At 37.0% G+C, this 1,117,470-nt stretch overlaps 32 protein-coding genes and 5 long non-coding RNA genes across 44 annotated transcripts in view; 22 read left to right on the forward strand and 15 right to left on the reverse strand.

Annotated features, from left to right (window-relative positions):
* Positions 1–36,176: 36,176 nt before the first annotated feature.
* On the reverse strand, positions 36,177–38,656 carry LOC135079715 (venom carboxylesterase-6-like). The gene is made up of 3 exons (XM_063974323.1): positions 38,298–38,656; positions 36,719–37,998; positions 36,177–36,519 (listed from the first exon to the last, which is right to left on the reverse strand). The coding sequence occupies exons 1-3, from the start codon at positions 38,514–38,516 to the stop codon at positions 36,321–36,323; spliced, it is 1,698 nt and encodes a 565-aa protein (XP_063830393.1). The 5' UTR covers positions 38,517–38,656; the 3' UTR covers positions 36,177–36,320.
* A 1,430-nt stretch (positions 38,657–40,086) lies between these two features.
* On the forward strand, positions 40,087–42,287 carry LOC135080019 (acetylcholinesterase-like). The gene is made up of 3 exons (XM_063974686.1): positions 40,087–40,354; positions 40,596–41,935; positions 42,053–42,287. Exons 1-3 carry the CDS (start codon positions 40,169–40,171, stop codon positions 42,261–42,263), a joined length of 1,737 nt encoding a protein of 578 aa, XP_063830756.1. The 5' UTR covers positions 40,087–40,168; the 3' UTR covers positions 42,264–42,287.
* Positions 42,288–42,867: 580 nt separating this feature from the next.
* Positions 42,868–45,093, forward strand: LOC135080018 (juvenile hormone esterase-like). The gene is made up of 3 exons (XM_063974684.1): positions 42,868–43,140; positions 43,289–44,649; positions 44,872–45,093. The coding sequence occupies exons 1-3, from the start codon at positions 42,937–42,939 to the stop codon at positions 45,071–45,073; spliced, it is 1,767 nt and encodes a 588-aa protein (XP_063830754.1). The 5' UTR covers positions 42,868–42,936; the 3' UTR covers positions 45,074–45,093.
* Positions 45,094–45,689: 596 nt separating this feature from the next.
* Positions 45,690–48,294, forward strand: LOC135080017 (esterase FE4-like). The gene is made up of 3 exons (XM_063974683.1): positions 45,690–46,075; positions 46,305–47,659; positions 48,028–48,294. Exons 1-3 carry the CDS (start codon positions 45,875–45,877, stop codon positions 48,254–48,256), a joined length of 1,785 nt encoding a protein of 594 aa, XP_063830753.1. The 5' UTR covers positions 45,690–45,874; the 3' UTR covers positions 48,257–48,294.
* Positions 48,295–59,761: 11,467 nt separating this feature from the next.
* LOC135079716 (uncharacterized) lies at positions 59,762–60,395 on the forward strand. Its single transcript, XR_010258878.1, has 2 exons — positions 59,762–59,976; positions 60,219–60,395. It is a non-coding gene; the product is annotated as an uncharacterized LOC135079716 (long non-coding RNA).
* A 19,092-nt stretch (positions 60,396–79,487) lies between these two features.
* On the forward strand, positions 79,488–102,381 carry LOC135080029 (aldehyde dehydrogenase, dimeric NADP-preferring). The gene is made up of 11 exons (XM_063974700.1): positions 79,488–79,635; positions 84,139–84,182; positions 85,389–85,628; positions 85,933–86,154; positions 88,658–88,821; positions 89,347–89,577; positions 92,161–92,364; positions 96,239–96,354; positions 97,873–98,008; positions 99,378–99,528; positions 101,497–102,381. Exons 1-11 carry the CDS (start codon positions 79,503–79,505, stop codon positions 101,515–101,517), a joined length of 1,662 nt encoding a protein of 553 aa, XP_063830770.1. The 5' UTR covers positions 79,488–79,502; the 3' UTR covers positions 101,518–102,381.
* Positions 102,382–103,498: 1,117 nt separating this feature from the next.
* Positions 103,499–104,859, forward strand: LOC135080021 (ras-like GTP-binding protein Rho1). Of its 2 annotated transcripts, none has more exons than XM_063974689.1 (2): positions 103,499–103,609; positions 103,820–104,859. In XM_063974689.1, exon 2 carries the CDS (start codon positions 103,825–103,827, stop codon positions 104,401–104,403), a length of 579 nt encoding a protein of 192 aa, XP_063830759.1. In that variant the 5' UTR covers positions 103,499–103,609; positions 103,820–103,824; the 3' UTR covers positions 104,404–104,859. The 2 variants fall into 2 exon arrangements, with proteins under 2 accessions (XP_063830759.1, XP_063830758.1); XM_063974688.1 differs by having other exon boundaries at positions 103,513–103,689.
* Positions 104,860–105,167: 308 nt separating this feature from the next.
* Positions 105,168–110,900, reverse strand: LOC135080020 (polynucleotide 5'-hydroxyl-kinase NOL9). The gene is made up of 6 exons (XM_063974687.1): positions 110,851–110,900; positions 109,038–110,733; positions 108,494–108,710; positions 106,980–107,462; positions 106,306–106,472; positions 105,168–105,579 (listed from the first exon to the last, which is right to left on the reverse strand). Exons 2-6 carry the CDS (start codon positions 110,695–110,697, stop codon positions 105,323–105,325), a joined length of 2,784 nt encoding a protein of 927 aa, XP_063830757.1. The 5' UTR covers positions 110,698–110,733; positions 110,851–110,900; the 3' UTR covers positions 105,168–105,322.
* Positions 110,901–111,900: 1,000 nt separating this feature from the next.
* Positions 111,901–119,438, reverse strand: LOC135080022 (ATP synthase subunit alpha, mitochondrial). The gene is made up of 10 exons (XM_063974690.1): positions 119,285–119,438; positions 118,760–118,882; positions 118,242–118,355; positions 117,537–117,801; positions 116,842–117,066; positions 115,303–115,472; positions 114,699–114,793; positions 113,792–114,011; positions 113,096–113,263; positions 111,901–112,377 (listed from the first exon to the last, which is right to left on the reverse strand). The coding sequence occupies exons 1-10, from the start codon at positions 119,348–119,350 to the stop codon at positions 112,165–112,167; spliced, it is 1,659 nt and encodes a 552-aa protein (XP_063830760.1). The 5' UTR covers positions 119,351–119,438; the 3' UTR covers positions 111,901–112,164.
* Positions 119,439–119,752: 314 nt separating this feature from the next.
* On the forward strand, positions 119,753–164,040 carry LOC135080027 (midasin-like). The gene is made up of 42 exons (XM_063974698.1): positions 119,753–119,914; positions 120,590–120,834; positions 120,917–121,165; positions 121,330–121,625; positions 122,139–122,341; positions 122,556–122,719; positions 122,798–124,308; positions 124,382–124,547; positions 124,625–126,917; positions 126,996–128,721; positions 128,877–130,521; positions 130,767–130,969; positions 131,347–131,479; positions 131,698–132,319; positions 132,399–132,919; positions 133,091–133,267; positions 133,618–134,033; positions 135,200–135,339; positions 135,669–135,895; positions 136,391–136,611; positions 137,261–137,478; positions 137,787–137,960; positions 139,504–139,704; positions 140,230–140,447; positions 144,832–144,994; positions 145,518–146,653; positions 147,020–147,146; positions 147,522–147,651; positions 147,914–147,995; positions 148,312–148,525; positions 148,952–149,050; positions 149,356–149,541; positions 149,858–150,094; positions 150,531–150,665; positions 151,231–151,408; positions 152,376–152,524; positions 152,993–153,115; positions 153,745–153,935; positions 154,624–154,829; positions 161,665–161,870; positions 162,121–162,474; positions 162,789–164,040. Exons 1-42 carry the CDS (start codon positions 119,828–119,830, stop codon positions 162,972–162,974), a joined length of 16,158 nt encoding a protein of 5,385 aa, XP_063830768.1. The 5' UTR covers positions 119,753–119,827; the 3' UTR covers positions 162,975–164,040.
* Positions 164,041–164,360: 320 nt separating this feature from the next.
* On the reverse strand, positions 164,361–179,100 carry LOC135080031 (pleckstrin homology domain-containing family F member 2). The gene is made up of 8 exons (XM_063974702.1): positions 179,007–179,100; positions 178,762–178,826; positions 178,114–178,315; positions 175,655–175,780; positions 175,020–175,126; positions 173,562–173,746; positions 168,117–168,207; positions 164,361–166,513 (listed from the first exon to the last, which is right to left on the reverse strand). Exons 1-8 carry the CDS (start codon positions 179,020–179,022, stop codon positions 166,442–166,444), a joined length of 864 nt encoding a protein of 287 aa, XP_063830772.1. The 5' UTR covers positions 179,023–179,100; the 3' UTR covers positions 164,361–166,441.
* Positions 179,101–181,633: 2,533 nt separating this feature from the next.
* On the forward strand, positions 181,634–182,980 carry LOC135079717 (ribonuclease kappa). The gene is made up of 3 exons (XM_063974325.1): positions 181,634–181,793; positions 181,876–181,995; positions 182,238–182,980. The coding sequence occupies exons 1-3, from the start codon at positions 181,719–181,721 to the stop codon at positions 182,337–182,339; spliced, it is 297 nt and encodes a 98-aa protein (XP_063830395.1). The 5' UTR covers positions 181,634–181,718; the 3' UTR covers positions 182,340–182,980.
* A 345-nt stretch (positions 182,981–183,325) lies between these two features.
* On the forward strand, positions 183,326–184,886 carry LOC135079718 (uncharacterized). The gene is made up of 3 exons (XR_010258879.1): positions 183,326–183,478; positions 183,874–183,990; positions 184,619–184,886. It is a non-coding gene; the product is annotated as an uncharacterized LOC135079718 (long non-coding RNA).
* Positions 184,887–186,940: 2,054 nt separating this feature from the next.
* On the reverse strand, positions 186,941–197,697 carry LOC135079719 (testis-specific serine/threonine-protein kinase 3-like). The gene is made up of 7 exons (XM_063974326.1): positions 197,372–197,697; positions 190,692–190,861; positions 190,065–190,214; positions 189,470–189,650; positions 188,500–188,592; positions 187,813–187,989; positions 186,941–187,096 (listed from the first exon to the last, which is right to left on the reverse strand). Exons 1-7 carry the CDS (start codon positions 197,546–197,548, stop codon positions 187,007–187,009), a joined length of 1,038 nt encoding a protein of 345 aa, XP_063830396.1. The 5' UTR covers positions 197,549–197,697; the 3' UTR covers positions 186,941–187,006.
* A 50,409-nt stretch (positions 197,698–248,106) lies between these two features.
* Positions 248,107–699,407, forward strand: LOC135080028 (semaphorin-1A). Its single transcript, XM_063974699.1, has 17 exons — positions 248,107–248,266; positions 641,486–641,582; positions 663,649–663,757; positions 672,758–672,953; positions 684,659–684,763; positions 686,814–686,902; positions 692,204–692,345; positions 693,736–693,938; positions 694,826–694,971; positions 695,610–695,692; positions 695,854–696,082; positions 696,512–696,660; positions 697,034–697,162; positions 697,301–697,511; positions 697,892–698,099; positions 698,805–698,949; positions 699,352–699,407. Exons 1-16 carry the CDS (start codon positions 248,170–248,172, stop codon positions 698,874–698,876), a joined length of 2,265 nt encoding a protein of 754 aa, XP_063830769.1. The 5' UTR covers positions 248,107–248,169; the 3' UTR covers positions 698,877–698,949; positions 699,352–699,407.
* Positions 303,150–561,317, reverse strand: LOC135080026 (uncharacterized). Of its 2 annotated transcripts, none has more exons than XM_063974696.1 (3): positions 561,313–561,317; positions 307,245–307,316; positions 303,150–303,918 (listed from the first exon to the last, which is right to left on the reverse strand). In XM_063974696.1, exons 2-3 carry the CDS (start codon positions 307,298–307,300, stop codon positions 303,678–303,680), a joined length of 297 nt encoding a protein of 98 aa, XP_063830766.1. In that variant the 5' UTR covers positions 307,301–307,316; positions 561,313–561,317; the 3' UTR covers positions 303,150–303,677. The 2 variants fall into 2 exon arrangements, with proteins under 2 accessions (XP_063830766.1, XP_063830765.1); XM_063974695.1 differs by lacking the exon at positions 561,313–561,317 and adding an exon at positions 309,014–309,112 and having other exon boundaries at positions 307,245–307,318.
* On the forward strand, positions 358,190–365,047 carry LOC135080160 (uncharacterized). Its single transcript, XM_063974843.1, has 4 exons — positions 358,190–358,706; positions 359,011–359,196; positions 359,752–360,049; positions 364,646–365,047. Coding segments are annotated over exons 1-4 (888 nt in total). The 5' UTR covers positions 358,190–358,704.
* LOC135079720 (cilia- and flagella-associated protein 20-like) lies at positions 518,021–519,181 on the reverse strand. The gene has a single exon (XM_063974327.1). The coding sequence runs from the start codon at positions 519,099–519,101 to the stop codon at positions 518,172–518,174; it is 930 nt and encodes a 309-aa protein (XP_063830397.1). The 5' UTR covers positions 519,102–519,181; the 3' UTR covers positions 518,021–518,171.
* Positions 519,602–520,711, reverse strand: LOC135079721 (cilia- and flagella-associated protein 20-like). Its single transcript, XM_063974328.1, has one exon. It carries the CDS (start codon positions 520,643–520,645, stop codon positions 519,605–519,607), a length of 1,041 nt encoding a protein of 346 aa, XP_063830398.1. The 5' UTR covers positions 520,646–520,711; the 3' UTR covers positions 519,602–519,604.
* A 9,120-nt stretch (positions 699,408–708,527) lies between the features above and the next one.
* On the forward strand, positions 708,528–714,233 carry LOC135080023 (uncharacterized). Its single transcript, XM_063974691.1, has 7 exons — positions 708,528–708,854; positions 709,154–709,426; positions 709,532–709,873; positions 710,210–710,550; positions 710,628–713,258; positions 713,340–713,454; positions 713,544–714,233. Exons 1-7 carry the CDS (start codon positions 708,573–708,575, stop codon positions 714,060–714,062), a joined length of 4,503 nt encoding a protein of 1,500 aa, XP_063830761.1. The 5' UTR covers positions 708,528–708,572; the 3' UTR covers positions 714,063–714,233.
* Positions 714,234–714,597: 364 nt separating this feature from the next.
* On the forward strand, positions 714,598–746,312 carry LOC135080030 (cAMP-dependent protein kinase type II regulatory subunit). The gene is made up of 8 exons (XM_063974701.1): positions 714,598–715,192; positions 720,905–721,095; positions 721,993–722,130; positions 725,370–725,582; positions 735,547–735,718; positions 736,494–736,583; positions 739,263–739,419; positions 746,110–746,312. Exons 1-7 carry the CDS (start codon positions 714,979–714,981, stop codon positions 739,391–739,393), a joined length of 1,149 nt encoding a protein of 382 aa, XP_063830771.1. The 5' UTR covers positions 714,598–714,978; the 3' UTR covers positions 739,394–739,419; positions 746,110–746,312.
* Positions 746,313–747,501: 1,189 nt separating this feature from the next.
* LOC135079722 (cyclin-Q) lies at positions 747,502–748,496 on the reverse strand. The gene is made up of 2 exons (XM_063974329.1): positions 747,765–748,496; positions 747,502–747,656 (listed from the first exon to the last, which is right to left on the reverse strand). The coding sequence occupies exons 1-2, from the start codon at positions 748,428–748,430 to the stop codon at positions 747,567–747,569; spliced, it is 756 nt and encodes a 251-aa protein (XP_063830399.1). The 5' UTR covers positions 748,431–748,496; the 3' UTR covers positions 747,502–747,566.
* A 2,616-nt stretch (positions 748,497–751,112) lies between these two features.
* On the forward strand, positions 751,113–751,344 carry LOC135079723 (uncharacterized). The gene is made up of 2 exons (XR_010258880.1): positions 751,113–751,194; positions 751,312–751,344. It is a non-coding gene; the product is annotated as an uncharacterized LOC135079723 (long non-coding RNA).
* Positions 751,345–754,247: 2,903 nt separating this feature from the next.
* LOC135080033 (TM2 domain-containing protein almondex) lies at positions 754,248–755,425 on the forward strand. Its single transcript, XM_063974704.1, has 4 exons — positions 754,248–754,413; positions 754,497–754,735; positions 754,823–754,944; positions 755,079–755,425. The coding sequence occupies exons 1-4, from the start codon at positions 754,320–754,322 to the stop codon at positions 755,356–755,358; spliced, it is 735 nt and encodes a 244-aa protein (XP_063830774.1). The 5' UTR covers positions 754,248–754,319; the 3' UTR covers positions 755,359–755,425.
* On the reverse strand, positions 755,419–757,508 carry LOC135080032 (X-ray repair cross-complementing protein 6). The gene is made up of 2 exons (XM_063974703.1): positions 757,425–757,508; positions 755,419–757,277 (listed from the first exon to the last, which is right to left on the reverse strand). The coding sequence occupies exon 2, from the start codon at positions 757,262–757,264 to the stop codon at positions 755,483–755,485; it is 1,782 nt and encodes a 593-aa protein (XP_063830773.1). The 5' UTR covers positions 757,265–757,277; positions 757,425–757,508; the 3' UTR covers positions 755,419–755,482.
* A 2,713-nt stretch (positions 757,509–760,221) lies between these two features.
* LOC135080052 (guanine nucleotide-binding protein G(o) subunit alpha) lies at positions 760,222–822,786 on the forward strand. 2 transcript variants are annotated; one of them, XM_063974730.1, is made up of 8 exons: positions 760,222–760,354; positions 783,626–783,668; positions 793,063–793,204; positions 801,184–801,344; positions 817,722–817,850; positions 819,443–819,572; positions 820,136–820,289; positions 821,401–822,786. In XM_063974730.1, exons 1-8 carry the CDS (start codon positions 760,237–760,239, stop codon positions 821,586–821,588), a joined length of 1,065 nt encoding a protein of 354 aa, XP_063830800.1. In that variant the 5' UTR covers positions 760,222–760,236; the 3' UTR covers positions 821,589–822,786. The 2 variants fall into 2 exon arrangements, with proteins under 2 accessions (XP_063830800.1, XP_063830799.1); XM_063974729.1 differs by lacking the exon at positions 760,222–760,354 and adding an exon at positions 775,231–775,737.
* On the forward strand, positions 771,055–773,725 carry LOC135080035 (uncharacterized). Its single transcript, XR_010258937.1, has 3 exons — positions 771,055–771,322; positions 771,408–771,720; positions 772,897–773,725. It is a non-coding gene; the product is annotated as an uncharacterized LOC135080035 (long non-coding RNA).
* On the reverse strand, positions 771,740–774,561 carry LOC135080034 (uncharacterized). The gene is made up of 3 exons (XM_063974706.1): positions 774,270–774,561; positions 773,765–773,865; positions 771,740–772,576 (listed from the first exon to the last, which is right to left on the reverse strand). Exons 1-3 carry the CDS (start codon positions 774,508–774,510, stop codon positions 771,830–771,832), a joined length of 1,089 nt encoding a protein of 362 aa, XP_063830776.1. The 5' UTR covers positions 774,511–774,561; the 3' UTR covers positions 771,740–771,829.
* Positions 802,505–809,297, reverse strand: LOC135080051 (probable cytochrome P450 49a1). Its single transcript, XM_063974727.1, has 7 exons — positions 808,932–809,297; positions 808,739–808,855; positions 805,336–805,412; positions 804,747–805,221; positions 804,152–804,230; positions 803,713–804,066; positions 802,505–803,451 (listed from the first exon to the last, which is right to left on the reverse strand). The coding sequence occupies exons 1-7, from the start codon at positions 809,270–809,272 to the stop codon at positions 803,332–803,334; spliced, it is 1,563 nt and encodes a 520-aa protein (XP_063830797.1). The 5' UTR covers positions 809,273–809,297; the 3' UTR covers positions 802,505–803,331.
* LOC135080048 (muscle M-line assembly protein unc-89-like) lies at positions 822,107–838,900 on the reverse strand. Of its 5 annotated transcripts, none has more exons than XM_063974721.1 (18): positions 838,683–838,900; positions 838,352–838,463; positions 837,404–837,519; positions 836,801–836,871; positions 834,764–836,602; positions 834,560–834,614; positions 834,348–834,455; positions 833,830–833,960; positions 832,809–832,884; positions 832,661–832,723; positions 832,518–832,576; positions 832,202–832,296; positions 831,711–831,945; positions 830,968–831,085; positions 830,365–830,633; positions 828,855–829,032; positions 826,024–827,582; positions 822,107–825,673 (listed from the first exon to the last, which is right to left on the reverse strand). In XM_063974721.1, the coding sequence occupies exons 1-18, from the start codon at positions 838,688–838,690 to the stop codon at positions 825,312–825,314; spliced, it is 5,454 nt and encodes a 1,817-aa protein (XP_063830791.1). In that variant the 5' UTR covers positions 838,691–838,900; the 3' UTR covers positions 822,107–825,311. The 5 variants fall into 5 exon arrangements, with proteins under 5 accessions (XP_063830791.1, XP_063830790.1, XP_063830789.1 ...); XM_063974720.1 differs by having other exon boundaries at positions 831,624–831,945; XM_063974719.1 differs by having other exon boundaries at positions 831,609–831,945.
* A 567-nt stretch (positions 838,901–839,467) lies between these two features.
* On the forward strand, positions 839,468–840,382 carry LOC135079724 (uncharacterized). Its single transcript, XR_010258881.1, has 3 exons — positions 839,468–839,656; positions 839,750–840,018; positions 840,104–840,382. It is a non-coding gene; the product is annotated as an uncharacterized LOC135079724 (long non-coding RNA).
* Positions 840,383–841,618: 1,236 nt separating this feature from the next.
* LOC135080036 (protein lethal(2)essential for life-like) lies at positions 841,619–842,843 on the forward strand. Its single transcript, XM_063974707.1, has one exon. It carries the CDS (start codon positions 841,665–841,667, stop codon positions 842,616–842,618), a length of 954 nt encoding a protein of 317 aa, XP_063830777.1. The 5' UTR covers positions 841,619–841,664; the 3' UTR covers positions 842,619–842,843.
* LOC135080037 (cyclin-dependent-like kinase 5) lies at positions 842,628–844,252 on the reverse strand. The gene is made up of 2 exons (XM_063974708.1): positions 843,507–844,252; positions 842,628–843,225 (listed from the first exon to the last, which is right to left on the reverse strand). Exons 1-2 carry the CDS (start codon positions 844,162–844,164, stop codon positions 842,987–842,989), a joined length of 897 nt encoding a protein of 298 aa, XP_063830778.1. The 5' UTR covers positions 844,165–844,252; the 3' UTR covers positions 842,628–842,986.
* Positions 844,253–845,515: 1,263 nt separating this feature from the next.
* On the forward strand, positions 845,516–864,697 carry LOC135080039 (peptidyl-prolyl cis-trans isomerase FKBP8). The gene is made up of 8 exons (XM_063974710.1): positions 845,516–845,607; positions 845,739–845,930; positions 846,120–846,260; positions 853,421–853,683; positions 854,071–854,317; positions 858,792–859,070; positions 859,571–859,675; positions 862,178–864,697. The coding sequence occupies exons 2-7, from the start codon at positions 845,739–845,741 to the stop codon at positions 859,652–859,654; spliced, it is 1,206 nt and encodes a 401-aa protein (XP_063830780.1). The 5' UTR covers positions 845,516–845,607; the 3' UTR covers positions 859,655–859,675; positions 862,178–864,697.
* Positions 863,528–890,388, reverse strand: LOC135080038 (GPI ethanolamine phosphate transferase 2). The gene is made up of 12 exons (XM_063974709.1): positions 889,845–890,388; positions 888,983–889,169; positions 885,818–886,027; positions 884,984–885,187; positions 880,621–880,754; positions 874,976–875,172; positions 874,112–874,302; positions 873,132–873,712; positions 872,622–872,734; positions 871,738–872,348; positions 866,886–867,058; positions 863,528–866,529 (listed from the first exon to the last, which is right to left on the reverse strand). The coding sequence occupies exons 1-12, from the start codon at positions 890,000–890,002 to the stop codon at positions 866,274–866,276; spliced, it is 3,015 nt and encodes a 1,004-aa protein (XP_063830779.1). The 5' UTR covers positions 890,003–890,388; the 3' UTR covers positions 863,528–866,273.
* Positions 890,389–898,596: 8,208 nt separating this feature from the next.
* Positions 898,597–901,846, forward strand: LOC135080040 (protein lethal(2)essential for life). The gene is made up of 3 exons (XM_063974711.1): positions 898,597–898,702; positions 900,326–900,553; positions 901,209–901,846. Exons 2-3 carry the CDS (start codon positions 900,326–900,328, stop codon positions 901,548–901,550), a joined length of 570 nt encoding a protein of 189 aa, XP_063830781.1. The 5' UTR covers positions 898,597–898,702; the 3' UTR covers positions 901,551–901,846.
* Positions 901,847–1,084,754: 182,908 nt separating this feature from the next.
* Positions 1,084,755–1,117,470, forward strand: part of LOC135080246 (uncharacterized) — a 241,271-nt gene continuing 208,555 nt past the window's right edge. Inside the window, exon 1 of the mRNA XM_063974930.1 lies at positions 1,084,755–1,084,988. The gene's annotated coding sequence lies outside the window, so the exon portion shown is untranslated. The remainder of the gene's footprint in view (positions 1,084,989–1,117,470) is intronic.

A 1,117,470-nucleotide genomic window follows, 5' to 3' on the forward strand; every position in this document is an offset into this window, starting at 1 on the left:
TTGTCAAATACATATCTAAACAGTTTTTCACCAATTCAAAGCAGTGAAGGGGGCTATTCTCTCCGAAAAGGGATCACGGCATTCCTACGATGTAACTAAAACTGAAGCAGCTTTCAGCATATTAACGGCTTGTGTATTGTTACGGTAGGCTTATTCTCTTTAGTTGTTCAATATAACTTTTACGGGATAAATATTCAGTAAATAAGAAACAATTATTTTGTATACAGATAGTCTGTTAAAATTACAACTCCGAAGCAATCTAAAAAATTACTTACCTACGCAAATTGTTTTTCTTTGGAAGTTGCTGAATTTGTTACGCGCCAAAAAGTTTCGGAATAAACACGCTACAGATCGGCACGGCAAATAATATGTTTAGCAAAAATGTATTCATGTATGCCGCCATCAATCTTCCTGAAAGATTTATTTTCACGGTACACGGAACTCCGTGTCTGCCGAGTTATTCGTCTTAGCCAATGGAACTGGGGTAAATCAAAAGTATTAACAAATTCCTGAGAGTGCTATAGGTATATTTGCTTTAGGTATTTGTTTGTAGGAAAAATAATGTAAGATTAATTAGTTTAGCCTATGTCTGTGAATTAACTATGTCAACATAGTTATAAGAGCCAAAACACACAATACGTTGCAAAGATTTCGCCGTATCGAGCGACACGCGCCGCCACAACGCATCGCGTGCTTTGGCTCTAAGTATATTATTAAGTTTCATTTCATGAGCCATTTTTGTAGGTACATACATATAATATTTACTAATGTTGTATGTAAGTTTTTTGGGGTGGTCATTATGTAGGTAGGTAGGTAGCTAAATACTTACACAAAATCTCATAATTTAATCAAAATGTTTTCTTTGGATACAGATTCCACTATTGCCTGTATCTGCAAAAGTAAGCATTTATTTGCTGCACACAATGTGACTTTGTGTGCAGCAAATAAATGCTTACTTACTTACTTACTTACTTACAAATAACTTAAACCTAGCATCTCGCAAATCTTCGCTTACCCTACACGTTTTGCTTCTGCCTAGCTTGCAGAACGTAGTGGACAAACAATTTATACGATTAGTCGCCGCGCGAGCACCAAACGTGTTCAAATAGGATTGTCAGGCCTGAGCAATGCATAGTAGACGAATCCAGAAATTCCAGACCCCTTCGAACCGAAGCAACTTCACCCTTTCGTTCACAAACTCAACAACAACAACGGGAAACGTGGATCTTGTAGCAATGGTCAATTTAACCAGCTTTGCTCTCTCGTGCATAACGCAGATCTAAACGCAAAAGAAAACTTTTTTTGATGTAAAGGCGGCGATAAACATGCCAGTTGTACAGAGTGAGATTCGGTTTCTTTACTCATGTGCCAGTAGATCGGAAAAGTAGCTTGCATGCTTGTTAACGGCATGTGCAAATAACTGGACTGGCGCAATGTGGATACACTTTACTTTTTAATTTGCGTCGTTAATCCATCTGTTTTCCAAAAAAAGATAATCTGAATGTAGGTATGTATTAATACCTATATGAAATTAATACCTTCTATTGACATTGCAATGCCCAAGCAGGGTTCATGTTTAGCTCTAAGATAGCTACAATATAACATCCAATGTAGGTACTACATGATGCAATGAACAAATAAATTATGAAATTAACTCGCTTGCGAGATTAGCGTAAATAAAATGGCAGTTAGGGGCACGTGCAAGAAACTGATAGGTAGCTATACAGGTGTACCAATTACTGGCATGTGTACTGCCGCCTTAATTTCACTTGCGATTCTTTCCAGGCCACTTTATTGTGGGAGAAGACGGGAGTGGACATTGATTGCGTTGGCTATTGTAGTCTCGCTAACCGCCTCAAATGCAATACCTTTCAGCGGCCGCTCTCCCAAGCAAGTGCACTGACAACAGCAAGTAAAGCAATTAAGCGACATTGTGTGTTCTCACGAAGAGACGTACGAGCTGAAAAACATAAAATACAACGAAATTTCCTTGCTTTTTTTAGGATTCCGTACCCAAATGGTAAAAACGGGACCCTATTACCACAGATAATATAATACTAGTACTATTACTCACGCTCGTATTCACAAACGATGCTTGCTTAAGTGAAGCAGCAAATCAAACGCACAGTGTTGAATAGAGCTCTGTGATTGGTTCGTGTATCACCCTGTGCGTCCACGCGCACTGTGAACCCTCATAGTAATGTTTGTGAATAAGGGCGTAAGACTCCACTGTCTGTCACAAGGCTCTATCTCATGAACCATGATAGTTAGACAATTGTATTTTTGTTGCGACTATAACAAGAAGTAAGTACTAAAAACAGAATAAAATAAATATTTAAATAAATGGGGCTCCTTTACTGCAAATGTGATTTTTTCGCTGGAAATCTTTAATTGCAAAAACAAACTATTTACATACCTACAAGTTTGTACAGAACCCTCGGTGCGCGAGTCCGATTCGTACCTACTTGGAAGGTTTTCTTTGAATTATGTATGTAACGGAATTATTATTTCCCCTGACAAAGCATCGTTTAAGCCAGTTTACAGTTTTAAATTGAATTTGCGAGTTGGAAACTTCCCGTAAGTTTGTTCAAGGTTTTACCAAAATCTAAACTCGCAAGCTCTCGTTCGAGATAACGGAACCCCGACAGTGAGTTCGGTGATTGAAATGTATTTAAAAATCAAATTGTAATACGGCAAGAAAATTGAGGCTATGAGAACTCGTGCAATTTAGGTAGGTACCTTGTTAACACATGGAAAAATCTTTGCACATTAGTGATTCTTGCATCAAATAATGTCAATAAAATAATCGCAATATGTCAATTGATTGATGACCAAAATGCTTACTTTTTTCTATCCAATGATCTTTAGTTTTTCATATTTATGTACCTAGTTAATGTACGAGTAATGTCCAATTACTCAATATATTTTGTAGTGTAGGTACCTATGTATTACGTTCACGCTATCAGTTAGGTTATATGATACGAGTATAACAATAGAGTAGGTATGTAAACAAGCAATTAGTAGGTATTAGTGGTAATAATTAACCATTATGTACCAATTTATGCAAACTACTACTCGTAGACGACTCAGGTCATATTACTGAAAATTAATTTCTCAGCAGTTTCTCCGTACAAACGGCAATTTGATTTCAAGCTTTATAATAGCTACAAAGAAGCATTAAACTGCTTAAAGCAGCATTATAGCCGCCAAAATAGCTGAAGTAGCTCGCGGCTAATTCCTTAAGCTGTAATTCCGTCAGAGCGGCCACTCAATCCTGGCTGCAATCCACTTGACAAATGGACTCAGAAGACTGACGATCGAGAGATTTTCACCTTTTTAAAGACGGAGAAACGAGCTCGTTGCAGTTGAGATTCTTAACTTTAAAGATTAATGCGATAGTTTGTTAGAATGTAGAATGGGTTTGCTACTTCTTCAGGCAAAACCACAAATAATAATAGATACTCGTAGATATTTACGTTTGTTAAAGTCCTTTTTCTTTATTTAGTCTGTTATATAGAGTTGAATTCCCTTAACCCGAAGGTCTTGAGATACGAATATTACCAAAATAAAACACTCAGTGAGAAAACACTGTATAATCTTTCCATATTTTGCTAAGGATTTGAATCTTTGAGCAACGATATACGATTATGTTGTATGTAGTTCTTTAGATAATTCATAAGATATCAAGAAATATAATAAATCCTCTGTTTTATGAAAAAGTTCCCCGTTCTAATAAGAGTAATTTAAGAAAACTTATGACATGAATCGTCGAAAATAACAAATTAATAAAATTTGACACCAAGCTGTACTTTTTCTACCTGTTTTCAGTACGTTGCGTTCTCGTTTTTATTTTCAGCACTCGCAGCGCAGAATACAGAGTAGTTACTGAGTTACGACCCGATATTTTTTATACGACTTAATCCCTGGAAATCTTAAGTTCTCACGTACATACAATGCACACAAGCTGAACAGTGGTCTTATTTTGGTAGTAATAAGTGCTATTTTAGTCTGCTGTCGACTGTACATTCGACTGGGGACTGTTCACGTAGGCGAACTGTGCCCTGCTGACACTTCACACAACTCACAGTGACATCAGAGACGTGTGTTACACATTAACAATACCGTATTAGCGCTCACTAAGTAGGTAGGTACGCCATTGGTGCGTGAGAGAATCTTACTTGACAAGAGCTTTAATTTGGTAAAAAAAAGTGATAATCCTCCTACCACTTTAGCTGTTACCAGCAGGCGCCGCTGTCTTTGCCCCTAGTGAGGGCCTTACTTGACAGTGGCTAATAATGATTAGTATCTTTTCTTTAAAAAAAATTCATAGCCTGCCTGAAAATTTAACTAACGCTATATGGGTATTATTTTGAAGAGCCAACATTAAATTACTGTTTTAAAGTCGAATCATATTTGCTCGCTCCCACAAGTATAGCTGACAATTAAAATGCGCCCACTATATCAAAATAGGTAGAGGCAGAATCAAAATTGACGGCAATGAGGCGATGCAACTCAATTCCGTGCTCTAATGGATTCTAGGTAGAGATGAAACGGATAGTCGTTTGGCCGGATACCGGATACCGGATATCCGGCCAGCTGCTAGGCCGGATAGCCGGATATCCGGCGGCCGGATAGTTGGCCCATTGTCTCGTTGCATGTCGTGACGAGTTTAGCGCCGCACAGGTGCTTTGAACGCAATCAGTGGGTCTATTAGTAGACTAGACTAGTCACACTTTTCGAAAATCGAATCAGTCCGAATAGAATGTCAGATTTTGCCACTTGTCTAGGGGGCAGATCAATTCGGGCGATATCGGTTGCCATCGTGAGTGTGTGATTGAATAGCGAAAATTAAATTAGTTTACTTGCTGCATAATCTGACTGAACTGCATCATGGCATCAGACCATCAGTGAAATAAAAACCGGCCAAAAGCGTGTCGGACTCACGCACAAAGGGTTCCGTACCATTGATTTATGAAATTATTTTTTTTTTAATTTAAGTTATTTGTATGAAAGATTACGCGGTAATAAGCGGTTTACGATTTACGAGGTATTAAAAAAAACTAATTACTAGATCTCGTGCAAAATAATTTTCGTTGGTAGTTTTTATAGTAATGTAGGTACATCATATGTTTTTTTATAGATTTTTCATTTTCTTATTTTAGAAGTTAGAGACCAACTTTTTTCCACTTTGGAAGCGTCTGTCACGCAAACTATTCGGTTTAGAAAAAAAATTTTAGAAACCTCGATATCATTTTTGAAGACCTATCCATAGATACCCCACACGTATAGTGTTTGATGAAAAACGGACAGACAGACATGACGAATCTATAAGGGTTCCGTTTTTTGCCATTTGGCTACGGAACCCTAAAAAAGATCGCCTATTTTATTTGGCAATATTTCGATCGACATTAACAGATATTTACTACTAGCTGACCCGGCGAACTTTGTTCCGCCTTAATGGCAATAAATAAGCAGACTTTTTTTTTATTTCGAACGGGATAAAAAGTATCCTATGTCCTTCTCCTGGCTCTAAACTACCTCCCTGACAATTTTCAGCTAAATCGGTTCAGCCGTTCTTGAGTTATAAGTGGTGTAACTAACACGACTTTCTTTTATATATATAGATTAAATTATGTATTCGTCATTAGAGTGAATAGCCCAGAAAAAGAAATTAATTAAATTTTAAAAGGCCTTAATATGGCTTTTTTGTAATTTTTGGACTTTAAATAAAAGCCGTCATTATTATAAGCCATTTTATTGATGTTTACCTCAAAGATTAATGTATTTCATTTTATTAATAGGAAATTGTCGTAGTTTTTTAATATCCGGTATCCGGCCGGATAGTGAGTTACTATCCGGTATCCGGCCGGATAGTAAATTTAGGCCGGATATCCGGCCTACCGGATAGTTACCGGATATCCGTTTCATCTCTAATTCTAGGTTTAAAATCTATCTTTCTGTCTGGTAAATAGAGTAGGTAAGTAGATTTCCTTAAATTAACATGCAATAAGTAAAAAAACTCCAAAAAAAATCAGCGTGAGTTATTCCACCATACGATGAAACGAGTATCACACAACCAACTTAAAATCACTGCAATTCGTATTCTTGAACCCCTGCAGGTTGTAATAAAACTGTACATTTAACTATTGACAGACCAAGTACCCTCTTCTCTAGTCTAGACTCAATTTGTTTTAGTACTTCTACATCCATCTTGTTTAACTATGGAAAAGGCGAATTGTTTATTTTTCACGAGTCTTCGTTTATTGTTTATTACGTAGTACCTAGTTACTGAAGCTAAACATAGTTTACGAGTATTTCGGCAGAATATCACTAAGAGACCGTTTACAGTCAATAAACAAGATTATCCTACTTATTTTAAAGTAAAAACTGTCTGTCTGTTACGTTTTCACACTTAACCCACATTACTAAATAATACGTTTAAACCATCATCGATCCAATTTTGGTTTTAGGTGACACACTTTTCGAGACAATCGCATGTAAGCATTTAGGCGGTTATCACACTGCGCCGCGCTCCGCCGCGGTACGCGGGACGACAGATTTAATCATTGTATGCAAGTACCTCAGTTTGTATAGAAAACACGCGCGGCACTTCACACTGACAGTTCCGTCTGCTAGTGTCTCCAAGGATTTTGTGCGGTGTATCATACTTTAAATACTCACTCTTGTTTTTTTCCCCAGTCGATGAAGCACCTGATGTCATGCCCATGAGTGTCCAAGCAACTGCACTCAGGAGGATTTGATGAGTGCTACTGACAACGCCACTCTTGTGGCGGAGTTTTGGGCTGACACTGTATAGGTTTGTTGTCGACACGAAAAGAAGAAGAATACTCACTCTGAAACAGTATGTTATTAGGTACCGAAGCATTACCTTAATACCGACAATACGTAAAACAGACAATGAGCGTCCAAGTAGGTACACGATTCACAAAAATGAATTCGTATTTTACAGCGATTTTCCATTTGCCAACAAAATCCATTTAAATACTTTCAAAAGCCGCAACTCGAAAATTCCTTTCCGTCCCTTATTATGCCGTTTATTACAACAGAGTAAAAATCCCTTCCCGTCCCCACAATATCCTCTCTCACAATCGATCACTGGGGTCCTATTTCCGACCGAAGAGTGATCGCGAAAGAAAATTCAGATTTTTCGTGTACCTACGCTAATGCCCAGTTTTCGTACTATGGCAAGTATTAATGTTTTTAGGTCCTATCTTCTTTCTTTGTTCTTGTGTCCTACTTAATAGGCATTTGAACGGCTTAATCGGACCGACTTCTGAACGTGCTTTCTGAAGCACTAAATTTTCTTTAACTGGTAGCGGCTAAATATGTAATCCTTTCACCGATAGAATAATTTACATAGTTTCTACTCTGTTCAATCACCTCTAGCCACTTTTTTTCTCGGAAGAGTTTCTTGAGATCTTCAGTGACTTACCAAGTTACAGTGGAATAAAGTCACGTATCAAAGAACGTTAATGCCTCGAGGGTATTCATTTATGATTAGGGGTATTATACATATAAGGAAAAAATTGTATGTATATTATTAGTTCCGTCTCAAAGAACTACCAATAGTTTTTATTACAAGCCGACCGACTTATTCCGTGTTTCCCCAACATACACTGAAATCAAATCCAATTCTATTGCATTTCAGCTTATTCAATTACTTATCGATGCACCGTGCCATATATTTGTGGCAATTTCTCCCAGTCAACCGTATATTATGTACATTTTAATAGGTAAGAGCCATTTAATAATTAAATAAAAAACTGCCATAAAAGCTAGGGTTTGTTTAAAAAAAACCCTCCGAGCCTTATTCTCTCACTTATTTATTTTAATCTAAAGTTAGAGAGAAAATCAACACATCCCAACATCCCTTACAAAAGTAAACTTCCCACAATACCCTTCACAAATCGATCACTAGGGTCCGATTTCCGAAGAGTGATCGAACGAAGGATTTCAGGTGATTTTTCTCAGCAAAAGTTACGTGGGATGCTGCGGGGCGATTACGATGGACAATGACGTAATAGCGTTGATTCGTCACGGAATGAGATAGAAATATTGCGGGTAAAATTGGACAGTTGAAGGTCTTCCGATAGTCCGATAACAACGATGTTCTGTCCACCTCCACCTATCTGTAACTTGGATGTGTTTGAAACTCGAGTCAAAAGATTTAGGGAACAAAGACAGATAAGATGTTTATTTGGATCCTAATGACACATTAAATAAAACTTTAGAACATTTGAAGAATACTTGTCATTCTTTCTTCATACTATCTTTCAATATCTCAAACTTATTCTGTAGATATTATGTCCTCCACGTCTATTTGATTAAGATATTCGCCATTTTAATATTGTATTAAGATACGTCAAGAATCCGTCCTCGGATGCAGTAAGTGTATTACGCGCTCGTACATACTATCAACAGCACATTTTTGTTGAAAAATCGCTTCTATCACAACTAAATAAGATGCCCCAGTTTTGAACTTCAGTCGTCTGTAAATGCATGTACATAGCAATTTCCCTAGTGCAATAAACTCCAGAAAACCCTTACTGTTGGATGTACAGATGGGAACGCGTCAAGCTAAGCACTGTAGGTTCTTATCTAATTGTAATAGATGTTATTTTGCTACAATAATGTATAGTCTGATGTGCTCTCGCCGTGTAGTCCCCGATAAAAGCAGTTTAACGTTTACGTCCATGTTGTGATGGGTAAAATACTCGCACCGTTTGCTATAAGGTAATGAATGGCTAAACAACGTTTGATGCACAAAGCGTTTTTTTATTATATTCCATTAGCTTTATCGTTGATGGAACCAGCGAAGCACGAATGAATTAAATTTTCTCATGACGTCACAGAAAGTGGAAAATGGAATGCATAAACGATAAAATCGATCTTATAACCTCCTCTTTAACAAGAACAAGAGCCGCCAAAACGTTAAACTTGTTTAGTGTCTTTTCCATTAAAGAGAGAATGAAATTTTTTATAAGTTATCAAATTACATTAGCAAAACTTAAATCTAAAAAAAATCGTAGTTCGGAGTGGGGTGGAGGGGTGGAGTTTCATAAAATTCGTTTTTAGTGAGCAACTGAGCACATACTTTCTAAAGGAACCCCCATGCAAAATTTTTAGTTTCTGAAATTTCGTGATGAGTGAGTGAGTCAGTCAGTCAATCAGTGTCCTTTCGCTTTTATAAATAAAGATTCATACACCCTCAATTTCATTTAACGTCAAAGTGAAACTGTGGTCTTGGCACTAACCAGCATCGATCTTGCGACTCTCCTGAGGTGTTGTATGTGGAATAGTTCATAACTAAGCCGCTGGTCTCGTCGGTGTTCCTAAGAAACTTGTCTTTGTAAATTAGTCTAGATTTTGCTATGGGACTCATGTTGAAGATAGATGTGTACTGCAAGAACTGTGTACATTACTATCACTACTTAGTTAATATAAAGTCGCTTAATTCGCTGTCTGTCTGTCCCTATGTATGCTTAAATCTTTAAAACTACGCAACGGATTTTGATGCGATGTTTTTTTAATAGATACTTAGAGAGATTCAAGAGGAAGTTTTTTGAGTATAATTGTACCTGCGCGAAGGAGGGGCGGGTTGCTAGTTACTTATTTTAGTTCAATAAGGGTTTATTTAGATTAAATGGTAAAGTTTCATTTAACTCGATATAATTTTTGTACTTATTATTATTTTATTTGACTGTAGGTAGGCTGTCAGAAACAGACAACGGTCATAATTTTCTTTCGCAAAATTTCATCTTTAATTATAGCTAAATTATTGTGTAATTAATTGTTCACAAAAGATTTAAAGGTCCTGCTCGTGTTAATATATTGCGTAATGAATTAATTACAGCATGTGTTACAATGTCACGGTCCCGCGCCTGACATTGCCCTTTAAATTAATTAATGTTTAAGCTGCGAGGGTGTAAAACAGCTTTCAAGGAGCTTTTGACCACAGGAAAAAGGTTTAATTAAAATCTAGCACTAAAATTGCACGTACAAATGTTATATTTATGTTAAAGGATCTATATTTATTTAGGTATTCTGGTTTTTATTGTCATAAAAATCTTTGGTTCATTAAGAATTAGGTATTCTAAAACGAATACTAAAATTTTTTTGATTAGTATAATCTTGTTTCAAAAATAAATTTCAATCACCGCCTTTCTCTTATATTCTCAACAACTAGGTAACTGTTCTTTCCCTGGGTTTTCTGCGAGAAATCGATTCCTAGCGATAAGAGCGCCGTACCGTTTTAATTTTGTATTTCTTTTGTTTTGTCAGTTTCGTGTGCCGTTTCAATTTTTCATTTTTTTAATTTAACGTAAATGCGCCTATTACCGCCAGTTTAAGCTGACTTCGGATAAACGTTAGAAAATTAGATATAAGACGTGGTGATAGAAAAGACACTTTAATTTATTTATAACAATGATGAAGTAATCTTTGAATTCAAGGAGTAACAATGAGTATTCAATGACACAATAATTAATAAAGAGCAATTTAATCTGAAAAAGCAGTTGTTTCTATTACCGACCTATCGACGAGGTGTGTTTCTATTAACGTTTTTTCTGTTTCTATTACCGACCGCTAAGAATATTGCTTTTCAATTGGGTATATTCCAAGAGGAACGGGTTCGATTCCCGCTCAGAGGCTCGGGAACCACTTGATTTTTTCAAGTTAAATTTGTTTTGCTTTTTAGTTTTAGTTAAATTTGTTATTTTTTTTTCTAGTTATTTTTTTTTATTATTAAAAGAGAAAAGGCACGCTTCTCGAAAATAAATAAATAATCAAGCAGAAATAGTAGAATAATAAATTCCTCAATTATACTTGATTACGCGATACCCGGTCTTCTACTGAGTAGTGGGGGTCATTATTTAAACTATATTTGAGTTTTAATAAAAAATAATTTCCATTTAATATTTTATTTTTATTTTTAATTTGACTATAATTTTTAATTCGTTTTTGACTGTTGATTTTAATTGTGTGTAATTGTGTATTTTAATTTAAACTATGGACAATTGGACACTGTCTGTATAATTATTTTTTTATTAATCCAAAAGATCTTATAAAGTTACATAGTAGTTGTGATAACGCATGAATGGTTTGGTGTCATGTCATAAATGTTAGTTATATACAAAATACAGGCTTATAAGTCTTCGCAGGTGGCGTTATAGTTATGAGGCGGTAATAGAATTAAGTATGAATATTACTTTATTCTATTACCGACCGTAAAAAAAAACAGTAACCCGCTAAAATACCTACTTTAATGAAGACGTGATCAGTGAAGTATCATTTCTATTAGGTTTTATTTTATATCAAACAGGTACTAATTAGAATTTAACAGGTTTTTATAAAATTTATTGTCATACATTATTAGAGATATTCTTTAATGTTCATTGCAGTTTTATGCCAAACCTATGACAATTAACGTATGGCGTTAATTGATTTAATCATGTGAAATATTCTTATGAATCGATCAAGACAACAAAGTAGAGGTTAAATGCGTAATTAAAGATATAAATACTAAAATAAAAAACTTAATCAAAATTCTAACAACGCCATGGGTCGTTATTAGGAACCAAATTATGAAAAGTGTTTCTATTACCGCCCTTATTTAAAATTGTATTTAAGTCACAAAAATACAGCGAGAGGGCTATATTGGGGGTTTATTAAGGAAACTAAAGTACGAATTAATATTGTCATGCAAAAACATGTTAGTATACTCATTTTAAATGTGTTAAAATCGCTAATTAATAACAAGGTGCACCTTAAGTAGCTGGGAGCGCGTCAGTATGAAAAGTGCGTCCGTTGCGGGCGCGTCCCATTTAATGTCAAATAACTCCGTTTACTGGTTATTTACGAACACAAACTTTAATCGTTTTGATAGTTAATAAACATATCTAGATATTTTTTAGGTAACGTGTTTTCTGGAACCTGTTATTATGTCTTTTATGAAAGAAAGAAAAATAGGGCGGTAATAGGATACAAATTTTGGGGGGTCGTTAATAGGCGCACTTACGTTAATTGACCCTTTTATGTAAAGAGCATATAGATAAAGAGTATATTCAATCCTATCATCAAATGCTGTACATACTCATATTTACCCCGGTTGAAGTTGCAAATATGTGCTTGAAAATATTCTCTCTTCATACATCAATGATGTGAGTGTCGTTCGCCAGATATTTTTCCCCGTCGGTCCGCGGAAAATTTCATTTCTTGTTGAGCCAGCGGGTTATGCTAGGGCATAACCTCGAAATTCAATAAAACGCGATAAGTTTAAGATGTTTGCTTGGATGATCGACTTTTATCGAATATATGTTCCTAATATGATCATAAAAGGTTAAGATTTTATTTTTGTTCATTATTTTGGTAATAACTTTTATATGCACCTTAATTATTAAGGCGAGAATCAATATTTTGCGCTAACTTAGTTTTATAGTCAATACCGATCGTAAAAAATCCATTGAATCAAACATTATATTTTAAAGTCAATCCAATTAGAAAGAAGTCATAGGCATCATCGATGGTAAAATTAGCTCACCACACCAAGCTTTCCCACAGTATCTTAGGTTACCATTCAAACACATTTTTAATCCCTAATAGCTAGAGATAGCACAAAAATTAACCTGAAACAAGTGACATCTAGATTCTAAAATTCCTTCAATTTTAAACCTTTTAAAAGTTTAAGTTGGAGCGTCCATATCTTGATAGTTACTCGCAGACAATAACTAACGATGGGGTATCAGCGCGGGTCACGTCGGCGTCGTGACGGATGGACATTTATACCTTGAAGATTATGAGAATTCAAGGGTTTTACAGTTTGTTCTTGAATAGAAAATATCTCATTAAAAGTACTTGGCACAATACACCGGAATCTAAATTATTACTTGTTCTTTGCGCGATTCAATTTCCTTTGCCTTTTAACGTTCAGTCAGAATTTAATTACATACTTTATAGGCACAAAAGGCCCGGATACAATTTTTTCTAAAGTTTTTACCTACCCAGTTTGAACATTTCATAATTAATTAACATCAGCATAATTAAAAAGGTCGTTCAATTCGCTGCAAGGCAAATTCACTTTTATATCCTGCGGTTGACTACGCTGCGAGCCATTTTATAAACTATTTTCCAATACTTCATTTTGCGTAAAACTAGTATATTTTCATTTGAATCATAAACTTTATGTGAAATAATAGCAATATTACACATAATCGTATATTAAGTTGAATGTGATCAAACGGCTATGGTGGGTTATTTCATTGCTACTATAGATAAGCCAGAAAAGTACATGAAACAGGTAGATTAGATACACTGAGATTTTTTACTGTAACATTTTACACTCACTCTCTCATGTCATGTCCTAAATGTAGGTAAGAAAGATGGCTACACAGATTTTAAATGTAGAATATTCTGACTGAAATTGACATATAAATAATATAAACTTTCAGACCTCCGCTTTTACTTACCCTACTTGTGGGCTAGCAGACAAGGCGAATTTCAGTTGGCCGATAGTTGGGCCCGATTCTAATTTGTATGAAGAATCGGCCGATTATATTATTGGCCAGCTAAAATTCGGTGGTTTGCGCCTAAGGCTAAGTCAAATTGGGCTTGGCCTTGATAACAATCTCATCCGAGGGATACCTACAGATGCGAAATATTCTCCCATTACAACCCTTTTTTCTAAACCATAACTTGGAAATGACTGGTTATGAAGATTTGATGATGAAAGGATATTTTTAAGTTAGTTGCGTAGGTATAAAGTTGAGAACTGTAGGTAGGTACAATTATTATTTCTAGAATACATATTTTAACTGGCTGTTCTCGTCGAGTTGTAACTTTATAGAACCACACGGCTGATTGATCACACTAACGACCCTCTGACCGGTATTATACCTCCAGTGTATGATGGAGGGCCTTGGGACAAATCCCATAGTCATCGTAGATCTGAAGAGTATAGATTTTAGATTGTCATTTCTTTGAGATGAAGTAAATTGCGACATATTTTTCCAGATGAAATGTTATTATAAATTTATTGACTTCTCAGAAGAAAAAACTTCCTAAGATATAATAAAAGCAATCTATCCACATGACGCTGCAACGTTGCCCATCCATATCGCCCAACATTTTGATAGATGGATCTCTGAAAGCGAGCGCATTTCATACCTTAACCTATATCTCTATGTAACTTTATATCGGACATAATTGTTGAACTTCATATTTAAATCAATTATTCGTTTCATTTGCCCCATGAGCAACATTTTCAGTAATTTACGCCCGTATTCACAAACATTACTATGTGGTCTCACAGTGCTCGTGGACGCACAGGTTTACACACGAGCCAATAACAAAGCTCTATTCAACACTGTGAGTTCGAATTGCAGCGTCACTTAGCAAGCATCGTTTGTGAATATGGGCCGTAAAAGTCGTCTCATGAACACAATTATTGTTGAGGTACCTATAATAATCTGATTTTTAATCCAAAATAATATTTATTTATGTAAGGTACTTATACTTAGATACTGAGTAGGATGTCCCGCCCTTTATACGTGGGGACACAGCTCAGATGTGGCTCTTTGTATTGCGGATTGGATTAACCCAGGACAAAGAGCAACGTGAACAATGTAAACAGGGACAGTAGACCGGTTTCCTATTTACTAAATATACCTACCTACCTCGGGGAAAAGACCCCCTGTAACAAACATACTTTTTCCAGATTAAATCAACCATCGCGTCTCTAATTGATTTGTATCAAATTTCATATACGAGACTATTCCCACATCTCGTTCCCACCGCTGCAACTGCAACAAGTTTGTCCCGGGGGAAAGTTAAACTGTCATTTCATTGGACTCGCAACGAAATTAATCAGAACAACATAGAAGGAGTTCGAAGTTAAATAAAATTCATCAAGTCTGACACCACGGTTGTGACACCAGTTTTGATAGGAAAGAACCATAATGATAATGGCTTATCATTATTATTGGCATACAAACAAACGAGCCTTCTATGTCCTCTAGTATGTATTCAGCCACTAAATTAATAACTCATATACAATGTTGCCATACGTAATTACTTTATGTCGGGAAAGTGTGTATAGGCACTTAGTGTAATAATAATGTAGGTACGCGTAATCTAATAACCTGGGATTATACATACACTTGCATCTAGTAAATCAGTTTGCTACCTAGATTCTCTTCTGTAGTAGCTTTACCAACAGTTAGACAAAGTTTTTAGTCTATTCATCGCGTAACGCACTAATTACGTCAAAAACATCATATTTTGCAGTAGAAAATAGCCTTTATTGTAGAGTAGCAGTGTGAAATTTTGTCTGTCACAAAAAAGCTATTTTTTTTTCTTTTATTAAAACCTTCTCCTGGCAATAACAAACAACAAAAAAACAATTAACGAAATCGGTCCAGCCGTTCACGCGAGATGCGATTACCAAGGGAAAATAATAGACATTCATATTATACCTAAGAATAGGTAAACTGAAAGTAATTTCTTGTGATCAATTTAACTATTATAATTTGAACAGCTAAAAACATCTTGCCAAAACCATTTAAATGAATTCTCATTTTACACCTTCAATTGGTGGAGATCCATTACCTTGCTTTCCTGGAAGTGAACACGCCTTTACCGTTTATTTTTTTGTCTTCCGAGAATGTTGAAACCGAAGATAGCACTTTACAATGCCAACAAAGGCGGCCATTTTGTCACTCCTGCAAAATTCGCGTCCAAGGAGCTCGAATTTCGCCGAATTCGTTGTTTACATAAACCTGACTTATCGGTCTTTACGTTATTTAACTATCTATGAAATCTGAATAATTTACTGGTTGTGTTTCATTTGAGGCCAAACTTAGATCCTGGAGTCCTGGTTAAAGAGGAGTTACAGTGGTGGGAACGAGAGTTTTAACATCTTCTACTATATAAAAATAAGTCGGGTTTTCCTCCCTGACGCTATAACTCCAGAACGCACGAACCGATTTCCACGGTTTTGCATTCGTTGGAAAGGTCTCGGGCTCCGTGAGGTTTATAGTAAAGAAAATTCAGGAAAAATTTAAAGGGGATAAAACGGGATCCACGCGTACGAAGTCGCGGGCGGCCGCTAGTTAGGTATATAAATGTACTAGCGGCCGCCCGCGACTTCGTACGCGTGGATCCCGTTTTACCTCCTCAGGGGTGGTTTCGTAAAATCTTTCTTAGCGGATGCCTACGTCATAACATCTACCTGCATGCTAAATTTCAGCCTGATCCGACCAGTGGTTTGGGCTGTGAGTTGATAGAATCACTATGTCAGTCAGTCAGTCAGTCAGTCACCTTTGAGTATAGATTTAGATACCTAATACTGAGAAACTTTTGATATGACCAAACAGTATTTAAAACCAGTCTCAAAGCTTTAGCAGCGAACTTTCATGTCGACATATTTAAAACCTTTTTGCAATACTGAAAATCTGTTTGTGTCGTTTAATGTAATGTTTTAAAGGATCAAAAACTAGGTTTTCTATTTTTATTGTTCCTGCTGCTGGTAACTATTAAATATCATGCAGTTAACTAGTAAAAAATACATTATGATACATTTATCAAAACACACAACAAGAAATTATAAAGAAAGGGTAATTTCATCACCTCTAAGCGACAAGCTTTCATCCTTCTCCATTCCAAAATTCATCAGCATTGTCACAGTTACCTTAACCCAAAACACTATAGAGACACTACCACCACAATAAACAGTATAGTTATTAAATACCGTTATCGGTAACTGCGCCAGGCTAGTTACCATTATTATATGCATCCCCTATTCAGGCTCCCTTTGTCATTTACGTGTACGTAGCCGAAGCGTAAAACAATTAACGGTCTATACACGTCTGGTATTAACTGGTTTGTAGGGTAGATACCCCGTTTGTGGTGCGCCTTTTTTGGCTAAGGTTGAAATGGGTGACAAAAATACTGTAAAATGAAAATTGATTCCATAAATAAATGAAAATGTGATTTTTATTGTAATAATAATGTAATTTTTTAATGTTTGGTATAATTTATTCAATGAAACCAAAAATGATGAAGATAGTTATTATCATTTCAGCCACAGGACGTGCACTGTTAAACATAGATATCTTCCAATTATTTCCAAATTGGCCGGTTGATAGTGGCCTGCATCCAGTGCATTCCTGCAACATTTATGAGGTACCTTATGGGTGTGCACAAAAACGGTGTAAAGATAGCCAAAAATTGTACTTTTACTCTACACACAGCTCGATGCGAGGTGAATAATTGTCGTGGTTTGCCGGGCAGTACGCGGAATATTCGGCTAAACACATTATCCTAAATGGCTAGTAGAGTATGAAACCTACTAGCTGCGATTAAATTATTGGGACATTAAAACGTAATTAGCTCTCAAATATTGGTGTTATTTGTCGGCATGATTAATAATGCAGTCTAAATATTGTGTGTTTATTGGTACTGCGTCTTCTACATATAATCACAATGTACGTGCACAATCAAACTGTAGGGTAAAATAGCACTTTATGACAACAGACTACAAACGATGCCACTGTGTTTAGTCAAATGTATCGAGAAGAAGTAGTATACCTAATACTTAGAAAGGTAATTACTGACCCAAATACCGAGTCATCATAAGTTTTCTCTTTCTCACCACGGACAATTTTTATTCGCACTTTTGCAGAATTAGAAATGACACTGACTAACGAGCTAAAAAAAACGTCGTAAAAAAATCAAAATATACAAAACGTTAAAAATATGCGGTGATGCGAAGCTAATGTACAAAAAAAACTGCGATTATAAGCCACTAATCACCACAAAATATGACGTCCGCTTCACAAATAAAAACTGTCTACGACGTAGCGCCGTAGTCTCTCGTAGCGTTACACACTACGCACGGAGCTTTTCGTAGCAAGTAGCAGCTTATTATCGTAGCCAGCTGACGGCGGTCCGAAACATGCAAAAGAAGGCCTACACCCTTGGGAGTTGGGATGTGCGGCGCCTTTTCATGAAAATAGTCCACGTTTTATAATGAAAGTAGAGCTTAGTCGATTGCGACAAACCGTAGCATCATGCAGGTAAGACTATTAATAAAATAATTATGACCTGCTTTTGTTTAGTGTGCCCACACTGCTGTTTTTTGTTTAGTGTGTCCACGCAATAATAGAGACTTTGTACTGATGTACTTATTTTTTTAATTTGAACCAGCTTTTGACCGCGGTTCGCCCTATAAAATGAGCATTTAAATAAATAAATATTTGAAAGTCAAGTCGAAAGCCTTAGAGGGTTTTCGAATTTTTCGTTGACTAACACTAATGGTCAAGTCAATATTCCACCCATTATCAAAATTCCATCCACTAAAAGTTAGCTTTGAATAAATGTGTATAATTCAAATGAATAAAGGCATTCAAATATTTAATCACAAAATGTTTCCATAAGTTTCGGCATTCAAATATTGATGGATCACAAATCGAAACTGATACTCCTATTAAAATAAAACGAATTCGTTTCATAACTGTAAATTAATTTTGTAGAATTACCGGGATCTTACTATCGTTTTGTGAGCAACTATACTTATAATAAATCTGTAGAGAGGTCAATTCTGTACATGAAATATATTTTCAAAATAACTATCAGGGGGTGATCAGTGATCGATACTGATGCCAAAAATGCAATCAGTAAAATTTTTGTCTGTCTGTCTGTATGTTTTTAACGAAACATGGTACAATTATTCTTTATACTCCTGGGCAGGTTATAGTATACTTAGGAGCAGAGTAGTGAAGGTAAATTTTGGGAAAACGGGAGAAGTTACTTCATTTTTTAAAATGACTGACTGACATATCAACGCACAGGCTAAACGGCTAAACGCAGGCACTTTAAATTTGGAAGGGACGTAGCTTAGGTACCGTAGAGGTGCACTAAGAAAGGAATTCCCGAAATTCCCACGGGAACGGGAATTAGCGGGAAAATACTTATGTATGAAAAATCTAAACCGCTTAAGTTAGACGCTTGAAATTTGGCATGCAGGTACCTTAGTAAACTTAAAGCTTAGTTACAACAGGATATTGCAAAATTCCCACGGGAACGGGAGTTAGCGGGAAAAAAACATTTGTATGAAAAAATCTAAACCGCGTAAATAGATGAAGGGGGTAAACGGGATCCACGCGTACGAAGACGCGGGCGGCCGCTAGTATTAAAATAAGTTTCTTGACGAGTTCATTATCTTAGTTTGATGATAAGATTGGTTACCTTATCCAATATACTATTTTGTTTTATTTATATAATTAATACGCACTGCACCCACTTAGATATACTCGTTATTTACCCTACAGTTGGAATGAGGTCTGTGCATCGTTTTTCATTATTTTCAAGAAGTGGGCATGACTAAAAAATCATCGAACACAAATGGCATCTTACTTTTAATATAAAAAATATTAATCTTCCAAGTGTAAGTTGTGACGTGTCAAAGCTTTGACCAATTTAGTCTATTTTTAGTCTTGCAACTCACGAAGGCGAGTGAGCTATACTTGTGTGTGTACGTGTATATGCACACAATGATAGTGTAATGCCACGGTAATGCCACAGGTAGGTAATGCCTATCAAAACTTTTGAAAAACGAACTTTTGAGCGAGCCACCACACATGTAAAGCTCACTCGAATAAAACAAAATTAATTTTAGCATTCGTAGTAAGGGCAACACCTTGCCTTATTAATATTCCTGGCCCTCACAAATCCCTGGGTCTGTTCCTCGGTTTAGCCCAGAGGATTCGCGTAAGCCGTCAGCCAATTAATTACAGCATTTCAATATACCATAGGAAGGTATGCTATTTAGACTAAATATTTACAAATAAAAAATATGTCCAAACAACGCGACATGGTGCCCAGAATGCTGGCTGCATTTCCGCGCTGAATGGCCAAACTGATTCGTTGGCCAAGAAATGCGCCAGCTCTCCCATCACTTGTACAGCCGCTTGGCTAATTCCATAGGAAGGTAGTTATTAATTTAAACCATAATATTGTAGCCCGCTTTGTGTGCCCCCACTTCAGTGTGGACAATGCAGGCTTGAATCCTGATTGTTTGCGATAAGGAAAGTAATTATGTGCTTCCGTGGGCACATTGTATGACATATTGGCCTTATCATGCCTTGCAGTTAGGATTAGCTTAGTTAGTTTAACTTTGGATGAGGAAAATGTTATATCATTGTCGTTAGTATTAGCACAGAAAAAATACACTAGTGGAAGAAATCGGGTGGTATTGACCACTTTTGAAAAACTAGAAAATCAATGTTTTTAATCAGCTATAACTGGTGTTCATGCTATGACTATAAAACCAGCCATAGTGCGGCCATGACAACCTGTCCCGCAGCTGACAAAAACATTCCAGCAATGTCCCGCTTGTCAGCTAGCGAATTGTGTGTTGTTTCAACGAACACGAATTTATAGTCTGTAAATGTATAGGTGTGAGATACATAAAGTTACAGAGATGTACCTAAATCTACTTGTTTTAAATATTAATATAATGTACACTGTACAATTATTACGCTCTACCAGTAACGGTAATCATAATATTAATACGAGCAAGTAATTTATCTTATAACATTATTGCTATTCTTAATCCTAAGAAAACTAAAGGGGTTTATTATAATTATGCTTTTATAATGTATCCATAATTATACAACATAGAGCTATTACAAAATATTACAAATTACCTACAAATATTAATTTAATGATGATTAAAACTCATGTATAGTGTAGGTAGGTACCGGTAGGTTACCACCAATTAGAGTTAAATGATGAACCTTATCTAAGGTTATTACTAATATCTATTAGGCGAGCTTACATTAGTACCTAGATTATTTGTTTAAAAGCCTACCTACATTCTCTTTACCCACAAAAAAATACTAAAACCTCACCGTTTTGGAAGCACATAAATAACAAAAAAAAAAACAAGCTAACCATCCGCTAGCAAATTTCATCAAAATGGGTTCAGTGGTTTAGGTGTGAAAGCAAGACAGACAGACAGACAGAGTTACTTTCGCATTTATAATATTAGTATAGAGTATAGATAGACTAGTATAGATAGATGCTTGTAGATAGTAACAACCTATTTTTATGTAAAAAAAAACAAGATTTACGAAGTTGGTGTATACAGGCGTGGACTTTATTTTCATGCCTAAGATTTTTTATCATGAAGCACTTCATTAAACACACGTGCTTTTTAAATAATTACTAACTCACTAAAATTGCCGTAATAATTACTTTACTGATAACTAAAAGGTTTCATGTACCTATGAAACAAAACGTTTTTTTTCACTAAATTATGTCATATCTTTTATTTGTTGCATGTTTCTTACCAACTTCAGTACCTAATACCTAAAATAGAATTTGTGTGTGAATAGATAGAGCCTTATTCATTGGCCCAAAAAGCTTTCAAAAAGCTGTACCTGCAAAATACCTAATTCATGATACCCATAGCACAGAAATCGATTAATTACAATACCTTTACTACAATTGTGTACTATACGGATGAAGTATGACATGAGATATTTACGAGGTCTGCCCATGATCCCATTGCATATTGCAGTATCATCTGTCCTGTGTTGTATGCTAACTAGATACCTCGTGTATGGTTAGCGAAATGGACCGTACATTTGGATAACTGTGTGTAGGTTGGTGAAATATGGGTTTTCTCGTAATTGGACAGATACCTAAATCTTGCAGTTTACTAGATCCAGTGCAAAATATTATGTCACAATGAAAAATCGCGAATATTTTCCAAAGGTTTTGAAGCATTAGAGTAGGCGCACACCGTTGATTTTTAGTTGGCCGATAGTTGTGCCCGATTTCAAATTGTATGAAGAATCGGCCAAATCGAATCGGCGTAGTGTGCGCACTCCCATACATGCCCATACTGATCAACAGCCCGACTAAACTATCGGCCGACGAAAAATCAACGGTGTGCGCCTACTCTTTAAGTTATTGAATATAGAATTCATGTTATAGCGATATTATGTAATGTAATGCGACATCGTACTCGTATTATAACAAATCGATATTACACTTCTTTCATATTTTTGATTCTAGAGGTCTCACTATGTGATTTTTAAATGATTATAAAATGAATTTAAGTTTCTAAAATAATTTCCAAATAATTTTACCTAAATCATTTGGAAAATTTTCATTGGAAAAGAGCTCCACCATGTAGGAAATAACATTGAAATACATAAGCAGGATATGTTAACACTGATTGATAATGTAAATAAATGCTGCGCGGAGTAACTTCGTCATGGGGTGTGGCGTGTTACCATCCAGCTGAGTCTGGCGCCAGAACAGGGTTATCAAAGAAAATTATTATTTATTATTTTTATTTTATTTTATTTATTTAGGACAACCAACAAGACAGACACAAGTACAATCAAAGGGGTTTACATACATATTTTGTCTTAGGACTAGGTGCTATCTTAATTACAGGCTGCATGCAAAAGTGAACTTTTGATAGAATTTTATTAACAGAATTTAATTTTTGAACTTCTTTCACTCGTATTTTTTCAACAACAATGTAGTTACTTTTATAATAAGGGAAACTTATTATTGGCTATACTATCAGTCTAATTCTTGCAACTAATATTTTATAGGTTTCTATAAATAAATGTAAAGACATTGATATAAATGACCTATTGATCTGATCATCATTATCATCATCATCTCAACTTATGGCAGTTCACTGGACGTAAGGCTCTCCTGAGAAAATGCCTTCTACTTCTTCAAACCTCGCGATGACTGATTTATATTGTTAAGTTAAAGTAGATATTATTATTTACTCATAAATATCTAAAGAATCACAGTCCCAACAAACTCATGTATAAACAGTTAAAGTATCTTGGTTAAATAATGTTTCGTTTGCGTGTAAGAATCCAATTACTCTTGAGAGTAATTACCAAAAGAACTGGAATGGAAGCCATTGGCCCCATGGGTCTTAGACGAGTTTACTCTTATAAATTGACGTTACTGTTTTCTTTTGGAAAGCCCAATGAAATTATTCACATTGTAAAAGAAGAAAATAAAAAAAAACATTTAGAATGGTGTTTTAAAAGCAAACTGAAACCTTTGTGTAACACGTGTAGTGTGAAATAAAACATTGCGTCAAACCTGGAAAATACAGGCTTTGAAAATGTTGCCAACCCTGAATGTTTGACAGAGTTGTCCCCTTTGATCAATGTACGGAAAACGAGGCGCTCGCGACCACTCGCAAAACGTTCTCACGCTAAGCGAGTTACCAGAATATACCCCTACATAATACAGAATTAGGTACGAGCAATATTAAGCGAGATTTACCGGCCTAAATAACGTTAATAACGTACCTAGAATGAAGCTAAAAATAACGTTAATACTGATAACGTAATGAATAATATGGCCAGTAAACTACGGTTTAGACTTTCATATGTATATGTAATTAAAGTTAAATTATAATGTAAAGATCTACGATAACTAAAAAAGTGATCAACTTGAGACAGAAGAAACTAATAACGATTCAAATCCTTGTTAGTCAGAGCATGAGTTTGATCGATACTACCTTGTTGCATGCAAATTAGAACTATAGTCAATTAATATCGGTATAGAAATAAGTAATCTTTACTAATATCCTGACGACTGTCCTTACACATTGACAGCAAAACAAACAATTTCGTCAAAACTCTTTCAATTAAAAAGTAATAAAATAAAATGTAATGCTTAACTAAAATTCAAATAAATTATCTTTTCCAGTAATATAAATGTTTTCGTAGAATCCTGAAACAAGGGGTCTTCTCGGAATATCACGCTTCGCAAACAAAGTTGTCCGGTAACGAAATTTACTCTTATAAAAGCATGAGTAGGTAATTAAAATTTGTACTGTAAATAACAAACTAATTACACCTACCCTGTTTGAGCTTATTTCTTTAAAATGATTATAGTAATTTTGTCGTCTATAAGAATATAATCTATCCCAACTAATATTATAAATGCGAAAGTAATTCTGTCTGTCTGTCTGTCTGTTACGCTTTCCCGCTTAAACCTCGCAACCGATTTTGATGAAATTTGGCATAGAGATAGTTTGAGTCCCGGGAAAGAACATAGGATAGTTTTTATCCCGGTTTTTGAAACAGGGACGCGCGCGATAAAGTTTTTCTGTGACAGACAATATTCCACGCGGGCGAAGCCGCGGGCGGAAAGCTAGTTAATCTATATAAATAAAAATGAATTGATGTTCGTTAGTCTGATTAAAACTCGAGAACGGCTGGGCCGATTGAGCTGATTTTAGTGTTAAAATGTTTGTCGTAGTCCAGGGTAGGTCTAAACGGTGAGCAAATAAGGAAAGATTTGCTTATTTATTGCCTTTAAGGCGGAACAGAGTTCGCCGGGTCAGCTAGTTTATGAATAAACTAGCGGCCGCCCGCGACTTCGTACGCGTGGATCCCGTTTTACCCCCTTCATCTATCTTACGCGGTTTAGATTTTTTTATACAAATGTTTTTTCCCGCTAACTCCCGTTCCCGTAGGAATTTTGCAATATCCTGTTGTAACTAAGCTTTAAGTTTACTAAGGTACCTGCATGCCAAATTTCAAGCGTCTAACTTAAGCGGTTTAGATTTTTCATACAAAAGGATTTTCCCGCTAATTCCTGTTCCCGTGGGAATTCCTAAGTATACTATAACCTGCCCAGGAGTATCAAGAATAATTGTACCAAGTTTCGTTAAAATCCGTCGAGTAGTTTTTGTTTCTATAAGGAACATACAGACGGACAGACAGACAGACAGACAAAAATTTTACTGATTGCATTTTTGGCATCAGTATCGATCACTAATCACCCCCTGATAGTTATTTTGAAAATATATTTCATGTACAGAATTGACCCTTCACCCTACAGATTTATTATAAGTAGGTATAGATATTTTACACATCTCAATAACTTTATGAAAGGGGTTTGGACTGCATTTAGTTTATGCATTCGAAATATAGAGCTTAATGAAGTTACTTTCACTTCATATGTACCTATCTCTTAATTGAGGCCCGGTTGATTTTAATTTCCATTATTAAATACTTACTTAGGTACAGTTTGAAAAATGTTGAAAATGCCTCATTTTCTGGGAATTCATTTACAATAAGCTTTATAAGCTTTATTCTAATAGACTTCCCGTATTCTGGTTGTCATCGATACTTGTGATTTTCTAGCACTGATAACAGATTTCTCAATCAGTGAAGCAATTTAAATGCTTATGTATCAAATTAAATCTGTCACTCATCATCATCATCATTACAGCCACAGGACGTTCACTGCTGAACATAGGCCTCCCCCAATCCGTCTCAAATATTTTAAAAATAACAAAAAGTCGCAATGAAAAGTCAACTTTATTAAAACTACACCTTTCCCAACACTCATCGCAAAATTACCCATGACGCCCCAAGTCATGGGTGAAGGTAAAATTATCAAGTCATTAGGGGGACGAGGTGAGATACGAATTAAGAGGACTTAAGTAGCGAACAATGGGCCGAGCTCTGGCAGCTGTACCGGAGGCTTTTGTCGTGTTTTCTTTGTGTCCGTGCAGAGATGTTTGCGGTAAGGTTGCGGGAATGGACGCTGTTTGATGAAAAGTTGGTTATAACTAATTTTGTGTCCAAATGTACAGAGATTACGTAAGATTTTGGTTACAAAATCAACCATATTACAACTACAATATGCCTGTGTTTAACTTGACTAATTGGCCTGTAAAAGTTGATGTAAAGCAGAAGAATTAAACAATTGCATCAAGATTATTATAAGAACTATAGCAATTTGTAATAAACAGCAATGAACAAATTACTAATATTCCCGCGTTTATCCCTCTGTACGCCAAATATATTATGTTACAAATTGTTACATGCCATCATCACCGCTTTCTAATAATTCAATTAACGCTGTAATTATGATTAACTTCCTCTAATCCGCAACAATGTGTTAAACCAACATCAATTAAAATCAATATCTACAGGCTTTGAAATTGGAATTTGTAGTGATGTAATAGGATAGGCTGAAAAGCATAGACATCAATCACAGCACCTATTATGTATACCCTCATTTAATGCCAAAAACAGTCTTGATTAGACTCAACAAACACATCCTGACTTGCTACTCAGACCCATCCAAACTTTGACTTATCCCTAGACAAAATACCTCACTATGTTAGTAATCAAACGGTAAACGGATAATCGCGCTTAAGCCTTATATGGCTGTAGGAAGATACCAGGAGAATCCCCACTAGCGAGCGTCTCTCAAAGTTTTGAAGTTACCCCGCATTATAATAAGGTTAATTTCAACGGCCCAATCTTGTAGTAACAAGGGTTAACTAAAGGGTCGCTTACCTGACCTGAGTTAACGCAATATATTCCGCAGGTAATCAATTTATTCAGGATTAAAAATCTTTAGAGGCGAGGACTTTAAACTCTATCTTTTTATTAACTTTGGCGCGAATTCATTTTATTTTATCCATGATGTAGGTACCTATCTACCACTAAATTAAGTATTTACTAAAATAAGGTAGGTATAATACGTATGTATAAAGAAAGTTCAGTTTAAAAGTGCTTATTATTCTTTATGAAGAAACAAATTAACGTTTTAAATTATGTCCACTGCTTAACATAGGCCTAAGTAGGTATCCCAATGATTTCCTTATGACCGGTTGGTAGCGACCTGCATCCAGCGCCTTCCTGTGAGGTCTTCAGTCAACCTTGTGGGCATATGATGATTAAGATGGTATCTATTTCAGTGACCTTAACTCGAGCGTGTGGGAGAATACACCCGGGAGGAAAACAAAGGACCACTTGAGCGTCTTTTAATCTACCGATATTTTGGGAAAACATCTCCCAACAGCCACCGGCTACACGATCCACGATGAGAAAAAGCGGGTATCTACCTATTTTCCCAGTTTGGTTAGGCTTTGTTATTGTTAGTAATATAGAATTTACAAGAATAGCAAGATGAACTATTTTTCTTAATTCAAGAATAGCTCGAGAGCCAAAGCACACGATGCGTTGCGGAGGCGATGCGTCGCCGGAGCGGATCGCTATCTTTTGATGGGCACACGAGCGGTGCGCGGCGCCACGTTTTGCGGTGCACACCGCAACGCATCGTGTGCTTGGACTGAAGAAAATTAAAAAGTATTTTCTTTATTTTCTTCCAAACACGGCTAGTCATATTCGGACAAACACTTAAAACCTAAAAAAATGCGTTTGTGTGGTTTTGTTTAGATTCCCTTATAGATCATTTTGTGAAAGCAGTTTTATTAATATACACATTAGTCTTAATATCTCCTTTTTAAGTCGGTTAAACATCGTCCGGAAACTATATTTTTTCCCGGAAAAACTATTTATTTAACACAGATAATAAACAAAACAGATAAGATAACCTTTTGTCCCCCAGTTCGTTACAAATAAAACTGTTTTGCGATTTATTGTTCGTATTTCCCGAAGATAAGAAGACGCGTTAAAATAGAGACGCCGCGGTAAATAATGTCTCAATCCCTTTTGAACGGGCCCCAGAGCTCTGAACCTATTTATCGCGTATAAGTGGGTATACTGTGACACAAATCTTTACAAAGACAATCGTCCTTAGGCTGAGTTGCTCCACCCAACTTTAAGAGTAGGCGCACACCGTTGATTTTTCGTCGGCCGATATAGTTTAGTCGGGCTGTTGATCAGTATGGGCATGTATGGGAGTGCGCACACTACTCCGATTCGATTTGGCCGATTCTTCATACAATTTGAAATCGGGCAAAACTATCGGCCAACTAAAAATCAACGGTGTGCGCCTACTCTTATGGTAACTATAACGAAAACCGGTGCTTTTTGTATTTATTTATTTTTATTTAAAGACTTTATTGCACACACAACAATGTTCAGTACAAAAAGGCGAGCTTAATGCCATAAGTCATTCTCTACCAGCTGACCTTGAGCAAAACAGAGATATTGAGTAGGCGGTGTTAAAAAGCTACGGATATGGAGTTTGACAGATTTTGGACGTTTGTTAAAGCTAAAGTAAGATGGTGCAACCTAATCATTTTGTTATTATCTCTCCTTTAGAGTGGCCCATGGCTCGTGTTACTAATATCTTTCCTGGAAAGGATGGCAAAGTGCGTGCTGTCGAAGTGCGTACCGCAAACTCTCATACTCACTCTAGGTCTATAACCAAAATATGTGTCCTACCATTGGAAGTGTAACATTTTACACTAATTTAGCTATGAACATCTCATTGTTTGTTTTTTCTTTTCTATGCTTGATATAATATGGAAGTGTAACATTTTACACTAATTTACATATAAACATCTTATTGCTTGTTTTTTCTTTTCTATACATGACATACATTGTATACAATATTGTTTAAGTTTTTGTTGTACTGAACCAATGTGTACTAAGTTTATGTACCTAATTAGTTTGTTTCTTTAGAATTACATATTGTTTCTGTGGCCGCCACCATGTTGGCAACATCGAATAAAAATGTTTATTTTTTACTCTAGCAACTAAGAACTTCTTGCTTCCTTGCTTGTGTGTCTGCAACAAACGTGTAATGTGCTATTACTTGAAAGTCGTCAATAAAAATTGTGAAATTCACCAATTTCATTAATTTGGATAGTTGTACCACAAAACTTCGTGTAGTATTTGATGGTTCCATGCTAACTGAAAAGAAGGTGTCACTCAATAACATGTTGCTCAACGGTCCTGTAGTTCAGAGTGATTTGTTTGAAATTTTACTAGCTTTCAGATTAGAAAAGTTGTATTTTATATGCGATATTACAAAAATGTTTAGATGCATTGAAATAGATCCCAAGCAACGATCTTTGCAAAACATACTTTGGCGTGAGTCACGAGACGACCACATTAAATGTATACAGTTAAACACCGTTACCTATGGTCTCAAGTCATCCTCGTACCTGGCTACGCGTTGTCTCATAGATCTTGCTGATAAATATAAGGATTTATATCCACGTGCATCATCAATACTTAAGAACAATACCTTCGTAGATGATATGCTCCCAACCACTAACACTGAAACTGAATTGTTGAAAATGCAGGAGGAAATTATAGATCTTCTCGCCCTGGGAGGATTCCAGGTTCACAAGTGGGCCTCCAACTGTAGCTCAATACTAGAAAAGGTACCTAAAGACAAGCATCAGCCTGTAAAGCCTGATCTGCAAGGAGATTACATCAAAGTTTTAGGTATTAATTTCGATACTGGAGAGGATGTGTTTGCAAGCTCATGTCCGGAGCCTTACCAAAGCTTACATGATACAAAACGCGAAATATTAAGTTATATCAGCAAATTTTACGACCCTTTGGGACTGATAGGACCGATGATTGTTCATGCAAAGGTAATTATGCAACTGCTATGGGCTTCTGATTCGGACTGGGACGCCACTCCTCCAGACAATATTCGTCAAATGTGGCTTGAATTTGTTAAAAATCTTTCACAGATGAATACCATTAACATCCCGCGATGTGTCAAACCAATAAATGCAGTAAGCATTCAGCTTATAGGATTTGCAGATGCATCTTCTGTAGCTTACGGGTGTTGCCTATATTTGCGTTCCATTGACGAGCAAGGTAACGTTCATATGCATTTGCTTTGTTCGAAGTCACGTATAAATCCGTGTAAAAAAAAGCTTACCATGCCTAAACTTGAGCTGAATGCTGCGATATTATTGGCTACGCTAGCTAAAAAAGTAAAAGGTACGTTACTTAAAAAATTCTTAGTCAACGATACTCATTTCTTCTCAGATTCGCAAATTGTATTAGCCTGGTTGAGAACTGATGTCACTCAGTTGCAAACATACGTCGCAAATAGAGTCAGGTCGATAGGGGAACTCACACACAGCTATGAGTGGCATTATGTTAACACCAGTGATAATCCTTCAGATTGTCTTAGCAGAGGTATTCAACCACACGAACTACAAAACCATGTTTCGTGGTGGCACGGCCCTTCGTTCTTGCATGATCGAAATTATGCATTCTTGCCAGTTCCTCAAACTGAGATACAGCTACCTGAATTAAAAAAGAACAATAGTTTAATTGTTTGTACAACAACTGTTGATACTCATTGCAGTATTTTTGATGGGCTAAAAAAGTATTCGAGTATAAACAAAATGACTAGAATTCTTGCATACGTCATTAGATTTTGTAATAATATAGGGGCCAACTCTGTTAAAAGGAAAGGATTTGTCACCGCAGATGAACTTGACAATGCATTGCTGTTGATAGTGAAGCATGAACAATATCAATTTTATCCAGATGAAATTAAGTCTCTGCAATCTGGCAAACAAGTCACAGGTAGCTTGATGCAACTTTCACCTTTTATAGACGGTGTCGGTGTTATTAGGGTCGGTGGTCGGCTACAAAATGCATTACTTCCCTATGCAAATCAGCACCCCGCAATATTGCCCAAAAAATCGATTATCACCGAATTGATTATTAGGAATAAACACATTATGCTCCTGCATGCAAGTCAAAGGCTGGTTTTATCATCTATCAAACAAAGATTTTGGATTCCTGATGGATTGCGCACTGTAAAAAAGGTTATTCATAAATGTGTAACCTGTCACAGATTGAAAGCCGCTGCAGCAACTCAACTGATGGGTTCCTTGCCTTCAGCGCGAGTCAACGCATGCCGCCCGTTTGAGAAGGTCGGGGTAGACTTCGCTGGACCGGTTGCCGTAAAAAACAGTCGCATCAGGAAACCCGTCATTGGAAAAGGTTACATTGCACTATTCGTATGTTTCGTCACGAAGGCTATCCACCTTGAACTTTGCTCAGATTTGACAACCGAGTGCTTTCTCGCGTGCTTCAAGCGCTTTATTGCAAGAAGGAATTTGCCCAGCGATGTCTACTGTGACAACGGCACGACGTTTAAGGGGGCAAGGAACAAATTGGATGAGTTCTATACCTTGCATTCTTCTCAGAGCCATCAGCATAATGTACAAGCATTCGCTTCGAAAAAAGGTATAAATTTTCACTTCATTCCCAGCTATAGTCCTACGTTTGGAGGTTTATGGGAAAGTGGCGTAAAGAGTACAAAGTATCATTTGAAGCGTGTTGTCGGCAAAGCGCTGCTCACGTACGAACAGCTAAATACCGTCCTGGTCGAGATTGAGGCTGTGCTGAATTCGCGTCCACTCACGGCAGTAACTGCTGATGCGAGTGACTTCTCATACATTTCTCCTGGTCACTTTCTTACAGGGGCGCCGCTCAGTGCTTATCCTGAGCGCGATGTTAGTGGTACTCCCACTAACCTTCTTAGATTTTGGTCAATCACAGTGAGTATGAAGCAATCCTTTTGGAGTTACTGGAGTAAGAATTACCTTAATTTATTGCAAAACAGACCTAAGTGGCGTTCAGTAATGCCTAATGTGAAGGTTGGTAGTTTGGTAATCCTACGGAACGACAACACCTCTCCTTTAGAGTGGCCCATGGCTCGTGTTACTAATATCTTTCCTGGAAAGGATGGCAAAGTGCGTGCTGTCGAAGTGCGTACCGCAAACTCTCATACTCACTCTAGGTCTATAACCAAAATATGTGTCCTACCATTGGAAGTGTAACATTTTACACTAATTTAGCTATGAACATCTCATTGTTTGTTTTTTCTTTTCTATGCTTGATATAATATGGAAGTGTAACATTTTACACTAATTTACATATAAACATCTTATTGCTTGTTTTTTCTTTTCTATACATGACATACATTGTATACAATATTGTTTAAGTTTTTGTTGTACTGAACCAATGTGTACTAAGTTTATGTACCTAATTAGTTTGTTTCTTTAGAATTACATATTGTTTCTGTGGCCGCCACCATGTTGGCAACATCGAATAAAAATGTTTATTTTTTACTCTAGCAACTAAGAACTTCTTGCTTCCTTGCTTGTGTGTCTGCAACAAACGTGTAATGTGCTATTACTTGAAAGTCGTCAATAAAAATTGTGAAATTCACCAATTTCATTAATTTGGATAGTTGTACCACAAAACTTCGTGTAGTATTTGATGGTTCCATGCTAACTGAAAAGAAGGTGTCACTCAATAACATGTTGCTCAACGGTCCTGTAGTTCAGAGTGATTTGTTTGAAATTTTACTAGCTTTCAGATTAGAAAAGTTGTATTTTATATGCGATATTACAAAAATGTTTAGATGCATTGAAATAGATCCCAAGCAACGATCTTTGCAAAACATACTTTGGCGTGAGTCACGAGACGACCACATTAAATGTATACAGTTAAACACCGTTACCTATGGTCTCAAGTCATCCTCGTACCTGGCTACGCGTTGTCTCATAGATCTTGCTGATAAATATAAGGATTTATATCCACGTGCATCATCAATACTTAAGAACAATACCTTCGTAGATGATATGCTCCCAACCACTAACACTGAAACTGAATTGATGAAGCCCAGACTGTAAACTGTTTGTATACCTATTACAAATAAATAAATAAATAAATAAATAAATATATATATAAAAGAAAGTCGTGTTAGTTACTCCACTTATAACTCAAGAACGGCTGAACCGATTTAGCTGAAAATTGTCAGGGAGGTAGTTTAGAGCCAGGAGAAGGACATAGGATACTTTTTATCCCGTTCGAAATTTAAAAAAAATGTCTGCTTATTTATTGCCATTAAGGCGGAACAAAGTTCGCCGGGTCAGCTAGTTGTTAATTAAAAGCTGTTTATAAGGCTTACGCCCTTTGTGACAATAGAAAGGTAGGTAAGATTTGTGTTTGAATCTCGAAGAGAATGAACAGATAATTTAAGTACATAAAGTATTATACATATAAATCTATATAAATAAAAATGAATTGATGTTCGTTAGTCTGATTATAACTCGAGAACGGCTGGGCCGATTGAGCTGATTTTGGTTTTAAAATGTTTGTCGTAGTCCAGGGTAGGTCTAAAAGGTGAGCAAATACGCGGGCGATATTGTTTTTCTGTGACAGACAAAATTCCACGCGGGCGAAGCCGCGGGCGTAGCTTTCCGCCCGCGGCTTCTTCGGGGAATTCGGCGGAATATTGAATGGCTGAAGTCTATTGATATTCAGCAAAATATTTTGCTGAACATCGCTGGAATACATGTAATAATTCCATTCTCATAAACATCTGTATAATGCCGACAATGTGAAATCGAACAAAGTAATTTCTGGCAAATTATTCCCGGATTGTAGAGAGAAATTACAAATGTAGGCGTCACAGATCAATACACTCAATGGATGCTATTTAAAAAAAAATCTCATTTAAAAACCAAGCAGAGACAGTATGGCTGAGTTTCACGGTTGCACCACCGTAACTTTAACCGTAACTATAACCATAACCGGTGTTTTTTATAGACACTTGATGTTGGTGCAACCCAACCTGTTTCGTGTAATTTTTTCGAGCAGCGCAAATACTGCACTTTGAATGGCATATTCCTACAACTGGCGTTGACAAGATAATCTAGGTTACTTTTTAGGGTTCCGTAGTCCTGACAAGGAACCCTTATAGTTTCGATATGTCTGTCTGTCTGTCTGTCCGAGGTTTTGCTTGGAAACTACTGGCACTAGAGAGCTGTAATTACATTAATATATCTGGGACTAAGAAATACTAAGGATGAAGATTGAGACATCTTTTTGAACTACTAGATCCTTGCAGCCAGCCTGACCCTATTTTTAAGGCACTTTGGTTAGACTCAAACTATTGCCACAGATAACTTGCGATTGAAGAGATCAATCCTCGCAGTCTAGGCTACACAGTAGTCTGTAATACGAATAGATTGGGCACTGTCGCTCCATCACGCCTCCCCTTACACCTTCATATTCTTTTGTCGACTCATTGTTGTGAAAATCCCATTTCACTGATGCGATGATGTGATACTTTTATGTTCCACGCTTTCTGGAGTATTACGAGAAATGGCGGTAATCATTATTAGATACTAGCTTTTTCCCGCGGCTTCGCCCACGTGAAATTTCGTTTGTCACCGATCGTCACGAATTATAGCCTATATGTTATTCTGGGTTATAAACAATAATACTGTAAAGTTTCATCAAAATCCGTTCAGTAGTTTTTGCGTGAAACAGTAACAAACATGTTAACATCCAGACATCCATACAAACTTTCGCATTTATAATATTAGTAGGATAGCTGCTTGATTAATGTAACAATATTTGCTAAGAGTCCAGTCATTTGAGCATAAAAGACACGATACTTTTGAGACAAGTTTTAGAACGCCAAAATGAACCTTTCCTCGGAAGGAAATATATATATTTATAGCCACGATAGCCGAACGGTGAAGGGGTCGGAGTGGCCGACTCGAGATCCGAGGAACGCGGGTTCGAATCCCACCGCCGCGCCGCTCGACTATTGTGGTGAGCCCACTCGTAACACAAGCTTATTTAGCTTACCACGAGAGGCTAACGGGACTATTAGTAATTTGGGCAATACAAATTGCTAATAATCTTTTAAAAAAAAATGATAATTTTTGTTGCTATTTTGACTTGACTACCTCTCACTCGCTCGCAGTGGGCTTATTATTATTTATTTAATGTGACTGACTAATCACTTGTTGATACCTAAGTGTCACAAACTCAGAAACTAAATGAGCAAAATCTCAGTACGTGACGGCCTGTACAGCAGATTTAAAAAATCTTGCAATATAGCTGTTATTCAGATATGATATTTAAGTGTTTATCTTGATGCGATTTCGACTATCTTAGAAAGATTTCTTTTTTCTTATAGGTACATTCAAATACAGTTTTACTATCATCATAGGATCAAGGTAACCATCAATATAAATAAATAAATCATTTAGGTATCTAGTTGCTTTAGACTGAAATATCAGCTGGAATCCAATTCAGAACTAATCAATGAATGCTTTGCTTTGAACTCTGTTCAAGCCCATTCAGGATTCGGAGCTCCAACGCCAGAAGTGACTGACGGCCAATTAATAGTTTCATAATTAGTAGTTCTGCAATACGAAGGCTAAGTTCTAGAATATAGATGCCATAATCCCAATTTAATGGGATAAACAATAATTTATACCGTTTCGTTTTTATTGTCGAGATGTACTCGCAAATTCGCAATCTTTATTTAGTCTGAAAAATGTGTAGTGGTATTTTCTAAAGTGAGACTTTCTCAACTTGGGGATTCGATTCACAAATGTTTCTCAGTGTTGTCAGGACATTGCAGACGAATCAATCAAGTAGGTAAAAAAAATTCGTGCTTTAGTTGACATGTTAGTCGGCTTCAGTGTGATTGAGCGAATAAAAATTTTCGGCAAAAAAATCCTTTAATTTCTTTTCTTCTCCGAAATTCATATCAGCACCTGATTGAAAATTTTCAAGGAAATTACCAATTTATCTCAGTAGAGAGGATAGCCTAAAGGCTAGGGCTAACACTCTCCACGCTGACCAGAAGGGTTGGGGAGGTCTGAGGATCTCGTATCTGTCCCTTTTACGACAATTAAAACTTATGACGTAATGTCCCATAAGTCATTACCATAAAATCAATACTTCGTGCGTAAACCCATATTGCACATTCGTCATTAACTGCTCGTGGCGACACTAATCCTCTAATGGCTGCTTTATGGGCCCCAGTTAGAGCATTTTACGGACCCATTGACTGTTTTCATGGCGTGTAATGAAATTGAAGTCAAATCAGTTTAGTCGTTTCAAAATAGGGACTATACTTAGCACGATTCTGATACCCATGTGGCCCAATTGTTCGCGAATTTGACGTGTGCTGCGGTTGCTAGTTCAAATCCCGCAGGGAGCAAATGTTAGTGTGAGAGTAAAGGAATTACACAGCTGATCCTACCCAGAATGAAGTTTAATACCCAGAATCACCCACGTTTATGTAAAGTAAATGTAAATGTGTCTGTCTATTTATTTATGCTTTGCTTAATCATGGTCTTAATCTATGTAGTACTAGCTCTACTTAGTTTTAAATAATATATCGATGTAATTGTTTGAAAATATAATTATTAATGATCTACAAAACTCAATAAAAGTGTTCAAAACCAATAATTTGAATTCAATAAAAGGAACATTGTTTTCCAATAGTATTTTAGTGCGTATTTAACGCGTAGTAAGTAGGTATTTTAAATGAAAACAATAAACTCATTTGAAACAAGTTACAGTTACTGAAAACGTTAGCTGAAATCTGTTTATCTTCGTTTCGTACGATATATGTATCGGTGGCAAAAGTTTCTCCCCGAACATTTTGCGTTATTAATCCTGAAAGTTGGTCGTGAAGAATCCCGAAACTACATCACCCGAAAACAATTTCACTTAAAGTTCCACGTTGGGAAGTTTTTCCGAAAATAATTCACTTTTTAACTGATCCCAAAAGTTCACTCGTGTCTGTTCCGGCACGTCGGCCATTTTAAGTCTGCGACCCATATTCAGTGCTCTAATTGACGCGCGTCTTCGCAAAGGCTCCCATTTCAAATTTCCCAAAACCTCATCTTCTTTCACGGGCGTCGGATCTCTAAAACAAAAATGTAACTTAGTTACTAAACCATAACTCGGCTAATTCTCAACCTAACTTAATAATAGCTTTCGTTAAATTCATCCCGAATTCTGCCACAAATTGCAAAGTATCTTGTAATTAGACTATTAAAATTCATAGCTTTGAAACGCAAGGCCACTTGGGCGTACCGCAAAAATTGAAGCATCATTATTCTTACCCGCATTTAGCGAAATTCGCCAATAACCGCGCGATTTTCTTAATGAAGAGCCTTTCATTCGACGCTTCGGCGCTATTGTACACGTCGCCGACTGATTTACATCTGAATAGGTAGCAGATTTCGTCCCCAGACGTCGCTCCAGACCAATTTAAATGGCGCGCCGAAGAGTCCCAAGCAACATTCAAGGCGCCTCTGAACGCAAACCTAAACAAGTAGACGTTTCTACACGACGCGTCGCCCTGGAATCGCGCCTGGCGGAGCAACGGATAAATCACTTGATCCGAAACATATTTTGCATATCGTCTCAGGCTCCTTTCTCCAATGGTGCCATTAACGAAATAGAACTCCATTATTTTCTCCCTTATCTTCCTATAGCGCTTTGATCCGTACTCGTCCTTTGTTCCTTCGAACGGCAATAAATATTGGAAGTTATAATTTAAATACTTCAAAAGCTTTTTATTTTGGATAAAACCTTTCAATTTCACCAGCGCCTCTAAACTCGTATATCCTATCATAACTTCTACGTTATTGTTTGTTAGACGAGCTTTGTACACTTCTATCGGTGCTTTACTCATAAATGTGTTTTTAGTCACTTCGATACTTGGACCGAAGGCATTGATTAGTCTTTGGCTGTCTCTTACTTCAGTACTGTCAAAGAGATCTTCTGAGGCTACCATCAGTTCACTAGTAGAATAGTTTGCTAGAATTTGGTAAAGATTCGTGCGATTCAACTTTTCAAACGGTCCATTCAGATTCCAATACAGTTTGTTCATAACATCGAAATTATAGTTTCTGTAATCTGCAGGTGAGAGGGCACTACCGCCTAGGATTATAATTCTGGAAAATAAACCTTCTGCGCCTGGAGTAAGTATCAATGATGACACTATCGTGGCCGCTGATTGGAATCCAGCCACTGTTATTCTATTTGGATCACCATTAAAAGATCTAATGTATCTTTTAATCCATTTCAGTGCCATCAAGATATCTTTTGCACCCATATTACCTTCCGCAAATTCGTCTCCGGTATTTAGAAAACCAAAAATAAATCGCCTGTAAGTAACAACGACGACTACCACTTCTTCTTCTATGAAAAAGTCTGGGTATTGCAAAACTTCATTGTGATCTGCCCAAACAACAACGGGGAGGTTCCTCGATTGATTATAAGAAATGGGCATATAAATAGTTAAATACAAGCAGTCTTCATCATAGCAGCATGCGCATTTTTTCCGTGGTTGGCTACAATCGAGGGTTCCGTTTTTCAAATATTTTTCTCTTGGTTGCTGAAAAGGAAAACGTTTATGAAGTACTTTTCTACTGCTTTATAAATAGGGATGGAAACTATTCCAAGTGGAAGTTACAAAGAGGACTACTTTGTACACGTCTAAGCGAAACTTAAAATAAACTAAATGAAGTTTAACAAATGCGCGAGTTTGAAACTTTAAGTATTTTAGAAAGCGCTAGATACTTTTTGCATTCTACGCTCAGTTTTAAAAATAAAAAGAAAATTCTAAAATGGGTACACTTTAAACTTCTTTTTTATCCCGAAATGCTGTAAAAAAATAATTTTATGTAGAATTACCTTGAATCTTAACTCACGCAATGGAGCTTCGGCATATGGTATGTCCCAAAATACAGCGAAAAGTTTTCTCTCTAAAATTGTGTTTAATTTCCTTCCCAAAACTTTACTACCTTTTACATTAACACACAAAGTATCACTCTCACTATCTCCTTCTTCCACACATAGAGAACTACTACACTTTACTGTCAAAAGCAGAATAATTAGGTGAAAATATAACATTATTACTTCTAAGATCTAGACCTCTAGTCATGGTGTAGGAAAAAACACTGTCACAGTTAACATTGAAGGTGAAGTGAAGTTAAATAACACACGTCAGTAAGGAAAAGTGCTAAGAACCGTGAAGATATTTTAAAAACAAACGCTGGACGTTACATTTGTGTTAAAATTTGTTTTATTTCGATTTAACATCGACTCTAGTAGATCCAGTAGTTGTACAACATAAAATACAACAAAGAACTGTATATATTTATTTACAACTTTTTAAAGCCACAAGTTCCATTTTTTTTTTTAAATTTTAGACAAATTGAACGTTGGAAATGGATATTAATACAACAGGGCGTCATGTTTGGTCACAGAATATAATATTAGGTGAGAGTTCGGTATAATGTACCGCCGGGTAAATTGGTGTACCCTCATATTTCGTAAAGTATTTATTGAATGTCTGTAATTGCAACACTTAGCGATACACAACTAAATTCAATTAATATCGGCCATGTGGTTTTTGCCGTGACAACGAACACGTGTGTTTTATTTTGAAAAGTATTTTTTCATTGTTTTCAAGTAACTTTTGACAATGCATGTTTAGTTTGTAATTTTGTTTTCAATCACAGGGTGTTTCTAATATATTATTTAGAAGCGTAAATTAGTGTGAATTACAATTATTTGAAACATTTTTCGATATTTGTAAGCTATATTTTTTACCGATTTTTTAAAAGAACTATCACCTAGTCGGCTAAATTGTACCACATCATGTTGTATGGAACTTTACCAAAGGATTTTGAATTTTTTTAGTAAATCATATTTTGAAGTTATAATAGCGTAGTTATGTTTGACTAACAATAAATGAAAGCAAAAGACTGCCAAAGTAGATTAGGTACAAGTGTGCGTTACGATAATTGGAATTACAAAACTTTTACTCAAAATCGTGATAACGTGTAAAACAATATCGATTGTCTATGTGATTAACTACTGTTCCTTTTCGTTACCTAATTTGTTAAGAATGTATCGTATAATATTTTGCCATAGTTTTTTTAAAGGCTTGAAATTTATTGAAATCCAATTTAGTAACCCTGTGGTACAAATTATCGAACCGGTTGGCTAAATTCTGAACTCGTATTTTGTTGATTTGTGCTAAATATACAACAATTATGTTGATTGATACCTACGAAATAGTAAGTTGAATAATTTCTCTTTAATTATATACCATGAACATTAGCAAAAACAAAAGAAAACTATGTGTAAAATGGGATTGAAAAAAACTGGTCCAAATTACCGGACTCTCCCTTACTATGATTTTTGTACGAAACAGAGCGTTTCAAAATAGTTAACATTTTTAAGGACCATATTGCAAAACTTTTTATGACAGACTGAAATGCACGCAGCCGAAGCCGTGTGCAGAAACAGTACCTATTGGTATTAGTTTGAACATCAACCAAATATGTAGATAGGTATTCGTAGATGGATAGATATTCGTAAGTTTATTTCATTACCGTTTATTGTAAATGTAAATCCAAATCGTAACGTGGTTAATGATATGTTTTATTACAGCTTAGATTAATTTGATAGTTGCTATCTGTCCCTTAACGGCACAGTAGATATTTGTCACTCGTGAATTTAATATGTCCTAAATATTTTATAGTTTGCTGTAAACAATGTATATTCAATTACTGGTTATATGTTTAACGTTTACTTTGATAAATGCAGAGAAGCCGATTGTAGAGACAACGCATGGAAAAGTTCAAGGAAAAGTGTTGAAGTCATTACTAAATAATGTGGAATATTATGGATTTATTGGAATTCCATACGCAGTGCCTCCACTCAAAGAGCTGAGATTTTTGGTAAGACACATTTTTTCTTAAGAAATTACGTAGGTACTTCTTCTGTATGTAAACAAACACAATTTATTTCTTAGAGGCAGTTTTTAACAAGATTTTTAATGAAAAAGATGTATCTTTAAATGTAGATTACTGAATTTGATACTCAGCTTCGATGTGCCTTAGATTTTCATTTGGAATATTTCATTAAATGGTTATTTCGGTCAAATCCCAATGGTCGCTAATTCCGCAATTTATTTTCCAGCCCCCAAAACCCGCCGAGCCGTGGGACGACGTTCTCGTTGCCACGAAAGAGAAAAAGGCATGTGTCCAGTTCAACACGAATATCCGCAAGGGGCAGCCGATAGGCTGGTACGGGGACGAAAACTGTCTCTACCTGGACATATTCACCCCTAAACTTGATGACGAAATGCGCCCCGTCATTGTTTTCCTATACAACACACATTTCACGGGCTCCTACAATAAAACTAAAGACTACCTCCCCGATTTCTTCATAGAAGAAAACGTTGTCACAGTAACTTTGAGTCACAGACTATCAGTTCTAGGATTCCTGTCTTTGGAAGACGAATTAGTACCAGGTAACGCAGGCTTAAAAGACATAGTTGCAGCTCTGGAATGGACCAAAGATAATATTGTCAAGTTTGGTGGTAACCCTGATAAAATAACTCTAATGGGGTCTCAAGGTGGTGCTGTAGCTGTAGATCTACTTCTACACTCTAACGCCAAACACCTCTTCCATTCAGCAATTTTACAAGGTGGATCTTCTTTGGCGACTTCTTATTTGCAGGAGGATCTAAAAGAACGAGCGTTCTCCTTGGCCGAACTCCTGGACAGACCTTCCAGCAGTAATATTAAACTGTTGAACGATTTAACTGAACTCCCTGCCTCAGATTTAGTGGGGAAAGAACTACATGCGAATCCTGCAGACTACTTTAAAGAGCATCAGCGAGGGGTGCTAACTTTCGGGCCTATAGTCGAGAAGACACCGAACGGACTTTTAACTCAATATCCGGAGGATTCGCATGAAAGAATAAACATTCCCATTATGATTGGATTTAACTCTCGGGAGGGTTTAGAGGCCTCTTTGCAATATCTAAGCGAGCCGCGTTACCTCAGTTTCGTACAAAAAGACTTCCCCTTTCTAATCCCATTGCGAATCAAATTTAAATTCGATCCGCTTAACGAATTGTATTACAAGGCTGTTGATGACATAAAAGAGTTCTATTTTAAAAATGGGAGAGTGACGATTAAAAGTGTAGCTGAGTACATAACGTACATAGGCGACGTTATAACTGGATACGTCGTGGATCAAACTGTGAAAATGTATGCGAAGAGAACAGAAAGTCCTTTGTATTACTATCACTTTGATTATATCAGTGATTTAAATGAGATCAAAAACGATTTAATGAATTACGTTACTACTGAATATGGTACTTGGGGAGCGGCGGGGGGCGACGAGCTATGTTACCTATTTCACTGCCCAGCCCTCAAGCAGTTGTACCTCAAACACAATAAATCGATGTCGGAAGAAATAATAATCCAAAGGAAGTTGGTTAAAATGTGGACGAACTTCGCGAAATACGGGTCGGTACTCATGGCGAACATTTTAATTCATCATTCAATAAATTACTTGGGGCATTGTTGAGCTGGTTCTAATTATTCAGATTTATGGGTGAGAAATTAATTATTTTGACGTTTCAGGGACCCGACACCTGAGCATGACGCGGACTTGGGACTGAGGTGGCCTACGTATGACCTGGAGAACAGGAAATACCTGAACATAGACAAAGAAATTACAGTGAAGTCTGACTTAAACAAAGAACGATTCAGGTTTTGGGACAATTTCATTGAGAAATGGGAACAAAGAGCTATCAATGGAATCATTAGTTCAAAGAACAAAGATGAGTTATGATGAAATAAACTTTTAATTAATTAACTTTATTTTATTTTATCGTATTTATTTTTCTTCCTTTTTCTTAATTTATGATACATAATTTAAGGAAATATACTTTTAAAACAGATTCAGTATCTATAGAATTTCCGTGTGAGGCAGGTTAAAATGAAAATTTTGAGTTCAATGTCTGCGAGATTAGAACACAACGTGGGCGTACCAAGCGTAAATTCTTATCTTGAAAATTAAAATACAAGTGAAAGCACTTAAATTATTAAAAAACTACCATTTTTATTTGAACTAACCAGCATACGGCAGCTATTCTTATAGGAGAGATTTAAAAAAACATCAAAGTTTTGCTTAATTTTATTATTTTAGGTTCTCTATATTTCTTCTCTCAGCCTACATGCTTTCGTTGTAAAAAAGTTTAGACAGTTTATATTTCATTACACACAATAGATCAACCCTGCCTTGAATATTTTACTAGGTTTTGATTTATGAGTATGCTTAACAACAGTAAAATTATCTCGAACAGGTAGCCAAAGACGAGCGATTAATACCATAATGCTCAGGCAGAATTCTCCGATATCTCACTGATAACGACGAATACAAACCCACATAGATTACCTGCGATTATTAAGGTACACGTCAGTTGTAAACTGGTAAATTATGTGATTAGTAAACAATATATTTTATGGGCAGATTATTTACAAAAATGTATGGACTTCCACATGTAATCGGCGTTTTGTTTTGTGCTATTTATTTTGTGAATGGAGATGTGATCGTTGAAACAAAGTCCGGCAAAGTTGCCGGAGTAGAAGTTCAGTCTATATTGCCAAACGAGAAGTTTTTCTCGTTTTTTAGCATACCTTATGCGGAACCTCCCAAGCGCTTTATGGTAAGCTCTTTTTATTTCCTTAATAGTTACATACTTAGTTCTTTTATAAACAGACACTATTATTTTTGTATTCGTCGTGGCCAAAGTAACTTATTGGTTCAATACCTATATTGCAATGTATCATAATAATTTCTTCTTTTTATTTCAGCCACCAAAACCTCATCCAGGCTGGTCAGATATTCTTTCTGCCAAAAAGGAAAAAAAGCCGTGTGCCCATTATTATTTGCCTATGAAACATGTAAAAAACTATGGATTTTCTGGAAGCGAAGATTGTCTACATTTAAGTGTACATACTCCAAAACTTCCAAATACCGACAATCCTAACCTACCAGTAATAGTTTTCTTATACAACGAAAACTTTAATACTGCCTATAACGCCTCCAAGCAATATGGTCCAGACTTCTTTATGAAAGAAGGTGTTATAATAGTAACTCTCCAGCATAGACTCGGGTCTTTAGGCTTTCTCTCGTTTGAAGATGACCTTCTACCAGGAAATAACGGTTTGAGAGACGTCATCATGGCCCTGAAATGGGTACAAGCAAATATCCGCAGTTTTGGTGGCGACCCCAACAGAGTAACTCTAATGGGCCATAACGGTGGTTCGGTGATAGTTGATATATTTCTACAGTCCCCTAAAACAAAAGGTCTGTTCAGCCGAGCTATATTACACAGTGGAACTTCTTGGGATCCCACGTTCATAAGGGATAAGGGAGCTCGAGAACGGGCGATTAAATTCTCAAAAGAGCTAGACGAACATGCTACCACCAGTTCATATTTGCTTAAACGTCTCACAGACTTCGACGTAATGGTTTTAACAGAGCTGGAAGGAAGAGCTGTGCATGCAGATGAAGCTCGAATAATTCAACAAGGAGTGATTCCTTTTCACCCCGTTGTTGAGCACGATCATCCGGACGCTGTTATAACCAAGCTACCAGAAAGCAAACCAATCGAAATCGATGTTCCTATCATGATAGGATACAATTCCAGAGAAGGCATTGCTCATTCCGAACGTTACCTTCAAATGCCACAATTTTTAACGATGGCTGATAGAGATTTTGTATTCTTGTTCCCTTACAGAACTAACTACAGCTTTGATTTACTCTCGCAAGTTTACAATGAGGCAATTCAAAGTATTAAAGACTTTTACTTTAAAGAGGGCTATATCCAAATCAGTTATCCCGGAGAGTACATAAGTTATAGTGGTGATCTGTTTCAATTTTATGGCATAGATTACACAGTGAGACAGTACACTAATAACACGAACACTCCTGTTTATTACTTCATGTTTGATTATAGTGGTGAATTTAATTTGAAGAAGAAAATGTTCATGGAAGGCGCTACCTCAATTGATGGGACATGGGGGGCGAACCTTGGTGATGATCTCTGCTATTTGTTTGTGTGTAAACCAATAAGGAAAGCATACAAGAAAGCGTTAAAAGAAGAAGATTCGGAAGAAATGACGGTACTAAATAACATGGTTAAAATGTGGTCCAACTTCGCAAAAGAAGGGTAAGCATGTAGTTTTTTGTTTAGTTTATAGTTTGCAGTACTCAAGCTCATTACCTTAAAGACTTTCCCTCATTTATTTAAGGCCAATTAAACTTTTTAAGCCTTTAACTAGTGTAGATAATTTTGCAGAACCTCTTATGGTCTTACTAAAGTTGATTAAGGACTGATTACTTTTACAAAAGGAACAGTATTTCTCATAATCCAAAAATTACATATTTCCAGCAACCCAACACCACCCGGATCAGATGTGGAATGGAAGCCAGCGACGACAGACAAGAAAGAGTGCATGGTGATCAGTGATGAACTGACCCTGAAGACAAACCTGCACGACAACGTGGTGACCTTCTGGGACAACTTCATAGAGAAATACAAGAACATGGCTGTGAACGGCATAGTCAAAGATAATAAGAAAGACGAACTGTAAATAAATAGTGTAAAATTCAACTGTGCATTATTTAGAATTGCCTTGATTTATTGTTGAAATCTGAGATGCTAAAGCAATGCATCATTTTAGTCACTGGATGTCCACTGCTGAATATAGGCCTCCCTCAATGACTTCCCGCAAGCAATGCATGTAATCAACAAACAATATGATTTCTAATATTCTCAGTAGTAATTGAATATTGCTATTCTCTCAATTTTAAGGCATTGTGTCCTACTAAATAACCTGTTCAGTTATTGTAATGTAAAGCAGTTGTTAAGAAATATAATAGTTAATAAACAGATACCAATAATCACGGATTCAGGGTCAAGTTATTACATTACTGTGTTTTGAGATCGGATAAAAGGCTGCTTAAAAAAACAAATAGGAATCGAACCTAGGACCCTCTACATTCTAGGCGATTAACTACGCTATTATGTTATCAGCTGTCAAATGAAATGGCATGATTTCATTGGTCGTCATAATATTATACAAACGTTTCGTTTTTTAACTGGTGGACTTTTATCTGACATTTTTATTAAATTTTATAAGGCGGGAAACCCGAGTTAGTCATTCTTATCCTAAGCACTAAAAATATGCCATTTTTCCGTATGTGGCATAACCACACGTCTTAAATTATTATCTGACGTGTGAAATACGGCGATTACATTCAAGAATTAATAAATTAACACGTAACCTTATCGAACGCTGATAAGGCTAAGTACACCTTCCATTATTATCAATAAAGTTAGTTACAAATGATTTAGTTCGGAGTATAGTATATTCATGTAAATATTAAGGAAAATGACGAAAACAATACCAATTTTTGTATTGCTGGGAGTAATTTTAGTAAATGTATGTGCTGGTAAAGAAACTGTAGAGGTCAAATTGAAACAAGGTTTGGTGTCAGGGAAAGAACAGAAAACATTCCTCTCTGGTAAACCTTATTATGCCTTCAAAGGAATCCCATACGCTGCACCACCAATTGGAGAGCTGAGATTCAAGGTAAGGAAAACAAATATATTTGATTTTAGTTGAAGTTATTATTAATTAATGATATTCAAAATATTTAGTACTTAGGTACTTCAATTTTTTCAAGTTATTTATAATATTCAAATTACTTAGTACTAAGTATTAAGTTAATTCAAGCTAAGTACTGGTCTTGTAGGGTCAGATATCATAATTTCTCCAAAAATAATATAAATGTATCTTTTTAAAATGTATAACATTTCAGCCACCAAAAGCACCTCAAGATTGGGGCAATGAACTGCTGGAAGCATACACCGACAAACCTACATGTGTCCAGTTCTGTTCAAGAAGCCGTAATAGTGAACCATACGGAATATCAGGCTCAGAGGACTGCCTCTACGTCAACATCTTCACCCCAAACCTAGAGGGTTCAGCTGCAGTTCTCGTATTCGACTTCCACGATAACTTCCGCACTGGATTCAATGGCACTAAAACATATGCTCCAGAATTTCTCCCGGAAGAAAACGTCGTTATAGTCACGGTGAGCCATCGACTAGGTCTACTTGGATATCTTACCACTGAAGACGATGTCATACCACCTAACAATGGAATTAAAGACTTCATTTTTGCATTGAAGTGGGTAAAAGATAACATAAAAAGTTTCGGTGGCGACCCCAATCGAGTGACTTTAATGGGAAGCAAAGGAGGTGCTGTAATGGCTAATATATTACTGTATTCCGAACAAGCAAAAGGTCTTTTCAATTCTGTTATAATTCAAGGCAGCTCTGCACATGAGGCTATATTTTTCCCAAGAAACCCAAGAAAATCAGCTTTTCAAATTGCTGAACTTTTAAACATTGAAACTGACGATAGCACCACTTTACTGAAAGAACTACAGAATTTGGACCATGTGAAAATTCTTGAGAATGAAGTTGAAGTTGTTGACGATGAATTTTATGAGAAATATCTAATGAGCATACATCCATTTGGCCCAGTGATAGAAAAAGAAGGCCCTGAAGCCGTGTTAACGACTCTTCCTGAAAATGGCAAGATTGTCAATGATGTTCCAGTTTTAATTGGATTTAACTCTAGGGAAGGTTTAGATCTTATTTCACGTTATTTATTCAATCCTCGGTCTTTGACTGATAATAGTCAAGACTTTTTCATCCACTTTCCTATCAGAGCTGATTATCGTTTTGACCGCAATAATTCTGCTTTCGAGCAGTACAAAGAAGAGGTGGTGGAGTTTTACTTTAAAGATGGAGTAATTACCTATTCTACTCTATTAGAATATGCCGATTATGTAGGCGATGTGTTACAAAACTATGCAATGAACGCCGCTGCTAGGAAAATATCATCGGACATAAAATCGCCAACTTTTTACTACATGTTTGACTTTAACGGACTTATCAATGAAAACTGGTTGTATGTAGCTAAATATTCAAGGTCAATACCTTTGGGAAATTATGGAGCAAGTGTTGCAGACGAACTGTGCTATTTGCATTTATGCTCTCGCATCAAAAGAAAGTATGTGGAACTGAAAAAGCTAGTGAGCGAGCAGAATGAAATGAAAGTTTTGAAGAAGATGATACGTATGTGGGCCAACTTCGCTAAAACTGGGTAAGTTCCTAAATCCCTTTGTGCTATAAGTCTTCCTTTGTATGAATGCAGCATATGTATGGCGCATTCTTGACGGCTTACCGTACGGAACCTGTAGTATCGCTTCTTGCAATGCACTGTACTTAAGAGAAGGAAAGCCCTCTCTATTCAGGCTCCCAGCAAAATGACGCGAATGGTGCATTCGCAATAAAAACAGGATTTAAGCCCACAATTTCTAAAATAACTTAAAACCACTACAAGATTATTTATTTTCCCTTTTAAGAACCTAGGGCTTTTCCGAGCATCTCAGAAAAATATTTAAAAAAGTCCCAATAAATCGTAGTCAACTGCAAAAACAGTTTTTAATGTGAATATTTTCAATTTTTCAGGAACCCAACGCCCGATGAAAAAGATAGTATTCTGAAGAACTTTAAATGGCAGCCAATCGACAAAGACAGCACTGACCTTGCGTACGCGCACATAAAGAAGACTTTAAATATGGCCGTCAATCCTCTGGGAAAACGAGAAACATTCTGGGACACAACTTTGAACAAATATTTGCAAATGGCCGTCGATGGTGTGGCGCAAAAAGTTGATGTTGAAAAAGATGAGCTTTGATACTCAGTAATAAAATCTCACAACACCTTTTAAAACTCCGTTTTACTGGTTTTACTAATGATTGAAACATGTCCAAGTATTATTTAGTTCGTCCGAGCAAATAGAAACTGGAAATATTTCTAGCATCTAACTAAATTCGAATAGCATTACCAAAGTGTTTACCTATACGAGTATCATTCTAGTGTTTGACTGGATATTTAAAAATTGCCAGTTATATTTTACGTGTAATGTGTTTCATGCAACAGTAATTTAGTTAAACTTAGGTGTTCATAGGTCTGTTTAAAATACTGCCACCCTGTCCCTCACCCCTACCTCCTTATTTTCAAAACTAACCCCTTTGTGGCATAGGACCTAGTTTTAGAGCTCTTTATAGGTGCCATAGACACAACGTGTTTCAGAAGTATTTTCTACTTAACTATTGTTTGTTTTTCTTCTTTGTTAATTCCAGCTCCATGGAGTAGAACAATTTCTGTGAGAAATAAAATTTCTTATCGCTGTAGGAAAAAGTACGAGTAACTAAGTAAATTACTAGTAGTGTCCGACCGAATGTTCGGTTTCGGTTTCGTTTTCGGTTGAGTTTCGGTAAAAACACGAGTTTCGGTTTAGTTTCGTTTTCGGTGGCAAACTTGCCGAAACTACGACCGAAACCGAATGTGCATTCGGGAGTTTCCGCGCTGTTATCGGTCATGTTCGGCGCGTTGAATGAGGAATGAATCCGATCCCGATCAGAGCCAATGTCGTGATTCGCTCGCTTGTTTGTTTGCTGTTAGTTTTGTTATGTTGTGGTGGCGAATTTTCGAGTGATTTATTTTGAATTTGGTAAGTTTTATCTCGTTTTATGTCGTTACAACAAGAGCGGGTAGTAAACATAAAAAAATATTCAATATGACTGATAAAAGTATAATCAAGTTTAATCTGACCCGTAAATTTTTTTTTGGTTCGCAAATGCTATACGTAAATAAACATTAGATAGGTAGTTACTTATGACTATAGTGCATTTCATGGTGATAATATTATGGATTCAGAGTTTCAAAGTTCATTTTAGTATTTATCACCAAGGTATCCAAGTGGCAAGTACAGTAGATACTAACTTACGTACTACCACATAGTAAAGATTCTTTTTGTGTAACAAGTTTTAAAGGTTACCGCGACACAAGCTATGCTTAGTGCGGCATCCGCTAGATATAATGACTTTATGTAAGTATTTGGTTTTACTGGCATTAAACGTTTTATTTATTATTATTTATTTATTACCAATTTTGTATTGAGAAATTATTAAGGTAAAAGACCCGACCATGGGACGGGTTATGTAGAATTGTAGATGTCCTGAATATTGCGAGTAATTAAAAAAAATCTAGACTATTTATAAATCCTTCTTTTTCTTTTGTAATAGGTACATAATTTGATACCTTTTAGAGTAAAAAGGCGCTTTCGTTTCTTTTCGCGAAACTTTCGTCGTTTTCGCGTCGGCACTGCTGGACAAAGGCCTCTCCCAAGGATTTCCACGAGGACCGATCCTGCGCCGCTCGCATCCAGGCACCTCCCGTGACCTTCACCAGATCGTCGGTCCACCTAGTGGAAGAACTTTCCTGCCCCAGCGGCCATCAGCTCTACGAGCTATGTGCCCCGCCCACTGTCACTTTATTTTAGCGATTCGAAAAGGCGCTTTATAAGTTCAATTTTAATGCAATTGAAAGAGAAAACAATAAAGACTGACTGATTATAATAACGTTTTCTTTATTTTTCCCACAAAATATGAGCCTTGTAAGGAAGTTTCGGTTTCGGTTTCGGTTTCGGCCGAAACAGACACGGTTGCCGAAATTCGTTTTCGGTTTCGGTTTCGGTCGTAAAACTAGTTTCGGTCGGACACTAATTACTAGCGACAACCGACTTTGCGTGAAATAGTAAAACTTTATGGTACTTTTTAGTAGAAATTGTAGCCAATAAGTCATCATCATCATCATCATTTCAGCCATAGGACGTCCACTGCTGAACATAGGCCTCCCCCAATGCTTTCCATGTTGATCGATTGGCAGCGGTCTGCGTCCAGCGCTTCCCTGCTACCTTTACGATGTCGTCGGTCCACCTTGTAGGTGGACGTCCCACGCTGCGTCTTCCGGTACGCGGCCTCCATTCCAGAACCTTTCTGCCCCATCGGCCGTCAGTTCTGCGTACTATGTGCCCTGCCCATTGCCACTTCAGCTTGCTAATCCGTCGGGCTATGTCAGCGACTTTGGTTCGTTTACGGATCTCCTCATTTCTGATTCGATCTCGCAAAGAAACACCAAGCATAGCCCTCTCCATAGCACGCTGTGCAACTTTGAGCTTCTGTATAAGGCCTATAGTGAGAGGCCACGTTTCCGAGCCATAAGTTATCACTGGTAACACACATTGGTTATACACTCTAGTCTTCAGGCATTGAGGTATTTTGGACGAAAAGATGTTGCATAGTTTCCCGAACGCTGCCCAGCCGAGTTGGATTCGACGATTGACCTCCTTCTCGAAATTGGACCTACCTAGCTGGATCGTTTGTCCGAGGTAGACATACTTGTCGACAATCTCGAGAATTGAGCTCCCAACTGAAACTGGGTAGGGCGTAACAAGTAGCCAATAAGTAAGTTTAGATTAAAATTCCATTTTGCTCAAGAGTTCTATTAAAATCCTTTTAGGCATTTAGTACTTCAATCTATAGGTACCCAGAAACTTTCGTGTTAATAATTTTAGTACCTACGACTAAATTGTAACGTGTGACTTCATTTCTAAAACAACATTTACCTACCTCCAACTACCTAAGTAAGCTGAAAATCTTCATCCATTTTACTTAGCATATGCATAGGTACGTAGGTACATTTGCTTTGAGACCAATGCACCGCTCACTGTCCATGCATACTTTACTAGTGCTGGTTGGAAGCTGCAAACTCAACAGGTATTAGCATAGACTGTGACCCGCATGAATAAGTACTTGCATTTAATTGAACCCAGTTTGTAGCACTCTTAGCTTAAATACTTGTTAAACCGGTAGAAAAGACCATAAAATACCTAATTATAAATAGTTTAATTGATTGAGCAATGTTGCAATTGGTTAAAAAAATGTAGAAATTCAGGGCTACTTTTTTATTATGTCTAATGTATGAAAAGTTAAATCCTATGTAAAAAATATTTAAGTAGCGCCATCTGCCGTAAACACATAGAACTTTTACAACCTGAATAAAAAATGTAGAGCCTTAAAAAAACAGATGAAACAACTTTTTTAGCTACCAATTAATATTTCGGGGAAATTAATTAGTTAAAAGAGAAACTTTAACTGACGTTTTGGCTATTCTTTATTGGTCGATGGAGGTGTTTTTCAGACAACCTGTCGTTTTAAAAAGCATGCTTTAGCAATGATATTAATACATTGCTAATACTACAGAGGGCGTAAGTGAAGCAGGAAAATAGTTTTCCTAGAGTTTTCTTTTTCATACTGTTTTTTGTATTCTGTGTTGTGTATACGATAATACTCGTAGTATCATTAAAAAATATATTATAGTATTCTTCCAATTTAATTTACTCTACTATTACCAAGGACTACTCTCTTACCAACCGAGTAACATGGAAAGCATTGGGGGAGGCCTATGTTCAGCAGTGGACGTCCTATGGCTGAGATGATGATGATGAGTCATCATTGATGACTCTCTTACTGATTATATTTTGTTAAACATAGTTCAAATGCATATAAAACTTCCAGAACAAAGAGATTGAATAATTTAAAAGATAAATTAAAAGTAGAGCTCTGACAAAAATGTGATAGGTGGATTCTCTGTCTTCTGATTTAAATTTGACTCTATATTTAAAGGAATATCCGGCATATTATACATCCAAAGTATATTTAACAAATATTTGACAATAATTCGATCCATTTAACTGACTGAAGATTTACACGCCAAACTTTAGTTTTTTACTCCCTATGTCAATAGATTTAGAGTTCAAGTTCAGTTCCAAGATCGTATAATGTTAGACCGCTAGTTGTTAACCTTAACCTGCGTTATATAACAGCTCTGCACTTGTAAATGACTTGCCTGACCAGTTTTATTTGCGCTGCTTATTACATAAAGCTACGAGAACATGTGAAGTATTATTACCTCCACTGGGAACAATGTCAACGAGGTATTTTAAACCTCGAGATGTTTTTGGAAGCTAAGATGAAAGGAAAATTTAGCTAAAAAAAGTTCTTTATTATATTTTCATGTTCGATATTATTTAAAAAATAACCAATCCATACAAAATGCGAGAATCTTTGTCTTTTCAGCCATCAATCTACTATTTACTTCAAAAAAAATATTGCCCCTTTTCTAGGCTGCCTGAAAGTTAACACATCCTAGCGATAAATTGTGGTGCTACAACTTTTTGCGTTTCTGGTCTGTTTAATAAAAGTGCGGTGGAGATTGACTTTAGTTAGAGAGTATTATAACGGTTTGTCTGTAGTTTAAAATACTGTTTTCACTTTTAAACTGCTGAAATTGATAGCTAATAGAAAAAAGAACCCTACAAAGGTGAATAGGTTAAGGCTATTTTATTGAAAAAATACTTGAATATTGTAAAATACGAGGTAAAAATATGATGCACTATTCAATAAGTCATATTCAATGGCATGATGAATGGATTATTTTAGACATGAAAAACTTTTTGGACATATTACTGTTCTGAATGCTTTTGTAAGAAGCAAAAGTTTCTAGTTCCCTGTTTTTTGCGACAGGTTTTTATCTACACAGACGAAGCTGCGGGCAGAAGCTGATAGGGGAGACCAAGCTGAGTTGTAACAGAGGATAGCTGTGCCATTGTCGATTTTTGGAACTTTGTTACCTACTAGCGAGCTCGTAACTATGTGCGCTTTTTAGTTCCTGCCAGTCTCAACCTAATAAATACACGATTTTGCGAGCTAGATGATAGCAGGTTTCCACAAAAAGGCAATGTTGAGAGTTACTCCTCTGTTACAACTCACCTTGGTCTCCCCAATCTTTCCCAAAAATTCCCCAATTCGTTAAAACTCAGCAGCTTTGATAGCTAATTCCAGAATTACTCAAGGATTTTGACGCATGTTTGACTAATTGATGACTGATTCGAGAGGAAGCTTAATTTACAAATCCCAGCAGATCGTTAATAATAGTCTAAAGTTAGTGTCGGAACTTCTTTTCTAGTGTCCTTTTTTTCTTGAATCTTGTCTCGCCGCCCTAGAGACCCGCAGCCCATAAAATAATGTACTTACCTACATGTAAACACCTAATGAAGCTTTTTCTTTTATCTTCCAGATTTCGGCAAACATAGTGTACCTAAGTACTTATTATTATTCTGTGCTAGTACGCTTACGCTTGATATCTAACAACCTCAAGAAATGATAATACTAGCGTAATGATAATAATTTGCTACAACAATTTTATTATTTTTGCCATTTATGTTTATTTGCACCATTCTATTTTTAGTACCAAGTAAATATGTTTTCTTTCGAAAGAAAGAAAGAAAGAAATTTCTTAATAAGATCGAAAAAAAGGCCCTTTTTCATAAATTTTATAAAACCCTATAACAGCGCAAAATATTGAATGGAAAATTTTAATTGACAGGGCTGAATAATGTTTAGTTATACCTACACATAAACACCGTAATTGAGGCAATTTTCTAATCACCAATTATAATAATGAAAATAATAGATGGAAAGACGCACGTCATTTTATTGTGGTCTCAATAACAACACCTACTCCTACGTAATTATGAATAAAAAATATGCATCATCAGGTACCTAGTAATTTAACTGTTTAAAACTTTACTAGTACTTATTATTATTCTGTGCTACTACGACAATTGGTAAATGTAAGTGACACCTACCAATCTCGAAGCTTAAAAGTAAGCTATACTAGTTCGTTTTTAAAATGACGTCCACTGCTGGACAAAGGCCTCGCTTAAGGATTTCCACACGATAGGTCCTGCGCTGCCCGCTTTCAGGCACTTCCCGCGACCTTCAACTGATCGTCGGACCACCTAGTAACTCCTACATATTACCAATTAAGTACCATATTTTCGGTTTAAAAGTAAAAATAACAGTATGAATGGGACCTTCGATCATTCAATTAACTGAAAACATGTCGTATTCTTTAATTAAGTAAGGTGTCATTAATTATTGGTGTAAATTATTACATTGTTATCAAATATTCGGTTGTTACTAAAATTACGTGACATACATTTGTATTATTTTGTAAACAAACAATTAGAATTACCTAATTTTAATAAAAAATATTTAGTTAGTACTTATTCTTATAATTAAACAACTGAATTGAATTTATACAGTAACTAACACAATATTTTTATTGTAGGCATTTCAAGCATTCTTAAATGTAACATTATTTTTGTCAGTTATGTTTTACCTGTACTTTAGTCTTAATACTTTCTTAAATAGTCGGCCAAGATTTATTACCAAATAATATCTATAAAAATATCATGTAAACTCGGGTATTTTTTAATAATAAACCATTCTGAATTTAATAATAAACTATGTAAGTACGCAGTAACAAGATAAGTTGATATTATTGTCAATAACATCGCCAGAAATTCATGGAAAGGGCAACTAAATCACCGGAAATTACGAAACTTCGTCGGTCACTATTTGACCGCTACCAAATGTAACGATTGAAGGTTTCATCGATTTTGGGAAAAAATAAAATAAAACATGGTCTAATATTTAGCCGTCTAATACAAGTTCTCAAAAAAAACATGATTCTTCTGTATCGTGTGCTTCAGATCTAACGAGCTATGTTACCTGGGAATCGAACCCAGAACCCATAGAAACTAACTGGGCAACAAAAGCGTTACAATGGTTTCCTAGAAAACGGGATAAATTGATATTTTATCGCATTTATTTTCTGTTCTCAACCACTACTTCGTGACAATAATGTATTAACGACACTAATACGGGCCAGTGCTGAGATAAAGCAGCGCAGAAACTCATTCACATTGTCCGCCTATTTTCCAACCAAACTACTTAAGGCCGGGTAGCAGAGAAAATGGCGAAAATGAGGTTTTCATTTTTCATTTTTGAGGTACTAAACAGTAAAATTAAAGGCTAAGATTTTTTTTGGGCATAGTTGAGGATATTTTCTAGGGCTATTAACGGATGGAAACACGATTTGATGAAATTGACTCGATAGAATAAATTCCCAAAGTTACCTCTATTCGTTTTCTATTTATGGTTTTATTTTTAAAATAAGCGATTTGAGATTCTAAATCTTTTACTAAACTAAAGTTCAGAAATAACTTGAGGGCTTTTAACGGATGAAATTTTTATATTGCGTCTTATTTAGTTACTATGTTAAAAAATGTGGAAAAAATCGTCCATGACGGCTTGGACAATCTCAATCAGTCGCGCTGTGGCGCTTACGGAGGACGGACGCGTGTCAGTTTTTTGGCCGTGACAGTTCGCGATTTGTCAATATTTTTGACAATGATGACTTTGATGAGTCACAGTATAATAATATCAGTGTTACTGGAGAAAGCTTAAATTTTTGATAATTAAGAATTATCAATTTTGTCTACCTATTGAAATTTAAATCGTTCGCATCCTTTTAAACGAAGACTCTACTCATGATACATAGTACATTCCTCAAATATGAGACAAAACCAATGAGTTAAAATTACATTTTAATAGTACCTACATACAATCGTCTTACACTCTTTAGAAGAGCACACTGACACAAATAAATAATAAAAAATACTGTCTAAGGTCTGTAGCTAAAGGTCTAAGCTGTAAGATAGAAGAATCTTCTAGCCAAAAAGATGGCAGATGCAGCAGATGTTAACGGATTTAAAACTGGAGTTCATATGACTCCCTGTAGACTTGAGTGTCTAGAGCGTCCCTTCCTCCACCATGCGTAAGAATTTTCAAAAAAATACTGTCTAAGGTCTGTAGCTAAAGGTCTACGCTGCAAGATGGAAGAATCTTCTACCCAAAAAGATGGCAGATGCAGCAGATGTCAACGGATTTAAAACTGGAGTTGATGTGACTCCTTGTAGACTTGAGTGTCTAGAGCGTCCCTTCCTCCACCATGCGTAAGAATTTTCACAAAAATACTGTCTAAGGTCTGTAGCTAAAGGTCTAAGCCGTAAGATAGAAGAATCTTATAGCCAAAAACATGGCAGATGCAGCAGATATCAACGGATTTAAAACTGGAGTTCATGTGTATCCTTGTAGTTTTGAGTCTCTAGAGCAGTGGTTCTTAACCTTTAAGTCATGAGGGACCATTTTACCAAATTTCTGTCTTGTCAGGGACCACCTCATAATCGGTCAAAACCAGTTTGACTGCAAAAATCAGTTAAAAGTGGTTTTGATCAAGGTGTGCAAGTGCACATCGTGGACCACTTGGAATGCCTCCAGGGACCACCAGTGGTCCGCGGACCACCGGTTAAGAACCACTGCTCTAGAGCGTCCCTTCCTCCACCATGCGTAAGAATGTTTCAAAAATACTGTCTAAGGTCTGTAGCTAAAGGTCTAAGCTGCAAGATAAAAGAATCTTCTAGCCAATAACTTTAAAACTATAATTTGAACGAATTTTGCTATTAGTGGACAAATTTCTGCTCACGATGGACTAATTATCTGCTATACTCTCCACTCTCTAAAGCACAACATTTATAAAAATTTTGCTGCGGTAATGCACTCCAGATAACAGTGTGTGATGCTCATTGCTCATAGTGATTTTCGATACAGAGCCCCGTACATACGTTATACATAAATTATGGAAAGAAAACACCCAGACCAATACAAACAAATATGTATGCAATTTTAGTATGATATTTTTATTTATTAATAAACAAAAAGACTGAACAAAATTGATGCGTGTACTGATTAATGTAATTAACCACATGCAAAGCTTTGTGAATTGCAACAACTATAATTTATTATCCAAGCTCTAAATAATCGCTACTACGAGTAACTGATCATAAAATGTTTTTCCAATCGCTCAAGCTTCCGAGGATCTACCGATAGGTCGGGTGACGTAATCTTGAAATTCTTTTAGCCGGCGCGGAACTTCCGGAAGGTCGGGTGACGCCACGCCTCTTTGAACCGTGTTTACTTTGGCAGTTATATTCTATATTTATTCGATTCTAAAATATATTCCCAAAAATTTTGAAAGTTGTTTTAATTTGTATCACTTGGATATGATTTGTATTAGAAAGTGCTGTGGGTGTGACGCTTGAACGGAAGGAAGTCAACCTAACCTAACCAACTGCGTATTTCTAAACTGCGTATTTCTATACTGTGTAGCCGCGAGAGCTCTTTGGCGCGCTGTCTTCGGCGAAGTATTGCGCGCGCAGATTTTGACAGCGCGAAATACCTACTTTAGCAGAAATACCAAGCCTTAAATGATTACTGCTAATAACTTGATTAAAACTTATTTTTAAAGTGCCACTAAAAATTTCACAGCCTTGTACAGTAGAAAAATCAACAGCTGTTCTTTTGTCGAGCGTTTAATGATGCCCCTAAGAACACCGCCAGTGTTTCAGTAGAAAACCAACCGCGCGGCCGCGGACTGCCTGAAATTACGGGAAATTACCGAGTGTAAAGCATTGCAGTTTCTAATTTTAAAAATAGGGACAAAGGAGGTAGAGTTATTAAGGTTAACAGTTGAAGTAGGTACTTAGTATTGTTTAATTATCAGACAATTAGAATGAGATTAAGGGCCTGTTGTTTTCAAATTGTAGAATTCCAGAATAAGTTTAGGCTTGAAATAAAAAACAGTTGATACCTAAGGTAAACGGCTACTAGTTCGTGATAGTACGTAAGTTCGTAAGTTTTTTTTCTAGCTCAAATAATAAGCAAATGGAATATTATTTATAAAAATTCTTCATTACTACAAAAACTCTATTATATAAGCTATCTAAAAAACCAAGTACCAACATTGTGGCGCCAAAAATGAGAGCAATACGAAGCTTCAAACTCTCAGAGAGCCAAAAACAGCCGTGCGGCGTGCAAAGGTTGCTCTCACCGTAAGGTTAGCGCTCCAACTTCTTAAGCTTATAAAAAGGCGACGGAACGTCCATTTAAATAAAACTTGTAATAGTGATTTCATGTGTTCCTTGACAATTGATTTGGCTTAGAAAAAAGTTATTTGAAAACGTAGAATTCCTTTAAAATTGCGATTAATTGACTCACGAAATAGCGTACATATTATTTTTCGGGTGTCCCCTATTTCGTGACACTACCGATTCAAGGATATTATGGATAACATTTTGATGCTTGGTTTTTAAATAATTATTTATGATAATTTAAATGTAAGTTTTGAAACAAATAATGCATTTATTTAAGTTTCTCATGACCTAAATTCGGTATATGTTTCGTTCACTAGAATTTATATGACACGAGTTTGAAGTTCACATATATGACCAATTTTAAGATAAATTAGCATAAGTAGTACCAGCATAATTTTGGTTTTATTTCGATTTGTTTTATTTACCTTTGTTTATTTGTATTGTATATGGGTTAGATAATAGTTAATTGACACATTTTGACAATAATCCATGAATTTTACTTGGGGAATTTGGAATAATCAGTATCACGAAACAAGGAACCGTATTATTGTTACTTTTTTCCAAGTTCGTGATACATAAATGTATGGTGTTAGGTACTTTTATGACACATACCATCAAAGAAATCGACATATTTTTAGTTTTTAATACTTACCTACCTAAGAAATTAATTAATTACTTACTTTTTATTATGAGTCATTGGCGTATCTGGGGTTATTTACAGGGGGGGGGCTACCCTCACTTGAAATTTGGGGGGGGGGGGTTACAAATCTAAATTTTATATGGGTACGAAAGGGGGGGGGGTTAAGTTACCCCCCCCCCTACATTTCTAATGGTTATATAAATATTTACACATATTGTTACAAATAACAAATCAAAATATTATACTAGACTTACATTATTTCTTATGAATATTTCAGGTAAGTAATATCGTCAATTTCACATAATTATTTTATTCTAAATTTTTATTATCGTTTTTAAATTTATTAAACCCTTAATCATTATTAAAATATCCTAACTGGATGCATAAAACCTTATCCCGAAATAGGGGACATGAGTTCACGAACTTAGAAACAGAGCAAAATGTTGTCACGAAACAGGATCCAAACAAGAGGTCCGCAGAACAATTAATATAAAAAAAAGTTCAAACTATACAACTATAAATTATGTATTAACTTACTGTCAAAAGACCAAAGTTTAGCATACAAAAGCTTTCATACTGATATCATGCTTGGTTATTTTTAAATAAAATGTTAAAGTCGTAAGAGCCTTAATATACCGAAGTAGGGGGCACTTACCTTACAGGGTGTCCCAGAATGGGTGAATCAAACTGATAGGGGGGGGAGGTAGCTCTACTAATGTACTATCCCAAAAAAATATGAAAAAAATTTTTGTGTTCGGATTTTTTTTTTAAATAAAGTGCTCTAAACTCGAAATCTAGTCATTATTTTCAAAAAATTGTTTAGGGTCAAGGAGGCAACAGTGACTCGGTCGGCTACAGTGGCTCAGTCATGTTTCGACCTGAAGGCATAGGAATATATATTTGTCTCTTTTACCGATTCAAAGGTCTTGGTACCCGAACACGTTTAAACCAGTTTGCTCGCCGGTCAAGTGCCGTGCGGAAGGGTGAGGGAATGTTTTTTGTTTTCGCGCCCACTAAATTACATTCTAAGGTGAGTTTCGATTGTTTTCATATCTTTGTTTGTTGCTATAGGTAATAGCCGTTATATTTATCGGATAGTAGGTCTTGTATCAATTGTCTTTAATCCGAATTTTGACTAATTTGTTTTACATCTTGGTTTTTTTGATCAAATATTTACAAAATGGCGTAGAAGTACACAGTGACTCAATTTTAATACTTTATACGAATTCAATATTTTTATAACTTTAAATCGAATTTTGTTTTTATTTACAGAATGCCACGGAAAAAAACCGACAGAAAAATAGGGAAGAAATAAATAACGAAGAGATTGAGATGACTTAAGATCTTATAGGTAGCAATAAAAGTACTAAGAGTCGTGTTGAATTGTTGATTATAATAAGAATAGCTTGTGCAGTTTTGTTATTATTTCTAATAAAAAACTACGCGGAATGGGCATTTTCTTTTCATATAAATACTGCCGTACCACGTTAATACTGTGTACCACGGTAGTGAGTCAGTGTGTACACCTAGTAGTCCACAGTGGCTCAATTATCATTTTTTTGTTTTAGGTTCCTACTTTGACATAAGTAGTAAATAATGTAGAATCATGAGTGCTCAGTTACAGTTCAATAGTGTATCTAAAATGTGAGCAAATTTTAGGCCAATATTAAAGCGATATCTATTTTTATTAAGCTTCGAAAAAAAAGTGAGTCACTGTTGCCTCCCTGACCCTACAGATAAACGAAGCGATCATGTACAATTAATATTAGTAAGAAAAACACAAATAAACTCCAAACGCAGCATTTATAGCCAGATACTTAGGCAAAACTGATTTATTTTCACTTTTTCAAAAACATTTTTTTCTTGTTTCTTTATGCGCTTTATTTTTTTTTTTCATATTTTTTTAGGGATAGTACCTACATTAGTAGAGCTACCTCCCCTATCAGTTTGATTCACCCATTCTGGGACACCCTGTATATGCTATTAAAAACTAAAAGGAGTGGACATGAGTACATACGTAATTATGATAGGTACTCTAATTTGAATAAGTAAAATGGTAATTTTTAGATCATCAACCGTTATTACTTGTGTAATTGAGCTCGACTAAATTAAACCGATATTTTTGTTGTGAAGAAAATTACAATGGTTCACAAAGGTTGTAATCGAAGATGATTAAAAAGAATTTAGTTAATTGGAAAAACATATTTAGTTAGTTCTAAAAAAAATTATATTTTTTTTTTGCTTCAAAAGGCTGATTGTTACATAGATAGGTAGATACTGAATAGAACTGAATAGAAACATCAGTTCAAAATTAAATAAGTAGGTACCTATGCATTCATGAAAATATTATCAAGTCATGGCATTGCCTTATCGCTCATCACTTCCTCTGCAATTTCCTAAACCATAGACCACGTAAGTGGTTAATGGCAAATAATTAATCTGTGGTCTGTCAGTTTTGGCGCGTAACGTAACCGATACGACCGGCTGAACAGCACATAACCGCTGGTTTTCCTGGTTCCTGTCGTCTACGCTCAGTAGTTACGTGTAACCAGTGCTTGTATAGAATTACGACTATTATCTAGTGTTACGTATTTCAATCGGATTATGAGATGCCTCAACTAATTTAAAGTGAAGAGAATGTAGCGAAGAAGCATCTACAAACTCTTCAATGCAGCCCAAATGAAAATATAAGTATTTAACATAAAGCTCAAAACTTTTAAGTAAAGCCAAAAACTACTCTTTGATAGAAACGCCTTTAATACGTACCTACTCATGACTCATGAGTTCATGAATTCGAAATCAAATTAAATTGTTATCTAATTGGACCCAAAAATTCTATTCTATTCTACTTACTTCACTAAATTGGGACATTGAAATACTTTAGAATTTCCAAATACACTAATCGTCCGGGTGCCCTAATTAGTAGAGATGAAACGGATAGTTGTTTGGCCGGATACCGGATACCGGATATCCGGCCAGCTGCTAGGCCGGATAGCCGGATATCCGGCGGCCGGATAGTTGGCCCATTGTCTCGTTGCATGTCGTGACGAGTTTAGCGCCGCACAGGTGCTCCGAACGCGATCAGTGGGTCTATTAGTAGACTAGACTAGTCACACTTTTCGAAAATCGAATCCATCCGAATAGAATGTCAGATTTTGCCACTTGTCTAGGGGGCAGATCAATTCGGGCGATTTCGGTTGCTATCGTGAGTGTGTGATTGAATAGCGAAAATTAAATTAGTTTACTTGCTGCGTAATCTGACTAAACTGCATGCATCATGTCATCAGACCATCAGTGAAAAAAAGATCGCCTTTTTATTTGGCAATATCTCGACATTTACAGATTTACTATTTATGTATTCGTCATTAGAGTTAATAGCCCAGAAAAATAAATAAGGTTTTTGAAAGGCCTTAATTAATATGGCTTTTTTGTAACTTTTTGGACTTTAAATAAAAGCCGTCATTATTATAAGCCATTTTATTGATATTTATTTTTTTCATATTTTTTTAGGGATAGTACCTACATTAGTAGAGCTACCTCCCCTATCAGTTTGATTCACCCATTCTGGGACACCCTGTATATGCTATTAAAAACTAAAAGGAGTGGACATGAGTACATACGTAATTATGATAGGTACTCTAATTTGAATAAGTAAAATGGTAATTTTTAGATCATCAACCGTTATTACTTGTGTAATTGAGCTCGACTAAATTAAACCGATATTTTTGTTGTGAAGAAAATTACAATGGTTCACAAAGGTTGTAATCGAAGATGATTAAAAAGAATTTAGTTAATTGGAAAAACATATTTAGTTAGTTCTAAAAAAAATTATATTTTTTTTTTGCTTCAAAAGGCTGATTGTTACATAGATAGGTAGATACTGAATAGAACTGAATAGAAACATCAGTTCAAAATTAAATAAGTAGGTACCTATGCATTCATGAAAATATTATCAAGTCATGGCATTGCCTTATCGCTCATCACTTCCTCTGCAATTTCCTAAACCATAGACCACGTAAGTGGTTAATGGCAAATAATTAATCTGTGGTCTGTCAGTTTTGGCGCGTAACGTAACCGATACGACCGGCTGAACAGCACATAACCGCTGGTTTTCCTGGTTCCTGTCGTCTACGCTCAGTAGTTACGTGTAACCAGTGCTTGTATAGAATTACGACTATTATCTAGTGTTACGTATTTCAATCGGATTATGAGATGCCTCAACTAATTTAAAGTGAAGAGAATGTAGCGAAGAAGCATCTACAAACTCTTCAATGCAGCCCAAATGAAAATATAAGTATTTAACATAAAGCTCAAAACTTTTAAGTAAAGCCAAAAACTACTCTTTGATAGAAACGCCTTTAATACGTACCTACTCATGACTCATGAGTTCATGAATTCGAAATCAAATTAAATTGTTATCTAATTGGACCCAAAAATTCTATTCTATTCTACTTACTTCACTAAATTGGGACATTGAAATACTTTAGAATTTCCAAATACACTAATCGTCCGGGTGCCCTAATTAGTAGAGATGAAACGGATAGTTGTTTGGCCGGATACCGGATACCGGATATCCGGCCAGCTGCTAGGCCGGATAGCCGGATATCCGGCGGCCGGATAGTTGGCCCATTGTCTCGTTGCATGTCGTGACGAGTTTAGCGCCGCACAGGTGCTCCGAACGCGATCAGTGGGTCTATTAGTAGACTAGACTAGTCACACTTTTCGAAAATCGAATCCATCCGAATAGAATGTCAGATTTTGCCACTTGTCTAGGGGGCAGATCAATTCGGGCGATTTCGGTTGCTATCGTGAGTGTGTGATTGAATAGCGAAAATTAAATTAGTTTACTTGCTGCGTAATCTGACTAAACTGCATGCATCATGTCATCAGACCATCAGTGAAAAAAAGATCGCCTTTTTATTTGGCAATATCTCGACATTTACAGATTTACTATTTATGTATTCGTCATTAGAGTTAATAGCCCAGAAAAATAAATAAGGTTTTTGAAAGGCCTTAATTAATATGGCTTTTTTGTAACTTTTTGGACTTTAAATAAAAGCCGTCATTATTATAAGCCATTTTATTGATATTTACCTCAAAGATTAATGTATTTAATTTTATTAATAGGAAATTGTCGTAGTTTTTTAATATCCGGTATCCGGCCGGATAGTGACTTACTATCCGGTATCCGGCCGGATAGTAAATTTAGGCCGGATATCCGGCCTACCGGATGGTTACCGGATATCCGTTTCATCTCTACTAATTAGTCCATCTACTGTTCCCAATAGGTTACAATCATTTTCGATCACGAACTTTACCTAATGGTATTGATGTTAAATAAATAATTTTATAGGTTCCAAAATATTTATTTCACATCAAATAACCGTGATTCCAAGGTTAGAAGAGTATCTGAAATGTCTCTGACACCACCTGCGCGTGAGAATGAAATGCATGTCATCGATATTGACGAAGAAATGGACGACATTATGAAGGACACCGAAGGCAAGCGAGATGCAGAAAAATCGAATGTACCGAAGAAGTTAATAGTCGAAGTTGAAAATGCGAAGAATGCAGCAGTTTTGAACGCAAATGGTAAGTAAGCTACTAACGTAGATCCAAAACCGATAAAGTAAAAGTAAGGGTCATCTGTTTGGGAGCTAGGTTAAAACATTCAGACAAATACCTACCTACAGTACTACACAGAACATAGATAGGTACATGCGTCTTTCTGTTCCCCCTATTTTTCCGTCAGATACTGTAACGTTTACTGACAAAAAAAATAAAAAAATGAATACATTTTCACGTTTGAAAGTCCAAAGGCATTGACCACATTTAACAGGCTAGCCCAATAAAGAGTTAAGGTAGGTACAGATCAGGTCTCTATTTTCAGATAGAGCCATAACTTTTTAGAAACATCGCTTTTTTCAGAGATTCCCAGTTTATTCGGGATAGTGCTGTAACACGATTCTCAGTTAATAGAAATAGAAAAAGATTTAATCAGTATCATACAAAATAGGTAACAAAAATTAGAACTAGATAAGTTTAAACCTTCCGTGCTCGGGCACGTTAAGCCAGATCAGATAGACGCGCTCGCTCATAAAGTCTGGCACTGGTTGTTAAGCATTGGCGATAAAGTAAGCTAGTAAAAATATTACCTAAGCTAAAAATATCTTATCACTGAGTATTCATGCTCTCTAATGCTGGGGTTGTTTTTGTTATTTTCATTTTAAATTTTGATATCGGCTCTACCTTTTGCGGCATACTAAAAATTACGCGAAACTGCCACCACCGCATACAACTAAGCATATTTTTTCCGATCCGTCACGTCGTTAGACAAGCAGTTAGGTGAGACATTTTCTTCTTTACTTTGGTGATAGATCATAAATACATAAAAGAAAATAAAAAAAAATAAAAGTAACCAAGTCTAGGTGCGATTCCATATACCTAACTGTCATCCTTTCATGATTCCAATCTAATCAGGGGAAAATGTAGGCTCTACCAGGCCTGTTCATCTCCGCGAGTTTACATCGAAAACAAAACACGCACGATTGCCCCCTACAAGAGTACTATTCGACAAGGCCTCACATACGAGCGAACATTGACTCACGCACGCGTATTCTTGTGTATGATGGAAAAAAATAAAGAAAATGGTGTACTAAATACTGTGCAGTATTTAACTGCCTAAATAATAATAAAAACACAGAATGTACTTTTTTAAGTTGCCTGAAGACACTGAGAGGTAAATAAGTAGTTAATATTATTCATGATATAATTCATGCTATAGCCTGACCAGGAACATAAAAACCCTCGCCATGTTGCGGAAAACTAATGGTACTAATTTCTTTTAATGGCAACAGTAACTGAAAACTTCATTGACATGTCACCTTGCATGTCAGTCTATTGCTGTCCAAATGTAAACAAACTTTATTTTAAATGTGCGCAATTGGTTTTATGAATTAAATTGCTAAAATATTTTTATAGTCGTGAAAGACAAGTGGTTCACAATGTGTTAAAGTATTTGTCGAAGAGAAATACTAAGGGTTCGGACAATATTTTCATTGATTAATGTTTCCGACAAAGGTTGTCAAATTGACTGACATGTTTATCGTATAGTACAGTCCACTATGAAAATTAGCTGTGGTTTGTTTCAACTACCTATTTTAAAATTTTTTGTCACTTTCTAAGTGTTGAATTTTATGGGATTGGGAAAGAAGTACTGAGTTTGAAGCGTTCATGAGCAGACATTGCAGTTGAATATTCAAGTTCTGAATTTGATTATTGATGAATAATAAAATAAATTCTTCTAGTTCGATTGATGGTTTCGATGGGTGCCTGGAATAAAGCCGCAATCGACAAAACACAATTTTACAGGAGAAGAGATTTAGTGAAATTTTTGAATAATAACTAAACTACGAGGCGTATCCAAATGGTTTGTATATCAAACGATGCGTTATTTTTTCTGGAGTAACATATAATGTGCATAAGGTTATAGTGCTTAGAATATACCTTAAAAAAGGTAGAAATACATATTGCCGCTTCATACTTTGAAAGTCGGTTCCGTAAGAGTCCATTGTGGTTTTATTCCGGTAAAAAGTGCAAAAGTAATCATACAGCAATAGTGCATTGCAGCGTTGTGCGCTGATCTGAAGGATGTATGGCGAATACAGTAATAGCGGTTTGCTTGAATTTAATGATCGACTTGGAAAATGTACTGGTGAATGCTGTGTACATTATATGTTCATATAGTCCGTATCGAAATGAGTACAAAGTTGAATATCTAGAGTGTTTCGTTAATATCTTTATATAAAGTAGTGGAATTCATTAGTACATAATGATAATATTATAATATTACACGCTTTTGCCCGCGGCTTTTTCGTAGTTTAGAAGTTATCAATAATTTTGTAACTTTTTTTCAATTTCATGACCTAGTAGGCTTTAAAAAAACTTATCTTTATTTCGGGTTGACTTATCTCAGATTTCTTTATTTTGACAATATCGCTATTAATTGCAAATGTTTGAAAAAAATATTCACCTTCCTATCTTTGATGCAAGATTCAAAATTTTTGCTAGAAACATAAAAAAAATGCTTTTAGCAGAACATTCTCAAAATTTCAACTTAAATGTTTAAATAATAAAAAATGAGAACTTTCATAGGTCTAAAATAATTTTAAAAACTGCGCAATTTTCTGGACATTCATAATAATACAAAAAAACATGTTCTTAATAGGCCACTATTTTTGTAATCGCTCCACTAAAGTGGTAAGTCGCTAAATGTTTTTGACTTTCTTAAAGTGAATTAATATGGGCAATCTTCTAAGTTTACATTACGTAGAACAGATTTAGAGACAATAACTGAACAGAACATGTTTTTATTCTCAGCAAGGAAGCTTTTGCCCTTTATCACACCTGGTGGAAACTGTGATCAGGCTCAAGGTAGAAGGAAACTTCAACTACAGAGAAACTATGGCTTCCTACCTCCAATGCCGAAACATATTGTTATTATAAATAAGCTTTAATGAACATAAACCAAATATCCCTCCTTCTTCTCTTCCTAAGTCCCCTTTATCTTCCTAAGTCTGTCGCCATAACAATAATGTTGACAGCATTACTGTGTTCCAGCAGTTGTCAGGTAGGTACACAGCATTGCTTAATGTAAATCCAATCAACATATTTTTATTGCATAGAAGAACACCATGAAGTATTATTACTTAAGAAAGTTTAAAGAAATTGTACAAGTAGGTAATGTTTATTGTGACTTGGTACACATAGTTTGTTTCGGGGAACAAAGCCGCAATGGCCGTTACTTGTAGAAGTTTGAAATAAAACTTTTAACATTGAACATGCCACGATTATTCTGGTAAACAAATTTCCGGGAATAACGATTCAATATCCATAGTGCTTTTGGTAAATCAGCCAGTTTCAAAGATAAAATTCTGAAAAAAAATCACAAGGTGTATAGGGACCCCCAGATTACGAAAATCGCTTAATCGGAAAACTGCTGCTATGGCTATTGCGGCTTTATTCCAGGCACCCATCGGTTTCATTTAATTTATTTAAATCAGGTTACCTATAATAATATTTTTTCGTTAATTTATGAAAATATCAAATTAGCCCGTAAGTAATCCTGAATCCTGATACATAAAGTTAGCCTAATAATTTAACACAGGTACGACTGTACTCAGTGTTGCACTATCAAATGCAATTGACGCGCCTCTATGCCAGGGTTTTTATGTTCCTGCCCCCCTAGACAAAACGCACTTTTTGATCGAATCGAAAATCGAATCCGTCAAAACTCCATACAAAAAAGGGGCTTTTCGACCACTTTTCGACTGGTTTGCGATTATAATTTGCACTTTGTCTAGACCCACTGGTCAGGCTATAAATCATGTATTTCCTCCGCCATTTTCTGCAGATTGGCACCTCACGTCACATCATTTTACCGAAGTCAGCCCTATAGCTTCGGCGCAGTACCGATCACTGACGTTTGTCAACAAAACTTCTGACAAACTTGCTTGACTCTTGAGACAAGCTAAATTACACCATATTGTTAATGACATTGAGCATACATTTTTTTAAATACCTTCGCGAAGTAAAACTTCTGTACGTAGTACTTATTATTATTCTGTGGCTCTACGACAGAATTTCAAACCCTACCATGATTAATGGTTAACTCATTAAACTTTACCTACTTTAAAATTAAACATTGGTAAAGAGAGCTTACACCATCTCTCGTACGGCTTGCGTGCGGATAATGAAAGTGTCACCATGACTTATCCAGGGTGAAACATGGAGACCAGAGATTTTCTTTTTAAATAATTTGTTTCTTTGATTTGTAATGATCATTTTGGTTCGAAACAAAAGTCGGAATTTTGGAAAAGGACCAGATTTCAGAAGGTGATCAATTTTTATGGAATAAACAAGATATATTCTGAATAGATACTGAAATAGCTTTTGTTTTTTAAATATTTGTAACTTGCCAAGTAGGTATTTTTTTTTTCATAGACCCATATTTATAGGTAGAAGACATAATGATACAATAATTGATAGATAGAGATTTATTTGCATTGCTTTATTGAACTCTGATCACTGTCTTATAGTCACGTGCAGTATGATGAATCATAGATCCGAGCTAGTTAGGCACACCCTGTATGTAGAGTAAGAAATTAGTTCTATCAACGCGGTATTCGCAATATAGGTAGGGTAGACCGGGGACAATAGTACCATTTTTTGGAAATTGTTCAATATTAAGAAATCTAATGAAATATAACTTATTCTGTTAGGATGCTGTAAAAACTAGACTCTTAAGCTACAAATTTAAGCATGCAGAGTTGAACTATTCTTTCGAATACTTAATGAAAAACCAATTTGAACTGAACGATGTCTCATGTTACAATTGACCCCTACAACGGGTCAATTGTACCAATAATATATGAGGCAATAAAAGTAGTTATGTTTATCTAATCATCACCTTTATTGGTATTCTGTACTCTTAATCTCCTACAATCATCAGTATTTATTAATTGAGATCGAAAATATTTAGGAACAAGTATGAAAAATCAACACTTAAGTTTAAAAACAATTAAAAACAAGAAATATCAAAACTGAAAAATCTATTTTTGTATGAGGGTACAATTGACCCCTGGTACAATTGACCCTGATTATTTATATCTACTACTGCTTCGACCTTTCAAGATTTTTTCATAAGCCTGTTCATGAAGGAATAGATCCGTTGATCCGCGATCCGTACTTTTGACTCTACGCCGAGGCATCTAAAACAAAACGTTCAAATACTTAGTTACTTCAAAGTCAAAGTCAAAGTCAAAATTTCTTTATTTGTTTGGACTAATAAATAGTTCTTACAAATCGTCATTTTGCTCTTAAGGAGCCTCTACATGTCTCATAATCTTTTTACCCTACCAGCGCTTCGAGACCAACATTTGGCAAGTGCTGAGAAGAAGCGCCGCAACAAACTCAGTCACCACTGTCTGCCGGTTAATATAAATAAATAGAAATAGTAGTAGTAGGTACATTCGATTCAGGAGCAGTTCACTGAATTTACCATGCATTCTTGTATGGTGTATCTTATAAGAATGGGTATACAAGATTGCGTGGTATATTAAACAAGGTAGTGACGTGCTAATATCTAGACTTACATATTAAGATACTAGTAGAAATGACTCGCATACATAAATTTGAATAGCTTGGATTGACCAGTCCCCGAAAGCAGCGCCTGTTCACAGACATGACGAGTGAACCAGCCATCGCTTCACTCGACCATATTAGAGGGAATGTAACGACCCGCCTCACTACGCCACCACCCCAGAGACATTTTAGTGAGAATGACAATTCCAAGTTATCTCTTTAAAATAAAAAACTAATAATAAAGCTAAGTAACAGTCCAGATTTAAAAAGAAGCATGACACTATAACATTTGAGAAATTATTATGAGTTTATACATTACTTTTCATTTTAATTCTTTTTAGTGCGAGCATGAGAGGACCATAATCCTACTCCCAGGATGACTTATCATTAAGAAAATCTCGAGTTGTATAATAGGCTTTTTTAAGCATGTGATCTTTAACTATATCTTTAAATTTATTATACGGTAGCTCTTTATATTTATCAGGGACTTTGTTATAAAAATGGATACCTTGTCCCATAAAAGAGGCAAACACTTTATTAAGTCTAAAAGCGGGTATAGCCAATTTATTTTTATTTCTAGTGTTAATTTGGTAAATATCACTTTTCTTTTTGAATTCAGTAATATTTTTTTGAATAAATAGAATACAGTTTAAGATGTATTGTGAAGCGGCCGTGAGAATGCCAATTTCTTTAAACAATTCTCTAAGGGATGCTCTTGCTTTCATTTTATACAAGTATCTTATCGCACGTTTTTGCAAAATAAATATTGTTTCAAAATCTGCAGCTTTGCCCCATAGCATGATTCCATATGACATTAGGCTATGAAAGTAGCTAAAGTAGACTAAGCGAGCTGTTGAAACATCGGTTAATGAGCGTATCCTTTTTATTGCAAAAGCCGCTGAGCTGAGCTTTCCCGCCAGAGTTTCTATATGGGGGCCCCACTGGAGTTTTGAATCCAGGGTAATTCCCAGAAATACAGTAGAGTCTACCAGATCGATTGCATTATTATTAAGTTCTATTTGAGTACTAACTGTTTTTACGTTAGGCAAAGAGAGTTTTATACATTTTGTTTTCTTTGCATTGAGTTGTAAATTATTTGTAGTGAACCAACTTAAAACTCTTGTTAGTGCATTATTTACATCGTCAAAGTTATTTTTACTTCTGTCGATATTAAAAATCAAAGATGTGTCATCAGCAAATAACACGATTTCGCAAGAGTCCTTAACAAAATATGGTAGATCATTAATGTATATAAGAAACAAGAATGGACCCAGAATGGACCCCTGCGGAACTCCCATTTTCACAGGTGACCCAGAAGACAAAACACCATTTATGTCAACTTTTTGAACTCTAAAGTTTAAATAGGATTGTATTAAATCCAAAGCCGAGTCCTTTACCCCATAATAGTGCAGTTTGCGAATTAGCGTTTGATGTTCTACGCAGTCAAAAGCTTTTGAGAGATCACAGAAGACCCCTAGTGCATTTTGAGAATTCTCCCAAGCCTCGAAGATATGTTTAAGTAGTGCAACCCCAGCATCGGTAGTGGAACGACCCTTGGTGAAACCATATTGTTCACTATGAAATAGTTTATTAGAGCCAAAGTGAATCATAAGTTGCTCCTGTATGATTTTTTCAAAAATCTTGCTCAGAGCGGGCAAGATAGAAATGGGTCTATAATTGCCAGGGTCGGTTTTGCTACCAGACTTAAATAATGGCATTAGTCTACTATGTTTCATGAGGTCGGGGAACAGGGCCGCCGCAAGCGGGCGTGCAAGGCGTGCACCGCACGCGGGCGGCACGCCCAGGGGGGCGGCAAATCGGGCGGTCAGAGCTTCCGATAAGAGAAGCTCAGGGCGCTCAGAACAGCTGGGAAAACGCAGCTTTTCCCGTCTGACGAAGGAGATGGTGTGTGCAATGCAGGCGGGGCCACCCCCACACTATCAGCCGCTGACCATCGTCGAGGAGGGGAATCAGGAAGCGATCATATTGTCCCCTCCTCTGACCCCTCGGCCGCCGACGGAGTGAGGGCGCGTTTGGTTCGTCCTCGTGCTCTCGCTCCGAGGACTCATTTTGCAACATGACGTTTTCGCAGAAGGAGGCTATGGCCGCCCCGGCCTCATTACTGTCCAGCATTGCTTTGACTATGCTAGCCAGCACGAGGTCCCGGCCCAGCGCCTCGAGCCCACGCCGCACACACTGCGAGGGTATCGTGCGCCTCGTCCTCCGAGCCACGCGGCGGACCACCTCTCTTCTCGAGCGGGCCTCTCAACTTCTGTCGAGGATGTCAACCCATATGAGAGCCCCGTAAAGCGCAATGCTTTTCAAAATGCTGGCGTAAAGGAGCCGCCATTTGGCTCTCGAACCCCCCCACGATAAAGCATCAAAATCAAAAAAATCAAAATCAAAAGTATTTATTCAGTTTAGACCACAAGTGGCACTTATGAACGTCAAAATTATTATAGAAAATAATAAAAAAGAAAAGATAGCCCTTATGGGGCACTTTACATGTCTCCTTATCTTTGGGGCTCTACCAGCGCTTCGAGACAAACATATGGCAAGTGCTGAGAAGAAACGCCGGAACAAACTCAGTCACCACTAATTGCCGGGAAATATCTAACGCTAAGAATAACCAAATTCGAGTACATCAAATATGTGCAGACTGAACTGACCACGCATCCTTGTCATCAATATAGTCTCGAACCTTGTAGTACCCTTTGGACATAAGGGTATTTTTTATATGTATCTTAAATTTGTTTATTGGTAATTCGACAAGGTTGTGTGGTATTTGTTAAATATGGTAATACATTTCCCCAAGTATGAATTACCTATTTTATGCAACCTAAAAGATGGAACAGCAAGTTTATTCTTATGTCTCGTGTTAAATGAGTGGACGTCGCTTTTCTTAGTAAATAAATGTAGATGTTTATGGACATACATAATGTTATTATCAAATACAGGGTGGAAACGATAAGTGATCTCACTCGATTATTTCTAAACTATACAAGATATCCAAAAACTGATTACTGATCCTGAAAGTGCTTCACGAGCTCTATCCAACGGCACCAATAATAGGTTACAAAATAAACTGAATCTGTCTGAAAATTCAATGTTTCTAGCCTCCATACATTTAGTAAAACCACATTATATTAAAAGCTATACAAGATATCTGAAAACTGGTTACTGATCCTCAAAGTGCTTTACGAGCTCTATCCAACAGTACCAATAATAAGTTATAAAATAAAGTGGATCTATCCGAAAATTCAATGTTTCCAACTTCCATACATTTAGTACTGCCACAGTCATGGCACTCATGTCTTGATAATATTATAGCAAGTAAAGCCTTCAACCAATGTTTTCCATTAATAATTTTAAATAAGAGTGCAATTTACGAGTTAATTTAAAGTGTTTATTATTTAAAATAAAAAAAATTAACAATCTAATATTGTGTGGCTGGCATAGTGGCATACATTTAGTATGGAGGCTGAAAACATTGAATTTTCGGATAGATCAAGTTAATTCTGTAACCCATTACTGATATTGTTTGAAAGAGCTCGTGAAGCACTTTCAGGATCAGTAATCAGTTTTTCGATATCTTGTATAGTTTAGAAATAATCGAGTGAGATCACTTATCGTTTCCACCCGTATATATTGCGAAGCCACAGTCAATATATTGATTTCTTTAAAAACTTCTCTAAGCGAGTCACGTGGTTTAAGACCGTATATTGCCCGAACAGCTCTTTTCTGTAAAATGAAAATTGATTCTATGTCTGCTGCTGAGCCCCACAGTAAAAGACCATAAGACATAATACTATGAAAATAACTAAAATATACAAGCCTTGCTGTTTCAACATCAGTCAAGTTTCTGATCTTTCTCACCGCCAAGGCAGCAATATGGGGGCCCCATTGTAATTTACAGTCTAGAGTAATACCTAGAAAAACAGTAGAGTTTATCAGTTCAATACGTTCATTATTTACTGTAATATTTGTGTTAACTTGTTTGACATTAGGCATAGTGAATTTTAAACATTTAGTTTTTTTTGCGTTTAATAGCAAATTATTAGTTGTAAACCAGTCTAATACTTTGGAAAGAGCATTATTCACGTCGACAAATATTTCCTGACGCCTGTTAGTTTTAAAGATCAAAGAAGTGTCATCAGCAAATAATACTATCTCACAAAGGTCCTTTGAATAAAAAGGTAGATCATTTATATAAATCAGAAAGAGCAATGGTCCCAGTATTGAGCCTTGGGGCACTCCCATTTTTAGAGGGACGCCTGAAGAGTTAGTTCCGTGAATATTTACTTTTTGTAATCTGTCTGAGAGGTAAGAGTGTAATATGCTTAAGGCCTTGCCTGATATGCCATAATGCTCTAGCTTAAATAACAGAGTTTGATGATCAACACAGTCAAACGCCTTCGATAAGTCACAAAATACACCAATAGCATCTTTTTTCTCCTGCCAAGCATCGAAACATCGTCAAACTGACACTGGCTATCCACTATCAGGCCCAGACAATTGCTCTGAACCTTAACTTCTATCCTGACTCCATCCACGGTAAAATAATATGGGCGTTAGGAGAAACACTCCAGTCTCCAGATGCGCTTGGCAATTTAAGTGCTGGCAGTGGTCGCCAAATTGGCCGCGTCCATACAATCCCTCCCTCAGGCTGTGACGAGTGTCACCTGCATAGCTGATAACATCTACGCCCGGGAGGAGGGCGCCGCTTTGTACCCAGTCATATCCGATGTTGAGTTAGCTGGACGGCCTTCCTTGCGCAGCAGGCATAGTTATCCGGCCTAGGCAGGCAAAGTTGACACTGCGGGAATCTATCATGGATGGTAGAGCGAAAAAGGCAAACTGGTTCGGGAAGAGAGCTCGCAAAACCTTGTCTAGCAAAGCCTGCTCTTTAGTCAGTGGAGGACCAATAGGCTGTAGTTGGTTTCTAGCATAAAATCTCCCACAGTTAGTATCGTCGTCCAAACTTGCGAGCATTTCTGCCCTCGCTCGGTCTTTGACGGCTCCGATTTCATAAAGGCAAGCCATATGACGGGTCTCGTGAACGTCTACGCCAGCTACGAGTGAACGCAGCTCAGCTAGTTCAGCCGACACCAGTAGACAGCACGACAAGGTGTGCGGTAGCGTGATCCAGGCATGTTAACATCACACACCTCAATTAAAGATTTTCTTTATTGGATGTCACCGTCCGTGAATATCGCATACGAATGCAGCCTCCTTGGCCATCACCCGATCAAAGCGGGAAAGCGCCCATCTGGGTAAGAGAGAGGAAATTGAGCGGGTCGATCCCGCATTCTTCATTGCTCCAGTGCGGTTAGAGCGGGAGTAGCACACGAAACTTCCATCACTAACCCTCCCTGCTATCGCACACTCGTGTGCACCATCCCTCTACCTAAGAGGGATGGGGAGGCTACTACAATGATTTTTGTGCAAATGAAAATTTTCTCCCTTGTATAACTTTTTATCTATGCGACGTACAGAATAAATAAAAATACTTAAACAATTGAAATTTTATCGTCATTATACTTCTCAAAGACATTTTTCTCATATAGTCAACTATTGAAGCTTTAAATGTAAAAAATAATTAATGTTCGGCCCTTTAACTCCAGATGGTGACTAACGCTCTGACCTCTCGAGTTTGAAAACATACTTTTTTCATAACTAGCCCATACATAAAAATATACTTAATACAAATTAAAACCATTTTACTTTCCACCTTTTGTAGGAAAAATATACCTATTGATTGGACTATTAAGTTTAAGAAAATATGTAATAGCATGAAAAATGAGAAAACATCAATTAAATTAGCCTTTTTTTTTACAAAACTCAGTAAGTAGGTAGTCGTAGGGCGGCATAATCGGTTTTGCACGCGGGCGACGAAACAGCTAGCGGCGGGCCTGTCGGGGAAGATTCCCTTCTCTATGCAATTATTGAATATTATCGCTAACTGTGGGGAAATTATATCAATAATGTGTTTGACTATCTTGACAGAGATGCCCCAGATATCAGTTGTACTCTTTACGTTTAAAAGATTAAAAGTTTTAGTGATATCTAATGGAGTAATATGTTTAAAAGAGAAGTGCGAGTCACAGGGTGTCACGTGGGTTTTCAATATTTCTTCGGCCTCGGAGGGAGATGACTTTAAGTTGGCAGTTGTTGCTGAAGCTATATTACCAAAAAATTTGTCAAAAGCTTCCGCTACATCTTTATCTGCAGAAATCAAATTATCGTGAACTTTGAGAGAAAAGTCATTATCTTTTGGTTTTAGTTTACCAGTCACTCGGTTGATAACATTCCAAGTTTCTTTTATTTTATTACTGGCGTTCCCTATCTTGTCCCGAATATAAAAAGACTAAGCCATGAAGCAAACTTTCTTAAAAATTTTTGAATACTTTTTTACATGCTCAAGAAAAGATATACTATTATTATACTTTTTCATGCCATAAAGTTCATATAACGTATTTCGACTTTTGTATATTCCCTTGGTAGCCCAGTCACTAAACTTTGATTTGGTATTTGGTTTTAATGGCTTTACCGTAAAAACTTTGTCATGTTCGGTTTTAATACATTCGAAAAGGTTATTGTAAAGAGCATCTGGGTCTCCCTGCACATACGGGACTAAATGCAATTTATTTTCAAGATTATTTTTAAAACGTTCTAGACGACTAATGGTTACAGGTCTTACTTACTGAATTAAGCTAAAATGTACATATTCAGAAGGGTTTAATGCCTGGTAGGTATGCCTAAAATTGTAAAAATAATAACCACGTGAATGTTTTATAATAACTTATTTTATTATAACCAATCAAATATTATGTAGTAAGTATAAAATAAGGTTCCGGGGGTTAATTGTACCACGGGGTTGATTGTACCGCTACAATTGACCCCATGGAGACTGGTACAATTGTTCCAAGTAGGTAGTCAAGAGAACTTCACCTAAAATTCAGTCATTTTCACAGTGAATGCCAATTATTCGCTGTCGATATAAAGTTTAGAGCCTGGATAAACTATTGACAACAATACCTTGTAACAAATATCATATTAGGCAACTTATGGGCTCATATATTTGACGTAAAAACTTACTGCGGCTGGGCAAAAAACAAAAATCCTTCCTGTACATCTTCGTTTCTCAGCGCAAGCGCCGCCGACTGGTGAGCGGATGGAAACACAAAAAGCGCATATTCTGACGCTATGCACACAACCTAACGTCGCTTGTATGAAGAAATATCGCCGATGGTACTATTGACCCGTGGTACTATTGTACCCGGTCTACCCTACAAATAAACTAGGTATCATTAAAATTATCTCTTTAAATATTATAGATGAGGCCACTTGTAACATTCATACTCTAATTCACCGTTCTTTTAAAATATTATGTCTTGACTGACCCTACGGTAGTTTAGGTACCTAAATTAACATAGATAGCTAATATTCTTATACAAACAAGTGTTTTAACAATTTGTTTACCTTCCATTAAAATGCTATTCTGGTACTTAAATTAATGCCAGTAAAAAAGTCGTCATCACGTGATTAAAACTAGGTATTTACATGACAATAGATGCAATTAATAATTAATTACGAGTACCTACATATACGTTGTTAGTACCTAGGTACTTAATACTATGTATTCAAATTAAACACATCCTTGATAAATCGATGATGAACGACGAGGATCTCGATTTGTTTTAAAAAGATGAATGATGATGGTTGAAGATGTTAAGACTTGAACTTCCCTTAGATTCTATAAATAATAAATAAAAAAATAAAATTAATGTCTAAAATTTTAACCCCGTGTTAATGATTCGTTATTAGTGTTTGTAACACTGGGTAAAATCAAAATCAAAAATCTTTATTCAATTTTGACCAGTATTTTGGCACTTATGATTATATTATTTATTTTAAGTAACAGGCATTTAACATTGAAAAAGTTAACATTGCCGTTAAAAGGCCAATAAAACGGTCCTAGGTCGATCTTTTCAATAACACAAGAAGTAGTCGAACTTGTTTGCCTAAAAATATGCATTTATTTAATGGTTGTTGCAACTTCCTTGTGTTAAAAACACTTACAAATCTTGTTTTTCGAAATGATTAACGTAAAGCTGCAAAAACGACAACGTGTCTTCTACTGATATATCCAAATACACATAGCAAATTATAATTACTTGTCAATTTGTTGATAATAAAATAATGGTAAATTGACTCATGAGTAATTTACTGAAAATAACAGCTCGCGGAACATCAGAATTTTAGAATAATGTAAGTTATGTAAGTATGTAAGCTTGGGATGCTATGTCAAAACGAAAAGGTCGTTAAAAAAAATAGGGAAAAAAATAATGAATTTAAAAAGGAACGAAAAGAACGTAGCAAATGTACCTAGTATGAAAAGGTCGTAAAAAATAAAGAAAAAATGAATTAATTAAAAATGACGTATAGGTACCAGCAATCGTAACTTAGTATAGTTAGGAAGTTACTTCCTATGGTACACCATGCCTTATAATGTGTATGCGACATTAGTATGCTGCATTCGTAGGAGTCACACAAGGACGTAAGTTTAAAATTTTAAATGTCCTTGACTTTAGTATTATTTTTATCTGAATACCCATTACTCCTTACCTTTATTTTTCTGGTTCTAAACCTGATGGGTTATTGCTCGAATAACCTTTATAGGTCACAAAACAAACTAAAATTCTTTATTTTAAAAAGGCCAAGTTGGCGAACGTTTTAAGCCTTGTTAATACCTATTACCTACCTTACTAGAAACTAATTGAAATTGAAGATCAAGAGCAAGAGCATTCGTAATAGCTATCGAAGTGTAGGTACTAAAAAGTAGGATAATTTAATAAGTTTGTAGGTACAATGTTTTCATAGTATTTTTATTATTGATCAATTTACACAAATAATCACGTCATTGTTTAACTTTTTACCTATCATCATAGCTCATAATTTCGTAACTATCAACTATCATCTTTAAATCAATAGCTCAGACATGTCAGTCAGCCAAATCTCATTCAAGGATCAAGAAATACAAAAAGTCGCCAAAAAGCATTTGTGATTTTGGTTATGCTTCTAATTTGGGCTAATAAAATCTATCTCTGTAATTGCTATTTTTTAAAACGTTAATAATTATAATAATTGCAATTAAAAAGTCTTTTAGTCCGTGCCTATAGATACTGTCAATAACAAATAAAGCCAAAAATCTACCTAATTATTTGCGTAAACTTATCTTTGATTGCAAAATAAATTAAAGAGATTTGTTTGATTGTTTGATTTTTATCATAATTTATTCAATACATTGCTCTAGCTTCTGGACAACTTGTGTCTTAGTCTAAGTTTTTCAAAATAATTCTTTGCTTCACAAAACACCTCGTGAACACACAGCATAGTATTCGTTCAGTAAACATGAGCCCGCCGGCTCTGCAAGACGCAGACCACACTTGCGCGAGCGCGCCGAAGGATCACGTACTAACAATCGAGCCGGTGATCGATTGTGTCAAAGATACCGTGCTAGATATCGACACCGATATGGATAAAGGTAATTAATTGTGCAAGTGTTTATAGTTATTGTAGTGACGTGGTATTTAATGATATTGTGTCAGTAAGTGGTAAGTTATAAAACACTGCGCTCGGTTGCCGGCGTTTGGATCAAAACAACGTTGCTTCCATTGTTGACAGTGCAAATATGTCACACTTACATAATCGGTTGTTTAATTAACAATGGAACATTGCCTTTAAACTTAATTTATAAAAGCGGTAGGTACAGGTAGTTTTTTTCATAGGGCCTAAATAAAATTTTTATGGTAGTAGAAGTTTGAACTGTAAAATCATACTAAAAATTGTTGACAAATAATGGTCATCACCATTTAAAATTCTTAATAATAAAAAAGACAAGATTTCAGTATGTTTGACTCTTTATGTGGTTTCATGAAATATGTATACTTAGGTCCTATCGTACCTAACCTACCTTCTGGATGTGATTTTTTATGACTTAATAGGTAAATCATTAATTAAGTAGGATAGCTTTCCTGTTTAGCCCAAAGGCTAACTGGCAGAGAATGCCCAATGGCATTAAATTTCACCTTACGTACCAACTATTAATTGTACAATAAAATAATGTATTTTATATTAATATTAAGGAAAATTATTACCATTAAGCATTATTTTGTAGTTAATTGTTAACTTTGCTACACCCTCACAGGGTTAATGTATGAATGCATGTATATCTGTATGTGCTGAATATGTTAATGCCAATGAATAAATAAATAAATAAAAGAATAAATAAATAGATAGCTGCTATGGTAAATTGAGTTCGTCTTTTTTCGATATTTAATATTTACAGGCTTGGCCCATAAACTAATTGTAAGTTAATCGTCGAAGTAATTATTGTTTGTGACACATTTTTATGCCCTTATGGTACTAGTAACTCTTGCACGCTTTGCTTGGCTATATCCATAGATTACTCGTTTTACACTAATAATTAAGCACAATCATTAGGAACGAAGATACGTAACTGAACAAGTAATTAACATGAAGGTCAAAAAACAACATAAGCGAGCTTAAGTATTGACAGGTAATAAAAAAACTTATAAAAAACATTATAAATAATAAATAAAAATGTTCTAGAACATGTCGGTAGCAATTGATTGATAAAATAGGAGGAGCTTAAAAGTTCAAAGTGATATGAAAGCTGGCTGACAGCTTAATAACAGCGTGGCTCTATCAATCGATATGCAATTGCAGTTCTACGTCAAAGGAAAATTATATGTTGCTTTTTATTTCTATTTTCTAAGTGTTAGAGCAAAAACCAACAAGCTTTATCCTGAAATGCAGTTGTACTAAAACGAAAAAAATATTAATTGTATGCTAGCTAGGTTCAAAGAGTTTCGAAAGCTTGTATCGCGCATGGAATTTATTCCTCTTTTTTTCTGTTTACGCTACAAGCTTTCGAAATTCTTTGAACCTAGCTAGCATACAATTATTTTTTTCGTTTTAGTACAACTGCATTTCAGGATAAAGCTTGTTTTTAAAAAAGATTTTTTTTATTATAATTTTATTTTACACTTTTTAGTTGTAACTATCTCAATATCAGGGCTTGGTCATCATTTAGCATAAAAGTGCTCGGGAAGTCGAATCCAACGAACCCAAACTCGATAAGTTTCCGCCGTTTCGTTTAGGAGTGACTCCATCATCAGACCAGCTCAATGGTACCATAATATTGCATTGTCATCGTACTTACATATGTATACCAAATTTCAGCTCAATCGGTTGAGGAGAACTGGTCTTAAATTCAGTTGCAAGATTTGTCCCACACATAGTTACTAATAAGTGAAGTCAAATAAAAAAAATAAAAAAAAATAAGCTTGTAATAAAAAGCTTGTAATAAAAAGCTTGTAAAAATACACTAGAATGAAAAAAGTTATATTGAAATGTAAAAAAACAAGGAAAGGAAAAGCACAATTGGAGCGGTCTTATCGCTAAAAAGCGATCTCTACCTCAATCTGGGAAGAACTATCATAGCGGTAATGTCTGCATACCATTATTTTTATTAATTTAAACATACAGTTTAAACTTATGATGGAACAGTTAAATCATTAATATGAAACACATACACTTAACAAGAAACAGTGCCTATATTCAAAGCTTTTTGAATAAATATGTCTGTAGTTAAGTATGTAAATACAAAGAACACTAACGTGTTTCACGGTCCTCACATCGATATTTGAACACGGCTGCATAAGGACAAATAAATCATCGCATCATCAGATTACAGGGACATTAATGTTTATTTAACCTTAACTTTTGCAAATATTACGTCTTTTAGGTGCCAGTCAACTTATAGAATATTATGTAGGATGTCATACAAGTCATACAACTACATCGTATTTTTTTATTTTATTTTGACCGAACCAGGAACCGAACCTTGAGCTTGGACCCACTTTAAAGCCTACCTAAAATAAAATTACATGACCAAGAAGATTATTTGTCATTGGCAAATGCACAAGCCGTGCGTGCCAGAAAAAAAAAAAAAAAAAGAAAAAAGAAGATTATTGAATTCAGTGGGTCTAGACAAAGTGCCATTTTAATCGCAAACCAGTCGAAAAGTGGTCGAAAAGCCCCTTTTTTGTATGGAATTTGACGGATTCGATTTTCGATTCGATCAAAAAGTGCGTTTTGTCTAGGGGGGGCAGAGCCCCGATTACGGTAACTTTTAACGTTTACAATCCAGACACGCTTCTCGATTCTGCGATACGATTGGTCGAAACAGCTGACGTACGCTGTTGAACGACCAATCGTATCGCAGAATCGAGAAGCGTGTCTGGATTGTAAACGTTAAAAGTTACCGTAATCGGGGCTCTGAACCACTATAGTTGTTGGATTGTAATACTTCAAGATTCCAGTAGATGTCACTATTTCTAGCAGCGAGTTTTTAGCTTCTGTTTTTCTCAAAAATTGATTTTGGAGAAAATGACCTATATTCTGCTAAGTTTTCCTCTTACCTACCTACAACCTATTTCAATGCTCACTAATATCAGAGTAAATACAAATGAGTAGGTCATCTTCATAGAAACGCACGGGCGCGGTTTGTATGTGAGCGCACCAATACGTATGCGGCGCGCACTCACACACTGACAAAAATTAGCGTGGATTAGCGGGGAGCCAGTCTTGGTTGCGCCGAAGATGACCTACTCATTTGTATTTACTCTGCTAGTATTCTTTAGAAATTGATTGAAGTGGTGATCTATTTATTAGACGAGCAAGATAATCATTCTCACCGCATTGTATTTTTTCCGATTCGTACGATATTATTAAATAAAGATATAGAAAGAGCTTCGTAAGTTTCAGAAATCCCCTTTTTTTAGAGCAAGGGAATGTGTTATTTAATTATTTTTGGTCTCTATGCAATGATATTAACTAGTATTTCGAGCACAACTCTAGTAGATTTGTAATCTGTATTAAAAAATTATTTGACAGAAATGACAGAAGGTAAACAGCTGGCTGTCAACATGACTGATGACAACAGACAAGCAAAGCAAAAACGCCAGAAACTTGCTTTGCTTTCTGTTTCTTCTATTCTATTGTATTGAATCGGCAATGCTTGTTGTGTGCAGTCATATTTTTTAATTATTACGCCTGTGCGATAATTAATCGTAAATTGCTTATTAGCGGCACTTAGCGGTTTGTTATTTTACGTCATTCCAGTGCGGTGTTGTTGTAATTTAATACATATATTTGGCTGATTCCGTAATAAAACTCAGACACGGCTCTTTACTCCGTAATCTAAAAGTTGTTCGCAATGGTTTTGGGTAAGTTTCTATAAGGATAAATACAACAAAACATCAACAACTCACAGTCAACTCAAGACTGATTCTTAGGACTAAACTTATATCAAAGAATTGTAGACTTTTAGCTTATATTTTAAGGTTTTTGTACAATATTTGCCTGGTTAAATTATCTAATGTTATCAAGGATTTGAGCAGGTAGGTAAAGGAACCGGTTTTGTAAATTACATAATTGTTTATGGATTAAATTCGAAAGTGGTGAACTGGTGGATTATATAACTCCTATGCTATCAATAATTCCTGGTTTTCGTCCTGTAATCAATCCTGTATAGTGCTTGCAACTCACGAAGGCGAGTGAGCTTTACTTGTGTGTGTACGAGTTCATGCACTTAAGTGTAAGTCTGTCAAAACTTTTGAAAAACAAACAATAGCGAGCCACACATGTAAAGCTCTCTTGCCTTCATGAATTGCAACTACTATAATCATGAAGTAAGTTCTGAAACTACAGTATTTTGAGCAGAATCATTGATTGCTAGCAAAATGTTCCTTAGCTTCAAATTAGTGCAATTAAATACATATTTAACAAAACAATAAACATAAGAATTACTAGACAATTTGGAATCAGGTCAATGAATACTTCCAATTTCATAGAGGTCGGTCATTCACCACAGTAAAGACTTGATAAGGAACATATTAATTATTATCTCTTGAATATTAATGGGTGTTATTTGTGTAGAGTAAATGTTTGTTTGTTGCAGGAAATATTTCTGAATTGAAGGGCAAATCAGCAAATGTTGCTGAGGTAAGTGAAATTAGTAGCTTAAGTAACTAGGTAAGTATAGTAGTATGTCATTTACCAAGTGCAGGGATCTCCAAACTTTGAAGCCTTGGGGCCATAATAATTTTTTCGGTATGTTGAAAGGGCCCTAACAATAATTTTTCTGCTCACCGGGCCAGATTGATGGCAGTGGAGGGCCGTAGTTTGGAGACCCCTGACCTAGTGCATTACTTTGCATTAACCCTTGAAACGTCACAATTTTGGATTAAATTTAATAATGGCAGGGTGTGTATTTTTTTCTAGCTTAAGAGTTGAATTCCTTGCTAGGACAATGCGTTTAAAAAAAATCGAATCATATAATTTATCTTATTGTATTTTTTTCCTTTTTGCTATAATCCAATATTCCTTTATATTAGGCCAGCATGCAGTACCTAAGTGAGCTGTTTTTTTTTTCTTGTTGAACTTTTTTCGCTGAATATGTAACATGGTTCTATTCACGTCATTGAATGCTTTATCACCTAAAAATGCACCAAATTCAAGAACACTCAAATAGTGTGAATGTTTTTTTCAACACACGTGTTAGTGATGAGCGAGTTAGATGAACCGGCGCTCCGGCTCTCGGGCGAGACCTTGACCGGCAGCGAACATGCATTTAGCCATTTCTGTTCTTTGTGTTACTAGGAGCTAACATCCATTTTAGTCTAGGTAAATGGTTGTTGCTGTCTGTACTTTGTATAAAATACATACGTCTTCCTTCATACATCCACAACACATAGGTAATGATCACGGACTTAACAGCAACGCCGCCCCTATAACTAAGTATTTTAGTTTATCTTTCTTGCTATGTCCTCTCTAGTAAAGTCTACATAAAATAGGTTTATTTACCTACGCTCGTTCGTTTCAGCTAAATGACGTCCACTTCTGGACAAAGGCCGTATCCAAGGATTTCCACAACGACCGGTCTCACGCATTCAGGTGCTTCCCGCGACCCTCACCAGATCGTCATTTCATCTAGCTAGTGGGAGGCCTGTCCACACTATGTATCTTCCGGACCGTGACTGCCACTCGAGAACTTTTCTACCCCAACTTTTCTGACCATCTGCTTTACGAGCATTGCCACTTAAGCTGGCCAAAAGGGCTTTGGTGTTCCATCTCCTCATTTCTGATTCATTATTTACGTAGGGTAATAATACTATAATCGTCTCAAGTAACCCAGATATTCCTCTTCAGTCCGTGCAGCGAGCCCGCGACGCTTTCAACAGAGGCGTCACAAAACCTGTAGAATGGAGGCGACAGCAACTGGAGAGCCTGATGCGAATGTACAAGGAGAACCAGCAGGCCATGATCGATGCCCTCAGGGAGGACCTGCGGAGGAGCAAGATGGAAGCCGTGCTGTTGGAGGTCGATTATCTCATTAATGACTTGACGAACACGCTGCACAACTTGGATGAATGGGTCAAACCTGAGAAAGTGAGTAGTCGTTATTATCGAATTGCCTAAGGCGGGAATCGAACCCATGACCTTTCGCTTGCCGGGCAACTACTCTTGAACTATGCTATGAGTAAACCAAAGGAACTTAAATCGCCATAGGAAATCCTCGAACCATTTGCTCAAAACGCACTCACCTAATAATCCCTTCAGATCGTCTTTATTATTACGTGGTCATTTCTTAGATAGATACTCTTCATTTTTTGTTTTCATTTTTCTCGGACGCCATTTACTTACACTTTTTACATCCCATTTCAATATTATAAAACCCAATTTTCTATTTTAGCCGTCAAAAGGGTTAGTGAATATCCTGGATGAAGTAGTGATCTACAACGACCCATATGGCGTGGCCCTGATTATTGGTGCGTGGAACTACCCTCTGCAGCTGTTGTTGCTGCCAATGGCTGGCGCCATAGCCGCCGGCAACGCAGTGGTGATCAAACCCAGTGAAGTGGCCGAATCTTGCGCCCGATTTGTTGCTGAGATGGTGCCTAAATACTTGGACAATGTAAGTTTATTATTTTTCTGAAGATCAGTGTTTGGCATTTACCCTCTACAGCTGTTATTGCTGCTAATGGCTGGCGCCATAGCCGCCGGCAACGCAGTGGTCATCAAGCCCAGTGAAGTGGCCGAGTCTTGCGCCCGATTTGTTGCTGAGATGGTGCCTAAATACTTGGACAATGTAAGTTTATTATCTTTGTAACTATCAGTGTATGGCACTACGCTCTACAACTGTTGTTGCTGCCAATGGCTGGCGCCATAGCCGCCGGCAACGCAGTGGTAATCAAGCCCAGTGAAGTGCCCGAATCTTGCGCCCGATTTGATGCTGAGATGGTGCCTAAATACTTGGACAATGTAAGTCTAAGATTCTTCTGGTGATTGGTGTGTAGAACTACAATCTGCAGCTATTGTTGATGCCAATGAATAGCGACATAGCCGCTGGTAACCCAGTGGTGATCAAGCCTATTGAGGTGGCCAAATCTTGCGCCCAATTCGTCGCTGAGATATTGCCTAATACTTGGACAATTTGTTTGTTTGTGACTTCTTTCTAAGTCACTGATAGACAAACTGAAAAATGATACTTTGCCCTGAGATTGTTTATCTCTCAAACTTTAATCCAATAAATTATTTGTTGTATCACCATCGCGAGCGAAGTTATCTAAATGAATTACTTATGATAAACGATTACAAGTAAAATTAAACGTGTAAAGAATAGAAGTTTTGTTCAGACAATCATGCCTAGGTAGGTACTATTAATTACATAGGAAAATCATCATAATGTCTACAAAAAGGCTCGATCGTTTAGCCATTAGCTTAAGTCAATTTGAGTGAAGGACACAGGCCTCTACTAACTACAAAGTTATCATGTCACATTAATGATACAGAACATTATCAGGCATTTTAATATTGATTTACTTGTTAATTTCATTTGTAGTTAATAGGTAAACTATCTCTACATTTACCTACAGTAGGTATGTAGGTACAAATATTTTGTTATTACGTAGTTTTGTTTTTATGATTTTTATGGCATGCTCATAGGGTACAAAGTACAAGTGGAAACTAAACAAAACTGGTTTTATAGCAACACACCAAATCAGTATGACGCGTTACGATGCGTTTCGTAATCATTATCTAGTTCTAGATTTTTACGTGATATAATCAATTTATAACAGTCAATTTAATTAGAATCTTCTTTGGGCTAAATGTTACTCATATTCTAAAATTTTAAGCAAAATTTAGATTACATATAAAGTAGGTACAATTGCTCGTTTCTCTTGACTATGTTTACCGTTTTGGTTGTTTAATGTACAAGAACATCAATAATCAATTATGTCTGCATAATTAACCTGATCTTAAAACCGAAATTGATAATTAAATACATGTAAACAAATTCTATATTTAAGCAACAATGCTCAACCGCCAGAAAAGGATTCTAATAATTTTACCTTAAATATCTACGTTAGTATACACGTGTATAGTTTGATGATTAAGTACTAGATAACATTGAAACACCGTCAATGCCATGAGTCAGGGTGATGAACATAATTTTTCCCTACAATTACATTGGGCGATTTGCGTTTAAACAAAGCCAATGAAGTTAGAATCAAAATCATATCATAATAGGATCATTAGCAATTAACTTTTAACTAACTTAATTTACGAGTTTAAGTTGCAATAAGTAAGTAATTTTTATTTTTGTTTTATTATTTTAAAATCGTCACCCAATGACACAAGCTCAATTCTCTGCATAAGTAATTGTTTAGTTTATTATTTATCTTTAGTTCAGCGGTTCCCGAATGGTGGTCCGCGGAACCCTGGGGAAAGGCCGCAAGGGTTCCGTAAAAATATTATCCCACGTTTCGTGACCGACGTTGTTCGCTCGCACCGACTTGTTTACGCACAAGGGAGGGGCAGGGCGTGCGGGCGGAGTAGTACGGGGTTCCGCTAGGAAAAGTATAATCAATATTAGGGTTCCTTGGCAAAAAAAAATTGGAAAACCCTGCTTTAGTTGACGTAGAAATTGTATGTGTTTACAAGATATACCTACGAAATTTAGTCACCAACATATCAGACATTTTTGTAGAAAACTAACACCTATTACAACTCCTCAACAGGAATGTTTACCTTGATGTTCAGTCGTTATTGTTACTGTTACATAAACATGAAACCGCCTCTGTGGTCTAGTGGTAAGACCACCTGCTTCAGACGCAGAGGTCCCGGGTTCGATTTCCAGTGGGGGCAGATTTTTCTGTTCGGTTTGGTTGGTAGTAGGGCTTGTTCTCAGTCCGCTTGGCTAGCTACCACCATCTTACCTAAGTCTGTCGCCATAACAACAATGTTAACAGCATTATTGTGTTCCGGCAGTTAGAGGTAAGATAGCCAGTTCCTCCGTGGTTGAAGATTCCGGGTGAAGCTCGCTTCCACCTTCGGCCTGATCATCACTTACCATCAGGTGAGATACAGGTCAAGAGCTTCCTCGTTCTGGATTTAGAAAAAACTAATTATTTCAGGATGCCGTGGTGGTGGTGCAAGGTGGTGCTGAAGAGACGACTGTGTTACTAAAAGAGAAGTTCGACTACATCTTTTACACTGGAAGCACTGGTGTGGGAAAGATCGTATATGAAGCGGCCACTAAGCATCTCACACCAGTGACATTGGAGCTGGGAGGGAAAAGGTAAATGCGCTTGGTATATTATGTTTGTTTTTCTTTATCAGGGTATGTAAGTGAGTCAGACAGTCAGCGTAAAATAAATCGTTACTTACACCAAAGTAGCCTAAAAGTTAGCTACACTTCTTTTATACATTGGAATAAGATTGTGTTATCAACTTTATGGCCACTTTGGGTGACACGAACTATTTGACGGTGACTGTACAAATTCTTGTTGCTTACATAGAAACAGTCCCTTTGGACATTACTTTATTTTGACCCCCGACGCAAAAAGAGGGGCCTTTTGTTAAAATTTTGTTTTTAATTTAGATGCTATATTATGTCTGTGTACGGGCTTAGCTCTTAAACGGATGAACCGATTTGCATGTGATTTTTTTTCAAGTTTTTCTAGCGATGGTTCTTAGTTACGTTTTATCAAATTCAGTTCAACTGTTTCAAGGTCCCTAGCTCTTAAAATAGTGAACCTATTTGGATGTGGCTTTTATATTGGCCAGTACATAGCAGCCTCTTAATTTTTCTTTTCTTCCACAGCCCTGTATACATAGATAGCTCAGCCGACTTGGAAGTGACTGCCAAGCGTATACTATGGGGCAAGTTCATCAACATGGGCCAGACATGCATCGCGCCAGACTACATCCTCTGCAGCAAAGAGATCCAGGACAAGTTTGTGGAAGCCTCCAAGAAGGTCCTGAAGTCCTGGTACGGTGAGGACCCTCAGAAGTCGCCGGACCTTTGCCGCATAATCAACAACAGGCATTTTAGGTGAGAATTACGCTGCATAACTTAAATTATTTGACATTTTATGTATTTGGTATAGAACTTATTTTTAATCAATCAAAAAATAACTTTAAAAACGCCAGAGCGAAGCGAAGGCACTCCGAAACGTTTTGCCACTTGTCTAGGCGGGCACTGAAATGTAAATCAAAATATATCCTTTTATGTTGTTGCTATACAAATGTCTGTGGCAAAATTATGTTGACATTAAAATTAATCACAGTGGCACGGATTACGCTATCTGTAAGATAAGCCTCCTAGATAAGTATATGAACTTATGAAGCAAGATGAACGGGCCAGTAGGCTTATACTTATACGCTGTTTTTGGGTCTGGCCTTTGCTTATACGAGCATCATGGAAGCATTATTAAGACATTAGTAGCTCTGCTATCGTAAAATTAATAGCATTACAAATAAAAAATCTGTAGGTGTCCAAGAAAACAGGCTATTAAGATCGATACAATGTTTCTCATTTCAAAGACAGGGAGACTGGGGCTGGTTTTAACAGGGGTAAATACTAACAGCGTAATTACATAGAACCTATTCGACTTACCACGCTAATTCCAACGCACTTTGTGCCTACGAATAAGCGCGAACCTGTCTCGACCTGTCAGTTACCGGCCAAGCGTCACGGGAGCAGGTTGCGTCAGACGCCTCCAATTTCACAGGCAAATGAACTTTTCTACGTGTTTAATTTTTTGCATTACTCTTTAAATATGTATCGTAGAAAATTGGCTTTGGTATTGCATAAATCCGAATTTATTGTATTTTTCATTAATTTTAAAGTTTTAATCGAAAATATAATCGGTAAATGAAAAACAATAATTTTGTGCAAAATGAGGTCGTGGGGTTGGTTTTAACAAAATGCACGGGGTAGGTTCTAACGCGTTAATATTTGCCGCGAACATTGAGTAAGACTGACTTTTATAACCAAAGTTGTATGTTGATTTATTAGAGGAGTATTTTTTTGTTATTTTATTTGATAAAGATAGTTTTAGTAAGTTTTAAGTTTATTATACATGTTTAAACGGCAATGAGCCGAATTTCAATGATCATTTGATGATCAAAAAATATTTTTTGTTCTTTGATTTGAGTAATGCTGATTGAGTGAGTCAGTTTATCTTATAATATATAAAGCTCGTTTAACTAATAAAATTTAAGTTTTCTGTTTATTTTATGAACGGTAAGGAACCGCATTTAATTTTATTAGTGTTTCTAATAAACGTTGATTATTATTTTGTTTTTTATCTTAGCCAAAATCCCATTCCCAACTATAAATTATTTTTTACCCCCGCTGTTAAAACTTTCCCCAGCGATGTTAAAACCAACCCCAAACCTGGGGTAAGATCTAACAAGTGACTTGTTTGGCAAAACTCGATTTTTCTCAGATATGGTAATTATTATATACATTTTGTTGTACTTTACGTAAAGCTCATTAAATTTGACATCACGTACCAAAAAACCATGTTTCTTGCTAAAGCAGTTTAGAAAATATTACGCTCAAATCAAAATTTGTTAGGACCAGCCCCAGTCTCCCCTACTTTTCTAGAACCTTCGTGTAAGGATTATAATAAAACACAAAAATAACATACAAATGCAACGATTTCGAAATCCCATAACCTGTTTATGCAGCGTTGGTGTGATTAAATTCTATTTCTGTACGGGCAAACAAATTCGAGGCGATGACGTACTGTGCACTCTGCCCCGACGATCAGAAATCAGAAATATTTATTTGCTTTTACAAGATATTATTATTACAATTGGCATGTCCACATGTTGACTCAATGAGGGTTTTCGCGAATGAAAAATCCGCCAGATGGCAATACGTAGACGCGAGGTCCAAACGCTGCATGATTGGTTATTTTTGACATGACATTGACAGACATGTCAAAATCCACCAATCACGCAGCAGTCAGACCCCACATCCACGTCCCGCCATCTAGCGGATCTTTCATTCGCGAAAACCCTCATTGAGTGAAATGACTAATTAGTCATGCAAATATTGAGAAAAATTTAGTAAGTACAAAAGAACAATAATAAATTACAGCGTTTGAATGTCTGGAATCAGGATTTATTATTACAATGGATTATATTATCATGCTTTACAATAAAATAGATATTAATTAGGTATTTAGGTTCGATTCGATATCAAATACTGCAAGTCACATTATGTACGAGTACTACACTTGAATCATGATAACAGCGGATCAAAGGTTACTAGATTGGTCTTAGAATCGGTGCATTCAGCCAGGAATGGCAAAAAGGCGACTATTTTTCTATTTTTAGTTTAACATGATGACGTAAACAGCACTTTTTGAAGTGCATAAACAACATAGATAGCGTGAAAAATATGCATAGTGTTGTATGAATGTCCTTAACGCAACCTTCTTGTAAAAGAACTAAACAGAACACGTCACTAAAAACATTGTCTGTAAACATTGCTAAATAATTACTTGCGAAATTTTAATTAAGTAAATTTTAAAGTTAAGATAATTTATAATTATTTTGTATCTCATAGTAAATAGTGTCATAATAAGAAAAAAATATCAAAATGAACCTTATTCCCTTCCAGTCGAATCCAAGCAGTCCTCGACGCGAACAAAAGCAAAGTAGTCGTCGGTGGCAACTACGACGCCAAAGACAAGTTCATTGAACCGACCATCCTGGCCAATGTGTCACCCTCTGACAAGATCATGGAGGACGAAATATTTGGGCCACTTCTGCCCATTGTCCCGGTGGCTGACGCGTATGAGGCCATCAAATTCATCAACGAAAGGTAAGATTTGAAAGTGTGCTGAGTTTTGCAAACATTTTTCGCGGTTAGATGAGCCTTTTGAAGTTATTATAAGGTGGGATAAGATGGCAAATTCAACAGTGAACCCAATAATATTAACATTTTTCTCGAAGAAGAAAACATAACGTTTATTTTCTCAAAGTACGGAGCACGGCATATCAAGCAAAAACTAAGGCACTCTGTATTTTTAATGATGAAAGTTACTAAAAGGAAATTTAGATATTAATGTTAAGGTCATGACTTTTCCGTAAAAATTCACTAGTTTACAATAGACGTCTGCATTTTGCTGTTGAATTTCTGTCATCTTTTCTCTTACACCTTGTTTTTATGTTCTCAAGATGACATGTCAGTTTTTTAAATAAAAAATCTTTGGTTTCACTCTAAATAGTGGCTCATCTAACTTTTTACATATTAATATCTGATCGGCAATGAAGAGACTTTTTGTCGACTATACATTGTTTGAAAAGGGCATCCATGAAATGGGGTATAAGTAATGAGACATTTGATACGCAAAAGATACATAAATTTATTATTTTTTTAATCATCATCAACATACACATAAAACGTAATGTTGCAACGCAAATGTTACGTACAAAAAAGTGTTTGTCAAACTTTTGCTATTGTTTTTTGCGTTCATGTTGCGTCCAACCATTGGGTGATTTTTTGTTTATTGTGTTTTAAAGTCATTGGGTTGTTTTTTGCTTACTTCATCTTGGTTGTGTGTAAATCAGAAATAAATATTAATTTATTATTATTGGCAATTAGCATACGTGAAGGACTTTGTTTTTTCTTTTTTTTTTATCCACCACTAACAATTTTTACAAAACTGGCAACTTTTTGTTTTCTTTTTGTTATGGAATAGGCAAAGGCATTTGTCGAATTAAATGTAGTCTCGGTCAATAAGGCTGACACTGCATTGGTACATCACAATACCAGCCGATCTATTGCCTTGATATAGGGCAAGATATTATTTGAAACATGGCCAATACTTTTTTACACTACAGTTTTCCAATTGGCCAAAACAATGAAGTTGCTTCTACAGAAATTGTAAATTCTTTTCATACATACACATAAGAGCGCATTTTAAACAAATACCTTGAATGTGAATGAGTATTTAAATTAGTGACTGAAGTTAACATCAGAGGTGACCTTCATTTGCATACATAGTACTGTAAATCTAACAAACGTGTACAGGCCGTTTTCACCTCTATAACTACTACTGTTAAGGTATTTTTCTACAAAAAAATCAGTTAAAAACTTTTTTCTTGTCGGTAACAACATGTAATTTTATTTCAAATAGTTTTTACAGATGAACATCTCTTTTAAGGGAACTATTATGGAATCAATTTAGTGTGACTTTTAGTAATGTATCGTTTGAGAAATTTGTCACAAGGTTTTTTGAGTAAATCCTTGAGATTCTTTCAACATTCCGTCACCATTATCATGTACAGACGACGGTACATCAAGCTAAATACTATGTCGTCTTCTGTAGTTATGATAAGGACGATTTTGCAAGAAAAATGTGTAGTCTGTGCGCTGTTGAATGTACGGACGACAATATATGAGAATTAAACACAGTGGGGTCTTCGTCCGTTTCGTCCAAATGACGTCCACTGCTAGACAAAGGCATCCCCAAGGATTTCCACAACGACCAGTCATTAGATCGTCGGTCCACCTAGTGGCGTCTTCACCATCAGCATCATTATCATTTCAGCCACAGGACGTCCACTGCTGAACATAGGCCTCACTCAGTGATTTTCACATCACCCGGTTGGTAGCGACCTGCATCGAGCTCCTATGTTCTTCTGATTAATTTCGTTGCGGATCCAATGACAGTTTAACTTTCCTCCGGGACAAACTTGACCTTCATTGGTTGGGTTTTTATCAGGGTTCGAAAGGATAATTACCAATGATAATTATCATGATATTTATCTTGATAATAACAGATGGATAATTATCGGTTGAGAATAACAAAAAAATGCGCTTGTGAAAATGAACTGTATTTGAAGTTTTCGAACGTGTATTTCCGCACTTGCGTCTAGCGGTGGGCGTTATTCAACATAGATAGTTATAAAACCTATCTATTTAGCTCCACGACGATCACTCTTTATCTAGCGTCAAAATATGTATTTATATAATTTCCACAACGCTTTATGCGACTAGCGATGGTAACTTGTCAACAATCAGCAACCAAAACATAAAGCAACATTCGAAATGAATAACTCGACTTGAAACTTGTAACATCAGAATTTGTTATGAATCAATATGACAAATGTATCCTATACTGTTGATAATTATCCGATAATTATCATGAAGCGTAATTATCTTGATAATTTCGAACCCTGGTTTTTATGACGGTCAAGCTGTGATCCTGGCTACACAGGAGTTGCAGCGGTGGGAACAAGAGGTGGGAATAGTCCCGATAACTGTATTGTATAAATAAATAAATAATTTTTATTTATTTCAGACCAGAGTAATCCACATTTGTGTTAGTAACAGTTACAGTTGATACATACATTACTTATAAACTACTTAGGGTTAGTAAACAATAAAGTTTGGAAAATTTTAATAATAATCGGAGAGTTGTATCTCTCCGCTACTGTTTTTAGAATGCTGTTGTGACTATCTCTCACTCTTCTTAGCAGAGAATCTGTTTTCTTGCATATTATAGCGCGAAAACCGTCCGTACGGGCTTGCGCAAACATTTCCGACGCACTGCAATACCGAGGCAGTCCCAACAGCGTCCTAAAAGCATAAAGTATAGGCTATCAGATTTTATGTGAACGTGACATTTCAGGCCACTGCCATTAGTGCTATACCTGTTCAGCAAACAGCGCAGCATACAAAAGCTGTTTACCGAACAGACCCGCTCAGGCAGTGTCGGTATAAACGACACTATTATGTTTTACGGCGGTAAGGTTTCCAACATCATCATTCGACTCCTTTGCAATCGCATTACAGTCTTGATAAACATTACAAGAAAGTAAACAAAGTTAAGTCAATGTAATTACATATTTTTAATAAAGATTTAACCATAGAGTTCTAGCCATTTTAGCACTTGTAGTATACGAACTATGTATACTTTATGATCTGTTTATAAGGTCAGCGATTCTCAAACGGTGGGTGGGGTCCTAACCCCACGACTTCAAATATAATTTGATAAAAGAATTGTTGTTAAAGTTAATACAATTCTGGCAATAAAATTTGAAACCATCTGAGCTAAATCTTTACTTACATTTGTCAACTTGAAAAACAAACAATAAAGTATGAAATAAGTCGTCCACAAAACAATGTTTATTTCGACTGCATGTTTTTGCAAAAAAGAGTCCATGGTGCAGGGTCATTATAAGGTTAGGTTAATTCACATTTTATTTCCTTCAATAAGCTTCGAATTTCTACTTAATGGTTACGGTGTTGGTTATGGTATGGTTGGGTATGGTGGTCAGTGGTATTGGTGATGGTTTCTACTTGACATATGGTTTCAACTAGAACTAACTAGTTTAATATTAATTTTTAATCTTAGTTCACTAATTAAATAAACTTTGTCTGTTAGACTCAGAGCAGAAATGTTTATAACAGTCATTGTCAGAAACTACCGACATATCATCGACATTCATAATGATGTATAAATTACTTAAAAATGTCGATAAAGGGCAAGGCCTAAATACATATTGAATAATAGAATTGATACATTAATCACTGAATTATATCTTCAAGAATCTACATAATTTTCAAGACATTTCTGTAAACATGTAAATAATAAGCTTTGTTTATCTCCAATTCTTCCAAACACTTTCTGCAACTGCATCTCAATTATGTTATAACTAATCGGTGGTGGGGGTGTCCGGCTTTGTAGAGAGAAGCCGCTAGTGCTGTATGTCTTCGCGAAGAACATGGGCGTGGTCTCCAGCCTCACAAGCAACACCAGCAGCGGCGGCGTCTGCGTCAACGACACCATGATGCACATGGGAGGTTGGCTCGCACACACTTTACGTTTGCTATCCACGATCATTTCATCCACGTAGACGCACCCCACTAATTTTTGGTCGAGGTAAGCGCGGGGTGCGGAGTTTGATCCGAGCAATCCGAGCGTCATTATTGTAGTGTGCGTGTGCACTCATGGATAATTTGCGTGTACCGATAACACTCAAACATTAGCGAAAGAATGGTGGGGCGTCTTCGTGGAAGAAACGATCTATAGCTTGGACACAAAATTTTTCTCCCTTCTAGTCAACGTAGACTAATGAAAGACGAGTAACCGGCCGGTCTCGCCACTGGACACCAAGGACTGGTGACTTGGCCGCAACAGGAGTCAACGACGACGTAATGGACATGGACGGTTGGCTCACACTCGCTTTACATTTGTCAAAATCCTTCACCTCTCAAAACTGACCAATGAGCGACGGGGGATTTGACTGCAACTGTCAATGACACTATGATGCACATGGAAGGTTGCTCGCACACTCTTTACATATTTGTTAGGACATTCTCTCGTAGCGTGGCCTCCAGCCTGACAAGCAACACCAGCAGCGGCGTCTGCGTCAACGACACCATGATGCACATGGGAGGTTGGCTCGCACACACTTTACGTTTGCTATCCTCGATCATTTCATCCACGTAAGCGCGCCCCACCAATTTTTAGTCGAGGGCAGCGCGGGGTGCGGAGTGTGACCCGAGCAATCCGAGCGTCATTATTGTAGTGTGCATGTGCACTCATGGATAATTTGCGTGTACCGCCAACACTCAAACATTAGCGGAAGAATGGTGGGGCGCGTCTTCGTGGAAGAAACGATCTATAGCTTGGACACAAAATTATTCTCCCTTCTAGTCAACGTAGACTAATGAAATACGAGTAACCGGCCGGTCTCGCCACTGGTTACCAAGGACTGGTAACTTGGCCGCAACAGGTGTCAACGACGACGTAATGGACATGGGAGGTAGGCTCGCACACACTATTGCTTGAAACTTTGTCTAAGTTCCCCTTTAGTCAGCGCAGACCTACGAAACGTGAAACTTGGCCGCAATAGCTGTTAACGGACGCAAAAGACAGGTTGGCTTGGCTCGCACACTTTACGTTTTTCAAAGTCCCACTCTAGTGAGCACAGATGAACGAGATTCAAGCGACTTAATTGCTTAACATCCCTAGTGGTAGTGAATGGTAAGATTGAGTATATTAAGTAATCGTGTCTTCAAAACTTTGTCGAAAAACTCTCCCTATTTTGCACATTCGCAATTTTTCGCCTCTCTGTTTTTAAAATTAGCTGCTTAACAATGTTTAACAACTGCAGCGCAGCCTCCTTTAATTATGCAATCTATCATGCACAAGCTGCCTGCCATGTATGCCTAATTTTCTTCTATACATTTACATAAGGTGCATGTAGCATGACATTTTGTCTATTTTTTTAAGTATAATATTACTTATTATTCGTAAAAAAAACATGTTTCTCTAAATATCTAGCATGTTTTATTAAATAAATTGTATTATTTCAGTGGAGACGCTGCCATTTGGTGGCGTGGGCAACAGTGGTATTGGCGCGTACCACGGCAAAAAAACGTTTGACACGTTCACGCACAAAAAGAGCTGTTTGATCAAGAACTTCGCTGCCATTGGAGAGAAACTTGCTTCGTAAGTAATCTTAAAAAGATTCTATACTTACGTATCAAAATTCTTGATGATCTTCCAGAGATATGAGAATTGCAACAATAAAATACTGTACTTTAGTAATATACTCGTAGTACTATTAGTACTATTCTGGGCTACAGCAACGTAAGATTGAGTTCCACAGGACCCATAAGCATTTTCATTTTACACAACAGAGGAAGTAGGGAGTCAAACACATAAGTTTGAGAAACGCTGACTCTATTCTATAAACGATTTATTGATGTTTTAAATCATTATAAAAAAAAATAAAACCGATAGTATAAAATATTATAGTAAAAAATGCAACATAATAGTTTAAAATATTAAATAAAACCGACTCCAAAAAACCTACACTAAAACGTAGAAAAATAATTACTAATTACCTACTTATTTATTAGGACGAATTATTAATATTTATGTAGGTATACCATGATTGATACTTCTGGAGTCGGTGCCAAGATTATGAAACATGTAAAGTTTGCCTGCACCGACTCCAAAAGTATCAATCATGGTATACCTACATAAATATTAATAATTCGTCCTAATAAATAAGTAGGTAATTAGTAATTATTTTTCTACGTTTTAGTGTAGGTTTTTTGGAGTCGGTTTTTTTTTTTTTATAAAATTTTACTTATTTCTTGCTTTTTAGTTAACTAATTATTACCTTGATGTTACCACTGAAGGTAGGCAGTACACTGAGACCAAAAAAAATTGGTTCATAATCGGCGGAGATATTGCGTATAAAAAAGTTCATCCCCAATTTTCCACCCTTGGGGGTGAAATATTTTCTTCAAATTCGCATGAAACCACCCTTTTGATAATACCTATTCAACAAAAAAATAATCGTTCAAATTGGTTTATAATCGGCGGAGATATTGCGTATAAAAAAGTTCATCCCCAATTTTCCACCCTTGGGGGTTGTTTTTTTTATTATTAAATTTAAATGGGACCACCCTTGAGGTATTACCTATACGCCGAAAAAATATTTGTTCAAATCGGTTCATAATTGGCGGAGTTATCGCGTAACAAACATAGAAAAAAAAAAAAAAAAAAAACATACGGGTCGAATTGAGAACCTCCTCCTTTTTTGAAGTCGGTTGAAAATCCTTCTAAAAGTGTGATGACCGCAAGTCACATCGGTAGAATCCTTCCTCTGACACACCGGAGTGAGGATAGGTTCTTTTACCACACAATTTAATTAGATATTGTCGCGAAATTTTGGTGTTTTTAAGAAGTTTTGTCTTGAAATTATTGATTAATGATGTCAACTGTCTACTACCCAATTACAGCTCACACCTGTTATACAATACACCGATTTGATATAATAAATTAAGAGTTATTTTCCCAATTCCAGGGGCCGGTACCCTCCATACACGGAAGGCAACCTCAAGTTCATCACCAGTATGATGAAGCCCATGCACGGGCCCTCGCTTAAGTGTCTACCGTACCTGCTGACTTTCGCACTCGGCGCCGGACTGGGCTACGGAATATTCTATTGGACTAAGGTAAAGAAGTAAAACCTCGTACTCTTTGGTTGCATTTGTATCTGGCCACAAAAAAATAGCGACGATAGGCCTTTATTTATTTTCATATTGTCTATGGTGCATTTGTTACTGGCCATAAAATGTAAGTTAGCGACTATAGGTATTTATTTATTTATTTTCATGTTCTCAACGAAGCATTTGTGTCTGGCCATAAATGTAAAAAAAAGTTCCGAAAATAGGTATATTTATTTATTTATTTGATCTGATAACCAACAATATTACAGAGTAGCACGACCAAAAACACTTACGTGTTACTTACTTAAATGCAAACAATAATAAAACATTACACACTGACATTTACATTACCTGTGAATAGGATTTTTTCCACTGGTAACCTTTTAGCTGCTAGTAGCTCAAATGTTGCTATATTAATGATACGGTAATTTTAAAGTAGATAGATTATGTCACCTTGTAAATGTAAGCTTATTTTCCAAAATAACTACATTACCTAACTCCCTAAAATTTTCCAATCACAAACATTTAAAAGCATTACATTATTGGAATTTGTAGTACCTAAGATTTAGTTTATTATTTAAGTAAATGTAACAAAGCTTAACATTAATATCTTAAAAATTATACATTTGTTAAAATTAATCCTGTTGTTTTATTAATTAAACCAAATTCTTTCCATCGTTAAAGCCATTTTTCATGAAATAAAAAAGTCACAGAACATTACCAGATTCTATTTGAATTTGCTTTAAAATACATAAAACTATTAATATTTTAAAAGCTGTGGTAGATGGCCAAATAACTATCAACTGCATATTAAAATTGCAGCATTTTAGACATACAAAAGACAGACATTAGCAGAAAAGTTCATAGCAAATATTGTTACTAGGATATTATACATATTTTGAGATTTCGCTGCCTACAGCTGCTATGGTCAAGAAATTTTTTAACCATAAATGTAAAAAAGAACTCACTTTTAACCATGCTTATTGGAAATAATTTTCTCTCTTTAACGAGTTTTTGTCTATGACCTGGAGTCATAGACAAAAAACATTCAAATTTATAATGTTATTCTACTATCACACTCACAAGATAAACTGAGTTACAGTATAAAATCATGCCTAATAATCTATTGACCAATATGTTGCAAAAATGGAGGATTAGTGTTGAGTATTCGCCGCGTGACTGCGATCACCGGCATATTTATTATGTTCTTATACCAATAAACCTCAGTGCGCTCTAACCGGCCTTTCACTAAACACGTCCCTATTCGCGTATATAACAATTAGAAAAATTTTAAGTCACATAGTACCTCAGAATACTAGGTACCTGTAGGGATGTTGAAGCGAAAGGTTGACTGACTCACTCACTCACGAAATCTCAGAAACTACACGTGCTAGGAGTCTCAAATTTTGCATGGGGGTTCCTTTTAGAACGTAGGTGCTCACTAAGAACGGATTTTAACTCCACCCCTAATCTCAGATAATACATAATACTCCGCTAGTCTCAGGTAATAGCAAAGAAAATGGTTTTGAAAGATCGGAAAAATATGACGTCATCTACCTATTGATTAGTGGATAGTTATCAACATGATGTGTAGGTAGTACCTAAAGCCCGGTCTGTGAGCACGTAGAATTTTGTCCAATGACCCCAAGCTACCCATCCTTATCGCTCGCGCGTAATTATATTGCTGTCGCGACAGTGCGACGGGCGCCCGCAGTGAGTGTGCGAGCGCGACAGCAACATAATTACACGCGAGCGATAAGGATGGGTAGCTTGGGGTCATTGGACATAATTCTACGTGCTCACAGACCAGATTATAGTCGATGTAGCAAGATTATAGTCATAATACGGTGCTAAACACAGCCTCTAAGAAGTTAATACTACTGACCGATTTAATTTCGTAATCGTTTGGTTACGACTGTAAACTCATTTAGAAATTCGTGTTATTTAACATTTAACAATTTGCTTTTTTTACAGGCTACATCAGAAGAATTGTGAAGAATCGGCCGAATCAAAATGATAAAATATTGTTAAGTATTTATAGGTGCCTTAATGTTTTGGAAAAAGTTCTCTATGTTGTTATCATATTAGCAAAATCGTGAAAAATTGTTTATTGTTCTCTAAAAAGTGCTATATTTTCATATTTACCTGAGTTTTTATACATTTCTTTATGCATTTATTTTTTTATGGTTTTAAGTTTAATATAATTGTATGTAGACCAGCTAGAAACTTAAGCTCATTCTATATTTTTGAGCACTGATTTTATAATTATAATAATAATTTTATAATTAATTTAACTTTGTGATATACAGGGCTGTCTTTGGAAATCGGTGGTCCTAATTATTAAAATAAACGAACAAAATATAAATCGCATTATTTTCATATTACATGGTTTCACACAATTCTTGCACAATATTATATTTTACACACTGCAACTTATTATTACTTTTTATAACATATTTTATAATATTTTTTATTCTTATATTTTTCTCCTTGTAAAATCAACAAAGTACCATCTAGTTAAAATTAAAAAATAAATCTGCTCATCAGAAAGAATTGAATACTTAAGTCACGAAAAACAATGGAGGATAATAAAGTTATTCCTATTTATTTATTATCTTAATGTTTGTATTTAACAAAAAAGAAACGATAATGCATTGTAATTAATATTTTATTTGTGATTAAATTTAATATTATGAAAACCATTTGAAAACAAATCATAGTTGTATAGCTTGTTTATAGAATTGTTTGATATATTTAAAATGTAAATAGGTTGAACTCCTATTTTACTTTTAAGGGTTGAATTGTATTAAGGGGGACAATTTAGTGTTTTTATAAAATAAAGTTATACATTTTAGAAAACTTCTTTTATTTATTTACGCCTAATGCCTATATTGTGGATGTAAGAATGACTAAAGATTATACACGAGTTGTGCAATGTAAGCATAGTTTACTTCATGTTATTAGATTATTTACTCTTACGTGGAAGTTATGCAAGCAAGAGGTCCCGGGTTCGATTCTCGGTCTAGTTCAAGGCTCGAGCTACAAGTGAGGTACAAGGAAACACCCGGCAAAATCCATTGTCATTCTCGTTCTAGAGGAATCAGTTCGAGGCATGACGATTGATGTGTTGCCAGCCAGAGGGTGCTCTAACTGAGCCTACTGGACAGCATCTTAGTTATATGACCAATGTACAATAAAAATCACAGGTCACCAAGACCTCAAGCTATTCAACGGGGAGGTTACTCCCCAATACCTCGAATCCGCATTAAATAATCTATGAAATAGACTCCTTACTACAAATTTTGTAAGATGCTGATTGTGCTTAATAAGACCATTTTGTATCTAAGTTTAATACAGAATCTGCATATAGGATTATAGGACAATATGCCGGTCAGGCAATACAATAACACCGAAGCTTGCTCTGTATTCGAAGCCGCCTAGCCGAGGCCCGAGACCCACCCACCCACCTGCGGAATGTATAGTGGAGCGCCTGACGATTCTCTAATAGCATCGATCATCGAATAGGCGTATTTATAATGGAGCCGTCATGCATACCAAATTATTTTTACTGCAAATTTTGGTTGACTGGAAATAATAAATTGTTGTAAAATTAGTTTAATATTATTTTTTATATATATTTTGTTACACTGTAACCATTGTTGCAAAATTAGTTTAATATTATTTTTTACCTGATTTCGCTAAAAACTTGGAGGGACTTGAAAATATCATAAAAATTCCTTCCAACTTATTTTTGAAGTGTATCCGAACGGGTGGAGAGAAATGTCAAAATATTTTTTTAAAATGGTATCCTTTTTAGTTGTCTAGAATTGATTTTTGACGGTATTTTCCCATAAATATTAAGGTAAGAAGTACTTTTAAAGTTACAAAACATTAAATTCTATATTATAAACTTAAAATTTATTTACTGGATCACACTAAAATAATCTTTGATTCGTCACCACTTGGACAACTTTTTAAACCCTGCAACACTGTCTGATTTTATGAACGAAAGTGCTTGTGATGAGCAAAGACGATTAAAAAAGTGTCGATAAGCCAATATTCCGCAGAAATTAGCCAGAATCTTCAGGTATCTACAAAATATAATAAATAACACCCTCGCATGTGAGGGTACTATGTGGTGGTGCTGTTCTTCTTCCGCTAGTTCAGGTGCTTATTCACATTGAGGGCTTGTCTGACTACTCCCTACCCATATTCCTATACGGCGGCCATATTTATAAGTCATGAAAGGCGTTGACGCTCGACACCATCGTAATTATTTGCGTTGTATTGTTCACAGGACCGATGGCTGCGATACGCAAAAAATTAGTAATCGTCGGTGACGGTGCGTGTGGTAAAACATGTCTCCTAATCGTGTTCAGTAAGGATCAGTTTCCGGAAGTGTACGTGCCGACAGTGTTTGAGAATTACGTCGCCGACATAGAAGTGGATGGCAAACAAGTGGAGCTGGCACTGTGGGACACGGCCGGGCAGGAGGACTACGACCGGCTGCGGCCGCTGTCGTACCCGGACACCGACGTGATCCTCATGTGCTTCTCGGTGGACTCGCCCGACTCGCTCGAGAACATCCCGGAGAAGTGGACGCCCGAGGTGAAACACTTCTGCCCGAACGTGCCCATCATCCTAGTGGGGAACAAAAAGGATTTGCGCAACGACCCGGCCACAATCAACGAGCTCCGCAAGATGAAGCAGGAGCCCGTGAAGCCCCAGGAGGGCCGCGCCATGGCGGAGAAGATCAACGCCTTCGCCTACCTCGAGTGCTCCGCCAAGAGCAAGGAAGGCGTGCGCGAGGTGTTCGAGACGGCGACCCGCGCCGCGCTACAGGTCAAGAAGAAGAAGAAGACCAGGTGTTCTCTGCTGTAATTGTGCCGTTGTTGGGAGAACTCTGATTTATGAATCGTTCGCATACTGCCTGAAAACTTAAGTTTGTAACGACTCGGACTGCAGCAGTCGCGACGTCGGCCAGTGCTTCCTCCCGATACTGACAGCTGCAGCGACGTCGCGGCGCGCGTTGCACGCACACCCACTATATTGCAGTATTCGTGTGGTTACACTTTCACAATTGGTACTTGTATATTTTATAGATTATATCTATAAAGGGTAAGCGTAAATGCCTTAACTAATATGGTCGGGGGCGAGCGTGGGCCCCTCACCTGCGGGCCCACCTGAATTTTCGTGCTATACTATCATGTTATATAACCGATTAGCATTTCTTCAATATAAAGATTATTCCTCGACCAGTGTCGTCTCCCTGAGACTTGTTTAGTTTCGTATTTTGTATTTTAATTTTTTCAATAAAATAGTTATGTATAAATTGTGTAGGTGATGTTTATTTGACATGGAGCGCGAGCCCCAATTCTCAGCTAAGTGCCTGTCAGCTAGACGCGTCTCTGAGACGTCCATCTGATACTGATCACGATTCTGTAGGGCAGTTTTATTGTAATCTATTGTTTGTGTGAAATTTAACTTCCCATATTGCATGATATAATATAATTTATTAGTAATAAAGGAACCCCATGTTTTAACAATTCTTTTCTAGACTCTTTTTGACTTTTATAAAATTTTAATACAGCATTTATAAATCAAAGGTGTTTAGGATGGGGAAATATTTAAGTTAAAATCAATCATCTATGTTATGTTTTATTAGTATTGTAAGTACAAAATTATCTTTCAAATATACATGGATTAACATAAAATAATTATTAGACTTCCTTTTATAATTTAAGATATTTTGGATCTATTCCAATTACAAATTTATTAACTAATCATTGACAGTTTCAATTTAGGAATTCCTTGACATCTTCAGCAGTTGTAATGGATTGAACCTCCGTTTGGGTGCAAACATAAGTTGCCTCTGTTTGAATGTGGTGTCTGTTCGGTAGGGGACAGTAGTTCCGTCAGGCAGGTGCTTTTCCTGACCTCTTAGCTCTGGCACCCAATCTGCATACACCAAAGTATCCACTACAGCCAGTTTTTCCATAGGAGTTGGTGTCAGTACATACAGCATTTCTTTTTCCAAGTCGATGCCTCTTATAAGACCTAAAAAGTAAAAAATTCCACAGTGAAACCATAACGATTATCAAAATTTAATCAGGTATTTATTGCAGCAATTTTATTGATAACACATTGCGACACTACCCAACAGTTTCTTTTAGCATTCAACATAAATTCTGGGAAGATCACATGAAACGACTAACGGTAAAATGCCTGTCATCCAGTTGTTTGCATGTATTAACACTTTGTTTTTGTTTGACCCTGAGACATTGATAACATTAATATCCTTTTTATATCAAACAATGAATATAATTTTGATAATATCAATAGGTTGAATGTAAAACTTATATCAATGAAATATTTTATGGGTCACTTGTTGCATTTTAATAGATGACATCATTAGAGGAAGCCTGTTACGTTGGTTATCTGTAGGCAAAACGAGTATGATTCATCTGTGACATCACAAATAGTAATATTTCAATGTCATTCAAAAGGGGACTTGTATTTTACAAAGGACTAATTAACGATAGTCTTCTTTTTTGCTATAGACAGGTGCTAAATACGTCCTATCAAAGGTCACGCTAAAAACCATAAGGGCTACTTTTGCTTAACTTTTCACAAACAGCAGAGATAATGTTGATGTTGTACTTTCATGTTTATACATAGAAGTTATCAAGGGTAGGGCGGATGTTCTTTAATGTTCATCGACGACTCATGATTTAATTCTTTAAATTATGAATAATACATAACGCAAAGATAAAGCGAACATACCATGTCCGTGGCAGACGAGCGGTTTATCTCGGAGGGTAAACACCTTGCCACTGTTATCGTGTGTCGTCAGTTGACACAGCGCTATTATTTTGCCATTTATAACTTTCGTCACGGCTTCATTTGTGATTTTTATATTCAATCCGATATTTAGGTCGCTCAATTTCACCCTGAAACAAAAAGCATGGCGTTGTTTATAAATAGAAATAGATTTCGTGCAACATAAACAAGACTTCTTGCCTTTAGATCTGCGTAAAGTTATTTTTTAGGTTGGTTAATGACGTCATATATTTTCGACTAGACTGACCACAACCAAAACATGACACTAATTATTCGCGCTGAGCCGATTAGTGTGAATCACATTCGATTCCGGGAGGGACCATTATCTTGTTAGTCACCAGTCTGCAGATCTATGTAACGAACGGTGCTGATACTGATAAGTAAAAGTCGTTTTATATTATTTTATAATTAAGGCAGTTAAGTACTAAGAAAGTATGAATCGAAGAAGAATCTTAACAGAATACTTCCAAAGATCTTATTAGATTTAAAACCTATTACATTTGATCTGAAGTAAAATAAACAGTGCTCGAAAAATACGCGATATGACGTCACCAGCCTCCATGCATACTAAAATACTATAATGATATTTATGAATAGCTGATGCTGCAAGTACTTACTCGAAGGGGGTAATCCCCAATAACGTGGCGTCTGGAGTTTTTAACATGTCACCAAAATACGCTAAAAAGTTAAGATATCTTTCATCTCTGGGCGCCACCGAGGTTTTATTCTTTCCAGAATTCGTTGCGTGATTCGCTAAAATGAATTTATAATTGAGCCCCATGTTTGGGACATTTCTGAAAATGAATTCGTGTCTATATCGGTCATCGTAAAGCTTCATAACATTGTGTGGATTTAGATGTGTTTCGAATCTCTTTTTACTGTTTTGGTGGTCAATCTGCAATAGGTATGTAGGTTGTACTTGTAAGATGACTAGTGCGATTAATTTCAGGCCCATAGCGTTGCACATTCCCATTGTGTTGACGATCCAGGGCATTGATTTCAATTGCTTGTCGTTGTTGCAGTGTCTAATTAGGTCGTGAACTGCCGCAGCGTAACGTCTCGGGTTGTCCATTGTGCTGATCATGCCTAAGTTCAACATCCTGGAAAAAGAAAGTTATGTAAAACGTTTATCGCTAAAAGTTTATATGGTTTGTAAATATCGTAAACCGCGACTCGACAGACGCGTCAAAGCTCGGATGGCAGTATAGACTAAAGATGTGTTTACACTGTTACTTAGTTGACTTGCGAGATAATCGAATTCTTCGCTCGCTCGGCGATATCATAAAAATGTCTCAAGCTTCGCGCTCACCACGAACAATGTCAATATAACTTAAAACTGCGGCCTGTGGTTTGCGACACTACGGATTTGCGGTGGCCGCCATGCCCGAGTGATTTAGTAGGTAGCTGGAGAATGTTACAATTCAGAAAATTTGTTTATTAGGTCAGTCTGGTTTACTAGGTCTATACCCTGGAGATAAGAGAAGAAACACGGTTTACCTACGCACAGGCCATAGGTGAATATCATGATCTGTTTGAACTTGATTGCTACTTGTGTAAGAATCTAGCAGCTGACTTGTTAACAGGTGTACCGCGTTTTTGTAATGCTTACGTTATGCAGCGAGCTGCGCAGCTGAGAGCAGATGTTTTCGCGAGTTCCTTACAAGTCGGAAGTTGTCTACGATTATGAATAAATATCCCAACCAAAAGTTTCGTTGTCCTCCACTATAGTTTAGTCTCTGGCATTCCAGAAACGTTTTTCTCCACCAACAGAAAGAGGAAGGAGAACAAAATGGTGGGGGACAACAGGAATAGTTGTTTAGGGCCTATGCTAAAACGTACCGCGCCGCGTATAGATAGTTTCATCCACGAAGACGCGCCCTACCATTCTTCCGCTAATGTTTGAGTGTTATCGGTACACGCTTTATCCATGAGTGCACACTCACACTACAATAATGATGCTAGGATCAAACTCCTTGCACTCCGCGCTTCTCGACCAAAAATTGGTGGGTCTACGTCATGTCGTGTGGAATCCCGTTTCACGCGCCACGCGCTGCACAAACTTTTTCTCTGAATAGACGCATGCGCAAGCTTTGGCGTAGGCCCTTAAGAATATTTATTATACGAGTCTTACTTGACTGGAGTCTTCAGATGTGTGAAGTTAGGTCCCAACAGTGGCTCATTGACGACTGTAGCCGATATATTCCCGGCGACCGTGAACTCCGCCTGTCCAGGATCCAGATCTACCACCAGCACGGGACCCCGCTCCAGTAGGCGGTTGACGCAGAACCGCAGAAAGGTGGACTTGCCGAGCCCTTTGCCGCCGCACATTATACCCCGACTTTGAGGCTCTGAAAATAATGTTTTACAATATGTTAGTGAAATCTCATGAAAGTTAGTGAATAGTGAATTTCTACTTCTTATCAAGGTCAATTATTGTAAGTGGGGATATTGAGTGCAGATTCATACTTTAGTGTAACTTTATAATAAAAAGAAGTAGAATAGAGTTAACATCAAACAAATATTTTCATAGTGAAGCAGGTGCTCAATATTTCATTACCATCATAATATTATTATGCATTTACATAATGTGCAAATGGCATCTAACAAGGAAATTATATGATAATTTTAACATCCTTTACTTATTTTTCTTTTTTTTAAGAAAATAATTATATTACCTGAACCACAATGAACTGCTTGCTTCCAACATGGTATCTCTTCAAATACTGTCCATGGTTTTGTCAAATATAAGGAACAGCCTAGAATTTGAGATGGTTTCCTCAACATATTGTCCACATGCTTGCCCATTTTATTGAACAAATCTGCTGCACTAAAGTTGTTTTCTACAAAATCTATTTTAGGGCTAGAAAGCTTTTTTAAACACACAACACCATCATTTGTTCCTAGATCTGTGACTATCTCTTCAGAGTCAGCAATAGAAACTCCTTCGGAAGACAATTTTCTGAACAAACCGCTGGAGATATTCTCACTTTCAACTGTCTTCAGACAATACGCATAGTTATAATTTGGTGCATATACATTACATGGCTTCTCTGTCAATGTGTGCCCCAGTATTTCCATAGTGCCTACCAAAGCTTTCACTTTTACTTTGCCATGGATGTACAGTTCTGCTGGATGTTTCAATACTAAAATGCAACAGGAATGTCCATAGTAAACTTTTATTGAGCTTAAACGACTAACGTCTACTGTTCTCAGTGACGTATCTTTATCTGATGTATCTTCAGACAGCAAGGTGGTGTCACAAATGCTAGTAGTTTCAGAATGTGGTTGTGTACTTGTATCATTATCGGAAATATTTACAAGTTTGTCTATCGGTTCTTCATTATCAGAACTGAAATATGATTGGGAGTTCATGTTTTCTTCGTTTATCTGTATGTCCTCAACGGTCATATCTTCTACAGAAAAAATGCCAGAATTATTAGTTGAACACTGATTTTGGCATTCCGATGGAAGGTTCTTTGTGGTGGGATGTTTGTATTCACCAAGAACATCATAAAGGCTTTGTGTAGCCATGTCAGTTGCAGATATTGATTCAAAATCTGCAGAGGTAGCATCACTATTGCTACTGTCATGTGACAAGACTTTTTTCTTTGCTTCTTTCAAAATATTCGCCCCATTATCATTGTCACTTGAACAGTAACTGTCTTCTAATTCTTCAATAATCATCTCTTCTCTAATTTCTTCAAAGTCATGATCAATATTCTTATCAATTTTTCTTTTCTTACCCCTCTTTTTAATGAGTCCTTCCTTCTCTAATTTTTCTTTAATCTTATTTGCTAATGAACCATCTACATCAAATGGCTCAGATTCGTCAAAATCATTTTCTGTTATGCTATCTGCTACACTTGTGTCTAACGATATCATATCACTGGTCATGGAGCATGAATCTAATGTCACCTCCAAGGAAACATTGTCAGAAAGTGTTTGTATATCATCCTTTAAGTCAGAAATTGAATCTAGACTAGCAATTGAATTCTCACTGATATTTTTATCAGAAGTTGATGGTTTATTTGTCTGAAGCTTTTTGGTATGCTGACTACTCTTTTCCTCTTTGTCTGAACCTACCGTCACATTGTTATCATCCATTTCAATACTTGAATCAGTGAGATTTAGGTCCGAAAAACCACTTACTGAACTAGAATCCTCTTCAAACCTTTTGGAGTCAAAGGTATCTTCACAGCTCTTTATGAGATTACTGTCATTCTTCTTGTAGCCATGTAACATCTGTTTTAACTGTTTCTTCACCGCCACTTCTGATTTATGGTCTTTTCTTGATGAATCTCTCTTTACAATGTGAGCTTTTTCGAAGAAGTCCATTTTCAAGATTTCTCAATTAATTTGTACTTAGATACCCTGAAAGTTGATAAAATATAATTAGACAATAAGTTTTCGATTTAAAATATAGTCTTTATGTCCATGTTTATGTATTAATAAAGATGTTTTTCTAAATTAAATAAAAGCGGCAGATACCTCCACAAACCAAAATCGATATTTTCCACGTTGACTTTGACATGTGTCAATTTGACATATTCAACTTTTAATTTTTGTCTCAGGAAACGAAGAACCTAGTATTTACATGCGTGTTTTAAAAATATCGAGTGAAATTCATTAAAGGCTGTGTGTGTCACTTCCAGTCCAAACAGAGCACTAAAATTTTAAGCTGATGCAGCTTTTCTGCAGCAGCCAGCAGTATCACCTCCTCAACATGTTGGGCACAGAACAGCTCTGCTATTTCTCATTCATGGTGTAACATCGTTTCTCTACTGCATGCTGCAACCATTCCTTCGCTAGTAGACTAAGAGCTAGTGAACGCCAGACTTACGTCATTTTATAAAAGCTGAAAGTTTGTCAGCGTATGCTGCCAATATAGGATATAATGTTGGTGAATTATGAAGTTTGGGTCGTGGTGGCTTTGGGAGCTACCCTAAAAAAACTGTCTGGCAAGGAGTTGGAACTGTCAAAACTGTCTGGCTGTTGGGGAAAATACTTAGATTAATAATCTAAGGGAAAATACTTGTAATTATTGTCCAAATATTATACATAAAAATCAGATTTAATGGTATAACGTTAGTAGAATTACAGTCTATTAAATATACAGAAAAAGCCACCGTAAAAGTTAGACTTACGTTATACTGTAAAATCTGATTTCTATGTATAATATTTGGGCAATATTTAGAAGCATTTTCCCCAACAGCCAGACAGTTTTGACAGTTCCAACTCCTTGCCAGACACTTTTTTTAAGGTAGCTCCCAAAGCCACCACGACCCAAACTTCATAATTCACCAACATTATATCCTATATTGGGAGCATACGCTGACAAACTTTCAGCTTTTATAAAATGACGTAGGTCTGGCGTTCACCAGCTCTTAGTCTATAGCTTTAGTTTTGTTGTGAAGCAAGGTGGTTGTACTAATATTTGTACAAATCGACCGTAAAGTTGCACTGTTAGACTATTGAATACTGTCGCCATTCACCTAACTAAGATCGGATGGATGAGGATAAGTAATAAAAAAAACCAAAAACGTTTTTAAGAAGTTTAATTATGTATAACCACTCCTGCCTCGAGATAAATACATTCCATGATTGTATCAACATTCAATACAGTCCATACGAATGATAACTACACTTACACCATTAGCGGAGACTGTGCTCGCCAGGAGCAGAATTTCCGCTAATAAGCTACTTATTATTTTATTGCTGGGTTGACATGGGATTGTACTGAGTAATCAAATGCCGGGTACAATGTCATGTCGACGCCGATTCGCGAAGTCTACGCTAGGGGCTTCACTGGGAAGAGAAGGTCGCGATGAAGTCGGTGACGATCTTCTTGAGGGCGGCATCAGACTCGGGCGTGATCTGTCCGTCCTTGGCGATGGTGGCGAGGAGGCTCTGGTGGCTGGTCTTGATGTGCTGGGTGAACTCCTTCTCGAAAGCGGTGATCTTGGTGGGGTCCAGTTTGTCGAGGTGTCCACGGACACCGCAGTAGATGATGGCGACCTGAGAAACAAAAAAACATCATATTCTTGCTCATAAGGCATCTATTTTAAAACTCGTGGAACTAACAGAAAATGGGTCAAAATCAACTAACAATCGCGAGTTACTATGTGTATGATGGGATATTTCCATTTCAGTTTAGTGAATGAAGGGCAAGTCATGCTTAGAATATCTGTGACGTCATATCTTTGGCAAACGAGCGCATCCGTTGCCGTGGCAGCGTCGTCGAGCTAAATACTGTACGATTTGCTGGCGACTATACAAATAGTATACAATACTATAGTAAGAGGAACGATGAATGAATGACCTAATGTAGCACTTAGCTGGTAGACGACATAGCGTCAAATAGTTCGTAACACTCAAAGTAGCCAAAAAGTACGAGACTAATGTAGATTTGGCCACTTTAGGTGGGCTACCTAAATAATCTCTGACACTACTGAATATCGCCATGACTTTACTTCGACACCCTTTGTCCGGGTAGTGTAGTGTGTCGTAATGTCAAAGTAACGTTTGTCGGAGTATAAATTTCCAGCCAGGTTGTCACGAATTATTTGATGCCGACTGTAACAATCCCAATATTTTTTGTAGCATTTCAGTACCGCGCGGCTTGTTCACTACAAATGTCTACAGGCTGCGTACTTGCATGTATTTCGCTACAAACGCGCTTCAAACATGGAAAAATGGTGTCCTAATAGAAAAAAATAATAAAAAGTTCCCTTACCTGCTCCTCAATAGCCATGGGCACGTACTGTCCCTGCTTGAGCAGTTCAGTGAGACGCATACCACGGTTCAACAGCTGCTGGGTGGCGGCGTCCAAGTCGGAACCGAACTGGGCGAAAGCGGCCACTTCACGGTACTGGGCCAACTCCAGCTTCATGGAACCGGCCACCTGGTGAGGGGATTGGATTTAGTTTTGTATATTGTGATTATTGGGGTCTGCGTAAGGATGAAATGAAAATAAATCTCGTTCCCATAGCAACTCCTGTGTAGCCAGGATCTTGACAGAAGGAAGAAAGGGATATTATGTACTTAGATTTTTTTGTGATCTACTGGAAAGACGTGTGCGGAAATATCTATTTGGATAATTTATTATGTTTCGCCAAAACTACAAAACAGAAACGGCTAAAAGCGTGTACTATACGCGGTCGAAGTCGCGGGCGTATACTTTTGTACCCATATGTAGTCTGAATCTGATAGTTGATTCAGTAGCATCAGCATATTGAAGTGATAAACTTCAAATTTTGTGGAAGAAAAATTATGTTTCCGGGACCGCGTTGAATTTCCTAGTTGGTAGGGCAGTTCACTTATTGACGACGGAACACTTATCTACTTATCTGTTATGTAAGCCGTGAAATTATTTGAGTAGAGCAGTTATCTAAGATGTTCCTGAAATGTCATGCACTAAAAAACAACCAACCTGCTTCATGGCCTTGGTCTGGGCAGCGGACCCTACACGGGACACAGAGAGACCGACGTTGATGGCCGGTCGGATACCCTTGTAGAACAGCTCAGTCTCCAAGAAGATCTGTCCATCAGTAATGGAGATCACGTTGGTGGGAATGTAAGCGGACACGTCACCGGCTTGGGTCTCGATGACGGGAAGAGCGGTCAGGGAGCCACCGCCCATCTTGTCGGACCTGGGGAGAGATTTGTTGAATATTTGCACATTGTGGGTGATGGGTGGTGCTCAAATGCCACAATGTTCCTACAGGAACAATATCCACATTCATCCAGTCATCAGTATCGGCTGATTGGTATGGGGACGTATTTTTTTCAGTCATTTTGATCTTGTCTTCTTACTGTATGTAAGAGGAGAGTTTGGGTGTTAAAACAGATATTCGATCTCTAAAAGTCCATTTGGTTATGCTTGTAGTAACTACTACTTGTGTGTAGAGTAACATTAGAGAAGAGTAACAAAATATTGTATTTAATTATCTCACGTAAGTGAATTATAATTCTTGTGAGAAATAAAGATCTTAAACCATAACATTAATCTCTTTTTCTATCTTTAAACGTCTGAAAACTTGGAAGCATATGCAACTACGAGATAGAATGTTTTAAATTTTCTTGCAGACTTGTCACGGGACAAGGTATTTTTTATGCAGAACAAGGCAGATATTTCGCCTAGGATGGTAAATATCCGCCCTATAAGTGCCTATTCACTCTCGGCTTGAAAAGGCCCAGATTATAAGCGTTCGGGAAAGACAGCAGTAGGCAGCGAATTCCATCTATCTATTATCTTCTTCTGTTACTTGTTTTGTAATTATATACTACAATGAAGCTTATGTGTTGTAGATTTACTGATTATATTGTGATTAGCTTACATCTTAGCGGCACGCTCGAGCAGACGGGAGTGGAGGTAGAACACGTCACCGGGGTAGGCCTCACGACCCGGGGGACGACGCAACAGCAGGGACATCTGTTTACAACATTTTTTATTATTATTTACTATCACTTATAAATAAATAAATACTCCATAAAGGTTCGTTTCTATAAGTTGGCTTGGTTGATATGAAATTAAACATCTACCATTTAGAAAGAGAACCCAGTAAAATTATTCTTTAATATCAATGAGTGAATTGAGATCACTGAAATCAGAGAGTTATGATCGTTTTCACCATCAATAATTAAACATAATTTTTATAAGTGACCCCTATGTAAACTAAATTCCTGTTATTTTTTACCATAGGGGTCACTTAAAAATTAGGGATTGATGGTGAAAACGGGCATTAGACAAGTTAGCCCAAAGAGAAGAGATAATTCAGATGGTAATGATGTAACTCTCACACTTTGATGTGGGAGGATGGCTCTGAATTGACTGTATAAGTAGCATAATTAATTTGAACTTCTTCAGGAAGTGATATGGAGCATTTATTCCCACTTGATTCTGTCTTCTCATGCTGATTATAATGCAAAGTTCTCACAAACCTGACGGTAGGCCACGGCCTGCTTGGACAAGTCGTCGTAGATGATCAGGGCGTGCTTGCCGCTGTCACGGAAGAACTCTCCCATGGCGCAGCCCGAGTACGGAGCCAGGTATTGCAGAGGCGCCGCGTCGGACGCGGTGGCGGACACAATGATGGTGTAGTTGATGGCACCTGGAAATTGGGTTCTATGATGAACGTCGTAAGATACAAAATAGTGTGAGGAGAGGACATGCCTCTTGAAGACACAGTGGTGGTGTAGTTGATGGCACCTGGAAAATGGGTTCTGTGATAAACGTCGTAAGATACAAAATAGAGCGTGAGGAGAGGACATGCCTCTTGAAGACACAGTGCCATCACTGTCGTGTAGTTGGTGGCACCTGGGGAATGGTGCAGTGTTAAATTGTGTTCTATGAACTTCTATGATAGAGCTTATAAGATACAAAGAATGAGTTGTAGGTGGAAAGCCTCCTACATGACATAAATTGGTCCCTATTGTAAAGCCAATAATGCACAAATGGCAGACACTAAAATTGTTGTGTGTGTAGTTGATGGCACGTGGGAAATGGCGCAGTGTTAAATTGTTTTCTATGATAAACCACATAAGACCCAAATTAGAGTGCATTAGGATAAGATGGTGAAGTTAAGACCTGGATAAGTTTGTCATAAATTGGTCCCCTTATCCCTATTGTGAAGACGATAATGCACTAACTTTTGGATTCTGAAGTTTGTTTAGTATGAATCAACTAATTTATCTGATAAGACAGATAATGAATTACTTGCTACGTCTAGTCAGTACCTATAGTAGCATATCAAACCTAAAAATGCATTCAGTTCAAGCCCATTGTGACTGCATTGCAATGCTGCAAGTCTGTGCAACATTCAAAAGTCGATGACCTATTTTAAATCCAGTTAGTGTGACCTAGTTCATGGAAAATCTATAATAGGCATTATGTAACAACTGGCAAGCATTTTGTGTCGGGAAAATGGAGGAACTACAAAGACTTGAGTTCAATAATTCATTTACAATGCATTCTTTCACAAAAACTACAGTGCCTGTCTTGATTTTATTTATTCTGGTATAGTATGCTTTTATTTCAGAGACCGATTCCAAAGGAGCATTGATATGAGTGTTCCTTGCTGTATTCGCCGGCCGCCAAGTCAAAAATCGATTCCTCTGTTATTTTGGGAGAATGCCTGCACTATTCATTAAGTTTAGGTATTCTCAAAAACCCTCTTAAACAGACTCTTGCATGACATCCTGTGTAGCATTTTTAGATGGTTAAATACATAAATTCACTTAGGAGAGACCTACTGACAGGTACTCTTTTAGGCACTTTGACCCAGTGGCGGATTTACAGTTTTGCCGCTAGGGTGGGGTTGGATCTTTATTTAACTTTTATCTTCTGAAATCAAGTAAGCGTCATCTGAAATCTGCCGCCCCTAGGCCGCGGCCTATACGGCCTATTGACAGATCCAGGACTGCTTTGGACCTACTCAGAAAAATACACATAGAAATTCTTAGACAATTTTAACCACTTACCAGCGTCAGTCAGCCTCTTCACGATCTGAGCGACGGTGGACCTCTTCTGTCCGATGGCGACGTAGATGCAGTACAGCTTCTTCTTCTCATCCTCGCCCTTGTTGAAGCGCTGCTGGTTGATGATGGTGTCGATGGCCAACGCAGTCTTGCCGGTCTGACGGTCGCCGATGATCAACTCACGCTGACCACGACCGATGGGCACGAGCGAGTCGACGGCCTTGATACCTGGGTAGATGGTGTCAGTAGAATCAATGGGTTCCAAGAGATTTTTGACGTAACTAGCTCGCGCCGTCTCGCAACGTTTGCGATGTGGCGAATGATGCAGCCCTGGCCATTTCAAAGTTTATTTGCGGGCTCTAAAGAAATGGCGCATGGATGCATGTAAATTCTTTACACTTTTTTTCCATAAGAAATGGCGGAAATAAGCAAATTAACATTTTAACAAGCAATCCTTGATAGGTCCTTTGGATGTAGTTAATCACAAATACTCATGTGATATGCACTTAGTAGAAAACTATGCAATTTTGTGAGAAAAAAATATAAGGTCTGACTGGTCCTATTTATTTTCAATAGAGCAGCTTTTACTTTGTGAATGTGATGATGTGAGTCAAAAGACTTAAGGTGTTTTTTGCAAGACATAATCACATCTTTCTCTATTTCAACAAATTATACTGCAAATAAAATGTAATACATACCAGTCTGCATAGGCTCGCGCACAGACACACGCGGGATGATACCGGGGGCCTTGATACCGACTCGCATACGCGACTTGGTGTCGAGCGGTCCCTTGCCGTCAATGGCGTTACCCAGAGCGTCTACGACACGGCCGAGCAGTTGCTCGCCTACGGGCACGTCGACGATGGCGCCGGTACGCTTGACGATGTCGCCTTCCTTGATCAGCTTGTCGTTACCGAACACTACCACACCCACGTTGTCGGGCTCCAAGTTGAGGGCCATACCCTAGGGATACAACAGATTGTGAAGTGGATTTGGCTGGCTATAGTAGTATCTTACAACCCTGGCAGTAACTTAGTCACAGAGGCATACAGCTCATCATATGAACCAATTTTTTGTCTACCTTAAAATAAAAGTAATTCCTGTAATTTGCTACAACTAATATTATTATTTTTATTGGTAGGTGCTGAGATTTAGAAAATTTTATTATGAGAAAAATTACAAAACTTGAAGTCAAACATGACACTATCAGCCTTGGAAGCTATGGTGTAGTTGAGGAATAGTATTCATCATCAACAGCCTGACGACATCAGGTCATTTAGTCTCCACTCAAATATAGGCTTTATTTATTGACTACTTATTAACTAATACCTAAATTTGACTTGATAAGTGAGTCAATTTAGTCATGTTAATTTTTTCTGAACATATAATAAATTTTTTCTTACCTTGAGACCAGAGGAGAATTCCACCATCTCCTCGGCCTGGATGTTCTTAAGACCATAGACACGGGCAATACCATCACCAATGCTCAACACACGGCCAGTTTCTTCCAAGTCAGCCTAGAAATCAAATAAAAACTATGAATGGCACAATTTAGACCTCCTGATCTATAGAAAAAGAATAGAAATAAAATTCATGCATTGATTGAGATTTTGTCCCCTAAGTCCAATTTTCTATTGAATATTTTATTCAAAGTCAAACAAACCAATTTTTTTCCTTAAATAGGAAGAGATCAAAAACCTATTGAGGTTGTGTGTCAGAAAAGATATAAACATCATACATTTGTATCAAGATCAATAAATAAATAGGTCCAAGATTTTTTTTTCTAAACCCACATTGGTTGTGATAACCACGGAAAAGCATGTAACAACATCCTGTAACTTACTATTAGTTACTATCAATGGATTAGGTACGTCCCTATAACCTCTCTGACAGGGATGTGTTTATGTAATAGATCACTGACCTTGGGCGCGGCTCCGAGAATTCGCTCCTCGAGGATCGTGGAGATCTCGGCGGCTCTCTGGCTGCAGGAGACATGGATCTTGCGGGAGGCTACCGCCACGGCGGGTACCGCGACCTTCGACACCTGCGCCACCGAACATAACCAAAGTCATCATTACCACATCACTTAACGACACTATATTATCACTACTGCTCGTCGTCCGAGGGTATTGGACGATTACTTAACGTTCATCACCACTTAGCAACCCAATAATCTGATAGAAGACCGAACACCCACTTATTACATAACACGTATCATTGAAAAAATACATCAAAATATACATTTGTTCACTGAAGTTTCAATAAGATATCGAGGTATAAGCGGTTTAGAACAATAAGGTGGCAGGAACTTATGAAAATATGGATAATTGAGTAATGGTTGCAGTTCGATCATGTTGGTGTTCAGCAAGACCCGATCGCCGGGCGCAAAAAATACCTTTTACAAACGTTGAAAGCACTTCTAAATATACGAATCGTGAAACAGTACCTGTGAGGCAGCATTTGGAATACGCCTGGCCACGGAAGAGGCCAAACGAGCGGAGATTAGAGACATTTTTCACAAATTCTTATTTCTATGGCAGACAGAAGGCCCGTGTAGTTCTCCGCTCGCGACTCGTTGCGGTAGAACCGGAAGTGACACAATCGATCTTTGTCTATGGTTTGACCGCATTGATGATTTCGTTCGGAATTTTCAGAAACTAGTGAAGTTCCATGAATTTGGAGCTATGAAATTCATAGCTCGTTATTGAATTCAAGTCAAAAACTTTGAAAATAAAATTCAAACGATAAACCTAAATGTTTTTTTTTTTCATTTTTTATTGAGAACACTGGGAACTAGAACAACGATAATGAGGAGCAAAATAACGGTCAAGATAGTATTCGTGAAACGAAACGCATTAACTGTCAATGTCAAATATCTGTCACCTCTGTCAGTGTCAATCGCGCATGTGCAATGCACATGCGGTTTACTTGTTGCAGTGCCCGGCTACAATTTCTATTTGATAAAAAAGTCTAAGTAATGGTGTGAAAAATGTCTTTTGTTGATATTTTTGTTGCTTTGAAAGATGTCTGTACGAAGAGTACTCTGGAGTCAACAGCAGAAGTTGAGGAAGTTTTGGTTAGTTGTGTTTTACATAGTTTGGTAAACTTGCACAGACTTGCACCCTGTTTGGGGCTTTAAAATCAATAAAAGCTATTTTATATTTAACGCACAAACGTTAGTGAGGTTACATGACATCTAGGTGCAGTGAGATGATCTTGATTGGTCCAGCAAATGACTTCCAATCGATTTTTTATGTTGATGCCATATGGGCATAATAATAAATTTTAAATGGCACTCTCTTTAGTTTTTTACATCGTTATTAAAAATTAGAAGCTGCAAAAGCTTAAACTTTAAGAGAATATTACTGGTTGTGAATAAAAACATATACTTTTGTAGAAAAAGTACTAAAAAAACAAATTATAAGTTTTGACTCGGAATACATAATTATTTTCTTTATACATATTTAACGCTCTTGTTGCTCTTTATACTCAATGCTGAAGTTATTTGCAATAAAATGAAGAAACCAGCCAATAAATAATACTTACATAATAAATTAAATTGTCTATAGGTAGTTCTTAAGTTACTAAAATAATAAATTGGTCAGGCTGCTATTATTCAAGGTTATGTCACGCAGTTAGTATCTACGTTATATCATGCTTTTTAACACATTGGTCCCAATGAAAGTTAAACAATCATGGCCAAGGGCATAATAAAGCCTTCAATTAATAATGACTGTACATTTTGTTTCAGAAATCATTGTGTGGCAGCAAAATAGAGCTTCAAGATGCTATAGATAGATTATCAGATCATCTAGTGAATACTACTAATGCAGAAATATTAAAAGAGCATGTATCCAATTTGCTATTGGCACTGGTATCATCTAAAATCCCATTGAAACCCATAAAGAAAAGCACTGACCATTATTTGGATTGGCTTGTGCATCTTGACAACTCATATGTTTTAGCAATATTGAGCGATCATCCAGATATATTGCAGTAAGTTATTATAACTTTTTAAATTACAGCACCAATTTAAAGATACATTTTAATTTGTTTCTTTTTTTCAATATTTTTACAGATATGCTCTTAAATATTTTGAGCTCAATCCGACACCACCATTTTCCGTTTACGGATCAGAGATTGAAAATTGCCCTCGGGCTCCTAAGAAAAGGAGATACATCAGTAATCATCGAGACTTGACAGACAGTCAGATTGTCACTTGTTCTTATAAATTGCTCACAAAACTACCAAATGAATTTTCCATCAAATGGGATTGGTCTGTTTTTATTCACCGGTTTAGTGACCACTATGATGTTGGAGTTCGAAGGTATGGTAGTTTCTTGTAATATTTTTGTATATTCCTCTTTGTGACATTGCCATAATTATCTTGTTTAAGCAGAATATCTAAAAGTTGAGACGGATCAAAAGCGAATTTTTTAATGTAAATTACAAAAGAGCGTGCATTTTATATCTTTTATCCAAAACTTTTAGGATGGTCAAGGAATGCATGGTTATTGTTACCAACATGACAGAAGCACAGTCTGCGGCATTAAGCAAAAAGCTTAGTATACCTAACGAAGCTGAGCTAAAATACCTCTCAAGTATTGACAAAAGCCGGGTGATACCAATAGACGAACCTGTCAAAGCGGAGAATTTAAACAGCGTTGTGAACATTGATGGGATTATGTTACCCATTCATGATAAAGGGCAAGTCCAGAAAAGTAGTCTTGTTCCTGTCAAATCTACAGTCAGCAATTTGAGGAGCTTGGCTTTGGCTGTGGCATCAGGTAATTTACACTAAAAACATTAAATTATAGAAAAGGTTAATAAGCCTGTGCGTGGTACAAGTATGCGTGGGCCTATAGCCCACGCATACATCGCGTTTGGCGCGGTCAACATGGCTTAATGCAATCAGATTCAGAACGCGTTGTTAAAACTTGCTTCAATGAGGGCTATGGTTTTTATATTTAACAGTTGGCACCCCTGGCGATTGACAGGACCTTACTCTACAGTGGCGCCATCTTGATGAGTGCAAAATGCTCACAAGTTGGTGCCACTGTCAAGTGACAGGACCTTACTCTACAGTGGCGCTAACTGGTGAGCGCTAAAACGATAGCCCTCATTGTGTCTAGAAAAACGCAATGTGCATGGACCCTAAATCGTTTAAATAGAGTTAGGTATTTGCTTGTTAATTGGTAAAAACAGAACTTTGTTTAATCTACTTTTGAAGCCAAACTGAACAATTATTGTAAAATGTTAGGACACTTTTACCTTAATAATATTGTATTGTTATGTTATAGGTAAAGCAGTATGCCTTCTGGGCCCTGTGGGTTCAGGAAAGACGTCTTTAGTAGAGCATTTAGCCGCGATAACTGGCCGCAAGCAATTTGCGTTCAAAAAAGTGCAGTTAGGAGATCAAACGGACTCTAGAATGTTGTTGGGTTCCCATCAGTGTACGGACGTGCCAGGAGAATTTATTTGGAGGCCCGGAGTGTTGACTGAGGTAGGTTTTTATTTACGACTGTAAAAATACATTTTAAGTTTTATGATTTTTCTAAATACGTGTAAATAATGCCGTTTCCACATTTTCGGAATCTGTCGCATTCGCACGATGCCAAACGGAATTAGAGGAGCCTGCGCCGATTCGCAATTGCAAATTGCACCTTAAGAGTGACGATGACCTTAATAGAGTTTAAAAAACACATTGTACGTTTTAGGCAGTTCAAAATGGCCATTGGTTGTTACTTGAGGATATCGACTCTGCAGCGCTGGACGTTGCATCTACCTTGAGTTCACTTCTCGAACGCTACTCCCTTTGCGTGCCCGGATACAGGGATACGTTGCCCGTCACTCCCGGATTCCAATTATTTGTTACCCAAAGGTAAGTGCAGCTTTTTCCAACTGTCTTAGCAAAACTTCACTTTTCTCTGTAAGTATTTTATGAAAACCTTATTTTTAGGACACTCGCAACACACGCAGGGTTCCAAAAGAAAATGTCCAGCTCGAGCACATTGCTCCAAAAACATTTGACGCAAATAAACGTTGAACCATTATCAAGGTCCGAACTAGGAGAGATTATCCAAACTCTTTACCCCAGTCTCTCCACAATCAGCGCCAAGATTATCGAAGTGTTCATGATGTTCTCTGTGGGCAGTCATGACACATCCTTACATTCCACTAAACAAGACAGCCAGGACAATGAAACTAGTATCACAGTCATGAGAGGTTCTCGACTTATCTCCACGAGAGACTTGATCAAATGGTGCTCAAGATCTGTACAAGATTTTGATGTGTCAAGTCCTGAATCCGCTTTGAAAGTTCTGCAGGATGCCTTGGACATATTCACCTGCTCAGTCTCCTCACCAGAGCACAGGCTTGAACTGGCCAAAAAGATCGGCACATGCTTAGGAATCGTCGAGACTAAATCAGAGTTTTATTGCAAACACCACAAGCCGAATGTGTCTCTCACTACAAGGGCACTCGAAGTCGGAAGAGCTAAAGTACAAAGAGTTGAAAAGAGTTTAGAATCAATAGACTTAGATAGCAAACAAGTAGTGTTTTCATTTACAAGGCAGTCGGCTTGTTTACTAGAGAAAATTGCTTGTTGCGTCACGTCTAACGAGCCAGTGCTACTTGTTGGTGAAACAGGAACAGGAAAAACATCATCTGTCCAGTACCTTGCGAGACAAACGGGTCACAAGCTCGTCGTCATCAATATGAATCAGCAATCGGACTCTGCTGACTTACTCGGTGGTTACAAACCGGTCGATATGAAATACGTCATCAGACCGATCATCAACGAATTCGATGGATTATTCCGCAGCTTCTATAATGTAGAAAAAAATCAAAAGTTTCTTGGTCATATCGAAACTTGTTACGAAACAGAAAATTGGACGGCTCTATTGGCGTTGATCAAGCAAAGTTACAGATCAGCTGTCACCAGGTTAACCAATGAAAGGAAAGAAGAAAGGCTTAAAGTGTGGCAAGCTTTTGGCCATAAACTTAGCAAGCTAGAGCTCCAAGTGAAAGCCGCCTCGAAATTGACGTTTGCTTTCATAGAAGGTTCCTTAGTTAAGGCTATGCAAGAAGGCTACTGGGTACTCCTGGATGAGATAAACTTGGCGTCAGCCGAGATATTGGAGTGCCTGGCTGGATTGTTGGAGGATAAAAACGAAAGCGTACACTTGATAGAAAAAGGGGATAAAGTTCCCATAAAGCGTCATCCTGATTTCACCCTATTTGCTTGCATGAACCCGGCCACAGATGTTGGGAAAAAAGACTTGCCAGTTGGGTTAAGGAATCGTTTCACAGAGTTCTTCATTGACGAGTTGACTGAGAGGAACGATTTGATGCTCCTCATTGGCGACTACTTGTATCACATGAATTTGAGCGGAGCAACATTGGAATCTATCTTCAATTTCTATGCCAGTATTCGAAAAGAGGCTAAACTGAATTTGGTGGATGGATCAGGTAAATATTTATAGAAGTCATATTTTTAATCTGAAAAGGTTTTCATGGTCTATAACTTGCACTATGTTTTCAGGCAATGCTCCCCACTATTCTCTGAGAACCCTATGCAGGGCCTTGACAGCCGCAGCTAAGGCAAAATGTGGCACTGTATCAAGGTCTCTGTATGAAGCCTTTTGCTTGTCGTTTCTGACGCAGCTGGACAGTTCCTCACATCCTAAAGTCGAAGCTATGATAGCGAAGTAAGTCATTTTAATAAGGTTCAAGTTCCTAATATTTCTCTTAAAAAATAATTTCATTTTTGCCTTAATTTTTGCAGAGCCGTTCTGGGGAAAAAATCAGTCAAATCCATTCTGAACCAGTTGATCCCCGAACCGCAAGTTCGTGGACAAAACTACTTGCTCTTCGAAGGTCATTGGATCCCTCAGGGCAAATTGGATATCGACATACCTGAAGGTTACATCTTGACCTCAACAGTGAGGAAAAATCTCCGAGATATTGCACGTATCATATCTCTAGGACGACTACCGGTGTTGCTGCAAGGAGATACCTCTGTGGGAAAAACGTCCCTTATCACATACATCGCTAAAGCTTCAGGGAATTACTGCGTCAGAATAAATAACCACGAACACACAGATTTACAAGAGTATATTGGATCGTATGCCGCAGATGCCAACGGGCGTCTGGTCTTCAAAGAAGGAGTTCTCGTCGAAGCGATGAGGAAGGGATACTGGATTATTCTCGATGAGCTGAACTTGGCACCCAGCGATGTCTTGGAAGCTCTAAATCGTGTTTTAGATGACAACCGCGAGTTGTTCATACCAGAGACGCAGCAAGTCGTCAAAGCTGATCCCAGTTTCATGCTGTTTGCGACCCAGAATCCACCTGGGTTATATGGCGGCCGCAAGATGCTGTCCAGGGCTTTCAGGAACAGATTCGTTGAGCTGCACTTTGACGAGATACCACGAAATGAACTTGAGATAATTTTACACCAAAGATGTCACGTGCCTCCTGCTTATTCCAAAAAGATGATTGAAGTGATGGCTGAGCTGCAAATCAGAAGGCGTGGTTCCGCTGCAGTGCAAGGGAAAGACAGCTTTATTACACTGAGAGACTTGTTCCGTTGGGGACAGCGTTACAAACAAGCTTCGAAAGAAGTATTAACGGAAGAGAAGTTTTACGATTGGGATCAGCACATAGCAGATGAAGGCTATCTGGTACTGGCAGGGAAAGTGAGGCAATCTGACGAGCGGAAAATTATTGAGGATGTTATAGAGAAGCATATAAAGAGGAAGGTGTGTCCAGATAATTTGTTCAGCCTTCACCAAACCACGTCTCCAGTGACCAAAGCCATTCTGCAAACGATTCTCAATAACCAGCTCGTAGAGTTTGCGCATGTCGTTTGGACATACAACATGAGGAGGTTAGGCGTCCTGATAGCCAAAGCGTTTACGTTCAATGAGCCTGTGCTACTAGTTGGAGAGACTGGCTGTGGAAAGACCACGATATGTCAAGTTCTAGCAGCGTTAACTAAACGACAACTGCTGTCTGTGAATTGCCACATGCACACGGAAAGCTCAGATTTCCTTGGAGGACTTCGGCCTGTGAGACAGTACAAAAACGATGGAAGACTATTTGAGTGGGTTGACGGACCACTCATAAAAGCCATGGAGAACGGAGATTTGTTTTTAGCTGACGAAATCTCACTCGCTGATGACAGCGTTTTAGAAAGAATGAACTCTTTGCTCGAACCTGAAAGGCAGTTGGTTTTATCTGAACGAGGCATGGAAGAGAATTCAGATATCGTGATTATAGTAGCGCAAGAGAATTTCCACTTTATTGGAACAATGAATCCTGGGGGAGATTTTGGAAAGAAAGAACTTTCACCCGCTCTTAGGAATAGATTCACCGAGATATGGTGCGATAGCGCTTCGTCCAAAGAAGACTTGTTGCGAGTGCTTGAAAACAGTGTCAATAAAGGGATTTCTTTGGGAAACCAAGAGGATGGTACATCCGGGATAGGGTTTGCAATATTAGAATTTACGGATTGGTTAAAGGGGTCGGAAGTTACCAACAAATTCCCATTTAGTATCCGCGATCTTTTGTCCTGGGTGCAATTTATTAACGTGACCGTGGTGAAAAATCTTCTTGATGCACCTGAGGCTTACGTTCACGGTGCATGCATGACGTTCCTTGATTGTTTTGGAACAGCTCTTACAGGGCATATTGATTCAGAGACTTTGATCTTGCTGCGAGAAAATGCTATAAACTTTTTACTCAAACAGGTTGGAAATGATTATACGCAAACGTTAAAAGACACACTTAGTAGCAAACATGTACAACTAAAAGCGGAATATGACGGACAAAGGTTTGGTATCAATCCTTTCTACATTGAAATTGGGCCCCAAATGGAGGTATCAGAGGAAACCGAGAAGTTCACCTTTACTGCACCAACGACTGGTTCGAACACGTTGCGGTTACTGCGGGGTCTTCAGCTAAATAAAGCCATCCTTCTTGAAGGAAATCCTGGAGTTGGCAAAACTAGTTTGGTCTCAGCATTAGCCAAATCGTCAGGGCACAAAGTGGTCCGGTTAAACTTGAGCGACCAAACGGTAAGTAAATAATTAATATTAAAATGTTGTCTATTTTATTAAGGTTTTCGTAAGTTCTAATGTCATTGTGTGTTTCAGGACATCACCGATCTGTTTGGAACTGATCTACCAAACGAAAATGGATCTTTCACATTCAAAGAAGGCGCATTCCTTAGCGCTCTTCAAAATGGTGACTGGATCTTATTAGATGAGTTGAATCTGGCACCCCAGCCGGTCTTGGAAGGCCTGAACGCCTGTTTGGATCACAGAGGTGAGGTGTATATACCAGAGTTAGGGAAGACTTTTAAAGTGAAGGAACAAACCCGATTGTTCGCCTGCCAAAATCCTTTAAAGCAAGGAGGCGCCCGTAGAGGTCTACCTGTCTCATTCTTGAACAGATTTACCCAAGTGTACATCGATACTTTGACGAAAGACGACCTTATTTACATAGTCGAAGCGCAGTACTCGACATTGGATAAAGACATATTACATAGAATAGTAAACTTCAATTGTGAAGTCGCGCACGAAATTACCGAGCTGCAGTGTTGGGGTCACCGTGGCAGTCCTTGGGAGATGAACTTAAGAGATATCCAGAGATGGTGCGAGGCCATGATTGAAGACCTGAAGAAGGGAAAAAAGGTTTCTCCCGGAAAGTTCTTAGATATGCTCTACGTCAACCGTATGAGAACAGCAGAAGACAAAGAGAAGATGAAAAGCAAGTACGACCAATACTTCTGCCCCAAATATCCACGCAGCGACTCTAATCCGCAATTCAGCATAGATATGGATGAAATCAGTATTGGAGATGTTTCATTGGAGAGGAATGTTGAGAAATGCTTTAAAAATCGTAGAGCTATGCAGACCAGTTCAGTATTACTCCGAAGTCAGATGTCGTCTTTAAAAGCATTGGCTCAGAGCGTGAATATGAATTGGCTCTCGATCCTCGTCGGGCCCACTGCTACAGGAAAAAGTACAATAGTTCAAGTACTCGCAGACTTGACGGCAAACGACCTCCATGTAGTTCCAGTGACGTCAGCGATGGACGTTTCCGACCTTTTAGGAGGATTCGAGCAAGTCGACCTCAACAGAAATCTTGAAAATCTCTTCGACAAAATAGAAACTCTCACTGTCCACGTTTTAAGAAATATATGGCTGAACCAAACCGCGAATTGGAAGTCGAACAATTTGCTTTCACACTTGTACGAGTATAATAAGTTGCTGAACAATGATAATAATGAGATGGATGAGATGACAAGGTTCAATGAAAAGATTAAGTTCCTGTTGAGACACTGTAAACATTTAGTTCGTCACACCGAACATTCTCAAGCGTTGACTGACAAATTGAAAGAATTGGAAGATAATTTGAACCGTTTGCTTTCGAAAGCGGCTAAAGCGTCATCTGTAAATGCCGGTGGGAAATTCGAGTGGGTAGATTCACTGTTAGTGAAAACATTGATCGAAGGCTCGTGGTTGTTGTTGGACAACGTCAATTTGACGTCATCAGCCGTGTTGGATAGGTTGAATGGCTTATTGGAGCCAAACGGCGTTTTAAGTATACCGGAGCGTGGAGAAATGTGCGAGATCAAGCCCCATCCTAACTTCAGAATTTTCTTCACAATGGACCCTAAGTATGGAGAGATTTCGAGGGCTATGAGGAACCGAGGTGTGGAGATATATTTGCTTCGACCAGATGATTGGAATGTCACTTTGACGGATACCATGCCCTACATGGATCTAAGCGCTCTGCTGCTGTCATGCGGCCTCCCAGTGAAGTACCATAAGCTGTACCTTAGGTGTCATGAATTGATGGAGTCGTATATTCAAGGTAAGACCAATTTGATTATTTTCATTTATTCACAGATGTTAAAGCTCGTCCAGTGAATGTAAATTGACGTAACTTACTTGAGGATTTTTTGTTTTCTCTTAAGTCTTTCTAAACATATTTATTTGTAATATATTCCCTTATTCTTTATGTTGTAGGTTTAGAACGGCCAACGATATACCACTTGATGCAAGCGGCTCACCTCAGCCGTCAGCAAATGATCCGAGCGGTGCCCCACGATATAGCTCTACTAAACAGTTTCTCTGACGTCTACATCAAACCTCGGAGTATGGCAGACTTCGCTTCCAACTGCCAGGCACCTCTAGCAAAGCTGAAGAACGATATGTTAAAAACAATTGAACTGGAACTACAAAATACAAAAGTCGTGGATAATATCGAAGCCAGCAGTACTCTACGAGTCAAAGAGCTGTGTATACACTCTGCCCATGAACTGGCAAATCGATTAGCTTACAGCGTCATTCAAATCGATGCAGCATCGAGTTTCGAGAAAACACTAAAAAACACACTTTACAATTTGTTCGTAGCCTACCAAAGATGTCCCAAAGAAATTCTGCCCGCTTTGCGCATGGTTATAGACCGAACATTCAACGACAGAGAAGAATATGACTACAAGTACAAAGTATACAGTCTAAATTTCAATGAATCGATCTTCAATAGCTCTGAGGCTCATACGTTATTGAAAACCCATCTAAGGTTTTTGCCAGAACAATGCACGTTGAATGAAGAAGCAATCAAAAGATTGAACGAAAGCACTCTTATTCTGTACATGCAACTGGTGGCGTCATTTTACATAAATGTCAAGCCTTCATCCGAGGGGATTAAATTCGTAGATTACTCGAGAGCAGTTCGCATGGATCAGTTGACAGATGACTTCTCTGAATACCCACTTTTGAGAAACTGTCTGAATTACATTGAATACATTGACGATTGTACCTCGAAAGTCATCAAAAGCCTACAAGATAAACTGGACGATGAAACGACTATCAACATCCTGCGAATTCTAAACTGGAAATACAGATTCCTAGACGTAGCGTATTCATGCATGTTCCTAAAACAGGACGTGACCAGGAAAAAGAGAATTCTCGACTTGAAACTGGTGAAATCGATTTATCTGCATTGCAAGTGGGTGGAGAAGCATCTCTTCCAAGAAATGTTTAAGATGTTGCCTTCAGACAATGAAGTGAAGAAACAGTTTCATTCTAAAGTGCTGAGTTTCACTGGAGTTAACGACCAAGTCAGCGCTAAGTCTGCTGTATTCGGGAAGAAGCTTAGGAAATTGGTTGGCCAGCCAATATTATACGCGAATCAGAGTCAGTACGAACTGTGTCAGACGAGGCGCACTATATTCAAAAGTGCCTCTATAAATCTGAAACAGCCGCTAGAAAGACAGAATCAAATTCTACGCTTAAACTACAATGTGGCGAGCGACTTGAAATTGGCGTTAGACGTTCCAGACGAAGAAACATTGAATACTATTATACAAAACAGCTCTATAAGCTCTAATTCTGATCAGTACAAGACAGATGCTTCCGTTCTACCCTTCAATGCTTGTGTCATACAAAGGGTGCTAATAATTTTGAAGGAACAAATATTCAAAGTTGTAAATGACTTGACTGCGGATGAAAAGAAGATTATTTTGAGGAAAGATTTCAGTGAAGTGTTGGCCAATCTGGTGCATTTTGCAAGGATTTCCAAAGGGCTTGCGCCAGAGTTGTTGAGCCTTCTTGACTACTTGTCCAAATTGACGGACGGCACCTTTGACATAAATGAAGTGAAAACAAGGTAAATACTACTCCAACTTCTATTGTTTCCAAAAATTGCTTACTTTGTGTTGTGTTAATCAATCTACAAACTTTTTAAAGTTGCCAAATGATAACAGAAATGAAATGACTGTTCTGACTTCACCATAAAATCATATTTTTATCCAATGATTGACAAATTTGAACTTCAAGCTTCCAGGTATAAGGTTCAATACCAATCGACGATCTAATATGTAATTCATGTAACGATATCCTGTCTTCTTTCAGCATATCAAGTCTTCCAGTAAGATTGTACGACGAACTTTACAAAGCGCTGACTCACTCGCCTGCCGTATACCCTCACCCATTCCTGAATGTGAATAATGACACAGCCCCTGAGAAAGTACCCATTGATAGCAAGAGGATGTCTATAAACTTGCCATTGATGCCGTATTATGTACAGAACATGACCTTGTCGAAGGATCTTGAAGGTATTTATTCTATAAATATATTTTTGTTGTTGTATAGTCCCGATTTAATTTAAGATAGGATAGTTGAAACCGTTGACATAGTTTTTGCGAACTGTCAAAACGCGTCCACAGATTTAGAGTGGTGAAGACAAACTATGACGTCAATTTTTTTTCCAACTTGAATGGCTCACTATTTATTGAAAATCTCAATTAACAGTTAATTGAAAATTATTTTTCAGGGATTTTTTTGTTTTTGAGAAGTTGTGTCTTGAAGTATTTTTCAATTGATAGCATCAACTGCTCAATTTCTAGTACAAATAATTATTAATACAACAAGTACCTACTTGTATTGTATATGCAGCTTTTCCCTTAGTTTCAATATTCCTTTTCGTTTCTAGGATCCCATCACGTGCTTGCTTACGAGACTGTGCCGTTACAAGAACACGCCAAGTATTCAAGTCAGCTGGAGATCATACAGAATATGATTTGGAAGAATATGACAACGCTTAGCATGGCTGTGAAATACTCCGTGTAAGTATAAGTTATTTGTATATGTTATGACAAGTAACTCCTTATTTCTAACAAATTAAGGAACTAAATAGCACATCAAATGAATAAGCTTACCTGCAAATATAGCTTTTACTTCGTATGGATTAAGGCCCATATCCGGATTATAGACTCCAAATTGTACAATTTATCGATGAAAGTACCTATATTTTTCTAAGGGTTAAATGCTTTATTCTTTTCAGAGATACAAACTTAAATTTCGAACTGAATAAATTCGATCAACTGATGGCTCACGTGCGTAAAGTGTTGCCAGATTATGACCAAATGTGTGAAAAATTGAATTTGTTAGATAATGCAGTCCATTTAGGATTCGAAGTCGAAGATCGACCAATATTTGTAGACATGATTCACGACACTCTCGAAGTCTGCAAAAGGCTGAAATGTATTTCGTCTGAGGTGTTTTATGATCAGTCTGTTGAAACGAAAGTATTGACTGCCAAAGTCGCTTTGTATACCAGCATCATTTTAGTCACTGTGATGTCCAAAATGAAACCAACTGACCACGTGGAGAAATATCGCCTGAAACTCCGTTATATAGACGAGGATTTAAATACTTTAGATGGATTACTGACAGCTTATTATATGCAAGGATTGGTGTTCGGAAATTTAATGGACACAAGGCAAATATCATTTTCTGATGTGACCACTGAAATGTTGATGGGTAACAAAGACAGTTTGAAGAAAATGCACCCACATTGTGGGGTGATTTTTGAAACTAGGGAGAAGACGTTAGCAAAAATATCCAAGTACGCTAAAGGAAACACATTCAGGCCCGAAGATCCGACGTATGACGTGTTCCTCACGGTATGTATTTATTTTCAACGTCGAAATTTCCTCTATTTACAGTAATTGTTGTTAATTTATCCTTATTTTTTCTTTTTAGGACTGCACGCACGTATCCAAGTCTGTTTTAAAACCAAAAACATCTTCCCACCTGGCCTTGAGCTTGAAGGCAAGCTCCGATCATTTGCTTCAGATTCTCCAAGGAATGCCTCAGGGACAGGGCGAATTCAGCCTGTCTAAAGCGCTAAAAGACGCATCTCACGCTGTCCAAGAATCCAAACTATGGCTGTATTCACTGAACGCTTTCTACAAGAAACTTGAAACGGAATATTCCGATGCCTTCCCTGATATAGCAAAACCGTACTTAATGTCGATATCTCAAGTGGAGAACAGTATAATGTCGCTTAACGACTTGGTGAAGGAAATGTCCGCGAAGATTGAGGCAGGGCCAAACTTTGTGGAAACGATAATAAAGTTAATGAAGTTCCCGAACAGTATACCAAGCGATACGAAAGAGAAATATTTGGTGCAGTATTTGTCGCCAACTTTGATGCAATATCTGCTTAAAAATAAGGTGGTAAATGAAGGAGAATCGCAAAACGGGCGCATGGAAATGATTGAGTAAGTTACTTTTTCTAAAATATTCTAATATAAATCTAAAGTTTGGTAAATACACAGTATTGTTACTGTTGTGCATTCGATAATATGATAATGTCGTCAAAATATACTAATTATTATAATATTCTCGTTTTTTTTACTGTTTAATGTATTTTATGCTCTATATTTTTTCAGGTTATTAAAAATGAACTTATCAGAGCTGAAAATGCACGCCACGGCGCTGGAGTCTGTAGACAAGGCTACAATAAACGCTGTCCAAATGACTCTAAAGGAACTTGTTGATATTTGGTACAAAGAGCAAATGGATATCGAAAAGAAGAAGCAGGATGATGAAGCGCTTTATGTGACCAAGTAAGTAACATTCGCACGTATAAATGTTTGGTATATTTTGTTTGTTTGATCCATACTTAAAGATACAATTTGTATAAATGTAGTAATGTTTTCGATTCGAGCAGTAATAAATGCTGCATATACATACAACTCGAGTTAAGATAACGACTGAAAATCTCTGGCTTACAGGAGAATGCTATGTATGATTTGACATAAGATTTAAAATAGGGAATGTGTGTTTATCACAGATTCAAAATAAATATGCTCATAACTTAAGTACGTGCGATGTCACATCAAAAGTAAGCACTGTAGGATCTTATGCAGTTGTAAGATCTTATGCAATTTTTCATCGTTCTGGTATATTGTTTTAGGTCTAAATGTGAAGACGAAGATGACGAAGTCACAGCCCAAAAGGAAATAAAGGAATTATTCCCTTCATTTTCCGACGTCGATTTCGGGGAATTCAAACCTCCAACCTTAGAACAAAAGCCTGTCCATCCCACAGAGCATACGCCCAAACAAAAACCTCTGTTTTCATCCGAAGTTATATCTTTAGTTTACAAGTGGCATTCGAACTTTGTAAGAAATATGACGAGAGCAGAATGGTTACCCATTCCGAAAAAGTTGGTATGCAATGATGTGGTGAGCCCTCTGTTACAGAGGTATCCTATATTCGGCCAGGTAGTCGAGAATTGCTGGGAAGCTATTGGGGCGGAGGTTGAATGCATCCTGACACCTAGCCTGATGGTAATATTGTCGCAAATGAAGGAGCAAGTTGATGGAAGTGGTAAGTGCTTTCGAATTCAAATTCAAATTCTTTATTTGATATAGCAAGCGTAATTTGTGTAAATAAATGAAGAAATAGGTTGTTTCACTCATTGGCTAAATATGTAGTTTGCATTTTTATTCTTATAGAATTTATTTATTTATTATGCCCCGTATAAGTATACCGGTCGTTATGGAAATCCTTGGGGGATGCCTTTGTTCAGTAGTGGACGTAATTAAGCTGAATGGAACGAAGTTATACGCAACGATCATGAAATACCGTCAGTTTTTGTCATACTTAAGTACTGAGCTACTGACCGAACATTTCATAATTTTAGGATTACTAATGTTTGGCCAAAAAACGTTTCCCAAATTATCACATCGCAAACAACGTTTCCCAAATTTTCATTTGGCAAATTTTCATTTGGCAAAACAACTTATTGCAAATTTTTAATTCGCAAATGTCGTTTTTGGCATATTATTTTTTACCAAATTATTGTTTGGCAAAGTATGTTTTGCCAAATGTTTCATAATGGCAAAAATATTTCACGATAAACAATTTACAAAATAATTTGATTGGTGCATAGAATGGATTACAAATAAGCTTGTGGTTATTATTTTGTTTAGTGGGTAGTTAATATAAATTTTTTTCTTAATTGATTTTCATATTTCATTCTTTTTATCGAAATTTCCAAATGATTCATTAACAATAAAGGTGATTGTAGCGCTCGGCGGCCGCTGCCGCGGCACGCTTCGCTCGCCTTCGCGCGTTAAGGGTCACTGTTCTAACCTAACCTAACCTACTATTTTCTGCAATACCTACTTTCTGCAACCATACTATTTTCTGCAATCTCTTTGTTTTACATAAAATTCTTGTAAAAACCATGATCATATGCCTATGCTTTGATTTGTGGGTAACGGTGGGTAAGTAGGTACGTGAAGTGAATTTGACCAAACAAATTGTTTGGGATATAATATTTGGCAAAATAAAACATTTGCTATATAAACATTTTCCAAGTAAAATTTGGCCAAATGATAATTTGACCAAATGAATTAGTTGCGAAAAGTACAGTTGCTAAAAGTTCATTTGGGAAATGAAACTTTGGCGATAAGTTGTTTGCGAAGTGAAATTTGGCGAAAAGTAATTTGGCCAAACGGAAGGATACCATAATTTTACCAATTTTTCAGCGTCACAGAACACCAAAATTGACTTCTACCGATCTCCATGGGTGGCGGAGACTCGCCAGTGTTACCCGCTGCTGACTATGGTCAAAGACGCCACGAACACCTTGCTTGACCAATGGCCGGACTTCCCTACACTGAAAGACGTGAGCATTCCTTCCTTTTGATATAAAATTATTTATTGAGATAAATAGTGTCTATGTAGTCACGACATTTAATAATAGTTTTGGCCTTCTGGCAATACAAAATGCTTCTTATTATTCTGTTCCTAATAGTGATGATAATATCTTTGAAATCTCAATGTATTTTTTGAAAGAAAACCAAGAGCCCGGCTAACCCCTTCTGATAAGCTAAATATGCTTGTTACGTGTGAGTTCACCACTTTAGACCAGTGGGGTTAGAACTCGCTTTCGGATTTCGATTCGATTGACATCATTCGAATATTGTCGCTTAAATATTCGTAATTAACTTCCAGATAATCGTAATAATAGACCGCATCCTCGGCTTCCCGGTGACAAGTCCCGTGTCCCGGTTTCTTACCGGCTTAGAACTCCTCCGGGACAAGATTGAGGAGTGGAACAAGAATGCCCACAAAGGCAACAATATGGTCGAACAGTCGCTATCGGTCGGACAACAGATCGTGAACTGGAGGAAACTGGAGATGGGGCATTGGAAGGAGTGCCTCAACAATTTGTATCAGAGGTACCCAATACTATTGTCGATTATCAAGTTAAAAACCGTGATATCTTATGTAGTTTGTAATAAGTGCTACTTTGCAAAAAAAAAGTCTGATTACTGATCGTATGTTTTTTATGCATAACAAGCAAGAACATGCCAATATTTGTGGTCTGACTCGGAAAATGTTAAATTAAGGCTGTTTGTTAAATTAAAGTTGCAATTGATACCTAATTTTGTTTCAAGGCTCTTGGGCATCAATTTAAGATGGATCTCGAGACACTGACTCAGTCGTTTGCTTTCTAAACTTTTTTATTTTGCAGTGTATGCGTTTATAAGGACAGTTGTATGCATTACTGTTATTACGATTTACTATTATTTCTCTAGTTTTTTTGTAGGCAAATATTTTTTCTACGTCCCTGACTACTTAGTCCCAACATTTTTTGTAAAGCTGAAATGAAGTCAACGAAAATGTTAATTGAGAACGTAAAGTGTGTGTAAAGTTGTATATTTCATTTTCAGAAAGCAAGCCGAAGCACACAAATACTGGTTCTACCTATTTAACGTCATCCAGTCCCACTTGGAGCAGACAGAAGATACGCATGATGTTTCCTGCGCGCGCATCGTTAACGTGCTTCGGGAGTTTATGGAGCGATCGAGCTTGGCCGAGTTTGATGTCCGTTTGGATATTATTTACTCTTTCCATTGTCAGCTGGTGCATTTGGAGTCACATGACAGGCGAGGTAAGTTTAAGAAGCGGGTGAGAAAGAAAGAAGCGATTTCTCCCGTCAATTTTTCTCCCTTGGAGCAGTCAGAAGCTACGCATGACGTATCGTGCGCGCGCATCGTTAACGTGCTACGGGAGTTCATGGAGCGGTCGAGCTTGGCCGAGTTTGGCCAAGTTTGACGTTTGTTTGGACATCATCTACTTGTTTCATTGATAGCTGGTGGACATTTGGAGTCACATGATAGGCGAGGTAAGTTATAAAAAGCTTTAGGGTGGATTCGACCAAACGAGTAAATATTATTCTCAGAATAAATCGTCAGTTTTGACATATTTCCCATACTGAAACTGTCAATGTGCCAGTACCATGAGTTATTCTCAGATAAAAGACTGGTCGAATCGGGCCTTAGTGAAATACAAATCATCTATTCTATCCATCCTTGAAAAAGAGAGACAGAGTGACAGAGAGAGAAAGATATAGATGAGAGAGTGGGGGAGGGAGATAGATATGAGACAGATATAGTTGCTCAAAAATAATACTAGTTATTTTAGTGATGAATCTTTCCAACAGTTCTTTCATCATTTGATGACTAAGTCACCTAAGTCTACTAAGTCACAGTTGAGTATTATTTCTTTGTTTCAATAATTGCACTATTTCTTAATTCCAGACGAACTCCTAGCTATTCTCTGGAACACCTATAACTACTACGCACAGTTTAGAGCGCAGGTCGCCGCGCATATAAAAGAAAAGCGAGCGCCAATAGAGAAGAAACTGCGGGACTTCGTCAAGATATGCTCCTGGGACCGAGACCTGAGCTACTGGAGCGTGAAGGATACAGTTGACAAAGCGCACAAAGCTTTGCACAAACACACCAAGGAGTTTGAGGTGAATGCTTTTTATTTCCAGCCTTGCATTGTAGTTGTGGTTCTACAAAATATGCTTCTATTTCAGCAGAGAAAACACGTAACGTGTTTTTTACAAAGTAGTCAGTTATTACAACTCACACGATAGAAGAAAAATCCCCATGTTTACGAGTTTGAAGTAATGGAAATATCAAATGTTTTCTCACTAAACTTATTAATTCATTAATTTTTGTATTATGTAGTACATAATATTGGGTTCAACAATGTCTAACATTTTCTTTGACCCTTCTATTCACGCTAAAATTATACTTATATTTCTTTCCCCACCAGAACATCCTCAAAGAGAGCGTGTCCAGTTGCCTAGTGGACAACAGTACGGACAGCGGGGCTGATCACGTGGGAATATGGGACCGCCCCAAACGGATCACCGGGGCCGCCGCGCCCGCAGGCGGGGCTTACATGATCGACCCACAGAACTTTGTGCTGTTGACAAGAAATGTGAAGGTAGGTTTACATCCTAATAAGATATTATTATTAAAATAGTAAGACACGGTTCTTAACGCGACTTTTATTAATGAGTTACATTATGTACTCAAGGCTTTACGTTTCGGCTGCTATGCTGCAGCCGTGGTCACAAGCAGACCCGTGTCTTACTATTTTGGTTGAAATGGAACGCGAAAGTTTAAAATTTTAGATATTATTATTGTGCTTAAAAGAGTATACAGGTTGCCCCAAAAAGTAGTAGTCCCATCCATAACACGAATGTAAACTAAAAAAGTTGAAAATCCTGTATGTAGTAAAAAAAAAATCATAACTCGAAAACTATCAAAAGTCGCGGTGATTCGGCGCCGTAGTGGTACTTTACCTCTGGGTTTCGGCTTGACACTACTTTTTGGGACACCCTGTATATACAGATATCGGTGTTACATGTTGGAATGCGCATGTTTTTCTTTATAAGTTCTTACTTGGTGTTTTTTTTTCTTTAATTTGTTTGGATTGAATTTTTTGATCCACTTTATTTGAGTTACATAATATTTGAACACTGAACACTAAAAGGGCATTGATTGTTGAATATGCTAACAGTAATTAGTATAATATTCAGTCTGCATAAAACTTATAAATTAACAAAATTGCAGACACTTCAATAACAATTAAAAATTAAAGTTCTTTTCTCTAACACTCAACTCCTGATTTAATCTTTCTTCTCTTTTCTTCCATAGCCGTCGGAGAAGGTAAAATTCTTGATTAGATATTAGTGTTCTAACAATCACTTGTCTTACTAAGCTTTGTTGTACTCGTAATGTAGTGTAGTGTTTAAATTGACGACTGTGTTACTCAATTTTAGACGACAGAACATAATATCTAGCTGTACGTTATGAAATTTCATGTATTTGTAATGGGTCGTATTTTGCAACAAAAAAAAAACAAACATAGTCTTATGTGCCAAGACTATTGGGAATGTTATATCGTAATTTTTATCCTAGTGAGTACGAAACAAAGATTATGAATAAGATAGAATAATAATTTAGTAACGTAGTCATCAATTTGTAAGGTGTTGAAGTATTTGTTTGTGTAGTATCTAGTGTATAACAACCCAGGGTTCAGGTCGCATGTATTAAAAATATCATAGGTTCTGGTAGAATGTGATAGTACACTTAACGGCAAATCAAACACTTGCATATGCATTCAAAACTCACTTTTATTTCGTGGGGAATATCAGTGGGTTTACAATAGGCATGTTTGATTTGTTGCTGTGTACACAGATTCGTTCTTTGTTATTTTGTTTTTGTATGTCCTAGACTTAAGTTAAAGTATCAGATGATTCAATTAAAGACATTTTTTAAAGTTAAATTTTTACTGATTACCACACGATACTGTTGTTACATCATCATTTAGGTTTTTGAGATAGTTCAAATATAGTTTAAATAATACTAAAAGATTTTATAGAATCGTAGTCTTTGCATAGTTAGAAAACTTACTTCATTAAATATCATTTTGCTTATCATTCAATTTGATTATAATTTTAATCCTATATTTTATCCCTCAGAAATACCTCGACCAAGCAGAACAGTTAACGGCCTGGATCGCCGAAGGATCGCTGCTGTCCAAAATACCAAGCCTAGTCAACAAAGCGAAGACGCTGTGTAAAGACACCATCACGAACTCGCGGTACCCAGCGTTGGTTCAAGGATTGGACGACTTCGTGACCGCTGTGATCGAAACGAGCACTCATCTTGGCTCTTTGGAGGTAAGTAGCTATACTATAGTATAGGTCGCGCAGTGACTTATGACATTTGACTCCGAAACGTGGCCTCTCACTATAGGCCTCATAAAGAAGTTTAAAGTTGCACAGCGTGCTAATGCTATGGAAAGGTGCTCGGTGTTTCTTTACGAATCAGAAATGAGGAGATCCGTAAACGAACTATTCTCTGACGGATTAGGAAGCTGAAGTGACAATAATGGGCAGGGCGCATAGTACGCAGAACTGACGGCCGATGAGGTAGTAAGACTTTGGAACGGAGGCCACCCACAAAGTGGACCGACGACCTCATAAAAGTAGCAGGTAGGCGTTGCAGGCCGATACCAACCAGGCGATGTGGAAATCGTTGGGGGAGGCCTATGTTCAGCAGTGGCTGAAATGATGATCATGTGTAATGGTATATACCTTAGCCACGCGCCAATTAGAATTGAAAATTTTAGCCCCATAATATAAATAATTTGAAAAAAAATCTTAAATATCTTAAAACTTTAACCCTTGTGTGTTCAATTTAAGGCTGACGCTTCCCTACCAAAAGACAAACAAATGTCCCAAGCCAAGAACATCGTTCAGCAAAAGCGCAAAGCCCTAGCTGATCTCTTCAAGTACCTCATGAAGATGGGCCTGAACTACCGCTCGGGACTGCTCCTGTTGTCTATGACTGAGAACGAGATCTATGACTTCACTATACCGCCGGTGGATGTCGACGCGTTAATGGGCTATTTGAAGAACAGGTGAGTTTGTTAGATGCAAGTTAATATCAGTATTAAGAGGTTAAGAGCGTTTACGTCTAGCGTGGCATGTCAAGTTTAGGTAATTTCGATGCTAGTTTTATTCACACTAAAATAATTATGACTGTGTGCGTGTTCTCACGCTCTATAGTCAAACCAAAATACTTTGATCCACCATCGTAAAAGTGTGCCAGGCTGTCAAGTGACAGCTCAAGGAAACTATAAAATCTTCAAATCTTCCAACACCGACTCCATAATTATAAATAATGGTATACATTAGTCCTAATCAATAATAAATACGTAAATTCTTTATCAAATAGTAAATTATTATCAAAGGTTTTTTACTATTTTGAGAATATTTTATACAGCCTATGTTCAGCAGAAAAAATTTTGAATTTTAATGGTGAGAGATTTTTTCAAATCGGTTCTATTCAAAACAAACTTTTCCTGTTTACTATTCTTTTTTTATCTGGAAAATGCATAACATTTCATACCCACCAGCTGCGGGGGCAGCTAGTGGGTTATGTGGGGTTCTTCCTACCAGAAGGTGGGTAGCCCCTACACCCACTAAAAACCTGACTGTTTCTGCCATGATCCATATGAGTGATATGAGGGAACGCGGGACATCGCCATTGGCTGTTGCCTGTAGCATTCGTCCTTAGCCGCCACCAGACACCTCCATGTCTAGCGACCGAGGCCTGTTAGGAAGGGACAGTTGGAGACCATAAGCTGTACCAGGGTGTCGGCGGCGGATAACCGGAGTGTCGGCTGAGGCCTCTCGCTCCCCCTTTCCACTGCTTTTTTCTGTGAAAGAACACTTTCACAGAAAGTAAGCACACTATACCATAAAATTATTTGTCTCATGATATATTTTATACTAATGTAGATATTGTTTCCGAAAGCGAGCGGGTTCATTCCGTACCTGTACGCTTCATGCGTTCTCTAGCAAAAGCTGAAAATCAGTGTTCTGCCCTTTTGAGGGTAGTGTTTATACTGAGCTCTTTGCTTTTTGCATCGCTGCGGCACACATCACTCTGACGCAGGGAACTATTTGAAACGCTAGTCATCTTTATCTTATGTTGTTTTGTCACTTTTGTTATGTTGCAACTGTTGAAATTATTACTAACCTGTGTAACAAAATACCAGTGGTGTCACCTAGTGTGTTTCTTGACTAACTAACTTTATTTCGATATTGAATTGAATTTCAATAGCAACTATACATAATGTGTGTGTTAAAAGCATTAAAAAAAGTGTGTTACAACAAATAAACAATTTATCTATCTATCTCACGCCTCCTCCCGATTGGTAGGGAGAGGTCATTTCCAACCGCCGCTCGTTCGCTTAGGCTGGGCACTGTTGGAGCGTGTCAGTCTGCTGCGGTGACTCACGTGCCAAGACTGCAGTGTTAACTGACAACCATCTACAGGCTCTCGGTGGAGGAATGGCCCGAAGCACCCATGGCCCGGTAGAACCTGGGTCGCCCTTTGTGTGAGGCGATCATGCCGTCGCACCCACTCCTCTAATACAGGCAGAACTGCCTCTATGGTGCGACGTAAAATTTGGCTGACGGCCAGGCGTACCCTTCAGCACTCTAGGGCCTAGATCCTCAAGCCTCTACCTTTTGGTTTCCACCTCTCATGGTGCACGTACACGTACATTTCCCCTTGGGACCTATGGTCACCTTGCAACTGGCGTCTATTCTCGGTTGTCGACACTAGCTTTGTCGCCACTGAGGATAAATGGCATAAATAATATCGATTGTCGCCAGTGGTGACACATACTTTCCCAGTTGTAGCTACAGGCTTTCTCACAACTCATGACAAATTAGAAAAATACATCCCTATTATGCCTAGTGGGGACGTACACAAATATTGACGCAAATGTCATCGTGCATGACATACGTAAAGTAAAAGTCAAGTAAGACCAGATGAATACAAATATTATTAATTTTATTAATAATTCGTACGCGTGGACCTCGTTTTACTCCTTAGTTCGTAAAATCTGTTGTTTGATATCATGTTGATAGATGGCTTTTTTTTCACGGCTTCCCCCGCATGAATATTTACGTTCAAAAACAGTAGTTTGTCCAGCGCTGTAGATTTTAACCAATGACGATAGATTGCGCTTTTTAGACACGTCTTATTTATTTATTGAAAAGACAATGCCGGAAATTGGCGTCTTTTTTTTTTCGCGCGGCCATCGACCAAACCATGTTTCATGGATACAAAATAGTGTAATAAACCAAACTTATTATGACATGTATACCTCTAAACTCAGTCTGAACTGAGTTACGAGCATTAGAAGTTTGATGATTTACATACTAGATTTGTTTTTTGCGCGCAAGTTTTGTAGGAAATTGCAACAAAATCTCGAGTTTAGAGGTATACATGTCATAGTAAGTTTGGTTTATAACACTATTTTGTAATCAAAAAACAAAGTTTGGTCGATGGCCACGCGAAAAAAAAAAAGACGCCACCTTCCATACAAAATCTGGCATTGCCATTTATTTGTCACATATCGTCATAAATTATAGCCTATAATTATGTTAATCTGGTTTATAAACAATAATACTGTAAAGTTTCAACAAAATCCGTTCAGTAGTTTTTGAGTGAAAGAGTAACAAACATCCAGACATCCAAACTTTCGTATTTATAATATTAGTAGGATTGTTATACGTCGCCACTAATGACAATAATTTTTTTCCCATTTATCCTCAGTAGGGACATAGTCAGTGTCCACAACCGGGAATAGACGGACTGCGGATACTATGCGGTATCTACGAATTACCTCAGCCTGTGCCTCAGTGATATCATGCGTTGCGCTTTTTTGAACAGTAGGATGCTCCACGACTACACAGCACTGTGCCATACTCGAGCCCCATATAGGACCAACGCGCGACGCAAAAGTATAGTCAGCGACTCAGTGCAGCCGGGCCTCCGAGATTAGGCATCAACCGGCTTAGTGCGCCGGCGGTAGTTAAAAGCTTAGGGGTGAGACGATTCAAGTGGCCGTCAAATGACCACTGTCCAACTAACTACAATCCGAGGTACCTACCGCAAAGATTTTCCGACTGTAATATGTTGTGTATGTTCCCCCTACAACTAGGTGGGACCCTGCTGGCAGAGCATTCCTATTAACTATTCTGTAACCACCTATTTATGGCAAATAAATTATTAGTATTATTCCTCTTTATAATATTAGTATAGTAGGTATACATACATAACTTGCTGTTTCAAATTTTCGTCATTCGTTTTCGTTTCAACTTAATTTTATTTTTCATTACGTCTGAAATAGAATTTGTAGTAAAAATAGACTGTAATGAAAAATAACAATAAAATATTTTAATTACCACGTGATCGCAAAATCTACCACCAAGATTTTGCGGATACACTATAAAAGTCCAGCTACCTGTCAAAGATCAACGTACGCGTGACACATGTCAGCAGAGCACCGAGCGACGTGACCTCACTCTGGAACGCCTCGAGGCGGACTGAATTTGAACGATTCGTGCGGGGCGTTTTATAGTACTTTTCAAATACTCATAGAAAAAAAATTACAATGAATTATTTTAAATTTCAAAGTAAATATTTTAGATAAGATATTCTTCTATTATATTAAGCTATTTTTGTGTTGAATAAAGGAAGAATATTGGTGAAAAAATCACTTTGATTTTTGGGTATTTCACGTTCTTTTAATTTGTGATTTCTTATTGTAAAATGCTTAAATCTAAAAATTTTCTCAGATAACTATTTGCCCAAGGATCTATGCTATAGGATATAAATGTTTGTTAAATCATTTTCACAGTATTTTTATAAAAATTTCAGCTTGTAAACTGACGCTAAAGTGGAAATTTACAAAACCTGTGTGGACTTATCTTGATAGAATTCTTAAATGCTAAACTAATCGCAATATTTTCTCAATTAACTATTTAGACGACGAAATTGCCTAACTATTTATGCCTATAACATATTTGTAGTATTACTGGTTAATGATTGTAACGAGTTGAAAAAGTACTGTTTTTGCGCCAAACGGCGTAAACGCTCTTAAGCATTGATTTATGGTGAAGATGAAAATTCTTTGCACAAAATGCATGATAGAATTTAATTTTATTCAATGAATGGTCTTACTCAAGTACAAAGTTATTTTTTCGCTGTATTACTAGAGGTCTAGCCTTAATTCTAGCTTTACTCAGTCAGTGCCTGAGGTATGAGAGCGGCACGGGAAGGGTGGCATTGATATGTATGACGTGACAGAGCAAACAAATCTGAAGTCTCTCTGACGTTTGATGTCTACAAAACACTCCCTTGCCGCTTCCATACCTCAGGCCACAGACTGACATAAGCACTACTTATAATTGTAATAATAATTTAATATACTTTTATTGTAGGCGCTGCGACGCGGCTCTAAGTTTACTTTGGTCTGGCTGCGAGACGTACTTCCAAAAGAACATAGCGCGTCACCGGCTGCTATCCTCAGCACTACAAACGCCACATCAAGACCTGGGACTGCCCAATATTGAGAGGTGTAAAGGATTCACCGCTCAGCTAATGGTGAGTAACGCTTACAAACCTCACAAACTATAGATCTAGAGTCAGTACCTAAGGTATGGGAGCGGCACGGGAGGGTATTTTTGCTGACGTCAAATGTCAGCGAAACTTCAGATTTATATGCTCTATCCCGTCATAACATTATGTCAATGTCACCGCTCCCGTGCCGTCCCTACCTCAGGCTCACTCACATAAGCGCTAGGTCTATAATCCCGTATCCCAACTAGTCCCAACTAATATTATAAATGCGAAAGTAACTCTGTCTGTCTGTCTGTCTGTCTGTCTGTCTGTCTGTCTGTTACGCTTTCCCGCTTAAACCTCGCAACCGATTTTGATGAAATTTGGCATAGAGATAGTTTGAGTCCCGGGAAAGAACATAGGATAGTTTTTATCCCGGTTTTTGAAACAGGGACGCGCGCGATAAAGTTTTTCTGTGACAGACAAAATTCCACGCGGGCGAAGCCGCGGGCGGAAAGCTAGTGATTTATAAAAAATAAAGCACTAAATCCAATATTCACTATTGCAGCATCTAACAATTACACAAAAGAAATCAATATCAAAATACTCGCAATATCTTTACGATTTGCGCACTGTCACGACAAATATAGAGAACATTCTAGAAATTGACGCCACTGATGTCAACATTACAACAATGGAAGAGAAAATAACCATTCTCACTGAATGCTACGCGAACTGTAGCATATTACTTGACCAGTTCAGCGTTCTACTAAAGTCTTGTCCAGAAAAAACATACACGGAAACTGAATTTGATTTGGTACTGTCAGATTCGCCAATCGTACGTTGCTTCAAAAACAGTGACGAATGGAACGAACTGTACAAACAAGTGAAAGCTATCATCGCTACGGTGACAAAAGAAAAAGCCAACCTCCTCAAATTACAACCTGTTCCTAAGAAGTTCGCAAACAATAAAGAAAAATCCATTCCTACTATATCTCAGGCGCACATTGATACTACAAAAGAGGCTAGAAATGCACTGGAACGTATAATAAGCCAGATAGATGATATACTGAAGAAATATAACTTCACATTGAAATATAAATCCGCGTTCAATTTGGCCGAATCGCCTCAGCATCCAATCCTTACGAGCTTGATTGAATTGACTGACTATTTGACAGGAACCATCAATAAGATTGACGATTTAAACCAGCCCAATAAAGTTTCAAACACAGAGGACTTGACTGACAAATTGATTAGTAACACTAAAGATGTAGTCGCGAACTTGCTGTTAATCATCCAATCGGTCTACAAGAAGCATTTGCCTAAAGGCAAGGAAAGCAACGAGCTTCTGAACGAAATAGATGACAGTGAAAAAGAAGTTGAAAGGGAAGATTCTAAGGAATTGCTGGAAGACAACCATTTAAGAGAGCTTCTTCATGAACAAATAATGAATGACGGGAAGCTGTTACAGTTGAGGGTTTTGATTGAGAAATGCAAAGGTTTATTATGTGATTACGTGGAATATGTAGGATCAACGAAAGACGTGGAGAAGGGAAGAGATACGGTCATGAGAATGGTGCCAATATTGGAGCAGGCGGTTCTGTTCGTGCAGTATTTCGTGACTCAGAAAGTGGCAGTACACAGAGTGTCGTGCAAGATGCTGTCTGTCTTGCTGAAAATTTTCTCGGACTTAGCTACCAAAGGGTATGTATTAAAACTTTTTAAACGTAGACCAGTGTAATTATAAATTTTATTTCTCGTACATTTATATCTTAATTATTTGTCATGCGTGTATGTCGCATGCATTTGTATTATTATTCTTTTAAAGACACATTATGTGTGGGAACTGTAAAATAAATAAATCATGAATTCACGTGAAAACCAGCGTCAGCTTCTCCGTGCCAGCCAACTTGTTATAGTAAAATTATCTTATTTGTACATATCTACATAATAGTCATTGTAGCATTCGTTTTTTCCAAAGTAAACTCTGTAATATGTCGCTTACCAACCAAGTAACTATTGCTTAGTAACCGTCCACCACACATTTCTGTATGTATACATGTTTTGTAGATTCTGCAAGCCCTCCGACATGGAGGAGGAAGGCGACGGTGAGGGCGGACCAGGAAAGTTATCAGGAGGCACTGGCCTCGGGGACGGCGAGGGACAGAAGGACGTCTCGGACCGGATTGAGAACCAGGTGAGACTTAACTGCAGTACAAAGCGGTTACATCAAGCGATTATAAAACTTGACTGCTGGATACATGGTCTATATTTCATTGAAGTGAATAGTAATTTAATTGGTGGCTCGATTCGAGTCGATACATTTGTGCCTTATCCTAGAGTCCATATCTTATTTACTGTCAACGCCATTAAGGTTGATTCTACTGGACAATTCTATTATGCGTTACATCTCATTCTCAACTTAAGGTCTAAAAATAATGCATAATATAATTTAACTTTGTATGTTTCATAAACTTCATCTAAATATTGGTTAACATTGATTTGTTTCCTATATTAAACTTCTGTGTATTAATGTTTGTTTATGACTGTATTTTTAATATATCCTTTATAGGACCAATTAGAAGATGCTCATCGCCCTGGCGAAGAAAAGAAAGACGAAGAAAAAGATTGCAAAGAAGAAGAGAAAGGTGTCAACATGACTGACGATTTCGATTCGCATCTTCAAGACGTTGAAAAGAAAGGTATAGTTCCAAAATATGAACTGTCCTATACATGACATTGACAGTGGGGTGCCACCATCAATACCGGATCTCTGGTTCCGATTTTTGCCATGTTGGAAACCATATAGTTGAACGATGGTAGCGCCCCCCTGTCATCGAGTTTGGTTGGACAGTTCAGCGTGGGTCATCTATAAAGACCAATGAATTTTAGCGTAGATGTCACAAATTATGCTTTCCTTAGTTTAATTAGGGAGATGCTCAAAATTTTTTTTTCTTTTTGTAGAAGGTGAAGACTCGAATGATGAAGATGATGACGAAGACGACCCTGACAAGCAAATGGGTGAAACTGACAATGCAGCTGAAAAGTAAGTGCAAAATACTTGTTTTAACATAATATTAACTTTAAAGTATAGTTCTTGCAACTCACGAAGGCGAGTGAGCTTTACTGGTGTAATAATTGCACATAACGACAGTATAATCAAAATTTTATATCAAAACTTTTTAAAAACGAACAGTAGCGATTGGTTATTTTTGACATGACATTGACAGATATGTCAAAATCCACCAATCATGCAGCATTTGGACCTCCCGTCTTTGTATTGCCATCTGGCGGATTTTTCAATCGCGAAAATCATTGCAACAACTTTAATGTAAGTAATAAAAAAAAAATCTAAAATTCAGGTTAGACCAGCAAATATGGGGCGACGAGGAAGACCTTGAGGACGACCAAAGCAAGAAAGAGTCAGAGGAGAAAGGCACCGGCGAGAGCACGGGTGAGAAAGAGATGGGTGCTAAGGACGAGGAGCAAGGCACCGACGATGGGAAGGAAGGAAAGGATAAAAAGAAAAAGAAGGACATCAATGAAATGGACGAACCGGAGGTCGATGATGACCATGTAAGTAGTTATTTAAAATTGTTTTATTTTCTGTGTTGCATAAAGTCTTTAATGGAGTGTTTTACACACACGTTCTATGTATTTGTTACATAGATTTTGTCGTAATAATTAAATTAAAATCATAATTAAATTACTATATTTTACGCAATCTAAGTAATGTTTCTCTGTTCCAAATCGAAATGAGTTTTTGTTCACTTTAAACTGCACAGTTTCTCAGATTCTATTCTTCTACGTTTTTATGTGAGTTAGGTCATTTTGTTATAGGGCTTCTTTTTCAATCATCGAATAACTTTTATCTGAAGAATAAAATTAGCACATAGACAGTTTCAGTATGGGAAATATTTCAAAATGACAAGTTTATTCCTCAGTTAAAAGATATCTGACTATTGAATCAGCGCTAGTAATCAATTGTAATTTGTTTATCAGGTGGATCCATACCACGGCAATCAACAGCAGATGCCTGAACCGGAGGACTTTGAAATGCCCGACAACTTGAATTTGGACGGCGAGGAAGGGGAAGATAAGGTATGGTTTATAATTGGTTTAGATGCGGTTGTACAGTCATATCATAATACTGTGGCATCTTATGTACTTGTGATAGGGGCGAGTTTGCAACAAAAATGTATAGTCTGATGTGTTGTGAGCCCTTTGAGAGCGAGTGTCAAAAGAAGCAGATTAGCTGTGAGGCTCACGATGGTCGTAATCGACAAACTGACACGTCACATTGTTTTATGTTATCGGTTTAATGTTCTCATTATTTATTTGCGCGTTTTCTTGACGTGACTTAAGAATTAACTATTCCAATATTGATCAATATTTTTGTTTTACAGGAAGGTGAAACAGAAACAGAAAATCCGTTCGAAGTGGACGTAACTAAAGACGACATCCCGAAGGATCAGGAGGAATCTACTCAAGATGACAAATCTCAAGACGAGGGCAAAGGGGAGGAGCACGGAACCGAGGTGTCCAGCGACAGCGAGGGTGAAGAAAACGGTGATGGTGATAGCCAAGATAAGGTAAAGGACTTAGCATGAAATATTTGAGATTTTTCCATTAAAATAGATTCTTGATACCACAAGTAAATTATTTCCACTATCAACAGATTCCATGGTGTGGGAGTTATGCGATTTAATAAAAATGTTATGCATAATTGTAATTTTTTACATTACTTGTCGACTTTTATGACCAAATTATTTTTACTTCAATACGACTTCAATTGAAAATAATAAAGTATTAGGTATATGATTGTATTCTTCGATTGCTGGTTCATATCCGGCTCGAAGGACCATGTCCAAGTATCGTAACAACAAATAACAATACAACACTCCACAGTCGCAAGAAAACGAAGATGACACGACGCAAACAGAGGCCGACACAGAAACAACGCAAGATGACGGTCAAGATGGCGGCGATGAAGACACCTCGCAGCCCGAAGACTCCGATATGACGCAGCCCGAGGACTCCGATATGACGGAGCCCGATAGTGCTGAGCAGGACCTGCCCAGGAATCCTGACAAGATGGACGAGGATGAACAGGAAGAGTCGGAACAGAAAAGTCGGGAGGATAATGTAAGTGTATTTAGCTATTTTATTTAACTTGGTTTTATTTAAAGAATATTCATAATAATAGAAATCCCTCGAGCTGAGCTTATTAAATGCTTGCGCGTTCACTACAATAGTCTAGCAGCGATTGGGTTGAAACTACTAACCAGAAAGTCCAGAATTGGCAGTCTAACATCGACACCATTGGGCTATTATCGACTCAAAAATTGACAAAATTTTCTTAGATGTATCATGGCAATTAATGGTCATTGGCTTTGTTCCAGAGTTTCTTTACAGCACTTTCCATTATTTGTCTGAGTCCTTAACAGTCAGTGAAGAACCCATTAGTTTAGGTTCCACGGGGCCATTTCCCGAACTTAGCCTTCCGGTTGAGCCATTATCGTGCACGATAACAGAGCATTTTTTATCTTGGTTAAGATTGAATATCGATGTATCATTACAGAATCCTCAAGCAAACCCGTCCAATGACGACCAGTCGGCAGAAGATAAGGCAGAAAACGCTCAAATGGATCGAGGCACGGATGATAATGTGGAAACTAACGCGGATCAGAAGAAGGATGAAGAGTCTGCGCCTTTTGTAAGTTTTTTTTTTCTTATTGGGAATTAGTAACTTGCTGCGTCTTTATAAGTATTATGTAGAATAGCTGTGTATGTCCGTATCTTCAGAAACGTGGCATTAGGTTTCTGCTGTTTAAACTGTGATCTGTCATTTATATGGGAACGCAGGAAGCCGTAGTGGAGAGTTTAACAACTAGGGGTAGAGTTAAGATAGTAACTCAAACTGTAGTCTAGCTTGCTGGCTACTTCGTTCGCGTAGATTTTAACTTGACAGTGTGCTATCAAATAGTGTTTTTAGAATTATACAACATCTTAGGCTGGGTTGCACCATCTTACTTGAACTTTGACAAAAGTCAAAAATCTGTCAAAACGACGATTTCAAAACGTCAAAAAAAAATCGTTAAAGTTAGGTGGTGCAACTCAGCCTTAGTAGTTTTCGAATCCATATCTAACATTTGGACTCCCCTGGTCTTAAATAATATTCTGAACCCAACTAAACATTATTCAATAGATTCCAGTATAAATCAACAAACATCAGTTATCGTCATCCGTCATTAACTTAATATTTCCTTCTACTTCTAAAGGAACAAGCCCAAGAGCAAGTGGGTGAAGACAAACAGTCCATGGGCCGCTCGGAGCTCGACCAAAGCGACAGGGGACACCGCGGCGAGAAGCAAGCGGCGAGCCGCGCCGACCGCGCGCAGCAGAAGCGGGACAAACACGACAACAAGCCGGGGAAGACTGACCAGGAACGCACGCTGGGTAAATATAACTTGCAGATAACATTAGGCAGATGATATCATAAGGGAACAACTTCAAAAGGAAGTGGGTAAGGATAAATAGTCCATGGGCCGCTCGGAGCTCGACCAAAGCGACAGGGGACACCGCGGCGAGAAGCAAGCGGCGAGCCGCGCCGACCGCGCGCAGCAGAAGCGGGACAAACAAGACAACAAGCCGGGGAAGACTGACCAGGAACGCACGCTGGGTAAATATAACTTGTAGATAACATTAGGCAGATGATATCGTATAGGAACCAGCTCAAAAGGAAGTGGGTGAGAACAAATAGTCCATGGGCCACTCGGAGCTCGACCAAAGCGACAGGGGGACACCGCGGCGAAAAGCAGGCGAGAAATATGAAAATAAGCCGGGGAAGACTGCCAAGGAACGCACGTTGGGTAAATATTATTATAACTAGAAATAATATTGGGCAGATAATATCAGCGCAGCAGAAGCGGGAGAAATACGACAACAAGCCGGGGAAGACTGACCAGGAACGCACGCTGGGTAAATATAACTTTAGATCTTTTCATCCACGAAGATGCGCCCCACCATTCTTCCGCTAATGTTTGAGTGTTATCGGTACACACTAAATCATCAATGAGTGCACACGCACATTACAATAATGACGCTCGGATTGCTCGGATCAAACTCCCCGCACCCTGCGCTTTTTTGACCAAAAATTGGTGGGGCGAGTCTTCGTGGTTGAAACGATCTATACACCGTGTATTCACAAACATTACTATAAGGTCTTACAGTGCGCGTGGACGCTCAGTGTCCCCAAAACCTATTCATAGACGATACTTGAGTGGCGGAGTGACCTTTTCTTTATAGAATACTCTTTTATGAGCTGTTATACGTATTTTTAACATCTTCAAGAAAGGACGCTATTCTCAATTCGTCTGTTTGTTTTTTCTTGACCACTTATTAATCATAAATCTTTATTTGTCAGGTGACGTAAACGAAAAGAAACACAAACAGAAGACGCTCAACGTAGAGCGAGATGAAGAAATGGAGGATGGCGGTGAGGGCCAAGAAGACGACGATAAGGACGCGGACGCGTACCAACACGTCAAACAGGCGAAGAAGGACGATTTACAGGTGAGTGTAGTAGTAAAAGATCTTAGGGAATCGAACAATACTGTATAAAAACAATTTAGATGCGGGTTACTCAAGAGGGCAACTTTAGCCCAAAACAACATTTTTTCAAACAGCCGAAGAAGGACGATTTACAGGTGACGGACGATTGTTAGATAAAGGGCTTTTACAGTTGATTTGATCTTCGTTATCTTTAAAGTGAGCTTCGATTGTTGACCTCTTTAACGAACAAAATAGCCCCCAAACACAACTGACGCGTGCGACGAATACATAGGATTATGCGTACATAGAGAAAATACATACAAATAACGATGTTTTGGTAAGTTTAATAAGTAACTCAATACATATGTCAAAATAATCAATAGGCACTCTGTAACTCCATTTTAGCCGTCGGTGCTTACAAAAGTTAACGTTACCTACTTTTCTTGAACATTATCACTAGAGTCAACTCACATGCTCTATGGTTCACAGGTCATAGATGCGGCGACCAAAGAGCAAGCAGATCAACAACCAACTCTACAGGAAGACGAGGAAACGGAAGAAACGACCGCGGACGATGAAATTCCTATGGATGTAGATGAAGAAGATTTACAGGTATATTTCAGTTTTAGTCGACCGTAAAATAAAAGTAAAACATAAAATTTTACCTGTCATGATCAACATTTCAGCCACAGGACGTCCACTGCTTTACATAGGCCTCCCCTAATGATTTCCACATAGGAACGATTGGTAGGAAGTAGACCTCATAAAGGTAGCAGGAAGGCGCTGGATGCAGACAGGGTGAAGTGGAAATTCTACCTGTAAAATATTCCAAATTTTAATTGTAACTTCACTTTTCAACTTAAACTTTTCTTTTCCCATTTTAATTTAATTACTTCGCATTTTACCACTTTTCGATAGGGTAAGTCCTTTACGCGGTATAACCGGAAAACCGAAAAAACGCCCCTTTCGGGGGCCCCCACCACTTAAGCACAACTTCGTCGAAGTCGAAAACTTAGGAGAGTCTTCATGGGCAACCAATGAAGCCATTAAAGCAAAAAAATCTTTTGTAGGAATTATTTCCGATTTAATCAATTTTTGTGTTTAATTCTACTGGCCTATTTCGATTATTGGAATTTTGGTTCAAAGTCAAGGTTCTGTCAGTCATAAAAGTAAAAGCGGGCAAAAGATAAAATAATAGATCTTTTGAAACTGTTATACTATTTGAAAATCTTTCCCCACAGGTTGAGAAGGGTGAAGAATTGAAGCCCGAGAAAGTGAAAGAAGGTTCGGACAAACAGAAAGAGAAAGAAAAATCGGGGAACAAGAAAGACGGAGCGGAAGAGAATACCGGCGAGACTGGCATCGAGGTAGAGGGCGACACTGTGCTCACTACGCACGTGCCGAGGGCGGCTGACACTAGCTTCCACACTAGGTATGAAATTGTATTTTTTTACCATTGGTATTCGCTTTTGAGGTGACAAAAATAACGACTTGATATAGAATTTTTTACATTTTATGAGATTCAACCATGTTGCACTATACAAATTCACATTTTAAAGATAAAAAAACTTAGCCCAAATCAGTTTACGTCTAAGATGAAAAATTATCACTTCACGGGATTTATTGCAACAATATCTATTTTAACGGTAAATAATATTTACCCTCCCGACGTTTCGGCTCGGTTCGGTCTCGGAAAACTCATCGCGCCGGAGCAGACGACGCCGCATCTCTTCAGTCTGCCCGCGACCATGACTCGTGCAACCGAGCCGAAACGGAGGGTAAATATTATTTACCGTTAAAATAGATATTGTTGCAATAAATCCCGTGAAGTGATAATTTTAAGATGAAAAATCCATACATACATAGTTAACATAGCTTGGGGCTATGAAATCTCAGTCACTCTTAGGCTGAGTTACACCATCTTGCTTTGACTTTAACAAACGTCAAAAATCTTTCAAACTCCATACAAAAAAAGACCGCTTGCCATCAAAGTTACGGTCAAACTTAGGTGGAGCAACTCAGCCTTAGTTTTTTTTGACGCACCGCACATCTTTATTTATCTACTAATACCAAAATATTGCAGCCCAATGTTTGATGAATTGCGGTTTTCAATTTCACAGGCTAGAAGAGTCCTACGAGCGTTCAGAAGATATGACAGTGGAACAGTACATGAGCATTCGGGAATGGCTGACGTCAGGCGCAAGACCTGGGCCTGGCCCAGCGGCGGCCTGGCGCTCGTTGTGGCAAGAGGCGGCGCCGGCAGCGAGAGCTCTTTGTGAGAGGCTGCGGCTGGTGCTGGAACCTACGGGGCGCTCCAGGCGAGCTGGTAAGTGTTCTACCCAAGTACACTGCATCCACGAGAAGAGTCGATCTTTCGGCGGCGGCGAGGGCAGTTTGTGAGAGGCTGCGGTTGGTGCTACCTACGGGACGCTCAAGGAGAGCTGGTAAGTGTCTTACCCTTGTACGTGAACTTTCCTCTAGTCACAGTCCGCTGACTATGGGACGCTTTAGAAGAGTTGGTAAGTGTCCAACCCAAGTACATGAGCATCGCGAGTGGCTGACTATACTGGGCCCGGCCCGGCGGCGGCCTGGCGCTCGCTGTGGCAGGAGGCTGCGCCGGCAGCTAGGGCACTTTGTGAGAGGCTGCGGCTGGTGCTGGAACCCACGGGACGCTCTAGGAGAGCTGGTTAGTATCTTACTAAGTATAATATAAGACAAGCTTTTCAGTACTGTATTAAGGGATTCAGGGCGCGGACGTTAAGGCAGCGCTGTGTAAGGAGTTCTTTAGCAGCAAGGGCACTCTGTGAAAGGTTGCGGCTTGTTCTGGAACCCACGGGACGCTCTACGAGAGCTGGTAAGTGTTCTTAGAACATGAGCATTCGCGAGTAACTTTCCTCTAATCATAGGCCGCTGACTATGACTAGAGGTGATTCCATCTTTCGGCTACGAGAGCGATTTGTGAGAGGTTGCGGCTGGTGCTGGAACCCACGGAACGCTCTAAGAGAGCTGGTAAGTGTTCTTGGTACATGAGCATCGCGAGTGGCTGACTATACTGGGCCCGGCCCGGCGGCGGCCTGGCGCTCGCTGTGGCAGGAGGCTGCGCCGGCGGCTAGGACACTCTGTGAACGGTTGCGGCTGGTGCTAGAACCTACGGGACGCTCAAGGAGAGCTGGTTAGTGTTCTTCCCAACTACATTGCATTCGCGAGAAACTTTCCTCTAGTTATAGTCCGACTATGTCTAGGGGAGAGTCCATCTTTCGGCTGCGCTGACTGTGAGAGCGCTTTGTGAAAGTCTGCGACTGGTGTTGGAATGCACGGGGCGCTCCAGGAGAGCTTGTAAGTGTTCTTAGTACAGAACATCCGCCAGTGGCTTCATAGTCCGCTGACTATGACTATAGGAAAGTCGATCATTCGGCTGCGCCGGCGGCGAGGGCGCTTTGTGAGAGGCTGCGGCTGGTGTTGGAACCTACGGGGCGCTCTAGGAGAGCTGGCAAGTGTCTTACTAAGTATAATATTAGACAACATTTTCAGTACTCTACTAAGGGATTCAGGGCGCGGACGTTAAGGCAGCGCTGCGTAAGGAGTTCTTTAGCAGCGAGGGCACTCTGTGAAAGGTTGCGGCTTGTTCTGGAACCCACGGGACGCTTTACGAGAGCTGGTAAGTGTTCTTAGAACATGAGCATTCGCGAGTAACTTTCCTATAATCATAGGACGCTGACTATGTCTAGAGGAAAGTCGATCTTTCGGCTACGTCGGCAGCTTTTAGAGAGATTGCGGCTGGTGCTGGAAGCTACTGGACGCTTTAGGAGAGCTGATAAGTGTTCTTAGTACATGAGCATCGCGAGTGGCTGACTATACTGGGCCCGGCCCGGCGGCGGCCTGGCGCTCGCTGTGGCAGGAGGCTGCGCCGGCAGCTAGGGCGCTCTGTGAACGGTTGCGGCTGGTGCTAGAACCTACGGGACGCTCTAGGCGAGCTGGTAAGTGTTCTACCCAAGTACATGACTTTCCTTTAGTCGTATTCCGCTGTATATGGGACGCTCTAGAAGAGCTGGTAAGTTTCCAACCCAAGTACATGAGCATCGCGAGTGGCTGACTATACTGGGCCCGGCCCGGCGGCGGCCTGGCGCTCGCTGTGGCAGGAGGCTGCGCCGGCAGCTAGGGCGCTCTGTGAACGGTTGCGGCTGGTGCTAGAACCTACGGGACGCTCTAGGCGAGCTGGTAAGTGTTCTACCCAAGTACATGACTTTCCTTTAGTCGTATTCCGCTGTATATGGGACGCTCTAGAAGAGCTGGTAAGTTTCCAACCCAAGTACATGAGCATCGCGAGTGGCTGACTATACTGGGCCCGGCCCGGCGGCGGCCTGGCGCTCGCTGTGGCAGGAGGCTGCGCCAGCGGCGAGAGCTCTTTGTGAGATGTTGAAATATGAACGCAGCCCTAAATTTGTTTCTTAAGTTGACACTAGGTGTCGCCACCTTTTTCTCTCTCCGAAATACACGCCGCCATTGCTCGTAACGCTCCGTCTTTTATTCATAAATTCCCTATAATTAGTATCAGTTTAGCTCCTAATTAATACTTAAATAACTAGTTTTCATCAGGTTATGGGCCCAGACGCCCGGCTAGCTAGGCTCGGTTAGGGAAAGTTGTAGTTTATCCGCGAAAAGTAATTTGAGGTTATAACCACCACAAATCCGTCTCGGTCGCATATTTTAGGAGTTTTCAGGGATATTTTTTCAGCAAATGCTAATTATACATTAGCCATAAATAATGGCATCGAATGGAAATTTGATTAACATTGAAAAACTCAAAGGCCGTGACAATTATGGCACGTGGAGTTTTGCCGTGAAGACTTACCTAGAACATGATCGAGGATCTCTGGAAATGCGTAGAGCACGATGACGAAACCGCCTTCACTAAGAGCGATGACACAAAAGCCAGGACGAAAATTATACTATTGGTGGATCCTATCAATTACATTCACATCCAAGAGGCAAAAAGTTCCAAAGAGGTATGGAATAACCTTCGCAAGGCTTTTGATGACTCAGGCTTGACACGGAAGGTAGGCTTACTACGAGAGCTAATTACTACAGATCTAGAAGGCTGTGGAAGTGTAGAAAATTATGTGAATAAAATTATTACTTGTGCACACAAGCTTAGAAACATTGGGTTTCATGTTGATGACGAGTGGCTGGGTACGCTCCTCCTCGCAGGGCTGCCAGAATCCTACAAGCCGATGATAATGGCAATGGAAAGCTCAGGTGTGACTATAAGTACAGATTTGGTGAAAACAAAAATTCTTCAGGATGTCAAAAATGAAAATGACTCGGCAGCTTTTTATTCAAATTACCACAGAAATTATGCAAAGGAAACAAGCCTTCAGGCAGAGGCCCTAGGTGTTTTAAATGCAATAAATATGGGCATATTGGTAAATTTTGCCGCACAAATCGAAGCTCGAGTCAAAGTTCTAATTCTAATGAACAGAGTGACAGGTCTGATGGGACCTCAGGATTTGTGGCTGCATTCCCTGCTTCTCCAGCACTGGAAAAGAACTGCTGGTACCTCGACTCAGGTGCTGGAATGCATATGACTAACAATAAAAACTTGATGTATGATTTTGAACCTGCTTCAATCAAGAACATTACTGTTGCTGATAGTAAAACATTACCTGTCAGGGGCTGTGGCAAAGTAAATATACAAAGCTATGATGGAGAGAACAAGAGATTTATTGGCACTGTACAGGTAAAAAATGTTCTGTATGTTCCAGATTTGGCAGTGAACTTGCTATCAATACATCAAATCACCAAGAATAATTGTGAAGTAAAATTTGATGAAAATTGCTGTAGAATATATCAAAACTCAAAGTTAGTCATGACAGGTTATGTGCAAAACAGTTTATATTTGATACACGGTGAGACATTTGCACTATTATCCACAGCTCATCTTTGGCATCAAAGAATGGGTCATCTAAACTTCCAGAATCTACAGAAACTTAATGAGTCTGCTGAAGGAATAGACATGAAAATCAATCAAGAGAACAATATGTCATGCAATACTTGTCTACAAGGAAAACAAACTAGGCAACCGTTCAATAATGTTGGCACAAGGGCTTCTGTGGGTCTAGACAAAGTGCAAATTATGATCGCAAACCAGTCGAAAAGTGGTCGAAAAGCCCCTTTTTTGTATGGAGTTTTGACAGATTCGATTTTCGATTCGATCAAAAAGTGCGTTTTGTCTAGGGGGGCTGGTCTTCTAGAGATAATACATTCAGATGTATGTGGCCCAATGGAAGAAAAGTCAATCGGCGGTGCCAGATATTATGTATCATTTATCGATGACTATTCAAGAAAGGTATTTGTTTACTTTATGTCTTCCAAGTCACAAGTTATTGACTGCTTTAAAGAGTTTAAGAAACTCGTTGAAAATCAATTACAGGCCAAAATAAAGATATTACGAAGTGACAACGGCAAAGAATATGTCAATAAATCATTTGATAGGTTCTGTAAAGAGTCTGGGATCAAACGACAGTTCACTGTACCCTATTCACCAGAGCAAAATGGTATGAGTGAGCGGATGAATCGCACTCTGGTTGAACGTGCTAAATGTATGCTTATTGATGCCAAGTTGCCGAAGAAATTTTGGGCAGAAGCTGTTTCCACAGCAGCTTATGTGATAAATCGCTCACCTACAAAATCCATACATTATAAAACACCTGAGGAAATGTGGGAAGGCTCGAAGCCTAATCTGCACCATTTGAGAATTTTCGGCTGTCCGGCTATGATGCATGTACCTAAAGAGAAGAGACTGAAATGGGATTGCAAATCTAAAGAACTCATATTTGTTGGATATTGTCCAGAATCTAAAGGATACAGACTGTTTGATAAGGAAGAGGGAAAAATAATTCGCAGTAGAGATGTTGTATTCTTGGAGGAAGTTGTAAGAAAGGATTTTGCTCTGATGCCGTTTAAAAATTCTTCAAATGAAGAAGAAAACAATGAAACTATAAATGAGACCATTGATAGTGAAGCAAGTTCATATGAAAGTATCAGCACAGTCAAGGGGGATGATAGTCTACCAATATTTGAAGATGACATTAATGATGAAGACTACATTCCTGAACGCAACGTCCACCTGAGCCCACCAACTTCTACAACTCATAATCTGAGACCCAGAAAGAATGGCACAATACCTACCTACCTGTGTAGTAGTAACTTGCTACGTGATCCTCAGACTGTAAAGGAAGCCTTGCATGGTGAAAATGCACAAGAGTGGAAAAACGCAATGGACTGTGAATATAACTCACTAATGGAGAATGAAACTTGGACCCTCTCTGAGCTCCCTCCTGGTAAGAAGCCAATTCCATGTAAATGGGTTTTTAAAACCAAACTAGATGCCAACGGAAACATTGCTAAACATAAAGCAAGATTAGTCATAAAAGGATATGAACAAGTTTATGGCATTGATTACACTGACGTTTATGCACCTGTAGTACGTCTTACTTCTATCAGATACCTACTTGGAATGGCAGCTAAACTTCAACTGCAGATTGAGCAACTGGACGCTATCACAGCCTTCCTGCAAGGTGATATAGATGTAGAGTTGTACATGACACAACCACCATACTATGAAAATGGAGAAAACCATGTCTGCAAACTGAATAAAAGTATATATGGCCTGAAACAAGCAAGCAGAACATGGAATCTAAAATTAGATAGCTTTCTGTATCAAGTTGGTTTTCAGAAATCACAACTGGATCCATGTGTGTATTACATGCATAGTGAAGGAAACACATTGTACTTAACTCTCTATGTCGATGACCTGCTCATGTTCTATAACAATGTAGAGTTTGCAAACAATATCAAGAGGAAAATAATACAAGAGTTTAAAATGAAGGAGTTGGGAAAAGCTAATCATTACATTGGAATACGGATTACATATGACAACAATGGAGTTTATATAGATCAAACAAAATACATAGAGAGTACATTGGAACGATTTGGTATGGAAAATTGCAAGTCAGTGGGAACACCAATGGAAACAGATATTAAGTTTTCTCAATCCTCGGACAAGAACAATGTATTGAGTGAAATTCCTTATCAAGAAGCAATAGGTTGCTTACTGTATATCTCACAAGGCACACGTCCAGATATCTGCTATGCAGTGAATACACTCAGTCGTTATAATAAAACTCCAACTTTAGAACATTGGACTGCTGTCAAAAGGATTTTTAGATATCTACAGGGGACTAAAAATCTTCAGATATTATACAAGAGCAATGTAGATCATGAAATTACAGGATTCTGCGACTCTGATTGGGCATCGTGTACTGAAGAAAGAAAGTCCTGTACGGGATATGTTTTTATGTTCCAAGGTGGTGCCATATCATGGAACTCTAAAAGGCAACAAACCATCGCACTATCGACAACTGAAGCCGAATATATGGCAATCTCAGCAGCTACTCAAGAAGCTCTATGGCTGAGACAGTTACATTGTGAATTGTGGCCCTCACCCAAGGCCACTATTATAACTTTGTTTTGTGATAATCAAAGTGCTATTAAACTTACAGGTAACTCTGCTTATCACGCTAGAAGCAAGCACATTGACGTTCGTCACCACTACATTCGTGACAAGGTCAAGACTGGTGACATCCACATCGAGTACATCCCTACCGGCTCGATGCTCGCCGACTGCCTGACCAAAGCCCTGGCGAAACCAAAGCATCACCAGTTCCTGATTGGCATGGGTCTACGTTCAAAGGGGGATGTTGAAATATGAACGCAGCCCTAAATTTGTTTCTTAAGTTGACACTAGGTGTCGCCACCTTTTTCTCTCTCCGAAATACACGCCGCCATTGCTCGTAACGCTCCGTCTTTTATTCATAAATTCCCTATAATTAGTATCAGTTTAGCTCCTAATTAATACTTAAATAACTAGTTTTCATCATGAGAGGCTGCGGCTGGTGCTGGAAGCAACGATTTAGTCCAAGGACGTCCAATGCTGGAAAAAGACTTTCCTTCAAGGATTTCGACAATGACCAGTCATTTAGGTGCTTCCCTTTTGTTATTTTGACTGCACACTTTGCACAGGACACTTAGAAGCACTTACTAATTTGACCTCCACGTTCTCCTCTTTCTAAGCATCATTGCTGACGTAAAACTATTTTCAGGCGACTTCCGCACCGGGCGCGCTATAAACATGCGCCGTGTTATCCCTTACATCGCCTCGCACTTCCGCAAGGATCGCATCTGGCTCCGCCGGACGAAGCCGGCCAAGCGGGAATACAAGATCGCCATAGCTGTCGACGACTCCAGTTCAATGAGCGACAACAGGAGCAAAGAGCTGGCGTTTGAAAGTCTGGCGCTGGTGTCGCAAGTAAGTTTGAAATTAATTTTGTTTAAAGTCAGATTGGAGTTTGAAGTTTCTTAAACAAGCTATTGCCAAGACTCCGCAATAGTTATGATTGAAGTACTCTTTTTGTGATTTATTGGAAATTTGGAACATTCGAGATTCATCCATAGTTACTTTCCTCTCCCCGAGTGGTATAGAAGAGTTAGTTTTCTAGCGATAAGATAAAACCACCTAAACTACGCTATTGACCAGTAAATCATGACGCACATTTCAGGCTCTGAATCTCCTGGAATCCGGCGACCTCGCCGTCCTAAGTTTCGGCGAGAAACCAAACCTTCTCCACCCATTCACGGAGCAGTTTTCCGAACATTCCGGCTCCAGGATCCTAGAACAACTTCGCTTCGAGCAAACCAAGACTAAAGTGGCTCAGTTGTTAGACTTCTGTACTGTGCTATTTGAAGAACAAACGATACGAAGCGACGCAATGAACGCTAAGTTGTTGGTGATTGTCAGCGATGGACGGGGCATATTCTCGGAAGGGGAGACGAAGGTGATACAGGCGGTCAGGAGAGCAAGACAAATGGGCATATTCCTTGTCTATGTTATAATTGACAATCCGGATAATAAGGTGAGTTTGTTCGTTCATTTTAATTGTAAAATAACAAATTAAAAAAATATTTTCCAATTTCAAGATTAATATCAGAAAATTGTTTATCTTTTTATTTATTTTGTTTTATCATCAATATAAACAGTGTATTTCTAATAAGTTAATGTGTATTTGCTCTAATAATTCGATTACGTTCATTTTCAATCTTTGCATATTTTTAGAAAACCAATATAGTATTTTTGGTAGTATTGTGAAGTCTTTTTTGGCCACGCTATGTCTTGCTAGCTTTATTTTTTACTTTTCCAGAACTACAAAAACCATGTTTTATATTTCAGGACTCCATAATGGACATCAAACGGCCTATCTGGGACCCAGTGACGAACGAGCTAAGTTTCATACAGTACCTCGATACGTTCCCCTTCCCCTTCTACATTATACTCCGAGACATGTCCGCGTTACCCACGGTTTTGGGAGACGCGCTGCGACAGTGGTTCGAGTTGGCGGCCAATGTTGCCAGCTAAATTAATTGTAGATTAAGTATACAAAATATTTGAGAAAATTTTGTCATAAATCAAATAAATAACTGGTGACGTGCATACTAGGTTCAGAATCGTGGCAAGCGGTGTAATAAAAAGACAGTGCATATCACATTTTCCCTCGCACTCACACTGGTTATGGGTGACGTCACACAGAAGCATAATATTGGCGAGTGTGCCTCTTTGTTACAAAACATACTTATGGGGCCTGCCACGAGTCTGTGTCGATATAATATTGTAGCAAGTTAGAATAATAGTATTACAATTGAATCAGTTAAATATGCAACCCTTAAACGGATTGTGTGACGGCATTCCTAGTCAAATATTGATACAACTAACCTACGAATGCTGCCATTTGTGAAATAGCTGGCCTGTTTTAGTAAGGGTTAACGTATGACGTCGGCTAAGATTATGTAAGGAGTCTTGACTGTGACATGGTGCGAACTGTTGAAAGGGACTGAGTGTAGCCTTGATAACAATAATATAGGCTGTTTGAGAATGTAAGGAAGGTATTCTAGTCGTCTAATGTAACAGTCAATTAATATAAATCTCGTAGTGATTACGCTCAAAGGTGGACGCATTTAGTACTTAGTGCGTAACGTTTTCGCTACAAGATTTCGAATTAAAAGGGTCCAGTATCAGATTGATTATAATGGCTTATTTTAGCTACCAATGAATTCCTATTCATTAAAAAAAATATATGTTTATTGTCTCAATATCACTACTGTAAAGCGTTGCATGCACTGTAACCAAAAAAACAGTGTGTACTACGTGGTTCGCTAACCTCCGAACAACCTACAAACCACGTACACACTATGTTTTTTGGTTACAGTGCATGCAACGGTTACGGTTACAGCTCGCTAATGAGTACCCGGCTTAACTCATGATTGGTTTGTAATAAAAAAATCTACTGTTTCACATTATGACTACGATAGGGATTTCATGGTTTATAGTGACAGTGGGGTCGAAGATTATTATTGTGAACTAGAAATCGACATTGTTATGTGTAAGTTGGTTACTATTGTTAATAAGATTATTACCAAAAATGGTAACTACTTACTATTATTTTAATTTTAAAGGCCTGTTCAGATTTCTATTAGGTAAAAAAGTATATTTATGTATGTTTCATTTTGTACATTCTAAATGGAAAAACTTATTTTTACTGTATATTTACTGAATTACTTTAATATGTTAAGCAGATTATCATTGACTTTCTAAACGAGAAAATGTTATTAGATAAGTATCATGTTTTCCAAATGGAACTTAATAAATGGAAATCAATATATGCCTTGTTTCAATTTTATTAATACCCTATATTAATCCTTCGTTTACAAACAGTCGATTAGGGGATTGAAATTAAATTTCAAAAAATACGTTTTAAAAAATATTATTGTATATTTGTCAACTGAACATTAAACAATATCTTAACATATTTAGCTTAGCAATATTTTGGAAATTAACAGAAACAGTACATATCGTAACGTGTTATATTTTAGGCCTAAGTTATCATTTTATAAATAAAACGAGACATACAGAGCCGACTGTAAACAATATAGATGATCCGCGAACAAGCTACCTATAATAAAATTACTTATAAATTAAAATTTTGTTTCAAACGAAACAAATCGCCGTTATGCACCACTTATAACTAAATTTCTAATATACATATACAATGCTTACTCAGCGTTTGTTTACAAAATTTGTTACAAATGATAATTAGAGCCACTTGGAAATGTAATATCACAACCCGTTCGTATACTGCCCGCAACCAAATAAACCAAAATTTCAATCTAGCACTAAATTAATTAGGATCAAAACCCATTGGAGTAATTCGTCATTTTGTAATAGGGTTATCCTGCCCCCTGCGAATGTACTTACTGAAGATACTTTTTTAAAGAAAGATATTTCGATTTCCAAAATTAAAGACTGGTTTGAATAATTTCGACTCTTTTGAACTCCTATGGATGGCTAACAATATTGTCTTAAATGCGTTGTTTCTTAACAGGTGATTCATTCTTAAAACTGTTTTTGCTGCTATGTTTTCTTAAATTTTTATACTGACACGGACGATTGATAGATGTTTTTATCAGATATGATAATCATAATATGATTAAGAAACTTCAAATAAATATTCTGCATTTACCTCAATGATATTGCATTCCCAAGATAGTTTATCCTTAATGTAAATCAATCCGCAATATTCAACAATTGAAATAGCAAAATAGAAACTACGATAAAGTTTATAATAAAAATATGCTAACTCATGTAAATATTAAATATGTATTGACATAACATTAAAACTAAGCTTATATAATATTGTTAAAACATCGATTAGAACCATGATGGTGTTCAAGTAATAAATACCTTTTAGGACGACCGCTGTGTTGAGCAGAAACCTCAGCGATGGGAAGCAATGATAATAGAACTGTAGACTGTGATTATAAGGCTAAGAGCTCACAAGGTCTCAGTATAATATAGATTTGTGTGCTCAATTAAATAATAGCACGCAATATTACTACGACACAAGCTATTTCCACTGCACGCATCACATATCTGATACTTATTTAGGGAAAAAACCGGCGGTGTTTTAAATAACAGCTGTGGATGAAAACCACTCTATGAGTTCTTAGCTTTATAACAAAGTGTGGCCATCGCAAGATATCGCTCAGCACAGAGGACGGCCCAAAACAAAATACGAAAAGAAAAATCAAAGCCCTCGGTTTACGTTTGAGCGTATTTAAAGCTGTCTGCAAACCATACCCAAAGGATACTCGCGATTACCGCAAAGTCTGCCCAAAATTAGGTTTTATTTTACTAAAATCGTGGATTTAAAAACCTAGTACGTTTCTAAATAGAGTAAAAAAAGTTTTAGAAGGCATTCGTGGTGAGTGTTGGTTAGAAATAATATAAACAATAACAGAGTGCCATCGAGGAAGTGCACAAAAAACAGGAACCACTTATGCCAAGTTAAAATAAAATCATTAATAAGTTAGATAATTTGACCTGATCATAAATATTTAGATGACTTCTTATATTCATCTATACAGGGTTTCTTAGTCTAGCAATATTATTTCAAGGCCTTTATAAATTCGAGATATTTTTTTAGTTTCCCTGCAAAGTTAAAAGACACAAAAGATATCTTTATATTCGTAAATCTCAGAACTAAAGTGTTCAGAATTTTGGTTGTATACAACAGAACACCATGGTACAATTTATGCTACTTTTAGTTTAGGACGTAGATTGGACAAAAAAGTACCTAATAATATTGTACCATTGAAGTTTCGGTAATTATAAGCACTGATTAAGAAACCCTGTATAGTTCTTTATTCGTGATCTCTATGCACTTCGTGGACTTATACACGCTGTATAACGCCTAAAACATTATCGAAAAAGTTGTATAAAGTTATACAATCCCTATATTAGACCTGTATTGGACAGCGGGTGTTCGCGCCTCACTTGGCCGACTCCTTGGACGAATGGTTGTTGGTCTCTTCAGTCTTATCACCGTCACCGTAGAACTTTGGCTGTGGAAATAAATTGGTAGTTTAATAACTAATAACAATTCCCCAAATTGCCCCCCAAATGGCGGGAAAGTTGGATATTTCCTAGCTATAGTAACTAGGCATCTAACGTAATCGCTTTCAGTAGTAGTTATATTTTATTACTTAGGGTGGATTCGACCAAACAAGAGTAAATAATAATCTCAGAATAAATCGTCAGTTTTGACATATTTTCGAGTTATTCTCGGATAAAATTTTGGTCGAATCGGGCCTTAGCAATACAAAACTGTGACTTTATGCATCAGTAAATGTCAGATGCTAGCACATTACGTTAAACACTGTAGGATCTTATGTATGCTGTTTTGCACCAAAATGTGTAAAAATGCTTTACAAAGTTTTCATATTGAATGCGATTCTGTTAGATAACGATGAGATTATGGTCACCTGTTGGAAAAATAATGTCATTCGGCATTTCTCCTCTCGCTTTTACTGTATAATGAGTGAGCAAGAGATCAATTCATAAATCTAAGCGAGTTGCAGATGAGTTGAAAAACAAACCCAAAAATCAAACGATTAGTGTATGGTTATTTCTAAAAGTACCAACTAAAACTAAAGTAAACGATGGTGATCAAAACGTTGCGCATACGATCCATATGGCCTTATTTTAGGTGAGTGAGGAGGAGAAACATACAAAACTAGCAATATAGACCAGTGGGACGTCACAACTGGATTTTGAAATTGGAATCCAAAATGGCCGCAAATTCAAACCACAGCTAATAAAACATGGCGATGAATGAAACAACACAACAAAATCAAACAAAATATCAGGTGGTGTTTCAAGCATGATCAAACGCTGCTAGCTTAAACTTACACATTCTCAAGTTTGTACTATACAGTCGTGACTTTATTTCCGTATCCATTTTTGACACCGTTATAACTTGTAAAACCCTAGAAATAAAAAGTTTTCGGTGTAACATTCATAAATAAATCGCTTCTGGATCCAGTGTATGTTTGGCAAAAACTTAAATATTGAGGTATGTGCTCATAAAATGGTTTTGCTTTTTTTCTACTGCCAACATTTATTATTTGTATTTTTTTCTACTGGCAACATTTAACATAAGTTAAACACGATGGAATTCGCACATGTAATGTTAAATTGTACACCATTTTTTTCTTAAGCCTCATTTGACACACAGGGCGTGACGTGAGCGCAAGATATTTCCACACAAATTCATAGAAAAACAACAAATCCAAAAACCTTTTAAGGTTCAAACTTTGTATCGAAACTTTATCATCGCGGTCATGTCACGCTGGTGCGCCAGAGGTTTTTTTTCACCCGTCATTTTTTGCGCCAGAAAGAGGGTACGCAGACTACAAACATTTAGCCGGCCGAAAGTTGAGTCAGGCTGTTAACTCTTTAACTGGTATAGAAAAAACTATTTTTTAATATTTTTGAACTTTATGTTGAATATCAATAAAGTTCAAAATAAATGTTGGCAACAATTCAGCCATTACCAGGTAAAGGTTTAATAAGTCTAGACATGTATTGAAGTTAGCGCATTACACCGATTTGGTACCGGCCATAGTCTGCGGGGCGTCTTTTTAAATATTTTATTTTACTACTCACCTCGTCGTGTTTCTCCTCCGCGCTGGGCCTGTCGTCGTCGTCGTCGCTGTCGTCGTCGGCGGACGAGTCACCGCCCGAGCCGGCGTTGTCGCTCATCGGTTTCACTGCAACAATACGGATAGATGTAGCAGCTGATAGATATAGCGTAGTAGTTAGTACTACGCTAGATACGGCAAATCTAGCTAGCAAGGCACCTATCGTAGCCGCTAACAGTCGTAGCGAAGCTACTGCGCCAGTTTCTCGTGCTCGTAACAGTCAGTAGTGTGCATTGGCGGGCTGTTGGAATTTGAAAGATGTCAAGAGTCGTGGCGCAGATAATACTACACGTAGTAGGAAAGACACCTGTCGTGTTGCAAAGCACCTATCGTAACAGCGATCAAAGTCGTAGCGCAGATAGATTTCGTAACAGCTATCAGTCACAGCTCAGATAAATGTCGTAGAAACTGACAAAGTCGTATCCGTGGGTCGTAGTGCAACACAGTGTGTTGAACACACATCTGGCTAGGCAATGAACCTATCGTAGAAGCAGATAAGAGTTATAGCAGCTACTATGTTTGGTTTATCTGCTATTTCGTAGCAGCTGTTTGTGTCGTAGAACTATTACTACGACGATCTAAACTCTGATTTTTAATACGACAGAATTTTGACATTTCAGAAGTGTTGTCAACGTTGAAACATTCCCATTATGAATGGAGAGCATTTTCACAAATTAAAAAATCATCCTTTCTTGAATTTAAGGTTTCACTTGAAAAACTAAGGCTTAAAAATGTACTGATCATTTCAAAATGGCTATTTGAATTTTTATTATCATATTTTTGAAGTTACAAAAAAAATTGGGAAATTATTTTTCTATTACTGGACTCCCTGGCCAATAATCCATGGGTTACAAACCTTTTTTATGAAAATCCATTTGTTAATAAAAGGACATTGTCAGAAACCGCCTCAGATTCCTGGGCACAGCAGTAAAGTATCAAAATTAATCTCTTACTTTTTGAATACTTAAATATTAATTAGATTGTAACGGACACTTGAGGATTAGAAATGAAATAATAAAAGTCTTTTATATGTATTCCATAATACTATGACGACATCCGGTCATTTTAGGGCGTGGCCTGCTCCATATCCTATGAAGTTCCATAATTTGTGTCGATAAAATCTATGTAAAATCGGCACAAGGCAATGCCGTACTTCATTGTTAGGAATCCATGTAATAGTGATGTTGACTGCGGTCATCATAGACAATAAGATACCGATCTTGTAAATAAAATAAATCGTCCATATTGCTACAGTATGACTAGATTTTAATTAAAAGTTAAAAATATATTGCACGATACTACAAGAAGCTATCTAATGTGTCCAACTGGTCGAAGGTTATGAATAAAATAAAAAGAATTGTGATCATAACACTGATATAGACAATGACAACAATATGGGATCATCTTTAATATATCTGTAACAGTTTCAAAATCCGATGAAAAATCCAATGCCGCTTAAAGTGAGAGAAATGTCTAAAGTTCTAATAGAATTGAAAGTTTTATTCGCTCAAAATGCTTATACATAACAATAATTGGTAATACATTTCAAATATTAAGTACCTTTATAATATATCGATAGAACCAAAAAGATGTCCTCTCAGCTTGGAAAGGGAAAACCCAGGATTGGGGGAGCGCTCCAGGCAATGTTCAGAACGTTTCATAGGTAGTAGTAAATAATATTTATTTTATTATTAAAATTGAATATTTTGATATTGATAAAATGGAATATATCTTTCGATTCAAATACCGAATATTTTTCAATCGATAATAATTATCGAGAATTGTTAATAATATTCAATTAAAAGTTGTTCAATCCCTAGTCATGCATAGACTAAGACGGTAACCATGGAGATAGTTAGTTTGGTAAGTCACGTGTTAAATGTCAAGAGTGGAAAGTAAACATAGGATTCATGTTATTTATTTACGTGCAAAATGTAAGTAAGTAAATCATAAAAGTGGAACGCCGAGCTATTTCCAAAACCCGTCCAATATTATAATACAATTTGGCTGCGACAACTACAATACAGAACATCTCCCAAATCGATGTGCATAAAATAATATAATACAATACTAGTAAGTAAGAGGTTATGATAACAATATTGCTATCAATAAGTTTATAGAATTGGTCCGCCAGGAATAATTGTTCTTACATAAAGATTTGTGTCATTTAGAACCTAGAAAGTATTTTTTCGGCACTGTTGATCTAACGGCGAACAATGTATGGAGAACGAACATTGTCCTTTTAGCTTCATAAAATAACCAATTTAACAAGATGCCAATTTTATAATCCAAGTTGCTTATGACGACGATAATGATTATTGATGATCAATACATATTTTCGTTTATGATAATATGTTGTTTTACTGTGTTAAAACACGTTTTTTTCTATTTAATCTCTAAAATGTACATAATAATTAGTGTACATTGAATTGACAAAACAAACAATAGTTCATTCTTGTAAGTTGTACTTGATGAAATTTCATTTTATATTATTTATTAATAATTCAAAGCAAAAAAGGCTTATTACATCTGAATTGTCAAAAAATGACAGCTGTCAGAATTCCGTCGAATTAAAAATCGGACTATACGTACATGGCAGCGCGGCGGGCGCGCGCGCTCGCGGTTGAGCTCGTCGTAGCACTGCAGGCACACGCGCAGCGGCTTCCTCTGTAGTGTGTCGTAGCAGCAGACCGAGTCGTATCACTATCACTACGATGGTGTATCTACCTAACAGCGCAGCGGGCGGGGCGCTTGTAGTCGCTTAGTCGTAGCGCTTATAGATGTCGTAGCAGTTGTAAGAGTCGTAGCGCAGATACTACGCTTTGCTGTAGTGCTAGGAGTTTTCGTAGCGTGTAGTTACCTGGCATGGCGGCGGGCGGCGCGGGCGCGTTGGGCGGGCGCGCGCGCTCGCGATTGAGCTCGTCGTAGCACTGCAGGCACACGCGCAGCGACTTCTCGCTGTAGTGTGTCGCAGCAGCAACGAGTCGTAGCACTATCACTACGATGGTGTATCTACCTAACGTACGTAGCCCTATTACTACGTAGGTCTATCTACTTGGCAGCGCGACTGCGCGAGCTGTAGTCGAGCGAGACGTAGCGCCAATACATGTCGTAGCAATTGTAGGAGTCGTAGCGCAGATACTACGGTAAAGTGTTATGTTTGATGTTCGTAGCTGTATTACTACAATTAAAGTGTTCTGGCCGCGTAGGTAATATACATAGATGGGTGTCGTAGCAGCAGTCAGCTATTGTAGCACTGTCAAGAGTCGTAGCACGAAGACTACGCCTAGTTCATGTACCTGGCATGGCGGCGGGCGGCGCGGGCGCGTTGGGCGGGCGCGCGCGCTCGCGGTTGAGCTCGTCGTAGCACTGCAGGCACACGCGCAGCGGCTTCTATCTAATCTCCGTGTCGTAGCACTGATACTACGGCTAGTCACACACACACATAACGTAGCTGCTTCCGAGCCGTAGCGCTGATAGTTGTCGTAGCAGCTGACAGAGCCGTAGCGTAGACACACGTGGTAGAGAGAGATTCGTAGCAGTTTATATTATTATCTACCTGGCATGGCGGCGGGCGGCGCGGGCGCGTTGGGTGGACGCGCGCGCTCGCGGTTGAGCTCGTCGTAGCACTGCAGGCACACGCGCAGCGGCATCAGAGGTAGTGTGTCGTAGCAGCAGACTGAGTCGTAGCACTATCACTACGATGGTGTATCTACCTAACAGCGCAGCGGCACGGAACATGTAGCAGCTGTCGATGTCGTAGCCCTATTACTACGTCGGTCTATCTACTTGGCAGCGCGACTGCGCGAGCTGTAGTCGAGCGATACGTAGCGCCAATGTCGTAGCAGTTGTCAGAGTCGTAGCGCAGATACTACGCTAAAGTGTTATGTTTGATGTTCGTAGCTGTATTACTACAATTAAAGTGTTCTGGCCGCGCAGGTAATATACATAGATGGGTGTCGTAGCAGCAGTCACCTATTGTAGCACTGTCAAGAGTCGTAGCACGAAGACTACGCCTAGTTCATGTACCTGGCATGGCGGCGGGCGGCGCGGGCGCGTTGGGCGGGCGCGCGCGTTCGCGGTTGAGCTCGTCGTAGCACTGCAGGCACACGCGCAGCGGCTTCTATCTAATCTCCGTGTCGTAGCACTGATACTACGGCTAGTCTAGCCAGCAAGGTAAAGCACAAATAACGTAGCTGCTTCCGAGCCGTAGCGCTGATAGATGTCGTAGCAGCTGACAGAGTCGTAGCGTAGACACACGTGGTAGAGATTCGTAGCAGTAGTTTATATTATTATCTACCTGGCATCGTTGGGGCAGAAAAGTTCTCGAGTGGCGACCACGGGCTGGAAGACGTAGCGTGGGCAGGCCTCCTCCTAGGTGGACCGACGATCTGGTAAAGGTCGCGGGAAGAGCCTGGATGCGGGCAGCGCAGGACCGTGCATTGTGGAAAACCTTGGAGGAGGCCTTTGTCCAGCAGTGGACGTCATTTGGCTGAAACGAACGAACGAACCTGGCATGGCGGCGGGCGGCGCGGGCGCGTTGGGCGGGCGCGCGCGCTCGCGGTTGAGCTCGTCGTAGCACTGCAGGCACACGCGCAGCGGCTTCTCTCTACTCTCCGTGTCGTAGCACTATTGCTACAGCAATGTATGTACCTGGCGGCGCGGGCTGTAGTCGTACGAGTCGTAGCGCCGATAGATGTCGTAGCACTGATACTACGGCTAGTCTAACCAGGGAGGTAAAGCACATAACGTAGCAGCTTTAGGACTGTAGCGCTGATAGAGTTGTAGCCGCTTCAGAGCCGTAGCGCTGATAGATGTCGTAGCAGTTGTAAGAGCCGTAGCCCACAGACTACCTACGCTAGACTATCATGTTTGTAGTTCGTAGCTATTGTGGTACTACACGTGGGTGAGGCAGTCACATTCGTAGCAGCTGTCGGAGTCGTAGCACAAATAATATCTACCTGGCATCGCGGCAGGCGGAGCGGGCGCGTTGGGCGGGCGCGCGCGCTCGCGGTTGAGCTCGTCGTAGCACTGCAGGCACACGCGCAGCGGCTTCTCTCTACTCTCCGTGTCGTAGCACTATTGCTACAGCAGTGTATGTACCTGGCGGCGCGGGCTGTAGTCGTACGAGTCGTAGCGCCGATAGATGTCGTAGCACTGATACTACGGCTAGTCTAGCCATGGAGGTAAAGCACATAACGTAGCAGCTTTAGGACTGTAGCGCTGATAGAGTTGTAGCCGCTTCAGAGCCGTAGCGCTGATAGATGTCGTAGCAGTTGTAAGAGCCGTAGCCCACAGACTACCTACGCTAGACTATCATGTTTGTAGTTCGTAACTACATTGTATTGTATTGTGGTACTACACGTGGGTGAGGCAGTCACATTCGTAGCAGCTGTCGGAGTCGTAGCACAAATAATATCTACCTGGCATGGCGGCGGGCGGCGCGGGCGCGTTGGGCGGGCGCGCGCGCTCGCGGTTGAGTTCGTCGTAGCACTGCAGGCACACGCGCAGCGGCTTCTCGCTCTGGCCGCGCAGCACGAAGCGCTTCGACGAGCACGGCCCGCACACTACTGAGCCGCACTTGCGGCAGTGGTGCTGGAAAGGTTAACGTTTTTAATGTGAAATGTTGTAATAACCCTGGTATTCCTAATATCTAAATACATAAATAAAAGGAGAAACTGACTGACTGACTGACATATCAACGCACAGCCTAAACGGTTAAACGTAGGCACTTGAAATTTGGAAGGGACGTAGCTTAGGTACCGTAAAGGTGCACTAAGAAAGGAATTCCCGAAATGATCACGGTAACGGGAATTAGCGGGAAAACCTTTTTGTATGCAAAATCTAAACCTCTTAAGTTAGACGCTTGAAATTTGGCATGCAGGTTGCAGGTACTTAGTAAACTTAAAGCTTAGTTACAACAGGATATTGCAAAATTCCCACGGGAAGGGGAGTTAGCGGGAAAAAACATTTGTATGAAAAAATCTAAACCGCGTAAGATAGATGAAGGGGGTAAAAAAACGGAATCCACGCGTACGAAGTCGCGGGCGGCCGCTAGTAAATAAATAAATAAATATGAATGAAATTAAGAATGATCTCAAGATTGGTAGAATTGGAACATTTTGACTTATTACAGTACGACTCAAAACTCGTTTCAATATCAAGCATACCTGAAAGTGTGATAGAATCCAAAATACTGTGATGTTTTACCCAAAGGGTGCTAAAAGACGGGTTAAACTTCTTTAAGGGTTAGGCAAGATTAAACTCATTAAGGGTTAGGCACATAGCACGTATAATGTTGGGGCTGAAACATTTTAGAGTAGCACCATGCACCGAAAGACATAATACCAGACTGATGACCTGGAAACGGGAAGCGCCTGGAAGAGGTCAAGGCGAGATCGTTGTGGAAATTCTTGGGGGAGGCCTTTGTTTAGCAATAGACTTCTAGATTTAAAAAGAAGGTTTAAGGCTTCCACAGACCAAACGCGGGTCAGTTGCAGCGCGGCAGTAGGCACACTGAAGGCAGCGCAGTTTCAAAGCAGTTGCAACGCGGGCGGTTTTCAAAAACTTCAATATTCGAAAACCGCTTTCAACGCGCTGCTGCCGCCCTGCGTCCGGTGTGTCATGCTAATATGGCCGCCATAGTAATACAACAGCGCGGGCCCGCGTTCGCGCCGCTTCTGTCCCGCCCCCGCGCCGCCTCGTTTATCGTTCGGCAGTTGCAGTGCGGCGCGGTTGGAGCGCGCGCCCGCGTTCAAATTTGGTGTGACACACTTCAAAGAGTTTCTTGTATTACAACTTGCGCGGGCCCGCATTCAAACTGCGCTGCTACTGCCCCGCGTTTGGTCTGCCGAAGCCTTTAACTTACCCTCCTGTTGAGGACGGTGAACTGTGTCTTCTTGCAGTGCATGCAGATGGACGCCTCGTTGTCAGGCACCCATACGGCTGCGTGCTCCGACGGCGGTTGTTTGCCACCTGGACAAATTATTGCCTTAAATATCTATCAACGTATCCATAAAAACTTTCGCGTTAATCATAATATTAAGGAGAAAGTAAGACTTATCAAACGTTTTAGGCACTGGCATGCATTGACGTATCTTATCATAAATGTATAGGAGGCGATTAGAAAGGAAAGACGAATATATGCAAATTCAAAAGAATAATGATGTCAACAATTTTCACATTCAATATTAACAAGAAAAATATTAACAAAACAAAAAAGGTTATTAACTATATCCTTGGATATGGGTCCCATACCAATGACAAAAACTAAATGCATATTAGGCATGGCATAGTCATGAGTTACGGAGAACTGACGGCTGATGGGGACGTCCACCCACAAGGTGGACCGACAACATCATAAAAGTACCAGGAAAGCGCTGGACGCAGGCCGCTACCAACCGGGCAACATGGAAAGCATTGGGGGAGGCCTATGTTCAGCAGTGGACATCCTATGGCTCAGATGATGATGATGTCATAAGTTAAACATATAAGTGAACTCACTCTTCCTCAGAAGATCCTCTATACATTTCTCTATGTGCGCCATCCATTCCTCCTTCTCTGTGGCCGTCGCGGCGTACACTGCGAACGACTTGGACGCCGTGCAGATCAGCCAGCCGTTTCTGTATTCTAGAAAAATAATATAAAATTGCAATATACTATAGGTACTAGCATTCCGACCGCGGCTTTGCCCGCGTGGAATTTTGTCTGTCACAGAAAAACTTTATCGCGCGCGTCCCTGTTTCAAAAACCGGGATAAAAATCCTGTGTTCTTTACCGGGACTCAAACTGTCTCTATGCCAAATTTCATCAAAATCGGTTCAGTGGTTTAGGCGTGAAAGCAAGACAGACTGACAGACAGAGTTACTTTCGCATTTATAATATTAGTATAGAAGTATATATTTAGTGTCAAGGATAAGCAAATCAGAAGTTGCCCTTGGCTCTTTAAGGCTAGTTAACTAATGGCAAGTTAAACAGTCAGCGTCAAATGGTTTGTGGCATCCAAACTACACTTGCAACACTTTTTTCTTTGGCTTTTTTTGTTTGGCTTATGTTCAAGTTGTATCTTCCTGCACATTTATGAAATGCTGTTGAAACATTGTTAAACAAATAAAATGAAATAAAATAAACACATCTTTGTTACAATTGGAATATGTTTTCACCATCAATCCTTAATTTTTAAGTGACCCCTGTGAAAACAAAATGCCTGTTATGTGTCACTATAGGGGTCACTTAAAAATTAGGGATCACGCAATCTTGTATACCCATTCTTATAAGATACACCATACAAGAATGCATGGTAAATTCAGTGAACTGCTCCTGAATCGAATGTACCTACTACTACTATTTCTATTTATTTATATTAACCGGCAGACAGTGGTGACTGAGTTTGTTGCGGCGCTTCTTCTCAGCACTTGCCAAATGTTGGTCTCGAAGCGCTGGTAGGGTAAAAAGATTATGAGACATGTAGAGGCTCCTTAAGAGCAAAATGACGATTTGTAAGAACTATTTATTAGTCCAAACAAATAAAGAAATTTTGACTTTGACTTTGAGTTGCTTGTACTCGTCATTTTTGTAGATTTCTTCAAAGTTTTAAAAAAGTAGTATCAATTTTGGCAATGACTAAAACCTTCACACAAACAATATAATTATACTAAATTATTCAGTAAACAAAACTATGTACAGAACTATACTTACTTCAAAATAAAAACTTATCTTGGGTTTATCCGGTACATTATTTAATATCCTAAAGAACGTTACATAACGATAATAGTTTTGCTGATTCATGACCGCTAAGTAACTAATCTTGTTAGAGAAGCCTAATTAAAGGTTGCTAATGACATTGTTAGGCAACAGATATTAACAAATCAATGTCATTGCATGTTATATTTTTAGAAAGAAAACTTGATAAAGCTGTTAATAATAATATCATTTTAACATGGTAAGTGTAATACTAGATAAAAAAATAAACGCCTTATTTTAAAAAATATTACATTAAACTGCTTAAGTTTTGCAGTTGCCAAATTTGTATTAATTTAGGTAATATAAAAGACAATCTCGTATCAAATTGCAACTGTATTTGCATAATAAGCGGTAGTAAAGCCTTTAATTGCAACAGAACCGCAAATGATAAGTGATAATGGCTAGGAGTCAGTGACTCAATGATGATGACTCATCTCATTTTCATTCACGTCTTGATGGTAATGAGACAGTTCATGTGTCATGCTAGGATTATATTATTTAATGAAAAGGTGAAAATATTTGTAAATACTACTAACTTCTTTGTATGTAACCCTCTAGTACATAGTACAAATATTTCTATCATAACCCATTGATTATATTATTTTTATATTCCTATTAATATTATAAATGCGAAAGTTTGGATGTCTGGATGTTTGTTACTCTTTCACGCAAAAACTACTGAACGGATTTTGATGAAACTTTGCAGTATTATTGTTTATAACCCAGAATAACATATAGGCTTTAATTTATGACAATCTGTGACAAACGAAATTTCACACGGGTGAAGCCGCAGGCAAAAGCTAGTCATCAATAAAAATGAGACTGTGTTCTTAAATATCTTAGTCAGGGAAATGTTATTGGTTACTGAATGATTGTTTAAAGCAATGATTGATTTACCAAACAAAATTATTTTAAGTAACTAGTAAGTGTAAACTAACTTGTAGTCAGCAGGTAGTAATAATCTAAAAACCTATTATCTAATCAATTCATTAATACAGAAACTAGTTTGATAATGTAATCTGTGCATGAGATTATCACTAGGTTCAAACATTAGTAAGTACATGATTTTGATTTATCTGAAATGTGTTTACAGGTGCCAAAGTTAAATAATGTGGAGTTAGCTAGAGTGTTAGATAGTGCATAGTTTTGTTTATACAACTTTAGTAAACTGTTTTGTTTTCCCTAAAAGTGTAAAATAAGATAAAATAAAATGAACTTACGTCCTTCATCTTTTAGTGACTCCAGCTTAACTTCTTCCAACGGTATGACATGTTGCTTATTGTATTTCTTTTTGTTTATGACAATATTTCCGTAAACGAGTATATCGTTGAAAAGGAAGAACTGTCGAGCTTTTGGCTTTTTACGACACATCTTTGTCAGGACACCCTCGCCCACAAGGACGCGACCTTGCTCTGCAAGTGGCTGCGAGAAATAAAGTTTCAAATTTAAATAATGTCATATTTTGACAGCCACACAAGCAAACAATGAACAGGAAAAAGTGATATTTTAGCATTCTCTTGCTATTGATATGACTTTACTGATGAACTTCAAAACAACAACTCACTGTTTATAGTGGGTGTCAAACTGTAAATATAATCATAAAAAGAACGTTTGACCAGTGTCTGAATTACCTTTGAGTACCTACTAGAGAAAAAAATATTCATGGTCAACATTTGCAGCGGTATTTGTGGCTGACATAAACACAATATCAATAAAAACTACATGCTGATAACTTCACCATATCAGTAGAGTGATTCCACCCATCGTGCAGAACACTATAACGCTATCTTCGAAAGCTTTTCGGTTGATAAGCCACAATTATTTGTTCAATGGAGTCATAGTTATAGTATTACTGGAAAATCTCTTACCTGCCCTGAACCGCCGAAGCAGTTTTCCACCATAGCAATTCGTCTTGCATTTGCCTCACTATTCACTGCAACAATTTAAATAAATTTAATAAAATTGCGGCACTTATCGTACTTTGACGTCAAAAGAAAGTGAACGAACACACAATGACAGTGGCCACAGTTATAGCTGTAAAAGTCCAGTATTACACTTCTCAGATTTTGTTAACTATGGACTATCACTTTAAAATAAGTAAAGTAAATCCCACCTAAGCGATCCACCATTATTTAAAAAAATATAACAATTTATTTCAGAGATTGTAGGAGATACGATTAGCAAAATGTGTCATTCACTAAATATGTTGCCAGCTTGTAAAACTCTTTTACCACTCAATTTTGAATATCTTACCCATAAGCCATCATGCATTAGTTGGTTCTTTATGTGCCCAAGAGTATTTTAATTTTCGTTATTGGAACCGTGTTTAAGATTGCTATTAAAGATAATCAAAGTTCATGGCTGTCAATACTAAAGTTTAATAATTTAAAAACTTAAATATTATTAAAGTACAGAGCTCATTGAATTAACAGAATTAATGAATATTGTCTGTATCGCTAAAATTAAATTTAGTACCATACAAAATGAGTACATTTTTTTTAAAACTCGTGCCAGGTAATAAGAGATTGAAATCTTACCTTATTAGTTGGGTATTTTTAATACTTATGGCAACACAAATACTGCGTTTCGTTTCATGACATACAATAATGAAATGCAGAATTATATAAATAACTACAGGTCTTAATTAAATACCTTTTAACTAATTATGCTTTTTATTGCTTTAGACATACAATAAAAATTAACGTGAATTAATTAATTACAAAAAAAAGTACTTTCTCACATCTTTAAATTTAGCCATAGACAAATGCAGATCATGTGAGGTTCCATTTTGACCACAGATTAGAGAGTATGTCTAAAGACAGATAGGAAACGGCCCTAGTATTGGTTAAACGATAAACAAACTGGTACCGAGCTAGATTGTCCAGTAGGTGGCGCTGAATACAATATGGCGTCTGCCGCCCACAGATTAAATATACCTGTCATACTTTTTTATGATCCGTTCCTTTTCATGTATTGCGGTTAAAAATAAAACTATTGAAGTATCAAATAAAACTTTATTGATGAAATATAACATGAAATATTTTGTTTACGAAAATCAATAAGCATTAAAACTATTGGATTTTAAAAGATTACAGTTACTGTTGTGATTACAGTAGGTACATTGTTTTAGTTTTTACATAATGTACTCACGGCTTGACATTTGTATGTAACTCATACAAAATAAGTTGCGTTATGACTTATAGTAAAATAGTTTTTAATGTTCTCCATAAATTCACACGTTCACTCTCACTTTGGTTCTGTCCAATCCAATAGCCACTGTAAGCAGGCCAGATCTACACGTTTCTCACCACCTGTAAAATATATGAAATATTTGTAAATTAAGAGCAAAAAGATGCACATGTCACCGTAAGACTGTAATCTCCTACATCATCTACATTCTACACTAATATTATAAAGAGTACAGCAGATGAACAAGTGATCTGTCTTATCTACCATACCTACTTACTCTCTGTTTTGTTTCTAGATTTGCACTACTTTGTTAAATAAAATTAATTTACCTTGTCAAATGTGTACTTGTCAATCAATTACATGTACATTCACAGAATCTGGATTTCACCAATCTGTAATTAAATAATTAACTTTTATTTGATCCTAGTTGAAAAGCGTCAGAGGATAGTGTTAGAATCATTTTGAGGGTGTTTTAAATTTTAAAGGTACTTACCAAATGTTCTTATCAACAGAAGTTAATATTCATCTAATACAAATCTTCCTAATTTAATGCATTTATGTCATGGCATAACTTGCAAATGAAATGAGTTCATCGTTTGTAATCAAGCATTCTTGGTCTAGTTTTATTGCTTATATAGGTTTCTTCTAAACTTATTTGAATATGAAGTAAAGGTTGGTTCATCTGGATTTTAAGTAACAGTTGACAATAATGATCAGCACCGGTGATTCCATAGCAAGCACTTTTATTGTAATTGCAGCTTAACACCTTATAAGTTCGATATTAACCTGAAACAAATAGGTACTTAGATTCACTGTATAAAACACGTATCATCATTCACTGTGTCCTGCAATCTATGCCTGCAATGTACCTACGTGTATTGTATTTTGGGTCCAAACTACAAAGTATGTTGTTACTCCATGAAACGATCCATATTTAGTTTCCATTGATTTAAATGGAGTTATGAATGATATTGTAATGAAGATTTAATCCTTTGTGTGGTTCAATACTTGATAAAACATGATGTTGCTGCAAGCTGCAAATTGCAATAACCTTTCTCGAGTGGATATCTTAGTTGACAGAAATTTCTTCTTAAAACAAACATCAATCCAACTGGCAATCCATGCACATGTAGTTCTTATTAATATTGATTGAGAAATTATTGATTTTAATTAGATAAAATTTGTTTAAAGAAAAACACGTTTTTTCGATGAAAATTTTTGACTTTTTTTTTTTTAATAATGTCACAGTTGTAGACTTGAGTGAGACGGAACTAAATTGATTAAAGTGAAAATTACGACTTTGAATTAATATACTTTTAAATAATCATTTCATTTATAGAATGCAAATAGATTCAATAAAATAATTTATAAATAAAAGTTGAAGTTGTAATTCGAAAATGTTTACTAACTTGATTCCAGCCAGACACGCAAAAGACCATTGTCGCATAAAGAACAACTATAAAAAAAGTCACTTCCTCTCGGAACTGTCAAAAAAATTCACTCTCTATGGAGCTGTCAAACTCTATGGCGTTTCCACCCCGTGATTTTGACACCAGCTGACAGCTACAGACAGAGTTAGTGGTCGATATTCCTAAAATATCTTCAATCGGGATATTCCAGCAAATAAACCATAAAAATGGCATGTACATTTTGTGGCCCTAAACTGTCGCTATGCGGGCTCGTATTGAGTGTATGGGGAATCATCCAATTGGTAAGAATAACTAGATTTTTACTGTTTCATACATCGAACATTTGTGTGCCCATGAAAGATGCTTGAATCTCGTGATTTTCAGACGCTGATGGGCCTCTTCTATTACGTTGGTGCCGTCGCCTTACTTGAAGATCTTCCCCTGGGAGAGAACCACCACGATGTCGATCATTTCCTTAACGAAGTGAAATATAGTTACAATCAGGTGAGTCACAGAAAATTAATCCCATTTATTTCTATGTCAATAAATCTGATCGAATGCTTAGTTTTCACGGTTAGGGTGTATCAAAGGGGGTCCGACACATAGCCGAATTTTCGAGCGTAATTTGTATGGAGCAAACAGAGAAATTTTGACGGATTTAGTATGGAGTTTAGACTTAAAAAAAAAAAAAAAATTCAACTTTGGGAACTGCGATGTCATTTAATAAGCCTATTGCCTTATTACAGAATGCAACCAACTGCTGGATCGCCGCCCTCCTATACGTGGCCACGCTGGTCATCTCCGGCCACCAGTTTTGGATGAACAACCGCTCTTCTGTTAGCATGTAAATGGAGTGTTAACGTGTGGTTGCACTGTTGTTACGTTGAGTAATTCCATTCCATTTTTAATTTATTTTAATTCTTGAGATGTGAACAATAAGTGAAGTATTATTGTCAACGATAAGTACACAACACAATTTGGACACAAATTTTAAATAGTTTGCATCTGTGGTGATAACCACTGTAACAAAGTAAAGAGAGCTTTTATCTTTTGGTTCTCATGAAACATATCTAATTCTATTTTGGTTATTGTTGCTTGATATAATGTGGAATGTTCTTACTTGTGCTTAGGTCTCAAAATGAGTGCCACTCAATACCTATCTAGGACAGCATGAGTTATACAACTAAAGCATTACTTATATTTTCATCTGTTGAATAGAAGGTAAAGTTTATTGAAGTAATTGAAGGATGTAGACCTGCTATTACATTAATATATTTAAAACCGTTTGATCCTTATAGTAATAATCAACGATTATACATTTAACTATGTATGAATATATAAATTAGGTTCTTATGAATTTAATTTGTATGGTTAAAATGGAAATTATTAAACAAAACTATCTATACCTAATTGTAAATAAAGTAAATATTAATGTAGGGAACCTATAAATGCTTAGATTTTCTTGAAATAAATGTATTAATGTTGGAAATTGGGTTTTCTTTTAGAGACTTGTAATTTTTAATACTACTTTTCAAGGGTTTTGTGAGACTGATGATTTGATGACCTTGACCATGACATCCATGACATAAATAGTTGTGGAGGTGATTGCTTAAAATTGCTGGCATTGCATTAATCTGAATAAATTAATAAATAAAATACCCTATATCATAACAGCCAGGAATGGTAACATAATGTTTTAATTTATTTGTTTTTCATGCTTTGTAATTTATTCAAAAAGAGATATTATAGTTAAAAAAATATTTTATCTTTCTGATTGATAATCATAGACATTTTTAAAACTAATAATTGTCAGTTTGATGTGTATCATCTTGACAATTTGTAAGATTGTAAACAAACAAGAGTGTAAAATTAAATAATTTCTAAGCATAGTATTCAGCAGGGTTTTAGCTAAATGTGTACTGGAGGTTGTGTGTATAAATGCGGCATTTGTTGTTTGATGCTCAGTATTTGGGCAATTGTACAATTGGTAAGTTACATTGTTTCTATCCACTAAAGTACTAAACGACCTCCGCTGAAATTCACGCGAATACCCGCGGCCGTTGCTTAAGTTGCTATACAGCAGGGTACCTATTCATCTAGCCGTGTAGCATGCAATGTATCAGATACTGTATCAAGTGAGAACATAGGCACGAGCTCGCGCGTGGTTCGCAGGGAGATCGTAGCGACCCGCCGAGTGGCGGTATCACTGCGAGCACAAAGGCGGCTACAGGAGCTCGCAGCCAGATACGCGATGACCGATCACGAGCCGTACTCACTTGAAGGTTGCTTACGTCACATGCTACGTTACGTGCTACTTGGCAGGTGAGTACCCTGCCTAACGGGCTATTTTCAAATTGCCTAATATGCCGACTTTCATTACAGAGTTTAATGGGAATATTTTACAAAATCGAAGCGACCCCCATGATAAAGGACGTCGCAGTGAAAGACTATACAGACTACGACGATTTTATAAAGAAGACGAAGGAAAATTATAAAAATGTCGGTTACCTAGTTTTTCCTATTTTCTTTTCATCAACTCTAATCGTTACCAGTTCCATTCAGTAGCTATTAGACAACATCAATGACATCATACTGGTTTCAATATTTAGGTCTACTTCAGAATCGGGCACAAAGCTAATTCTGAAGAAGGCCTACTGCCTATTGAAGCGACTAAGTATAGCCGAACGGTGACGGTGTGTCGGCGGAGTAGCCGACTCGTGATTCGAGCACCATCTAAACTGCGTAAGATTACCTATAATAAGTTTTTTTGTATTGTACAAATGACTAATAGTCCCGTTAGCCCCTCGTGTTAAGAATAAGCTTGTGTTACGAGTGGGCTCGTTCACCCGTAGCCGAGGAACCCGCGTTCCTCGGATCTCGAGTCGGCCAGTCCGACCCATTCACCGTTCGGCTATCGTGCGTGGCTATTACTTTAGTCCGGTCGCCGAGCACGTAGAATTTCGTTCAATGACCCCAAGCTATCCATCCTTATCGCTCGCGCTTAATTATATGTATTGCTGTCGCGACTGTGCGACGGGAAGCCGCAGTGAGTGTGCGAGCACGACAGCAATTATATCGCTTTTATAATAAGTAAGTAGTATCGATCTATTGATTTATTGATCAACAGAGCGCACTAAACTGCTGGGTCGGCGCGGGAGTTTACGCTGTCATGGCCGCTATATCTGTCGTCTGCATCATAGGCGGCGGGAAGAAGGTGAAGCAAGCAATGGCGGCGTTCGACGACGACGAAATATTCTGCGCACCGCCCGAGGTCGAGCCGGGCCAGCAGAAGAAAGGGAAGAAATAGATTGTTTAGTATTTATTTATTGTTAGTCAATAAAGATATTGTTCTTACGATGATGTTGTGCTTGCTGAAACGATTGATCCGAGCTGGAGGACCCACCAAGTACCTAAAGTTAGTAAGCATCAAACGAAAGTCGAAGGTTAACTGACAGGAAATGCCATATATTGCGTTAAGGTCGCCCTATGTGTCAAATACTTGGTGAAGCCCAAGGATATGTAGCCAAAAACGTTACCAACATGGTTGTGTTGTGCTTGTGTGCATTACTTACTCCAGCAAAATTTTCATAAATGTTGTGCTTTGTTAGCAGATAATTAGTCAACATTTTGGTCTCTGGGTGTCACGAACTATACTGGTCATCACAAAAATCGGCCCACCTACGTTTTACAGGAAAACTCGTTTCTACTGACACAATCATGGTGCCCCAACAATATTGATGTTATTTGAAAGCCCAATAAATATCCTTAAAGAAAAACACATTTAATTTCATAATAAACGCGATATAGGTACAATAAATGTGACTTGAAAAATAGACCTCACTTTGGGCTCACCTCTGGGATCAATTAGACCAATTTTAATGGTTATAAAACCGAATAATGATCTCACGTGTCCTCTTTAACAGATGGATAGCGATTAATCCCAACTTAACAGTTTTATCCTCGTAAGTCCTGTGTTTTTTCAATAGCAGTATTCATATCTGCCGGATGTACTATACCAAGTACAAACTAAGAAATGTGCTTCAGACCGAGATAAAATATTGACGGTTTTACATAGTTATTTAAGTGTTACATTATGTTTTGTATTTTTTACTGTAAGTTTAGCATCTTTAGCACCTGTTTTAAAAGAAAAATATTGAAAATAGTTTGTACTCCTGTAAGTACGTTAGGCATTTTATACAGTGTAAAAAATAATATAATTGAGATAAAGTTTTTATTTAAGTATTAAAAATAAATCATATTTTTCTTCTAAACGTCACTTAAGTAAGCAATAATTATAAAATTCAGTGTTTAAGATAAAATTATTTGGCCTTAGCGTTTTATATGGAGAATTTCACCAAAATTAATTTTTCCATACTAATATTTTTGTGATTTTTTAAAAAGCCATGAATTCAAATTTTATGAAATTTTGTAGGTAGATTGTAACAACATTAAGCTATAAAAAAATTAAGACATTTTTTTGAAAATTGGTATCCGTATAAAAATATATTTATTTTTGTTTAATGGAAACGGACGACAATTAGGACGAGCTGTCTTTGAAGATTAAATTCTAATTTAAAAAATAAAATTAAGCATAACATTTCATACGTAAAAGTAAGCCCTTGAAGTATATTTTCAAATAAAAAGAGAATGATGGACATAGCTATACTATGAAAGAAATTACATAGTAATGAACTTCAAAGAAAAAAAAACGCTAATTTTATACCTAATACAACTTTCATACAATTATTTGTGTAACAAACGCCTAACGTACTATATCAAGTACAAATTATTTTGACCGATCATAAACCTCCTAAAATACAAAGTTTCTTTTTAAATTTTGTTTAATTTACAAAAACTATAATTTATATTTACAGATACATTTAAAAAACAAGACAAAAAACAAAAGATTACTTTGATATAAACAGATAAACTACCCTCGTGCCGGCCGGCAATCCGACCGCGTGACCATTTTGAGAAAAATTGACACTGACAATGACAGTTGACGTTACCTGTCTAACATGGCGGAATTGACCATAGAGTATTGAATGAGTATGGTCGTATCATTTTTGCCATTGTAAAAAAACAACCCGGTAAATGGGGAAAGAAAAATTTGTACTTGGGTAAGTACATTAGGCAGTTACGCTTGCTATGAAATTTAAATGTCAGGTCTGAACTACTATGCTTAGTATGTACTTGTACAAGTACGCGGGGACTTACGAGGTTATAGCCATAAAAGTTGGCTCAAGCGTAACTACCTATTTTTTGAAGAAGTGACTGGATTCTTCTACAGACACATTTTTGGGGTAAAAACCAGTCCTTTAATGAAATAAAGTTTAGGATGCATACGTTTGAAAGTGCTTGTCGCGGGAGAGTCGATTTTTGTGATGACCAGTGTATTTGACGCTGAATGTCCTACTAAAATGTAAAAAATAAATAAATGATACGCTTATTGGTTTGGATTATTTTATTGATTTTGTGCTATGTTATGTTTTTTATAATGATAATATTAAATTGGTTACTTCACTTCTTCCAGTTGTTTTCTGTCGAATGTCACCGTTCCAATGTTCACACTTTTAATTTCATCTTTACTGATTTGTCCGCTTTCCTGAAATGAGGAGAATTCAGGTTTAGTTACCAAATAGGTACTTGCTGAACTCTACTATTGATATTGAAGTAAACCCTATTTTACAGTGGCTCGTAATGATAAACACTATTTGGCATAGTCAATGATATATAAGTAAGTAGGCGTTATTTTTCAACAAAACTGTAGTCAGATGTTGTGACGCAAAATCAGAAATACCTACCTACTTAATACCGGAAGTGTAGGTAGCCTTTATTTTGAAATCGCAAGGCTTACGAAGCCAGATTGCTTGAAGTTAGAGGAAGCAATGACCTCTCCAATTGATTTTCGAAAGTCTATGCTCTAAGTAGCTTAAGTGTGGTTTGAACTGCATAGGTACAGGATGTCCTAAAAAGTAGTGTCAAGACCGAATCACCTCCATTTATGTTCCGCGATTTTTGATAGTTTTCGAGTTATGATTGTTTTAAATTTCTGTGCTTAAGCACTTTTTTGGTCACTGTGGCGCGAATAGATAAGGTACAACATGCCTGATTTTTTTATTATTATTATTAGATGAATACAACGCCTAGTTATTCAGAAGTATTTACATCCATAAGCGAGATCTTGACTGTCAAAATACGTTAATTAGGCAACTGGGCTTCGGCTTGAAACTACTTTTTGGGACACCCTGTATAATGGGAGTGAGGCCTATGCCCTGAAAAGCAATACCTAAGCAAAGACTTGCTTTACTTTTTCAATACCTGGGCTGTGTCCACCTCTTCGTCTTTCGGGGGCTGGTTTGGGTTGAGCCAGGGGTCGGCGAGGATCTGCGGGATCTTCACGCGCACCTTGAGTGGCGACAGGATCTTTGTGATCAGCTTGCGGCATTCCGCCGTGACCTTCGGCTCGCGCGGGAACGACACTTTGTTTTGCACTTGCTGTGAATACAAGTGTCTCGTAAATATAGGGTGAATTGGAGAGTCAGGAGTTGAGAAGTGAAGTAATTTTTGGTTGATGACGTCATAAGCATCCCCACACAGCCTCGGTGGATACACCCTAGCTGCAAGTAAACATCTCGTTTTGTCTCTGCTTGATCTGCTTCGGACATCTCTTCACATCTACACTTTGATGAAGTTCGGATCTTAACCAACCCAAATATAGTCTTATCGTCACTTCGAGATATAACTGGTGCTGAGAAAAAGTGGCGGCCAGGATCTCAGTTTCTCTGTCTTATTTAGAGTAGGTATGCGCACACCGTTGATTTTTAGTTGGCCGATACTGTTGTGCCCGATTTGAATTTGTATTCGGCCAAATTGAATCGGCGTAGTGTGCGCACTCCCATACATGCCCATACTGATCAACTGCCCGACTAAACTATCAGCCGACGAAAAATCAACGGTGTGCGCCTACTCTTAATATACCCAATACCATTTACAAGATGTCTTTACCTTCAACAGCTGTGTATAGTTGGTATCGTCGAACGGTAGCCGCCCGTACACGATCGCGTAGAGCACCACACCCATGCTCCAGATGTCAGAGTCCTAAATTCAGAAAAGTCATGATTTTTTTGCCAATTAACCAAAGGGACAATAAATGGGCGAGTACTAAGGAGAATGTTTCCGTGGTCTGAGTAATGGTAAGACTCGGTTAGTTGGTGGTAGGGTTTATATTCAAGTCATGCGGACTTCTTACCTGAGGACGGCTACAAACATCCACCACAACAACAATGTTAACAGTATTGTAGTGTTCCGGCAGTGGTAAGACCACCTGCTTCAGACGCAGAGGTCCCGGGCTCGATTCCCAGTGGGGGTAGATTTTTCTGTTCGGTTTGGTTGGTGGTAGGGCTTGTTCTAAGTCCGCCTGGCTAGCTACCACCATCTTACCTAAGTCTGTCGCCATAACAACAATGTTAACAGCATAAAGCATTTTGCCTTCTATTAGTAGTACACTTATTTGCATGCCGTGGCAGCCTTTAAGTAAGGCAACACCACATAATGTTTGATGTATTGAGGTTATATTAGATAAGGTGTATGCTTTGTTGGCTGTCCTTAAAATAAATAAATAAATTGTGTTCCGGCAGTTAGAGGTAAGATAGCCAGTTCCTCCGTGGTTGAGGAATTCGGGTGAAGCTCGCTTCCACTTCGGCCTGATCGTCACTTACCATGAGTGACGTACAGGCCAATAGCTTCCTCGTTGTGGATAAAAAAAAAGTTGGACGTAACATAGACAGCAGTTCGTTTGTAGTAAGGATTTCAATGAAGCTCGCTTCCACTTTTGGCCTGATTATCACTTTAATTAGCTGAGATGCAGGCCTATATAGAGCTTCCTCGTTGTGAATAAAAAAAAGAAGCAGCGGAATAGACTTTCAGTAGACAGGACCTTTGTCAGCCTCTTTTTCAAGGGTTTTCAATAAATTACCTGCGGCCGGTACGGGACTCCTTTCAGGATCTCGGGGGACGCGTACGCGTAGCTCCCGCAGAACGTTTCGCTCAGAGCAAACACCCCGTTCTTGGGCTTCATGTGGCCCCTTGCGAAGCCGAAGTCCGACAGTTTAATGTTTAAGCCGTGGTCCATGAGCAGGTTTTCGCATTTTATGTCTCTGGGTAACAGTAATGGTTAAGTTATCAATGACTGTTTCTGGTCCTTGCTACTGGTATCTTACTACAGTGTCCAGCAAGGAGGATCTTGGAAATTAAGCGTATGAAGCGATAAATTTGATTCATGAAATGACCTCAATTTTCATTATACCTAAAGGAAGATGATTTAGAAAATAAAGACAGAATCATGTTATTATTCTGTAAGCAACTAAAAGCACGAGTAAGCTCTAAGTCATAGTGAGACGGTAAGGCAGCTGCGATATGTGACGTAACAGAGTTTATAGGTTCACATCTGTGAAGTCTCGCTGACGTTTGACGGAACAAAAACGCTAAATAGGAACCAACTTAGATGCTATATGCCTGTAATTGCGGCCGACCACGTAATTAGGGTCATTATTTGAAAGAATCATTATTACCGATGGACAACGCCTCTCTCGTGGCAGTAGTCGACGGCCTCGACGAGTTGCTTGAACCAGCGGCGCCCGCGCATCTCATCGATGTGTTGATCCTTGCGGATTATGTCCAGGAGGCTGCCGTTCTCGGCGTATTCCATTACGATGTACACTCTGTTAATATGGGGGGAAGGATTATAATTTTAGTTTGTCATATCAGTTGCTTATTTTCCATATTCTGGTCCTCCTACTTTAAGTGTTTGATATCGCAAAACAGAATTTGGAGGCATGAGAAATCTATCTACTAACTATACAAGAAAAGCGCAAACATGCGTAATATAAGTGGTGGTGGTGATTGGAAGCCTTTTTGTTTTTAGAATATCTTCCTGTCCTTGGGTTTTCTGGAAGAGATCGCTTCCTAGGGATAAGACCTACTAAATTATGCCGTTTCAATTTTATATTTAATTCATAATAATAATAATATCACTTTTGTATCATCATCATCATCATCATTTCAGCCATAGGACGTCCACTGCTGAACATAGGCCTCACTTTTGTATGGTTTGCAAAAAGAGTATCTATTTTTCTATCTGTGGCCAGCCAGCTCAAAATGTAAAAGAAGTCAGATTAATGCAAAAAATGTCACAGCACCTATGCGTGGTTTCGATGGCTTGAAGAAATCTTATTAAATTTTCATGTTTCAGTCCTTTCACAACTTCGATTTCTCTTGGCAAGAACTTCTTCAGGTAGTCGCCGGGCGCTTGGAACTTGCTTATGATTTTGATCGCCACTTGGCAGTTGTGGCGGTCACTGGTGGCCACCTGAATTTTTAAATAAAAACAGTTAAATGTTGTTTATGATAACGAAGACTGATTTTTTTCCGTAAAGAGACGTAATCGCATTAATAGCGGCTTAAAGGAACATTTCGACGCTCCCATGGGTAGTGGGTAGGTGGGTAATGTAGCTTTAGGCAGTTGGTTACCATTCAGCGAGGAGTTCCATAAAAATCTTCTGAACTCGCCTCTTCTGTGAATAGCGTAAAATATTCTCCTCCTTTTTTAAAAAGAGGTGTGTAATAAAAAGTTTTACATGTGAGATAGGGTCATTTCGCCTGTTCGCGTCCATCGCCCAATTCGCGTCCATTTTGCCGATCTCCTTTTAAAAATCCTCGAAAACAAGTCAACTAACACACCAATCAAACGAAAAGTCATTACCGCTAATACATCAATGTATAAGAGGCACGCACACATATACAAAAGTCCTGTGCGTCCAACCATTCCTGTTTAGAAAAATAGTTAGTCTCGGCTGTTCAACAAGGAAGCTCACACGCGCTGCATATTTAGATAAAAATTAGTGTGCAGCGGCGTGTTTGATGGTAAGTTTTATATTGTTATTTGTGAATTTTAGGATAGATAGCTATTTCTACAGTTTAATGATGAAAAAATGTATAATGTTTATTATGAATTTGGTAATGTTTTTTATATTTAACGAATAAAATAAGGTGGACGCGAATTACTACATCGATTTTACAAAACTTCCACTTTGCGTCCACAATGGACGCAAACTATACCTATCCTCTATAATAATAAACCAAATTGCGTCCACTGTTTTCGTTAAATACTTGCTTATAAAAAAAATTTAAAACATACTGTTTAATATTAATGTGTATAGGTAAGGTCATTTTAAGAATACAAGTTCGCCCATCTGACCCTAAGTGAGCTACTTTTATTTTATTTGATATTTTTGTGCTTGTTTAATTTTTTCCAAAATTTGACCTAAAAACTGCCTAAATTTTTTTTCTCGCGTGTTTTTAACCGCTTCTGTTATTTGATATTAATATCGAATATGTCTTTAGTCAAATAAATTTAATTTCAGATCCAGATAATGATTGGATAGCTAGTTACGAGCCGCGAAAGTTTAACAAAGGTACAAACCACGAGAAAAATTTCAACTTGGAATTCGATTAAAAAAAAAATAAAGGTGATAGTGGATTGCCAATGATCTTAAAAACATCTCTAGCTTGTCTTCTTTCCAATGATATGTCACGTCATGTAGTAATTAGATATTGAAATTCGTCAAAAATTCAAAGTTTAGGGAAGAAAACTGAACAATAATACAAAAGTAGTTGAATGGCTTCTTAACATTTCTAAATGTGGATTTCCAGTAAAAAGCAAGAATTGTTGGATACTGTTCAAAAAATAATTCGAGACGGAGAGTTTAAAAATAATTTCAAAGATGATCGTCCAGGTCAAAAATGGATTGAAAAATGTTTGGCCAGAAATAAAGAATTTTTTACTTAAACCAATGTTGAGAAGAATTATTTTTATTTTTTAAAGTGAGTTTTAAATGATGATAATGTTGATTTTTAATAATTAAGTTTATTGATAAATAAAGAAATGTTCAAATACAATGTTTCTTTATTAATTCTTAAAAATATCACCCCTATATTCCTTTTCTAAGCTGCTGGACGCTAAATGGTCCACGGGTGGACGCAATTTGGATTTTGTGGACGCAAACTGGGTATAACCAGGCCTGTTCATCTCCGCGAGTTCACATCGAAAACAAAACACGCACGATAGCCCACCTACAGGAGGCGATTCGACAAGGCGTCACATACGAGATACGAGCGAGCATTGACACACGCACGCGTACTCTTGTATTATGGAAAAAAATAAAAAAATACTGTGTAAAAAATACTGTGCAGTATTTTACTGCCTAAATAATAATAAAAACACACAATGTACTTTTTTTAAGTTGCCTGAAGACACTGAGAGGTAAATAAGTGGTTATTGTTATTCATGATAATTCATGCAAATTCATGTATTTCTTCCGACATTTTCCGCGATTTGGCACTTCACGTCACACATTAGTTTGCCGAAGTTCGCCGAGCCAGCTATTGTCAATTATTATAGGTGTCAAACAGGATAGGGTCTTTGCGCTGGTTTTCGTCCAACTATCGGAGTTGCCAACTTTGTGATCTTAAAATACCCTTACATAAATGTATCATATTATTTTATGTCGTTCGAGTGCTCATAAAGGCAGTCAACTAAAGTCCATACTGCAACGCACACACAATCCGCACCGTAACGTAAACGCCTCGCCTCGCCGATGACAGTGCGCGAAGGGCAATGACAGCTCGCAAAACACTGACGTATATCAATGTCTCATGGACTTGGCGTAACTTTAAAATAAACGTACTCGGTACATTACGCACACATTTACACGCATTATAAATACATACACGATTTAAGAAAACAACATGGCCGCAATATAGGCAATCAGCTGACAGGTATTTGTGTGTGTGTGTGTGCGTGTAGTTGTCAGCTGATTGCCTTTAAATATGTTGTTTCTTTAAATCTTGTATGTAGGTACCTACTCGGCACAAGTCAGGTAGTTAGTGACGTCACATGAAAATGTTGCCAGAATGAGTACTGACCAAACATTATCTATTTCTTTTTTTTATACATCACCAGGGGTAAGTTAGAAAGAGATAAACAGCTGTTTGTCATTAATTTGTCGAATTTTTGTATAGATCTATATTTCCTCTCCACTATTACCTCCATGCCACAAAAGGCGATACGTTGTTCTTCATCTAAGATTTAATTTTGTATGAAGAAGTTTAATAAACACTTAAAATTGTGTTTATAATGCTATCAATTAGACATACGTGCCAAAAACTTTTCCTGTCAGCACGTTTTTTTTCTAGCGCGATGATTTCTGCAATGTACCGGTGACCGGTGTATGGCCGCGCATTTACGTAATTTTTTGGAACTCACTACTTTTTAAATTACATTTTCATTTAGGTAGAACTGTTGCTTAGGCATTATAGATTGCAACAAAACTAGCGCGGGATGGCTACTGCCTTCTGTGAATACAATACTTTGTATTCAAAAAACAATGCCGGAAATTGGCGTCTTTTTTTTTTCGCGCGGCCATCGACCAAACCTTGTTTTTTGATTACAAAATAGTATAATAAACCAAACTTACTATGACATGTATACCTCTAAACTCAGTCTGAACTGAGTTACGAGCATTAGAAGTTTGATGATTTTCATACTAGATTTGCTTTTTGCGCGCAAGTTTTGTAAGAAATTGCAACAAAATAGTGACATTGTATGTGTAAACAAACAATATCATCCATTAAAGGCTCCAGACATCAGTATGCAGCAGAATCAGCGCAATAAAAAAATAGCGCAATATTTTGTTGCAATTTCTTACAAAACTTGCGCGCAAAAAGCAATCTAGTATGAAAATCATCAAACTTCTAATGCTCGTAACTCAGTTCAGACTGAGTTTAGAGGTATACATGTCATAGTAAGTTTGATTTATTACACTATTTTGCAATCAAAAAACAAAGTTTGGTCGATGGCCGCGCGAAAAAAAAAAGACGCCACCTTCCATACAAAGTCTGGCATTGCCATTTTACGCATGTGTTTATGGCAGCTCAGTGAAATGGACGAAAACCGAAGTTAGATAGAAAACCAGCACAATGACCCTACTTTCAAAAATTAATATTGCGATTTTATAAATCACTTAAACAACTTTATATTAATTTGCGGTACGAAGTACGCCGGGACAGCTCGTAAAACAAATTCATTATTTACATATTACTAATTTATCAACTTTGTTCATTGTTAGTTCATTAGTTGTTCGTGTTTCGTTTGGGTTAGACCAAGAGCCGAATGCAAAAAATAAATGTTACTTAATTATATTAATCCTACAAAAAACGGACGGACGTGTGCAAGTCTAATAGCCATATACTTGGTTAACTCATTTTAAAAAGTGCACAAAAACGTTCTATGTTCAGACAGACTATATGACGAATCTATAAGGGTTCCGTTTTTGCCATTTGGCTACGGAACCCTAAATACCGTATCAAAATCTGTTGCATAGTTTTAAAGATCTAAGCATACATAGGGACAGACAGACAGGAAAGCGACTTTTTTTTATAATTATTACGTAGTGATGATGGGCATATAGATTATAGACCAAATAAAGACATTTTGATTTAAGGGGGGGACATCGTAAGAGCCATTCACATTTTTATCAGAAAGTTAATAAATTAATATACAGTGTGAGTCACGTTAAAGTGTACATATGAAAATAGATGAAACTAGACCTATTTTTATCGACAAAAAAGAGGTCAAAAATTTTTTGAGTTTTTTTTTTATTTTTTATACAATTTTTTTTCTTCCAATTACTTATTGTAAAGAAAACGTAATAACTTTTAAACTAAGCGGTATATCCTGATAAAATAAAAACGGTAATGATGCTAAATAACAGGCGATACTAAAAAAATACATAAAATCCACAAAAAAGGCCAACAAATAATAAAAAATAATACTTTTTGAAAAAAAATTGCTTTTAAATTCGTGTTTTTTTGGTTATTTGATAAATTTCTCCAAAAAATGCCCCTATAACAGGTGGTTTTTATTACTTTCTATTATTTTCTATCGTATTATCTTTGTAAAACCAAAAATCGCATGTCTCTATCCCTATCACAACATTTGCTATGAGCGTTTGAACAAAGGCCTGCACAACATTATTCTCCGCTGCAGGTAGAGAAAATTTTAATTTTAACTAAAATGCTTATTTTACTTCGAAATCTTTTGTTTTTATTTGAACTTAACTTGTCTTTATCTAAATTACAAATCTAGAGCCATTTTCAGTTTCGTTGTTAACGAAGCGTTGAATAGCGCGCCCGGAGAGGCTTAGTTCAAACGATCATTGCAAATGTTGTGATAGGGATAGAGACATGCGATTTTTAATTTTACGAAGGTAATACGATAGAGAATAATACAAAGTAGTAAAAACCACCGGTTATAGGGGCATTTTTTGAAGAAATTTAAAAAATAACCAAAAACACACGAATTTAAAAGCAGATTTTTTTCAAAAAGAATCATTTTTTTTTATTTGTTGGCCTTTTTTGTGTATTTTATGTATTTTTTTAGTATCGCCTGTTATTTAACATTATTACTGTTTTTATTTTATCAGGATATACCGCTTAGTTTAAAAGTTATAACGTTTTCTTTACAATAAGTAATTGGAAGAAAAAAAATTCTATAAAAAATTTAAAAAAAATCTCAAAAATTTTTTGACCTCTTTTTTGTCGATAAAAATAGGTCTAGTTTCATCTATTTTCATATGTACACTTTAACGTGACTCACACTGTATTTAGGTTTTTGAAATTTAAAACAGCCAGGAAATCAAAGAGGCAAACATAATACCTTTGTGATTTTATAGGAATTTTATTGTAAAACACGGTCATATTAAACTTTTATAAAAAAATCCAGAGGTAAATGTTTTTTTTCGAGAAAAATTTTTTCTAATCGTGTTTTCGAAAATATCATCCCATCACACATACGTTCTGTAATACATAATATTGAAAACAGTGCGAAATATCGTCAATTGCAGTTTTCACATACTAAGGGCCCATAATGAAATTATTATAATGTTTGATTATGTAATAAAATTTGGTTTGAAATACCTACTGAATTGAATTTTTATTTCTTACTAGCTTTTTGGCTTCGCCCACGTGAAATAAATTGTCACAGTTATGTGTGTTATAAAATATTTAGGTGCTAGCTCTTACACTATATAACTGGCGGCCGCATGTAGCTGCGCGTTGCCGCGAAGAGCAGTGAATGCAAGTGTGGTGCGCTAGATGGCGACACAGTAGCTTCTTGTAGCAGTCAGCCCTATGGCATCAAGACAGTACCGATCACTGACGTATGTCAACAAAACGGTGCTCGACTCTTAAGACAAGCTAAATTACACCATATTGTTGATGACATTGAGCATACATTTTTTTGAATACCTTCGCGAAGAAAAACTTCTGTACGTAGTACTTATTATTATTCTGTGGTATAACGCCTAATTCTGAAGTTTATCTATTTAAAAAGAAAACGCAAGATGTTTCTAATACAACTGAAAGTTAATCTTAAAATAGAATATATAATGAATACATTACACAAATTTGTCATAGAAATGAGTGCTGGGGCATTTTTATTATCGCCGTCAAACTTGCCAACTGCACTAAATGGACGCGAACAGGCGAAATGACCCTATAATGCAAAACTTAATGTAGTTAATTGTTCAAAAATTTTAGACATTTTCCAATACTGTGCTATTGGTGTCATTTACGAGCGAGAAGAGCAGTTTTTCCGCAAGGCCCATGTACATTGTAAGTAGGTACGACAAACTAACACTGCACGGATTCATTTTATTTTGATTTGAAATTATTTGAAGTAACCGCGCACGTCCACGTTGTGACACACTATTCTGAAAGTCTAGCAGTACTTTGAAGTCTTTGTTGACAGCACACCCCATACCTTGACGGTGGCATAGGAGCCAGATCCGATGGTCCTACCGAGAACATAGCCATGGGTCTCTAACACCGTGAGCTTCCTCTCAGCCTTGGCCTCAACGCCGCTGTGCACGGCTGCCGTGGGCTCCGTCGACATCTCGCCGAGAACATTGTCATTGGCCCTCACATCCGGCCCCGGCATATCACAGAAATATTTATATTATTTAAAAATTGCTGCAGTAAATGTCACATTATAATATTAACTTATATTGCGACATAGCTGTATTTTTTTCATTAATTTTGTATGATTTTATTCATGCTGTCATTTTGTCAAATTGATTATTTTCGTGATTGACGCGAACGTCATTTGAAAAAGGCGCTGGATTTTCATTTTTTTATTGCCAGTCTTTTTTGACCATAGAGTATTAATGGTTTTAAACTATTGAACCTACTTTAAGTTTTTGTATGTGTACGAATGAGGTTTAAATAAAAGAGAACCTATTAGTTAATTTCTTTGCTCTTAAGAATGAAATTATCAGCTACTTTCCTGGGTTAATTCTGTAGAGCTGTAAAAATTGCTAGACATAGTATTCCTAACTAGCAAGAGCATCGATTCAATAACACAGCCTGAATATCGAATAAGGTGAAGTGCATTTTTGAGAGCCGAGTGTTACTGACGGAATTTTGCGTTAAAACCCGGCGCTCGTCCGTCGTTCCATCACAAAGAAAACAATTGCCGCGATTGCACCAGTGGCTGGTCGTGCGAATCGTGTCGCGAGCGCTGCTGCGACCATTCAGAGCATCACCAGAAATCCTGGAACTCTCTGGAACACCACATCCCAATGTTCGCAAAAATGTAGAGCAATTTACGGAAAATAGTGATTTAACATAACTTAAATACGAGGCTGGCTGTTGCTTAAGATTGGTAATTCATTTATGGGAAAATGCATTGATAAACTATTGCAGAGTAATTACTCATCACAAATTCAAGGCACAACCTGATGAGTACCAATCAATGAAAAAGGGCTGGTATAAAATTTACGAAAAATAATAATGTTTGGAATGGCGTTTGATAGAAACCTTTTAAAATGAGACTGCCAGTGGTGAATGAGTTTCTTGCGCTGCTTCTTCTCAGCACAGGCCCATTTATTGTTCCGAAGCAGTGGTAGGGTTAGGGACGTTTATAGCGATTTTTACCCGACTGCGCCAGGAGGGTTATTAAAAGTTTATTTTCAGAAATATGACTTGTACGACTTTATACAAAACATACTGATCTCCAACCATCCCGGATCAACGTACACTGGCCGAGCAATACTTCATTCGATGACCTATTTTCGTACATTTGCCGCGTTTTTTGTTTGCTTTATTCTGAAAGCGTTTTTTCTAGAAGGTATTCCTTGCGGTCTTTTGTTGCTGTAATTACGTATTTTGTCTACGAGCTTTCATTACGTTTAGATTACGCGTGAGTGATTATATGGGTTGTTTTGGTCGCTGAATCCTATATTTAAATCAGAAAATATTCAAGTGTTTGAATAGGTTATGAAGAATACGAGCTTTCATTGAAGATTAATATTTAGGTAAAGGCCCATTGATTACTTTTTACGTAATACTCGTACTTTTTATAGATACCCTTATTCGTAAGTACAACTTACTTAATTGGTTTATATTCATGTATTTATGTTAAGTGACTATAAATTAATTATGCGTTTATAAAATAGCTACTTTGAGTCTCTAATTCGTTTTAGCAGTAACGTTTCAATTACGTAGGTATTGTATTTAATTACTATTTCAAGAAATGTTTGAGTCTTTAACACGAGCAATTGTGTTTGTCCTTTATTATTCTGAATTACCTATTTGTAACGTACTTTTGAGTTCTGGTGCTTTGTTGGTTTTTTTTAACATGTCCAATCTCTTTGATATAACTGCATAACTGCACTGTATGACATTGGTCGGTGGCCAAATGACCTAAGTTCTAAATATATTGCTTTAATTTTCATTCAATCTTTATAACATATCTGGCAATTGTGTAACTAACTTTATCGTTCTTTCTGATAATACTTGTTTTATAAATTTGTTTCATTCATTTGCATTCAAAAAACTGTTTCAAATGATATTCCATTTCAGACTAATTTATCAAATTAAAATTCTCGCGAGCTACAAAATAAAGTCAATCCTACTCTACTTAAGTATTTCAAACATATCTACTTAGAAAAGATTGCTTCCTTGCGATAAGACCGTCTAATGTTGTTTCTTGATATTAGGTACCTAGGGTCATTTCGCCTGTTCGCGTCCATTTAGTGCAGTTGGCAAGTTTGACGGCGATAATAAAAATGCCCCAGCACTCATTTCTATGACAAATTTGTGTAATGTATTCATTATATATTCTATTTTAAGATTAACTTTCAGTTGTATTAGAAACATCTTGCGTTTTCTTTTTAAATAGATAAACTTCAGAATTAGGCGTTATACCCAGTTTGCGTCCACAAAATCCAAATTGCGTCCACCCGTGGACCATTTCGCGTCCAGCAGCTTAGAAAAGGAATATAGGGGTGATATTTTTAAGAATTAATAAAGAAAGATTGTATTTGAACAATTATCATCATTTAAAACTCACTTTAAAAAATAAAAATAATTCTTCTCAACATTGGTTTAAGTAAAAAATTCTTTATTTCTGGTCAAACATTTTTCAAACAATTTTTGACCTGGACGATCATCTTTGAAATTATTTTTAAACTCTCCATCTCGAAATGTTAAGAAGCCATTCAACTACTTTTGTATTATTGTTCCATTTTCTTCCCTAAACTTTGAATTTTTGACGAATTTCAATATTTACTACATGACGTGACATATCATTGGAAAGAAGAGAAGCTAGAGATGTTTTTAAGATCATTGGCAATCCACTATCACCTTTAATTTTTTTTAAATCGAATTCCAAGTTGAAATTTTTATCGTGGTTTGTACCTTTGTTAAACTTTCGCGGCTCGTAACTAGCTATCCAATCATTATCTGGATCTGAAATTGAATTTATTTGACTAAAGACATATTCGATATTAATATCAAATAACAAAAGCGGTTAAAAACACGCGAGAAAAAAAATTTAGGCAGTTTTTAGTTCAAATTTTGGAAAAAATTAAACAAAAACAAAAATATCAATTAAAATAAAAGTAGCTCACTTAGGGTCAGATGGGCGAACTTGTATTCTTAAAATGACCTTACCTATACACATTAATATTAAACAGTATGTTTTAAATTTTTTTTATAAGCAAGTATTTAACGAAAACAGTGGACGCAATTTGGTTTATTATTATAGAGGATAGGTATAGTTTGCGTCCATTGTGGACGCAAAGTGGAAGTTTTGTAAAATCGATGTAGTAATACGCGTCCACCTTATTTTATTCGTTAAATATAAAAAACATTACCAAATTCATAATAAACATTATACCTTTTTTCATCATTAAACTGTAGAAATAGCTATCTATCCTAAAATACACATAAAACAATATAAAACTTACCATCAAACACGCCGCTGCACACTAATTTTTATCTAAACATGCAGCGCGTGTGAGCTTCCTTGTTGAACAGCCGAGACTAACTATTTTTCTAAACAGGAATGGTTGGACGCACAGGACTTTTGTCTATGTGTGCGTGCCTCTTATACATTGACGTATTAGCGGTAATGACTTTTCGTTTGATTGGTGTGTTAGTTGACTTGTTTTCGAGGATTTTTAAAAGGAGATCGGCAAAATGGACGCGAATTGGGCGATGGACGCGAACAGGCGAAATGACCCTATGTATCACGAATCACGTGTGAATGCGCGGTGTTTACGCGTATAGTAACTAGTTAAATAAGCATGGATTAAGAAAGTTTTCGAATGTTACATTTGAATAAATCTGCTGTTTAATATCTACGCATTCAACATCACATTCTTTTTCATTCCGCCAATAATTAAATTTGAATTTGTCCACCAAATCTTCCAGCTTAATTTCGATTAGTTTACCAATATGTATCGGCTGCTCACCCGCATCGCATTTCCAGCAAATGTTGCATGCATAATTAATGGACAAATTTATTATGGCAATTGCATAACCCTGTATTTAGAATTGCATTTATGCCGTGTGTCGTCCTGTTTTCACATTAGTACCGTCAATTAGCATGATTTAAGCACACGTATCGTTACATTGGACGTGAATAAGCCTCTACGACATCTCTAATTTGTATTTTAACCATATAAAAGTGCTGACGTGTCATGATAGTCACATGTTTTTTTGCAATTAGGGATGGTTATGCAAGTGTCACGATAGTCACATGTTTTTTGCCAAGGATTTATAGAGCTCTTTTATTTCCTATTTAATTTTAACTCTACCACAGCTACGGGACAATATGTGAGGAGTAGGTATGGGACAGCAAGCAGCGCCAGACAAAGGATTGTCACAATTTTTAGGGATCTGTCTTCATAGTAGTTACCACTTAAGATTACTGAACTTTAAATTATAGTCTCTGATGAGACGTCGCCATTTTAAAACTCTAACTTTTTGAAATAAACTAAATATCTTCTGATTTTCTTCTTTACTGGTGTCTACTTACCTATATTCTTTCCATTCATCAGACGTTCTTGATTCTTGCACAAAAGTTCTCGAACACAACATACCTAGTTCCACAAACTTGATAATTGCATCTGAACTTAAAACATCCTGAGATAAGGATATAACGGTCTCACGTATCTCGGAGCGTCACATCAAACAATTAAGAGCTATCTCATTCTCAAGTTGGTGCGATATATCGAGTCGCGGGTTGATTACTTTTTCTGCTCGGCGAACTAATAAAAGTTGACCAGCAGACCGGCAACTTCCAGTCTCATTTTTAATTGAAACAGTCGATTTTAGATCTAACGGGTTTATAACTTATAACCTCCATTCCCATGCTGTTTACCTTTGGAGAAGATTCATCTTCATTACGGATTTAGATTCATTAATTCTTACTTTACATTCATTTAAGTGAGTAAAGTTATTTAGTGAAATACTGACTTTCGAAACTGGAAATTTAGCTGTCACCATAGAGGTTCATCCAGTTTCTTTTTTGGCCAGATTGCGTTCTAAAGCTTATGGTTTTTCCAATTTTGATCAGATGTTAAGCCACCTATAGAAGATACTCAGGTCTTCATCAACCATTGGACCGTCGACCTTTGGGTCAATATGGGCTTTACATTGAACGTTATCGAAGGTAAGAGAAAAGTCCCAGGGCAACTTATGTTAGATTTTTCTTGCCGAATTCTTTAGGCTCTATCCCGAAGGTACTAAGTAGGTATTTGTGTAAACACAGTTATCCTCCTAAGTATATTACAATAAACTTAGATCTCTGTTGAACTTCAGAAGCTATTAGATAGTTCTGAAAGCAAAAAGACGTACCATAAAACCGAGGTTAAAGATATCCCAGTCTGGCTCTCACTCGGACGTCAATAATGGACTGTAGCAAAAAGTTCCTTCGGGCAAGTTATCAATTGTATCTACGAAGTTGGAGAAGTGAGTTTTTCATTCATTTATAGCACGCAGACCGAGAGGAAATGCTTAATGGTTATTCTCTTGGTCGCATTTGATATAAAAGCGGAACTTTGTCGCAATGACATCTACACTTTGTGCCTTTTTATTTGCTATGGATGGAGTGCAATTTTCGCCATGTTGGAAAGTCTGGTAAATGGATTCCGAATCGTGGAATAATTTTAATAGGATCCCCCTTTGTTGGGACCGCGACAAATGGATTTTCATTGTGTTATACTTAATTTGTTCAATTCATTTTGAAAGTTTTGAACAGTAAGTTAACGTTTTTAGAATCATAACTGGTTTTTCAGATAGACAATTATTATTCTGTTCTTTGTAGTTCGCATTCGTTGCAAAGAACACCTAGCCTTTATTTTACCTGATAAGATATTTAAAATCGGGATAAACGAATGGAAATAGTAAAATTAATCGGTATACATTTATTGTAAACCTTTTGAAAGGAGTCAAGTATCTTGAAACTTGAATTTTCTTGTCTCTAAATTCTAAAATGAAGTAAGGCGACGAAAGTGAATAATGAAAATAACTGGGTTTGTATTACATTCCTTTTTAAACGCGGGCCAACAGGTAAAGGACAGGGGTAGTCACACCGGTGCCACAGTAGAGTCGGGTAAATAGCATCAGTAGGTACTTATACTATACTAATAACAGTAGCATTTCTCCTAGTAGGTGATACAATATTATACCTTAGAATAATATTTCTTTTCTTTCAAATATAGACATATTGCTGAATACATTAGAGGTAGGTATAAATACGTGAGAAAATTCTCGTTTGGAAAAAAAACAATAAACTGGCTCATTTACCTTACCACAGCCTAACCAATTACCAATTAACTATACGTATATTACCTAACCCCTAGGTACTTCAAAAAGCTTCCATTCAAAATATTCGAAGAAGACAATTGCCAGTTACAGTTCTTTGCTGATTGCATTACCTAGAGAAGATCAGAAAGACTCAATACAGAAAGAAAGGACAACAGTTGGCTAGGCTGCAAATAAGGTTCGCTCTTTATACGAGTAAAGTGACATTGTGGACATAAGTTTTTTCTTTGCAAGTACTTTTAGTTAAGGTATTTGGGGAGCGAGCCTACTGAATCACTCCTTATTGTCACACGCGCTGACCCTTCGTTATTTGTAGAATTTTAATAGAAAGCTCCCGTCACGTGGCCTTCTATTTGCTTAGTTGTTTTGCTGAAATTTCAGCTAAAGCGACATTATTATGATGACGACGCTGTTCATACACGAACAATGGGTGAGATAGTTGGAGGTTCATAATAAAGTCTCTACAGTTTCGTGCAGCCGTTAGCATATCAAACTATGTGTATATTAATGTTTCAAAATAACTCCTATGGATGAAAATGAAAAAAGTTGGCCGATAGTTGGATCGGGCTGTAAATCAGTATGGAGATGTATGAAAGTGCGCGCATTACACCGAATTGCTATCGGCAGATTTTTTATAAAAGATCATTTATTCACCGAGACAAGGTAATACAACAAGGTAGATGTTACAATAGTTTAATACAGTTCAGCTTATCTCACCAGCAAGCTAGTGTGTGATTATTACATTTTTTTTATTGACCCATGCATAGTAAAAAAAAAATCAGAACATTCCAACTACAAACAAAGAGCAGATAAATTATTTGAATTACAATATGTCAATAAAGATAATGTCAGTAAATATACGTCAGTTATTCGAATACAGTCAAGATTGATTTTAATTAATGTCAGATTCATATTAGTACCACAGAATACATACGACAAACAATAGGTATTAACCACTAGAATTTATATGTCAGATAATCTTTTACCGAGTAAAAACATTTGTCAACTAATAAATTAAATAATTTTCTATTAAATAATGATCCATACATAATGATTATACAAATTAAAATAGTAAATAAATAAATATGCTTGGACATTTTACACTGCGCTTCTAGTCCCAAACTAAGCAAAGGTTGTACTATGGGTACTAGACAACGGGTATAAACATACTTAAATACTTTTTTTTGTAAATACATACTTATTATCTCAGATCATAGAAGGGAATAGATGTGAAACGGGGGCGTGGCGCGTGTCTCCGCGATATGGCCAGAAACGAACATCGCCCGCGACGCCAGGTTAGTCGCGATTCAGTCGTACTGAGGAAATGTTCTCCGATATTGTTGGATAATGCGTCGTAACGTGCAATAACATAAGTGAAACGAAGAACTACAGGAACAATGAAGTCATTTACCACATGTAAGTATTGCAAATCCATTGGTATTTTGCTTATAAATAAAAAAAACTAAACATTTTTACGAACGAATTCAGTGCCGTGACATTTACTGCGATATCGAAATTAGTGGTGATAAAAATTCAAACACGTTGTACATTGACGATTTAGTTAGCAACCACTTTATGTCATGCGTAACTACTGCGCAATGTATTTTATTTCTTCCGATATCCACTGACGCGTGAAAATACACAGTACGGCCGCATGTGCCGGTCGTAACATAGTGCAGGGCTCGTGTTCTAATACGGTTTCCTATTATCGATAAATATAAGTAAATTATTATTTTCTATTTTCTAATTTTGAATGAAAAAATCATGAGTTGCTTGCGATTTTTAAGTTTTTACAAAAACAATAACAATAGTAGAAGAGATTAGTAACTGTCAACTATGTAATTACTATAAGAGCTAGTTGAAAGCCATAGGCATTATCTATACAGTGTGTCCGGGCATGTAGTGATCAAACTTTAAAGGCGTAATCTATGGACAATTTTATCGATGAAAATACTTCAAATTTGGGGCCTGACCCATTTCTCGAAAAATTACATCGATTTAAGTTTTTAATTTTTAGTTTTCACCTCTTCCCTTAAAAACAAGTGAAAGCGTGAATAGCTTAACATTAATAAGCAAATATTTTATATCATGCGATAGCCAATAAAATTATCTATTAGTAGAAGAAGAAAACAGATACAAGTTTCATACATTTTAGGGCGTAAGAATGGATTTAATTAGAAAAATACTTTACTTTTTTCACTTCTTTTTCAGTTATTTTCCAACACAAGAAAAACCAGGTCGTTAAGGTATGTTTTATTTGCATTGTATTATTAGTATTTGAGCTATTCTACAAAACGAATGTAAATTTATTAGTCTACGTCTATTAGTTTCGGCGTAATTGTTGAACAAAGATAGCCCTTCCCAGCGGTTTCCATAGTGCACGCGACATGCGAAAATGCACTGCCTGAAAGAATCACTCAACCTATTCCGATTACTATGGAAACCGCTGGGAAGGGGTATCTTTGTTCAACAATTATGTCGAAACTAATAGACGTAGACTAATAAATTTACATTCGTTTTGTAGAATAGCTCAAATACTAAAAATACAATGCAAATAAAACATACCTTAACGACCTGGTTTTTCTTGTGTTGGAAAATAACTGAAAAAGAAGTGAAAAAAGTAATGTATTTTTCTAATTAAATCCATTCTTACTCCCATAAAATGTATGAAACTTGTGTCTGCTTTGTTCTTCTACTAATAGATAATTTTATTGGCTATCGCATGATATAAAATTTTTGCCTATTAATGTTAAGCTACCCACGCTTTCACTTGTTTTTTAAAGAAGAGGTGTAAACTAAAAATTAAAAACTTAAATCGATGTAATTTTTCGAGAAATGGGTCAGGCCCCAAATTTGAAGTATTTTCATCGATAAAATTGTCCATAGATTACGCCCTTAAAGTTTGATCACTACATGCCCGGACACACTGTATATATAAAAGAAAGTCGTGTTAGTTACACCACTTATAACTCAAGAACGACTGAACCGATTTAGGTGAAAATTGTCAGGGAGGTAGTTTAGAGCCAGGAGAAGGACATAGGATAATTTTTATCCCGTTCGAAATTAAAAAAAAAAGTCTGCTTATTTATTGCCATTAAGGCGGAACAAAGTTCGCCGGGTCAGCTAGTTTTCGATAAACATAGGCGGTACGAATTTCGCCATAATTAAAAAGTTAATGCGCGATAGTAGTTAATAATAATTACAGTGATCCTGTTATTATTATTAAAGTAAATAATAATATATTACCAATATTGTAAATACTGGTAAAAATCGCAAGTACCTACTTAACCCATGACTTTTCATACAAACTTTGTCAGTCTATAACTTCTATACTCCATCGATAACGACATTGAGCTTTGGTTGGGGTAAATTAATATAAGGTAACTTCATTTAGTCCCAATAATATTGATTCTGAGTTTTTCGTCCATACAAAATGGAACTGACTCCTTTATGCAAAAATCGTTAAAGAACATAATAATAACGTATAATAATAAAAAGGTTTTCATACAAGCATTTTTTAAACCAATTTCGAGCCTTGCCCCCAGGATTTAAAGTATCGATATCTTATCGACTCCATTTTATCTTTCTTCTCTCTAATTGCTTTTTTCAAAGTGTGCGTCACGTCACGCGGCCATTGATTGGCCATAAGGCACGCCTTCTGGCCAATCACAGCACTTTTAAGCCGGTTGCACATGTTGTCGTAGACTCTCAGTCGCTTTGTTTTTACACAGTTGAATGTGTGTGTGGGAGCTGTGGTGGGGGAAATGTGGGGACACTGGTTCTCGTTGTAGTTACGCGCGACTTCATATCTATTCTCTTTCTATGATCTGAGCTTATTATAGATAGCAAACACCCAGTCCAATACAAACAAATATGTTCATGCACACAAATGTTTGTACTGTGCGGGAATCGAACCCGCTACCTCCGGCCCAACTATCGGTCAGCTAAAAGTCGGTGGTCTGCGCCTAGGCTTAATGTGCTCTCGTCCACATAGAGGACACAAAACAAAATATTCTGTTGTAAACGCACCTAAACTTAACATCCTATATCGGAATTAATCACCAAAATGCGCCTATTGCGCTGTTTAAAAAATTAAAACGTCATCAACAACTATGAAAGTACACTTAACGCGGACACACCTGCAAAAAATAATTTTTGGGGAGCATTAGCGCCGCGTGCCACTGGCCATTAGCAACAAGTTCCTAAATAGCTTTTACAATGTTTATTTTCCGTAGGGAGTTACGTTATTTTACTCCAGTTTTTTTGGTTAATAGTGTTACTTTGATATGTTGGGGATGTTGGGGATATTGACCCTATGACGCTGACACTTAAGCATTAACTGTCAGGAAAAAATAGGACTTAAAATTATTACGGTGGGAGCACGCAACCTTTTATGATGTTTGAAGAATTATGCTAAGTTATTCGTAAAACAGGGACAATTAGTACATAAAGATAGTTGTAATTTTTTTTTACACTTTCAGAGCCGGATATAAAAATGTTATACTTAAACAAATACAAAATATAAATTCCAAATTAGTTAATGAATGTGTAGAATTTAGTCTGTTTCATTACATTTCTTTGATAACTAAAAATCCGATATAGCAATTCACACATGTTTCAGCTTTTCCGAGAATTATTTTAAATTTTCACAACATTTTAATTATGAACATTGCAAAATCAGTTGAATAGACCATTTATAATCAAACCATTTCATAGTATGCACTGGCCACTGTGTGTAATCAATTTCAATGATGTTCCACATCAACGGCTGGGTTGCACCATCTTACTTTGACTTTAGCAAACGTCAAAAATCTGTCAAACTCCATACAAAAAGTACCGGTTATCGCTATAGTTACTGTTAAAGAATGGTGGTGCAAATAGGGTTGCCAGGTGTCCGGCCTTAGCCGGACATGTTTGGCTTTTTAGGGACTTGTCCGGACAAATATTGTCTGGTCCGGCCTGTCCGGCTTTTGTTAGGCTTTTTATGTGGCTACCGCGGCAGTCGAAACTCGAGCCACAGAATAATGTTCATCCCAATCCCATCCAATGTTCAGCTAGTACCCACTCATGAGCTATGGCGCTAATTTCCGGTGAAAAAAGGTGTGTCCGACTTTTAGGGTAAAATGTCCGGCCAAATGAAGCACAGAGTCCGGCTTTTCTGTTTTTAGACCTGGCAACCCTAGGTGCAAAGCAACTTAAAAATCACGGCGCACTTCACACCGCACCGAAACCAATTCTAAAATCAGCTCACTGCCCCTCCGCGAAAAAACTCATTTTATGGTGCATGCACAAAGATACATTTTTAATTAAATCGCTTATGACAGGGTAAGTGTGCACCATTTTGAGTACTTAAGTATTAAAAAAACTTCAGTACTGTTTTAAGCGGGGTTCTGTTTGTAGGTTGATCGAAATGTCTTCTGGCTATAGATATTTTTGGTATAGTAGAGTGGCCGCAAAAATCTTCAACTTACTAGATTGAGCTGGTCTTTGGAGCTTGGAACTAAAAATGGAACTAAGTTATAAGTATACTTCTCAGTGATTACACTCTCAGAGTCGTGGTCGTCATGAGTGATATGTTGTTGACAGATGTCCAACTCCACACTAACAACAATATCTCGCCATATTACGTCACATTGGCGAATGACCACGCGGCCTGGTGCCCACCACATTGTCCTGCACCACAAGAGGCTCTGAGGAGTTAAATTAGTAAATATAATTATATAATAAACGGTCAATAATATCAGCGACCAGAACATATTTTATTTTTAAGCCAGGCTTAAACAATTTTTTATTGAAATATTTCGCTTGAAATGCCTTAAGCTCTAAACAAGGAGTATCATAGTGTCGCCCAAGCCTAACTCTCGACGTGTGAGGACTGAGGTGCTGTTAATTTTTAAAGGCGTTATGGCCGCCGCTAGGTTATGATGATTGTAGTGGTTTTTTACGATTCCTACTTTATTAGCAGAAGTGGGGGCGACAGCGTGATGCGAGCTGTATCTTTTATAAGAGCACGGACACAGGTTTATAGCTGGTCCTTTGTAAAACAACTGTATTACCCTCGATGTGATGATACGAGTTGGAGATTTGTATGAAAATATAGAGACTGTTTGTACTGTGAGTGCTGTAAGAATTTAGGGCAAGTATCTATACTATAGCAGGTAATATAAAGTGTAGCTGTATCTTTTGTAAGCGTACGGATACAACAGGTTTATTATCGCTGGTCCTTTGTAAAACAACGGTATTACCCTCGGCGAATGTCGATAGTGATGACACGAGTATGGAGATTTCTATAAAATAGAGACATCTTGTACTGCGACAAACTGTGAGTGCTGTGAGGATTTAGGTTAGTATTTATACTATAAGTAGGTAATATAAATTGTAGATTTGAAAAATAAAATAGTCATGCTATCGATATTGAAACCAGCACATCACTACCAAAGAAGTTTGCACCAAAATATAGACGTTTTTCTGTACTAAGACAATGCGGTTACAGACAGACTTTGTCGCGTTTCTCGAGTTAATCTAGCTTGTGTACATTTCATCCTTTGTTAGGTGAACAGCATTAAAAAGTGCTGCTTCACTATCTTTATTTGTAAAATAAATAAATGGGAGCTTTTTCACAAAAGAGTTAAGGTTGTCAATTTTTAGTTAAGTATTTTCAAGAGTGCTAAAACTCCAAGGGACCTAAGTAAGCCACATAAATATGATGAATTTCTCTACAAGTAAACACAAAATGGTGCTAACAACTACCTATCGATTTGGGTATAACGCAATACGAATAGATAACTTCGATTAACAATTTAGTAATTTTTCGGACGTCCCCGTTTCAATATTCAAAGGTTATAAAGCCATATTGTTTACAACTCTCCTAAAGCCAATACTTAGTTGTACAATGGGTTTATATTCAGTTGCTTTAAATCTTTTTCTTTAAAGTGCCTTCTAATTATTATGCATAAAAAAAAAAAAAAAAAATTTCCACTACAATTTTAAACCCGCTTTGTTCAACAAGGTAGAATTTTCTTCTGCTGCTTCTTCTAAGACATTTCTTAGAAGATAAATTCTAGACTTCCATGGACTTTTTCGGCAGGTTGTGATGATAATAATAATTCATACATAATTCTAATTCATTTATTCATTGCATCATGTAGTACTTTGGATGTTAATTGTTTGTTGTTGGATGATAATTGTAGTGATACAGGTCCTCATTGAAGAACGCTCTATCTACGTATATTCTATGTTATGTTCTAAGTTCTAATCCCTCTGTGTATATTTCCACTATAATGATTGGGTCTGAGACTCAGGCAATAACTACGTCCCATTAGGTTGGTTGTCAAACATATACGCCAATCCACAGATCGTTGTAGAAGGATTGTTTGAACAGTATAATATGCCGAGTTCAAGGGCGCACGATTTCAATAGAAATATTATTGCATTGAGGCGTTGAACGTGCCGAGGACGATTTACATGATACGAGCTAATTCGAGCCGAAGAACAAGGTAGGTGGGTTAAAAATCAGTAATTAGTTCGTCCTTTCGACCTCTTATGAATAGAAAGCTGCTTGCTCCAGCAAGTTTCATGAAACTGCTGAAAGTTATCAATTTGACGGTTCTAAAGAATGTGGAAAACTGAGCGTTAAAATAAACGTGACTCATCTATCAATAAAAATAAATCATACAAAGTTAGTGACTGTTGGTTAGAACTAGTATTACTTATCGTTTTAAAATAGTGTCCATTGGTAAAAAAATCGTCAAGCGAGAATGCTACTTGTTCTTGCCATGGGATAAAAGTTTTCGCAAAGATAACATTTTATGTCAATATTTATATTTTATATTTTATATCAATCATCTAATGTTTTATGTCAATCATCTAATGTCTCAGAATATGTTTATCGTATTGCATTTACCTAACATCAATGGGCTTAAGCTTATGGAACTTCAGCCGTTAATCCGACGATCGATAACTGTAAACTCGCTCACATATCGTGTGAAGCCAGCAAATCCATGAACAGTCGAAGTGTGTAAAGTCACCCCGATTTGCATATTTATAAGAGCAGCCCTCAGCCAACACGAGGGAATTGGCTACGAGGCGGTTTGTTTTTGACATAATGGCCCTCACTCGATGGCTCCTCGCCATTACTCAGCGCTATGGCTGTCGGAGCTGATGTTCTACACCAGGATATTATGTTAATGTGCCCTTTTAATTGATCAAACAGTTTGTGCTATCAGCTATTTCTTACGAAACCATGGAATAGTCACTTGATGTGAGCCAATGGTAAGAGAGATACAGTCTTAGAGTCACTTTTGGGTTCGATTTTCAGATATAGACATAAAAAAACCGGCCAAGTGCGAGTCGGACTTAGAGATGTGCCGCTGAGAAAGTTCTCGTTCCCGGCAATATTCCCAGTGAGAATATTCTCGAGAACCGAGAACGCTCCCGGGAATATTCTCAGTGTTCTCGATAGCATACATTTAGTTTTAATTTTAATATTGTTGTTTATATGTGATATTATTTGTAATGTTTCGAAACTGGCCGTTAAGACTAGTCATTATAAACAATGCATGACACGTGTGAGTGAGATATTGCTGTCTTGCTCACTCTTTTCGTGGCGAACGCGTACCGCGGCTTTAGGACTCGGCTACGGTATTTGAACATCAGTGTGCCTCTGAGTTTTAAGGCCCTTGCCACCCCAGCGGATTGCAAGCGGACTCAAAGCGGATTTAAAGCGGATTCAAAGCGGATTTAAAGCGGATTCAAAGCGGATTTAAAGCAGAGCGGCAACCCAACGGAGACGCCGCGTAAAAATATCGTGAAGCTTCCCGAAGGCTGCCCAGCCGAGCTGGATTCGATGATTGATCTTTTTTCGAAGTTGAACCTACCTAACTGGACTGTTTGTCCCAGGTATACATTATTGTCAACAACTTCGAGTGTAGAGTCTCCAGCTTTTAGAGGAGTGGGTGCAACACGGTCTTTAGACATGATTTTTAAATCTTGTCCATGTTCATTTTGAGACCCACTCGTTTAGAGACTCTATTGAGGCCATCGAGCATTGTGCCTAAATCGTCCACGATCTCGGCCATGACTACGATATCGTCTGTTATCTGGGTGATGTGCTTGCCGTTGATATTTATGCTGAATCCGCTCTAGCCCAGAAGCTTAAAAACATCTTCAAGGGCGATGGTGATGACGTCTCCCTGTCTCACTGCAACGCGCTGCAACTGGATAGGTTTCGGGTCCTGATCTTGAAACGGACTGTCACTGTGGCGTATTTGTACAAGACTTTCAACACTTTAATGTATCGATAGTCAATTTGGCACAGTTGGAGAGACTGCAGCACTGCCCATGTTTCGCACTCGAAGGCTTTCTCATAGTTCACAAATGCAAAGCGGCTGATTATACTCCTTGATCTTCCGTATAATCTGCCGTAGCGTATATTATTATGGTCTATGGTACTAAAGCCTTTTCGGAAACCGGCTTGTTCGGGGGGCTGAAAGTCGTCGAGCCTGCTAGCGTGACAATTCGTAATGACTATCGAAAACAGCTTGTAGATATGGCTCCGAAGCGAAATGGGTCTATAATTCTTCAACAAGGTCTTGTCGCCTTTTTTGAAGATGAGTATCACCAATTCACCATACTTCTTTGCCATGCCGTAGGTGTTATTCCCTTGAGGATGACGGAATCGAGCAGCTTCTGAAAAGCCTTTAGTACCGGCGTTCCGCCTGCTTTCAGAAGCTGATCACGGTGCCTTGTTGTTTTTCAGCTGTTTGAGAACCATTCTAATCTCGTACAGAAGATCAATCTAGCTAGCACGTATTTTATATAAAAATGTGTCAAATGATCCGTCAGACAGGCTATCCACAACTTATCCAGAAGTGGCGAAACAGGCCCTTACTAAGCGATTGTGAAATATGCCCTTAATGTCAAATAAGAATAATTTAAAAAACTAAAAACACGCTTTTAATTACTAACAGCACCAAAAGGCCAAAAATCATCAGGACCCTGGACATCATCTAGCATTAGAGTGCTCAAAAAGACAAATTCAACGAACCCAACTCGATGAGTTTCCGCAGTTTCGTTTAGGAGTTCCTATGGCCACCTCCTGACTCCATCATTAGGACCCTGGACATTATCTAGCACTTAAAGATCTCGAAAAGACAAATCCAATGAACCCAAACTCGATGGATTCCGCCGTTTCGTTTAGGAATTCCTTTGGCCACCTTCCAGTCCCTTCATCAGACCAGCTGGTACCACAATATTGTATTGTCATCTTATCTACATAATATAATTGCCAAGTTTCATGATGATACAAGACTTAGAAGTGCGTGTAATTCAGATTCTAAGATTCCATTACATAGTTAGTTACATACACGACGACCTAATAAAAGCGTGTTAAAAACGAAAAAATGGACAGTTACAATATTTAATTACGTGTTAAAAGAAATTTCTGTCATCGTACATATTATTAAAACGCCATTTCACGACGAAAAAAATAAAATATAATAAACGTGCAGTTGCCGAGAATATTGCCGAGAAAGTTCCCGAGAATATTCTCGGGAACACTGGGAATATAGCCTTTCACTGCAAATAGAGTGTATTGTTTAATATACACTTATCTGTCGACTTAATTTAATGCTATTTTACTTATGAAAGTTTGTTTATTTCCATTTGAAAAACATGATTCTCAACCTTTCTCACTTAGGAGAACGCTCCCGGGAGCGCTCCCGAGAATATTCTCAGTAGGGAGAGCGTTCTCGGGAACGGCACATCAATAGTCGGACTCGCGCATCGAGGGTTCCGTACAAACCTGCAAGGTTTACAAAGTTCGTTCATTACGACAATCGAGTCATAACTATGGTATTTTTATTGCAAAATGAAATTCATAACATTACAATGGGGAAAGTAACTACTTAACATGGACCTATAAAAAAAGGCGGACGGAACTCGCGCTACAACAAAACTGTGACGCAAAATTTTGGCGTTTGTCTATTGTGTGAGTGAATTTAGGGATGCCATGTTAGTAAAACATTTTACCCTTTTATCTTAAGAAAAACATAGATGGGCAGATATGTTACTTGGAAATGTAGACGGAAATATATCGTGCCATTTGAAAAGGATGAAAGATGAATACGTTTGAGGTAGACGCGAAATTTTCAAATTTTCTTACTTTGTTTGCAAGTCAGTGTCAGGTACGATTCACGCAGTTACAAATTATCAATCTTGTGTACCTACGTAATCATAATCTTATGTAGGTATCATCAATATTATTATCTCTGATAGATTTTAACATACAACCTGAAAAATATAAGAAAATTTGAATTTCGCAGTTCCACGCCCTTGGGAAGGATCAAATCTGCCTACGAAAATATATCCCATTAAAACACAGTTATTATGATAAATTATTTTATTTCAATAGTATGCGTAATAAACACCTAAAAAGTCTTAAAATTATAGATTTCCCACTTTTCGGGTAATTTTCCCACGTAAATAACTGAGAACACTGGCCTTTGACGTATTATTTTGTCGAGTGATTGACGTTTGATTTTAATATTTTAATGTTTATAAAATCGGGGAAATAAGTGATTAGATTATTAGTTTACCTGTGAAATGTGATTCCTTGATTTTTGTTCGTTCGATCAGAACGGTTTTTACACAATTTCACCACGCAAGAGATGTCGTATTTGTGTTTTTTTTTTCGCCGCGTAAATGTGTCAACTGTGTGAAGTTTGCACTCGAAGTGGTGTATCAGGGTATGAATGTGTGCGTGCCGGCCTGTACGTACAGGCGAGCTGGTATATCCTAATGTCACAGTATTTTGTTGATGAGAATCCGTCCGACTTCTACTTAAAAGGAGAATGCCCAAAAGTGGTATTGCTCGAAATCTAATTGTACATTGAGGGTACCACACCGTAAATTCCTTTCTTCATTTGTAATGATTTGCGAAAGTAGTAAGAAATTGTAAAACCTCCGGAATAAAATCCGATTTTAATAAAAAGTATTGTAACAATGAGCTGCAATCAGCAACACCTATCACCGAGCAACGACACTACGTAGTTCGCACGGTTGTCAATAGATGGCGCTGTTCGTAGTTAGCTCGCGGTATCATTTGATTTTTTCCTGTCCTTAAGTAGTCAGGGCTAACCACAAATCCCTTTCCCCTTGCAAAATGGTATAAATAACATTGGTATGCACGCAAGATTATTTTGTGTTTATATCTGATCCTTATCAAATAACGCTAGCTTTGGCGTAGCTAGGGTTTTTTTTAGGCAGGGTAACTATCTACAAATATAAAACAAGTATTCTAAGGTAAAACCTGTAGCTATGCCAATGGACACCATTCATTTCACTTAAACCAAAATTACGTCAAAGTCCGGAGTTTTATAAAAAAAAAATATGCGGTATGATTATTTTTTATTTATTTATTTTTCCTATATTTGCATTATAGGTAGGTACCTACCTCAGCGTTTTGAATTTTTGCGTTGATTTAGAATTTCTCACAGTTTAGAGGCAATTAGATTTAAGAAGTGTTTGATATGAATTTCAACTTTAATATCTCTACGCGTTCATGTGAAAAAGGGTAGGTAGTAAGTTTATAATTATTAAAAAAATATTTTATGTCATGTAAGCAAAAATAATATTTTAAATTTTATATAACTTCAAATTTATCATTTTCGCAATTTTTCCTTTATCTGTACTATATAACGTTGCTTCGTGCCGAATTTCAAGATTCTGAGTTCACAGGAAGTAAGTACCTTGTAGGTTTTGATTCCCTAGCGTGTGACGGAAATTCGTCTAAGGTGTCGGTATAAACTGCTGTATCTTTTGATCGCGTTAACTTAGAAGTTTGATTTTTTTACTTCTTAAAGGGACAATAGATCTAGGTATTTGGTATAAATTTCAATTTGATACCTTTATTCGTTCGTGAGAAATAAGGTAGTAAGTTTCATTTTATTAAAATATTTTTATTATATTATATAACTAAAAAAATGTTATTTTCGCAATTTTTCCTATATTTGCATTATATGACAATGCTTTATGCCAAATTTCAAGATTCTGAGTTTACGGGAAGTATCCTGTAGTGTGTATTCCTTTGCGAGTGTCGAAAATTTGTTGAAAATATCGACATAATCGGCTGTATCTTTTGATTGGCTTGGCTTAGAAGTTTGATATTTTCACAGCTTAAAGGGACAAATGACCTGAGTATTTCATGTGAATTTCAGCTTGATACGTTCACGCGTTCTTGAGATAAAGGGTCTTGACAGAAGGACGGACGGACAACAAAGTGATCCTATAAGGGTTCCGTTTTTTCCTTTTGAGGTACGGAACCCTAAAAATAGTTTGTGTATTACTTACGCCCGTATTCACAAACGATGCTTATGTGAAGCAGCAAATTGAACGCACATCGTTGAATAGAGCTCTGTGATTGGTTCGTGTGTCACCCTGTGCGTCCACGCGCACTGTGAGTCCTCATAGTAATGTTTGTGAATACGGGCGATAGAGTATTCGAGTCGCTTTTGAATTCGATTTTCAGATAGGACATAAAAGCATTGTCCTAAACCTAGTTCCCCGTTTGGTTGGCACTGAAATGTGCTTAAATCAACCTGAAAGTTCATAATATTTAATACCTATAGTCCTATATGTTCTTCAGGCACGTTAGATTGTCGGTCCGATTGGGTCATGTCAAGCACCTATAGCGGATCATTAAGTTTGACACTAGGTTTGTTCCCTAAGTTGAGACAGGGCATAAAATGTACTTTCATATTTCGTGTAAATCTACGTGTATGTAGAGCTTTCAGCCTCATTAATAACGGTTACATTTAATCGCTTTTGAACGTAATATTATATTTGAGTTATGTATTTTGTATTCATACATATTACGTCGTAACATGGCGTCATTTATCATGGCAAAGCAAAAATTGCTGTCGACGTGACACGCTCGGTGTACCAGTGGTTAGGCTTTGTTTACACTGTCTTAAAAAATAAGTTACATAAGTACTCGTACCTACATAAAGTAGGTTCTTTTTTAATAACACGTTAAATATTGTGTATTTTCCTACACCTGTATTTACAAAATTTACTATGAGGTCCTAGGACCTACTTTTAAGTAGCATTAATAAATGATACAATTTAGTTTGAAAGGGCTGCTAGCATTTTTCCTCTTTTTGTTCAATAACATATTTCTGAAAGACTAAAACCAAACCATAAATTGATAAACAAGTCTACCGTAACAACTTTCCATTACGGCTAAGAGTAATAAGCACCACAATTTAAATGCTCCAACAATTTGTAACTTTCTAAAATTACAAATTAATACCTCGAGTTAATGAGAGCTACCTCCGCAGTGTTTACGAACAATAGAAGCACAAATGAAACGTTGCGTCCAATTTAAAACAAAATGAAGTCGGAACACTTCGTTGTAAAATTCATAATGTTTTGCATTCTAGAAATAAATTCTCCTTTCCCACCAAATGGGGGCGAAGTGGTGTCACAAGTGGAAATTATTCGTGAAATTCTACACTACGTTTACACCTGCCTTTGCCAATATAAATTGATCTCCCCCACCGCTCTCTTTGTAGGTCTTATGGTGGAATATAGGGTGGTATACTCACGTCTTGAGGGTCTAAGTATTGTGGTCTTGTTGTTCCACCGTTAGCTACGTTAAGGACATGGCATTCGACGCCAGCGGTCCTTGGTGCGGAACTCGGCATTCCTAAGGGTCACATGATTCTTTTGTTAACCCTATATTGTAAGTGGATGTGACCGGTAGTATGTAATGGGTTTACGCCTTGGTTTTTGAGGCCTTAAATCTAATCAAGGTAAATATTTTTTATTATCAGTGTGAGCATTGAAGTTGTTACACCCTGCCACTCTAAGGGAAACGCCTACGAAGTACCAACCTAGATTTTGGCTAAACAAGTAATTGCGTCAATCGGCGACACGAGGAGCTGCGTCGGCAGAACGTGATGCACCGAGCCGCCGCGTCCCATCGCGCCACCGCCACATCGATCACTTTGGTTCCAACATCGAACTTGGTCAATCGCTCTAGTTATAATTAATTTGTAATTGTAATTTCTATATCTTTAATTAAATTAGTTTAAAGTAAATTGGTTTTTTTTGAGACTATCGCTGCCGCCGTACGTATTTGGCGCAGTCGGTAGGATACTCACGGTCGGGCTCGCGCTTCATCGAGAAGACTCTAGAAGAAGACGACCGCGTGGCTATCAAGTCGCATCCTGAGTATCCTGAACCTACGACGTGCAGCAGCGCAGGCATCCAGACATCGATACCAATAGCCAGAGAAAACCAAGATTATGAAACTGTGAGTACATTTGAATCTTTCATGTGTTGCTCTCCTTTTACTGTGTAATCCTTTTTACCTTTCCTAGTGTAATTATCCCTTTCCAAAATTTTTCATCCTAGACGATCGGGGTCCGATTCCCCTAGGTTAGATAGGATTAATAGGCTAGACGCACATAGGAATATAGAGGAAGTAATAGAGGAAGAAGTCGAAATAATGTCTGATCCGGTAGACAACATCTTTAAATCCCTTAGATTACTCCCGGAATTTGACGGGAACCCCAACGTGTTAACTCGTTTCATACATTTGTGCGATCAACTCGTTCTCAGGCACGTTAACACAGGGCCGGGACACGAATTGGAAAACCAGGCCTTATTAAACGGCATTTTAAATAAAGTCACAGGGCCCGCCGCCCGTCTTATAAATTCACATGGCATTCCTAGCGATTGGCAGGGCATAAGAAATGCGTTAATTAATAACTTTGCCGATCAACGCGATGAAACCGCGTTGTACAATGATTTAGCATTACAGTCTCAGGGCCATAGCACACCGCAAGAATTTTACGAGCGCTGTCAGACCCTTTTCAGCACTATAATGACATACGTAACTTTGCATGATAGTGTTCCCACTACAGTAGAGGCCAAACGTCAGTTATACAAAAAATTAACCTTGCAATCATATTTACGCGGCCTCAAGGAACCGCTGGGTTCGCGTATTCGATGCATGCGGCCCGCATCTATAGAGCAAGCGCTAGAATTTGTACAGGAGGAAATTAATACCTTATATTTACAGCAGAGAAATGAGCAATTGCCCGATAGAAAATCGCAATCTTTCATTTTACCTCCACCTACTAAACCAATTTATAGCCCTCCTAATTATTTTCCCATGCCACCAATGCCATCTTCAAAGCCTCTAGGTTTTAGCATGCCAGGGCCATCTCGTCCTCAACCTCAACCATTCCGTATACCCCAGCCGTCCCAGCAATGGCGACCAAACCCAGTTCAACCACAACCGAACCGTGGACCGACACGTACCCAGCAGATGTTCAGTGCTCCACCTCCAAATTATAATCCACAAAGTCATGTGTTCAGAATGCCCAATAGGAATCCACCCGTTGCTAATTATCAGGCACCCAGACCCATGAGCGGCGTAAGCCACTTTGTTAGCAAACCTTTACCACCTAGTGGTCATGATTGGCGTAGGTTTGGTAATCCACCACCAAGTAATTACTTTAAAACGCGAGAAATGAATTTTAATGATTGCTTGGATTATGAATACGGACCTTATTTCGATGGCTACTCAGATTACTATCACGGCGATAACAGCATGCCCTATTGCGAATACATTGACTATTCTAATGATATTTTTTATGCACCCAATTATAATTATCCAGAACTATTTAATACCGAACCCGTTTGTGAAATTACGGAAGAAAGTCCTTCACCTAGCAAGGCCGAGGATTTTCAGGAGCCAGCCCGCTCAGACAAACCAAAATAGAATTAAACTTGCAAACCCAGAGACAACTCCCGTATGTTCAGATATTGAACCCACCTTTAAAATTACTTATAGACACCGGAGCTAATCAGTCGTTTATAAGTCCGGAGGCTGTCGAAAAATATTTCTCGAATTATGAATTAAATTACGATCCGTTTGAAGTCGTCAATGTACACGCAATAAGCCGGTGCGATTATTCTATTACGCTACCGTGTTTCTCGGAATTCAATGACACGACCGATGTTACACTTTTTGTCTATAAATTCCATAATTATTTCGACGGTTTAATTGGGTCAGATTTATTGAACAAATGGGAATCGTCAATTGATTTTAAAAATAAGTTACTTATTACACGGCACGCTTCTAACCCGATTCATGTCTATGATTCCCGGAACGTTAACCTGTATGAAGACATCATTCCAGGGCGTTCCTCTAAATTAATTAAACTCCCTATCAATGTCAGAGACGGAGATGCGTTTATCCCAGAACAGGTAATATCTAATTGCATTGTAGGAGAATGTTTAACCAGCGTTAAAGATAATCGTGGATATTTAGAGATATCAAACCCAAGTCATAATGACGTCATTTTTTCCGTCGACCGCCAGGTTAGCGCAGAGATCTATAATGTAGAGTCCACGCGTACCGAGCGCGAACTAAATGCTACGGAACTTACCTATGCTACGAGCGAATTACGTCACCCTCATACTACGAGTAGTGAACCGCGTGACCCGCGTCATCAAAGCGTTACGAAGCTATCTAAACGTGCTACGGACGTTCTCTCGCGTCTACGGACTAGCCATTTGAACGCTGAAGAGCGCGCGAACTTACAAAATTTATGCGCTCAATATGCAGACGTATTTTATATCGAAGGCGAGGCTTTAACTTTTACAAATCAGATCAAACACTCGATCAAGACTACTGACGAGCTACCAGTTTATACCAAGAGTTACCGTTACCCGTACATCCATAGGGAAGAGGTTAGGAGCCAGATTAGTAAAATGCTAGAACAAGGTATCATCAGGCCATCCAGTTCAGCATGGAGCTCACCTATCTGGGTAGTTCCCAAGAAAGCTGACGCTTCTGGCAAAACTAAGTGGCGTCTTGTCGTTGATTTTAGGAAACTAAATGATAAAACCATCGACGACAAGTATCCTATCCCTAACATCGCGGATATCTTGGACAAACTAGGCAACTGTCAATATTTTACCACCCTGGATCTTGCCAGTGGTTTCCATCAGGTGGAAATGGAACCCTCGGATATACCTAAAACAGCTTTTAACGTAGAACACGGCCATTTCGAATTTCTCAGAATGCCGATGGGTTTAAAGAACGCACCAAGCACCTTCCAACGCGTTATGGACAATGTCCTCCGTGGTCTACAGAACGTTATCTGTCTTGTGTATCTTGATGACGTCATCATTTTCAGTACGTCCTTACAGGAACACATAAATAATCTTGAAAAGGTGTTCCAAAGACTCCGTGAGTCTAATTTCAAGATACAGATGGACAAGTCCGAGTTCCTCAAACTTGAGACAGCATTCCTAGGTCACATCATCAGCAAAGATGGTGTAAAGCCTAACCCGGATAAGATCGAAGCCATCAAGAAATATCCCATACCAAAAACTCCCACTGAAATTAAGAGGTTCCTAGGACTCTTAGGGTACTACAGGAAGTTCATCCCAGATTTCGCACGGATTACTAAGCCGTTAACTCAGTGTTTAAAAAAAGGTTCCAAAATCACTTTAGATCCAAATTATGTCAACTGTTTCGAGAAATGTAAATTATTACTCACCAATGATCCCATATTGCAGTATCCGGATTTCTCTAAAGATTTCATTTTAACTACAGACGCCTCCAATCTAGCAATAGGCGCTGTACTATCTCAAGGACCTATCGGTAGCGACAAGCCAATAGCGTACGCATCTAGAACTCTTAACACCAGCGAGATAAATTACAGTACTATTGAGAAGGAGTTGTTAGCGATTGTTTGGGCCACCAAGTACTTCCGTCCATATCTATTTGGACGTAAATTTAAGATCATTACAGATCATAAGCCCCTGCAATGGGTTATGAATCTCAAAGAACCCAACTCTCGTCTCACTCGTTGGAGATTAAAGCTGAGTGAATATGATTTCACCGTTATCTATAAGCAAGGCAAATGTAACACCAACGCCGATGCGCTATCTCGCATTGAAATCCACAATGAGGAGATCAGTTCTATAGTAGCTAACCCAACCGAGAAGGCCCCTTCTTTAGATAATTCAGACACATTGACAGTACATACAGATGCTGAGAATCCCATCTTAGAAGTCCCCATTTCAGATGAGCCTCTTAATAAATTCCATAGACAGATCTGTTTCACAGTAGTCGGTGATATCAAAGGCAAAACCACTGTATCTAAACCTTTCGAAAGCCACACACGCACCGCTATTCAATTATCTAAGTCTAATCTCGAACAAGATGTAGTTAACGCAATAAAAGAATACGTTAACCCGAAAGTGAAGACAGGCATCATCATCCACCCTCCTTTAGAGATGTTTAACATTGTTCCTATTATTCAAACCCACTTTAAAAGTTCCGCTATGAACATTGTACTAACTAAAACTGAACTTGAAAACATTAAAGAGTATCTAAGACAGCAAGAGTTAATACAGAAATACCACGAAGGAAAAACTAACCATCGCGGTATTACTGAATGTTACTTAGCTTTGTCAAATAAATATTTTTGGCCTAAGATGAAAGATAGCATCTCGAAATATATCAATGAGTGTAATATTTGTGGTCAAGCTAAATACGACCGTAGTCCAATCAAGCAACAGTTTCACATAGTTCCTCCGCCCACCAAGCCTTTTGAAATCTTGCACATTGACTTATTCACAGTTGATACAGAAAAATACCTAACACTAGTTGATGCTTTTTCTAAGTATGCCCAGGCGTACCATCTTCGCGATGGCACTGCTATTAGTGTAGTACAGGCTGTATTAAAGTTTTGTACCCATCATGGAATCCCTTCAATTATAGTATCAGATCGTGGCACTGAATTTACAAACCAGCTTTTCTTAGAGTTCACTCGCGTTCATAAGATCCAGCATCACAAGATCTTAGCTCATGCTCCAAACGAAAACGGAATAGTAGAACGCTTCCACTCGACGTTGTTAGAGCACTTGCGATTATTAAAACTACAGCATCGCAGCGAATCGGTAGTAAATCTTATATCTTATGCGATCTTAGCGTACAATAGTTCGATACACAGTTTAACTAAATGTAGACCCTTAGAGGTTATTACTGGTCACTTCGATCCCCGCGACCCAATAGATATCGAGTTAACAGAGCATTTATTGCAACAATATATCATAGATCATCGCGCTAAGATGAGCAAGGCTTATGAGATGATACAAGATTCATCTCTACGCCTCCGTACTGAGATCATGGAGAATCTTAATAAAACTAGAGAGGCCGAAGAAACGTATAATCCCGAGCAAAACGTTTTTGTTAAAAACCCTATGGCCAGTCGTCAGAAACTAGCACCGCGATACACTCACGATACTGTTTTAGCCGATCTCCCTATACATATTTACACTAAGAAAAAGCGTGGTCCCGTGGCTAAGTCTAGGTTAAAGAGAGTCCCTAATAGTGCACGCTTGTTGCAGGATAATAATGATGATCCTGCTCCGGGCAGCAGTCGCACAAGAGATCCTACTTGACAGCTTAGAAGACGGTCCAGGCATTCTCCCTTTCAAACTAGGTCCTACCAAAATAATATCCCACTATCATTCCTTTCTCCAATTTATTGATATCGATTACATACAGTCTAAGGTAAATTTAGTTAGATCACAGTTAAATGATGTTCGGCCTCAGTTAAATAATAAGACTTTAAACTTGTACGAACCACATATTGATTATCTGAGTAAGAAGCTAGAAAAGGTTGCTGACCAGTTGCAAACGTTTGAAATGAATCGCGTTAAACGAGGATTGATAGACGGATTAGGATCAGTCATAAAAAGCATCTCAGGAAACCTAGATTATACAGATGCTGTGCGTTACGATAATGCTCTTAAGTCTTTACAAAGCAACGAAGAAAAAATAGTTTCAGAATTTAACAGTCACATAAGTTTAAGTAAAGAATGGATGACTGAACACACTAACATACTAGAGACTATTTCTAAAAATCAAATAAAGATTGAGAACGTACTTAATCTAATTATTAATAGCGAAGCAAGTAGAGATACAGATTTAGTAAAATACGCCCATCTGGCTCAGTTACTTTTAATCTTAGGAGATAATATAGAAGATCTTGCAGAGGAGTTAGTTAAGTTAGAAAACCTTTTAGCATTTATCCGTGCATCGAGCACGCACCATTCTATGCTAAGTTTAGAAGTTTTAAGATCAATGTTAGATAAGTTAAAGACTTTATATAACAAAGACGAAGTTATTGAAGTCAATCTTAGAGAATATTACGATATTATAAAACTAGGTTCTTACTACACTAAAAATAAAATAGTTATAGTGTTCAAGATTCCGATCGCTATCCCACATTCCTATGATCTGTATAAATTAGCCATTGTTCCCAATAAACACCATAATGTTCTCATCCCATCCTCTCCTTATATAGCAATACATAGAAATGATTTCATCTACATAGAGACAGAATGTCCGAAGTCCAATACTTGGTATCTCTGCGAGATAAGAATAAACTACAAGCCACAAGATCAAGTTGACTGCATCCAGACTCTCATCGCTACCCAGAAACTGGACATCACATGCAAGCTCACCACGGTTCTACTCGATCGAGAAGCCCTTGAGCAACTGGACGACAAACACTATGTAGTCAGCTTCCCAAAACCAACGAAGATCCAGACATCCTGTGGAAAGAATACTTACTCTACTCTTCAAGGCAGTTATCTGGCTACCGTCCCTTCGGGATGTTATCTCCAAACGTCCGAGTTCACTATACTCAACAGCAACGACCGCACAAGAGGAACAGCTATCAAAATCATGAACCTGCCACCTCCAGAGAACTTCCCATCAACTCCGAGATCACTCATAAAATTGAACTCAATCAACTTAGAAAATCTACACGCAAGTAACACGAAGATATCTCTGCAGCATCCAGTAGAGATAAGCAAATCTGTGGAAGCTAGCCTTTACCATACTATGATACCCTTATACGTAGTACTGTTAAGTGCAGGCGCACTCGTTATTGGCTTATTAATTCGACGTCACTACATCAAACGTCAAGTGAATACGTCAAGCCCTCAAGAAACCTATGCAGAAATCTCAGATAAGCAACGAGATGTATCCAGTCTCACTACAGCAACATTCTCGAAGAAAATTCTCCAATAGTTGCTGATCTTCGGGGGGAGGTGTTACACCCTGCCACTCTAAGGGAAACGCCTACGAAGTACCAACCTAGATTTTGGCTAAACAAGTAATTGCGTCAATCGGCGACACGAGGAGCTGCGTCGGCAGAACGTGATGCACCGAGCCGCCGCGTCCCATCGCGCCACCGCCACATCGATCACTTTAGTAGGGAATTTAGTGCAATGATTTGTATGGAGACCCCTCCACTTTGGTATAGAAGGCTCATTTTTGCACCAGTTGTTCTTTGGGTGCTCCTGAGTAGATTTCCGTCGGTAGACATCGGGAGCCCCCCCTGTGGTAGCAGGGGGAGGGGGGGTAAGTTTCCTTCTGCCGCGCTTCACTTTAAGGCCCATATCTTCAAAACTATGGGTATTAGGGCAAGTGTGGTGTCATTTTCGGATAATTAAAGGATGGCGAATTCATTTCTAGAACAAACTTTTTACCTTTTCATACAAAAAAATAGAAATATGCAGTAAAATTCACAAAAACCAAAAAGTATTTTTTTAAATAAACGTCGTTTACTTTTAAACAACTGGAGATAATCTAATAAAAAAAATATGTCCTGAAAGCTACATTTATCAGGATTATAAATATATACCATTGTATGGTACTTTTTTTGAAAAAAGTAGGTGAAAAAAAATTTTTCTTCAGGACACAGCGGGCGAATTTTAATGCGCGTCGGAAAAAAATATTTATTTTATCCATGAATTCATACTATTTGGTTCATAAGCAAGTAAAGATTATTATTTTAGAATTTATTTAGAGTTCCTGGCACATCATGCTACCATGATTTGTATTTTTTCTTCAATTAATTTTGAACTCTATGTGTAAGACATAAGGTTGAAAATAGTTTAATTACATTGTGTTAATGAAAATATCATAAGAAGAAAGCACTAAATAAAGAACTTGAATTTGTCTAAACGTCTTATGAATATTATTATTATTATTTTAATTAACATTTTTATTTCTACATACTATTGTACCAGTGATAACGGAAAGGTAAGTGTGAGGAAAGTAAGGATTGATATTATCATAGAACGGGAGATTATTTTTAACACAAAGGCTACAGCTGTGGCCATTATAGTTGTTTTTTCAGACAGCACCAGCTTCTGCACTACTTCTTGCACTTACATCTCACCATTTCCAGGCAAGCTTCGGCAGCTACGGGCAAATCGGTCCATGTAGGCTCCATGTTGCTATCGACTCTGGTCCACATCCGGATAAAGGGAAGACTGAGTCGGTTGCTTGCAACTGATCCTATACGCGAACCCCTTGATATACTGCCAGTAGCCAATGCTGATACAAAGCTGTCTGGGTTATTTTATGTAGGGTCACACCTAAGCGTAGTCCACAGCGACCCATTAGGATCTTTATTCTCCCTTTTTTATTCCCTATCATCCAAAAAAATCCTATCCATTAGTTAAGTGAATTAAGCGTCTGAGTGAAAGCCACCTAATAGTCTTCTGATGCCGGATACGCTGACCCAAGCAGACCCATCCTTACAGTATTAAGTGTTTCATGGACTCCACATTGTATTCCACATGCTCGAGAGCTTCTGTTGTTAGGCCCATTTTGTGGGACATGTGATTCGTTCCATAATGCCCAGTTGGCATACCTTTGAAAAGTTTTCTTCATGACCCTCTATTTCCCTTTAGGAATGATTTGGAGGCTTATATCGTTGGAGCTTTCCCATTCAGCCCTGTTATTCTTGGATATGGCCATATTATGGCCATGATATATGATATCATGATAAAGGTACTATCAGTTCTGACCCTTGTCTCGCTAGACTGTCGGCTCTCTCATTGCGTTCGATCCGTGTATGTCCAGGTATCCCACATTAGGGACACTTTGTCATGCCTTCAGTTTGTTCATCTTTAAGATTGCATCTAGAATACCTAATTCTAGACTCAACCTTTACTGAGGCGATGGCTTTGTTTGAGTGCTGCCTGGCTGTGGCTAAGGATGTAAATATTGCGTTTCTTACACCCCTGTTTTTAGTACACACATAGCAAACCTCCTTAAACGTTCACTGTGTTTATTACTACATGCTTGACTATGAACGAGTGCTGTAAGTGCCCACCAACCTAGGCAGTTTTGTATCAGTATATCAAGGGCAGTAATTATGTCCTTATGATTTTTTCAAGTTATTTAAAATTTAGTTGGTTCAAGGGGTTCGCGTATAGGGTCAGTTGCAAGCAACCGATTCAGTCTTCCCTTTACCCGACTGGTTGGGGGTGGACCAGAATCGATAGCAACATGGAGCCTACATTGACCAATTGCCCGTAGCTGCCGAAGCTTTCCTGGAAAGAAGTAGTGCAGAAGCTGGTGCTGTCTGAAAAAACAACTATAATGGTCACAGCCGTAGCCTTTGTGTTATAAATAATCTCCCGTACTATGATAATATCAATCCTTACTTTCCTCACACTTACCTTTCCGTTATCACTGGTACAATAGTATGTAGAAATAAAAATGTTAATTAAAATAATAATAATAATATTCATAAGACGTTTAGACAAATTCAAGTTCTTTATTTAGTGCTTTCTTCTTATGATATTTTCATTAATACAATGTAATTAAACTATTTTCAACCTTATGTCTTACACATAGAGTTCAAAATTAATTGAAGAAAAAATACAAATCATGGTAGCATGATGTGCCAGGAACTCTAAATAAATTCTAAAATAATAATCTTTACTTGCTTATGAACCAAATAGTATGAATTCATGGATAAAATAAATATTTTTTTCCGACGCGCATTAAAATTCGCCCGCTGTGTCCTGAAGAAAAATTTTTTTTCACCTACTTTTTTCAAAAAAAGTACCATACAATGGTATATATTTATAATCCTGATAAATGTAGCTTTCAGGACATATTTTTTTTATTAGATTATCTCCAGTGGTTTAAAAGTAAACGACGTTTATTTAAAAAAATACTTTTTGGTTTTTGTGAATTTTACTGCATATTTCTATTTTTTTGTATGAAAAGGCAAAAAGTTTGTTCTAGAAATGAATTCGCCATCCTTTAATTATCCGAAAATGACACCACACTTGCCCTAATACCCATAGTTTTGAAGATATGGGCCTTAAAGTGAAGCGCGGCAGAAGGAAACTTGCCCCCCCTCCCCCTGCTACCACAGGGGGGGCTCCCGATGTCTACCGACGGAAATCTACTCAGGAGCACCCAAAGAACAACTGGTGCAAAAATGAGCCTTCTATACCAAAGTGGAGGGGTTCTTGCACTAAATTCCCTACTACTTTGGTTCCAACATCGAACTTGGTCAATCGCTCTAGTTATAATTAATTTGTAATTGTAATTTCTATATCTTTAATTAAATTAGTTTAAAGTAAATTGGTTTTTTTTGAGACTATCGCTGCCGCCGTACGTATTTAAGTCTTAAATAAAAGTTTAGCTTTTGCATTAAAATAAGAAAACCTGTAAAAGCTTTCATGATGGTTGTTTAATTCAAAATATTATTGCTACACATACGAGTACAATATTCAAAACGACAACATTTTTTCAATATTTTTAAATGACTGCATTGAAAAACTCTATAATAAAATTATTTCTTATCAAGTCGTTTCGCTTACTAAGAGCTTTTTCCTTACCCCCAGGGAAAGTTAAGCGTATGCACCAACTTTCAAATGTTTTACTTCAATTATTAGATACCCTACACCACCGTTAATAAAAAGGAACGACTTGCCGGAACAAATCGCCCCCCATTCGGGGTGTGTAAAATTTAACATTGTAATTTATTTTTATAGCCAAGGGCTAACGTCTCATGAGCATCCATGGGGATTAAATAATACGAGTGTAATCAAATCCGGGTGTCAAGCGGTTATCTGCAGTAAACAGACGCGTGTGTTGCTTAAACTTTAGATAAATGTGTGTTTGGGAGCTTTATTTTGAAGGTTACGATCAATTAAAAATGGGTTGACAGAAAGCCCTTCGAAAAATTCGATCTTAGTGCGTCGTAACTAAAACACTGTTCAGTTTTTCTTCATAAATCAACATTTGACGAAAAACAGCATTTACCTATGTGGTTGAAAAAGGTGCTACAGAATTGTTTTAACGTTTTACGGATAATGGGGGTTAAATGTTATATAAGTCTACATAAGACGAAATACATAGGAAGGAAAAGCGAGATTGGTCATCAATTGTCATTATTAATTAAATACTAACTTCTATCTAACTTACAATCTGTCCTATGCCTGTGTAAGAGTTATTAAGATATATTTATTTATTTATGAATAGCATCACCATAATTATTTGAGGTTACTATATGCTTTTGTAAGATTTTGTAGGCCATGATTTACTTGACTTAAGATCCTATGTCCCCTAGATGGGGCAGAGGGCGTCCGCAACAATCCTCCATTGCGTTCGGTCTTGAGCTTCGCGTTTGATCTCGCTCCAAGTCTTGCCGATTTTCTTTGTAGGCCATAATGTTCGAATATTGTCTGAAAAAATATAGAAGATAATTACAACAGAATATATTTAGATAACTTCGATATTTATTCGTCCAATCAAGGCTTAAACATGCTGTACATACTCGTAGCATAGTATGTTCATATAGGTACACCCTGTATACTAAAGTCACATTCTATACAACCGTCGCGTTTTCAAATTAAAATTCCGCAGTACCGATATAAAATGTTTACACAGCGATCATTGCTTCCATTTCATATTTATTCCCCGCCACTTGGCATTGTGTTGACTCTTTATTTTCCATCCGCTACGTGTTTAATTGTTTAGGTATTAACTTTTTGTATTTGGTGAGCATAAATTAAATCAATAAAACCGCGTGTCGGCTCTATACATTCAGTTTAAGCCGGATCAATTGGTCGGTTCCGAATGAATGGGTTTGCGACATAGTATACAATACATACGGACTGTGTGTTACAGACTAAACATTTTTTTCAAACACTGTTGGAACATCAAACCTATACATATAGCAATAGTGACTAAGCTCCACATTGTAAAGCGATTCTCAAAAGTTAAAAAATTTCAGCTCAAACTTAAAAAAATTATCCAAGTCTCCTATTTTTAAATCCCCAAGAAAATCAACATTCACTCAAAACTTTTCGAAAGATCGTTCACGGCTACTTATGTGACACAACAAAAACTTTACCACCGCGAGTTAACAGCGTACAACGCCATCTAGCGGTGAACCGTTTCCATATGGGGTGGCGTAAATACAATTCTATGTTTTCGGTTGAATTAAGATTGAAACTTTATAATAAAAGCAAGTCTAACCACCGATGCCGCGATGCTGAACTTAGTACTTACGTCTGCTCCAGCTCTTAAGATTCCCGCCACGATCTCTTTCACACGCTCTCAAGCAGTTGTAATTCAACAGAATCAAATTAACGTGTCAGTTCGCTCGTTTTTCTTCGGAAACTTGTGTTTTAGCTCCCAGATAACTTTGTTAATTAAATTTTGCATTTTTTCCTCTCTCCGGCGCGTCTGTCTTTGGGCCACCTTGGAGAATAACAGAGAAATAATTAACGTAATGTATCGATCAAAATTGTGTGGGTCTGTATCATCGCAATTTTTTATTGCTGTAATTTTTCTCGTTCAGATCTCGAAGTAATCAAACTTTATGTATAACGAGGTATGTACCTACTTAAAAAGAATCTGGAAGAATTCATCGCCTCAATATTTACAGGCTTTAACTAAATTAAATCTACCTTCAACAACATCTCAAGATCCTTATTAAGGACTTAAATTAATATGCTAATTAACCGATCGCCAAGACTGAACCGTTTAAATCTGCGAGAACGGCCCGGTGATTCGGCTGTAAAATCAAGGGAATTACTATAGCCGGCCTGTAATACCGTTATACGGAGGTAGTTCCCAAAATAGAGCTGAGGAAGGGTTAATAAGAGGGGATGTCGTTAATTTCAGTCGGTAAAGAGTAAGGTGGCCAAGTAACTGACGTCTACGGGATAGACTTGCAATCTTAGATTAATAAAGCCTAGATAGATAGTCAGTGCACGAAAGGTGAGGCAGTTTTTAGGGAGCCGGCACGGCTTACCCGTAAACGTCACATGAACTGTCAAAGTGAAAAAATGGTAAACACGTCCGACGAATTTTAATTAATTAAAACGGTTTGTGCTGTGAAAGGGTGTCTAAAATACATCAGAAAAACGAAAGAAAGTGACCAGTGTTACATTTCATAAGTAAGTACTACAATTCGACGCGTATTTTGCTTGAATTTGGCTTTCAAAAATTAAATACGGGAATGATACCAGTAACAAGAAAATTTATTTCCCAATTGTTCGCCGTACAAATACACTTCCTTTTTTATGAAATCGAGACTTTTAAGTCGATTTATCTTATTGTTATTAGGTAGGTACTTTGAATTCAATAAATAAGTAAGTACATGATGCGTTTTGTTTTTGTTAATTATAAAATAATTAAAAACGTATTAAAAATTTCCCTACTTTCGGGAAAATCGCCTTCACTGTCTACACTCCCCAACAAAATTGACACTAATGACATAAGATTTTTGCCTCACTCTTGACGAAGCGTTTGTATGAAGACTATCCATCTAGGTTTTATTAATCTAAGCTTGCAATTTACTATTTTCTGAGTTCTACAACTCGCTTCAAAACTAAATATTTATACGTGAATGTACGTCGTAAGAGAATCAGTGTCTTCAGCACTAGATAGGGCGATCCAAAATACTTAGATTGGTTCAAAAACTCGATTTTGACCACCTTGTCACAAACCTTGTCTATTTGAACGTTGTTGTAGCATAACTACGAACCTACAATTAGACTGCATTTATATCTAAATACTACTAGATGCTACTAATATCCTTTTCGCGTCTGTTTTTCAATTTATCGAGCATTAATAAAACATCTGATTAAAATTCTAGTGCTTACCATTTATAAATCTCATCTCTTCACATTTTTACAGACAATAAAATGCTGTATGACTGTTGATTTGTTGTGTTTCTAATCCGTGTCCTATAAAAGTCTTCAAAAGATAGCCACCCTACACCAGCCTCTCGATACGGCGTCGAGTTTCAGAGTCGCCTGCCGCGTTACCTACCGAATTACTTGTGGCCAATGGAAGAGCAAACTACTTAACCTAATTAAGGAAAAAATCTTACTGACTACCGGGAATCCGTCCTTTTTCGACTCGGTAATAAAGGCTCCAATTATAGCTGATTTTACTTGAAATTGTACTTACAGGGTTTGTCAAATCGAGAGCTCTCTGAAATTTCTTAACTTTGAGTGTTTGTGTTGAGAGGTGTGTCAGACAAACTTTCTTGTAGGCACTGCATTTTTGGACAGTAAATTTTATATTAGTCGTTAAAAATTTTGCATGCATAGAAGTAAATTGCACCTGAAAAACATTAACTATCTATGATGATAAAGCTTGCTGCCTTCGTTGGTCGTTCGTTGATTTATACAACCTGTTCAATTATAGTACAGGCACAGATAATATAATATACAGGTAATGTAACTTATTTTATCTAAACCATTTTATCTACATTGATTTTTATATAAAAGCACATGACATAGCTAGTTATTTTATTTCTAACTAAGCGGCCCGCCCGGTTTCGCACGGGTGCAATGGAATTTCTTGCCTTTTCTCTTCTGTAATATTCATGTTTTATGCATATAAACCTTCCTCTTGAATCACTCTATAAAAAACCGCATCCAAATCCGATGCGTAATTTTAAAGATCGAAGCATACATAGGGACAGACAGACAGACAGGAAAGCGATTTTGTTTTATACTATGTAATGATAATTATGTCGCCTCTCCCCACGCACTGAGGTAGGTACCCAACTTACCTACCTAGTTAGGTACTAGTATTCTTAGTCGCACACTCGCCTTATAATTCTCCGTAATAATAAAATTAGAAGTTAAGTGCTCGTTAGGCTGTAAGTAAAGTAGACAGAAACAGTGAGATCCAGACTTTTAAGATAGGTTTAGTAGTCTTCAGAGGCTGCTTAGGGCGTAATTAGCCTAAAGTTTAATCCGGTAAAAGTGCTGTGCCAAATACCTGAACATTTGGACTGAGTTGCACCACCTTACTTTGACCGTAATTTTGACGATAATCGGTGTTTTTTGTATGGAGTCTAACAGATTTTTGACGTGTGTCAAAGTTAAAGTAAGATGGTACAACCCAGCCTGAATTCGTTCAAGTTACAAAGCAACATTTTCCAATGCCCTACCACCGTTATTGCATTCATTTATGCTTTATTGATTGCCACAAACCGTGCAATCATAGAAAGTCCTTTGTCAATTGAATGCTTTGTGGCCGCTAAAGTGATAAGTGTTGCCATTATTACCATATCTGTTATTCTGTCTATTCATTTCTTTCGTCGCATTTGAGTCAATTATTTAGTTGTTGGTCGCGGCTCAGGGCTTTTGCATATTCCGTATCATTGACGTTGATTGTTCGCTCCATTAACTACATTACTGGCAATTTGTATTGTTATTTCTTTAGAAATTAAACTTGGCTAATTTAATAGAATCAAACGTAAATAAATTGAGGTGCAATCAACCTAAGTTTTGCGAATGCTCTGTATGTTTTTTAATTAGTTGACGCTTACTGAACTTCAGGCATCTGATCTTGGAAATCCTGCGTAATCAAGAGACGATTTTGTAGGTACTTTGTTCCTCAGTCGATATGAGATCGTCAAGTTATGTTATTAAGTGAACAGTTTCTGATCTTTTGATCAGGTATTCGCCATTCTGATTAAGTGATAGCCATTACGAGGCTCTAGAGTATTCTAGAAGAAATTGATTAGTCACACATTACATTAATATTGTGTAACCAGACTCTAAATGTACTTTTTAATTTCGTAAACATGTCAAGCAAATTGAATTGCTTACGGTGAAACCTATACACATTAGTATTAGTTACGTTAAAGGTCTTGGTCTGAGTGGCACTTTATGGAGTAATTGATTTATTATATTATTATAACAAGATGAAATGTGCACAAATACATTTATCGATGATAGGGCAGACGGCATAGAATTCGTGCAGTGTCCCTTATTGGAGTTACCCGGCGTATATCAAATGAAGTCTTTCTAAACTATTCGACGGAGCAACGATTCGATTGACGATCTCTAACACTACGGCTTAGCTGTCTTGATACTTTTAAATGACAATATCCGATTCAAATCTCTGACTTTAAATTGTTGACAGACCAGAAAGCATTAAATATTTTCTCTATTTTAGGACAATGTAACATTTATTTATACATATTATATTATTTAACGTAACAATTTAAAAATCACATGAAACTCTACCCAAAACAGTAGCAATCTAAACAAAGTTAAAGCTAATAATTGAAATAATAAACAAAAAGCCACGGTTATTCAGTTATTTTTCAGTGAGCGTCTCTACAATGTGTTTTTAAGGTTTGCAGACAATATCCAGAGAGTTTTGTTACGGCATTGATTTGTAAAATGTATCAAAAATTTTCAAAGCAAATACACACGAGAATTTATTGGCCCTTAGATGTTCCTACGTTAATGTTGTCCATTAATAGTAGGTATCTTAAAAGTCTAAATATTTTATTTTGCTTTTAATAAAAGGTAAAGTCAATCCGAAAAATTATCACAGTTGCAGATACAGATGAATATGCAGTATCTAGTAATTTATTGATTACTAGCTTTTGCCCGCGGCTTCACCCGCGTGGAATTTAGTTTGTCACAGATCGTCATAAATTGTAGCCTATATGCTAATCTGGGTTATAAACAATAATACTGTAAAGTTTCAACTAAATCCGTTCAGTAGTTTTTACGTGAAAGAGTAACAAACATCCAGACATCCATACATCCAAACTTTCGCATTTATAAATTTAAAAGGATTTTTAAGGGGGAGGAATCTAAGAAAGCAATTAGGCTTATTCGATTCTATTCGTCAAGTACCAAGCAGCATCGGTCGGCGTATACGACTGGGTCGATACTCACATGATTGTAAATGTAGATTGATTGGGTCCCGTCGTGTTTCTTTTTCACCGAGTCGCTAGCTCGCTCCATTACGACACTATTCTCGACTGCACTGCCAGATAGTTCATAATATGTCGCGATTTGTAAATATTGCCCCTCGTTTTGCTGGAGTCTGAAACGTATTTCCAGACTGACGTTTAGCTGAAACAGTCGGAAATTCATTTAGGTATATGATTGAAAACGTTCTACCTAGCTTTAGTTCCACGGCATTGCCATGGTAAAAGGGCTGTTTAGAACTTTTCACCAATATAGTAATCGACGACAGAAAAATACATCATTGCTAAACATCTTTTCTAAAATACATCTTTATCTAAAAATAAATGACACTACAAGAATGAATTATGTAACTTGGAGAGAAACCTAAAAAAAAGAGGTTTTGTACTGTATCTTTGTTCAGTCTGCACATATTTGATGTACTCGAATTTGGTTATTCTTAGCGTTAGATATTTCCCGGCAATTAGTGGTGACTGAGTTTGTTCCGGCGTTTCTTCTCAGCACTTGCCATATGTTTGTCTCGAAGCGCTGGTAGGGCCCAAAAGATAAGGAGACATGTAAAGTGCCCCATAAGGGCTAACTTTTCTTTTTTATTATTTTCTATAATAATTTTGACGTTCATAAGTGCCACTTGTGGTCTAAACTGAATAAATACTTTTGATTTTGATTTTGATTTTTTTAAATGAAACGACAACTTAGGTGCCAATAACTATTGTGTTCGAAAAAATTTATCATCAGGCTTTAAAAACAATGCAAATATTTACTATTCCCTGTAATAAAAATGTTTAATGTATCCTACCTATGCAGAAGACAGGTATTTCTTCGTCAAAATTTCTCTTGCAAGTTTGGCAAAAACTGTGTATGCTGACGTACAAAATCCTTTCTTCGAGAATAATACAAAGAGTTAGCGTTGCAACTCAAAGCGGCGGGGTACAGTCGGCTTCGACAATAAATATTAAGCGGTGTAATGTAAAATAAATGGATATTTAAAAAATAAAATTTTCAGATAAAGACAGACCTATAAAAATAACTAGTAATTAATGATCCCACTTCTAACAATTAGCACGGCCCAGAAAAATAATTAAATAAGGAATTTACATCAGGTGCGATTGTGGTCAAATACCTGCCTTGTTATGCATAAAAAAAATTTTCAGTTTGTTCCGTTGTGATCGAAAGCTGAGATGCTTTACTAAGAGGGTAAGTATTTAATGTTAAGCAGTTTTTTCAAACACATCTAACATAAATTAATATTGAGACAATTGGAAAAATGTAGGCTTTATTGAAGAAAATTTATACTAAACCTATATCATCACACCCTACATATAACATAAGTTCCATATTCATTTATTGCATCTTATTACAAAACAATACATGAGTATTTCTCAAAAAAAATGTACGTAACGAAACGGTAGTAACGAAATAGTAAGGCCATAAGGCTTGTTATACATTGGCGAAATATTGTGAATGCTCTTCATTTATTCAATTCGAAATATTTGTAAGTATGCACCCAAATACGGGGTAATATTAAGGGGTTAGAAATAAAATAAGGGAGTAATCATTCATACTATTTTAATAAAATTATTTTTGTTCCATCATGTTTATCCATTTTGAGTCGTTCTCTGTAAGCTTTTTGCCTTTCGGCATTGGTTTTTGGCGGCATTCCTAAAAAAACAAAAGAAGTAATCACATAAAAACGTAATCTAAATAATTTGATAATTTTTTGCTGGTGGCACTTCTGTAAAGCAGATAGTATCCAATCCTTTTGTTATTAACGCTCTATATTTTTTGAAATAAATTAAGTAGTGAATATTACTATGCTTAGTCAGGTAATAACAATATACACTCAGCATTATGTTGTACTTTTTCGTAACGTAACGAAATTCGTAAAAAACGTAACGAAATATTAGACAAAATGAGATCAGAAACAAGTATTTTTTTGATAAAATTTGTTACAGCAAATATAAAAGCTTACTAAATGTTCGTACCACACGTATTACAAAAAATGGTTAAATGAAGACTTACCGTTCTATATAAAATCGCTGATTTTACTGCCTGTTACGAAAAAGTAATCCCACAAAACACACACGTTTTCACTAATTTTCGCGATAGATGTTATGGCGGAGACGTCAGGCCAACAGCCATTCAGAGTGCAGCTATTGTTGTCCGTGTAAAATAAATACGGAATTGTTCAGAAACCATGGGAAAGTAGAAATAAATCGTAACTAAAGAGTAAATAACGAAATAGTAAATGAGAGCGACTCATTTTGTTTTTTTGCTTTAAATTGCCAATTCATTATGACACCCCCTAGAAAATCAATTTGATACAGAAACTGCGATTACTGTAGAACGATAATACAAAGAAATTTACAATAATTTAGTTACGTGTCGCATTTTATGAAACAAAAATACATGAAAAAGCTAGGGTGGCAAACAGGTTTTTGTATGAAAGGTAAAAAAGGACTATTTTTAAAATATCTAGATATTTAGTAATAAGTAGGATTATAGCTATAATTCTTCGTTATCTTAAAGATTAATATTCATCCTTCAAAATTGTGTGTGTTTTTTTTGTGTGATGATTTATAAATATAAAACTTTTGAACTGTTTCAAAGCACACTTTTTTTTTTCAAAATGTACATTTTTTTGAGAAATACTCACATACCAAGTCACGAAAAATCAACAATGAAAATAACTCACTTTATGTTTATTTATTTATTTGATCACCAACAAGGTTACATTGTAGCGTTCAGCAAACGATTTCCTCACCGACAGTGTAAAAAATACGCAGCCGACTGTACGTTCCCCGACGTAACCTCGTTGCTCTTGATTTGTGGAAGCAAACAGGGCTTATTCCCGCGAACAATAATGTGAGGACGCTTGACACATTTTTGCTGGCCAGACGTTCTGCTGAAGTTCTGTTTCAGTGACGCTTGGTGCACTTTGTTGTTCATACTCATGAGAGTTCAGTGAAACGATGTAAGATTTAGTGACTGATTTAGGGACGGGATTGTGATTACGGTTAGATTAGGTACTACCGAATTACACAGTACCTGGGTGAATATCCCAAACACGTTTTTTACGCGGCGGAGCTGAGAATCGATGAGAGAAATGTAACTAGACCGATGATTTTTTTTCTGTATATAGTTTATACAGCGTTTTACACGATAGCAAAGTCTTCAGGACAATAGGTAGTTATTTTATGTACTAAAAAAATTTTCAAAGACCCAAAATCTAATAGCGGTGGCGCGTCCTAACTCGATTTCTACTCATAAATTGTGTTATTCCTTCTTTCTCGGGGATTCTAGTAATTTAAAAATAGTATAGCCATAAAATACATTAAATAAGACTTCCAAATGATATGAAAGAAATGTGATATTTCATATTTTAAGTGTTTTAAATAGCCTCTCAAAACTGTCCCACGAAAAAAAGCAATTACAGTGGCTCAATTTCGACACTCTCTTACTTCTCCAAAGAAGCTTTGAGAGACGTAGAGTTCTTCTTCCCTGCATCACTCAACTGTGTCCTCCTGATCGGGCTATAAAGACTTGCGACTTGTGGTATTGTTTTTCCAGCAGACCCGTAAATATTAGTATCAGCGGCACAGGAATACAAAATTTTTCAATTTCGCTGGCAAGTGTATGAGTGAAAGCTACTTACTTAGATGCTAAACGATTCTTTAACATGATTAAAGTTTGGTGTTTTGTTGTATCTGCATACAAAAATTATTGATCAGAATTATAGTTTTGTTTATAATTTGAATTTTGTAACAGTTTTTCAATTCCGGTGGCGCAATTTCGGTGGCTCCGGTGGCGAATCTATTGCCGGAATTGGTCTTATTGGCTCTGGAGCATTGTACCTAGGTCTACTAAGGTCTCAGTCATAACTACAATATCGTCAGTGAATCGAAGTTGTGTGATGTACTCGCCGTATCTTGATACTGAGCTCGGTCTAGCTCAGAAGCTTGAAAACCTCTAAGTGGGAGGTAGTGAAGACTTTAAGAGATTATGGTGTCTCCAACTCTGAACCCTCGCAGCAATCAGATAAGTTTCGAGTTCTGATCTTGGGGGAGGGCTGATATGATGAAGTTTTCATACAAATACTTCAGAAGTTGCATGTATTGACAGTCAATTTGACGCCATTAAAGAGACTGTAGCACAGCCCAGGTCTTGACCGAATCGAAGAAGGTACAAAAAGGCCAATAATAATGAATGATTATAGTCCTCAGTCTTCTGCATAATTTGACGCAGCATTAAATATGTACGTAGTATTACAAACGTCTTTTTGAAAATGAGGTTGTCTGGGAGACTGGATGTTTCAGGAAAAAGCTGCCTCACCTGACTCTGGACCATCGCCAACGTCCATTCCATTCCAGTCTCTAGCACCACCACCATGTCTTATTTTTTGGTTTATCGACCAATAAACATGGTGGTATTTAAGAGAACTTTAGTACTAGCATTCCATCTGATTTCATAAGCTCAGTTGTGATTTCATTATCTCCTGGTACACACCTTGTTGTTTTTAATAGGGCATTCTAATCTCACTCAAGCTAAAGTCTAGGATATCTTCGCTAAAGTGTCGGAATAATCTCGATCTTCAGCCTAATTACTAGTAGTGCTTCTTAATCTCTCCTAGCAGCTTAGGCATTTACCAAAATGGTTCTGCTATCCTCGTTATTCATGTTGGTATATTCAATTTGGTCCTCGCAAATACATACTTTCGATTTATTACAAAAAAATCGTCTCTATAATACACTTTGTATCAGCGTGAGGACTTGGATAGCTATTTATACATCGATACTAAGCAGAATCTTAAAAACAGATGAGAATAGTCCTGAAACAGCTAAAATTTCCCTAGTCTCGTAGGTTGCAATCTATTCTGCCACTCGAGATGAAAATTCGTGCGGCTTTGGAGCTGGTCGTGGCTTAGGCTTCATCAGTCGACAGCTTTTGAGCATCTTTTATTCGGCATTCTTCTATTTCGGTGATGACTTCTTCTTCTTCCTCGGTCCCTCACTGATGATAGATCTAGAAATATCTTCATACTTAATCTCCAGTTCGCATGGTCTTTAGCCAATAATTAGTTGCGTAATTCTGAGTATAGGATAGGTATGATACCATCATGAAAACTTGGCTAGCCTGGACCAATATTTTTACTTATGGAAGATAAACCTAACACCAACCTGGGGCAGTTGGTCGCCCTCCCGGGACTAGAGTTGGTTTCTGGGTTTGAGGGTCATGTATGATGTCTTTGTGATGACTCTAGAATAACGGGGCTGTTGGCGGCTAGAGCCAGAAAGTTTTGGATTTGTTCTCTATGGAGGGATTTTGCCGTTATCACCATGCTTAGCAGGCTGGTTGGTAGTTCCAGTATGGTAGTATAATACCCAGAAAGATGCTGCAGTCCACCCTCCAGTATTTTGATTCCTTAGTCGGCTATTACGACTCACGTGGGAAGATTTGATGCTTTTTTAGGGTCACAACACAGGCCTGAATATTGTTTTTAATTATAAACATCTTTACTTTAATTGATTACAAATAAATAAGTAATTTGAGACAATCATCCGTAACATTCCGAAGTCCGCTGTATAAATAAATTTCGGTGGATTGGTTCTTAATTCCGGTGGCTCAAATACAATTTCGGTGGCTCTTGATAATTTCAAATTGACATATCTCGAGAAGTATTAATAATATTTTGATCTCTACCATATCATTGAATAATACAAGTTATTTACTATTATTTCTGCCACAAAAAAGTTTTGGAAAGTGGAAATTAAAATTCGCCACCGGAATTAGGCAAAAAACGAGTTTGTTGATATTCACCCACCTAATCACTCCGTCGCTTCATGTAGTTTTGGTTACAAACAGAAATGCGTCGACGTGCTCCATGTACCACGAGTTACAAAGTACTACCAGATTTCCGCACCAAAAACACGCATCTGACTGTACGTTCCCCGACGTAACCTCGTTGCTCTTGATTTGTGGAAGCAAACAGGGCTTATTCCCCGCGAACAATAATGTGAGGACGCTTGACACATTTTTGCTGGCCAGACGTTCCGCTGAAGTTCTGTTTCAGTGACGCTTGATGCACTTTGTTGTTCATACTTAGGAGAATTTTGTGAAATATGGCCGATGTATTCTGAAATGCGTCTTGATTTTGGGATTGGATTGTGATAACAGTTGTATTAAGCCATGTATTCATTAGGCAACATTTGTTGATAAACACTGTTTATAAACTGTTCATAAACAATGTTTCATAATGTTTCATCATCTCTGTAAACAGTTTGTAAACAGTCCATAATCATAGGTAATGAAACATTGTTTATGATACATGTTGCTGTGCTCCCCGCTATGAGTGGAGAGAGCAAGTGTGGACGGCCAAGTTTCAGAAACCTGTGTTTATGGTAAACTTGTGTCACACTAGTCAAACAGTTTATCAACAAATGTTGCCAAATGAATACATGGCTTTAACTTCCAGAGTAATCTTTTGAGATTTTTTCTTTGGACATTATAAATAATGCATTTTTTTATACATACTTATGAGTATACGAGATCGTCGTTAGTTTCTCGCTATGTAGGTATGTGTATACGAGAAAAATAGGAAAGTGAACATCTTGAGTATTGATTGATTGAGTAGGTAATTTGACTGCGGTATGCTTGATTCGCTTAAGTATACCTACCTAAAGCAAAGTTTGCAGGCATAGATAACTTTTTCGCATACATATTTTTAGTGTAGTGGTGACCTACCAAAACCAAAGCGAGCGATGCTTTGAACAAAAGCTTGCGGCATTATAGGTTTTCTTTTCAGATTTATCGTTATATTTTAAAATTTCTGCTTCATCTCGTATGGCAAAGAAAACCATCTCCCAAATACACAAATTGTGACGTCATAAAAGTGAACGTTTCTATTCAGCCTTTTTACTGGGGTCGCATGTACAGACGACCGCACCACATCGACCACATTTTTGTTGCAAAATGAGTCCTATCACAGGGACTTACGAATGTGTGTACACATTTTACTTGATAAACACCGCTCAACTTAGCCCGATCGGGATGAAAGGGGCAGTATTATACAGACATTTTGTGCATAGTGTTGCCACTTCTGTACTCGGGACAAATATAAAAAATATGAAATATAAAAAACTTAGTTCTTCTTCTTGTCGTGTCGACAACAAACCTACACAGCGACAGCCCAAAACAACTCCGCCACAAGAGTGGCGTTGTCAGTAAACCTTAATTAAATCTTCATTTTGGGCACGCAGGGCACGACATCATGTGCTTCGAACTTAATTGAAAAATACTTTGGACTACTATTTTTATTTTATTTTATTTATTGAGGTATACCAACAACATTACATACAAAGTAATTGCATGAAAATCTTACATATAGAATATTTACTATTTGAATTATGTGGATTTTAGAAAGAAATATTTGAGTATCTTTATCCAAGACTTACAGGATCAGATATTCGTCAAGATCCATCCAGTAGATTTTGCATGGAGTAACAAACATCCGTCTATCCATACACCAAGCTTTTTTATCACTACATAGTATAAACAAACTCGCTTTCCGCTGTCTGTCTCTATGTATGTTTAGATCTTTAAACTACGCAATGGATTTTGATGCGCTTTTTTTAATAGATAGAGTGATTTATGAGGAGGCTTTATATCTATACTTAGCATCCATGCGAAGCCGTGGCGGGTCGCTAGTATGTAATAAATTATGCAGAGCCTATAACATAATTAAGTCGCTCGTCCTACACAAGCCAACTAGCAACACTGAAAAAGGACGTACCGAAATAGGCAACCCGAATGGAAACTTTTGATCTAGGATTAAATTCGCTTTATGGTAGCAAAGAGAAAATTAGGCGTTTTAAAATGTGGCGTTGGGACGAAAATGTCGAGCAGTGAAAGGGGCTAATGCGAGATTGAGCTCCCAATTACGATGTATTGACATGAGACCATGTGGCGCAACACAATCCTGTAATTACCTTTCAGATGCAAGGGTCATATTCCTTTGTAATCAAACCAAAAGTTATGAATAGGCCTTCCTTTTAATTTAGGTTTCCAAAGCCCAGGTAAGTCTAAGTTTTTGATTGCGTAATTCAGATTTGTGGTTAGGTTTTGAAATGTGATTATTTTATTTGCTTTGTCACGAACACCAGGCTTAATTAGTCTAGGTCTAGTGCCTATTTTAAGGTGGTATACTGTCGATAAAAGTATAATTTTTAGATGCTAAATAGCATAATGAGTGTGTCGTGTCATACTCGTAGAGTTTATTGTTTGATGTGAGACATCGTCCGTCAGTACTTACTTAGGTTACAGTTTCAAAACTAATTTTGAAATGGCTGTTTGGCATTTTAAACAATAAAAATATCACAAATTTTCCCACGGCGTTTATTTCAATCAAACTCCGCGAATTGGAGTGTTCTTATTCCTTAACGAAAAAAAGACATCAGCGGAGTTAATTACTGGGGAATAAATTAAAAACGGTGAGTTATATGGAAGTAATAAGTTTTGGGTTGTTTGAATGGGACCCTCTGGCCAGGCTCTGGTCCGGCATTCGGATCGCGAGCCGCGGGGGCGATGCTTGAGGTTATACGGTACGCACTGGGAGCGTATGACGCGGCGTTTTTTACGCGGGGATTTAATGTTATTTGATTAGCGGTATAAACAACATAATAAAATTTCTTCTTCTCAGTCGTTTCGCTTTTGGCAGAACGGTTGTGGTCACGTTGAAGCGTCCGCATCGATTGTAGAGGCGGATAGATACAGCACCTACAATACAATTGCCTATCTGTAAATACAGTTCTTGTTCTTATAATTGATATTGCAACCAATCCGTTGTGCTCCTACAGTGGAAACTAAATGGTCTGATTAAGTAAATTAAGTAATCTAATATGGCATATCAACAGCGTCTTACTAACAATAAATGTTTCGGTGTTTAAGCCTAGGCGCAGACCAACGACTTTTAGACGGCCGATAGTCGGGCCCGATTTAATTTATGAAATTCAAATCGGTGTAATGTGCGCACTTCAATACACGTCCAGCCCATACTAATTAACTGCCCGACAAATCAGTGGTCTGCGCCTAGGCTAAGTGTGAGGGAAACGGGCTTGTGGGCGGACCTCTAGTTGCCTGTCTTTAAAATACTTATAAGAAAGTCACGCGCGTTTTAAAGACCACAATGTCTTGTCTAGGCTTCGTTTATAGCAGATTAAAAAGCACGTTAAAAATACCCAGTGCGTACACCCCTGTCACATCTTAGGGTGCGCCCAAGAAGGGATCGGCAGGCGCGCTTATAATTTATTCCCTCAATTAATACATAGCGGGGAATTGTTAGCGCCTTTGTCCTAACTCGTGAGGTTTCACTACAATCTGATTCAGACAATTATTGCTATTTGATTGATGAAATTTCACATGGTTCGAGAGATAGAACATCTTTGTCGGGTTTGCCTTTGTGATGTTCGGTTTTAAGTTTGTCTTAGTTAATTGAGTTTGATAATGAGGAAGGAGAATACCTACCTACTGAAGTTCTAAATTTCAGATTCCTGTTGTTTGAGATTACTAGTTTCTATTTGTGTTAATAAAATTGATAATTTTTTATCCAAGTAACCATGATACCATCATTTAGAAACACAACGGCCGAAATCGCATGAATAAAGAAACAATTCAAAAGCGCACATAAGTTAATTAAATGAATCGTAAAGATACTAAAGTCTTACTATATTATTTTGTAGTATGTCTGCATTTATTAATTTTTCCGTCTCTATATTTCAGTAAAGAATCCTTGTAGATACAACTAAAACGCCATTCCAATTGTTAAAACCCCTGATAGCGCTTAAAACTAGCACGCTATCGGAAACACCGACTGAATAAAGTTGTGAAATCTTTAACTTTTGTTCTCATTTCGTTCCAACTTACCTTCGCTTTACATTTCTTGCTAATTGTATTATTATACGGGAACTGCAGCTGAATGTGTATATTTCTGTAGCGAATAGCCCGTGGAAACCGAGGAACGCGAACTTTTTAAAATTAAAACAGCCTGATCTTAGAACGGCAAGGGGATAAAGTTTCGTCTGCCGCATGCGGGCATCGGTAGAAGTACAAATGGTTCATTTATTTTAAGTAACGTTTGAGAATATGTAGAGTTAAACGGATTTACTCGAAGTAGCCGAAAAGCATGTTAAAATATGCAACAAAAACACTGAAAACGTTTCGGACCATAGTCGATTTTTTCATTTTAATCGTACTGCAAACTGGCCAGAAATATTTTTCTGTTGATTTGTCACAGAAGCTTAAAAAAGCAAACTGGCACAAAGGTGAGCTGTCAGCTCGTTTTTAAAAATAAAAGCGTTCTTTTTTCAAAACGGTGGGCACGGAAGCGTTGCAGTGTGTAAATATTAGTGTATTTGATGCACGCATTACCTTCCACCTCCGTACACACGGGCTTCCGCAAAGGAACCGCGGGCGTCGAGGCTTAGCGTTTAGTGCCGAGTGAACGCGTATCTGTGACTATGTAGTTTGTCGTCCGTTATTTTTTAAAACCAAACATTTCATAAATGGAACGTTGAAAGGGCGCAAAATAAATAATAAATAATAGAGAATGAATAGGCACTTACAGGGCAGATATGTACCATCCTAGACTGCATCCCACTTAACATCAGGTGCGATTGTGGTCAAATACCTGCCTTGTTATGCATAAAAAAAAGAAGTAGGTCTAGAGTTCGTGAACGCTTCGTTATGCTCAAAAGCTACTACAGCTAAAGCTGTTATCGAATATTACAGAACTTTAACGAATCTTTCATTCCTTCAAATCGGTACAATATCAAAGTTTAAGTATTTATTTTATGATTAATTGCTAAAACCAGTATTTCTTGAAATTAAAGGATCCATCAAAAGACTACTAAGACTACTAAGCCCTGGTAGAGTTCGAAGAATCAGAAAATGGCTTAACGAAAAGTGACCTCTAGTATCTAGGCGAAAGAGTTACTAGGAATTGGGTATATTCCTGAGAACCTAAACGCGTCAACTGGAAAAATTGGTCCGATAACAATTGTCTTTTATTTGAGGGCATTAAAGACATCAGTATCCTTTTAAGGGATTATTCGGTAAAACCATGAGTCCATGAGTGATTGCTTCAACATTTTAAAATCTGATTAGATTGATGATCTTATTAGATTATGTATTAAACCTAAAATCTTTCAAATAAGGATCTCCAAAATGTGAACGCGTTAATGTTTTTGTCCGAAACATGACCGTGATTTAGCTTTTGGTTGTCATGTGATATCACGTTACAAGCGTTCCTAATGCCCTATAAATGTTTATTTTATTGATTTTCACACGGCCCGACTACAATGCATCTTGCTAGTCCAGCCCGGACTAGTCCGACATAGTTCCATGTCCCCAAAATAAAGTTATTGGGGTGCAACTTTACTCAATTAATAATAATAAATGCTTCGATGGAACCCCCATTCAGTAAAAAGTTTTTATTGCGATAAAGTTGCATTGCGCTTTGAAAAGCTCACGAGTTGGGACCATGTCAAAACATTTCCAGTTTTATGTTTGTGTTAGCTTTTGTTGAACGGTATGCAGTTTCGTTCCGCTTGATTAGTTTTATGATGTGTGTAATTAAAAATATGTATGTGAGCTTGTTTATTTTTTTCATGCGTAATATATTTGCGTAGGTCCATATTTATCTTTCATTTATTAAAAAGGAATAACAAAACGTTAATTAAATTTGTTAAGCTAAAAGCAACGTTTGGCTTTATCATATTATGCCTCCCTACAATTATGAGAGCATTTTTATTCGAAGTGAGCGCGTTGTCGCGCCCGCAAAGCGCTTCTGTGTGACAATTTAACGAACAAACAATAACATCAAAGTTCAACAAGACAAATAACGAATTTAATTGCAAGCACTCGACTCGGTCATTACGAGGCGTACACCTACGTCAATTAGTGGCGAAGGCTCGAGTTCAGATTTTTCCGGAAGGGGAAAGTAATAGGATCCTCTGGCGTCTTGTTGGGGGTCGAGTTTGGCTGAACCGTCACGCGCTGTTGAAGCGCCGAAAATTTTAAGTTTAATTTAGGATATGCAGGCGTTTTTTTAACGCGATTATGACGTAGCAGGGTCGGGGGGTGCTGGGGCGAGGAGGGTTGCGTCACGTGCAAGGTCCGCACTCCGCAGCCCCACGCATGCGAGACCGCGGGGCGCCGGCGGCGCATGCGCGCTCCCCCGGGCCCGCCGCCAGTCGCCCGCCGCCGCGCGCCCCAACCGCCCGCCGCGCCGCCAGCCGCGAGTGTGCATGCAAGTGATGACGACTTGTGACTAGTGCCATGACCGTGCTCCGCTGTGCCCTCTTCGCGGCACTCGTCGCCGTCGCCGCCGCCGCCTGGCAGGAGAACGTCAGGCCCAAGGTCTTCGCACAACTAGGTGAGTCGGTGACAGTGCCAGTGAACTCCGTGATCCCCCAACGACACGCCGAATCGAAACACACCGCTGACAGGCGCACCGACAATGTTTACAACGCGTGTTTGGCGACAACGCGCGAGCAAACACCCCACTTACGAAAGTTGCCATGTGTCAAAAGTGACACGAAACGTCAAAGAAATGTAAAGTACACCGTAAATGTATACCTGAGACTTCGATGGGATCGTTAAAAGAGGTCGATCCGGTTCTAATTGGAAGTTTCGGAAGGGTCTCTTCGGACCGAGAAAGGTTATGTTACGAAACAACCAAAGTTCCGTTGTTGTTGTTGTTGTTATCAGAAACTCAGTACTAATGGACGAACTCTTGAAATCTTATGGACACGAAGTGAAAACCTTGGAATAACTATCGTTTGGAAGTTCGCTAAATGATACAAAGTTTATTGAAATGACTGACGCAACTCGCGTTGCTAAGGATACCCCTGGCAGGCGAGGATGTGCGATACAGACCTACTGAAAACAACGTCACGCAATTCTTAAAGAACTTTCGACGCGGTGTTTTACGAACTCTTATTCGAATTTAAGTAAAGTAATTCCAAACGGAAACAAATCAGAAAGAAGCAAAAAGGAAATTGCAATGGAAAATTTATGTCTCTGAACATGAATTTCGATAACATTCAGTGCCATATGTTTTCTAAATAGAATGAACAGAAATGGGCCGAGGAAAGCGCCTTGCGGTACACCCATAACGATTCGAAGTCACGCGACAGTTAGTCCTGCAGGAATAAAGCCGGAGTGCACAACTGTGGAGCTATTGTTTTATTGTGCAGCCTGCATTGCGGGGGACAGCCACGTGGCTCTCATTAGTGGGATACAAAGCGAAGCAGTTTGCTCTGCGTTTTGCAATGTTACGCTCGGATTAGCGGACCACGCGATGTTTAACGTAGCGGATGGAACTTTGTCGATACTGTGGCGGGACGCTTTGTGGGATGCGATTGTTATTGTACGTGTAGGTGGATCGCATAACAATGAGCCGCCTTATCTTGAGTTACGACTTGTGGGCCAGGATGTCTCAAACGATCACGGTTCCGTGAGATCTTTTTTAATACGCTTTCCGAGATATTGGTGTGAACAAAAGTTTTTGAATAAAGTTATCGACATTAAAACGAATCTTTGGAAAGCTACGCTGTTAAATGTTTAAATCACATTAAACGGCTGGGTTTGATTTATCGTGACAATGCTCATTCGGTTAAAGTTACAAATTGAATAGGAATGCACTTAAAACATACCTTTATGCACATGTATCTAAATGTCATAATTGAGTAAATCAACTGAAAGAAGGAGAAAGAAATCCATTTAATATTTATCATATTATACTTAGATCATTGCAACACAGCTTTTTTCTTTCATGGTTTGATTACCAAACTTTGATAATGATGCAAATTCGAAACAAAACAAGAAGGTATTCCCCGAATTCAAATGATTTGCATGATACACTTTTCAAATAATTTGGAGCTATTTTGCAGATTGCAAGATTCGTAGAAATTTACTGTAAATCAAAAGCATTCTCTCTAATTCTCTAATGCATTTTCAGAACGCTTTAGGTATAGGTATATTATGTGGTCTCAGGTAGAGAAAAGTAATCCATAATATGCTAAATATCTATGTAGACCATAATAGGTGGGCAGACGACTATGTTGGTGGTCGAACCACAGCCTTCATGACACATATAGATAGGTACGTCGTAAAAAAAAGATCAAGGAAGAGATTCCAAAAATTGATAAAAAGGATGAAAATTAGGTTGACTATGGCTAATGAAACCGCACATATGGCACACTAATGAATGGTTAAAAGTGTGACGTATCTCGAGGCATTAAATGCTACTGGTGCATATCCTGCGGATGTATCCGGCCATTGTTTTTTGCTTGAATGAAACTTTAATGGGTGCTATTAACATAAACAAAGTTACCATAGCACGTTGCTATTGGGGAAACTATAAAAAGGGTTATACTTAATCAATATTTTGTTGACATTGGTAATGTTACAAGATAATGAATCTAATTGGAAATATGTACGACGTAATTTAAAAAGTGGTATCAGTAGGTAAACAAATGAATGCAACGGAATAATCCATTGAAAACAATCATAAAAGTTGTTTTGACTATTTGAAGTCTGACCTTTAGTCGTGTTAGTATAATATTGCATACGAAATAGATTAAAACAAATAACAATTCGATATCATGGATGCACAAAGTACCTACATATCAATATTATTTCCATTTGAATATGTAATAATACACTCTACCAATTTTACCTATTGATACCAGCCTATTTATATTCTTGTAATTTTCTATTGAATGGATTGCTTCATTCATAAACAGTGCGTCCAATCAAATGATACAAACACATAGAAGCTCGAAATAGTCATCAAGCTGTGAACAATGGAGTAAATAACGCCTCCGAAACTGGATCAGTGAAGCAAGTTAATTCGGATATGATGGTTATTGGACTTGACGCGATGGACATTCGCTTTGACGATATCAACACCTCGGTAATGCGATCCTCCAATCCGAACCAATGGCTGGGTTGACCGCAGTATGTGGTTAAACACGGGGCTAATGTCTTTCTAGGTACGAAGTTTAATCACTTGAGAAGCATTCCTCAACTATATGAAATTATTTTTATCGATGACATTCTTATTCTATCAACTATCAAGACTATAGCACAAGTGCGAAATTATCCTAAAGTCATGTACGTTACGTAACATTAAAAATGTGAATAAATCAAAACTAGTCACACATGAGACAAAAATTCGAACATAGAGTTCAAAGTGACAGAGTACCAACAGATTATTAATATAGACCTTCATTGAATGAAACACGAATTGGAAACAAAAGCAATGAAAACTTTAAGCTGCTCTCAGCGCGAACATAATTTTGTTTTGGACAACATGTTTGCTCATTGCTACTAATAGGTGTTCTATAAAGTCTAGATTTGTTTGACCACAGCGTCCGATAAGTGAGATGCTCATAAGCATAATAGTGTCAGAGTGCGCCTTACAAGATAATTGGTTGCAATCTAGCTAACCTAATTTGTGGGTAATGTAACTGCACACGTCCGTTAGGAACTGATATTACACGACGAATGTATGCCAGTAGAGAAGTAGCCCAGCTGATAGTAAGTTTGATAATAAAGATCATTAAAGAGGAAAAAAGTTATATTCATTTTTACCCCAAAAACATTGACAAAGGAAGGATAGAAAGAGGATCGAAAAGACATAAAAAAATCTGTTGGTTGTATCGAATGCAACTTTCACACTGAAGAGAAATTAAAGACGGTCGAGAAATCCATTTTAATATTATAACATAATCCTGCTGAAAGTATCATTAAGCCAGAAATTGATTTATTGTTAAATATCATATTTTCTATATCTTAGAGCTGAAAATGGTGAAGATCAGGAAGATATAAACGATATCTAATAAGCAAGATTTATGCTAATGATACCTAAGACGCTTTAATTATAATTTGCTATGCACCTGGCGATATACTCAGCAGTAAAACCTATACTGCTAATGCGTCGCTTGATAAATTTAATGTGCAATAAAGAAAAGCAGTTTTACGGTACGGTGGTAGGTAAGTAGAGTAACCTGTACTTGTTGTTTCGACCGGTTCCCTTGGTGTGTGGGTTGTCAGAACTGGATGCAGAAATCTCTGAGTCAGAGGACGATGACTCACAGTGAAAAGGGATTATCATAGGTCAGTTCGAGACTGTTTCTGAGGCTATAAAACTCTTTGATGTTATTTGATTGGCTGTCGATGACTGAGCTGCGTCTGTGTCTGTTTAAGTGCCTACTGATATTACTCACAGTCTGTTATGTGTTTATAACTGGGTGTTTTGTGTTTTTGATAAAAAAGGGTTACTTTTGCACTCAAAGTTACATGCATGTGTTATAGACGGCAGTTTGTATTTTGGTGATAATGTGTTTAGTTTCGTAGAATTCATTATGCTTCCTGGTTTTGGAGTAAATGAGAAGAGGTATAACCAACTGTAAAGAAATCTATCGGTACCTATTATGCTCTACAATTTATTGGAAAAGCATTTTATTCAAAGTCTTTGGAGCATTTATCTAATAAATTACAAAAATAATTTTGTTGTTAAATCCTTTCGAATCCATACTATGGACTAAAAAATATAAAGCCTCTAAAACAAGATTTATGGAGTGCTCAGTTTTAAACAGGTGCCAGCCTGAGGTTCAATTCTTTCGTTTATGTGGCATTATGGTTACCGACACCCTCTTTATGCTATAACAGCTAGGATTATAGAACGTTTAAGTGGCACCATAAAATATCCGTCGCTTACTACCTGAAGAAGAAATAAATTACTTAACAGGATAATGCTTTTATATCCGGGAATGTTTTGTACGTGTCGCAGTATAACCTTATGGGTATTTATTGGACCGTTCGTCAGGACCAATGCGCGGGGGAACAGTTATGCGGTTAGGGTGCATAATATGCTATGCCACTGTTGTTTATGATTGCAGACTGCTGTACAATTTATTAAGTTTTTGGGGTCCTCTAGGAATTATGGCTACACTCCAGCTTATTACAGCCGGGAAATTGAATTAGACCAAGAGCTTTACTCCATTGTAAGCTCTACGCGTTAGCATTTCTAGACAATTTATAACATTACTCTCATTTTAACGTTTGAAAAAGCTCTTGAATTGACCTCAGCCGAAACTTGGACTCATTCATCACAAAGTAGGTTCGGGAATATCGATTGAACGATTTGTAGAGTTCAAACTTTGAACTTTCCCAGTTTGTGATTCGAATTGCTAAAGCTTCTGTTAATAAAAACCGTACCCGCAACGGTAACCGCTAATCAAAAAAGGACAAAAGTTCAAACATTCATCGACAACACGATCACTATTAGACGCGGGAGGAATGCGGCCGGGAGCAAAACAAAATGTGTTTAATGGTAACGCGATATGGTGAGTAATAGGTTGCGCTGGATTTCCAGGGTTGTGGTAAGATGAAAGGAGTTCTTATTGCGGGGGGGTAAGGTGTTTTTTGTTAGTGGCGTGGTGACAAGTAGCACGCACGTGCGTAATGTCTCGCCGAAGGAGCGCGGGGGGTGCTGGCGCCGCCTGGCGGGAGAGGGACGGCTTTATGACGACACGATATATTGTCTTCGCTCAGTGTGGGATTTACCGTATCTTTTGTTTTATTTTTTCGGACACGCCGATTAATTTCTTTTAGTGGGCTGTTCGGGGTCGCCGGTTCAGCTTGCGCCCAAAATCAAATTTCTTTCTTTTGTTTTCCCTGCCTTATTGAAGTGCTCTCGCATTAGCGAGCTCACTCAAAACAACAAAAAATACTGCGGTAAAAAGCCGAGGTCCATTAATAATGGCACTGCATATGTTTTATTGTGTTTGTGTATTTCACATTTCTTCTCCTTTTCGCATTTCGCGAGAATCCATATAACTTTCTTGAATGTGTTTTGAAGATTGCTCACAACTTAAATGTGCGAGAAGAATATTCTTTTATCGATAAGCTGTCGGGAATTCCGTTTTCACTATTTCCATTCCATTTCAACACTTTGGAACCTTTTCCGAGTGTAATAACTCTTTCCTCGAAGAGTAGGTGTTCTTTTTTTAAAATTATTTTACTGCCAATCACAACTCCACGACACAATAAAAATAACAGATTTAAGAAGCTGGATTTGTTTGTTTACAAAGTGTCCCGAATTTCCCTTTTATGATATTAGATTTTCAAAACAAATAAAAGACGCAGGGTATCGAACGGGCCAGCTGGCCTATTCAAATTCGCGCAAACGTGGAAGAATTGAAATCAGAGAAAGATGGCGGATGAATGGTGATTCACCCAACCCCTTGCTGACGATGGTTACGCAAACATTGGTTTAGTAATAAAAATATTTGTTCAAATCCTCAACTTGTAAACGAAAGGGAAGCTTTTTTGTGAAATAGGCCCGACGACTGTACCTAGTCTATTGTAGTGAAGTTTTTAAACTGAGATTAAGAGGAGCTAATCATGGCCTGACGAGGGGAGGTTTTAATCGGTCCTTGCGTTGTTGCAGTTTCTTTATTGAAGGGTTTTTGTTACAATTACTAACATAATGAAGCACAAACGCGCGCTTACTATGCATAGGGTTTGTTGCATTGTAATGGCCTACTCTAACAAAAAAGTTACCCACATGTTTAGAAGTTTTAAAGATCTGTCGATGTCGGAATAAATTTAACGGCGCAGTAAGATTAATGCCCCACTTCCCCATCTGTATGTTTAAGAACAAATCTAAATTACCGTTAGAGCCGCCGTAAAAGTAAACAACATACGCCTTCAGCACAATAAGTTGCGGTGATAAATCCTCGCATTCGTTCTCATTTGCACTCGGGCGCATTAAACCCCTTCTCATTTGAAGGTCCGATGAATGGCTGCGAGTCAATGGGTCGTAAGAAATGGGCCAGTGACGTGAGGCTCCAAGCTCCAAGTGGAACGCACTCGCGGCCATTTTGTCTGGATCCCTCGAGGATTGTGCTCCTCAGTCAGCTGTAAATCTGACGGATAATACCTCTTGCATAGCGCCAAGACGTGCTGTTGCATGAATGAAGTTTTTCACCTTTTGTTTTAATGAAAAATTGGAGCATACAGCCATTCTTCACGCTGCAAAGTTTCAACCCCTGAATAATTCATAAACTTTTTATTTTTCAAGTGGTACTGGTAATTTCTGGCGGCTATTATTAGATGTCAGTAATTGATGAAATGATCATGAGAGCAACAAATTGCAAGCACATTCTAAGGATTCTGGTTTTGAGTGATGCCACAGATGTTGTTATTATTTTCAATTCAACAGCTGATCGTGATTGATCGACGCTGGCTGATCGCTCAAGTAACTAAAAGAATGCTGTCATCGGAATTTGTGTTTGCAAATAAACAATTTATATTCAATCTTCAACTCTTTGTTACGTTATGATGGCAATAACAAGATATTACTTGTCATAAGAAGAATTTTATGGTATCATCTCTTAGATTCTGTAGTCTTATGTAGTTACGCCAGATTTGCGATTTAGTGAACGAACATAACATAATTTCATCTGCCACTTCCAACGATTTTAGTTATTGACTGGAATTTATTAGTTGATGTGTCACATTTACACAAAATATTATTAAATTTTCAGAAACTTCATCCTGTAAATTGTGAATACAAAATGCCAATTTGAAGTTGGATTTGATTTTTCCAACTTCTAATGCATCTACATGTAAACAGACTTCTACTTCGAGCCTGATATCGATTTTAAACTCACTTATTTTTCCATACCTCGTTTAATGGCGTGTACTTTCACCTAAAGCCGAGGGTTCACTGTAGACCGGAGGCCGGTAACGAGCCAGGTGGTGCCACAATGTTCGCCAACAATGGTCCGGGGGTCGTGTGCACCCTTGCGTGCGCCGATATGAATTAAAAAGTCGATTTTTATTGCTCCTAGATGCAAACGCTTAATGAAGTCGGAAAGAAAGCAAGAGTAGCATTGTTATGGGGAAATGTAAGCCATTGGCGGTTTAAGTGGCATTTATTTTGCTTGATTAACTTTACGCGATGTGAATAACGGCTTTATGTCTCGTTAAATTATCGTTAATATTGCTTTTATAGAGCAACGGGATCGTGATTTCGTTTTGTCAATGGAAGACATTCGATTTCGATTCGGGATTGTGATTGTTTTGCTATGTTCGAAAGTATGTGTAAAGATGTGTAAAGTGCACCTATTCGGTTTTATAGAAATCTATATAGGTACCAAATGTCACATTATTGATGACTGTGTTACTTTTCTTGTACATAGATAAATAGATATTTATTCTATTTATTCTTTTTATTCTTTTTAGAAATTCATTAGGTACGTTCCTAAAACAGAAGGGTATTTACCTCTCAACAATACTGAGGGGCATTGTACAAAACGAACTTCCCTGGCCGAACTGGAAACAATTCGACTTGTAAGTCGTGTACTTTGTACGGCATCTGTTTATGCCCTTTCCAAGATCCTGGCGACATTTTGCGATTATCCAGCCAATCACGAGTCCGCAGGAAACATTATAGTGAAGGAGTTCAGTATATTTAGTACCCTAAAAATAAACACGAAGCGTGCGCAAACGCCGCTCCTCCACACTTGAACTTGACTTCGGTTCAACGACCGAGGGTTTAGAACTCCAACCCCACTCTTTTTGCTCCAATCGAAATTCAACTTTACCCCAAGCTTTTTTGGACACAATAAAGAACACAATCTCTTATCAGCGGGGTAGACTGCTTGACAATTAAAATGCATCTTAATGAAACTTTAAAGTAATACCATAAATAAATAAATAATTTACGCGCTTTCCAAAGAGCTATTGTCTCCTTAATGTTAAAACTTTTTTGATAATTTAAATAGAGATGTCCCTGTTTAAAGCATTAAAGGGTTATTTAGAAGCTTTGCAGCTTTTAAAATTATATGATGTAGATTTCAGTGAGTCCCATTCCCATATTTAGGGAGGTCAACACACTCATTGATATGAACGACCTTTGATAGTTAAGAGAGCATGAAATAGCAAAACTTTTTTCTCTTTCCATTCTAATTAGCGAGCAACATCATCGAGTCTATGATAAATTAATGAAGAAGAACATGTGTTTTATTTAGCTATCATCACGATTTTGATGTTTCCTAACTCTACAACTAAAACTGTCCGTAATTATTCATCTTTTTATTAGAGAAGGTGTATGTAGGTAGGTAGGTTAGTTCTTTCAACTCACGAAGGCGAGTGAGCTTTACTTGTGTGTGCACGTGTACGGTGTACGTGTAATGTCTGTCAAAACTTTTGAAAAAACGAACAGCCCCCCTTGACAAAACGCACTTTTTGATCGAATCGAAAATCGAATCCGTCAAAACTCCATACAAAAAAGGGGCTTTTCGACCACTTATCGACTGGTTTGCGATTATAATTTGCACTTTGTCTAGACCCACAGTAGCGAGCCATCACACATGTAAAGCTCACTCGCCTTCGCCACAATCAATTTTGTATCACCGCTTATTACCCAAAAAACATGTAGGTATCCACTCGTACCTAAATAATTCTTCTGGCACGATTCTCAACGAGGCCATTTAAGTTATTAGCTATAGCTCTAAGTAATACTTATTTTTACTACCATTTTACTGCCTCCTTGAATTATTATTATGGATATCTTGATGCTTGTTCCAGCTATTTCTGTTTTGTTAGATTATAATCTACCACACAAAAATGGACCGTAAAAACCGAAAATAGAGTAGTCGAAGCTCTACAATGGGGTATTGTGATGGTGGCAGCGTAGGAGGTTACTTCATTCACGAAACAACGATGGCATATCAAACTAAACACTGTGGTATCTTATTTAATGGTAATAAGTGCGATTTTGTAATAAAAATATAGAGTCCGATGAGCTGTGTCTAATTATACTTGCTTGAAATAAATTTACGCCAAAGGTACTCTTCCACCATATGAATATGTTCTCTAGGTCTTTTCTAGCGATTTTGGAACCTAAGCTCTACATAATTGTATATGGATTTGATACCAAATTTTTAGGGCGTTCAAAATGCGATACCTTCATAGATTTTGTCTAACAAGCATCTATGACATACCTAGTTCGTTATTCGCCAACGTAATTCACTGTGTATTGTTTTAAAATAACATCAAATTTTAATGTAATGTAGGTAATTGAAGCATCAACTGAAATCCAATAACATCGCATTTTAAATTTTTGGAAATATTTTGTTAGAATTTCGGTAAGCTCCTTCCGGCTCTATGCAAAACCATACCATGAAATGTATTGTCTGTGTAGTTTACAATGAAAGTAAAATACAAAGGTCAGTGACCCCGAGACATGTTTAGTAGGTATACTACACAATCCTATGCCCTAGATGTAATGAAACATTACTCCCTAAACCTTATCTCGATTACAGCATCCAACGCAGTTACTTAAACTAATTTATTATGCTGAGTGCTGCCAATTTGTGTAAGTAATCGTTTTACGCAACAGAATGAGTCTGTAAAAACACAATTTTTCTCATCCAATCTCACCATGGGGAATGTGTTAATAAAACATTCGTGGATGCCGGCACGGCTTGCTGCGATCGATACGGCTCCTTTTCTGAACGAATAATTAAGGAGCACGGCAGAGGAGGTGGCCAAGTTGGCGCAGGTTAGTTAATTGATGATGGTAGCAATTTTACATTCCTTCAATATGATATACCTACAAAAGTAAAGTTCAGTAGGCTTGATGAAGAGATAACAGGAATTAGCTTGCATGTGACTACGGCTGTAGTAACCTCGGCTGTAAAAAAAGTAGCGATCGCCTAAAAGTCAAGCTGTAAGTGTACTCATGTAGGTAGCTAGCTAGGTAAGTACTTCATATAAAATATCGCGTTTAGATCAGTGATTCTCTATTTTAACAGTAATCAATATTAAGACTCAGTCAATAAGTTACTTCTACTTTTGTTGGTTGCAATAACTGACTACAAAATCCTGGTGACAGAATGCAAGCGGACATAGGCGTCACATAAACCAATTGGGCGTCGAGTCGGCTTAGCGTTAATTAGTAGAGTCAGGAAATTGACAAGTGACTAACAACAACCGATCGGTCTTTACTTTGTGATGTCCCATTGAAAATGGTTAAATATCTGTAACATCAAGTTTTAACATAATTACAATTACCTATGTACAGTCGCGGAATGAAAAGGTTCGTCACCTTAGTGTCGGTTTTCGCTTGCACTAGGTACTGTAAGAGTCAAACCTGCCAACATAACCGTGCAAGAAACATTGCTGCTAACATTTAAATAAATATGACGTTTGCTAACGAATAAGGTTTATTTTTCTATCCCATCAGTGCAATGTTACAAAATGTAGTTTTTTTAAATTTAATAGATAATGGCAGGTTGAACCAACAAGAAGGTTTTAGTTTATCAATCATATTAATCTTCTTGACAAGTTAAATCGTCAAACAACTTTGATCTGAATAATTTTGAACTTTACTGACGAACAGTTAAAGATTATTTTCTCTAACTCGAGATTATTCTGTAACATAGTTTCAAAAGGCAATATGTGCTCGCGATTCGTTGAAGGAATCAATTTGAAAACTGACGAACCTTTTCATTCCGTGACTGTACATAATTTAATTAATGTTTTGAGAATATAGTTAATAGTCCAGTCAAATTAGACATGAACCCTGCATTAATTCGCATACAGCTGAAAATTGGTACGCATGTTCGGAGCACCATTATGAATTAACTGAGAAAAGTCCCCATCGATCCGACTTGTGCTAAAAAAAAAATTCAAGGTCAAAGTTAAAAAATACGGGTTTTTGAGATTTTCAGCTAAACGGTAAGTTTTATCACAAAAATATGTATGGCAAGGTTTAAGACCATACAATTATCTATCAAAATTGTCTATACCATTTCTCCTAAGAGTCAGCGTTTCTGAGATTCGATGATCCGAAGAGTCAAAAAAGTGTTTTCTTCATAACGGTCTTACACATAAATCTAATGTGATATCGCCTCGTGCCTCGACTCAGCATTGTATCATGATGTGTTGTCGACGTCGAATATAAAATGATCAACCTCAATGTCGACTGTCATCTTTAATTATCGAAAAATGGGTGCAACTTTGACGAAGGACTGCATCGTGAGTTTCTAAGATACGAAGTTTTCGTGTTTATTACGTTTAAGAGCTTTTATATGCACACGTCACTACTCTACTTGTAACTCTATGGTCACTCTTTTAGCCCGACCAAGTTAGACAGTCCAGGTTATAATAATTCGCATAGAGCTGAAAATTGGTGTGAATGTTGAGAACACCATCTTAAATGAAATGTCAAAAGTCCCCGACAATCCGTCATTTAAAAAAAAAGTTTTCGAAGTCCCAAGTTTTTTGAATTGTTTGGCCTAGCAGTAAACTTATCATAATAATAGATAAAAAATAATAGTAGATCATAAAATTATCTATTAAAATTACCTTTATCCCTTTTTCCTAAGAGTCACCAATTATGAGGTAGAACGAATCAAAAAGTTAGTTAAGATGTTCTCGTTATAATTATGCACATGTTTCCACAACACCTATGATGGTTATTTGGCGCATTTTTTTTACCAGGTTTCCCCAGTAGGCCTTTTTTAAGATGTATTTGTTATCCTGTTCGATTTAAAACTATTTTAATAGAGTTGAAGTTGTGGACTTGTGGAGTAGTTAACAGAATGCGAATTCTTCAACTTTTTGCATCGTTACCACATAAACGGTGACTCTTAGGAAAAAGGGGCAAAGACACTTTTAATAGATAATTTTATGATTTACTACTATTTCTTATCATTTCTTATGATAAGTTTACTGTTTGGCGGAAAAATGCAAGAAACTTGGACTTCGTAATTTTTTTTTCAAATGACGGATCGTTTGGGACTTTTGACATTTCATTAAGGATGGTGTTCTCAACATTCACACAAATTTTCAGCTCTATGCGAATTATTATAACCTGGATTTTCTGACTTGACCGGGCTAAAAGAGTGACCATAGAGTTACAAGTAGAGTAGTGTCGTGTGCATATAAGAGCTCTTAAACATAATAAACACGAAAACTTCGTATCTTAGAAACTCACGATGCAGTCCTTCGTCAAAGTTGCACCCATTTTTTGATAATTAAAGATGACAGTCGACATTGAGGTTGATCATTTTATATTCGACGTCGACAACACATCATGATACAATGCTGAGTCGAGGTACGAGGCGATATCACATTAGATTTATGTGTAAGACCGTTATGAAGAAAACACTTTTTTGACTCTTCGGATCATCGAATCTCAGAAACGCTGACTCTTAGGAGAAATGGTATAGACAATTTTGATAGATAAATTGTATGGTCTTAAACCTTGTCATACATATTTTTGTGATAAAACTTACCGTTTGGCTGAAAATCTCAAAAATCCGTATTTTTTAACTTTGACATAGAAATTTTTTTTTAGCACATGTCGGATCGATGGGGACTTTTCACAGTTAATTCATAATGGTGCTCCGAACATTCGTACCAATTTTCAGCTGTATGCGAATTATTGCAGGGTTCATGTCTAATTTGACTGGACTATAAGTAATCCAATGTGACTGGCTGTTCAAATACAAACCATGAAAAGTTATGTAGAGTTCATTTGTTTTTCTGCTTTTTTCTTCTCACGAAAGTATCACCAAAGAACTCTCAGGCACCATTGCACCATCTTAATTTAACTTTGACAAACGTCAAAAATCTGTCAAACTCCATCCAAACCACCGTTATAGTTACGGTCAAAGTAAGGTGGTGCAACTCAGCCTTAGAAATAAGAAATATGAAGAACCTGAAAAACTTGGCCCCTTTTACCCTCACTCTAAACTATTGGCTAACTGACTACGATTCGCTTCCCAAAATAAACTTGTTTTAAGAAAACTTGCAGAAGTGCATTCCGTTTTAAGTGATAGATTTGGTGCAATCCTTTCGAAAATAAACTGTTTTAACTTTGGTGTCTATGGCGCAATGTTTGCTTGAAAATGTTGAGTAGTTAACCTGAAAATGAAGTGCGTTGCTAACGCCCGTATTCACAAACATTACTATGAGATCTCACAGTGCGCGTGGACGCACAGGGTCACACACGAACTAACCACAGAGCTCTATTCTACGCTGAACGATTTAATGCTTCACTTAAGCAAGCATCGTTTATGAAACGGGTGTATGTTGGTAACGTGTGGCTAGATATAATCAATATTGTAAATTTTGGGAGTCCTCTAGATAGCTTATTGTAATAATATTATTTAATATTCTATTATACTATAAGTATATAGGGCTCTATGCTACGCCATGTAAAATTTAAGTGGAGTCGAGATTGGGACTCGGGTGACCAAAATTCGAAATTGAAATAATGTATTTTTACATCTTCTTTAATTTTAACTTATTAGTAAGAATACTATCATATGTCACATACCTACCTACCTATTAATATTTCTTTTCAAAGAGGATGCTTATTCCAGAATGCAACTGCAAAAGACAGCAATACACAACAAATACCTAATCCCTAAAAATTATGACATTGCAAATGTACGAGCCCACAAGCTTAGATAAGAAACTTAGAAATCTCACTCTACTTAGATGTACTTTGCCATCTAAGTCCTACTTAGTAAGTGCAGCGTGGCCATCGTAGGGTGTCTCAAGACGGCTACTATGACGCTAATCCAAGTGAATCTCGATCTTGTGGCATTGACAGAAGAAATGAAATCCTCTGACGTTTGTCCGACGTACTTCTCCTGTTACCAACTTGACTTACGGTTGCTTACTTCCTCACTGACATTGGATTAGTTCTTCGCGAGTTCTGATAAGTTTCCGATGGTATTATGATTCTTTAACTTATACGCAGTGGTTTGCCGTTTGGCTGTAAATGTTGTTTGGAAATTTTTTCGTATCATTCCAGATTCCAAATATCCTGTAAAAATGTCTACAGTAAACGTGATTAATAGTCGATAAAGGCCATTAACATAATAATATACTCTTGCCTTGCTCTACCGCCCCTTTGGGACAAGATATTGGTTGATATGCTGATAAGCTGGTTGAGGATTCTGGGTGAAGCTCGCTTCCACCTTCGGCCTGATCGTCACTTACCATCAGGTGAGATACAGGCCAAGAGCTTCCTCGTTGTGGATGAAAAAAAAGTAAAGTAGTACTATTTGTTATGTGTAGGTAAATATGTATGTTAATTATGTAGTTTTTATTGTCTTCACTACACACAGTGACAGTGAAATGTTGATATAAATAAATAACTAAGTGGCGAAAGTTACCCAGTCACCTTTGTCAGCCTCTAATTTATTCCAAGAAATACCATTTATGAGCAAGGCAATTAAAGTTCGTGCACTTTTATAATTACATTATAGTCATTTTATGTCAATAAAGAATTTATTTATTTTATTTATTTATAGTATCCTTTATTTACTAGGTCTGTAGAGTCGCTCGTAAGTTGATAACTTGCATGCACTCAGTACATTTCCCAGTCATATAGGTAGCTCTAGTATCTATTACTTACTAACAGCATTCTTTAGATAGCAACACAGACATAATGTTGCCAACTTCAGGATATAAAACGAAACAAGGTCAGGAGTTTCTAAAGTGATTGTGGCGCATGTTAGCTTTTTATGACACATGTCAACCATAATTGGTGGGAGCGGCCGTTCCCAAGGGATGCAGGGACTCCACGTGCCGCGCCAGTGTGACCTTTATGGCCTTAGCAATTAGGTTACACTGGCCATTAAAAGTTATTTGTTATGATGGAGTGTGGTCTCTTCCTCTTTGAGGAATGGTAGTGGATTGTTCGAACGCCACTTTTCGGGTTAGTCCCAACGGCCCCGGTGGAACTGCCCCGTCAACGGGGCGGATGGGAAAAAGTGTTTCAACGACCCCGGTAGTCATAGTCTTAGCGTTCAACGGGGTGGATGGAACACATCAAGTGTCAACCACCCCGGTATATCGTTTAACGGGGCGGATGGATCAAATCAAGTTTCAACCACCCCGGTATTTCACTAAACGTGAAAGATGACACAGATCTAAAAGGTTCCACCTCGGTATTGCATACCGAAAATAAAACCTGTTAATAAAATAAATAAAAAATATGTAAATAATAATCAGTTTTATTTAACAGTCACTGTTTAAAACATCTTCAGCATAAAAGTAAGTTTAATTGTCACAAAATATTATGGTCATAAACCTATAGATTACGTTTAGAATCACAGATGCGCAATTGTATTAATCAGTCAATATTATAAAAATCTAATAGTCTAATGTGATAAAAAGTCACTCTAAAATTGTTACAAAATATTATTATTTTAGAATCACAGATACGTAGTTACATTAGTCAGTTGTTGATTAACAATAAAAGTAAGTTTAACTGTCGCAAAATATTATGGTCATAAACTTAAAGATTACTTTTAGAATCACAGATAATCAGTCAATATTAATAGCACTCTAATAGTCTAATGTGATAAAAAGTAACTCTAAAACTCCTCACTAACAAATAATAACAAGGAAATCTAAAATTTTTACAAAATATAATTATTATTTAAGAATCACAGATACGTAGTTACATTAATCAGGTGTTGATTAACAATAGTACTTAAACTACTACTTAAATAAATCATTAATAAGACTCCTGTACACGATTACACTGCTAAGATGCTGACAGATTTTCTACTTGTTTTGAAATCACTTCATAATAGGAGGCGTCGCTGAGCAGTGTGTTTAACAACTCTATGATATTCGGTTGCTTTTTTTAATTGTTTTATTAAGCTTTTTGTGTCACGCCTCAAGCATGTAAGTATTCCGGTGTCTCTCTCCGATTACGCACCAGATTGGAATAAACTTGTCTCGTAACCACTGACTGAGCATAAATATTTGCGGAAAAGCTACAGCAACCGAATATCATAGAGTTGTTAAACACACTGCTCAGCTACGCCTCCTATTATGAAGTGATTTCAAAACATGTAGAAAATCTGTCAGCATCTCAGCAGTGTAATGGTTTACAGGAGTCTTTACTTTGGCACGACTTTATTATAGAAAAAACAAAGGAATTTTTGAATGGCCAAATGACAGTAGGACATTTTCTAAAAAGTTTACGATAGTTATTAATTGATTAACCAATGAATACCGATTAAAGTACGAATATTAGATTATAGAAGTAATAATCGTATTTTTTTACAATTATATTTTAATAATTATATTTTATTTTGAAACAATTTTAGATTTTTTGTTATTATTTGTTAGTGAGGAGTTTTGGAGTTACTTTTTATCACATTAGACTATTAGAGTGCTATTAATATTGACTGATTAATGCAATTACGCATCTGTGATTCTAAAAGTAATCTTTAAGTTTATGACCATAATATTTTGTGAAAGTTAAACTTACTTTTATTGTTAATCAACAACTGATTAATGTAACTACGTATCTATAAATTCTTAAATAATGATATTTTGTAATAATTTTAGAGTTAGGTACTTTTTATTACATTAGACTAATAGAGTGTTATTAATATTGACTGATTAATGCAATTGCGCATCTGTGATTCTAAAAGTAATCTATATTTTATGACCATAATATTTTGTGACAATTAAACTTACTTTTATGCTGAAGATTTTTTAAACAGTGACTGTTAAATAAAACTTATTATTATTTACATTTTTTTTATTTTATTAACAGGTTTTATTTTCGGTATGCAATACCGAGGTGGAACCTTTTAGATCTGTGTCATCTTTCACGTTTAGTGAAATACCGGGGTGGTTGAAACTTGATTTGATCCATCCTCCCCGTTAAACGATATACCGGGGTGGTTGACACTTGATGTGTTCCATCCACCCCGTTAATCGCTCAGACTATGACTACCGGGGTCGTTGAAACACTTTTTCCCATCCACCCCGTTGACGGGGCAGATCCACCGGGGCCGTTGGGACTAACCCAGATTTTGCGAGATATACAAGAACACCATTAATATAAATTGTAGAGTCGGCATTACAGACTACAATTGTACAATGTTGGTGCAAAATAGCACATATTATAATACTACAGAGCAGAGTTTTGCTTGATAGACCGTAGCCTGTACGTTTTATGGGAACCAGATAACGGGATTAAGCATGTGTAATAAGCAATATGTTTTTTATAGATGTGCATTCTTAACTTTATGAATCTCTAATAATTGATTTATTTTCCAACAAAAAGCGGAATAATGTTACCTGAACATTTTTCTTTCATTTATGTTATTTACTAAATAAAATTATAGACAATTAATTAGTTTTGCCAGCATTCAGGAAACCACTAAGGTTTGTGTTAATGCTGTTGCAATTTATGACATTAGTTATGGCATTCTCTTCTAGTCAATTTTGGGCCAAAAACATTAGACTATTGATAAAATGAACTTGCTGCTAAAACTAAAATAAAACGTAAAGTTAGGTACATTATTTTCTGTATCAGTTTTTTCCATCACCATAACGCCAGTAATACACCAATTAATATTAAAACAAGAGCAACACCCACTTACTGTGTAAACTCAAACAAATGGGGGTCGTATTATAAAGTAGCTAAGTTCTAAATTGGATTGGAAGTTTCGGTAAAAACCGATTCCCACATGAGTGATCGTACCGTAGTGGGGTTAAAGTTGAAGTTGGTAAAAAATCGGCTTCGCAGCTGGTCGGCACATGGCGGTTTAATAAAACGGGCCCTGCTTCTTTCGGCGTGGATTTTTTGAGCTCTTTCAGGTCAAATTGCTGATCGAGAATCGCTTTGTTTTAAGGCGATTGCATTGGGATAGGACATAGAATGATGGGCTCTAATGCAGTTTATAAACCCGCCGACATGAGTTGAGTACTTTTGAGTTATCAACAATATTTAGTTGAAATTAAAAACTATAACTAATATTTAGAAACAATAGTTGATTAAAATTAACAACGGATCAAAAACTGGCTCTGAGTTATTCCCCTTATTACTTGAGCAATAAAGTCAACATTTGCGTAACTACATGCACTCAAAGTAAATTATCTTGAGGCAATCGGTCAAGGTGGTTGTAAAAGTTTTGAGACAGAACAGATGTAAATAAGATCATAATTTAGTATATTTACGTCCATATTATAGTCATAATATAGATAAGCAAGCGCCTTACTGATATCTTTAAACAAACATCGGCTAAGAGCGAATAGGAGTTAAGTGCGAAGGGTTCCGTAGCACCAAATACCTAATAACATTTTCTTCTACTTCTCTCGTATAGCGATATGGTTGTTTCCATGTTTGCCAATATCACATCAGCAGTTCAGCACAGCCATTCATGTTTTATCTACCTATACATATTTTATATTATAAAAGCGAAAGGTTACTGACTGACTCACTCATCACGTAATCTCAGAAACTACAAGTGCTAGAGTCTCAAATTTTGACGGGAAGACGGGATTTTGCAAAATTCTCCTCTAAGGGGGTAAAACGGTGTCTACGCGTTCAAAGTCGCGGGCGGCCGCTAGTACTTCATATTTTTATAATTACTGTCCTAACTAAAGTAGCAATTTATACACCCCCCTGGCTTAATGTGTTGCTTACCGAAGTCCGAACTATGACGCCATCTGCTTTTGCGGACTCGAATCTCGCAAAGGGCAATTCTTAATTAGTGTGGTGCTGAGCACACTTTGTTATAATACTAGTAGTTTGTGTCCATTTAAGATTTAAATATTTTGTTTTACTCTATCTCAATGATTTACTGCTTACTCTGTTCAAAATAGATCCCTGAAATCTTTCACAGCTTGAAAAACGACCAAATTAACCTCTAAACAAACGTATTAAAACAGTCACCTAATGTCCTAATAAAATAAAACAACAAACCAAGAATTCAAAGTAATAATTAGTTTAGGAAGTCGACAATTTGTGTTTGAGAGCAATAATTATTCTGAAAGGTATCCTAAAACTTGTTATCTTATCCAAACTTTGTTATTGTTCTAAGGAAATGTTAATGAGTTTCCGTATTCTTTACCTTCCCAGTAATTTAAATAGAATACACTTACTAATAAAAGATTAGGTATACTTATTCTGCGCACACTTATTATCGGTATCATAAATAAATCTCTAGTAATTTTACAAATGGCTCTAAATGTTTCGCTTTTTAGGTAAATCACTTTTAATTTTGAGATCGGCTGTGTTTTTTCGTATATTTTTATTATTTAAAATACGAAGAAAGGTCATATGAAAAGAACATTTCCATGCGAGAAAAACTAGGCACTGAATCACTTGAAGTAACCGTACTATTAATAAATATTCTTTTAGTAATTTTACTAGAAATATTACATTGTAATTGTACAATTACTTTCTTTTGATTACAAATGTTGTTTACACAACCCCCAAGTTTTTGATTAGCATAAAATTGTCTGCTTGATAAATAGAGTTTGGACGGAAGACGCGGAAAAAGTTTGGGATTGTTTTAAAACCCCCTTTATAATTTGGATATCGTGTTTCCCGGTCGGCGACGTTTGTGACCAACTCTAAAAATATGGCCTAGATAAATTCCGAGAAAAAAAGTTTTCGCTTAACTTCAGTTCGCGGAAGGTTTTTCGAACGATTCGGTAATTAGGTACAAGTTGGGAAAACTTTTGTTTGCGTTCGACAACGTTTCAAGTTCCATTCAGCAGTTCAACGTGTTTACACGTCTAGGTATTTGTTTATTTGACTTCTGATTTAGTGCAGCGGTTGTAATTAGATTTTCACGCTTCGACTTGATGTTTACTACATTTAGGGTCAGTTTCGCCGGTTCATCGTAAAAGTTACCTAATATACATTCGGCATCAAATAAATCGCACCTCCCGCAATAAGCACTTCTCAAACGTATGCATCCCCACTTCCCAACAATATTGGCACCATTTAAAAGCCTAGTTGTAAACTTCATTTCATTAAAGGAAAGGTTTTTACCCCAAAAATGTGTCTGTAGAAGGATCCAGAGTCACTTCTTCAAAAAATAGGTAGTTACGCTTGAGCCAACTTTTATGGCTATAAAACTGTTAAGTTGGGATTAATCGTTATCCATCTGTAAAAGAGGACACGTGAGATCATTATTTGGTTTTATAACCATAAAAATTGGTCTAATTCATCCCAGAGGTGAGCCCAAAGTGAGGTCTGTTTTCAAGTCACATTTATGGTATATGTTAATCATTTATTTAAAATTTAAATGTGTTTTTCTGTAAGGATATTTATTGGGCTTTCAAATAACACCAATATGGTTGGGGCATCATGATTGTGTCAGAAGAAAATCTTTAAAGTTCGCGTCGCGGAAGTTGCGGTTTATTTGATGTTGAGTGTAGTATCTAAATATAAGTGGTAGTTCATCAGATACATAAGCTTTCGAAGTTTTATTATCTAGTTCAATGCTATATGAATTTTAAGATCTTATGAATTTAATCAGTATCTAAAAGAGGCAGATATCCCATAAAAATAGATTTCCCTGAATATTGAATCCAGTCAGACTGTGTAGTCTAATTGGAACATATTTTGACTGTCTATCGAGCAGACTGCAATTTCACAGTTTTCACCGCAATTCCGACCCTCTGCGAAATATCATGTGACACCGCCCGGCGCGCCGTTGTTCTAGCCATCGCTTCCCTCAAATTACTTGATGCAGATCTTAATTACGGTCATCCGGGCCAGTCGATTGATGCCTTGCATTGTTTGTGCTCGCCAACAGGACAATTGCAACGTCACCCGGACCCAGTAGCGCCAGTCACGGTCGGGTCGTTGACCTTTATCGCCTGTTTGATGCAATTGTTTAGTGGCGTCGAGCTGCATTTGTTTTTTAAATATTGTCGGCTGTTAATTGGGCGGCGACTGTCATTTGTTTTGAACTGAATACTTTTTTTGCTTTTCAACGTTTATTTATTTTGCTTGACACTGGCTAGAGACATAGCAAAGCTATGAAAAAAGTTTAGTTAACGTTTTGATCACATCTTAATACAAATATGAATACGTTTTTCCAAAAAGCCCGAAATAAGTACTTACCGAAGAAGATTTAACCATATGTATAGGGTAATCGATTTACTTTCAGAAGTGAAAGAGCAAAATTTTCGTAAAGCTCGTACTAAAAACCTGTGAGGTCTTAACGCGAGACAGGTATTAATATTTTACGATCGTCGTATCTTAGAAAACGTCTATTAGAAATTTTATACCCAACTCCGGCAACTGTAAGTATCTTACAGTGAAAGTACGGTGAATATCAGCTTTCTATAATACGATCGAGCGATATACCGGGCATTATGGAATCTAAACTGAGCGAGCCAACCCACTCGTTGGGGTTACCAACTTTAAATATCCTGTTACAGGACTATAAAGGAATGCTAAGTGCTTTTAGGTTCACCAAACTTTTTAGTAATAAAGAGATTGAATGATTTGCAGTTTTATCGTAGCTTGAAGCTCAAATTCAAGAATAATCTAAGAAAATGATCATACTTATTATGTTGTTAGGATCAAATTCTTAAACAAAAAATAAGTAAATATACTTAACTAATAATGAAATTTTTTTTTCATCTCAAGTTTTACAATAAGAAATTACAAAAAATCTAGGAGCGGTTCCAAGGTCTCTCACCTATAGGCACCATACCGTTTCTGACATCGGATACCAAATTGGCCGCTATAGGCATAATTATGTAAATAAATATTGATAAATTGTCCAGAATCTGAACCTGCTCCGCTGATATGAAGAATTTTCTCGATCGCCAAATAGAAAAGTGTGGTGATCCTGACGCTAACCCACTCGTTCCCTATAATACGGTCATTATAAGCTACATTTCGCCACACCACTCCGTCATTTTCAGCTGATTTGTGGCGATAACTAGTGATTTTTGGATTTTAAATGTAGGTAGGTAGGTACTGTGCAAACCCCTCGCGAGGTTACTCTACTTTTTATGATTTTTATCCCATTTTTAAAATGATCGTAGCTTTAGGTAGAAAAAATCGATTGAAATCAAATACATTTGAGTTCTTCTTTAGAATTTAGAATTAACTTATTTCAAGAATAATGGGTTTCGATACAGTACGTTGCTTTTGTTTGAAAACCCAAAAGTTTAGGCTTATTCTTATGTACTTCTACAATGTCTGAAAAGGACAAAGAACCGTCTAGACTCCAGGCGCAATATTGTTGTAGCTTCACAAACATCTTACATTCTCATTTTCCAAAGATTAACAATAATTATTAACGAGACGCTGAGCAAAAGGTTCGGCTATGTATGAAGATTATACATTTCATAGCAGCCGATATCCCTTAGGATGCCACACAAAAGACTTGGGAGTGTTTTCGGGAAGCTGAGTCGGCAGAAAAAAACACAATGGGAGGAGGGCCGATAATACATCCCTGCGTTGCGAACTGATCACTGCGGTCCTCCGAAATAACGAATGAATCGGGGAAAATTCAACCCCATGTATTGCATCACCAATTTAGTGTGGGCCCCTTCCATTTCTAATAAACTGGCGATGACAAAGTGCTGTGACGTTTCCAAAGTTCGTTCAGAGTGATTGGTCTCGAATGTGTTTGCTCACATGTGTACGTTATTGTTGGTCGCAACTTATCTGTAACAGATAATACAAAAGTTTCGTTGTTCATGTTTATCTGTCTAGTTTTCATTCATCGGTAGAATGGGAGTCATGTTTTATCTAATAGGAAATGGTTACTGCTTCTTTGTGCTTTGTCTGATTAAAAATATTTTTTATGCAGATCTTGAAATTGAGTAGGTAATAATTAGGTGATTTAGTTTCAAATGCAATGGAGACTTGAGGTGTGATTTAGTACCTACATATTTATAGATATGAAATACTTTGTTATCTAAGATTCTAACAGCATTGTGTCTCTACAAATATAAATAAATAAATACAAATTTATAAATCCCTGTCACTTAAATCCTTTATACTTTTCCTAAAATCCCTCTCAAAGTTTAATAAGTAAATAAACAAACAGATTTATACAGAAGGAATTTTAGTCGCCATCAAAAATAGCTCTAGATTCAGTGGCGAGATTGCTCTGCTCAAATTGGCCGACAACCACCAGAGATCTAATTTCAGTGGACGCTTTACACTTGCTTTCGCTTTCCAACGAAAGGGTATTCAGAAAATTTAATTTCCGTTGACAGATCGAACCATTTCGTCCAATGTGGTGAACGCTCTCTGTAATTGGGTCAACGGACAATAGACGTCGACAATGTTATTATTAGCGAATCTCTCCATTTAACAGATCACTATATTTATTAATCATCTAGTTTCAAACGGGCTTGGAAGAATTCGCAAGCAATTCCAGCAAATAAAAAAGCTGTAATATTTGATAAGGAAGCAGCAATTAATATTAGAATACATATTATAACGAACATCTATTTTATTTGTCTGAATGCTAGAACGAATCACTTAATGGTTTATTGCTCGGTAAAAATATTATGGTTTTTGGTGTAAAAGTTAAAATATTGAAGCAGACAGTTAATTAACTTAAGGCACTTACCCATTACTAACTTTGCTGACTACCCCATGTGGGAATTTATTATCTCTCATTTTCTTATAGCTTCTTGAAATTGTTATTGGTCTGCTAGTTTCTTGTGATGTCTATCTCACACAAATCTGTATCTTTCTTTTTCATTTCTGTTATTAAAGTCTTCTGCATCTACAAAGAAGAAAACATTGCCATCTCTTCCTTTTCCATCTTTTATTTCATTTCTTTCAAATTCTTCAGCATCTCCAAAGAAGAAGACATTGTTAATCACGGTCACGCCTAACTTTGGCAAGTAATGAATCGCGAAGATTAAGTCGGTCGGCTGGAATAATGGAATCTAATCAACAGTTCAATTTACAAAATCGTTCGGCGACCGTGTGGAGGAGAGTGTCTCAGTTAATCTGCCCATAGATTATGGTGGCAAGCTAATACGGAGGGGAGCGATGATCATATTTTTACTTGCTTGCCTAAATTAGTTGGGCGACGTCACAAAAATGCACTAGTTTGTGTAGTCGGATGATAATAATGATGATGAGGATATTTTTTGTGTTGCTAAAAGACTTGCTGTAGATATCAAATAGAAGTTTAACGTCCTTGAAGTGTGTAGACCGTAATATTCATTTCTGAATGATCGACAAAAGGTGGCATTTATTTCGACCTCTTTTCCGGTTCAACAAAAGGGTATGACGTCAGAGATATGCCTTCGCCATAAAAACTTTTTTCTTTGCAAAATAGTAACATATTGAACGTATGTGATTCAGTTACTGCCCAATATTTATATGCGTAACCATCTAACACATGATTAACAGAAAAAGAATCTCCAAGCAACATTATTCTTTGTGTTTAGAATACAAATAAAGTAACTGGCAGGCCATAAGACTTAATTTATCAGTCGGGATTTAATCAGTGCAAGAGGCTATTTAGGAGTCAATAATGTTTATTAGAGGTCAAAATACTCGGTCTTTAACTCGGGGTCAGTGACCGATTGCAGGGCAGACATAGGGCAAACAGGCTGTATCCACATGTAGTACAGCAATGTCAACATTATCTATTCCGGTGTTTGCCTTATTTAGAATATCTAATGGATTATGGTGATTATCGTGATTGTTGTTTGCGATGGCAGAGCTTCGAGATTCAGTTTTTCCGAGAGGATGAAGCAATAAAACAAATAATCGGAGTTTCTCAGTTTTCTAGCAATAACGCCTTACAATGTGGAAAGTTAGTCATACAATGGAGTTATTGTGGAGCGGCGAACAGAAGGTCGGTGGACGGGCTCGACATGGCTGGGTGCGTTTTAGTGATGTGACCACTACTTTTTTCCCAAATGAGAGTACTACTCGTAAAGTAATAAATACTTCTCTTTCTTTCTTTCTTTCTTTCTAAAGTACTTTTTTCTTTTTTAAGGTCATCCTTGTTGATTACGCTGTTCTCATTAAAATTAAGTGAGCATATTATATCAGTAATGTACCAATGTAGGACACTCTTGTCCTACAATACTTATCTTGTAAGTACTTACCTACAAGCTGCTCATTAAGATAAATCTATAAATTTATTGTTATTTATCGTATTAGTCAGTAAAGTTTAATATCGAGCAATTGAATGTGTAGAGATATCGTTTGATATAGTTTGACGTATGGTCAAACTAACATAAAAGCATGTTGTTATGCAGTATTTACCTTCACGTCTGGATAAGCTTAAAACTGTAATTTCGACATGCTTATTAGTATATACTCCAGTAACTACATTAACTCTAGCAATAAGAGCTTAATCTCTTCTTTTTTACTGCTTCTAATACATGCCAGAGTTTACTCCTTTTAACGCTTTCTCATTAATTTCTTTATTAACAATAAACTTAATGACGTAATCTTCATATAAGTACTTCTCTAATCTTCATATAAAACAAACAATTTTTTTTCTCTTCTCAGAATACATCATATGAATCAAAATACTTCCAAGTCAGAATACTTGCGCTAAAATACACACATCCCTACCGACCCCCGCCTGGCCGGCGACACACGGCTTGCGACCGGGGCGCGGCCGCGCGTTTTATTTGTTTTTACACAAGATCAACCTAATAGCTCTCCGCATTCTGACTTATGGCACCAGACATCTTAATACGAGTATGTGTAATGTGTAAAGTTTTTTGGCTGAATGTTTTGGCTGGCTTGCGATACAAGTTTTTATTGTTTTCTTGCTAAATATATTCAATAGGCCAGGTTTTTATATAAAGTTGCGCAAATATGTATGTTCAACAGAATCTGATCGTGTGTTATCACAATAAAAGATTCACTTAGTAACTAATTGTTTCAATTTACAACTCAAAAAGCTTAATAAATCTGCTACATTTTCCGCCCTCCAAGGCTAGGATTTATACACACGTGCCAATCTCGTTTTACCTGGAATACCAGGATTATCTTACTGTTGTCTAGAACAAACTATAATAATATGTCTCTTGGGTGAAAACCGAAGAGTGTTTGATTGTCTAATAAATTGACTTTGGTGTATGTCGCAATTTCAAAATATTTTCATTGCTCAAATTAAAAATACCTATGTGTAAGCTCTAACGGATTAGCAAGCTGAAGTGGCAATGGGCAGGGCACATAGTACGCAGAACTGACGGCCGATGGGGCAGCAAGGTTCTTTCTTTCTTTCTTTACCGGAAAACGCAGCACAACAATTTTGATTGTGAACCTTAATTTAGGAATCTTTAAAAGTATTTCTTGTAAGAATGTTTTTTTTCAAAAAGGAACTTTCAGCTGCTCATTTACCGAATTTCATATACATCTTCATATACTAAACAGGATTAAAGTCGCACTCTCCGAACAAGCCGTCTGCGGGGCAGTGAGCCGTGAACCCAGTACGACCTCCGGGCGGCGTATGTACCTCCTACCCTCTTTGTCAAAGAAACAAGAGTACAGTTTAAAGTTGTCACCTGCTCGGCAGCGGGGAAACATCAGAAACTTACCCCACACATGTAGATATAAAATACGCGACCGAGGGTTCGAAAATTGAAGAACATTGGGATTTTAAAATGGCGGCGTTCCTGAATTTATGCAATCTCAAGGCCTTGAATGCGAGGGAATAGGTATCTGCTGGAAAATTCACTCCATCAAAGATAGAAAAGATCGAATTTGCGTCCTTCGGGTAAGACTGTGTCCAAAAGCAAGCCATTCAAAAGACTTAAGAGCCATTTCACAAAAATATTCCGCGCGAATTTAGGTAAAAGCTGTCAACGCAACGTCAAAAGAGTAAAAAGAACGCTGAAATGGACAAAAAAATCTTGAGCCGTGACCGTATTAAGACTTGATTTAAGTTATTAATTTTAAGGTAGAATTAGGTATTCAAACTTGATAAATTAATTTAAATTTTTAATAGAGTTTATTAAGTCTTTTATATTTCGATTCATAATGAAACACGAATAGGTATAATATGTAAAATATATATTAAGTACAAAATAAAGACAGTCACATAGTGAAAAAAAAATCTGCCCCCTTACAGCTCCATCATCGGACCCTGGATACGAATAATGAAACACGAATAGGTATAATATGTAAAATATATATTAAGTACAAAATAAAGACAGTCACATAGTGAAAAAAAAATCTGCCCCTTACAGCTCCATCATCGGACCCGGGATACGAACTATTCGTCAAGGCGAATCACACAAGCCCAAACTCCATAGGGTTCTATTGTTTTGTTACGGAGGTGGCCATTGCATCTCCTCCAGATCCATTATCAGACAGAGCTAAGAAATAAATAAATAAATATTATTATAAGTAAACAAATAACTAAAATAATTCATCTTACTATCTTACTTCTTACTAGTCTTACTAATATTATAAATACGAAAGTTTGTGTGGATGTCTGGGTGTTTGTTACACTTTCACGCAAAAACTACTGAACAGATTTTGATGAAACTTTACAGTACAGTACAGCAGTACTAGGCAGTCTGTGTTCAACTATCACTCGGGTCGGACGTTCCTATCGCAAGACCTTTGGTTCACTCAGTTCCGATACGACTCTAGTGCTGTGTGTAATCATTTTCGTGAATACACTGAGTTTATTAATTTCTACGAGTGGATTTCATTTTGACTGAGACCTACGCCATGAACCCTGAACCAGAAGACCCTGTCGCCAGCGACAGCGACGCTCATCCATCCCTGGCGTCGACCAGAATAACAATGTATAGGCTATTATTTATGACGATCTGTGACAAACTAAATTTCAAGCGGGTGAAGCCGCGGGCAATACTACATATTTCATACTAGCTTTTTGCCCGCGACTTCTTCTGCGATGAAGTGGAAAATGGTTCTAATAGAATTAAAATATTCTAAGAAAATTAATTTTGTTAAATGATTATATTTTTTGATATAAAATCTACAAATTATTATGTTTAAATATTTTAATACTTACAAAATTATGAGATCTTTCTAAAACAAAATTAAAACACTACACCTGCCGCAGATTTCTTTGTAAACAATGTTTTTTTGTTTTTCCTTCAGGTGCTAAAATCACCAGGCTATTGTGTGCGCATACTCTGGAGTATTCCACATACAACTGGTCGTCGGAGAAGCATAGATTTCCATTAAGTCTACTCCCGCTACCATATAGAACTCCGCTAAAACTCGTGAGGGCGCCAACACTTACTTTTGTATCGAAAATTAGTATGAGCAGCTGCGCACGCGGTTGCCCGTTGCAGGCTCTATGCAACCACACTATTTTAAACCGTGGTCCATAAGCATGAGATGGGAAACTGCACTCTCTTGAATTCTCTTGAATTTGATGGTGTTAGGGGTTTCCTAGGAATGAATACAGACTTTCCAATGGAATCTCCTCGTCAATATTGCGAAATTGCGAGTTGCAATGCAATGTTACGTTTTCACTTGTTATTTTATTGTTATCAGTCTGACCTTAATTTTTCAAACACGTGTCAAAATAAAAAAAATAATTTAAATCAAAAGTACTAAGGAATATTTCATTGATAATATCAACTTAGAAACAAGCACAGATCACAGAAACTAAAGGGAAATGTGACAAGGGACAAATTGGAACATATTGCTTGTGAAAGCAATGATGACAGTAGCGACGTCATTATGTAAACAGTTTATATTGCTTGCTTAGTACTAAAGATTATTCGAACGTTGAATACTGATACCGCAGTGGATAATGAGCACATAATTTGATTTCTTTGTGTGTGTGAATTTCTAATACGACACTGAGTTTCGAACTCAGCGCATTACTTAGCATCTCTCTATATTTCTATGGAACCAAGTTATCTCCAAAATAACATTCCACACCTTTTTAACCTAGTCAGGTAATAATTTTAATAAAATACGAAGCACGTCATCTATCAATAGGATATATGTATATTTTAGAAGTTAATAAATTATGCATAAAATATAAACACTTAAGAAGTTTAGTTAAATCGTAGAATTTCTGAAAAACAAGTACTAAAATCGTACTGAAAAAAAAAGTATTAATAATATGTTATCTAATTTATTTATTAAACGTCGAATTTTATCAAAGATTTTGGACTAAAGTTTTTGAAAATATTTTATAGCCTACATAGAAAAAAATTTGGATTCTAAATCGTGAAAGAATTTTTTTTCGGAGCCTATTGCCTCCAAACAAACAATTAAATCTTTCCTCTTTTATTAGTATAGATTTAACAACAAAGCTTCCCTCTCGAAACAAAACGCTTCTTTTTCTTCTTCACGAAACAAAATTCAAAGCGGATAAATAAATAAACAAATCTTTGGACAATTTCACAGCGCCATCTAGTCCAAAAGTAGGCAACCAATATGCTTGTGTTAAGGGTGCTAGCATAATGGATATACTTTTTTATAATTTATTTATTAAATTAAATACATGGTACCTGTTACAAATGAAAAGATACGGCCTTCAGAAACTAGGCTTTATTCAACTTAATAAATGAGCTACATTTCTGTTATTTAAGATCAAGATATTTCCACAAAGATGTCACTTGTATCATTCTTAAAGTACCATAGACAATTTGCAACAGAGGAGGTTCATATCAGTACCTACATATTATACATAGTTACACCCAGATCCGTCAAAGAAATTAAAATTCATCATTTCAATTTCTGCTCGGCCGGCCGACTCGAAACAGCCTCTCGGCATAGTATCAAATGCATTTGGTCGCCGTACAAATCACCGCTTCACGACACGAACGCACGTAAACGTCACGGCGGGAAAAATGACACAGGTCCTGCCTTGACGGGCGCTCGCGCCATACTAATCGATGTCGGCTTGCGTATTGTAATTTATACTGATATTCACATCAATATTTTGACAAAGTGGTTACTAATATTTAAACAATAACTGTAGAAATCAATTCTACAATGAATATTCTTTATTTTGGGATACTTTTATTGCAGTTATTGCTGTGTTTTTAAACCAAAAATCACGATCAAAATGTGACGTGAATCTTCAAATTTGCCAAATTATTTTTAGATTTTACTCAATAATGGTAATGAAATTCAAGAATCTATTTCATTAATGGACTACAAGAATATATGTCCAATGATAACTATATATTTTTAAGCTTATTATATGAGCATAAATAATAGATACAGGACTTTGAAAATGAGTCTGCGGCAATTTTTCCGTAAAATGGTTGTGGGAGATGGGGCACTGTGAATTAAGCAAAAGAGTTTTAGTAAATCCGTTTCATTAATGGTCAACACCAAGAATTGACCTATCTTTCGCAGTTATTAAATAATCTCTGGGTGTTGCTTAAGATAGTAATTCATGCTTCCAAAATCTTAGAAATTCGCACGAAAATGTAAAATGGCTCTTAAAGTTATGTGTTCTTTTTACATGTTTGGTAATGATGATGATGAATCAGATCAACATTAAACACCTACATAAGAGAAAAAAATTGCGTAATGGCTACCATTATACATTATTATCGAGAAATGGAATCAAGGAACCGCCCAGATAGCTTTGAAACTGAGAATAAATCAGACACAGATTCAATCGAAGATACCACAAAACCGTCTTTAAACGGCACTGATAAGTCTTCATTTCTTGAGACTCAATTAAAAGTTCCCCTTTGTGTTAAAAGAAAAATATTTCGGGTGGATTCGTGCAGTCGGCGCGGAAATGAAACTTTGCCTAAACTCTTTTATTTCTTTGCGGTATCGACGCCATTTGTTACTGAGCCTGGACAATTGAAAGGCTACAGGCTGTAGGCAGCTGCATTGTGCCAAGGGCTGACAGCCGGACGATGGGAAAAGGTTTCGTGGAGGAACTCTTTTGTATTTGCGATCAATTTGCCAAAATATCGCCCGCCCAAAACGGCGGTCGCTGTCCGAACAATTGTTAGCCGCTTTGAGCTCTTGCCTTGATGAAACTTCACTTTTATTAAGCGTTCCTTAAGATCTTAGTATGTGTGTAGACACGTAAAGGGTATTGTGTTTTACAGAGAAAACCTTTAGGAAAGTGATATTTTAAACGACGGCACTTCTTGTAATTTTAATAAAGAGATTTTGCAACGAAAATGTAAAACAAAATCAGTCTAGAAAGATCTCTTTAGACTATAAAATAACAATGCGATTTGATTCTGCTTAGTTTGGATTGTATTATTAAAGTTGTGTTTATTACTTTGCTATGCCTATTAGACTATCTTCAAAGCTAAATTAAATGCTTAAGTGATATAATTTTCGTACTGTCAAAATGGAAATTTTCTTGGAATTAAATGGGACAGCGAGGGAAATTAAGAAAATGAGACTGGTTTGTTCGCTATTAGATAGTCGTTAGGTCGCGTCTTGGCTACTGTATTAGGACTTCAGACGAAATAATTTCCAGCTAGCCATTAAATAGCTGTTAGAAGCTATTTTGTTTTGTTAATACTTAGTTAATTGGCCTTTAAAAGGCACCGAAATAGAGGCGTTACCAAGATAATAATAATAATAATAATAAAATCTTTATTTAAGCAAGACAGATTTACAAAAAACGGAATGACAGTCTTAAGCTAATTACATGCTATGGTGGATTGTGAAGAAGTGTTGGTAGCGGTTCTCGCACTAGGTATGCACCTGTATCGCGAGAAACCAGGTAACATTTTGCCAAGCAATTTTTATGCGGGTGGACTGAATTGACGACTGCCTTTAGGTAATTTACTTACATAATACAAATTTACAACAACAAGCAAATTATACAAGAGTGGAGATATATTGTATGAGTGTGTGTGAGCGTGTGTGAGTACCTGCACTGTATGTAGTCAATTATTGTGGTATTTTGAGTAGGTTTTCCGTTTCCAGGTACGAGAGGGAAAGTAGCCATTTAGTGACGTCTCTGGCAGCCTGCCGAACTGAGGAGAATCTGATGTCACAAAAGCGTGTTATTTTGTTGTAGATAAAAGGGAGCCTGAAGTTAAGGTGGTTCCTAGCAAATGTGGTCTTAACTGGGTAGGTACTAAGAAATACAAGAGGTATTTCTTATACTCTTTTGTTTTAAGAATCAACTTTTAAAGCTGCGTAAGAAAAGATAAACAATAAACATACTTAATTTTGTCGAACAATGTATGTGACTTTGTGTGCAGCAAATAAATGTTTACTTTACTTGACTTTACTTTATTGTTATGCCACAAGAAATAATTATGTTTACAATTGAATCTAAGTTTGATTGGCTGAGTTTTGATAACAATGTCTAAATCTTAGACTGATATGACGCGTCCTTTAAAGTCCTTTGGTGCCTCATCTAAAATTGAAAATTGATTCTGACATTTCCATTAGTTAAAATAAATGTACTGTTAAGAAAACAAAACCATTGTAATCGATTAGAACACTCAGTTTCGAGTGAAGTTCAAATTGATTCAAAGTTTTTCAAATCTTACCACTTTACAAAAGAAAAGTTTAAGTGGAGTTGCTTTTACTTCAAATTGATTTATCTACGACGAAATTACCTACCATTTTTATATTGCCTTATTTTCTTGAATAAAACTATTATACTCCAAATAATATAAATTACAGACCTGTATCCCACCTGTGTTATATTTTTACGAGTGTTCAATACGAAATTATTTTATTAACGGTTTACATCAGAATCGTAAAACATTTTATAACTTAATGCGCAGACGAAAAAGGGAAATAGAAATAACGATAACAGCTTTACTATAAATGTTTAATTTCCAGATAATTATACTAAACACTTAACTGTCACATTTAACGTAACGTTTGATAAAGATAATTATCTTAATAACTTTTATATCGATCGAACTAACAGTTGGATTAAAATAAATGGTATAGAGGTAGGCTACTCAATGGAATTACCATATAAGAAAGATGTATTTTCGGATTAGGCCCACATGGAGATGAAACGGGCAAGGATAACCGTTTTTATCCATTCACTATTATCAGTGAGATAGGATCCGGATATTCCGGATGTCGGATGAGTCTTTGTTTGAATACAGATTGAGAGATAGCTGGCCAACTCATAGAAATGACGTAATGTAATTTCTGTGTAACATTTGAAATGCAAATTTTCATTTGGAATTACAGTAGAACGCCGATTATCCGAATTAATTGGGACCGGGGTCGATTCGGATAATCGAAAATTCGGATAATCGGACATAGACTGGTAATAAAGAAAAAACGTGTTAAAAACGAACTGACACAAATAGAATAAACTTTATTAACTGTGTTTAGAGTTCTACAATAACGCTTAGTTGAAAAATATCTAGACTCCTGTGAGTTCCAACTTGTTACAATACAACAAAACAAAAATTCCTAGGTTTTAATTTTTTATATTACCCTTAGAACCGATTCGGATAATTGGCGATTCGGTTAATCGGCGTTCGGATAATCGGCGTTCTACTGTAGTTTTTTTTAGTGATCATGTTCGTTATCGACTTTGTCATTATCGGTTTTGTTAAATTAAAATTGATAGTTCTTTTAACTTATGCTTTGGAAGTGTCAATTAAGGAAAAGTTTTCTGACTTTATAAAATGTTTTCGTGCTTCGGAAGATGCCGTTGATCCGAGTGTCTGTTGTCCGAACCTTTGGCCTAAAATTAACACCAGTAGGCCTAGGATGCTTGCCGTGATAAGCGTTTATCGCGCCATTTTATCGGTTTAACGCGATAATCCCATACATTTTGACGTCTAAAATCATCGATAAGATTTTACCACGGCGCGCATCCTATCCCGGCAGGGTTGCGATTGTAGATAAAGCCCGAAGGATCTACCTTAGAAGTTTTGTCGTATTTGCCAAAATCTGTTGTAAGAGAATAGGGTAACAACAGTATTAATCTGCTAAAATCTATCCTATTTAATCTCAGACAAGTCTAGTCACTATTAAGATTGCCACGTGGATTTTTTTCGCAAAGTGGGCGCTAGCAAAAAGTATCCCGTGGCAAAAAGTCCGGAAGAGCCCGCATCTGCTCCTGTGGGAACCGCGCCGGTTAGTCAGGCACTCTGGTGCCATCCTGCTGGATTAATTTTATCCTGTTGATTTTGTTTTAATACTATCCTTGAGGTCTTTTTTGCGACTGGTTAGGCATTAAAAATAAAAAGTACCTAGTGTTTCCAATTTAACGCTTTTTGTTTAAAGTTAAGTACCTATGTGAATGTATTTTAATAGTATCCGAGCACTAAAAATCGGACCTATTCAAGGCGAGAGCAAATATGCCCGCCCTTACAGGGCACATTATGTAGGCATCTTAGACTGCATCTCACTTAACATAAGGTGTGATTACAGCTACACATACCTGCCTTGTTTTACATAAAAAATATTACCTATATAATTGCAAACGCGTACTTTTGTGAGGATGTACCTATGCATGTTTGTTAGAATTTCAAGCAAGAATTTGGAGAAACGAATTTTGAAGAAATTATACCTCAGACTGTAAGGTTTAGGTAGGCTATTTTTATCAATATCTTCGCGGACGAAAAAGAAGCTTATAAAAATATTTTTGAACACTTGATGTCAACTATAGTTACTCGTAGGTACACCTACTTTACATCCCGACCCAGACTTGAAACGACCCGCCTTAGGTCCTCCCTTTGCCTGATGTCGAGTGTAAAGTTACTGAAAGGTCGGCGACGCATCAGCTATTCTCTTTACCTTTCAAACTCTATGGACGGTACTTTCTGGTCTATTTTTAACCTTGGGTTTTTACTAAGTTTGTTCTCATTTTTTTTTTTTTTTTTTTTTTGGATGGCAACCAAACCTCTCTGGGAGGTTTATTTCTGCCAATGTCGAGTGAAAAATAATTGATAAAGTTATCAATAGAACGTGGGTGTTTCAGTTCTATTGATTTTTCATGGATTCCGTGGAGTTAAGTATGCCCGTAAGCAGGTTTCGAGACGCCACCGGGTCCAAAGCGGGTTGTTCATACGACAACCCACTCGACACTCGATGCGCGCTCAAATTCGAAGTATTTCAATGTTTTTTATAATTTATCACTTCACTGCACTTTAGAACACAAAATAACACCAAATTTGTACACTAAAGTCCATTAAATAATAAATTGAAACCATTAAAACAGATCGACCATGCTTCCCGTTCAACTACCCTCCACGGAATCCTGTTCTCATTTTAGTTAAGAATTGCTAGATTGAGTCACCATGATTAATAAGAACTACCAATGGAATATATCTTGTAATATGTATCAAAGCTTAAACAGACAGAAAGACTTTGGTCCTATAAGCTACTTAGATATTCCAATAAGTCTATAGCGGTTCTTTATAGCTGATACATTGGTGTTGGAACCACACATTAGAACTAAGAACAAGAAGATATAAGAACAATTTTCACCTTAATAAGACGCTGGAGTACGGACGACAATAAATCAGACTATCTATTTTTGTTGCAACATCGCCCGAATTACAAGTGCATAAAGATCACACAATTATAACTTGACGTGCCATCGTCTATAAAAAGCTTTTAGTCCATTAATTATACTATCAAAAAATATTGGACACGTATTATAACCACGCCTTGACGTCACGGGCCTCTTCTTTTGAACTCTGGCGCGCTTTATCTCTTTCAATTTTCATAGTTTTTAAAAGAGAAAAATATGTGTCGAGTATTTTCCTTTTAGGGTAAATAAATGATGAAGCAATAAATATGTCGAGTACTGAGTATAATGCATATCGTCACAATTTCCATTCCCCGTTAATATCGATACCGTTCTGTTCCGTTACGCGAAAACGTAATTTTCCAGCTGCTCGGTTCTCGTCAATCGTATTTTTCGATGTCCAAGACCTTATCTTGCCGACAGCTCGAATTACGTGACTCTTTGTGTAGTATCTTATAAATCTCTCTTGGGGCAATTGAAAAAAATCAACGGAGTAATAAATCTGGACCAGTGGACCAATCGATGCAACGACAGTCGCTGAATGGCCGAGATGTAAAATTTATGAGATATTGTAAAGCTCATTTCGCCTCGTGCCAAAGAAAGTTTAAAATTGCTCAGTTGAAAGCTTTTTACTTTGTATGTAGCGTTTTATTTGTATTAGTTTTCAAATAAAATCAAATATCTGTCTGAAATAAGATGCAAATTATATTTCTCCTTATTTTCTATTCCGTTTACTAACTTTATATGTATTTCAACCACTTACGAGACTGGTCTGGTGAATAAATTATGACATGACAGGAGTAGGAATTCAGTTATGAAGACTTTGATTGGTTCAGCTTGATTGCAAAGACAGTTCTGGCGTGGTCAGGTCAATAAAAAATAATATTATCATGATCTGATCGTGTTCAATCTTTACACAAAAAGCTATAAACAAACACACTCTTAAATCGATCTTTCTAAGTTCAATTTCAAGCAAAAGAACATTAACAATGAATGTATTTTATTTGTAAGTACACTTTATCATCAGACATCTTGCAATGGGGAGCCTATCGCAAAGAAAAGCTTCGATTAAAAATAAGAATTGATATCTGGAGGATAAAATTGTGTGATGCGAACGTCTCATGCTATCGGGAACCTGACAGTGACTGATCGCCGGCTGGGCCAGACATCCCCCTACCCCCCACTTTAGGGATGGCGACTTTCTAACTAAATGTTATTTTTAGTGAGAGCGGGATGATAGGGAGGAGTATACCCTGAAGATTATCGGTAACGGTAATAGATTTTTGAGGTATCTGAACTATGAATCTGGTGCAACGCCATGTAGCTCTATTTTACCGAACTATGATATATGTATGTATTTTGTTCAGACAGTAAAGTTAAGGAACAATAATGTTGGCACTCTTTGTTTTAAAGTCTGGCTAGTTAAGATATTACAGAAATAAACGTATGTACGTATACCTACCAATAACAATAACGAGTAGGTACTTAATTGTTTCTCCTCTAAGAGGGACAGTTTCTGTTTAATTAGGTACCTATTTAGTTTGACCCTAGAAAGAAACTTTTCTGAAATCCTTATTCAGAAATAACCCTCGACTCAATCACAATGGAGTTTCAATATTAACCCTAACTAATATAGGGTTACCTGACTTGTAGACTCGTGTTTTGCTTTAAAATACAAAACTCAGTATCACAAAAAGTAAGCGAAACCTTGTTTGATTTTTACCTAATTAGTATTTGCCAACCCTGCTCCTTACTGACGTCAGCACAAGAATTCACTTTGTCGTAAGAATATTCGCATTCTCGTAAGAATTTCGCGCCCGATTGAATGTTGTGACTGCCGGGAACCAAACGCGGGACAATTGATGGCCGAAGCATAGAGACAAGCATGACAAGCTCGTTGGTTTGCAATAATAAATCGTAATAACAACAAAAGGTGGTGGAATTGGGCTGAGTCACTAACTGTATCAGATTTCTTAGGACGCTATAATGTTTTTCGTCTGGTAACAATAAGTAGTTCAGTAACTGCTCCTGATAACTAAAGAAACGTTGAACACAAATAGATATTGAGATGTATTCAAAGTACAAATATACCTACTGATGATAGTTCGAAAGATGTGAGAAAAGAGAAAAAAATAATTTTAATTATCTAACAAATATTTTTACGCTGCGCTTGCCTTGCGAAAGTCCTTGTTTGAAATCTTAATGTAGCGTTTAATATGATAAGACACCTATATTTTCGGCTACAACTTGACTTTATGGACAGTTTGAATGTTAATAATAACTGCAACTTTCTAGCTGTTATTGCACTATAAAATCCGTCTGGACTTATAATAACAGCTGAATTATAAAATCTGCCAACACATCTTAGATGGAAATCCCCGTTATCTGCGAAATACGCTTTTGTCGCGGATTGTTGCAAATATCTTGCTGTTTATTTAATAAATGCTAACAATGCACTACAAAATTACTAAAACAATTGTTTACAATTTCGTCGCAAAAATTTTTAGCTGAAATAACAGTGCTATAATGAAAAGAAAATTCTAAGCGCTTTTGGTTTTTATTTGTTCTGCTTGAAAATCTCAGCAATTCGCTGGAAAATTAAAGCTTTGCAGACTGCGGCCGGATCATTGACTCGTGCCATTTATTTTTAGTTAACTTTAACTGTATTTAGACATTTAAAAGTGATGCTATAGCAGTACAATAGGTTGTTTTATTATCACTGAAATAAAGAAGTGAATCAATTTAAAAAAAAAACCTTCATAGATGAGATTGGGAGATTAGTGGTGCATTAGGTCCCTTTAGCAAATTACAAACCAATTAGGCTGAATAGCATAATAATATTTATTTTGATGGTATTTGACGACTGCCTGGCTTAGTAGCCGTCTGAACTATGCCAGAGATCATGGCTTCAAACTTCGCACAATAGTACAAATTATAGTAATTAGTTATGTGAGTTTCGTCTGTTTTCTATAGTCAAAGTCAAAATTTCTTTATTTGTTTAGACTAATAAATAGTACTTACAAATCGTTAAATATTTTGCTCTTAAGGAGCCTCTACATGTATAGGTTTCCTTAGTGAGGGAAAAATATAAATTAGTTAAGCAGTAGTACAATCACTGATGTTGTGTATTTGTGTCCAATAAACTAAGTTAGCATTACTTAGTTTGTTGACTGTTAACTTAACTGGTGGCATGTACAGTCAGCATATCAAACTACGCATTACTGTTGGAAAACCACCCCTGTTGCCTACTAAATAAGACACCACAGTCTTTAGTTTGACGAGCGGTTGTCTGTTCTTAACACCCATGTTAGCTTGTCGGCTAAGTATGTAGAAACTTGCCTCACTGATCGAGTATGCAAGTTTCTTGGGTTTAATATGATCATGTAACGATATTAAGTCTTAGGGCATTGTTGTAAGTACTATTAAAATACAGTGTTATTGGACAGATTTGTCATCAACAAATTAACGGTTGCCTATCTATAAAAACGTCTTTTGTTTTAACTCTAGATCCTATTTTGTGTCTAGACTCAGAATTTAGGTGTGTAGTGTTTAGTCAGAACAAATAACAATTTTATAATGTGTAGTTTTAGAATCTAGGTGTATTTTCGTTTTAAAAGAATACTATATACTTTTATTACGTATAGAAAGAAAGCACTAACAACATTTAAATGATAAACGAGACAAATTGTGTAGAAAACTAAATACAACTACAACTCAATAAGCACTCAACTTTAATACGTTTTAAACCTCTTTCGTAACCAACTTTAATGGTAAGTCTGGAAACTCATGCTAAACTTTGAAGTTTAGTTGCTAGTAAATAGTTTACTTACTGGGAGAAGAATTTCAATTTCTTTTTAAGTATCGCAGATCACTTCACAAATAAGTAACGCCCGTATTCACAAACATTACTATGAATTCTCACAGTGCACGTGGACGCACATAGTGACACACGAAACAATCACAGAGCTCTATTCATTGCTGTGCGTTCGATTTGCTGCTTCAACGTTTAAGTAAACTTATATTAAAGGACTCTTCAAACTACCTACTCTTAGTTTATTTCAAAAGAATCATGTCGACGACATAATTATACTTTCTATAGCTGAGTTGCACCATCTTACTTTAACTTTGACAAACGTAATAAATCTGTCAAACTCCATGCATAAAGGACTTATGCAAGCATCGTTTGTAAGTACGGGCGTAAGTGCCTGTGTTAATTATTTTAATGCAGTCTACACACCAACCCGCCGACATGAGTGTCGTCGACTTTTGACATGTTGGCAAAAGGAAAGTACAAGTCGTTGACATGATTCTTTTGAAATAAAGTAGAGTTTTGTAGAGTCCTTTAGTTTAAGATTACTTAAACATTCACAAGAATTGGGTTACTAATTAGGACTAAAAATAAGAGGATAGGACTGTAAAAGAATTGAAGTAAATGCGATACTCATTAGAGATCGTCTCTTGTTTTTATCTGTAAAAGGCTTACCTAATTACGTTCTACTTACCTTTTAAACTCTATTCTTAGTAGATAAATTAGAGTTTTAGAAGATTTCCAATTTCTCCTTAATAGTATCGAAGATCACTTCACAAATAAGTAGCTAAGTGCCTGTGCAATTTTAGTAATAGATACTTAAACATTATCTAGAATTGTGATACTAATTGGAACTAAAAATAGGACATGTAAATAGATAGAAGTAATTGTGATACTCATCTGAGATCGTCTCATGTTTTTATTTGTAAAAGGATTAATTAAGTTCGTGTTACCTCCTTAAGTCTATTCTTAGTGGATAAATCAGAGTTTTAATTCGTGTTCTTTTTTGTTTCAGGTATATTATTATAATCAGCGACTAAATCTTACGGATACGGTATTTGATAGAGCATTTAGAATACAAAATTAAGTATTAAAATACTGTTTTACATTTAGCTTTATATGCATGTTATTGTTTGATTGAAATGCTTCTGCGAATTTTTCAAATTTTTTTTTGCAATAAACAATGGTTTTAAATTAATTTTTGTTTTATTATTTCATTTTTATTTTAATAACTAAAGTTATTTGCATATAAGGATATTCATCTCTATTTAAAATATTTATCATTTTCGTAGTATTTATGTACATTTTATTATATTGTAGGTTAATTAATATTCATTTTGTAATAATAGCTTTACATCTTAATTAAAACTACTATACAGGGTGTTAGGTAAATGGGTATATGAGCCGACACAAGCCCATGTTAACATGGTCATATAAATGGTATGGTGAAGTCAGAAAATTGATATCTTCATTTAAATTATTTTAATTTTCATACAAATCGGATTTTATAAAATTTATTTTGTATGAAAATTAAAAAACATAAAATGATGATATCAAATTTCTGACTTCACCATACCATTTATATGCCCATGTTAACATGGGCTAGTGTCGGCTCATATACCCATTTACCTAACACCCTGTATAACAAGACAATTTTAATAATTAAAGGCGTGCTGTGTTAATTTTAAACTCTACGTAAATTCTAAGTACATTATGTACAATCAATATCATATCAGCCTATACATAGTAGGTACCTACAGTAATTTTGTTGAAAAACATAATCTATTATCTATTATCTGTCGGCCGTTTGGTGTAGTGGTTCAGAACGGACTACTATGCCGAGAGGTCCCGGGTTCGATTCCCGGCCGAGCAGAAATTGAAATGATGAATTTTAATTTCTGTGACGGGTCTGGGTGTGACTATGTATAATATGTATGTATTTAAAAAAAAAGTATATAAGTAGTATATCCGTTAAGCTAGCACCCATAACACAAGCATTAAGTTGCTTACTTTGGGGCTAGCTGGCGCTGTGTGAAATTGTCCAAAGATGTATTTATTATTTATTATTATTTATTTATTTATTATTTATTTAATCTACAATTCCACGGGGCTTTTCTTGATATACCGTCATTCGTACATGGCACAAATCTAGACTGGTTTCTTAATTCAATCTTCACGGCCTACGTTGCTCCATAGCATTAGCATACTACGGCACAGTTCGACTCAGCCTTGTTATTAACAATGGCGTCTCTAGCGGTGCTCGTGCTTGCCTTAGGACTAGTGTTGTCAGGTGTTCCCTGGTCCCGGTTTGTGCGGGACGTCCCGAGATTCAGAGGTCTGGTAATACGTACCGATTTAACCTCGATTGGCACCTGAGGCCTTCGAGTCACGAGTTATCTGGCACTTTCAGGGAATGCTTGATCCACCATAGATTGCATCTGCACCATTGTAGATAATTATTATCAAGAACAAGCCCATGCTCAAAAAAGTTTTTATCACAATAGCTTACCTAATGGTAGAAATGATTGAGCACCCAAAAGGTGGAAGCGACTTAACTTGAATAAGATTGAGGTAGCTAGCCAGGCGAAATTTCAACAAGAGGACCAAATCGAACATAACACATATCCCGCTGGAAATCCAATCCGAGACCTCTGGGTCTGATACAGTTTGTCTTACCAAAACACCACAGAGCCGGTTAAAGCTGTCCCTCTTTAACCATTGTAGCCGTCCCGATAATTTTTTATTCCGTCCCGAAATTTTAAGGAAACCAACACTAAACAGGCCGTCTGCAAGCAGTCTCTCCCGGGGCGCAGTCAAGGCGAAGCCGGAGCCGTCAGGCCTGCCAAACACTTGCAAATGTAGCCTAATGTGACGTGTAATGCCGATTGCTAACCTACTTAGCCCTGAATTATGTACTAGACGTCTAGAATCTAGACCCATTTGTGAGACTATTACATGAATAATGAGAAATATTCACAGTATTCGTGTCGATATCGCGTTTTATCGATAAGCCCTTCGAACTTATTGTTACGTCATTAGTTTTGTAAGTACATATAACGTACTTTAACGAGTATCTATTTTATTCTTATCTCATAGACAGAGGTCATTGACATGTAAAGCTTAGATACAATTAGTTTATAAAATAAATAGGTGTCTATTTCTTGAGAACTTTAATTTGTATTTATAGTAAAAATACAGTTCAATCATTTTAAGAATTTAACTATTCACTAAATTCTTAATAAGTTTATGTAAATGGCATAATTCTGATTTTCTTTGTAAAAGGTTCGATCTTTTGAGGTCGACATGAGGTGAGTCTGATTTAATTTAATTCTGCGAAAGAATCACAATATAATATTTTGAATTCAAAATTCAACAAAAAAAACAAACACCAAAACAAAATCCTAACGGTTTTATTACAACAACTGTTGTTTCACATGTAACCAATTAAGATGTGAACTTACTCGAGCGGGATCGATTCAACTAATTAACATATCTCAAAGTCAATAGCGCTAAGTGTGAAACAATGTCAACAGCCACAAATCTGCTGTTTGTAATTCGTAACCACCCAAAATCCAGCGCGAGTAATTAATATTATTTGCAAACTAACACTTACTTACCGCCCAATAACGTTAAGTCACGCGAGCGTAACTTTTATTTTAACGAAAACCGTAGTAACACGAAATCGTGTTTTGCTGCTGAATATTCGCTTTATCTACCAGTTCAGCAAAGTTGCAACCACAAATTGGTGACTGCGAAAGAAAACAACGAAATTGAGGTAATTAACAGTAACGTTGTTCCGTAACTGTTATTAACGGTAGCGTTACTTGAATAAAAATGGCGGGCAACTGCAATAAAAGTACAATAGGGGGATAAACGCGTCTTATCGCTTAAAACGCTTCGTTAGATTCCACGTGGCAGTCCTAGTTGCTTTTATTTAGCCCAAATCGATTTTGATTTCAGTAATCGAATGATGTATACGACGATTTCACAAATAAACGGTCCATTAGCAAGACAAATACTGACTATTAATCAACACGACAGTTTTATTCGGATATTGAACATTTAGGCTACCTACGAGTATATCATGTGTTCCGTGTAATTTTTGGTATTGAAAATATTAATATTTGACAGGGTTGACACCGTGGCTGATAATAAAGTAAAGGCATCATTTCTCAGCTAAGTATGGATAATTAATCAGCTAAAGCTGTCAACTAAAACCTCAGACTACTAAGTTAATAGACTCTAGAAATATTGGGAATTTTCGTATGAGCGGAAAATGCGAAACCAAAGAAAACGTAATCTTCTTGTGACAACTGTGAAGTCTGTGGCGCAAAGATATAATGCATCTTTCATATTTTGTAACTCCTGCTAAATATAAAGTATGTTTGATTGATTGCATAAAATGACTTTGTATGGCCAGAATATCAGCTAGGTGCAACTTTTAAAGAGTCATGTTTGCAGGTTCACCAAAAATAAAAAGTGTTTTTTTTTTACATTACATCTTTTTAAGTGGTGATATAAAGCTTTCAGTGAATTTTGAACTTTAAACTTTCACTTTTAAATACTTTACCCGTACAAATTGCATGCGGAGTCTACAAGAGTAGCTTATCTGTTATGAACACATAGTTCACGATTAATTCCGTATATTATTAATGATCCTTCCGAATGCCATTCTGTGCTAAGTTGCAGCCAAACCCTTAATGGAGGAAAAAACTAGTCTAGACTGAACCCTATTAATCATGGATCGGTTGGAGATGAAGGATCCTCGGGGTATATAGACTTAAAACTAGCGTTGTAGTTAAGATCATTCCTAATATGTTTTGAGCCAGAATTTTTTAAAAATCTAATAGGAATAACTTACTTTACGCGTTTGCATTTATGGACGATGCAGTTAGCTATGAATTTATCATAAAATGAGTAAGAAATAACTGCTGTCTATCAAGTTTCATGAAAAAAAACTGAAAGAAATAGTTTTACGTGTTAATATAATTTATGAAGAGCTCAATACAGTTAATTGAGCCTATTATTGTATTTTCCTGCTTCTGTATAATCAACAAAGAGATATTTTTCTATTCAACAATTTCAAGCCGTTTCAGTAACATTTTAAAAGTTGGGAATCTTAACGTATTTAAAGACAACAGCACATCAGCCTCCACATTTTTGTTGAAAAATCGTCCCTATCACAACTTCACAAGAGACCACAGTGTAAAGCTTGACGTGGCTTGCAAAGAACTTTTGGATATTGTATTCAGTGTTTCGGTCGGCGGATCGTGTCATTGACCCTCGCACGCCCAACTGGCGCCACGCCTACTAATAATTTTAAGTTGAACCGACGACTGCATTGTTAATTGTAAACTTTGGTATCTATGTAGTTGTAATGACTAATTTTGCCATGAAATTCTACGAGTATGTCTAACGTGCTGCGGACTGTTCAGCAAATCAGCTGGTGACATTATAAAATATGTACCTACAGGGTCACAAAATAATATGAATTGTACAAAGAAGGAGGTGTAGCGATGACGTCATAAAGGTAGCTGGAAGGCGTTAGAATTAGCCGTTGCCAACCGGTCAATATAGAAATCATTGAGGGAGGCTTATGTTCAGCAGTGGACGTCCTGTGGCTGAAATGGTGATGAAAAAAGCTCGAAAAAGCCAGCATCAAAGAATGTAAAGCCTTGTATTGTCAGTTTAAAAACCTTAATGAATAGATGCATAAATTCCAAAAAATCTTATACAAGTACATACCTACCTACTACAAGTAAATATGTAGATTGTAGAGCTTTTTTCCAAGACTTACAAAACAGACTCAACAGCAAGTCTAGAACTAAAAGCTAGGCGGTAAACTTCAAAGTTAGCCTAAGTCTAGATTCCAGGACGTCTCCTGCCTGTAATCTAGCCAAGTGTTTGTGGAGCAATGGACGGCCATTATTGGTTTTGAATAGATTTGAAGTGTTTATCTTTATCTTACAATAGATGGTGTACCAATATTGTTGAAGGATGTTTGTTTGCACGAGGGTAGAAGGTATATGGATCGATTCCAAATTGATATTCACGGCAAAGTTACAATATGCAAGAACTAGAAACAATTATAAGAGTCCAAAACATTTTTTTTTAGAAAATTATACCTACTTCCCTAATAATGGGTATAAAGATTCGTTAGTTTCAACTTAGTGCCGTCAACTGCTGGACAAAAGTATGAAAGTTCACTTAGGCTGGGTTGCACCATCTTACTTTAACTTTGAAAAAGTCAGAAATATGTCAAAATCCATACAAAAAACAGTTGTAGTTACTGTCAAAGTTAGGTGGTGCAACTCAGCCTTAGTATAAGAACGAAACAAATGACGTGCCTAATTATTCAATGCACATTTGCATGCTCAATGCTCATCTTAAAAGGGATAAAGGACATTGTCAGAAACCGCCTAAAAAACCGCCCAAAAACATTAAGCCATCATAAATATTTTCTATTTTTTTTAATACATTAAGCACCCTTTCATTCTAATGGACACTTAAGCATTGAAAAATTAAATAAATAAGTCTTTTAACGTTTATTCTATAATACTATTACAACTTCCGGACGTTTTGGTGCGTGGCATGATCTAAAACCTATCAAGTTCCATAATTTTTGCCGATAAAATCTGTACGAGGCATTACCGTACTTTATTGCTGGGAGTCCATGTATAGTGATGTTCCTGCGGCCATCATAGACAATAAAATATCGATTTTGAAAATAAAATAAATCGATTAAACTGCTTTGAAGACTAGATTTGCGTTAAAAGCTAAAAAGATATTGACAGTTTGACACTATTACAAGAAGATATCTAAAGTGTCCAACTGGTCGAAGGTCGTAAATAAAATAAAAATAATTAGGACCATAAACTGATATTCATGGTATCATAACTGTAAAAGTGTCAGAATCCGATGTTGAATCCAATGCCAGTTGAAGTGTGAGAAACATATATTTTTTTTTTTATGTGACAGGAGGCAAATGAGCAGACGGATCACCTGATATCAACCTAGTATAGTTGCCAGTCTCTCATAATCTATGCCAATGAGGGTTTTCGCGATTGAAAAATCCGCCAGATGGCAATACGTAGACGTGAGGTCCAAATGCTGCATGATTGGTTATTTTTGACATGACATTGACAGATATCCACCAATCATGCAGCATTTGGACCTCGCGTCTACGTATTGCCATCTCGTGGATTTTTCAATCGCGAAAACCCTCATTCATAGCACATGTATAATAATAGACCAAATGAACTTTTATAGATTGTGAAAGAGAAGATAAAGATTTTATTATTTTATTAAAATCTTGCCACGAGGTAGTTTTTCAGTAGAAACCAGGATTGGATAATCGCTACAGGCAAGTATCAGAACATTTTATAAATATTTTTAATCGATTATATCCATGTGAATCGTTTTAATAAATTGTCATTTTACTTTTTCAATTAAAACTTTTTCAATCCCTAGTCTTGTCAAACTGTCATAATGTCAACAAATTATAAATGTCACGTCAGTTGACTCAATTTCAGTCTTCTGTGCGTTTATTGTATTTTTATTTCAATGAAATAGTGCTAAAGGGTTAGTACTAAAACTGAAAGCCTTTTTTCAGAAAGAAAACCAATGTGGTGCCCTTATTATTCATGCTGTTTGAAAGTTACAAGTCAGTGATACAGAGTTGCCGACATTATAACTCCGTAGTGATACCATACCAAAGAAGAAGTTTTCCTAAACACTTGTGTTGTTTTTATATGTGATCGAATAAAAAGGATTAATTCTACTGCTCAAATGGAATAACTTATCCCAAGAGACCGAATATAAAAAAAACCTCTCCATAGAAATTATCACCATCACGAGGATGTGAATTTTTTTGAGAATTTGATATTGGTCCTGTAAGAAAAGTAGTTGTATTTCAGTAGTAGAATCAACCCTTCTTGTTTCATCAGCAAGAGTAACTATAAAAACGCCCTGTAGGTAGGTATTATTAAGCTGAAGAGTTTGTTTAGTGTCAAAGACTGTCACACAGTGTAACTTAAATTGGCATATTATGATAATGAACATAAAAACTTAAATAAATATTTATGTTAATATTTTTTCTATTTATTTATTTTCCCAAAGCTTCACAGTGACAGCTGAAACAGCAATACTGTTAACAAAACAGTAAAACTAAACTTGGAACAAACTGTTACAAATATGAGGGGTTTAATATTTTACAAATTAAAATAAAACCGCATGTTGCTTTACTTTCTCGTATAGGTAATAAATGTAATTAATGGCTAGATTATTAATGTTACTTTGTTACCCTCAATAGTGAGGAAATCTTATAAAATGGTAACCCTGATTTTTATTGTCATTCAAGTGCTCTTTCTTCGCATAGGCTTCTGTGATTTGGCCAAGGGCCACACACATTGCGATAACATTATGCGACATTGATTTGACAGCAGCGGAGTGAAGTCTTGCGACTATGCAAAATGATACCCTGTAATCGTAGCGCATACAGACATAGACTGGGCGGGGCACATAGCTCGTAGAGCTGATGGCCGCTGGGGCAGGAAAGTTCTTGAGTGGCGACCACGAGCCGAAAGACGTAGCGTGGGCAGGCCTCCCACTAGGTGGACCGACGATCTGGTGAAGGTCGCGGGAGGTGCCTGTATGCGAGCGGTGCAGGATCGGTCTTCGTGGAAATCCTTGGGGGAGGCCTTTGTCCAGCAGTGGACGTCTTTTCGGCTGAAACGAACGAACGAACGATACGTATTACCACTATTTACCAGACATTACTATTTATTGCATACTCGCCGGATTACACGTAGGAGCACGCGCGTAACAGCTTCGGCCTTGCATTATTATAAGATCTTGTTCCGCCCTTTTACCATAGCTGGGCACCGTTGATCAAATAGTTAACTTCGTTAATCGTTAAACCGTTAATAAAAAAATTAACTTCGTTAAACGTTAAAACGTTACATTTCGCAAGATTTAACGCAAGTTAACGTTAATCGTTAATCCGTTAACACATGATAATAAAACGAAAAAAATAATTGTATGCAAGGTTCAAATAATTTCGACAGCTTGTATCGCGCATGGAATTTATTCCTCTTTTATGTTTGCACTACAAGCTTTCGAAATTATTTGAACCTTGCTTAACACAATTATTTTTTTCGTTTTAGTACAACTGAATTTCAGAATAAAAGTTTGTTTTTAAAAAAGTTTTTTAATTACTATAATTTTATTTTACACTTTTAGTAGTATCTCAATCTCAGAGCCTTGGTTCAATTACAATACAATTTAGCACCAAAGTGCTCGAAAAGACAAATCTAGCAGACCCAAACTCGATAAGTTTCCACCGTTTCGTTTTGGAATTCCTATGGCCACCTCCTGACTCCATCATCAGGACCTTGGACATCATCTAGTACTAAAGTGCTCGAAAAGACAAATCTAACGAACCCAAATTCGGTGCGATGCCACCGTTTCATTTAGGAGCTCCTATGGCCACCTCATGACTCCATCATCAGACCAGCTCAATGATACCATAACATTGCAATGTCATCGTAGGTACTTACATAAGTATACCAAATTTCAGCTCAATCGGTTGAGGAAAACTGGTCTTAAACTCGGTTGCAAGAGTTGTCCCACACATACTAACAAGTGTCGTTAGTGATCTGGTTACAAAAACTGTTGTTTTGGGTTCTGGAAGTTCTGGAAGCCCGAACGTACTTGTCAGAACGCGTTTTTCTAGCGTTTTTCAGCGTCCCTGCTGTATCTTTTTGGTAAATAGTAGGTACTGGATTAACGATTAACGGACTTCGGATAATTTAACGGAAGTTAACGAGTCCGTTAACATTTTTTAAAGTTAACTTAAAAGTTAATCCGTTAATAGAAATGTTAACTTCGTTAATTAACGATTAACGGATTAACGAGTTAATGCCCAGCTATGCCTTTTACGAACTTCCTCCGTGAGGATATCCCCGCCGAATTCTATGATGAACCTATCAAAAGTCATATTCTGCAATGTCAACCCACCACAAGGTGGACCGACGACCTGATAAAGGTAGCGGGAAGGCGCTGGATGCAGGCCGCTACCAACCGTGCGATGTGGAAGTCATTGGGGGAGGCCTATGTTCAGTAGTGGACGTCCTGTGGCTGAAATGATGATGATGATGAAGAAATGAATGAAAATGACAAATCTTCGCACGTGTATAATACCGTGCCAAAGTAATCATATAATTTTGGCACCTTAATAACTATTGCCGTTTTTGTTGTAAAGATCATGCAGCGCTACTTGCGGATATTATTGGAAAGAAAACTATGTGGGCTCTAGATCTGAAGCCGCTTTAACGAACACGAAGTGCTCATACAATGCGGCGTATTTTCTTCCAGTCTTTAGTCAGGACTTTAGTCGAATTAAAACCCCGGTTGAACGTGATATAGCCGCACTAGAATACGATGCTTTTTTGCATAATCGCAAGACTTCGTTCCGGTGTCGACCGAATGTTATCATGATGTATGTGGCCCAGGGGTTACCGTAGCCGCTAAGGTTTGAAACTTCTTGCTTAAAATATTGTAGTCTTTGGCATAGACTACGATGGTAGTCATGGAGATAGGAGTTTGTTATCTCGTGTCAGATGTAAATGGTGAAAAGAAAACTCATGATTCGTGGTATTTTTATGTAATATGTAGGTATTTTATAAAAGTGGAACCCCGAGTGATCTCCAAAACCCATTCTATTATTATATACGATTCGGCTTCGATATCTATAATACAATAGGAGTTTATTTCATGTGTCAGATGACAAGGGTGGAAACAACCTACGATTCATGTTGTTTATTTACGTGCAATATGTGGGCATATTGTAAAAGTGGAATGCCGAGTTGTATTTCTAAAACTTGTTCTATTATTTTATACTATTTGGCTGCGACTCGGCGTGACGACAATACAAAACATTTTTCGCGAATCGGTGTTCATACATTCACACAATACATTAGACGCCATGTTGTCATAAACGACATATTATAAAATCGCTGTGATTTAATATTCTTAATCATTAATTTTATGGCAAGTGTCCATCAGGAATCATTGTTCTTACACACAGAATCGTATTATTTCGCTTTCGGGTAGTAATATGTCAAAATTGTTGGTTCTTTAGGCGAACAATGTATGGAGAACGAACATTGTCCTTTCACATTGTCAATGATCACTCCACATTCTCCCCTATACCGCACACATTTAATCACGATTACAACAAACCGTCACAAATTCTAACAAGAGGTTCGCTTAATCCGCGTCCCGCCACCGGTCCTCAAGAAAACAAAACACTGCCATTAAATACAACAGCCGAAAATACTCCTAAAACCCTAAGTATTAATGCCTATCATCGCATAACTGTGCTTCTCTCTCATTTGTTTAACTCATCAAGGAAAAAGATCAATTAGGAAGATTAGTTATCTTCTTTAAAGATTACGTCATTGCAGCAAGCGCGAGGGAGGGGTGTCGAAAACCCCCGATCATACGATTCTCGCTAGGGGCCGATAGGGGAATGTCGCTATATTTTGGTATATGTCCCCAGGATTGCTGATAAGACAGAAACGGGGACTTTGATACTGTATTTCAGGACTTTGATGACATATTTTTGCTGCTTTCTCAAAAGCAATACGCAGGGCTCGTAAAATCTGTATGAGTTGGGTAAATTACGATAATAGCACACGCCCTTATAAAAAAATGACAGGGTCTTATCATATAAAATGAATCGTATTTTTTTATATCAAACTCTTAGTTATTATTCCTTTCTGACGATATCTTGTTAATTATAATAGCTTCTTTGTCTGTTCAAATTAAGACAACAAAGAAGCACTTTAAGGGCTTTTATATAGGGTGTTTAGAATAGTCGAGGGTACTCTGCAAAAATGAAAATTATCGTAACTGAAAGTTTAGTATACTTCCCAAAAACAAAAGGAATAATGAATCGATGTTATCAGAGAAAAAGGAGTGGCAAATCTAGAAGATATAAGGTGCTATAAAACTGGGCTCCGTCCGAAGGGATGGACAATTTGGCTTATTTAACTGCCATCTAGCGACAAGATAGGGCCTCTTGCGGAGTTATTAGTCCTTTACTAAATTGGTGGCGATTTTTCTTCCGGGTTATTTGTCGTTATATAGAGTTACAGTTGGTAAGAGCCTTAGATGAAGATTGAGCATGGCTCTCATGGTAAATATTAATGAAGAAAACGTGGCAGTTGCATTCTGGTATTTTTATTTCTGTACTAAAAAATATTGTCAATGAACCAATAATTACCTCTGCAAGATAGAAGCGCAGTCATGGTGTGTAGGTGCCACTCTCGTCTCGATCAAATAAAGACTATAAAAAGTGTCACTTCAGCGATTCAAATGATACATGTAGTTGTTTAAGTGGTATTTTTCAATAAAAACGATGTGCTGTTGACAAAAATTCACAACACGAATTGGCAGCGGCAGTTCTAATGGGGACGTCATGTATTATGTTGTTCTCATTCGGGGATTTTTTAATGGACAATCCATTTGCTATTGCATATCCCATTAAAGCTAATTCAAATACCTCGTATGGTATAAAAACGCGGCTCTGTCCGTCGCCAAACAACAAAAACGGCGAATATTGTTCTTTTTAATTAAGTACCCCGCAAAACGGCCCGTGCAATCATTATCCAGCTGACGTATGTTTATTTGTCTGCGAAAACAAATTTTCCGCTCTGATGTTTCGGATAGAGAAATTACTGGCCTGTATAATTGGTTATTGTGTTGTATAATTTAAAAATTTCGTCGAGGCTATAATTTTCAGGAAATCACGTGGAGTTCGCATGATTAAGCCTCATTAATAATGTAACTTTGCCCTCGCCCCGTTGTTTTGTTACAAAAATATCTGGCTGTATACTTTTTTGGGGTAAATTTAGCCTGGTTCCCATCAAAGTTGATGAAAGTTTTTGATTAATCATAACATAGTATTAAAAAAACTTCGAATTTTTCTTTTATATTTTTTTTATCCACAACGAGGAAGCCCTTGGCCTGCTAGAAAGTGGTGATCAGACCGAAGGAGTTAGCGGGAAAAAACATTTGTATGAAAAAATCTAAACCGCGTAAGATAGATGAAGGGGGTAAAACGGGATCCACGCGTACGAAGTCGCGGGCGGCCGCTAGTGTATAATATCGACTGCAGTAGATATGCTGAAAATTCTAAATAGGTTAATGAATTTAGTACTTATGCAAATCCTAAATATTGATACGTTTCCGATACCAAGTTTATTATCGCTAATTCCATTACATGGGCGGGATAACCGCTAATCTAACCGAATGCAACCACCAGGATTTAGTGGTTTAGAATCATCCTAAATAAGGCCAGCTTATCACAAACATATTCATAAATAAGCGGACAATAATTTTGAACTCGATTACCTAAAACTAATAAATAAAAAACGTTTTTACAAAATCTGCCTATACCTACAGTTATTGAAAGAAGATAAACAATCAAGATGCGAGAGATTCCAAATAATGCAATAGCTACTTTTATTGACAAGATAACGAAATAGTGGTCACAGTAAGTAAGTCTCATAAGAGAAGGTACGTGGAGCATACACTAACCCATGGTTTCTTCTAGTATTTTTCAGCTATAACTTGTCATTATTGATTTTACAGTGACAGCGGAAAACTAATTACCACATTTATAGCGTATTTAGCTGACGATGCACATTCGATACGGCAATAAATTAAACGACAGGTTCATCCCATTGTTTTATGCAAATTATGTAATTGGCTTTTAAATTCTCAGTTTTGTTCACTTATCTGGGTTGTCAAGGGTTGTGTGCGAAATTATCAGTACCGTCGACAGTACAAACTGCACGAAACTGTACATAATTTATTGCAAAATGATCCCTGTTACAAGTATGTAAGATACCGCTGTGTTTTTACCTCGAAAGTGTAGTACAAAAGAATTAATTGGTCCGATATCAGGATGTCGAGTAGTGAGCGGAAAAATTATCACGACTTTAACGAGCGATGTGGTGATTGGGCCCATATTGTGTTCATGAATGGGAAATGGCGTTAAGGTGGTTAATATGGTGTTTAATTGATTGAGAATTTTTATCACTTCATAAAATTTGCAAAGTTCAATTGAGATTTACGAATTATCTTCTTCAAAAAATTTCTAAGTTTTTAATTTATCTGAGTTTCTTGCGCTTCTTTTTTCTCAGCACTAACCCATTCATTCTACCGAAGCAGTTAAAGTCATACTGCGATGTGTAAAAGCTGCTTTTATGACTGCTATTTAGGGTTTGGAAAAACATCTAAGTAAGCAGTTAGTGAACTAAAAATTCTTAACTTTGTTATTGATATGATATCAGCTTATTGATTACGAACGCCTGCTATAAAGTTCTCTAGACAGACTAAAGTGAACGAAGGTAGTTTTACATATTTTATGCGAAGCCTACGACTACGACGTGACAATCAGACGTCGCAGTAAGTAAACAAATAGAGTAGCAGTTTGACAAGTCAACAAACGCGTGCGCCGAGTGATAACGCGTTCAAACAACGCTAAACTTTGACGTTTCGCTGTTCCACAGATAAAAATATGATACTCGATAAAAACTGTAGCTCAAGCATCATAAACAATGTGACATTTATGAGATTCGATTTAGTTATCGCTCTTCGCTTCGCTTTGTCCTTTATTTAATTCACAAAAAACCCTAGACAATGTTAATCTTAGCGGCATTAAAATATGATATTAAAATGAAATAATGTTCAGATCACTGAAAAAGTTCAATGTCTGATTCAGTCGATATTTATACCAAGAGTCTTAAGTATCATTTCATGTTTTATTAAAAAATACATATAATTTGTTGAGTTCTGTTTAAAAGTAGATTTTTCTCAAAACTGTTGAAGGCTGTTGAAGCGGACTGTACGTGTACGTAGATGTAGGTCAGATTATGAAAAAGTAAATAAAGTCGTAAATATTTCATCTCAGTTTTAAAAAATACTCGCGTATCCACTTCAGAGTGCTCTGATTATTTAATTTGTTCACATTCATAGAGATAAAAGGGAAACGAAGTTACTACAAATGTGAAATACATTATTCATCGTCTAATAATTTCAATTTTGATTATCGGGGAGTGACACTTTTACTCAATTTCTTTTACACAAGTCAAAGGTACAAAAAGATAAAACGAGGGTAAGTACGTTGTACTTATTTCGAAATAAAACACAGATTCGGTTTCAATTGTGTACTTTTCGTTTGTGTATGACTTCAATTTATATAATTTTCGACTCGATTCTCTCTCAGTGTCATTTTCGACAGTGTAGAGTGGCTACAATAGTATGTACATTTAGAAATATGCGTAAGCAGGTACCAATAAATTTGGTGATAATCTCCCATCGAAATAACAATTAACTTTTCGACGGACTTCATATAAGTAATAGATAATAACAATGTTAAAAAGTATAAAGATAACGTAATATTATTTACATCTTAGAAACTATGTGGTTTCAAAAACTAAAGATGACAAGGCAGAACTTAAAAATCAGAAGAATATTGCTGACTTGTATCTACATGGCTTCACGTTCAATTTCAGTCTTATTTGTACATAATAAATATGTGTAAGACATCTTTTTCTAATGTACAAGATCCAAAAAAATATCGCCAAAACAAATTTGTTGATTTGCGCTAACCTAACATGCTACGAACGTGTCAAGGTATTTGTGACCCTATTATGTACTAACTAAGAAGGTGTTTTCAATCAATGCCAGGAATGGGATACTGAGACGTGTTCCTTGTAGGGTATGAAGACAGGCTTCTCAACGGCCACGGTCTGATAGACTGGGACGCCCACGGTCTTGATGACTGGGACAGGTTTGACCACGTGAACCTCTTTGTAAACTGGCACGGTCTTGATGACGGGAACTGTCTTGATCACCGGAACGGTCTCGACGTGGTGGTGGTGGAGGGTGTGGATCTCGTGGGGGACGTGGATCTTGATACTGGAAAATAAACATGCCATTATTCAAACTTTTGTCAAAAAAGTTCAATGACAATTTATTGTTAGGTCACGTCACCAACGTGGAATATTATCTACCAGCAGCAGGGTAGCAGATTTGAATCCCCAGCGTCTCATAATAATACAGGGTGAAATTTTATCTTTTTAATATAAAACTCATCATGATAAATGTATGTAGCTATAGTAGGTATAAGTATTCCCCAAATATAAGACAAATTCAATGAGGTTTTTGTTTTTATTTCCACTATTTATTTGTACTAGTGTGCTCTTGCAAAGAGTTAAAGACGATTGTACAATCAAACTATAATTTTTTGTTGCAAAATAACTTTTATTACATCGAAAAGGGGTTAGTCCCAACGGCCCCGGTGGATCTGCCCCGTCAACGGGGTGGATGGGAAAAAGTGTTTCAACGACCCCGGTAGTCATAGTCTTAGCGTTCAACGGGGTGGATGGAACACATCAAGTGTCAACCACCCCGGTATATCGTTTAACGGGGCGGATGGATCAAATCAAGTTTCAACCACCCCGGTATTTCACTAAACGTGACGGATGACACAGATCTACAAGGTTCCACCTCGGTATTGCATACCGAAAATAAAACCTGTTAATAAAATAAAAAATAATAATATGTAAATAATAATCAGTTTTAATTAGTTTTATTTAACAGTCACTGTTTAAAAAATCTTCAGCATAAAAGTTAGTTTAATTGTCACAAAATATTATGGTCATAAACCTAAAGATTACTTTTAGAATCACAGATGCGCAATTGCATTAATCAGTCAATATTAATAACACTCTAATAGTCTAACGTGATAAAAAGTAACTCTAAAACTCCTCACTAACAAATAATAACAAGGAAATCTAAAATTTTACAAAATATAATTATTATTTAAGAATCACAGATACATAGTTACATTAATCAGGTGTGGATTAACAATAGTACTTAAACTTCTAATTAAATAAATCATTAATTACGAAAAAAAGTATTCTAAAATTGACATAAAAATATCACGGTAACAAATTATGATTATTAGTTTTAGAATCACAGATGCGCAATTACATTTATCAGTCAATAAACACTTTAATGTTATTAAAAAAGTAACTCTTAAACTACTACTAACAAATAATAACAACAAAAAAAAAACTAAAATTATTCCAGAATATAATAATAATTATTACTTTAGAATCACAGAAGTCAAAGTCAAAGTCAAAATTTCTTTATTTGTTTAGACTAATAAATAGTTGTTACAAATCGTCATTTTGCTCTTAAGGAGCCTCTACATGACGTCTCATAATCTTTTTACCCTACCAGCGCTTCGAGACCAACATTTGGCAAGTGCTGAGAAGAAGCGCCGCAACAAACTCAGTCACCACTGTCTGCATATACAGGGTGGAATTTTGAAATGCCACCTGGAGGGAAAGTACTCTTAATACTGTAGATAGAAATTTTTACTGAAAGAAAACATTCCTTTATTTTTGAAAAGAAAGAGAACTGCATTCAAAGATTGAACTGAACTTATTACAATAATTTAAGATTTCATGGTTTTCCTTTCATTTGATTTATCAAGTATGTTAGAGAGATTTCATCCTTATACTTAACCCAAAAGATCGATGTAATATAAATACAGGGTGTAATTTTTAACAGATTTTAGTTGGTTCGATTCCCTGGTGTGGCAAGCAAATTTTTGGAAATCTTTGAATGCAGTTCTATTTCTTTTAAAAAATAAAGGAATGTTTTCTTTGAGAATTTTTTCTATCTACAATATTAAGAGTACTTTCCCTCCAGGTGGCATTACAAAATTCCACCCTGTATAAATAGAAATAGCAGTAGTAGGTTCATTCGATTCAGGAGCAGTTCACTGAATTTACCATGCATTCTTGTATGGTGTATCTTATAAGAATGGGTATACAAAATTGCGTGGTATATTAAACAAGGTAGTGACGTGCTAATATCTAGACTTACATAATATTAAAATACTAGTAGAAATGACTCGCATACATAAATTTGAATAACTTGGATTGACCAGTCCCCGAAAGCAGCGCCTGTTCACAGACATGACGAGTGAACCAGCCATCGCTTCACTCGACCATATTAGAGGGAACGTAACGACGACGAAGAGACGTAGTTACCTACATTAATCAGTTGTTGATTAACACTAGCGCTTAAACTATTATCTAATTAAATAAATCATTAACAACAAAAGAATAATTTGTAAAATTGACACAAAATATAATTGTAAAAAAATATGATTATTATTTCTACATGGTGTTAGGTAAATGGGTATATGAGCCGACACTAGCCCATGATAACATGGGCATATAAATGGTATGGTGAAATCAGAAAATTGATATCTTCATTTTAATTATTTTAATTTTCATACAAATCGCATTTTATAAAATTTATTTTGTATGAAAATTAACGTCTCTGTGATTCTAAAGTAATAATTATTATGTTCTGTAATAATTTTAGATTTTTTTTTTGTTGTTATTATTTGTTAGTAGTAGTTTAAGAGTTACTTTTTTAATAACATTAAAGTGTTTATTGACTGATAAATATAATTGCGCATCTGTGATTCTAAAACTAATAATCATAATTTGTTACCGTGATATTTTTATGTCAATTTTAGAATACTTTTTTTCGTTATTAATGATTTATTTAATTAGAAGTTTAAGTACTATTGTTAATCAACACCTGATTAATGTAACTATGTATCTGTGATTCTTAAATAATAATTATATTTTGTAAAATTTTAGATTTCCTTGTTATTATTTGTTAGTGAGGAGTTTTAGAGTTACTTTTTATCACATTAGACTATTAGAGTGTTATTAATATTGACTGATTAATGCAATTGCGCATCTGTGATTCTAAAAGTAATCTATAGGTTTATGACCATAATATTTTGTGACAATTAAACTTACTTTTATGCTGAAGATTTTTTAAACAGTGACTGTTAAATAAAACTAATTAAAACTGATTATTATTTACATATTATTATTTTTTATTTTATTAACAGGTTTTATTTTCGGTATGCAATACCGAGGTGGAACCTTGTAGATCTGTGTCATCCGTCACGTTTAGTGAAATACCGGGGTGGTTGAAACTTGATTTGATCCATCCGCCCCGTTAAACGATATACCGGGGTGGTTGACACTTGATGTGTTCCATCCACCCCGTTGAACGCTAAGACTATGACTACCGGGGTCGTTGAAACACTTTTTCCCATCCACCCCGTTGACGGGGCAGATCCACCGGGGCCGTTGGGACTAACCCGAAATAAGGGAAATAAGATGGCAAAGCTGAAGGCTTACCGTGTGTGGTGAGGGTCAGGCTCCGGCACCGGCGAAGCCACGCACGCAGCTGCCATCAGCAGAGCAAAAGTCGACTGGAAAGACAAAAAAATATAGTTATGTTACAAAATGCTATGTTACAAAAGAAAAAAAACATACATTTCTTTTTGTAGAAAAATAAAACGATTGAAAATTAATTCAAAATGTCAATTATGTTATAAAATGTGTTATAATTTGTAAACTAATTAACACAACATCTAATTCGATCAATATATGTACTTATTACTGCAGTTATTAAGTATTTAGCAATTTAATTTTTAAACGGATGAAAAATAATTAAGCGTTTTAACTTGTTGAAACTGAAATAGCTTTACTTACTACATTAATTATGTTAATCAGTTTAAAAAGTTTAATTGCAAATTATTCCAATAATAACGATCGAATTTGACACAGTCATAGTAGTACAGTCAAGAGCACACCAGCCACCATTTTTGTTGCAAAATAGCATCTATTACAACTGCATAGGATCTACTGTTAAGCTTGATGTGACGTCTGTACTAGGATACACGGCCGGCTAGCCAAATATGTCTTGCGCACACGCATGACCTAAATAAAGACGTAACGGCGCAGTTCTGCATAGTAATGCATTTAAAAAGATGCCAGTTTATAAAAAAACGAACCATAATACCAATCGATGGCTCAGACCTTTCGTCACTCGTTACTGAATCTACCTGCATTTTTCCAAGAGATAGTTTTAAGGATTTACTATGTTTTTATTAAAGGATCTGCCACATTGGTTGCGGTCAGGTCAAAGTAGGATCAAGATACATTATGCGAGCTGCATTTACTTTGAACTGACCGCAGATCACATTCAGTGCGACAAATCCTTTAATATCAGGCCTAAAGTAGGTATTTATCCTACTAATAAGTGTGATTTTTTGAGAATGGGTGGAACGAAACAAAACCGCACTCAAAGGTCCACTCCACGAGTGCTCAAAAGCTGCAGTGAGGGAGGAATGGCGACGGATTGTGAGGCTTTTCACCGGACCTGGTGTGACGACCACGACCACTCTGGCAAGAGTGTAGCGACGAACAAAAAGAGGGCAAAAATAGGGATGTAGTTCATATCCTGGATTTTGGAAGGAGGACAAAGAAGGACACGCGACTAAAACTCTAGATTGAAATTCACTGATCTATTTTTATTTATTTCTTACATAATTTATGCAATGGACTTGTAGTTTAAAAAACAGTTACGTAAAAGATGATTAACAGGATGGAATAGTCCGCTTAATTATTAAAACAGTAACAATAAACTGGCCGATTAAGTACTATGATAAAGCCGGTTTATAGCTGATTATGAGTGCCTATAATTTTGCAAAGGGTAGGGTTTCTTAATTTTTAGAGCATCCCTGCAGAAAATACTATTAGTAAATTCTTAAGACAGAATTGACTTATAATATTAATAGTTAAGGGTTCACATGACCGTCTTTACTTTATTGCCCTCAGTCTTGGTCTTGTTTATTATGAATCGAAAAGAAATGCAAAAAAATAATAAGTAATATCAAAATATCAAACTAGAGTTTGAACTTGAGTATGGTTAATAGTTTGTCAATTATTAATAACAACAGCAAATAGCTTATCAATATAATTAATATTGTAAAATAATTTTGTTTTTCTTATTATTTATTACAATGATAATATTATAATGAATCAATCAAAAATGGATGTTTTCCCGATTTAGTGGTACAATTTAATTAATTTATATTTAAATATATAAATAAAGGACTCACAGCGATGTTGTAGATCATGTCGGCAGCCGGTGTGTCACTGTGGTGTGCGCCGGCGCATCGCGTTAATATGTACTACGGTTGTGTAAGCTCTGCGTTACGCTGCCTGGGCTTGCCCGGCGCGCTTAGCACGTTATGTTGCGCGTTACGCGAGGACTTGCGCTCCTGGGAAATTTAATTTATTAAATAAAATAAAAAACAAAAGTTAAGATAAATGTTAACAACAGACGTGAAAAGATACATGAAAAGAAGATCACAGAAATAATACGAACAAAACCTGAAAATCTATAAATACAACAATATGGCTAAAGACTGCTGCTAAGCCCTGGGACAAGATCTGTCTCCAACAATAACCCTTCTATTAAGTTTCTTAAGTTATAGACTATCTGAAATATCCTCGTGTATGTAGGTAGGCCTTTTTGTTTTGTGGCACTTTTAAGAAGGTGAATTTTCCGATACATTTTCTTTTGAAATCCAAGACTTTTCTTGATTTTCATACGGTAGAAAAAAAACTAACAGAAGAAGTTTATATCTAATAGGTAAAAGACGCTACTAGACGTGAAACTACTCGTACCTTATAAATTATGCATTAGCGATAAATCGAACATCGAGGTAGATACTTTATTACGTAACGTAGCTAGCACTAGAACACCTAGACTGATAAGTTACCGATAGAGCCAGTCGGGAGAATATAATGCCTCCTGATAATATTAATACTTTCATCGCTCCTGTATCTTAAATGTTCTTATAAACATAAACATACTCGAATGATTGGTGAAAATACACAGTTAATTGATCAAGTAATTAGGGGAGAGTTCGGTATATTGTACCGCCGGGTAAATTGTACCACCCTCATATTTCGTAAAGTATTTATTGAATGTCTGTAATTGCAACACTCAGCGATACACAACTAAATTCAATTAATATCGGCCATGTGGTTTTTGCCGTGACAACGAACACGTGTGTTTTATTTTGAAAAGTATTTTTTCATTGTTTTCAAGTAACTTTTGACAATACATGTTTAGTTTGTAATTTTGTTAAATTTAATCACAGGGTGTTTCTAATATATTATCTAGAAGCGTAAATTAGTGTGGATTACAATTATTTGAAACATTTTTCGGTATTTATAAGCTATATTTTTTACCGATTTTTTAAAAGCACTACCACCTAGTCGGCTAAATTGTACCACATCAAGTTGTATGGAACTTTACCAAAGGATTTTGTATTTTTTTTTAGTAAATCATATTTTGTAATTATAATAGCGTAGTTATGTTTGACTAACAATAAATGAAAGCAAAAGACTGGCAAAGTAGATTAGGTACAAGTGTGCGTTACGATAGTTGGAATTACAAAACTTATACTCAAAATCGTGATAACGTGTAAAACAATATCGATTGTCTATGTTATTAACTACTGTTCCTTTTCGTTTCCTAATTTGTTAAAAATGTATCGTATAATATTTTGCCATAGTTTTTTTATAGGCTTGAAATTTATTGAAATCCAATTTAGTAACCCTGTGGTACAAATTATCGAACCGGTTGGCTAAATTGGACCGAAGCTCTGAACTCGTACTTTGTTGATTTGTGCTAAATATACAACAATCATGTTAATTAATACTTATGAAATAGTAAGTTGAATAATGTATCTTTTATTATATACCATGGACATTAGCAAAAACAAAAGAAAACTATGTGTAAAATGGGATTGAAAAAAACTGGTCCAAATTAGCGGACTCTCCCTTATAAGTTACACACCTAATATAACGCGGTCAACATAGCAGCCGAAAATTACTCTCTGAAATATTAAATAAGATATAAATGTCATCTCTACCTGGCTTCCAACTATTCAACCGCTCCCTTGTCAAAATAAAAACATAAATCCCGAAGCGAGTTCAATATTTATTAACACACACGTACCATTTGCGTTACGCGCACGTTACGTTCTACATCTACTCGTTTGCTAGAAAATGCGTTTATTGAAGTGGACCGGGCTAACTCGTATTTTGTATTAGCACAGTTTAGACGTCTATTGAGGGAATTCCAGATTGATAAACTTGCAATTCACAAACTAACATGAATCAAAACTCGTCTGATCAAAATTAACTAGGTAACAGTTTTTCGTCTAGTTTTTTCGGTTGTAGTTTACCAGTGAGTGTTTTTACGCGCAATTTGTCCGTGAGAAAAACGTTGTTTTGGTTAGACAGGCTTAAGAATAGTTTCTTTTAACACGATTAAAATATTACTCACATAAACACAGCAAATAATGATCACTTTTGATTTCTAACCAACGTCTGAAGTGAAGAATTAGACAACTCCAATTTTTCCACAAAGTTTTCACGAGTACATAATGAAGAAATAACGTGAATACACTTTAATAATTTCGGTACATTTAGTTCGCTTATTGTACCGTGAATATTGTCCAATATCGTTTTAAATAAATCATCAAAAGTACATGTGACGCGATATTGCAAGAATGTTGATTAACTAATTTTCAGGTTAATCCTATACAAAGTACTTTGATTAGTTGGCCAGCTAAAATGTTATTTTCAAAATCTATATTTCAGTCCACCAATTAGATGCTTAATAACGTGTGTAGTGTGCCTCGTACGTAGCACGAGTTATTAGTTTTAAATGAGTCAGTTGTTTTATATAACAATAATAATTTTAATGTTACATAATGTGACCTACTTCATTAGCGGTGTTTTCAGTTATTGAATAATATTGTAGAAGTTCACGGCAATTATATTATGTTATTGTAGATATCGATTTATTTATTCTCACGCTTTAATAGGCATGTTTTTGTTTATGTTTTTCATTTATTTGTTACAAAACAAGACGAGTTCGCGTGTTCGTCTGTTAATTGGTTACTTACGGCTATATGAATTTCGATGTGGTTTCGCTACAACAATAATTGAATTTACAGGGTTATAATTTAGAATTGCATGCAATTCGACCCTGTAAATAAAAAAAATGCCATGCGTGTTCGAAGACGCAGTTCACGTTTTAGTTTTTTATTTAGAATCTAAATTAGACCTACAAATTATACAAGTTTTCACACGCTAACTTTTCACCCATAATAATGTACTAATACAAGTAAATTGAGTATAGTTATTACGGAAACCCCTGGCGATTAATTCCACTACTGTCCACGGTTCACTGCACTCCAAGTGAGACGGTTACCTAGTTATTTATTAATCAGTTTCACTCTAGTATTACATTGTACTAACTCATGGTGTCAAGGACCACACACACAGCGTAGTTTTGGTAAATCAGTAGTTCGTCAATACTATCAAATAGTGGCTGAGTTTCTTGCGCTGCTTCTTTTCAGCACTGGCTGGTAAAATTTTCAAAAGAGTGGTTGCAAGAAAATAAATTACTGCTATAAAGTCATTAGGTATTAACAAAAATAATGTTTTTTTAACCATCTTTACTTCAATCAAGACTATGAAGCAGTGGAAGGGATAAATGGAAGGTATCATAGCTTCTGAAAAGCTTAATTGCAAAAAATATATGAGTTTTTAACATCATTAATTAATAGAAAAAGATTGCTTTGTTTCAATCATCTACACGAAAAACTCTACATTATTATTTTTTCTCACAGTTGTTAGATGAAGATGTTGGGAAAACCTATGTCTAGAAAAGTAGTGTACATACACAATTAATTATATTTTACTGGAGTTAAATCAATTGTTAGGTACGTATTATTAAACAATAGTAATTATAACGATAAATATTATGAAAGAATTTTATTTACAAGCATTAAAGTGACTTCATACGAATAAATAAATTAAGTTGGTGCAATTAGTCATCTATATTTCATGTGGCCGATTTACACTGCGCGGAAATTAGTCGAGTCAAGTCAAAAAACAGTGGGGTGGATATGAAAAATGAATGATTTTCATCCCCACCCCCCGGTTTTTTTTGACTTGACTTGGCTTCGAAAAATAAATGTGCCTATAAAATAGTGCTAAATGAGTGCATGTATTACCTACTATACTTAATTTTTACTGTGTCAATCATAAGTAAGGTGTGTAATACCACTATTTAACGCTTGGGATGAGTTGCTGCAATTAAACATACATTGTTGTTGAAAAATCAACCCTATTACCTCTACACAAGACCCCTTAGCTTGACGTGCAGTCTGTATACCAATAACATATCCGTATGAAATTCCTGGAAAGGATATCATTAAGACCTCCTCATTGTAATGATATAAATGTTTTGGTGCCGGAGATTGCAATGAAAATTAGATATTATTTTGGCTACTATTTACACATTGCACAGGCTTAGACAGCATAGGATGTCCGGCTCAAGACCGACAGATGACCTCATAAAGTTAGGAAGGCACTGGATGCAGGCCGCTACCAACCGGTCAATCACGAAATCATTGGGGGAGGCCTATGTTCAGCAGTGGACGTCCTGTGACTGAAATGATGATGATGATGATTTACACATTAATATGCAAATTATCCTGTTTTCGCCTCCGAGATTTATTTTACCGTGTAGTACCCCTGTACGACAAGCCAATCCGCACACAATATTCAGCGTAGTAGTAGTAAAAAACAAAAGAGCGGGCAACCCCACCCCTACCACGCTGTGGGCTCGGTGTCCGAGCGGTCTCATTCCTTTGTGCGCACGCGCAACGACCGCACGCAGTATAAGAAAAATGCTTAAGTGACGTCACCAGGACGTTTTTACCGACAAAAAACGTAATTATTTTAAGTTGTGCAGTGTAGTGACGAGAATTAGACCCAACACAAGGTTGGTTGTAACAACTATTTTGTGCAAGTGCTCGTACATTTTTATTATAAGCGTTGTGACACGACGCGTAACTTTGACCCATTTTTAGCTCCAAGTTAACGCGCGATGTTAACCAGTAGCCATTTTTTGCTCCGAGGTAATGCGAGATGTTACCCAGTAGCCATTCTTTTGCTCCGAGGTAATGCGAGATGTTACCCAGTAGCCATTTTTTTCTCCGAGGTAATGCGAGATGTTACCCAGTAGCCATTTTCTGCTCTAGCGAGTTAATACGAGATATTAACCAGCAACCACTTTATATTCGGTCATTTTTGCGGGTCATTTTTTAACCAGTAGCGTTAATACGAGATATTAACCAGCAGCCACTTTATGTTCGGTTATTTTTTAACCAGTAGCCGTTTTTTGCTCTAGCGAGTAAAAACGAGATATTAACTACCGAGATAGCCAGGTATTGTAATATTATTCACTTTTACGAGTTAAGTATCTTCTTTTCGGCCATTTTTAAAAGCCGTAAAAACAGAACATAATGAGCTCATACAGAAAAATGTTGCGTTTCTACGAAACTACCCACATTAAGAGCTTGCCTTCTTGGCCTTACACCTTATGAACCATCAACCGTCTTGGAGCATGATGACCCGGCGCCGCGGACGCACTCGCCCCAGTCGAGCCTCCGCCTGCTTTTATAACGACCGATGACCCTGTGGCCATACACATTGTTCAATGCTACAAAGGGTAACTGAATAATTTTGTTGTTTCGTATTTTTATACATTACACCAATCGATATTGGTCTAAATACAAAGGCTAGTAAGAAAGAAATAAGTATCAGATCAAAATTCAAAGTGCATTTATGTAGATTCATTACTTGCTATTATAAGGTCAGAATAAAAGATCCTAAATAAACCTTAGGCCGGTTTGTTGACCGAACCGAGTCGAAGTGGAAATAAATGCCTACTTTATATATGAAGTATGACAATATGTCGTGTTTTCTATGCAACGACTCATATTAACTGACATTGTGATTGTGAGTACTTATCAGTCTCACATTTTTTTGTTGGAAACTTACAAAGATCTTTCTACATTTCCGGTCGGTCGACCAATTACATCGACGGTCGACAACTATAACTCATTATAATCCTCTAAAACGGGAAAAGAGGTATTTATTTGATATGACATCTAATCCAGGCTGCTGCACTGAATATATAATTTAAGCTTTAGCCGTTCGCATAACTGTGTGAATCGAGGCTTTATACAGAGGCCGTACCGACAAGCTACGCCCTGCTGTATGGTATGATGGGCTAAGACCTATCACCCGCCCGCGGCGCAACCACGCCGCCTTCCACAAGCGCAGGCGCCGTTATTTACGCCGCAGCGCCGCGCCGCCGCCGCCGCATGCCCAGCGCTGCCAGCGCAACGCGGGAAGCGCCATTAAAGACCGACCAGAACACCAAGGTAACCCGCGTCCCTAGACGACGCGCCATCTATGTACAGGTATGTGCTGGCCGCTTAAAATATTTTTATTTTAAATGCAATGTACCTACATATTATCCGGTTACAGAATTTATTGTACCGAGATACCTATTCGATTCCCGATTCGAACCCAGATGAATTTTTTCATAATCATCATAACCATGCGAGTAAACATAATTAATTATACAAACAAATAATTATACACGTCGGCGCAGAGACGTTGATATTAAGAATATTCTTAATCGCATCCGTCGACACGAGTTCATTCTGAGATTACCCACTTGTTAAAAAAAAAAAAATGTTCCTTGATGGTGGACTTAGATAGCGTTTATACAGTGTGTCCGGGCATGTAGTGATCAAACTTTATGGGTCAAATCTAGGGACAATTTTATCGATAAAAATACTTCAAATTTGGGGCTTGACCCATTTATCGCAAAATTACAAGGATTTAAGTTTTTAATTTTTAGTTCTCACCTCTTCCTTCAAAAACAAGTGAAAGCGTGGGTAGCTTAACATTAATAAGCAAATATTTTATATCATGCGATAGCCAATAAAATTATCTATTAGCAAAAGTAGAAAACAGATACAAGTTTCATACATTTTAAGGGAGTAATAATGGATTTAATTAGAAAAAAACATGACTTTTTTCACTTCTTTTTCAGTTATTTTCCAACACAAGAAAAACCAGGTCGTTAAGGTATGTTTTATTTGCATTGTATTATTAGTATTTGAGCTATTCTACAAAACGAATGTAAATTTATTAGTCTACGTCTATTAGTTTCGACGTATTTGTTGAACAAAGATACCCCTTCCCAGCGGTTTCCATAGTAATCGGAATAGGTTGTGTGATTCTTTCAGGCAGTGCATTTTCGCATGTCGCGTGCGCTATGGAAACCGCTGGGAAGGGGTATCTTTGTTCAACAATTACGTCGAAACTAATAAACGTAAACTAATAAATTTACATTGGTTTTGTAGAATAGCTCAAATACTAATAATACAATGCAAATCAAACATACCTTAACGACCTGGTTTTCCTTGTGTTGGAAAATAACTGAAAAAGAAATGAAAAAAGTCATGTTTTTTTCTAATTAAATCCATTCTTACTCCCTTAAAATGTATGAAACTTGTATCTGTTTTCTACTTTTGCTAATAGATAATTTTATTGGCTATCGCATGATATAACATTTTTTCTTATTAGTGTTAAGCTACTCACGCTTTTACTTGTTTTTGAAGGAAGAGGAGAAAACTAAAAATTAAAAACTTAAATCCTCGTAATTTTGCGAGAAATGGGTCAAGTCCCAAATTTGAAGTATTTTCATCGATAAAATTGTCCATAGATTACGCCCTTAAAGTTTGATCACTACAAGCCCGGACACACTGTATAAGATGCTAAACAAAGTTTATGTGGTTTAAGCACTTCAAAAGGGATGATATTTTAACCGCAATTAAACTTTTAACAAAAGATTCATTTATGGTTTAAAGAAACTTATTAATATAATATGTTTATTACATAAACACGATAGCCATTGAAAAGCAAATAGAATTATGGTCTTATTTTAACGGATGTTTGTTTTGTATCTGAACAAACAGGCAACATTTTTGTTTGTCTCTTTGCGGCCTTGCTTTAGCCCTGATATTTTTACAAAGTTTATTTTTTTATTCATGACGTCTCACCAGCTTGTATCTATAAATAATAGATAAAATCTAAGAGCTTCCTTAAACTGTATCGGTATCGGTACATAAGATGATGTCATTTTTTCTTGTATTGGAAAAACATTATTATGTAGGTTTGTACCTACTAATCAATGTATGATTAATGCTAATAATACTATTGATAGTCTTACAAAGTAAGGCTTCATCATCATTATTATTATTTATTTACTAAAAAAAAAAAAAAAGGTCAGTTTTAACTCCATGTACTGTTTTACAATTGGTTCGTATAAATTATTTATGTATAACGTTAGAATTCTCATAAGAAGAGATGCGACATCATGAAATACATTGAATCATTTCTTATCTTGCTAAATCTTTTAGACAAGCAAAGTATCTAATTATGCGTTAAAGCGATAATAACTATGCCTTTATAAATATAACACAATAATAATTACATTGTAATCAATGTAATAGAAAATTATTGACGCATCAAAAAAGAAATCGGGCCGCTTGTAATAACAACCGGACTAGTGGACTTTGGTCAGTCAAAGAACGAATCAACCACATAAAATAAACTATGTATTATGTAGGTACCTACCAGTACTACCACTACTTGTAACCTTCAATTTAGATTAAGGACATTTTTTAATAATACCAAAAAATAATGCGATATTATTTTACGAATCGATAACGCTGCCACAAACTCATAATAATGAATGAGTCTTTCTTCCCTTTCTATGAAGTATAAATTGAGAATTAGTATTTTGTTATTTTTTCTTAGCATGATTATAAAAATTCAATCATCACAGTCATAATACTGAAGCTGACTGAATCAAGGTGTCTGAATAAAGAAACGGAGTAGGAGCTTGGTTTAATATTGTCTCAGAAAATGTTAGACGCTTTGGTTTCAGTACATGACATAAAACTATTTTTTGTTTCTTGAACTTTGTTTGATATTTAGTCATAATTCATATTTCATCGTCTGGCGTAGAGATTTCTACACGATTAACATGAATTAATTCCAATTAATTCGCCTTAGAATGGCGACCATTTTTTTTTAGACGTTAATACGTTTTTTCACTAAAAATATATAAATAAAAAAAATAAAAATAAAATAGAATGCCGGGGCAACAGGTACATCAGTAGTACCATATTGCCCATTTAAGCTTACCTTTCCTTGGCAGTGAGTTTTGTATTTGGCAGTCGTTGATCAAACAAAACGTACCAGACTCCGCTATACACTCCGCAAATAATAAATAAATTTTAATATCCTTCTTTCGACATTTTACACTACGCTCCTAGTCCCAAACTGAGCAAAGCTATGGGTCCTAGACAACGGATATAAACATACTTAAATACCGTTTTTATATACATAAGTACATATTATACATAGTAACACCTAGACCTATCACAGAAATTAAAATGTATCAATTCAATTTCTGCCCGGCCGGGGATCGAACCCGAGACCTCTCGGCATAGTAGTCCGTTTCGAAACCACTACACCAAATGACTGACAAATAAATATTTTTACAATGCTCAATTACATCATTGTACCTACCTTACTCTATTTTCTTAGCATATTCTAAAGTCGGGTGCATCCTATAATAACATTAAATAACCACCGCTTAGCAATATCGTTAGTGAAATCATATAATTTATTGAAATATATAATTATTTAAATAAATATAATAATTTATAGGTCAGGTTTCAAGAATCAAAAGATTGCTATTAAAAGGTGCTATTAAATAGAAACCAAACTTTTTCCTCGCAACAGTGTTACTTGGAATCCAAATTAATACTGTTTTGGAATACTGGTCAAACTGTATCCAAATAAATTAATAAGTTTTAATTAACCACATTATTTATTTATTTAATTAAAATGCAAGTGAGCTTATGTTTTACAACAATCAGTGTTAGCCTTGCAGTCACTGTGATCGATTCGGTGTTAACCACTACCGTCGTCAAGCTCAGTTCTGAGATGAATCTGGATAAATATAGGAAAGGAGTGTCGACACGAGGGCGTTCGGCCCACACAGCACGCGACACGCGGCAGTATGGCCTGCGGTTTGCGCCGCTGTCAACGTTGACACAATTAGCCAGTGTGCTGGATAGACAGGATGCTCTGTCAACTGTCTTGGCAACTTTTTACAATCAGTAGTCGTACTTAACAGTTAATAGAAGTACAAATAAATGTATATAATAATACTCTATAATGAACAAAATCTTGTTGAGACCGTGATACTTGTTATTGTTATGAATAAGTGATGCAATACGATTATAATACAAAAATATTGCTTTATTATGTATTTAGTACATTGACATTTACTCTCTTAACCATTTAACATGGACATTGATCCATGCTCTAAACATCTACACGGTAAAATAAATCTCGGAGGCGAAAACAGGATAATTATATGATCAAACGAACTTACCAAGTGAAGTTCGATCTGAATTATCCTGTTTTCGCCGAAGAGATTTAAGGTCCCTCCCAACCCGAAGATTTCTATATCTTCTTCCCTGGAGGTAAACGTCAATGTCATCTCTTCTCTAAATATAATGAGACCGCTCGGACACCGAGCCCACAGCGTGGTAGGGGTGGGGTTGCCCGCTCTTTTGTTTTTTACTACTACTACGCTGAATATTGTGTGCGGATTGGCTTGTCGTACAGGGGTACTACACGGTAAAATAAATCTCTTCGGCGAAAACAGGATAATTCAGATCGAACTTCACTTGGTAAGTTCGTTTGATCATATAAATATAAATTACTTACTATATTTTGTCAACCTTTACTATGGAAGAGTTCTGTTCTGTATTCGACAATGAAGTACCAATGAATACCAATGACATGCAAGCACATGATGGTTTAGAAAGCAAGAATTTTAATGCAAGTGAACAAAACAAATTCCTATGCTACCTATCGGTTAGTATCGAATCTTAATCATTCCGAATCGATAATCGATTACCAAATACATCAAATAAAGAAGTCTGCTATGGGCTATTGTGTAAAATGACGTAATTTGCAAATTCACTTGTTTTAAATTCTATGCGTTCTGCCATTTTGTCATTCCGTGTGTATGTGGTCCCGTTTCGCTCACCTAGTTTACATGGCTTGTGTTATTTCCTTACTTCGTAAATACCATTTGCATTCCATTTAACGGTCATTCTCCGGATCTGGATTATTTTGTTGATTACCCCGACCTTTTTTATTTTTGAATTTAGAGTAAGTTTAGGTAAAACGTTTCAAAATAGACATTATTAGGAGCATATTTTTTATATTGGCCCATCTGTAGCAAGCAGGAATAAAAAGTTATGCGACATCAAAATTTTCATGGTCGGGGTAATCAAAGTTGGGAGTCAGAGTAATCAAAAATAAAACAAAATATTTTATTTTCTAAGGTTTTTTTTTAAGTTATGGTAAAATAAATGTTATTATAACTAGCCATTTGTTATTTGGATGTATAAACGACAATATTGTAAAGTTTCAACAAAATCTGTTAAGTAGTTGTTGCGTAAAAGAGTAAAAAACATACATATACATTATACATATAATATTAGTAGTGACTCAATGTCCTATGTCTCCTATATGGGACAGAAGGCGTCCACAACAGTCCTCCATCGCATTCGGTCTTGAGCTTCGCGTTCTCCAAGTCTTAACAGTGCGCCGCTATGTTTTTTGGCGCGACCACGTTTGCATTTTCCCTGGGGGTTCCAATCTAGAGCCTGCTTGGGGATGTGATCGGGGTCCCTTCGGAGAGTGTGGCCGATCCAGTTCCACTTGCAGCGTTTATTCTGCTGAACGATCGGTATTTCGTGGCAGCGTTCCAAAAGTTCGTCGTTTGAAGATTTTGGAGAATTCGGCGAAGACAGCGGCTGAAGAAGATCTGCAGCTGGTGCGATATAACCTTAGTGACCTTCCACGTTTCACGCCCGCCCATAGAGCAGAACTGGTTTGACGTTGGACCCGAATATTTTGATCTTGCTTGGGTCAATTTCCGTGACTGCCATACGGCTCGAAGTTGTGCGAAGGTAGCTCTGGCCTTGGCAATGCGCGAAGTGATGTCCTCTTCGGCACCTCCAGGCTCTGAAACGATGCTCCCGAGGTAAGTGAAATTGTGGACTCGTTGGACATCCTCTGCACCAACGGTGTGCAATTCCTCACTCCAGATCGCATCTCTTGGGTCTTCCGGTACTGATACCCTTGCTTTACCCTTTTTTCGGCACAATAATTAGAAGCCCCTTATGCCAGTCATCTGGGACTTCCTCTTCCATCCAGATGTTTTCGAAGACAGGTATCAGGACGTAAACGACGGAGTTTACATCGGCTTACAGCATTTCAGCGGTGATAAGGTCGAGTCCAGGGGTCTTGCCAATTTTGAGGGTTAATATTATGTATTAATAGGAGATAGGATTTCATTTTAGTAAAGGGTAATTTTGCTTATTAAACGTTATTTAGTTAATCATTCATTAGTAAAATTACAGTATTATTGATTACTCGGTGACAAAAGTCGGGGTAATCAAGGTCGGGGTAGTCAAAAAATTAAGGTTTATCCTGAGCCCGGCCCAATCTGTAAGTTGAATCCCATATGTTTTAATACACAAAAATGCGGTTACATGGACCATTATTCCTGTACATTCTCAAGAACTTTCCATGTAAAGAAACCTAAAAAAACAGGATAGAGTAAATCAATCGTGCACTGAACCAAGGTCGGGGTAATCATATTCTTATGTCGATAACTCCGAAATCCTGCGACGAGTTGCATTACCGATCACCTCGGCACGCAGGCCACCACTAAAGGTTCACGGGGGAGGATAGAGCTCGTTTCTAAATTGCGTAGCTAGGGACGTAGGCGCACATTAGCGACGTGTCGGGGTAATCACGGTTAACGCCCGGACACAACTTCAAATAGTTATTTTACAAAACCTTTTAGTGATATAGTTATATCGTATTTAATTTATCAATGTTTATTTAATCAGTAATCGATTACATAAGCATTGAAAGCGGTAATAATATCGGATTAATTTATACGAGCAAATTTGTTCTGAAATCGGGAGCGCGGACACGTCGTGGTAATCAATTTTTGACGACTTACGATTTTTTTTAAATTACTTAATTAACTATTATTAACTATCTCTGTGGTTTAACAACAAGAACCAAAGTTATACTATTAGATAAAAATATTTGTTACTAAAATATTATGATATTCGGGTACTTTTTGGCCCCGGACACGTGATTTTCTTGGCCGGTGGAATGACCCTTAAGTAGAGGGTTTCGTTTAAAAATAAGTCAGTACTGCCTTTTAGATGGTACTCGCAGGTAGGTGCAATTGATAGTAGAGTTGATAGTAGAGCGGCCAACAAAAACAGCTCTGTGAGGCAACTCTTGATTTAGAAGTCTCTTATATTATTCTCAGATAGGACACACAAAATACCCAAAATTAGTAATTTATCTCACCAAAAAACTTTATTTAATCCAAAATACCTACTTAATCAGACCAATGTAAGTATAATTTCTTTGTTTCGCATTACAATTTAATCATTTTCTATCGATTATCATTTGTTTTTATTCGTTGCAAAATATTTGGAAAAAGGAAACAAAAATAAATCACTATCCGTTTTTAAAAATAGAACGCACAAGCCGTGTAAATTCGAATAATAAAAAAAACAATACACTATCTGTATAACAGAAAAGAGATCTTTATCCAGCTAATGATAAAAATTGTCGCACAAACACTAATGGAATAAGTTCAAAAGATGCAAAATGCAGCAAAAAAGCAAGTTCTGCCAATTTCCAAATGCGCTGCCGCTCACAGCGCGCGCAATCAGGTGTATTTCCCAGGCGGCGTCCGCGTCTTCCTAGCAATTGTTGAATATATGCAATAGTGCTGTTCGCTCTGGCCCGAACGGGACGCTTTGGGACCGATATAGACCGTTTTCGGGAGCATAGATCAATAAAAGATTTTACGGTTGCATTGATGATTCGACTTCAAGATGGAAGAAGCATCGATAGCAAAAAATATGGTCGTCGGTATCACCACGATAAATATTTTTTTAATTTTCAGTTCCAAAGGGTTTATAATTTAAGTATCAAATGACGTCGATAAAAATATGAATATAACTTTATAGAGACCGGTATACCTTTGCGTGTTACCCGTATTAGAGCTATCCGTGAGGCAATTACATAATTAATTACTATTTTGAATAATGTATTAGGCACATAGGTACGCATTTTCATTAATACTTAATAAACATTACACTCTAGAGAAGGCTCAATAAGGTTTTGGCGGTAGTTAGAAACAAGAAATATTTTGAAACGTAAGATCTTTTGCGTGTTTGTTAATTCTCAGTACATAAATCAAGAGATATCAAACTATCTTTTGTGAATACTTCGGATCTGTATAATGTGTACGTCAAATTTTAAAATAAATTCGTAAAGAAACACAGTTTGATTTACTTGTATACTATACAAACAAATACAAAAGCCCATAATAAAACCTCTACAATGCAGAAATGTCAGGCCGTTTGATATTGAATACTAAAAAGCCTGTTCAAAATCGGGACAGCGGATAAATTTTTAACAACTGACCGCTCTAGCCCGCCACGCGGTGCTTTTTGTTCGAAAGTTGCCTTGCACCGCATGAAATGACTTTTGTAGTACTGAAAAGTTAGTATTTTGTATAATGTGTCTGAAATAAAGGCTACCAAAGTGCGGTCTCTAAAGGAATTGTTTTTACACCCCGCTGTATTTTAAGGAACCATAATTTTCCATTTTCCTGAGTACTTTTGTAAACAGTGAGATGTCTGTGTATGCTAATAAGTGCATTACAGCAGAATAATAGCGGTAGTATAAAATAACTAAAGTAGTTTCGTTTTAATACTATAAGTTACGTTAAAAAGTCGTTATTAAGTTACCTTTGAGTTTATAGGAAAGATGTTAATCCCGCTTTTCTTATTACGTATTTTATAATACCCCATTAATTATTTAGCGTAAAATATAAGCCGCCTGAGTTGTCATTAGGCGGGCCTATCATCACATTAACATCTTTATACGCCGTAATAATAATATGTACAGGCGACAGCACGTCAGAATACACATTTTTGTAGCAAAATAACTCTTATTACAGCTAGATAAGTTATGTTTAGGTTGAAGTGCCGTTCGTACGTAAGTGCTGCCATTAAACTGTACGGACGTGAAACACGAAACTCTATTAATAATTACCTGAAATTATTATTAGGAGTAATGCAACGATTATGGAGGCTATTTTAGTGTGGGCTAAATAAATTAATTTTTGTTTGTGTAATTTATATGGTAAGTTTTGGTTTCACCATGATACATAGAAAAACATTGATATGAAACTATTTTGTGCTTCAAGACTCTGTTTAAGATTTTTATTAGTTATCGAATTGGGGGTTTTCACCCTATTTCGTCTATCGAACAGTAGGGGTAGGCAAAATAATTTTAAAAGTAAATTCAATACCAAAATTAATCCCTTAAATCGTAATAGCCACGTTCACAAAATATACAATTGAAGTCAAAGGCAACTTGTATACTTTTATTCAGTAACATTTTATTCGGAAAATAATAATACAGCCAATAAAAACCACTAAGAGTTACCAGCCAGGTCCCACAGAGGGAATCCTCCAGAGGCCTACGTCCGTAATCCCCTTACAGGTCACTCAAGTGACGTCACCTATGTAACGGATTTGTTTTTTTATGCATTCGCCCGTTCAAAGGAACATTCTACGGGCGAATTTTGCGGCGACTTTTTGACGTTTTGAACTCTATGGTCTAGGAAATTATGTGAACACGTTTTCCTAACAATTTTATTTTTCCCATTTGAAAAGCTTTGGGAAAGATTTATAATGGAGTTTTGGAAAGCTATTGCCAGAAAACGAATTTCGATTCTAGAAAATATTTGATAAGGCTTATGGAATACTAAAAGTAGGTACTTTTAATATTTTACCGGCCATTTTATACACATTTTGGACGAATAAATAACCAGCGTGATCCATTAACCACTTTTTGAATTTTATTTGCACTACTGTGTTGAATTTTATACATGCAAGAGGTGAGCACTGAGCATGGTAAAATTTCCCGCGCTTTTTGACAGCGCAATGGATTTTCATATTTCAAATCTTTTTCGAATTCCGATAAAAGGAGGTTTTTTTTTATTGTATGACTATTCATGCCTTTGTACAAAAAACTAATAGTGCGGTTTATCTGGTATAAGGCACAGTAAATATAAAAAAAAAACAATATGGGTAATAAGAAAAGGCAGAAAGATTGAAAGTATGGTGGGAATATTTTGTTAAGGCACACAGCTTTTAAAAAATACTTATATTTATTTATTTAGAAATGTACACCAACAGTACCTACATGTATACTTACACTATTTATTACTACAACTTTTAATTCATTTAATTTGAAAACCGAGCTGACAGAAACTTCGTAGGTATTGAAATCAATGATTTGTCGTGGATACTATACATATATCTTACAATTTTCTTAAAAACCCTGTTAGATAATTAAAAGGTAGAAAATTAATTACTTATCAAGGTTACTATAAAATACCAGTACCACCCGGCACTTAGTTCAAAGGGTTTGCAAAATGAGACGCCATCGAAGCACTGAAGCACTCCGGCTCCACATAAAAGATTCGGTTACCACGTGTAGTGCTCTCGAGTATTGTGTGCCGCGCGAAAATGGCACGTATGCTCTCATAAGGTGGGGTAGACTAATCGATTGTATGTTAATCGATATTCAAACTGAATAAAAAAAATCGAAAGCATTGTCATGGCCTGCAAAACTAATACACCCACACTTTTAATATTTCATTTTTTCTAAACTATAAAAGGAAGAGATTTAAAATAAAATAAAAAAAAACGTTTTATAGCAAATCTTATCAGTTTTCTTTAGCAAACTATTAGACTATTTTTCAAGTCCTTTTTATTTCGGTAGTATATCTTTTGTACCTTCAAAGTTATTACAATTTTAAAAGTGTGATATTTTCTTTTGCATGTCAGTGTAGGTACATATTATCTATGTGTAATATCTAAAGACTAAATAAAATAGGTACGTTTTAAAGACACAATAATAGTCAAATATTATGTTAAAAAAAAAATGTTTCTCTTAAAGAGGCACTCGAGTGCAAATTAATAAAATTACAATCGATCATATTACCAACAAGGCATACCTAGCAGATAAAGTAAATTAGATGCCCCATTGGCAATATCGATAAATATATTTATAGCCACGATAGCCGAACGGTGAAGGGGTCGGAGTGGCCGACTCGAGATCCGAGGAACGCGGTTTCGAATCCCACCGCCGCGGCGCCGCTCGACTATTGTGGTGAGCCCACTCGTAACACAAGCTTATTTTAGCTTACCACTAGGGGCTAACGGGACAATTAGTAATTTGTGCAATACAAATTGCTAATAATCTTTAAAAAAAATATATATATATTATATATATCGATACGCCATCGGTTATCCGGCAACGCAACCAGGCCGGTTTGTGGTGTGGCCTGTATTATTATGTCATTAGGAAAATGTGGACCTAGTTGCATCATGATACCATCTATGTCATCTAAGTCGACTACTTAGATGGAAAAGTATGCTAAAACTCATTAATTTTTTTGCGATCTGGCTTATATAGAGCTCATTTACACTTTTACTTAAATGTAGAGTCTAAATATTTTGCGTGGCAATTTTGATTATGTTAGATAGTTCTTGGCATAATAACATTAGGGACAATGAAGCGTCTACTTTTTATAGTTGAAAGTCCTAAGGTTGTAGTTAAATACAGTACTCAATCTTACTCAAGATTAAGAATCTAGTTATCATTAACTGAATCTTTTTTTTACAAAAGAAAAATATCATATTAAAAAATGAAAATAAAAGATAGTGCGATCTTTCATCTCTACTTAACTGTATAGAACCACGCTCTACCTCATCTTGAGCATACAATTCATGCTATTAGTTACCCCAATTTACGTCCATAACGTAGGCATATTAGAGTGATGCAGCTAAACCGGCTGCATACGGCACCTCCGTCATTATCATATTATAATTTGGCAAGCGCGCAGGCATGGCACGTAATTTGATATTAAACACGCCCTGACAAGTGACGTGCCTGCATTGCGCGTTCATTACCGGTATTAAAGCTGAAGAACTTTGTGACGTCACTACGTCAGCGCTCTTCATGTCTCGGTGATACTGCAGTGACGTCAGCTATTGGCGATGTGTTTTCTTTAACGCGTTAAGTGACTGCATCGAGGTTTTACTTTGTTAAAGCAGTGAGTGAACTGAGGGATGGGCTGCAGGGAGTGTACTTAATTTAAACTTTGAATAACTCCATAGTTTCAATATTTACTCGCTAGTATATTGTCAATAATCATATTGATATACCTAGATGTTGTTGTTACATGCTATAGCAGTTTCAATTAAGAAAGGAAATTAAATGTTCTTAATGAATAGGAATATTGAGAAACTCTACGGAAATACAACTCTCTCTTTCTTACCTACGCAGCTACGTGGATATATTCGCAGGCAAATATGGTATAAACTAAAATCAAATTACTAACCTTTATCATCCATCAATAAAACAATACATTACCAAATAGTATGACGTAGCTGCGTTCTCGCAGTAATTCCATATTAACTCGCGTTTGACAGCTGACGTGATCACGTGATGCGTGAGTCACGCAAAGGCGCGCTTGTGTGTGCTGCCTTTATTTGCCTGCATTCTTTATTGACTTGGCTGGCTCGTTTCCGTCTTGACTGTCTGAAAACATCAATTATATAGATTCCAATAATGAAGAGTTTAGGGCGGTTGTATTTTGTTTTCTGTTCTTTTTTGGCTTCGAGCGGTTTGTACATTTGATTTTAGCCAGTCAGCCAGTCTAATATGTATAATTATATTTCGAGGAATTAGAAACAATTCAATTAATGATTGATGAATATTAAATGATATCTCCTTTTGAAGTGATGTTTCACTGTTTTGTGTCATTTGCTTACACTTATGCTAAAAAAAAACGCTAAATAATACGCTTCCTTTCCCGCCTTAAACTCCCAAACACAGATTAAAAATATTTGACAGTTAAGGTTGATTGTGTTTTATTTGAATATCATTCCAAATTCGAATGCAAAAAATAACTATAAAGTCTCTTTGATATGCCAAATGTGTCTTCACGTATGCCGTGAAATGCTTCCATATTTTATAAGCAGCATTCACTTGGCTTGATTTATTTTTATCTGTGGTTGGAATAGACAATCGTAGGCTGCAATCACAAGCCTCTGTCTGCAATGCGTTAAAATAGCTTTAGCTGTTCGAATAATACTCTAGTTAGTGCTGTGGTGGTGGTTTAATCGATTTTTGATTCACTTAATCACTTGCGAGGGTGTTTTAGATTAGTTATTTTGGCTTTCGATTAAACATTAAAGCTGAGTTGCACCATCTTATTTTAACCGTGAATATAACCATAACTGGTGATTTTTGCATGGACTTTGACAGACTTTTGACGTTTGTTAAAGTTTTAAAGTAAGATGGTGCAACCCAGCCTTAAAGTAACCGAATTATACTTTAAAACATGATTCCGTTATACTCTTGCTTAGCCGGACGGCTAGAAGCGGCACATCAAACTTTGTATTGGAAGAGCAGTCGCCCGGCAAGCGGAAGGTCGTGGGTTCAATTCCCGCCTTAGGCAGTTCGATTTTTTCAAGTTATTTATAATTTTCAAATTAGTTTGAGAAGCGACTCTTAACGCTAAAAATTAAATAACTAATTAATATTAGTTGGGTTGCAACAAAAACGTAAAGCCTGATGTCATTCACCTTTTAAATAATGTGATAAACCAATCATAAGTGACATTTAGTGAGGTAATAAAATACTACTACTGTGAAACCTGACACTCGGCTGTCAGATGGCGTGTCTGCGCTATCACGCGAGTGGTCGGGCTTCCGTGTGCACTCGGCCTTATGTGGAATACATCCATTGGATCAATGCCTTCGGCTGGAGTGGGAAGGCAATATTTTTGTCTGCGATTTGACAGTTCGGAAGCGTGTTAGTAAATACGCGGTCTGAGTTAAAAATCGTTTTAAATGTTTTGATGGACAGAGGTTGCAACTACAGAATGATTTTAGATAACATATTATTATTTTTTATACAAATGTAAATAACATGTTTATTTAGCGCCTGGAAAGTGACTCTACCATACGCATCTTTTCATTCCTTTATTTCAGTAATTTTGTAAATCGACTCAAACAAACATTAACTGACTCATTATCCTCAACATTATTTCACTTTGCAATAGTTAAATGATTTAACTCGTATTATTTGTTTATAATCGAGATTGTATTGATAAATTTTCCAAAACTGACTCATTTTCTAATAAGCTGAAAAATCTTCTGTTATTACGGTCCGAAATTAACCAAATGGCTCACAAAACTGGCAGCGAACTTCTCAAACTGAAACTATTTTTGCTCTATTAAAAAAGTCATCATCGCCTTAATTCGATCCGAATGGATTCCTCCATTCGAATGCTCCGGCGGAATTTTTCTTCTCGGTCTTAATTTGTACGTGACTCTGGAGTTAATTAGTGCAATTACGAGTTTTTGCCGGTTATACTCCGCATTCAAGAGTGGTCATTGTGGAAAATTGAATTAGCCGTACAATTGTAGACTTAGAAAATATTCCGCCCTTGTAGTTGAGTTCGGACATAAATTTTGTTTACACTTTTTGCAAATGTCGTTCCGGGAATTGAATAAAGTTTTTGATGAATTAATGTAAATGTATACATACATACCTAAATTTTGATGAGTTTGGATAAATAAACGACCGGAAATAAATAACCGTTTAGATAAGCAATCATTAGTCATGTTGCCGATATTAAAGCTTGGTAAAAACCAAAAGTTTTAAATGAGCTTTTTCTATATCTAAGTCCAGTTTTCATAAAAAAAGTGTTTCAACGACAGACACTCACGCCTTGAAAACTTTCAGAAGCAAGTCATCTAACAATTGAGGGAACCGTCATTAACATCATCGGAAAATCAACTCTATCTATTCATCACCAATTTTCTAGAATAAAAGACCAAATTAAAATGCAAAGGCCCTTTCATGATGAGCAAGAAATTAACCCAAATTCCGAAGGTGCATCATAATTACACTCGCATAAGCTCGCCTGAAAAGTTGGGTAATTGAAACGGAACTGAAAATATGTTTCCATTTACGTAATATTCGTTTTAGTGCCGGTTGCTTTGTGGGAAATTGTGTTGAATACTTCGCTCACCTAGCAGTATAATGACACATCTACTTTTTTCTTGTTTTACAGAAATGAGGGTCAAAGGTTTTTCAAATGTTTGAAACGAAGTTATGAGTTCATTTTACATTTAATCATGGATTTTATGGTTTTAGCAACTAGTATAGACCTTAATAGATACTTAGGGATAAAAAAATCCACTTCAGGTTTCCAGGAGTTACTTCATAGCAGTCAAAGAAGAAGAAGAACCATGCAATTGTGCCGTTATACTTTTTGACAACTTCCAAAAATGTCATATATGCCCCAAAGCCATAATTAAACAGGATGTGAAAACTAGAAATAAAGACAATTGGTTGATAGAAAACAAAAGTTTTTATTTGAAATCAACATACAATAAAAAGTTTAACTAAAATATTATAATAACCTATATATATAACCATCAGGAATGGCTCTTTCCATACCAGGTGACCGACCACGCTGGGAGAGAGGCACGTAAACTCGCTCTGACGCTGGATCTCTCCCAATTGATAGACTGTGCAACCAGGGTCCCGGACGTCGACACTCACACAGCCAACTGCCTTGACCTTCTGCTGACATCTGATCCAGACAGATATTCCATCCTGGTTACTGCTCCTCTTGGAACTTCTGACCACTGCCTGGTGAAAACTGTATCGACATACTCCCCATCTGATCGTGGCCCTTGTGGAGTAAGACGAGTATGGCGATACAAGTCGGCAGATTGGGACGAGATGCGTCAGTTTTTCGCATCTTTCCCTTGGAGGCCGGCATGCTTTTCTTCTCGAGACCCAACGAGTTGGGCCGATGCCATAACAGAAGTTATACGCCTGGGTATGGAATTCTTCATTCCTTACTCAGACGTCGCCTCAGGTAGCAAAGCTCGCCCTTGGTTCGATGCTGATTGCCGTCATGCTGAAGCGTGTAAGCAGTCAGCGTTTCTGGCATGGGCTGATGCTCGAACGCGCGACTCACCGGACACTCGCAATCTGAAGAAAGCCTACAACCAAGCCTCCAAGTCTTGCAAAAAGGCGTTACGCAGGGCTCGCTATGATCATATTGGACGCATTGGCACCAAACTTGCTTCATACCCAGCCGGGTCCAAAGCGTTTTGGTCCCTTGCCAAGGCCATCCAATCAAACTTCTGTCGCCCCAGCCTGCCGCCACTGCTGGAACCCGATGGCTCACTGGCTCACTCTTGAGGAAAAGGCGAACCTTTTTGCCACCCTGTTCGCTGATAACTCACGTCTTGACGTCGCAGGCAAAACGCCACCCTCATTACCCCCTGCCTCCTCCACCATGCGTGAGGTCCGCATACGGCAGAGAGAGGTTTAAGTTACAGTGACAGCCAATTATATATCCAACGCAAAAGCCAACAGGCGTGAGGTCGAGTCTTGTCGTGAGTCCTTAATTGAACGTTTAATTTGGCCCTTCAGGATGTCTCTGATTGGGGCGATGCCAACCTGGTCCAATTTAACGCGTCAAAAACACAGGCGTGTCTGTTCTCCGCAAAACGAAGTCCATTTCTTATGGCTCCAACATTCCGAGGTGTGCCTGTCAAAATCACCGAGCGACTGCAACTCTTGGGCATTGAAATGTCCAGCAAGCTGAACTTTGGCGAGTACATCGAATCCATAGCGAAAACTGCTGCCAAAAAACTTGGTATCCTCTCGAGGGCAAGGCAGTACTTCTCCAAGAAGCAAAGGCTGCAGCTTTATAAAGCACAGATCCGACCTTGCATGGAATACTGCTGCCACCTCTGGGACGGCTCTGCCAAGAAACATTTGGCTGCTTTGGATTCGGTGGAAAGGCGTGCCAGAAGACTTATCGACAGCCCTACCCTTGTTGAAGCGGCGCTCCAGGAACTTGACCATCGCCGTAAGGAAGCATCCCTATCGGTTTTCTACAGGCTACACTTCGGAGAATGTGCGAAAGAATTACACGAATTAATTCCACCAACCCTCTTCCAGGGAACCAGACGCAGGTTAGCGTACCATCCCTATATTGTTGACATTCCACCAGCGCGCACTAAGCGTTTCGATGACTCTTTTATAATGCGAACAGCTAGGGACTGGAATTCGTTGCCTGCTGCTGTCTTTCCCGAAAACTATAATCCGGGCCTCTTCAAGGCGAGAGTGAATAAGCACTTACAGGGCAGATATGTACCATCCTAGACTGCATCCCACTTAACACCAGGTGCGATTGTGGTCAAAATAACAATCAAACTATAGCAAATAAAATAAAGTTTAATCATGACGTATCTTCTCTTGTCAAATGTACCGTTTTTCTACTAACTTACTAAGTTAATAAAATGTCACATTTGCCACTTACGCCAACACAGATTTAGAAGCGATTGCAACTCGCGGAGCGCCCCGCACAACTGACAAATAAGCCGTTGTTATGCGCGGAAGCGGGGGGAACGATGCAAGTGCTACAATGACACTGAACGCCCTCTCTCGACAAATAGTAAAATTAACACCGTGCCGTTTTACCACTTTATAAATTATACACTCTTAAACACTTAGGCCGTAAAAACTCAATTTCGCTTTTTTTGTAAATGTGCCATTATACTGCTAGGTGAGCGACTTATGAGATAATTATAATAACATTTTGTAGGGCAAATGGATTTTAGTTTCAAACATTGTGTATACGAATACGTTTTCATAATATTAATATTGTTTCTCATAAAAATGCTAAATTGTAAAGCACCAATTTAAGTAATTGATAATAAAATGTATTTTTTTGTAAAATTTTAATCACGCTGTGATGTCAGATACAAACACTATTTTTATGCACGAAAAAAAGACTATTTTTATGCACGACAGAGTAACAGTTTCTTTCACATTTGTTAAATTGTGAGTGTATAATTAATAAATATTATTTAAATAACTAACGTAACTGACTAACGAATTGCTTCATTTGTTACAGGTAACTTATTTAACTGTAGCAGTATCTGGAAGAAAAAGGATTGTGGTTTGTGACATTTCTTATGGACGAAGTACACTAAAGGTTCAGCCAAACCAACGCGATCAGCCGGCGTGCAGCGATAGCGATCAACGCATTTCAGTCTGATCGCCATCGCTGCACGCCGGCTGATCGCGTTAGTTTGGCTGAACCTTTAGCAACCCGGAAACGGATCGTAGCCGTATCAACTCGAGGCGGTAAGTATTCTTTGTATGAAACTCCGTACTGCAACGTACACTGGTCTTATCCGCACCGTAACGTAAACGCATCGCCTCGCGGCGAAAGGCGATACGGTGTTGATCCCTTTCCGAGTCGGTAAGTGTGTTATGACCTTTAGACGTTCAGAGATCGTGGGTTCTTTTTTTATTAACGAAACAAACAGACAACAAGAAGTTTTGGCATTCTTAAGGGTGCCCAGCAGTGGACTGCGAATGTTGAAATGATGGGACCGATCCCACTTGATGCTGGTTCCCGTCTACGCCATATCCGGGACTCCTCAATTGCTTTTATTAGCCGTCAAGATACCACTTGTGAGAACAATTCCATCTAATAGTTGTGAGACTAAGCTTATGGACTGTTAAAGAAGCTATGTTTGAAACAGTTTGCTAAACAGTTGGGTTGCACCTCGGTTAACTTTGACAAACGTCAAAAATCTGTCAAAAAACGCCGATTAAGGTCAACGGTGCAACTCAGCCTTAGATGCCTTTAGTTTTATCCGTGCCCTTAGTTTTATTTCAACGTTTTTTGAACTTGTACCTACATATTTAAGATTTCAGAAACAGATTTTTGTTATTCAAAAATTGGTTGTTCATAGGCCTCTTTTGTAAAACCTGATGGCCTTGGGCAACATTAAGTTTTTTCAGAACGTCATTATACTCGTATGTATAGTCGTTGATTTATCTCTTCTGCTATTGAGTACACTCGAATAAAAAAATAGTATGATCTTAAGCGCATATTCAATTTGTCATATTCATACGCTTCTCAAACGCGTGATTCCAAGACCTCTACAATCGGCACACACGTACAAATCACTTTGTTTAATTTACATAAATTTTCACCAATCAGACTACATTAATGCCTTCAAAGCGCGCCTGAGAAGCAAATTGAAAACGTGATTAAGTACGACTCACACTCTGTTTTGTTTTATCGTAATTAACAAAGACGTGTCTGAGTTGGAATTAGATTATTCGAATTTTAAATCTGCTGAGTTGTGAGTCAAACTCAAGCCTGGGACATTTGAGATAAAAGGCATAAACCTTATTGGCTTTATTACTCTTACGCCTTGCGCCGAGTAGCGAAAACCGACGTTTACCCCTTCGGAAGCTGGCAACTTTGTCGGCGTAAAAAACTTACGACATGACGGCGTTAAACGAATATACAACGTGCTGGTATCATCTTAAAGGTTCAGTTTGAGTGACGGGTAATGGAGACTTAGTGCTTGAGATGAGGAGCTGCAGCATAAATGCGAAGGCATCTTTGATGTGCACCCTCTCGCCTCGGGCGTGAAAGCCTCTAGATAAAGTGCATTTCGATATTAGAAGTTTGAAACACAGTTTTAGAGTGAAATTTACGGTATAAAATTGTTTTCTCCCTTTACGCGTGGGTGCTTGAGATGGTTCAAGATGCAATAAAACTATTTGTTTCACGCTCGATTGAAAAGGTAGGTAGATGTAGGATCTTATTTCGGTGTTTTTTCGTTAGTGTAAAATCGTATGAATGTCTTTTGCCACTTGCATGTAAACTGTTATGAATTTTCACACGGGTTTGTTTTTTGGGCTGGGCGAAAATTAACACTTCGTCACGTTATTTTTCACATTGTGATTTATTAAAGAATCTCGTGCCTAAAATTATCATGTATCACACTTTATAATAGTTATTCACATTGATTCACAATGAATGAAACAATTACACGCAATTTTTTAATTTTATACAGACGATTGATGGCACATCTTATGTTGATTGTAGCACGTATTCATGGGCCTAGTGGATAGTTAACCGTTATGTTATAAAACACAATGTTGCTGTGCCCAAACCGGGCCTGTGTTTGAGACTATAGATTGTTTAAGACCATGTAAAACATAGAATGCAATAAAGATATTGAATTGAATTGAATTGAATTGAATGTTTATAGCCAGATTAAGGAGCCAGTACACTATCTGGCAAACTTAACATTACACCAAACTTTCTACGGCATAGTAATTTAATTTACTTATCCATCTAAATGTAAAGTGGAATAATATTGGCATCACTAAGACAGTTTAGTCTTTGTTTCAGCCGAGTTTTATCAACATCTTATGTAAAATTGCCATAGTCAATTTCGTGGAATAACTTGTGTAATATCAGTATTACCCACGGGACCACGGCTTAATGCTAAAATTGACTTGGCAACAACTGCTTTGTATCGATTCGAAGAGCGACTCTAGTTTTCGATGTCTGTAAAGTTTGGCTCTAAGGGCATTGTCACACTACCGCAGGCGTCGACACAATTTTTAGGCTGGATTGCACCATCTTACTTTATAAGTAACTATAACAATAGCCGGTGTTTTTTGTATGGAATTAGACAGATTTTGACGTTTGTTAAAGTCAAAGTAAGATGGTGCAATTCAGCCTTAATGCGTTTAAACTTACGCTATCTTTTTGAGATAATTTAAATAGAAAAACATAACCTTCCTTCTGGCGCAGTCGGATAATAAATTAAAGTTTCTTTAACCTGAATGAATAGCCGATATTTATGGAGATATTTCTTGGTAAGGAATTTGTCGGTCATTGAAGGTGAAATAGAAATTCACAGAATCCTCAACCTCATAAAAATTAGGTACTTCCAGCTGCCAAAACACAATAACGTTAATATTATTACATTCACAGACTTAGGTACTGACCCATGATGGTTACTAGGTAAGAAAGACTTGTATTTTGTTTTTAAAGTTTTCAGTGTGCAAAATCACACTCCAAGTTGTTTTGAATACAGAAAAAAAAGAGACCACAGCAACAAGAGAGGGTCAAAATTGGGAATTAAAAAAAAATCGTATCTGAAATGATCAAACATAAGTATTTTTTTTTGTATAGATGGTCATCCAATCATTACTCTATCATCTCCTTAAGTTAGGCACGCTCTTTTTGGAGCACCCTGTAATGTAACATAATGCGGTTCTTCGTGATAATTACATTCCCACTCTGAACAAATACAGATGTGCAAAGCTGTATTATTATTCTTACGAGTATATCCGTAAGCAGCTGTGGTAAATCTAGCGGATACATTGAAATCTCGATGTTTCGGATACAGGATTATCCGATTATTTTGTAAACTCCGCGGCTGTACCACTTGTTATCGTGTCGTACTATATTTCAAATAAACCCCAGTGGCGCTAGCGTCGTGCAACACTCTAAAAGCAACCTTAAAACACCGTAATATGAACCACGGTTTTGTTCAGATAATGGCCGCATATACTTACGGTAGTATCGTTACGACTACATCCTTTGTGCGCTCTCTTTGAATGGATTAATAAGTAAATACGTTAGGTACACGTTTGTTTTCCAGAGATAAATATACCTAATGTTTAGAAGTAAATAAAAAGGAAGTCGGAGGATTTATTTGTACAGCAAAGGTTTAAGCTGTTTCTTTACATCTTGTGTTTGTTTAAAACTGACTTTTAGAAGTTGTTTAAAAAATAATCCCTAAGAATGTTTTATAATTTGTGACTGAGTTTCTTGCGCTGCTTCTTCTCAGCACTGGTCCATTTATTGTACCGAAGCAGTGGTAGGGTTACTGGGACGTGTAAAGTGCTTTTTAAAAGCCTATTTGCAAAAAAAAAGAGTTTTATGACTTTGTAACTTAATTTTATCTAAAACTTAATAAAAAACATACTGTAACTTATCATAATTAGTTCCTTTCAGATCTAATTCGTTTTCTGAAAGTTGATTCAAATCAGACGAAGTTTTGATTTGAATCAAAGTCTTCGAAAAAAGTGTAATTTTTATTCGGAACCTCTTTCAAGGATAATGTGAGTTGTAACGAGTTCGCGGGTTATTCTTAGATCGAAAAGACTTATTTATTGATAAGGCAAATATTCTACCATTTACAATTCATTTCCATAATGGCCTAAATAAAAAAGTACATTTATTATGTTTGTCAATTTCAAATATTGCGTGAACAGACTAAGTATTTTCTGTCTGTCTGGACTGTCATAAAGTAAATATACATTTTGAATATTTCAATACCTATGTAAGTAAACTTACTTTCAGAATTTCTTTGATAGTTCTATTTTACCTCTTTATTTTCGCTTATTTGCTACTCGAAGTAATCATGTAGGGACCCAGTGTGGCGTATCTTTGTAAATTGGAAAAAATAATTACATGGTTCTCTAGTAGTTCCATCGAACCATGTCAGACCATAATATAGACTGATTGTTTGCTTAAGTAATATGCATGCAATCATTTTACTTATTAAATCTGATTGATCCTAGTCAGATTGGCAAATTGGAAATCAATAAAAGAAATCGTTTTACTCTCCGTCTGAGAATTGAAGACAAAACAACACATCTGTCTTTATCAACCTGTAGACCCGTTTCAGTTATAATTCGTTATATGCATAAGTCAAATCGAATATTCGATCCGAAACTTCGGCCATCGGAGGAATGAATTGAAAAGGGTGTATTTTTATTTGCAACCTCCTCCAAGGCTAATGTAAGGAGTTGTAACGAGTTGGCGGGTTATCCTCGGAATTGCCCTGCGTCGGGTTCAATCGAATTTGCAAAGTACATATTGTTGTTTTATGTTTTATCCAGTTTTACTCCGACTGTTATTACTTGCATTACTCGGTAAGTAGAGTTAGTGAAGTATTTAGCATATCGGTTTTGTTATAGGAACTTATTTGAGACATTACTGTGAAGTATCCCATTTGGGCGCGTAATAAAAAAGACAGTAACTGCCTTTTTCTCGTGATGCGCATTTCGGCACGCGTGCGGATCAGTGTGCTTACCATGAGTTTAGATTAGGTGTGCTCGCTAGCGACTGCGTAAAAAAAATACATTAAATGTAGTATGACATATTGTACAGTACTTTTAAGAACTAAAATCTTCATAGATTTTGTACGCACTCGCTAGGGAGTACTTCTACTAAAGTAAACTTGTGGTAAGACCATAGAGATATAGAGAGATGCCAACTGAAGCGCTGAGTTCGAAACTCACTGTCGCATTAGAAATTGACACACAAAGTAATCAAAATATGTGCTCATTGTCCACTGCGGTATCAGTACTCAGCGTTCGAATAATCTTTAGTACTACGCAAGAAATGCTATTCGTTTCAGCCAAATGACGTCCACTGCTGGACAAAGGCCTCCTCCAAGGTTTTCCACAATGCACGGTCTTGCGCTGCCCGCATCCAGGCTCTTCCCGCGACCTTTACCAGATCGTCGGTCCACCTAGTAGGAGGCCTGCCCACGCTACGTCTTCCAGCCCGTGGTCGCCATAGCTCTACCGTCTACCGACATAGCTCGCAGAATTGCTAAAATCAAGTGGCAGTGGGCGGGGCACATAGCTCGTAGAGACGATGGCCGTTGGGGCAGAAAAGAAATGCTAACTTTGACAAAAATACAAAATCTGTCATATTCCATACAAAAAGCACCGGTTATCGTCAAAGTTACGGTCAAAGTTAGGTGGTGCTCAGCCTTAGTCTTAGTTTGTTAAAGTTTTGACCAGTAATTTGCAGTAATTTGTTAATTTCCTGTAATAAAATTACAAGTTTGACAAACATGAAAGGCCTACATTAAACTCAACGTCGTATATCTGCGAGCCTAATGGCCATTCATGAAAACGTATATTTACGGAGCCGTCAACATTAATGGACGGCCATCTCTCCTACACGGATTGACGGAGCGGATAAATTATACAAATTCACAAATCATACATAAGAATAACGACGATCTGTTTTATGCAAACGGTTAAAGAGATTACGGTTCCTTCCCTCTAGGGATGTGTATCATGTAAAGTTGAAGAAAATATCGATATTACCTCAAAATACTCTCTATCCGTTCCAAAACGTTATCATAATTACTTACATACGAGTAAAATGATGACGAGATGACCAGAGGAGCAGAAGTTTAGATTATTTCGAAAAACAATTTGACTCGCTGACATCTTGGTTTGGAAGAATTGATCCGGAAATAGTGAAACGGGTTTAGATTACACAGATTATTATTACTTGCTTGGTCAGATAAATAGATAAGTAGCTTAGGTAATTTAAAATCAGTTTTCCAGCTGACACATGAAACTGAATACAACTTTATTTTTTATTGTACATAAGGCTGATAATTTTATAATAATTTCTTTAGAACTTTTAATTAAATGCATCAGTCCCTGTCCATCGATATCTAAAGCATTAGCCACGCGCCGGACATCCCTACTTCCCTCTGATGGGCTTACTTTAATGGATTTCCCTGTTTGCCCGAGAACTTTCCTACGAATCACTTAATCTGCCAGTTTCGGGTATATTTTTGTGATTTATGATTCCGTGACGCCGGCAAGGCGAGGCTCCGACATTTATTTCGGATTTTCACATGTATTTTTTCGGGTGTGGGAGTAATGGTCATAATGAGCGCCTGCGATACGTCGAGGGTGTCCGTGGTAGATACTTTTTGGTGGCGTAAAGGTGCGTCTTACGTTGAGTTGCGAATCCCCGATTAAGGCCCAAATCTCTGTTATATCTACGTCCATATTATAGAGCTCCTTTGATTAGCGCTTTAGCAGAGTTCGATATGGTTAGTCGACAGTCCATCATACTCAGCGCATTAAGGGACTTCTTGCAGTCTTCATAAGAAGATGTCATATGTACGGCATTCGAGGTGCAGACAACGCGCGAGACGGTCAATACTATGAAAAGGACTTGCAGACTTTTTTATTGACTCTGTTGCGTAACTCATAAAATAAATAAAGTAACAGTTTGCAACAATTAGGAGCATACTGCTTAGGAACAGTCATAATCACACGGTTTTTCTTGAAGTGGTATGATAACTTTTAGTGAGGTCGACTGCTAGACTGTTTTGAACCTTATGGTTCAGGTTTTAGGACACATTTACAAGACTCAAGTTTCAGTCAGTTAGGCCCCATAGAAATAGACTTTAGTGCGAACGAGTCTTAATTTTGCTGACCTTTCTGATACCGACATAAGCTACAAATAGCAAGCAAGTCGCTCTGGTCATAGTGAAGGTAATAAGGGTTATACAGGGTGTCCCGTAATGTAACGTCAAGCCGGAACTGGGTGTTGAGGCAAGTTGTGCTGGTTATCAGAAAAATATAAAAAAAAATCTATGTGGCATATTTTAAAAATAATAGGCATTTAAAAAAAATCAAAAAATTCTACTCCAGGTGACGGTCCTTTTGCTCGTGTTGCCACAAATCTTCACTTTTTCCAAATTTTTTTTTGTTATGTAACCCTGAATAATGCTTCTGTAAATTGTTATCAAAATTACGAAACCAGCTGCTCCAGCTTGGATGAAAAAAATACATTATTCCCAAAAAAATTTTCAAAATAAAAATTTTGCCTAGTTTAAACTGACTGTACTGAAAAAAAAATGTACTACGCGAGTGTGGCAAGTGATGTCATAATTTGGCGCATTTAGTAAGGATTCCAAAATGGTATAACACTTGGTAAATTTTTGCTGTAATTGTCGACAATTTTTGGTTTTTTGGAAATAGTCCCGTTTTTAACTTTATCTACCCTGGTTAAAAATATTATTCTAATGTGCCCAAAATTCAAGTTTCTGGCTTAAGTGAGGTGGAGAAGCCATTTTAAAAGGTATGAGCGGGACGGAGAGGGCCATCTTACCAAGCAGGGATGTTATGGATATCCGTAACCGTAACCGAAACTATCAGATATCCGAAATAAAAAAATGACCATAACCGTAACCGAAACTGATTCAAAAGTTACGGATAGTTTCGGATAAAGGCCAAACTGCAAAACTATGAAATCTGCAGTATACACGCCGCAGCTGCAATGCCGCGCTGCCGATTTCATAGTTTTGCAGTTTGCGGTCTGCGGCCCGTCTTGGAATTGTACCTTAAATCTTAATATTTGTTACCAATTTGTCTGGCATTCGCTGGCACCATCTAATATGCCAGCCTGTTTTACCTGTATCATACATAGGTGTCGTCTTAGTTGGTACATAAAGTAGCTATGTGGGTCACGCTCAATTATAGCCTAAGGCACCCCAGAATGGCACCCCCCCTGTCATGACATCACGACCGTCCTTGCCATGCAGATGCGTCAGTGAGTACTAATCTGCGCGACTTTGTCACCCCCTGATGCTCGGCACCCGGGGCGGACCGCCCCCACCGCCCCCGCCCCCCCCCCCCTTACGCCGCTACTGATCTTGCTATTTGTATTATTACTACATTTTTGAAATTCCAATAATTCCGTAACCGAAATTATCCGAGACTTTCGGATAATCTGAAATGATTTCATATCCGTAAACGTAACCGAAACCGGTATAATATTATTCTAATATCCGTAACCGTATCCATAACCGAAACTTCATATCCTTATTATCCCTGTTACCAAGTACAAGTGCAGGCAGAGCAGGTAGTAAAGGCGCGCGCGCACGGGTGACTTTTGTCACAGTATGTCAAGTACTAATTACTGTCATGGTGACAAAAGTTTCTGTGAATGACTGTACGGTAGTCAGTCACAGAAACTTGAATTTTGGGCACATTAGAATAATAATTTTTAACCAAGGTAGATAAAGTTAAAAACGGGACTATTTCCAAAAAACCAAAAATTGTCGACAATTACAGCAAAAATTTACCAAGTGTTATACCATTTTGGAATCCTTACTAAATGCGCCAAATTATGACATCACTTGCCACACTCGCGTAGTACATTTTTTTTTCAGTACAGTCAGTTTAAACTAGGCAAAATTTTTATTTTGAAATTTTTTTTGGGAATAATGTATTATTTTCATCCAAGCTGGAGCAGCTGGTTTCGTAATTTTGATAACAATTTAGAGAAGCATTATTCAGGGTTACATAACAAAAAAAAAAATTGGAAAAAGTGAAGATTTGTGGCAACACGAGCAAAAGGACCGTCACCTGGAGTAGAATTTTTTGATTTTTTTTAAATGCCTATTATTCTTAAAATATGCCACATAGATTTTTTTTTATATTTTTCTGATAACCAGCACAACTTGCCTCAACACCCAGTTCCGGCTTGACGTTACATTACGGGACACCCTGTATATGTCACCGTAATATTGTGAATTCCGTCAGATTATAATCTGACGTAGTTAAATTACAATCTAACCTAACCTAACCCACTGTTAGTTTACAATCTAACGCGTTATATTAAAAACTGACAGAGTTCACAATTTCACGTTGACATATAGATATTATAGTGACCGAAATATTGTGAAAATACAGAACACTTTTTCTTAAGTACATCTATACCAACCGTTACCGTGAATTTTATTGCAAAGTTAGGTACACTGTATCTAAACTAAATGTAATATCCCTGTTCGTTAATTAATACACATGATAAAAATATGATGTGTAATTCCTACGTTATAATATTCGGTTTAATCAATATTAACACTTTTCTGGACAGTGAACTGCTAGGTATAGCCGTCATAACAACGTCATAGTGTGACGGGTAAAAATAAGTATTATAAGTAGTATATCCGTTAAGCTAGCACCCATAACACAAGCATATTAATTGCTTACTTTGGGGCTAGATAGCGATACGATTGTCCAAAGATATTTATTTGTTATTTTATTTATTTAAACTTCTATTGCGTCTGGGTTACTGTCCAGGAAAGTGTTAAATATTTCTACTTTATTCAAAGTATGGTCTAAGCTACTCTATTCACAACAATATGACCTAAAATTCCGCCTCACCTCAACTCAGCAGGTGAATGTATAATAATACATAATGGCTCATTATTATCCCTAAGGGAACACTGATCCGTGTTTAGGCGTGACAAGACGTCAAAGTTGCTTAACATGTTACAGCGGGCAGGAGACACCTTACCTGTCTCGGGGATTCGGCTGTCACTTGAAGGTTCGAGGAAAAGCATTGAAGAAATCCACGAGGTAATAGTGATATTTCGGTGAACTTCCTTGGGTGGATGTTTACCTATATTTCTATAGGGTTTATTTGGAAATTAAAAATATTCCGATCGTTAAAATCACAAAAATTTATAGAGAAAGAAAGAATGAAAAACGTTTACATTTTGTTGGCATGAGACAATCAATTCGACTATTTTTTTTCATAAAATGTTCCATAAGCCTAAGGGCTCGCACGCACGGGTGACTTTTGTTGCCGTGACTTTTTTGTGACCTCCAAGATGGAGGTTATAGACATGGAAAATGTAAAAAAGTTTCTGTTACTGTCACATGGCTACGTGCGTGCATCTTCATACATGTCCAAGGACTTCAAAAAAGTCACGGCGACAAAAGTCACCCGTGCGAGCAAGACCTAAATTCCACGGAAGGTTTTTAAAGAGAGAAAAAACATTAAAATTGCGAGGCAAAATTTACGAGGGCGAAGCCGCGGGCAAAAGCTAGAAAAAAAACTTAATGTTAGCTTCTTTATTAAATTAGAACGGCACCAAATTGGTAGGCCCAGTATGAGCTCGTGACGCATGTAGTAAATAAATACAAGAAACATACAAAAAGTGGAGGACATCTATTCCGCTACATTTCACGGACTGCTGCGAAGGTTCAAGGATACATTGAACAAAATGGGAAAATGGTTGACATGACATTGTAATATTTTGTTAGCCTCATATTGAACACTTGGACGAAGGTTGCCCCATTTTTTCGCTCAGATATATTGTTCAGTTTAACAGTAGATTTCGATAAATATTATATCTTTTGCTGTCTGAAAATTTTCTACATCGATATTTAGTAGGTACTATGTATGTACCTGTTTCAATTGTATTAACGAATAAAAGCTGCTCCCTAGCCTAAAACTTAAGACTAAGAAAACTCGATTAAGTTCTTTTTGACTAGTGTACTTAAGTGATCCTAAAGGCGCGCACGGACGTGTGTTTTTTGTCACCGTGACAGTATGTCTGTTGTATGTATTTATGTTACACCTTTATAAAGAGAAAAAGTGAGACATACTGTCACGGTGGCAAAAGTCACGCGTGCGCGCGCGCTGTAAACCTTAAAGAACTAAGAAAACTGTTCAATTCGACTAGTGTAATAATGTGGCCCTGGACTTAAAACTAAGAAAACTCGATTAAGTTCTTTTTGACTAGTGTATTTAAGTGATCCTAAAGGCGCGCGCGCACGGGTGACTTTTGTCACCGTGACAGTATGTCTCTGTAAGAGAAAGTTATTTTCTTTCTCTTTTATACCTTTATAAAGAAAAAGAGAGAGATACTGCCACGGTGACAAAAGTCACGCGTGCGCGCGCGCTGTAAACCTTAAAGAACTAAGAAAACTCGTTATTCAATTTGACTAGTGTAATAATGTGGCCCTAGACTTAGGACTAAGAAAACTCGATTAAGTTCTTTTTGACTAGTGTACTTAAGTGATCCTATAGGCGCGCGCGCACGGGTGACTTTTGTCACCGTGACAGTATGTCTCTATAAGAGAAAAATATTTTCTTTCTCTTTTACACCTTTATAAAGAGAAAAAGAGAGACATACATGTCACGGTGACAAAAGTCACGCGTGCGCGCGCGCTGTAAACCTTAAAGAACTAAGAAAACTCGTTATTCAATTTGACAAGTGTAGTAATGTGGCCCTAGACTTAAAACTAAGAAAACTCCATTAAATTTTTTTTGACTAGTGTACTTAAGTGATCCTAAAGGCACGCGCGCACGTTTGACTTTTGTCACCGTGACAGTATGTCTCTTTAAGAGAAAGATATTTTCTTTCTCTTTTATACCTTTATAAAGAAAAAGAGAGAGATACTGCCACGGTGACAAAAGTCACGCGTGCGCGCGCGCTGTAAACCTTAAAGAACTAAGAAAACTCGTTATTCAATTTGACAAGTGTAGTAATGTGACCCTAGACTTAAAACTAAGAAAACTCGATTAAGTTCTTTTTGACTAGTGTACTTAAGTGATCCTATAGGCGCGCGCGCACGGGTGACTTTTGTCACCGTGACAGTATGTCTCTGTAAGAGAAAGATATTTTCTTTCTCTTTTACATCTTTATAAAGAAAAAACGTGAGACATACTGTCACGGTGACAAAAGTCACCCGTGCTCACGCGCCGTTAAACTTCGAATATTAAGAAAACTCGATATGCTAAGTTTATTAAACTTGACTAGTGTAGTAGTGTGGCAGTTACTATGTCTCTCTAAGAGAAATATATTTTCTTTCTCTTTTACACTTTTATAAAGAGAAAAAGTGAGACATACTGTCACGGTGACAAAAGTCACCCGTGCGGGTGCGTTTACGTTTATATCAATAAATGAACACAATTTGTTGTGTAGCACTTAAAATTTATTCATTGATTTATTTGATTTAAGCATTTAATACAACCCAAGAAACCGTGGTTTCCCTCCAGCTGTCAGATCACACAGCGCGTTAAGCCTTCAGTTCTACTAGCTATGACAGGTGCATTATAGGATTCTCTCACCGAAACGGTACTATCCGGATAGGATCCGGAGATCCGAATTAGGTACGGGGTATCCGGACCTGTTTCTCTTTTGGAGATCCGTCAACGTCACTTTGGGCCATGTTGAGTATTTTTAGATTTTATCATCTTAAAAAAACAGAAAATCCTAAGCAAAGAGGGAGTGGAGTGAAAACTATTAAATGTATTATGAGTAAGATTGAACATTTGCTAAGGGTATATTGCACCATCTTACTTTAACTATAACAGACGTCAAAAGTCTGTCAAACTACATACAAAAAAACTTAACTACAGTTTTAGTTACTGTTAAAGTAAGATAAGAGGTTAAGTACTTTAACCGTAAATAACTATAACGATAACCGGTGCTTTTTGTATGGAGTTTGATAGATTTTTGACGTTTGTTAAAGTTAAAGTAAGATGGTGCAACTCTGCCCAAGTATACAAAATTTCACAAATAGAGAATTCGACTAAAAGGAGAATTATGAAGTATTATGGATGACACTATAAAATGTTTGTACATAATTCAAAAGAAAAATTGTGTAAGTGACATTGAAGGATACAATAATCGTTCCTCTATGAATATTTATTATTTGCTAAAGGGTTTTGATATTGCAAAAATCTTTTCATAAAGTAGGCAATTACAGAGTCCTAGACTTTGGAAAAGGCTAGGTTTTGAAATAGGAAAGAAGGTTTATCCATAACCATACTCAATTTGGTTCCTAATCCTTATGGGTCTAGAAATACCTACGCAAACTTACCCCAGACCCCACGCAGGTCGCAAATTCATTGGTCAAGATTATCGTCAGACTGAATACAGATTTGTGATTGACGTAAGCATTATAGACAGACATATTGGTTTGCTCTAAAAATAGCTAGGATAGAAGCTTTATTTGAAGTAGAAGATTTATGAATAGCCTTTCCTTCAATGACCCAATTTTATGTGAAAAGGTTTTGATATAAGTAGATTTTAGGATAGTATTGACAATGTTTTGTATTTCTGTGTGCCTAACTTGTTTTTGGTCTTTCTTTTTATTCAATTTTGTAGGTATATTTAGTAGTAGTGCAGGGAAAAGTTAGATCACTAATGGGATGGACAGACCCAACTCCTCGGTTAACGAAAGTACAGACCTGGAAAGCTGCAGTCCGCGAGGAATGGCGCCTTATTGCAATGATTATCACTTATCGTGATTCACAATGATGACCACGACCCCGATGTACCGACTGGGAAGAAGAAGGTGTGCACACTTAAATTGTGTTCCATGAATAGGTTTTTACCTCGCTAAAGATCACTCATTCTCGAGATAAACTGTTTGTAAAACATTTTCTCAGCCATATCTCTACCAAATTGGATTATATCCGCGATACAGCTAAAGATCAGCCTAATGAGGGCCCACTTCATTTCCTTATTAATTTACTGGAAGCAGACTTAATCCAGCAATTACTTCAGATACGGCCTCGAAGTGCCCTGTGACGCTAATTTGCCCTAATGCTTCTTACCCTTGTCTGCATTAACCATTAACTCGTGCCATGTCTAATTCACTAAGTGCGGTGGTCAGTTGCCTTGAGACGCGGCCGGGTATAAGCTGAGCGGGTATAAGTAATGCAATGTGACGGAAACGTTTAGATGAGGAAAAATGGGATGTTTGCTAATGTCGCGTTTGTATTGACGGTGGGGTTTGGTAAGGATAGCGTATTACTGCGAGTATATCATTCATTTGCAGTTAGTTGACTTTGAACTTTATTCTGAAGATGATAAAGATTGAAATCTATCCGGAAATTCGATAACAACAAGACAAAAAACAAATTATGATGTAGGTTTAGTTGTGGTGGTAAAACATGGTGGTTTGAAGATTTAATACTTTACCGCGAATTTTGTTTAAGTTCGTTCGTTCGTTCGTTTCAGCCGAAAGACGTCCACTGCTGGATAAAGGCCTCCCCCAAGGACTTGTTTAAGTATTCGATTCTTACTGCATAAAGAAAGTACCTGCACGTACAGTTAGCAAACTTCATGTCACAAGGAAAATCTTAGGTCAATACAAAACAGAACTGAAAACTAGATTCAATATTTAGTTCAATCACAGGACAGAATCTATGGCTCAATATGAACCAAGTTTTGGGTTTGGTTTTGTGATATGGAACTTAAAACCTCAGCCTTGAGGTTTAATGCTTTTTTTATTACCTATTTAAAACTTAGCCTGTCATAAAATACTAGGTACATAATAAATCGCGTGCCGCTGCTATCGGCGCCACGCCCGAATGGATCGCAGAAATGACCAAAATGTATTACCCTGTTAACTTGACCACCTTTGTTTAAGTAAATCTGGGGTCGTCCCACTTGAAATTATTCATTCGAGTGTAAAGGTCATTTTGTTCTTGACCTTATAGGGTGAAGTCAAAGAAGTCATCCAGTATCTAAACAGAAGTCAATTGAAGTCATCCGGTATAAAATGAGCCGTGATGTGATTATCAATAATTATTTTTAAATGAAAGGCGTTTCTGATGCTTACAGTTACAGTTTTCTTGGAATAATGACGGTTGAAGTAATACAAGTCATTAAAGGATCGCTTCTAATGATTCACAATCATAACTCAAAAGAAATTTCCAATTACCCAGTTACACAATAATATAGAGATTTCTTCCATGAATTATTTTGATAAGACTTCAATATTTCAGCGCAGTTAAATAATAATCTTCTTGAGAAAAAAGGAGATCATTCAGGCTTCATACATTTTTGGGCCTTTTCTGAAAGTGCCGGCCAACAAAAAAAATTGGTGCGTATTATTAGAACTAGCTATTTGGAGCAATAGTTAATATGGCATAAAAGTTGTAGGACCGCTCTGAACCAAGTTATACAAGTTCGATGATTCATCATTTTCATGCATTTATTGATTTTTGAAAGTGCAGAGAATCATATAATGATTATTGATATTGCTAGAACTAGTTATTTGAAGCATCTGTCATTATAGTGCGAAAGTGTGGGTTCATTGTCTGTTCAGTTATTTAAGTGACAAAAAAGTAGTTTTCATGTTACTTCATTTTCCACCAGTTCATCCATTATAATCTGAGCAATATTTATAAAACCTTCCTCTCACGAAGCCCAGGTGTATCTACGCCGTGTACCAATATCTCCACGACAGCTTATACACAAATGATTAGCCACTTCACACAACAAACGGAATCTGAGTCGAATATTCACATATAGTCCGGTCGCCGAGCACGTAGAAGTTTGGCCAATGACCCCATGCTACCCATCCTTATCGCTCGCACGTAATTATACCTATTGCTGTCGCGATTGTGCGACGGGCGGCCGCAGTGAGTGTGCGAGCGCGACAGCAACATAGATTCGTGCGAGCGAAAAAGATGGATAGCTTGGGGTCATTGGACGAAATTCTACGTACTCGGCGACCGGGCTTTAACAATGATGTTTAACGATAACGCAAGCAGGTAGCCGTTTGATGTAACGCGAGTCGCATGGATAACTGGATGACCTTCACTTCAGTTTTCAATGTCCCCGTCTCATTCACTGACGGGTATGCTCCGAGCCATCCTATTGGCTGGCATGTTTGCTCGTTTCTTCTCGGCCACAGCGACACTGCTAGCGCGGGCCACGGATGTATCTTTTTCGTTTCGTCATCGCGTCATTTGATCGCTAACTTAGAGCGGTCGGTTGATAATTGTTTTGGATCATGAGTTTCTAACAAAACATATATGTAATTATTTTCAAGTTTGCCAACACTTTAAAAGTCAATAAATGTATGAAAATGATGAATCATCGAACTTGTATGACTTTGTTCTGAGTGGTCCTACAACTTTTGTGCCATATTAACTATTGCTCCAAATAGCTAGTTCTAACAATACGTACCATAATTTTTTGTTGGCCGGCACTTTTAGAAAAGGCCCAAAAAGAATGATGTCCTTTACTGTGTTATCATAAGTATTATTAACATGAAAGTTTAGTCTATCATCATGAAAGTTTAAGAATGAGAGACGCTTAAAAAACTTGATTAATGAAGTTTTCAGAATATGAGTAAGTTTACAAACCATACCATTTACCTACCCTGTATTTAAAAGCTTTTTTTAACCTATTTGTTTTTCTTTTGTTTTTGTAAACTTAGTGGCCAGCTCGATTTAGTTACAAGGCGCATCATCATCATTCTTAAAAAACCGTGTCAAAAGTACAAGGAAACAGTGTACGATCTCTTATATTATTCAACGCTGCTAGGAAGTGTTGAAACTAGCAAACTAGATAAGTTTTAAAAGGACCAAGTTAGATGAATTCTGACTGCATAATGACACGGATTAAAAGTTGTTGATTGTGAGATTCAAAGAGTTTTGGATCTCGGCCGGAGGTGGGCGGAATTATTAATTTGATCTTTGCTTACTGTGTTCATGTAAGTAGGTATACTGTATGGCAGTGTGTCAGTTTTATTTTGAAGTAGGCGTTTATTCCCGATGTCCCCCACTATTTGTCCACCACTGGTGGACATTAAGAAAAAAAGTTGCAATGTCCACCAGTGGGGGACAGCGCTACTGAAATCTTCCCGTTGGGCCCTACTGGTGGACACTGAGAAGAAATGAGTTGCTCTGTCCCTCAGTGGTGGACATCGAAACCAAAAAAGTTCCGTTGTCCCCCACTATTTGTTTTGTTTTCGTGATTATTATTTTCAGTAATAAAACACAGTTTCCTAAATATACACTGCCTGCCTATATGCAGAATTAGCATAGAAGAACATAAATGCTATGTAGCGAATGTCTCTGAGTTGAAGTAATTAACAAAAACATATTAATTTTGCTTGTTACATAGAGTATGATTTATAATATGTATTATCTACATTCTACACAAACAATATCATAAAGAGGAAAGATTTGATTGTTATAGGCTCCGAAACACTGGACTGATTGGAAAAATTCTTTTACCATTGGAAATCTACAATATCTCAGATGAACATAGACGAAGCAGCGGGCACTAGCTATAATAGTTAGGTAATAACACTCGTATTCACAAACATTACTATGAGGTCTTACTTACAGTGCGCGTGGACAACTGGACATACCGGGTCACACACGAATCAATCATTGAGCTCTATTCAACGCTGTGCATTCGATTTGCTACTTCATTTAAGCAAGCATCGTTTCTGCATTCGGGTGTTAGTTAGGAATATCATCGAATAAACTGCTAAGGGTATAAAACTTCTAAATACTCATGTTCCACTATCACATGTTATCAAGCCGCAGAAACGCCAATCTGGTGGACAATCAGTACAACAATAACCCTAATTCATACGGCCACAATTTATAGGCCAATTACTGGCACCAGCCATTAGCCTATTAGCTTTTACATGCTAATCTGCTATTGATAGAGGGCAGCTTGTGTTAATTACACCCTCCAGGGGTGAGTTATACACAACAGCGAGATTGGGGGTTTATGAATGACGTGTGGTGTCGATAAGTGGTAACTTGGTGTCTTTGTTAATTAAGATTGTTGAGATATGGTAAACTTTGGGAATTTTACACGACATGTAGTCCCTAACTATCCTTATAAACTTATTAGTCCTTAGACTTAGAATACACCCAACAGTCAAGCCGGGCTAGGATACCCGCCATGATAAAATCTTATCGACGATTTTAAACGACAAACGTATGGGCTTATCGCGTAAATATTGCGGGCATCCTAGGCCTACTAAGTACGACATACATTACTAACAGATGATATGCGAGAATCAAAATAGCTTTTGGCGAAATGTTAACAGAGTTCTCAACCTTTGCGTCACATAATTAAGGTCTAATGCATCATTGATGAAATAAGATCTAACCATAATACTGATAGGTGAAACGAATTTAAGCTGTCTTTTGTTTCACAAGAAGATGGATCGATGAAGGAAACGCGTCTACTAAATACTTTAGTTTTAAAATCGGCGGTGAAGCTATATGGGACGTGTAGAAGTGCCATATACATATAACATCTATACCTACTAATATCATAAATGCAAAAGTAACTCTGTCTGTCTCGCTTTCACGCCTTAACCACTGAACATAGAGATAGTTCGAGTCCCGGGAAAGGACATAGCATAGTTTTTATCCCGGTTTTTGAAACAGGGACGGACGCGATAGTTTTTATGTGACAGACAAAGCTAGTTAAAATATATATAGGAATTTGACATCTAATAATTAATAGACATGTAGCTAAAATTCTCTCATAATAGAATGTCCACTCCAAACCCATTTCGCATTCTCTAATACCCTTCAGAATACAAAATATCGTATTGCCAACAACAAAGATCCTCTGAATAAGTTGGCAGTCTCCAGGTGGCATCAAAGGCGGCCATTTTGAAACTTAGCCTCAATGGCCCAGATTGGGCTGAAGTCGAGTCACGTCGAAGCGAGTCATTAGCTAGACAAAGTAATCGCGGAGGTGGCAAACTGGTCATAGAAGAGTTGTTGACTGTATTTGAAGTTTCTATTTTGGACTTCTACTGAAGTATTATTCACCTATATCGGTGTCCTGTAGGCCTAAGATGCGCGCCGCGATAAGCGATTATCACGCCACTTTATCGATTTTGCCCATACATTTTGACGTCGCGTAAAAATTATCACGGCGTGCATCTTAGGCCTACAGGACACCGATATAGGTGAATAAATCGAAGGTACCGTTGAGAGTACATCAGATTGTTGGTTTTCGTTGCAAAATTGCATCTAACGCCCGTATTCACAAACATTAGGTACTATGAGGTCTAAAGGTGCGCGTGGACGCACAGGGTGACATTATGACATACGAAGCAATCACAGAGCTCTATTCAACGCTGTGCGTTCGATTTTATGCTTCACTTAAGCAAGTATCGTTTGTGAATCGGGTGTATATCTACGGTACCCTCGAGAGTACTTCAAAATTGTATCTAAGTATACCTTGATGAGGCATCCTCCGGTCTGATCTATATGATTTTTCATCGCTTATGTAGTGAAATGGGTTGCGATTTTCATTCTCTGTGTAAGTTAGTATATCAGTAGGAAAAATGTACGCATTACTCGTACACAGCTGAAAAAACAATTGAACTAGGTAAGGATAATATCGTTTTAGTAGTATAGTGGGTTGAGAGTTACTCAGAAGGACTTACAAGGAATATTATAATACAATTATAGTAAGGTAGCTTAAATAACCTTCTAGGTCTCCAGCTACATCTTTTACCAAATTCAAGTTAATCTATCACGTAGTTTCTGAGTAAATAACACGTGACAGACATCCAGACAGCCATAATATGAGTAATGGTATTAAGATTTTTTTTTTAAAAGCTCTTATAAAGACACAAATAGGATACAGTCGGAGCTTCAGAGGTTCTAGAATATATGACTTACGCCCGTATTCACAAACGATGCTTGCTAAAGTGAAGCAGCAAATCGAACGCACAGCGTTCGTGTGTCACTCTGTGCGTCCACACGCACTGTGAGACCTCATAGTGATGTTAGTGAATACGGGCGTTATTTCAACAGATAAAAGAAACACAAGTCAGCATCATTTATTTAGCCATTACTCGCGTCCGAAGAAGTTTGTTCCAAAATTTAATTCTACATTTACTCGAAGTCAACAATTATCTATAGCTGTGTAGCAAACCGCTATCGTCCCAAGAATAATCTCGTAAGTAAGTTAAAGGACAATATTTCAGTGAACTCAAGATTCCAGTAATATAGGCCCGTCCCTTCCACCGCAAGCTTTGTAATTTAGCTTATTTAGTTCTGAATTACTATCTACGTAATCCGTGTAGTCAGCAATTTGTCTTGGATTCAAGGTCTGGTTTGGGTTTGACCGTTGTACCCTTGGACCATAAGGGCCAATTTATGAAAAACTTGTAACTTATGCGCGAGGACTTCAGGTTCTGGAAACCACCTTTGTCGTCTAATACGTGGTGAGGCTGCTTGTCTCGGATCAGATACAGGGGTTCCAGGTCTGATTCCTGGTGAGGGCATAAGTTTCTCGGTTATACTACCAGAGTATGACTTGATCTAAGTCCACCTGGTTAGTAACCACCATCCATTTACAAGTCTGTCGCTATAACAAAAAAGTTTCTATTATGTGTTTCGGCAGTTGGAGGTGAGATAACCAGTTCCTCTGTGGTTGAGAATTCTAGGTAAAGCTAGTTTCCACCTTTGCTCTGAACGCTTTTCATCAGGTGAGATGGAAACCAAAATCTTCGCTGTTGTGGTTAAAAGGGTTTTAAGGAACATTTTTACAAAACCACTAACTTCTGCTTGCAATATTAAAGGCTCCAGAATAACAAAGAATAAATTGGCAATAAACATTTCAGTATTAAGTGCGAGAAATGCATAGTATTTATGAGTTTATGCGAATTCACTGCATGCAATTCAAAAAGTTGAGAAACTTGAACACGGTTTGTAGAGTCAATGTGTTTGTACCACGCAAGGAGTCGATTTGGTCCTGAATAATATCCCCATTCGTTTAGCCAATGAAAACTCGCCTTTGTAACAAAGTATAATTAAATTATTGTACGAAACATTTGGATTTATATGCACAAATAGTTATGGGGTCACTATTGACCCCCAATACCAGTCGCGATACCAGCTAGCTAAGGGTTAAAATAGGATTTGATGTATTTAACTTTTGACTTTGATTTTTGAGTATAAAATAAAATATCTACGTACAAAAAAATAAGCTTAAGTTAGCAATTTTAACCATAAAATGTTCTAAATATAATGTAATTCAATTTTATTCTATTCCAAAACGTGTTTTTAAATTGTAGAGTTTACGTATTTTGTAAAAGCAAAAAGAATAAAATACCAAGAACTATAATTATAATTACCGCTTGATTTACAGTCAGTCAAACACCTAAGTTGCCAACTCACGAATTCACTTATAACGGTCGTATATCACTTGCTGTATCCATTATAACGCCAAGTAATAAAAAATGATAACTGCAGAGCTCTTAAACGCCCGTTTAATTCTAAAGCAGACGTATTCTAATAAGCTGGAAGCATTACCCGTTTTATTGGGAGTTTTCACCTGACTTCTACTTCTACGAGTGTTTAGTGATGCTGCAAAGATATATCGATAGGACCTCCGCACGTGTCAAATAATTTAATCGATAAATGGCAAAATACCTTAGCGGTTAGGCTGCATTGCAAAAATCATAGGTACTCGTACCTACATTAGAAAAGACTCTTTTCTTGATTAAATTGCAATGTGTTTTATAATAAAGGTCGCTGTCTGTGATCCTAAAACACAGTCGAGGAGCTGATGACTTAGCGATGTGTTTCTAAAATATTAAAGTTCTAGACCATCCATAATTTATGTAACTAAGTAATAAGTAGTAAGTAATGACAACTCAAAGTTTTGGTATCACGGTTTAAAATAATTTATTATTAAACACTTCATTAACTATTAATGTCAGTAAATAACTCGTATCATTCTCAATCGATATCGATGGTTATTGCGTCACACCTCTACTCGGTATTTCTTCGAAACAGTTTTACGGTATCGTCAGGCCACTGTGAATTATTTAGAACCAACAGGAGTGCTGCCTGAAAATTTCATCGGTTCTTGCTACTGGTCTAGTTTGTTTAGTGTTTATGTAGTAGTATTGTTTGCTCTTTGATGAATTAGGTAAGTATTTGTGTTTACTATTATTGGTAGTGTTTGTCTCGTGGAGTTAAGTGGAAATTAGCAGTTTATATGAAAATACATGTTTCTGTTTTTTTTAAGGATTCTACGTTTTCTAAAGTTAGAGTCGACTGAACACACACACACACCACAAATTATGTAAATAAGGACAATTTTGAGAACAAAAATGTAAAGTTTGAAAATTGCTCTAATTCTACATACAAAACGCCTTAAGCCCGTATTCACAAACGATGCTTGCTTAAGTGAAGCAGCAAATGGAACGCACAGCGTTGAAAAGAGCTCTGTGATCACCGGTTCGTGTGTCACCCTGTGCGTCCACGCGCACTGTGAGACCTCATAGTGATGTTTATGAATAAGGGCGTTAGGGTATAAATGGTCGTGAAATCCCGAGGTAGAACGCGATATCTCGTGAAAACACTTTACAAAATCTGCCATACAAAAAGTAAGAGTAGTGTATTATTGGGCATTCTGTCCCCCAGTCGTCCGCTTCGCTTCCGACCGTTCGCTGCGCTCACTCTGGTTTGACAGAATGCCCAATAATACACTACGAACGGAGTGTTGAATACATTTAAATAAGTATCTTGATCAAAACATTCGGTTGAAGCCCCGTGGTAAGTAACTTCAGAGAGACCCGTGGTAAGATTCTCTCACCGAACGTTCTGCCTAATATGATACAGACAACTCAGGACCCATGGTAAGATTCCTTTGCTGAATGTATCGCCTAACACATTCAGCTTAATACCCATGGTAAGATTATCTTACTGAATGTCCTTCCTAACACAAACGGCTGAAGACCCGAGGTAAGTATCTTCAGAGAGACCCGTGGTAAGATTCTCTCACCGAACGTCCTGCCTAATATGACACAGACAACTCAGGACCCATGGTAAGATTCCTTTGTTGAATGTATCGCCTAACACATTCAGCTTAATACCCATGGTAAGATTATCTTACTGAATGTCCTTCCTAACACAAACGGCTGAAGACCCGAGGTAAGTATCTTCAGAGAGACCCGTGGTAAGATTCTCTCACCGATCGTTCTGCCTAATATGACACAGACAACTCAGGACCCATGGTAAGATTCCTTTGTTGAATGTATCGCCTAACACATTCAGCTTAATACCCATGGTAAGATTATCTTACTGAATGTCCTTCCTAACACAAACGGTTGAAGACCCGAGGTAAGTATCTTCAGAGACCCATGGTAAGATTCTCTTACCGTTTGTTCTGCCTAACACATTCAGCTCAAGACCCATGGTAAGATTCTCTCACTGAATGTCCTCCTACCTAACATACACAGCTGAAGAGCTATGTCAAGATTCTATCTCTGAATGTTCTTTCTTAGGTACCTGATTACTATTACCTTTTATTACCGTTTACCATTACTTACCCTTTTACCTTTACCGTTTTTAGCACAACCATACCATCACCTTTATGTAACACCATACCTTGAGATTTTTTATTCAAATAAAACAACCACAACCATAATTTATTATAAATTGAAATAAATTAAGACCTTTTTACTACGATTATTGATGATATTATTGATGATATAAATCAATTCTTCTTCTCGTCGAAGTTTCTTATCCACGATTTAATTAGTTTATTAATTAAATCATGTCACTGGGGATCTGAAAAAATAAATAAAGCTTTAAATAAATTGTGAACAGTTTAAATACAGAACCGAAACTTCTAACAATATTGCAAAGTTATTAATAAATAAAAAGGTTACCTGTTTTAACCAAGATCTATAACGACGTTTTCTGCTTATTATTGTAGATATTTAATTGTCTTGCTGAGCAGTAGGTACTCCTGAAATAAAGAGAACTTTTTTTAATCGTCAATAAAATCTGTAATAAATATTAGCAAACAATTATCTATTGATTTTAGTATTTAAAGATTTTTATTTGTGATATATATTAAATATTTTGAGTAACACTATAATCAAAGCGAAGAAAGTTTTCTTTATAAATCAATGAAAAAATGGTTTATTATTCATAATTTAACCACGTATAGAAAAGAAAAAATACTGCACTGACCCCAGATAGCTTGGGAACAGCAAGCGAGTGATGATCTTAGAGGTATCAAAAAAATGGTAATCTCTCTCGCAAGTTAAACGAAAATCATGATCCGAAAGTTATCCTATAAACTTAAAAGTATATGAAATATATAATTACACTTACATTTTAGGAAATACTGCACTGGTTTCACAGAGTTTTTAAAATGTGCACTTATACTTTTTAATTATTACGTACATGACGAACTTGCACTCGATGAAATCTAATGTCACACTGTACGTTGCATCGCGTGGATCGTGGGAATGTACGAGCTGCAATTTATAGTCCAAGAGTAAGAGTTTTATATATTTATCTGTAAACCTGTTCATTTTAAAATGGTTTTAAAGTTTTGTTTCGAATTTTTGACATTTTGCATTATTGTACATTTATGACTAACTACTATACTACTATAAGTACTTACCTCTTTCTAATATTGCAAAAATAAAATAATCTTTTAAATCATTTATTTCATATTTAATGAAAATGTATATCAATATTTAACCAATCTGAAAATAAAATACATTTTATTCAAATGTTCAATAAAACATCGATTTAAACATCTCAGCTCCTGGTCTCACACAGCTTACTTGCAGATTCAGCATTAAATGCTTTGAATGTGTGTGCACGACATGTAACTTTAGATTTTTATTGTTTACTTCGTGTTGCATTGCAAGTTGAAACTAATAATTCTTTTTATCTTTCTATGTGACTCAATGGTGACTGATACATAATGCTTCTACCGTTAAATCTACCTTTATAAAGTAAGTCAATTTTTTTTCTAAATGCCAATGCATTGTAAAAAAGATGTTAACATTGTGAGGAAAAATAAAATCGAATAAAATCGTGAGTAAAATTAGTTGGTTTATTAGTTTTCTGTTGGAAGCAGACTCAAATCAATGTAGCTTATTACAATTTAACTCTTTACAAATAGAATGATGGAAATTCGGTACTTGGAATACTACATAATTAGTATTTGACTAGCCATTTAAGAAATTAACCTACATACTTTAGATTCTGATTTCACTTTTACTGCAACATAGTGTAACACAATCATATTTCCTTTAAACGTAACATCAAAGTATGGGTAATATTTTAATTCAAAAGGTAATACCTACTTGCTAGTGATTTTTTTTCTGTGCTTATCGAACATAAAAATACGGTCCAAATTTGTATATCATTTTATTGTTACTTTAGTTTTAACTAATTAGCTTAATTTTTGCTGACAATTTATTATTGATCACATAAATACAGAATTTCACCGCAAAAAATTAATTACTTTGTGAGATTCTTTGTGAATAGCAAGAAACAAGCTCCCGATTGTGCAAAATGTGAGTAAGTACTGTTATACATTTATTTTATACTTAGTTTGTTCTGACAAATAATTTTCAAGTAATGTTTTCTTTACTGAGTATTTCTTTACATGTTTTCTTTACTTTAGTATTTGTGTAGAGAACCGCGATGTGTTTTGTTAAGCTAATTGGTCGCGGGTTCGAATCCCGCAACCATCAATATATCTAGCTAGCATAGTATGTATCTTTGTATTTGGTAGTGTACTTAAATGTGTCATTACCGTAATTAGACAGTGGTCATGATTATTAGGAAGATAGACTAATGATGATTAATATTTTATAGGTCGGATTCTGAGTACGCATCCAGCATTGAAGACGTGGCCCCATTAGAGGTGGTGCCACCACCGCGCTCGAGCAAGAGCAAGTCCAAAACCAGCGCGTCGACCTCAACCGCTTCTACGCCTGCGCCTAAGCCGAGGAAGCGAAAGCCTGCCGCCCATTCCGTTGCGAACGTTGAAGCCCTAACTAGGTAAATTTCCACCTTTATAATCTAACTAGCTTTTGGCTGCGGCTTCACCCGCGTAAAATTTAGTATATCACAGATCGTCATAAATTATAGCCTATATGTTATTCTGGGTTATACACAATAATACTGTAAAGTTTCATCAAAATCTGTTCAGTGGTTTTTGCGTGAAAGAGTAACAAACATCCTCACAGCCAGACATCCACACAAACTTTGCATTAATAATATTAGTAATAGTAAGATTTTAGTAATAATATTACCAAACTCCCTCATAATTATTCTACAAGCACTTAATTTTAATATTCCCTAAAAGGTAAATTTTTATAATAAATTTACAATGAGTTTTTACGAGTACTTACATAAAAATCTAAGCGAATTAAAGTAAAATAGTACCTAATTGTTTAAAGTACAACAGCTGATCTTTTGACAACTTTTTTGTACAGAGCATTCTTATGTGTGTTTGTGTGTGTGCAATAAAACCTTTAAATAAATAAAACTAACAAAAAATATATTCTATTGATAAAAATAATCATTACTTAAATAAATGTCTATTGTTCACAGACCAAAGAAAACGAAGAGTTTGTTTTCAATCATTAATAAGGACGAGCGGGCAAGTGCGAAGGAGACAACTCGTAGCATCGCATCGAGCTTTACATCGCGGGTGTCTTCGGGCCAGTGTCGTCGGACTGCAGTCACCAGCGGCGAGTTCTACATAGATTTGAAAGTCTACAACACCGACGATGTTAAGAACGTTCCACCCGAGGAGCGTTACAAGAAAGCGCTTGCAGCGGTAAAACTCCAATGCGGTGAACAATCCCAGGAGTGGGAGGCTCTACAAAGGTTTATAAGTAGCGCTTACGTTATTTTTGAAGAGTGCGAACCGACTTATTACAGTAATAAAATAAACATTAAATAATTTAAACTTGTAAATAAACATACTTATTACACAGTTTTAATATTATTTTTTACATTCGAATTATTCAACATTATTTCTAGTAGGTAGGTATAGAGACTTTATTGTTTATTAACTAATTCTTGGTTCTAAAATGCCTTTCTGTACTATTTGTAACGTGTCCATAGGTTCAACCTCTTGGGTAGGACACTTGCGGAGTCGCTTGCACAAACAAAAGAACTCCACCCAACCACACAGTGATGGTGTGGAAATCGTAGGTTCTGCATTTCGCTCTCGAATCATTTCTTACCGATTAGTTGCAAGTGAACTTGACCAAACTTCTATAGATATTTTCTTTAATTCTATTCATAACAAAATAAAATCACTTTTAGATGATGCTTTAAGAGTACATACTTGCATCAAAGTGAATTTTGAATTATTTAGCATTTTCCTGTTATTCAAAAATAATATGCAGGAAATGAAATCTTTTGTTACAAAGAATTTTATACTTTACCACAACTATGATTTTGATAGTTTATTTTCTAAACTAGTGAGTATATTGAAAAAGAAAATGGAAGAGTTTGAGGAAAGCGATAGTGGTTGGGCTTTTTTAAGTAATTCACATTTAGAAATAAATGTCAATAAGTACCAACCATTAGGTGGGTCATCTTATTTAAAATTACCTAAATTTATTCAAAATAAGAAAGCATGTATAAATATTCAAAATAAAGACCAGTGTTGCTTTTTATGGAGCGTAACAGCAGCTCTTTACCCTGCTCGAAATCATCCTGAACGAGTCTCGTCTTATCCCAATTTTAAAGATGTTCTAAATATCAATGGGATATCTTATCCCGTCACATTCTCAGATATTAGGATTTTTGAGAAAAACAATCCTAAGTTAAGTTTTATCATTTATGGTCTAAAAAATTCTAAAACCATTATTGGCCCCGTATATAAATCTGAAAATACCAAAAACAAAAAAACTATTCATTTGCTAATGTTAGAAAATGACGCGACGTCACATTATTGTCTTATCAAGGACTTGTCGCGGCTTGTCAGAAATCAAATAACAGCTCATCATGGTAAAATTTATTTCTGTGATACATGCTTAATGTTTTTTACTACTTTTGATGAACTAGAAAATCATTTATGTAGCGGGATCGTCACTGTATTACCTGAAAAGGGGACCGTCATAAAATTTAATAATTATGACCGTAAACAAAATGTTCCATTCGTCATTTATGCAGATTTTGAGACAATTTTAGAAGTGCACAAAGACAAATCTGATACGCAAAATACAAAAACGCTGCAGCACCATATACCCTCAGCGTTTGCGTACAATATAGTCTGTACTGTAAACACTAGCTATAATCGGTATGTATCATATCTCGGTTCTGACTGTGTTTCAAAATTTATAGAATCTCTTTACCGTGATGTTCGTGAAATTCATGCAATCTTATCTAAAAATTTGCCTATGATTTTTACCGAAAAAGATGCATCCGAATTTTTGCAAGCCACTCGCTGTCATATATGTGATAACTTTTTATTTTCAGACAAAGTGCGCGATCACTGCCACATAACAGGATTATATCGTGGTGCAGCCCACAGATATTGTAATTTACAATACAAAATACCTAAGTTTATTCCTGTATTTTTCCACAACTTGGCAGGTTATGACTGTCATTTGTTCATAAAACAATTAGGTGAAATGCCTGGAAATATTAAGATTATACCTAAAACTAAAGAAAATTATGTGTCATTTACGAAATTTGTTCCGATTTCTGATCAAGAATTTATACAATTGCGCTTCGTAGATTCATTTAAATTTCTTGGCACTAGCTTAGATAAATTAGCAAAAACTATTAAAAAAGAAGAGTTTGATCATTTACGCACGCATTTTCCAATACCTACCCAATTTAATTTACTTACTCGCAAAGGTATATATCCCTACGAATACATGGATAACTGGGATCGGTTTAAAGAGCGATGTTTACCAGAAAAAAAAGAGTTTTACAGCTCCCTTACAAATGAGCATATTACTGATGAAGATTATGAACATGCTCAATCAGTTTGGTCACAATTTAACATCAAAAATCTGGGTCAATACACTAAATTGTATTTGAAAACAGACGTTCTCTTGTTAACTGATATTTTTGAAAAGTTTAGAAAAACTTGCAAATTTCATTATCAATTAGATCCTGCTTTCTATGTAACCGCTCCTAGTTTATCATTCGATGCAATGCTTTACAAAACTGGAGTCGAGTTGGAGCTCATAGATGACCTTGCCATAGTGCGTATGATTCAATCAGGCATCAGAGGAGGAGTATGCATGTGTTCGCACAGGCATGCCAACGCCAATAACAAATACATGAACGAATACGATCCCTTAAAACCAGATACCTTTGTAGTTTACATAGATTGCAATAACTTATACGGATTCAGTATGTGTCAATCTCTACCGCTGTCGAATTTTAGATTTTTAAACCAGACAGAAATTGAATGTCTTGATATTGTTAATGTTCCTGCTGATGCAGAGTATGGTTTCATTCTTGAGGTTGACTTAAGCTATCCGAAAGAGTTACATGACAGGCACAATGATTTACCATTTTGCCCTGAGAAATGCATTCCACCGGGGGGTAAGACTTTTAAGCTCGTGCCTAATCTTTACGACAAGTACTTCTACGTCATCCACTATGTTCACTTGAAAACATGTTTGAAACATGGGCTGATATTAAAAAAAATACATCGAGTCATAACGTTTCAACAAAGTCCTTACTTAAAACAATATATCGATCTAAATACGAGTTTAAGACAACAGGCTCAATCTACATTTGAACAAGACTTTTTTAAGTTGCTCAATAACAGCATTTTTGGTAAAACCTTAGAAAACAGCGAAAAAAGAGTTAATGTACATTTAGTTAACGAATGGAGTGACCACAATAATGTAACAAAAAAGAAAATAACTGCCAATAAATTAATTGCAAGCTCTAGTTTTCACAGTGCTTCAATTTTCACTGAAAATTTAGTCGCAATACAAACAAAACCTGAACGGGTGATTTTGGATAAGCCAATATACATAGGGTTTACGGTGTTAGAGTTATCTAAAAGCCACATGTATGACTTTCATTATTCAGTTTTTGAACCATCGTATAAAAACAAATTACAAATGTGTTACACGGATACGGATAGTTTCGTTTACCAAATTGAAACCGAAAACTTTTACAAAGATTTAAAAGAAACCTTCTTACATTATTTCGACACAAGCAATTTTTTCAAAGAAAATGTATATGGCTTACCGCTTCTAAATAAAAAGATTCCTGGACTTTTCAAAGACGAAATGGGAGGAAACATTATAACAGAGTTTGTTGGATTACGTTCAAAGTTGTATTGTGTAAAGACCATTAATACTACAATTAAAAAAGCAAAGGGAGTAAAGAAGAGTGTTGTTCGCGATATACAAATATCAGACTATAAAAAAACTTTGTATCACGGCAATATAGTGCGGAAAACAAATATTTTATTTAAGTCAATCAAACACAACATTTTTACTCGCAGTCTCAACAAAGTAGCGCTATCCAGTAATGATGATAAACGTTTTGTTTCGGCTGACAAGGTGTCAACAAGAGCTTGGGGGCATACATCCATTCTAAACATTTAACTAAGCATAACATTGAACCAAGAATTAGGTAATTAAAATTAAATTATAATACTTTCCTTAGTTGTACGATTTTCTTTATTATAATAGATAACCTAAGCTAATTAAGATAATATTAAGTTTCAAATAAATGTAATTAATTAATAAGGTACCTACCTATAAATAAATGATGACAAATTATTTACTTGGGTTTTATTTCTTATACGTAAAGACATTGGTTCACATTAACTCAATAAGATCATGTTTAGACATGTTTTAAAGTGTGATATTAATCATCGCATAGAAACGGTGAGATCGTAATATGACATCGATCACACGTTAGGAATCAATTTACTACATTTATTTTGCAACGCTGAGGAAACTTTTACAGGTTTGGACATGAAGTTAATTAATAGCACGTGGCATAGCCGGTGCGTCTCATGTTACCTATTTGATATAAGCAACCAATAGATTTTATTTAGTTATCAATTCGACTTTGTTGCGTTCAAACTTGTTTGGGTTAAAAGTTAAAATGGCTCAACGTAGTCACAGTCATCTTACCTCACCACAAGCCAGCTACGTTCTTTCAATCGATAGTAGAGTCCCCAAGCACGTAATTAAAATTGAAATTATGGAAGCAGTGGAAGTGTCAAACGATGAAGTGGACATTCAAAGTCGTGCAAAAACTCAATACATTGTGTACGAAAATTGTGATGATGTATATTTTAGCGCGCTGCAACTGATGTCACACATCAGTTCCAAACTGCGAGACCGCAACGAAAGACCTACCTTGTGAGTGGGAAATAATTAATTATCAATAAGGTATGTAGTATTTTAGTATTTTTAAGTGTTTTATTGTGTGGTTAACTATTTACCTAATTATTAGTTAAAGCAACTTTATTACAATTTATTCTCTTTATTCTTTACAGAAAATGACTGACGTATATGATGATTTTCCTCAATACGCTCAAGACCCGTTACAACAGTTCACTCAGCAATACAAAGATTTATTTGGGGTGGAATCGACGCAAATTGATCAAAAACGTAAAAAACGAGTTTCTCCAAAAAATAATAAGCGGATAACTCCAAAATCTTTTGTGGTGTGTAACGAACAGAAAGGCTTCAAAATGATCCAGATAAAGGTGGTGGACCTGGTCTGCGAGCGTGACCGAGCAAATTCGAACTCATCATCATCTACGTCAGATGCTGACAGCGAGTGCGTGTTACTTAGTGCCCAATACGTAGTCCATGACGCAGTGGACGAAATAATGGATATGACAGAATGTGTAATTAAGAAGATATCAAAAAAGTTAACTGGTTCTAACTTTTAATTGATTATGTTTTTTAATATAGTTGTAAATGTAATGAAATAAATTATTATGCAAAAACGATGTTTTTACTCAGTTCCCTAGGAATACATATTTAGGTATAAAAATAAACACAAAGTTTAATTCCATATTTCAATTATTTATTACAGTAAAGTGAATATTTATTAATTAAACACATTGTTATCTACACACCATTTCTTTAAACTTAAAACATTTCGTAACGCACAATACTTGTCATGATAAAAACAATTAAATAAAATTTTATCTTTACAATATAGTTCATTAAGACTATTCAAATTAGGAGTACCCTTACGAGTTATATCAATAACACTATTATTATTATTACACAACTCTTGCATCCATTTTACTTTTTCTTCCCCTTTGACTATAATTTTTTTATTTTTCAAAAAACCAGTCATCATTCTATGAAATTCTCTGTAGTCTATGTAGCCCTCACTCCATAAATAGCCTCTATTTCTTTCGATCCAACGAACACATTTCTTTTCTTCATCACTCAGTGCAGAAAACGGATACGGGGGCTTTATTAAAAACACATAGGTATACTCTACATTAGCTACTGCCATTTCTTTAACCAAGAATTTATTATTGCTGTCCTTAAACCCTTGCAAATCAACGATTACTGTATTATAATTATTCATGATAGTTTCTTTACAATGTTACTCAAAGGCTTATATTCGTATAAACAATCGTTTAAAATCAGGCAGTATGCAGCTGTCTTATCTGGAATTTCTTGGTCTGTCTCAATTTCGACTCTCACATCAATAGATCCTTTCAGTGTTTCGTGTTGTCGTGAACAGTCAATAACGAATAAAGGGGCAACGTCTCTAAATTCTTTTAAACTCAGCAACGGCTCTGAACGACGTCCGTGATACGACTGCTGAAATCTTGTATATTGTTCGTATAATAAAGTGAACTTGTCATCTGAGAAACTGATGTTCAACCCTTCATAGGGATAATACGACGAATTTAAAAAGACTCTTACATCACGTACATGACAATGATCAAACTCTGCCATTGACAATTGACTGTTGTGTTTGCGGTTGGTTTGTAAGGCTATTACAACAAATCGCGGTTTCTCTGTTTGGGATGCAGTTTTGATAGACCAAGTATGCTTACGTGTTTGAGGAAGTAATGGGTATTCATACAGATCCCAATTACGAAATGCTAGAGGAATAGCACGATCTTTCTCTAAATGCTTTAATAAATTTATTCTTTCTCGATCTGACACTTTGATATGTGGCACTCTCCAAATAATTTTACTAATTATAATGTCATCTACAACTTCTCCTGTATTCAATTTGATAGAATTAAGATTCGTATTGCTTCTAAGTAACACTAACTCGTGTTTACAGTTCATGATTATTTTTTCATAGTCTTCTGCGAATCCTAATATCTTGTTTAGCGGAATGGATAAGGAAAACGCCCCACCTCCAGTATTATTGGTTCCCATAGTTGACCAACCCCAAACTCGTGCATATTTTGATTCATTTTCATTTAGCGATAGATAAGATTTTATTGTTGTAGTTATACCTGCATTTTTTATTTTATCTATTTCTACTCCATTCAATTCATACCGAATATCTTGAAATAGGAACAATGCCGGATTATTAATGAAATGTACCTCAGATATTTTTGCTTTAGTTGTGGTGTTATAAACATTCACTTTCCCCTCGATATACAAACTACTAAGTGAAGGCAATACGTATAGATCTTGTTGATTAATAGGAATTCTTATTTCATCATTCTTGTTGAAACTTGTCACGTACGGTTTGTATGAATGATATTCGAAACTTTCAATGCTGTTGTCGTATGATGTTTGTTGAGATATATTTAGAATATTCATTTTATCAACCCGATTAGCCTTAGAAATTCTTTATTGGTCTTGGTAAGCTTCTTTTTTAGTTGAAACGGTGTGCTTTTGCGAGATGATCTTCGAGGAATGGCTTGGGTATACGACTGAGGGGGGTTTTTATTGAAATTTATCATTTTTTTCTGAAATGTAAATACAGCTGGACTTCTTCACCTCGTAAATTTATCTCTTTATTGTCAGCGTCCAACAACCGTATATTGATAGCACTTATAGAATTTTGATTAACAGGAAAATAAATTAAGTTTTTAGGTATCTCAATTATTCGATAACCAGGTGGAACATTAGGCACAAATTCATAAATAATGTGACTGGCTTTCCCGTTTACAAAGGAACCACTAACTACGTCGCATTCGATTCTCACAATGGTTGTTGATAGAATGCTAACAGGGTACTGTGAATCAGTACTTATATTAGCTTGTATTGTCTCCATTCCAAAACCTAGTATTTTACCAATTGATTCACTTTTATTAAAATGAACATCTTTGGAGCAAAAAAGGTTTGTCTTCAATGTATTGTTATTGCAAGTTAGTTTTAATACAGTGTTCTTCATATTGTCTTTTAAATAATCACAAATATCCTGAAGCTCATAAGATCCTTCAGGAATTTCGATGATTTCATTTTCACCATAATGAAACTTATTGTTTCGTTTATCGATATTAGGAATAGAGTTAAAAGTTGAGAAATACAAAAGACCGCATTCATATTCTCCTCGAAGTTCCAAACTTGGTGAATAATTTGTTGTTAAAGAGGCTCCACTTCCAGTTAAAGATACAGTGAAAGACATTTTTATACTAACACATTTATTTATTTCGTTTGCTATTTAAATGCTTTTTCCAATAATTTCTTAAAAATTTTAGACACAAATGACCACAATTAGTAGTGCCGTAAGCTTGATGTCTTACATAATTGTAGTTTATAGGCAAGGCATACATATATTTCATTAATTCTAACGGTGGTTTTAAATTACCAAAACTATCATAATATTCTACGTAATTGTTTTGCTTTACAAAGGCTACCCAATGCGTACCTGGATTTATGTTGCTATCCAAATTTAATATTCCACATTCTATTTTTCTAGGTTTCAAAGGTAACGTATCTCTCATGTAAACACCGCGAAAGTAAGGAATGTCGTTAGCATGTTCCAAAATATCGAGGTTAGTGAGCGCACGTCTAGGTAGCCGCTTAATCAGTTTTTTGATGGGTTAAGATATAACCCTGCTCCTTTTTTATGAGGTTTAATATATAATCCTTTTCCAAGAGCCACCGCTTCCATCATTCTGTTATGTCTTTCAGATTCCTGAAGACTCTTCTGTGCAGCTTTAGAATCATTCACAGCTTTTGCTATACCTGCTGCTCCTCCAGCTAGTGAACCTAAAGCTGACAATCCCGCAAATATGGGAATAAGTGGTAAAAGTCCTCCACACTTTGGAAGAGGAATGATACGTGGCAAACGTATTCCTTTCTTTTTACTAAACAGTTTCTTTGCAACTGCATAAGCATATTTTATAACAGAGTTTTGATCCTTGGATTTCATTTTTTTCAATAGGGACTGTATTTTTTTCACACCTTTCTTAAATGATTTCATGCCACTGCCTGTTCTGATTTTTGCCTTCATAGCATTTTTTACTATCCATGATGCAATTTTTTCTCCTTTTCCAGCATCTTTCGATTTCAATCTCCTTTGAGCCATGTTCAAAAGTTCCAAGTCGGCTTTGCGTCGAGCTCCAGGATCTTTATTATTGTAAGAAATATCGTGGTGCATGCAAGCGTTATCTAATTTGTTAACCCCTCGATCGCCTTTTAGAATCCGTTTTTGAAGTTTCGTACCGGGACCACAAAATTGATACCCAGGTATATGTAACTCGAACGGCAAATGATCTATCTACCAAGCTATTGATTACACCACTGCCTTCCTTCATCGATAATCATCTAGTGTCCCAAAGAGAGATCCTGTGTTATTTATATACTTATCTAAATCACTAATTCACGTTTGTCTACCCAACTGTTCTCTTTATCACTTAGTCCTAACCATTTTACAAAAAGTTTGTTTTCTTTTTTCTTTATAACTTTTTCGATAAGGTAGATGTCTGGAAATTTAGTTTTTTGTAACTCGTATCCATAAAAAGAGCCTAGAATATTTTGGTTGTATTTGTCTTTTATTTGATACGTTTGAGGATAGGTATCATTAATTTTTACGATTTGAAATATTTCCGTAGACCAATTAGGGGTATAACCTTTATAGAAATCTCCTTTGTATTTACTTATACGAACAAAATCGTTAACTTTAAAAGTGGATTCTTGACGTACTGTCTTTGGCTTTCGGGTTTTAATGATATTAGATTTAACTAAAGCCTGATTCGCATGATTAACATCAATCGGTTTGAACTTTGTAATGCGGTGCAAAGTGTTGTTATAGCGATGCACCACGGAATCTAAATTACATTGAAACCATTGATATCGTCCGCATAGACTGAATGTTTTGTAAAGATGTGATTTTATAGTTCTTATAACTCGTTCTACTATAGAGGCTTTTTTAACAGAATATGTGGAATAATGGTTTATGTTGTAATTTTTCATTAACTTTTCAAAAGAATTATTATAAAACTCTGTACCCAGATCTGTTTGTAAATTGTTTGGCTTCCGTGTTGATTCAGATAATATACTTTGCATTGCATTTGTAACATATTGTTTAGATTTTGCTTTCAACGGTCTTACCCATACAAATTTTGATAAAGTATCAATTACTACTAGTACATATTTATATCCTTTATTATACGATGAATATTTTTGAAAATCCATAAGATCCGCTTGCCATAAATCATCTATTCCTTTAATGTTAGTATGACGGCGACAGAAATTTCTTCTTGCTGGCTTGTGGAGCTCGTTAACTATGTATTGTTTACTCATTCTTATCAAGTTTTGAAGGTAACATAAGATCGATTTCTTTTTTTGTGTAATACAATTTACTGAAATTGACACTAGTTAATTTTTCTAAATTATTTAAATATTTTTTAATGTTGGTTTGAATTGATTTCATTTCATTTTTTAGATCTTGAACATATTTATCGACATACTCTTTATTTACAGCCTCGTCATCCTTTTCAGGAGTTGGTAGTCCTTTTAATCTCGATGATTTTAAATCAAAGTCGCCTGCATCTGACTTTACTAATGTGTTGGTAGGAATGTTATTAGAAAATTCAGATAGTCGTAAACGCTTATGAACGTGATGACCAAATTTATCTATATTCATTGCCGTCTGCTCGGCTTCTGTAGTTTAATGGTACTGTTGAATCCTCCAGATGGTAGCTTTATATATTTTATGTCTTTTATAATACCAGCTTCATGCAGTTCTTCTATTATTGCATAAATTTCATTATTAACTCCAGTGTTACCAGCTGCCCATGACCCGAGTAGTAATTTTAGCCTTTCTACTAATTCATTCGGATCATCCCAATAAACTAAATCAGTATCCTTCTTAACTTCTTTCAATATATCGATGCCTTCACCTCGCGGGAGACTTTCTACACTACTTGCGTGACTTCTAGAGAACTTAAATAAAGGTTTAATCACGTTCATATATTTAAATCCTTTATTACTGTTTATTGGTTTAAATGGATCGAAGTTACGTTTGTGTGCATTGGTATCTATAAGTACTAATTTATAATTTTGTAAATCCTCGTTTGTAATTATTTTTAAATTTGGTGCCTTTTGGTATAATAATTCTTTCAAGCCTGGAGTTTTTTTTAGGCTACGGCTTCCAATTTTCAAAATGCGTCCATCGTCATAAACACGTGTATTACCGAGCATCAATTTTCCATTAACATTTCTAACACCAAAAGGAATATTTTGCATTACTTCAGATGACACAGACCATGATAAAGAATCATTAGCAATACTTGGTGATGACTGAATAGATTTAAATGAGTTGTCATGGACATCGTGTTCATGAGTGGGTGATGTGGTGAGGGTTTTGTTAGGTGTTTTACAATCATCATTTTCTAAAATATCTTCATAATCATTTAAATTTTCCTCGTTGTCAACATCCGTTTTGTAGTAATCAAAGTCTTCATCTGAATTATTGGATGACTGGCTTTCGATATGTTTAGTTCTTTTAACTGACTGGATTGGTTCTGTTTCTTCTTCGTTGTAGCGTTTGCCATCAGGTCTACTACTTAATAGTTTAAGAGGGTTCACAATAGGTTTAAATATTGTTTCCAGTGTCATATCATTTTTCATTTTTGAATCTTTTAACATTTCTACTTTTCTTTTCACAGCTGACGCTGACTTTAAAATTTGTTCCTTAAGGTTCCGCTCCATTGTTACGAGTTCCACTCTGTTTGACTTCTCAATTCAAACTAGTTTGTTGGAACGTAAGTAACAGTTACTTATATAAGAAATAAATAGTTTAATCTACTTTAATGAATGTATCAAACTTCATTCTATAACAACCTTTGTTTCGTTCACAATCCTTATTTATGACCACATAACTGTATGGCTTACCCCACACAGTTGAACACATTTCACGGAACTGAGTCCAGGTCATGTCAGACCCTACATGCTCATCGTAAATATGCCTTAGATTAATGTTGTCTTGTTTAAATAATATTATAAGGTTAGCATTATCTCTTACTAATTGCTTAGGTATTCTTGAGTAGGTTTGATTAATATAAAAACAGTCAATGTTTTTATGTCGTCCCATAGCAAAATAATCACGTATATTGTTTTGATTTTCACATGCAACATCATCAAATACGAAAATGGATTCAGACAAAGCGTCATGTGGACTTAAAATGTCTTTATTATCACTATATTTGAAGTAAGATATGTCTGCAACTTTTTCCAATACTTTTTCCAAAAACTGGTACTTAGGTTGATACAAGGACTTTGAATAAACATATAAGTTGCGAAAACGTGGTCCATCACGGTGTAGCAACAGACTAATTACAAAATTGGTCTTTCCACAATTTGATGGGCCACAAACAATGCTGCGAATAGTATTAGGTAATAAATTACCATGACGTTTAAACTCTTTCGAGGATACTGGACAAATACATTGTAATTTAAGAGATTCTTTTTGTTTCAGAAATCTCATTACAGTTTTTGGTTTAAACTCAACCGTTCTGATTGATAGGTTTTAATGGAATGATAAAAACTTTGTTGAGTTTATAATTTTTATAGGAATTTTGGAAGATAAAACTACTTTCAACACTCCGTTCGTAGTGTATTATTGGGCATTCTGTCAAACCAGAGTGAGCGCAGCGAACGGTCGGAAGCGAAGCGGACGACTGGGGGACAGAATGCCCAATAATACACTACTAGTAAGACAGTTTATCTAGTACGAGCGCCATAATGTCTCTCACTTACACTTAGGTCTCCACATACTATTCTGAGAATAAAAACGATACGGCCACTAAACTGTCGGGGATGTTTCATATCTGACATTGTGCGATATTACACTAAAAATCATCACGTTTTACGATCATTCAACACATTAAGGGGCGACTAGAACCTATTACCTCTGTGCTTAGGCCCCCATAAAGCCTTTACATCGTAAACTAGGATAGCTATAACTAAAGTTTATCTAGCTAGGGACTGGCGATGTGTCTAACGCTTTTATCGCTGAAGTGAATCATGTGAATACAGTGTTTTAAGGACAATTTTGATTGAATCTTGCAAAGAATCTTGTAAATAAATACACAGAATAATTTAACAGTAGGAATTCCCATCTAGGAATAGAATCTGGGACTCATCAAGAGAGTTCAACCAAAATCTGTTCTACAAAATATGTTGGCTCACAGGCACGATTATTGCATAATAACGACTGTCAGAAATATTGTTAATAAATATTAAGATACTTAAACATACTTAAGTATATCTAAATTTTGGAATTCAGTCCATTTGAGCCATGTCAGATGCTTATGGTGGATAACTAAGTTTGTCACATTAGAAAAACCATTCTTATTTTACAATAGTATTTTTCCCTCGGCAAAAGGTTACCGTTTTAACCTCAATGAGTGTCATTATGTCGTTGTAACCTAAGTAATTGACGAAGGACAAGACACTTGCTAAACTAGTAGCATCAAGTTTATAGGACAAAGCTAGAGAAAACAATCTCTGCGAAACTGCTAAGCAGCCTTCACAACTTGCGCAGTAGATGTCCTAACTCAAAGAAAAAGTTGCTGAATGTTTTTTGAGACTATAAAATAGTGTTGTATTTTCTAATCGAGCAAATTATATTTTTTTATGACATGCAAGTAAATTGTTTTGTAAAATGTACCATTAATAAAGACCATTGTATAAACGTAACTGTGCAACCTCTTCTCATTAGATCCACAGTGGATCTAGTTGGAAAATAAATTCTCAGTAGATCCATAATGGATCTATGCCCTTACAGGGTGCATGTGATGTACTAACCTCCTACTATACCAACTGTCAAACCACACATGTAATGCAAATAAATGATTTGATTTGATCTAGTGAATGTATCTTATGAGATAGATGGCATTTGTAACACTTCACAAATAATGTTGGCTTTGTGGTACTTACTTGGGCGATAGAAGTTTATTTTTTTAGTTCGTGAGTAAATGTTTTGAGTTAGGTACTTTAGTTTTGTAATTCCTTTGTCAGTATTAAATAAATCAGATATTGTCAAGATCGATTATAAACATATATAAATAAGTGATTCGATAAGTACTTCTTAGTTTCGATATCGAGAGACTAATTAACACAGCACATCACTAGACGAAAATGAACTGAGTGTCTAGTCAACTTTATACCTACTGTAGATTAGCTTCCTAAGTCATTACCGTGGGATAATATCAAGCGGGCTCCATTACAATGGACCTTTGTAATTAAATTAATTACCTAAACCTAACATTAAGTACAATTGGATTAATAAAATTATTTCCATCTAATCGAAATTACCCGAGTGCTGGAATGTTATATTTGACGATTAATATCGAGTGAAGTTGAACACTCATTGGTTATTTCGGGAAAAGATAATATTTTCATGTCTGAAACTAAGTTAGCTTTTTGGAGTACATTAATGCGAAGATCATTTCAGAGATGGATAACATTAATTTAGGTTCAAGAGCAAAGCCAAATCGATTTACCTATACCTACGCTTGTTTTATTTGGAAAAAATATATTGTCTGGATATGAAATTGTAAACGATATCCTAGAAGAGGAGAATACTCGTATATTACAATGAATGAAGCCGTAGAAATGGATCGCGCTAATTATAACCTTAAATATTGATGCAATAAGTTTATTATTTGTTTATTGTTTTTGTTTGTTTATGCAGCCAGCATCCTCGCCTCTTTGCCTCGCGGACACGCTTTTATTTTTGAGTAAACAAGTTTTTTTGACAATAAGTTGAAAAAATAATCTCTTTATTTTAATAATTTGTACTTAAATAAAGAAATATTTGATTATTATTTGTTATTCATCTTAACAACAACATGCAAATGACTTATCCACCTAACTTAGGCACTCAATTCGGCTACAAGTAAACACAATTTAGCGTTATCATTTTGCCCTAATCGGTTAACTTTGATCGGCAAGTAATAAACTAAGTTTGAATGTTTATATTGCTTATCGGCGAGTTAGGGGCTGGTTGACTTGACCTGCTTCAAGGGGCAGTTGACAGGTGACACAATGGCCGCCGATAGGTTTCGCGCTAAATCGGGCGAATTTTGAAGGGAGAATCTTTAATTAAGTCTTCAATCTGACGCCTGGCATGGCGCGACGTGGCCGCAACGTGGCTGCAACGTAACTTGATGTTTTCTTTATTTACAGTTGTAAGCGTGTACCTTTGTGATAGCGTTCTCATTACATTATAATGTAGATCAGTCTTTCCCAAAGTGGGCGATAACGCCCCCTTGTGGGCGCTGCAGGCTTAAAGGGGGGCGGTAAGAGACCCAGAAAAAAAATCGGGACGTTGTGTAGAGGCTTGGGAGGCGTCATCTACTAGGAGGACTCTTAGACACCGACTGAGCACTCGACACTCGACTATAAATGGGGGCGCTAAAAAGAATTTATTCTCAAAGTGGGCAGTAGACAAAATAAGTTTGGGAACCGCTGATGTAGATGAATGTTATTTACTCTTAAATGAAAAATACTGAGCGGATTTTGATGAATATTTTGAAATATGTCTCATTTCAGGTCACTTTTCAAATGTGGCTTACGGGTCTACGCGTTTGCAAAATCCATTTTGTGAATGTTGTATAGATATACCTAGTATTAATTAACATATTTTATGCACAGTTACTTATTTCCCATTGCGATTGCAACAAGTCACCTTCCCATAACTGTGTCACAGCACACAATGTGCGTCGATACGTCTTACGTTAACGCAAGTTCGCGCGACTTATTGAGTTTGTATCGCGATAATGAGAATATTGCCTGGAGATTTTTCGCGAAATTGATTTTAGCTGGAATTCAATACTTCACGTTGATGAATAATGTTACGCCCGTGGGAATTCTTTGGGTTCACAATAATGTTTCACCCTTTTAAGTGTTTCTGTCTGTACTCATAAAGGTAATATTATAAGATAATATCGGAGGTATGTAGAGAAGTATAAAATTTGAATATTACTATGTTATGTGATTTAAAAAAAAACGTATGCACAGAAAAATAATGTACCTAATGCAAGATGGGTTCAGGTTCGTGACGTTACGAAATAAAACAGTTTAAACGTTAAGGACGTACCAACTCTAGAGTATCATGCATAACCGTAATAAAATTTCAAATAATAAAAAAAAGAGAATTTTCCTACCAATGCCAAGGCATCAACTCCAGCCCGGCTTCCATCCGGGTCCAGATTGTCCATTTCCCCCCGATAACCGGGAATTTTCCCGAGATTAAATATGGCCACCCGTGGCTTGTGAATAATGTACTAGTTCTTACATGCATGCACGTAAAAAGGCCCACTCATAGAGGGAATAGAACAGCCAGATCTACCCTGGTGATAGCTAAATGGTAAAATGAGTACGCAAAAATAAAAAAATAAAAGCTGCTGCGTAATATGGCAGTTGGTCTATAGAGAGTGATGTACAGTCGCGGAATGAAAAGGTTCGTCACCTTAGTGTCGGTTTTCGCTTGCACTAGGTACTGTAAGAGTCAAACCTGCCAACATAACCGTGCAAGAAACAGTGCTGCTAACATTTAAATAAATATGACGTTTGCTAACGAATAAGGTTTTGCTTGTTTATTTTTCTATCCCATCAGTGCAATGTTACAAAATGTAGTTTTTTTATTTAATAGATAATGGCAGGTTGAACCAACAATAAGGTTTTAGTTTAAATAATAATAAATCTTAAATGAATAAATCTTTGGACACTTTTCACACAGCGCCAGCTAGCCCCAAAGTAAGCAACTTAATGCTTGTGTTATGGGTGCTAGCTTAACGGATATAGTACTTATATACTTTTTTTTTTTTTTAAATACATACATATTATACATAGTAACACCCAGACCCGTCACAGAAATTAAAATTCACCATTTCAATTTCTGCCCGGCCGGGAATCGAACCCGGGACCTCTCGGCATAGTAGTCCGTTCTGAACCACTACACCAAACGGCCGACTCATATTAATCTTCTTGACAAGTCTATCGTCAAACAACTTTGATCTGAATAATTTTGAACTTTACTGACGAACAGTTAAAGATTATTTTCTCTAACTTGAGATGATTCTGTAACATAGTTTCAAAAGGTAATATGTGCTCGCGATTCGTTGAAGGAATCAATTTGAAAACTGACGAACCTTTTCATTCCGTGACTGTACATAATTAATACAAAAAGGTAAAAAAATGTAAATGTGGGGACTGTCATTTGAAATCGTTCAAAATAAGTGTTGCTGGTTTTCATATGCATTGGTGTTTAAGTTAAGAATTAATATTTTCGCACTACTTTAAATACTTGCCTACGTATGGAGTAAAACAGATGGCACTGGGCCTACCAATTTCGCCCTGGTCAGAATCACCTAACTGTTGGAGTGAGTTCTGTTTTGTTCTGTCCCACCTGTGGAACGGATGAAGCTTACTAAACATGGATGGGTATGCTGAGTATATTTATTTTCAATGACGCGATAATTTTAAATGTCACAACCCATATTTATTACTATTGTGTTACACTAAATACTTAGTGTTTTCTTTCTTTCTACTATATTATTAATATTAGAATTGAGCTGGCGTAAGTTCTTGGGCTGTGGCCGGGTTCCTGCATGTAAGTGCGGTAGTTTCGCCCTTTTCAATGAAGGGTGGCGTATCTCGGGCAGCAACAAAACTGAGATTAGACGCCTTCGACGTCGGAAGGAGGCAGATACTTGCAAAACGGTTTTATGGAGAAAACGCGATATTCACGTGCATTTTTGTGACATTAAATGTACTTTATGGTGATAAGCATGATGTAGCACCTACTTCTGTAAGAGTTAGTTTAGAAAACAGTGTTTGAAACTCCCCACCACCGTTAAAAGAACTGAAAATTGTAAAGCCCACTTTCCTTCTTTAGTAACTTATAGATCTGTGATTGATGACATGACTTTTATTCTATGTAAAATTTTAACAATCCACTTTCTAGCTTTGAATCTCAATTTTAAGCCAGTAAAAGTATTATTTTCAGGAAAGTAAAATCATTGCATACTAAACTTATTAAAATTTCTAAAACCTCGCTAACGTGAAAACCTATCCATAAAAACACTCAAAAATATAACACAAAAGTGTTATTTCCATAAATCTCGCGAATAGAGAACCCCATGTAATTCTATTGTCGCTGCAAAATAAATTTAACACGCCTGAATAGTTTTAGCAGTCCCCTAATAGGTTTTTGAGAAATGCGTTTGCATGACGTCTTGGGGGATATATCATAAGTCCCCCGCTGAGCTGAAGTATAATTCCGATCAGTTTCTTTCGAATGCGTCGATTTCCTAACGATTTGTTGCCTGAATATTCGATTAAGTTCGATTCCTGATTCGATTGGTTTGTGTGTCGCTATTCTCATTTTTAAGAAGATTTAATCTGATCACCATTGGAATATGAATTTTAAGCCGCATCAGTTAGAGCTTCTTTTCCATCTGATATGTTTACGTGTTCGCGATTTCCACAGGTAGAGGTTCCAAGGCATTTCATTCGATTTCATCACAGAATTGCATCGGAAAGTGTGTCGTAACCACCTGCACATGGAAATCAAATTTGATTGAAAGCTAGACAATACCCCAGTGACACCGTATACGAAGACTGAGGCTTTTCAGTGCTATCCGACCAGTTCCAGGGACAATGCTGATTTATCCAATACAAGATAAGCGAATGCTTGGAAGCTTTTCTGTGGATAATGCATGTAGGGCGAGTTATTAGGTCACGGCAAGAACAATACAATACAATGCAATGGAAAATATGCGCTATAAAAGCGAAGCTATTGACTGACTATACTCAAGCTGTTTATTAAATCGTTTGTCCTGACAAATTTCAGGGGAAAGCTTAAATTACTTAGTTTAGAAAGTTAAAATTTGGAATAAAGGATTTTTTGATTTGAAATATTTAGATTAGCGTTTTATGCGTTGTATTGTAATATTTAGATTAGCGTTTTATATGTTTTTAGCGTGTACATTTTCAGTGTTTCAGTTAACACATATTTTAAAGTATAACAAAGTCGATGTCGCGTTGCTATCACGTCACATTTATGCCAGACACTAATGCTCATTATGGACATGTTTGGTAATTCAAGAACACTTACTAATTTTGTAGCTTGTATATTTCAGTTGACCTCACTGTTTTGTAGTTATATTTATGTACAAAACACCGGTTGGTAACGTGCAGCAAGTGCGGTCATTATTTAAGACCACGCCCCCAACCCGGAGCGTTATAGCGTCACCAAAGTTCTGAGGAGTGAAATATAGAAAGGCATCGTTTACTGGATGTTTAGGGTCGCCACATTTTTATGGGTAAATTGAACCCTGAAAAATTGTTATAGTTCAATAAAACTAGAGAGGAATATTCAAAGTCCAAAGCGGTATTGATATGCAGTTTTTGATTGATTTGATTAATCCATTATTCCACTATTTCAGGCTGATTTAAGAATATCGACATTTGATCTTTAATCCAGTTCAGGTTGCAGAGAAAGTAATTTACGACTTACGCCTTTTTCCTAGGACTTTGACTTTCCCACAAATCTATGATAGGTTGGCCCCAAGTGAATTGACAAAATATTTATACTTTACACGTACGTGCTTTGTTCAAACATTTGTCCAACTTTTCCGTCCAATCCAGTCCTAGATGCTTGCATCTGGCAACCTTGGCGCGTAATAAATTCATTTAGAGAGCGCTGGTGCATAGTTGGACAAAATTAAGCGGGCGCTATAAAGATTCGCTCGTAGAACTATCCGGACCGAGCCAACTATTTGGATTAAGGCTGAACTGGATGCAGCGAAGAATTGCAGAAACAATAGCCGCTTTTTGTGGACATGCGTCCTTTGTGTGACGCGTTTACATGGTACGAGTTTGCGACGATATTACAGGGATGAGATGGTGTAACACGAGCATTTCTGCTGCGGTAATTAATGAATAATGCGAACCGGAAAACGCAGAGTGGGACGTCCACCCACAAGGTGGACCAACGACATCATAAAGGTAGCAGGCCGCTACCAACCACGCAACATGGAAAACATTGGGGGTGGCCTATAATATGTTCAGCGGTGGACGTCCTATGGCTGAGATGATGATGATGATGAATTAATGAAGTTTTTTATGTGATAGGTGGCAGGCGAGCAGACGGATCACCTGAAGTTATAGAATAACGATTGTAGTTATGGGCTTGCTCTTAGTAAAAAATCACTGGAGGGGTTTGGATGCGATCTATGAAGGAGAGAGTTTGCCCAGAATAGGCATTACTAAAGAAATGTAAAAGGAATTGCTTCTTGGAATATCTTAAAAAGGTTATTCAGTAGGTATGTTTAATGATTAGGTACTCATCCAAAGTTCAAAAGTTGTGTCACAAACAAGCAATTTAATATACTGTTAGGTACCTTTATTAAAATAAAGTCCAAAGTCGTGTTGTGTAAAAGCCCCAACAAAAAGAATATAAGTAGTAACGTGTGTTGCGGTAATGCGCACTTTGCACGTAGCTTTAGAGAGATTAAAAAGTTGCTTCTGGATCAAATAATAATGCGCTTTTAAATAAAAAAGGCTTTTGTAACGCTTTGTGGGCATTACTAGTAATAAAGTACTGAATGTTTGTGTTTTTGTTATCGAATCATTGTCTTCAGGCTTAGCTCTTTAATAGGAAAACGGAAGGTAGGATCGGAAACAAAAAGATCGTATCAAGTCTGGTTAAATAGGTATCAATGATTAAGGCTTAGTTGCACCACTTAACTTTGACAGTATAACGATAACCGGTGCTTTTTGTATGGAGTTTGACAGATTTTTGACGTTTGTCAAAGTTAAAGTAAGATGGTGCAACCCACCCTAAGTTTGATTACAGTTTTTAGCGTCGTTTTGTAGTACGGAACTAAATCTCAATAATATCACCTTCCTGGTAACTTTCATTTGCTAATGTTGAAATATTGTTGATATCTGTATAGAAAATGGTAATAATGGTTTGTTCTTTGAATAAATGTATGGAAATCTATCCGTTCAATCTTACCATTGAAAATAAATCTTGTTTACTTATTTTAAAAAACAACTTTTAACTTGCTTATCGCACCCAACCCTAATATTTACCACTGTAATTCTTTCCAAACCAGACAGAGGGGTATTATTTTGCGCACGTTCCCGTCTATTTTGCGCCACAATTAATCTAAGTCCAAAGTTCTCTATACTAAAGCATGGCGGTACAGCTACGTGGCATGGTGCCAACCCTCCCTGGATGAATACAGTGCCTACATAGTGCCTACAATGCCACATTTCAGCCCAGCATTTTGTAGGCCAGAAACCGTGTATTACTCGCAAAATCGTCTGCCAAGAATAGAGAAAAATGCGCAATTTATCAAAATATTAAATCGAGTATGGCATGCCAACAAGATTATTATATGTGAGGCAGGTACAAATGACTTGGCTGAGATTTTTGGTGCGTATGGAACATGACAGGGATACGAAAATACTGAAGTTGCTGGAAAAAATATTGAAAATAAAGTTTGTGCAAAAACAAAGCACAGCGCGGCAGCGCCATCTTGTCTGAAGCTAAGAAAATGTTGTACTATTTGATTGTTATAATTTACAAACTACGTTTATATTGCAAAATAGCATCTATTACTTCTACATAAGATGCCACAGTGTTTAGCTTGATGTGTTCTATCTGTACTTCACTTTTTATGTGTCTTTATTGGGAAATAATTGAGTTTGCGCTGCATTGTCACCACTCATCGCCACATTTATAGGAGCAAAATTACAATTTTCTTACGTAAAATATATACTACTTTTGATCATGCGAGTAATTTAATTGAAACTAATATTGTTGATATCTAATGGAAGAGAACACTCTTTTCCATACTACAAGCTAATTGCCCATTTTGGAACACAGATGAATCACTCACTATAAATTGTGCTATTTTTTTTTCTCAATAAGGTTTGATTATTAAAGCCAAAACTTTCAAAATTTCCATCATATTTTCATATTTGGCTCTCACATTTTTACAAAGATAACTTCAGGTAACTTATAGGGTTTCAGCTAGATATTTTATTCCTCTTTTATCAAGTCTCCCCAAGTGGTTATCATTGTATTGTAAAGTAACTCGCATTATTATCATTGTAAAGACAAAGACAATTTCCTAAATTCCTTCATATTTGGCCTTCACATTTTTACTACGATGAAATCTTCAAGTAACTTATAGAGTTTCAGTTAGATATTTCATTCCTTTTATCAAGTTTCCCCGAGTGGTTATCATTGTATTGTAAAGTATATTATCATTGTAAAGGCAAAGACACTCTCCTAAATACCTTCATTTAATATTTGGCCCTCACATTTTCACAATGAAAACTTCTTGTAACTTATAGGGTTTCAGCTAGATATTTTACTCCTCTTTTATAGGTAACTTATAGGTCTTTAGATATTTTATTCCTTTTATCAAGTCTCCTTGAGTGGTTATCGTAGCCGTGTCTTCCGGCCCTTGATCACCGCTCGGATCCTTCCATTTTATAAAAATACTGGAATATCTATTGGAAGAACGTTTTGGGTGTAGATGTACGTACAGGTTGTGTAGGAGTTTATTGAGCGTGATTTAATATGTTTATGAAATACATTTCACAGCCTCATAGACAGCTGACTGAATGCTATGAATGTAATCGTCAGTTTACCTACTTATTAAATGTTATTATAGTGTTTTCTATTATTTTTCGCTTTTTATATTTCATTAACCAGTTAAGCAGTCCTTTTTTCGGTAGAATCACATCCTAACTTCATTTTATTCTCAATTTTCGGTAAAACTGTAAAATATCTTTATTTTAGAGTTTGAAGACATTTTCTTCCATAATTGAATAATCAGTTTTAACTAACACACAGAAAAGTCATTAAAATATGATTCATTGTATCCCTTTTTTATTGAGAGTCATGAAAATCCGATTGACCGATTTGCCTTGAATTTAAGAAAAGGCAATGCACCAATAATATTGCTACTGGTACAATTTCGTACATTTCCAAAAGAGCGTTGCTCCGCTGTATCGGTAATATTGTATGAAATATTCAGACGTTATTCGCACACGCTCACCCCATAAATATACGTTTATACTATACTATACTATACTATATAATCCAGCAGCCACCCAGCCTTCAATGCATACATAAGTGACAAATAAATCGATACAGAAACAGTAAATTGTATAACTTCTTCATAAAAATGTATATTAAAACGCTCGCCTCAGGCAGTACAAGTTTTTTAATATAATTTATATTAAAACGGCTAGGTATATGATTTGACTTCAATACACACAGCTCGCATTCGTAGCTTTTTATTTAAAAATTCATATTAAATTTAGATTTTTTCTTTTTCTGGCTTCAAAATACTGTTGCCAATGTCAAATGTTTACTTAGGCTGGGTTGCACCATCTTACTTTAACTTTGACAAACGTCAAAAATCTGTCAAACACCATACAAAAAGAACCGATTACTGTTAGCCTTAGAGATCAAGATATTGTTTTTTCTTTTGGTCAGAAAAAGAAAGGAATATTCGTTCAGAAATAACTCCTAACAACTATAACAGTGTGTTTTATTTAGTAATAGAACAAAGGCTTGTATAGGTGAGAAAACAGAAAGCCAAGCGAATACTAACTCGTGCAATATGGCCGAATGCCAACAAAATGTTCAGCTTAACTAGTACTTATCTAATTTGTTCTAATAAGTGACTTAACGCTCCAAATCCTACTTATGTAGAGTCATGTACAATAAACTGGTGTCGAAGATTTCGAACTATTGGACAAAATGATTGTTAGGCCTAGTGGCTTACACGTTTTGGTTAGGGGGTCGATCCCCGCCAGGGGCAAAAATGGCGTGTGTTTAGGCAATAAAATCATCTTATTCAGAATTTTTATTTCTTTTTCTGTAGCTTTGCTTAGTTAGAAATCTTTTATTGTTATTATTTGTATTAATCCATTGTGTTTACCATATTATCCACGTACATTTTTGGAATATAATATAAGTAACCATATAATATGGAAAACTAGCACATTAAGGGTGCTAAATTCCAAATGTGTCGCACATTCGGTCGCCATATTGATAATATTATTGCGGAAATGCAAAGTCGTTAAGGCTCTAATGCGGAAATTGCCGTTAGTTCGCCGGAAGACTTGACTCGACTGACTCGATACGACTCGACTCGGTCCCACTCGCGAGTAATTGAAATTCACATTACAACATTTAACGCCGACCTCGTTGTGAAGACTTAGGCTGAGTTGCACCACCTAACTTTGACCGTAACTATAACGTTAACCGGTGTTTTTTGTTGAATGATGAAGAAGACAGATTTTTGACGTTTGTCAAAGTTAAAGTAAGGTGGTGCAACCCACCCTTACTCGTAGTTGCTACTATGAAATTCAGAGTTGGAATGAAGTAAATAGAGTAAGAAAGTAGTAGATACTCTATTTACGTATAATAATGTGGTCGTACATGTATTTATTTTTAAGTGAAATACCTTGGTTCTCATTTTAAGTGAAATGTACAATTAATTAATAAACATTATTTAATAAACTTTAATAGTTGCTATTGACTATAGTGAAAATATTAACAAAATAACCCTCCTTTTGACGCAGCCTTGTAAAAACCTTACAGTTTTATAATACGAATATGAAATTACTTACTTTATAAAACATTTATTTGCTTAATTAATTTTTTTTTTCGATAACTTAGGATAAAATGGTTACTTGTTCTCGTCCTGAAAATACTTGCAAAGAGCAAATTTCTACGAAGGGAAAAGTACGAACTAATCAGACATTCTTACGGCGCATTGCAGTAAAAAGATGTTTAATTAGTCAAGTTAAGACATTCAGCTTAATAACTCAGTGGATCCATTATTATGATTTCACTAGAAATATTTAAAAGTGAAGAAAACTAAACTTTCACTAGCTGTGCCCGCGATTTGTACGCCTGAAAATAGTTTGAATAATGTCCCGTTTGTCCCGTTTTGCAACATTTTTATTTACTGCTCCGCCCCTATTGGCTATAGGGTGATGTTATATAGCCCAAAGCCTTCCTCGATAAATGGGCTATCCAACACAAAAATATTTTTTCAAATCAGGCCGGTAGTTCCTGAGATTAGCGCGTTGAAGCAAACAAACAAACTCTTCAGCTTTATAGTACACTGAAAAAATGTTTGGTTACTGCTTACACGACAAAAGTGACCACCGAACATTGGTTATGAGGAACAAAATGTTGTGTAAATTAAACAAATAATTCTGTAGTGAGCTTACATTACTTACTTAGTTTGGTTATAGTTAACACTTAGTTCGGTGGTCACTTTTGTTGTGTAAGCAGTAAACAAAATATTTTTTTCAGTGTATAGAAGTATACATAGTAAAACAGTGTACCCCTGTATCCTTATCTTCGACATGTATAAACACGTCAACTAGTAGCTAGAGTTGTAGAGACAGCAAAAAATGTCTCCTATCCTTCATTAGAGGGTTGAGAGACGTGCTTCTGTCTCCCGGTGTATAGGGTAGCCATGATTCTGGGAAAATATACATTTAGGTTTCTCTACATAAATAAGCAGGTTTCAGTAAATAATTGATTTATATTCATGACTGAAAAATAGCGTTAGTTTTAAATAATATGTGATTCTAGGATAGGAAAAAGTTCTTTTTCAAGTTTACCCATTTCTTTTTTATGGCAAAAGACAACGGTGATGTGCTACTTAGACTGTTTGTGTGTGTGAGTCAGTTTGACAGATTTTTGATTTTAAAAATCTTTCAAACTCCATACAAAAAACACCGGTTATCGTTATGGTCACGGTTAAAATTAGGTACCTAAGTGATGCAACTCAGCCTTAGTCTCACGCGATTTTTTTTATTAAATCTTTGAACACGAATAGGACTATGCTGTTATTTAAATAAATAGGCACATATTAATAAAACCAATAAATATTGTTGTTACTTCGATAGTGAGTGTAGTGGAAGTTTATAAATGAAAAGAGTGGACTGTATGAAATTAATTATCTATTCGGTATAAGTTTACAATGTTATCGAGACCGTTTTGTGCAAAGTCGTTGAAGAGAGTGCGTCAGGATCGTCTTCTTAGAAGTTCGCTCGCGAACCGAACATTGCTCGTTCGTTCGCCGAACGCTCGCCGCTCCCTCCGGTCACGCCGCCCGCGGGCAATGTCCGTGAGTAGACAATTGTATTGTCTTCGCTGATTGTCTAAAAATTCTTTTTTTGGCACACTGGGTATAAAAACGGCATTTGTAAGATGCTGAAAAGTCTAGATCGTTTGGTCATCCTACTCGCAAGCGCGTGCCACTCGCCAACAGGGTCATTTTCCGTTATGTACCTACATGCCGTGTGCGTGGGGACACGTGGGATAAGTGTACACTTGAAATTGACTACTAAATGTGGGGTATTATGGCTTAGAGTAGCTTACATCTGATACATTGCTTACGTTCGTTTTTTATAATTTTTTTAAAACATTTTTCGTGTTTTTTTACATATTTTGAGGGAAAATGAAAATCTTTCAGGAATCTAAATCAATTGAATGATTTCATTTTAAAATATTTTTTACTCGTTATGTTTCTGTAAAAATACCTAATACTTACCTACTCATAAAAATTAACTACTAAAACGATACATTGGTAAATAAATAGGAACGACCATTCCTTTTTGACTTCATATTAGTACACTGTTTTTGTGTATAAGAAGACAAAATTTACACTCCTGGATCCATCTTTATGTGACTTACCAAAAATCCAAATGAAACGTAACCCAAAGTAACAAAGCTCAAAACCGGCTGCATTTTTAGTTCGACAATACTTCGTAACAAAAGCGTTTCCACCACTAGTCGTAAGTCAGCAGCGTCAGCAAAAAAAGGTAACCTGACGGACGATCCGGCGCGTTATTTTGCTGGCTGTATATTGATCAGTAAAACTGTTGTTGTTGTCCGTACAAAGGTTCTTGAACCTTTAGCTGCAGCTGTAAACCTGAGTTCGACTTCTTTTACCAAATTGCTCGTCATGCTGGTATATAAAAAGTTAATATTTATGTAAGTCTAAGTTGAATTGGTAAACGATTGAATTGGAGTGGATTACTGGAAAAATAAACATCGTAAAAACAAAATAAGTAGAGAATGAGCACGCTCAAGAGAAAAATCTAAATTCAGCAATCGGGCATTAGTCATTTTTTTGGTAAAACAAATCGAATTACCTACTTATGAACTCTTTTCTTTCAAAATTTGATGAAAGTCGATCGGCAAAATCAAAACTTCTCCAAACGTCTTTAATCCTCGATTATAAAGTAGGCACTTAAAAAGTAAATTTAAGTGGCAAAAATGGAAGACATCAATAACTCCACGACAAGAATGGATTACTCAATTCCGCTCAATTAACTCAATTCCGACTTGATTTAGTAACTTATTAAAGAGCAAATAATCTCAGCGATTGTTATCTCCATATTTTTTCTTGACACAAACGATTTCGGCATACATATTCCGCCTCCCAGTCCCATTTCCATATCCCTCAAATATATCAAAACGGTACGAATATTTTATGCTGTCGGTATCTAACAGCCGTTTTGTGGTAATGTCTCGTTTGATGTATAGCAGTCACAAGCACTCGCGGTCTAAATATCTTACCATTATGTATACTGCGGCTACATTAAGATGTATACGCCACAAGGAACCTCTTAACTTTTTTCGCAACGCAATCACGGCAAAGATTGCTCTGTCGCACAACGTAATGCCACATCGGGCAGGGAATTTGTTAAAATTATAGGCAAGCATTTATTTCTCAAGTCGAAATATCGGAACGGGTGGCACCGACTCGCTTTTACCAAAAGTCCGATGAAATTACACGGCAAATGGCGGCTCGTTTGCGCTTAATTCGTACATTTGTTTGCGCAATATTTTTTGCGTGAGATACGCGAGGAAAAATAATTGAAACAGCTATTCGGGGCGATAGACGAAATTAGCGCCGAGATTAGTCTTTGTTGCCGCTCGGAGGCTCCTTGCCGGCATTGTAAATATGCGGACATGCCGACCCAAAATGGCGCCAGTAAAAGAGCAGCACAACATGAATGAACCACAAAGAATGTTATGTGAATTACGCAAGAATTTTCCAGAGTCGGTAAAAATTCAAGCGAATCTAGTGCGGCCACTTCTTTAAATAATGTAAGAAGGCGAGGTGTGCGAATTGCAGGCCCAAGAACAAACGCGGTGGGACCGGTTGAATTTGCAATTTCTAGGCGTTTCGTTCTCACAATTTGCTTACTTATACCGAGCCACGTTGGGCGCCATTTCATGTAATTCAGTCGCCCGCGCACTAAAGTTAAGTAATCGCACACCGTTGCGATCCTCCGTCGCTGGAGCTCCTTATTTTTTTGGCATCGTTTCAAATTAAAAGCGATAAGAGTAAGCCTGCTTTTACAGAGTCCCGCGGGCTCTTGAAACAGAGCCATCCACTTACCGCCTCACACAATTTATCGCCCGTTGTTGGTACGTCATCATCGGCCTCCGCGGCAACTATAAATCGACTGTAACAAGCTCTAATGAAATTTAGATCGTCCGCAATTTTGTTAACACCAAGAAATCCCGGCGCGTCTGTGCATAAAACAGTTCGGGTTAAAATTGATGTTCGAAATTCGCGGGCAACATGTGAACTAAAGTGCGGATCTCTGGAGGTCGACCCGTTTGGCTTTCATTTTCTCTTCAATAATGAACGAGTGCTGACCCGCCTCTGGAATTTAATTTTAATGCGGGACTGGCCACTATCTGGAGCGTCGCCTAACAAAACACTGAGGCCTGTAGCGGGCAGATTAGGACTCGCTTACACCATGTTTGCTGGACCAACGTTTTTGGGTCCATTATACGTGCTGTAGCTAAATTGCCCGCAGTAATCGTAAACGGTCGAAATTCGCGTGTATTCGTTCGGTTTGTTGACTATCGGTCTTAGTGGACGCGTCCGAACAATTGACTATCGCATTAGCTGATAAATGTAAATATTTACTAGCATGTCAGATAGCTGTATTGAATTTCGGGAAATTGTGTTGGCGTAACGGCTCTTAGCAATCTATCTGTATATTCGGACGGTACTTGTGTAAATACTAATTCGTGGTATGGAAATGATAATCAAAACGAAGTCAAGAAGGCAGATTTTCGAGTTAACGAAATGGTCTTTCCACTAAGCTGCCGCGGGCATTATTCGTCGGTTATACTCATAGTCCGAAGTCGAAATGGCGAACAATGTGGCGCAACACCGACTTTTGATAGGAGCCAGCGAACCGAGCCGGGAGTTCCCGACTGTCCAGGACAAGTTCCAGGAATTACTGGGAATTCTCGAATCGGAACGGCTGAGAATGTGACTGTCACACTAACAATGGTAGAGTCATGGTTGTGTTAAAAAAACGGCTCGTTTTACACACGATTCTTACGCCATTTGCTAAAGGGAAGTCCAATTTTGCAGTAGAATGCAATAGAAAATTTTGTAGAATATACGTATCGAATCAAAACTACAATTCAGAGGTGAAACAATTAGTGAGAAAACCTCATATTTCATTTATCTCTAGCAGCCCGCCCGGCTTAGCACAGGTACACTCTAAAAAATTAAGGCCAACTAAGAGCGTTTTTCTCTTGGTTGACAATAAATTGAATAAAACAATTATAATAATACGTAAATCCATCAAAGCTAAATTGTTAGAATAACATTTTCATCTGTGATTGATTTAAACATGTAGGCATTCTTATTAATTCTAATAAGTATATTCGTCGTTTCTATAATTTACTTATTTTTTGCTTGATTCAATTATTTTTACTTATTGAGCTCAAACAATAAGTAATGTTTATCAAGATGAGTTAGTTAGTATAGTCATTTATCATGCTAATATTAAATAAGATCTTAGATAACTTTATAAAGTAACAACAGTAAGAGTAATCAAAACCATCTTATTTGATGTATCTAACGTCTTGATAGGCTCGTATGGAGTCAAGAGACTTGGTCGCAATAATCGCAATATTGTTTGATGCAACAAGATTTTTTTAGAGTGTAAATAATAATATAGTTAAAAAATATGCCTATGTATGTTCATTAGAAAAAGAATTGGATTCCAATAGTGAAATATTTTTTTAAGTCGGTGCAGCAGTATTTGACTTGAGTCGTTATAAACTTACAAAATACTAATCTTTCCTCTTTCAAATATTATTATAGACATAAATTATTACGACAGAACTTAAATTCTTAATTATAATTATGAGCATTGAATCCAAAACATAATATTTTCATTATTATGTTGAGCTTTAATGCAGAAACTAGTGTTGCTAGAGGTACATCCTGGAGCACTTAGAATATTGCATTTATAATTTGCAAGTGTGCTCGGAACCACTTTTAAACATTATTCTAGCAAGTTAATTGTTTTCAATTGGTTTTAATAACTGTCTGTTTCCGTGCTAGATCTAATAATAGTTTATTGCTTGGGAACCTGCTGCGATGGCGACAACTTGCGTCTCCTTCACTAGATGCGTTTATTAAACGTTTCAGTGAAGGAGACGCAATGATGTTATTGTTTTTATTCATCATCGTGTCATAGGACCTAATAGTAATTGCAGAAACATAAGCCCAATAATAATAATAAACTCTATTTTAATACGTGTAAATCTATTTTTATAAAAGAAACGATTTCATAATTATTATATACGTACTATCGGCAACAGTATTAACTGCCCATTGCCAGTCATGTCATCTCGTTCTATCGCAAAGAATCGCTATTGATTAGAGCGAGAGCAAAAACGGAAATGGATAGTTAACAGTGTGGCCGTGTGTTACTTATAAAAATTGCTACGACATATTTTTTTTCTATTTTGTAGTTTTATTTATCATCATTATTTCAGCCACATGACGTTCACAGTCACTGCTGAACATAGGCCTCCCCCAATGACTTCCACATCGCCCGGTTGGTAGCGGCCTGCATCCAGCGCCTTCCTGTTACCTTTTTTTTTTTTTAATTTATATTACATTGACCATTTTGTTTTTTATTAACGCAAGTACTTGTAGTTCAACTATCAAGTTTTTCAGTATGAATAATATTGTTGACTGTTACGATATCAAGGGCACTAGTTAATCTTCAAAGCCTAACCCGTTATTTATTCAGCCAACGTTCCATTACACGGAAGACGTGAAAATTCCCAATTTGCCGAAGGCGGGTGTGGCCAAGACCGCTGGGAACAAATAGTAATGTTTATAGCTACTTCATTTCCTGAGTCAAAGGGAGTATGATTGAATGCCTCCTCCAATACATTTTGAAATATTACGAAGTTTTCGAATAACATATCAAGTTCGGGTTCGTTTCCTCCAGTTTTGCGGCAATCCAGTAGTGCTGGATTCTTCAAAACTGAACTGTCGTATGAATGTTTGTGAACACGCCCGTGTTCACAAACATTACTATGAGGTCTCACAGTGCTCGTGGACGCACAGGGTGACACACGAACCAATAAGAGCTCTATTCAACGCTGTGCGTTCAATTTGCTGCTTCACTGTAAGCATCGTTTGTGAATACGGTTGATAGCGTGTTTCAAATTCAAATTAAAAATTCGAAAGTAAAGGTTTAGCCAAACCAACGCGATCACACGAACCGTAATGTTTTTTTGCGGGGCACTGTAAACGGTATCTTTGTGTGAACGTTAATATTAAAACACGTAGGTAGGTATACTACTAAACGTGATCCTGCAAAAAACAGTTCCTGCAAAAAACGGGATGTCTCCGTAAGCCCATATTCATTTGTTTTGCAAAATAAGGGCTATTTTCAATAGTATTTAACTTGACGTGCTGACGGTACAATGTTTTTTATTAGCTGCGTCAACGGTAACACCGTTGTGGAATATTGATAGGGTTTTTTTACAATACACAAATGCATTTTTAAAGTCGAAAACAAACTGATATGTTGGGAATTTTTGTTCCGATAGACCTATTATTTGAACTATGGTTAAACTGTGATGTGTGGACATTTTTTGTAACTTTTTTCAGTCATTCATGAAAGTGCATTGAGTAGAGAGATTTAGTTTTATATCGGTTTTTAGGTTCTAGTCGAAATAAATTGTAATCTGGATTTTCTGTTTACAAATAATAGGATTAGGATCAAACATTGGACATTGATTTCGATTCAATAAGAATTAATTAACTTGACTTCTTAAAAGTTATTTAACCCTCCGTGTACGAGGTGACTAAAAGTTACGTCCCGTACCAGGTGGGGTATGACACACCCCAATATACAAAGTGATAAAATTTTCATTCAACATTTTTTTAGGTGGAATTTAATATTTAATATTGATTATTTACGTATGCTAATTAGGTTTAAGAAATGCTCTGAGCTGAAAATATGTATTATAACATTTTTATCATAAAAAAATAAAAAGACACAATTTCCGTTGTTCTTGTAATATAGGAATCAGTTTCCTATGTATAATTTTTAATTAGTGCCTTTAATTATGACAACCGTTTTTATTTAACAAAGTACAAGTATTTACTTATGATTTAAAAGTAAATTAAAAACTGGAAGGGTATAAATTTGTTTTGATCATCGGTTTTCAATTTACCACAATTCTGATGAAAGAAAATGAGTATGCTCAATGCATAAAATGGGAGCGTAACAATTTTATTTATTTATAAAATATGTTATTCCATTTCAGTAGCCCATAAATTGTATCACCAAGTATAAATTGTAGCCCATAAGTGTATGTTCACATACATCTTCGGATCTCAGTACTAAACTTCCAGATTCGCACTAAAAGTCATCTCATTTAACTAAAAGTGCTTGAAAATTTCAGATACCGTAAAAATCACGAAAAATAATATTTGTATTGAATTTTATTAAATTGACAAAGCTAAAAATATACAAATTGCACCAAAACTGTTAGATTTTTTTTAAAACTTTTTAACAACGTCCCGTACCAGGTGGGGTGTGTGACACCCACACGCACTTTAAAGGCATGTAACTCAGTTGGTAGTTACCGCTAGACTGATTTTGCAACGCTGATCGAAGCAGCAGTGTCATAATTTCAGCTACTGAGAATTTCAAATTCAGCACTTGCAAATTTTTAAAATTGTGGCTATTTTTAAAGGACTGGGGTGTGTCACACCCCACCTCGTACAGCGAGGGTTAATTGACTTGACAAACTATAATATCTTCTAGCATATAAAACATGATAGAAAACTTGTAGGTAAAGACTTACTTATCATATTAGGCTTAAGCAATGTAGGTGTATCTTAAGTAGGTACATAGTTGTAATAGGAGCTAACGCCCGTATTCACAAACATTACTATGAGGTCTCACAGTGCTCGTGGACGCATAGGGTGACACACGAACCAATAAGAGCTCTATTCAACGCTGTGCGTTCGATTTGCTGCTTCACGAAGCTAACATCGTTTGTGAATACAGGCTTTAGAATGTTCAGACTATCCAAAAACAAAAAGTAATCTCTAATAAACCGACCCAATCGAAAAGTATTGTGATTGTCTTATCATTATTATTTCCATATAAAACCTCCCCCATCCACGACAGCTCATTTCTCTTGGCTCCTCAATTCTGCTGCGTAGTCGCTATTAATTTAATATTACTGTCAAGTGCCATCTGCCGGCCGCTACTCACTTCTTACATTTTTGGAATTATAATTGGAAAATACGTTTTGATGAGCTCTCCGTTTTCGGAGTGATGGATAGGTATCTTGGAATTATTCTGGAATTAAATTTTAAGTCAATTAGTGGAGATGTGACTACGTTTGAGATAAGCAAAACTAAATCTAATTAATGATATACTTAATGGTCGAATTCACTTTATGTATTCACCTTTATTTGTTTAAACAAATAAAATCTTTATCTTTTACACGCATTCAGCTGTTTTATATACAGTTGAAAAATGTCGTCGGCGTCGTCGAACAACGACGTATCTGCAAAATGTTAAGTTTCCAGGAGAGCGTTTTGAAGTTTTGGAACCGGTTTTTTGTGTCTACAAAAAAAACTACTTGGCTGATCGGTTTCAAATTTGGGGATGTTATAAACATAAAGATGTTATTTTATATAAACTATGTACCCATCTCCAAAAATACTTAGTTTTTTGTGAAAATCACATGCGTCATTGTTCTATGGACAATTTGAGGATGTATGTGATAAACCGTCGTTGTTCTGCGAATTTTTTTAATCAAATATATGACGTATGTCACTTTTAGTCATTATTCTACGGAACTTCTGCCATGAGTACCCGTCGGATGATGAAGATAGTTGGAGGAAATAAATATAAAACATTGTTTATTAGGTTTCATTATTAATTAATTAATAAATAAAGACAATAGGTATCAAAGAAAATTAACAAAAATCAAGGATAGATAAACCACATCCATATACTGCGGCAGGTTATGCAGAAGATCGAAGAGTATAACTTGCCACTATGCTTGGAGTTCGTGGACTATGAGAAGGCTTTCGATTTGATCGAGATTTGGGCAGTGCTGCAATCTCTCCCTGCACCGCGGCCGTATCGACTCTCGTTACATCGAGGTTTTGAAGTACTTCTACATGAACGCACGAATCCGGCCCGAATACAGAAGCAGAGCACGAGCGCGATTCCACTACAGCGAGGCGTAAGGCTGGGAGATTTTATACCTATTTCCAAAACTGTTCACCTGTCCAACTCCTGGAATGAAAGGATTCGGCATAAATATCAACGACGAGTATAACGCCGACGATAATATTATGGTCATGGCAGAATCTTTGGAAGACCTCGACACAATATTAAAGACCTTAATCGAGTATCCCAATGGGGCCTTTGGATGAACATGGAAAAAATGAGCTTATGTCGAATGTCCATGTTGCACCCTACCCAACTTCGGTTGGGATCTCAATTCTTGAGATTGTTGAGAAGTAGGATGTCTACCTTGGACAAAAGATTTAGCTAGGTAGGCCCAACTTCGAGAAAGAGGTCAATCGACGAATCTACCTCGACTGGGCAGTATCCGGAAAACTAGACATCTTTTCGTCCAAAATTCTAAAGTGCCTAAAGACGAGAGTCTACCATCAGTGTGTGTTACCCTATTATAGGTCCAAAACGTTGGCTCTCAAAGAAGCTCAAAGTTGCACGGCGTGCTATAGCAAGGGTTATGTCAGTGTTTCTTTACGAGATCAAATCATAAATGAGGGAGGTCCGTAAACAAACTAAAGTCTATGACATATCCCGACAGATTAGCATGCTGAGTGACAATAGTCAGGACACATAGTACGCAAAACTAGACGGGAGTAGGCTGCATACCGAAAAACGAAGCGTGCGACATCCACCCACAAACCAAGGCGGAACGATGATCTCATAAAGGTAGCAGGAAGGCACTGGATGCAAAAACTATCACCTATAAGATCTTGCATTTTTTGAATAATGTTGGGATCTGCTTGAAAAGGTAAAGGGGGCATTGATTTGACGGTGTAAGTGCTACTTAGAAATGAATAAAATAAATAAGTATAAAATTAAACTTAGACGAAAAGCTTTCTAAGCATACCTATTACCTATACTTACAGGGTGACGTGTAATAAGTGAACATCCTTGTGAGGGATAACAGGTTATTGTAACCAATTTATTTATGTAGGTATATGCCTAGGCAAAAGTAAAGCATTTCTCAGTTTTAATAGGGACATCCTACATGGTGTTCCGATAAAAATTGAGCGGGCGCCCCTTTATCACACTTTTTTCTTTTATTTTATTACTTTTATGTTTTACTGTGTGTTTAATAAAGTCTTTTATTAATTTTATTATTTATAGTTTGGGCTTTTTCTACCTTAGCTTAAAAGCAGGAAAATTTAAAATCAGCTACGGGATATTAATTATTATTATTTTGATTTTTTGTATGGAAAAATTACATTGTGTTTTGCGTAGGCAAATACTTATCTAATTTGATTGCAAATGACATGCACTATAATCCTTAACAAGGATGTTCACTCATTACAAGATGTCACCTGTATACGCAAAAAAATCTTTATTTTTAACACAATGTTTATTTTGAGTAACAAATCATCAAAAAGAAACACATTAAAATCAAATTATTGTAGTCTCAATTTTTTATTTTATTTTTTAAGCAATTTAAAAATAGAACAAAGACGCAATTGGAATAGCCGTCCCTAGTACAAAGTCGGTTGTGTATATCCGACGTCAAAATTACCAAACTTTACCGAAGTACAACGATGGTTCTGATCAAACGTCAAACAAAAGTCCTTAGAACAATGTAAGTTCAGTACATCCGCCACCAAAAACAATTATTTTGTACCAAACATTCTTAATTCTTACTCATCAATCTACCTACAAATACCATAAAATAAAAACAAAAGGACACTGTTTCTTTTATTTTCGAACTTCCTAGTACAACGACGGGTGTGTACGTACGTCACAGTTTTTTTTTCTCTGACTTCCCTAGTAAAGAGATGGTTGTGACTTTCAGTCATCAAAACGATAAAGTGTCCAAACTTATAGATATAAAGACGAAATTCTAGATACATTCAATATCAATACGAATACAAATGTATAAGCTATTCCAACAAACGATGTGCAGTCTTCCGAAGTACAATGACGCTTGCACAAACACGTCTCTGTACTGCGTTAGAATAATCACATCCGTCGGTGTTCGATTCTGTATCTTCGATATTATTACGAATTTTGAAAAATTAAAAAAATAGTTTATAAAGGGGCTATTTTAGAGTAGTTTAATGCAAAAAAACAGATTTTGACGGTTGCGATCATACGACGTTGTTCGACGACGCCGACGATGTGAGAACGATCACAACTTACGCGCGCCCCTATTCATAAACGATGCTGCTTACTTAAGTGAAGCAGCAAATCTGATGAACAGCGTTGAATAGAGCTTTGTGATAGGTTCATGTGTCACCCTGTGCGTCCACGCGCACTGTGACACCTCATAGTTCGTTCGTTCGTTTCAGCCGAAAGACGTCCACTGCTGGACAAAGGCCCCCAAGGTTTTCCACAAAGACCGGTCCTTCGCCACCCGCATCCAAGCACCTCCCGCGACCTTCACCGGATCGTCGGTCCACCTAGTGGGAGGCCTGCCCACTCTACGTCTTCCAGCTCGTGCTGGGCTATGTCAGTCACTTTGGTTAACCTGCGGATCTCAAATATGAGTGTATTATCATCAAAGGCAACGGTACACGTTAAAAAAGTAAACACTTAAAAATAGAAATTAAGAAATTACCCTGGTTTTTAACATGTATGAATTTTTTTTAGGTAGCATGTTCTAAAATGTTTAACCTCTCTTACTTTATAAACCGAGATTAAATCCTCGCTTCGTAAAACTTATCTCTTTTCGTTCAGATACGTCCCCCCCAGATCAGTGTAATGGAGCAGAGAAGTGTATGCTACTGGCAAGTGGTAATTAATTACTGGCACTCGACTGGCGGCTGTCACTGGCGAGCCAGCCGATTAGCGTTGCTCCAGTAACCTTGTTTAGGGAGCACTTATACAGGTATAAGTATCATATAGGAGTGTATTAAGCTTTTGGTAGAGAGAAAGGTTTTATAAAGGTCTTATTAGTGCTCTTATAGACTCCAATCAGATGTAAATGTATTAAGCTCATGTATAACAAAGAAAATTGTTTTAAACAGGTCTTACGCCTTGTATTCACAAACGTTACTATGAGGTCTCACAGTGCACGTGGACGCTCAGGGTGACACACGAACCAATCACAGAGCTCTATTCAACGCTGTGCATTCGATTTGCTGCTTCACTTAAGCAAGCATCGTTTGTGAATACGGGCGTTAATATCACAATTCTACAATGTAATCAGAAAACAACGCCAAATATTCTATTTTTTTTAATGTATTATACTAATGTGTAAAAAGAAAAAAGTCTTAAAAAGGTCTCGTTACAGCATAATCAGATAAAACCGCCTAAAGAAATTGTCATTCCAATTTTTCTGTAGTTAATATTATTTTTTATTGTAGTTTGTGTTTGTACTGAAAAAAAGTAACTCTACCTTACTTTACTAGATCTACTTACGTCCTACGTATTGCAGCTTTTTAAACGATTTTTGAACGTCTATTATATTACCAATTGATCGCTTGAGTAAACAGATTTCCCTGAATTGTTATTGTTTTTGTGTAAAAAATCTTCTTGTTTACGTTTATGTCATCGTTGTTATTGGGAAGAGTTGTTTTAGCGATAAACTGTGTTTACTTTTTATTATTTTTTACTTTACTATCAAGGTTTAGAGCAAAAAAAAATGCTGTATCTATACTCGTATAATATAGTAGGAAAAACTTTTGTGTATTTAACATTTAACTTTTTCTAAAATATGTAAGTTGCACTGTCTAACTTTAACCGGTGTTTTTTGTAAGATGGTGCAACCCAGTCGTTATAGTTACCAATGTTAATAATGCAACTTTTCTTTTCCTATCCAACAGAAAGAAGAACAATTAGATATACATTTATTTAACCACGCATTACCATTTAATGAAATTAGACCAAACCTAGGCCTCTCCATTTCTAGTCTTACCGATACCAATACTCTTGACCTGATTACATAATAAAACACCGACTCATTCCGATGCCTCACAATGGAATACATTTACGCTGGCTTACCAAACACAGAGTAATCTCTGCTTCCCAATCCACCCACCATATATCACTAACTTGTGACACTTCCACATAATGTTTCACCCTATATTGTATATGCACAGTAGATAAATCAAACAGTACGGAAGCTTCATACAAACGCTCGAAATCAGACTCACGCACACAGACGCACGCTTTACACGAGCTCTAAGCGAACCTCGCAGTCCATCCGTCGCGAGTGTCGCGCGCGTTGTGTTTCTAATAATAATTTTATTGCATGCACTGTCCGCTGTATTTTCAAAAAACATGCCACGAGTGTATTGCGTAGTATACGGCTACTTTAACTCGGCATCTTCAAAACCAGAACTTTAATTTTTAAACTTCGTAATAACTCTGAATTGTAAAAATGAAAAAATATTACTTTTTAAATAAAGTGCTTACATCTGATTTTGTAATAGTTCTTTTTAAATTACGTAATTACGCTTTTTAACAATTAATGTGTTCTATTTGATAAACTAATTTGCTCCGCGCGCCTTTGTACTAACTAAGTGATGAACTGTATTTAAAATGAGTCAATATCTATGTGAAAGTAAGTATCCGGTATTTTATTTATGAGAATAGAATATCTTCTACCGGCCTCTAATAGTACTTAATCAATTTATTCGATTATGTATTCAATCATTATAGAACCTAATTATTTGATAATTAAAAAACCTAAATAAACGTTTTAACAAATAAGTAAGTCAGAACCTTATTAATTTTATAAAGATTAAGAGTGCCAACCCTACCACTCAGTTGAAGTGTAGGTATTTAACTCGCCGAAAGGGCTAAGTTTCCGTACTGCTTTAGCTCATATATCTACTGTGGTATATGTGCGACAGACAAGAAAAAACAGCCAGCCCAAAGTTGATTACGGCTAATTTGTTAACTGTGTCTTTAGGCAACAAGTTATCGATTCTCAGAGACAACAATTTTATATGTAACTAGCTGACCCGGCGAACTTTGTTCCGCCTTAATGGCAATAAATAAGCAGACTTTTTTTTTTATTTCGAACGGGATAAAAAGTATCCTATGTCCTTCTCCTGGCTCTAAACTACCTCCCTGACAATTTTCAGCTAAATCGGTTCAGCCGTTCTTGAGTTATAAGTGGAGTAACTAACACGACTTTCTTTTATATATATAGACTACACCATTTTACTGGAACCAAATGGACACAGAATTTTGAACAGAATTAGCAATTTGTGTAATACAAGTTACTAATATGCTTTGTCTCTTCCCGTTAGCCCTTCTTGGTAAGCTAAAATGCTTGTATTACGAGTGGGCTCACCACATTATAGTCGAGCGGCGGGATTCGAACCCGCGTTACTCGGATGTCGAGTTGGCTAGTCCCAGCCCTTCACCTATCATAGCTTGCCTACAGATTTGCAAACTAATGCATAATTTTATTTAAACCTTACTCACTCACTCACAATCACTTATAATAGTTTTCTTCTCAAAATAACTGAAAAAAAGTGTTCCTTATTCACTTCAGCGAAAACGATCCATAACAGCCTGCATTCAAATGAACCTCACAATCTTGATCAGCTCGTTCGTTTATTGGACAGGTAAAATCGTTGGCGTTGTGTTTTGGTGCATTGCAGTTGTGATATCTAGAAATACACTGAGTTTGCTATCATATTCTAGTAGTACAATAGTAGTAGCATTGTCATCATAATCATCATGACACAGTCATTATTATGGTCATTGTATCTATTGCAGGAAGATGGCTTACTTACCAATAAATTATTAAATTAAATTGCTTAATTATTTTTTTCCATTTCTACGAGTTAATTACTTACATAACTGTGTTATACTTACACAGGTAAAGTTATGATTCTGACATAATTTAGAAGTCTGAATTTTATTTTTAGTTTTTAAAACATAATAGAAGATGGAATGAGCTGTCTGTTATAACACGGTCTGTGACACAGTCCGGATAGTGTAATTAGGTATTGCGAAACGACTCTGGGACTTTAAGGTCGCATTAATAGAGATTTTAGGGTTAAGAGTGCGATGCAATTTGGTGGGATCAACGTAATTTAGGACCAGTTTAGGGTTAGAACGATTGTGGTCTTTGATTTACTTTTGCTTTGTTTTGTTCTATTTACTTTTTAACCGCAAAAGGAGGAGGTTTTCAATTCGGTTGTTAAATAAATTATTCCAGTATAATATAACCTCCATGAGACTTTTGGTAGATCACCAGTATTACCAGTAAGCTTAGTGTGAGTTTGCATTGAACCTCATCGCTAGCAAGTACGTTAAAAATCTATGAAGATTTTAGATCTTGACTTGACAGTATCCGCCAGAGTCGCAGTACAATTTTCATACATTTCATGTAATTTTTTTACGCAATCGCTAGCGATGACGTTTAATGTAAACTCGCACTAAGCACGGATATAAATAATTATATGTTACTAGCTTTCCGCCCGCGACTTCGCCCTCGTGAAATTTTGTCTGTCACAGAAAAACTTTATCACGCGCGTCCCTGTTTCAAAAACCGGGAGAAAAACTATCCTATGTCTTTTCCCGGGACTCAAACTATCTCTATGCCAAATTTCATCAAAATCGGTTCTGTGGTTTAGGTGTGAAAGAGAGCCAGACAGACAGACAGAGTTACTTTCGCATTTATAATATTAGTATAGGTTTGTCAAATTAAGTTTCCACGTATTATTTTTGTTGACTCTTCACCCGAACACCGAAAACTGTGATTTATCTACTCACAGACGTCTTTGACTCGAGAACAAGTGCGTAACTACTTTTACTTGTTTTCTCGCTGAAACCAAAGTCTTTCCCTAACTTGTAATACACAGAATGAGTTACACAAAGTAGCGAACTCGGAAAATCCTCTCTAACGTGATAGAGACACCTAACTGTATCAGGATATTCGTAATTAGCCTTTATTTGAAGCCAAGGTAGTAAAAATAATTGTCTATTTTTTATTTGACGTAAAGATAGTTCTCCCGAAAAAGCTAACGGTTAAAAAAAACTGACAAATTGTGATAAAATACATCAAATAAATATAATAATAAGTGAAAAATATTTTAGTAATTTCAGGCAGGTCCAATTTTTAACTGGACATTATTAGTGTCTACGATATATGTGATAATAATACGAGATTTGCGGCTTACTGGTTTAACTCAAAAAATATTTTATTACGATTGCTTTCAATACAGCAATCTGTGAGGTTCTGTGACGAGCACTTAAAGAGGTTCCTCATAGATTTAAAACTCTCTAGCAATGACTGTATGACTGTACAGTTATGTTGAAGTTGAACTAAAATCCAACTCTTACTCATTAGAAGCAGCATTGGCGCCAAAATGAAACTGGCTGAATGGACAATAACGGCCATGATGCGATAATAAAAATGACAGTTTACTTTTTTTTGAGCATCGTTTTAAAAGCAAGGGCATAGGATTTATTATACGAGCTAGTTCGTGCAGAATGAGAGCATAAGATGGGAATTAAAACGATCGGGCAACGAGAGCGACTTGAGCACGGAAGTAATCTCGGATTTTAATCAGAAACATTCAGATTGGACCTACTAACGTAAACGAACCATGCAGTATTAATACGAAGGCAGATGAAAGTTTCAATACCTAAGTCAATAGTTTTTTATGAACATTTCCAAGTGTAAAAAACCAACATGTACCTAAAGATTTCAAACTAATAAAGACAATAACAATGTAGGTACTAAACTTAACGCGTTAATAAAAAGGTTTAATGAAAACAGTATAAGCAGTGGGGTGGAGCACGGTTGTATGGGAAAAAATTTTTTCTTAGTTTCGAAGTTCTAATAGGGGGGGATTTGTGCCTTATATGAAAGTATAAATAACTGTAATTTTTTATCCCATTTAATGAATATCTTCTGCCTCCGCAGTGACTTCAAAATTTTAAAATTTTATTTAAAGTTGAAAGTCGTCTAAGGTGAAATATTGCGCTCTATTTATTAGTAAGAAGGTATTAAATGACAGATAATTTATAGATTAGATATTTACTAAGGTAATATAACAAGAAATACATACAAGAATTAGATAAATTACTTTAATTATTATGCTTGAAAATCCTTTTTTGATCAAAATTTAGGCATCATCACGTTTCGCGATTCCAACTTGACTTTTATTGCACCTTATTAGTGACTTTCTGGATGCAGTGAGAAATAGAATCTTTGATCGTAATCTTCACAGGTCCCTCAACAGCTTGAGTGAGGTAGAGAAGCCTTAAAACAAAGGTTTGCTCTCACCACCAGATTTGACAATGTGCTGAATTTCTTAGTCAAATAAATATCTCAAAAGCGGCTGTTTGGTTAAGTAAATTAAATAAATATATAAAATAGCATTAAAGTGTATCACTAGTACTTAAAAAATTCTAGGTATTGAAGGGTGACTCGTACTATGTGACTTTAGTACTCTCTGACATCGTAAGAAGACTGCTATCAGGATACTCGTAATAGCTTTTTCTCCGGGTAACTAGTTCTTTAATCTTTCATAGGGTATCTGGCAGGCCTCTCGAGGCCATAATAATTTTAAACAGATGACGGGTGCCATCTTTGCATTATGGTTTTGTCTTAATCAAAAACCAGGAAGAAGCATAGACTTTAACCACAATAGTAGCCAGAGGTATTAAAATTTCTATTGGATTTTAAGTTTCTACAATACAAACGTAGTATTCGGTACGCTCGTGTGTTCTAACGGGCATGTTACAATTCACCAGGAGAAATTATTGCGAGATTTTGTGAGAATACGCCTAATTACCGCCGAAGCAATTTTATGCAAGTTCTGCTGATCAGTACTCAGATAATTGGCCATTTCTGATCACATTTGTCCTTCAATTTGTTCAAATTCATAGATAGGCAGTTTCTCACATGTTTCCAGAGCTTTTCCAGTAGACTATCTGACAAAGACGCGAGTCGCGAAAAGGGCCAGAAAAAATCTCTTCTCGCGCTCTCTCACGCGCTTAATAAAATGATAAACCCAAAGCCTGGCGTTTTTGTGTATTTTACATTGAAAATATAGCATATCAGTAAACGATTTGTGATAAAAAAATAGTATTTTTATTTAAATATTGCACAGATATGTGACGCCTAAGTGAGGTCTAAAACCAACTTTTTTTATAAATTCAGTGTCGATGCGGAGGCAGTTACTCTAAACCGAATTGATTAATATTTTGCATGACTTCATTTAAGCCCTAAAGGCACAAAATTTTGACTATTACATTACAGATATCTGAAAAAAAATTTTCGCTCCACCCTAAAAGCAGCTAATCAATATTAAATTGTCGTCTGTAGTTTAGGTCATACTTGAAGTAGGTACTGAACCTTGAGTAGGTATTCATAATATTGAAATTGCCTCAGTCCCAGCCATAACAATTTAAAAACTGCGTCACAAAAGCACTGTTCAAATCGAATAGGACGTCCAAAGGGCTGAAGCTGAATAGCTAACGAACCCAAAGGGAAATTAGATTAAATTTTTGATTCTGTTTGCTTGCTCTGCCTTAATAATTCAGTACTGCAGTCCAGGAGGTATGCAGTAAGTCATTATACATAATAGATTCGCTGCGATGTCAGAATTTATTAGCTTGAGGAACGTGAAGGAACAAATTAACGTATTTTGTTCCTTTTCAGCTCTGAAATATTCATAGTTTAATCGCGCACTTACCTGTAGAGGGAAACTAATGAAAATTGGGCTAAGGAAATGTCTCGGGAATAATTTTGGGACTAGTTTCTCATATTAAGACCGTTTTTGAGTCTAGTTTGGTAATTTAACTAACAATTTTGTTTGTTATATGTAGGTAATTTGGAGAAAACTCGATGAAAGTATATTTTTTAACAGCGCGAATCTAAATGGAGAGAAAAATATAGTTTTTTCTTTTTGCTAGCCAAAAGTCTCTAAAAAATACATCTGAATCTGAAAAAAGTCTTCTCCAGTTTCTCCATACTAATTGATCAGCTGTTACAAATAATTTATTAATTTATATGGGACATGACATGAAAAGTAGAGTGAAGTGTTATTTTTTTACATTTTACTTAGATTAGACCAAAGTGCTTTTAATTTTCAGTAGCTTGTCGACATTTTCGACTCAAATGCACCTTAATTATTCCATTACTATTCTATTTCGTATATTTCCTACGAAATAGTTTCTCGCACTCTTTCCTGAAACCGCTTTAATCAAGTATTAAGCTTAGCTTTTCATTAAAACGCGTTACGTCCATTACCTGCTCACGAAGGAGGGTCTCATTCTGGAGTCATTCGACTTTATAACTCGCTTTGTGCGCCATAAAGAATGGCAGATCTTTTCTCATCCGCATTTGTAAGATTGAGTGTAAAAACGATATTTTATAACATAGCCGTGATTTTTTATTGCCCCATATAAAGTTGGTATTATATTTCTTTATAACTAATAAGTTATGGCATACATTGTTCTTTTAACGAAATAAAGCATCGTTGTAGAGGTAGAACTGTTTTTTAGACAAATAAAATCTACGTAATAACATTACATAAGTTATCACTAGCCAAAAATAAGTCGCACACGACTTGATATCGAGTGCTGCAGTAGCGGCCATCGCGATGTGCTTTTGCTCAACTGTTTTCATTACTGGAACACGCGATGTTTGCTATATTATACCTTTATATTAGGTCAAACTTGCTACGTTAGTTCTGTAAACAAAACCCGCCTTTATTGCTTTGTGATAGAACCTAACCGTTTAGTTAGAGGAATAACTGTGTTCAATTTCCTTTAATTTATCGTATCCATCATTGATTCAAGCTGTCCGACGATTTGACTGCTGATATAGAGGGGAAATTACGGTTTTGGCTTGTTGGATTTAATGGTAGATTTTGTGAATTTACGGCCGCTTTATTGGAACTACTAGTTCTAGACTAGTTGATTGGTATTTCATTTGGTTGGTACGAAAAAAGAACTATCTTTAGATTTAATACTAACCGTGTAATATTTGTACTTATTTAATTAATGACGAATTTTGTTCAAGTTTGCAGAGGGCTTAAAATAATGTATTATTAAAATAATGTTAATAACATAAAGTATTCAATAATTTTTAATGTTGTTATGATCTTAGTTTTAAGTAGTTTTATGCGCACTTAACTTGATAAACATTAACAGAATAGTTTTCTATCCATATTCTTTCAAGTTTTCCTTTCCATTAGGAGTCAAAGAATGAAAAAGATGTCGCTGTAACTCGCGTTTATAGCGTCCATTCGTGTCGCTCGCTAATTTAATACTAGCTGAGAATAACCCCCCGGGCTTTGTTGATGCATGGTTATGGCGTTGTTACTCATCTTACCGGATTTCTTAGATAAGTTTGCTATATGAATTAAAATGGTTCCATCTTTACTGTAAATGGTTAATGCTTTTGAATTAATTTAGATGATCTTGCTACAATACAGATTTTTTTTACTTTTAAAATGGTCAGTACTTGAATCAAGTCAAAACTTGCATGTCCAAAAAATTATAAACAGGTTCACAGAGAAGGTAACGTGAAGTAAATGTTTGTTTCCATTTTGGTTGTGCCTAAAAAGTCTATTTAAGACAACACAAAACGCAACTTTACATATTCCGCAATAAATTATAGCATAATTTATTTTCTAACAATAACATGGCAACTAATTTAACCAACCTAAACGAGTTTCAAATAAAGGAGGTTACAACCCTACGATTAATCGTAGTAAACGTCGGATGCGCCGAAAATTATAACGTTCACCTTCCGGGTAAGTCCTGGTCGTATAGACCGATGTATGGCCCATTGTTAACCCCCGAAAAAGTTATTAATGGGTTAGAAGATCATTAGGACTCGGTCGAAATTGATTTCGGGATAATGTGAGCGTTGAAAATGAAGAGGACCCGATTAAAATTTTTCGGGGCTTCCATTTTGGGGGATTGTCGTCAGGGAATGAAGTTAATATTATTTGATTTGGTGAAAGGGTTTAATATATTGAAGCAGCATTATTTGCTGCATTCTGGCGATGAAATTGAAGTTACCCTTTCCAGCTAAAATTAATACATTACCGAGTTAGGAATGGGTTTATTACCACAATAGTGCAGCGGTAGAAGTGACTCTAACTGCCGACACACGAATCTTGAATCAACAGTTTGACGATTCTAAAAAGCTCCTAGACTAAAATGATGTTATTACAAATAACTTAAACAGACATTAAACATGTGCTTATAATGACATTTCCATACTAAATGACATATAAACTACACTTGCGAGCAAAAGTATGGAATCACTTACATGAAGTTGTTTCCACGCGATCTTGTGTACTAACCAATTTGTTAGTAACAAAAAAAGTAGCACCATTTTAAAGATTAAACTTTTAACTTTAAATTGATACCAAATTCATTTAAATCAAACAGGTATTTAAAAAGATATCCCGGCTGATGTGAAGAAGTAAGGAAAAAGACATGTATCAACTGTTTGATACGTCGCGAGTTGCGGCCTATTTACACCCTATAAAAGCACGTGTTTTCGGATTTTTGCGTTCACACGTTGATCCATACACATCTCGGCTTCTTTTGACACTTTACCTGGGATTCTACACCTTCAGAAGCAGCACAAATCGTTGCACTATTGCAAGAAGGGCTCAGCCAGCGGGCTGTCGCACGTCAGCTCCACATAAGCCAGTCCTGGGTTTCGAAAGTTTTAAGACGCTTGCGGGAGACTGGTGGCTTTATCCCGAGACCAAGTTCTGAACATTGCCGGTGCACATCGCAGAGGGAAAACCGTTTTTTCATGTCAACTTCTCTACGAAATCGTCATTTGACTGGTATCGACGTCCAGCAAGAGCTCAGAAATGTTCGTAGGATAGCTTTTAGCAAGTGGACAGTTCGTCTAAGATATAAACAATAGAATTTGACTCCAAAAAGGCCTGCCACAGGTTTGAAACTGACGGCAGGTCACCGATAAGCACGCTTTCAATTTGCTCCTACACATCTCGATGGGTAGTCGAGCAAGCCACCCCCATAAGCCAATGTTTTAGCGAACCAGCACTGCACAAATCGCTCCCCAGGCCGTCTATAGACCCGACCTCTTCGACTGCTGCACTGCAAAAACAGTCTGCATTCATCGGAAAACAAAACTCGCCTCCATTACTCGCCTTCCGAGTGCGAGCTAATTGAAAGCGTGCTTGTCGGTGACCTGCCGTCATTTTCCAGCCTGTGGCAGGCCTTTTTGGAGTCAAATTCTATTGTTTATATCTTAGACGAACTGTCCACTTGCTAACAGCTATCCTACGAACATTTCTGAGCTCTTGCTGGACGTCGATATCAGTCAAATGACGATTTCGTAGAGAAGTTGACATGAAAAAACGGTTTTCCCTCTGCGATGTGCACCGGCAATGTTCAGAACTTGGTCTCGGGATAAAGCCACCAGTCTCCCGCAAGCGTCTTAAAACTTTCGAAACCCAGGACTGGCTTATGTGGAGCTGACGTGCGACAGCCCGCTGGCTGAGCCCTTCTTGCAATAGTGCAACGATTTGTGCTGCTTCTGAAGGTGTAGAATCCCAGGTAAAGTGTCAAAAGAAGCCGAGATGTGTATGGATCAACGTGTGAACGCAAAAATCCGAAAACACGTGCTTTTATAGGGGTAAATAGGCCGCAACTCGCGACGTATCAAACAGTTGATACATGTCTTTTTTCTTACTTCTTCACATCAGCCGGGATATCTTTTTAAATACCTGTGTGATTTAAATGAATTTGGTATCAATTTAAAGTTAAAAGTTTAATCTTTAAAATGGTGCTACTTTTTTTGTTACTAACAAATTCGTTAGTACACAAGATCGCGTGGAAACAACTTCATGTAAGTGATTTCATAATTTTGCTCGCGAGTGTAGTTCAACGCCTTTATAACTTTTTGTTATAAGCCCCAAAATGTCTAAATATTTTTTTTCTAAAGTTATAATTTGAAACAAATGAAATTTAAATCCTTTGAATCATGATCTTTTTTCACCATGAAAATGAAACGAGCGAGAACATCGAGTGAAAGCAATATCGCTACAATTTGCCGATCGGCCAGCCGATATAGGAATTGCAATTAGACCCACCTGGGCATAGTTCGGCAGGAATTCACTCATAAGCTCGTCTTGCCGTCCACTGCCAAGAATGCAGCCCTTTCCGCTCCGAGTTGTAATGAAATGTTCATCAGAGATATTGTAGCTATTAGGCATTGTAATAGACAGGTTATTGGGTTCTGAAGTTACAGGGTTATTCATATTAATATTATTTGAAAATGAAAATGAAATATGAAAATGAAATATTTTATTCAGCGACACAAATCAAAAATATTTAACAAAAGTAAAGAGAGTAGGTAATGTGCGTGTCACCGAAACGGTATCCACTCAGCATCATGTCGAGGTGTCGTAAGGGACACCACGACGCTGGTCTTCCGTGGATACTCGGAGGGCAAGAGGCACTGCTATAACACAGCAATACTACTCCGGTTGCAGTACAAGTAACACAGTTATCACTAAAAAAAAACACACCGATTTCCTTACTGGTAGGCGAAGAGTACATTTAGTTTTGTATTGCAACCTACATATTATCCCTCATAAATATAGTCTATACAATTTTTATTGGAGGTAAGAACCTAGCCGGGTAAGCGGGTCATAATAAAATGTAATTTATACGCTAAAGTGTGAAGGCTACGTGACGACATATTTTGATATGTCATATTGACGACATATACGCAGGTAGTAAACTCTAGTTGGAGTCACATTCTTTACTCATGTGCTGGAAACATAAGTAGGTACATGCAATAGGAGCTACTTGATTTGCATAAAAATAGGTACCTAGTTTGATGTGTTGTTTATATGTTGTAAGTACAAGATATTACTATACTACAAAGCTATTACTTAATTAAACAATCTGATGACACAAATATCTATCACGAGAGAATGCTTTGTCTCTACCAAATGAAGCGTAGTATTTGATCATTAGAATACATATCAGCCCTCTTTGTTCAGCATTCTAGGAATATTCGGCCTTAATTCTTGTATTTCCCCCAAGAAGTATTTATACATTCTCTTGACTCTCTGGATTTTTGTGATGCTTATGAATGAAGACACTGGAATCTTAAATGTCGTTGTAATAGGCTCTATTTTGCGACAAAAAAACATGTTATCGACTGTATTCATGAATTTTTCCCTCTCAATTACGCTCCCAATATAATGAACAAAACTATTTCCATAAAGATCTAAGCCTCCTCAAAGAAAACAACTGTTTTTTGAAAGAAACTTTTGTTATTTACTTAAGAATGTACGCACAAGAGTGGTTACATGTATGATTAGTTATTTATACAAGACGAAGTGGGGAAACAAAGCGTATACTGTTTTCCTATACATAAAACAGGGCTGGCCCGAAAAAGTTCGTCTGATAGTAGAACTCATAAATTTTAATAAAGAACTTCTCGTTTGGCTTATGTCCCAGGGTTGCTGTTTATGTAAAGTTACACGAGCAATAAGCGGCTCGCATGTAATTTTATTTTCTATTACTGGATTGAGTTTTTTCTTGTTTGACCTCGTTTTGGCATACACCCGTTGTAGGCTTGAGATTAAGGCCTCTATATGAAACAACTTCATGAAACTTTTTGCTACGAAACAATATTTTTGTGTAAAAGATAAAGTCGTAATAATAGTCCAATATTAAACTATTTTGGTGGATGACCTAGACATAAATTTATATGGAGTCGGAGTGTATTTGTATTTGCAATTTTCGGATTAAAGAGTTGGATGTACACTTACATTTCTGCCATCTACGGGGCACTGTTTTTAAATAAACTTACCGATTGCTTTCACAGCAATTGAAACAGAATGAGACAACAAACCTTACGGCATTATTTGTGAAATCCAATGAAAATGTATCTGATTTCAGTAATAGAATTTCCCTCGTTAGTTTCAGCTAGACAAAACAAAGTTCAAAGACAAATCTCTCTAAAATGTGCCTCATTTTGCGTTTGTCTTTCAATAAATGAGTGACAATCAGCAATTCACAGATCATATTTGACAAAACATAACTAGTTTCGACTCAATTGCAAGTAGAATTTAGCGTTTTTCTTCCAATGAATGAGTGACAATCAGCGATTCACAGGTCATATTTGACAAAACATAACTAGTTTCGACTCAATCACAAGTAGAATGTGTCTCATTTTGCGTTTTTCTTCCAACAAATGAGTGACAATCAGCGATCTACAGATCATATTTGACAAAACATAACTAGTTTCGACTCAATCACAAGTAGAATGTGTCTCATTTTGCGTGTTTCTTCCAATTATGAGTGACAATCAGCGATCCACAGATCATATTTGACATAACATAACTAGTTTCGACTCAATCACAAGTAGAATTTGTCTCATTTTGCGTTTTTCTTTCAATAAATTAGTGACAATCAGCGATCCACAGATCATATTTGACAAAACATAACTAGTTTCGACTCAATCACAAGTAGAATGTGTCTCATTTTGCGTATTTCTTCCAATGATGAGTGACAATCAGCGATCCACAGGTCATATTTGACAAAACATAACTAGTTTCGACTCAATCACAAGTAGAATGTGTCTCATTTTGCGTATTTCTTCCAATGATGAGTGACAATCAGCGATCCACAGGTCATATTTGACAAAACATAACTAGTTTCGACTCGATCACAAGTAGAATGTGTCTCATTTTGCGTTTTTCTTCCAATGAATGAGTGACAATCAGCGATCCACAGATCATATTTCACCGCGAGATAAGCCAAACAAAAGAGAAACGTCCCTTCCCCAATTGCGTAATGGCCTAGCTCACTCGTTATCTTCAGCCATTATTTCTGTTTGAGGCCGCGATGTTCTACTTAAGGCTAAGGAGTCTACAAAGATCATTGATAAGCTCGACCAGCTGGATCTGGTATAGCTATATTTGGAATAGGTCAGTGGCCGTGGTTTTCTTTAGTTTTTCTTTAGGTCATAGACTGACCTTTTTGGCAAATACCTACTTGTCTTAGAATTAAGAATATTTGAATGAATCTAAAGTTAAGATTTGATGAAAACTAGTTATTTAAGTATTAATTAGGAGCTAAACTGATACTAATTATAGGGAATTTATGAATAAAAGACGGAGCGTTACGAGCAATGGCGGCGTGTATTTCGGAGAGAAAAAAAGGTGGCGACACCTAGTGTCAACTTAAGAAACAAATTTAGGGCTGCGTTCATATTTCAACATCCCCCTTTGAACGTAGACCCATGCCAATCAGGAACTGGTGATGCTTTGGTTTCGCCAGGGCTTTGGTCAGGCAGTCGGCGAGCATCGAGCCGGTAGGGATGTACTCGATGTGGATGTCACCAGTCTTGACCTTGTCACGAATGTAGTGGTGACGAACGTCAATGTGCTTGCTTCTAGCGTGATAAGCAGAGTTACCTGTAAGTTTAATAGCACTTTGATTATCACAAAACAAAGTTATAATAGTGGCCTTGGGTGAGGGCCACAATTCACAATGTAACTGTCTCAGCCATAGAGCTTCTTGAGTAGCTGCTGAGATTGCCATATATTCGGCTTCAGTTGTCGATAGTGCGATGGTTTGTTGCCTTTTAGAGTTCCATGATATGGCACCACCTTGGAACATAAAAACATATCCCGTACAGGACTTTCTTTCTTCAGTACACGATGCCCAATCAGAGTCGCAGAATCCTGTAATTTCATGATCTACATTGCTCTTGTATAATATCTGAAGATTTTTAGTCCCCTGTAGATATCTAAAAATCCTTTTGACAGCAGTCCAGTGTTCTAAAGTTGGAGTTTTATTATAACGACTGAGTGTATTCACTGCATAGCAGATATCTGGACGTGTGCCTTGTGAAATATACAGTAAGCAACCTATTGCTTCTTGATAAGGAATTTCACTCAATACATTGTTCTTGTCCGAGGATTGAGAAAACTTAATATCTGTTTCCATCGGTGTTCCCACTGACTTGCAATTTTCCATACCAAATCGTTCCAATGTACTCTCTATGTATTTTGTTTGATCTATATAAACTCCATTGTTGTCATATGTAATCCGTATTCCAATGTAATGATTAGCTTTTCCCAACTCCTTCATTTTAAACTCTTGTATTATTTTCCTCTTGATATTGTTTGCAAACTCTACATTGTTATAGAACATGAGCAGGTCATCGACATAGAGAGTTAAGTACAATGTGTTTCCTTCACTATGCATGTAATACACACATGGATCCAGTTGTGATTTCTGAAAACCAACTTGATACAGAAAGCTATCTAATTTTAGATTCCATGTTCTGCTTGCTTGTTTCAGGCCATATATACTTTTATTCAGTTTGCAGACATGGTTTTCTCCATTTTCATAGTATGGTGGTTGTGTCATGTACAACTCTACATCTATATCACCTTGCAGGAAGGCTGTGATAGCGTCCAGTTGCTCAATCTGCAGTTGAAGTTTAGCTGCCATTCCAAGTAGGTATCTGATAGAAGTAAGACGTACTACAGGTGCATAAACGTCAGTGTAATCAATGCCATAAACTTGTTCATATCCTTTTATGACTAATCTTGCTTTATGTTTAGCAATGTTTCCGTTGGCATCTAGTTTGGTTTTAAAAACCCATTTACATGGAATTGGCTTCTTACCAGGAGGGAGCTCAGAGAGGGTCCAAGTTTCATTCTCCATTAGTGAGTTATATTCACAGTCCATTGCGTTTTTCCACTCTTGTGCATTTTCACCATGCAAGGCTTCCTTTACAGTCTGAGGATCACGTAGCAAGTTACTACTACACAGGTAGGTAGGTATTGTGCCATTCTTTCTGGGTCTCAGATTATGAGTTGTAGAAGTTGGTGGGCTCAGGTGGACGTTGCGTTCAGGAATGTAGTCTTCATCATTAATGTCATCTTCAAATATTGGTAGACTATCATCCCCCTTGACTGTGCTGATACTTTCATATGAACTTGCTTCACTATCAATGGTCTCATTTATAGTTTCATTGTTTTCTTCTTCATTTGAAGAATTTTTAAACGGCATCAGAGCAAAATCCTTTCTTACAACTTCCTCCAAGAATACAACATCTCTACTGCGAATTATTTTTCCCTCTTCCTTATCAAACAGTCTGTATCCTTTAGATTCTGGACAATATCCAACAAATAGGAGTTCTTTAGATTTGCAATCCCATTTCAGTCTCTTCTCTTTAGGTACATGCATCATAGCCGGACAGCCGAAAATTCTCAAGTGGTGCAGATTAGGCTTCGAGCCTTCCCACATTTCCTCAGGTGTTTTATAATCTATGGATTTTGTAGGTGAGCGATTTATCACATAAGCTGCTGTGGAAACAGCTTCTGCCCAAAATTTCTTCGGCAACTTGGCATCAATAAGCATACATTTAGCACGTTCAACCAGAGTGCGATTCATCCGCTCACTCATACCATTTTGCTCTGGTGAATAGGGTACAGTGAACTGTCGTTTGATCCCAGACTCTTTACAGAATCTATCAAATGATTCATTGACATATTCTTTGCCGTTGTCACTTCGTAATATCTTTATTTTGGCCTGTAATTGATTTTCAACGAGTTTCTTAAACTCTTTAAAGCAGTCAAAAACTTGTGACTTGGAAGACATAAAGTAAACAAATACCTTTCTTGAATAGTCATCGATAAATGATACATAATATCTGGCACCGCCGATTGACTTTTCTTCCATTGGGCCACATACATCTGAATGTATTATCTCTAGAAGACCAGAAGCCCTTGTGCCAACATTATTGAACGGTTGCCTAGTTTGTTTTCCTTGTAGACAAGTATTGCATGACATATTGTTCTCTTGATTGATTTTCATGTCTATTCCTTCAGCAGACTCATTAAGTTTCTGTAGATTCTGGAAGTTTAGATGACCCATTCTTTGATGCCAAAGATGAGCTGTGGATAATAGTGCAAATGTCTCACCGTGTATCAAATATAAACTGTTTTGCACATAACCTGTCATGACTAACTTTGAGTTTTGATATATTCTACAGCAATTTTCATCAAATTTTACTTCACAATTATTCTTGGTGATTTGATGTATTGATAGCAAGTTCACTGCCAAATCTGGAACATACAGAACATTTTTTACCTGTACAGTGCCAATAAATCTCTTGTTCTCTCCATCATAGCTTTGTATATTTACTTTGCCACAGCCCCTGACAGGTAATGTTTTACTATCAGCAACAGTAATGTTCTTGATTGAAGCAGGTTCAAAATCATACATCAAGTTTTTATTGTTAGTCATATGCATTCCAGCACCTGAGTCGAGGTACCAGCAGTTCTTTTCCAGTGCTGGAGAAGCAGGGAATGCAGCCACAAATCCTGAGGTCCCATCAGACCTGTCACTCTGTTCATTAGAATTAGAACTTTGACTCGAGCTTCGATTTGTGCGGCAAAATTTACCAATATGCCCATATTTATTGCATTTAAAACACCTAGGGCCTCTGCCTGAAGGCTTGTTGTCCTTTGCATAATTTCTGTGGTAATTTGAATAAAAAGCTGCCGAGTCATTTTCATTTTTGACATCCTGAAGAATTTTTGTTTTCACCAAATCTGTACTTATAGTCACACCTGAGCTTTCCATTGCCATTATCATCGGCTTGTAGGATTCTGGCAGCCCTGCGAGGAGGAGCGTACCCAGCCACTCGTCATCAACATGAAACCCAATGTTTCTAAGCTTGTGTGCACAAGTAATAATTTTATTCACATAATTTTCTACACTTCCACAGCCTTCTAGATCTGTAGTAATTAGCTCTCGTAGTAAGCCTACCTTCCGTGTCAAGCCTGAGTCATCAAAAGCCTTGCGAAGGTTATTCCATACCTCTTTGGAACTTTTTGCCTCTTGGATGTGAATGTAATTGATAGGATCCACCAATAGTATAATTTTCGTCCTGGCTTTTGTGTCATCGCTCTTAGTGAAGGCGGTTTCGTCATCGTGCTCTACGCATTTCCAGAGATCCTCATGTTCTAGGTAAGTCTTCACGGCAAAACTCCACGTGCCATAATTGTCACGGCCTTTGAGTTTTTCAATGTTAATCAAATTTCCATTCGATGCCATTATTTATGGCTAATGTATAATTAGCATTTGCTGAAAAAATATCCCTGAAAACTCCTAAAATATGCGACCGAGTCGGATTTGTGGTGGTTATAACCTCAAATTACTTTTCGCGGATAAACTACAACTTTCCCTAACCGAGCCTAGCTAGCCGGGCGTCTGGGCCCATAACCTGATGAAAACTAGTTATTTAAGTATTAATTAGGAGCTAAACTGATACTAATTATAGGGAATTTATGAATAAAAGACGGAGCGTTACGAGCAATGGCGGCGTGTATTTCGGAGAGAAAAAAAGGTGGCGACACCTAGTGTCAACTTAAGAAACAAATTTAGGGCTGCGTTCATATTTCAACAAGATTAAACTTTCGTTTAAGCTTTACGACACTTGGTTTCCCATAAATTCTCTATCACTTATAGCGAGTACAAGTAGTCTTCCCTTCAATGGGTGTGGTGCCTCGACCTTCTGACTTGGTAAGCCATACATCATAAATACCTACCTTGTCACCGCAGGGCAGAATTGCATTTTAGTGTTTTTTTTACCTCAAAAAAGGTCAAGTAGCTCCGTAGTTCATTGTTAAATTTCAACCCGTGTAGACATTTACAATTCACCATTTGTAGTAGCTAAAATTACCAAGTTAATTTGATTCTGAATCAATGTGACGGTGCTACGTAATTTTAAGATTTTTATGAAATAATAATAAATAGACTTTCTTTAAACAGTCTATAATCTTAAGTAGATAAGTAGTTTTATCGGATCGGAGATGAGATGCAGGCTCAAAGGAAGCGATCGCGCCGCAAACAACTCTTTCAATAACTATCTGAACTGTCTTGACCCCGTTTCAGAGTCAAGTGATTTTACAGCGGAGGAATCTTTAAGTTAGTTTTTCTTTATACTTAGGTAGGCTTTGAAAGGTTAAACCTGATGCTAAGTACAGTCTAGAATGGTCCTTTATTATTTTAGTTGGTAGAGTCTTTGTGCTTTTTGACTTTTGTATTCCAGTTCAGGCAAGCATTATTTATCGATATGAAATCGCAAATGTCCAATTAATTAGCTAAGAATACTAAGTAGATAAATAAATAATAAATAAATGTCACTATTCACAGATACAACAAAAGTTAAGCTTACTATTATGAAAATCACGATACAAAGTGTGCAAGGAAACTTGTTGTAGAAGAAAAAATCTTATTTAACGAATGCAACCAAATGCAACCATGTTTTGTTTTTAAAAATCTTCAGAATCAGAATGTATCTGACTGATGCACTCGCAATTTAAAAGAAAATTTATTCTATGCAGCAAAAAACTTATTCCTTTTACGAAACTTAAAAAAAAAACGTTCGAAACTTTTTTGAGCTCGTATTTTAGACGACGCTTGTGTTTAAAACGTCCTCGGTGTAAGTTGGTTTTTATTTTTTTTTGTTTCCTTGTTGCACTCGGCCATAATTCACTCTGTTATTAAGCCGGCAAAGTGCGGCTTCAAGACAATATGATAACTTACTGGAGTTGGAGCTCTTCAAAGTTGCTTGTAACATTTTAATATTTTTAAAAGTTGCTGTCTGCGACGGGATGAAGTTCTAAGGCGGCGTAATTGACATAGTCTGTGGGCACTAGCTTTAAGTTTTTATTTTTTCAAGTTAAATTCTTGTAAGTCAATCTTTTTACAATAAAGTAGGTAAATACCAAAGATAAAGGCACAAGGCTTACTTGTATAAGGTCATTGCAGTAACAATGTGATCTCGTACTTTAACTTTCAATATCTGCTTTGTTTGTAGGTATTAGATTAATGTAGTTAAACTCACTACGTTTGACTGATGGACTCGACTCATGATATTGTATTGAGTGTACACACATGTCAAAGTAGGTATTAAGCTCTTTTATGGCCTAATAAAACTCGCAAAAAACTTATTCAAGCTGCCGACTTGACTCTGTTTTATTTACCCTCTTAAGCCTTTATTACCGAGCACAGTCGGGCCGACTCGAGTTGGAGTTCATTAAATATCTACATTGAAGTTTAGAGCTCCTGAAAAGTAACGGTTCGCGAAAACAGCCTCTTTGCAATTGACGAAAGCCACATTACTTTTTAATTTGAAACTGCTGGGATGCGAGAGACTTTATTACACTCAGAGGTATCTGCTTTTGACCCGTGTGCCCTTTGTGAGGGTATTTTTTATTCATTCCGACGGATTCATGCGGGAGTTAGCGCTCCCCGGCTTCCCTTTTCGATGTTTCACGTTTCAACGGGAGTTAAAGTCTAGAAAAATGGAACACCATTTATTTAGGTTGATCTCCTTTTTTGGTGTCAGTCAATGACTCTTATGTTGTAAGCTTGCGTATTGACAGGGATAACGCTTGTGATGGCCATTAATGAAAGGTTTTTGCACGGAGTGGCCATATATTTAATCTTAAACACTATTTGGTTAACACGATATGATAGGTACCCAGGAGTTCTATTAAGCATACAATACATACACCTAGAGACATCGCTCTTTCCATTCACCTATGTTACTTAAGGATATTTAAAATCTTTACTTGTGATTTTAATATCTCTATTCTCTGAATTACGTGTATAAATGTATGATTCAGACATGATTTTTCTTCTTTTCGTGATGTATAAGATCATGCAATTATTCATTTTTTAATGTATGTGTTTTTATTTGTTTCAGGTATGTTTAACAGAACTTAAACTTCAAAGTGAAAAAAGCTACTCAACTTTTCTGTATCATCGAAAATAAGGTAGGAACAAGTTTATATCGTTTTTATTTTTTAGTCAACTTTATAACTCTTATGTAAAATAACCATTTAACCAATCATTCTGCATTTGACAAGCAAGTTACCCCTTTGTCTGACTCTAGACAGTGTATTTGGAGCACTTAGCTACGCGTAAAATTGGCATTTCAACTATCTATCAAAAACAAACAAATGCAAACCAAGTCAAGCCGAGCATGTGTGTTTTGGATAGGCTGCCTATATTTTAAGCCTCAGTGAATAACAGGGCAAAACGACCCCTCTGTCTGAGAGAGAACAAGGAACTGGATTCTTGGAAATTTGGAATACAGTTATACGAACAAAAGCATATACGAATTTCTCTGTCGCTTGGATATGACTAGGTATATTTATTGCATGGATTCAAATTCTGTTGCCAGAATATTTTGTCAAATTCAGTTATTGAAGGCTTTTGAGAAATAAAATTCGCCTAAAATATGTTTCGTTATCATTTAGTTTCCATTACTTCAGTGGTTTATGATCTTGATGAGTAGTTTCAGAAAATATTATTTATGATTAATAAATTGTAAAATGTAAAGTTATCTGAGTGCCCTCTTTCAAACTTCATTGAGAATAAATGCCTTGTTTTCTTTCTTTCTTAAAAAAACCAAGACGCAAAAAGCACATGACGTTCGTTTGCTTCTTTATCCACACAACAAATTGAAAAATTATGCCTAGCACTCAATATCAGCGCGAAAATCGAACTTATTTATAACTATACAAGACCCAACAGTGTCTTAGCTTCATATGCCTCCATTCGTGCGATCCATCATTGAAATTTTCAAAACCGCACAATCACACGCATCAGTACGGTCCAGTGCCGTGCTATCAGTGCATGCGGGCCTCAATTTTCCGCCTCACCCGGCGAGGCAAGACGTCTTTTGTCTGGTAAACCAAAGACTAAAGACTACTAGACAAGCCAGTCAGATATTTCTCAGTAAGTTTTTTTATTTTTTTGGCTTTCGCGGTTTGCGTTTAGCCACAACGGTTCTCAGTAAGATGGTGACTCTGAGTTTCTAGAGTAGGTATAGTTTGATGTGCAGCGCTGTCTGTAAAAGGGTTAATCATTGAAATTACTTTCAAAACCGCACAATCAGCATCAGTACGATCCAGTGCCGTGCTATCAGTGTATTTTCCGCCTCACCTGGCGAGGCAAGACGTCTTTTGTCTGGTAAACCAAAGCCAGTGAAATATTGCTCAGTACTTTAAGATTCTTATCAACAATTCTTTCAGTCGATTGCGAGCGAGCGTGGAAGAAAATGTGTCGTGAGGCCTGCATAGGGTGTCACACCCATATCGTTGAATAACATTGTTGTTATTTGCGTTATTCGTTTCAACCAAAGTACGTCCACTGCTGAACAAAGACCTTCCCTTAGAATTTCCACAAAGACTGGTCATAGGTACACTGCCCGCATCTAGGTTTTTCCTGCGACCTTAACTAATTCTTTAGGTCCGTGGTCGCCACTCGAGAACTTTTCTGGCCTTCTGAGAGCTAGGCATATGCCCCCTTAACTGTCACTTAATTTTGGCAATAACGCGTTTTGTTACGCTGTTACAATCTTATGCTGTGACAACTTTTATTCTGAATAGCTTGTCTAATATACTTAGAAGTCTTTGGCGTTATATCTACTACTACAATCGCGTTATTTATGCGTACGGTTGTGCGCTTGGGACTGTCTGTTACATGCCTTGTATTTGGATTTATGTCAGCACGCGTCCTTGTTTTCCATGAAATAGTGTTTCAGTGTGGAGAAAATGCGACATTGTTATCGTGTTACAATCACATTATAGTAATAGTATTAGTTTGTGTTTCAAAGGGATGGAGAATATACAAATACTATTAGTGGCTTGTTATGTGGAAAACTAGGTTTATACGATCGAGGAGTTTCGTGATATTTTTGACGTCATTATTGTAGGTTATGTATAAAATTGGAACTGCTTTTACAAAAGGTCTATTTTTAATTTATTTTAGGAGTTTACTAAGTACCAATTTATTCCGACAGAATGAGCTTTTTCGACACAATAGACAATGTTTTAGGACTTGATAAATGAAACGAATAAAACGTTCGGACTTACTGGGAAGTCTAACGCCGACCTCCATTGAATATGTACGTTTTATTGGCACTCAAAGACTAAAACATTAACAGAGGCGTTTATCGAAAACGTGGCAGAGTAACCTGACCTTTGTATCCCCAGGGTCGGCGCTTGACACATATTTACCTAACCTAATTCTGCTAGGTCCTCGTAAATATTGTGAACGAGAGGCGTATCATGGGGCATTAAGGCATAACCGTAAACAAAGGCGTAAAATACCCTGTATAAAACTATAGCTGTAAAATGTTTCTTATTACAACAGTTTCGCGCTTTACGGCTTACTCGATTTACAGTTTGCTCTATACTCTTCGAGGACGTGGCTTTGACATTAACGCCAGTCTTCACAAACATTACTATGAGGTCTCACAGTGCGCGTGGGCGCACAGGGTGACACAGGAACCAATCACAGAGCTCTATTCAACGCTGTGCGTTCGATTTTCTGCTTCACTTAAGCAAGCATTGTTTGTGAATACGGGCGTAAGTTCACATGGCACTGAAATGTAGGTCAATGTGACTGTAAAATTTAAAGTTTCAATAGCTTAAGTGGCACATCGTGTGTTCCTATTTTGATGACATAAATAAATCGCTACAAGTAGGTATCGATCTCTAGACGTCACAAACTAAATTCTGTGACATCTCATAGAGTTGGATTAAAGGGTTTTTTTAAGAGAACCTGTGTATTCATGTTCTGGTTATTGGCAGGTACCTATGTAAAATAACGACTAGAACAGTACCCAGTTGCCATACTGTTATTTCTCCGATGACACATCATAAATATCCTAAGAATTCAAGACTGAGTGTAAATACTCATTCTCCATACAAAAACTTCGGCGGTATTCAAACCCCTAATAACAGTAAAGTTGTCAGTCAATTTGTATCACTGCGCTACGAGATCTCAGCTCTGCTTTATTCTGCCTTATTCATAAGATCCATCTTAAACGTAGCGAAGCTCACTAATTCATTATAACTCTGATAAGGCGCACATAATACGTATCACATTGCACTTAGCTGGAAGACGTATGAATTTTCGGCATTATTTATTTAGTTCACGAAAGAGAGGGCCTGACCTCTCGCCCAAGACAGAAGAGGACAAACTGAAGAATTTGTAATGAACGTAACATGAGTTGGGAAGGGTCAACGACCTCCCCTTTAGGGTGAGGCCCCTCGGACGAATGTTCGGAAAACTCGACGGTATAGTGTTTGATGCATTTTGTAATTGAATCGTTCATTTGGATATTTTACTTTACCCATGTTTTTGTAAGCACCCCACATCATAACGTCTCAATTAATGGCTGTAAACAATTTGAAGGATTACACTCGTCTTGAATTATCGTGTCGTAGAAGAACAAATATTTTATGAGTATCCCTAATTAGTGAAGGGTTGCGTCCTTTGATCACAACAAATATTTTGGTGATTAAAATTACATGAAACGCAACGCCCTATATCAACATTTTTGAGATCTTGCAGGGGTGTAAGACGTACGGAACTGGGATAGATATTTTAAATAAAACAACACGAATATGTAGGTATATTCAAGAATTTCTTTATTGAAGTTGAACCAGTGACATTATTTTATGAAGGAGCTTGAATCATTGCTTGAGTTTTGAACTCGAGTTTTGAATGTCGTTTATGAATATGAGCTTAAAATTCCATGAAATAACACAAAAGGCAAACAATTTTTAGTTTTGATTTAAATGGTGACAATTGTTTTTCAACCTTTTTGTGCGACGCTCCACACAATTATTATTTGAAGGCATTCGTCTGTTATACAAATGTCTTTGAATGCTAAGTCTTTATATTTTAGAGGTCCACGGGTGTTTACAATATTTTGCACAAAAATAATTAATGTTAAACATAACTTTCGTCCTTTGCGCAACTTAGGTATACGCTGTATTACTTTTTTCTACGACGAGACTAAAACTGACGGAATATTAAGAAACGTGATGCCAAAGCAATAACCACGATTTTAACCATCTCAAAACAATTACTTAAAATCAATTACTACAAAATTCGATAAATCAATACTTGAATTTGCTACAAAAGATGTTGTGTAGTAACTTTCGTAGAAGCCTTTCATCGGTCGTTGCTACGGAACCTTACAGTGCTACGAAAAATTTTAGCGCGAGTTTATTTCGACTGTTTTGGAGCGTCAAACCGCTTGTTTACTCAATTGCTTCGAATGCAGGCCCTTTATGCGACAGTTCGGATCTGTATGGTTGAAATTGTTCTGAAAACCAAGCCCTATTGGAGCGTGTAAAACGCATGAGAGGACCAGGGAACCTAGGGTGGTCACTGAAAAGTTTTTGAACCCTTTCACGGTTCAACCTGGCGTTTTGTTTCAACTTTTTTGAGCCAAATGAAACGGACGCGGTTTTTGTGTGTTTGGATACAAAAAGTTACGTGAAATTATATTTCGAAATGCAGAATGCTGGCGGATTTTACGTTTGACCGCTTATGAAATATTCACTTGACACAGTTATTTCGCTTGAAATGTTCCAAAAAATTACGTATCATACAACGATTAGGTTCTTATTCATACACATTCTTGTTATATTCTAAACATATGACTTTGAAAATCAATGTTGATTCGCTTTCCATTTACGTTCACAACCCGCAATACAACTGAACCCGAATCACGAACCGATGACAACCGAAGTTTCGGCTGCAGCCAAGTAATTTTGTTAGATCAATTGCGAAACTTTGCGGTCGTTCGCGCAACATGACGAGCTCATAGTTCGGCCATAGTTTCGGCCACTCTTACCAACAACAAACAAACAGATATTAACTTTGCGTACGTAATTCAGAAGTTTATTACGGTGCTGTTGAAATAATATCTACGTTAGGTGACATCATGTCACCTGGCCAGGGATTTGGTTATTAACTATTAAATGGGGTCATAAGTCCTATTTGGGTAACTTTAGACGAATACGACATACATATAATTCTGTACCTAACCATTATAATTATAAGGGTAAGGTAACACTAACAGAACTAACAGCGACACCTATTGGTGACACGGTAGAACTGCACCCACCTCAAATACGAAAGGGTGGGTGGGATTACTTACGCCAAGCATGGAGCACTTTTATAAAATTTAAAAAAACATAATTATTACTAAATAAAGGTCCCAATTGCCTTGAATGAGCAAACCATCAGAAAACAAAAATATTAGATCTTAGTTACAATCAGGTGAGATTAAGTTCAATAGGATAACAAAACTATAAATATAGTTACTTCCTTTAAACATAGATTTGAATATTCTTGTTTATCCGCTAGTTAGCATCAAGATGCAGTGTTGCAACCCTCGAATTAGATAATAGTCGGCCAATAGAATCGACAATTGACGTTGCATCACATAAATTTACTCGCGGCCCCATTCTTTGAAATGCCATCGCAGGAATAGACCGCTGTTGGAATGCCTACGAGACAGTGTGTATTTGTTTACATGTATTATTAGCTGATTGACTTCGTTCGACAGTTAACACTTTCACTCGCCTGTTCTATACTGGGAGCTGTATTAATATACTGAGAGGTGCCAGGATAGAAGCGTTGTGGCACTGGTGCGCCTTTCGGAGACTCGTATGAATTCGTAGTCACTGTTTAGAAAGACACTATTAGGAAAATTTCTCAATAATACTTTATGAAAAAAGGAAAAAGAGTGTTAGGTGACATGACAGTAAATGAAAAAGAAGTAGCTCTTGGGTTTATCACTTCACTACGACTGTTGTTCTTCTTCTCTTATTTACACTAATCGTCTTTGTAATTCACCATATAAATCTGTAAGAATCTAAATTGAGCACCTGTAAGCATCTGTCTGGTTTCGCAACGCTAGTTAAATATTTTCAGTATATCTACTCGCACGTTTTCAACAAACTGCGTTAACTGAAAGAAAGCGTTTTTCGAGACATCAAGACAAAAAAAAATGCAGTTTAATATTTACATATTTTCTCCGTAATTCCGCTTCCTAAACGTGCCAGCCGTGTGTTTCAAATATGATACCTGCGCTCGCACTGTGCAAAGTTGAAAGAGCTACACATTAAACGCGCACACTAAAAGCGTAGCCATGTTCGGTAAATTGGATCAATTTGCAAATAATCCGGCGATATTGTAGGCGCTGCGGTGCGTCGTGATTGGTCCATTGTTGATCCTTCCATTATTAATTAGATAAACGTTTTAGCGAAGATGTTAGCGAAAAATAGGGTTCGTTTGTTTTGGACAGGTCTCGAAGTTGGTCTAAGATTTCTGATTGTTAGTGCCTACGCAATAGGATCGAAAAGGTGTCGAAGAAAGAGTATCCTAAGTAAGAGATTGATTATATCAGTCTTAATTTTTATTTGTGTGACATGACATGATAGTGACAAGGCTTTGACGCTAAAATACTTCTTACTTTTACTTGCTAAATAGTGTTAATTGGGAAGTAATTACTTAGAACTTTACTCGGAAATGGTGAAAGAAGCCCTAAACAATTTTGCAGCATTGGAACATCCCTGACTCTTGTAAACAATGGATTCCATAGTAATTTTTAACATTTTAAGGTTGATTTACACGTATTAGGTTGTTAAGTAGGTACCTCAATTTTAACTTAATTTTAAGTGATAAACACAGAATTTAGTAGTTAAAATTTAGATATCAATTAAACAAGTTAATTAGAATTTTGTCTATTTTTCGGGTACACGCTCGGCCAAAGAAATGGTAATAAATAATTTAACCATAGTTTATTATTACTCTACACGTGTACCTAATACCATAGTAAGTCTCCCAAGTTTTTCCCTAAAATGTATGTCTTTACCTTTATCTTTACTACATTTTTATCTCTGTTCGCAACCCCTTTGTTTTATTATTCATAAAGTTCAGGTAACTTATTTACTTAAGCTCGATATTATAGGCAGTTCGTACTTTGAGAAACGTGTAGAAAGATTGTTAGGTGTTTTGCAGGATTTTTATATGCTAATGAACAAGGACCTGAATGTTTTATATCTATTAACAAGAGTATTATGGTCTGTGGGCCAGTTTATTTGGTTGTCAAAGAAAAAAGCATTTGTGATTTTTTTAGGGCTAGAGTGAGAAATAAAGAGTTTCATATTTCCTACTGCAGTCCACTATTTTATAGCAAGTATGTGTAAAACATTTTTTTACGCAAAAAACTAAGAGCAAGAAATAGTTCTGTCTCTACCGCAGAAAAAAGATCCTCTCCTATTTACCAGAAGCCAATGGAGAATTTGGCATACCACGACGGCATACCAAGCTGAACACTGTGGCATCTTATCTAGTTGTCATAGGGGCTATTTTGCAACAAAAGTGTATAGTCTGGTGTCAAGGTACAGAAAATATTGAAAATCAATTGCCAGATACAAAATACCTCAGTGCCCAACATCTTTCAGTACCACACACGCCTAATCGGTTTTGTAACCTCCATGTCCTATTTATTAAAAAGGCATCGAAGCAAAAGCGTCCTTAATGGCACATTAGAATAATCGTTCGCGGCTCCCTCCACAATAGACCTGTCACTCATGTTTTCACGTTTACTCTCTCCCATAATAAATTATTGTCTTCTGAATACAACCAGTGTTTGGAGCGAATGACAACGTCATGCTTACCTTGTTACTTGGATCTGAGGTTAGTTTTTTAAGGTCGAGCTATATTTGGGACGTGTGTACTGAAAAGGGCATAATAATCTGAATTTGAAAATTATTGTCTCTGGAGCTTCTTCTTAGGACTGGCTCATGTTATTGCTATCCCGAAGTGGTGGTAAGGTCAATGCAAAAACTGCAGGGACGTGTAATATTGAATTTAAAAGCCAAATTACTAAAAATAAATTAATGAATTTTAAGATTTTAAACATAAAAATTAGGAGATTGTGCATCTTGCTGATGTTTGTTTATTAGCTAAGTATTTTATTAATATCCTAAGTTCATAGATATTATCATTAATGCTCAAAAGCTTTAAAAGTTTTATTTACAATAGTTGTTCGTACAAGTGTGATGTCACTTGCGTCACCTATTCTTCCTTTTTATAAATATCAACTTTTTGTGTCTCCATTTTCAATCTCAATGCGCGAAAGAAATACAATATAGTTTCTTAGATACGGGAAATCTTTGCTTGTGGCTGTAATCTGTAACAGACACAAAAGAGACCGTATCCTTGTGATCCCTGTGCTATAGATATTAGTGTCAGACGTCAATACCGTCAAAACACCCCGAAACAATGCAATCGAATTACTGTCCAGAGACAAGGAAGAGGGCAGGGTGCAGAACACTTTGGCTAACTTTATAGACGCCGCCTTATGCTCAGTTTAGCTAGTTTACAATAGTGTACACTATTCCATTAAAATAAAAGTCCAATTTCATTTAAACAATGACAATTAAATGACTGCGAATAAATGGTACTTAAGCCTTTCACTTGTGCCTTTCACTTCATCTTCATTATTTCAGCCAAAGGACGTCCATTGCTGAACATATACCTCTCCCAATGATATCAAGATTAGCTGGTAGTCGCCTGCATCCAGCGCATTCCTGCAGCTTTAAAAGGTCATCTGTTCATCCAGTCTACCTTGTGGATGAACGGCATCTTTTACTTGCTATTGGCTGCGTTATTTTCAAATAAGTAAATTTAGAACTTTATCATAAGTTTAGTAGACATTCAGTTAAAAATCTACTACGAAAATTCGTCATTTTTGAGTTAGGTACATCTGTTGGTAACCGTACCAGTCTAAGCTACTTCCATTACAACGTTAAACTTTTATCAATTATTCTAACTTTATGTTAGCTACCATCGTTTTGTATTCAGTCTATTTCCCAGTTTGTCTACTTCAGAGTGACTGCAGCCGCTGCACTCCCTAGTCCAGGCAAAGCCGATTATAATCACGATAAAAACGACAGCCCCTCCCGCTTATCCGATCCGCTGTCAAAAGTCGCGCCAATTTATGTATTGCAGTCAGGGACACCAACATTCTAGGGAAATGTGGGACAGATTATTTACATGACATTTCAAAAACTTAAAAAAGTAATATTAAAAAAAAAAAGAATCCAAATTAAAATTTACGGTAAATATTATCAAGATAGTGACTCAATAGATACACTATTTATTGTACACCCCACAAAGCTGACAAATGAAAGAATTCAATTTCGAGACAGCACTTATTTAAACGGTCCTATCGCTAGGAAAATATCTCTTCTAGATAACCCACGGAAATCTATTACTCGTATTGTAGTGACCACTCATAATTTCAGCATCGTTTCATTGTCACATATCAAGACGATTTACACGTTAAACCAGCACAGTTATACAGTTAGTTAGTGCACAGCCAGAGTTCTAATGTATCTACGAAAGCACCGTGAATTCCCCATAGAATACACATTACACGCACACTTCCGTTCGGCTATCGATTTAAAAATAAACCTTATACCACGCTCAAATTGTAAAAATGCCCAAATATTACAAAAATCTTAGTCACCCTGCTTATAGCAGACACCCCGCGGTATTATTTATTGGGAGATCTTCGCACAACTTTCGCGAACGATAGATTCGGCGGAATCAAGACGAATCGCTTTCGATTTCGAAGGCTCGGTCGACCCGATGGATTTTTCTATTTTTAATTCTATAAATTCAATATTTGGGACGGAATATTTTATCAGGGGAAAGGCAAGAAGGCTTCACTTTAAGAGGATAGTTTCCTATTATACTCCTTCACGGAATAATAAATATTTTCTGCGCGGAAAATGTATTTTAATATTAATAAATACGCTTGCCAACCTAAATAGATTTAATAAATCTGATGATATATCTTATTTTCGCTTTTAGGCTGTTACCTTTATATATTATTCTGTTTTCCTTCCTCTTACACACAACACTCGAACCAAAATTAGGTACTTGAATTAATTATAACTCAGTAACTGTCTCGACAGCTAACATTGTTAGCTTACAATTTGCACTGTTTTTGTGTCACACTCAAAAACAAGTCTCACGAAATTATCTAAAAAAATAACTTGTTTTATTTACAACTCTATCAATAAATGACTCAACGAAGAACATAACAACATTTTAACTGTTTTCATGTATCACACATTGAAACCAATCGTTATCAAACTACTAACTGACTCTATTAACGTTGAATCTAACAAGCCTATCGACATAATAACCGCCAAGTTACTCCAAGTCCGAGTGGGAAGCAAACATTGCCTTCCAATCGGACCTGTAGCGTGACCGCAGTGTTTCAAACGGCAAACTTTTCCATACAGCACTCAGTATGAGCGAAATGAAACTCCGAAACCGCTAAGCTTTTAACGCTAAACAGAAAACAAGCAAAAAGCACCGTTGTCATTTAGGGCAGACAGGTCGCAATCAAATAACAATTCCCTATTTTAAAGTTGAAACTAAAACCGTGACTGACTATGGGAATACAAAAGTTGAGTGCGTGATGGAAACATGTATTCATTTTTTTAGAGATCCGCGTTGGAATTGAATTTCAAAAACAATTCTCTGGCTTCTGGCTAAAAGTGACAGAGGCTTAGAATTTCATTCATCAACTACTTACAGAGTAAAGGCGTATTCTTACGCACTTTATTGGCTGATAACTTGGCCTGTTTATTCCAAGATGTACCTATGTAGGAATGAGGTTAACCAAAGTCTAGACTTAGACTTAATAATTTAATTAGTTTAGACGTTGTCCTTGCTTTAATGTGTTTATTTACTTTAAAATACATACAGAATGGCATGCGTTAAGGCCTGTGGTTATGAGAGGTAATTTTAGCGATTTGTCGTAATATGTGCCTCTTAACGCTACACCATTTGATGGTGAATTCTAATCCAATAAATTCGCCAAATAAAAAAATAAAATCTATGATTTATAAGTTACACGTAGCAACAGAAAATCTGAAATATCTCTTAAATTCAAATGCATAATTTTCTACGGAACACTCACTCTCCAACCGCAGCACACTTCGCCGTCGCAGTAAAAACGTGTTAAATTTTGGCTACAACTATCGCGAAGCCACTTTCGGGGGCTGTTTAACCGACAAGCCATATTGTGTTCCGCCATAACATTTATCCTGTAAAATGTTCCAGTTTGTAACAATATTTATCTGCTGAATGCTCCTCTCTACACGGGAACAGGTTGTTACGGTTTGTTACGGAAAATGAAAAATGTAAGGGTTATTTTAAATTTTGTGGAAAATTTTGGTCTGATATGAATAGACTATTGTTTGATGTGCTACTAACTATTTATGTGGGTATTTTTGCTTTGCTTGAATTATGAGAAAAACGTTACTTGCCTTCGTAAACGTTGCCATCATTACTACCTTTTAACTTTGAACTATTTAGTATACGATATTTTTTTATATGTATAGAACAAGGCAGGTATTTGACCGTTATGTGAGATGCAGTCTGGGATGGTATAAGTATAGGTAGATGCACTGCAAGTGCCTGTTCATGATCGCTTTGAAAAGGTCCGGATTATAGTAGAGTTTATTAAGGATCTAAGTGTTTTACAGAAAATACATCATCGAATTTAGAACCAATTTTACCCAAGCATAATGCCAGCTACTAAACTCCTCACAAAAACAGAATAAACGTTCTCAATTATGCTAAAACAGGTAATTTCAGTAAAACAGGTCAGGCGAGTTCGTGCAACTTGATGCCCCAGGGCCGTCGCGAGCAATCCACGGGGCGGAGGCTATAGCGGACTTAGTTTAATGCGATAAGGCGTTAGTTTCCGGTGACACTGTCTATAGACTAATATTGCTGTGTTAAGCTCTGAATAAAATGAGCATACCCTTTAAATAGTAACTAGAAATAAACATGTTTTTCTTTTCAAAATCTTAACCCTTTCGTTGTTGTATAATGTAGGCTTTTTGATTTATTTTTTAACTAGCTTTCCGCCCGCAGCTTCTCCCGCGTGGAATTGTCTGTCACAGAAAAACTTTATCGCGCACGTCCCTGTTTCAAAAACCGGGATAAAAACTATTCTATGTTCTTTCCCAGGACTCAAACTATCTCTATGCCAAATTTCATCAAAATCGGTTCAGTGGTTTAGGCGTGAAAGCAAGACAGACAGACAGACAGAGTTACTTTCGCATTTTAATATTAGTATTGATTTTTACGTCAATATTTATAAATAAAATTGTGTTTAGCTATTTAAACGATATTATAAACTTTTTATTGAATTATTGTGAGATATTATTTGGGTTAATTAACGTAAGAATAGTAATTTTAAAGACATAATTAGTTCACTAAGAGACATCATCTATCTATAGTTCTTTAAACTGTGTAATGTGTACCTATTTCGATTGATACTACATAAAAGCTATTCTCGAAACGTTGTATAATTTAACTATATTTTTCTATCCAAATATTGGCTCTACGTGTGTGCCTACGTCCTAATAAATCCTGCATTCGAATTTGGCAATCTAACTTACATTCAATCCGGTACGTAACGCTCAAATTCGGTTTGTCAATTTTCGGTTCCATTTGCCCTCGTGAAAGTGAATGGAGTCACATATTCTATCTCTATCCAACTAATAGGTGCACTTAGAACGTTCAACATTTGATTGCCAATTGAAGAAGTGATTTGTTGGAAAATACTTTCCAATATTGCTCGTTCATTTTTTTAGGCTGAGTTGCACCACCTGACTCTGACCGTAACTATAACGATAACCGGTGTATTTTGTAATAGTATGGAGTTTGACAGATACCCAGCCTTAGTTTTAGACCATAAAAGTAATAAAAGAAGCCTCGTGAGACGCTCTGTGTCCAACTGTCCATATCCACTCACTTGTAAATATGTAGCCACAGTATATTTGTGGTTCTTACAAATTATATTTGCAGTTCTAAAATATGATAGAACGTGTTCTCTAACTGCAAATATAAGTTTGTTTTTGAATTTGTCTTCGGTATATCGATTTCAGAGCAGAGTGGGAATGAACACTCGACGTGAGAGCTGTTTCGTACTTGAACAGTAATATTTACTCCGTATCATATCTAGTCTAAATATAGCCCCATTTATACACTTCCAAGATTGTTGCTTCATCGCCCCGAAATTGACAAACGATAAATGTCCAACATTACACCCAGACACCATTAACAACGTCACCATAAAGTGACCACACAAAAAACGCGTCAATAACCACAATGGCCTCGGGCATGCACCACATTCATCATCTCATAAGTGCAATAATTCCACGACACTACCAAGGGTGGCAAGACACTTGCAGCAGGAGAAAAATAAATTGGAGAAACGCATTTTATTAAGTGCTCCGCATCGGCATCAAAAGGGATCATAACGCCGCCTACCGGGGCAGGGTTGAGGGGAGAAAGCAGGGCCGGATCTGCCCCGGGGATGAATGGGGCCCCTGTGTGAAGGCAAGGCATTGGCGGATTAGATGTAGAATATGCAGGGGCTCGGACAATAGGCAACAGGATTTAATATAGGTAGAAAAAGAATAAATTGTCTTTAACTTTTTTTAGACTAAAATTAAAGTTTATTCATGATTTTGTCTGAAAAAGCTATGTAGAACAGTTGTTTTCAGTGGTTAAAAACAGCCCAATTTATTATGTTACTAATTGAGGTATTTTTGATTTTAACAAAACTTCTAGAATACTTATTATTAGTTTTGCACTTTTCGTTGGAGGACTTTCTACATAGCATTTCTAACTAAGTTTTAAGGGGCTTCTTTGAATACTACCTACCTAACATCCCCTGGCTCCGACCCTGGAACTCAGATATTTATTACGATGATTAATGGTACAGTATCCAGGGCTCCATAGAGGCGTCGTATACATGTAACATGTAAACAAAGGACGGCGGGACTGAGAGCGAGGAGCGGCGCGGTTTTATTTTTGGTAAAATGTTTATTTTTGGAAGATGTTTTCTTGTGTATCATGAATTCATGACTAATGGAAGTCTATATTTAGACACACACATTTTTGATATTATGATTATTAGAAAAAGTTTATGATTTTGGCTGGAGATTTTCACGTATTATACTCGCAGTCCCCAGCATGGATCTTAAGGAACGAGGGTTGAGGAAACCACGCACAGAACGTTTTCGCAATGTTTGATTAGAAAAATAATATTTGGAAGGATCAGTTCAGACCAATCACAACGTTATAATAATATGATTCGCCATTTCACAATCGCTGTGATTTTCCTTGCAAAAAATAAGGCGTGGGAACAGCTAGTACAAATATAGTTTTATACTAGCTGTTCCCTCGACTTCTGAAAATTGTTTAAATAATATTTCCCGTTTTTTAAACATTTTTCTTTACGGTGCGGTGATGTAAATAGACTAAAGCCTTTCTCGATAAATGGGCTATCCAACACAAAAAACATTTCAAACACTAATATTAGTAAAGATATTTTGTGTTTTGCATTCTGTAATCGCTCGTAGTGAGACCGCACCCGCAACACTGCGAAATCGCAGCTGCGTCGTAAAGCACGGCCAGTCAAATCGAAGCCGCCATAAATGCGAGCTGTAAAACTCAATAAGATTGTAACGCCTCTGGCTCGAGATTTACTTGAGATGATACGTTTATGATTTGTTCCCGTTTTGTTTAGTAGGCTGTTGGAGGACTAACAAAGTAGTGATAAATCTTCAAGTAGTTACTGAGTTAAGCGCTAGACCTATAGTTAACAAGACGAAATTGTAATAAACGTGTACTTGTTACGGTCAAAGTGATAAATGTGAAAATTATGAATAATCGCCGGTTATTATGAATAATTACCGCATGATTTGGTAAATGTTATTAATATGAGGTCATTTATGTGTGTATAAAACTAAATAGGCGGCTTAGGGGTGGCCCAAGGGCCACCCCCGCCGCACCTTAACCTATTTTTCACTTTAAATCAAAACATTATGTTATAGGCATCATGGAAAAGTAATATTAAGCAAGAAACATTCCAAACTCATTATGCCAAATTATATTAATATTTGATATCAAAACGTTCAAAGGTTTGGCTGTACACGAGCACGTACACAAGATGTTGTTCAGAAAGAAATTTGTTATTAGTACTAAGGTTGAATTATCAAATAACCACTGTTAAATGTGATTAATTTATCACTTTTACCGCGACTGTCGGTAATTATTCATAATAACCGGTTATTATTAATAATTTTCAATTTATCACATTAACCGTAACATACTTACGGACGATAGCCATAATATAAGAAGAAGAATAAGAATATCAAAGCAAGAGTATTATCGCATATACTTAGTCGCATTTAGGGTTTCTGCTCGAGCTTTCTCGAACTCGAGAAAACTCGAGAAATTTGGCTTCATTCGAGACGAGAAAAAAATTACCGGAGCTCGAGAATTCTCGAGTTTCGAATTTGAAGCTTTATTATTTTTGAAAGTGTATTTTCTTAGACAAAAGTAGGTTTTTTATTATTTAATAGGTTAACGTTGCTTTTAGACTGGTCTAGTCATTCCTTTTTTACCCGACTGCGTGACGCAAAGGAGTGATAATATTATGTTTAACAGCCTATGTACATAATTATGTTTTTTGAAGCACTATAGAGACCAAACTCCTGGGTCGATTTTTATGATTCGCACGTCAACCGATTCCTCTTAGTCCGGCGAATGTCACTAAAGACATGACGTTAGTAAAAATTCAATATGACGACTACTGGACGCCATATTGTAAAACTCAACAAACTATGGCATGTAGGGTATCGTTCGATTTATTTTAACTGTGAGAGTGACACTGGGTATATCAAAATTAGAAAATATAAAATGGCCGGAGTGGGGTATCAAAATAAATGTTTTTTTTAAATAGCTTGCAAAATTTATTATGTTCTTTAACTAAAAGATTAAAATAAAAATATTATTGAAAAAGAAAAAAAAACAAAAAACCCAACTGAGTAAAAATGATAGAAACAAGACAAAGTGTTTACAAATGCAGTCGGAAGCATCAAACACTTATCATCATAATCATCAACAGGCCTTTATAGTCCACTGCTGGACTATGAGAGAGTATGATGAATAGTAGAGGTTAGTGACAAATGTATTCTATTCTGCCGTCACCACTCGGCTTATCACCAACAAAAAAAATAGTCATTGATGCTTCCGACTGCATTTGTGAAGACTTTGTGTTGTTTCTATCCTTTCAGTTCATTTTTACGTAGTTGGGTTTTTGTTTTTTTGTATATTCGATTTAAAAAAACCTGTGTTTTTATCAAATTTCAACCGATTTCAATAATTTTAATTAAAAGACTCGAGACCCGAGAAAACTCGAGATTTTTGCCTCGAGAATTCCCGAAACTCGAGAAAAAAAATAAGTCGAGAAATCAGAAACCCTAGTCGCATTAGACACAATTTTTTAACAGAAATGTAGTGATTTGCTTTAAAAGACAGCGGCACATCAAACTAAACACTGGTTCTTAAGTAGTTGTAATAGAAGCTATTTTTCTTTAAATCTCCTATAGCTAGCTGTAAAAGTGCGTTAATAACAAAAACACCGACGAGTTATTCCGCACAGACACATCGCGACAGTAAATTGAAAATCGACTTAATATCCTAAACTAGTTATGGCACCCGGACCCTCGCCCCAAACCGCAGATTCATACCCTCACAATTAGGGTTACCATTCGTCCGAATTTGTACGGACATGTCCGAACCTTTCATTTCGTTCCGATGTTCACTGCTAGGCAAAGATTTCCACCGGTCCTGCGCTGCCCGCATCCAGGTGTTATCCGCAACCTTCACGGGATTGTCAGTCCACCTAGTAGTTGTCCTCGCATCCATGGTAGCCTCTTGATAATTTTTCTGTCCCAAAAACCAGGGTCGTGGTGACCGGCCGGCCATCGCTATTGCAAGAATATGGCACTGCTCAGTTCACTTCAGTTTTTCATTCTTATTACCTATGTGCCATTGCTATGTAAAATACCTTTCGGCCTTTGTGTGATGTCCATGGTAATAAATGTGTCTTATTTCCATCCCATGTAAATACTTTAAAACACTACTAATGCAATATCCAGAATTTTTATGAACTGTCCGGGCTTTTCCTGAACTGTCCGGACTTCCAAATGCAAATATGGCAACCCTATTTGCGATTAAAGCGGGAAAGAGCGCTCTGAATCAGCGAATCAATAGTCGTGGTCAAGACAGTGGAAAATCAAAGGGACACGGTTTCGGTGTTGGATGAACAGCAGATTTGCGATCTCTAATGCAAACTGTTTGTCAACACCTGTCTGTTTGTGGGCAACCTATGATTACTTTGGATCCTAATTGTATGACAAAGAGAATGGGATTGAGTGGAGAATATGGCCCTCCATTAACGTAACTAGTTTGTATGGGATATCCTCTTTAGGTATTACTCATTTTATGAGAAATATTAGTAAATATAAATATCCTTAGACCTTTTACACTGCGCCTCTTGTCCTAAATTAAACAAAGCTTATACTATGGATAGCTTAGACAACGGATATAAACATACTTATTTTTTTCTTAATAAAGTCTATTTCTTTCTTCTTTCTTTCTTCTAATAAAGACACTACACCAAATGGCTGACTGAATTAATATGAATATTATGTTTAAGGACTATTTTCGATTGCAACACGCGCGATACTTAACTATCAATATCCACGCGGGAGTGTCAACAAATTTTTACTTAACTGAGTTTCAAATGTCTATTGCACTAACTAAAAAGTGAAATTCACGGGCACTTAGAATCAAAAACACTCGTTATAAAGTCCTGAGCTAAAGAATATACCTATCACGCAAAGCTGATAACCAATACCCAAAAACGTAAAGCGGGTTACATCAAAACGCCTCCCATAACAAGCACAATAACAGCCCGTATTTCGGCGCACTTACATTTTCTTACCACTTAAACTGAAAAGAAAGGGAATTCATTACGTCCGCGATACAGGCTGTATCGCGGCCGTTACCGGCGTAACTGCCGCTTTAACGGTGAGCGGCTATATCGGAAATCGTTAGCCTCGCCGCCATGATTGGTGGCTCACCGGCTTTAGACCGCAGATAACGTTGGCACGTTAAAGTGGTAGTGGCGTCAACACAATGGTGTTAAAAATGTTTGTTAGGTTATTTTGATAGATACACTTGGCATGGGAAACTGTGTCACACTTACTAGTGACCTGTCGAAGATGGTAGCTTGGTTTGGGGGCTCTCACTAAGTAACCATTTCAATAAGCTTTGCGTAATGTGTCAGTTTCAGTAACACTGAAAAGTCCCAGCAGCTGTTTGCCTATAACATGCCACAAATCATTAACTAATATTTATCAGCAAAAGGAATCTAGTTAGTTGTTAACTATATCTCCAAAAGTTACAAAAATCTCCAAAAGAATATTCTAACAAAAGAAAACGGGCCTGCAAATGTAAACAGAAAACTAGTGTACAGCACAGCATAATTTCTTCAGCATTTTCCTATCAACAAGATACGACATTGTAACAGATTTTAGTAAGTTCCTCGTTAGAGCGTTACCCTACTTCGATCTGGCCGCAAAGACAGGCCCGTATCCGATCAAAAAACTTTTTCAAACAATCGGCCATAGGGGCCATTATTTGCGAACGTCACCCGTGCGGGCGGATGTTGTTAATGGCCGAAAATGCGGAAAATTGGGCGATTCATTTCCCGACGCGACCGCAGCGGAATCGCGCAAACGCATTGCCAGGTGGGTGCTGTAGGGCTGTGATAATCAGTTGAATTTCTTTTTGCGAGATACACATGCAATCTGATAGAAAGGATTACTATCATCAAAATGAAAAAAAAAACACTGCAAATAGAACACTTTAATCCGAGCCTCTTTAAGGTGAGATTGAACAGGCACTTACAGGTGTGTTTAAAACCTGCCTTGTTCCGCATAAAAAATCTTTAAATCTTTGGACAATTTCACACAGCGAAATAAAAAAGAAAATAACAAATTAAAAATTTTAATAGGTGCAAACTAATCTGAAAAACATTGTTTCCTCTTCTAAAGTATTCTGCGTCTACATCTTAAATTTTGGCCCACTATTATTATCAAATTAAAGACACAAAATATTATCATGTAGATTGCTATGATCGGAAAAGTACGATAAATTTAAATACAGTGCAAAAGTAGTTGAACAAATCAGTAGTTAGATAGCTTATGTTGACGGCGAGTGATATTTGTATTGGAATTGGCAGCCCTGCCAAAGTCCGTCCCTGGACTGGGGGTAATTATTTACGTAGCGGTGCGGGCGCAATTAGCGGGCTGGATGGACTGATTGGTCAGTAGGTTATTTAGGTGTGCTTAATGTGACCGAATTATACAATACCACAGGGCTGGAGTGAGGGCTCTCTGCGCGCTTACAAAGAGTTCGGGGAAAAATCTGGGATTTTTGGGTATTAGAAAGGTCCTTAGGTTAACGGGAAATCTTGTGAGATTTGACCTGTAAACATTATATCATTAATAATGTTTCAAAAGACTCGCTCAAACTGGCGTTTCATATCAAGGCAACAATGCCAATGAATGTAAACTGAATAAAACTTTTTTTCAAATACGGTTTCGGGTTCGAATCCCATATTGGGGGGATTTAAGTGTGATTTTCCTATTCATGTAAGGTCATAGATTTAATATGTTTAAGTATGTTCAAATTTCTACCTACTTTATTTATTTCTATTTAATTTATTCGATGTCTAATAAGCTGTGTTAAGTTAGAACGTAAATAATTGATGCGATAGTTGTTGCCATTGAAATAAAACTTCCAGTTTAAATAATTAAGTAGTTTCAAAACACCGTGTCATTGAGGTGACAGTCCTTGTCAATTCTAAATTAATGCTGGTAAAGCTATTTAATAACATTTTAAATAAATAAATAATAAGTCGTTTAATTTTGAGCTGTTACAGAAGACAATACATTCCTGAAGAGGTTTAAAGACTTATACAATATTGGGAATGAATGAATATTTACTAGGCCTATCTAGTTCTAGATTATTACCATTATTATCAAAAACAGTCAGACTGAACCTTGAAATATTCATATTAAGTCCACAATTTCCATTAATGTTATTGGTTAGGCTTAACTTTGGGTTGGAATCGAATTGTTTATGTAACAACCTGTATAAATTACTTGACTTTCAGGAATATAAATGTTTCTTTACCTCTTTTAGAATAACTGTAGTTTGAATTAGAATACTTTTTTATTGTAGTGTGACGTGAAAAAGGTTGATTCTAGCATACATATTATACAGTATGCACTAAAAAAGGATTTTCCAAAATTCACCTTCTAAGGGCATGAAATGGGCCTCCATAACTGTAGTTTGAATTAGAATACTTTTTTAATTTAGTGTGACGTCCAAAAAGATTCTAAAGGTTTATTCTAGCATAATAGCATCCACTAAGATTTCTAAAATTCATCCCCTAAGGGGTTGAAACGGGGTCCAAAGATTAACGCGTAAAGTCGCGGGGAAAAGCTTATACTCGTAGAACATAAAAAGTGGTGTTCCTCTCTGTTGAGAACGCTTATTTAGAGGTAAATAAAATCAGTCGAGGTAACCGATGTCTTACTAAGTACCTCACTCAATATTCATAGCTTACGTTTTTCAGCATTAGAGCCTATCAATTTTTTTACGACTGCCTCCCACCCCGTATTTATGAAGGCACTTATTTCGTTTAATATTACATCGACTTTAATACCCTTTGAATATAAATTGAATTAGTGATGTATTCAGACGCTGTATTTCTGAAGTGTTTCTTATTTATTGATCGTATTTATCAACACCTATTCAAAAATAATGATACCTTACTTTATGTAAGTATACTTAAGTTCTCTATATTTATAGCGTTAATTAATTCACTCTATCGTGTCTTCAAGAAGATAGAGCTAGAATAAAGCCTTAATAATCAAGCGTCTTACTTTAAAGCGGTTTAAATAGTTAAGTAAAAGTCCTACTCACTTCTGAATTTAAGGCTGGGTTGCACCATCTTACTTTAACTTTAACAAATGTAAAATATCTGTTAAACTCCACACAAAAACGTCGGTTATTTTTATAGTTACCGTCAAAGTTAGGTGGTGTAACTCAGCCTACGAGTGCATGTCTTGTTAAAAGTAAACTAGTTTTTATTAAATCGTCTCAATCTTCTCGTGTCACAGTGTTTGTAATAAAACTCCGAATTGGCTTGACCGATTCCTATGTATATTCATTAGGCCTGACAATAATCATAGTCATTTACTTAACGTGAAACGTAAACATTTACATAATACAGGCAGTGCACCTAATTTTACTTTACCGAGGTTAGCGCTGTTCAAAAATAAGCAACAAGCGTTCAAGCAGCGTTTTACTTAAAGCGCTTTAAGTAAGCAATTGACATCGTATACGCTCTAGCTAGGGCGTCATAAAGCAGCGATCGAGTCGCGTCTCAGCCGTAATAAAACTATTTACATAATAACTCACGTTGTCACTAGCGGTCGGAAAAAAGCGTTTTTCTTTTAAGAAGTTTTATCAGCGCGTCTGATTTTCAGTTCGGCTTAGAAGTTTAAGCACGAAAATAGGGAAAAGTAGTAGGTGTTTAGTAGAGTTTATTTAAAAATTTGCAACTTATCAAGTACAGTTACTACGATAATGCAAATATTATGACTGTCTAACTAATCGAAAATGAGAAATCGGTCAAGAGGCGGTCCAATTTAGCCATGTAGATGCTCATGGCTGTTACAACAGTATTGTGACAGTTAAAACGAGTAGTTACAACTACTTATTACAATATAATGAGAAGAATTTATTTTAACATCTGTACTCGGTCGTGAAGACATTAACGACCTTCAGCTGGTTCTGCCTGTCACTGTGTATATCCTTGAGGGATGCCTTTGTCCAGCAGTGGACGTCATTTGGCTCAAACAAAACAATCAAACTGTCGTTTGAACTTACACGCCATTTTCAGCCGCTCAAACGCCTAACGTTTACACCTTTATCTTTCTTAATCACTGTAAATGTAAACGAAAAACCCGAGCACTCGAACATTGGGTAAAGCAATTTTCTTTAGGTATCACGTTTTTTGCCCCACGTCCCGGTAACAATTCGACTTACTAATCTTTACTAGAAGCGTTGTAATCAACGTAATACGGGCCGCGCCTTTGTGATAACTTCCCGACCGTTTTCTTACAATGAAATCGTCATTTCAAATTGAGAATGGTTTTTTGCTCGCTCCCTGAATACGGGATGAGGGGGGTAGTGTATCATCGCGGGATAGAGATGGGAATAATCGTGAGATAACAGTTTAATTATGGGTAAAATAAAGGGTGAATATGAATGTCACTGACTTTCTTGTACTACTTCTTAGGTTAGCCGATTTGTCCCGAAGTGTTGGTATTTTCAAGCTATAGTGAGACATTGTGTAACCTGAAAAGGGTCTACTATCGGATGTGGTAACTTTACCTTAAGTATGTATAAGGCACATATACCTACATGGACACACGTAGGAATACCGTATATGTATACCTACATAGGAATGCTACAAAAATCAAAAAACCAAAATAAAAAATATTGTACACGTGGCACTTATGAACGTCAAATATAAAAAAAGAAAAGGTAGCCCTTATGGGGCACTTTACATGTTTCCTTATCTTTTGGGCATTAACAAAATTAAAGCTCATCAATGTTAAGCATAAATAAACAGAAATAAAGAGGGACTTATCAGTCCATGAACACTGAAACTGAAGTCAAATTAGACTACACCGTTGAGCTAATTCCTTAATTAAGTATTTACACAATGTTTAACATAGTTTAATAAGAAAGTTCCTTGGACTTTTTCACTTCAACCCCTTGAACCAGTCGTGACAGCTCAAAACAAGTTGAACGTGTACTAATTGGGCAGATCAAACTAAAAGCCGAAGCACACGATGCGTTGCGCCGCTGCAACGCTAAGATTTCGCCGTACCACGCGGTGCCGCACCGGTCGTGTGCCCGCTACAGCTATTTCTTTGTAAAGGTGGTGGTTCGCATCGTGACAGAGACAGGAGACCGAGACGCGAGACCGAGACGGGAGACCGCGAACGGTCGGTCTCGTGTCTCGGTCTCCTGTCTCTGTCGCGGTGCGAACCGCCACCTTAAGACGACGCAGCGACATCGCTCCGGCGTCGCACTGCCGCCGCAACGCATCGTGTGCTTTGGCTCTAACTGTTGTTAGTGGCCCGTTGACAGTCGAATTTTTTACTTTTCGAACTTTATAGACGAGGTTTTTTTGAACCGTGATCGTGGTGTTTTAGCTAATTGGCTGGTGTTTAGTGTTTTTGAGTTTGATATAAAGTTTTGGGAAAGCGAATGTTTTATCGTTGTGTATTTGGAAGATAGAAAAAATTTTCGAGTCTGCTGAATTAATTAATAATCTAGTCACAACTATGTATTATCGGTGATATAGAAGAATATTTTATTGCAAATTCGTCCTTAGATAAGACGATAAACGGTCTTTAGCTTTTATGCCATTGCCTGTAATTGGATTTGAGTAAGAAGTATACACATCATGTGACCATATTTTTCATAACCACAACTTATACAGTAGGTAGGTACCTAATGAGTTTTGCTCACACGTTTTCCTTATACGGAACAACAAAAACAATGCCACAACAAAACAGGACATCAATCTTCGTCGTGCACAGGAACATCGAAATCAAAAAGCCAACCCGTAACCGCTCGCTGGAATACAGATGCCGTTCTTAGCATTCCGGTCGAGAAGACCCGCTATTATAGAGTTAACCCTCAAGTCTTATTTGTCCCGCTAGTGGGACATAAAGCGCACAACCCATTGAGGCATGCGGTCAGGTCGTTCTTTTTACCCGACTGCGCGAGAAGGAGGGTTATGTTTTTCGAGTGTATGTATGTATGTTTTCGTCACAAAACGCATGAAATGGTGTGCAGTTTGCTCCCAATTATCAATAAGCCCTAAAAGACACCGTCTAGTCTAGTCATAACCTAGTTTAGGTTCCTATGACTTTCCCGGGGGCTATATGGGACTCTCCCTGCTACAACGGGGGGACATACCCACCAGGAGAGCCCCTAAAATCTGGTGTCCTTTGGGCCTTTTAGCGCGGAACTACTAGATTTTATATAGGGCTGCACCTGGACATACTTTTGCAGCACCGCCCCAGGCTATGACTCTTGGCAGGTCAATTTCAAGAGAAGTAACCCTTTGCTTTCGGTACTGCCTTATTGGATTCTGTGTGTAAGAGAAGCCTCTCGATGCGAGATTTCCCCCACTCCCTCACATACTTACTTTAAGGTAAACCTATTTAACTATCCTGTTATGTAAGTTCACCAAAATCCAAACCGCAGTCAAAACAAAGGCTTATTTACCGTCAAATCTGTCAATTATTTGGAAATGGAATGGCTAACCCTCAACTGCTGGACTGAATACAGATGCCTTTTTTAACATTCCGGCTGAAAAGACCCGCTATTATCGACTTAGTCCGCCGAGAGGGGTGCAAACACGCAATAGTGCAGGGCGCAATGCTTGAGCAAAGGCAAATATTGATGCCTTCAATTTTAAACCTTAGTACTTTGGATGAAATGATGCATTTTTGTGTACTCTTCTCAAATGATGTACTCGTACGATGTCATCGTTGGAAGTGTACCAATGATGGAGTAAGCGGTTTTCTTCAATAGCTATTAAATTTTTTGTTTTTTAATGACGTTTCATACTTTTCATAGCGAGAAGCGTGCTTTACTAAAACTTAAAGTGAAAGTGGTAAAAGTAGAGAGCTTTTGCAATTTTTATGAAAATAGTAAAAATTTTTGAGCTTGCTAATTTTTGTCTATACGAAGTTGCTAGGCTGGTTGAATGGTTTGATTAGGTAATATTTTCATCCCAATCCACTTGGTTGACTAGGAAAGATTGCATTATGGCATAAAGTTTTTCATTTGCACTTCTGTTAAAATACAAAAATATGTAAATAGCTAATCCCGACATCTCCATATTTCCTCGGTTCGTATTCGACTGAAGATTTATCGCGTACACCATTTCGGAGTCACGTAACCAAGATTGGTGCTCACAAGAGATCCAAATTTGTAAATAGCGTTTTTGAGGGATCGAACCGAACGATTCTCTTAAATGGAGTCATTTGTATTGTGTGTGGGGTGAGTCGAGTTACCACTTGTAACTGTTTATTGACCACTTCGCGAGTTGAGTGTGGGCCCCGTTTGCTTTGTCAGCCATTGCGGGGCGAATACAAAGTGCTTGGAACTATTGGGGTTTCGGCGAGTCGTGTTTGCACCGAGCAGTGGAAGGTTAAGAAAGTTTCCAACTTTATCTGCGAAGGTTGGAGATAAACGAGTTGTTGACAATAAAGGATTTTTAGTGGCATTTATGTCTATAGTTTAGTGGTTAGTAGTCTGCTTGTGACCACGGCTGCAGCATAGCAGCCGAAACGTCAAGCCGTGAGTACATAATGTAACTCATTAATAAACGTCGCGTTAAGACCCGTGTCTTACTATTTTAGTGGTTAGTAGTCGTAATTTGCGGTTCGACCTATTGATTGAGAGATCCTGCGTTCTCAGATGAGACATTACATTGAAAACTCACTTTGTAAAGGTCGGAAGCTTGATACACTTGATCGTCTTTAAATAAATAAGATCGTGTCCTTTAGTTTTTATGAATAAGTAAGTACCTATGACTATCTTACGATATGTCTACTTTAGGCATCTTACATAGTCTGACATTGGTTGTGACCTCATTTGACACTAGTAGCACAGAAGATGTCAACAGGTAGTTGAATTAATTTTAAGAGACAACTATGTAGGTAAAACAATACTTCCCATGTGGTATGCAGCTCCTAAAATTATTGAAACTATAAAGCTTTTATTAATAAATATCAAAACTAGAGTAATAGATTTTCTATTGTCTCCTAATCAACATATCATCCCTCCTCCAATTAATTCCCAAAATTGCAGTTGACACTCATTGACCCATTGTCATTCGGTTGAACCGCATCTTGTTTTTGCGGGTAGCGCCATAATTTCATTTTTTGCCAAAGCTTGAATTCATTTCAGGCGACATCTGCGAATAATGGCGTCTCGAAGTCGTATATTATTATCATTTTATTGAATTTATCAAACCCCCGAACGCTCTTGTGAAAAATTGACACCTATTTGTGATGATTGGGGCGAACGAACGTATCTTCTGCTCGGAGGAAATATAAATAGTCGCGGTAAGGTTGATTTTTATTATGTAAATGTTGAGTTATTTCGAACGTTCCAGAATTATGTAAGTACAGGTAGTATTTTCATCGATAAACATTCTTCATTTCACACAGTACAAAACTGACAATCACAAAGTACAAAGATGAAACGGCTTAACAGTTTGGTTATTTATCAGATATAGTCTAGTTTTATGTACGACAGTTCGTGTACTTGAAATAGAAACAGTTTTCTATTGGTCAACAGAAAAAAGGTTTTTAATCCATCTCAACTACTGAAAGTTTCAATTTCAAATTCAAATGTTTTGTTGCTATTCCTCACGTTTATGAAAGTTTAGGCCTAATAATCTCGAAAACCCCCTTTAATTTACTTTGAAGATTACAATTTCATTTTAATTGACCCACTTGCCCTTCATGCCTAAAATAAATTACAATTACCAAATCATTTCGTAACGGCACAAAAATGAGCATCAACACGTGATTTTTGTTTGCAACTCCCAACTGGAAACAAATGAACAAAGTTGTTGCTAACCTCCACCCGCCTAGAGGCGAAAGCGGTCACCGCACAACGTGGCCTCGGAAAGATCATTTTGCAAAACACAATTAAACTTTAACTTCATTATTGAAAATACATACCTTATTTTCTTTCCTTCAAATAATAGGGAGGCCATATTGTTCTCGGTCGGCTCGACCCCATTGTGCCTCAAACAATAAAAGGCGTATTTCAGTGTTCGGGCAATTGCGGGGGGTTGCGTCACAGTTTTTCCTTTTAATTGGGCAAACGTCAAAATATTAAGTGCCTCCTTGGGCGAGTGGCCATTTTCTTTTTATAGCCATTGTAAGGACGAAGTCCTAGTTTTTCAATTACGTTTACTGCGTTTTGTGTCCAATGATCACTTGATCCCGGTAATTAAAAACAGGGTTAAGATAAACATGGGAGTGGCGATGGTTAACGTTCCGTGAGGAAGCGGCTTTGGGGGTAATTGAGGTTTGATTTGTTTTTTAGGGTAACGTAGGTACAAGTTTTTTAGAGACCTTTATGTAACATCCCTGCCTCGTGTCTGCCACTAACATTGCATTAATAAATTGTACCATAAAACAGAAATAATTTTAACACACTTTATTTTTGTAGGACGAATAAATTTCCATCCATGAAAATACCTAAGTAAATTGCAACACAAAGTTATAATTAATATTATACCAACCACATTTAATTTTATGCAAAATACAAATACTTTGACCGTCTAGAAAACTAAAACTCACCCTAAAAGTGTAATTTTTTCGTGGAAACCTTTGTAAGCAAGTAATTTTCTAGCCCGCTAACTATTTCTATCTCTCACGCTCAGTTTTATGATATTGCCAACATAATAACGTAACTTTTTTAATTCCACCCAGCCTTGAGCTGACCACTAAAATTAATAGAGCTCTGTTACACGCTACAAAAATAAATTGTAACAAACTTTGGAAATGGTATTTTTCGGTAAGTTGACGCTATGTTCGCAAGAGTATAAGGGTGTATTCACATTAATATGTGTATGTGTCACTCAATTGTCATACTCACATATACACTGCCTAATGATGTGAACCATACCTTAAAATCGATAAGTGGAGGAATGAAAAGTTGAAAGGTGGAGCATAATAGATACTATTACCTTAAAAACTTACTCAAGTTACTCAAGTAAATACCTACCGATTAGGAAAAAAGGCGAAAAATTAATTTATTGCACGTCCCTTGTGTATTAGACGTTGCTAAGTGTATTTCATTTTGCTGCATTATTTATTCAGCGTAATTCATCCAAAAACTGTAAAACTAGACGGCTGGGGGCAGACACGTCCGTCTCTGCATAAGCACCTTGGCCAAATGCCAAGGGTGAGGGTTATGGCTCCGGGTCATCCTCCTACCGTCCAACACAATGCCAACACAATTCCAGCTTTGCTCGCCGGCAATAAAGACCAATTTCCCCTAACACGCTCTGACCATTAAACCTTTTTGAATCACCTGGTCTCAGGTTCGCTGCCGACACATCTGGTTTCATGAATGGCCTCTATTAGTTTGAGGATAGAGTTCATTTTCCGTTGCGTTTCCTCTCGATATTGCATCAAGCTGGCAGCTCGTTCCTGTCTTCATTGAAAGTCCTTGTTTTTGAAGGCCCTCGATACTGTGCCGTAGTACGGTATTGGACCTATACATCACTTAGCAGCAAAAGATATATTCCTGGGATTTGGCAGACGTTCAAAAAGCCGTCGGCTTATATTCAGCTGATATCTGAAGCATAGACATAGGCTCGTAGTACCAGACGAGATTAATCTGTTTGTTCTAATCTCATTCCATTAGTTTGCCAAAGATACGTGGAAATAAAGCAGATATTCCTATGAAATTGTTTTATAATTAACGCTGCTTAATAGCATAGATACACATTTTATATAGTAGGTATGTCTTTTTTTAACCAAATTGTGTATGATATTCCGAAACGATTAAGGCACTCCGCAGACTACAGACTTTTAGTCGGCCGACAGTTTGGTCGGTTTCCAATTTGTATTCCCATACGTCATGTTCATGAACAATATTCATACTGACGACTATCTGTAGTCTGCTGAATGTCTTATGTTAGAGCATGACATTTGCATAAATTTGCAGGTAGGTTACTCGATCAACAAAATTGATATCTCCCTATTTATATCCTGAATCCTCAAAAGTATCAAAATGCAAAAATAACCAACCATTTTGTAATTCCGCTCACAAGACAGTCGGCTTTGTAGACTCGCCTTTGTAAAGCGGAACTGCAATTAGACGCGGACTTAAGGCCGGACACCTCCATTTTTAGTTTTAACTTTTTGGACTTCTGCTTCCAAAAGTTTCGTAGCCGATAGATTAAACAATGTAACTGGTTCAGGTTCTTCGATGGGTCTGATTTTGGCGCTTTTAATTGTTTATATTTACTTTTCAGTATAAAATTGATGGCATCCTGGCCTCTTGGCAGTGTACAACTGTGCTAGCTGAAGTTTTGATGTTGAAATCCCACTCGGGGTATAATTTTGTATGATGCCCAATTTGCCCAAATGTATTCATACCCAGATTCATTTAGTCTATTTATTCATTATCTTGTCACTTTTTACAAGATCATAATTTAGAGCTAATTTAGAGCTAATTTAGTGATGTCTAAAAAGGTTAAAAGTCATGTAATTAATATGTCTTATGATCCCACCAAGACCAAAATATAACAAAAGTATCACCTTAAATAGTGTTATACCTCTACGTACAGACGACGGTAAATCAAATTAAACACTGTGGTATTTTAAGTCGTTGCAATAGGTGCTAATTTGCAACACAAATAAGAGTCTGTTGTGCTGTTAACTGATTAAATTTGCCTATAGAAAACACATGCCTTTTAAAACAAACCTTCAAGAATCACGTTCACTTGTAATTTCCCTAGTAATTAGAGGCGGAGGCGCTCCTCAAAGACCGGCTCCTCGATTTGGGGCAGTTACGTCTTTTTGCTCGGCAACGACTTAAGAGTAAAAAGTTTTTATCACCGTCCCTTTTTCGCTAGGCTAGCTTCTAGTTCTATGTTGTTTGTTGACTTGAAGTAGGTAATGTTTATTTGTCATTGTTTTAGCTTTGTAGAGAAAATATCTTTGATATAAATACATATATCAATATTTCGAAGAATAATAAAGAAAAATACTTATCTTTACTAACAAACATTATTATCAAAACAAAGCCCGAACCAAAACACGAAAATGTAAACCATAAATAAATTTTAATTTAATGAAACTGTGTTTGTTTCCCAAACAGCTCACACAATCGTTTCGTATCCTATCCAATTTAAATCTGACACCGTCATTACAATTTGTTTACAAAATCTTGCTTAGTACCCTAAATTGTTATTAGAGGCACAAAACGAAAGGGCTCGTCCCAAGTAAATATCATAAAGCTTATGCAAAGGTATCGTATTCAAATGCCAGAACACCTGGCCGGTCATCATTACGCGATATACCCAAATCGGGACTTGCGGGTTTATATTGGTTATACGTGTGTGCCTTTATTGATATAGAATATTGGAAACACAATGGCAACAGAGACATATTTGTATCCTCTTCTAATATAAACCTTGAGGACCTAACAATAAAGTCTAGGTACTCCTGAACAGTGGCGAAGTTTGGGACGATTTGTGAGCGCGGAACAGCTCTGGAATCGTGCCAGTACCGGCTAGAAAGACCACGGCTTTATCTATTCAAAATTGAAAGTGGTAATAATAAAATTGTCTGCCCGCGTTTACAACGACCATTCGTGTGTACTCCGCTTGAATTGGAAATTCCAACCTTTGGAATTGTATGTTGCATTAGGTGGAATGAAACCTGAGTCGACAAATGTACACGTTTCAGCTCGTTCGGATGGAAGCTTTGGTGCGAATGTCGCAAGACGCTCACATTTTACTAGCCCGCTCGGATTCTTATAAAGTCGCTCATGGGTTTTAATTTTAAAACATTGACAAACTAAATCTTTATTCTTACTTTGCAATGTGTAATTGGATAATCGCAGATCCTGAATTAAAATTTTCTTGCAATCGAGAACAGAATCGATTTTTATACATTTTTGCTGAAAAAATGCTGAATCTAAAAGTTCAATCCTACACTGATAACAGTAGAGCCATGCATGTTAGAAAGTAAAAGATGAGACCATAACTTAAACTATTTATATCCTCAACAATATTTTATGAATTTAAGCAATCATATTGTGTCTATTTTAATATTGGAGTGTATACTTAGGTGTATAGTACCTACCTACAGCGTTTAAAATGTAGAATCAAAAGCACATTTGATTATACATTTGTGTGACAAAATAGCTCATATTATAAGCACACAAGATGCTAATGTGTTTAACTTTACTTACCGCTTATCCCAAAATATAAATATTTAGCCCCTATACTATTCGTCGCATCGACATACTAGCTGCCGCCCGTGACTTCGTATGCGTGGATCCCGTTTTACCCGCTTAGGGGTTGAGTTTTGCAAAATCCCGTCTTAGTGAGCACCTACGATCTAAAAGGAACCCCCATGCAAAATTTGAAACTCCTGGAACCTGTAGTTTCTGAGATTTCGTGACGAGTGGGTGAGTAAGTCAGTGACATTTCACTTTTATACGTCCAATTTATATTTATCAAAGAGGGAAATATGTTTATATCCTTCCGTTTAGAGAAGTAGAAATTATTCCTGGAACTACTGAGCCAATTTGAAAATCCTGGTAGGGCTTTACACTAAAACCGGTAAGCAAAAGCTCGATTCGTGGAATATGATATTACGATGAAGTTTCTGAGATTTAATTTGTATATGGTAAAACGAATTCAGGATTTATTATATTAAACTAAAATATTAAATCCTTTCGCTATAAAATCGTTTAAACTGAAAGAAAACGTGTAATTGGTTCATGAAATTGCATTGTTTAGTAATTTTAAGTATAAATACATATACGCTGGGCCCCGTCTTAAGCCCTAACCTACATCTTCTAGTGTAAATATTAAAATAACGAGTAGTTGTCAAATTGAAATTATTTTTGGCAAGTTATAAGTGATATGTCCTTCGTTCCTTTAAGATAAAACACAAATGGCACTAAAAAAAGAAACGTAAGTAGGTTACTTAGATAAATACGAGTAGAACCACAGAATAATAAATAATTACTTGGTAGAACTACGAATTTCAGAATGGAATTCATTGCTTTAACGCGACAGATTATGTCGAATCGTAATGAGACCTACTTTAAACCTAATTTCCTTTCGTAAATACATTAAACAGCGGCAATTCCCAACACAGAGAGGGCATTGCGTTGAATTTTTAAAAGGGCCGTCAATATTATTAACCACACAATAATTACATTCTACCAGAATGAAATTCCGTTGGTTTCGGCATGCTTTCGGATTAAAACACGTTCGCAGGTCTCTGGGGTGCATTAATAATGTAATGTGGTGTATAAAGTGTGCTGCAATTTGGGAAGCCGTATAGGGGCAGCAATAGAAGCCTTTCTGTGGCTTTGTATTCGGTTAGGTAACGATTGGGTAATGAATTAAGGTAAGGGATGTTGCTTTGGCGATTTGCGATTAAATGGGTTTAATTTTACGACAACATTCTTTGTAGAACACCTGTTATTGGCTTAAATCCTAAATGCTTGCTTAAGATTCTTCCAGATAAACAAAATAATAACAAAAAACATCACGTATGCACATAGACGCTGGTTTTCATTCAAGTTGCGTCAGCTAAAAGATCTTACGTTTAAATTACAAAATAAGTCTCTGGACTCGATTCAATCTGTCTAGATTTTGTCTAGTGATTGATCTAAATAATAAAAGTCAACCAATCAAAATCTTCCACAACAGGCAATGTTGTACTTTTAACTATTAAACCATTAAAATTCCTAATTTTTGTCTTCAGTAAAATTCTCGCATGTCAAAGTAAACACTGTCACATCTTCACGTAACATTTTCGTAACAAAAATGCATCTGCTTAAACTGTACACTCAAGTTTCCTTCAGCGGTAGCATTGTCAGCGTTTTCAACAACATTTTCTATGGCACAATAGAGATTTCGCTAAGTTTATTCGCATAACGCCACTTGATGGATGCTCGTGAGATACAGAGCTCTTGTGATGCATGTAGCTTAAATTCTTTATTACTGTGTGTTCTTTTCCTTCTTGAGGATATCACTTGCACTGTTTTGCTTTACGTGTGTAAAACATAAGATTTAGGAAACGCTTTCAATTTTTTTTTGTTTTGATATTAGCCTACTCTAGTTTATTTAAGCTTTAGCAAATCGCATAGGAAGTAACCTACGTCACTCTAACTGGTTAGTTCGTTCGTTCGTTTCAGCCAAATGACGTCCACTGCTGGACAAAGGCCTCCTCCAAGGTTTTTTCCACAATGAACGGTCCTGCCACGCTAACTGGTACAGATAATTAATTTTAATATTGTGGGTAGATATTTCATTATTCAATAGTTGGTTTACTCACAGAGTAAAACGAGCTTGGTTAGATGTTTATTTACATAATGTGTTCATGTCAGATGTATTGCAAGCTCAATTAAATCTTAATTTTTGAGTAGATTATAATTAAAATTGTTATTGGAAAAACACATCATTTTGTAAAGACTACCATTTCATCATCATCATTTTGTAAGTCTATAGACTTCAGTGTGATTAATTACAACCTAGAAGCACATATCTACTCTACTTTAAAATACTACAAAGTCAACGTTGTGTATTCTAGGACACACCAACACACTGAATATACTCGTATCTAATTTATCTTCAAAGGAAAGTGTTTTTACACCCCAGACGTGTACCTACATCTCTTCGGGTATTATAGTAATAGCATAGACTTACTGGAAGCTAGCTGTCAAGAGGAATGTAGGGTGAAGTGCACCCACTTTTTCAATCTTACTAATTTAATTTTCGAAATGGAAAAGATAGGAAAAGGGTGACTAGGGGCTCCTACACAAACTGTAAGGATTACCCTCGCTGATGCAACGTTTGAATAACGTTTTTAACTAATCTTTTGAGTCGTTTAAAAATGTTTTTGCGAGTCCGATTTGCAAGCACTTGTGCGAATGATTCGGTCTTTTATACCGACCGAGAATGTTTTGGTACCCGTCATTATAGGTCACTTTTCCGTTTTTTGATATTGGTAATTAAGGATTAAAAAGATCAAAGTGTAAAAAGGGAAAAATATACCAATCAATTTCAAAAGAGCTCTTAATGTGAAGGATATTGTTGGCTGTATTTTTAAGGCAAGGGATCCGGTTTTTAATGGGCTTCTTTAATATGCGTAGGTATATGTATGTGGTGATTATGTCTGTTTAATCATGATTTTCATCATCCAATGATAGAATGACATCCAATACTCAAACGAAGTAAAAATACCTGCTTCGTGACGTGTTTTACAGAGATTTACTGTAGAACTTTAGGTTTTATACAGGTAGTAACTAAAATAGGTAAAAGCTCTAAAAATTACATAGGTACTGATCTGAGCACCTTCTAAGGGAAGTTATTTTTGGATCTGTGCCTAATAAATTACAAATTTTTGTCCAATCTCTTCTACAGAATTAAAACACTGCAAGTATTATTTTATCCTAAATCTCGGTTAATATTTTAATCCCAGTGGGCCGCACCGGTGACAAACTAGAACCAAGAAATACATTGCCTCAGAGGTCTTATATTCCATTCCCGTTCTGGAATAATGCCGCTCACATTTATCTGGATAAACCGGGAATGTCGCAAAAATGGAACTTGTTTTTTGTTTACTAAAATGGCGAGTTTGATACGGTTAAATAAATTCTTGAGAGTTTACAACTAAATTAATCTTTTGTTTGTTTTTTTCTTTGCTAATATGTAGCTATAGCAATAACTTCATTTTTGTTTTATTGGACACTGGCCATTTGATATTTATCTGTGAATGTGTTAGGAAATGACACCAAACCTCAATTTCTTCTACTTTCTTCTACCATTTCCTTGTCTATTTTCACCCAAATATGTTCTAAATGATGTAAGCATACAATGTGTTAAAAAAATTGTATTCCAATTAGCCCAAAAAGACGAATTTCTGCTCACAGTCTTCATTAAATAATTTGTATCTTACGCTAAATACATACAAATCTTGTCTGGTTAAACATTATATTTTCAAAATAGCTCTTATTGCAACTACATAAGATACCTATAGTTAAAGTTGATATGCCACCGTTCGTACTTGAAACAAAACAGTGACATAATTCAATAATTTATTAAAGCTATTACGTTGCAAAATGTGCTTTAATTTAAAACACGTCTCTCTGATTATTGCACGTTAATTTCAATGTTTTGTAGCATGATTTCATTGAGTACTTAACGATGTTGATTAAATATAATTAAATAGGTGACCATATTTGGAGAGTGGAAAATGATAATTAATAAAGCTTTATAAATCAACTGTGCTGTTATTTGTGACGTTTTTATTGATATGGATCTATCGCTTGTCAGAATTATGTTGAATTAATTAACAAAATTGGGCTTTATTAATTTTGTATTTAAAAAATAAGTAGTACCTACTTAGTACTGGGAAATAGTGAATAGAACTTATTTGAATTTCTGGAAATAAAACCAGTTGGAAGTTCAGACTTTATTGGGGAAAGCGGGAACAAACTCTATAGTTTTTTTTAAACTGACACCGCAGGCCGGCTAAACGCCAAGTGTAGTTCCAAAGTTGGTCGCCAGAGTGCACACGAATTTAAAATTAGAACCCTCATGCTCGCTTTTTGAAAACATTTTTTTTTGTGACGTAGGTCTATTTCAACTTTTTTTGAGTTTATTCCAGCCAGCTCCAATTACTTTGATGGTTAATAAATAAAATTAAAAAGTTTTTGTTACTTATTTGCCATAATGATTGACGCGTTAATATTAAAATGTATGGATTTTAAATGATACCGTTATGTAACCTTTTTCAAGTGTTGAACGATACAAATCGTGTAATTGCAACAAAACAAGCAACATAGCAAGGAATTAAATCAATTAATTAATATCAGCCATGTGTTTTTTTTAGTTCTACATCTAAAACACCACACCAAAAAAGACTATCCATAAAAATCGATTTTTCAATCGTTTTTCCGTTGAAGATCGGTAATGTATTCATACGCGTAACCCGCATGTTATGCCAGTGCACGGCCTAAAATTTCGGGGGCAGCCAATTTTCCACAACGTGATGAGAATATCGGGGAATTACCGGTTAATGTGCACGTTGCCTAGCAACCGGGGGTGGGATGAACCGACTCGTTATCCGAAGAATACAGCCTACTCATATGATAAAGAAACCACGAGATCTCATTAAATATGATTCCCACTTTTATTGGCATTTTATTTTTTTTAGTTGTAGATGGTACGTCAAGATTCACCCAGTGCGGTTTATTTAGTTGTTAGAAGCTGTTGTTTTCGACTCCATTATCACCTATATCGACTAAGCGACTGAAGGTCACCCCGGTACATCAGACTAAATATTCATCCTGAATTTTTTTTTAATATAATATAACATTTAATATCAGCTAAACTACTTAATATAAGACGACACAATATTGATTCAAGGTTAACGTGTCTGTCTACATTAGGAGTAGTTCATTGAAAGCAAGAGGCAAAGGCTGTTAATTTAAATCAAAATGGACCATTTCTATAATTCAACGTAAGTGGATACAAATAAACCAATAGAAAAATATCATATTTTTAAACATACGTCATAATAAAGCCGTCTTCATTGAGCTACATTCCAATTTTTGCCTGATTAACCGTCAGGAATAGTGTACGATACATTGTAATATTAATTGGCTTCCTGTGCGTAAAAGAAAAACGTTACCAATTATACCATTCGGATATCATTTTCACACTCCCCTGCTTCGTATAATTAGTCTCAGGAATTCAGTTGAACTAATTCTTGATAAATAAAAGGCGAAAATAGCTCAAGGCTGCCAGTTGCAGAATAATTTTAAAGCTATGTTTAGCTTAGCTCACATAGATGATGCAGTTTTCCATAGTGTGTGCAGACTGCAAACTATGCAAGCACTACGGGACTATTCCCACCTCTCGTTCCCACCGCTGCAACTCCTGTGTAGCCAGGATCTACAGCTTGACCGCTAATAAAAACCCAACCAATGAAGGTCAAGCTTGTCCCGGGGGAAAGTAAAACTGTCATTCGACCCGCAACTAAATTAATCCGAAGAACAGGAGTTGGAAGTTAAGGTTCACTATGGTACTTAGGTACATCGAATTAACTATGTACATCGAAACATACGTAGTATACATAGGTCAATAAACTCAAAACTATGCAAGCACTATGGAAAACTGCGTCAGCTATGTGAGCTAAGCTAAACAAACTAATCTTAGCTCTTGGTCTGTAACCGGCATTGACGTCGAACTGGCCTACTCGAGATCCGAAGAACGCTGAACTTTTGTGATTGTGACTCCCTCTAGTAACCGCCTCTGTGGTCTAGTGGTAAGACCACCTGCTTCAGACGCAGAGGTCCCGGGTTCGATTCCCAGTGGGGGCAGATTTTTCTGTTCGGTTTGGTTGGTGGTAGGGCTTGTTCTAAGTCCGCCTGGTTCGCTTCCACCATCTTACCTAAGTCTGTCGCCATAACTAAAATGTCCGTGGTTGAGGATTCCTGGTGAAGCTCGCTTCCACCTTCGGCCTGATCATCACTTACCATCAGGTGAGATACAGGCCAAGGGCTTCCCCGTTGTGGGTAAAAAATAATAATCCAGATACTTCCCGCGATCGTCACCAGATCGTCAGTCCACCTAATGTGTGAGAGAGTCCTGCTCACACTATGTCTTCCAGTCTCAAGTCGCCAATAGAGAACTTTTCTGCACGTGTTAGTGGTATAAGTAACTGCTAAAAATATTCTTCTTTTAGAAATTATACACTTTTCTCGTCTTGCTAAGAGTTTTCATTTTAACAAGCCATCATTGACAGCTAATCCTTTGATCCTATAATCCTTTAAGTAATCGATTGAGTAAACTCAAGATGGATTATCAAGGATTCTCTTGTTACAGATTTTAATTGTTGCCTCGTGATTTAGAAAAATATTGGTATAAATGTTACGGTCAAAGTGATAAATGTGAAAATTATGAATAATCGCCGGTTATTATTAATAATTACCGCATGATTTGGTAAATGTGATTAATATGAGGTCATTTATGTGTGTATAAAACTAAATAGGCGGCTTAGGGGTGGCCCAAGGGCCACCCCCGCCGCACCTTAACCTATTTTTCACTTTAAATCAAAACATTATGTTATAGGCATCATGGAAAAGTAATATTATGCAAGAAACATTCCAAACTCATTTTGCCAAATTATATTAATATATGATATCAAAACGTTCAAAAGTTTGGCTGTACACGAACACGTACAAAAGATGTTGTTCTCTTTTATGAAATTTGTTAGTACTAAGGTTGAATTATTAAATAATCACTGTTAAATGTGATTAATTTATCACTTTCACCGCGACTGTCGGGAATTATTCATAATAACCGGTTATTATTAATAATTTTCAATTTATCACATTAACCGTAACATAAATATACATATTCGGAAAAATAGACTTACTCGTGTATCGTAACTATAACGGGAAAGGAAAATACTACCTATTAAATACAACAACATAAAATACTAAAGTGATTAACTTTATGTAGAGTCGTCTGTACTTACGCCCGTATTCACAAACATTACTATGAGGTCTCACAGTGCGCGTGGACACACAGGGTGACACACGAAATAATCACAGAGCTCCATTCAACGCTGTGCGTTCGATTTGCTGCTTCACTTAGCAAGCAACGTTTGTAAATATGGGCGTATAAAATGCGACTTCTGACAAATTGCTTGCTGAATATGTCGTTTTAACGGAATCATGCGCTTCTTTCATAAAGACAATGCCTTAATTTCTAGAAGATCAACAATTTAATATTTTTAAGAACCTAATTGGAGCAAGCATAACATCAAAATACATTTTAATAAAACGTTTTGCTATTTGCCGTATACCGTTATAATCATGAACAAAGCGCACCGCGAGCATTTTGACGCGAGCCTCGGTATTTCTTACATTAGTCAGTTTTTCCTCGCACATTCTAACAAATGTGCGTTGCGTTATTGCCTTATATTTGCCACGTAATTTATCGTCGGTTTATTTGGTTTGCCCGCGGAATGCGATGAGCTCTGCTCTGCGCTTTTTCTCGCAGGATTCTCACATTAATTGCTAGGATTTTCCTTGTTTATTTAATAGGTTGGCTCAAATATTCTTTGATGCAGTTTGTGTGTAATCTAGATGGATGTGTCGTACGATAATTTTGTGGTTTTGGTGTTTTGTAAAAGTATCCTAATGCTTATGCGCTATGGGACATGTAAGGGATAGTCTCTAGATCCAATAGTGAAACAAGCTACATTTTCAACTACTACACTACCAGTAATATAATAAAATGATGAGAAATGGGCACATATGGGCAAATTGTTTGTCTGCCTTAGTCTTGGTAAAACATTATTCTAAATATATGTATATATATAACTCAAAGGTGACTGACTGACTGACTGACATAGTGATCTATCAACGCACAGCCCAAACCACTGGACGGATCAGGCCTTGGCATGCAGGATTGCAGGTAGATGTTATGATAGGCATCCGCTAAGAAAGGATTTTACGAAACTCCACTCCTAAGGGGGTAAAACGGGATCCACGCGTACGAAGTCGCGGGCGGCCGCTAGTTTTTCAGGGTTACGTCTCTTTAAAATAGACTAAAGAACTTACGTCTAGATTCACTCAAATCCCGATTAAGTTTGCCAACCAAAAACGCTTGGACTGTAAACTAGGACCACGTCGACGTTAATTGACCCTGTTTCGGCGCAAATTAATAAACTCTGATCTGAAACTAAAACTAATTCCAAAGTCCGCTCCCACAGTCACCTCTTGTTTCGTTGCCCAAATCGCGCGACAAATTTAAGCGGATTACCGTATAGCCATAGAGTAAAGATTATACAGAATAGACGATGCAAATAGGCTGACATGTGAAGCGAAAAAATGGTGATTATATCAAACTATAAAAAAAGAGCTTGCTTTTTAGTCCCTTTCTATGTGTTATTATTTAACTTTGTGGGTTTGGTTTTAATAAACGTCAAAAGTTACTTAATAGAAACAATATTGCGCCATATTTCGCTAAGATAAAAACTATCCTATCATTTTGTCTAGGTCTTAAACTATTTTTATACCAATTTTATTTAAATCAGATTAATGGCATAATCGTGAAAAGACAAGAGATAGACAGATATAAATTACAGTGCTTACTTTTTTTTTAATTTTCACGCAATTTACTCAATTAATTCAATACTAGCACGCTAAGATGTTTTGCTCCGTACACCGATGTCAAGTCTATATGTCCCTCAATCTACGTGTAAAGCGAGCACAGAATTACACTGTAAAGTGAATTTAGTTGAATTACACTCGTGTTATTTAGATGAAGGCGCGATAATTCTGTTTGCTAACCGAGACGAACATTATTTATTCAAATCGAGTTAGTCGGACGCGCGTGACGACACCGGCCGCAAGGAGGTTTTAATTTCGTAGGCAAATTAATTTTGTGACACGTTTTTGCTGCTGTGATAGCAACGTGTGTGCTTTACGCCTCTTTTTTGTTTAATTGTACATTAATACGCCCAAAAAATAGACAGGAAAGAGTTAAAATTAGTCGCGAGTCGAATGCGGTACAGAGTTGTTAAATGCTTTTAGGTTACGTAAAATTATCGTTGTAATTATACCTAATATTCACACTTCTGTAGATAGTACTTATAATTGAATGTAATGTAGTTATTACTATACAAGAGTATTAAATTTTATAATTGTTTTGTTTCAGGTATGTGACAGCTGAAATCCTCTCAAAAAACTCAAAAAATTTTCAATCAAAAAAGAGAACACAGACTCTATTTCATGTAAGTTTAATCGTGATTTTTTAATTAAAGTGATGTATGTACGAGTATCCAACCAACCCTGGAAAACAAATTACAATTCTAAACTCTATTTAATTGTTTACGATATTCAAACAAACCGTTACTAAAATCGTGAAATCCTTCAGACTTCGCGACACCCCCGTTCGTAGGCAAAAAAGACGGTCCCCGCTTTAATCCTTTCCAGGCGTCAAAGAATAAATTAACAAAGGTGTCAGCCAGTCAAATGGATAATACCGCTAAAGGGCGACCGGGACGATTAAATGAAACGGAAAAGTGAATAAAAAGGTATAAAATTGGAGACAAAAACCGGCTAAGAGGGCATCGAGACACACCTGGAATACACCGCAGACTATAAATGTAAAAACTAACCTCACATACGTCCCATCTCTTTTGTCTTTGAGGAACAGAAAGAGACACTAGCTGTCAAAGTGAATAATTTAATTAAGTCGATGGATGATAACACTTTTGCGATCGTCTGGTGATTTCATTAAATAAAAAAAATACAAAGAGGGTGACCCCCTTAGTTTATGTGAATAGTTTGTAGCCTACTTAATTTAATTCTATGGGACAAAACTCTATCACAAATATTATGTTAATTAGTCAAAATGTACACAAATATTATACGCATAACTCGTAACATCATTCCATTTTGTCTACGGACTCCTAAAAGGGTATAAAATTGGAGACAAAAACCCTCATTGACCCTTATCCCCGGGCAAAATTTCCAAGTTATTTTTCTTTAATTATTACTCGTCTGACCCCTGAAAGGGCGACCAAAGGACGGTATTGAATATCGGTAATTAAAACTCTTTAAATGGTGAATTCTAAATACTTTCAGGAAATTCGATGCTAATTTAAACGTTAAACCTGAAAACGAAAGAACATTCGAAAATTCGTTCCGATTTGTGTCTTGTATTTGCGTTTAAAGTTTCCGAGATTCTAAATATTGATTTCACTTTCAAAGACCGGATTTGGGGAACTCAACGATCGTTATCGGTATGAATTGGACCTCATTATGCTTGTTTAAAGATACTTCTGACTTTTTTGAGGGTTGGGAAGATTGTACATAAAAATTGGGTAGGACTTAATGTAGTAATGTAGTTATGTAATATGGGGCACTGGAATTGGGATATAGCGGCATTATGCATGTGAATTGTGGGCCGATAGAGTTCTGAACGAAGGTGGAAGAATGATAAATGAATTGATTAGTGAACGGAGATGTGTGGAAGAGTCTGCTAACGGTAAGTTAAAGCGTAGGAAAGAGACAGCGAAACTGTGAATGAGAAGTTAGAAGAAAATAATGAACGATTTAATCCTTCAAGCTCCGCGAATCTAGACACAATAGATAATCAATTGTTATGACATTAATTAATGCCGTCTGGGACTCAATCGGTTAAGACGTCTTACTTTTAGGAAGGATGCAGGAGAAAGACTGTTTTACTACATATTTTCATGAAGCTGTTTTTAGGAAAGATGTAAAAAAACTTTATTATATTAATTGAATAAATCTTTTAACCTTGACTATGCCTAGAATTACGGCAATAATTTCACGTAATTAAATGAAACAAATTATATTATATTCATAAACAACAAATATTGTGGATCGTTATTGAATTACTAATTAACGTGTTAAATTTTCCCCATTTCCATAAGTAACACCTAGTATTTTTTGCGGAAAGCGCGCGTAAGTGAAAATTCGTTGCGTAATAGTCACCCCGTATCACAAGTTTGTGTTGTTGGGATCCTCTTATCTTGACAAATGGTCTATGTATAACCGGAGTTCCGTACCCCGGAATAATAAGACATTTGTTTAGCCAATGTATTGTGTTTTCTTTTTGTGCGAGCATTTTTATTTGTAGACGGCTAACCTACGTCTGTGCGTTAAGGATTTGGTACTACTTTTTCTGTGGATTCCGTGAATTATGTGGGGTTGCCGTTTGGTGGTTTTTTTGTTTGTACGTGATACTTTAGGGGTGTGAGATGTCTATTATGATAATCATTACAGGCACTTAGCGTCATAGAAACAGCTTCGATCAGTGGGTTTTAATATCTCATAGAAAATTATGAAAACTTTTTTATTACCAAAACCATTTTGAACATGATAATTATTATTGGGTGTAGCCACAAATGACTCAAAGTCAAATAGTTTCTTCAGTACATACGCCCTTTCCAGGGCACTTATACACGTCCCAAATATAACTTGCCCTACCACCATTTCGGGACAACATATGGGCGGTGCTGAGAAGAAGTGGCGAAAGAAACTCAGTCACCTTTGTTGGCCTCATTTTGACTAGACTACTAAGCTAGCTTTAGGCTGCGACTTTATTCAAGTAGCCTACCAGTATAGCCTATGTGCTATTCTAAATATGCCTTGATATTGTCAGTAGAATTTAATTTCGTTTTTTTACGTGAAAGACTTTTTTACATTTTAAAATATTCAAATTGCACGCATATCTTTACAAAAGTCGCAGTCTTGTGGCAGATTTTTTCATTTCGGTTTATTTTAAGGACACTTTCCATTCTCGTCGCGATCACAATAGAAGATATCGCGCTGAAATTAAAAAAGCATTTCCTACACAATTCGCTTGTAAGATGAAAACAACAATGAATGTCAGTTTTCCTATCGTTTTATAAGTAAATATAGCAACGGGACGCATTGTTGTCGTTGAATAGGCATTTAAACTTCCTAGCTGTGTCATCCATTTTAGGAAATTACGTTGCCATAGCAAATAGGAGTAGCATGCGTGCGGAAAACGTCAAGAATATAAATTAGTTTTTGTGTTTTAGCTACTTTTGATGGTGTAGACATAACAGACAGCAATGCTAGTGGTTGTGAGTCCGATTCTCATTGAGAGCAAATGAGTAGCCACTAAGCCACCTGCCATAATAATGCAGTTAGTACTTAATTACACTAATATTATAAAGGCAAAAGTTTTTGAGAGTGCATGTTTGTTACTTCTTCACGTCTAAACGGCTGAAGTGATTTTAATAAAATTTGGTATGGAGTTAGCTGACACCCTGAATTAACACATAGGCTACATTTTACCGCGGGTAACACCGCGGGGCACAGCTTACTAGCTAATATCACTATAAGCACAACATACGTCAAGATCTTTGCTGTAGACATTCGACAGTGTCTTTTTTATTTCTTGTAATAGATTGTTTTTCTGTGCTGAGCAATAACGAGTATCTACTTACTTTAAAATCTCTTATACACTCGTATCTACTTTATGTATACTTATTAGAAATGCCTAATAAATTAAGATATTGATCATCATTCAGATTAATCAACACCTGATTGCTAGTATATTTTATGTCTCATAATGATTTACTGGTTCTAATTTAGGCAAATGTGGTTTAATGAATTATTGCTAATAGATCATTGATTGATTAAGCGCCTAATTATATTTAGCCTAATTATCGTTAATATACCTGATATTTGTTAGGCATTAGCTGAAATACCTGAGCATTTCAAAAATATATTATGATAAATGCAAATTGAATGTGTGAAATAGATAAACTACATAATTTTCTGACTTTAAAAACTATTCTGTATATCCTTCTGGCGCAGTCGGGTAAATAAAAAAACACGGTTCTCCACGCGACATTTTTATATGCTTTACATTAGTACTCATATCTCACATGTTCTATATTGTCAGTAGGTATGCTTTTTATGTACAAGAGGATAGCTTGGAACTTTAAAAGTGAAAGTAAGGAAATTCTCATATACTTATGGAACGCAATAATGTATGTTTAATATTGCTTCTCCTTATGTAAACTTTTTTACTTTGACATAAATAGACAGCCCGCCCGCCCTTTAGTCTATGAATAATCTGTGGTCATCTGTCACTATGAGAGAAATGTAAACTATGGCGTCTATGGCGTACCTACCTGTTATATTTTTGCTTGATGTTTACATGAGAAATAAACTTATCAATAGAAAGTCGTCGTGTATTATTAAGCATTATGTTCACTTTTAAAGTAGTAAGTAGTACTTGGTTAAACTTAAGATTAAGCCGGCTTATAGTCAAGCCAACGTTCTACTAGTCCCAAATAACAGCAATGAATCCAAACTATATTCTTGCGAACCGATCCGATAGCAAATATTAGAGACCGTCCCGAAACTAATTTTGTATAACAACGTTACGTTATAGTTTTAGAAACCGTTTCCCGAACTCGTTCTGGGTCGGAATATGTTGTTTTGTCCTTGGGACAATTTACGAGGGTAGTCTTGAGTTATGGCCACAGAGTGGAGGTAGAGAAGGCGAGTGTAGCGCAAGTGTACTTAGAAGTCACACGGAACTTTTTATAAAGTCATTATTTGTAATTATTGATTGAATAAAAATTATTACTTATGCTATGGGATATACTATTCTACATGGTGCTGTTGGATTAAGAAAGCAATGCTTACCGGATATAAAATACTTTTCGTTTGTCAATGGTACCTACATAATACATCCATAGAGTGGCTAATTCCTGTAGTGGTCATTACGCTACGCATTGTAACCCAAGTGCCAATTAGGGAGCATGGTCTAAATAGAGTTTTTTGAAGCGGAATAAAGTAGACGATCACAAGTCTCTCAAATGCAGTTATACGTATTACACACTAATATCACGAAATTTTTATTATTATTACAAGCTTTATATTGACTTCACTTGTTAGTATGTGTGGGACAAATCTTGCAACTGAATTTAAGACCAGTTCTCCTCAACCGATTGAGCTGAAATTTGGTATACTTATGTAAATACGATGACAATGCAATATTATGGTACCATTGAGCTGGTCTGATGATGGAGTCAGGAGGTGGCCATAGGAACTCCTAAACGAAATGGCGGAAACTTATCGAGTTTGGGTTCGTTGGATTCGACTTCCCGAGCACTTTTATGCTAAATGATGACCAGACCCAGATATTGAGATAGTTACAACTAAAAAGTGTAAAATAAAATTATAATAAAAAAAATCTTTTTTAAAAACAAGCTTTATCGCGCATGGAATTTATTCCTCTTTTTTTCCGTTTGCGCTACAAGCTTTCGAAATTTTTTGAACCTAGCATACAATTATTTTTTTCGTTTTAGTACAACTGCATTTCAGTATAAAGCTTGTTTTTAAAAAAGATTTTTTTATTATAATTTTTTCGTTTGCGTTGGTTTCCAAAAAGTTGACTGTAGCTTGCGTATTTTGTGTGACTATAATTATTTTATACTAGATGTGTATTTTCAATAATATTTCCCGTTTTTGCAACATTTTTCTTTACTGCTCCGCCCCTATTGGTTGTAGGGTGATGTTATATGACCTAAAGCATTCCTTAATAAACTAGTAGACAGAACCTACTGTACACATTTCTGTTGCGGGTATAGTGTACAGTCTCGCCGATAGAAATGGATAATAATATTTACGCGACATATTCGTACATCCGATGGCGTATGAGATTCGATATCACATCGAGAGGCCGCGTGATGAAAATAAAACGCGATATGTGTTGACTCGGCCCTATCGATTCTGTATTAAATTAGTTTTGTTGCTATAGAAAATCGTTAATCTAAAAGTTTTGTTATAAATCTGAAAGTTTACATAAAATATGACTGTTGTAACACAGGTTTGTATTAGAAGTTAGTTGATAATTGAGTTTTATTAACTCAAAAAATTTTTGTTTCGTACGAGATATCTACACTAAAACAAAGTTGGCACTCGCACAAGTTTTTCTAATATGTTAAAGCTACTAGTTTAATGAAAAGTTGCTTGTTGATCAATAACTTATTTATTCAGGATACTAATTTATACATTTCCAACATTATAACACCTTAAAGTTACTACTTCTTGCTTTCAATGCTCCAATCGAACTGCCTGTCCGGCGGCATGCCCGCGATAAGGCAACTTCCCCTTCCATTCGTCAAAGTCAACCGGCTCGAAACGACTTATCGACAGCATGCCCCGGAAGTAGTCAAAATCAATACTTAAATAACAATTTATTTCTAAATTACTAAACTGTATACAATAAAAATTCTAAAATAATTACATTAAATAATAAACATGAAATATGTAATTGAATATAATACAGAATAAATTCTGAAACCATTCTAATATCTGCAACAATGTCCAGGAAGTAATCAAGTAAAGTATTGAATTTTAATAATGGGTTTTTAAATTCTACCAAAATTATTACAATAACTATCTATAAGCAACTAATAATCGTATAAAATACAATATTAATTCTAAAATCATTACATTCGGCCATCCGTCACCGTGATGCCTCCTGGCATTCACGTCTCATAAAGATATTAAAATCATTACATTCGGCCTGGTATTCCCGTCTTAATAAAGATATAGTCTAAAATCATTACTATTAATTTTCGAAACAATATGAATCATATTATTATTTATACAACTTGTAAGTAAGTGTTATTATCATGTGCAAATTTTGTTAAGAAAATGAAAAAGATCCTGAATTTTATTTAATTTTGTACATTAGGAAACTTAAAAACTTAACCCACGTAACTTAGGTACTATGCACACACTGTTGGGTACAGGCACAGCAGTCTTTACACAATAACTTTCCTAGATAATACCTATTACTTATAATATTAACTTTAATTGCCCACAGAGAGCATAATAATATGCCTACCTAAAGAGCATTCATTATTTATTTATCACTTTACTACATCAGAATTATGTTTGCGCACACTGTTGGGTACAGCAGTCTATACACAATAACTTTCCTTAGATAGTACCTATTACTTATAATATTAACTTTAATTGCCCACAGAGAGCATAATAATATGCCTACCTAAAGAGCATACTGTTCATTATTTATTTATCACTTTACTACATCAGAATTATGTTTGCACACACTGTTGGGTACAGCAGTCTATACACAATAACTTTCCTTAGATAATACCTATTACTTATTAACTTTAATTGCCCATAGAGAGCATAATAATATGCCTACCTAAAGAGCATACTGTTCATTATTTATTTATCACTTTACTACATCAGAATTATGTTTTTCTAAGGCCTCAACATGAATCTAAGCTTGTATGGATCATAATGGTTTGTTTTTTTGCAAAACTTAGAACACCAGTAGCTATCCTATGTATCGTATTTCCTAAAATTTCTGTCAATTTATAGGGACCAACAAACTTTGACAGAATCTTTGCACTTTTTGTTTTCAGTTCTATAGCGAACGGCCTTCACAAAAACATTTTAGAAAATGCATCTACGACAGTAACGATGTGTGTGTTACCTAAAATATTATTCGGTTGTGTTACCGTCTTTCGTCCTCACAGAGGAATCCAAATAATCCATTCAAGTGCGAAACTGTACTTCAACATTTTTTTTTTTGTTTTGGAAACCAATACTGTTGTATTCTTACGAGTGTTTGAATATCCGTAATGCTCGATTTCATCACGATTAGCACACAAATGTCTCATCTAGCATTACGTGGGATCACTAAAAATAATTTCTTATTAACTTTAACGTGGTTCGGTTATGGCATTGGAGACATAAATAACAACGACTTCTATGCCGTTGTGGATTAAAAAGACTTAACATCCGGTACTCGGCCTCCGGTTAATCTAAATATATATAACTCAAAGGTGATTGATTGACTGACTGACTGACTGACTGACTGACTGACAGTGATCTATAAACGCACAGTCAAAACCACTCAACGGATCGGGCTGAAATTTGACATGCAGGCAGGTAGATGTTATGACGTAGGCATCCGCTAAGAAAGGATTTTACGAAACCACCTCCTAGGGGTAAAACAGAATCCGCGCGTACAAAGTCGCGGGGGGGCGCTAGTTACATTATATTCCTCCATCACTATTATATCACTTGTTTTGCGAACCTTAAATAAATAAATATCAATGATATCGCAACTGCCTAAGGTGGGAATTAAGCCCACGAAAATATTTTGATCGAGAGGAGACTAAGAAATTTGTAACTATCCTCGGTAAAACCAGAATTAGTACGCTTGTATCTGTGATTTCTATTATATCAGTAACAAAAAGTGCCAAAAAGTGTTCGTGGTTCTCAAAAGTATTCTGATTAGGACCTTAATAGAATGTTAGTGTAGAACTATCATTCAAAACCGTGAGAAATGACAGTTCCGAGAAGTTCCGACCATTTGTCAGTGGTCTACATTTATACGTCATTGATCACTAACATTACAACAACGTCAATCTTATCAACATTCATGTTTATATTAGCTCTTTTTAGAGGTAAGAATGATAACTGACCAAATCTCTTACAAATGGAGTATTATCAAAATGCTTCGCCAAACTAAGTACCTACCAACATCAGCATCGGTTTTGCGTAAAAGAGTGCTCTCATTACAACAATTATTAAGTACGCGTTTATGGATTTTCCATTTACCAAAACAGTCGTTCTATTTGAAGTTGAATTCAGGGATTACATTGTCAAAACTGTTATTAAAAGAATAACTACGTAACTACTAAACGTATAAAATTTCAAAATACTTCAATAAAGAGTATTTCCGAACCTAAGCTGCTAACCTGCTTGCTTCTTCAATAGAGCTCGAAGATGAGCCCCTTGCATTCTTTTCTTGGAACTTCGCCCCATAGAAGACGGACGTGGTGACGCTTCCTTACTTGGATGACGAAGATAACTTCATACGCTTATCTCGCTTATTTCGTCGTCGGCTGACGGGCGTCCCCGGTGGTGTACCGGATTCATCTTCAGACGTCATTGTTCTCAACTGTGAAATAAAGTCCTCGACGGAATAAACTGTGTATGACAAGTATCAACTCAACATTTTATGGGAATAAGAATAAAATAATAAGAAATTTATTTATAATATTCATTGCATGTCAAATTGTGAAATTGTCAATACAGATTATTAATTATAGTCAATTGCAGAATTGGGAGCTATGTTCAATGTTAATTTCATATTTAAAGATAAGATACTTTATTGCCTCGTTTTTACATGCTTTACAAACATAGAAATATAAACAAAAAAAATTACATTAAAAAACATAAGAGGCAAAAGGATGAGGCTCAGCATATGCGAGGTCAAGCATACCCTACCCAAATTCGAATTCAAATAATCTTTATTGCTCTAATGTTGGGGATATAAAAGTTCTTACATAAGACATAGACCCAAAACATGGACCCTGCTAGGGTATTGCAACATGAGATCAAATCTAATAAGTATTATAATTTAATATACCCCACATTAAAGCACGTTTAATTTATCTCCTATCCAAAATTAAATATTAAAATCTATTAATCGACAGTTATTGTATGCTCTTTGAGCAAAGCATGGTAATTTCACTGTTATATGTAACCATTTTACTTAATTATGCTCCACAAATAAAGATTTTAAGTTTGTATTTTTTTTTTATTTCAATGCAACTTTCATACACAACCCTGTGACGACTGGTTGGCTCGCTTGACATACCCGCAAAATCCTACCGGAAGTCAGCAAGTACAACCAGTGCGTCTCCTAAAGGGGCATACATAGCCCAACGCTAGGTGGCTCGCTTGACATGCCAGCAAGCACACCTAGTGCGTTTACTAAACGGACATGCATAGCCCTTCAACGCCAGGTGGCTCGCTTGACATGCCAGCAAGCACACCTTGTGAGTCTTCTAAACGGACATACTTAGCCCTTCAACGCCAGGTGGCTCGCTTGAAATGCCAGCAAGCACACCTAGTGAGTCTACCAAACGGACATACATAGCCCTTCACCGCCAGGTGGCTCGCTTGACATGCCAGTAAGCACACCTTGCGAGTCTTCTAATCGGACATACTTAGCCCTTCAACAACAGGTGGCTCGCTGGAAATGCCAGCAAGCACACCTAGTGAGTCTACCAAACGGACATACATAGCCCTTCACCGCCAGGTGGCTCGCTTGACATGCCAGCAAGCACACCTTGCGAGTCTTCTAATCGGACATACTTAGCCCTTCAACGCCAGGTGGCTCGCTTGAAATGCCAGCAAGCACACCTAGTGAGTCTACCAAACGGACATACATAGCACTTCACCGCCAGGTGGCTCGCTTGACATGCCAGCAAGCACACCTTGCGAGTCTTCTAATCGGACATACTTAGCCCTTCAACGCCAGGTGGCTCGCTTGAAATGCCAGCAAGCACACCTAGTGTGTCTACTACATGGCCTTTCACTACTAGGTGGGTAATACATTATGAAAAAGAAACTGGAAAGGCTAAAAGCTAGCTATCAAGCTAAAAAAAATGGAAACAATTATCCACTATGGGCACAACGCTAACGCTTCATAACTAAAATCAAGGACACACTTGGCCCATCGGCACACCTGGCCGCTAACTTAAAAATTATGGACACACCTGGCCCATCGGCACACCTGGCCGCTAAAGTTAAAATCAAGGACACACCTGGCCCATCGGCACACCTGGCCGTTAATATAAAATCAAGGACACACCTGGCCCTTCGGCACACCTGGCCGCTAACTTAAAAATCAAGGACACACCTGGCCCTTTGGCACACCTGGCCGCTAAATTAAAAATCAGACACACCTGGCCACGCCTGGCCGCTACTAGTTGTGGAACATACATAGCTCCAATGAATCCTACATAGCATTTATGAGTTTTACAAATGAAGTGTCTTTTCACCACACCTCGAGTACTCATTGCAAAAATAGCGTCTAACAAAACTACACAAGTCTGTCGTCTGCATACTACAATAATTATGAACCTTATTTATCACTAGCACAAGCAGTCGTCGGTTCGTAAAATCAAAGTTATCTTTATTCGTGTAGACTAATTAAATTAGTTACTTAAAAATCGTCAAAATGTTCTTAAGGAGCCTAGTGCTTCGAGACAAACATTTAGTAAAAGAAGCGTATCAAGAATCGCTTCATAAACTGTCAAGGAGTAACCTTGACCAAATGAATCATTCAAGTTTTTTTTTTTGTGCTAGTATAACTTTGTTCTTATGTACAGTTTAAATGTACTTTAATGATAGATCTTATCAATTCTACAACAATATAAAAAGTGGCATCTAGCTTTATACCAGAAACGTGTCTAGCTTTGTACGAGTAATTGTAGGCGCATCTAACCGTACGAGTACTTTGTAGTCGCATCTTGATAAACTGAAGGAGCAACTAGCCAATTAACAATCGATATTTCAGTAGCTTTTGCCCGCGGCTCCACCCGCGTGAAATTTAGTTTGTCACAGATCCGTCATAAATCATAGTCTACATGTTATTCTGGGTTATAAAGATTAATACTGGAAAGTTTCATCAAAATCCGTTCAGTTGTTTTTACGTGAAAGAGTAACAAACATCCATCCAGACATCCAAACTTTCCCATTATAATATTAGTAGGATTACGTTAAATATTGCATAAATACTAAATTTATGAAGATTTAGAGTACCTTAATTGGGGGACTTCTAATATTATGCGAACTACTAATCTAATATTATTCTAACTATATACTTAGTCTTTGAATTATCTTCATCAGGACATAGCACACTTAACTAGTCCTTAAGGTTAATAAATGCCGATACACTTAAATCGGTCTGTATAGCCATCGAACTAATATATTTAAGTCTTGAAATTATCTTCGTCAGGACATAGCACACTTAACTAGTTCTTAACGAAAATAGACTACACACTAAATCGGTCAAAAGTAAAATAAAATTTAATTTTATTAAGTTAGTATCATCAGAGGATAGCCCCGTCATATACGAACATAATAATTTGAATACTAATGTGTTCCGTATTATGTCCGTTCCGCCAGAGAATAGCCCCGACCATATACGAGACGCAATACAGCACACAAGATTCGAACATGCACTTCAGTAGTTTTTAAAATATAGGTACACGCTTCATTATGTTAATATCGTCAAAGGGTAGACCCAATCATATACAAACATAATAATTTAAATACAAATGTGCTCCGTATTATGTCCGTTCCGCCGGAGAATAGCCCCGACCATATACGAGACGCAATACAGCACACAAGATTCGAGCGTAATACATATTATACAAATACAAAATTAAATATTTTATTAAGAAACATGTTGCATTGTCATTACAAATTATGTACTTTAGTCGGTATTTTCAAACGGAAAAATTATCTACTTAAGTCAAATGAACGCGTCCTTTTATGTTAGTATTAACCGAGGGTAGACCCGATCAAATACGAACAAAATAATTAATTTGAATGCACGTGTGATCTGTATTATGACCGTTCCGCCGGGGAGTAGCCCCGACCATATACGGAACACAATACTACACAAATGAGTTCAAAAATACGCTTCAGACTTAGCTAGTAAAATCTATTATGATAATAATCTTTTGTACAGATGCAATTATTGTTCTTAATAAATATATGTATTTAAAAAAAATGTTCTCAATAATTTAACATACCTTTGTCTGTGGGCTGAAGATGTGGATCAATCGCACTTCTGATATTTAATGAAAAGTTGCTTGTTGATCAATAACTTATTTATTCAGGATACTAATTTATACATTTCCAACATTATAACACCTTAAAGTTACTACTTCTTGCTTTCAATGCTCCAATCGAACTGCCTGTCCGGCGGCATGCCCGCGATAAGGCAACTTCCCCTTCCATTCGTCAAAGTCAACCGGCTCGAAACGACTTATCGACAGCATGCCCCGGAAGTAGTCAAAATCAATACTTAAATAACAATTTATTTCTAAATTACTAAACTGTATACAATAAAAATTCTAAAATAATTACATTAAATAATAAACATGAAATATGTAATTGAATATAATACAGAATAAATTCTGAAACCATTCTAATATCTGCAACAATGTCCAGGAAGTAATCAAGTAAAGTATTGAATTTTAATAATGGGTTTTTAAATTCTACCAAAATTATTACAATAACTATCTATAAGCAACTAATAATCGTATAAAATACAATATTAATTCTAAAATCATTACACTAGTATATTCATTATAATCATTTCAGCCACAGGATGTCCACTGCTAAAAATAAGCCTCCCCTAATGATTTCTATATCACCCGGTTGGTAGCTGCCTGCATCTAGTACCAGTACTTGTATATTAGAAGAATATTATTTTATCATATACAGTGTTGAGCGGGTCTTAATTCGTGGTAGGTGACTGTTGGAGCAACTTGGAACCTTGATTTTGTCATGTACCGTAGATCCTTGAACAACTTTGGCAGAGCGCGTCAAAGAATTACCTCTGTGCGTAAAAATCTAAGCCATCCAGTACAGTGCGTGCCAAAGAAACCGCGCACATAATCCTAAACGGGTAAAAGTCTGCAATTCTGCAGGCCACTTACATTCCGGATTACTGCAGCGGTGTCAAGCACGGGTGGCACGGCGCGTGCGGCCCACCAAGGACACCCATGAATAATTTCGTGCCGTTCCGCCCCGAGATCGGCACCGCCCAGCCCGTCTCTGTAAAGGTGCGTCTACGATAGAAGAGCTGAGCCTGGCAAAAAAATTTCAACTGCAACGCGACTGGACTATGAACGAAATTCAGCTGTGTGCACAAATCCGCATCGCGGTGTCGCTTTGAGAGCTTGGTCAAACGAAGTTGCTGGAAAAACGTTACTCAATCGATCAATCTAACTATACAGCAAACGCTTCATCGTGAAACGAGTGTCGACGGCGCTTGAAACGTGGTGTGCATAGGCCCTTAGATCTGCCCACCCGGGAAATCATTTTCTGGGAATAAATAAAAATAAGCAAGCGATAGCAATCTCAATCCGCTGATGTTTAGGCAGTTCTCCTGACACGTGTATGTCTTCAGACACTCAAAACATAATGGAGGCGGATTGCGACTTTATTCAATTAACTTTAATTAAATTCGAACGGTGTTTCCTGCTGAATGTAAGTAACATTAGGGCGCTTACGGAAAATAAAAAGGGCAGTCAAGAATGCACTGCGTTTCAGATAGGTAAATTGTCATGAAAGCAAAGTAATACTATGTACTTAGACTAAACAAAACGTGTACTAGAAAACGGACATAAACATACTTATTATAATTGTCTTAAATACATAATTATGTATATATGTAGTATAGGCCCTATAGGGTCATCTCGCTTGTTCACGCAATCAGATTTCATTCTGTCAAAACCGATTCTAATTCGTGTAAAAAACTAGAGAAAACATACTTCTATTGCAACCCCGCATTTCCATTCCAAATATTTTCCCCAACTTCAACATTATCGCGACCGCAAGCCATTAATGAAACGCTATCGTCCCGCAGTTCGTATCGTCCCAGTTTATTTCGCAGCGCTTGCATGTGTCCCCGCAACAGCGCACATCCATCAGGCGTAGACTTAGAGCGCTAAATTGTCCCTAAGGATTACTACACATACAAACGGGCCGGCATTAATCGGCACGGGCGTTAAAATCGAATATGGTGATGAATTCACGAAAAATTTCGCTTGGCTATTCTGCACATACACACTAGCCAATGGGTCTAATGTGAGTAAGTAAATAATAATATTTTGTACATGTCATGAGGCGAAAATAACCCAAAGGTGTTTCAAGATACGAGGAACGCTAGTTCAATCCCCTGCATTATTGTGGTGAACTTAACACAAGCAATATGATTCCGCTTAATTAGAGAAATTAACGGGAATATCAGTAATTTTTACACTGCAAATTACTAGTCTTTGTCATTCATCAAATAAAGCCGATCCGACAATGCCAATCCGCTTAAATGTGTAGCTGCCCTAAAAGCACTCGCGTTCCCGCAGGGCGCAGTCGACACCTGGGGAGAATTTGCATTAGTTTAAGTAGTTATGGGTGTTTTCATGAAATACGCGCCTTATGGTCTGTTAGGGGCTAAATGGTTGAAAAATGCGCTAGAATATGAATCAGATTTTTAATAAAAGGAGAGTACAAAAATATTAAAATACAATAGCAAGCAAACAACGGCTATTTAACATTGAAATGTCAAATATTGTTTTTTAACTTTTGTGGAAAGGTTAAATTACGTTTAGGCTTTTTGTTCTAAGGATATTTATAGGTGAAATCACAAATTACCTACACAAATTACTAATATTCCCGTTAAATCTTTCAACTAAGCTAAATATAATATGTTCTTTGTATGAATAATGGGTTCACCGCAACTAGAGTAGCGGTTAAGTATTGAAGCTGTGGCTTAACTGCCACAGAAGTATCACATTATTTTGTGTTTATCATATTAGCTATTTTCGACAGGAAGATATGCACACTATTTCCCAGATTACGAAAAGAAAACTTAATAAATACTACGAAAACGACTAAGTATTTATTAATTCCAGTGGAGTTCAAAACAGCTGGTAGTTATAGTCCTATGTGTTATTTCATTAGCAGTGTCTTTAAATTTATTTTATTAACCAACCACAGCTGTTCTAACATTACCTATATTGCTAGTTACGGTACACATTTCCTTTTACGGTCCACAACAATTCGTTATCACGTGCCTATCCCGCAACACAAACTTGGAATCGGTAAATCCTCATTAAACCCGTTTATCTGTCATCCCTGTCCCGGCCGGGCCATAAATCTGCGTGTTATGTGCCTAGGATACCTGCTACAAGATTACGTCACGAGTGCGCTGGTTTAGCATACGAGTTATAGAGGGCGCTTGTTGTCACGGTGGACATAGCCTGAGGTTTTTGAGTCCTCGCATTATAAATCGGAAACGGACTTGCACTGTATCCCTAGCATGAATAACTTTCGTCTTCAACCTTCGAATTAAACGATAACGTGCCAATTTTGATTCTCAAAATAAGTTTCGTGCAACCAGTTCTCATACTAAGTTGCACCACCTAACTTTGACCTTAACTATGACGATAACCGGTGTTTTATGTATGGAGTTTGACAAATTTTTGACGTTTGTCAAAGTTAATGTAAGATGGTGCAACCCACCCTTTTTAAATTCAAAAAAATATGGGTCATTGTGATCTACACCTTTATTTTAAATTTTCATGTTATGTGTGCCTAGGATACCTGCTACAAGATTACGTCACGAGTGCGCTGGTTTAGCATACGAGTTATAGAGGGCGCTTGTTGTCACGGTGCACATTGGCCTGAGGATTTCAAATCAAAAACGGACTTGCACAGATTGGTGATTTTTTTACCAATATTTGAGTGCGAATTTGAATCTTATCTAGTTAAAAGTACGGGTCATTGTGATCTACACCTTTATTTAAAATCTGCGTGTTATGTGCCTAGGATACTTGCTGTAAGATTACGTCACGAGTGCGCTGGTTTAGCGTACGAGTTATACAGGGTGTTAGGTAAATGGGTATATGAGCTGACACTAGCCCATGTTAACATGGTCATAAAAATGGTATGGTGAAGTCAGAAATTTGATATCATCATTTTAATTTTTTTAATTTTCATACAAAATAAATTTTATAAAATCCTATTTGTATGAAAATTAAAATAATTAAAATGCAGATATCAATTTTCTGACTTCACCATACCATTTATATGACCATGTTAACATGGGCTAGTGTCGGCTCATATACCCATTTACCTAACACCCTGTAGAGGGCGCTTGTTGTCATGTACATTTTTTTAAGAATAAGAATAAGAATATTTTATTTCAGTAAAATTATTGGACAATTGATTCAAAATAGAACACGGCTTTAAACATATTGTGGAGGGTTTTTTAATATTATGCCTTATAAAATAATGTCATCTACTCGTAATTAATAATATGCTAATTTGTAATTTGATCGACATAATTGTTTTAACGCGTAACAATTAACCTATTAGCTATTAGTCCAGTTAGAATAAATTATTGTTTTTTAATTTTATTATTATAGCACTCAGTTGCAATATAATTGGCTGTACGAAGTAAATTATGTGTGTCGAGCCAGTACGAACGCATGCAGGTAATTAGAGCGCGTTTCAATTTCTAACAGGCATTAATTAGTTTTCCATTTGCGATAGTCAATCATTAATTGAGTTATGAATTTCACACTGCAACTAGAATAAATTATCGAGTTATGTTTGATATTGCGTTAGTGATGCAAACTGTGTGCCGAAATCATTTCACGGATGTGTAATGCTTTTGTCAAACTATGTTGCTCTTTGAATTAAAAAATGCTAACATATTTTTAATCTTTGAGGAGGAGCCTGACTCTCGTTACACAGGTTAACCTTATACGAGAGCGGCACATATCTTGTAATTGTAAAGTGTTTATTTAATAAAAAGTATTTTCATTTTCATTTTTTTCCTTTTGTTGCATAACTCAATCCTCAACTTTATAGGTCAGCCATTTCGAAGCACACGTGTGAAAAATATCAATCGCGTAGCATGATTGCGTTAAAAATAAGTACACCATTTTCATTACACGCAGATCCCCGTATGACATAAAGCTCTCCACAAAAACGTAATACGACCCAAAATATATTATTTCAACGTTCTATCCTGTGGAATTGGAGATTCATCAGGCAATAGAATTTAATCCGGCGAACGGTCGGACGGCATAATTGTATTCATGGCTCCGTACCGTGTGCGGCGACCCTATACGGGCGCTGTTTTAATGAGCGCCGGCCCTTACAGCGGAGAAATGATGCAGATAATAAGATTTCGTTAATAATTTCGCGTTTTTTTATTGCGATTTTCGCCGAATTTGTGGACGAGATACCGCGAGGTTTAGATAAAGCGGATTTATTGTCCGTTAGGCTTTAACTTCACGCAAGTTGGATAAATGTGGCGCTGTGAGCTGAAAAATTTCGGCGCTTTTTTCAGGAGCTTTTGTGTGGAACTTAAAAGATATAAGTTGCTTGGATCTAAACAACGGGTTCTTTAACACAACTTCCAGCTATCTGACACTGTCAACCATTGTTTTCAATTTTTTCTTAAAATGTGCCTGAAATCTAAATAACTTACATAGATAATCAGCATAAAAGTCAGTCAGGTTCAGGTATGAGACATAAACCAGCGCAATTTTAACTCTGAACGGCTCGTCTAGTAGTACCATAGATGAAGTATTTGAACACTATCAATTTATTGGAATACCAATTTTATTGCGGTTTATCACAATGTAAACGTAATTAGTTCCAATTTGCCCGCAACCGATCATTGTTGCTCACATTTCACCTAAATTAATCCAGTCACAGATTTAATTAGTAATAAATAATACGCAAATTCCCTAATGAAGATTATTGAGTTACAACGCCATGTGAAATCATGGTGAAAAACTGGAGTGCACTCAATTTGGGTTGGGCGGTTTTGGAATGCGGCTGGTAACAGTTTTGGATATTCAGCTGTAGCTTATTTACATTCCTATGACATAAAAAGCGACAAAAAGTACTTCTGAAGGCAGAATGATATAATAATATGGCTTATATTACGAAAAGTTAGATAGTAGCAAAAGCCGGAAAAAAAAATTTAACGAAAGGATAAAAAATGCGCATTGAAAGAAACCTATGTCCAGCAGTGGGGTATTAATTACGGGCTGATGATGTTTTTTTTTTATGTGACAGGAGGCAAACGAGCATACGGATAATTCTGTTCTTGTATTAAAATGTGAATTATTTACTGCTACCTATACTCCCACTATCCCTTATCTGAAAACTTAACCTCATTTTATATCAATCTCAACGAAAATAATCCCACGAGTCTCTCATCGCTCCAATTCGCTCCTCATTTAAAATTAACCCTTAAACACACGTGCAGTTGCGCTTTTATAATTAAAACACAATTACATTGTTCAAACATTCCCATTTAAACGGCTGCCGATGTCTCCCCACTTTAAATATCAACCGATCCTCCAAGTCGCGTGCGTGGTCTTAGGGATGTGCCCATGTTATCTTACAAGATCGGATACTGATCTTCGGATCCAGTGATGTTTGTTATGCATCAGCAACGTGAGTTCCTATAACGTTACTATGACCCAAATCATCTCTAAAGATAAAAGGTCATAGCAATAACAACAATACCATTTTGTCCTTTTATGCAACATGTTCTCATGGAAAACTATTCTTGCTTCTTCATACAAGTATTGCAATACCATACCACTGTTTAATTGATTGAATTAGGTTTTTCTCATTTGGCTTGGAAATGATCCAAAAAACAGTTTTGTAACTAAATCTAACTTAATTATTACTAGTCTAAATTTTTCCACGAGCTAAATAGTTTTCTAAAGAGCTTTACAATTATGCTTTCAATCTTTTACTTCTTTTAAATGCAATTCGATTTCGGTTCGCGATTCGGATATTCTTACTTAGATACCAAGAAATAGTATCAAACCGAAACCTCGCACATCCCTACCGCTCTTAGGCCGCCCATTGTGGGACTCCTTTGTTCTTCAAAAATCAAACATGGCCGCGCATTCAGAGCGCTCCCTAGCGGCTCTCGAGAGAAACTTTAGCGTTTCGACAATGTCGCTCTTTGTGTTTTTAGACTGCTCGCCGAAATTATCCGGCAATTAAAATGTGGTGGCATATTTGGAGGTCTTCTTCGGGGTGGAACCGGTATTTGGTGACAGATTTGTGTGTGTAGGAGATGAACAAACCAAGCTACAAGGTGGCTGACAACAGTAAACTTCGTTTGATGTTCATTTGTTTGATGGGAAAAGTTTTCAGAAAAAAAATCCATCAAACGTGACCGAGTGTAATCACAAACATTACTATGAGGTCTCACAGTGCGCGTGGACGCACAGGGTGACACACAAACCAATCAAAGAGCTTTTCAACCCTGTGCGTTCGACTTGCTGCTTCACTTAAGCAAGCATCATTTATGAATACGGGCGTTACACATTTTTAGAACAACCAAACTGATCGTCATTAAGATTTCTCAGCGATTAGAGTCGCTTCTCAAACTTAGGCTGTTCGATTTTTTCAAGTTGTTTATTTAAAACCAAATTGATGTCGGCTTAGAATGTAACTATATTAGCTCAGTCCAACTTCATAATATAAAACTGTGAACATAGCTGCAGACTTTACTGAAGCTAACAAGATTCCGCATACCATTGTCCATAGCATTCTATCCCACAACACTCGAGTTAGCGCAAATACTGTATTCAGGCTCTGTCCACATTTGTTTCCGAATCACGTCTGGCCGAGGCGGTAAACAGGGGGGAGGGGGGATAACGGGCGAAAAATTGCGTACAACGGACCACTGGTAACACCATAGTAAAACAGACTCTATCACAAACACATAAAACACATTCGCATATGGCTACGCTAACGCTGAATTAGTATAGCTGCAAATGAGAGAAGAGCCGTTTGCGCACTCCAGATTCTGGTATTCCCGTGCGGGTATCTCCAGAATAGTAATAGTACATGGATTGTTACGGCACCTAATGGGATTGCATTGGAAAAACTAATTTGCTGGTTCGATCACAAGATTGGATTTAGCTTGAGGCCGAACCGTCAAATTCTGGGCTCATCACTGCGACTTTATGTTAAGTTTCGATGGGCAAATGTTTTATGATCAAAAATATAGAATCATCAAATACCTACCAATTAGTTGGCTGTTGATTAGGCTGCCAATGTAAATGTTGCGGGCGTTATTTTGATTAAAAACCCCAATAATGTACACCGTATTGCATTGAAAACTGTGATTTGGTCATTCATTTCGAGCTTATGAAATACGTACTGTATTTACTCCAATTGCGTAATAAATTATTATCACTATCAAATAAATAATAAACAAAACAGTAAATGAGAATGTTTGTTTTATCGGTTATTCTATTCCATATAACCAAAACAACTTTTATATAGTTGCAAAGGGCGAGATATCGTTAAATTTAATAACTGATGATGGTATATAAGACGGGAATGCCCTACAATAAATAGAAACGAGATACTGGACCCCATTGTTAGTTGGTTAAGGGACAAACATCCCTGAGCTATATGTCTTCAGCAGCCAGGGGTAGCGTATGGCAAGTAACGGCCAGGGGACGACCAGGGGACGGCCAGGGGATCAGAAATATACGGTTTATTTTCTATTAAGACGCTCATATTGGTGATAATTTTCGGACCAAACGAAAGTACGAACAACGGCATATCGGGCTAAATACTGAGGCATCTACGTGCTTGTAATAAGTGTGGTTTTGCTACAATAAAGTTTTATTTGATGTGCTGTCGTTTGTACAATCATCGTCAGAAGTACTGAAGTAGCTGAAGGTCAATCGCTCTGTTCGTACCTATACCTAACTAAACTAACCGTAACAAGACTCAAAATAGAGTGAAAAAGGAAATACAGTTGTAATAAAATAAAATAATAAACTACATGCTCCCCACGTTGCATTTAATTTGTATAATCTTTGTGTTTCAAGACACCAATCTCATTAAACAGAACAAACAACCGAGTTTAAAGAATTCCCGAAACACAAAACACATTAGCACTAAACGTGCATATTACCCACAAATAAAGTTCAAAATGGCCCACTCTGGTAACATTGTCATTGTGCCCTAACGAGCAATTAACAGTCTTCAGTTGTAGAAGATAAAGTTGTTATTGCAATGTAATTGGGCATTATCTGCCAAGGTGAGCAGTAAACGCATATTTCACCGGTCCCCTGCTCGGTGTTGCCAACTAAACAATGGCCAGCAATAATAATTACTACACAGATATGAAATGGGGTCTTGCATTGTAGGAAAATGGTGAAAACGGCATCCAATAACTTGCTTAGTAATTGGATTAGAGGGCAGTGGTGTAGGTAATGGATATCAGCCATGCTACATAAGATTCCTTAGCAAGAAATAGTCTATTTTCACTACACTTATAAGTGGCAAATATTGCTTGCTCTACCACCTCTTCAGGGCATTATTCTTAGCTGGTGCCGAGAAGAATTCATTACAAATAATCTGTAATAATAGTTTTGTCTATGACCATCTATCAAAATCACAGGAGTTATAATCCGGCAGTAGTGAATAATTAATTACTTTGTCTTTTTTTTTTGTTAACATTTCAAGGAGCTTACGTTGTTAGAGAGTCGGTACGCAACATTAACAAAGTCTGAACTAAAATACCTTCTATTCTTTTGAAATTACAGTATTCACGAATAAAATTTCCTATTTTTACTGGGAATATAAACTATTCCTAGTAACACGATTGGCAGCAGCAGCATAAAGCCTTGGGAAGGGCTATATTAATTATAGGGATATGCATACCCATCCCTTACCCTTAGTACCCGAGCAATAAGTTTACAATTGACAGCCATTGTACAGTTTCGTGTGTTAATTTATCACTTTGGGGAGGGTAGTAGCTCGTAAACTGGAAATGAGTTAGCGGTTCTATCTTGGCTGTGGTTTGGGTGTGTAGGGGCGTGCAAGGACAGACATAAAACATAGTGTGTTATTTGATGCTATTAGTGAGTTATAGCGCTTATTATTCGGTAGAGTGACTTCAAATTGGTATATTATATACCTATCTATACGTTGATTAGTAATCCTACTTAATGATCTTTTAGATAGGTTAGGTTAGGTTTTTAATATGCTTTGACAGGAAATATACTTGCTAAATCATAGATCTTCTTCTGTAGTGTCAGGCTGTAAGTAGTAAACCTCAGCTATTATGGAAAAGCTGGCATTCAGAATTCAATTTCTCTTATCTACAGAAGCATGGAAACATAGATCTTTATGTTCAAGCATTGCCCTAAGCAAATACACGAAGAAAACATAATTATTATCTCAGACCATTCAATAAATACAATAGAGTCATTAAACTACAAAGTTGTTTTCAAAACCCAATAATTTTAAGTTATTTAAGCCCCAGCATGAGCGATTTTGTTGTTGTGTACATAATTTGTTGATGTCTCATGTAGTTTTTTTTTTATCCACAACGAGAAAGCTCTTAAGTCTTTTTAAGTAAATACAGGTGATTCTATCGTTTTAATAATTTAATTATAAATAAATGTACATTGAACCTAAACTCTATTTGACCTACATTCACCGCACCTGAATCACTACCTCACAAACGAAAGGAACCTAGTTTCTGACGCTTATTACTAATTACGCTCCACCAAGAAATCTACGAATGCATACAAAGCCAACTTGATGTTTGTTAACGCGTTATACGCCGCAAACGAAAGTTATAGCAGTAAACTGTCTACTAAGTTTATCTGCTGACAGCAGGTGAAGCTAACATTAAGATTATATCAAAGAGAATCTGTGGAAACAAACATGTTTGTTTGTACCCGGACGAACAAGTTTCGGATGAGCTAGCGGTGCTGGATGTGGCTTCGACTCATAGTTATCGAAATCAACTGGATATTATTTGTCACAAACGATCAATTAGTAATTTAATCCAGCTTGAGATGAGATTTAACATGAAAACACTAGAAAACTATATCGCAAAACTATCCAAGAAAATATTTATGTCCCAAACGATACCAAATTATAAACATTTCATTTTGTATACCTAGTTACCATTCGATTTGTTACTTTAGTAATTCAAGAGCCATATTAGAGTTATTTTAATTATCTTCTATTTGATTCAAAACTGTATCAAGAAAAGAAAGTCTCAATACGAGATTTGTACTTCATCGTTACTTTTATATGCTTCGTTAGAGTGAGAAATCCCCGTTAGGAAATGACTCTATTTGCATGAAAATTATCTTCCACTTTGTCAATATTGTAACTTCGATCAGAATAAATATGACTATACCTACTAATAAACTAATGAAAATAGCCACTTCCATCTTAGTTTTACATTCTATGCCTCGAATCGTGGTTGCGTCCTAATGAAGGCTATTAATTTCCTCCAGTCCTCTCTACTTTCTTACTATTGTAAGGACGATGGCACATCAAGCTTAACTGTGGCATCTTATGTAGTTGGAATAGATGCGATTTTGCAACGAAAAATTATAAGTTTGGTGTGCCGTCGACTTTACTTGTAGTTTTGTTTTGCATCGTCGCGTTAACTATTTAATAGTGTTTTCTAATTAACTAGCATTAAGAGTGCATAGAAGTAAAGTAAAACTTAATAGCTTGTTGCCCTTTGTTACTACTGTGTATGGTTAATGATGAGTGGAATGACTTTTAATGATTTTTTTTAATAAATAACTACCTACGTGTAATTACCAATCTAGGATTAAATTAGGTACAACTCATTTACTCTGCTTTGCTTCACTATTTCATTCCTTTTTCTCTCGGAAACGAACCATTTTCAGAATTGTTAAATCTAAATATTAACTCAAAGGTGACTGACTGACTGACCGACATAGTGATCTATCAATGCACAGCCCAAACCACTGGACGGATCGGGCTGAAATTTGGCATGCAGGTAGATGTTATGACGTAGGCATCCGCTATGAAAGGATTTTACGAAACTCCATCCCTAAGGGGTAAAACAGGATCCACGCGTACGAAGTCGCGGTCGGGCGCTAGTATTAAATAAAAGTTTGTTGTTGACCAAAAATCCAGCAACACTTTACAGCTCTAGCTGATCTCTAGAACGGAGTGTGTTAGAATAAAACTATCCGAATAAGAATTTGTGTCCCAAAAGATACCAGAGTCGTAAACATCCCCAAACTACTCTATTTGTTACTTAAGTAAGACCTTTCAAGTGCGCTCAGGGGTTTTAGTCGCTTCTAGTTTAACTTTGTCTCCTGATTCGGCGTTCTGGGTGCAATCTCCTTCCAAATGAACGCGATTAACTTTCCCCAGCCGACGGTTTGTCTGTCTGTTGCCCATTGTTGCTGCTAAAAGGTCTTCGAGATTCAACTTAATGCTACAAAAAATACAATAACAACAGTAATGTATTCTTTGTTTGTTACAGGTAAGGATGGATGAGCTCGAATTACTGAAGCAAAAACAACATTTGATGTAATAAGTAGGGATGTTATGGATATGTAGTTTCGGTTTCGGTTACGGTTACGGATTTTTTTTTTATTTCGGATATCCGAATGTTTCGGGTACGGTTACGGATATCTGTGCTTTAGAATGCAATTTGCAAGAGTAGTCCAACAAAAAAAAAACACGGTTTATTCATGGCCGCACTTTACATCGAATAAAAATAATAAAAAAAATAAAAAATCATACTAGATGGCATTATAAAGGTAAATCAGGCTGTTTTGCTTTTACATATAATGCTATATAAAAAACAATTTAAACAGCCTAAATCCAAAACTATCCGAAACTTTTACGAAGCTTTTACGGTTTCGGATATTTTTTTATTTCGGATATCCGAAAGTTTCGGATATCCATAACATCCCTGGTAATAAGTAAGCGGATACTATAAAACAAAACATAAACAACGGCTTTATCATTTCCAGTAAGAACAAACGAGCACCAATTCTATGAAGTCTTTCTAATCTAAGCCGCTTGAAAGACTCTATACTACGAAATTCAACACCCGTAGCTTAGCTTTAACTACGATTCTCGTAGCGTTACGAAAACGAATACGTTACGGAGTGACTACGAGAAAACTGCTACGACGTGCTACGGCACTGTGCTTGCTACTGTTTGTTTTAGACCCGATTGGACCAAACTTATCCGACAATACTCCTGGTATAACTGACACATTGACAGTTTCAGTATGGAAAATTATGTCAAAATGACAAGTTTATTCTGAGATTAATTGTTTGATCGAATCGACCCTTAGACCTAATCAAATTACTCAAAGTATTTTTTAGTTAAATATGTATACGTACATAACTGTATAACGAAAGATAAATGCCTCTTCCGTTGAACTGTTTATAGCGATTTGTTGATTTAAATTACGTTAATAATTTCTATTATTTTTTACATTACTCTCAATTAAAAAGTTTTATCACGTGCTCAACGCTTTAGCTTCAAGCAATAACGTCTAAATCAAGTCTACGTAGACCACTTAAATGTTCTCGACACAAACACCCTAGACACTCGCTGACATTTCAGACACACTTTGAACACTTTGCAAATCACTCGCACTTTCAACTCTAATTAAGGATCGTGCAATTAAGAAAGACACTTGACAATGGGTTAAATATTAAAGCGACTGATGAGATTTTACACAGTCTCTCGTGTCTCCTCTTCGCACGTTTATGTAGAGATTTTTAATTGGGTTAGGTTTAAATATACTTGGGTATGTAATTTTGAACGTTAAAATAAGAGCATTTAGATATATCAAGTAGGTCAGTTATTAGGTGTAGGTAGGTAGGTATGTAATATTAGTTTCGTGCGCGAATTTAAGTATTACTTCTATTGTTTCAAAAATACGTTACAGTCTTTATGTTCTGTCACCAGCAGATAATATATTAATTGCAAAAAATATGCGTAACGCCAAACGGAAAACGCCTAAAAACAGTTAATTGCTTTCGAATAGTATTACCATTGGTGTTCTACGATTGATAAACTATTTAATAAGCAGGTATGTTCTTTCATACTAAGCATTTATTAATGATCCGAAATCCTTTTGGACATCTCATTCCGCCCGCAGCCATCCGTAAAACCAATCGCAATGAATATATTACGGAAACGATGTTTTAATCATCAGATTATTGAATCAGTTTATTTGGAATCGGAACACAAAGTTTGGCAGCCGATCGGCGTTTTAGTGTTTCGTATGGAAATCGAGAACACGCCAAACAAAATAAATTGAAGCTGAAATAACGAAAGTTTGTGGAAAAGCAAGTGGTTATTTTTTAACTCTTTGCTTACCAAAAGGTTAGTATGTTTTTACCTGACTGCGCCAGAAGGATGGTAATTGTCTTAAATGGTCATAATAATTTTATCTTAACGTTTTTCAATCGCCACTTTTCTTTTGTCTTATTAATTTTGTCAATAGTCAACTCTCGATTCAGAAACAAAATAACTTTTATATGTTATATTATTATGTACATATACATGTAAATTTTTAGAGATTTATCAAAGAATCGTTCGTATAATCGATTCAACGATAAGATAAGAAAACTTAAAGTGCTACCTATTGATAAACATCCCCAATCCGCGTTGTCGTTATTTGTTCCGGTACTTTTTTGGTATCTTCTCGTACACTGTGATTGTTAGGGTACCGTATACTTAACAAGAAAAACTTTAAATTTTTCTAGAACCGCTGAAAGCTATTCAATGAAATCTTCGTGGTAAAAATATCTTCCACCCATCAAATACTTAGATATTTTTATGCCTACTCGTATCACTGTGTATTGAACTTACTTAATTTTCCTATCTGTAAAAGTCTGTGTTTTTATAAGTTAGGTAACAAAGAAACTCGATAATAGGTAATCTATAATTTCACGTTTCTTTGTTCCCAGCGATTAGGCGATTAGCGATTTATTACCTTGATAACACATTAAAGCTGACTTCCCATGCAACTGTTATAAGATTCAACTGACTTTTAACTTGAGGTGTATCCTTCTAATTCCGTTTTTGAGTCTGTACGAAGACCTATATTTCTTTTGTTCGCAAAGTTAGTCTCTAAGGCTGAGTTGCAGCATCTTATTTTGACCGTGACTTTATAGTCTCTGTCAAACTAAAATCAAAAATCTAACTAAAATCTGTCAAACTTCATACAAAAAGCACCGGTAACCGGTAAGCGTTATCGCTAACCGGTGCTTTTTGACGTTTGTCAAAGTTAAAATAAGATGGTGCAACCCAGCCTAACTATAGCCTTCCATAATTCAATGGAACCGTAACATACAGAACCCTTATCATTTACACTCGTTCGTTCTACCCTCCTTAAGACCGAGTCGAAGGAAGTTTTTATCTCCGACTTGCCCACAAGGCGCGTTTTTCGAGTAAACGAGTAAACTTAAACGATTTCTCCGCGATGAAAAAAGGGCCAACTCAGAAGTAACAGCACTTGGACGAGACTTCACAACTCGACATAGTTTGGGGAACTATGTTTAAAGAATAGTTGTGGAGTTTTAAAAATTATTATGACAAATTAGATACGCTTTCAGTGCTTATTTGCTTATTGAATAACGTTTATTTAGTTTAGCAGCAGATTTAAAACCTTCAAAACAACATGAAGGAATCTTTACCTAATTAAATAATTCTTATATGTATATGCCCAAAAAACTCTTCAAATACAGCATGAAATGAAGTTAAGTATTCATGACATAGATGAAAGGGGTGAAATGTTCTTCTTCCTATTTTTAATGCAACTCTAGTTAACACTGATCATAAATAAAACTTTAGATCAGAAAACAACATTTCTACGTCAAAAATTTAGATTGATGGGTACTTTAGTATTACGAGTACATTCTTCTATTACCATACTTGTATGTATAACGACTTCAATGGTTATTCAGAAGTTCAGAACCTTCTGTAGCGTACCTAAAATGACAGATTCGTTTAAAAAATTCCAAAAACGAGCAATCACCCGTTAGAGTGATTGCACTCTCGAGTTGCTGACAATCTCCGAAAAAAGGCGTTCGATATTTAAACCGAAGGGATTCGCTTTTCGCACAATTAACTGCGAGCTCCCTCCGTTCCGGCGGCACTTCCGGCGCTCCGGTTACTGGCTGCAGACATCGATCAGTCGCCATGAAAATAATGATGAGAAAGTTAACGGTTTATACCGATTTGATTCCATTCTTAAAATCTATGACGTACAGACTTTGCGGTGAGAAAGATCAGAAACTTGACTGATGTTGAAACAGCAAGGCTTGTATATTTTAGTTATTTTCATAGTATTATGTCTTATGGTCTTTTACTGTGGGGCTCAGCAGCAGACATAGAATCAATTTTCATTTTACAGAAAAGAGCTGTTCGGGCAATATACGGTCTTAAACCACGTGACTCGCTTAGAGAAGTTTTTAAAGAAATCAATATATTGACTGTGGCTTCGCAATACATATTTGATAACATTATGTATGTCCGTAAACATATACATTTATTTACTAAGAAAAGTGACGTCCACTCATTTAACACGAGACATAAGAATAAACTTGCTGTTCCATCATTTAGGTTGCATAAGATAGGTAATTCATTCTTGGGGAAATGTATTACCATATTTAACAAAATACCACACAACCTTGTCGAATTGCCAAACAAATTTAAGATACATATAAAAAATACCCTTATGTCCAAAGGGTACTACAAGGTTCGAGACTATATTGATGACAAGGATGTGTGGTCAGTTCAGTCTGCACATATTTGATGTACTTAAATTTGACTATTCTTACCTAATAGATAATTCCTGGCAATAAGTGGTGACTGAGTTTGTTCCGGCGTTTCTTCTCAGCACTTGCCATATGTTTGTCTCGAAGCGCTGGTAGGGCCCAAAAGATAAGGAGACATGTAAAGTGCCCCATAAGGGCTACCTTTTCTTTTTTTATTATTTTCTATTGACGTTCATAAGTGCCACTTGTGGTCTAAACTGAATAAATATTTTTGATTTTGATTTTGATTTAGACGATAGCATCCAGCTAAGACTGAGGTCTCTTATGTAGTTGCATTAGGGGTGAATTTGCAATAAAAAATCATAGTCTGATGTGGTGTCGTCTGTAGTACCTACGAGTAATCAAAGTCAGGGTTATCGACTTAGGGCGGATTCGACCAAACAAGCGTTATTACCTAATCTCAGAATAAATTCGACATTTTGACATATTTCCCATACTGAAACTGTCAATGTTGTACCAGGAGTTATTCTCGGATAAAAGTTTCGTCGAATCGGGCCTTAGAACTATAGCACATTACTATGTACCTATAACTAATAATAGTCTACTGTTTACATTAGCTAAGTTGACTTAGCCCCAGGGATATCCTGCGCTTTAAGAATAGATAATGAGTAGGTATCTCAATTTCAACTTCAAGTAGGTAAGTTACAATTCAATAGTTGTTGAACAATTTGGTCAGAGTTGGTTTGAATAGAGTGATGGTGGCCACTTAACCGAACTTTAGTTTCATGTGTCGGTAAAAGTCTCATATGTAGGCAATATTGTAGAAAAATCCAGTTCTTGCTCAAACACCCTTTACCCTGTGTGGAGCGTATAAAATGTGTACGCCAAGGCCGGTACATACCTAGACCTTATTGCTTGCCCTCAGTACGACGTACGCCCCACGCGGCCTTTGCATGACCTCAGAAACGACAAATGCCCCGCGCACGCCCCGAGCATTCGCCTTCAGCTTCCTGTGCTAAATCTAGCACAGCGTTAAAGCTTCCGTGCTAAATCTAGCACAGCGCGTTAATAACCGACGATTTAATTCTCAGAACAAACACAATGCCCTCCCAGAGGCTAAGGCAGAGGCTGGAGATGGAAAAACGCGCCCTCATTAACGTCTTCCGTGCTTCTATCTGGAGTGTAGCAAAACAATGCGATTTCACATTAAAACGCGAATTTTTATTCCAAGTGCTTTCATATTTCGCTGCGGCCCGTAAATGTTGAGGGCGGAATTTGAAGTTTGCTGGCTTATAATTTTGTCATATTAATTAACTCGCATTTTTAGTAATGGCTAATTAAATACTTGTCTACTATCTTAAACAATACATCGGTAGACTTGTATAAAATACTGTCGACAACAATACATTCATCACATTAACTCAATTCCAAATAATGAAAAAGTTAACAATAACCCCTACATCACCGAAACGTGTAAACCCTTAATGAGTTACTAATTAGCATAACACGAAACATCCTAGGAAACATTCATATTCCGCCGACGTATCACAAAACTCAAATTATACGAAACAAGCGGCTCGTCACGCGACAACCGACATACAGAAGTACAGAAGTAACTGAACGCTTAACGAAGTCAATAATAAGCCGCGTTCACTCGGAGTAATTAACACATAATTGAGCAAAACTCGCAATTAAGCTGCTCGAATGTGATGCGTCATCGAAGATTTTCAGCGACAAATGAGGGTTGCCACAGTGTAGAGGAGTGGCAGTAAGTTGGGTCTGTAGAGGTTTTTATACGATTCTTTTTCTTTTTATATTGTTTTAACTTTTCATGGTCACTGACATAATTATTATTACTGACGGGATTGCTTTTTCTTTATCTTTTTAGGTCACAAACTAAGGTGCGTATTGCAGACTGAAGTACAAAACTTGATTCAATTTCAAGCAATGATTTACCTAGGCTTTTGATTTGTTGAACTTTAATAGTTCCAATCACAAGACGGAGACTAGATCTTGTAACTGACAATGAATCAGTTTTGGGAATTTTTCTTTAAAACTGACTCTAGTGTCAAGACTTTGTGAACCGCCGTAGGAGGCGGCTTAATCGAAGCAACATGATATTCTTTTCAAACAATAAAAATGAAACAAGTTTACAATGACCTAGACGATGTTTGTGTTTTTTTTACTACAAGACATTTTATGTACCCCATTTTTCAATCTCTGAGGCTCTCAATCTAGGACGTACGCCTATCTAATAACTTATCTACTATTCAATATAGTCCATCTCTCTAACTAGTTTATGAAGATATTCTAATTTCAATTAGTGAATAGTCAACCTATTTCGATTGTGCTCCGAAATATTTGAGCGTCATCTTGTCTTAATTGCTAAATTGTTTTCACCAGACAGTAGAAGACCTTAGAATTGATGTTATTACTTTTAATTGAAATCTGTTAAGAGAGACATATCGAGAGAGATCTTACATAAAAACCACTTATACTCGTAAAAATAGAAACTGGCAATATTAATAACAGATGAATCCGAATAACTTTGACACCAAACTATTGCTGATTGAACTACATTTGTCTTAAAATGCAATGTTAAGGATACTGAGGCAGTGCACTCTAGAATCTAGAAGTCAAAAATAAGTGGATTTTTTTTATAAATTAAATTACAAAATTGCTGGATCCTATTGGCATAGTCATAGGTACAATAATTAGTTATCTTATACTTAAATGACTAATAGTTCTGGCTATTATGGCACCAAATTATAGCTGTCATTGGTTTCTTTAAAATGCAAAGTAAAGCAATATTACCCGTTTAAGGATACTGAACGTGAACTCGAGAATCTAGGATTTGAAAATCTAAGTGAGTGTATTTGTGAAAACGTGCCAAAATTGCCAGATTCTATTTGTGCTATAGCTAGGATTAATAGTTATATACGACCCAGCAATTATACTACAAATTACACCACGGCACTGTGGCTCTATTCAAATTACGCGCCCCCTGCAACGAATATGATAATTAGCGGCCCCCTTTGTCCCCTTTCATACGTAACACGTAATGACTTGTGAAATTTCTTTTCCTTTACTTTTATTGCGTTTGACCTACATACATGTTTCCACGAACACTTACGCTGTGGGATTGGCTAGAACGCTTTAGCTTAGTTGTAATGATTATTTCTTTTTTTTATTTTGAAATTGGAATGTGTGTGCCAGTCAAATAATTTAAAATTCTTCTTTCTTTTCTTTTCAGCCTTTAAAAAAACATTACGATAGCAACTAAGATTGACTGTATTTTTTATTTTTATTTTAATATTTTTTCTTAATAATTAATGATACATTAAGTACTTACTTTCATAGTTAACCATCTACCATGTTGTATGCTTTTAATATTTGCCAAAAAAAATCAAAAAGAAATAAATACATAATTTCAGCACCTTTGCAAATATATGTGCCAATTCCCCGGCGGGGGCGCCTACGTTTCGCAACCATAGATAGAAAAAGGATCCACCGACAGGCGCTTTATGCCCCCATAAAAAAATTATGGCAGTCCCTGCAGCGGCAAATTGAATATCAAATCAGCACGATGAACTTTTAGGCTAAATTTAATGAAGTGAGCACGGGACGTGTTCGGACTGAGCACTCTGAGTCGGTTTCGGAACGCGCGTTCGAATTTTAAATTCGTTTCGACAGTAAAGTTTGACGTTAACTTTTTTTAAACTGCCAGATGTGCAGAGCGTTCACCTGTGATTCACTTTTATATCGACGGGTTAAGCGCAGAGTGACGTCACATTAATGTGGTCAACCTCTTTCTTTTTTTGCTTATTATTTATTTACATTTTTTTTTATTTAAAAAATGACAATATTTCCCCATTGAGTGATTTTTTACCTGCGCCAGAAGGAGGGTTATGTTTCTGCAAGCAGTACCTTACTAATAACTAAAAGCTGAATAAAATAAGCACCAAACATTTTTCAGAGTGGTAATGACATCTTCCAACAACTTATAAATATTAATTCTCTCCAACAACTTTAATAGGATCAACTACTTCAAACCTGGCAGGTGCTGTAACGGTTCACAGTTTTTCTTAGTTGAGCTGTCTAATTAAAAATGTGTCATCTGGCTCTTGTTAAAAGTTTAATGAGTCTTAATATCAGTTGGAATATTTCAAGATGCAGGGCCCGTGGCTAATGTAGCGTTGTATGATGAACGGGATGATTACGCGAAGATTGCGAGATAAGGCTTTATTTATAGCGCTTTAACCCTTCAAAAGTAATGTGCGAAATTTCATATTCGCGGGATAAGCGGGCGCTTTTTGTTACATCTTAAAAGATCGAGTAAAAGTTTGTTTCGATCTAGAAAATATGGGTTTGGTGAGAACATTCACGTTTATACCTATTTTTGCCCGTTTTCACCATCAATCCCCTATGTAAAAAAAAATCCTGTTATGTGTTACCATAGGGGTCACATAAATTAGTGATGGATGGTGAAAACGGGCATTATCTATTTTGTAAAGATTATTACTGAATCCCAAAAAGTATAGTTGCAAAGTTAGTTTAAGGCTGGGTTGCACCATCTTACTTTAACTTTAACAAACTTCAAGTCTGTGAATCTCCATACAGAAACAACGGTTATTGTTATAGTGACTGTTAAAATAAGATGGTGCAACTAAGCCTCCGTTATTACATTTATACTCCTAATGAGATCAAAACCCGCAACCTTAGTAAGTGCTGTAGTCAAAAATAAGAACCATTAGACAAGGCGGCCATTTTTTCCGTCAAAAAACTGTCTGAAATTATTTCGATTGCTTGCTCAAAATGTTGGCATATTTTCATATCCACTGTTAACGAACCTTTTATTTTAATTTCGAAAGCGTCAAGTAGATTAGGCATTATTAAAACATTTTTGCAATGTTTTCACTTCATTAATTTTGTTAATTAAGATCTTTGCTCAACCATGAAAAAAGTCAGAAAATTATTTCATACAGCTTTTAAGTGATCTTTCGCTGTAATATTTTTTGTAAAACGTTCCTTTTCGTGTATTAGTTTAGTTAATATTGGTCTAACATTTGTTTACATTCTTTATTAAAATGGCATTAAGTCGTTTCGCTCGAATAAATAATAGTCATAAGCCTTTTGAAATGAGTTCCAGGAATACAAAAGTTACGTATTTATTTACTTTATACAACAACAATGCTGCATGCATTCTTATTTAAAATTATACGGTGTATTTGTAACATTATGCACCAAATAAATTATTTCTTTCTTATTTTTAACACAATAGAGTGAAACGACCGAATGTTACATCATCATCTTCAGCCTATCTTCAGTCTACAGCTAGATCCCCATCCAAGTATGTAGTTGTTCTCTGATATCAGCCACCTCATAGGTAGGGGAGACTGAGGAGAGTCGTAACAGAGGACAATTGTGACTGTCGACTTTTTAGAAACCTATTAACTATCAGCGAGCTCACAATAGCGCTTATTTGTTAGCTCGAGACTTGAACCAGAGTAAATACAAATGAGTAGGTTATCTTCATAGAAACGCACCGAGCGCGGTTTGTATGTGAGTATCCACGACTGGCTCCCCGTTAATCCACGATAAATTTTGTTTGTCAGTGTGTGCGTGCGCGCTGCATACGTATTGGCGCGCTCACATACAAACCGCGCTCGGTGCGTTTCTATGAAGATAACCTACTTATTTGTTTTTACTCTGCTTGAACTAAAAAACGCGCACTATTACGATATCAAAAAATCGACAATGTCACAACTTTCCTCGGTCTTTTCTATGTCGTTGCTCTTTCTTGCTGGAAGATGCTTAAAAAAGCTGCTCATTAACATTGACGTATATTACGGCATTTGTATCAGCTCTATAGCGCTAAAGCTTGCTAATCCTCCACGATACCTTTCACTTTTCTACCCTCTACCTACTAAAAGTAATTACATGTATTCTGCAGAAACAGTAGTCTTCATTCACCGTTAGCACAGACCTAGCTCAAATATACAATGCAGTGGCGTAGCTAGGTAACCAAGGGCCCTGGGGCAAATAAAATTTTGGGGCCCCAATGGGCTATCTAGACTGGTTGGTTAGGTTTTGTCAAGTTTATTGACATTAGCTTACTTTCCTGATACAGTATTAATTTTAAAGTAAGATGGTGAAAGAAAGAAAGAAACATTTATTGGTGCAATCCAGCCTTAGTATAACTTTCGAATTTCTCTCCATTTATTTTGAAAAAGGGAAAAAATTTCAAAAGTTCAGAGGGCTGAGTGTAAGTTTTTATCAAACGCGCCCACTAATAGTAAGCGCGTCAAAAAATGACATTTAATGTATGACGGATTGTAAAGCGCCCCTAGCGGGAAACGTTTAAAAACTAAAATTTTCATACATTTTTTAACACACTCAGCCCACAGTTCTATAGATTTTCTGGTAAGGATTCAAGGGCCCCGGGGCGCTGCCCTGCCTAGCCCCTTAGCTACGCCACTGATACAATGGTGGTGTGTGGGAATAACTCCACATTACTTGAGATTGCTCTCTGCTGCAGAACGTAAACCCAGTTTATTAGATGCATTTGAGGACAGAGACTACGAGGTGCTGCGATAAAGCGCGGAGGACAGATGTACTCGTACATTATGTATCCCTATACGGCCTTATTAATAAAAGTTACACCCTAGTTGAACTCTGGCTTAAGTTGTCATTATGGAAATGACATTTTAAACCAGAGTTCATCCTAGGTGTAGTAAATTACCTTCTATGTGATGAAATCTGATCGAAAGTTCTAATGATACTTACTTGTAGCTGGTAAAAAGCTTCAGGTAAGTGAGAGGAAAGAGATCTGAGGGCTTAGTGTGAGTTAACATGAAACGTCGTCACAAGCGAGCGCGTTAAATAAATATATGAAGTTTTAGTTCTTGAAAGTTTCCGCTAGGGGCGCTGACAATCCGTCATACATTTAATGACACTTTTTTAAACAGTCGATATCGAATGCGTTTGACGTAAACTCACACTACGTCCCCAAAAAACCTTACTTTTACCTAGATAATAATAACCTTCAAATTAACACCCATACTCTTAAAAACTAAAGCACAGGCAACGTTTATCCTATAATTCTACTAAAATTAACATTTGATAGAAAGTGCTAAAAAATTTAATGAATCTAAAACGTTATTATAGCACTGTTTTAATTTCTGAGAATAAGAAAGTTATGAACTATAATCAAGATTACACGTAACACCGATAAATACTGAAATTCTGCAATGGATATGAGCCAAAAAAGGAGTTATTTACGAAAACCCGACAGACGCCCGACTGTCTTTTTATGAACCCGCTCCAACCAACATCCAAGAGCTAGTTTAAAATAAAAGCATGCCTTGCAACGGCAGTAATTTCATATTATTCGGAACTGCAATCGTCGCCGGCTCGTAAAGCTACTTTATTAGATGCATTCACTGGATTGCAGGCACTGGGTTAGCTGGCTTGGCAAGCCTCTTGACTTATAATATTGTTTGTTTACAGTGGGCGTTGGAATTTTCTTAAGAAACATGATTAACACGTATTCTCAAACGATGCTTGCTTAAGTGAAGCAGCAAATCGAACGCACAGCGTTGAATAGAGATCTGTTACTGGTTCGTGTGTCACCCTGTGCATCCACGTGAGCAGTGATCGTGTGTTCTCATAGAAATGTTTGTGAATACGGGCTATCTCGCTGACGTTTGTCGTAACGAAGCAAACCTACCCCGCTCTACTATCGCAAAAACCATTACAACACAGTTAAAAAACGTTATAGTTCCCCTTAATTTTAATTCTGATTATTCACAAACTTACGCAGACATCATTTGCTTCTCAATTGACTCTACCAAGAAAAAACTCATTGTCTGTTACCACAGTCATCTAGAGTCTGGATGTTGAATATTAGTGTTAGTCTAGATTCTAGACTAACATTAACATTCCTGTGAACCATTTGCAAAACCATCCCGTTCAAAAAGGTTCAATTTAAACTTTTCGCTTAACACCCTCGTTGTCGAGGTGATAGTCGAAATGCAAAAACCACAAACTATAATCTAGTTAGGAATTGTATATTCTAGTGGTCATAACAAACTAAAGGACGGCAAAGTTTAGAATTGAACAAAAACACGTTTAATTTATGTAGAGACGACACCACATGATGCTAAATGTTGTATTATTTTGTAGTAAGTGTCTAGATTGTAACAGCAAAAAGTGTATTCTGGTGTAAAACTCATAAAAACTCATAAAACTCATTTATTTCTGCAAATAGGCTTTAAAAAAGCACTTTTACACGTCCCAGTACTAACCCTACCACTGCTTCAGGACAATAAATGGGCCAGTGCTGAGAAGAAGCAGCGCAAGAAACTCAGTCACTATGGTCAGCCTCTTTTTCAAAGGTTTACAGGCTTTAAAATATACATAGTTATAAATATTTAAGCGAGCTAGGCGACTAAGCCTAGGCGCAGACCACCGACTTTTAGTTGGCCGATAATTGGGCACGATTCTAAATTGTATGAAGAATCAGCCGATACCAAATCGGTGTAATGTGCGCACTTTCATACGTGTCCGTCCATACTGATCAACAGCCCGACCCAACTATCGGCCAACTAAAAGTCGATGGTCTGCGCCCAGGCTAAGAAGAACTTAATAATTATTATAACGGCACTTTGTCATTCAGAAAACATGAACCATGAAAAATACTTGATTAACAACTTCAACTAACAACAACACAATACACAATTATTTAAAAAACTACAGCTAGATATTGCCAAAAGTCACTGAAGCTTTTACTGAAATTATGTTAAAGGAAGGTCACGTGTATCAGGGTCATTGAACTCTCGCATGTGATTGAAAGATTCTGAGATAATAATCTGGGGGCACGGCAGTGCCCCCACCAAGTCGAGCACGGCCGTACCATCCTTTTCTCGAAGCAATTCAGGCCATTTTCGACCGCCTGTAACTTCGTTCTGGATAAAACTAGAAGGCTGAATTTTCATTAGCTATGCAGGCATTGTAAAGACACGGTATATTTCAAATTTCATTCAATTTGAACCAGTAGTTTAAGAATTATAACGGGTCAAAGTTACTTAATTTTGTCACTCACTGACTCACCGATCATCAAAACTATAAGGCACTTCTAGCAGACCTAGAAGCTTCAAATTTGGAATATAAGTAGTGTTTGGTGTATGAATCAAGGAAAAACTAAAATATTTGGGGGCACGGTAGTGCAACCGCCAAGTCGAGTAAAATTTTTCATTTTCGGTCCAGTTTTCTAGATACATAACTGCTGTCTACAAAATACAAAAAGAAATGAGATTTGGGGGCACGGTAGTGCAACCGCCAAATCGAGTAAAATTTTTCAATTTCGGTCCAGTTTTCTAGATACATAACTGCTGTCTACAAAATACAAAAAGAAATGAGATCCCATCAAAAACAATACTTGTCAAAAAAACCAAGTCTCGCAACTCAGTTGTTCTACGGTAAAAAGTTGTGAGATCCATGTAATACCAAGTCCAGGCCAGGAAATCTTTAACGTTTTACATAAATAAGGTACTTGATACAAATAAGGCCTACGTTCTAATAAGGCCTATACATCAGAAAACACAGATAAATAAATCCAACCGGGATAATACTTCAAGGACACGTACTCATATGCCCTACAACCCGGTAGAGTGCAAGAGCGTCCCGATCCACGATCCCAGCACCAATTGGCACGCGTTCTTCTGAGGTCGTGGGTGATTTCGTGCTCTCTTATAAAAATCTGGCGATTTCATCTTAAATTTTCGGTAAAATAACGCTGTTTTAGATTAAGCTTTTCTTAGTAATCGTTTCTAAATATTTCTTACTAGCTAATAATTACCTTAATTTGTACTACTGGCTATAGATGCATTATTTGTAAATTTTTAAAGACAACAAGAGCGAGATATCTAATAAGGCCTAGGCCTTATTTCAGCATGGTAGGCCATATTGGATACTTATGTCAACACCTGATTACGGACAAATTCATTAAACTAAATGAGTCAGAGTAACTAAATATTTATTTAATAAGAATGTTACTAACAGCACAGAAAATAAAAAGAAAACAGAGTAAAAAAAAATTACTAAACCTGTAAAAAAAGAAACAAAATACAAAACCAATAAAAACTAAGAAAAAAAAGCCGTATGTATAATTCTAAAGGATAGGAGAATTAAAGCTGGTATAATCATGCCTGTCTCGAAGACAATGTAGCAGATATGCTACCATAAAGGACTGCTTTTGGTGGTATCATAAAGATTGTGTAGGAGTTCGTAAAGATGATTCAGAAGCCTTTTTATGCCCTGGTTCTAACAAAAATTGAGATCTCATTTTGTTTACAAAAAATCAAGACTAAATGATGTTCCTAAACTGATTTATTTAAAATGTTTTATGTGTAGGCCTTATTCGAACACGGTGTTTTAATAAGCCCTATACAAAAAAATAATATTGTTTGTTTTTGATATTTTTTTTGATAATTTAAGTAAGGAATCATTACTTTGTTACTATGAATATGTAATTTTATCTATAATTTATGTATTATTCTTAATAAGTGGAATTTAAGTTTATCTAGAGATATACAGTATATTTATGTTTACTTGGTAGGTAAAATTTTGATAACGCAAACAAATCGACGTGTTTAATGTTATAAGACCGCATTTTGTTTAATACAACCTCAATTTTAAGGTCTACAGGCATTTGAATCATATAGGCCTTATTCCGTGTAGGTGATTTAATAAAGCCAAAATTAGTGGTTTCGTAATTTGCTTATTTTGAATAGATTTAGTTAAAAATTGTGTTATTTTTTGTAATATTGCTAAAATTAAAGGATGGAAGAAGTTAATTAACCTTGTTTTTGTTGACTGGCGTTAATATTTATTGAAATATAAGCATTTAAAGTTAGGTAGGCCTTATTTGTATCAAGTACCTTATATTGACTTGGCCATCGCATGAAAACACGTGTAAATTAAATTATTTAGTGCGATGGCCAAGTCAATAATTTATGTAAAACGTTAAAGATTTCCTGGCCTGGACTTGGTATTACATGGTTCTCACAACTTTTTACCGTAGAACAACTGAGTTGCGAGACTTGGTTTTTTTGACAAGTAATTGTTTTTGATGGGATTATCTTATACGTATTATAACTGAAGAAACTTACTTTATTTCACAGTTCCCATAACACAATCAACCCTGATAAGTACTTCATGTAAGATCTTTTAATTTTGAAGACGACGAAGGTTTTACAAAGATGACATTAATTTGGTGAAAGGCAGGTCTAGACAAGTTGCACTTTTTGATCGAATCGAATCTGTTGTAAAGGGCTTTACGACCATCTTTCGAAATTAAAACTGTCACTTTTTGCCACTTGTCTCGGGTGTTTAGGGTTTAGTTAGGTGTCTAGGGTCTAGGGTTGTTTTATAAAATTCGTTACTGCAAATTATTTTCTAACTGTAAACATGCAAGCAAAATGCAGTCGTACGTCTTCGAGCTCCGTCGCAACACTCACACTTTTGTTGCTTGCCACTTGACCTACATCCTCTACGTGTCTCCTGTAACAGGAACCAACGCCCGCGCACTCCACAAGCTAAACTCATCTCTAAATCTTACAGCATAAAACACAAAACACCCAACATCCGCCGCACCTCCAAGGCGACTCCCCACGCAATTTAACACTTTGTTTTTCCTTCAAACATGGCAGAATATTCAATGTCGGCGGAAAATGAGTTGGATGTTACTAGTTAGCGATTTGCCACTCACTCCCCTCGTAATAAGTTTCATATTCAGAAAGCTAGCGGGTCTTTGTAATGAATTTTTTACAGGCTTTCCGGCCTACACTACTGCAATAATACATGTAATCTAAGCTCGCGACGCGATCTGTGTATTCACAAACGGAATTTATTAAAAATTCATAAAAGGGTTACGGATATACCTACTTATGTATTTTTAAAATGGATGAAAGCAAAATTTCCGTGTGTTGAATGGCAAGGCGGGTACCTAAGGGAGCAAGAATGGCGACTCGTGTTTCGGAATGGCCTGCCTCGAAATAAGGTCTTGGATGTAACGTACTTTATACGATTAAATGTTATTGATATTTACAGCTTTTATGTGTCCTTTTGTACTACTTGGTTGGTTCTCAGCTGTTTTATAAAACTGTAGTTGAAGTATAAGTTGAACATACCTTACAAGTTCTATGGAAACCTAATGGAAAATAGTTTTTTCAGGCGATATTAAAAGAAAACTTATTAATTGAATAAAAAAATTAACCAAATGTGTGATTGACTGTATTTCAATATTGAAGGCATGAATCTAACTTTGATTGTAGATTTAATAATGTTACCTACATAATCTCAACCTAAGACTTAAATAGATATATTTTATTTAGTTTATTCATTACATAACCACGTTGAATTACACAGAGAGAAACATTTCAATAATTGCCTAACATTATGGCTGTTTTGAAATAAAGCAAGCTTAATTAAAATCATTACCTGAACTGAAGTAATTTCCAAAGTTGCCGTTCTTTACAAAGGCTTAGTTTACGGGCTATATGTGTCAGAATGGCGTTATATCAAATAAAACCAGAGGGGGAACTTAGAAATTTGTTGTGCCTTGATTCAGTTAACGTTGCCAACTTTTAATTGGTTTAATAATTTTGCCTTTTCTGATAGCTCGAGGAAAGTGTTAACTTTTTCAATTACAATAAAGCGGGTGAAGTTTGGTTGTATGACTGACGGATCGTTTGACTACACTTGGCTTTCAGACCGCGTCATATATCAGCATTCGACCCGTCAAAGTTTACGTGTAGTCTGTGTTAATAGACTTGAGCATTTTGCAAACAAAGCAGCCTAATAACTTTGTAGAAGGCTAAATACTTGGCTATGGTATATGTCTTTGCCTTTTTGGAGCAAAAAGAATGAAGAGAATCTAAAAAACATTGATACCGAACTTTGTTATAGCCGTAGCTACCTTTTCATTTCGGTAAATAGCTTGAATTAATATGTTATTCAACCTATCCAGAGTCAGAAGACGTTGTGGTAGGCATCCCACTAGGTGATGTTAAGTGTGGGTGGACGCAGTCAAGGATGGAAATAAGTGCCCAGTAAATACCTATTCATTCTCACTATAAAGGTCCAGCGAGTCAAGGTGGCAATAAATAAACCTACTCAGTAGATTGCAAAAAGATCAGCTGTTTCTTATGGACCGGAGTTGTTCTAACTTTGATGTATGATGATGAGCTGCTTCGTCGCCACTTGCGAGTTGCGATCGATGGGAAGACAGTGTTAATGAACTTTTTACGAATGCAAAAACTTTCGGATTACATTTACATATCCGATAAGTACTGGAGTCTGTGGTGAAAAATTTTATTTTTTCTGAAAGTGGAAAAAAGAATGCGATGAAACATACTCGTAATTTACAACTAAAATATTGAAAAGTTGTAAATCAAATAACTGAAAAGTCATTTCTTAAAGCTTACTCTACTTTTAACACATTTAACAAAATATAATAAATGTATTAATCGGTATGTAATATTCAGATTGCAAAACATTTTAGGTCATTCTTTGTGAGTAAATTTTTGGGCTTCTAGACCAAATCTGTGCAACTAATGGAAAATAATTAGCTCGTACGGCCACAGGTCGCAAAGAACAGCCTAATTTGGATTTTAATAAGTACCTATCTACAAACGAACGTTCGGTCAGCAAAGTTCTAGAATGGAGACTCAGGTACCGTGTGGACAAATGACGTGACAAAAGTTGAAGTAACGCACTGCCAACCGGTCAATTTGGAAAACATTTTAGCAGGCCTATATTCGGCAGTGGACGTATTGTGGCTGAAATGGTGATGATGATGATGATAATGGCAGCCCTAGGACAGCAGGAATGCGTAGTTCAAAAAGAGTGATGCACCCTTTTTTTCACATATCGACGCCTTAGAGTGAAATCCTCTTAGGGGTCATCCATAAAGTACGTCACACGTAAAGAGGGGGGGAGGGGGTCGACAAAGTGTAACATGGTGTGACAAGGGGTGGGAGGGGTCCTAAGTTTTGTGACATCACATTTCGAAATCTAATATATCTAGAGGTACTAATCACGTAATTTGAAATATAAATTAAACTGAAAAATACCCCCACCACTTAAGCACAACTCCGTCGAAGTCGAAAACCTAGGAGAGTTTTAATGGGCAACCAATGAAGCCATTAAATCAATAAAATCTTTTGTAGGAATTATTTCAGATTTAAAATCTAATTCTACTGACCTATAATGCCGCCAAATGCACCGTACCTCGCGTGTGATTTTATTGTTTCTATTTGTTGCTATTTTTTTGTTAATTTAATAATATTTCGATGTGAAATTGCAAAACATGTGACGTCACATTAGGGAGGGGGGGGGGGGGTGTGTCAGAAATGTGACCACCTGTGACAAGGACGGGGGAGGGGTCAAAAAATTATGAAATTCGAGTGACGTACTTTATGGATGGCCCCTTAAGTGTAAAACAAGTAATTTTCCTGCTTTTATATCCAGAACTGTTATATTCTGCAACATTGACCGAAATGCATAAATGTGAGAAATAATGCATTCCCGAGGCTTTCACTTTAAGGGGACGATTTTAAGTATGTGAATTGATCTGTCTGTCTTATTTTCCCAACGGCAGGCGCACTAAGCGGAGTTATTACGGGCCCGGTCGCGTGGACGATAACATTAGTCGGTCGGTAGTCGGGCAGTTTCCGTAAAAACACGCATAAATCACCGCTGGACTAATTGCGACTTAATTTGGTGAAGAACTGTGCCAGACTCGCAAGCAGTGCGGATGTGATTGGGAATAAATGGCGGAGCATTTTTCGTTTAACCTAGTTTAGTGTTTAGAGCTTGATAAGTAAGATGACTTTTGGCATGAACTCAGAAGGCTAAACTCCTTAATATGAGAGACGCGCCTTGTAAGCAATTAAACCAAAAGATGCTTTGTTGATGACACCTCGAAATAAAGTAAAACTTGCTGAGAACTTTTTTCTTTCAAAACTGATTTTTCAAGACTATTGTTTGTTTTTCTTTTAAGTAAATGAACAAATTAAATATGACAGCAAAATCGTACACGAACTCTATCAGTGTTTGTCATTACTTAAATTCATTTTCATCATCAATTTGCTATAATTACAACGCATTGCCAATATTAGTTATTCCGTCAGCTAATTTGCCTCCAATTAAAACAACTATTAATTTCACGTCGCCGTTATCAGCGCCACCTCGCGGGGAAAATGCGCATCGGCACTTAGTTAACAGCGAACAAGCGAACACACAATGACGTCAGTTGACAGTTTAATTTCGCGATTGAATTGCCCCGACCGCGGCCATCCGAACGGGGTTAATGACCCGTTGACGTTTGATCGAATTAAACATGGGGTTAAAATGGCGAATATGTATTTGTTTTCGAATTTTTGCTGCTCGATTCGGGGAAATGTTTGGAAAAGCATGCTCTGTAAACATTCAATTTAGAACTTTTGTGTCTATGTTCATATTAAGTATTAGTGCAAAAGTTAGGGTGAATAAATGTTTTTTATTCAAATACTCATTCACGCAAAAAATACAGGAGGGTTTCTATACAGCTATAGTTAGCCATGTGCAAAAGTTACTTTTTTACTTATATTACTTACCATACCTCTGAAATTTGACTTAAACAAGTCTTCAAGGATAAACTTAAGTCTAAAAGCAAGTTTCCACATTCTTTTAACCATCCAAATATTGGTAAATCTTCTTTCTGTTATTTGATGATCTCTCTCTTTAATCTCTATCTCATAATTAGAACTTAAAGTGACATGAATAATGGCTGCCCTTTAAACCAGTTGAAAGAAGGTTGAGAACATCAAGTCAGGTCGTCACCAGATTATTGTCTACGGGACTATTCCCACCTCTCTTTACCACCACTGCAACTCCTGTGTAGCCAGGATCTACAGCTTGACCGCCACAAAAACCCAACCAATGAAGGTCAAGTTTGTCCCGAGGGAAAGTTGAACTGTCAATGGACCCGCAACGAAATTAATCAGAAGAACATAGAAGTTCGAAATTAAGGTTCGACTTCCCTCCATTGCAAAGCGGTGACAAACAAAGGTTTAAAACCAGATTATTGTCTGCGGCTAGAGACAATAAGATCCTCCATTAAGTCTGCGTACTTTTAACTCTTAACACATTTACAACGCCATTATTTTCGATGACCGCTTACGAGTACGAAAGCTTTTCGCACGTTATTCTGGCACACTGTTCTTTTATAGCCGGATTAGTTATACAGGGTGTTTATTAAGCGATACGATCTACAACGCTATGAATATTCAGACCGCCACGCGCGCGGGCGGTGCCTTTTTAATATTACGCACACACACATTTGCATACGGGAGGAGGTTGGGGTAAATAGTTTTTGTTGGTTTTACGTTTGCTTTACAAGGTACCTATGGTGAGTAGAAATCGTCTTGTAATGTTTTAGGACCGTATAACGCCATGCCGAATAACGTCTACAACTGTTAATCGAAGCCACAATTATTCATCGATTAACGTAAGCACTAGTAAGTAATTCTCTAACGATAAACTTAACTCTCAAAATCCGAGTGATCATTAACTTGCAAAACAGGAAATATTGAATAAATCAGATAAAATTAAATACTTATAATGCCAACTTTGTCCGAGTTATTTTCTACGATAACTCTCAGATTCCATTAGACAAACACTATCGATGTCTCATAAAGATATGAAGTTAGGCCTATAAAAATGACGCCTAGATTCTGTGCCAAGAAGTCTGGCGACAGTCGGCAGCGTTCTGATCTATTGGCAAAAATATGGCAAGCTCAACTTTTCTAGAGAGGTACTTGGGAATGAGGAATTTCAGTATATCTTCTGATGTCGTCGTATGCTTTTTTAAATACTTTTGGGGGTAATATTGAACGTCTCCGTGCTCCAATAGTCAGAGATTTGCACGTTTTTGTAAATAAAGGCTCCAGGTTTGACTTCCAGTTGAGTAACTCACAGTGTTATAGTCTGACTTTGTTGTATTTGGTCTCAGTTTGAATAGGATATTGTAGACTTATCTAGATTATCAAAAAAGTAGAGTGGAGACCTCGATATATTTTTAATATTCTTACTTTATGTTCATTTAGTGGTCCATGTCTACCCAGGGCTCCTTTTAACCTTCCATCATTCAGGCTGGGTTGCACCATCTTACTTTAACTTTGACAAACGTAAAAAATCTGTCATACTCCATACAAAAACACCGGTTATCGTTATAGTTACGGTCAAAGTTAGGTGGTGCAACTCAGCCTTAGTATAAGATATCAAACTATTCGTGTAGAGTACGGTTAAAGAGACAGAAGAAGGGTGCAAACAATAGATGGATTAAAATACTTGTAATAATGTGACCGGAGGGTGAGTCACGAATCAGAAGCCACGTCAGTCTGACTGACAAAACACAGCGTTCGCAGACCACATCCCTATAATTGAAGCTATCCATTGTATCAAGAAAGGCATTTATTGTACCGATGACAACAACGCATTGTCTCGCTTTCTTCTTCGGCAAACAAGCGAGACAGCACGTCATAATTCCATTAGTTGCCCGTAGATAATACAACAGTGACGGTGAAGTGATAAATTATATTTTCTGCTATTCAGCTCCCTTTTGTTTTATTTGCGCGATCATGCGGCAAGTTTCAATGTCTCATAAATTGTGTTACCTAAAACAAGTTCACGTGAACCGAAAATGGTATTTTGTTATTAGGAAAAAAGGTTCCAATTTAATTTGTAATGTCTTCTAGCTGGGAGTCTGAAGTAGGTAAATGTATTTTTGCTTCTTACAAAGACACTAAGGTAGGTTTTATGAAGAATTATTATAACAAAAATTAATGTCCATTTTAGTAGTTCCCATAGTGATATTTAATTATTCTTGACATAGACTTAAAATGTAGACATATTTCGTTAGGTTAATTACAAAGAAAAGCTTTGAATAGTTACTTGTCCCAAAACCACATTTCGCCAAACTAAAATGTTTTCGAGACCTTAAAAATCCCTTTCTCGGCCCAAAAGACCGATATTCCTCTCAACACGGATCTAATCTCGCCTTGGAAGTTACAAAAAGCGGTAAGTTGTGGTTGTGGTCAGTAAATAACCGATAGGCTGTTATCAACGGTGCGCAGCTTCAAGCTTTTTAAAATATGACCGGCGGGTACAGGCAAAAATGACCCGTTTTATGTACCGTAAAGATAAGTCCAATGTTTATTTTGGAGGCGAAATGAGCGATGCTTTTTTAAAAGTTTTTTCGTTCCGGATAGTCGTGGATTAAACGTGCCAGTTTTGTTGTGATTGCGCTTGTTTATGGTTAAATTTAAAGTGGATGGAGGCGTCAGAATAGAAGGATGATTACTGTTGGATGGAATAAAGGTAATATTAATGCAACAGCGTACTAATTTCATTCGAATTCGATCGCAGTAGGTTCTGGGCTAGAATCATGATAAGGTAAATAAAGAAACAGTCCTTTTCTAGGCTCCAACCATAAAAGCTGGCAGTTTCTAAACACGTACGTAATGTTATTTTTATACATATGACACTGTTTTTACAAGTGAACTATCACGGTGTTTTAAGAAGATAACGTCTGACTTTGCAACCGTTAACATTTTCCAAAGATTTTTCCTTTTCCACGAATAGATCAATGATCCTCACGAAATTTTTGATCCACGAAAAAATTTCCGCCAGAGACCTATCACCACATTCGGCGGCTAAAAACCCATTTTTATCTTAAAAACTCCTTTTGCTGACCGTCGCCTCATTCGGACCCTCGGCACGTCCGTTGCGAACCGTACTTGGGATTATTCGCACTTTGTCGTAAATTTTACGACTTCAAAAATTAGGCGCCGTGAGCTGACTGGCCAGACACGGAGTAATTGTTTTATCCAGACTTTGGTCAGCAGTGATTCAGTAGTTTGTTATTGGATCGGCAGCACATCGGACTGTACATTTTTGTGGCAAGGTCACTCTTACTACAATTACACAAGACTCTAGTGGTTATCTTTTGGGAATTAAGTGAGCTTCGCGAAACATCTCTATTTTGGCATTTTGAGCACGATTTTGAAAATTGAAGTAGCACCAGCACCTCTTCATCTCATTCTTTATTTGAATAAAATTACTATTAGAAACTAATTATCTCCATATTCTTTAATCTTGGATAACATATTCTATTTTTATTCAAAATCTGTACACTGGCATTTGAACTAAGTATTAACTTCATTAATTTTGTAATGTGTTTAGGTACTAAGTACTTCTTCAAACTTCTCCCACATTGGATCAATCTACACAATATGTACTACACTTACATAGGTAAATTAACTTTAGTAAATAAATCACTGAAGTTCTGAAGCTTTAAGTACACAATTAAGTAAACCAAACTTCCAACCGATGAATGAAAACTCCTACGCCGTGTCGCATTGCATCACAAATTCTTATTTACGGCCAATTTTTGCGCTTAATAATGCAACAGTAAATTAATGCCTTAATATCACGAGAAGCCAGCGCGGACTGCTCGCTTAGCTGTTCGGCTGTGGGAGCCGGTCTAAGGAATGGGAGATTGAACCTTAACACTTGAAATATACAGTGTGTTTGGGATAGGGCTAGCGATAATTTAAGGCGATGTTATTATGTCAATTTTATCGACAAAAATGCCCCCAAAAACTTGCCCGTCAACACTTTTTTTGACAAAAACTAAAATGCATTATTTTTTTTTACGTTTTAACCGTGCCCGTCAAAACTAAATTTTTTGACAAAAACTAAGTCATTAATTTTTTTGTTCATTATTTTTCATTTTTTTTTTTTTTTTCATGACACATATTATTGGCTTACAAATGCAATTTTTATTTATCTGGAAGACGGGCACATAAGAACACAAACAGTTTTTATGTAGAGTCACATAAAAAATTAAGCGTATTGGCGCGCTCACATACAAACCGCGCTCGGTGCGTTTCTATGAAGATGACCTACTCATTTGTATTTACTATATTATTACTTCGTTAATCATCTACATCTAATGACTCAATTACTGTATGACTCACCAAATTATAATTATTGCCTAAACATTTTAAAGGTCTCATTGCAAACATCATTAACAAAACCGGTAAAATTATTACTTTTACCACATTCCAAGATAAGTAACTATTAACTAATAATAACTATTAAAATCCATTGCTAAATTGATATTATTGGTATAAATACCCATACACATTGCCTTTCTTCACACTTCGTCCTCTGAATTCGTGTTTAATACCTGTCGGAAATATTCTTGTACGGTGACTCACGACGGCCTCATCTCCGAAGACATCGAGGTGCATGCGGGCGTCCGGCAAGGCTGCCTGCTTTCGCCCCTTCTATTTCTGGTTGTCTTGGATGGAGTCATGAATCGCGCATATCAAGACCAACGGCGTGGAATAGAGTGGGGTATAATCAGAGTCTTAGAAGACTTAGATTATGCCGATGACCTCTGTTTGCTGAGCCACACGCATCACGATATGCAGTCCAAACTTGATGACCTACATCGAGAAGCGGGTATCACAGGGCTCAAAATTAACTGCCGGAAGACCCAAGAGATGCGATCTGGTGTGAGAAATTGCACGCCATTACGGATTGGTGCAGAGGATGTGGCACGAGTCCACAATTTCACCTACCTCGGGAGCGTCGTGTCAGAAACTGGAGGTACTGAAGAGGACATCACTTCGCGCATTGCCAAGGCCAGAGCTACCTTCGCACAACTTCGCCCCATATGGCGGTCACGGAAATTGACCCGAAGGGTCAAGATCAAAATATTCGGGTCCAACGTTAAATCCGTTCTGCTCTATGGGTGTGAAACGTGGAAGGTCACCAAGGTTATCTCGCACCAGCTGCAGGTCTTCATCAACCGCTGCCTTCGCCGAATTCTCGGCATATACTGGCCCGAGAAAATCTCCAACGTCGAGCTATTGGAACGCTGCCACGAAATTCCGATCGACCAGCAGATCAAGCGCCGCAAGTGGAACTGGATCGGCCACACTCTCCGAAGGGACCCCGATCACATCCCTAAGCAGGCTCTGGATTGGAATCCCCAAGGAAAACGCAAACGTGGTCGACCCAGGCAAACTTGGCGGCGCACTGTAGCGGACGAGGCGAAGAAGATCGGCAAAACCTGGAGCGAGATCAAGCGAGAAGCTCAAGACCGAACGAGATGGAGGACTGTTGTGGACGCCCTCTGCCCCATCTAGGGGACATAGGACCATAAGTCAAGACCTGTCGACATACAATGGGGCAGGAAAGTTCTTGAGTGGCGACCACGAGCCGGAAGACGTAGCGTGGGCAGGCCTCCCACTAGGTGAACTGGCGATCTAGTGAAGGTCGCGGGAGGTGCCTGGATGCGAGCGGTGCAGGACCGGTCTTCGTGGAAATCCTTGGGGGAAGCCTTTATCCAGCAGTGGACATTTTTCGGCTGAAACGAACGAACGACATACAATACTCAATAACATCCATAACTATGAAGGTAAGTAACACATGTAATTATTGACGATTTTACAATAATGTTCTTCAATCTACATTTTTGTTTCATTTTCTTATAATATATTTTTATACTAACGTTGAATATGTTTCCTTTGTTATAGAATCCAGCTTCTACAAGGGAATATGATGTTGCATTCGAAGAAAACACATTTAAAAACTATTACTTCTCTGTGTCCGATGAGGATGAGATTCCCTCATACCAACAAAGTTCAAGTAAGAGAACAAACAATGAATCCATTGACGAATTCTTCACCACACCAATCAAGAAAGCTAAAACAAAAACGTCTCCGACAGTGGGACGCCCGAATCAGAATATTGATTCCATATCGTATGTATCTTTAAACGCGGATGACGGAGATGTTGTAACCTATCTGGTAAGAAACAAAAACGAAAGGGAAAAGATAAAGGAAACAAGAAAATGCTTATAAAGCATGGTTGACCTTCATTGGTTGGGTTTTTGTGGCGGTCAAGCTGTAGATCCTGGTAAACAGGAGTTGCAGTGGTGGGAACGAGAGGTGGGAATAGTCCCGTTTATCGTGTATTTTTGACACCCTGGTGCATTTGATATGTTCTTTGTTATTTCATAAATGACTTATCGAGTTCTTCTGTGTATTGAATCGTTTTCTGATTTAGTGTAATACATAACACTCACATCTGCATGTTTCTATTGTTCTGATGTGTTTGTTTTCCATTTTTTTAATTCGAATATTTCTATTTTTATTAAGTGTGTTGCTTTCGATAAGTTTTATTTTTTATTGCTTATCGTGTATTTTTGACACCCTGGTGCATTCGATATGCTTTTTATTATTTCGTAAATGATTCACCGAGTTCTGTGTATTGAATCGTTTGCTGATTTAAAATAATACATAACACGCACATCTGCATGTTTCCATTGTTCTGATGTGTTTGTTTTCCATTTTTTAATTCGAATATTTCTATTTTTATTAAGTGTGTTGCTTTAGATCCGTCATCTGTGTTTGAAGATACATAGGATATGGAATCAATATTCGGATTCGAACGTCTCACTTTGCTTTCGATCAGTTTTATTTTTTATTGCTTATCGTGTATTTTTAACACCCTGGTGCATTCGATATGCTCATTGTTATTTCGTAAATGATTTACCGAGTTCTTCTGTGTTTTGAATCGTTTTTTGATTTACTATAATACATAACACGCACATCTGCATGTTTCCATTGTTCTGATGTGTCTATGTATTCCGTTTTTTTTAATTCGAATATTTCTATTTTTATTAAGTGTGTTGCTTTCGATCAGTTTTTTTTTGCTGATCGTGTATTTTTGACACCCATTCGATATGCTCTTTGTGGTTTCATAAATGACTTATCGAGTTCTTCTGTGTATTGAATCGTTTGCTGATTTAGTATAGTATATAACATGCACATCTGCATGTTTCCATTGTTCTGATGTGTCTTTGTGTTCCATTTTTTAATGCGAATATTTCAATTTTTATCAAGTGTGTTGATTTCGATCAGTTTTATTCTTTATTGCTTATCGTGTATTTTTGACACCCTGGTGCATTTGATATGCTCTTTGTTATTTCATAAATGTCTTATCGAGTTCTTCTCTGTATTGAATCGTTTTCTGATTTAGTATAATACATAACACGCACATCTGCATGTTTCCATTGTTCTGATGTGTTTGTTTTCCATTTTTTTTATTCGTATATTTCTATTTTTACTAAGTGTGTTGCTTCCGATCAGTTTTATTTTTTATTGCTGATCGTGTATTTTTGACACCCTGGTGCATTCGATATGCTCTTTGTGGTTTCATAAATGACTTATCGAGTTATTCTGTGTTTTGAATCGTTTTTTGATTTACTATACATACATAACACGCACATCTGCATGTTTCCATTGTTCTGATGTGTTTGTTTTCCATTTTTTAATTCGAATATTTCTATTTTTATTATGTGTGTTGCTTTCGATCAGTTTTATTTTTTATTGCTGATCATGTATTTTTGACACCCTGGTGCATTCGATGTGCTCTTTATTATTTCGTAAATGATTTATCGAGTTCTTCTGTGTATTGAATCGTTTTCTGATTTAGTATAATACATAACACGCACATCTGCATGTTTCCATTGTTCTGATGTGTCTATGTGTTCCATTTTTTAATTCGAATATTTCTATTTTTATTAAGTGTGTTGATTTCGATCAGTTTTATTCTTTATTGCTTATCGTGTATTTTTGACACCCTGGTGCATTTGATATGCTCTTTATTATTTCTTAAATGATTTATCGAGTTCTTCTGTGTATTGAATCGTTTTCTGATTTAGTATAATACATAACACGCACATCTGCATGTTTCCATTGTTCTGATGTGTCTATGTGTTCCATTTTTTAATTCGAATATTTCTATTTTTATTAAGTGTGTTGATTTCGATCACTTTTATTCTTTATTGCTTATCGTGTATTTTTGACACCCTGGTGCATTTGATATGCTCTTTGTTATTTCAAAAATGACTAATTATATGTATGTATCAATCTTCGGATTCGGACGTCCCACTGTCGGAGACGTTTTTGTTTTAGCTTTCTTGTTTGATGTGGTGAAGAATTCGTCAATGGATTCATTGTTTGTTCTCTTACTTGAACTTTGTTAGTATGGGGGAATCTGATTAACTAATTATAACTTTATAAAATTAGGTTAGTAAATCACTTTAATGAATAATGACCCCACGCTAATGTGTTCGCTATTATGTATCGCTTGGAGTCATTATATGACAAACATATTTAATTAATTTTTTGAGTAAAAATAACATGTTTCATAGATTTAAATCGATACATTTCAGCATGTTGAATATTTTTATCGAATAAGCAAGACTTATAATTGTCAAACTTAATTTTTTTTTCACACATTATTCTCTCTGGTTTTTGTTATTATTTTATTATTTACCTTCATTGCATACATTTTTTATGGTAAACCTACAAATTCAATATTTTTTATTGCTTATCGTGTATTTTTGACACCCTGGTGCATTCGATATGCTCATTGTTATTTCGTAAATGATTTACCAAGTTCTTATGTGTATTGAATCGTTTGCTGATTTAGTATAATACATAACATGCACATCTGCATGTTTCCATTGTTCTGATGTGTTCGTTTTCCATTTTTTTAATTCGAATATTTCTATTTTTATTAAGTGTGTTGCTTTCGATCCGTCATCCGCGTTTGAAGATACATAGGATATGGAATCAATATTTGGATTCGGACGTCTCACTGTCAGAGACTTTTTTGTTTTAGCTTTCTTGTTTGGCGTGGTGAATAATTCGTCAATGGATTCATTGTTTGTTCTCTTACTTGAACTTTGTTAGTATGGGGGAATCTGATTAACTAATTATAACTTTATAAAATTAGGTTAGTAAATCACTTTAATGAATAATGACCCCACGCTAATGTGTTCGCTATTATGTATCGCTTGGAGTCATTATATGACAAACATATTTAATTAATTTTTTGAGTAAAAATAACATGTTTCATAGATTTAAATCGATACATTTCAGCATGTTGAATATTTTTATCGATTAAGCAAGACTTATAATTATCAAACTTATTTTTTGTTATCACACATTAACCTCTCTGGTTTTTGTTATTATTTTATTATTTACCTTTATTGCATACATTTTTTATGGTATACCTACAAATTCAATATTTTTTATTGCTTATCGTGTATTTTTGACACCCTGGTGCATTTGATATGCTCTTTGTCATTTCGTAAATGATTTATCGAGTTCTTCTGTGTATTGAATCGTTTTCTGATTTACATAATACATAACACGCACATCTGCATGTTTCCATTGTTCTGATGTGTCTATGTGTTCCATTTTTTAATTCGAATATTTCTATTTTTATTAAGTGTGTTGATTTCGATCAGTTTTATTCTTTATTGCTTATCGTGTATTTTTGACACCCTGGTGCATTCGATATGCTTTTTATTATTTCGTAAATGATTCACCGAGTTCTTCTGTGTATTGAATCGTTTGCTGATTTAGTATAATACATAACACGCACATCTGCATGTTTCCATTGTTCTGATGTGTTTGTTTAATTCTAATATTTCTATTTTTATTAAGTGTGTTGCTTTCGATCCGTCATCCGCGTTTGAAGATACATAGGATTTGGAATCAATATTTGGATTCGGACGTCTCACTGTCAGAGACTTTTTTGTTTTAGCTTTCTTGTTTGGCGTGGTGAATAATTCGTCAATGGATTCATTGTTTGTTCTCTTACTTGAACTTTGTTAGTATGGGGGAATCTGATTAACTAATTATAACTTTATAAAATTAGGTTAGTAAATCACTTTAATGAATAATGACCCCACGCTAATGTGTTCGCTATTATGTATCGCTTGGAGTCATTATATGACAAACATATTTAATTAATTTTTTGAGTAAAAATTACATGTTTCATAGATTTAAATCGATACTTTTTAGCATGTTGAATATTTTTATCGAATAAGCAAGACTTATAATTATCAAACTTATTTTTTGTTATCACACATTAACCTCTCTGGTTTTTGTTATTATTTTATATTTTACCTTCATTGCATACATTTTTATTGTAAACCTACAAATTCAATATTTTTTATTGCTTATCGTGTATTTTTGACACCCTGGTGCATTCGATATGCTCTTTGTCATTTCGTAAATGATTTATCGAGTTCTTCTGTGTATTGAATCGTTTGCTGATTTAGTATAATACATAACACGCACATCTGCATGTTTCCATTGTTCTGATGTGTTCGTTTTCCATTTTTTTAATTCGAATATTTCTATTTTTATTAAGTGTGTTGCTTTCGATCCGTCATCCGCGTTTGAAGATACATAGGATATGGAATCAATATTTGGATTCGGACGTCTCACTGTCAGAGACTTTTTTGTTTTAGCTTTCTTGTTTGGCGTGGTGAATAATTCGTCAATGGATTCATTGTTTGTTCTCTTACTTGAACTTTGTTAGTATGGGGGAATCTGATTAACTAATTATAACTTTATAAAATTAGGTTAGTAAATCACTTTAATGAATAATGACCCCACGCTAATGTGTTCGCTATTATGTATCGCTTGGAGTCATTATATGACAAACATATTTAATTAATTTTTTGAGTAAAAATAACATGTTTCATAGATTTAAATCGATACATTTCAGCATGTTGAATATTTTTATCGAATAAGCAAGACTTATAATTATCAAACTTAATTTTTTTTATCACACATTAACCTCTCTGGTTTTTGTTATTATTTTATTATTTACCTTCATTGCATACATTTTTTATGGTAAACCTACAAATTCAATAATATATTACCATTGTGTTCGTCTTTGAAATATCCTAATTTCTTCTTATTAACTAAATGAAAATCATAAATGTTATCTATCTTATAGTTGGAGGTATCAAAATGGTTTTCTAAATCTGGTTTAATTTCATCATAAAAATCTCTACAAAATATCTGATAAACAACAACTTATCTGTGTCTGTATAGTATATAATAATATGTACGTACTTTAAATTTTGGAACTTCTTGATATATTTGTAGTGGAAATCGTACATTTATGTTTTTGAAATATTTAATATTATTATGCTAAATCCTAAATATATGAGTTTATTAAAGAACAGTTTTGTTTTTTATACTGGACCGCCACGTAATTTTCCGAAAAAAAATGGGTTTCGCAATTAAACGTTGAACACCTGTTGTTTTACAATGATTTTCCCAATGTGTCAAAAGCTTCACATTGACTCTTTTTTCAATTTCGGGGGTGGTAAACGCCACTATATTAAAGGCAACCACCACCCCGGTGGCAAGCTTGAAGGGGGTGGATGGGAATAAAGGAACTTACCCTGCAACCAAACTTGTTTTACTTACTTATCTCACATCACATTGTTTTGTACAAATTCTATAAACCTAGAGATATAAGTACCTACCAAGACATTTTTATTGCAATACTGTACCTGTACCTATTTAACCACAAAACCGAGCTGCATTCAGCTTAACGTGCTATCTGATTTTCACCCGCGCCCGCGGCGGTTTCGGGCCCGCAGCTTCTGTAGAATGCAGATACTTATGTAAAAACTAATGCACAACTCACGACGCGGTTTTCGCCCGCAGCGAGCGCGGTAGTATGCGGGTTCCACTTGGTGGTTTTCGCCCGCGCGAAAACCGCCCGATCGGCGGGCGACCATTTTGTACCAGTGACTTAGCGCACGGCGCTCCTGTGAGTTTTAAAATAAAACCGCAATTCCACAACCGCCGCGGGCGCGGGTGAAAATCACGCCGTGAGTTCTTAGCCTAAATTTAACGTTCCAGGCCGATCGCAACGTCACTCAAGGGAGTTCAGCTAAGAACACCTGTATTATCCATCTGACCCGGTTTATCTTGGCTTTTATCCGTAAATATCCGTTTAATCCGTAAATTCTGTAACAGCCCCCTAGGCAGGTGCATCTATGCAGCGTTTACGTTGCGTTTAGATACCGGGCTTTGGGCTTAAATCATTTCTAGCCGGATATTTACTGGTAGACCTATGTCTGGGGACTTACCGGGGACATCCAATATTTTGATAATGCTCGATAAACAACGTCCTCTGTTCTAAGCTATACTGCATTTTAGTGCTTTATGTTTTAGATAAAGGCATTTTAACACGGTATTCTAAGTTAGCAATTCAAAACTTTTTTTATTATGAATGGCTTATGATTATGAGTTTTCCCAAAGGGTAGATTAGATCACTCGTTCCTGAAAGACCTTGACCTTGGCCTTTTACTCGTATAATTCAATCTAATATACTCGTACATTCCGCCCATTAGCTTATTCGTTTGGCCCCATATGTAATTGGCCTCATGAAGTTCAGACAGTAGCCTACTAGAGATGAAACCAACTATTTTTATCTCTCATAAATTTTATCATGAAAAACTATTTATTAACTTTGTCCTTGTGGGACCTCACTAAGTGGACCGACGATCTGGTGAAGGTCACGAGAAGAGCCTGGGATGCGGGCAGCGTAGGACCAGTCGTTTTGGAATTCCTTGAGGGAGGCCTTTTTCCAGCAGTGGACGTCATTTGGTTGAAACGAACGAACGAACTTTTTAAAGCACCGCTATTTTCTTATTATTTGGACCAAAAGCGAAACAGTTCCGCAAGTTGTTGATTTATCGCGGGCTGTAGGTACCGCTAACTCACCAGCGCTCAGTTATGTATAACGAATACTGCTAAATCACGTACACGGCCTGGATATAATATTGCTAACTAAATTGCTAACAACACTTTGTTGTTAGACTGCAATGTTTTAAAAAAATCTCGCAAAAAATACGCAACATGCCTAAGACATAAAATAGGACCTAAGATGTGTAAAGCCACTCGCAAACTTTGAAACATCCTAAGAATATGCAAAATGCATTTCTGACTATACTCGTACAATTTTGTAGCAAAATCACCCCTTTTACAGCTTAACTAAAACGTCCCACAGTGTTTAGTTTGATGTAGGTACTGTCCACGGTACAAAGCATCAAGTCTCCTCCATCCAAAGATTTTTCACCCTACTTTTTATAGTGAATTTTAAACTTCTTTCGAAATGCGAGATTGTAAATGCGTTGCTATTTTTAGTGCTAACAGTAGAATAAACTGCTTAAGTTATTTTTGAGTGATTCAAAAAAAGAATGTACTTAGGTATAGTAAAAAAGTTAAAATAATGTAAAGGCACATTTTTCCATTCTTATTGTGTCAAAAAATAGGGATATTATTAACCCATTTTGTTGAATTCATCAATGGACTATCTTCTGCAAGATTATTGAAAATATTCTGAAGTAACTGAAAAGAAGCTCTTTTCATATTAGCTTTGATCTTACATCATAGTTTCGTAACTCTGATACAGTTTGGTATTTGTTTAATATTGTAATGTATTCCTTTTCTTTGAGCATGGTACTCAGGTAGTTTCAAATTGTTTGAAGTTGTGTATTCTAATGGACTATTTCATTTGTGTTCCAGGTAAGAGATATGAAACATCAGAAACTGAGGAATATTACGCATCCTGTAATAGTGAGTCAAATATTTATTAAATTAATTTAGCTTATTAGTAGAAGTTCCTGAGCGCTTAGCAACAGACTAGGCCCCACCCAACACGGTCAATATTACATAATTAAGGTTACTTGCTTTAAAATAAAACAAAAGGGGATAAATTTATTAACCTTGATCCTCGCATCCAGCACGACCAGAGTTTATGGCTACGCAGTAACAAGCTATTGAAGCGATAATTAACTAGAATTAACACAACCATTACGCCGGAGGCTCTCACTATGCTTAAGCTCTACATGATTTATGTGCAAGTCCCTCCGCGTTAATTTTTGATGAGTTTTCAAAATCCAGTATAATAACGCACCGAGTAAGCGAATGCTGTAAACCGCTTCCATAAATCCATGTTGGTTCAGTCCGTTTGACGGGCAAGCCCCTAAATAATGGGCCGGAATTTCGCACCATAGACCAAAGCATAAACTATTAAAAGAGACGGCCATCCCGGCGATGCTACAATTTTATGAGCCGCGTTTGCATATTGAATGGCCACGCAGCCACTTCGGTTTGGCAAATGGCCCCTTTTTTGTTTGTGCGAATTAACGTTTACGCGTTTCGAGTTGATGCCATTTGGCTATACTGGATTACGGTTGAGTGTTGAAGGTAATTTGAGGCGACAATAGTCCAGCGGTTTCGGTGTCGGACTGCCAATTCAAGAGTCACTCGTTCGATCCCTGTTGACGACGGAACTTTTATTGTAAATTAACTCCTAACATTCGGTGAAAGAGTTAAGCTAATTTGCTACTTGAGTATAAACAGTGAAAGGCTCGAAACTTCTCCATTGATATAATTATATGTCTAAACTGCATAGAAAAACGAACGTTGAAATAGAAATATTTTAACTATACGAGTAAAACTAGAAACTGAGATCTACAACATAAGTAACAAAATATAAACACAACTCCAAAACGTGATCGGTGCAGTTATTCTTCAGCTGGCGGAGCCTCTTCGGCTGGGGGCTCTGCAGCTGGGGCTTCTTCAGGAGCCTCGGATTCTGCTGCGGGAGCCTCTCCTCCTTCCTCAGGGGGATTCTCAGCTGGTGCTGTCTCTTCGGGAGGTGCCTCTGGGGCTGCTTCGGGGGCTGCCTCGGGCGGTTTCTCCTCAACAACCTCTGCAGGCTTCTCATCCTCAGCATCTGTCGTTGCCGGCGTAACTGTAACTGTACTAGGTTTACCAACTGGCTCCTCTTTCGGTGGCTCTGGCGGTGGTGGAGGCGCCGCCTCCGGTGCTGGAGCAGCCGCGGGTGCAGGCTTCGCTGGTTCCTCCTTCTTTCCCTTCCCTTTCTTCTTACGCTCCAAAGGCAAATACAATTTGTAATCCTGCGGCAATTCCTCCTCAGCGTACAATCGCTCGCTAAAATAAATTCTCCGTATACGAGCGTTAGCGTGTACTTGAACTCTGAGCGTTTCTATAAACTGCGTCCCATAAGCTCTTCTTGTGAAATCCGCCAAGTTGAATTGTATCTGATTCCACCCTCCCGAGAGGCCGATAGGCATACTTGTACAAAACGGCTTAATTTTCGTAGTCGACTGGAAATTGGAAATTCTAAATCTTCTCCGCATATTCTTGTCGTCGAGCACTGTTATCTCAAAGGAGAAATACCTCTTTAGATTTTTGACTATCATGACTAAAAAGGGCAATTTGATCCCCAAAACTTGGTTCCTTTTGGGACAACTAATGAAGGTTGTCGCTACATTTGTACTAACAATCTCGAGAACTATAGAATTCACTTCGTTATCTGTGAGTCGTTTGATATGGCCATTTTTTACCTCCATATCCCAAATGGCCAACGGATTTGACCCACAGCTGTAGAATATTGACAGCAAACCATTTTGGTATGAATTTTTAAACATTGTTGAATAATTAGAGCTATTTTCCAGCCACAATTGTATAAAATTAGTTTTTTATTTACAACTTTGCACACGTCAGTTAGTTGACATGCATGTGTCAATCATTGGTGACATTTATTATTACTCATCATACATGATTGTTTATGGTAACAAAATAGTTTGGCCTATAAAACGTTCATTATGATTTTCTTCCAAATCAATATTTAGTAAAAAGAAACTTGCAATAAATTGAAATAATACACAGGATTTGTATTTGACATTCCACTTTATTTATTCAACAATCATTTATACACTTACATACTCCAAAGAAAAAAACAAATATTTAGAAAACATTACATTTAATAATAACAATAACACAATAATAAATAATAACATTAATATTCTAATTATTGGTTTATACATGTACGAAAGTAACGCAAAAATAATAGATGATTACGTGATTGCCAGCCTCCAGCTATAGTTAGTTGAAAAAAAAAACTAAAACCCGGATCGTCCATTTGTGCTTACTACTCAGCTGGTGCTGGTTCAGGCTCAGCAGCAGGAGGTTCCCCTTCTGCTGGAGTTGCAGATTCTGCTGGTGTTGCTTCTGTTGGAGGAGCTTCTTCCGCAGCAGGTGCTCCTTCTTCTGCTGGCGGAGCCTCAGCAGGTTCCTCAGCAGGTTGTTCACCCTCAGCTGGTACTTCCTCCCCTCCAGCCGGTGCTGGCACACTAGCCACAGACGTCCTCTTACTACCAGGGGGCACCTCACCTTCTGGCACCTCCTCAAGTCTAGCCTTTGACTTCGATGGCAGTTTCTTCACCGAATGCACAGACACTTTCGAACCTGCCTTAGCTACTTCTGTTCTACTACCCTTAATTTCTTCTATAGGTGGCTCTTCTTTCTTCTCTTCTACTGGTGGTACTGCGGCTTGTGGACCAGCAGCTTGAATGTTTTCTTTGTCTTTCACGTCAGGTCCGATCGCTTTCTTTCCTTTAGCACCTTTGGTAGCCAAAGGAAAGTATAGTTTATACTCCGGCGGTAGCTGATCCTCTGGAATCAGCCTTTCGGTGAAATATATCCTCCTAAGTCGTATGTTTGCGTTTATTTTTAACTTCTGTACCTCGACAAACTGCTTTTTGTATGCCCTTCGCGTGAATTCTGCCAAATTGAACTGAATCTGGTTCCAACCCTCGGAAAGACCGATTGGCATTACAGTGCACAGAGGTAATATTTGTGTGCTGCTCTGGAAATTTGATACTCGAAACCTGCGTCTCGTTCCTGTCTCATCTAGAATCGTCACTTCAAACGTAAAATACTTCTTTAGATTCTTAACTATCATGACCAGGAAAGGCATTGTTATACCCAGAACGTTGTTGCCTTTCGGGCAAGTCATGTACGTTGTGCTTACATTAGTTCCTCCTATTTCTAACACCATAGACTTAATGTCTTGATCCAGAAACCTCGTTATATACCCATCCTGAGTATGTGTCTCCCAAATGTTCAACGGTTTGGAGCCGACGCTGAAGAATACTGTGAGCATACCTCGTTGATATGCGTTTCTGTACATTTTTTATTGTGTAACGGTACTTTTATGTGTATAAATATTTATTACTTTAAAATTATGACAGTGTCACTAAACAATTGTCTGCCAAAACTGCGAACATGTCAAGTTTATTTACTTTTCTGCGTAAATAAGTCTATAAAATGGTAAAAGTTTTTGTTATACCTAAGTTAGGTAGGTACTTAATTTTAAGGTATTATTTTAATGTTGTTATTCTAAGTTGTACGATTTTGCTATATTTTTTTCTGACTTATACAACACATGATATTCACTCAGTATCTAAGTGAGAGTCAGTCTAGAATCTTGAAATATTTTGGAAATACGTAAAAATGTCTGGATCGCTGAATAGAAGAACTAAAAGGTAGACAAAAATGCTAATTTCCGCCGGCGTCGAGTCTAATGTACAGTCGTCAGCAGGTCAACCTCAAAATTTCAATTTCCCCCAACGTATTTAGAACTTTATATCTTTAACATAAGGACCAAAATCGTTTCACGTGATTTGACATTTTGACAAAATATGCTGGGTATCGAATACTTGAAGTAGGTACTTTCTCTTTGGTCATTTACCTTCACTTTGTAAAGAAGACGCTGCGTAGGTGATTTTTAAACTTAGATCATTGAAGTAATATTACTACGTATAGAACAGACATCGCGAACAAAATATGTGCAGTGCGGGGTGCGGGGCGGGAATTTGACGGACAGCTGTCAGTCAAATCCATGACTATCAAGTTTCATAATTTATGGCGATAAAATCTGCACCAGAAAATGTCGTACTTCATTGCTAGGATTGCGCGAATAGTGACGTTCCTGCGGTCGCCTCATCATAGACATTTTGAATCGATTGTGAAAATAAACAAATCGACTAAATTGTGTTATTTATAATTTTCATGGTGCTCAATAGCAAAAATGTTCAGCTACTTACATTATTTTCTTTTATTATATTGTGCGTTTCCTGTAATGTAATCTAAGCGCCCCTCCCTTAGACTAATATTAGCCCTCCTAGACAAGTGACAAAACGTGGCAGTTGAAACGAAATCACTTCGCTCTGCCGTTTTTTGGTGTTAGTTACTTCACTCTGTGATACGAATTTAAAATTACAACTGGCGATTCCGAATTCACAACTGAGGGGATTGTGGCTAATCGTGTTACTTGTTCTACAAGTACGTATGGGCTTCATACTGATGCTTAAGCCTTTAATAATTTTTCTTCCCGATTAAAATCTAATGTAATCGACAATCGCCTTGAGAATCGTTAACTGGTATTTTCTAATTCGATAAAAAAATGACCCATCTCTAGTTTAAAACTGTCATCCAACAGCGCACGAAATATCATGAGATATAGATAATGATACCATTACAGAGGCGACACTTCGTTTACGTTTAGTTTCTGCCTATTGAATTGGATACTGTAAGGAAACATCGTCATCATCATTTTAGCTACTGGACGTCCACTTCTGAACAAAGGCCTCCTCCAATGATTTTCACGTCGCCCATGACCCACGCCTCCACTCCGGAACCTTTCTGACGTTCAGTTATTTTATTGTCACTATTGTTAACTATTGAGCTCCTCAGCGGTTGAGTACTCGTATAATAGCTGTACCTCAATTCTATACAAAGTGAGGTAGAAGTTACGGGACTATTCTTCTCTCTCCTTTCCACCGCTGCATCTCCTGTGTAGCTAGCACCTAGATTAGTTGATTTAAAGCCAAGGTATTATATCAGTTTTTAGGTAATGACTTAGTGCATCTAAAAATAGAAAAAAGGTAAGTTCACTTTCTAATTTTTTTTGTAACATTGAAAAATCCTATATTACTATTATGGAAGCAATAAACGTATTGAGTATTGAAATCTAAAAAGAAGCATCATTTTTTTAACGTTTAAGTGTTCCTAAGAAATTTAAATGGGAGCTTTTGGTAAACTTTTTGATGACAACGTATTGCTTACTTTTTCAGCTGTCGAACGAACTTTTATATTTATAGGTCGTGTACATCGGTAGATTTTGCTAAATAAAAAATCCATCCGGACTCAGAAATAAAAAAATTAAAATAGCTGTAATTTTTAAATAGTAGGGATAAAATGTGTTATCAGTAGATTTGTCGATAAAATTGATCATATTACTGCGCCCTAACGGGTCGGACACTGGTGACCAGACACACTGTATAATTAATATAATTTTAGCCTATCTCGTGAGCTAGGTGTCAATAATTAGGGTGATTTACTAACTAACCAGTCGCATACGAACAACAGCAGTGAGATTCGAACAAGTTTGATCCATGATGCCGCTCGACTATTTTGTGAGCCCACTCGTAACCCAAGCTTATTTAGCTTAACACGAGGGGCTGGACGGGACTATTAGTAATTTGTGCAATACAAATTGCTAATAATCGTTAAAAAAATCTTTTTATTGCTTTATTTAACCTTGCTTTCGTATAGTAATTTATGAGTCAGTGTAGTATGCGCGTCAAGTCTGCGATTTTTAATCTTTGAAATTTTCGTATAATGGCTGCCGCCGCGGTGCCGCCTTGTAATTGACAAATTAAAATTAAATTAGTGTTTTAAAGTGCATAAATGTACAACATAATGGTAAAAAATCATTCCTTGATTTTTATTTAATATGTTTCTGGAGTTATTTGAACAGTATTTTCGTGTATAGGATGGTATATTTTCAAAAAACAAAACTGCACCCAAGCGTGTTGTCACAGCAACCGCTGAGCACATACTAATTGAAATTCGGTCCACGGACCTATTTGCGTGCCAGAAACAATCTCGTTGACATGTCTTCTCTAGTACGTAGTACATTATAACTCAATGACTTAGATCAGATTATGAGCCTTTCATAGTTAATGGTCACCGATAAAATTTATTTACGTGCGCATTTTATTTAGGTAACTACATCTTCGAATTTGCAAGAAATAACAAACTGTATACTTACCGCGTGTATGCTCAATTGTTAGTGAAACAATTTAACATTGACTGCCGATCGCTATTCAGAATTGAATATTAGTATTTTTCCGGAAACAAATATCGAATCCTTTTTATTTTACTCTGTTTCGCTACGATGGATCGTTATTTGTTTTTGAATATCATGATGCAGTATGAATTTCGTAATTAATAGATAACATACTTTGCCATGACTACCTGTTTTTATCGCCTAGGTAACTATAAAAAATATTTTAAAACAGGATAGCTAAAAAATCTGATTTATGAGTTTATAAGAGAATGTTGCTAAATCACAGATTTGTTAACATTTCCATATCTGAAGGCATTTTCCTGTTACAAATTCCCGAAATATTTTCTTAGTTCCAAATCACGTTTAAAACGCACACATTTCGCCCTAAAGATCAGCCATCGCCCAAAATAAATGATCCCGTCACTCGTAACAGAAAAACTTTCACGGATACGTAGAAATAAAACTTTTAAAAGAAAGCTCGCTTTCGCTATGATTTATCTGGCCATTTGTCATCCTCGACACTAGGAAAATATGTCACGCAAACCCACAAGTAACGTCACACACGCTCGTAACAAAAATAACATTTTTGTCGTCGCTAAATCACGTGACTTTTCCACTATGCCGGGCGCCCTTAGAGACAGTCGCGCACTAGCAAAAAATCAGAGCTTCGTGGAACAAAGGAAAAATGAAAAAGTGCCTTTCCACTGTCATGATAAGGAGTGCATGGGCGTGTTTAGACGGTGTCTACGATCTACTACCGCGTCGTTGCTTTTTCGACCGAATTATTTTTTGTTGTGTCGCACACTCTGTTTTTTATATCCTAGGGGAGAGCCCCACATGTTACGTAGTTAAGATATCATTGCTATTTTTCGCAATCAATGGCGTAGAAAACGGTCGCCGATAACACTAACGGCCGACGGAAGACTGAATGAATAATGTTCGCTAAGTTATTTTCGTTACGCAAATCCAACGAAAATGGAATCTGTTGTGTAAACAGAATATTGTTGCCCAATCTTGTTAAGAACTGGGTTCGGAAGCCGTAGATTACACCCTTGTTTCTTTTGTCATCGAATAATAATAACATTCGTGGTGCTTTAAAGCGAAATATGGCTAATGATTCTCTGATAAGGTTTATTACATTTAACGATTATATTTAACGATAATCAAGATACATTGAGAATGGCTCATAGACATAAATATTTTACGTGGTAACCCTGCAAATGGATCCCAATTCTGGTCAACGCAGATTTTTAGAAGTTTAATATTTTACAATGCAAGTACATACCTACCTAATGATTAAAATCTTACTTCAATTATTCGAATAGAATATAGACGATATGTACGTAGTTTAGTCAGCCTATAGGTAAGAGTTCAAATAAAATCGATCTGAAACTATAAATCTACCCCGTATTGTCACTGACAAATCGATATTTGATTAGTTATTTTTATTTCAGTTTTGGTAAATTCTTACATATTTCTACAGTTGGCTATCCAAAATTCGCCGTGTTTGATCACGGAAACGATCGTTTCAAGATCAACACAGCGATTCGCGAATAATCTAATCCTGGCTGATACAATGATGAAGGGAGAAAAAACACTACAGCAAGGTATACAGTAGGACCAGTAGCTCTACCACGAGTTTACGTTAAACGGACTCGCTAGGGAGTGTGTAAAAATTTATGGCAGACTATACAGCGCGACTAGCGGTTACTTTCAATAACTAAAATTGGTAGTATAAGTTGACAGCTATTCGAAAGTATTCGATAGTGATTAAAGATTTAGCTTGACTTTTCAATGTACCTAAATCAGTGAAACTTTTCACTTTGAAATATGGTTTCAGTAGTGTAAACAACCCCGAGGTAAGTTCATATTTGTGTTTCAGAACTGAATACCGATATTTGACCTTGAAGAGTACAACTTAGGTATGAAATGTGAATGACCCGACTGCGCCAGAAGGAGGGTTATGTTTTTGAATGTGGAATGTGGATATGTGTCTTCTGTACTTACCAAAATTATGACCAATAAACATAATTACTTCTACTAAGTCCCTTTGAGATTCCCTAGATTGTTGCAAGGCCATATCAGCTCTGAGCTCACTGTGCCATGCTCGCCAAGGGAAGCCAGTATATTTACAGAGCTCATCGCGTACAACGAAGCATGACCTGCAAGATATTGTCTAGCATAAAAAAAAGTAGCTTATGCTCATTAAACTAAACATTTTTGTTGCAATATAGCAACTACTAGATAACCGAGAAAATTCTGAGTAAAAGAGGTTCCTATCAAGTCCCTCTGAGCTTCCTTAGACCGTTACAATGCTATGATATAGTAGTATAGTCGACAGCATATCAAACTACAGTGGTAAGCTTAATCTTTAAGTACCTGAATACTGAGCAAAAAAGCTGAAAGCTCCTATCAAATTTGTCTGAGCTTCTATGAGCTATAATAGCTCTGAGCTCACTGTGCCTTCCTCGCCAAGGGAAGCCAGTATATTTACAGAGCTCATCGCGCGCAACGAAGCGTGGCCTGCAAGATATCACTGCAGGCGCGCGTCGCACAGTCGCGACAGCAATATAATTACGCGCGAGTGATAAGGATGTGTAGCTTGGGGTCATTGGACGGGATTCTACGTGCTCACGGACCAGGCATTAGCATAAAAAAAAAGAAAAAAAGTAGCTCATTAAAGTAAACATTTTTGTTGCAATATAGCAACAACTAGGTACCCGAGAAAATTCTGAGTAAAAAAGGTTCCTATCAAGTCCCTCTGAGCTTCCTTAGACTGTTACAATGCTATGATATAGTAGAACAGTCGACAGCATATCAAAATACAGTGGTAAGCTTAATCTTTAAGTACCTGAATACTGAGCAAAAAAGCTGAAAGCTCCTATCAAGTTTTTCTGAGCTTCTATGAGCTATAATAGCTCTGAGCTCACTGTGCCTTCCTCGCCAAGGGAAGCCAGTATATTTACAGAGCTCATCGCGCGCAACGAAGCGTGGCCTGCATAATGTATCGAACGAACGCCTGGTGCCGGCGCAGCTTTGTCCGTTTTATTTACAACGCGCCCGTGTATTCACGCGGAAATGGAATCGGGGAAATAAGACAGCATATACTAAATTATGTTTATCTTAAGCATATTTTAGGATGCTGAATCGACGGTGTTTACGGGCGTTCACGCTGTTAGTTTAAATTTTTAAGTCCTAAATTCAAAATTACCAAGGGCAAATTGAAAAAATGCCCCAAAAAGGTGCTGATTAAATTCATACTTTGTACTGTTTAAAAACACTTTTTTGTTGTTTATTCCTGCTAATGTGGGTGTATTAGAACCAGTGGGTTTTTTAATGGTTTTAGATCACAAAACTCTACTTTTTGATGCCACAGTGTGTATATGCCATTTCCTGTTGTAGTTTTAGACCATTGCCCGTTTCCTTTAATAAATAAGAAACAAAACATTACACAGGAGACTCATCTTAAGAAACTAATTAGTAAGCCACTACAATCTGACCAAGAAAGTCCAGCAAAGTGACTATATGTCCCACCCAGTGTATCACGCATTTCGCTAACGGGCCAAATATTTCCCGGGTTTTTTCCTGCCCGCTGACAGCTCGCTTAGTCGCGGGAATAATCGCGTGGCTCGGGGCCGGACAATGTATCGAAATTAATATCCCGGACAGTCGACAATTTGTCCGGGAATGCGGATAATTAAACCGCGCGGACATCGAGCTAAAAATTGGAGATATAATGTTAGTTTGCGGAGCAAATTGGGTGATGGGATTTTTGATTAAACTCGTTATTTCGATAAAAAATCATGACATTGCTGTTGGCTCTATTTTAGCACTATAATTTTAAAACAGTTTATTACCAAGTAAAAAAACTAAACAGTGAGTTATACAAAGTTTGTACTAACAAAACCAGTGCTTAGAGCCTCAGTTAATACTTCAATAATCCACAGTTTTCTCAAATTACAAAAAAAACGCATTTTGAACGTCAAAATGATGGGTGTGTTAACATTTATTGGGTAAAACATCGTTTAGCGGTAGTTTTACCTGCTTCACTGTACTTTTCGTTGGTTTCAATTCAGCAATGTTCATGCACAATTTCAAATAAAACTTCTTGCATCAGAGTCGGCAGATCAGGTGTATTCCGAGTCATTGCTTCCGTTAACTCTCGATCCAGCAGAGAAACGTTCGTCTGCCCTTTTTAATCCGTTCCTGAACGGAAATCTGGATGTTAATTTTTAAATAAACTGTACAATCGACAGCTTACATTTTTGTCGCAAAATCGTCCTTAATACAGCTACATAATAACACAATGCTCGATGTGTCGACTGTATTTGTTGCTTGTTCATATCGAGTGGAAAGCAATTAGACGTCTCAGATTACGAATTTCAGTCGAATTGAGGAAGTTTAAATTACAATGGGTACCTATCTATTTTGTTAGAATTTTTTTTTTTAAGGAAAGAGATACTGTGCGGTAGGTATCTAAACTAAAATTCTCGCTATATTGACATTATTAAAGTATTTATGAGTGACAATTTATCAAATACTGCCTCATGGATCCTACTCCCCTCCCTCGCTCGTAATCGATTTAGGTAAGGATTTAGGTAATTGATTTATCAACAACTGACTAATAACCCACCTCAACAGCCTTTATGTGTGACTCTTATCTTCAACTCTGTTCAAGTAACAATCCTACTATCCTACTTCCTACTATAATATTATAAATGCGAAAGTTTGGATGTCTGGATGTCTGTATGTCTGGATGGATGTTTGTTACTCTTTCACGCAAAAACTACTGAACGGATTTTGATGAAACTTTACAGTATTATTCTTTATAACCCAGAATAACATATAGGCTATAATTTATGACGATCTGTAACTAACTAAATTTCAGCGCGGGTGAAGCCGCGGGCATAAGGACATAAATTCACTTATAACTTTAATCTATAATAATAAATCTGCCAATAGTAGGTACAGTACTGTTTCCTCACAAATAGCAATAAATGTCAGTCTACCTCGATATTTCTTCACGGTATTGAACAGGTAGGAACAGGCCTATTGTGGTGATTGTTTGTATTCGTTTGAACTAACTTGATATGGATTACTTGGACAACTATGAACACGAGGGCGACCTTTCATTGAAAGGTTATTTTGGTGTTTTTTTGTTTGTTGGTATCAATACATACGTGGTCTAGTGGTGTCTCTCTCAAATGTGAAAAACTGGTTTAGTTCAGTTTCTGCTGTCATGCTGCGCGATAAAAAGAAAGAAAAATGTAATCTTAGAATTTTTACAAAAAGAAAATCATTCATCGTAGTAGACCTGTATGGTCTGTCAATACCTAGCAAATAACTTAGTAAAATTCATAAAGTAATCATTTTTTTAAGTCGTAAGAAATAAAAACTTCTGCAAAAGAACTCCATCCCATTTCAAGAAAGTGCTACAGAACTCCTAAATATCATACATAACGCTAAAGCGTCCCATTTCTACTTTTAACTCCAACTTTACAATACAACTTGCGAGGTTATACGTGTTTTGGGAGATTTTAAAAACCTTACAAAATATTTTGTAGCACCACTTTTAGATTCGGTAACAATGTAAAGCCTTAGCCGTAGCCAAGAAGGATAATTCTGAAATGTTTCAACATAAATTGGTTCCTTGTATTAAATATGCTTCGTGAAATATAAATAAAGGTCTTGCCAAGAGTACTTGCCAAGATTTTTCAAGTGCGTCTAGTTTTGTGCCAATATGCAATGAAAACAAGTTATGCCGCAGATATTTCATTGTAGTCTACCTACATGGTTTATCAAGAGCATACAATATTTATAAAACTTATCCAATTCGCCAAAAGAAATCATACAAAAATCATATTGCGGTGTCTATTTGTAATATTAAAATATTATCAGGTTTTTATTAAATTAATACTTAGTTTTGCGGTAATGTGTAACAAAAAGGCCGTGTTTATGAAAGTATACAGTCAAACAATGTTTTATATTTTTCTGTTAGTCTGTAATTCCAGCAATCTCCAAAACCTTTGAGCTGCATGTTTATTTAGAAAATGTTAATTTATTTTAAAAATGCGCACAATATTATAACATTTTCATAAGAAGCGTGTAAAAAAGGTCATTTACAACCCATAAAAGTTGACTGAAAATAGCAAAACGGATTAAAAAGGGTCATTTACAAGTCATTAACGATGATTTTGATGATATTAAACAAGCAAAAAGGACGTTTTAAACCGTCGAATTTCCCCAAAATCATTACTTGGCTTAGAACGCATTCGTTAGAAGCATGGGCTGTGAAAGTTAATGATATGTGACGAACCCTAGGAAATCCTTCGTGTAATTGTTAGTAAATTTAATGGCTCGAATGAGGGTATCTTTGGAATTACAGTCTGGACGAAGGTTCAGTTCACTTGTAGATCTGAATTTATGTATATCTTTGGTGATGTAATGACGTGAATAAAGGTGTCCATTGTTTCGTCAGGTCTTTGCATAAATCTCTGTCTCTACCTAACCACAGCGACAGAATATGTCAAGTGAATTTGGTTTTGCAAACTGTTATTTTGCTAAGGCTTTTATATTTTTGCCAGCCCTACTATAATATATTTAAAAAGGTTGTGGATTGTTCATTTGCCATAGAGTCGACTCGTCACAGAGAAAAGCTTGTCACACTGCCTCAGTAGCCTAGTGGTAAAACCACCTGCTTCAGACCCAGGGTTTGGTTGGTGATAGGGCTTGTTCTAAGTCCGCCTGGCTATCTACCACCATCTTACCTAAGTCTGTCGCCATAACATCAATGTTAATAGCAATGCGATCTGCGGTACATCTTTGACGCATACAGTGTGACATGTCCTTTACAGTGTAACGAATCGACGTGGTAAAATGACAATAAAACACCTCTTTCTACCTAAAAAAAACCTTTCGCTGCACCCCAGAAGTCGTAAGCAGTTGGAATTTCCATCGCACAAATGCAATTTCCAACAATAAACTGCACATGGTCCATTAGCGGTGGTAAGCGAAGGCAGTAAACACCCGCCGGGGCTATTATGTCTCTTTTATATTCACACTTAAGGTTTATTGAAAGCCTTCGAGCCATTGTTTGCTAAGTAACACTTAGGCGATAAAACGTACGCTGCACTTTTATTTTGTAGCTTATTGGTGAAATGGAACGTAAAAAGTCGTTGATTAAGCGATTTGGTTTTTTTGTTTTGAACAATATGTTTTTGTATGTTTCGTTTTTCTTTATAATCTTCTGCTTTTTCATTCTAGAGGATATCTTTTTAATACCTTTTGCTTGTATGCTAAGTATTTACTGTTTAAATGTTTTCCGATTGTTATAATCTATCTAGTCCTTTTATTCAATGAGTTTCTAACTCTCCTTTTTCTTGAGTAACAGCTATAAAGTATTTTCCAGTTTAGTTCGATGCAAAAATTTCTGTATATTTTTTGTTGGAAATTGATGTATTCCCTTCTACATTGCTTAGTTACTATCCCAGATTGTTTCGGGTTCAATAACATCCAAATGCCCTTACTTAAGGCAATACTTTATAACGTTTAAGGCGACGTTTCCACTTCATTTTTTATCGAATTGTTTCACACCCCTCCGTCACTTTATCCGGGATTATCCCTAGTAATGACCGCTTCTATATTTTAGTTACGAATCCCGTGGCGTGCCATTAGATGGGTACATACGGCTTTATTTGCCTATGGATTTTGGGGAGCGATTTCTTAAACCTTAGTCTTACTACTTACTTTATTCGGAGAATAAAAACAATACAGAATCCGTCAAGTATCTACTTAGTTAAGAAGCAGAACTGTGTAGCACCATAAATTGTTGAATAGTAGATGTTCAACATGATTTTTAGTCTGATGTGCTGACTGTACTTTGAACAATAAAAAACGTCATAAAAAAGAAAAATCAACACAAATGTATTCTTCGGAATCATAACATCCCCCAAAGGTCCCGCTTGAAATGCAAATCTTCGTCGCGTCATTAAAAAAATATTACTTTTCAACGGAATGTAATATAGCAAATGTGTGTTTCTGTTGCGGATCGCTTGAGTGACGTTCTGCAATGGTTCTGAATTCCGGGGGAAGTCCCGGAAAATTCCGTTATAACAACACTAATGGCTTGCAAATAGCGCCACCAATCGTCTTACACTCTTATATCATTCGCGAGCCGCCCGCTGCATTATTCAGTATTTTGCTTTTTAATATTCAGACGACATATTTGAGTCTCCTTTCAATTTTTTCCCGCGCCTCCCGTATACCGCTGTGAGCGGAATTCTGAAAGCCACTTATTGATGTTCGTTTCTTAATCCTAACATATCACGTGGGGTGTTCCATTTATTTTTATCGCCACATAGGGCTGGTTCACTTGTGTGCGGCATTTTTTATAACCCATAGATTTATTGAGGTTGAAGGATTTGCCACACTAGATGCGGTATGCGGTCAGGTCAAAGCGAATGCACCCTGCATTCATGTATGAACAACGTTGTCGATCAGGGTTATAATCCGGGCCTTTTCAAGGTGAAAGTGAATAAGCACTTACAGGGTAGATAATGTACCATCCTAGACTGCATCTCACTTAACACCAGGCGCGATTGCGGTCAAATACCTGCCTTGGCAAATCGGTCAGCGATCGTGACAAGGCTACCTGCCAGCATTGCGGTTTGCGTTCTTTGCTCGTGCCTTAACGGTCAGATCGCATCAATACGAAATGTACGAATATAGAGACCGACAAAGTTGTGGGCTGCATTCACATTGACCTGACCGCAGACCGCATGCAGTGTAACAAATCCTTTATTCGTCGGTTAGTCTTTATCGGGTTGGTAATTTAAATAAGTAATAGATTCGTGACAAAGAATGAAAGCGGAAAATATGGAAGTGTCGATAGAAATAAGTGATTGCAGGTTTAATTATCGACATTCCAGCGTATCGACAAATTATTTTTGTCGGCGCAATATTTGCCGATATTTCATTTAATACCACCTACGCCTGACAACATGTATTTACGATGTTTTATAACCATAAATGAAATATGTCACGGCGATTGTAAAATTCATATTGGAATTTTGGATAGTTTATTGGTCATTAGTTTTTAAGTTAACTAGCCGATCCGAATGTGGAATTGGTTCGGGGTTTTTTGTAATGGGGTAATATTTTAACGAGTGACAATAAAGTATGTGATATTGGAGTTGTAAGTGGCTCAGCGAGTGGCTGATTCACAAGTTAATATAGAACAGAGTACTGCATTGGCTGGAATAATGCCTACGTCAGCTCTTGCAAGTCCTTTGGCAGCATTGCCAATGTTATACAGCTCTGAAAGTGTCAAATATGAGAACGTTGAATGTGGGCTATCGATATTTGAAACTTGAAGTAGTCACCAAAATTGTTCTAACAAACCAATGTTCCTTTGAATACACATGAAATGGACTCTATTAAAAACATTCTTTAAAAAACTGTCATCTAATTGTTTTTTTTACTAAAAGTCTAGCCAACTAGTTAATCGTTCGTAAAACAAATTTTTGCTGATATTTAACCACTTGTCAATAAAGATACCTAAAGCTGTGTTGCACCATCTTACTTTAACTTTGACAAACGTGAAAAATCTGTCAAACTTCATTTAAAAAAACATTGGTTATCGTTATAGTTACGGTCAAAGTTAGTTGGTGCAACTCAGCCTTTTATTGCTTTAACAACGGATTAAAGAACTGGACCATAGTAATCCGTAACACAAACCACGCTGCCACGCGGTCGTCTAACACAAACATGTTCTAACACACTCCATCACACTTTGAAACCGCCATAACTTCCGCGAATCGCAACTAAGATAAACTTCAAATAACTTGCACCATCTCACGACCAGAGGCCCTTCATCAACTAGATAGATTAGCGGACTCCACCCCATCCTTATTACTTAGAACGATAACGGCCAACAACGGAGGTTCTTCTAGCAGCTTAATGCCTTTTTCACTGTGATGCGGATATCGGCACGCGTGCGAATCTGCAGGGCTTCTCCAAAACAGTGTGTACGTAATTTCGGATCTGTCTGTCACTGTCGCTCATGCGGGCATCTCGCTTTGCGGGAGAGGGAGGGCAACATTCGAAACTTCGAATAACGTTATTCGGACTAAACTCGCTGGTACGGGCTGCCAGCATTTAGTTATTTCACACAATATTTTTCCTATGAGGCCCGGTTTCCGGAGCGGAGAAGTGTTGTGAATAACAAACCACATTTCATTATTTTTACTCTTCTTCTGCGCTCTGCACAGCACCGCCGCTGTCAAGTTATATAGAAAAATTTTACAGCCCAAGACCCAAGACTTCTCCGCTTGGTGGAAACCTTGCCTTATGTGGGCTACCCGTACGCGGAACGCGGATTGTCTGCTGGCACACAATACGAAATATTCCGTCTTATTTTTCCCGTCCTGCGTACAACCAGCAGCGTGATTTTACACGCATTCGCATTATAGTTCCGCACGCGTGCCGAAATCCGCGTCACAAGAAAAAGGCACTTACTGCCTATAAATCAATGGCGGTCCATTCCGGCAGATTGGCTGCAGTTACCCTGCACTTATAGCCGTGAAGCTCCAATCTCAGGCCCCATCCCTTGTGGGGCAGTCTCGTTAACACAGTCATTTGTTTCGGTTTACTTATGTCGTGTAGTGTAAAGCGTCCGTTGTTTTTTATGATTAAACAACTCTACTTAATGTCAGAAATGAAGAGCCGCCAATAAAGACTTCTAAAATGACGAATTGTGACTTTGGCTTTCGAAGGGATATTAATATTTATATTATCTCTTTGACAATGTGATCTACATTCTCTGAGGTGACAGACGAAATAGAAGGCGTTGAATTTAAGCCGCTGCCAACCGACCAATTAGGAAATCATTGAGGGATGTTCAGCTGTGGACGTCCTGTGGCTGAAATGATGATGACATTCTCTGAAAGTGAGAAATCTACAATAAAAATCAAAATGGACATTTGATAACAAGTCATATTATTAAAAATACAGACCACCTTCCAAAGTCCTTCTTGACCGCGTTAATAATTGCCCAATCCCACCGCCAGGGGCGCTGGCGTTGCAGAATATCAGCCAATTACCGAATCTCGTTTCACGGCTCTTACACACCCAGATGACGCTTGGAATTTTAGGGGAATCCCCATTAAACCCGAGATGACGTCTTAATTATAATGAGCCGGTGACAAGATTTCGATATTATCGAATTACGTCACGAAAAATTTAAGTTTAAAGTAAACAAAATTGCTAAATGATAAAAATGTGCCTTCACTTTTGCATACTACCGTAGAAGTTATTGTTAAATATCAAATAAAATTATCACTTCACGGGATTTATTGCAACAATATCTATTTTAACGGTAAATAATATTTACCCTCCCGACGTTTCGGCTCGGTTGCACGAGTCATGGTCGCGGGCAGACTGAAGAGATGCGGCGTCGTCTACTCTGGCGCGATGAGTTTTCTTCACCCACCCGCATTTGCACAATATTTTCGTCAGTGGTACAGTCAGTCCGACAAACTACACTAACAGTGTCCGGGTTTCTCTGAGACGGCCTAGAACGCGATTTGTACTTCGTTATCACCGGATTCCACGCTGATGATAGGTTAAATCCATCTTCTCGATTGAAATTCTTATGCTTTTTAATTTCAATGGCTTCACGTATCAACCTAACATGAAACGAAACGTCGGGAGGGTAAATATTATTTACCGTTAAAATAGATATTGTTGCAATAAATCCCGTGAAGTGATAATTTTATAGTAAAAAATGCAACATAATAGTTTAAAATATTAAATATCAAATAGGTAAATAACGCATTTGAAAATTTGACATTCATTAATAATGTTCGTTTCAGCCCAAAATTAAATGTCTTTCACTGCTGGTCAAAGTCTTATTATTAATATTATCTTAATTCATCAATTGATATTATGATTGTCTACAACAACCAATCGTTTTTAAAACTACTGTAACCGTGTTTCATCATCATCATCATTTCAGCCATAGGACGTCCACTGCTGAACACAGGCTTCCCCCAATGATTTCCACAAAGTCTGGTTTATTTATTTTTTAATCCAATAAATTCCCGTTTCCTATTTACAAAAAGAGAAAAATCTTCAAAGTTGCTAAACATACAACGTCTTTACGAACTAGTTAACTCTGGTTTCCATCTAGTTGGCTCCATCACCTTGATTCAGTTAGCGAGTACAGACAACGGCACGTTAACCTAAACCCTATAGCCTTGTGTACTTGCAATAGGGGTCGTTTTACAACAACTTTGTACAGTCTGACGTGCTGTGGACTGTACAAGTACGTAAGCAGCCTAACCCGGGAGATCTAATTACATTACCATTAGTTTCACAACAGTGGATCGCGCTATGGAACGGGCCGCCTTTTGGCTCCGCTAGGGCAAAATATTTGAGTGTAGGATGGCCATGTTTTGATAATAACCGTGTCCTTATGGAGCTGACAGGGCATATGTTGATGGAATGATCTTTTCGCTCTTGAAAATCTAATAACGTAACCCAAATCGGTTACGTCCTTAGATTTTCAGGGGTGAAAATTTTAGGCGTAAATAGGATCGCATGAGTCGTCGACTTTTGACATGTTTTCAAAAGTCGTAAAAATTACAAGTCGGTGTCAATATGTTTCTTTTGAAATAAAGTCGCTGACACCAAGCCCAATAGGTGACCGGGCTTCCTTAAAACTTTAACTGCGAGTACATTGCTTACTTAAGTTTGAATTTAATTGCATTTTTTGACAACACATAACTTATTTATCCCCAAAACTCAGAACTTTTGCAGCCCCTACCCACCAGAGCCGTCATGAGCCGGTGCCGGCTTACAAAGCTTTACGTTTACACTCGTTATATACAAATTCGAGTGTATTTCATGTCTGCCGCTGAAATTTGATGGCTGCACAAAATGGTTATAGTAAACAGTCTGTGTTTTATGATAAGCAAACATAATTGAAAGCATAAATTCAATAGAGTAGCTAATGATGGCGTTCCAGTCTATTAACTCGCTTATTGACTGTTAAGGATTAATGTGTGAGTTGGAGTTATATTTTGTTTTTCAATTAATAGATAAAAAAGTATTTAAGGATATTTTTCAACTGATCATCTTCATCGTCATCAGTTCTTTCAGCCACAGGTCGTCCACTGCTGAACATAGGCCTCCCCCGATGATTTCCACATCGCCCGGTTGGTAGCCGCCTGCATCCAACGTCAACTGATATCGAGTAAAAATTAAACATAGAGAAAGTTTGAGTTGGGGAAAATATTGAAATGTGTTAAAAGCATATTAATAATATTAAAAACTCTTTATTGCACACCACATACAATATGAACAAAAATAACACATGGAAAGGTACAATAGGCGGTCTTATCGCTTCCAGGCAACCTATGGAGGAGAACATACATAAAACAGGTATGAAAGGGAAGGCGGTGTCGACACAAAAAGGCATGTTTACATATTTGTTGCAAAAACTCTCATAGATGCTATAGTGTATACCTGTATGTACTTTTATTGTACAACTCGAAAAATACGTTCCACTACTTACTTAGAAAGTACATATTTATATTGGTTCTTTCTAGACCAGCACAACCTTAATAGGAACTCGTTAAATGTTCTAGCGTTCTGGTTACCAGACTTCCCTAATTTCCTACTAACTTAGCTGTCCTACCGCAATTTAGTGCATAGAAAAGGAATAAATATACTCGCTACCTGACTCGTCTCGAATCGATACGACGCTGGAATCGAGAGCAAATTAAGTTTTTATTCGAATAAGCATCCGTAACAGGAAATTTAGTTTTTTCCCTACTGCTCTCGAAGGCAGTTTGTGAAACTATCATAGCATCAGGTGATGGTTTGCAAAAAAGATGATAAATGAACTTAAAGTTTTGACAAGATATTAATTATATTGATTAAATCGGTAGCGTATAGACTAAACCTTTTTATGTACAGCACACAGACACAGTGCAGTGTCGGCAAGTAATTTTGTGACATCTACGAAACACAACACATGGAAACTAGATTATTTGTGAGTTCATCAAAATTATCATCTTATCAGCATTTTTCATGATCTCTTGTACATTACCAAACTAATTTTTGTAGTCTACTCTTGCGATAATCGTACCTAAGCTGTGTAGGTAAACAATGTGCTGACAATTAGTTGCAAGTGTAAATTAATGAAATCGATTTCACAAGCTGTGATTACGGTAATCGATTCTAAAAACTACTCGTATTAACTCACATCCATCACTATTACTGCTGCAACTGGAGCGTCTTCGGATCGATTACAAATTAACTTTTTCCAAGGATCGACTCCACTGCGGGACGGCAATTTGCCCGCCAAATCGAGCGTGAACCAGAAGCCGCGTTTATTAAACCGCCGCTTTTCCGCTGTTTTCTAATGTGTTGTTTATAGTCGGGGAGATGCGATTTTGTTTTCTCTTTTGCTGCTACTTTACTCTGAGAAAATTATTAATTGCGCTGCATTCGTGTTTTGTTTTTCATTTTGCAGTTTTATCTTGAAATCGTTTGTAGATTAACACCCCAAGACAGCGTTATAAGTTTTCACCTAATTGGTATCGTTTTTTTCTGTGTTACCTTCATTCACTCGGTTAACCGACGATCTATGTAGTTGTTGTTTAAACGAAGGAACTGATTTATCTTGGCATATGAAATGCGATTAAGGAATATGTTCTCTGTACAGTTAAAGTTAAGATAGACACAGTTAAAAACATTTTCTCTTTGTGAACGCCCTAATCCTTTTAAAACCATTTAATAAAAAGTCAATCAAATAGTAACTAGTTGAAGATTAAACAAAATGCATAGATCTTATTCTAAAGCCAAATCTCTACTGAAACCAACTTAATTCATAGCACCAATGTCCAATCAGCATGCTGACCGAAAAGTCGCCGAGCAAAGGGCAATCGCCCGTGTCAATCAGAAGGGCTGTAGCAACCCAGGAAAGGTCCTTGGCCCCTAAACTATAGGTTGTTTACGAACGGAGGGAAGCCAACGAGGGGCGCGCACCTAAACTGCGCAGTTTACTGCACGAGAGCATGTTTATGTGATTGTTTGAGGTCTGCAACTTGCCTTAAATTGGAACGGAATAGTGCACTTACGAGAAAATTATGGCGGCGAAGTTTTCTGTTCATTTGATTAAGTTAAGTTTCTAGTACTTAGTAACACTTCTGCTTAGCCGTACAAATATTTTATGTGAATCGTGAAACCTTCCTCCACAGAACAGGCAATGCCTAGGGTGGAGATCAGTCTTTTTGTAGTGTACTAAGTAGTTAATCTGGCAATAAATAAGTATTTTCTTTCTTTCTTAGTTATACTTGAGATTACGATCTCAATATACTTAATCAATTTCTTTGTATTTTTATTAAGTAAGAGTCGCCTGAGTGTTTTGATATGATATAGGTATATTCCAAGGTATTTCCAAGTCAGATAAACATACCGCTCATAAATATCATTTATTTATTTGGCCATATTAACCGCTCTTAGATTTAGTCCTTTACAGCCTACATGCTTATAAAAAACTCGTGAATTTACAGTCAATTTCGATTCCTTTTCCAATCAATATAAGAACTAAAATCCCGTGTCCTCCTTCCTTATCTTAATTAAGGCGATAACGACCTTCGGAATTAAATGCTTTAAATTAAATCATTTTAAGTTTGACAAGTGAAATCTTCCGCGGCTGGAACTCGGCAACTATCCGAACAAGTTACAGCGTTCCTTAATTTAATATGTTCTTCTAGTGTTTGAAGGGTTGGACGATTTGCGAGGAACTCGGCGATTAAATTGTGGGGAATGAAAAGTTGTAAAGACCATAGACGTAGTTTTTACTATGACTTAGGAAAACTGTGTACTCGTAACTAGATTTACTCAAAGTTCTGACAATCATAAAATTAACTCACTAAGCAAGATATGAAAATAAATCACATGTATTTAAGATTTAATTGAAATGCGTTTAAATTAATTTAAATGTAATGTAATGTAGCTCTGTCTGTAGTTTTTCATGTTTTCACACCTAAAACACAAAGCCAATCGTGTAGTAAGATATTTTCCGTTAATAATGGTTTCACCTACTTCTAGCTATATTTCGTCTTTTAAATTATTGTCAATTTAAAACTGAAATATGCAAAACATGCTAATTAAAATTTAATTTAGTTATTTACCTATTCCTACTATTTAATTAGAAAACTCAATTCAATAAACTCTACAAAACAAGAGGAATAACATCAATTAGCTCTACACACCCATAGGCTAATGGAATAATAACACAATGTCGTCCGAAGGGCTTCGGTTAAGACCCGAACCTACCATTGAATAACCTCCGTTTTCTTCGCTTGATAAATTGATCCAAACACGTTATACGCATTAACGTAAATGGGTCTTTTTGTTTCCGTTTGCTTAGTTTCAGCCGCCTTCTGTAATTTTAAACGTCAGATACAGAAGCAGAATTAACAACTCCTATTGCGAATCTAAAATCCTTCCTACTACGGAATTTCTGCCAAATCGATTTCACTCCATGGAGATTGAAACCTAACAGAATCCATTGAAGTGGCAAAACAATTGACAAACAAAACTTCAACCACAACCACACAATCGAATCTCACACACACTAACAACGATCGCCCCAAAACAACCGTTTTAAAAATGTAAAGCGACATCACCAAGACCGTAGCAGGAATGCATTTCCAAATTAGATTCCGACCCCGCTGTCTTCGGTGCCATTTAACCTGGGGCTACATGCGCTGATTTTAGGAAACCGATTTTCTTTTGTTTTACGTTTACGCCACGCGTCTAGTAGTAACGAGAGAGGAGATGGAGACTGTTTGATATGTTTTTTATTCGTCTACACTAGCCTTAGTGACATTATGAAATGGTTAGTAGTATTTTCAGAAGGGGATTTTTCTTTCTCCTTCTTTGAAACCACACAACTTTGTGGCATTAAAAATCAACTGTAAAAATAGGTAGTTATTACAGACAATACTGTATCGGTAATATTTTGTATTTTCTTGTTTTTGTTCGTTGAAAATACCTACATTTAGGCCTGTAACATTCTTGAACGAGTATACTCGTGATATTTTCATCTCTTTAGTGCAGTTATATGACACACTTCTGTCGGCTAATAAAGACAAATCTTCGAGGCTCAACAAATACAAACAAAATCAGATCGTGAAGGAAACAGCAAGCTTTGTTTCGTAGACTTCTTCCCTCATCTCTGAAAGTTGGTGTCATCTCTAATGCACAAGTTTGTTGGAGTTGCGATGTGCAGCGATAGGGTCGAAGATTCACACTTTGATCAGATGTTATAAGTGATATATTATAAACGCGCTTGGCAGTAAAAACAGTGGCTTCTTTTGTTGTTTTGTTTTTACAAAAAGTCCATATTAACTTCATTCACCATTATGACCATTACATCTGAAAAGCGAACCAAGTCCTCCATGCTAACAGTTAGTGGCATTTCTAACTCAAAAATAAACTTCACTAAAACCATATAATGTTTATTGATATTAATATATGCTCTACTAAAATATTGGCAGCCCCATTGGTCATAAAACTACAACAGTATTTTACAAAAGTTCAATCAAACTTATACAAATATGGCTATTCCACTGAGGATTTTCCAGCGAAATCACTCCAAAGCTCGATTTATTCCATTTTACTTCCAGTAATTGACAATGTTTCGAATCTGGGACAGCTAGTGGCCATTATTTTATAAATTTTCCAGAATTGGAATTTTTGGAAAGCTTTTCCATACTGGCTGATGAAAGATGTGAAGTATAGACCATTTTGGCAACTGCTCGAGCCATATAAACCGGCTAACTGCCCGTTTCAAATCATAGTGAACTTCTTTCTTATAAGAAAAACACTTTATTAGTTACAATCTAAAATAATGTTTTAGTTCTTATAGCGTTCTTTTTTATAATCAAAACTATATTTATATATGGCAGCGGTCCCGAAATCTATAGATGAATTACTTTGTAAGCCCACCATTAGACATAGTTCATTTATGTATATTAACAATTTTTTTTTTATTGTTTCAGGTGAGTTACGGAACTATATCATTAAGTACGTACTTACATCATAATTATTTACTAATGAAGGAGTGAAGACCGAGTTAAAAGTAAGTAGGTACATAAGGGTTACACTGGCTAAATTACATTTCTACAAAATAGAGATTTATTAAATGTTAATAATAAATAGTTGTTTAATATTTGATGGGTCAGTTTTAGCTATTAGAGAAACTAAAGTAAACCAAGTTTTTTGGGCATAAATTTCACATATTAGTTAAGTAAATAAATTACCACTTGCAAAGCAGTCAAATCTGATAGTTTAAAACATAGTAACGTATTAGGTATTGTTTAAATACTCGTATTTGGGTACGTTATAACTCCTAAAAAGCCTGTAATGTATAATATTAACGGTTTCTAAAGATAGTGTTATAAATCCGCTTTATGACGCCATAAAATGTCGTTACCTCTAATGGCACATTTAGCTGCGTTTACATTAATGTGCTGCGTAGGTAATGCAAAACGCACACTGTAACCACATTATTTTGATATACAGCTTTAAACTGTATTAAAGCTATATAACCGACGCGGTTGTGGCTCTAATGTGACGCGTCCACCAGAAATTCCAAAGGTTCCAGTAGAGTTCAGTCACCAGCAATTGGTTTTACTAAATGACAATTAATGAAACGGATTTTGGATTGAGATTAAATTCTTCTATTTATTGCAAGTTGACCAGCTGCTAAAAAGAAAATGAACTAGACCATGCGAGCTAATATTTTATATAGCTACGAGTATCGTCACGTTTTACATTTAACACGTTTACGTTTTACAGTTTTAACTTCTTTTTATTTATAGGTTGACTTTTTAAATATTGCATCAAAGTCTCCGGGTTTCCTAACTCCATTTCCAGGTTGCCAGTGCCTAATGGCCGTCACGATATGACATCAGTAAAAAGTTTGCATAGCTATACATCACCTACTCGTATATCTGTACATCGGATCGGCATTAACGTCCCCTCACGACCACCAAGTTAGGCAATAAACTTAATAGCACCCACACACGCTTATCGGTCAAGATTATAGCTGCCTTCGACCCTCTTATAACGCTGATATATTGCTTTATTGGCAAATATCAATATCGGAATTGGTAATTTTTGTTTTACTTCTAAATCATCTCAAAAATTATTTAACTTACTTTATAAGCTTAGATTAATAAATCCTAGATGGAAATCTTCATACAAACGCATCGTCAGAACTGAGGCAAAAATCTTATGCTATTACTGTCAAATCTTATGTCATTACTGTCAAAACGTTGTTAAAAATGTTTAAATTAAGGCGATTTTCTCGAAATTTACAGGTTTTTTTCCACTTTCATCGTAATTAAATATTATTATGTATTTGTTATTTAATAAGAGATTTATTTAAAACAAAAAGTTTCAATTTTCAAGTGGACCAGAATGGTCTACTAAAAGTTGCCTCACTTTTCGTGCGCTTCCTATCTATCTAGCCTTTATTTAATCTATGTTTATGAGCACATTTACTTCAATTAAGTCTGATGTGACACTTGTAAAAAACTGTATTTATTCAGTTTGTTGATATTTATAGAGTCCTACATCACCTGACCTGACCACCACCATACTTTCCGTCGAAGTGGAGACTAAATGACCTGATCACGATGACGTCATCTTGCATAAGGGCGATGACAAATCAATGGTACTAAATAATTTGGCCAAGACATACTTGGCCTGTACTAACTACATTTTTCACAATGGCAGCACTCTCAAGCCCCCAAAGATTTCGGCAATAAACATAATAGCACCCATACATGTTTATCGGTCAGGATTATGGCGGGCGCCCCCTAATGCTGCTGATATATTACTTTATTTGTCAAATATCAATATCGCCTGCGATAGCCGATATCGTTGAATATGGAATTACTCAGACAGCTCGGGAGACATCGAATTATGCGAGTACATTACTGTGTAGAGCTGTGGAATATTTTCTGAATAAGAGAGCTAGTAGAGAAATATGGGAAGGTCAATTATTCTAGAGGCACTAAAACACTAAAAAACAATTTTATATTGACAAATATGCCCAAATAATACTTTTAAATACATTTTGGAATATACTATGGAATATATCCTTTAATTATTATTTTTTTCCAGCAAATTACTGCAACAACAGTTGATACTTTTGGTCCTTGCGTTTTCTTTGAACATACGACCGCAATCTTTGGTAGATTGTTGAAAACTTTATAGAACAGAATACTATATTTAACAGTAAACAAAGCTGATATCGCGACTATATTTGGAACATATTCCGATAATTAGTAGCCTGCAGTACCAAAACGTGACTATATTTGGGACATATTATTACGAGAATTTGTAGCAAAATAATCGTATTCACGGTACGTCACAGGTTAATTATGAATCAAGACCCACAATCGTCGAGTCGCAACTCAAATGTGTCATAATTAGGACGCTTCGCACTAAATCCCGGGATTCCACGTTTGTAGGAGCGTTTGTATCCCGGGGATTCATTTTAATTTCCGACATTTTCTATTACGGTCAAATACAAACGTTTTCGAAATTTTCACAAATTGTAATTTCAAATTAAACACGCACGAAAATTTGTTTAGAAAAATAGTCACAAAAAGGAAAACTTTTGATAACAGTTAGTAAAATAAAATTCCAATAGCTTGTAAGTCATACCTACATAATATCACCCCTTAACTAAGATGTAACATAAGATGGCGTTGTAATTGTTTGTCTGAATGCACGATAGTCTCAAGCCCTATTAAAATAATTAAAAAATTCTCATAAAACTCATTAATTTTTGCAAATAGGCTTTTAAAAAGCACCATTAAATGTCCCAGTATTAACCCTACCACTGCTTCGGGACAAAAATGGGCCAGTGCTGAGAAGAAGCACCGCAAGAAACTCAGTCACTATTGTCAGCCAGTATATTGTATTGTATAGGAGGCCAGTATTCAGCAGTTGCTGAAGACCTGAAAAACAAATAAACTTCTCCTTGCTACATATTACTAAAACGCATCCTACTTTTTTAAATGCCTACCATATCAAAGTAAACTATCTTCAACCAATCATTATATCGTACCTATCGATGCAATGTTGATTCTAATCACCATTACACATTACTGTACTTTACTTAATGATAAACATACAATATTAGCATAGTAATGATCGACTCGTTAACCATAGACAACATAACAGACTGCACTTGCATTGTGGTTTAGACTTGGGTTGATTGAGTCAATAGTTAGTAATGTTGATTATGGTTACTTGCAATTAACTAAGATAAACACTGACATAATATCATTATTTATTGAAGCTTTTTGAACGCAAGGTAATTGAGGATTCCGGGTGAAGCTCGCTTCCACCTTCGGCCTGATCATCACTTACCATTAGGTGAGATACAGGCCAAGAGCTCCCTCGTTGTGGATAAAAAAAATACAAGTGGCGGATTTAATGCCGGGTGGGATTCTCTGCCAGTCAACCAGAAGTCAAGCAGAAAGATTTATAAATCATCATTAATTAGATATATTATTATGTCCTCAATACGAAGATTTAAAATCTATGAATGTATGTATACCTACATTAAAACATACATGGATGATTGTGAATTCATCGTGAGTACCTACTTACTTGATCATGACTTTTTTTATAGATTTTTATTTAGTCTACTCGACTTTTCTAGAAACTAAACATGCTGTTATAGCAACGAATTCCATCACAAACTAAATAAATAAGTGAGACTTATAAGGTTAAAATCATAAAATTAGGATTGCCAATATTATATTAATCACATTTAATTACCACAAAGTCCTGAATGAAATGGATAACATATTATTTACCTAGAAAGGGTCTTTCTAAATTGAATCATTTCAGTGGTCTAGGTAACCAAAATACTGTGGGTAGACATAGAGACCTCTGTACTAAATTGGATTTCAAACCCTTACTAATGATATCTAAAATGTTTTTAAAACTCCTATCGTGATAAGGCTTACGCTCGTATTCACAAACGATGCTTGCTTAAGTAAAGCAATCGAACGCACAGCGTTGAATAGAGCTCTGTGATTGGTTCGTGTGTCACCCTGTGCGTCCACGCGCACTGTGAGTCCTCATAGTAATGCTTGTGAATACGGGCGTTAATATACCAAGTTGGTATTTTAGTAAAGGTGACAATTATTAAAGTAAAAACAAGGAAGAAAATACAAACTACCTAATCACATCGTAATACATTGTAATTAGTTACGTACCTTAGTTTTAGTAATATCGCTAAAAGTCCATCCCACCAAAAACATTCTGTAAAAAACTAGCCAAGTCTCGACGGAGCTGCTTGTTTATCTCTAAAAAGTAATGAAATCTAGACAAAGTCGTGCCAAGTCTATGGTTCCTTACTGCGATTTCTTTATTATTATAGTTAATGTTGTGTGACTTGGCCGTTGAAGGGTGACAAAACCAGGTGCTCCATGACACCATTGCACCAATCTGTCGCCAGAACCGCTACCCATTGACGATGGAAAATTGCCACTTGGAAAACGTTGATTCAACAATAACCAGTCAATTGTAGGTTCAGTAAAGCTGCGTATTTATAATGTATGGTTCAACGGCCAAGTCACACAACATTAACTATAATAATAAAGAAATCGCAGTAAGGAACCATAGACTTGGCACGACTTTGTCTAGATTTCATTACTTTTTAGAGATAAACAAGCAGCTCCGTCGAGACTTGGCTAGTTTTTTACAGAATGTTTTTGGTGGGATTTCACTTCTTTTTGTAGAACGTGGCAAAATTATTTAACGTCGTCGTTTTATCGACATTTTTTTACGATATTAAACACAAATAAACTCAACGACCTTTAAAATGGACAACGAATCAGAATTGTTTTAATAACATAACCTAAGCGAACCTAACAATATAATAAACGAAGTCAACGAAATGCAAATTACACAACATTCAACTTAATCGACGGGGGGCTCTAGAAAGGAAAAAAATATGGACACCGCTTGCTAGTACTAGCGCCATCTAGCGGTGAGCGATACAGGCGAACACCACGGTGCCGGAGACGTATTAATTATGAATGTGGTTACTCCAGATCTTCGATTTTCCTAGTTTTTATAGTTTTCCCTTTATGTGGCCATTAAACCCTAACTCTGTGCCAAAGGACATTGTCAGAAACCGCCTCAGATTCCTGGGCACAGCAGTAAAGTATCAAAATTAATCTCTTACTTTTTGAATACTTAAATATTAATTAGATTGTAACGGACACTTGAGGATTAGAAAATGAAATAATAAAAGTCTTTTATATGTAGATATTCCATAATACTATGACGACATCCGGACATTTTAGGGCGTGGCCTGCTCCATATCCTATGAAGTTCCATAATTTGTGTCGATAAAATCTATGTAAAATCGGCACAAGGCAATGCCGTACTTCATTGTTAGGAATCCATGTAATAGTGATGTTGACTGCGGTCATCATAGACAATAAGATACCGATCTTGTAAATAAAATAAATCGTCCAAATTGCTACAGTATGACTAGATTTTAATTAAAAGTTAAAAATATATTGCACGATACTACAAGAAGCTATCTAATGTGTCCAACTGGTCTAAAAGGTCATGAATAAAATAAAAAGAATTGTGATCATAATACTGATATTGACAATGACAACAATATGGGATCATCTTTAATATATCTGTAACAGTTTCAAAATCCGATGAAAAATCCAATGCCGCTTAAAGTGAGAGAAATGTCTAAAGTTCTAATAGAATTGAAAGTTTTATTCGCTCAAAATGCTTATAACTATAATTGGTAATACATTTCAAATATTAAGTACCTTTATAATGTATCGATAGAACCAAAATGATGTCCTCTCAGCTTGGAAAGGGAAAACCCAGGATTGGGGGAGCGCTCCAGGCAATTTTCAGAACATTTCATAGGTGGTAGTAAATAATATTTATTTTATTATTAAAATTGAATATTTTGATATTGATAAAATTGAATATATCTTTCGATTCAAATACCGAATATTTTTCAATCGATAATAATTATCGAGAATTGTTAATAATATTCAATTAAAAGTTGTTCAATCCCTAGTCATGCATAGACTAAGACGGTAACCATGGAGATAGTTAGTTTGGTAAGTCACGTGTTAAATGTCAAGAGTGGAAAGTAAACATAGGACTCATGTTATTTATTTACGTGCAAAATGTAAGTAAGTAAATCATAAAAGTGGAACGCCGAGCTATTTCCAAAACCCGTCCAATATTATAATACAATTTGGCTGCGACAACTACAATACAGAACATCTCCCAAATCGATGTGCATAAAATAATATAATACAATACTAGTAAGTAAGAGGTTATGATAACAATATTGCTATCAATAAGTTTATAGAATTGGTCCGCCAGGAATAATTGTTCTTACATAAAGATTTGTGTCATTTAGAACCTAGAAAGTATTTTTTCGGCACTGTTGATCTAACGGCGAACAATGTATGGAGAACGAACATTGTCCTTTCAGCTCTCTGAGTTTATGGGAAGTACTAGTTCTATTTTGATGATCATCAGTGAGTGAGTGAGTGAGTGTCGTAAATGCGAAACTTTGCTTTCGCTTAACTTCGGAACTAAATGACCTACAGACTTGAAATTTTGGATTTAAAGTATGTGATTATAGCTTACTAGATGACGAAAATTTCTGCGTTCTGGTCTTATCCAGAGGTTCTCAAATAGGGGCCTGAAAATGCGGCGAAATGGTTCCAGTAAAGGATGGTACGGCAGTGTTTGCTTCGCGCTCGACTTGGCGGGGGCACTGCCGTGCCCCCAGATTTCAAAATTAACTCTAATCATATTTTCGTTGGCGAAACATAATATCATTAGTTTGTTTGTACAAATATATTAGAAATTATACTTAATTTACTAAGTAATCAGATTGCATGTCATATTACGGTCAGACACGTTTCCAAATCCAATGCCAAAATGTAATTACTCGAATTATAATTTAGTAAAGTAATATTATTCATAGATTGTGAGATAAGAAGTAATCTACTTCGGATTACTTTTAGGCAAGTATCGTTTGTGAATACGGGTGTTATTTGCATTTGCCCTCAGCAAGACTCGACGGATTGAATACGCTAGACCAGCGGTTGAATTTCGTAGTTTAACTACAGATTATTATCATAGTCAGCATTAAATTCTAAGGCTGGGTTGCACCATCTTACTTTAACTTTGACAAACGTCAAAAATCTGTCAAATTCCATACAAAAAGCACCGGTTATCGTTAAAGTTACGGTCAAAGCTAGGTGGTGCAACTCAGACTAAGACTTAAAACAACTAACATTTTGACAAAATGTGTTGAGCTTTTCCATTCATTTCTGAAAAACGAAAATTAAAACATTTCGATGCCAAGAACAAAGTTACACGAGTAAATACGTATGTATAATATTTAACATAATTCAGTACGCTATCTGCAACATAAATAGATTGAAGATATTAGGCAGTCTTGAATCTCTGCCCAACTTTTTTCATAAAGAACCTAGACTCATATGAAGTCGTAAAATATTGAGTTATGTTGCTAGAAAAGTTATGTAATATGTGCTGTGAGAGATTTTGGTAAATAAAGAGACCTACATGAGAGGATTAATGTAGACGTTTTTTAACTACTAATATTTTGTTAATAATGAGGGTTAAAGTTGTAAAAGTCATTTATTTCCCGCTAAGAGCCAAACAACAAGCAAGCGCAAATTGTAATTAAAAAAATTATAATATTAAACTTGTTTTAAAAAAGCGCTTAAGAATTAGGTAGAATCAACCCTTTTCGTTTGATCAACTATAAAAATTACACCCTATATACTGTATAGGAATTAATTTCGTCTACAAGCCATCGTTGCAGTTCAGACGGCCACTAACCTAAATTAGCATAATATCATGCGCAGCTAATTTATCGCAGCCAATATCGACCACACCTGCACATCACTATATTACACTTTGACATTGTTAACCAAAGTCCACTTTGGGTCTACAAATTGCTGACACCAATAAAAAGGTAGCCATATCCCAAATGTACTCGGAAGAATTTTTATTTCTATTTTAATGTGAGCACATTTTTATGGGCTCCGGCTAGATTCGATATCGCTATCGTCTGTATCATTTAGATTAAGAATAAGTTTTCTTATTTAAATAACTAAGCAGGTATTTGGCCGCACTCGCTTTATAATTTTACGTTAAAAATCTACATTGAGAAAAGAAAACCATCCAGACCCAGTTGTTTCAGCTAATATTTTATGTAGTTTTTCATCAAAGAACGTATCAAGGAAAACATGTCAAAGCATAACTAGATAAATCGTAAGTATGAATATGCGAGTATTATTGTCAGAAAAAATACTAGCACTTGAAAAGTTATCTATAAAACTCTGTGAAGAGTTAAACCAAATGAGAAATTCAAAAAGCAAACTGTACGTTTTTTGAAAACTAATATTCGTTCAAGTGATACCATCTCGATCGAAACTTTTTTCGCTTTCCAGAATCACATGAAATGTTTTCTGCTGCGAATGCAAAGACAGCATTTCAGAGGATAGGACTCTTATAGAGTTCGCTTTATTCTCATTATTTAAATAAAAAGCGACAGATAATCCAAATTGGAGAGAGTCAGCGGTCAGTAAATACTTATTAGGCATCACAAACTAAATCGGCATCATAAGAGCCAAAGCACACGATGCGTTGCGGCAACGGTGCGACGCCGGAGCGGTGTCGCTGCGTCCTCTTACATAGAAATATCTGTGGCGGGCACACGAGCGGTGCGGCACCGCGTCGCGCGATACGGCGAAATCTTTGCGGTGCGGCGCCGCAACGCATCGTGTGCTCTGGCTCTAAAACCAGAGATGCGAAATCGAACCGCAGTTGCACTGGAAATAATCCAATCCGAACCGCGGTGTCATTTCGAACTAACAAACTAGAAATTTTCAAGTCGATATTTCCAACTTGATTCCTGGAAAAACGAGCAGAGGAAAATTCGCCGACTTGTTACTCCATCGACGGTTTTCTTATTGTGGAAACTTATGGGGCACGCTCTCACTGGGAGGCTGTGGTTTGGTCATTTATAGCAAATAGTCATAATTAATTTAAATATTGGAAAACATTAACAAAACTGAACGACGATTTAGTTTATTTATTTTACTTTATTCGGAAAACAAACAGTGTTTTATAACTTATGAAATATGCGTTTTTTTTTCATTTATCTGTTCATATTATATAGGCGATATAGGCGATAACATTTAGTTCGTTGCTGTATTTCTTTTAAGTTTCATTAGTATGTTGAAAATATCCCAAATGTAAGAAGTACATACCTATTTACTCGTATTTATTTAATTACTGTCATGAGATAGGTACAGCAAAACAAATTGATAAAACTATAAAAATGACTGGTTTATTGCTATTACAATTAATATTACAAAGCATAGCAAATACAGTGAAAATATTCTTATGAAACTGAATATTACGTGGAACTTGGCGTCCCAGTGCGACTTGGCCAAAGCAGTCTCGAACGGGCCAAGAGTGACACTTGTTTTTTTTTACTTTTACGTTGTTAGCCGCGATCAGACGTTAAGTTGAGGTTATTAGTTTGTTTAGGCTCCAAGGTGCGCTGAGTAAATTTCCGTTTCAATTTGCCTTACTTAGATCTCTGGGTACCCTAAACAGATTAATCTTTCCCAGCTTTTGCTGTGTATCAACGCGGTAATAAATTGATAGAGTAAGTAATGCCCGTTTTCAGCAACAATACCTATTTTTTAAACGACCCCTATGTTAACAAATAACAGGATTTTTGTTAGGTATATAGAGGTCACTTAAAATTAGGGATTGATGGTGAAAACGGGCATAAGAAAATCTTTTAGGAATTTAAGGTTATATCAATCTGTTATAAATTTCATCTGTGAATGTGTCTCAGTACCAATTCTTAAACACCAATTCACATCAATTATAGGTTTACTTATATCACTACACTAGTTGTGTTTGCGTCTTTATGCACGTGAAAATATAGCTTGAATACTTTTTTCCATTTATGCAACATTTTTCATTGGATCTCGGCTCCTATTGGCACAAAATACATAATATTAGCACTATTGCTGTTGGTCAAAGTGTAATGTTTTATAGCCTATAATAAGTATAGCCTTCCTTGATAAAATCCAACGCAAATATTTTAAGTATGTTCAATTCGAACCAGCTAGTTCCAGAGATTATCGCGTTCAACCAAGCAAATAAACTCATAACTTTTACAATAAAGATTACAAAGACGGCTTCGTATCAATATTATTCGGCTTTGTAAGAAAACCTCGATTCTTTTGACCCGAACTATACAGAATAGTACCGTCTCCAATACATTTGCTTAACTGATTAGACCCTGGAATTATTTCGAACAACATTAGTCTAAGTTCGCCTTTGTTGGGCAACATTTACAATTCCATACAAACCGAAACTCGTGTGGATGCTACAATAATAATTATCTGCTGGAATCCAATTGTTCTGTTGGCAATAAAGCATGAGTTATTGAATTGGTCGGTGTTTCGGTTAAATATTCAACATTTCTATAAAGTAATTTGGTATGTGCAAGATTTCACTCGAAACTGATAATATGAATCTCTATTGAAATATTTAGAGTCATAACTACTCTGGAGATTTTGCATTAAAATTTTCATTAAGATGCTACTAATGATCTTGCAACTTAGCACTCATTCTTGTGCATACCTATAGTTTTGGACGTACCTACTTACTATCATACATGTTTGAAGGAAAATGTAATCTATTACAAGTCATCATCATCATCATCATCATCTCGGCCATAGGACGTCCACTGCTGAACATTGGCTTCCCCAATGCTTTCCATGTTGCCCGGTTGGTAGCGGCCAGCGCATTCCTGCTACCTTTAGGATGTCGTCGGTCCACCTTGTGGGTGGCTATGACAAGTAATATAGGTTTATTTACAGTATTTATCATGATGTGCTCTCGTCTTACCACTATAAGCACTCAAATCCAAATTAATTGAATCAATTAAAGTCACTGTACATCAAAATTAAGTGCTCAATAACAAAGCACAGATGGTCAACAATATCGGCAATGGGCATTACCACTTAATGCCCACTTAAACAAATTACAGGGTAAGACAATCGGAATGGGAATCATATCCCTGGATTATAAGGGTATCGTATGCACCACCCTTCATTATTCACGAAATCGTCTCATATCCCGAGTTTAAGGTGAATCCACACAGCTACAGTAGGTATTCCTTGAAGCGCTACCAATTTCAAGCGCACCTAATAAAGTGCACCTAATGAAGCGCACCCTTTTACCTACCTATAGATGACAGCACGCCAAACGTAAGTTTAACACAGTTCTTATTTAGATAGAATAGAAGCAATTTTGCAATTAAAATGTATAGTCTGATAAAATAATACTTATGCTGTCGTCTGTTTTTTATACTGAAAAGAGCAGGTATTTGATCGCAATCACCCTCTTGATGTTAAGTGAAATGCAGTCTAGGGTAACTTTTAGGTGCTTGCAACTGAAAGTTGCGCTTCATTAGGTGCGCATGGAAATACTACGGAGTGTCAGAGATTTTCGATAACCGTATTTCATTTGTCCTCAATTGAACGGCTCGCGCCGGCCCTTCCGACGAATGCTCTCGAAAATAAATGCAGTGGTCCTTTACATGTCGTGGTTGCAGTGTGAACCTACCTTTATTCAGGGCATCGTCTCATTACCCCGCCAGTTAATCCTGGCTTACACTGCCTTTTTAATTGTACCTTCACTGTCTGACCCTTGTCGGGGGTCGCTTGTTTTTCAGAATTTGCCGTCTCGTTAACCTCTACTAGGTTTTTGTGTGGTACAAGGGCGTTATAAATTATTCACAAATAATTATTATACTAATTTACCTTTATTATCTTATCCTAATACTCCTAAAGGGAGCTCTGTTCATCTGTGAAGGTCTGTTAATATCTACTGAATAAATTTGTCATCGGTCGCTTTTATCAGAGGGAAAGATTTTGGTGGTGTTAAAAAACAGGAGTAGATAGGTCTATTAGTTATTTATTCTTTCCTTTAACCCCCAATCTAAAGATATACGTGGGTTAACACCAATCCTAACCACACAATAGTCACACTATTGTGGTGAATCGGAATTTCAGCGGACGACTGAGTCCAAACTACGGAATCCATAGTCCCATATATGCTGACGACGTTGGGCTATTGTTGAATCGGTTACAGTATGGAGTAACTTATTAGTAATCTTTGGTATAGACATCACAGTATAACTTGAGCGTGAATTACATAGAATCTAGATCTATTCTTACATTTTTTTTATGCTTAACAAGGCAGGCATTTGACCGTAATCGCACCTGGTGTTAAGTGAGATGCAGTCTAGGTTAGTACATTATCTGCCCTGTAAGTGCCTATTCACTCTCGCCTTGAAAAGGCAACTTTAAGTCTGCGGTCATAAAACTGGCGACGGCCGAGCGATGGTGGGGCGACGCGACGGCAGAGCGGCGGCGATGCATACACAACAACATTGACAGTATATGGTAACGCGCACGAAACGGGCGGCAGCGGAGTCGGACGATCGCGATACTACTCCTCATCGCCGTCGCTTCGCCGTCGCGTCGCCCCGCCATCGCTCGCCCGTCGTTAGTTTCGTGCCCGCAGACTAAAAGTGCGAACTCAGTCCGCTTCGGCTCACAACTCAAGCCAAATCATTAGTCTGTTATCACAATCGCGCATCCATGGACCCGAACCCTTTCGTTACATAATTTCGTGATTAATTAAATCCAATGATCGTTTACATTGTTTAAGACGGACAGTATAATTTGTTTGGCCCCTCATCTTTTCAGCTACGTCTGTTTTTTCGAAAATCACAGCCATTTGCAGTTATCATTTTTCACAAAACAAAAGGATTGGAATGGCTGCTATTGAAACAAATTGGTTTCACAGCGATTTGGAGTGATGATGATTATTGTTTGTTTTGCTTTGAGATGTTAGACGCAGATCAGAATGATGACATCGGCCTCAAAAAGCATTTTATGAATAGCGTTGTCAGTTTTTCTTATTGTATAGTTTAAAATAATAGAGGATATCGTACTCGAACACGATTCTTAAAGCAAGAAAAAACTTTATGTTTTCTTAAAACGGAAGACTTTATTATTAGACTAGCTTTCCGCCCGCGGCTTCGCCCGCGTGGAATTTTGTCTGTCACAGAAAAACTTTATCGCGCGCGTCCCTGTTTCAAAAACCGGGATAAAAACTATCCTATGTTCTTTCCCGGGACTCAAACTATCTCTATGCCAAATTTCATCAAAATCGGTTGCGAGGTTTAAGCGGGAAAGCGTAACAGACAGACAGACAGACAGACAGACAGACAGACAGACAGACAGAGTTACTTTCGCATTTATAATATTAGTTGGGATTACACAAAAATATCACGAAGCTCTGGCATTAATTCTGTAATTTGTTGAACTATGTTAATATTACTTTTATGTTGAACAGTTAATTAATTTGTACAAGAATGAACTCTATTTTGCTTTACAATTTACAAAACGCAGTTCATTAAGAAACGAAAACCACTATTGTCTTTCAAAATACATCTTTGAGGACATAAAACGCTTTGAGAAGTACTGTTCAAGTTCCGAGACTGAACTTAGGAACTCGAGTTCGAAGTAACTTCACGAGCTTACTTCAGGCTGAGTCATTAGGGTGACAATGCATTTTGAAGTTATGACAAGACGTGTGAATTTACGAAAAATAGACCTTTTATAAATTGAACAGTTTGAAGCCATTCAAAATAGGTTTTTTTTAATATGCTGTGACACTTTATAAATATTAAAGCCATTGCCAAAAATTAGACACGCTACTCGTTAATACTTATAGTTCTTGCAACTAACGAAGGCGAGTGAGCTTTACTTGTGTGTGTGTACATAACGATAACGATACATGCACATAACGATAGTGTAATTTCCACACTTTTGAAAAACACCGTACACTGTAGCGAGCCACCACACATGTAAAACTCACTCGCCTTCATGAATTGCAACAACTATACTCATACTTACCTAACGCTGAATTTACATCTGTCGTTTAGTTTAAAAACAAAATTGATAAAAGTAAAACAAGAAAAATAAGAAGAGAATAATATGTCATACATTTCAAATTAATAAGCATACCTAGAACTGCCATTATTGAATGTTTCACACTTACCTTAGTACAGGAATCTTGCTTGCAGCAATAAGGCCAAACTTGGCTTCCTCGGCTTATTGAATTGCACTTTGATCGGTGTATGCAGCCCACGCGCCCTCTAGTTGTAAACTTTGGAACTTATTAGGCCACGACTACATTCGGAATCTACTTCACTTGTCGGGATTGTATTCTCTGGTCTGAGACACGTCCAGATAAATGATTGGTCGAAGTCTACAGAATACAATTCAGTAGTTACGTTGAAGTACCTGTGCATTCAGAAAGTTATTACTTTATTCTTGAGTAGAACATATCAAACTAAGCACTGTGGCATCTTAAAAGTGCATAAAAAATATACGTACACTGATAGGCTGTCGATTCTGTAAGAATAAGAATAAGACATTTATTCATAATGTCTTATTCTTGTTTCTTCTATTTATTCATAATATCATTACATGTCAAATTTTCAATATATTTTCTTATTAATATAAACAATTGCAGTATTAATAAGAAATTTATAAATTTAGTTATAGACTTACAAGAGTACCTACATTCAAGGACTGATATGAATTAAAGATCTTGACTAACCATAATATGAGCCCATAATCATGTAACATCTCTATTTTTTCACATTATTATTTTTTTGTGAAGAATCGAATCTTTGGCACATTGACAATAAACCCTTAAATATGTATTAATTAGGGATGTTATGGCTATGGATACGGTTACGGATATAGAATTAATATTATACCGGTTTCGATTACGGTGACGGATATTTTTTTATTTCGGATATCCGAAAGTTTCGGTTACGGTTACGGATATCTGTGCTTTAGAATGCAATTCTCAATAGTTGTCCAACACGGTTCATTCATGGCCGCACACTTTAAATCGAATAAAAAAATAAAAATTAATAACTACTAGATGGCATTATAAAGGTAAATCAGTCTGTTATGCCTTTACATAATGCTATACAAAAACAATTTAAAATGCCTACATCCGAAACCATCCGAAACTTTTGAATCGGTTACGATTACGGATATTTTTTTATTTCGGATGTCCGAACTTTTCGGTTACGGTTACGGATATCCAAACATCCCTGGTATTAATACAAGAATTATTATCACAAAATTTTCAACATTAACTGCCATTAAAACGTTCCGGTGTTAAACCGTTCATTTGACAAAGCGAGGCGATAACTCGACGCCAGCGTTATCGCAGTTTCCAATACAAAGCTTTTGGCGCTATGGGTTCACATCCAGCTAGTGCCACCTCGGCTTAGATAAGAGCTTGATATTGAGGGTATATTTAGATATCAAGGCCTTACCTTTAGATATTGCTGCCAAGGCTGTGGAGTGTTTTGAGTTATTGAGGCATTGAGTGTGGTAGGTAACTAATTTGTGTGAAAAGCTAGGTGAACAGACATGAATTGGTATACAATCTAACTGGACTATTTGTTGTGTTGTTGTTGTAGTTAAACGTCATCTTAATCTAACTTTGACAAACGTCAAATGTCTGTCAAACTCCAAACAGTACACCGGTTATCGTTATAGTTACTGTTAAAGTTAGATGGTGCTACTCAGTCTTAGGGTGGGTTGCACCATCTTAGTTTAACTTTGACAAACGTCTAAAATCTGTCAAACTCCATACAAAAAACACCGGTTATCGTCATAGTTATGGTCAAAGTTAGGTGGTGCAACTCACCCTTAATGTCTATCGGTCCCACAATCTACACGTTAACATCGGTATGATTTTTTATTTTGTTCTCTTATTACAAAAAACAGACCTATTCATCCTATTATCCTACCTCTTTATAACAATGAAAAAAAAACAAAAGTCATCGACACAAAAGAACAAAAGAAAAGCTGAAAAACTACTCGTCTAATCGTCATTACAGCACTGGCAGTCGAACGACAAAAGGGCAAAATCTAAATCATAATTTGGACGCGTCAGGCGCCGGCCCGCGGTCCCGTGATGGATGGCCGTTGCTCGTGCGCTCATTCCGAATTCAAACCGGCCAACCAGCGCTCGCTATACTCACAGAGAAAGGAGAAAAGTCATGAAATTACACTAAATAGTTCTCCACAAGATGATGGCCGAAATAAACCTCATTTAAAAAAAAATGTTCCACGTCAATGCTTATGAGTATTTATGCTCATAAAGACATTTTTAAAAAGTGTTATTTTTGTAATCAAAATTCTTTATTATTTTTTTATCTTATGTACCAGGTCAATAATATCCGAAATCACTAATCAACTGAACAGCTTAAGGTTTGGCATACAAGGACTCTGTTCAACTACCCAACATGTTTTGTAGTGGGCTGTCTGCTTAATCTTAACTATGGCGTTCCCTAAAATGGCCGCTACGAAACTAAATTGATTAAAAATCTATTAGCTAGTTGATTCCTGACTTGTGACATTTCATTCAGTGAAAGTGACATTTATTAAATTGATTTCTAAATGCGACGAGTGTCGGATTGTCACGAGTTATCTACGTTAACTCGATATTAAATTTTGGTAATGTTTCGTGATGGTCGGCGGTGTCAAATAGTGTAATGAGTCGCGTCGCTCATAATTTGATATTTTGTATTCAACTGTACCTCTATCAGCTGGCAGATGGCATCGGAGAAAGATATCCGGACGGGCGGCAGTCGGGATATCTTTCCCCGATTTATTTATTCACTCCAACATTCTCATTTTCCAAATTAAAATACTCCTACAACATAAAATAATAGAATTTTAAAAAAGATCTTTCGTAAAAAATTTAGAAACAATTTTGCTTTTTTTGACTCGTTAAAATTATACCGCGAAAAAGTTCTATAAAAAAATCAATTGACAATCGATACTGTTCGAATAAGAAGAAAAAAATCTTAGTGGCCAGTCACGCGACCAAGGAGTTGGGCGTTTAGGCTGAACACAGTTTTATTCCCAGATTGTTAATTGTAAATAGAGCTTTAATTCCATAGATTACATTGTCAAAATACAAGATAGTTTGTAATATTTCCGACTCGGCTTCTCTCTCTTCGACCTCCATCCCTTAGGACACGGTCTTAATTTATTAATAGATTGTTTATAACATCGCTAGGGGTCCCTAATAAATAGATCACCCGTAAAATAATATGCGCACCCTGTATTTTATGGGACTAAAAGGGCGACGTAGACAGTTTATGAACCAATGGAAATTTCGGCAGTTATTTTTATGTGAACATCGCTCTGGTACCAGTTTTATACGAATGGTTTTATGGACACTGCAGGGCAAACAAATTTTACGACGAATTTTGATGCGTTGCAATTTTAAATGATGCGTCAAATTGATCGGTTTATGTAGGTACTATGGAACTGTGGCCCACTGTATTGTGGACACTTAGTATGAAATGAACTATCATTTGTAGTCGCTATGAAACCAATTATAAAATTGGAACAATTATGAAAAAAAACAGTTTTCACAAATAATATTTTAGACGTATAGGTGAGTACCATTCACTGAAAAATTGAAAATGATATCTTTATTTGTTAAAACTGTGTCCAATGGATGTAAGTAACCTTTAAATCGAGTTTAGACTAAAAACTTATCTATTTATAATATTAGTGAATATACGAGTATGTGCGATTTTGCAACAAGAAACTAGTCTGATAATACTGACGATTATTTAACTTCATCGTGATAGATGATTCTTCCTCCGGAATAAAACAATTTTATTAATTGACTATGTGTGGGTTGCACACCGTAATACACACCCGCACTTAATCCATTCTTCCACGCACCACAACGAGCTGTCAGATAAACCTGTGATGCGCTTAGATTCCACCCAAGCTGGGGGCTACTCCGAAAAACGTTATTCAGTTTCGAATGTTGCCATCCTTCTCACACAAAGCGCGCTACCATCATGAGCAAGAGTGACAGAAAGACCCGAAACTAGTAAACAGAGCATCGGAGTAACCCTGCTGGTGCGATACGCTAGAGCCGTGATCCTCGCGATCCCCTGCGTACTGATACGTTGCGATCCGATACGGACTAATGTACGGATAGCAATAATGGCGGTACATGATATGCTACCATCATCTGTGGTGACAGAGGTATAATGTTTGAGGTACATATTTTGTGAACTAACTTAGGAACGACTGTTTTATGTAAGGAGTGTAAGTTATGATTAAAAGTACGATAAATATTTCATAATTAATTTGATGCTTAGAACCAGCTGTACGATTTCACTTCATTTTGGCCCTGTAATCCTTTTTGTAGGAATTATGTTTGGTTGCCTTAATTGAAACCAATAAAATAATCTATTGAGATGGTAAATAATAAGAGGTCCCTGCCCTAGGCTATTTCTACACAAATTGAGGAATTGTATTTTCCCAATTCTAAAAAGTAAGTCAATGAAATCACCAACAACATTTTTTTATTAAAATTACCCAGATAAAAAACATAATTTAATAAAGTACACTGATTGATCCATCATCCGCTCTCCCCTACAAAAAAATTCATGCCAATATAACATCGCATTAAACCATACCTACGAGCTTCGAATAAAGATAAATCTTATTTAAACCAATACAGAGACCGTCATTATCTGTAATTAGATTTATAACGTACACTAGTGCCGAAATAACATCAAATTAGGGCTGCCAAAGCGCAGATCGGTTCGTGCTCACTGTACCGAAAATCGAAATGCAGGAACGATTGTGGAGCCATTACTCGATGCCTCAGGCCAGACGGCTGGATAAATATTCATGAGAATAATTCGACAGATTCCCTTAACGATGGCTTGTCAAAAAGCGGACGAATAGCGCCGCGCCATATCGGGACTCGGGTATCAAATCGATTATTTCGAGTATGATAGAGTTTGGACGGCTTAATAAGAGGTGATGCTTGCGTATCAAGATCTTGTAGTCGATTGACTTTGTCCATAATTAGTATTGTTACATTATAAAAATAATCTAAAACACGTAGCCTCAAACAATATTTCTATTGTATCTAGTGTCTTCATAGTCAGACTTAAGTGTAAAATAAAATTGTAATTCTTTGAAATTGCATAAAGGTAAACCAGAAATATACGAGTACATAATAATATTGAAAAAAAATTAAAAAAGTTTAACAAAGTATCAAAGCAAGTAAGTCCTAGTACACAATAAATCACACTTGTGCCCACATCTCGACTATTCCAAAACACAATCACATCACTACGGTCCAGTCCGCGATCCGAGCTAGGCTAGCGACCGCAATCGAATTACGTATATCCACTGCATATGCAGAATGTTTTTGCAGACCGTAAAAGTGCATTATTCTGTTAAGGGACGAGCAAAGGATTTTTTTTCGCGCTGTACTTGTATAATGCCATTAGTTATTCTATTTTGTCTCTGTCGCAGATGTTTACTGTTGCCTTTGAGGTTAAAGCACTCTTGTTGAATTTGATATGAAATGAAACTGAGGCTTTTTAATTAATAGAAAAAGCGATGTTTAGTTATTTTATGTTTGGATTAATTAGTAATGAATAAGGCGTAGCGTGAGCAAATGTAATGTCGGTGATTAATTATTTTTAAAAGCTTTGGATTAGAATGTATTACAAAAAATATTCAACTTGTATTTGTTATGTGAGCATTGTAAGCAAAAGCCGAAATACAATTAAGTACATTAACTTTATCGAACGAAATAGAATTCAAAGTGCCAAGTGTTCGAATCTGCCACAAAAAACACTTGCCATTGTTAAAGACCCTACAAACTCAAAGTCTTTGTTCCAACAGCAGGAACTGAACAATCATTACTCACCGCATTGATTTCACGTCGGGAAAGCGTAGCGTGAGTGTCATAAACCTGTCAGAATAGAAATATTCCAAACAGGGGATTCCCCGTAAAAACCAGGGAAAGATCATCAAAACACATCGACGCAATGTGCCATGAAACATCGCGATGAATGCCGTGAAAGCGTTAAGCCGGTGACAGACGATCGCATTCGATATTTCGATCGCTGCGTATCGCAATTCGAAAAATACGGAATAAAAAAGGATGGAATTTTGAGGTGAGAACACGGGTTAAATTGGTCATTTAAAATGCATGCTTGAGAGAATGAATTTGACTTTTGATTTGGCAGCTTCAACGTTACGTGAGAATGCTTACCGTATTGTTTACGATAAACAACATAACATTTTTCATGTGTGTCATCTACATTCTCAATTAGGTAGGTATATGGATAACCCTACAGCGTTTTTTCAGTTGCGAGCAAGTTTCTTAAGGTGCCGAGAGTAATAACATTAGTTAAAATGCTTTACTTGTAATTATCTATTCTGTGGCATTACTTACACACTTTGGTTGGTATATTAAGATACCAAGATTGATGGTCCAATAACGAAGCCATCAACTCCTTAGAAAATTGCGTGATCTAAATCTGTTTCTTCATGCAGAATGGTGGAAATGCAAAGCTAAGCTGTATGTATCACATGCTTGTATTCAAAACCCTTCTTCCTATTGGCATTTTAGTGAGTCGCTTCATATTACTTTCACGTTCTTCACAACAAAAAATATCTCAAAATACACCAGAAATGTCGAACAACCGCAGAGTGAGTGTTAAGCCTCAGACAGACGCTGCAATCATTGGCAACAAATCCGACTAGACATTAATCTGTGGGCGTACTTATTGCGATTTCTGCGAATGAAATGTACAAAAATTCTACTTACAGTCGTGTACCTGATCCGGAGGGGTTCCGTGTCCGTGTACCTGATTCAGAGGGTTCTGAATCGTTTTGACAACTGAATATGGATAAAAAAAACTTAATTAACATTAATTAGTGATTATGAAGATGCATTCACCAATTATGTCGAAGGGTCGAAGGACACTTTTTTGTTATTTTATTATTTTGTTGTAAAATTGAAAATGTTAACTAATGAGCCGTCGATTGTACCTACACTGAAATTTAGATGGAGTTAGTTAAAATATTCATTAAATATTTTCTTAAATAGGCATAAATCTTCTATGAATCGTATTTTATGCTTAATATCAAATTACGAGCCTAAATTTTTTTTAAATAAAAAATATAACTCACTGACCCATCTTTCTCTACCACATACCTACCAACTCTTACTATATATAAGGTACAAAAAACTCGTGTTTTCATTACTTAGCTGTTTCGGCAACACTCGCAAACAAAGTAGCACGTTACTTTAAAACGTTCTTTCATCCCATGCGGTACCCCAAAACACTGCCTTTTGCCTTGACAAGGAAAAAGGGGAAACCGCTGATTGCCCTGGTGAAAAATTACACATCATCGCAGATGTCTAAAAGCTCTCATACAACACATACATAATACATGCATTATGTGTGCACGGCATTTGCCCGTTGAATGGCTCTTCCCACTTATTACATCTTGTCAGGGTGAAATGTATTAAAATTATTATTGCGAGGCTGATTATGAGAATATTCAAGCTCAAAATTAATCACTAGCTAAAAAACGGGTTTTTGAAAATCTTATTTACATACGAAATGCTTATCATCGTAAGAAAGTACGAACATAAACTCACAAAACTTCGTACGCGAAGTTCGTACCGCCTATGTTTACCAGGGATAATTTAAGATTCTAATGATGAAAGATTTTTTCAAATCGTTTCAGTATTTTTGGAGCCTATTCAATACAAACAAACAAATTCAAATCTTTCCTATACAGGAATTATATTAAAACTAATTAAATAATTTGATGACCATAATACTACAATTTAGATTACCTTCTCGAATATCTTTTTCACAGATATAAAACTTTAGTACTTGACAACACCACTCTACGTACTCGTAGTAGGAACTACGAATTCGTAGTTACTACGCATTCGTAGCAGCTACGTATCTTTAGTCACTACGCATTCGTAGCAACTACGAATCTTTAGTTACTAACGCTCGTATTCACAAACTATGCTTGCAGCTGCAAATCGAACGCACAGCGTTGAATAGAGCTCTTTGATTGGTTCGCATGTAACCCTGTGCGTTCACGCACACTGTGAGACCTCATAGTAATGTTTGTGAATGCGGGCGTAAGAATGCGTACTGCGTAGTGATATAAATCAAGCTCATCATCATCATCATCATCTCAGCATGCTTTCCGTGTTGCCCGGTTGGTAGCGGCCTGCGTCCAGCGCCTTCCTGCTACCTTTATGATGTCGGTCCACCTGTGGGTGGACGTCCCACGCTGCGTAATAAATCAAGCTAATAAAAACAAAATTAAAACGGCTGCATTATCTTATCACACCCACGGAAGCCTCTCTCTCTTACTTAGTATTCCTTGGTATGGTGACTCAATCAATGGATTCCTCCACGGTCTCTAATTAGGACCGCAATCAAACTGGAAGCGATATTCAGCGGGAATGTTAATTCAAATCCGATCCGAATTAAAGTTATGTCATAAAGGCGCACGCAGAATGGCGGCAGGGCCGAGCGAATGGGCCGAATAAAATTAGTAGACATTTGATAATTTTATTTGGTAAAGGGTGAACTTAGTACTAACCAAGGACATGATCTTGTATTTATAATTCTTGTATAAGTATGTATATTCGTACTTAAAGATTGGTTTGACTGCCATTGAAAGAAATTAATTGGTTAAAAAATTAACTAACAATAAAATATTAAATTAATTATTTTTTTTAAACGTCTTGATGGTGTTGAAAAATTCTTACAATAATATGAAAATTGAATTCGAAATGTCTCATTGTGTTTGATTAATGCAAACTTACAAAATCTTCCTGTCCCAAAAAACATAATAATTATATTTTCATATATTATTTAGAATACATAACCGATACCAGAACTATAAAAACCTAGTAGGGCACTGAAGTTCACAAACTGAAACCTATTCCGTACAATCTAGCCGTTGTCTTTGCATTAGTTTAAAAAACGACACAGCTGTAGAGCAAGGAAACTCAGAAGCAACTTATATCTGTGTACGTAATCGTTGGGACTTGCCCCGCGAACGGGTCCATATTCGGTTGCATAAAAAATATTGTCATAATTTAAGAGTGCATAATTTTTTTTGGCATACTCATCATTTCGCATAACGTTAATACAGAATAAATCATAAGGCATATATTTTTTTGCCATAACCACTTTTATTATAATAATATTTTAATATATATTTTTTCTGTATTCTTGTTTTTTTAATAACGATTTCTAGGCATAACATTTATTGGCATCTAAACCAATGCCATAAATATTACCATTCATAATATACAAAATACCATAATTTTAACAAATATGAAATATAAAAATGTTATACATATAAAATATAAGTTAACAAATATAAATAGACAAGCAAGCATGCAAACCAACATGCAAGCAAGCAGCAAGCATGCAATCAAACAGCAAGCATGCAAGCATGCAAGCAAGCTGCAAGGAAGCATGTAAGCATGCATGCAAGCAAGGATGCAAGCAAGCATGCAAGCAAGCAGCAAGCATGCAATCAAGCAGCAAGCACGCAAGCATGCAAGCAAGCAGCAAGCAAGCATGCAAGCAAGCAGCAAGCAAGCATGCAAGCAAGCAGCAAGGAAGCATGCATGCAAGCAAGCAAGCAAGCATGCAAGCAAGCATTAGGATTGCCTTATCTCCGGCGCTGCGGGAAGTGCGGTCCTTCCGCTCTGGCGTAACATATACCCGGCATGCCATGCTCGCTTCCGCAGCTTCGGCTTGCTGGTCGCCTTCGGCGACCAGCCTCAGCCGCTCCAGCTCGCACGGCTGCCGGATATATGTTACAGCGAGCGAGGACCGCACTCCCTCCGCGCCTCCGGCTTTTAAATTACACTCTAGTATAGGGCAGAATAGTACCACGTGGAAGAGACCACGGCCAGTCGGGATCAACATAATTACAGACCAGGCAAGCTTAATGTTGTAAAAGAAATGTGGACTGTATAATATGTGCGTTATAATAGATAAAAGGGATTCGAGATCAAACAGAATGTATTTTCACGAGCTTAAGCTTTCTAAGAGACAGGTCAAAAATTAAGAACAAAAATGACAATGATACAGAGAATTTAGTTTTTGCAAATCTATAGGCCGAAAGAGTATAAAGGTGGAAGGAGGATCGTTCGCAACATCACAAATACATAATTATTTACTCTTCAATGTTGGTTGCTCTTATAGACAATATTTATGACTTTAAATGTTATAAATAATTAAATTATGTTTATAGTATTTTATTAAAAACAAACTTTATGTATATAAAAATTATGTTCTTTACATTTATGATTATTTAAATTATGGTATTGAAAATTAGAGAAAGTTATTATTATGCCTAAGAAACCATTATGCATTTAGAAAACTATGCATATCAAAGTTTATGCGAAAAAACTTTATGCAAATACTGTTATGCCAAACTAAATTATGATGAAAAATGTTATGCGTCTGAGAGGGCACCCCCCGCGAACGCCCCGCCAACGCCCCGCTAACGCCCCAGCACTGGAGCGACCGACTGTCGTTAATCTTAATGCAAATTCGTGCCGGGCGTCCCTAATGGCGCCCGTATTTACTATTTACACGTCTTATTCTTCGCGTTGAATTATTCTCTACGTGGTAGGAATTCGCTGAATGTCTGTAAGGTCCTACTGGCAGTGCTTGAAGATTTAAGAGAGCAAGATATAAATATATCACACACTCTAAATATCACATTCTCACAACAAGAGTGGTACAACTCAAAATACTTCTTTTTTTAGAAACAGCAAGTAGGTGTTCACGTAGTTTTTGACACAGTGAATCCGATAGCAAGAACTTTTTGATTATTTTGAGTGTTTGGTAGGGTAGGCGTACGATAATGTTTGAAGATGTTCATGTAAATTATGAAAATTATTTGAAAAAGCTGATATAACAATGTAACTAGACAATCCATTCCACTCTAAATCACTCAGTTTATTCCTTTAAACTACAAAACTTCCATTGGAAATTCCTGTACAATAGTATAGTTAAATTCTTTGTCTCCGCTCGCAGAATTCCGCTCGTATAATGTAGGCTCTTGATCCAGCCAGTAAATGGGGCATAACTAGGCATTAGACAAATTGGCAAAGTGCCCGGCGCCCCGCCGGCATTGCCAGTAATACAGTGTGTATACGGCTTTAGTTGAAACTAGCATACGATTCCCTCGCTCTGGCTCTGGGGAAAATAAAAAAAAAATAACGTGACAGAGGCTGTATAGTTTAATGTCTTTGCGTGAAATAAATTGAAGACTGTTTTTGAAATTGTTTTTTTATTGTATTTTATTTCCAGTCAATTACAGTTTTTTATTTTTATTTATTTATTTAATAGGACAACCAACAAGACATACACTGGAAGACAATCAATATTTACAACCTATTTAACTTAATCTAAGTGCTGCCTTAATTATAGGTTGCCACGGCATGCAATAGTGGACTTATACATAAACTGTGTCTACACTTAAAGAAAAGAGTTTCTTCAGCGAGTATTATTTAGCTGGAATAACATTTCGCCCGCGACTCGATGCGAAGCTGTTTAGGATTTTGCGCTTAAATGAAGGTAGCTTGTCCCGAAAGACATCTAGATCAAGATCGAGGTTCCTTGTTAGACTGTTAAACTGTCTTTGGAGTCTATTCATGGTGGCGTAGTGACCTAAATTGCTTTTGCAGCCTTTAATATAAAACGGAACATACCTAGCGCGACGTGCCAATTTAAAGGGAACATTGAGATTTATTAATTCTAGCAAAAATGGGCAGTCCGCAATACCATTAATTATTTTATAAAGGAATACCAGGTCAAGCAAAAGCCTTCGGTCCTTTAGACTATCTAGTTTAAAGTGGGCTAGTCGCTCCTCATATGAAGGTTTGAAATAAATACTTTTTTTAATAAAGATAAAGAGGATATGGGGGCAAAGTCAACCCACTGTTCATAAAAATATCTCATTATTAAGTACTCTGCCTAAATTAAAACAATATTTTTCTCGTATGTCATTTGTTCATATACATAGTTTTGTTTTCATACATAAGAATACATTACAGAAAATTAATTTGGGATAGTCTGTTTATACACGGTCTATATTCCGAAGGCCTTATGTGGGGTTAGGCGAGGAGCCAATCTCTTCTAATGACGGTTCCTAATACAATAATATTGCTCTATTATTTTAACTGGCCTTTTGCAGAACGAAATATATCTTGGCAGCCTTGCAGAATATTTTAATTTCATCTACAATGCAATCACTTATAAAAATATACAGTATGTAATTTTTTTGAAGGACTTGTTTTACTAAGTGCTACTAGGAATTTATGACAAAGGTAGTGTCATTTTTTCCGTATTATAAGTTGACCAAGTAGTGTATTTGCTAAAATAATTTATTTCCACCAAACGTTACCTTAAAGCTTTTATTGGTAATTTAATTTGATAATAAAAACTACCATAATTTTGATGTTCAATTTTCACACTCACAATCGCCATCCTAACCAAACAAAACAAACGCCAGCCTCACAGGATCGTATCAGTTAATTGCATCAGGCATGAAAGCCGGGTCTAAAAATCATGAAAATACTGTTTTAGAGACGTACGTACAACATTATTGAATTAGCCGGCCCGGCGCAATGCAGTATTTCTACGGAGAGATCGTGGAATTGAGCAAAATTTAATGTCTGCTCTTTATGAGAATTAGTTTTTGGAATTGGAAGGAATTAGCGAGAGGTTTTTTGTCCGTGTGAGGAACGGGTACAGTTAATTGCATAAAGTCGTTCGCATTGTTAATGAAGATATTGTATAGAGCTTATGTATGTCGCATTTTAATGCGGAAAAATGGTTATTAAAGTGTAGTTTGTTTATTTTTCTTAGGATGCTTTGACAAAGGGAGATGCCACACGGGCGTTGACGTTGCGTTGTGGTGTTGTGTCGACGCTGCGTTTTACGTCAGATTTATGTGTGGCATCTCTTTAAATGAATGGTTTTAACAAAATCTGATGAAATTAAAAACTATTTTGTCAGAATTCTTTAAAAATACCTAAGGCTCTACTTGTTAGGGCAACGCCCGCAAAAAACCATCCGTTCGAATTTGAAATTGGAATTTCAAACGCACACACTTAAATGTGACACAATACTGGAATTTCGTAGGAAAGGACTCTTAAGCCCGTTTTCACCATCAATCCCTATAATTTAAGTGACACCTATGGTAACATATAACAGGAACTTAGTTTTCATAGGAGTTAAAAATGGGTAGTATTTAAACGAGCGACTGTAAATTTATGTTGTAAGTGTCAAAAATAATTAATGTGGGCTAAAGAATTACTAAGTGAGCGACTGAGTGCGAGTGACGAAAAATCAAAAGAACAGCAACTTACAAAAAAAAAATTGAGTTCCTTAAAATATAAAATGAGAAGCTTCATAATATTTGAGCGACCTAATATTTGATTGAGTGTCAACATTAGGTCCTGCATTTTTTTCAATATTTGGCAAATGCTTTTTTTATACTGAGCGGTATTTTTAACTTTAATGAAGTGTTTCGAATGCAAAAACTACTTTGAAAAATACTATTATGAGCAGCGTATTATGAGCCCACATTTAAATAAAAAATGATCTTATGAAATAAATATTTGACGGAACACTATTCTGGTAGCGAAAAAAATAAATCATTAAAATTTAAGGGTAGGTAATCAAATTAAACAATGTATTACGAAAAATGAAATAAATTTGTATTTTCTTAAATCGAATCAACAAAAACAAAACAAAATAAAATAAGTCGCTTCTGTCAACCCAAAAAAAAAGTAATCTTATTAATAAGGTTCATTGATTGGTACCTATGAGGATTGAGGGGCTCTACCTACTCATCGTCACTGTATGATAAGTGCTGGCTTGGACTTAGCGGGTCGGCCTCGTTTTCTTTTTTGTCCAATAGGTATCAGTTTTGCTTCCAGTGGCGGTGTTGTTAGTTTGAGCCGAATTGCTAGACCCAAAACGTGTTTGCATACATATTTTGTTAAAAATTCGGGACAGTCGCCCCGCCCCCATTCGAATTCGCGCGCTGTAACAATCTGTAGTTTTCATTAATAAAGCGTATCAAAATAAAAAAACATGAGACCTCAAATATAATATCAGTAACCAATAATCATTAATAAAGCAGCTCACAAAACTTTGCTTAGAATTAACTTTTTTGTAGTTCGTTCAGTAAAACCTCAATTAGAAAAATCTAATGTATCTTCATATTATTAAAGTTGCCCTCTCTGTATTTCTAGTCGCTCACTTAGTAATTTAGTCGCCCGGATAGTATTTTTATGTCTGAAATGTAATAATCAAAACCCACATTTTGTAAGTTCGTTCTGGATTTTATTATTGATCAATATTCGTCGTTAGTTTGGTTAATTTTTCGCTTACTCAAATTCATACCGCTCAAGGTATTAAAACAGTATGCCATCATCAGTCGCAAAGTTTTTTTTTAGTCGCTCGTTTTATAATTCCCCGTTAAAAATTAGGGATTGATGGTGAAAAAGGGAATTAGACTTGTACCAATGGTAAATAAATAAATAGTTATTTTATGTCTACTTTAGTCGCTGGTCAGCCTAGCCTCGCTACAATTTTCCGGACGCCTCACACAAATTAGCCGGGCATTTCATTTAAATACGTAATCGCATCGATGATTCATTCAAAATGATAGTTTAATACGACAGCCGCGACGACGCGCCATTAATGAATGCCAACCGGCAAAACTGGTAATATCCAGTTATAACCGGTTATAACCTGTGGTAATGACACCACGCGATTGGCAGTTCAATTCGATCGGCAGACACGGTCATTACCGAGTTAACAAATGCCAGGAGTTATCGGGTTCTCACAACGGTAATTTTCTTGTTGTGTTGTAACGATAGCGCTGTTAACATGTAATTTTTTGAAAACATTTTTGAGTGAAAAATACGGATAATATTATAAGGACTGGTATTATTTAGTCATCTCCTCTTTTAATAATTTATTTTTACATCAGAAAATTATTTGCTTCTAAACATTAATTTATTTACACTTAATATAAACCTTGAGCAAGATAGTGGTTAAATACCTTATTTCTACAGAAGAACCCTAACGTGACACACCCAAATCGTAACGAGAAAACTTGTAATTTCTTCTTAAAGACCAAAAAATTTTGAACCTTAAGATAAGGCCATAAAGCTCAAAATAAGGTGTTCAGTAATACTTTGATTCCACTGCCATATAAAGTTTTAAATCTCAACAAATGAACATCGCATCTCCTAATATGACACCTAACAAATGATTCAAATCAAATAAACTCCTGTTCAGTCAATAAATGTCTTAATTCATGTACAAACACCCTGTATGGTGCTAATAAATTACACAAACGACATTCTGGCCTTTAGACGGCCATTCATCCACCCCTGACCTTAATAAGGGGCAACCACCCCCAAAGTACGACAGATGTGTGAATTAAAATACTGCACCTAAAATTTATTTACAACACGACATTCGACTATTAATCCCCGGCTATAGGGCTTTTAATCCACTAATATCCATTTTATTTGAATACTGTCAAATGGTTAAAACTCAAACACACAAGCAAAAGTTATCTCTATAATAAACAGAGCAAATAACATTTTCGCGCAACGCGAATCCGATCGGCGCTAAATCCAAAAAAATGTAGCTTGATAAATAATTTGAAGCTTATTCCGTGAGAGGAAAGGTTTAAGTTTGTTTACACGTGGATTACAATTTTTCAACACTTAACTAATTAAGGGGGAGGGCAGGCAATAACGGAACACTGTAAAGGCGTAATGGTGATGCTAGAAATTATTGCCCTGGACGACGACTATGAATATTCATTTCGTTTGTTTTTTAAATTATGAAAGTCGTGGAAGACTGCTATAAATTCTGGTCGCTGTAATAATTTTGATTGTTGTAATTTTGTTACAGTCGTTAAAATATTTGTAATTGTGTACCTACAGCTATTATAATTGTGTATGAACAAATGACCCGGGCAATAGGCACGTTTTAAGAAAATGATGTCGTAGTAAGTGTCCCTGATTTGACTTAGGGACATTAATTAGTCTCTAATTAAATTACCATACCAATGTACAAGAAATTTTAATTTATAAATATCATCATTTTCTATAAATGAATTATTTTTATTTGGTATATAATAATAAAAAGCGAGTAATATTCCCAAATACAAAAAACCAATCAAAGCAAATATTTAGAGGGCTTTCCAAATTCTATTGGAATAAATTACTTCACAATGTTCGCAAATTGAGCCTAGCTTTAAGCGCAGTCTAAAAGGCTCAATTAAGCGAGCCGATTTTATGTTCTCTACTTACCTACACTGGTCTGGTACACATTTGAATAAATAAATTTGAATATAAATTCATCTGGGCCTAATTTAGAATGTTTTGAACGAAATAAAAGCAATTTATGTTTGGATGTTGAATTATTATACGTTTCAATCATAGTTTTAAAATAAAGTAATAGCCACACGTCAATAAAAATTTAGGTTTTTTAAGTAGGCAGTGTGGAACTAAACATACCTACGTACTACTACTTGCACTATACGTGATCATTTACCATCATCATCATAATCATCATTTCAGCCACAGGACGTCCACTGCTGTATGCATATATATGCATACAGCAGTGGACGTCCCATATATGCCTCCCCCAATGACTTCCACATCGCACGGTTGGTAGCGTTGATCATTTATCGGTAATTAAATATTATTTAACTGCAATTTTAATCGGAATCTGACTATATTTGTCACAGTCACCAAGTCGTGTTATTACTTGCTAAGACTACCCGAGCACAAAGATTTTGATCCAGGGCCACTTCATACCGCGTAAAAGCCCGAAGATTTTTCATCTTAATATTCGGTGATAAAGTGTATAGAAGCGCTGAGGCCGATTATTTTCAATCGAAGATTTTCAACGGAGGAAAAATATTCGTTTCCCATTCAATCTGTCCCTCGCTGCGTCTTGCCCTGCCCCTGCCTCCCCTGCGGGATACCGCATTGCAGCCGACTTTATGAGATATTTGGATCGGTTTACAGAACAAAAAAATGCGTGCCGATATTTGTTTGGCAGGATTGTGGCACAGGTTTGCGGATATTTTGAATTTCTATGCTTTAATAAAATATGACGTTTACATTCAATGTTATTTTTATCCGGTTTTGTATAACAATAAGCGACATGTGACAAAATGGTATTGTTATGATCGGTATTGGTATCGGTTATGTCCTTGCCGTTCTTTTGTTTCCGATTTGCCAATTTTGTTCTGTTGTTATGAATTTTATAGACTTTTGTTTTTTGTTGCAGGTACTTCACCGCTTACATTATCAGGCACACATACTAAACTAAGTATAACTATTAGAGATGAAACGGATAGTTGTTTGGCCGGATACCGGATACCGGATATCCGGCCAGCTGCTAGGCCGGATAGCCGGATATCCGGCGGCCGGATAGTTGGCCAATTGTCTCGTTGCATGTCGTGACGAGTTTAGCGCCGCATAGGTGCTTCTAACGAGATCAGTGGGTCTATTAGTAGAATGACTAGTCACACTTTTCGAAAATCGAATCCGTCCGAATAGAATGTCAGATTTTGCCACTTGTCTAGGGGGTAGATCAATTCGGGCGATTTCGGTTGCCATCGTGAGTGTGTGATTGAATAGTGCAAATTAAATTAGTTTACTTGAGATGAGAGATCATCAGTGAAAAAAAGATCGCCTATTTTATTTGGAAATATTTCAACATTAACAGATATTTACTATTAATGTATTCGTCATTAGAGTGAATAGCCCAGAAAAATAAATTAGTTTTTTGAAAAGCTTTAATATGGCTTTTTTGTAACTTTTGGACTTTAAATAAAAGACGTCATTATTATAAGCCATTTTATTGACATTTACCTCAAAGATTAATGCATTTCATTTTATTAATAGGAAATGGTCGTAGTTTTTTAATATCCGGTATCCGGCCGGATAGTGAGTTACTATCCGGTATCCGGCCGGATAGTAAATTTAGGCCGGATATCCGGCCTACCGGATAGTTACCGGATATCCGTTTCATCTCTAATAACTATCTATTAACTACTATTTGACTACAAGAGACTAAATACAATTTAAAATACAGACACCACGAAGATTTTATTAGAACTGCCCGGCCAACTTACAACTAAAAAGAGATCTGAGGATAAATTTAATAGACGGCGCGTTTAAAAATTAAAGGCAAAAAGTACAAAACGACATTTTAAGTCACGTTTCGTGTAAATTCATTTTTGAACTTTTATTTTTTCTCTCATTGGGGAGCCGGGTTTATGTTATCTTTTGCGTTTGGTTTTTGTTTATTTTCCGCGAACCCTTAATTTCGCGTTGAGTAATTTTTTCGTTCGCTAACGATGGTGGATTTGGAATTGCAAATGTCGTTAATTGTCCGATGAAAGTTAGCGTTCGCACTTAGAGGAACGCAGGCGACTGATTGTTGAAATATTTAACGCTTCCTCGAATAATTTAACGAAGTGCCTTTGCTGTCAAATAATCACGCCGTTGTTAGACTGATCTAAAATTCTTATTGTATTTGTAAACCGTTTGACTTTGAATTAATCCTGATCTTGTTCTTAACGCTCAGTGTTATTGCATAAATTGTCCTACGTGATTGATGAGAGAGTTGCGTTAATTGTAACCAATAAAATATTCAATGACGTCGCGTATATTGTAACTACAGCCATCTTGAACAAGACATCGATCTATCTGTGCCATTATTGGACTAATAAATTAATACCCTTGTCTGGAAACTCGACAATCGAGAATTCCCCAAACAACTGTACTTAAGTCTCGATATAAAGTATTTCTGTTGCCAACTTCACCGAGATCCCCAATGAATTCATCATTATTATTTGTACTGAACAGCTAAATCGGTGGCCCTCTCGTATCAAGAGTTTTCAACTTTCTAGCATAATATTTATTTAGAATTTCACACAACCACGGCGAATTTGACAAAACCAATACCTATTGCGTTAGCGAAATTCAATTGTTCAGGCTATTTTACCTATTACTTATAATGGTATATTGATTAATATTACCATAACAACTTTAGAGACTCTACGACTACGATAACTGTACTACCTGTGCCTACTTACTGAAATAAAAAAAAGCTTCCAAAATTGAGTCATCTAGTGTTCAGTTTCATACAAACATGAAACACGAACCTAAAATAGTTCATTCAATCGTAAATTTTAATTGTAACTGCAAACCGGTTCCAGTATTAACCGTTGACTCAATGTAACTGATACACTCACAATTTTGTCCAGCGTTTTGCCATAGCGAACCACGAGGCACAACTACAAATTTTATTGGAAAAACATTTGTATTGGCTTATTTCCTGCCCGCGGTATTATTTCATACTAATATTACTACAGGATATTTCAACGGAAACGTACAAATGGGTTTCGCAAAACTTTTTTGTTGGCCGATTTTGATCGAGTTTCAATACCTGCCAAGCTTTTTGTAGTAACTAGCCAGTGATATGGCTCTTTTATTTTACAATTTTACCAAAAATCGGATGCTATTGATGGCGCGATCCATTTAGTTTGTTTAGTTTTGGGCCTTTAGATGTATAAATAAATAATTGTTTTGTTATGACATTTATCATGCTCTCACTTTTTTATCTGTTTAAAAAAATATATGTAGAGTATTTTCTAGTATTGTAAATATGCATTTTCTTTCTATTTTCCTTTATATTGAACTAGCGGCCGCCCGGACGGCTATTGAACAACCTTCGATGGCGATTCATATTGTTTTTAGATTTATTGCCAGAAAGTTCCTTCGCAGGGTTGCCAACAAAGACTTTCCTAGTTATGTAAACAACTTTCGATATCTCGAAATTACATCAAGTTAAGTAGGTAAAAGTCAGGGAAAAGGGGGTTTGACAATCCTAGTTTTGTGTTAAATGAGTCGTTGGCATTAATACGCCTGATGGTTTACTGAGATAGAAATTAAGTTCGCCAATTGTCAATTATAATAAAGATAAGTAATAAATAAGTTACATACCTAATCTAAATGTGGTGGAAATATCAGAGTAATATTCCAAAAAAGGTATTGATGTAAAATAAAAAAATAAAAAATTACAGCAATTTCTCGTAAATTATAAGCAATCCTTACTTATTTATGTATATTACAGTTGGTTAGAGCTTCATTTAATATTTCTCTTAATCAACCCTGATCTGTAAGATTTCCCAAACCCTCCATCTGACTGTAGAATTTTTCTTTATCTTTTGAGCCATTTCTACTCACAACACGAAAAAGTATCCACAAAAATGTTTTTGCATATTTCATTCAACATTCACTTCCATTAATATACATTTTTGCGAACTGAAAATGAAAGATGTAATGTTTTAAAAATATTCCACCTGATTTTATGTTAATTTGCCATGACTTACTTATTGGAGTGTAATGTGATTAAATTACTGAATACTTAATCTAAAGCTTTAAAAAGTAGGGTATTTTTGGTATACTTACTTACCGGTCTTAGGCTGGGTTGCACCACCGAAATTTGACCATAACTTTAACGATAACCGGTGTATTTTGTATGGAGTTTGACAGATTTTTGACGTATGTCAAAGTTAAAGTAAGATGGTGCAACCCACCCTTAGAGATACTTATGACTTTGGTACCTACTTGCTTTTGTATTTCTTCTAAGAGAAGACTCTTATGTCTTGCATGATGACAATCAAGTTGCTGAATAAATTAATATCTTAGGTAAATGGTAATATTTTATTGAAAAAAGTAAAAATAAATCAACACAAAAATATAATTTCAAAATCGGATAAATACATCCAGTCTAAAAATTACTATTTTCAAATAAATGTCAGGAATATTTGAATACAATAATACAAAAATCTAACTAAAACCCATTTCAAATGTAGTCGTATCGTCCCAATAATATTTTACCCAGCCACTGCTTCGGCACAGTATTGTGTGGGTGTATAATAATGTCTGTAATATCTGTGATAAAATAATATTATTATCATCGTTGGATAACAGACAATTTTTTCACAGAGATATTTCACAAACTGCTTACGTAACTTTTAGTGCCTCCATACTGGAAGTTCTATGGATTGGATCATTCAATCCATACAAATAATATTTTATTATTGCGAACGTTACCTTGACCGTCTTTTACCTTTCTCTTCACGCTTAAAACCTGAATCAATTTAGATGAAATTTCGTACAGAGATATATTGAAAACCAGTTAAAAATATAGGATAGTTTGTATCCCGGTTTTTGAATGGATACACACGCGTTAAGGTAATTCTGTGACAGGCTAAAATTCATGTCGAATCCGCGTGCAATAGCTAGTAACTCATAAATCTAAACTTATCTGATAATAGTGCATTTTCCAGCCTTCACATAATCCACTGAAAGCACTCCCAATGGGCATTAATCACGCCCTTATTCTTACAATCATCGAGTGTAAACCGGTTTAATCCGGTTTGATTTATATCGTCGGGTAGACGAGTGATTACTTCCTATGCATTAGCGTTGATGAATGTATTTGCATTAGTGATCCAGGCTTAACTACAGATCAGATACAAACGCGATGGGGAGAGGAGTTTGCCCACTGTCATTGTCAGTAGAACAGCATTGTGTTGTGTCTCAGATTTTTATGACCATTATTCGTCTCCCAGGTATATATTTTGCAACTACTTAAATCATAATCTTTATCTATCTCTATCTCAATATTGGTAGCAACAATAATATTAATATTTATCAATATTACATCTGTAATGTTAGTAGAGTATAATTTTTAATTAAATTCAATAAATTGACATTATGAGCAGTTAATTTGGAAATCCCAAATGTAATTTTAGCGATTCTTTTGTTGTTTTGTAATGGTCTAAAATTAGAAAACTCGTAGGGCCTCTTATGGCCCAATCTCCTTTTTTGTCAACCTTATGTACTCACGCACTTTACATAACTTTATAAACTCAAAAACTTCGAATGAAAAGTTTATTTTCGTCTGCAAACAAAAAATATTTTCTGAATACATTTATTTTCTCGCGATTGCCAGAGTTAACTTTTAAAATAAAAAGTTTGGAGACCAAATTGGGTGATCAGGTCATGCCCAAAAATAACGCCTTCGAAAAGTATTCGCTTTGAATCACAGATTTTATATTAATACAATTGGGACAAAGGTTTTATTAATAGCATCTGTTGATAATAGATCAACAGCTTTTAATATATGAAGTTGGTTGCATAACTACACATTACAAGCATTTCAGTCAAATAGTGAAGGAAAATAGAGCTTTTCTCACAAATGCCTAATTTAGCCAATATTTCAGTTACAATAATTATATATTTCATATTAATATCTCTTCTCTTTAAGCTCGACAAATGCTAAATAAAAAACTTGAAAAATAACTGTCTGAAGAATAGTAGCATAGTTTCGTTTGACGCAGTTAATGTGTAACACTTAAAAAGGTAACAGATGGTCCACATCTAAATCACGTCAACTTGACGCAAATGAGTGGCATCGATACCAATAATGAGTTTCGATTTTGTCAGTCCCCAATTCACAACCGAAGATAAACATCGAGGTTTCATTCACACCAGCTGTCGGTTGTTACAGTTTACTAGTGTGATCAAAATGTACTGTCTCAATATCCTTGATAATAAACATAACATTTACTAATTGATCTTCACTTTTTTTATGAACAATTGGTTCACTTAGATCACTAAATACAATATAAATAAATAAATAAAAAATATTAAATTTTATGAATCATAATTTAGCATATTATTTAACATTCGATAATGAAATTTAACGTTTCCACAAATAATACAGCGGTATTATTAAATTTAAGAATCTCTATTACGACTTTTGTAAGACAATGGGAACGAAACGCAAGATAAAGATTATCTGTTTCTTATTTTCCATGCCGCGGTCCCTCGCTATTTGTGAGTTAAATTCTCAGTCCTCAGAGCAAAATAAATTGCTCGACAGAACTGAGAGGAAGACAACACTTGTAATTAATGGAAATAGCCGAATGAGCGTTTTTTTACATTTTGTGGAGTAAAAAGTGAAGTATTTGAGATGTGACACTTTTTGTCATTAATAATAATGTCAACACTTCTTAGGCTGAGTTGCACCACCTAACTTTAACGGTTATTATAATGATAACCGGTGCTTTTTGTTTGGGGTTTGACAGATTTTTGACGTTTGTCAAAGTTAAAATAAGATGGTGCAACCCAGCCTTAGGGTTCAAGTTTTAAACTAATTATGCCAGTCGAGGCGCTTGTATAGCCTACTGTTACTATGCGTAGAAATCATTTAGTCATAATCGTCAGTCACACTGTCTAATGTCCCCTCTGTCATCCACTTTATGGGTTTTTTGCGTAAAAAAGGCATCTCTTTCTAGCCCATCTTTTTCAATAATTTCACTCTCACAAAATTTAACAGGTAGTTATTATTACAGCATTTATAATACTTATCAGTGTTAGTTATTGTTCAATGTTTGGTCCAATACAGATGATGATGCTAAAAACATCCATTGACAATGGACAAACCATACCGCTTTAGGTTGAGTCGCGAACTCATGATCGCTTTCTGTAAGCAGTAAGTTTAGTCTTAAATATTTTACCAGCAGTATAATGTTAAGCAAACTTGACATTTACACTTTAAAGTAATTGCACATTATCCTCAAGAAGCTCACAAATGAATAGCTCGCAAAATTTGAATTTAATTCAGTGAAATTGAGTTCACGGCTCCAAGTTGGAAGTGAATTGTAATAACAATAACATTTAGAAATAGGAACAGCCGCTGTGATCTCGAAACGAGGAATAACGAGAACAGATCCTGCTGTTACTAATTGTGAAATACTGTAGTATCTAGTGATGCTATGATATTCATTTGGTACGTTCCACTAACGAGTTCTTGCATTTCAGGCATTGCTTCTTCTCGGTACTAGCCCACAATATTGTCCCGAAGCAGTGGTAGGTTATTGCAAAATATTATGCCTATTGGGTAGGCTCTTATGAACTTTTAGGATAGAAACATTAAACTAGTAATATAATCATTTGTTTAGTAGGCATTCAAATCTAAAAGCACGCATTCTTAGTTTTCAAAACCATGTTTTCGTGTTTACATTCATTGGTAACAAATAAAGAATTTATAAAAATCAATTTCTTCTCATATCGATATTGAAGTAATTTAAAATCCTATATTTTCTAAAGATAAAGCGACTCGCATCAACGCTTTTCCGAGAAAAACAACTCTCTGATTGTAACGACAATAAAGAAAAGGCTAGCCGTTTTATTTTAAAAGAATCGCAAAAATAATACACATACGAGTACGACATTATTTGCAGGAAAACAATGCCATTCCACTGGTATAAAGAATAATGAAACAATACCAAAGGAGTTTCTTCTCTAATGCACCAGTGAAATAAAAAAACTAAATATGTGTGCCGGTTTTTCATTACTTCATTGTAAGGATGTGACACATTTATTAATTACTAGCTGTCCCGGCGAACTTTGTACCGCTATATTTTTCTTTTATAAGAACTGTGTTTTTTCACCTTTTAAACCTTCCCTGAACTTTCACAAATATTTCAAGACAAAAATTAGCCAAATCGGTCCTGCCGTTCTCGAGTTTTAGCCAGACTAACGAACAGCAATTCATTTCTATTTATAAGAGAAGAAGATTTTCATTAGGTAGTATTAACGCAGTCATCAGTTGCATATAAAAACGGATGTTACGCACTGTATTTTCGTATTCATTCTACGGAGAAACATCGTTTGGACAATTCATAAATTAATATTAGTTAGTTGGCAGTGTCATTATGCTTGTTACGAGTACAGGCAGACATACATAGGTACATAGTCGTATTTGTGGCAAAATCGCACAGTGTTTAGGCAAACCTATTCATAAGCCTGGTAGTATTTAGGCGTTGTAAATTAAAATCAATAGATTTCAAAATTCATCTGTCAAACATCCAACGTCAGGCTTAACCTTTACAAATCCCCGTAACCCGACCCAATTGTAACAAAACGAATACACGATTTGATGACCAGCACTTTCCGTTTAAATCTCTGTCCGTGCTAAATGATACACAAAAACAAAATTTTCACATTCGTCCAGTTATTGGCCATCAAGGTCCATTTTGCGAGGGTACCCTTTCGTATGGAAACCTATTCATTTTATTCAAAGGTTTAAATTGATTCCAAAATATACATGGACGAAATGCCTATTCGGACGCATTCGATTTGGACCTTTCGATTCGCCTTGTGTACGTTACGTTCCGCGTGTTTTGAGTTTTTAAAGCGTGCATTTTATTGGAAATTTTCGTTTTAGCGGTTTATTTTAACCCTCCTACTGAACTTTCGCATCTGATACGTTACTCTGACAGCTGTAGCTTAACTAAGCTATTATATGCTTTGTGATTTAAAGCAATTACTTATCATCAACGTCAAAATGTAAAGTCCACTTCTAGACCTAAGAACGCTACGTCAAGTGGCTAAAGGTGATTTGAATCCAGTAGTTTTAGATCACGTTTAAACAATCATAAAAGCATTATTTGATTGACGATGATCCCGATTATTTAGTTCATCTTATTAGTACTCATAATCTCACAAATAAAAACTTTACACATTATTGAGAGAAAAAAAGAATATCTATGCCTAAAAATTTTAACAAAACGTTCCTGAACATCATTCTCCATTAACTCCCCAGTTATCATTAAACAAGAGTCAGCAAATAAAGGTCATGGCTTCCAGATTGGTCCAGTGATTACGTCCCAATTAATCCAGAATCAATAATGGCATTAATTCGGGCCGTGCACGGTCAGCAAGTCACCAATCTGCACTGGGACACGGGACAGTGTCCCAGTGTTTTGATGACATGGTGACCGCAATTAACTGTCGTACGGTGATTACCGAGGTGGAGGTGTGTGGTTTAATCTCGTGTACTAGAAGGTTAGAGATGAAATACGCACAATACAGATACGAATTCATATAGACCATACACAGAGTAGCGATTATTACGCCATTCAGCTTAAGTAACAGTAGACAAACCTACACCCAGTTGTAGTTATCTTATTTATTGTAGACATATTACACGTAGATACAGAAAACAATTAAAATTAAATATTATGTACAATTCATAAATAAAACGAATAGGTAGAAAAAAACAATTTTATGAAACATAAGCAATAAATAAGTAACAAAGTCTAATGAATAACATTATTGTATTTCTTGTAACTGTTATTTCTTTGTGCCATAAATATTAACTATCTTCACACTTTTCTTCGAGATACAAAAATAAAATATAATCCCTCTACATTTCTTTAAAGATTGGTGGCGCGTTATTAACCTTATATTAAATCCCATTTCTCAGTAAGACATATTACTTTCACACCTCCACTATCCACGTTCACAATATACTCCAATCTATCGCAAAGTTAATATGAAATATGAGTGGCGTACTTGCAAACTCTATTCGTGGAAAAAACATTAATTTTGAACCGCCAGCAACCGCTCCCCACCAATATCCATCACCGAGACTATTTGCATTGGGGGTGGTAAATCCACGCAAGAAATCTTATATGGCAACCCCGAGTGTTGCTGTCAGGGTTACCAACTTCGTGGTAAATAACTGGACTCCTGCGAGTTGTTGTAATACCTAGGGTATCTAAACCTGATACATTCTGCTTTTGCTCACTTAATTTTTTTTCGTATTACTCGGAAATTAATCGAAATGTTGTTTTGTACTATTTCTCAATCACAAATTTTAACTGGTTGGGTTTCAAAGTCAAGCTCTTAGTACCTACAAACTTTGAGTTCCTACTTTATATACAGTGATGAGAAAGAGAAGTTTAGTGGTTGCCTCTTTCATATTGTTAATTTCACTTGGTATTTTTAGTACTTAATTCTTTTCTGATAATAATACATAACTTATTCATAAAGACCTCACAACAAGAGGGTTTTCCATTTATTTGCAAGCTAAAATTTGCTACACTTTTAGACAATTTGATGAAAATGGAAGTAATAAATCACAGCAGACAACCCTATTAAGGAAGTACGTCTGTCGATGCCGTGTATCATCTCGGATTCATTTGTGACTTATTGCCCTACATTCAGGCTGAGGATTTGATCGTTCCATCTGATTGGAAAAGCTATATGATATTTTGGAAATACGCATCAGCAATAAAAATGTCATGGAAACCATCCTTACTGCATGTAAAATAAGGCTAACTTTGCAATGAAACTACTTCAATTGATATAGTTGATATTGGAAATATTTTTGTCACTTTTGCGAAAATGTTTTTACACTTTAAATACCCAACTTTTTGATCTAGGAAAAGCCTTTTGACAAACAATGTAACACTATCCTTTGGCAGCAAAATCCCGTAAAAGGCGATTTTATTTTCATTCTCCGATTCTCCGATCAAATTTTTGATTAAATACGGTCTCTATTTACAAGGGAAACGTAATTGATATTCTGGAAAATACTGAGCATTTTCCGGATCGTGACTTGTTCGGCAGCATATTTTTCAACAATCAAGTTGATTCGTAGCTTTTTAAATATATTTCTTTTTAAATAGAAATCTGATTTATCTGTCTCTACAATAACCTTGATGCTTACTAATAAGAGCAACAGTGTCAACCTATTAACAATTACATTAGGTACATCATCTTGCTTATTTCCACTATCAAAAAATGTACACTACGTCTGAATAAAAATGATAAATAGTGATACTAAAGATATTTCAGGTGTCAATGACCAAGCGTCATTAGTTACTGGCAATCAAAAAACAAAAGAATTACTACGTGCGCGAAAAAAGGCACGCCTGGATTGTTCAATAAATATATTATTATGACCTACACTGAACCGTCCCAGCTATGACATTGTTAGGAGGGAGCTACTATCAATACTGGATTATTACTAGTTCCGATTATTGCCACGTTGGACAACCATAAAATTATGACATTAACAATACTGGGTGCTGGGTTGTTAGTTTTTGATTTTTGCCATTTGACGTTTCTAAAACGAATCCAATCGGTATCCTCCATCGCTCTACAATGAGTTAACAATGGATTTTAAGTCCGTTGCTGTATAACTAAGGTATAATTTTGCAGATATCCATGTTGAATAATAAAAAGATAATTCGGTTACAGTCCTTATCACATCAGACTTTACGTTTTTGTTGCAAAATAGCGCCTATTCCAATTGAATTAAAGGCCACAGTGTTGGGTTTAGTGTGCCGTCGTCCGTACATAGTGCTTAGTGGTGTGCAGTGGTGGAGGCGGCCTCACACAACGCACTAATAGACTCAATCAATGCTCAAATTGGAACAGAAGCTGTACCGAGACGTATGCCTATTCAAACTAAGAGGTGGTTTTAATGCTGAAGCACTTATAACTAAGAGGCGGTTAAATGCCACTTTCAAAGTATAAATATAACCTGTAAATTGTACCTAAAACCTAAATTATGGTGTCTATAAAACCTAAATAAAAACAGAATCTCAAAAAATTGTTATGATATCGTTAGTGTTCAAGCCACGGTATAATGTATCTTCATGACCCATCAAATATTAACGATGATAGTTATTTTGTCAAATAACTGATTTACGCCCGTATTCACAAACATTACTATGAGGTCTCACAGTGCGCATGAACGCCCAGGGTGACATATGAACCAATCACAGAGCTCTACGCTATGCGTTCGATTTACTTCACATAAGCAAGCATCGTTTTACGGGCGTTAGCATAGTGAAACATACAAGCCCATGTTTAATGTAAAAACTATTGAAATAAAGAAAAAATTTGACAGTTCTTCATTTGTTTTCATAGTGAGCTTCTTTTGTTCTTTTCATTTTTATAATTCCAAATTCAAACGAATTCTCTCTCATACGACATTTAACTGGAATATCAACGCTACGGAACTCCGTGTTGTATCGAGCCGCACGCAAATCAAGTGGTTTTGTTTGGTTTGATTTATAGCCGACGCTTGACTGCCGTGGTAATATTTCAAGTTGCATCATCCCGAAAAAACTATTAATTTACTTAGTAGTTTGTTGGTTTATTAACATTGAGTTGACACTTGATTTCGTCTGATAGTGGAAGCCGTGATTTATTGTAGCTACATTGTGTTAATTGCCGTGTTAATGTATTTCTATGATGTCACATTTTTACATTTTTTAATAAACTATTATTTAAGGTTTTTCAATTTGAAAAATGAAACTGTCTTACCGAAGCTGAGCTTTTTAGTATGAATATAAGGTTGCAAATAAAACTTAACTTAAGGATGGCATACGAGGAATGTTTGTCTGTGTGCCTACCACAAAACTGTAAATACAAGGAAGAACATAAAGAGAAAGGTTTTACGGTAACTGGCACCATTGGCTACGCCGTAGCAGACGCCTGCGGGTGGGGCTACGAGCATTTTCGTAGTCCTTTTCGTAGTCTTTTTCGTAACGCTCTCGTAGATGCGGATGGGTGCTATAAAGCGGTCGAATTTCTTTGACTGTGTCTGAGGTTTCTTAAATGCGCATTTTAAATGTACACTAAGATTTCGATGCCTCCTAAGTAAACTATCGTATGTCTTAAAACCAAAATTTACAGTAGAGCCATTTAAAGATATTTATGTGTGCAGTTTTCCCATCTTTTGAGCTAGGGGTACGATTTTTTCAAAACATATAGTCGATATAAGGTGTATTCTCATACAATAACATTTATTTGTAAATATATTGTAGTTTTGGAGATATTGTTGTTACGGTGTTTTACGGCGGATAAAATTAGTCATAGAAATCGTAACATAACTATACAATTATTTACTTTGTCTAGCTGTAGGTAAAATATATAGTAAGAGCCACATACTCCATTGTACGGGAACATAATCATTTATATTGTCGAAGGTATGTTACATATTTATTAATTTTTCATTGTAAATTCATGCTAAAACTAAATTATTCAATTAGGTACTCATCTATTTTGGACAAAAGGATTCACAAAATCAATTTGAACACAATGAAAGTCTTGAAATGAAACCTCTGTTTTAAATACCTTATTTATTAATTTGTACCAAAGAATCACGTTATAACAGTCTTTGTTTCTTATGAAAATATAATTAAAATAATTTTAAATTAACATAGAATGTGAAGTTATTACAAATAATTAAATCAAAAGTTATTAACTGACGAGATCAAATAAAAAAAATTGTTTTCTAATAAACATTGCTTATTTTTGAAACATAGCAATTACGACTAAATTAAAAAGTTTTATTTATAAAGTGATAAAAGGAATATTTATCTTCTTTATTAACCTTAAAATAAGCAAAATCTATTCTTAATTGATAAAATCTATTAACAAAGTTACATCGTGTTATTACTTTAATAAAAGTTATTGTTCTTACTTTAAAAAAATAGTATTTAATTTTATTAAAGCCTCTAATATTATTCAAAAATTGCACATAAGGAATCTATATAATAGGTAACATGAATAATAATTAATGATAATTCAGTAAATTTTTTATAAGTAATCAATAATAGGTAAAAAACTTTATAACTAAAAAAAAGTTAATCTGAATCAGTCTCAGCATTATGATTAGAAGAATCTACAAGAAGATTGTGATAGAATTGGTGATGCACCGCTGGAATGACACCACTAGTACAAAGGCTTACCAAGTATTTTTTTTAACTTTGGTTATAGTAGCACATGGTTAAAAAGGGGGCAAACATCAGAGTAATCTTGCTGTCGTCGTCTCGTGTTAGTTTTAGTAACAACAGTCATATATTGAGACTCATCCAAATGATATTTATAATGGAGTTTATTTGAACACAACATCACCGTTCAAGTTCTTAGTCCAATTTTTACAGCCTAAGTAAATGTTTCATGCTTTGATTGAAAGATGTGCCAAAAATAAATGTATTTATACTCCTTTAGAATGGTTTTCATTGGTACGATGGGCTAAACAAGATGGGAAACCATATACTGTAATCGAGTTGCATCATACCAAATTTTTGGATTTTAAGTCAATCTTAGGCTGTAAAAATTGGACTAAGAACTTGAACGGTGATGTTGTGTTCAAATAAACTCCATTATGAATATCATTTGGATGAGTCTCAATATATGACTGTTGTTACTAAAATTAACACGAGACGACGACAGCAAGATTACTCTGATGTTTGCCCCCTTTTTAACCATGTGCTACTATAACCAAAGTTAAAAAAAATACTTGGTAAGCCTTTGTACTAGTGGTGTCATTCCAGCGGTGCATCACCAATTCTATCACAATCTTCTTGTAGATTCTTTTAATCATAATGCTGAGAGTGATTCAGATTTACTTTTTTAGTTATAAAGCTTTTTACCTATTATTGATTACTTATAAAAATACATACAAATGTCACTAATTAAAGAAATTTAGTTTGTCACAGATCGTCATAAATTATAGCCTATATGTTATGTTATTCTGGGTTATAAACAAAAATACTGTAAAGTTTCATCAAAATCTGTTCGGTAGTTTTTGCGCGAAAGAGTAACAAATTTCCAGACATCCTGATATCCAGACATCCTAACTTTCGCATTTATAATATTAGTAGGATCGAAGTACCTTCATCACTAAGTAAATCACTGGAGATCAAATTAGAAAATGCTTGGATTTCTATTAAATCAGCTCCTTCAGGCAATGGCGAATCTGAAAATATTAAAAAAACACAAACATAAAATATAATTTAACTTCACAACGAAGACGAAAAAATCGTAATTAAAGTCAAAAGTCAAAGTCAAAATTTCTTTATTTGTTTGGACTAATAAATAGTTCTTACAAATCGTCATTTTGCTCTTAAGGAGCCTCTACATGTCTCATAATCTTTTTACCCTACCAGCGCTTCGAGACCAACATTTGGCAAGTGCTGAGAAGAAGCGCCGCAACAAACTCAGTCACCACTGTCTGCCGGTTAATATAAATAAATAGAAATAGTAGTAGTAGGTACATTCGATTCAGGAGCAGTTCACTGAATTTACCATGCATTCTTGTATGGTGTATCTTATAAGAATGGGTATACAAGATTGCGTGGTATATTAAACAAGGTAGTGACGTGCTAATATCTAGACTTACATATTAAGATACTAGTAGAAATGACTCGCATACATAAATTTGAATAACTTGGATTGACCAGTCCCCGAAAGCAGCGCCTGTTCACAGACATGACGAGTGAACCAGCCATCGCTTCACTCGACCATATTAGAGGGAATGTAACGACCCGCCTCACTACGCCACCACCCCAGAGACATTTTAGTGAGAATGACAATTCCAAGTTATCTCTTTAAAATAAAAAACTAATATTAAAGCTAAGTAACAGTCCAGATTGAGAAGCATGACACTATAACATTTGAGAAATTATTATGAGTTTATACATTACTTTTCATTTTAATTCTTTTTAGTGCGAGCATGAGAGGACCATAATCCTACTCCCAGGATGACTTATCATTAAGAAAATCTCGAGTTGTATAATAGGCTTTTTTAAGCATGTGATCTTTAACTATATCTTTAAATTTATTATACGGTAGCTCTTTATATTTATCAGGGACTTTGTTATAAAAATGGATACCTTGTCCCATAAAAGAGGCAAACACTTTATTAAGTCTAAAAGCGGGTATAGCCAATTTATTTTTATTTCTAGTGTTAATTTGGTGAATATCACTTTTCTTTTTGAATTCAGTAATATTTTTTTGAATAAATAGAATACAGTTTAAGATGTATTGTGAAGCGGCCGTGAGAATGCCAATTTCTTTAAACAATTCTCTAAGGGATGCTCTTGCTTTCATTTTATACAAGTATCTTATCGCACGTTTTTGCAAAATAAATATTGTTTCAAAATCTGCAGCTTTGCCCCATAGCATGATTCCATATGACATTAGGCTATGAAAGTAGCTAAAGTAGACTAAGCGAGCTGTTGAAACATCGGTTAATGACCGTATCCTTTTTATTGCAAAAGCCGCTGAGCTGAGCTTTCCCGCCAGAGTTTCTATATGGGGGCCCCACTGGAGTTTTGAATCCAGGGTAATTCCCAGAAATACAGTAGAGTCTACCAGATCGATTGCATTATTATTAAGTTCTATTTGAGTACTAACTGTTTTTACGTTAGGCAAAGAGAATTTTATACATTTTGTTTTCTTTGCATTGAGTTGTAAATTATTTGTAGTGAACCAACTTAAAACTCTTGTTAGTGCATTATTTACATCGTCAAAGTTATTTTTACTTCTGTCGATATTAAAAATCAAAGATGTGTCATCAGCAAATAACACGATTTCGCAAGAGTCCTTAACAAAATATGGCAGATCATTAACCCACTTTATACTACCGTCGTTTTAAAACAACACATAGAAACAAAACATTTTGGAGAATATGTAGGTACTTTTGTTTTTATTTATTTATGTTACTTGACAGGTGAAGGCTTTGTCGACTTAGTCTATGTGGCAAATCTTAATAATTCATTAGGTTTTCCATAATATTTACAAGTTTATTTAGCCATTTTCAACGATGAGTTTTCAAGATAAGTAATAATAATAAGTTGCACACTTTATTGAGATAGTTTATATAAAACGTGATGTTAGTATCATAAACTACATATAAACATCAAATCACACTGATTCAGAACCTTTGGTAAGAAGTTATAACGAAAAATAACTGGTGTTGTTTATAAACGCCAGCAGTAAAATGTACTACTTTATCTTTCAAGACATTATTATTTTATTTTTTACTGTAGGACACATTATCAGGCTCTGGAGCTTCATGATTTCGTCGAGGAGCTAGAAAATGACGATAATTTTCCAGTACTAGATTGTCTGATGATTATTGATACAGTAGTTAATACATAGATACCTATAAACAATAACAACACAACTAGAATAAAAACAATTACTGAGCAGTGGCTCAGTGGTCCAGTGGCCCCAATAGGATTATTCCACTATGTTCACCTCGGTGATATCACCTGGGTGAAGAAAGTGTTATTTTTCGTGTCCTCATTTCACATCAGAACCATTTCACCCAGATGATATTATCCATATGACTTGATTTGACTAAAGCAGTCGCTTTTGTTCATCTATTTTTAGGGATGAATTCACCCAGGTTTTCGCATTTGTTTACCAGGGTGAATTAATTTCTAGGTGAACAAAGGTTCTAGGTGATCGTTTTAGTCGACGCAATCCACCTGTAAAATGAAGCTAGGTGAAATGGTTCCGAGGTGAGATGAGGACACTAAAAAGACAAATAAATATTTCTATTTCACTTTCTTCACCCAGGTGAACAAAGTGGAATGACCCCCCAATAGGCTCCCCGCTCAGCATTTATCCTGACATTCTCGTAAGGGCATGTCAAGAAGCTGGTCTTCCTCGGACGCTCTTGCTTTTGGCATCGCACATCCTGTCGAAGAGACATCGACTCGAGTTTGCTATCCCTCAAAAGGGTGCGTAATGCAGGGAATTACCGTGGTACCTATCTTCAGTTATGCATTTTTACAATTAAAGAAACAAAAGATAATAATAAAAGTAATATTACTCAGTTTTGTCACAAAAGCCAAATAAAATAAAGGATGGTTTTCTTTATGCAATGCATACCTCATAGTAGTGCATTTTACTACTGTTGTTTATAAACGACACCTCTTTTCCGAATTTCCACGAGGGAAATATTTTTTTTCTTATTTTTCCCATGTTATTTGTCAGTTTTTAAGCCTCATATACAAAGATCATTAAGTTTGGAGATAGTAAAATGTTTCAGGAGTATCTGGGTTAATGTATATAAGAAACAAGAATGGACCCAGAATGGACCCCTGCGGAACTCCCATTTTCACAGGTGACCCAGAAGACAAAACACCATTTATGTCAAACGTTACAATAGGAATAAATACTCAATTTACTAACGTAAACAATATTAAATTGCACATACAATATCAAACGTACGAAAACAAACCACGTTAATAATCGTATGTATTACATACGACAAAAAATAAATTTAATTGACAACGTTTATCATGGTATGTAAAACATACGATACTTTGTTAGCTTAAAAAAGGAACGTAAATAATCGTATGTGTTAATTACTATAGTTTTGAATAGCTAGTAACAAAATATAAGGCAATTTTCAACACCAAAAGGAAAACTGTAATTACTACTTACCTAATAGTATGCGCTCGCTAGCGGTGAACCAAACCGCTTCTCCCCTGTAGACGATCGCACAGGACATTACGATAGTATACGTTGCGAGCGTGGATTACATGCGATTGAATACGTGTGAAAAATCTTTTATTTTAAATGATATTGCAATTTTTGTTCGCGGGTTCGATAATAAGTATTTTAGTAATTATAAAATGCTTATAAAATCAAAATTGATATTTTGTGGCTTACGATTATTTACTTAGGAGGCATCGATTTTATTCAAATTATTAAGATGATTTTCTATAATAGAATCAAATGTGTACTATTCATTTTACGCTAAGAACACAAATGGTTAAACTAGGTATCATTGATAAGAATAAGAATAAGAAATTTATTCATAATGTTCATTACATGTCAAATAATACCACAATATGATATCTTATAACGTGTACAGTCAAAAAGCGTCCGTGTTCTGGATTTTATGGGTTATTTGTTGTGTCTCTATGTTACCGAAAGTTTATTTTAACCTACTTACATGTACTTTTTATACTATTTTAGCACAACTACACACCAAAAGTTCGAATTATTTACCACCTTAATTCCTGCCTTACCTAGTCAGTATTTGTATTTAGTATCATAAATTGTTTAACAGAATATTTCTTCAGTTTCAGGTGAGTCTAGCCTCTTGGTGAGGGACTCGAAGGTACACAAGTATCAGAATATAAGAATGGTTGTTGTATTAATTCATTTCTGAAGTTATTTATTTTCAGTTAACAATTGGCTGAAAATTATATGGTGCGTATGAGATTAACAAAGTTGGATCTCATTTTGACCTTTGCCAATTAAAAATGTAATATCATACAGCGTTGGCCATGAAAAGTGGTCCCTATTTTTACAAGCAAATGAAATCCAACTGCTCAGAGCCAAAATTTAAAAAGTAATAAATTGAGCTTAGCTCATCCCTCCAAATTCGAACTGATCATCGAAATTTCTTCATTTTGCATTATTTTAATTTATTCTGTCATATTATTTGCTGTATTTATCTATTATTTGGGAGTTACCCGTCACAATCGCACTTTCCAGAGGACTTTCAATCGTTTTTTCTATTTTTTGTTCGCCTTAAATGTTCCATATTGTATATTTGTCTGTATACTATACTCTCTTGCTGTTAGATCTTTAATCCTGTCTGCTTCATATAATATGTGTTGTCGTATACTAAGTAGTTTTCTCTGTCATTGCCTGCACTGTTTCTTTCGCCCCTTTTATTTGGATATGCAGTTGTTTTGCATCTATGTGTACTTATACATGTAGAGGTGAAATATAGATTGATGTGTATACTAAAGTTTGTAGTATATTTAATTAATTAGATTTAACGTGTATTTGACGTTTCCAATGTCAGTTTGAGACATGTACACATGACATCCGACACAACTGCATTGTTTTCAGTTTGGTTACCATTCATCAGTAACATCATTAATGATTAATTAACATGTAGAGGTTGGTGACTTTAGTTTAGCTTTAAGAAACTCTGTAAAGGTGCTATCAATCTTTACAAAATACATTTTCAACTGTCAAAAAGTAGATAATTAAAGGCAATCTGTTTGTCATCAGTAGTAAACTTTTCGACGTTCATTTGTTAGAACAAAACAAAACAATAACACTTATTATTATTTCGTGTAAACTGGATGGAATTTCAAATATAGAACACTCATAACCGTCAAGTCTTAATTGCAGTACAAAGCGAGGCGTTATTGGGCTACTAAAAATTTCATAAGCCAAGCTGGAACCTCAAAATATTGATCGTGGCTCGGCCCATTCATGGCAACGTGTGACAAAGCCTGCTTTGGCTCGCGCTAAAGCTACCCACACTTGCACACGCGTACGCGGCCGCTATTAAGAACGAATGGGGACTCGGCTTGATTGGACGCGGGTTAATAAAAATGTCTGTGTCCTGATAAAAAAGAATTATTCATAATAAAACTCGAGTTTCCTTGAAGAGAGGTAGAGAAACATAGGAATTATTAACATTTGCTGTAAAATAGCTGTCATTAAACGTACAGGTACACGAGTATTTGCTTTCTGTCGCAAGATCAACGAAATATTTTAATCGCATTCTTTTAGTACTGGTATCAAAAAAAGTTTTTAAAAGAATCGAAACTACTAGCAATAAGGAGGCATATTATCAATTAATTACATTTTCACGTGATTTACAGTTCAAGAAAACGCTTGCCAAAACAAAATCAATCCACAAGCATAGCGGGTAATCCTCCACGCTCATCCCAAGCCCTAACCCGAGGGCGTCAGCTGACTACCGAGGGAGGGAGACCACGACAAGCCAACCGCGCATGCGCACTGCCCACACAGCCGCTGGAGCGCTTTATTGTCAACCCAAGTGCTAGACTAACAAGTTGCGGTCGCCGCTTGACATGCTTACCGGAGTTAAATCGCTACCCATTCAGAAAACAAACTGCATATACTCGTACTATACGTACGTACAGTGTCACTTGCTGCGGGTAATGTGCGCCAGATGGCGGCACATTGATGGGAACTGTCAAAAAATTGTATTGCTTGCAGCGGTGTGCTGTGCGATGAATTCAAAAATATGTCTTCTCACTTTATTAAATGTACTAAAGTATAGGTACTTAATACTCGTAGTTGCCACAACACAGTAATAATAAAACATTTAATCTTAATTTAATATACAAGAATATGCATGACACCTTAATGCCTAATATGGATTGACGATGTAGCTAAAGCTGTATTTATTTAACTCGCGAAATACGGCCCAATTAAAATTTTAAATGGCTCTCCCTAAATTCATGCTGATAAATACACAGGCCTTGCATTTATTAATTCATACGAGGCAAAATTATTCTTGGCCGCCGTGTCAGCACGACGCCATGTTTTTTCAGCTGCTTCATGTATACATATACAGAAAGAGATTAAATTTGGTATAGGGAAATACTTGTATCAATAACTCTGCACTGAGGTGTAAAAGATCGTTCTACTGAAGAAGAAAAATAAAAAATGTTTTGAGGTTATCATTAAACTCTTTTTTAGGGTTTTATAAAACTAGAGCCTAAACTTGCGTAGCGGATTACGCCATAGTATTTGTCATTTGGGTACTTCTCATTTTCACTCAAATTTGATGGTCACTCAATAATAGTTCATAAACAGTATAAGTTAGAACAATAACTTTGATATCAGATGATAAAACATCTATTTAGCTACATACAAAATAAATTTTATCGTAATAGAAGCAAAAATAATACAAAAACATCACATGAAACGATAAAAAACGGGGTCATTTTTCGCGTTCTCATCGTGTCACACCTTCGGTTGCAATGAAATATTTGGTTACTGCATTCACAATTTTCATTCAATTTGTGTGTAGCATATACTAAAATCATCGTAATTAAATACTTTCCACACAACAGTCAAAAAAATATCTTCTTATAATTATTTCGAATTGAGAAAGAGAAATACGTTGGTCACACGATTTTAGGTACCTAAAATTTTGAGTAATAATACAAGATTGCCGTTAAACCGAACACCAGCAACCAATCACAGCGTTCTATTCGGTTAACGTCAGTCGCGCTCCGGCCATTGGGGAGGTGAGATAGGTCGATCGTCGCTCCGCGAAAAAAATACGTAACTTTTTGTGATTATCCATAGACATACCGTCGCTTGCTTGAACAATATTTTCTACCTCTAAAATTTAAACAATTTAATTGAAACTTAGGCTATTGAAAACTTAACATGTTAGGCTTATTTGTGTAGTATTCGACTTGAACCGTTAAATTCAAATTTAAGGATAATTCATAAAAAACTAAAATTTTCGTCACCTTCGTGGCATCACCTTCGTGGTGTTTTATACACGAAGGTGATTTTAGGCCACGAAAGTGATTTCTTGCTTTGGTTTATTTTAAAATATAGTGACTGGTGTTTATGTTTTTACAATATTTTAATAACTAATAAATTATACGTGGTAAGTAGAGTTCAGTACATCAATAAAAAAATAAGGGCCTCGTATTTTTGTTGTCTGTCTGTCTGTATGACTGTATGTATGTCTGTATATGTGACTGTGTATCTGTTTGTAAGATAAATTTAATCTGAAAATTTGAGTTAAAAGTTGTACAACAAGAATACGAGGCCCTCTGGCCTCAATAAAAAATATATTTTTGTTGAGGGACTGATAATCAGTTAGAGTTCTTTTTATTGAGGTACTGATAATCCTTTTTTTGCTTCTTTAGCATTTCAGAATGCCACCAGTATCACCCTTAAAACCAATTGCGTAGAATCTTGTAACTTAGTAGGTGACGTTATCGATAAAATTGTATCTTGTATTTAAGTAGGTACCTCTTTATATTATGTTATTGCTATTTATCTATGAAAATAAGACAAAATATATGTTTTATAAACACTTAAGAGTCATTTAGAGTAGTAAAGTTTGAAAAAAATATTGCTGTGAAGTACAGAATCACTTTCGTGGCATCAAAAAATTCAAAACGTTAAAGCTTCCAAACGAGACGCACTATTTGACTGATTTACTGAGAATACACTCTTCACATCAAGCGCTACAATTTTTGTTTACAAAAAGTTGAAATAAGTTAGAAATAAAATTTGCCACGAAGGTGACGATGAGAACCGTGGCGATGAGAAATACCCATTTCATTTTGCAAATTCATTTTGATATTCAGCAGTACTAATGCAGTATCGCAGTTTAAGTGAGAGAGGAGACAAATAGATCCGATAACGAAACTATATTGTGGAAAGCCTAGCCTTTGGTGACCTACCAATACTATGTCATTTTGTGGAAACAGATTCTGAGAACAAAATACGACAATTGTATATAAATCCAGCTCGAAATATCTAGTGACTAGAGAATTCTACACTTACAAACGGTCTAATTGAGTATTGTTGCAGTGATTTAAGGTCAAATGGTACCACTATCATTATTTAAAAAGAGTGTATATAAATAACCAGTGATGATATTACGGCTCTAAAACGTGGCCTCTCAATATAGGCCTTATAAATAAGCTCAAAGTTGCACAGCGTACTATGTAGAGGGCTATGTTCGGTGTTTCTTTACGAGATCGAATCAGAAATGAGGAGATCCGTAAACGAACTAAAGTCACTGACTTAGCCTGACGGATTAGCAAGCTCAAGTGGCAATGGGCAGGGCACATAGTACGCGGAACTGAAAGCCGATGGGGCAGCAAGGTTCTAGAGTGGAGGCCTCGTACCGGAAAGTGCAGCGTAGGACGTCCACCCACAAGGTGGACCGACGACCTCATTAAGGTAGCGGGAAAGCGCTGGATGCAGGCCGCCACCAACCGGCCATTGTGGAAATCATTGGGGAGGGCCTATGTTCAGCAGTGGACGTCCTATGGCTGGAAATGATGATAATGATGTAAATAACATTACTATTAATAATATATCCGATATTAGAGGTCTCTTCACTAATTATTCAATAATTTCTTAATTCAGCACGATCGCGGTCAGGTCAAATCGAAAATGGCTGCCACGAGTATTATGACATCCGTATCGTTGGCTCGTCTTGAATATTTTAGTGTATAATGGTCGCTTTAGCGGCACTTAGCCATTTATTAATACAGCACACGTCCTGACGTACAGTATAATGGTTTGGCACACTCGTTTTGAGTATGCTCAAGTTTAGGAATATAAAGCTAACACGAACTTTAGAGTGTTATACGATATTTAAAGCTTGAACATAAATTATTTGGTAGAAAAAAAGGATAAAATCATGTACTTGGCTTTCAAATACGAACCGGGAATCTATGTTATTTTTAATACTATAATTTTACACGACTGTTAAATGTTGAAGATGTTATTTATGTTAAAATAATTTTAAATATTAACTTTCGAACTATATTTAAAACTAGCGGCCGCCCGCGACTTCATACGCCGTTCCCGATCCCGTTTTACCCTCTTCATCTATCTTACGCGGTTTAGATTTTGTCATACAAATGTTTTTTCCCACGGGAACGGGCCGTGGGAATTTTGCAATATCCTGTTGTAACTAAGGTTTAAGTTTACTAAGGTACCTGCATGCCAAATTTCAAGCGTCTAACTTAAACGGTTTAGATTTTTCATACAAAACGATTTTCCCGCTAATTCCCGTTCCCGTGGGAATTCCCAAGTATACTATAACCTGCCAGGAGTATGAAGAATAATTGTACCAAGTTTCGTTAAAATCCATCGAGTAGTTTTTGTTTCTATAAGAAACATATAGACAGACAGACAGACAAAAATGTTACTGATTGCATTTTTGGCATCAGTATCGATCACTAATCACCCCCTGATAGTTATTTTGAAAATATATTTCATGTACAGAATTGACCTCTCTACAGATTTATTATAAGTATAGATAAACTGCGTAGTACAATTCACCATACTCATAAAAGCCTTCCTAGAACCATAAATTCGGACTATTCCAACCTGGAACGTGTATTATATAAAAAAATCGTTGTTAATTGATCAAAAGTACGTCAGGCAACAATTACGGGAACTGTTTGGAGTGCGAGTGAGAGCTTTCGAGATTTTTGAGAGTTCGTTAATTTTGAGAGGCGACGCAATGAGCCAATCGTGCTTCAGCGAAACAAAAATGACTGGGAAATGCCGTGTAATCGCCGGTTTATCTTTAACAAGCATTTCGTTGCGACTCTGTACAGGTAGGTATACTCGTATTTCTGTTTGGGTCCACTTTTATTACTACATCGATAAAAATATAATCCTGGAATAAAAACTAGTGTTCGCGCCTTGCAGACGCGATGGAATTTTATAAATAAAACTCGGAAACTGCTTATTTCGTTGTATTCTTGAGACGTTACAATTTTGATGTTGTTCGATCGGAATCCAAAAGAGAAGTGATTTTATACAATGGTTCTCAATATAAAGTATTGACTGACAAAAGTTATGTGACATTTACATTAGAAGTAGATTTTGCTATTAGAATATGACGAGGCGCGAGTAGGGCCGCAACAACTAGCAATAAAAAACACACAAACAAAACACAAACGCTGAAAACTAGATTAGGATCAATCATAGCTTCTGTCTTGTAGCACAGAATAATAATAAGTACTACGTACAGAAGTTTTACTTCGCGAAGGTATTTAAAAAAATGTATGCTCAATGTCATTAACAATATGGTGTAATTTAGCTTGTCTCAAGAGTCAAGCAAGTTTGTCAGAAGTTTTGTTGACAAACGTCAGTGATCGGTACTGCGCCGAAGCTATAGGGCTGACTTCGGTAAAATGATGTGACGTGAGGTGCCAATCTGCAGAAAATGGCGGAGGAAATACATGATTTATCATGAATAATATTAACTACTTATTTACCTTTACTCTCAGTGTCTTCAGGCAACTTAAAAAAGTACATTCTGTGTTTTTATTATTATTTAGGCAGTTAAATACTGCACAGTATTTAGTACACCATTTTCTTTATTTTTTTCCATCATACACAAGAATACGCGTGCGTGAGTCTGCGTGTTTTGTTTTCAATATTCGCTCGTATGTGAGGCCTTGTCGAATAGTACTCTTGTAGGGGGCAATCGTGCGTGTTTTGTTTTCGATGTAAACTCGCGGAGATGAACAGGCCTGCTTGTAGTAGGTCTAAATATTGAAATTCATTCAATTAAAATAAAGCTACCTACTAATTTTCAAAGATGATTATGTATTGTAAAATCGATGCGAGCGGCGCAGGATCGGTCTTCGTAGAAATCCTTGGGGGAGGCCTTTGTCCAGCAGTGGACGTCTTTCGGCTGAAACGAACGAACGAACGAATTGTAAAATCGATTGCCTCGTGTAAAAATTTTATTTCATTAGTCGGTTGCTCTGACTTTTATGTAAAAAAAACATATTTAGAAACAAACATAAATCCTCGCATAAACAAACATGAATATACCATTTTCAACTCCTTCCTATAATGCCGTACTCAAGATAAGTATTTACATCATTAAAATTATATTACGTTAAAAATATATAAATAATCCTGAAATATTAATGAAAATAACCGGTATTTAGTCGATTCTAACCACTCGAGTCGAGCCAATCAGAATATGGCTATACTCGTACCTTCAACTGGGTCATACCTTCAACAGAAATTATAAGGTATTAAATATCTTATTTTAAAAGCTACCGTGGCAAAATGTATGTTCGGTATCATAGTACAAACCCTAATCAGCCCCATGTATGTTCCGCGATTTTTCATAGTTTAGGAGTTATGATTGTTTTAAAATGTGCTTAGATACTTTTTTGGTCATTGTGGCACGAATGGTTAAGGTACATGTCTGATTTTTATTATTATTATTAGATTAATACTAGACCACTCTACATTAACACGAATTTATACTAAAAAGGCTAAAAATCCTGCATGTTGTAAAAAAATCATAACTCGAAAACTATCAAAAGTCGCGGTGATTTTGGTAGCCCTAGTGATATTCTACCTCTGGGCTTCGGCTTGACACTACTTTTTGGGACACCCTGTATTGCATCAGAAAAAAAATGTATACATATACATTGATGTATATTTAACTCAATCTGAAAATCCACTTGACTATGCAAACTCAAAATGAACCGAAGCAACAATAAATAATAAATAAATAAATATCCTTGGACATTTTACACTGCGCTTCTAGTCCCAAACTAAGCAAAGCTTGTACTATGGGTACTAGACAACAGATATAAACATACTTAAATACTTTTTTTTTTTTGTTAATACATACTTATTATAGAAAACACCCAGTCCAATACAAACAAATATGTTCATGCACACAAATGTTTGTACTGTGCGGGAATCGAACCAGCTACCTCCGGAATAGTAGTCCGTTTCGAACCACTACACCAAACGGCCGACTGAATACACTTGGTAGGCCGTAGTCGACGTCGTTGCACGCACGACAACCGCGTTACGAGTAATTACCGCCGTTACGTGCTACGGGCTTAAGTCGTAAACGGTCTACGGGACTACGGGCTACGGTGCATTCAAATCTGCTACGGAGCGTAGCGTCATGCTACATTAAAATTTGTGAGAGTATAAATAAAGATGTAGCTTATCACTACATAGTATAAAACAAAGTTACTTTCCGCTGTCTGTCCCTATGTATGCTTAGATCTTTAAAACTACGCAACGGACTTAGATGCGGTTTTTTTAATAGATAGAGTAACTCAAGAGGAAGAGTTATAGGTATAAAACATGCATATTATAGAAGAGAAAGGCCGGAATATTTCATTGCAACCGTACAAAGCCGGAACTGGCCGCTAGATTGAGTATAACAATAAATGCAGCTTGATAACTCACATACTTTCCTCTCGACTTCATTCTTATTTACGAGTAGATTTCAAAGAAAAGATTTTTATCAGAGACTTATTATTTACTATAATCACAGTTTTCTTAGGATCCCTTACAAAATAATGAAAGGGTATTGATGAAACCAACGTCGTATCTTCAATACCCTTTCATTAAAAAGTCCCACTTAGAAGTACAAAAGCCGTTTACAATGAGCAACGGGCACCGATTGGGCCTCAATCCAGTCACCATCCACGCCATTAACGGTCCATTTGCATGTCCTAATCAGGGATGTTATGGACATTCGTAACCGTAACCGAAACTATCGGATATCCGAAACAAAAAAATATCCGAAACAGATTCAAAAGTTTCGGATAGTTGATAAAGGCGGAGTCTAAATCTTTATATTTTTTTATATTTATTACTTGTCATAGTCATAGTCATAGTCATATATGTTTATTGCATCATGTTGGTACATTTGGATCTTAAATATTAATACAGAGTCCCGAAACATGGCTCTGTAAGGGCATTGCAACATTATAGGTACATACAATATTAAAATCTAAATTATCAAAATAACAATATTACAGACAATTGCTTAGGTATATTTATTTATTTATCTAGATTTGAGATCAAAGAATTCTTTTAACGTGTAGAAACATTTACTTAGTAGCCATTCTTTTAATTTTTTGTCTGGCATTCCCTGGGACCATCTAATATCCCCGCCTGTTTTACCTTTATCATAGGACGTCATCGTACATAAAGTGGCTATGTGGGTCGCGCAGCAACTGCTATTTGAATTTTACCTTTTTAAATTCTAATATCCGTAACCGTATCCATAACCGAAACTTCATATCCTTAACATCCCTGGTCCTAATCAGACTCCATCCAAAATCACTTCAGTCCCCATTGAAAGATACTGGCTGGTAATAAAATATTTCCACCGTTCGCGCCGCTGTTAAAATGTCAATCGGTATTAGGGGAGGCGCTAAACATTGGCTCACTGAGCCCTATGATCCGTGAGCGGACCCAAGCATTCGTTTAATTAAAAAAAGGCCGTGATTTAATTGGAAAGTATTCATTTACAGGCTCTTTTGTTTGCCTGCCTCGTGATTTATATTCCGAATTGAATAGCAGTTGATTTTTTCAGGCCATTAATGGGTTGTTGACATGTATCCCGATGTTTAGGTATTGGGCTGAGTGAAAGAGTTTCGGCAGCATTCTTCGTTATGATTAATGGAACTTCCGCCCGATTGGATTTAAGTGAAACACCGGAAAAAACAAGCTAAAAATAAGATTTTCGTGAAAGACTTCCTCCAAGCTGATCGCGGAAGGAATTTAAAAAGCAGCAAAATACAGATTAAGTTAATTACGAAATTGATATCCCAACTTAATATTATAAATGCGAAAGTAACTCTGTCTGTCTGTCTGTCTGTTACGCTTTCCCGCTTAAACCTCGCAACCGATTTTGATGAAATTTGGCATAGAGATAGTTTGAGTCCCGGGAAAGAACATAGGATAGTTTTTATCCCGGTTTTTGAAACAGGGACGCGCGCGATAAAGTTTTTCTGTGACAGACAAAATTCCACGCGGGCGAAGCCGCGGGCGGAAAGCTAGTTTTGTATAAATGTCCGTAACAAAAAAATACATAGATTTTTAGTCAGTTTATATCCGTTGTCTGACACCCAACAAGTTTTGCTTAGTTTGGGACTAAATAAATAAATAATAAATAAATAAATATCCTTGGACATTTTACACTGCGCTTCTAGTCCCAAACTAAGCAAAGCTTGTACTATGGGTACTAGACAATGGATATAAACATACTTAAATACTTTTTTTTTTGTAAATACATACATATTATACATAGAAAACACCCGGTCCAATACAAACAAATATGTTCATGCACACAAATGTTTGTACTGTGCGGGAATCGAACCCGCAACCTCCGGAATAGTAGTCTGTTTCGAACCACTACACCAAAAGGCCGACAAATGGCAGAATACAAGGTCAAGGATTTTATAATCGGGTTATGGAGTAAAAAATACCTTTGTTAACGTTAAAATAACGTTGTTTCTAATAGCCATATTTATGTCACAACTGTTTTATGAGTTGAATACAAAATAGTGCTTACTAGTGCTTAAGCGATAGTTTTAATGGTCCGTAGTGCGTTTCGTCAGAGGGTGCGAAACAAGGGTTCCCACTCAGCGACTCGCCTCGGGCGGACACGTACTTGTCTCTTGTCCACTAGGGCTGTCACTCGCGCATGAGTTGAGTCAGCCACGACCGATCGGACATTTAGGGCGACTTGGAATACCTAGTGTTCGTGCCAATCGGTTCAGTGCATACTTTGTGCTGAATGCCATTTAGCATGCGCAGTTTACTGAATATTGAGCTAAATCTCAGTTTTAAAACAAGAAAGAAGTGATATAGCTAAAATTAAGATTCAAAGGCAGGTTACTGGATGTTGAGCTAAATCTAGAAGCAATAAAGAAGTCATGTAGCTAAAATTAAGATTCCTTATGAATCACTACCACGCAGTATCACTGATTTTTCGAAGTTTTTCAGTAAATAGGTAGTATTTGAATGACTTTTGACTTCTTTAATTACTGCAGATGAGTAATTGACTGTGACCGTCACATAATGCACAGTAACAAAACCAAAAGTAGGTGCCTAAATGACAAAAAATATTTTTACTTTTTAAATTCGTAATTGTGAATAATTAAGTAACAGCCCTGTCCAGTGACCGCTTGTGACCAGTTCAAGCTCACGTCCAGTCCATCGCCTTTGGCCATTCGAAACTCCGCTCAAGCCTCGCAGTTCAGCGAAAAACTAAGTAATGAGTTTTTTGCCTGTTTTTGATACTCGTATTTAGCTGCTTGTATTGCATCTGCATTTAAACAAAACTTCTCACCTACCATAAATAATTTTATATGTAGGAAAGCTACTGCGTTGTAGACCTAAATTGCCTAACCTATGGTTTATATTTTTCCACCTTAATCGATAATAAATATAAAAAACCGTCATTCTGTTATAAAATTTTCATTAAATGACACATTTTTTAATATCTAACAACCCTCTTAGAGCAAAGTATAAGAGATGAGCTTTAATCTCATTTATGACTCCACAATCCACATGTCATTTCCAAAACTGTTATAGTTTGTATAAAATAGCAAAAATAGATTTTGAAATGAGCCTCTCTATCGCTGTATAGGTATAGCAAAGCACTTATATGCAAACTTTTTGGTAATATTGCAGACGCTCTGAAATTTCAAAAGGCATGGCACCGCAAATTAATCGGGCCTACTTAAAATTCACAAAGGCGAAATTTTCGAGGCATAATCGCGCCGGCCATAATGCGATGCGTTTGCGTTTAGTTTTCTGCATTCGTAATAGCTCTCGATTCTGTCATACCGTGTTAAACTCAAGCTACATCTCTCTCTCTAGCTTAGTGCAAAGTTATGCGTCAGAAAGAGACAGACCGGAATAGTTTCCGTTCGCGCATTAGACTTGCAGATATTTTGTCGTCGCAACTTCTGAAATATGGTGACGTTGAGGTCTTATTTATTACTTTTAGACAATGTTTAGCTTAGTATTCCTAAAGGTGGGAGAGATTTATAGCATTGTTGGAATAGTTTCTTTGTAGTGCAAATGTAAATCTTTATTTAAAGCAAAACATTGGAATTCATTATTTTTTCAACTGAATTATACGTTAACTAGATAATTACTTTGGTTAGAGTTTTTTAACAAAGTTTAAAGACAAAATTGCAAAAGAAGATCTGGTTAATGTAGCGACTGGTCTAGGACAGACGTAACAGAGCTGTGACAATTTATTTATCTGTAGTGCCAAAGAAAGTACTGTTATACATTTTGTCGACAGCTTCAATATTTTGTTGCGTCCAGGAGGGCGAATTATATGCTCGTAGAATCATATGCGCGTTGGCAAGATACTAGGAGCCAATACATTGCGTCATACACGTTACGTAAATCGCGTCATATATACGCTCGTGTTCGCGCGAAGACGTTCGCGGCGAATTCGCCCTCTGGACGAGGCCATAGGAGTAAGCACTAAAGCTTTATTCTATTTAGTGCTAAGTCAGCATTCAACGATTAATTAATTATGTTAGTAAGCTTTGAAGGTTTAATTAATTTTACATTTTAATTGGCTCACATTTCAATCTGCAAAGAAGCTAAATAATGAGCGCTTAATAGGTTTCACAGTAAAAGTTGTTTTACAAAGCTAGTTTAATTTAATACTAAGCCCCGATAAATTATGCGATCCAATTTAATTATTTAGTTAATTATCTAATGACGTTAACAATTAGATTGTTCGAAAACAACTAATAATAACAACGAGTGTAGATTTATTGTTATTCAAAATATGAATATTATTAGCAAATCACAAGCGTTGGGAAAGTACACCTGTTATTTTGGAGAAAAGCGCCATCTCTCGTATCCGAATTCATGACTTTGAAATGTATACACATTATTATAGATTATTTTATAACTAACAATTAGGTAACTTTACTAATATGTTTGGGGTGCTTTTGCTCAAATATTGTAATTTGGTGGTTTAGTCTTGTGTAATGTAAAATGTTAGCCGAAATTTGTACTTATTTTTTTATTAAAGAGAGCATATTATAGTTTACGAACAAAAAGGAGAGATTATGTCTAGATATGCGTTATTGTGTGTACACGCGTAGAGCAGCTTTCAGACTATGGCACGTATATGTACATTATTTAAAATCCTACTCTTTCTCTGTACTTAACAAAGGCAGACGAAGATTGATTTACACCATCCATCACAGATAGTGCTAACTCGCGCAGACAATAGCAGCAACTACGAGCTTTATACGACACGCGTTGACAATGGAAGAGAAATTGGAATGTGCGTTAGGATTTAAAAGAGTGCTACAAGTCTCTAAAAAGCTACCAAACGCTTCTTTTTCCATCTTATAGGTTGACAACTAATGTCACAAACGTGTTGACAGAATTAAGCGGAAAATGCGTCTGATATTGGCTATTGCTCATGATTATCCGACTTTTCTATAACCCTTAAATAAAGGAAATGCTGAATTTTACTGTAAGGTAATGTTGAGTTGCACCATCTTACTTTCACCGTAACTATAACAATAACAGGTGTTTTTTTATGGATTTTAACAGGATTTTGACGTTTGATAAAGTTAAAATAAGATGGTGCAACCTTACCTAAGTGTGCCTACTAGTTACTTCGAAGATAATGATGAATGCTGTCTCCTGTAACAACAAAAGTATGCCGCACTTCGAACACATATTGTTCGCGTAGGTAAAGCCTGGTCCGTGAGCACGTAGAATCCCGTCCAATGACCCCAAGCTGCCCATCCTTGTCGCTCGCACGTAATTATGTTGCTGTCGCGCTCACACACTCACTGCGAGCGCGCGTCGCACAGTCGCGACAGCAATATAATTACGCACGAGCGATAAGGGTGGGTAGCTTGGGGTCATTGGACGGGATTCTACGTGCTCACGGACCAGGCTATAGTATATCAAACGCTGTCTCCAATTCTATATTCAAAATATCGCGTTCAGAATTCACTATCTCGCATTCGATACGCTCACTGACGAACCAATTTTGCATAACTAGTCAAAAGCTTTTAAAAGTGGGATGGCAACACAGAACTGTAGTCACTCACACATTCAACGCAACCATTGTATAGTTCTTGCAACTCACGAAGGCGAGTGAGCTTTACTTGTGTGTGTACGTGTACATGCACATAACGATAGTGTAATGTCTGTCAAAACTTTTGGAAAACGAACGGTTGCAAGCCACTACATAATTATGTAAAGCAGCTCACTTGAGAATGTTACTAGGTATGCAAAATCACTTGAAACCTATGTTACAGTTAAGCTTTTACATTTACAAATACATTAGTTTTTATTTCATTCAAAAATACCCAGTAGTTATGATTTTATAGGCATTCAAAGTTCGCTTAAATATTGAGTCCCGCCGACGGTCACGTGACCCCGTGTGACGTACATTCACAGCGTCCGCTCACAAGAAAACGGATATAAACATACTTAAATATTTTTTTTTTTTAAATACAAACTTATTATACATATTAAGACCCAGACCTATCACAGAAATTAAAATTGAACCAAACCCAAACTTGATGCGATTGTGTCGTTTTATTGCGAATTACCTTCCAGCTCCATCATTAGACCCCAATTACTATATAGAATTAAAATACTCATCAATACAAAACGAACGAGCCCAAACTCGATGCATTTAAGTCGTTTTATTATAGAGTTCCTATGGCCACCTTCCAGCTCCATCATCAGATCAGCTCCATGTCATCATAATATTGCATGGTCATCCAAATCACATGTGTTTGCGAAATTTCAGCTTAATCGGTTGCCTGGAAGTGGGTCTTAATTCAGCTTGCAAGATTCCACCCATACAAATATGAGCCAGTCGTTGTAATATGACGTCACGCGCATAAAATGGCGGGCCGGCCTCCGCCCGCACTTTTAAAATTCAATATCTTGGAAACTAATTGACGTATCGAAATAATTCTTTCACATGTATTTTTTATTTTTAACAGAGAATACAGAAAGCTAAAAAACAAAATTAGTGAACATTCTTCATTACAACAACTATAAAACAAATGAACAGCCTTAATGACAAGACGGCGATACTCTGTTATTCACACGTTTGCTTCCATTTTTTGAGATCCACAATCCGACATCGATCCGCATAAAGGCAACGCACACTAGAGCACACTAGAAAGTGTAAGGGTTCTGGAACATCGAGAAATTTCAGTTTTGCTACGACTTACGACGCATTATTTAACACAAATTCTGTTTGCACGAACACGAATCATCCTAACTTATGTATTTACACTGTGAAGACAAAAAGAGAGTACCTATGAAATCCTGGGAGTAAAAACATAAAACTGTTTTGAATGAAGACGGGGACAAATCAAAAAGTCTTTGCCTTATCCGAGATCTTACGACATATTTAAAGCAATTTGTGCTTGTATTACTTACAAGATAAAACATTTTTTTTTTCACGCGACAAAAAATCACAAATCTGGGGGCACGGCAGTGCCCCCACCAAGTCGAGCAAAAAAGCGGCACGGCCGTACCATCCTTTTCTCGAAGCAATTCAGGCCATTTTCGACTGCCTGTAACTTCGTTGTGGATAAAACTAGAAGGCTGAATTTTCATTAGCTATGCAGGCATTGTAAAGACACGGTATATTTAAAATTTCATTCAATTTGGACCAGTAGTTTAAGAATCATAACAGGTCAAAGTTACTTAATTTTGTCACTCACTGACTCACTGACTCACCGATCATCAAAACTCTAAGGCACTTCTAGCAGACCTAGAAGCTTCAAATTTGGAATATAAGTAGTGTTTGGTGTATGAATCAAGGAAAAACTAAAATATTTGGGGGCACGGTAGTGCAACCGCCAAGTCGAGTAAAATTTTTCAATTTCGGTCCAGTTTTCTAGATACATAACTGCTGTCTACAAAATACAAAAAGAAATGAGATTTGGGGGCACGGTAGTGCAACCGCCAAGTCGAGTAAAATTTTTCAATTTCGGTCCAGTTTTCTAGATACATAACTGCTGTCTACAAAATACAAAAAGAAATGAGATCCCATCAAAAACAATACTTGTCAAAAAAACCAAGTCTCGCAACTCAGTTGTTCTACGGTAAAAAGTTGTGAGATCCATGTAATACCAAGTCCAGGCCAGGAAATCTTTAACGTTTTACATAAATATATTGACTTGGCCATCGCATGAAAACACGTGTAAATTAAATTATTTAGTGCGATGGCCAAGTCAATATATTTATGTAAAACGTTAAAGATTTCCTGGCCTGGACTTGGTATTACATGGATCTCACAACTTTTTACCGTAGAACAACTGAGTTGCGAGACTTGGTTTTTTTGACAAGTATTGTTTTTGATGGGATACAAATTACAGCATGATGTTCACAGCCCTTTAAGCATAGATTGAGGATTTTAAATAGTTCAATTTTAATATTTCGACCAAAGACCAGACAGAACTACGTCTTAGATTGAATCGAGTTTTAATCATTGTTATATTAAACGCTCTCAAGTGTGAACAGAGCCTAAGCCCGACGCACACTAGGGCACGCATTAGGCTGCGTTCAGACGGCTGCGACGCCCGCGGCCCCGTAATCAACGGGGCTTTGTGCTAGGAGATGGGAATCACTGATACCGGGCCCTAGGCGCGCGGGAGCGTTGCCACGAGGCAAGTGGAGCAAGTACAATTGTACCGATTTATGTTAGAAATTCTTCAGCAACAAAAAAAACATTTTCATTATTTACAAAATACGTTTGGTCAAATTAAGGCTGGGTTGCACCATCTCACTTTGACTTTGACAAACGTCAAAAATCTGTCAAACTCCATACAAAAAGCACTAGTTATCGTTATAGTTACAGTTAAAGTAAGGTGGTGCAACTCAGCCTAAGTAGGTTAAAATCATAGTTTTTTTTTATCAATTAATTTCATCCATTTTACAAGGTAATACAGTAGTATTGTAATACAGGCTCGCAGCCTAGCTCAGACACTAGTCTCCCGCAATCTAAGTGTCTGTCCACTACATTTAATTGTAATTTAAAATAATCACCTTACAATGTAAACCTTTAGATTTAGATTGTGGAGAAAATAAAGAATTTATTATTAAGGAACGTGTAAAAGCTGGTAGAGCTTTGTGTAGAACCAGTAGATCAAAACGGCAATAGCAAAGCAAGTGTATTACAAAAGCGAATAGATTTAAAGAATGGAAGCTTGAAAAGGCTAAAAGTCTTCAATAACAAATAAGAGATCGCCCGTTCGTATTCAAAAAGGTCAAACAGAAAAAAAGCTTATTTGAAAAATATTAGCTTCGTTTAGTGAAAAAGTCCACTCGCCTGACAATCCGTCAGCATCAGCAAACCATGCAAACGAGGCACCGCAACACATGTTAGAACGCATTTAGTTCGCACGCCTTTGCTCTCCCGTCACGGAAAAAAGCTTTTGCTCTTTCCATTAGACCCAAACTAACGCTGTGTCTAAACCCTTGTCGAATACTCAACATGATAGAGGCTAACGCAAAATTACAAGGCTCTGTTGTCTGAATTACAAGTAGGTGAAAAAATATCCAGCTATGATCTGAATAGGGATTCCAATTTGGGAATATTGGAATTGGTACATTAGATATGCATAACGTGCATTCTATACACTTGTCGTAATGAATTTAGGACGGGATTTCGGGGCGTATAAAATAAATGAGATTTTTTAATCGAAATACTCGGGCATGCTTTTGCTCATTGTTATAAGGCTGCTGTTTGTTTACAAATACAAAGACAGATTAGATACAAATAAAATTAAAACAAAAAGTGGTCCTAATCAAGGCGTAGCCAAGAAAATAGAGAAGAAATAGCAGAAACGTAAATTTCCCACCCATCCCATTCTCGCCCGCAATCTTATTATCTTGCCAAAAAGAGCGAAAAAATAACAATACCTTTTTGTCTTGTATTTAGATGGCTTCCCCCGACCATAAACTACTAGTTTTTAGCACGTACCCATCACACATTCACCACGCGTCGCGAAACTTTCATAAGGCAACGACATGTTCGCTACTTATAGATACATTGACACTTATTGGCATTGTCAAGTTGGAGATGTGTTTACGAAGCGAGTGATGGATGACACGGCACTCGAATCAATCTTCGTTCGAGGCGTTATCGGAAGGAGAACAAAGTTGGGGCATTAAGAAGTGCAGGGGCCGAAGATTTGTTCTGTGACAGTGATTACTGCGTTAATTGGACACGATAAATCTTGAGATGTCGGGAAATACAATAAAAAGACATTGAAATTGATTGGATTAATAAAACATTACAATTTAAATCATTGTTCTAGTAGATGTAGTTGCTCTAACGTCGCTGTAACGTCGCCTCGATGTCGCTTCGAATCAATAACTGCTATTTGTAGTGTGTTATAAGTGAAGTTTGTATTATGTAGTAGTTGTGTAGGTGTCTTATAAAGTTACGAGTGAAAGAAAAAATCATTTTCTATACTTAATAATATATTTTCAATCAATAAAAATGTAGGACAAAAGTTATCAAGAGTAATAAAACAGTAGCTTGAGGTTGTACGGTTGCTCATTAACACCCCATTATTTATGAAAGCATTCATAATGATGATTTCAGCCTCGCAAAAACCATGAGAAGCTCGAGTGGTTATAAAAACCGCATCGGTAGGGCGCTTCCCGCCCGGAAGTTCACTGGGCGGCCTGGTACAGCGGATTTATGACGCCACATCCGTATCCGCCCCCGCCCTCACACATCATATCGATTCCCGATTCAGATTTTTTGTTACATAGCTTTTAATATGTAAAGCTCGCTCCGCAAGGAATTGCAAGAGCTTTTGACGGTGAAATGCACCGCGCCCCTTTTGGCGGCAGTGTGTAGCTGAACGTGACATCTGCGTATTTTTCCGAGCACACACTTGGAATTCATATTTCCTGCTATGGATTGTACACGTAGTCAACTCGACAAACATTTATGTAGCCAAATTTTTCATGTACCCGTTGTTTATGAAGCTTTTAAAAACAACTATTCAGGATTGTTTACTGAAAACAGTTGTTAAACATGTTCAATAAAAAGAGTAAAGTGAGCTTAAATGTACTTTGTAGATTTCCAATCAAACAAAGCTCAATAAACTTCACAGATTCATTAAACTTCCTCGTTAATAAAAACAGCATAAAATATCAAGAACGTTTCAAATGCTCATAGTTATCGCTTCATTTTATATTCGCGAGGTCTTTTTCTCTTTATAAAATTGTGCAAAGAAACTCCGATACATAGAATTGAATATTCCGTCGATTAATAGAGACTGGAGCTGTTTAAAGTGCTGAAAAGAATCCAGGTGAGCTCTACAAATAGAAAATCGATCCGGCACGATCGTGACCCGGAAACCGAAGCCGGGAGGCTTGAGCCGGCTGTAGGGCTGCCAAATTTTAATAGAAAATATGAATAAAATTTGATAATGGAACAGACGCGTGTCTTGATACAAGAAAGTGGAAAATGGCGACAGAATTTTTGGTGTAGGTGCACTTTGTGCATATTTTTAGGTATTATTAATAAACTTACGTTCTACGTACGAGTAGCACCCTCCATCACGCAACCATACTTACTGGTTCAATTGCTAAATAAGTCCGAACCTGTCGATTTACTCGAGTTCATATACAAATCACCACACACGAGCATGACTGCAAATGGTTTTTTTGGTCAGTAGCGAGATTTTTATTTAACAAAAGCGAGTTATTCGACTAATATTCTAATGTTGTGCGAAAGGTTTAAAAGCTATCTAATCCAAAGTAACAAAGTAAAGTAAACTAAGTCTAACTGAGAGTTAAACGTTTTGGCGTTCTCAAGGCGTAAAATGTTCTACATGCTTATTATTATACATGACAACCCTAAGTACACAAGCGCGGCTAAGGGCCGGGGCACACTGAGGATCGTTATCAAATAATAACAATTCGAGGGCTCGTATGACCGCTATCTCGTCGGGCACTCTTATTTATATTCACCGAGGTACGGAACTCCAAATGCGTGTCGTTTTATTGAAGCGTCCAGACAATTGAATTACGTAACAATACATAATATAATATAGAATTTCTTTTTTATTCTGTACACACTGTAGATGCTAGTGGGTGGACTTTTATAGAGCCTCTCATTGTATGTTTTTGACATATTTAACGCAGGCCTATGTGAATCGGTTGCTATTGATTATTATCAGTTAAAGTTAAATGCACTTGGAGGTGTTTGACAAAAATTAAGTCTAATCTCTATTATCTGATGGATCAAATTTTAAATTCGGAGGATACCCGAACAAAATTGTGTTATAATTAAAAGAATATGTGTGTTTAATATAAAGACTAAAAAAATAATGTAAGGTTTGAGTCTTAGCTCTCAGTTTTAAAAGCATAATGTCTCAACATCACTCAAACCTTGGATAACTTTAACTCTGACTAACCAATTTAATTTTATCCGCCACCGTTCAGAACCAAAAGCAAGTAAATAACGGAAGCTGCACGTAACTGTTTAAATGGCTGCAATAAAAGCGTAATAAAATAAAACCTCATACATTCGTCAGCAAAAATGGCAGCTAAAGGACAGATAGTATCGCCGCGCTGACCCAAATGAGGCTTGGCGAGCCGCCCGCCCAAGTGACGCGCCTGATAACAAACTACCCGCAAAATAATGTTTTGAGAGACAAGAGATGAAGGTAGCAGTTTTTTTTATATATCTATCTCAATGGGTTGGCCGAGAACAAAATAATTTTGTGCTTAGGCGTTAATGCGGCACATACAGTCCGTGGAAGATTGGTAAACAAATGTCTTAACGAGTAACAGTGTTACACTTTTCAGTGTGACTGGTTGGGAACACGCGATAAAGTCTTACGCCAGTGTTTTGGCCTCAATCAGATTGAAGAAAAAAACAACTAAAATGATACTTTAATTAGAAAAACCAACAAAATGTGAAAACCTAAATTGATATTAAAAAATACGATCAGATAACTAAGTATCGGTAACTCCATGGGTAATTTTATTCTAAATCATCCCTTCACCAGTTGCGATATCCCAACTCAAAAAACGCACCGTCTTGTATACTTATTCAACACCAAATATGTCGAATATTCAACACCGAAACCCTTCAACGGAACAAATATTCTTCGCAATCACAAAATGGTGGCAGGTTCGATAGGATCGCATTGACCCGAATGAGGCACATTTGGCTGGCCGCCCGCGCTCGACGTCCTGCCGATAGCAACTTTTAGCGCACCTATTTAATGCAGGCAAGAATACTGGGAGATGTGCTTGTTGAAGTTGGGACGAAATGGGCACAGGTTTTGAACTAGCTTTCATATTTTAGGGTGGTTTAAATTAGATTGGCATATTATTCAGCAAATGGTAGGTAATGCTATCTACACTCAGGCTTAAAAAAATATTGGAATGGCGAATTAAATAAAGTAAATATGTCATCAAAGAAATATCCTTGTCAAAACAGAAAATATTATTTAGTAAAGGCGATAATTATAGCTCATAGTTGACGGTAACGGACTGTCGATTCGAGGGTCGGTAGCTCGATCATCGTTCTATGTGGGGCTATGTGGTGAACCCACATTACTCAAAACAATCATAATTTGCCTAATAAAGTAATTTATTAAGTCTGGCTGGAGTAGTTACCCTTCATCAATGTTATCATTAATAAAATATTCATACGATTACTTATGCCAACACAAAAAGTAGGTATGAAAAAATACACACTACGCCATTTTTCTCTCAACAACCACCTTGAACCCTGGCATTTCCAACACAGCCTAACTTTGTCACTTCCCAAATGTCGCCTGCAGCTGATCGGATGGCATTGACCCAAATGAGGCACATTTGGCCAGCCGCCCGCCCTAGCCGCCCGCCCTATCCTGACGTTCTAGCCGTTAGCCTAATACTTGAGCTAATATGTTAAAGATACCCATATATCCATAGCCTAGTGTAATAAATACTGATTAGAATGCACTTGGTTACCTACAGATTAGAGTGTATTCAAAAAGTGTTGCTTGGAATATGAGGGCATCTTTAACAAAAGGGTTAAAAAGTCTAGAATGTAAAATTTAGATTAAGGTAGTAAAAATATAAATTTAAATGCTTACGCTATAAAATTACAGAAAACTTGCAAGTAATGCAGTATAAAGATCTGAAAATACTTTAATCAACCCTAAAAATTGCAGTTAAAACTTACTCCGAAACACCAAACATTATCTTATACAAACTTGCTTATTAATACCACTAATGGATTACTCCGAAAGAATGGAAGTTCGCCCTAAACTAATGTTGTTGTAAAGTTTTAATATCATTACACATACCGACATGTCACTCTATTATAAGCATGAATTAAATTACGAAAGTTGGTAATTGTTTTGGCGGCTAACAAAACTCGTTATGCGAGCCTGTGAGTTACACTTGGTTAGGGCGGCTACACACGCGCGCTTAGTCGCATTGCGGTCACGATATAAGCATACGTAATGAAACATACAAGGCGATAAAAGCCTCGTAACCAGCTCACCAATTCAGTAAAATGGTGGCTTGGTGAGAAAATTGTCTAAGTAACTGAATAGTTGATTGTTTGTATTCTATTCCACTCTTTACAAAGAGGGGTCACGATTCGGCTCTTCGAAAGATCAGGATCTTGTGTCCCCTCCTTCTGTCATACCTAATTGGACTATATAGAAGACCTCCACCAATTCCAGGTCTTGGTATTTAAAATTATGTGGAAAATTCAATCCCTAAGACTCATCCTCTTCTAGGCCAATAGTAGGTAGGTATGAAGTAATTTCAAATTGCATTTTTGTATTTCTACCATCACTGTTCGCAACTGTACCGCTTGAAAATACCGCGTTGTAAACGACTAAAATACAATCGTGCCTCACAAACGAGTGTGCGACACTTATAGTTGGAACCAAACTCGACTGTGCCGAGTTTTTGTTTGTACGACTATTCGCAATTGTGCCGTGCAAAAACAACGTGTGGGAAGGCCTTTTTCGTTACACTCGGTTTAGATTTCGGTGCGGGCGAAGTTGCGTAGAGAGCTTTATCATGCAAATCGTGATTTTAGATGCGATAGACGTAGTTTTGTTTGAGAAGTAAAGTCGGTGTCGTGGATAGGGGCTTTATAGATTTTAGGGGCCTCATAGTTAATTTATTCTAATCAATGTAACCAATAAAAAAAAACAAAATACAAGTTTCAATGCAGGGTCTAGGTAAGCATAACAATAGTACTTTAAAACAAAATAACAGTTAAATATGTAAAGACGGCAGCACGTCAAATTACACATCGTGACATCATATTATTATTATGCACTTGTGGTAAGTGCGTATTTGCAATAAAAATGTATAGTCCGATGTGCTGTCTGCTGATTACACATTGCAAAAACACCCCGTGTGTGAAGGCCTTTTCGTTACACTTATGCCTGTTTTCACCATCAATCCCTAATTTTTAAGTGACCCCTATGGTAACACATAACAGACATTTTGTTTTCATAGGGGTCAACGGGCATTAGGCTAAGTTGCACCACCTAACTTAAACGGCAACTATAACGATAACCGGTGTTTTTTGTATGGAGTTTTACAGGTTTTTGACGTTTGTAAAAGTTCAAGTAAATGGTACAACCTAGCCTTAGTTATGATTTCGATGAGAGTGCGAGGGCCTTCTTATCACGCGGATCGTGATTCGAGACGCGATAAACGTGTTTAGTTTTGGTAGAGCCAAAGTCGTAGTGAATTTATGCTAAAATAAAGCCCTGCTATTATTATTATCCACATAAACTATACAGTTTTTAAAGAAACATAAAATATGATTACTTACTTGCATTAATATTTTATGGAAATATTGACAAACAAATGAGAAGGTAACTAATTTTGTAAACAAAATAAATCCTCAAATGAATAATAGGCATATTTTATTTAAATTAAGAGCGTTTACGCGAAGCGCGGCGTTTCAAGGGGCATCATTGGAAATGATTCGCGCGCGGCGTTTTTTAATAGTTTTCAAATGTTTATAGCAAAACAATAACAATGAATTAAATATCGTTTCAAAGTAAATATTTTAAAGAAGATGTTGTTTTATTATATTAAGCTATTTTTATGTTGAATAAAGGAAGAATATTGGTGAAAAAATCACTTTGATTTTTGGGTATTTTACGTTCTTTTAATTTGTGATTTCTTATTGTAAAATGCTTAAATCTAAAAATTTTCTCAGATAACTATTTGCCCAAGGATCTATGCTATAGGATATAAATGTTTGTTAAATCGTTTTCACATTATTTTTATAAAAATTTCAGCTTGTAAACTGACACTAAAGTGGAAATTTACAAAACCTGTGTGGACTTATCTTGATAGAATTCTTAAATACTAAACTAATCGCAATATTTTCTCAATTAACTATTTAGACGACGAAATTGCCTAACTATTTATGCCTATAACATATTTGTAGTATTACTGGTTAATGATTGTAACGAGTTGAAAAAGTACTGTTTTTGCGCCAAACGGCGTAAACGCTCTTAACATCAGATAATGAATCAAAATTGTATTAATTATCACCAAAAATGTGTAACGAAAATAATCCCAAATTGATGTAGGTACAGTTCAGTAAAGATCAAATAAATCCATTCAGATAAAATTAAATACGTGGTCATTACTTATTTATTTTACTTCGATGCATGCAATTAATGAACCGCGCGTATGCCGAATCACAGGTCAGTTTTTAATATGCCATATCTCGCGTTATTGCAATGGAACGCCGAATTCCGTTTCTCGCAATAAACATTCAGTGCGAAACAGTAACTTACCCGCGTCACGTAAATCGAACGATTTTTATTACCGCCCGAACGCGGGAAAAATTGCCGCCATATTTGATTGCTAGCGCGACCGTTTTTTTCGGCGATGGCCATTTTATTCAACGCCATCTGTTAGCCAGCGCAGCTGTCGGTCATCGCGGCACGAAACTAATAAATGAACGCTGCCCTGTGGGAAATTAAAAATAGTTCAGCAAATCAACAACACTTGAGTTGGCTAAGTTTCTCAATATCGAACCAACTTCGGCGCCGGCTTTCATCGGCTTTTAATATAGCCGATAGTGAATATTCAAATTGCCACTCAGGATTGTACTGAACTTCACGCTATAACATTGTTGCGAACGATTCGCCTTTATAATATTACAAAAGTGAGCCGGATCAAAGCCTTTTATGGGCTATTAAAATTATTATTGTCAGGTCGTATTTTATGTCCGAAAAGTTTTTGATAACTGTCTATTGTCCTTCTCCATCGTATTACTTGTAACAACCGAAGTCACAACCTTGGTGTCAGTCAGAGTTTTAGTTGGAGAAATTGTGACTTGAGTCAATCGAACTGATCATGTAGCACGCCCTTTGAAGCATGGAAGCATAAACTTTTTTGAGCTTTCATTCAATCAAGTGGGAATGTTATCCTAACCAAATACGCTACATTTGCTTCATCTGTAAATCAAGCCTAGTTGTCTAAAATGCCAACACATGACCACTAGACCGCTGTGACGTTCTAAAATTACCTTTTAGCATCAATCTATTTATGAATATAAAGGATGTTTATCGCTTATAATAATTACATTCTTGGCAAAATAAACGTATTTCCCATCAAAATAAGGGGGATGTTAGCACTTCCATGGCTTCGAGGCAATTCCCGTGCTCGATATTCAGAAATTCCGAATGCTCATTACATTAAAACCTTGTAAAGTTAATCCAATTATACCTGCATTAACTTCGGAAATATTAAAACGTAAATGAAAAGATCGTCTGTATGTTTTCACAAAGAATTATAGCACAACACCCGAAATTAAAATTAACAAGCTCGTTGAGGATAATTAAAATGGACTGAGCGGTTTTTACTGACTGAAAAAACTTCATAGCTGAGGTATTTACTATTTACTTAAAATTGCTCAAATAATGAAACTACGTTAGTCTTAAAGTAACCTAAAACTAGTTTCAGACATTATTCTTAGATTATTATTAAAAAAATTTGAACAATTAAATGACTCACTCTAAAACCTATGTTTGTGATTGAATCTAAAGACGAGTTCAAGCACTTTGGCTTCCAATTGATTTTATACGGTTTTATTGAGTAAATAAAAAATGAAATACTCAACTGAACTGTACTGTAAGAAAATAATGATGTAGTTTACATCATTATTTTCTTGTAAACGAAAATTTAGGGGGGTATTCTAAACGACATCAATCTAAGCCGAAATAAAAATAATCTTGTCTTCGTACAGGCAGCGACAAAAACAAAAGACTGTTCGCATCGCACTTCACGCAAGCACCCATTATCGCCACAAAAGAGGTCCGTAACGAAATGAGAATTGGCCCCGTAATCAAGTTTTACGAGTGAATAAATATTCATATTTGGAAAGCGAATTGCGAAGAGATATCGAACTTCGAAGATAACGTCACGGGAAGTTCTCGGTTTCACCTGGCACGGACAATGTTGCCAGCCGAAAGGGTAATTTATATTTTATGTAACGTTGTATCTTTATCTTGCAGAGGCTGGAAAACTATTGTCCTCAACTTTATATGGTTATGATGTACTTATCAATACCTATGTTCTTTCAAAGCCTGTTTCTAATTATGTAAGCCTAGACTGCTTATTAAGGAACACTAAAACATCGAGTGTAGGTCAAAAATGCATAAAAATATTTGACTTCAAATGCTTCTACTTTTAAATATTTTCTGCATTTAAATAAACACGTAAACACACAGTAATAGTCGTGACGACGTTATTCCCGCAAATGTTGCAAAAAGTAAACATCTAACGTAGAGTTAGGGTAAATTGTGGCGAGCCACGTGAGCGGGTACACTCGGCGATATTTATTTACACGTATAACTCGCGTCAACGCGGGGGGAAATTAAAATCGGTGGCAGATGGGATTAATGAGATCCTAATTTTTTTAAGTATGTAAATACATTACTAATAATCCTGTAAATATAAGTAAGCGGGCGTGGTAAGCTAATGATTCGGCCGTTTGGTGTAGTGGTTCGAAACGGACTGAGTACTATTCCGGAGGTTGCGGGTTGTTTGTATTGGATTTGAGTGTTTTCTATGTATTTACAAAAAATAAGTATTTAAGTATGTTTATATCCGTTGTCTAGTACCCATAGTACATGCTTCGCTTAGTTTGGGACTAGAAGCGCAGTGTAAAATGTCAAAGGTTATTTAAAATTGATTTATTTAAAATAATGTGCTACGAACGGTTTCACCACAATAGTCATAGTCAAGCGATGGCGGAATCGAACCCGCGTTCTTCGGATCACGTGCCGGCCAGTCCGTGTCCGACACTTTCACCGATCGTCGCTTTAACGTTACTTAAACGTACATAGTAACTAACGACGTTATTCCCGCAAATGTTGCAAAAAGTAAACAGACGCAAACACCTAACGTCTTCACTCGGCGATTTATTTACACGTATAACTCGCGTCAACGCGGGAGGAAATTAAAATCGGTGGCAGGTGGGAATAATGAGATCCGCATTACTTACACGCCGCGCCTGCGTTAGTTTTCTTGGGGATTAACGCGGCAATCGGGAAATTTGCAATTTCGTTCTAGCAAGTTGGTAGAAGGTTGTGTTGCCATCAAAATTACAACTCAAAAAGTGTACCTACTTAAACTTTAAGTAAAGAACTATGTTGACCTTTCCTATTACAAAGTTACTCTATGTAGACCAACGAGTCTGAATAAGTTTTTATCGCGTTTGATGAAGTACTAAATCTCTTTTTTTTTTTTTTCTTTCCTCAATCACTTTTCTACCATTGATTTTAAATAACTTGAGGCCTTATGGTTATGGCCACATATCAATGGCAATAGATAAGTAAAGAATGGTGTTTTTTGATAATTTATTTGTATTTTTAATCTATTATTTTTTTTTTTAATGTGTTTTAATTATGTAATTAATAATTAAAATCTAAATTTATTGTAATTTATTATAATTTTAATTTATTATTATTGTAATTTATAATTAATGTGAAATGAATTTATTTTTATTAATTAATTTTTATGGTGCTTTCTTGTTTCTTTCTTTTTGTTTGTTTTCTCTTTTTCTTTTGCGCCCCCCTGCTGCGTTCTCCCTGCTGCCGGACTTGTGGACTCCTTTCTCCTCTTGCATCTCCGTCAGCAGGGGTACGCCGTGACAACAGAGGGCCCCCGCTGAAAATCAGTTTCAAGACAAGCCCTGGCGGTCTTGATGTACGCTGAGCGGGTGCCTTTTTGTCAGAGGGGCACAAGCAGTTAATTGTCCACTTGTTTATTTCTCTCTGTTTTAATCTATGTCTTACCTGCTTGTATACCTTTCTTGCAAATAAAAAGTTTTCTATTCTATTCTATTCTATTCTACTTTAGAGTTTAAAAATTACCACTTATTGCTGCCTAAACTTCACCTGCAAGGGTTTCTGTCTGTCACAGAATGCCTTAATCACGCGCTAAAAGGCAGATATTATAACTTAAGTTCGTCATATTACATTAATTGTCCAGTCCATTCTTTTCTTAATTTTGAGATTTGACCGGTCATAAGAAGTATGCCCGTTAATCATGGCTATTGTAATTTCATACGACCCTAACCACACATAACAAATCCACTACTTGTTCCTCAAAAGGTACAAATAATGCGTCATTTGCGCGCCCCGAACACATAAATTGGATATTTACCGCTCCGTGCAACGTTCGGCAAACAATAAATCATGATTTAAAAATCACCGGCTTTATTCCTCAGTGGAAACCATTAATAGCGGAAGCGATAACGAGCGATATTCGGCAATCTTCCCTATAAAAGCAAGTTATGGGCAACAATGACGTCATGTCAGTTTACTTCAGCGATAAAATGGCGCGTATATTTTTGGCTGAGTGTCTGTTTTAAGCAGGCTATACACCAAACCGCCGACGTGAGACGTCGACTTTTGACGTTGTCAAAGTCATAGAAAATACAAGTCGCCGACATGTTTTTTTTTAAATAAAGTCAGGTCACCGACATCAAGTCGCCAGCGAGTAGAGCTTTAAGTAAAGTATACTGGCATGTTGTTATTTTTATCTTTAAGATAACAAGTAAATGAGTATTTGTTAGCTATGGACATTTTGATGAAAATAAACAGAGCTTGTTTACAAATAATTCGATAACGTGGGTGTCTCTCGTTGTTTATTATTCAAAAACATTCTTCATTTTATTTACCTACTTAGTTAAAATAATCCTGTTATTGTAAACATCCTGTTCACTAATTATGTACAACATGTAAACAAGTACGGAGCTTAAGTAGGTCTATAAATTTTAAACTGTTCGTTCGTTTCAGCCAAATGACGTTCACTGCTGGACAAATGCAAAGGATTTCCATAACGATGTTTTAAACTGTACAAAAACTGAATTCATCAAACAACTAAACATTGTTAAACCGACGATTAACAAACTTAATATTAACGCAGCCAAAACGTCAACAAAATTAAACCTTACTTAGATCCAGTGTCACGCCTTCCCCGCCGTTATTAAGTTTAGAACAATATTCTAGATTAGAAACTAAATTAGTATTCTCACAAGGTTGTCATATTTAAGCAGTTGGGTATCCGAGTTTATTAAGGTGTAGCCACACTTGCATAATCCAGGAAGTGCAACTCTAGAAGCCCCTTGTTTATTTCACACGCTGGCGTTCTAGTGAGAAATACGAGTATGCTTAACTTGAACATGAATATACGTTAATAAATGAGAAATTTTATTATTTCCTTATAAGACCGTTGTTTTTTTTATTAGGAAAACCAACAGCAACAAATACAAATAAGAAACCTAAAATTATGTATCTGCTTAGCCATTTTTTAGTTAATGGCAAATGGAATTCAAGATGCAAATAGACGCTTGTATTTGCTATCACAATATAGCTTATACTATTTTGAACCTTCTTTATTAATATAACGCGTAAGGTTGTAAACTAAAAGACTTAGGTTAGGTTAGATTATAATTTAATTAGATACGTCAGATTATAATCTGACGGAATTCCCAGTTTTATTTTACGATCACACCTACAGTCTACACACCTAATACAACTGCCTTTACACCTCAATGTTAACCCTGATCTACATTTATTTCAAGCAACAGCTAATCGCAATATCTTGCAGTTAAAGGTTAAATCCAACAAGATAAATACAGACGAGTCGTATCCGTAGACAGTTGCAGTAAGAAGCGATTCGAATCACAAAGCAACAATCAGGGCCAGACAAAACGAGGAGACGAACGAATTAACGCGCACCTATTACGGAGCAGCACTACGTGGAAACGAGAACGCTTTAAGTGAAAGAACAATTCGTTAGTGTTGTTCGATTACTTACAATTATTTAATAGTTCACGTTAAAAAGCTGTAAGCGCCATATTGATTGATTAATTAAATGATTAATTAATGATTTAAAAATTGTGATGATGAAATAGAATAGAATCGAAAAATTACGAGACTAGTATTAAAACGACACTCGTAATTACCTTAATTTAAAATTAAGTACAAATATTGTTTATGTTGAACAAATCTGCTTCATCAAGAAATAAAAGTAGCCCCGAATAGTAATTACTTGCATCTATCAATACTGCCTCAGAATATTGTTAATTGAGTTAAAGAGGTAAGGATACCTTTACTCAACTTTACACAATTAACCGAACGTAAATTAAGCAATTAATAGTCGAAAATACTAAGTAGTTAAAGCAACACTGCGTAAACCTAGGCGCAGACCACCAACTTTTAGTTGGGTCCGATTTTAATTTGTATGAAGAATCGGCCGATAGCAAATCGGTGTAATGTGCGCACTTTCATACATCTCTATACTAATTAACAGCCCGATCCAACTATCGGCCAACTAAAAGTCGGTGGTCTGCGCCTAGGCTAAAATTTGTAAGTTCCATAGAACCGAACAGTGTATCAAGTATACTATCGTAACGCCTCGAACAGAATAGGGGTGCGGAAGTTAGACTGCCCCCAGCAAAATAAGTAAGCACACAAGATTAATTGTCCCCAGGCGGCAGCTCTGCAGCGGAAGCGCCATGCAGGCCACTCCGCCATTTTGTACTTCCGCCCATAGATACACCATCTATCCAATACTTTATGGGCGCTACTAAATGCTCTAATAGCTTTGGATTTTGTCGGCGCACATTGGTTATTTGTTCCATTGGCAACTGCATATGCACTGTTTTATACAAATGAACACTTATTTTGCATAGTGTATCTACGATATATGTAGAGACTTTTATATACTATTTGCTTTTTTTACATAAAATATAACTGGCAACTATATTGACTGAGTTTCTTACTTGCAATGTAGGCCAGTAGAATTAAACACAAAAATTGATTAAATCGGAAATAATTCCTACAAAAGATTTTTTTGCTTTAATGGCTTCATTGGTTGCCCATTAAGACTCTCCTAAGTTTTCGACTTCGACGGAGTTGTGCTTAAGTGGTGGGGGCCCCCGAAAGGGGCGTTTTTTCGGTTTTCCGGTTATACCACGTAAAGGACTTACCCTATCGAAAAGTGGTCTTCATGACGGTTAAAGGGCACTTAATCCTGCATTGAATAAGACCAAATTCATATGTTTTGGACAAACCGTTCTCGCGCTAAAGTTCGGCAAAGTAGAAAATATACGTATAATTAATGACCCTCTCCACGTCCAATGGCTTGTTACCCACATGCTTCCAAGCCTTGTAAAGGGTCGCCTTAACCAGTGTAACCCTAACAAGGCTCACGAGTTTGATTCGCTTATCCTTGTTCGTCCCAGCCGTTCCTTAACTGCGGTTGCTGCACCTCTTCCTGGCACTCTCCTGAACGACTCTGTGTTACCTAATGTGGCTGCCCCTCTTCCTTGTACCCTCCTGTACGTTTTCATTGCTTAGCCATATGCCTGGTCCAAGGTTCGACGCCACAAAATCAACTTCGTACGAGTGAAAATAGTTTAAATACTATTTCCCGTGCTTGCAACATTTTTCTTTACTGCTTCGCCTCTATTAGTCGTAGAGTGATTGTATATATCCTATAGCCTTCCTCAATGTATGAGCTATTCAACACAAAAATAATGATTTCAATCAAACTAGTAATTCTTAAGATTAGCGCGTTCAAACAAACAAACAAAAAACTCTTCAGCGTTTTAATATGAACTTGTTGTTGTTGATTTCTGGCGTCGAACCTTAGACCAGGCATACGGCTAGGCAACGTAGTCATGCAGGAGGATACAAGGAAAAGGGGCAGCCACAGTAGGTAACACAGAGTCGTTCAGTTGAGTGCCAGGAAGAGGTGCAGCAACCGCAGTTAAGGAACGGCTGGGACGAACAAGGATAGGCGCATCAAGCTCGTAAGCCTTGATAGGGTTACACTGGTTAAGGCGACCCTTTACAAGGCTTGGAAGCATGTGGGTAACAAACCATTGGACATGGAGAGGGTCATTAATTATACGTATATTTTCTACTTTGCCGAACTTTAGCGCGAGAAAGGTTTGTCCAAAACATATGAATTTGGTCTTATTCAATGCAGGATTAAGTGCTCTTCAACCGTCATGAAGACCACTTTTTGATAGGGTAAGTCCTTTACGCGGTATAACCGGAAAACCGAAAAAATGCCCCTTTCGGGGGCCCCCACCACTTAAGCACAACTCCGTCGAAGTCGAAAACTTAGGAGAGTCTTAATGGGCAACCAATGAAGCCATTAAAACAATAAAATCTTTTGTAGGAATTATTTCCGATTTAAAAGCTAATTCTACTGGACTAATGTGTAAAGATTCATACGAAGCGCTGCAGAGACAAAAGGTAAACAAAAGGCATTTTTTTTTGGCTTTTTTAACACTTTATAAAGTTTCTAAGTTCTAACCTTCATACGTGCCAATTTTTGGGCGAATTAATTGAAAATATTTCATTTTATTTCAAGCACAGCTTAGAGAGAAGTCGCTTATCACAACATTCACGTTCGTACACAAGTAATTCAAACCGAAAGACATTTTAACCGTTTTGACTATTACTTGGCGGAATCCCCTACGCAATTTGACTAACGTATTCATGGTGAATGCAAATGTTTAAAGATTTTAGGCACTTGAGCCCTGATAGCATCTATTAAAGCGTGCCCGTACCAAGCAGGGATGTTATGGATATCCGTAACCGTAACCGAAACTTTAGGATATCCGAAATAAAAAAATATCCGTAACCGTAACCAGAACCGATTCAAAAGTTTCGGATAGTTTCGGATGTAGGCAGAGTCAAGCAAGTCCCTACGCTGATTAAATGATTGCATTTTTGAAGTACATGAGTTATTTCCCAAAAGATAAAAGCTTTTTTGTGAGACAAAAAGAAGGTGACATATGCCAAAGAAATCTCTTCTGTACCCAATTCTATTCGTAAGGCATGAACTGTGTTGGACAACTTTTGCAATTTGCATTCTATAGCACAGATATCCGTAACCGTAACCGAAACTTTCGGATATCCGAAATAAAAAAATATCCGTAACCTTAACCGAAACCGGTATAATATTATTCCAATATCCGTAACCGTATCCATAACCGAAACTACATAACCATAACATCCCTAGCCAAGTTCTCCCAAACCGCTTTACACCCGATACTATGTCTCTCTCACTCTCAATGCATTTTCCTTACAAATAAGTTTATCCTCCCGTATCCGCGAGACCTCAACTTTTAAATCCGTCCGATTCACAACTTCGGCGGTTGCAGTCATTGCGTTTTGATAGATTCCACACTGAAACTTCTTGCAGTCTCTATGAAGCGATTGTGAAACCTTAATCCAACTGGACTAGGGTTGCCAAGTTATTGTTCTGAGATGAACTTCTAGAAATGTTGTCTTTCAATCACAGTTGAACCAAAAGAATCAAGGAATTTATGAGTCAAAACGTCTTGTTACAATTAATTCATTTTATGCCTTTGAAATTAATCTATTTTTTCACTCTGCGGCCTGAGATCGAGTGTAAGTCAAATTTTATTTAAAGCTTGATAAATGGAAGTAAAAGAAAAATAATAAAGGTACTTTTAGTTTCTTTGACGATTTTAAGGCCTTGTCCTTGCTGGAGATGCGGGTATTGAACAAAATTAAATGTTACAACCCTACCAGACAAACAGAACAAATATTTTCCGATGGCAAACTCCCAGACGAAATTGGCACGTTTTTAGGAAAGTTTTATTCTGAATCTCATTGCTATAAGAAGTTCAGCTTAGTGCTACTTTGGCCTGTTTCATTTGGAGAACAAAGATTGCCATTCCCAAAGTTTGGCTACAGGTAACAACAATAGAAGACCTCGTTGTTGAAAGTGTTTTCGGTTAGTCCGATCATTTTTTCTTTTCAGGTTTCAGGTTTAAGAATTTATTTCTCAAAAGAAATTGTACATTTCACTTAAAATGAGAAACAAGGTATTTCAATTATTTATAAAATAAATGTAGGTAGATCTTAAACTAAGGGAGCACGGATTTAATTGTTCACCAAACACAAGACATTCGTCGGTAGACGTGAAAAAAAACAAGACACATTGACCTTATTAAGTATCACTTTTTGACTCAGGTGTAGAAGGCGATCACTTGCCATCAAGACCTTTATGCGGACCTTTGAGGATGTGGAACTTTAATATCTTTTTGAAAAACGGAAAAGACTGAATTTCTTTGATGTTTTTGGGTAGCTTATTATATTGCTGAGCTCCTTCATATAATATACTTTTTTTACCATAATTAGTTCTGGAAGGTTTCAAAAGAATATTGTTGTTTTGCCTAGTTATATTTTTTCTTGATTGTCCTACTTTAGTAAATGATATTTTTGAATGAATATCTTTAGTGAGGATCTTTCGTACAAGTACACATATATTATATAGGTAGGTCTGGGATACGGACATTAATTTTGTATCTTTGTAAAGTTTTTCAGAGGAAGTATAATAGTCGTAATGGAAAAGAAGTTTAATTAGTTTGTTTTGCGTTGTTTGTAACTTTTTGAGGTTGGTTTTAGCAGCTGTGCCCCATATTTCAATGAGATAGTCGAGGTGAGGTTTGACCATGGAGTTGTAAATCAAATACCGAACCGGAAGAGGGAAACAATTTGCCACGCCATGCAGTGAACATATCAGAGCAGATAATTTTGATCGAACTTGGTTTATGTGAGGCTGCCATGTTAAGCGATTGTCAAGTATTAGTCCAAGGTACCTTTCTGAGTATATTCTGGTCAAGTGTTCGTCGTTAATGGTTAAAGCTGGGTGATTTTCGATTTCTTTGTTTTTGGCACTAAAAATGATAAAATTTGTTTTAGATACATTGATCGTAAGTAAATTTGATTGCAACCAAGAATTGAGTGAGTCTAAGTCTTTTTGTGCCTCTTGAATAATTGGGTTTATTTTGGTGCCGAAGTAAAAAAGACTTGTGTCATCCGCGTATATTGTAATGTCACCTTTCAGACCAATGTCATTGATGTTGTTTATGTATATTAAGAACAATAACGGCCCCAGGATGGATCCCTGAGGTACTCCGAATGTAATTGGCTGAGGTGTACTTTGAACGTCGTTAATCTTAACAATTTGGTGTCTGTTTGTTAAATAAGACCGAAAAATAGCCAGAGCACTTCCTCTGAGTCCGATTTTATATAGTTTTTGTAGGAGCAGGTCATGACTTATGGTGTCAAAAGCCTTTTTCAGGTCAATGAAAACGCCAAGAGCAATTCGCTTCTCGTCAATGTTTGTCCTTAATTTGGTTACAAGATCGATAGTAGCAGAAAGTGTATTAGCCAGTAGTTACAAGATCGATAGTAGCAGAAAGTGTATTTAACAATGCTAACTTGAATGGACGGCCAATTTTTTAAAGTTATTTTAACACTAACTACGGCCGCGAACAAAGCTTTCTGAATAAAATTACTCTCAAATTACTTTGAACATAACCATCAATCTGAAAAATTTTCAGAAACTGAAAATCTGTTTATGAAATTCAACATTTTATGACAGGTTAACCTGACAAAAATAGTTACTAAAAACAATACAATCAAACCATTAAATCCTTGGATAAAAATAAGTGTTACTATTTCCCTTTCACTTAGGGCTGATTTTTCAATCATCAGCAGATATCTTTTAACTGAAGAATAAACTTGTCATTTTGACATATTTTTCATACTGAAACTGTCAATGTGCCAAACTTATTAGTTAGTCAGTTAAAAGTAATCCGACGATTGAAAAATCAGCTTTTAATTGAAAACACAATAGTGTAATGTCTATCAATACTTTTGAAAGACGAACAGTAGGTAGCGAGCCACCACACATGTAAGCTCACTCGCCTTCGTGAATTGCAACGACTATAGTACCTACCTAGTTACATTTTAAAAATCATTCTGAACAAGTATCAGCTGTCAACCCAAAGAGCCCTTTAATCTCTGACACGTCACGTTGCATCGCACGGCAACGTAAATTAACGTTTTGACGTCCGAAACGTTCATTCCGTACATTGGGAACGCTATAAATTCGTCCACCTGACAGAGCGCCAATAAAAAGGCCATTGAATCACATTGATGATTTATAATTTCACCTGGATGTTTAAAGAAAATTTTTCACGAATATTTTAGGGATTGTGACTCTTAAAATTAAACCTAATAGGTTCTTAATTCAAGAATATTGGTTCATATTAAAGTACAGACGAGAGCAAATCAGATTAGCCATTTTTGTTGTAAATTCATTCTTATTACAACTGCTTAAGATCCCATAATGACTTTAAAGAGTGCTAAACCTTAAACTACTTAAGTCTATAGAGGTTAAACAATGCAGGACCTACCAACACGATACGTACGATAAGAATTTGCAAGGTCTACTTAGAATCTAAGTAAGGCAAAGAATTCTTTGCCATTTACAAAAGAAATTATAAGAACATCGAGGTAAACCAACAAAGTCAAAGTCGAAGTCAAAATTTCTTTATTTGTATAGAGTAGACTATAAATAGGCTTACAAATCGTCAAATATTTTGCTCTTAATGAGTCTCATTAATCTTTTTACCCTACCAGCACTTCGAGACCAACATTTGGCAAGTGCTAAAAAGAAGCGCCGCAACAAACTCAGTAACAACTTTGACATTATCAGTATCTAGGTATAGTATGATCACAGATATAGTAGGTAGGTAGATACGTTGGTTGGCCAACCGACAGATATCGATGTCTCGCCGCCCAACGTTGGGCCAACCTCGATCAATTTCGCCCGACAGCTAGCCACTTGGCACAGCACACTTGGTCGCAAGAATTATGACCTGAGATAAGTACTTTATACCGCTAGTACCTAATACCAGTATTTGAAGTGCAGTAGGTATAATGTTTACATTAAATAATTCGTAAACAAGCAAACAGTTGATATGTTTTACGACTGCAGAAGATAATAATTGCTTGGCCATAAAAACAAAGATTTATTCTTCTAAAAGACCCCTTGAAATTCGATCTACCAAATGTCGGCAAAATGAGGAATTGATGGCTAGAAGTGGCAAGAAACTTTGTCACCATTACCTAAACCTTTACAGCATTCCGTTTACATAAAAAATCCTATACAATTTACGCTAAACTTCATTTCGACCTACTCGTACGTAATAAACTCCTTGCGTTTTCTTAATGTGTAATTAGAACTCTTAAAAAGAAATGAAACGGTCTACTAGGACATGACAATAAATAATTCATACGATATTTTATAAATGGGAAACCCAATATTTTCGTACCTACCGTACCGTGGCGAGCTTCACGTTTTGTAAGCTAAAGCCCAAGGAGCTGGGAGGTCGTTACGATAAGCTCACAAAAGGACCGATCGATGGATAAATTAATCTTAAAATATACTCAAAGGTCCCCAGAGAAGCCAGGGGAATTCTCATGAAATTTCTGAACGGGAAACAAATCACTTGAGAATGAGAATTTTGTACGGTATATTTATAAAATGTTTGCTCAATGAGTTAATGAGGCTTTTAAGGAGCTCGGTACATAATGACTTATTAAAAACATTATGTTTCAAGCGTAATAATTTTGGACTATTTTAATATTTCATTTCTAAAACTTTTATCCTGGTACTTACCTACTTACTGAAATATTGTTTGCTGTAAGTATACTACATAACAAACGTATGAAAAGACTTCGTTTATTCCCGTATGCTTCATTCTTTAATAATAACATTAGAGGAAATTGTGTTTTAATTGCTCTTGTAAAACCAGTGTAACACCTGTGTGATATTTGTGGCTATTAATGTTACTTGACACTACAGAAGGGGAATGAAAGTCCCTACAGTCTGTTTAATTGTTTTTACAATTAAATAGACACGATACCAATATTTGCCTAAAAGATGTGTAACAAGATTTATACCTCTTAAAATATCTTTCTCACATAAACTTACCTACCAAAAGTGTACTGTGTCGGAGCAGCACAGAATTTAGCTGAGGTAGCTCGTGAAGTGAATTGAAACCCTTCGCTGCACTTAAGTTTAATAATTGGCTCTGTCTAAACTCGGCTCTGCAAGAACCAGATCCGTCTAATGAGCAATACTGCCAGGTGGATTTGCCAGCATACGAGTTTAACCTAATTTATTTTTATGAACTTTCATTAACTTTCATCAACTATTAAACAGTCACAGCTAAGGACTGAAATTAGCTGCCTGCTGATGTCTTTCCCGAACACATAATCCAGACATCCTCAAAACAAGAGGTATAACCCTTAAGCTGCATCTCACTTAACGATAGTTAGTCAAATGCCTTGTCCTGCGCCATAAAAATAGTCTTGAGAAAACTAAGTATCTGCTTAACTTGGGCTCTTTATTCAGTTTCTGTACGAAGCTTAACATACGTAAATTTCAGACACACAGTTCAGACCGTGGTTCAGACACAGTGTTACAGTAGAACTTATCCCGTGCGTACACGATTCAAGAACACTCCGCTTTAGGAACTTTAAAAAAATAATTTATTCAAATATTATGAGGTATCAAATGAAACACACGATTACGATACAGACCTAGTAGAGTTGTGCGATTGTGGTCAAATATCTGCCTTGTTATGCATAAAAATGCTTTCTTATTTACGTAAAAAGTTGAAAATGTTCGATGAACCGCAAAACCGTGTGTATCAAACCCTTGGCTAATGGCAGGATAAACTGTATCAAGATACATGTACGCTCAAAGCAGGTACTCACCAAATGGCACATAGAGACAAGTAGTAAATCGAGCCAATCTAGATTTAGTTACGCTTTTAGTAAATCGTTTCTAGGTTTAGACTAGAGTAATGCAATTAGCGCATGTTATTTTGGAGAACTCAAACCTCAATGTCACCAGGGAGTAAAGTCAGTCGTAGCTATTTATAGTAACGCGTAAGGTTATAAACTAACGGAAGGTTAGATTGAAATCTAGTTACGTTATAGACTGACGGGGTTCACAATTTTATGTTGACATACAGTAATATAAACATTAACCTTTTACCATAGCATAAGGCTATAGTAATAGTGGCAGTAGCTCAAAGTCCAAAGGCTGCCGACGACGCCCAGACGACGCCATGTTGAATGTCGTCCGATGGACTATTTAGTAAATCCACTTCTAGCTAAATGAGCTATAAATTCACCTAGAGTAGTAATTCTATGACTGTAAAAGTAGATGAGATATATTCCTTCAGAGGAGACCATAGTACTCTTCCCTATAAATATACCTAGCAGTTAATTAACCCCAGAATTGGCCCCAAAACCTTCGCATCTCAAATGAGAGCATAAACAAGCTTAATGGCCCAAATTGTCAGGAAAAACTAATACAACCCGCAAACAAGATAGCAAAGAACGCTAACCCACTATATTATCGTTAAAATCTTGTTACGCGAGTTTCTTGAAGGGAACAATATAAAAACGGGAACTAGTTTAGTTTGTATCTGTCTTCATTAGGAAGTGCGCACGCGGTTGCATCAGTTATGTATTCCAGATTGCTTAGAGTTGGTGCTAAAGTTTAATCAAACGAACGAAGAAGTTTTTTAACTACAATGGAGAAGGTCTTGGCCTGCATTTTACGCGGTAGAAAGTTATGATCAGGCCGATGGTGACAGCGAACTAGCTATCTTACATGCAATTGACACACAACAAAGAATCATTGTTGTTATGGTGACTTAGATGGTGGCTGCCAGCCAGTCAGACGAACTAATAATAAGTTATTACCTAATACGAAGCCGTCGAACCCGGGATTTCTGGGCCTGAGACAAGTGGACTCACCACTACAACACAGAGGAGTTATTTTCAAAAAGCTAACAATAATGGACCGAGTACATTAACATTTCATACCTTTTACCTCCGAGCTGAAAATTTTAAATAACATTACTAGTGCTTTTTGCAAAAGAATATTCCCCAAATACCTCAGTGAAACAGCGAAATTCACTTCAGTCTGTTTGAAGTAAGCAGATGTTTGGCATATTTTAAAAAGTGACAAAGTGATTTCATACAAAGACATTCTTTTGGCGCAGGTTTTTGGTACATTCCCAACCTTTATTATAAGCCAACCCACATTAAAACGTCTCTCTTAATCCTTTCTTTAACATATTACATAACAATGGAAAATTCTTTATATATGACAAAAAGCTGATTCCCAAATTGCTTAAAAAATATAGTCACAAGTGAGTATTAACTTGGGAATAGCAAGTCCCCGCTTCCCTACAAAAGTACGAAGATACCCTGTAAAAGGGAATAACTGCAAGATACCTTCACGGACAAATTATCTGAAAGGGACAATATGTCAGCTCTGTAAGGTAAAGGCACCTATTGTCGGCAGGACACTTTGTACCCGACCTCGTTAGGCTTAATGCTCATGGCGATCCCATGGTAACGACGCTCGTACGTTATCGCCTTTTTACAACACAATATCCCGAAAAACCGAGGTGCCCTTAAAGGTGATCGCTGAAATCCACCCTAGGATCAATATATAATAATGATCAGAGTATTATGTAATGTATTGTTACCATTTACACAAATGTAAGGTCAGAAAACTTGTACAAAAATAATAAATTGCTTTGTCATTTGATAAGTCACTCACACCTAGATAAAGGGTAACAAATAACTAACACCTCAAAATAATTTCTTGACCTCTTGACTGTTCAGATGCTATTTTTTGAATTTCATTATGAAACTTTACAATTTTGTAAAAAAAAGAATGAAAATCTACTTCATATTAACGTGTTTAAGAATACAAAAAAACATTCTGAGCCACAAAATTTTGTAAAAATAATAATAGATATTGCGAAGGTATTTTCACCGCAAAAATACTACTTACTGAAAAATAGTCATTTTAATTGATATCCTATGAGTAGTACCTGTAGTAGTACTAGTACGAGAGGTGATCAGGAGAGGAGGTAGGTATATTATGAACAATAGAAAAGCTTGGTTTCTTTTTCAATTATATTGCTAGGGGGTGAACAATACTTGAATGCATGACAACGGGACAATACCTTGTAAGGCGTGTTGCTGATTTAATGCGTAAGAGGGGTCCTGTCTTGACATTAGTGGAGGGTGGGAGGGTCCGCGACTTATCAGCTTCTGAACGTCAGCCTATTTTATTGCATCATGTTTTGAGCATAGGACTCGTTTTGCTAGCTCTACAATAGGATTATTGACCCTATTTCTCAGTTACAAAAATCATGGTTATTATTTTAAATTAGGTTAATATTCTACCTATAATAATTCTAAACCCTTTAATTAATTGTGACTTAAACCTTAAACAATAATCATAAAATTAAAAAATCTTTACGTTCCTAACATAAATTGTTCATATATCGTTAGGTGATAGCGTTAAAAACAACACGTTCTTATTAACACACATTCTAAGCACAAATTGGGTGTAACCGATATGTTATTTTTGGGCAGGCGTACGAGCCAGACCAAAGGGCTCAGCGGCTCGTAAACAAACTTTGTAACCCGATATTATTGTGCAAACATGTTTAGCGACACCTAATTAGTCAGTCGATACATTACGGGGTCAATAAAGTGACTTTCATTATAAACGTATTAATTACCTCAGTATTTTTTTACAAATGTACAAATTATTATAGAGCTATGGAGTTATACGCATACCCAAAAGTGACCAGAATCTCGTTAAATGAGGATGGTCAAAGAAGTAATAGTACGTATTAATAAGTACTAATAATTACTGATACAAGATATAAACGACTGAAAGTCAGTTATATTCACATCTTCTATTTTTGTTTACTCTAAAGTTACATTAAAATATCCCATACGTCACGGTCCAAATACCGTGTAACCACTAACAAAATGATAAGCAACAATATCAGCTACCATAAAACGAGTTATCTCCTCAGCTTCCCCGTAAATAATCTCGTTGCGCCCTGAGCAACCCATAAAACATTCTCAAGTATGGCCGAAGAATTCGCGAAGAAAGATTTCCTCCGCGATGCGTGTTCGACTTCGAACAGTGAAAAAAGTTTTAACTCCTGTCGCGGCGATCAGAGTTCGTAATTGAGGCCAATCCGGTCATTCTTTCGGCTTTTTCTTGAGACTGCAATTCGTTCTGATGAAAACTCGGTCAAGGATGTTAAAGCTGGTACCTTTTTTAAGGTTCTGAAGTTTCTAAGATTCTTTTTATGGAAGTCTTCTTTAACTATGAAATTTTCTATGTAGTTAGTACAAAACTATTATAATCTTAGAAACCTTTAAAACATCTGAAGATAGGCGGCCTGAAAAACAACTTTCAGAACTAAAATAAAAATAAATCTTATATTAAACTTTCAGAACTGTTCCAAAGGTTATACCTATACAAAAGTTTTCTTCTACTTTTCTTAGTATTATCATAAACAATCAAACTTAAAAAATATTTGTATCTGACCTTTTGTGGTATTTAATTAATATAATAAATAACATGCTGTTTAATAAAACGACTGTCGCAAAGAATATCGAAAATACAATTCGAACTTTGCGGATTCGATTCTGTTGGTTGCGGCAAAATAAAATTAATATAATAAAAACATGCATAAAACATATTTCAAGCGAACGTGCTTCCAAGAAAAAACTCCTTGCTAACTCTTAACTCATACAGGGTGGGTGAAGTTAATTTCCGCAGATAAAGCGAGTGCATCATGGCAACTATCTGAGATCTAATTTAGGTACTTCCTGACAGCCTGACCGCGTTGTTAGCACTAACTCACAAATAAAACATTAAGCTGGAACTATACAGGGTGTTTACAAGGGAAGTCTGGAATTTTCAGTTTTAGTCCTTGTAGTTTTAGTATTTCTGGCAAATGATATATTTTTCGTATGTTCGACTAATATCAGTGGTTTCTAAACTTTATGTAAAGCGAAAGCTACTATGGAAATTCAAATTATGAACTTTATACCCTAATCAAATCATAAGGTTCAAAGTCAATAGAAGTTTTTTTTTTATTTCATTAAGAGGTGCTGTTGATACACCACTGAACAGACGTTCTCAGAATCAATTTAACGTTGTTATTTCATAATTAAATATTGAACAAAATACAGCACTATTTTATGAAGTCTACAAAACTTAGAACTTTGGCAAAGTCAACTTTTTATTCTAATAATTCTGACTGCAGTAAAATTATTCAATCACAACTATACCAGTTAAAAGCACATGGTTAAAATTACTGCCAAACTTTTGCGGAGTTATATAATCGAGTTTCGGTTATTTTAAAACTAATTATCAACTCTCATTACGGCACCCGTTAGAGGTCGCCACTAGTCTAGGTCAAGGGTAGTTTAGATCATACAATTTTAAACCCTATCACCACGTGCTAGAACACATTAGAAGTTGTTGGTGGTGAAATAGTGTTAGTTTTAACTTTATTTTAATTAAGAGTAATGGGCAGGGAAACTATAAGGTTTTGCTGACTAACTGAAAATCTCAAGGGTGGGGTATTAAGTAATTAATAATACCTTTATTTATTAGCATATCACAATGTTTTATGAAAACAAGTAAAGACTACGACATTATGTCCGCGCTGTCGATTTCACATTTCTATAGTGCATCACTGTACCTATATTTTTATGTAACAGGAATGAGAATATTTCACATTAACCTTAAAAAAGAACTCTACTTCAAAATATTTATCCCAATAGAAAACTTTATTTCCTAACACCTTGAAATCTTTTTCAATATTTATTATTTATCTTACTCTTCACTAGGGTTAAATCTGTCTCTATAACCAAAATTCAAACAATGGTTTAGGTGTGACAACGTTAATATTGACCAGATAAAATCTCGCAGTAGTTTTCGGGAAAGAGTTTAATATTACCATCCATTATTATTATTATTTGTGTTATTATATTAGTAGGATAGTATATTGTACTGATAAAAGATGGTATCAAATGCAATGACGTCACAGTCACAAACACTCATAAGCCAGGTTATCAATTGCGTCAGAAGTTCCCAACTGTAAGCCTAAGATGGCGGCGCGCGTTTTTATCGAAGTTTCTTTAGCTCGGCGACAAATTGTATCGCTCGCAATTGACGTAGCACCTAAAAAGGAGTAAAAACCATGCCTATTTTCATCTTTAGATATTATAAGTACCTACCTAATATGTTAGAAACGGGTAACAAAAACGAAAGTTACCGAACACAATGATGTAAGCCGATTAGAACCATCAAGTTATTTTTTATAGGAGACCCCCTAAGATGTACTTACAGACCCAAGATTTCCACGTGGTCAACGAATCTCAGATTGATAAACTCTAATGTAGAGCTATAATTTCCAATTTTAGTATGTAATTTATGTGATTTGGTGCCATTTTTCAATAATCTACAGCAATAAAAACAGTTAATCATGATAACCGTAAATAAATCTTCGTACCATCCATAAATTTAAATCCAACAAGTAATGTAGAGATTTCGCAAATTCATCAACAACAAAATACATTTTGCTCAACATGCATCTGAAAATGTACGGTCGAATAATACAAGGTCGGTCGTGTACGGGCGCCATTTTGCTGGCATCCAGTAGTGTTGTAGATGTACAGTCGAGCACAGGGTTACGCATTTTTGTTGAAAAAACGCACCTATCACAATCACATAAGATGTTACAATATTTAGCTCGATGTGCCTTCGTCCGTACTTCGAAGAGATTTACGTGCTGAAAATATTTTAACTCGCATGTTTTGCAGCCAAGCAATGAAATGATATTCAATTTAAAATAGCATGGTAAGTAGAGACTTATTCAACTCGTTCATACTTAGTTTTGCAATCAGTTCTATTATTTGTTTTAAGTCCTTAATTAAATAAGACTTGGGCAACTGAATTCAGGCTTATTAGCAGATTAACATCTATAGCGTACTTATGTATACCTATCTTACTTAATAGGCACCAAACAATGCCAATTAATTACCAAAAAAATACCCAAATCTAGATTCCGATTTAAAATCTAGATATTTAGACCCTTTACATAACATATTGCGCTTTAATAAATAAAAACTTTTTAATTTTCGGCATGTCATTAATCAGCGTGACCTTTTAATTAAAAACTCGAATGTTTTATAAAACATGCTATACACATTCTCGTTTTAATTAGCTTTTTGGTAGATTTATGTAATTGTAAAGCGGGGTGCACACTGCCCCGCTGACCGAACGGCCCCGCTGGGACCGTATGCACTGCGCACTGCATGGCAATTGACATGGTGTTTCATGTGTGAGTTTAGATTAGTCGAGGGTGGTATTAAAGTTATGAGCTGTGGCATGTCAATAAGGGGCAAATTTTAAACCGTCTGAAATAGACTTTTTTTATATCAAACTCAATTTTTCAAACTCATTTTACTTAGTTTTTTTTTGTGTTAATAAATCTGTCTACATCCATCTTTAAACGACAAAAAATAAATAAAACGCACTCATCATTTTAGTTTTGTGTTTTTGAATGAATTTGACCTTTTCACTGCGAACCGCAATGTGCTAAAACCATATATCATGCTTTACGGTAAACACACGGTCTTACATAAATATTAAACGGTAGGTATAATTTCTCTATGTTATAAAATCCGTGTGCCAATTTAAAAAATAACCCTCCTACCCCCGTTAATTTGCAGCGGATCGTAGCATACATTTTAATGACGTCACGGTAATTAGTTTTTGAATACCCACCGAGCTCGATTAGGGGGCGCCACTTAACTTTATTGTCCATATTTTATTTGTTTCATTTCTTTTGTTATGCGATGCTTTGTGCGGTTGCAGGGCAGTTGGGTTGTGGTTTGGTTTGATGCCTGGTTGGGGCAACTTAAACAAGTTTAATTTATTTTATGGTGCTATTTGGAAACGATTCTCAAGTATAAATTACTAACTTGAACCTATACTTAAGTTTGAACCAAGTTTTAAATACTTTTTTTTTTTCAGAAAAGTGAGCGTAAAATCTCTTACAAGCCACTTTTCTGTCTTGTGAAACAAATTACTTGAAGACTGTGTTTAACTGAATTCTTTATTAAATTACCTAGGTACAAGGCATCACACAATCTATACTAATTGTATAGTAAATATTAAAATAGCAAAAGTATTTAACCTGCGGGAAAAACTTGGCGCCCAACGTGTTGCAGCACTAAACAAATGCTACGAATAGCAAATTACTTTGCACACGCTTACTTACTTTACTTACACACAAAGTATAGTATTACTAAACTGAACTATACATCGACGTAAGAAGGCTTTGTTACTTATTTTTATCTACACGCCTCCTCTTTGACTTGTCGACTTATTCTCAACGACGTGGGTCCACGGTCCTCCGGCCCTTATCGAGTACTTTAGCCTTTTATTATTATGCTGTGATGACACCCATCGATATACAGGATGTCCCAGAACGTATAAATAACTCACTATCTCCATTTTACCTTTGTACGACGCTAGTTTTAATAATAAAACGTTCATTTCAAAAGTCCTTGGCTTATTAGAAAATAATATTCTTTAAATATTTTTAATTTCTTTAAACTAGTAATTACGAGTTTAAATGGTAATGTAGGTAAATAATAATTTTAAAGTCAAAACAACCACTACTTATAAATGGTGTTTTCGGGAGAGGTTATCAAGCTAATCCAATGTTTCTTTCTTCTTCTGAACCTGAATATTTAAATTTTACACTTTCTCTTTAGATATTTAGGTATTCTACAAATATTATCAGTATAGTCACGTGGAGGTTGCAGAATTATTCTTATCTCTCAGTGGTTGCAAATATTTAGCTTAGCTCAGGATTTTAAGAAAATAGTTATAACTTAAACTCCTTATCTGGGTTTTGTTGATTTAATTTAATCTGCACTACACATAATTACTGCAACTTTTGTTTTTTACAAAGTACATTTTTATAATTTTTTTTGTTCTTCATAGAGTACGTAAAAAACATACGGAATCGTTAAATAAACTGTTGCCTTTATCTTTTGGACTTTTTGCACATATTTCCAAACAGGAAACTTTGTAGGTTTTACGAATATTGTTTCATGCATAACCGAGCCCTTTGATCATGCGAAATGTTCTTTATCAGACATTTATATGCATCCGTGGACGTTGGAATTGCTTTATTTGATTATTTTGATTTAAGAGCGTCATCATGTTGGGATATTTTAGATTTGACTGCAAATTCTACTATGTTTGAACATAAGTTTAATATAAAGTTCGCCAGGCTCTAAAGCTTGTGAAGAATGTAGGAACTGTACTCAGTAATCACTAATTTATTGCTTTACCTTATATGAAAGCTCCATATACATTGTTTTTTTGTAGGAGCGATTATGGACCCTCTCAAGCACAGCGTAGGTTAGAGATGAAGGGGTCTTTGAATATGTATTTCTCCCTTTATTAATTAAGTAACCTTATAAGATTTTAAGTAACCTTACTCAAATGATATTTAACTTAAGATAATTTATGAATAAAATCAGAATAACTTAAAATGTCTCATACTTGTGTCTAATATTCTAACCTCATTGAAGGACTAACCAATTCGATTCAATTTTGTGAAATAACTTAGCGTACATTCTCCTAGTGCAAACCAAAACTAAGAGAAAACAGCAAGTACAGACTGTACATTTTTTTTGCAAAGTAGCTTCTATTACAACTGCGTAAGATCCCGCAGTGTTAAGCTTGATGTGCTAGCGTCTTTACATTAGACGTCACAATTAGATTACAACAAGTCCGCATGTCTAGACGTGCCATTAGCGAGCGAGGCAAAAAGTACACAGTGTGTTTAAGACTTTAACTTTAGCTGACAATGCAAAAGCACATCAGACAATTCAGTTTAAAATGACAGCCATTAAGATGCCTCGTGGTTAGCTTAATATGCTGTTGTCTGTACATCAGCTAACTCTTTTGCACAAGAAACGTCCCGTAAATAAGACATAAAAATCAGAAACTTACAAAAGGTGTTCGTGGAGAATCCTGATCGAATAAAATACAGTCATACTCTTAAGTATCATTTTTAACATGGAACCGTCTACTAAAAAAACTAGGCCTTTTTCTTTACCTACGTCAAAAAATCTCTGAGAATAATGGGCTGGCAAAATAGATTTTTTGCTAGACTAGAATAGCTAACGCTAAGTACTTTATAAAGAACAACTCTCGCAAACCTCCAACTTCCAGGAAAGTAAGTATTCTAATTCCTCGATACAAAGGCTTAACAATTGAAATAGAATCGTCCTCAAATAAAACACGCGATTCCAAAGCAAAAACGTTGTTATCTTATCACAAAGCGTTCGGTTTCACAGGCGAAAAGGCACCTTGGTTCAAGGGTGTAAAGTGTACATTTATTCAGCGGGAAAAATAGGAGTCAAATGTCAAAAGACTAACTCACAAAAGGGATTTAATGAGGGCTAAACCCGTATTTCAGACCTCATTTAGACAGAAGTTTAAGCCTTCCCCTTTTGAGGGTCAATTGAAGGAATCGGTACACAGCTCTTTTAATTTACCTACTCGTACTTTACGAAGTGAGGTGGGAAAACACAAATATATCTGAATAATATTCGCCATTTTTAACGCGTTTTTACAAAAACGCGTGTCGTTTTTAAAACAATTGTCATAATGTCTACGAAGATTTATAAACTTACCTTTATTAACCTTTTCGTTTGTCAAGTATACCTAACTCAATTCTAAACACGATCTAGTTTAGAAAAAACTTATTCTTTGTAAACAAAAAGCTAAAAAGATAATAATGATATTAGAAAACTATATCTCTCAATTATCGAGTTGCTGAAACCTAAATAAATATGAACAATGGCTGAGGACCCTCTATCAAGAATACCCCAATGTATTTTCCAAACAAATAGACTTTTTTTACTTCAATGAACCTTCAAACTCCATTCATATTCAGATATTATTATGCTGAGTTTAGTTCTAGATTACAAGAATTCTTATTTCTCCCTAAACACAACTACTTACTTATTTTACCGTATTAAAAATTATTTTAAAAAATTAACACGTCGTCGCCGTCTTGCTGCGCTAATATTGTACTGAAAATCTGAAATAAAATAAAAATATAGATTTATAAATTGTAGTCACCTAAGTGGTGAAATACTATAATTATTTATTTTTTACTTTTGACGTTGACTTTGATCGATGACTGTGATGACGTTGAAAACAAATAAATAAAATCAGCATAATTTAATTGTTTTTTAATGTTAATGCTGATTTAAAAATTTAATGTTTGACTGAATTCTAAAGTATTGTTTGTTGTTACAGGAGTGGACGACACGCACAAGTTTTTGGGGAACGAAACACACACAGACTACTTCAGATTATTATTAAGAGATGGAAACTATCTGCTCGTCGGCGGCAGGTGAGTGACTTTTTACATTTTTTTTTATTATAGAAATGTGACAATTTAAGTCCTGTTATTTATTGTTTTAATACCAAGCAAAGCACTCGAGCCACACAGTCTTGATTAACGCTCCTCTACTCTATGCAAGGTTAACATAAAAAAATATTGAACAATTTATTCATGTCCAAATTTTCTTGCATATAACGTGGCAGCAAACGTGTTAAAATATAGAAACCCTAAAAACAGTCTAATTGGTAGTAATTGAGTCAAATCAAAACTAAATAAGAGCATAACTATCAAATACGAGTAATTCACATAGTTAAGATCTTAAATTAGTATATTATCTAGATTCATCTCAATTGATGCCATTCTAAGCACGAACGTAACATTTCATTATGGCCACGTCCCAAAGGCGTGCGATTTTATAAAAATACTTGAATATTTAATATTACAACCTATTTATTACTAAGAGAGGAAAATTATTCGTCCTCCAGGTGAGTACCTGGAGGACGAATCCTACCTTGTTACTGTCATAAATATTGATGCTCAGGGTACCTCCTGGGACTTCTAGATTGAAATTATTAGTTCCCCGAGAGGTTCTGGAGTAAAATGTAGTCGAGCACAGAAGGTCAAGGTTGCCAGTAAGTTACAGTAGTGGAATGAATTAAGAAATGTATCATGGAAAAATGTTTTTCTTTTTGTCTAGAAAATGATAATATTTTTGCTGAAAGTGTTATTTATTATTGAAGTAGAGAAAGTAGAGACAACATTAATCAGTCAGACTGAAGTTTTCTTCAAGTCCGCGAATTTGAATTGTGACTGTAGTATAGCACTAACCTAACATAATCGATAAATTAAATTAATGGAGACTCTCCATCAAAAAAGTGAATTTTCAAAGACAAAACTTCATCAATACCAATTTAGCAAGTATTTTCCTCTGAAGATGAAAAAGAAAACACCTAAGATTTAGTGCAATTAAACAAAAAGTACCCCATTTGTACCCTTTTAGTTTAATCAAAATATAATCAACAATAACACTGCAATCTAATTTAAAACAAAGACCGCTCAAACAACGTTTAACCCTTAAACGCCTGTAAAAGTTAACCACCTGCAGTAATGTCTAGCCTTGCCCATAAATCTTAAAAAATACTGTTTATTAGCCCCCAGGGACCCCAAAATATTTCCCGAGAAAAACCTGTCTTGGTAATTTAAAACCTATTAACCGCGGAATACATTTACCTTGCAGGCCGTTAACATAAATATCCGGATTTACGTGCTAACACCCATTTCATTTTAAAAGACTAAAGTTATACATTCAAATGAGATACTTAGTTATTTGTTTTTCAACTTCACTCCAATTCGTTGGGAAGTTCCTGTACGTACTCCGAACCACAGTATGAACGTGCTGTATCTACTAAGACCGCAGTGCTAACTCGAATGCACTAGCACCGACTCCCTCGCACCCGTTGGTGTGGTATAGCGCGGTCTCGTTTGCATTTATAAAGATTTTTGGCTTGTGTTTGGATGGAGGCAAGACGACTTAAAAACACCCCTCGCGCCCGCCGGCCTACAGTCGCCATTTTATTACGCTGAAGAGATGTGATAGTGTCGAAGTCGATATGTCGAGGTATTTTTCTCGGTTCTTGAAAAGACCTTATTCAGAATTTATCACAATGATTATTATTCAGTTGAAAATAAACAACACTTTGTTTTTAAGCAAAATATAACAAAAACAGTCTAAACTAAAACTAGAAAAGTTACAGCTGCTTATCACATTGGTTTTAAGTGTTGTCTTTCATGCACCGACCTTTTGGAGCGCAAGAAAGTTGTCACTGTTTTTTTGGTCAAGAGCTACACTGTACACTTCTTGTACTCGTACAAGCGCCACAAAAGACAACATTGTGATATCAATATTGTCCATTTAAGGACAGTATCAATGTAATTATATTTTAGGTAGCTACTCATAATCATTATCAATTAAAGTTGTTGTCAGGGCCAATTATCAACACTTTTCGCAAACCATCGATATTCAAACCTTGTCCCACCACTAGAAAAGTGGCACGCCGCCCGCGACACATCTGCCCGACCGGTGTTATTTCTGCATACAGCACTATTATGTTTACATTGCCACAGATATATTTTTTGGCCCTAAATGTCACCTGTTCTGTCGTAGAGGCAAGGGAATCTGTCCTTACAGAATACGGAATAGGATTTATTTTTGTCTGAATGTAAGGCTACATCAATTCTAGTTTTCTAAACAGGAACACATGCTAGCTCCATAGATACATGAATTTTTATTTAAATCAAATATTTACCTCAACGAAATTCGTCACACAATTGTAGGTACACCAATTTGGGTAAAGTTATTTGATTTGGAAAAAAATTGAAATCTAAGTAGGTATTGGTCTGGAGTAACGTCACCAAGAGTAATTCCAACTCACGAAATAACTTCTTTCTTTACACCTCAACTCGTGATCATAAAAAAGCGCATAAGTATAGTCATACGCCTACAATGATATAAACTAGGGTTGCCAAGCGTACTGTTTACTTTAGACATGCTCTCATTCATCACAAAGCAACCTATGCTTTCTAGATATTTAAGATTAAGTTAAGGCTCTATATTTTAATACATATAAACCTCAATAGACAGTAATGATTTTTTAATTAAATATTCTAAAAAACCAAGTTGCCACTATAAAGAAAAATACGAGTTAGCAGCTCATAAAGTCTGACTAACAAATAATACGTTCGAACTAATGCGTCCTGCCTGGCTTTGAACAAAAATTCTATTGTATCCTGGACTCTAGAAATTTGTATATGGCAACCCTAGCATAAACTCGAGTAATTTGAAATATTCATCCCGCCAAAGTTTGCGTTTCTTTCCAAATCATATTTACATGACAATGGTCATGGCGTAAAGCAGAGCAAGAAGCAATAAAACCTCTATGGGAGGATGAGGAATCGGGAGGGTTCGGGAACAGCCAAGATTAGGCACTCCGAATGCGCTTTTGAAACTCTGTGGTGTTTAATGCGGGTGATAAAAAAAGATTTCGTATCGATTCTTGGGGGTCGAAATAGTTCGTATGTCGTTGCGAGTTCTTATAGTAAGGCTGAGTTGCACCATCTCACTTTGACAGTAACTTTGACGATAGCCGGTGGTTTTTGTATGGAGTTTGACAGATTTTTGACGTTTGTCAAAGTTAAAGTAAGATGGTGCAACCCAGCCTTAGTAATGCATCACAATAGAGTCCCTCAACTTCAGTTTACTTGCCCCTTTTTGTTGAGCTTGTGTTCCAAAAGTAGAAAATTCTCCAATCAATTAAGGAAAATCCAGTGATAGGTAAAATATTGAAATCCACCCAATTTACAAGTTTGAATCTGGCTAGAATATCTCAATTGAGTTATAAATAAAAAGTCAAAGTCATTTAACTATAACTGATTTGATGTCGTTTACAACAAAGTATAAGTGAAAATAACGAATTACTTGATTTTCCTATCAATAAAATAAAAGCTTATCTGGGGGCACGGCAGTGCCCCCACCAAGTCGAGCAAAAAAGCGGCACGGCCGTACCATCCTTTTCTCGAAGCAATTCAGGCCATTTTCGACCGCCTGTAACTTCGTTGTGGATAAAACTAGAAGGCTTAATTTTCATTAGCTATGCAGGCATTGTAAAGACACGGTATATTTAAAATTTCATTCAATTTGAACCAGTAGTTTAAGAATTATAACGGGTCAAAGTTACTTAATTTTGTCACTCACTGACTCACTGACTGACTCACCGATCATCAAAATTCTAAGGCACTTCTAGCAGACCTAGAAGCTTCAAATTTGGAATATAAGTAGTGTTTGGTGTATGAATCAAGGAAAAACTAAAATATTTGGGGGCACGGTAGTGCAACCGCCAAGTCGAGTAAAATTTTTCAATTTCGGTCCAGTTTTCTAGATACATAACTGCTGTCTACAAAATACAAAAAGAAATGAGATCCCATCAAAAACAATACTTGTCAAAAAAACCAAGTCTCGCAACTCAGTTGTTCTACAGTAAAAAGTTGTGAGATCCGTGTAATACCAAGTCCAGGCCAGGAAATCTTTAACGTTTTACATAAATATATTGACTTGGTCATCGCATGAAAACACGTGTAAATTAAATTATTTAGTGCGATGGCCAAGTCAATAATTTATGTAAAACGTTAAAGATTTCCTGGCCTGGACTTGGTATTACACGGATCTCACAACTTTTTACTGTAGAACAACTGAGTTGCGAGACTTGGTTTTTTTGACAAGTATTGTTTTTGATGGGATCCTTTTATACGAAATAGTTCCACGAAAAATATAGCATAATCGTTCTACGAATATCTTTACCCAATCATATTCATAAAAAGCCATATCGAACCAGCAAATATGAAGGACAAGTGGTCTAGACTTCGGGGAAGTGGGGTCTTAAATACCCCGTCCAGACGTCTTAACCCTTATTAAACTGTCCGCTGGAAGAGGTTGTATTTGCATTTCGAATTCTCAGTGTGACTTCTAAGATGTTTGAAATAGTAGCGCTGATTTATAAAAGATATAGGATGTGCTTGTAATGTTTAAAATATTATAATATTACTTTAAAGTTGGTGCATTATTAGCGTCACTATTTATGTGAATTATTTTGATAGATGGACATCTTTTCAGTACCTCTAGTAGGAAAAACTTTCGAGTTCGTTTCGTTGCGTATTCAAAGTGTCATCGAAAAATTTTGTATGAAAAATTAAACAGCGCCCCCTATATTATAGCCGCCCTAGGGGGCGCTGTTTAATTTTTCATACAAAATTTTTCGATGACACTTTGAATACGCAACGAAACGAACTCGAAAGTTTTTCCTACTAGAGGTACTGATAAATAAACTGGTCGTCCGATGTCAAACAGTCAGTAAATCAGAGTAGTGTTACCTACCTACTTTCACAGTTAAAATACAGTATTATAATAGGTACTTTTACTTTTAGAACTATAAATAGTTAATATTGAATCAAATCAAATAAGCGTCTTGATATACCTACTTAATATACTTAGAAAAGAAGCTTAAAAGCCTTCGATGGTACTCATACAATACATTGACAATTATTCAACAGAAAACACATTTTAATTGCTAATCATGACCTATTTAGATATGTACTGTGTAAACCCGATAACACGGGTACAATCCATACAAAAATACCAACATTCAACACATTTTTTGTATCGCTAAATTGTTTGTGTATGGCGATTGATATTTCGACTGCTGCGGTGTGAATATGATTAATAAAGAGCAGATTTATTCATTGGAGGCTTGAGCTCTGTTGTTCGAAACAAAAATATACTGAATGTGAATATATTCATACCGGGCTACAAGTTATAACAGCAACGAATTATCTAAGTAACTGAAGTTACGTAAGACCTATGTGAGCTAATGAGCCAATCCAAATTAATTGTTCAAAAGCGAAAGTACGAGTAGCTCTATCTATTTCTCGATTTCAGTTTGTCTGTAACGTTCTAACCTTATCTATTCTTAATAAAATACATAAGCACGCTCTTTATCACGCAAACAACATAAAATTAAAACGGCACAGTTCTGGTTGTCCTATCGCTACGAAGCAATCTCTTCCAGACAACCCAGGAAGAGAGCATTAGTATAAATTAATAATCTTTATGTAAAATAACACTGTACGTAAAAACAACGTCATAGTAAAATATCGAAGATTAAATGTTATTAGTTGGCTTTCGTGTGACTTGAAACAGCGCGCTACAGATTTTATGTTCATTTTCTGTGTGAAAATATTACTACCAATATAATCGTGGAATAAAAGTTATTTCCAATTTCCTTTACACCCTGTATATGGTTATTACGAGTGGTCGGCCCAATCTGTGTGGGAATAATTGGGAAACTCGGCCGACACACTTCGACTATTATTTGAGAGAGGTTTATTTGTTAGTAATTTGGTTATTTTTCTATGTAACAAAACCAATACGGAGTTTAATTGCTCGGCTGGAGTTCTGATAACATTTTGAATTTGAATTGTGTAAACAAGTAAATACCTATATGATTTGGAGTAGGTAGTTAATCAAAGTTTAAAATACGGCAGCAGCTAATTATAAATATCATGTTTCATGTAATAGAATATGCTTCAAAGGATTTCAACACCATCTATTAACCCTGAGGAGTTCTTATCCAACAAATCTATCAACTCCCCTCAAATCGGAAAAAAGTCAATGTTGATTTAAGGTTGTTATTACTATAACAAAAACCATTACCATAAAACAGCAGAGAAATGTACTATTTTGTTTATTAGTGACTATGTGAGTGTGTGAGTGATGTATCAAAAAATCATCAACCGCGATAACCTTCATTACCAGAAATATTGTAAACATACATATATTTCGTAAAAACAAGTCATAAAATCACACCCTTCCCACAATTCTGTTATCAAACAACTTAACCATAATAAAATATCTAAACCCCTACAAAATAGTCGAATTAAAAACAGGAAACTACATACTAGAGCGGCGCGCGCTATGTTTACGAAGGCAAACGATACACTTTGATAATATCGTACGACCGCTGGGCGAAACAACGTTAATTTCGTTAAAAGGGCACAAAAGAGCTCACACCCTGTGTAGTAGAATAGCATTACATGGGACGCGGGCCGAATAACGTTTCCGCACGGTAAACGACCTTATAGAATTAACAGTTGGGCCAGAGAAACAGCGGGAGGTTGAGTTTTCAAGTCCTTGAAGCGATTCCTGTGTAATATAGGTTAAGAAAAGGTTAGCCTTTTTAGGATGCATTCTCAAAAGGAATCCGACAACACCTAAAGATTCTCTTTTGTTGCCCTCTGCTATGAATATTTCTTTACTGATATTTTTATCAGACACTACTACTTTGCCTGGCCCATTCCCATTTTATTTGGGGTCGGCCCTCCGCGTCATGCGTCTCCAGGCGGCTCGGTCCTGGGCTGTCTTACTGTTAACTAATTAATTTTTATCAGACACTAGTAATAGTAATTGTACGAGTAACAGCTCAACTAGTGTGTCAATAAGTATAGAGAAGTATCTGCATTAGTATTTGGATATTGGTCAAAGAGTTGTTCTTTTTGAGCGCAATGAATTATAAAATATTTTCAAATAATTTAAAAAGAGCTAAAATACAAGCTGAATGTACCTACAAAACTGTAGGAAAGTACCTACATTTTATGAATACAAAACATAATTTCTCAGTAACGCTAATAAACCAACTATGTACTTTACTGAAAATTTTCAGTCTACTGAAACCGTATTTTTTAACATAACAAACTTTACGTTCACCGCTCGTTTCGTAGCCCCACCTCAGTGTTTGCACATACCTACTAAAGTGTGAACGTTTTTGCTGATTTTGTGACAGAGGCGTTTAAATTTTATCAACGCCAAGCTATAGTGGCTAAATATTTTAACAGAGACGTGTAACCGTTTTAGAAAGCTGAAGACTGCAGAAAAGCGTTCATTCTATGTTAACTATGAGAAGCAATATTTATCAATAAGTTTGGTTGTTGATTTACCAGCTTTATAACATCTAGCACTAGCATTAACACTAAAACTAGTCAAAACTATTGTGATAAGCACATACACAAAAATTGAATTGTGTATTGTATCGTAAATAAGAATTGTACTACGAACAATGAACATAGACTACGAGTAGCTAGTCTAATTAATTTAAGGATTAAAAAGATCAAATTAATGTTGCTGAATTTATCTGAAAATGTTTACAATGGCGATATACCTATACAATGTTTCTCAGAAACACTATAGTATCTAAATTCGAATACTGTTGTTTATAAACTCAAGATAGCGAAATTCTTCGGCTACTTCGACAGGAACTCTACGTAGAACTGTTGTCTGCTGCTAAACTCCCGGGGGTAGTTATGATTTATGTTGCAAAGCAGACCGGACCGGGTATTCCCTGGAATACTGAATATGACAATACCAATATGGTCTGCTTTATTCTGGAATGCTATATATTCTGTCTAGGCGTACTAGGTAAATATGAATTCTCATGTTTGCAGTCAGCTGCTGCAAAGATATAAAAATATAAATCCTAAGATTTCATTTTTACTGCAGCTCCCGATTCAACCAAATGCTGCTGAACAAAGGTCTCCCCCAAAGATTTCCACAATGACCGGTCCTGCGCTGCCCGCATCCACGTTCTTCTCAAGACCTTCACCAGATCGTCGATCAACCTAGTGGAATTCTGCCCACGCTACGTCTTCCAACCCGTGGTCGCCACTCGAGAACTTTTCTGCCCCAACGGCTGCAGCTCTACTTAATTGAAACTCAAAATAACTTTTGTAAGACAACTTTCAAAGAATTTATCCACAAGTCAAGTCTGTTCAATGTCTGATCGAGTCACACACACATGGATCTTAATTGCATTAACTTTCCATCGTTTACCAGCCAATTTTCTTCAGACAGGTCTCACAAACACGCGAAATGTGTATGCATAAAATAACTTTATCAAACAAACAATGAAAGGGTGTAAATTCCCGAATGGGGCGAAGCCAGCGCCCTTCAATTAGAATTAACTAAATAAGGGGTTATATGGAAACTCCTAAGTAAAATAAATCAACCCAATTTCTATTCACGGGAATTGCTTAGAGTTAAGAGTTCTACAAACGTATGCATTGTTTTGTTCCATTAAGGTTGAGGTGCTTTTCGCTTTATAAAAACAAAAGTTTTCAGAGTAAATGATACATTGTTGAAGTGGAAAAGTGAATTACGAGGGAGTTTTCAATTAGACTTTAACTCATCCTGTGTAGTAATAGTTTATTTTTCAAGAACATGCATACTTTATTCTTGCTGTAGGTATCTTTTTTTAATCCTTTTTTGTGGTTTAGAATACGGGTCCTTTTCTAAGCCATGTTACGATGGATCGATGTTGAACCCGCCCATCTTCAGAAAAGTTACTACCTAGATACTTGAGTGCCCTTGGGACGTCTTTAGATTGATTAATAAATTGACCCAACACGCGATCAGAATTACACAAAATCGAATCTAATCAGATCACTCACTGTACAGCTAAAAGTTGATAACAAATTGCGGAGATAAGCAAGGTCTTCCTAACCCATTCTAACCCATCCCAAAAGCCCACAATCTGATATTTATAACATCCAGTCGCAAGGTGGCGCCCACTTAACTAGTTAGCTGATCTGCCCCAAACTACTTTATTTGTTTAGGCACAACAAACATCCCAAGAACTCCCTACAACCCGGATTCCGTAACTCTTGTATTGTTTAATCAAAAGAACGCTGGGGAAAACATATGGGTCAAATAATAATGTAGTGTGTTTGCACACTTACCTACAATGTTGGAGCAAACGCGTGCCTCTCATCTCCCGATATGTGGTTTTATAAGAGTTTATTACATATTAAGAAACTTTATGGACTACATTCCTCTCCCTACATTTTCATAACCCTTAAACATTTAGAACTAATTTGAAAAAGTAAAAACTAAAAGTGTTTTACTGCAATTTGTGCTATGGGTACTCTGAAACCGCAATAAAAATGTTCTAACGTTCGTCAAAATGCAGTAACTACATGTCTACGAATGATACTTTTAGTGGAGCAACATGAGGACTCATATTTTCAGTAATTGCATGAGAAAACCGTACTTAGTCGTATTTTTGAAGAGCTCGTATTCCAATTCGCACACGAATCTGTATTACTGTATGAAAGATTTTTGCTATTCATCCGAACCTAACAATAACATATCCCGAATGTAACCTCAAACGTCTGAGAGCCTGGTAATAAGACCTTGTCGGCGAAAAATTCGTGCCTGTTACTACAGCACTTGGTAACTCGATAATCCGAGTGACGTGTTTGTCGTTAAATATTGAAGCGGCGAACAGCCAAATCTCCGGCAAATGCCAGGTGCCCGTAATCTAATACAGAGAGGTTAATATCAGATGAGATCAAAGCCTTTATATCGATAATGTACGCTTTGTTTACTATATTTTCCTGTTGGGCACTGCCAAACTGAAGTCAACTTTCGGATGCGGTGCAGTGAAGTCATATTCGTTGCTGCAGGGGGAACCTCTTTTCTTGATAACGGAGATGATGTAGTCCAGTAACTCAATAAAAGAAAACAAAAGATCGTCTTTTGTCGCCATAACCATAGTTAAAAAAAATTTGAAAACAAATGATAGTGACAAATTAAGCATTTGTTCAATGAATTTCAAATACTGTGTGTTTGTTACCTTTTTAACTAAAACTCATACAAGGAAATTAGAGTAACAACGGAGGGTGCATAAGTATCACCTGGATTTTTATTTAACTATAGCGACTTTAGTAGGCAAATAAACAATTTGATTTGATTTGATTTGATTTGATTTGACATCAAGAAATGACCAAAATAAACACATATACCTAACTGGTATCCGGCCGCTTTTTAATTCCAAGTCTCAACTGGCATGACCGATAAATCACTGTCTCCTGCAAGATTTATATTGTATGTACCAGGAACTTAATGTATTACTTGCTTTCATCCCGTGATGGAATCACAAACGATTGGACTGAGCCTCAATCAGTGGGCCTAAACCGGCCCGACGTCTCCCGGGAGTGATGCAGCCCACCGATTGTGACTGATAGGGCAACGCTAGCTTTTTGTAACGAGATTCGTTAGTGTCGATAATCGAAATCGGTACCATCGATTACTGAGAGACAAATAGAATAGTGTTAAAAATCCAATCTATGTATAACAGGCTGAACGCCAGATTTTTTAAATTTCCGTTGACAGTATTTTGTTTTTTACAAGACGTATCTGTCAATTGTTTCTTCTTCTTTTTTGATGTTGGCAATACACGTCGAGGTCGACTTGATTTGTGCCATTTCAAATTGTTTCTTGTATTACCAATACTGAAAAAAACTCTTTCAGCTAGACTTTGTAACCGGTCAGTGGCTAGCAACAATGTAATTTAATCTACAACTTAAATTACTAATAAAATAATATCAATCAACTCATTTTCATTATTAAAATCATCTTTGTCAAAAAAATATAACCTCTGACAGCCTGCTCGGCTGAAAAACGAATTGAAATCAATAAACAATTCAAGGACTCTTAAGATCAAAACTAACATTTTTATTAGATTTCACTGATTTTATGAATTCCTAAGTTCAAACCAATATTGACTATACACAAATAAATATGCTTTATTTTGGAAAAAGAAACAAGATAAATAAAAGAAAACTCGCTAAGAACTTAGACAAAAAACGCTTATCTTCGGTAAAAGCGTAGCTACACGCTAAGAACTGCTATAAATGGGTTTTGTAAATCTAGTTATTTATAGTTAGGTACACAGACACTTTACTTAAGTGAGTTGTCTGATTTACTACTTTCTAGACACGCTAATACTTTGTTAGAATAAATCACTCAGCATGGAATACTTATAGCTAACCTTTTTACCTAAATGATAAATGTTTGTAAAGTTGCTTTATATGATAAAAAATATGCTTTTTCTATTAAACGTATAATGATAAGAGCTGATGTCCGTACTTATGTGCAACGGGACTATTCTCACCTCTTGTTCCCACCGCTGCAATTCCTGTGTAGCCAGGATCTACAGCTTGACCGCTAATAAAAACCCAATAAATCCAATGAACCTAATGAAGGTCAAGTTTGACCCGGGGAAAGTTAAAGTGTCATTGGACCCGCATCGAAATTAATCAGAAGAACATATGAGGAGTTCGAAGTTAAGGTGTAAATACCTTAATGTGTAAAGACCTATCTTTAATTACGTTTTATTATGCAGGCTTGTCGTTAAATCTACGTAGGTAAATCATAATTTAGACGTAGACGTAGGTAAACGTGACGTCAGCAATGTCGTCAGACAAAACGTCATACATTAACATCCCATGTAATCCTGCTATTTAACAAAAGCTTTACTTTATCAGCAGGACTATCTCTTGTTAAAGCAAAATAATTCAGAGATGACACCGTTTTTAATAAATAGCTAATAACCGGTGCCCTTTTATATCGCCACTAAAATGACAAGTTTAATTTCGCGAATTTCTACTAAACGGTACAACCCTTCCCTTTCTCGCGTCATAAATCACGAGGCGTCAGAGCGGGACAACAAAAGCGACCCAGTGCGGTCCGCATTTGAGCGCTTTTAATTAAAATGTTAAGAATTTGTATTATGTATGCGGTGGCGGTTGGTGACCACTATAATGAGGTCCGTATTTTTGTAGAGCTCTGGAGGAATCTGTAGCAGTTCGAGGGGTTTTTTTAATTGGTCAAGTAAGTAGAGAATGTTGCAGTTGGATGGAAATTAATACCACATAAAATAAATTCATTGATCATTTTCATCATCAATGACATCAATCATTCATTAAGGCTGGAAAAGAACAACTAAAATGGAAACTAAAATAGAAACAAACAGAAAATGGCAGCTGTATGAAATTTAATGTTATTTAGCTTTTAATTGAACGTTGAACATTTGAACCGCTTCAAAAACCAGGTATCTCAACATGAAATATGACGAACGCTGAAATCTGTAAAGCCTTTTATCAAATCAATAATACTTTATTAACTGACCGAGGCCCATATTTATTTAATTTACATGTGTAAACGTAGATTTTTGCGGAATATCGTCATATCCAGTTTTGTATTCAGTTCGGTGGTTCGTTAACTCGATTTGAAAACAGTAAGATAAATCTACATAGCGTAAATACGCCAGAGTTATTTTTAAAATAGAGAAGCAATAGGTTATAAAAATCGTGTAAATTACAATAATAAGAATTTCCTGGGACTCAATTAGGTAAACAAGTCCTTCAGGGAATGCCCTCTACAAGAATTCCCGACACAGCTTGTTGTTTCCCTAATCAACTTTGATTTATCCAGTTAAGTACCTAGAAAATGTGTCAGCAATAATATTCAGCTAACCGAGCCTAATTGAAACTTTCTATCAGAGAAAAATATTGTGATAGGATCATTAAAGTACATTAGTACCCAATAATAAACTAGCTCTTAGATAAAGAATAAAATGGGTTTATTACTATGCTACTAAAGAGGCACAATGACGCCCCAACGAGCTAAAAAGAACGTGCAAAATACGCCACGCAAACGAAATGCACCATCGATCACTCGAAATGCACGCAAACTTAAATTACGGATCACAATAACCAGCGAGAAACGTCATGGAGCCGATGAAATAACCGATGAATGTTGTTCAGAAACAATTGCAATAAATCTCCAACATGTGAATCGTTCGCCGCCTGTGGCGCCAAAGTTTTGCAATATTGACGCGCAACGGAAAAACTCCAAGATGGCCGCCGCGCCAGCCAATCCACCTGAGTGCCTATTTGACTGTCAAATGCTGATGACACATGCCGTCTTGGCGGATTTGAGGGTCCTCGGGAATAGTGTAAGCATACATTATAGAAAACAAACTTATTTTATGCATTTTATTTATTGAGAGACGTCTGCTTTGTATTTTCTGGGAGTACTGAAATCCCAGACGTTTTAGTATTTGCATTTGGCTCGCGTTTAGATTTTGTTTATAAATAAATAAATAAATAAATCTTTGGACAATTTCACACAGCGCCAGCTAGCCCCAAAGTAAGCAACTTAATGCTTGTGTTATGGGTGCTAGCTTAACGTTTATGGTGGAAAAGTAATAAAATTATATTGTTTTAAAACGAGTTTGTTTCTCTTAGCCGGCGGATGTGTAGGGAGTCAATATACGGCGCACGTGCCCGATGTCCTATTGATATTGTTCTAAACGGAACTCGTAAACTTTTCCAATATCGGGGCCGTGTCGAGTGCATGCAAACAAATTGCATCTGCCGATAGCCGAATTCCTCTATTCCTGTGCGAAATTTGAAATTTTTGACAAAGGTCCGATTAAAAAATCGATCAAGTATGAACGCTGGTCATGCGCCAAACTAGCCATTTCTACGATATTGGCTTACGCAGCCGTTTTCTCTTTTTCGTATGGCAGCGCTTTTTTCGGGCGTTGCGTTTTTAGGTGACACCTCGCCTTTTTGCTGAAGCAAATAGGATTTGGGAAAGGATACAATGACTCGTGTCAATGTTTCTTTCACCTGGCTTGGTGGTTTTAGCTATGAACTACTAAGGAAAGATGACGGGTGATGACTACTTACACAAACGTATTTTGTGCAAACATAGACTCTGTTCCAAAAAAAATCTTAGTAACTAAGTCTAATATTCATTTCATGCCAAATGCAGTGTAAGAATACGAGGAGAGGAGTACTCATTATTATTTTAGGTAAATATTATTTAGCACTATTTATCAACCAGTCTTTCTCTATACCGTGCAGTTATCCTAATATTACTACACAATAAATTACTGCATCAAGACAAAGGCGAATCACTGAGCCAGCCGAGATAGCGTCTGAGCGTTTTATCTTCTGTTTTTGGCGGATTACAAATGGTTACAATTTGGGGGAGGTTTTCCGTGATAAAGTCACTTGGCTGCACTATCTATAATTTATTCTTTCAGCGGTGGAATGTCTCCCCAATGTTTTCTTTGTCTATTTTACTACGCCTAGTTAAGACGCGTTTTATGGACCCCTGTGATCCCCTAGCGTCTGTTCGCATACAAGGATTCCGATGCGAACAACAAAAATAAATTCCCGTACTCCGCTCTTAGCAGTGAATTATTTATTTGTGCTGTTTTATGTATTGTATTTTTGGTATTCGATTTTGTATGGTATTCTATATTTTGTCAGACGAATTGTTGAATTGTGTTTTTTTATTCGTCTGTTTATTTGTCAAATGTTTCATAAATTTGCAGCAATATAATAAATCTAGATTATCTTAATCTTTATCGTATCAGCAATATAAGTTGTAAGAGCCTCTCGAGTTTTTTATTATTAGTAAATAAACTATATGGCAATCAATTTCTTCTCGTTGATCCGAGGAAGACACATGCCTTACATATTCTACGCTGGTCACTTCAGCGCTTAACTACTTTAATTTATTAATATGGCGCAAGTTCACTATGCGGGAAATTGCTCAAGACGTAATAGTGTGAACACCATGTCGGTTACTTTCTCCTCTCTCCTCGCGTATGTCGCCCAATATTACGGTGTGCGGGCGGTTCGACTTGGACAAATTGCCGCATAGTGTACTTGCGCCAATAAAGTAAGTACATACAGTCCTATCAACTTAAGCTGAGAATTGCATTTGTGTGAGTGATCGCCAAAAGTACCGTTAGTAAAACACATACAAATAAAATTAATGTTTTATTAAAAGGAAGTCTATAAAACACTTGCTACCAATTGGGCCGATGTAACGACACTTGACACATCCTTTTAATTAAATAAATAAATAAAAACAGGTCCTCGCTTAGCATATGCCAAGGCACGAAGTACCTCGACGCTGATATTCTGCGAGCACCGTTTATAGAGAGGGCGTCCAGCTAGCCTTACAAAATACAACAAAAAGACAAACTTTATAAAATTACAAAATAAAAACAGACTAAAAACTTTTCGTTCACACCTTTAAAATACGTATTCAATTTGCATAAAATTTCTTTCACTTGGCTGCTTAATGGATTTCGTACAGGAAATTCACTTACAGTAGGAGCCATTTCACTAATATTTGGAACACAATTACATAAAATTACACGTGTATCTGCTACCAGTACCGGGGGTGAAGTGAAGTATGTGAGCGACAAGGAAGCGGTGCGTGGCGGACGCGCCGCGCTTCAGGCCGCTTGCTATAATAAACCATGCGCGGGACGCGCCGCGCTTCAAGCCGATTGCCACTCTAAACTATCGGTGTGCACTCACACAAATGCAATTCTCAGCTTAAGTTGAGAGGACTGTACATAAATGATACCACAGTGTTTCTTGATGTGCTAACATATGTGTTAGTGCTATCACAATCTATTAAAACACCTGGCAGTTACTGAAAAAATTCGCCCCCAATCTCTCATTGGCAAGCCAATATAATTGACTATGTAAATCCCAATTTAAAACTGCCGTATTTGATGTAGCCATTCGATTCGATCATCGGCCGCGCCATATTTATTGATGAGTGTCACTGTGACTGGCAGCCCCGACGCTTCCGATCCGTAAAATTAATTTATTTAAGCAAATGTAATGTATGTTAACGTATTTAAAGTATTAACATTTATTATGGACATTAAGTACACATGAATAAATGATTTATGGTGGTTTAAATACAGGGTGGCCAAAACAGTGAGGTCTAAAAGAAAAATTTAGATTCCTTACATCAAGGTGTACCTAAATCACCCCCATGTGTATAATACGATACGAATGTAAACTTAGAGGATTCCCAATAATAATTCACTCTAAGAAAGTCAAAAACATGTAACGGAATCTCCGACTTACCACTTTAGTGGACCGATTACAGGAAATAGTGGCCCATTAAAAGTACATGTTTTTTTTGTATTATTATGAATGTTCAGGAAATGGCGCAGTTTTCAAAATGGTTTTGGACCTATGGAAGTTCTTTTTTTTACTTAAACTTTTAAGTTGAAAATTTGATAGTGTTCTGATAAAAGCATAATTTTAATGTTTCTAGCAAAACTTTTGCATCTTGAATCAAAGATAGGAAGGTGATTATTTTTTTCAAACATCTGCAATTAATAACAAATCTGTCGAAAAAAAGATATCTGAAAAAAGTCAACCCAAAAAAAAGATAAAAATGTTTAAAGCCTACTAGGTCATAAAATCTTAAAATATCACAAAATCTGGGGGCACGGCAGTGCCCCCACCAAGTCGAGCAAACAAGCGGCACGGCCGTACCATCCTTTTCTCGAAGCAATTCAGGCCATTTTCGACCGCCTGTAACTTCGTTGTGGATAAAACTAGAAGGCTGAATTTTCATTAGCTATGCAGGCATTGTAAAGACACGGTATATTTAAAATTTCATTCAATTTGAACTAGTAGTTTAAGAATTATAACGGGTCAAAGTTACTTAATTTTGTCACTCACTGACTCACCGATCATCAAAACTCTAAGGCACTTCTAGCAGACCTAGAAGCTTCAAATTTAGAATATAAGTAGTGTTTGGTGTATGAATCAAGGAAAAACTAAAATATTTGGGGGCACGGTAGTGCAACCGCCAAGTCGAGTAAAATTTTTCAATTTCGGTCCAGTTTTCTAGATACATAACTGCTGTCTACAAAATACAAAAAGAAATGAGATCCCATCAAAAACAATACTTGTCAAAAAAACCAAGTCTCGCAACTCAGTTGTTCTACGGTAAAAAGTTGTGAGATCCATGTAATACCAAGTCCAGGCCAGGAACTCTTTAACGTTTTACATAAATATATTGACTTGGCCATCGCATGAAAACACGTGTAAATTAAATTATTTAGTGCGATGGCCAAGTCAATATATTTTGTAAAACGTTAAAGAGTTCCTGGCCTGGACTTGGTATTACATGGATCTCACAACTTTTTACCGTAGAACAACTGAGTTGCGAGACTTGGTTTTTTTGACAAGTATTGTTTTTGATGGGATTAACTCTATCTCCTAAACTAAGCACAATCGTATTATACACATGGGGGTGATTTAGGTACACCTTGATGTAAGGAATCTAAATTTTTCTTTTAGACCTCACTGTTTTGGCCACCCTGTATAAGATATGTATGTATGTATAAATTGTCATCTGCAAACCTTTTTAAACAGCTTTATTATCTTCAAGAAGGCAATATTAGTCCTTAAATCCTCTTCTACATCTTCTTATAAGGAAGGATCCTGTATCTTCTAGGAACGTAACCTGTTGTCACAACGTACCTACATGATGGAAGAAGAAAGTAGAAGAAGAAGGTTCTACGGTACATGAATGGTCTAAGGTACATGATTTGTTTGTAATCCAATTTTAGAATCTCAATTTTTCGATTCCTCAAATTCTTTTTGGCCTTTTTGTAACTAAACTTAGGTACTTTCATTTGTCCTATCTATATTTCCACATCTACAACCAAAAAATCTGACCTTACAAATACAACAAGAAATTTCCCTTTTTCCCGTTTAAAAGTAGCCAATTCCAGGCTCCTAAATTCCCGTACCAATTCGGCCGCACTCGCCACACAACTAACAATAAAATAACCTTATTACTGTCTGCAGGCTTGATTGCGTCACGTCACTCGGTCTCCACAAAAAACGGTTCCGTATAATATATACGGGTCCCACAAATTGGTTCCCTTTAACTGTGGTTGTCAACATTTTTACCTTCTTCTACCTTTTTCTTTTTTTTATTATTTTCTATTGACGTTCATAAGTGCCACTTGTGGTCTAAACTGAATAAATATTTTTTGATTTTTGATTTTGATTTTTGATTTTTTAGATAGTGCCCCCCGGAATTGTTCGTTGCAGGACCTTTACGCTTACAGCGAATAGAATAATACTTACTTTGTTAGTTGAAGACTACAAAGTTTTTATGGGATGTGGACTCATAGATAGATAGATAGCTAGGTCTTCTGACACCACACAAAAGTGACAAGTAAACAAAAAAAAAACGAAAACGACACAATTTGGGCGGTTTTATCGTATCAATGTGATCTCTTCCAAGAGGACAATTGTTTGTTTGAGATAAAGTAAGAAAGGAGGCGATTAACTAACTTTTTATAACTCGTTAGAATGATGGAACGCTTTGCCCAAAACACGCAAAATGTGTGACAATTTTACTCACCCTGATCTTGATTCTCAATTCTCTTGACTCAAACGGTTACAATTAAACTCGAGTAAAATCTGTGGTCCGCATTCACTTCAAAAACGCTCCAAGGGTCCGCAGGGAAAATGTTGAGAACCACTGTCTTGAATTCTACAAATTATAGCGTTTCCCACCCCCGAGGTACAGAAATGCATTATACGGTTGCAAGGCATCAATGCGAATGCCTTATTTACAAGATAATGGCGCTCGAGAATTTCATTTTAAAAGATATAAAGATAAGTCGTGTGATTTAGTGGATTTTTCGAGTATTTGAAATTCCGAGATGGTTAGGTCTGGTTTATTTCATTTTATGGCTCTATTTGAAGTATAAATTCACATAAAGTTTGGAGAACGTCTTTAAGTTAAGACATGAAGTGACTTATACTAAACTACATCTGTAAAGGGTCGGTTCACTGATTTTCAGGTAGAGTTTTAATAGTAAAATGACTAATTAAAAGACTTTTTAATACGGTAAATACTATTCTTCAATAAGATTTGCTTTCTTATTGATACTGATGACTGCCGTCTGGCAACACCGCAAACAAAAGAAGTCTTTTAGCAACATTATACCTAATCAATATAGTAGAAAATGTAATTACATGTAATTAAGGTCCTCAACAAGGTAGGTACTTCGGACATAAAGATGCTAAAACAATAACCTAAAACAAGTCTACATGTATTTAACTGAATGATCAATTCAGCTGAATGACTCCATATAAATCACATTCCACCTCGACCAGGCATTCGGGTTCAGCGGTAGATCCCAAAAACATTATGTAAGTCACACCGACCAACCTGCCTTGTAATTGGCAAAGTTTACATCATAATTTCTTTATGAAATTTCGTGCCAAATACCTTAATTAAGGGCTGGGACTTTAGCAATTATAACGCGATGGCATAATCTCCATAAAAAGAAGATTATCTTTGTTATTTATCACTCACTTGCCTGCTAGTCTTTTCAGGAATAATTTTATTATATTCTCTCTCTTATTTAAATTATCATTGGTCCTATAGATCTCTCCTTCTTTCAAGTGAACTTGACCCTCATTTGTGACTCAAAGTCAAAGTCAAAAGTCAAAGTCAAAGTCAAAGTCAAAATTTCTTTATTTGTTTAGACTAATAAATAGTTCTTACAAATCGTCATTTTGCTCTTATGGTACAGTCAAGTCAATTTATAAAACCATCTTCCTCAGGTGAGCAAGGTGCAAATGATGGTCGTAGTAAGTTCGTTTAAGATATAATATTTACTCCATAGAATTATAACAAGAAATGCTTTATTGATTTAAGGTCGTAGAGTATCTTGTGCAACCCAGAGAAACTTGAAATGAGTCGAATTTTCTCGAAACTATGACAAATTATACAACTGCAATTTTCTGCGCAGTTGTGCATCTAAAATGCACGCAGCTGTCGGCAAAGTGAAAATTACCCCAACTTTGGGCTTTACTGTTTCTGGTCTCTCTAACTTTGAACCTTATTTACATATTTTGACACATTTTCTGCAAACAGAGGGCCTAGTGTGAGTTTACATCAAACGCGCTCACTAATAAGTGCGTCAAAAAATGACATTAAATGTATGACGGATTGTACAGCGCCCCTAACGGGAAACGTTCAAAACACTTAAATTGTCAGTAAGCGCATTTGATGTAAACTCACACTAGGCCCAATTTAAAAAGATTTTACATGTCCCTGTATATAAGTTAACCTGAGCACTGCTTCGGGATAATCAGATGGTTCAGTGCTGAGAAGAAACTATTTTGTCAGCCCCTTTTATTGAAGATTTAACATTATTTTTGCGAGTTATATGGCATTTTTTTTACCCTTTCTCATCGTCTACTTTAAGATAGTCCTCTTTTACTTGAACTTTAATAATTATTATTGGAAATTATAAAGTCATAAAGATTTTGTAGAGACCCGGAAAAAACATTTCAATCAAACTAAATCTAAAACCGAAAAAAATCAACTCACAAAATGACATTTGTTAAAACTTCCCTGTCAATTAAAATAATTAAGAGTGCCGGCTTGATTACCACCATCGCCAGCAATAATCGACGGCGACATTTAAAGAATTTAATTGTCTTAATGAGTTTTGTTAGAGAAATAGTCGTATACGCAATTAAAATATCATTCTGAAATATCACTTTGAGTATTATAATCGTTCTTTATGACAATCCACTAGGATAAATATTTTTTAGGGTCGAAGCGAAGAGTATTTTTGACATTCGAAAAATAATGTTTTGGTTAATTTTTGGATATTTTCACACACTGATTTTCTTATTTTTTTTTTATTAATTTATTTGGAAAACAAAGCATTACATTCTTTACATGGCTTAAACGATTCTTAAATGTAGATATAGACAAAAATGTAACCCTAAATATGTTTTCACAGATTCTACACATAAATTAAACTTTAAAATAAAAATATTGTTACTCGTAGGTGAAAATATCCCATAGACCAAAGTAAACAATATTTTTATAAGTATTTCGCCGTAATGAAAATGCTATTTCGATTTTCCAGCTAAATATTTTCATCTACATCTGCAAGATCACAGTTAAAACTCCGAATTTAAACTCCGCAGCGAAACCGCAACCGACATGCTAACTACGCTCAACCCAAAACCAAAACAAACCTAGCCCCGTACTATTAGGGTTAAAATTAGACTAACACCGGTTTAAATGGCCAAACAAGTGCATAGTGGTCAGCCAGTCGTGAGCGCGGGCAAACTGGGCTTTATCAAAGTGCTGTTTTTGATACGGTTGGTGGTTCGGCTCGTGTCCCGGAACGGGGAATAATCGAGCACCGTGGTTAGAGTCAAAAATAACTGCAGTTTGTTGTAACTAGATTATGAAATTACTTATTTAATAAGTGGCTTTAATGGCAAGTAATTGTATAGCTCTAGTATAGTCTACAGCACTGCAAACTAGTTTAGTTGCAAAATCGCACTATTTAAAATTCACAAGGCACCTTTAGATATGCTGCAATGTTGGGCGTTGGGACGATTAAATAAGTAGACTGACTGCGTATTAAGAGCTTGTTTATTATGAGTGCATATTATTTATCGTATTATATATACCTACGTTATCCGTGGTAGGTGCATCAAGAGTCCACAGCTGTACAAAGGCCTCCCAATGCCTTCTTCACTAAAAGAGCTCCCACAAACACTGGTTACCAATAAAATAAGACGTAGACTTTATAAAACACTTCTAGAAAAAAAAACTATTTTTCATGAATATACGGACACTATCAGTCATCTTCGCCAGATTGAAGTACAGAAGGCGCATCAAGCTAAACACTGTGGCCTCTTATGTGCTTGTAATAGGGGCGATTTTGCTACAAAAAAGTAAAGTCTGATAAGCTGTCTGTACATTTGGTATAATTTGTTCTTCTTGTTCCAGAAATGTGGTGTACAACCTCAGTCTGACAGACCTGACGGAGCAGCGCCGCCTGGTGTGGTACTCCCCAGAGAACGACGTCAAGATGTGCGTCGTCAAGGGAAAGGATGAGGTAAGGGTCATACTTTTCTAAATCTTCTTCATCATCAGGTCATTTAGTCTATATCGCAGGAGAACGGGCTTCTCTAATTTACCAAGAGGGAAGTTCTGATGATCTGATCTATACTCCTGGCCAGACGGGTTGAGGACACCTGATCTTCTATTTCTCTTACGGAATCTACAAGAAGAGTAGATGAGGTTTATTCTACTCTACTGGAATGGAACCACAGCTTGAAATCGTATTATTATCTTAAGATAACCTACTGTAAGTGTAGTCGAAGAACCGATAACGGCCATACAACATTAACACTAAACGTAGGTCTCTGAGACCAGAGATATCAGTTGCAAACGACCTGTATCCAGGAACCTGCTACCTTTATTCGTCCATAAATCTCAAAAAGAAATAACACAGAGCACCGTATTCATCTCACCGGTTGCAGCAATTTACCGCATAAAGTATGTAGATCCTAAAAACCCGATCATACTAAACTCCCCAATAAAGGTGAGTAAAGAAAAGCAATATCGCTCATTCCCACCGAAGAAATACTGCAGTTTTACTGAATCAATAAAGCGAACTCAAAGCGAACGCCTCAAAAAATAAAATCGCTAGTCCACACACTGCGGCGCAAAATGCAATATAATTGTTACCAGCCCCCGCCATCTTGGGTAATTGAATTTAGAACATAAGGCTGGTTTCTCATGGATAGGATTCTATGACAGAGCCTTTGAAAAACGGTTTTATTGAAAACGGTCTGAAATACTTCCACTAAAAATGCAAATTTTGCTGACAGAGTATAAGAAAATTTGATGATCGATGGAATAATATCTAGGTATATACTACTTCAATACCATTTTCATCAATTCTGGGTTTGAGTGTAAATTCTGCTTATGATCTCTCTGTCTACCAAATACTAATTAAATAGTTCGTCATTCTCAGTTGCACCGTGAGCAGTACGCCTTACACCAGCCGTATTCCGCTCTCGTACCGTAAACGTACCGAATACGTGCAAATTAAAACATCGATTGAGCGCAATTCGCGGAAGTTGCGCTGTACCCACTACCCACACCAACGTAATTATGGTTAATTCACAGCTCGGCCAGAACAGTTTATTAACCTGATAAGTGTCTAGCACTATGTGCACAATGGAAATTGCGTTAGATAGGGCAGAATTTCAGCGTGCAGAATTTGGACTATAGAATTTTGTCGCCGCTTTTGTATTTGCATATAGTTGTTTTAAACATGACGTTGTTATTTTCTTTAGAGATTATTTTGTCATAGCAGAATATTACGGTACTAAATAATAGTTTAATTTTCTGCAAATAGACCAAGTATCCAGTATAACTTTAACCCTGCCACTCATCAGAATAATAAATGAGTCAGTGCTGAGAAAATGCAACGCAAGAAACTCAGTCACCAAATTTCACGCTCTTTTTCAAGGGTTTTCAATATTCTTTATATAAGACCTAAGTTTGTAATGTCTCTAACAACTGTTTGATTTACCTTCTCGTACTTTTGTCTGCAATGTAAAAAGCTTGCTGTTATCTTTGCGCTACTGTAATAAGATCTAATGAGATGAAACGGACGAATATGAAGTAACCTGAACGTGGGTGGAACCTCAAGAGACCTGCAGTTCCTTGAACGCCAACTCGCAGTTCTTTAAAATGAAATTTCTCGACAAGTTATATTGTACAAGACTGTATTTTGAGACTATGTTGTGCCAACTTATGTTTCTCTGTCGTACTCGTCCGTCGTTGCAGATTTCAAAGTTATGATTATAATGATGCAAGATGATCTGCCATTAAAGTTCAAATAGTTATAAAATCAAGAAAATATAACTTCTTTTGCTAATGATAGGTGCACACAAGTAGCATAGATCATCATCATCATCATTTCAGCCTCAGGACGTCCACTGCTGAACATAGGCATCCCCCAATGACTTCCACATCGCACGGTTGGTAGCGGCCTGTATCCACCGCCTTCCTGCTACCTTTATCAGGTCGTCGGTCGTAGCATAGATGATATCAGATATGTTTAGTGTTATCTTTAGTAAGTACACAGTTAAAGATATAAGGTACCAAATGTTCTAATTCTAGGCTTAGGTTGTAGTGTTTAAGCGTTGAATGAGTATTGAATCTACTATAACTACTCCAGTATTGTAGTGCAACTTAAAAAGTCGTATACTACTAAACTATTAAAGAGCGTGTTCGTTTTCTACATGATCATATTTCTCACAGACGAACAATTAAACACCTTGTTAAGTAAGTTGCAGTTTACGATAGAGTTCAATTTAGTTTCAAAGTTGTTTGAACTGGACACACTGTAGGAATAAGAGTAAGACAAGTTTAAATCTAAGTAAATTAACGTTATTGAAGTTAAATAACTACCAAAACAATTGCCTCATTTTATGTGTTCCAGATTCGGTATTCTGAAAATTTTTTGTGCGAATAATTCTCGATTTTTTTTACTTAAAAGCGCCTAAACACAAAAACCATATTCCATTACACAAACCCTTTGCGTTCCAAAACCAATACCAACCGCTTACAAAGTTCTAAAAACATTCGAGAGAAGAATCGGAACGTCGAACTCGCCAAAAACAAATGCATTCGCACTCCATCGGGCAGCACAGAATGGCACGCTCCCTTTGCGTCCCGGGTTCGCCATAGGGATGTAAGAAAACAATCGATTAAAGGAAAATCAATAATTTACACAAATCAATTGTCTCGAATCGAAGTTGAAATATCGATTTTTTGGTCGGAAATGAGTCCGGAACGTGACGTGAATCAGTAAATTCATCATCATCAGTTCAGCCACAAAACGTCCACTGCTGAACATAGGCCTCCCCCTATAATGACCGGTTGGTAGCGGCTTGCATCCAGTGCCTTCCTGCTAGCTGCTACCTTTATCAGATCGGCGGTCCACCTGTAATTGTCTTTTAATAAACATATTTCTTCACAAACATTGACTGTAGGAAAATAAATTGTCCCAAATCTATTTCCATCCAAAAGATCGATTCGTTTCCCTCAACGTCACAACCCTATCGCCTCTGATTGCTCCGCGCTGGTGGGACGCTCGGAAATTCATGCTTCAATTGCAGACAGCTTGGACCGTGCATGCCATTTTACCTCTAAGCAGCTGTAGACGTGCCGCGACTGCGCCCCTCTAAACAGATTTGTCTGGCTCAAACTGGTTCCGGTATGTTCTTTGTTGGCCATACAATGCCTAGATCTGCCTACGTGCGGATTAAATTAAAACGCGTCGGCTGGCTTATCCCGTTTAGCTTTGTGCGTCTTGGTATATAGTGTTAATAGATAGAAACGGGCCTTTTGTCTGCTCGCAATGAAAAAAACAATTGAATAACGTTTTATGAACAGTGTGCAAGAAGGAAAATTAACACACATGGAATAAAAACTTATTTAATGAATGTGGACTCTATTTTCGAAATAATAAGACGCAAATAACTAAGTACCTTCTTGGGAAAGTTCCGATTTTGTTGAGTATCCGAAATACACAACTTTGCACTTGCAAACGTGATGTAGCTGCACAAAGCACGGGGTCCGGAATGTGTTCCAAATTCGGATTTTGTCCGAAATATCCGAGTACCGAGTCCACTCGGAATTCATCGTGCGAAGTCCGACGTGCATACAAAAGTTTCGATGTATTTGGTCAAGTGGCGGTATTGGAACGCATTGGGGGACACGTTCAAGAAAACAGATTTAGAGCCAGTTGCGCTGGTTCCCGAGAATGTTTCGGATATTTATCTAAAATATAATGCTATCTAACGTAATAATAGTCGCTAGTTAGATACATTTACTTTAACTAAGGTATATCCCGTGTAACCAAAAGTGGAAGTTTATCTGGCAACTCGAACTTCATCAGTGCTGAAACGGACCTTTAATTACAAGAATAGTAATTATTATTTGTCATATATCTTTGCAATATCATGCAGTTCGTGGGAGGGAGGGAGACTATTGTCTAAATTAGACAGGGAATTAACTGTCTTTATTTTAAAAGAAAAGACTCAGGAGTACTCAGGACCAACTTAAAATTTGACTAGTATACAAATTAGTTACACGCTATTTTTTGTGGAGAAGACTTTTGCTCTCATTATAACCTATTGATACCCCTATAATATCAAAAAACATCTTTAATTGATTTCGGAACTAAGAAACCCCTTCTAAAATCAAAAACCTGGCTCACAACTAAACGGCCAGACTATCTCCTTTGGTAATAAATACTACCGTCCTGATACCCGTTTACCTACGAGACAACCGGTTAAACCGGTATTTTATGCAAAGGAAATGCTTCTGTACATCCTCAGTACGATAAGAATCCGAAACGGGGCCGGAGCGTATTGAGCAGTAACGACCCGGATTGCGGTACGGCGTAATGGTCTGTGGACATCGATTTAGTAATAAACACCTAGTCTAGATTGTGGTGTCTAGTATCGTCGGGTGAAATAATTAAGCGTGTTATTAATACAGTGGGTAGTAAATTAATAGAGCAGGCTTAACTGAAAGCATAAGAGCGTCAGTTTTTTACTTCGGTTCTCTGAGAGAAAATTAAGTTTGCGCGCGTCATTGTAAATAGTTAAGGATGCTCTGTCTTTCTCAGTCTCTCTCTCTCTCTCTCTCTCTTTTACTCTCTGTCTTTGTCTGCAACTTATAGCTTATAGCTTGACAGAATGGTCTTGATCAAGGTTGTCCAATAAATCTTTATCACCAAGCTACTGCTAGAAATAGTCCTCGTCAAGGCTTGTCTCTCGATCCTCGACTATTCTCTTTCATTCCAGTCAGAAAAATCGCAGCAAATAAGAATTTCCTATATTATACCCGTAGTAGCAAAATAGTATCCATCACAACTACATAAAGTGCTTTCTATCTGTATAACGTATCTAAAGCTAGGGCTGACCACACAAATTGTGACCGTGTAATCTCACTGTTTGGAACTAAGATAGCGTAATAAATTAAATACAATGTACCATTGTATACTCATCAAGTAACTGATATCCTTAGACACAAGCCAATAACTTCTTAAGCTAGACTAAGCTAATTGAATAGCTATTGTTCCAACACATGTTGACGTGGCGCTGCGAACCGCCCCTAATCGGTATAATCGTAATGTAGACAAAGGCAGTGAGTTCGCTTCGTTCAGAAGGCTGAGTATGAGTTTACATCAAACGTAGCAACCAAGAAAATATATGAAGATTTTGATTCTTGAAAGTTTCCGCTAGGGGCGCTGTACAATCCGTCATACTTTTAAGTCACTTTTAACGCAGTTGACATCGAATGCGTTTGACTAAAAGTTTTTGGAGCAGATTACAATAAGTTAATATGATAATAGTCCATGGTAAATGTTACAACCTTACAACTACGTAGCTCAGAACAGTTTCAAACGAAGCTTAATCTAATCCAACTTAATTAATTTTCTTGAACCACTACTGGTAAGAAAACATTGGTTTACGTGTATTGGCTTTATAGAGTTTTGTAAGGCCTACATACATGTAGATATAACAAATATGCTTTTAGCCTTGACACCCATAGTCACAGGATATCTACCTACACATCTCACTCTGATTTTAATTGAGTCACGCTCACGCCCATATGCACAAACGATGCTTGCTTAAATGAAGCTGTAAATCGAACGCACAGCGTTGAATAGAGCTCTGTGGTTGGTTCGTGTGCCTGTGCATCCACGCGCACTGTGAGACCTCATAGTAATGTTTGTAAAGTGCGTCAGTAACTTGAAAAAACAAGAAAATGCCCTCAGTGACCTTTTTCGTGAGCCTTCTTCCTTTACCTACTCTGTGCCGCTATTATCTCAATTTAATATACCGTGGACGTCTGCATTGTGGCGGATTAACGTCTTTAAGGTGTCAGCCTTGATGGACTCGGATCCCGTTTCAGTGCTGCCAACATGCAGCCAGATGTGAACCTTCCCAGCTGGCGTTAGATCCTCTTTTGTTTAGAGAGTTACTTTCGCATTTATAATATTAGTTGGGATTCTTATTTTTGGCCGATCAATATCGGTAGATATTACCAATTATATTGGTATCTTGTCCATTTTGTTTTTTGTATTAGGATTTTTTATTTATTATGCATTTCTTCTGTTAATGGTTGTCAAGTCAGCCATTTTTCTTTTTCATTATCTCTATGCCCTGGTAACTATTGTTTTCCAATCCATTCTTCCAAGAACAAAGACTTAGATCACATACCTACACGTAATAATTCCAAATCCCAATGGAATCCACTGCGGCGATTACTATTGGGGTATGGTTTCCAGGTTCCAGGAAATGTTAATACCGCCTTATGATCTATGGAAGTTCTACGAACGCTACGCACAGGCTTGCAACGTACATGCTCGCTTAATGGATTTTACGGGGAATTAAGACCTAGGAGTTTAGGTAGATGATTATGGATAAAGGCTTGCAAGTAAATGCACTCCTACGACTTATACGACTATTTCATTATTTTATAATTAGAAATTTGATAGTTTTTTACACAGCTCGTGTATTTGGGGTGAATGCATCGCCTTAGTGAACTATAAAACCATGGACAATGACTTTGACGTAACATTTATTTTAAAAAGGAATAAAAAAAAAAAAAAAAAAATTAAAAAAAATTAAAAATTGTTTATTGACAAAAAGTTTTATACAATATTTGTGCGGAGGCTTCCCAGTAAGTAATCGGAGATACTTGTGTTGGGAATGTCTCGCATCTTACCAAACGGTAAACAAAATTACATCGCTTTTTGCAAAATACAATTTGTTGAGGTACAAAAGAGTGAGTGTTGTAATTATGATATGTAAATGCATGCAAGTGTGTGTGTGTGTGTGTGTGTGAATAGTACATTAGTCTTCAAGCTTTTGATTTGGATAGGTTTTACGGATACTTCGCTGCGCCAATTCAAAACACAATTCGTCAACTAAATAAACTGCTCCGGTTATGTCGACTTACTTCTTATTCATCATCATCATCATCATCTCAGCCATAGGACGTCCACTGCAGAACATAGGCCTCCCCCAATGCTTTCCATGCTGCCCGGTTGGTAGCGGCCTGAGTCCAGTGCCTTCCTGCTACCTTTATGTTGTCGTCAGTCCACCTTGTGGGTGGACGTCACACGCTGCGTTACCATATCTACTTCGATATTAATCAATGCTACTGGCATTGCCTAGAGCCGCTCTCGCTCCACTAGTCCCAGCCTAATATGTTAATGCAATCTTATGATCCGTGTAGTGGGCCGCCCAACCGGCGTATCACCTTGAGACATGGGACTTGGGACATGCAACCTTAATGGATTACGTGTTCAATTTATTGGTTTACCGATTCATATGGTTTATCTATACCGAATTTGGCAGTATTGTTCGAGCGGTTAATGACATTTTGGAACAAATTTTGTACGCTTTGTTCACTGCTATTGTTTATTCCAATCAAAACATTTGAATTGAATGTTACATTTGAATAAAGCTTTTTTGCTTTATTAGTTACCGCCCGCGACTTCGTACGCGTGAAAATAGTTTGAATAATATTTCCTGTTTTTGCAACATTTATCTTTACTGCTCCATCCCTATTGGCTGTATGGTGATGTTATAGCCAAACCTTCCCCGATAAACACAAAAAAAATCAAATCGGACTAGTAGTTCCTGAGATTATTAGCGCGTTCAAGAAAACAAAGTAAAAAGCTCTTCATCTTTATAATATTAGTAGGTAAGTATAGATTTGGAATTTTACCAGAATCGGTGACACAATTTCGGATCGGGGTGGGGGTGATTCAAGATCTAAATACCGTCCTGAAAATTTACGTAAAATCAAACTAGGAGAAAAATACCCGGTTCACATTGAGTAAAATAAAACAGTAAAAGTTATGGTCGGAAAACATTTCTGGCTCTACCTTTTGGCAGCGTTCAAGAAATTTCACAGCTGAATTATCCCGTTCTTTATATCTGAAATGTTGCTCATCCGTGTGTAGTATCATGATTGGAGTGGGTACAGCAGCATCGCTACCTGCATACAAACTGACATGTAATTCTTCAGGTAGGATTTCAATAATTATTAATAAATCAATAATACCTGCAATAAAAGAGTGTACTATGATGCACGCTCATTTAGAGAAGCGATACTTTGCCTTGTTTCTTTCAAGTTTACGTTTACGTTTTCAAGCGCAACGTGGAACGAACGTTCACCCAGTAGGTCGACAGATGACATATTAAAGTTTGAAAAAAAGCGCTAAATACAGAATGCTACTTACCGAATCTAGAAATCATTGCAGGACATCTATGTTCAGTGGACGCTCTGTGACTGAAATGATGGTGATGATGAAAAGAAAGAAAAGTTAAAGAAGTAAAAGTGCACAGGAGACTGGAAACTTAGGGCTGGGTGACTAGGGTAAAAAAATCTAATATTTCTAATTAAATAAGGTAACCTACTGTAATTATTTGTATTGGGGCGGTAATTTGAACATATTCAAAGTTGATTTCACGCAAAAAACGAATGGTCCAGCGGTTAAAGGCTAACTGACTTATTCCACCCGCTTTGTGGATTAATTTCGATAACGGCCATTGTCAGAACCAGAATTGAAATAGAATTGACTAACAAATCATTAACAAAATTTATTTTAGAATACAATCAACAATTCATTAATTGACTGCAGTCTACTAAAGGTCAATTTAAAATACAAACATGAACTTACAGCATTATAAAGCTAAAGGCTGCATTAACAATATCTAATGGCACCTTTCAGTACAACGCACTACGTAGCTAACCTTTTCAACAGAAAATATGAATACCATCGCTTCACTCACTAACACCCGTATTCACAAACGATGCTTGCTTAATTGAAGCAACAAATCGAACGCAAACCGTTGAATAGAGGTCTGTGTTGTTGGTTCATCGTGTGTCACCCTGTGCGTCAACGCGCATTGTGAGACTTCATAGTAATGATTGTGAATACGGGCCTATATTACTGTGTACATCGAGAGTGTTTTGTCTCATTTCTAAATCCACTGTCTCCTTCCAGGAAAGCTGCCAGAACTACATCCGCGTGATGGTGTCCCTCGGAACGGGACGGCTGCTGGTCTGCGGGACAAACAGCTTCAAGCCGTTCTGCAGGGAGTACAGCGTGCAGCGGGATTCCTACCACATGGAGCGGGAGAAGTCTGGCCAGGCCGTCTGCCCGTATGACCCTGAGCACAACTCCACGGCTGTATATGCTGGTAAGTTTACTTCTCATCATCATCAGCAGCATTAGGTAGTCCATTGCAGGAGGACAGATTTTGCTGACACTCCTCAAAGTGAAGACTCATCAACTCGGAAAGAGATCAACACCGTATAGCCTTTTGCGAGCTATCATCGCCTTTCATACAAAGAATACTGGCCGCCTCGAGTTGATAAGGTTACGACAGTTACGATCCCTTTCCGGGTGGAACTGTGCGACGTCCTTTAATCGTACACAAAATATATAAGTAATTAAAAAGCTTTATCTATTTTTCATAAGAGTACCATGCACTGTTCCCGTTAATACCTTTGTAAGCTAAATAAATGCTAGTCTAATGCCCGTTTTCACCATCAATTCCTAATTTTTGAGTGACTCCTATGGTAACAAATAACAGGAATTTTGTTTACATAGGGGTCACTTAAAAATTAGGGATTGATGGTGAAAACGGGCATTACATCCCTAAAATAGGCAATTTGATACCATGGTCACACTGAACATTTTTAAACATAGAACATTTAAAGGGCATCATTTCGAAAATAACATTAGAAAGAGCTAAAAAGTCGCAGTCAGTGCTAGCTAGCTAGTCAATAATTAAAACCATGGATATTTAAACGCTAAGTACTTATAAGTAATAATAACTACAGTTCGCAATACAGAGAACAGAGGTTGCACAAAATGTGGATATTCTAACATTGTTCCTGGAATCATTAAATACAAGAGCTCTGTATTTAATAATTCCAGGAACATGTTTATTCTCGGACTTGGTTAATATTCCCAATAAACTATAGCTAGAATCATTTATTTATTGAATAAGCTGTTATAACAATCATTTCGTATTCTAAACAACTAGAGTTCTCGTAAATAACATGTAAAATGAAAATTTTATCATAAAATAATTATACTCGTACGTTATTAGAACGTCTGGAGGACGACCGACCGGGCTGGTGTCAGAGACGGCCGACAAGAGTCATTATGAATAAAATATAAACCTCTAATGGTCGTATAAGCCAGCATGTCTTTGTGATATGGATATTTTTGTATTCAGCGGGGGAAAATGAAAATATAATACCTACCTGTCATTTTTTACACAATGACTTAGGTATTAACGAACACTTATCATAGAACTTATCACAATCGGATTATATGCCAGATATAGAAAACTTGTTCAAAAACCTTTTTCGGGACACATATGCGTCGGCACTCTATTGCTCGCCCTTTTGTTGGGAAATTAGGGAAAGGAAAATCTTTTTGATATCGATTGAACCCACTTTCACAGTCTAGTGGCACACAATGAGAGTCATTGTAGCCTGCAAAAGAGCGGCTGAGCGTCGTTTTATACAGCCATTATGTATACACGCACATTATAATACGTATGAATGTAAATGTAGGTACGTTTCACAATGCCCGTGCAACTTTTACGTTGCTGAAAATGGAGCGGGTTTTTTTGTGAGGCTATAGTTTGTTGATTGTTGATTTGTAACTTATTTACTATCATGCCAACATTTTTTGCAATCTGATAGAGGGATCTAGTTAGTTAAATAAAAGCCAAACTAGGTACTATAGTTAGACACTATTAATATCTGTGAACCAGTGATTTGAAGTCCCAAAAGGTTAGAACTTTAAGCCTCAAGGGCTCTTATTTTCCGAAAAGATACCTACAGCAAAGTACTTCAGTACACATTTTGATTTTCCATATAACACCAAGCTTTCTCAGAAACAGTCCAATAGGCACTGAAAGCTTCAAAAATTCAGTTTGCTTACCTAACAAAAAACTTACGTAATAAAAACGGGCACATGGGCTTGTTTGTACTAAAATGCTTTTCATTGTAGAACAGATTAATTAATTTCTGTCCGATTCAAAATGATTCCTCCTCTACGATTCTCCGAACGCAAAACATCGAATTAGCTTTCCAGGTCAGCGGTAGCTGCATTACCTTCCTGTAAACAAGTCCCGAAGTACGCGGATTATCCCGAACCAACAGACGTAATTCCCTTTTTTAGAACCGGGATAAAAGGAAGCATTTAATTTTTTCTCTGGAATATGAAAGTAAGGAGTGAGCTCACCGTTGCGTGGACGTCCAGGGTTGTTTGAACTTTTTGCGTGGAAACAAACGAACTTTAGAATGGAGTCTGTCTATCGACATGGCGTCTTAGAAACGATGGCGAAAATATTTTGTAAGCCGACTTGGCTAGACAGTGATATTAAGAAAGATTTAATTTTGTAATCTCTTCGTTATCGTAGAGATAATGAAACAGAGATTTAAGCTCCTTCTTTTTCGAATCAAGATAATTATTGTCTTTATCCGTACAGACTTGTTAATAACTCCTCTACAATTTTCATGTTTTCTATTTTATATGCAAAAGGTTTTTAACCCTTTGCATTGATCTACCTCCCCTTGCATTTGCAGTCCACAAATCTCTTTCAAATCACACGTCACAAATATCGAAATCTCCAATTTCATGGACCCAAGAGCAACTACTTAACCTATAGTCGCCGTCGGGTCTTCGAATCGATTTAAGGAAACACTATTATCGGGGCACGACCCAGGTGGGGTAGCTGCACCTATAATTGGCACCTTTTGTCGCCTGCTCGCTGCAAGGGCCCGGATAAGGCGTTTTTAAACCGGTCCCCAGACAGTACTATGTTCAGTGATGGCAGTGTTAATTTAAACGAGTTTATGGAACTGATTCGTGTTTAGTTTAGAGTCAAAGCCTGACAGGGTTGTGGGTCACAAATCCATAAAATGTGACCTCAAATTGCTTCAGCTGACATTTACAGAAAAAGAAAAATTATATTAGACGTAGGTATTTATAGTAGTCTTCCAGTGTTTAGAACGCGTTATGGTTTTTCTTCATTGCCACATCACGCCGCCGTCGCTCGTGAGTATTTTCAAAGAGCCATAATGCGTATTTTGCGATGGATGTAGACTAAAACACGTGTGATATGAACTGTTTTTTCACTCACTGAGCGTTTTTGGTCTTTGAGCTTAACATGGAAAACGCAATTTTCATTAGACCTCTCTCCACCTGTACCTGCTTGACACTATAGTAACATCCCCAAAATTAGAACCAAAATTCCATATCAGGATTAGATGCGGGCCCAGCTGGGATGGCTGCGCCAATAATTGGCACCTTTTGTCAAGCTCGGTGCAACCGTGAGGGGTTAATTTGACATTTAAGGGTGCGATTCCATCAAAGCAAAGGGAAAAGAGAAAATTAGTTTTTCAACCTTTCAACGTGTGTGGAGAAAATGCACTAATAAGAAAACAAATACTTTTAATGCTAAGTTTACGCCAAATAGAAAGGGTACCTACGAGTATATCATGTTCTTGCATGTAAAAATAAATATTTGTTATTCAAATTTTAATGCTTCTTCTAAACTAAAACTTCTCGGCTTCGCGCTCTACTTTTCTGAGTTTTTTCGATAATAATATCGAGTATATTGAGCATATCGAATGCGAAAAATAATAAATAACTTCTAAATCCAGACCCAAAGTTCTAGTAAATAAATTTTAGATTTCAGTTTATAAGTGTACGCACCCTGTTAGGGTAACTGCACCTATAATTGGCGTCTTCTGTCAACGCACGCGGCATTGAGAGCTAATTTGGTGGCGCCCTAACGATTTCATCGGGCGATGCACCAGCAAATTGCTGGCTGAAAATTGGACTTAGGTCAGACTTTAACCAGTGTCTACGCTGCTCAGATTAAATTATACTTTATCTACGAAAAAAACTACAAACAATTAGTTACAAAAAAAAATCTCTAGCAAATTTTTAAATAAAAAAATGTATCTTAAACTTCATTAATTAGGATAATTTTAACGAAAAAAACATTACATATTTTAATAAAAATTTACAAGCTTAGGTCTCGTAGAAAAAAAGAAATGTCGCAATATCTTATTTTTCACAAGAACAAAATTTGTCGAAAAATGTAATATTTTTTTAAGATAATTAAAAATTTACATTTTCCTACTGAACCCGTAACATTTGTGTAACAAAAAACGTTTCGGAAACAAATTGTCTAAGCAAAACAGGGCTAAGCACAGCCGCTCATTCGAACGCCGTTAAATATTTGAGTTTCATTAAGTAAATTGCATCCACCTAATGGATCCATATTACGAAAAACCTCTATCTTCAAGCCTCGAGAGCGTCCCCAAATACAGTGTCAGTTAGTGTTGTAACTTTATTATCGACTAGCGGCCGCCCGCGACTTCGTACGCGTGGATCCCGTTTTACCCCCTTCATCTATCTTACGCGGTTTAGATTTTTTCATACAAATGTTTTTTCCCGCTAACTCTCGTTCCCGTGGTAATTTTGCAATATCCTGTTGTAACTAAGCTTCAAGTTTACTAAGATACCTGCATGCCAAATTTCAAGCGTCTTACTTAAGCGGTTTAGATTTTTCATACAAAAAGATTTTCCCGCTAATTCCCGTTCCTTTGGGAATTTTGCAATATCTTGTTGTAACTAAGCTTTAAGTTTACTAAGGTACCTGCATGCCAAATGGCAATGCCAGATTTAGTATGGAAAGTGGCGTCTTTTTTTTTTCGCGCGGCCATCAACCAAACTTTGTTTTTTGATTACAAAATAGTGTAATAAACCAAACTTACTATGACATGTATACCTCTAAACTCAGTCTGAACTGAGTTACAAGCATTAGAAGTTTGATGATTTTCATACTAGATTTGGTCGATGGCCGCGCGAAAAAAAAAAGACGCCAATTTCCGGCATTGTCTTTTCAAGTGTCTAACTTAAGCGGTTTAGATTTTTCATACAAAAGGATTTTCCCGCTAATTCCCGTTCCCGTGGGAATTCCTAAGTATCCTATAACCTGCCCAGGAGTACGAAGAATAATTGTACCAAATTTCGTTAAAATCCGTCAAGTAGTTTTTGTTTCTATAAGGAACATACAGACGGACAGACAGACAGACAAAAATTTTACTGATTGCATTTTTGGCATCAGTATCGATCACTAATCACCCCCTGATAGTTATTTTGAAAATATATTTCATGTACAGAATTGACCCCTCTATAGATTTATTATAAGTATCATTAGATAATGGCTATAACATAAAATCTAAAAGGCTTAAAAATCTAGCTGGGTTTCAGAATATAAAAAAACACATTTACTATAATATGATACATTTACATTTATTTTAAATAAAAATGTTTAGCAAAATGTATAACCCAAGATTACAGCAAGCAGTGCATCAGGTACCTACTTTTCTTTCTGATGTGATGTTTACCTACTCATGTTCGCACGTCCTGGAAGTAGTAAATAAATATTTTGTCAAATACGAAATGTTCCATTTCTATTAGGTAAGGTTCAGACATAAGAACTACTCGTAACATATTTTTTAAATTTTTTTACTCTACAACTTTACCTATTAAAAATATCGATAATTCGGTACGCAAACTATCGACTCCACCCCACCACTGGTCCAGTGCATCAATTACCATCACCGAGCCCTTTGTGCAATTTTCTTTGCATTAACGCATCGGCCCTTGCGTTCCCTTCATTTATCACGTGCGTAGAGGATTCACTATGGATCTCCGAAGGGAAGTGTCTTTAATGCTTTTCACATAAGATAAAACGTAGTGCTAATTGAATATTAACACTATGTTAAGTTTTACCAAAGTAGATTATTGGTTTCAATGTATTTTAGAAACAGCCACATATTTCGAGGTGTAGAATTAGAAGTGTTAGGCTTTGTAGAGTTAGAAGCTTGGCTCTACATGAGATCTGACATCTTTTTGACAGTGACAGTGCGAGCTTGATCTTAGCAAAATCTTACATGAAAATGTTTTGGTGGGATGCTACTTTATAATCTTATGGAAACTAAAAGCTGGCTTTAAATAGGAAAATGAATAGGTATCGAGACCAACGTAAATAAATAAATAATAATAAATAATTGTTTAGTTTATCAGACACTCATTCTGGTACATCAAAGTAATGAGTGTGCGATCTGGAGTCTAAACTAGGGCCACCCTGTATTTCAGGCCTTCAGGTCCGGGCTCACTCCCCGCATAATTATTTTACAAAAGAACCTTAATATGATACAGAAAGATATCAATCTAGCTAACAATAGTCAATTTTAGTAACTCACACTTACAAGCGATTTCTTTACAATTTCCTGGCAGGAAAGAAAAAAAAACTTAAAAAAAAACTTCTTAATCAAAATTCAAAAATTGAATTTGTATTACAGTGACATCACCGTTGACCATTAAAACTAACTCAAACAAAATCCATTACCGGATAGTGGCGAGTACTGCGGGCGGACACGGTTAGTTATCTCCTATTGATCTGGCCCAATTAAGTGCCGCCTGGGGGCGCGGCAGTGCCGGCGGCATAACCTGACCATTCACTAAATAGTGATACGCTTAATTGCTACTCATATTGCCATTATTAGTATGTACCATAATGTGTATGTGACTAAGGCACAAATTAAGCGACTATAGCCCAAGCGATGTCAGGTCGGATCCGAGGAACGCGGCACAAGCATATTTAGCTTACCATGAGGCGTTAACGGGACTAGGCGCTGAAAAGTGGGCACTGCTGCAGTCAAAGAAACATATCGACGGCAGAAAGCGATTTTGTCGTATCTCAAAAAGTCCGATTTTACACCAGAGCAAAAAAACTATTTCAAAAATTCATAAATCTTAAATTAAGAAAGTTAGAAAGCTGAAATTTTACATGTTTTGTCTACTAATTAAACTTTATTTAATAAAGGTGATTGGAATAATCTAGAGTTACTACTTCATTGACTTTTGACTAGTTACAGCAATTGATTTTTTAATATCGAGCTGCAGAAATGTTGTAACAGGAAGGTAAAATGTATGGCTTATTTAAGTTGACTTCAATTCCCAGGCAGCGGATCTGCTGTATCTCAAAGAAACGATAAACTGTACAGGGCTATTTAGCTGTATGGACCTTATAATGAAATAACTTTCTACATTTGAAATGTTTTATCTACAATAAGAGTCAGAGATGTGAAAACAATAAAATACTGTATCTTTTTCTTAACTGTTTTATTTAAATTTTAAGAATGTAATGGCACAAAAAAATCAGTCTGTTTTTTAATTATAATAATCAGTCCGACAAAAATATTCTTCTTTATTAGTTTATCTCTCTTCTTCATTAATTTTAAGAAGCATACACTTTCTCTTTAAAAGTTTAACAATCAGCCTGCCATAGTTTTTCTTCTTCATTAGTTTCAACAATCAATCTGCTAAATTCAGTATTAGTTTTTAAACTAAATAAAAATAATCATCATGTTACTTTTCCTTCTTTGTTCATTAGTTACATAAATCAGTCTGCTATACTTTCTCTTTATTGCTTGCAACAATCACTTACTTATACTTTGTCCTGAGGTTTGCCATTTATTATTTTTAAACACGTAAACAACAAGTGCCGTGTGGGGGGGACGGCCATAAAGAATACTCTTCCCCACCGCCAACAGGAGGCGTGTCGTAATAGGCGACAAAATCCCTGCAGCACCGGACGGGCAGCAGCGTCTGCGTGCGAAACCTCACAAAAAAAAACTGCGATCGCTAACCCGCCTGCCAAGCGTGGCGATTAAGGCAAAATCCCCTCATGAAGAGACACAAAAAAACACGGTCCCTAGTCCCCGGCGGCCCTACTATCCCGGGCCACGGTAGCGGTCACGGTAACGTTGGGGCGAGAGGTGCTAAAAATCACCGGGTACCGACAGGCTACCAACCCCGACGACCTCTGGCCCTGGCAACATTTAACACTCGCACGCTGCGGCCTGACGTGAGGCTCACCGAATTCGAGGAAGAACTGAGCAGGTTGCGGTGGGATATCGTAGGATTATGCGAAGTCCGAAGAGAGGGGGAGGACACCATAATCCTGAAATCCGGAAACCTGCTCTATTTCCGGGAGGGCGACCAACAGTCCCAGGGTGGTGTCGGGTTTATCGTCCACAAGTCCCTTGTCAACAACGTGGTCCAGATCGAGAGTGTTTCGGCGAGGGTAGCGTACCTTATACTCAGAATCACCAAACGGTATTCGCTGAAGGTCATACAGGTATACGCACCGACCACGGAACACCCCGACGACGAAGTGGAGACTATATGTATATGAGGATATTTCCAGAGCCATACATAGCTCCCGGTCCCATTTTACCGTTGTGAAGCTCGAGAGGCGTCGACTGATGAAGTCTACGCTCCGCCCAGCGCCCATCCAACTCCAAAACCCCGAAAGCTTTCAGCTCGAGTTGCAAAATCGTTTCGAATGCCAAAATTGTCCAAACGACTGGGTCTAAGTTCTTTAAAACGCGTCGTTCAAAAGAAACCAAAAAGATCTCTGACCTCACCAATAAACTTATAGAAGAGAGACGAAACTTGGTTCTGCAGTCCTCTAAAGATGCTGCTCAGTATCGGCGTCTTAACAGACAGATCTCCAAGTCTTTGACTCGCGACCTACGCCAATTTAATACAGATCGTATTAAAGAGGCAATTGAGCGTAACAAAGGCTCTAAAGTGTTCGCAAGGGATCTGTCTGTTGGCCAAAGTCAACTGACCAAGCTGAAGACCGAGGATGGCAGAGACATCTCGTCGGGGCCTGAGTTATTGAAAGAAGTTGAGAAGTTCTACGGACAATTATACACGAGTGTACTTCCCAAATCTAGCTGAAGACCCAAAAGCTAGATTCACCCGACACTACACCGAAGATATCCCGGACGTCAGTCTGTACGAGATTAGAATGGCTCTCAAACTGCTGAAAAACAACAAGGCACCGGGTGATGATGTAATCACGGCTGAGCTTCTGAAAGCAGGTGGAACGCCGGTACTAAAGGCTCTTCAGAGGCTGTTCGATTCCGTCATACTTGAGGGAAAAACGCCTACGGCATGGCACAGAAGTGTGGTGAAACTTTTCTTCAAAAAAGGCGACAAAACCTTGTTGAAAAATTTATAGACCTATCTCACTTCTGAGCCATGTCTACAAGCTGTTTTCGAGAGTCATCACGAATCGTCTCGCACGCAGGCTCGACGACTTCCAGCCTCCCGAACAAGCCGGTTTCCGAAAAGGCTTTAGTACCATATACCACATACATACGCTACGGCAGATTATAATCAGCCACTTAGGCGTTTGTGGACTATGAAAAAGCCTTCGACTGACCTGGGCAGTGCTACAGTCTCTCCAACGGTGCCAAATTGACTATAGATACATCGAAGTGCTGAAGGGCTTGTACGAAAACGCTACAATGTCGGTCCGCCTCCAGGATCAGAACTCGAAACTTATCCAGTTGCAGCGAGGAGTGAGACAGGGAGATGTCATATCTCCGAAACTGTTCACCACCGCCCTGGAAGATGTTTTCAAGCTTCTGGACTGGAGCGGATTCGGCATAAATATCAACGGCGAGTATATCACCCACCTTCGTTTCGCGGACGATATCGTAGTCATGGCTGAGACCGTGGAGGACCTAAACACAATGCTCGATGGCCTCAGTAGAGCCTCTCAACAAGTGGGTCTTAAAATGAACATGGACAAGACAAAATGCGTGGCCTGGATGCGAGCGGCGCAGGACCGGTCTTTGTGGAAATCCTTGGGGGAGGCCTTTGTCCAGCAGTGGACGTCTTTCGGCTGAAACGAAACAACAAATAAAAATGTAAAATAATATTTATTTTAAGAATTTACAATTCTGCGTTCTCACTATCGGCGCTAACGCACAACTGCCGCGCGATCAGAATGGCGTATGACGCAGCGGGTGGATGGGGTTTGTTTTGCTAGAGTGACGTATTACTTGCTGTACACAAAACAAGACTCTATTCTAATGATGTTAGTAAGATTTTCGCTATTAGATGATACGTTTGAAATGCAGTAACTATTTTTAAGTACTCACGTCAGTTCGGCTCATTTGCTGTATGTTCGACATCGTAAGATTTTAGGGCGGCTGAAATGCTGTATCTCCTTAAAAATCAATGTTCGACTCAGAAAAAGAGTGCTGTAACTGTTTAACATACTAGTAGTGTGGTCGTATCTATTTTATTTTCGAAAGTTGCGTTTTTTTGACCAGTTACAGCAATTGGTCAAGTAAATTGTAAAAAAACTGGAAAAAATTCTATGACGTATCTATTTTTTTTTTCATCGTAGAAAGACGATACATACACCATTCGACGCGGCTTTTTTTTCTTAATACAATACAATTAAAAGTCATTTTAGCCTATTTTTGAGATACGACATTTCCGCTTTCTGCCGTCGATATAATTAGAGTGCCAACTAGCTTTTATGATGACGTGGTAGAGCATGTCTAGTCAATGATCTTCAGCCAGTTCCTAGTAAGTATTAAGTAATATTTTGCATCAGAAAATTTACCAAACCTGGCACTGGTAACGTGAAACACCTCCTCAGTCATGAAACGATTTATTTGTTTGAAAAAATATCTTTGAGCGCAGTTAAATATCTTATTGCCGACTTTGCAATGTAGTGTAAGTAAACCACTTCCCAGTAATCTGAGCTATACCCATTTTACCCATATTATGTGCAAGCTCTTACTGCGGCGGCTACGGTTAGTTATCTCCTATTGATCTGGCCCAATTAAGTGCCGCCTGGGGACCGACCGTGGCTCATACACCGGCCGTTCACTAATGCAGCCTGGTTAATTATATTATCGGTGCACGTGTGAAGTTAATCAGACGGAACAAAGCTACGTAACCTGGTGGCAATTTTTTAAGGTCTATAAAGAAAGTATACCTAGTTATTAAAGCGTCAAAATTCTTATCAAGCTTTTGCTCGCGTTTTCACCCGTGTTCGTTGTGTAAAAGAGAAAAGAGATACAACCAATCAGGAAGAATGAAGTTTCTACTGATGAAAAAATATTTAGTTAGACAACTAGGTAGATGAATGGTTCATAAACCAGATCTAAATTGCGTGGCCGACCTTGATAAGATGTTCAGGTAGTGTAGGTAAGATGTTCAGCAAAAAATATTTGAGTATGTATTGAAAATTGAGTCTCTTCAATACTCAAGACTCAAGTAAGCTTATCAAGAACATTTTTTTCTGGTTTTCTTAATGAGTCAAGTACCTGCCTAGCCAGTACCTAAGTGCCTAGTCTTTTATCTATTTCTATCAGATAGTTGCGTATTCCACCCTTAAATTGACGACCTTAAATTTAACCACTGCGGCATCGGCGCAGCCTAAATCCGGGAACTGAACAGTTCCATCATTAGGCCCAGTTCGGTAATTAATTCAACCGAATGCACGCAGTCTGGTCACGTACACCAATGGCATGTTACGCAGTGTTAGTGATCGCCCCATTGAGTTATCGACCCGAACTACAAAGGGCGAAGTACTTAATATGGTTAATTTTGGAATCAACTTCCAAACTAATAGAGAAGGTTTATTTGCTGCAAATGAAGTTCACTCGTGTTAGAAAACAAGAGTTGTTTTCTTATTGGCTTCGTTAAAATTAGACAAAGTATAAAGTTTGTTCAAATAATGATAAAAATTGGGCTCTCCCTGAATTTCAGTAAGGATGTGGTGTTTTATTTCTCTTGCCATCTTCTACACTCATTCATGCCTGCTACCGAACACTTACTTATTGGTTAATTCGGCTAAACGCTTTTCTAAAAGTTTACACCAAAAGAATTTTAACCCCTCACTGCTCATAGTGCAAAAGTTGACGTTCATCGTCATGATTTATTCTTATGTTATTAAAGTTATTTTTTATTTTCTTTCAGATGGAGAACTATACTCAGGGACAGTAGCAGACTTCAGTGGCATGGAACCCATCATTTATAGAGAGCCGTTACAAACAGAACCATACGACTCCATGACGCTAAATGGTAAGTCTTAAGTTCTAATCTTGTCACAGTCACTTTTAATATCGCAATAACCGTACTTATTCTGGCGTGTACCTACTTGATTAAGCTATAGTAGGAAAAGTCAGTTACCTGTTAAATGCATATTATAGAACGAGAAAATTAAAATAAGTTACAGTTATCATTTCTAATACTGCAAATTCTATGACGCGTCAGGTCACTAAGCGGCTTTGTCCTACATAATATACAAAGGGCCGTTATTAATCAAACACAACGTTTATTTGCATATAGATGGAGCCATTGGACATTATCACATGCTTGAACTGAATGAAAGCGGTCGTAACATTGTCCCATAGCGTGACACATCGGTGCGAAATCACCATAACAAAGCGATATAGATAAAGCTGTAAAACTAAGTCTTGCAGTGAAGGGTTGTTGCTTGTAACTCAACTTTCTAAATTAAAACCGTATTTGCTTAGGCATACGTCCAAATATTGACTGATTGTATTGGTATTAGGAGAATAACAATAAGTTATAAATAGGTCTAAGGAAATTAACAGCAAACATTATTACAATAAATGTTACACATCATAATCCTAACAAAATGTTATAACGAATCAGGTTACCGTAATCACGACACATTTGCATCCTATTAAGGTACCAATACAATATTGATATCTGCCTTAATCTGCATATTATGTACATAATTAAACCATTTAATGTAACATCACGTAATGTTTATTTACACATCCGATAGAGTGACCATTACTGATTATTCCAAGAGATATTATTATAAACAGATACACAAGTGAAACTTATTACACACCTATTTTTCCGTGGAAGTTCTGAAACAATTGCTCTATTTTACACATTGAAAAAGTAACAACGTCGCTTAGTGTGATGTATGTGTGTCGAATTGTTTCTACTATCATCAATATTGTCTCTACAAACTCCTCTTATTTTATTTATTTACGAGTAAAATTCAAATTAAATCGTGCCCACTACTAATTACTTCGTAATGCAGCTAATCATGTAACTGACACTAATCACCAGAAACCGACACCACCTAATTGTCAAACACCAAGAGAACCCGATATAGGGATATCATTGGTCTCTAGCTCCGTTTGCCATGCCAGGTACAATGGACCTGTCAACGTCTGGCCACCCTAACTACTATCGTTGTTTACCCGTCACTGTCGATTGTTCCGAGCGCTGTCAAACATACATCCGTCAATTTAATTGAATTTGGAACGCGCTTGGAGCTCGCTGTCACGAGTGACGGCTGACGCGTCAACAATTGGGGAATCGGATTAGGATCGTATTAGAGTTATCGGCAGCGATAGGGTTACGGTATGTCTGTGCAAATTGCTAAGGAGATTAGAAGGGTAGAAGAAGACGCAAAAGTTTTATTTGTACTCTTACTTAATCGTTAAGTATTCATTGCAAAAAATATTTATCCTACTTTGCGTACAAAACAATTAGGGTTTTTGTTTTTGAAACTAATAAATAATAAATAAAATAAACAAAAAAAACTAAGATTAGATTAACCCATCTATCTCCGCGCAATTTCCTAATCATTCCAAGTTTTCGCTACCAAATATTTCTAGAACTAAATCAAACTACACATCTACGTCAACCCTAAACTTGCTCGTGCTATTAATAAACAGCCTGCTTATCAGACCCGACACCGATATACTGCGTGATTACGGTGATTCGGTAATCAGCTTGACGCTTATTGAGTTACGCTTTGCTAATGGGAAGGTAATTGGCTTCTAGGGGTTAACGAACTTTATAGGCACATGGTGTATTTCTGTATTAAAAGTACGAGTACTTTTTTATTAGATTTTCTTTTTCTACGCAACTTAATGTCTTAAAAAAGTACCCACTTACTACACAAAACAAAAACTCAATTTATGAAAAATTGCGTGAATGCGTATTGAAGCTGTTAAACATGAAAAAGAAAAATACACTTTTATTTATTAATACATGAGTCATATCGCCAGTTCAACTATCATTAATTTCATAAAAAGCCTGTAACATAAAATACATAATAATGAAAATATTTATTTTCCAGCTCCTGATTTCGTAAATTCCCTGGTACACGGCAACTTCGTTTATTTCTTCTTTCGAGAAACGGCCGTCGAGTACATCAACTGTGGAAAGGTAAATATTTAATGGAATTTTCGATTCCATTTCCAGTGTATGAATTTAATTAACAGTAATAATCACGTGCTCATCCGTCAAGATTCATTAAAATTACATTACATTCGAGTCACTATTTAAAATTTAGCCCGAAGTCTTTAATTTAATTTAAACGTTAATGATTTTATTTTAAACATGAAGAAAGATAGCCCACGGCAAAAAAAAACTAACTAAAAAAACTTGGATCCACCATAAGAAAGAAAAAGAAAAAAAAACTTATGAAACTGCGGGGACTTTAAACCTCACCCTACGGCCTGACCGAGTGGTATAAGCCTTCGTGATTGGTAGAGGAGGCACAATTGCGGCGGGTTGTGATGAATGAGGCGATGACGGTGGTGACGAAGATGGAGATGCTACAGACACCCGCGTGGATGATGCAATCGCAGATGGATCGACATCAATGAAAGCGGGCTTAACCCTATCCAAGCTTACAGAAACATTCCTCGTGCCGACATCAAGACTTATCGTTTTATCACCCCTTTTAAGTACCTTATGCGGACCAGAATATGGGCATTTCAAAGCAGGTCTGTTTGGAATATCATCCCTAAGGAACACATGGCTAGTCGTTGCCAGATCTTGTGATACAAATGTCTTCGGTTGACCGTGACGTACAGGTGAGCAAGGTTTCAGATCAGCCACATATTTCCGCAATTGTGCGACATAAGATTTAATATCTTCAACACGATCAGTCTTGGCATGCGAAACAAACTCTCCTGGTAAACGCAGTGGTTCCCCATACACCAATTCTGCCGCAGAAGTCTGTAAGTCCTCTTTCAACGCAGAACGCATACCTAATAAAACAACTGGAAGGCTATTGCACCAGGAATCGCCGTGACACATGAGAGCTGACTTTAGCTGTCGATGCATTCTCTCAACTAGGCCATTAGCACAGGGGTGGTAACTAGTAGTGCGTATTCGATCTGCTGAGCAAAACCGCATCAAATCTTGGAAGAGAGCAGACTCAAACTGCCTCCCCTGGTCAGTTGTTACGACAGACGGAACACCGAAACGAGCAATCCACTCCCTAGTAAGAGTTTCAGCAACTACCTCGGCCGTTATGTTACTGATGGGCCAGGCCTCCGGCCAGCGCGTAAATCGATCAACGGCAGTAAGGCAGTACTGGAACCCTTTGCTAGGTGGAAGTGGGCCAATAATGTCAACGTGGATATGCTTGAACCGGCCGGAAGGAAGATCAAAGTCGCCAACAGGTGTTCGGGTATGTCTGCTAATCTTGCTACGTTGACACTTGATGCAGGAACGAGCCCAATTCCGACAGTCCTTCTTCATACCAGGCCACACGTAACGTTCAGCCATCAGACGTGTAGATGCCCTTACGCCAGGATGACTTAAACCATGAAGCATCAAAAAACGCGCCTTACGAAAGTCAGGTGGCAAATAAGGCCTAGGCTTCCCAATTGAAGTATCGCATATAATCGGAACATCAGCGCCAGGAATATTCACTTTTTCAAGCTTCAGTGAAGAATTCGCTTCAAGTTCCGGAAGCTCTTCGTCAACAGATTGAGCCTTGGCTAATGCCACGTAATCACTTTCCAAATTAACGGCATCTACACGCGACAAAGCATCAGCCACTACGTTTTCCTCCCCTTTCACATGCACAACATCAGTTGTGAACTGTGAAATGAAGGACAGTTGGTTTAATTGCACAGGGGGTAACTTTTCACGCCGCTGTGCAAATGCGTAGATGAGTGGCTTATGGTCTGTGTAAATTGTTACGTGTTGCGTTTCTAACACGTGTCGAAAGTGTTGAACCGCTTCATAAACAGCTAGCAATTCTCTATAATAGGCCGGCCACTCACTTTGTCGGGCAGTGAGCTTTTTGCTAAAGAAAGCTAAAGGCTGCCACGTACCGTGAACCTGTTGTTGGAGACAAGCTCCCACCTGTACAGATGACGCATCAGTAAACAGGCCTAAACGAGCATTGCAAACCGGATACACAAGCAATGTTGCGTTCTGCAGATGTTCTTTGCATTTCTCAAAGGCTAGTTTGAGTTCCAGTGTCCAAGGAACGGGGTTAGCGCCCTTAAGTTTGGTATTAGCTAGAACATTAATCAGAGGAGCTTGAAATGCAGCAGCTTGTGGAATGAAACGGCGGTAAAAATTTATCATGCCCAAGAAACGACGAAGACCTTGTACCGTCAATGGCAAAGGATAATCTCTTAAGGCCTCAATACGTTTTAATGGAGGGCGAATACCTTCTTTGGACACCTGATAACCTAGAAAGGTTACCTCAGGCGCACCAAACACACATTTAGACGTGTTGATAACCACACCATAATCAACAAGACGACGAAACAGGGTACGAAGATGCTGCGCATGCTGGACTGCATCCTTGGAGTACACAAGGATGTCATCAACATAAGGGAAGCAAAAATCGAGTCCTTTCACGACCTCGTCAATAAAACGCTGAAACGTTTGTCCAGCATTACGCAAACCAAAGGTCATGAAAGGAAACTCGAATAACCCAAAAGGAGTGGTTATGGCCGTCTTGCAAATATCTGCCTCGTTCACTGGAATTTGCTGGTACGCTTTCACCAGGTCTATAGTTGAAAATATAGTAGATCCTGATAGCGTGTTAGCAAAATCAGCAATGTGCCTCACAGGATATCGATCAGGCACCGTCCTGGCATTTAAAGCGCGAAAATCCCCACAAGGACGCCAACCATTTTCTCCTTTGCGCGCCATATGAAGAGGAGAAGACCACGGACTGCTTGAAGGACGTGCTGTCCCGCAGGCAACCATGTCATCAAACTCTCTTTTTGCCTCTAACAGCTTCTCCGGAGCTAGACGGCGTGGGCGACTCGAAACCGGAGGGCCTTCAGTTGTGATAATGTGGTGAACTGTAGAGTGTTTGACAACTCGCGGTAAGCCAGGTGGCTTAGTCAGATCTGGAAACTCGAGCAAAATCTCGGAAAATGGTGACTGATTAATGGACACCGCTCTAATACTGGCCTGTGAAGTCTTATCCACTGAAACAGCAGTCGAGCAATTAGTAGTTCCGTCTATTAGTCGTTTATTACGAAGGTCTGGTAATAGACTGTAATGCGCCAAGAAATCAGATCCAATTATTGGTATGCTGACGTCGGCAATTACAAAGTTCCAATGAAAGACCCGGCGTAACCCTAGATTAAGGCGTAGAGTCACTGTGCCATAGGTCCTGATTGAGCTCCCATTAGCTGCACCTAACACATAATTTGAAGAGGAATGAGTTCCTCTTAGAAGACGACGCGGAAAGCAGCAGAGGTCAGAACCAGTATCGATCAAAAAACGACGCTTAGATGACACATCAGTAACAAATAACCGGCGGCCGGGCTCTAGACAGTCAGATGCCGCCATCAATGACTGCCTGTCTAGTTTTTTGCTTTATTGACATTTTCCTCCCAAGAACATGGAGAAATGCACCTGTGAGCCTTTTCACCGAAACGCTTATGAAATCTGCAAAGCCGCTTGTTAACACGCTCTGGAGACTTAGACGAAGATTGACCTCGCTGAATACTAGAGTTGCTAGAGCGTAGAGCCTCTACTTTTTCAGCCAACGCATCAATTCGCTGTACTAAACATGTCAAAGTCGGCGTATTCGCTTCAACGGCATCCACGATAGATCCCATAATAGGTGGAGCTACCTCCATAACTTTATCAGCAATTTCAGCCACTTTACTGAGAGGTAAATCGACCTGCGCTGTCAAAATTACCTGGACGCTTTGTGGAAGGCGTCTTAACCACAACTCCCGCAAGAAATCATCATTAGGCAGAACGTCGCCCGCTAGCGAGCGAAGGTGCCGCAGGAATTGTGATGGCTTTCTATCTCCCAGTTGCTCCTCGTCCAAAAGTTGACGAATCCGCTGCTCCCTCGAAGTCGATAACCGCTTCGTAAGCTCAGCCTTGAGACACTCGTACTTGTTTTCCTTTGGTGGGCTCGCAATTATATCTTCGATTTCATCGGCCACCCGGGTGTCTAACATGGAAATGACATGACTGTATTTGGTGATGTCCTGAGTAATACCAGCTATGTGAAATTGTGCCTCAACTAAACCGAACCACGTAGTAGGCTTGTCGGCCCAAAAGGGTGGCAATTTAACCGACACGGCAGATACATGTGAAGCTTGTGATGGGCACTGTAAGGAATCAAGCTTGGTTTTTAATTCAGAAATCTGACGTTCCAAATCCTGTGTCGACATGTTAATACACTATTATGAAAAAAGAAACCTCAAGACGAACACAAATTATAAAAAAAACAGTGAAGGGGTAGCGGTGCTAAAACAACATTCGCAAAGCCAATAAAAAACAAAATGCACCCTGTATAGCTACGGCTCACAATATTGCAACTAGACCTGAATTTTAAAGATAACCACCCTATATAAACAACTGTACACAATTACACAAAATTATTTACATTAATATACCTAGTTAATTAAATATTGTAATAATATAAATTTAAAAAAAAACACTCAAAAACTTGCAATCTGTCGCGTTGTCCAGCAAACAGGTAAGTGCTCAGCATTCACAAGGCAGGTGAACGCCTCTTCCCTCAGCTCTGTGGTGAACGCGGCGTGGTGTGTCAACCCGGAACACGGAGCACGGAGCAAGCAACACGGAACAAATTGTGTGTCAACTTCTAGGTGTGAGCTCGGGCACGGGGTGATGCGGTTCCAAAATGAAGTTGGAACTCGTTACTCGACCCTTGGTCGGGAGTTCAGGTCTGAGGTGTAAAAGTAGTCCTTGTCCGTTGCAGCAATTAAGCAGTACAGTTGTAGACAAATTGGACGAAAATCGGGGTCACCAATAAAGGGTACGTGGCTTAATATGGAAACTCACGTAGTCACTTTTGAATCAAATATAATATCTTGTAAAATCTCCTATTTTACTACCTGACGTTCTCCTGACATCAACAACCCGGTTACCATCGCAACCGCCGTAGCCTATACCCGGCGCAAAGAGTTTTGCTTACCGCTACATTCCCATTCTCAAAAATTGAAATCCAATTCAAGACATCAAATAACAAATGGGCCCCCATTTTCTTGAATCCAAAAACCTGACGGTGCCATTTTGCGCGGGATCGCAACTTTTTATTTTTAATTTTGGTGGCAATGGCATTAACTAACAAATTCCTTTACATGGATAATATTGGATAATTATTGCTAACTCATAGTAAACGGCTTCCGTCTCCTAGAATCATATTCATATTATGCAGAAATTACACATTTGCACAGAAAAAACTTGGATTAATTCGACTATGTTTTTCAGGCGGTGTTCTCCCGTGTGGCCAGGGTGTGCCGGGACGACAGAGGAGGCCCGCACCGCTTCAAGCAGCGGTGGACCTCCTTCCTCAAGTCCCGGCTCAACTGCTCCGTGGCCGGGGACTTCCCCTTCTACTTCAATGAGATCCGTAAGTTTATTTTTAGTACCGATTTTTTACATTGCGATAGCGGCTCAGGACCGGTTGCTGTGGAAATCCTTGGGGGGAGGCCTTTGTCCAGCAGTGGACGTCATTCGGCTGAAACAAATACAGGAACGAACCGATTTTTCATTATGTATTAAGTATTATTGAAAGTAAGATTTCCTTCATTGTCAAGGATAGAAACTTTTCTTCCTTATTCTATTCATGTAAAAAAACGTTCTAGGGACTGTTCTGTTTGTTTCGAAGACCAATTTCGTAAAATTAAAACTTTCAGCGATTCTTGTAAGAAAATTCAGTGTCTCTTTGAATTCAGTTTTCACTCATAATGAATTCCCTTTTTCTGCAGTCGTTTTTGTAATGATTACGCAATCATTGTAATCTTTAAATAGGTACCTTTACTTACTCGTAGTTACTATTAAGTAGATAGTTTGCGAAATTCAACCTAAAGCCTGAAGGCAATAAATAAGAAAAATAAAATGGACATTATACAAACTTAAGCATAAATCTATTATAATTTTTGCTAACACGTCTTTTCGATTCAAAACCGACGAACTGATCTTGATCTTGACCTTCATCAAAGAAGCATCTTTGCCCCAAATCCGGCTGCAATCAATCAATCTATAGACTCGATATTTCGTTTTAACTTAATTGCCAATCTCTTCCAGCGATCGCGAGAAAGCGAAAATTAATCGTTCGACGATTGCTTGTTTACAATAATTAATCTAGATCCCGTTTTAAGTAATTAAAGGGGATTACAAAAATACTCGCAAACATTTTTTACGCGGAAAAAATATAATTTTCGTCCATTCGTTAATCTCCGCGAATACGATTAAAATTTTGCTCCATGTTGTTAATTGTATATCCTAGTACGTGTGACAATGATTTCCAGAAAGTTGTTTAATAAACGCTTTTCAAATGATGAAGCAATTTTTAGAAGTAATTAATCATCCTTTGTTAATTTCCACACTTGCTCTTAAAAGGGTTTCTCAGTATCAGCAGCATTATATTCTCGCGCTAAGAACATTTATTTTGTCACGCTAGTGCAAAAAAGAAGTAGTAGACTTAAACATTTCAAATCCTTAGGGTTTTAAATTTAAATTCTGTAAATCGACAACGAATCGAAGCTTTCCATTACCTAGTTGAATTTAAATCAAAACAGGGCAGAATCTATGACTGATATTGAATCGTTTGAGCATTGTTTCGAAACACTAACTTTGTGTAATACCTACTTACCTACTAATCGCATTAGTCACCATAGTTTTCGACTAGGTATCTAAAGATTAGTGTGTAGTAAGAATAAAATTTATTACAATCTTAATTCAACTCATCCCCCTCCCACTCTAATGAACCCAGCCTTAATCCCCCATTTCCATTTCAGAATCAACCACAGAGCTAATAGATGGCGTGTACGGCGGGCTAAGCGCCCAGCTGATATACGGCACGTTCACAACGCCCCCTAACAGCATATCGGGCAGCGCCGTCTGCGCGTTTAGTATGCAAGACATCGCCGACACCTTCGAGGGGACCTTCAAGGAACAGAGCGCCATCAACTCCAATTGGCTGCCTGTGAATAGCGCTAAGGTATGCTAGGTCGACGTCTCTTGAGTCTGTGAATTATGTTCGATCTTTGATTCGCTTTTGTTTTCGAATCAAACTTTGACAATGTAAGATAAGATTTACTAGGCATTTCATTCCTAAATGACACGCGTTTGGATATCGTCGGTTAGAAACAACACTTGCGCGAAGTCACATGCGCAAAAGACATATTCGCGAAAGACATTGGCGCGAAAGACCTGCGCGTGCGATATTTTCGGCTGATATACGGCACGTTCACAACACCCCTTAACAGCATATCGGGCAGCGCCGTCTGCGCGTTTAGTATGCAAGACATCGCCGACACCTTCGAGGGGACCTTCAAGGAACAGAGCGCCATCAACTCCAATTGGCTGCCTGTGAATAGCGCTAAGGTATGCTAGGTCGATGTCCCCTGAGTCTGAGAAAGGGAAATTAAGTTCGGTGGCGTTTGATTCGCTTTTGTTTTACGTTTTGTTAGATTCAAACTTTTTACAGCCTAAGATCAGATTTTAATTATGTTCCGCTTGCAAACATTCATTTTGTATCTTGTAACGAAGAAATTCAGTTTATTACTTGGCTAAATGACCGTTGACAATGCTTTAATTCTCGAGGCTTTCTGCTAGTAGTTTCTCAAAGCTATCTAAATGTAATTGTCCCAATGTAACTGTCTTTTAGTTGTTAAATAAATGGAAAAAAAATTGGTACTTAATTGTGACGTAGCCATTTAAGTATGTAACGTTTGTGGCAACGACATAAAAAATTTGACTAGATCCAACTTAGTTTAATAAGAATCTTAGGCTTTAACTGCTAAGAAACTAGACGCATTAGTTTTTAAGGTCTACGGTGAGTCGCGTGACGTTCAACGTGTTAAAGATGGTTATTTTCTTTTACAGGTCCCAGAGCCTCGACCAGGGACGTGTCACAACGACTCTAGACAGCTGCCCGACCAGACACTAAACTTCATCAAAACACACGCCCTGATGGACGAGTCAGTGCCAGCCTTCTTCGGAGAACCTATTGTCATTAGGACTAGTTTTCAGTGAGTATACTAACATACTTAGGGTGGATTCGACCAAACAAGAGTAAATATTAATCTCAGGACAAATCGTCAGTTATTCGACATTTTGACATATACATTTCCCATACTGAAACTATCAATGTGCCAGTTATACCAGGAGTTATTCTCGGATAAAAGTCTGGTCGAATCGGGTCTTATTCGGATAAACCTGTTTGTTTCTTCCTTTTTTTTAAGAATTTCTTAATTGAACTTGCTCCCGATTTCAAACTTCGTCTTTTGAAGGTCGAACATAAATAATAAGCCTGTTAGGCTGTTAGTTAATTACACTACAACAGGCAACCTTGACACACTTGTCTTGTGACCCGATTTCAATTCCTTGTATTGGGAGAGGATCAAATTCAATTGTTTATTTAAGTAACTAGGCTGCCAAAGAGAACTTTACACGTTCCAACCCTACTACTGCTTCGGAACAGTAATAGGATGGGCCAGTGCTGCAGTGGTAAGAAAAAGCAGCGCTAGATACTCACTCAGTCACTCACTATTCTGGAAAAACTTCTAGTAACTCAAAACAGTAATGTAGTTCCTGTTTTCAAGATCATGTAGACGTAGAATAGTGTAATGTGTAGTGCATATTTAATAATTATTTTCTTTGTTCACAGCTACCGATTTACCCAGATAGCAGTGGATCCCCAAGTGAAGACCCCGGGTGGAAAAGCATACGATGTGCTTTTTATTGGAACAGGTATGTTACATTTGACATCTTTATATTTTTGTGTTCTTATATAATCAGGTCATTTGGCCTACACTTCTCATGTTGACCAAATGGTCAATTCAAACTACTTTTAAAGATCATCGTTATCATATCAGTGTGCAATAAAAATGTAACCTACCGTATTTTTGCAGACAATGGCAAAATCATCAAAGCGATCAACGCATGGTCGTACGACTCTAACAAGCGAGCTGTGCCTGTGGTCATTGAGGAGCTACAGGCCTTCGCAGCCGGGTCCCCGGTTAGAGCCCTGAGGGTCGCCAGGGCGGGCAGGGACGCGGCCAGACTCATCGCTGTCTCTGATAGAGAAGTCTTAAGCCTGAGACTGCATAGGTGTTCGAGCGACAAGATCAGCTCGTGCTCGTAAGTACAACTGTATCTTAGTAAATAACCTAAATTAGTTTGTGGTTGTTCATCAAGAGTAAAACTGACTCTATTGACACCTGGAACCATACGATAGAAGAAGAAGAAGCAAGTACTGTCAGTTACTGTAATAATATAAAATGTCCAAGAGCATTTTTCGGTAAAGGTCAAGTTTGCACAGGGGAAAAAGATACACTGTTGTTGGACCCGCAACAAAATTAATCAAAAGAACATATTAAGAGGAGTCTGAAGTTAAGGACCAACTGCCCTTAAATGCAGAGCTTAGTTTTATGCGAATTGATTGTTCTCCTTCTTGTCGTGTCGACATTAAACCTACAGTGTCAATCCAAAACTCCGCCACAAGAGTGGCGTTGTTAGTAGCCTTCATTAAATCTTCCTGCGTTATTAAATTCTTGTTAATTTTCACAGAGAATGCGTGGCGCTCCAAGACCCGTACTGCGCGTGGGACAAGCAGGCCGGCCGGTGCCGCGCCTACTCGCATGGAGTCAGCCGGTGGTTAGACGAGAACTCCTTCTACCAGAGCGTCAATACTGGCAGCCACTCGGCCTGTCCTCACAGTAAGTGGCACACGACTATCTTCACCAGCTAGGGGCTTTAAAAATTGCCCTATGTCAACTGTCGAGATAATTTCTTCTGAAGCAAATAAAACATCTTCATAGCACTCTTTAATTCTTTATCATAAGGTTATTCATTCACTCTCCACTGTGGGAGAATGACTCTCTCCAATTTACCAGAGCACTCTAGACCTAGAACTAGGACTAAGGAAGTGGTTAACTTACTCTATTACTGTTAGACCTTATTTAATCGGCAAAAAACTGTATTGAGTTCTTTGGGGTGCTTTTGTGGAGAAATCATTTGAATCGTAAAGGCCTCAAATATTTTTTTTACTATCCAGTAAATGATTATAATAAATGCACATTATTATTTTAGGTAAAGACGCAGGTGCCGTCGGCGGTCTCAGTTCAGGCCTGTACGATGATGCGAGAGGAGAAACCAAAGGAGAAGTCATCAACATAGTCCAAGACAAAGATGGGAAAGGAGGCAGCAACAGCAATGAAGGTACGAAAAGAATAAGCTTTGATTTATCAACCCTTGCTGCCAGACAAAGTTCAATTAAAAGTGTGATAGAAAGAACTGTCTTACTGTTTATGAATGACTCTTGTTTGTTCCGAAATGTAACCTTCCCTAACACTTTAGGTCCAGAAGTAATAACAGCCGATCCTCCACCACCAGCGTACTCGGTAGAAACGTTGGCGCTAGCAGTTGCAGCTGGAGCGTTAGCCGCTTTAGGCGCTGGATTCGCAGCGGGCTACATCTGCGGCCGGCGGTGTAAGAAGGACGACGATGACAACATGCCGTACCCTGATACTGAGTATGAGTACTTCGAACAGAGACAGAATATTAACAGGTTGGTAGGTTTGGAATCTTAGTCGCATCATTGGCATCTAATTCACCTTCAAGTCTTTAACAAACTCATCAACCTCATCTTGTTAACATTTTTGGCCTGTTCTTTACTAACTATTAAACGCATATTCTATTGGGTCTGTACCTATGAAATTGCCGATTTTTTCTTCAATATTCATCAATGTCATAATTCGAATAATTTAAAAACAAATTTAATTTAAATTTTTATTTTTGCATGCTAAAATCTTAATATTGTCCCAATGCTAAAATTAATTTCATTGTCGTTTAAAAAAATGATATTTTATTTTCTCTTTGCAAAACGGCAATTTTATAGGTAAAGACCTAAACTGTTCTTAAAACTTACCGACTTTAAACTTATTTTAGGATTCAAGCAGAACCTAAGCTGCTGCAGCAAGTTGAAGAAGTGACGTATGCCGAGCCTGTGCTCGCTCCACAACCCAAGCCAGCGTCTCCCCGGGCGACCCTCCGCAAACACCCCCCATACCACCCCCACCACGAGACGCTATTCCAGTTCCAGCCAGACGCCTACCGCCGCGACAACTTCGGAACTCTCCGCTCTCATCAGGTCAATGTCAGTTGTGCTCCATTTTCTTCTTTTGCATGGGTTTATTTTCAGTTTAATTTATTGTGAAAATATCAATTACAATTTCACTAAGACGATTTACAGTAAAAAAGACCTAAATAATCAGAATATTAACTTCTATTTTAAAAATTCTATGACTCATTTCTGTTTCAATGCCTGAAACACCAGTCAAATATCGTGTTTGAAGATTTAAAAAAATACTATTGAAATACTATTGAATTTTCAATATCATTTCACTTTAAATTAAAACTGTTATCATCTTACGTTTGCATGATTTATTGTGAATTTCTAATTCTTTAAATTTCTTGATGTTTCATTCTCTACTATCATTTATGCATCATCCTGCTTTATCATAATTTCATATTTCATGTTTTGATCATCTAACAAACCATTTTCATCCAAGTGCCTGTGAGTTTCACAATCTCAACCAAATATACAAAAATCATCAAAATAAATAATGACATAAAAATCAATTTTTTTCTCATACTATTCTAAAACATGACAGGAACTAATTATTTACTCCAAATGACATACAGATTTAATTCGATAAAGCACATATTTACTTCAAAACTGTTTACAAGTCATCGAAACTCATAGACACTGAAATCTGACAGTAACCTTTCATTGGCTCCATTAACTCACGCACGCCTTCACCTCGGCATGTCAGTTAACGCAGGAATATTCGGACCGCAGGGGGATGGGTACCGGCGCGGCAACGACAATGGCTTCTCGACCACGCGCTCAGTGAAGAAAGTGTACCTCTGAGAAACAAGCGGGGCGGACTCGCGCGACCAGATGCATCACCATAAGCATAATACGCATCACCACCATACGTTGGGTGAGTGCCATTTTATCTTCTATGTCTGATATATTGAGTTAAGCATTAAAATACAAACTCAAATTTTTGTCTAGGACTTTTATAGTCTTGTGTGTGTCTAGTGCCCGTTTTCACCATCAATTCCTAATTTTTAAGTGACCCCTATGGTAACAATTAACAGGAATTTTGCTGCCATAGGGATCTCTTAAAAATTAGGAATTGATGGTGAAAACGGGCATAGGACTCTGATTTTATCAGAGTACCTATACCTTTCCAAATATACCTAGCTTGCACTGCTGTCATATTTAAATCTGGTGAAGGAATCGCAAAATGATAAATATTTCGTGATATTTGGGAGTAGAATCTGAATGATTTAAGGTTAATCACGGTAGACAAATTCTCATTTAGTTTTCCCAATCACAGTGTCGCAGCGCAGCAGCGGGTCGGGGTCCGGCTCAGCGAGCGGCGGCGGATCGTCGTCGTCGCCGTCGCCGCCGTCGTCCTCCCCCTCCCCCTCGGGCGAGCGGCCCCCCACGCCGCCGCCCCCCGCCCCGCAACCCTGTGCCTACATCTACCGTAACTAGCGCGCCGCCCCGCCCCCTCCGCCAGAGGCACTCGCCCTCTCGATCTAACGAGAACCCAACGAACTCCGTGAATGTGACATTCCAAATACAAACTCAGTGATCGTTGAATGAGAACTTGTTGTTATGATATGACCCGTCTCTTGAAGACCTGTTGAGTGCGATATAGAAACGAAACTGTTATATGCTAGACATTACTTGTTGCGATGCTTGATGAAATTTAATACATGTATTGTAATATATTTCACAAATGTGATGAGAATTTTTCTTCCATTGAATAAAATATACGTACTGGTGAATTATCCAACAAATATCGTATCTCTGCGGTCAGAGGATATGTGAAAAGAATCATGTATTTTTTTTAAAAGACGGAACAATATTATCGATTGATGTATGTGAGATGAATATTGTAACAAATTGTAGATTGTTTAGACTATACATAGTTTACAAAATAATTTAGGGAAAAATATAAGTTTTTGTTGGTAACATGTTGATGACTAGTTAATGTGAAATTGTGAGTGGCGTTGCAGTTTTTAGTCGATGGTCTTATTGTCTCGTTAATCTATAAGTACTCTATGGAAATGGTGACTGGTGCATCGCATACAATTGATTAAAGACTGCAATGGTTTCACAGATCGCTTTTTTACATACCTACTACTTGTAGCATTACGTCATTAATTATAGGGAGGATTCTCTTATTCTAAAGTTCTAGCGTTATTATGACTTGACAACAATAATGGGAGCGCTCCTACTTACATTTCCATTCCGCTTCTGGACGGAATGTGTGCGTACCAGCGCTTAGTTAGGACACGTCAGTCGCACTAGATTAAACGATTATTATAACATTATAGTTGAAACCAATGACATTATAAAAACACAAAATATAATATAAATTATATTTACCATGTATAAATGATATGTAAAGTTCTGATACTTATTCATTCATTAAAAAAGTGCTTCTTATGGGTGTATCTAGATTATTAGGGGTATCGTTTTGATAATTATTCGATAATGTTATAGATTTAGCGATTATGTATACATAGATACATAGTTTAAGATGGCACTGTGATGCCACATTGCCAATTTAGATTGTTGGTGCGCCATTGTATAGTTACGGTCTGTAACTGTGATCATTGTGTACATACATTCTGTAACACTGAAGACATCTTTTTAGTCTACTGTCATTCTAAATTTACATTTTCAGAAAAGAGGGCCAAACGTTGATAAACCTTTCAGAATCGTTCCTGTTGAAGTTTTGTGATTGTATAGGAAGTTTTGTTGTCCTATTGAAACGCGTGTCACTTATTTTGTGATTTGCTAGTCCTCATTTTACCCGGATGATGTATAGTGTTCAAACTCATCTTCGCTCATTGTTGACAATTGGATGTGTATAAAGAAAATGTCAATTCTATTTGTAATGACTTAGTACCTAAGTGTGTGTGGCAGGATTGTATTTTGTACAGTACAATGACTCAGTTTTTGTTTGGGACTGATGTTAGCGCAGACTCTAGATCGCCATTAGTGTAGAGATTGATATGGAAAACTGCTAACCGACATGTTTTAATGATGTTCTTCAGCTTACTCCTGGCCATATAACTGATGTTAGAGGCCAGTTTGGTTCTGAGAATAACCAGATCATTAAACCTGTCGGCTAGCCTGCACAGATAACTTTTATAACGCCATAATAAATAAGGGCATTCTCAAGATTGCCTTCGTGTTACTCACAATAATTATTTCTCTTTAATGTATATGACATACCAAAGATGCCATGATTTTGTAATGTAAATTATTTATTTGTAGTGGTAATTGCTAAAACTTTATCGAGTTAATTGTTTAACAACGGATATAACTGCCAATTCGTATAACTTAATTTAATAACCGATATACGCACATTTATTATTTCGAATGTTAACCGTGCGGTCAGTACGCTTCATAGACGGTCGGTCTTTTTGAGATATCTAATAGTGCTGGCGTTGGAAATGATGTTCTGATATGTTTAATGTAAGATAGTATTTACAACTTCTGTATAGAGTTTCACGAATGCTTTGACTTCTGGATAATACTCAAACCGACACGGGTTAGCGCGTGCGGTGCTATTAAAGTCATCATGTTATACCACATAAGACTGAAAGTTCTCTACGCTTGGTTATTGTTTGAACAGGTCATCATTTCCACAGCCAGCACACACAAAATTAAAACACATACATAAAGAGGCTAGTTCTTGTATATAGCGAGTTCTGTAATGTAATTAGAAGCGTCGAGTAATTTTAAAGTAAGCGTTAGAGTGTAAGCGCAAGAAAATTTTTGAAGGAGAATTGTTAAGAATTGTTTTTGTAATAATTAAAAATATTGATGAAATGTACAATAACCATTTCTACGTTTAAATTACTGAACCATCTTTTTATACTCGTAAAGTTAATTGTAAACATAACATGCCTAGAAAGTCTTTTGTAATAAGCATAAAATTATTGATTTATAATTATATTGAGAATTATATAGAACGTATCGTACGGTAGTTTATGATAGACCGCTTAATTTTGTTTGAAACTCGAAGCCTTAGTGTTAGAAATTGAAGACTTTTATTGAAATAAAGAAATAAGTAATTTACAGAGGATTGAATTTAATATGAAATCCGCAACTTTCATAATAACGTTTAAGGTATAGCTCGTTTACGTCACATTAACATTACTCTCAAACTATCACTACCCAAAAACTATATTCTAATAATGTAAATATTTGGGATTGATTTCGTTAACATTCGAATAAATCGGTTTAGTGCGTGTGCAATATTTTTATACTTTTAAATATCACGTTCCAATTTCAAATTATGATAAAAGTTATTTTATTACTTTGAAATTGGAACGAATTTGCCACGACCGCCTTTGAAATTATACTCTTTGGAGAACTGGCACTCAGTTATCTGACTTTTTGAATATTTTTTCTGAAAACAAAATTCTGACTTCATTAAGTTGAGATTTTTCTGATTTTATACGGTCTCCACTCTTTTAAATTTTTTGATTAATCAACATTGTAAAACTGGTACAGTTGACTTGGAAAGTGTACCTAACGTACAATTCGTTCGCGCTTAGGTAAATAAGTAGGTACCTTTTCGTTATAAAAAGTTGTGTTTACCTCTGTAAGTTCTATAACTGCGCCTGTGCAAGTTTATAAAATACTTATACCTATGTAAGTTAATAATGTTAATGAATATAATAGCAGCTCTCTTTGCATCGGTTCATACAAAAACGCGGATTGGATATTAACTGTTGGTATTTATAATAACAAATATAGAAAATTATATTTTTACTAAATACCTAAGTAAAGTTAGATTTAACTGAGGCAGGTCTTCAAACTGATCATTTGTTTGCTTTCTCGATATAGTACAATAGATGAGATGCTCAGGGGCCCAATTCTGGTGAACCATAAACAAGTTTTAGAACTTTTTAGTCGTTAACGAAGGGGAAGTACCTTCGTGTTTTCCAAAATCTAATGTTTAAACTATTCAGTGCTTTTAAATACTCCAGAGATCTAAATAGAGCTTCTAGTCGCTTGTTTAGCAGGATTGGGCTGCTGATGGGAGCGAATCAGGAACATTGGGAAGTGCCTAACGAAGTGACAGACTACGTTGACTCCCGCGGGACGGCGTTGACGCGAGGGCTGATCCAGACATTAGTTTTCGGAAGGGGAGGATTCTGTGAATTTTCAAAGTTACCTTTTAAACAGGTGGATTTATTACCATTGTTAAATGTAAGAATTTCAAAAGTGAAACGAGCTCAAAATGTTTTATTGACGGGGTTCTCTCTTTCTTGAAGCCTTGCCAATAAAAAGTTTTTCATGTCTCTACGTTCAGTGCATAGACAAATAGAGTGGATCCTACTCTGGATCTGCCCTTGTTACCTACGCCCGACCCAATACCGCTTTCGTTTCGGTCAGCTGATGGAATTGTCTTTGACAAATCCGTTGTTGTGCTGTCGGCCGACATTGTCGTTTGTCGGCTGCTTTGTTGTTGAGTTGTCGGCCGACCGAATCGAACGTAAGCGTGGACTAGTGAGTTTCTATAGTGTGCCTTTAGTATTTGTAACTAGATACCGCCCTCTAGAAACTCGAAGGATGGAATTGGAGTAAACTTAAATTTAAATCGTATAAAATGTTTACTGTGGCTCAACAATTACTACAAATAAGCAGTACGAGAATTACAAGACACGAGTAAAGTTATTTATGTAAACTCTTTAATTTGATTACTCTCTATTGTGCAATATGCATCTTAATTTGTGAGTGAACGATAGATATATGCAGTTCTGAATTTAAAGATACACAAGGAATTGGTAGATACCTACTCGTACCTATGTTGAGATTGAAAATCAACTAATCGGGGGCTTGGATCTATGCTTGAGAATCAATTAAGTTTTGGTCTCATCATAATACCAACCTAGGTCACTTATGTGTCGACATTCTTGGTAATTCGGTACGACCCAGAATTTTATTCCAATTCCATCCCCAGCCGATATTAGAATAATATTCTAACATCATCAACCTTCCCTTCGAATAAACAATACCTATACGTAACATCAACTTTCTATAACTTGTTGAAACCGCATTCATTTTGCTTTTAGACACTCCATAGAATTAAGTAGGGTTTTATAATAATGCAAAACGCAACGCAGTGATAGTAAACACCTGTAATTCGCTGCCAATGTTCATAGAGTGCAATTTTTTTATGACTACTTAGAAACAAATAGATTGTGAAACAATGGTTTGCAAAAAACTAAAAGCAACCTCATGAATTTCGTATTTTGCTTACCATTGTTCAAAATATTATGATCATTTTCTCATAAAAATATTATTAATTATATGCTAAATATTTTAGCAAAGGATAAAATGTATTCCTTTTCTTTAGTAAATAAAATATTGAAACTTGATTTGTTGTTTTCTTGACACCCGAAACAGTACTAGTTAACGTTCTTATTGGGTCTGTACCAGTCTGTACTGGGTGTGGTACCTACTTACTGGGTAAGTATTGAAGGTAGTGCCTCCGACAAATTACCGCAATTTGTACGAAGTTTTATAGACCTAGTTCCATAGCTTAGGTACCTACCTAGTACCTGCTGCAAAACATTTAGAACCCTGTTTATGTTTAATCGAGTCAAAATATAAAGTTAATACAGATGCCATTGTATTAACTTTATAAAATATGTTGAAGTGTTCATTATTTCACAAGGGCTAATTTTCTTAGACAGTGGCGCCAACTATGAGAGACCTATGTATTTGCACTGATTTGATTTGCACTCACCAGTGTTGTTCCCATGAAGCTACAGATAAAAATGGAGGCCACACTCCGAATACCTACTTGAAGCACAAACTAAGTATCACTATCTCGCTCTCTGTGGGCAGACTCGCTCTTTCTAAATAAATAAAAAATATAAAATTGCTCAAATTCAATGAAACCAATGTAAAATCTTTATTTCCTGACATAGGTATCATTAAAAATGATAAGTGTAATTACTGGTAAAACGTTTTAGGAAGAAATTACTGTAAAAAATGTGAAAAATGTTTACAATGATCCAATGTCGGAAATCACGAAATAAACACTTACGCGTGGAATCTTATGTCACTTCCAGGACACCACGTACTACCGCAACCACGCACTACAAAATTTTGCACCAATTCTTGTGATAAAACAATGATTATTTCCTGTAAACAATCTCAAACGAAATTAACTGCTTAATAAACAAAATAGTAAACAACCGCCATGATGGGCCGGATTGGGCCGATGTTGCCACATGGTACCGATTACCCAGGAATTGGGATTGTAATTCCCTGATTCGCCAACACATTAAGCCTAAATGGCCGACAATTTTGTGATTTTTTATTTAACTAGGTAATCTTAGTTTCAAATATTAATTATTTATTTGTTTAACTTCTGATTTGGTTAGTGAATTGGCTATTTCGAAGAATTTACAAGGAGATTTAAATCAGAAGATAGCAATACTACAGTTCACACTAAAAAGAGAGGTAGGGCCGCAGAGAGCGAGATAGATATAAGTAGGTATTTGACTCAAGTTTTTGTTCCAACTCTGCCCTCCATTTTTATCTGTAGCTTCATGGTTGTTCCTGACAAATTTAGGGTTGCCGTATTCTAATTCTAAAATTGCCGGATTTTTATGGAAAACTTAGAAAAATTGCCGTATTTGTACAAAATGTTTTTAAATTTATAAATAAATGTTGATGTATTATTTACTATCTATACGTAAACTACATTTAAACTTACATATTTTATTCTTCACTTTTAAAGGTTTTGAATAGTTTAGTCCTAGAACCTACCCGAATAAAAGTGAAGAATCTACCAAAATGAGGAACTAACGATTTTCGACATTAAAATCTCGGAGATAAGGTTGCATTTGGTTGAATTCTGTTGACGTTTCTGTTCGTGGCGCTTCTACTTCATCTATGGTTTACAAGTTGGTTACTCTTTGAGTTGGTGCGTCCATCCATTAGACGAAATATCGATACCTCTGGGCTCAAAGGTCGTAAAGGACAAAGTACGACTTTTCAGGAGAAGCAAAAAACGATTTTTTATTTTTTTATTCGACAATAACTTTTTTGTTTTTTGAGCTATTAAAATATGACCTAAGAAGAAAGTGCTTAGAATTCACAGCATTTTCCGAGGAAGTATTGAAAAACTGGACTAGGGCAGTATTTACTGAGATAGATTTCCTTTACGCCCTCAAAATTACAATAAAAAGACCTTTACGCCCCGCAAATATTCGTCCTAGGCAAGTTACTCAGGGCGTAAGTCTATTTTTATTTTACAAAACTACAAAACCAAGGTAATAAAGGACAATTTACATAATTTTATAGGTTTTTATAGGTCATAACGGAACACCCAGGTAAGGTATTATGCAAGGGAAAATTGATAATTTGGCTTAAATATTTAATGTCTTATGGTATTTGATATGTAATATACCATTTCTTCACATATTTTTAATGAATTATGGTATTTTTTAATGAAATAAAATTATTTTTCGTGGCCTCAAAATTTAATGCACACAATTTATGAAACTATTATTTAAGCAAGCAAAAGTTTTGATATCTTCGAACTAGAAGATACCATTTCCGATATAAGAGCGAATTTAAAAATAAATATTATGACGGTTTTAAATAAAACTTCATAATAATGTCTACTTTACACGAAAAGCCGAAACCAATTTGATTTTATTTATTTATTTAATCATTATTATTGTTTCGAAAAACTACAAATGGCGGACTTAATTCCATAGGGCAGTCTGTCAATTAGTTGACCTTATGATACTGCAGATAGGATAGAATTATTAAGGACAAACGAAAACCAAACTATAATTATTCTAAATTCTAAATAGATTAAACATTGTTATTCATAATAGCTTGAAATTATGTCATTGTACTTGGTACAAAAGTAGAAAGGTTAGGTAAGTAAGATTACAAGTAGGAAGTTTTTTATTCCAGTAAAGTACATCCACTTAATTTGTTCTTACATAATACAGTTTTTAAAAGCCAATTATTTTTAATATAAAAATAAACTTCGAAAAAAAGTGCATTCACGCTTTTTAGTACAATAAGTCTCAACTGACACTATAATATTTTCCCATGTTAAGCGTAAATATTTTTCCTACTAGTTATACTTTATTAGCTGATCCAAATAACTTTAGAAACTATACTTATTTATTATAATTGTTATAGTCAAAACTCAAAAGATCGTTAGTCAAAATTACTAGGAAATCATTAGAAACAATTGTAAAGCGTAGCATTGTGTGATTTATGCATACAAAACATACATACACTCGAAAAAACACAACAGTCGGGTAATAATGTACAGTACTACAGTAAGGTGACTTCTTTTTCTCATCTAGCTAAGGTACTACAGTAAGGTGGCTCCTTTACTCATCTAGCTTTTTCATTGTTCAAATTTGTATGATGACTATCCTAACTTAATTAGGTAATACGTTATTAATTTATAGCATGTTTTCATTTTGTTAGATCTTCTTTTAATTATCTTTTACCTGACAAATACCTAGTTTCGTCAAATATGAGAAATAATAAAAAGCATCATTACTTTACCCGATGTGGATAGATGTCATCATTTTTTATGTACAAATCACATAAACGTTACACTCTAAAATAGTTTTATTACATATTTTTGATGATTTTTTAGTTCTTTCGTTTGTTCTAAACGCACATACTTAAATACAATAAGAAACGTCTTTAAAATTTACCTACTCAGTTGTTTTAATATCCTCTCTTTGTAGATTTTTAAAATATTTGTTTAGATAATCTAAGGGCGTAAAGGACAAATTATTTAGACTTTGGTATGAAAATTTGGGTTGTATAGGATAGGACAATATATTATACTACAATACATGTACATTATACGCCCAAAAATTTGTGTTTACTTGTTCTTTACTACCATGCTAACTGTATTAAAAAATCAAATGGTATTTACATCCCAATTTTCACTATGAATTCTGTTTAGCTTATCAAATATGATTGGTCGTAAAGGCACTTTTTTTGAGAATTTCGACAAACTAAATATACAGATCGATAGAGAATGAAATTCTGAGTACAACTGTATAAAAAACTCATTTTCGGTATTTTGTCCTTTACGACCTTTGAGCCCAGAGGTATCGATATTGTTTTTTGTTTACTAAATAAAACTCATGAAAATCTCATAAAACTCCACTTTAATCAATTGCCGTATATTTTAATACGGTAATGAAAGAGCTGCCGTATACCGTATTTATGGTGCCTAAGATGCCTGAATGCCGTATATTACGGCAATTGTCGTATCAAGAACATCACTGGCACTCACCGAATGGCGCCAATAGTGACCGTCAGTGGTGCCAACTTTTAAAGTATAAAAATGATAGCTAAAATCATTTGGTGGACCGCATCTATGTTGACAATTAATGCAGAATCGTTAAAATAAAGAACTTGAACTGTCATCAATGTCAAAAATTAGTTCAATGTTTTGATTCGATTGTCCATGTGCGAATTATGTTTTTTTGGAGAATTTAATTAAAATTCAACGCAATGGTTGATACACCTAGTCCTTTTACTTGCAATATAAAAGATTTTATAATTGATGAAATAGCTTTAGAAGGACTAGAAGGCATTGGACTCGACTTATTATGGCGAAGACTAGAACAGCGTATTTCCTCCCCTTTCTTGGAGAAAATGCAGCAAAGATGGTGGAATTTTATCGTAAATTGTGAACGCATTTCAATTTATGAATTGCCCGTACCAATGCAGCATATCGATATTGTAGACCGGCTTTCAATAGTGCATCAACAAACTGGTTACCTCTTGGACCCTGTAAGTGCAGTGTTGTTTTTATTTTAATTTTTATTTGAACTCCGTTACATTTAATCAATAACCTTTATCATCATCTTTTTATGCCAAGGAATGTAAATGTTTTAACCCTTAATAAGGCAGTGGGAATATAATTCCCACCTTAATTAGAACTTGATTCCAATCTTTAGGTTGGTTCTCTAAATTAAAACGCCAAATTCTGAATATGGTTCTATACAATTAATCTCGTTACAAACCAGCTGTCAGAGATGATCCTAAAGGGAAAATAATAAAATAATACCTTACCAATATTATAATTACAGGACTTTTACCTTGATGGTGAGTTCGAGTACAATCCAGCTGAAGATGACTATGGATCATGTACACATTATGCTACACGGAAATTGTTGTCGAACGAAATCAGAGAGTTACCATACAAGACCATTATGTCTCAATATGGAGACAAATTGGTCCTGGTTGCCTCATTGGAGGAGAGATGGAAGGCTTTAGCGCCTAACTTACCCATGACATACATCAATTTACTGCCTAAAATAAACTATTGTTTATTGGAACTCATTGGCAGGTCCAGAGAAAATGTAAGTGTAACCAGATTTATTTTTTTGCTTTCGTCAAAATTTTCAAACCAGTTCGTTGAAACCAGTTGTATTTCAAAGTACACATATTATGTTTGTATTTTTCAGGGCCAAATGACAACTGGAAAATCAAACTTGACGAAAATAGTAAAAGATTCAAAAATACTGTTCTATTACCGCAAGACGTTACAAGATTTGGACTTGGTCAGGGTGACTTATATCACACAAGTGACCGGAGGCAGAGCCGTAAAAGGCCTGCTACTTCGATTGAGACGGTTCCATAAAGCAATTGTGCTAACAGTAGCCAAAACTGGCCTGATACGGGATCTTGTGGACTATTTAAAAGACCGTCCCAATTATTGTGAACCAGCTGAAAATGTTATCAAGAAGGGTCTAATGACACCACTGCAAAGTAAAAGATTTCAGAAGAAAGTCAATATATTTCAATTTGTAAGTACCTAATTATTTTACTTATTACAATTAGGTAATTAGGAAAAGTTGAAAATGAAATGAACAAACAAAGTATGAAAAAGACTAAGCATGGGCGCAGACCACCGACTTTTAGTTGGCCGATAGTTTGGTCGGGCTGTTGATCAGTATGGAGATGTATGAAAGTGCGCACATCACACCGATTTGGTATCGGCCGATTCTTCATACAAATTAGAATCGGGTCCAACTACTAGCCAACTAAAAGTCGGTGGTCTGCACCTAGGCTAATAGGAAATAGATATTTATTGCTTGCTAATACTGGTAGAAATGTATGTTGACTTTGTTCACATTTTACAGGCAGATAAACTTGTCACAATAGGTGAATCAACAAATCCTAAAGTGAAACCCAAGCTACACCGAAGGCGATACATGTGCTTAGTCTCAAAAAGTGATGAGTCATCCGAATCTGAAGAGGAGGAAGTTATACCAAAGAAATGCCAATACAAAGTTGGTGTCAATCTAATGAGACAGGCATACGAAAGATTTCTTGATGCCGGAAAGCATGGGTTGACACAAAATGACTTGGCCGAAATTTTGGGGGTAGAGTTTTATGTGAGCAGATCTCTTTGCAGAGTTTTCAGGAAGAAAAATATCGTCAGGGAATTTATTGAATACAAAGGCAAGCAAAGATTGGGGAGGTAAATAATATTTTTATAGCACTTATTTGGTTATTCTATCTTCTAAATTTATCATCATGTACTCGTCATATTTTCAGATATATTGCTATCGCTGCCACTTCGAAAATGGACAATACATTAGCAGAAGAACAAGAGAAGTTAAAGAAATATCTTGAAGAAGGAAAAAGTACAACAACCAAACGAAGCGACAGTTCAGACTCGGAACCTCTTGTACATAAAAAGAAAAGGAAACTCGAAAATAACGACGCTGAACAAACTGATGATATTACAGAAAATATCATAGAAATAAAGGAAATAGTCGACTCTAGCAATAGAAAACACCAACCCCATACAAAACAATCCCTTCGGCACATTAGATTTGCCAGCGGAATACTAAAAGTTCTTAACGAAAGAACATTCGTCATGGGGTACCAGACACTAAGTAATCATGTTTCCAAAGAAATCAACGAACCTCCTATGGACACTAAAGCAATGAAAATGTTTCTACAAAATATGATGAATAAAGGACACATTAAAGTATTCAAAATGAAATTACCACGAATTCAAAATCAATACTCAATTCTATTATGTGCACCACATGTGCAAAAGACCGACCCCATAATAAGAGCTAAATACAAAGAAATTTTGTCAAGAGCCAGTTTTAACAGAGATTTGGCCGAGAAAAAGATGACTGGTGATAGACCAATATCACAATATGCATTCCCGCGGTTTGTAAAAGTACAAAAATTGCATGAATCTCTTATGACGATAGTGTATTTCAATGACATCAAGTCTGAAGACTCAAATTTGCCTCAAGGTTTCTTCAGCATGGAAAGTCTTTTACCAGAACTAACGGTTGGTGTGGCCTTAGGCCATATATCCAGTGAGGGAGTTATCGACATAGCCAAGCTAACTATTGACAACAGTATGTACTCATTAAAAATAAGTGAGGCACCAAAAGATGTACAAAGAAGCTTAATGAACTCTAGCAACTTGAATAGTTCACTACGCTGCAGTCTAAGAATACTAGGAACATTTGGACTGGTCCAGTTTGTGGCAGACTCATTTGAAGCTACTCGAATCCCAGACAATAACATGACGGTCAATGTTTTCTATCTAAACAAATTCGCCAAAATCATTGACACTTCAGGAGTTTGGCCTAGAAAAAATGATCCATATGAAGCCATGGAAAAAGAGTACCACTTTGATAGTTTTGAAGTTGTTCAAGACTTTTGGACCTCTGTTTATAACATTAGCCTCAACACGACAATAGAGCTACAAGACAGAAAAAAAGCCATAATAATCAAGACACCTACTCGCAGTAAAGAACAAGTAGAACAATTTGATAATGGAGAGCGGCACGGTGACGGTCTCGGGCCTTGTGGATACGACTCAAGTTATTACATGGACTTGCAGAGACTTTGGAAAGCCTACTGCATCAGATCTACAACAATGAAAATTAAAAAAATGAAACGAGTACACATCCCGAAATTAGAAAGGACTAAGAAACCCAGAATAGTAAAGAGAAAGACCAAAAAAGTTCAAGTGAAAAAATCAAAACCACAAGTGAATATTGAAAATGTAAAACCTATCAATATCAGACGAGATAAAAAGAGAATAACTGAAGTAACAACGTGGACATTTGAAGAGGATAGACTTTTGATGATGTGCAAAGCAGCATTGGTCATACTGAGCCCTGTTTCGCAACCTGGATCTCTCCAAGTTAGGAATCTCGCCGCAAAAGATATTTTAACAATCGACGACCCAAAAAAGACACTAAAAACGTGTCACAAAAGATCAGCGGTTATTGATTCAAATTCGACTTTAACACATGAGAAAAACTGGGTATTGAATGAAATAAGAAAACATAATAAACTGTTGGTCAGGTATGAAGGGCTGTTGAAAAAACTTAGAACCATGTACCCGACAAATATGGCTAAATATATAAGCGAAGCACGCGTGCCAATGATGGAACTGGTTTGGATTATTTACCATTTGTTGAAAAACATGTCACAGATTCAAGACATTCCATGTATTGCGATGAGCTTTGAAGAGTTCAACCGAAACTTTAATATAATTCCTGCTTCTGCTAACAAACGTCAAAATCTCTACAGGACTCCTCATGACGAAATTGTCCTTTCTACATTGAAAGAAGCGATGATGTTGACCGTGATGTTATCCTTCGACAGTGGATTGACTAAGGAGGATGCTGCAACAATTTATGCTTATTTCGGGAAATTTACGGAACTCTTCTTGCGAACAGCAATTGAGCCGTTGAGAAAGTGTGGTGCGATCGCCGCCAAAGAGAAAATATTGAACAATCAGATGCACATCGTGGAATTAAACGATATAACGCAGTGCTCATATAGAATATCAGTTAACTATCAACGTAAGTGGGCAAGCAGGCTAAGCTCAGGTTTTGCCAGTTCTTTGGTTGATTGTCTAAATCAAAACGACAGTGAGGACCCAATAAAACCAGGATCTTATACTAACTGTTTTTGCTTCGAATTAAATTCTATAGGGGCTATAGAATTGGTTGCTATTACCGTACCAGTGATCACTGGACCATCCGGGTCTATAATGCAGGATGAGCAACTAAATGTCATTGATATCGAAACAAATTTCAAACTTAAGTCTGGGAAGTTGGGTTGGAAAAAGAAGAGCGATGCTCCGCTGGGAGATAAATATAAGGACATACAAATCAAAGATGCATTGGAAGATCTTTCCAGGTAATTCTATATTCAAAGCATATAATTAGTAACTGTACTATTATGTATACCACATTTTAAAATGATAATAAATAATTTCAGGCAATCCATCATTTATGAAAAGGATACATCCAAAATTTTAGACAAATTGGAATCAGATATTGTAATGTATGTGAAACAAAAAGGTGAAAAAGGTACCACGTTTGAAGGGCTGCAGGTATGTCTAGACGTTTTTATATAATTATCTCTGGAAATACTATATTTAGCTTATTCTAATTTATCATAATACAATTTACCTTGTTGCAGAAATCTTTGAACTGCGACAAAAATACGCTCATAAAAAATATAACAGAATTGGAAGCTAAATACATCATGAAACGAGTGGGCTTCTACGAAAACATCTTGGTCCATACAGATTTTACTGAGAAATGGACAATGCAAATCAAAGATAGTTCGATAATACCCATACCCTGGTTGACGCTTGAATCGAAAATAAGAAGCGATATATTCCTCCAATGGGCTGGAGTGGTATTGAATAAGGTGTTTGAAAATCCTGGCTGTTCCGTATCATATTTATCAGAGAACTGTGAACTTATAACCGCTAGAGCAGTTCAAGACATTTGTGAAGTGTTACAAAAGTGTGCCTGTGTTACCCTAAATTGTTTGAAGCTGAAAGAACCAAGTCTATTCTCTGATGAAGATGACGTCATATCTGAAATGAGTGATTATAACCAATACGAATCCCCAAAAACTATCATTGTCGTACCTGTAAATGATTGTCTTACTAAATTTTCATATATAAGAAAAATGATGTCAGATACATAGTACGGAAATTGCTGAAATGTAATATTAAATGCGAACGTTAGGATTGCTCTACATCGTGTACAACGTACTTCAATTTAGAGCCGTCATTTGAAACATGCTGTATATTTAATCGTGTAAATAGAAAGCTGAAAGCTTTGTAACTTTTCAATATTATAATAATTTAAGATGTTACTTGATTTTATTTTATTTTCCCTTTGATGTATCGTTTATTTAATTTATATCACGACATCACCTTTTTAGGCAACAGCTGCAGCAGTTATAGAATGTATCTTGAGGCTATAGCTTACCCCAAATAATAGTGGTTTTTAACACCGTAATATTTTCATATTTAAAAAAAATTAAGGATTTAAATCGAGTTGCATATTTTTTGAACATTTATAATAAAAAAATATCCTAAGGCCGACCATTAGAAACAGGCTACTACAACGCCATCTGGAAGCAATTGACAAAAAGTAATAATGTGTTGTATCTATCTGTCATTATAAACTCTATGACGAGGACGGGCGATCGATTGTCATTTATTTGGTAGTTTTTATTTTTTGTTACTGGCAAGAAGCATCTGAAACGCGTGTGAAGTGAGCCGAAGTAGGACAATCCAAAAATCGCCATTTTTACTTTAGTGAAGGGAGATTTTATATTTGTCAGGCTGGAGGACGAAGAATATTTTGAAAAAAGTGTGTCATTATATTTAATTTCTCGTAGCCGGGATTATTATTTGAAAAAGTCTTAGTATAATAGTGTGGTTTTATTTCTTACTAACGTTTGTATGTAGTGCTACTTCCCCATCGTAAGGTTGCTCGTTGGTGTGTCGCTTTAGCTAATTCGATGGCTATGATATCGAAATTGTAATCTAACGTGTCGCTTTGACATTCTCCGGGTCTGATAATATCGAGAAAGTGAGGCGACGCCGTTAGAAATGAGCAGGCCTCAAGGCGGACGCATACAAGTTCCTGATGACCTTAGAGAAATATTACTGGAGTTTACCATAAGTTACCTTCTGGAGCAACCGGGAGACGTGATCAACTACGCTGTTGAATTCTTCACAAGGTTACAGAACAACAGGACGACTACCATTGTGAGAGGCCCCGCTGCCGGCACGCCCGATGAGTCCATAATATCAGATGAAGAAGGTACTACTTTACACTTATTATTTAGACAAACAGTAACAGTCACGAGAATTTTGTCAGGATTACAAAGGTGGGTTTAGCTGGCCCCGTAGTGCTAGGGCGACATCATTTCATGTGATTGACCAATGTCCATGAGCAACTAGTTACATAGTTCACGCGCGACTTGCATGCCATAAAAATTGCACCAAATTCAGACTATATCACCATGACTTATATGAATGCCATTTATAAATCCTAAGGCTTTATAATATGAAAATAGAATCATATAGAATGAACCTAAATATCACTGTAATAAATTAAGCTATGTATTGTGGGCAAATTTGATGGAATAGCAATAAGCATTGCTATTCCAAACAGTTTTATTACACATGGTTGACCTAAATTTGTACATTTGCGAGCTCAATGGGTTAAGATTTTGGTGATTGAATTCAATTTAGTTTGAACTAGCACAGATTTACAGCTTAACTCCTTTGACTCTTATCATTATAATCTTTATGAATAAAATCTTCATTATTCTTGGTTTTGTATAATTCTAACTAGAACAAAATTCTTCACAGAAACAATTCCACTATTTAAAGTATCCTCAGATCATAAGCTTGATAAAAAAATATTTATAAATACTCTCTCTACTATAGCCAGCAGTAGTAATCTTTCGATGTTTGGCACACTGCCATTACAGTTTCAATGATATAACTTTATTTACGTTATTATACAAGTTTTTACTGAATATTGTCGCTTGTTGCCAAGTGATAAATAAATTGGACAGGACAGTTATTGTTAGTTTATATGACAAAAGTGATTCTGCACAATCAGTTCAAAAAGGAATTGATTAATTACAATTCCCTTATCCATGATCTTAGATAAAAATAGATTCTTTTTTTATCAATTTAGTATTTCCCAAGCTTATATTTCAAATGGTACTAACATGTTTTAAGAAACTAAAAGAATGCAAGGTTTTGAGTGTACATTTTGGAGAGGCATAAATTTTCAGTGTTTACTACACACTGATCCCATTTGTGTGTTTGTTTTTTAATGCTTTGAAGTTGCGTGATGACGAGATTGGCTTATTTTTCCCATGTCCGCGGCTGACTGTAACATTGTGAACAGAAACAGATGTTGGCCTTTTTTACGCATGTGTTACATAAAATTAGTTGGGAGTATGTAATGGCAGGTAGCAAAGAATCTATTACAATGAAATCTACAGGTGCTAACCAGACCTTGAGTAGTATTTGCGCAAGAGATGTTTCTGTTTCATTGTTAGTGTACGAGTACATACTTAGTTGGAGTAAGATGATCATTACACCACGCATTTACTGGTTAATGACTCATTTTGAGAAATGTCTTTGTTTTTTCTTCATGAAGCTGTTTTTCTTATGTGTAAGGAAACCATTGTTTCGTACCACATTTTCAAGTGTTAAGGCCATTTGCTGCAAACATCTGTTAACTATTATGTGATGTCATAGTTTACAAGCTTACATTCAGTATGTTCAACATTTTAAATAGATTATACTATGAATTATACATGACAGTAGAGATTAGTTACTGATATCTCACACTTAAAGTTGGTAACTACCTCCAGTTACAAAGCAAACAAAACCTAAATATAGAACTTGATTTTGCGCAACATTCCATAATAATCTTTGAACTAGAATCTAGGCTGCATTCTTAACCATTATAAATTGATTTTTATGGTGTTTCTAAGCGCTTATCTGGCTTGGCAAAGAACAATTAACTATATTTTTGATTCACTACTAAGTAATATTACATTTGACTAGAATTTCAACAACTATCAAATAATACCTACTTATTTGAGTAGGTACCTACCAACAAACATTTTAAACACAGATTTACAAAACCACAGATGTTTAGAATACCTACCTAAATAATCTTATTAAAATGAAATAGGATCTAAAACCTAATTGGAAATTAATTGAAATTAAAAGTTTAATCAGATTCTGTTTACAGACATACCATTTGCCTATTAGTTGTATTTGTAGATCACAAGCCTACTTGATATCAAAACAACTTGATATCTGTATCAGATTAATTGACCTCTATTGCAATGACATAAAACATAACTTGGTTTGTGTGATTTATAAGTACTTCTAATGTGGAGTGAAAGCAGTTACCCATGACCATTGATTCAATGAACTCATGATAAGCCTTGGAAGTTTTGATTAAAATAAGTACATACGTATAGAAATGGATTAGTTAGTTATAATTGCTTTTATCCGAGTGTGACGCCAATCGATCTAAATCTACAGGGCTAAGCCTAAAGCCGCAAGTTCTGCTGTCATACATATTTAAAATCCCAATTAATGTACAAAAGTTTTGTTTATCTCACTTTGGCAATATCATCACTAATGTGCTCTACAGAAAATTGCTCAGGTGACAACCAAATGGTGCAGTTAAACGCTAACTGAATAATTCCCAAAACGTCCTTTTGCCGGAGATATCGTCAGGACTAGCAAATACGCTACGCCCCGTTTATTTGCTTCAGTTTTCCCGTTTTAGCTCCGCAATAATGACAACCTTGTGTACTCTTGTATGTATTACGATCAAAGATGTAGGACGGAGCTAAGTTGCGTTCCGGCCTTGAACTTCTGGGCAGAGTGTAGCGATCGTTGTAAATGACCCTTACTGATCATATTACTTACCTTATCTCCGGGGATAACGCGGTTACAGTAGATGTTTTTAATATTTACTGAATGAGGTCATTTGCTGGAATACATATTGTAAAAGCATCACGTAAATCGGCGCGCCGCACTATGGAGCGAAATTGCGATTTATGGACATAGCGATTTTTTTCACAATTTCTATTTGAAAAAAATACCTATCGATAGGTTACGTTATTCTGATGAATAAATGCTGCACAAGTTTTTCTCTAAAACCAATAGTTTGACTGGAAAAAAATATTTTCCATTTTCGTTGTATGGAATGAAACATAAAGTGGTCGATTTCGACTAAGCCTTGACAGATCTTGCTTTGAAACTACTTGAGCCTTGTTCTATGGCTTGTTGACTGTAATCCTACGCTATCAGCGCGCATCCAAAGTTGCCCGTTCACAAGTTATGAGGTTCTGAAAAATTAAAAAAAAGTAAGTAAAAGTGACTTTTTTTTGGAATATCTTTAAAGATTTAACAAAAATATAAAGATTTTATACGTTAATAATGTAAATTAACCTTAAATTACTGCTAAAAACACATTTTAATAAACTTAAAAGGAATTAAATCAGCGATTTTTTTTTTCACAATTTCTGTTTAAAAAAATACCTGTCGATAGGGTATGTTATTCTGATGAATAAATATTATGAACGTTTTTCTCTAAAACCAATAGTTTGGCTGGAAAAAAATATTTTCCATTTTCGTTGTATGGAATGAAACATAAAGTGGTCGATTTCGACTAAGCCTTGACAGATCTTGCTTTGAAACTACTTGAGCCTTGTTCTATGGCTTGTTGACTGTAATCCTACGCTATCAGCGCGCATCCAAAGTTACCCGTTCACAAGTTATGAGGTTCTGAAAAATTAAAAAAAAGTAAGTAAAAGTGACTTTTTTTTGGAATATCTTTAAAGATTTAACAAATATATAAAGATTTTATACGTTAATAATGTAAATTAACCTTAAATTACTGCTAAAAACACATTTTAATAAACTTAAAAGGAATTAAATCAGCGATTTTTTTTTCACAATTTCTGTTTAAAAAAAATACCTATCGATAGGGTATGTTATTCTGATGAATAAATATTATGAACGTTTTTCTCTAAAACCAATAGTTTGGCTGGAAAAAAATATTTTCCATTTTCGTTGTATGGAATGAAACATAAAGTGGTCGATTTCGACTAAGCCTTAACCGATTTTGCTTTGAAACTACTTGAGCCTTGTTCTATGGCTTGTTGACTATAATCCTGCACTAACAGCGCGCGCCCAAAGATGCCCGTTCAGAAGTTATGAGGTTCCAAAAAATGAAAATTAAAGTAAGTAAAAGTATCTTTTTTTGGGTATAAATCTTTAAAGATTCAACTAAAACATGAAAATTATATACTTTAGTAATGTAATTAACCTTTCTCTTGTCGTCTTATCTAAAGAAAAGTCAATTTTACTTACTTTACTTTTCATTTTTCGGAACCTCATAACTTCTGAACGGGCAACTTTGTGCGCGCGCTGTTAGTCTAGGATTATAGTCAACAAGCCATAGAACAAGGCTCAAGTAGTTTCAAAGCAAAATCTGTCAAGGCTTAGTCGAAATCGACCACTTTATGTTTCATTCCATACAACGAAAATGGAAAATATTTTTTTCCAGCCAAACTATTGGTTTTAGAGAAAAACGTTCATAATATTTATTCATCAGAATAACATACCCTATCGACAGGTATTTTTTTTTAAACAGAAATTGTGAAAAAAAATCGCTGATTTAATTCCTTTTAAGTTTATTAAAATGTGTTTTTAGCAGTAATTTAAGGTTAATTTACATTATTAACGTATAAAATCTTTATATTTTTGTTAAATCTTTAAAGATATTCCAAAAAAAAGTCACTTTTACTTACTTTTTTTTAATTTTTCAGAACCTCATAACTTGTGAACGGGCAACTTTGGATGCGCGCTGATAGCGTAGGATTACAGTCAACAAGCCATAGAACAAGGCTCAAGTAGTTTCAAAGCAAGATCTGTCAAGGCTTAGTCGAAATCGACCACTTTATGTTTCATTCCATACAACGAAAATGGAAAATATTTTTTTCCAGTCAAACTATTGGTTTTAGAGAAAAACTTGGGCAGCATTTATTCATCAGAATAACGTAACCTATCGATAGGTATTTTTTTCAAATAGAAATTGTGAAAAAAATCGCTATGTCCATAAATCGCAATTTCGCTCCATAGTGCGCCGTCATTGCATGTTTGTGATGAGAAAATTATTTGGAAGTGAAAACATAAATGTCGGTTTATGATTGTTCTCACACCATAAAACGCTGAAATTGGCTCTTACTAACTTAATAAATTCCACATTACAAGCTTTTATGTATCGTTAAAATCGTTAAGGATGCAGTTATAGTTTTATAGTGCATCCTTTTATGGTATGAAATCTACTCTTTGTTTAAGGTGCGTGCTAATAGGCACCTAGTTACCTGTTATCGATTGGTTTTATTGCACTCAAGCGCAGCTAGGTAATGTAATAAGCGTAAGTAGACGAATCTGTGATATAAAGAGACTAAAGTGTATTCCGGTAAAACAAACATCCCATAAATGGCACGGCTGGCCCGGGTCGCGATGTTTAGTTTTCAAATGTTATTTTAGGTGCTGGGTACTGAGCTGAGGTGCAGTTTACATGAACTGTGACGTCCTTAAGTTACTCGTAGCATTGGGAAGTCAAAATCTATTCGCGGCTTGGCCACTGTCAGACGTCACTTCGAGTCTGACATGCCAAGACGCGTCTCCAACGTGCGTTGCGTGCTCCGAGCGCTTGTTTTCATTTCGCGACTGCATTCAAAACGCAAGATGCGTTTGCGGCTCCGCATTAATGGTTATTTTTCTTGCAAGCTCTTCCGAACCCAATAAAGACTAAAATAGACTTGAAATTGGTGCAAACTATCAAAATTCATCCCCATCGTCGCAATCAGCTAGTTTACTTTAGACGACTTAGTTTAGGAACATAGAGCCACATTACACATAGTCCATCTTGTGTTCTCTGACAATGTCTGATGTCAACTTGTCTGAACAGAGCCGCCAGTGGCGCGCTTCAACAACCGTCGTAAGTCGGTCTTCGCGGAGACTTACGACCCGGAGGAGGATGACTCTGACGAGGGAGCCCCCGCCGTGTTCCCCAAGTCGGATGCCCAACGCGCCCGGCTGGCGGAGGCGGTGCGAGGCATCCTGCTGTTCCGTTCGCTGGACGCCCAGCAAATGCAGCAGGTAAGAACTACTGATTGCATCCTTCGTTTCAGCCAAATGACTACTACCAGCACTGGATATTGTTCAGACAAAGGCCTCCCTCAGTGATTTCCATAACAAACTGCGCTGCCCGCATCCAGGTTCTTCTCGCGATCTTCACCAGGTCGTCGGTCCACCTAGTAGGAGACCTGCCCACGCTACGTCTTCCGGTCCGTGGTCGGAACTCGAAAACTTCTGCCCCAACGGCAATCGTCTCTACGAGCTATGTGGTTACGACGTCCACTGCTGAAAGTAGGCCTTCCCCAATGATTTTTAGATCAGCCGTAAATGACTGCAGTGCTCCAAAGTCCAAGTGTCCCTAATTACTAAGGCTTCAGATTCCACCCTCTTCGTCCATCTCTGAAAGTCGTAATCAGCGAAATAGTGATGTGATTTTGTTTATATGACTCCTCTATGTAAAGCTAACTTATTACCTCTGAATCCACAATAACAAACAAAGTTTGACATTGAAAGGAAATTTTATTAGCTGTTACGTCAATAATCGTTAATAAAACAACAATAACAGCATTTAATAGCTCATAATTGGTTTCCGCAGCTGGGCAGAGACCTACTGAGTTCCGTCCTTAGATAAAAAACAGAAGCTATATTTATAGAAATATGAGTTTCCTCTTACTTTTGGGCCTTTGAATACTCGATTCATGAATGAAAATAATTTATTAGTCATTAAAATTACTTAAAAAACACCTCATTATAAATACAACTTAATAAAGATTGCTTTTACCGATCTGAAACACCTTAATGCAAACCTTGGCCACAAAGTTTGTCCAAGATACATTGGCCGCAATTTGTCCAACGTTTGCTAGCCACAGTTTCTCGTTCTATCGCGAGCAGCATTGTAACCATAATGTATGTATCCAGGTGTTGGACGCCATGTTTGAGAAACGCGCCGAGCCTGGCGAGTACGTGATCCGGCAGGGCGATGACGGCGACAACTTCTACGTCATCGAGAACGGCGTGTTTGACGTGCTCGTCACCGGCGACGACCGTGTGGAGAAGGTGAGCTCTATGTTTATTTTTGTAAGGACTATAATCCTAAATCTTGTGAAGCTACGATGTTTCTGGCCACCGGCGTTTTTTCTATGCCGGCGACGACCGTGTGGAGAAGGTGAACTCTATGTTCATTGGTGCAAGGACTCTATTCCTAAGCCTAGACGCAGGCCACCGACTTTTAGTGGACCGATAGTTGGGGCGCGCTGTTAATCAGTATGGAGATGTATGAAAGTGCACACATTAAACTGATTTGGTATCGGCCGATTCTTCAAATTAGAATCGGACCCAATTATCGGCCAACTAAAAATCAGTGGTCCGCGCCTAGGCTTAATCTTGAGCAGCTACTATGTTGCTGGCTTGCTGGTCGATGATGACCGTCTGAAGAAGGTGAGCTCTATGTTCATTGGTGCAGGGACCATGTTCCTAAATCTTGTGTAGACATGATTTACAGCTCGACCAACTATAAAACGCATACAGTGGTGTTGGTACAATTTCTATTGGGCAACTGTACCTATGGGACATAGCCATGTAGCATACTCATTACCTATACTAGTTTCTACCGGTGACTTCGCCCGCGTGATGTTAATCTGTCAAAGAAAGTCAGTATTGCCCTTTTATATGACGCCATTATCCCTTAAAAAATACTGTAGGTACGTACTTTTGTATGGACTTTTAATGTGCGCGTAATATGAACACTACATAATTTATGTTTAAATTTTCATACCACTTATCGTGGAAACCTCCATCTCCCATTTCACCAGTTATGTATAAAATGTGGTTTTTACGCATCAGGGTATTGCGGTTTATCGTTGTAACGTGAACGGCATGCATTATCGGAGCTTCATATAACGTACTTTAACGAATTGCTTTTAATGCTTTTATAAAATTATTTATTTATTCGTTGTTTGTTTTATAAGGCTAACCTTAAAATAGCATTGATTGATCGATTTTCAATGAGTACTAGGCTAGGGACAATTACAGTGTCGATGGAGTGTTGATTTTAACTTAATTCATACTTTACTATTTTCTAATTGACTGTTATTCGTGTTCATTGAAAGAAAACTTTCTTTCTTACTTATTGTCATCGTCTCGAACTCGTAGAAAGAGTTTGTATTTTATACTTAGTTTCTTCTTAGTATTTAGTTTTATAGTTAGTTCACTCTTGTAGCAGAGTTTTGTGCTGACACTGTAGGTTTGTTGGCGACACGACAAGAAGAAGAAAACTTATGCCCGTTTTCACCATCAATCCCTAATTTTTAAGTGACCCCTATGAAAACAAAATTCCTTTTATGTGTTACCACTTAAAAATTAGGGATTGAAGGGGGCATTAGTTTCTATGTTATTCTATTAATGGATAAAGTTCACAGTTTTGATTCTTGTTGATCGGTACTTCATATTCCTTACAAATTGCTCTCGAACCGAATGGCGCTCACATACTCGTAGTCTCGTAGTAACCTACGCATTGTGTGCACGGATGCATCGTTTAATGGCATTACTCTCTCTGACCCATTTCCATAGCACCGATAAACTTGCTCGAAGCGTAGGTATTGCTTGATGCACTCACGAGCATTTTAACCATGAATGAAGTTAGTGTAAATGAATTCATTTTAATTTTCACATTTGGTCATATTTTGCCTAATGGATATTATGTATGTTCCTGTGTGACGAGCGTCTTGTATGTTATTTATTATTAGGTACAGTCAGCGTCAAATATTTCGTGACATCCAAAGTGACAGCACAAGCTTATTTCAATTGTAAAAAAAGGCGTGTTGCGAACTCTTTGGCTACTTTGGGTGTCACGAACTATTGGACGCTAACTGTACTGAGTTTTATACGCAAATTGGACGAATCGCTATTAAAATCATCGCTTGATGTTGATACCGCGTCATACTTTCTAGTTTCAACTAGGCATGCCATAGATTCCTGTTGCATGTCGTGATCGGATTAAGATGAGTATAGACTAGCTAGAGCATTTCTTTGTAATGTAACGTTCTTACGAATGAATGGTACAATACAGGGGGTTACTCCGAAACACTGTTTACGTAGTTTCGGGATCTATCTGTCACTGTCGCTCATGCTGGGACCTAGCTTCGTGTGAATGGAATGGCAACATTAGAAACTTCGTAAATTTTTTTTCGGAGTAGCCTTGCAGATACAAAATGTTTTGTGTTTGGTTCGTGAAAGGGGTAACACAGGACATATCATAGAGCGACTCGTTGTTCTATGAACTAGTAAATGCTTTAGATACTCACCTTTTTACTCCGCTTTTCTTGGTCAGTTTCTTCATTGATATTCGACCTGTAACATCGTTTTAGACCTATTCTCTAGTGTTTTATTACAGAAAGTGTGGAAATCTAGCATTGACGAGATCAATAACTCGCAAGATTGTCGCCCTTTGTGAGACGTCGTAAATTATCACTCATTGTCTTTTTTGTATCGGTTTCCTTGCCGTAATAACAGCTCCAATCTGTACTTCCTGTTCGAGTTGAGACAATATCCTACTCCCTATTTACTAGAGCGAAAATACCGCGTTAGTTCCGCTTTTCGCACAAATAGTGGGCTCTTTTTCGCAATAAATGATCATTACCTTTGATTACTCAATAAAAGAAACTGAAGGCTTATATAACTGTCAAGTTATATGTTAATAGCTAATTACTAGCTATAAAGGATAATCGTTTTATCGCTCTATTTACAGTGTTATAGTATAATAATAATACGAATCCATTTCTAAATAAGTTGATCATGTCATCAGCTTACCTCAGTCCAGTAAACAGTTGAATTCGCTGGTAGCAACATCTGAAGTCTCATTTGGACAGCTAATGTGTCAACTTCTATTATCTTCCAGCCACCAATCAGTTTCCGCCTTCCTGTAGCTTTACATGTGCATACAGTCGACATCGAGTATAATTACAGATTTTACCAAAATAATCCTTATTATAACGTCATAGATGCCAAATTTTCAACTAGTCTTCAAATGTATCTCTCCTTTCCTTGCGTAACATTGTACAGTCCAGCACATCAACATTAACAATAATAACAATATTATCCCAAAATGGCTCCTATCATAACCCCATAAGATATATTTATCTAACAGCCTCTGTCCCCACACAGGTGTTACTCGTACTGCTACCGTTTCCACCTTTATTTAACATACAGTCGACCCAATCAGACTATTACAACAATAGTTCTTCCAAAATAGCGTCTATTGAAATATTGAAAACTACATAAGATTTATTTACCCACAGGTGGTGCACACGTACGAAGGCTCCGGCTCCTTCGGCGAGCTGGCGCTAATGTACAACATGCCTCGTGCGGCCTCGGTGCGAGCCCAGACGCCCGGCGCTCTTTGGGCCATGGACCGCCACACCTTCCGCCGCATCCTGCTTAAGAGCGCCTTCAAGAAGCGCAAGCTGTACGAGGAGCTCCTCGACAAAGTGCCCATGCTGAAGGCGCTGCAGGTACGCGACTCTGAACCCTCCACAGCCAACACTAGGCGCACAGTCCTCTGACCGCCGCATCTCAAGAGCGCCTTCAAGAAGCGCCTGTACGAGGAGCTGCTGGACAAAGTCCCCATGTTGAAGGCGCTGCAGGTACGCGACTCTGAACCCTCCACAGCCAACACTAGGCGCACAGTCCTCTGACCGCCGCATCTCAAGAGCGCCTTCAAGAAGCGCCTGTACGAGGAGCTGCTGGACAAAGTCCCCATGTTGAAGGCGCTGCAGGTACGCGACTCTGAACCCTCCACAGCCGACACTAGGCGCACAGTCCTCTGACCGCCGCATCTCAAGACGCGCCTGTACGAGGGGCTGCTGGACAAGGTGCCCTTGCTGAACGCGCTGCAGGTACGCGACTCTGAACCCTCCACAGCCGTCACTAGGCGCACAGTCCTCTGACCGCCGCATCTCAAGAGCGCCTTCAAGAAGCGCCTGTACGAGGAGCTGCTGGACAAAGTGCCCATGCTGTAGGCGCTGCAGGTACGCGACTCTGAACCCTCCACAGCCGACACTAGGCGCACAGTCCTCTGACCGCCGCATCTCAAGACGCGCCTGTACGAGGGGCTGCTGGACAAGGTGCCCTTGCTGAACGCGCTGCAGGTACGCGACTCTGAACCCTCCACAGCCGACACTAGGCGCACAGTCCTCTGACCGCCGCATCTCAAGAGCGCCTTCAAGAAGCGCACGAGGAGCTGCTGGACAAGGTGCCCATGCTGAAGGCGCTGCAGGTACGCGACTCTGAACCCTCCACAGCCGACACTAGGCGCACAGTCCTCTGACCGCCGCATCTCAAGAGCGCCTTCAAGAAGCGCACGAGGAGCTGCTGGACAATGTGCCCATGCTGAAGGCGCTGCAGGTACGCGACTCTGAACCCTCCACAGCCGACACTAGGCGCACAGTCTCCTGACCGCCGCATCTCAAGAGCGCCTTCAAGAAGCGCCTGTACGAGGAGCTGCTGGACAAGGTGCCCATGCTGAAGGCGCTGCAGGTACGCGACTCTGAACCCTCCACAGCCGACACTAGGCGCACAGTCCTCTGACCGCCGCATCTCAAGAGCGCCTTCAAGAAGCGCCTGTACGAGGAGCTGCTGGACAAGGTGCCATTGCTGAAGGCGCTGCAGGTACGCGACTCTGAACCCTCCACAGCCGACACTAGGCGCACAGTCCTCTGACCGCCGCATCAAGAGCGCCTTCAAGAAGCGCCTGTACGAGGAGCTGCTGGACAAGGTGCCCATGCTGAAGGCGCTGCAGGTACGCGACTCTGAACCCTCCACAGCCGACACTAGGCGCACAGTCCTCTGACCGCCGCATCTCAAGAGCGCCTTCAAGAAGCGCAAGCTGTATGAAGAGCTCCTGGACAAAGTGCCCATGCTGAAGGCGCTGCAGGTACGCGACTCTGAACCCTCCACAGCCGACACTAGGCGCACAGTCCTCTGACCGCCGCATCCTTCAAGCAAGCTCTATTAAAATGACCTGTTTCGTCTTGTCGTGCGTGACACTATAGTTTAGTTAAGGCTACAGAGTTAGCCCAAACTAAACACCTTGCAGCAGCTCGTCTACAACATGGGTATTTTACTTTGCTAGGTTTCTTTATTATTCTCTCCCTTTGAGAGGCCATAGATGACACGTTTTTTGTCCCGGCTTTTTCCATATCGAATTGCAATAGGCCAAAATTGTTCGAGTGCTTTGCACTTTCAACCATAGGACGATACACGGAGAAATGGAGTCATTCCACATAGAATGAAGTCTGGCGAATAATGGAATGCGAGAGGTTATTGCCACATATCGTTAAATAGTACTTTCACAAAATATTTGTTTGCAATTAATGTAACCGGGTAACATGGAAAGCATTGGGGGCGGCCTATGTACAGCAGTTGACGTCCTATGGCTGAGATGATGATGATGATTAATATTATTCCTACTGGTTAAATTCGGCACCTTATATATCACTACAATTTGCGACTATGACATACATATTTTACTACCCAAATATCAGATTTTGGACTCGCTCCAAAGCATCTGAATATTGCTTTTGTTTATGAATGCTTTTGGGTGTATCGTTGAACAAGGAAGGAAAATTATGGGTAACTTAATATCGAGTTTGTTGAGGTAGAGCAGAAATTGGGTAATTTGATATGCTTCAGATTAAAAAGCCATCGAATTGTCGAAATTGTTCAGTTGATAGTAGCAAAAGTAATAAATACACTACAATAATCAAAAAGATAAGATAAATAGGTAGAAATATCTGATGTTAAATCTTGTATTTCAACTTTAACAAATGTTTTTTAGTCCACTTAATTAAGTAATGTTAGATATGGATATAATGTACAGTTGTCAGCACATCAGGTTGTTGCAATATCGTTCTTAGTACAACTACCTACTTAAAAAGTACGAGTTTCGCTTGAAGTGCCGTTCTCTGTGCGTATGTAGGTGTACTAAATATTAGAGGCGATGACGTATTAACAAAACAGTTCTGGATTTAGTGTACAGCTGTCACCCATGTGCCGTAAAACTGCTGGGAATCTCTGGCGAGCTAAACAACTCCTATATCAAACGTCTGTTATATGGAACTGCTAATTATAATTCGTTATACATTTGGCATAATGACCGCAAAGCAAAAAACCACAATAAAAATAGTGTGTACTTATTAAACACATTTAGACGATCGATATGGAGCTGTGGTTGAGAACTCTACTGATATGCCATGGAATCCGATACTCTCACTTGGTGTAATACAATTTATTCACAAAAACATATTTTTTCTGTTTATATCCCTTTATAGTAAACCTTGTACAAGCCTTGCTCAGTTATAGTTTGGACTTGATAACACAGTGTATAATGTCCATTAAGATATAATGTTCTTTTAAAGATCAAAACCCGTAGACGCGAGTAACAATAAAACACTTTGTAACACACAGTACACGGCAAAATTGCCCTATCGCGTTCGTTATTTATTTGGCCAAATGTCCAAATAATTACAACGTTATTAGGAAATATTAGTAGCAAACTTGTAAGCCTACAGGAAGTGACGCCGGCCGCTAGTCTTGATAATCCACACTCCCCCAACTTTTTCATACATGACTGATTGGCCCCGATGCTCATCGTCCCGAAAATTTTACCGAACTTACAACAATCGATATGCTCGGTCGACGGCACTTAAGCTATACATTCTTGTTGCAAAATCGCACCTATTGCAACTACTTAAGATGCTACAGTATTTAGGTTGATGAGACGTGTGTACAAGCAACGCGGGGTTACTGTGGTGTGTCAAATTTAAACTTAATACTTTTTAGCCGCTTAATATTTTCTTGTAAGTTAGGCCAATTTAAAACAAATCTCATATTTCTCCTCATCTCTTAGGCTGAGTTGCACCACCTAACTTTGACCGTAACTATAACAATAACCGGAGCTTTGTATGGAGATTGACAGATTTTTGTCTTTTTTTAAAGTAACACGGTGTCACCCTGCCTAAGAAAAATTAAGTTTCTAATCTATTTCTTCATTCACTCACTTTGTGCTAGGTTCAAGGTTTATCTGCTGACCACAGTGCATAATATATGAATAAAAAAATCTTAAGTTCAGTTCACACTAAAACCGGTTTTAAAACAATAGATAATTATGTCATCTAAGGCCCACTTTTATCTGCACACACCATTAGCCATGCTCTAAGATTACAATAACCCTTTGTAAGTACTGTAGCCGATTACCGTTCTCGGTTAGTAACATTGAGATTGTACTAATAATGATAAGATTAAACGCCAACGTAGAACGTATACGCATTTTTAATACCTTACGACTTTCGTAATAGCAATACATAAATCATTTTAATTCAGATAACAATCAAACGTACAAGACGCGTGATGATAAGCTGATAAAGTCAAATAATATTAAACACGTCATTAGATAACGTCCAAAGTGTGATTCGGAAAATAACTTATCGTGATTTATTTCTGTTTACGTAAAAAAACCATTGTATTTGATCAGAATCTAATTTTATGGTAAAACACATCAAAAATATCAATTTACCAGCTGATATAGCACCTATGTCCATAATTGGATTTTCACAGACAGCTTACCCCATTTTTAAAGTCCTAGCATTTTAGTGCGAAACTTTAAAAGTGTATTACCTAATCAGTGCTGCACTGATTTTTTAAGAAGATTATTAGTAATTTGTGATATTAAAGTCACTAATATTCCCAATAAGCGGCTTAGAAAAGTCACTATCTTTATACTTCCACCTAAACTATGTATGTTGTATATTCTAAGTATATCTTGTATAGTATGTCACAGATGCCTACAATGCCAATATACAGTCTTAAAGTATACTTATGACATTGTAGGTAAATAAATATGTTACTCAATTAAGCAATTAACCTTGAATTGGTTAAAGATAGTCTGTAAAATATGTCAACGCGTTTTATATCGTATTTTTAATTAACAGTTATGTATGTTAAACTTTGGCCACTTCACGATAAATTCACGCTTGGATCACACATTTGTGTTTTAAGAATTAATATGAGATAATATTCATGTGTTCATAATAATTTTATCGTATTTATGAATAGACATGGTCCACAACAGCAAGACAAGTGAATGGTAAATATTGTAATTATCTTTTAGATTCTACGTAACTATCTCACTAAAGAGCAGAGGTGAGAATTAAATGCTATCTCATTCTAAACTAGGTATTCGTCGTCATTCGTCCCACTCAATCTGCAAAAATATAAAACTTTGTCTCTAATTTAGCCACCATTGCGTTACCGCCAATCTATTATCTAGCCACTTTTAAACGCGTCACGAACGCATGCAGTCATCGCGGCGTTTATTAATTAAAATCCATGTTACCCCACGATTTAATTAACTCGATACACATACACGCTTAATTGGATCTTTTTCCTCTTTTACTGAATTAAACGCAACATTAATGTACCAAAGCACTTACATATTGAACCAGAAATAGTGTAGTTTCCATTTATGTTTCAAACAGTATTTTTCCGAAACGATTGGTTGTAGGATGATTTAGAATTCCATTGACTGAAATAAGTTTGGCCTTTAGTTTGAGTAGGCGTATCAGCTACGATCAAGACTGCAGGCAATATCCATTTTTTCATTTACTTATTAATAAGTTATTACTGTGGCGTGTAGTTTGAACCTATCGCCCGTATTCACAAACATTACTACTTATGACAAAGCGTGGGGATTATGGCAAAACCCTCTACCATAGCTGGGCACCGTTAATCAAATAGTTAACTTCGTTAATCGTTAAACCGTTAATAAAAAAATTAACTTCGTTAAACGTTAAAACGTTACATTCAGCAAGATTTAACGCAAGTTAACGTTAATCGTTAATCCGTTAACACATGCAAGGTACAAATAATTTCGAAAGCAAATCAGCTTTTATGGTATACCGGAAGCCTAACTTTTACGGTGGCTTTTTCTATACAGGGTGTTAGGTATATGGGTATATGAGCCGACACTAGCCCATGTTAACATGGTCATATAAATGGTATGGTGAAGTCAGAAATTTGATATCATCATTTTAATTTTTTTAATTTTCATACAAAATTATTTTTTATAAAATCCGATTCGTATGAAAAATAAAATAATTAAAATGAAGATATCAATTTTCTGACTTCACCAAACCATTTATATGACCATGTTAACATGGGCTAGTGTCGGCTCATATACCCATTTACCTAACACCCTGTATATTCAATAGACTGTAATTCTACTTACTTTATACCATAAAATCTGATTTTTATGTATAACTAGCTGACCCGGCGAACTTTGTTCCGCCTTAATGGCAATAAATAAGCGGACTTTTTTTTTTAATTTCGAACGGGATAAAAAGTATCTTATGTCCTTCTCCTGGCTCTAAAATACCTCCCTGACAATTTTCAGCTAAATCGGTTCAGCCGTTCTTGAGTTATAAGTGGAGTAACTAACACGACTTTCTTTTATATACAGTGTGTCCGGGCTTGTAGTGATCAAACTTTAAGGGCGTAATCTATGGACAATTTTATCGATGAAAATACTTCAAATTTGGGGCTTGACCCATTTCTCGCAAAATTACGAGGATTTAAGTTTTTAATTTTTAGTTTTCACCTCTTCCTTCAAAAACAAGTGAAAGCGTTGGTAGCTGAACACTAATAAGCAAAAATTTTATATCATGCGATAGCCAATAAAATTATCTATTAGCAGAAGTAGAAAACAGATACAAGTTTCATACATTTTAAGGGAGTAAGAATGGATTTAATTAGAAAAAAACATGACTTTTTTCACTTCTTTTTCAGTTATTTTCCAACACAATAAAAACCAGGTCGTTAAGGTATGTTTTATTTGCATTGTATTATTAGTATTTGAGCTATTCTACAAAACGAATGTAAATTTATTAGTCTACGTCTATTAGTTTCGACGTAATTGTTGAACAAAGATACCCCTTCCCAGCGGTTTCCATAGTAATCGGAATAGGTTGTGTGATTCTTTCAGGCAGTGCATTTTCGCATGTCGCGTGCGCTATGGAAACCGCTGGGAAGGGGTATCTTTGTTCAACAATTACGTCGAAACTAATAGACATAGACTAATAAATTTACATTCGTTTTGTAGAATAGCTCAAATACTAATAATACAATGCAAATAAAACATACCTTAACGACCTGGTTTTTCTTGTGTTGGAAAATAACTGAAAAAGAAGTGAAAAAAGTCATGTTTTTTTCTAATTAAATCCATTCTTACTCCCTTAAAATGTATGAAACTTGTATCTGTTTTCTACTTCTGCTAATAGATAATTTTATTGGCTATCGCATGATATAAAATTTTTGCTTATTAGTGTTAAGCTACCCACGCTTTCACTTGTTTTTGAAGGAAGAGGTGAAAACTAAAAATTAAAAACTTAAATCCTCGTAATTTTGCGAGAAATGGGTCAAGCCCCAAATTTGAAGTATTTTCATCGATAAAATTGTCCATAGATTACGCCCTTAAAGTTTGATCACTACAAGCCCGGACACACTGTATAATAAGATATTTGGGCAATGATTAGAAATTGTTTCGACATCAGCCACACAGTTTTGACAGTTCCAACTCCTTGCCAGACATTTTTTTTAGGATAGCTGCCAAAGCAACGATGACCCAAACCACACCCAAACTTCATAATCCACCAACATTCTAACCTATATTGGGGGCATACGCTGACAAACTTTCAGCTTTTATAAAATGACGTAGGTCTGGCGTTCACCAGCTCTTAGTCTATAGTATCTCAATCTCAGAGCCTTGGTTCAATTACAATACAATTTAGGACCGAAGTGCTCGAAAAAACAAATCCAACAAACCTAAAACTCGATAAGTTTCCGCGGTTTCGTTTAGGAATTCCTATGGCCACCTCCTGAGTCCATCATCAGGACCCTGGACATCATCTAGAACTAAAGTGCTCGAAAAGACACATCCAACGAACCCAAATTCGATGCGATGCCGCCATTTCATTTAGGAGTTCCTATGGTATGGCCACCTCCTGACTCCATCATCAGACCAGCTTAATGGTACGATAACATTGCATTTTCATCGTACTTACATAAGTATACCAAAAGACACGGAAATTGGCGTCTTTGTTTTTTCGAGCGGCCATCGACCAAACCTTGTTTTTTGATGACAAAATAGTGTAATAAACCAAACTTACTATGACATGTATACCTCTAAACTCAGTCTGAACTGAGTTACAAGCATTAGAAGTTTGATGATTTTACATACTAGATTTGCTTTTTACGCGCAAGTTTTGTAAGATATTGTAACAAAATAGTGACATTGTAACATGTGTAAACAAACAATACCATCCATTAAAGGCTCCAGACATCAGTATGGAGTAGAATCAGCGCAATAAAAAAATAGCTCAATATTATCAAAATTGTTGAGGTATGTATATTAATCACGCCGACAAAACGGTAAAACAAAATATTGAAAAACAAATTTTTTTTAGGGTTCCCCTACATGTGAAGTGGGTATGTTTTTTTTTTCATTTACTACCCCATTGTGTGGGGTATCGTTGGATAGGTCTTTTAAAATGATTTAGGTGTTTCTAAGACTATTTTTCGTTTTAGGGATCGGTTTGCAAAATATTTAAGTTTAAAGTGTCAATTTTTGTTCAAGTAGGGCGTCCCCCCCCCCTCTTAAAACTAAACTGTTGGCTTTAAAAATCTAGAAAAATTAACGATACTTTTCATGAACTTTCAAGGAAAACTGTAGCGGTTAAGATACATCAGTTAGATTAAGAGTAATAGCAGTAATAGTCATTTAACTAATGTATTATAAAATTACTTAGAAGAAAATATTAAAAGTGACTTTAGATGAAGTAAAGCTTGCTTCTGAAATATATTGTGGTAACGAAGGACAACTACGGAACCCTACACTGCGCGTGGCACGACACGCACTTGGCTAATTTTTATTCTAGTGTTTTTCAGCTTGCCTGCTGTATCTTTTTGGTAAATAGTAGGTACCTACTGGATTAACGATTAACGGACTTAGGATAATTTAACGGAAGTTAACGAGTCCGTTAATTTTTTTTAAAGTTAACTTAAAAGTTAATCCGTTAATAGAAATGTTAACTTCGTTAATTAACGATTAACGGATTAACGAGTTAATGCCCAGCTATGCCCTCTACTATAGTGGAGGAGGCTCATAGTCCAGCAGTGGACTGTAAAGGGCTGTTGATGATGATGATGATGACTACTTATGAGGTCTCACAGTGCGCGTGGACGCACAGGGTGACACACGAACCAATCACAGAGCTCTATTCAACTGTGCGTTCGATTTGCTGCTTCACTTAAGCAAGCATCGTTTGTGAATACGGGCATTAGTAGCTTTTAGGGTCGCTACGAGCAATTTTTTGAGAATTTCACGAGGTTTCTCTGCGTAACACAATGACATTTTATGCGGAAATTGACACGGAATAATAAATTCGACCTTCAGGGAGATAGCCGGCAAATTATCGGTTATCTTTTATCATAGTAACTACGTCACACTGACGAGTTGGTAACGCGACTCACTGAGATGATGACGCCTCGCGAATCTGAAAATAGCCTATCATTAGGCGAGTATCTTCCTCGACACGTCATGAACGATTACCTAAAAACGGAGCTGGTAGATAAAGAATATGCAAGAATAAAATGTTTTGGTTATTTTAACAATATTCGCTATTGTATCTATGATTAACTTTTACTATGAATGAATGTGTCTGGTCTCGGGGCTCCGTTTGTCCTGGCATAGAATTCTTTCCGAGTACGAATAAATATTATTTTTGCTTTAGAATAACAGGAGCAACTTTGAGCGTAATTCAGGAATTGAAAGCCTTGATATTTTCACAGCTGTATCTGTATTTCCTGGTTTTCCGCACAACGAAAGAAAATTCTCATCCTGGCATATGATTGTCGTACGCTTATTCAAAAGACAATCCCTTTCACTCACTTTATTTGCGTTCCGTTTCCATTTGCAATGCTACAGATAATGTTATCTTTAACTGACTAAAAATGCTCCAAATGAAGATTATTTTATAAAATATTCTGGTATTTTCATTTGTTACCAAAATCAATTAATGTTTTGATTGGATGTTGAGTTATTAGTCGTATTTAGGTAGTTAAATTGATTTTTGCAAACTTAAAATGCCAATGACACGAGACAATATTTACAAATGATAATAATGGCCGCCCGCGACCTCGTGGACCCCGATTTACCCCCTTAGAAGTTGAATTTTACAAAATCCCGTCTTAGTGAGCACCTACGTTCTAAAAGGTACCCCCATGCAAAATTTAATTTGAGACTTCTAGCACTTGTAGTTTCTGAGATTTTGTGATGAGTGAGTCAGTCAATCAGTGATCCATCGCTTTTATAGATATAGATTCATTTTAAAAATTAAAATTCAACATTCATTGTGCTTGTTACAGCCTTACGAACGCGCCAACTTGGCCGACGCCCTGGTGCCTCGCACGCTGATCGACGGCGAGCTGATCATCCGGCAGGGCGACACCGCTGACGGCATGTACTTCGTGGAGGACGGCTCCGTCAGCATCCGCATCACGCGCGACGACGGCAACGAGCACGAGATCAAGCGGCTCGGTAACTACTGTCTCGCTCTTACTCACGCTAGCTGACGGCGAGCTGATCATCCGGCAGGGCGACACCGCCGACGGCATGTACTTCGTGGAGGACGGCTCCGTCAGCATCCGCATCACGCGCGACGACGGCAACGAGCACGAGATCAAGCGGCTCGGTAACTACTGTCTCGCTCTCACTCGCACGCTAGCTGACGGCGAGCTGATCATCTGGCAGGGCGACAATGCCGAACGCAACGAGAATGAGATCAAGCGGCTCGGTAACTACTGCCTCGCTCTCACTCGCACGCTAGCTGACGGCGAACTGACCAACTGACCACCCGGCAGGAAGACAGCGCCGACGGTAACGAGCATGAGATCAAGCGGTTTGGTAACTACTGTCTCGCTCTCACTCGCACGCTAGCTGACGGCGAGCTGATCATCCGGCAGGGCGACAATGTCGACCGCAACGAGAATTAAATCAAGGGGCTCTATACTGTCTCGGTCCCACAACAGCGAACGTGCCTCACCTGATTCGCTCTCACATAATTATACTTTTTAATCCACAACGAGGAAGCGCATGGCCTGCACTCTCACCTGATGGAATATCTGGTCAAACTCATGGGCTGGGATGCAACTCGTGTTGAAACTTTCCGCTTACACCGCGGCCTCAGGTCACTATTCTGACAATTTTTAGTGACAAGCATCTTCACATCATCTGAGTGAAAGTGTTCCATTATTTTGACAATCAATCAAAAAGCTGGAAACAATAATTAACAGCAAAATTGTGTTGTTTCCAGGCAAAGGAGGCTATTTCGGAGAGCTGGCGCTGGTGACCCACAAGCCTCGCGCGGCTTCTGCTTACGCCGTGGGACCCACCAAAGCTGCTTGTAAGTTGATTAATACATCGTTCAGAATCATCAATTTTAATGGTATGGACCATTAAGATTATGCTACATATTGGTGAAACGGGGTTACCTTGTAAAAGAAATCACTGATGTATTGTCCAAATCTCTGTGTTTTGTTATATTCAATTCCATCTTTTAGTTATTTATACTTAACTATTTCCTAGTCGCCATATTTAAATGTTATCAATAGAAAGTTGGTCAATTAAATTCGTGATTTAGGCTGAGTTGCACCACCAAACTTTGACCGTAACTATAACGATAACCAGTGTATTTTGTATGGAGTTTAACAGATTTTTGACGTTTGTTATACTCAAATTAAGATGGTGCAACCCAGCCTTAGTGTCATCTTGTTTCCCTTTGCCATGTACCATTTATCTTTGGTAAAATTTTGGCATTTGACAGTTCATAAAAAGTATGTCAATTTACTATCCCTATACAATACTTTCTTTATCTTCTACAGGGTGTTAGGTAAATGGGTATATGAGCCGAAACTAGCCCATGTTAACATACTCATATAAATACTATAGTGGTGTCAGAAAGTGGATATCGTAATATTTAATAAATAATATTTTCCCATACAAAACTAAATAAATAATTATTATTTTAATTTTTGGACAGCCCTACGATCGCGCAACTCCCTCCTAGGTCAAACGTGGTCAAACGGTATTTCATTCACAAATTTTGACGCGAGTCGGCACCGCCCACTTTTATTATTACTTTTGAACCAATTCTTCACTTACCTCTTTTTATTGACTCTGCAAGCAATCCAAGATATTCAGGGGGTAACACTTCACTCTAATTCACAAAACGAATCGCAACACATTATCACATCCATCCACTCACTTATTCACCTTCCCACGCTTTCAAGTGACCGGGTAGGTACTTGTAGTGAAATCCTATTTTCAAGAACGGGATCTCCAGGTCTCCCTTCGCGGTGGTATGGTGGTGTCGATTCACCCACCCGCGAAAACATTATGACACAAGGTATCGTGGAACGGAAGGTCTCCCGGACATAAATCGTTCATCACACTAAAGAAAACACAAAGTCCTATTGCACCAACACCACTCAACACCATAATGTCATTGTATTACTTATCTATTTGAATATCTAATTATCCAGAACGTCGAACAACAAAACATCGCAACAAACTGATCAAATAATAATGTAAACAAATAAACATGGCCGCATGGCGCATGCGCGGTGCAACTAGTGCGAGGTCATTATTTTTTCCATAAATTCGGTAATCGATATTGATATTACAAAAAATCGATTAAAATATCAAATTGTTTGAAACCCATCTGACTAATCAATAGGAATGTCTTAAAATCAATTATCGAATAATTGATAGATCCTACCTGCCTGAAATCGCTCATACTATCGATTGGTATAAATCAGATAGAAGATATTGAAAAAAAAAACTAACAACACAGTTTTATTTGGTAAATTAAGAAAACCGTAATCTGCCATGCTTTTGGAAATGTTTTAGCTAAATTTAATTTGCGATAAACACTGTTATTTTTCTTAGAAAATAATTAATATGATAATATTTTATTAACGATAGTATGAGTGATTGGGTGGCCCTTCGATAAGCTATTGATAGACAATCAGCAAGATTACTGACCAACTGGATTGTAATTACGGCACTGTAATTACGACACTTTGACCCCAGAGACGACTCGACCTTCATTAGTCAATCATGAAATGAAAATTTAACCCCAACCACATGTCGTCTCCATTAATGATTGGAAATTAATTAATGGCACCTGAATTTATTATTTGTAGAAAAAAAATTCCTTCAACGATTTATTATTGAACAAGAGAAAAATCTTAATCGATTTTTTGCCTTCAATGTCACTTCCCTACTCCTGCGCCGCGATGATCTTCCAACTCTTTCTTGCAAGTGAAAGCCGCCGTGCGATACGTCTTGCGTCTCACTCTCGCTACACGTGCCGTCCCATTGTTCGAGAACAATAGGACCTTTCGTTGTCCTTCAAAGATTAAACAGTGCGTTGGACACTTTCTTTAATGCCTAAGGTTTTTTTTCAATAATCGTGATTTACGATGATAAAATTTAGATGATTACCTACAATGTCTCATTTTCCTTAATCAGTTATCAAGTTTAATGATGATTATTCAATTAATTTTAATAAGTAAGTTACATGCAATGAAGTAAAATTAATTCTTGACCACTTTGTTTACTTTTACTTATCCAAATCGAATCAAATAAGGTAAGGGAGTATTTGACTTATGCTAAATCTTTTTAGATGGACTGATTTTCCTGGGGAACTGCTTAAGGTTTTTGCCTCTCAGAGAAAAAATTTTAGGCAGAAAATAATAATGAATTCTGTTATTTGTTTTATCTACGCAAGTTTGTCGTACTATTAATTTTCAGGGGTATCACGACGCAATCTGGCGACAAAAACTGAATCAGCTGATTACTCAATAATGGTACCTTTCCCAGACTTTCTGACACCACTATAGTATTTATATGAGTATGTTAACATGGGCTGGTCTCGGCTCATACACCCATTTACCTAACACCCTGTATACCTTTTACATTTTATTTGGGATTGGCCCTCTTTCTAAGGTGCCAAGAAAGAAACCTGCCCTACAACTTTAGTTTGTGATTAAAATTAAAGAAATTTTTAACTCCCCACCAGTCCTCGACGTGGAAACCTTCGAGCGCCTGCTCGGGCCGTGCATGGAGATCATGAAGCGCAACATCGACGACTACGAGGAGCAGCTCGTCAAGCTGTTCGGCGACAAGAGCAACCTCACCGACGTGCGATGAGCGCGCACCACGCCCTTCCGCGACCAGTAATCTTCATCCTATACCTATACCTTTATGTAGTCTCTTAACTTTAAGTCCACTGACCACTGGGATTTTGAGCACCGTTTTGAGTTTAAAAATGGAAAAATTTTCGGGGTGTGTTTCAGAACTCACTGGGATTTTGTGAACCGTTTTTAAGTTAAAAAAAAGAGAATCTTCTGGATGTTTCAGAAATTTGTAAATGTTCTAATTTTCTTTTAAGGCTTGGTATTTCTTCTAAAGTAGGTATTTCGCGCTGTCAAAATCTGCGCGCGCAATTCTTCGCCGAAGACAGCGCGCCAAAGAGCTCCCGCCACAATTTCCAGCTACACAGTATAGAAATACGCAGTTGGTTAGGTTAGGTTGACTTCCTTCCCTTCAAGCGTCACACTCACAACACTTTCTAATACAAATCATATCCAAGTGATACAAATTAAAACACCTTTCAGACTTTTTGGGAATATATTCCAGAATCGAATAAATATAAAATATAACTGCAGAAGTAAACACAGTTCAAAGTGGCCGTGGCGGCGCCCAATCTGCTGGAAGTTCTGCGCCGGCTTAAAGAATTTCAAGATTACGTCACCCGATCTATCGGTAGGCCCTTGGGAGCTTGAGCGATTGGAAAAACATTTTATGATAAGTTACTCTTAGTAGCGATTATTTAGAGCTTGGATAATAAATTATAGTTGTTGCAATTCACGAAGCTTTGCATGTGGTTAATAACATTAATCAGTACACGCATCAATTTGGTTCAGTCTCTTTGTTTATTAATAAATAAAAGTATCATACTAAAATTGCAGAAACATATTTGTTTGTATTGGTCTGGGTGTTTTCTTTCTATAATAAAATATGTATGACGTATGTACGGGGTTCTGTATCGAAAATTACTATGAGCATCACACGCGGTTACCTGCTTACCTCTGTGCACTCATGGGAGTTTAAGCAGAGGTCCCTAGAGTTTGACTTTGAGCTTTGTTTGTTTATAGTCATTACGAAGCAGACTGATGGGAAACTGCACTGTCTTGAATTCGAAAGGGTAATTTGACGGTGTTAGGTTAATTCTAGGAATAAATACAGAGTCTCCTCATTGAGATTGAGACATTTCAATTTGAGATTTCACTTGACATTGAACACAATCAGACATGGAGTTTTCAAACACTTGTAAAAATAAAAAGTAATTAAATCAAAGGCACTAAGTAGTATTGATATGAACTTCGAAGAAAATGACTGCCAAAATTACTTTCTACCCGTTCCACACGTCTTTCATGAATTATATTAATGAATTATATTAAGCCAAATTTCAAGTAGATCGAACCAAGGAATCACTTTGTCCCATACAAACTTTGCCCCCTTTTTTCACCCCCTTCATTTTATGACCCCATTTCGGAAAATCTTTTCTTATGAGATGCCTACGTCATACAAAGAACACACCTTCCAACTTTCAGGTCTCTACGATATCCGTCAGTCATTTAGGAAAAAGCATTTTTATTAGTTGTCCAATACTCTATCGTTCCAGGTATGTCATTGACAGGAGGGCGCTACTATCTTAATGGGTTATTCATTAGTCCCAAATTTATGTCACTTGACATTTCAGAATCGTTTGACTTTAGATACCTAAGCGATTTAATATTCGGAGTCTTTTAATGAAATCAAGTTCTGAAATAACTTGAGGTATTGTACCCGATCAAGCTTTTCATTGCAGGACAGTTAAATAGTTTTATTATTAGTTTCTTCTCTAAGTCTTAATTTGTCAGATTAGGTAAAGGCTCCATGAGAGCAAAATTTAGCTTTATAATAGTTTTTAATTTTTTTCTTGAAATATTTGACGCCTTGTAATCTCTCGTTAATATAGGTCCACACAAATAAAGAATGTTTGACTTCGACTTTAATAATTATGCTGTTACATAATTATAAATAAACTAGCTTTCCGCCCGCCGCTTCGCCCGCGTGGAATTTTTCGGTTTTTATATACTAACCTATTACACTCAGATATAATGTGGCTATCTATTGGTGAAAGATTTTTTAAAATCGGTTCAGTAGATCCCGAGATTACCCCTTACAATTTAAAAAAATACAAACACACAAACTTTACCTCTTTATAATATTAGATATAGATAGGTAATTTGAAACCCTATTTTGTTTTATTCTTTTTTTTATTTTAAATATTTCACAATCCAAACTAATATTTACTGTAAGTAAATGCTAAATAGTAAATATTAGTTTGGATTGTGAAATATCCTACTAATATTATAAAGGCGAAAGTTTGGATGTCTGGATGTTTGTTACTCTTTCACGCAAAAACTGATTTCTGTTAAACATTTCATGTAAAATTTGTCCAGTTATAACTCTATTTACATCTGCATCTGTAAGCAAGGATGAAGGATGTTCTCCAGCCCAGATGCGTCTTTCAGTGACGTGCAGCTGCCCCTATATTTGACCCACTGACCTAATTTTTTATTATTTATTTGTGTAAGTGTGCTCTTCTAAAGAGTGTAAGTCGATTGTATGTAGGTAGGTACTATTAAAATGTAATTTTAACTCATTGCTTTTGTCTCATATTTGAGGAATGTACTATGTATCATGAGTAGAGTCTTAGTTTAAAAGGATACCAACGATTTAAATTTCAATAGGTAGACAAAATTCATAATTCTTAATTACCAAAAATTTTTGCTTTCTCCAGTAACACTGATATTATTATACTGTGACTCATCAAAGTCATCATTGTCAAAAATATTGACAAATTGCGAACTGTCACGTGCATAAAACTGACACGCGTCCGACCTCCGTAAGCGCCACCGCGCGACTGATTGAGATTGTCCAAGCCGTCATGGGCGATTTTTCCACATTTTTTAACATAGTAACTAAATAAGACGCAATATAAAAATTTCATCCGTTAAAAGCCCTCAAGTTATTTCTGAACTTTAGTTTAGTAAAAGATTCAGAATCTCAAATCGCTTATTTTAAAAATAAAACCATAAATAGAAAACGAATAGAGGTAACTTTGGGAATTTATTCTATCGAGTCAACTTCATCAAATCGTGTTTCCATCCGTTAATAGCCCTAGAAAATATCCTCAACTATGCCCAAAAAAAATCTTAGCCTTTAATTTTACTGTTTAGTACCTCAAAAATGAAAAATGAAAACCTCATTTTCGCCATTTTCTCTGCTACCCGGCCTTAACCTATCAAGCCCCAAAGGAGCGCATAAGTCAGCGTAATGATTGATTTTTGTTTTGTCTCGATTCGCGGGGTTTGAGGGATTAATGTTTGCTTAGATTAATAACACCTAAGATGGTCTTCATACATGCGCTTCGGCTAAAGTGAACCAAAAATATTATTGTCATCTTACAAAGTTTTCACTAGTGTTTGACTTTGTCAACTGTCAGAATTCAAGAAAAAACTTGGCAAAACCAGTGTGCTTCAAATACGCACCATTGAAGCCATTAGACAGAATAATAATAAGCCACTGGTCCCGTTTGAAGTGCCTCTCTTTTCTTGCGCTTACTCGATTTCTAGGCATCATTATTCTATGAGTGATTGTAACAAAAAAAAATGTAATGATGATACTCCAGGGATATAATTAATATACTGGTGCATCCCCAATGGTCTGCGGACAACAGGTTAAGAGACACTGCTCTAATCGGTTTTAACTTGGTACAGTAATTTGATGTTTTGACTGCTGTAATTTCGCTGCTGGCTTCAGCAGGTCCCCATGAGTATTGAACCCTCACTGGTTAGGTTTTCGATCTGTAGATCTAGGTTGCACAGGAGTTGTAGTGATTAAATTTTAAATGTTTCGATGATTCCTATTGTTAGATTATAGTTTAAATGTCAAGTTACTGGCTCGATTTAAAATTCATGAGACGAATCTCCATTAGGCGTTATTTGTTGTGAAATACGAACGGTTTTGACAATTACGTATCCACAGATGGATCTGTGTGCTTAAAATAGTGATAATACTCTGTCAACACTTTTTGTCTCTGCTCATTTCCAAATTTTGTCTGAGATCTTTGCATTTGATCTTTCGATTCCCTACTCTTGATTGTTTTAGTTCATCAGTACCATATTTTGACATTCAAAGGATTTTGTAATCCTGATTAAAATATTATGACTGCTAACTTAGCTATAAAGAATCAGTCTATGGCACCAAAACATCTTTGACAAAGTTGTGAAAATATCACTGAAATATAATTATGTCATTCGGACAACAAAAGGTTCGTGTTACCACAACAAATAATTGCCTAATGGAAATTCGGCTTCTTTTACTGTGTTCCTTCCTTGACTTCGCACTGAGATTATGCTGGTGTATGCTAGAGTCGAACATTGAATTAGCATGAACGAAGCAAAGTTTTATTTCAAAGGCAAAACATTGAAAATATCTATGTTCATACTATTTCAGTGAAGACTTTCTCGATGATATTTATTGATTTTTTTGTTATTGTTATAGATATTTTATTACATTGCGCATTAATGTGCAATTTTCCTGTATATTTTGTATTATGAAACTATTTAATTTAATACAATAAACAAGAACAAAAACAGCATAATCTCCCGGAGTTAACTAAAACTGTTTTACGCTCAAGCAGTCGCTAACTAAATTCTAATTTATTTTGACTTGGCTTCTCGTGTCTACTAATTCGTACCGCGACGGTATCTAGTATCGCTATTGGTTTACGACTTTTTATCAAACAGTGCCATGTGGATAATTTATCACATAATTTAATGTTTAGTGTAGTTATATCTCAGATTACGCGTCGAAAGGGAAGGTCAAAAATATTGTACGAGCGCTCAATAATATTGCATTGGTACGAATATACGCTTATATTAGATAGATAAATGCCTTAGTAGAAATGTAAATATACGCTCGAGTGTGTGGCGTCTCGAACCGACCGCTCGCACGAAACTAGTTCCTCACGAACCAAATTCAAGTTGCTCATACACAGTGCCATAAAAAAGGAACTTCTTACATCGACATGCAGGATTCTACGTACAATGTCACATCGTTCGGTTTCGTGCGGCCGTCGCGAACACCCGACGAATGATATGAATTTTACGGAATGAGGGTAAAAGGCATTAGTCATAAAAATTACCATAAAAATGTCTTAGTAGTGAGAGTTGACAATGCAATATTGTCGGGCACGCGTCCTGATATATTTCAACAGCTGTCGCCATTTCTTAAATTTAAGATATTCACTGACACAGGCTTTTCTGAACAATACAACATTTTATATACCTTGTAGGTAAAGTATGTAGTCTTATTTTCGTGATTAGATAAAATCTACTCACTGTATTTTTATTTATTTATTTGAACGCAATTTTAATTACTTTATCGATTTTATGTATATGGAGGTGTTACGTGTGAAGCAGTTTTGAATGCCAAATTAATGGTAGTTACGTTGCGCAGGGTCACTCGACGTCGAATGACTCGGCACGTTCGGCCCTCAACCACCGGGGAGTTGTTTTAATATTTAATTGTATTTAATTTTTTTGCAGAGAATATTTTTTTAATGAATGTTTCATAGTAATTTTGTTAAGGAAAAGGGATTATTTTTTTGTGTTATCTTTTAATTATTTTACGTTTAAAAGCTTTTTCTGTTGTAGAGAGTTCCTATTGTTTTGTTTGCTCTTACTGTTTACATATAGATCTGAGGTGTGTTGAACTGAATGGTACAGTAGTCGCCGGGCACGCGGCATCGGCCGTGCCACCCTCAGGTAGAACTTCCCAGTATTATTTAAATTAGAAAAATCTACAACCTTTGTTTGTGAATCCAGCCAAAGTAGGTGAATGCGTAAAGATCATGTGTAGCGCTAAATATTTAAGTCTATATTTACTATGTAGTAGTTAGTTTTTGTCATTTTCTTATTGTAATTTAAAATATTAGTAGATTAGGAAATTTAATGGAGCATAGTCAAATCCTGAGGGGTGAGGTGTAACGTTTTGACGCCATGTACAAAAATGTACAAATTTATTTCAGCTGCCATAGACGATGTTGTCTTTTTATTTAAATGAATTTTAACCTATTGATTGAATTTTAATGATTTTTAATGACCTGTCACTGTTAACGACGAACGGTTCCGATCGTTGCTGTTCGGTGTTGTCTGTCCCGGCCTGCTTCGCTGCTTCTGTTAACCCGACATTACCCGTTAAGCGTTTGGTTGACGTAGCTAATACATTCCTTAGTTGCCAGTTGACAATTTCAATAATTTAATTTTTGTTAATAAATCTGTATAATAATATGATTTTATCATTTCATCGTTCTACGATGACGATTCTCACTTCAAGTGCCTATTTCATACAAAACATCAACAGGAAATGTTTAGAAATCTTTCTCACTAACAACCTAATGTTAATCTCGTGTTTAACTTAAACTGCCTTTTCTATTTGTGAATTGTGAAATGTGTTGTGAGGTATGTGTATTTAGTGCATCAATCCGAAAGCCGATATATTTCGTTCATCTTTTCCATGATTATTGTATACCCTTGTTGACTTGGACTCTATTTGTGTCATAATTTATCAGTACCTACATTAAATGTTTTACCTAGTAAATTTTGAAGTGTGTTAAATGTCCTAAATTGCCAACATTTGTGTAGAGTATTCACCGGTCCATATTCGCTTAGGTGTGTGATACGTTCTCCTTTCTATGATACATTTACAGTTTGATATTCCGTGTATAATGTTGATGTTACATTGTACAGGTGAGGTGCGTCGCGTCCACCGAATGTCTGTGTGTCCCGGTGTATTGAGCCCACTAGTTAATAGTACGTGCAATAACTACATAATTACTGTCATTATCTATGTATGTCGTTCATAATATCATGTGTTAAATTTTGTCTGTGTGGAATTTATTTATAGATTTTAAATCATAGCATAAGGTATATATTTCGCTATACACGGTGTTTAAGAAACTTTTGCATTCTTATTATACCCATCTGTAATGTAGGAATAACTTATTTAAATTTAACGTGTAAATTCATTTTGTATTGGCGATCATCGACCGATCATCGTGCAATGTACCTATAATAATAATTTAATGAAGCACAAATGTTTAGATACCTATTTCGAAGGAGTTCACGTTCTGTTGTCTTCCATGGGACGCACAGAATCCACAGCTGGCTCCCCTTGGAGCGCTATCTGGCATACTGATGTAAAATTAAAATTCAATACGCTTATCCCTAGCGTAAATTTTTATAAATTATACTAGTCATTGGTGTCTATCGTAGATTTGTAACCTGACAGCACATTGGAATAAAATATACGCCATGTCTCTTCACGTTCACACTAGGTGTAAGTTGTCTGTCATACCTGTTTCATGATGGAAGCATATCAGCGCGGGAAGCCGCTACCTCCTACGTCTAATAGATATATTGCACCACATACATATACATCCGGTAGCCAGTTGAAAACTAGTACCGCTTTTTCCACGTCATGAGCTTACCCTGTACATTTATAAAAATTATGTATCGTAAAATGTTAGAAAACTGAATTATATTTGTTTGTAGATCTAATTGGTGTTTATTTTCTCCTTTTCCCATCCCTAGCCCATTGTTATAGTTTAGCTAGGTCTACTAATATGTTACAGCTAGATACCCTGGATGGAAGGAAATAACATATGTACTTTATCCTGATGTAAATAGTCTTGTTAAATATCTGCAATAGCATGTTGTCCACACTAACATTGCAGTGGTGATTGCTTTCATACATAGCTACAATTTTAACATTGGAAAACCAGATAGGTAGGTACATAACACACCACATAAAAATCTTATCCCAAAGTCCTTCAAACATTTTTGCGATTATTCTTTTATAGGGTAAATAATTTTTGAAAGACCAATTTCTTAATTTGGTGGTAGTACCTATGTAAACAAAAACTTCATGGAATAATTGGGAGTAGGATGTTAGCTTATTGTTACCATTTTATCAAAACAATGTGCTGTTTAAACCAATAATGTAGTTTCATCAAAATCCATTCAATAGTTTTGCATGAGAGTAAAACATGCGTCTTCTCAATGTTTTACATTAGTAGTAGGATAGGAAGTATGATGGTTGGAGCTTGAACTAGGCTGCCAATAGCAGTAAAAACACAAGAATAGTGTAAAAGTTATTTATTGAAATTCCTTACAATTAAATTATTAACTAAATCCAGTCCATCCATTTATATTGGTTCTGGTTCTCTGCTATAAACTTGCATAATCTTCTCCATTATTTCCCAATTCTTCTCTTTCTGCAAATCTTTGGTGAACACCTGCAAAACAAAAAACGGTTAAAAATGTTTAGAAAAATAACAATACTAAGACTGCTCTATCATAGACATTCTAAATTCTAATCGAAGACATTCACACAAAATACTTACTGAATACCAGGCCGCATCATCGTCTAATGTGGCAGCTAAGGGAACAGAAACTCCCAAAACATGTAGGGCCAGGGTCAAGCAAGCTACAGCAATGTGTGGTGCTCGGTAATCCAACACATTAGGAGAATGATGGAAGTCTTGCAAGAACGCCATTGCTGTACGGGCAACAGGGGCTGACCGCCATTGAGTAGAGGGGAACCATTCTTGCAGGGAACGAAGATAATGTAACAAGTATCGATGCGGAGATGGAGCGTCCAAGTTGAACCCCAATAATCTAAGCACAAGTAATTCCGCCTGAGCTACAGCACCTCGCCAAGACCAATACTCTTCACCGAGTTCCAATGGACCAGCTCCACGGTTGATGGAGTTATGGGCAACATTGACAGCGTCTCGCAATCTTACTGGTTCGTCTCTCGATTTTCCAGCAGCACAGAGGCAAGCAGTGCATATAACGTAACAGTCGTAGTCATTTTTATCAGCTTCTTTGAAGAACTTGTGATAAAATATAGCAGCAGTGGCGACTGTGGCCGGTTGCAAGCCAAGTTTGATTCCACATTCAAAAATGAAATTTGTTGCCAAGCTGTGTCCAGGTGCACTACGATAGTCGGGTAAACGTCTTTCGCGTCGATTGCTCTGCAGAGCCATTACATCTATCACGTCTTTCATTTTAATTTAATGAATTATAAACAAAACAAACAATTCGATTTCGTTCCGTAAGAGGTTAACCATAAACAAAAATGTATAAACAACTTGTTTTTTATTTGTCAATTTGGCATTTACACAGCATTGGCACAACGTTATTGTCTTTGATTACCAGTGGGTAGACACTTCTCATACAAAGACTAGTCTCTATATGTAGCAATTGATATACAACCTTATCCCTTAAGCAATAAAGTGCATTTTGGATTGATTTCACTATAGCAGGGGAACCCGCGGATCAATACCACCATACTAAAAATAATTGTTTAGTGTCCTTATGTTGGTAGTATTGTTAGTTTGACAAATGAAAAAAAATGTCTGTCAATTGAGTTTGAGTTTTTAACCGGCGAATTGATTCGTGTGAAGTTATTTTCTCAGATTTGGTGCAATATTACTGTAAATAAACTTTTCTGTCGTTTACGTTGAGTTGATTAAGTTCCTCCGTATCGGGCGTGATAAAGTTTGCTGTTCAGTGTTATGTTTTTTGTGAGATAGAGACTCTTTTAAATAAGCTGTGTTTCAACTTCTACAGAAGTTTAAACTCTTATTTACTTTTCTGTTTAATGGGTATGTTATCTACTTACTTGAAATATTAGATCTATTACAAATCTATTTTTCATTAAAAACAACCCTATGTGATGAAAATGTAAATGTACTTTCAAAACTGGTAAATGCATGAACCAGGGCATTGACACTGGTTGGAGAGAAATTATAGGCTTTGTTTAATTAATACCTATTTCATTTTAGGCTTCTACTGATAATGGAGAGTAGAAACAACAAGAAGTGCGTTATTTGTAATAAGAGGCGAAGTCGTGGTGGATCACCCTTACTTTTGAGTAGGTTTCCTCTGGATTCTGACCGGTAAGTTTCTAATAACACTCATTTATTACAAGATAATTTTACTGATTGTGTAAACTTAAAGGCTGGGATTAATATTTTTAATCATACAGTAAATAACCATAACCAATTTTTAATTTCAGTATTTTGTTTCGTACTCTGTAAATGAATTGCATAACAATACTAAAAGAAATTAGTTGATGAATAAATTTCAGTTTGTTATTCTTTTTCTTTTCTAATAGGTATTTCTTATTTCAGTTGTCAAATGTGGGTTAAAAATGCTGGCATAGAAGACTTAGCATATGTACCTATTGAAAAGTTACACCAACTTAAGTTTGTTTGTGGTGGGCACTTCACTCCTGAATCCTTCAATGCCAAAGGAACTCGGCTGAAGAACTCAGCTATTCCAACACTGGAATTGAGCAATCCCATCTTGCCAGATGAAGTTTTGACAGAGTTTCCTCTTCATGTAAAAGACTCCAATAAAGAAAACCTCAAGACAGGTATGATGATGACTTCAATTATTTTTTTTAAATTTAATTTACTATCTGTCAATTTTTCTGAATTATTTAGATGTCTTAATTAATTTTCTTTGGTTTCCAAAACAAACCAACCGAATGCAATTTAACAAGGTTCTTTCTTTGTAACCACAAACATGAGTGTTGTATGCTTATCAATAAATAATATATAATTTCAATTATTAATTATATCTATACTTTGTTACAGTTCTTTATGATCATTCATATTGCATTCCAAAGAAGTCAAATCCAGTTGAACGAGGTATGTTTATCTAAAATTATACTAATAATATAAAAAGGAAATATTTAATTGTTTGTTTGTATTTGATCGGCTCCGTAACTCGAAGCCAAGATAGCCTAAAGTGCGGGTTAGAACCCCACAGCTTGAATATTGTAGTAAACCCACTCGTAACACAATTTAGCTTAGAATGAGGTGTTGAGTTAGAGGGACTTTAGTAATTTGTGTAATACAAATTCTTCAAAAAAAGTACCGGACCAATTTGAAAAATTTTAGGCAATCTACATTAATTAGCCAGGTCAGCTAGTTTAATAATATTTATAAGCTAGTAATTTTTAAATTGAGCAAGACATGTACTAGACTGATTGTACCCTAAAGTTGGGTAAGAACATGACATTTTATTACCCAATTCACATTTCATTATCTGCTTTCAGTTCCCCTTACAACTACAACCAAACAACTAAATTCAACATGTTTGGGAGCTGTGGATATACCAGATTCTGGTATTTCTGTGAAAACAACTTTTGAACCTCTTCCTTCTACTTCCAATGCACCAGAACATATGACCTATAAACTCATGGTAAGTGTACAAACTAATTATTTACCTTCTAAAATATGCCTTCCCTCAAACTAAAGAATGCCACCCTGGATGCGTTCTGCAGTCTGCAGTCAGGTCAAAATGAACTTATATGTACAACATTCTAGGTTTCTGTACATTTTATATTAATGCGATTTGACCGTGCGGATACGAACAAAGAACGCAAAGCACACGTGACTGATTGCCTTATCACGACCACTTACAGATTGTCTTGACATACCCGCAGACCGCATCCAGAATGCAGAACATTAAAACCTCTAAATGCCTTTAATTTAATATTATGTCATTGTTATTGAAGGTGGGCCCACGCTTCATATTTTATGAGAAGAGCTATCATTATCCTGTCTTTGCATTTTTTTAAAACTTGATAATGATTGATTGATTTGGAAATAATATGTTTCATAAAACAACAAAATAAATTTTAAACTAATTTGCATATTTATAATATTTCAGATGATAAAAACATTTGCCATCAAGATGCACAGGCAGAAATATTAGTCCACAGTTATAAAAGACCTAAGAAAAACATTGAAATGAAAGGTAAGATAAAACATACCTAATTTAAAAAACTAAGTAAAATTGCTGATTAATTAACCAATATTCAATTCAATTTGCTTTAATGTTGTTTTTTTACTAATGGAAATGTTTTTATTACAGACACTTCATCAACATTTACAATTAAAGAGAAGAGGCTTTGGCGACAGTTACAAAATGCAAAAAAAACAATAAGGAATATAGCGAAGTCAAGAGTGAATTTAGACAAGTTAGATTCGGAAGTGCTGACATCGTTAGTAAAGGATGTAGTGCAGAATAACAAAAAAAAGTCACAAGGAAAAAGGTGGACTTTAGCCAACAAAATATATGCTTTGGCTATATTTAAACGGTCCCCTAAAGCATACCGCTATATGCAAAAGCTGTTTACGCTACCAAGCACTAAAACGCTCCAAAGGATTTTAAAAAATATACCAATGGAGCCTGGTATAAATAAAAATATAATTGATATGTTAGAGGCAAAAGCATCAAGTATGCCAAAGGAAAATAAATATTGCTCGTTAATATTTGACGAGATGGCGTTAAAGAAACGGATAATTTATAACGAAATTGCTGATAAAGTGGATGGCTACGTGGATTATGGAGAGGGCGAGAACATGGGACGAGAAAAGAAAATTGCAGACCATGCGTTAGTGTTTATGATACAGGGTGCTAAACATAAATACAAACAATATATTGCGCACTATTTTGTGGAAGGCACAATATCAACAGCAAAACTGGCAAAAATTATATCGGACATCATCAAAAAATTAAAAGAAATCGGATTTGTGGTTCTAACAACAGTTTGTGATCAGGGATCTACAAATATAGGAGCTCTTAACATGTTAAAAAGAAACTGTGGACAAGGCATAGATAGCAACTTTTTCTCTGTAAATAATGACAAAATTTTTATAATCTATGACATCCCTCACTTGTTCAAATCATTACGAAACAATTTCTTTAAAAGTGGAAATATGTCTTTCGATGGAAAAATTGCACAATGGAGGCATTTGGTAGTTGCAGAAGAACACAACAGAAATTTTTTAAATTTTAAAAAACTGAATAGTACCATTGTAAATCCAACATTCAAAACTAAGATGAGGGTGAAGTATGCTGCGCATGCTCTGAGTAATACCGTGGCAGCTATTTTAAAAATGATGGCATGGAAAGAAGTTTCTGATTGCAATGATACAGCATTTGTGATTGAACAGTTAGATAAACTATTTGATTGTACAAATGGTCCATCATCTTTAAATGACGTAAAGAAAGGGATCCGGGAAAATGTTTCCACATCAAGTAATCACATTGAGTCTTGGACCTTTTATACTGATAAGTTAAAAACCATAAAATTTATAACAGCAGAAAACACGATACTAAAAAATGTTAAATGCGTAAAGGGATATCAAATATCTATCAAATCCTTAAACGATATTTGGGAAAAGTTAAAGAATGAAGGGTTTAAATATATGAACCTTAGACAGTTTAACCAAGACTCTCTGGAAAACTTATTTGGAATCATTAGGCAACACAGTGTAACCAATAGAAATCCCACTATCACGCACTTTACTGCAGCGCTTAAAACAAGCATGGTTACTGGGCTGAAAGTGCCTCATAGCAGAAGTGCTAATTGTGAAGCAGACAACAATAAACATATGCTGGAATATAAAGACATTTTAAAAACTAATTTAAAAACAACAGAAATAAAAATTAATGTTCAAGATTCCACAGACACTGAATTTTATCCTGTGTTGTCTATCCCGGACCCTGAAAACTTAGAACAGCCCATTGAAAATTTGTGTAGCCTTGAAAACCAACCAGTAGTATATGTAAGCGGGTATTTAGCTGCCAAACTATTACAGAACAGTTCTTGTTTAATTTGTGAAGAGTGTTTGAGCGTGAAAACTCCTGTTGACAATGATTTGTATGCATATATATATCTCTTCGCGAATGGTGGCATGATAAAAAAAGTCTCGTTTATCCAACAATTCAATTATGTACCACCGTAAATGAAGCTAAACAATTTTATCATGACCATATTGCCGACCAGATATATATGGAAAATGTTGGAAAATTCATTTTCTTAATGTTGAGTACAAATTGTAATTTTAGTTGGTTTAAATGTCAACAACATAATAAAGAAATTTATGATAAGATGTTTAAAATATTAAGTTACCTTTTTCTAAGAAAAAGTTGTAAAATCATTAATGACAGCTTCATAAAAAGTGAAAACAATTTTGCTGACAAAAGTAAAAAAGCACAGCAACAAAGCATTGAAAAGTAATCTTGAGGCTGAGGTTCGATCAGCTGATAAGAAAATTAAAGATGTTTATAAATAAAAATCCTATTTTTTCTTAGAAAAAGTTGTGAAAATAAAAGTTTACAAAATTATAATTTCTGTACTTTGTTATAATATTCAATAATTCCTCATGCCTACAACTGCTATGTCATGTTCAATACTTATTGTAATATACCTATTTTATTTCGAAATAAATAATTTACGTTACAAAACTTCGTTTTACTTACACATAGTATAAAATAAAAATAGTAATCATTAAAATATTGAAGGTTCCTATACTAGATATCGATATGCAATTACAACCCTAGCAAAGTATCGATAATCGATAAGTTATTACGAACGTCACTAATACTGTCAGAAAATAAGGCATTATGTTGGTAGCTCCGCCTGCAGTTTGTGCGGTTGGTAAAGATTTGCGGGTCGTTCTCTAAAATGCATATGTGTGCGTGAGCTCAAAAAATATCTATGGAGTGCCGTCTCTACTCTTTTATGCTCTTTGTTGATTACCGACACAGTTAGCTTGCTACATACAGGTGACCCAGAATGGGTGAATCAAACTGCTAGGGGAGGAGCTCTACTAATGTACTATCCCTAAAAAATATGAAAAAAAAAATTGAGTTTGGATTTTTTTTTAAATAAAGTGCTCTAATCTCGAAATCTAGTCATTACTTTCAAAAGTTTTCCCCTAGCAGTTTGATTCACCCATTCTGGGACACCTGTATATAGTGATCTGTGCTGACGGTAAAATAAATAAGTGACTGTTGACGTTTACTGTCATCTGTGATTATTTTCGTGTTTGCGAAATCATAACACAAAAATGTAATAAAAATTTGTTAAAATGCCGAGGATTTTACCGCTTAGAATTACCATTAGAGATTGTTTAGTTTTAGTTCTTTTAGTTATATTCAATACAATTCACATAACTGACATGGGTGAGTTAATATCTGTGTAAGTGCTCAAGTTATTGATTCGTGAATTTAACTCTTAAATTTTATCCAATTATGTTTATTTACAGCGAATAATAATATTCCCAACAAAGAGAATAAAGTAAAGGATGATTCCAATGATAAGATGTTAAGCTTCAGCGAAAATGAGGATTATTTAAAAAGTTGTCCATCTGCTTTAGACCAAAAAAATGTTTCATTGTGTTCCACCTTACAATATCCTTGTATCTCCTGCAACCGAAGTATAGATTGTCGTTATGGTGGCTTTTCCGACTACAAATGTGTTGTAAAACCTAAAGTAGTGTGTAATGTAAGTATGCCTACTTTTAAAATGCTGCACAAAATGGTGTACTTTTTCTAATATTTTGTAACATTAATAAACTTATCATATTTTCAGGGCAGTAAAACATTCAACAGAACAGCTATGTGTAGATTTTGCTATCAAACTGATAAGTGGGAACACAGGTGTGACCAGAAAGCAAATTGCAACTCAGTTGCTTCACCACTAACATATTACATGTAAGTTTTACATAATAATTAAGAGCTCTTTCTTTTGTTATTAAAGTTGCTTTTTATATTTTTTCTTTGGTACTAAATAAACATTTCTTCTTTCTCTTTGAAAATGTTGTTTACAAACATTTTTTCTTTTTCAGGACCAACTGCACAGTTTCAGATGATGTAATATGTTTAGGTCATAGAACATTTCTAAAGAAGATCAGGTGCTCTTGGACAGCTGGAACTAGATGGGGCACTGCATTAATTCTTGCCTTGACTCTAGGTGGCTTTGGTGCTGACCGTTTCTACCTAGGTCACTGGCAGGAAGGCATTGGAAAACTCTTTAGCTTTGGTGGACTGGGTGTATGGACTTTAGTGGATGCCTTACTCATTGGTATCCATCATTTAGGCCCTGCTGATGGTTCTTTGTATAATTAATTGTAGCATAACTATTTATTGTAATTGTAAACTTCTCATCAAAAATAAAAGTAGTTGTTGTGGTAAACTTTTGATTTATTTAATACAAAAATAGCCACTCTTTGATGGCATGCAAAACAATAACTTATGAACAATATTCATAGACTAAATTGACCAAGTCATTCTTCTTCAAGCCAGTTAAAGCTGGCAGGTTTGGATTGTTCTTCCATCGTAAAATGTTCTTCAACTGTTCAACAGTATACAAATTAACTTTCTTATCACTGACTCGATTTTGCAACAAACCTTCATCAATTTCCCCATCAAATTTTGCTTTTTTACTACCTACAGTAGTTTCCCTTGCTGCAGGCCTTTTAGCGACTGCTCCAAATGGACCAAATATTTCCTCAAACAATTCCTCATCAAGTTCTTGGAATTTTGCTGGATCAGGTTTGGTTGTGTCCACAAAAGGTTCACTATCTTCTTCAGCTAAAGCTATTGCTTCTACAGCTCTATACTGAGACTGAAGTTTTGGATTTTCAAACATTTCTGGTTTGTAATCAAATTTCAAAGTGTTCACAATGTCTTTCATAGTTCTTCTGTGTGCTTCTGAAATGTCAATATTATCTTCATCATCCTCAACAGGAATTTGTCTTACACTCTCGATGAAAGGTATTTTGATGACATCAAATCCAATCTCTGCATTCAAGCCTAGAGGGCGACTGCATGGTGAAAGAGCAACAATATTTGGCCTGGAGTTTACTCTGGTACATAAGACACAGATAGCAACAACTTTCATTTCCAAACAGGCTTGGTGCAAGGCCTTAAATGCTACAGTGGACCCTTCAATGATCCCTTCATTGGGATATAAAAAGTAACCAGCTTTCAAAAACCACTTCTCCTTACAAATAACTCCAATTGGTTTGAAACCAAGTAATTTCATCATGGGTGGACCAAATGGATTGCTTAACATTTTCTTTTCCTTGTCTGAAATCTCAATCCTTTCCCCTCCATATTCCTGATAGTGTATCAACTCTGATCTCAACACAGGAAGCTGTTTTGGCTCACTTTCAGCATCATCAACGTCCATTGGTGCACCATTTGAATTTTTCTCTTCTTTGAATACTTTCACTGTTTTTGTAGCACTTGTTAGAATAGCATTAGTATCTCTATCCAAGTTTACATTTTTAACGTAACCAGTACTCTTTAATAAACTGTATACACCAACTCCAATTGCTACTCCATTTCCAATTTCAAAACTCAAACGAGCAAGTGTCAAGTGTCTACAGGATTGCTGAAACATCATGTTTTCGATCTCCTTACAATCTGAAATAGGTTTGGGCACTGCCACTTCTTTTCCACCGTTTGCTTCAGAAATAAAGTTCTTATAAAAGTTATCTGAAGCCACATCTTCAGTGGCAACATTTATTATTTTGATTTCAATATTGGACTCCACTAGGTCTGACACCCTCATATAAGTGGCCCTGTGGTCCGACTCAACTGGTGGTGAATCCAATCTAGTTAGCATTAGTATAGTGCGTGACAGTAATAGTTTTTTGCAGTTGGTAAACATTTTGCTACAATGCCACAGCGCATCTGACAACTTTAATTCTTTTGCTTGGCCGTATGAAGAAACATTACTGCTCTGAAGTTTTTTATAATCATCCAAGTTGGGCAAATTTAAAGGACAAATCTCAGTAACATTTTCTAGGCCGAAGCTGGCCGTCTCAGAGTCACCTGTCCCATAGAGACAAACCCCAATGTAATGGTTACTGGCGAGCCGTAAATGCTGCCTCATCATCTGACAAGTCGCGACATGACTGATCGTAGGGCTTTCCGTGTTCAAAGGGTTGTAGGCATTTATCAGCACCACCACACCTGGAACTCCTTTCCAGGACTGGAATTCTTCATTTTCTTCGTCTGAGTCCATTTCGTTCCCCTTTCTGGAATAAATTACGTCTGTCTAAGCTTTGTTTCACCTACCCGGTACGAGTGCATGCATACTTGATTGATTTAGTAACTAGTTTTAATTCTAAAGATATTTCTCAATAGGCCGGTGGTTAAATGAAATTTATGAAATGTGTACAAACCTCTAAAATAAAATTAAAACAACTTGTTTAATTATTTTTTGTTTATGTGCGGTGCGTCATCCCGGTTTTTTCTTTTGACACTGACAAATTAATGACATGTTCTGTCAAAACGTCAAGCAACTTTTTTTTTATATAGTTTTTTACGGCTCTGGGTATAAGCCCTTTTAGGCCACAAAAAAAATGTCAAGCAACTGCTTTTTTTATTAAACAGATGCTGGATTTACACTATGCGGAAATTAGCCGAGTCAAGTCAAAAAAACAGAGGAGTGGGATGAAATTCATTCATTAATTTCCGCGCAGTGTAAAAACAGCATAAAATTAAAAAGTCATAGAGCATAAAGGCTGGCTGGAGCTAGTATTTATCGAATGAAAAAGTCATAGCTTCGAGTAATTAGCTCAACACTAGGCCAAGGAGACACCATTGATTGGCTTCCCGTCTCGTTGAAATGTTATTCTATCAGATCAAACTATATTTAAATGTGTTTTTTATTAGGTACACAAACAGATCACTTAAATTATAATATTGGTATCTATATTAAATCGGTTAAAAACCTGCACCGCACACACAGCTTTCTGCAAGACCCAAAGGTTAACTGGCGGAGAATGCTTTTAGCATTAAGTCTACCCCTTGTGCATTAAACATATACCATGCATGCGTAGACGAACAAAGTTGACTGACTAATACAGGGTGGAATTTTGTAATGCCACCTGGAGGGAAAGTACTCTTAATACTGTAGATACAAAATTGTGGTCAAAGAAAACATTTCTTTATTTTTGAAAAGAAATAGAACTGCATTCAAAGATTTCCAAAAATTTGCTTGCCACACCCGGGATTCGAACCAACTAAAATCTGTTAAAAATTACACCTGTATTTTATTGCATCAATCGTTAGGATTAAGTATAAGGATGAAATCATTCTAACAAACTTGGTAAATCAAATGAAAAGAAAACCATACAATCTCAATTATTGGAATTATTCACGGAAAATTGTGTGGATAGTGGTGAATTTTCGAAAAAAATTCGGAAAGCTTTGAATGCAGTTCTCTTTCTTTACAAAAACAAAGGAATGTTTCCTTTGAGTAAAATTTTCTATCTACAGTATTAAGAGTACTTTCCCTCCAGGTGGCATTATAAAGTTCCACCCTGTATACCTATTTTTTATGGGTTCCAAGTTCCAACTGTTCCAAGAACCGGGATTACTTAACCTTCACTGGTACTGGACCTCAGATACTTTATACAGGGTGACTGGTAATTAGTGGCGGAGCCGTTAAGGGGAGGTAGTCTAGGGTTATTCCGACAGATATCACTATGAGACCTACCGTCCTTATTTAACGCTTTCCAAGATATTCCTACTTAAAGAGTGTACCTAAAAAATTTTCAAATATTAATAAATCCTAAAAAAATGCCATTTTGGCCTAGCTACTTTGTTTTGTTTTGCAACAAAGATAGTTAATTCTAAATAAGTAATATTAATTGTTAAATCTTCAACCTTGCAAAACCTGCTAAACAAAAACATAAATAAGGACAGTTTAGCACTAATTACCAGTCGCCCTGAATAAGAGTTGCAGTGAGAACGAGACGTGATAGGTAATACCTATCATAGGTAACACCTCAGATCATAGAAGGGAAAACACCCATGTGTAGTAGCTGTGATCCAAAATAATATTTTTAGCCTTTATATGAACAGTTATATTCTGATTTAATAGGCCATATTTAATTAAATGCCAATCCTGCCTTGCACGAATGTCTACCGCACGCGATTGCAATTATTGCACGTCCTTTGTTCGTCAGAATAGCACGAGGAAAAGATAAAGGGAAGTTCACACTAGTGCCGAACTTATACGTAGGTATTTAGTAAGTATAAAAAGTAAGTATAAAACTATAGGTACTTACTTATTTATGTACCGCGTGTGCGTCAACGCGCACTGTGAGAACTCATAGTAAAGTTTGTGAATACGGGCAATACGGGGCGTTACTCTACTTAGCGTAACAAGCACTATCGTTCATTGCTGACGAAGGGCGTGATTAAAGTTAAACATTGTGTTGTGTTGATTTTATATTCCACAATTGGTTCCAGAGATTAAAATTGATACTTTGATAGGATAAGTACTAAAAATATATCAGTTTCTGACGAGTAGTACCTAAGTAGTCTTTGTGACGAGACTTCAAGCTTTAAGTCAATCATCTCAATTAAACACCTAGGCTAGCTAGCTGACGCTGCGTATAATTGGCCGTAGTAAATGGTGCTCATAAAAATAGACATTACAATCACGAACAGGCAAGCAGCTGGTTTTAGGGATCTTGGAAGTTTCTACCAACATGCTCTACAACCAGTTGAATCTACTAGCAGCAGATGTGCACAACACAATGCATGCCAAGTATCAGGATTACATTGACCGAAGCTATTAACATTGGTTGGAGGCGGTCGGCACCCGATCATACGGTGGCTCGGCAAGCAAGTGCAAACGAGGTGTAGGGAGGCGTTGGGCGGCCCGCGGCGGCGGAGGCGGCGAGCGTGCGCATTGCGTGCGGCGCGTCATCGCTGCGCGATCCGTCATTCGTTCGCGGGCCCACGCCGCGGCTCCACTCGTTCAGTCGGCCCCGGTCCCGAGCTCGCCGGTCGCTCGCCAGAGCCGAAGCCGTCAGCCGCACCTGGTGGTGACGTGGCGCCGGAGCGCTCCCCGACAGGACCCGGGCACGCGTGCGCGAGCGAGCGCGTGCGCGGAGCCTCCTGCGCGCGACGACGGGCCGCGAGCATGCGAGGGGCACGGCGCTGCCGCGCGTAGCGAGCCAGGCCGTGCGCGCTATCGCCATGGGCTGCGCCTCGTCCGCCGAGGAGCGCGCCGCCATCGCGCGCAGCAAGCAGATCGAGAAGAACCTGAAGGAGGATGGCATCCAGGCCGCCAAGGACATCAAGCTGCTGCTCCTTGGTAATGGAGCTTTCCTCTCTCTTTATCTAGCGGTCGAGGTGCGCGCGCACCCCGGTTGCAGCTCTATCGACTGCCGCGCGGCGTGCGGTGACGGTGACGCTCGTTCGTGCCGGTATCGGCTCCCTTTATAAACTATGCGACACGCTGACATGGGCTTTTGATATGGCCTACCTAGATAGGTACAACAATGGATAAAATAACACAATTAACAATTTGAGATGTAGGAGTTACATTATGACCTTAATTAACACATACCTAGTTAAGAATCACTATACCTCAGCCTCATGCAACAAGGACACTAGAAAGATTTTTCGTCCATTTGAGCTGAAATAATAAGATAGGGTCATACCTACCATCATTCGTGTTGATGAAGACATTTTTAGTTAAATGAAGGCTGTTGTTTATCGATCTTGAGGATAAGCTCAAATGTCAATAGCGTCTGTGGTTGTGGTTTTCAAGTAAGATAAGCCGGTAATACAATATTATAACTACGCATTTATCTTTGGCAGTAACGTCCTCTACAAAACTTACTCCTACTTATAGGGTAGGCCTAGCAGGAAATATTTTGCACTCCCGTCTATTTGGCTCGTTTATTCAATATCATAAGTAGTAATCGACTTTTTGAAGTAAGTAATCGACTTCCTGCAGTTATAATATTTTACTGGAAAGTCCTTCGTCCGCGATCCTCCTTTTCTTGGATTCTCAATTCGATCGCTCTATAAATCTAGAAAACATCTAAGTATGTAAAGAGAAAGCGAAAGATTGGTTTAAGATTCCGACACTTGTTGATGGAGTAATAAACTTGGATGATGTTGATGATGAGCGCTACAAAGTAGGTGGGTAGGTAGGTAGCTGGTAATGTATAGCTAGGTAATTTAAATTGTATGTTGCTTCTTTTTATTGGGTAGGTACCTACTCTATAATTCACACTTGAACAGTTTCGAGAAAAACGCGATCAAAGTTGAAATTTTATTTTGGGGTGTCTACAATTAATTACGCAAATATTTGTAAAAAAAAATATATGGGCTTATAGAGCTAAACTCAAAGTTTATTTTGATATGAGGTTTTTGTATTTTAATTAATATTTTGTATTTAAAATTATTAAAAAACTGTTTATGTTATGGATTAACTAAGTTTTCGTTCGATACTTACTTACTACCCATGAATGCAGTATGATTGTTCCTTACTGCGTTTATCAGTAGTTTTCGTTACTTACGGTACATGTGTTAAATGATTGATTTAAATTTTAGTTCTTACAACGTAATATATGCGCCGTATCTTTACAACTTACTGCATTTATGAGTGGGAGTGTGAATCAAAATAATTAATCAAAACTTTAAATGCGCAGTAATAATACAATTATACTGCGCTTATCATAAGCCAATAACGCTTTCATGTTGAACTTTCCCAAATGACCAAGGGGTAAATGAAACAAGTATTACAAAATAATTGCTGAGATCGCTTGTTATTAAGGCTTGGTATTTCTTCTAAAGTAGGTATTTCGCGCTGTCAAAATCTGCGCGCGCAATTCTTCGCCGAAAACAGCGCGTCAAAGAGCTCCCGCCACAATTTCCAGCTACACAGTATAGAAATACGCAGTTGGTTAAGTTAGGTTGACTTCCTTCCCTTCAAGCGTCACACTCACAATTCGAAAGGGTAATTTGACGGTGTTTGGGGAATTCTAGGAATAAATACAGAGTCTCCTCATTGAGATTGAGACATTTCAATTTGAGATTTCACTTGACATTGAACACAATCTGAAATGGATTTTTCAAACACTTGTAAAAATAAAAAGTAATTAAATCAAAGGCACTAAGTAGTATTGATATCAACTTCGAAGAAAATGACTGCCAAAATTACTTTCTACCCGTTCCACACGTCTTTCATGAATTATATTAAGGTATTGTTAAACTAAATTTCAAGTAGATTGAACCAAGGAATCACTTTGTCCCATACAAACTTTGCCCCCTTTTTTCACCCCCTTCATTTCATGACCCCATTTCGGAAAATCTTTTCTTATGAGATGCCTACGTCATAAAAAGAACACACCTTCCAACTTTCAGGTCTCTACGATATCCGTCAGTCATTTAGGACAAAGCATTTTTATTAGTTGTTCAAAACTCTATCGTTCCAGGTATGTCATTGACAGGAGGGCGCTACTATCTTAATGGGTTATTCATAAGTCCCAACTTTATGCCACTTGACATTTCAGAATCGTTTGACTTTAGATACCTAAGCGATTTGATATTCGGAGTCTTTTAATGAAATCAAGTTCTGAAATAACTTGAGGTGTTGTACCCGATCAAGCTTTTCATTGCAGGACAGTTAAATAGTTTTATTATTAGTTTCTTCTCTAAGTCTTAATTTGTCAGAGTAGGTAAAGGCTCCATGAGAGCAAAATTTAGGTTTATAATAGTTTTTAATTTTTTTCTTGAAATATTTGACGCCTTGTAATCTCTTGTAATCTCTCGTTAATATAGGTCCACACAAATAAAGAATGTTTGACTTCGACTTTAATAATTATGCTCTTACATAATTATAAATAAACTAGCTTTCCGCCCGCCGCTTCGCCCTCGTGGAATTTTTTGGTTTTTATATAACCTATTACACTCAGATATAATGTGGCTTTCTATTGGTGAAAGATTTTTTAAAATCAGTTCAGTAGATCCCGAGATTACCCCTTACAATTTAACAAATATACAAACACACAAACTTTACCTCTTTATAATATTAGATTATAGATAGGTAATTTGAAACCCTATTTTGTTTTATTCTTTTTTTTATTTTAAATATTTCACGATCCAAACTAATATTTACTGTAAGTAAATGCTAAATAGTAAATATTAGTTTGGATTGTGAAATATCCTACTAATATTATAAAGGCGAAAGTTTGGATGTCTGGATGTCATGATGTCTGGATGTTTGTTACTCTTTCACGCAAAAACTACTGAACGGATTTTGTTGAAACTTTACAGTATTATTGTTTATAACCCAGATTAACATTATGACGATATGTGGCAAATAAATTTCAATAAATAAATAAGACGTGTCTAAAAGCGTCATCTATCGTCATTGGTTAAAATCTACAGCACTGGACAAACTACGGTATGACGTTCGTAAATATTCATTCGGGGGAAACCGTGAAACGCCATCTATCAACATGGGTAAAATGAGGTAAAACATCATATCTAACGGGGGTAAAACGAGGTCCACGCGAACGAAGTCGCGGGCGGCCGCTAGTTTATAATAGGTAGCTTTCCCTCCGCAACCTTATTGGTATTCCATGTATGTGTCTTTTAACTGAGTTCTGTTAAACATTTCATGTAAAATTTGTCCAATTATAACTCTATTTACATCTGCATCTGTAAGCAAGGATTCATGTTCTCCAGCCCAGATGCCGAGTAAACAGAATCGTCTTTCAGTGACGTGCAGCTGCCCCTATATTTGACCCACTGACCTAATTTTTTATTATTTATTTGTGTCAGTGTGCTCTTCTAAAGAGTGAAGACGATTGTATATAGGTACTATTAAAATGTAATTTTAACTCATTGGTTTTGTCTCATATTTGAGGAATGTATCATGAGTAGAGTCTTAGCTTAAAAGGATGCCAACGATTTAAATTTCAATAGGTAGACAAAATTCAGAATTCTTAATTATCAAAAATTTTAGCTTTCTCCAGTAACACTGGTATTATTATACTGTGACTCATCAAAGTCATCATTGTCAAAAATATTGACAAATCGAGAACTGTCACGGCCAAAAAACTGGCACGCGTCCGTCCTCCGTAAGCGCCACCGCGCGACTGATTGAGATTGTCCAAGCCGTCATGGGCGATTTTTTCCACATTTTTTAACATAGTAACTAAATAAGACGCAAAATAAAAATTTCATCCGTTAAAAGCCCTCAAGTTATTTCTGAACTTTAGTTTAGTAAAAGATTCAGAATCTCAAATCGCTTATTTTAAAAATAAAACCATAATTAGAAAACGAATAGAGGTAACTTTGGGAATTTATTCTATCGAGTCAACTTCATCAAATCGTGTTTCCATCCGTTAATAGCCCTAGAAAATATCCTCAACTATGCCCAAAAAAAATCTTAGCCTTTTATTTTACTGTTTAGTACCTCAAAAATGAAAAATGAAAACCTCATTTTCGCCATTTTCTCTGTTACCTGGCCTTATGGCACCCACTTTTAGATCTTAAATATACCAATCTAATAAAATAAAGACTCGGTCGTTCGTTTCAGCCGAAAGAAGTCGACTGCTGGACAACGGCCTCCCCCAAGGATTTCCACAAAGACCGGTCCTGTGCCGCTCGCATACAGGCACCTGACGCGACCTTCACCAGATCATCGGTCCACCTAGTGTGAGGCTTGCCCAAGCTGCGTCTTCCAGCTCATGGTCGCCACTCAAGAACTTTCCTGCCCCAGCGGCCATCAGACAACTTATAGTGTCTCCAACCTTCAGAGGAGTGGGTACAGCACGGCATTTGACATGATTTTTGTCTTATCCATTAAAGACCCATTTGTTGAGAGGCTCTATTGAGGCAATCGAGGATTGAGCTTAGATCCTCCACGTTCTCAGCCATGACGACGATATCGTCCGCGAATCAAAGATGGGTGATGTACTCGCTGATGATATTTATGCCCAATCCGCTCCAGTCCATAAGCTTGAAAACATCTTCCAGAGTCACTCTGTACCACTGTGGTAGTGAACAGTTTTAGAAATATGACATCTCACTGTCTGACCCCTCGCTCCAACTGAAGTCCTGATCCCGGAGACGGACTGACATTGTGGCCTATTCGTACAAGCCCTTCAACGATTATATCTATAGTAAATTTGGCACCGTTGGAGAGACTGTAGCTTGAAGAGAGGTCTTTCTCATAGACCACAAATGCCAGACAAAGTTGCTGATTACTTCTCCTCAGTTTTCTGCCATAGATAAGTATTGTGGTCTATCATACTAAAGACTTATCGGAAACCGATTTGTTCGGGAGGCTAGATGTCGCGTGAAACCATTCATGATGGCTCTCAAAAACAGAATCAGAAGTGAGATGGGTATAAAATAAATTCTTCAACAAGGTTTTGTTACCTTTTTTGAAGAAGAGTATCACCACACTTCTGTGCCATGCCGTAGGTGTTTTTCCCTCAAGGATGACGGAATCGAATAGCTTCTAAAGAGCCTTTAGTACCGGCGTTCCGCCTGATTTCAGAAGCTCAGCCGTTATTCCATCATCGCCCGGTGCCTTGTTGTTTTTCTGTTTGAGAGCCATTCTAATCTCGTACAGACACGTCCGGGATATCTTCGGTATAATGTCGGGTCAATCTAGCTCTTGGGTCTTCGGCTAGATTTGTCATTTGGACAGGTTTTCAACTTCTTCCAATAACGTAAGAGTCAGCCACTGCGTTCATAACATGTTAACACCTAGGCAGCACTCTGACAATCCTTAGTATGTACGCAGTATAATTGTAATTACTGCATTAATATTAAGTACAAGTCATCTGTTTTTCCTATGGAAACATAATATCAGTGTGTGTTTAAGTGGAATTACTGCACATATACTATGTGCAAGGTGAACTTAACAATTGTAGAAACATAATAAGAATGATGTAATTGGCACATACTGCACTATTACTGTGTAGCAAATTAAGTAAGCACGAGTATTCACGTAATATTAAGTTATTATGTGCTCTTACTGCTAACATTAGAGATGAAACGGATATCCGGTAACTATCCGGTAGGCCGGATATCCGGCCTAAATTTACTATCCGGCCGGATACCGGATAGTAACTCACTATCCGGCCGGATACCGGATATTAAAAAACTACGACATTTTCCTATTAATAAAATGAAATACATTATAATCTTTGACGTAAATATCAATAAAATGGCTTATAAGAATGACTGCTTTTATTTAAAGTCCAAAAAGTTACAAAAAAGCCATATTAAGGCGTTTAAAAAAAAATTTTTTTTTCTGGGCTAATCACTCTAATGACGAATACATAAATAGTAAACATCTGTTAATGTCGAAATATTGCCATATAAAAAGGCGATCTTTTTTTCACTGATGGTCTGGTGACAATATGATGCATGCAGTTCAGTCAGATTACGCAGCAAGTAAACTAATTTATTTTTGCTATTCAATCACACACTCACTATAGCAACCTTATGCCCGTTTTCACCATCGATCCCTTAAGCGTTTGCTAACTAAATATCACTTTGGTTAAACGATCGCCTAAACTGCCCACTAACCTAAGTTCGTTTTCACCATGCTATAGTAAACCTAAGTAGGGACTCTTTTTGTCAGGTGGCGTTTCTTCGTGCGCCTAGTGACGTTTGAAAAACCGGTATTTTCCGATAAAATATTTTATTGGGAATATCTTACGTATTTCACAGAAACAAATGAAATAAAAGTAAAACTAAGAAATAGTTGACCAAAACTGATGTCTTTTTGTATTTTTGAGTTATTATTAAAGACAAAAAAGATATTTGGGCTATTATGTAATCTGTGGTTTGGGTGCATAATGTAATTCCTTTGCCTTAAAAAAAGTAAATGTCAAGATGACTGCTGCACCACAATAAATGAAAATGAAAATGTACATATTGATTTTGATAGATATTTTGTTGAGTTCTGTGTGTAGTTTTGTGCGATTTAACGATAAAAACGACAATGGAAAAAAGAAATGAAGCAAAATTTTTCCCTCAAGGAAAAAGATAAATTGGTTATAATTTTACTTGCCCACAAGGATACTGTACGAGCACGTCAGCATCGACCGCGACCTACGTGCTAGCCGACTGGCCCATGAACCCTCAACGTGCACCGTAGGCATTCTACACCGACGGCACATTGGACTGGACACATTGAATTGTGTAAATCTTGTATATAGCAATAGCATAACAGTAATAAACCAGATATCAACCGTCCGCGTTGTGTTTTATTTACCCCCACTGAGGCCAAGAAAGCCTTAGTGCAGCCCTCCTTCCTATCAAATCTTTATTATATCTAATTATAAGGTATTGTTAGGGCTCTAGGGACTACAAACGAAGCCAGAAATCTAGCTTGGTTATCAGATAAGTTATGAGTGACCAATACCTACTATCTATACACCGTATGTAATCCTGTCTCACTATAATATTATTATGTGGCCGCCTAAATAAACTTGAGTGAAAAAGTGTTTCCACTGTCTCAATTGCATAAAAAGCTCCAAAAAAATCATTTAATTCAGTTTCCATTCTGCCGAATAGGCGTGATTGACAATATAACTGTCACCTAACACTTAGGCGGCCGAAAATCGGGCCCCTGTTTTAAAGTGATCCCATAAGGCCTAAGGTGTCCCTTATGTGTTGGTGAAAACGAAATTCCTGTTAGGTATTACCTAATATTACATAAAGGTCGCTTTAAAATTAGGGATTGATGGTGAAAACGGGCATAGATCACCTGAATTGATCTGCCCCCTAGACAAGTGGCAAAATCTGACATTATATTCGGACGGATTCGATTTTCGAAAAGTGTGATTAGTCTAGTCTACTAATAGACCCACTGATCGCGTTCGAAGCACCTGTGCGGCGCTAAAATCGTCACGACATGCAACGAGACAATGGGTCAACTATCCGGCCGCCGGATATCCGGCTATCCGGCCTAGCAGCTGGCCGGATATCCGGTATCCGGTATCCGGCCAAACAACTATCCGTTTCATCTCTAGCTAACATAGTATGTGAAGAAACCTAAAATATGTCTTTACTGCGTTTATGATAACATGTATCTTCCGTTCTAAGATAGATAGAAAAAAACGGGTCTTTGATTCTTATAGATCGCGATGTCAGGATTCAGAATATTCAAAACAATCATAAATGCAGTAAGTGGTACTTACTGCGTTTATAAATTGTGCGGCAGAATTTATTACCCAATAAACTTGTATTATAATTATTTACTCGTATCTTACATCCTACCTATGTTTGATAGAGCTGTGTCGCTGAAAGTACTAAAAACCAAGTTTCATGAAAGTATGATTGACATAATTGACAAGAATTAAAAGTGGTTAAAATCCGTTAATTTAAAAATAACCGAACACGTATTATTTATTTGTATTGTTGTAAGTAATAGGTTGTTACACCCTTATTTACATCTAAGCTATCGCATCAACCGATCAGCTACTTACACTGAAAGGAACTAATTTCTGATAAAAACTCAGTCCATACGTCTTGGACAAAGTATCGTGCGCGAGGCAAATCGAATAGCATCGTACCTACCTACATTTACCTAGATTAGAGTTCGAAATTTATCTTTTTTGGTAATCCTTGTTTGGGAACCTAGGTATCGCATTTATGCATAATATAGTTACTTAAACCAACACTGTTGACCCAGTGCCTGTAGAAATAGAAAAATTCGCTAACTTATTTAATGGTATTCTCGTGTAGACGAAGGGTTCCTTTACCATTAATTACTACCGTTACCATCCTAGAAAATTTAGTTTCCTATTGGTATTATTAAAATTGGACAAAAAAGTAGGTACTTGTATGGTATGTTCCCCTTTTAATTTTTTATGGTGGTTATAGTCTTAGATTAATAAAACGTTATAGTTGTAAATAAGCCACATTCTGTGAAAATTACATCATAGCTTTAGTGTAACACCTTACTCTACCCTCTACCTACAGTGCTACTACAGGGTATACCCTATCTATGGTATACCGTCCGCTGATAGACCGACAAACTTACATCAGTGTTTATCTGTTGTGTAGGACTGTAGGCTATACCCGGGAACCCCCTTTTAGGTACCCAAAGAAGACGTAGTGAAGCGATCACGCAAATGAATCTGTCACATAGTCTAGGGCCTAGGCCATACGTGCTCTGTGGTTTAGGCTGTGCTCGCACTCTTTTATTAATAGTGTTGACGAAAGAGTGCATGTAATAAAACCTGATAAAACTTTTAAGCTTCAAAGTAGTTACTTAATATCTTCTTTTGTCTCCACCGCATTGCCAATAATATTTTGGAACTACTCTGATATCTACAGGAAATTTAATGACAGTATCATTTCACCCTAATTATTAGGTCATTACAAATACTTACTACGATACGATAAGCTGATCATCTTTTGTTTTGGAGTTAAATCTACGAATATAACTAGGTAGTACGGTACTTACCTAATCAACGATGGAGATAAGTAATGGGTATTTCGCCGAAACAGTAAATTTTCTGTGTCCAGGCAGGCGAACACATGTTTTTTTATATCTATCTGTATAAAACTATTTTTATGGGAAAGTTCATCAACAGTTTTATTTGTTTTTGCTATTACAATAGCAGAAACTACAAATAATACCGTAGAAAAACTTAATCAAAAGTCGTTTTTCTAATTTCCTTGTTATGTCCATTACTGTTGTTTGCCAAAATGAAGGCTCATTATAACAAATTGAAGCGTAATTTAATTCTAATAGCACTCTCTTTACATTTGAGAAACGTTTGGCTATCGGAAAATAAAAACTTTAAATGTCAAATACTTATAGGAAGAAAATAAAGTAAAGTTAAGTTCTTGTCCAGGTCAAAAGTATAATTTCCCTGGGTCTTCGTTTCGACCATTGTTGTAACGAAACGAAAAAACTTAGAATGTAACGCACTGCACCACTACACTCGGCCATTTCGTCCCAAGAGGCCATTGAGGCAGGACAGTACGTCGTTGATCAGTTTCGCGACAAATCGCATAAATAGGTCCCTCCTTGGGTTTTTGAAATAGAAATAGAAATAGAAATATTTATTTGTCTTTGAATAGGGTGTACAGAAGGTCGAAAATAACAAAATAACAAATTAATTTGTTTACTAAAAAGTCAATTTCTTTGGACGGTTTTTTGCAGCTAAACAATGGATTAATTTTATTGTTTATTTACACAAATGTAGTGTCTGTAGGGGTAAACCCATGATTTAAATAGTAAATGCATAGGGTAAATAGGTTTTTGTCTGTGGTGTCTTTTAGGCATAAATCTAATTTCTTTGGTCCTAATTTCCTTGTTTTCCGTGGCATAAAATGACCTAGGAAATTATAAAAGACCATTAATAATTCGGCGTAAAGTCAAATTTTGAGTATTTCTTTATTGGAATAAGTTTAAAATTTACATTTTAAGAAATAGGTATCAGAATAGATATAGAAAAACTTGTTTTTAACTTTTAACTCAATCTACTGCATTTATCTTCCTTATTTGTTTAAAAAGGTCGTAATGATATAATATTCATTGGCATGTTTGCTTGCGAAAGTACACAAAAATGGGTCGAACAAAAAAAAAGCAAACCACAGAAGAAAACTTAGAGAAAAAAATATTTATAATAATTTCCTTGGCTACCAAAAATTTATGACCTCATAACTTTGTTTCTAAAACGAATTATGACACCCCTTCTAGATATATTAGCTTAGTTTTTACTACTTAATGCAATGGGAAACTAAAAATAGTTAAAAACAAAAATAAAATTCGTGCCAAGGAAATTAGGCAAAATTGACCATTTTTGGCGAAATACCCTAATTCGCTGCGTAATCGCTGTATTAAACATTGTAAATAATGAAACTACCTTCACTTATTTATCTTTGTGTGCCTATTAAATTAACATTATGTATCTTTGTAATTTTAAGAAATAGCCCCCTGAGGTATTATACCTACCTACATAAAAGGAGACCGCAGCCCACAGATATTATGTGCCCCAGCCAATGATATTATGGTACGTTTACACGCTTGCCAAGCCTTCGCAAGCGGCAAACAGCTCCAAGCCTCCACAAATCTCGTTTGGCGTTTGAAAGGAGTTTACACGCTTGGGAACGCGTCAGTCTGCAAGATAGATCCAAGCATGGCGGACACCGAACTTGTAACGGCTATTGCATTTGGTTTATCGTACTTTTATTTAAAATGCAAGCAAAGTGAAACAAAAAAAAGAAAAACTCGACGACAACGAAGATGGTGGATGAAAAAGATTCATCGAAATCGTACCAGGTAACTACTATTTTGGTGTAACCATTATCTGTTGTAGTTACGTTATTCCACAATATTTACTGTACCTATATTTTATTTGTTACAGACAATTTATAGAAGAGAAATTTAATGAACTTTTATATGAACCTTCTGGCGAGTTTGATAACTTCTGCCGAATGAGCTATACCGATTTTGAATTTTTACTGCAGAAAATTTCACCAATGATATCCAAGCAAGATACAGACTTCAGAGATGCTATACCGGCCAAATTTCGTCTTGCCATTACGCTACGATTTTTAGCATCTGGTGATTCTTACAAAAGCCTTCACTACATGTTTAAAGTATCTGTCTCTATGATATCAATAACCATTCGTGAAGTTTGCCGATCTCTTAATGAAATTCTAAAGGATCTAGTTAAGGTAAGAATAAAAGAAAAAATTGTTATACATTTGTTTAGGTTTTAATTGATTCATAGGAAACTTTTTTACAGCTTAATTATTTAACTTTATATTTAACCTTAAATAAGAATTATTTTGACGACTCAAAATCTTCGAAAGCATTCAATAAAGCTAAGTTTATAATGTTGGTGTCTCGCGGGGGTGGGTTGAGGATTTGGTCCGATATTATACGAATAGATGACAGGGGTGCTGTTGATGTAGAATATGTAGATGGAGCTGGAGGTATTGGAGTTGGTATATGTTCTGTTGTGTTTGGCACTGAATGAGAGGTTTCTGTGTATGGAGAGGGAAAAAAACTTTGAGTGTTATGTATAGGTTCAGAATAAACGCTATTAACTGATGTTGGCCGACTCTGAATGACTTGAGGAGATGGTGTATGGCGTGAATATGAACCAGCAATTGAGGAAGGTCGAGAATAATATTGAGGGTATGGTGTATGACGCTCATTTGATTTTTGACTGATTCTGTTTATAAACAACCCATCTATTTGGTACATCATAATTTTTCGTTCATCATTTGGCAGTTCACGTAGCTTTATAGCCAATAATTTAGCATATAGATCGCAATCATCTTCTTTGTAAGGAGGTCTATTTTCATTCTGTTTTTGACTTAAAACATTCGTTAATTGACCAAAAGCCACGGCCATTTGCTTTTCAGCCGTTTCAGAATCAGAAGCAAGGCGGCGACGTTTATTAACTGCCTGTATGGATGGTGATCTAGATGGTGGTCTGGATGGTGTGGTAGCCGTACTGGTGCGGTCTCTTATCAGAGGATCATCCTCTGTCTGATCTGTAATTTCTTCTATTTGTTGTGATTGCTGCAAAGAATAATATACAGGGTGTTAGGTAAATGGGTATATGAGCCGACACTAGCCCATGTTAACATATACATATAAATGGTATGGTGAAGTCAGAAAATAGATTTCATCATTTTAATTATTTTAATTTTCATACAAATCTGAATTTTTAAATTTTATTTTGTATGAACATTTAAAAAATTAAAATGATGATATGAAATTTCTGATTTCACCATACCATTTATATGCATATGTTAACATGGGCTAGTGTCGGCTCATATACCCATTTACCTAACACCCTGTATTGTTACTCACACTTCATTTAGTTTCTTTTTTTACAGATGCCCACCACAGCAGAAGGATGGCTTAATATTGAAGAAGGATTCAGGACCAAATTTCCACATTGCATAGGGTCATTGGATGGCAAGCATGTAGTCATTGAAAGCCCAACTCATAGTGGAACAGAATATTTCAATTATAAAAAAACTTTTAGCATTGTCCTTTTGGCGTTAGTGGATAGCAAATACAAATTTGTATTTGCAGACATCGGGAGTCAAGGAAGAATAAGTGACGGTGGCGTGTTTAATAATTGTTTACTATGGAAAAGAATATGTAGGAACGAGATAGATTTTCCACCGCCATGTCCACTTCCAGGATCGAATATTAATATTCCATACGTGTTTTTAGCTGACGGTGCTTTTGCATTGAGTCAACACGTAATGAAGCCCTACCCTGGAAACCATGAAGTAGGCTCACCAAAAAGGCTATTTAACCAAAACTTATCTAAATCCCGAGTTGTAGTTGAAAATACGTTTGGAATTTTAACCTCGGTTTTTAGAATATTCAGACGTCCTATCGATTTAGAACCACAAACTGTGACAGAATTTACGATGACTTGTGTATTACTACATAACTTTTTGAGAACAAGTAAAAGTTCTTCAAATCGATATATTCCTCAGGGTTCGTTAGACGTATATGACAGTAGTGGAAATATGGTTACACCTGGTTCATGGCGCAGAGATAACGACGGATATAATGCATTGCAAACATTACCACAAATACCACGAAGATCTCCGCTGAATGCCAAAGAAGTCAGAGAAGAATTTACTTCATATTTTAATAGGATTGGATAAGTTGATAAAAATGTATAAATAAATTTATAATAAGTAACGGATTTTTTTTATTTAGAATAAATGACTTTTGACTTACAGTTTCGGTGTTTAACCCTTCATTACAAGTATATACTTGCAGTAAGAATGACTCCATGATTTCGTAGGCATACCAAGTGGGATTGTATATTTCATCGGCACCTAAAATAAAAGATATATAATGTAATGTAAATAATGGAATTATAGGAATATAATTTTTATTATTTAAAATGCGTGGAAACACTTTTAAACATATATCTTTTTTGATCACTTACATTAATAGCTCATTTAAATTTAAAAAAAAATTCAAAACGTATCTTCATAAATTAATACGGAAGTGACCAAAAAGAAAATATGATTAAAATATGGGAAATGTTACGGGAATAGGTAATCTAGTGACTAACAGAGAGTTTTTTTAGTATCACAATTATTTTCTCAAACCTTTGAAAACGTCGAAAATTAGAGCGAGACAGTTGCGGAATAATAGAGAAACTAACTTTAATTAAAGTTACACCTTGCTAAGCAGACTATCAAAATAATTATAAAGGTACATCATAGGAACATACCTGCGCCAGAACGCATAGATTCCTGTTTCTTTTTTAAGTGCTTGCGAAAAGTAGTCATCAATATCTCTTTTTTATTTTTTACTTCCTTCACTGGCCTTCCGGTAAGTTGAGCGAGACGAATCCATGCATCTGCTTGTTTCTTCTTATCTTTGTGATTTGCATCTTTCGGATTCCAGATGCAGGATTCCATCTGGTAATGCTCGAGGAAGGAAAGACACTCGTCATTTGACCAGCTACTCATTTTTTATTTTGTCCGTACAAGCGTGTACTCGCCGCGAGATCACAATGCCCACTGAACGTGGACTGCGTGGACCAACGTGTAAATGCGTCCCAAGCGCTTGCCGCAAACGCCCTTTGATCTGCGTCAAAAAACCGACACTCGACTGGATCGGAAGCAAGCGCCCACAAGCTCACGCAAGCCAAGCCAAACGCCTTCTTTACACGCTTGTGATTGTCGGGGCTTGCCAAGGCTTGGCAAGCGTGTAAACGTACCATTAGGTATATAAAAACAAAAAATATCATTGGCCCCAGCCGAATCCATACTGAATAAATATTTTTTCATTTCATTATTAATTTCGTAGGTCATCAATTAATTTACATCAATGATATTTTGTTTTTATATAATATCATTGATTTACATACAAAAATTGAACTTATTTTCCGAACGTTAAATTGTGTTTTGAAATCAAACGCATGGTCTTACTGAAAGGATAGAAAAAAATATCGGTGAAATTCATATTTATTTACCAATATCGAGTCTAAAACATATCTTATAATTTTTTTAAATTAAAATTGGTTCAACTTCAAATGCAAAAAATATTTCAAAAATCAATTTTGAATCCATAAAATTATCTTTGGTTCCCTTCAACCAGAGATTTTAGCGCAACTTTTGTTCTCTTTCGTGTGTGAATCTGCTTTCACGCATGTGTGAGCGAGGCCGAACGAAGAGAACCGATCGCGCCCGAACGTCAGTCGAGCGGGGCGCGGTCGCCGTCACGGAGTGTAGCTGGCGCTTGTCATCCGGCCGCCATTACCTCGTATTTGAACGGATTCGTAAAATCAATTAAAATTCGCGCTGTCGTTACGCGTTTTCAGTGCTGAATGTGGTACAGTACCGCAGTGATTCAGGAAGAGTGTTCGTTTTTCCGCTTTCAAAGTGATTTTGGATACGTTTGAAGAGTGTCAGTGGTACAGTTAGGTTACTGTGTTGGGTGCTAACTTTGTATAGGGTGGCTCCGGTCGGTCCGGAGCGGCAGGACGCGTGTGGAGCGCATGCAGAGGGAGCGGTGAGAGCGCGCCCGGCTGGGGAGTCGGGGCGGCCGGCTACCGGGCTCAGGCACTGCTGCCGACATGGGGTGCGCCCAGTCGGCCGAGGAGCGCGCGGCGGCCGCTCGCAGCCGACAGATCGAGAGGAACCTGAAAGAGGATGGCATTCAGGCTTCTAAAGATATCAAGCTCCTGCTGTTAGGTATGCTAAGGCTGACTTTTTCGATCTCATCTCACGGCCGCACCCATAACTTATCGTCGACAAATCTTGAGTTTCGATAAGTTTCGCCGATCTTTCCCCGAATCTTTGTAGAATGCATCGTCTCGTATTGTATTCGGTTCTCAAACTGGCAAATCTGTGACCCTGCTCTCCACAATTTCAACTGCATCTTTTGTAGCTACTGAGCAACTAGTTTGCCTAAAAACACCAGCGAGCAAATTATTTTTTTTTGCATTTTTCCTCTTTCCTATTAGGTATTTAATTTCAAAGTTATCCCTACAGATTCATATTCTAGTATTTCAGAAAATATTTGAATGACAATGTATTATTTTGGGCACATAAATATTTGCAATTCATGAGTTAGCAGATAGTAACTGCCATAAGTTATTCAATATACAGACAAAACACATCTGTTTTTAATAAATATGAGTTCTTATTTTCCATGTGACATTTGACATCACATGCACACTCTCAAGCTGTTGACTCAAGCTGATAAGATTCAACAAGCAGTGTACAAGTAAATGTCTGTGTACATAATGAATACCACACAGCCACAATATTGTTCAAACAAATATTTATGTCATCAATAGAAAACTAATAAAATCACCCTAATAGTAAGTCTGCTGATACCATCTGTTCTGTTGGTTCAAAACTAGTATCAGCTTCCTTGGGACAAACCCCACAAGGAAGAAATGTTTATGTGGTGAATCATGAGGATGACTTTGTATTTAAGTATGTTAATTTAGTCACTAGCTTCTGAACTAGGTTGTTGTTTTTTTTTTTCAAGATTTAGTCTTTGTAAACAAGTTGACTTAACCTTTAACCGACGAGGTGCGGTCTCACAGACCGCTCCGGTTTTTGAAATTTCTGGATTGCAATGTTCTACTTACTCCCGTGTCCCGAGCGTCTCAGTACCTTCGAGTTTAGTTGCCCAAACGCCATTACAGGTAGTGGTTACATCGACGAGGGCAGTTTTAATAAGATAATTCGTTTTAAAGTTCAACAGCGGTCTGTGGGACCGCACGTCGCAGACTACGTGACATTTTTGTACCATACTGAAACTGGCGTTTTTGTTTTAGACGACTAATTTTTCGTAAAAATGATGGATCCTGGGCCACCACAACCTAGGAAAAGACATTTCCTAATGATATATTGATATTTGAACATAATATTATGTAAAAGATGGTAGTCTGTAAAAAATACCGCGAAACGGGTGGTAAAGCAAACAGTGACATGTATTCTAGGCTCTGACATGCCAAATCAGCCTGATGTCATTGCACCAGCTGCAAAAAAGACGTACATTTTAGTCCATCTAAATTGAAAACAAATTACAACTTACAGGTGTTACCTATGCATTCCGAAAATGCTTGGCATGTAGTAAAAAAAATGACCTGATTTTGCCTGATGTTTACCAGACGTCAATTTTTTTTTGTGCATGTAATGTACGTGTCATTTATTTTTATTTTATTCATTATGTTCACTTTATTTAGGAAGGAGTATAGTTTTTCTTGCTTTGATTAAAATTTACAAGTTATATAGGTATTATTGAGCTCTAGTGTAATTTCAATGAAATTAAGGGTCAAAAAAGTTTTAGTCATATTTAAATAAAAAATATACATTGATTCCTCGCAAATTATACGTATGTTTATTTGTAATACTATAATGTTCTCAAAAAATATAAAACCAATATACTTTTATACAAAAAAATATTACTTTTTGAGTAAACAGTATAGCGGTCCCACAGACCGCACGTCGCAGACGGCGTGACAAAAAAATCACGTCGTCGGTTAAAGGTTAATAGAAGCAATTAAATTAAAATTTTGTCGAGACTTACCTACACTGAGCATGCTATTCTGACAATTGAACTGAAGCCTGTACTTAACTGTTGACTGAGTAACAAGCATTATTTTCACGTTGCAGATAGAATCTCTGTTAAAAGATCTTTCTTCAAAATTTCTTCGCCTTTTTCGTTCTGGTTAAGTAAATATTAACAAGTTAATTTACTTTAAAAAGCCTTACATTTCCCTTTCTTTTACTCAAAGAAAATAAGGAAGCTTACATGTGACATGTGAACCAAACACAAGTAATATGAAAACCATCAAAATTACATTTACTGTGGTTCAGAAGCTATGATTTATTATTATTTAATTATTGATGATCCACGTACAGAATAGTAATAGAAACACATTTTATGTAAAAAAAATATTTGTTCCATCGTTTGGAGTAAGACGTTGCTCACTTACACTAAATCGTATCATAATTTTTAAAAATTAACTGCTATTGTCATGCTCTATTACTTCTCTCATAATATTGTTTGTGGAATAAACACCCATCTGGTGTTGTGCAATAGGAAGTGTATGCTCATCCTTGAGCTTGACTTTGTCATGTGTTCATTCACACTAACTATTTTGAAGCACACCTGGCATTCAATTAAACACCCATAACAAAACCAGTGTTTTATTATTAAGTTAAGAGTATGACTCGAGTAAAGAGTTTCAGTTCTTTTTAAATATTTTGTATGTTCAAATTTTTAATTAGTATGTTATTTCAATGTTCATCCATTAATTTTTAACCAAGAATCATTATTAAAGTAAAATGTACTTAATTCAAACTTTAAGGTACGTACGTATGTATGTCATGTGCTAACAAGCAACCTAAATAAATACTTGTATCACAAATAATAAACACAAATACAGATGAGTAAAGAAGTATAAAACTGTTTTTTCAGTTTCAAGAGTATTATCAATAAATGGCTTATTCCAATATGATTCCATCTGTGGAATAACCCCAACAAACCACTAGTTCCTGATTATAATCGTACAATAATTTAGCTGTATTTTAATAATTGTTAATTAATTTACTTCGTCAAATCAACGTGATTTTCAAATCAACATAAATAATATCCTTCCTACTTACTACTTTTATAAATAAAAATGCTAAAGTTATCTACTGGCTTACAGAAGGGAAAATGGTTTTTAATGCAACATCTTTTTGTTAAAAATGCTCTTGAGATGATGAATTTGCATTTAAGGTGCATTTTCATAAAATTATCATTAGGGTTGATAAAATCAAACTTTGATACTTTATTAGTAAATAGGTAAGGTACCTTGCCTATTTTATGCATTGAATTCTGATAATTTTATACCAGCATTCAACCTAGATACGTCAGAAGTATGTCAAGTCAGTTGAGACCTTGTTGGGCAAGTGGATGTTTTATGCTAGAAGTTAATTGATGTGTTAAATGGTCGTACGTGACCATACGAGTGCGTGTCGACTAGAATATTATGGTAAATTAGCAACCCATTGATCAGAAACGCGAAACGCTTTATATGGCAAGATTGATGAATATTACATTTGGCAAAATGAGATTGTATTAATGATTTTCATTTTAATTTGATAATCGTTGAACATTCTTTATTTCTCATATGTTAACAACACGCTGTTAGTTTTTTTCCCAGTTTTTATTGTGACTTATAAATACAAGTATTATGACAAATGGCTTGTTAACAGTTTTTTAGATGTTTTTGCAAGTTCCATTTTTATGTTCCACTATGTGCTTATTTAAAATATTTTTTATTTACCTATTTATCCACTACAACACACCAAACTAAACACTGGCATCTAATGCCGTTGCAATATGGTCTATTTTGCAGCAAATATGTATATTTTGATGTTGTGTTTACTACATACATAATTCACGTTTGTCGTAAACGTTGAAGAGCTGGTCGATGAGACGGTGTATTCTGTAATGTAATTCTGTTTTTTAAATTAGGTATTTTATTTGTTTTTTAAATATTTTGCCCGTGTATTTATTTTGTCAGATGACTGACGGAGCACGCGAAGAGCGATGCTATCGCTGATATCGCAAAAGGTACAAACTGACGCCGCGTCTGTCCTATTGCACGGTAGACACATTAATTGAATCAGCAAAAGCTTCCAATAGCTTCACCATAGTATAATAATGTAGCTTCACTTCGATTTTGACTTCGGTGTGCGCTTGCGCGATCCTTGACCATAAACACTATTTAAATAAGTATCAAAATCATAAAAACTTGTTGTTTAGGATTCATTTTTGCGACAAAAGCTAAAACAACGGAGTTAATGTACCTACCTAATTTTATTAAAATTAGATAAATAAACTAAAATATTCGTGTAAAAACAACATTATTATGGTCTGCATACGGGCACTACCTATTCCGCAACTTGATATCTGTATTTTCGCTTCTATTATCGCTCTCCTTTACGATATAATATGGATATGGAGACAGAAACAGCCTAAAATATAAAAATTATTTTACAGAGCTCTGCTGATAGCAAATTAATTATCAATTAGCAATTTATTATACACCAACCGATGGTATCTTCTTTTACACATTTAAATTTTAAATATTAGAAGGATTCGTAAATGAGATAATAAACATCCAACTTTAATTTTAACCCATTTTATTTTAGTCGTCATCACTTGACATAATTACAGTTTCAAAAAGCTCTCTAACCAAATTACAGTGTATTTATAGGGCGCTCTTTTACAAATTTGAATATTTTAAAACACATTAAAGGTGTTCGTGGGAAAAATACGATGTCACGCGATTTCGTCTTACCTAACTTTTTTATCGTGAAAGTTTTTGGGCGTTTTATTAACTCGTGTGAAAAGCTTATTCTAGTACGAATACAAACATTGATAGTATGAATACCTCTCGCATAAAAGTATATTTTTATAGCGTTACAAGACAACCAAGTAACTTGTTATTTTTTGGTAAGATTAAAATCACTGACATTGCTAAAAGATGTCGGTAAAATTATGTAAATCAAAGAATAAATGGCCGAAAAATTATATTATTATAATTACTTATTACCATAAATTATTTTTTACTTACCTACTTTCTACACACAAATAGTGCAAGCTAAAAAGCTTGTAAAAAAGTAAAGCTTTACATCAGTCTTTTGTTTTTAACCTGTAGTTCAGGGCTTCCCAAATTGTGCGTTGCAAAAAATGTCAGTCCCAAGGGCGTCACCGTAAGAATAAGTTGGAAGCCTTGCTGTACTTAATATCTATCATGAATGGCCACTGGCCAGTATGCAACCGTAATTAAATCAAGAGTCGTCTCGGTAGGTGATATGTGTATCGAGGGTCAGAGATCGGCCGTTCCCGCTGCCGACAATTAGTGCCAACTGGGGTCACGTAAACCTGGCTTGACGCTCACTTTGCAACTCCCACGTAATAATTTAGTTCGTTTTGATTTAATGAGATACGCATGGCGCGTGATGTGGTAGAATTAGATCGGACCATTTCTAGCATCGTCGAAGTTCTTAGTCATAAATGGTCATAGGTGGGGATTCTTATCTTGTCATAAAAAATGAAAGGTAAATAAAAGGGGGTGTTACCTCGCCGTGTTTACAAAACTGTTACCCTTTCAGCACTACGTTTAAACTCCAGAATTTTTAAATTGTTGGGAATGATGGTAACACTCTTTCGTATTTTCAAGAATAACTGTCCTAAATAGCTTATAAAATTAGCGAAATTCTTCAATATTCAATATGAGGGCCAAATATGCATAAATTATTGGTATAATGACCGTTAATCACTTTCTCTACACCTGATAGATCCACTTTTTTATATGTTATAACTTTTATAGAAAATGCCTTTTAAAGAAACTTGAACTGTTTGGTAAATTACACTGCAGGAACTTGCAACATCTTGCAAAAATTAACCCCCTCCAAATGCTCCTGATGACTGCAGGGTCATTCCATCGTTTCGGGTGTTACGTTCGTACACACATATTCAACAATTTCATGTATTTTGAAATAGTATTTTAATAATGTTAGTGCCTTAATCTGTCCGTTTTTAGTTGTTTTATCTTAATAATAAAGTTTGTACAGCTTAGAATGTAGGATAACGAAAATATGAGTCGAAAAGTGTGCGTTTCGGGCGTTACGAGATTTTGCCTCTATGTTCTGACTGTTGCTGCATTTACTCGAAATTTAGCGAATTTTCTTAAGGAATCATACCTAAAACTTACAGGACTTCTAAAGTATGACATTTACAAACCATGTAACATACAATCACTGTTAAATAAAACGTTTTACTATTTTTTTATAAATTTTTTCTTTGTTTCGGGTGTTACAATGGTTCTGTTTCGGGTGTTACGAGTACGAAAATTCAACTCGTTTTACCGATAAAATCGGTGTTTTATTAGTCTCTAGGTACTACAAAATAAGGAGTACAACAAATAAACACAAATAGAGCGAATTCTGGTTTGAAATTACGAAGCAGCTTTTTTTAAAAAATATACAAAGTTCAAGTTTAATTTTTCCTCAGAATATAGCTTTTTCTATTGTTTTTGGCTTGAAATAGCATTACTTTAATTTCTAATTACGATATTTATTGGAAATGTCAAACATCGACACTTTTTAGCAATACCTTAATTTTAGTGTTAAGTCGACATTTCAAAAAAGTCTTAAATTGAGAAATATGACTCCTTTTCCGATGCCAGCGCTAGTGGGAGGTCAAAGGACCCTCACAGTAATACTTTTTCACTTCTCCAAGCAATAGACATACATTATCGACATATAAATAAAAATGTAATACCCGAAACGTTTCGGGTGTTACAGTTTTTAATCAAGAAAGAAACATACTAAATTAGTATCATGCTCAGATATTAGTTACTATTTGAAATCATTACTACCATGACCTTACTTTTACCAAATATTGTTACCCTAATCCATGTGTAAGGTACAATAATAAAACAAATACCTGTTTTTCTGTTTCGGGTGTTACATCGCCGAAGTAACAAGAAAACACACTTAAAACTTGATGATTATCCATTTTTTTGGGACTATGACGCTATCTACCAATACTATGATAAATACCCTCGAATCATATAGTGGCAAAACGTTTCACAGATTGATAGTTTTTTTTTAAATCGTATTACCAATAATTAGAGAGAAAATGATCATTCAGACAGTTGACTTAAGTATAGACTTTGAAGACTAATAACTTAAAAATTACTTGTTTCTTTCAGATTTTTTTTGTTGCACATTATAATTTGGAATGTTTACTTTCAAAATTCATCAGATTTAATGCGAAAAGAACATATTTAGTTTTTCACCCTCGGTAACATTTGTCATGGAATGACCCTGCACTTTTTATTATTTAAATTAATTTTTTTTTGTATCCAGAGTTTCAAACCTAAGTTAAATCTCCTAAATAATATTATCCAGGAAATCAATTCTGTACATCTCTGTGCAAATTCACTTGCTTTTTACTTATCACGAAGAAAATAACTACAATAATCCCGACACTTCGAGTGTTGCTGAGCCTAGAGATGAATCTAATGTTGCCCAGCCTGAAAAAAAGAAACGGGAGGCACATGGTCAACACATTCTGCACATGGTCAACAACCCCTATCATAATATGACGAAACGGAGCCCTGGCATAATGGCCGCAGGGAAAAGTCTGCTGAATAAATTCAGGAAGCAAAATAAATTAAGTATCTGCAGTGCAGCACTGTCAGAGCTTGACTTAAAGAATCACGCTCTAGGCTATCATAAGCTTAATGGATTCTTCCTATCCTATCCCAAAACAGCCGTTCCTGTATAATCGGTCTGCGGTTCCTGCAGCAAATTGTAAATTTTAACATGCTATTTTTATTCGAACAGCTAGTCATGCGTAATGTGAACTGTTTCGGTTTACAGCTGGGTAATTAACTGTTTTTATATCATTGCGTGTTTTATCGCGGCAGTTGGGCGAAAGTCTGTTTTGAACTGCTCTTTACATATGCATATCTTGTGCGTTCGTCCAGAATCTATGTTCTTTCCCATATTTACACCATTTGAAATTTCGAAGACTAAAAGTGCGTTTTTGTTACAGGGGCTGGCGAGTCGGGAAAGAGTACTATAGTCAAACAAATGAAGTGAGTATAATTTTAGTGATAATTATTTGTTGTTACTTTTCGTGTCGTGAACTCGTGATCCATGCCCAAGATTTATAGGCAAATCTCAGTTAAAACATAACTTATTACCTTTTAACAAAATAGTCATAGTTCTGAGTAAGACAATGTAACTTTTATGCGATTTGAATTGATGAGAGAAAGATGCAATATCGAAAAGTTAAAAATAACGTTCACACAACTAATCAATAGATTCTCCCAATCAATACTATCGGTATTAATCTATCATATCAAGGAACTTTATTAATTGTACGTTACGCATTAGCATTGTATTGTTGTAGTTTACTGCCATTAATCAATATTGTGTAGTCTTATATGCCATCCAGTGATTATCGACGGGCCGTTTGTTTGCTATCTCTTATCTGTTATCGGCGACTTGTCAACAAGCATTTTACATTTCGGCGATAAAACATAATATCTATGCTCTGTAACGAGATATGTTTTCGTTTCATAACAATTGATTCAGAGTTTGGTTGTCCTTAACCCAAGACACCTAAAAACTAGACTAGCTGTCTTAGCTGCTAAAAACTGCATCGCATATTAAATTCCGTGAAACTTTCAGAAATATGCCTTTTATCCTTCTTCTTTTTTCATCATTGGCAAAGGTCTAGTTCTTACCCGACAAAAATACAAAAGGTTTTATTTACCTAATTGCGATTCTCACATGACTTTATGCTTTGGCTAGGATATTAGAAGTTTGAATCAAACTGATAATCCAAAAAAAAAAAATGGTTTTGTGCTTCACAAAGCACGTTAAGTCTTAGGAGTAGGGTTGTAAGTGTTGTAACCCCGGTAAGTACAACAAACCATACGACAGAAGAAGCAATATAAGCTAGCCAGATTACCAAATACAAATGCTTGTTGTACTATCTATAGAATAGAATTAGGGTTTCTGCTCGAGCTTTCTCGAACTCGAGAAAACTCGAGAAATTTGGCTTCATTCGAGACGAGAAAAAAATTACCGGAGCTCGAGAATTCTCGAGTTTCGATTTTGAAGCTTTAATATTCTTTATTATTTAATAGGTCAACGTTGCTTTTAGACTGGCCTAGTCTTTCCTTTTTTTAACTGATTTGATTTGCAAGTCATGATCTCAATCGAAACTAAGTAATAATGTTCACCAACGAGTATGCTATATTTATTATGTATGTTTAATCTGACTGAAAAATTTGTTAACTAGACAGTTACCTTACCTAACAGACGTTAGGTTAGGTACTCGTGCCTCCTCGTAAAGTTTATTCAAGTCGTTATCTGTAAGAAATTTAAAAATTTATTAAAAAGTTTTTTTTGTTCATAAAAAAACTATTTATTTATTTATTTAAGGACAGCTAACAAGACATACACAATTAACCGGAAAAACCATTGAAAACAATACGTTTAGTCGTGGTTTCACAATATTCATTTATTGGAACATAAGCTTACGACTAAACAAACTTTTCGTGGCAAACAATCTTGGGAATTTACATATTTCCACATAATACAATAGGCTAGCTCAAAATCGACCGTTCACGTTGGCGTCGCGCACCGGGAAGAAGGAAACTTCTAGAACTTCCGCGTGAGTCGCGAGACGCGCGGGGGGACTGCCTCGCGCCGATTGGCCGAGGAAAGGGCGCGGCACCGTACTTCCGCGTGATTCGCTATTAGACGAGATGGCGTGATAACACTAACGTTGCGTTGTTCGCGCGCGATAACGTTATAAACGTTATGAAATAGCGTTGCCGCGTTACAACCTCCCCCTCTAGTTCAGACGACGCAACGCGGTCTGGACTAGCTTAAGACTTACGCGGCCTACCTCGCCTACGCTTTTCCCTAACAGGCGGCTGGATGTGACCAACAAACGGAGTAAGTTGTGAGGCATGGTACTTCCCTAACTTCGCTCCAGACTCTCCCTCCAGGAGGTAAGTAGTGTCACTCATGACCCTCGATATCTTATACGGGCCGTCACGCCTAGGGTTAAACTTAGGGGTTTGACCTCGATCAGTGTCGTTCAAACCCTGGGTCTTCAGCAAGACCAAATCGCCTACCTTATAGTCGGGCGGCGGCCGACGACCTTCGTCGGCGTATTTCCTCTCGGTGGCAGCCAGGAGGCGGCTAGGGTACTCAATAAGTCGCTCGTCCGGCCCCTCCCCCTGCTTCAAAGCTACCCCGAGGCAATAACAACTGCTCTCGGTCCTCAGCTTCAGCTTCGTGGTCTCCTCGACACGCTTCAGCTCGGCGTCGGCGGTAGGGGTAAGTACACGATCCTGTACAAAAGCATACCGCCGGTCTGGTGTGTCGGCAAAACTCCACGCTGCCTGCTGGATATCAATGACAATACCTGCGTCTCTGATGAAATTACGTCCTAGAAGCGTCCTCGTATCGGCTCCAGGGATCACCAGGAATGTAGTAAATATCTTTCGACCTAGCAGGACGACAGTGACGTCACCTGTAAGGACGTCGTGTACCTGTCGTGTTCCATCTGCTAACCCGATCAATCGTTGCGTCTCCGTGAAGCGTACGCCACCTGCCACCAACTTCCGGTACAACATCGGACTGGCTAGGCAGTCCGTAGCTCCTGTGTCCATGACAGCAACGCCGCTATGACCCAATATCTGGATCCTGATCGTCGGCTTAAACTGGTCGAAGTCAACTCCCGCTGTATAAAGAGTCAGACTAGGGAGGAAACATAAATCGTGAGGCTCGCCCTCCACCTGGGCGGTATTAAACTCACTGGTACCTAAAAAACTGGCTTTCGCCTCAAAATCGGCAATTTCTCGAAAATTGCGTAAAACATCGGGTGAGATAGGCATTTCACATCTATCTTGCACACAATTACCACTGTGACACATTTCGGATGCGTTACCCTGCATCCCAGAAAAGTCGCATTTGCCACCCTGTAATATGCCAGAAAAGTTCCGGTTACCACCCTGTGTGTCCGAAACATTTCGGTTGCCACCCTGTGTTACAGGTGAACTACGGTTACCACCCTGTGTTACAGGTGAACTACGGTTACCACCCTGTGTTACAGGTGAACTACGGTTACCACCCTGTGTTACAGGTGAACTACGGTTACCACCCTGTGTTACAGGTGAACTACGGTTACCACCCTGTGTTACAGGTGAACTACGGTTACCACACCGCACTGAATTAACATTCCCGGGTTTACAATTTTTTCCACAAAAATTCCCGGTTTCACCCTGTATTGTCAAAACATTCCCGTTTTCACCCTGTATGACGGGAATTTTACGTGATGAGTTACCACGAGTTTTCGTCTTGTTACGTGATGATAATAATGTTACGGGGGGTTTACAATTATTGTAAAAAGTACGACGGGACCCTAAAGTGTTGAATTCCGATTGAAACTTCGGACTACACGTCTCACACTTCGATTTGATTACGCCTTGCTGGCCACATCCATAACACCGTATTGTACTACAATTATTACTGCGCGAACTATTATTATTACGTTCGGGGTTGTCTTTGCTCGTGGAAGTTTTGTTATTTCGCTCACGGTTACGACAATTATCTACTTGATGACCAAATACTTTACAAAAAGAACAACGTAAACGATTACGTCCCTGTGTTTTTGCGTCATTTGAACTAGAGGGCGAGTGTGTAGGTGTGTTATCAGTTAGCGGAGAACTACTTACGGTTTTCTGGATGGAATAGGTACTTGTGGTGCCGCGTGGACCTTTACCTTCGTCCCCTTGCGTTACCTCGGCGATAGACTCTTCGATATCGCGGGCCCTATCCACCAACACGTCTAACGACACAACACTTTCGCGGGTTACGCGTTTACGCACTCGTCGGTCAACTAGACCGTAAACAATGTCAATCTGCAGACACTCGTTCAGTTCGTATGGAAGTTTAGCTATCAACGCTCTCGTCTTCGAGATAAACACGTCGCATCGTTGCTGTCCTTGCTCTTGCGCGAATATTTCGCGAAGGATTTTGTAGGCCGGTCGTGCGGCGCCGTACATGCCTCGTAGGCGCGCGACCGCGTCGTCCCAGGTGTAGACGGAGTTCTTGACCCCTCGCCACCACACAGCTGCATCATCCACCAGCAGGATGGGGAGGCCGCGCAGCGCGTGCTCGTCGCTCACGCTCAGGCACTCCTTGTATGTAGTGACGGCGTCCAGAAATGCTTCCAACTTGTCGGCGTCGTCCGCTCGCCCATCGAAGCGTGCCGTGCATTTTGCGAACGACCCGCCTCGGAACTGCGACTCGGATGTCGACATCGGTGGCGACTGGGGCGGTACTGCCGGCCCCATGCTCGTCGTGCTCGTGGTGCTCAGCGTCGTCAGTAGGTTCTCGAAGAGGATGCGGTTGGCCTCCTGTTGGGACCGTGCGAAGGCCGACAGGAGGGAAGACACCTGCGACTCGGTCATGAACGGGCCCGCGGCGCTGCCGCCGGGCACGGTCGGAGCCGCTGTCGCTTGCCGGTCGGCGCCGTGCTGAGCGACCTCTTGGTCGCCCGCGGCTGCCGATGCCGTTGCCGCCGAGTGGTCGTCATGGTCATCGCGGTTGCCTGCGACCCCACATTTGGATCGCGTCGCGGAAGCCATCGTCACTCGTAACAGTTCGAGATTGCACTGTTTTCACGCCGGTAAAAACAGGTTTCGACACGTTGCTGCACTCACGGTAGGTACTTTGCCGGTACTGTATGTTCGTAGGTTAAGGCCTCGAGTTGGGCGTCATTTTAGTCGTGGTTTCACAATATTCATTTATTGGAACTAGGGCATGCAATTCGGATATCCGGATATCCATATTATTCGGATATTCGCCACATTTATTATTCGAATAGCATCTATGTAATTATTCGGTCTTTTCGAACAATACGAATACGCCTTTCCTATTAAAAAATTGTAAAAATATCTGACCGCAAACTTATTAATAAAACTTAAAACTATTAAAACTGCAGGCAAGAAGTTAGCGATAAGGTTAGATTATGGACAAGTGCGCGCAATCGCAGATATCCCTTCAAGTGCCAACCAATATTCGCGAAAAAGGTTAAAGTGCCAGGCATATGGTTTCCAATGGTGCTAGTGTTATGGTGTAGTTATCTCCTGTGGTACTGAGATTTTTTGTTTGTAGTAAATCAGCAGGAGTCCAGTGAGTGACTCAGTTGCCCTCAGTGGGCTCCGGTTTCTCAACTGTCCTAAAATCTACTAAGGATACTCCTGCCTGACACAAGCTCTTTGCAGTCTGCTGAATAGGAAGCCTTCAATGGTCATGAGTTGTTGGACTGATGAGTTTGGATGATTTGAAAGTTTATCCTTGTAGCGGAGTGTATGGCTCTTTATTTCCTCACTGACTGTGGGCAATGGCAAGTCCTGATAGATGAGCCTGTTGCTGATATACCACGGCATTTGGTAAATCAAACGTACGGCTTTTGTCTAAGTGCTCGATTATGTCGAGATTGGAGTTGGCAGCTGTTCCCCACAGCTGTATCCCGTAGGTCCAGATAGGTTTAAGGATAGTTTTGTAGACCATCATTTTACTACTGGTGTTCAGCTGTGACTGGACTCCGACAAGCCACATCATGTTTTTTAGTTTGGCATCTAGTTGCTTCCTCTTTGTCCATATTATATGCTTTCTCCAGGTTAGCCTGCAGTCCAAGTGCAAGCCCAGATACCTAACGTCCTCAGCGGCTCAGCCTGAGGTATTTGGATACCATTAAGTTTAACAGGTGGGCAGGAGTTTCTTCTGAGAGCGAAGGTTACATGAACATGCACAGATTTGAGTGAGAGTGAGGCCGTCACTGTATCGTCATGTGTTGCCATTGTTACATTGTCGTCAGCAAAGGTTCCTGTGAATGTATTTGCAGTTGTTGGCAGGTCAGCGGTAAACAATAGGTATAGCACGGGCCCCAAGACACTACCCTGGGGTATACCGGACGTTATGTTGCATAGGGCAGAACCAGAGTCTCCAGATCTGACTTCAAAGCATATGTCTTTCAAATACGACCTAAGTATTTCGTAGAACGGACATGGGAGGTTCTGTTTAAGTTTGTACAAAAGCCCTTTATGCCAGACCTTGTCGAAGGCTTGACTTATGTCCAAGAACGCAGCTGAGCAGTATCGTTTCTTTTCTAGTTCTTCAGAGACGATGTTTATGGTTCTGTGGACCTGTTCAGTTGTGGAGTGTCTTTCCCGGAAACCAAATTGATGTTCAGGTATCAGATCACCGATGTGGGGCTTCATTCGTTTGAACAGTATTTTTTCGAATACCTTCGATAGCAGCCTTTTTTTTTAAGTATTTATTGAAGTTAGATGATAGTATTAAGCAAATTGATCCTTATTAAAATGATTATAGACAAAAAAGTGTTTCTTTTAATTTACATTATATTAAAAATAGCAGTATTCGAAAAATTCGTTTTATTCGAAGTATTCGAATACCATAAATTTTAGTATTCGAAATATTCGAATACCAATATCGAACGAATAATGCATGCCCTAATTGGAACATAAGCTTACGACTAAACGAACTTTTCGTGGCAAACAATCTTGGGAATTTACATATTTCCACATAATACAATAGGCTAGCTCAAAATCGACCGTTCACGTTGGCGTCGCGCACCGGGAAGAAGGAAACTTCTAGAACTTCCGCGTGAGTCGCGAGACGCGCGGGGGGACTGCCTCGCGCCGATTGGCCGAGGAAAGGGCGCGGCACCGTACTTCCGCGTGATTCGCTATTAGACGAGATGGCGTGATAACACTAACGCTGCGTTGTTCGCGCGCGATAACGTTATAAACGTTATGAAATAGCGTTGCCGCGTTACATACGTATTTATATTATAGCCTTAATTAAAAGCTGCCACGACATGTGCATACATTGCGTGGAAGCGTGGTATCGACTAGTCTAAAAAAAAATTAAAATTTATTTATCGTAATTTTGCTATTTGGGCTTGTGTTCTTTAGAAAACAAGTGATTCAATTGTATCTCCAGATTTTTATTGTTATTTATCCTTAAAGTGCACGCGACTTTATGACTTTTGTTTTGGATATTAGTAAATATTAATTATGAAAGAAGATTTTATTTTTTGTTTATTTCCTTACCAAAATAAGTGGTACTAAATTCTAATATCGATTGTTGTGCATAAAAGTAGGTATATTAGATTAAAAAAACCTGTGTTTTTATTAAATTTCAACCGATTTCAGCAGTTTTCATTAAAAGACTCGAGACCCGAGAAAACTCGAGACTTTGGCCTCGAGAATTCTCGAAACTCGAGAAAATAAATAGGTCGAGAAATCAGAAACCCTAAATAGAATATATCCTACTTGTGTAGTAAATAATAGGCACGGACAATCGAACGGACATATCAATGCCTGTCACTAACGCGAACGGGCTCGATGTCTGAGGTCATGTACTTACTGCTATAGTTAGGACAATGTACCTACATGTAGAATAGTGACTAACATACATTTTAGAAAATTATGTGTAACTATGAAAGGAAATAATAATCGTTAGTATAAAAATATCTAATGAATGTTATTCTTTGACAAATGATATATCACCGATCGTCTACATTCTGAATGCTACTTTTCTTTTTTCTTTAAAAGAAAAACGGTATTTTTTTATGTTTGCCGAATGTATACGCAAAGAATCGTGTAGTTAGCCCGTTCCACCATGTTGTCCTACGGTCTAAAAAATCTAATCGCATCACATATTACAAAACTAAACACAATGCGAATTAAACTATTGTTGCATCTATCCTTGATACTCTACTCAATGCACCTATCTGCCGTCGGGCACATTGATTCGCTATCTGTCTTTACTCGGACAATTCCACCATTGACAGACCCGTCATTTTAGATATAATCTAATCGCATTTACTTACTAATGTCAACAAATCACGATAACTGGAGATTACGGAGCGTCGTGGAGGGATTACGCCGTCGATACAAGATCAAGCATCGTAATGGTTGTTATTTGGGCGGTTGGTAGTTACGATGGGATGACGTCATCTCCTTTCCGGATGCAGACTGGAACGAGTGACGTCACGTCACCCGTAAAGTTCAAGGTTCAAGTCTTTTTTCACATGACCAAACCTGGAATCCCTCATGTCCGAAAATAAAGATGTTTTTTTATTTCACACTTAACAGTGTTTGGGAAAGTTTACTTGATGAGAAATGCTTGAACTACCAAGTTCAATTTCACACAATTGTAAACTGTCATCATTGTTAACGGCTAATTTACGATGATGAATCTTATGTCCCATTATGAAAGAACCGGACCAGTCTGCCCGGAAAACCCGTACTCGATCGATTTCCATGACAAAAACTGCTGCATGACTCAGGCTTATGTTCCCCGCTGTTAGCTTGGTGACTAGCTAAATAACTCGTTCACTGAACTTGGAATATACTACAGTCTCTCCATCATCCGGTAATTTCTACTCTTGAAAATGAAAGCATCACTAAAGTGATTCATGTACAAATAGTTGACTTTCCCTTGTCGATGATCGTGTAACTGAATTCTTTCAGAATAAAAATAGATTTTAATTTATATGTAACGAAAACTGACGAATAATTGGTTACTGGCGCCGCGCTGCACCAACTAAAATTGTAGTATCCCAAATAACGAATTATTGTCCGAAAACATCAAAAAAGTAAAGTAATAATTACACTAATTGTCTTTTTCATACGGACGTTTATCGGTTAATTGTTATCATAAACAATTACCAGATGTCAATGATAAATAAATATTCCGTTTTCATCTAAGTAAATGTTGCTTATGTTGTGATTCCGAAACTATAGTTTCTTTATACGTTGATATTATTTCTTGAGCTACCAATGAATCACAAAGATGTGGTCGATGAGTAATCACGTAACATTAACTCGTTCATTCAAGAATAAGCTAATTAAATTAACATTGGGAGTGTTGTAGCCGTTTAAAGATCGTTTGTAATTTCGACTGGGAAATGGTCCTTAAGAATTCTCTTGATAACTTTTGACGTTCTCGAATCATGCAGGAATTTCAGGAGTTTTAATTTATGTGAGACATTTGATTTTCCCGAAGATAGCTAATTACTATTGAGGTTTGGAATACACACACAACACAAGCCTTTGTTTTAACATCCTATTTCACGCTAAAATACATAAAATTTCGCCGAGTAAAATACATAAAAGGTTGTCTACGGAAGTTGGTAGAACACTACTCATGGTCTTTCTGATTAGACTGATCTCCCTTGAACCTACATACATGTCTGGAGTTTGGACTGAGCTGATCATAATAATTAATGCACTATCTATTCACGATTTCTTTCTAGCTCTTAAATAGGGCAATTCGTAGGTAGATAGTGAGTATCGGATTTAGGTTATGACATTGTTTCTGTTATGTATTTACTTTGTGCATATTCTAATACATTTAATTTGTCCACAGAATTATTCATGAAAGTGGCTTTACGAATGAAGACTTCAAACAGTACCGGCCAGTGGTGTACAGTAACACTATCCAGTCACTCGTCGCCATCTTGCGCGCCATGCCCAATCTGGGCATCACCTACGGCAATAAGGACCGGGAGGTAATTAACACATTATCCTCATCAGCATAGAGTTTGATTTGCTATGTTCTAGTGTAGCAAGATTCTCGTCTGCAGATGTCAGGATGTCAAACCAATTTCGTCATTATGGCAATAAGGTCTGGGAGGTAATTAACACATTATCCTTATAAGCATAGGGTTTGATTTTGTATGCTCTAGAAAGACGTATACTCAGCTGCCCTGCAGGTGATAAGGTGTTGTCAAGCCAATCTACCGATTGGATCAATCGGTCTGGTAATACCTCGCGCGCCATGCCCAATCTGGACATCACCTACGGCAATTAGAACGGGGTAATGAACACATTATCCTTATAAGCATAGGGTTTGATTTGGTATGCTCTAGAAAGATCTATCTCGGCAGATGTTAGTGTCAAACCAATCTCTTCATTACGGCAATAGTAGGGACGAGTAGATTATTAAGACATTTGTATTAATTAGCAGAGGGTTTGATTTGGCACGTTTTTAGAGAGATGATAAAGAATTCTGTGGATGATAAGGTGTTGAAACCAATCAAGCAATGAAATAGAATACTAGAATCAAAGTAAGAAGGCAAATCTCCTTTTTAAAAGGTGCGAATCAGGCCATTCGCCTAGTATGTCATGTAGACTTCAGACAAGTCAATGTCTTAATAAGGATTGGATTGCACACCTGTTTTTCTGACGAGGTTTTCTGAGGAACGCAAGCAAAATAAACCTGCTAATTCTAATCAAAGTTTGATCACTTTCATTTGTTTAACTGGTACCAACCTACATTAATTTCGACCTATAAAAAAAGATTTATTATGAGAGAGTGCAGATTTCACATTTAATACGCTAAAGTAGCTGGCTATCAGAATCCTCTCAGCAGTACCCAAGTGATGTGCGAACAGACATAAAGAACCATTGTTTCAACTTTAAACAATGCAACACATTAATTTTGCGATTGTAAAAAGCAGCAACCACATTTGGAATTCACAGAAGTTCTTAAAATACCTCTATTGAATTTGAATTTTGACTTTGACTTTGAAATCATTGAGCTTGACCTTTCGGTTGATATCGCTCTGATACCGGCGAAAATCGACTGACATAAGTTGATAACACAGCAACGTTTCATATAATTAAAATTCAAACTACGCGTATAAAATATCACCACGATCTAGGTTACCGCTTATGGAGCGTGTACGTGCTCATTTTCTTCATTACTGCAATATGAAAAAGTATCATCACTACTTAGTTCGCAGAAAGTAGTGGACTTATTTATTTTAACGTATTTAATGTAACTATTCCAAAAATTGACTACTTATTCATTTTCCTTGAATCTTTTATCATATCTGACTAATTATAACCTAATTTTCTATCTCGTTCGTTCGTTCGTCTCAGCCAAATGACGTCCACTGCTGGACAAAGGCCTCCCCCAAGGTTTTCCACAATTAACGGTCCTGCGCTGCCCGCATCCAGGCTCTTCCCGCGACCTTTACCAGATCGTCTGTCTATTAGGAGGCCTGCCCACGCTACGTCTTCCAGCCCAATTTTCTATCTATGCACTTTTAAATTTAAGCCAGCCGTCAAGTAAAAACATTTTGAAGGGTTTTAAACTCGTCTAATTTTAGAAAATTTAAGAGCTTGCATGTTTACGATATTATATTCATCTCCTCAAGCCTCAACAAACTGTTTAGTCACATGTTCTAAAGTTGTTTTAAGTCAGTATTAAAATATACTTTCATTGCGTAAAGAATCCTCATCGAGTTTATAAATAGACGCATAATCGATATAAAAAATCTCGATTGCATCGCCATTCGAGGCGAGTGATCCTTTCCGGTTGCCGCTAACGTAATGTAAATGGTACTTGCTCTATTAGCATCGTAAAAATTATACGATTCTCGATGTGTGTTACTGGAGTTCGTGTTTGATGAACTGCCCCTTCCTGCCCACTCTTTTCTTGCTATATTATTCGAATCACTGGCCATCTAAAATCGTTTTTGTGCCGATCGACTTTTGTATCTTTTTAACTTTTTGGAAATGTGCTTAGTTTAACGCATTAATGGCATCAATTATTGTATTTTCTTAATATAATCCATCATCTTCCAGAAAACCAAAGAACAGACTAAAGATATGGATATCACTAGAATCGTCGACTTTCTCCGTAATCGTGTGAAAGCGGCACTAAAATCGATTAGGCATCGTGTTACTACAGACAGCTCAGCTCAAGAAAAAGATAAATTAGTATGGGAAATTATACAAAGTTCCAGTTCTTGTGAAATGATTCATAGCCTGAATATACCAGTAAATCGTATTCCATTTGCTTTACAAGAAAGAACGAGATTGTTACCAGCAACTAAGTGCGACAGGGCTGTCAAACTGGCTGTATTAATATTAAAATATGCAACGGCAAATGTGTAACAAAAAGTAAGCATCAAAATAAGCCTTTCAAACACGCAATCAATAGCATGAAATATGCAAAAAATGCAGTGTTGTTACGAAGCCTGCCAGGTGATTCTACGAAGCGCTCTGTACAAGGAATCAATATGAGGTATTCCTTATTCATGAGTGGCGCTGGTGGCCGTCTGAGTGCTGCAGACAATATTGCTTATTGCATTGTGCCACTGAATTTGTTCTGGAGTCGAACCTCGTTGGGATTTTCCATTATTATGATTGAAGAGTTGTTATTCGGTTGCGGTCGCGTTGCTTAGATTGAAAAGTCGTTGGACTTGGAACTCGTCCGCGTAAGTGGTGGATGTCCCTGGAAATCTTTCCACATTTAGAAATACTATTCTTATTGTTCGTTCATCTCCACATTGTTAAGGATTTCCTGTAACATATACTTAAATAGATGCTCAGATGCGCTTATCCTGTATCTTGAAGACGATCAATCATTTCTAACAGCCTACGTTTATAAGAATTTAATATACCTTTAACATTGATATTGATACCACCTGTAGAGACCGCAGACTACAAACGTGGTGTTACCATTCGCAAACTATCGTGTTACTCTCCAATCGATTACATTGTATCAACCTGCATGTCCGATGTGCGAGACCGATAACGTATCTGGCTTCCGTTCACCTTCCCTACTTGAAAAAAATCCACGTCATGTAGGTACAGATGAGGGCACATCAATCTGTATACTGTTGAGCCTTATAATCTTGTAATAAGGGTGATTTTGCAACAAAAATGTATAGTCTGATATGCTGTCGTCTGTACAGAAGCGTCATAGATTACGCAACCTGAAGAAACGCTTAAAACCTACATGAAGGTGCGCTCCATGATTTTGGCGTCACGAAATGTGACGTGGACGCGTTGGTTGTCGCATGACATGGTGTGAAAAAGTAATTGAATTTACAAGACCTTGTTATTAAGAATTCGGTACTGACTCTCCCATCAATCTAGAAGAAGTCTTCTGAATTCTAGCTTGTCAGAACAAAAATGTGTATTTATTTACTTTATACGCATCTTGCTTGCGTGATGCTAAAAAAGTTTAATCAAAATCTGACCATCTTTATAAATTATGGCCTATTATTCCGACGATAGCTTTAGTTTCATTAAAATCCGTTCTGTAGGAGGTAATTTAAAAGGTAATAAACGTCATCTTTATTTATTTATTCTTTCTCTCATATTTATTACTCTCACATATTTATAACACACACAGTTGGATTATTGAAAGAACAAGAAAAGCAAAAATATCATCATTGACTACTTTAAATTTTACATTTTTAAAATATTTCTAACTTATTTTCGCTATCGGACATGAAATAAATATCAAAGCATAATAACGTATTTTGAAAGTGATATTTATTGTAGTCAGTGTCAATAAATAACAAAAACAGCATTTAAAAATCGATTCATTGACTAATCACAACGCTGTTCCTAATTTCTGGTTACTATTAAACAGACAGTTTTTACTCTAACCGTAACAAAAACACAACAAAAGAGAACACAAGCCCATTATCTAGGTAGACAACTAGACAGTGTCTTTGTAAATAATAGACGAAGTTATTAGGTCTAAGTTTAGCGGTTTATCGACGTTCAGTGTTCAAACAATCGATTCGACTCGATTCTTTAAAGATTTGTACTGTTGTAAGTGTTCTGCTATTGGTTGTCATAGCAAAAAAATATACAGGGTGTTACTTTGCATTCTTGCCATATTTACAAAGGTTACTATATTACTGATACTGAACACAAATCCGTAAAAAAATAATGCCCGAAAATTTTTTTTTTTAATCTTGAGTATTTTATTTTATCGACAATCTGTTAAACACACCACTAATTATCGTAACGCATGCACATCACTTGTTGGCGATGGCGATGGAGACTTTTTTACTTTTTATTGTATTTTTAAATATCTATTGCAATCTATTGTCTTTAAAATGTCTTTTTGACACTTGTAAAAAACTGAGAAATCCATCAATCACAAATCACGTTATAAATAATACAAAAATGACTGAATTGTATTCAAACAACGAATAATTTAATCAAAATGGTGCTTGGAATGTCTGCAAGACGTCTTAGACGAAATGCTTGATGACGTACCCTTAGCGTTACACCAAATGCTCTACTACCAGCAGGATGGTGCTCCCCCACAATAAGGACGTCAAGTGCGCGAATAATACGTTTGGTGAACAGTGGATTGGACGACGGGGTCCAGTAGCTTGGCCACCACGATCCTCGAACCTGACACCAATGGATTTTTAGAGTGACTTGAAACGACTGGTATGCGCAGAAGAGATAAACAGTGTAAACGCGTTACATGAAAGGATTATTTTAGTGAAACTGTGAGACAAAACGTTTATGTGTTGCGAAAACTAAAGGGAAAAACCTTCGCTTCGCCGTGCTATACTGTGCCTTCATCAGAATGGAGGACACTTTGAACACTTGCTTCGCAGTACGTAAACTTTGTAAGTAGAAACTTATAAATAAATAATTAATTGTGAATAAGGTGATTTCATTTCATACTTGATTTATTAATTTGTAAAAATAGGGAACAATGTTATAAATTAATTAAAACCCTAATAATTATTACGTATTTTTGACGGTCCTAAGCCCGTAAAGTAGAAAGGAAAATCTGAAATCAACTGAAGAGTACCTTTTTTAAAATAATTATTATGACTGGATAAAAGGCTGGTACCCAGAGCCATAAAACAACAGATTAATAAGAACTAGGCCACGCCCACTAGGTTTATTCCACTTGCATCTGTAGAACGTGCGAGACAAAATTGGTTTATTCCAATTTGTACTGAAAAACGAAATTTACTAAAATCTTAGTGTACTTTCTTTATGGGAATCTCTTGTTTATCTTAAATAATAGGTATTGTTCCCTACTTTTATCTCTGTGAATATGGCAAGAATGCAAAGTAACACGGTGTATATGTCACCGTAAAATTGTGAATTCCGTCAGATTATAATCTGACGTAGTTAAATTACAATCTAACCTAACCTAACCCACTGTTAGTTTACAATCTAACGCGTTATATTATAAACTGACAGAGTTCACAATTTCACGTTGACATATACATTGCAACCTTAACAGCCAGAGAGTTCACAAAATACATTAATTTTTGTCTAGCACTTGTAATTTGTTTCAATAATCCATTAAAATTATCTCGTAAGATATGTTTTGTATTGTTTTCATATGCGAATTGAAATGCTTCATAAACATCTCTAGTACCACTTATGTCCTTGTGATTTTGTATAATGGTCAGTTCTTAACGAAGTAAAATAATAAAGATAGAAAGAAAGAAAAATGTTTAATGCAATTGATGCACTTTGCTCCTTCTACTTGTAAAGAAGCAGACACTTCATTGACAAATAAAAACTATTGTAATTAACACTATTACATCCTCTATTACTTGACTTTTACGTAGATGCAATTGTGTGAACAACGTTTTACCTTAAAGAGTTCGCAGTAATCAATTAAACGTTCAATGACGATGAACGTAGTTAATATACTTGTCTTTAGAAGTACTCGTCCTCTTTACTAAGTTATTTATCATCAAGCTGAGTCACAGGCCGAGCGGTAGCGTTGGCGCCTGTCGTCCTAACCCTTAGGTTCATGCACCATAATAATTCAAGATCTTATCACTCTGAATATACGACGTAAAGGGTCTGACACAGAATGTGCACTTCCCAGAATGAGCACTTCGCAAAATGCTCACTTTTCCATACTAATATTACACGAACGACAAACTCTTCAGCCCTTACATTTATATAGAAAAGTGCGCATTTTGCGAAGTGCTCATATTGCAAAGTTTTCATTCTGCGTCAGACCCGACTACCACCCTGAGCATTTCTCTATAAAAAATAAAAATCAAATATGACTCTTCCCGTCCGAAGTTTACATAAAATGTTGACATGAGATTATTAATAACTCTGCAGCAATCGTCTGCCGTGATTTCCACAAGATTGATCCGCGATCTGTAATTACAAATGCAAATATCGCGATTACCGCGCGTCGTCCATCCATTGAATGCAATAACGAGAAATTGAAATGGCCAATCGAAAGAAATGGACATCAAGGCTTCCTTTTAAAGCGGAATTATCGACATTTTCATTTCATCATTTCATTTTGTGCCGGTATAAAGTAGCTAATGGATGCGAGTGTGCTCAAATGAATATGCAATGTGTGTGTTTTGTCGCTGGGGTGGCGAGCGGTGCGGCAGGGATGGGGTTGTGAATAGGGTTGCCAGATAGAAATCAAATCCGGGACTATTCTAGGACAATGGTATCGGGTCGTGGTCATCTGGCCATAGTAAAAATATCTAGTTTTATTTTATTTTAAAGGATTTTATTTGTATTTGAAAAGGAAAATTATTTTCAAATACATACTTTTACCGGTACTTAACTCACAGGAAGGCCAGCCGTGTCATTCGTTATTAGTTTATTTTGTCACAAAACTAGTAGTTTATAGAAAATCCGGAACAATAAGGACTTACTGGACACGGGACAAGACGCAAAATTCCAGGACAATCCCGAATTTCCCGGCCATCTGGCAACCCTCGTTGTGAATGGCTGTCCGGGGCTCTCGGGCAGAGCGCGTGCGCGAAACGCCGACGACCGTCACAATTAGAACATACATTGTCACAAAAATCTCACTAAAGAGCATGCCAGACACGGATTTGTTTTTTGCTCATGACTTTTCGTGCCGCATTGCCGTGGTTTAAAGCTAAAGGACGATCCAAGCAGTTGTTGATTTTGTTCTTTGATTCTGACAGTCCTATCGATCTGTTTAGACGAGTCTGCTGTCTGTAAAGATTGGGTGCCGCACAAATGATTGAATCCGCTTTCGAGGTCTTTTTGACTGATTCCTTACGCTATCAATGAGATTCATCTTCTGAATGAGGTCTTATGTCAGTTTTTATGCTAGTCAGATTTGTACCTCTGATCATCTGAATAAGCTGGGTTCTTTTTAACCGGCTTCTAATTGATGCGCTAATAAGCATTCTAATTTAATTGGATTAGGGCCTCCATTTACAGGCAGTTCACTGAACTTCAGTTAAGGAAATAATGTACAGATAACAAAGCGTAACATTGAAATTGGCACTTGCTTACAATCATTTAGCATAAAAATGTAGGTAGATTTAAATTAAATAAACATTATTTCAGATTATCATTATTTCATACCTAACACTTGTAATCTAACTTTAATTTGGCGCATATTAGTTGCGAAGTTGCATATTATTAGGTCAAAGTAGACGCAGCCCGCATCAACAATGAACAACATTGAGCTGTCTCTCTCTAGTATACATACATTTTGTATTGATGATTTCCATGATGATCGATTGGTAGCGGCCTGCGTCCAGCGCCTTCTTGCTACCTTTATGATGTCGTCGGTTCACCTTGTGAGTGGACGTCTCACGCTGCGTTTTCCGGTACGCGGTCTCCACTCCAGAACCTTGCTGCCCCATCGGCCGATAGTTCTGCGTACTATGTGCCTTACCTATTGCCACTTCAGTTCGCTTGCTTTTTCTTAAACTGTATCCTTTTTCCGCAGAGTGACGGCAAGATGGTGTTCGACGTGATCCAGCGGATGGAGGACACGGAGCCGTTCAGCGAGGAGCTGCTTGCGGCGATGAAGAGGCTCTGGGCGGACGCGGGGGTGCAGGAGTGTTTCGGCCGCTCCAATGAGTACCAGCTCAACGACTCGGCCAAATAGTGAGTAACAAAACATTTGCTAGACGCCTACACCAGGGGACAAACTTGACCTTCATTGGTTGGGTTTTTGTGGCGGTCAAGCTGTAGATCCTGGCTACACAGGAGTTGCAGTGGTGAGGTGGGAATAGTCCCGTTAGACCAGCAATCGTCGTAGACTAACTGGATCCTGTAGATCCTTGGCTGTGTAACTGTAATTTTTCAGACCATATCCTAGCAATCGGAGCCGAACTCGATACTGGCTTTTATGTAACTTTTACCACAGAATAAGTAATAGTACAGGTACAGAAGGATTACTCCGCAAGACGATTTAAATAAATGCGAGTCTTGCTACGACGCGATACAGTGGAATTCAGCTCGCACAGCACTACGTACCTACAATTTTATTCACCTACAAGTTTTGTCTCTTTCTATCGCGTGCCTCTGAACTCTTCTTACGTTGTTAGGGTTGCTGTCTAGTGAAAAATTAATTAATCTACTTATATGTAATGACAATGAGGTACGTATGTAGGTAAGTACGCATTCATTATGGAAAACCTTGGGAGAGGCCTTTGTCCAGCAGTGGACGTCATTTGGCTGAAACGAACGAACGCATTCTGAGCACTGAGCAGTAGTCATGGTAGGTTAGGTTCCTATACTATCCTAAGAATTATTGATTACCTACATGACCAACATACCTTTCAGCATTTTTGGGAAGCGAAAAAAAAGATAAATCCGGTGTAGATTTCTTTTCGAATTTAAACACCCGAACCCCGCACAATATTTATTTCTTTTTATGTCCATTTTTAAATAATACTTCGATCATAGAATTAGGTACATACTACAACGCACGCCAGCGTCCTGACGGGCGCGCGCGTGACACTCGACTGATATAATACCCGCCGGCGGGGCGCTTCGCTGTAGGTAATTATCGGATGTACCGCGCGGAGTGAGCCAGGCCTGCTTTTACAGACCATTTGCCAGCAACGGTAGCCAAACTGGTGGATCCTGACTGTTGCTCGTTCACTTTTATAGATCATGTCCTAGTCTAGCAATCGTAGCCATACTGGTTCCTGGCTATTCTATTACAGAACGTTTTCTCATAACAGCAACTGTAGACTTTAGATTCTGTGTAACTAGGAGTTGCAGTAGTGATGAGAAGTGGGAGTATGGAGGACAGTTGCTCCCCCTTGGATATTTTACACCCCTACATACGTACCCTAAGTTTTGTCCCTATTGTCTAAGCGCGAAGTATCTTGCTACAGAAACTGGGTGTTATTAGTAGACACCTTTTCAACGAGAAAATGCAAATAATGACGCTCATAAGCAGCTGTCTTGAATTGTGAATGCACTATTTGCTATCAATCGCACTGTAAGTGACGTGTAATACACACAATAGTAATGACAATTACAAAGCGAGGCAGCCGGTAAAGGATTTAAAGCTCAAGCCATTTATTGTAGTTATTTCATTGTTGGTCCACGTAACAAAGTATTACTGTAGGTTTTATACCAAGTTCTGAGAATCTCAAGTCATAATAATGTGCTTCCACTTATAAAATATGAATTTTAAAAACATAATGGAGAAAAACTGATTTTACAGCATAGCCAAGTCAAATACTAAGGAAAATGTCAAAGGGGTTTTGCCCGTGGGCAACCAAACAGGACTTGTATAAATTATAAAATAGTACTGGATCGAAAATTAATTAAAACGATAACTTGTCTTATGGTGGTTGGTAGGATACATAACTTGTTAGTCTATGCCTATGATTTATTAATCCAGAATGGGAATTTAAATGCTTAACAAAATAATGAAATATCGGTACATAGTTCTTGTGGTGCGCTCTACTAGTTTACAGATTTTTGTTTTACTATGCTCGTAGTTACGTCTATTTTATACATTTGAAGTTATCAATATCACTACAAATCTACATACTTTGCTATCTTATCGCGGTCTTACAATATAAATAAACATGACAGTATAAAAGAAATCATCAAATCTTAGGCAGGTTTCTTAGCTATCCCTTTTTCTTGGTATCAGCTCGAATTTAAGCGGCTCATTGGGTATATACGTTGGAGTCACGCTGTACGTCAGCTCGCCGTAACGCCAAGACACGTGGTAGTGGTGGAAAGTCTGGAAATTAGAGCCTTATCTGAGTCGATAGAAAAATTAGTAACGAATTAGAAAGTATAGCTAATCCTGAATAGCTTTTAACTAAGTCATTAGTGCCATTATTGCACACAATAGCATTATGTAAGAATGGGAGTAATAAAAAGTATTTTAAAATATTATTGTGTTGATTTTACTTGCTCAAAATATTGATCCAAAGGTGAAACGAATGAATTTTTTTCTAAAATGTTAAGATGACTCATAAATACAAAACAAAGCACTCACCTTAGCCAATAAAAGTTGCAATTCAGCTTCAGCGAACCGCTTTCCGATACACATCCGCCGTCCGAAGCCGAAGGGAAGCGAGGCAAATGGGTGGATCCCCACTTCCTTCTGTTTCCGCCACACCGCAGTCGCCTGCTCCTCGTCACAGCTCCCAGATACCCGTTCCGGATCACTGCTCCTCGTACGCTTCTTGTCACAGCTCCGCGGTTCCTGATCCGCGCCCAACCGTGCCATAGGACACCGCGGTTCGGACATTTCGTTATCCCTCAACCATCGTTCTGGAACGTACTCTTCTGGTGACGGGAAGTATGTCTCCTCATTAGACAGAATGTAATGCGGAAATACGACGTGCGACTGGAAAATAAAAAATAATTAACGTAACGTTCTTTTTAACTAATTTGTGGAATCAATGGGTCGAATTAACTATAAGTTATCTTACCCCCTTTGGCACTTCATATCCAGAAACGACAGCGTCACTTTGAATGCACCGACCATTTCCCAGAATCACTGGTTTGATCCTGAAACAGATTAAATACTGTCATGTGGTTAAGCAAGTGAGGATGTATCGATGTTCGAGTCACGTAATGTGAACCGATATACGCAGTAGTTACATATAAATTACAAGGTGTGGCGATTGGGTTACGTACATTTTACACTTGGCTGAGTGCAATACAACCTGTCATGTTGACAATTTGTTATGGTGACATGCAAGTACTTGCAAGGTTTTTGTTGTCATGATGAATACGAGCCAGTAGATTCTAATAAAGATGACGATGAATAATTTGATTGGCTTAAATTCCAATTAACATACTCGTACAAATCGTATGATCAAGAGCAAAACTGTACCTACGAAAGTATCGAGAGCGGTGTATGTTTGCTCTTACTCTGGCAACATTAGGCTTGTAATGTAAATATTATGCAAACTGCCGCTGTGCGATACTCTCGTGCGCTGAGATAACGCCTGGCGCGAGGGCCTATCGAGGAGAGCCTATCGCAGGTAATGGAGGGAGGCAATAAAGACAGCAGCGACTCACCTCAACGTCTCTTTTATACAGGCGCGCAGATATTGCAACTTATCCAAGTCTTTACTCGTAACAGTCCTACTTGTAGGGAGATTGCGATCTAATTCGTCCTGCAATCTTCTCTGCGCTCGCTCATTATTTGCGAGCAAGTACATAGCGCTGGCTGCGGCGGCTGCTGTAGTATCGACACCAACCAGTAACAAATCCAGAGCCAATATTGTAGCAACTTTCTTCCCAGAACTCTTGGCTATGGAAGCACACACCCCTTTGTCTGTTAACCTTTTCAAACACAGGGCCCGAAAAGCGTCCAGCGCTTCAACGTAAGTCTTGTAAGCTGGTGTAGCATATACGCGCCATAGTGGTGCGGAGAGTTCCAATTCTGGCACACTATGGAAGAATCCGTGAATGCATCTAATTATTTCTTTTGCCTCTGAATCGTCTGCATTTAGGCACCCCAATCTAGTACCCAAGGCCCATGCTCCGACCGCTGTAACGAAAATGTGGTTTTGAATATCAAATCGTGACAATTGAGTGGTGTCATAGTTCAAGGTTACTATTGAAACTGATTTTCCTTTACCAGTAATTTCCCTAATGTACTTACATTCTAGTGCCCATTTGTAAAGCTCCGTCAAGAAATCATTCGGTAGTTCTCGATTCTCGTCCAAAATACACTCCAATCTACGAAACAATTAGAATGTATATGGGTATTTCTCATCAAATTGCGAAATTTGATTCCCGAGCCATTAGTGCCGAGTCACATGCATTAAATTACATAAGTCTTTTTTTTATTTGAATGTACGCTGTCGATACCACTATTGCATAAAAAGAAAACGTATTACCTCTAAAGAAAAAAAAGATATGGCTACTTTATTACCGTGAAAATCATTCCCTCACCTTGTCCCTTAGTCCAAAATTATGCAAATATGTAAGAAAGATGTTTGTTATTGTCCATAAAAGCTTTCATCTTACAACAACAAATTTATAAAAACAATGATTCGATTTTAAATGTGTCCCGCCAAATAAAATCATTCCCTCATCCTATTACGAATATTCGATTTCTGAATGTGTCAAACGATATTTAGTAACGCAACTTTAAGTTTTTAGTACCTGGATACACTCTCAAATGATTCAAGATGGCAATTTCTTCTCAACAGTAGGTTAGTTCGTGTAAAAAAATATTTTGCGTAAAATTGTTAAAAGTTAAATTTATGACGATCATTACCTCACGTTACATTAATGTATTAAGCATTTTAATATTTATCATTAAAATTTGTTGGTTTTATGCGTTTTTGGGAGTAAAATACATATTAAAAATGTAACAAGCAAATTGAGGTTATGTGTCGGTGTTTTTGTAGCTTAAGTTAAAATTCGTCATTCCCTCACAGTCATTCCCTCACTTCTAAGTGCAGTGAGGGAATGACGGTCGTGTGAGGGAATGATTTATCCAGTAATCTGCGGTTTTTTAGATTGTTTAGACACCGTTGATTTTTAGTCGGCCGATAGTTTAGTTGGGTTGGGCTCTCAGTGCTCACACTGATTCAACTAAACAGTTGAATCGGGTGTGGGTGCGCAGACCGCCGATTTAAAATCGGGCCGATTGCTTCATTCGATAGAGAGCTGTTGAAGAGATCAGTCGCGTAGAATGTTTCCCAGAAATATTATAATTTTTTCTATACCAAATTAACTTATGCCTGCGGCTTCAACTGCTCGAAATTCAGATTATTACATAAAAGATAAAAGTTTAATAAAAATCATCTCAAATTTATACATCATGAAAAGGAAATTGACCTCCTTCTTCTCGAAATTGGACCTACCTAGCTGAATCGTTTGTCCGAGGTACACATACTTGTCAACAATCTCAAGAATCGAGCGCAACATGGACGTTCGACATAAGCTTCGTTTTGTCCGTGTTCATCCTGTGATGACTCGGAAACGTGGCCTCTCACTATAGACCCTATACAGAAGCTCAAAGTTGCACAGCGTACTATGGAGAGGGCTATGCTCGGTGTTTCTTTACGAGATCGAATCAGAAATGAGGAGATCCGTAAACGAACTAAAGTAGCTGACATAGCCCAACGGATTAGCAAGCTGAAGTGGCAGTGGGCAGGGCACATAGTACGCAGAACTGACGGCATGAGGCAACAAGGTTCTGGAATGGAGGCCGCGTACCGGAAAACGCAGCGTGGGACGTCCACCCATAAGGTGGACCGACGACCTGATAAAGGTAGCAGGAAGGCACTGGATGCAGGCCGGGACCAACCGTGCGATGTGGAAGTCATTGGATTATGTTCAGCAGTGGACGTCCTTGTGGCTGAAATGATGATGATGAAAGGGAAATGATCATGAAAAAGTGAAATCGAGAGTAATAACTAGTTAAATCAATTAATTAGTAATAATAACCTTTCCCGCCAAAAACGAGGAGCAAACTGAAGCTATCGGCCGAGTTGGACGACGAAAAATCGGCCAGTCTGCGCGCGCGTAGAGGAGCGCCGTCTGATCAAGCTATCGACCGATAGTTGGACGATACTTTCGTTGGAAGGCAGTTGGGAATCGTATTCAACTATTTAGTCGGCCAAATCAAATCGGCGTAATGTGCGAACTTCCATACATGCCCATACTGATTAACTGCCCGACTAAACTATCGGCCGACGAAAAATCGATGGTCTGCGCCTAGGCTTATTTATTTCATGTAACTTGTATTTCCTGGTATTTAATTTAAAAGAGGTGCATGTATGTGGAAGCAAAATAGCACGACAAAAGAAGTTGAGTGATGCAAAAAAATAAATAAAAAAGAAAGAGTACGATAGAAAAAGGCGAGAAAAATGAAAAATAATACTGAATCTTTGAAAAAACTGCGGGAAAAAGAAAGATTAAAATATTTAAAGGAAAAAGCGAAAGTTCAAGTAAAAACTTAGACTAGTGAATACCCGAAATACTTGTCAAAACTTAAAGCATGCCAATATGCCATTTGTACATGTTGTTTTTTACTATAATATAATAATAAATCATTCCCTCACTCCGTTAATCATTCCCTCATTTATTAATTTTTTTAAACCTCATTTTTTATAGGTAATATAAAAAAATATGGAAGACCAATACCCCTGGACAGATCTTTTTAAAAGTAACTTTTCTGATCTCTGCAAAAAATATCTAAGTTTATGTAAAAAAAAAGAAATTTAAAAAAAATCTCAAATTTTGAGATTTCATAAGAAATACCCATATTTTTATAGCAACTAAAAATTCTTACGGTGATTTCTTTCTTTCAAAATATCGCATTTCTATTTGTAGAACATAAATTACACCAGATAGATCTCTATAAAAACGTGTTCCTCAAAATCCAATTCATTTCAACTGAGTGAGCGTTAAATATTCCGCGTTAAACTCGTTCATACGAAACGTTTGAATGAGGTTTGTTGTTCCTCTCAATGAGTAATACGGTGTTCAAAACAAAGTGCGCTGACGCCGTCGTTATAAACGGGATGTGGTCATTAAACCGAGATTCTATGGCCACAGAGCTCCTGAGACCATCTGATGAATGCAAGCACAATTGATCCACGACTCTCAACTCTATAAACACACCATTTAAGCTTTTTAACGCAAAACATTAATTAAAATGTAGCCAATTTACTTATGAATGCATACCGCGAGACTGTTGAACTACTTTTTTGCAAAACTAAATGATGCTCGTCTCGTTCAACGGGTTTTCATACCCGTTACTACAATGCGTTATATAACAACGTTTTTATCTGGTTCTGCTTCGTTTTCTTTTCGATGTGTGAAAACATAATATTTGGTTACCTACCATAACGTAACGTACCGTAACCGAAGCTGTTATTAACGTAATTGAGTACTTACCAAAAAATTAATGGATTGTGTGTTTACTTGGTCATACTTTTTATGCAATTATGTTCACAAATATAGGTATTTATTAATTTATTTCACTTAGGTCAATGTTGAGGATAGAGGTTGAAGCATTTTAAGGTTACGAAATTTTAATATCATACCTGTCAATAAAATCATCAGCGACATCGTCTAATGCCGGCACAGCCGCCCTAGCAGCCTCCGGGGCTGCGAGAGCTTTCGACACCTTAGATCTGAATCTCGACCATGGTTCACCATGTCTGCAACATAATTTACATTTAAACTAATATTGAATAACGCAATTCTTCTCACCAAGGGTTAATCAACTTACATTACACTCCAATCAGACCAGGCTCTTCACCAAAAAAGTCCTTTCTCAACTCCTGCTTATAATGTTTTAGGCACGGCGCTACCGCTCTGTACGGCATGGAATCCTCTCGCCTGTATATCCTCGCCGTCTCCTCCGCGCAAAACGGGAACACAAGGTCTGGATGGCCAAAGAGTTTCGCTACCTTTGCGGCGCCTCCTTCCCCTGCCAGTGCCCTTAGAGTCCACAACGTTATATCTAAAGCACTAGTCCGCCAAGGCTTCTTCCCCAAGGCAAACCGCCAGGAGTTGCCGAATAGCGGCAAAGGCTTAGGGCCAGGCATGTACGAGTAACACCGAGCGCTTTTCATCGCGACCGAATCACCAATGGTGACTTCTCACTCGAAGACACAGCAGTGGGGACTACCATCCCTCCGTGCGTCGTTTTCAGCGCCTAGATGTCGTAACCCGTCCCACATCAATGAGTTGACCCAACAAACACAGTATTAGCGAATACTGGTGCGGCACTACAAGTAATCAACGAAATTTATGTAACTGCATCGTAAGGCAGTCTGCATCGGGCGACTTAAGTAAATTAGTCAAAACGAGATTTACCGCTCCACTTATTTAATGATTAATTAAAATAAAATATAGTGCAATCAAGTATTTATTTGCACAGCGGTATATTTTCACAAGTTATTTATTTGTTAAACACACTTAATGTCCATATATGAATAAATTACATAAATAAAATTTAACAACTTGAGTGATGTGATTAAGTTGATCGGATTAACTTAGAATATAAATTGCTATTAACTAAACATACACCAATTATTGTATAAAATACTGAAATAAAAAATTTGGTGCTAGAACATTAACCCATAACACTTTTCTACATAGGTGTAAGGTACGAACGTGATGGCATCCCTTAGCAGGCTAGTGATAATGACAGAACATCTAACTGTACTATAACGCAAACAGTTCGAACCCGCGTTTTCAAATACATAGTACAAACTTGTGAATTAAAAATGTAGCACGTTTTCGCAAGCGTTTTCCTGTTTTAACTATAAATCGAGATAGTGGTATTAATGACATCATTCTAACCCGCCACGAAGTACCTACGGTTCCATTATGATGGTGAACTACTGAAGGGCAAAAGGTCAAATGGAACCAAAATGATATTTCAAAGGGTCAATCAATAAGGCCATAGCTGATAGTCCATCCATCGCACGCTACATTCAATTGAAATCAATATTTTTTGGATTGCATATTTATTTATCAATAAGTACGACAATTCGATAAATAATGACGATGCGATGAATGCGACCTAGTTTCTAGTGGTGCAATAGAAATAACAAAAGGGAATGTGGAAAATTTTCACCACACCTATAAAACCAATGCCTGATCGTTCTAGTCATGTTGGTCCACTCATGCACTTCATTGTCAGCGAAGATTATGTGTTACCATTGTCAAGAAGACGGCGTGACGTCACGCGGTTGTTTCAATTAGCCGGTCCCTCAATGGGCCCGGGAGCGGTGCGCCCGCGCCGATTGACTCATCCGGTCTCGGCAAACATTTGTACAGTTGGTCGTTTGTACCTTCCGCAATCACACCACACAACTCAATATAAATAATTTTAAAGGTCCGGCGTGCGATTTGAGAAATTTTATGGCTGGAGGAATCGAAATGCTTGACGCGCTTTTGCTATAGGCTAATTTAACGATTCAGTTTTATCAGATTCAGTTTTAGAACTAGTAAAAACTAAAGTTACAAAAAACTAAGGTAAACTTAGAAGAACTAATATGTGCAACCAATTTTGTTCCAAATATTTTAGGTTAAGTTCCAATAAAATTCAAAAGACTAACTCCATAAGTTTCGTAATAAAGTTGGCAAAATATCCTCCAATACCATTGCCGCCATGTGCGTGACTTGGTGAAATTACATTGACAATCTTGTTAGAACATTTTAGCGTGCTAACTTTTTGAATGACAACGCAGGTTTTGCTACGCATTATTTCAGCAGTATTTCAGCAATTTTATAATTATCACATTGGAAAATTGCACTGTGAGTAAATCAGAATGTACTGACTGAGGTCGTCGTGGCAACAGGCGCTTTTTCTTCTGCTGTGGTAAAAACGATTGCGTTCAGTATTGCAACTTTTAGTTCTCTTTTCTGACTACTAATTGTTTTTGATCCTATACCATCAAGATGTGGCAATATTACTACTGCGACGTCTTCCTTTAGGTTCATTTTAAGTAGCTTGTACAGCATTTTATATGGATCAACATAAACCGATCCGGATGGGGTCTTGTTTGATTTGTTTGATACGGATCGTGGCCGACGGATGCGCTTGCAACACCAACAAGGAACTCTTTGTGTGTAGAGCACTGCCATAGTCGCTAAGGGCTCAAGAATTTAAGATGCATTTATGCAGTAGGTATAAAGATCTTCAGTAGCTCTGTATCAGATTCTAATTTATCTAGAGCATCAGCTTCAATTTGTATCTTTGTTACAACAATACTCAGATTTATAAATATGGTTTTAAGGACATTTTATTTACCTGTTTCTGGTAACTCGTGTGAGATACGACTTCACTTCCCCATTTTCCTTAAAGAAAATTGAAATATTCCGGTCTTTACATTGCTATTTTAAAAGTTTAGTTGCCTTAGTTACAACACTTCTTTCAATAACAATGGCTGTCGTAACCCATATACCTTCTGTTCTTTATTATTCGTAAGTTTCCTTATCTTGATTCAACTTGGCAGCTATTTTACAAGTTCATTTTCCTCTTGCAAATAATAGGGTAAGCTAGTATTTAATTTTAGTGGCCGTTTTATATGGAATGTGATTCACAATTTCTCGGCGCACTACCTACGTAAGATTCCATACATAATGGTCGTTCATTGACTCCACTGTTCAAACGCTGGAAAATTGATACTTAGTCTGACAGATGCATCTATTTCTTCAATGGTGTTTCGAAAGCATCTTGCGAAATGATACAGCGGTTGTTTGCAATCTGTAATGCGTATGGCTGGCAATCATCCATTACGTTACCGACAGTTTATAAAGTAGCTTCGATTGAAAATATCGAAATAATTTGTAAAGGGAGCCTAGTTTTGGTACAAAGAAAAGTGCCTTTCATTTACACAATGCAACTTTCAATAACCTGGAAAGCACGTATTTTTTCATGTAGTAATTTTTTGATGACTCACGATTAGAAATTACCTTTTGTAGAACAGCTTTTGATGTAGCCTTCCTTACTTCCTTAATTTAAACATGTTTTATTCAGCGACCCTTCTATTGGCCGTCACAGAAGCTTACCACTCTTACCAGTGTAAATTTATTTCAGTAATGATTCCCAAAGGTTCATGATTCGTGTTGCTTGATGGTTATATCTCAGTGAGTTATCTTGACGCAATGTCACCCGCCTTATCAGATGTCGATGTGCTGATTCAGCTTATGCAGTAGTTTTTGTGATACTGATAAATATTTGTTTGCGGCATATTTGCTGCATTACCGAATATGTAGCGCATTACAAGACATAATTGAATGGGGGAGGCCTTTTTCCAGCACTGTACGTCATTTTGCTAAAACGAACGAACAAGGCATAATGTAACGTAGTATGCTGAAAATTCGCGGTGACTTCAATGATTCACACCAAAATGGTATCCGTGCAAAATAAATATGATAATACTGTGTGTAATTTACGACGATCATCGTCTACGTGATAGTGGCTACGCATCACACCGTTTATTAGCAATTGTGATGTTATCTGAGCCACACTGCTCTGCAGCGGCCGCCCACCTCGCGTCGCGACTGCGGGCGAGGGTAGCGACAGATTTATGTGCCGATCGCATGACGCGCGCGCTAATGCCGGAACCATTTACACCGCCGCGAGCAGACCCTGAACTGCGCCGTCCGACCTCCACCCGCTAACTGCGACAAATAACCACCTCGAGTCACAACGACCGCAACTTCTCGCCCCCATTTCTGAACGATTGCCAAGATGCTAGATTCACCTCTGTTTACATTAGTGTTCATTCCTCCCAATCCCGATACGGTTCAAGTGCAGTCTGTATACATACAAATATTATGCTTCTGCAGATTTACTTACAAAGACTCTACTTTCATTGAAGTGACTATTCAACAGTTCAAGAATATGCTTCAAAAGCGGCAGATATTAAAATGGCGTGACAACTCCCCATTCGTTAGTTTTTAACAACCTCCGTTATGTCCTCAGATCTAGGTCGTGAATACTGACGTTATAATTAAGGCGATATCTTAATGCCTTACTCGCGCAGTTAGAGCCAGGAAAAAACGCGCCTGTGAGAACTGTAACAGTTGAGCTAGTGCCTTTGTCTTCCGTGCAGACCATATGTTAGTTATTATCAAGTCTTCGTGTCCTCACGCCATCCATCAGTCTGTCCAACACCTCCGGCGTGTCCTCTCTAGTGCGTGATGTAATAAGGCGGTCCGCGATGCGTGTTTCGCTCGGGCTCCGGCGGTGCGGGTCGGGCGTAGTGAGGGTACGAAAGGGCGCGGGCGCGCGGCGTATTGATCGGACGGACCTGTTGCCGGGCGGCGTCTAACGCCCGCACAGCCATACATGGATTTTATGCATTGAAACTCCTGCAACTAAAATCATTCTTCATATCTAACACAAATCCTACCAACTTACAACTTAGATTCGTTGCGTAAGCTAAAATTTCTTAATTGTACTTCGCATCTCAACGCATCTTCCAAAGTATTGACGTTCTGCGAGAGCGTCGCGTACTCCGCTCGATAGTGTAATGATTTCGGCTGGTCCAAATGTAATTCATCCTTGTCTACTGACCCAGTTAATGTTGACAGAGTGTTGACGTCAGCAGCGCCTAGGATCGAAGCGAAAAAGCGGCCAAACGATAAACACTCGTGAACATTTCACGCACACGAGTACTTAATGTTTTAATTATAATACCGTCTCACGAGAGTGTTTAAGATGCCTGATGCTCCGTAATGCTCGCATTGCCTTCACGCACAACGCGTTCTTCGGATAGTTTAGCGTCGTTAATGTCTTGATCGGAACTTTGTGGGGTCTAGAACTTTTTAATGGCATACCGGTGTTTCTTTTTTGAATCACCAGCCAGTATTAAATCAAACGGCAGTGTGGATTGAAATGCGTAATTCGCGCTACCAACCACACCCTAGGCATAATAATAGCGTCGGTTAAGCAATTCACGGAGTGGTTTTTCCAGTTGACAGGTCGGGCGAGGATGGCAGCATCCTAGATGTCAGTTGGCTCGACTCCAAGTGGGCGCCACCCCCTGACATTGAAACTGCGCCCCAGCCTCTGGCTCTCGGCTCAGTTTCGTATGTATTACGCATAGAAAGCGAAATCTAAGCAGAACACTTTGAATATTTTAGGATACAAAGATCCTGATTATATTATAAATCGGCGCTGCAAATTTTAAATTGCCTTTCGAGTTATTTTTGGCCAGAAGGGACGCGAATGGCCATACAACAAAATCTGGAAGAGGGCCTTTACCGACGGTCGAGTTATCAATTTAGATATTGAAACATTATTATTAAGGCCATTCAGTCAATTGTAAGATTTATCTAACTCAGCACTAAAGTATAATTTATTAACTGCTTCGTTTGTTGTTTTTGTTAATAGACTTATCAGAAACTGCAATTGGGCGTAATAAAACTCAAAAAAATTAGTAATAACAGTAATAAATAATACTTGTATTGCGTATAATAGGCAAAAACACAACGACAACGTCAATAAGTGTGTGGAAAAATATTGAACTTAGTACCTTTACTCGTGTATAAATGACTCACTGCATAGTCACCGATCCATGTTTATAGGGGAGATGGAGGCTACCTTTAACATTTTACATTGAAAAGACATAAATATAAGATGTAAACCTAATCACATATTTACACTAAAAGATAATGTTATTTAGACATTATAATGATAGCTAATATTCCATATTTTTCTGTGATGCACTCCTACATTTATTGTTTGAGTACGTACCTCAATATATTATTTTATTTAAAATAAAGCAGCACAATAGAAACTCAATTTATTACATATTTCAACATTATCCGATATTTATTGAATATTGCATCGTGTACATATTTAAGTAAATACAAAGACAGAAATAGTCGCACGCAAGTGTTGCCGAGTCTAATTATAATTCGTCAATTCAGCTTGTATGGCAATCTCGCGAGGTTTGTCCCTAAGTTGCAAGTTAAATCTAGGTTTGTACTGGCAGCTGGCCAACGGGGCGACTCGATCCATACACTTTGGCCTTGAAATGCATCGATTACTCACATAGACCATGTCGTTCTGACCATTTGCAGCTACATACAACCATTTTAAAACGACACTCAACAAATCGATAGTGAAAACGATTTTCGCCCCATCATCGCATGAGTCATTCGCTCATTCCCCTCCCTTTGTCCTCTTCATATGCAATAACTCAAAGAGCTCCGCCAAGTGGGTAGCAGTTAGGCGCACAGCAAAAGTTTCTACTTTACAAAAAGCTCGCGTGACGTGCGAACGTAGTTTTTCATTTAGGTTGGAAGATTGTTGAAGTTACCGGTTCACCTACTTGGCCTTTCACACGCGCTCTTTTGACTGTTATTTAAAATTTTAATTCTACATTACTTTGCCATGTAATTAAACTCATTTAAAAGTACAATGATATCAAAAAAATCATCGCCTTTTTTGCGTCCGAGAACCATTCGCGATCACGTCACTTCGTCGGAAACAAATGATTCATCTCTGGTGACTGTTACTTAGTTTACTCTCGTGCGGTTGTTAATAGTCATGTATAGTTGTAGCAGTCATTTGAAAGTTATTATTCATTTTATCTGCTTAAAGGGATCATGGCCAGTTGGTTACTCATTCATTTTGTCCAATACATACACAGTAATGATCAAAACACTCAAATAATTCAGCTTACTAAAGGCATGTACTGCCAAAACCATTTTGTCGCAACAACAACGTTATTAAAACAAAACAATGTCAGATACAATAACGATGTAAACTCGTGCTACTAAATCTAGTGTGAAATGTTCTTAATTGTATGTAAGAATCGCGTGCAACGCGGCGTTCTAGCTCGTTAATATGTATGCGGCGGCGTCCGCGGTCGCAACTGGTGGGCCCGCACCGGACGCGGGGACCTGTCTCCGATCACGCAAACGAGACATACTATATCTCACTGTACATTATGACTTAATTAATGTTTAGAAGCCCATTACTTATTTGCATATTACCATGGATGAGGAATCTGATTAATAAAGTAAGTCTAAACAGGGCAAAGATGAAAGCATAGGTGGGGATTCCTTCAATTCAAATTGAAAACACAATCCATGGATCATTATAAATTAAGATTGGCCAAGATAAACTACCCAGTCAGTAACGGATTACTGGTCTTAAAAAACCAATGTCTTCACTTGACTACTAATTGACTTGACTGATTGCTATCCGGCTCGAAGGACCAGTTCGACACGAACGGGTGAAACTTAACGATGAAAACTGCTCTGAAGTGTTTTAAATTGGCGTGATTCTGCAGCTCGTTAATATGTATGCGACGAATAGTTGGCAGAATCTACCAGCAACTGGTGGGCAGTCCACCGGATCTGCCTGACTGCCTGTCTGCAAAGTAAATAGGCCTAAACGGTCACCATTACTGTGGAGTTCCATTCCGATGAATGCCTTTGAAATAATAGATCATATCTGACCCTTTGTTAGATTGGGGTCAAGAACGAACTCAGCAATAAAAGTGGCGTTGGAACATTTTAAAGACATATTCTTGTTAGATAATATCTCATATTATATGGCTAAATCAAATACTTTTGAGACACATTTTGCAGGCCAATATAATACTGTATTTCAATTAAATGAAAAAATTTTAACTCTAACCAGGCTCAAAAAATTATACACGAAAAGAACCATTTTTATTTTCTTAATTCTTGTGTACCATAAATGGCAGAATAAATGACGTCCATATTTTGCAATACTGACTAAAAAACTTTAATTGAAATCCGCTTAAATGTAGAGTGCGAACTAGAGTAGGCATCGAAACAGGTGCTAACTGCTTCATATATTTCGTTCGTTTGACATTTTTATCCTTGATTTTATTACTGCGGTGCCAATGCAGCAAGCGGCGTATTGCAACGCCATTGTTTTCGGCTTTCCACCGGGATCACACCAAAATTATGGCCATCATGCACCAAACAGAACACAATCACAACAGACTGAATGTATAATTTGCGAATACGCGATTCTTTACACGTACCCTGTTTAGTGTGCTGTTGATTTATTGATTTTGATATTTTAATTTATGCTAGCCATATGGTTTCCTTATTGGTGGATGTCATTTGTATTTGCTGTATGTTTTATTTAATTTTATAATATTTAGAAAACATACAGCTTATAAACATAGGGAATACAACATGATAGATACAAAGCTAGTTTCTACCTCAACTTAAAAATATCACTTTCTCCATCGATTTAGTTTTAACCGGTAGCTCGCTCGATTTTAATCATGAAGAAAAATGAAAATTGTGTGTAAAATGCATAAGAAGCATTTAAAACGGCAATGCTCACTGCGTAATTTAATACATTGTTTTTATTCTTTTTTATTAATCATCGGGACTATTCTCACCTCTCGTTCCCACCGCTGCAACTCCTGTGTAGCCAGGATCTACAGCTTGACCGCCAATAAAAACCCAACCAGCGAAGGTCAAGTTTGTTCCTCACCGATATAGTGTAGCTTTACTTTTTTATTAATCAGTGTTATCAATTAATATTTTTGTGTTTCTTTACAGTTTCCTCGACGACTTGGACCGGTTAGGTGCTAGAGATTACCAGCCCACCGAACAAGATATTTTAAGAACTAGAGTCAAAACAACTGGCATTGTCGAAGTGCACTTCTCCTTCAAAAACCTTAATTTCAAGTGAGTATAATTTTACCCAATTTAGCTATTTAGGCTGGGTTGCACCATCTAACTTAAAGAAACGTCAAAAGTCAAACTCTATACAAAAACACCGGTTTTTTTTATAGTCATTGTTTTACCTTTAGTTAAGGTGGTGCAACTGAGGCTAAAAAAAGCAATTTCACAATTTGTTATTGTCTAAACACATGCATGAGTATTTGCTGTGCCCATAAACCCTTGAAAGATTACAGTGATAATTTATAATTGAGTTCTTTATAATTTCGTTTTCCTTGTAGGCCACAAGCGTAATGAGACAAATCACGAAATGTGTCACCAATCAAGCAATGTTAATGAGTCAGTTTAAATCAAACTAAAGAGAACAGTACAAGTATTGATTGTGCAAAATATTGGATTTATTTTAGTAAACCATTTTCATAGTGCACTGATTGGCTCAGGAAGTTGAACAATTAGCTCTTGAATTCAATTTGCATCTCAGCAACCATAATTTATTCCGCATTTGAAGTACCTAAAGCAGAAACGGGCTTTATCTTTTTCGTTTTTATTTGGGTTTATGAAAGACCCATCTTATCAAACAACCGAACTTGGAACGATGCAGTTAAACTTGAACGTGGTTCGTTCCTTTTGAATTATTTTGTAAAAGTTTCTTCATGTTTTTATAATTTGTTATGTAATATCAGATTAGATAGTATTGTATGTATTAGTAAAGTAAGTTCAAGTTCATCGTCAGAATCATTAAGCAGCCAATGTAAATTGTTTCGTCTGAGTATTGAATTAGTAATTATTATTTTAGATAAAACATGTAAGTTCTATGTTTAAAATCAATCTCCCATAACATCATACATTTATGGTAGACTTCAATGGCATCTTAATTTCATTATTATTCTAATAATTCTATGCTCACATGTTTATGAGTTGCGGTTTAGATTATTATTCTGTTTGAAATATGGTCCTAACAATGACTGTAACTTGTTTTGCGAGCCTTAAATAAATAAATAATGGGTCGCGGTCAATGGGTGCGACTGACGCACACAATTTTTTGCGACCATAGTAAACAATGCTTTAGGATTGTTTCAATTTTACGATTCAAAAGAAAGTTTATTCGATGTCGCATCGGTCGCGACCTCTAGATTCACCTTATGAGTTGATATTGACATATTTACAGACATTTTCTTTACTTTTACGCATGAAAATCCTTTTGCTATTTGTCGCTGGTGTCGAAATCTAACACTACTGTTGTGGTCTTCTTGGTTGTATAATTTGCGTTGTTAACAAGAACAAGTCATAAAATTTAACACAACACGCTTTTAGGCTGAGTTGCAACTTTGACCGTAACTTTAACGATAACCGGTGTTTTTTGATGTTTGTCAAAGTTAATGTAAGATGGTGCCCAGCCTTAAAGTTTTCTTCTGACACCAGTAAAATGTATTAGCAACAAGACATCCATACTAATTCAAAGAAAACTTGATTCACTCAATTTTTACGGAGAGCGACGATAGGCAGTGTTGCTTGTCGCTGAAATCGGAATCATAGAAAAGATAATAGTATACCTAAGATGTATTTACTAGGGCTGATCAACTGTATGCACTTTCCAGATTGTTCGACGTAGGTGGACAGCGGTCTGAAAGAAAGAAATGGATCCACTGCTTCGAGGACGTGACAGCGATCATCTTCTGTGTCGCCATGTCCGAGTACGACCAGGTCCTGCATGAGGACGAAACAACGGTAAATATACTTTCTTATACTTTTGGAAAAGACAAGAGAAATTAGGAGACTAAAACAGACTGGGTAGTCTTTCAGTGCTTACTGGAAAGACGTTTGGGACTTGTAACAATTTTTGATAGTTGGTCTCTCTTATCTCATTTACATCTTTCCAATGGTGCCTATTCTTAATTCTTATAAACATTGCTTCCTGTTAAATTGCAAATTACATACTTTTAAAGCATCTCAGGTAAAACTTAATAATAAAATATTTTGTACTTGCAAGATCTAGATAATTTTGAACTTGCAACATTTATTTTTCATAGTTTGAGATGTAGGTAATCAAAATAAATAAAGAGGAGAATAGGACGGTTTGAATAACCAATCACATAACATCAGAATCCCTAATATTATGATGAATCCTATGATATAATTTGGTAAATAAAGCAACTTACAACGCCTGCCTGCTCGAGGGGTCGAACAGGAGATCGCGCTTTGTGGCCTTAGCAGTAGACTTCCTTCCATAGGCTGAAATAATAATGATCATGAACAACCACGCGCTTAACCCACAACTTCCCTCCTTCCAGAACCGTATGCAGGAGAGTCTAAAGCTGTTCGACTCGATCTGCAACAACAAGTGGTTCACGGACACCAGCATCATCCTGTTCCTCAACAAGAAGGACTTGTTCGAGGAGAAGATCCGCAAGTCCCCGCTCACTATATGCTTTCCTGAATACACAGGTAATTTGAAATTATTTAGCTAACTTTTTAGTGGGAATGTGGGGGGAATGATGCCACTAAATGTACGTTTTTGGAATAAGGCCCATGAACGTGTCAATGGTATTGAAAGTAAATTGGTAGTTTTAGTATGAGCTTCCTGTAAAGGCTTCCACAGACCAAACGCAGGTCAGAAACAGTGCGGGTCAGTTGCAGCGCGGCTGAGCCACACTGAAAGCAGCGCAGTTTCAATGCAGTTGCAACGCGGGTGGTTGTCAAAAAATTCAATATTCGAAAACCGCTTTCAACGCGCTGCTACCGCCCTGCGTCCGGTGTGTCATGCTTATATGGCCGCCATAGTAATACAACAGCGCGGGCCCCGTGCTCTCGCCGCTTCTGTCCCGCCCCCGCGCCGCCTCGTATGTCGTTCGGCAGTTGCAGTGCGGCGCGGTTGGAGCGCGGGCCCGCGTTCAAATGTGGTGTGACACATTTCAAAGTTCAAAGAGTTTCTTGTATCACAACTTGCGCGGGCCCGAATTCAAACTGCGCTGCTACTGCCCCGCGTTTGGTCTGCCCAAGCCTTTAATAGTTTCAAGAGCAGAGTAGCACTCGCAACCGTCCCGTGGATGTCGTAAGTCGGGGAAAAGGGTAGGTCCCTATTCACAGACGAGTTAGGAATATTGTCTTTTTTGCCTCATTGGCCATAGGGCTAGGCGAAATCAGCCAATGGCCTGTGGTAAATCGTGCAATGGAAACAAAACCACCTGATGCCAATGAATAGTTTCTCTGGCATATGACACTTAATGATGATGATGCGGGCAGCGCAAGACCTTTCGCCCGTATTCACAAACGATTCTTGCTTAAGTGAAACAGCAAATCGAACGCAGAGAGTTGAATAGAGCTCTCTGGTTGATTCGTGTGTCACCCTGTGCGTCCACGCGTACTGGACCTCATAGCAATGTTTGTGAATACGGACGTTTGTCCAGCAGTGGACGTCATTTGGCTGAAACGAACGAACGAATGATGATGGTACATAGTTTTTCTGTGATATAGTACATAGTTTTTCTGGCACACCTAGAAAATAGTCGTCATGATGACATTGTTGACAGTCGTAACATTCTCGCTCGGTTTCCAGGCGCGCAAGAGTACGGCGAGGCGGCCGCGTACATACAGGCGCAGTTCGAGGCCAAGAACAAGTCCACCACCAAGGAGATCTACTGCCACATGACCTGCGCCACCGACACCAACAACATCCAGTTCGTGTTCGACGCCGTCACCGACGTCATCATCGCCAACAACCTGCGCGGCTGCGGCCTGTACTAGGCGCCGACCGCGTCAATATCACGCTCGACGCCCGTCACTGTCAATCCAAGCCGTTTTGTTTCACGCTTCCTCGAGTGGGTCATGATTTGATTTTGCGAAAGCGGAGGGCGTTTTCGTTCGGTTCAGAGACTGGTGCGACGATCGCCGACAGATATTCGTTCCGTTTGTCAATTCTCTCTACCTCGTCAGCGCCAGGCGTCGTTTGCGGGCAGCGGGTATAATATATTTTTGTGAACTCTGCTTACTGGCGAGCCTAGCTGCGTCCGGCAGCCCCGCTAGCGTTGCTCGGGTCACCAATAGTCAATCGATTGACTTTGAAACGTGGATCAATATCGCTGTTGTAATCGCGATAACTTCGCTCTACCGGTACAGTCTAATATCGATGTTGCATCGCTTCGCTTTGTCGACCGTTCGTTTTCAAAGGTAACCGGACTATCGGCGACCCGTAACGCTGGCACCGAGCACCTTTCCCTGTAATATAAACCGTGTTTGATTTACCGCGGGTTCCCGCCGCTATCTAGCCGTTATTAGATCTAGCGTTCGATTCTAAATGTTGGTGCTACGCGCAGCCGGGCGCCGGCACCACGCGCCCGCGTTCGATGCCCGGCGAGTGCACAGACAACCTTTACTACGTATATTCCGTTTAGGCCTGTGAATAAAAACATTTACACTCGTTCCAATGCACAAAGTAACTTAAAAATAACAATAAGAACATATTCGCACAAATAACGGAACATGTAAGTTCTCACAGCAGATCTCAGGACAGAATGAAACGGAATATACCCCTTATCGCTATGTGAATAGAGCACTTGGTCGCTTGCGCGGCGCTGGGGCGGGCTCGGGAACACCGCGCTTATATACTCACTCTCTTACGGACCAAAACAGAAAGGAACCAATATTTAGTACTGAAACACGGTAGTGAGAGCATGAACACGTTCACAGGCCTACTTTAACTGATACAAGACGTCATTCCATTATTAAGTATTATATCGCGATGAGAAATTATTTTTTTATAAACTTTTGATGCACAACTGTGACCGCTGTGGTAGCATTTATTTTACACGCCTCGAATCGTTTGAGCTAGTTCTGTTGCATCCTCGAGTGATGTGTTACTGTTTAGTTTAAGCATACTACGCACAAATTGTTTATCCTATGAGAGCGTTGATTTATTATGCCATATTATACAATCTTAAATATTTTTTGTGTTCATATTTTTTCTATATCACTTTACAGTTATCCTTAAGGTGTAGCCATATAAGATCTATTCTTGTATTCGAATATAAAAAATCATGTTAGGTATTTATTTTATCTAGCATACGTTCGTATTAGAAGTGGTATATGTAAATTTATCATGTTTAATTTCGTATTTAAGTGATTAACCAATGTTTACGATCATGATAATCTTCATACGCGCAGTCTGTAGGTAGAGGGGGATGCGAATATTTATTTGCCGAGCAGGAGACGCGTCACGTGTAAGTTATGTGAGTATATAAACTTTGTATACACTCGCGAATCGGCGTAATCAACACTATACATATATACTATATAACATAATTTATTATTAATAATAAAGTAAAATCTTACTTTTAAGCATTAGGACAGTAACTGTATCAATAAACATTAATTAATAATGCAATTAGACAGTAACCTTTACTATCGTCATAGTTAGGTGATTTATTTTCATTTTGTGTTTATGAGTATGTATAAAGTGATTAAATGAAAATGTAACGCCTACACTGTGACCGCGCGCCCGCGGGGCAACCCGGCCCGACCGCGCGGCCCAGCAGCGACGCACAGTGTCGAGCGAGTCACGCACAGTGTCGAGCGAGTCACGAGCGCCGCAGTGTCGAGCGACTCGGTGGCAGCACCGAGCTCGCTTGTTGCTAGGTAGGTTTTTTACTGTTATGTAACAATATGTGTACGTAAAACTAATAAAAATAATATTAGCGCAGTTCTACATTCAACCCGAAAAACCTACATTTAAGTAAGCTTCACACTACATTTTAAAGAGTGAGTGATGGTGGATGCGGATTTAATCATTCGAAAGTTCTCGCCGGCGGGCCCTCCCGTCCGCGGCGAGGTTGGAGTCTTGCGGCCGGTGACGCGCGTGCGGGCCCGGGAGGCGCCATCTTGAATGCGACGGGCCGCGACCACTTGTAGCGCGGGACGGCCCGCACCTAGGGTTGCCAGGCGTCCGGATAAAGCCGGACATAGACTTTTTATTAGACTGCCTGCTGTCCGGCTTATGTGTTTTTGGACCTGGCAACCCTACCCGCACCGAGCGTCGCGGCCCGCACCCGCCCGCCGGCCGATGTAGTGGATATAAGTTAAAGTCGTCAGTATCGCATTTCAATGTGTTCCTCCGCCGCTGAACGTTTAACTTGTATGCTTTAATATTTCGAGTGAATGTGATGTAAATTTTGTACACTGCCGCATTGTTTATTCGCTCGGATCACGTTTAGTTTATAAGGTTGAGACAGCGATGGGAGCGCACAGTTCGGCGCCGACGCACACCCGCGGCGACGTCTCTCGCTCAAGCGACTCTCGCCACTGCGAATACTGCGATGTGCGTGGGCTTCTTATTCGAAGACTGAATTGTTGCGGCTCAAATGTTCTCGCGCTTTATTAGATCCACGACGGGGGAAGTTATGCAGTTTTTTAAGGGATTAGCGTTTAATGATCGGGTCGATAGACATCACACGACGACGAGCGAAGATTCGAGGACCACCCGATGCGACGTACGAGAAAGTTGAGCGGCGTTCGGTCATAAACGCAGAGTCTTTGTCACAACGTTGTCGATCTAAAACAATATCACCATGCTTCATTCATATTTGCCAAAGTTAATACTAACCTCACTATTTATACTGTATGTTCTTTGATAACTAAATTATGTCTGAGATTCGTGTAAGGGCGGAGGCGCAGCGCACGCTTCGCCGGCGCGGCCCCGGCGTCTAATATAGTCGTATTCGTACTGATCAGAGTACAATGTTGAAAAATATCTTATTTAGAATTGATGACATGTAAACATTTATTTCTAGCGCGTGCGTGGCCCCGCTCGGCCTGCAGCGCCGCGCGCGACCGGCGCCGGACCCGTGACCGGCCGGCCGCACTGTACCGGCCGGATCGGTTGCGGCCGCATTGTACCGGTCCGGCGCCGGTCGCGGCCGCACTACTGGTCTGGCGCCGGTCGCGGCGCGGGCACGCCGAGCGGTCCCGTCTATTTGAACAAACGTTTAAGAAAGTAAAATTTTTAGTCACTAGTGGGTAATTTTTGAATGTGATTCAATCTTATCTTTATTTTTCTATATCGAGTGACATCTTAACTTTGATTTCTTTTAGTTCCGATTTTTTTTGTATTGCATTTACTGAAAGCGATGTATTTAACCAACGATGTAATTAAAACAACAATATTTTCTCTTTTTGTATCTCGTCTGCACTGGTATTTTTTATTGAATTTACTATAAATGTACTTTAAGTGTATAATTTTAAATAATTACTGAAAATGATTATATTCTAATTTTTATGTTCAAATAACATGTTGTTTTTATTTAACACCCTGTGCTGAAGTCCTATCCCTACTAGCTATAGAATTAGACACGGAATAATTGGAATCATGAATTATATTACTATTTGCATAAACATTACAATATTATCAATCAATTACTATTATTCAATTATTCTAGCTGCGCTCAGCGCTACATTACAATCATTTCATTAAATAACTTAGCAATAATTCATATCAAATACATTTGGAGAATTAAAATCTAATCGAGTGCTATTGGCGCTGTCCGTGGTACGTTTTCTGCTAATATCATTCGAATTTTCTGTGATAGTCGATAGGTCTGGTACTGCGCAAGTAACGGGGAATATTTGTTTTAAATTGGCACCCACGCTTTGTGCAGGGCTGAGGTTGGTATTGGTAGTTTCGTCTTCACTGAGGAGATACCACTTCGAAGGTTGCGAGCTCTGGGGCGTTTCGTCGGAAAGATCTTCGGTAATGAGGCTATTGATAGAGAGCTCGCTCACCACGGGACTGTGGTACACTGTGTCGCTTGCATTATCTTTATGTTTGGCTGAATCTGAAACTAAAAAATGGCAGGTAAATAGAAGGTACATAATGCTCTTAAAAACTAAATTCATGTTAGTTTAGTAGCAAGGATAAAATGTCAAATTCAGATCATTTTATTATGTTAAAACTAGGTATATCGCGTAACCAAGTCGGTGCCTGGAGGTATGCGAGCGGCACGGGAGGGATGGTGATATTGACGTATTATGACGTGACAGCATACAAATCTGAAGTCTCAATGACATTTGCTCCCTCCCGTGCAGCTTCCATACCACAAACCCCTAGACCTATAATTCTAAACGTTAGACTTATCGTGAACGAGCATCATCTTAACTTGAGATTAAAGAAAACAAAATAAATTAGCCTTACCATAGTCAATGCGACAGAAGCTTTGAGCATTCTCACAGAATAGATCCGGTACGAAATCTTGACAGTCTTGGAACACTAGACGATTCTTGAGAGAAACTTTATCAGATGATGTTGCTGAATCAGAGTTCAACGATATGATTGACTTTGTGTTCGTTTCAATAAACTCTACGCTATCGCCCATACATTCGTTGGCCAGGAGACACGTCTCCGAGTGGTTATGTATCAGGTCAATGCTATCGTTCAAACCCTGAACCGTTAAACCAGATTCATGAATACCACTATCTGTGTGTAGAGTAGTTTTGCTAATATTCTGTGTAGGCTCTGGACTTCTAGACCGACTTTTGTTCCTTGGTCTCAATATTTTAACTTTTATGACGTCTTTCTTTCTCCTTCCTTTGCTATTTTCGGCGACTACTTTATCCTTATCAGTATTGACAATCGTATTTTCCTTATGCGTAGCGCTATCGCTTATAATCTGGATGACAGGCGGGCAAGACTTTCTGCCACCGTATGAACAGGTCTCCGTTATTTCTTCCTCCACAACTGGATCTACAGTCGGCACCTTTGGCTTTTTAGGTTCCCTCTTTTTTCGAGGCGTTGAACATCGCTTTTTTGACTTCTCTTTCTTCTGCACCTCTTTAGCACCAGCTGTCTCTACGTTACGATCTTCTTCTTTTATAGAAGATATGGACATTTTCCTAGCACTTTCCAGTAACAAATTCCTAAGCCTGGCATCTAGCGATTCCGATAGAGAAGGAGCATCTTCAATATTTACGGTGTCGATTTTATTTAGCAATGAGTCCGATACCAAAGACATTTTTGTGTGATCATGACCGGACTCTTTTCTTTTCCTCTCGATACTTTCATGAAGTCCACACTCTTGTTGCATGAGAGGCATGCTGACATCGATTTCAGACATTAAATATTTATTATGAACCACCTTATCGCTCGTACTGTTTGCCTGCATCTCATTTATGGTGGGATAATTCTCGATACTGTTCACCAATTCTTTGCTGACAGACAAGTTTTCTACAATCGATAACTCTGGAGACATAGGCAGAGATACATTGCTAGAATTACCATCTGTGTTCACGTTTGAATAACAAGTAAGGAATTCGTCGCTCAATCTCTTTATACGTACTTCTAGCTGTCTTCCATCTAGAGCAGGGTGTCTGTTCGGATGCAAACTATTATTTGGAGCAGGAGTATTTTCATCAATTTTCTCAAGCGGTCTAAATACATTTTTGCTTTGTGGAAATAACAATTGGTAGGAATCTGTCTTATATGCTTCCGATTTAAGGCTGCTGTTACTTGCAGGTCGTACTATGATCTGAAAAGCGCTACTTGTGTCGCTAGATCCCTCTTCTGTTATACATGGGTAAGATTTTCTTTTAACGCGATGCATTTTGTTTTTGCTTCTGTACAGAACTGTGGAGAGACTTAACTTTCTTTTTCGTCTATGGTTTGCTTTTGGAGGACTAATGTCCGAGTCTTGGTAGCCTTGAGTGCTTTCGTCGTTTATGATTGGCAAGCAGAATGTCTCGGGTAGGTTAGCCAAGCTGTGCGGGGAGAAAAGAAACGGCTCTTAGTATAAGGAAAAAGCAGAAAGCACAGACAAAAGGAATGACTGGTTAAAAAAAATATGCAAACGTAAAAGTGAGTTTCACTGAAGCGAAGAAAAGATGAAGAGGTGAGTGGAGCCAATACACAGTATGTTGAATGATATTATGTTGTCAATTTGTCAATTCTATTTTGAAATATCTAGCTCTCAGGCTGGTTTTAGTGTCACGCGGACTGTCAGTGCGGATCGCTCCGCACAGCCGATCTGTATGAACTGCTAGGGAGTGGAGCGGTTCCTCCGGACCACATTACTCTAAAACGCTCCCTAGAAGTTCATACAGATTGGCCGTGTGGAGCGGGTCCGCACCGGACGGTCCGCGTGACACTAAAACCAGCCTCAATTTGGTAAAATACTCAACACACGGCAAGCAATCCCGTGCTAAAAGGGTAGTGCATAATATATCCCCTTCTTAGCTTCAGCGCGAACACTCTTTTGTAGAGTGTAAATCTGTCTATCCAAGTTCTTTAATTTAAGCGACATGCAATAAGCGGCACAATGGAAGCAGGTTTACAAACGAAAGCACCCTTATGTTATTTTTATTATCCAATATTATATTCTATTTCTATTTTCCTTAATTAATATTTATATCTAGTGGGCTTACAAAATAAAATAATACACAAGTATTATACAAAAGTATTTATTGATCGAATATGTAACACCTGCTCCCATACGTCAACAGTGTACATTTTTTAAAAAGTACAAATATCTTTTCGCTTTTCACAGATCGTTTAAAAACAATTTTTATAAACTTTAATAAATTCAATAAAATACCAACTTCAATTTTGAAACTAATGATTTGTAAAATGTACCGATTCCATTGTTTGATAATTACAATATTAGTGCACAATGAAAAAGTAACAATAATATTTTTGATGTATAAAATAAGCGTTCTAAAATTGCGGAATCCAATTTCTTTGATAAAATAATATGAGTAAAATCTTACTGTACTTCCTTTATGTTACACATAGGACAAATAGGCCTTATGTAATAAGGAGAATCCCTAAAGGATCTTATTCAATCTTAAGAGTTCTAAATAAATATGTATATTTTATGACTATTTCGCTAAAGTAAAAATATTATGTAAAGTGACTTTGTATCGTAAACATACGAGCGCCACTCGGGCGTCAATGATAAAATTATTCGCACATGGAGACATCACGTATAAAATACACTTTAAATAAAAAATTCGTACGTCAGTACTTTAGTTTACCGTTTGTTCTTGTCTTGAGATTTGCTGTGGTTGTGCGATTTCCTAGAGCGTGTGGTTGCCGGGAACATGTAGCGAGGCTCACGGGAGGTGTCATGAGAACTGCTGGCCCGTGTCTCCACTGATGGCGCTTTGGACTTCCTGCTGTTGGATCTGGTGTTATACTCTGTGTGCACAGCAACTGGGAACAAAATGCAGGCTATAAGATTGCGAAGAACAACTAATCTTGGTTTTGAAGTCGCAGTTAACACAATACACATATCATCATCATTTCAGCCATAGGACATCCACTGCTGAAAAATGATGATCCCAAATGATTTCCACAATGGCCGGTTGGTGGCGGCCTGCATCCATCGCCTTCCTGCCACCTTTATGAGGTCGACGACAAATACACGCACCACAATGCATTTTATGTTCTTCAGTCAATCGTTTAAATATAGATCATATATTTTATTATTACGGAAATTATAATTACGGAACATTCGTCAATGACAGCTCGGGTAGACTGGAGACTTAAACATAATATATATTTTACTATGGTTGGAATAGGAATGCTGTGCCGTGTGGGGACGGCCGTAAAAGAATACTTTTCACCACCGCCCACAGGAGGCGTGTCGTAAGAGGCGACAAACTCCTGTAGCACCGGACGGGCAGCAGCGTCTGCGTGCGAAACCAAGTAAAAAACTGCGATCGCCAACCCGCCTGCCAAGCGTGGCGATTAGGGCAAAACCCTCCAAATGGTGGCACAAACAAAAAAACGGCCCCTAGTCCCCGGCGGCCCCACTATCCCGGACCACGGTAGCGGTCACGGTAACGGTGGGGCAAGGGGTGCGAAGAATCCCCGGGGGATGCCAAGCTACCAACACCGACGACCTCTGGCCCTGGCAACCTATAAAGTATTTGACCAATGCGTGTTGCCTTGCCAGTGATGGTATACGGATCTGAGACGTGGTCGCTTACTATGGGCCTCATAAGAAGGCTCAAGGTCACCCAAAGGGCGATGGAGCGGGCTATGCTCGGAGTTTCCCTGCGTGATCGAATCAGAAATGAGGAGATCCGCAGGAGAACCAAAGTAACCGACATAGCTCGCAGAATTGCTAAAATCAAGTGGCAGTGGGCGGGGCACATAGCTCGTAGAGACGATGGCCGTTGGGGCAGGAAAGTTCTCGAGTGGCGACCACGGGCTGGAAGACGTAGCGTGGGCAGGCCTCCTACTAGGTGGACCGACGATCTGGTAAAGGTCGCGGGAAGAGCCTGGATGCGGGCAGCGCAGGACCGTTCATTGTGGAAAACCTTGGGGGAGGCCTTTGTCCAGCAGTGGACGTCATTTGGCTGAAAAGAGGAAAGAGGAGAAGAGGAATAGGAATGCAGTTTCGATAAATAAAACATTGAATATTTTAGAAACTCGACAAAAATAGAATTGAGAAGTGACTGGTCTGCATAATGCTTACGAACAAGATTTTTATCAGCTCAATAAATGCATATCCATTGACATCGGTGTCTTATGTCTTACCTGTGCCAGTTTTCTTTGGTGACTCCTTTTTTGCCGTAACACTAGTCGTGCTGTCAACAGCTTCAACTGTTTCTTTTGCATCAGACTGTTTGGATCCCTTGAGCTCCGTTTTGGAACTGCTTTTGTTCTTAGCTTTCTTGGGTGGAGCTTCGGTCTCCTGGGGTGCGTCAGATGAGGTTTTCTGACGTTTAGGGCTTCGAGTCGAGCTGGGAGAGAGAGACGCTGAAGTCCGAGTGGATGAAGATTTGCGAGTCCTGCTCGCTCTTTTCCTGTTGGAAGGAAAAGGACATAAAAAAAGAAGGAACTATCACTACATAGTATAAAACAAAGTCGCTTTCCGCTGTCTGTCCCTATGTATGCTTAGATGTTTAAAAATACGCAACGAATTTTGATTGGGATTTTTTAATAGATAGTGATTCAAGAGGAAGGTTTATATGTATAAAACCATGCATTATAGAAGAAAGAAAAGCCGGGAAATTCCAATGCAACAGTGGCGGGCCGCTAGTTATAAATAAAATGTATAGTGACTGCATATTAGTGCATTTTTGTGGCAAAATAACACTTATTACAACACCTTAAGACAATTATTACTTTATTACATACCTAGTGGTGACATTATTTTGTGGCTGCTCTTTTGGTTGTTCCACATCTTCCTCTTTATCTATCTTTTCTATCTCTTTGAATATTTCCGTCTCTAGTTTATTCACCTTTTCTAGGGTCTCTGAAAACATTTTAAAATTGTTGTAACATTTCTGTAATGTATTCTTCAGCTCCATACATCTTTCTTACTCACACTGAGATGATGGTAGAGACAAATAAGACCGAAAAACGCAAACCCTGTGCTTGTGCAATATGAAGTTGAGTGGAAATTACAATAGATCATGGGCAGACAAAGCAATTTATTATATGTTACACAGTATAAACTCATAATCGGTCAAGACCACTTTTGAGTGCAAAAATCAGTCAAGTGGTTTTGACCGATGCCCTTGGTCAATATCACTTTTGACTGATTGAATGTAGTCAAAAGTGGTTTTGACTAATAATGTCCTTGGTCAAAACCACTTTTGACCAATTTTTGCAGTCAAAAGTTTTGACCGATTATAAGTTTTCACTGTAACACACATAATTTTTTTATAAGCCGTGTCTTTCACACATTCACACAAGTATTCATAATTGTGAATGATTTAATGAAAGGAAATGAGACTTTAAAATCTAGCTAACATAGAAAGCGAACACCTTATTACCTATCCTGGGAATACCTTCGTCTGGGGTGGGCGCTTCGCTCGATAGAGACACGGTCTCCATCGCTTGAGACGTCGTTTTGCGGACCATCGCTGTTTTCTTACCCGAGGCCGGCCTATATGTCGCGTGCGGTTTACGCGGCGACAATATGTGGGGCGTAGCCACTCTCTGCGGCGTTGCGGGTCTCTGGGGCGTTGCGGGCCTTTGGGGCGTTGCCGGCCTCTGGGGCGTCGTCGATCTGGTTGTGGTGGACGGGGCATCGGATTCCTTGTTGAATATCTGCACCACGTCCGCTAGCATCGGATGGATTTGAGACCAGTGACCTTCGACGAGAACCTCCTAAAATTATGGATTCAAAATATAAATAAATAATATTACTGCCTACTATATATTTATTAACAAATCTACTAACTACTCCGTAAAATATGGAAAAAGCAAATCAGTTAATATGAATTTACATTTATTATAGAATAACATTTGGCTATGGCTGAGATGATGATAATGATGAATAACATTTAAAGGGTGCAATTTTGTCTTTTTATTATAGAGTTGCCAGCATACAGGCAATATTAAAAACAATTATTGAATCACTTACATGGTTGTCTTTAGCGAATTTAATCTTGAGAATTTTCCCCGTATCACTCGGAGTCTCTTTGGTTTCTTTTTGCGGAGCGCGCGCCATTTCTATGTCTGGAATAAGAATAATACATAAACTAACATTATTTCTGATACTTTATGGATAATACAGTATTACACTGTAATACAATAAATAAATAAAGTGCAGACGACTGCACGTCAAGCTAAAGACTGTAACTTCTTATATGGTTGTAATAGGGACCAGTTTGCAACAAAAATTTATAAACTTGAAGTGCTGTCGTCTGTACACATATCTATGCTATTGGAGTACTTACTGCTGTCTATATTTGACGGCTTTTTAAGTGGCGATTGAACTTGAAGTGTCGACAGATTGCTGAAAATTGTATTCTGTATTTAGTATCTTGATAGTAAATTAATTGAATAAACAAATCGTATTGTAAAGTTAACATTTACTTACCGAGGCCTTGCAGGCAAAATGGGAGATTTTTCCCTGACAACTTCTTTCTTTTCATTTATCAATCTGTAATAAAACAATGAGTGTAAAAATATGATGAATTAATAATTCAAGAGTGCTATTCATTAAACCAATTGAATAATTTTATTACTTTTTCAATTCAGCAACACGTTTCCTTTCTTCCACATATTTTAATTTCCAGTATGACTCTTCTTCTTCGGGATCGCCTGAAATGATTAAAATTAAATTGAAAAAGTTTTTTTTTATGCATAACAAGGCAGGTATTTGTCCACAATTGCACCTGGTGTTAAGTGGGATGCCCTGTTTACAATTTTGCTTGTTACATAATAAAATTTATCTGGTTTCAGACGACATATGATTGAACCAAAACCGTTTAAATTGCTATAAAAGAGTCTCAGACTTTTTTACAGTTAATATTTTAACAATACGATTTTTTACAAGCCTTGAATGCAATGGACACAGATGGCCCCTCACCCTAATATTATAGGAAATAACGCACACGTGTTTGAATCTCAAATAACAATAGTGTAAGTGGCCAATTGCACTCGCAAATTGAGTTTTACATTGACCCACCATTATTATGCAAACATTCTGCTCTTATAGTTGTATGACTTGTACGTACAAAAAAGTCCATAGGCGTCAATCAAATTAAGGTTTAAATTTCGTGGTCATAAGATGCACATTCGCGTCGCGTTTACAGAAATTAACTTTATCATTTTATTAACTCTATCGATTAGGGCGTACGGTACCTATTTCAATAATAGGTACCGTACGCCCTACAGTTTATGGACCCTTTTTGTTTAGTACTTCTGATCATTGAGCTTACGGTCAGCCTAGGGTGTGCATAAAAGAGGTGCAGGGATGCACAGATTTTAGCTCAGCTACAGGCACCCTATTCGTTATTTAGGGTCTCACCCTGATTTCGATCAGCAGGGGATTAAAATCGCAAATTGAGATGCATTATTCATCTGCATTCGGTTGCAAAAAATATTTGCAAACGAACAAAAGTAATTTTTAGCACGTTACTAAAATGTTTAGCACACGCCTCTTTGAATAAAAGTTTTCTATAAAATTGAGTCAAATGTGCATCTTTAGAATGCCTAGAATCAAAATACAAAAATTGTAAAGTTAATAATAAATAATAAACTTACTTTCTGGTAAATACGTGAGATAATTTTTGATGATGTTTCCATCTTTGACTAGAGGGTATATTTTCTTGCCGTACATTACGAACAGGCCTCCGTCGTCCTCCAAGGAGTGTATTCGAGCAGAGCGTGGCTTTCTGTAAGGAAATCATACATATTATTAACGCAGCGGCAATTTTCATGTAAAAATAATGCGCATCAATCGTAAGGCGTGTTTCGCAGTGTATTTTGCAAAACGCAACAACGGCCTTTTTCAGATACGCGCGATTTGTGGGTGGTTCTCAATTCAGTGGCGAGGTACTGAGACCTTAGTCGTGCGTTTTCGGTTTGATGCAAAAGTACGAGAATTGCCCAGCAGCCGCGCGATTATCTGTCTGACTCAGGCCTAAAGTTTAAACTAAGGGCCGGTGTACACCACGTTTTTTAATCGACGAACGCCACAGACGTGATACTCAAGAGAAGTATCCCCTAATTCGACGCGCGTTTAAGAAACGTGGTGTGTACAGGCATTATGTCGTACTCACAAATACTTCCTAGTCTGCCTGTTCTTCCGTCCTCGGGGCGGCGACACGTAGGATTCGCTGTCGCTCTCTGAAGTCCACTCGCTGGAGTCACTTGACTCTTGGTGATGGCTACAGAAGTAACAAAACATTAGACCAACATACCAACTGAACATTTTTTACAAGGGCTTTTACAAAGTTTAATTGCAAATATTGAAAGGAGTTAACTCACTTACCGTTGATGTTTTGAGTTCCTCCGGTAACTTATTCGCTTCTTACGCTTCGTACCACCTAAAAACAAGAAACAATTCAATTATTTTCCCATTTCACAATCTTCCGCGCAAGCAAATGTGCGAAACCAAATTTTACCAAAAGTAAACAGGCAAACCTATTGCCAATTCTCAGCCACTTTCTCATAAGTATTCATTCTAACAACTTACCACTTTGGAGTCCAAATACATTATCCAAAGCGCTGTCTTTTTGCGCTTTTTTCTCAGCTCGACTAACCGGGACTTTGACATTTGGAGACGGGTCTATGAACTCGTCATCAGATTCCGAATGTGACTTGAGCATTACTACTTCGTCGATACTTCTAGCGATAGAGCCTTTTTTCTTAGATGCATCTTCTTTCGCTTCTGTGGTCGTTTTAGGAACCACCTTTTCGCCGCCATTTACTGTAGCAGATTTCTTTGCGTTATCTTTATTTTGAGCAGATGTAGAGGCTTTATTTTCAGCCATTTCAGCCGGTGAAGTTTCATGCTCGTTCGTTTCAGACTCGATGTAACTGACTTTATTGAACTCTTCATCATATAAGCTGACGCTCTTCAAACAAAGGTTCAGTTCTGACGCGTCTTGCGAACTTATGACAGCTTTACTGGTAGATGGCATTTCTTCAGACGCAGTTTCTTTTGCAATAACATTGCCATCAGTTTTGCTATTGCCATTAACTTCATTCTCTTTTTCAATTTGCTCCTCAACTTCATCAATGACATTCTTCTTCTTGAGCTCTAGTTTAGTTTTTGCTAGTTTAGATTTAATTAGCTTTTTCATCACAACATCATCAGTGTCGGATACAGCTTTCTGTTTACCATTAGCGTTTGTCTTAGCTTTTTTAGTTTTTGATGTGGCTGCCACGTCTTGGGAAGTGGCTCGCTTCCTCGTATTTTTTTTAAGTTTCACTGCCTCTTCAGTAATATTAGAGGATTTGGAGTTATCATTTTGGGTATGATCGACAGTGGTTGCACTTTTGTCTGGATTATTTAGAGCTTCCTGATTATTTGGCAGAATTGTGTCACTGTTTGAAGAATTTTGAGTGTTCTTCTGAGACACAGTGGAAGACACTACTTCATCTTTGTTTTTAGCATAATTTGACAATGTATCGACGTTAGATTTCTCTGGAATGTCTTGTTCAACTATTTCATACATATCTTTATCAGTTTTGTCAGTTTTATTATCTGGGTTACCAGTAACACTTTTTCGCTTTTTTAGTTTCAATGATGACACTTTAGGTTGTACAAATTCATCTGATTTTCTTATTTCAGACTCACTTTGAACAGATTTTTCATTAGTTTTATCCTTGTCTAAGGAATCACCTACGGATTTGTCTGTCTCGATATTTTTTTCTGCAGTTTTGTTTTTATCTATGTTACTTTCTGAAGAAACTTCTTGTTCTATTACCTCATTCGCGTCATTTGTGTCTGCCTCTATATCTTTATTAGCTTGAATAATGCTTGAATTGTCTTCATTAGCTTTATCTTTTGTGGTTGTATCCCTTTTTGACTTATCTTCTGCAGTTGGTTCTTCCTTTATCTTGTCTTCTGTCGGTTTGTCCGCTTTTGACTTGTTAGCTGCATTTTTGTCTTTATCACCTATGTCATCTGAGTCTTCAATTTCAATGACATTGTTTATTGGTTCTTCATGCTCGACTATGTGCATTCTAAGTTCACTGTCCGAATCGTCTTCAGATGCAAAATCGTTCAAAACTTCTTGAAGCATTGGCGTTAATGGCTCCGAATAGGTTATTAAATCTCGCATTGACTTAGTTGGAGGATTGACTGCTCGGTTTTGGTTTTTATTAGGCTTTGGCGATAGGTCTGACTCTAAAACCCTTCGCAATTCGTCGTCGGTTTCGTAACAGTTGGCTATAATCACGGTGTCGACGGATGCTCTGTCGTGTGATTGGATTTTTGCAGATTGTGTGTCCTCACCTCCTGTTGCGTCCCCGTTGTTATCTTTACTAGTGCCTGGTTTTTCAGTTTCTGTATCCGTTTCCTTTTCAGCTAAGAATAACAGGTAATCCAAAATTACTTTAATAAATATACTTAAGCATACTTACTACATCTAATATTAATACATAGTAATATTTACAAGTAATTTCTAAGCAAGGGTCAAAAAGCTAGCTGAAAATAATTTCAAAATGTTTAATTATTTCTAAAAAGTCTAGCCTATTAATTTATTACTGTATATTAATACAATACCCTTGGTTGGCCAGGCGTCCTCTAATTGAAGATGTTCCAAATTACTTTTCTCTCTTGCTATGACATCATACCTAAAAGCGCAAGTAAGTTACAGATACAACAGTCTTTATGATAATTCAACTTCTCATTTTCGATTGAATATGTAACACTTATTTTATCGTTAATTTAATTTAATAGCACACTTTATGTAAGTCGCTCGAGCACAATAGAAATAATTACACATCGATGGTGAAATAGAAATAAAATAAAAGACTAATAAGATAGGTTACATTTAGGATTCTTGGGCATGAAGACACTGAATTTAATTTCTGGTAAAAAAATAGACAATAATATCAAATTGTACACAGTATTCAGATTCCACTGTTTATGAGTTCGCTATTCAGTTCATTAAACAATGTATAAATAACCAGCAGCCGCCCGCGACTTCGTGGATTCCGCTTTACCCGCTCAGGGGTGGAGTTTCGTAAAATACGTTCTATAAGGAACCTACCTGCCAAATTTCAAGTTTGTTGGTGTTATAGTTTCTGAGATTCCGTGATGAGTGAGTCAGTCTGACCTTTCGCATTTAATGTATAGGTTTACTATGACATAACGTCGACTTACCCTTCTTTGAAGCATCGGATCTGATCTACAGTCAGTTTGTAGTATGGGTTGTGAATGTCAGGAAGAATTCTCTTTAGAAAAGTCTCTTTGAGGCTTTGCCACGTTCGGTTCGTCAACTAAAAATGCAACGAAGTTGTGAGAACTACTCCACAAAGTTGTTTTTAACAAACAATTGGGACTGTTACATTAGCAAGTAACTTGGAAGTTATCAAAGTTTAAAACACAATTTTGCTAAATTATACCACGAAAGCAATTAGGTATTGACTATAATGATTATAAGTTTAATTATAAAATTAGAAGTCATTAGCAACTTATTAATGACTATTACAATGGTCAGTGGTATTTTTAATTTGGGTAGTGACTTATAGTGTATATTTTCATGCTAACTCAAGGTTTAACAGATGCCTATAATTTTTATAGATGTAAACAAATATGTAAAAGGTCCTACTATGAAATATAAAAGTTAGAAATGCAAGGTTTTGGAGAGATCCAGACTTAAAAAATCATTTTTAAGCCCTAAGAAAACTCTTAAGTGATCAACTTATATGATCATAAGCCCTCTTATTAAAAACTACAACAGTGATTTTACACTGTTAACCATAACAATTAATTCTCCAAGTTGGTGACCATTCATTTTTAATCAATACACAAAAGTGCTGTAACATGAAGTTGAGTGGCACTGGAAGTATTTTTGAAACATTGCTTTGTATGCACTTTTACAGTATGTAGGTATGGCATGGTTATGTAGCATAAATATTATTTTAAATGTGTATTATGCATTTTGTATGCAGGCGGAAAACTAATACATTATTTTATATTTCTTCCAACATAATGTTACTAGCCTACTAACTGTACCCATTAGTACCGCTATCCATACGAAAAAATAGTTCAATAAACAAATTTAGATTATAAAAAATAAATACATAATCAATAAATTCTTCCACTTACCTTTGAGTTAGCAAAATCCATCCACATCTTCCTACCCTTTATTTCGGCAAAAGCTCTGCGTTCTGCCAAATATTCTACTATAGTTTTCATTTCCTTCATAGTATATGCTTTCCTAGAATTAGACATAGGTAACTAGTGAGGACTATTGTGTAAAGAATAATCCGGCTCATAGTAAGAGCGCCAAAACAGCGCAAGAGAAAAATAGTAAAAAAACAATTATTTCCGAAACGAGGGAATGAAAAAATATATCTTGATAAGATTTTTAACATAATAAAAGAAAGAAAGACAGTTTAAAATTCTTAAATACATAGATAGAACGGTTAAAACTTACCCCGACATTTTGTTGTACCGGTAGGGTAGTTTTACACACTAAAAGAAATGATTTTCACGATCGCACTCTTTAGAATTGCACTCCACAACCAATAACTTGTAGATAAAAACACATACTGTGAATAATTGAGTAGCAATTTCTTAGATTTTATGGAAATGTTTACAAGTTTACATTACAAATCGCAAAAGGAGCGTCATTTCACGGCGCAAGCGTGTCAAGAAATCAATCCACAGATTATAGAAATCATAAGAAATCGTCTGACAGCCACTGTCAAATTAGCAGAGTTGCCGCTAGTAATATGATAAAATCCCCAAACGCATTGTCGTTTGATCGTTTCCCACATAAATAAAACACCTAAAAAATGTATAAAAAATAAAGTAAAAGTGTTTTTGTTTCTAATTTTGTTTTTAATAGTATATAACACAGGTTACACAGGGGCCACAATCAACCGTGAGACCAACAAAATCTGATTATTATCATTATTAATTATATTATTAGGACAAACTATTATACTACATTCAAATGAAACCATATTATAAGAAATCAGTCCTGCAGAAATTCTATGTTAAATATAGTGTTTTGTGTTCAAACTTACACATTTTGCCCAAATTGAAACTCCCCATACATTCCTCAATCAGGTTTGCGTTTCCCGCAATTTGGTAAATTCCCCACAAATTGGTAACCCTGCAAATCAATCACTACGTTCCGTTTCCCAAAAAAACGTATTTTGGATAAAAACGGTAAAATAATGGTGCGTCTTCTGTATGACAGAATATGATGTCCTTTCGTTAAAATAGATATGTCAAAATATTTATTATTATTTTTCGTAACTGACTTGTTTTGCTATGCTTTTTATTTTTTATCATATAATTTCCCCAATAAATATACAATGTCGAACTATTTATCAATAACAGATATTTTAGTGACCAATGAAAAAGTGCCATGTAAATTTTTACACGATTTACCGAAAATGGGTAGGTTATAATACTTATAATTGGGATGAAATTGTTCAAACTTTGTTCAATTCTATCTGAATGAATTTATCCATATTAAAATTTCTTTTTCAGGATTTCTAGATCCTTCAGCTGCTGAAGACGATTTAAAAGCCGGCACAAATGTTGAAATACCTTTGTGGCTGGCAGAATCTCTTCAGTCTAGAAGACCTCCCTTGGTCAGTGTAGACTTACCAAAAATTTACAAAGATTCTTACAGAGAAATTCTAAATGCAGATGCTTGTACTGTAGACATGCATAAATTAAGTCAATATTTTTATGAATTGGGCTGCTACATAGCTAAACATGATATAAAAGGGGAAGTTGCAGCTACATTAGAAAATGTAAGTACCTGCAATGTGAAATAAACATTTGAACAAAAACTAATTTGTGCAATCCAGTTTCTAAATTTTCTGATTTTACTTTCAGACGTTTAAACAACGATTTCGATTGCTGCTTTCGGCGAGTGTGTCTACGGATACATTGGGAACCATGCAGCCTTTATCAGCCAGTGAACGCAAGCGCGCCGCTGCGGCCGCCAGTACTGAAAACTCGCTGTCTGCGTGGCTCCAGAGAGGAGACTGCCCACTAACTACAGCCAGCATGGTCGCTAATCATAGGAAAAGAAAAAGAGCACAGATGGAAATGTTTTAGTTAGGAAATTAATTAAGTTTAAGGATATTATGTAAATAAATATTAGTCTAATTATCTTAATTGTTTCATTGAATGAATACTTCCAATTCTGCTATTGCTTCTTTCTACCAATACAGGTAGAAAGATCAGAGAGAGCTTGCATACAGAGGCAGCTATTCAGTCAGCTAGTTGACTGGGGTTATGAACTTATGACAAGGGGGTAGTTTAACCCAAATGTCGAGGCCAAGCGAATATGGACTTGTTTGTACGTTCGTTTCAGCCAAATGACGTCCACTGATGGACAAAGGCCTCCCTCAAGGATTTCTATAACGACCGGTCCTGCGCTGCCCGCATCCAGGCTCTTCCCGAGACCTTTACCGATTCGTCGGTCCACCTAGTAGGAGGCCTACCCACGCTACGTCTTCCGGCCACTCGAGGACTTTTCCGCCTCAACGGCCTTGTAAAGAGATAACTTACTTAATAAGTAAGTACCTAACAGTAAAATTAAAAATCCAACCCCTCTATAGAAGTTTCGTCGAGTTGTCGGGTAACGAGGAGAAGACACCACGCAAGGTAAATGCTTGTATCTAATCCAATACAAGCGAAACGCGGGGTTTCGATGTACACTTACTTAGTCCCGGGTTCGATTACACATAATCAGGGTCTTATGAAGTTCGGGTGCGAGTCTGCTACTAAGTACCTACTTACTCGTAGTGTATTTTTTGTACTACTTACTATGACTGTATTTCCCTACTTTTACCATACAATCCTGTTTCTAACTCATAGATATGTTTAAAAACGAATTTACTACTCGAATTCAGAGCTCAAGTAATTCAATCATGGCTTTATTTTGAGCGTTGTTGTTTGTATTCGCAGTTGTTAATGTCACGCTAATAATAAATACGCTAGAAAGTTCAAACATTCATTACTATTGATGGGTCGCACCTAGGGCTGAGCAAGCAATGGTTAGTTTCAGAGAAGAGCGAATTAATTGCCTAATCATGCAAGTAATCTAGAGATTCAATTTCTCTAGGAATGGCCCATCTAGAAGTCTAGAATTAATTTGCTATAATATTAAGCATAATTTCCTTTACTCATCCCTCGAAATTATTTAACTAGGTAGGTATGCTCGGAAAAGCCTAGAGCCTATATAATTTGATCATTACCTCAGAATGACGCTGATATCCGAATCTCCTCTCTACGATCACCTTGGCGATCGTATAAAATTAATTAATGTATTGAACCTAACAAAACATTTATGTATTGATTGGCAACCATATGAAGATAGGAAGCCAGTCTATAAAAGATCTTGGCGCCGCCCAACATTTCTCAGTCCCGCTCAGATCGCGAAGTCGAGATGAATCTATCACGATACCCACACAGTTTATTCGACCAAAGTTTCGGATTATGCATCAGCCCCCACGATTTGATATTCCCGTCGCACAATTATCCCGGGACGAACTACTACAGGCCATGGCAATGGTATCTTCAAAGAGCAGAAAAAGATTTTGGATCGACAATACATAATGAAAAGAACAATTTCAAAATAACATTGGATATGCAACATTTTCAACCAAATGAAATAAACGTAAAAGTTGCAGACAGAGAAGTTATAATCGAAGGGAAGCACGAAGAACGGCAGGACAACTACGGGTTTATATCTCGGCAGTTTAAGAGGCGATACCTCCTGCCTGGCGATTGTAATGCAGACAGTGTTGTCTCTTCACTCTCTTCTGATGGAATCCTCACCGTGACTGCCGAAAAAGTAAAGGAATCAAAAACTAAGGAAATCACTGTTCCAATCAAAATGTGCGATAGTTGTCCAAACAAACCCAAACTTGAAAAAGAAAAGGTGGACGACTCTAAGAAAGAAGAAAGTGCATCAAGTAAAAAGAACATGGAAATAATGTTGAAAGAAGATCATTGCTGTCTGTTGAAACCTGAATTATTGGGAGCTCCTTCTACAGGTGCAACCCAGAAGATATCAATGGAGACTAAAAAAGAAGTAGATGAATTGACAAGATCAAGAGGAGAGACATCTGGACAAGCTACAAGTACTAAAGCAAAAGAAAAAATTGATGATGCCTGTGCCCAAGGTATTAGAACTAAAACAGAAATAGAAAGTGCCAGTGCAGCTATCAAATCAGAAATGTGTAACATTAAGAGTTCTGTACAAGAATCTATAACTATTCAAGAGTCATCAACTTCCTCAACATCTATGGCATCAAGCATAAAAGAAACCAGTGAAAAAATAAGTGAGATTGTCAGTGACATCAGTGCTCAGTTGAAAGAAGCAGCAGAAAATATTTAAAAATACATGTACACATATCATTATTATTTATTATACTTACTATAAAAGTTATTCTAAATATAGTTATAGGTAACATTAATTCACAATTCATATCTATACAAAATGTCAATTATTTTAAGTCACTGAAGTAGTCAATAAACACATTTGAGATCATTTCTGAGCAAATAAAAGCTGGAGTTACTACAATGTTTAAATTAAATGTACAAAATGAAATATTATTCAGTACATCTATCTTATTATTAAGTCAATCCTCACATTAATTCTTATAACTATGTCAATGTCTCTTCATCACAACACTCCTGTATCTCTGCAGTGTTCTTATCACAAAATAATAGTTCAGAGGTACATTTGTATGGGTGGATTGATTGTTAACATCTGTCATTCTTGACGGATGGATTGAGGTCGTGGAAGTAGGCGTGGGCCATGGCGTCGTCGGCGGGCATACGAAGCGCCGGGTTGCAGGTCAAGAGACGGGCTAGGAGGTCTCGGCCTCGGGCGGGCAGGCGGGGCACCACCTGGGCCAGCCCTAAGCTCGGTTGGTACACCGGCAGCGGCTTGTAGTCAGGCAGCTGAGTCACCCCAGGCCATGTGTCTTCGTTTGGTGTGCCTGTAACAAGATTAATGAAGAGTTACCTTGAGTTAAATCTGATTATAGATTCTTCTTATCCATATAGTGCAAGACCTACACAGTAATGTAATAAGGATCCATTAATTCTTTCTGTATAGGTGCTTTAGAATCATAGTTATTATGAAAACCTTCCTACATCTAATAAAAAATAGCATATAATTTTAAAAATAAATGAGGGTAGTAGGCTCAAAATGTGTATACCATAAAACTGATGAAAAGATGGTAAACATTAGTAATAAGGAGAATATTTTAAATCTTACCTAGTAATTTAAAAATCCTCTTCAACTGATCATCAACATCAGAGCCAGGGAACAAAGGCCGGCCTGAGTTGGCCAGCTCAGCAAATATGCAGCCAGCAGACCACATGTCAATGCTGGTGGTGTACAGTTTCGCGCCGAAAAGAACGTCAGGCGGCCGGTACCACAGCGTCACAACCTCCGCCGAGTAACACTTCACAGGAATACCGAACGCTCTAGCTAAACCAAAATCCGCCAATTTAAGCTCGCCGTTTTTATTTATAAGCAGATTCTGGGGCTTCAAATCACGATGCAGAACGTTGTGACTATGGCAGAAGGCTAGACCACGAAGTAATTGATACATAAAAGATTTCACCACATCCAAATCTATCTCTCCGTTTAAGCTGTCGAAGTACTTCTTCAAATCCTGGTCGCAATGTTCGAACACCAATGTTAGCTTCTTCTCACTGTGCAGCACGTCGTAGAGCCGAACGATATTCTTATGCTTGAGCTCTTTGAGGAGACAAATCTCGCGCAGAGCGGAGGAAGGGACGCCTTCATCGTCGTCGTCTAACCTCACGCGTTTTAGGGCGACGATCTCGTGCGTTTCCTTGTTTTTAGCTTTAAACACTGTGCCATAGGTTCCTTCACCGATCTTTTCGAGCTTTTCATATTTCTGCATATTTTCAATGTAATAAATTGACTCAAATTGTTTATCACCAACAATTTTTCAGTTTACCGATAGCCAGCGCCAGCCGATATTTGACAGTTTCTTTTTTTTTGACAGAGACAGAGACGTGAATTCACTGACAGACGTAATCAACAGTATCTGGGGGCACGGCAGTGCCCCCACCAAGTCGAGCAAAAAAGCGGCACGGCCGTACCATCCTTTTCTCGAAGCAATTCAGGCCATTTTCGACCGCCTGTAACTTCGTTGTGGATAAAACTAGAAGCCTGAATTTTCATTAGCTTTGCAGGCATTGTAAAGACACGGTATATTTAAAATTTTATTCAATTTGAACCAGTAGTTTAAGAATTATAACGGGTCAAAGTTACTTAATTTTGTCACTCACTGACTCACTGACTCACTGACTCACCGATCATCAAAATTCTAAGGCACTTCTAGCAGACCTAGAAGCTTCAAATTTGGAATATAAGTAGTGTTTGGTGTATGAATCAAGGAAAAACTAAAATATTTGGGGGCACGGTAGTGCAACCGCCAAGTCGAGTAAAATTTTTCAATTTCGGTCCAGTTTTCTAGATACATAACTGCTGTCTACAAAATACAAAAAGAAATGAGATTTGGGGGCACGGTAGTGCAACCGCCAAGTCGAGTAAAATTTTTCAATTTCGGTCCAGTTTTCTAGATACATAACTGCTGTCTACAAAATACAAAAAGAAATGAGATCCCATCAAAAACAATACTTGTCAAAAAAAACAAGTCTCGCAACTCAGTTGTTCTACGGTAAAAAGTTGTGAGATCCATGTAATACCAAGTCCAGGCCAGGAAATCTTTAACGTTTTACATAAATAAGTATATTGACTTGGCCATCGCATGAAAACACGTGTAAATTAAATTATTTAGTGCGATGGCCAAGTCAATAATTTATGTAAAACGTTAAAGATTTCCTGGCCTGGACTTGGTATTACATGGATCTCACAACTTTTTACCGTAGAACAACTGAGTTGCGAGACTTGGTTTTTTTGACAAGTATTGTTTTTGATGGGATTTCAATTGAAAATACCACAGTTCAAATGGTTTCTATCCAAATGGAATCACACATCACTAGACCTTAGTATTTACGAAGCTTGTTTACGGTAGGAAGTTTGACTACATTACAAACAAAGACAAAATATCAAAAATATTTGACAAATTAATAAAAAGAAAGAAATAATCATAAAGTTTAATGAAAACTTATTAAAAATTATTACAATTATTTAATTAAGTTTTGAATTCTGAAAATTAAATGTAAACAAACTTTACAAATGCAATTTTAATATTGCGAATAAAAAAATCAAGAGTCAAACACAGAGGAGTCAAATCCAAAAAGTTGAATTGTCACAATTTGTATTTCATTTTTCTTTCGGAAAACTAGGTATATCCTTTGTTAGAAATTCATAGAAGGTGAGGATTTATTTTGCACTAAATTGGTAAAACTCCACAATAAGTATATATGTTTTGCGGTATCAATAAATATAAACATTGGCTATTACGTATTATCTCACGTACATAATCACGAAATCACGATTTTACAGATGAGTGAAGAAGAAAGGACTTTGGTTGATAAGTCAGAAAGCAGTTCTTTTGAGGACTTGGCTTCGGCTGCTGCTCATGAGATCGAAGAGGCGAAGATCGCGGAAGCAGCTGCGGCGGAAAAAGAAAAAATTGCCGAACCCAAAACAGATGAATGGCAGGATGTTTTGGGGTCAGGAGCGCTACTCAAAAAGGTTATTTACAAGAATATTAATGGATTCTTATCATTTGTTCATATTACTCGTTTTTCTATGATTTTAATTGCAATATTTCAGATACCTTCTTTCCAAATTATCATTCTATTTATTTTGCTAATAAAAATGTGTAATTCTAGTTCAATGTGTGGTTTCCTGTGTTGATGCCAGATAATAACTTTTTCACAGATACTAAAACCTGGCAAAGATTCCGAATCCAGGCCAAACAGAAGTGATATCTGCAGAATTAGCTATGAAATCAAAATACGGGACACTGGTGATTTAGTTGAGAAAAGGGACCAAGTAAAAATATACCTGGGAGATAATGAGGTGAGTTTCAATGTTTAAAATTAATTTAAAATTGTATAAAATAGATGTTTGCCTGTGTAGGAGATTGGGATAGGAATGGGATGGGATACCTTCGATTGAGCAGACTCCACAGGACGGTCCAAGCTTGGTTCTTCTTTCACTTTCACAAACACTTGAATTTTTATTGAGATGAGTTTAGCGCGCGATTTGGGTTTATTTGAATTGGTTTATTTTGGATACTTATTTATTATTAACGCCCAGATAGGTAGGCGAAGCGGCGCGTTGCGATGCGAGAGCGAGACTGAAGGTGGGAGGGAGAGGATAGGAAAAAGGACTGTCAGAATGAGTGATAGAATAGTGTGACATGAGTTTGAAATGTATGAGGTTTTAATGCTGGCGCGTACAACTCCCCCGGCCTAGAGGTCTTCCTCTAGATTGAGTAGCGTTTGTAAGAAAAAATAAAGTTAAAAACGTAAAAAGCATGCGTTAGAGAGAACTAAACGAGTTAAATTTGAGTTAAATGAGCGTTAAAGTTGAGTTAAATTAAAGTTAAAGTTGAGTTAAATTGAAGTTAAAGAAAAATTAAAGTTAAAAGCATTATTTGAGTTACTGTAAAGGAAGAGGACAAACTCTAACTACAGGCCGAACATAAATACCGGTTGCAGTGCGAATCTTTAAGGTGCGAATGATTTTGTCCTTTCCGGGATATACTTCCACAACCACACCCAATGGCCAACAAAGAGGATGCGCATTGTCATCTTTTATAACAACAACAGAGCCCACATCTATCGGTTTGGTCACCGTATTCCACTTTTCACGGCGTTGTAGAGAAGTTAAATACTCCTGACTCCAGCGACGCCAAAAGCTTTGCACTAATTTATTGACTAACTGATAACGCGTTAACCGATTGTCAGAAATATCAGAGACATCCTCTACTGGTAAGAATTTCAGTGGAGTTATATTGAGAAAGTGATTGGGAGTGAGAGCGGATATATCAGATGGGTCAGAGCTAAGAACACACAATGGTCTACTATTCAATAAGCCTTCTATTTGTACAAGTACAGTGTTGAACTCTTCGTATGTTAACACTTGAAGACCAATAACTTTATAAAGATGCGTTTTTACATAACGAACATTTATCTCTGTGATGCCGTTAAAGTGCGGACCATATGGTGGACTATGAAGAAACTTAATGCGTTGTTCAGCCAAATGTGAACTTAAATAATTTTTGTGAGAGTCAGATTCTAAAAGAGCGTAAATTTCGTCAAGCTTGCGTTTAGCGCCAATGAAGTTAGTACCTCCGTCGCTATATATCATGGAAACGGGGCCTCTTCTACAAATGAATCGACGAAAAGCGGCGAGAAATAGATCAGAGCTTAAGTCTGAAACTAACTCTATGTGTAGAGCCTTAGTTGTAAGACAGCAAAATAAACAAATATAAGCCTTCTGGCTTTTAACACCTCTGCGGCGAATGTGAGTAATAAAGAAGGGACCTGCATAATCGACCGATGTATAAACAAAGGCTTTAGCTTCTGAAACGCGAAATGATGGCAAGTCGCCCATAAGAGGGTTTGTAGATTTAGGGTTTAAACGAAAACAGATATTGCATTGATGCACTCTTTGACGTACTAAGTTACGTGCGGAAAGTATCCAAAATTTCTGTCTAAGCAGACTGAGTAGAAGTGAAGGACCAGTATGTAAATTACATACATGAAAGTAATCAACTAAAAGTTGAGTGAAGCGATGTTTAGGCGATAGAATGATTGGATGCTTTTGTCCATAGTTGAGTTGAGAGTGAGTGAGTCGACCTCCGACACGAAGTATATTATCAGAGTCAATGAAAGGGTTAAGTTTGAGAAGCGATTTGTTAAAGGGTTTATTATTTTTAATTGCGTGCATATCTTGAGTAAAAAATAGTGCCTGTATATGGCGTACTAAATAGAGTTCAGCGAGTTCTAAATCAGAGGATGTAACCACTCCGTTTGAACGTAGTATTTTAGCGAAGCGTAACAGGTACACAGTAGCGCGTAATAATTTTGGGTACGTGGAAATGCGATCAATTAATCGATCGAAAAAGTGAGAGTTCGATTGAGAGTTTGTCTCTGAAACAAGAGCGATAGTTTTCTCTTCCAGTCGAACACTGTTAGATGAAACTTGAAATGGCTCGATAGGCCATTGCGAGATTGGCTGAGCTGTCCATTGAGGAGAGTGAAACCAATTTAATTGATTTAATAATGCTTTAGGAGTTACAGGTCGCGATATTACATCTGCAGGATTTTCATTTCCATTAACATGATGCCAAATTTTTGCGTTGAGTTTCGAATTAATTTCAGTAATTCTATTCGCAACAAATGTGTGAAATTTGTACGCGGGAGAATGTATCCACGTGAGAGTGACAGTCGAGTCTGAAAATGCGTAAATTGAGTTAACAGCATAACGATTCTCTATACTATCGCGAACCGATAATAAAAGATTTGTTAAGAGCAGCGCTGCGCACAGTTCAAGCCGCGCAAGAGATATTTTCTTTAAAGGCGCGACGCGCGATTTGGATGCGATAAGAAAGACTTCACCGGGTGAATCTGCATCAGAGCTCACGCGCACATAAACTACAGCTCCGTAGCATACTTCGCTGGCGTCCGCGAAGCCCATGATAGTGACGTGACAACCCGCGGTGATCCCTATATGACGAGATATTTTTAATTGCGATAAATAATTAATCTCACTATCAAACCGATTCCATTTATTTTTTATTGAGTCTGGAACTGGCTGATCCCATTCAAGTTCGCGCTGCCAGCATTCTTGAATTAAAAGTTTGAGAAACGCTGTCACAGGGCCTAGCAAACCCAAAGGGTCGAATAATCTAGCGGTTGCGGAAAGAATCGTGCGTTTTGTGCATTGGTCAGAGTTAGTAGAGTTAATTTTGTAAAGAAAAACGTCATCATTAGGTTGCCACTGCATGCCTATGATTTTTGTCGTAATTTCTGAGTCAGTGTCAAAATCGACGAGCTGTGGATTTTTATGCGAATCGGGAATCTTATTTATAAGCTCAGGGTTGTTCGAGATCCACTTAACCATTTTAAACCCCCCGGCCATGAACATCTTAACCATTTGATGGTAAGATTGTTCAGCTTTTTCTAACCCGTCCATCGATGAGACATAATCGTCCATATACATACAGGATTGAGCTTCAGACGCGGCGATAGGATAATTCGCGCGCTCGTCCTCAGCGAGTTGGCGAACGACACGCATAGCGAGGTAAGGCGAGCTAGAAACGCCAAAAGAAACCCTATTGTATTGATAAGTATCAATCGGTGCTTCAGGATCAAATCGAAATAATATGCGTTGAAACGGGTGGTGATTTTGATCAAGCTTTACACAGAAATACATCTTTTCAATATCAGCAGATAAAGCGACTGAGAAAATGCGTAAGTTAATTAAAAGATCAAAAATATTACTTTGTAAGTTTGGGCCAGTGTAAAGAACATCATTTAACGACTTTCCAGAGGTTGTTTTACAACTTGCATCTAAAACGACTCGAGTTTTTGAAGTGAGTTTATCTGGTCGGTATACTGCATGATGAGGTATATAATAATTTGGAGTATTTTCCTCAGAATTCGATGCGTTTTCAACTTTTGACAGAAAACCGCGATCGATACAGTCTTGAATATTTTCATTATAGTTAGTGCGTAAGCCCGGAGTTGAGTCTAACTTTTTCTCTAAGTTATAGAAGCGACGCCTAGCAGTAAAGTAAGAATCGCCGAGTTCTGATGGGTCGAGTTTAAATGGCAAAGAAACGGTATACGTCCCAGAGTCGTCGCGAGAATGAGTTGATTGGAAAATGTTTTCACATATATCATCGTCAGGGCTGATGTGTCTCTTAGTAGGTACACTTTCAAGCTCCCAAAAGCGTTGCGTGAGTGATTCTAATGAGTGCGAGTCTACATTGCAAAAGAATGCTTTATTATCATTGCGTGAATGAGCTGAGTAGCACTGAGCGCGTCCCATAGCGAGATATCCGAGCGTGGTTTCGATGGCGATGACAGAGGATTGCGGTGAAGTTATTTTATTACTACCTAAAAGAAGCGGGAATATCTCATTGCCTAACAAACAATCGATTTCAGCAGGGATATCGAAGCTGTCATCAGCCATAGGAAGACCTTGTAAATGCGATAACTGGGTTATGTCAACCCTTACATTAGGTAAATAATCGGTTATTGTATCAATGACGCGTGCGTTAATTGTGTATTTACACCTGGGATCAAAGCGTGAGGCAATTGTGAAAGATACATATCCTAGCGACACACTTTCAGACTGACCTATGCCCTTAATAGTGGTAGGTAGCGGATTGACTTTTAAGTTCAGTCGCGCACAACATTTATTTGTGATAAAGTTGCTCATCGAACCTGTGTCTAGAAACACGCGTAATTTTTGACACGTCTTATTATTGTCATAAGTATACACTGACGCGGTGGGTAATAAGACCGTGGTACTAGATTCATCAGCGATCGACGGCGTGACTGCAGAGAGAGATACATTGTTGGTTGGCATCGATTGCAACGGCGGCGTGACCGGACCGGGCGCGGACATGGACGCGTCGGTCGGCGAAAGCGTCGCGCTGCAAGTCAGCTGTTGTGACGTCATAGGTCTATTCACGTTAAAGTTATCTATATGAATAAGAGTGTGATGTTTACGTTGGCAAACTGAGCAACGATTTTGAGATCTGCAATCTTTGATGTTATGAAAGCCTAAACAATTGAGACAAAAGTTACATTTAGTAACTAAAGAGTGGCGAGTTGGCGCATTTTTCGAGAGAAAATAACTGCATTTGAACAGGGCATGTTCAGGTTCCGTCTTACAAAGTTGACAATTCTTGCGTACAGCGGATGGAGTGTATGAGCCTTGCGAATTCGGTTGAGATTGGAAGTAATGTTGGTTGGGTTTTACTCCAGAAGCTGTATTAGAAACAAACGACTGTGTCGGTTTCGAGTTTTTAGACTGCGATGCGAAATTCGTTTTATTATTAACGTACAGCTTATTCTGCGTAAAAGATGAGCGTAAAGAATGGATCTTATTCTGTTCTTTTATAAAAGTCTTGAGATCATTAAACGTAGGCATTTTTACGTGCTTAATGGATTGTTCAAATAAATTTAGAGTGTCTTTGTCTAATTTACTGAGAGCAATATGAGTCAAAATGAAATCGGAAAGGTCATCAATCTGTAAACGTCGTAAGGCAGCTTCAGCTGAGCAATACTGTTCCAAAAATTCATCTAAAGATTGCGATTTGAAGTTTATTAATTGTTCCAAATACATAGAGGCTTGTACTCTTATGTCTTGGTATTTTTCTAATAGGTTGTTCCAAATTATGTAATAGTTCTCACCAGTCGGTGGAATACCCGAGCAAATTGTAAGTGCTTTTCCGGAAAGTTTTCCTATAAGGTATTGAGCCTTTTCACCTGGAGACAAACCAGTGTTCTCATGAATAAGCGTTTTAAAATTTTGGTAGAAAACGGGCCACTTGGAAGGGGCTCCGTCGAAAGAGACTAGTTCTAAAGGCGGTAATTTTTTTACGAAATCCTGTTTGCGTCGCTCTGTGTTGGCCTTTAGTTGTGCGATGGAGCTTTGCACCGAAAGGATGTTACAGTACAAATCGTCAAACGAGTTGAGTGCGGCAAATGTAGGTTTGAGTTCCTCATCATTTTTCATATAACACAAATTAAGTTCGTCAATAGTATCAAGAAAATCCGATCTTGTTTTTTCAATCGAATGCATGCGAGACATGAAAATTTGTTCAATCTGAGGGTCGGAGACCTTTAGGCTGAGGTCGTATAGTTCCTGAACCCTCTGAAAAAGCGCTTCTTTTTTAGCTTCAAGCAAATTAATTTTGCGTTTTACTCCCTCCATTGTATTGTAGGTGAGCAAACACACGCACGAGAGCTAGCGTTAAAAATGAGTTGAGTTGTGCGTATTTATTTATAATCCAGTAGGAAAATAAAATGCGTAGCGTATGTACCTAAGCGAATTTGAAATTGAATTGAAATAAAATTTTAAAAGATTGAATTTAAAAAATACACGTGTTTACAAACAACGAGTTGACGTTTGAGCGATTAGTAATTTCTAGAATGTGTCAAATGTCAAACGAATCGAACTTTCCAGAAAGAATGTGTCAAACGAGCGAATTTTCTAGAATTTTCTAGAGAGTTGTCAAAATGACGGATGCGTGAAAATGTGTAGTTGTGATTTTCTGTAAGTGTAAAGGATAGGAAATGAACCATGCGGCTCGGTAGGACCAGAAAGGAGTTGTAGGAGATTGGGATAGGAATGGGATGGGATACCTTCGATTGAGCAGACTCCACAGGACGGTCCAAGCTTGGTTCTTCTTTCACTTTCACAAACACTTGAATTTTTATTGAGATGAGTTTAGCGCGCGATTTGGGTTTATTTGAATTGGTTTATTTTGGATACTTATTTATTATTAACGCCCAGATAGGTAGGCGAAGCGGCGCGTTGCGATGCGAGAGCGAGACTGAAGGTGGGAGGGAGAGGATAGGAAAAAGGACTGTCAGAATGAGTGATAGAATAGTGTGACATGAGTTTGAAATGTATGAGGTTTTAATGCTGGCGCGTACAGCCTGTAAGATTGATGATGTAGATTGCAGCTTCTATTATGATGTCATATTATCTAAGTACATGCATACTTCATTGTTATTATTAGTTATGTTTGATAAGGGATTATGATGACAAAATCTTATCATATCGCTATATTGTTCTCAAAATGGCACTGCAATAGTTAGTAAACATGGGACTTTGCTTTAATGAATTTTTCTTGTAATAAAATCCCTGAATAAACTGAATATTGTTATTGACAATACTTATCAATATAGATCATAGTACTCAACCCCAAGGTTTATAACTTCATATACCGTGTAATGGCTATGCTCACGTGACATTGGCAAACGTGGAAACATAAACGCCATAGAGGAGAAGAAGAAGAAGAAGTCAAGAGCAGGACATAAAAAATAATTGTCATGCTCTTTTGCAAAAATAACAGTGTAGTCTATCCCTTATTGTTCTAAATCTAAGAATCAAAAGTAGTGTTTTATATAAAAGACAGGGCCAAATTAGCTTCCTTTGGGCACAGAACTGCAAAAAAGGTAATAATAATATTAACAATGATTTTATAGGTCTTACAAGGCATGGACCTGGCTTTGACCCTGATGCATGAAGGAGAAGAAAACTTTTTGCAACTGGCTCCCCGGTTTGCCTATGGAGAAACAGGTCTAAAAACTGGAGAGAGTTTAGGCACAGTGGGAGAACTTGATGGGCCAAAATATGATGGCCCAAACATTGGACCAGAGACTTGGCTCGAAGTAAGGCTGGAACTCCATGATTGGAACGAAGAACCAGAGCATGAAACCTTGCCGATCGCTGAAAGAATGCAAATTGGGTAAGTGTCCACACTTCATGTAAATTTGATTGTGTAATCACAAGGTTGAATTGTTTACATTAGATTGTAGCGTTAGAATGACCGTGACATACTAAATTCATTGATAATATATTCACGATATTAAGTTGTATTTCCTTTGAAAAATGATAGCCTCCATCCATGCCGTTTTTTGCCAATGTTGACTATTTAATTTTGTAATAATAATGGGTTGAATGTCAAATGTAAATAATGAGTTTCTAGGTAGAGCTAGGTGTTTTATAAGTTTTGGTAGGTTTGCTATTATTTTGAGAAGACTCAATAAAATTCCTACAGTAGTGTTAGTTGATTTTCAGCCATGAAGATAATTTGTATAAAATTCTGTATAACATTCATTTTCCCTTCTATCAGCACGCGTCGTCGCGCCCGCGGCAACTGGTGGTACGGTCGTGGGGAACCGATCCTCGCTGTGCAGCTCTACAGACGTGCTTTAGATGTATTAGATGAGAGCGAGGGGGGTATCACAGACCCCACGCCGAGCGGGCAGATGGCCCCTACCTCGGACGCCCTGAAGGCGCTGTTAGATGAGAGACTACGGGTCCACAACAACATGGCCGCCGCGCAGCTGAAGGCTGGCGCTTACGACGCCGCTTTACAAGTAAGTTGTCCATATGTAGTAACTAGTAGTAAAAGACTACAGGCGTAGGAAACCAACTGTCGCTGTGCAGCTGAATAAACGCGTTCTAGATGTACTGAATGAGAACATGGCCTCCGCGTAACTTAAAGCTGGCGCTTACGACGCCGCTTTCAAGTAAGTTACCCGTAGTAACTAGTAGTACAAGCATAGGGAGCCAATACTAGATGTATTAGATGAGAGCGAGGGTGGTATCACAGACCCCACGCCGAGCGGGCAGATGGCCCCCACCTCGGACGCCCTGAAGGCGCTGTTGGATGAAAGGCTACGGGTCCACAACAACATGGCCGCCGCGCAGCTGAAGGCTGGCGCTTACGACGCCGCTTTACAAGTAAGTTGTCCTTAGTAACTTATTAGTACAAGCGTAGGGAGCCAATACTAGATGTACTAGATGAGAGTGAGGGGGGTATCACAGACCCCACGCCGAGCGGGCAGATGGCCCCTACCTCGGACGCCCTGAAGGCGCTGTTAGATGAGAGACTACGGGTCCACAACAACATGGCCGCCGCGCAGCTGAAGGCTGGCGCTTACGACGCCGCCTTACAAGTAAGTTGTCCATAGTAACTAGTAGTAAAGGACTACAGACGTAGGAAACCAACTGTCGTTGTGCAGCTGAATAAACGCGCTCTAGATGTACTAAATGAGAACATAGCGACCGCGCAACTGAAGGCTGGCGCTTACGACGCCGCTTTACAGGTAAGTTATTCCTAGTAACTTATTAGTTCAAGCGTAGGGAGCCAATATTAGATGTATTAGATGAGAACAAGGGTGGTATCACAGGCCCCACGCCGAGCGGGCAGATGGCCCCTACTTCGGACGCCCTGAAGGCGCTGTTAGATGAGAGACTACGGGTCCACAACAACATAGCCGCCGCGCAGCTGAAAGCTGGCGCTTACGACGCCGCTTTACAAGTAAGTTGTCCATAATTACTAGTACTAAAGGTGTAGGAAACCAACTGTCGGTGTGCAGCTGAATAAACGCGTTCTAGATGTACTGAATGAGAACATGGCCTCCGCGTAACTTAAGGCTGGCGCTTACGACGCCGCTTTCAAGTAAGTTACCCGTAGTAACTAGTAGTACAAGCGTAGGGAGCCAACACTAGATGTACTAGATGAGAACAAGGGTGGTATCACAGACCCCACGCCGAGTGGGCAGATGGTCCCTACTTCAGACGCTCTGAAGGCGCTGCTAGATGAGAGGCTACGGGTCCACAACAACATGGCCGACGACGCCGCTTTACAAGTAAGTTGTCCATAGTAACTTATTAGTACAAGCGTAGGGAGCCAATACTAGATGTACTAGATGAGAGCGAGGGGGGTATCACAGACCCCACGCCGAGCGGGCAGATGGCCCCTACCTCGGACGCCCTGAAGGCGCTGTTGGATGAGAGGCTACGGGTCCACAACAACATGGCCGCCGCGCAGCTGAAAGCTGGCGCTTACGACGCCGCTTTACAAGTAAGTTGTCCATAGTAACTAGGACTGAATAAACGCGCTCTAGATGTACTAAATGAGAACATAGCTATCGCGCAACCGAAGGCTGGCGCTTACTACGCTGGTTTACAGGTATGTTACCCGCAGTAATTACTAGTGCTGAAGTAAGGAACCAATCCTGGTTGTGCAACTCTACAGACGCGCTCTAGATGTGCTCTGAAAGCGAGGGGGTCATCATGGCCCCCACCTCGGACGCTCTGAAGGCGCTTACAAGTAAGTTACCCCTAGCAACGAGTAGTACAAGGGAAATCAATCCTCGCTGTGCAACTCTACAGACGTTCTCTAGATGTCCTGGATGAAACCGAGCGGGGTATCATGACCCCTACCTCGGACACCCTGAAGGCGCTGTTAGATGAGAGACTACGGGTCCACAACAACATGGCCGCCGCGCAGCTGAAGGCTGGCGCTTACGACGCCGCTTTACAAGTAAGTTGTCCATATGTAGTAACTAGTAGTAAAAGACTACAGGCGTAGGAAACCAACTGTCGTTGTGCAGCTGAATAAACGCGCTCTAGATGTACTGAATGAGAACATGGCTTCCGCGTAACTTAAGGCTGGCGCTTACGACGCCGCTTTCAAGTAAGTTACCCGTAGTAACTAGTAGTACAAGCATAGGGAGCCAATACTAGATGTATTAGATGAGAGCGAGGGTGGTATCACAGACCCCACGCCGAGCGGGCAGATGGCCCCCACCTCGGACGCCCTGAAGGCGCTGTTAGATGAGAGGCTACGGGTCCACAACAACATGGCCGCCGCGCAGCTGAAGGCTGGCGCTTACGACGCCGCTTTACAAGTAAGTTGTCCTTAGTAACTTATTAGTACAAGCGTAGGGAGCCAATACTAGATGTACTAGATGAGAGCGAGGGGGGTATCACAGACCCCACGCCGAGCGGGCAGATGGCCCCTACCTCGGACGCCCTGAAGGCGCTGTTGGATGAGAGGCTACGGGTCCACAACAACATGGCCGCCGCGCAGCTGAAGGCTGGCGCTTACGACGCCGCTTTACAAGTAAGTTGTCCATATGTAGTAACTAGTAGTAAAAGACTACAGGCGTAGGAAACCAACTGTCGTTGTGCAGCTGAATAAACGCGCTCTAGATGTACTGAATGAGAACATGGCTTCCGCGTAACTTAAGGCTGGCGCTTACGACGCCGCTTTCAAGTAAGTTACCCGTAGTAACTAGTAGTACAAGCATAGGGAGCCAATACTAGATGTATTAGATGAGAGCGAGGGTGGTATCACAGACCCCACGCCGAGCGGGCAGATGGCCCCCACCTCGGACGCCCTGAAGGCGCTGTTAGATGAGAGGCTACGGGTCCACAACAACATGGCCGCCGCGCAGCTGAAGGCTGGCGCTTACGACGCCGCTTTACAAGTAAGTTGTCCTTAGTAACTTATTAGTACAAGCGTAGGGAGCCAATACTAGATGTACTAGATGAGAGCGAGGGGGGTATCACAGACCCCACGCCGAGCGGGCAGATGGCCCCTACCTCGGACGCCCTGAAGGCGCTGTTGGATGAGAGGCTACGGGTCCACAACAACATGGCCGCCGCGCAGCTGAAGGCTGGCGCTTACGACGCCGCTTTACAAGTAAGTTGTCCATATGTAGTAACTAGTAGTAAAATACTACAGGCGTAGGAAACCAACTGTCGTTGTGCAGCTGAATAAACGCGCTCTAGATGTACTGAATGAGAACATGGCTTCCGCGTAACTTAAGGCTGGCGCTTACGACGCCGCTTTCAAGTAAGTTACCCGTAGTAACTAGTAGTACAAGCATAGGGAGCCAATACTAGATGTATTAGATGAGAGCGAGGGTGGTATCACAGACCCCACGCCGAGCGGGCAGATGGCCCCCACCTCGGACGCCCTGAAGGCGCTGTTAGATGAGAGGCTACGGGTCCACAACAACATGGCCGCCGCGCAGCTGAAGGCTGGCGCTTACGACGCCGCCTTACTAAGTTGTCCATAGTAACTAGTAGTAAAGCACTGAATAAACGCGCTCTAGATGTACTATATGAGAACATAGCTATCGCGCAACTGAAGGCTGGCGCTTACGACGCTGGTTTACATGTATGTTACCCGCAGTAATTACTAGTGCTGAAGTAAGGAACCAATCCTGGCTGTGCAACTCTACAAACGCGCTCTAGATGTGCTCTGAAAGCGAGGGGGTCGTCATGGCCCCCACCTCGGACGCTCTGAAGGCGCTGTTAGATGAGAGGCTACGGGCCACAACAACATGGCCGCCGCGCAGCTGAAGGCTGGCGCTTACGACGCCGCCTTACAAGTAAGTTGTCCATAGTAACTAGTAGTAAAGGACTACAGGCGTAGGAAACCAACTGTCGCTGTGCAGCTGAATAAACGCGTTCTAGATGTACTGAATGAAAACTTGGCCTCCGCGTAACTTAAGACTGACGCTTACGACGCCGCTTTACAAGTAAGTTACCCATAGTAACTAGTAGTTGTGTAGTAGTAGTGGGCAAACACATCCTAAGCCCACAAGATGCAAAACATATCGCCCCCCCAAAAGATACTGCACTTCCTAATGGATGCAGAACTCGGAGGCGAAATGTAAGGAAAATAGCGGCGATCACAATAGATCGATAACGGTCGCAGTGATACTAGGACTTTATTGAACTAGAATAGCCACTCAACACAAATAAAATAAAATTAAACTATTTATAAAGGACTAGGCGTAGCCGTGTCGGCCGTTTAGTGTAGTGGTTCGAAACGGACTACTATTCCGGAGGTTGCGGGTTCGATTCCCGTACAGTACAAACATTTGTGTGCATGAACATATTTGTTTGTGTTGGACTGGGTGTTTTCTATGTATTTACAAAAATAAAGTATTTAAATATGTTTATATCCGTTGTCTAGTACCCATAGTACAGTGTAAAATGCCCAAGGATATTATTATTTATTTATTTATAAATCAATTTTTTTCTCAGGCCGTCACTCGCGTGCTCCAATGCCAGCCAGACAACGCTAAAGCTTTATACCGCAAGTCGCGCATCCTCTCCGCTATGGGCCGCAACTCTGAAGCCTTAGAGGCAGCCAGGGCTGCCGCCGCTGCCGCGCCTGACGACTCGGGCACTAAGAAGGAGTTGCAGCGCTGCGAGCAAAGGGCTAACAGAGACCGCTCGGTGGAGCGCCGTCTCGCTAAGAGAATGTTGGGCACCTCTGACCAGCCCAAAGGCTCGCCTGATAAAAAACCGTCCAGAGCTAAGGTACGTGTTCTCTAATGGATTATGTAAAATATGCAGACTTTGATAGTGGCACATTTCGAAGGGTTCATCCAGTGTCTAAGTAGCTCAGATGGAAAAGCAGTCGCCCGGCAAGCGAAAGGTCGTAGGTTCGATTCCCAGCTTAGGTAGTTCGATTTTTTCAAGTAATTTATAATTTTCAAATAATTTATGTACGTTGCTGAATTACACATTGTGACTTTTTGCAGCTAAAAACGCGTTCTACGCGGCTGCGTCGTGATTATATCACTGCTTTTAGTATCGGTTTTATCTAAAGGTAGATGTTTTGCAACTATCGATGCTGCATCGCGACTGAATCGCGTTTGTATCGCTGTAAAAAGGCCCTCACACTTATACAGTTTTGTTGCAATATTTAAGATGCCTCGGTGTTTTGCTTCTGTATCGTCTAGACTGAACCTGTGTTTATACTTAGAAATATGAACTCTATTGACATGACATCACGGTTCAATTTGCGATATCCCCAGATGTTCGTGTGGGGCTCGCTGCTGCTAAGCCTGCTGGTGGGCGTGGCCAGCGTGCTGGTGTACCGGTACAAGCTGCAGCACTGACACATTCATACTGCAATACAAGTGAGTACTGTTAGAGGCCGGGAGATCTATTCTCATAAATAAAACACTGGATACTGAACTTGCACATTATGTTGCCTCATTTTAATTCATTATCATCATCATCATCATCATTTCAGCCACAGGACGTCCACTGCTGAACATAGGCCTCCCCCAATGACTTCCACATCGCACGGTTGGTAGCAGCCTGCATCCAGCGCCTTCCTACTACCTTTATCAGGTCGTCGGTCCACCTTGTGGGTCCATTTTAATTACAATTGATCAATTAGCTAAAAAGCGCGCAGAGATGTCCGCGCGCGTCCCTCTATTCTGACGTTTCTAGTGTGACATTGACGTTACTCTGTTAATGTCACTATAACAGCAGCTCATTGGCTATAACGATTATATTATTGTCCTACTTACTCTACTTAGTTCGTTTCAGCCAAATGATATCCACTGCTGGACAAAGGCCTCCCCCAAGGATTTCCACAACCACCGGTCCTGCGCTGCTTACGTCCCAGATTCTTCCATTCTTCGGCTTATTCCACTATTCCCCATTGACAATCCCCGTCAACGGGGAATAGTGAACTTTTTGTTTACTAATCCCCGTTAACGCCAATTGGAGCTTATAATAGGGAATAATGAACTAACAAGTTCATTAATCCCCGTTATATTAGGATTTTATTTTTAACGTAATGGGTATTAATGAACTTTTCAGTTCATTATTCCCTAATATAAGTTTTATAAGCTCCAATGAGGATCATTTCGATTTTTAGCTGTGAATGCAGATTTATAGGGCTAAGAAATCCTTAATACACAGTCCAAAAATTTTTGTTCTACGACAAAAATTGACGAAGTTATGGCCAAATTACTAAAAAAGATCACTGACCGCCCGGCGCGGGGACGATGACGTCATTATATCCGATCCGAACGCTGCCGGCGTACTGCGTGGATAGAAAATATTTTTTTCTAGCCAAACTATCAGTTTTAGAGAAAAACTTGTAATGACATTTATTCATCAGAATAAAGTAAGCTATCGATAGGTAATTTTTAAAAATAGAAATTGTAAAAAATAACGCAAAAAATCCATATGCTCATACGATTCAATGGAACGCAGAGACGCGATTGGGGTCTCCGCGGTGGTATATTTGGCGATTTATTCAAATAAAGTGTTCATAAGTGTTGTCTTCTTCCAAGTAAAATATAAAAATGTATAAGTATTAATTTATTTACTTCTAACAATAAGGTATAGCTGAGGCAGATACACTCTGCCTAGGCTACAAGAAATTGCTATGAAGATCATTTCGATGTACACGCAATACCTACAATGAGTTAAACCTACGTATACTATTCGCCGTGCCCATGGGCGGGCCAGCTGCTGCAGGAAAGGACAGCTGCTCCCTCCTGGAAATCTATTTAATCTTAGCCCAGAAGCTGGGTATGACTACCTCGCCCTCCCCCCCCTCTCCCCAGGTCATAAGCTGGGGATGACTTCCCCCTCGGCCAGAAGTTGAAGTTGGGTTTGATTTACCCCCCCCCCAGGCCCGAAACTAAGTATGACTTGACCCCTCCCCCTCCCCCCAGGCCAGAAGCTGGGTAAGGCTTGCCCCTCCCCCAGGCCATAAGCATAAGCTGGATATGACTCCCCTTCGGCCAGAAGCTGGGTATGACACCCCCCCCCCCATGCCAGAAATGCCAGAAACTGGGTATGACTTTACCCCCCCCCCCCCCCTACCCTCAGGCCAGAAGCTGGGTAAGGCTAACCCCTCCCCCCAGCACATAAGCATAAGCTGGGTATTACATACCCCCCCCCCCCCCCCCCTCCAGGCCAGAAACTGGGTATGACTTGCCTCTCCCCCCCTCCCACCAAGGCCAGAAGCTGGGTAAGGCTTGCCCCTCCCCCCAGGCTATAAGCTGGGTATGATTTATCCCCCCCCCCCCCCACAGGCCAGAAACTGGGTATTATTAGCATCATATTATGTATTATTATGAATACAAACAATCATTAAGTTACACTCACCCCAACCGCGTCTCCGCATTGCATCGAATCCTATGAAAATGTGGTTTTTGGACATAGCGATACTTATTTTTCACAATTTTTATTTTTAAAAATTACTGGTCGATAGGTTACTTTATTTTGATGAATAAATGTAATTAAAAGTTTTTTTCTAAAACTGATAGTTTAGCTGGAAAAAAATATTTTTCATCCCAATAGTACGCCGGCTGCGCTCGATTCGGATATAGTGACGTCACGCGGCCCTGCGTACGTTGACTTTTAGCGGCAAAAACGGCCTATGTTTATTACTTAATATCTTCGTAAGTAATGGTCCGATTTCGATAATTCAAAAAGGTATATCTTTTTTATGTCTTAAAGATTGTGGAATAAACCGGTTCTTCCCGCGACCTTCACCTGATCGTAAGAACTTTTCTGCCCCATCGGCCATCATCTCTTAGCAAAAAAAAGCAAATTATAGTTTTGGCTGATTTGAATGACCTAAATGTGACACAAATTTTTCAACATTTCAGGTAACCGAGATTTCCAATGGTGTGATTGGAAGGTAAAGGTGCACATTAACTACTTAGATTTCCACATCATATCTGCGATGGTACTGGTTTATCTGTCTCGCTCTTGACTACGCGTGAACGTCATTTCGTCCCATTCGCTCTTGTCAGAGGCCTAATTATTCAACTCAACGTCTGTTACGATCGTTTTCAATGTGACTATTTGATTACAACCATCGCTGGTTCAAAGACAATTTGTCAGTGATTTGTATTGCGGCAGCAATGGATGTATACTGTATAACCCGATGTGACGTCACGGCTGCCAAGTGCGCAGTTAATTCAATCGGGTTGTATCTTAAACTGAAAGAAATTTTGAGAGACGCTGACTTGTATAATTAGGCAGCGGAATGTCTTAGAGAATCATGTTAATATTATAGTTTGCTAGTTGCGATATGCAAAACGTATTTTTATACTACATATTTACTACTACTACTACTGCGGGTATTCAGAGACTTGAGTACACATCAATATATTAATATTGTACTTATTACTCGAAAATACAAGTATGTACTGATGTTCTTTTGGAATCAATATTTAACTACAGCTCATTGTTTTATTTATTACAATTGTTAAACTAAGTGGGTTACACACACACGTTAGCTTTTCTGTCAATTACTTCCTGATAACTAAATCAATAAATTTAGTACTTACTAAGCATACTAATAGGGCTTTAAAACGCAAACTATAGAATTTATTTCCTTGATTCAAATAATAATCATGTTTATCAATAAATAGTAGTTAAATAATTATTTATCGATACTATCTTCAGCATTATACATAAAACAGATATAAAGAAATATATTTTTGCAGTTCTTTACAAAACGATAAATAAATAGAGTAATACGATCACTTTCTGTAGACAATATTTTGTATTTAGTTTATTGTAAAAAGGTGATAGGTTAGGCTAATGTAGAAGTTAGATATCATGTGATTCAATCGTTGTACTTTATTGCTAAATATTTCCGCAATATGCATTTATCTCTTAAATTTCGCCTGTGCATTTTGTTTTACAAGTCCAGATGTATGTATTTTAATATAAATAAATGTATGTACGGAATACATTTTTGTAGCTAGTGCCAAAATTGGAAATATCAGAATATTTATGTATAAATTTTATTATAATATACTATCGTCGTTTGTTATTAAAATAGTAGCGTGCGACATATTTTAAAAATCAAACCATCCTACTACCATGAATGTCACGATATGATTTTGTCGTGGCGTAAATATCAAATTTAGCTGACATAATACCACGATAAAATTATGTCGTGTTGTTCTTGCTGGCCCGGCAGAAATATATTTTTCGATAAATACTTTTTAAGTGTAAGTACCGCAGCTAACGCAACGCATTCCAGGCTTCAAAGTTTTTAACTCTATACTAAAAAACCTAAGTCATGTAAGTATTTATAACCTTTTCTGTTGGTGCTTTTTATTAAACTCTTAGAAAATAATCGTACGAATAACGTATAAGTAGACGAAACGATTGACATTATTAATTGACGATTCATATCTTGTTGTGAAGTCATTACTTTGCTAATAAAAATTATTGTAAAGTTACAAGTCACTGTGACTCGCGGGCAATTATTCCTAATATTGACAGCACCTGTCTTGTTTCGTCTTTATCGCAATTCGACTTTTAGAGGGCATGCACACCATGTTTTTTCAGCAATTGCATGTGCCTTGATGGCGCCTGAAAAAACCGTGGTGTGCTTGGGCCCTTTTATCCGTCTACGAAAAACTGTTTCCACTGTAGTTCTCTTGTAGTTGAAGTTCGCAATGAGCGCGACAATCTTTTGCTTTTCACTTTGGAATATCCGAGACAAAATAGACTCGTGCGACTGCTCATTGATGTTAGAACCATTGGAAGCATCATTCTGTTTCTTTAATGATTGTCGCGTTGTATTCAGTGAGATATAGTGAGCTTAGCTAGATTTGAGCTTATAATATTCTAAAAACTATCAAGCCATGCTGGTAATGGTTAATCAAATAAAATGTATATGGAAATGCTGGTCCATTGTAATAGTCCAACGCATTCCAAATATCAGGACTGATTGACGTCAACGTAAAAAAATGTATGTTGATACACTATCAAGCTTATGTTTCCGCTTAACTATTGTATTAGTCCTTTTATTTTATTGTATTTCCGTGTATTTTCTTCTACATATTGGCTTGTAATCTAGTGTCTATAAAAATCACGTCTCATTTTGTTGGTTATTTATTTATGTTGAGTTTTTTGTATTTATTACCTAAAGCAATTGTTATTTGTCATCAAAACAGATGGACGTAACTATTCTTATCAGTTTTTTTTTTATTGTTACGCTTGTGAGGGCTGAAGTAAATGCAAATTGAACGTCAATACTTTTTATTTAGACGATAAAATATGACATTGGTATAGGATCATAATGTAATATTACAGTAAAAATGTAAAAAAAAAGAAATAAAAAATATGGTGGTTCCAGTAAACACATAATCATTTGTTGCAAACATTGTTTCATTTAATTTAGGTAGCATTTCTGCTGTTTCGGAGTTGGGTGGATAAAATCACTCTTTCCCTTATTGTTTTCCTTTGGTGTGTTAAATACATTAAAACTCCACCCATCTTCGCTTCAAAGAAAACTCCACTTTAAAATAGTCAGATGACGCGTTTTGTCGCACTTTGTGCACATTTGACACGGAATGTATTGGCCATCATAAGTAAGACAAACCGAGCGTAAAACCCGTCATCTAGAAAAACACTTGCCTTAGGTAAGTACTTAAAAAATATGCCTCTTTTCTACATTACATGAAGGGAGGCGAGAGCTCTTCACAAGTTTAAATAGTCTTACATTATTAACATTTAGATTTTAGATAAATTGAATAATTATACTTATTTAATAGTTTTTTTTAATTATGAATAGGTGTTGTCTGCTGCCCTGCCTGGTGGTAGCGGATTCGAATTCCGCGAGGGCAAATACTTGGAGACATGGACATCAAATATTTATTGTATCTATTCTATTGAAGTGTGTTAACTGTTTTCTACATGCTTTTAATGGCTAGTTACAATAATTTAAACATCAACAACAACATAGAATCCCATAAAGGTACACATGATACAAGTACATAGATATGTCAATCCGTCATGCTCTCAGAAATAAGAATACAGTAATATCTTTTTAAAATATGTTTGTCTTTCTACTCAATGGTGTTTATTTATCAATATTACATTTATGAATAAAATTGTATACGTGGTTCAGTGCGCAATCGCGCTAGAGATCGTACTTGTAAGTGTTCTACACATTGATACACATAAAAGACATTCCTACTCATCTAAACTAATAATAATCTGGCAAATATCTTTGTTCGTTCGTTCGAACTAATAATAATAATGTGACAAATATCTATTTATAAGGAAATCATACAACATTTGCTTTGGTACTAATCGAATGCAATGTCCAAACTCCAAACCTTGAGACTCAATTTTGAAGCAATAGTAGCATGCAATTCTTAAAAACGATATTTCTCTGCTCGTCTTAAGTATTTGTATAGTACACATTATAATATGAATATCATGGACAAAATGACTTGACACCATTCCCAGTCACAACTTCTCTAAAAGCACATTTCATTCCAGCGTTGCAAACCCAATTTTCCAAGTGATGTAAAAAGGATTTTTGATTGCATTGAAAAAAATAAATAGTAAGCAAACAAGAGCTGCCGAAGGTTCATACTGTCATACAAAATTCACAGGAATGTATTTGGAAATATGTAATTCAATTCATTGGCGATTATCAGTCAACAAATAATAACAACCCAGTTCAAGATAAATTCGATTGCTTCAAAATCACGCCGCCTTATCCTTAAAAATAAAACAGTCTTCGCCTCAAGGCTTGGCCAAACCAACGCGTGCAGCCTGCGCGATGGCGATTAGGTATCTTGTATGAATTTGTAGTGAAAAGTTCACACTAACGCGTCGATCTATGCACGCGCAGTAATCGCCATTTAGCCGACGCGATCTACACGCGTTGGTTTGGCCGAAGCGTTACCCGTTTCAATTATCTAATTACCCTCATTAATACTCGTATCACAGTCTTGACTTCAGCGTCACGATTCGGGCCAGCCCACTAGTGAAGTGGGCTAGGAGTACGATGAATGCTATGGTGCTCAGTGCTTGTAGCGTGAAAACTGTAGCTGCCAAATCGTAAAGCAGTTTGGGGGAGAACACTGACCAGACGAATAGGTGGTGCTTGAAGAGGATCGCGATGACGCTGTATACGGATATGGAGTAGACGCGGTGGAATGCGAATATGTTTGAGACGCGCCACACTGTCTGGAGGTACCTGAGAAAAATAAAAAGTGTTTTATTTATCGATAGGACATCACCTTCATCCCTACAGTCTATCTAAAGTTCTTGCATTTCAGGAGCAAAGCTGATAGCTACTATTGCTTGCTTATTACATTCTGTGTAGCTGACGCTGAGCGTATTCTAAGAATCTAACTGGCAATTCCCTGGTAACCCAAACAAAAGGAAAAAATTTTTTAACGCACGTTTCAAAAGTGAAGAGCACACATGTCATCTATTTAGTGATCAGATAGATCAAGTAAATCACTCACAAAGTTTGACACTAGAGTTGCTGTCAGTTTTTACAGCCCAAAGAAGGTCCTACAGCTGTCAGAAGGTTCTAGAAACACTCACTGCTCCCAAGTTTCAGCAACGACCGGTATTTGGCAGAACAGCATGCAGCCGGCGAGCGCGGGCCCGGCGTAGGCGTGGAGTCCCATGCGTGCCGCCACGCGCACTGGGCAGTATTCCCGGAGCCCTACGTAGCCCGCCCCTAGGTCTACGGACGCTAGGCTGTTGGAGTTGCCCTGGAGGAACACAAAATAGTTCAATCAAAGCTCATTGCTGGACGCATCTAGGGGACATAGGACATTTTAGTCAAAGCTGGACGCAAAAGAAAGCACGATCTTCTGCCTTTTCATCCAGCTACTGCCAGGTATCGGGTGTATGCTACGTTTGAATCGCGCCACAAGTTTTGGAAATGGATATAATATCGTCTCGAGTGTAGACTACGTTTCTGCTAATGTAGCGGACTCTTGTCTGATAGGTCGATGACCTCAAGATTTAGTTAACAACTACCGGCATATACATATTAAAAAACCGGCCAAGTGCGAGTCGGACTCGCGCACCGAGGGTTCCGTACAAACCTGCAAGGTTTACAAAGTTCGTTCATTACGACAATCGAGTCATAACTATGGTATTTTTATTGCAAAATGAAATTCATAACATTACAATGGGGAAAGTAACTACTTAAAAGGAGAATGCCCAAAAGTGGTATCGCTCGAAATCTAATTGTACATTGAGGGTACCACACCGTAAATTCCTTTCTTCATTTGTAATGATTTGCGAAAGTAGTAAGAAATTGTAAAACCTCCGGAATAAAATCCGATTTTAATAAAAAGTATTGTAACAATGAGCTGCAATCAGCAACACCTATCACCGAGCAACGACACTACGTAGTTCGCACGGTTGTCAATAGATGGCGCTGTTCGTAGTTAGCTCGCGGTATCATTTGATTTTTTCCTGTCCTTAAGTAGTCAGGGCTAACCACAAACCCCTTTCCCCTTGCAAAATGGTATAAATAACATTGGTATGCACGCAAGATTATTTTGTGTTTATATCTGATCCTTATCAAATAACGCTAGCTTTGGCGTAGCTAGGGTTTTTTTAGGCAGGGTAACTATCTACAAATATAAAACAAGTATTCTAAGGTAAAACCTGTAGCTATGCCAATGGACACCATTCATTTCACTTAAACCAAAATTACGTCAAAGTCCTGAGTTTTATAAAAAAAAAATATGCGGTATGATTATTTTTTATTTATTTATTTTTCCTATATTTGCATTATAGGTAGGTACCTACCTCAGCGTTTTGAATTTTTGCGTTGATTTAGAATTTCTCACAGTTTAGAGGCAATTAGATTTAAGAAGTGTTTGATATGAATTTCAACTTTAAGGCGATAGGTGAGGCAAAACTGCAAAATAGACCTCTCTTTGAATCCCTACTCCTCCTAAATGGATGATCCAAACAAGAAAAAAAAATATGTGTGAGATGTATAATATCTTAAACTAAAAAATTGTTGTTCGTTTTTTTTGTTACAACTATTAGTTTTGGTAGAAAAAATTCTTAACTTTCTTCTAATTTCACCAAAGAAATTTCCTACTACTCCTAAACGGCTGAAGCGATTTTAATGATTCTTTCACCAAATGATAGAAAATTTAATTATCTAAAAAATTGTTGTTCATTTTTTTTCAAAAATAATGTATTACGTGTCATACATTCAAAATACCCTGTAATTTCCACACGCGGGCCGCGCGAATGCGGGAGCTCAGTCTTTCACTAGCGTTCGCACGGGGAGGCTGTGTCGCACATCGGCACGCTCCGCTTCTTTGTTTTTCTATAAAGAATTTGTAGCGCAGATGGTACACTCGGTACTCATAGTAGTTCGGCGGCTGAATGAAAGTGATCTAAGTAGCTACTTACTACGTCATTTTAAACATGTATAGGTTATTATAAAATGTTTAAGATAATTTAAATACATAGGTATACAAGATGCTAATTATCAATTTTTTCTAGATTTATTATATACTTCGAGATATACATAGGTATTTTTTTTTATTATGTATTAGTAGGTAATAATAATAAAACAACGCACTTAGGTATAGGAAATCACAAGACAACAAAAAATACCTACAAAGGATTATTTAAATTCTGTAATTAACAAAACCGTATGTTATTAATTTCTTGGAAACTATCACATCACTTTTGTGCATTTTGCGTTTCGATTGATATTAATCTACAGGGTACCCCGTTTGGTATATTGGTTTTGGTTGGTTTGAGTTTTCTTTATCTCATTGGTCTCCACAAAAAATCGGAATTTTTCCCAGGGAATTTTCGATTCATCCAGCTCAATCATCTCGTCGCGAATAGGGTTAGGTAAATTGATAGGTACCACCTATTTCGATCCCTGATAATAATATATAAAATATACCTACAGGTGTTTGGTAGAACGTTAGACAAACTTCGTATGTTAGGTCATTTTGAATAAAGGTTCGCCCATTTGACCCTAAATGAGCTACTTTTTTGATTGATATTTTTATAATTATGTTTTTTTTTCGAAATTTGACCTAAATCTGCTTCTTTTTTTGTCGCGTTTTCAACCGATTTTTTTTTATTTGGTATGAAGATCCAATATGTCTTTACTCTAATAAAAACATTTTATATCCAGATAATGATTGAATAGCTAATTACGAGCAGCCAAAGTTTAACAAAAGTATAAAACACGATAAAAAATTTAACTTGAAATTGATTAAAAAATGAAATGTGTTTTTAAGATCATTAAAAACATCTAATTATCTCTTCTTTCCAACGATAATAACTAAATATCACTTGTAGTAATTAGATATTGGATTTCGACAAAAATTCAAAGTTTAGTGATGAAAATGTGAAAATAATATAAAAAAATATCCATCAAAAGTTTCTTCAAACATCTCCATCTTTTCTGATATACTGTTTTTCATAGCTTTTTTATATGATTTATTTCAAAATCAAATCAAAAATAATAACCGCATAGAAAAAGAAGTCTGTTTTTGTATGTGGCTTGATTTTTCGGCTGCCTATGATGCAGCCGTGATCACAAGCAGACTGGCAGCTGGCGGAATTGTCCGTTCGGGTGGGCTTAAATATTTTAAACTACCCTCATATTGTCATAATGTTACATTGTAGTGGTGTTACCTCGACACACAGTATTCGTATTCGTACTTGACATGTAACTCATATAAAAATGTCGCTCAATCCGTGTTTATCTATTTTAGTTGAAATGGAACGCAAAAATCTAAAATCTTATTTTTCTCTCGATTTTACCAAAAAATAATAACGGAGAAAGTAAAGTCTTAAATTGTATTCGATGATCAAAAATATTTATATTCAAAGATGATCACGAATATCGTCAGCCTAACTTTCAAACTGCTTAGGTATGTCCCTTTTTGCAAACTTTACAGGAGGAAATAACTGTTTATTTTTCATAGTTATGGTACTAATTAAAGTATAATAATGTCTAATTGAAATATAATCATTTATTTCAATTTTGTTTCTTAATATTTTAAACTACATATGTTGCATTTTTTTTTACTCTAAAATTATCACTTCAAGGGATTTATTGCAACAATATCTATTTTAACCGTAAATTATTTACCGTTAAAATAGATATTGTTGCAATAAATTCCGTGAAGTGATAATTTTGGAAATTTGTTTCAGTTTGAAAATATGCTGACGATAATTATTATTATTCTGTATAATGATTTATTTTCTTTTTTTTAACTCTGTTTTGAAACACAAAATAAGCATCGCAATTTTTTTCGATCTGCGTAAATTAAAATCGAGTCAACATTCCCGTAGGCAGTTATGTTAGAATTGACAGCGCTTCGCATCTGTATTCTGAGCGCACTTTGGTATCAGGCAGAAGCGCGGGCGCGCGGCGGGTGGCGCGTTGTCTCGCTCTAATGCTCAAGGTCGTTCGGCCATGTAATCGCCTTAATATCTCTACGCGTTCATGTGAAAAAGGGTAGGTAGTAAGTTTATAATTATTAAAAAAATATTTTATGTCATGTAAGCAAAAATAATATTTTAAATTTTATATAACTTCAAATTTATCATTTTCGCAATTTTTCCTTTATCTGTACTATATAACGTTGCTTCGTGCCGAATTTCAAGATTCTGAGTTCACAGGAAGTACCTTGTAGGTTTTGATTCCCTAGCGTGTGACGGAAATTCGTCTAAGGTGTCGGTATAAACTGCTGTATCTTTTGATCGCGTTAACTTAGAAGTTTGATTTTTTTACTTCTTAAAGGGACAATAGATCTAGGTATTTGGTATAAATTTCAATTTGATACCTTTATTCGTTCGTGAGAAATAAGGTAGTAAGTTTCATTTTATTAAAATATTTTTATTATATTATATAACTAAAAAAATGTAATTTTCGCAATTTTTCCTATATTTGCATTATATGACAATGCTTTATGCCAAATTTCAAGATTCTGAGTTTACGGGAAGTATCCTGTAGGTTTTGATTCCTTTGCGAGTGTCGAAAATTTGTTGAAAATATCGACATAATCGGCTGTATCTTTTGATTGGCTTGGCTTAGAAGTTTGATATTTTCACAGCTTAAAGGGACAATAGACCTGAGTATTTCATGTGAATTTCAGCTTGATACGTTCACGCGTTCTTGAGATAAAGGGTCTTGACAGACGGACGGACGGACAACAAAGTGATCCTATAAGGGTTCCGTTTTTTCCTTTTGAGGTACGGAACCCTAAAAATATCAAAAGGGAATGCTAGTGCCTCCTAAACGATAGCTAGATTGTATTCTAGATTCTTTTCATAAAAATCGAACTGTTAATTCCCAGCATATCAAGACTTCTATTGTAATAACTTCATTTAAAAGGTATCATATAACAACATGAGTACATATTTCTGCAGATTTACTCGCCTGATAGAAGAAGAAAACGCTGCCGATCCACAGATGCACGAACGTTTGAGTGATGACATCGACCGCCTCCATATGCCTGCAACTTTTAGCATCCAGTAACTTGTGGTCCAAGTACTTCGCCGTCAGCTCACACGTTATGTGAATGCTAGGGATCAGGATCACATTGTGGGGCCTCATCAGCAAAGCTATCACCAACATCATGTTGTTCAACATCAAATGGGACACAGAACGGACCAGGTTGAGTTTCACTTCGCTCAGATTCCACGGCTCTTCGATCAACGGTTGGTAGATATAGTCTTCCGTCTTCGCTTTAGGTTTGTTGTATTCGAACGTGTTGTTGCTCTTGATTTTTTTGCCGCAGTTCCTGAATATACCCACGTAGGTCAGGATTTCGAAGACGAATTGTGCTGTGATTAACCCCCAAAACACGTTTACGATTATAACAGGGTCCCACGTCTCGACGTCTGAGAAGGGGCAGTATAGAGACTGCGTGGTGACCCGGTAGGCGAGGATGCATAGCGTCGATAATACGGAGAGCACAGCATGGATGTAGCAGATATTGTTCGTGTATTTAAGGTTCCTGATGCATAGTACTAATGTTGCCAGGGTACCTATAGACAAACATTATATAGAAGTCAACTCGGTTATTCAATTTCAAGTGTGTTTGCGGTTCGTTCGTTCGTTTCAGCCAAATGACGTCCACTGCTGGACAAAGGCCTCCCCCAAGGTTTTCCACAATGAACGGTCCTGCGCTGCCCGCATCCAGGCTCTTCCCGCGACCTTTACCAGATCGTCGGTCCACCTAGTAGGCCTGCCCACGCTACGTTTTTGCGGTGAAATCTTTTTATTTTTATGAATTGTAAAGTTAGCATTTGTATACGAACCTATGAGCATTTGTGCCTGCAGTAAACGCCAATTTTCAGGTTCATTCAGCCAATCAGCGGTGTCGGGTAGGAACAACCAGCGGTCGCCGGTTTGGTTCAACGTTCTAAGATATCTGCAAGAATAAAAATAATAAAATAGACCTCACAAAGACAAGGAATCCAAGATATTATTAGCAAAATGTGTTCTTGAAAAGACATGGTTATACATTGTTATTTGCTTATAAAATGAGGGCTCTCGTATTTGCGCTCATTAGTTGGCGCCTCTAACAAGTGACATGACCTTGTTCGCCAATGGCGCCAACTGTAGAGAGAAAATACTTACGCTCGTATTCACAAACGATGCTTGCTTAAGAGAAGCAGCAAATCGAACGCACAGCTTTGGACAGAGCTCTGTGATTGGTTCGTATGTTACCCTGTGCGTCCACCCGCACTGTGAGACCTCGTAGTATTTTTTGTGAATTGGGGCGTAAGTCCTTATTGAAGAAGGTCTAAGTTTTTTAGTAGCCTCACCTATGCAGCGCAAGCAGCATAATCCACTTAGGCAGCATATGGACAGTGCCGATCATCTTCTTCAGCAACTCAGGCTTATCCCGCACTGCGGAAGCGCCCGTCCACACTTGTCCAACATACATCAACAGGCCCGTGATAGATCTGACCAGCATAAACAGCATTAGCGTATTCCAAAGATAGTACCACGTCATATGCTCCTCTTCAATAAAACTGGTTCCAAGGAACGACCAAGCGACGAACATGGATCCGCCGATCAGAAGGTAGTCTATGACATTGAGTTCTTTCAGTACTGACGCATCGGTAGTGTATTCTATAGTGGATTTGGCGATGACGTATACTAGTGCGAAGACCAGGCCTATGAGGACGAAGGCGACGGTCCACCAGGGCTCGAAGGAACATATCCGGCTCTTGGTCTCTGAGATGAAGCAAGACGCGGTGAGCATGAATAGGCTCATTGCTGCCAGGACCAAGAATGCGAGGGCCACGCCGATTTTGGAAGGCTTGTAGCAGTAGATACCGCTGATCTTGGGCTCAGCTGGCTGCAGAGAGTAGAGGGACACGCCGAGAAGAGTCGCCGAGATCTGTGTAGAAAGAAATGTAATAAGGTTTCTAAGTTCTCTAATTTAAGAAGAGTACAGGCAATAGTAGGCATCAATGTAACAACTGTATGGTAATAAAGAATGTCGACAGCAAATCAGACACACATTTTTGATTTAAAGTTTGTGATACCAACAGGTATTTGTAACAGCTGCTATTTGTAATTAACGATAATGTATAAGCTGATATGCTATAAATTATCACTGCTACGGGATTTTTATAGAAAATGCCACATAAAAGTTTAAAATATTATAAAGCTGATATGCTGTTGACTAAGATGTAATAAAATCCTGATAGGAAAGGATGTTGATCTTTCAAAAATGGTTTATATGTTTCTGTTTCAATATTTAACCTTACACATTAAACTTGGATTAATTACTTACCACATACAGAAGTAAGCAGGCTACACCTAGTGCGAACAAGTCGAACTCCACGGTGGTCTCAGTGAGGTGCTTGGCCATCTCTGCCAAGGACTCGTCGTAGAACTCCTTGGCGATCTTGGCAGCGCTTTGCTGGCCGGTGGCCAAGAATTGAGCGAACTGTTTCTCGGCGCGCTGGAATTGCCTGTAGAATTCTACGAAGAAAAAAATTAAAAAGTTAAAACGTTGATACCCCGATGATGCTTAACTTTACTGCGAACTCTGTTGTTTTTTATTTTTTTGTTAGCTATGTACTAGTGGAATTTTACAGCTTAAAACTAACTGTTTTAGGGCCATAGTTAGATATTTTTTTAAGCTGTGGTTTACTTAAGGATATAAATTCAGTTTGAGTGCCCTTTAAATGACCTGCTGTTAGAATAACAATCACATCATTATGTGGGCAGTGGGCAAGCTACATTAATGAGGGCTATCGTTTTAGCGCTCACCAGTTAGCGCCACTGTAGAGTAAGGTCCTGTCACTTGCTAGTAGCGAAGACAGTGGCACCAACTGGTGAGCGCTAAAGTGGTAGGAGGACTATCGCATTTGCACTCATCAAGATGGCGCCACTGTAGAGTAAGGTCCTGTCAATCGCCAGGGGTGCCAACTGTTAAGTATAAAAACGATAGCACTCATTATTGTAGCTTAGCTCTATCGCAACGGCACAGTACCGATCACTGACGTATGTAAGTAAACGAAAGGGTGCTCTTCTCTAAGAGAAGCTAAATTACACCCTATTATCGACGAAATTGAGTAGACTTTTCTTAAATACCTTCACGAAGAAAACTTTATGTAGTACATATTATTATTTTGTGGTACTGTGGTATTACCTGTATCCTTAGGCAAGTCAGGTTGCTTAGCGTTATGAGCGGCCACCGTATGAAGTAGGTACAAATGTTGACGGGTGTCCCGCGGTAAAAGTGCTGGCAAAACTCGGCCTGCGCTGTCGCCCGGCACCGGCGCGTTGAGAAGCCAAGCGATGGTGGGCGCCAGGTCCACTTGAGCTACTGTGGGACCTGGGCCCAGCCTGAGAAAGAAAATTTCCACTTGAGCTACGGTAGGGCCTGGGCCAAGTCTGTAGGAGCAATAAGGTGGTTGTGTGAGCTACTGAGCTACTAGATACTTTAAATAATGTAATAAGAAGCGATTCTCCAAAGATAGGACCGTCTTTTCTATAGACCGCAACAGATAACTTCACGGGAGGTGGCGCTCTACGCGGAATATGTCAGGAATGGGACACAAGCCAATACGAGTAAGGAAGAACATGTTAGCAACAAAGGTGCGATACTATTCGCACGGAGCTCGCAGCTCTACATGAAATACGTCATCAATATGGAACCTGCCTATAACGAGAGAGATGGAGAGAAAAAGACAAAGAAAGTTGCGTCGCGATCTCTAAAGGTATGAGCGGCCACCGTGTGCAGTAGGTACAAATGTTGACGGGTGTCCCGCGGTAAAAGTGCTGGTAATACGCGGCCTGCGCTTTCACCCGGCACGGGAGCGTTGAGAAGCCAAGCGATGGTGGGCGCCAAGTCCACTTGAGCCACCGTGGGTCCTGGGCCCAGCCTAAGAAAGAAAATGAAGATAATAAGAGCGAGTCTCAAAAAATATAACCGTTTTTTATGGGCTATAGACAGCAAGAAATGAACCTTATTCAATCACAGGCACTCTACTTGAAAATCCTGGAATACCTACAGCAATGAAGACCGGCCAGTGCAAGAATGAGGGAGGGAGAAAATTAAGAAAAAAATAAACGATCCTATTCGGAATCAGCACGGACCTTACAGGTGCTATGCTTGAAGTATGTCAGCAATATGGAACCTGCCAATATCGAGAGATGGAGAGAGAAAAAGACAAAGAAAGATGCGACATTATTCGAAATCATCGCGATCTCTAAAGGTATGTATTGCCATCGTGTGCAGTAGGTACAAATGTTGACGGGTGTCCCGCGGTAAAAGTGCTGGCAAAACTCGGCCTGCGCTGTCGCCCGGTACCGGAGCGTTGAGAAGCCAAGCGATGGTGGGCGCCAGGTCCACTTGAGCTACGGTAGGGCCTGGACCAAGTCTGTAGGAGGAATAAGGTGGTTGTGTGAGCTACTAGATACTTTAAATAAAGTAATAAGAAGCGATTCTCCAAAGATAGGACAGTCTTTTCTATAGACCGCAACAGATGACTTCACGGGAGGTGGCGCTCTACGCAGAATATGTCAGGAATGGGACACGAGCCAGTACGAGAAAGGGAGAACATGTTAGCAACAAAGGTGCGATATTATTCGTCATCAACATGGATCCTGCCTGTAACGAGAAAGATGGAGAGAGAAAAAGACAAAGAAAGATGCGACATTATTCGAAATCATCGCGATCTCTAAATGTATGAGCGGCCACCGTATGAAGTAGGTACAATTGTTGACGGGTGTCCCGCGGTAAAAGTGCTGGCAATACGCGGCCTGCGCTGTCGCCCGGCACCGGAGCGTTGAGAAGCCAAGCGATGGTGGGCGCCAGGTCCACTTGAGCTACGGTAGGTCCTGGGCCCAGCCTAAGAAAGAAAATGAAAAAAAATAAGAGCGAGCCTCAAAAAATATAACCGTTTTTATGGGCCATAGACAGCAAGAGATGAACCTTATTCAATCACAGGCACTCTACTTGAAAATCCTGGAATACCTACAGCAATGAAGACCGGCCAGTGCAAGAATGAGGGAGGGAGAAAATTAGGAAAAAAAGAAGCGATCCTATTCGGAATCAGCACGGACCTTACAGGTGCTATGCTTGAAGTATGTCAGCAATATGGAACCTGCCAATAACGAGAGATGGAGAGAGAAAAAGACAAAGAAAGATGCGACATTATTCGAAATCATCGCGATCTCTAAATGTATGAGCGGCCACCGTATGAAGTAGGTACAAATGTTGACGGGTGTCCCGCGGTAAAAGTGCCGGTAATACGCGGCCTGCGCTGTCGCCCGGCACCGGCGCGTTGAGAAGCCAAGCGATGGTGGGCGCCAGGTCCACTTGAGCTACTGTGGGGCCTGGGCCCAGCCTAAGAAAGAAAATGAAGAAAATAAGAGCGAGTCTCAAAATAATATAACCGTTTTTATGGGCTATAGACAGCAAGAGATGAACCTTATTCGATCACAGGCACTCTACTTGAAAATCCTGGAATACCTACAGCAATGAAGACCGGCTAGTAGTGCAAGTATGAGGGAGGGAGAAAATTAAGAAAAAAAAGAAGCGATCCTATTCGGAATCAGCACGGACCTTACAGGTGCTATGCTTGAAGTATGTCAGTAATATGGAACCTGCCAATAACGAGAGATGGAGAGAGAAAAAGACAAAGAAAGATGCGACATTATTCGAAATCATCGCGATCTCTAAATGTATGAGCGGCCACCGTATGAAGTAGGTACAAATGTTGACGGGTGTCCCGCGGTAAAAGTGCTGGCAAAACTCGGCCTGCGCTGTCACCCGGCACCGGAGCGTTGAGAAGCCAAGCGATGGTGGGCGCCAGGTCCACTTGAGCTACTGTGGGACCTGGGCCCAGCCTGAGAAAGAAAATTTCCACTTGAGCTACGGTAGGGCCCGGACCAAGTCTGTAGGAGGAATAAGGTGGTTGTGTGAGCTACTGAGCTACTAGATACTTTAAATAATGTAATAAGAAGCGATTCTCCAAAGATAGGACCGTCTTTTCTATAGACCGCAACAGATAACTTCACGGGAGGTGGCGCTCTACGCGGAATATGTCAGGAATGGGACACAAGCCAATACGAGTAAGGAAGAACATGTTAGCAACAAAGGTGCGATACTATTCGGAATCAGCACGGAGCTCGCAGCTCTACATGAAATACGTCATCAATATGGAACCTGCTTATAACGAGAGAGATGGAGAGAAAAAGACAATGAAAGATGCGACATTATTCGAAATCATCGCGATCTCAAAAGTTATGAGCTGCCACCGTGTGCAGTAGGTACAGGTGTTGACGGGTGTCCCGCGGCAAAAGCGCTGGCAAAACTCGGCCTGCGCTGTCGCCCGGCACCGGCGCGTTGAGAAGCCAAGCGATGGTGGGCGCCAGGTCCACTTGAGCTACGGTAGGGCCCGGACCAAGTCTGTAGGAGGAATAAGGTGGTTGTGTGAGCTACTAGATACTTTAAATAATGTAATAAGAAGCGATTCTCCAAAGATAGGACAGTCTTTTCTATAGACCGCAACAGATGACTTCACGGGAGGTGGCGCTCTACGCGGAATATGTCAGGAATGGGACACAAGCCAATACGAGTAAGGAAGAACATGTTAGCAACAAAGGTGCGATATTATTCGTCATCAACATGGATCCTGCCTGTAACGAGAGAGATGGAGAGAGAAAAAGACAAAGAAAGATGCGACATTATTCGAAATCATCGCGATCTCTAAATGTATGAGCGGCCACCGTGTGCAGAAGGTACAGGTGTTGACGGGTGTCCCGCGGTAAAAGTGCTGGCAATACGCGGCCTGCGCTGTCACCCGGCACCGGCGCGTTAAGAAGCCAAGCAATGGTGGGCGCCAGGTCCACTTGAGCCACCGTGGGTCCTGGGCCCAGCCTAAGAAAGAAAATGAAGATAATAAGAGCGAGTCTCAAAAAATATAACCGTTTTTTATGGGCCATAGACAGCAAGAGATGAACCTTATTCAATCACAGGCACTCTACTTGAAAATCCTGGAATACCTAAAGCAATGAAGACCGGCCAGTGCAAGAATGAGGGAGAGAGAAAATTAAGAAAAAAAGAAGCGATCCTATTCAGAATCAGCACGGAGCTTACAGGTGTTATGCTTGAAGTATGTCAGCAATATGGAACCGACCTGTAACGAGAGAGATGGAGGGAGAAAAAGACAAGGAAAGATGCGTTGAGAAGCCAAGCGATGGTGGGTGCCAGGTCTACCTGATCCACCGTGGGTCCTGGACCCAGCCTGAGAAAAAAGGAGTGGCTATATTTACTACTGAATCCTGCAAAGTCAAAACCATCTTTCAAAGAAAAAAAGATAGATCCCACCACTGCTTTTGACACAGGTGCCCTACGTGGAATACGTCAGCAATGGGAGACTGGCCAGTAACGAGAGAGAGGCACAGAGAAGAGACAATGATAGGGTAGGTAGGTACAGATGTTGCCTCGTATCTCGCCAGGTCCACTTGTGCCACCGTGGGACTTGGACCTAACCTGGATTAGAGAGTGAAGATAAATAAGAAGCGATTCTTCAAAGAAAATACCGTTTTTCTATGGGCCAGTATAAGCCGCAACAGATGGATATCAAAGCTAATATTCGGAATCAGCGCAATCTTTTAGGGTCTGTTAAGAATAAATTAAAAATACATAGTCGTACATACATCTGCTGCTTGCTACCGATGGTGGAAGTCAGAAGACCTACAAAATTACTACCGCCAATCGATTTCCGACTTTATGCCTTTACAATAAATCTATAGGAACTCACGCGTGCGGGCACTGGAAGTCGGCGCTCTTGGCTACAACCAGCGGCACTAGTACTTCAGCGGGCGAGGCGCCGCCGTGGCCGCCTGCATCTCGCATACCATGGTCTATTCTCAACCTAATGCTCATACTAATAAGGTCTACTCACGCGTGCGGGCACTGGAAGTTGGCACTCTTGGCTACTACCAGCGACATTGCGACACCAGTATCTAGCGCGTGCGTGGTCTATTCTCGACCTAATGCCTATACTAATAAGGTCTATTCACGCGTGCGGGCACTGGAAGTCTGCGCTCTTGGCCACTACCAGCGACAGTGCGACACCAGTACCTAGCGCATGCGTGGTCTATTCTCACCCTAACGCCTATATTAATAAAGTCCAACATCACTTACGCGTGCGGCCAATGGAAGTCTGCGCTCTTCACTACCACCAATCGCACCAGAACTTCAGCGGGCGAGGTCCCGCATGCGTGGTCTATTCTCAACCTAGTGCCCATACTGATAAGGTCTACTCACGCGTGCGGGCACTGGAAGTCGGCGCTCTTGGCTACCACTAATGGCACCAGTACTTCAGCGGGCGAGGCGCCGCCGTGGCCGTCCACTCTATTCTCGACCTAATGCCTATACAAATAAGGTCTACTCACGCGTGCGGGCACTGGAAGTCGGCGCTCTTGGCTACAACCAGCGGCACTAGTACTTCAGCGGGCGAGGCGCCGCCGTGGCCGTCCAGTCTATTCTCGACCTAATGTCTATTCTAATAAGATTCAACATCACTCACGGTTGCGGGCACTTGATTTATTCTCGACCTAATGCCTATACAAATAAGGTCTACTCACGCGTGCGGGCACTGGAAGTCGGCGCTCTTGGCTACAACCAGCGGCACTAGTACTTCAGCGGGCGAGGCGCCGCCGTGGCCGTCCAGTCTATTCTCGACCTAATGTCTATTCTAATAAGATTCAACATCACTCACGGTTGCGGGCACTTGATTTATTCTCGACCTAATGCCTATACAAATAAGGTCTACTCACGCGTGCGGGCACTGGAAGTCGGCGCTCTTGGCTACAACCAGCGGCACTAGAACTTCAGCGGGCGAGGCGCCGCCGTGGCCGCCTGCATCTCGCATACCATGGTCACCGCATATGAACAAGACTCCGTGGCGATCCTGGAAGAACGTAATAAAGTTGGGTACTTGACACCGCCAATCAATAACATGGTAGTTGAAACCAATAATTCTAAGACTAGAAGAATCCAGCTTCTTAAAAAACACACTTACCTGAGCCCTGAAAAATTTAATAAATTGAATACATTTTTCAATTTACGGTCATAGTACACAAAACTAACAACAGCTGCCTGCCTACCCTACCCTTTGCAAAGGACAATATTACAAAGTCTTATTAGTTTTAGTTTTCAATCAAATAAAATTGATTTTAAATTAGTTAATTGAGCTCATAAATCAATAATATTACATTGCCATACAAAAATTTTCAGAGAATCGCGTGTTGCCAACTCATAAAAAGCACATCGCGCCTATCCAAAGCTATTGTTACTTATCTCAAGTAAGTGCGCTGTAATTCTTATGAGAAATAAAGATCTTAAACCATAATTGATTGGTGGTTTATTTTAATCTATTTCTTTTATTTTAATTCTATTATTTATTTTTTATTCTATTTATTTTAATCATCTAATGTCGAGATTTATTATCAAAATGTGAGGGGACTTCGTACCAAATTAGACGACTTTTTCGAGGGGGTGTTACTATCGGAAGCAGATTTGTTTGCCATCACGGAAACTGGATGCAATGACTCAATTAAAGATGCCGAACTAGTACCCCCCGGATACACTATAATACGATGTGATCGCGCGGACGGTCGGAAGCAAGGAGGCGCGTGTTTAGTGGCCACACCGCGTTTTGAACTTAGACGGGCGGCGATACCCGGTGACGTCATCTTGGACGATCAGGTGTTCGAACTAGTCAGTGCAACTGTTTATTTAAGACAAAGATTTATGTTTTTATGTTGTGTAATTTATATTCCGCCAAATAGTACTGAAGCTGATTATATGAGAATGTTTGGGATCATAGAACAGTATTGTAATAATTATAGTGCAGTATTAGTTTTAGGTGATTTTAATTTGTATTCAGGTTCTGTGGCTGTGAATAATTATTTTGAATATTTTTTGACGTATTGTGGATTCACTCAGAGCAACCAAGTCAGAGCAAAAAATCATATGGGCCGTTGTTTGGATTTAGTTTTGAGTAAGTGGGACGACGAGAACGTGTGCGTGAGCGCGGCTACGCCGCTCGTGCGCCTCGACCAGTGGCACCCGGCGCTCTGCGTAGGGATATTCCGATACTAATAAATACGAGTAGGTACTCGATACTTTTGATTCGATACCAAGTATTTATTGTATCGAATCAATTTTGCGATACATAATCGGTATCGAAACAAAAATACTTGGTATCGAATCGAATCAGCAAAACAACCGAAAACAATAAAAAAAACCGAGAACGCATCATACAGAACTGAAAGAGTAAAAACAGTCAGCTAATCAGCTTTAATCGGTTACCGAGTTACTAGAGCCCGAGCCGAAAGCGAGAGAAGGAGACACCCGCACCCGCCCGCAAATCATCTCGCCATTCCGCCATTGTGAAAGTGTTAAGTCACTATTTACAAGTAATTTTATTAATTGTAATCATCAAATTCATCGGTTTATTCCAATGTTATCATGGCATAAACCGATAAATAAATAGTTGTTTTCTTCTCAATTTTGTTTAAATTATTGTCCTTCAACGTTCATTGATAGCACCCTCAAAATAATAAAACAAAATAAAAGTTCCAAAAAGTATCGATATCAGTAAGTATCGATACTTTAGGAGTACTTATTTAAGTAGTATCGAAAAAAGATTTGAGTATTATCGAAATGAGTAGGTATCGATACTTAGGTGGTATCGGAACATCCCTAGCTCTGCGTGCGCGCGCAGCTTGCGCGGCGGCCCGCGCCGGGCTCGGCCGCCGACCGGCCCCCGCGCAGCGGCCCCGGCGCCGACAAGCAGTGCACTCCGGCGCGTTGGAACTTTCATAAGGCCGATTTTCCGGTGTTATATTCGGCTATTGCAGGTATAGATTGGACTCCCATGATTAATTTAGATTTAGAGGCGAGCTTAGATTATTTCTACGGTACAATCAACTCAATAGTTAGGAATTGTGTCCCGCAGAAAAAACAAAACAAGGATTCGTCAAAGTTTACATATCCGGCCTGGTACACTGGTGACATTATTCACAATATTAAGGTAAAGGCAGCGCTTCACAAAAAGTACAAGTCGAGTAGGTTGGATGAGGACTACCGGGCTTTTTCGGGGTGTAGGGCTAATGTTAAAAACATGTTAAAACTGGCTCGTAAACAATATAATCACCGGGTCCAAAATCGCGTATTGAAGGAACCTAAAGCCTTTTGGAATTACATAAAAGACACAAGAGTTAGTAGAAGTCCGCGGTGTATCGTGAAGGATGGGTCAGTCTTAAGTGCAGAAAATTGCGCCAGGGAATTCGCTAGGTATTTTCAGTCGGTATATAGCACAGAAAAGCCACAGCTGGATGTGAGTGCGTGCTTGGTGCAGGCGGGCGGCGGCAACGCGGCCGCACGTGTGCACCTCGACCGTCTCGAGTTCGAAGAGGTGGTGGACGCGCTGCGCCGACTCAAACCGAAGACTTCCTCGGGGCCGGACGGCATTCCCCCCTTCGTGTTCCGGGACTGTCGAGCAGTGTTGGCCGCGCCCCTACTACATATATTTAACTTATGTTTAGGATCCGCGGTGTTCCCAGAACGATGGAAGGTGACACGAGTGGTCCCGGTTCCGAAGGGGCGAGTGTCGAGTAGTGTGGAGGGGTACAGGCCCGTGGCTGTGCTATCCACGCCGGCGAAGGTGTTGGAGTCGGCCATACATAAGAGCGTATACGCGCAGGTGAGCTCGCAGCTGACGGACGCACAGCATGGTTTCCGAGCGGCGCGCAGCACCACTTCCAACCTTCTCGCTTATATGGCGGACATAGTGCCAGCAGTTGATAGTGGGGTGCAGGTAGATGCCGCTTATTTTGACTTCAAAAAAGCTTTCGACCTAGTCGACAATGACATACTCCTTAAAAAATTAGCGGGTGTCGGCTTCACCCCGCACCTTTTGCGACTGTTTGCCAGTTACATGGGAGGTAGACAGCAGTACGTGGAATACGCCGGGTATGTCTCGGAGCCGTATTTCACAAGATCGGGGGTGAGCCAGGGCAGCAATCTTGGACCTTTGGAGTTTTTGATCATGATTAACGATTTGCCAAGCGTCGTAACGGAGGCCAAATGCTTATTGTTTGCGGACGACCTCAAGTTGTATCTGCCCGTCGAAAGACCAGGGGACTGCGAAAGGTTGCAGGGGGACATCGACAGGGTGGTGGCTTGGAGTGAGGGCAATCGACTACAGTTCAACACATCCAAATGTGCAGTTATAACATTATCACGGGCGCGTAATCTTGTAGTACATAACTATGAGGTTGGAGGTGTAACTATGCAAAGGGTCGTAGAGGTTAGAGATCTAGGCGTGCAGCTGACTTCCAATCTTTCGTTTAGTGAACATATAAACAGTATATGCAAGAAAGCATATCGCAGCATGGGCTTTATACTGCGCAGAGCGCATGGGTTCTCGAACATCACCGCGATTTGTGCTTTATATAACGCCTTAGTCAGAAGTCAGCTGGAGTGTAATGCGGTTATCTGGGCACCTCACGAAACGAAATATAAGCTCATGTTGGAACGGGTTCAGAACAAGTTCATTAGGTATCTGTACTTGAAGCTGTATGGGGTCTATCCATTTTATCCGCTGAAATACCCTAATTTATTTGTTCTGGGAATGGTTGGGTATAGCGAGCTGAGGGTCAGGAGAGACTTCGCGTTGGTGTGTTATATCCACAAAATGTTGAGGGGGAGGGTGCATAACGCGGAGCTGTTTCGACATGTGCGATTCAGTGTGCCGGCCCGGTACGCGGAGCGGCGGCGCGCGCCGCGGCTGCTGGCGCTCCCGCGCGCGCGGACCAACCTGCTGGCCGAGGCGCCGCTCACGCGCGCCTTGCGCACTATTAACTTGATAGCGGAACAAGTGGACGTGTTTGCATGTTCTCTGAGTGAATTCACAAGGACGGCTTTGGGTATTATTAGTTATAAAATGTAAATAGATACTGTATGGTTAGTTTTTAAGTTATTATTAAGCCTACCTAGATTAAGTTATGCTATCGCATTAGGTTTTAAGTACCTGTAAAGATAGTGATAATGTGTGTGGAAATAAATAAATAAATAAATACTGTACTTTCCTATCATATCCACGCGGAACAAACACATTCAAGTTTCACTCACCCATTTCTCCATAGCAGTAAAAATTTTCTTCACCACCTCATCCATTTCCAGCAGTTTGGGCTTTATCTGCGGGCTACGGGCGCCTTGCAGGTGGCCAATGTGGTCTAGACCTAGGTAGTGGAGGACCAGGAAGTCGAACGTTGGCTTGTTCTTCTCGTCTGGGGTGAGAACCTTGTCTAAGTGCCTGGTGACGTTGTTGTCCACCTGAAATATTGATGATGACTATCATTTATTAATAACACTTGGCTGATTTATTCCTGGAGACATTTAAGTGTAGTCAAAAATCAGACAAAAATTAGTTTTTGCGGGCAATGTTGAAAGATAATTTACATACTCGTAAAAAAGTGTAATATTTAATTTATTTGAAAATGAGAAGGGCTTATACAAATCACTTAATGCTTCTGCTCTCTTCTAAAGGCAGCACTAAGAGGTAAACCTCTAGCATCGTCAGTCAAATCTTACATAGCGTTAACTTATGAGAAATCTTCCCCAACCCGTTTGGCCAGCGTGGGAAATGTAGGTCAAATCCTCCATTTGCCTCTGGTAAATGAGGGCTATCGTTTTAGCGCTAGTTAGCGCCACTGTAGAGTAAGGTCCTGTCACTTGCTAGTAGCGAAGACAGTGGCACCAACTGGTAAGCGCTAAAGTGGTAGGGGGACTATAGCATTTGCACTCATCAAGATGGCGCCACTGTAGAGTAAGGTCCTGTCAATCGCCAGGGGTGACAACTGTTAAATATAAAAACGATAGCCCTCATTGGAGTGGGTCGTGTTCCTGCAGTGGAGACTAAATGACCTGATAATGATGAGAAATGATGACGACATAGAAACTCACTTCAGTATAATCCGTGACGTAGAACGAAGTGGTCCCGTCAGACTCCGACCACAGACCAGGGAACAGCCTCAACCACGTGTCATCGCCGTACATGATGGAGCGGCGGCCCCTAGAGGCAGCGACTCGCAACACGCTGTCCCCACGGACCGCGGGCGCTCCGAAGTTGAGAGCCACGTCAGCGAACGTTGAAACGCTGCCTGTCATCATGGCCTGTGGGACAATTGACAGTTGTAGAAATACATCTATCTGGGGCACGGCAATGCAATCGCCAAGTCAAGCAGAAAGGCAGCACGGCCGTACCGTGCTTTTTTTGAAACAGTTCAGGTAATTTTCGATCCCCTATAACTTCGTTGTGGATAAAACTTGAACTTTCAGTAATGAAATATATTGAAATCACATATATTGTTGTGGTAGTAAAGGCTAAAGGAATTCTCTGTCATTAGACCTTTGGGCTAAGAAATGTCCTATAATGACCATAGTCCATAGTGAATTAACATTTGAAAATAATAAATAACTAAAATGGTTTTATGAAAAAGAGGGTAATAATCTACCAAATAAACCATAATAATTTCATTAGACAAATGACGAAATATTCAAGAGATACCCTCAAAATTCACATCTTCAATTGTGTTAATACAGAATTTAATTACACAACTATAAAACAACACAAGCAGGCAAATTAATGATTAGAACGGCAGTAAGCATGCATGCATTTTGGCGATAGTTTTTTCAGTTATGAGTATTTATTAAGCGTGGCAAATAAAGCACTTGAGTAGTTAGAGAACTACTTATCTTCCACCTAAGTAAGACAACACATTGCGTTATGCATGAATGAACTACATAAAACAGCTTGTTAACACTTAAGGACTCGCTAATGGGTCTAACGGACCCAGTACTTCAATTTTTGTGTAATAACTTTTAAAGTTTGACGTTTGCGATGTTGTCGCTCTAAGTACCTTTCCACGACATTGTAGCACAGCTAATAGCGGTCATAATCGTCAAATAGCCCACTGCATGTGATTGCTACAGACGAAAAATGTGTTTTTGAGTCCACTGGACCCGGTAAACAAAGTGAATTTTTTAATGTTTTATAGTAATTTCTCATTAATTGTCAATTGGTATAAGTCGACAAATCATTGTAGTTTACGAAAATAAACAAGGTATTTTTTAAATAATTAATTACAGAAATTTTCAAAAATAACCTTCATTTTGCCAAAAAACCTTCAATTTTTTTAATAAGTTGTTATTTTGGAAAAAGGCAATAAATATGACTACTTGGTTTATTATTTTGTCTTTGTTTATATCATATTATCCTTCTAATAAAGTAGTTTTAAATTTTATTAGGAGTTTTTGAAAAATATATAGGATTTTATATACTGGGTCCAGCGCACCCGGTAGCGAGTATGAATGTTACAAATTAAGGCGCGAGTCCTCAAGTGTTAAATAAACCCTAAACTCATTGAAATTAATAGTCGTAACGCCGATTACAACAATAAGTTAAATGCTCAAAATCAACAACATTGTTTATTATTATGTAGTATGCGAGGCGGTTACAATCCGTTTCCTCAGTATTATTGCGCTCTACCGAAGCGCATACCTAATGTGCAATGTTTACGCATGCGTGCACCCTCTTCCCTCCCACGTTACTATAAAGTCTTATTTCGCAAATCAATATCGATATCTTCGGTTCTATCCTCTCACTCAGATATTCTAATTTGCCGACGCGAATAAAAGAGAGAGCTATACCCAATATTATTGTTATCGTCATGGGGAATAGACCCACTGACATAAGTAGCAATTCTGCTACACAATCTAGCCAGTATCATTGAAATCAGTAATCTAATCTCTAGCTATAAATGTTGGTTAACAAGTCACCGATAACTATCCGCATAGTAACTCCGCTAGGCTCAGATTAGGCTAGTTTCCTAGAAAAACTTTTGGACCGTCAATTACATTATCAAAAAATGTTTGTCAATCAAATAAGTAATACGAAGTTATGATGCGTTCAACTTTCGCGTGACGTCATAAAATGCTACACTTTTTAGCACGCCTTGACGTCATGGGCCTCTTCTTTTGAACATTGGCGCGTTTATCTCTCAATTTCCATCAGTCATTCATTATTATAACAAATAAGACAGATTATTCTATTAAAATGCGCAAGCAAAACACACATTATACATAGATATTTTCAAGCACAATACCAAAGAAAAAACTAAAATATGAATTAACATGTCAGCAGCACATCAGACTATACATTTTGTCCAAAAATATCTCTTATTTCAATTACATAAAAAAGAAGTGATAACTAATACAGCGTTTACCCTGATGTGCCATCATCCTTACATTTTAAACACAATATTAATAATAACTGGGTACTTGACACCACCTAGTCTATTGTCAATTTTTTAAAAGCTAAGTCACTTTTTTGCCAAGGCTAAAAAGTACTAAAAATCATACTTTAACTTTTAAAGAGTCAGTACTCAATCTTTAGTACTAAGACGTCATTTTAATATTGTATTTTGGAATTATTTGTTAGTAGTGTCAACTACCCAATTGGTTTTTTCTTTAGCCCATTACCAAGTACAAGCGTAAGTGTAAAAATACAAAAAGTGACACTTGCGAATATTTTCCGCCAGAAGTTTATGGTGCGTCTCCACTGTGCCCTTAGGATTTTCCTCTCCGGTGACTGTACACAACAAGGATATTGTAAGTGTTTGAATCATATTAATTTTATTGGAACGGTGTATCAAAAGTGAATATCTAAATTTCTTTGGTACTGTAATTGAAAACAGAAAAAAGCTGTCCATTGAGTGCTTTAATATGTATTGATAAAAGAAGTTAAAGTTACTATTAAAAAGTAATATTGCCTGATTAATGAATGCGAAATCTAACAAAAGGCAGTAGATTGCAAAAACAGATTCACAGTTATTGCACATAAACATTAATCATCATTAGGTTTTAGCATGTAATGTCTATACAGTAAAGAATGGAAAAAGTATTTATGTGTGAAAAATCCTTAAATTTCCAAAGCAGTGTCTGTTTCTGAAGCCAGCACCTTCCAAACCAATCTCATACTTTTCAATGGGGGTTTTGTCATTAACTTTATCTGGATTAAAATAGAGAGAAATCTCAAGTTCTTTGCATGCTAAAAACTGTATTATTTACCTTAATCCGTGGCATAGTGACCGTAGGTGGTTCAGCGATAGACACATAAATGCAAGCAGACTTGTTCTTCAACAGTTGTGCAGTATATGGCATGTATTCCTCTGTAACGAAGTCATAACGGAGGCTGTCTATCACCATCAGCACCACAGTATGCTCACCGGGGTTGTAAACTTCTTGACCGTCAATACTATAAAACGTAAAAGGCCAATTTATTAAACTATACACTCACTAATTACTCAACAGCATTATACAAGTTATAAAACTCTATTAGGAAATCAAATCATTCATCCATGAAATTATAACAATAAAAATTAATTAATTGCCTGATATAAAATTTATTCGCTACTTAATTTGACTTGAGTATGATTGATTACACTCAATAAACTGCCAAGTATGTTGTCTAAAAGCAAATAATATAAATAAATAAATAAATAAATATCTTTGGACAATCTCACACAGCGCCATCTAGCCCCAAAGTAAGCAATTAATATGCTTGTGTTATGGGTGCTAGATTAACGGATATACTATTTATATACTTTTTTTTTTTTTAAATACATAGTAACACCCAGACCCGTCACAGAAATTAAAATTCATCATTTCAATTTCTGCCAGGCCGGGAATCGAACCCGGGACCTCTCGGCATAGTAGTCCGTTCTGAACCACTACACCAAACGGCCGACAAATGCTACATATATCTATAAGAAATAAAAATTATTTCAAAGTTTGTTCTTTTATCAATCCATAATATTAAACAAAGGTGTTTAGAATTACAAATTATTGAGATTTTCATTAATAAGATGCATAATGGGTCAGACAGTATATTTTTTATTTTATAAGTTAACTATAAAACCTTTTTACTAACCTGACTTCATGAATGAAGTTGGGCAAATCATCCATATGGGCCAGCTTTCCTGAGTGGTATTTTAGCGGGAAAAATCCATACAGGAATAGTAGATGTGATCCCAGTGCCAAAAAAAGTAGGCATAAGGCGATCCATCTATGTTTGTGCCACCCCAACATGATTGTCCTCGGAGTTTTTCTAGCTTAGAAAAAATACGATAGGACTGCGTTCGATTGAAGAACGCCTATTTAATAGCCTTCAGCAAGTAGCCAGTCTTCCCTCCGGTCGATACCACATTGTGCAACACCAATTCAAGGATTTCAAGCAGCAGTCTGAATGATTATTTGATGATAATCGCCGGTTATTTTAGCAAACACTCGATCGATAATGTCTAACTCGGTCACTCGGTGCGTAGAACTTACAAATTTCTTACACTGCCATGTAATATCTAAAATTGTTAATCACAAGAAAGGTGAGAATTACACAGCAATACAGAATTATACATTTCGGGAAATAGAAATATAAAACTAAACAAACACCAACCATGCACCATTGCCGAATGAGATTTGACATTTGCGATTTGCAAAATTGCATGACGTCATCAATCAATGTCAAAAATGTCAAAGTTTTGCGTTTAGTTAGTACGTGATTTTTGCGTTTAGTTACCTTCTCATTTTGGTCACAAATAATTTAACCTTTTCAGCGTCACGGTTTTGTATAGAAGACAATATCCAATCAATAAAAATACATACAAAATGCTTTCTTTATTTTCAATACAGAAAATATATTATGTTCTTACTGTACATCATTGGGCGGCTTTTTTGCCGCCCACCTGTATCAAAGAGTCTTCTATCGCCAAGCTATGGCGCCAAATAAATAAATATCCTTGGACATTTTACACTGCGCTTCTAGTCCCAAACTAAGCAAAAGCTTGTACTAGAAAAGCGCGGGAAACGTCGGTTTGTTCGGTCGTCCTTTTTTTGCTCTTTTTGAAATTTCATTAATTTTATAATATATTGTATAGGATCAGTTGTAAAATAGTGTGTATATTAATTATTTGTATATATTTAATATAATTAGTGTAAAAATTCCTGTACATTGGTAAGTTTTTCAATTTTATAAAGTTTCATGGATGAGTCCGACGATCCTGGCGGGACCAGCGTCCCCCAGGTATCTAATTTTGTAACCATCTCACAAGGTTCTGAAACCGAAGGATCTCAAAGAGACACTGATTGTTCGGATGCTGGTCAATCTAGCTCTACTCGGAAACGTTCTATAAACCGCAAGTATTGTAAACATTGCAACAAAAAGAGGAAACATAGGTCAAATTCATCGAATGAAATTAACAGTTGTTTATGTGAAACGGAAAGTAACCAGCCTAATATCTTTATTAATCCGCCTGATAAATTTGTAGTTCCAAACTCTCCCATGTCGGAACCCATTCCAATGAACTCCACTGAAAGCCCAAATCCTCGTGTACCGACTTTTGTAGGCAGATCTCGCTACGAAGCTTCTGATGCAGCCCCTTACTTAATTCATGTGCTTAAAGATCAAGACCCATCAAATGAGCGTCCATCTAACATTCACCCGATTTCATTTGGCCAATTTTTGAAAAAGAACAAGTTTAGAAATATAGTTAATGGCAGTTTGAAAAAAATTGGTAGAAACCGTATTGTAATTTCTTTTTCAAATTTTGAGGATGCAAACAGTTTTGTCTCAAGTGCATTGTTAAAACAATATAATTACAAAGCATTTATACCAGCAGCTAATGTGACCCGTATGGGAGTGGTTAGAGGAGTGCCAACTGATTGGACTGATGATGAGGTTAAAACTAGTATATCAGTTCCCATAGGTTGTGGTGATATTTTAAAGGTCAGACGGTTTAAAAGGAAAGTAACAAGTAATGGTAAAACTGAATTTGTCCCTACTGAGACTGTTGTCCTGACCTTTGATGGCCAGGTCTTACCTAAGCGCGTGTTTCTTTGCTATAACTCATTACCAGTAAATTTGTATATATTTCCAACAATTCAATGTTTCAATTGTTGTAGATACGGTCATGTCAAAAGCCAGTGCCGATCTACTCCCAGATGCTTTAGATGTGGTCAGGGACACTCAGGAGATAGATGTACCTACTGTAGAAGAAAGTATTTGCTGCCTTTGCTCCGGTTCTCACTGTGCTACAGATAGGAAATGTCCAGAATTTGATAGGCAAAAGGTAATTAAGGAAACTATGGCTAAAAATTGTCTGTCGTATGGTGAAGCCTTGAAGTTACATCCACCCATTACTAAGTCATATGCAAGTGTCCTAATATCATCTCCTCCGCCATCTCCATCAATTGGATATAACTCTGACTTACCTAACAATAGCAACAGGTCATATAATAAAACAGTTTACTTAAAACCGAAAGCCCCACCTAAACATGGAAAGGGCTATGATCGTGTAGCCCATAGTGAGTTAGTGAAGGATTATAATGCTCCTCAGCCTGAAAATGGATGTGCCCTAAATAACAATGACCCTAATTCCCTTTTTAACATACCTATTAAAGATTTAATCATTGCATTAATAACATCATTATCTAAGTCAAATTTAGTTTCTTTACCGTCCAACGTTGCCATACCTAACAATAGTATACAAAGTAATTCTCAAAATGGATCAAAGCTTCCTAGTGTTGCAGTGGAACTGCCGCAGCATTAGTAGTAAGAAAAGTGAACTTTTTTATTTAATTAACAAGTTTAAACCATTTGCTGTGTCTCTTCAAGAGACATGGCTACAACCTCATGTACATTTTAGAGTACCTGGCTTCTCTTGTATAAGAGAAGACCGAAGTAATGGCTACGGCGGTGTAGCTATCCTTGTACCTAAATAGATCTGTTTCCTTCACCCACATACCCATCCCCCAGCATAATAGTGATTTCTCAATTATAGCAGTTAGTATTTATGTAATATTTCATTTGTGTCCCTTTATATTCCTCATCCTTCCTCAGCAATATTTGATGAAGTGGAGAATTTATTAGTTAATATCCCAAAACCAGTTTTAATTATGGGAGACCTCAATGCCCAGCACCAGTCCTGGGGCAGCTCTAGATCAAACTTCTATGGCTCTAGAACTTTAGATATATTGGATCATTTAAATTTATGTTTATTAAATACCGGTGAGCCTACGCGACGGACTTTACCTAACGAAGGTATTAGTATACCAGACTTATCTATTTGCACACCCAATTTAGCTTCTTCTTTAACCTGGACAACATTAAGCTCGTCATTCGGAAGTGATCACTTTCCTGTTGTAATTACATTTCCTAATGAAGTAGGTAAAACATCCGAAAGGCGCCCACCTCGTATGAAGTATAGGTTAGCTGATGCAAATTGGTATGCATTCCAACAGGAAGTTCAACGCCAGATCCCCTCGTTACCTAATGTCTTTAGTAGTAATCATTCAGAGTGCGCGGAAGCAATCTCTCAATTGCTAATTAAAACAGCTGATGAAATGTTTGCCACTAAAAACCATAATTCAAATAAAATCCCTTCTCCTCCCTGGTGGGACCAAGATTGTTTGACAGCTGTCAAAAATCGGAAAGAGGCAGAGAGGTACTATAGGTCTGAATCTACTGTTGAGAACTTTGAATATTTGATGGAAGTAATGAGTGCCACCCGGAAATTGCTCAAGAAAAAAAAGTGGGAAGGCTGGCAGTCCTTCTGTTCATCAATATCTCCGGATGTTTCCCCATCAGTAATTTGGTCCAATGTCCGTAGATACAGATCTATATTTAAAGAACCTCAACCTTATAACATGGATGATACTGTAATAGACCAATTTTTAGATAAACTAGCCCCTCCTTCTGTACCATTATGTGCCGCATTTACAAACCCATCCATGAACACTTTCCTCCATAGTAATTCTGGATCTTTGAATGAGCCCTTTACTCTCTGTGAATTAAAAGGAATTTTGTCCTATGTTAAAGATTCGTCACCAGGAGAGGATGGAATTCCTTACTCCTTTTTCTCGCACCTTAGTGATTCTAGTCTTTCCTATTATTTAACATTGATAAATTCTATAATGCTTAACGGTAATGTCCCAAATGCATGGAAATCACAAGAAATAATTCCGATTTTAAAGCCTGGTAAATTAAGCTCTGACGCTAATTCATATAGACCGATTGCACTTTCATTAGTAATTTTTAAATTGGCTGAGCACCTTGTTAAGAATCGCTTAGAATGGTTTGTAGAGAGCACAGGGTTATTATGTAATAATCAATATGGTTTTAGAAAGGGTAGAGGAACTATGGACAGTATTGGGATATTTACTACCGATATTCGCCTAGCATTTTCTTCTAATGAGTCACTTATAGCGGCCTTCCTAGATATCAAATCTGCATATGACAACGTCCTAATTAATTTACTTATTAATAAACTTCACCGACTCAGAATTCCATCTATATTAGTTAATTTTGTTATTAATATACTCTCAGAGCGATATATCAGTGTATTTCATGATGACCGCTTCTACAAAAGGTTTGTTTGGAAGGGATTGCCACAAGGATCCGTCTTAAGTCCCTTGTTGTTCAACTTGTATACATATGATTTAGATTTAGCACTCAATAATCAAGTCAATATACTACAGTATGCTGATGACTTGCTTTTGTATATCTCGGGTGCCTCTGTCCAGAACATAACTAATTCTTTGACAAATAGTTTGCTTGTTCTCAAAAACTGGTTAGATGAAAATGGCCTAAGTATTTCGGTTCCCAAAAGTTCTGTAATTTTATTTACTAGAATGAGAGTGCCTCCATCTGTATCCGTTCTCTATGATGGTAGCGCCATCCCAGTTAAAAATGATGCAAAATTTTTGGGTGTCACGCTAGATGCAAAACTAACTGCCGTCCCTCACTGTTACAATATAGCTGCTAAATGTGAAAAGTTACTTAATATTCTAAGGTGCGTTTCTGGAGTCTGGTGGGGTGCCCATCCAGCCTCATTAAGACTGTTGTACAATGCAATCATAAGAAGCGTATTGGACTATGGTAGTTTTTTCTTAGAACCATGTAATTTAGTTGGCTTAAATAAATTGGATGCAATCCAATCTAAAGCACTTCGGATTGTGGCTGGTGCTATGAAATCGAGTCCGATCAATGCCCTTCAAGCCGAATGTGTTGAGCCACCCTTGAGATTGCGCCGCCAATATTTATGCGACAAATACCTATTTCGCGTTCTTCAACAATTAAATCATCCAATTTACATTAAGCTTAACAGATTGTCTGATTTAGTTGATACTTCCCCTTATTGGTCTCGCAAATCCCCACCTTGCTTAGTTATAAGTTACCGCAAATTTGTATCTATTCAAGCTCCAGTACACAGATCCTGCTTCCTTCCGCTTTTTACTGTCAATTTTGAGTCCCTGATCCTTAGTCCGATAGTTCATCTTAATTTAGATGTAAACAAAGATGACCGAAATGCTGATGTTAAATTTCGACAGATATTAAGTGAAAACTGGCATGGTTGGCATCATCTTTACTGTGATGCATCTAAACACTCACCAACGGGTCACGTTGGAGTTGGCGTATTCCATCAACAATATCGAATTTTTCAACAAGTGAAACTTCCTCCTGAGTCGTCTGTTTTTACAGGGGAATGTTATGGAATATTTAAATCCTTAGAGTACGTTCTTCTCATGAGATTAGACAAGACTGTTATCTTTTCCGATTCCAAAAGTGCTTTGCAGGCATTATTAAAATTTCCGTTTAAGAGTAATACCAGTTATCCCGTTATCATGGAATGCAGACAATTATTGTATAAATGCCATTTAAACAGTTATTCAATACATTTTGCTTGGATACCTAGTCATAGTAACATTACAGGGAACGATAAAGCCGATAAGCTAGCCAATGAAGCGATTGAATGTGGAGATATTTATCCATATACAAATTATTGTCATGATTTAACAGCAGCCCTTCCCAAAACTTATCGGGAAGTGACTACTCAATCTAAGGGGAAGCATTATAAACCTATTCAACCATCTATTCCTTTTAAGCCATGGTTTGCTAAAATGAACCTTTCAAAAAGAGTTACTACCACTTTGACGAGAATGAGACTTGGTCACTTGTGCACTCCAGCACATTTGGCCAAAATTCATGTTATAGACAGTGATATGTGTTCCTGTGGATCTGATGTGGGAGATATGAACCACATATTTTTTAATTGTAGCCTTTATGACCGTTCCTCTTTTATTAGCTCGCTTTTATCCATCCATGTTCCTTTCCCTACCTCTATCACTTGCCTCTTAAACTCTAATGATAGTAATATCTATAATATTTTAGCTGGCGCTGGTAGGGCAAAAAAAGAATGAGACATGTATAGGCTCCTTAAGAGCATTTGACGATTTGCAAGAACTAATTTAATTAGTCTAAACAAATAAAGATAATTTTGATTTTGATTTTGATTTTTGCTGCATTTATTACTCATAATAACATCAAGCTGTAAATAGTGTATGATAGTATTTTTATGTAAATATTTTATATTTTTATCCTTATTATCCTTAACCACTATAAACACTGATCCCATCCTATCACACAATATCTTTGTTCCGTTTCCTTCCGTAACTATAATTCGTTTCCCTACCTTTTAACCTAATCCCACCCTGTCTAAACGCAAAACGCAAGGTCCGAAAAACCAAACGCAAAAGTCAAGAACAATCTTTGTCAAGAACCACATCAAGAACCCCGTCGTAGCTAAACGCAATCCGCGAGAGCCATAAAGAAGAAAAAAAAAAAAAAAAAGCTTGTACTATGGGTACTAGACAACGGATATAAACATACTTAAATACTTTTTTTTTGTAAATACATACTTATTATACATAGAAAACACCTAGTCCAATACAAACAAATATGTTCATGCACACAAATGTTTGTACTGTGCGGGAATCGAACCCGCTACCTCCGGAATAGTAGTCCGTTTCGAATCACTACACCAAACGGCCGACCTAAGAAAGTTGAAACAAAACAACTTAGGATAAAAGGTAGGAACAAACTTCACCAGACATCTCTGCTGACGAAACGTTGGTAACGCTGCACACTAGGCTGCACATAATCATACAATGGTTCATCATATTAATTTTGCGGTATTACAAATATAGAATTTAGTTTTGGCCACTACTATGCATTAAATAACGTGTAGGTCGAGTGTCGGGAAATACGAATTCTTCGTGACGTAATAAATTAACACGTCTCACGTGGGTGGTATGAATGAACGCACTTGATGAGTATAGAGCGATTCCGATTGACGATATTGTGGATATTTCGGATATTTCGCATATTTTACATAGAAAATGCTTAACAATATTTTTTATAAGAGTAGCTACCAAATATGTACTAAAAATATTGTGAAAAAATAGAGCAAAAATTATTAGGTAACATACCAAAGAAGCAAATTGTTTAAGTAAATAGCACACAGACCGGTCTTTGTGGGAAACCTTGGGGGAAGTTTTTGTCGAGCCGTGGACGTCTTTTGGCTGAAACGAACGAAATAGCACAAAATACCGAGTGGAGGCAAAAATTACATAAAATAAAATCAATAACTAGCCAAATACAACTAATTTCACCAATAAAACCAGTTTCCACTCTACTTTTTTATTGATAAAGACACTTTATGCCTACTTGGGTGCACATTTTACCTAAATATAGGATCTTACCGCAATGTCAATGGAATTTGAAAAATTTCTCCACCCCCAGCATGATGTTGATGAGTCTATTGAAACAATTTTACTCTTGGTGATGATACGAGTAATTGTTCTCGAACACACCCACAAGTTTAAAATGATCAGCCAAAATAATCATCAGTTTGTTTTGCCGGCTTTATCATTGTTAATATGTCCACAAATTTTGCTGAAAATGGGATAAGTTCCGTTCTTCTTTAGGGACCTACACATTTGCAAAAACAAACTTCCACCTGAATAATTAAGTATGATGACTTCCATTCTTAATAGAGATTTACATACAAAATGGCCTGTATCCCTAGTTATGTAATTTAGTACAGTGCTTTTCAACCTGTGGGTCGCGACCCCCTGGGGGGTCGCGAAGCCTCTATAGGGGGGTCGCGAGAGGTCGTAAAAACTACCTCAGTAAGAAAAACCTCAACACAAATGTTGTATAGATTGAAAAATTCGGTCCCTACAACATCTTCGTAAAAGGCATGAATAAAGCGAACGGGGTCGGGGGGTCGCAAAAAATTTTTTCATGCTAGGGGGGTCGCGTCATGAAAAAGGTTGAAAAACACTGATTTAGTAGACCTGTGACTTGATCCCTGGTTGATATTATTATGATATTTACTTGACTGGATTGTGTCTGGCTCGACGAGATGGGAGACTCCCATGGCAAAGAAATGCTGTATTTCTACTTCCAGATCATAATTTTCAGTAGGTAGGTACTTATGTTGACTGCCAGCAGTGCCGGATTAAGATGCCCTAAGACTAAGAAATCCACATTATTTTATGTGCCAATAATTCACGTATTTATCACTTTGAAATGCGACCGAATTCTAATGGTCTTAAATTCGTGTAAAATAAATTTATGGGCTACTAAATATTTTTTCGTGATCTGTTTTGTGCCCCCTAAGAGGTGATGCCCTAAGTAATTTCTTAATTGCCCGATACTAGATTGATGGGCAAAGAGCAACGGATGTCCAAACTTATAGTCAAGACAGTCTCTAATTGTCTTTAACACAGCGATGAGTAGTGGCCACCACACCAACAGGCAAGTTCAAGGTGTGCTGATGAGTCAGCGCGAGTGGGAGCTGTTCTATTTAAAACAGTTTCGGGAGTCAGGAGCGCCAGTACGAACAGCAGTCACTCGCAGTGCGCGCGCCTGCAACGAATACAACCGCAAAGGTAAATTAACCGTAATTTGCTTATCGTTAAATTGGAATTCGTTTTCGTTAGGTTAGTTTAGTAAGCTATTACGTAAAGGAGTTTAAAAATAAACGGAGTTTTCGCGGTTTGGACTTTGAGAATCATTCATTTGCCAATTGTTTGTTTACTTCGCTTCACATTTACCTCATTTACGTTCTTGCTCTAATAACAGTTAAGAAGATACTTCTATTTTACCATAACTTTCATAAAAACAAACATGTTTGCATGTTTTTCATAACATAAATGTTTTCTGTACAACTTTAAATTGGAAGAAATCGACTCTACTTTCATCTTCATCGTAGTTATTTAAAACCCTCCATTCACTTGCAGAATCAAATGTATCTGCAATTCCAATAATCCTATAAATAAACACACTTTCGAGGCGTTGTGTAAATAAACAGATCGTCCAAAAATAACTCGGTTCATCTCTTATTGGAGTTGCTTGATCATAGCGTGAGAAATTCAGTTCGTAGTTGCATCACAGCTAAAACCGTCCAGGTGAATCACTGATGGATTCGTTCCAGAACAATCCGAGCAATATTTCGGATCTAGCTATATGGGACGATAAATCTGACGGTCCAGCGATGCAGCGCTACGGGACGCTATGTTTTCATGCAGCGCTAAGAGATAACGAGACGCTTTGTTTTCATGCAGCGCTTCGAGAAATGCTATGCTTTTATTCAGCTAGTTTTACTTCTAATTTATTATGTTCTAATTTATCGGCTGGCTTTCGTACCCTGTGACTGTGAGTGAGCTACGGAAACTTGTAGAGTCAATACGTATCTCAGATGGTATTTATTTAGAATGATCATTTCAATACAACAATCGACGTATTTTTATTCATTCATAAAAAGCAACTAAAAATATTAGCTTAGTTAATCCAGTAAACAAGCCATGTTGTTAATGAACCTATTAAAAATATGCTACCAAAAAAGTATTTATTTGTCTCAAAACAGGCCTACAGGTAAATGTAGTACGATTTCAATCGCAATTAAAGTCCCAATTTGGATTTGAAGTATAGCTGGATTTGAACTGTATAAAAGCTCCCACTGGAGCAACAGCTTTCCCGTTCCCGAAATATCTTCGCATTGAAAATGCGCTGTTTATCTCATTTGCAGCTAAATGTGGACAATGTTGACGATTTATCTATTTTTGCTACACTGTAGTTTGTTTGTTTTGAGTTCATTTAGCATACTGAATACCTACGTAATATCCAGCTTTCTAAGAGAACTCTATAGTGAAGTGAACCTAACACGATTTTATTATGATCTTCTGAATGAAACAGTCTCTACCTTACATAAAAACCATTGATCTCTGCATAGTTTTATTCCCTTTGCAAATCATAGATTTACTCACACAAAAATTTTAAAAAGGTTATTCAGTGTCGTCGATTTAAATATGAGATTACCAATTTTCTATAGAGCATTGATCTCATAATAATTCATTCACTGTTTTACTCTCATTACTAAATAAACAAGATTATTCGTCGAATGTTAGTCGGTGTTATACTATTTATGCGATTGCCAATTTGCCACTACTACTGGCATTACTAGCACGGACTATGTTACTTGATACTTATCGCTCTATTTTTCCAACTTCCAGATGTCGATAGTCCCCCTAATGTTCCGTGACTGGTGGGACGAGTGGGAGCGTCCCTCGCGCCTCCTGGACCAGCACTTCGGCATGGGTCTCCGCAGGGACGACCTGCTGTCCTCCCTGTCGGTGCCCACCAGTTCCCTGTTCAGGAACTCCTACTTCAGGCCGTGGAGGACCAACCTGACCAGGCAGGAGTCTGCGTCGACCATCAACCTTACCAAGGATAAGTTTGAGGTATTGAAATACAATCACTTCTTTGTAGTTTGTTAAGAGGTGCATTTATTTGTTCTATGATGTTGTTTTAAGATAAATTGTGATGTTTAGTGTTGTAAAAGTTGAGTTCTTTGGTCTTAAATTCGAGACTCGAGCTATTTTGCTTGACTAAGACTTACTTATCTCGCGAGTCTATAGGACTCCAGGACTCAAGTCTCTCAGAACATTTGTGATGACTAAATTCCGATTCTAAAAGATCTCTATTATTCTGAAATTTTGAATGATCTTGTCTGAAATGAATTGAAGCAGTATACTCTGCATTTTAATGACAATGAAAATTACATAGACAAACGATTCAGTAAAATTGAAACCAAAAACAGTTAGCAGACCAAAGTTTAAATTAAAATGAAGTTTAGCACTTGACAACAAATAACATTAAAAGTCATTTTTTAAGAATGCACATCTAACTTTATGAGTAAATAGTTAGATTTAGAACCTAAAAAACGACTGTAACCTAGGCATCAACCTCTTGTAAGTCGATACAAGATCAATAGGTCGCTTTTTTACTGACTTACACTTCTATGCGTTATTTATAAATACGAGTATAGTTACACAAGAACGACTGAAAGATTGCGCATTCGTCCAATAAATAACCAAACTCGTCTCCCCATTCCAGGTCATCCTTGACGTCCAGCAGTTCACCCCCGAGGAGATCACGGTGAAAGCCTCGAACAACTCCATCATCGTGGAAGGCAAGCACGAGGAGAAGCAGGACGAGCACGGCTTCATCTCTCGCCAGTTCACCCGCCGGTACATCTTACCTTCAGGGTACGACGTCATGGACGTCATCAGTTCCCTGTCTTCCGACGGAGTGCTGACAATCTCAGCACCCAAGAAGACCCCTCCCATGGCTGGCGAAAGGATTGTCCCCATCACAAAAACTGGACCAGCAAAACAACCTGAGCCTGTCCAGGAACATCCAAGGGAGCAGACCGTCCCTATTGTCACTTCCCCCTAAATTTAAAAACCTTAATTTTACCACTTATCTTGACTTTTGTGTGAATTGGAATGGACTGATTTAGTTGCGTAGGCTTTGTAAGATTTCCATGTCCTGATGTTGAGATAAGTCTTTCAGTTTTGTCACCCCATGACCATATACTATCGATATTACGATCGAATCATGAATAGCATTTATTTTTAAGCCCGCCGTTGGCCAACGACGAGGAATCGATTCGAAATGAACGAATTAGGTTTAAAGAGGAATGCAAAAGATGTACCGTTATTTTAATGTTAAATAAAGTAAGGTAAAAACGTTTTGGTGGTTTTATTTTGTTAAACGCGATTCGCAATGCAAATAAATACGTATTTGGAAAGCTCTTCAAAAAGCTTTGAATCGGAAAGCTCCATAAATAAACTTTAAAGTGTTGTTTTTTAACATTTTGCAATGTTGTAGGAAGAAATGTGTATGAAAATTCTCACAATAAATGGGAATGCAAAGAAATTTACGCTTAATAAAAAGTAGCAATTTGAAATGTAATTTTGCAGTGCATTTCACTGGATGTTTGTAAACTTAAGAGCTACAGACAATAATAACTTATTAAATCATTGTTTTTATGGAAACTTGAGGGCCTAGCGAAACGATTACGATACCGAAACTAAATTAAATTATCAATTGCCTGAAACACATTTTCATTAATGATTGAATGTTAATTGTTAAACTAGCTATGGACTGAATTATTAAGTGATTTCTTTTCTTTTCCTCATCATAAGTCCGTACAAAATAGGCATGAATAAGGCTTTCAAGCCGAACTGTGGCTTTGCGCATTATGCACCATTCATTCACACCTATACGGGACAGGACATTACTGGGAAATACTTAAACGCATGCGCAAACCGCGAGCGCACATTAATGTTAGCAAACTTGAAATGCCACAGAATGCAATAAGCAAGTCGAACTACAAATAACGAATATAATTTCTACGCTAGTTAATGTTAAGGGGACGTCTGAAAAAGAAGAAAAATAAATTAATACTAAAATTAATGTAGTTATAGAATGCGCTTTCAAGTTTATGACATTAGGAAATGATACACTACGCTCAAAATTGACTGTGATTTTTCAAAAAACATTGACATGAAAGATGCAACCAATCATAGATCCGTATCTTGAGTTTAAATTAACTTTTAAGCTTCGTGTCTCTATCAGCTAAATGATGTCCTTCTGAGCATAAATTACGCTATGAAGTTTTTTAACCGACTTCAAAAAAGGAGGAGGTTATATGTTCGACTGTATGTATGTTTTTTTTTTTCTATGTATGTTCACCGATTACTCCGTCAATTGTGGACCGATTTTCAAAATTCTTTTTTTGTTCGATAGGGTACACTTCTGAGGTGGTCCCATTGTCACCAAGTCAGGATCTTATGATGGGATCCTAGGGAAATCGAGGGCAACCCTCAAATTTTATAGGCACGTATATCGTTTTTCAAACTTTTTCTTAAGTTATTCAAGTATTTGCTCCTGGAAATCATCATATCATATTGATGAGCTGATGATAGAAGGTACAACTCCTTAATGCTTAGGAGTTGGAGGATAATTCTATAGATATATATTAATTTTATAGTTTCTAAATTTATTCAAGTGTTTGCATCAAATAGTCATCATCTCATCATGATGAACTGGTCATGGTAGGTACAACTCCTTAACGCTTAAGAGTTGGAGGGAAATTTTTTAAATATTGTTAGGTACAATTAGACCCACAGTTGTTAGGTTTAAGGTCTTTTTAGGTTGTCGATATGATAACCTGTATTTGTAGGGAATATTATTTTACACTTGACATGAAGAATATAGTCTCAATGTACTGCCTACCTTCAGTGGTAACATCAAGGTATTAATTAGTAAACTAAAAAGCAAGAAATAAGTTATTTTCATTAAAAAAAATAAAACCGACTCCAAAAAACCTACACTAAAAAGTAGAAAAATAATTACTAATTACTTATATTAGGACGAATTAATATTTATGTATACCATGATTGATACTTTTGGAGTCGGTGCAGGCAAACTTTACACGTTTCATAATCTTGGCACCGACTCCAGAAGTATCAATCATGGTATACATAAATATTAATTCGTCCTAATATAAGTAATTAGTAATTATTTTTCTACTTTTTAGTGTAGGTTTTTTGGAGTCGGTTTTATTTTTTTTAGTTTAGTTTCAATCATACGAGTAAGATATGAGATGGTAACGATGACCAAATCTCAACTTATACTTAGTTCTTATTATTATTACTCTACTTCTATTATTGAACAATTAGGTACAAGTTTTGTCAAAAAAAGACATTTTTAATAAGTTACATGTCCCACGAGAATACGGTACGGTAGTAAGTAACGTAAGTTTACTTATAAATACTCTATAACCTGCTTTAAACGCTCTGTATGTTATGGTTGTATCCCTGTTTTGTGCACCAAATAAAATAAATAAATAAATAAATATAAATGTCCCACGAGAGGAGTAAGTTTCATCATCATCAACATTTCAGCCACAGGACGTCCACTGCTGAACATAGGCCTCCCCCAATGACTTCCACATCGCACGATTGGTAGCGGCCTGCATCCAGCGTCTTCCTGCTACCTTTATCGTTGGTCGTCGGTCCACCTTGTGGGTGGACGTCACACACTGCGTTTTCCGGTACGCGGCCTCCATTCCAGAACCTTGCTGCCCCATCGGCCGTCAGTTCTGCATACTATGTGTCCTGCCTAAGTTTATTCCACTTAAATAATTGTGGCCTGCGACACATGTAAAAATGTCTGCGCTGACAACCATTGTATATTCAACGTAGCAAATCGTCCGTGGTCCTAGCCAACAAAGCTCTTTAATTTAATTTCCCAACAAGTGCTGAACTCAATAGTATTGTTAATTTATCATTCGGCGGAGGGTGGTGATGTCGAAGGGTAGTAAGCGTTTTTATATCGGTTCTTTACTGATAGTATGGGGTTTTCGTGGTCTAAGACTAAAATGAACTGGTCAATTTAATTTATTATACAACTAATGTTAGAAAAATATACTTGCTGTACAAGACTTATTTGGAATAATGTGGAATAACCATTTATTTAGCTAGTTGTATTATGACGTGACTCTACCTATCGAAAAAGATCAACTATAAAGTAAAATGCAAGAAACTATTTAGAGTAGAGTTAAACCAATGAAGAAAATATGCGGCAGATATAAATCTGATTACCATCGTTGTGGTTAGTAAGATGCATGGAGGTTTGATCTTCCTGTTGCTTTTTTAATTTGGATGGTTTTAGGCAGGCGTCTGGGAGATTAATTTTATGTAGGTAATTTTTTTTTCTTAAACAACTTGAAGAAATAAATTATTGAGAAGTAAGTACCAAATCAACAATAGAGAAGATCTGAAAATCTGGAAAGTAAAAAAATTGGGAAATAATACAATATTAATATTTCTACCTACTCTAATGTCAATAAGCAGAAAGAACAATTTTGATCTTATTCAAAGTCCTCCTGACTGAAAGCAGAGTGGTGAGCAAAGAAAAATTAAACTTCTCACGATTAGACGCTTTTGCAACGCCAACTCAACAATAAGTAAATTAAAATAAAGTTCAGCAATGAACGCGGTAATGCGGCTGGGTAATAGATCTGGCGGCCATGGATCACCCGGGTCTAAACGGGTCCCGGGGGGAGGGATCATCAATCAGCCCGGAGCGATTACTGGGCGCGTGCCCCGAGTTAGGGGATAGAGCGGTTTGTATTTAGTGTTGTTAAAAAAGATATAGCAACAGCTGATTTAACTCTTAAATGTTGTCAGAAGTCCCGAATACTTCGCATTATACAGGGTATTTTTTATACTTGATCAAACGAAAAGGGGTAATTCTACTGTTCAAATGCAACTACTTTTCGTTCAGGGACCAATATCAAATTCATAAAAATAAAATTCATATTGCCATACTAAATGACTGATATTGTAATTTTTTTAATATTGGCACTTCAGTCTCTGGGGTAAAGTTGTTGTATTTGAGCGGTAGAATCAACCCTTTTCGTTTGAACAATATAAAAATAGTACACTGTATAGTAAGGTATACGTAAAAAGTCAGAAAGGTGGTAGAGTGGACCTCAAGCTCTACTGGTGGTAAAGAGAAAAGGAATAAATTAATTGTTTGTAACATCCTTCAAAGTTGACTTATTAATGCAGTTTTCAGTTATCTGTGCTTCATGAAACGGATCCATTTAGGTATTTAACCATTTTTTAGGGTAACCATTTGCATTCAATACACTATATACCCATCTAGGTTCATCATTAGGTGAAGAGAACAATGGAAATCAATGACTGACGTCAATAAATACATGTCTACATGTAATGGTCTATTCAGACACTATAACTAATCTATCATAATTAATAGGTATTATGCGAAATTCTGTTTGTTTGTTTCCGTTACAACAGTTCTGTGATTAAATTCGGTTACCATGCCCATTTTTGGGGTTCCGTAGCCAAATGGCTACAAAACGGAACCCTTAAAGATTTGTTATGTTTATAAAAGCGAAAGGTCACTGACTCACTCACTCACTCATCACGAAATCTCAAAAACTACAAGTGCTAGGAGTCTCAAATTTTGCATGGGGGTCCATTTAGAAAGTAGGTGCTCACTAAGATGGGATTTTGTAAAATTCAACCCCTTAGGGGGTAAAACGGGATCCACGCGTACAAGGTCGCGGGCGGCCGCTAGTAAGTATGCATGTTTAAATCTGTCCGTACATGGTAGATAGTAATACTATGAAGTAAGTACACTTATGAGATGGTTTTGGGAAAAACCATTTGGCAGGTTTGCAGCAGATGATGGAATGGTCTAACTTCTTACAGTACTTCTCTTAATGGCTAAATGGGCTTAAGAACATTTTGGAATTTAAAATAGTGATTTTAAAGTAGAATGTAAGTTAACAAAAATGTTGTCAAATTCAAATTAGTTAATTTGTGGCGTACGAATTTTGTGTCACACCAAAACATACGTGAAGCTACGGGTAGAAAGAATCAAGTACCTACCTATTTAAAATATTATGTAGATTTAGTTAAGCTTAAAAACTAGTATTTTTCTGAGAATACTACTTTTGAAGGTTAACAGTTTTTACTGTGGTTTTTCTATAAATAAAAATAGAAATGCCTAGGTATTTTTTAACCCTACCTACTAACGAAGGTGTCGAAGACACCTTCTAAAATTAGGTATAAAACATGACATAATGATAAAACATTCAAAGTAGAGTCAGTGGTACTTAGCTTACAATAATATAATTTTTTTATCCTACCTTCCGACCCTTTTATTTTAATTGCTACAACTTAAACTTAACTGTAAAAAGTCACTTTTAGCCTCCAAGTTTCATACTTAAGTTGCAACCACAGTGCAAAAAACTGATCTGTGAAAACGCTCTTCTCTCTTACCCAGTACCGTAGCCGAGCACTTGCACTGTTCGACAACCGATTGATCTGCCGCCCCGTATTAATTGCTGTTGTCTGCTCCACCTAGCAATACATGCCTTTGTTTTATGCTGAATCTGGAAAGTACTGGAGAGAGAATCCATAGCTGGAAAATCGTTTAAATTATTTTGTTAATGAAAATCCAAGATAGTTATCAAAAATCAAGGAAGCTTATCATCGTCTTGTAAAGCAAAATGTTTAAAATTCAAGCATAGAGTCAATTCCTCTCGTTCCCACCGCTGCAACTCTTGTGTAACCAGGATCTACAGCTTAACCGCCAATAAAAACCCAACCAGTGAAGTCAAGTTTTTCCCGCGGGAAAGTAAAAACAGTCATTGGACCCGCAACGAAATTAATCAGAAGAACATCAAATGCAAAGCGGATAATAAAACAAAGGGAAATTTTAGGCTTAGTTCCTTTCAAAAACTGGGTCTTAGTTGTGACTTCAACCTGTCACAAAAGATGAAGTAAAATTGAATTAGGATTTAGGACCAATCACAGATTTGAATTCTTAACTGGAGAGTCTTGCGTTGTTGATCCGAGAAAAACTTTAAAAATATGATTTTCGTAATAAGTATTAATAACTTTTACCCTCAGATCATAGAAAGAGAATAGATATGAAGTCGCGCGTAACTACAACGAGAACCAGTGTCCCCACATTTCCCCCACCACAGCTCCCACACACACATTCAACTGTGTAAAAACAAAGCGACTGAGAGTCTACGACAACATGTGCAACCGGCTTAAAAGTGCTGTGATTGGCCAGAAGGCGTGCCTTATGGCCAATCAATGGCCGCGTGACGTGACGCACACTTTGAAAACGCTAGTGAGAGAACAAAGATAAAATGGAGTCGACAAGATATCGATACTTTAAATCGCTAGGGGCAAGGTCGAAACTGGTTTCACAAAATGCTTATGTATGAAAACCTTTTTATTATTATATGTTATTATTAAATACTATCACGCATTTACTTTTTAATTATGGCGATCTGCGTACCGCATTTAAGTTTATCAAAAATAATGCCTATAATGGCTTTCAACTAGCTCTTATAGTAATTACATAGTTGACAGTTACTAATTACTTCTACTGTTATTATTTTTTTTTGTAAAATCTTATAATCGCAAGTAACACATCATTTTTTTATTTAAAATTACAAAATAGAAAATTATAATTTACTTCTATTTATCGATAATAGGAAACCGCATTAGAACACGAGCACGGCACTATGTTACGACCCGGCACATGCGGCCGTACTGTGCATTTTCACACGACACTGGATATCGGAAGAAATTAAATACATTGCGCAGTAGTTGAGCATGACATAAAGTGGTTGCTAACTAAATCGTCAATGTACAAGTGTGTTAGAATTTTTATCACCACTGATTTCGATATCGCAGTAACTGTTACGGCACTGAATTCTTTCGTAAAAATGTTTAGTTTTTTTTTATTTATAAGCAAAATACCAATGGATTTGCAATACTTACATGTAGTAAATGACTCCATTGTTCCTGTAGTTCTTCATTTCACTTGCTTTATTGCACGTAACGACGCATTATGCAAAATATCGGAGAACATTTCCTTAGTACGACTGAATCGCGACTAACCTAGCTACGCGGCTGATGTTCGTTTCTGGGCATATCGCGGAGACACGCGCCACGCCCCCGTTTCACATCTATTCCCTTCTATGATCTGAGCTTTTACCTAACATGACCTCCTCCACAAAGTTGATTAATACACCTTGTAATTTTTAAATTGTTCGCAAAAGCTCTACTAGAGAGCTTCCTACTATTTATTATGTAGAGAGAGTATTTTTTTTTACAATTCGAGTCATCACAGGCTTTTTTTTACACAATAAACTGTTATTTATTATTTTCGGGTTCTTGTTAATTTTTAACCGACTTCAAAAAAGGAGGAGGTTATTAAGCTTATTTACAATGTATTTGAGCGGTTACCTAATCAAAACTTTATTTATTACGGAAGATATGTAAGCCTTAGATAATCGAATCACCGAAAAGAAATAAAATATGACCTATGTTAACACACTTTTGAAAGATTTCGAATTGTGTCTCTTCTACCATTTAAAGTTTTCACGTTTTTTAGAAAAACTTCGAATTTTAATGAATGATTTAATCCGTTCTTGAATGAATTAATTATATGTATTTTCATTATAAATTAACTATTGTGGAGGATTCAGTTGCTTTTTATTATCTTAGAAGGAGTTCACTTTGATTTCAATATTTTTATTAAGTATATTAAATCGAATAAATTCAAACCATTTTTATGTAGAGTTCCTGGGACTCATGCCCGTTTTCACCATCAATCCCTAATTTTTAAGTGATATGGTAACACATAATAGGAATTTTGTGTGGTAACACATAACACTTAAAAATTAGGGTTTTATGATGAAAACGGGCATTAGTGCCTTTAAGGATCCCCATTGCAAGCATCAGATTCTCATTGCAAACAGCTAATTAGTTAATAATAGGTAAGTAATGTCCCTATTTATTAATATTATTCAGAACAAGCATAAAATAAACATTAAATTGACCAATTAATTATACCCAGTTAACTATCTAAAGTTTTTAACTGGACATGTATCTTATTAATCGCTGTCAATTAATCTGAACCAATCACAATCGTCAATAAATCTGTAATTTTAATCAAACACCCGACACCGGTACATTAACTGGCTCATTAGCGAACTCGATTCGAAGCCGTTAACCGTTTCATGATCGTTATTAATCACCTCTCGGACTCTGACTCGATTATTTTATCGCTCGAATAAAACAATATAAGCGGCGGGCGGAGCGTATCACACAAATATCAGTTTAATATCGCGGGGTTTGATTCGCTGTGACGTGGACGCCTTAAGGCGGGGCCTAGCCGCGGAGGGGGCTCGGGCGGTTTCGCTCGCCATACCATTCCGTGCGAGCACCGCCGCCGCTCGTATTTGTCCGCTCCGCTACTCGTTTTGTATGTTCGTGCGCGTGTGAACGTGTGAGCACGTGCCCCAGTGGCGTATTCGTTCCCTCGTCAACAAAACCGCCAAGATTCGGGTGAAGAATCGCGAGCCGGTACCGGCGTACGCTATGGCGGACGCCGACCGAGACTCGGACCTCGGCGACGACAGCCCCGTGGTGAGTCGTCGACCTAAGCTTTGTTTTGCACAGGTTATCGACTGCTTGACAACTATCAGTGTGATATCGGCATAACTCGAGTTATGCCCTTATTCAATGGATCGAAAACAGCAGATATGTCAGAATATCGCTTTTCAGTGTTAAAGCTTTTCAAGTCCATTCAGTGTCATGGCAGTTTGACTGAAGAAAGTTACTGATGTTGTGGTATTTGTGTGATTTAATTTATGAAAGTTTATTTACATTTAACAACACTTTGTAAACAACATGTCCAATTTCTTTGATTCTGTCACAATTTGACATAATTTGAGATGTTGTTTTGGACATTTCGATTGTTTGACGCTGAAAAAATGTTTGTTACATCAATTTTTTTCCATAATATTCTATCGTATGTTAAGTTCCTATTTACATACAATATATTTTATTTCATAAAACAATACTATCTTACCTCTTTTTAAATTTCTGCATTAATTGTAATTTTACAAATAATATTGTTGAATAATTGACATTCATTGTATTTAGAGGGTAGATAGATATATTGTTGACTTACGCGCTTTTCAGGTATAGGGTAACCTACCTACATTTTTGTTTTTGTTTATGTATCCAAACTGTCATGTATGTCTTTATTAGGCATCATTCTTTTATTTTCGTATTCGTAAGTAGTACCTACTTGTAAACTACCTAGTTGTTATTTTTTCATGTGACTTAAGTACACCCTAGCTAAGGTGGACTAAATGGCCCGTAAGTGCCGTAAGTTATTTTAATTCACATTCCAAATTAACATTTTGATATGAAACTGGCAAAATTCTTATATGATGGTCTACTTTTTGATTCAAGTTATTTATTAACTCAGGTTTGAAATTTCTGTAGATATAAGTTAATTTATTTTATACAAAAAAGGCTTTTAAAAGAGTGCAACAATCAAATATACTAGGTTAGGTAGGATATTTTTCATTGTATTCTTAAAATTAAGAAACAATGGATATAATAGACAATGTCACCCACATTAGAATATTAACTTAAAAACTTTGTGCTAAAATGGACGCCAATCACAATGCAAACAATAGCCATTAATGACACTAAAGATGCCACCTACTTACCTATTTCTTCATCATAGATATGAGTGATTGATTTCTATGCTAATTTAGGAAAATTGCATAGGTTTCAGCATGGTGTAATTTATTCGATTTGTTTTGTTTCCAAAATCGTATGTCTATGATAAGACAACTACTACTAATGAAGTACGACATTGCCTTACGTAGATTTTATATCGGCACAAATTATGGAACTTGATAGGCGTTATTTGGATGACATGTCACCCGCACCATCTTAGAGCGAACACACTATAGGCACACTATAGATCCTACGACTTCCGGTAGCTGTAAAGGCAAGAAAGTCTTTGTAGGTGAATTATAATTTCAAAACCTTTTGTCCTGAACTTTCCCGATTTATAAGTTATAATCTACTAGCTCCAATTGAAAGACTAAGTGCACTTCAGTAGCACTGAAACATCAATATGCATAGTTATTAAAATTTTCTAGCATAAAGAGGCACATCTCAAACTAAATATTTGTTAACAACTTAAAAAAAATCGAATGCAGTTAAAATCTGTATTAAAACTTAGCATACTTAATGGTAACTAAGTAATGTAAGCTAAGTAAGCTTAATTTTTAGAAATAGCTACCGGGGAAAGCTAAGCTTAACGTTTAGACGTTAAGCTTAGCTTTCCCCGGTAGCTAGTGCAAATAGGTAAAATCTTTTTATTTAGCTGAGTCAAAGGAAAAAAAATAATGCCAAATAAATTTTTTAGTCATTATTTATTTGTAAAATTTGTAGTAAGTATTCAGCAAAGTAAACTGTTATCATTAGGCTGAAATACCTACTGTTACACAACCTTATCTACTTATTGTCAGTGTGAAGTGTAGGTAAATAAACAAACAACTGAATGACGATGACAGACGACAATCACCAAGTGAAGGCGCTGAAATGATGTAAAATGTAACTTATTTAAGTTATTTTGTTTCAGGGTTTAAAACTGAGTTGTTACTTATGTAATTTCTTAATAATATTACAATATTAAATCAAAATAATTATTTTCTTAGCATATATAGGTACAATTTAATTATTTATTTAGTTTTGCGTTAAATTAGGACGTTGTTCACAATTTTACAAATTAATTATCTGTAATATAAATAATTGTAATTAAAATTTAAGGAAAAGGACACTAGATAAATTAATAAAAATAAAAATCAATTCAAAGCGGAACCAAAAGCGAAAAACAGCGACAAAATCTTATTTTTTTCAATCCACACGTGTGTTGCCAGGGTGCGTCGGCGGCTTTGCAATATGGCGCCGATATGATTATTAATAACAAATTCGGGACCCACGAAGCTAACGATTCGGTTTCAAGTTTATTTTATTGAATGTGCCAAAGACCCTAACCATGTGTTGGTAGGTTTGACTTGAACATTGTTTATTTAGCGGAACCATTTTGAAGCAATCAGTTGTTTTTGTGAATATTTTGAGGCCGCCCCGTTTCGTTTTTGTGTGCATCAGTCGGTTGATTTAATGAAATTATTTCGGTTCCTAGCAGTTAGCTCTTGGAATTCTAATGATCTGAAGGAACTAGATCAGACGACTTTATTATTGCTTACCTGTATAAGACATCGTTAGCGGTTTATTTCGGTCTAGACAGATATAATGCTTGCGTTTGACTCAATCATTTATTCAGCGGCGTGTCGGGCTCTGGAGACATCTCACGGGAGGCCAAAGCTCACGCACGATTTATTATCCCTCTCGGCGAATAGAGGGCCACAAATTAATTAATCAAATCTAGCTGTCACTCAGTGCACAATCGCGGACTAAACTTAGCTCGGGCTTCCTTTTCCTGTCGACGCCGCGACGTGTCATTAATTGAAATAATTGGCGGGGCCTGGGATTTATTTTTTCGCGTTGACAACACAGCGTCGGTTGCCGGTAATTATAATTCAACGTGTGTTTCATTTTAATTTGAAATATTTGAGCGCGGAGGTGATGATTTCCAAGAAATAATGAGCGATATGCCTGTAAGACATAAGTACATTTAAATTTTCTAATATTGGTTTGAAAAACATGAAAAAAACTTAATTAGTTACAGTAAGTAACAAATATGCATAATTAGTCGTAATTTAAACAAGATGCACTGTGTCTTGTGACCTTTTTCTAACGTGAGTGTGGGGAAAAAGGCAGTAGCATACGTCACTTTTTTTAAAGCGTTTAAAGATTGTAAAGGTAAGTGGTATAGTGATGCGTAAAGTGTGTGATTGTGTGGGCCCTGTTTAGGGCAGGTGCCGAACCCTCTCCCTACCTGGGCGCGTGCGCAATCCACACAACATTTTAATAGTTTTTTTTTGGTGACTTGAGTCATTGTGTCTATGCCTTATTCTTCGTAATTTATTCCGAATGTTTGGTGGACGAATATGTAAGATAAGTGAATATGAATAGCTGAAATAAAAAAAATAGAATCAAAATTGTTAAATTTTGTAGCGTTAAAGAGTCACATCTCGAAATAAATTTTGAATAACTGGAAAAAATCGAATTGTCTAAGAGTTTTTAGCTAAATAAATATATTAAAGACATTTATTTGTGCATTCAAAGCGCTGTCACTACTGCATTAGGCCTATTTGATTATTTGATACGAAAGATCCTTTGTTGAACTTCTAAATTTGCATACAAATAAAATGGCTGACTCGACAAAATTATCTTTGTCGCCCCATCTTACACAGAAATCAAACTCAATGCGTTATCTCTCATTTATATTCAATGTAACTGTCGTAAATAATGGTATTGACATTCAATATTTATAAAGGAAAGATTGCGTGGGTAAGGTTATGTTGTTCAGCCTGTCACACCGAAGTGTAACGCTCGATTTGATCTCACGTTTTTTAGGAATAACGTCATAAGTCAAAATCTGAACTCTACTAATCTTTAATTTGATTCTCTATCTATATTTAATTGTATACTATTTGTATGTCATGTATAAAACTGAAATTCGAAATCACAGTGAATCAAGTCACAAATAGGCAAATCAAAATTTTATGGACAGTAACTTGACTTCTAAGTTAAATGCAAATTATTGTCAAATATCATGACTAAGTTTGAGGGAACCGAGCCAAACCGGTCTGAAAGGTACAATTGCAACTGAGGTAGAAGTTTTTTCGGCAGACCCAGTCACTATTGTCTTTGACGAGACCTGGCGATTTCTTTTGTGGCTAACTGTACTTGTAATCCAAGTTGTGGTGTCTCCATCTCATTTGCACTTCAGTCAAGCCAGTATTTTCTTCTCTGTCATTAAACAATGATAGCACAATTACAGATACCTGTTTGTTGCTAAGGGTAGTTGGCAAATTTTAGGGTGTACCAATAAAAGGGGCCCACATTGCTGTTGTCACTCAAATTGGCAACGATAAAATTGAACAGTCCAAACTATCTTTGCGTTTTGAAACATAACCTACCTACCTAGGTATCTACCTAATTAAAGTTTTTTTGGAGTTGATGGCAAAAAGTGGCAAAAAGTCGTAATTTTTTATGCAATCAAGCATTTAAAAAGAACTTTTAATAAAATAATGCCTTCATTTAAGAAATATGACGATATTTGGTAGAGTCACCGATATTCGTAGCGGTGTGACGTGAAGTAAAACTTCTTTATATTGAGCTGATTGTAACAATAGCCCTGTGATCACTGATAATTCCGCATCCATCAGATACGCTGCTGTGACCCTATCATGTATTCGCGTACGGTGATGTGTTACTTACTTTTATTGATCCATCTTAGGCTGAGTTGTACTACCTAACTTTTACCGTAATTACAACGATAACCGGTGTTTTTGTATGGAGTTAGACAGATTTTTGACGTTTGTTAAAGTTAAAGTAAGATATAGTGCAACCATATTGGAATTTAAAGGCAATTTGTGAGGATATCTTTGGCAATTTAATGTAGCGCCATTTACCCTTGATTTGCACCATTTTACATTAACTTTAACAAACGTCAAGAGTCTGAAAACTGCATACAGAAACAACGGTTATAGTTATAGGTACAGTAGTTACGGTTAAAGTTAAGGTGATGCAACTCAGTCCTAGCCTCAAATCAAGCAAAGCTTTTCTGAAATTCATGTTATGTATACTTATAAAGCTCTTGTCTTATTTAATTGGCAATGATGGATGACCAGCACATTGTGGAAGGGTTACGCAGTTGTCATTTTTGATCAAGGAATTAATTTTGCGTGACAATACTGAATGCTGGTATCGCAATTGCCGAGAGAAAATGTTTCATCATTTATATTTTTGTCATCGCCTGGTATACTTATGATAAAAGGATTATACATCAACATTTGAAGGGTTTGGAATATTTCCGAGTTTAAATAATATCCTAGAAATGTTTCAGGGAATAAACATTTAATTACATTTCTAATGAAACAAATAAAAGTTACGTCAAGCTTTTGCACTCACGCCCGTCTTCACAAACGATGCTTGCTTAAGTGAAGCAGCAAATCGAACGCACAGCATTGAATAGAGCTCTGCGATTGGTTCGTGTGTCACCCTGTGCGTCCACGCGTACTGTAAGACCTCATAGTAATGTTTGTGAATACGGGCGTTAATGCGGTAAATATCTCAAACACTAGAATACATTGAAAGTTACAATGGGAATTGAATCCACAACGTTTAGCTTGCTGACCTACCCAACCACCAACTTTAGAGACATTGGTTAACCTGTAGAAGTAATCAAATGCTTTTAAACTGAGACCTAGAGTCGTTTCATCGTAAGGTGCGCATAGTTGTTACATGTTCGCGCATAGCCGCGAGCGCATGTTCGCGTTCGCGAGAAGACAGAACTGTGTGCCTACCATGAGTTTACGTTAGGTGAGCTCGCTAGCGAATACGTCAAAAAATTCTATGAAGATTTTATTTCTTGAAAGTAGCCGCTAGGGGCGCTGCACAATATGTCATACATTTAAATGTCATTTTTTTACGCAGTCGCTAGCGAGCACACCTAACGTAAACTCATGGTAGGCACACTGAGCTTATCATTGATTCTTCACGTTATTGCACTAAAATGATGTTAGACACTGAAAAAATAATGACGGTGTTCTTTTATCAAGCAAAGCTTACAGCAATCGTGGACAAAATGATACTTATTGTCAGTGCATTTCCTATTTTCTATCTATTTTTTTTTAAATAATTAATTACCTATGTTTTTGTTAATATCTCACTTTGGTCTGTAACTGTAAACTGTAAACTCGGTAAACTCGACGTCGTATTCTGAAAAGTTGGATAGAAATATTTTGTAAATCGTGTTAATTTATTCAAAAGACTGAAAAATCGCATCTACTTAAAATTCGTAGTGCAATTCTGAATCTTTTTTTACTGAATTGTGTTCAATCAGTAAGTATTTTATAGGTACGTTCTCAAAGAAAAATTCGCCACGAAATTCATTATTTACAACCGTAACTAACAGCCCGTAGCGACAGGCAAATGTTATCGAACACGACATTTTTCTCCCGACTTTTAAAAACAACTTTAATCAACGTATTGGAAGTACTAATTCAAATGTAATGAACTTAATTAACAGATGATAGAGTCTAATTTCGTCTATCAAGGTGATGATTTAAGACGGTTCGGGTAGAGACGTTGGTTTGCGGGCGCCCGCATGCTCGTAGAAACAATTTATTCTGTAATACCTTCCCTATTTGTTAATATCGCATTCCTATTAATGTCGTTGATTAACAACTGCATGATGGTTAACGGTTTTGTAGAATTCATGTATAATAATTGCTAGCGAGGCAATTTTTCAGAGTAGCCCCATAAAACAATAAATGTGTAATAGGATCCAATTAATTATACCAGCTTCTTCTTCCTCTATAGTTTAATTAAGTTGTAGTAATATATTACGATTCCATTCCACCCTGGCTTCATGAAATAGTCATAAAATCTTACATGACTCGATCGGATCAGCTTAGCTGACACTGAATTGTATTTTCAGAACAATCTCTCTCACAAAGAGCTTTTTCAATTTTTGTGTCTCAGAAGGAATTCGAACCAAGGACTATCGGATAGAGTCGGCCTAACTCTTTCTCTGGTAGAGTTATTATTAACGTGAATTTTATGAACCCTAGTTCTCGTGTTAATTAATGTGTGGCCAGCATAGGTTGACCGACAAAGGACATTGTCAGAAACGGCCTTAGATTCCTGGGCACAGCAGTAAAGTATCAAAATTAATCTCTTACTTTTTGAATACATAAATATTAATTAGATTGTAATGGACACTTGAGGATTAGAAAATGAAATAATAAAAGTCTTTTATATGTATTCCATAATACTATGACGACATCCGGACATTTTAGGGCGTGGCCTGCTCCATATCCTATGAAGTTCCATAATTTGTGTCGATAAAATCTATGTAAAATCGGCACAAGGCAATGCCGTACTTCATTGTTAGGAATCCACGTAATAGTGATGTTGACTGCGGTCATCATAGACAATAAGATACCGATCTTGTAAATAAAATAAATCGTCCAAATTGCTACAGTATGACTAGATTTTAATTAAAAGTTAAAAATATATTGCACGATACTACAAGAAGCTATCTAATGTGTCCAACTGGTCTAAAAGGTCATGAATAAAATAAAAAGAATTGAAAAATCCAATGCCGCTTAAAGTGAGAGAAATGTCTAAAGTTCTAATAGAATTGAAAGTTTTATTCGCTCAAAATGCTTATAACAATAATTGGTAATACATTTCAAATATTAAGTACCTTTATAATGTATCGATAGAACCAAAATGATGTCCTCTCAGCTTGGAAAGGGAAAACCCAGAATTGGGGGAGCGCTCCAGGCAATTTTCAGAACATTTCATAGGTGGTAGTAAATAATATTTATTTTATTATTAAAATTGAATATTTTGATATTGATAAAATTGCCATATACCTTTCGATTCAAATACCGAATATTTTTCAATCGATAAAAATTATCGAGAATTGTTAATAATATTCAATTAAAAGTTGTTCAATCCCTAGTCATGCATAGACTAAGACGGTAACCATGGAGATAGTTAGTTTGGTAAGTCACGTGTTAAATGTCAAGAGTGGAAAGTAAACATAGGATTCATGTTATTTATTTACGTGCAAAATGTAAGTAAGTAAGTCATAAAAGTGGAACGCCGAGCTATTTCCAAAACCCGTCCAATATTATAATACAATTTGGCTGCGACAACTACAAATCAGAACATCTCCCAAATCGATGTGCATACAATATTATAATACAATACTAGTAAGTAAGAGGTTATGATAACAATATTGCTAACAATAAGTTTATAGAATTGGTCCGCCAGGAATAATTGTTCTTACATAAAGATTTGTGTCATTTAGAACTTAGAAAGTATTTTTTCGGCACTGTTGATCTAACGGCGAACAATGTATGGAGAACGAACATTGTCCTTTACCGACAGTTTAACTTTACGAATGACTTACATGACTCAAATGATTAAAATAAGCATTTTCAGGTACCTACATTTGATTTGTCATTTGTTTTATTCAACTGCTATACTGAATACATTGCATATGATTCAAATCCCACATCAAGCTTTGCAAATGGCTTCTCGGTCCCCTTGATAGGAGCTGTTCTTGCACTCTATCAATAATTTGCGCGGGCCTTTCATTAGCTTCAGCGAACCTTCAATTTGCATAGTTTAAATAATTATGTCCCGTAATATTGGACAAATGAGCTGGCGGCATACATCTTAGGCATTTTATTCAAATCAACTCTAGAGAAATGTTATGTTACCTTGCTAGAAAGCTTGCAACTATGTGTAATGTTGTTATGGACGCGTGGACAATAGGCGATATTTCCACTTTCTATAAGTAGCTTTACTGTTATTAAAAGACGCCATTTAATTGACGGTTTGAATGTGATTGTGTTGTATTGTTTTACATGAAAAGAGATTTTCGCGATATATTTAGAAATTAAAGAAAGTTAGCATATTGCTGTAGGCCGTAGTCACCGTAGTATCTGTACTATCACGGTTTTGCGCGTATAAGAAGGTAAACTAAATTAATTTCCATAGAGATTGTCACAGAGTAAATATTTTACTCTTATTACTAATTGTATCAAGATCACAACTGCTGAATAAACAATTAAAATGAATATAATCATCGCTCCTCAAAGGTATGAGAAAACCCCGCCTGACTAGAGGGTATTCAGATTCAGACTTCTAAGAAAACTCGTTAATTTTTAGTATTAATAATATCAAGAAAATTATATTTCACCACTCAGTGTTCAATAAATAACCGATTTTGTCAAGATTGTGACTGACCATAACTAGTGCTGTAAGTGCCTATCTAAACGGTCACACATGCTTCTGATGATTAATCAGGTTTCTGTTTGTTCAGCAGTTTATAACCTGCTCATCATGACGGGTGTTTGCTTTGATTCAAGTCATCCAAGTGTTAGTCATACATTATTGGGTCGATCGCCAAATCGGGCTTGCACTTAGTTGTGAAATAACGGAGCTTGACTCGTGATGATTGTTACTAGGCAAGGCTTAGAGTAGAAGCCTGCTGATTAGTTTCGACTTTTTCGTAGCAAACTGTAATAATAAAAACTAGAGAAAGAGAGAGAGAGAGAGCACTCTACATTCTGAAAAAAAAAATTGCAGTCGATCAAGAACTACATATTGGTTTTGATCGGATTATTATAGCAGGAGTTTGTCTAGCCGTAATTTTTTTATTATTAACCAAGAAATACGGTGGCTATATACTTCTTTACCTTTAAGACGGCGAAGCTAAGTGTCATACAGTATCATTCGAAATGGTGGAAAACATGTTATCTGATGAAAATTGCAAACGTCTACTAAACAACTAGTGGTACCTACCTACCATACCCAACTCCTAGGCATAGCCAAATCCCCAGTTGCTTTAATTCATCAAAATCTAACGGCTTGATTAATACACTATGATGAACGAGATGACCGTCAGTTTCTCTTTGACCCCCATTTTCCATCACCAACTGGACTGGCTGAACTGATGTCTAGAATATATTTTTTGTCGATAATTAATTCAATAAGCAAATGCCTAGCCTGAGCACATGCCAGTTATGTAAGACGAGCCGGCGCGGGGTATCACGGCGCACGCGTAGGTCTTCGCGAAGACGTATAGGCTTATAATCGCGTTCCGATATTGCGATCAGTGCAGTGTCCTTAATTAAACGTATACGCATACAAAATATGGTCGAATGAATCAAAGGCGAAGTAAGTAGGTGTAGGGTAAAAAGATTATGAGACATGTAGAGGCTCCTTATGAGCAAAATATTTGACGATTTGTAAGCACTATACATATAATAGTCTATACAAATAAAGAAATTTTGACTTTGACTTTATAGTGAAGGTTTAGGTTACAGCAGCTTTGAAAACTCATTTTGAGTTGGTAAAACATAATTTCAAATTACTCCGAAGAATGGAGAGAGTTGGTAAAAATAATTTGTACTGATGCCCAAGAGGTCATCAGGAAGTGGCATAGTCATTAGTCACTCTCATATCCAAGTCCGGTACTTGCGATATGAAATGCTGCATTGTTCATTGGTTTTATAGCCGGTCAGCCTGAAATCAACCCTTAGAATACTATCGTATGACGCTATCCCGAATTTGATATGGGGATAACAATGTAGAGGCATAAAGAAAAATCAATTTCTCATAAAGACAATGTAAAAAAAAAACAATTTGTGAAAGACTATTGACTATTGATTGACTATTAATTGTAATAGAAGACACAAAGATGGTGGTGGCTAAATGAAGAAGTCTCAAGATGCCAATAGTGAGCCTTCATTGCTCTTGTAAAATGCAGCAGAACACGATGCATTATACTATTAAGTGTAATACACGAAATGCAAAAAAGGTATAAATGCGCAAAACGCTCGAATTCCGCGGCAAGCCGTGTGAATAGGGCTGGCACTTTTCAGTTTCAAAAATTGTCCAATTGAATTAGGTTGACAGTATCGTAACCGCATCTTTTACAGACATTGAATTACGAGGATACATTATAATCAGTTTCTAATCATAGCTATGTCTACGTCAAAATTTGTCACTTGACCATCATTCTGCCAAATTAGGGCTGATTTACATGTATTAATTTGTTAAGTAGGTAACTAAATCAGCTATAAGTCTTAGTTCGTCTCGCACATCCAATCCTTAACAATGTTAACATAATTTTTGTGTTCCTGCAGTTGGAGGTAAGATAGCCAGTTCCTCTGTGCTCGCTTTCATCTTCGGCCTGATCATCACTTTCCATCAGGTGAGATGCACGCCAAGAACTTCCTCGTTGTGAATAAAAAAAATCCTTAGACTTATTATTTGCCTGATGAGCTTTTAAAGTTTTATACGAAACTAGCTTATTATTTGCCCGATGAGCTTTTAAAGTTTTATACGAAACTAGCTTTCCTCCCGCGGTTTCGCCCGTGTGGAATTATGTCTGTCACATAAAAACTTTATCGCGCGCGTCCCTGTTTCAAAAACCGGGATAAAAACTATCCTATGTCCTTTCCCGGGACTCAAACTATATCTATGCCAAATTTCATCAAAATCAAGCAACACAGACAGACATACAGACAGACAGAGTTACTTTCGCATTAATAATATTAGTTTATGTAGATTACTTTCCGGGTTTAACTAAAGACAGTGCTCTCCTCTCTTTAGTTAAGGTTGCTAAGGTTGTACCGACATACGCTTCAGTTCATAAAGTAACTGAGATTTCTAAAGCCTGTCATGTAGACAATCTTTTGTCACAAGTTAACAAAAATATTTATATTATACGCGACCTGTCAGTCAGTTTCAGTCATTTTCTCTCCTTTTACACATGTAAACTCCTTGTTGCCAGCCCTACTCGCACGCGTCGTGACTGCGCCGGCGCAGCCCCGTATCAATCATCCCCTCCCCTCCCCCCCGCCCACCGGACAAAGCCGCGGTAATAGCGCGCCATTTGTTCGCGGGAATATCGGGGAGGTCATTAGCGCATTTCGCATCTATTAACGCATACTCGTAGACGAGTGGAAAGGTGAATCGGTAATGGGGGGATAGATTAACCCCCGGTTTGGGAATTGAGAATTGTAGCTTGTTCACTTAGATTAATAAAACCTAGATAGATAGTCAGTGCACGAAAGGTGAGGCAGTTTTTAGGGAGCCGGCACGGCTCACCCGTAAACGTCACATGAACTGTCAAAGTGAAAAATTGGTAAACACGTCCGACGAATTTTAATTAATTAAAACGGTTTGTGCTGTGAAAGGGTGTCTAAAATACATCAGAAAAACGAAAGAAAGTGACCAGTGTTACATTTCATAAGTAAGTAATACAATTCGACGCGTATTTTGCTCAAGCTGGCTCAAAATTTGGCTTTCAAAAATTAAATACGGGAATGATACCAGTAACAAGAAAATTTATTTCCCAATTGTTCGCCGTACAAATACACTTCCTTTTTTATGAAATCGAGACTTTTAAGTCGATTTATCTTATTGTTATTAGGTAGGTACTTTGAATTCAATAAATAAGTAAGTACATGATGCGTTTTGTTTTTGTTAATTATAAAATAATTAAAAACGTATTAAAAATTTCCCTACTTTCGGGAAAATCGCCTTCACTGTCTACACTCCCCAACAAAATTGACACTAATGACATAAGATTTTTGCCTCACTCTTGACGAAGCGTTTGTATGAAGACTATCCATCTAGGTTTTATTAATCTAAGCTTGTTCATTACTGCTCATCCTATACTTTATGTATGAACTTAATACGAAAAGTTCTACTCAAGGTAGCAAGCAACTCTAGCTTAAAAATCTGAATTCAGGAGCATAAGGGGACGTTATATTCAAGTTTTACATCAATATTCCTCTAGATTACTTATGCAGTTTTTCTTCACTGATTAGTGATTACTAACATAGATAGTTTGTTTTGTTTTGTTTCTATTCTAATTTTCTAATCGTCTTTTTATTGCTAGACTTTTCCCAATAAAAGTTTTCCTTAGCACCGCTGCATTTATTTAATAATAGTGCAGATTAGAAGTCTTGAAGGTTGTCTACCCACATTTACGAATTTGCCATCACTTATATCTTAATCCCAATGACACGTTTCTCACATTTCAATCACACGATAACTCGAAGATCAAATAAGTTTTAAAACTTTTCCTCTATAAATCCGAATTATATTTGCATTATGAGTTATGATGTTAAGATTTGCACATGTGAATTCCTGTTGTCATGTAATAAATACTATATTACTAATCACAAAGCTGATTAACAAAGAACTTTCTTATGGAGCATTGATTTATCTTCCCATAGAAGAATTGACTGGGTCGCGTCATACCTACTAGAGGCCCTGGGCATTTAAGGATTAAGGGGGGGCCTTATCATCTGGAAAAAGGTCTTATTAGCAGATGGGGGCCCCCTCGGTTGCGGGGCCCTGGGCACGTGCCCAAAGTGCCCAGTGGGAAAGAGGGGCCTGATGTTACTTCTTAAAGAGGCTGACAATAAAAACTGTGTTTCTTGCGCTGTTTCTTCTCAGCACTGGCCCATATTACTGTCCCGAAGCAGTGGTAGGGTTTGAACATGTAAAAATGCTCTTTGGGAGCCTACTTGCAAAAACATATCGATTTAGAATTAATTGATTTTGTATCAGAGATCTTATACCTATTAGAAAGGAAATGATCTGTTCAGAGTTCGAGTATATCCATAAGCTGTCAAAGTTCCACGATTAATTTGCAAAAATAGATCTAATTCCATTCATAATAAAATCATGTTTAAATCCACGTCATTTAATCCGATGTCGACTACCGTATCACGAGTTCATCCGACCGTCTCGAAACCTAATACTCTTGAAGGCAAGATAGTCACCCTTATCGATTAAAGGAACGTGATATTTATAAGTCGATACAGTCACTGCTACTGTCACTGGTTACGGCTTGTTAGATATGATATGCTAATGAATCATGCTTGCTTTTTTGTCGGTCAAAGCATAGAGTGCAAGAATATTTATTGTTTCTATTATTTTATTTTCACTGCCACGTGTGAGGATTAGACCAGGCGCAGACCACCGATTTTTAGTTGGCCTATAGTTGTGCCCTATTTTAAATTGTATGAAAAATCGGCCAAATCGAATCGGTGTAATGTGCGCACTTCCATACATGCCCATACTGATCAACTGCCCGACTTAACTATCGGCCGACGAAAAATCGATGGTCTGCGCCTAGGCTTATAGGTTAGTCTGAAACTACTAACTAGGTAGTTCGTTGGAAAGATACTAAAAGATACTATTGGACCGTTGTTATCTGCCAATATATCGGCATAGTTTTATTGCTCTATATCTAATATCGGAAATAGCATAATGAATATTAGCCAACGCTAATTAAAAATCCCATCGCAGTATACAACAGATTATGCTGGAAATAGGCCAAGAGCTAAGCTAAGTTAGTTTAGCTTAGAAGCTCGGATAGCTGACGTGTTTTTCATACTTACACAAACTGCAAACTATATTTACAAACAGTATAGGAAACTACGTCACCTATGCGAGCTAAGCTCTTGGCCTGCAACCAGAACAGCTTAAAGTAAAATTTTTGTAATAAGAATTTAATATTTAAATTAAATTACTTGTATTAATATGTAGATTGTGCGCAGCTTGGATTTGTTTTGATACCAACATGATTAGCTCGCATTACACTGGTCGGGCTTCCCGCCTTGAGACATTAAGACTCCTTGTTTGAAATCCGATCGGCTTCCAATCGTGGTCGATATTCCATTCGTATCGTATGACTTGAAGATTTATTATTACGGGAAAATAAAGATTTTAGGAAAATGCGTCTTAAATGTAGAAAAACTGAACTGCACTGCACCGCAAAGAAAAAGGGACTGTTAGAAAATGTTCTATATCTTCAAAAGTGTGTTGTTTTCTACAATGCATCTAATATTGTCGAACATCTAAAAGCAGCATAAAACTTGGTTATAATTGTCTCAAAGGAGACTAATTTCACCAAAATACACGAGCAATCAAGAATATCTTCTATTTATAGATTAATGCTGTTTCCCCAAAATAAAAGAAAAAAACACATGAAATAGCTGGGTTTTTCTTTCTCTGGAATTGAAACAATGCTTGTTGGTTAGGAAGATTAACCTAATCACATTCAGAGCTCCCTCTCGGAGGATTACTAGTGTTCCACGCGTCATCCAATTGAGGCTCCTCACATAAACACCTCCGCCGGGCATCCCTCGCATCAAATTACGAGTTTTAATTATTTACTTCTCGTAAACCGTGAAACCGTACCACTCATGTAGACCTACGCGGAATATACGAAAAAAGAGGAAAAGTACCAACTTCACGGACCAAATTAAGGTGGACCTTTTTTGGCAGTAAAGTGGTCCGAGGAAATAAAAGTGATGCGAGGAAGCGGCTGACAGGGCAGGTGTATTTCACTAGAGCAGCAAACGTACAGTCAAACTAGTATGTTGTTCCAAACTAGCACCTATTACAAACAAAATAAGACACCAGTGTTTAGGTTTATACGCCATCCGTACCTAATGTTCATTACGTATTCCTTGAATACATGCTTGATGTATACGGGTGCAATTATGTGTAATTTCGAGATGCTTTCGAGTTTTTCCTGTTTTCAGCATATAATCGGTTATGAGATATGCAATTTTGTTATAATGATATGTATTATGGATATTTAGTATAAAATATGGCCTTACAGATCGTCAAGATATATCTATGTGCGGACCAAGGCACATCAAGGTAATCGCTGTTGCGACTTATCTGGTTGTAAAAGAAGTGATTTTGCAACATTCTTTAGTATGATATGATGTGCTACTGTATTATTATCATGACTATGACGAATGCTTATCTAATTTGCAATGTCACATGTAACATAACAAAGATATTGTAGGTATCTTATATTACAATTTGGAAGCCGCGAAGCGCTTAAAACGAAATTGAAATTGTTCAGTGGCGGGCATTTTCTTTTTGAGGTGGGCAGTGCGAGTTATTGATAGATAAATTAAAACTTATTTTTCAAGTAGGCACTGCTTATAATGCCTTATCTATCGGAATGTTAGGAATGAGACGAGGGACTGTTACACCATAATACTCGTATTATTATGTGTTATCAGATTTTTTTTGCATTACATAGCATCACAACTGCGTGATATTCACTTGATGCGTTGTTGTTCGTAGCTAGACTTCTATGCATTAATGTAGAGCTGTATGTATTTAATTTTCTTATGTACGAATAAGCATAAATTCAATGCAATTGTTTATTTGACTCATTAGCTAGGAAATCTATTAGCGTCTGTTGTAAGTCATTACTGAACAATTTAGAAATCGGACTTGAATACGTCTTGTATTAAATTGGCTTCATGGTCAACTTTATGTATTCAGCTAGCAATATTTATATTCTTGAATATATCAATCTTATAGGTGGTGTTTGTATGACCTCACTTTGAAGTCATATATGGATCTGTAGAGTTATTATAATTTTAGGAATAATACTGATACAACAGAATCGTAGCTGTTAAATTTTATTTAGCTTTTTTTTTGCGTTGTCGCGTTTCTGTGGTTAGTCAGTCAGTACAATTGGTTTGTGTTCGTCTGTAGACGATAGCACTTTAGAAGATTTCATTGCAAATTTACACTTATTACAACTAAATTAAGACCCGACTATCTAATGCGCAAGACGTACACATACGTCTTGCGCCCAAATTTAAAAGCACTCGCGTCATGCAATAGCCTTACATCTTCCACGATACCGCCCTGTAAAGCTGAGAGAATATCAGTTTTTACATGTTTGTTCTATAACCGCACTTATCACGACTGCTTAAGATACCACAGAGTTAAGCTTGACGTGCTGTCGTCTACCTACACCTCGCTTCATGCCCAGTACCTCAAGCACGAAAAACTTTCATCTTCGAACCGTTCGCGTATTCGACAATATGATACCCAGCCTTCGATAACGTGATGATCTCGATTGTCAAACATAGTTTCATGCTTCCATTTCTCATACTAAGTTCACTTTACGCCATGTTCCCTTAAGTTTTCATATTAAATCATTTTTTTCATATTAAAACTTTTGATGGCGATTTGAAGTCTAAAATGTTTCGTGCTAGAGCTACTGGCCAGGGTTTATGTGACCTATTGAGCATTGACTGGGCCCATTCATCGGTTTACGACGTCCGCAATTTGCCTATAGCACGCCTAACTGCTAGTTACGCCTATAAAATGATCATTACATTGCCATACTCCTACTGGTATTTCAGATATGGTTAGGGACTTGTACTATTTGGATCTATCAAGGATTTGCCTGCTTGGTGTTTCTTTGCGAGATCGAATCAGAAATGAGGAGATCCGTAAACGAACTAAAGTCGCTGACATAGCCCGACGGATTAGCAAGCTGAAGTGGCAATGGGCAGGGCACATAGTACGCAGAACTGACGGCCGATGGGGCAGCAAGGTTCTGGAATGGAGGCCGCGTACCGGAAAACGCAGCATGGGACGTCCACCTACAAGGTGGACCGACGACATCGTAAAGGTAGCAGGGAAGCGCTGGACGCAGGCCGCTACCAATCAATCAAAGTGGAAAGCATTGGGGGAGACATATGTTCAGCAGTGGACGTCCTATGGCTGAAATGATGATGAAGGATTTGTCACACTGGATGCGGTCTGCGTTCAGGTCAAAGTGAATGCAGCCCGCATAATGTATGATTACTTTGATCTGACCGCAGACCACATGCAGTGTGACACATCCTTCAAATTCTTCAAATTTAGCATTGATAGGCTAGGCTAGAGGACGAAAGAGTTGAATTCAAGACAAAGTTAATGTAAAACAATGTAAAACTAGAACTTAGGTGATGCAGAAAAACGCTGTAACTATTTACTCAGGTAGAGTTGTTAATGTTACGTTTAAAATACACGAGCATGAATCTGTACTCAAGATTCGGAAGACTGATAAAATACCTACTCATACGTAATGCTGAAATTGAAATTGAAAGTGCAAAAAAAGAGAAAAACCCAGTTTTCTAAAATAGGTATCTTTTTACTTTTTGGTTAGTATTCGAGGACTGTAACTTTATTTATCGCATTCTTTTCATAAATTGTGGAATTAACCCTTTGAAGCTCTTTTTATCATTTTCGTATTCACCCAGATTTAACATTAACAAGCTGGTTATAACGTAGTAAAACTAAATATGACGTTTTTCTAAGCTCTATTAGTACGTACCCGCAACCTCTAGAGCGGATTTGGTGTATCGGCGGCGCCTTTTAGGTGTCGAGTGTCAACACGCCGAGCACACAGCCTGACCTGCGCGCGCAAACAGAATGTTAAGCTGAGTTCACATTAGCGGTTTTTGTCACCTGTCATCCGCTTAAAAATTGAGGGAAGTCGAACGTTTACTTCGAACTCCTCTTATGAACTTCTGATTAATTTCGTTGCGAGTCCAAGTTAACTTTCCCCGGGACAAACTTGACCTTCACTGGTTGGGTTTTTATTGGCGGTCAAGCCACAGTATGTAGATTCTGGCTTCACAGGAGTTGCAGCAGTGGGAACGAGAGTTGGGAATAGTCCCGTTCACATTAGCGGGGCTACTCCTAAGGCTACATAGCGAGAGAGTCACTGGTTTTCCTCAACGAACGATCCTGCGCTGCCCGCATCCAGGTGCTTCTCGCGATCTTCACCAGATCGTCGGGCGTCCTGGTGGGAGGCTTACGCCTACACTACGTCTTCCAGTCCGTGGTCGCCACTCGAGAACTTTTCTACTTTGGTATTGTTGATGCAATTTTCTGATGACACGGGAAAAAAAAAAATTATTTGCATTGCAAAACCTATTATTTTACTTGCACTTCGCAAAGTTCGCAGTTATAACAAATTCCTAAATTGTTGTGCTACCTATCAATGTTCAAAATACAAAAAAAAGTTACAGTTCTCCCAGCCTGTACGCACCTTTATACGCCCAAACTATTTGACTAGAAACCACCACGAACGATATGCGTGTAAATTCGTATGTAGAATGTTAAATGGGATTTTTGGATTAACATTAGGTGATATATTGAATTGACTGATAATGGAAAATACATTTATTGAGGCATCACGTTGCCGAGTTGTTAAAATATTTATAATGTAGAGTTTCTCAATGCACATTGAGCATAATACTAGATGTAAAGTACTTTTTTATTTTGTAGCATAACACAATTTTTTCTAGTAGGTACACTAAAAAGTTTGTAGGTTACTCTTGCTTTTTTACTTTTAATTAAAAAATCTATTAGCCAATGAAAATAATGGAAAATCATAGGGAATTCATAACATCATATGACAGAAATGATGAGGATATTGCGGTTTCGTCTTAAAAATTGTTGACAAATCTATAAATTAATCTGTAAAATAATTCACAAGTATAACGTGTACGTCCTGAATGTTACCAATATCGCAAATATTGTCACACAAATTCATAAAACTGTTATTTGATTGCTTAATATTGAACACATCACGCAAAGGGGATTTCCTCTGCGTCATACATTAATGTGATCTTAATCATTTCAGGCACAGTCAAGAGCACATCAGACTATTCATTTTTGGTGCAATATCGACCTTATTTCAACGGAATAAGGTTCCAGGGTTTACCTTTATGTGCCGTCATACGAATGCATTTCAACGATTGTTTATGATAATCATGTTTATCATCATTCATAATGTTATGTGTTCAACGAAATATAAAGGCATTTAGCAAATAACCTTGTTTATGGAGTTAAATTATAACCTTGCCTTTATTTTCATAATTAACATTATTGATGCGAAAGAAGCTTTGTCCGTCTATTACGTTTTGGGGGACTCTACCAATTTTGACGTAAGAGATAAGACATTGGCTGTTTTTGAATGTGCAATCTATCATTTCTCATGTTTGCGAGTACAAAGCCCTTTTTATGTTTTTTAGCAATTTATTTTTGTTAAGGAGACGTGATGTAGAGTCATTGCAATAGAGCTTAAACCACGCGAAAGAAGTCGCAGGCAAAAGTTAGTTAGTGCATTCTTTTGAATTGACATCATTTCTCTAAATAAACTGCAGTCTTTTTGCCTACATTCTAAAATTCGATAAACCTAAAGGCTGTTAAAAATATCAAAGTTCTCTACATTGTCCTTCAAAAGGAATAGCTATTTTTTCGAACCGGACATTACAAACAAATAAAAATATCAAACTCTAATAAAGAGGAAACACGATGTTTGTTTTCATCACAGTCAGACATTCCATCACCCACGTCTTTTTGAAGCGAAAAAATAACACTGTATTGTTTATCGTGCACGTTTTTTTGTGTACAGATAACAATTTATTGCCTAATTAATTCCTCTCACAGCCACTCGTCGGTCGTCAGATACGTTGTTTATAAACAGCGGTCGGCGCGGGCGCAGCTTTGATCTTTGTGTGTTAAGTTGTTATGATAGTGTTTTGATAGGTTAACGGGTTGAATTACATTAAGGTGTAAATATTTTGTTTTAATTAGAGGTTGTTACTTGTTAGGTCATTACGATGAGATAGTTTTTGGTTTACGAGTAAGTACAAAAATGTAGAACCGTGTCATTTTTTCAACTCAATCGACGGTATTGATTTCAAAGTATCTAAAATTTTAATTGTACAGTTAATATTGGTAAAAGGTGTCAGCTACCCAATTATGCTGCTTCACATTGGGTCAACCTTGTGCCAGTTTCTTTTTCTCAAACAAAATTAAAACTTTCCGAGCTAAACTCAACCCTATTTTGAACACGTTACAAACTACAAAATGATTGATACACATTTCTGCATACAACGGAGCGTCTTGCGAAACACGGTTAATGATTCCTTTTAATTTTTCCGACGTTAGTCGCTGCGTCATTCAGAGAATTAAATTAAAGACGCGACAAAAAACGACGGTCACATTAAATATAATTAATTGGATGAGCACAATAAAAGGCATTAAATGTCGCCACAAAAGGCTGTATAAAGGCTGAATAGAGTTCACAAGTAGCTGTATAAGCGGCGCCAGTGATGAGCCGGCGCAATCCGCGTGATTAATTGTCCAATCATCGTTGGGCATACAAAAATTTTGTCCCTTTCATTTGTCATTTGTTATGAAACTTAAAGTGTGCCACGTTAAGTTGGCGATTATTATTAATTTAGCGGATACAGTTCTTTTCTTTTTCGTTAAAAAAGACTGAAATTGGCGTCTATTCTTGGCTGCATTCTATTATTCTTGTGTTTTATATGACCCTTTTATAACTTGTAAAATTATAACGTATTATTATTATAACTCTATCAATCTATCGTGTTCAAAGTCGTAGTTTATTACAGTCGGTATTATAATGATAGAGCCGCTCACTTCTTGACATGTCTATCAAATAGTTAAGGCCGGGTAGCAGAGAAAATGGCGAAAATGAGGTTTTCATTTTTCATTTTTGAGGTACTAAACAGTAAAATTAAAGGCTAAGATTTTTATTGGGCATAGTTGAGGATATTTTCTAGGGCTATTAACGGATGGAAACACGATTTGATGAAGTTGACTCGATAGAATAAATTCCCAAAGTTACCTCTATTCGTTTTCTAATTATGGTTTTATTTTTAAAATAAGCGATTTGAGATTCTAAATCTTTTACTAAACTAAAGTTCAGAAATAACTTGAGGGCTTTTAACGGATGGAATTTTTATATTGCGTCTTATTTAGTTACTATGTTAAAAAATGTGGAAAAAATCGTCCATGACGGCTTGGACAATCTCAATCAGTCGCGCGGTGGCGCTTACGGAGGACGGACGCGTGTCAGTTTTTTGGACGTGACAGTTCGCGATTTGTCAGTATTTTTGACAATGATGACTTTGATGAGTCACAGTATAATAATATCAGTGTTACTGGAGAAAGCTAAAATATTTGATAATTAAGAATTATCAATTTTGTCTACCTATTGAAATTTAAATCGTTCGCATCCTTTTAAACGAAGACTCTACTCATGATACATAGTAAATTCCTAAAATATGAGACAAAACCAATGAGTTAAAATTACATATTAATAGTACCTACATACAATCGTCTTGTTACACTTATTAGAAGAGCACACTGATACAAATAAATAATTAAAAATTTGGTCAGTGGGTCAAATATAGGGGCAGCTGCACGTCACTGAAAGACGATTCTGTTTACTCGCCATCTGGGCTGGAGAACATGAACCCTTGTTTACAGATGCAGATGTAAATGGAGTTATAACTGGACAAATTTTACATGAAATGTTTAACAGAAATCAGTTAAAAGACACATACATGGAATACCAATAAGGTTGCGAAGGGAAAGCTACCTATTATAAACTAGCGGCCGCCCGCGACTTCGTTCGCGTGGACCTTGTTTTACCCCCGTTAGATATTATCATGTTGATAGATGGCGTTTCACGGCTTCCCCTGAATGAATATTTACGAACGTCATACAGTAGTTTGTCCAGCGCTGTAGATTTTAACCAATGACGATAGGTAGATGGCGCTTTTTAGACACGTCTTATTTATTTATTGAAATTTGTTTGTCACATATCGTCATAAGTTAGCCTATATGTTAATCTGGGTTATAAACAATAATACTATAAAGTTTCAACAAAATCCGTACAGTAATTTTTGCGTGAAAGAATAACAAACATCCAGACATCATGACATCCAGACATCCGAACTTTCGCCTTTATAATATTATAGTAGGATAGGATATTCACAATCCAAACTAATATTTACTATTTAGCATTTACTTACAGTAAATATATTAGTTTGGTTTTCACAATCGAACGGGTGTGAATCGACCCGTTTGAGAACTAGTAATCGCATACTACTAGTTCAAAAAAGAGTCGATTCGCACGCGATTTTAATACTTCTAATACATCCGGGCGAAACGCCTACTAAAAAAAATTATTATTGAATTCGTTTCGCATATTCGTGCGAAGGAAAATCGTGCGAAACTACTGCTAACCCAATAGGGGGTAATAGGATATGTTGGTAAAATATGATCAGTTAAAAAAATAACACCTTATATAAAAACCGAAAAATTCTTATTCTTATATTATTCTAATTATGTAAGAGCATAATTATTAAAGTCGAAGTCAAACATTCTTTATTTGTGTGGACCTATATTAACGAGAGATTACAAGGCGTCAAATAAAATATGTCAAGAAAAAAATTAAAAACTATTATAAAGCTAAATTTTGCTCTCATGGAGCCTTTACCTACTCTGACAAATCAAGACTTAAAGAAGAAACTAATTATAAAACTATTTAACTGTCCTGCAATGAAAAGCTTGATCGGGTACAACACCTCAAGTTATTTTAGAACTTGATTTCATTAAGGGACTCTGAATATCAAATCGTTAGGTATCTAAAGGCAAACGATTCTGAAATGTCAAGTGGCATAAAGTTGGGACTAATAAATAACCCATTAAGAAAGTAGCGCCCTCCTGTCAATGACATACCTGGAACGATAGAGTATCGGACAACTAATAAAAATGCTTTGTCCTAAATGACTGACGGATATCGTAGAGACCTGAAAGTTGGAAGGTGTGTTCTTTGTATGACGTAGGCATCCGATTTTCCGAAATGGGGTCAAGAAATGAAGGGGGTGAAATAAGGGGGCAAAGTTTGTATGGGACAGTGATTCTTTGGTTCAATCTACTTGAAATTTTGCTTAACAATTCCTTAATATTATAATTTATGACAAACGTGTAAAAGGGGTAGAAAGTTATTTTGGGAGTCTTACTGCTTTTGATTTAATTACTTTTTATTTTTACAAGTGTTTGAAAACTCCATGTCAGATTGCAATCAATGTCAAGTGAAATCTCAAATTGAAATGTCTCAATTTCAATGAGGAGGCTCTGCATTTATTCCTAGAATTCCCCTAACACCGCCAAATTACCCTTTCGAATTCAAGACAGTGCAGTTTCCCATCAAAATCTGCTTCGTAATGACTATAAACAAAGCTCAAAGTCAAACTCTAGCGACCTCTGCATAAACTCCCATGAGTGCTCAGAGCGGGTGCCTGCGGCAGGTAACCGCGTGTGATGCTCATAGTGATTTTCAATACAGAGCCCCGTACATACGTTATACATAAATTATGGAAAGAAAACACCCAGACCAATACAAAAAAATATGTATGCAATTTTAGTATGATATTTTTATTTATTAATAAACTAAAAGACTGAACAAAATTGATGCGTGTACTGATTAATGTAATTAACCACATGCAAAGTTTCGTGAATTGCAACAACTATAATTTATTATCCAAGCTCTAAATAATCGCTACTAAGAGTAACTGATCATAAAATGTTTTTCCAATCGCTCAAGCTCCCGAGGACCTAACGATAGGTCGGGTGACGTAATCTTGAAAATTCCGGAAGGTCGGGTGATGCCACGCCTCTTTGAACCGTGTTTACTTTGGCAGTTATATTTTATATTTATTCGATTCTAAAATATATTCCCAAAAATTCTGAAAGTTGTTTTAATTTGTATCACTTGGATATGATTTGTATTAGAAAGTGCTGTGAGTGTGACGCTTGAACGGAAGGAAGTCAACCTAACCTAACCAACTGGTATTTCTATACTGTGTAGCCGCGAGAGCTCTTTGGCGCGCTGTCTTCGGCGAAGTATTGCGCGCGCAGTTTTTGACAGCGCGAAATACCTACTTTAGCAGAAATACCAAGCCTTAAGTATTTATTCTTGAATGCCATCCTGTAAGTTCACCTGTCTATAAGTGTTTCACGGTTGAGTAGAATGTAACTAATATAATAAAAGGAGGGATTACTGCAAGTGAAACTTGAAGTGGAAATTACAAAAAAATTGGTGGTTTTTTACTAAGGGTACTTTATGTCCAAGCATTATGTGCAGTATTGGACAAGTCATCGATATTTTGACTATAATGAAGTAAGTAAGACCCTAAGACTTGCTAGTACTAGGGCTAGGGCCCATTTTTATCCTAAGAAAGTATTCCTGGTAATAATTGCTCTTTTTATACGATAAATGGGCTTATAGTAGTACTTGTCTAACTTGTAAAAGTATTTCTCGTTTCTAACAACTTAAAACCAACTAGAAGCTATGCAATGAATCTTTTACCTGAGTACTGGGCCTTAGCAAGTTGTCTCGTTTTGACATAATACATCTAATAATAAGCACGCGTACTCAACGTTCAAAAGGGGTCGAGCGGTAACTTTTTGCTGTCGCAAACTTTAATGCGGGCAAATTACGAAGAATTAGCTTGTACAAAGTGAAATAAACATCATAAGAGTGCTTTTTATAAACACTTAAACAAAAGTTGCGAAGTTGTGTCGTGATGGGGCGAGCGGTTATAATTGCGAGTTTTCCCGCCATTGCCGCTTCAATCCAATATGGCGGGCGTCAGGTGTAGGGTTGCCAGGGGCTGGCGTTTTCGGGGATTGTCCTGGATTTTTAAAAATATTGCTGATTTAACTGATATATAAGTACCTATGAACTGAAATCAGTTTTAATGCGCCAGTATAATTGGAGTTCTTATCTGATCATGCTGTTCCAGCAGGTACATAGCTGGTTCTTTACATGCTCAGTAGGATAGTGTACAACGTTTTAATTGACTGAAGAAGAATTTCTTCTCTTTTAGGCATTTTCAACGACGTAGGTTACATTTTAACGTATCAAAAATTTGCAAATGTTATAGTCCAGTTATCTGGTGATGTTCTAATACTGAAAATAGTTTTGTCACATAGCAACCCTAGCCAGAGGCTATGGCGATTTCACGTCATTAAGACTAGTTATCGCGCAAGTTGCCTTCTATCCTCTAATTAGGGCTACCGGTGCCTCCCAACACGATGCGAGTAATATTGGATATTATAAACAGGAATAACACTATCGATGCGAATGGGCGTGCAAGTCGAGCGTAATTGCCTCCGAACGTTCGCAGCCGATAATTTTGAAACGGACCGCTCTAGTCAGCTTTGTTGCATTTCATTAAGTTGCTTTTCTATTTATAAAAATAATATTGTCTATAAATTCTATATCACCTTTCCGTTTTCTGTAAAAATCTAAGTAGAGTCAACTCTAGAAATATTGAAGAAATTCTGATGAATATCTCTCAATAAATTAACTTTTTTCCAAGCTATTAAGAGCACAGGATTCAACTTGTAGCTACAAAATTCAATAAAGTTAGGTACTATTCCGGTAAATTCTAAAAATAAATAAAGTTACTAATTCGGTATTAAATTCAACACAAGGAAAGTACTTACATAAGTAAGATCAATCAATAAAATGGCATGTCAATCAAAATATTGGCATGTTTGATGCGAATTGTGTACAAAATAATGATCTTTTATAAGTTGGACAACACTAAAGTGTCCCAGATATGACATTAACAGGAGGGCGCTACTATGAATACCGGTTTATAGATAGTTCCGATTTTTGACACTTGACCTTTCAGAAGGACACGCACGGATTGACTTTAGGTCATGTCATGTAGACTTAAGTAAATTAGCTTTATGGCTCTATTATTTATATTATTGACGCTTTCAAAAGCGATTTACGCAATTACCTACAGAGACGTCCTAAGAGTGTTCCATGAGTAAATTAAAATAATTTAATTTTTAAAATAGACGCGAAGGACCGTGGCGTGCGCGCGCGCACCGCCCTCCGCCGCGCGTGTCGGACGATCCCGATCCGTAATCATTGTAATTTGTAATCAAATCGCTGCTATTAAACGGTAGCGAGATGGGGATATGGGATACGTGGAGTCGACTGAAGCTGGTTTTAAAAGTTCTACAATTAAATTGAATAAAACTTAAAGAGACATCCATAATACTAATATCAGGGTGACTAGTAATGAGTGAACATCCTTGTAAGGGATAACTCGTAGCTACAGTGAGTCTTCCAGTGACTTGGCACACTTTTAAATTGGCCCACGGGCCAAGTCACTGGTTTCAATTTTTAAATAGTTTTTCTTCCAGTGACTGAGTCCACCTCTAAGATTCTAGAGTATATTTTTGTTGATTTGGTGTTTAATTTATTAATAAAATATTGAAGGCCCAGTCATTGGAAGAAAAACTATTTAAAAATTCAAACCAGCGACTTGGCCCGTGGACCAAGCTAAAAGTGGGCCAAGTCACTGGAAGACTCGTACAGGTCATATGCAAACAATTTATTTTCTTTTTATGGACAAAAGCTAGTTTCCAATAAGTTCATATTTTGCATTACACTTTATTTGTAAAATTAATAAACGTTTGCTATTATGGATATCGCCTGCTGTTAAACTGTGGGCGAGATACATGGAGTTGAACATTAAATGCAAGAAAAATAATTGCTTTTCATTTTTTTCTAATCAACTACTTTTTATTTGTAATTCAAAATAAATTAGTTTTCCCTTTTACTTGTATTGGACATTCACTTAAAACAACGTGTTTGCGTATTGAGAAAGGTGTAAAAATATTACTGAAATTATATACAATTCAGTTGCGAAAGCTAGAAATAGGTGTATAGTATAACATCTATTAAACGCCGTATATTTGCTCAACTTAGTACATAATAATGAGTCTATTACTTCCAACTTATTATTTGCTGTTTCGCTAGTTTTCCTGCCATTAAAAGTGTTTCTATGAAAAGCTGTCCATGTTTGTAGAGTCGATAAAATTGAGAACGGAAATCGATAAACAAGTACTTTTCAGTACTACCATAGTAGAAATAGATAATAATAACTTGCCTACGTGCTTATTGCCTTATGTTATAGTTACTTTCTAGTAGTGTTTTCTAGAATAAAAATTAAGTTTTAGCTTTTCTACTTTAAATTTTATAGAGTGTAAAGGAAATCTAAGCTTAAAAATGTGGGATGGGCAAACTTTATTATACTTACTTTTAAATACGATTTAAATCCCCGTCAAATCAGTTCTTAGCTGACGTAGGTATAGTGCTTCAGTGCTATAATGATTGTCAGTTAAAATAAGTATACTTGTAGATACGAGTTTCCCTATGGTATTGAAAAATGAATGATGCGGTGACTTTTCAGAATATTTACAATAAATCGAGGCAACAGTTCTAAGACTGTAATTAATTTATTGGCTATGGTCTGATGAGCTGTCGACTGTAACGTTTTTTTCTTTACAAACTCAACAGTACTATCACACCGCAAACATTTCATAACCCTATAAATGTCAGCCAATCACAAAAGTGGTCGCTTATCACCGAACCCTATCATTTTGATCGCTCCATCAGAAAAGGGGTGAATAAATAATGTTTTTCCAACCGACTGCACGCACGCCGCTGTTCTCAATAAAAACATTGATACAACCGAATAAGGTTGTATGTGTGAAAACAATTGGAACTGTATTATTACGTGGGATACATAGTTATTCTCAGAACCGAGATGGTTCACTATAGCTCGCTAACTACGGTGGCGTGAGAATCCGTGCAATATACCTCAATAGGCGCTCTTCGTATAGCTCGTTCCGTTACGGCTATATCAATTGGTGCAATTAATCTGTATTTAATAACACAGCTGCATTCTTTTGTTTTATGCTCTTCCAATTAACGTTCGGAATCAATTTCATCTACAAGTTGATATACAGGGTGTTTAATTGTTGGCATCCTTTTATAATAAGACTACTCAATTATATATACCTACCCAGTACATTTCCTAAATTGATTAAAATCTTGTACAGACGATAGCAGCAAGCTAAACACTGTGGCATCTTATTTCAATGTAATGGGTGTTATTTTGCAACAAAAATGTATTAGTCTGTTGTGCTCTTGACTATACTTTACAAGAGCACACTAATTCAAATAAATAGTAAAAATAAAGGCAAAAAAACCTCATTTGATTTATTTCACATTTGGGGAATATGATCATGAGTAGATTCTTCTCCCCAAGTAGGGACTTGGGGACCCCAAGTCTCCCCGATGACTTAAATTTCACCCTGTATTACTATTTTAATAGCTCGCTTTGCAATTTCGATAAGCTATGACGTCGATGAATCGATAATTCGATCTAAATTGCGCGAAAGTGATCGTGTAAGTGGTACTGATGGTTAAGTTTTTTGTGATATATGCCACTCACTGTACACGCAATCCTTCGGTTGTAATAAAGATTTAAGCTAAACGGTATAAATTGGTAATATTACTTTTATGTTAGTATTAAAACAATTGACATTAACATTTTATTAGGGTTCCGTACCTCAAAAGGAAAAAACGGAACCCTTATAGGATCACTTTGTTGTCCGTCCGTCCTTCTGTCAAGACCCTTTATCTCAAGAACGCGTGAACGTACCAAGCTGAAATTCACATGAAATACTCAGGTCTATTGTCCCTTTAAGCTGTGAAAATATCAAACTTCTAAGCCAAGCCAATCAAAAGATACAGCCGATTATGTCGATATTTTCAACAAATTTTCGACACTCGCAAAGGAATCAAAACCTACAGGATACTTCCCGTAAACTCAGAATCTTGAAATTTGGCATAAAGCATTGTCATATAATGAAAATATAGGAAAAATTGCGAAAATTACATTTTTTTAGTTATATAATATAATAAAAATATTTTAATAAAATGAACGTTATCACGTCGGGGTCACCAAATGATTTTCTGCATAATATTTCGTATTAGAAGAGAGCAAATGAAACCATATTTTTCTTCGGTTGACGGAAAAGTGACGTTTTATTCTTTTCTTTTAAATTACTTTTTTCTGTCCTTGACAAACTTACTACCTTATTTCTCACGAACGAATAAAGGTATCAAATTGAAATTTATACCAAATACCTAGATCTATTGTCCCTTTAAGAAGTAAAAAAATCAAACTTCTAAGTTAACGCGATCAAAAGATACAGCAGTTTATACCGACACCTTAGACGAATTTCCGTCACACGCTAGGGAATCAAAACCTACAAGGTACTTCCTGTGAACTCAGAATCTTGAAATTCGGCACGAAGCAACGTTATATAGTACAGATAAAAGAAAAATTGCGAAAATGATAAATTTGAAGTTATATAAAATTTAAAATATTATTTTTGCTTACATGACATAAAATATTTTTTTAATAATTATAAACTTACTACCTACCCTTTTTCACATGAACGCGTAGAGATATTAAAGTTGAAATTCATATCAAACACTTCTTAAATCTAATTGCCTCTAAACTGTGAGAAATTCTAAATCAACGCAAAAATTCAAAACGCTGAGGTAGGTACCTACCTATAATGTAAATATAGGAAAAATAAATAAATAAAAAATAATCATACCGCATTTTTTTTTTTTATAAAACTCCGGACTTTGACGTAATTTTGGTTTAAGTGAAATGAATGGTGTCCATTGGCATAGCTACAGGTTTTACCTTAGAATACTTGTTTTATATTTGTAGATAGTTACCCTGCCTAAAAAAAAACCCTAGCTACGCCAAAGCTAGCGTTATTTGATAAGGATCAGATATAAACACAAAATAATCTTGCGTGCATACCAATGTTATTTATACCATTTTGCAAGGGGAAAGGGATTTGTGGTTAGCCCTGACTACTTAAGGACAGGTAAAAATCAAATGATACCGCGAGCTAACTACGAACAGCGCCATCTATTGACAACCGTGCGAACTACGTAGTGTCGTTGCTCGGTGATAGGTGTTGCTGATTGCAGCTCATTGTTACAATACTTTTTATTAAAATCGGATTTTATTCCGGAGGTTTTACAATTTCTTACTACTTTTGCAAATCATTACAAATGAAGAAAGGAATTTACGGTGTGGTACCCTCAATGTACAATTAGATTTCGAGCGATACCACTTTTGGGCATTCTCCTTTTAAGTAGTTACTTTCCCCATTGTAATGTTATGAATTTCATTTTGCAATAAAAATACCATAGTTATGACTCGATTGTCGTAATGAACGAACTTTGTAAACCTTGCAGGTTTGTACGGAACCCTCGGTGCGCGAGTCCGACTCGCACTTGGCCGGTTTTTTATGTACTAGCGGCCGCCCGCGACTTCGTACGCGTGGATCCCGTTTTACCCCCTTCATCTATCTTAGGCGGTTTAGATTTTTCATACAAAAGGATTTTCCCGCTAGCGACTGCGTAAAAAAATTATGACGGATTGTACAGCGTCCCTAGCGGATATTTTCAAGAACTAATCTTCATAGATTTTTTGACGACGAACTAGCGACGAACGTTCAATGCAAACTCGCACTAAGCACATTTGTCTATTTTTCGTAATTTAACTTGAATCAGTTATAATTTTACTATTCACGAGTAACTATTAATTATGAATCAGAATCAATACCTACTATGAAATAAAAACTTTGCTTCGGCATTTTAGGTAATTGTTAGCTTCCACGAATAGGAAATTATTGCGCATAATTAGGAAATAAAAGCAAATACTTTCACGTTTACGTATACAAATATGGTGATTGATGTGTTATTATTATGAACCTGAAATATACATAATAATATAAAAACGAATTACGTAATATTTTTATTACATCGTACAGTTCATAACAAAAAAATTACATAAATTAACCTACAAAAACTAAACAACTCAAAAAACACTCCAGAAAGTTCGCTCGTATTTGAAAAAAAAAAAGTACAATATTATCGATTTTATCGATTCCCACGCTGTTGATCGCTATCGATCTAGCTCCCGCAAATTGCATCTCCGATCGACGCCTGACAGGCCTCAATTTGGACTCGATCCTGCTACCGTCGGCCCCGGGATACGAATACGAGTTAGACACGCGAAGGGTTAAATTCTGTTTTCTTTGCGATTAAGACGTCATATTGTATCAATGGTGTAACGACCTTTGGCAAAATAAATCGTGTAAGATGACGAAACAACTAGAAATTGTTAACATATTTTATGCCTGAAATGAATGTAATAATAATGAAAACTATTTTGTTTAATAACCTTTTCAATTAAGTTTTTTGACTTTAATATGATATTGCCTATGAGTGTAGTAGTAGGAGCTTGTATAATAAGCAACTAATATAAAAACTAAGTATAATTTTTGTGATAAGTAACGATCATTATTAGAGATGAAACGGATAGTTGTTTGGCCGGATACCGGATACCGGATATCCGGCCAGCTGCTAGGCCGGATAGCCGGATATCCGGCGGCCGGATAGTTGGCCCATTGTCTCGTTGCATGTCGTGACGAGTTTAGCGCCGCACAGGTGCTTCGAACGCGACCAGTGGGTCTATTAGTAGACTAGACTAGTCAAACTTTTTGAAAATCGAATCCGTCCGAATAGAATGTCAGATTTTGCCACTTGTCTAGGGGGCAGATCAATTCGGGCGATTTCGGTTGCCATCGTGAGTGTGTGATTGAATAGCGAAAATTAAATTAGTTTACTTGCTGCATAATTTGACTGAACTGCATCATGTCATCAGACCATCACCAGTGAAAAAAAGTTCGCCTATTTTATTTAGTGATAGTACAAGACTCGAGGCGTCGAGTCCTATTTTTGAAGCCTCGAAGCGGAATGGCAAGACTCAGTGAGCTCGGTAGGCTCGGTTCCCCGAGCTTAGCCGAGCTGCGAGGCTTTAAAAGAGCTCGATCCTTCAAAAGAGCTCAAATCTTCGAAAAAAATAAAAAACATCACCTACATTGATTTTTGTTAAAGATTCTTAAAAGAACAATGACCAAAAATGTATGGAGTGTGGGACCACACTCCATACATTTTTGGTCATTGTTCAGTCATAGTTAGTGGTGGACATTTGGACAAATGTCCACCACTAACGAGACCTATGTAGTAAAATAGTCTACTAAATACTGATTCATTATAACCAAACCGCAATCAAAAATATGCTGTCAGTAAAAAGTTATGACTGAATGAAAAGTCTGTTTTTTACCTTTTCATCCGAAAAATGTTCTTGATGTTATGTCATGTCGCATGTGGCGCGGGGTTATTGATGAACTTTACTAAATACTAGCGGCCGCCCGCGACTTCGTACGCGTGGATCCTGTTTTACCCCCTTTTCCCGAATTTTCTTTGCTATAAACCTCACGAAGCCCGAGACCTTTCCAACGAATGCAAAACCGTGGAAATCGGTTCGTGCGTTCTGGAGTTATAGCGTCAGGGAGGAAAACCCGACTTATTTTTATATAGTAGATTATACTAGCTGTGCCTACGACTTTGTACGCGTGAGAATTGTTAGAATAATGTTTCCCAATTTTACAACATTTGTCTTTACTGCTCCGCCCCTATTGGTTGTTGGGTGATGTTATTTATCTTAAAACCATCTTGATAAATGGGCTATTCATAACAAAAATAATTTTTAAAATCGGACCAGTAGGTAGTTCCTGAGATTAGCGCGTAAACTACTACATTTTTTCAAACAGTCATAACTTTTTACTGACAGCTTATTTTTTTTTTCGTCCCATACTGAAAGTTAATCTCTTTTTAATGGACTATAAGCCAATATAGGTCTCATTGGTGGTGGACATTTGGACCACTTTTGGTCATTGTCCTTTACTTATATTTTATTTTGTTGGGAAAAGTTATGATTCTAATCGTATGTAGTCATTATTTGATTTGTGTCCTTTTGTGAAAAACGTTTTTCAAATATGTATTTCATTGTAGGTATCAGAATTTCTGCAGTTTTATTAAATAGAACGATCTTAACACAAAAGTTAACTGGGCTTTCAAAAAGGCTCGAGCTCTGCGAAAGACTCCAAGCTTCATACAAACGAGGCGAGCCCCGGCGAGGACTCGGAAGCCTCGAGCCTTGTACATCACTAATTTTATTTGGCAATATTTCGACATTAACAGATAATTAATATTTATGTATTTGTCACTAGAGTGAATAGCTCAGAAAAAGAAATTAGTTTTTGAAAGGCCTTAATATTAATATGGCTTTTTTGTAAATTTTTGGACTTTAAATAAAAGCCGCCATTATTATAGCCATTTTATTGATATTTACCTCAAAGATTAATGTATTTTATTTTATTAATAGGAAATTGTCGTAGTTTTTTAATATCCGGTATCCGGCCGGATAGTGAGCTACTATCCGGTATCCGGCCGGATAGTAAATTTAGGCCGGATATCCGGCCTACCGGATAGTTACCGGATATCCGTTTCATCTCTAATCATTATACAACTAATTAAGTATTTGGTGTAAGTCTCTGCATGTTTTTTTCTGTTCTGCTGATATTGTTTGTCTTTTTCGTTTATTTATAGGTACTGCAGATACAAGTAAAGGATTACGTAAGTCTATTCTTATAGGAATCGCCGCCAGTGATAAGAGGTAAAATAGATGTAGTACATATTATTATGTATTTGAAAAATTAAATTTTAGTGAATAGTCAAGGCGATGTGATGACAATACCAATCGTCATCGAAAAATTTGACGAGTACGAAATAAAAGTCAGATTCCTCAAGTTAATAAAGTGAAAAGTTATACTTAGTTACGCTTTTGTTAGGAAATATATATTTCACAATATATTTTATATAGTGGTCTGTCAGACCACGCGAGAGAGACCCCTGGCAGGAGCTACTAACATTAAACTCCGATGTTCCCATGTCAATCATGTCATTTTATCAATGTTTTGTGCAATCATCAAATTGCGAGAATCGAACTAAGCAAATTGAGCCCAGATAGTTATCATCTACGGTCATGATTATGTCAAAACGGCTATTCTCCATCATCGGGAGTCGACCGCCGCGAGCGCTCGTGCGGGCACGCGATCTAACTCGCTGCGCAGGCGCGGGCTCTATCCACTGACGTTTTAACACTAATTCGCTGCCCATTAGAAAATGGCCAGCTAAATTGGGACTTAGTTTTAGTTTTTTGTCCAATGAATTCCTTGGAACGGCGGTCCTAAAGTTATTGGTAACGGGACACTGCGATTGCCACATTTTATGGAACCTGAGTGGATCTGTTTACTGACATTTTTGTGTAAATTTAAAATTATGGTGCATTTGTAAAAGAGAGCGGTTTTTGTATTAGGAGGACTTAGTTACCACGACTAAGATAGTCCCCTTTGTGAAAAAAAAAATCCATCACTTCTTTAGTAAGGTCTTTACAAAAAATATCTTACGACTCTATTATTAGCTGAAGTTCTTACTCCAATTAGCTAATAAGTATAGTACCTATTTAAGAAATCGCGAACTTAATTGGTCAATTCAGATTTCGCTTCGCAAATTACCAAGTAATTTGGCTTAGTTTAAATAAACATTTGCAAATTATGTAAATTCGATCATTTGGCAAGAAGTTAATGTCAAAATAACTAGAATTTTCCTTAGAACATGTCAATCCAAAAATAATTCAGTACTAATGAATCGTGTCAATTTGATTTAAACTTGGGTATTTACGTGCGATATTATAATATTATGTATGTTTTTGTTAGGTAGGTACGTTAGTTTAGGTTGACTTTAGGGCACATTTATTATTTCTATCTTTATTCACTCATTCTGACAATTGGCAACTATAATAGTAAATTTTTATCAATATTCAGGAAATATTTAAATTTGTAATTTGCAAATAATATGGAAATGAGTTTTTTTTAAATTTATTTTTCATGCAAGTCCCTATAATACATTTTATAAATTTATCGACGTCAGATTTATTCAGACATTAAACTATTTCTACTGAAACCTAACCTTCTTCGAATATCACAAAAATCAAATTGATTTACATATAGGTATTTCAAAATAATACTATTTATCGCATATACATTTAATATTTGCAAGTTAAAACTACATAACGGTGGGCGGGAGTTTGCATCGTGCGGTCCACACAGCTTATGACCGCAGTCTGTGGAGGAACACTATCTGTGGTCGCGATCCTCATTAGTGAGGGACCGAGGAAGAAGAAGAAGAAGAAAACTATATTAAATACATAGCCATTATCGTTTTTCATTAATATTTATCGATTGCCGGTAATTAGTGGTACACGTGTGTAGATAATCATTTGTTTTATTGATCACCATCGGTTCGGCGGTTTCAGTGTGAATAATATCATTTGCATTTTCAATTTCAATGAGAACATGCTTTTTCTATTGTTTTTGAAGTCTATGTTTTTGTATGTTCAGTTCAGTGTTCAGTCGCGTTTTAGTTTTATCTCGTGGTAGGCAGTAGATAGGAAGTTATATCTAAACTAGCGGCTGCCCGCTGCTTTGTACGCGTGGATCCCGTTTTACCCTCTTAGGGGTGGAGTTTCGTAAAATCCTTTCTTAGCGGATGCCTACGTCATAACATCTACCTGCATGCCAAATTTCAGCCCGATCCGTTCAGTGGTTTGGGCTGTGCGTTGATAGATCACTAAGGAGGTAAAACGGGATCCACGCGTACGAAGTAGCGGGCGGCCGCTAGTTATACATAGAGTTCGGTTACTTTGATTTCATTGTGACCGGTTTGATAGCTTTTGGCGCTTAGTTGCAGGTCCAATGACAGTTTAACTTTCCCTCAGGACAAACTTGACCTTCACTGGTTGGTTTTTTGGCGGTCAAGCTGTAGATCCTGGCTACACAGGAGTTGTAGCGGTGGGGACGAGAGTTGGGAATAGTCCCGTTATCGCGCTAATGGTTTAACAAAAAGAATATTATGACACACTATAGACAAAAAACTACAAATTTTAATGTTGTTATGATTAACAACTATTAAATTATTTTTAACCCTAATTGGCAACAAAAATAAAACTGTCGATGTTCTGTTATTTGAGCTATTAAGCTATTATCGAATGATGCATGGTACTTGGCTCGGCCGGGGAAGGAACCCACTATAATTTACTGGTAGCTGACGTACTAAGCCATTATTGCCTCTTTGATTTATACTTCCAAGGGTGTCTTATTATGTCGGCTTTGACATATTAGTTGCGGCGTAGCCTACAACTAGGCTAGTTGCAGATCTTTGGAAAGCTGCAAACATTTTTCTCTTTTTCAAGTTCAATGTTTTTAAATATGGAGGCTGCCAAGTTTGTTGTCTATTTTTTTTAATCGACTTCAAAAAAGTGGAAAGTCTAAATTCAAATTGACAGACATTGGGGAAGACTGAAATGTGATTGACTTATTTACCTAAATTACCTTTTGTATTAAAATCTTGATTAGAAAACGAAGATTAATAAGATGTTGATTGATTTAACAACAACAGACGGTTTCATTTACAAATGACAATCCTTTGTGTCTGATCGCGGCCATAGTTCTCGTCTGAGATCATAATTCGATAGTGCCGAGATTTTTTCCTCCAGACAAAGCTTCATAAATTATTTTCGATTCTATCGAGACAGGGAGCGTGCCTCGCTCCCGCCTCTAATAATATTTAAATTTAGAACGGCGAAGGGATGGGACATGTGGCCGTAACGCATTTGGCGAAATGTGATTACAACCATAATTAACGACCTTCTATTTATGGACCAGAGACAATTCGAATTCTCATTTTGAATTCTAAAAACGTACCGTTTCGGAATCATTTGAAATAATCATTGTATTCGAGAAAGTGTTTCACCGTTGGCCAACCGTGTCATGTCCGTTTTGTCCGGCCCCTTGAAATAAAGCACGCTTTCAATTGCAGACTAATTATTCCAACACGAGAAACTCATTCGGCATCGTCCGTTTTTCGTGTAAAGAGAGATTAGTGGACTTTAACGAGGGACGACTGAAAGGGGCATTGTCGTCTTATAATGATGATACGTTAAGAAAAGTATTACATTGCCCATAATGGGTTTGAAAAGGAGTGTTTATTATAAAATTTCATTTGGATTCAGAGTGAGTCGCGCGGTTCGTTGTGTCGCGCTCTCGGTTATGAATAAATTACGGCCATACATTAATTTATTGATTGTTATTCAAATTGTGTTTCTCAATCGGAGGTTGGAGGTGATGCGTCGCGTTTTGCTTTGTGTCCTCCTCTGAGGTTTTTGCCACGGATGTTTTTTTACTTAAGGCCCGGCGTTACGAATTAGTTGTAGATGTTTCAGCTCATTTTTTTCTTTATTTTTGTTCTTGCTAAATTATTCGGTGAACTAGCGGTGAACTAAATATTTGCATAATGTAATTGTTCTCCGTTTTATTATGGTTCGCATAAGTTTTGTGAGACGGTGATGAGAGTTTTTGAGGTTAGATATTTATCTGCCCTAGTAATGCTTAAAGATCATTTAAAAATATGATTATTATTTATATTGATTATGTTAATAATATAACATGTAGGTACCTATGTACCGGATCATTTTGAACATAAATAGCACAGAATACTGTTACAATTCTTTTTTACCGAATTAAATGGCTGCTATGCATTTAATTTGGTAAAAAAGAATTTGGCAATGGGAAATTAATGGAAAATTGCCCATTTTGCGATTTGGAAAAAACTTTCTATTCTAGGAAATCAATAAACTTGTATATCACCACTTTATGTTACTTACTTATTTTATGTAAATGAGGCTATACAAAGAAATTCTTATCGTAATTTAAAAACAAAGAGACATCGCCTTAATGCTTGTCTAGCACAGATTATAATTAGCTCTCCGCGTCACTTACCACGGATTTACTTGACGTATCGAATGCCATTGTGTGCTCAGTATAGTCTGTGGAGATTGACGGCTGGAAAATCTATTAAGTAGGTTACGATTTTAGCGGGCGGACTTAAAAATTATGATTACACTTAGCCAATGCTACGTAGGTATGAATGATGTGAATGCAGACATCACGTGCTAAATGGATGACAAATTAGGTATTACAGAGCAGTTCTTCATAATGTATTGGTTAATAGAATGTTTAAGTAGGTAGTACTTGACTGAATAAGTGTCACTATGTTTTGTCCTTTGGATTCCAAATCACACCTTTTAATACTTAACTTACGAACATCACTATCACAGTCACTGCACTACATTCAGGTAAATGACAAGTAATTAATTTAATTGTATTGTAACCAAATTGGAAGAAAGAAGTATAACAGTAATTTTACACAGAGTTGGAGAATTTTAGAATAAATACTATCATAATCATAAATATTTTTTTCTCTTTACGTCCCACTTGGGTACAATTTATGCTTTAAAACCTGCCTTGATTCTTTACTATTATTGTTTTAAAAGCGCATTTCTTCATAACTTTACTGTTTCCACGAACGTTTAATGACAAAGCCATATTTGATCGCCATTTTGTTAATTGTCGCCGAACGTGACGTTAATACATCATGCGCGTTGAGGTCCTTTATCGCGTATGGTAATAAGTCTGTGGTATTTCACACAATGCAAAAGCGCATAAAACCTCGAGCGAAACTGTACGTTTATTTTTCACTTTGAATCGAATTAGGCAAATTAACTCGATGCGTATGTTGATGTTTCAACGAGTTAAAGTTAATTGTTTTTTATGTGGTGTGTTTACGTGATAATTAAGATAAAGCTCTTGTTTTTAAAGTTTGCATCATTTATGTAAAAATGTAAATTAAATCTTTATTACTTGAATGTTAATATTTCAGTTGAAATAAATCGCGTTCTCTGCCATTAAACGATTTAGTACATATGACCTCAATGTAACTGTTTGTTGTCCCAAATAAAGAGAAAAAATAATCAATTACCCAGAAAGTTTCCGGCGGTGGTGCATTTTATTAACTTATACAACATACAATTACTAATAATAATCTAATACAATGCTAGATATACTTTTTCAGTCGTTAGGTAAGTAGGTTACTTTCAGGACAACAAAAATCTTAAAATTTTACCACAAAATCGCACCTGTTTCTATTAACATAAGATACCGACTCTATATTTCACCTTAGAATTTTTCAACTGTAGGGAAATGTTAAGATAAGTTCTATTTGTAAATACTTATGTTCGTATTGGATTCAGTAGCTGTCTGCCCGTAGATAATGTAACATAAGCAGCTCGGTAAACCGGCGTAAAGCTTGCTGTCCACTGATTAATAGAATTCGTCCTTTATAGCATCACACTCGCATCGAAAAAAATTTTTTCTAAAACTTTGTCTAATTTGTGAGTGATTTTCAGAGTAGGTAAGCAAACGAGTTATCCTCCTAATAAAAAACTTATTACAACATCTAACTTAATCATCAATAAAAGCTTGTAAAAAGATACTACCCTAGAATCAGGTCATTGTGATGTCGTACGAATTACAGAAAGTTTCAATATCGAAGCAACGGATTTATCAAAATCTTTTTTTATCACTCTGACCTGGAAGGCATGATTCACAATTATTTCACATTGTAGTACAACTTATTCGTGATAACTCCTCCTATGTTCTTCTGATTAAATTCGTTGCGGGTCCAATGACAGTTTAACTTTCCCCGAGACAAACTTGACCTTCACTGGTTGGGTTTTTATTGGCGGTCAAGCTGTAGATCCTGGCTGCACAGGAGTTGCAGTGGTAGGAACGAGAGGTGGGAATAGTGTCGTTAAGCTATAAGTCTTTGTTTCGCTTTGCCCTCCCCGTGCACTGTGCGCAACCCTGCAATGACTCGCACATTTCCCGCTCCATTTGACTTGCTGATGTAACACCGGTGGTCCTCCGAGCCCGGGGTCTCTCCGACCTCTTCTATTTGTTAATAAGCACCCACCAGCATTCAACATTGGAGGGTTTCTGCATCTCATTATGTTAATGTCGTGTGATATCGATTTTTTTCGAATTTACACGTATTAAAATTTGTTTTTTAATATTCACTTTTGTTCATTCAGTTTTTTGTAAAGCCATTGTTCATAAAAGGCTTGTGTGAGTTTGAGTGACAGTATTTTTATACGTAATTTTGGACGACGATATCGATTTTTAAATATTCTAATTGATAAATGAATTAATGGATGTACCTACTGAACAATGCACTGAAAATGTAAGGCAACAATCAATAACGATAAAATACGTTTATCACACCTATCTTTTTACCTAGTGTAGACAAACAAACATGACTAGCAAATTATATCTTAGATAGCTTTATAAAGTGGAGAGCCTTAACATTGTCAGCGTGAGCTATCACAATGACAATTTAAGAATCAATGGAAAACTCAATTTTATTGATGCTAAAGCTTCTTTATTTCACATCATCTCCTAGTAGAACTATGTCTCATTAATAAGTATGTTTTTTATGCCATCGCAATGCAGTCAAGTGCCCACAACAAGCTTCCGTGGAACGCCTTTCCTAAGGAATCAATAGTATTAAAACTTTCCACTATCAATTCCACTTTTTGGGAGGTATAGGCCTCCCGCAGACCTCTTGCGACGAGTGTCCTCACTCCCGTATCTGTGTGCCCTCTCCCGTATCTATGTACCCGCCCCCGCTGTTTGCCCATCTTGACTCTGTTGTCACATAATTGCCTTTTCTTAACGGTGGTCCTGCGTAACATGGTAGCCATACTCAAGTGTGGACTTGAGATCTAATGATGTTTCGGTGGGTTTTTATTCAAACATTATGAAATGATAACATGATGTTTGAAGAAAGAGATTGCCTGGGACTCTTGCAGTACCTACTTATGCTATTTATATCTGATGCCTATTCTAAAAAAAGAAGTTACATAATGTGAAATCAGATCAGATTACAACTTTAAAAAACTTAAAAACTTTTACTTCACAAAAATCATAGATAAAGGGTGTCCCAAAATTAACGAAACTGTCGTGTCATGAAAAAGGTTGAAAAACACTGAACTAGAAAACACAATTTTTAGCCTTTTGATTGTATTATTTATATTGAATCATAAAGTACATAGAATAGGGTTATTTATGGAATAACACATCGGGCAAATGGCTCGCTCGCAGCAACGCACTCGTTTGTCGAAATTTCCCATGACCATTCTGCACAAATGTGGCTGAATTTCATTTAATTTGTTGCATAAATGGTAGCAAATTTAAAAGTTTCGTTAATTTTGGGACACCCTTTATCTACGAACTTTTAAAAAACAATTGTTCATGCATGTTCATAAATAAAACCACACTAAAATAACGTAGGTACTTATACAAAACCACTTGAAAGTTATGAAATTATGAAGAATTAGGATTCTGTTATCAGTAATAAATATGATTGTATTCTGTAAAAAAACCGAATAAATTTTCTTAGGTGGGTCATTCCATAAAAATCTGTATATTTTCGATGTCATTTTGTCCGTAACTTTTTTAAGATGCTTTTGAATACTTTATTAGTGTAAATTATAGTTTATTAATTAATTATGTTATGTCTAAAAGGGCCAGTCACTTTATGCTTTATTTTAGGAGAAATTATAATTTTCAATTTTTTCATACTACATTACTCCTATATGACTTCTAATCCCAACTAATATTATAAATGCGAAAGTAACTCTGTCTGTCTGTCTGTCTGTCTGTCTGTCTGTCTGTCTGTCTGTCTGTTACGCTTTCCCGCTTAAACCTCGCAACCGATTTTGATGAAATTTGGCATAGAGATAGTTTGAGTCCCGGGAAAGAACATAGGATAGTTTTTATCCCGGTTTTTGAAACAAGGACGCGCGCGATAAAGTTTTTCTGTGACAGACAAAATTCCACGCGGGCGAAGCCGCGGGCGGAAAGCTATAAAGTATAAAACACATAACCTTAACATTTATAGATAAGTTAATATACATAATGTAGTTGTTTTGTTATTATCACTATATAAAAAACATCATTCCCTAACTAGTAATTTAGTCCCAAGTGCCGTTTAAAGCTAGGGCCTGACGCTCTAGGGACTGACGATTTGGAGTAAAACTTAACACAAATGCAGATTAACTTTATATTATAAGATGCTTAATACGATGAGCCGAAAATAGCCAAAAAACCACACGTAAATACTATTAAATTATATACAATTTCCTATTGTAATCAATAAAGTTACTCAACTAGGGACTGACGAAGTGACTGGATTAACACATGTTTCCGCAACAACTGGCACGTTTGCACTAATTCAAAAAACGGCTACCGCAAAGCCAGTATGGTGTGAGGATAACTTCGTATCGTACTTTAAACTCAACTAAATGTCATTCACTCTAAATACATATTTTAAAGCGCAAAATTATAAAATCAGTGCGTGGCGAGGGAATGACGCTAAACGCTGTAGACTCTTTTTCAACTAAAGAAAATCAAATTATTGTTTATTGAAACCGCAAAATATTAATAGAATTTGGTGTAATATACATTTAAATAGATTATTCGTTAATTAAAGCAAAGGATAAAGTTGATGTTTTTATAAATGTGGGTCCCAAAACACAAACTTTTGGAGTACGGACATGCCTAGGGAATGACGTTTTGGGTCATTCAAAAGTAATTTAAGATGTTTTAAAAATAGTTTCAAAAAATATAAATGGGTGATGAATAAAGCACATTGCGAGCTGTTATTTAACAATTTTGGAATAAAATATTAACAAATATTTCATGTGAAATGTGGCGCGGACTAAGAGTTGACATATTTTTGTGGAATGACCCAGGTGTATGTTTCACAATATTTGTTCATAGGTTATGCCGCGTAAACGTATAGAAAAAATTAAAGATATTGTAAAATCATTGAACCTTTTTCACAATAAACAACAAACCTTTGCCCTTACAACGTGGCCAAGGTCCAAACAAAATAATTTTTGTGATTAAAAAAATCTCTTAACACTTCATCATGAATAAAATATACAATTTTCAAGTAACCTTTAACTCTATTTAATTCAACTACTTTTAGTTCCACGCAGTTAAAGTCTATGTATAGTCATGGAAAAAATTGTTACATTAGTAAGTAGGTACCTCTGGCAGTCAATTTTGTTCACCACCTGGAGACGTCCATAACACAATATAAATGTCATAGTGCCCATTGCCACACAAAATCCATGGAAGTCAATTGACTAGAGTCCACCTATCTAGGTGGGTTGCAACTTGCATTTAACAATGGCAACACAGTTTAATGAAACGAATATTAATCCATCGGTAAACAAGCTACATCTCCGGCCAAAATAACGCGTGTCGCGGCGTGTGCCCAACTTGAGCGTCACCACGCCCCTTCCTGTCGCCTCACCCTTGGCTAGGGTTGCCAGTTAAAAAATTGTATGCTGTATGCAGATATTTCCTGGTGCTTACTTTTGAAAATTAAAATTATGAGCTTGCTAAGTAAAGTAATAAGACTACAATAAAATTTTAAAACAAATTATGAGCTTTAATTGAAAAATTTAACTTCCATTTTAGTCTGACGATGAACCCTTTACTGAAAAATTCTGAGATATAGGTAGGCATAGTTTCAAGATCATTTTCTAATTTCATTCAAATTACTTTTCTAAGTAAAATAATTGTTGAGAGGGGCTATGTGTGGTCAATTAAAGGCTGACTCCAAATTACAATGAACATTTATTTCAAAAACGGACGGTCTTATATAGGAAAATATTTACAAAATGAGACAAGGACAAAACATATACCTATTTCACAGAGAATAATTACAAACATTTTAGGGTGAGACAATAAAACGATTACCTACACACATTATAATAAACGGTCAGAGCGAGACAGAAGGAGAACAGTATATGTATTTCACACTACACAAATATAAATAAGATGGAGGGTACACAAATTATTGATACTGAATTTAGAATGAGATAGCCTGAACTTACAAATACATCTGTTTCATACGACATGGAAATAACACTTAAAAGACGGTACACGAATATTAATTAATAAGCAAGATAGATAAGGACAGCAAGAAGTTAGTATAGGTTTGTTTCACACAACATAAATATTACACAAAAACAAGGGTACTTCAATAAATAAATAAAAACAGATTACCGACATCTTAAAATAAAAAGTCTAGTCGTAGTCTAGGGCAAAGCAGCTCTCATCGTCCAGTGCGGCGGTGCTGCCGGTATGATGCGGACGTATGTCATGTGGTGTCGCCACATAGCTCCCCCTCAAGCGAAGCGTACAGCTGGTTTCACTATTCTTCCGGATCGTGTTCTCGTCGCGGTTGTAGTGGTCGCGGGCGTCTTCTTAGTGATGTCGGTAGTGATGTTGTGATAGTTAATGTCTTCGTTGAGTGTGTAAGCAGGCTTTAGTCGATCGATCGAGACGTTGACTTCGCGGTCGGGTAGTTTTATGCGAAATACTTTGTCATCTCGTCGTAGCACAGGATACGGGCCTTCATACGGCGCTTGCAGTGATCTTCGGCCGGAGTCGATGCGCAGAAATACACTTTCGCAGGATTGGAGATCTTTGTGCACGAAAGTTTTAGTGTTGTGTCTTACTGGTTCAGCGGCTTTGAATTCGTTGATAGTGTGACGTAATCGTTCCACGTAGGTGTAGTCCATATTTTGTAGTGACGTCATCGGGGTGTTATTGAAGAAATCTCCCGGTAATCTTATGTTAGTTCCGTAGGTCAGTTGTGCGGCGCTTACTCCGGTGTCTTGTCTTGTTGCAGCTCGTAGTCCCAGCAGAACGGTAGGTAAAGCGTCAAGCCATTTAGTGTTACGGCTGTTTAGGCTCGCAGTAAGGGCGGTCTTGAGAGTTCGGTGCCACCGTTCTACAATTCCATTGGACTGCGGATGATATGCGGTAGTTCTTGTCTTCTCTATGCCAAGTAGTTTAGTGAGTGATGTGAAAAGTTGGCTCTCGAACTGGCGTCCTTGGTCACTCGTCAGTGTAGAGGGACACCCAAATCGTGAGATCCATCCTTCGTAGACGTGTCTGGCTACTGTCTCGGCGGTTATCTCGTGCAGAGGTACGGCTTCTGGCCAACGGGTTGTGCGGTCTATCATTGTGAGTAGATATCTATGGCCATGCTGTGAAGGCGGTAGTGGCCCGACGATATCGACGTGTAGGTGTTGAAATCTCTCAGTTGGTGGAAATGAGGTATAGTTGCTGCTGGTATGTCGATTTATCTTGGCCTTTTGACATGGTATGCACGCTTTGGTCCAGTTGCTGATGTCGGCGTTCGTCGATGGCCAAAAGTATCTTTCAGTGAGCATTTTTCGGGTTGTGCGAATGCCAGGATGACTTAAGTTGTGTATTGCGTTGTATGCTATACGTCGAAAGTCTTGAGGTAGATACGGCCTTACGTTTGCAGTAGATGTCTCACAGTAGATACTTGCACTATTAGACATCGCAATTTTCTTGAAGTGTAAATTGTCTTGCTTCATAAGTGTTGTTAAGTTGCTGTCTTTTTCTTGTGCCAATGCAAGTTGATCGTAGTCAATAGTACTCGGGCATGTTATGTCTTCTATGCGAGAGAGCGAGTCGGCAACAATGTTCTCTTTCCCGCTTATGTGACGAATATCACTTGTGAACTCACTGATAAATAGTAGCTGGCGGGTACGACGTGGAGTTTCAGTGTCAGATGTTTTCTTCAGCAGGGCGTAAGTGATTGGCTTGTGGTCGGTGAATATAGTAAGCTGCCTGCCTTCAAACATTTTGCGAAAATGTTTTACTGCCATGTAGATTGACAGTAGTTCCCGGTCGTACGTCGAGTATCGTTGTTGCGTATCGGAGAATTTCTTTGAAAAGTAGCCCAGTGGTTGCCACTTGTCATGCTGGTATTGTTGTAGCACAGCTCCGGCGCAGGTGTTAGATGCGTCACACATAAGTGCTATCGGTGCGTCGTATGCGGGATGCGCGAGTAAAGCTGCGGTTTGAAGGCTAACTTTACACGCTTCGAATGCTTGTGTAGCTTCATCAGTCCATACAATCTTTGTTTTATCGTTTTTCTTGCTATTATGTAGGTACGCGTTCAGTGGAGCTTGTATAGATGCGGCTTGTGGTATGGCGTCTCTGTAGAAGTTGACAGTGCCGAGGAATCTTCTCAGTTCTTCGATAGTATTAGGGCGAGGGAATGCACTGATTGCACTCACTTTCTCTTCAGGTGGTTTAATGCCGTGCTGTGACACCATGTAGCCCAGAAACTTGACTTCTTCCTGGCCCAGTGTACATTTCGATGGATTGATAGTGATTCCGTATTCGTTCAGCTTACTCAACACGGTGCGAAGGTGGAGAATGTGGGCTTCTTCAGTTTCAGAACTGATCAAGACGTCATCAATGAATGGGAAAACGTAATCGAGCCCTTGTAGCACTTCATTTATGAACCGTTGAAAGGTTTGTCCGGCGTTCTTCAAACCTGGGCACATTCTCGGGAACTCAAACAGGCCGAAGGGAGTAATTATTGCTGTCTTCTCGATGTGAGCGCTGAATACTGGCAGTTGCTGGTAGGCTCTGTTGAGGTCTATGGTGGAGAATATCTTCTTTCCGTTGAGTTGATAGGTGAAGTCTTTAAGACGTGGCACAGGGTAGCGGTCAGGTTTAGTGGCAGCGTTAAGTCTTCTATAATCGCCGCATACCCTGATGTCACCGTTCTTCTTGGGCACTACGTGCAGTGCACTTGCCCACGGGCTTTTGCTCGGTCGGCATAGGCCCTGTTCCACCATGATCTCAAATTCTTTCTTCACAGCTGCGTAGCGATGAGGCGGAATGGGTCTTGCTTTGCAGTATAATGGTGGTCCGGTTGTTTCTATATAATGCTCGACGCAGTGTTTCGGTGTTTCTTTCATTGTTGATATTCGAGTTATTTCAGGAAATTCAGCTAATATATCGTGATATTTCTGACTGCTGTCGATGCTTCGAATTGTTGGTGTAGGGTAGTTTGAAATCTTTGTCTTCACTGATAAGTTTGTGACTTCATCTCTGAGGCTTCTACCCGCAATATCTACGAGTATCTTGTGATATTCTAAGAAATCAGCTCCAATTATCGGTTTGCTGACGGCGGCTATGATGAATTTCCATCTGAATGGACGACGTAGGCCAAGGTCCAACTCGAGCGTCTTCTCACCGTAGGTAGGTATTATAGTGTTGTTAGCTGCATACAAATTGAACGTTGTAGGCTTCATTTGCTGGCTACTTCTCTTGGGAATGACGGAGATATTCGCACCGGTGTCGATCAAAAACATCAGTTTTGTTTTCTTGTCGGTAACGAAAAGACGGTGTGATTGAACTCTAGCGCTGGTACCCGTCTCTGCCAACGCTAATGCTAGTTTTCCGGCACATTTTTCTTCATGAATGTACAATTGTCTGCACATTTTCTTGCGTTGTGGCCAAACTTGCGATGATAGTAGCAGTACGGCGAGTTGCTGGGCGTCTGGCTTCGGTTGCGGCTATTCGATCGAGATGCTTGCCGATTCTGTCTCCAGTTTCGATAGGGCGAACGTCCTCGTTGGTTATTGTGCGTCACTAGTTGCGTAATAGCTTCTGTCAGCTTGTCGATCTTGTCTTCTAACGCGTTGTATCTTGACATGACCGTAGGTGGTACAGCAGGTGCAGGATCTTGTGGCAGCCGTCCCTCAGGGTTTGTGTTCATTTTGATGTATGATGTGTTCGGTAGGGGTCACCACTGTTGAGAGGGGCTATGTGTGGTCAATTAAAGGCTGACTCCAAATTACAATGAACATTTATTTCAAAAACGGACGGTCTTATATAGGAAAATATTTACAAAATGAGACAAGGACAAAACATATACCTATTTCACAGAGAATAATTACAAACATTTTAGGGTGAGACAATAAAACGATTACCTACACACATTATAATAAACGGTCAGAGCGAGACAGAAGGAGAACAGTATATGTATTTCACACTACACAAATATAAATAAGATGGAGGGTACACAAATTATTGATACTGAATTTAGAATGAGATAGCCTGAACTTACAAATACATCTGTTTCATACGACATGGAAATAACACTTAAAAGACGGTACACGAATATTAATTAATAAGCAAGATAGATAGGGACAGCAAGAAGTTAGTATAGGTTTGTTTCACACAACATAAATATTACACAAAAACAAGGGTACTTCAATAAATAAATAAAAACAGATTACCGACATCTTAAAATAAAAAGTCTAGTCGTAGTCTAGGGCAAAGCAGCTCTCATCGTCCAGTGCGGCGGTGCTGCCGGTATGATGCGGACGTATGTCATGTGGTGTCGCCACAATAATCTTATTTTTCCTGATCAAAGATGAAATGCAACATTTAAGTGCATTTTTTGCCAACGTTGGAAAATGTGACGAATTCTTCTTTTTTTTCTTCTTCTGGTAAACTGAAAGAACCTTCGAAAAGTGAAACTGACAATCTGTGTGCCTACCATGAGTTTACGTTAGGTGTGCTCGCTAGCGACTGCGTAAAAAATGACATTTAAATGTATGACATATTGTGCAGCGCCCCTAGCGGCTACTTTCAAGAAATAAAATCTTCATAGAATTTTTTGACGTATTCGCTAGCGAGCTCACCTAACGTAAACTCATGGTAGGCACACTGATGTTGATATTTGACATCCCTGTGTCGTCTGCGTCCGCACAACATGTTGCCGATCTTGCCTCGTAAAACTGCACTCTCGTTACAATTTCAATTCAGATGTGTTGGTCTACATCTGTTTTTAAGTTACACTTAGTTTGTAGATAGGTGGTAGTTTAAAATCGATCGTGAAATATTTTGTCATTGACTCTCTTGCTCTATATGCACTAATTTAGGAAGATCAGACCAAGTCTCAGATCCAAAGGTCTCAGGGTTGGTTTCTTATTTAGTGGGGGCAATATCATTTGCTCAGATTGGTTAGGGGAAGTAGGTTTTTTTTTTTGAAGTAGGTTATTCTAACTTCTGGACTTAGTTGACTAACCACCATCTTGCCTAAGGCTGGGTTGCACCATCTTACTTTAACTTTAAAAAAGTCAAAAATCTGTCAAACTCCCTACAAAAAACACCGGTTAGAGTTAAAGTTACGGTCAAAGTTAGGTGGTGCAACTCAGCCTAAGTGTTTCGGCAGTTAGAGCTAGCCAGTTCCTCTGTGTGAGGATTTCGGCAGAGCTACAGGCCGTTGTGGTTGAAAAAAAAACTTCTCTTCATGTCAAAACTTTCTTTTTGCATCTTTCATTTCCCTGAAGAAATTCTTTCTTCCATTCGTGGCCATGAACCAAGTTCAAAGAGCTCCTAACTTATGTCACGATGACAGCGTCAGCAATAAAGATGTAAATCCAAGACGAACGGCGCGCGCGCAGCTACCGGCCGATCTGCCCACGCACTCGGTTATTGTTCTCGCAATAATCATTGGAAAAAGAATGAGACATGTCCAAAAACTTGACGTTATGTAATGAAACGTTTTGATTTGTGTTTAAAGGTAGCAGTTATTTGATGATAGCAAACTAGGAAAATTGTAGAGCGCTATAAAAGAAAATTCAGGAATTTAAAATTAATTATAACATCGTATGGCATATTGAGAATGTTACTAGGTATGCAAAATCACTTGAAACCTATGTTACAGTTAAGCTTTTACATTTACAAATACATTAGTTTTTATTTCATTCAAAAATACCCAGTAGTTATGATTTTATAGGCATTCAAAGTTCGCTTAAATATTGAGTCCCGCCGACGGTCACGTGACCCCGCGTGACGTACATTCACAGCGTCCGCTCACTAGAAAACGGATATAAACATACTTAAATATTTTTTTTTTGTAAATACAAACTTATTATACATATTAACACCCAGACCCATCACAGAAATTAAAATTGAACCAAACCCAAACTTGATGCGATTGTGTCGTTTTATTGCGAATTATCTTCCAGCTCCATCATTAGACCCCGATTACTATATAGAATTAAAATACTCATCAATACAAAACGAACGAGCCCAAACTCGATGCATTTAAGTCGTTTTATTATAGAGTTCCTATGGCCACCTTCCAGCTCCATCATCAGATCAGCTCCATGTCATCATAATATTGCATGGTCATCCAAATCACATGTGTTTGCGAAATTTCAGCTTAATCGGTTGCCTGGAAGTGGGTCTTAATTCAGTTTGCAAGATTCCACCCATACAAATATGAGCCAGTCGTTGTAATATGACGTCACGCGCATAAAATGGCGGGCCGGCCGCCGCCCGCACTTTTAAAATTCAATATCTTGGAAACTAATTAACGTATCGAAATAATTCTTTCACGTGTATTTTTTATTTTTAACAGAGAATACAGAAAGCTAAAAAACAAAATTAGTGAACATTCTTCATTGACTGGGTTTCTTGCGCTGCTTCTTTTTAGCGCTGGCCCACTTATTGTCCCGAAGCAGTGGTAGGGTTAATACTGGGACGTGTAAAAGTGCTTTTTAAAAGCCCACTTGCAAAAATAAAATGAGTTTTATTACAAAAAGGAAAATATGTATTTGCGAGAAGAAGGATGTTAAAATAAAAACAAACACAATTGTGACTTACAAATAAACCAGATAATGCAGATATGCCTATCAAGTTTCGTGACGTGCGTGTCCGAAGCTACTAGTTTACCTGTGAAGTATACTAACTGCTATAATGTTGTTCTAGGGCCCAATGCTGTCTGCAGCCGTGTGTGGTCCGATACCCGGTCAACACAAACAGCCTTTATAAATCAAACAAACACCCAAACTATATTTGACCTTAAAATACGAGATCGAAAGTTCAAATTACGAAAACCCAAACATAATGTTTGCCTAGGCAAGACAGTGTTTCCTTTGAAAAAAGGATCATAGCGAAAGTGTTAAGTCGGCTGGTTTGTACGCTTTTTATAGTAGCTGTAACTCCGTAAGCTTTTAATTTGGGTCGTTATTTTTAGAAGGATAATAACAAGTTTGTGGATATATGCAAATTTCTCGAAATTGCGAGAAGATGCAAAGCGCAGGAGACCAAACGTTGCGTAGGAGCCATTGTTTCGAGAATACTGGCACTTATTTACACTATTACATTGTCAATGTCGGGTTTAATTAGACAATTGAAATAAACCAAATTTTAAAATAAGCGACAATTATGGCCGTACACAATGCAGTTGCATAATCATAATTTCAAATTATTGTTATATACCTACGTCGTGTTTGAAAGGTTGCGTTACCTAAACTTTACAAGATTTATGTATTATGTAATTTTTAAAGCAAATCAATATTCAGCTACATCCTCTTAATAGAAAATATATTCTCAGTCTAGTCTTCATTTCATGCTGTGTTACAAAGATAAGTGTAATAATAAAATCTAAGCCGCATTAGAAATACGATAATTACTTGTACACTTAAAACGAATACGTTGGAATACCAAGGCGAAGGCATAATAAAATCCAAATAAGCTTTAATCTATCAATATGGCCGCCAGCGGCCATTAATAAGCTAATGACAGGTGAGTTTGACAGCTACTTATCGCGCCATCTAGCGGTAACAGTTTAATATCGGACGCGTTTCTCTACGTCAAAACGTTGTGATAGGCGCTCGCATACTGTTTTTGATTTAGTGCCCCTCGCATCGAGAACTGCATTGATTTATCAATAATTTTAGGCATGCGAGCTTGGTATTCGGGCACGAAGTTGCTTTCATGTCAATCCGTTTGAATTCAATCATCAATTACGCGTGTTTATTTCGTATTATCTGATCCGGGTGAGTCATTTAATACGAGCTGGAATTACGGGGATATCACGGGGATTGATAGAACGCGAATAAGGACGCGGTAAGCATTGTTTGTAAATGGGGTGCGCCCGCGCACGTAGGGTGTGTCTCGTTCGGAAATGACAAAACCATAAGAATAGACAGTGACAGGGAAAGTGGGATATTCTTGGCTTCCCTAATTCTAATTTGGATTATAAGTTGCGTTATATCGTTGCGTAATATCGGAATAAGCATAGATGTTTTAATTTGCGGGAAATGTTTTGAATCGATCGATATCAAATATTATAATAAACTTGAGCCGTTGTTTTTATAATAATTCCCTTATCAGTTTAATGATAATATAAATTTACGGATATTAGAAGTATGTTTTATAATGTTATTTTTTAAGTGCATTATGATATTTGAGTAAAGCAAAACGCAGTAAAATATACCTAATGATGACCATTCTTTTTGTATTTTCTTCGTAGGTAATTTTTTCTCCAATGTCGAGTTACCTATCTAGACTAGATTAGAAATTCAAGCTATGTTTCAATTAAAATCCAAATAAGTTAACTCAGAATTGTCGCGATACCAAAAGCCTTTGCGCTTATCAGAGATCAAGCCATATCGATATTAAAATATTCACATCGTGGGTGTATTCGATAAAATACAATGATGGTTGACAGATCGCTCGAATTCGATTACGATATTGAGGTGTTAGTTTTTTTCGATTTGTATTTAAACTCAATCGGAAAGGGTCGTATTGGTTTTAGAGATGGATGTTTGTTCGTTGACTCTTATGGATATTTCGAAGAAAGACTTTTAACTGCATGCTATATGCAGACATACTTGGTTTTTAACAAGTTGGTACGAATGGGATGAATAAATTACATGTTTTATAGGTAGGGTAGGGACTTTACTGAGTTGGTAGAGTACCTACTTGAATGCATTGTAACTATAATTAAATTAACTCAAATGGTTTTAAAAACAACTCTTTTATCATCAATATCATCATCAACATTTCAGTCATAGGACGTCCACTGCTGAACATAGGCCTCCCCCAATGACTTCCACATCGCACGGTTGGTAGCGGCCTGCATCCAGCGCCTTCCTGATACTTTTATCAGGTCGTCGGTCCACCTTATGGGTAGACGTCCAATGCAACTCTTTTAACAATCTTCTTTTCAGATCAAACCAATAAAATATAATACAACTAAACCACGTTCACTCGTCAGAAATCGTGTAGATAAATTAATGATGTCAAAGCATTGATAAGTGACATTACGAATGTCCGGTCTCGTATCGGAACGTTGATCGATTACCCACGAATCGATTTGATTAATGTTAACGGATCCGAACACGGCGTATTACACGATTGTGCGCCTACCTGCCATTTGTTTGATCGAATTTCAAATTGATTTTGGATCGATTTTTTTGTCACTTAAAAGCTTCGAACGAAATACTCGTAGTAGCGTTTAGTACATCGCTGAAAGCTTGGACAAATATGCCTAATATAGTACTTTAATGTTTCAAGTAACATAAACTTGTATGAGTGTAGGCCAAACCAATAATTTTCCTCTAGTAAATTAAAGAGAGTAAATGACCTGATGATGATGACTCCTAAATGTCACATCAGCTGAAAAAACGTAGCATTTGTATCTTCCGTCTAGCAACTTTTCTATGATAACATGTTCAATGCATTTTCCATAGCAAGCGGCCGGCAGGTCATAGATCGCGTTTATGCGAAAGTTTGGTAGAGAGTAGAGACACTCTTATCTAAGGTTTAAAACTTCCTGTTGCAAGTTTCCCATTGTCAGAACCATGACGTGAACGCGTATTATAAGTGTAAATAGATTAAGATTTTCTGTTGAGTCTTTAACTAGCACGTTTGGTTAATTGCAAACGAAAGGCCGCGGGCAAAAGCTAGTCGAATAGAAATAGCGTTAATTCGTTCTACATTCACGCGGACACATACCTAAAGCCATTATAGCAGTCGTATTGCCATAACAAAGTTTCTATGTCATCCGAGCGGGTTGCGGTCGGCGTTCGTTTCCTACAGGTTTACTGTCACCGCAAGCATCAGTAATTAAACGTGGTTTAGCACTTTAACCATAGTTAAAGTAATGTAATATACTGCGGACCTACTTCGCCGTCACGAGTCCATTGTCTGATGTGACGAAATCCGCAACATTGTCTGTGATAACGCAATTTAAAAGATGTCACGCGATGGCTGCAGCTAGTTTTCACTCTGAAGTGGCGCAGTGAAATCTATTTTATTTATGACGTCATCATTTCTTGAAAGTTTTCATAACGAGAGATTTATTTTTGAAGGACTTTATAATACCAATAACCAAACCAAATACCAATTCTTCTACTTAGTATCAATAAGAATTTCACAAGGACCATGGAGATTTCTGTACATAAAAAAACTAGGCAGTATGGTTTGTGATCTTTGCTTGCTCCTTGCTTTCTAGGTGGCACCTAAATTTTGCTAGAAGTTGACAGAGCAATTTCGGAGTTTAATAAAGTCTACACACTTCAGGTTCTTGATGCAAGTGGTAAATTGCTAACATAAAACACATTTGTTAACCAGTTTTAAAGACCAACCATTTGTTTGTGTGTGCACGTATCAATATAATTCTTATTTGTCACAGTCATACCGTGAATGTCCGTGTCATACCGTGACGTCGGGGTTGCCTATACGTCGCTTTTCACAAAGGAAGTACATAAGTCGGCCATCTTTTATTCAAATACTAAGAAAACCACGTCCGCTTGAGGTCTATTTATTGACAGATGATTCTTGAAAGTGTTAATGCGCAATCAATGTATTTTAAACTTTTATTATTACATACAACTATAAAACCTTATCTAATAATAACTTTACACATATAAATTAAGATTATTTTCTTCCTTTTTTGCACTAGCACTCGTATGAACTTCAGTTCCTGAAAGATAAGTCCTTTGCGGAAGAGCTTTTTCATCTCAAGACACACGTGATTTTTACGATTTTCACCACAGATTTTCAAAAGCTTTTCTTGGATTCTCAAAAGATCGTAGCCCCCTTATTAATAAAAAGTTACAACACCTATGAACCTATCACCTATGATGAACCCTGGATTAAAATGACATTACCATACTGAATGACAATTTAAGCCAGATTTCAACTAGGGTGTAATATAACTTTTATTCATTTAATTTTAGGGTGTAACTTTTATTTGACGATTTGTAAGTACTATTTATTAGTCACAAATAAAGTTGACTTTGACTTTAATAACAAGAGTGTAAATTACCTATCATGACGTAGGTACATAAGTCCTCTGAAAATATGACGACATAATCTTTCTGCAAGGGAGTCAGAAAATTATAAATGATAATATTGTCAAGTTAAACATGGTGGACAATTATGGGAATGGAGTAGTTAGATTGCTCAAGCACTCTATTGTGTGACATTTGAAAATGTAGTCATTACGATTTAATTACTATATTTAATTAATGTATTGTTAACTTGTATTGCTAACAATGTGCATTTTGTGTGCTTTCGTGTAAAATATGTAAAACACGTGTACCTATATTTGCTTTCGGCAATTAATAGGAACTCACTGTTTACCTTCTGGTGTTTTGAAAAAAAAAAAAAAATTAAAAATGCATTTTTAATAAAAAAAACTACATAACTTTCTTAACCCCTCAAAAAGGAGTACAATAATTCAAATACATTTCGAAGTGGAAAAAATATGTCCCGTAGATATAAAGCCTGACACTTTAAAGTATTTACTTAAATCAACTTTAGAAAAATCCCTGTAGTGCCTACTAAGTAAATAAATTGATAAAGAAACAAGTGGTATTTCTGTAGCCTTGTCACAACCGAATTTTATGGTAATATTGGCAATGCTTGTTTTCCTCATGAGTTATTGTGACGTAACGGCGTGTGTTCCCCGCTGAGTCACCCCAAACAAGCCTCCACAAAGCCTCGATGATGATATTTGACCGTAAACGGTGAATGTAAACAGAAATGTGCAGTTTACCCGACAATTCGCGTTATACTCAGTGTGTCAGAATTCCTTGATCGTTGTTTTTTTGTTTGATTTTGTTTTCACTCAGTTTTAAATCCCTTTACACTCCTCTACTCTATGTGATTAAAACACGGTGAAAAACCAAACCGCAACTCTCCTTTTTTAATTTTACAACCAATGGTTCATTATAGTTAAATGGTTTTATCACCCTATGCTCAGTTGTTTGTTTTCTTACGTATTAACTTTAATAAAGTCGTTTCCACACACTCGCAAAGTAGCGTGAGAGGAACCATGTCAAAGGGTGATAGAGCTCAATTATTACGTCCGAGAGAAACGGCCGGTCCGCACTAGTTTGCGTTGGCACTTAGCACCCGGCTCGCCGACTCGCGATGTATGTACATGCAGGTTCCCCGAACTATCACCGCGCCTCCTCGCACGAACCTATAAACCGATCGATTATTACCTATTTGTGTGAAAAGCGGAAGGAATAGCCCGTAAAGACACATTCTACGACACAACCTCGTGAGAACTGTCAATATTTGACCACTTCGATGCTTCGAAATTGTCTCAACCGCACCGATATTTTCCAATCACAAATATTAACTTAATAGCCGACAGCGCTCGATGCCATTAATTACCCATCGACCACCTTGCATCACACAGTCAACATCGATTCATTATCTCAATCGCAACGTTAAAACTCGTCTTTATTTGCGCTTTCTACGCGTAAATAAATATGCTGCATTGCGGGAATCTGGCGCGCGTCAATCAAACGGAACGCACACGAAACCAACGATTTGTCACTCCACCATTTTGACTCATTCACAATACTGGCCGCCATTTTGGTGACAATAATTAACAGATAGGCATCTCCGTCGACCGCTTTCTAGTTTTTGTTTTCTAAAATAATTATCATCACAATAAGCGACACGATCTCTTTTTACTTACCGCTGTTGCGGTATTTTGAATAAAATTACGCGGCCAAATGATTTCGAATTCAATGGAGACGGTACGGTTAAAATGGACATCTATTAGAAAATAGTGGAACAAATGCGTATACTCATAGCTAGAGATTATACGTATTTAGCATGCGGGGTACGATCGTAATCTTGTGTTTGTGGATACAATGATCGACGGCGAAGTGAAGCAACGCGTTGTAATGGGCCCGTTCATCATGTACGCCGTCGGCAACTAAATAGTCGGTGCTGAAAATACTTTCAGCGAAGCATTCGAGGCGTTAAACAGCTGTTGAGCGCGTTAGGCCGCGCGTGCGTACGCGCCGCCGCGTCACGCCGTCAATGGGTCAGGTTATTTACCTCTTCTTATCACCTTTTGTTTTGCTCAAATACCTGGCTCAGTCGTTCCGCAGTAAAAGCTTCCCCGCTCACTATTACTACTCGTTTCCATTGTCACGGACCGCTCTATTGTCTTAAATTCTATCACCGATTTAATAATTCCGAGAGTGGTCAACAAATAAAGATGGATTCCGAGGGAATGTTTGCACAAGATATCGGTGAGGATCGAACAGTGAAATAGAAGAAGTCGGAGCCAACAATAAACGCATCGGAGGCCGATCGGCGATACAGGTCCTTGTGTCCACATTAGCATCTCGAGGCAGGAGTGTGTGCAAACAGCGAGGGTCATCTGATGAAATGTTCAAAGGCTTTTAGTTCCCGAGAATTATTAAATGAAGCCCCAGGATCGTAATGTAAACACGGCGTGTTTGCCGAAGCGAGAACCTGTTGCTTTGTCGAGGATTGATGCGTGCTTCGGCTTATTGGCGGTTATTTTACGTTCGCTAATGTTACTGCGGCTGTAACGCAACATTGTGGGCTATCTGCTCGGCTCACCTTTGTCCACTCTCATTCTGTCACACAAAGGTAGCCATCAAACCTTTGCCCGCCGATTCACGCAATTATAGTGCAGCGAATAAAATCTCAAACGTATAGCAATAAACGATTGTATAAACAACTAAGTAAGACGTGGAAGCAATTCGCTAAATACCACAGCGTTGTGGGCTTTACAACTTATTGGTATAAAACATCTTGTACAATCAGCAATTCCCTCGGAATATTACGCAAATACAACGGCAGATTTCCCTTCGACAATACATTGCACAAATGAATGTCGCAATGGCCGTTCGAAACAGCAAAGGAGATGTGGATATCTGAGTAAATAGATAGTCCAGTATGTGTTTAGGTAAATAGCAGGTAGCAGGCATCCAGGGTGTTAACTCTGCTAATGTGTGGACAAAGTACCTCGTGACGGATCCCGCTAATAAATGTTCCAGGGAAGGTTGCGCGGGCGCAGCTCCGCTGGAATGCACTCGCTTTGTCCTGCTTGCTTAATATCTTCTGTTTAGACAGGACAGGAGCTTTATAAATGTTTGCGACCCGAGATTAATGTTTGTGCATCAAAGTAAATTCTGATTAATCGGTCAATACGAATATGCAAATTATGATGCAGAACAACACATGCGCTCTCTGACATTTGGCGATCGGAAACATATTTTTATTCTATTTGTTTTGATGCATGGATTTTAATTTATGTGTGCAAAGATCATCAGACATACATTACATGTAATAACTACTTACACATTGTATCTGTGTATCTTTTAAAGACGTTTATTTCTAGTGGATATTACTTGCAGTGCATATAGTTATACATTGAAACTATGAAAATATAGCTATGTATTTAATTTAAGTTACTTCAATGCAGCTATCAAATTGATTGTTGGCAAGATTTACAATTAATGTGCCAAGTTCTCAAAGTTTCACCTGGCAATTTCACACCGCGATATCTCCATTGGTATTAACAACTTAATGCTCAATATTTTATTACCTCTGTTATTTGCTTTGCATACCAAACAAGCTGCGCACACGACATCTTTCATTACAAGTTTCTATTTGATTTCGCCTCATAAAATACACTCGCATGAACACGATTATGATTTCTATCACAAATGTTACTTTGTATAAGGCCACATATTATTTGCTAAGCTATTGATTTTGATTTATCGACGCTATTTCTACATCTTAAGGCTTGTTATCGTCTACAACTGATTATAATGCTTCTATATTCACTTTCTTAATGTTATGTTTGTCTGATCCAGTTTCAGCGGTTTCATTGACGTGGAAAGCTTAATCAGAGTCATTGTTTCAATTGGAACTTAATTTCTACTGTCTTTAAGTTTGTTTTCATCTGATCTTCGATGGAGTCTAATGCGTTAATCAATGGCGGGTCTTCCAATAGGTTCGGGATGTTTCTGAGAATCGTTCGCGGCCACTCCTTGTTTGTCTAAACAATAATCGAGTGGCTTAAACTTTCGATTCACTTTTTCTTTCGATTGCAACCGAGCATTATGAATCAATCAATCTTTAGGAACCAAATCTTCAAAAAGACAATGCCGGAAATTAGCGTCTTTTTTTTTTCGCGCGGCCATCGACCAAACTTTGTTTTTTGATTACAAAATAGTGTAATAAACCAAACTTACTATGACATGTATACCTCTAAACTCAGTCTGAACTGAGTTACGAGCATTAGAAGTTTGATGATTTTCATACTAGATTTGCTTTTTGCGCGCAAAGTTTTGTAAGAAATTGCAACAAAATAGTGAGATTGTATGTGTAAACAAACAATATCATCCATTAAAGGCTCCAGACATCAGTATGGAGCAGAATCAGCGCAATAAAAAAATAGCGCAATATTTTTTTGCAATTTCTTACAAAACTTGCGCACAAAAAGCAAATCTAGTATGAAAATAATCAAACTTCTATTGCTCGTAACTCAGTTCAGACTGAGTTTAGAGGTATACATGCCGTAGTAAGTTTGGTTTATTACACTATTTTGTAATCAAAAAACAAAGTTTGGTCGATGGCCGCGCGAAAAAAAAAAGACGCCACGTTCCATACAAAATCTGGCATTGCCATTTACCACTTGCAAACATGGATTGAAGAAATTCTCCATAACGATTTATCAAATCTTGTACGATTTCCAACAGTGACTTCACGTAAAGTCGCTGTGGAATTCCGGTCGTATTGACTTATCTAATACAGACTGTACCTTTTCATTGGCCCAGTAAACAACTTACAGTTAATATTATATTATAAAATCACGCGGAGATTTCAACGAGTCAACCCACTCTGATTGTGTTTGTGTTGGCATTAGCATGTAGTGTGCTAACGTTATCCTACTTATCGGTTGCAAGTGTTGGTTTTTAAAGTTCGTCATATGATGATAATAATGACATTTTAGTAGCGATTTGTTTACGTGATTCGCAATTGTGAGGTTGGCGAACTTTGATCCAGAAGGGGTTTGTTTTGTAAATGGTAAATAATGTGTCGTATGTTGATGAGATTAAGGAAGTAAACAACTTTTGTTTCGGAACATTATGTACTCTTGTCTTTTTATAGTTTCCGAGATCCGACACTTATTTAAAGGTTACGAAATTTTCCTCAATAGCAATGATGGCTATGATGCGTGATTCCATTCTAACAACTAACTATAAACACCTACATCTATTTCACACGAAAGAAATTTAGTTTTTCTCCTGATAACCTGGAAAAGAAATTGTGGTAGCATTAAAATTAATACAAAAGAAACAAAAAGCTATCGGAATCCAGTAGCAGTCGGGAATCATGAGAAAGTGTTGCGAATGAAACGGCAAGTTAGTTTGTTCGAAAAGAGAAAGGGTTCTGTACCTCTAGTACGAAAAACTTTCGAGTTCGTTTCGTTGCGTATTCAAAGTGTCATCGAAAAATTTTGTATGAAAAATTAAACAGCGCCCCCTAGGGCGGCTATAATATAGGGGGCGCTGTTTAATTTTTCATACAAAATTTTTCGATGACACTTTGAATACGCAACGAAACGAACTCGAAAGTTTTTCGTACTTGAGGTACTGTACACTTTAGGTAGGTACTACACATACAGGTACCTACTAGTTTCAGGAAGACAATACTTATAAATAGGGGAAAATAATAATACCAATTTTTAAAGAAAATAGAAGGATTTGAAGAGTGTATTAAGTCCACGTACTAAAATTGAATTTAAAACGCGAAATTCTAGGATGAAATAGACAGTTTACAAATAAGATTCAACGAAAATTTTCATACTTTGGGATATTTGGATTTAGTCGAGCATATTGTTTGATTTATCATATTAATTGATATAAAAGAAATTGAAGAAGTCGCATTTGATCCGCTGGCCCCTAAACCGGCGCGAGGGTTGCGTGTCTCTCCGACGAGCGTTTATCCGAACGAAACATTTCACCCATAATAACTCCACACAATATAATAATGCGAATAATAAATAAAAATGGAAATAAAATAATAATTTTAATGTCGTAATTGAGGGCTGCGGGCAGCGGCGGCGCAAAATGCGCTCGTTTCGGCCAGCGCGAACGATTTGATTGCCGCCTGCCCTCACTTCGTTATTATTGATTCCAATGGAACTTTAAGTACTAACATTAATTCTGGAACCGGTTTCATTCCGACTTTTTGAGCTGCAATGAGTTTTGTGACTATTTAAAACGGTAACGACCGGTTAACGTCACCTGCCCGTGAAATCGGCTCTTCAGGGTTCAGTTTTGAGACCAGTATCGTTTCATTGAAACGAAAGCTAAAATAGACTTGAAAATCACCACAATTCGCATATCTAAACCATAAAGCTGTGCAGTAAGAACGCGAAAATCAAAAGTAAAAGAAAATGGCTGAAAAGGGACTTGATGAATTATCATAAATAATACGACTGAAAAGTAAAATGATGTGGTGACTCGATGAAGGAAGATAAAATAATATCACTGAATTAAATGGACCTGGACTACTTCCCTAAGCAATCACTGTATTTCCCGGTCCATAAGTATTTAATTTAACGGTTGCTTATGCAGGCAGGAAAAGAGAGATGAATAGATCTTCGAAAAACATGTAGGTAGCAGATTACGACATAATATTATGTCGTAGTAAGTCAATCTGTTTGCTGTACAGCAGAAGGAAACAATATTACATAGATTGACTCATAGAAATTGCGCAGTAAAATTTATATGATTTAAAGTCTTGGTTTTCAAAATAACGCGAATCCTCCTGAATTCCATACATGTAACTGTCACGCCCTAAGGAGGTAATTTTTGTGGTGCCTGCCATCTGTATGGTCGTCAAACATACACATTATTATATCAAAACTCATGCGCAGCACGTCAATAATTCCAAACCTCGGGCAGTTTATATGGAAGAACATTACGAAACCACATAATAATTATGTTTAATAATCGATACTTTGAAATGTAAACAGAAGTAGATTAAAACCGAATCGAAGGAATAATAGATTTACTCGGAACTAATTATGAATGATTACAATGTATTTGTTATTGAGTTATTAATCTAAGATTTTGTAGCGTTCGTGATTATTCATAGTTTCGAAGGTTAAACAAGTATTATAATTTAAAACTTTGTTTGCGAATCGTGTCGTTTTTATACTTTTTGCTAATGATTGTTCTGGATCGTCCGTTTTATCTTCAAGTAAATAATTTAATTATGTTTTCTGAGGCGCATTAAATATCACGATTTATAAAACGCTTTAATGTTGATTGTCTATGCTATTTACATTGTAATCTACTATTGATTTGCAACTAGCACGATGTTATTTAATGATCAAGTCACGTCTAAGTGTGATTATAACAGATATCTATTAACTATGAATACTTATTATATTATCATTCATTTATTTCATACTAGCGGCCGCCCGCGACTTCGTACGCGTGGATCCCGTTTTACCCCCTTCATCTATCTTACGCGGTTTAGATTTTTTCATACAAATGTTTTTTTCCGCTAACTCCCGTTCCCGTGGGAATTTTGCAATATCCTGTTATAACTAAGCTTCAAGTTTACTAAGGTACCTGCATGCCAAATTTCAAGCGTCTAACTTAACCTTTAACTATGGACGTCGGGTCTCAGAGGCCCACCCCCCTTTCCGATTTCTCGGTTTAAACACCTTCCCGGCACGTGTTGCTCTCGACCATCTCAGTAGCTTCAGTTTTAACTGTGTTTGGACCGAGGAGGCATAAAATCGTGTCTTTCGGCACTTATTACGTGAGTAATAACCGTCTAAAATTTTGTCCAGGCCTGGGAGACCCGATTACTATAATTTCCATACAAACATACTTGTATGGATGTTACTTGTCAACTATATTTTTTTTTATATTATATTATTATAATCTTAAGTATTGCTCTAGATTAAGAATACTTAATGGCAAAAAGTATCTGAGTACATCAGCTACATTAATAGCCCACCTATCTAAAGAACATTTCAGGAGTAAGGTATTACTTGTAGGCGATTCTTCTTTCGAGCTTAGATGTCTTAGAATTCACCATTGCTGCAGATTCCGATTCTGAATGGTGTAAATTTTGTTTATCAAAGCTCTCACAGAAAGATAACACATGCCTGTAGAGATAATTTGTTTTTAGTGTGCTAGGCCACTGTGTATAATTTTAGTAATTTTAACCCTTGTCAAAATTTTTAATTTATGTCCTTCAGAAAGTTTGTTCATGTTTTTATGTTACATTGTTATTAATTAGCAAGGAAAAAAATATTACTTTCATTTATTAATAATCGACTGTAATCAAGGAGCCTATATGTGATGGCAAGTCAATTAACACTGAAAAATGTCTAAGTTTTTTAAATTTGCAAAAAAATAATTAAATGATGGTTAAAATTTGATTACATTTACTACTAAATCCTTTATTAATAGTTATTAGATATATATCAACTCTTTAATTAATTCAGATATGAAAATAAGAAGAATTTTAGATAGGGGTCTGTGAGACCCGACGTCCATGGTAGTGTGATTATTTTTTCACGTCCATAGTTAAAGGTTAAGCGGTTTAGATTTTTCATACAAATGTTTTTTCCCGCTAACTCCCGTTCCCGTGGGAATTTTGCAATATCCTGTTGTAACTAAGCTTTAAGTTTACTAAGGTACCTGCATGCCGAATTTCAAGCGTCTAACTTAAGCGGTTCAGATTTTTCATACAAAACGATTTTCCCGCTAATTCCCATTCCCGTGGGAATTCCTAGGTATCCTATAACCTGCCCAGGAGTATGAAGAATAATTGTACCAAGTTTCGTTAAAATCCGTCGAGTAGTTTTTGTTTCTATAAGGAACATACAGACAGACAGACAGACAGACAGACAGACAGACAGACAGACAGACAGACAGACAAAAAATTTACTGATTGCATTTTTGGCATCAATATCGATCACTAATCACCCCCTGATAGTTATTTTGAAAATATATTTAATGTACAGAATTGACCTCTCTACAGATTTATTATAAGTATAGATTAATTTTAGATATCAAGGTTAGGATTCTTCATTCATCGTCCATTATCATGTATCTGTAATATCTCGGTTTACTTTATATTACTATTACTTTCGGGAACTTACCTACCTAGTTTGAAACCTTAGCTGCTAGTTTTTCGTAAATTACTCGTAGTTATTCAGACGACATTTCATCAAGCTAAACTCTATCACATCTTCTTTAGTTGTACTAGGTATTATTTTGCAACAAAATTGTATATTCTCATGTCCTGCCGACTGTGCAATTGTTAGGCTAACATTTATGGTATTCTTATTATATCTATGTCGACACATTCGTCCTTTGTAAGGGCACATCACGTATTAGGAATATTATGTAGCTGTAGTACTTAAGTAATATTATGTTGCTACAAAAATGTAGGTATTCTGATTTACTCGTTCTCTCTACAGCTTCTTTTAACGGAACATATTGTATCATTTGTATCTCATAGACTTCGCAACAAACCTCATCCAGTTTGATATTGTATTCTCTTTGTATTCGTTAGGACTATGGTTATAGGTACATGTTTATAACAGATATCTATATAATAAACAAGAAACTAATACCCAATTTTCCTTCCAGTCCGCGCGGTCCGAAGGGGAGTCGTCCGGGGAGCAGTCTTGCGAGAGCTCCGACGAAGGCGTAGGCCGGGACGCGCCGGCGCAGCACCCGCACAACCCGCCGCATCAGCCGCTGCAGCACTCGCATCAGCAGCATCAGCCGATGCAAAGCTTGCAACACAATTTGAGCCACCACCCAGTACACCAGTCGCTGGGTGGTCACCAAATGAACCACCACCAGAGAAACTCACCGAGACCTATGGAGAGGGAGCTCAAAGTAAGTGAATTCTGTTTGCGTGGTTTTCTGCACGAGTAGCTGCAGTGCTCACATCAGGAGCATCAGCCGATGCAGAGCTTACAGCATAATCTGAGTCATCACCCAGTACATCTATCGCTGGGTGGTCACCAAATGAACCACCATCAGAGAAACTCGCCGAGACCTATGGAGAGGGAGCTCAAAGTAAGTGAATTCTGTTTGCGTGGTTTTCTGCACGAGTAACTGGAGTGCTCGCATCAGCATCATCAGCCGATGCAGAGCTTGCAACACAATTTGAGCCATCACCCAGTACATCAATCGCTGGGTGGTCACCAAATGAACCACCATCAGAGAAACTCGCCGAGACCTATGGAGAGGGAGCTCAAAGTAAGTGAATTCTGTTTGCGTGGTTTTCTGCACGAGTAACTGGAGTGCTCGCATCAGCATCATCAGCCGATGCAGAGCTTGCAACACAATTTGAGCCATCACCCAGTACATCAATCGCTGGGTGGTCACCAAATGAACCACCACCAGAGAAACTCACCGAGACCTATGGAGAGGGAGCTGAAAGTAAGTTGATTCTGTTTGCGTGGTTTTCTGCACGAGTAGTTGCAGTGCTCGCATCAGCAGCATCAGCCGATGCAGAGCTTACAGCATAATCTGAGTCACCCAGTACATCAATCACTGGCTGGTCACCAAATGAACCACCATCAGAGAAACTCGCCGCGACCATAAGAGGGAGCTAAAAGTAAGTTTTTTCTACCTGACGTTTCCTTTTCATAATTTTCCGCACCACCTTATGCGGTACTAGCACCAACAGCACCAGCCGATGCAGAGCTTGGAGCTTAATCTTAGCCACCAGAAAACGTAATCAATAGACAGTTACATTTCACATTAAAGTCCTGGCATATTATAATAAAAGGCTAGACTAGCTAGTAGTATACGAGTAGTATAGTCTACTAGCTAAAGTTTTAAAATAAATCTTAAACGAACCTCTTTTTCCCAGGTGCGCGACGACTTCGAGTCCCTCAAGTCGTCCCTCCACCCTCACCTGTCGTCCCTGGCCTCCTTGGCCCAGGGGGCGCCGCTCTCAACCCCCAACAGTGTCTTCGCACTAGCCGGAGGGGGCCCCACGGGGGGGTTCCCCTATGCCCCCCCTGCCTTCCTGGCACCAGCCCCCCCACCGCCAGCTCAGCCCGCCGGTTCAGCATCTTCTTCATCATCGGAGGGAAGCGCAGCTGGATGGAGCTTCGAAGAACAGTATAAGCAGGTCCGTCAGGTAAGTTGAGATTAGTTTTTTTAGAATTCATTGGAGACAATCCTTTTTGGAGACTTTGTATCAAAAGATACAAAGTTTAATCTATTTGAGTTTGGAGTGTTGGCTTCAAGACCAATCCTTTTTGAAATTATAACTAAAGGTAATGTGCATATCTGTCTATGTCTATACAAACAACTACTTACTAATATTCCTGCTAAGCTATTCTTTAAAACTTGTGTTAAGAGTGGGTTCATTCAACACAATATTTTAGCAGTCGATGGAGATCAAATTCTCGAATCGGTATTTTGACATCAAAACCGTTAGGGACCTATTGTCGCTTGTAATGACAAAGTCCATCTTTAGATTTCGGTTTTATAACGGTACTCTATTATTTTTCTACAATGACACTCCATGACTAATCACATCATGTCTACTCATTGTCTTTTTGAAAATATTGAATAGGTAACTATTTAATTCGCTGTAAAATTGGTGGTGTCACATTCAAATTTTCAATACCAAGAACCGGTGGTTACTCACAAAAAAAAATGATACTAAAACTTTAATTTGTCATCGACAATCGTGACTTCTTGCATAATAAATCGTAAATATTTACCGCACAACAACATAATCACGGCAAATCGAACCGCCATGGTCCCCCCAATCAATTATTCAGAGTCAGACGCCGTATGTCCAATAAATATGTCTATAATCGCCACATAATGGCTGCGTAACCCGTTTTCCCTTTGTTGCATATTTCATTGGTCTGTACGAGAGGGGTCATAACGTCCCCTGCGAGATAAATAATAATTCCAAGTGGACGGTTGGCAGATTGTCGGTTGTCCGTAATGATCGGTTGGACTATGATTGTGTTGTTAGTTGCATATTTGATGTCAAGTTTTGACGCTTTTTGCACCTGGACGTTTGCTACTAAAATGGGGACATGACTCGAGTGACGTTATAATGATATGTTCAGTCAATTTGTTTCGGCTACGTTTTATGTATTTTACCATATTATTAATTATTCATGATACAATAGACAATGGCCATTTAGGCAGTATTTGTATTTGGTGTCAAAAGTTAAATGAAAGGATTGAAAATTGTAAATGTAAAAAGATATTTTCCCGTGTCATTAATTATAATTTGGAAAACAAAACAATACAGCAAAACAGTAGGAATGTATACTTGAATTTAATGTTAGACAACGCAAGGCCTGATTGAAAAACATAAGTTTTTAATGTACTTTTAGCTAAAAATAACTTTTATTTAGCTGACTTTATAATGATTTCAATGCCTACACAGTACCTACCTTATTCTTTATGACATTTGAAATAATATTTCCATCTGATTGTTAAAAATAATTGACATAACACCTTGTACTTTCATAAAGTTCTTAAAATTCCATACAATTTGTAAGAAAGTTACTTAAATTTCATACCTGGATCTTCTGAAGCTTTCATTTCATACCAAGAAATTAGTAAAAGGGTCTGCCATTTGTTCTTCGAAACGAGGTTCTTTCAAGGCTCTGTCACGACTACATTTAGGCCTTGTTAACGTTTAACGAGAATGTACTGAAAAACGTCATTACTTGTGAATATTTAAAGTAAAGGGTGTGATGTTATGAGTACCTACCTCAAATTACATTCCCATATGGTGAGCAGATCGTGCTTCATTTGTCTGAAAGTCCTTAACACGACCCGAAAAAGCAAATGAAATGAAGTCTTCCATAGAAGGTTTCATCCCCTATTTAAGTCCTTCAAGTTTTTAATGTATTTTTAAACGGCGACGGAAAAACATGAAAACATTACAAAGAAACGGAAAGAGCTTTTTTCGTAGAGACCATAGAAATTACCTGCACATAATAAACGGCTCTAATTTCTATGGCTGTGTATACTAAAAGTCATGAAAGTTATTTATATTCTGCAAATAGGCTCTTATAAAGCGCTTTTACTACCAATATAGAACCATATACATAATTATATCAAAGCCAAATGCCTTTGAAATTGGCTTTAATCTCATGCTTGCGTGCGTGCGTGTAAGGAGTCCCGGAGTCCCGGGAATCAATCGCCTTCCCTTCTGGCCACTGGATTGGAAACGATATGGCTATGGTTACGTAGAAATATGGCGAGTAGATAGGTAGATATGCACCATACAGGGAACAAAGCAAAATCGATGTTGCGTTTCGTAAAAGATCCAGACTATCCTGAGTTAGAAGAAAGGGATAAACACAGGAATTAAGAGTAGATTAAAAATACACCACACAGCAAACAAAGCAAAATTGCTACGGATCGATGATATTTTGTATAAGTCTCTACCCGACTGTCCTGAGGTAAAATAGGTTCGTTATTGTTGCCTAAAGTTTTGACCGTAGACTGTCTGGAACCTTATGGCTACCTACTTTAGCGATCCGTTTGTTAGTTAGATTCACTTGAATTAACATCAAATGTAAATAGAAAACCTATTTGTTGTTGGGACTGTTTCTAATTAAAATATTTTTAAAAACCCACTGGTGTTATTGGTAATTTTTGGTTAAACGAAACAATCAATCAACACCGTTATAAGCCTTTTGTTTGAAACTAGGAAATAAAAGCGCTACAATGGCATTATAACAATTAATAAACTATGGCAGGTACCCTGAAGGCGAGCTTTCTTTGTCTACGTCAATTACTTCAATATGGCCAATTTGCGCGTTGCAACTTCATATACAGCCATTATAAGCCTTTTCAGGGTAATTTAGCCATAAGGTGTGGGTCACGAGCCTTTTGTGCCTGGCTAAAGGTGCAGACACATTATTTTATAGCTTTTATAAGCTGAATAGGGGTAATGTGTAAGCTCGAAGTGTATTGTTGATAAGTATCTTAAAGAACTCGATTATTAGTGTCTTTGTTGATGCAATTGTGGCAAATAGTTTGAGTATAATTTCTTGCGGCTAACAGCTTCGCACTTGATAGGTTTTGAAATAACGTCTTGCTTAAAATATAATTAACTAGCGGCCGCCCGCGACTTCGTACGCGTGGACCCGTTTTACCCCGTTAGGGGTGGAGTTTCGTAAAATCCTTTCTTAGCGGATGCCTACGTCATAATATCTACTTGCATGCCAAAGGACAATGTTCGTTCTCCATACATTGTTCGCCTAAAGAACCAACAATTTTGACATATTACTACCCGAAAGCGAAATAATACGATTCTGTGTGTAAGAACAATGATTCCTGATGGACACTTGCCATAAAATTAATGATTAAGAATATTAAATCACAGCGATTTTATAATATGTCGTTTATGACAACATGGCGTCTAATGTATTGTGTGAATGTATGAACACCGATTCGCGAAAAATGTTTTGTATTGTCGTCACGCCGAGTCGCAGCCAAATAGTATAAAATAATAGAACAAGTTTTAGAAATACAACTCGGAATTCCACTTTTACAATATGCCCACATATTGCACGTAAATAAACAACATGAATCGTAGGTTGTTTCCACCCTTGTCATCTGACACATGAAATAAACTCCTATTGTATTATAGATATCGAAGCCGAATCGTATATAATAATAGAATGGGTTTTGGAGATCACTCGGGGTTCCACTTTTATAAAATACCTACATATTACATAAAAATACCACGAATCATGAGTTTTCTTTTCACCATTTACATCTGACACGAGATAACAAACTCCTATCTCCATGACTACCATCGTAGTCTATGCCAAAGACTACAATATTTTAAGCAAGAAGTTTCAAACCTTAGCGGCTACGGTAACCCCTGGGCCACATACATCATGATAACATTCGGTCGACACCGGAACGAAGTCTTGCGATTATGCAAAAAAGCATCGTATTCTAGTGCGGCTATATCACGTTCAACCGGGGTTTTAATTCGACTAAAGTCCTGACTAAAGACTGGAAGAAAATACGCCGCATTGTATGAGCACTTCGTGTTCGTTAAAGCGGCTTCAGATCTAGAGCCCACATAGTTTTCTTTCCAATAATATCCGCAAGTAGCGCTGCATGATCTTTACAACAAAAACGGCAATAGTTATTAAGGTGCCAAAATTATATGATTACTTTGGCACGGTATTATACACGTGCGAAGATTTGTCATTTTCATTCATTTCTTCATCATCATCATCATTTCAGCCACAGGACGTCCACTACTGAACATAGGCCTCCCCCAATGACTTCCACATCGCACGGTTGGTAGCGGCCTGCATCCAGCGCCTTCCCGCTACCTTTATCAGGTCGTCGGTCCACCTTGTGGTGGGTTGACATTGCAGAATATGACTTTTGATAGGTTCATCATAGAATTCGGCGGGGATATCCTCACGGAGGAAGTTCGTAAAAGGGCGGAACAAGATCTTATAATAATGCAAGGCCGAAGCTGTTACGCGCGTGCTCCTACGTGTAATCCGGCGAGTATGCAATAAATAGTAATGTCTGGTAAATAGTGGTAATACGTATCGTTCGTTCGTTCGTTTCAGCCGAAAAGACGTCCACTGCTGGACAAAGGCCTCCCCCAAGGATTTCCACGAAGACCGATCCTGCACCGCTCGCATACAGGCACCTCCCGCGACCTTCACCAGATCGTCGGTCCACCTAGTGGGAGGCCTGCCCACGCTACGTCTTTCGGCTCGTGGTCGCCACTCAAGAACTTTCCTGCCCCAGCGGCCATCAGCTCTACGAGCTATGTGCCCCGCCCAGTCTATGTCTGTATGCGCTACGATTACAGGGTATCATTTTGCATAGTCGCAAGACTTCACTCCGCTGCTGTCAAATCAATGTCGCATAATGTTATCGCAATGTGTGTGGCCCTTGGCCAAATCACAGAAGCCTATGCGAAGAAAGAGCACTTGAATGACAATAAAAATCAGGGTTACCATTTTATAAGATTTCCTCACTATTGAGGGTAACAAAGTAACATTAATAATCTAGCCATTAATTACATTTATTACCTATACGAGAAAGTAAAGCAACATGCGGTTTTATTTTAATTTGTAAAATATTAAACCCCTCATATTTGTAACAGTTTGTTCCAAGTTTAGTTTTACTGTTTTGTTAACAGTATTGCTGTTTCAGCTGTCACTGTGAAGCTTTGGGAAAATAAATAAATAGAAAAAATATTAACATAAATATTTATTTAAGTTTTTATGTTCATTATCATAATATGCCAATTTAAGTTACACTGTGTGACAGTCTTTGACACTAAACAAACTCTTCAGCTTAATAATACCTACCTACAGGGCGTTTCTATAGTTACTCTTGCTGATGAAACAAGAAGGGTTGATTCTACTACTGAAATACAACTACTTTTCTTACAGGACCAATATCAAATTCTCAAAAAAATTCACATCCTCGTGATGGTGATAATTTCTATGGAGAGGTTTTTTTTATATTCGGTCTCTTGGGATAAGTTATTCCATTTGAGCAGTAGAATTAATCCTTTTTATTCGATCACATATAAAAACAACACAAGTGTTTAGGAAAACTTCTTCTTTGGTATGGTATCACTACGGAGTTATAATGTCGGCAACTCTGTATCACTGACTTGTAACTTTCAAACAGCATGAATAATAAGGGCACCACATTGGTTTTCTTTCTGAAAAAAGGCTTTCAGTTTTAGTACTAACCCTTTAGCACTATTTCATTGAAATAAAAATACAATAAACGCACAGAAGACTGAAATTGAGTCAACTGACGTGACATTTATAATTTGTTGACATTATGACAGTTTGACAAGACTAGGGATTGAAAAAGTTTTAATTGAAAAAGTAAAATGACAATTTATTAAAACGATTCACATGGATATAATCGATTAAAAATATTTATAAAATGTTCTGATACTTGCCTGTAGCGATTATCCAATCCTGGTTTCTACTGAAAAACTACCTCGTGGCAAGATTTTAATAAAATAATAAAATCTTTATCTTCTCTTTCACAATCTATAAAAGTTCATTTGGTCTATTATTATACATGTGCTATGAATGAGGGTTTTCGCGATTGAAAAATCCGCGAGATGGCAATACGTAGACGCGAGGTCCAAATGCTGCATGATTGGTGGATATCTGTCAATGTCATGTCAAAAATAACCAATCATGCAGCATTTGGACCTCACGTCTACGTATTGCCATCTGGCGGATTTTTCAATCGCGAAAACCCTCATTGGCATAGATTATGAGAGACTGGCAACTATACTAGGTTGATATCAGGTGATCCGTCTGCTCATTTGCCTCCTGTCACATAAAAAAAAAATATATATGTTTCTCACACTTCAACTGGCATTGGATTCAACATCGGATTCTGACACTTTTACAGTTATGATACCATGAATATCAGTTTATGGTCCTAATTATTTTTATTTTATTTACGACCTTCGACCAGTTGGACACTTTAGATATCTTCTTGTAATAGTGTCAAACTGTCAATATCTTTTTAGCTTTTAACGCAAATCTAGTCTTCAAAGCAGTTTAATCGATTTATTTTATTTTCAAAATCGATATTTTATTGTCTATGATGGCCGCAGGAACATCACTATACATGGACTCCCAGCAATAAAGTACGGTAATGCCTCGTACAGATTTTATCGGCAAAAATTATGGAACTTGATAGGTTTTAGACCATGCCACGCACCAAAACGTCCGGAAGTTGTAATAGTATTATAGAATAAACGTTAAAAGACTTATTTATTTAATTTTTCAATGCTTAAGTGTCCATTAGAATGAAAGGGTGCTTAATGTATTAAAAAAAATAGAAAATAATTATGATGGGTTAATGTTTTTGGGCGGTTTTTTAGGCGGTTTCTGACAATGTCCTTTCAGCCCGATCCGTCCAGTGGTTTGGGCTGTGCGTTGATAGATCACATGTCAGTCAGTCAGTCACCTTTGAGTTTTATATAAGTATATAGATATAGATATGGCGATATTTGTGGCGCAGACTGTGAACTCTGTTGGGGTCATGACCCAATGAATTTCAATTCTGTTGCAAATCATTATTTTTAGAAGGAAGCGCGCGCTGCATCAACTATGTAGAAACACACAGTAATTAGTATCATTTTGCAAAATAATGAGCCGGCGACTGTACGTTGTTTACGAATACGACAATATTCGAGTGTATGTAATTTGATGTTACATATTCTCATTGTTGTGATTGTATCAAAAAACATGCCACATGTAACACTCAAGGTTTTTTTTTTCAGGAAACGTTACTTGTTTTTCTTTTAGAGCCCTTTTAACACCAAAACTTTATTAAGTTAAATCGTTACGATTACTTTACCTGCAAAAGGCATACATATTCGCAATTATACCTTTTATGAATTAAGGTTAAGTAGAAGAAAATATATTTTATGTCCCACACAATTTGAAAAATGATTCACGGTACAAACATGACGATGACAGTAAATAAAGACAAGCTCTAGAATATAACATTTAGTGATATAATGAACTCTTTCCTATGTCATAAAATCTGCGATAAACTTATCCACTATAAAAAGAACTGCAAGTTAACTATTGCGTGAGGGACGGCGGGCTTTCCCGCACTTATAATAATGTCGGGTCAATTATTATAACTAAGAAAGAGTGTGAAGGCAAATTAAAGATCTGAAGCGTAGATAACAACGAATATACTTACTTCCACAAGTGCCATTTTATCGCCTTCAGTAACAAATCGACTATATTGTAATTCAAATTCAATTATAAAACGGCTTTATGATTGTCTGTGGCACACAGTGTAAACTGACAGTAAAATTTTATCGGAAATAGATCAGTTGCGTACGAGTTTTCAATCGTTCTTTCTGAAGAAAAATATGGTGTTAGTATTTTTTTATAACTTTAACTTGTCTTATACTTATGTATATCAGCTTCGAATATCGGCGTTAATGTTTGAATCGTAATGAAAAGAAAATTAATACTTTATGGAAGGTTGCTAAGGAAAAGCTTGCAATAATAATTTGTAACAACAGCTTTTCAGCCTATGGCAGTGTTTTTTCTGTCGGGAAATGCTTTATATGGGACTTTCCCCGCTGAAGCTAAGGCATTCCTACGCTGAACGTAAAGCCTTCCTCAAAGACACCACGTATTTTTCATCTCATTCAACTACTACTTCCAACCATATTCCTTTGTAACATTACATAAAGAATCATAATAAGTTAGCTATCGAAGAGCTTACCATGAGTTTACGTTAGGTGTGCTCGCTGTCGAGTGCGTCAAAAAATCTTATGAAGATTTTAGTTCTTGAAAGAAGCCGCTAGGGGCACTGTACAATCTGTCATACATTTAATGTCATTATTTTTACGCAGTCGCTATCGAGCACACCAAACGTAAACTGATGGTAAGCACACCGTTTCTTTGTAACATTACATAAATGAATCATAGTAAGTTAGCTATCGCAGAGCATCAGCGTCTGTAATGGTTTTTTTTTATTATTTTTGTATAGGCTTAAGATTTTTCTTTATAATGTCATTTCAACCACCTTCCACTATGGGAACCGACATAATCAGCAAAGTGCGAAATTGTAAAGACCTCCGCGATATAGAGATAGGCGGCGAGTTAGAAGCGACGTAATTGTGTTGTTTATTATGTAATTACCGTCTATCGCTGCCGAGATCTATGGACACTATTTGTGGTTGTAGTGTTGCTGTAATAATAATGTAGCGGTGCACCGTCACTTTTTATTAACGTTGGAAAATAATGGATTAGTGTTTAAAGTTTTTCAGGCATTTTTATTAGAATGCCACTGAAACTGAAACCCGGGAACCAGACGCAGGTTAGCGTACCATCCCTATATTGTCGACATTTCACCAGCTCGCACTAAGCGTTTCGATAACTCTTTTATAATGCGAATAGCTAGGGACTGGAAATCGCTGCCTGCTGCTGTCTTTCCCGAAGACTATGATCCGGGCCTTTTCAAGGCGAGAGTGAATAGGCACTAACGGGGCAGATATGTACCATCCTAGACTGCAACCCACTTAACACCAGGTGCGATTGTGGTCAAATACCTGCCTGGTTACGCATAAAAAAAACTTGAGCTGAGAATATAATTTTCTTTAGGCCCGCTTTCCACCAAGCTAAGTAGAGCGGAGAAGTGTTTTGAATAACTAATCAGATTTCATTATTTCCAAATCTCTTCTCCGCTCCACACAGCTCTGCTCCGCTCCGCTCCGATTTAGTGGAAGCCAGGCCTCAAGCTTGTATCAAAGTCAGCAATTGTAATTTTTGTAAAAATTTTAGTCTACATGTTACTAATATGATTCACGGTACATTTACATAATAATAAGTAGCAATGGCAACGCAAATTATTGTCTGATTTAACTGTCTTACCTGTCGCTCTGTAGTGTTATAAATCAAGCAAGATGTTACCTCAAAGATACGCGTTCCTTCACAATAACGCGGAATTTCATACTAAGTCAACAATACCGTTATTACGTTGCAATAAAGGCTATTTTGAGAAAGTGCCATTCCTATAGTTGGGCGTAAACGTCACATGCAGGAAAGCCGTTTTCCGACCCTAAATCAAGTCGGAGAATTGCAGTTGCATCCTTTTATTGGCGTCTATTACTGACTACTGTGTTGCCAGCCTGTCAGATTGTGTCCGAGATGGTAATTCAACCGCCCACTGGCACGGAGAGTCGGAGGATGGGCATTGAAGGTTGTAGGGACCTGATTCAGACATCATTTGTTTGCCCCCCATTAAGTGGGGGCGTGTTGGGTCCCACCGGTCGTTTCTAGTACCCAAGGTGCCGACCACTATGCGGCAGAGGGAATGAGCCCCATATAACCTGCCGTTCCCCGGTGGTTGGTATGGATAGGTCATTTTCCTGGGTAAAAAAAGACATCATTTCTTTAGCAGGAAGTCAACCTAAATCGAGCTATGTTAGCTCTAGCTCTGTAGCTAGGCCATGTTTGTTTAGTAACATGACTCCGAAATAAAACACAGACAAAAATTACATTTCTTACTAAAAATTCATCAGGGTTTCCCCTCGTTTCCGCATTTATTTTTTAGTTATTAATATTTGTCAAATAATTTCCATAAAAGTACGCTGACCTTTAGTTCTTTAGGCCCGTATTCACAAACGATGGTTGCTTAAGTGAGTTTAGCGAAGCAGCAAATCGAACGCACAGCATTGAACACTTTTATTGCATCCATAATAGAGCTCTGTGATTGGTCCATGTCTCACCCTATGCGTCCACACGCATTTTGAGACCTCATAGTAATGTTTGTGAGTACGGGCGTATGTCTTGTAATCGGACTCAGTGTTGCCTCAATAATATTTATAAAGACGCTAAGTAAGAAGCTCAATCGCTTTTCGAACGTCTCCCTCAATTCCATCACGTAGTGCGCTAGCGCACGGCGTCCGCACATTTTTCACGCGCCGCGCCACTAGGGGGCGCCATGTTTGATTCCGAGCTATTTATCGCCTTTATAATTTAAAGTCACTTGTAATGAATTATTACAGTGTTTTGCCAGCATAAGACAGCTACTATGAATTGTCACTAGGTTTTATAGCGCAATAGAGGGTTCATATTTTATTGCTCGCATGGGAATGTTGGGTTTTTGTTTTATATTTTTGCACAAATGAATTAAACAATGTAGTATTATGGCGGATTCGATTACATGCTTCGGTACATCCCTAGTTAGGATAGATAGTTGATAGGTAGCTGGGATTTTATAGCGATTAATGCTTTTTAAGAGAAAGCTTTTTTTTAACAGATTTTCAAAGGGAGAAGGGTCTCAGTATGAAATTGTTTTTGAATAGACCCCATAATACCTAATAAGGAGCTAATAGGCTTTTTGGCTCATTCTAAAATGCCATAATCTATCGTCAGTAACATGAATTTTATTAGCCGCCCGCGACTTCGTACGCGTGGATCCCGTTTTACCCCCCTGAAGGGTTGAATTTTGAAAAATCCCGTCTTAGTGTGCACCTACGTACTAAAAGGAACCCCCATGCAAAATTTGAGACTCCTAGCACTTGTAGTTTCTGAGATTTCGCTTTATATAGATTTGACGTAAGTATAATAGACGTAGGTATGTCTTCTCCATATTAATCTTCATTTGTTTACAATGTCCCAAAAAGGTTTCCGCACCCTAAACATAGTTAAGTTACCCAACTTTCCACCACACCCAGTGCCTATAATCGTGAACACAATTCCACCGATTGTGAAATAACAAGTCAAAGCACACCCATTTCTAATCTCAGACATGGTAGTTTGAAATGCACATGTTCTAGCTATTAGATTCGCCGGCCTTTTAAAGTGGTAGGTTAGAGACACATCACGGAGAGAACAGCCAGGATTCAATTATTGGGCTCGTTCGTTTCAGCCAAATGACATCCACTGCTGCAAAGGCCTCCCCCAAGGATTTCCATAATGAACGGTCCTGCGCTGCCCGCATCCTGGCTCCTCCCGTTCTCAAAGGATCATTCTTCAAAATTAGGTCACCGACTCAACTCACATGTAAGCTTAAAAGCTGCGAGCTTAGACTATTATTTTTCAGATTACAAAATACTTATAGCCTAAAAAGTTGAATGTGATCTGTTTTTGTGAGCCTTCAATTTCGATCGCACATTGTTGCTTTAATTTCTGACTTAAGAACCTTCTGCCTATTTAAAGTAATCTGCGCTTCCTTTTCAAGATTGTAGAGCATCCCTGTGGAAGGATTCCTCTGAAAAAAATCTGTCGCACAGTTTTGCCAATCTATTCATTCAAGAACGAAAAAAAAAAACCGAAGGTTTGTTACCTAATTATAATGAAGGTCCATCACACTCATATTAGTCATCGTTTCGAGCGAATTGAGTTGTCTGCTTCCCTTACCCTGTGCCCGTGTTCGGGTAAAAAGCTAAACGTTTTTTCTGGCCGATTAGCCAAGTGAGCCATCGGGCTGGCATTCGAGTGTTTTGGATATTTATTCCGTCTAGACGCCTTATCGGGGCTCGATACCTTTATCAGGGTGGAATGTTTTATACACTTGAATACAAGTTAATGTTATGAGCTTTTAAGTTAATGCAGGAATCCTAATTGGCGTAAAACCAATAGTGCTTTATTACAAAAAAAAACCAACCGAGTTGAGAACCTCTTTCTTTTGTTGAAGTCTGTTAAAAAAGTTACGCGCGATTAACACTGGTTTAAAATTACATTTCCATAAATGAAAATTTAAAGTAGTGATCAACGCCTGTTTAACTTTTAGTAGTATGAGTTACAGTTTAACTACCTACCCACCCATTAAATATTTTGCAATTCAGATTGCTTTAATGACGTTCCTACTGAATTTATTAATTATTGGGACCAAAATAATAGCGAAGGTCAGACGATATTGTTTGAGATATAAATAACTCTGAAAGTTAGCTAAAGGACATTGTCAGAAACCGCCTAAAAACCGCCCAAAAACATTAACCCATCATAATTATTTTCTATTTTTTTAAATACATTAAGCACCCTTTCATTCTAATGGACACTTAAGCATTGAAAAATTAAATAAATAAGTCTTTTAACGTTTATTCTATAATACTATTACAACTTCCGGACGTTTTGGTGCGTGGCATGGTCTAAAACCTATCAAGTTCCATAATTTTTGCCGATAAAATCTGTACGAGGCATTACCGTACTTTATTGCTGGGAGTCCATGTATAGTGATGTTCCTGCGGCCATCATAGACAATAAAATATCGATTTTGAAAATAAAATAAATCGATTAAACTGCTTTGAAGACTAGATTTGCGTTAAAAGCTAAAAAGATATTGACACTATTACAAGAAGCTATCTAAAGTGTCCAACTGGTCGAAGGTCGTAAATAAAATAAAAATAATTAGGACCATAAACTGATATTCATGGTAGCATAACTGTAAAAGTGTCAGAATCCGATGTTGAATCCAATGCCAGTTGAAGTGTGAGAAACATATATCAACCTAGTATAGTTGCCAGTCTCTCATAATCTATGCCAATGAGGGTTTTCGCGATTGAAAAATCCGCCAGATGGCAATACGTAGACGTGAGGTCCAAATGCTGCATGATTGGTTATTTTTGACATGAAATTGACAGATATCCACCAATCATGCAGCATTTGGACCTCGCGTCTACGTATTGCCATCTCGCGGATTTTTCAATCGCGAAAACCCTCATTCATAGCACATGTATAATAATAGACCAAATGAACTTTTATAGATTGTGAAAGAGAAGATAAAGATTTTATTATTTTATTAAAATCTTGCCACGAGGTAGTTTTTCAGTAGAAACCAGGATTGGATAATCGCTACAGGCAAGTATCAGAACATTTTATAAATATTTTTAATCGATTATATCCTTGTGAATAGTTTTAATAAATTGTCATTTTACTTTTTCAATTAAAACTTTTTCAATCCCTAGTCTTGTCAAACTGTCATAATGTCAACAAATTATAAATGTCACGTCAGTTGACTCAATTTCAGTCTTCTGTGCGTTTATTGTATTTTTATTTCAATGAAATAGTGCTAAAGGGTTAGTACTAAAAGTAAAAGCCTTTTTTCAGAAAGAAAACCAATGTGGTGCCCTTATTATTCATACTGTTTGAAAGTTACAAGTCAGTGATACAGAGTTGCCGACATTATAACTCCGTAGTGATACCATACCAAAGAAGAAGTTTTCCTAAACACTTGTGTTATTTTTATATGTGATCAAATAAAAAGGATTAATTCTACTGCTCAAATGGAATAACTTATCCCAAGAGACCGAATATAAAAAAAAACCTCTCCATAGAAATTATCACCATCACGAGGATGTGAATTTTTTTTAAAATTTGATATTGGTCCTGTAAGAAAAGTAGTTGTATTTCAGTAGTAGAATCAACCCTTCTTGTTTCATCAGCAAGAGTAACTATAAAAACGCCCTGTAGGTAGGTATTATTAAGCTGAAGAGTTTGTTTAGTGTCAAAGACTGTCACTCAGTGTAACTTAAATTGGCATAGGTATTATGATAATGAACATAAAAACTTAAATAAATATTTATGTTAATATTTTTTCTATTTATTTATTTTCCCAAAGCTTCACAGTGACAGCTGAAACAGCAATACTGTTGTAAAACTAAACTTGGAACAAACTGTTACAAATATTTTACAAATTATATAAAATAAAACCGCATGTTGCTTTACTTTCTCGTATAGGTAATAAATGTAATTAATGGCTAGATTATTAATGTTACTTTGTTACCCTCAATAGTGAGGAGATCTTATAAAATGGTAACCCTGATTTTCATTTCTTCGCATAGGCTTCTGTGATTTGGCCAAGGGCCACACACATTGCGATAACATTATGCGACATTGATTTGACAGTAGCGGAGTGAAGTCTTGCGACTATGCAAAATGATACCCTGTAATCGTAGCGCATATAGACATAGACGGGGCGGGGCACATAGCTCGTAGAGCTGATGGCCGCTGGGGCAGGAAAGTTCTTGAGTGGCGACCACGAGCCGAAAGACGTAGCGTGGGCAGGCCTCCCACTAGGTGGACCGACGATCTGGTGAAGGTCGCGGGAGGTGCCTGTATGCGAGCGGTGCAGGATCGGTCTTCGTGGAAATCTTTGGGGGAGGCCTTTGTCCAGCAGTGGACGTCTTTTCGGCTGAAACGAACGAACGAACGATACGTATTACCACTATTTACCAGACATTACTATTTATTGCATACTCGCCGGATTACACGTAGGAGCACGCGCGTTACAGCTTCGGCCTTGCATTATTATAAGATCTTGTTCCGCCCTTTTACGAACTTCCTCCGTGAGGATATCCCCGCCGAATTCTATGATGAACCTATCAAAAGTCATATTCTGCAATGTCAACCCACCACAAGGTGGACCGACGACCTGATAAAGGTAGCGGGAAGGCGCTGGATGCAGGCCGCTACCAACCGTGCGATGTGGAAGTCATTGGGGGAGGCCTATGTTCAGTAGTGGACGTCCTGTGGCTGAAATGATGATGATGATGATGAAATGAATGAAAATGACAAATCTTCGAACGTGTTAATACCGTGCCAAAGTAATCATATAATTTTGGCACCTTAATAACTATTGCCGTTTTTGTTGTAAAGATCATGCAGCGCTACTTGCGGATATTATTGGAAAGAAAACTATGTGGGCTCTAGATCTGAATCCGCTTTAACGAACACGAAGTGCTCATACAATGCGGCGTATTTTCTTCCAGTCTTTAGTCAGGACTTTAGTCGAATTAAAACCCCGGTTGAACGTGATATAGCCGCACTAGAATACGATGCTTTTTTGCATAATCGCAAGACTTCATTCCGGTGTCGACCGAATGTTATCATGATGTATGTGGCCCAGGGGTTACCGTAGCCGCTAAGGTTTGAAACTTCTTGCTTAAAATATTGTAGTCTTTGGCATAGACTACGACGGTAGTCATGGAGATAGGAGTTTGTTATCTCGTGTCAGATGTAAATGGTGAAAAGAAAACTCATGATTCGTGTTATTTTTATGCAATATGTAGGTATTTTATAAAAGTGGAACCCCGAGTGATCTCCAAAACCCATTCTATTATTATATACGATTCGGCTTCGATATCTATAATACAATAGGAGTTTATTTCATGTGTCAGATGACAAGGGTGGAAACAACCTATGATTCATGTTGTTTATTTACGTGCAATATGTGGGCATATTATAAAAGTGGAATGCCGAGTTGTATTTCTAAAACTTGTTCTATTATTTTATACTATTTGGCTGCGACTCGGCGTGACGACAATACAAAACATTTTTCGCGAATCGGTGTTCATACATTCACACAATACATTAGACGCCATGTTGTCATAAACGACATATTATAAAATCGCTGTGATTTAATATTCTTAATCATTAATTTTATGGCAAGTGTCCATCAGGAATCATTGTTCTTACACACAGAATCGTATTATTTCGCTTTCGGGTAGTAATATGTCAAAATTGTTGGTTTTTAGGCGAACAATGTATGGAGAACGAACATTGTCCTTTAAATTATTGTTGTTTAATTTTATATTATTTTTATTTTATTATATTGCCTAAATGTCTGTTTTTTCCAAAACAAAACAAAAAGCAGACCCGATCCGATTTTAACCCTGCCATAGCTTCGGAACAGTAATGAGGACCAAGAAGTGCGCAGTTTAGTTTCTTAACTCACTTTTCGATCAATTTTACAAGACTGTATACTAGTTGCTAAAAATATCTAGCGTTAAGAATCGCATCTCAAACTAAATTTAAATTAACTCGAAAAAAAATTGATGGCATTTCGAAAATTTTGTGTAGTAAAGAAGTCGGTTAAAAAGACGACTACCAACTATTATGCTAAATAATAACTTTCATACTCACCTATCGATGCTCACTCGTTATCGTTTAACAAACAAATTAGTGAAACATTAACAATCGTTCGACTTCCGAACCTAATTAAGGCTCCTCATTATTTTCCTACGATTTAGATGCGGCTATTGTCGTTAAATAGCCGATTTGTCGTAATTAACCTTAAAATGTCTTGGACGGTACCGTCATAACTGCGGTGGGTTCAATAGGCTCACTTTTTGATGCGATAAGCAAATTCAAGTCAAGATAATAATCTTTATCAAACTGTGGTTTCAAGTTAGTTTCAAATGATTTGATATTAGATATTCTTATTTCTATTGTCGCTCGTACTACATTTTACTTATTAACCGTGTGATGAGCAAGGATGATGGTAGGAAGTGGTCAAAAAGTTGGTATGTAACATATATTCAAGTAGATAATAATTTGTTGATTATATGTCAGTACACAAGCTCAGCAATGATTGTCAGACAAAAATCTTAATCATGTAGATGAGTAGTTACAATACCCCGTTGCACAGTCCAAAATTAAGAAATGTTGCGATGTTTTTCTTCCTTGCTTACTTTTAAACTAAATGATGAGCATGAAGAGCTGTGGATCTGGGCAAACGCTTTTCGCCAATAGGTTTCATACTTGCAGTTACACACAAGACTGTGTAATATTTCTTACAATTAGTTTGAAGCAAACCTACTCTCCCAACTTCAACTGTGTCCCGATTATGTCTATCCACCTCATTATCGACAAAAGGCACGTTTGTTTATCGCCTAAATACCGACGTAGTTAGTCGAAGGCAAGTTTATTGTGGATTTCAGAATGTTTTGTCCAGATTGTCCGATGGCCTTTTGAATTAGTGGCTTGACGGTATTGAAATTGGAGTAAATAATTACTCGTACCTATTTGAAATGACATTGTATACTGAAAGGACTTTAGGTAATGGAGATATCAGACACAATGGTAGTAGTAATAGAAAAATCAAGCCTTAGTTACTTGTTTTTTACATTTAAATGACTTTGATTGTCCACAAATTGGGAATAATTAAATTTTGTACAATTTTTTCTCACTCTATGACAGACAAACAGTGTAACAACTCAAATTCGATAAGAAATCAACTATGATTAAGCTTTCTTTTTTACCCACAACGAGTAAGCTTGGAAAGTGGAGATTAGGACGAAGGTGGAAGCGAGCTTTACCCGGAAGCTTTTCAAGCTTGATAAATTATAATTTTTGTTATAATTTATCAAACTTGAATATGTAATAAGAAAGAGAGACGGGCTGGCGGACGTAGCGTAGGCAGGCCTCCTACTGGGTGGACCGACGATCTGGTAATGGTCGCGGGAAGAACTTGGATGCGGGCAGCGCAGGACCGTTCATTGTGGAAAACCTTGGGGGCGGCATTTGTCCAGCAGTGGACGTCATTTGGCTGAAACGAATGAAGAAAGAGAGGGATAAGTGTCAATAAAAATTACCTACATGCTCGTAATAATAGCAAATTTTGTTATAAGGTGACATAATATTTTGTTCTGAGTCTCAAAAATTCGTCCCCAAACGGCCGCGTCGCAGATGCTCGTAACTCACACGCGAGACATTCGATTACCATAATGCTGTAGTGTGATAAGTTATTTTCGTGCATTTAAGCACGTGCGCAATAGTTGCGCGCGCGCAGCGTGATAGCGACTGATGCACCCCAACTGACGGCTATTTCAGGCGGCCCTACGGTACAAGGCGGTGTGACTTACACTTTTACTTATGTTTTTTAGGCGAAAGTTGATTAAAATTAGTCTTAGAATTAGGCTGGGTTGCACCATCTTACTTTAACTTATGTCAAACGTCAAAAATCTGTCAAAATTAGGTGTGCAACTCAGCCTTAGAAGAATTAATATTGATGTAAAATAGTACCTACCTACTTGTTACTTTATAGATGCTCATAGCCTGAGCGAAACATTTTCTGTCTGTATGGTTATTAGTCCAGTAGAATTAGATTTTAAATCGGAAATAATTCCTACAAAAGATTTTATTGCTTTAATGGCTTCATTGGTTTCCCATTAAGACTCTCCTAGATTTTCGACTTTAGGTAACACAGAGTCGTTCAGGATAGTGCCAGGAAGAGGTGCAGCAACCGCAGTTAAGGAACGGCTGGGACGAACAAGGATAAGCGAATCCAACTCGTGAGCCTTGACAGGGATACGCTGGTTAAGGCGACCCTTTACAAGGCTTGGAAGCCTGTGGGTAACGAGCCATTGGACGTGGAGAGGGTCATTTATTATACACACATTTTCTACTTTGCCGAACATTTGCACGAGAACGGTTTGTTCAAAACATATGAATTTAGTCTTATTTAATGCAGGATTAAATGCCCTTCAACCGTCAGGAAGACCACTTTTCGATAGGGTAAGTCCTTTACGTGGAATAACCGGAAAACCGAAAAAGCGCCCCTTTCGGAGGCGCCCACCACTTAAGCACAACTCCGTCGAAGTCGAAAACCTAGGAGAGTCTTTATGGGCAACTAATGAAGCCATTAAAGCACTTAAATCTTTAGTAGGAATTATTTCCGATTTAATTCATTTTTGTGTTTAATTCTACTGGCCTATATGTGAATATGAATGTGACAAATATAAATAACTTTAGGTCTAGGTCATGTGACTTCCAAATCTTCCAATTAATCCTTAAGGCAGCTTATTAGTAGATATGAAATTAGATAAACAATATGTAGCCTACAAATTTTTAATTCCAAAGGATAAATTGTCTGTGTTCATGGATGAGAATTTGTGGCCTAGTGGCGTCTCCTTTCGAAGGTTTGTGAGTTTCAATAAAGCGCGAGGAAAGCAGCAAAATAAATACAAATTGTAATGAATTCTATTAATTATTCCAATTGCAATCTCGTTTCAAAATTTGTAAGTTTTAATTGTAAGAGTATAAATAGATCAATTGAGTGTGTGCGAAATCTTTGTAAGTCTGCAGATATTATAGCATTGCAAGAAACATGGCTTATGTCAAATGAAATACCTTTATTGGGTGATATTGATAGTGACTTTGGGTTCCACGGTAAGTCTTCTATGGATTCCACCAAACTCATACGAGGTCGTCCCTTCGGTGGGATAGCCCTCTTATGGAGAAAATCTTTGTATCGGACGGTGTCTGTGGTTGAGTGCAGTAGTGACAGAATTGCTGGAATTAGGATTACACTTGGTGACCGAGTGATACTGGTTTTATGTGTATACATGCCTACTAATTGCGCAGATAATCTAATAGAATTTTGTGACTGTATGAGCAAAATAGCAGCAATAGTAGAGAGTTGCAACGTTGAATCCGTATTTATTTTGGGGGATTTTAATGCTGATCCTAAGCAATTATTTGGTAAAGAAATGCAGTCTTTCTGTACAGAGCAAAGTTGGCTCTGTGCAGACATAACTAAATTAGGATTAAACTCGGGTACCTATTCGTATTTCAGTGATGCCCATGGATCTACGAGCTGGCTTGATCATTGTCTCGTCACGGAAGCGGCGTGGCGGTCGGTTGAGCATGTCGAAGTATACTATGACATATACTGGTCGGACCACCATCCGTTAATGGTTCAAGTTAATTTGGGAGTAATTGGGCCAACATTACTTAGTCCCACGATAAGAAAGTCGGTTAATAAAGTAATATGGGGCTCGAGAAATTCCTGTCAGGTTAAATGTTATCACAAAATGTGTGCTGAAGGTCTAAGAGAAATAGATTTTCCCAAGGAATTTGCTTCATGTTGTGACAGTATGTGTAACGATGTGGGTCATAGATTAGTGATAGATAGGTTTTATGACGATATCGTAGTTACGCTTCAGGAGGCAGCTGAGTCTAGTTGCGTACAGAGCAACCGTAATAAACGAAGCCGAAACACTCCGGGTTGGAATAGGTTTGTCAAGGAAGATCATGGTAGGGCTAGACAGGTATATTTGGACTGGGTTTGGCATGGAAAACCTCGATCGGGTCCTCTGTATCAGGATATGTGTGATTCCAGAAGAAAATTTAAGGCGAAGTTAAAATCATGTCAAAGAAAACACGATCAAATTAAGATGGATTTACTGGCATCAGAACATGAAAATAAAAACTTCCCCAATTTCTGGAAACACACAAAAAAACTTAGTCCAAGGCCGGTTGCCCCTATTAGCATGGAGGGAGTCAGTAAGCCGGAAGAAATTGCAAATTTGTTCAGAGATCACTTTTCTGTAAAGCCGGTGCTCCGGACGAGTGACATGGAGGTTGCGTGTACTGGGGACGTCGTCTCGGGTGTTCCTGTCTATATTACACCTAGTGAAGTAAGAGCGATACTCAAGACGATGAATAAGGGTAAGTCGCCTGGGCACGACGGCCTCAGTATAGAACACCTTCACCATGCTGGATCTCATCTTCCTAGGGTTCTGTCATTGCTGTACACCTTCTGTATTAGGCACTCGTACCTACCCTCTGCACTAATGAAGACTATTGTGGTCCCTATAGTCAAAAACAAGACAGGGGACATGTCGGACAAAGGCAACTATAGGCCTATTTCGCTGGCCACCATACTGGCAAAGGTCCTTGACGGTGTGCTTGAGCGACGACTTAGTCACCATCTTAAGCTTAATGATGCTCAGTTTGGGTTCAGACCCGGTTTGTCAACTGAGAGTGCTGTGTTTTCGCTTAAGCATACAGTCAGGTACTATACCCAGAGAAGGACGCCTGTGTATGCTGCTTTCCTGGATCTCTCTAAAGCATTTGACCTGGTTAATTATAAGTTATTGTGGTCGAAACTATCTGACATAGCATTGCCACCTGAACTAATTACTACTTTTCAGTACTGGTATGGTAATCAGATTAACCAGGTCAGATGGTCTGGAGAGCTGTCTGATGAGTACACCCTTGAATGTGGGGTGAGACAGGGAGGGCTGACGTCTCCTGCGCTTTTTAGCCTTTATGTGAACGACCTCATCGTTGAGCTCAGCGACACCAGGGTCGGCTGCTCAGTTGACGGTCTTATGATCAACAGCATTAGTTACGCAGACGACATGGTGTTGCTGTGCCCAACGGCATATGGTCTGTGCAAATTACTGTCGGTGTGTGAAGAATATGCTTCTAAGCATGGACTTCTTTATAATGTCAAAAAAAGTCAATTCATGGTTTTTCGATCAGGTAATAAGAAATCAATTCCAATACCTCCAGTGAAACTTCTCAATGTAGAACTGGAGAGAGTAACTCAATTCAAATACCTTGGACACATTGTCACTGAAAACCTATCGGATGACTGTGACATTGAACGAGAGAGGAGAGCGTTGGCGGTCCGATGCAACATGCTCGCCCGCAGGTTTGCCAGGTGCACAAGAGATGTCAAAATTACCCTCTTTAAGGCATTCTGTCAAACATTTTACACCTGCAGTCTGTGGTGTGACTTCACGCAAAAGACCTATAACGCTCTCAGGGTTCAGTACAACAATGCCTTCAGGATGCTGATGGGGCTACCAAGGTTCTGCAGTGCTTCGACTATGTTCGCGGAAGCGCGTGTGGATGACTTCTACGCTATCATCCGTAAACGAACAGCGTCGATGCTTGCGAGGATACGGGAAAGCGCCAACAGCATCCTGTCGGTTATCAAAGATAGGCCATCGTGTCCCATCTTTAAGCACTGGATTAATATTCACTTGCATGGATCCAGAAACCGGTTTTTTGACTGATTTATGTTACTACTAACCTAGTTTTTAAGTATAAGATTGTTACTAACACAATGTATGGATCATAATGGTCTGATAATAAACGTATTATATATATTATATTGCAAAGCAATACAGCTGAAAATATGAATAATAATTACTAATGCTGGCTGAAAAAAAGATTGGCTGGCTGAAAGCTCAAAAGCTTTTTTTTTACTTAACTTGATATAAATAAGTATGTGATGTATGACCAATATTTTGTTCATTTAAGAATTTAGTCGATCAGTCTATGTATGTTGGTTGTAAAATAGAATCTATGTATAACAACTCCGTCTACTTAAAACTTATTGCCAACGTATCAATAACAAAACTACGAATAACAAAACAATATTTAGGTAATCGTTGTAATTTATGTACTTCCTAATTCCTATACAATAGCTTGTTTTTCAAATGCAAATAATTTATGATAACCAGTTTTTTGTGCAAATTAAATTTAGAAAATCTTAATACATGACGCAAATTGAATAATTTGAATCACAGTTGAAATAATCTGCGTCACATCTCGTTTGTAACTCGTGTCAAGTACAGTCAGTACCTAGTTAGTACATAGTTCGTGACACCCAAAGTGACCAAAAAGTTTTTCTTGTCGCGTTGACAACAAACCTATACTGCGTCAGCCCAAAACTCCGCCACAAGAATGGCGTTGTCTGTAGCCTTCATTAAGGCGGAGACGGTGCAAGGATGATGGTGCAACCCAGCGGTTGCACCATCTTACTTTAACTGAGATAAACGTCAAATATCTGTCAAACTCCATACAAAAAACACCGGTTATCGTCATAGTTACGGTCAAATTTGGGTGGTGCAAATCAGCCTAAATCTTCCTGTGTGCAGTTGTTTAGCAAAAAGTTGATAACAAAGCCTTATTCCAATGTAACAAAGACGAACTTTTTGGCTACTTTGGGTGTCACGAACTATTTGACGCCGACTGTACCTACAAGCATGACATCCTCGTAATGGCGTTGCCATATCGAAAATGGCCACTCTAATCCGATATCTCGCCATATGTATCGACTCAGTGCAGCGCACATTAACGTGTCGGGTGACGATGCACTATGCAACTAGGGTTACCATGGTTTATGGTACGAATAACACTCGAAAACTCAATGCAAACTTCAGAGAAAAAAATTACATTAAATGTATGACGTGACGGATTGTACAGCGTCCCTAGCGGATACTTTCAAGAACTAAAATTTTCATAATTTTTTTGACGCACTCGATATCGAACACGTTTGATGTAAACTCACACTAAGCCCCCAGGTTTATCAAAAGCTTTTTGATACGTAAAGCTTTGCTTGAGTGTAGAGATGCACTTTAGTGTCTTTTTATAATATCCATTTCCAATACTTAAAATTGCGACAGTTTTAATTTTTCCATAAATTCTTTTATTTAAAAACAATATTTTATTTTTAGAATTGATATGATATTATTTACAATTAGGAGGATATGATAACTTTAAATAACATGTTATTGTGAATGTTTTGTATGTTTTATCATAGTCCCAAAATCCTTGTCTAATCTGGTTACCCTACATCTTCAGCTCTAATTTTAGCTGCTTCGTATTCTATGTTCAATTACGATTCGCTTGGTAGTCATATTTTTCGCTGATTGACAAGGCTGTCTGAGCGCGCTGTAGGCTAGACTATAACGGTGGCTAGGTACCTAGGTCTGGATTTATTTGGCACTAATTGATTTTAGATATTGAATAATTATTTCGTGAGACTTAGGTTTAATGTGAATTGTATCTAAACTTGGATTTTGACATGCAAATACTTTTAGAATTACACGAGAGAGGTGTTTGAATAATAAATCAATCAGATTTCCTTATTTCCATCACATCTCCTTTCATCTGCGCTTCAGTGGCAACCGGGCCTTTTATTGTAGCATTTTACAATACCATTATTCCGCAATGATTTTGCATCGACAATTTATAAATTTCAATTTTGCGAGTCTTGAAGCAACGCAACAGCTGGTATACTTTGTGGACTTTTTACCGACTTCAAAAGTATGTTACTGTTTATGGAATTAATTACTATGACTATGATAATGATTGCATTATAATTAATTAAGGGGGGTCCACCACCCCGGGCCTCAGGCGCGTGGAAGGACAGAGGAGGGCGGAGGCCTGAAATAGCCTCGCACGGGCATGCCATCTGCCGGCCCAAAATAGAACCCCCAATGTAGTATCAAGGACGCCACTGTTTATGTTCTGCTTTATTTAAAATTAATTTACAATAAAAAAAGGACGATTGCATTTTAAGGTAGTGTGTCTCACCCTGACCTTTAAGGTGAAGTATGTATGACCCTGGTGGAAGTCAGTTGAAGTCTTTCAGCTGAAATGACACCATATAAAATCGTAATAGAGGTGTCTGTGCAACGAAAATTAAATAATCTGATGTGCACTCGAAATAGCGATTGTAGTACATACATTAAAGTGTACTTTCTATTGTATGAATACAGGGACCAAACTTTTAAATAACTGAGTTCGACCAAGCAAGCTTTTCTGTGAAAATCTGTGAAATTTCGTTGCGAAAAATTCTCAATTTTCCGATAGAATTTCAATATTATGATTTTAGTGAAGCGTCACGATAAAGTCGTTTAAAATAAAGCCTGTGGCATCTTTATGTAGTAGTAATAAGTGCTATTAAGGAGTATCTATCTATAACCAATAATAAAATGACTTCCTCCGCCTGAATCCAGATTGGAGCCGGGGTTGGAGTTTTTGCTCAACACATTCCTATAAAATGTTTATCACCAGCGCACATGTGGTGCAGTCCCGATCATCCCGAATACCAGATTGCCACCCCGGGCAAAAAATATATAAATCCACCCACAAAAAATGTCCCGAATCCTTGAGATCCCGATCCCCTTGTAATACAGATTTACTGTTATCTGGATTACACTATTTCATTTTTCAGGCGAGATAAAGAGGGACGCATGCGTTTTTTCAGTAGCTCTGTTTCATGATTCCGCAATGAAAGGAAAAGGAAAGGGAGTTCCATAAGTGTGGTATCTATGTGTGCGTGTTTTAATTTCATGTATGTTTACGTCACGTTTGCGAGTGTGCAAGGGTGCGCCGGCGCGCGACCCGCGGGTTATCATTTCCTGTTCTCATTTTAAGTTTACAACATAATATTTTTTGCTCGAGTCATGGCGTCTGAAACTGTGCCTTTAATGTTTGGGGCGGGACGTGATTATCGTTGCTTGTTTTAAAATCATTTCAAGATAAATCTGCGTTACATGTAGACTGTCCTTTGAAATGTAATCATCACCATCAATGCAATAACAGAAGTCACATTTCCAACAATGACAATTGTAATTTGTATTGTTGCAATTAGAGTGTAAGAAACAACGAGAAAAACAATGTAAGACGCGAACTAAAGTAAAATAACGATGTAAAAGGTCAATTTTCTCATGACGCGTTCTCTCAGTTGTTTTTCTTTATTATCGACAAATCGTCGAGTTTTGTTGATTATTTCATTGTCGGCGTGTCGCGGTCGATAAAGTCGGCGACATAATTCCGCTGTTTATATGCGTAATTGTTTATTAGGTCGCTGGCTGCGCGGGCGCTTTGACACATTACGCCGCCGAAGCGATTCGACACACGCTAGCTTTGTAGGGTCAGGCCGAGGGTGTTGAGAACAATTTATTAACTTTAAATCGCAGAAATGGTGAAAGGAAAAGCGGCTTTTCAAAATCCTGAAGAAGAATCTTCAGGATTATTAAACTTATCTGTAAGGGTATATTAGGATCGTAGTGGTAATAGCTTTCACAACTTTTTCAGGAATATGATTAATAATTTGAATAATGAAAATGATTTTTCCCAAAATACCTAATATTATTTTACATTTAAAATCATTTTGAAAATCAGAAGTAGATTTTTACCAAAATAAGTATTTTCAGATTTGTATGAAAACAGAAATACTAATTTTTAACAACAATAATACTTATTAGATAATAATAATAATAATAGCCCCGCAGGGCAGCTTTGTGGCGAGCTGTTGGTGAGTAGCGACACCACGGGGCCAGTTGTTAATCCGAGTGCTCCCGAGAGTCGGTCAAGACCCTCGTCTTCGGCTTGCCGAAGTGGAATCCGAGAGGGTCTGCAGGACTTTCACCTCTGGCTTGCCTTAACCGGCCGGCCAGAGTGGAGTCGCTAGAGCTATATGCTCCAGGGATGGAAGTGTTAAAGGGCATAACGCCGCGAGTAACTTCGGAGAAAGCGCAGCACACCTCTCTACACCCCTGAGCCGGCAGACGCCAATGTTGCCCCTCAGTCCGGTCTATACGACCCATGACGCCAGGGGGGGCCCATTTAGTCGCTGGCTAGTCACCGCCTGCCATTTTTTCAGTCCGAGACTATGAACCAGGCAGGTGACCCGTAGTCTCCATCCATAGCCCAGTAACCAGTCCATCCATCCTTCATCCATAACCCTAGTCCATTCTCCAATAACTGCAATAGCTCCTGTGCACAGGCTGGGGATGGTCTCTGGCTACATCCCATGATATAGTCAGAGACTAGATCCAGCATGTGCACCACTTTCACTTTTGTCGATTATGTTGCGCTTAAAACGGCCTCTACGTGTTGGATCTGTATCCCCACGCAAGCCTTATAAAGGACCGGGCCACTTTTGACCCGTGAGCTCCAAAGCGTACAAACATAATAATAATAATAATAAAATTTATTCAATAAAACAAAATTAGCACAAACAAACTGGAAAACTTACAAGTAACATAACTTATCATTCAATGCTAAATTTGTATTACAATGTTTCTTATTCTAATAGAAATATAGATTTCTACACTAGGCAAAGCCTGTCCTGTAGACAATCTATTGGCAGAATTTGTCTCTTATAAATTTAGCCGATCATGATACACATCCGTTACTCACTATTACATTTATAAAATTAAAATTAAAATAATATAATATTAATAATAATTCACCTGCAACAATTCATTATTCATGTTCATTTAATAATAAAATAAAAATAAAGTATAAATAAAATGATATAATTAAATTTATTCCAATATTAAGTATTAATTATTATTAATAAATGTAAATCGTTCTTACATTGAAGCAAGTGTTGAAGTAGGTACCTACTTATTAAAATTAAATACTTGTTTATTTCACACATACCTGAAAAATAACTGCATGAATACTTGATTTTGTAATCGCTATTGACGTATTTGTTTTTTATAACGTGAATATTAAACAATAGTGATTGTACAAAAATAAAAAGCATATTATAATTTATGCTTGATATTCTTTGTTTTGAAGGTTTTAAAAGAATTTTAACGTGTAAGGTGATAAATAAGTACTTTAATCCATCCGCTATTTGTACACGTGTAAGTGTAAATAAATAAATAAATGTATAAAAATATGTCTTATCCCTTGAAAAAAAAAAAGGTACTTGAAAAGAAATTCTACGATTATTCCACCCTGTATACAAGATAAGTTTATTTTACTTCAATTCATCAATAAGCTTGGGATAAAAGCTCTTGGAGCAAATAAAACAAACTGGCGGCGCTCAAAGTGTTAATACACGGAACCCCAGCAGTGGACATGTCAAAACACAGGGTCCTTTGATCAGCCCTTAATTACGACGTTCGGGGAAATCACTTAATGAGTTATACGTAAACAAGTAGGTATGTACATACAGTCAGGGGGCGATATAATGTACTGGTTTTGACTTTCACGACGCGATGTATACTCCACACACTGAGTCTAGTACTGCAATAGAACCAAGAACCCGCAAAGCTTGATTCAATCTCAGTCATAAGGGTGTTTTTTATATCGTGCAGATTTCATCACGGACGCGGAATTGTCCCGCATGCGTGATACCCGCAAGTGTCCTATTCATACAAGTAAGTATTTATTGTCCCGCGTGCGTGACGTGCAGTTAAAATGTGTGTGATTGTACTAATGCGTAGAAATAGAAAGGGGACTTAGCGGATTATAATGTCTCCAACGAATTTTCTGATTAATAATGAGAATATATATTTTTAAGAGTACCTACTCGTTGGTCTGATTCAGTCTGATTAGATATTTATACTTAGTGCTGTGGAAAATTTAGGTTACGCCTGGGTTCGTATTCTGGTCAGATGAAAAAATAAAACATTTTAGTTACTTATTTACGGACATTTATTTACCTACTCCATTGTCTGTCTACAGTATTAAAAATAGTATAAAAATTCAAGGTTTGTTTACTCTGAGACTAGATGGACCCTGTGTTCAAAGGTATTTCATATAATTATGCCTACTACCTATTGTGATTTATTTTCTAACTTTACATATTTGTATTTACTTCTTAAAAATAAATAGAAATAATTTGAATAGTTTAGGAAAACCTTTAAAAAAAACAGCGTCCTGCGTCTACGACACAGGATGTAATTGTGGAAAAACAATATTTAGGTACTTGTACTTATATTGTATTAACAATGAAATTAATTTATGCTTGGCCTCGTCTAGAACGCCTTTTGCGTCACAGAAAAAAACACGTGTGTATGTCTTTGCTTATTTTATGACGAATATAAAAAATAATCTTAATTGAATACGCGGTAATTATGTATATATTTATCGAAGCTCGCTTCACGCGTCGTATCGTGTGTTTGGTCGGCGGCGATCACAAAGAACGCCTGCAACGTTTCGCCTTTACGACCACACCAACTGTACACTTTGTATCGTCATTGTTTTATCAATTTCAATAATTTATCTCTTCGAGAGCGGAACGCGTCACTTCGCACGTTAAATATCGTGTGATTGTAAGATTTACAGTGTGTTAAACATTCGCTCGATTTATAATTAGTTTTAGAGGCGTTAAAATCCGTATCTTTACTCAAACAATCCGTAGTAGAAAATTATATATTTTTTTTATTCTACTTCTTTTTTATAGTTATTCTTGTGCGCAAGCCATGATAAATAATTATGTCATATTTAACTACCAATAAAATTCTTCATTTTCCTGTCAATTATGTTAATAAAAGGCTATTATTCTATATGGAACAAATTACAAATTCTATATTAAACAAATTACAAGCGTAATAAAAAAATCTTATTCAGATTGAAGTGTTTATTCCAATTAGAATACTGCATTTCCATTAAGAATGACCACTATACCCCTGTATCACTTTTAATCAATCGGAGATTGCTATAAGGTAATGGAAGGGTGCGCCTCCTCGCGACGAGGCGTGGTAATGTAGGCACCCATTACCTCTTTACTATCAGTTTATAGGTGTTTTACGGTCGACTTTAATTATTCTAAAAAGCAGTCCGGCCTTACACCTAGCAAGAAAATAACAAAAAAGTTATAACTGTTAGGAAATCACGTTTCTCATAACGGATGTTGGGTGGAAATGTCACACTTTGACAATGGCACCTTCATTTCTAAGTTCTTGTGCAACTGTTTTAATGAGTTATTAATAGGTTACAGTTCATATTTTACGTGCATCTGTGGGCTGAGTGTGAGTTTTTGAACGTTTTCCACTAGGGGCGCTGTACAATCCCTCATACATTTAATGTCATTTTTTGACACGCTCACTAGTGAGCGCGTTTGATGTAAACTCACACTAGGCCCTCTGCTGAGAATATGTCTTGTTTATAAAATAATCTTAACTTAACAATTCAAAAACCTCATTTAAAGCTGGATTACTTCCATCATACTTTAACTTTTAAAAACGTCAAAAATCTGTCAAACTCCATACAAAAACACCAGCTATCGTTATAGTTACGGTTAAAGCTAGGTGGTGCAACACAGCCTAAGAATTCTATCAGAGCTTTCCCTTTAATAAAAAAAGGAAAAAAAAATTAAACTTAACAATAGAATGAAATAGACGATAAAATAAAATTTCAACATTAACAATTTAATTAAGCCCAATAAAAGACCAATTTGCGAAACTACCGATTGCTTCAACTATTGAGTGATCACACGCAATTAAACCACCCCACATCGGCTATTGAGTATCATGTGTTAATTAAAATCGAACGGCAATAAATCTTGCGTGCGAAATAGCGAGTGTTGCCGTAATACACCCCCGTTGTTAAGGGATGACTCAATTATTTATCTGTGGAGATCGAATTGGTGAACTTGCAGAATCCGTGGAGTAATTACTAGTTTAGAAAATCTACACTAATATTATAAAGAGAAAAGTTTGTTTGTTTGTCTTGAATAAGCTCCGAAACTACTGAACAGATTTCAAAAATTCTTTCACCATTTAGAGACCTTCATTATTTCTGAAGAACATCATCATCTCAGCCACAGGACGTCCACTGCCGAACATAGGCCTCCCCAATGCTTTCCATGTTGCCCGGCTGGTAGCGGCCTGCGTCCAGCGCCTTCCTGCTACCATTATGATGTCGTCGGTCCACCTTGTGGGTGGACGTCCCACGCTGCGTTTTCCGGTACGCGGCCTACACTCCAGAACCTTGCTGCCCCATCGGCCGTCAGTTCTGCGTACTATGTGCCCTGCCCATTGCCACTTCAGCTTGCTAATCCGTCGGGCTATGTCAGCGACTATAGACTCTGAAGACCATAGGCGGTACGAAAGTCGAGTCAGTGCCCGAGGTATGAGAGCGGCTCGGGAGGAAAATTGACATAAAATATGACGTGACAGAGCATACAAGTCTGAAGCACATCTGAAGTCTTGCTGACGTTTGACATCACAAAACACCCTCCCGCGCGCCATACTTCAGGCAGTGACTCAGTTAAGCGTTAGTTAGACCTATAGTTCAAAGTGCCGTAATACACACGCAGGTGCTTAGCTTTCATACGAATATTATCCTCTATTATTCCCTAACAATAACAGAATGTTAATTACAAAAGTCTTTACTATGCGAGATAAAATTATAATCATTTGAGGCACTTAACTTTTGTAAGGAACTGTTGATAAGCGGTGATTCACGATTTCTATGAAATTTCAAATTCTATTGTTCGAAAAATAAGGATAGTCATTTTATTTTGAGAAAGCTTGAATTTTAAATATTACCTACCTGGTATTTTTTTCTTAATTTAGAATCTTTGAATAACCCATAAGTATTTATGTATGTTTGTCAGTTTGCATACATAAGTAAGGTTTATCATCTTAGCAAGAACAATTACGTAAACATTATGTATCGAAGACAATGAAAAACCAACACCAATATAGCTTCAGATTAATCATGTTAAAGTATAGAAAATAAAACGACCACTTAAAATAGCATAAAGTTATACATGCCTCATGTTTTTTTTGACCTAATGTTTTCTAAAAAAATGTTTTTGAAATGAAACCTGCTAAATGCTAATTAATATCAATGAGACTCATTATCATCGCGATTCTCAAATTAGGCGTTAAGTAGGTATGTTGTTTGTGTATAATTTTCCCTTTGTTTACAAATTAGTTGCTAATATTGTTTATATGCTAAAGTGTACAAATGTGAAATGATAAACAGTTTTTTGAACACCATTGTACCACGGAAATTTAATAATACAGGGTGTTTACATACTCGTATACAATCTTGTATGGGCTCAAAAACTGAAAGGATATTACGCCTTTGTCTGAGTAGTGTAGTGTCGAAGTAAAGTCATTTCTATATTCAGTAGTGTCGGAGTAACGTAATGTCGAAGTAACGTTTGTCGGAGTTTACTTAGGTAGCCTCTTGTATGACATACTTTGCTGCTGAAACAACTAGCTTTGACTCGAGTGTCATCCAGTGCCTTAATTTCGAATAACAAAACATAATTCTAAATCTCAGATCATAGAAAGAGAATAGATATGAAGTCGCGCGTAACTACAACGAGAACCAGTGTCCCCACATTTCCCCCACCACAGCTCCCACACACACATTCAACTGTGTAAAAACAAAGCGACTGAGAGTCTACGACAACATGTGCAACCGGCTTAAAAGTGCTGTGATTGGCCAGAAGGCATGCCTTATGGCCAATCAAGGGCCGCGTGATGTGACGCACACTTTGAAAACGCTAGTGAGAGAACAAAGATAAAATGGAGTCGACAAGATATCGATACTTTAAATCGCTAGGGGCAATGCTCGAAACTGATTTCACAAAATGCTTATGTATGAAAACCTTTTTATTATTATACGTTATTATTAACTACTATCACGCATTTACTTTTTAATTATGGCGATCTGCGTACCGCATATGTTTATCAAAAATAATGACTATAATATTAGGCTTTCAACTAGCTCTTATAGTAATTACATAGTTGACAGTTACTAATTACTTCTACTGTTATTATTTTTTTTTGTAAAATCTTATAATTGCAAGTAACACATCATTTTTTTATTTAAAATTACAAAAGAGAAAATTATAATTTACTTCTATTTATCGATAATAGGAAACCGCATTAGAACACGAGCACGGCACTATGTTACGACCGGCGCATGCGGCCGTACTGTGTATTTTCACACGACAGTGGATATCGGAAGAAATTAAATACATTGCGCAGTAGTTGAGCATGACATAAAGTGGTTGCTAACTAAATCGTCAATGTACAAGTGTGTTAGAATTTTTATCACCACTGATTTCGACATCGCAGTAACTGTTACGGCACTGAATTCGTTCGTAAAAATGTTTAGTTTTTTTTATTTATAAGCAAAATACCAATGGATTTGCAATACTTACATATAGTAAATGACTCCATTGTTCCTGTAGTTCTTCGTTTCACTTGTTTTATTGCACGTAACGACGCATTATCCAAAATATCGGAGAACATTTCCTTAGTACGACTGAATCGCGACTAACCTAGCTACGCGGCTGATGTTCGTTTCTGGGCATATCGCGGAGACACGCGCCACGCCCCCGTTTCACATCTATTCCCTTCTATGATCTGAGTTCTAAATGAATGTTTGTAAGATAACATTTCATATACCTACCTGTCACCTATGGGGGCTATGCTTACTGTTTCTACAACTGTAGTAGACTTTTGTATCAAAATTATACGTATCGTTTACTCATACTCTTTGACTTTAATCATTGTCATTTAAACTATGGTTTTACCTATACAAAAATCAATTAAGAAATATGATCACCCTGTACCTATTTGCCTGACCTTTGATTCATTTGAGCAAGCGTCATATTGTATTTTAAGTATTTTTCCACCGAGACCTGAATATAATATTTGACACAGTTAGAGAAGAACAAACATACTGTTGAATGTCGATTTTGATCTTACGAACTCTGTCTGTACTCGGTTTTTTATATTCAAATGTATGTAGAAAGTTTATAAATCTGTGTCGATGATTGTTGCCACTTCTTGGCAATTGTTTTGAAATGAATATCTGTACAAATTACTCCGGTGTGTCCTAAATTTATCTATTGTTTTGTGTCTCGCTGAAGGAAGTAGATAAATTACAAATAGGATTTTTTTTTTAATATCTCGATTTTAGACGAGCTTAAAACATTTGTCGTCTTAAATCGATTTAATAACATGTGGTATTTTATTTCGTGGTGCGCATCCTAGCCCAGGCGCCCGGAGTTCATTTACCTACTCGCTTGGATTTTACTTAGACAGACATGATATTATGTTTTGAATGTATTTTCAAATAATCGCCTTGGGATTTCTATCCACATACAAACAAACTTTAAAAAATGCGCCTTAATATTTAAATTATTTTTTAACAATTCAATCTAACTTTTTTCTAAAACTCATACGTCCGTGTCTTTTAGTTGACGTCAGATTCAGTCAAAGAAATTCAAGTTTTCTAGGGAATCGTACTTGTAAGACAGCATCTGTAGGTAGCCACCAAAATTATCGCCCTATAAAGCGGATAAATTCCATAATTCTGTGGTATTTTAACTACAACCCTGGGAGCGCTTACGGTCAATTTAGAGAACAATACTTTCTGCGCACATGTTGAAAAAAAAATGGCCACCCGCCATTGTTTCACGGGCCCAGGCAATTTCCCAGAAATATCCCTATAACAGTCGGTATCTATTCATTTCCTCCCGATAATAAAATAAGGACGCTTTGCACTATTGTTTGAACTCACAAAAATGATATTTTAATCGTCATTGCAAAGAATATTTTTCTTTGTACAGCTCACTGGCCCGGGCCCACTATTGTTATGTTTTATTGCTGCCAGATTTAATATAAGACCGTACCGATAACCATTAGTTGAAGGAAATATAAAAACTCAGAAACTTTACGGCGTTGAAGAATACTTTTATTTACTTTCTAATCTGTGACGAAAGGTTTCGGTAAAGAAGTCGTTTAAATTAATCTCGGTAATAAAAACTTTGAAGATCCTTCAGACATTCCTTGTTCCTCTAACATTGATCCAAAATCAAGCGTCTTTTGATTCCAATCTGTAATTCTATCTATTTGATAAAGAATATGATATTATAGCATAATCTATAGCTTTTAGGTACAGAATTAGTATTTGATGTCATATGTAGGTACTAGTCATTTCAGTTACTTTTAATACATCAATGTTCGACACCATAAATAATGTCTCTCTGAATCAATTAGCGAAGTGCCGTTAGTGGTTCCAAGGGTGTCGTGACGTCACCACTTTTTCTGACATCTCTTCAAAATCCCCGGACGCGTTGCATTATTTCCTGGAACCTTCACAATGGGGCTCCGTGTCGCTCTCTGTGTCGGCATGGCAACAATTGGGTCAAAAAAGTCAACTTATGTCTGTTTAAATCGTTTATTTGTACACAGTTATATTTTTTGAGCGTGTGGGCTCAAATTTCTCAAGTAACAGCATGAGCATCCCTCATGCTGAATTTAAATTTCATAAAACCGTTAAAATTTGCCAATGAAATTTACCTAACTATGGAAGCTAGCAAGTGGCGAGGGTAGTACGAAAGAAATGATCGTAGCTTGTGGCGCTCCTTCCCTCCCTGAAGGGATCCCTCCCTGAAGGAGCGCCTCCCGGCTAGAGGCGGATGAGGGAAATAATGAAGCATGCGACTGTCCCAAAAATAGTAACTTTTCTTAAAAAATCCAATAATACTGCATCAGCAAGCCATTTCATAGACAAGGTTATTTCAAAACACTCGAAAAATTGTCAAAGTAACGTTACCAGTGAAAGTTTCAACCCTTGAAGTCACAATAGACCTGTCACAACAACAATGCCAAATCCACCCGTATCAATCCGCGCCCGTATGCCAGATTTGCCCACTTTACCCTATTATAAAGATATCAATAACAAGATAAGCCTGCCCATGCAATATTCCATGTCAGGATTTAATTGATTATTTGTTAAGAAATAATTTTCTGCCAAAATGAAATTTATCACCGCACCCCAACATGTGACGATGGGGATGTGGGATTAGATTCTGGCGTGTTCTCTATTTTGAACAGTTGTGAGGTAAATTTTAGAACTTAATGTTGGTTCCCTTTTAATTGCGGATTTTTAAAATCTAAAGGGATAGGTTTAAATTGCCTATAATAAAATTATTTGGGGAGTCCTGTGTTCAGCAGTGGACGTCCTGTGGCTGAAATGTAGATGGTAACAAAATTATTCGTCTAAATAAAAATGCAAAAGAGGCCATAAACTTTTATTTATTAATTGCCGTGTAATGTTGTTTGTACTTCATTTTTAATTGGGATATTATTGTAACTTATTTTAATATGTAGTAGTATCAGGGTTGATATTTCTTTTAACATTCTTTTTTATATTCTGTTTATATATTTTTTGATTTTGAAATAAATGTACAAATAAAATCATCATCTTTGTAGTTCAGATGTCTTCACTGTTGGACATAAAACTCATTGATCATTTCTCTTGACAATTTATTATTGGCGATGAATACAATAATAATTATAATAAGCTTTCAAGACCTGAAACTAGCAGCATACATCTTACGCGATGGTGCGAGATCACATATTACTATGTTGTTTATAGCTCCACAATAACTATCTGTAACCCATGGAAAATTACGATTGCGTTAACCTAAATGTGGCTTTGAAACATAAATACTAAGACCCCTTTGTAAAATAATTGCCATTATTTTAACGAGTTGTTTTGCACATAATTCTCGCGGTTATTTAAAACAGTATCTTTCAATCATCGAAGTATATTATAAAACCCGAATTCTCGGAATAGCCTTCGCATTGTTTCCACGCGTTTGCTATTTATAATTACAACTTAAAACAGCACGCTTTCGGATGAGCTTATTTCTTTATTCTTCACGTAGAAAAAGGCATTGAATTGTGTTAGGATAAGGTCGAGAATAGCGTAGCTAGTGATCGAGTTAATACTTTATAGTTGGCAGGTAGAATTTTTAAATTTTGAAACGATCTCGTCTGGCGACAACCCCTGCGCCGCCGGTGGCGATGGGGTGGAGCGGAGCTAGCGCATCGTGCCGTCCCTGTCGCTCGCACGCGCCGCGCGTATCTCCGTCTCGCCTATTATTGTCATATCAAGATTCGAACATTGCATTTTGTTTCCAATTTTCAATTTAGTTTATATCGGATGTTGGCGAGAGCAACACGTCTGGCGCGTCGCCATAGTTGGTCGCGCACGTGCTTTGTCGCGTCGGTTCTCGCGGATTTTGATTTATATTTATTTGATTTGTAAGTGTCGCGTGGTTTGAAGATTGTTTTGAAGTGAACATGGAGTTTTTGGATTTTTTCAACATGATCAAGGAGGAGCCTCACCGCAGTCCGCCTCACAGTGAGCCTCCGAAGATGCCTAACTTTTTTGAGGTTGATAAGAAGAAGGTGGGTACCTACTCCAAGATTTTTTTTGTTATCATTGTTTTGATATTATGTAATTAGAATTTAGAATAGAATTTCGAATGTATATTTAAGATTTAGACATGATTTTATTCATGATAATTTTTATTATCATCATTGAAGATTCTTCTAGAATCTAAATAATATTTAGACGTATGATTTTCATGAATAATCAACAAGAAGACATTAAATTATGATGATTATTTAAATGAATATGATAAGGATTTTCCTTAATTTTTTTGCTATCAATAATTTTATTTGCTCACGGCTGGGTGCTAATGATTTTGGAAATTATATAATATTAAGATATTTGAATTTGGACTTTATTATTATAAAGATAAGTTAAGTTGGTGAACAGCTATTAATATAATTTAGACTTTGTTATCATATTATTAGAATTAATTTAATGATAATGGGGGTCGGGGCCTCAAATATTTGACAAGCGTTGTCAAATGACGATTTACATTATTAATTCACAGCTATAGGCTTAATTATTTTTTGTTTATTTTCTTATTATTTACGTCATGTAGTTTGAGACTTATTATTTTAGATTTGGATAATTTAAACGAGACTTAAATTCGATGTCGTTATAACGTAAATTCGATTCCTAGAACAAAGTAAGAATTAATAGTAATAAAATGAACCGTAAAAGATGTATTATGAATAATTTAAATTGCTTAATAAAATGAAATCTGTTTAGTTTTTTTACGATAAAGTTAATTAAAGTTTTAATAAAGGAGATACGAAATTAATATCGTGGATCGGACGGATTAAACGGATTCGATATAAATTTTGATAATTTATGGGTTCCTTAATAGGCGATTAATCGCGCCATTGGTCAAATAAGTTCGAAACAGAGCATTAAGTTGGGATGGTTTATGGATACGGGAGATATAAAATATTAAGAAGATTCATACTTAAGTCCTACGAGTAGTATGTTACTTAAGGAATTTATTCAACTTAATGCGAATAGTTTTGTGTCTAACCTAAATTTCTGTTATTATGTGGAATTTGTTTACGATTAAAAGTCTGTTGTTTAAGCAGCTGATATCAAAACATTGGTGTCTTTAATTTTTAATTGGCTTAACGTGCCCTCGGAAGGACATAAAATATCATATTTCTTTCGGAAAATCTCGTTGATCCAAGCCTGGAACTTCTTTACTAAACTGGGAAGAGGTACCCAATTCTTTTTCAATTTATTTTTTTGTAATCGAACCCAGAAACTCAGGATCGGCGCTCAATTCTCCGACTACTAGACTATAGAAGTTGTAACTAAAGTTTGGTACAGTCAGCAGAATATAATATTTTTGTTGAAAATTCATACTTAATACATAAGATACGCGAGTAGCACATAAGTTTAGCTTAAAGCTCAGCTGTACTGTAAGTTTCCTGAACATTTAAAAATATACACGTGCTGTTTTTAGATAGGTAGATATAATATTAATTATAAATGCGAATAATTGCGGATTTTTCCACACATTGTTTATTTTTAGCTGTTAGGTATATCTAGTAAAATTATTCCACGTGCAAACCTGCTGCTATTTTCAACACGAAAATTATGGAAGTCAAAAGTTCAGATGCGAGTATAACTAAAAAAACGCATCACGCAGCATGTACTGGTACTGGTATTAATTATACATATTATTTATCATGGGACTAAATACAGTCAATGTCTACACGTGACGTGCACACGTTGATTTGAATGGATTCCATTCTATTACCGTTTCGCACCACTAGTCGGACCGCGGGGTGAACCGTCCAAGTAATCTTTTTGAAAGCCTTACAACGTGATTTGAATCGACAGACAATATTTTTTATGGGTTAATTCGAAGACAAAATATAGATAGGTACATGGGTATTCCATAAGTTATCCGAATCGATCTATTACAAAACAAATGATCACTTGGTGGGTCATTCGCGCCGCTTCAAGTGTAAGTGCGAAAAGCCCCATTCAAAAGTTTTTGGACGTTTCGCACCGCGGTCCGAATCGCTCGTGGTGCGAAACGCCTAAACACGAGTCAGGGGTGGTCAATTCGGTCCCGATTATTTTAACGATTGCCTGTTTTATGGCAGCATAATGCGTGAAACGGATGATTTTATTAACCTTTTTATTGCCACACCGTATCTTGGTGATCGGATTAAACCGCTGTTATCCGCCTTGATTTATTTGTTCTCTTCGTTTTTTAATTGAGACGAATATTTTTGTGGTTCTTAAAAAGTTGACTCGAGGTTTTGATACGAGATCAAGGTTGGTTTATAAATGTGGATCGGTTTATTGCGCAATTTTGTAGTCGTCGCTTGTATTAGTACTAGGTATTTCCTTGAGGTTTTTTAATGGGTTTTTTCGTGCTGTGCACAGATACTGAATATAATTACATATTGAATTGTTGATAAACTTTACTCAAAACTGAATGAAGAAGCAAAATGTTCAGTGTCAAATAAATTAAGTTCGTTAGAATTTTTTTACGCAAATATTGATTTGACGCTGAAAATCACAGACTTGAATCAAAATGTTTTAAAAAGGATTTTGCCGAAATGAATATCAGTAAAAAGAGATTTATAGCTAATTCGAAGAAACTTCACAAACGATACTGACCGTGGCTAAAACATTGCAAATACCGGTGCTCGAGTTTTTAGGAATCCATTCCAAATGTTGAAACGCCTTTTTAAATTACTTATTTTTTGTCTGTGACTGACATATTCAACTAATCGACAAATGTATAAAAACACCACATCAATAGAGGACACTGGCTGGTAAATACGGCACCAAATAAAAGAAGAAAAAACTTTTTTACACAATTTGCGTGAGAGCCGTGCGTGACTCACCGGAAAGAATTTTTTTTTCGTCTGCGAAACAGCTCTTGTTTGCGACGTCTCGTGATTTGTATATTAGACCTTAGTGTCAGTTAGAAATCTACGGAACCAAGTACGTGTAAAGGATTGCACTTGGCAGTTGTTATACGTTATGACGAGTAAGAAATTAGCATGTCGCCGCGACTACGGGCTGTGTGAAGCATGTACAAACACACGTGCAAGGGTTGGATTCAGGGTTGCAGTCGATTCAAGTGGGCTGAGACTTTTTAATTACATACTTTTATAAAATATTTTCACCTTACTGTCTGCTGCTGCAGTTCTTAATTTGAGACCTTAAATAATTAACGGGAATTTTTTTGGCTATACTTACATACTTTTCAGAAACTTAAACTTCTGTTTTTTTTTTGCTCCATGAGTCGCTTTATCGTATATGATTCATAATACATAATTAATATCTATTTTGTCTACTTTGTACACTGATAAGCTATCAAATATCTTATCTACGATATTTTCTATCTATCCACGATATCTCAGTCAAATCCATTCATCCGCAATATTTTTTTTATCACCGAATTCACAGATAAATAGACATTAACCGCTCGTTGAACAGTGTTTTAAAGTGACCTTAGTATGGAAACGTTATTTTAAAACAGTGCTCAACAACTGTGTAACTTTTTATTACTAAGGGGGTAAATATAACATACATAAATAACTTAACCAAAAGTTTGGCAGCCCTGCGCACACACGCACTCGCGGTTCGATGACCAGCCGCAACACCTGCAAAGTGTGCCATTCGTACGTATGTGTGCGTTCATTAAAGGCTTACACGCGGAAAATCTCTTACTCGAAGAAAACGTACTAATATGGCACCGACGCGGGTCGTTGTCTCGTCAAACTATTCTATGTTGCGACAAATGCTAAAGTAGGACGTCTTTAAGTGCTTTAATGTACTTTATTTGCAATTCTACCTATTTTAGTCTATTATTTTATTTACCTACCTATTTTAGAGCTTTTTTGAAAAGCGAACATAATGTCCATCAATTTATTGTCTCGCGGAAAATCCAACTGTTAACTGTGTTCCTTGTATGAAAATGCATGAAAGCACGTGTTCATTTGATCTAGCGATACCCACCATCTTCACATTTTTAATGAGAAAGACTGCTTGGTACAAAACTTAAATTAATTTTTAATTTAGGTTACTCTTTAGGTTTTTAACGTAACTTTCGTACTAAACCACAGTCAATAGTAGAATCTTACACCTAACCTGAACTAAAACTGAACACACCGTAAAATGGATAAGTACCTATTACAACTTTTCAGTCACGAATTTATTTGCGCGTATTTTCCACGGCCTACGACAATTAACGGGTAGCGTATTGTTAGCTCAGTTAGAAACATCTCAAACGCACATGGAAAACCCTTCGAATGTAAATAAAATATCCAAAACTAGTGCGTCAAAGCTCTTACCATACCTAAGGTCACTGACTGACTCACTTATCACGAAATGTCAGAAACTACAAGTGCTAGGAGTCTCAAATTTAGCATGGGGGTTTCTTTTAGAACGTAGGTGCTCACTAAGACCAGATTTTGCAAAATTCAACACCTACTGGTTAAAACGGGGCTTGGAAGTTTGTATGAAAGTCATCAATAAATCTAACGACAAGTAGTCTTGTAAACATTTTGAAAAACATAATACTTATGACGCACCATTTACCGGCTCGAGCGAGATCCAGCACACAATGAATGAAGTGCGCGTGTGTTTGTGTCTCTAACTGCCAGCGCACGCGCAGAACTTTAGCGCCATCTTGCGGCGCAAGATTCATCGTCGTCCTGTCAACCATGACCACGATGCTCTTTTTTTTCCTGTTAACTTTCCAACCGCTTTGCCATAAAAAGTTGCTGTTAATTATAAGTAAAGGACAGTTTTTTTTAGTAATGGGCATTTCAAAGAAAACTGTAGATTTAGCAAGGTGACATCTACAACAAATTATGTTATCTTAATTCAGTTCTTAAAGTGTTTGAATATTACCTCTGTATTGTGTTGTGATTGAGCTAAAAGCCTTCTTCAAAAAGCTCCCAAATAGTATTTCTTGTGCCACTCCATTTTCTTTATAAGTTTCTTTAAATCTGCTTTCTATTCATTGATACGTCTTTAGAAACTTCAGCTTTTCTCAATGCGTCGAAATCGCCAATTTATCGGTCAAATAGTTCCGAATACTTTCTTTGAATCTCTGTTCAATTTCTTTAAACGTAATTTCTACTATAACTACAACCGATGTGAACAACGCCTCAACGTGACAACGACCGCTCTGCCAAGAGCGTAACGAATAAGAAGAAGAAGAATTTCTACGATGTATTTTGATTTAAGAGAAACATTTATTTTGCAGCGCTCAATCTAATTTTCTATCGCTTTTTTGGTAACTTGAAATATGTCTAACAAATGTAGGCTTAGGCTGGGTTACACCATCTTACCTTAAAGGTCAAAAATCTGTCAAACTCCATATAAAAAGCGCTGGTTATCGTTATAGTTACGGTCAAAGTTAGGTGGTGCAACTCAGCCTTAGAAATACTAATTTGCAGGTAGAAAAACATTTCATCAAGCAATTCGATTATCGATTACATCCAATCTTCAAACTAGTAATAACCAGCTTAATCCCTCGGATAATTGCGGGCGGGCGGCAATAGAGCTTTCGTTGGGCGGATTACGTCCCGCCCGCCCTACTGAGTGAGCGAATTGATTTTATTGTCGCTATTAGTGCGACTGGGATGCTTTATGTAATAAATAGTCAAATTAGAGGGTTGATTTTAAATGATAATGGATTATCGAGCTCTTATAAAATGTTACTGAATGTTAAAGAGAGCTTAGAAAGTGCAACTGTGTTTTTAATGTGAAAAAAACTTTTGTACTGATAGACGAGATTATATCTATCTATTTATAGCAGCCTTGAGGGGGTTCGCCTTCGAATATAGGCTTCCTCTTCATCTTAATAAGATGGAATTCATGCGTTTTTGGGCTAAAGCTATTATTAACACGCTTTTATTTTTCCGACTAAATGTATTATTTTATTTATTTATTTATTATTTTCATTAGGCAGTACTCGTACACACTAATATCTTTCAAATCCTAATATTTGTCGATCTTAGTTTATTAATGACCATCATACGCTTTAAAAATCAACTAATACTCAAGACCAAATCCAGTTTCCCAATACATACATCATGTCAACACTGTCCCAACTCTATTATAACCGAATCCATCCCCACACATTATTACCGCGAAAATGACGCACAACACACCCATTCACCCGTAACCGAGGGTAGCAGAACATTAACACCTAACATATTTATTTAGCAATCGCTTATGGGATAATCGCAACCCCAAAATGTATAATGCGACTTCAAAGGGAGGGCTCTAATCGTGTATGGCTGTGCAATACTCTACCATCACGTAGAGCTACTGGATGTGGTAATTATAGGTGCGGTTTTGATATAATAATGGCTTGAAGGTGTGAAGGCTTGTAAATCAGTTTGGGCATGTTTTTTGTGCACGAGACAGGCTGTAATTTCATTTTCTTAAAAAAATGGTTGAGTGTATCTTTTGACACTTCGATTTTTGATTGCATACCTAAATCAATGGCCTTTGATGAATCTAAATGACTATTATTAGACGTGTAGTAGTAGGGTCATTCCATGACAAATGTTACCGAGGGTGAAAAACTAAATATGTTCTTTTCGCATTAAATCTGATGAATTTTGAAAGTAAACATTCCAAATTATTATGTGCAACAAAAAAAATCTGAAAGAAACAAGTAATTTTTAAGTTATTAGTCTTCAAAGTCTATACTTAAGTCAACTGTCTGAATGATCATTTTCTCTCTAATTATTTGTAATAGGATTTAAAAAAAAACTATCAATCTGTGGAACGTTTTGCCACTATATGATTCGAGGGTATTTATCATAGTATTGGTAGATAGCGTCATAGTCCCAAAAAAATTGATAATCATCAAGTTTTAAGTGTGTTTTCTTGTTACTTCGGCGATGTAACACCCGAAACAGAAAAACAGGTATTTGTTTTATTATTGTACCTTACACATGGATTAGGGTAACAATATTTGGTAAAAGTAAGGTCATGGTAGTAATGATTTCAAATAGTAACTAATATCTGAGCATGATACTAATTTAGTATGTTTCTTTCTTGATTAAAAACTGTAACACCCGAAACGTTTCGGGTATTACATTTTTATTTATATGTCGATAATGTGTGTATATTGCTTGGAGAAGTGAAAAAGTATTACTGTGAGGGTCCTTTGACCTCCCACTAGCGCTGGCATCGGAAAAGGAGTCATATTTCTCAATTTAAGACTTTTTTGAAATGTCGACTTAACACTAAAATTAAGGTATTGTTAAAAAGTATCGATGTTTGATATTTCCAATAAATATCGTAATTAGAAATTAAAGTAATGCTATTTCAAGCCAAAAACAATAGAAAAAGCTATATTCTGAGGAAAAATTAAACTTGAACTTTGTATATTTTTTAAAAAAAGTTGCTTCGTAATTTCAAACCAGAAATCGCTCTATTTGTGTTTATTTATTGTACTCCTTATTTTGTAGTACCTAGAGACTAATAAAACACCGATTTTATCGATAAAACGAGTTGAATTTTCGTACTCGTAACACCCGAAACAGAACCATTGTAACACCCGAAACAAAGAAAAAATTTATAAAAAAATAGTAAAACGTTTTATTTAACAGTGATTGTATGTTACATGGTTTGTAAATGTCATACTTTAGAAGTCCTGTAAGTTTTAGGTATGATTCCTTAAGAAAATTCGCTAAATTTCGAGTAAATGCAGCAACAGTCAGAACATAGAGGCAAAATCTCGTAACGCCCGAAACGCACACTTTTCGACTCATATTTTCGTTATCCTACATTCTAAGCTGTACAAACTTTATTATTAAGATAAAACAACTAAAAACGGACAGATTAAGGCACTAACATTATTAAAATACTATTTCAAAATACATGAAATTGTTGAATATGTGTGTACGAACGTAACACCCGAAACGATGGAATGACCCAGTAGTTATAATAGTAGTATATTTATTTTTACTTGTCGTTTATCAAAGATAATTTAGTTGGTCAGCCCCTCTTATAAGGTTAGGTTAGGTATTTTTTACTTTAAAAAATACAATTTCCTTTTTTTTAAATATCTTTACAAAATTATTGTTTTAATATGATTTTTTAATAAATAAAAATCTACTTTAAGCATTTTTAGGTAGATGAGCGTACTTTACTAAACTTTCTAGACGTATTCACAACCCCATCCAGTAATGTCCATCGCCTTTACATCCGTGTAACATGCGTTGATGACCACAGCCTATTGTTTTTGTCGATTACCCGATTACTTGCCCGGAATAATTCTATAGGGTGTTCATTATTCGGCAACATAGGTAATAGGGTGGCCATTATGTGCTAGTTATGTGTATTTAGTTGTGCGTAATATGGTGTAATAGGTAAGCTTTTGATCGGTGGCTCAGATAGTAAAATCAATAGATGTATTTTCAGTTTAATAGTTTTAAAGTTTTTTATACGACGACTGACGAATGGATGGTTTTTCAGATTAGCAATTGTTGTTGATAAGAATGATAAGTTTCAGGCCTAAACTCTTCGGTATGAACCATCATTATAGCAATATTTCTGAAAATTATTCTAAATTGTGAAATTTGACAAAACACTATTTAAACATGAGTTTGAATAGCCGGTATGGGATCGCCATGATAATTTCTCGATTGATTTCGAACAATCCCGTACTCCAAAGTAAACCCAAACTAAGATGGGTTTATTAATACGGCCCTTTGTCTCTATCAATCTGGAAAGTGCTCTGAACTCAAGTCGGCTCTAACAGTTCGGTTAAACATACAGAATGGGTATCGTTTAGCACTTCTGTATCAAATAAGATTGAATTGACGGCTTGATATACTGGTTTTTAAAGTAATAGCTGTTTTTAAGAATTTCTACAATGTATCGCTTCTATTAATACATTATTTTTTAAGTTTTTGTATGTATAGAATCAATTGTCGCACATGTAGGTATTATGAAATTACACAACTAAGTAGGTATGTGAATAAAGTGTTATCTACACTAATAAGACTTGACTTAAAATGTTTTCTTAACATAAGTGCTTACTTAAATAAATCATACATAAGTAGGTACTACTTAATCATTATTTTGAAACTGACATTTCTTTAATTTAATACCAGCTTATAAAGCTCTGTGAAAGGTACATTGTTTTTTTAAATATAGCTTCTGTTAACAATACACTTCTACAGTCATTAAGAATCGCATATGTTAGTTACATAAGTGTATATACGTCGGTAATTCGGTTGGTCATTTCCTCAAGATAATGGCATGGCCGATAGCTCATTAGTGAAGGTACGTTTAGATTTCGACACTGGACAATCGGAATCAATTGGGGCTTTGTTCGATGGACAACGCCCTGCCACTTTGCTGCGTTTAATGTTAATTTTGTATGGTCCAAGTCAAAAGAAAGATGTTAAAGTCAGTATAAGGGAAAAGCAAAAATGCAGGCCTCTACCAACCGGTCAATCTGAAAATCATTGGGGGAGCCTATGTTCTGCAGTGGACGTCTCGTTGCTGAAATGATGATGGTGTTGGTAAAAAACTCATCTGGGTATGCTCTAATTAGTTGAGTTACTACTGGGTATTATATATAACTACAATATGAGAGAAAATATTAATAAATTGTAGAAAGTCACTGGATTTGATAGTCTGAACGAATTAAAATATTAACCAAACTATTTTTAAATTTTAGTTTTTAAGTCATTTTAAGTTAATGTATTATTATAAAATTTATTCTCGAATAAATATTAACATTGTAAGAGTACCAAACTACTATTTCTAAAAACATTACATACAAACACAAGGGGATATTCCCATTTTGTGATTTCATCAATAAAATCAGAATAACTTGACAACCTTTTCGGGCATTTTTTTTTATTTACATTAATTATTTTTAGTTGATTTTCGTTCATATCTTGTACCACACGCCCTTAAGATTTGTTCACCTCATTACGAGCCAGGTTAAAACTGTGCGAGGCCTGTGAATTGGACAGAGGGAGCGACACCTGCCGCCAGCAGCTTTTGTTACGTTTTGAGGCCTAACGTTATGTATTGTAGCCGTTGAATGACAATTGGTTTTAGATTTAAAAATTCTCCTTTCTTTTAACATTTTCATCCATAAGTTAGGTATTCATAGTTAGATCTTGTCAACTTTCGGATTTCACTCTATTATCGAAAGATATTGCGCTCGCGTTTCTCCTTAAAAAAAGCTTTTTTTGTCGCTGAAAGCATAATAATGAACTTTTCAGGTCGTGTAGTTTATCTTATCTGCAAGAAAATATAAATATTGGCTGGTGATGAGATGAAGGTGGGTAAGAAGCTCTCACTTTTCTAAGCTTTTTGTTTATCCGAAGCTTTTGAAATCACAGTGTTTGAATATTAAAATTCTGGCTCCTAGTTTCAGCTCAGTCCTAATTAATTTTATTTAATGCGAGAAGAGAGCCGCTCAACATTATGAAGTTGTTCAGTTTTGTACAGATTATTGAGTAAGCATTTGAGCCAATCGTGAGAGAGCAATACCGAGTCGTGACGTTAAATAACCCGTGTGCAACTGAAGAAATACCATTTCTCGGTAACCGTCATTTTCATAATCACTCAATTTGATGAAAAACCGTTAGCTACTATTTACCGTAAATATAATGATGAACAGGATTTACGTCAGTCGTATCATGCGTCAGTGATACCTACTTGTGTATTGTGTAGGCTTTTCAAATGTGTTTAGAATCAAGCACGATTATCAGACTTTATTAAAAGAATGATGTGAATAGATTTTCGTAGGAAACAGAAACCGTGCTTGAAAATATCTTTCCTAACGTTTTTATTTAGGGTAAGTCCAGGATAGATGCCCCACTTTTTGAAACAGCTCTGTAACTCAGTGATTAAGTTTTTATCAACAATTTGACCTTAGTATCTGTAAACTTTGGTCTTTCGTCTATGATATTACTATAATTATTTTAGTTTAAGTTATACCGATTCTGAGTAAATACCATTTTAATTGACCTCTAAAAAGTGGGATAGACGCCTAATGTGGGGGATAGAAGACTCACTGTATGATTGCTTCAAAGGATAGATGCCTGATGCAGGGATAGATGACTCGTTAATACAGTTTTTGAATTCTAAGGATCAAATGCATTTTGAAATCAAACAAGCCAAGTTATAATTTAAGATTGTTTGTTATTAAATGAATTAAAAACGAAAATTTAATATTTTTTATTAAAAATAGTACATAGTACATCCACCCGAAGTCGGGTAAAAAGGTAATTCGATCAGAAGGGCACCCTATTTATTACTTTCCTAAGGTTAGCCGTACTACATTCTTTTTTTCTTCTTACTTGCAACTTGTGACAAAAAGTGCAGGTTAGGATAGATGCTCCTAGGTGCATGGGACATGGCCCTAAGGGCATCTATACCAAAAAAAAAATTAGGCAACTATCCTTTTCGCATAGGATAGGTGCCTTTTTTAATAAAAAATATAATAACACTAAAAATCGAATTAAACATAACTATCCCGTCTAATTTATAAGATAGTCTATCAAATTATATAAAAATCTGCTTCATTTTACTGCTGACAAGAAAAATATTCATTAAAAGATACTTACCAATTTTATTTCGACGCTTGCTAAGGTTTGGCCGCGGAAGATTTTTGCTCTCACTGGCTAAACGAACGCACTCCTTAATGGTTTGCGAGGCGAAAATTGGTACGGGGAGGTCCCTTTCTATTATACGTACTATAACTTTAGGCTAAGTTGCTTGTAACATAGTGTATTTAAAATTGCGGCACCTATCCCACTCGGGCATGTATCCTGGAATTACCCTAATCATGGAGATAGGCCGAGTTGCACCATCTAGCTTTGACCGTAACTTTAAAGATAACCGGCGTATTTTGTATGGAATTTGACCGATTTTTGACGTTTGTTAAAGTCAAAGTAAGTTGGTGCAACCTAGCCTAAGTACTTAGATACTTTTGTGTTTATTTTTAGGCGTAAACCAGTAGTAAGTTAATTTTCTTAAATTGCCTACTAATAGAAATGCTTGTAAAATAGTGTGGATGATAGGGGTGATTCTTGCACAATTTTATGACTGCTTTTATCAACTGTCATATTCAAATGTACTACAAACGGGAAATTGCTACCGTTTACTAGTGATGTTATTACGAGTAATTACTCGTATACGATAACACGTCTCTATGGTAATAAGTACCAATTTTCTCCTATTGCAATTTCAATATAGTATTAGCATTTTCCTTCCGATGAAAACATAGGTAAATTACTAGGTATGAAACCCTAATCGGAAGTTAAGACGCCAAGCTTCGGAAAAATCCGGTTCCGAAAATAATATTGAGTGGGCGGAAAGTTGTTTTAAAAACGCTTGTTATTGTTTTTCCTATATTCTGAATGAATTAGGTATGTAATGATTTATAAAGATAGCTACATAGTACCCAAATGGTGCTAAAAACTTGCCAATAATTAAATTATACGTATATACAGACATGCTTACTTGATGGAATTTTTTCGATTATCGACCACACTCGCACGTCACTACCACACTATCTGTGGATTCGAGTAAAACAGGCCAAGTTATCTACGAGAGCCTTTACTCTACAGCCACGAGCCAATGCTACGCGCTTTACGACCTATTAGCGATGGCAATACTACAATGTATTGGAAATTGCAGGAAACCACAGAGACACCCACTTTTAATGTACGTGTCGCGTTTTGTATTAATTAAGAATGTATTTAAATATTCATATTGTGGAAATGTACAAATCGGTAATTTATTTGTCTCGTACCTTCTATGTACAAACGACAGCACATAAGATTGTTGCAATATAGTGCCTATTACAACTACATAAAATGACAGAATTTGTAACTTAATCTACCGTCGTCTGTACACCACAGTATTACATACATTGTATAAATGTACAAAAAAAAACTGTCTGGGAGTGTTGTTTTGCATATTAATATTATATGTTTCACAAAACATTTGTACATTTATATTCAAAAACGTTGTCGATTATGTTTGTTTGAATAAAAATACTCAGTTGGCAACAAAAAACATTGAGGTAGTGGCTGATTTATACATATTATTATCGGACTTTGAATAAATACACTTATTGACAGATGTATTTATCTTAATTATCACTTTTATTCTAATATCTATGTAGAAGATTAGGTTTCCTAATAAAAGTAGTTTTTTAATTAGATGCATATTAACCACATAATGTTCTTACAAAGTCCTCAAAACTCGCAAAACAACAAATTTAAACATTGACAGTATAGCCTGTAATAAACACAAACTCAATAAGTGTAAATCCATGGCGTTTTCATAAATATTGTTACTATTTTGCTCAGTTAGGGTCCTTGAGGTTTATTTATAAATCCATCCTGCTATATTACGGACTTGAATTATGGGCGGCAATTTGAAATTGTCTTGGGGCGCTCGCCTGCCCGTATCACAATCTGTGTTGCGGCGACTCCACACTGTCTTGTTCAATATTTGATGTAATCGTTGGTTGCTTACTATGTTACGAAGATAATACGTGAATAAGACTAGACTTATAGAGGTATTTATTTTTTCAAGTCTTCGATGCACTGACTCTACATTCTTCCAATTTTTTTAGCTTACGTTTTTCTGATACTAAACGTTGCTATAGTTAGTTTTTCGTATAGCTATTCCTAATAACTGTATTCTTTGTGAGAGAAGTTTATCCCCAATTCACCTTCAAGTATCTTATTCAATAATACGAGTTAGGCTACCCTAAATTTTGTCTATATATCTCTCTCCCCTAAATTTTATCTATCTCCATGCTAAATTTTCAAACTTATTTCCTCTTTTTTTAGTCATATCTAAGTAAACAGATAATACATACAGAAAAACTAATTATTACATAATTTACTCGTACATTATCTACCTACTGATTACGATTTTTCAAAACTCCATTATTTTGAAGAGTTGATGATTCTAAATGATGAAGTTTAAAGTTTTCATTTTTTTTCCGAAAATATCATCTTCAAACCTCTACAGTATGCAGTGCCCTTAACACTGATGTATGTTACAAAACTTATCCCTTTAGTGTTACAGTCAGCTTGTCCACACGTTGGATGGAATTACTTTGAAGATATAATGCGTCTTTATGGGCGTTTATCAGTATCCTTCAGTCTAAGACCTCGGCATGTTTATTAGAATAGCTATGAAATTACCATGCTATAGTGCGGTGGCGAGGTCTCTAACGCGTGGGGTCCTGCTTCGATTCCTGATAGAGACGATTGTAACAAAATCTTCTCTAACTGGCTACTGTCCGACTGAACTGGGAGAGTGGTTCGTTTGTTCGTTCGTTTCAGCCAAATGACGTCCACTGCTGGACAAAGGTTTCCCTCAAGGTTTTCGACAATAAACGTTCCTGCGCTGTAGTTCCAGGCTCCTCCCGCGACCTTTACCAGATCGTCGGTTCACCTAGTAGGAGGCCTGCCCTCGTACGCTACGGGAGAGTGGTACTTCAATATAAAGATACATTTATTTGTTCAACAAACATGTACATAAGGTCAACATTTATAAATAGTATCAACATGTCGTACCTTCCACGTGGTACTTCGTGATCGTGATAGATACGAGATTATTCCCACCTCGCGTTTCCACTGCTGCAACTCCTGTGTAGCCGGGATCTACAGCTTGACCTCCAATAAAAACCCAACCAGTGAAGGTCAAGTTTGTCCCAGGGGAAAGTTAAACTGTCATTCGACTTCGTGATAGAAGTTAAATATAGAGCTTTTCCTCGAATCATGAAAATTATGAAGGATATTTACGTCAGTTTAGATTGGAAGAGAAACTCGACGGAAAACACATTTAAACAGAATTTTATGCCAATATTCAGTTTGTAGGTTACAATGATATTGGCTTACTGACCTTTACACAAATTGATCCTAGTCAATGGTATAACGGGATTAAGCACAACAATGCTACATATTGTGTAGTTTAGTATTTAATATATTCTAAGATTTAGATATCTATCAACTTGAAACACTAGACATTAACTATCGGTTATTCACGCCTTAGGTTTATTGTGACGGAATCGCCAGTGGAAACCGAATATGCAATTGAAACTGGCAATATTTTTTTACAAATTAAAGCAGAATAACAACAGCGAACTGTCCATATTCTAGACATTTGTGTAAACTTATTTGATTGCTTTGTGAGAGGTGAAGCTAAGGATGCTGAGACAGTTCAATTTCTGTTTGTGTTGATTTTTATCTAGCCACGTTTACAATTGTCAGTTTCTATAGGCGCGTACAAACAATACACGATCAGCACACTTGCTTACTATGTCAGAAGCGTCTTCAGAAACATTGGTCATGCCTTGTGCCAGTTTCCAAGATTCAATGTTGATGATTTATATCATTTGTTGACTTCAAAGCGAATTGATTCGTGTCTCTATTGACTGTTGACCTAAAAAGCTCTGTCTTCATCTTGATCTTACTCACCAGGAAATTCTACTTTCCCTGAGACTAAATTAAGGATCAAATTAATAAATAAAGGCTACATGTTCCCTGGGACTAAAGTTCATCGGTTATTTAAACCTAAGCCAGGATCTAAATCCTGGCTACACAGCAGTTAGTTGCAGTGAAGGGAAATTCTTCCGACCTTGAAAATTTTTTTGGAATAAAGTAAGGTTTATTGGAAAATTATGTCCTATGCCTATTGCGATAGTGGCACATGGAAATATAATTTAGGCATGCCAAATTAACTGTCTTTGATAAAATTGACCTTTGGTCGATTGAGATTTAAACAAACATCTAAACAAAGAAGTCAAGGTATCCTTGCTACAATCTTGAATACACTTAACCGGTAAATTCCGGTAATACACACAATGTTGTTTTACTGTAATTCCATATTGTGTTATCACGTTCAAACGTTTATTACAAATGAATGGACGGCTGAACAATTCAATTACAAATGTAAGGTCACGTCGATAAAATCGCATAGATGTGTATGCAATTCGTTTGATGGCATTGCGACAATCGCCCATGATTGGTGCTTATAAGTCGTAAAATATGCTATGCGCTCGTAAAGGCAAATATAAACGTAACAAGTAACAATGTTTGCAATCAACAATTCTACCAAGATATAGGATTAGAATTATAGAATAGATAATAAAAACCACAACCGTGAATTTATTTTGATAAAATATTAGCTTATGTTTCCGAAACAAGCACACAAGTGTTTTTAGATCCTTTTGTTTTGGAGAACCGCGTGTATTTAACTGCCTAACGGTAATCACGTAAAATTCAGTTACGTTTTTTTCATCGCAGCGTTTTGACATGTGTGACTTATATTCCGCCACAATGTCCCATTGTTGTATATTTGTTCATCAACAAAAATAATTCAGCCGTGTTTGCTTTTATGCGTGATATTTTTACAATATTATGCGTCCAGGCGGAAGGGGAGAGTCAGTAATTGGCGACTGACAATGGAGATTACCAGCTTAGGGACAAGTTTTGTGATTCAAATATTTCGTCTGGCCGTGGGCGACAATATTGGGCCCTGTTATGATAATCGTCTTGCCATACAGACGGCGCATCAATGTAAACACTCGTATGTACTTTGAATAGGTGTGAATTTTCAACAGATATACAGTCTGATGTGCTGATGACTGTACCAAGGAATCGTTTCGCTACGCGCCCGCAAACGACGAGTTAGCCTTAGCGACGAATAACATCGTATGTCCATTTGCGATAATTGACATGCATAATATATTATTAAACTTATAGACCACTATAATGCGTACATTGTATGTCTGTTTAATTATCTCTATCGTAATCTAAACTTTAATGACTTTAACTTCCATTTTAATGCCGCAGAGGTCATTCGGGTTAAATATAATATCAGTGTCATTTGATAAACAAGTATGAAATTTCAAACGGCAAAGTTACGATGTACGTGCCAATCAGTGATAATTTGCATTGACGGTGCCAATCTTATTATTGTCATTATCAGACAAACATTGAATCATTATATCGCGCTATTTTGCGTCTTGTTAACGTCATACGTGAAGTTATTTTATTTTTTGTATTATTATACTTATAATTATTATCTTATTAGTACATATTTTCAATAGTATAAGTCAGTGATGTCAATAAACAGTCCGTAAGAGTCTGCTAACTCCGCTAAGTCGCCCGCTTGACTTTTAATAGCGGCAACAGGCGGTCGTCGCTCTAGTGATGTTCGATACATCGATGTTTTGGTCATCACATAATTTTGTAATTATGTATGGATGCAAGTGTAAGCTTTACTGCTAAGTTTGATAAAGTTTATCTTAATTCCTAATTGTGTTTATTTATGATTGATAACTAAATGTGATGTTTTAGTTATTTATTTCATCTTTAGATAGATTTGCTTATTCTTTTTACATCAATTGGACTTTTAACGATTCTGACGTCTGAAATTTTGTTTTTCGAATATTGATTTCTGTTTGTTATTGCGATTTAATTTCCAATATTTCGGTTTCGTATCAGAATTTGCGACTTTATGAACGGCTTCTAAACGAAGTTTGCAACTTCTATCGATAATGTATCGATGGTCAAGCCGTGCATCCCTGGCTCGCATCAATCTTCCCGATCGTCACTGTCGGGCCGGTCTCGCCCCCCTCGATTAATCACCCGAGCGTTTTCGATTAGCGCCGCATAGCGCGAAAAAACACAATTATTAACGATGGCCTTCATTTGTTTTATTGGCCGCGGCAGATGAAGGGTTAAGTTTTAAGGTAGAGACACATTTTTGTGTGAAATAGAGCGCTTACACTCTTGAAATTGTCTTACAATTTTGTGTATTTCATTGATTTGAGCCTTCTTTTATACCTACACAGTTATAAAAGAAACTCGATGTCCGAATGTTATCAGAAAATTGTATAATGATGTCACATCACATAATCTTGTACCTTGTTGATGCCTTTATAAACTGAATCTTCCAAAGTGCATACTTCGTCATAATCGTCATGAATATTCACAAAGTGTTAATACGTTATTTTCGCACGCCCTGACCCGAATGCGTCCATTACTATGCCTTTAATGAGCTGTGTACAAATATATTAGACGGAAACAGGAAGTGTCAAATGGCGTTTCGATGTCTGCCCACGGCCCAGTTCTTAGCGCTAAGTGCCCCGCTGTAATTGTTCGGGCAATGCAAATAAGATGGTGTTTGATCGTGTGTATACCGCCTTGTCGTCGCGGCTTGGGACAGTTTTGTGCTCTGTGTGGACAGGGCTAGCACTAGCGGCAGGTCAAGGGTTAAGTCCGAAAAATATACGTGACTTTCATTTTAAAAGTGGATAATTTTTTACGCTAATATTTATTTAGGTAACGGCAGTCGACATTTTCATTTCAGTTATTAAGTCAGTTTTACATTGTTTATTTATTTTAATCTTCAGTTTTGCTTATGCTCTGTGAGGACAGGGTTAGCAGGCAAATCAAGGGTTAAGAACTGGAAAAATATGCTTTACTAACGACTTTCAATTTAAAAGTTCCCTTCAACTTACGCTAATATTTATCTAGGTGACGGTAGTCGACATTGCCATTACAGCTTTTTCAGTTAGTTTTACAGTGTTTATTTATTTTAATCTTTGTACAAAAAGTTCCAAAAGTAGAGAAAACTAAATAATTAAAGCAGGGTGTGCTTGTTGGCCAATTAAGTTTTCCTCATTTAATGTATGGTTCACGATCAGAAACTTTTTCTAAGCAACACGATTGTCGATTGTTTATTTATACTTGACAACCCTATTTCTACGTGATTGTTTAAACTTAACGGGCCAAAGTTTGCGTTGTAAGAATCAGACTGTTGTGGCCAGAACGGTCTTAATTTTTAATCGTATACACATTATTGACACCAAATGTTTGTTCTGGTAATTTTACCACGAAGTGTATGAACGGCGCCTTATAGGGACGACACCACCAATGACTTTTTTGTAAATTAATGTGAATTTGTACATGTTTTGCGTAAAGAAACAATTATGAGGTCACAGTTTCCGGTGAAAAAAATAAGTATAAGTTTTAAACTTCATGCCTATTTTTGGATTATAAATAGAATATTATATTTCCACTAGATTTTGTCCGCGGCTTCACCCGCGTGAAATTTAGTTTGTCACAGATCGTCGTAAATTATAGCCTATATGTTATTTTGGGTTATAAACAATAAAACTGTAAAGAAAGAGTAATATTACATCCACACAAACTTTCGCATTTGTAATATTAGTAGGATAATTCAAGTCGAGGTCAAGTTATAGACTTTGACACATTCTAAGTTTAGCATCGTTTGTATTATAAACTTTACATAGACTTTAATTTGCTAAACTTATAAATTCACTAACAATTCACAATTGGAAACAATTATAAATTATATTTAGCGATGTTTTGCATTTACAAGAATAATAAACGCAACCTATTTTGGGGTCAACCTACGATATTTTGCTTAGTTCGCCAATAAAATAACAATGTTTCGAGACCGCCTACCGCCCACTGAAGTCGAGGCAATCAAGCGTTTCTCTTATCTCTAGCGATAGAAGCGTTATCGTGCGTTCTACACGCTTGCCGGATATCGGAGCAATTAGGTCTCGCAATAACGTGTCTCTGCGGGGTGTACTGGTATTTAAATTGAACGTAGCATTCGCACAAGGTTCACTATAAAATAAAACTATCAAAAACGATCTTCTTATCATTTGATTGATAAAATGTGGTCAGATCATTGGGAAAAGTCTTACAAAACTATAAAGTGACACTGTTTGGTAATTTAAAAAGAAACAGAAACTTTAAAATGTACATACCTACACACTTACCTGCTTAATAATCCTCAATATCATTAGCTCAATCTCTCACAATAAAATCGCCCAAACCATATCCAACTTCAAATCTTCAAAAATACAGGTAAACCTTAACAAGTTCAATGAAGTAAGTATCTTTGAAATTGAATGTACAAAGAACAGGACTAACAACGGTAAAATCGACCCCTAAACTCGGATATAAAGACAAAGTGTCTCTTGTCATCATTATGCAGTTGACAGTGCATGACTAGTATGAGAATATTTTATTATTCACGTAAATTATTAATGCAATTTCTATGTTGTGCCACGGAAATGCGGGCGCACGTGGTCACCGCCGTTAGAAGTTGTTGGGCTGAATGCTAATATGTTTATTACATTTAATTGCACATTTTAAGTGTAACTGTGAGAATTGTTTTAATAATAGACGGATAGGTAAATTCTTAATGCGGGACGATTCTAGACTCCGTGGAAAATGTTATGTTAGGTCTGAATTGGAAGGCGTATGTTTAAATGTATCTAAGTTGTTATTGATATAATAAATCGCACAAATTATTGAGGAAATTGAGTACAGTTAGCAATTTCTAGAGACTTTTTGAGACTAACTTCTAATACATAGTTAAAAAATAAGCCTCTTGCCTCTTGTGTGCCGAATTCAATGGACTATGAACTTATGACAGTAACTAAGTCTTGTTGTGCCTAACTAACCCGTTTATACAATAGTTTTGTAGAAGCAACCAAATCTCATCTATTACAGACGAAATTTTCCATTTTCTTTACATTTTAATAGTTTGATAGAAGTTTGGTAAAAGTTTCCAAAGAGCTTCCAGAAGTTTAAAAAAGTCACTAACTACTTCTAATTGAACTACAGACTAGAAGATTAACGTTGAACGTCTTTTGTTACAGTTATACGAGATCAGCGACGACCCACAAAGGAAGGAATTCCTCGACGATCTGTTCTCCTTCATGCAAAAGCGAGGTAAGTCCATTTTCCCACAATTCGGTGCATCGACCATGTTTTGATTAATCTGTACCGATTGATATTTCTTGTAATTTATCATAACCAAATGCCCCATTCACGATCATCGATCGAATGATATTACGCCACCAGCTTAGAAAGATCCTATTCAAGTTTAGATGTGTTCACAAGGAGAGGTCTAAGGTTATTTGATGGTTGATACCAATCGGATATAAGTTAAATCAGTCATTGACTGTATAAACGATTTTATATTGTGGAGATGCTTGATAAGATCATGAGTGATTGACGACTTCGGTAAGTCATAACTAGACTATGGGCTTTTAATGAGAGTTAAAAGTTCAATCACGTTAAAATTACATTTGAAACATTATATTTTAATCAGATTATTATAGCAAATATAGAAAAGAACAGAAGAATAATTTTACTGAGTAAAACTTTTAAATTCGATAATTTGATAAATCTAAAATTTCACCGACAATTAATGTTGCAATAAGTAATTAATCCTTAGATAGACAATATTAATTATGATTGCGCTTCATACGTGTGGGAATTTGCCATATGGACCCTATACGTAAAGATAATGATTATAATTTTAAATATCATAATAGAAATAATTAAGCAGGAGATCGTTCGATCGCCCCGAGCGTTGAGATCTTGCGCGGGCGCTTGATTGATAACCACCTAGCCGTCTCTTTTGCGCCTGCGCTTCGCTGCATCTTTCTATCTCTGTCTCGCATTAATTGATCTCCGTTGTAAATGGCGCCATCATTGTCGCTAGATAGATCATGTTGATATCCGACCGCCTTGTTGTTAGTCAAATCAATAGTTATTGTTGAGAAGTAATTAATAGCTGGTTAGTTATCATGCTTAGGGTGTAGGTTTCTCTTTTGTATGCATTTTTGTTTACATTAGTTCTAATCCCACTACTGAATTTATTACAACTGTAACGTAGACATTCTTTTTATTAGGTACATCTTAAATTATTTCCTTAGTAAAGTTTCCCTTGGTTTAAATAAGCTCCACAAGAAAAAAGCTTGATAACAGAAGTATTGTCAGCCGTTGTGATATGCTGACAAGATTTGCGTCTATTAAACCAATTAACAATAAAAACTTCTCTGGTGAATAAACTGTTTACATTTCTTGATGACCTCACCCACAGACGGCAGGGGGTTAGATCCATAACAATTTTCTACGTTCATTGATAATTTCCACGTCATTCATGTATAAATCATCATTCCATTAAATTCTTCTCTAATTTATGTTGACGACCTCTTCACGTCAACGTTACAGAAAACTAGTGCCAGGAATAGTAAAATAACCCATTCAATTAGGCAGATGTCGTGGTCAGGTGTGTACTTCTGCTTCTTTTGCTTATTTATGATCTGTAATGCTAACTTGAACGTGGGTGTCTGACGTCTACAGATGCTATCCGGCTTGTAATTATGTTTTTGACAAATTGGCGATATGCGGCCATTTTGAGGTTTAAATGCACTGTTTAGAATTGAGTTTTGACAGACGACTTGATTCTGTAATTGTTCCTAAATGCACTTACAAAATTCAAACTGCAGTTTGAATAATAATATGCCAAATATTATTATCGACTTCAGCTCTTCTAAAAGGATTTTCTTTGTAAATAAGCATCTAAGTATAAAAAGCAGTTGTTGCCGGAAAATACAGTCAAGTTTATTAACAATGAATGGTGCTGACACTAACCGATAAAAATCAATGTTGTAAGGACCATAAGTCAAAAAGAAACAGTTTTGTTACGATACGTTGTAATGGGTACCCAACACGTTGAGAGTATCGTACTTTGCGATCGGACGCCTGCTTATCTGGTTCGAAATAAATTATTATTCAATTTATCATATCCGAACGTGCCCAATAAACTTCTGGTCGTTATTACGCGGAATACGATAACAGCAAAACTAATCGTTATTCGTATGATTTAATACGCGACTTTGATTATGCCTCGATTTATTATTTAATTTGAAAATCTTAAAAAAATGACTTGACACACTATGCGGTTGCGCGCGTCATCAAAATTTTTCACGAACGCCATCATCGCCGTAGATATTTTACGTCGCGCCAGAGGGGCAAACATAAAACTTTTAATTAGTAGAATTAATTTATTCGAGTCAGGTTAATCTCATGAGCCGACATCACTCGGACTGATCTCTTCGTATTAATAATGTTTTATCATTTATTATTGCTCATGAGTAATGAAAGTTAGTCCGCCACGCCCCGCACCTTCTCAGCACTCTGTCTTCGTCTTAAAAAAATGAAATTAAAAATAAACTTTTTTCTTTTTTTTACGAGTGGAGCGTTTAATCTGTGGTTTAATTTAATGCGAGCGACAAACGATTATGTAAATGTTGATCAAAGCGTATACCTAGCTTGGTGGGTGTTCCAGAATCGATTAGGCTTTTGCTGTGATATTAATCGATTGCATTTTGGATTAGCGCTCTCGATTTTGCGTATATTTATTTTTGTATAGTATTGATTAATTAGTTGATATTAAAGACAGAATATATAGCTTAGTTGATATTAAAGACAGAATATAAAGACTAAAAATACTCTATCTATGGATACTTAAAACCGTTTTCTCTCAGAAAGGTCTTAAATACTTTGATTTGCATATCAGAATCGCAAATAGGGATGTCCTCTCGCTAATCTTAAAATCTTATCGATACAATTTGTTGGCGATAAAGTAAACAGGATAAAGGTGGTCGTTTCGGGCCGATGCGTGTAAACGAGGGTTGTCTATGGCCGGCTCGTTAGCGCTGATTGATCGGCCATCGGCCACCGGCGCTACAGGTTGATGTGCGAGTAATTGTGATCTCTTGGGATGATGTTTAACGGGGATTAAACGATTGTCAGATTTTTAATGTAAATGCGAATTTAAAACCTTTGTCACTTTTCAGCGTGCTTAGATGTAATACGTCTGTTATTGGTTAAAAGTTTGAAATTACAGTACCCTTTAAAATTATACAATACATAATAATTGAAATCAAAATCAGTGTCTTAAATTTTATCAATTTTCATGATAGAGCTAAAAAGATCCAGTGAAAAATCAACTAAAATAATGGTAATTTAAACAACTAATTTGTGCTAATCGCCAATAGAAGAAACGATGGTTTTATAATGCAATCAACATGTATAACCTTGGCTATTGTTTCACTTGTTAATAGGGAGTGGTATAACTAATAACATCTCATTCGGAATCATTTCCCGTGATTAATTATGTGTTTAATCGATATAAGATGTTGTGCCAACAGCCTTCTCCAGTTTCTCTCCAAAAACTACAATTGAAATTCAATCGTAAGCCCATGAGATTAAGATAGATTTTAGTTTAGATACGTGTTGATGATAGATTACGTTAAAGAGTTGATCTATCAATTTTTTTCCCCGTCTCATTGAAGATAGCCTTTGTTAAAGTTTAATTGGTGTCTTAACTCGTTCGTGGTTAATTCGATTCCTGTCCCGGGCTGAGCTTTAGTGATGAGCCCCCTGAACTTAAGGAATCGAGCACTGTTTTAAGAAATTGATGCCAGCTTTTGTACAAGCTATTTAATATTGCAATATATTAAAAACACACATACTAATGTTGTCGCTTAAGCTTTTGAAGATACTTACTTGAGTTTTTATTTAGATTTGGCGAAATTATACAAACTGCGAAATTATACAAACTGAAAATCTGATTTTATACTTTATTCAAGTCTTGAGACGAAATAAAATCCTTTACTGGCTATGATCGTCCACTCGTATAGTTATTTCTAGTAAAAGTTTTCAGGGGAAAGACATAATCGACTGTTTATCGATATATCGACCCTTTGATTCTTTTCCCATCACTACCCGGCTCATTTGTTTTTGTCTGTTGCTTAGCAGACGCGTGTTAATCTAAAGTTGATTGATTAGAAGAGACTCCGATATTCTGGGCGGAGTCGCCATATTGCGTTCTGAATGTTTAATCGGCCAAGCTAATGATGCTTCTCTAATTATTTTGATGGCTGATACTTAGCCATTGTTATCTGATAATGTACAAAGATTACCATATTATTATAATTGCTCGCCATTATAATGTTATTCCGATAAAAGTAAAAAACAAAAACATTAGCATTGTCTATTGATTGACACTTCATTTGGTAAATTGTGATTTACATAATAAACATAATGTCCTTGTTTGTCCTTATTTGTTCATGTTTCGGTATTAAGCTAGACATTAATAAGTGTGTGTTATTATGCCTAATTAAGATACTAATTATTTTTATTTATATTCCAAAATTTCAATTTTAACTTTAAACAGATGTGACGTCACAAACTTAATTGAAATTACGTTTTGACAGATGAAAAAAGTATCTCAATTGACTGATCGTGGCAACATAGCTATTCTTCAACCCTCGTGAATGTTTTTAAGTAATATCAAGGGTTCCGATATGCACTGCGAGCACTATTCAGTACTCCACATCCACCAGTGATGACCAGTGAGAGCACTGAGCAGTGATCAGTACTATATCGAAACATACCCCCAAGTCGTTAACATTTCTGACAGTATAAACGTTTAAATCCGTTTGTTCGCATTATTGGCCCAAATAGTGACAAGCGCAGTGTCGCGCGTTTTAAATAACCAAAGATTGATGATGCGCACGATTGGAATAGGGCGAAGATTGATCGTACGTCACAACGGTATTCCGTTTGCCGGTATTGTCTTTGTTATTAATTAAAAGTGTGAAGTAGTAATAATAACTATTAACTACGGGCCAATGTTGGTCGATAGTCTCTGAAATTATGTTGTTTTGATCAATGCAATCATTATCCTTTTATTATTTAAATATTATTTTATTATTATTCAGCTTATCATCCACGATTAATTGTCGAATAGAAACAAAAAATGAACATTTAGTGCTTTTCAGTTACAACAAGGCAATTTAAGCTAAGTTTCAGCCAAATCTTATTTAACGAACGCCTAGTTTTATTTTCAGGGCTCAAAAGTAAGCTTTTGTTTACAAAATAATCATTAGGAAGATTAAGGCAAAATCTACAACTAAATCACTAATGGTAGAGGTTGTGACTAATAACGATAGAACCAGTTTCAACCCAAACCCTGATGCATTCTATCAGCGGTCAAACTACCAAATGTTAAAAAATAAATTGTTTACCGACCTGTTAACACTATCGGAACAATTTAAATAACATCGATTCCAAAACAAACCAAGGGAGCGTCAACCTGTCTACTCGGCGCGATAACGCGATAAATTCCGAAGGCACTCGTCACAGTCACAGATAGTGGAATTGTGTCGGTCATCTCGCGCCAATATCGCACTGCGCCAGTCACGGTGCTACCCCTCTATGTTACAAGCGGGAGCGTGTGAAATACTAGCTCCAGGAAAGGAACATCGATTTTATTGCGTGATGATAAGTTTCGTCACAGCACAGATAATGATGGATTTGTTTTTATATGACCCTAAAGTATCTATACGAGTAGAATTACTCACAGAATAGAAGATAAAGAAAGCTGGCTGCAAAAACCACACTGGCAGATTTCATCTTAACACAAATTAAAAACTTTACCTATTTGAATTAGTTTGAAAAAAGAATTATGAAGGATTGTTTTTAATTTTCACGCCAAGGAATTCGACATAATGACAAATGGAAAAACAAATGTCAACCAAGAAGTTTTATTGCCTCCGATTCCATTTCCAAATTTAAATACCATTTACTCGTCGGCTCGAAAGAGGTCGATGAAAACAGGTTTTTCATTTCAACAGAATACCATAGAGATTATGATCGATTATTTTTGTCGTGTTTTCAGTGTAGTGAAAAATTCTTAAGACGTTTTGTCGTCGCGGTCTCCGGCGTATCGGGATCAAACGTCTCTTGGCGGCTAGATTCTTATACAAATAAAAGTGGAATTAATCAAAGCGTCTCGTAGTGATGAGAAAATTAAAACGTAATCGAATGAGTGATGACATTCGGGTCCGCGTTTTAAAATAAGCTCTCGTGATATTCTTTCAGAAATTATTAATGTCCAGTTGATACTTTTGCGTGGTTTATTATTATGACCGAGATATTGTCGTCATGCACTAGTTAATAAGATAATGGATTTACGTGTTTTCTAAACGAATAAGTTATGTACATTAGTTAACTATTATTAATCATCCTTACCCAATCATAATAAAGTATTGATTTCACATTTTTTTTCTATTAATTTATTTCACTTGACAGTAATTTTATCGATAAAAACGTGTGTTCTCACTATGCCCGCAAACGAGCTGTGCCGAAAGTCGTGTTTTAATAGAGCCGTGATACCAGCCGATGTAATCTCCCACAGAAATAGTCTGATGTATCAACATCCACCTTGGATTCAGCAATGTCTATTTCGATTTAAAGTTTACTGTCCTCTTTTGTTTTTGTTTTTCGAAATTCAAAAGTTCTCTGACAGTGTTGACAGCTGACAGTTATGCAATAATTCTGAAATACCTAGCCCTGAAACATTTATAGACTGGTCCTTGTAAATCGCCCCTATTATAAGTAACATGACGTCATAGTGTTAAGCTTGACGTGCCCTCTTTGCATTATTTAAAACAATCTACAATCCTTTGTTCCAATAAACGTCTTATGAACGATGCCTAACATTTTTTTAAACGTTTAGTGCTCTATTAAAGTTTTATCTTCTCTTAAATACTTTTCTGTCCCCAATAAAATGATTAGGAATGCGTTCTTTGATGTTCACAAATAATTTAGATGAAACATTTTATGTTCAACCGTATCATTTATTATTTACAAATTGTATACAGTTGGACGCTTAATAGTTTGGCTATTCGTTGAATTTTTTGAAAGAATTTCACAAACTTTAACACTGTGGTAATAAGGCACAGAATCGAACGTAAAATGTTGATGCCCGCACAAAGTGTTTGATATGAATTTTTATGAGGTCCTAATGAACACTTTTCAGTTTGAACGCTTTAATTACGGCATTATAATGCTAATGTTTATTGTTTTACAAATTCGACCGTCAAAAAGGATCTTTAGGAAACATGCTCAAGTTTCTTTGCATATTTTTTCATTCATTAGCAAACGTCAAATCTTAGGGCCGGCTACACTGAGGTCAGTTTGGGGGATTAACAACGTCTTAATCTTTTGTTAGTAGGTACATTTGTTAACTCTCACGCCCGTATTGAGAACTGGTTATGTTAAATTCGCGTTTTATTCTACAGACTTAATGTTATTCATCATTTCTCGAATATTAATTCAAAGTTACGCGTTTTGCTGTTAATTTAATTTGGGTAGTTCTCACGTCGATTGAAATGATAATTTTTTGCTAAAAGTTTTCTTAACAAAATGATGTTTTTGGTATTATTTACATTGATAGAATAAGTAGTACCGTTACAAACAAGAACAAGTAAGTACAGAAATTCACGCGATGCCGTGGTCGGAAGCTAGTGTATTAGGGTGCATTGGACTGAATAGAACGGTGTCACCGTCAAAGGTGTGGGCGTTTAAATCATTCCGCTAAATTAATTTCGCAAATATATCACAAAGAATAAAAGAGATTTCGCCACAGTTTTATTTACAACTTAAGAAATCGAGCGGATACTATTCGCACAACATGCTATTTTTCATTGTGATTTAGACAGGAACACAGTAATCTTTTCAATAAATTGATCATGTCAAGTTTTGAATTTTAAATTTAACGCTGAGTTACCAGAATTTTACTATTTTGAGCTGACGCTACAATTTAATTGATATTTTGTTTATGGTATTCAAATCGAAAGGTTGACTCTCCATTCTTTTTATGAATTCAAAATTGGAAGTCAAAATATTTAATTTAAATTCGCGCCCAAACGTGTGTCGCCATTGTGTCGGATATCCAGCGCGTGTTTAATCGATTATGTTTAGGTATCGATTTCGACCGAGTTTCGGCAATTCAATCGGCGCTGAAATCCGAAGCCGATTTAAATTCGGAACGCTCATGGCTCAAATAAAACATCACTATTGAATTTGGAATATTTTATGTTTCTGTGTTTTGTTTCTGTTGTATTGAAAAATAAAACAAAATGCTAGAAAATTCAAGATTTCTACTTCAGTTGTCAAAATTGTTTAGAGTTATGAGTTGCATCTTAAACTAATTTTTAATAACTTGAAATTGTTACTTCGTTTCGAATTCTACTTTCATGAATAAGTATGATGAATCATTTAGTATCAAAGCCGAACTTTTAAAAAAGCATTTAGTACCAAATTAAGCCATTAGCTCTGTCATATTATTAATTGACATTTTTAAAGCGCTCAGCAGTTTAGGGCCACTGGAACGTTCTGAAATGAGCTGTCGTTAATAATCATAACATCGTATGATATAAAATTTTCATGAATCCGTATCAACGACCTTTTCTCAGAAGGGTTAGCCGTAAAAGCACAATTCGGCTGGTGTTGCTGTGACCGCATTTTAATATTTTAATACTGCCTCACATCTTGTATAAGGCTATTGTATCCAGGCTGTCCGCATCAAACACGGGCATAAATCATAAGAGCAGTAAATCCGATGCGAGTTACAATGAAGGATCTCTGTTCTTATAGTATTGACGGGTTTTTGACGGCGACACTTTTTTTTAAAGGCGCGACTTTTTGTGTGCCCCGTATTGTGGTGTTTTGAATAAATAATGCAGTCCAGACCTTGAAGGGTGTTTCAATGCGACAATATGAACTCGACTTATTAAAACACAGTGACTTTATGGTCATGACGTTTAAATTGAAATTTAATAACCAATTTTATGAAAAAAGTTTTGCGACTTTATTAATTCTTATGCCAGTTTATAAAAAATAAAAAAGCCGGCCAGAAAAAAATAAAAATCGAACTTATACTTTTTAAATAATTACGTCAAGCATCAATATTCGTCGATCACAAATTGCCAGCTATTGTTACCGGCCCCACGCATTACATTGTTTACGTTGTTGGCACGTACATGCTACTTTGTCGCTACTGTGCGACTACGATCACACTGAACGTGGCGAAAAATGGAACTACTGAAATAACTAGGAGAGAACGCTGCAATTTGACAGTTCAGTTTAGATGTAGCTCCCTCCCCTTGGTTAATAACGTAGCATTTGAACGAATCTTGCTGTAAATACCATTTTTGCACAGGAATTCGTTCACAAACATGTTGTAAGAGAATTAGGTCCAGTTTGGTATAGTATGATTTTATAGTACCTACGTTGAGTAATCTTGTTTATATAGGTACTTAGTTAATTATAAAATTCGACATGTTATAGCCATTTTATTGTGATTTGATTTAACGTATTTCTTCCTTAGTTTGGCATGTTTCTAAAATCAGTAATGGTATTTGCACCATTAACTGGTTTACATTGTCTTGATACAAATAGAGCCTATTTTCACCCACGAAAAAACTCCTTTGTAAGTCCCGATAAAAGTATGTCATATAAAACTTTTGGTGTTTGGAAAATACCCTTTTTTGTCGCGTGCTGACATCTAAGTGTGTCCTAATGACAAATAATTTTATAGCGTCAAAAGGGCAACACCGACGACTTCATCGGAGGTCCACTAAAACGGCCAATTTGTTATCTAACAAAAACAAATACATACCCACCTACCACACCGATCGAATTGTTCAAAAATAAGTTCTAAGTCTAACATCATACGATTTATTTCCAAAAGGATGGTGGAACAAAAAAGTGATAAGTCTTTGTAATCTGCCTGACGCCACCGAAGCTTTACCGAAGTTAATTGCTTTCGAATACTTTTTTTGTGCGTCTCGGGTAAATAATATTGTCTACCTGTATTGCCGAAGACATTGTACAGATAGCGAGACGCTGAAAAAACGCTTTTATTCGAGTAATTCCGAGTTGAGTCACTATTCGGCGATGTGACATCGATTGGAATGTTATCGAGTTTTCGGATGGGTGCGTCCTAACCCTACGGGGAATTGATAGCAGCATGGTTAGATTAAAAATAATTACATATTATTTTGAAAGGCTAATGTAATTTTGTTCCAAGATGATTGTTCTCCCGTTTAGTTAGGAACAGAACTTACGAAACATAATTTGATTTAAAATTAATACGAGATTACTAAAAAAACTGTTGTTTTTTTTTTAACCATTAGACAGCAGTTTTTATCAGACCTTAAACAATGAAATAAATGTTTCTCCTTAGTAACCGTACATCTGTTTGGCATTATTTAACAATCCGACCGATTCTGCCTGCGTCTGGGCATTCCCTTTTGTCTATGCCATTGTCTATGCCACGTTCTCAGCAAACAATCTATTCAGTACCTCTATAAAGCGACAATACATTTTGGTCCGAGCCTAAACTTTCCTTGATAATTGTTCTTGATTTTTTTCAAGATTATCTATTTGCAAGACGAATAAAATAAAATGCCAGGTAATTTTTAACACGGGTCGTAAAAACGATTACTTTTAGATAAATGTTCTTTTTTGTTGTTTTCTGGGAAATTTCTCGAAGCAACTTTTATTTGGCAATAATAATATTACCAAGGGCAAAAGCATAATTTCCTGTCTTTTCAATTTAAAACGATTGTCTGGTTTAGTACTTATTTTGTCTTGATTGTGATAATTTTATTGTTTTATTTAGTCTACTGATACACCAAAAGATTCTTCTTGAGTGTAATTTCAGTGGTTAGGCTAATCATAAATCTTGAGACTTCAAGCCAATCAATCTATGCCTCTTTTGCACCTATCCTTGTTCAAATAGAGCTTAAAGCTTCGTAGAGGTCTTAAGAAGCTTTGATTTGGTATGAAGAAGTTACTAAAGTCTCTTATAGGCAAAAAGACATTACCACCTACTACCACGTCTTTCAAGCCGAAACCGACAGCTGCCTTTCTCAATACTCAAGTTTACTTTAGTTCATTACATTTAACCCCTTGTGACCATTAATGTGGCGTAGAAACGAGCGTATTATAAGAAAGAACACGGCGCACAAAGGACTATTCCGAGCGTCAACATCGACTTCCGTCGCCAACTCGTAAGGAAGCGTGTGAAGTTGAAACGTGCAACATTGTAATTTGTAAGTGAAAATTGTGTGATTCGATTGGCCTTTTTGCGAATTGGTAGTTACCCTTTCTAACAATTTTATTGATGTTTATCTGAATACGTCATCGCCATCTCCTGAAAAATTATATGTAGGATATTGGCATATCACAGTTTTTTGAAGGAGGAAACATGAACCATTTGGCAGCTTAGTTTTGGCAATTAGATAACGCCCGCCCCCGTTAATTCAGCACCGTACGAATTAACTTATTTATCAATGAAGCACATTTAAATCGAAATCAAACCGTTGCGTTTAAGATTCTCGAGATCTTTCAGTCTTGCTAATGTAACTTAAGTGTCCAATCCAAACATTCTAGTTCATACCCATTATCGATATTCTAAATCGATAGCTCACGTCGATATCGCTCGTGATCGCACAAATCCCCGCAATTTGCCGAGAGATGGCGTTTCGCGGAAGCGGTCCGCGGCATCACGCGCGCTGTAATCTATTGCTTATTTCATAGTAATTGCGCCGCGGTTAAATGGTTAAAACTTGCAAAGTTACAGCAACTTTGTATGGACGCCAAACGGTGCAGCGGTACTTAGGACATATTACGAGAACACACCTTATAGCCCCGAGATCTGCTTTGGTGATCCTAAATACTGTCATTTGGAAACTATAGTAAGATTAAGATAAATATATTCTAGATAAATTGTTATCTGTGGCTGGATAGTCATTATCATCATCATCATTTCAGCCATAGGACGTCCACTGCTGAACATAGGCCTCCGCCAATTATCTCCATGTTGATCGATTCGATATGCATCGATCGATCGTCCATCGGTCATTGATTTCCATGTTGAGGCTGGATAGTGAAATTAGTTAAAATCAGCAGAGGAAGCAGCAAAGATTGCGCCAATTACAAGAGGAACGAAAACTATTAAAATCGAAGACAAAGACGTCATGAATGTCCACATTTTCTCATCAAACTTTTATAAGAAGCTCGTCTTAAATTGAACATCGAGATCGATTGGCCGAGTACAGAGTGATTACTCGATATGACCAAATCAAACAACACCGATCAAACAGTCGTCGATGCAGTCACGCTACTTAACTTTAAAGTTGGCGGGCAAACAGCTCCGTCCCAAATCCGGGTCTTAATTGTCTCTGATACACGACTTTCTATTGACATTGCTGACTATGAATGAATTAATGTGACGATTTGGAATCTAATGACATGAATAAAGGTTGGTTGAGAAACAAGCAAACACTTCACCTAACATTTTTGTTGATCTCGTGACTATAGTGGCTGATTTCTCTTGATTACACTTTACGTCAGTGATAAAGGTACCTTTTTGAAGACTTTCAGCGGTCAGCTTCCAGAAAATGTGCAGCTATTAAAATATGATTGATTCTTTAAAGCATATCAAAAACTTATGATAGTTTTTTCCTAGAATGATGATGATGATATTCGATTCGATAGAGACAAATCTCTACAAACAATTTGGTCGATGATTTGATTGAATACGTGTATCTCATTTAATTTTCACACCATTATTCTGCTAAGTTTAATTCCCAAATCTTAAATTCTTGACACTATTTAAACTTTTGAAACTCTTTTTATTTCATGCCGAAACCTTATCTTAAAATTGGCGCTATTTATAATTCCGTAATCAACAGCTTTCCTCGCCATAATTGTTTTTTCTTGACAGGCATACAATATATTTCACGAATGTTTGCTGTCGAGAATTGTAGCCGCACTGCGACAGGAAACGATTGTGCACTTAATTAATATAATTACGTAATTGTCAAAGCAAGAGGTTGATAACGTACATGAATTGGGCTTATTGCAATAATAATATAAACACGATATTTTACGTGTCTGAATGTGTTTTACAAAACTAATACACTCAACACTTGATTCAATGTTAGTCTTATTCAGTCAAAAGTTTCATTCAAGGATCAAGGATTCCAGAATCGAGTTTAGAGCTTTCGTTCTGTAATACCTATCTGAATATATGTTATTTGATGATGACATCATAGTCCTACTGATATACCGACCTAAGTCAGAACGATAACAAAATCATTTTGTCTTCGGAATCATCTAAGATTTTTCTAATTTTCACAAGGTAGGCGCGTATAACGATATAAGATTTACATTAAAAATTAAATTAGTTTAAAGCCTGTGATTTGGTAATGAAATTCAACCTATCAATGGCTTCTTTCTATGCTTGAGTCTGGAGTTAGTTTTTAGTAACTAGTCTGGTTTTATGAGTTAGTCATTTGTTTCATTTCTAAATTGGACAACATGTTTGTCAAATATTGGCTCAAACTTTCATACATAACATAGTTTAACATTGAAACGGCGTAATTTATAAACTGAACCGAATGGTGTAATCGTCTAATTCGAGATATTATACTGAGGTCGGCCATTTGGCGGCGAAATCTTTTATAATGGACATTCTGTGAAACATGATCGTGTGTATTAATTGATTTGCTCCATCTTTAATTTCAGTCGGATACGAATAAGAAATATTTTCTATAATTTTTTTTAAAACTTTATAGGCTTGATAAATTCCAAATGAATCTCTACATTCCCTTTCTGAAATTCTAAATCGAACCCAGAACGTCTGTTAAAAAGTTATTTGATTTCAACCCAGAAGATATAACTATCTTAAACTTTGATATTTGAAAGCGGGTCAGACTTATAAAAAGCGTCTACTTTATGATACAAATACTGTCATAATTATGATGATCTCCAAAACCCCCTCAATGAACAGCTTATGGTTACCTAGTGGCCTATTTCGCTGTCAACAGAGTCGATTGTCCCCTGGCCGGCCTATAAATAAGTCACGATTACCGACTGTCATTAATCACTCGGCCTATCTTGTCACAACATGTCGCCGGCTCTCTTAGTCCAGTCAATAAAGCATTATAGATGGAAAACTGTAGAACACAATTTCTGACTTCAGGACTTTATTTAGAATAGTTAGGAGGTGAACATAGCAAAAGTCCCCGCCCTTAGCCCTTGAGCCGACGGGGAGAGGTGGGTTTAAAGGTGCCACTTTTCGGTTTTTCGCTTAATCCTCGGAAACTATGCGTCCTAGTGACATGACTACTTTGAACCAAAAAAAGCATATTCAATTTGCTACAGATGAGATAGACAAGTTTTTCTATAAATTGTATAGTTTTCGCGGCATCTGCTCTAGAAGGTCTGTAATATTGGAAATTTTATTTTTGTCTTACATGTTCCCATCAGGAGAAAATCGACTAAATCAACATTGAGCAATCATTCTAGACATGCGGGAGCATGTTAAGCCTAGTTCCAGCGAGGGGACTACACTGTGCGTATATTTAGACGAATCACTTTGAGCCACTTTTGAATCCTCATCACTCAAAAACTACTGGGCATTAACACTTCAAATTTGGCTCATGTGTTGAAACTTACAAGATATACATCAGTTTCAAATTTCATAAATATACCTCAAACAGTTCTTTAGATACTGACGTCCAAAAATCTACATGTCTGACCTATAGACCAAATTCTAACCACTTCCAGATGACCTCGAAGGTTCAAATTTGGCATCCAGAAAGGTAGTTATGTAAATACAACGGAACAAATAAAAAACCAGTAAATTTTAACATTTCACATGTGATAGATAGATAGTAGTGCTCTAAATATCGATTTTTGAACGTCAATACCTAAATAACCGTTTGAGGTATATTTATGAAATTTGAAGCTGATTTACATCTTGCAAGTCTCAATACATGAGCCAAATTTGAAGTGTTAATGCACAGTAGTTTTTGAATGATGAGGAGTCAAAAGTGGCTTTAATTGGTTCGTCTAAATATACGCACGGTGCAGTCCCCTCCATGGAACTAGGCTTAACATGCTCCCGCATGTCTATAGTGTTTGCTCAATGTTGATTTAGTCGATTTTCTCCTGAAAGGAACATGTAAGACAACAATAAAATTTTCAATTTTACAGACCTTCTAGAGCAGATGCCGCGAAAACTATACAAGATATAGAAAAACTTGACGGTCTCACCTGTAGCAAATTGAATAAGCTTTTTTTGGTTCATAGTAGTCATGTCACTAGGACGCATAGTTTCCGAGGATTAAGCGAAAAACCGAAAAGTGGTACCTTTAAACCCCCCTCTCCCCGCCGGCTCAAGGGCTAAGGGCGGGGACTTTTGCTATGTTCACCTCCTAACTAGGCTAAATAAAGTCCCGAGGTCAGAAATTGTGTTCCACGGATTTCTCTCTACACCGTCGTTAAGGCATTCATTGACTGGACTATCTGATCTCGGTGCGAAAACCGTACTTTCTGTTCTGACCATCACGAATAATTGATTTGAAATCGCTTTTATTTCTGATTTTCTTTTGTTTTGGACTATTTTGAATGTTCTAAATCTGTTCTTTTTTTAAATATTTTTTTTATTTCTTTTTTTTGTGATTACTGCCAGTATCAAGTTTTTATTTTTTAAACCACAAGTTATGGTCACTTGGCTTGTGTGTTTTTTTCGTAAACTGTAGGTCGTGGTGGAATCTCTTGTAATAAAGAGTTGGTAAATGTTTTATTGTTTTTGTTTTCAAATTCGCTATCGGCTTAGTAATAAAATTCCGACCATCACTCTCCATTGTACGATTGCCAAATATATCACTTTATAACGTCAGTGTGTTCTTTTTCATTTAATTTGTCCGCAGATTAAGAAGAAAAAACAAATAACGTAGGGCTGTCGGAATTTTGGCTGCGTTCCATTCTAACACGTGATTATTGTTGTGAGATTTCAATTAAGGCATTTATTTTTAGTTGTGTAAATCATGCAAAGGTGTGTGATAATTTTGTAGAACGTTGTGTCTATGAGAGATAGCACACAGTTACATAAAATTAATTTTACAGTTAGTGTCATTGAAATAAGATATTCAGTTGATGTAGAGTCCAATGTTTGGTGTCAAGATACCTTAACATATGCAAGGGTTTGTCAAATAAATACGTTTTAAACAATGAAGCAAATATCTCTTGGTCGGTTTCTATAAAGTTTCAAGCACGAGTGTCGTACCATCAGTCGTATACGGACACTTCAGCGGGCGACTGTACGACTCTAAATTTATCCTATTACGCTTCATCAATGAGCTTTATGTTTAGTATTGTTTCAGTATGATTTACTATCGCTTTTGATCACAGCGAGCTGCGACCATTACATTTGTTTCGCCAGAATGTTATTAATCAAACGCATTTATTGCGGTCGCATACGAAATTAACTGCCGTAGATTAAATGTTACTTCTGAGAACCGGCTATCAAATATTCCCAACAATAAACCAGCCACTTCCCTGATTCCGCCCATCGGAGCGATCTGCGACTTCATATTTCTGGATTACGGCCAATCATGATTATTCATTGCTGTTACATGCTTCCATTAAACTGCATCAAAGACGAGTTATGCGAGTTTAGCGCACCACTAGTCTTTGCGTTACGTTGATACATGCTCAAACTAATGAGTTCAAAATTTGATACGGCGCAACTTAAATTCAAGTTGACGCTATAAAATAAACAAAAGGCTATCAAAGAATCCAACAAGAACACACGCATCTCCCGCGACGTCTGTCAAATTAGCATTCACAAACGAAAATAGCGTCATTCTAATTATTTTGATGACTCAACCGAAATACAATTAATCTTGCCGCTTCTGTGAACTGTCCGAGTGACGGACGGACGAAAATATCATCGTATTTCGCGATAAATAAACTTGGAAGTCGAATATCGGATTTCGATCGGTGCCGCGTATCAAGGATTTCACGCGTTGGTAGCGCTCGCGACGTCTGCGTGCGAGTTGCATTCGTGGTTCGTCGTAATACGTTCACGCTAGCGCGATTGGGGCCTCTGCCAACACAGTGTACCTATACAAATACTATTTAAGGCTCTATTTTCAAAACAAAATTTCAAAACTTTGCCACATTATAACAGTAGAGGATCGTGAATCAAACTGAATCATTTCAGATGATTCAAAATGATCGGATGTCAGAGTGAATGTGTTCTAGTGCTTCAACTATTTCTAGGGGCCGGAAATCAGCTGTCGCATCCCGATTCCGTCTGGGAGATCGGCCAATACGTCTGATATTACATTAGATTCAGTTCCTAGCAGTGATTGGTAAGACGAGACGAGAACTCCACCGGAACACTGTCTCGGTTAATTAGAATGCTTTTGTAAAATTAGATTCGCTGTCAGGATCCGTTTTTGGTCTATCACGATAGTGACGGCTTGCGCAAAAGAACTCCATTCAAACACAGTACAATGGAAAACAAAACACAATCATTGCTTTAAATAGCATTTGTTTTAACATATTGACTATCCATAAAAAAAAAGTGATAGCGAGCATTTGTTTTTGTTTCGAGGAAGGTATAACGAGGCAGGGTCTAACTCACACCCTTGCGGGAGACAAGTAGCAAAATTTGGCTAACTCTGCAATAGATAAGCTTTAGCTGTTATATCATAATCATAGAGTAAGATCCATATCTTAGCCCAAGGTCTGCCTAACCCAGTATTAGTCATAGAAACTGCGGTGCCCTTGTCTCAGAAATGATTTTATCGCATCACGTTGACACAGCGTCTGAGCATCGTCTAGCTGGCCCCATAAATCAACCGCCCCACAAATTGGAATCTCACAGCTAAACGACTAACCACTATAAAAACCCCAAATAATAACCTCGGATCTAAATCCCATAAAAATATTATTTCGATTTTAATCCCGCCGTGGTTTTACGACGGTGTTAAAGTTGATTAACAACTGCGGTGCATGTTTTGGCCGAAGGAGGTCGTACTTTGTTGCTTTGACCCATTTGTGTCGTTGTGCCGATTGGCTTGCTCCAGACGAAACAAGCGTGTTATGACTCATTTAATAAAGGCATATCACACCTTGCCTTACCTGATTAATAGTCTTTTATATTGTATTCAATTCATTACGAATCGAATGGTTCACAAATGCAAATATTATTTCTTGAACATCGGTGTTTAGAGTTTGGAAGAGGTTAATACGAATGTAACAATAATTAATTGTTCTATCATCATAACATTGAATTTTGAGCTTTAAAAGTAGTAAACGAGGTAAATAAGTAGCTTTTCGAACTAAATAAGTAGCGTTTCGGGTAGTTCCTCTATATTATAGAGAGTGTAGAGTTGCAGCCTTTAGTCTACTTATTATAATTTTCTATAATTTAAACACCTAGCACTATTGAAGAGTGCTTAATCCAACTTTTTGTTTTCTCTCGCCTCATATTAAACACGATCACTAACTCATTCCCGATCAATCAATCACTCGATAATTTAGTAATTAACTGTTGTTATGCCACGGCCATTATTCAAAATGGATCTGAACTATATGTGTGCACGAGTCATGCGTGATTAGTTTTCGAATGGTGTGATAGTCATCTGACGTTTTGATAGCTGATGTAACACGTCAACACTTTAATTGATCTGAAGCCTTATCCTTAACATGATTTCGAAACGTTTAATCTATTTTTCTCGCTCGCTAATTGTGGATTAGGCTAGTTCGTTAAAAAAAAACTTTTAGTACGTCAATTACATTATCAAAAAATATTGGACACGTATAATAATTTTATTTGTCAATCAAACAAGTAATTACGAACTACGAAGTTATGATGAGTTGAAGTTCCGCTTGACGTCAGAAAGTGGTACACTTATAAGCACGGCTTGACGTCACAGGCCTTTTCTTTCAATTTTCAGTATTTTTTGATAAGTTAACCGACGGACTAATTCAAACTCTTGTTTTTTTTTACCTAGGAAACATCCCTATTAATATCTAGACTTTCCACAATTTGTCCATTGTCAAGAAATTTACCATGAAATTAAACTAAAACGCACTTTAGGTTTGCAAGAAACAGACTCTATTTCATAACCTCTGGACGATTTTATCGAAACGAGCATTTGCGTGAAAAATAGCGACTGGTGTCAATCTGTCAACTATACGTCTGTCTTATTTTTTTACGGAATCTCACGCATTTCTGTTTCGAGATTTCGTAGTGATATGTCATTTATCTCTTTAAATCAACGCAGGAAGGTTTAATTTCGGGTATTGTTCAGCCTACGGAACTTTAAGCATTAGATGCGTCAGAGTGGAGTATTTTTCGATCTGTCACATGATTTGAGTGGTGGATATCAAATTTAGCCCGTGACAATGCGCTGGGGTGAAATGGCCCCTCTTTTTATTGTTTTATCTTAACCTATTTATTGCCCAATTTTGGGACGCGCTCTCCGCCCACTGCACTGGAAACAACACTGTTGTTTTATTTAAAGTAATGTTATTACGTTTTTGTTGTAACTGTAACTCATAAGATACCTCATTAGGCATTCGGGCATCGACACGTGTGCCCATAAGGAATGCCAGAATCGATAACTCTCGTTACAGATCGAATTTATTCATCGGAACATATTTTATCGATGCTGCCCGCTCTGCCGCGGGGCCCTATAAAATTATACGAATAAATATCGAACATATCGCGTCGTAATTAAAAACATAACTTATTAACAATCGTTTATTAACGCTGGCGGGTTTCGCGCCAGTGCTTGTGTTTAAATCAAATGACAACGGAAGGAGTAAATTTGGTTGTCGATTAATCAACCGATTTGGTTGTGATCGTAGAGCGCGTAGTGTTTTGTTTTAGCTTAAAAAGAGTACACGATTCATTTAAAAACGCGGCAAAAGTTATTTTTCGACGATTGTCATTTGTTTTCTTTTAAATTCGGACCTCAGTCATCTGTTTATCGAGTAACTTTAATTTCATGCTTGATGTTATTTTGTTTTTTGAATATTTTACGTCATACGTCGGCTTTCTGTGTTAGGTTATTATAATAACAGAAATATTGCTAGCATAATTTATTATAATTAATTGCATCGTGCGCCCTGAAGCCCTGTTTTTACACTAGCTCGCGTTGTGCCTGTAATTTATGATTATTTAAATGTTTATACAATAAAAAGTGCTTCAGTCACGAAGGAAGTACGGATATCACATCTGGGGGCACGGCAGTGCCCCCGCCAAGTCGAGCGCGAAGCAAACACTGCCGTACCATCCTTTACTGGAACCATTTCGCCGCATTTTCAGGCCCCTATTTGAGAACCTCTGGATAAGACCAGAACGCAGAAATTTTCGTCATCTAGTTAGCTATAATCACATACTTAAAATCCAAAATTTCAAGTCTGTAGGTCATTTAGTTCCGAAGTTAAGCGAATGCAAAGTTTCGCATTTATGACACTCACTCACTGATGATCATCAAAATAGAACTAGTACTTCCCATAAACTCAGAGAGCTGAAATTTGGTACAGAGTTAGGGTTTAATGGCCACATAAAGGGAAAACTATAAAAACTAGGAAAATCGAAGATCTGGAGTAACACCACATTCATAATCAATATTACTAGCGCCACACCGGCACTGTGGTGTTCGCCTGTACCGCTCACCGCTAGATGGCGCTAGCACTTTGAGCGTCGATTTTCTGCACCGCGGTGTCCAGATTTTTTTTCCTTTCTAGACCCCCCCGTCGATTCAATGAATGTTGTGTAATTTGAATTTGGTTGATTATTATTAATACAATTCTGATTCGTTGTCCATTTTAAAGGTCGCTATGTTTAATATCGTAAAAAAAATGTCGATAATATTAAAGGACGACGACGTTAAATAATTATTATGCCACATTCTACAAAAAGAAGTGAAATCCCACCAAAAACATTCTGTAAAAAACTAGCCAAGTCTCGATGGAGCTGCTTGTTTATCTCTAAAAAGTAATGAAATCTAGACAAAGTCGTGCCAAGTCTATGGTTCTTTACTGCGATTTCTTTATTATTATAGTTAATGTTGTGTGACTTGGCCGTTGAACAATCTTTATAAGGATAATCAATAATCATGCGTAAATATTATTGAAATACGCAGCTTTATTTTAAGCCTACAATTGACTGGTTATTAAATCAACGTTTTCCAAGTGGCAATATTCCATCGTCAATGGGTAGCGGTTCTGGCAACAGATTGGTGCAATGGTGTCATGGAGCACCTGGTTTTGTACCCTTAAACGGCCAAGTCACACAACATTAACTATAATAATAAAGAAATCGCAGTAAAGAACCATAGACTTGGCACGACTTTGTCTAGATTTCATTACTTTTTAGAGATAAACAAGCAGCTCCATCGAGACTTGGCTAGTTTTTTACAGAATGTTTTTGGTGGGATCAGGTTTAACAATAGCATCTTATGTTAGTTGTAATAGGTGCTATTTTGGAAGAAAAATGTAAGGCTGTTGTGCCTTCACGATACTTAACATAAACGCTTAATTAACGTAACTACATCGGTTAGGTATTTAGGTTTTTTCATACGGCAATTATTAAGCTAAAAAGCATTATTTATTTTTCAAAAACTGTTTTTAGAGCCCAGTAGGTCTAGACAAGTGATACTTTTTGATCGAATCGAAAATCGAATCCGTTGTAACTCCATAGAAAGGACTTTTGACTATTATCTTTCGATATTAAAACTCTCACGTTTTGCCACTTGTCTAGGGCTTATCTAAAATAACTAGAAGCCTCTTTGAATTTGTGAGACCTCGTGTACGTTTTAAACAACATTTGTGCCTATACAAACGTAATTTTTGTTTATGTCAATTTTTACACGCGTGTGCGCAGATCGTGGTCCAAAACAACAATAGAGGCGAGAAGAGAACAATAACTCTCTGATTTATTTTAATAAAGTAATTTATGGGCCCTTACAAATTGACTTTGGTTAGGGCTGTCTCTAGCAAGATGAATCGGGTGTTAAAATAATGTCTATTGTCTCTTGGCAAGGACTTCTATTGAACTGTTTTGTTGACTTAAGTTTTTTTTCACTTTAGCTGGAGCTGAATAGGTTTCTTAGAATATTTTTTTGCCTTAGCAATAGGTGCGATATGAAAAAAAAAATAGAGTGATCTTATCGAAATACCACATTTCTAGTCTCTACATTTGGACATATTTTAATGTAAGTCTACAATTTAATTAGTACCTATCTATTACAAGTGCATAATTAAGATGCATGCATAAGATGTTTTGATATGCCGTCTTAACGCTACAACATAATGCCTACAACCAATGAGGGTTTGCAACAAATGCTGCATGATTGGTGGATTTTGACATATCTGTCAATGTCATGTCAAAAATAACCAATCATGCAGCATTTGGACCTCGCGTCTACGTATTGCCATCTGGCGGATTTTTCAATCGCGAAAACCCTCATTATCATACGTTAACACCTCACGTGCCAACCCTAAATGGTGTTGGGTGCGTTATCGAGCGTCTGTAATCGATAAAATCGTTGTCGATATGATACTCGGTTATTAATGGTCGACTCATTGTATATTTTAATGAGAACCGATCTGTTTCGCACCTCGATGCGTGCTTAATAGATACTTTCGTGTTTAATTATACGTCTATCAATTGACGATTAATTTTGCAAGTTTTGACCTTGCACACATTTTTGACAGAGACCTGTAAGAACTACTTGATGCTTCTACTTTTTTAATTTTCTGTTTTTTTTTTTGCAAAACACAACTCGCAAAGGAATCAATTCAAATAAATCCTTCACTAAGTCAAAAGGTGTACCTAAATGTTTTCAACAAAAAAAAAGTTGCAAACCGATTTCGGCGCAATAAAAAATAAATATTGTTTTAATTAAATCGATTCGCCCAACACTTTCGAGGTGTAAACTCAACAGTTAAAACGACATTACCGAAAGCATCCCATAAACCGTCGGTCTGATAACTCATCTCGGCCGATCGTAAATCGGGGCGTCCATAACTCGTGCTGGTTAATTACGAATAAATAAATAAATAATTGAATGTGAGCGGCCGCGGGGTTAATCGATCGCGAGGTGTCGGAGGTGCTAACAAGGGCCCTGTAGCGGTGTTTCGCTGAGCTACCGGGGTATGATACTATCAGGCGTTGTTCCGAAGCCCTATACTGGACAGATTTGTTGCAGCTAAGTTATATGCTTGTAATCAAGTCGAAGAAGGTGACGTCAAGTGAGTGAATGGTCGATAAGTTCGGCCATCATTGACTTGTAATGGTCATCTGACAGTTCGATCTTTTCAAAGATTTGGGGGGTTAACGCCCGTTTTCACCATCAATCCCTAATTTTTAAGTGACCCCTATGACAACAAAATTCCTGTTATTTGTTACTATAGGTGTCACTTAAAAATTAGGGATTGATGGTGAAAACAGGCATCAGGCGCTTAATTGTTTAATGAGTCTAAATAAATCTACTTACTTATCGTCAAATAAATGTGTTTACTTTTGAACATTATGGCCATTCCTTAATTCTCGATTGCCAGACTTTTGACATTTATCCAGCTTATTTTTTTCTATTTCCTTCCTACTCATTCAGAACTTAACCGTCAAATATTTTTGTATCATAAAAATAACCTCATCTGTCCGTATACGTGCGGCTATTCTGTAATCGATACCTTGCCGCGGAAGCCGCACTGCCCCACGACTTTTCCGACGATTGACGCGTATTCATTTCCTCGCTACGAGAATAACCCCTCTATTCTCTTATAAAATAAAAGACGTCACTCGTCAGCAGAAACTGACAACTGATACAGAGGCGTCACGACGATCGTTAGAAGGTAATTAGCCAGTGTATCTATCACCACCGTTTGTAAATAGCAGAGGAAAATCATTTATACACAATAGATGGGCTGACTCATTTAGCTTTTCGCGATGTAAGTGGATTCCCGCAGTGATTATGCCCCAATTTTTGAACTAAGTTAACTAGTTTACCGATGGGTTTGGTTAAAGTAAACTCTACTGTTCTGCAGTTAAGATCCAAATCTGAAAGATAGTTTTTATGCTTCTTGTGAGTGAAATGTAATGGTAATGAGTTTTAAACAAATGAAAGTAGGTCTTCAATTGTTTTCATTCTGTTAAAATCTGATCTCTCCAAAATGTCAACGTTAGTCAGCCTCATTTTGTATGTTTTCAACATTATAAAGCCGTTTAACAGCTACGTAACCGGGCAACTTAGGAAGCAATTAGCTATGATTCTGAACACAAATAAACTACGACAGTTACGTAGTTCTTAACAGCGCTTAATTGAAAGAGGAATCCAGGTCGGTGGAAGGTGGGCCTGAGTGATGAGCGGCCAAATTACTACCCCCCCCCCTTCCCCCCTCTCACTAACGACCGGAGAGCGATTATTTATACGCACGTTGACAGCGTTTCCGAGCGATGAGATAGAAGTGATTGTTTTCGAGATTTTTCTATGATTTAGATTCGACTGAAGACGGCTGCGCGAAATCATTCGGCGGTGTTACTAAAATAGTATCCTAAAGCTTATCAATTAATTGCCTGGAGTTGACAGTGCTTCCGAGTTAAATAAATTATTTCTTGTTTTTTAAATAAAGTAGTGGGTTGAAAATATTAAATTAAATATTCGTAAATGCACTCTCCAATCTCCTAAGTTTATGTAAAATTGCAATTTTAAAAATTTAGTTAAATGTAGGTACTAAGTTTTGAAGGCCATTTAAAAACAATGCGATCTCTGGGTGTCCTGATGATCCCTAGAGGCAATTCTGTAACTTGAGATTATACTAAAGTCATCATAAATTACAAACTGGCTGGTAGTTCGCGTAATGGCCTACAACACCAGGTGAGGTGTTCGATTCCCGCCGTAGGCAAATGTGGTGCGTACAGGCATTCAGTCTTGGATTCCAATTATATCCATTTCAGTGTGATCACTTTAATTTGGCTAGATAATTGTTTGGCAATTGGAACTATTGACTAATAATACTCGTACCTATGTATACGTAGGTTGTCTTAAAAGGTAATTAAGGGATAAAAAAAAAAGCGAACATCAGGCCTCTCCAACAATCTGGCCAACTTGGAGAGTGTATGCCAAATCCTCCATTTGACTTAGTACTTGACTTATGCCCATTTTCACCATCAAGCCCTAATTTTTAAGTGACCCCTATGTAAACAAAATTCCTGTTATTTGTTACCATAGAGGTCACTTAAAGATTAGGGATTGATGGTGAAAACGGGCATTAAAGTCCTTTAGTGTCCCCTAGATGGGGCAGAGGGCGTTCACAACAGTCCTCCATCGCGTTCGGTCTTGAGCTAAGTACGCGTATGATCTCGCTCCTCCATTTGCCTCTGGTAAAATTAGAGAAGGTCCTGCAGTCAAGAAATGATCCTGATGATGATATAGCTAGCTTATTATACTTACATCTCAATACATATACATATTTATAAAAAATACTGCCTAAAGTATAATGTTTAAAGCCAAATCGAGGTCATCAAAGAACAAGTCTAAAGTACGTATTTGTTTTCCGTATCCGGCAATCGGCAATAGCTCCAAACGGATACAGTTCTTATCTCACTTTGTATGGCTGTGTATGGCTTATGATTGTATGTCGTATTATGTCATATCCGTCCGAGATCCAATATGTGAGTTTCCCACGGATCTCGCTAATAAAGGAAAATAAGAAACCTTAACTTTCTTATCACTATGAGGTATGCAGGTTAGGCTTTGTTTGTACTTGAGAACATCAATTAATCTTACTTGTATACCTACGAATAGCAGTTAAGAGACACTATGAAGGGTTGCTCAAATGAATCAAGTAGAAATGAAATTAGTTTCTTTTTTAACATCTACATAGGATACTTTGATATACGTATTGAAATAGACAAGTCTTCTGTATTGAAAACTACGGAATTTGAGATTAAGGCTGAGTTGCACCATTTAACTTTAACAGTAACTATAACGATAACCGGTGTTTTTTGAATGGAGTTTGACAGTTTTTTGACGTTTGTTAAAGTTAAAATAGAATGGTGCAACCCAACCTAATTCGCATATTATGTTTCTTATAATATTATGATTAATGTATTAATTCTGTAGTAGGTAACGAGGGTCAATTGTTACATTGAACATTAAAACAGTTTAAGATTTTTCCCAAAGAGACACTTAAAGCTTGAGCATGCATATTCTACAAATATTGTACTTACTTAATCAGATAATGCAAAGATTAAAAAAGCTCTTAGAAGTAAAAGATACCTCTAAGTAAATTTAGGGTTGTTGATTGAGAAAAAAACCTCTTTACAACTATATTAATTCTCCATAAAACTTTGTTAAAAGCACCTCACCAGGTGCAAGTTCGGTAGGCGTGCCGCCCCGCCCAAAGCGCCCGCCCGCCCGGCCGGCTGGGCGGAGGGAAAGCTTTGCATCAATCACTTAGATATCTCTTGAGCTTTTAACTTCTTGGCTCTATTATAAAGCATTTACACACGTATAAATGGCAAACATTTAAATATTGGAACTTATGGAGTTATTTATTATTTGGTCTTCTCCAAGCTTAGGCTATGCTTTTGTAAGGTAAATGTAAAATAAAATTAAGCAACTAAACGAGAAGAGAAACCTAGTTTTCCTCGTTATAAAATTTAAACAAATTGACTAAAATTTCATTCATGATTTTCCACTTAAAAATACTGTTTTAGTTAGTTGATTACTCAACTTCACAGGCGCTGAAAAATCATCCAGATGATCTTAAAAGTCAAGAAAAGTCATGATTACGATATATTTATTTAGCATTATAACAGTTCCATCCCATTGTATATCCTGTTCTCTTCCAAACCAATTCCATTCGTAACGACTAAATAATGCTATTACGAATTGAATTGTGTTAACCCATCGATAACTATAGCGTGTATTATGACCCCATTGTGGCTGTAGGCTCGGTGGGTGGCAGGAAGCCCCAGATATCATTAAAGATAACCACGCTTCGACAGCTCCTATCTACCCATCGGATTACTCTACAAAGGTCCCAACCAATAAGATTGATCACAAACATGTATTGAACTCTAATTCGATTATCTTAGAGGTCAAAGTTCAGGTTTGTGATGCAGATTTCGCATTAGAAAGCAGAGTTCGAGTATCTAGATCGGTTTGCGTTATGCAAGAGGTAAATACATATTATATTTGCTGAATGCTCTTTAGTACATCTAGTTTACAATTCAGATTTTGCCAAAACTCACGTTCAATCGTAAGGTGTTAAGTTCAATTGAGAAATCCCAGTATCTTGCCAAATGACAGCCGAAAAACGAATTATGCTTCTAAACGGTTATAAATTTAAATGCACTTCAAATTATTTTTAAATCCCATGCTGTCTTGAGCACCTCAACTTAGCCCAAATGTCCAAATACATATTATGCTAATACGTATTGTAGGCAGCATATTTGTTCTATCTACATCTATTGTCATCTTACCCTTTGACTCCATTGTCTGTTTTTGTCGCATCTCGATTATTTTATTTCCGTTATGTGTTATAAGCTTTGCCGCTTCATGGACTTCATTATTGTCGACATTTTGTTTTTTCTTGTTTTGTGGATGTATAGGATGTGAGTTATACCATTGTTTTGGATGAATTGCATCGATATCTTTAGTTTTTTTTAAAATAAATGTTAAGTTGGTTTCTTATTCACTTATTAAGTATGTTTTTGCTTTTTCATGTGTGTAGAGGTAGACCGATCCAAAAAGAAGTAGAGTTGCTTTTTTTGTTTCGTACCCATTAGTTCCCTGACAATCATTAATTCAAGTTCTCAAGCCAAAGGCGTCTGAAATCTCCATAAATTATCAGTGACAATTATTATAAATTCGAAGCTGCTTCCAGTTCTGCCCTGTCACGACCTGGACGCCGTCCCATATTGTAATTCGGATTGTTATTCAAATACCCATTCATGTGAGAGACTAAATGCGGTGGCAGTCAGATGGTCGTCACCTCTCGCCACAAGAACAAGCGTCTATTGACGTTCAGTCACCTCGTTCCATTGTTGCTACCTGTGACCCCAGTTTCAGTTATTTTAATGCGCACATTTTATACATGATCTTCGACATCTATGCATCCACAATAGCAATCGAACAATCCTCTTATTGTTTTAATGGTTCTTAAACGCCTTTGTCTTTTTGTGAATACTCATTGTCTGTTTTTTATAGAAAAAACGTCTTTAAGTTATATAATTTATCACCATTTAAAACCAACTTATTGGAAATTCTTAGTCAATACAATTAAGCATTATGCGATTAAACAAAAAAAAAAAGAAACAAGAACACAGACGGGATCAAAAAGAACTAGCAAGAGATAATTAGAAGCCTTGAGGAACATTAATTTTATGATGAGTAACGGTTGAAACTTGGAACAAAGGTTATAATAAAATGTCGCAAACAAGAAAAAATAGAAAAACATTCGATTCACACAAGTCCGTATAATGTATCCCGATACGTAATTACATACCAGTGGAAACAACATTGTATGCGAGCAGACTCGTTTTGACGGTCAATTTTCTCCGCACCCATAAAAAGCGCAAACATGACTACGGTAATAATAAATTACATACATCTCACCCAGACGATACTACCATTTAGAAACAACAAATGCTAATAATTACTCCCCAGATATTAAATGTTCCAAAGGGACGAAGTGTTCCTCGCGAGCCAAGTGAAACAATACTTATTATCGATCATCGTAGAGAATTATTGACGAATAAATCTGGGAGACCTCTTTAGAAACAATTGTTCCTAATATCTTTGTGCTAATGTCTCGTTTGCTACATCTCAAATTATACTTAAGTTAAATTCTGTCTGAAATTAACATTGGTTTTTATTATGATAAAAATAAAAACATAGTATCATTAAGAAGTGTGTCGTTTTAATATTATTTGCTGTCAGTCGGCAATCAAATTGCGTGTGTTAAGGTTGCGCGTTTTATGTCTGTCAATAGTTGCCACCATCGTTCTAAGGAATCCATTGTTGTATTCATGGCAATGATCTCTCGTAGTTGCATCGTCTTTCAGTCGCATCCGACATTTCCATTGTTGCAATTTTATTGCGGTGTTACCGTCCCCGCGGTGGTCGTAAACTATGCAACAGCGTTCGATACTATCCGCCCCGATCCGATGCTGATGGATCCGCGACCGCAGGCGCGTTATCGCGAGCTGGAGCCACCGCAGCCGCGATTTTCATTCGTTTCTAATAAATTGATATGAGTGCGGTAGAAAGGGCACCGAGCCACGCTATTGGTCGAGGCGTTCCCCAAGGTTCGATACTCGGGCCCCAGTTGTAAATCAACTTTACAACCTTTAATTACAGATATTTGCCGTCTCATGTGAGTGCAAGGGATATCGGAGGGCCGTGCTCGCGAAAATATCGCATAATAATGGGTATTGACCCGTAATGGCTCGCCTGTAGGTACTATCGGCTGCCTTTGTCTTGATTGTTGGAGCGAGAGAATGTTCTTTTCTGAATGATTGCCAATTACATCGAATGGCCCCCTGAATTCCACCGACCGATACAAAACTTAAATATGCTTCTCAGATTTGATTTGCGTCCGTATAAGTGATTTATGCGATATTAAAGTTAATAGCTTCAGAACGATGTGTGACGTTGGGAGATTGTTTTGCTTTTCATTAATTTATTGGAATACACCTATTTCCAATAAATAAAGGGTCAAAGTTTTCTAAGAAATTCCTTGAGATATACCAATATAAGAAAGTATTATTGGACTGAGTTCGCCACAATGTTGCAACCGGATAGGGCGGTGGCCATTTTAATGTCTCTCAGACGGAATTACGCTGGATTGTTCTCAACTTTACTGCTCCCCCTCATGATTGATCGTTGTATCCTCAGCCTTATGTCATTTTCGCGCCGTATCTCTCGGAATTTGTACTACAAGCAATAAATATAATATTGAGTTATGGTAACTTCGGGAAATTATTGCATTTGAGCTCTTTTGCTTGTCCTGTGGTGTCAGCTCGCGGTTGTTAATCACAATTTCAGAGTTCTATCGGCCAATTTATCACTTGTTTTTATAATCTTTAAAAAGTATTTTTGGCATGTTTATTTTTTTTTAATGCTGCAGCTGAGGCAGAAGCTTATTGGAGAGTTTATGATCCCTTCATGAGATGAGGTTGCGAAATGAGACAACAAACTCAAGCAACATATGTTTTTTCATTCAATGGTCCTTTTTTTTGTAATTCTTCCACATGGATATTGTTTTAACTTCATTTATATCTAAAAGATTTTCGTCTTCGTGTGAAATTAACACTAGAACGATCGTATACCTAAATTAAAACCTCGCGAGGTGCAATAAATTCGTGCGCCCATAAAACCGTAACGACTGTCTAAACAGGGGCTAGCTGTCGTTTATTACCTTAATGCATAATAACAAGTAAAAAACGCTTCAGTAATTACGCGTTAATCCTTTTTACACCTTGGACACTAATGTTTTAGTACGCGATTCGTATCACTGTCCGTCTTATGATGATAGCATTTACGTTATAAAAAACAATTTTCTAGTCATTTTAAAAAGTAAAAACCCTTGTATGGCATGGTTTATTAGTATTAGTTGGAAAACTAATACTGTTTGTATCTAATATCAATTTGTTTGCAATAAAAGCAGGACTAGTAAAATTAAAATTTAAATATCCATCATTTGCTTAGATCCTACTAATATTATAAATGCGAAAGTTTGTGTGTGGATGTCTGGATGTTTGGATGTTTGTTACTCTTTCACGCAAAAACTACTGAACGGATTTTGATCAAACTTTACAGTATTATTGTTTATAACCCAGAATAACATATAGGTTATAAATTATGACGATCTGTGCTGTGACAAACTAAATTTCACGCAGGTGAAGCCGTGGGCCAGAAGCTAGTACTTCATAAATTATCCGCTTCATGACACATTTCAGCAGTCGCCGTTTCATATATGACGTTACTACCCTCGTAAACCAATCTAAGTGCATGTGCGACGTATATTGAGATATCTGAGGTAGGTTTATTTGTCACCGTAACGTGAATTTATATCTCCAATCGTAAATGTTTTACAGCCGCATCGGTTTTCGTTGCGTTTCGCATTCGTAACACGTGTCAGTATGTTTCTATTTATACTCCCCTATATTATGCTTAGTAATTGATGAACGTTTGAAAAGATCATAAACGCATCACTCCCGGTCTGGTTAAGTTTAATTTCTGCATAGATTGGATGTTCAGTTTTCATTTGCTCATCCAGGAGTTACTGGATTTGAAAAGTCTGAAATTTATTTCAAGCTTTTTTGAAGTTGTTTTTGTGATCTGGCCATCGTAAAAGAAGATTGCTACTTATCTAACATACAAGTATTAGATGAATAACGACTGGTGTATTGTGTAACTGTTCTTAGTATTTATTACTTATTTGACTTAACTGAAATAGTGCATTTTATTTTTACCCTAATTGTAGATTAGGCTATTGGAATGGAATGGTAAAATATTTCACAAATACCGAAGTTTACTGACATGACTGAACGAATTCCAATCGGTTCTTAACATCATATTATACGATTGCTTATTTATTCATTATTCAGCTACTCGTAATCTATTTCCAAGGAGAGCAGATTGGCCATTGCAAGTCAGATTTCTGTTGGCGTTGCACGAACGTTGGAGCGGAACCAACATAGCTCGTAATTGAGATTGATCGGGCCTCGGATCGAGGGGGGCGGGCAATCAAAAGCGAATCTGACCAATGAGAGGCCAGCATTCGCTCACGCTCGCCTCCCATTGGCCAATCGCGGGGTTGAGGGGCGAAGGGCCTTGATACGACTTTCGATAAGCGGTAGGCGTTGAATGTCGATTCGATCGATTATAGCGCGAGCTATCGCGCACTCGCTCCGCCGGCTACACTCGATGCTTTTATTATGATTACGAGTAAATTTCCGTGTCATCACATTATTTATTGTTTAAAATTTATTATCTGGCAGTAAAATTGTTAACCTTAACCTAATCTCGTCGTAAAAGGAGATTGCAAATCAAAGTTGCAAGCTGCAACTTTGAGAGATTAGTCGGCTAATCGGCGGTTATTTACAGTCCTTTATCAGGGAACGGGGGCGTTTGCTAAACGATTTACGGCAGTTCTGAGGGCACACAAAAGAATTAGCCGTGTAAGCGACATCAAGTGGCAATAAACTTGGAGAGGTGCGAATAATCGTTGCAACAGTGTATTTATAGCATACAAAGTTCCTTAAAAGGGTCTTACGTCCATAAAGTGAAATTTAGCGTAAGGTTTCGTAGGAAAAGCAATAATTTGTCACAATTGGGCACGATTAGATTGGCTCTCCAGTTGATTTGACATACGTCGTAAATTACGTGTTAGTTGGGGGAATTGAGTGGGTTGTTGGTCGTGTGTAGTAGTGAGGTGGCGTTAGCTTTTGAATTCGGTCGGGTTATGCAAACAGCGCGCGCACGCAGCTAAGCGCACGCGCAGCGAATCGCGCGTTTTCCGCCGCCGGCGACGGGATTGCGTTTTGTGGAAATCGTTATTGGGGTGATTGCTTTCATAAACAATAGCTTTTGTACATCGGTTCTTGTAACCAACTTGTTATTTTGTCGGATAGCGGTAGTTTACCGAGCCTCCTGATAACAGGGTACGGTTATGCAATTTACCCGAGGAAGTCGGGTCGTGCTTTATCAGCGTTTCGTTCAATTGCGTTAATATATTGGCATATGTTACTTTATAGCTCATTTGCATATGCATAGACACTTATTTTAATATGCAGTTAAGTCAATTTCAGAAATAACGGAGTGTTATGTTGACCTACATTTTGTTAACATTTTTCATACATGGTACGATCCATTCTTCTCATTCTTTTGTTTCACTGAAATCTTTACGAGTAGGTTTGTTAAAAATAGGTATAATTACTGTCTCTTGTTTTTGGTCTGTTCTTTATTAAAATTATTTACATAACCCATTATTGTCCAAACGGTCGCATATGATTTCTATTGTCTCAATTCGTGGGGATAGAAGGGTTAAGTATTTTTAAGTCACCTTAAACTCTAAATGAAAGTGTATTTTAGTCAATGATAATGTTCATATGAGCCACCCAAACCGATACAGCACGTTGGCAGTGTTTATGACTTTGCACTATGTTGCTTTGTCCCATTGCATAGCGTTGCATTTTATGGCATTTTACGGTGTAACGCAACTCTCTCCCGACCTCCGTTTTTTCTATAAATAGATACATTTTTGCACAGGGTCATCAGTCTTTATATCTCATTAAAACATTATTCTTTAGTAATTAATAAGTCTCTACATTATTTTTCAGTCTTCTTTTCCTTATTTGCAAATTATTAATTACAATTAAGTCCAAACCATGACTACGTAGAGAAGACAAAAAATTACAAAATACGGTCAAAGTTAAGCGAGTAAAAATTACAGATACGGTAATATTTAATAGCAAAAATTACTCAGATAGGGTCACAAGAATAGCACAAAGTTAAAAAAACAACGAGATATTATTGTGGGCAACTTAATATACATAATGTAAAACCGAGTCTATATCTATTCCCATAATTCTTAATGTCTCGTTCTTTAAAACGAAAAAATTTAACCCTTATTCGTAGGTGCCAACCCTGTGTGCTCGGAGGCTAGGGCTTCGTAGCAGCCATTTCTCGTTGATAGCACCTTGCCTTTGATCTGGCTCGTGACGCCGGCCACGCCACGCCACGGTTGAACTGGTGGCGTGGCTAATAATAACTTATTGTCAAGTGTATTTATTATGAAAGCTAACAAGGCTCTATGAGGATGTTTTTGATTCTTAGGGGCTTTTCAAGCGCTTGAGCTTTTTCTTTGTGAAAAACGAAACCCTAAATAATCTTTGTGGTCGTATACCACCTTATTACAACTAAATATGTAGTGTTTTTAACACTGGTCCCACAAGGTGGACCGACGACATCATAAAGGTAGCAGGAAGGCGCTGAACGTAAGCCGCTACCAACCGGTCAACATGGAAATCATTGGGGGAGACCTATGTTCAGCAGTGGACGTTCTATTGCTGAAATGATGACGATGATGATGATGAGTGCTTTTAAAGTTTTTGTTTTCTATTGACTAGTCACTCTACGTTTTGAAAGTATACTTTTAAGAATGTATCTCTACATTCTCATTGCAAGTGTAGTTTTTTTATGAGAATAAAGTACCAACTGCTAACATAATATGATGATGATCATCATCAACATCTAGGGGTTTTCCATGAGTTACGTATGCGGCCAAAGAAAGCGGCTGTACAACGTTTATCCTATCTCATTCATTTTTAAACTCTTCAAAGTTATTCCTTTTGAAATTATAGGAACAAATAACTTATCACGAAATCATTTATCCTTGACAGAAGTTTCGTTTATCCTCAATGACTAACTTAACAATTCAAATAAATAGGTACTGCATAATACATGTTACTTACTTCTTTTCATTTCAGTAATCGCGGAAATTCGCTATCGCATGAGATCATAGTCGTGATGAATTCTGTAGAAATAAACATTCAGAAGCATTACTCATATTACACATTGTATAGAATAAACGCTGTTCGGTGTAAAGATGTATTTATTGTCTTTATTCGTGAATATCTGACCATCTTTAGATTTTATTGCGACGTTATCCGTGACTCATAGGAGACATTGTAACTTAGTCACATGGTCTGTTACTACCGGTACCGGCAAATCGACACGTACCTATTATAAAACGACATTCATAAATAGATTCAATCATTATGTATGAAATGTTTTGAATTTCAATTCATTATGAAGATTGAGTTTCTATCAAGTTTTCAGCTTCATTTTATATCAGATTCAGGAGCTAGAGAGCAAAAGTTATTTATTATCTTCATGTGTTTGTATGAATCTAGAAGTCAAGCTTTCAGGAATTGTTATTGAAACCATATTTTATGCAAGAAAATTAATAGACAAAGCAAGTGCCCTGTATGAAAATAGCACTATTCTTAATTTATTTAGCATCAACCATTGATAACGAGCCGATTTTCTTCAAACACTGACATTGACTGATTAACACGTACATTTACAATGTAGGTATCCTCTCTTATTGCTCCAATTCCAGCCCATCACCCCCCTTTAAACATGAACGCGGCAATTAATCTTGGAAGGGTGATGTTCCACCCCCAAAGGGGATGATTAACAGCTGACAGGAAGACGGATTGACAAATAGTCGTTTCGGCATTCGCTAATGTTCCGCTCGTCAATCGAGAGCGAGCAAACGATCGGGAGGTTTTCCTATTGGAAATTGTTGCAGGAGTTGTTCATTGATTTTGCATTTAAATTAAATTTTAAGCTGCTCTGCTTTAATTTAAAAGTACTATTTTTAAATTACTGAGTGGAATTAGTTTTCACGTAAAATTAGTCAAATTAACGTTTATTGTTTGCTTAATTTTAACGCAAAGTCTGATCTCATCTTAAGATTTTTTAAGAATTTTCCTGAGTGAAAACGTGATCTGTCATCTGTATTTATAATTTTTCCCAATCAGACTAGTGGCAAAGCAAGAATTTACCGTAACTGCAAATACTTCGCTTCGCTTGTTCCTACATTTCCCGCGTTAATTCCTGCTGATTAATAAACTGCGTTCATAATTATTTGATTTACGCACGAAGAAGACGTAAGAGGGGCAGTTCTATACTCGTCACTTCATAGCTCGGGTTTAACCACCAAATTATTGTAAATCAAGTGCTGCAAACAATCCTGTAACAAACTATGGCTTCCGCAATGGCCACACGGGCCGCGTAGTGATGTGCGGGTTCGGACTTCGGATACGAGTCGAATACTGCTTCGTAAGTTTGGTTTCGGATACGAACCGCACTACGAAAACAATCCATTAAAAATAAAAGACAATAATTTAAAATGATACGTTACCAATCTCCTACCATCTCGAAATAAAGATCCATAATAAAGTTCAGTTCATAAGAAGATAGGGCAAAGCGACTTTACCAATGTTTTATTTTAAACACAAAAATAGTACCTACCTAGTTAAATGCCTATTACTATTATTCTTTGCTCTACAGATTAAGTAAAACTGCACAAAAATATCCGTTTCCAAGCATCCCTACTGTGTGTGCTAAATCCGTCGTGTCGTAAACGCGCGATCTGACGCGCTCGCGCACATCATAAATCACCAATCGCGCGATCCGGCGCGATTTGCCACGCACGCGCGTTTTACTACCCTTGTCCAGTGCGCTATAAAGCTGAGGCCACACGGATAGAAGTGGACAAATTAGCTTCGACATCCTCTACTTTATAAATATATTTTAAATTCACTTTTTATCATGAACGAAGTTCACAGATTGCTTACTCAGTTTATAGCCATCTCTTTACGCCTTTTAATTAAACTAGCAAGTGATGTAGTTTCAAATTCAATTAACTGAGAAACTAGGGTCTTTAGTCCTTTAGAATTCAATTTTGCTACAGATTAAAGTGGTATTTTTTATCGTTATGATAACAAAAATTAAAATAATTGAGAACTACGCAGACGCCTCACGTGTGATCTCAACTTTACACAGTGGCCGTAGCTGTAAAGGTTTTATGACCGAACTATCGCACACGAACGTGATAAACGGATAATATCCGTTCAGTTTGTTTTCGGCGCAACTATCCGATCTCTGTCATCACGTTTGAGACATACGGCCTGAAGGTTTGCTCATATTGTGCAGTCAAGGAGTAAAATATAACAGCCAACAATGTTATTTTGACTTAGCTGAGTTGAACATGCTCTATGCTTGTATTGTATACAGTAGGTATGCAAATATCTGTCTAGCAAATTGATGTTTTTTGAGGAGGAATGTACAAACTGTGTGTCAAAGCCTGCTTATTCCATCGGATCTTGCAATTAATCATCTATGACAAGCAAACAGCCTCTACCTTTTTACCATCTACATTTTGAACCCTAGAAAATAAAATTTTGTGTCTGTCTCATCTCATTAAATTACCCACCGGATACATGGACATACGTGGTGATGTCCTGATACGTATATGTATAACTTCTGCTAATCCACAAGCCTCCCATTGACTGTGACATAGCGTTCTCTACATTTTTTCACAGCCCGTCTACATTTACGAACCTTAGCATAGTGTGACTGTCTTATTAATTTACCTACTGATAACCTTTTGCTAACCACCAACCTCCATTGTTCCAGGAACCCCCATTAACCGGCTTCCCATCATGGCCAAGTCAGTTCTGGACCTGTATGAGCTGTACAACCTGGTCATCGCCCGTGGGGGACTCGTGGAGGTCATCAACAAGAAGCTGTGGCAGGAGATCATCAAGGGTCTGCGACTGCCGAGCTCCATCACGTCTGCTGCTTTCACATTGCGAACACAGTAAGTAAACCAGTTCATTTTTGTATGAGCACTAAAAAGCGAGATATCGGGCAATGTAGCGTTCCTTGGAAAGGCTTATGTCTGGCAGTGGACTGCAATATTATGCTGAAATGATGGTGGTGACAATCTGTGATCCGTGGAGTTGTTATTGCTGGCGTAGAAAATTACATTGTTTTTAACATCAGTACTCGGGACTTAACCAACTGAATACAGAACCTACAGATCTCTAAAATTGGTTGAAGCGCGAAAGATGAACTTAAACTTGCTCTTCAAGTACACCCAAGTGTTATTTGTTTAAAATATGAATGTGCCAACCAAAAAAAAATCTTGTGCTAATGTGTGTATACGATTTGCTTCTTTCAAATAGGTACTTGATACCTACATTTTTAAGTCTAACAAAATTACACGACAGCTAAACGGTAATTACATTTAATCACGTTGAACTGTCAGTTTATCCCTATCCAAACTGCTCTGTGTGGTCCAGAACAAGTCAGGAGCTGGTGCCATATTTGACAGCCTTTGTGCAGCCTCCCAAACTCTCACGACGAGACAAAGACCGCGACGTAATGGCCGCTACGTGACAACTCCATAATTAATAACCTCTGGCTCATCTACGATATAATTTCCCATTTATCTCGGAGTTCCTTCACCTCCGCCACAACTTTTGTGCTTCACAAAGGTGTCATTTCTTATTCAAACTGCACCGCAGACCGTTACGCACGAAACTCTGATTTCCAACGAATGCTACAAACAGTACAACTTATTTGTTATTTTCAAAGTGTCTCCGATCGACCGGTGATGGGCGTACATAAAATTAGACGAGCGGTAATGACGAATGTCGTATATTTAGCTTTCTCATTTGACAGTTTATGAAAAGGTAGCCGCGGTTTTTATAGAGCATAGAGCGTCGCGCACGCATTGTGTTCGTCTTGAATGTTCTTATGAGTGATGGTACCGAATGGTGACAATGTGTCGTATAAAATTGACTCGTCTAAGAATAGGATTAGATTGTAATGGAGCTATTATGAGGCTCGATATTAATTGGGCTTGAAATATGATTTAAAGCTTGTCGTGCCGGATTGATCTCTGAGTGGCGCATTGACATATGACGTAGTCGGATCTCGGCTTATAGGCCTGGTGACGTCGACTTATCTCGTAATTTATTTTGATAATAAAAGTTACCTTTGATGCAACGCCGCTCTCATAAACGACCTTTTTGTCATAGATTTTGAAAGGAAATTCTTGGTGCGTTTAGGTATTTGACAGAGAGATTTTCACTAAGAAACAAGTACCTACCTAATGATTATTGTTCATACCCTCTCCTAAGCTAAAATCGTAGTGTCACTGTATTGTTGGTTATTTGATTTGATATTTGGATGGTTTATTTTTAATTCCCCTTATTCTTTAGATTCCCGCCATTACCTTACTCCAGTTTAGCCAGAAGCTATAATAAAACCGAATCAACCCTGGTTGATTCCTTGTTTGGTCTTCTACGAGTTCCTAACTTTCTATCAAAGTGAATAGAACTAATACCTGTAAGTATTGTATTCGTTCATAAAACCCCTCCTATCTTTTTTTTCAGATACATGAAGTACTTATACGACTACGAGTGCGAGAAGAAGAATCTGTCTACCAGGAGCGAGCTGGACGCAGCCATAGAGGGCAACAAGAGGGAGGGCAGGCGCGCCTCCGGCCAATACGACGCGCAGGCCGCATTAGCCATGGTCAGCATAGTAAGAAACGAATCTATATAACAACTATACCTTGACCTTTTCCACAAATTTCTCTATTGAACAGTGAAAACCGCGTGAAAATCCATTCAGTAGTTTTGGAGTTAATAGCGAACAAACAAACGCGTTATACGTTACGCGCGTTTTTTTAACCGACTTCATTCAAGTCTTGTAGGCGACATAACTACTTGACTGTATTAATAACCTTCGTCTTACTATCTTTTTTTAGAACAAGAGCTTGGAAATTAATACAAGTACCTAACATAAGTAATTTTCGTCACTGACTAGTGTTTTAAAAGAATAAAATTATTAAAACGATGGCGGTAATCTTTTGACATTTCGTATGCGCGGTGTTTTTTTTTATCTGTAAACTTGTAAAGATGTTTTTTCTTATGACTTGATGATAATCATGTAAAAATTTAATATTAACAATTGTTTTGAGGTCAATGTTAGAATTTGCGTCATCATTCAACTTTAAAGTCTGCATATTTTATGGATATATCTCATTATAACTTTTTTCAACTCATTGTTTGAAAAGTTCGAGAATAAAATAGCAAAATGCACACTGAATTAATTAACAATTTCAACAAGACAACAATCGTAGACATGGAAACACTAATAATGTTGGGCTAAATATGAATAAACCTGTAAAATCTTGTGTTAAAGTTTTGTTCCCGACATTAAGACTACTTACTTCCTCGACCTGAGCATGTTAATACTGCAGTGCGTCACTAGGATGTTTCTATCACGTCACATGTCACGTCTGAAACGCATGATAGTAACTGAGATAAATAGGTACCTACATAATTCGAGTTGCAAGTTAACATAAAGTGAAGCTAACTGCAAGAAAAAAAAACTTTTATTATTATCCAGTTATCCATGTCTTGACTTACCATACTGTAATAATTTAATTGGAAAACAAATTGGGGCTTCAGTGTAAGTAGGATAGGTATATCGGAATCGGTCAGTTGACATACCTATTCCATAATAACACCGGCCATCTCTCAATAAGTAGGTACTACGTATATTTCTATAACTGCTAGCTGACATTAACAGGGTCACTGCTTGGCACTCTATACAGGATGGAAACGATAAGTGATCTCATTCGATAATTTCTAAACTATACAAGATATCAAAAAACTAACTGATCCTGAAAGTGCTTCACGAGCTCTTTCAAACGGTACCAATAATAAGTTACAGAATAAACAGGATCTGTCCGAAAATTCGATGTTTCAAGCTTCAAGATCACTTATCGTTTCCAGCCTGTATACAGTCCATAAAAATAAGTATCTCAATCTGACCGACAAATCTAGATGAAACAAATTAATAATGTCTTTCTCTTCCAGCCCCCGCTCAGCCGAGGTGTCCCAGCGTCTCTTGCGCAGCTGTCCCAGCATATGCAGCCTCTGTCCCTTTCTCTCGGAGGCGGCGTGGGCGGCGTCCCGCGTTTGCCCCCCCTCCCGCCGCATGCGCCTCACATCTCACAACACGATATCGAGTACCGCGTGAGGGAATATATGAAGATGATCCAGCAGCAGAGGGAGCTGATGAGGAATGGTAAGGAATTCGATTTATTAAGGACCAAAATCTGTCTATAAGGCCCGATTCGACCAAACTTTCTCAAAACTCCTGGTATAACTGGCAGTTTCAGTATGGGAAATATGACAAAATGTCGAATAACTGACGATTTAATCTGAGATTAATATTTACTCTTGTTTGGTCGAATCCACCCTTAATAAGTTAGCCATCTCCGCGATTATTCAACCATCATTGGTTTTGTTTCATTGGATGCCAAGCTGTAGATCCTGGCTATACAGGAGTTCAGTGGTAGGAAGGAGAGGTGGGGTTAGTTCCGAGTTATATGATGATACAAAAAAGTTTGTCAATTTTGGTTTAGTTGTAATGAACAATCTATTATTCTGATTTTAACTAAATCGAACTGCCTAAGGTTGGAACAAAACTCACAACTTTTCGCTTGCCGGACGACTGCTCTTCCATCTCCTGATGATGAAACTATCGAAAAGTCCTAAGGTCGTTGTTAAAACGCCTTGAGGATTTCAATACTTGCCTGTATTATAATAGCAGCAAACAATAATAAACACTATTCTTCTCTTCCCCACCAGGTTCAGAATCTCCGCCCGGTTCGAACGGGCCGGCGCCTATAATGTCGCCCCGCGACGCTGCCGCCCTCAGTGCCATAGACGTCTCCCGCTTGACTCTCTGGTCTCTCTACAATAACAATAACAACAGTCCACAGCCTGAGCTGGAGCCTCAACGGTAAGTGGTATTCTCTAGTCATTCCCTTCTCTACCTTGAAAATAAGTTAATAAATAAACATCCTTGGACATTTTACACTGCGCCGCCTAGTCCCAAAATAAGCGAAGCTTGTACTATTGGTACCAGACAACGGTTATACAAATTTTTGTATTGTGCAGGGACCAAACCTGCGACTACTAAACAGATTAAACTATTTCTAACAAGTTTAGTCTTTTAACTGATTAAAATATTTAACAATACAGCACCACGTTGGGCGCCAGTATTTTACAACTTCAGTTAGATTATTTTTTATGGTGGTTTTAGTTTAATGTTGCAAACATAAGCTGAACAGGTGAACAACATGAGCCCTCCCGGATTCGTATAGCCAATGGACTTTTTTTTAATGTAACGCAAGGCAGATATTTGACCGCAATCGTACCTGGTGTTAAGTAAGATGCAGTCTAGGATAGTACATAATATCAGCCCTGTAAGTGCCTATTCACTATCGCCTTGAAAAAGCCCGGATTATAGTATTCAGGAACACTCCTGAACACTATAATCCGGGCCTGAATAATAAGGTAATAAGAAATAAGAGGCTTCTTTTAAATTAGAGACATTGTTCGACTAAGTAGAATGTTCAACATTTAAGTGATGATGACTTAAATGTGGAACATTCTATGTATGACTAGAGTTTAGTTAAAGTAAGTTTTATTTGCAACTATCTTAATCGCCTCTTTCTACGCAGCGAGGCCCTAAACCTCAGCGAGAGTCCCAACTCCAACATGAGCGGAGGCAAGCGCGAGGCGTGCCGCTCCCCGCCGCCGCCCGCCAAGCGCCGCACCCCGCGCCCGCCCTCCCCCCGCCCGCCGTCGCCGCGCGCGCCGCCGCCGGTCAACGGCAGCCCGCCGAATGGCGTCAATGGTGCTGCTTTTAAGATCACCACTCGAGGTATGTATTCTACTAAAGCCTGGTCTGTGAGCACGTAGAATTTTGACCGCGCGACAGCAACATAATTATGCGCGAGCGATAAGGATGGGTAGCTAGGGGTCATTGGACAAAATTCTACGTGTTCACAGACCAGACTATAGTCCTAAACTAAGCAAATCATGTACAATGGGTTCGTTCGTTCGTTTTTGCCGAAAGACGTCCACTGCTGGACTAAGGCATCCCCCAAGGATTTCCACAAAGACCGGTCCTGCGCTGCTCGCATCCAGGCACCTCCCGCAACCATCACCAGATCGTCGGTCCACTTCAGTCGGTCAGCACAATGGATAATAGATATCATCATAGGTATTCCGCTGTTGATTGCTGAACATCAGGCTCTACCAATGATTTTCAGATTCCAGGTACCAGATAATGCATGTACAAATGTGTGTAGGGATTAAATCCGTGACCGATGGCATAGTAGTGTCTGACATATAAACCGGTTAGAGCTGATAGAAATATATTTTAAAACAGCAACACGTTGGGCGCCAATTTTGCATTTTCAGTTATGTACCTACCTATATTATTATTTTATGGTATAGTGTGCCTCTGAGATGGTTAATTATAGAACCAATCGAATCCAAACAATTTGATAGCTCAATTAAGGTCATTTTATGTTTTTTTCACATCACGAATTCATGTCTCGTGAAACAGTGGTTCCTGATGACACGTGTAATTATTTACCATCAATTCGTATCAGTCCACTGCTGGACATAATAACATGGTAACTTATCCTCCAACTACTTCCAGTCAACTTACTAATAAAATATTTTATCTTTTGCAGGTGATGCAAGCACAGGCGACCAGCAGCTCGTGGTGTCCATAGAACTCAACGGAGTAACATACGAAGGCGTGCTCTTCCCATCGCAAAACGGCAACGGGCAGAACGGACACAGGCAAATGGTGTCTTAATTCCAGGACGATAAAGTCCAAAACCAGTCTTTTCAGTCCCTATACCCAGGAAATGTAGAAGTTGGTCACGAATTGTCCATGTTTGAAAGCCTAAGAGGGACAGCGGATAAGAACTTATAATTTGAAAGCCATTCTAGGATTTTTAAACTAATTCTAGATAAAGTCCTCCTAACTTCCAAAGCGTCCCTGCTCTCTTCATTTGAACATAGGCAATTATTCGTCGCCAATTTCTGCATCCACGGGTTAGGTTTATATCTAAAGGCATAGGTTATGTATATTTTTTGTCAACCACCAAAGGTCGTCGGATTTAGAGCGCAATTCGAAATGGTTGTTTTAGTCAGGCAGCTTTTACAATCTCAAAATCTTAACGATAGTCCTATAACGGCCTTGATTAGTATCTAGATTGTAAATGCGCATTCACAAAGCATTGCTGGAACTTTTGGGCTGTATTTTGGCAACTAATAGCCGTATGATTGCAGAAATAATAAATTGTGTTTAGTGTGGATGCGCCCTTAGATACTATGTTTCTTGTCTATGTTTAGTACTAGATATAAACCCAGCCTAAGTATCACAAAATATTGTTCACATAATTTGATCTCAAAACCTTCGAAGGTATTTGGGACTGAGAACCGTGACTACAACATTTCAACTCGAATTTGAAGTACAAAATCATTTGATCAGCACTTTTCTAAAATGTGATTAAGTTTAAATTTTTACGTTATAAAAGTGTCATTTGTCTCTGATAAGTCCCCAATATTAAACGTAATGTTGACAGACTTTTTACTAGTCGTTGATTTATTTGACTGTTAGGGGTTTATCAGCAGATTTAAATGCACTTTTATATTTTAATTAATATTATTTTTTTACGTCACTGCCTATGGAGAATTAAATGGGAAAACGCCTAATTTTTCCCCGATTCTTCGTCGGATTTTTTGTAAAGTATACTTTTTTATCGTGTCATGACAAATGACGTTGTTGTAAATATAGTTTTTATGTTACGTACTATTTATAATTTGATGTCCGCCGAGTGATATGAGCAGCGTGTTCGTTCGTATGTTTTTCTACATGTGATTGTATATTTCTGTAAATAAACCAATCTCGTTTAGATATAGAGTTTTTAAACCACAATCTTGTTTGTGATTATGTCCTTAGAAGGTGTATATTTTAATTTTCGACTACGTTGTCAGTATTGTATTTAGAAGTAGGCGCCTATTTATAATTCGTGTTTATTTGCATTTTCTTTATACGAATAAATAATATGAGTTCACAATTAAATTCTCAGCTTTTATATACAAATCGCTGGATTCTATGAAATGTACACATAACAATACATCACATGCATACGGTCCTTGAAAATAGTACTTATTTCTCTAGTAATAAGAGTGACTTCGCGTAGTGCATCTACACACTTGATGTAAGTACCGTCAAGTGTACGTTTCTGAAGAATCGGTGATCGCTGATAAGTTTTAATCATATTTTATAAACAAATCGAGCCTTAAAAATTTAATCTAAAATGAAAAATTCGTTTAAAGAAAATCAGATCTACAGGATGTTAGGTAAATGGGTATATGAGCCGACACTAGCCCATGTTAACATGGTCATATAAATGGTATGGTGAAGTCAGAAAATTGATATCTTCATTTTAATTATTTTAATTTTCATACAAATCGGATTTTATAAAATTTATTTTGTATGAAAATTAAAAAAAATAAAATGATGATATCAAATTTCTGACTTCACCATACCATTTATATGACCATGTTAACATGGGCTAGTGTTGGCTCATATACCCATTTACCTAACACCCTGTATAATGAATAGTAAAATATCTATAAAGTAAAAAAAAAATATCGCACGCAACATTTGTATCGATCTGGTTTATCCAAATTAATCTCGAATAATTTTATAAGTAACTAAAATATGGAAACTTAAGTCTATGATAATTTTCGTACATGAACCAAAATATTAATTAAAACACAGTAGCACAGTGAAATTAATAATTTGAGGAGGGAACGCCATTGCAGTAGTTTTTAAGTTAATATTTAGTGTAAGTTAAGTCTGTGTTACTGTATATTGTTTGATATATGTTTTGGAGATCGTTTACGTTTTAGACTTACAGCAACTATCTGGTTGTACACCAAGAACTAAAAGCTAAAGCTAAGCCAAAACTAGCTAACTAATAAAGAAAGTTAGTTTATGTAGTTTTCTAGCTAAGCTTACAGTTTACTTGGTCTACAATCAGTTTTAATTATTAAAATAATGTTCTGTCCTACTTACTTGGGAAAATTAGTGTTGTGTTTTCATATACTAGTCCTTTGGCCATAATATTTCATGATTTCATCTCAAAAACTTCAATGTTCATTGTCACAAACTGATGATTATTTTAAAGAGATTGTAATTCTTTGTGCTCAAAAATTATAAAGTAAACTTGTCCCAAGGTTTTTATATATTTTAACGAAATGCAATAAATAATTATAATATTTCGTGCAATAAACGATATCCAAAATAGAGAAGATCACGGAAAATAAAAAAAAAATCTGGTTCTATTATTGTTGTAAATTAAAGGATGCTTTGTAAATGACTGATTTAATGTTTTATAACTAGTTAAATTAATGTATTTAATTTTAAAATATTACTTGTAAAATAAATTCTTAAAGCATTGCCGCTAAGTAGAGTAGCCGTAGTGAATAGTACATTCCTGAAGATGTACAATAACGTAAGCAATGGACTGGCCTACAACGAGGCCAGATGTAGTACGCATTAGCGAATTTCATATTACACCAAAAATTTTTGATGTATTCCAATAATTATACATGAATAAACAATTATGTATTACGGAAATCGTCTTTTTATTGGAACACTTCAGACTTCAAAGTATATTTAGTAACTATCCCTTCATTTATTAATAAAAAAAACATGAAACAATCTAGGTTATAAATACTTATAATTTTAATTGATAAAACTATTCTATTATTTTATTATTATTCCTTTATTCATCTTACTTTCTTATTTTTAATTTTTTCTTTTTACAATGTAATTATTATCAAAAAATAAAAATACATTATAAAAAAAAAACTTAAAAATAGTTAACCCGCTGGCAGCGGAGCAGGGCCCAAGCTACCGGTGGTCAGGGTCACAGGCTGAGGAACCTCCGGACAATGCGTGCCGTGCTGAGGATCACCGCCTTTTGAATCTGACCCTTGAGCCAACCATCTAGCGAGAGCTTCTTTAGATGTTGGTCGAAGCTCTTCGCTATTAGCCCGTTTGCCGAGACAACTATCGGGACAATGATCGTCGAGTCAACATCCCACATGGCGGTCACCTCGTGGGCCAAGTCAAGGTATTTGCTTTGTTTTTCCTTCTCGGCCTTCACGAGGTTTTCGTCATGCGGGATGGTGATGTCAACGAGCACTGCCCGACGTTGGGATCGGTCAACCACCACAATATCAGGTTTATTACAGACAATAGTCCTGTCTGTGATGATAGACCGATCCCAATAGAGCAATGCATGACCATTTTCAAGAACTGGCACCGGCTGGTACTGGTAATATGGCGACTCAGATTCAAGAAGGCCGTACTGAAGAGCAAGTTGCTGATGGATGATTCTGGCTACTAGGTTATGCCTGTGTAAATACTCACCGTTAGCAAGATGCGAACAACCAGAAATTATATGCCTGAGTGACTCTCCGGGACGGTGGCATGCTCGACAAATGTTATTATTATTATTATTATTTTTTTTATTTTATTATTAAAAATAATTTTACAATGTGTAATTTTAGGAAACAGTGACATCTATTAACAAAGATAAATATCTCTTGTTCATGCTTTACTAACGCCATCTCTGTAACATTACTGTAACCAACAGCTGCCACGGACACCCTACGTTTTGGGTGATTTTTCAAACGAGGTAACTTTCAAGTATTCCGCTAGATGTCAGTATAAGTAACATTGGCGAATTACATGGTGTGAATATTTTTCACTCACATGAAAAAGTATTTATTTACTGATGGTTTTAATTTCAACGTGACTGACAGTGATGTGATAGATATTTCTAATAAAAATAAAATTTTTAAACGAATAAAAGTGCTTGTGCTGTGCTACAAAACACAAGGATGTTTAATTTCAAGTGGAGCATCACTCAAGAGGAAGCATAATTTGTAAGTACTTTAACTGTTTTTAATTTCATGAAAATCTTGATCAAATTAATTATGTAGCTTGCGAGATTGCCAATCTCTTTTGGTGCGGATGGATATGGATTTTTATATATTTTTTTTATGTAGAACAAAGCATTTTTAACTGCAATCACACTATGTGAAATAAGATGCAGCCTAGGATGGTACATACCTGCCCTGTAAGTGCCTATTCATTCACTCTCTCCTTGAATAGGCCATACACTACAAGCCATATTACTTAATATATTGAATCGTACCTACTGCAACTGAATTATTCAGACCAACCAGTTTCATTTTTACAAATAAAGTAGGCTAGATACCTACGCATCCTTATACTGCATCATCTAGTCCCAAAGCAAAGCTTGCAATAATATGATCCTTGATAACGTATAAAAAATATAAATATAAATACATGGAGACCATAAAAATTAGATACTTAATAATAATTAATTGTATCATGACGTGATGTGGGGTTCGAATCCGCGACCACTCTCATAGTTCGATACGCCGACCATTTTTTAAATTACCTAACTAATACAAGATATCGAAAAACTTATTACTGTGTGCTTACCATGAGTTTACGTTAGGTGTGCTCGCTAGCGACTGCGTAAAAAATGTCATTTTAATGTATGACATATTGTGCAGCGCCCCTAGCGGCTACTTTCAAGAAATAAAATCTTCATAGAAATTTTTGACATACTCGCTAGCGAGCACACCTAACGTAAACTCATGGTAAGCACACTGAGTCGCTATCGTATTCATTTAAATAGGTTTTTTTACCTAACGATTTTAGATGAACTCATGGTAGTGTTTTTAGTTTTGCTGTGGTTCTGCTACTAACCGCTAGAGGCGCAGTACAATTGTGCCATACATTTTTTTTCGCACTCGATAGCGAGATGCTCGGTAGGTAAACTCATGGTAGAGGCACTGATCCAGAAATTACTTCACGAGCTCTTTCAAACCGGACGACGCCGGACCGTCAAAAAACGGATATCCTTTGTTTGATTTCAATTTTCTCGCCTGATCTATGTCTGATTGTTAATAAATAAATAAATCTATCTTTAATTTAAATCTAGTATCTAAATCTAAGTAGGTAAACTAATAATGTCACGGCTCCTAAAGTCCATATAACCGTGACATTGGCGCCCAACGTGGGGCCACACCACCCACAAATTAGCGCCCGCCCGCGACTTCGTACGCGTGGATACTGTTTTACCCCTTAGGGGTTGAATTTTGCAAAATCCCGTCTTAGTGAGCACCTACGTTCTGAAAGGAACCTCCATGCAAAATTTGAGACTCCACGCGCTTGTAGTTTCTGAGATTTCGTGCTGAGTGAGTCGGTCAGTGACCTTTCGCTTTTATAGTTTAAAACCTGATAGTTGTCAGGTTCATCCTCTTGCAGTAGAGACTGAATGACCTGATTTGTTGATGATGATGATGAAAAAGGTAAATAGTATACAATTGTAATATTCATTGTTATTACAGGTAACTTTAACCGCCATAATTTAAATGTACATTAAAGTAAAATTATACGAGTACCTAGGTATATTAAAAATTATTTTTACCGTATCGATATTTTCTACAGGATGTTTTACCCAGTAAAGTATTGAACTTTTCTAATATGTACAGCTGATTCTTTTTTGTGATTTCAGAGTTGGTCCCATAGTAAAAGATGTTTATATTCATCGGTAACATCCTGTAAAAATATCGACACAGTAAAAAAAACATTCAGTATGCACGACACAAAACTTGTTATTTTTGGTAAAGTATTAAAACACATTCTTACCTATAATGCATAATAGAGGTAGGTTAATTCGATAGTACGAAACTTTCGTGTGCCAGCAGAACTTCTCTTAGCCGGTTTTTTATTATTTAACACGACTGAACCCAGGACCTTTCGCTTGCCGGGCCATTGCTTCGACCATTGAGCTACGAAGTCATTAGTAAAACTATCGAAATTGACATTTTAGGCTGCAAGCTTGTGTTTTTCAATGCAAGGAGTCTGACGCAGAATGTGCATCGTAGTGCACTGTGCACTTCCAGTATTAAAAAAAAAGCTTTTCAGCCTTTAAATTACTATAGAAAAGTGCATATTCTGCGTCAAACCCAATGCAAATGCAAGGTGTTATTTTTCCTCTCTACTTCGCTATTCGCTACGCTACGCTTCGCTTTGGTGTGTAACAAGCCTTGCATTTCGATGGGAAAATCAACCGCCCAAACGACTAGATTTTCATGTTGCCTTGACTTTTACGTTTCTTAGTTTTTCGTGTTGTACTTTAACGTGTTTTAAATCGTGTATCTGTGAAAACAATCGCCGTTGTAACTTTCTGTTCTTGTTCTTGTTGTGTGTTCAACGATTTAAGGGCCTTAATAATTATTTCTAGAGACACTTGTTGAGCCGTTGTAGGTAGGTAGGTACATTACGTACTATACCAATTTAGATGAAGGTAGTATCTGAAAAAATAAAATAAAAGTATGTTATCAAACAAGGAATATCCTCCCACCTTAAGTAATCAAAAATACTAAATACTTAACCTTATTTTTACAAGCTTTATATTGACTTCACTTGTTAGTATGTGTGGGACAAATCTTGCAACTGAATTTAAGACCAGTTCTCCTCAACCGATTGAGTTGAAATTTGGTATACTTATGGAAGTACGATGACAATGCAATATTATGGTACCATTGAGCTGGTCTAATGATGGTGACGGAAGGTGGCCATAGGAACTCCTAAACAAAACGGCGGAAACTCATCGAGTTTGGGTTCGTTGGAATTGTCTTTTTGAGCACTTTAGTGTTAGATAATGTCCAGGGTCCTGAGATTAAGATATAGCTAAAAAGTGTAAAATAAAATTATAATAAAAATAAACTTTTTTTAAAACAAGCTTTTATTCTGAATTTCGAAAGCTTGTAGCGCAAACAGAGAAAAAGAGGAATAAATTCCATGCGCGATACAAGCTTTCGAAATTCAGAATAAAAGCTTGTTTTTAAAAAAGTTTATTTTTATTATAATTTTTTACTTACGTCATTGCCAACCGCGAACTACCGATAACATACCCATCAAGCACCCGTTTTAAGAACGTTGCATTTGCATATTAATAAAATAACAGTATTAAAAGTCGGTGCAAACATTCTTGTTGGGCGGGCGGCGCGTTAGGGCGGGCGGCAGGGCGCCGAGTCTCGGCTCTCAGTCGCGATGTGCCAGTCGTGGGGGATTGACGTCGCGCGTGTCTCGATCCCACCGAGCGTGTCTCGAGACCGATCTCAAACGCTTAAATAAACCTACAAACCCCCCTGCCTCCCCCCAGGCTTACTACCATAGGCCACAGAGGGGTAACCCATCAACTTTTCAAGTTCAAGTTAAAGTGGACGTGTGTTTTAACGTTTTTCGAATCTGACAATCAGTGTAGTGCATTTCTTGTCTGGAACAAAAAAGCGGTAAGTGCTAATTTCACTTATACTCTCATCCGACAGCAACTTGTTTAGAGTTCAAAATAGTAAACACTGTTTCTCGTGTGTATTTTGAAGCAACTAATACATTTGACAAACATTGTTCATACAGAGTTCTCTGCGTCTTCAACTCGCTTAAATTAAGTCAGAAAAACAATACAATCAGTTTTATTGCCATACGATCATTTAAAACGAGACACAATTTATGACTACGACCTGGGTCTTGTTAATAAAGGTCAATCTTATTAATATGTAGAGTCAACAACGTCATTCAATTTATTTCTGTTATTCGTATCAGTGAAACATTGTACCAAAGAGTTATTAAGTATGAAAACTTGCATGAAAAAGCTGAAAATAGTCCCAAAACTGACATAATATTTAATTAATTACTAAGCCAAGGATGTCCCCAATCGTATTATTTATTTAAATACTACTTTTAATATTAGTATAAAATTCGCTCTCAGTCCGACGAAGATAACGTATCTTAGAAAAAAAATAAGTAAATATTGACACGAGAGAATAATATAAATGTTGATAAAACATTCAAATACATTAACTATTAAATGGTATTGAGAGTCTACAATAAAATTAGCAAAATAGCAAACTTATCGCGAATTTAGTAAGTATGGATATAATTATATTTTTACCTACATTATTATCTTTTAATTATCTAATACGGAGGCACGAAGATTAACAAAACAATGTAACTACTTACGTTAAGCGTAGATGTTCTGATAAAAACTATGACGATATTGTAAGCCCGCTCATTTCAGGGTTTTTCAGGCATTAACTCTAAAAATAAAATCTTTGCTTATAATATTACTGAATTGGATATAAATGTACAACTTTTTGGTAAAGTAGAGACTAGACCAATGAATTCAATTTAACACCGTTCTAGTAGTTACAATCATTTTACTACTAAACTAAAATGTCAATCGCAATACAAATTCTTTGTTAATAACCATAATCAAAATTAATACCGATTTAAAACGCAAGTTTCTAATAAAAATATATCTTATGCTTTCTTAGCTTAACTTTTCCAATTACAAAAAAATGAAAGTCCTTATTTATGGCAACAAGGAGTTTGAAAAGGGGGAACTTTTGAAAAGGGGACTCTACATAGGGTTTTATAGCAAACTCTATAAAAGGCGGTTATTTTATTAGTTATTTGTTTAAGACGGCGATTTTAATGCTTTTATTTTCTTGTTGTATCTTATTATTTTTCAAATAATGTATTTAGAAACTTATAGTTAACCTAACAGCTGATCGGATGACTCTGAAAATGTTACGCAAGATACAATCTCATCATTTCCCTTAAAAATATTTTTTTTAATTTTCTTCTTAGTTCGGTTGCACCATCTCACTTTAACTTTGACAAACGTCAAAAATTTGTCAAACTCCATACAAAAGCACCGGTTATCGTCATAGTTACTGTTAAAGTTAGGTGGTACAACTCTTGTATAAAATATTTAAAAGGCTCACATAATTTTTAACTTCCGTATGAAATTCATTAAGATAACTATTTGAAAAAGGCCCAAAACAAACATCTTGGAAAATTTGTATTTTTGTTAGTCCAGTGAAATGTGTTTACAGAAGAAAAAACCATTTTACCCTTTTAGTCTTGGAATTTTGTTTATTCTTACTTTTCGGCTACAGAAACAGCGGAGTATCCGTTACAATACTGATATAATAATAAACAATTTGTCTAATTCTAAGCAAATATTTTTTCATATTACGTATTGATTTGTTGTAGGTAGTTCAAATGAATATAATAGCAGATCACTTTTAGCTTACTTGTTTATGACCGACTAAAAAGCAGGTGGTGGATTTGAATTTTGACCTGGTCAGTAGACCTGTCATCAATGTACAGATAACATTGCTGTGATACCAATAGCAATTGCCCCCCTGAAAATTGACTCTAGATACGCCAATGATTAAGCTGCATTTGATCTAAAGTTTTGTAATTGAATCGATTTTATACCGTAAGCAACTGCTACGAAAGGATGCTACAAAATCCGTCGTCAACATTTGAAAGGATCAATGTAGATATTTTTATGACTGTTATAATGTTTTTGTACCTAACACCTGTTGGGGAAAAGGGAAAGCTGTTGCAAAACATATTATTTTCTTGTAAAACCATAACTGGATGCGGGCAGCGCAGGACTGGTCATTATGGAAAACCTTGGGGGAGGCCTTTGTCCAGCAGTGGACGTCATTTGGCTGAAACGAACGAACATAACATTTGAAACCTGATGCAAAGAAGCAAATCCGCGTGCAGCTCCTTACAAATCTGTTAATTTTTTCCATTACGCAACCAGAACGTTAGCCAGTTAGTAAAATGAGGCCCTAATATTACAGTCAACTAATATGACAATACCGGGGAGTATTCTCAAGGCACGCCGGCAGCATGTCAAGTAAATAGCGATCGAGGCCGCTCGCTAATCGAGCCATCACGCCGCGCTGTTGACAGTGTGACGCTTCCTGAAACTAGCTGGTGACTTTGGCGAAATTAATCGAGCGAAATGTTGGTGCGGCGAGCGATATTTTTTTACATCGTTCGAGGCCCTTTAGGTAGCTTTCGCTGCCGCTTGTACTTTTGAGTGTTTTGAGTACAAGTATTTTTTATGCGTATCTAGTGACCCGCTCCATCTTCGCATGGGTGCTAAGTACACATATAAACTTTCTTCTTGAATCACTCAAAAAGCCGCATCAAAATCCGTTGCGTAGTTTTAAAGATCTAAGCATACATAGGGACAGACAGCGGAAAGCGACTTTGTTTTATACTATGTGACAAGGCAGCTATTGACCGCAATCGCACCTGGAGTTAAGTGAAATGTAGTCTAGGATGGTACATTATCTCTATCTGCCCTGTAAGTGCGAGGATTATAATGTTCGGGAAAGACAGCACCAGGCAGCGAATTCCTGTCCCTAGCTGTTCGCATTATAAAAGAGTTATCGAAACGCTTAGTGCGAGCTGGTGGAATGTCGACAATGTAGGGATGGTACGCTAACCTGCGTCGTGTTACCGGTGATGGAAGGGGGCTGGTGCAATTAGATTCCTTCGCACATTCTCCGACATTAATTTAGACTCTAGAACAGATAAGGTTGGTTCAAATTATTCAGGCAATAATAGGCTTGAAATCAATCCAACTCAAGTTTTAATCGATTGCGAGTTATAAATATATGGACCTAATACAAATCGATTACGACTTAGCATACGAAGTCAAAGAACTTATTGAATTGGGGGTTTCTTTCGTGGCTATGAGTTCCATCTTCTCCCATGTCAATCACGGCTGTTGTCCTCCATAAACTACTGAGCACTGAAGTCTAATACTTAGGATCTGCTTTCTAGTACTGTCTTGGAAGACCAAATTTAAAAGACATTGTCTTTTGCACCTTCATGAGTCTGTCTTGACATTGTCTCCAGGCGCTCACCTTGCCCAAAGACTTTGGTTTTAACCGACTTCAACAAAAAGAGGAGGTTTCCAATTTGATTGTTTTCTTTATCTTTTCTTTTTAAGTTTGAAATGTGTTTATTGGTACTGATGGAAAAAAGCTGATAGGACAAATGAGAAGACCCTTTCAGGGTAGTTATTTGTTGTAACTCTACCATAAAAATGTCAATCTTTGTTTGTTTTATACAAATGTTACGTTACGAGTACTCCTAACCAGCTTTAAATAGATCTCCAAACTATTTCTGGGAAATGCATCATGCATGATCAATAAAACGGATATCGATCCACGGATCTGTTTATAAATGAGTGATAGATCGTCCATTCATTGCTGTTCGTTCAATAAAATAGTTGTAAAGTCGTCATTCATCAAACAACTTGCTGAGAATTGAGATATGATTATGATTTTAATGACATGATACTCAAGTCGATATTTTATCATCATCATCATCATGTCAGCCATAGGACGTCCACTGCTGAACATAGGCCTCCCCTAATGCTTTCCACGTTGATCGATTGGTAGCGGCCTGTGTCCAGCGCTTCCCTGCTACCTTTACGATGTCGTCGATATTTTATCGATTTCTGTTTTTGTAACGATTTTGACAAAGAAATAAACCGTAATAAAGAAGATTTTACTGTATTGTAGGTTTACAATCCCAACTAATATTATAAATGCGAAAGTAACTCTGTCTGTCTGTCTGTCTGTTACGCTTTCCCGCTTAAACCTCGCAACCGATTTTGATGAAATTTGGCATAGAGATAGTTTGAGTCCCGGGAAAGAACATAGGATAGTTTTTATCCCGGTTTTTGAAACAGGGACGCGCGCGATAAAGTTTTTCTGTGACAGACAAAATTCCACGCGGGCGAAGCCGCGGGCGGAAAGCTAGTTCGACATAAAAGACACATTATACTATACTAAATCAAAATGGCACTATTTAGGCGACTTACCGGTTCCTAGCAGTATTACAATATATTATGTTGTCTGAAGGAAATTGGTTCCTAGCGGTAAGTCGCCATATTATGGAGAAGACAGTTGCTTAAAACAAAATGGGAAGGCGATGGTTAATTTCATAATAACAAAACTATTGTAAAAATAGACTACTTACTGTAGGCCTTTAACTGTAGACCTTAGAACAATTAAACCCGTGATACGTTGCAGAAATGAAATGCGTAAAACTCTACCTACCTACATTGAGTTAACTTCTATTTTCGTTTGGACATTGACCTCGGTTCGCCACCTTGATTGGTTAAACATTAATGAACTTTGAAACAATCTTCGACCTATACGAACCACTATAGATTCTATAGATTTATGTTATGAAATCTTTTGTAAGTTTTCGAAAACAGCCCGTAGACTGTAGAAAAATAAACCAACAGTCAAAGCGGATTAATTCTACTAAACGTTTGATCAAGGTACAACAGGCAGACATAAGAAAACAACGTTGTTTGTGTTTGGCGCGTCCGTGAGCACTAACCTTTATTTTAGGAAATTAAGCCACAGTGGAATTTGGTGAAGTAAGTCCTGTGATATCCATTAATTTGGCCCATATTCAAGATATTACATATTTTTATTACGGTATCCGTCTCCCTTTGATAGATGAAGACAATTGAGATGAGGGTTGGCGAGATTTCAGTTACATAACTTTAACTAGGTACATAATTATAATGTTACCTACAAATATTATTTTTAATTTGGGTTTCTGTTATTGTGTCACACATATTCCTAGATGAGTCTCTACTTTATGTAGGACGGCATATCAAGGTAAACACTGTGGCATATTGTAATGTATACAGTTGTAGTAGGTGATACTTGCTACAGAATTAAATAAAGTCAACAGTAGGTACATTACGCAGTAGTTTCTAGTAGTTACTATTTACTAGAACCTACTGCATCTATGTTCATTATGATAGCGCTATTGGTGTTTCATTGAACCTTAATTAAACTATATCTCAATTCCCAATGCGAAGAGCTCTTATTAAAAATCTAATCAAAAATCAAAGCTATTTCTAATTGTAATTAAAATAAAGTGCACTTTATTGTAATTGAAAAATTATACGAGAATTTTCCAAGCCCGTTTATTGGATTTGCTTTTACAAACATTTTCAGCCGCTGTTCGTGATTCTACACGCGGGAAAGTTTTCATTCTGTCGCATTTTTGCAGCAAATAAAAAGTTGCGTTCTTTTGTTCTGCTATATCTACGTCTGCTTTTACACGGGCGCTGCGTTGATACTCAATATGATATACTTATTCCTCATTTATACAAAGCATGGCTAAAGTCAATTTGTCAGAAATTGACTTTAGCCATACTTTAAGGTACTTCACAATTCCCATTCATCATCATAAGCAACCTCATTTCCACTGTACAAGGATGACTCTTTCTCTCGAACTCACCAGAGGCAAATGGAGTCTTCACATTGATCCATCTTAATGAATTAGGATTTTTTCATATTGAATGCATTAATTTCAAAATAAGGTTTTTGTTAATTGTATGCTGCCCACCTTGGGTTGTTAAGCTACGAGTAAATAGTTAGATATGTACGACAATGTACGTAGATCATCATATCAAATTATCGTAGTATAATTAGTATCGACATGTTTGTATATCTATGCGTCAGTCACGTTTAAACACGTCTTATAAGGCAAGTAAGTAAATTCCGCAATTCTTCTACTGTATATTTAAGACTAATATGGCATCATCAGCTGTTACAGTTTGTAACATCATGATAAGTCTATAGTCCACTGCTGGACAAAGTCCTTGCTGAAAAATAGTGTCGTGGCATATACAGTCACGTCACGACTTAAGCTGAGTCGGGGACCTTTTGGCGCACATTTTCCTTTGTATACATAAACTACCTAATTCTATCATCTATTCCAATATTATAAAGAGAAAATATTTGATTGTTTGTATTGAATAGGCTCCGAAACTACTGAAAAAATTCGAAAAAAAAAGTAACCATTAGAACAGTAACTCTACATTATTCCTGATAAACATAAATTATGGATGGATAGATTTCTGTGATAGACCAAAATTAATTCTTACGAGGCGCGGGTAAAATATTTTGTGTGCCAATACACTCATTCTCATACTTACTTATTGAAGTGATAATTAGGAATATTACGCCTCCTGATAATATCTTTCTCCTGATTTATCTTTTTCATAAAGGTTACTATTACTAAACCTTTGTTTGTCACCTATCATCCGCTTTGCAACGGAGGGAAGTCGAACCTTAACTTCGAACTCCTCCTATGTTCTTCTGATTAATTTCGTTGCGGGTCCAATGACAGTTTAACTTTCCCCCGGGACAAACTTGACCTTCACTGGTTGGGTTGTTATTGCCGGTCATACTGTAGATCCTGGCTACATATAAGTTGCAGTGGTGGGAAAGAGGGAATAGTCCCGTTCCTGATAATATGTAAGTACTTATGGCAAGATCAAATTACTCGCCTAACATTTTCTATGAAAATCCAACCAAGTTCCACGTATAAAATATTTACGCATTAGAGCCCTAATACATTGTACTGATAAGGCTCATCACGTTATCAGCGCGATAAGCCGAGATAGAGGCCACCGAGCACTTAGCCTATCTCAGGTCACCAGTCTTAAAATAGTCGGTCAATCGTGACTTGGTCAATAGTTTGGGTGTAGCATGGGAGAAACAGCCAAGACACTAAAAGAAAGATCAGTGGCCTAATTCACGTATTTTGACAGTCAAGATCTCGCAGACGTTCAGAAATCGTCCCATTGAAAAACAGTTCTAAATCCGTATTCACGAGGAACATTTTCGATAGAACGATTACTCGATAGGATCACAACTCAGAACCTCCTAGAAGTCACAGTTTTATTTGTTTATTTTGCACGAAGCAGTATTTAAATACTTTTGAAAATCCATCCATTCAAATAGAAACTCAAACTAAATAAACTCAATAATTTACGCTATCTTTACTCGTATGTGTTCGAATACAAAATTTTGAGTAAAAATAGTGTCTCGTCAACAGGTTGTTTGGACATAGGCCGCATCCAGAGCATGTCACAGAGCCTTGATCTTCAGCTATTTTCTGCTAACGACTTCCAGCATTGTGTATGTCGTCGCTCCTTCATTATTAGATATCTTCCTATCCTACATCCAAGAGGTATCTATTTAGTATTCTCTAGACACCGGGAATTAATTTGCAGGTGTTTTCAAAAAACAAAAGCATTCGATTCCAGGTGCTAAATTAGGCTCCTAGCACCTGCGTTTACATGTTGACCTAAAAATATGCACAATATATTAATAGCATATCGCGGGAGATCAGGTCAGGCCGTCCCGAAATAGTGCTGGAGTAGTGACGTGGATTGACGGAGGTGCGGAGGATGCATTTGATACGGTACAGTGTACAACTCAAACAAAACGGCCTAAACAGTTTTTATTTTTATTTCTACGTGTAATGCAATGGCTGAGTGTAACGCGTAATGGAATGTATCGTGTAATGTAATGGTAATAGTATGGGCAGTATTATATGTAATGCTCGTAGTGCCGTCTACACTTAGGATTCGTGTTACATTACTCGGTGGATTACATTACACATTACACCATTACGCCCGGCTAAAGACTATGAACAAATCTGTTCGGTAATGCTGTAATGCCTTGTCCACGTTAACTCATTTATTCAGCTTCAACTCGTAAATCAAACTAAATGAATAAATATTTTTAGGGACATTTGCACTGCGTCATCTAGTTTTAAACCAAGCAAAAACATATCTACATAGGTAATATTCACTGAAAAAGTGTGACATAGCTCAATCGGAAAATTTGTCACGATTTAACGTGCCCTTCGAGATATACATTGTATTTTATTTTCTTTTTAACTCATAAAATTCATTTATTTTTGCAAGTAGGCTTCTAAAAATAACTTTTACATATCCTGACCAATCAGAGAGTTTTGCTGTTAAATCTTTGCTATGGAATTGTTTTAGGTTAAGATTTGGTATGTAAGTATGTAGTGGAATTTGTAACAACAGTTCACTTGCGTACGTATTTGTTTATGTATGTTTACGTATATTGGCAATAACATTGTTTTTACTTATCTTTATGTTTCTTTATTATATTTGTATAGGCTACATTATTAGGTATAATCACAATATAAATAATTGCTTTACTTTTGATCGTATATTAATGTATGATAGAAGTTGATCCAGTATGTGTCTTCAATTTTTTTTCTTTATCAAGGAAACAAACATCATAAAATGATACATGTGAACTTAAAAAATAAAAACAGTACAGTAGCCTAATCAGTTTCCATAGATAAATCAAGTTGATCGAAAGTTATGCAGAGTGTGAACAAAACGTTCAATTGTTTAGTGGACTAAAAGAATACAGGGTGGAAACGATAAAGTGATCTCACTCGATTATTTCTGAACTACACAAGATATAATCGAGTGTAGTTCAGAAATAATCGAGTGTGATCACTTATCGTTTCCACCCTGTATACAAAAAAAATATTATAATAATAAAGTTTGATAGTTTGAACTGCGGTACTTAGGTATCTTATCAAATCTTATGTAAAATCTATACACTCAACATCAAATAAACCGCACCTTCCGCGACGCGAACTTTAAAGATTTTCTTGTGACACAATCATGGTACCCCAACAATATTGGTGTTATTTGAAAACCCAATAAATATCCTTAAAGAAAAATACATTTCATTTCTAAATAAATGATTAACATATACCATAAATGTGACTTGAAAATAGACCTCACTTTGGGCTCACCTCTGGGATCAATTAGACCAATTTTTATGGTTATAAAACCAAATAAAGATCTCACGTGCCCTCTTTAACAAATGGATAGCGATTAATCCCAACTTAACAGTTTTATAGTCATAAAGAATGGCTATAGCGTAACTACCTATTTTTTGAAGAAGTGACTCTGGATCCTTGTAAAGATACATTTTTGGCGTAAAAACCTTTCCTTTAATGAAATGAAGTTTAGAACTAGGCTTTCAATGGTACCAATGTTGGTGGGAAGAGGGGATGCATACGTTTGATAAGTGCTTGTCGCAGGAGATGCGATTTATTTGATGCCGAGTGTAGTTAGACATTCCTTCTAACAGCACATCAGAGTCAGACTACTCTATTTATCGCAAAATAGTACCTGTTACAACTCTATAAAATCTTATACTTTTATGAGTAGCTTGATGTGTTATCGTCCATACTTTCTAAGGCTGGGTTGCACCATAATAATTTAACTTTAACAAACGTCAAAAATCTGTCAAACTCCATACAAAAAGTTTAAGGAATCTGTCGTGAAGATCTTATTAAATTCCTAACTCCTTTTTTTTTTGTACTTTCTTACCTAACATTTAATGAATAAGTACTGTTATCAAATACACCTCCAATCGCGGGGCTTGTAATGTTGGAATGTTTTCTTTAAGTCGCGTGCTGAATTGTGGCGTTGTTGCGTTATATAGGGTAAGTGCGCTAGTTTTCGTCCAATTATCGGAGTTGCCAACTTTGTGATGCGAAATGAGTATCTTAAAATACCCTTACTCATATGTTTTATATGTCATTTTAGTCCTTATATAGTCTACTTTACGTTAATATTATATGACAATAAGTAAATACCACTGGTTTTTTTATAAAAAATATTTTATGCAAAAGAGGCGATTTCACTAGTTTTCGTCCAAAAAAATCAGTTTTCGTCCTAGTGTACGCTAGTTTTCGACCACTGTGTAGAAAAAAGGGTGCAGTTGAATTATTAACTTAAAACCAATTCTACAATACAGTAACTATGGATTGTGGTATATCATTTGAAAGGTAATTTTGTTAGCTTTCAAATGATATCAAAAAGATTTAAATAAGTTTATTACCTAAATTTAGGAAAATATTGCAATAGGTCGAAGGACAAATGGACGAAAACTAATCTACAGGAACAGATAATTTTGGTTTTCGTCCACCCCAGTGCTTGCTAATGACGTCATGGACGAAAACACAACAACGTTTAAAGCTGTTTTTTGTTTTCGTCCACATCTTTTTAACGGTTTTTATGGGTTTATCACTGTTAAAAAGTGGACGTAAACTAAAATGTTTAATGTAATAGCAATAAAGATCATATTGGAAGAAAAAACATTGTATTTTGTAGGTCCATTGAAGTAAAATGATTATTAAAAATATTAACTAGGTGTCAGGGTTTCCGTCCACGTGGACGAAAACCAAAATCTTGCAAAATTGTTATGCTAGTATTAGTCCACTTAATTATCTAAGATTTCTATACAAAAACTTTAATAAACCCTTAAAATAGTGTTTATTATGCTAATAATTAGACATACGTGCCAAAAACATTACGTTAAAGTAGCTAAAACAGTAATTAAACATACCATGAAAGTACCCTACCGGCACGTTTTTTTTCTAACTTGACGACGTTTTCCATTCACCTGTGTGCAGCAGCAACTTCCGTAGATTTTTTTGGAGTTATTACTTGTCAAATTACATTTTCATGCAGGCAGAACTGTTACTTAGATATTATAGATTGTAACAAGTCCAAACTTGCACGGAAAGTTAGGTTTGTATTCTAATTTTCCGTATTTGTTTGTGACAAGTCGGTTAAATGGACGAAAACAGGAGCTGGACGGAAAACCGGCGCAATTACCCTATATAGTGTGATAATATTGTTTACAATTTAAGCTTAAGTAAATATAATTACTTCAAATTTGAATTCAAACATTTATTTGCATAGAATAGTAATACAAAATTTATAGTAGTACAACATCTATCTACTGTTAGATATACAGACCTACTGTGATCATTGTATCCGACTCGCATTTAGTTTACTATGTAACTAAGGAAAACCTGTAATTGGCATTACTTGCTATATAATTTAAGCATGGTACTTGTAATTATTTATAAGAATATGCTGTAGATTTTCCTTGAATAAATAAATAAATAAATAAAAACACCGGTTATTGTCAAGTTACGGTCAAAGTCAGGTGGTGCAACAGCCTAAGTTTAGTGCTCATCTGTAAAAAGTAAAAACTCTTTAATCATTACTGAAGCAATCAAATCTTTGTTCGTAAATGATTTTGAGTAATAAACTAAATTGAAACAAATGTCTGCTGTCACGTTATCACCACTTATCTGGGGTCAGGTCTCGAAATAGGCGGTCACTACATCTTATATGACTATATCATAGAACGGGCGTAGATTAGACACGTGTATGGAGTCGGTTATGTATTTTGAACGGCACATTTATTTATTTAAAACTTGCATACATGCACATAACACTGTGCATTAGGCGGACTTAATGCCAGTCGGCATTCTCCAGTCAACCTTAGGGCCAAGTCATCATCAAGTTATACAACAGGCTATTTTATAGTAACAGATGTTATTTTCAAATAGAAACGTGTAGTTTGATGTTGTCCACTATAGGTACTCAGTAAGTGCCTTATAACCTTAACCTTATAATACTCCTGTTGTCTGTGCCTTCTGATTTTGTATTAGCTTTTGTGGATTTTGTCAAGACAAAAGTTGAATTTTAAATCAATCTAAGAATTTTTAATTTTTGATTTATAATTCAATTTTTGTATTATAGGTAAACTATACAATAACAATAACAGCACTTTGGGTCTAGTTGCTTTAAATATACCAGGGAATCAATCGTTTTATAAACCTATTTTACATTCGTCATTTAATTACTAAATATTTTGCTTATCAATAAACAAAAAATAGTATTTTACTATAATAGGTTAAGGTAAAATACTGTAACTAGCTCTATTAGCAACACGTAATATTATTATCCCAAATATCCAGTACATAAAATACCTAATACCCATACTAGCTCCACCTGGCGGCCGTACGTTAGTCCTTTTATTTCGGTGCTGTGCCTGATAGCATAATGTGAGGCAGAATTTATAGTGCAGCTTAGATAAACATATTTACCTATTATCACCGACGAAGAGACGAGGTACTTACCCGGTGTACAACCCTACGGTAGCGAGGTGTGCATGGAAAAATGAAAGCTATTTTACAGATAATAGGATCATTTATTGAGATTAAAGCTAGCTAATAGTTGAACCTGGTGCGCATTTTTTTTTTTTTTTTGAAGGGACGCGCGCTGGTAGCTTGAGGAGCTTTTCCAGCTTCACCGGGCAGAGTGGCGAGTACAGAAGGTACTCTAGCCGTTTGGCGATCGTCGGTCGCAGACCGACGTTCGCGATCGGGCCGTATCGGATTAATTCAATTAAATTCGGTAATAAGGATTCATAGAGTCAATAACTAAACATCGAGAACTACAAACAGTGGTTGATTATCAACTAATACAATATCTGTTGATAAAACAATGCAATCTAATCTTGCAAAAAATTAGAGGCAAGTTACATAGATTCAGAATAGACATACACAAAATATAGTTAGGTGCAGCAGCGTCACATTTTGCTCTATTTTTTTACAAATCATCAAAAAAAAAGTAAACACTTTCATCAATTTACATGAGTTTGAGATGTAGAATGTTAGTTTTATTTCAACTACATTGACCTGCAAAAGTAAGTAGGTACAACATTTAATTAAAAAAAAAACTAACCTAAAAAGGATAGTAGATATTAGCAAATCTTATCAGCTTTTTTAGGAGTATAGTAAACTATTAAACTCTTTTTCAATTCCTTTTTATTTCGAAAGTATTATCTTGTATTATCATAAAAAGTTATTATTTTAAAAGTGTGATACTTACTTTTGCAGGCTAAACACATACAGGTTGCGGCGTTCAATCTCCTTACACTAATCTGTGCGGCGTTTTCGTTTTAATTATAATAGGATTTCTTTTGTTTTTCACTCTTGCATTTTTTCACTATTGTACTGAGCTGTCATGATTGTAATTTAATCGCTAAAACCGTGAAATTGTTATTATTCAATGGCACCATTATGATCTACGAAACATACTGTTAGTTATTTTTATACAAGACTGCACTAAAAAGTTCTACTGGGCATACTTCCAGTGTGACTTTGCACTGTCGAATCTATTTTTTGTCCGCCATAATGCCCGTGTGTTTACGTCAATATAAATATCTTCCTCGGTGCGTCTATTGTGGGCCGTGCCAATTTGAAAAGCGCCACTTTCTTTTTGTTTGATATCTGATGTGAGGCATCAGATTGTTTACTCTGGGTTGCTTTGATTAGTCTGGACTCTGGTCCAAAAACCAAAGTTCAACCAATTGATGCTTGCGTTTGAACCAACTTTTGGGTGTCTTTTTATTAGTATTCACTTACATCTAAGTTTCTTATTAAAATGTTGGTTGTGTATAAATCAATAATAATCGTAACAATCAATCAATAATTTTACATTATTTCCATCTTTTTTCACAACTAAGTACCTACTAGTATAAAAACAAAAACACTAGGTCAATCAAGTGTAAGGCCTGCCCACACTAGATACGCCTTCCGATCCGTGGTCGCCACTCATTAACTTTTCTGCCTTGACGACTACATTAAAATAGGTATTTTTCATTTTTGTCTTCGAAACTTGACTTGCTTAATCAAGAATAACAACAAGCTGATTAAATTAATATTTCTATCCAAAAATCTCGTAAGAAACGAAGCTCAAAGCTTTCAATCTTTTCATGACTGCACAGAACCTTATTCCATATTACTATTACTGTCCGACTACCTATGTGTTTCTCTGTTACCTTTCCTACTCTACATAATTATGTCGTCACATATGACGTCTACAGTCCAACAGAGTAACACTACGTTCGATATCAGAAGAATGTGGAGCAATGCGCAGCCACTAGACATTTCCGGACAAGATAATGTTTACGTCACGGAGGCACTGTGACGTCACTATCAGTGTAATGCTCGTTTTACACCTGTGCATGGGAATGGAGGTAATGTGTTGTAAGTCTGTTGAAAGCTGTATCTTTCTGATTCACTGGCCGATTTACGAGCGAGAGAATGTGAATTTCTTTGGTATTTTGGTAGAGATACTAACCAATCTATTTTGTTTTTTTTGGTACCTACTTTTACATCCCTGACTCATATCTTTACGTCATTGGATTGAGGTCATGTGATTTTGAAAAAAATATCCATTTCGTTCTTAGTGTAGGTACTTACACTTACTACAGGCTGAAATTCAAATATTGGAATCCTTATAAACTAAGACTCATGATACATAGTAGGTACATTCCCCAAATATGAGACAAATCCAAAGAATAGAGAAGGATCATACTAAATATAAGGAAAGTACTAATAGAAATAATCCGCCTACAAAATGTTAGTTTCAGGCTTTGTTAAAAGTATTTTTACATCCTGGAAACTTAATTTGAAAATCCCCAACAAATAGGATTAAGTTATCTGGTTCATTTTTATTGTAGAAAATGTTTGAGAGCTCGGAAAAACGGGCCAATTTTTATTTTATTTTCCGCAGTAACTAATTATTATTTACTGCGTAATAATAATTAGTTACTGCGGAATGCTTAAATTAATGTTTTCGTGCTACTAATAGCACCTGTATTTCTTTTATGTGTTTACTAGCTGACCCGGCGAACTTTGTTCCGCCTTAATGACAATAAATAAGCAGATTTTTTTTTTAAATTTCGAACGGGATAAAAAGTATCCTATGTCCTTCTCCTGGCTCTAAACTACCTCCCTGTCAATTTTCAGCTAAATCGGTTCAGCCATTCTTGAGTTATAAGTGGTGTAACTAACACGACTTTCTTTTATATATACAGTGTGAGTCACGTTAAAGTGTACATATGAAAATAGATGAAACTAGACCTATTTTTATCGACAAAAAAGAGGTCAAAAATTTTTTGAGATTTTTTTTTAATTTTTTATAGAATTTTTTTTTTCCAATTACTTATTGTAAAGAAAAGGTAATAACTTTTAAACTAAGCGGTATATCCTGATGAAATAAAAACAGTAATAATGCTAAATAACAGGCGATACTAAAAAAATACATAAAATACACAAAAAATGCCAACAAATAATAAAAAACGATACTTTTTGAAAAAAATCTGTTTAAAAATTCGTGTTTTTTTGGTTATTTGATAAATTTCTCCAAAAAATGCCCCTATAACCGGTGGTTTTTATTACTTTGTATTATTCTCTATCGTATTATCTTTGTAAAACCAAAAATTGCATGTCTCTATCCCTATCACAACATTTGCTATGATCGTTTGAACAAAGGCCTGCCACAACATTATTCTCCGCTACAGGTAGAGACAATTTTAATTTTAACTAAAATGCTTATTTTACGTCGAAATCTTTTGTTTTTATTTGAAATCTAACTTGTCTTTATCAAAATTACAAATCTAGAGCCATTTTCAGTTTCGTTGTTAACGAAGCGTTGAATGGCGCGCTCGGAGAGGCTTAGTTCAAATGATCATTGCAAACGTTGTGATCGGGATAGAGACATGCGATTTTTGGATTTACGAAGGTTATACGATAGAGAATAATACAAAGTAATAAAAACCACCGGTTATAGGGGCATTTTTTGGAGAAATTTATCAAATAACCAAAAAAACACGAATTTAAAAGCAATTTTTTTTTCAAAAAGTATCATTTTTTATTATTTGTTGGCCTTTTTTGTGTATTTTATGTATTTTTTTAGTATTGCCTGTTATTTAGCATTATTACTGTTTTTATTTTATCAGGTTATACCGCTTAGTTTAAAAGTTATTACCTTTTCTTTACAATAAGTAATTGGAAGAAAAAAAATTCTATAAAAATTTAAAAAAAATCTCAAAAATTTTTTGACCTCGTTTTGGTCGATAAAAATAGGTCTAGTTTCATCTTTTTTCATATGTACACTTTAACGTGACTCACACTGTATAAAGATTTGTAGAGAGGTCAATTCTGTACATGAAATATATTTTCAAAATAACTGCTCCATACCTCACACTGACTGAGTTAAGCGTTAGACCTATAGTATAATATACAATAGTTTGCACACATGCTCTGTGTATTGTATTCGAATGATTCGAACACTTTTTACATTGAAAATTAACACCCACATCGTAGTTGGCACAATAGCAAATCAAAGTCAAAATTAAAAGTGTGAGTGAATCTTTGTTTATTTGATTAAATTTTGAAGTCAACGCTTTTGAAAGAAATTTAAACATTCTATTGTGAAATTTGAAATAAAAAAACACGAGAAGAAAGAAAGAAAGAACAACAATTTATCCGACACAAAACCAACATCATCAAAGAGTGTAGAATATTTATGATTTTTCTGTGTTTTGTGATTTTATAACGAAGCTACGTTAAAAAGCTAGTCACACTAATCTACCTACACTTATACAGTAATATTATGAAGAGGAATGGACCGATTTGACCATTTAGATGTTTTTTTTTTTAATTCACAACGAGGAAGCTCTTGGCCTGTATCTCACCTGATGGTAAGTGATGATCAGGTCGAAGGTGGAAGCGAGCTTCACTCGGAATCCTCAACAGAGGAACTGGCTATCTTTACCTCTAACTGCCGGAACACAACAGTGCTGTTAACATTGTTGTTATGGCGACAGACTTAGGTAAGATGGTGGTAGCTAGCCAGGTGGACTTAGAATTTTGTCACCATTAGAATTTTACATTATCCCTGATGAACATAGGCTCTAAATATATGGATAGATTAGACATTATGTGACAGATCGAACGACCGACGACCTCATGAAGGTAGCAGGATCGCGCGGAAGCAGGCCGCCACCAACCAGCCATTGTGGAAATCATTGAGGGAGGCCTATGTTCAGCAGTGGACGTCCTCTGGATGAAATGATGATGATGTTGACAGATCGAAATTAACGCTGGCGAAGCCAAAAGCTAAATAATAGCAACTAATAATTGACCCCAAATCGAATCATAAAATTAGTTTCTCACCTTCAATACCTTCATTAACTATCCATCTCAATAAACTAATTTCCAAATTGACAGATCTAATCACTTTGAACAATTAATAATTCAGATAGCCTTTATCAGAACTGACAGTGTTTGACAGTGTTTTCCTGTGCTATTTGGAAGTCGACGTTTATGTACGACTTTACTTTGATTGGCGTTTTATAATTTGACGTAATTGAGCACTTAATTATAGGTAAAACGTTATTAGGAGTAGAGATTAGAAGGTATTTTGTAATGACTCTTTGTAAACTCTATTGAATGAAATAACAAGATTTGAAATGAGTTTTTAGACTTGAAGCGTGGCGGGAGCTCTCTCTCAAAATGTAAAGTCTGATATACAACAGCTTGGACAGCTATAGGAAACAAAACAAATGCATCGACTTTTAGGCTGAGTTGCACCACCTAACTTTGACCGTAACTATAACGATAACCGATGTTTTTTGTATGGAGTTTGAAAGATTTTGACATTTGTTAAAGTCAAAGTAAGATGGTGCAACGCAGCTTAATGTAGAGCTTAACAATTTGTTCTAAAAGATACATACAGTAGCTTACGTTACTCAATACGGTATGTTTGATTCGCCATATACACAAAATGTTGTGCAGTTAATTGCGGGTCACTAGGCTATTTAGATGTGAAATTATTCGTCATTATATGGGAGTAAGTCCCATTAGTGTGATGAAGGCTTAAACCGATAAAAATACACAATAAAATAAATCGTAGGGACTTCAGAGAAGAGAGCTTTTCATTACTTAACTACTTTTCTTTTACTTACTCTTTATTTTTCTTTTATAAAGTTTAATGTAGTTTTGGAACCTTTTAGAATATAAATGCTAGACCCTAAACAGTAAAGTATCGTCAAATAAGCTTTGTATGTTGACATGGATATGAGATATGATAACGTGCAGTTAAATCGATACATGTGTAAGTCGTGTAGGTAATGAAAATGTGTCAGTAAATTTTTTGAGTTGGCAATTATAATATTGTGATAAAGGTTTAAATAACTAATCTGATTAAAACTCGAGAACGGCTGGGCCGATTGAGCTGATTTTGGTTTTAAAATGTTTGTCGTAGTCCAGGGTAGGTCTAAACGGTGAGCAAATAGGCGCGCGATATTGTTTTTCTGTGACAGACAAAATTCCACGCGGGTAAAGCCGCGGGCAGAAAGCTAGTGGAAAATAAATCTCATCAACATCATCATTTCAGCCATAGGACGTCCACTGCTGAACAAAGGCCTCCCCCAATGCTTTCCATGTTGACCGGTTGGTAGCGGGCGTCCAGCGCCTTCCTGCTGTCGTCTAACGTCTAATGATCATAGTTGAATTATTTGTAAATAATTCGTCCTAAAACGCGAGAAATACAATTTAACACGACGAAAAAGAATTAAAAGTCAAACAATTAAGAACTTTTTACAACTCGCGAATACTTTGTTCCTTCTTATTGACTTTGACTTTCAATCAATCAATCAATCAATAAATCATTTATTGTCTTAGTTATAGGTATTACAATAACACAGATCTTAAATGTAATACATAAGTCCGCTATAACCTGCCGATTGGGCGTACAATATTTTATTCGTATGAATACAGATTACGTAGTTGCAAGATATTATAACTACATAACAAAACAATAAACACATAACAAACTTTAGAACAATTAGTAACAATCTTACATTTTAAAATCTTGTAGCTTAAGGTAGGCTAGTAAGACTAATTAAATAAATAACATCAATAACTAATTTTATCTTGTAAATATTCATTTAAAGAGTAATAACATTTTTTGACTAAAATGTCACACAGTGCTGTCTTGAAGTTTTTATAATTTAACTCTTTTAGGCTGTCAGGTAAATGGTTAAAAATTTTAGGTGCTACAACAAAGACACTATTTGAAAAATAACTAGTGCGCGATGTATGATGGGGTAATATATCTATTTTATTGCGAGTTTTGCGATGTAGTCTGGTTATCCTAGATTTAAAATAATAATCATATTTTTTTACAAATAGACAAACTTCAAGAATATACAATGAGGGAAGATTGAGTAACTGCAGTTTAGGAAATAATTGCCTGCAACTAACCATTTGACTGACGCCGAAGATGGCTCTGATGCATTTTTTTTGAGCACGAAATATGGGTAATAAATTAACATTTGCCGTATTTCCCCAATGGATTATTCCGTAGCGTAAGTTAGAAGCCACATATCCATAGTAGGCAATAAGAGCAGCTTTCTTAGACACAGATCTTGCAATTTTTTTTAAGGGAAAAACAAATTTACTAATTTTATTCGTTAATTGTAAAGTATGTGGTTTCCAACACGCGTTACTATCAATTTTTACACCCAGAAAACATATTTCATTAGCTTCTTCAATTAAATGATTATCATAACTCACCGTAATGTTTTTTTTGCGTTTTTTATTTAAATAGAATTGCATATATAAGGTGTTATTTTTTGTACTGATCATACTTTACCAACGCATCTAATAAAATCATACAAATACAACCCAAGTGTTTTTAAAAAAAAATTCAGGCTAGTTTTTGTTTTTACTTTTCCTAACAAAAAAAAGATATTATTTTTACAACCATCCTGTCTTCACTCACTGCCTCTCTCTCTTTCTTTACTCATTTCATTCATACGAGTACGAACAATGGCCGCGCGCATTCATTCAACGTTCACACACATAAAGGTTAGATTACACTAAACCTACGTTACCAAAAATTATCACTCGTGAGTATGTACGATGTTACGTCATGTTAATAGGTACTACGCGCTGGGAGAAACAAAATCTAGCTACATAAGTAGGTAAATAAGTGTATTTTCATTAGTGTAATAGCGGGGGACTTTTCCAACGAACCGAGGCGAATCATCCGCGTTAAACTAGAAATTTAAAAAAGGATAGAAATTGGAATTCAATATCTACGGTTTCGTAATGCCTGCGCAATTTATTTAGAGACGTAATAAAAAATTGATAGGTACATACCTATTACTACTTCGCTTCGCTTCAGTGGAAATGCACCCTAATATTGAATATGAATAGGTGTTGTAAATAAAACTGATCAATTTTCCTGGTTTTAATTCCTAAATTATGATTTGCCATCACACTTTAGATTCATTGATTTTACTTATTCACACATTTACCTATTTTGAATGTTGTTATTTAAAGTTCCTAGGTTATTATTACACTAATCACAATACATTTTGAACGTCAAGCCTTTGTTGAATGTTCACGTAAACACTGTCTTGCACTGTCTAATCTAGCCACGATCGAATTGAGGTAATGCTTTCGGGCTGCACACTTGCTTGCTGTTCACTAGACACCACGTCGGATGTTGTATTCACAATTCGCGCACTAACTTTTTTACGGAAAAAGTCCCTTTCGCGTAAACAAGCACTCATCTGTCCAAATCACACTGTAGGTATGTACCTAGGTAGACTTCCGCAATAACCATCGATAGAACTAGGTCGCGGTCGTGGCCCTTTGGCAACAACTCCTTGATAAGGCATTCCGTATTTTTACGCAAAAGCCGCCGTCTGCGGCGCTCGCATCTGGGTACCGCCAGCACTGTGCCGGTGATTGAAATTGAAATCCAGAACTTCGTCCTCGAAGCGCACGGAATCTCGTCAAGTCAGGATACGGCTGCGCTCCCTGAAGCGCTGCGCGGCTCCAAACAAGCAATGAAGGTTTTCGACTCGTCAATGTTTCTCGTCGGCCAGTTAGTGTGCCCGAAACATAATTTCACCTGCGTTTTGTTATTGATCAAGCGCGGCATTGTAATAAATCACACATACACTGCAATACGTTTGGGCGCATTGGACGGACTGGGACGATTATTTATGTTGTTGCGCTCCCGCATGCCGATCGGCGGCTCGGCGCGGGCTGTGGGCGCGGAGCGACTGGCATGGCAGCGAGCGATATCAATATGGCCGACTCACGCGGCGCGGCACGTGGCAGGTCGTTGCCCTCGGCCGGCTACTACGATAGTGCGTACAAACGAATACTCACCGCGCTCAAAGGATGATTTATTTTTTATTTTTTTCGAAACATTCTTTGTCGTTTTACTCGAAAACTAGCCTGAATTTTTTTTTAAAAACACTTGGGTTGTATTTGTATGATTTTATTAGATGCGTTGGTAAAGTATGATCAGTACAAAAAATAACACCTTATATTGTGTTTTATCAAGATTAACTACTAAATTATTTGCATTCATCCAGTTAATTACATTTGCAAGAGCATCGTTTATGGACTGCTCGTATGTGTCATGATCATTACTTTTAATAACTATGGTAGAATCATCGGCAAATAAATACATTGGGTGCGGAACATTTAGGGGGAGATCATTTATATAAATTATGAACAATAAAGGACCAAGTATAGTTCCTTGTGGCACTCCGTATTTAACTACTTCTATATCGGATTTTACAGTTACAACATTTTTTCTACAATCTATTTTAGTTATTTCTGTATATTGTAAGCGTTCGTTTAAGTATGAAGTTAATAATTCCAATATGGGTCCTCTGATTCCATAACTATACAACTTGCTTAGCAGTTTTTCATGGCATACAAAATCGAACGCTTTAGACATGTCCATAAATAGCGCTGTCACAGGAATACTGTCATTAAGGCATTCCGAAATGTTGCGCATAAGATGATATATAGCTAAGTTAGTAGATTTGTCTTTCCTAAACCCAAATTGTTTTTCGCTGAGAATGTTATATTTTTCGAAAAAATTTATTAAACCCTCATATATTACTGTTTCGAATACTTTAGCAAATATTGATATTAATGCAATAGGACGGTAGTTTTCGTGTTCATCTCTATTACCTTTTTTAAATAACGGTTTAACTACTGATATTTTCAATTTACTAGGAAATATTCCTTTGCTTATAGATAAGTTGATTATGTGAGACAATGGACCAGAGATTTCATCTTTACAGAATTTAATAACTTTAGTATTTAAGTCATCATAACCCACGCTATTTTTATTTTTTAGATTTTTGATAATTCTTATAACATTCTCAGGATTTATTGGGTTGAGATATATAGAATTCTTGTTAGTTTTTATTTTACGGTCATATGAAATATTTGTTTTAGAGCTGTTATTTTTTTGTTTCTTTTTATGAATTTCTACCATATTTACAAAATTTCTGTTAAAAATTTGCGCGATTTCTTTTGGTTTACTAATTATTTCGTTATTATATTTTAATTGAGTTATATTTTCTCTGGGTTGCTTAAACTTGTTTGAGTTAATTATATTCCATGTAGCTTTTGTACTATTAACAGCGTTATATATGTATTTATAATTTTGTAAGCGTTGAGATTTAATTATAATTTTTTTAAGTAAGTTTGTGTACATTTTAAATTTATTTTTATCAGTTACAGTTACTTTATTTAAGTATAGCCTTCTTTTTGTATGGCACGATTTTTTTATCCCTTTTGTAATCCACGGAGGGCGTATTTTTGAAGAAATTTTAAAAAGATTAAATGGGAAACACAAATCATAAAAAAGTTTGAAAGTATCAAAAAAGAGATTGTAAGATTGATTAGGGTCATTACTTAGATATACTTCACTAAAACTCATTTGTTTTAAACAGTATTTAAATTTTTCTAGGTTCTCTAGACTTAAATCACGTTTCTTTATGAACCAGTGTGGAAATCTTATTATTTTTTTAATTGGATATTTCAGAAGTTGTGCAAATTGACTTCAAAGGCAACTTTTTATTTTCTTTTTCCTTCAATCTTTCATGTCGAAGGCTTTAGACGTGGAACGGTGGATCGTTTTATCAAACATTTTAAAAGTTTGTCGTTACCGATTACTTATCTCTTCAGCAAGTTAGATTTTTATAATTGGGAAGCCTTCTTCAATCTCCTTCTTCTTATTTTGTTAATCCTCTAAGGTTAATAGCGATCAACTTATGTTTTTAAGAGCTCCTAAAATTATGACAATTCAGTTGACAATATGTATTTATTAAAAAAAACCTTAAATCTAACATAGAACCTAAACAATTGTTGTTTAAAAAATATATGTAACAAAATTTAATTAGTTTACAGGGCTAAAATGAAATGTTTTTAATTTTTTGTACCTAATTTCATATTATTGGTTAATATTATTGTTGCACCCTTTTTGCATTTCATTCCAAAATCCATACTTATTAGAGTAGTGTTAATCACTACATTACTTACGGTAAATAAAGTGAAATGCCTTAATGAATACTAAGAACAAAATAACATTTCCATTAAGTAACGTAATAAAAAGCTTTTTATAGAAAAAGACGGGTAAAGTAAGTAGGCGAGGTAGCTAGATGCATTTCTGCATCCTCACTGAAAGCTATTTTGCGCCTTTGATCGGAAAAAGGCTCTTTATTTTGTTTAATTTAATTAAAATCGCTGCCTAGAAGCTGAACTAATTTTCTGTATAGCTGTGACGAACTGCAAAGCTTTTTATTAGTAGAAAAATGCCTTGCACAACGTTAGTGAGCCAGAAATAGCACCAATGATTATTGTAGAACCTATATTCACAATATGAATTCTAATAGTGTATCATGTTATCAATTTGTAGGTAGATAAATACTAAGAAAAATAATTTCTTTACCTGTATAAAAAGTAGGCTTAATAAAGGCCTACACCTATTTCTTATTTCTTGATGGTTTGTTACTGGTCGACCCAACGAACCTCGTACCGCCTATGTTCATCAGAAATAATGTGGAATTCTAGAATGGTGAAAGAATTTTATAAACGTTCAGGTAGTTTCGGAGACTATTCAATACAAACAAATAATAGAATGTTTCGTCTACAATTAGTATGACTTATAGTCCTATGTCCCCTAGATGGGGCAGAGGGCGTCCACAACAGTCCTCCATCTCGTTCGGTCTTGAGCTTCTCGCTTGATCTCGCTCCAGGTCTTGCCGATCTTCTTCGCCTCGTCCGCTACAGTGCGCCGCCAAGTTTACGTTTGCGTTTACCTTGCGTTTTTCTCAGGATTGGAATCCCCAAGGAAAACGCAAACCCACACTCTCCGAAGGGACATTAAGTTTTAGCATTTAGGGATAGTAATTAGTATAGAACAACAAAAAAGTGTAAAAATAAACAATGTGTCATCTACGGTCATTTATTTTGACAATCGATTAACGCAATAGATTACAAAGAGATTAAGGCTTGGTATTTCTTCTAAAGTAGGTATTTCGCGCTGTCAAAATCTGCGCGCGCAATTCTTCGCCGAAAACAGCGCGTCAAAGAGCTCCCGCCACAATTTCCAGCTACACAGTATAGAAATACGCAGTTGGTTAGGTTAGGTTGACTTCCTTCCCTTCAAGCGTCACACTCACAACACTTTCTAATAGAAATCATATCCAAGTGATACAAATTAAAACACCTTTCAGACTTTTTGGGAATATATTCTAGAATCGAATAAATATAAAATATAACTGCAGAAGTAAACACGGTTCAAAGCGGCCGTGGCGTCGCCCGACCTTCTGGAAGTTCTGCGCCGGCTTAAAGAATTTCAAGATTACGTCGAGCGATTGGAATTTTTTTTTATGATAAGTTACTCTTAGTAGCGATTATTTAGAGCTTGGATTTAATTATAGTTGTTGCAATTCACGAAGCTTTGCATGTGGTTAATAACATTAATCAGTATAGGTACGCATCAATTTTGTTCAGTCTCTTTGTTTATTAATAAATAAAAATATCATACTAAAATTGCAGAAACATAAAAAGAACACACCTTCCAACTTTCAGGTCTCTACGATATCCGTCAGTCATTTAGGACAAAGCATTTTTATTAGTTGTTCAAAACTCTATCGTTCCAGCTATGTCATTGACAGGAGGGCGCTACTATCTTAATGGGTTATTCATTAGTCCACTTGACATTTCAGAATCGTTTGACTTTAGATACCTAAGCGATTTGATATTCGGAGTCTTTTAATGAAATCAAGTTCTGAAATAACTTGAGGTGTTGTACCCGATCAAGCTTTTCATTGCAGGACAGTTAAATAGTTTTATTATTAGTTTCTTCTCTAAGTCTTAATTTGTCAGAGTAGGTAAAGGCTCCATGAGAGCAAAATTTAGCTTTATAATAGTTTTTAATTTTAATTTAATTTTTTTCTTGAAATATTTGACGCCTTGTAATCTCTTGTAATCTCTCGTTAATATAGGTCCACACAAATAAAGAATGTTTGACTTCGACTTTAATAATTATGCTCTTACATAATTATAAATAAACTAGCTTTCCGCCCGCCGCTTCGCCCGCGTGGAATTTTTTGGTTTTTATATAACCTATTACACTCAGATATAATGTGGCCTTCTATTGGTGAAAGATTTTTTAAAATCAGTTCAGTAGATCCCGAGATTACCCCTTACAATTTAACAAATATACAAACACACAAACTTTACCTCTTTATAATATTAGATTATAGATAAGTAATTAGAAACCCTATTTTGTTTTATTCTTTTTTTTATTTTAAATATTTCTCGATCCAAACTAATATTTACTGTAAGTAAATGCTAAATAGTAAATATTAGTTTGGATTGTGAAATATCCTACTAATATTATAAAGGCAAAAGTTTGGATGTCTGGATGTCATGAATGTCTGGATGTTTGTTACTCTTTCACGCAAAAACTACTGAACGGATTTTGTTGAAACTTTACAGTATTATTGTTTATAACCCAGATTAACATTATGACGATATGTGGCAAATAAATTTCAATAAATAAATAAGACGTGTCTAAAAGCGCCATCTATCGTCATTGGTTAAAATCTACAGCACTGGACAAACTACGGTATGACGTTCGTAAATATTCATTCGGGGGAAACCGTGAAACGCCATCTATCAACATGGGTAAAATGAGGTAAAACATCATATCTAACGGGGGTAAAACGAGGTCCACGCGAACGAAGTCGCGGGCGGCCGCTAGTTTATAATAGGTAGCTTTCCCTCCGCAACCTTATTGGTATTCCATGTATGTGTCTTTTAACTGAGTTCTGTTAAACATTTCATGTAAAATTTGTCCAATTATAACTCTATTTACATCTGCATCTGTAAGCAAGGATTCAGGTTCTCCAGCCCAGATGCCGAGTAAACAGAATCGTCTTTCAGTGACGTGCAGCTGCCCCTATATTTGACCCACTGACCTAATTTTTTATTATTTATTTGTGTCAGTGTGCTCTTCTAAAGAGTGAAGACGATTGTATGTAGGTACTATTAAAATGTAATTTTAACTCATTGGTTTTGTCTCATATTTGAGGAATGTATCATGAGTAGAGTCTTAGTTTAAAAGGATGCCAACGATTTAAATTTCAATAGGTAGACAAAATTCAGAATTCTTAATTATCAAAAATTTTAGCTTTCTCCAGTAACACTGGTATTATTATACTGTGACTCATCAAAGTCATCATTGACAAAAATATTGACAAATCGAGAACTGTCACGGCCAAAAAACTGGCACGCGTCCGTCCTCCGTAAGCGCCACCGCGCGACTGATTGAGATTGTCCAAGCCGTCATGGGCGATTTTTTCCACATTTTTTAACATAGTAACTAAATAAGACGCAATATAAAAATTTCATCCGTTAAAAGCCCTCAAGTTATTTCTGAACTTTAGTTTAGTAAAAGATTCAGAATCTCAAATCGCTTATTTTAAAAATAAAACCATAATTAGAAAACGAATAGAGGTAACTTTGGGAATTTATTCTATCGAGTCAACTTCATCAAATCGTGTTTCCATCCGTTAATAGCCCTAGAAAATATCCTCAACTATGCCCAAAAAAAATCTTAGCCTTTTATTTTACTGTTTAGTACCTCAAAAATGAAAAATGAAAACCTCATTTTCGCCATTTTCTCTGTTACCCGGCCTTAAAACATTTTAACAAAAATATACAAAGCTCCGCTATGAAAATCTTAGCACTTCATAACTCATTGATGTGTTTGATGATGACATAATGTAGGTAATTCAAAGTTTCGTAGTTTATTTTCATTTTGTGTATTTTACGCAACTGTTCTTTTCTTTTGGCGTAAGTATCGTGTATTGATTATACAAAATGTCTATTTACAGACTCCACCGATAATAACGAGGAAACAAACTACCCCATTAACATACCACATTTTAGTATTTTTGACTGTGTGACGCAAGACAAAGATCCTTCCGAGCAAAGCCATCGGCAGAAGCTGTAGTATCGCAACAAAGATAGATAGAGAGATAATCCCCCTGGATAAGTAGGGCTGCTATACGGTTTCTGATTCTGACATTATTCAATCAAAAGGGGAGGTACAACCGACCTGGTAGAACATTAGGGACTATTTTTACTATGAGCTAATAAGTCGTATAGAAAAAATATTTTATGAGTAACATTAATGTCCTGGTAATAAGCTAAAAGTAACTTCATGGCTTTGCGTCTATTTGTAACATACATAGGTAGTCCGTTTCAGCCAAATGACGTCCACTGCTGGACAAAGGCCTCCCCCAAGGTTTTCCACAACGATCGGTCCTGCACTATTGTGTAAGAGCCCGATTCTATGTTTTTTTTATTCTGTCCCATATACAAAACGACTATACCTTTATAGTAATGTATAGGAAATTGTACTGTATTTACGTACTTTTATACTTTACCTCAATATCTTTATCGACAGCATAATATGACCTATTACAATCACAGAAGATGTCATTGCGTTTGCCTTCACGTACAATCTGTACTACATGTGACAACGTAAACAAAACGTTATACGATTTTGACATCAATACAAACGAATACATTTCGATTCGGCGCTTTTACGCGTCCCGCGTTCGATATCGCTTCAATCAAAGTTATTTGAAACTCGCTGTTCCCGCGACTTCATACGCGAAAACGGTTTGAATAATATTTCCCGTTTTTGCAATATTTTTGGCTCGCTCCGCCCCTATTGGCTGTAGGGTGATTAAGCCTAAAAGCCTTCCTCGTATCCTTTAAAATAAACTTCAACATTTTTTAAACTAAAAAAAGTGCGGGCCTAGTCTAGTCCACAGGTTGTAGTTTCAATAATAAAAACCTTCCTCGATAAATGGGCTAGGTATACCAAAATATTTTTCAAATCATCAGGTAGTTCCTGAGATTAGCGCGTTCAAGCAATCAAATAAACAAACAAACTCTTCAGTCTTATAATATTAGTATAGATAGAAATACAAAAAATATCCACAGACACATTTGCGTGGTGCCGCCTACGTTGGATCATAAATATTATCATAAAGCGAGGAATTTGGAGAAGCGTGACAAACCGCTGGTTGACGATTTGTCTCGTAGTAAATATAACACTGCAAATTCACACTTTTAAAACTGTTTTGAAAAATATTCAAGTCCAAAAAGATACCTGCGTCAAAAAAACCGGCCAAGTGCGAGTCGGACTCGCTCACCGAGGGTTCCGTACAAACCTGCAAGGTTTACAAAGTTCGTTCATTACGACAATCGAGTCATAACTATGGTATTTTTATTGCAAAATGAAATTCATAAGTTTATATTTATTAAAAAATATATATTTTGTAATGTAACTAAAAATTTAAGGTTTTCGGAATTTTTCCTTCATGTGTGCTATAAAACGTTGCTTCATGCCAAATTTCAAGATTCTAGGTCGACTGGAAGTACCCTTTAGGTTTTGATTCCCTTGCGAGTACTTGCGAGTTTCAAAATATGCAGCTTAAATTGCTGTTTCTTTTGATTGCGTTGACATAGAAGTTTGATTTTGTTACAACTTAAAGGTATTATAGACCTGAGTATTTGGTATGAATTTCAATTTAATACCTCTACGCGTTTATGAGGAAATGGGTAGTAAGTTTAAAATTATTTAAAAAAAATATATTATGTGATGTAACTAAAAATTTATGGTTTTCGTAATTTTTCCTTTATCTATGCTATAAGACGTTGCTTCGTACCAAATTTCAAGATTCTGAGTTCACGGGAAGCACCCTGTAGGTTTTGATTCCCTTGCAAGTGTCGAAAATTTGCGGCATAAACGGCTGTATCTTTTGATTGCGTTGGCTTAGAAGTTTGATTTTTTCACAGCTTCAAGGGACAGTAGACCTGAGTAATTGATATAAATTTCAGCTTCATACCTCCACGCGTTCCTGAGAAAAAGGGTCTTGACAGACGGACGGACGGACAACAAAGTGATCCTATAAGGGTTCCGTTTTTTCCTTTTGAGGTACGGAACCCTAAAAACAGGGTTCACCCAGGAGTTACCTACTTTTAGGAGGGCGAGGGTAAAAAAAGTCACTCAGAAGGCAACATAATACAACAGCAGAAACATAAATACTCCTATAAAAATAGTTTCCGAGAAACCTCATATCACTTCGATCAGCTTAGTAACGTTTCTATTTAGAAATAGGCCTTTCTTAAGCTTGCTTTCCATCATTGAGCTTTATAGTGATGTTAGTATTGGAAAGAGCATTATTGCAATATGTTTTGTACTAGTTTTCCGCCCGCGGCTTCGCCCGAGTGGAATTTTGACTGTCACAGAAAAACTTTATCGCGCGCGTCCCTGTTTCAAAAACCGGGATAAAAACTATCCTATGTCCTTTCCCGGGATTCAATTTATCTCTGTGCCAAATTTAATCAAAATCGGTTTAGTAGTTTAGGCGTGAAAGCAAGACAGACAGAGTTACTTTCGCATGTATAATATTAGTATAGAGTATAGATTAGTATAGATAGTATAGAAATATAGATTAGTATAATAGATTGTTTCCTTCTATCTAATTGCTGAGTTCCGGTAGTTACAGGTAAGATAGCCAGTTTGCAGTTTTACCATCACGTCATTAAAACAAACCATATTTTCCATACGAAATAGCATATTGTGTGAGTTTCAGCAATTTAAAGCAAAACAATTCAAAAACATCATAACGAAAAATTAAATGGCGTCGTTGGATGACACTCAGAACGTAATTTCTCGTTACGCGAGTTTATGTTTAACGATTTAAGTAATTATGTGCAATTTGTGTGGAACCGTCGAGTTCTGACGTCAGTCGAGCCATAGAGCAAAGAGAACAGGCACACCAAATTCAAGTTCAAATTGTATTGATTGTGAAATCACAGGTATATAAAGTCAGGTAATAAAGTTTTGCAACGGCAACTGTGTTCCGCCGCATGTGCATACAATATGGAAAGATTTCGATTCGGTAAAATTACATTATTATAACTTGATACAATCAATAACACAATAGCCACACCATATTGCTGAATTCAGTAATAACTGATGAATTGCTTATGAGTAAGTTTTATAACATAAACGTATTGTATTATTGAGCGATATCTTAGGACTCTCGTTAAACTACCAGCCACGACAATAAAGAAAATAAAATATATAAGATGTTGTTTTATTATTAATATAATATAGGTTCTAAACGTGGACCACTTGCAAAGGTTTGAAAAAGTAGTTGCCAATTTAGTGAGTTTCGTGTGCTGCATCTTCTCAGAACGGACATTAAACCGGCGGGCTGCATGAATTTCTTGAAGGCAGGACGTTAAAAAAAAGCGCTGCTTAAAAGCCTACATTGCAAGAAATGTGTTTACTTATTTATTTGAGCTATGCCAAAACTTAGGCAAACACAATTCACGTAAAGTCTCAAGTTGGATAGAAATTAGGCGAATCAATCTACAAACCACGTTTCAGATTTCGTGTATGAGAATCAAGGAAGTTATGGGAAGTTCACCAATATTAGTAAACGTAATGTCTCATTATAAGTTATTGCATTTTTGGTCAAATACCTGCCTTGTTTTGCATAAAAAAGTGATTCAAAATATTGAAATGGTGCTACGAACTGGCTAATGTCGAAATAGTAAAAAAACATGCATCGTCATCATCAGTCCGTCAGCGCTGACAGCCGAAATGTATGAAGCGTCGGCGCTGAGCGATCAGCGTCGCTCAGGAACGTTCCCTTTAATTACATATATTTTGATTTGTCAGCGCCGACAATCAGCGAGCGGTCAGCGCGATTCTAAAACCAGCCTTAGTCTCAGCTGGAAGAGAACCCCATTTATCGGAGACAAAAGGCAAAATATCATCTATAATTCGAGTGAAATATCCAAAATAACCATAAAATTAGCGTACGTTACCAATATAATACACATTAAAATAAGCAACGTAATATTGTCATTCTATTCTAAATATTATAATAGTACAAGTCCCTTACCCAAAAGATTTATATGTCCTTTACATGTCACTAACCTGTCCCCACCTCACGTTGCCCTTTTGCCCTCCGTTGCTCTCTTAAGTAAAACCTTTTACGTCCCATTGATGCTATAGAATATAGATCATTTGTTCACGTCTTACGTTATATCTTGGTTAGTACTTATTCAGGATTTGGAAGAAAAATAAGGGCGAAAGCAAATCAAAGTAAAGGATAGTGCCAGGGTCTGGACCAAGTGTTGCCCAGAATCAAACCATAGTGCATTTTGTTCCTCAGGCCTATACTAATGTGTAAACCGAAGCGCACTGAAATCCATCCCTGGAGTTAAGAGAAAAAAAGAGTTTTGTTTTGAATTATTTACATACAAAATATCATCGATGTATACGTACTACGCATAAGATTTCGCGATTATGGCATTAAATAACACTCGCTATGTTGAACTTAACCATACTGCATCCGTACACGTCACTTTAGTGCGTTTTTGACATTCTTTATAAACGATCTAGCGCTGTTTTAATTGTTTGGTAAGTTGATAGAAATTCATTTTTTCAAAAATGAAGCCAGAAGTTTTAGTTCTCTATCCTTGCAAAAAACAATTTATTGGTGTATTATGTGCCATGTTGGGATACCGTATGAATGAGACACGGGTTGGAGTTAGTCTCTGCTATTAATCTGTTTATTAATGTGAACTGCGCGACTATTTATACGATATAGATCAAAGGTAAATGACGTCACAGCATCAGCACTATACGTGATAAATGTGCTGACACTGTGAACGTGATCAAGATAAGATATGAAGAGATTTAGTATTGTGCATACCGGCACAGTACTCCCCCCCTTTAAATAAGAAAAAATAAAATAATGCGCTAATTACAATAACATACATAAATTATCTACGTTAATACAGGTTCAATGTTCAATCTCTACATACTTACATACAAGAAATAAAAATAATGAGCTAATTACATAATACAAATTACAATAACTATCTACGTTATACAAATCATGTGGTGAAAAATTGTGA

This window comes from Ostrinia nubilalis, chromosome 17 (assembly GCF_963855985.1).
Source record: "Ostrinia nubilalis chromosome 17, ilOstNubi1.1, whole genome shotgun sequence".
NCBI lineage: Eukaryota > Metazoa > Arthropoda > Insecta > Lepidoptera > Crambidae > Ostrinia > Ostrinia nubilalis.

Excerpts from the sequence above, each read along its gene's own strand:
- LOC135080033 (XM_063974704.1), top strand. The coding sequence starts at position 754,320 with ATGCCGAGGATTTTACCGCTTAGAATTACCATTAGAGATTGTTTAGTT. Across the intron at positions 754,414-754,496 it reads AATTCACATAACTGACATGG|CGAATAATAATATTCCCAAC; the intron begins GTGAGTTAATAT and ends GTTTATTTACAG. Across the intron at positions 754,736-754,822 it reads AACCTAAAGTAGTGTGTAAT|GGCAGTAAAACATTCAACAG; the intron begins GTAAGTATGCCT and ends TCATATTTTCAG.
- LOC135080030 (XM_063974701.1), top strand. The coding sequence starts at position 714,979 with ATGAGCAGGCCTCAAGGCGGACGCATACAAGTTCCTGATGACCTTAGA. Across the intron at positions 715,193-720,904 it reads CATAATATCAGATGAAGAAG|AGCCGCCAGTGGCGCGCTTC; the intron begins GTACTACTTTAC and ends TTGTCTGAACAG. Across the intron at positions 725,583-735,546 it reads CCATGCTGAAGGCGCTGCAG|CCTTACGAACGCGCCAACTT; the intron begins GTACGCGACTCT and ends TGCTTGTTACAG.
- LOC135080039 (XM_063974710.1), top strand. The coding sequence starts at position 845,739 with ATGAGTGAAGAAGAAAGGACTTTGGTTGATAAGTCAGAAAGCAGTTCT. Across the intron at positions 845,931-846,119 it reads CAGGAGCGCTACTCAAAAAG|ATACTAAAACCTGGCAAAGA; the intron begins GTTATTTACAAG and ends ACTTTTTCACAG. Across the intron at positions 854,318-858,791 it reads CTTACGACGCCGCTTTACAA|GCCGTCACTCGCGTGCTCCA; the intron begins GTAAGTTGTCCA and ends TTTTTTTCTCAG.
- LOC135079719 (XM_063974326.1), bottom strand. The coding sequence starts at position 197,548 with ATGCCGGGGCCGGATGTGAGGGCCAATGACAATGTTCTCGGCGAGATG. Across the intron at positions 190,862-197,371 it reads GCTCCTATGCCACCGTCAAG|GTGGCCACCAGTGACCGCCA; the intron begins GTATGGGGTGTG and ends TTAAAAATTCAG. Across the intron at positions 188,593-189,469 it reads GAGTCCCGTACCGGCCGCAG|GACTCTGACATCTGGAGCAT; the intron begins GTAATTTATTGA and ends TTCTGAATTTAG.
- LOC135080051 (XM_063974727.1), bottom strand. The coding sequence starts at position 809,272 with ATGAAAAGCGCTCGGTGTTACTCGTACATGCCTGGCCCTAAGCCTTTG. Across the intron at positions 804,231-804,746 it reads TGTATAAAAGAGACGTTGAG|GATCAAACCAGTGATTCTGG; the intron begins GTGAGTCGCTGC and ends AATCTGTTTCAG. Across the intron at positions 803,452-803,712 it reads TGCAACTTTTATTGGCTAAG|ACTTTCCACCACTACCACGT; the intron begins GTGAGTGCTTTG and ends TCTAATTTCCAG.
- LOC135079717 (XM_063974325.1), top strand. The coding sequence starts at position 181,719 with ATGGCATGTACATTTTGTGGCCCTAAACTGTCGCTATGCGGGCTCGTA. Across the intron at positions 181,794-181,875 it reads TATGGGGAATCATCCAATTG|ACGCTGATGGGCCTCTTCTA; the intron begins GTAAGAATAACT and ends CGTGATTTTCAG. Across the intron at positions 181,996-182,237 it reads TGAAATATAGTTACAATCAG|AATGCAACCAACTGCTGGAT; the intron begins GTGAGTCACAGA and ends GCCTTATTACAG.
- LOC135080034 (XM_063974706.1), bottom strand. The coding sequence starts at position 774,510 with ATGAGTAGCTGGTCAAATGACGAGTGTCTTTCCTTCCTCGAGCATTAC. Across the intron at positions 773,866-774,269 it reads ATCTATGCGTTCTGGCGCAG|GTGCCGATGAAATATACAAT; the intron begins GTATGTTCCTAT and ends CTTTTATTTTAG. Across the intron at positions 772,577-773,764 it reads AAGGGTTAAACACCGAAACT|CAATCACAACAAATAGAAGA; the intron begins GTAAGTCAAAAG and ends TATTCTTTGCAG.
- LOC135079721 (XM_063974328.1), bottom strand. The coding sequence starts at position 520,645 with ATGTACAGAAACGCATATCAACGAGGTATGCTCACAGTATTCTTCAGC.
- LOC135079720 (XM_063974327.1), bottom strand. The coding sequence starts at position 519,101 with ATGTTTAAAAATTCATACCAAAATGGTTTGCTGTCAATATTCTACAGC.
- LOC135079715 (XM_063974323.1), bottom strand. The coding sequence starts at position 38,516 with ATGTTATATTTTCACCTAATTATTCTGCTTTTGACAGTAAAGTGTAGT. Across the intron at positions 37,999-38,297 it reads TGCGTGAGTTAAGATTCAAG|CAACCAAGAGAAAAATATTT; the intron begins GTAATTCTACAT and ends TTTCCTTTTCAG. Across the intron at positions 36,520-36,718 it reads GCGAATTTCGCTAAATGCGG|AGATCCGACGCCCGTGAAAG; the intron begins GTAAGAATAATG and ends TTTTTGTTTTAG.
- LOC135080021 (XM_063974688.1), top strand. The coding sequence starts at position 103,656 with ATGTGGTGGTGCTGTTCTTCTTCCGCTAGTTCAG. Across the intron at positions 103,690-103,819 it reads TTCTTCTTCCGCTAGTTCAG|GACCGATGGCTGCGATACGC; the intron begins GTGCTTATTCAC and ends TATTGTTCACAG.
- LOC135080029 (XM_063974700.1), top strand. The coding sequence starts at position 79,503 with ATGAGCCCGCCGGCTCTGCAAGACGCAGACCACACTTGCGCGAGCGCG. Across the intron at positions 84,183-85,388 it reads AATCAGCAAATGTTGCTGAG|TCCGTGCAGCGAGCCCGCGA; the intron begins GTAAGTGAAATT and ends ATTCCTCTTCAG. Across the intron at positions 85,629-85,932 it reads AATGGGTCAAACCTGAGAAA|CCGTCAAAAGGGTTAGTGAA; the intron begins GTGAGTAGTCGT and ends TTTCTATTTTAG.
- LOC135079722 (XM_063974329.1), bottom strand. The coding sequence starts at position 748,430 with ATGAAAGACGTGATAGATGTAATGGCTCTGCAGAGCAATCGACGCGAA. Across the intron at positions 747,657-747,764 it reads ATGATGCGGCCTGGTATTCA|GTGTTCACCAAAGATTTGCA; the intron begins GTAAGTATTTTG and ends TTTGTTTTGCAG.
- LOC135080031 (XM_063974702.1), bottom strand. Across the intron at positions 173,747-175,019 it reads TCACCGTCCTCAACAGGAGG|CACCACTGCCGCAAGTGCGG; the intron begins GTAAGTTAAAGG and ends TAACCTTTCCAG. Across the intron at positions 168,208-173,561 it reads ATGCCAGGTAGATATTATTT|CGACAACGCCGGCTCGGGCG; the intron begins GTGCTACGACTC and ends GAAACCGATGAG.
- LOC135080038 (XM_063974709.1), bottom strand. The coding sequence starts at position 890,002 with ATGTTGGGGTGGCACAAACATAGATGGATCGCCTTATGCCTACTTTTT. Across the intron at positions 886,028-888,982 it reads TCACTATGCCACGGATTAAG|GCCATGATGACAGGCAGCGT; the intron begins GTAAATAATACA and ends ATTGTCCCACAG. Across the intron at positions 885,188-885,817 it reads ACGTCACGGATTATACTGAA|GTGGACAACAACGTCACCAG; the intron begins GTGAGTTTCTAT and ends TCAATATTTCAG.
- LOC135080160 (XM_063974843.1), top strand. Across the intron at positions 359,197-359,751 it reads AACGTTGAAGCCCTAACTAG|ACCAAAGAAAACGAAGAGTT; the intron begins GTAAATTTCCAC and ends TATTGTTCACAG. Across the intron at positions 360,050-364,645 it reads GGTTTATAAGTAGCGCTTAC|AAAATGACTGACGTATATGA; the intron begins GTTATTTTTGAA and ends TATTCTTTACAG.
- LOC135080052 (XM_063974730.1), top strand. The coding sequence starts at position 760,237 with ATGGGCTGCGCCTCGTCCGCCGAGGAGCGCGCCGCCATCGCGCGCAGC. Across the intron at positions 793,205-801,183 it reads ACGGCAATAAGGACCGGGAG|AGTGACGGCAAGATGGTGTT; the intron begins GTAATTAACACA and ends CTTTTTCCGCAG. Across the intron at positions 801,345-817,721 it reads CTCAACGACTCGGCCAAATA|TTTCCTCGACGACTTGGACC; the intron begins GTGAGTAACAAA and ends GTTTCTTTACAG.
- LOC135080019 (XM_063974686.1), top strand. The coding sequence starts at position 40,169 with ATGTATATTCAATTACTGGTTATATGTTTAACGTTTACTTTGATAAAT. Across the intron at positions 40,355-40,595 it reads TCAAAGAGCTGAGATTTTTG|CCCCCAAAACCCGCCGAGCC; the intron begins GTAAGACACATT and ends TTTATTTTCCAG. Across the intron at positions 41,936-42,052 it reads ACGAACTTCGCGAAATACGG|GGACCCGACACCTGAGCATG; the intron begins GTCGGTACTCAT and ends TTGACGTTTCAG.
- LOC135080023 (XM_063974691.1), top strand. The coding sequence starts at position 708,573 with ATGGTTGATACACCTAGTCCTTTTACTTGCAATATAAAAGATTTTATA. Across the intron at positions 713,259-713,339 it reads GCATTGGAAGATCTTTCCAG|GCAATCCATCATTTATGAAA; the intron begins GTAATTCTATAT and ends AAATAATTTCAG. Across the intron at positions 713,455-713,543 it reads CCACGTTTGAAGGGCTGCAG|AAATCTTTGAACTGCGACAA; the intron begins GTATGTCTAGAC and ends ACCTTGTTGCAG.
- LOC135080040 (XM_063974711.1), top strand. The coding sequence starts at position 900,326 with ATGTCGATAGTCCCCCTAATGTTCCGTGACTGGTGGGACGAGTGGGAG. Across the intron at positions 900,554-901,208 it reads TTACCAAGGATAAGTTTGAG|GTCATCCTTGACGTCCAGCA; the intron begins GTATTGAAATAC and ends TCCCCATTCCAG.
- LOC135080028 (XM_063974699.1), top strand. The coding sequence starts at position 248,170 with ATGACCGTGCTCCGCTGTGCCCTCTTCGCGGCACTCGTCGCCGTCGCC. Across the intron at positions 696,083-696,511 it reads GACAAGATCAGCTCGTGCTC|AGAATGCGTGGCGCTCCAAG; the intron begins GTAAGTACAACT and ends TAATTTTCACAG. Across the intron at positions 697,163-697,300 it reads AGGCAGCAACAGCAATGAAG|GTCCAGAAGTAATAACAGCC; the intron begins GTACGAAAAGAA and ends CTAACACTTTAG.
- LOC135080022 (XM_063974690.1), bottom strand. The coding sequence starts at position 119,350 with ATGTCTCTAATCTCCGCTCGTTTGGCCTCTTCCGTGGCCAGGCGTATT. Across the intron at positions 114,794-115,302 it reads AGGCCGTGGCCTACCGTCAG|ATGTCCCTGCTGTTGCGTCG; the intron begins GTTTGTGAGAAC and ends TGTTGTAAACAG. Across the intron at positions 114,012-114,698 it reads CTCGAGCGTGCCGCTAAGAT|GTCCGACAAGATGGGCGGTG; the intron begins GTAAGCTAATCA and ends ATCTCTCCCCAG.
- LOC135080036 (XM_063974707.1), top strand. The coding sequence starts at position 841,665 with ATGAATCTATCACGATACCCACACAGTTTATTCGACCAAAGTTTCGGA.
- LOC135080027 (XM_063974698.1), top strand. The coding sequence starts at position 119,828 with ATGTCTTTTGTTGATATTTTTGTTGCTTTGAAAGATGTCTGTACGAAG. Across the intron at positions 137,961-139,503 it reads TGTTGACAAGAAATGTGAAG|AAATACCTCGACCAAGCAGA; the intron begins GTAGGTTTACAT and ends TTTATCCCTCAG. Across the intron at positions 148,526-148,951 it reads CGGAGGTCGATGATGACCAT|GTGGATCCATACCACGGCAA; the intron begins GTAAGTAGTTAT and ends TTTGTTTATCAG.
- LOC135080018 (XM_063974684.1), top strand. The coding sequence starts at position 42,937 with ATGGGCAGATTATTTACAAAAATGTATGGACTTCCACATGTAATCGGC. Across the intron at positions 43,141-43,288 it reads AACCTCCCAAGCGCTTTATG|CCACCAAAACCTCATCCAGG; the intron begins GTAAGCTCTTTT and ends TTTTTATTTCAG. Across the intron at positions 44,650-44,871 it reads TCCAACTTCGCAAAAGAAGG|CAACCCAACACCACCCGGAT; the intron begins GTAAGCATGTAG and ends ACATATTTCCAG.
- LOC135080037 (XM_063974708.1), bottom strand. The coding sequence starts at position 844,164 with ATGCAGAAATATGAAAAGCTCGAAAAGATCGGTGAAGGAACCTATGGC. Across the intron at positions 843,226-843,506 it reads GAGGATTTTTAAATTACTAG|GCACACCAAACGAAGACACA; the intron begins GTAAGATTTAAA and ends ATCTTGTTACAG.
- LOC135080048 (XM_063974719.1), bottom strand. Across the intron at positions 833,961-834,347 it reads AGGCAGACTAGGAAGTATTT|AAAGCCACGCTCTGCTCGAA; the intron begins GTGAGTACGACA and ends ATTTCCTTACAG. Across the intron at positions 832,297-832,517 it reads GCCGTCAAATATAGACAGCA|ACATAGAAATGGCGCGCGCT; the intron begins GTAAGTACTCCA and ends TTCTTATTCCAG.
- LOC135080017 (XM_063974683.1), top strand. The coding sequence starts at position 45,875 with ATGACGAAAACAATACCAATTTTTGTATTGCTGGGAGTAATTTTAGTA. Across the intron at positions 46,076-46,304 it reads TTGGAGAGCTGAGATTCAAG|CCACCAAAAGCACCTCAAGA; the intron begins GTAAGGAAAACA and ends ATAACATTTCAG. Across the intron at positions 47,660-48,027 it reads GCCAACTTCGCTAAAACTGG|GAACCCAACGCCCGATGAAA; the intron begins GTAAGTTCCTAA and ends TCAATTTTTCAG.
- LOC135080032 (XM_063974703.1), bottom strand. The coding sequence starts at position 757,264 with ATGGACTCAGACGAAGAAAATGAAGAATTCCAGTCCTGGAAAGGAGTT.
- LOC135080026 (XM_063974695.1), bottom strand. Across the intron at positions 303,919-307,244 it reads CCTGACCCTCACCACACACG|TATCAAGATCCACGTCCCCC; the intron begins GTAAGCCTTCAG and ends TTTATTTTCCAG.
- LOC135080020 (XM_063974687.1), bottom strand. The coding sequence starts at position 110,697 with ATGGACTTCTTCGAAAAAGCTCACATTGTAAAGAGAGATTCATCAAGA. Across the intron at positions 107,463-108,493 it reads CATCTGAAGACTCCAGTCAA|GATGTTGAACTTAGGCATGA; the intron begins GTAAGACTCGTA and ends TTCTTTTTCCAG. Across the intron at positions 106,473-106,979 it reads TTGGGGATTACCCCCTTCGA|GGTGAAATTGAGCGACCTAA; the intron begins GTAAGTACTTGC and ends TTTTTGTTTCAG.